Consider the following 1,109,973-nt stretch of genomic DNA (forward strand, 5'->3'; position numbering starts at 1 on the left):
TGCCTATTTGTAGAGGCAGCTAATTGACTTTTAGTCATGTCAGCCTGGGAACAAAATGTCTAGGTCCCCATTCCAGACGGCACGTTGACTCTGTCGCCTGTGGGGAGGGGAGAAAGTGGGGGGGGGGAGTGGAGGGGACCACACCGCTACAACGGTCAAAGAACAACTAATTCAATAATTCACAATACAGTGCAGTACGATCCCAGACAGTCTAAAACAACAGTCAAAACAATGACAGACCAATACAATGCAAGACATAACACAACACACAGCAGCGCAAGGCAATACACAGCCAAATTCAGAACAACCGAGCAAAACACCCACAATACAGTGCAGTCCTAATACAGAATGTATAAAGTGACCATCAAAACAATGATGGGCAATGCAATGCATAACGCAGTGCAGGACAGTACGATGGAACACACAACCAAAGAACTAATTCAGAAACTCACAATGCAGTGCAGTACAATCCCAGACAATCTAAAATAACAAGCGAGACAACATCGTCAGGGCAATACAATGCAAGACAAAGTTATCCAGGGCGGTACAGCACCATACACAATCACATAAAGAACAGCCAAGGAAAGAATTCATGGTACAGTGCCATACAGTGGCAGACTATCTATCAGATGTCAGTTGAGACAACAACAGAGCAATACAACGCAAGGCATAACACGATACAAGGCACTACAAGACACTGCACGGTCAAAGAAACAACAACCTATTAAAGAAGTCACAATACAGTGCAGTCCTGTGACAGAACTTATTAAATGACTGTTGAAACAATGACAGGGCAATACAATGCAAGACGAAACATGATATGGGGCAGTACAAGGACAAAACACAGGCACGTAAACAACCACCCCTCAAAAAAACTCCACAATACAGTGCAGTACCACGCCAGAATATATCACGTGGCACTCAGGACTATTATATGGCAATACAATGCCAAAGGCAACACAACACGGGGCAGTCCAATGCAAAACAGAATTAAAGAAAGAACAACCTGTCAAAACCCCAACATACAGGGCAGCACTATCCCACGGAGCATCAGGTGGCGGTCGAGACAGTTACAGGACAACAAAATCCGAGACCTAACGTTAGACAGCGCAGTACAGTGCAATAGTCAGTCAAATATACAACCAACGAAGGGACCCACAATACTGCGCGTTACAACACCAATGGATGTGAGACAGCAGGCAAGATAACGACAGAGCAATACAAAGCACAACGTAAGACAATAGAGGACAGTATAATGCTAAGATGCATCAGATGGCAGTCAAAACAATGACGCGGCAACACGATCCGAGACCCAACACAAAGGCGGTAACACAGCAATACATGGTCAAAGAACGAACACCTGGTAAAACCCCCACGATACAGATGGCTACTGTCCGAGAGCGTCTACAATGACAGTGAAGAGAACGACAGGGCAATGCAATGCAAGATGCAACATGATACAGGACACTACAAGGCAATACGCAGCCAAATCAAGAACAAACTTTTAAAAAAAAGTGGAATATGGAGCAGTACATACCAGAATGGATCAGATAGTCAGGGCAACTACAGGGCAATACAATTCAAGACAACACACGATACGGGGCACGACGATGCAAGATGTAGTCAAATAATGAACCGCCGATCGAAAACCCACGGACGAGTGCGCTGTAATCCCAATCACAGATGGCGGTTGATAAAACTGAGCGACAGAATCCAAGACTTAACATTATAGGGGGCAGTATAATGCAATAGGCAGTCACATAGAGAACAACCGATTACGAAACTGACAGTACAGTTCACTACGATGACAGAATATTTCAGAAATCAATCGAGACTGTTCCAGAGCAATACAATGCAAGACCTAACAGTATACCGGGCGGTACAATCTGATACACGGTGAAATAAAAGCAACCAATTATAGGACTGCACAGTACTGAGAATTTTTAACACAATCTCTAAACTGACAATAAATACAGTGACAGGGCTATACAATGTGAGACGTAGCACCACACCGGACAGTACAATCCAATACGTGGTCATATAAACAACAACCAATTATAGGACTGCACCGCATTGTGAATCTTTTAACAGAATCTGTAAAATGACAATCCAGACTACAACATGTCAATAGAATGCACAACATAACAGTATAGTGGGCAAAACCAGGCAATATGCAGTCAAAGACCAGCAAATTATAGCATGGCACTGTATTGTGAATTTTTTAACGCGACATCTAAAGTCACAAACGAAACAAAGACAGGGCAATACAATGCAAGACATAACATTGTACGCGTCAGTACAACCCAATACCTGGTCAAATAAACAGCAAGCAGTTATAGGACTGCACGGGGTTGCGAACTTTTTAACGAATACACAGTCAAATAAAAGACAGCCACTTGTAGGACTGCAGTGGACTGAAATTTTTAACGCGTCTAAAATCAAACACGACAGTGACAGGACAATACAATGCGAGACGTAACAGCGTACATGGCAGTACAATGCAATACACCATCAAATAAAAAACAGCTGATGAAGGAAGTGACAGTATGGTGGCGTACAATGGCAGAATACATCAGATGACAATCAAGACAACAACAGAGCAATACAATGGAAGACGTAACACCACACGGGGCAGTACAAGGCAATACACAGCCACATAAGAACCCATGAAAGACATCACAATACAGTCCAGTCCTAGGACAGATTCTCTAACGTGACCGTCAGGATGACAGGACAATACAATGCAAGACGTAACACAGACAATATGCAGTTGTGGTGGGCGCAGTGATAAAATTCACTCCTGGGAGAGAGTTAGAGAAACATTTACAAACATAACAACAGTGATTCAACAAAGGTAGCAGCGCATGTGATGGCACTTCACCAGATTCCATCACCACATACCCCGGATTATTTACTGCCTAGGGGCCAGGGTCAGACAAGCTGACAGGGAGACCCTCCCCGTTGAGTCACGAGGCTCGGAAAGGACCCCTTTGCTTTCTAAGCTCCTTCTCAGAGAGGAGTCTAGGTGCGGCTGGATCCGATCTTTGCCCCGGACTTGGGCAATGGTTTACCTCTAAAGGATCATATCTGCGTGATCAAACCCTTTATATCGCTCAGCTAAGATTGTAAAGTCTGGCATGCTAGTCACTTACCCAGAATCGGTTGCGGCAAGGCAACTCTCAGCCTCGAAGAGCAGAACCTTAAGCAAGTGTCCCCGGGAAATGATGGCGAACAGGCCGCTGCCTTGCAAGAAAGCTCAAAGGGCTCTTGGTCTGTCCTCTAGTTATATAGTAAGCTAACTGACTTACAGTGTTTTGACTCTGTTGCCAGCCATCCCCAAAAGTTCAAGTACCACTCGTAGCGACTGCTGCTGGTCGTTTTAGCTTAAGCGGCAGCCTGGGCGAAAAAGGGGGGTGACATCGCAACAGCGGTCAAATACAGAAAAACTGGTTAAAAATTGCACAATACAGTGCCAGACAGTCTAAAATAACTGGCAAGACAATGACAGGGCAATACAATGCAAGATCGAACCTTACACAGGGCAGTACAAGGCAACATAAAATCAAATGCAGAACACACAATGAAAGAATTGACGGTACAGTGCCATACAATGGTGGAATATATCAGATGTCAGTCACCACAATGACAGAGCAATACAAGGCAAGACGTAACGCGATACAGGGCCCTACCAGGCGATACAGTCAAAGAAACAACAACCCGTGAAAGATTTCACAATACAGCACGGTCCTAGGACAGAACATGTAAGATGACCGTTGAGACAATGACAGGGTGATACGATGCAAGATGCAACACCATACCAGGTGGTAACAAGGCACCACGCAGCCAAATGAAGAACAACCGATTAAAAAAACCCAGCATACGTTCAACTGTAATACCAGAAAAGATGAGAAGGCAGTCAAGACAATGACAGCACTATAATGCGAAAAGTAACACAATACAGGGCAGTACAAGGCATTACACAGTCAAATAAAGAAGAACCGATAAAAAAAAAAAAACACACAATACAGTGCAGTGCGATGCCAGAGTAGATCACAAGGCAGTCAAGACTAAAATGGGTCAATATAATGCGAGATGTTACACAACACAGGGCGGTACGAGGCGTTAGAAAGCCAAATGAAGGACAACCGATTAAAAAACCCACAATACAGTGTGGTACAAGGCCCAAACAGATCAGAAGGCAGTCAAGGCTAAAATGGGGCAATATAATGCAAGACGTAACACAATAGGGGGCGGTACAAGGCATTACACAGTCAAAGAACAACCGCTTAAAAGACACGCAATGCGGTGTGGTACAATGCCAGAACAGATCGCATAGCAGTCAAGAGCGTGACGGGGCAACACGATGCACAACTGATACTGAGCCAGGCGGAGCAGTACTATTTCAAATATACAAGAATAAAATACGGAACCGAATTCTTAAGCGCACGACGCAAGACCATCTCAAAATGGCAGTCAAGGAAATTACTGAGCAACGTAATGCAAAAACACCACGCTGCCCGGCAATACAATATATGGTCAGGTACAGAACAATCCGTTCCAGAAACAACATATCGAACAGTACAACTCCACGGTCTCAGATGGCAGTCAAGATATACGCAGAGCAATACCATGCAAGACGTAACACAATACAGGGCAATACAATAAAATAACATAGGGTAACTTAAGAGCGATGAATCAAAAAACCTGCAATACAGCAATTACAATGGCAGACAGCCTGAGATGGCAGTCGAGACAATTACAGGGCAATACAACACAAGACAAAAAGCGATACGGGGCGGTACCCTGCAAAACCATCCCAGATGGGCATCAGGGAAATTACAGAGCGATATAATGCAAAAACAACGCCCTGCCCAACAACACAATATATGGTCACGTACAAAACAATCCGTTAAAGAAACAACATACGGAACAATACCGTGCGAGATGGCTTCAGATGGCGGTTAAGGAAAATACAGAGTGATGCGATGCAAAACTGAAATAGCACCAAACAATGCAATACACTTTCAAATACACAGCCTTCAAATACACAACAAAATACTTAAGGATACAATGCCAGAGTGTCTCACGTGACAGTCAAAACCGTGACAGACGGAAATGATTTGAGACGTACCGTGATACAGGACAGAACAATGCAATACGCAGTCAAAGGAAGAACAAGCAAATGAAAAAAAATCCTTAGTACCATGCAGAATGACGACAGAATATATCGGACAGCTGTCAAGACAATGACAAAGCCATATGCTGCAAAACCAAAACACAGCCAGGTGACACAATAGAGGTTCAAATACACAACCATGCGATTCAAAACAAAACATGGAAGGCTACCGTGCCTGATCATCTCAGATGGCAGTCAAGACAATGACTAAGCCATACGACACGAAACCCAGATACAGGCAGGCAGAGTGATACAACTTAGAAGTACAGACTGATGGAAAGTCACACAAAATACAGAACTATATGATGCAATGCAGTCCGACGTGGCAGTCAGACAGTTACGGGGCGCTACAATGCAAGACCGATACAGCACCAGGCAATGCAATACTATTTCAAATACACAATACAACACAAAACAAAAAATACATAAGCATACAATGCAAGACAGTCTCAGACAGCAGTCACGACAGTTACAGAGCAACGCAACTCAAAACCAACACAGAGCCTGGCAACGCAATACAGTCAGATGCAGAACAATCCATCAAAGTAACAACATGGCGAACGGTACAACATGACAATCTCAGATGGCTGTCAAGACGATGACCAAGCAATAGAGCACAAGACGTAACGGAATACAGGCGTTACCATGCTAGACTGTCTGAGACTGCAGACGAGAACACTACAGAGCAATACAATTCCAGGCTAAACATACACAAGGCACTGCAATGCAAGATAGTGTCACATATGGTCAGGACGGTTAAGGCTCCGCTTATGTGCCCAAAGGGCACCGCTCCTGGAAAGCCTGGGGCACTACACTAACTTTTAAATGTCTTGCTGCTATTTACAACCCTGTCCCGTCCCCTCCCCAAGGAAGCTCCACTGCCGGTACCTCAACTTCGCTGAGGGCCAGGACTCTGGAGCCCTGCTGAACAAAAAAAGTTACCATATATCAAATCGATTCATCCTGGAGTCACTGGGTTTCCTCTTCATCATCTGCAAAAACTAACAATGGAACCCCGATTTGCACAAAATGGTGCCATCAGGCACCATCGCATCCGTCAACACTAAGTTGTACTGCAATATCCCATGCATCATACATGCCATACCCTTCTGCTCACCTGCTCCTCACGGATTCCAGATTTGGACTTTGTGGCACTCTCCGATTCTGGCACCTAAAACACTTAAGACACACAATATTACTGTTGAGCTTATGGGAAACCACCACCCCATGCGCTACCTCTCTACTACCCAGGTCACCTCCAACGCTCGTCCGGCTCCGGATGCCTGCGGTGCCTGCAAAACCAAAGACAAACACTCCACTGAGCTGCAACGTAGTACTGGGCTATTAGACACCAACATGTCCACAACTGCCTCACTTGCTGCGACTACTCAGTGGGCGTGCAGCATCGCCCCTCTGACCCTGCGTGTCACACCAACCAAAGAAACACATGCTGAGATTCCGCCCAAAACCCTACAAATTCCCATCTCCCGCTCCCTCACCTTGCCTGCCCATCCTCCCAAGGCGTGCAACCTGAAGGCTTGCAAACCGCCTGTAAAACCCAACCAACGTGGGCTGCTTAAATCTTGAAAGTTACTCCCTCTGAGCAAGATGTGATACTTCAGCCCGTCCACCACTGCTGACCTTGACTGACTCATCCCTATCCCCACATCCCATGTCATTCATTGCTTCAAAACTTCAAACTGAAAAGAACCAATACATACAGTACTCAAAGCCACATCTTCTCTCTAATACCACGTGCTGACTCACCTTCTTACATTGCTCTCCTCTTCTACGCTGCCCTGCCAAGCTTGTCCTGTTGCATCTGCAAGAATGACATTAGAGAAATCACCCTGAGGCAGAGCAATAGAGTCATAACAACAAAAAGTCTTGCAACTTTTTACAAATACCATCTAAGGTCCAAATACAACTGTACACAAAGAAAATTACAAAAAAAAATCCGCACCAAAACCAGCCATACCCTCTTCCACATGACCTCTTCTTCACTACTGTTGTATTGTGTTTCCAACATGCCTCTGCTCTTTCCAAACAAAACAGAAGAGGTATCTACACAGCCTCCCGATGGCTACCCTGAGATAACTCTAACACCTTTGCCCCGATCTACATAGATTCATATACTACATATAGACTCTCCACACGACTCCGCCCACCCTGGACACTATGCACCCGGGCAGGGCGGCCCCGAGCCAAACACTCACAGTTACAGACAGACACTACACAGAACGCTACAAACGACGCGCCTCAAAGATGAGAGAAAACTCTCAGCAAGAAAGATGACATGGGGACCAAAGTCACCGTCGTGCAAGAAAATCTGTGGGATTGTGATGATGTCAACAAGACGACGCTCTACGGAACCCCCTGAAACAAACTGTAGAACGTGATGGTACGTAATAAGAATGGACTGTTGAGCCCACTAAGATGGACGTGCAGGAAGCCTGCCTTCAAGACCTAAGAACGTAACAATGCAGGGAAGAAGTCCCAGTCGTGGAAGTGGGCCATCTGGAAACGTCCAAGACAAGACCGATGCACGCTTTAAGATGCTAATGCAAGAAGAGCGGCAGCCGAATGGTGCTATGCCCATGGGTCCGAGCGTTCAAGACCCTAAGGATGATGCCTGGGGCCCCACATCATGCTCCTGGAGCTCAAAGATGACCTCAAGACCCAAGAAAGGGCTAAGATACACAACACAGACCACATGAACAACATGACAACATGCACAGGCTAGAACTGCCCTGCCTGGGACGCGCTAGTGTCACACTGAACAGTAAGCAACATCCTTTTCCTTCCCAAATATGACTGTGCCCTGGGACAGCCCTCGCCACTACGCTAACATCAAAGACCCCATTTTGCCATTCTCCACCTCGGCCCCTCTCCGGCGCCTGACTGTCAACTTAGCTTTTGGAGGGCCAGGCATCTGAATCCTCCTTCGATGCGGTCCACAAAAAACAGCCACACGATACAGTTCCGCAGTCACCAGGTTCCTCCTCTTCCTCTGCAAAAGGAAAAGAAAAAATAATCCCAGAGGCAGCCAGAGTACCAGCAACAAGCATCCTGAGAGGAGATGCCAGCCTCTTCCACGACACCCTCAGCCTCACAAACACCGTGGCATTCTGCTTGCCCGCTCCGTGCCTATTCCGGAGTCCAAGACTGCAGTGATAGTTATTCACAGCACCTAAGAGACCAAGAAACACAACATTACCACTTCGCTTCTGCCAAACCACCACACCATCAACTCCTATCTTCTGTCTTCCCACGGACTCCGGGCTCTGCTGCAGACCCACAGAGTCAGCAAAGCCCTGACCCGACCTACACCAGGGGCCTGCTGCAAGCCGCAAAGGCTCCAGGGACACGGCAGTACCCTGCGTACTGTGGGGGAAAGTGAACAGGCGCCCCACAGCCTGAAAGAGGTTATACCTTACGGCCCTGCTGCTTTCCTGCGAAATGTGAAAACTCCATCTACAGCTGTAGACAAGATGCTCACCTGGTCCCTGCACAGTAATCTCATCTCCCCAATTTAGAAAAATTCTATCGGTGTCTTACCTGGGATACCGCAAAACCGGTGGAGAAAAAAAGCCTCCCCATGAAAGGTCCGTCTTCAATACACTCAGGGATTCCAGGAAAATACGCCGTGCCTGGAAAAGAGAAAACTATACCCTTAAACCATCTCGCTGCCCCTGAAACACTCATTACAACAGGACTGACCTGAAAAAACACAAGGAAGAGAAGCAGCATACAACACCCCTCTCTACTATACACGCTACCAAACCTCACCTGGTCCTTAAGGTAGTACCACCTCCAACTTCTTACCTGCGATTCTCTAAATGGGATAACATCTCTGCCCCAGTAGCTGAGCCGCCTCCAAAGATAGGAGCGACGGAAGGACCAGCAGAGCTGTGACCCTGGAGAAGCCCGGCAGCAGAATAAGCGGCCCCAGCAGAAGCTGTGGGATATATACCCCAGGCCCCGTCCAGCACCCTTCCCACCAGCACCTGCAAAAGGGGCCTGGCTGACCTCCACAAGGCATAGAGCCTGCCAGAGGAGCGGCCTTTTCTCACAGGCCTGAAAATTACAGCATGCAAAACACCAAAACAGAGAAAACTACCCTTAAAGGAAGTGACAACACGTGCTCTTTTATTACCACTACGTTGATTGTGTCAGCAATGGGGCCCGGTAGGTACGTAAACTTAAACTTTTTCAGGACATAGAAAGAAAGAGAAAGACATCTGCCTAACCTCCGTAGGCAAGTAGATCATTAAGTCCGATAAACATGTTTTTAAAAGAAAACACCGTGTCTTCCGATTTCTTGTAAAAAGAAAACCCACAATGTTAGCATGGCCACACGTCACTTCTAGCGAGACTCCGCATAGTACCCAACTTCTGCCAGAACTATGTTCTGGATAGGACTGACGGACAGAGTGCAAGCAGAGGCTTGTGCGCCGCCTGTAATACAGCAGGTGAGAAAGAACCAATGCTCTAGGCTGCCGCTCTCCTCGGCCGAGTCCGCTCCGGTGCCCTAACCATTGTTGCTGTCGCAGTTTAGGCTGGGCATTAAACCAAGTGACAGATGCTCTCTTTTAACTTCTCTCCTGACGAAGGAAAGAACATGAGGGAGACTTAGGAACTGAAAGAGAAACTGAACTCTTTCGTAATGAAATATAAACAGAAAAGTTATACTGAGGAGAGACAACAATAACAGGAAAAAATAAAATAGATAAAATATACACACAAGCCAGTATCAGGCTCCCAGGATGACCATCGCTTCACCAGCAGGCACGGGAAAAGTCCAAGACTGGACACGGCAATGGATTGGAACCGGATTCTGGATCTGGTTGCATAAATGCATGGATCAGGATCAAACCTTGTTGGACAGAGGAGTCCTTGGACACCAGCCGCTGAAGGAAAGGTACCGACCCCTTCGATCCCTCCGCTTTTATACTGAGCGTGATGACGATGGGATGCAATATCCCATCAGTCAGGTTCGGGTCACCGGTCCTGTCTACTCTTCACCTTGGGTGCGACCCCTCTCTGCTTTTCCGCTTCCGACCCTCCAACAGGGCATATATAAAAGTGAGCTGAGCTGCACTATTACAACAATAAGTATAAGCAAGAGCCTCTCCACACAGCATGCCTTCGCATTAAGTGTAAATACAAGGTCTTGATGCTCTGAGGGCAGATACGACCTGAAAAATACGTCATTATCTTCAGAGAGTTCAGTTAGTTAGAACAGACTTACCTGAAAAGTAAAATTACTGAAAACAACACAGGTTCTGTTGTACCTCAGACCTGCACATGGCTACGTAACCTCATATGCACATTAAAAAAGAAGTGGCCAAATGTATTCATGGAGCCACCGGTCACATCTTCCCTTTATTACCTCGTGCCAAGCCACCTTTGTACCGCACTCCTGTCGGCTCCCCTGCATCGCCCTGTCCATCTCATCTCTCCGCATCTGAAAAAACACACCAATATCAAATGTTACCCTAATGTGGAGCAGTAGCTTAATTCCAAAGATCTTCTTTCTAATTAGGAACCCTGTTCACCTAAGTCCAACTGCGATCCAAAAAAAAAAAAAGTAAGCCCAGAAAATTAAACCCCACAGAAGGCAGCCTTACCATCTTTGAGATACTGTCCCCTTCACTAACCATGAACACCCTCTCCAAATTAGCTCCACCTATGCCAGCACCCACTAATGAAACACCCGTCCACACAGCCTCCTGAGACCTAATCGATTCGAAATGACTACGTAACCTTCGCCTGGGTCTAGGCAGATCCTCATATTCACTACAGACTCTCATCGTGATTCTGCCTACCCTGGACACTACGCAGCCAGGCAGGGCAGCCCCGAGCCAAACACACACAGTCATAGACCAACACTATGAAGAACACCATGAAGGACACGCCTGAAAAGATGAGAGAAAACTCTCAGCAAGAAGAATGACACTGGGACCAAAGTCACCGTCGGGCAAGAAGACCTGCCGGACCGCAGTGGCGATGATGTGAAGAGGCTCCACAGAACCCCCTGAAACAAAACGTAGGACTTCACGGTCCCTGACGAGAAGGGATTGTCGAGCCCGACAAGACGTATGCGCAGGAAGCCTGGCCTCAAGACCTAAGAACATAACGATGCAGGGAAGAAGTCCCAGTCGTGGAAGTGGGTCGTCCAGAAACTTCCGAGACACAAGACTGATGCATGCTTAAGATGCTAACACAAGAAGAGCAGCAGCCGAATAGTGCTATGCCCACGGATCCGAGCATTCGAGACCCTAAGGACGATGCTCAAGTCCTCACACCACGGTCGTTGAGCTTAAAGATGACCTCGAGACCCAAGAAAGGGCTAAGATGCAGAATACAGACCACACAAACGACACGACAACACACACAGGCTGGAACTGCCCTGCCCGGGACACGCTAGCGTCACACTGACCAGTAAGCCACATCCTTTTCCTTCCCAAATATGACTGTGCCCCTAGACAGCCCTCCCCACTACGCTAATGTCAAAGACCCCATTTTGCAATTGTCCGCCTCGGCCCCTCTCCGGCGCCTGACTCTCTACTTAACTTTTGGATGCCCGGGCAGCGTCCAAATCCATCCTTAAGGCAGTCCACAAAAACCAGCCATCCGATACATTCCTGCAGTCACCAGCTTCCTCCTCCTCCTCTCCAAAAGGAAAAGAAAAAAATAATCCCACAAAAGCAGCCACAACACAAGCAATAAGCATCCTGAGAGGAGACGCCTCCTCCACAACACCGTCAGCCTCCTGAAAGCCGTACCCTGCACGCTGTGGGGGAAGGCAACAAGCGGTCCCACACCCTGAAAGACATTATACCTTACATCCCTCTTCCTTTCCTGACAAAGGTGAAAACTCCATCTACAGCTGCAGACAAGATGCTCACCCAGTCCCTGCAAAGTGATCTCATCATCTGCCCGATTGAGACAAATTCTATTGGCATCGTACCTGGGATACAGCAAAACCAGTGGAAAAAAGAAATCAAATAAAATTCCATCTTCAATACAGTCAGGGATTCCAGGAAAACACACTGCACCTGGAATAAAGCAAACCATACTGTTAAACCGTCTCGCCGCCTCTGAACGCTCATTACAACATGACTGACCTGAAAAAAACACAAGGAAAAGAAACAGCATACAAGAGCGCTCTCTACTATACACGCTGCCAAACCTCACCTGGTCCTCAAAGGTCTTACCACCTCCAATTTCATACCTCTGATTCTCCAAATGGGATAACATCTCCGCCTCAGTAGCTGAGCCACCTCCAAAGCTGCAATCAACGGAAGGACCAGCAGAACTCTAACGCTGGAGAAGCCCGGTGGCAGAATGAGCTGCCCCAGCAGAGGCCGTGGTTCGTGTACCCCAGCCCCCGCCCAACCCCCTTCCCACCATTGCCGGGGAAAGGGGCCAGGCCGACCAGCAGAAGGCATAAAGTCTGCCAGAGGAGCGGCTGTGCCTTTTCTCACATGCTTGAAGATTAGAGCATGCAAAACACCAAAACGGAGAAAGCAACCCTTAGAGGAAATGACAATACGTGCTCTTTTACTACAGCTACATCGCTTGTGTCAGCAACGGGACCGGGTAGAGAAGTAAACTTAAACTTTTGCAGGGCGTAGATAGAAAGAGATACATGTCATGCTAACCTACACAGGAAAGTAGATCATTAAGCGCAATAACAATATTTTTATCAAGACTCAACATGCTTTAGCTTCCTTGAAAAAGAAACCCCACAATGGGTCATACAGCACTTCTAGCGAGACCACGCATATTACTCAACTTCTGCTAGAACTGTATTCTGGATAGGACCGACAGTCAGAGCACAAGCAGAGGCTTGTACACTGCCTCTAATACAGCAGCTGAGAAAGAACTGACACTTTGGGCTGCCAGTCACCTTGCCCGAGTCCACTCCAGTGCCCTACCTGTCATTGCTGTCGCAGTTTAGGCTGGGCATTAAAACAAGCGACAGATGCTCCCTTTTAACTTTTTTCCCAAGGGAGAAAAGAATGAGAGGGATTTATCAATTGAAAAAGAAAGTGTACTGTAATGAAATATTAACAGAAAAATAATACCAACAAAAGACAACAGTAACAAGAAAACAAGGAAATATATATAATATATACACAACACAGTAACAAGCTCCCAGGATGACCATCGCTTCACTGGCAGGCATGGGGAAAGTCCGATACTGGAGTCAGGAACGGATGGAAACTGGAGGCCAGACTGGTTGCACAAATGCATGAATCGCGATGCAAGGATGACAAAGAGACAGAGGAGTCCTCAGACGCTGGATGTTGAAGGAAAGGTACCGACCCCTTTGATCCCTCAAGCTTTTATACTGAAGGTGATGAGGATGGGATGGAATACCCCGTCAGTCGGATTCGGGTCACCGGTCCTGTCCGCTCTTCACTGCGGGTGTGACCCCTCTACGCTTTTCCACTTCCGACCCTCCAACATGGCACACACAGTTACCTCACACAAGTTGTTACAGCAATAAGTATAAGCAAGAGCCTCTCCGCATAGCATCCCTTGACAATAAGTGTAAATATATGCTCTTAGCACTCTGGAAGCTGATACTACCTGAAAAAGACGTCATTATCTTCAGAGAGTTCAGTTTGTTGGAAGAGACTTACCTGAAAAGTAAAATTACTGAAAGGAAAACTGGTTCTGTTGTACCTCAGACCAGCACATTCACACATGGCTACGCAACCTCACATTCACATAAAAAAAAAGTACCCAGTTGTATTCATAGAGGCGCCAGTCACATCTTCACTCTAATACCACATGCCAAGCCACCTCCGTACAGCGCTCCTCTCGGCTCTACTGCGTCACCCTGCACATCTTGTCTCTCCACATCTAAAAAGAGAAAAAAAAGATATCAAACATTACCCTGATGCAGAGCAATAGCTTAATTCCAAAGGTCTTGTTTGTACTTCGGAACACTGTTCAATTAGATCCAACTACAGCCTGCCACCAAAACAAAAAAAAAGCAAGCCCACAAACATTACACCCCACACAAAGCAGCCTAAACATCTTTGAGGTAGTATCTCCTTCGCTAACTGTGAACAGCCTCTCTGACTTGGCTCTGCTTATGCCAACACCCACTAATGAAACGCCCACGCACCCAACCTACTGAGAGCAAATCGATTCCAGATGACTGCCCAACCTTTGCCTCAGTCTCAACAGATCCACATATTAACTATCAACTCTCATCACTGTTCTGCCTGCCCTGAACTCTACACACCCAGGCAGGGGGGCTCCAAGCCAGACACACACACACAATCACAGACCAAGACTATGCAGAACACTAAAAACAACGCGCCTCAAGGATGAGAGAAAACTCTCAGCAAGAAGGATGACACCTGGACGGAAGTCACCGTCGGGCAAGAAAACCTGCAGACCGTGGTGGTGATGTGAAGAGGCTCTATGGAAGCCCCTGAAACAAAGCGTAGAACTTCATCACCAGTGATAAGGAGGGACTGTCTAGACTGATAAGATGTATGCGCAGGAAGACTGGCTTCAAGTCCTAAGAATGTAATGATATAGGGAAGAAGCTCCAGTCGCAGAAGTGGGCCATCCGGAAACTTCTGAGACACAAGACCGAAGCATGCTTTAAGATTCTAACGCAAGAAGACCAGCAGCCGAATGGTGCTATGCCCATGGGTGCAGGTGTTTGAGACCCTAGGGATGGCGCCTGAGGCACCATGCCATGCTCCTGGAGCTTAAAGACAACCTCGAGACCCGAGAAAGGTCTAAGACACAGAACACGGACCACACAAATGACACAGCAACAGACACAGGCTGGAACCACCCTGCCCAGGACACGCTACAATGCCAAACAGTAAGCTGCATCCCCTACATGCCTAAAGGAGACTGCGCTCCAGGACAAACCTCTCCCCTATGCCAACTTCAGAGACAACTTTTTGCAATTCTCAACCTTGTCCCCCTCTCAGGCGCCAGTCTCTCAACTTAGCTTGTGGAGGGCCAGGGGTCCAAATCCATCCTTGAGGCAGTCCACAAAAAAACAGCCATCCAATACATTCCTGTGGTCACCAACTTCCTCCTCCTCCTCTGCAAAAGGAAAAGAAAAAAGTTTATCCCAAAAGCAGCCACCACACCAGCAATAAGCATCCTGAAAGGAGATGCTAACCTCTTCCACAACACCCTCAGCCTCATGAACACCGAGGCATTCTGCTTGCCCGCAATTCCAGAGTCTGACGCTGCAGCAACAGTGATTCATGGCACCTAAGATACCAAGAAACACAACATTACCACTGCACTTCTGCCAAACCACCAGTCCCGTGCTCCTCCTCAATACTATCTGGATTGCCTCAAATGTGAGAGCCTAGAACACACAAGGCTCCGATGACACACAAACCCAACTGCAAAACCTGTCTGAGAAGGACTCATGAAGCCGGCTCCCTTTCCTAGGCCTCCCCCAGTGCCAAAACTTTAGAAACCCCTTCTCTTCTCCCTGAGCTGTCAGGGAAGGAGGCCCACTTCTTCCCCACAGCTCTCACCCTTTATTTGCCCGCCCGAACACACGGTGTTGGACGCTTCTCAGGAGCAACGCTCCTCGGGAGCCACTCTTCCCAGCCTCTCCCTGCGTTCCGCCAACAACTCCTGTCTTCCCACAGACTCCGGGCTCTGCTACAGACCTACAGAGTCAGTGAAGCCCTGACCCGACCTACACCAGGGGCCTGCCACAAGCCGCAAAGGCTCCAAGGACACAGTGGTACCCTGCGCACCGTGGGGGAAGGCAAACAGGCGCCCCACACCCTGAAAGACATTATGCCTTACAGCCCTGCCGCTTTCCTGAGAAATGCAAAAACTCCATCTACAGCTGCAGACAAGATGCTCGCCCAGTCCCTGCAAAGCAATCTCATCATCTGCCCGATTGAGACAAATTCTATTGGCATCTTACCTGGGATACAGCAAAGCTAGTGGGGAAAAAAAACCACACACACAAACAAGAAAGTTCCATCTTCAATACAGCCAGGGATTCCAGGAAAATGCACCACGCCTGGAAAAGAGAAAACATTACCCTTAAACCATCTCACCACCCCCAAATGCTCATTACAATGTGACTCACCTGAAAAATCACAACGAAGAGAACCAGCACACGAGGCCGCTCTCTACTATACATGCTGCCAGACCTCACCTGGTCCTCAAGGTCTTGCCACCTCCAGCTTCCTACCTGCTATTCTCTAAATGAGATAACATCTCCACCCAAGGAGCTGAGCGGCCTCCAAAGCTGCAATCGACTGAAGGACAGGCAGAGCTGTAACCCTGGAGACACCTGGCATCCGAATGTGCTTCCCCAGTGGAGGCTGTGGTTTATATACCCCGGGCCCCACCCACCACCCTTCCCACCATCCCCTGGGAAAGGGGCCTGGCTGACCTCCACAAGGCATAGAGCCTGCCAGAGGAGCAGCTGCTCCTTTCCTCACAGGCCTGAGAAGTACAGCATGCAAAACACCAAAACGGAGAAAGCAACCCTTATGGGAAATGACAATACGTGCTCTTTTATTACAACTACATCGATTGTGTCAGCAACAGGGCCCGGGATAGGTAAGTAAACCTAATTAAACTTTTGCAGGGCATAGACATAAAGAGAAAGACATCATCCTAGCCTACATAGGTAAGTAGATCATTAAGCCAAATAACCCTGTTTTTATCAAGACTCAATGTCCTTTAGTTTCCTTGTAAAAGAAAGCCCACAATGCTGGGCAGGGTTAGCAAGACCCCGCATATTACCCGACTTCTGCCAGAACCACGTTCTGGATAGGACTGATGGACAGAGCGCAAGCAGAGGCTTGTATGCTGCCTGTAATACAGCAGCGAGAAAGAACCAACCCTTCCGACCGCCACTTTCCTCAGCCAAGTCTGCTCTGGTGCCCTATCTGTCATTGCTGTCATGGCTTAGGCTGGGCATTAAATGAAGTGACAGATGCTTTCTTCTAACTTCTCTCCTGAGGGAGAAAACAATGTGAGGGAGACTTAGGAACTGAAAAAGAAACTGAACTCTAATGAAATATAAACAGAAAAGTAGTACCGAGGAAAGACAACAATAACAACAGGAAAACAGTAGCAGAGAGAAAATATATACACACAACCCAGTATCGAGCTCCCAGGATGACCATCACTTCACTGGCAGGCATGGGGAAAGTCCAGGACCAGACTTCACAACTGATGGGAACCAGATTCCGGATCTGGTTGCATAAATGCACGATCGGGATCAAAGGATGCCGAACAGACAGAGGAGTCCTTGGATGCCGGCCATCAAAGGAAAGGTACCAACCCCTTCGGTCCCTCTGCTTTTATATGAGCATGATGACAATGGGATGCAATACCGTGTTGGTCAGATTTGGATCACCGATCCCATCCGTTCTTCACTGTGGGTGCCACCCCTCTACGCTTTTCTGCTTCCGATGGGGCATACATAAAAGTCAGCTGAGCTGCGCTGTTATAGCAATAAGTATAAGGCAAGAGCCTCTCTGCATGGTATGCCTTCACATTAAGTGTAAATATAAGGTCTTGGCGCTCTGGAAGTGGATACTACCTGAAAAATACATCATTATCTTCAGACAGTTCAGTTAGTTGGAAGAGACTTACCTGAAAAGTAAAATTACTAAAACCAATTACTGGTTCTGTTGAACCTCAGTCCAGCACATGGCTACGCAAACTCATGTTCACATGAATAAACGAAGTACCCAATTGTATTCATGGAGCCACCAGTTATATCTTCCCTTTATTACCTTGCGCCGAGCCACCTTCATACGGCGTTCCTCTCAGCTCCCCTACGTCACCCTGCCCATGTCATCTCTCTGCATCTGGAAAAAAGGAACACACCAATGTCAAACATTACCCTAACGCAGAGCAGTAGCTTAATTCCGAAGGTCTTGTTTCTACTTAGGAACCCTGTTCACTTAAGTCCAACTACAGCCTGCCATCAAAAAAAAAAAAAAGAGTAAGCCCACAAACGTTATACCCCACACAAAGCAGCCTGAGCATCTTTGAGATACTGCCGACTTCACAGACCATGAACACCCTCTCCGGCTTGGCTCCGTTTCAGCCAGTGCCCCCTAATGAAACACCCATCCACACAGCCTATTGAGAGCTCATCGATTCGAGATAACTACACAGCCTTTGCCTGGGTCTAGACAGATCCTCATATTCAGTACAGGCTGCCGTCGTGATTCTGCCTACCCTGGACTCTATGCACCCGGGCACAGCAGCCCCGAGCCAAACACACAGACCTACACTACACAGAACACTACAAACGATGCACCTCACAGCTGAGAAAGAAGTCTCAGCAAGAAGGATGACACCCACACCAAAGTCACCGTTGGGCAAGACGGCCTGCAGGACCATGATGGTGATGAAGTGGAGAGGCTCTACGGAACTCCCAGAAACAAAGTGTAGAACTTCACGCTCCCTGAAAAGAAGGGACCATCAAGCCCGATAAGATGGGCACACAGGAAGCCTGGCGTCAAGACCTAAGAACGTAACAATACACGGAAGAAGTCCCAGTTGCGGAAGTGGGTTGTCTGGAAACTTCCAAGATGCAAGACCGATGCACACTTTAAGCTTCTAACACAAGAAGAACGGCAGATAGTTGGCACAATGCCAACGGGTGGAGGCATTTGAAACCCTAGGGATGGCACACGAGGCACAATCCGTGCTCCTGGAGCTTAAAGGTGACCTCGAGACCCAAAAGAGTTCTAAGACACAGAACATGGACCACACAAAGGACATGACAACACACACACAGGCTGGAATTGCCCTGCCCAGGACACACTAGCATGATGCCAAACAGTAAGCAACATCATTTACCTGTCCAAAGGAGACTGTGCCCCAGGACAGCCCTCCCCACTACACTAACATCAAAGACCCCATTTTGCAATTGTCCACCTCATCCCCTCTCCAGCACTGTCTCTCAACTTAGCTTTTGGAGGGCCAGGCGGCATCCAAATCCATCCTTGAGGCAGTCCACAGAAAACAGACATCCAATACGTTCCTGCGGTCACCAGGTTCCTCCTCTGCCTCTGCAAAAGAAAAAGAAAAACCATAATCCTCAAAGCAGCCACAGTACCAGCAATAAGCACCCTGAGAGGAGATGCTAACCTCCTCCACAACACCCTCAGGCTCATGAATGCCAAGGCATTCTGCTTGCCTGCTCATCATCGATTCCGGAGTCCAGTGCTACACAGTGATTCACAGCACCTAAGATACCAAGAAACACAACATTAGCACTGCGCTTCTGCCAAAACACCAGTCCCGTGCCCCAGCTCGATGCTATCCAGCTCGCCTCAAATGCGAGAGACTAGAACAGACCAAGCTCTGACGACACCCAAATCCAACTGCAGAACCTGTCCAAGAAAAAAATCGTGAACACACCTCACTTTTCCTATCCCTCCCCCAGTGCCAAAACTTTAGAAAGCCTCTCCCTTATCCCTGAGCTGTCAGGGAAGGAGCCCCACTTATTCCCCACAGCTCCCGCACTCTATTTGCTGGCCCGAACCCCCAGCATCAGACGCTCCTCAGGAGCCGCTCTTCCCAGCCCCTCCCTGAATTCTGCCATTATCTCCTATCTTCTGTCTTCCCACAGACTCCAGTCTCTGCTACAGACCCAGAGTCAGCAAAGCCCTGACCCAACATACACCAGGAGCCTGCCGCAAGCCACAAAGGCTCCAGGGACACTGCGGAACACTGCGCACCGTGGGGGAAGGCAATGAGCTGCCCCACACCCTGAAAGACGTTATACCTTACGTCCCTGATGCTTTCTTGAGACAAGATGCTCACCCAGTCCCTGCAGAGTAATCTCATCATCTGCCCGATTGAGACAAATGTTACCGGCATCTTACCTGGGATACAGCAAAACCAGTGAAAATAAAAAAACACCAAGAAAGTTCCATCTTCAATACAGACAGGGATTCCAGAAAAACAGCCGTGCCTGGAAGAGAGAAAACCATACCTTTAAACCATCTCACCACCCTGAAATGCTCATTACAACGTGACTCACCTGAAAAACCACGAGGATGAAAAGTAGCATACAAGGCCGCTCCCTACTGTATGTGCTGCCAAACCTCACCTGGTCCTCAAGGTCTTACCACCTCCACCTTCTTACCTGTGATTCTCTAAATGGGATAACATCTCCACCCAAGGAGCTGAGCGGCCTCCAAAGCTGCAATCGACTGAAGAACAGGCAGAGCTCTGACCCTGAAGACACCTGGCAGCAGAATGAGCTTCCCCAGCAGAGGCTGGGGGTTATATACCCTGGGCCCTGCCCACCATCCCCTGGGAAAGGGGCCTGGCTGACCTCCACAAGGCATAGAGCCTGCCAGAGGAGCAGCTGCTCCTTTCCTCACAGGCCTGAAAATTACAGCGTGCAAAACAACAAAACGGAGAAAGCGACCCTTAGAGGAAATGACAATACGTGCTCTTTTATTACAACTACATCGATTGTGTCAGCAACAGGGCCCGGTAGGTAAGTAAACTTAATTAAACTTTTGCAGGGCATAGACAGAAAGAGAAAGACATCATCCTAACCTAAATAGGCAAGATGATCATTCAGCACAGTAACAATATTTTTATCAAGACTCAATGTCCTTTAGTTTCCTCTTAAAAGAAACCCCATGAGTCATACAGCATTTCTAGCAAGACAATGCATATAACCCGACTTCTGCCAGAACTGTGTTCTGGATCGGACTGACAGACAGAGCGCAAGCAGAGGCTTGTACTCCGCCCGTAATGCAGCAGCTGAGAAAGAACCGAGGCTTGGGGCCACTGCTCTCCTTGGCCAAGTCTGCTCCGGTGCCCTGTCAGTCGTTGCTGTTGTGCCTTAGGCCATGGAGTAAAACAAGTGACACGTGCTCCCTTTTAACTTCCCTCCTGAGGCAGAAAAGAGCAAGAGAGAGACTTAGGGACTGAAAGATAAACTGAACTATAATGAAATCTTAACAGCAAAATAATACCGAGAAAAGGCACAGTAACAAAACATTAAATATATACAGGACATACACAACCCAATACAGAGCTCCCAGGATGACCACTGCTTCACCCGCTGGCACGGGGAAAGTCCAGGACCAGACTCTGTGACAGACAGGAACCAGATTCCAGATCTGGTTGCATAAATGCATGGATCAGGGTCAAAGGACAATGAACAGACAGGAGTCCTCAGAGGCCAGACGACAGGTACCGACCCCTTCGATCCCTCTGCTTTTATACGGAGCGTGATGAGGATGGGATGCAATACGCCATCAGTCAGATTCGGGTCACTGGTCCTGTCTTCTCTTCACCGTGGGTGCACCCCCTCTACGCTTTTCTGCTTCCGACCCTCCAACAGGGCATATATAAAAGTTAGCTACGCTATGCTGTTATAGGAATAAGTATAAGCAAGAGCCTCTCTGCACGGCATCCCTTCGCATTAAGTGCAAATACAAGGTCTTGGCACTCTGAAGGTGGATACTACCTGAAAAATACATCATTATTTTCAGAGAGTTCAGTTAGTTGTAAGAGACTTACCTGCAAAGTAAAGTGACTGAAAACAACACTCGTTCTGTTGTACGTCAGACCAGCACTTCTGCATATGGCTATGTAACCTCACATTCACATGAATAAGAGAAGTGTCCAAATGTATCCATGGAGCCGCTGGTCACATTTTCCCTTTAATACCTCGGGCTGACCCACCTTTGTCCTGCGCTCCCATCAGCTCCCCTGCATATCCCTGGCCATCTCATCACTCTGTATCTGAAAAAAAAAAAAAAACACGCCAACATCAAACATTACCCTGATGCGGAGTGGTAGCTTAATTCTAAAGGTCTTCTTTCTAATTAGGAACCCTGTTCACATAAGTCCACCTACAGCCTGTCATCCAAAAAAGAGAAGCCCGCAAACATTACACCCCACAGAAAGCAGCCTTACCATCTTTGAGATACTGTCCCCTTCACTAGCCATGAACACCCTCTCCAACTTGGCTCCGCTTATGCCAGCGCCCATGAATGAAACAACCATCCACGCACCCTCTCGAGAGCTAATCAATTCAAGATGACTGAGCAACATTTGCCTGGTTCTAGACAGATCCTCATATTCACTACAGACTCTCATCACAATTCCGCCTAACCTGGACACTACGCAGCCAGGCAGGGCAGCCCCGAGCCAAACACACACATACTGACACTACACAGAACACTACATCGACGCGCCTCAAGGATGAGAGCAAACTCTCAGGAAGAAGGATGACACCAGGACCAAAGTCATCGTCGGGCAAGACGACCTGCAGGACCGTGGTGGTGATGTGAAGAGGCTTCACAGAACCCCCCGAAACAAAACGTAGGACTTCACGGTCCCTGACGAGAAGGGATTGTCGAGCCCAACAAGACATATGCGCAGGAAGCCTGGCTTCAAGACCTAAGAACATAACGATGCAGGGAAGAAGTCTCAGTCATGGAAGTGGGTCGTCCAGAAACTTCCGAGACACAAGACTGATGCATGCTTTAAGATGTTAATGCAAGAAGAGCAGCAGCTGAATAGTGCTATGCCCACGGATCCAAGCATTCGAGACCCTAAGGAGAATGCTCAAGTCCTCACACCACGGTCGTTGAGCTTAAAGATGACCTCGAGTCCCAAGAAAGGGCCAAGATACACAACACAGACCACACAAACGACACGACAACACACACAGGCTGGAACTGCCCTGCCCAGGATGCGCTAGCATCACATCCTTTACCTTCCCAAATATGACTGTGCCCCGGGACAGCCCTCGCCACTACGGTAACATCAAAGACCCTATTTTACAATTGTCCGCTTCGGCCCCTCTCCAGCACCTGATTATCTAGTTAGCTTTTGGATGCCCGGGTGGCATCCAAGTCCATCCTTGATGCAGTCCATCCAGCACACTTACCTGAAAAGTAAAATTACTGAAAGGAAAACTGGTTCTGTTGTACCTCAGACCAGCACATTCACACATGGCTACGCAACCTCACATTCACATAAAAAAAAGTACCCAGTTGTATTCATAGAGGCGCCAGTCACATCTTCACTCTAATACCACATGCCAAGCCACCTCCGTACAGCGCTCCTCTCGGCTCTACTGCGTCACCCTGCACATCTTGTCTCTCCACATCTAAAAAGAGAAAAAAAAGATATCAAACATTACCCTGATGCAGAGCAATAGCTTAATTCCAAAGGTCTTGTTTGTACTTCGGAACACTGTTCAATTAGATCCAACTACAGCCTGCCACCAAAACAAAAAAAAAGCAAGCCCACAAACATTACACCCCACACAAAGCAGCCTAAACATCTTTGAGGTAGTATCTCCTTCGCTAACTGTGAACAGCCTCTCTGACTTGGCTCTGCTTATGCCAACACCCACTAATGAAACGCCCACGCACCCAACCTACTGAGAGCAAATCGATTCCAGATGACTGCCCAACCTTTGCCTCAGTCTCAACAGATCCACATATTAACTATCAACTCTCATCACTGTTCTGCCTGCCCTGAACTCTACACACCCAGGCAGGGGGGCTCCAAGCCAGACACACACACACAAGACCTAAGAATGTAATGATATAGGGAAGAAGCTCCAGTCGCAGAAGTGGGCCATCCGGAAACTTCCGAGACACAAGACCGAAGCATGCTTTAAGATTCTAACGCAAGAAGACCAGCAGCCGAATGGTGCTATGCCCATGGGTGCAGGTGTTTGAGACCCTAGGGATGGCGCCTGAGGCACCATGCCATGCTCCTGGAGCTTAAAGACAACCTCGAGACCCGAGAAAGGTCTAAGACACAGAACACGGACCACACAAATGACACAGCAACAGACACAGGCTGGAACCACCCTGCCCAGGACACGCTACAATGCCAAACAGTAAGCTGCATCCCCTACATGCCTAAAGGAGACTGCGCTCCAGGACAAACCTCTCCCCTATGCCAACTTCAGAGACAACTTTTTGCAATTCTCAACCTTGTCCCCCTCTCAGGCGCCAGTCTCTCAACTTAGCTTGTGGAGGGCCAGGGGTCCAAATCCATCCTTGAGGCAGTCCACAGAAAACAGCCATCCAACACGTTCCTGTGGTCACCAGGTTCCTCTTCTTCCTCCACAAAAGGAAAAAAAAAATCTATCCCAAAAGCAGCCACAGCACCAGCAATAATCATCCTGAGAGGAGAAGCCAACCTCTTCCACAACACCCTCAGCCTCATGAACACCAAGGCATTCTGCTCAGCACCAATTCCAGAGTCTGATACTGCAGCAACAGTGATTCATAGCACCTAAGATACAAAGAAACACAACATTACCATGGCACTACTGCCAAACCACCAGTCCCCATGCTCCTCCTCAATACTATCCAGCTTGCCTCAAATGCGAGAGCCTAGAGCACACCAGGCTCCGATGACACCTGAACCCATCTGCAAAACCTGTCTGAGAAGGACTCACGAACCCAGCTCCATTTTCTAGCCCTCCCCCTTCGCCAAAACCTTAGAAACCCCTTCTCTCCTCCCTGAGCTGCCAGGGAAGGAGCCCCACTTCTTCCCCACAGCTCCCACCCTTTATTTGCCAGCCCAAACACCCGGCGTTGGACACTTCTCGGGAGCCACTCTTCCCAGCCTCTCCCTGCGTTCTGCCACCACCTCCTATCTTCTGTCTTCCCACAGACTCCAGGCTCTGCTACAGACCCACAGAGTCAGTGAAGCCCTGACCCGACCTACACCAGGGGCCTGCTGCAAGCAGCAGTGGCTCCAGGGACCTGGCAAAACCCTGCGCACCATGCGGGAAGGCGACGAGGCACCTCACATCCTGAAATATGTTATGCCTTACTTCCCTGCTGCTTTCCTGAGAAATGCGAAAACTACATCTACGGCTGCAGACAAGATGCTCACCCAGTCCCTGCAAAGTAATCTCATCATCTGCCCGATTGAGAAAAAATTCTATTGGCGTCTTACCTGGGATACGGCAAAACCAGTGGGGAAAGCAAAATAAACAAACAAGAAAGTTCCATTTTCAATACAGTCAGGGATTCCAGGAAAATGCACCATGCCTGGAAAAGAGAAAACCATGCCCTTAAACCATCTCACCGCCCCCGAATGCTCATTACAATGTGACTGACCTGAAAAACCACAAGGAAGAGAAGCAGCACACGAGGCCGCTCTCTACTATACATGCCGCCAAACCTCACCTGGTCCTGATGGTCTTACCACCTCCAGCTTCTTACCTCCGATTCTCTAAATGGGATAACATCTCCGCCCAAGTAGCTGAGCCGCCTCCAAAGCTGCAAGCGACAGAAAGACGGGCAGAGCTCTGACCCTGGAGAAGCCTAGCAGCAGAATGAGCTGCCCCAGCAGAGGCTGTGGTTTATATGGTCTGGGCCCTGCCCACAGCCCTTCCCACCAGCACCTGGAAAAGGGGCTGCGGCAACAAGGCATAGAGCCTGCCAGAGGAGCGGCTGCTCCTTTCCTCACAGGCCTGAAAATTACAGCATGCAAAACACCAAAACAGAGAAAGCGACCCTTAGAGGAAATGACAATATGTGCTCTTTTATTACAACTGCACCAATTGTGTCAGCAACAGGGCCCGGTAGGTAAGTAAACTTAAACTTTTGCAGAGCATAGACAGAAAGAGAAGGACATCATCCTAACTTCCATAGGCACATAGATCATTAAGCCAAATAACCACATTTTTATCAAGATACAGTGTCCTTTAGTTTCCTTCTAAAAGAAAACCCACAATGCTAGCGGGGGTCACACGTCACTTCTGAGACCCCGCATATTACCCGACTTCTGCCAGAACTATGTTCTGGATAGGACCAATGGACAGAGTGCAAGCAGAGGCTTGTGTGCCGCCTGTAATACAGCAGCTGAGAAAGAACCAATGCTCTAGGCTGCCGCTCTCCTCAGCCAAGTCTCCTCCACTGCCCTATCCGTCATTGCTGTTGCAGCTTAGGCTGGGCATTAAACCAAGTGACATTTTAACTTCTCTCCTGAGGAAGGAAAGAATGTGAGGAAGACTTAGGAACTGAAAATGAAACCGAGCTCTTTCATAATGAAATATAACCAGAAAAGTAATACCAAGGAGAGACAACAATAACCGGAAAACAATAAAATAGATAGAATATATACACAAGCCGGTATCGAGCTGCCAGGATGACCATCACTTCACCAGCAGGCACGGGCAAAGTCCGAGACCAGACTTGGCAACGGATTGGAACCGGATTCTGTATCTGATTGCAGAAGTGCACAGATTGGGATCAAAGGATGCCGAACAGACAGAGGAGTCCTCGGACGCCACCTGCTGAAGGAAAAGTACCAACCCCTTCAATGTCTCCACTTTTATACTGAGCATGGTGACGATGGGATGCAATAACCCACCAGCCAGATTCGGGTCACCGTTCCTGTCTTCTCTCCACTGTGGCTGCGACCCCTCTACACTTTTCTGCTTCCAACCCTCCAACAGGGCATATATAAAAGTTAGTGAGCTGCGCTGTTGTAGCAATAAGTATAAGCAAGAGCCTCTCTGCATAGCATCCCTTCGCATTAAGTGTAAATATAAGGTCTTTGCACTCTGGAAGTGGATACTACCTGAAAAATATGTTGTTATTTTAGAGACAGGTCAGTTAGTTGGAAGAGACTTACCTGAAAAGTAGACTTACTGAAAGGAAAACTGGTTCTGTTGTACCTCAGTCCAGCACATTAGCACATGGCTACGCACCCTCACATGCACATGAAAAATAAGAAGTAGTGCCCAATTGTATTCGTGGAGCCACCAGTCAGATCTTCCCTTTAATACCTCGTGCTGAGCTACCTTCGTACTGCACTCCTCTCGGTTCCCCTGCGTCGCTCTGCCCATCTCATCTTTCTGCATCTAAAGAAAAAAAAGGCACAATAATCAAACATTACCCTGATGCAGAGCAGTAGCTTAATTCCAAAGGTCTTGTTTCTACTTAGAAACCCTGTTCAACTAGGTCCAACTACAGCCTGCCATCAAAAAAAAAAAAAGCCAGACCATAAACATTACACCCCACACAAAGCAGCCTTACCACCTTTGAGATAGTATCTCCTTCACTAACTATAAACAGCCTCTCCAAACTTTGCTCTGCTTACGCCAACACCCACTAATGAAACACCCATCCACCCAACCTACTGAGAGCTAATCAGTTCAGGATGACTACCCAACCTTTGCCTCAGTCTCAACAGATCTGCATATTAACTATAGACTCTCATCACTATTCTGCCTACCCTGAGCTCTGCACACCTGGGCAGGGGGGGCTCCAAGCCAGACACACACACACACAATCACAGACCACTATACAGAATGCTAAAAACAATGCGCCTCAAAGATGAGAGAAAACTCTCAGCAAGAAGGATGACACCTGAATGGAAGTCATTATCAGGCAAGACGACCTGCAGGACTGTAAATGTGACTTGAGGAGGCTCTGCAGAAGCCCCAGAAAATGTGTAGATCATAGCCTGTGACAAGAAACAACTATCAAAACTGAGAAGATGTAGGCCTGGGAAGCCGGCCTTCAAGACCTAAGAAATTAAGGATGCAGGGCTAAAAACCCAGTCCCTGAAAATGGACTGCTAGAAGGCAGAACTGCTCATGCATCTGGGAACAAAACCACAAGTGAGAACCGCTCAGAGTTTTCCATCGCAGAAGACCGATCCACGCTTTAAGCTTGTAACTCGAGAAAATCAGCGCCTGAATGCAGGCATTTGAGAGTCTACGGATGGTGCCCGAGGTGCGTGCCTTGCTCCTTGAGTGTTAAGAGGACATCAAGACTGAAAGGTTTAAGACACAGAAGAGGCAACACAAACTACACAGACACAGGCTAGAACCACCCTGTGCGGCGCAACGTAGCATCGTGCCGAAGACTAACCCGCTCCCTTTATCTGCCCAAAAGGGACCGCTCCCGGACATCCCTCTGCCCTACGCTAATTTTAAAACCCCTCCCTGCAATTGTCAACCACATCCACTTCCTCCAGGGCCTTCCCTAGCCCTGGCCCCTCCACTTAGCTTTCAGAGGGCCGGGGGTCCAAAGCCGCTGTCAATGAAAGAATGATGCATCAGCTATCTGAGACTTTCTTGCAGTCACCAGGTTCCTCTTCATCCTCTGAAATAATAAAAAAAAAGCAACCACACTAAACAGTGCTGGCAAGAAGTATCACAGAAGTCAACGCTGACCTCTTCCACAACTCCCCCTTCCTCAAAAGCGTAATGGCATTCTGCTCACCAGCACATTGCAGAGTCTGATGCTGTGGCCATCTCAGCTCCTAGCACCTGAGATACCAAGAAATTAACATTCGATACCAAAATTAGCATTGCAGTTGTGAGTAATGACTGGCCCCGTGATCCTCCTCGCTACTGCCCCGGCTCACCTCAAATGCTTCTCTAATTCCAAAAGATGGCTTGCAGAGCCCCTACAAAACCAAACGTTAAATTCTTAACCGAGTCACCATATACTACTGCACTATGAGACACTGACATGGCTCACACCTGCCTCACCTGCTTGGCCCGCTCATCCCCATGTGGCTGTGCCCCTCTGAGCCTGCATGTCGCACCTGACAAAAAAAAACCACACCCAAACAGAAGGCACAAGCTGAGATACTGCCAAAAACCTCAGCCTGAGTGCAATAATTCTTATACCCCACTCCTTTACCTTGCCCGCTAGTCCACCTGGCCTCTATACTGTGGGGCTGCCACCTTGAGGCTTGCGCACCCCCTGTAAGACAGAACCAAAGGACTTTTAGAACTTTGCCCACAATACAACACCTGAAAGAGAACTGTGACTTCAGCCCTACCCACTGCTACTCACCTTGCCCCGCTCAGCCCCTGTGCCCATATCGAATATTGCCCATTGCTTCAAATCAAAAAAATAGGATACCACAGTGTAGTCATAGAACCACCAGGCACATCGCCCCTCTCAGACCACACGCCGACCCACCTTCTTACCGCACGGCTCTCCTACGTTGCTCAATACAGCTTGTCCCTCGTGCTTCTGATAATATCAAACTAATAACCTGAATGCAGAGCAATACCTTCATAATACAAAACGTCTTGTTCCAATTTAGAAATACTATCTCAGCTCCAACTGCAGCCTACCATTAAAAACCCCACTGAATTTAAGGGCCACACAAAGCACCCTTGACATCTTTGAAATGCGGTCTCCTTCAGTACCGCTGAACAGCCCCTCCCACATATCTCTGCTCTTCCCCATAAGACATTACTCTAAGTCACATCCTTACAACATGCTGATGTCTGCTCCAGCTGAGGTGACTGTACCACCCTGGCCTCAGTCTAGGCAGATCCACATACTAGCCATAGACTCTTACCACTGTTCAGCCTACCCCTTACTCTACATCCCTGGGCAGGCCGGCTCTGAACCAAACACACACAAGCACAGACCAACACTACACAGAATACTATAAGAAGTGTGCCGCAGAGATGAGAGAAAGCTCTCCGCAAGAAGAATGACACCAGGACGGAAGTCACCATCGGGCACGAAGACCTGCGGGTCCCTGATGGTGATGTGAAGAGGCTCTACGGAACTCCCTGAAACCAAGTGTAGAATGTCAGGGTCTGTGATAAAAGACTCTCTAAAAGGAGAAGATGTGTGCACAGGAAGCCTGGCTTCAAGACCTAAGAACATAACGACGCACAGCAGAAATCCCAGAAGTCCCTGAAAATGGACTGCCTAGAGAGAACTGCTCATGCAACCGGGAACAACTCTGCAAAAGAGGACCGACTGGAAACTTCCCAGACTCGAGAGCAATCCATCATTTAAGCTTGTAATGCAACGAAAAAAGCTTTGCCCGATCGATGCTCTGCCAATATGTACCAACATTTGAGACCCTAGGGGCTACGCTGCGACCGAGGTGCATGCTGTTGCCCTTCAGCACAAAGGGCAACGAGGGCATGGAGAATCCAGGAAGGTCTAAAACACAGAAGACAGACCACACCAACTACACAACAACAGACACAGGCTGGAACTGCCCTGCCCGGTGCAACCTAGCATCATGACGAAGACTAACGCGCTCCCTTTACCTGCCCCGAGGGGACCACCCCTGGAAACGCCTCTGCTCTATGCTGACTTTAAAACCCCTCCCTGCAATTGCCGTCCTTGTCCCCTCCCTCCCCTGACCCTGCTCCAGTGCTGGTCCCTCAACTTACCTTTTGGGGAGCGGGGAGTCTGACTCCATCCTCAACAAAGAAAACCACAATCAGCCAACAGGATGAACCCTTCAGTCGTCAGGTTCTTCATCATCTACAAAAGAGTCCACACGCAACAGGGCGGTCAGTCAACAATGCATCAGCCAACACAGACCCTTCCTCCAACAACCCGCTCCTCTGAAGGCTCTGGCCTTCTGCTCGCTTGCACTGTGCAAACTCCAAAGTCAGATGCTGCAGCTGTGTCTGAGCTGGCAGATGCAGGACACGTTAACAACCACAAAACAACAGAAAAACTGCAAAGAATATACGTGTTTTTGTTACATTGGCAACAAAGGAATGCCAAAAGCAGCACCTGGGCAAAGGCCCACAAGCAACACTGTAGGCACTGCAGAGCTCAGCTGATGCTAGCTGATTGCCAAGCACCCTGTTTTCACTGGTCTATCAGGGATTGACGCAGGTAGAGTTTAACCACTGTGCTTCAGTCTTTCCCACAGCAGAGCAGGGGTCTCAAGCGTGTTCCTTAGGGTGCTTCTGAGCCTACAACAGGCCTCTTATAAGTCAACAGGTGTTCTACTTGTTAAGCACAGAAGACTGAATACCACTTAAGATACAAATCTTTTTCTACACCCCACCCTTAGAGTGACCTCTAAGTGACTTAAGCATGTTTAGAATCATGCTCACCAACATTCCCTTTTCACTGCCCCCCACAGGCGATCTTTGGTTGTGCCATTTAAGAGACCAAGACAGAGAAAATAATCATTGCACTTAAAGTAATCACCAGCCCCATGCACCTGCTCTCTACTACCCTGCTCACCTCAAACACTCATCCAGTTCCATAGGCTGCCCGCACATACCTGAAAACCAAAGACAAGCACTCCACTGAGCTGCCGGACACCGATCGTACTAAAACCACCTGACCTGTTTGAGTCCCTTATCAGCATGTGGCATCACCCCTCTGAGCCTGGGTGGGGCACCTGCAAAAACCCAAGCAAGACGGTACATGCTGAGATACTGCCCAAATCCATAGCCTGCGTGCACCGATTCCCTTCTCCCACCCCTTTACCTTGACAGCTTGCCGGACCATCCTCCGTCAGTTTGGGTTGCTGCCTGAAGGCTTGCATGCCACCTGTAAAATCCACATCAAACAGGTTGCTTAAAACTTGACCCACAATACAACACCTGAAAAAAAAAAACCTGCAACTTCAGCCCATCACTTACCTTGCCCTAGTCAGCCCTGGACGCCAAATCCAATATCGCTTCAAGCTCCAAACTGAAAAAATACATTACCATACTGCAGTCATAGATCCATACATCCCATCTTCACTTTAACACCACCCACTGAACCCCTTTGTTACAACGCTCCCCTCGGCTCTCCTATGTTGTTCTGCACAGCTTGTCCCTCATGCATCTGATATAACTATATCAAACCAGTCAGCTAGATGCAGATCAATACCTTCATAACACTGAAATTCTTCTTCCTATTTAGAAATACCACCTTGGCTGTAACTACAGCCTAACATTAAAAACCCCATTAACTTTAAGCCCCACACAAAACAGCCTTGACATCTTTGAGATGTCATCTCCTTCACTATTGAACGACCCCTCCCACATAGCTCTGCTCTTCCCGTAAAAGATTAATGAAGAACCTGTCCGCACAGCCTGCTGATGACTACAAAAACCTTTACCTCAGCCTAAGCAGATCAACATATTAACCACAGACTCTTAATTGCAGCACCTCCTACTCCTGATGCTACACACCCAGGCAGGGCAGCCCCAAGCCAAACACACATATATGCACAAACCAACACTACACAGAACACTACAAACAATGTGCCTCCAAAATGAGGGAAAACTCTCAGCAGGAAAAGTGACACTTATGAAAGAAAAATCTCATCAAGAAGAACGCACCTAAATGGAAGTCACCCTTGGGGAAGAAGGCCTGCATGCCCCTGATGGTGACGTGAGGAGGCTCTAGAGAAGCCCCAGGAAATGGGTAGAATGACATGGCCCAAGACAAGAAGTGACTTTCAAAACTGAGTGGACATACACACAGGAAGCCTGGCTTCAAGACCTAAGAACATAATGATGCATCTCAGAAGTTTCTAAATGACCGACTTACACAACTAGGACTTCTTCCCTGCAAGACCGATCTACACTTTAAGCATGCAACACAAGAAGAGCAGCAGATGATTGGTGCTACACCCACAGGTGCAGGCATTCAAGACTGTAGGGATGGCACCTGAGGCACTATGTTGTGCTCCTGGAGCTTAAAGATAACCTCGAGACCTGAAAAAGGTCTAAGACACAGAACACTGACCACACAAATGACACAATAACAGACACAGGCTGGAACTGCCCTGCCCGGGATGTGCTAGCATCATGCTGAACAGTAAGCCACATCCTTTACCTGCCCAAAGGGGACTGTGCCCCAGGACAGCCCTCGCCACTACCCTAACTTCAAAGACCCCTTTCAGCAACTGTCAACCTCATCCCCTTGGCCCCTCTCAGGCACCAGTCTCTCAACTTAGCTTGTGGATGGCCAGGGGTCGGAAAGCATCCTTGACGCAATCCACAAAAAACAGCCATCCGATATCTTCCTGCAGTCACCAGTTTCCTCCTCTTCCTCTGCAAAAGGAAAAAACCCCTGAATCCCCAAAGCAACCACAGCACCAGCAATAAGCATCTTGAGAGGAGATGCCAATCTCTTCCACAACACCCACATCCTCCCAAACGCCACAGCACTCCACTCACCTGCTCCACACTGATTCTAGAGGCCAAAGCTGCAGTGACAATTATTTATGGCAGCTAGAATACCAAGAAACTCAACATTAACAATGCGCTTATGTGAAACCACCAGTTCTGTGCTTCTCCTCACTACTATCAGGCTCACCTCAAATGCAAGAGACTAGAACAGACCAGACCCCATCAACACCCAGACCCAACTGCAAAACCTGTCTAAGACAGAATCATGAACCCGCCTCCCTTTCCCAGCCATCCCCCAGTGCCAAAACTTTAGAAACCCCTTCTCTTCTCCTGAGCCATCAAAGAAAGAACCCCACTTCTTCCTGACAGCTCCTGCCCTCCATTGGCTGGCTTGAGCCCCTGCATCAGTCCCTCCTTGGGAGCTGCTCTTCCAAGCCCTGCTCTGTGTTCAGCAGTAACCTCCTATCTTGTGTATTACTACAGACTTCAGGCTCTGCTACAAATCCATGAAATCAGTGAAGCCCTGATATGATCTACCAGGGGCCTGCTGCAAGCCACAACAGCTCTAGGGCCACCGTGATACTCTGCATACTGCCGGGGAAGACAATGAGCTGTCCCATACCCTGAAAGACAACATGCCTTACATCCCTGCCGCTTCCTCAAAGCGCTAAAATCCAATGTATATACACATACAAGATATTCATCTTCACTCTTACTCAATAATCTCATAACTGGCCCAATTAAGGCTAATAAAAATAATTACTAAAAGAGTGTTGTACAAAACTAGGAAAAAAACAGAATTCTATCTTCAATAGAGCAAGGAATTACAGTAAGACACACAGCACGCAGAATAACAAAAGAAAAGAGACACACTATTAAACCACCTAGCCACACTAAACACTCATTGCAAAACCACTGGTCTGAAAAAAAAAAAACCACACAAGAAAGGTAACATACAAGTCCATTTTCTACTATATATAGCATTAAGGCTTACACTAGTTGAAAAGTCTTACCTCTAATTTCTTACCTATACTAGTCTCAATATGAAAAGAGAGCTACCCAAACAGCTGAAAAAGCTCCAAAGCTACACTTTACTTAACAAACCATAGAGCTCTCACCCTGGAAAAACCCTGCAGCACAACAACCCCCTGAGCCCAGGCTGTGGCTCATATACCCCGGGCCCCGCCCACTGCCCTTCCCACAATCCTCTGGGTAAAGGGTGGGGCCAACCCCCGAGAAGCATAAAAGTGCCCAGAGGAGCAGTGTGTTTTGTTCTTTAGCTTAAGTTTACAGTGTGTGAGGTGGCAAAGAAGGAGAGTGACCTTTACTAGAAGAAGAGATACCTGCTGTTTTGCTACAACTCTATCTATTGCATTAACAACATGACCAGGTAGGCAATTAGATTGTTTTTTTTGTGGAACATAGATAGAAAAAAACCACCACAATTTATGTACTGGAGTATCATTAAAAAAAAAAATCCTAACATACTACTATGGGCTTATTCTTTGTGTCTAGTAAGACCATGTGTGTTACTGAGCTTCTGCCAGAACGGTATTCTGGATGGGACTGAATGACAAAACAGAATCAGAATCCATGAGAAAACATTATCAACAATATCTTCCTCTGCAAAGTAAGTTATTTACTCTAAATTAGCAGCAATTCTGAGTCATATTGATGATCTCTTTTTGACTTATTTACTCAACAGTGCTACTTCAGTCACAAAAGATAGAAAGCAACATAAAAGCATGGAAATATAAGTAACATATCTGAAACTGCATAAAGTACATTAATTAACATCTAAGTAGCTAGAACAAAAGTAAGTTGTAAAAGGCAACAAAAACAATCATGGCAGATATATTGATAAAAGTAGATAACGGCTAATAAAAGATCCAAGCCTACAACAGACATCGTTAGGGTACCAGATACAAAATAGAAACATAATATAATGCAGAAACCAAACAGACTGCTCTAGAGCACAGAGATGATTTTGGAAAAGGCTCTGGCAGAATGAGAGGCCTTGTCAGAGAGATTAGAGAGGTCCTGAAGGGGCCAGAGAAACCAAAGATGTCTTGGGATATGATGAGCTTAAAAGGGAATCGAGCAAAATATGGTTGCCCTCAGGGGATAGACTGCAAGTGCACCAACAAGATGAGAGGACCAAAAGACTGATGGGGTTAATGGTTGTGGACTCCGGAAAGGTTCTGAGGGGAAAAGAGGGGTTCAAAGTGTCCTCTGGGACTAAAACAGGGCTCTGGGGCATAGGGGATGTCTCGTGAGAGCTTGGCGATGGGAGCGGGAGAGTACCAGTAAGCCTCAGAGATAACAAGGCAGAACTCTGAAGGGGATTTTGACCAAGTACAGATGATGTTAGGGGGCCGGGGACAGAATGAAGGCATCCTAAACAGCAAAGAGGAAGTTAAGGGCACTCTGAAGAGTGCCAAAAAAAAAAAAACCAAAATCAAAAGGGAGCTGAAGTGCAGACAGGGCTGTGGGGTATGAGAAAGGATTCTGAGGACACAGCTTTAGAAAGCAGGGGCATTATGAGGGGGCAGGGTAGGAGAAGGCAGCTCAGAGACGCAGCGAGGGCTTAGGAGTCTTGGGAGAGGGTCTGGGCAAACTACATGAATGAATGAGAGAGGAACTGAACAGAGATGCCCTCGATGGCAGAGAGAAACATGACGGGGTGCCATGTAGCAAAGAAAGACGAGAGGCTCTGATGGAACAAAAGACATAGGGAGGTAAAATGCTAGGAGAGGCTGTGGAGTTTGAGGAAGGTCTTGGGAAGCTTCGTGAGGGTGGAGTGGTGTCGAGTGGGGCGGGTACACAAAAGAAGGCTGGGGAGGACAAGGAGGAACTCGGATGATCGTGAGGGGAGTATGGATGTTCCCGCGTGGCTGGGGACTGAACACAGGAATCCTAGGTAGCATAGAGGAACAAATGAGAGCTCTACAAATCAAAGATGGACCCACCTAAAATGCTACGAGATGGATGTGGAGAGCCAGGAAACTCCTGGGGGACATCGTGACCAGGAGAAGAAAAGTCCCGATGGAGCCGGACAGACAGAAAAATGATAGGAAGTGTGATGATTAAATCCAGGGGCAATCTGAACTGAGTAAATGTTGCCTTGGAGGCCAGGGAACTAATAGAGACAGGGCTAGAAGGAGGAGAAGACAAGAATGGGGCTGGGTGTTGAAGAAGAGCCCGGGAAGACCTTCCTGACGAGCAGCGAGGTTCAGACTGGACCCCCTTGCTTTCTAAACTCCTTCTCGGAGAGGAGTCTGGGTGTGGCTGGATCCAGTCTTAGCTTCCAACTGTAAAGGACAATTCGGACCCGGGTTCTGTCACAGAGTCGGTTTAATACAGCTTGAGCTGGGTACATCGGAAGAGGGACCCCCTCAATACTTTTCCTGTGCTTTGTAAAGCCTCAAAATCTATGACGTAAGCAGTTTGTGCCCCTGTTCACATGACAAGCGTGTGTCTCATCTCTGATCAAATTGTTCAGCCGTTATGTGTCCTCTTTGATGACTGGAGTTTTGGTGCAAATGCTTTTACTTTCTGACCTGGTTTTGTGACCTCTTTGTCACATCTGCACCTGTATTTTATCCTCCTTCTGCTGACTCGGGATAGAATGGTCCCTTTCTTCATTTCCAAGAATTAGAGTTCCCTTTCCTTTGATCATAACGGTCACTGTAGTTCATAATGTTAAGCATATAATCTTTCTTAATGTTACTTATACAATTTCATTGTGTTAGTTAAGTTACAATGTATCAAAGTAAAACAAAACTACTATCCATCCTTCTAGGACATCCTTCTGGGTTACATCTTGCAGGTAAGGCTTTGCCAGTCTAGGTACTTATGCAAAGCAAAACTTCAGTGTCGGACACCGGCTCACAGATATGGAGTCGGGAAGCCTTCTGAGGGAAGGAGAGGGGTGTGCGAGGTCCACGACAAAGCTGAAGATGTACTAAGGACAACCCTGAAGGTATCTATAGCGGTTGTGACACCACGAGAGGGGTCCTGAATGGGCCAGAGAGACCGAAGAAGGTACAGGGACAGGAGGAGGAAGTCTGGGGGGGATTGCAACAAAGTACAGACGTCCTCAGGAGGCCGGGGACCAAATGGAAGCATCCTAGATGGCGCAGAGGATGATAGGAGGGCTCTGAGGCACAAACACACCTGAGGACGGGTTTCTGAGGGAAAGAGCTCAAACATAATTTTGTAAGTAACAGGGATTAAGAAAATAAGGAAAAAATTAAAAAATAGAAACAGTGAACTCAAAACACGTAGAAAGAAAATCAAAAATTGGAAGGTGCTAAGGAAAGACAAGAAATAATTAAAGCTAAAGACGGCAAAGGAGATAAATGTAGACAGGAAATCTTAAGAGCATCCATGATCAAAGAAGCAAGGAAACAAATTACAAAATAACAATGGCAAACTAAATCGGAGATGTAGAAGGAAAAATTAAAAAGCAACAGCACTAAGGAAAGACAATAAATAATTTTAAAATGACAGCAAAGGGAACAAAAGTAGGCATAGCAAGAACAGTTAAAAAGTGCTAGCTGGTAGGGTAAATAAAGAGAAATATTACAAAATAGGGATGGCGAACCAAAACAGATGTAGAAAGAAATCTTTAAATACGACGGCAGTAAGAAAAGACAAGCAATAAAGATAACAAACAGGATAAAAGTAAGGAATTTAAGAAGTGATGGGGATTGGGGAAACAAAAGGAAATAACTAGGAAATATGGAATACAAAGTGTAATGGAGATGTAGAAAGAAAATTCTAAAAAGGCTCTGCATTAATGAAATAAAAAAATGAGAAATATACCCAGTGAATGAGATAAAAGTGGACAGAAAGAACCTTTTAAAAGCAAGAGTGGTTATGGAAAGAAAGGAAAAAAGATAACAACATAGGGACAGCAAACTAAAAACGTTTACAGGCAACGAAGTACAAAACTGATGCAGAACAAAGAAAAATTGGTATTGGCAGCTTCATAAAAGTAGACAGAGAATTTTTAAAGTGAGGTGGTAAGAGAAAGACAGGAAAAATTAAAAGGCGAGGATGGCAAACTGGATAAAAGTTGACATAGTAAGAAAATTTAAAAACCAAACAGATTAAGAAAAGAGGGGAAAAAAAAATAGGGTCAGCAACCTGAATAAATAAAGACAATGAAACAAAATTTTAAAAGTAACAAAGCAGAGGACAGGCAAGAAGAATTAAAAAATGCAGACGGGGACCTGGGTAAGTGGAGACACAAAGAAAATTTGGAAAGCAACGGGGTACTGGCCATACAGGTAGTTAGGAAGTTAAATAGCAGGAGATAGAGTTGGACCAACAGCCACAGACAGAGGACAATGGAAGAGGGATGGGGGGTGGAGCAGAGGGAGTCACTGGAAATAGAGATGGGTTGCTGGGTAGAGGGAGACCTACAAATGCAATTTTCACAAGCAATAGTGAAGAAGGCAGTGTGGGAAGAATGAAATAATAGCAGATGGGGAGCTGGGAAGGCAGAGGCGCAGAAAGGAAACGGAGAAGGGGACGGAGTACAGGGTGGCATTGGCAGAAGAGCAAAAACTTTTGGGGAGCCAGAGTCTAGGACAGGCAAGGACACGGGCAGAGATTGCAAGAAGCATGGCAGGGAAGGGCCTGGACACACATGAGAGGGCATGTGACTCACCACAGCTCCTGGTGCAGGTGGGAGACCTTCATGGCCCAGAGGCTTCTCTCTCTGCCCCTTGCTCCTCGGTGGTGCTGGCAGCCTGACCCTTGCCTGCCTAGGAGCGGGTGGTGGGTGCCTCGATGCTCTTCTCCCATGAGGCATCCCAGAGGCACAGTGGCTCATGTGTGCAGACGACAGAGGCAGTGAGCTCCTGGCACTCTGTGCTGGTGGTGCGCTCTGTCAGGGATGGCTGGGAGGGATCCTTCCTCGCTGTGGGGACTGTCTGTGCCTTGCTGGAGGCACATGCCTGTGGAACCCCCTTTGTGTCACTCTTCAGGCAGCTCCAGCAGGCAGCTGTGCCAAGGCAGGCCCCTCAGCACAGCAGAGCGAGCTGCAACCTCAGCCTCAGTGGCTGAGCCTGACCCAGCCCAGCCCATCCTCACCTCATGGGTCTCACCTGGGCTGCCTCATCCCCAGCTGGAGCCCATTGGGAAGAGGGGCCATTGCCAAAGCCCCACAGCACATCACCCCCTCCCCTGAGCCTGTCCCCAGCAATGAGGTCTGCACCCTGGGGGCAGCAAGTGCCTCCAGGGGCACAGAGGAAGCGGGAAGTGTTTATTCCTTAACATGCCCAAGAAATCCCGGCAGTGAGTTGGCTACAAGGCTCGGTGCCCAAAGGTGTCAGGACAGAGGGACAAAAGGGAAGAAAAAAGCAAGAAAACCACAAGAGATAGATAGAGAAATAAATGAGACAGATGGGGACCAGGGGAGAGAGGTGGAAGTAACCAGCAGGATGAGACGAGACAACACACAGGGGAAAAGAAACATGATCAAGAAATACAAAAAAGAAACAGGGACCCAGGCAGAAGTACACATTGAAAGAAAATTTTGAGAAGCGACAGGGCACAAGAAACATAAGCAAAAAAATAACAGGCAAATGCAGAAAAAAAAATGAAAAAAGTGACAGTGTGCTGAAAAGAGAGGGAAGAATTGGGAATTATAGGCAGGGAGATGGCTAGGAGGAGATATAGACACAAAATTTTGAAAGGCATAGGATATGAGAATCATACCAAAGACTTAAAAGATAGGTACGCAGAACTGCATAGAAAGAGATTGAGGAAGAGAATTATGAAAAGCAACAAGGTACAAGAACATGGGAAAGAAATTAAAATTAATTTGGGGAGACAGAGAGAGGGAAAAGTAGCAAGAAAATTTTAAAACGAACTGGGTTCAACAAACCTAAGCAAGAATTTAAAAGAAAGGGATGGAAACGGAGAAATAAAGTTTTGAAAGAGATTGGGTAAAAGAAACATAGTCAAGCATTAAAAGACAAGGACACAAAGCTTAATAGAAGTAATCTGTGGTGGATTGACCTTGGCTAGCCCCTGGGTACCCACCCAGCCTCTCTATCATTGCCCTTCCTCAACAAGGCAAGGGGAGAAGTTAAAATGAAAAAGCTTGTAGGTTGAGACAAGGACAAAGAGATCGCTCATAGTCACAAGAATAACAGACTCAACTTGGTGAAATTCACTTATTGTCAATCAAATAACAAGAAATAAGAACTAATTTTAAAAAAACACCTTCCCACCACCCCTCTCTTTTCCTGGGATCATCTTCACTCACAACTTCTCTACATCGTACCCCCAGACAATGCAGGTGTCAGGGAGTCAGGATTGTGGTCAGTTCATCTCGCATTGTCTCTGCTGCTCCTTCCTCCTCACACTCTTTTTCCACTCCAACAGCAGGGCTGCCACATGTTGCAGGGACTCTCTGCTCCACTCCTGGCCAGTGTTGCTGATGGGCTCCGCTTTGAGCAGCGGCAGGTCCCTCTCTGAGCTGGCTGTGCCCAACATGGGGGGAGCTTCTGGTGTCTTCTCACAGAACCAACCCCAGCAGCCCCTGCCCCCCACAACTCAGCCAACAAAACCTTGTCACTTAAACCCAATACAACAGCAATCTACTACAGGGCAGAGAGGTGTGAAAAAACAGGGAAAGGGAGCCGCAGGGGAAAGAAAACAGCTATGGGCTACAGATCAGACAGGAGGAAGCAACAGGGAGTGAGACACAGAGAGAACCATGAAGGCAAAAATTGGCTATGGGACAGATCTTTTAATATGATAACATCCTTTATATAATATAGTAGATACAGGTTTTTATTTTGAACTCCTTTTTATATACATACACTTATATTTTTCAATATGTATAAAAATGAGAAATTGTTCTTTATTTCAATGCCTCATACCCATATATACAGGTTTTATTATTTTTTAAACACACATTCCCCACATGAATTTTCAGGCATTTGTTGGGCTGTGAACTGCCTCTTTCAGGGGGAACCGCATGTGACACGCGCACACCCTCAAAAAGGTCTTGTTTTGCCTTAGAAATACCATCTGGAGTACAATTACAGCCTGACATTAAAAGAAAAAAAAAACAACACAACACACAAACATTACACCCCACACAAGGCAACCTTAACATCTTCGTGATGCAGTCTGCTTCACTACTGCTGAACAGCCCCTCCCACATAGCTCTGCTCATCCCAAAACAACCCCATTAATTAAAGAGCTGCCCATGCAACCTGCTGATGGCTACTTGATGGGAGTTGACTGTACCAGCTTTGCCTCAACAGTCTAGGTAGATCAACAAACTAACCATAGACTCCTATTGATGTTCCACCTACCCCAGAGTTTACATGACTGGGCAGAGCAGCTCCGAGCCAAACACACACAAGCACAGACCAACATTACACAGAACACTACAAACAATGCACCTCTCTGATGAGGGAAAACTCTCAGCAAGAAGGATGACACCAACATAAGCGACTGTCGGGCAAGAAGACCTGCAAGACCACAGTGGTGACACGAGAAGGCTCTAGGGAAACCCCAAGAAATGAGTACAATGTAATGATCCGGTACAACAAGTGACTCAAACTGAGATGTACGTGCAGGAAGCCTGGCTTCAAGACCTAAGACCTTAAGGATGCAGGGAAGAAGTCCCAGTCACTGAAAATGGATGGCTAGAGAACAGAGCTGCTCACGCAGCCAGGAACAATGCTGCAGTTGAGGACCACCCAGAAACTTCCAAGATGCAAGACCGATCCACTGTTTAAGCTTATAATGCAAGAAACGTGGGGCCTGACTGGGGCAGTGCCGATGAGTACTGGCATTCAAGACTCTTGGGATGGTGCCTGAAGTACAGGCTGTGCTCCTCAAGTGTAAAGAGCGCATCGAGACCCAAGGAAGGTTTAAGACACAGAAGACAGACCACACAAACAACACAACAGATGCAGGCTGGAACCGCCCTGCCCGGCTCATGCTAGCATTGTGCTGAAGACTAACCCGCTCCCTTTACCTGCCCAAAGGGGACGGCTCCAGGACAGTCCTCTGCCCTTCTCTAACTTTAAGACACCTCCCTGTAAATCACAAACTTCTCCCCTCCCAGCCCCTCCCCAGCCCTGGCCACTCAACTTAGCTTCCAGAGGGCTGGAGGTCTTAAATCCGATGTCGACAAAAAAAAAAAGAAAAAAAACACACCAGCACATCGACTATCTGGGACATTCCTGTAGTCACCACGTTCCTCATCATCATCTGCAATTAAAGAAAATCAAACAGTGACAGCAAGAAGTTTCAGAGAGGCCACCGCCAACCTCTTCCACAATTTCCCCTTCCTCAAAAGCACAATGGGATTCCGCTCACCTGCTCCTTCCAGAGTCAAATGCTGTGGCCATCATTGCTTGAGATACCAAGAAACAAAATTACTGTTGCACGTGTGAGAAATCACCAGCCACAAGCTCCTCCTCACTGCTGCCTCGGCTCACCTCTAATGCTCATCCACTTCCAAAGATGGCTCACAGGGCACCTGCAAAACCAGAAGATAAATAATTAACCAGGTTGCCGTATAATACTTCACTATTAAGACACCAATGTGGCCCACAACCGCCTCACCTTCTCAGCACACTCATCAGCATGCTGCTTAGTCCCTCTGAGCCTGCGTCCTGCATCTGAAAAAAAAAAAAAAAGCCAACCAAAAGACATGTGCTGACATACTGCCCAACACCTCAGCCTGCCTACAGCCATTCCTGTCTCCTACTCCTTTACCCTGGCCTCTCGCCCACCTGCCCTCCATGGTTTTGGGCTGCCGCTTTGAGGCTTACAGACTACCTGTAAAACAGACACAAAGGACACTAAAAACTTCACCCACAATATAACATCTGAGAAGAATTGCTGCTTCAGCCTGCTATTCATTGACCACCTTACCCGAGAGTCACATCCGGTGCCAATATCCTGCTTTACTCATCACTTCATACCTTCAAAATGAAAAAAAAACCACACCCCACCACCAAGCCACAATATAATGACATAGCCACCAGTCACAGCTTCCCTCCAGCACTGTGAACTGACCCACCTTCTTACAGGGTCCCGCTTGCCTTCTCCATGACTCTTTGGTGCACATCTTGTCCCTCTGCATCTGAAAAAATTAGTAAACAAGTCACCCAGATGCTCATCAGTAGCTGAACAATTCCAGGGGTCTTGTTTCCATTTAGGAATATCATCTAGGCTCCAACTACAGCCTGCCATTAAAAAAAATTGGACTCAATGTTAATCCCCACACATACAAGCCTTAACACCTTCAATCTGCTTCACTACTGCCAAACAGGCCCTCCCAGGAGGCTCCAATCATCCCCATAAAACACTATGGAAATGACTGTCCCTGCCAATGGCTGCTTGATCCCAGATTACTGTACAACCTTTGGCTAAACAGTCTTGGCAGATCAACATATTACCTATAGACTCTTATTGCTGTTCCACCTACCCCTGACTCTACACCCCCAGGCAGGGCAGCTCCATGCCAAACACACCCATGTGCAGCACAACACCACACAGCACTATAGACAACAACATGACTCCAAGATGAGAGAAAACTCTCCACAAGAAGAATGACTTTCAGACAAGAGACGCTGTTGGGCAAGAAGACCGATGGCCACAGCACAGACGTGAGGAGGCTCTGTGGCAAAGTCATAAAAATCATAAAAGAGTCAAATGTAACAGCCCATTCCAAGAAGTTCCTGTCAAAATGGAGATGACATATGCGCAGGAAGCCTGGCTTCAAGACCTGAGAATGTAAGGATGCAGGGAAGAAATCCCAGTTCATAAAAGCAGATGGCTAGAGCTGCTATAGCTCAGAGAACAGAGCTGCTCATGCAGCCATGAACGATGCTGCAGAAGAGGACTATCCAGAAACTTCCAAGAGACAAGTCCGATCTGCACTTTAGAATTGTTATGCAAGAAGTGCCCATTGAGCGCTCTGCCAATTAGCGGAGGCATTTGAGACTCTACAGAGGCTGCCCAAGGCACATGCTGTGCCCCTTGAGTGCAAAGAGAAACGAGGACATCAAAACCTAAGGAAAGTCCAAGACACAGAAGACAGAGCACACAAACTACACAACAACAGACACAGGCCAGAACTGCCCTGCCCAGCACACACTAGCTTTGTGCTGAAGAATAACCCACTCCCTTTACCTACTCAGAGGAGACTCCTGCTGGATAGCCCTCTGCTCTACCCAGACTTGAAAACTCCTCCCTGAAACTGTCAACCTTGCCCCCCCCTCCAGCACCTGTGCCTCTACTTAGCTTTCAGACAGCCAGGGGTCCGAATTCATCCTTGACAAGAAACCCACAACAAACAGCTAACTGATGTGTTCCTGCAGTCACCAGGTTCCCCTTCATCTGTAAAACAAAAAGAAACCATGGCTCCAGCAGTGACCACCCTGATAGTAGAGGCCAACCTCTTCTACAGCACCCTCATCCTCAGAGGTGCCATGGCAATCCACTCACCTGTTTCACACCGATTCCGGAGTCAGAGGCTGCAGCAACAATTATTTATGACACCTAAGATACCAACACAAAATTACCATTGCATTTCTGTGAAATCACCGGTCCCATGCTCCTCCTCAATACTATCCAGCTCACCTCAAATGCAAGGGACTAGAACAGACCAGACCCTCTTGACACCCAAATCCAAATGCAAAACCGATATGACAAAGACTGATGAACCTGCCTCCATTTCCCAGCCAACCCCCAGCGCCAAAACTTTAGAAACCCCTTCTCTTCTCCTCAACTGTCAGGGAAGGACCCCCACTTCTTCTTGACAGCTCCCATTCTATATTTGCAACCCTGAAACCCCTGTGTCAGCCACTCCTCAGGAGCTGCTCTTCTGAGCCATGCCCTGTGTTCAGCAGGCACCTCCTATCTTCTGTCTTCCCACAGACTCTGGGCTCTGCTATAGACCCACAAAATAAGTAATGCCCTGACACAATGTACGAGGGGCCTGCTGCAAGCTGCAAAAACTCTAGGGACACCACGGCACTTTTTGGGCAATGGGGAAAGGTGATGAGCCATGCCATACCCTGAATGACACTATGCCTTACATCCCTGCTGCTTTCTTGAGAATTGCTAAAGTACAATATGCAGATGCATACAAAATGCTCACCCTAACCCCTACAACATAATCTCATCATCAACCCAATTAAGAGAAATAAGATCAGCAACTCACACAGCATACTGCAAAACTGGTGGAAAAAACCACAGGCCCATCTTCAATAAAGTCACGAATTTTAGGGAAATGCAGCACTCCTAGAATAAAGAAAAGCACACTATTAAACCATCTGGGCATCCCCTAAACACTCATTAAAAAGTTACTGACCTGAAAAAAAAAGGAAACAGAAAAGCTGCATACCAGTCAACTTTCTACTATACGGGTGTCAGGATGTGTACTGGTCTTGAAGGTCTTAGCTCAGCCTTCTTACCTCTGCCTCCCTAAATACCAAAACATGCCTGCCCCAAAGCTGTAGCCAAGCGAAGGACCAGCAGAGCACCAACCCCAGAGGAGCCCAGCAGAAGAACAAGCTCCTGAGCCGAGCCTGTGGCTCATATACCCCGGGCCCCGCCCACTGCCATCAGCCCCCCCCTTCCCACAATCCCCTGGAGAAAGGGGCGGGGCCAACCCCCCAGAAGACAAAAAGGCGGCCACAGGAGCAGCAGCTCCTTTTCTTATGCCTTAAGTTCCCAGCAGGCAAAGCAACAGTCATTTTTATTTCCATTAGGCATTTGCCCCTGGTGATTCTCTTACTGCTTTTGAGTTCTGTCTACTTATTGCTGTAGAGAAGAGAGTTCTGCAGGCATCACTTTATTTTTGCGATCTTCAGATGTTTTCGTGGTTAATTGTTAATCGTGTTTTATGGTTTTAGAAGAGTGCTGGAAGCAGGTGATTCCCAGAAGACTGATGAGCACTTCCTGGATCCTGGGAGGACTAAATCGCCATGGATAGGCACGTTGGCAGACTGCGGGGCGTCCTGGAGGACTAAAGTACCATAGAGAGGCGCGTCGGTGGACTGAGGGGCATCCTGGGGGACTAAAGTGCTATAGAGACGTGCGTGGGAGGACTGAGAGGGTTTCTGGAGGACTAAAGTGCTATAGAGACGCGCGTCGGAGAACTGAGCGGGCACTTCTGGGCTCCTGGAGGGCTAAAGTGCCGTGGAGACGAGCGTCGGCGGACTGCGGGGCGCCCTGGAGGACCAAAGTGCCATAGAGAGGCGCGTCGGCGGACTGCGGGGCGCCCTGGAGGACCAAAGTGCCATAGAGAGGCGCGTCGGCGGACTGAGGGGCGCCCTGGAGGACCAAAGTGCCATAGAGAGGCGCGTCGGCGGACTGAGGGGCGCCCTGGAGGACCAAAGTGCCATAGAGAGGCGCGTCGGCTGACTGAGGGGCGCCCTGGAGGACCAAAGTGCCATAGAGAGGCGCGTCGGCTGACTGAGGGGCGCCCTGGAGGACCAAAGTGCCATAGAGAGGCGCGTCGGCTGACTGAGGGGCGCCCTGGAGGACCAAAGTGCCATAGAGAGGCGCGTCGGCTGACTGAGCGGCGTCCTGGAGGACCAAAGTGCCATAGAGAGGCGCGTCGGCTGACTGAGGGGCGCCCTGGAGGACCAAAGTGCCATAGAGAGGCGCGTCGGCTGACTGAGGGGCGCCCTGGAGGACCAAAGTGCCATAGAGAGGCGCGTCGGCTGACTGAGGGGCGCCCTGGAGGACCAAAGTGCCATAGAGAGGCGCGTCGGCTGACTGAGCGGCGTCCTGGAGGACCAAAGTGCCATAGAGAGGCGCGTCGGCTGACTGAGAGGCGCCCTGGAGGACCAAAGTGCCATAGAGAGGCGCGTCGGCTGACTGAGCGGCGTCCTGGAGGACCAAAGTGCCATAGAGAGGCGCGTCGGCTGACTGAGCGGCGTCCTGGAGGACCAAAGTGCCATAGAGAGGCGCGTCGGCTGACTGAGAGGCGTCCTGGAGGACCAAAGTGCCATAGAGAGGCGCGTCGGCTGACTGAGCGGCGTCCTGGAGGACCAAAGTGCCATAGAGAGGCGCGTCGGCTGACTGAGCGGCGTCCTGGAGGACCAAAGTGCCATAGAGATGCGCGTCGGCGGACTGAGGGGCGTCCTGGAGGACCAAAGTGCCATAGAGAGGCGCGTCGGCTGACTGAGAGGCGTCCTGGAGGACCAAAGTGCCATAGAGAGGCGCGTCGGCTGACTGAGCGGCGCCCTGGAGGACCAAAGTGCCATAGAGAGGCGCGTCGGCTGACTGAGCGGCGCCCTGGAGGACCAAAGTGCCATAGAGAGGCGCGTCGGCTGACTGAGCGGCGTCCTGGAGGACCAAAGTGCCATAGAGAGGCGCGTCGGCTGACTGAGAGGCGCCCTGGAGGACCAAAGTGCCATAGAGAGGCGCGTCGGCGGACTGAGGGGCGCCCTGGAGGACCAAAGTGCCATAGAGACGCGCGTCGGCGGACTGAGGGGCGCCCTGGAGGACCAAAGTGCCATAGAGAGGCGCGTCGGCGGACTGAGCGGCGTCCTGGAGGACCAAAGTGCCATAGAGAGGCGCGTCGGCTGACTGAGCGGCGTCCTGGAGGACCAAAGTGCCATAGAGAGGCGCGTCGGCTGACTGAGGGGCGTCCTGGAAGACTAAAGTGCCATAGAGACGCGCGTCGGCTGACTGAGGGGCGTCCTGGAAGACTAAAGTGCCATAGAGACGCGCGTCGGCGGACTGAGGGGCCCTGGAAATGGACACCCGGAAAACTGCCGGGCACTGATTGGGGCACGGTAACGCGTAAGAGCCGATACTGGAGCGCCGACGGCCACTCTCGAGGCCGGGCGGGCTGCACCGATCGCGCTCGAGGCGGCGGGCAGCTCGACGGAGTCCCGGCGGTCCTGGTTCGCCCTCCGGCCGCCGCGCTCTCGAGACCGGCCTCTGCGAAGCCGCGCATGCGCAGGAGCTGCGGAACCAACGCACAGCGCCGCCGGGGGCGGGGCCACAGCGCACACCTGCAGGACCAGCCTTCAGCCGCCGGGCGGCAGCACCCCCTCAATTATTTACACATTATATATTCAGGGAATTTATATTACCTGTTTGCACTTATATAGAAAATATGCTTAGACTTATACATTAACATTTATGATACAGAATATCTATTTGGACTGTCTGCTTACACATCTATTTTGACACTAATATCTTTTTATAAATATATTTTTAAAAATATTTTTATATTCTAGGATCTTTTATATAACACAGAAGCACAGAACCATAGAATCGTTAGACATAGATGTTTTTATTTTGAACTTATTTTACATACATAATATTATTTCCCAATATATATATTTCTCATATATAAATGAGAGATCATTCTCTATTTCAACGCCTCACGCCCATAGTTACAGGTTTTCACATTTTTTAATGCATCCCAAGATTTTCAGATGTTTTGGGGCTGTGAACCACCTCTTTTGGGACACCCTCACGTAACCCCACGTCCCCCACTCACCTGCTCCTCCACTGCATCATCGCTGCCCCAATGACATCGAGGTACCCCAAATGACATCATCGCAACCCTGAGACACACAGACATCCTTCTATTCACCCCCAAAAAATGCCCAAAACACCTGGCCCCTTCCCCTCAGGGGGGCTCCGCCACCAGCTGCAAACCTGGGCTGGGGCATCTCTTGAGCCACACGAGACGCCTACGACCAGGCACCTGGAAAACAAAAATCCCCAATTATAGCTCAGCATTTTAAAAAATAGCCCAGAAGAGAGTAGAGGAATTCCGTCAGAGGGACAGGACAGGAGCTGAGCTACAGGAGGATTCTGGGGAAACAGCTCGGCTCCAAATACAGCACAGCCTTCAAAAGACAGCAATCTGAATTCCTAAAGTCAGTATTAAGACTCATTGATGCCATTTTGAGCATGTTCTGAGCATAAAAGTGAACCCTCTGGATGGTGTTGGGAAATGCCTGGCCCCTTTCCTTTTGCTGAAAAGGTGTGTGTTAGGTTTACATACACCAAATAAAAATATTTACACTATAAAAGCATTTGACTTTCCTCTGGCAGTAATTTAGCTTGCACAGCTGTGAACTGATACCATTACACACTCTCCAAAATACATAGCTATAATTTGATTACAGGTTGGTTTTTTGTGCTACACAAGAAGGAAGGACATCTGTCCAGCTGCACTGCCCAACAGAGATGCTACTGGGCTGCTGGGGAAACATGCCACTGAAAGCCAGACAGAAATAAAGTACTTCAGAGCATTCAGTCTAAATATTGGGAAAAACCCCGTTACATTCAGTTGCCTCTTTTTAAAGATTTAGAACAGACACCTTCCTCAATCTCCGTATCACCTTGTAGCACCTCATCTCCCTTTCCCTCTCTCTTGTCCCATCAGAGCCCCCCATCTGTCTCTGATACGCAGCTCCTTTATCCTCTCTGCCATCCAGGGAGTTCCTGCCCAGTTCCTCACTCACTCATCCCTTATTTGCTGAGATGCACTGGTGGGCTCCAGCGCTCCAAAAGGATTTGGCAGGAGCTGGTGTCACCTGTGGGGGGGGAAGAGTGGAGGGTTACGGGGGTCCCAAGGGGCTCTGGGCGGTCCCAGGGGGATGTGAGGGGTACCAGGGTGGACTCCAGAGGGCTCTGGGGTATCCTGGGGGCTCAGAGAGGTCCTGCGAGGGGTGTGGGAGGGTCCCAGGGAGCTGCAGGGGGTTCCTGGGGGAATGTGGGGGGGCCTAGAAGGGTCCCGAGAGTCCTGGGGGGACATGAGGGGTCCCAGGTGATCCTGGAGGGCCCTGGGGGGTCTAAGGACAGTTCCAGGGGGATGTGAGGGCTATGGGGTGGGGGTGGGGCAGGAAATCAGGGGGTCCCAGAGGGCTCGCTCTGGGCTGTCCTGGGGGGTCTCCAGAGGACTCTGAAGGATCCTGAGGTGGGGCGTGGGAGGGTTTCAGGGGGTCCTGGGGAGCTCCAGGGAGCCCTGGGGGAACATGAAGCATCCCAGGGGGTCCTATGGGGCTCTCATGGGGTAGGAGGGAGGTCCCAGAAGGGTCCCAGGGCGATGTGGGGGATACCGGGGGGACATTCCAGGGGGTCCCAGAGCACTCTGCAGTGTCCTCGGGGGCTCCAGAGGATCTTAGAGGGGGCATAGGGGGGTCCCAGGGGGCTCTGAGGAGCTCTGAGGAGTCCTGTGGGGTGTGTGGGAGGGTCCCAGGGGGCCCTGGGAGGCTCGAGGGGCAATGTGGGGGGTCCCAGAAGGTTCTAGGGAGCCCTGGGGGAACATGAGGGGTCCCAGTAGCTCCCAGAGAGCTCTGGAGTGTCCTGGTAGGCTCCAGGACATCCTGGAGTGGGTGTGGAAGGGCTCCAGGGGGTTCTGGAGGGCTCAGAGGGGTCCCAGAAGTCTCCAGGGAGTCCTGGGGGGCTCTCAGGGTGTGGGGGGGGTCCCAGGAGGGTCCCGCAGAGATGTAAGGGGTACTGGGGGGAGCTCCCAGAAAGCTCTGGCGTGTCCTAGAGGGGCTCAGGGAGGTCCTGAAGGGTGTGTAGGAGGGTCCTGGGGGTCCTGGGTGCCTCTGAGGGGCTCTCAGGGGGTAGGGGTGTAGTCCCAGGGGGATGTGGCTGGTACTGGGAAGCTCCAGAGGGTCCCAGAGGGCTCTGGGGTTTCCTGGGGAGCTCCAGGGGGATCTGTGGGATCCTGGAAGGGGTGTGGAAGGGTCCTAAAGGGGTCCTGGGGGGAATGTGGAGGGTCTCAGAAGGCTCCAGGGAGCCCTGGGGGGAACATAAGGGGTCCCAGGGGGTCCCAGAGGGGCCCTGAGAGAACATGAAGGGTCACAGGGTGTCCTGCAGAGCTCTCAGGAGGTGTGTGGGGTCCCAGAAGATTCTAGGGGCTCCTGGGGAGGGTTGGGGGATCCCAGGGGGTATCAGAGGGCTCTGGGGGGTCTCAGGCTGTCTCAGAGGACTCCCAGTGTCCTGATACCTGTGACGTGGACAGTGATGGCAAAGGCCCCCAGGAAATAGCTGTGTAGAGAAGGCAGTCCCCACTGAGGGGGAAACATGGCGATGACGGGGGGACACTCCCTTGAAGCCGAAGGCAATAACCTTGGAGGAGTCGCTGAGCCCCTCGCAGACCCTCCGGTACAGGTCACTGTAGGACTCTTCATCCTGCGGGAGGGGGCACAGTGGGGGGGAGCGGTCACGGGGAACACCAAATGCCAGGGGATGCCTCGACCCTTCCCTTCCACCCCCAGCCCCTCTTCCCCTCTTCACACCCCCCATCACCCCTCAAGCCCATCCCAGTCTCCCTCTGACTGCCTCCCTCCAACCCAGGGCTCCCCTCACACCCCACCACCACCACTAGCCCCATAACCCCTCAGGACACTCTCAGGACACCCCTCCCCACCGTCTGGGCCCCCTCAGCCCCCCCTGTTCCCCCAGTTGCCCTCAAGGCCCCCCCCTCACCCCTCAGGGTCCCTTCAGCCCCCTCCGATCCTCCTCAGCACCCTCGTTCTCCCCCAAAGTTTCACCCCCCCGAGAGTCCCCCTCAACCCCCCCCAACACCCCTCAGTCCCCCTCGGGGTCCCCTCGGGGTCCCCCAGCCCCTCTCAAGGCCTCTCCATTAACCTCAGGAGGCCCGTTCCCCGCCCCCAGCCACCCCCAGGGCCACCTCAGCCCCCCCTTCCCTCGCTATCCCCCTTAAGAGCCTCCTCAGGACCCCCCACCCCCCTCAGGGCTCCCGTCCCCACCCCAGCTTCGCTCAGAGCCCCCTTAGCCACCCTTCGGCCGCCCCCGTTCCAACTCACGGCCCCCGTGTCCCCCCGCCTTATCTCCCTCCACCACCCCTCGGGGCCCCCGGAGCCCCTCCGTTCCCCCTAGCCTCCCCCAAGTCCCACCCTCAGCCCCTCCAATTCCCTTCGGGATCCCCTTAGCCCCCCCCATCACCCCTCGAGGCACCCTCAGGCGCCCCAGCGCTCCCCGCCATGTTCCCCGCTGCCCCCCGCTCACCTTGACGCAGTCCAGCTACCTCACGATGTGCTCGCGGCGGCCACGCAGGCCCGGCCCGATCGAGCACCCACCCACCGAGCCCTGCTTTCCACCCGGGCCGGGCCGCCCCGCTTTCGAGTCGGCTGCCGTTTTCCCTCGGCCCCCTCCGCTTCCGGAGCGACGCGGCCCGGTCCACCCACGGCGCGCCCCCATGAGCCACCGCCCCGCCGCCCGCCCCACTCCTTGAGAATCCCCCTTCCATTGGCCAGTCGCCGCCGTCAATCCCCACCGCGCCCCACCCCCAGCAAGGCGAGCAGACCAATTGGAGCGCGGCGCCCACTCTGATTGGCCCACCCTCCCGCCCGGGAGCGGTTGCCATGGTGAAGACGCACCGCCGGCGGGGAATTCACCCAAACTCGGCTTTTTCTCCTTAAAAAGTTTATAGACTTGTGTGCGGCTCACACTGGAGTGAGGCAGCCGATGCAGGCACCAAGCTCCCAGCACCGCGTGCAGGTGGTGGGCTCTGTCCATGATGGCTCTAAAGGATCCTTCCTCGCCGCAGGGACTGGTCAGTCCTTGTCGGAGGCAGCTGCCTGCGGGAGGACCCCCTTGGATTCCCTCCTCAGATGGTTCACCTTCATCAGCTCCCTCAGGCAGGAACTGAAAAATAGGGACAGTGAGCTGGATAGAGGGAGACATAGAAACAAAATTTAAAAACTGATGGAGTACAAAACAAACAGGAAAACATTAAGAAATAAAGACAGAGAGACAGGTAGCGGGGTACATAGAAAGAGAAACTAGAAAGCGGTGGGGTACAGGAAACACAGGAAAAAAAATTAAAAATAGAATCATTTAGGTTGGAAAAGACCTTTAACATCATCAAGCAGCTTTGTCTATATCCATTAAACAGTGTCTGTTCTCAAATTCAGGCTTGCTTTCACACCAACTGCAGTCACAAACAGGCTGGAGCACACAAGATTTTGTTCACCTGGAAGCGTCATCGGGTACTACCCGCACCTGCCACAGACTGAGCCATTGATGCTTCTGAAAGTTACATTTATACTTTAATGCATTTTGAGACACGTAAATACCTTTAAAATTACTCATGTATTTTCTAGGAAATCCAAATGGTTTCACCTTTCTCTCATTTACAAGCTTAAGAAGCTAGGGCCACAACATCTAAAACTGCTACTCGGCTGTTATGAAATTCATTTTTGAGTTCTAGCTCATAATAGCTGAGCATTCATTTAACAGCAACTATTGATATGCTGAGAAATTTGATGTGCTTTCATTGCTTCTCATCCTAATGCTTTAGCATTGCTGATTTTTGTGCCTTATGAAGGGATGGAATAAAGAGTTAATTTTGTGGCAGGGATGCTGCTTGTATCTGGGCCGTAACTGTTCACTCTCCAACAGAAAATTTTTTCGTATTTAATTGTAAAGAAATCACTGGACAAACTCGAGAAAAATGAACAAATAACTGTAAGAAAAAGATGCATTTTCAAATTAAATATTATGAATTATGTATATTGACTCATTTGTGCTGCTTAATGGTATTTGTTGTGAAATAAAAGCAGCCTAGTGTATTCATCAAAGGATTTAACACTAAATGGTATTCCTCTGTTTAAAATCACAACTACTCTGTTTCAGAACTGGACTATTTCCTATTCACCTACCGACAGAAGAAAACATGGTTGGATTAAGAAAAGTCAAAGGAGAACTTTCTCCATTTATATCTCTTGAAGGAACTTTCATGATTTAAGGCATAGGATGAAGTTCACTGTCAAGTATATATTTACAAGCAGATCACTGGCTAATGCTTTGTGACAGTAACTGCATCCTCAGGGTGCAACTACAGCAATTATGTGGACGGATCTTCTCATTGGTAACCTTTGACTCATCCCCTACAAACTGTCAGTCTTCATCATCAAATAGGGAAAGTAACATATTGTTTCTATTCAGTCATCTGCTTCTGAGAAAGAGAAAAACCCACTATTTGGACAGCCTGCCTGCCCATACGTATGGCCTCCTGTAGCTACCCTGCATCTGCCAGACGGAGCAGCAAGCCCTGGAACGAGCAGCAGTTCACTCCTGTACTGTTCTACTGTCAAGACAAAGCCAGCAGGCACTCCCCCGCACTGCTGCATTTCTCTTAGCAATTTCAAGAGAAGCAGAAAAAAAAATTTTTGTATGCAAAGTACAGACGCGTTACCTATTCTTAAAAGGTGACAAGTATCTTGGTCTTCAATAGGATTTGTTGGTTATGCATTAATTTTTGGAAGTTAGCCCCAAAAGGAAGAGACCAATGTCTCAGCTCCCATCTAACTGGAATTAATTCACTGAACTAAATGGATTTACTATAAACTTACACCCATGCAAAGATGGAGCACAGTCTTACATTAACACTATTATGACATTTATTATCATACAATTGTTACTGAAGTAAAACTCCTGCAAAAGTTTTGTTAGAGGGCACGGCCTGAAGGATACAGCCCATTTCAAATTAAGTGATTTCAATTCACAGTCAGTAATGTTAAATGATGAAGAGATAAATTAACTCCATTCAAAGAGCAGGACACTTAAAATAGGATGGGAAAATAACTACTATAAACAGTTTTATAACTGTCACTTCACAGCAAAACAGCCGATGAGTTACTATAATAGAACAATGAAAAATCACTTTTGCCTTAAAGGGAAGATAGCTTAGTTCTCTCAGCGTGCAGTGCTTTCAGAAGAAGGATGGCAGTTCAAAAGCTTAATTATAATCATCATTAGCTGCTACCTACCATTTAATTAGTTGGTAATAAAACCAAGGCTCTTTCCTCCTTTGCATTCCTCCCATTAGCTGGAAGTGTTGTTCTCTGGGTGTGGCAGGGATAAAACCAGTAAGAGACTGAATCTGGAAAAAAAACTACCAAAGCTAAATATAAACAAATTCATTTACAGAGGTAACTCAAACGGTCAACTACCAAAGAAGAAAGAAACAAAATTCTTCATTGTCAAGTGCCAATTCAAAGTGAAAACAGATTGAACTAAAACTGTCAGAAAATTCTTTACCAATTTGTAATGTCACACACCCGTAACACCAGACAGAGTCCAACTGTTTCAGTGACTAACTTCAAACAATAGCTGGGCTGTTCAAAAGCACAACAACAGGCAATGATGTTTGTCTGAAGGCATACTGTATTAATGTAAATTGCTTTTAAATGCACATTCAGTTTCTTAAACAAAAATATATATATTAAACTGTGTTAGCGGAAGCTACCATTAGAGCCATACAACATTCAGTTGTCCATAATTCAGTCATCCACTAGTGACCGCATGGAGTGAGCTTACATTCAGTGGGAAAGACAGCAAAAGAGGCCTCTACTTGTGCAGAAGGAAAACGTTACACATTTTACTCTTTCTACTTAGGAAAGGTCTGAAGACCTTCAGCCTGGATCTCCTTTGTGAACCTTCCCAATTAGCAATAGATTAAACTCTCTCTGTATTTCCTCCCCATGAGACGCTACACCACCACTCACGCCCGTGGTTGTTAGTCATGCTGCCACAGTCCTTTTTATCATCTTAAGCGCTGACATTTAAGAAGTTCTAAATGTTACTTCAGTTTTAATATTCTGAGTTTAATGCCTCTGGAAGTGATTAACAGCACTGGCTTAACGTCATTAGGTCCTTGCCTGTTTGCTTACCACGTTTTGCTAGTGTAATATAACAAAGGCCTTGAAGAACAGTAACATTTTGATGTATTGATTAGAGTGAATTACACTTTGAAGAATTACATGCTGCAACACACTGGGTTTCTATTTCTAGTTCACCAAGATTAAACTAGTAATAAGCAGCAGCATACTGTATCATCAGTGGGCTTCGTTGCTCCTGAAGGCAAAAGGATTAAACCAGAGATTTATTTTGTTTTGTGTGTCATCATCCTCAGATGAGAGAAGGCAGCAGAGGCTTTCTCAAAACAACAAAAATTAAATTCCCATCTGTTAAATTTTTGTCAGTTATATTTGCAGTGTAGTTGTGAGATTGTTAAATAACCAAATTTATTTTACCTAACAAAAAAGTAATCATGGCAAATATCTCCAGTAGATGTACCAACAGACAGCAAACATGTTACCCTAATCCAGACTCAGTTATCAGCACAAAGACGTGAAAGACAGGAAAAAGATTATTTTGGTTATGAAGGAGGGGATGGCAGGAACTTAAGATTTGACAGTTCAAGAAAATTTCTTGGAACACTCACAAAAATGGAAATCAGCTGTAAATCCACTATTTTCCTCATCTACTGTACCAGAATGATACTTAGACTATGAGTAAAGATCACCTCATGGTAAAACCTTACATCACAGCATGCAGAGAAAAGACCTATTGTGGTGACACTGACTGTGCACTGTTTCCACACTGCTACATCAAAGCTTAACTTGGAGAAAAATGAAATCTACAGGAGTTGAGAAGTTCATCCCATTATGAAGGGTCTTATCACCTCTCGTGGTCCGTGAGCACGCTTCCCCTCACCTTAAAGAACTTTATAAGTTTGTCTAACAAATCTGTTGCTTGTTAAAAGCCTTAAAACCTATTTAATTAAACATTTCTTAGCTAAGCAGACTAAATTATCATTAAACAATCATTTTACATCATATGTTAAAATGATTTATCAACAACAGAAAATACATTAACACACTCCTCGTGCACACTCCCCATACCTCCCTTGCACTGGTGGCACTCACCTGCCCTTTTGCTGGGCCGACTCAGACAACTAAACCAGGGCACAGGACAAACTCAGCAAAGGCAGGGCAGGGCTGACGAGGCGTCACAATTAACAAGCGTGAAGGGACTGCCTGTGCAGTGCAGGCTGAGCCGGCTGCTCTGAGCATGAATGCCCGTTTCAGTAGCAAGAAGGCAGCCCCATCCCGGCACAGCTGGGCTTCAGCAGAAAACAGCCAGTTCTGCACACCCCGTCCTCTTTCCTGGCAGAGGTGACTCACTTTGTAGTGACACTAGGACTTACTAGCCTGCTAAGGGAAAAAAGCTGCAAAGAACTCTCTTTATATAGCTTTGACATGCATAAGATCATCGGCAAGATACCTTACTAAGTCAAAATTAAGACAAAAAAGTCAAAGCACTTTTGACGAGCATCATTTGTTCTTCTGCAGGCTTAAATAGATGTGAACGTTTACTGCCATCTACAGGAAGCGGCTCTAATTACCTCTATCAGTCATCAACTCGCAGCACAATGCTTAATTAAACACTATCATGCAAGCACACGTTCCAACTCACAGCCCCACTCACGCTGAGAATAGCTACTCTTCTTCATTTCCTTAGAAGACTCTAGGATCCTGAGGGGCAAAATTCTTCAAAGTGTAATTCACTCTAATCAACACATCAAAATGTTACTGTTCTTCAAGGCCTTTGTTATATTACGGGGCCTAATTAGTAAAAATTTATCCAAAGTAATGTTTTCACTCTTTCTCTGCTTTTATCTACTGGGTATGATGTGTTACATCTGCCTCTGCAGAAACTGTACTTTTCCTCACAGATTAACTATTTAAAGCACAGACAATTTCTGCTTGCAGAGGAAACTCAGCATGCATTCTTCCTCTCATGTAGAAATCTTCTTCTCCAAGTAACTGAATTATCTGAGAATACTGTAGAACACTTCAGCATTATCTGTTTCATGACGAATCATTCCTGTATATTTAACGACTCCTCCATAATTAGTAAATTAAGGTATTTTAAAATTGGCATCTGTTCCGAATATGTACTCTTTTAAATTATATTAATGCATGTGCACTCATCAAAAATATATGAATAATAACATTAAATTAAATTACCTTCATAAAATAAATATCTGAAAGCCACAGTGATGCAAATCCTTAATCATGAAGAACAATCACTGTTTGTGGTTAAAAAGCACGAGACCACTAGAAATGGCTCCTGAAGAGGTCAAAGCATTCTTTCTTGATTTTCAAAAGGACACATTTCTAGTCAAGCTCAGAGATAACAAGATCTTTTATTATTACATTCATATTCCACTTTACGTAGTCTGCTTTTCAGATGTCAGCACAAAATGAGTCAGCTTTGTTATTATCAGCAATTCAAATGAACAATATATATTTAGCAAATTGATAAAGCAATTTATACAACTTCCAAAATGAATTTTAATAAAGAAATCTGTTGCTTAGACTTTATGACACAAATGGAAAAAGCACAAGAATAAACTCAACAATATTATTTAAGCAATTACCATGGACAAAGGTATCCTTAAGTCCTGTTATTGACAACGCAGCCAGAACAAATCATTAACTTACTTAAACCGGGTAAATACTTCAATTATGAAAATGGACACAAACCAGTAATTATGAATCTTTATTAAATACTCAAATAACAGCATTATAATGAAAGGAGGACAAAGCCAATGAGTAATTTTGATAAATTCAAATACACTGACATATGCTACAAAACTGCATGAGGTTTGCTATCAAAGTGGTAATTCCTGTTCAGCTATTTAATTGAGCTGATTGATTAGGATCTTGATGAGGCCCTTTAGTGTAGAGTGGTCTACATCGTCTAAAATTGGGTAATATACTCCTGTAAGACAGCAAGTATCTATCTGACCCCTGTCTCCTAGCCATGTACATGGAGATACCTAAGACACTGCATGACAGTTAAAGCTCCTCAACACTCCATTGGTATGGGTCTTATTAACAGCAAAACAGTTGCCAACTTTAAAAAGTTCTCCCAGTAAAACAGGCATGTAGACATGTTATCAAGTATAAGATAAAGCTGTTAGTTTAATATATTAACTGGAAAAACCTCAAGTTTTCATTCCTAAAAGACTTTTCAGAGTAACAAAAGTTAAAGTTTCCAGTATTTGGATCTCAAACTGCAGCTAATCTGTAATGCACAGTACACAGCAGAACCTACAACCCCTGACTACATCAGCATAACTAGCAAACGTAGCTTGCTCAAGGTGCAAATCCAAACAATTTTATACAGCCTGAGTTCTGTATTATATTTATAATGAAGTTAAACACAGATGTTAATCTTGAAATTAGGATAAGGGTTTGGCATTTTAATTAAAATTATTTACTTGTTACATGACCTGATATTATTAAAATTGGTTAGCAATGCTAGTGCTTATTTATAATGAAATGTGACATAAGAATATAAGTATTAAATGTTAATATTTTAAAGTATCTAAGATTTTATGAACAGGCTTACAAGTCCTAACTATAAGTGACAAAAAAATGAGTGAATAGTGCATAAATGGGAATTATGATAATTGTCATCTAATTGTAAACTAACCATAAAAATCAATAGTACTTACTGTAATTACTCTACCTGTATTATTAATTAAGCAGTAAAGCCAGTAGTTCTTATAACCTAAAAAAAAGTTAAAGAATTATATTTGACAGTTAAAATTTATCCGATTCTAAACGTACTATAAACACAAAGTTTCCTAAATAATACAAGTGTGCTTTATTGAAGGCCTAATTAAGATCAAAGTCATGGGTATGTTTTGGACCTAGTGCTAAATGTATGATCACAATTTTACATGGAAACACTTGCAAGGAGGCTATTTAAAGGGGAAGGAGGGGGGATGGAAACAGCTTCCACCTGCACCCAAAAAACGGTCAGCTCAAGGTGACAGAAAGTTATGCATTCCCAGAAAGGGGTGGTCCTGCACACTTCTCTGACACCAGCCCACACTGCTGCAGCTTCGTTTTTGTCACTCTAACCACCATGCAGCTCCATGTCTGTCCAGCTAATTGATCTGACCAAAACCAAGACAAGAGAAAAGACTAGTTTCTAATTAGATCTACATGCTGATCCAGCTCATTCTACAGCCCTACGGTTGCTAGAGCTGACACAAGAGGGAAGAAAGAAAATTATGCCCAGGACATGAGGAAAAGACAGGACAGGCAGCATGATCCAGCTGTGAAATCATACCCCAAAGCCTGCAGGAACTTAATATTCTAACAAGCCAAAAGGATCTGCTTCTGCAACAATTTTCCATGCTAACGTAAAAACTAAAGAAACTCTTCGGAAGATAATGACGCTATACCTATTAAAAACCACTGGGAAAAGAGAATAGAGCTAATAACATTAAATAATTACTAGGAGTATGGGGCATAAAACCTTCTGCTTTTTTAGCACAAAATTGTATTTTAGCATCGTGAATTCTATTAGAAATGAATGTGTTTGCAGAAAAGAGATTTTGTAAGTGTTCCTTGCATTAAAGGAGGCATTGCCTTTCATATGCTCACCTCAGGAAAGTACAAATAGACTGAAGTTCATGCAGCTCTCAATTCTATAGAGCTATTGAGGAATAAATTTGCTTCGGATCAGTATGCAATTCTGCGAGTACATCTGGAAGAAAAATGAAATGCAAGGTGAAACAAACCTATCTACTTTTTCATAAATTACTCTGATTCAGCTAATTGTTTCTTCAATCTGTTATTACACATATGTAATAAAACAGGTAAAGGTTTTCTATAACTTTCACACTTTAGCATCGTTTATTTAGGTTACACATCAGAAAAAGAGAGAAGAAAGCTTTCAACCAGCATATTTTCTAGCCGCCTAACTGTACGTAGTTACATGCTGAAGCAGTCAGATACAACCAGTAAAAACAAGGAAGACCAGAGTCTGTTCATGCGTTATTTGTCCATCATGTTGAGAATTATTTCACAAATCATTTCTGTTGTCTCTTCTCTCAGAGTTGCTGTTTCTATTCCATCTAAAACAGGAGCGATCTCACTGGCACAGTGTTAATTTTTCACAGTGGAGACATCTTGGAATGATTCCAGGTCAGCTTTGCAAAAAAAATTAAATATAGTGGTGATTAACCAGAAATCAATAAATCTAAGAAACAGGCAATTTAATTTAGTGGAGAAAACACTGCCAATATATAACAACACCGTATCTTTTATCTTACAGTTTATTTGGAGAATGAATGTATTTTATGTTGAACATTACATTACAAGCTATGTTAGTGAGTAGTACCCATGGTATTCTTATCAGAGGAAAACTAAGCATTATTTAACTGGAAATTTAATTCTCATATGCATGCATTTTCTTTTTTAGTTATTAGTAACAGCAAATCACGGACAGCACCAGTCACACGAGTAATCTTTTGTAAAGCCACATACAGGATCCCACAGGCCTCTGCAAGTTGTGCCACAAGTGGACAGTGATCTATACTTGAAAATGCCAACTTTGGGAGAAAACCTTCTGGAATCATCACAGAAATTTCTAATATTTGTGTGAGTCAATTAATGGACTGAGGATCTGCACGAACACATCTAACAACACATTATCCTAGCTCTAGAAAATCAAGCTTCTAGATAAGGTATCTGCAAGGTACCAAAAAGAAACTGTTTGCATGTAGCAAAACATTAATAAACAGCAAAATCAAATTATTGCAAAAACATAAACACTGCGGCTGTAACATTTCTCTCTAACCATACCATTACTGCCTTACCAGTGAAAACAGAAGTGTCAATGCTAATGTAAACTCAGCTGCTGATATATATTCATTAGATTTAGAAAAGCTCCAAGATTTCTTCTTCTTCTCACTACGTCAAATTTTACCTCAGTGTCACTGGCCACAAATCAGTGTGGATATAATCTGATATACCAAAATGTAAGGTTTTAGGACATCTAGGCCTTAGATGTATCTCTATTCTTGTCTCTTACTCCATAAAAATCACCTGAAGAATCCTATTAAGGACACTACTATGACCTTCAAACAGCATCTGGGAAGCAGAGGGGCAAAAAATGACAGGATAGTCTGGTCAGGCAAAGTTGATGTTTTGGCCCTGGTGGCCCTGAAGGTGACCTCAGAAACATACGACCAGCTCTCACCCTGCAACACTGCAGAGATTCAGCATTGAATCAAACAGATAAAGGGAAGGCAGGATGCAGGAGGATACAGGGTTCCTGCCCACGGCCTCACCTAACTGAATATTGGATATTGACCTTTGTCTAATTCAACAGAAATGCACATAAATGAAATTATGACCTCTGGGTCAAATTCAGACTGTAAGGTGAAACTGTTAGGATATTACTACATATGTGGTGGCAGGCTAAGGTTTATTTGAAAGAACAAAAAAAAAAAATCAACAAAAACCAACAAACCTTCATATGCTTTTAGAGTTCCAAATAAGATAAAACATAAATAATTGTATCAGGAATGTACCAGCGTAACCCCAATAGGAAAGGCACTTCACTTATTGCTGTGGAGTTCTCGCTGACAAGACATCAACTGACTGATTAGTCTACCGTTTTAGTCTGCCAAAACCTGAACTTACTCACTTTCTGAGCATCTTAACCTAATGAGAAAAGATGAGGAAGCAGAAGAGAAGGAAAGACATAAACTATGGGCCATCTTCTGGTTTATATTGAAGTTTACAGAATAAATGCTCAGTGCTCAAGAGCTACCACAACGCTAACACTAAGTAATTAATTACAAGTGAGTTTCTGGTTGCTGACGTGCTGAACCAAGAGCTCTATAAAATGCCCCGATCACCTCTGCAGTATGACAGAAGAATGACTCTAGCTATTTAAATCAGCAGCATTTTTATTATTATTTGACCACTATGTGGTCAAAGTATGAGAGAAAGAAGATGAACAATTTCTTTAGTAAGATGTGCCAGGTCTTTTGTGAATAACCTGCAATCCAAGTTCTGAAATCGAAAAGTTTTCAATCTGATCTGTATTAAAGCAGTACATTATAAAACACGAGCTCTTAAGAAAACTCACTATGGCTCAACTCAGTAATGATGTGTTTCATCCTCCTTTATAAAGGCAAAGGGAATTTGTAAAAGGGAAAAGAAAAATGCAGTTGTAAGCACTGCTAAGCAGGGAGTTTAGGAAGATGTTTGCAGAAGCCTGGGAACAGAAGTCCCAGAATGGGTACCTGAGCAATGACCCAACTCAGATGACAAGAATTTCTGAGAAAAAATAAAGACTATTCGGATGTATTCTTCCATTATTAGCACTTAAATTAGCTTAATCGTGAAACAGTAATTAAACAGCAGAGGAGATTCACTGCCTTAGCCTTTTATTCTTGATTCTAATTTACATTATTAAATTCTAACTTATTCGCTGATTACCTTCTTCCTTAACACGATTTGGGTTCTCATGGGTTTCATTTTTGCCCTTGCTTCTTTTTCTGGGTGCAGCAGTTTTTGCCCTCACCAATCCACAATTTTCAGCATGCTTATGCATATTATTCTGTTAGCATAATCAAGCATAAATATATGAATCAAATATTAATGTATGTAAACAATTTAACACACAGAAAAACCAAATATGGTTCTGACAGACAAATTTTGGAACGCTAAGTGAAAGGCTGACTTAGTTAACAACCTCCATAAAACTCCTTAAGATTTTCCAGAATACATATTAAAATTCTGCTTTAAAAGAACACTGCCGTTTGGTGGCTATAAAATCAAATTTATCATTTTCTGGTTCCTGGTCAAGCAATAAAGTTTCACATGTAAAATCTGTATGTGGAAAAAAAGGTTTCATTTACTTTAGAAGTGTGCAGTTAACCCAAAACCAGAGATATGTTCTCGCTGCATATGACTTTAAAGGAGCGAATAGTAATTTCTTACTTTCCTTGTTGACCTGGTCCTAGTAGTCTTTCACTTTGATTATCTTTCCAAGTTCTTTAATTTGTCTTAAAATTCATACCTCCGCACTGCCTTTGTATTTGTTTTAAGAAGACTACTGTACTAAACATCAGTAAATTCAATACTGGATTGTACAAACCAGTACCAACCATGGACATATGAAGTGGCAGATATCTTCTACCTAAAGGGGAATACCATAAAGTTCTTTATTAATCCCCCAATGTAAGGTTTGGGAAAGGAAACAAACTGTGCTGGCTCGACATTAAGGAGTTAACATTCCAGCCAGTACACTGCTTTTTACTCTCAGTACTTTGTGACAAGATCATCTGCAATACTTAGCTAAAGGTAACTTCACTGAGATTCCTTAAAAGGAAGTATCTTGCCCAGAGTGAATAGCCCTTACCACATTTAGGGCATTCGTAAACTGTAGGTTTAATGTTAGAACCATGGTGCTTCCTAACGTGAAGAGTGAGAAGCTGCTTTCATCGAAAACTTTTGCTGCAACACAAACAAGGGAAGGGCTTCTCACCAGTATGGGTTCGTTTATGCACACTTGAGCGTGGTTCCTGACACAAAGGAAATACCTGTATCAGTACTATCCAGCTTTGTGACACATGTTCAAAGAAACACATAGGCACACAGAAAAGTTGAAGGATGTCGCACAGACTCCCTTATTATCCTCCACTGTAAGCTGATGCTGAAGAACATGTTGGGATACTGCCCACTGACTTGGAGAAGGTCAGAGGTTTTCTTCCTCATCTTATTAAGGTTAGCAAAGAAAATAATCAGAATGCAGCAATGGTACCTTCCAAAATATCAAGGCCAAAGTAATGCTATCCTGAATGTATTCTTTAAAATAAAATTTTCCGTTCGGACAATTTATTCTGTGACACTGCCGAAAATCACATTTAAGGCACAAATATTGTATTTTGTTCTTATCACAGTGTCACTGAAAGTGAATGCTCTTACTGTATACTTTAAGCAGTTCACGTGCAAAAGATTTATCAAGAAGATAGCCTCAGAGTTTCCAGCATTTCAATTTTACTGTTTATTTATGAACGATTTATCTTGCAAATAAATATAACTACACTATTTCAATTAGACTGCAGTGACAAAAGTTCTTATCTTCTTTAGGTAAATATAATCCCAAATCCAGCCATAGCTTGCTAAACCATCAATTGAAAAAGCAATAATTTTTCAGTGAATTTAAATACCTGCTTACATGCGTAGTTGCACTGATCACATTTGAATCTTTTTTCATTTCTATCAGTCTTCTTGTGCTGAATAAGAGCATATCGCTCATGAAAACCAGCTTCACAGTAACTGCATTTAATTGCCACTGCCATGTAGGAATGCAGATTTCACAAGTGGACACCTGAACAGTTAAAAGCAACTAATTTTAATGGTAATTTTTTTATTTCCACGATTTTGAACAAGAGTCAGACTGTGCATAGCCCCGAGTAATGCATACGTTGTAGAGAAAAACACAAAAAAAGAACCTTCTGTGTTCTCTGCAGATTGCCAAATACACAATTTTTCAAACTAGTTTAAGATAAACAAAGTTGCGGCAAAATGTTGTAACTTTTTAGAGAAATCTTACTGATTTTAATGGATATCATGGAACAAATCAAATCCTTTCAAAAATTCCAGTAACTGCTTTTATCCATACACAAAAATTCATTTGAAAACGCTACCCAAAGTAGTATTTACAATATTAAAATGAAAAGTGCAAAAATACACAAAGAAGTTATATATATGTAAATAACAATTCCACTTCTACCTTCAAATACTGAAATGGGCTCAAAGACATCAATGGGATCTTTATTTGAAAATATAAATAGATGCTAAAAGCATCTTTGTATGTCTAAATATTTTTTTATTATAGCTTTTTCATATATTTCTGGAAACTTCATTCTGGGAATTTCAAAATTTCATACAGGTTTTGTTGGTATTGGTCAGATAAATTGCCTCAAATATAGTAAATATGCTAAATTTCTAGTACACTGATTTATTCATAAAACTATCGTCTGTACAAAAACATTTTCTCCCCAGAAAAGAAGACGAGTTTACACATGAAATTTATGGATAGGGACAACTTTACTGGTACTCGAAGCAAGTACTGTTCCAAATAAGAGTAGGTAAAAAATTTAGTATATCAAATTATCAGAAAATGATGATGGCTTGTGTTTCAAAAACTGTGGTTTGTACAAGGAAAATTTTTAATTTATATTTTCCATTACAATTATAATTTTAATTTACAGTTTCAGTATCAATCTGCATATCAGTTCTGTTTGATAATCATGTCAAAGTAAAAAATTCCATTATCTGCATATAGAATGAAAATGAACTTACGTAATGGTTTGTTCTTTGCATTCTGTGAGAAGACCTGAACTAGCTAAGAGGCATTTGAGTTTACTGTGTCATGTTCAATGTTTCAGGTGTGTTATGTAGCCCAAAAATAATCTCCCGATAGTTAAGAGTTTTGAATGCTTGAAGCATAGTAAAACCATTGTCCACTGGACGGATGAAGTAAAAACTTAACTTGCATTTTACTAACTAATGCAAATACAGTTATTTCTTTAAATTGCAAGGACAACGTACTCAGGGACTAAACACACAGAACAGTTTTAGACTAAGAAGTAAAAGCTTACTTGGTATATGCAAAACCCCATATATATTAAAACACTCAATCTGTTTTAGTTTCTCATATAGCTAGACGCCTATACACATACTAACTGCAGCTGAGAAAAACAGAATGCGAGAACTGAAATGGTTTTATATAGATCTGACTATTTTCTGTGGCTTTAACGAAAACAAACCTTTTCAATACCACCTGGACATACATTTTTGTGAGATACCTTCTTATTGAACAACAAAAGGTCACAATGCCACAGGTATCAAACAAAAGTTAAGCTAAATCTTTCCTACTTTGCATTTCAAACAAATCAACCACAAGATGTCACCACATCTCCTCGCAGGAGAGACTTATCTGTAAAACAATGAATACATTTTCCACAGAAATATTCTGTAATGAAATAAAGTCACATATAACATATTTGCTATCATTGTAAGCAGTGAAAATTAAAGATTTCACTGGTAACTATCTCTACATTTCATTTTCCATTTTTTCCTTTAAACTCACCCAAGTCAGTTTTTCGTGCAATAAAGGCACCACAATGTGCACACTGGTATTTTGGCACATTTTCTACATGCTTCTGTAACATATGGATTTTCATGGTACCACTTTGAGAGAATTTGGCCTGGCAAACATAACATTCATAGGGTTTTTCACCTATTAAAAAAACATATTAAAGTAACATATGCTTAGAAACTCTACTTATTTGATACAAACGCAAAATTCCCACACATCTCAACATCCATGTTCTAACAGCAACAGTCTTCAGACCAACCAAAACGTTATTATTAGTTGACAATGCACAAAAGGCTAAAGTAGTCTACATAAGATTACATTGCTTATTACAATGCAAAAACTTGGCTTCCAGAATCTGAGTCAAACTGATGAAGCATAAAGCCATTAATATAATTCTAAACTATTAATCAGGAATTATTTTAATTATCTTCTATTCTGTCTTGAATATTTAATGTAAAAAAATCCTCAAATGTGCAAGGGGAGAAAGTTAACAGCTGTCACAACATCATGATAAAAGTGATTCAACACCAGCTATTGATAATGGTGGAGAGAAAGCAGTAAATTATTTCCTTGCCTTTCTTCACCAAAAAGTCACATCAGGTATGAATACCATAAAAAAAAATTACATCAACACTGGCAACTGACGCAGTCTCATAAAAGAGAAACAAGTAGTGCTGAGGACCCAACATGCACACGGATTTCGAACGAACCCCAGACTGGTTCTGCGGACTTAGTCCCTAACCAGTACCGGATAACACTCTTGGGACTCTTCTGGTTGACTCTCATTAAAATGGAATTCAGTTTAATTGCACCAAACTGCCTCAAGATATGGGCCAAAGCATGATAAGTGGAGATATTTGGAAGATTTGATTCAAACCACGCTCTCACACTCCGACTGAAACTAAAACACCAATCATAACATACATTACATATTATAATTGAGCTAAGTTAAACCCTAATGTCTATGATAGATACCAACAGCCTTCTCAGAAGGCGTGCACACCACAGAGCCATGACTGGAACACACTGCTTTCAAAGTTAAAACAATTTAATTCTCTGCTGACCAAATTAGTTAGTAGCAATTTGGGTCTGCAACAATGTCCATGTTTTGAACAGGCATTTTAACCTCTCCCGTCAGACACATCTCCACATAACTAACTAATTGCGAAATAAAAGTGACAACTTGATCCACAGAAAACAGGATAGCATAAATGTTTTCCTAATATCAAAAAAGTTTAGGAAGAACGGCAAGACTGCAACTACTAGCACTGTACAGCTAGACTTCCAATAGCCAAATCCAGAAAATTTAAAGAGAACATGTTTTTCAGGCACGTTTTTACTCAAAACCACAAATGAAAAAAGTGCTAATTTAGAGCCTGAAATTAGATCACTCTAACCCTATGAATGTTAAGGGCCTAAGGACACGGACTTGATCATTACATCAGAGTCCTATCTGAATGGGTTATCATGTGGCTTTTCAGTTTATATGCATCTTTGCCAGCATAACTGCAAAGGTCACAGGCATAAGGATGCTCTTCTGTACGTGAGCAAATATGTCGTTTCATTTTGCTTGCCTAGTATAAAAAGTATTCTGCGGTAACATTTACATTAGAGACATAATCAATTAAAACATACGCAATTTGACAAACTACATCTATTGCAATTTTATATATTGCATCAATCCCAGAATTATCTTTTCCCCACCCCCATCCTCCCTTTTCCTGTAAAATCAGCCTGCTGCGGTTTTAGGTAACATTTCTGTACTCTTTCCCCAGATGATCTTACTTCCATGTTTAGTTTCAACATAAGCAAAAGGAGAAATTTTATAATAAGAACATAAAAGCTAGAATTTTGAAATTAGCTGAAGGGGATACCTACTACCGTCACATTACCTGGACATGCCAAACAAAGTTCTTTGAAAATACTCAAGAAAATAACTGAGACCAAACTCATTAACCAAAGTCTTTATTAACCTTCAAGTCCCAATGAAGCACTTTCATTGGAAAAGTTTAATTCATTCTACTTTTTTTATACTGTCTTGTGATATGTTCTACCTAAATATTGTAGGTATGAAAGGTAAAATTAGGAGTTACCTAATGTTCAATTCCCCCATTTATAAACATCATTAATGAATTCACTGCTAGATCCACTGAAATCTACAACACTATTCACTTAAATAAAATTAAACATGATTGCCAGTCTTTGCTATACAAAAGTCAAATCACATGCACGGTATTAGTAGGGGGCTGCATCAGCTCTCTTCATTCAGGTAAGGCTTACAGCAATATTAGTGAGAGCTCTGCAACAGCAATGAGTACTGAACACTTCCTTATCAAAACAAGGGAAAAAATAGGATACTTTAACATAAATCGACAAGGTTTTTAGAGATGCAAGCTATCCAAAAATCTACTTAATAAGATAAGGTGTGTGGAATAAAGTTGAGGCTTGCTTACAGCTCTAGATCTGGGCACAGCACATAAAAAAAATTAGATATTGAATATCCACTAAACTGTGACAGTGATTCAATCATCGGTGCGTGACTGAAAGCCTATTTTTTTCCAAGTGAACCCTTAGGCAGTCTTTAACTTTTTTACTTTTAGATTAAGAAAGTTTCAATCCTGTAAAAAGAACAAACATCATCATGTTTAACGTATAAACACAATACATGAGCTTCATTTTAGACATTAGCCAGTCTTGTGGCTTGTGGCGTATGGAATGAAGTATAAAGGAGGATCAAGTATGCTTTTGTAGGATCAAATTCACACAAACACATTGTCTAGCAGCAATTTTAGCATAATAAAAAAGAAAATGCCCTTAAAATGTAACTAGTTTTGAAAAGCTAAATAATTGTACAAATACTAATTTAAAGCAACTCATTTATAAATATTACTACATGGACAAAGTAAGGATACAAGGAATTCAGATTACTTGTTCCTTTTTTGAGGGGCGATGGGAATCAAAAGATGTGCATACAAATGAGACGTACGACACCACAAAGTTTTAGTAAACGGCTATCTTGCAGTAATACTGAAGTAATATAGCAGACAAATTCAACCCATCATTGTGGTCCACAGCCGTTAGCAGAGCCTCGTGGTCTTTGCTTCTATCCTATTATACATGGGCCACTAGTTCCTGGGGTCCAGCAGATCTCCCTACCTTTACAGCCTCTACAATCCTCTTTCACAGTATTGAAGTATGACAGCAACCACAAGTTTGGCCATTCCTTCCAATTCAGAATGCAGATATACAACCACATCACAAGTCCTAGTACTGTAGATTGACATCCGCAACTAACTCTGTAATGGATTGAGTTGATCTCACATAGAAATCTGGCAATAACCCAGGATTATAACAACAACCCGGACAGTACGATATATGCACAGGTAGGTCTGAATTTAGCAGAAACTTCTCGAGGTTAAAAATCTGAGCAAAAACGTTGTAACTTGATAGTACATTAAAGTCTTAGTATGCGAAAGCCTACAAACCCTCCCCAAAGATTCAGTAATGCTGTACTTACTTCTACACCAGAATATTTACACACTGAACACTTGAAAGGTTTTTCTAAATTATGCTTGTAACGCCTGTGTCATAAAAGTTCAGCACCGGTCACAAACGCCATATCACAGTCACTGCATTTATAGGGTCTGGTCCCTGTAAGAATACACTGTGTCTTAGAATTTTATTTAACAACACAATGGTAAGATCTGTCTGCCTTAAATCAACTGCACAAGTTTTAATAGAACCTTTGCTGAGGTTCATTTTTATATACAATTCATTTATATACATTCATTTTATATACAATGAATGTACACCATAAATTTATTATAAACATGATTTATCAATTTGCTTCATATGGTTATATAGCAAAATGAAAACAGCACAAAAAATTCTATTATGCACATAGGAATCAGACACAACTGAAATCAATATTCAGTTGACAAAAATTTTTAGGAAAGTATTTTAAGAAAATAAATTAATACATATAGACAGTTTCTAACTAGAGACCATGTCTTTTCAGCGTGGAGCTCCGGCAGAGGTGACACAAATGATGTTTGTCATCAGAATGGGTTTTCACATGATGATTAAGACTTGATGTTCTGAGCGAGGTGAATGTGCACAAGACACAGCTGAAAACTGCTTTTTCTCCCGTGGGAACAAACACACATTTATATCGTATGACCTATAAAATAACAACTTTTTTAAAAAAATAGTACCAATTTCAATATAGTTCCTCTACTTTGTGTAAAACTACTTCATACTTCTAAATAAGAGGACTTCAAAATACATCACCAAAAAAAAAAAATCAAGCCGTCAGGTAGAAATTACTATCTATTTAAGACTTTAGTCATTTGCCCAAAAAATAGTGCCATTTGTTAGTGATACAGTTTAGAACCTAATCCCAGGAAACCTAACTCTTAGCCTAGCTCTCACCTCCAAGACAGGATGAAACTTCCTCTCGATAGCATCATTAAGATGTGGTTCATCAAGGCACTTACAACCTGTGCAACACACTTCTTGATGACAACTGTATAATCAGTACTAAGTAAGCTTGTTCAAAGATTCGGAAATGACAGGTTAAGCCATTCTCAGCTTTCTGGTAGTCCTGAATCCATAAAGTGTATGTAAAAAACATCATAATGTAAAAGCCTCTTTAAAATTATTAGCTGAATTTGAGGGGAAAAAAGATCAATTCCTTGAAGAAGTCACAGAATAAATTTATGCTTTCTATATTACGTAACATTTCTAAGTTCATGGCACAGTAGTAATGAATTTCTATTGAGCTTAACAAGTTGAAGAGTGAATGTGCGACACTTTCTGTTTTGAAGAAGATCTGAAACTGTGAAATGGCAAATACGTCATATCTGAAGAGGCTTCCCAGAACAGTTGCCTCAGCTCCCAAGTGCACTTTGTAATGATTTTCACGCTGAGACCAAAATGGATTTTATACAATGCTTTACATCACCCAGAGATATGCAGCTAACACTTCGCTTCAATAACAGCAAACAAAAACACTTTATTGTTATTTATTCATTATGGATTCATGCCCACACAAAAGAACATTGTTAGCTTTGTTAAAGCTGCTCAAACGTGCCTCCTATAAACGCAGTTAACTAAAACAAGGGACACTAACAATTTGTACAATATCCATACTTTAAACAACCTCAGCCAAGATACCTTAATATCCACATACTATGACACACGCTTTTACAGACTCTTCAACATTACTGATGTCATCCAACTTTTACAGTACACACATACATTTTCTAGGGAAACAGTTGCTTATCCGTTCCCTTCTAAGTCGGTCCTTAGCTTCTGCAACATACTTTTCCGTTGCTAAAATCTGAAATCAGCCATTTTCTGTGACATTTACTTTGCTTATAGGAGATACCTTGCTGACAGGCATTGATACTCGCCCACCGGCCTCAGCCGGCAACTTGGAACCACTCTAAGCTCATCCATAAATCCCTGAAGAAGCACATTTTGAAGCTGAATGCAGGAACTAAGAAAGACTAAGTAAATTACTAGATTTATTCAAAGGCATTTACACAATATTAACTTTGACATCTCCCCGGAGGTTTCAAATACTACATACTGTTCAAAAGTCCATTAAATTCTAAATGCCGTCCAAAATGTGTCTCCTGAACACAACACAGATGACATCATCCAGAACAAGTACCTTTTATCACTTAAGGCTGAAGGGTGTTATTCCTTCTTCCAAATTTCCACAGAATATTAGATTTAACCTAATCTGAATTTAACAATTAACACTGTGAATATTTAATACAAAATTTCAACCTCGCTTCAAAATCTAACTTAACATATGTTATCTAAAAATGGACTACAAAGATTAACTTTTTACATTTTTTTCTGATGCAGAGCACAAATCTGAAATTTTAAGATTCTTGGGATTTCTTACAACTGTTTGTTCTGACAGAGTTGCATATTCCTGCTCTTTACCATCATCACATGAGTCTGACAAATCATCACTGGCTTTGCAGCTCTGGCTCTTTGTTTCCCCAAGAGTGAGAAAAAGTTCCTGTCCTCCCCCCTTTTCACATGGGGTCAGTTGCTGGACCTTATTTTCAAACACAATGACATCATTATCTCCGTCAATCTATTTAAAAAAGAAAACGCTTTACAATTTCCCTAACCAAAGGCAGTCACTAGTAGCAAAACAACTGAGCTATCAACAAGATGCAAGCTGCTAATTAATTTTGATTTTCAGCCTTAAATGCAACAAAAAATTTGCATTTAACATACACCAGCCTAACTGGTAGGTGAACACTTACTAAAATTGAGCCCTAGCTCTTCAAGATTTTATATAACAATTCAAAGCGTCATTTTAGGATTACAGCACTGAGAACATAGAAAATTTTATCCTCATTTTCAAAAAACATTTTAAATTTAACTTCAGTACATCTACCTTTTAAAAGAAAAGGACAAGAAAGCACGCTCTCAACTTTTTACCAAACTAATATAGGATTTTTGCAGCCTACTTGTAATGCTTATATATTTTTGTCACATGGCAATTAACAAGGTTGTGATACTTTTTGCATTAGATAAACTTAAACATGACTATACCTCAGAAACTATCTAGGGTGGCACCAGAGTTTTAGAAGAAAAAGAAATCATAGAATCACAGAATTGGTAGGGTTGGAAGGGACCATAAAGATCATCTAGTTCCAACCCCCCTGCCATGGGCAGGGACACCTCCCACTAGATGGGGTTGCTCAGAGCCCCATCCAGCCTGGCCTTAAAAACTTCCAAGAATGGGGCTTCCACCACCTCTCTGGGCAACCTGTTCCGGTGTCTCACCACCCTCATGGTGAGGAACTTCTTCCTAACATCTAGTCTGAACCGACCCATCTCTAGTTTTAATCCATTTCCTCTAGTCCTACCATTACCCGACATCCTAAAAAGTTCCTCACCAGCTTCCTTGTAGGCCCCCTTAAGATACTGGTAGGCCACATGTTATTATAAAACCAATAGCTAGAACGGAATAAATACCAATGTTCGTACGTACTTTTAATAAAAATGCATTTCAAATGAGATCATATTACACTTCCAGCTTTAATGACAACTACTGTATTGTACTTACACAGGAAAAGAAGGGAAATTGTCTAACAATACTTAACAGATCTAGGCTGTTAAACCAAATGGCACCAAACTGGCAAACTGAATAAAAACTTGTCTGAACTTCAACAGGTTAGTCATCTTGAAAAGGTAAATTTTTAGTTTGCCTTTTTAAACATGGGATGAAATTATAAAAAGCTGTACAAAGGATTAGATACTTAAGTGCAACAAATTTGAATACCTAGAAAAAATAATATTGAGGTCAGAACAAATCAGTGTGATAGTACAAGCTAATGTATTGCCATCTTTGCCACATCCAGAAACTGCACCTCAATCAGTAGCACACCTGGTGGTTTCTCTGATGGCTTGCTTTCTGAACTCTTTGCTAGCCCTCCTTCTTGCAAAATGTTAACCAGAGTCAGCCCTAAGTCATAAAAAACACGGATCCCTTCCCACACACTTACAGCCATACCTGATGGCACGCTGTGCTGCACACCCTGACCCAGCTGCACCACCACCCCAGCCGGCGCTGCCAGCACCTCCCGCGCAGGGACAGTTATCAGACAGACCCCCTCCCAGTCCGCCTTCACTGGCTGCAGTGTCAGCAAGTGTTTTTCACCCTCTTCAGGAGACAGGGACAACACTGGGGGGACACCTGCTCCCATCCACATGTCAAATCCCGAACCGTGGCCACTGGCACGGCTCCTCTCCTTCACTTGAGTTATCCTGTCCCCATCTCACCCTCCTCTTCTGTCCCTATTTTCCTCTGCAGCCCTGATTTGGTGAAAGGCTCCAGCAGCTCTAAGGCCAGGTACAGCTCTGAGTGAACCTGTTCAAAAGGGGAGGTTAAAAACGAGGGCAAATCACAGACTTCCAGGAGAACCCCCTGGCCCTGCCTCGCATTCCAGCCCTCGAACCACCTTGCTGGCCTGCCCGCAGACCTGCCGTGCGCCGACTACTACAGCACGCCTGCCACCCCCGCACTGACGACCCCTGCCCGCAGTCCCACTCCCACAGCCTCCCGGCCGGCCCTCACCCCCTCAAGCTCCCCCTGCTCCTGGGACAGGGGCTCCCCCCACCCCAATCCACCTCACGGCCCCGCAGGAGGAAGGCTCCCACCTTCCCGCCCACCAATCCGCTCCCGCGGCGGCGGTGGGCCCAGCCCCCGGGGGGCGGGCAGCCTCGGCACCTCGCGAGCGTGTCGGCCGGGCGCGCGTCCCGAACCCGGCTGCTTCCCCTCCGGGCGAGGGGGACGGAGAAGGGGCTCTGCGCTAAGTGTCCCCTTCCCTCTTATGCCCCTCAGCATGGGCGGCCCCGCGGCCCCGAGGGGCGGTCCGCCCCCTCGGCGGCAGCCGGGCTGGGGGGAAGCCCGCTCGTGGGCAGCATCTCCTGTCTGGAAGAGCTGGTTCCGCAGCTGTTAATTACCCAGGAGGTGCCAAGGACCTGATGTGGGCTAACCTCCAAAGGCCTCTCCGTGCAAGTGGAGCCCGACGCTCAGCAAAGAGCTTTTCTCACAGCAGAAGTGCGGCAAATCCGTGCCACTAGGCAGCAAGGCCTCCTATAAAAGCAGGCTGCTGTTTTGTCACATTCGAGTCCAAGATGAAGATCTCTCTGTCTTAGTTGTAGGCCCTTGACCTTCTGCTCCCACTTGGCTAGAAACCATGGGGCTGAGCTCAATTGGTTTCCCCACTTGCAAAGTATTTTAAGTACTTCCCATGTTTCTCTCAGGGAAGCACTTCAGCCTGGGTGCCATGTCACTGGAGTGCTGCTGAAGAGCTGGCTGACTGCTAGTGCCGCAGCATCTCATACCCTGGGAGCTGAAGGATTTTACAAAATTGGCTGAAGTACATTTGCAGAGGCAGTAAAATGATACATAAGCATCATTACACTATACTTTAGGCCAGGATTGGTTATTCAGTGAGAACAAGAAGTTTTAGACTCAAGAGTTCTTCAAAGGTATTGTAAAAATGTCTTCGAAGTAAACTTGTATGATTTGAGACTTAACATTTAATCTCGTGTACCCTTCTACACTAGCAATTTCCAACCATCAAACATTTTATAAGGCCCACTTACTACTAAAACTCTATTGTATACTAGTGCAAAGGATGGATTTGGAGCTTTATCTCTAAATATTACTTCAGTACAGTACATTGCAAAGTGACTATAGCACAGCGTGGTCCAGGTCCTTCTAAGCCACATAAACTTTAAACAAAACCAAACCGTTAACCAGTTTGTGGCTTTCCTTGCCTGTGTAAGTAACCCATTACAACTGGCATTTGTGAAATATCCTTAGCACAAAATAGCAGCAAATGCCGCCGGCCTGTTTAGCTGTACTGTTCCATCAGACTAGGTGATGTTTCACACAAAGCCAATATTATATGGTGTGTTTCTGAGTACAGTTAACACTGTTGGATACCCAGGAACCACGCGTTCCCTTTTCCACTGAACTTGTCAGGAACACTATTACTCTTTCTATGTTTTGGGTGCCTGAGATAGCAGGTGCTATACAGCACAATTGGAAAATACAGTGATTCTGAATACTGCAAAGGATGTAGTCATGAAAAGTATATCGGTGGGGCCACTGTAACAAGTTGTAAGAATGTAAAATCAAAAACTTCACATCCTGAAAAACAAGTGTCATGACAAGCCTGCTTTTAGGTCATTGACCTTACTAGGCCTTATCTTTAGAGACAGGAAGTTCCCGTAGCTCCCATAAATACCATAAAAGTATTGACAACAACTACTCCTATCCACAAATCTGCATAATCCTAAATGCAAAAGTAATATACTTTTTTTTCATTTAATAACTTCAAATTAGTCATAACTATTACATTACTTGGAATCAGCACAAATCCAAAGCAAGTGTTAAAGGCTGAATACGCATTCTGGCAATTTAGGGATGATATTTTAGTTAGATACCATCTTCATTCATCATCTGCAGAATCTGTGGGCTCTCAGAACCAAAGAACAAGATGCAGAATACACAATATTCTTATAATTATGCTGCTGGTGACTGTAGCCAGAGATTATACTTACACATTTCTGAACCTTTTCAAGTTGCTATGTATACTATGCAATTATGATAGTTGAAGGGCACTGAGGAAAGAAGTTGTTACAATAATATATCCTCCTTTAGGTCACTTTAATGAGTTTTTCTGCACTTGAACAGTCATCGGCATCGAAAGGTTTCCTGCTTTGAACTTCTGCATTATTAATACCGTTAATACCTTTAGAGGTCTGTCACTATTTCCATCATAAACTCAAATGCAGAATACCCTCTTCATTAATTTTTGTTGAATTTAAAAGAATAACTTGGATAAGCAATTTACAAACTCAACCGCTTTCTAATTACATTTTGACACAATAGAGGTTAACAGTTCCATAATGACCGTTATGGTCTATTGTACATACACTCTCCAGTTACCAATACTGCCTACTGCATCATCTATCTCTAACTGCAGTCAAGCTTCTACCCACTCCTCTAAAGGGTCTATTTCTTTGTAACAAATCAATAGTCTGCATGAAAAATCTATCACAAAAAGAATAGGGGACTTTTTTTGTTTTTTTAAGTAGTAAATATATTTTGGGGTGCAAACATAGTCAATACGAATTATTGTTTGTTAGGAGTATTTTTTAAGGGATATAAGGAATTGAATGTAGGCCCATTCTCTTGTGCTAAAGTAATGTTACATAAAGAAATAAAATTCAGCCACAAAATTGCAGATAAATTGCTGATAAGAATCTACCAGTGCATGAAAGTGAATACACAGACAACTAAAATCCTAAATCAGCAGAGTAAATTCTGCCCTTGGCTGCACTAAGGAAACACAGCAAACTTTGTTCTGATCTGCATTTTCCTCTGAGTATAAACAGTGCAGCTGACTTTTTTGATAAGTAAAATATTGGATTATCAGTTCAGATTGTCAGTCTTAAATCTGAATAATGTCTTTTATAATATTTAAGATGCTTAATGCTTGTTAGATGGAGCTGACTTTTTAAAAAGCTCCATTACCGTGTAACATAAAGCATATTTGACCTTGAAAGCAGTTCATTCCCTTCCTGTGTTTTAGAAAATCACTTTGAATAACTGCAGAGGTTCTATAATCAGCCTTTACTGTGTATGCTTTGCACCTCCATCTTCCTATCATTGATCCTACACTACAGTCCTCTGATGACAACAGAGGAATTGCCATCAGTTTAAATGAGTTTGGAATTAGGCCCAGAGTAGATAACTACATGAAGCAATAATGGTGTAATTTATTTACACATTTTTGACCTGTCCACAAAACTCAGAGTAAATCAGGACTGTTGGCAGTACACTCGAAAAAGAAAAAAAAAAAAAAAAAAAAAGAGAGAGAGATCAAAGCAAAAAAACCCAAACAAATAACCCCCAAGTTAACCTGCAGTGCTCATAATTGTTTCATTTATGATATTCCATCTTGTAGTTGGAAAATCCATTCTCCTCCAGAACATGACTCCTGTTAATCTACAAGAAAACCCGGTCTTTGTTGTGACTTATTTTGACAGCTTTAATATAATTTTCCACCTGGCATCTGGAAAGTTTTCCATTTTCACTTTCACTTTCCTCCAATGTCTCACTTCTGTTTCCAAGTGTATGTCTTATTCACACTGCACCTGTCATAGCAGTATCTGTGCCTTAACACCAGCCTGAAAACATACACGCCTTTACTTTTCCTCTTACACCAGGGACAATTGCTACCTTCATCACCTGTTTTGCAGTGAGATATTGCCCCTCTTAATAATGACAACAGTAGATAACCTCCTTCACACCATCACCTGTTTCAGAAAAAGCGAGTATACTTTTATAATCTTCTAATTCATGTGGCTCCTTTAAGTATTGTTCACTTTATGAAGCTGTAGTCACAAAATGATTGAAATCTTTTTGCTGTATGTTCTGGTACTGTAGTCAACTTGTACTTTTAGTGTCCTACTTTCACACAGATGAAGCACTTTGTAGGGGACCACCAAAAACCTTAATCAAAAAAATGAAAGCACGTCAGCTAATGAGTGAGATTTAAAAAATTAAAAAAATTATATTCTTTTGGATGCTGTTCTAAGCAACTGAAAATTGCAGATTCAGAATTAACTTAGTGCTTCAGTGCTGGCCTGGGAGATTCTCAGGAGAAATGGTACAGTCTGATTTTCAGAAAAGATACTGATCACTTGGAAAGAAGAGTATTATTAAAATATTTTAGCCTTTTTGTTTGTTTGTTTGTTTTTTTGTTTTTCCTCCAGACATCTGGTTCTGAGATGGGAACGGCAGTTTATTCTCGCAGACATCATTTAGGATTCAGATCTGCCTTAGATTTCTTATCTACCCCAAAAACCACAATTCTCTGGTCCCCATCTCTACGGTCATATAAAAGGTAGTCAGACCTCAGACCCAGGAACTTCAGAATATACAGTCCTACTTGTTTCCTTACTTATTCCCCAAAGCAAAGGGAAGATGGGAGCATAGCAAAGCAAAGACAGATGGAAGTCATCCTGGAGGGTATTGATTGACTAGTGTCTAGCCCGGCTATAAATTACCACTTCTCTTTCTCAGTGCAAAGCAAAGGGTGAGGAGATCTGCAGAGCTCTCTCAGGGCACAATGCTTGCTTGCACTGAGCCGTTCATGCACCATCAGCTAGATGTGGGCTGTGCCTAAAGCATGGGGAAAGCCTTGCTTGGCTCTCTCTCCAGTGCTATCTTGACTTTGAGAGGATAAATCATCTCTTTAAATATGAGTGGTTCTTGTAGAAGAACCAAAGCAACTTCTATTATGTTAAGTATTGCCTGTGCTTTTAAAAATCCTGCTCCATGCTGTTAATGATTATCATTATATAGCATGACAAAAAAAAGGGGTATAATAGTGTACAGATGTGGGATATATAAAAGGGGAGGTATTTAACATAAGCTTGTTAGAGCTGAAAGTACCAGGGATGATTGATTGCTCAGACACAAGTCAGGGAATTGGTCTAAAAAAAATATTAACCATAATTGCAATTTACCTATTAACCATTTATTCTAACATCATGATATATTTAGAAACAATTCTGACATCCAGTAATGCTCCATTTGCTCCTTGTGGCAAACAGCAGATCTGCGTGCCTGGGTCTGGTTGGAAGAAGAATGTTTACTTGAGAAGCATATTACTTCTTCCATTTCAAGTTACATTAATGTAGTTATACAGTTAACTGCACCTCAGTGACTTCCATTGTTTTTACAGAATACTCTTTAATCCAAGAGATAGCAAAGAAAGTTTTAAAGACAACTCTTTTTAGTAAGTTAGTAAAGGTGTCTGCTGCTGTTTGTGCAAGGGTCAAAAAGTTAAAAGTTTAAAAGGCAGAAAGTTTTCCTCTTGTTTTGACTAAACTGGAGGAAACGTGCTAGAGCTGTGCAGAATTTGATTGCCAAACACAAAGTGAAGATACACAGTGAGAAAATATAGTAAAGGTTTAACCCTACTGATGTAAGAAACAAACTCCAAGGATGCCCATGTTTCCTTGCTTTTATCACATTGTTAATCTTTAATCAGGAAAAGAGTTCTGAGAATAGCTTTTTGTGCACAGCTAAACAGACACCATTGCTTGGAAGTTAATAGGATCACTGGAGAACGAGACTATTAAATCATTGTTCTAATAAATCAACGAAGGAGATGTACAACCCAAAGGAGTTCAAATTCTGCTTCCACGTGGATATGCAGCAAGTGCACATTAAACCTTGCAAAATCAGCCGTAAGGAGTTGGTTGTGGGTTCAGGAGAGCAGTGGCTTCCTGTATGATTTTTCTTCTGGCTCAGATCACAAATCAGCATGGGTGCTAAAGTTTCTGAGAAGCCTGAATCAAGCTTCTTGAATCAAAAATCCAAAGAAATCTAGAATGGGATACATTTAAGGGCATATATATTAGTGTGACTTCACTGACAGCAGGTGGTTTACTCCTTGATATTTATCAGCAGAGATACCTTAAGTCTTAGAGTCTTCCTGCTGCAGTGACGAATCATCACCTGAAGACCAAAACCAGATAACCCCATGCCTCTCCATGGGGGACAGGTAACAGAAATATGGTATAGCAGGCATAATTGTACCTCTTTTATGCTCCTGTAAGAACAGTCAGCCTTATAGTCCTCCACTTCAGAATCTTTTTAAGCAGCAAGATGAGGAAGTGCCTAGAAAGCAAATGAGAATAGCTAAGTGACTTGTGTTTTGTGAATAATCACTATTACTCTGTTCAGAGCTGCCTCTACAAACTTACGGTCTCTTGATCTGTCATTCATACCCTTCTTTGTTCTGTCTTAAACAGTAAGATTTCCTGGGCAGAGTGCATTTATGCTTTCACACAAAATAGCAAGGTACTACCTTAGTGCTGTTGCAGTGCAAAGACCTGAACTAGACAAGGTTAACAAGTGGGTTACTTGATTTATTTTATTTGCAGAATGCAAGTTGGTTGCTCTTCATTTGTACATATTAGTTTAAGTTCATATATGAGAGGTTTCTCTTTAAGTAAACAGTATCCATATGCATATGAATCATCCCGATTCAGTAAATTTGGAGACAGGTACAGTTGGTCAGTCAAAAGAAGCATGTACAGCAGAGTCAGAATTCTGTCTTCCTAAAAGCATAAGAAAAAAGTATGATCCCCAAGGTCCAGTTGAAGCCTTGACCTCTTTACCGAGTGTTGTTTGTAGCAATAATCATACTTGTAGCACTTGTCTGGTAGGAACCATTTACACTGACAAAACAAAAATGCTTTTACATTGAAAAAATCCCACTGTGGTCCACCCATGTTGCTTTCTTCCTATTAGAAATGTGCTAAGCATAAGTGTACAGCATGTAGGATTTCACCTGGCCTGTTAACACATCAGCGTTTTCCACTAAACACAGAATCTATTACAGAGGTGATTGGTTTTTTTGTAACGTTGATTTTCCTGCAGCAGTCAGGTTCAAGAACCTAAAGGTATCTAGTGCTTTACATAAGCACGTTTGCCTTCTGACCTTTAGATGTAGCCTAGCTTTTATTTCTGCAGAGTCAGCTTCTCTATCCTGTTGTTGCTTCCAGTGTTACAAAATGCTTGAAATATTCATCAAAGTTATTTTCCTGGGAAAAATATAGAACAAACATTACTTGAAATAGAAAACAAGGTTTAGCCCAAGTTGGTGCTTTTGTGTTGCTATCAAAGGAGAAAACATGTTATAGTAAATGCTTTTCATTTCAAATAAGAACATACTATTTGCATTACAATAATCTAGAGAGGACCCAGCAGGGACTATCTGTGGCACCGATATAAGGATGAGAAGAAATAATGATCTTGACTAATTAGGTTTTAAACTCCTCTGTCCGGGGAAGTATCTACCAAACTAGGAAGAAAGCACAAGAAAGCACAAGAAAAGAGAGAAATTGGTGTTATCACCTCTCAACTCCTTTCCCATGGAGAGGCTAAAGGCTTGGGGATTAAAGTTACATGTCCAAAGCCAAATGGGGAGTCCATAGCAGAGGAAGGAAGGGAACCTAAACCTTCAAAATCTGCATCCACACTTACTGGTTAGAGCCATCTTTCTTTAAAGAAGTTGGCTCGTGAAGAGTTTCCAGTGGGTCAGACTGCATGTAAGAAGGGATAAGTGACAAGAGAAACAAAAGGTAAATAGAAGTCTTTAAATAAATGAGAAAAAACACATTGCCAGTCAGGTAGACAGAGCTGTGTAACCCTGAAATGACAACTGACAACAGAGTGCTGCTAGCAAGTGAAGGATTGCAGAGAAATGATGAACAGCATACAAAAGGAAGGAGCAAGAGGAGACAGGGTTACCTCATCCTAGAAAAAAATAAACCCGTTCAAATTTTAAAAGATGCTGCTATGTCATTTCTTAAGGCCTGAGGAGGTGAAGTCTCTGTAAAAGAGCACAGTTAGCAGAACCTGAGTTACCAGCAGGAAGCCAGAAGACTGCTCTTGAACAAGAGGTTGAAACATCTCCTGCTGCTTGAAACTGCGTGCAAGGGTTTGTCATTTACGCCTTCCACAGGTAGGAAGCAGGGAGCCCTTGACAGCTGCAAACATACGCCTCTGTGATAAACAGCAAGGGTGACCATTTTTATTTGCAAAGCTGAATCTCAGTGCCATCTGGGCTGTGTGTGACTGAGCAGAGCAGATGCTACATAGGTGATGGGAAACACACAACCTTATGCTAACTGTTTTCCACTCTGTTTAGTACAGTTTGTACCCTTCTCTCCTGTCTGTGGTTTTGCTGTGCCAGGACTTTCCCTAAAATACAGCCCAGGACTGATAACTCAAGCTGATACTAAACTAAGCACCAGACTTTGGTGACTTACATCAGAGAACATAAACACACGCTAACCCATGTTCCCCTCATTGGAGATTTACTTCCATTCGTTTTGAGAAGTTTTAGCATGTCTGTTGTCAAGATGAAAATGCTGGACAGGCTAACGAAACCGCAGTCTAATTACAGTAAGTCTGAGTATTTTTTTCCCCTTTCTCTTTCCTCTGCCATCAGAACAAGCCTCTTGAAGACAGGCAAAAAAGTTACACTACCTGAGTGATCCACAAATGTTATATCTTACAGTCTGCCCAGGACAAATACTGTATCATTTAGGGTTGAAGAGCGGGAGGTAAGACGGGAAACACCGTGCTCCCTCTTTGCTGATGCCTGTTCTGCCTGGTCCCATAGAATTGCCTAAGTTGGAAGGGACCTTTCAGATCATCTAGTCCAACCGTCAACCTAACTCTGACAAAAACCACCACTAAATTATATCTCTAAGCACCACGTCTCCCCGTCTTTTAAATACCTCTCAGGACGGTGCCTCAACCACTTCCCTGGGCAGCCTGTTCCAATGCTTAATAACCCTTTCAGTGTAAATAGTTTTCCTAATATCCATCCTAAACCTCCCCTGGTGCAACTTGAGGCCGTTTCCTCTTGTCCTGTCACTTGGGAGAAGAGACCGACCACCACCGCTCTACAACCTCCTTTCAGGTAGTCTCACCATTCACGCGGCGCACGAGGAGAGAAGCGTGCAGCACATGCAGCCAGAGCCTCCAGACCTCCTGCAGCTGGGCCAGTGCTGAAGAACTGCCTGCAAGAAAAGGGGCTGTGAGGCAGAAGTATCACACAGGGCTGTGCAGGATCCGGAATAAACACTTGGCTCAGTTGCAGCCTCTTTTGCAACTGCAGGCAATTTGCACAGTTCATGTTTTCTTCTGGAAATTGAGGGAGCAGTCCCTGCCCTGGTCTTTGTAAGCTGTATGCTTGCAAGGGCTGCCCCTGGATCCGAGCTTGTATGGCACCCAGTCCAGCAGCAATTGCAGTAAGCTCAGTATCGGCTGAGAACAACTTCACAGCAAAAATAATAATCAAGGAGCAATGTTAGTCCGTTAGTAGAATAGCTCAGAGAATCTTTAAAAAAAAAGCTACAATTTTATAACAAAAAACTCAAGTGACAAAATCTGTGGAGGTGACAATATATAGGATAATTAGCAACTGGAGGGGAGTAGAATTTCTGAGTAGTATTATACGTCATTAACAACTTTCAGATTTCATTGAGAGTGCTTTGTTGCACCTCGGTTCATAGTGATGAGTTAAGCTTTCTTGTGACGCTTTTCATGAGCATCTAAGGATTTTTATGTTTATTGAACTGAGTTACAGTAAGTCAGTGAAAGTGGAAGTGCTCAAAACCTCTATTTTGAACACCCTGAATAGCGTCCATCAAAGCAAACACCCTGAAAACACTCCTTGTTGAAGACTATCGTCTAGAAATGTCAGATTTACACTAATTTAAATAATTTGACAGCTTCCAAGAAGACACCTGATGAGAATCACATTCAAGTGTCAAGAAGCACAGAGAAAAAGTGCCAAAAAAAGTTCAATCTGAAGAAATTGTATCAGCTATTAGATGAGTTTTGTAACACAGTTACTACTAAAAATGATTTCTCATTTAAATGGAAAATAAACTTTACATTCAAGATTTTTTTTTTTTTTTTTAAAAAACCAACCTTACATTGCCCCCATACCACCTCCTGTGTTTCTCCCTAGTGAGATCTCCCAGCTCACTGAATCCAGAAGGCAGACACACACATGGTGAACAGCAGTACACATTGGTATTGGGTGAACGCCTCAAGACCACTGTTACTGAGCCATTGGAGGTACTACTTCTGCGTTGTTGGGGGTGTGTGTGTGTGTTTGGTTTTGTTGTTTTGTTGGGTTTTTTTGTGGGAGCCCCTGGGAGTTATGAAAATTCAGTATCTTCAGATTAAACCTATAATGTCTTGTGCTGGATATCTAAAAGCTGAATCTCTAAATTAGAAGATTCTTGAAAAAAAAAAATCTTGGCCCTGATTTGCATATGCTCCATATTTCATTGCACCAAATACTATGTCTGTTTTATATATGGGCTTGAGGCTTACTGTGTGTTTGTGATATGCTTTGAGATCCTCTGATGGGAGGTGTTACCTAAATACCAGTAATTTGATGCTTAAGTGTCTAGAATTCCCAGTGGACATCTCCACTCAAGACCTGCTGCCATCACAAATGAAAAACATTTGGAATCCTTAATGTGATTTTTAATGGACATATGTTCATAACACAGTGCCACCAATTTGGCATATTTAGTGTCTTCTCAAGAGATGCCCACAGTTTGTATAGCAAGATTGTGGGAGGTTAGGATTGCAGTGTGAGAAAATTTGCACAACACCTGCCTGACTATAATTTAATTGGCAGAAACTAATGCTCCGAGTTTGGGGATTTTTTCCTCCGCTCAAAACCAAAGACACACTAGGACTAATCCTGCTGTCTTACGCTGTCAATTTTAAGCTTTTATTCTGACTTTACTTGTGCCGAAATGTGATAATTTTATGGTCCACTCTCTTTTTTCTGACAACTGAAGCATTGCTTCAGTTTTACTCTCAGTTGTTATTTCTGTGTATGACGACTTCTCTGGCCAGCAGGAAGAGGTCAGTGGTTTTGTACTTCACTGAAAAAGGGGTCCGCTTAGTATTACTGAAGATTATGCCCCATTTTATTTTTAATGAGGTACTTAATCATATGTTTTAAAAGGAAAACAGTTGACAAAGTATTTCTGATCACATCCACCAGCAACACAGTACGTGGACTCCAAAGACAAACACCACTGCTGAAATTTTTAAATTGTCTTTTATTTTACCTTTTCTTGCAGCAGAGCCCTGTCTGCAGCAGTCTTTAGCACCTCTTATCCTACCAGATTTTTGTTTTCTTTTTCAGGAATGTTTGGCCTTGCAATGCATCAAGGACGGCCCCTCTTACTTCACTATTTTCTTCCCTTCACGTTTACAAAACATAATAAAAAGCTTTGCAGGAGAGATAGAGGATACCGTCGCAGGGGAAGCGTTCCTGCAGCGTGAGATTCAGCTCCATGCAGGGGAGCTGCAATCCTGATCCGTGCTGCTCTGCCAGACCTGGCTGTCAGGGCTTGCAAATCACTGCTGGCTGCCTCAGCAAAAGCCAGCATCTCATCGACTGCACACTGAGCAGGTGGTGGGTTATGAACACCCTTTATATAGGATACACACACAAATTTTGTTGCTTTAAAGAACTCCCTGAAACTTAGTTGGGATCTCTAGATTTCCTGTTGTGCAAACTACCATTGACAATATTTTACATGCATGCTAGAAGCCCCATCAATATAAAAAAGTGACAGGCTGGCATGAAAGTGTCGCCTTGTCCAGGCCCCACATGCCTTGCTGGGACTGGGTGTAAGTAGAGGGCGATGGAACGGCAGCAGGGTTATTTCTACAGTTTTTTTGTGTGATATAATTCAGTCTCCACACACCCAGACTACATGGACAAATAGACCTTTCTTTATGGGCACGATGGTCTAACATGGAGTAGGGGAAGCTAAAGAGCTGAAAGACACACAAGCAGGCAGGCGCAGTTAGAGGCAAGACCTCAAAATGTCTGAAGTCACACTCTCACCCTCAGAATTATAAGAGTATCATATACTACCACAACAAATACAGATGTGTACATGTCTGTATATGTTCATACACGTACAGTGCACTTTACACATATAACAAAGTGTGCAGCCACATTCCTGGGTAGTTTTGTGCCTTTTCTTTGAGTACTAATTTAAAGATTGGGTTAGTATTTTATGACCCCCATAGGACTCCCAGTAAAATAAGACAGAACATTTGAAGGAAGGGGTTAATTATAAGACAGTTGCTCTTCTGCCTCTTCTGAGCTTGTAGCAATAGAAAGTAATTGTTTAGTTTGCAAAAGCCTAAAGCAAGCCATAAGCAAAAACTTTCTCTCCTGCACTGAAGAAAACACAGCATTTAGATTTACATTGCTTGCTTTTTTGAGAATTGCCTGGACAAAAATAAGGCCTCCGGGCAGGCGTGTGTTGAGGTTATTCAGGCCTGCCAGTGCTCACTGTTGAACTTTATCCCCGGATCAGGCAATGTTCCCAAGGAGAGTAAACACACCTTGGACGAGCCTCCACTTCACAGCCAACTAGCGAGTATCTACCTGCCGAATGTGCCAACTCTGCTTTGCCTGGACGACCCCCACGCTCCCAGTTCCAGATACTCTTTGTACTCAACCTTACCCACACACCGCGAAGTTACCACGCTTTTGGTTTCAAAGCCAAATTGGATCAAGTTTGGTTAAACTGCTACATTTTGTAACTGCCACGAAACAGCAAACCCAGGGGCTAAGAGTCACCGCTTTCAGCATTCATTAATCAAATCTGTTAAATGATTACCTCGTTAGGGCTGCTTTGTTGACAGCTCTGCATGATGACAATGTTAGTGGCACGGTGCCAAGACACATCCAGTGGTGACGTAAAGGACAAGCCTCTGTCACCTCACCTAGTGGGATGGACACTACCACAAAGAATATTTAAGGAAGGAGGATGCTTCCTTGGAAAGCAGTGATCGCAAGAGTACTCCAAAGCAAGTGAAACAGGATCAACTGAAAGGGACAGCAGAATCCCCTCTGACATCCGACTCAATCTTATAAGGACAGTAAGTAGAATAGCCTCTATTTTTTCCAGCTTGAAATTACCAGTGATCCAAGTTCTCTATATAGATTCTAAAGCCGAAGTACATGATCAAGTCTATTACAAATTCTGCTTCTCCACTATACATTGTTAGGAAGGCTTATTGACACTGGTTAGAATGTCATTAGTATGCTAACACACCTAACATATTTGATTTTAGATTGTGAGCAGTATTTCAAAACCATCAACAAGATCCACTACACGTTCAATAATGCCCCCACAGTTGAAAGCCGAGGTAAATGTCATGCCCAAAGTTGTGCAGGGGGATTTGAAGAGCCTGCCTCCAGAAGCAAGGGATTTCATTGAAAGTAATGCCAAGCTGTGCCAGCCTGAGAGCATTCATATCTGTGATGGCTCAGAAGAAGAAAACAAAAAAATTCTGGACATCATGGTAGAACAAGGCATGATCAAGAAGCTGAGCAAGTATGAGAACTGGTGAGTAGCCTGAAGGAAGTCAAGCATGAACTCAGAATTGCAATATGCATGTTCTATCCTGTTTACTTTTAAAACTGCTTATAACCCCTCAATATTAGCTTTCCAGGAACATTTTGGCGCTGTAGCTTACATAAGTGAAATACTCAGTAAAAGCAAGCTTTCCTCTAGAAATTAACATAAAGCATATTATTGATTTGGACTATCAACTGTACATTGTCTCTATTGACATTATTTCAGGGAACTGACATAATGTCATGAGAGTTATGTAACTAATCATTAGCAATGGCTAAATATTATTTAACAAATACATCTTTCGAAGATTTCTACTATTTTAGTCAATTAGTTTATTCATCAAATACTTTTTTGTGACATTCAAATAGCTCTGTGGGTGTTCAAATATTATTCAGTACAGGCATTATTCATACCGTGCTGATGAGCTTTGACTGTAATGTATTCAGCAAATACTTTTTTCAAATATTTCATCATCTCTCCCAACTAACCCAACATGAAAGAAGAATATTAACAACAAGTACATAGTCAGGAATTACGTGACAACCAAGAGATCTTCATGGAAGAAATCTGCAAAGACTTTTGAATAACTAAGTGCAGGAATTTGGCAATCTGTTTGCAGACTATTTGGGAGAGAAAAGGGCAAGATTCACCAGATAAATTATTCATTGTTAATTATATGCTTAGCTGTAGTGATGATGGTTATGACAGCCTAACTAGAACATTTTTATACTCGTGGAAAATTTCTATGCACAGAGGTGAAAATGTAAAACAATTCTCTCTATTGAAAATTGATGGCAAAAATTCTTTAGAGGGGAAAAAGAATCTCCTTTTAATAAATTCCTTCACTTTTATGATCATGCCTATACTCAGTATTTCTTTTGTGATGCCTCTAACTTAAAGGACTGTGCCAATCCACTAAGCTGGATTCTGATCCCACAGGCACTTATACCAACACTTAGAGTACTTGCTTGGCATCCACTTTGCTTGAGGCATCATTTTGTGGTCCCCATGCAAAACAGCTTCACACTGATGAGAATATGAATTAAATAAGATTAACTTTTCCCTGGAAGTTAGCAACAGAGAATAAGACTAAGATAAGAGGCAAAGGAGAATTAACATGTAACCAGAATTTTCTAGGCCATATAATTTGTTATTCATACTGGAAAGTCTCGAAACAATTTGTATGAGAGAATGTATCTGACTGATTTTTGAGATTGTCTGCTACGCTTGCCCTGTCACTGTAGTTTTGGCCTTACAAAGCATTGTACCCTTTTGTGCTAAACCAATCCCACAGAAAGGTAAAAAGCACTATATTGATATTTAAAGTCTAGTTTCCTGATTTTTGGTGAAATGCAGCTGGTTGGCACTCACTGATCCAAGAGATGTTGCAAGAATTGAGAGCAAAACTGTCATCATCACTCAAGAACAGAGAGATACCACTCCAATCCCTAAAACTGGAACTAGCCAGCTGGGTCGCTGGATGTCGGAAGAAGATTTTGAGAAAGCCTTCAATACCAGGTTCCCCGGCTGCATGCAAGGTAGGCAAGAAAAGGACAATTGACATTAACAGAGACACTACTACTGGTAGTTACTGTAATCTTTAAAGAAAGATTTTAGCTGAAGGTTTATACCCCTGATATTAGTTACTTTGTTGGTTTCATCCGGATCTTTACCATAGATCCAAGTGCCTGTGCAAGGATAGTCTTCAGTCTCTTTCCATCATTCTTCATAAAGAGGGGCAAAGTATGGTAGGAAAATTTGGTTGATTGTTTTTCAGGAAGTCAAATAGCAACTAAGCAGCAGACGGGAAGTGAGGTGAGAATGGAGGACACCCATCCCCACCAACAATTTCAGGTTCAGTGATTTACACCAACAGAGAACTTGGCCTCCACCCACATTTACTGCTGGCTAGACAATTTGATAGAACGGCTGCTCTCAGCATTTAACTTAAAATTTCTTGCTACACAATTAGACAAAGCTACAACTCTTTAAACATTATCAGAAATACCCACAAGACAAACAGCTTTTAAATGAGTGAGAAAACCTCCATGTTAATAAATGTTATTTCAGAAGTTCCTTGTTTTGCCCTTTGCCACATGTTGCTACTCCCTGTTTTCCAGGACGTACAATGTATGTCATTCCCTTCAGCATGGGGCCTATTGGGTCTCCTTTATCCAAGATCGGGATTGAGCTGACAGATTCACCATACGTAGTGGCCAGCATGAGGATCATGACACGGATGGGAACAGCTGCTTTGAAAGCCCTGAGCAATGGGGAGTTTGTAAAATGTCTTCACTCAGTTGGATGTCCTCTACCTCTAAAAGGTAAGAGACTAAATATTGTCACCCCTAGAAATTCCCAGGGGCATGTTTTAGAGCTGACTGTGTGTTCTTGGCACATGGGAGACACTCACCATAGAATACCAGGGTGGTGTGTGCAACTAAGAGAGTGGTGAGCCCCTGGCCCAGGTTGCCCAGAGAAGCTGTGTCTGCCCCATCCCTGGAGGTGTTCAAGGCCAGGTTGGACAGGGCTTGGAGCAACCTGGGCTGGTGGGAGGTGTCCCTGCCCATGGCAGAGGGGTTGAAACTAGGTGATCTTTAAAGTCCCTTCCAACCTAAACCATTCTGTGATTCAGAACTCAATTAAACAAATTAAAGCTCAATGTGAGTTTTGTGGAAAGGAGATTATTATCCCTAGTACTTACTGGAGGGGTTTCCTTTAAAGCATCTGGTATGAGTTGCTGTCAGAGGCTCAATGCTGATGAAACAACAGTGTGATCCAGCATAGAAACTACTGCATTCATGAGTACAACATTCTGTTCTGCAGAACCATTAATCAACAACTGGCCATGCAACCCGGAGTTAACACTGATTGCCCATCTCCCGGATCGCAGAGAGATCATTTCATTTGGCAGTGGTTATGGAGGAAACTCCTTACTGGGGAAAAAATGCTTTGCTCTCAGAATTGCCAGTAGAATTGCCAAAGAGGAGGGCTGGCTAGCTGAGCACATGCTGGTAAGAGCTATTAAATCATGTGTTTGAACAGCCATTAAACCCTGAATTAGCTCAACATAAATACATCACATCTTGCTATCAATGAAATTAGTCTCATATGGATAGTCCTGTAACATTAGATATGAATTTATCACATGGCAGGCTTATGAGAAATAGGAAACTGCCTGCAAGGTTAAGTACCAAACCTTTTTAAAGAGTACCTGCTGTAAAATGAGAAATCAAGAAATATTTGGAACTTTTGACAGTGGCTACTTATAGGCAGATCCATGTACTTGAGCAGAGCCTAAACATCATCACTGGGAATCCACATTACCCCTAGAAGTCTGATAGGAAAAGATTCATGCAAATTTTGAAAATTGTCTTTCATATTATGAGGAGGTCTATGCACTCAAAAATCTGCAAATATTAGATTTTCTAAATGAGTTCTGCTTTGTACCCTTCCGGCATTTACTTTTTGCTGTCATTTAAACGTTCTACCACTATAAAATGCCACTGAAAAAAAGAATTTCAGAGTCCATAGAGAACAGTTTCAGAAAAAATATCTATGGACTCTGAGAAGTGCAGAAGTATCCATATGTGAAGTGCTTTTACTTCACTGCAGTCATGTAGCCAAAAGAGTATTGCCTAGTTTTCTTCTGTCTTGGCTAAGAAACACAGCTGTATACAGTCTGTGTGTCTTTAATCAGCAAAATAAAAATAAATGTTTGAATTATATACATACCTGACGTTTTTTAAAAATATAGGAAATTCTTACAGATATTTCCAGGACAAGAAGAGTAGACTTTTTGATTAATGAAGTACAGTTTGAGTTATTTGTCAGCTATACTGTATGGTGCTTCTTCTGTAGGAACAAGTTCACATAATTAAAGATTTCATCATTACCACTTGCTGGGAGACCATCTTTGAAATGAAAAGTGCAAGAAAAAAAGACTGTGTTTAACAGTTGCATTAATTTTCCAATAGATCCTGGGCATTACCAATCCAGAAGGTGAAAAGAAGTATTTTGCTGCAGCATTCCCTAGTGCATGTGGAAAAACTAACTTGGCCATGATGAACCCAAGTCTGCCAGGATGGAAAATTGAGTGTGTGGGTGATGATATCGCCTGGATGAAATTTGATGAACAAGGTATGGAACTCAAATTGGATTGTTTTACAGTCCAGTACAGGTTGCTTTTAGGACCAGCAAGACATTCTACAAAATTCTGGATAGAATTAAAACAGTTTGATTCACTTATATTTTGTTATGTAACTTCCAGGCAACTTAAGGGCAATCAATCCAGAAAATGGCTTTTTTGGTGTCGCCCCAGGAACCTCAGTCAAAACAAACCCCAATGCTATTAAAACCATATTCAAGAACACCATCTTTACCAATGTAGCAGAAACCAGTGATGGAGGCGTCTATTGGGAAGGCATTGACGAACCATTAACACCAGGAGTAACACTGACTTCATGGAAGAACAAGAAGTGGACCCCAGACAATGGTAACCTGGCCCACTCCACAGTCTCTCTACGCTTTCTTTGCTGAATTCACATTAATTCTGCCATTATGACCTTTTCATTGTATTCTGTACAGGGGAGCCTTGTGCTCATCCCAACTCAAGATTCTGCACTCCAGCCAGCCAGTGCCCAATCATGGACCCTGCATGGGAATCAGCTGAAGGTGTGCCCATTGAAGGGATAATATTTGGAGGCCGCAGACCTGCTGGTAAGAGATGCATCAGCCACATATCAAGGCTGAAGTGCTGACCACAGTAGGGTTGAAACACAACTGGGCATAGACACAGATTTTGCTTTCACAGCTGCAAAAGCAAGGAAATAACCATGTTAGTCTAACTTCTCCACTTTAGCATTTGACACACACATACAGCCACTGACATTTCAACGTCTGAATTGTTAGATGTTAACACAAAACAGGTAATAATAATAATGAAGAGCTGGGGAGAAATTAGGACCCCCTAACCAGGGTTAATACATAGACACAATGGCAAATTGCTACGCTTGTCTCAATTGCTTGCAGTTTATGTAGTTCAGATAGGAAATGGTTAGAGAAATGAACCAGTTGTAGACAGTTTACAGGAAAGGAAGTGAAATAAATTGATGTGTTAAAGGCCCCCTAACGTTGGAAAAGAAATATAAGTAATGCTCGGTCTGAGTGTAATATCATGACCACAGGACCAGATTCTATTTCCAATAAAATCTGCTGGGGATTCCGAGGTCCCAGATATCTCCCTCTGAGCCACTAAACATTGACATGTTCAGTAATCAGTAACCAATTTTGAAAACATTCATATAAACTACTTTGCTATAAGAGGGCAGGAAATGAACTGATTAAAAAAAGAGGAAAAATTAGAATACATTATACAGTAATGTGTTCGGCAGTATCTCAGGTAGCAAAACCTATTATAAAAATGTTTCTGGACCTCTACTTACTGAGTGATTTTGTTCTTTACAGGAGTGCCTCTTGTATATGAGGCCTTTAACTGGCAGCATGGAGTATTTATAGGAGCAGCTATGAGATCTGAAGCAACAGCAGCTGCTGAGCACAAAGGTAAATCAAAAATTTAATCTGCCTACCCGTTTTAAAATCAATCCCCTCTGGACTGCCTGCTCCATCCTCCTCCCCTGCTCTTTTGCATTTCAGTCTTGGCAGCTAATTTTACAATCTCTGCATTTTCGTAATAGAAAATGTTTGTATTGGAATTAAAAGCGAAATTCTATGTAAAAGTCAAATTAAGCAAAATAATCCCCTAGGTGGCAAGCATACAGAACAGGGTGCAGGCACGGCATTGCCAGAAGCCTTGATATAGAGTTCTTGTTATAGTCTGGGATAAATAAACTTAAACTTTCTCTTCTGTTAGAGCTCAACATAAATACACGAACAACGAAAGCCAGCTTTTGAGGATCTTCATTTAGGCTGATGAATGTGAGAGTTAAGAAATTAATTTCCACCAATTACATAAATTAATTTAAATTGTACTTTTTTCTACATCAAGGATAACGCTTGTGTTGTTTCTTAAAGCTCTTTGGTTCAGATGCAGATGGGTAGTTGGGACCATAAGTACTAAATCCTGGGAGGATCTGAATCTTTGTGTTTTAGAATAAATGTACCATTTATTACCTTACATTTGTGTTTTGAACAGGCAAAATCATTATGCACGATCCATTTGCCATGAGACCTTTCTTTGGCTACAACTTTGGCAAATACTTGGCCCACTGGCTCAGCATGGCACATCGTCCAGCTGCAAAACTACCAAGGATCTTTCATGTTAACTGGTTCCGGAAAAACAGTCAAGGGAAACTCCTGTGGCCTGGCTATGGAGAGAATTCTCGTGTGCTGGAGTGGATGTTCAACAGAATTGAAGGGAAAGCCTCTGCCAAGCCAACTGCCATAGGTTACATCCCTGCTGACACAGCTTTGAACCTGAAGGGTTTAGAAGATGTCAACTTGACTGAACTGTTTGATATCTCCAAGGAGTTCTGGGAAAAGGAGGTAGAAGAAATCAAACAATACTTCGAAGTGCAAGTTAATGCTGACCTTCCCTATGAAATAGAAAGAGAAATGCTTGCCTTAGAGATGAGAATAAAACAGTTGTAACTGATCAAACCCACAGTTACTTATCAATCCACTCATACTAAGACAGGACAAACACATTTTACCAGATCACCACTGGAAGCGTAACAGCACACTGATGGGCAGGGAGTTATAATGAAAAGTAGGTCTTAGTTTGGTTAGAATATAGGTAGGAGCATTCTAGAAGTAACTCCATACCTAATGATTTACGTCAGTTGTTGTCAATAGGTGAGCAGCCGAGGGAACGTATGTGCACGTGATCTTCAAAACCCTGATCTCTCACTTACATGCACATATAGCCATGATGTGTGTAGATTACTTGCCTAGTTCTGCATATACAGTCCAAACCAATCCAGCCTTCAAGGGGTAGCACATTGTTTCTATCACACAAACCACTAGTGTTGCAGATGCTACAGGAAAGAAGAAACTTAGATGCTGTATATATGTATTACCTAAACATATTTCATGGCTTAAATATTTTTTAGAAAAATGAAATTGTAACTTTCTATCAGAGCTAAAGATGGCTTTGTATTACTAATGCATATTTAAGATATTGCTATTATATATGCTTCACGTTCCTGTGATTCCACATGTTTTGAATGGCTTGTTCTTTATTGTTGAAATAAATGTTTATACAAAATATGACTTCAGTTCCAGTATTCTCACTGTTAATAAACTACATGCATATAAATTGGGCCTCCTTGTCAATACCACAGCACACAGAGAGATTCACATGTGGAAGTTAGATGTTGACTAGCATTGATCTGCTACTCCTAAGCCAACTAGTTTAAGCCATGTACTTTCTTTGCAACTTTTATTCAAGCCAAAGGAAAAAATCCAGAAGTGATGATACCAGCTGCAAGCAGTCATCCAGCTAGTGAAGTGCTCTCCATAACTGGGCACTGTTAGTTAATTCAGGCATTTATAAAATAAACTACCCTCAAGGAAACCCCCATATTAGGGCCTTGCTCATTTGCTAAGGTCATAGGATTTGTCTCTGTTCCACAGTACCTTGGTTTTTGCAAGAATAGCTAGTGGAGCTCTTGAAGTAAAGACAGTTTGGGAAGAGTTTTCCAGATTTCTTGAGATGACTAAAGCCTTAGAGCTCAATGAAAATAGGGGTAGGGGCCTGTGTTGCCTTAGATCCAAGATACTAAAGCCATCCCTTGTTCTCCCAATTAAAGGTGCCCTTTACATGCTTCCCACATCCCTGGCAGGTATCCTGCTTTTTCACTTTGAATGCTTGATCTCCCAAAATATATTGCAAATATTTGCTTAGCAAAATGAAAATCACTTAACATTGTGTAATAAGCCTTTTTATAGACCCCATTTCCGCGCAAAACAAACAGTACCACGGCTGGTCAACAGATGCCCTTCAAAGTTTGCTAGGAGAGGTCACATAGCCTGAAAAGCCTCTACCTACCTCCTGGCTCCACGTTTGGGACCTAACATTATCAATTCTGAAGTGAATAATACAGCATAGGGTAGATCACATGCAAAAAAAAAGACAACAGAAAGCTGCGATGAAACCGAAGGAGAACAGTGCAGCCTCTGTAGAGATGATCATTGGTTGACCCGCTTTTTGGTCAAAAGCCACATCTGCATGGATGCAGGTCTCCTATAGGGTCATCTTTAGCCTGTGTACTCTTGAGTAGGCTTCAAATTAAAAGAAAAATCAAGGTGGAAGACAGCAAATAAGTCAGAGGAAGTGAGCCAAGAGAGACTAGTATATGCATTCCTCAGATTCAAGTACTACTATCATGTGCATAAAATAAAGTTGTTTATAAAGTAATTCTATAAATAGTTGATGAAAAGCTTGAACCATTCCCAAACTGATACGACAGTATTGCACCCGTATTTTGATAAGTCTGAGGAAGAACAAGGAGATCAAAGAAAATCTGTCTTGCTATTATCAGAGACTTATGGACAGCCACAGTCTCAGAGTTTCTTATGGGCCTCATGAGAGGATCCCAGACCCAAGTAGTGCAAAGATGTTCCAAGCACATTTTGAAATGCTGCCCAGGAAACGTACAGAAGCTCAGGGCTTTCCAGAACGCTCTGAGCAGCTCCAGTGTGCTATTCTGCCTCCTCAAACACAACCAGGCTCAATATTCTGAACTTTACAAAAGAAAAGACTCATACTTCATGCCAGAGGAATCTATGCCTGTCATGGTTTAAGCCCAGCTGGCAGCTAAGCACCACACAGCCGCTCGCTCACTCTCCCCAGCAGGATGGGGAGAGAATCAGAAAAGAAAACATGAGAAACCTCATGGGTTGAGATAAAGACAGTTTACTAAGTAAAGCAAAAGCCACACACACAAGCAAAGCAAAACAAGGAATTCATTCCCTTCTTCCCATGGGCAGGCAGGTGTTCAGCCATCCCCAGGAAAGCAGGGCTCATCACGCGTAACGGTTACTCGGGAAGGCAAATGCCATTACTCCCAACGTCCCCGCCTTCCTTCTCCCCCAGCTTCATATGCTGAGCATGACGTGATATGGTCTGGAATATCCCTGGGGTCGGTTGCAGCCAGCTGTCCTGGCTGTGTCCCCTCCCAGCTTGTTCTGCACGCCCAGTCTATTGCTGATGGGGTGGTGTGAGAAGGAGAAAAGTGACTGTGTAAGCACTGCTCAGCAATAACAAGAACATCCCTGTATCATCAACACTATTTGCAGCACAAATCCAAAACACAGCCCCATACCAGCTACGCTACCCCAGTCAAAGTCAGCCTAGTGCCAAAGGCCCAAGCCCAGCAGGCATATGGACATGGGAGAACCATGTGACACTTGTCCCGTAAAATGCTGCTTAATGAGGAGATAGGTACCATCACTGTGGCCCAACACAACCGTGATTGTGTAGCACACACCCAGCTAGCAAGATTGGCATTATAAGGTGCTAACTGCCTTGAGAACATCATACTCCTACCCAAACCACTGTATTTTGTGTTCTGACTAAACCCTCGCTTTCTCTTCCGTACCCCAAGAGGTTGGCAGACTTTCCTTCCCTTGACCACCACTGCCCTCAGGGTTCTCCTCTGGGTATTCTTTCCATATAACATAACTCACAGAAGGTGGCTCTCATGAGCACTTCTGGCAAAAATATTTAAACCATTTGTGGTTCTCTTGCTCCACACGTTTTAACCACATGCACCTTTTCAAACACTGCTCAGAGACTAACAGGCATACAAATAATTCCAGAAACTACAGAAAATGGGGGGGGGGGGGAGGGAGGGAGGGAACTGCTGTAGTGTTAAGGCTGAGAACAAGAAAATAACTTTTCACATGAGTCATTCAACAGCTCCTTTGTATGTAAATATATCTGCAATCCCTCAGCATCTATGGGGAGTACAATTTACATTTTGAATGATCAAAACGTTTAGCATTGGCAGAGAAAATGTTTAAAAAGAAAGAAGGCAGCAGTTTAAAATTTAGAAACTTAGTTAACTGTGCCAGATAATGATCTCAACTTCTCTCCCTCCAACAAATACTACGCTTCATAAAAACAAAGTGAATTAGAACAAAATGCTTTTAAATTGAAGTTTGGAATTTACCCTGATTTTCAAAAGAAAGAGGGGCAGGCAACAAATTTCAACAAATTAGTAGAGAAATATAAAACTGGGCCTATTAAATATGATTTAGAGAAGGGAAGCACAGGAGACACTAACACGTGACATGTCCAGAGCCATAACATTTACAACAGCTGTGTTATGAAATGCACTTGGTATTCTGGGAAACAAGAAACAAAGTACTTTGTTAAAACACTTGTGGATGTACCGATGGCTGAAAATAAGAGAGACAAAATCAAAACCACAGTTTAACCATTAACGCTATTGAGGATATGATCTCTGGTACCTTGTTTATGCCATGATTCACTGAACAAGACAACACAGCGATGGATGCACCACATCCAGGGGAGGCTGTGCTTGACTCCCTTAAGTTAGTGCAGTCCCTCTACATGACCTTTCTCTACTCAGGCAAAAAGTCTGGCTTCAGTGACAAATACTCCTATTAACACAGATAAATCCATAGAGCTCAGACCCAGACCTTGGTCCAATCTTTGCACAGGTTAGGAAGTCTCCAACTCTGATGCCATTCTTTGGACTAATTTCTAATGTTTCAAGGCCAAATTTTGACCGTGTTTTGTCTTGTTCCTTCAAATCTCTTTCTCAGATGTCAGTCTCAGTAGTAATTAGCTTGAGTATATAAGGTAGCCACACACCTGTATTCTGTCAGCATGATGAAGGTTAAATTGAATAAATAAAAAGAAGTGAAAAGCAACATCCAGCCTGCTGCCGAACTTTTATTGGAAAAAAAATGAAACCCAACTTCAAATCCCTCACTATTCTGTGATGATAGGGCTATTTTCAGGGAAAAAAAGCAAAATTCAGAGAAATGGCATTTGTGCTCTGGGAAATACTGTTTTCCAAAAACCTTGGCTACTATAGCAACATGATTTATTCCATACTTGCTGCAGTATAGTCAATTAGCTCCCTAACTGAAAGACAATTACTGTAACTAGGGATGTACCTGGCTGTAAAACTACTGAAATGCTGCTTATGAATGGCAAAGCAAAGCGCTCTGAATGCCAAATTAGTAATCATTATTGTTGACCATGAAGGACATTTCTGGCAGCGGTTTAACCTCAGGGTTACAAAAGGGCACATTCGTCAAATAAGTGCTGACAAACCCCAGTCACCGAGATTCCAAATCACGTCCTGCCGCACATGTGCATCTGTATGCAAAACGGCTAGGTGGAAAAAAAAAAAAAGAGACAGCAAAACCCAAATTGCTATTGTATGCCTTTACTGCATTCTGCAGCCATCACAGATATAACTTTTGGCTGCAAAACTTTAACAGAGAAGGGTTTTGTCAGTAAATTGCAGAAATCCAAATACATTAATATGTAAAATTCAGGCTGTAACTGATCCTTACAAACACAAACATCATTATGATGCCTTTGTCATAAGAGGCCATGCAGACCTCTGAACTGTCCCTACCCAGTGTGAAGTGCTTTATGCTGCCTTTGTCACCTCAGAATTCATTTTGCTCCTCCTTATTCTGACACCATTGGACTTGCTGTGGCTTTTCTCCAGCATAAGTGTGACCAGATGTAGGTTCTGAGATTATTCGACTTCATCTTTCATTCAAGCCGATAAGCTGCTAGCAGAATTTTTTTTAAACACACACCCCAGAAATGTTCTTTGTGCCTTCTTCGGAAATGTCAGCTACTGGCCATTGGAAAAAAGAAAACATCTGTTTTAATCCTCCCAAAGGAATACATCAAAGTTTTTGTGCTGTTTTTATGCAGCCTCAAGGCCTTTTATTCAGCTAAAAAACTCCTTTTGTAAAACTGCTGTAAGGCTTTTTTGTTTTGTGTGCATTTGTTTTTTTAAAAACCAAGCTACTAGTTTTTGTTCTTTTCCTTGTAAAGAATCACAGTGCCATTTCCCAGGTTGAGATGGCCAAAGAATGGTCCTTCCCAGAGATTTGGTCCTGATAAACAACTGTTCTCCAGAACAACCTAAGTTCATTCTCCATGGAAAATAGCTTCTAGGCTCACAGTTAATAGATCTTACCCCTGCTTTGTATGGTTTTGGGAGCTTTAAACTAAACTAATCATCTGAACTCTTCCCCCTCCTCATCTCATCAGTGAAATCCCAGGAAGGCCCTGTCACCATGATTGGTGGTTGGCACAGCAACAGCATATGCGTACAAATGCTGTCTCAGCTACAAATGTGAAGAGCACAACAAAACCTCATCTTATCCACTGGAAACCATCACTCTGTCTGTGTCTTCCTGAACAGATGAGAAACTTCCTGTGGTGTTCTGGAGCTCCAGATCCTGAAAGCAGCTATGAATAGCAGCTTTAAGTTTAACCAAGGTTGGAAAGAGAGTGAAACCTAAATGCTACAAGATGATGCCAGTTCAGCTGGCTAAAAAGCCAACAGAGCCTTGCTTGCGTGTGGCATGGAGATAAATTCCAGCCCACAGAGCAAACAACATCGTCATCAGTATCCAGTGATGCTGCAGAAGTGGTATGACTTTGCATGATCACTAGAGCAGTACAACTCTCCCAAGAGTTATTCCTGCTGGCAGAAGCCTAAAGGGTGGTGAGACCCAAGTGAACATTCTGGAGGTGACAGTGCACTACACTGACTCTCATTGAGCAATTTGACTCCTATGTTCCTTTCCCTTTAGCTCGTTCAAGTACGAGCAAGCTTAGGCAAGTATGCATGAACTTTTGTTCCACCTCAGTCACTGGATTGCCTTAATGCTAAATTGCAAATTCATGAAGAGCCACATGGCAGTGACAGTGGAGCTGGACAGCAGAGCTCCCTCTGGCTTCAGCAGTGACAAGTGTGGGTTCTTAGCTGAGGTTTGTTTTTGTATATTTCGTCTGGTTTTGCCTTTCAGTTTGGGATACTACTAACAGTTACTTGAAACTCCAGAGGTAGGCAGCAGAGGAAAAAAAAAGCTATAGTTTAACTAGGACATCAGTTGGGAAAGAGAGGGAGAGACTGTTTGAGAACTGTGGATTGACTGGTGGTTTTAAGATTATGAAAACAATATCCTTCTGACACTAGTAAGTAGAAGCAGGCCTTGGATTCCATGGAGTTTTCTTGGTCTGTATTCTGTAAAGACAGAAATCTGGCTCTGTTTCATCACAGTTATCTACACTCAGGCACCCCTCCACCCTTGAAGGAGATTAGTAGTGATAATGCATCTGGTACCTGCCCCAGCAATAACAGATCTATGTGGAGAAGATTACAAGACATTTTCTGGACTTCTGCCCAGTCCTGGAAGTCCCACCAACCATTTCCAAGAGTCCCACCAGTTTTTACGGCTTGTCTCTCAAGAAGGCTGCCGAAATCTACATGAAGGAGATACTTTAAAAAGATTTTTGCAGACATTTATTTCTGGCCAAATTATGATTGCTGGAGGAAAAAGAAGCCACCATACAAGTCTTGTTAGAGACTTCAGCAGGAACTCACAAACCCATGCAGAACTGAGATAAGCTAAAAAAAGCAATAGCATCCAAGAAGGAAGGACAGACCAGCCAGCCAAATGCAACTCTAATTCCAACCCATGACAGACCCCTGGGGCAGCTCCAAAGCCACTTAGCACAAGCATGGAGCTGGGCCAGGAGGAGATGCTGGCACCAGAAGAGCAGCTCTAGTATATCCAGACTGCAATTTGGTGATTTGCTGAGGGGAACAGGCTCAGACAGGATTGTTACCCCCAGTACTCAAACCCACAGCTCCCCACCTCCAACACCCTCCACGTCAGACAGCTCCAGGGACACTGTGATTTCTGAGCTCCCTGTACTGCAGGGCATGCACCATGTGCACGTGTAGGAAAAGGGAGTAACAGCACATCCATTAACCACACAAAAACACACTGGCAATGCTTGGTGTGGCTTGGCAGGGGAACCTAGATCAACTGTCTGCAGTTCAAGGTCTAAAGGGCAACCTGCCTTCAGAGATGCCTGAAACCTCAAGGAACTGTGTCCTGGAGGGAAATCGGTGCCTCTGCAGCAGGCAGCCTGCACTGGACCCTCATCATGTGCCAAGTGAGCACTGTTCCTGCTTCATGCCACACCACAGGAGGTGAATGTCCCAGGAGAGCTAGGGGAAGAAAAGCACGCAGAGCATCTCAACAGGCTATAGGCTAATCCTTGTGCCTCTCGGACCCCTCCAATAGACCTCACTGGAGGGACTGCTCTGCCAGGGACACCAGCACAGGACACCCCCAGGTGCTGGGGATATTTACTACAGCATGGAATGGAAAATGCCTTTTTTTTTTTTGCAGGGATACAGTGCATAGAGCTGCCAGGAAGGTGACTGTATGGACTAGTCTTGTGCAGGACTGTGAGACTGCTGACAGCTGTCTGGCCTCAGGGTCCCCAAGCAGCAACTGTTCAGTGCTGTAGGAGGAAGGTAAAGGAGTGGGACCAGAGGTTTTTCAGCAGCGACAGATAGAAATCTCCCCACAGGGTGCGTCACACTGCTGCAGTATCTCCAAAAAAGCAGCTCTCTCCCATATAGCTATACCCTTAGAAAATAGAAGCTGGAAGCTTCTTCTGTTACAGTTGCTGGAGAGCAGCTCCCAGCCTCCTGGACAAGGTGGAGATGTTTGCTGCATGCTGTCCCTGCTGCAGACACTGCGGGAAGGCCAGGGAGGGCGTCTGTTCCTGAGACATTTATGAGGGTGCTGGGTTTTCTGAATGATGAATTTGAACAGAAACCATGTTACACTTTAAGTGTCACTGCTAGGTAGAAGGGAAGTCATGAATCTTCCCAACATCATGATTTTTTTAAGCAGCAAATGAATACACATTGGAAGAAACACTACAGCTGTGACTGCCTCATTGAAGCCATTAACAAATGAGTGTAACACGTCCAAGTGCAGTCAGCCATGTCTGGGGGCTGCTGGTTCTTTCTCCCATCCTTCTTTCCCTACTGCTCTGCTTTTTGTTTGCTTCATTGTTAATCCCACCTAATTTAAAAATAGGAAATTGATTTCTTATGTATCCATTACAAACCAAATCATTCTTTATTACAGCAAGGATCATATTTCATAAGCAAGTCACAGAAAATTAAAACCATGCCTGTTGCTTTGATGAAATAATGGAGAGACACACTGCAGGGGAAGACACAGACAGCTGGGGCCTGTCATGCAATCAGTGGTGCAAGTTAACTCTTTGCAGGCACCCAAGGCACCCACAGCTGCCAGTTTTCCTCCCCCAAACTTCTGGTTATAGTGCCAAGTACTCCCTTATCGCCAAACCTCAAAAGCACCTAAGAGAAGGAATGCAACCTCTCTGAACAGAGTCGGTCAATGATTTTCATGGCTGGAGATTATGTTGTTAACAGAAGGTTTGCAACTGGATGCAGGACTGGATACTTCTCAAAATTAACACTACCAAAACTAGGTGCCTGACAGTTGCTGTTGCATGGTGTACACAACACAGGAACCCACAATACTAGCCACACATTAGCCCAGAAGTCCTTGTAGCATAAATATTTCCAGGCCTTGGGCATATTAGGCCATCATGCTTTGCTACCAGGTAGGGAGATTTCGACTGAACGGGAACCACATTTGTCTGGAACGGTATTCAGTGTACATTGCACGCAGGTTATGTCAGTACAGCAGGCACCCCAGCCAGATCAACAACTAGTTAGCAGTGTACTGTGACTCCGGGCAGATTATATATTAAAACAAAATCCATTGTGTGCATTACCAAGGATTTATGGACTGTTCTGTGAACCTCCCTGTGGAGCAGACAGGACATGGGTCCTCTGAAGAATAATCCAGATAAGTACTACAGCTCACAGGACATTGCAACATCCAACCCAAAGTTCATTGCATACTTCATTAACATGTTGATCTCTAGGATTTACAGTCAGAAAAAAACCTCTTCAATTTCCCTATCAGAAGCAAAAAGATCAGCGAGTTATCACTGCGCAGAATGCTTTTTATAATGTGTTATCTATAGATGCATCCATATAAAAATACCGTGTCTGAGGACAAAGAATAAGCAAAGCCATCACAATAGACCACAAGCAGAAAGACTCCGCAAGAATAAAGGGTAGCAGAAGAGATTGTTTCAGAGCAGTAATTCATCTCTTGGCTGTTCATCCCTCTGAGCACATCCTTTGAAGCAAGAAACTATTGCCTTCGCTTCTTTGGGATAAGAGTCTCCCATTTTTTAAAAAGAGCCCATGTTACAGTATCTTGGAAATCTGTGTTACTTGGTCTGCCATGGATCAGGGATGTGCTGTTCTTCTTTCTGGAAGTTAGGGCCAGAGAGATTATCAAACTAAAGTAATTCTTACACCAGCTAAGAGGACTGCAAACGCAGCCACCTTACCTAATCCTTCCCCTGCTCTGGGAGGAGGGCAGCCAGCAAGCCGCAGGTGTTTGCCAGTTCGCTGCAAAGTGCTTCCTAACAAGCAAGCCAAAGAAAGTCCTCTTAAAACTCTTTACGGTCCTTTTGCACTGATGATTCTCAGAATGGGAAAACAAGTTTTGTAACTCAGTGGGAGAGAAGGAAACAGGCTCCTTCCAGGAAAATCCTGCATCATCTCTCCAGCCCCCAACTCCAAAGGGCTTGCCTAAAGCTGTGTCACTGGGAGATACCTTTCTGCTAGTTTCTGCGTGGGCTGCTACTATGTTGAACCAACTTACTTATGCAATGAAGTGTTTAATTGATCTTAATTAATTATTTAAGGGAAGTGGACCATTCCTGACCTAATGGCAACATGTAAATTGATTAACTTTACAAAGCCAGCAAAGTGATCTGCACAGTGAGATCAGGTCTTGTAATGTATGATTTAGGCCAAGTTATCCTGCGTCACTACCAACGATGCACTGCCAAACACAAGACAGTGATTGCAAAGGTGTGATACAGGTCCCCTTGGGGTGAGGGTTAGACTCCCCCAAGCCCCTTAGCACCAGGGGGAAGGGAAGAGGAGGAGAAGCCACCCTGTGCTATGGTAGCATGTGGTACCTGTGTATGGGCTGAGGGAAAGGAAGGAAAAGAAGATAACCACTTGCAGGGCAGGATGAGGGCTGAGAGCACGTGGGGAACTCAAAGGAGACAGCAGAGCAGCAACAACAAATGAAGCATCTTCAAGGGCAGGTTTGAGCAGCCCAGTGGGACCAGGCTGCAGTCTGGCTATCAGAGCCAGACACTGCTGCTAGCACAGCCCAACCCTGAGAAGCAAATGCAAACTGACCCTTTGTCTGGCTCTGTTTTGTCAGTCCTGTCATGGTCTCCCATCACTAGGGGTTACAGGGCAAAAGAGTTTATTCCATGCAGATAATGCCTATCTTTGCTAGAAATCAAACTTAGATAAAAGCTTTCCAGGAGATTCTGCTTAGATTTGGGTCTGAGCTTTGCAACAGGAGCAGCAGTGCCCTATCCAGGCTGATAAGCAATGTGGTAAAATTGATACATAGAGTAACTTACGCACAGTGGAAGAAAGTGATATGTTTAGATATCTACAGTATTCTCCATCTCTTCTGGCCAGTCACTAAGGCAGGTACACAGATAAACGAAAACACTCACCACTCTGGCTTCAGGGGAGAAGCAGATAAGGCTGATAAAGCAGTAAGTGAAATTCTCCTCCAGGCTCCCCTGCAAATATGTACTTGGACAAAGGCTACAGCGGAAATACTACCTTGGCTGTTTGAAATAGCAGCACACACCCCAGCCACCCACCCACCCCCTACCCCCCGGCACAAACAGAACAATAACCTCCCATCTCCACCAAAAGCTCCTTGTGCAGAGAACTTATGGTCAAAACAGGACAGACAGAGCAGCTGGAAGGAAAAAAGAGGTACCCAGAGTCCTCCTTGGAGGTATAGGGACAGGTGGAAGACCCAGCAGGAGGTGGAACTCCACTCACAATCCAAGGCCACCATCCCTGGGGAAGCAGCCTCCCCCCAAGCTGGTTCTGTGTAAGGGTGAAGATGCTGTTAGCTTACAAAATACAGAGGCAAGAGAGATGTGGGCACCAGAAGCCAGCTCACAGGCAAGAAGCATCAGTGCAGTCCCATCACTGCAGCTCGAAGGAGGCAACACCCATAGAAATTGTCCTGTGCTGCTGCCACCAGCCAGGAGGAAAAGTACAGAAGACAGGAGCATCTGTATCCCACAGGATGTACTAACCCCCGTCAGCTGTGCACAGAAACACAAAATCCTTCAGCCAGTGAGAACTGTCTTAATGATCTGGCCATGCCACCAAAGGCTTTGAAACCATCTCCCTCCTTTTTGAGCAGAGATTCATTAAGTCTCATGAGCCATATTACAAAAAAATGATAGAGGCTTTCTGCCAAATTGCTGAAGCTTCAGGGTACCCCCCCCCCCCCCAGTTTCTTTTACATCCCAACAATTCCTTCCCTGTATTTATTTCTCCTCGGTTTTCTACTTCTGGGACCCAAGCAAGCCATTGAACCTGGATTAAACATGCCACAAGAATTCAAACTTTGACATGGCTAAATATATTGGTTTCCAATGAAACAAAACAAAAGGCTAGGATGAAGTACTCTTTCAGCAGCTTGTGCAGACATATAAATGGATGTTGCTAAGGGAGACTGCAGAGAGATAAGACTCCACCACCCCTCTGGAGCTCACAGAGGAAGCATTCTGATCCAAACCCCCTTTCCAAGCAGCATTCACAGCTCCAGCTTCAGCTGAAATGGTGGATAAGTCACATTCTTAAAAAACAAGTGTTTTTTAAAAGGACAGAAAAATTCAGGCTTCCCAGCTGGGCACCAGGAAAGCATTTCCTCTCAGGGCAGGTTTCATTTCTGAGCCGTAGGACATCTGCAGTCTCCTACCCATGAGGAAGGGACTGAGCAGGCCTCAGCACTGACCCAAGCCAGGAGCAAGAACATGTAGTGTTTGTTTTTATTGGAAAATATGTCTTTCTTTGGATGATAATCTTCACTGGCAACCCCCAGACCTACCAGGCTCCCTCACTACAACTACTCCAAAGGTGGAAAATCAGGCAGAAGGTGCTGGCAAGGCTGGAAGGGCAGAGCCCCACATCCCATGATGCTGGGGACATGCTGAGGGGCCATGGGAGGTTCAGGTTGAACACGGGAAAAGCTCCTCCTGTAGGGTTGGCTGAGGCACTCTGAGAGGCCAAGGCAACTATGTCCTTGGAGGTTTCCAGGCTAAGACACAGCTGACCCAAACGAGCCCTGGCAACATCTCAGAGACTAAACTAGAGACCTCCTGAGGTCCCTCTGGCCCAATACTTCCACAAACACAAAGGGAGGCGGTGCAAAAGGAGATGAATACAAGATTGACCACAAAAATACAACCAGCAGCTACAGAAGAGAGGCAACTCTAAAATAAGTAGATTTATCCCTGTGTGTTAATTAACACTGAACCTGATAAAACCCAACTACACATTTGTTTTAATTAAGAGAAGGGGCCACTTGGCAGCTGTCCCATCACCTCCTCTATCCCAGGGACACCCAAGCCAGGCAAAAACACTCAGGAATGCAGCTCCAGCTCACCCGCTGGCGTAATGTGTTTGTTCTCCGACGTGTTGGATTCCTGCTCGCAGCCGGCTGTACTGGACGTACTTTGGTCCAGGAACATTTCACCTGCATCTATGAACCCAGCACAACAGCCACCAGGGTAAACATTGCATTTTCAGAGGGCAATGCACACACCACTTTAAGTAAACCCGTGGACACACTGACTATATTTGTATTCAGCCGTTTCAGCAGACTACCAGGGCAGACTGTGCCGGTTTTGCAGAAATCACAGGAATTGTGCTGGCTGGGGGAGCTTCACTGTGTGAGGAAGGGGCTGGCGGAGCAGTTATGGAGAAGCTGGAGGCCCAAAGCATCACAGCGGCCCAGGCCACCAGGCTCATGGTCTCCCGCTCCCAGAGAAAAAAAACAGTTGATTTTTGTGGTGGTCAGGGTTTGGAGGGGGCAGGGGAGAAGGGAAGATGCAGGGCTGACAGGGGTCTCAGGCTGGGGTTAGCAGGGGCAGGCAGCCCAGGCTGTAAGAAGGGTTTGGTTCTCAGGAAGTAAGACATCTAACCAGAGCCGCCAAGTGTGTATTAGTCTATACACTTGAAACACATTGGGAAATAATTCCTACCCCACTGCATCATTGCCAGGGCTGTTGCCTGTGGGCAGAGGGGTGGTACAGATCTTGGGGAGGGCAGCCCCAAAGGAGACCTGACCCAAATACCTGCACACCACTGCTGTGGGTGTGTTTGGTAGTATACAAGAGCACACAGGGTTTCAGGAAGGCTGCAAGGCAACGTGTGCCTCCAGCAGAGACCAAAAGCACGCCACACTCCAGGCCTATGGTTCAAGACTGGGATCAGGACAGTGAGGTTAACATACCAGCTGCTCTGCTGGCTGATTCATATCTCCCAGTTACCCGACACTGCATTGCCCATATGGCATCTTCTCTCCCAAACCAGCTCCCCAGCGCTAAGGAAATCAACTCCTGAGTGCCAGACTGCTCCCTCTTACACAGGACCCCCATTAATGCCAGCCACGGGGTGGTGCGACACAGACCCCATCCTGTATGAACCAGCACAAAGTCCCTTCACAAGAGGCTGGGCACCCACCTAACTGGTACAGGCTGTTGCATGACCATAGGGCAGGCTGTCTTGGGTCACTTAATCTGCATGAAAAAGCAGGATTTGGGGTTTCTGTAACTAGATATTTTGTTTGTTTTAAAAGTACATCTTGTTTCAGAGTTTTTCAGGTAACCATTGAAGGGAAGTTAATAGTGCAAAACGTCTGCCAATGAATACAGAAGTTGTGCGCTGGTTTAGGCAGGAGCATGTTGCCAGGACTTAGGTTGCCCCCTTCAGTTGAACTACACTCCCAGGCCACAAACGTGTTTTTAGCACAGACTGTATTACCATAAACCACTTTCACAGGAGGCTAAACTACCCCAGCACCCATGCTGAGGACCAATGGGCCAGTTTCTGTGGCTCAGCTAACGTTACCACTAAGCTACAGTGCTTTGCCCATGCATTGAAGCTCTTCACAACAATCAGTGTTTAACCCCAGTAACCTAAAATGACCCAGCGGAGAGGTGCCTCACGTCTGGATACCCGCCAAAGAGCTTAGAGCAAGCCTGAACAAACTTCACCTCCGATGGCAAGGGGAAGCTGGCAGCATTTGCACTAATTCCAGCCAGGGATCTCCCCCCACTCAGACACCCTCCCGAGATAAAGCTTCTGTCCTAACTTGGACCAGTATCTCCAGTTTATCACATATTGCCTGATTGTTAACATAGTATGGTGCTTATCTCTTAATACACAGAGAGAGCAGGGCAAAATAACCCCTGTCCCTCTACTTGCCTCCTATCTAAAAAGGACAAAGCAACCAGAAGTTTCTGTGCACTAAAAACAATTAAAAAAATAATCAGGATACTCTGTACTGCCACAAATTGCAACTACTGGAACAGGTCTGCCGGTCAAAGCATTACTGGAGGAGTGCTAGCTGTGTGTATATTAGATTACTAGTTCCCATTACAAAATGGCTCTCATTACCACCCTCATTTGTCTCAATAACATAGTAAAGTAATTGCTGTGATATTGAAAGATAAGGGGACTCTGATGCCCATTCAGTGCTGCACCGCCATGATTCAGTTCTGGAGGTTACGGCGCTGAGCACGCTCCTGGTGCTTTCACAGCAACCAGATCGAGTCATGTAAATGCCCACGCCAATCAGCAGCACCTGGGGAAGCACTTAGACAGCTCACATACAAATTTCATGTATGCACATATTTAACAAAAAGCCCTTTTTCTTCCTGCAGACATCTTTTCCAGTGGAGGTGTGAGCTGGTTTCCACAGGAAGCTTTTCCAGTGGAAATATCCAGGGGAAGCTTGGCTGCACCTTTTGCAAACAAGGGAAGAGAGGAACCATTCCCACCCTGCATCATAGGGGACAAGCTGGCTTGGGGGTGGCCCAAACCCTCCTGCCAGGTCAAATCCCCCAGTCAAGCATCAGAAGATTCACAGCCCAGCAAAGGATGGGACTCCCGTGCATGCACCAGAGCAGAGCACCCCAAGGGCAGCACAGGAGGCAGCTACAGAGAGCTGATTACTTCAGAGGAAAGAATCAGATGAGCAAGACTTCAGTCCCACTGCTTGTCATCACTGTCAGCCTATAGCAGGGCTCACACAGAACCTCCCCACCCCGGAAAAGCCAACCCCAACACCTCTACCACTTACCTCCATGCAGCCACGCTTATCGACTGTGCCCAGGAAAGGGCCTTTCTGCTGCTCCCTAGGAAGCACCTCGAGTAGGGCTCCTGCCCCTTTGCTCCTTCTTGTAGGTCCTCCCCACCCTCCAGGTGCCCCTCATCAATGCTAACAGGGCTGCCATTAGCACCCCCCCGCCCTGGCTCTGCTCTCACTCATCCCAGCTGCTGGGTGGTGGGGAAGCCACGGGTTACCCCGGCAGCAACAGGGATGGAGAGGGGAAGCGGGGAGGCAGCTCTTCCCTTGGAGATTCAGCTTGTCAGAACAAGGGGGTAGTCAGGCAGTATGAAAGTCCACGGGACAACCTGCCATGTGCTCCCAAATCCTGCCTCGATAACTTCAAGCATCCTTATTCTTGCCCGGCCTAGCCGTGGGTGTTCTCATACTTGTTCCCCACCCTCCTCTCATCCCTTGCCACGGAAAATCACTCTGAGATACCCCACGCAACGGAGAGCCGAACGTCTTTCCCTAGGACGGCCCGCAAAGAGGCTCCTTCGCTCGCCATCTTGTGGTGGCAGCAGGCAGCCTGGCACGTCCCACATCCCACGCCCCCTCCTCAGGGCCCAGAGCGCGCTGGGGATGGGGCGGGGGCGCGGGCTCTGCTGTGTCATGGGGTGCTGGGGACCCGCAGCCCCCGACTGCACCGGACAGTGGTCAGGTGCCCCCTTACTGGTCCCGAAGCAAGCGTGACCCAACCCCAGCAGTGTCAGTGGGTTTACACCTGTGTGACCAGGGCATGGATTTGGCCCCACGGCTGCAGACCGTCTCTGTGGAGTCGCTCACACTCAGGGCTCAGTCATACACCAGAAATTTTCCCAGACTTCGATAGGAGTCACACCAGGAGATTAACAAAATGAGGGCAATGATGTGTCAACCATGCAGAGCTTTCATGCTCCCAGATTTATAATGGATTTTAAGTTTGATTCTTCCCAGCCCCAGCACACCAGGTCTGAGGTGCCCACCCTCGGGGAGCCCAAACCGCTGCAGTTGTCATGGCACCTTCGCAAGTGCCCGTCATGGGAAGGGACGTGCCATGTGAACCCCTCTGTGATGGAGGACTGCCAGGGCAGTGGGTGAGCAGCTTTGCACTGGCACAGCTTTGCAACCACCTATCAGTGTGGTTGCAAAACTCCAAAGGAAAAGGTCCTGCCTCAAACCATTTTAGCATTTTTTTCTGGGCAGCCAATGCAGGAGCTGGTACCGTCCCTTCAGCTGGTGCAGCTCTGGGGCTGGCAGTGGAGCCCAGCGAGCTGTGCCATGGTGCCACCCTGCACTGGGCTGCGGGGCCAGGCCTGCACCACTGCTGTGCACACACTCCAATTGCAGGCTTGGCCAAATGGTTTTCATTAAACCTACAAAGGGAAATTTGCCCCAGAAAGAGCAGATGCCTGAAGCTCTTCCAGGCCTGGATACCAAAGTGACAGCTTCTGCAATGTGCCCCCTCGGGCAGGGTCCTCAAGGACCTGCTGCGCAGCCCCAGCCCCTTCTCCTGCACCCCTCACCCTTCCTGCCCCTCCAGCACTCCCAGTCCCTCACCGGACTTGCCCTTTTCCTGGTTTTCCCCTCTAATTTGGGATGAACATCACAAAAGGAGCAATTTTGCTTCCCACCCCCTTCCCATCTTCTCTCCTCCCCTGTCTAGCAGGTCTGTGTTATTATTAAGACACTTGAGATTATGGTTGTCTGGAAGTCGAAGAATGACAGCAAACAACCAGATGCTGTACACTGATAAATTACAAGGGCATTATGCAGAGGCAGCTGTACCATTTAAAAGCCTAGTTTTAATACCACGCCATGATTTTCCATGTGGCATCGTATGGTTCCAGCATCTGGGCGTCACCATCAATGTCTCCCGTATATTTTGCTGAGCACTGTCATTATGATAATGAAGAAATTGCAGCAGACGTTAATTGCAGTTCCTGCTGGCTATTGCAAGAACTCAAAGGCATCAGAGCGGGCTGGCAGGGCCTCTCTCATCTCATGGCGGGGGTGTGTGGAGGGGTTCTTCACTGTGTTGGCAGCAGACAAGAGGGGTCTGGATGACTGCGGGTGCTGTGAGCAGTATCCAAGCCTTGCTCTCCAAGTGGCCAGCCCCGATTGGGACTTGCCATTGCTGGTCAGCACACCGAGATGAAGCCTTCAGGTCTCTGTTCAGTTCCCACTGCTGAGATTTGTAACTTCACTTCCCTGCTGGGCTTTCTCATTAGTCTTAGCAGAGAGCGGCCACAGACTGTGTGCAGGAAGGAGGTCCCCATGTCCCCTCCTCCATGTCCTGTTCCCAGGCAGCACACGGTGGGGAGGCCCCATGGAGGAGCGGGGCTGAGGCTTACAGCTGTTGGTTCATCTCTGGATATGGCCCCGCAGCAACTAATCAATTCAGAGCTTGGAGGGAAGGCAAAAAGGACTTTTAAAAGTTTATCCTCCGTGTCTCTGTCATGCATTTAGGGATATCAAGGCCCTGAGCTAGAGCTGCTGCGGCAGCAGCTGCCCCAGGGGTGGCAGCACTGCAGGAAGGGACTCCCCAGCTGCAGCAGTGGCTCACGGTGGCAGCAGCTTGGTTGCTCATGGTGGGGAGGTGGGTCTCTTGCTCAAAAATGTGGCTGTAAGGTGCACGGGTATCTGGTGTTCTACTGGCAGGACAAAACATCCTCATTTTGCTATTTAGTTTTGAGTTTGGAAACATTCAAATTATGGTCCTTTGGGCCTAAATATCAAGGATCACCTCTATGTTTGTCTCTCCCCCCCCGGCTGCAGTCCAGTGAACTCCAGTTTCATGAAAAGCTACCTAATTTCCAGACATTGCTACAGGATGTATGGAAACAATATGTCCCCAAATACTCATGACATTACAGGGGCTTGCTTCAACAGGGACCAAGAACATTTGCTGCTTTGATGAGCAATAGCCTTTGCACCTCCATAAAGCCGTTTGCAGGACTCGCCTCACCTGCTGGTGCTCGCCAAGAGCCAGGAGACCTGCCTTGCCTTGGGCTGTGGTTTTAGGGCACCACAGTGATTGCTCAAACCAGGTGGGATCTCGGTGCCATAACCACACTGCAGGTGACACTGGCGGCAGGTTGGAGGGCAGCTACTGGGAGGCCCAGGGAGCACACGTCAGGAAGATCTGAGCTTCTGGTTTGTCACCTCATTGCTCAGCTCTGCACGCTGTGACTGGCAGAGCTATTCTACAGGTGATCCAGCCCTGGGTGTGGGGACATGGGACACGGTGACAACCCCTCACGCCCTGGGCTGATTCACAGTGATATCTGACAAACCAGGTGATGGTTTCAGTGTCATGATGGGGGGGAAGTCACAGGGAGGGTGGCATGCAAAGCCTCAGGAATCCACTGCAGATATGTCCTCGCTCTGCAGGGTAGGGTGAGGAAGGGCAGAATTGCTGCCCTGTGAGTCATTCTGCGATAACCACTGTCAGACGCGGAACCTTCCTTCTTTCTTGCTCTGCCGACCAGCGGAACAGGGGCTTGTGTCGCTGGCATGACTCACAGCACGGAGCAGGGGCTCGAGGTTTATTGCACTGGTATCATGGGCTCTCGTAACCACCTCCTGTTTGCTCTGGTGGACATCATGGGCAAGTAAAGCATCGCACCTTCCAAAAAGAGCTGCAGCAAGGCAGGGGGAGGAGGCAGGCCCTGCACTCAGACAGCAGATCAGCTCAGGACAGCCTCAAAGCTGTCCACCAGAACTCCAACAAAGCTTTTACAAGTTTACAAAGGCGATAAAAGCAGGTACCTCCACTTTCCCCTTCTTGACCCCTGCCAGACACATTTGTTTCTTTACATACAGCTCTGTATAGTTGCAGGTGGGATTGATGCTCTGCCAGGGTCTGACCAGCAGCAGCAAAGCCTGGGAAATCTTCATGTGTGACACTTTCAGCTCTTGTTTGAGAAGCAGGAGCTGTGGCAGTGGTGTGTGCCTGGTGCTGTGCCTCCTGCCAGGGCCCCAGCGTGACCCAGGGCTCCTCTGGTACCCCTGGGATGTCACTGTCAGCTGGGAGAGCTGGCCTCTCTGTCTGACGCAGCTGAAGAGCTGACTTGAGAAATGAGCTCATTCTTTTCCTCATCGCTCACCATGACCCACGGCTTCATAAACCATCCCTTGGGGGAGCCCTGGTGCAGGAGGAGCTCCCCACAGCACCCTCCACCTTGCTTATGCCCAGGAAGACCTTTGCTTGAAAGCAACAGCCAGACACACCAATGCAGCATTAAACCTCTCCCTTGCCCAGGGCGGTGCTGGCAATTGTCACACTGACCTCTTTTTTTCTGACGGACAGTGGAAAATATGATGAATAAACATACATAGCTGCAGCTTCAATGGAAAACTGCTTTGGGTGCCTGTGCCTAGTCGGTGAGTTGTCCTGCAAGATGCAGTGTGCCAGACTTTAACGTAAACAAGGATGATGTGGAGTGACTCGAACAGGTTGTAAAAAGGGGTGATTTTTCCCCTGCAAGGGGATATTTTAGCTGCCTGCCAGCCAGAGTGCATGGCTGCAGGTGCGTGGACAGATGGGGGTGGCAGGGAGGTGAGTTGGGGGCTGGAACCAGCACTGCTGCAGCACAGCCGCTGCCTGCGGCACAGGAATCACCACCTCTGCCCGGGGTGGGATGCTAGGCTCCTGACGGACACGGCCCTGGGGTGCAGTTTTCAGCAGGGAGGTGTTCTAGTCAGGGGTAGCCTGGATTCAGGGGGCACAAAATTAAAAGGGATCCTGGTGAGGTTCCCAGGGAAAGGGCACAGGACTGTCATGTGCTAATGCTGCTGGCACTGGCATAAAATGAGAGGAGGGAAGCGTCATGGAGCTTAAGTGAGCAAGGCACTTTGTTCACCAGACTCAAAAGCATTTAATATTATACTGAAACAAAAATTAAAAGCATTCATGACAGCTATTGTCAAACCTCCAGCTAACAGGAAAGAAGAAAAGAAATAAGATGACCACCAGGCATTACACCCATGGAGAGTGGGAGCAGGACAGGCAGGGACCCTCCAGCAGGGAATGACGCTGACCCGGCACTGCTGGGAAATTAGCTCACTGCTCAGGTATGGCTCAGCCACAAACCTTCCCCTGGCTGCCACAGGCAGGGAGCCACAATTAGCAGCGATGCTCCAGCAGCTGTGCTGGGTGCGTGTCCTTGGGGTGGGACGGGGGACTCAGTAATGCTGGGTCTGACCACCCGGCCCTGCCTCTGCCCGGCACGCAGGGCTTTCAGAGGTGCCACAGGGTGGACTTTGGTGACAGCACAGCTCCTGCCTCTGGGATGAAGACAGCCCTATCCCAGGGAGGGTCCCCATGGAACTTTCTCTGAAATTTGCTTTTTTCCTCTTTGCTGCTCTGGCTCTCACCAGAAAACTGGCTTTCAGAGGCACTGGCAGCGTTAGAAATGGGCAATACTATGGACGTTCATCTTTAAAATCTCCCCCACCAACATTAAAATAAATAAGGCAACTCCTCACTCAGGTTTCCCTTTCCCAGAGAGGAACACTTGCCGGGAGAGGGGCAGTATCCCACCCTTCGAGCACCCAGCACAGCGGCTGTAGGGGTCACCTGTGGTCCCAACGCTGCCTGCGTGCTCGGGGAGTGCAGAGCAGCCCCACACCATGGCCTCCCGCCTTTGCCGTGGGCACACAGAGATGTGCAGCAGGCAACCCTGTGTGCGCTGGCACTGCTGGGTGTGGGGAGCTCGAGCTGGGCCAGCAGCCCTGCACAGGGGCTCGGTGCCCGGCAGTGCCAGGAGCTGGCCCCATTGCCCATCACACAGGGCAGGCACTTCCCACAGCCCCCAGTGGAGAACCCGCCATGGAAGCGTCAGCATGGGTCCCTTCTCATTCTTCAGCGGAAAAACTTCTGCAGATGTCTTCAGCAGAAAAAAAAGGCCTGGGGGACACAGGGGAGATTTTCCGGGGGGCGGGCAGGGAAATGAGAAAGAGGGAGGCTGCCCATCTCAGCTCATTGCTGCCTGGCACCTGTGTCCCAGGGCAGCCATCCAAGTGTGCCGGGAACAGGCGCGGTGCCACTGCAGCAGATGGGCACGAAGGCAGGCAGCCCCAGGATCGCAACCTTGCCACAGCTCGGGGAGGGGGGGCGGCTGTTTAGGGCAAATTTCCCAGCTGAGAATGTCAAAACAGCTGCCAGTCTGGAGTTTATACACCTATAATTAAGGAGGTATGTGATTTCTAATCCAGCTCAAACGGAGCTGGATTAATTGGCAAACCTAAAAATAGCATCCGTGACCATGTAAGGCAACCTTTTGTCTGCGGCTTAAATTAGGAAAGCGGGTTCTGGCTGTTTGGAGTTAGCTGGGAGAGACAGAGACATCCTTCTACCTCCAGCCAGGCTGCAAGGACCTGACGCTGCTGGGGGACAGGAGGAGCCTGCAGTTGCCCCTGCTATCCAGGGGGATACAGAACAGTACCAGCCTGGGGCCAGCAGAAGGAGCCAGGGCAGGAAGGCAGCACTCCCACTCCTGGGAGATGTGTCCCAGGGGAGCGGGAGACCCCTTGGCAGCTTCAGCTGGAGCTGGCTCTGCTTCCCCTCCTTGTGCACCAAAGACCCCACTGCTCCCCATTTTACCCTATCATGTCATTTATAAGAGTCCACAGCAAGTTTCCCCGCTGTTTCCAATGCCCAGCAGCTTTACAAGGTGGAAAGGGACTTTCTGAATTACTGGAACACCCCCCCCGCTCCCAGAGACACCTCCACTTTCTCACACCGCTCCTGGCCAGCTTTGCACCAATGCAGCCAACGGCAGAAGAACCCCCACCCCCTCTTTCCAACACTCATCTATCCGAAGCCAGACTGCAAGGTTAAATTGCTTTTAATTTTTGTCTAATTATCTGCAGTGGCACAAATAACTAACAGCATTGATTTGAACTTGGCACACAAAGGCAGGTTCCAACTGGCAAAGCATATTATGAGATCGAATTATTAAATGTAGCTAATGAGCAAAATAATGATGTGGCGCCAAGCTATAAAAGGTTAGACTTCAAAGTTGTCACAGTTCACAAGCAAGAAAAATTTAATCGTATTCTTAATAAAATATTTATATGATAATGTGTTTTAATCAAAATAATAGCAATTAATTTGGAAAGGAATATAGAGTAAACTTCCTGTTCTTGCTTTACAGAGCTTTTTTTGCTGTGGGGTTAGAGAGCATACATTTCCTTACTCACTAGTAAATCCATCCCAGTTATAAGGTATTCCAGCTATCTGTGCCCGGGGATGCGTTGGCGGGGCAACAAACAGCAGGAGCAATTCAAGACCTGCAGGTCCCCTTCACCCCTCCCAGGTGCTGGTGGGTCCTGCTCATTCTGCTGTGGGGCTGAGCAGCCCCAGCCATGCGAACACGGGGCAGCAGGACCCACACTGGCACCCACTGGGGAGCCAGGGCCTCTCGCTATGTCTTTGAAGCACTTACTATTCACAAATGATTTAGTGGCTACCTCTTTCCCTCCAAATTCTGCCAAATCTCATAATTCTCCTTGGCAGCTGATGGTATCGCAATGATTTCCAGCTGTGCAAGAAGCAGCTTAAAATGGCTGCTGTGCTGGAGCACCGATCCTCTCCTTCCCCTCCTCCTCCTTCGGGCAGGGAGGCAAGGGGACACACGGCCAGCGCTCACCCGCTCCCATCCCTTCTCTGGGGCCCTGCAGCCCTTCTGGCCCTGCTTGGCAGACCTTAGGTCTGCAGCTGGATGCTGAGCATTGAGATGTGGTGAGTTTTGCTCTAGGCTTTTAGTCTGGTATGTTAAGAATATAAAAACAGGCCAGGGTTTGATTCTGAGTGCCTGCAAAGCACGGTGGTGGCTGTCCTGTCCTCCCCTGCTAAGATACCACATGTGAATGCTGTGAAGGAAGGGCCATGGAGGCTGGGCTGGATATGTGTAAACCTGCCACTTTGAAGAAAAAAAAAATTTAAAACTTTGCCCAAAACCTCATAATGAATCTTGTTTGAAATTTAAAAATCCTAGAGGACCATTTCTAGCAGGCACTGCAACAGCCAGAATGCCCTGAGAAAACAACACCTCTTAAAGAACGCATCAAAGTCCTTCCAAAGCAATTAGCCGAGGGAAGCATCCACATAACTTCAGTATTTCTTTTAATGGAGCCTCCAAACCACCAGCATTCACAAAACGTGGGGAAAGATCTTCAAAACACCACGCCAAGTGAAACAGAGCCTACTGAAAGGGAGCATCACCCACCCAAAAATCCCCAATAAGGATCTTCCATTACTCTGTGCATAGCTCCAATGAAGCTTTTGAAAAGGAGGAGTAAGACAAGGGCGGTCAGGACTGTGGTAGCCTCCCCGCAGCTTGTACAGACCATCCACGAACTGCCTGCATGAGCCCCACCTGCCCCATGGTGCCCATGGCAGGGGCACATGGAGCTGCTGGTGCCAGAGGCACCGCTGGGAGCAGGCACCGGGGACTCGCACAGCTGCCACAGCACCATTCAGTAACCAGCCTTTGCAGGAGCGTGTCAGTTTTGGAGCCACACAGCTGCTGGGAATTTGATCAAAAACACTATGACAGTGTTGAAACACTGACCCTGCCGCTGGGCCCTTGGCACACATCTCTGTGTGTGCACAGGACAATATTTTCTCTCCTCCTCCATTTAGCCTCTTGTGCTGGGTGGATGCATATGCACTTTTCACTGTCTGACTTTTTAACACTTCATCAGAAAGCTGAGATTTATTTTTTTTTAAGTGCTAAATTTGCCATTTCTCTTGGAGTTGAGATGAAAAGCTTTCAATGAACCACCTTTGATTGGAAACACTTCTGTTGCCTTTGGTTTGGCCAGATGTTTCCTAATTACTTATCTGTCAAAACTTTTTTTTTAATGCACACACATTTCCTTTAAGTGAGAAATAGTATAAGGTTCTTGTTTAGTGTCTTTGCCTGAGTGAAATAAGCCAGGCTAAGCTTCATCATCAAGGCTGGATTTTATGCTTGAACACGCAACTCAACATCAAAAGCTTGATCTTTTTTTATTATTCAGCTCAGCCTTTTTAGACCAACTTCAGCAGGAGCCAAATGGCACATCATAACTTTGGAGTTAAAACTTTTAGTTTTAAAGCTAGATCTGAGTCATGCAGCTTTCTCCTGAGATTGAGATGGTTTTGTGTAATAACTCCAGGCCAGAATCTGCCACCATTACTCACATCAGTGAAGGCTTACTTACATGAATAGACTTATTGAACGAGTGCTACTTGGGGTGAGTAATGGTTACAGAATCAGGTCTGATCCTTCTCCCATCAAAAAGATATTCCCACCGATTTGAGTCAGTTGCTGGTCCTGCAAGGATGTCCTGTCCATGACTCATGCAGCAATTACTTCGGAGGTAGAAAGACAAAGGAGGAAACCTTGAAGACTTTAATTCCCCAAACTGACCACTGCTGCTGGTGCAAGCCTGCCCAGGGAAGCAGTGATCTGATCTAACAAGGCAGATGTCATTATGTGTCAGTCATTTGAGACATTTGGCATCAATTTGCTATTTGGTTGCTGTCAGAAATCTTTTACTTAGGTAAGTGTCCCAAGGACCCCAATGTTACTGCAAAAAGGAAGGGGAAAACCAGCAGAACTAAGCCCTGAATGACTCTGTGGGTGCTTTAAAGGTTTTGTTTTCTTCCCGCTCCATAGAGAAAAAAATCCAGTGCCTGTCAAAGCATTCGTGGATAATATACCAATACACCAGAAGGGTACTAAATTAACCAAAAATAAATCCATGTAACAAATTTTCAATAGCTTTAGCTGTCTTCAAAGCCAAGTAGCATTCTTTAATGAAAGCGGGATCAGGCCAGTAGAGCTTTAAGGTTTGAAGTTATTTGATAGCTGGTTATTTTTCTTCAAAAGAGACTGAAGGAAACCTCTGCCTGTAGCCTTCATCACTCCACCAGAAATGCTTTGTCAGTGTATTTGTGACAAATTAATTATAGCACTAGAAAATCTCAGTTGAAATGAATATTCAAAAAATATTTTTTTTAGGCTGCTGGCTTCAGGGAATGCCCGTCTGTTTCTAAAGCTGTGTGTTTTCCTCATTAGCTCTCTCCCTTCCCCAGTTCCTTTCAGAAGTGATTAGAAATGGTTTTATTTTCAGCTTGCCTGGGGAACGGCATTAGCAGTGGAACAAGCCAATGACGTTAGAGTCTTGCTGGCAAGAAGTGGTGTCCCATCAGCAAACTTTTCAGAGAAAACATCCTGAAATTACCGTATCAGTCCTGACTAGCTGATGCTAACATCCAGTAAAGATGCTCGCATGGGGTTATCTCACAAAGCTTTAACACTGAAGGATCTTGTCCTCAGAGCTCCAGGGAGACACAGGAGCACAGCTCTGTGGGTCCATCCTCTCATGGGTCCTGTTCAGATCCCGCAAACAGAAGGAGCAGAGCTGGGGCAGACCACAGGTAGCACTAAGTCAGCAGTAAGAAATATATGGCTCTCACTCACTGCAAAGGCTCCAGCAAAGCAGAGGACTCCTGCTAGTCTCTTGCTCTAGTTACTGTCTGTAAATTGCAGATCTTTCTAGTCTTGGGCAAAAGTCATTTCAAGGAGCACAATTCCCATTTGTGAATCTCAGTAAGGCTGACAAAAGCAGGAGGTCACTGCTGCCTGTCACCTCCCACACCTCCAGGTTATCCTCCTTACCTTCATCCCATGGTCACGCTGGTCCTGCCCCAGTGCTTACACAAGCTTAGCCATGCATGAAACACCAAAATATTGGCCTGCAAGTCCTGGAGTCTCTTCTTGACAGGTTGCTTTGTGCTGACAACAGGAATAAACACAAATAAAGCTTCTCTCAAGCTGCGACTGCACAACCCAGTTCAGGAAGCTCCTACAACCGGTTGCCCCATGAGAAGCCACAGGAACAAGATAGAGATGATCATGAAAATGTTCCTCCTCCTCCACCCCCCTGCAACAACTCAATTAACAAGCTGCCTCATTACCATCCTATACTTAATTAACAAATTGAATTAATAAGTAGCCTGAGCTGCTTAATTAATAATTACTTAATCCTTGGTTAATAAGGACATCAGAAACTAGTTCAGAAGACAATAATTTCAATAAATTAGGTGATCTAAGGGGGTGTCAAGTGTCTGCATGGAGCTGGTGCTGGACCCCACCCCGAGACCAGGTGTCCCTCCCTGAGTTGAGCTGTGGGGTACCACCTTGTCTTCAAAGCTCTTGCATGCGCCCTCCAGCCCTAAAATCCAGGTTGGAAATACCCAAAATGCTCATTTGGTTCTCACTTCCACTGGTGATGCTCTCCAGAGCTACTGCAGGGAGATCCCTTCCCTGCTGGAAAGGAGCTGGGGCAGGTATCTCACCCGCTGGCACTGCAGCAATACAAAAGGATGGTGTTATTTGAAATGAGCAATAGAAAAGGGAGGAATAAGTACAAAATACAATCTAAAATATCCTTTCCCTGCCCTGCAATGGTATGTTATTTTCCAGGGAAGGGCTGTGAATACATTTGAGTAGTTCAAGTTTAAACCTGCCCTGGACCAACCAGCCAAAGTTTGCTGGGGCCAGGTGAGAGACCTCACCAAGCCTCTGCTGATGGTCCTTGAGCAGAAGGCAGGTATGAGCAGTTCTGAGGGTCCTGGCTCCAGGAGGAAACACTGTTCCCTGGGTTCAGGCAGCGCTCAACTCAGTCGTACCACAGTCAATACGTTGCTCACTGTTTGACAGCATACATTTGGCATTTTTCAGTTGGAAAGTGTGAAGAATTACGTTGATGTTTCCTTCTCATTTTGATATAGTGTCTTGTTTCTGTATTAATATTGCTCTCAAGATGTAAATACATATATATACATACTGCATTGAAAAACACTCATATCATCATATAACATTTCAAATATAGCTAAAAAGAAGTAGTTCGTTTTTCCTGATGGTATTGGTTTGAAATTTCCCATCCACAAACCACTTTAAAGTCACAAACAAAACAAAAAAAAAAATCAGAGTTTTTATTTCCCAGAGAACAGGTGCAGTGCAACAGTCTCTAGGAAAATGAATTTTTAGTTTATTGTTGCTTATGACGACTTCTGTTCATGGCTGGTTTCAAAGAAGATATTGAGTGTAGGAACAAAACACCTTTGCAGAGACATTATTACCATTATTTTCAATAATAATGTTATAATTTTCAATCCAAGTATTTCAAGACTGGGAAATACAAGTATTACTGTTATTGCCAAATTGATAAGTTGTGTTGTTGGTTTACTCATGGAACAACAATTAATGGTGCTCAGTTTTGTTCCAAAGTTTGTTGGAAAACCTGAAATGAAATACAATATAAATTTGTTACTAAGAATCACAACAAGAAGTGGGGTGGAGGGAAGGTATTTATCAACAATACACTCTAAACACAGAATCTGTAAGCAAAATTGAACTGGAAATTCAGCCTTCTAGTAGAAAGCTGTGAGATGGATGGTATTGCATTACTTTACATAGTGGAAATCAGTGCTCCTCAAACCTCTTATTTAGCTCATTTTGGTATCTAATGTCTCCAACTGTCATTTGCCCAAGCATCAGTAGGAACGCGCTGAAAGCAAGTGCAACTTATCTGATGACAGAAGGAAGTTCTAGTTAATTTTGAATTCTTTTCTGACATAAATCTGTTTTCATAGTGTCTCATCCCTATATAGAGCCAAAGATGCGTGGTGTCTCAGACTTAGCCCTGTTTTACGAAGGGTAGAAAGGAGGAGGAGCTCAGTGGTTTTGCCATCTCCTTTCACCCACTTCCCTCTTTCCCCATCACAGTTACGTGAGGGGGATTACATCCCCCAAAGCTCTCTGAGGTCTATTTTGACGTAGAAACACAGGCAATTATTTTACCTGAGAAATGACATGACTGTTATTGACTTCCAGAGCTTAACAGTGCAGCACAGACCCTGTTCCAGCAGACACAGGCCATGGTGTACTAGTGACCTAGTGGTTTGAAACTATTCACGGTTGGCAACAGTTTTTATATGTGGTAGCTGAGTTATTATATCTAATGAGCTTCATGTGACTAGGACATAATGCATAAGTTTCTTCCATCACTTCCAAAATATATGAGAAAGACCTGTGAAGCTTCTTGACCAAGGCTTCTAGCAGGCCAGTAGCAAAGCAGATGTGCAGCCTATCCAGCAGGACGTTTCTAATGTAGGACTCTCCTCTTTTGGCTGTGGCTCTACAGAGCCCAAAGGGTTCTTCTGCAGGTCTCCCAGGACACTGTTAGGGCAAAACCCACCAAGTGCTGAATGGGATTTGTGCCATAGTCGAGTTTCAGCTCTGTCACACACGAAGCAGGAAAGGATGGGAAGAAAGAGAATGAAAGAGGCAATTGACTTCCTCCCCACTAGACTCCAAGTAATGAATGCCACCAATTGAGGTCAAGGACTCATTGAGTTAGCACCATGGTTATAATCTGAAGAAAAAGAGCCTGCTCCGAAATGCATCCCACAGTCAATGTTGCAGTAACAACTTGGAAAGGTTTTCAAAGTATTCAACAGTTGCTATGTTTGTCACCTTGCATGGAAGTTCCCACTCTGTCATGTGCACAAATCCACTTGCATTTCTCCACTTATTTTACCTGCTTTTCATTACATAGCATGTATAACACTGCAGGCTTCTTGCTTCGCGATTCAAACAGCAGTAGCAATATGATGGTGTTTGGGGCAGTTTTAACTATTCTCATATGGTCCAAAATCCAGCAGTGCTGCAAAAGACAAGCAAAAAGCTATCTACCCCTCAAGGAAACTGAACAATATTTTCTGAATATTTTCTGAAGTGATTATTGTAGCTGAAGATTCCCCTGTTTCCTAACCACCCTCATCCTGACTTTTGCATTTGTGTAGTCATGTAACAATGATTATGGATTGGGAGGGAGCTGCAGTGAGAAAAGGCACAAAGTAGGGAGTACACACCACTCCCATCCCTCTGAGCAGCTGGGAATTGCTAACATAACTACACATGCCTGTCCAGTGAAAACTGTATTTACTCATCCAAAACAAATCCACATACATCACCATTGCCAAGGGCTCTAGGTCCTATTTTGGACCACAACGGACCACACTGATTGATATCCGTTCTAGATGCCTTGCCAGAAGACTGGGCTTACTGTGTGTGACTGGCTCTGGCCTTACAAAGACACAAGCTGACTTAATTTCAAAGAGCAAGCAGGAAACTTTGCGCATGTCCAGGAGGGAAGCCCGAGCCTCCTGGCTGGTGCTGCCCCAAGAGAAGGCCCAGAGTTGCAGCTCCATCTCTCATCAGTCACCTGCTCCCACTCACCAGCACCAACATGGCCAACAAACCACACAAAAACACCACCACACCAGGAAAACAGATGTCCTAGGTCCTCCTGCAAAAATGTCTCTTCTGAGATGCTGTGTGGTCACACTATCTTGTGCAAGCTATACCAGCTTTGAAGCTGGGGACACAAAGAAGGATATCCTATCCTGTCCTATTCCTCATAGCTGAGCTCTGTTTGCTGTGGCAGGGGATGGACCCATTTGGAATGGCCATCTCTTCTCCAGCAGCTGGATTTTGTGTGATGAACACTCAGGAACTTCTGCTAGTGAATCCCTGGATCAACACATCATCCCCTCTCAGGCTGGAGTCCCTGATCCCAAGACTCCTGCCTTTGGGCCAGACATAGCGTGTTTTACCCAAACTTAGTGTCCCACTGTTGCAGCAGGGCATGCGATAAGGCCTGCAGATTGATTTTTAACCTTCTTGGTTCTTCCTAGGCCTGTCTTGAAAACCGTCCCCCCACCCCACCCCCACCCGTATTTTTCATGAACTCTGGGCCAGCAGGCAGGAAGAGAGAGTTCAGTGCATCTGTTCACCGCTAACATTGACAAACAGCACAGAAGAGCTTCACTAACCTGAAATGTATTGGCATATCTAACCAAAACCCACTTGATTTCCTCTGGAAAGCAAGAGCTGTGAAAGGCCATTACTAGCAGGTTGCCCTTGCATGTGAATTAATTGAATCGGGAAATGTGAGGCAAGAGAGCTTAGCTGTCGTTTTACAAAAACAATTACATGCATTAAATGTATCTTAATGATATAATTAAGGCAAAATTCCAATCCACTATTAGTAGTGGCATTAATTATTGCAAGCACATTACATTCAGTATTGTTGGAATGGTGAAATCCTTTGTTATGCAGCTTTATTAACAAGAAAAAAACCACCAGATTATCTGCTCTTCGAGAGAAGCACTAATGCAAAACTACTTTTGAACAAGCCTTGATTACTTTTGTCTGTTCAGGCTGATAGCAAGAGAGGTCAAAGCAACACAGGGAAGCTGCTGTAAAATACCAAACAAGTGCTAGGACACATCATGGACTGTTACTGAAGGTGTACAGTGAGAAACCTGTATGTAGCAAGGTTGACTAGTACCATCATGGTACACAGTAAGCTGTTGCCATACACCTACAGGAGGTAGATCCATCCCGCATGTAGCCTGGGATACCGGATAGCTGTCAGCACAACACACAGCCCAATTTGCAAGCCCTCCCTGCAGCCACCAGATAGCTGGGACCTCACCCCCAGCTGCCTCAAGCTGTTGGTCTCACTTTCCTCTGCACTCCTAGATTGCAGCATTTCCAAGGCTCAGATCCCAGCAGTCAGTCTATGGCTGGGAAGTTGCTCCCTGTAATCCTCAGTTTTCAAACGGACAAATACTGCATTGGTGTAGTCACTCCTGGTGCAAGGAGAGTCCTGTAATCTCATGGCCACTTACAAGTCTCATATGGGTAGAATTTGGACCTCAAGCAGTCACTAAATATAACCATGTCATCCAATGCCCCATCCCATCTAAGCATGCTTTCAGCAGTCTCTTAATTCCTGGATTTCACAACACCTTTCACAAAGCCCCCCAGACATCTTGTAATCTTGTCCACTACACAAAAAGTTAAAATCAGCTCACGTAAACAGCTGACTTCCCCACCCACAAACCCTGCTTTCCAAATTGCACTGGTCAGGTGCCATTCTGGTGGGGGCTTTTTTGCCACAAGCCTCTTTGGAAGGGACAGCCCATCTGCTCAGCTCCCTGGGAGCTGCTGCCCCCCCTCCTGCAGGGACATGTCAAAGCTAATTTGTTCCTTTTGACTCTGCTCCCTCCCCGGCAAGCTTTTCTCCCTTCCCCCCAGCATCTACAGATGGCCAAATGAAGCATAAGTGCTGCATTTTGACCATTTCCTAGAGGAAATCACGCGCTGCTGGGCTAAGGCACCCAAAACAGCAAAGGGAGGCAAGGGATGCTCCTGGGTGGGACACTGACCCAGCAGCTCTCCTTTAACACACTGATTTACGCACGAGCTACGTGCAAGACTTGCTTTTACCCTCCTAAAGCAACTGAAATCTGTTGTCACCTTCGAGACCTGGTTTGCAGCAGGGCAAGTCTCGCCTGCCTTATATGAGGGTCAATAAAACATAGCTTTTCCGTTTTACAACCCATTTCAATACTTACTTCTATACTCTGCTCCCACTCACTCAGACTGTCAGTTCTCAATGCCAGGTTTCTGGGGTTTTGAGGCAGTTGGTTTGGCACAGCAGAGACACTGGCTTTGCAGCAGAGTACCTACACTGTGGAGGAGCCATCAATCAGTTGCTAAAAGGCCCTTGGATGTTGCTCAAAACTGGTTTACATATTGGGACAAGTGGAATTACGGATCTCAGAGGCGTGAAGACATCAAATATACATTTCCAAACAAAGGAGGAAGCCATCAATAACATTACCCCTATAGATACACTTATTTGGGACTATGAGAGGACTTATTAGACATGGAAGCCTGTTTATAGTGATTTTCAACACTTAATTCAGCTCAAGAAACAACACTTAAAATTAACTCCCTCAAGAGAGCCACATGACTCCTAGGTGATAACTGCCAGAAAGCAAACAAATGCATAAGTTGAGTGATTATGTGGATACCTGCTGAAAGAGGGGGATTTTCAGTTATACGTGGTTGATTTTCTACATGTACATCTCCTGTTACATGGGGCAGGGGGGGACACAGGACAGAAAATCAGTTAGCAGGAGTCATTTTTTTCTGAATGCATTGGTTGGAGGGAAACATTGGTTTCTGGACAAGTGTTTACAATTAAAATGCAATTTTGATTCCACTCAACTCCTACAGTGCCACCCTGTATCTCAGCCAGACCTGGAGAAGAAACCAGAGTCTCCAGGAAAGGCAGATGAGGGGTCACAGCAGTGGGAAGTGCTGACCATCAGTTTGTCATGAAGACGTTGAGATGCTTTGAAGGACAAGGCTGGGGAGCCAGGCTGTTTCTGCAGCAGAACCTTGTTCCTCAAGCCATGAGCAAGTCCTGGGTTAATGGGAACACAGAAGCAGACAGGAAGAAAGCACACACAGATAGCACATGGGGATGGAGGACAACATGATGCGGTCCCTGAGGGTTTGGGATTCACCCCCCCGCCCCTCCATGTAGGGCTGATAATGCAGAATTTCTTTAAAAACAACACTTGTGCTGTTCACCCGAGTCCTAAAGTCAGTCCAGAAGCTGAAGACTAAGGCAGAAAGTGAATGATGGGCATAGTCTCCTCATGGGTGGGTGTCGGAAACCCCCATGCACGGGCAGCACATGTAGAAGCAGTGACACATGGCGCTGAAAGCCAGAGCAAGAAAGCAAAACCAATACTTTTTCCCATAAAGCAAAGCTTTCAGAGGAAAGACAAAGTCTGTTTTCCAAACCCACATTTGGTACCAGTTATTACTCACAACTAGTTACATTTTCTCACGACTCTGAGAAAACCTTGATTTGGGGCAGAAACCTCACCAAGGAGTCAGGCATCTTCTGATGAATCAGAAGAACTGAGTAAACTTGAACATAAAGTTAATCTAGTTCCTTAAAGCTTTGCTTCATACCATGCTTTTCTACACCACAAAGAGTCTCAATTATATTCCTTGATACTGTCCCTTTGTTCTCTGACACAGCTACTCAAACACCACACACCCCAAAACGGAAGAGGTTCCTTTGAAGCATTGCCAGGCTATAGGCAACTGTGGCCACATCCTTATGTGTACACGAAGAGCAAGTGCACTGGGGGCACCACACCTTCCTCAAGGTCCGTTGCACATAAAGCACCTGCCTGCATCACCTTCCCTACAGGTTTTCCGCAATAGAAGTTGCTTTTCCTGCCACAGGTTACTCATCAGATGTAAATTCTCAGCAGCAGGGCGCAAATACATCCAGGCACCGTGCAAGTTCACAGAAATCGTTTATACAAATAGATTAATTGTGCATTTACAGTAAAACCTGGCCTGGAGAGGGTAACTAGAGTTCCAGTTTCACGCCACTCTTATAACATTACTGTAAATCTAGTCATATTAAGTATTTTTTCCTTCACGTGCAAGAATTATGCACCCAGCTGACTTTGCACTGGCGCAGGAGGAAAGGAAGCTTTCCAGACCTCCTGTTTGCAAAGCAATAAAACAGAACAGGGCTCAGAGATCAGAGGGAAAATAAGCAGAGCCTCTCACTCACCCACCCCCACTTCCCAGCTTACATTTAGCTCTGGCTCCTCCATGCCCTGGGAGCAGGGAGGCAGGACACCAGGGCTCTCGGGGAACCTCAAGCTTTCCCCTTCAGAGCAGAAAATCGACAGACTGGCAGAGCAGAGGTAAAGAGCAGCTCTGACAAGAGAAAAATAGACATGAGAAAAAGAAAGCAGTGGAGCCCATCAGCGTTGTGCATCATTTGGGTTTTAACCTGATTCTGCTCATCTGAACCTTGCAGAGCCTTAGTTTGTGATTCAGGGAAAAAAAATAAATCTGTCTGTGTGCACTGTGATGGACAAGTACATTAATATGTTGTCTGGAATGAACACATGCTTACAGCTCATCATCTTCCCCAAGAAAACCATCAGTGTGCACTCACCTAGAGTTAAAACCCAGCCCAGCTCCATCCTCTCACTCACACCAGCTCTGCTGACTACGCCAGACCTATACAGACTCTCCTCAAAGCACCCCAAAGGGTTTGGTCTTGCATGACTGCATGCTTTCATGACTATTTTAGAGCTCCTAAAGCATTCTGGGCCTAACTCTTACCTATCGTAAATGGCCCAAGTATTAAGACGCTGTAAACACCTCTTGCAAAAAGGTAGCTGACTATCCCAATGCTTCAATATCGGAGCAGGAGCTGTAGCCACAGCCTATCCTCTGTTGGTAACACAAAGGAGACACAGGTGACAAACTGAGGATACCCACCCGTGACACTACAGTGACTGCCTGGGACTTACAGCCACTGCCACATCCTGATGATGAGCAACTCAGCAGAGCTGTGGTTCCCAGGACAGCACAGCTATTCCCCTCCCTGTGTCAGGTATATCCATCTTAAAGGTCTTTTGGACCAGCCCAGTAGCTTCTGCACTACTGGGAAACAAGGTATGATATCTCTGCCAAGCTTCCAATGCAGCAAAAGCCACCTTTTTCTCTGCATTGAAACCCTGACAAAAGCAAGGCCACAGCTGAGAGAAGAAGACGGGAGCCTGGGGCAGAGCCACCTGCCTTGGTGCAGGGTGTTATCTGGTGAGCAATGCAGCAGAGGTGCTTTATACTTAAGTCTCCATTTTTTTTTTTAAAACCAGGCTGCTTATTAGCAATGCACATCAGCACCAAAGCAGTAGCTTTGTACTTCAGAGTTACTCTCTTAATCAAATGCAGCTTCACAGAGCCATGCTAATCTCATTTTTCAGTGTCCAGGTTCCCTACCTTTACAACGGATAAATACTCTGAGGAGCTGCATTTTGACTGGCATCCAAAACTCACCACTAGCTGCCGTGATTGTGATTTATTGTGCTGCTAACAATCAATCTCAAGGCAACCGTGTGCATTTGAACTGAGAGAGAGGACTGTGCAAGGGTGGGGGAACAAACACCCACCAAGAGCTGACAACTCACAAATCCCTGACACTCTCCCACATTTCTGCATTGCAAAACCCACTCCAAGTACACTGTGTAGAGTGCTTCATGTCACCTCTCCCCTGCCTAGTCCAGAGCCATCAGTCTGGTCAACCAGAGCTCTAAGTTTCATTTATGCACCTTTTTAATCTTACTTGGCAAGAGGCTCTCCATATGCAGAGCCAGGGAGAAAGCTGGGGAGCAGTGCAGCCACCAGCCTGACCTGCTGGGCAACACCGCCCGGCAGAGCGGGATGCTCCCCAGTGGCAGCAAGACCTGCGCCCGTGGGGAGCAGCAGGTCAGGAACCCCCACAGGGGATGCACCCCCTGAGCCGCAGTGATCAACACGCTGTCAGCCACAGAGGAAGGAAAAGCACACCCACAGCTCCCAGACCCCCTGAAGCCCACTTTTGAGTACTGTAAAAAAATACCATACAGCTCCATCTTACCTCAAAAAGAGTAAGCACTGAAGTGGCTGCTGTTTCAGAGGACCTTCCTTCACATCACCCAGGCAGCTTCAGAAACCTGGGGCATCACTGAACCAAAACCCAGTCCTACATCACACAACTGCAAAGAGAGGTCAAGGAACATCTTCTTCAAAACCTCCTTTAGCTCCTACTCAGCAGAAGAGCAGAGAAAATCCCCACAGTCACCCACCACCTTCCCTGGAGCTGCTTAAATTTGCCTCCTGGGCCATGGCAGGATTGAGCCCACCTGGGCCAAAGCCCCCAGCTGGGCCAGCTGCCCTGCCCCCCCCCGCCCGCCCACTGAGCACAGCCCACAGTTCTTCCTGCACTGGGCTCAACGGAGAGGGGTGAGCTGTCTGCAGGGCTCCTGAGAAGGGGAAAGAGGGCGGGGCGTTTGCAGTTTTGATGCCATCAGACCTTCAATGAAGTGGACCTTGAGCAATGCTTTTGCTTTTCCAGCCTGAGAATGTCTAGGAGCACAAGGCAGGAATTATTTCCTCTTTTCTCCTGTCCAGTCTTTTGCTACTAACGCTGTTACGCAGTCCTGTTTTATACCAAAGCAGGGGGAATTTCTAGACTCGTTTTTTAAAGAAAAAAAAAAAAGGGGGATAGCAGCAAGTGTTCAAATAAATTCTCATTACAGTTAGGATAGCCAGCAGCAAGGATTCCTGTGAGACCACGTTGCTTTCTTAATAAATCTCAGTGTAAGCATCACTGCGACACTCACCATAATGGAGACTTTGTTTCCAGCCACCTTATTCCAGGGTTTCTGTCCCTGGTCAAGGCTTCCCCTCCCTCGATGGGGAGGCAGGTCTCAGCCTGCGCAGGGGCTTCAGGACCAGCAGCATGGAGAAAAAAAATTCCAATAAATCAACCTGAGGGAAAAGCAGCCTGAGCATGTTAAAAAGGATGAGGCTGACTCCAGGTTTCACACCTTCCTCACCTCAAAGCACCCCAAGCCATCTCCTCCATCTTTACTGGGAGGGAATCACCGGCGGGGACCATCCTGGAGCATCAGGACTGGAGATGAAGGAGCCCTGGGAGCGGGTTGCTTTGGGCCCTCCAGGCGCAAACTGGATTAAATGTGGGTGCACGCAGCGATGTGGCCGGAGCTGCCACCGGGACCGCAAGAGGAATGAATCAGCTGGAGCAGGAGTGGGGATTAATGCAGCTCCCGAGGAGAGCGACGGCAGAGAGAGGTGCCAGCAGATGTGGGGGAAGGGTTTGGGTTAGGACAAGCAGATAAAATACAAAGACAAAAAGCAGGAAAGAAGAAAAGCCGCTGTGAAGTTCAGATACTTTGAAGTTGGAATTTACACCTTCCAGCAAGCGCAGCCAGGGAGGGCCAGAAGCACTGCAAAACGAGTTTTGATGCTGGAAGCACAGGGGAAAGATGCATCTGATTTCTTAAGTCCTATTCAATTTGCAGCATAGAAATCTGCTTAAAATCAAAGGCTTTGCCACTTTTGGTTTCCAAAAGTCACAAAATTGTTTCTTCCACTGAGTTGCAAAAAGAAAAAAAAAAAGGGTTTAAAATAATTTATTGCCAATCAACTGTGCTGCAGTGTCCCCACATCACCTCATTAGCCGCAGAAAGGTAGCTTAGTAACAATATTTCTCTGCCCATTCCCACACACTGCACTGGTTGAACTTGGCTTTTTTTTTTTTTTTCATTTAAAAAAATTCCCCTTTGGAAATTGTGGTTTCAGCTGAGTAGCTGAGTTTCAATTTTCTGTGGGAAGATGTTAGTTCCAGCCTTGAATCTGAAAACGAAAAATGTCGTTTTGACACAGTGATTCAAACCAAACCCTGCCCTCTCCCCTGCCTTGCCGCTCCTGGAGCAAGGTGGATGTTTCCCACTTCGATACTTGCGACCCTGAGGTTGGGGCAGGGGCACTGCCCCCCCTCTCCAAAAATGTAGCATTTTGGTGTTTCTTTGCATGTGGGACAGGAAAGTGGGTTTGGAGCCACTTGAGCCAACACCGGGGCCATCGGCATCCTGCCACGGCCACTGGGATCCTTCTCCTGCCCGGGCTGTACTGCCCCTCACAGCCCACAGCATCACGGGCATCCACCAAAGTGCAGTGTCGGTAAAGCAAATCAACTCATCCCGACGTGGGTTATTGCCTTGTTTCTTCCTGCCAGTCCCCATCCCACAAGACCCCTGTGCGCAGTGTTCTACACCGAGGAAGCTGTTTGAGTTTTTATCTGTGTATTCGCAGCACATAAAATGAGACATCTGTGTCTTTTCAGGAGGGGGCCTCAGTTTCCGTGAGCCGTGTCAGCTGCTGCAGAGCTCCCACCATACCGAGGGCTATTCCTGGCCGCGCTCACATGCGTGTGGCAGCTGAGGCAGGAGCAGGGCCATGAAGATTGCAATGAAGAGAACACTCGCATCTTCATTACCTGCTCGAACACACGCAACGAGGGAGTTGCTTGTTTTGGTCCACGCACTCAGACTGAAATGCAGATTTTGCTTCCTTAAAGCTGACCTGTAGCACAGACTCCCCGGGAGCTGCCGCGGGCTCCCCGCAAGGCTGCGTGAGCTGCTGAGGCACCGGGAAATCCAGCCCTGGTGAGCCCGGCTTCGGGACAAAGCATCACTCTTGATTGCAAATGGGTTAAAAGTTTTAGCTCCAACCACTCATGTGAAATTTGGTTAGACGCTAAAACGGAGCCAGCAGGGTTCTGCTCATTTAAAACATGATTTAGAGGAAAAAAGGCTTCCTGGCTAACAGCTGGTTAGTAAATGGACTGGAAGGCATCAAACGCTGGCAGCACAGAGCAGAACTGCATACAGCACACTCTCCAGTACCTCCAATACTTCAAGTGCTCCCTGGTGCCTTGAGAAGCCCACTTGCACCTCCAGATCATCACTCCTGATTCATCCTGGAGCCCAGACTGCTGGGGACAGTGTCCTATGGTCTAAAAAGGCAATGAGTGCAATTTAACCCAGCGTGCTGCTCGTGAACCTCGCCTGCATGGTGGAACGCACTTGTCCTCCAAGCAGTACCCCAGCTCTGTGGGAACCTCTGGCTCCCGTGGGGCATGGGGACAGCACCAGGCTGAAAGCCCCACCGCTCACCAGGGCCCTGAGAGCAGGTGGGGACAGTCCCCTGCCTAACACCCCCCCAACCATCTTACAGCTGCTGACACCAGGGGTTGTTGAGTAATTTGGGTCTAATGGTAGAAGGGCTCCAAACCAGACTCGGTTGGGTATTTGGAACACCAGACCCTGTGATCAGTGACCGCTGAGCATCCCATGAAGCCAGGAGAGCCCCACCAACAAGCCAGGCAATGCCATAGCATAAAAAGCAGCTGATTGCTTACCATGGGGAAAAACTATTCCAACCCAGGGCTGCTGCCTTCCAGTACTGTATCACCCCAGATCGTCTTTCCAGCAGCAATGCACAGAGAACACCAAGAATCCCACAAAATAAACCGCAACCAGGAGATGAGTGGCACAGTTCCAGGATCAGAGCCAGGGGGCTGGATCTGGGATTCTCCTTCCTGGGCTGCAATCAAGCCGCTTTCAGTCATTACTAGTGATATTTTCCCAACTGGCCATCAGCTCGGGGCTGCGTTGCAAGTAACCGACCATGCAGAGCATCCAGGCGTCCCGCTGAAGTCCACAGGAGCTCCTTGTGCTCACAGCTCCCCCAAATCAAAGCCAAGTGTCCACCACTTGCCCATCCAAACCATCTGGAGAGGCAACTTGTAAAAGCCGGGGGCACTTTCAGAAATGCTGCCACCTTAAATGGAGGTTTGCAATCAGCCAGAGAGAAGGGCTGGGGAGATGGAGGGCTAAGGCAGAGCTCACAGTCTTCAGGCAAAGCCCAGCAATTAATTACTACACACTGCTTAGTCCCAAGAGGGACCTCAAGGTCTGTGTGAATCTACAGGACGTCCTTCAGAAACAAAAAGAAAACCCCCTGCAAACAGTTAAGTTTTCAATCATTTTAATGTGATCACTGCAATTTGACCACAGTCTCAGAAAGGAAAGTCACACAAATTATCTGTGCTTAGGATTCGCGTCAATCTACACAGTTCTTGTTGACTGACGGTTATTCAAGTTAAGACCTTCTGACCATCGGTGATGTTCTTGGCTGAAAGGCAGAATCGCAAGTGTTGGACATACTGGTGTAAACCAGGAATGCTTCTTCTGGGATTTAAGCTGTGACACCTGATCTACTCAAAAGAAAAGAGAATTGTACACGCACACATGTGTACACATGGACCGAGCATGCAAATACACTGGGAACCAGCTACAGCTTCACGGGAAGAAACATGTGGTGGCAATACAGAGGTTGGCCTGTTATTCAGAAGGCTACTTAACAAGGAAGGGGGGAAACCACACAAATATCAAAAACTGAGAAAATTGATTTTCCAATATTTGTAAAGAAAATAGGAAGAGCTTTTGAAATTACATTGTGTTGGCAAACTCTGATTTTTGGGTAACAAAGCAAAAGGTGAAGGCAAATTTTCCAAAGTATTGTAAAATTTATTGTATAAGTATTGCAGCTTTTAGAATGACATATAATTGCCACTATCGGTTACTGTTACACAATAAGCGTTTACAACAGATTTTGTAAATTGGCATCAGAGTACATATTCATACTAAAACAGCAAAATATAGATAAGTACTGCATTGCATGTGCTGTCAACAGTTTATATAAGTTTAAACTTGAACAGAACTCAGGATACAGGACTGCCTATAACAAACTCCGAAGCCAAAGCAATGCAACTGGAAGTTTAAGAAAATATTAATACAATGAAATGTGTCTATAAGGCAGGCAAATTAGGACTTTAATGTTGTCCTTCATGAGCTTCTATAGTACAGCAAAAATCTGAAGCGCGGTTTCTGGAAAACTTTTTGTTTTTTGTAGCTTTGTGTTGTATATAGAAAAATCTCTGAGCAATACAGAAGAGATTAAAAATTCATTCTGTTCTCGCCTAGCACTGCTAACGCTACACCTGGATTCAGTCTTTTCCCGATCCTTAGTAAAAATGTTGGGCTTTTATTTCTTTATTTTTTAAGATAGCAGTTAGTGCAATTTTATAGTTCAGTACACACACAAAAGGGTGATTCTCCAGAAAGCAACTGGATTTCCTTATACCCCCACTTGAGATAGAATTAATTTCGCAACACTTATGGAAACAACGCACGAGATTAGTAAAGCTGAATCTTCAAACCGGTGAAATGGAGGGCTGTGAAGGGAACACAAGTTGTACCAGCGTCAGCCCCAAACGAAACCCACCCTTCCTCACCATCCTGATCGACAAAGCCACGTTCCCATTCCAGGCCCTTAAGATCTGGGGGCTCTTCAAGGGTGCTGTTTGCCATACTGTAAGGTAAGAAACTCTGTAGGATTAACAACCCCTTTAAAAGCTAACGTGACTCCTAAAACTTTGAGCAAAAGGGCAGGCTAGGACAGGAGGTTGCTAAGCATTAGCAATGCCTTCTTTCTTCATTCTTAAGGGGCCTGAATCTGCTGGCAGCTGCAAGACGCTAGAGACTCCTCCGGAGCAGGACTGCAGTCCAGCTTCTAGCGCAGTTCTCTCCTGAGCTGCGTGAAGGCCAGAAGGAAACGAGTGGAGACACCAGCAAGGGTGTGCAAAGCAAGTTCTCTGCCTTGGTGGCAATACGGGATGTGGGAATTGGGAAGAAATGGACCCCGAGGCCAAAAGTAACATTAAATAGTAATAATAATAATAACAATAATGACAACAACAACAACAATAATAATAATAAAAAAGAACAGACCATTATTTCTAAACACCCATTCAGAACTTGGAGTTGATCTGGGCCCTAGATCTGATATCTGCGCTTGAAATACAGTTCTTCGGACTGCAAAGCAGAGGGATGGACAAAAGAAAGACAAAAGGTGACAACCTGGCTCCGTCGAGGCGGACTCAAGTTGCACCCACTGCCTGGGACCCAGGGCTCCCCCCACCCAGGGGACCTGCACCAGCAGTGGTGAAGGTGGCAGCTTGGTTTTTGTGCACAGCATGGACTGAAAGGCATAATTTGCAACAGAAATTTGGTGTTGATGAGCCACCCCATTTCACACTCATTAAGTTCACCGAACTAGAGAAAGCGGTAAATGAAACTGGATGCAGGAACTCAACAAACTGGTCACTCAACTGCAGATGCCTAAGGTGATGTTTGAGAAATAAAAACTCACACTGGAAATGGATTAGGGAAAGAGAGAAAAAAAGTAGGGAAAAAACCCTAGAGAATAGATTGAAATTCTGAGGACTTCAAACCGTGAGAGCTGGGTTTAATTGCACTGCATTTTTAGACCCTCCCCCACTACCCCTCTGTGCCTTTCCAGATCCTGCCCACCTCCCTGACTTCTCTGTGGGGTTTGGTGGCCATGACAAGGCGGCACGTGACAAGACAAACCCATTATTTAACAACTTCTGGTCCCCATGACACCTCCTTATTCACTGCTCAGTTTTAAATGTGTGATGCATATTCCACCCAAAACCTGCGGAGGTAACCATTTTTTTTTTTGTAGCAAACAAAGCAGTTCAGATCACAGAACACCACCCCCCACCCCGAGCTCCCCAAAAAACCCAACCCCAACACCACGATTCACACGTTTTGGCTCAAGAGGGCAGCAGATATTATATTTCGGTTTCTCTTTTGGTTGGTATCTCATTTACAATATCCACCGCAGTCTCCTACCTCCCCGGCAGGACAATGGGCATCGCTGAGTTGGAGCTCGCTCAGAACAGCGGGAGACAGCGGAGAGGCAGCCACTGGTGCAGGGCTCTCAGGGTCTCCAGGGCGCGGGCAGCGCTGCCGGGAAAGGAGGGACCACAAAACTGAATGCAAGGTCCAAAGGAGCAAGAGACCAGACACTGGTTACTTGTGACGCTAACGATGATTTTGTCTTCCCCTCTCTAAAAAGGGAGGGTTACCATTTTTTTAATAAGGCACTAAATAGACACGTTACATAAAGGAAAGATACATATTAAAAACTCGTATAAATTCATCAGTTTTGTACCTTTCATGACAAACTAGATTATTCCTTTGCATTACTTTTTTTTGTGGCTTTTTTTTTTTTTAGGTCATCAAAATTTAGGTTACATGACTGTAAAGCTATGAAGATTTCAAGAGCTGTGGAAAAGCAGTCTGAAATATTGAGAAGGTACAGGACTATTTCTAGGAGAAAATAAAAAAAGCAAAAAATAATGATCAAACTTCAAGTTCAGCTATTCATCATCATCTTTAAAATATAAATATTGTTCAAATGGTCAGAACTTCAAAACCGTTCTCGTGGTTTTTGTGGTTTTTTTCAAGTAATAGAAAAGTTGCTTAAAAACGATAGTTATTGCCTTTATATCTTTCATTTATGTCACTCTACTAGATAGCATCCTACAGAAAATTAAATCACACCTCCTTGTAAAAATCTTCGCGCTCCGTGGTTGCCCTACCGACCCTTCCTCGCGCTCGGAGAGATGGGGCCGAGAACAGGTTCTTCCCTTTTGCTTTCTCTCACGCGCGCACTCAGGTTCCTCACTTGCTCACTCCGTCACATACAAATTCACTGTGAGGGTAAAACACATACCAGACACCTACACAATATAAAAATGTAAACAATAGCATAGTAAGACAAAACGCTTCCGAAACCAAGATAAATTAAAGTCACAGAATGCCCAGCGGGCAGGAGGGACCGTGCTGCTGTGGATGAGGACATCTTCAGAAGAGGTAAAAGGGGTTTGCTTCTAAAGTGTTAAGCATATTTCTTTAGACTTTAATTAATACATCACAGGAGCAGATTCATTTCCACCTACTGTATCTGATGCCTCTTTAGCTAGGATAATAAAGTAAAAAATAGCAGAGACCAGAGGCAGCCCAGGGGATGGCGGAGCTGCGAGACATGGCTGCACCCATTTATCCCAAGCAGAGGTTTGGGAGGTTAATACAAAAGGAAAATTACTTTCACCACCACCAACCACACTTTTCAGCTCGTACTTTCAATGAGATATTTAAAGCCCAGCTGAAAGGCCGCTGGTGGGTACATTATCATTTACTCAGATGAACTTCCATAATCACTGCTTTAGCTTCAAATATGGCCCTTCAATTGAACATTGAAAGAAATGAACCAAAAACCACTTTGTTCCTTCAGACACAGAAGTTTATTCTCACCCCCCGCAAAAGGTTAGAGGCTGTCCAGAAGAAAAAAAAAAAAAAAAAAAATCAAGTAATTTTTGCCTGCTTCAGTCGCTACTGACTCTTAGAAGCAGGGAGTTTTCATTTTACCTTTTTACTCCAATAATCCTACCAGATAACATACACATACACACCGACTCCTCTTGCTTTGTAGGGAATGTATAGAGCCGTGACTGTTGGTGGCCACGCGCAAGGACTCTGGAAATTACGGATTTGCATAAGATGCAGTCTCGCTCACCGCTCCTCCCCGGGCTGGCATCTCCACTTCAGCGTTTTCCACCCCCTTCCAGCTACTTTGTTCTTCACTTCAACACAGATCCCTTAACAGGTTCATGGTAGACATGATAGAGGCTTTGACCAACACAAGCACTGACATATTTATATTAAAAAATAGTGCAAAATTTCAACATTTATATAAATAACTCTAAACCCCTGCTTTTGATTTTTTTTTGTTTTTTTTTTTTTTGTTTTTTTTTACAATGTAATACACGTTTTTTGAGTTGGCACTCAAAAAATTGCCATTTTTCTTCTAGTTCAGAAAACAACTTTTTTTTTTGTGAATAGGCCTCTTCTAATACAAAAATACTCCCGCTCCTTACACATACACTTTCTCTTATTTTTAATATATATTTATATATTTATATTGCAGATCTTTAAACAAAATGTTTTTGTGCAAATATTTTGTCTTTAAAGATAAGTGAAATAAACAAAAGAAAAAGCATTCACACACAGCTCAACTAGAAACAAACAAACAAAAAAGGACTACAGTTGGTGTGGGTTTTTTTTCCATTTTAAAGTCTAGACACAGCTCAATAAAGAAATGTTTTTGCAAGCTTGGTACGCTTGTGCATTCAGACCAGACATAACAAGTAAATATTTATACATGGAGAGATGGGGAAGGGCTTTCTTTTTTTTTTTTCCTTTGCTCATCTTCCTCAACTCACTCACTCTCCCCTTTTTCTTTTAACGAGAAGTGCAGTGTGTTTCATTTACTTTCTTGCTTTTTTTTTTTTTTTTTTTTTTTTTTTTTTTAAAAGGGATGCCCTTTTTGTTTCTCTTTCTCTTTGTTCCACGCAGTTGTGCTCTCAAGGCCATTGATTTGTGAATGATGGAGTCTGCTGCCCTCCAAGAGGGAGGGCATCCCGTTGTTCTGCTGGTGCTGGTAAAAAGTCGACCCGGGGTAGTGCCCTATCACCTCGCTGTAGGTTGGCGGCGGTCCCTCCATCCTACCGTTGCTCCCATAGCAGGTTGCACTGATCCCAGAGTTACTGCTGGGGGGGCACGGCCCCCCGTACACAGAGTTATCTATCAAGTCACTGTCAAAGATGGTTCTGTTGGGGGGGGCCCGGACTGACTCCCTGTTGAGCTCCATCTGCTGCTCGGGGTCCCGCAGCTGCAGCGTGCAGGGTCCCTGGTACGGAGGGGGCTCCTCGCCGTCCGACAGCGAGATGGTGGGTGGCAAGTCGATCTCATGCTGCATGTAGGGGTAGGTCGGCTGGAACCTGTTAAAGCGGTCCCTCTGCAGAAAGGACGGCACTGCCAGGCGGTCACCGGGTCTCGGGGTGTAGATTTGCTGCTGAAAGGGAGGAGAAGAGGGAAGCGTGAGATGCCGCAGCCCAGGGGCGCAGGAGAGGCAGCGGCACCCGCACCCGCGTCACCCTCACCTCTGCTATTCCATTCCCCGACATGGTGCTCTCCGAAGGCCACAGGCTCCCCTCCTGCATTGGAAAGGAGAAGAGAGTGCAGAGTGAGTCCGGCTGCAGCGGGGGCTCTGCTCCTGCGAACGGCTGGTGCCCGCTCTCACCCTTCACCGAAGCCCAGGCAAGATGCTGCTGCCGCCGCCGCCGCCAGTGCGCCCCAGCGGCAGCGCAGGGCACGTGCCCTCCTCTCCCTGGGCAGCCAGCTCTAGTAGGGGTATCCTAAGGGTATATGCTAGGGGTATTAGCATATTACCACTGAAAAACAACACTTCTGGTTAAAGTTACACTCAATTTTCACCTCTGTTTATATTTTATAGATCGCTTGCAGAATGAATGATGAGAATGACACCAGCAAACAATGCTCTCCCATTTGCAGACTTCCCCCCTCCCGCCCACGCTCACCCAGCATGTTTCTCTCCCTGGTTCAAACACGCCAGAGGAGTATTTTTCAATTTGTGATCCATGAGCCGTGGGTGATTCACAAGACATCACAAAATGCTCCATGAAATAATGACAAGATTTTAAAAAAGAAAAAAAAAAAAAGGAAAAAAGAAAAACCTTACACCCACATTCTGATGCACACAATCAAGGAAATCATGTAAAAATAAAGATAATAAGTTAATAACCAAATGTTAAGCCTAATTTTGATTTGGCTAAAAAAAAAAAAAAAAAAAGAAATCTATAGCAACAGGATGGTTTCAGAGTATTTTTTCCTCAAAAGGATGTGTCGTCCTTGGCTTAAAGAGACTGAGAAACTGTGGTCTAGAGTCTTCCTTATGCTGCAAGCATCACATCGCCCTGATCCTGCAATCCAATCCCACATGCCAACAACCCCAGGCATGAGAAAGCCACAAGCCAATTTCCCCCAAACCATGAGATTAGTTTACGATTCATGATCAAAACAAACAAACAAAGGTTCTTCCCATTTGCACAGTTCACCCTAGACACTTTTGCCTTAAGAACTAAAATATTTAAATATTGCTGATATTCACATATAGCAACATCCATCCGGCAGGCAGGGACGGAGGAAAACAAGCCAAAAGGCTCATAATTAAAACCTGGTATAGCTGGCACTTCTCAGTTCCTTGCAGGTGAGTCTCCAGTTCTGGCACTAGTAAGCCAGGCACAGGCAGAACTATTCACCACCAGTGGGAAAAAAAAACCCACCAAGGGTGTTTCTTTTTCCCTTTAAGGTGTCCCATCTGAAGGCCATTCTGGGGCCCAGCCTACGCAGCAGGACTTTCAGATGAGCAAACCACAAGCTTTCCTACTATGAAAATACCTATTTCTATAGTAACCGTGGTGGCTGGTCTGGGCAGCCTGATGCCCCAGTGAAAGCCTGTAAAAAGCTGCAGTGGTACCGCAGCACCACAGACACCTTCGCTGACAAGTCAAGAAGGGATTTTGCCTGTCTCGTGCTCCCGGGACCTCCTCCAGCTGTGAAGCACATCTGGCCTCATACCAGGCTGCAGCATGCAAGGGAAACACTGCTGCAAACCTTTCCATCTATCCCAGTAAGCAGCTGAGCAGCATCTCCAGTCCCCCAGAAGCGTCTTGGAGAGTGGACAGACCAGCGGTGCCCCTGTGGGCAGAGACACCCGTTAGATCCATCCCTCCCATGTTTTTGGGAATATATTCTCCCTTGTGGCATCGCACATGGTATCAGATATGGAGAGAATCCCATCGGGTTCCTGTTTTTGAAGCTCAGCTCTGCACATAAACCTCAAGGCAGTCCTGTTGCCAGTGCAAGGAAAACAGTGATTTATATGGAAATGAGACAGCCCAGATTCTTCCCACCTCTCAGTGTTTTTTAGGGAGCATCTCCTCTGAGCAGAGGTTAAGTGCCGCAATACCGGCACCCTCCCCAGCTACAGCTGATGTATGCGCTGGTTGAGCCATGTGCCACATAGCCCTTCCTCAGCAGTTTTATACAGACCTTGAGACTTCAGTATGCAACTGTTTACACAGGCATCAACTGTTTAGTCTGGTCTATTTTACATGTGTTTCTTGCCTGCAGGGATGTCTACAGTCAAATTCCCCCAGCAGCCAAAAGACCCAAGAGGAACTGCATCTGCCACAGATCAAATCCTCACCTCTAACCCCCTGTTCGGCCACGGTGCTGGCACCAAGGGCATGGGGAGGGTTTCCAGCCCTTCACCTCATCCCAAAGGAGGCTGAAGCAGTGGGCAGGAGCGGGAAGCACTCCGAAAATCCTGTTTACTTTGCCATGCCCCTGTGGCAGACTTCCTGAGCAGCGAGTACCCCACTGCCTTCTGCTAGATGTTTATATTTAACTTGGCAGTGGTCAGTGCCATGGCAGTATCCCATCTGCTCCCCTGTTCCTGGGAGCGATGTCAGGTGGCTCCCACGAGAGTGGATGCAGCCCAGCGCTCCCCAGGGCGCGAAGCATCACTGTGCACAGACGGGGCTGCCTGCCGCGGCAGGCACCAGGGGCACCCACACACACACCCCTGACCTGAGCTGCCCAAAACACCCCCACCTCTAAGCACCCCCTCACCCAAAGCCTGCACCCAGTACACGACCCAGGCATTCAGAGGAAGGGCCCTGGCTCACACATTAACTCATCTGTTTGCACAGATGAGGTCCAAGAACGATGCTCTGAGCAACACACAGATGCAAGAGTAGCAAACCAGCAGGAACACCATTAAAATGGGACCGGCAGAGAGAAAATGAAGTTCACCACGGCCAAGAGCAAGGTCCTGCACCGGGGTCAGGGCAATCCCAAGCACAAATCCAGGCTGGATGGAGAATGGATTGAGAGCAGCCCTGAGGAGGACTGGGGGGTGTTGGCTGATGACAAGCAAAACATCAGCCGGCACCGTGCGCTGGCAGCCCAGAACCCCCCGCAGCCTGGGCTCATCCCCAGCAGCGTGGGCAGCAGGGCCAGGGGGGGATTCTGCCCCTCTGCTCCGCTCGGGGAGACCCCCCTGCAGTGCTGCCTCCAGCGCTGGGGCACCAACAGCAGAAGGACACGGAGCTGTTGGAGTGGGGCCGGAGGAGGCCAAGAAGATGATCAGAGGGCTCCCAGCTCTCCTTGCTCACCTCTGATTTTTGGAATACTTAGAACTTGAATTCATCTCAACAATGGCTGAGTCTAGAAAGCCATTCTGAAGTGAGAGCCGAGACACTGCTGTTTGATGAGCAATACGCCTGTAAAAGCCTCCACAAATATTCCAGGACTCACTACAGAACCTAGAATCACTTTTTAATTTCTTTTTAAGAGATCAGTCTTTGACTTTTATAGAACTACTTGTTTTATTGATGTCAGAGAATTTTCTCTGTAAAGCTGCATGGCACAGATTAAGCCTCTGAGCCTTCAGGAGGACTTGTATTTTCCATTTTCGGGGACAAAGGTATGCTTGGAAATTGCATTTAAACCACTTCGTCTTGGTGGAGTGGAATATTAGTGTTCCAAAGGCGCGGAGTCAGTGCCATTATTATTGCAACAAAGTTTTTAGTAGCATTTCTTAAATACTCTAAGTTCTGGAAGAAATAAAGGTACTTGTTACAAGGAGACAGAGTTTAAGTACAGCAAGAACGGTAATGGAACAACACATGATGTAATACAAAAATTCCTTGCTAGCAAGAACTGCATTTAAAAAAAAACCTTCAGGGAAATTAATTTCTCCTTCAGTTGTAATTTTTGAGCTACAAAAACAAAAAAGGACAACTCCAGGAGACCTAGCAGCATCTTGACCATGGGATGAACTACTTTAATATTTTAAAAGATGAAAAGCATGTAGGCAGCTCTGGAGCCTGTCTGCAACAGCAAAATGAAGTCTGGGATTTAAAAAGCCCAACAGGTTCAGTACAGATTACATAAACTGGTATCCAGTTCAGCGTGGCTTCCACCTCCCAGCCTTTCATGCTCATTTGGACCAGAGCTGTTTTCTGCAAAAAGAAACGCTGTGCTGAATACAAACAGAGCTACCTTTAAGATCTTTATGATGACTGATTCCACTGTTAACAACCTTCTTGCTTAGCACACGAGGGGCTTCTCTGTCCCATCGGGAGGGCGCTGGGGCCACAGGGAAGCTCAGCTGCCACTCCATCAGTGTGGCACTTGCACAGACTGGCCGGGGAGAAGGGCAAGAATCATACAGGAATCTCGTGGGGAAAACCCCCAAGCCAGTGCATTCGCCTTTATCTCCTTAGCTCTGAGGAAGGTTTTGAAGACACCATATCCCCACCGAGGTCCAGCAGAGGCACGGAGGTAAACCTTTGCTGAAAAGCTGTTTAATTGCTGTTGTGTCTGAAGGCTGAATAAATAAGTGAGCTGGTTTGGTGTGGGAACTGGGCTGAAAAATGACTGGAAATTTTGTTATGGTGAAATTAAAAAAAAAAAAAATTAAAAAAAAAGAAGAAAGGAAAAAAGGCATTATTTTTTAAACAGTCAACAATTTTTGATGATTCAACCTGAAATTTTTGTTCAATCTCCATGTGATCTTCTCTTCTCTTTCCATGTTAGCCTTCTTTCCTCTTTTTAAAGAAAATAAAAACCAGGCCCCTTAAGAAAACAAATTAGGATATTAAAATAAAAAAGGCCTTATATGATACTTGCTTTGAAAATGTAAAATGAAACATTTTGGTATTGTTCAAGTAAGACATTCCAGACATGATAAAACAGTAAAAAAAAAATCTGGAAATGGGAAAACAATCTTTCTGCTATATTTAATAACTCATGTGCTCAGATGCCCACATTCTGCTACTGTTGGAAGCGGGGGCACAGGATGGTGAGAAGAGACGCAGGATTTCTCTAAGTGCAGGAGGAGCCAGGACATGCGAGGGGAGTTCAGCTCCATCCCGACACAGGCAGGCGCTTGAGCAGCCGCTGCCCTCGCCAGATGGTTGAATGCGGGATCACGCACTCCCGGCACAGCACTGGTAAACGGCCGGAGGCCAAGCTCACCCCTGTGCCCACAGCTCACAAAACACAGGGTGGTTCAACTGCGCTCAGGGTTTGCACAGTTCCCCTTCCCATAGGTCGTCCTCCTCACCTCGGCACCGTGCATCAGTAAGGGACCATCATCTGCTGTGCATAATGCGTGACAAAAAGAGCCGCTGCGGAGCAGAGGGACAGCCTGCGCCCTGGGCACCTGCTGGCTGGACAGCCTTTGACAGCCCCGTACCAAAGACTTATTTAACAGGAAGTGTTAGAAATCTCTCGGATTAAAAAAAAAAAAAAAAAAAGGAAAACAAAGAGAAAAGAAAAAAATAGAAGAAAAAAAAAAGAAAAAAGGAAGCAATCCCAGTACTTGCACTTTTTTGAAGCGAGTGTGGATTTGATAGAACAGAGCACGGCTCCACACCAACCACCCCAAGGCAGCCCCGGTGCACTCAGCCTGCCCTGAAGCCTGAAGAGGAGAGCGTGCAAAGCAGTGACCTTGAAGAATCCCTATCATTTAAAGGGCTTTAAGATCCTTCAGAGTGAATGCTAAAAAAAAAGAAGTATCAGTACAAGATATCCCTGCACTGAAGACAGAGACATGTAGGCAGCAGTGAATAGTACTTGCTCACCCTCCACGAAAACATGAAGTCTTTTCTCTACAGGTTCTCATAAGTCCCTGAGATGCTGCATTTGAGCAAATAGCATAAACCAACATCTGCCTCAAGGCTGGAGAGGCTGCCCCTCGAGTCCCTGACAGAGGTACAATTAACATGTTTCTGCTTGGGCTTTTATGAAGCAGGGAGCCTGGGTTACGCAGGGAATCCCCTGAGCATCCCCTCAGAGAGATTTCTGCTTGTCTGGCTGACAAGTGTTTTCTGACCCCTCCACTACAGTAGTGGCAGCACCACTGGTGAAAACTGGAGAAAGTCTTTCAAAATTTCCTATTCTCTTCAAGGCAGGCACTAAGTTTTTATACAGTCACTTGAGGGTCTCCAACTGGAGCCTCCAAAGGACTCGATAGTTTGGGGCTGTTAAAGGTAAGGCATGTGCACCCCAACCAGCTGAGGGTACATGGTCGTTTCAGGAACAGGACGTGCTAAGAACAGCCTTGTGCAGTTACTTTACTAACGTAACGTCTGAATTGCAAAGCTCAGGGCAAAGGCAGAAGCTACAGCTATCCATATATCACAAAATATAGGAACCTGAAGAGCCAGAGGCATCCCTAAAAGGGCCCCCTCCCCAATAACTGAGAGACAGAAGACAATGCCAAGACCCAACCTGGAGGGTGTCTCTTCATGCAGTGTCAAGCGCCACATGAGCAAACCTGACCCAAACAAATGCCTTTGGCTCTGATGTTTCCACAGTGTCACATCATTTGGCAAACAGCACAGGACGATATGGCTTGTAAGAGCACGGGGTGACTTACTGATGAGAGGTTTTCATCTCTCCGCCTCCCCTGGCTGTGCCGGCTGATGAAGGATCGCGCAGAGAGTTTGTAGTGGTTCAGCAGACATGTGATCACCACCACCATCACCATCATCACCACCACGATTATGATTATCTGTACAAACTCCAACTCCGCTGCAAAAGAGAGAGACAGACTTTAAGCCACCAGAAAAAGCAGCATGTAATAGAGCACAGGAAGGACTAATGTGGCCAAGACGCCAATGACACCACTGCATCTGTCCCCAGTAAAGCTCTCACACACACCTACCTGGACTCTACCGGCTTTGAACCCAGCTACTTAATAAAACCTCATTAATTCACTTTTTCAGTGACACAGAAGAGTCTCTAGGAGGGATCTTTCAAGATGCTCTATGAAGCAGAGTGGTTCCAAGCTACAATGCAAACAGGACATCCCAAAGCCCTCCCATCACAGTGTGCTGGAATGCCCCCACCGCCAGATACACAACCAGCAGCATCTCAGTGCTTCATGTGCCTTGCTCAGGGCCATGGAGCTATGAACCAGCACAATTCATCCTAATGAAACAATTTAGCTAAATGCAAGCTCAATTTCTGCAATTCTCTTCCCATCACCATTGCTCCTTCCTCCAGGGAGGATCGGACTGAAGTCCTCCTCAGCACAGCCTTGCACCAGGCACACATCGTCCCCTCTGTCATGGAGGTGGGACAGCGGCACGGGGAGCCCGCAGCATGGCATGGCAGAAACCGGTGCTGGCAGACCCCTCTCCCTGGCGCCGGCAGACCCCTCTCCCTGGCGCCGGCTCATCAGCCGCAAGGCACAGGTGGGGCGACCTCCTGCATGTCAGCAAGACGCCAGACAGGAACAATGCGGCTGCCCACAGGGCCCACGTCCCGGAGCTCCAGAAATCCCTCAGCACAGGGCTCAGCCAGCTGACACCAGCAGCTTGAGTGGCTTGAAGTGGCATAAAGGAAAACTGCCAAAAATCCTCCAAAGAAGAACAAGCAAACAACAGACTATCCAGTTAACTCCAGAGACACTTGGCAGGAGGCAGTAAGAAGCTATTCCTAAAATTTCCTAAGGAAATAATTCCTCACACCTCTCTTAGTCTAAGGAAAATGGAGTATCGGAGGCAAATGTAGCGCTGGGGTCATTATTTCCATGGATTTAGCACACAGAGCAGATGCCATCCCCAAACTGCTCGGTCACTCCCCCAAGCCTCCTCGTGCCAGCAGTGCCCAGGGCTCGCCATACCCAGGACAGGGCAGCAGCAACTTCAGTGCTTGTCATAAAATTCAATAATTCTGGGGATTTAAACTTTGTTTTCTTCTCAATAGGGACAGCTATAAAATCCAGTTTTGGAAAGCTGTGCCCTCCACTAGAATGGATGCTGACATCTGTATTTTACCTATACAGACACACATATGTATCTATAGATACGTAAGACGACCCATCACGCCTCGAAGCACAGCATCACACTGTTTGTACCAGCTGGGGTGACTTCTGCTGAGTCAGGCAAATTTAATTTTTATTTTTTTTTTTTATGGAAAGTTTTCTCCTGGCAGGTGGCATTTAAGTGCCAGTAAGAGCAAATAAATGTCAAGAAAATGGCTCAGGTGGTAAGTGCTGCCAGTAACCTTGGAGCTCATTCTGCTAAACAGCAGCTATTTCTGCCATTGCCCAAAATGCTTAACCAGCTCTGCCCACCACCTTCAAAAAGCTGAATTATGCCTTGAAATCAGGAGCCTTATCTGTCACTTAAAGTTAGATGCATGAGTGACTTGGAGCCCATACACTTACAGCACCCCTAAAACACCACTACCTCTACACTGCAAGACTGCACGTGGGGCGGGAAGAAAGGGATTAAAAGCTATTGAGATCATTGCAAAGGAGTTTTGCCTTAAAAATGCCTGTTAACTAAAGGCACTTTCTTAAAAGAGGAGCTCTGGGTCTTTTCCAGCAACCCCAGCAAGGTACCTAAATGCCACTGTGACGGGAAAAGCCTGGAAAAAAACACACGTCCCCAACAATTTATGGCCCAGCCCCAAAGCAGCGTCAGAGCTCGCCTGTGGGAACCACACATGTGTCATTTACAAACGACCTAAACCAAGCTTCCTGCACACGTGTACAGACATATAACGAGCAGAGCCTGAAGCAGAAGAAAGGGTAGGAATTCCGTCAGAATCTGGGACAACACACCGGTGTCTCATCCATCCCCATCCATCCCTGGCTCTGGGACTCCTGCAATTGGGGTATTACAAAAAACAGTCGCAAAGAGGTGCAATAGCAAGGCCCCGTGTGACTACCAGGAGGGAGGGGATGCCGGTTTCTGCCAGGGAGGCTCCTCCTGACCCATCTCTCTATCAATGCTCTCCTGGAGCTGGTGCTTGGGACAGGCTCGACCCTGCAGGGTGATGGGGGGTTCGGCCATGCATCACACCTTGCTCTTCAAACTCTAAACTGGGTTATTTCTGTGTGGAATCTAGTCTAATGCTACAGCAGTCACACTGGTGTTATCAATAGAAGAGGGATTTTAATATCTTTCTTTGTGGGAGGAGAGAGAACAATTAAGCTGCAAACGGGTTTGGTGAAACATCTGACTGATAAAACCTGATCAGCTCCCCCCCATTCAGACTTTGGCCTTTTCATGCCAATGGCTTGCTCTTCTCTGATCTCCTTCAACAGCACAGGGAAGCAACAGCTCAGTTGCTGCAGTGGAGCACGTCTGTCCTTGTCCTGCAAACAGATGAGGGCTCCAACATTTAAGTATCATACATGAGAAATGCACCTGCCCCCATGTCTTCTTTGGTGGTGCTGCTGAAATTAAACTTTCTTCCCAGTGCTATACATTGTTATGGTTTGAGACACTCACAACAATTTATTGTCGTTTAGACAATTATTCTATCAACTAATGACCCCTCCCCACCCAAGAAGAGGAATCGGGGTGAAAACGAGGAAACCTGAGGGCTGAAATATAAACATATTTAATGGGATGAGGCTAGGTAATTAACATTAATAACACTAAAGAGCCAGTATTGATCCAGATGCCAATATGAAATATACAAGGATCATACTCAGCCCATTCTGTCAGCAGGAACCTGTGCACTCCCAGCAGCGTGACACCCTGGGCACTGCGAGCGCTGCGGCGTCCGAGGGCAGGGAAGGGCTCACCGGGGCAAGGAGTTCTCAGGATCACAGCCATTGAGGGAGAGAGAACTTTGCAGCAAACTTCCTAATTTATATTGAATGTGACGTTCGTGGTATGAAATGATCCTGTTGGCGAGCTTGGGTCAAGTGCCTGGGTCTTGCTCCACCTCCTCCCTGTACCTGGCTAAACTTGAAAACACTGAAGCCTTGAAACCCATGTAGCGTAGCTGGCTATAAAGTAAATATTTTCACAAATTCAGACACTGGAGTCTTCTAAAGTGCAGTCTTCCCAAGCACTAGAAGTTAACCCTGTGCCGCTCACACTAGGAGCGCACATACAGACGAGGAGGCCTCGCCCTGGGGGAGCCGCGCGCGGTGCCCAAGTCCTGCTCTACCTGGGCCCGGCCTGTGGAGCAGCGCAGCCTTACAGAGACTAGGAGCAAAAGCGTCAGGTACCTTGAGATGTGCTTTAATCCCAAGAACGCTCATGCTGCCAAATCTGGCCTTCGGGGGTGTGTGTGTGTGTGTGCGCCGAATCAACCCCAACTCAATTTCTGCTTTTCAAGTTTCAAGAGATTCATACCCATCCGAGGCGCCAAAGTTCCAGCCAACTCTCCCTGTGTTTTAACTTGTCTCCATGGGCTTCATTTGCAGAAGGGGAAAAAAAAACCCCAACATGCTGGAAAGCTGGATACACTCGCTAAGATTTCATCCAAGCAGCTCAGTCAAACTAATGAAGAAAGATCATTAAAAACCCCAAACTTGGAGTTAATATGTTATTATACAAGCGCAACTCAGCTGCTATGCTAATAAAAAGCCTTTGGGGAATGAAAAACAAGACAAACTGCAAAGCACATAATTTATAATTCCACTGGTATTCTTAAAAACACACATACAAAAAAACAAGAAAAAAAATACTCAACACATTCTTTATTTGTCTTCCTAATCATTGCCACTTTTCAATTAGAAGGGACCTCATTCCATTTCTCTCTGTAATTTTCCCCAAGGGAAGCATTATAAATGCACTCAGCTTTACAACACAGGCACATTCAGCCTGCAAATGCAAAGTAAGGTCACAATAATTTGATTTTGCATAATTTTTACTCCAGAATACGTTTCAAACTAACAGGTTCAGACATCACATTGAAGTGACACAACCTGCTTTTCTGTGTTTTCTGTCTAGACGCGGCAGCTCTGGGAGCCGATCAGCACACATGCAACTGTTTTGCAACTAAGCATTTTTCCCCCAGATTCTCACAATCCTGAAACTGGATATTCGTGACCAAGTAAAATCACTTGTCATGTCCCATTCTTCAAGTTTGTGACTCGCTCGCCACTTTAAACCACGCAGGGCCCTAAGTGTTTCATAGCAGATTTCTGTGAGGGAATGCCAGGAGACTCCATCGCTTCCCAACACCAGCAGACTCTGCAGCACGCAGGCTGCTCTCTGCTCAGAAGGCTCGCTGGAGGAAAGCGGCACATGCCCTTGCTGCCCAGCCACTGTGACGTTACGGCTCTGAAGTGTCAGAAACGTATGAAAATGGAAGGTGGCTGCAGGTGGTGCCCATGGGGAGGCACCGCACCGGCATGGCCAATGTGGCACCCAGCCCCATTCCTCCCACCAGCACCACATTCACAGCTCGATAAGAGCAGCTGCAGAAAGGTATATCTCAGAGCTTCTTCAACTGCCTATGAACAAAATGCTCAGCACCCACTGGTTTAAAAATTTATACATATTTTTGCATGGAGGCAGAGCTATTTGAGTCGATGGAGCGCTGAGCCTCTGCACACACACACACACGGTTCACAACAGCTGCAGGGGAGGTGAGGCTATGATATTCTTTAAACGCATTTCCTTACTTTTTACAGCTATACTACAGCTCATAAAATGCTTACTATAAACATTATTAATGCTCTTCCTTCCACATAAGAGTATCACCACTGAAGACAAATGATCCAAAGCGCTGGCAAGTATAAAGAGGAGGAAAAAAATATATATATACACCTGCATTTTGCTGCAGTAATTACAGGTACTCCAGCTATCATTTACAAGTGGACAGGACAGCTTTCAGACAGGGTGTCAGCCAAGATGACCTTTGCGTTCAGACACCTATAATACACATCTGCAGGTCAAAACAGTTATCTGTAAGCTTCAATTATAATTTCTATGTATATTGGAATTGCATATCGTGAGAGAAGTGATGAGAAGAAGTGAAATTACTCAGGAGATAATGGCTAAGCTGAACAAATGTAGTTGCACTAGCCACAATTCCTAAGAAAAAAAGTTTTAAAAAATATGCCAGTCATCATAAATGTTGTGGTGCACTGTGCTAAAACCCAAGTTTGTTCTGCTGAGACAAAATTAAAGCAAGCAGAGAATCCCCTGCAGAATACTTTGCTTCTCCTATGTTCACTTTCACTTCCTCTGGGTATTTTTATCATTAAAAACCCCTTAGTTCTGACTTGAAACAGATTGCTGGGACAGTTCAAGCACGATCAGTCCAGTCACAAGCTCACACAGACTATCAAAAATATGCTGCTAAGGGCACGGATTAAAAACAAACTCCTGCTGCTGATTTCATCTTCTGGTGGACATCAACCTGGTGTGAGGCAACCCAACTCCCTGCTGCACCCCAGTCAGGATGGGAGACCTCCCGAGCAAGCCTCGCTCTTGAAAGTTAATGAGCCATCAGTTAAATTTTAGCCAGGATGGACGGTATATGCACCTCAGCTTCTGGATACTGACATGACTGTCCCTCAGCATCAGAGCCCCATTATCACTCATTTTATTAGTATTCTTTGGAAAAATACATCTAAAACCCTGTTTTAAGGTTGTTCCGTGCACCTAACAGAGGGGAAATCTGGTAACAGAGGCAGGCAAAGCCTTCATCAGGTTTTGGGAGTGTTGGGCACAGCCTCACCGCTACAGGGAAACTTCCAACATTGCTCCAACATCTGCAATAGCACAGGTCACAGAAAAGACAAAAAAGTGGCTTTAAAATGAAAACTGAACTCCAGTGGTTTCCCCTCATCTAGAAACTGACGTGAATTTGGGTAACAGAAAAATCTAAAAGTAAACAAGAGTCAGGGAGAATAAAAAGAAGCTGAGAACAATGCACATTTTGCTATTTCAGGACTTTTCAGAGAACTGTGGAAACAGCACTGCTGTGCCACCGCTGCCCACGCAGGCGCTCGCCAGCAGCCAGCTCCTGGCTGGGCAGAGGGGTGTTTCGGCTGGCCACTGGTTCTAGCCCACTGCAGCGCAAGGACCATCTTGTTGAAGACCCTCCACAAACACCTGCGATCTGACAGAACAGAGCCCTTGTCTATGCTGGGATGTTACTCCGCACCCCAGCCATATGGAAGTTTCCAGGCTGGCCATTTTCCACCATACATAGGGACTACTGTTAATTAGACGTCACTTATGTTCCCAGAGCAACATCCTGTAAGTGCTGAATGCAAGAGTCAAGGAATCCCACCACGTACTGTGCCTTCACCTCTGGTCTTCGCTTTCTCCGACACACTACAGCTTTTACACCAAGACTGAACAGGATAGTTTTGTACAGAGATTCCTCCTGCTGCCTAACAAGCCTCAATAAAATGCACAGAAACAGACTGAGACTTTTCTAACTTTCCTGTTGAAGTACAAGGAGATGCAATCAGGTCTCGTACAAACCTGGGCAGCACCTCTCTACCCTCCAGAGAACAAAGGCTAAAGATGGCAGGCAGTTTGAACTCCCTGGTTCCGTCCTGCCCCTGCAGCACCCCTGACTACCCCAGCAGAGCCCGCAGATGCCCACACAGGGTTTCAGAGCACAGGTTCGCCCACATCATGGGCCCACCGCAGCCTCCTGCCCTGCTCAGGTGGCAGAGCCACAGCCTGTGGATGACGCTGATGCAGACAGTGGAGGCTGGCAGTGGGCAACGACGGAATTAAGGTCCCAGGGAAGCCAAAGAGGGCAAATAGCTGGAGCAAAGCTTGGCATGGGAGACACAGCACGGCAAGTGGAGGAGTGCTGTCTCCAGGCACCTAGATCAGCCCAGGCTCCCAGCCCATCCACCGCAGAGGGACAAAGTCTTTCCCCAGGTCACTCAGCCCAGGACAAGACCCACCACCAACTTGGCCTCACCAAGGAACCCCATCCCTCCTGGGACCACAGGAGGGGCACAGCCCTTGGCACAAGCATGGAGCCAAAGAGCTCACGAGCAATGGGATGCAACTACTGGGTACAAACCTACTGTCATGAACAACGACCCCATCGCACAGGGCACCCGAGCCCTCTGCTAGCAACCGGCCCTTGGGTGAACACGTGCCTCCTGGGGGGGTGGGGGAGCAGCAGGATACCTGTCGGCACCATGCACAGAGGTAAGTGATGGTTAGAGAAAGCAAGGCTGAGAAAAGCACCTTGCTGTCTGCCCTCAGGGCCCTTGCTCCAATGATGAAGCAGCACTTTCCACCCCTTTCCGCTTCACAGTTATCTGGGAAGCCTGGCTCACACCAGTGACTCAGCACCAGGATTCAACAGATCCTGGCCGAGAGCCTGCAATGACGTGGACTGGGTATCTTGGTGGGACGGTCCCACAGCAGCCCCCGGCACGGCCCCAGGGACTGGGGACAGCCGGGCCACATCCCATCCTGAAGCTTATGAAACCCGTAAATGAATTGCTGCCTACCCTCAGCTAAATATGGTGGCACTGTAATGTCACACCACATGTCCCAGCTTCTTACATAATCCTTGGGGATTTAGGCTAAATTCAACTGACTGCAACACTCCGTCCTCCATGCACACCCCCCACACACCCCGGAAAGGAGGGTCTCTACACGCACACCCCTCCCCCGCCGAGTCTTTCCAGGCATGGCAAAATTAACCGGATGAATTAATGAAAAGCGTTCACAAACCTGCAGCCATCACTTTCATCCCTGATTTTCCATTAACACCTCCAATATCCACAGAGCTGCCCTGGCTGCATGACTCAGAGCAAGATGCAGCACAGATGCGCACGGCTCTGACTGCAGGTCCCTCTCCTCCCAATTTTCTCATCTTTTCATCCACTGCCACCCTTGGGCTTCTTCTGTTTAAACAGGTTCCTTGCAGCCCTTCATCGCAGTGCTCTAGTTACACAAAAAAAGCATGTAAAAGACACAAATAAGGGTACAGCTACTTTTCGACTGAGCATGTGCAGAGGAGGCTACTCAAGAGTAATCAGGAAGGTGGCAGGGAGAAATGCAAGTCCAAATCACACTGGTATGGGCAATAACTTGAAGCTTGGAGCTGAAAAGCGTCCATGCATCCTTCCTCCCTGTCCATGATTCCCCACATTCTGCACTTACAAGCTCTGTGGGATGCCAAGCAGGGACGCTCAAAGATTTCAGCCCAGAACGGTTTCAGGCCAGTAACCTTAAAGTCTTCTCAGCAAGCCTGTGCAGCTCCCCAGAGAGCAAATGGAAAACAATTCTTGGAATAGGGGCGGGCCTTACATCAGTAGGTGTCTGTCAGCACCCAAAATCTGGGCTGCTTCATTAGCATCCTATACGAGCATTCTCTCAGCCGCTGGTCCAGAGGTCCCTGCCTGCTCCCCTACCCACCCCGGGCCTTTGACAGACAGAAGAAAGATACAACCCAGCATTTTCTCCAATAGACATGGGCTGCCTTCTTCACGCAAAACTTACTGCCAACAGGTAGGCAGAGACACTGCCCTAAACTAGAAGTGATGGGTCTGACTTTCAGCCGTTCTCAGCACCCACATCTCTGGCTGAAGGCAGCAGCAAGGGCAGGGACTCGGGCACCAGCAGGATGCAGAGGAGGAGGAGAGGCATCCCTTATCCATTCTGCCAGCTGCTTGACAGCCTGACCCTCTCCCCTCCCCAGTCTGCACTGACATTTCAGAGCACCACAGCTTTGGCAGTGCCCAGAGGCACCATTGAGAGCAAGGAGACACACAAGGACCGTCCTTGCCACGAACAGCTGAGAGCCTACCACTACTTTGCATGACCCAATAATTAGGGCACAAAACAAGTCCTAATCACTCTTGGAAAATGAAAGCTGAGGACACCCTGTACACCACCTTGCCTTATGCGTACCGACAAGATGTCCTTTGCAAGCAGAGAACCAGAAGCTGACATTACTGAACTAGCCTGCAGCAGGCCTGGACCAAAGTGGGGTCTGTAGAGCTGGCCTGAGGTCTGCCCAGTCCTTGTGCTTGGTTTAGCGCCCTGCCTGCCCCAAGAGCTTGCACTGGTGCCTGCTGGGCGAGCACACTTTTGGAGAGCAGGAGACAGATGTTACAGCAAAATTTGGGCACACTTTGGAGCAGCATGTGGCTCCCTGGAAGGACCCGAGGGTAAACGCAGCAGAATCTAGTCCAGCCAAAGTGCTGTTGTTATGCCAGATGCTCATCAAAGCCTCTGTAAAAGGATGTGGGTTAAGCAAGGTAGCCAAAGAGTGGACTTCATTTTTGCTGCTCAGGGCTAAAGAACATGAACTTGAAAAGAGCCATCTAAATCTAGTCACCCTTCTGAGCTGTGATTTTAGGAAAGAATAAACTCACAACTCTTCAGTAAGCAGCTGCAGGGACCCAGACTCTGCAGCATCCTATGGGGTCAGTGCTGGGACCATGTCTGGCCACAGTCCCTTGCCCTCCCCTGTCCATACATACGCCACGGAGGAAAATACCCTGGAACAGCAGCAGCACAGCCTGGTGCAAGCAGCTCTGCCCCAGCCCAACCTTCCCAGCCCTGCTTGGAAAAGGGACATGCCCATTATGCTAAACATTACATTTGAACTGCTCTAATTTGAGCAAGAACCAAAACAGCTCCAGGCAACAGCTGGAATCCAAAGGCTGCCAGAGAGGGTGCAGCACTGAACACTGCTCCTGGTTTACAGAGGCCATTTCATCCACCAGATGCCAAGCTCCACTTGTTAAACAGACCAACGTTCTCCCTCTTGGAGACTGTGGACAGGAAATAAGAGATGAAAAGAACAAAGAACTTCAGATGGCAGATTACTCGCCTTCCGCCACTCATCTGTTAGGTCATCTTAGAAACAATCAGACCAGGCAAAGTCAGTACTGCAATATTCGTGTATTAGCATCTGCTATATTTATCTTCTAAATAATACCTCCATAAAACCACATACAAAGGCCCCATCATACTGCCAACGATTGTATTTGTTTACAAGGCAGCATGGGCAGTACTGGAAACAGACACAGAATACGATCTTGATATTGCTACTGTGGGCACTAATCAGCAGCATCTTGGACCTGCAGCAGCAACATTGAGGCATCAAAGACAGCAGGATCTGGCCCATGACAACAGGCAGGACAGCTGGGAAGAGTCCGTTGGATTTGGTCCCGCTTCACGCATCATCAGTACAGTTAAGAGCTAAATTGCATTTCCAGATTCAATATGGCCAGTTCTGAGGTAGCAAGCAGAAGTAACGCTGTGCAAGCTGGTCATGGCATGCTGAGAGTGGGGCAGGAGGGCAGAGAGCAAGTGGGACTCAGAAAAGGAATCAGTTTAAGAAAAAACATTGCTGGAAAAAGGGTGATGGGGCCCCAAGAAGTCATGTTCACAGTGTCAATCCTTGGGCCATCACTATGCATTTAATTTAGTTCATTTTCTTCATTTGTCACGCCGGGTAATCAAGCATCACATCCTCTGAGTCACTGGCAAATAATGGCCTCATTCTGCACGCCCACCCCCTTTTTTTTGTTTGTTTTAAAGGAAATGACCCCATTTCATGCTTATAGCCATAGAAATATCAGACTGGTTGGGCCTCAGAAATTTTTTTAGTCCTTAAAACACAGTAACTGTTTTTAAACGGTGACCTTCCCAAACTAGCATGGCCATGGTTACGGGGAGTGGGACCTGCACTCAAGGGCCAGGAAGGCAGGATCAGCATGGCTTTCACATGGGAATTGCCAACCTGAGAGCTGGGGTAATCCACTCTTTCTGCTGGGACACCCCCAGCTCTGGGGAGAGACCTGTCAGCTGGAGACTCGTTTAGAGAAACTCCTAAAGACTCCCAAAGCTCCCTCAGAGCAATGAGAACTAACCAGGTTCTTCGGGACATTCAAACTCTCTAAAATCTTGCATATGCCAACCACTTCCCTCCCTTTTTGTGCCTATTTCTCTCACCCTCCCCATTTCAAGGATTTTGAGACAATGTATTTTGTGCACAGTAAGCCTGATCACAGTCTACCGAGATGACTGGGAGTACATTGCTTTTGAAGTCACTCCCAAGGGTAAGGACAGCTAAACTAGATTAAAGGAAAAAAGTAATTTTGATTCTGCACTTAAAGGACAGGTAAATTTGCTCGCTCACTAGAAAATGCTGAGCAAGGCTGATGGCCCCCACCAAGCTGAGAACAACCAGAGCATCTCCTGCTCCCTGAGAGGTGGCATGACAGCACCAGCCTGGACAATGACCGGGACAGGAGCGAGGGCAGTGCATTACCCGCCCCTTGAACAGGAGCATCCAGAGAGGGACATGGGAATGAGAGTTTACAGTTTGCAATCATAAATAGCATGAACCAGAAAAAAGACCTACCAAAGAATGAGTGAAAAAACACAGTATGCAACATCTGGATCAAACCCTGCCAGCCCACCCCGAAAGACCAAAGAGGTTTTATTTGTCAGGGGTATTTCTACAGCTAGTAAAAATAAACACATTAATAAATAAGTATTTTTGTACACCCTGGAAACACTCCCGATCAATATGTGGCTTGGTACCACTTTCCTTCCACCCAGCAGAAACTCATGACAAAGGAAAGCACATCTCATTTATGAACTTAGCTATAAATACTTCTGCTAACTGCCATTTAGGAATTTCATTTCCTGCTTGAGCAAGTCCTGTTGAAAGAGGCAATTACCAAATTTGTTTCTAGTTATAGAAATAGATGTCTGTTGCTGCCCACATCTGTTCCAACAGACAAATTGCCAGTCACGGACACTCCGAGGAGAGCAAGTGCTCCATCCAGGAAGGGCTTTGCCACCTCTCCAGAAAGCTCACAGCAATTGCAGGGACTGGGTTTCTGATTCCAGCTTCATTTGAGACCCGTCTCCTGCTGCAGCGGAGCTGCCTCACACTGACGGGGCACCTGCAGCTCCACACTCGGCCGCACCGCCAGCACCACACCCACTGCCACTGGCACCACCGCAGCCGGCTCCCCTCCAGCTCCGTGGAGGCACCCAGGAACAGGCACTTCATTAGTCTCCAGGCCCATCAAAACAAGGAAACTTTAATTCTGCAGGTCACGAGGATCCATGACGCTGTACTTGTTCTATGCACAGAAAGGAAGCAGCAGCAAAGCATTCTCCTCACTGCAAGGCAGCAAGATGTCACAGGCTTTCCTGCTCCACGCGGGACACCCCGCTGCAGAACAGCCAGCGGTGACGGTGCATGGGTGTCAAGGTGGAGGTTTATGGCTGTCATCAGCACAGACCACAGCCTCTCCCAGCTGAATGCTGAATATACCAGGTTTTACCAAGTCTCCCTCCGTAGTGCCCTCCCTTTCGACTTCCCTCCACCGCAGCTGTCTTCTAGAAAGTTTCCATTTCCACTTATTCCTGGGAAAACTGTCCCTTAGCAAATTCCCAACAGGCTTTGGTCCTGTAGGACCAGCGCTGGAGCATGGGCACCCTGAGAGGGACATGGGCACGAGGACCAACACCTGTGCTGAGCACAACACCCACTGACCGGTGCCCAGCACTGGCCCAGGGCTGTGGTGTGGAGAAGCCAGAAAAAACAAGGAGCTGTGCCCAGGGAACCTCCGCTCCTCCGGCACCTTCCCCACGTGAATCAGCACAGCCTTGCTCACCCTCCCGGCGCAGCCCCAAGGAGCCCATCAGCACCTGGAGCAGTGCTGGGGATGCCCCGTGCCCCATCCCGAGGCTCCAGGCCGTGGTGCCGCACCAGCCGCCCCACAGACGAGTGTTGAAATCACGGGTTGAGCAAGTTGGCCAAAGCCACACGGGTCACGGCAGGGCTGCAACTGCGACCAGATTTCCTCAGCCCTGTCCAAGGCCGTCCAGCAGGACACCTCTCCCTTCTCCGCCTCTCCTCAAGCGCTGTTATCATCTATATTGTTTTGCAGCTTTTGCTTACAAAAGGAGCAACCTTCCACAAGGCAAGGCACTCCCATGGGACAAGGACAATCTTAAGTTAGACATAATTATGCACTGCAGAACAAAATATGCAAAAAAGCATGCAAATGCCCAGACACACACACTGCTGTTTGGTCACTGCAATAGTCAAGTTCAGCTCTTGAACTGGTCTGACCACCACCAGATGGGAGCAAATGCCTGCACGTACTCTCACACAGACATGTGAAAAATATTTTATATATACACACACCAGAGCAAATGGGGGAGGTGAGTAAAAACACCCCAAAGCTGACAAAATTAAAGGTAATAAATTTACTTTGACCTCAGCTGTAGCAACAGCCTGAGAAAGGGTTTAACTCCTACAGCAGATATGCTGGAAAATCTAAGTTTTATTGTAGTGTTTTGCAATTTGTGAGTTTTTAAGCACGCACAAAAAGAGAAGCTGCTCTCCCATGTAAAGCCCAGCAGCGTTTGCTCAGCAGAGATAGTTTTTGGAGCTGTGAACAGGGCTGGGTTCCCATGCCCTCCCCTTGCCCGGCCATGGCAGGACAAGCCAAGCCTCCCCATCCCAATCCCCATCACCTGGCACATCTGCATCTCTCAAGCCCACCCCATTGTCCCCAGCACCCCCATCCTGTCCCCACACAGCAGACTGATGACACTGAATGGCAGTGGAGAGCTGACCCGCGAGGTCAGTCCCGACAATAGGTTTTGGAGGCAGTTGGAAGGGAGAGGCCCCCAGCTCGCCCACTCCCTCCACAGAGGTGATCTCTAGCCTGGCTTTTCATGCCACCTCTGTGGGCCACCTGCCCCCAGGGACAAGGATGCTCCAGTGGTGGGCAGCCCCCCAGCCCCCAGGGATGAGGATGCTTGAGTGGTACCCCAAGGATGAGGATGCTTGGGCGGCCTCCTGGGGACGAGGATGCGGATGCTCTGGCAGGCCCCCGGGGACGAGGATGCTCGGGCTGCCCCCCAGCCAGCAGGAGGAGAGCGGCAGCTGCCCTTGCACCCGTGCGGAGGGTGACGTCGGTAGGACAGGGAAGGGGGGAAGAGCACAGGGGGAGGATTATCCATGGACACAGCTTGCCCTTTTCACTGCATTTAACAATAAAGCAGTAGCTATAGCAACAGCGTTAATTAATGCATCCGATTTGCATAACTAAAACTCTGAACCCATTCAAACCTTGCTGATATTTTCATTCTTAAACCTGGCCTACAAGGCTGTGCTCTTATGGCAAGGGGAACTCAAACAAACACAGCCATCCACACGTACTGCTCCACTTGCAGAGAGATGCAGGTACACGCAGGACATCGCACAGAAACTGTGCACAAAGCCACCCCTCAGCTGTGGCTTCTGCGGCGTGACCTGCCGGCAAGGCTCCAAGAGCGATTTGCTCCACATACCTTTATTCCCCCAGAAACCATTAGCATTTGCAAATAAGCACATGGAAAAGAACAGAAAAAGGGGGACTGAAGCGTCCAAAAAATGAAACAGAGGAAAAAGTGATTTTCAGAAATGGAGGAAGTAAAGCACATTCCAAGGCAGAGGGGGTAAGGAGATAGGCAACCTATCGTATAACCAGAGGGGGAAATGTCTTTTCACCACAAACATGCATCTGCATGATGTCTAGACAGTCATAAAAAGGGCAATTAAAGTACTGCAGGCTGCAGTTAAGCTAATGTCTCCTTTCCCAGTCTAAACAGTTGAAACACACTGCACTAAGTTAGAAAAAAACATATAGGATAAAGAGAGAAAGTCAAGTTTATAAGGAAAAATGTTTTGAAATTCAGTTTTAAGTAAGCCAGTAAATTAATTCAACCTTGTCAAATCTTTGCCTTATAACATATCAAATATTCCGCCTGCGTCCTGTCTAGACTGCGATAACAAAGGGCATTTAAAGCCCTGCAAGATGCGCTGACAGAGTAGCCATTTAAAGATGCAGTATTGCTTTCTCCATCTAAAACGATTTGTCAGATGGAGTTAAAATGAAAATGATAAGTAATCACTCTGGTTCACAACCATTTCAAAAGAAAAAAAAAACCACAAAAACCCCACAGCTCATAGATATAAATTCCACTAAAATCATTCCAGTGTATCATACCAGTGGAATTTGTTTGGCTTTTTTTTTTTTTTAAATCGCATTTGCTTATTTTTTTTATTTTGTTAATCTGAGCTATCACTAGCTTTCTGCAGCACATGCATTTCTAAATAGGAGTGTATTAGGTCTGAAAGGGCCAGATCCAGGTATTAATTGATTTATTGATATAAAATAATGACTTGTGGAGAGACAGTATTAAAACTCCAAGGGTTAACATTGAAAAGGATGTATTTTTTTTAATTTACTTAAAAGCAAAAGAACAAACCATCTCACATGAGAGAAAGCAACCAGTCTCCATCACTGATACGGTTCAGCCTGGGCAGTCGCTGTCCCCAGGAGAGTGAGAGAAAGAAAAGTTAAAACAAACTACGTGGGTGTGCACAGCGTATTTTTTTACTGAAAAAGGACCATTTAGCAGGAAAAGCAAGGGCAGATATAATCCTGTCTAACACAAGAAACATTCTCCTCCCTTCCTGAGCTTTATCAGCTGTTGGAGAACTGAAATCTCAAAAAATGTTTATATGCAGAACAGCTGATCTGGCTTGGCAGGACAGCAGGCACTGCCCACAATGGAGCAAGTGCCCCGCAGGTCTACAGCCATCCATTTCTAACAAAGTGCAAGACAGATTTCTAAAGACTTTATTTTGTTGTGACATGGCATGACCAGAAGCCCCTGGCGAGGGAGGGGGCTGGGACGTGCCCAGCCCTGGGTCCAACCGCACCATACGGCTGCGTCTTGGGGGGACGGTGGGGAGAGTCACCCCTGGAAGTCCAAAACCAGGCTGACTGCTGCTCCTCTCTGCTCCTCGTCCCACAGGCATCCCACCACCGCCTCGCCTGCACCTCCCCCTCTCTCCCCACCCTTCTTTCTTAATTATTATTTTAGTAAGACTGTTTCTAACTTCAGTGCTCATTCCGCAATATCCCAAGGGCTACAACTGTTCATTAGACAGAATTTCTGCTTTAATTGCACTGACACAGATGTGTAGGTTATCTGGAAAAAAATTACTAAAATGAGCAGTGAAGAATGGGGCTGGATGCCTTTCTTCCCTTATGTAGAGTTTAATTTAACATTATTTCCCCCCATACCCTGTAAAAGCAGCATCATTCAGTGCATCATGGGTTCACAGAGGAATTAACCCGGATTGTTCCCGCTGCCGAGGTGTGCCCTGCTCCCCACACGGCACCAGGGCTTCCCCAGGGGCAAAAAAGCCAGGTTTGGCTCTGGAGGCAGCAGACTAGGGCCGGGGGGCCTGAGGCCACCAACCCACTGGACTGCAGAGCATGGCCCCTCCACTGGTGCCGGAGCAGAGCCCCGCAGCAGCCCCTTGTCCCAGGAGAGGAGCCGGTGGCTGACACCCTGCCCAGTGACATGTCCCCACCACATGGCAGGATGGCCTGTGTCCCCCAGGCAGTGCAAGCTGGTGACATTCCCCTGAGAGCGGAAGTAACCAAGACCACCAACAAAGCTTTAGGGAACAAGTTCATGCTGCTGTACTGCCTCGACCCGACTGTAACTTGTGGGTTTTGCTGTAAGGATAGAAAAGGTCCCCAGTGAACTCCTGGCTGCAGCCACCCTGCGTGCTTGTATCGTCATGGCTTTCAGCAACTCCAGAACCATGTCCCTTGGCAAGATGTGGGAGCACCAAACCCTGGCAGGGCAGGAGGCAATGCCACCACTGCTCATCCCCACACCAGGTGGGGAACAGGCTCCTCCGGTGCCCCCTCACCCTCTGCCAAGAGGGAAACCACCAGACACAGAGAAATGTCATTGCTTCTGCTCAACAGTGTCCAGGCTACGAACCCACCATGGCTGCACAGCTGTCAAATCAGCCATGGCGTTCACATGAACTTCCTCTGTAATTCATGCTGGCGAGAGCCAGACACATAATAGCCTTGGATTCACAGAGAAAGAGCTGCCATGTTATTTCTATTTAAAAATCTCTATTTGAGCTTCATACACTCATTCTTCACACATAATACATGTGCACATACACACAAAATGCTTCTGGATCTGGCTCCCTGCTGCATTTCACTTCATCAAGAGCACTGCCTGGTAGCTATTTCAGGGTTTGGGTCCCTGTTACTATTTAATAGATTTTAATTCTGTAACAAAAAGTATGAATCTGCCAATTTTTTTGTTACATCTTATTGCCAGGAAAAAGAAAAAAGAAAAAAATCATACAAGAAACTTGCTACCAACTTCCTTATCGCACAGTTCTACCCCTTTACCTGCCAGCCCAGGCAGGGGCTGCTCTCTGGGGCCGCAGCACAAGGGCTGGGTGAAGGCTGCAGGAGCATCACCTAGGACAGGGGGGACAGGCAGATGCACACCAAGAGTTCAAGTCCTATCTCTGAATATGTCTAAACGCCATTAAAAATGTCTCCTCCAGCAAAACTCATCTTTGATTTAAGGAGGGGGGAGGGGAAGGGAGGTGGGGATTTCACAAATGCTTCATGTCAAAAAAGTCTATATTGGGGGGGGGGGGGGGGGGGGAATCAAAACTTTCCTTTGTTGCTAGGGGACTTACTTGCTTTGTATCTGCTGAAAACCTTTAAAATTCCGCCATTGTATTTTAAGAAAACCCTGAAACTGAAGCATCTCATGTGCTAGAAATCAAGAGACAGAACACATCCGTTCCATCCTTCATTTCTAAGTACTTCACTCAGGCCTGACTTCGTTTCATATCTTGGTCCTCGATGCTTTTTGGCAGTTTGCTCTAGACTTACTGGCAAGGGCTAAAAGAATTCTATTTAGCTGGTGTCAGCTGAGCATCTGCGCCTGCAAGAACTGGAGTGGGGGTGATCCTGACTGCATTTCAAAAGCACATTTCTTTTGGGGAGCTGCCACAAGAATTTTAAATCTAAGTGTGTCTGGGTAGCAGGGGGGACTCCCTCCAGAGGGTCCCTGCTGCCATCCCAAGCAGAGCACCCAGTTCTGGGAAGCATTCCTGACCAGTGGAGGGGAAAGGAGCTAGGAAGGCTCCGTAACCTGTGACCCCCCTAACAAAAGGCAGGGAGAGCATCTAGACCCACAGTCTGCTGGCGGGTGAAGGCAAGCATTGTGTGCCTCCACCAGGCAGGCACTGGCGCACCGCGGGACAGGTCAGCAACGCAAGCCCCAGCTGCAGAACCCACAGGTTTCACCCCAGAAGGCACCGGGTCATCAGGGAGGGGAGGGAGCCAGGCAGCCCACCCCTCGTCGCCAGCACAGGAAGGCTGTGGCTGTTGGGGCAGCTCCCGCTCCCCACGCAAATGGAGGAGATCACGGATTTCCATCCTGACCATCCCCGAGTCTCCTTACGCCTCCATGTATTTCACATGTACTATCTTCACTCTCCTAAACACAGCCATTCCATCTTCCAGCTCAACCACAGGAGGAAACAATAAAAGACATGCTTCCTTCCACAGAGCCTTTACATTTTGCTTTCCCTGTCCATCTCAGTTAAAAACAGATGAACCAAGGTTTTCTGTCTCCACCAAGCCTGGAGACCAGCTCAGCATTCAGAAAAGCCAAATTTGAGACCCAGCTCCAACACGTATTGCGTGTGTGACCCTGGGCAAGCCCTTTGGCTTCTCTGCGTTGTAGGTCCCTGCATATAAAAATACAAATACCCTAAAAATGCTATAGCTAAGCATGAAGAGAAGACAAAAGACCTATTAAAAGCCCTCCTTCATCTCTGCCAGAAGGAAAACACTATTACCCAGTACTTAAAAAGACACACTAAAGGAGAGCAGCTGGGGGTGCAGGGATGCCCCAGCAGAGCAGGGAGCCCCTGGCCAGCCACCCCACACACCCCAGGACGGGGCAGTGCCAGGCCCCCGCAGTGCCCTTGGCCATGCTACCATGGGGGGTGAGAACAGCCCCTGCCCCCAGCACTCCCGGCAGACGGTGGGGCTGGTCCTGCACCAAAAAGCACCATTGCCAACAATCCAGGGATGAGAACTTTTGGCAAAACTGACATGAAACAAAAGCTGTTAGTTTCACTCTTCCCGAAGGAAAGACTACCTCTCAGAAGCCGTGTTTTCTGCCAGAAGACGTGTTCCACATCAGCCGTACAGACACTGACACCAGAGGGACTGGCCCGTGCAGAGCTGGTGGCACCACCCCAGGCATCGGCAGTGCCTGCTGGCATAGGAGCGCTGCTCATGTGGGACCTCAGCCAGTGCAGGTGTCTGCTCCCAGGCTGGACCTTCAGAATTATTGCCTGAAGACAAGCAAAGGCACCCCCAGCAGCTGAGACAGTTTATGTAGCCATTAAAAGCCCATCCCCTTCTGACTGGAGGTAAAATACGAACAGCTGAATTTCTGTTACCCTGGCAGTCACCTGATGCCAATCCTTCCCCAGAACACTGTGCACCACATCCATACCTTTCTACTCAGAGAAAAGAGAACGGCGAGTTTCTTCTCCCCCTGCCTCCATCGCTTCCTACCCCATTTCCAAAACATCATCCCTCCTGCAGCAACTCCCTCCCCAGGTGCTCCAGGCTGACGCTGCCTGCGGAGCAGGGAGCTGCAGCAGGATGCGCTGGTGGCACTGGTGGCGTGCACCCGCGCTCTCGGCAAGGTCCAGCCCAAACGTCCTTGCAGCCGGGCACCGGCCACAGCAGCAGCTCATCTTCTGACAACTGCCTGCGATTTATCTTTGGTACACAGGCACAGGAAGACTGACAGATCCTACACTGGGATTTTATCAGCAGTATGCAGTTATGGGAACAAATCCTTTTAGACTACCACAACAAAATGCCCAAACCCACAACAATAAACTAAAGAACAATACAGGGGAGCATGGCAGCAAATACAGAGCATGACCCAGGTTCTAGGAAGCAGAGGAGGTTTGTGTGTCCACTCAGAATTTATTCAAACTTCTGAGAAATCAGTAGACCACACATTTTCATCTAGTTACGTATTTTGCCTTGTGAATTTTGTTTTGTGCAAACCCTTCACCCTGCTCTTTGATTTTAAAGAGTTCAAGGACTGCATCCCCTCCTAAACCAGATGAGTGGCTCCCTGGTGAAGGCTCCTCCTCTTTACCCTCCGTACTCTGTGAGGAGCAGAGAGCCCACACAAGACCCATGGGAACTGCACCCCTTTTCTCTCCCTGTGGGCAGATGGCGGTGCCTGACGTGGCCCCAGCGCACAGCTCTGGGCAGGGGCTGGGGCTCAGCTGAACTGACCTCCCCGCAGCAGGTGAGAGAGTTCCACAACAAAAATTAAGGGTCTGGCATCCACACTGGAGACATCCAGGAGTTACCATAAGACAGTAGAAGAGTCTAAAAACGTAAGAAAAAAACCCAATGAAAGACAAATCTCCCTTGGGTTGGTCTCGGGTGCAGTGGTGCTCCCTGCTCAGGGTTTGTGCTTTGACGTCCCCACATGTGCAGGGCTTTAGCCCAGACACCATGGGGATGGGCAGGAGCATCTCTCCCCAGGGGTCCCAGCTCTGCAGCCAGGACTGGGCGCTCTGGGAGGATGCGGCCATCGGAGGCGGCGATGTCTGGCAACAGCAGCCCAGGCTGTAGCAGCAGACAAGGACCCAGACAACAAAGCCGAGACAAAACGCCATCAGATAGAGGCAGGCATGTCTGGCAGACCACGGCTTTCAGAAGCAAGGAGACTTTCTAGGCATGCCCTGATGTCTGCAAACACCGCTCCTCGCTGGGTGCACAATTAAGCTAACAGCAAGATCGCTGAAGTGTCCTACACCATACTCCAAATACTATCCATCTAATGAGAATAAAAAAACCCGCAAGAGTAGAAGTGTGGCAAAGGAGCAAGCAACTGGAGACTGCAGGGAACAACTCTGCAACAAAAAAATATTTATATTTCATTTTCTGTTATTCATATTCTAAGAAAACCACGTGTTTTCACTTGCATCTTTGCCTCCCCCCCTGAGGCACAAACATACACACAAAATGGGACAGGGAAGACCAGGAAAAGCAGGAAGAGCAGCACAGCTAGAACACATCCCTGCGCACATGCTTTCCTAAATCACAGGACAAAAAAATGGGTACAAGTTTTACAAAAGTCGAGCAACAGCAAACATCTTTTGCCAGAGTGAAAACGCTCCAAGCTATGCTGCTCAGAGGAGTGTGATACTGGGCTCCCTCTGCCCACCTGGCTTATCTGCTGAAATCTGTTGTTTAAGGCATTAATATAAAATAAATATAAACAAGTCATTGGTGCTGCCGGACGGTTCCCCTGCGGCCTGCGCCAGCGCTCCGGCAGCAGGGCTGCACTGGCCCCGCACGCCCCGGCTGCTCCCAGCCTGGAGCTGCTCCCACCACAGCAACGCTGCCAGGGGGATGGCAGGGGCCCCACAGCTTTCGTGCATAAGCGAGGACTATCTTGCTGTACAACCAGACTGTGCCATCAGGCTCAAAATAAAGCAACTGAAATAATTATTTCTTGTCTTAATTTAGATCATGACTTTTACTGATAGAGGCTTGATAAAGGTCTAACGAATGACTTGTAGGTATTATGAGCATGTTAAAGATCTGAGTGTGGTTATAAGCCAAGGCCATAAGCTCTGTTGACTTCCCAGGCTCTGTAACAACTGATTAGCCATTTATTAAAATCATTTATTCACCACTTGTTAACACTTTATTTAGTTGTTTCTTCCCCAGCAGGCTCAGGACACCACATCTGAGCAAAGACGCCTTACTTTTGAGGTACTCTCATAAACTCAATTCTAAATTGAGAGAGAGACCCATACACATTACGACAATGTCTTTTAAACCAGCAAAGGCTCTTTTGCAGACATGTTCAGCTCAAATCCAGCAGCCTGGTTCACCAGGGCTCCTGATGCCTGGTTTTGTCCATCCTGAACACGAGCAGCTCCTGCCATGCTTAACAGGAGTCTGACATAACATGACTTAAAAAGCTTCCGGTTGTCAAACTACTTTCACAAAATACAGTGAAAGCTTTTTTCCTCAACGTAATGCTGCTCATTAGTTTGCCAGAGCAACAGCAAATGGAAAAGTTCTTGCGCTTAAAAAGACCTAGAGCTTCTGAAGATGCTTCTATATTGAACAGTGGAAGAAAAAATCCCATTCAGGATTACCAAAATGTAGCCAGCTATCGGTAGACAAAAACCATCAGGTTTGCAAAATCAGCCTCTGAAGGCACCACTGCATCCCCCTCTGCGCTCCAAAGAGCGGGTACCGCCGCTCTTGGGGCAAGGCAATGAACCACCCATTTCGTCAACTGAGTAACCAGGGTGTTTATAGTACAGCAGCTGCAATCATGCAATCAGCCTTCATAATTAGATCTTGGCAACTCTTGAAATACTTCACTTACTTACCCAGTTTACCTGGAAAGGTGCGACCTAAACATTCAGTGCCTGGAGACATTTGAAAGAAAAACAGAAAGCATCCGTCAGTGATGCGAGCCACATCCCCCCAGCTCCCCTCTGGGGGACTCACCCTCCACGAGCCCCCCTGTAGCCAACCGTGGCTGGCACCTGCGCCCAAACCTATAACCTTCGCAGTGGCCAGGAGTACCCAACGCGCTGTGAGCTGGGTCTCACCACCGCCAGTAAGAGCCCCACATGCTTTTCCCACACCGGAAGCTGCGGCACGGGGTCCCGTTCCTCCCCATCTGTGCCTCTTCACTTCCCCAGGACCACTGTCCTGCAGCACTTGTGGCCAACTTGCCCAATGACACGCTGAAGCCTTATGAAGGTTTCCAAAGAGTTTGGGATGACTCAGCCCACCCCAAGACCTTCCCTCCGTAGTGCCAGACCACCTGTGCGTGGCCGGCAGCACTGTGCCATGGGTAACATGTCCTGTGCCATCTCCTCTGCAGACACATGCAGCTGAGCCCTGGCAAACGCTCAGGGTTTCCTGACACCCAGTCCCCAGTGGGGGGCAGAGGCTGGGGGGTGCTGGAAGGGAAGACCCAAAGCAAAATCTAGTTCAAAACCCCAGATGCAATGCCAAGCAGATGTATTTTCAAGTGAGGAAAACTCATGGCTACTCTCTGGCCCATCAGTAAGCAGGGCATTACTAGCTGCAAAACTGGTGGGGTGATGGGACATGGACCCCCCCAGCACCACCGCAGGCCAGGCCAGCACTCTGCAGTCCCACAAGGATTTCACCAGAGAAAACCTGTGTACAGGGCTCTTTTATGAAGCCCATAAGAACTGTCTGTCACTGATAACAGTTAATTGGTACAGATTAGCACCTGCCACAGCGTGATGCCAAAGGAGCCCTACTGGCCCATAAAAGTGTCCTTTACCCAGGGAGGGGGAGGCTCTCAAGACACTGAGTCCTGGGTGCTCACATGCTGCCTGCTCCTCACCTCACAGTGCAGGAGAGCGGCCGGGAGGCTCGAGGGGCCACAGGAACACATCATTCCTCTCAAATAAAGCTTTAGGAAGTTACTTCCCATGCACCTGAGAGGACAGAGATGAGAAAATTTTTCACCCCAGGAAAAGATTAAGAGCCAGAGAGCGGCTGTAAATTACGGCAGCAGCTAAATAACTCGGGCTCCATAGGCTCGGAGTCAGCTCGCTGATTTTAAGTCCCAAAGCGATGGTGCAAACGTGCGGCATTGCTTGCACTCACACGGGAGCCAAAGGCCTCCGCAGGCCTGTGCACTGCCAGCACCAAGCCTCACAGGACAGGAAAGAAAGGAATTCTGATGAGCCACACGCCAATGGGCAGCAACAAGCTGTGACCTCCTCCTCCTCCGCAGCCGGCTTGCTGCAGAGCCCGAAAAGGGGTGGGAGGCCAAAAGAAGAACGGAGACCGAAAAAGGGGCAGGAGGTCAAGGGAAAAGTAGAGGCTGAGAAAAAGCGGAGGCCAAAAAAGTTCTGGGAGGCCCCAAAGGTGTGGGAATCCAAATGAAAGTCAGAGGTGGAGAAAAACCCTCCGTGCCTACCGCTGGCTGGATCAAGATCGGCTGTTCTCTGGTTAAATTTCCAGAAGGCACCATCTCTCCCAACACCCTGCTGCGCAGCACAGGGAATGCCCACGTGGGCGCATCCTCCCCTCATGCCACGTCTCACCCAGGACGTTCTGGCAACAGCCCGGGATGCACGGGAGAACTGAGCCTGAACCCCCTGAAGCCAGGCAGGATTCGAGGATGCTGCTGCTCGCCTCTCAGGGCTCGCCTGGCTCTCACCTGCTCACGTTTGCCCTTTTGGTTTAGCCATGCATCTTGCCAACTTTAAAATGCACGCAAGAATTTGCACTTGAAGTCAGTGCTTTAAACTTGACGCTCAGTCCTCCTCCCTTCCTCCATATGTGTAACATTTGTTTTAATGCCATCAGCAGCAGGGAAGAGGCACAGGAGTGTCTGAGCAGCGGGCGCGTGTTCCCTGCAGATGAGTGCCCGGAGCCCTGCTGCAGCCCTGTCCCGCCAGACGTCTCCGAGAGAAGGGTGGCTCATGCTGCCTGCCCACCAGCAGCAGCGAGGAACCAGTAATTATACTGGCTGGACCAACACCTGTCAGTGGTTTTGTCTTACACTGTTTGTGCAACCAAAGAGTCTGCCAACAAAACAAAGATGTACTTAGTCTAAACAGGTGAAAACATGAAACAGGGAATGGAGATGCCATGTTTGTCCCACGACGCCTGTGCAACATGTGCTGGAAAATGATTTTTGGTTTAGCCTGCAAGAAGTCTCCAAAAGCAAGTAAAAGCATTGCATGCACCAAAAAGACAAGTCTGCTGTGGGAGGAGGGCAGAGGACTGCCCGTCCCCAGAGCCCAGCTCTTGGAACTGGCCTCACACAGGGCAGGGTCCAGGGATGCTCTTTGCTGGGTGGCAGCACCAGCACCAACAGAGCCTGGCCCACCAGCAGCGTGGCCAGGAATCCTGCCGGACCAGGCATCCCACCCAGGGCGGCTCGCAGGGCCAGCTGCCCATCAGAGCTGCTCCCTGAAACGCCAGTTGAGAGCAGAAACGCTCGCTCCCACCGCGCCGCATGCCAGGGTCTCTGCAGGCAGGGACTCTCGTGCCGCATTTCCCAACCATGGATCCGGAGCTAGGCAGCGAGGTGCCAGGGGAGGGCGAACACCCCGAAGGACCAAGGGCAAAGATCCCAAAGGACCCAGGCCAGTCGCAGCCTTTCTGCAAGGCAGGAACGCCAGGACCAGCTCCAAACCACACCAAGTCACACCCAAGATATGCTCCCCATCGGCAGATGGGATTTATTGTAGATGATTTGTCCTGGCATAAAACATCAGCCCCATCTCTTGCAGCCTATTTACCAAAAGCCACTAAACATTAAATGGAGGCAAAAAGTGTATCCTAGCAACATCTGGAATTTATCCCTCCCTTCTTCTGGGGGAAAAAAAAAAAAATAAAAAAAAAATCACTCCCTATTCTTTTTGAGACAGAAAAGTGATTATATAGAATTATAATGCTGGAAGAAGGTAGAGGAGAGCTGAGATTTTCTTTGAAATGCTGTTTGGACAATTGAAAAAAGGACAGTTTCAAAGAAGCAACAAACCCTATCTCAGCTTTTTCTGCCCTGTCTCACAGTGCCAGGCTTTCCTCCCATGTGCTGGCTAAGACACTCTTAGGAAAGCAACAGAGTTTTTTTTAATCCTAAGTCCTAACTGGTGGAAGATACACCAAATAAAAAAAAAAAAATATTCTTTCAGTTCCTGCCAAGAAGATTTGGAGGAGCCTTGTTTTCACAGAAGCACAGAATGGTTTGGGTTGGAAGGGACTTTTAAAGGTCATCTAGTCCAAACCCCCTGCAATGAGCAGGAGAGGTTTTCTGTGGAGAAAAGTGTTTTGGGGACCAGCTTTCCAAAAGAAGACAGGTCAGTCTTTACCCAAGAGAGCCAGTGCTCTACCTCTCCAAACAGAAGAACGGAAAGGCTTTAAATATGGAAACAGGAAAGACTATTTGGATTAATACGAGGATGCAAGGTCAAAACGTGATATCCTGCACTTCCTCACGCTCCCGATCCCTGAGCAGCTGGGTGACAGCCCCCACAGCATCCCCTGGCCCCAGTCGCAACCGGGGAAGCCTTGGTTCGGGGGAAAGCCTCCCAGAGGGAAGCGACACAGTCATTCAGGCCAAGCCCACAGAAGTGCCTCCAGCTACTAAATGACCCAACGACTTCACCTAACTGCATTGACCGGGCTGGAAAACAAAGCTGCAGTCCTTGGCACGTGCACAGTTAGGACGGGACGGCTGCAAGAGTTCTGCATCTTCTGCCTGACAGCAGTTACAACCCCAGTAAGGGATGCCCGGTCCCGTGCCCAGCCCAGCCCTGGGTGGCCACAGGGGGAGACCACAGGGCGATCGCAGGGCAAACCCCCTCCTCACCACACAGAGCCCCAAACAGCAGCTAGGTCTGACTTTGCAAACGAGGGCAAGGCTGTTCCTAGAACCATTACTCAGGCTCCCCAACTCCCATCTCGGCTGCCGGTGGACTGGATGCAGGATTTCATCAGGACATTAAACTCAGAAGATGTAAAATCATTGTCCAAAAAACCAATTATACCTATTTTCGTAACAGCCAATTTAAGCTTGTATTTAGGTCCCCTCACATACCCCTACATTACATAAAGCATTTCTTCCACTTGAAATGTAGCTTTCTAAAGGCCATTTTGCTTAATTTAATAGATGGTTAATGTGGGTCTGCAAATCTCTGGAAGCGTAACCAAGGAAGACACATGGCTGCAAGATACAGTGTGATCCCGAGCAAACAGAAAGAAGAGGAGGGGATGAAAAGCATTCCCAAAGCCATGAACCTGCTGAGACTGGAGTGCACTTGTGGTCTGAACAGCAGCAAAACCCCGCGGTCAACTCAAAAGAGAAATTCCTGAACATCCGCAGGCAGCCGTTAACCCAGCCGAGAGCAGTCAGCGCCCGCAGGACAGACCCTTCCCATGCTGCACAACCCAGCCCACGCAGGCGTGCCTCCCTCGGATTTCAAAGAGCTACTTTCTGAACCTAAATTAAATAAATGCAGTCATCTTTGCTTTTTTTTTTTTTAAAAAAAAAAAAAGCTGCACTAATAAAAAGCTCACAGTGAATCTATTAAATTGAGGCTGTCCATTATGTTTATTGTTCCTTACAATTCAGGCCTGGATGGCAAGTCAATGGATGTTGAGAAGTATTTATCAAGAAAACCCATGAGAATTATGAAGATTAAAAGCTATCAGCAAGACCAGATGCGTTTGTAACCCCATAGTTTGCTCTGTGCCTTGCTGGGAGCACGCAGGATCCCCCAGAAACCTCTGCACCCCCAGTTCCTGAGCCCATCTCTGGCACATCAGTTGACAGCACAGCCATCACCTGCATTCCCTGCAAAAGCTGAAAAAGGTGCAATTTGTACATACTGCTATGAATAAGTCACACTAGACAAATATAAAACGTTAATTGCACGACACGCCAGTGATCGGTATCATTAAGCGCTACACACCCCATGTGTGTGTCTGAGCATGCTGGAGAGAAGACACTGAACGCGAGAGCGCATCTTCCCATTCAAGCAAAGTCCCATTACAGTAATATAAATGAAACAACAGAAGTGAGATTCCTGTTATTATACGGGAAATTATTGCAAATTAAGGTAATTTTACTTTGAATTGTGTGAAGCAAATGTCCATAAATCATGTTGTCCCTGAAGTGTCCTGAAGGAAGCACCTAACAGGCCAAGGTACTTTCAAAGCTCAGTCCTAAAGAGCCTAATCTGCATATGCTGGTCTAAGTTACTGAAGTCAAGAGACCACCCTTGGTAAGGTGGAATACCGATGGAAAGAATGAAAAAAATCATAGAAAGAGCAGGACCTGCTCCTCCAGGAAAGCAGCAGAGATGTCTGCCTTCAGCAAAGCTGAGCCCCTGCCGCCCAGGCCAGCGCCGGGGACATCGATGCTCTCCGACCCTCAAGGAACCGGGTCTCATCACACCCATACCTGTGAAGAGCACAAGGAAATTCATCCTGGTTTCAAGGTGACCAGTCCCACCTTGGGTCACGTAAGCTACTGAGCTGTGCATTTCATCCTCCAGGCTCCAACAGCCGGCCACTGCCCTCAGCAGGGTGAGAAACGGCATGGGAAGGTGTGGGAGGCTCGGGGCACAGCTTTGCTGTGGGGGCGGTGCTTTTTGTGTTATTAGAAATAACAGTATTAATCACAATATTAAACAGAAACCACTAAGAGGAAAAATTTCCAAGCTGGCCCGGCACAGAGCCCGGCCCACAGCAGACCCCCAGGCAGCTTCCCCAGGACTGTCCTCGGCAGCTGGAGCCACGGATGTGTCGCACAAGGATGGAGGAGGCAGACAGCAGATTCAGCAGGACAGCTGTAGAGACTCGGGCTTGGAAATGTTGAGTTTTAATGCCGAGCAGTTAGATGTCTTTTGGGAATTCATCCAAATGGCACTGTTTCCTTCCCACTTGCCCTGCAGGTAAATCTAGCATGTGGCTTACACAATCTGTTGACTTAAATAAAGCAAGGGCATACGAAGAAAGCTGTTCAGACATCAGGAGAGGCTCATCAGTCCTTTGGGCAGAAGTCTGGGTCACGTCCTCCCCCACGTCGTGTGCTCGGTGCGCTGGCCAGGGCCCGTCCCTCTCCGCGGGAGCACCCCAGCGAGAGGGCAGTGGGGATGGCCACAGCCTTCACAGTGTCAGGAGCAGGACGACAACATGTTGCCAAATTCTTCCATATTTTCTGCCAGTGCCAATGCTCAAATTTAATTTACAGAAATTTGAGTCCATGAGCTCTGTGCTCCAGTCGAGCCCTTTAGAAATGAAACGCAAACAAGCAGTGACCACACGAGCCTGCCGGGCTCGGGGGACGGGGCCACAGCCACCCCAAACCTCATGGCACCGCCCCAGCTCGCCCCCAGAGTGACGCTCATCCATCGGGTGGATGCGGGCTGTTTCTGAAGCCCTGCGCTCTGCAAGACCTGGCAGGATCCCCCTCTCCCACAGGCGAAGCCCAGCTGCAGCACGAGGTGCGGAGGTGGCAGCGGGATGGAGCCATCCCCGGGTCCACCACCCTGCGCCCTGGCAGTGCTGCAGGCCCCGGCTCTTCTCCATCGCTAGTCCCAACCCCCCTCCCACTAGTCCCAAACCCCCTCCTCTTCACCACCCACCGGGGAACCCAAGCGCCAGCCCCGGGGCCCCAGCCCCCCCCGCCCCGTAGCCAGCAGGGCAGGGGCAAACTGCCTCCCCCCAGAGCAAAAGACTAAAACCTGAACAAAGCACTTCTGAGGCGGCTGCAGCCAGGGCTGCTTTTGTTAGCGGAGTTACCAAGAGGAAAATGAATTCTCACACTAGCGAAATGGAACGGAGATAGAGGAAGGCTACCTCATAAGATGAAGGTCACCTTACGCCTGAGATTTTAAAGCACTGAAGATGCATTTGGAAGGAAAACCGACTCAGCTGACCACCGCTGTCTCTACTAAGATGGTGCACTGCCATCCTGCCCAATATATAAAGGAAAAATCCTACCACTGATCATCAACGGCAAGTTAATTAAGTATTAGGCCAAATTCTGCATGTAAAGTATATAATGTCTGAGGCCTGCAACACCAAAGAGCTCGACTTTGCTACTACAAATACTCATACTGCAAGTTAATGTCTAAATTTTAAGGAATTTAGAAGAGACTACCATAGCAGTTATGATGGTGAGTTCCTCAGGAGGCAAGCTAGAAGCTCAATCCACCTCTCATATCAGACCTATGTTAACATTTAAATAGGACCTACTGTTGTGATCTTTAGCAATGAGCAGATGTGGTTTTGAGTAATGGTTAGTGTTACTTAACCGGTTATATTCACTAATGTAATTGACACCTATTCCATCATCCTTAATACACCCACTTCTTTCTCCGATACCATAAATAGATTAGAAAAGTTTCTGCAGATGGCCATGACCCCATTTGTTTGTGCACTTAGCCATGTATGAATCACTCTTGGCTTGTAGCAGCACTCTGGAATTACTGAAAGATAACTAGTCGGCACAGACACCAATAAATGAATCATGCTTTCCACAAGACCAAACCTTTGGGCTTTTACAGAATCCAATTACAAAGTAAGAAGAAAAGAACAAAGAAATTAGTCAGTCTATTTGCACAAAGTCATGCAGAGTTGATTCATAGTTTTACAGAATTATTACTGACAAACATTTGTAGGGGGTTAAAGTAACAAACCAGCTACTTAACATATTGGACAGAATGAAGAGATCAAAAAAAATCCCCAAACCACGTCCTGCATATATTCTTTAAAAGTACTATTGATTTTTGTGCAAGTACCTCTTTTCATTCTTAGTATGCTCCAAGCCTGAGGGTTAATCAACTTTGATTCTCCAAGGCTGAATTCTGCTTTGCTGAGTTGCTTGGGCCAAGTTTGCGAACGTGGGAAATGCTCTTGCCCCTGCTGGAGCACGCACCTCGTGCCAGCAAATCCCCACGGGCACGAGTTGGGGCTCGCGAGCGGAGCAGAGAACTGCCATGGGCAAAAGCACCTGCCCTTCTAAATGCACATTTTGAATGTATACTGCAAATGAAAAGATTAGCCAGTCTGAGGCATTTTACTGAAGATAAGTGTGAGACTGAATACACTGAACACAACTGTGTGAACCATTTAAAAGCACTGTGGACATCCACTAACACCGACAACTTGTGAGGCAAGTTTCAAAAGATGTGCCAGGTACCTCTGTATAACGCCACAGCCTGTGACAACACCAACACACATCACGCACAGAGAAAAACACACCCTCTTCTAGGTGGAGCATAAGCCTCCTCTTGTATCAAGGAGAAACTGGAAGTCTGAACACTGGGAGAAAAAAAGAGATACCGTATCAACTACAACCACAGCAATGCTGTATGCAGTGGAAAAAAAAATTAAAAAAAAATCAAAAGGTGATGGGGGACTTGGTGCCAACCTGAGCCTGAGATATGTATCGGTGCATTGGTTGCATCCCTGAGTGTGACGGCTGAATTTAAAAGTCTCATGACAACGCAGCCTCACACGCTCCACATCAGCATCCCATACCACAGAGATACGCAGAATAACAAGGATAAAGTCCAACTGAACAAAGTCACTGACATTTTGGAAAAGGAAGTAAGTTAAATGTATACATGATGCTATTTGTTTAAGGCCTTCCAGCAATGCCACCCTCTACACGTCACTGAAGACCCAACTTCACGGGCTAATTTAGCTTGCAAATGACATGTGTGCCCTCTTCTACACACCAGCTGAACCTGGTCCACAAGCAGAGAGCTGCCAGCCTGGTACAGCTTAGAGTCACAGCTCAACAGAGGTGAAAAACAGCACCTGAAGAGCTAACACAGAGCTCTATATCAATTTGGGAAAACTTCCTTAGTTTTCCCTCTTGCTTAAGGCTGCTCATTTCCCAAGGGAGGTATAAACTCTACCCCAAACTGGCTACAAGAAGGAAAGATGCTACACAAGATTTAAATGAAAATCTTAATCATGGAATCATGGAATCACAGAATTTCAGAGTTGGAAGGGATCTCTAGAGATCATCTAGTCCAACTCCCCTGCTAAAGCAGGATTTCCAGTTCCTACTCTCTCTCCTACTCTACCCATACTAAATAAATTAATGCAACAAGCTCTCTTGTACAAGAATATGTAGGTGACAACAACCTTCTCCCCCCAACGAGAGTTGATCTGTGCCGTAGCCAGAAGGGGAAGAAAAAGGTTCCCAACAGCACCACTACAGCAGCAGCGGGTTATCTTTAGAAAGCTCGAGTCACTAGAATCAAGGTCTTCAGGTGCAACGCAAGACTAAAAGGATGCACATGCTAAACAGTAACATGTCTTTTAGAAGGGAAAAAAAAGATATATAAGGAACCTGCAATATTAGGTGGCTACTTAGATAAACACTGTACAACATACTGCAGCAAAAATGCTAATGCAAGTTTAGGTTTCACACTGGAGATATTTCAAAAGATTTGCAAAGCTTTGATAATATTTAACATCTCTACTAATTTCCTTTTTGGTGTAATCATAAAATTAACATAGTAGGCAAAAGATCTGGGATGAGCTACAAGTTCTAGCTGGCTCCAAAGCCAGCAAGAATAATGTGTGCTGTTACTATTTTCTCTCAAAACATACCTCTGCAAAACTGACTTAAAACGAGAAAAGAAATTGTGAAACTGTCATTACAAAGAAGCATTTAAAACACAGATCAAAGTGCTGCCTTAGAAGCTGTATTCCTTGCCAAATCATCAAAGCTCTCTTTACTCTGAATAGCTCCCCAAATCCTCTGATTTGGATGATAAACTCCTACAGCTGAAATTTATCTGCTTTAAAAAAAACAACAAAACAAAACCAAACCAAAAAAACCCAAACTCCACAACTCCTCTCTCTGGTTACTGACTGCTTCGTTAACCAGTTCATTTTGAACTACTTTCTTGTATTACTCAATCAATTAACTTTCCCAAATGTGTTTATACCTGTACACATACAGAGCACTCTGATACTTTTTCGGGTTTTGAAAACTCGTCAGCTCTCCGAGGTGCGGACACCTATGGCCGCATCCCGCAGCACTGCGGTGCCACCGGCTCAGGTGGCCGTTCCTGCCGCGGTGGCACTGTGCCCGAGGCCGGCACTGCCGTGATCCCGCTGCACCGCAGCCTGCGCTCGCCCCTCGCTCCTCCAGGAGCTCCACCACCGCCACCACGTCCAGCACAGCGAGGAAGCGGCAACGCAGCAGCCCCACACCCTCAGCTCTGAAGGACGGATGATGGCTCAGGTCCTGCCCTCAGGGAGGGGACCCTTGTGCCGAAATCCTCCCTGTTCCTCTCCAGGATGGACTCGGCCGCGCTGCTCACACCCAGAGCAGGTCTCTGATGTGTCTCCTCACCTGGGATCTGCCCAAGTGCCCATCTGCCACCCAAAGTAATTATAAAATAATCATCCAGTAATTTCGCCACACAGACGGGAAGAACACCGCGTAAAGCATCCCCATTGACATTAATGATTCCTTTGCTTTATGGATGTCTGGGAGTGTGCTCATGGTGTGAACCAAGTTTCCATGTAATTGCAGCAAAGTGGCCCTCATACCTCTCTCCTTGCAAGCTTTCCAGACAGGCTTTATTACTTTGATGAAACACGCCAACAACAGATCCATCATGTATCAGAGAACGTGAGGGATCTGGTAAGACAAACCACACACCACACATGGAATCTCCTTCCAGGAAGCAAACTGGTAGTCAGTTTTCACATGAAACACCATTGCAAATAAATGACCTTTTTTAGCTAATTAGGGTTACCAAATTTTGACGGTTACTATTACCTGAAACAAGCCCAACAGACATGACTGTACAATGAGTTACTCAGGAAAGAAGCTGGATTGTAATTACTAGTAGTGACACCGTGTATTTTTGTACTTCCCTTGGAAAGGTCTCCTTATGTCTATCCATTTATAATTTAGGTTTACAAATGCATTCTAAAACTGGATTTATCTAGCCAGCAACTCTCAGCCTGGGAAATCCAAAAATATTAGTATACTTGGTGAACAACAGCCAATAAAAATAAGTAAGAACATATATTTGTTGTTACTCTTCTCTCCACTTGCAAAGGAAGCAGCCGTAGTTCAGCTAATTCAACATCCTGAAAATTTACAGGTGATCCCAGCCCCTACCTTGGGAATTCCTGGCTTTAAGGAAAGGAATATGGTTGCTGTTTCCCACACACCCTTCAGTGACGGACCTCTCACAACCAGGATCTGAAAACATACTACTAAATAAAACGAAGGCAAACCAATGACTTATTCAGGGGGCAGAGGATGCCTCCATGGCAGAAGGTCAGACATTCTCCTCTGAATATACCCTGATACCGACTGAAAAAGAATTACCCGTATCTTGTCTCCACTTTGCATTATATATGATCACCTCCGATTCTACAGGATCACCTCTGGTGCCGTGTGTGTGTGCCGGTCCCGCTGTGCAGCACAACGCAATCCAGGTGTTCACCCAGAGGAGAAAAAAAAAAAGTTTGACTATTTTCCTCCCATTTCCTCCTCTGTGTCTTTTCATTCTCCCATTTAACACTGATTATAAAACACTAAGATTAAAATCACTGCCTGAGGGCACAAAATAAACTGTAATTTTAAGACCCCCATGCTCTCAGGCTCAGGGAAGTAGGACTTCCCCTGCCCTCGGTACGAGAGGTGGGACATGCAGAGCTGGGACCATGGACTGCAAAGGTTCCCAGGATGGCCAAGGGCACCCACAGATGGTCCTCAGGCCACTGTAAGAAGAAGTCACCTGTGCTCTGCTCCCCTGGGCCGTACCTTGGGACACTGATCATGGCAAAAAGCAGCACTTGTCACGGAGACATGTCCAGAGCTGGACATGGGGACCTCCCCAGCATGGCGGAGGTCAAACGGAGACGCCACAAACTGGATATACTCTGTGCAAACACTTTCGGGCTTGCCGAGACACTGGTAGCAGTTCTGGCTTCCCTCCGTGTCCCTGCCTCCTGGAGGAAAACGGGGGGGCCAGCAAGAAGTACCTGGCTATTACCTACTCTGCCCCGGAAAACACCACTACTGCTGCTGACACAGTGTCAGGAAAGAAACGTATTTGCCAAAAAAGCAGTCTGAAGTGGAAAGGAGATGTGATCCCTGGTTGAGCCATCTGCGTTTGGTTTGTTATTAAACCAAAGAATGTGAAAACCTAGAAGTCCTTGCTTGGGCAGACACCCACTCTCATGGCCGGCTCGGCCCAGCCCGGGGACCCTGCTCCAACACTGGCCTCAGGGAATGGCTGCCAGCGAGGGATCGGCCTCCCTGCCTCGCCTCAAGGTAATGACACCTTGCACCTCCCCAGCACTTCGTCCGGCATCACCGCGCGCAGAGCCACCGAGAGCCGCCTGCCCTCAGAGCCACCCCTTGCGGAGACACCCGGTGCCTGGCAAAGGCAGGGTCCCAGCCCTGGCACCCGAAGCCCGGGGAGGAGCCCCTGTGGGTACACAGCGAGCACAAGGCCACGGTGGCTGCAGTGGCACCGGGGCGGGCAGCAGGCACTGTGGCAGGCACCAGCCCAGCCGGCGGCAGGAGCCCAGCTCCCTGGGCCAGCCAGTGGGGAAGCCGGGCACGCAGCCTCACTCTGCTCCCTGCACCAAATAATTAGTTATTTACAGGCTCTTCCACCACGACAGCCACCCCTGGCCTCTCTCGCCCGGCCGCAGCGCTTGGAGACCACTGCCGCAGACGTCTGGCTGCTTCACACTGCCCAGCATACCGGCACTGCAGCCCCAGCGGGCGAGACTCCACACCCCCGCCCCCAAAAAGCCCTTTCATAATCCTAATCTGGGAGCGCCACACACAGAAACCAGCTGCTTCCTCCACCGCAGCGCCGCAGCCTGCCACACAGGATAAAGCCTGCAAAGAAATATTTTTGGGGATCACTTGTACAGTTAACCTAATTAGAGGGTTAAATTAAAGAGTTTACAGTTATGCCATTTTCCTGAAGCATTCCTGCATGGTAACTTTTGGGTAGAAAATTAAATAGCATCTGGTGGTAGCTGCTCTGAGGTTCCCTCAGAGTCATATTAGAAAGATAAATAAAATCAAGCGACTGGAGGGGGAAAAAAACTGTATAATGAATTTATCTCAGGGAGGCTGAACACCGTCCTTTCCACCAACCCCAGGCGGAGGAAGCAGCTCCTGCAGCGCAACCAAAGCCCTCCTGCACCACGGAGGTGAGCCAACACTGCCAACACAGCGCGAAATAAATAAATAACATCGGTGATAAAGAAACCCAGACGAAAACGAAATAAGGAAGGGCAGCATTAAAGGAGCCCGATCCAAGGTTCCCGGGAGCTAATAGGAACTCAGCGCCCACGTGCTGGGACCCCAGAGCTGACACAGGGGACGGGCGCGGTGTCCCCCCATGCACTTCACTGTCCCCAGCCTCTCACAGCCCCCCATCCATAACTGGCACCTGCCTCCTACCAAGCCTTTCATACGCTGAAAAAAATAGGAAAAAATTACAAAATATGCTACTTCTAAGAAGTCAAAGAATAAAATTAAAAGCCTGAGTTGTTCCAACAAAACCTCATGCCAAGAGTTAGACTGGAAGAGAAGCTTTTTCTTCAAAAGACATTACACATTTCAATTCACAACTTTTATCATAACCATGAGCCTTGATCAGACACAAAGTAAAGTCTCTCATCCTTGCAATTCTCTGGGACACGGTTTATGTTCACCAACTGGCTGACACAAAGAAGAACTGTATCTTCATTATTTATACACTGCTATTGGTATGCGCATCTAACCCGGCCTGTTAAAGTCAGCAAAGAATAATAGTCTATTCAGTACTGGTAGTGTTAATAAAATCAGGCAAATCCAGCTTAGTTTTGTCTGAACACGAATGAGATTAAATCAAGATTAAATGTGCATACAGGACAAAGGGTATGGTTTATGCTAAAATTCAGAATGAAGACTTTTTAGTACTCAGTATACAAATGCCTACAGACCTTCCCCGGGACTTAAGACACCTGACTTAAACAACGATGAAACTGGAGAAGGCGAAGGCAGACGACACTGGACAAAAGCCATCCAAAATACCAAGGGACAGATGCTGGCTCTAAAGTACCGCTCTGCAGCCCCGCTGGAAGTAACGGGGCTGATCCTGTGCTAGCAGAAACAGGCACAGCCCAGCTGACTTTCCCCTGCTGCACCAAGCGCGAGCCTGCCCCACCGCAGTGCCAGGAATATATGCAAAATCGAGACTCTTTCCCAAGTTTTCATTCTGGGCCATTTTGCATTAGTCTGTGTAGGGTTTAGATTTCACGGCACAGAACAAGGCGTTAAGCTGGGCACAGTCCTGACAACCCACCCAGCCCGGCATGCCTTGAAAATCTTCCCATTACAGAAAATACCACTTGCTTTAAATTGACAGAGAAACCAACTCATTTCTCTTTCCTCAGCAATAATACTCTCTCTCTCTCTCACCTCCATGCACTTCATTTCCAAGAGCGAAAGAGCACATACAAAAGTAGTGCGTATTTAGGTCAGGCATCGAACTCACTGCTACTCTGCAAGGGCTGAAAAATGTTAATAAAAAAAGGCAAACAGCCCTTCATAAGAAGAAGCCCACAGGGGCTGGAGAGGCGGGGGGGGGGGATGGGACAGGTTCCCAAATATAAGCCCTACTCGGGTGTCAGGACCGCAGTGCTCCCGCCCCAGCCCCCGGTAAGGCGAGGAGGGGGATTCACACGGGGCTGGTGGAGACCCCGGAGGAGCCGGGGGTCGGGGCCCCCCCGCATCACCACGCGGGGGGGGGGGGGCGCGGGGCAGGGGCGGCCGCAGCGTCGCGGAGGCTGGAGGGGCAAGATGCGGGAGGCGACGGGGCCGAGCCGGGATTTCGGGCAGCGAAGCCGGGAGGGCGCGGGGGGGGGCCGAGAGCGCGGGAGCCGCCGGCCCGGCCCGGGCTCCGTCGCTCCGCGTCACACCCGCTCCGGACACCGCGACAGCAACAGATGAGCGGGCAGAGCTCGCACGGCGGGGGGAAAAGCCCAACCCCAGTCGCTCGGCGAAGGCGCATCGCGGCGAAGGGTCCCGGCGCTGGCCGCAGCGCCCCCGGGAACTTCCCCGCCCACGGCGGAGCGCCGCCGCACCCCCCGCTCCCGCACCCGCGGCGTCGGGCCGGCCCGCGGCAGGACAAGTACTTACTGATCTCCATGCTCTGGAACAAAGACCTTTTGCAGTTGCATGTGCAGGACACATTGGGCTGAATAGCTACGGCCGTGCTGTTCAGACCCATGAAGTTATACATTTAAAAAAAAAAAAAAAAAGAAAATGAGAAGAAAAAAAAGAAGGCGGCGACGGCGACACAAAGAACTTCACGGCCGCCGAGCGCTCTCCGGGCAGCACCACATAAAGCCGGGGCTCCTCCTCGGCGCGGGGGGGCGGGGGGAGGGAAATGCAGCTGCGATCAAAAATTGGAAATAAAAACCCCAGCCCGGCGCGGCGCAGCGCCCCCCGCAGCGGGGCGGCGGGGCTCGGCGGCTGCTCCGCGCCCCCTCGGCCCGGGCGGCGGCTGGGCTGGGGCGGGCCGCGGCGGCCCCGCACTTTTGTGGGGCGCGGCGCTGCGGGAGCGCGGAGGAGCGCGGAGGGAGCGCGGTGCCCGCCCGCCCGCTCCGCTCCCGCCCCCCGCGCTCATTCACGGCCACGGGGACGCGGCCGCGCGCCGCCGCCCGCCGCGGGCGGGCTTCGTGACGTCAGCGCCAGACGGGGACTGCCCTGTCCTCGCGCCGCCGCCAGGCGGGGGCGGGGCCGGCGGGCGCGCGCCCCGGGCCGCCCGCGCCGTGGGGGGGGCACGGGAGGGCGTCGGGATCGCCGCAGCCCCCGGTCCCGTCCCGGCCCGGCCCCGCAAACAGCCCCAAAAGCGCCCGGATTTGCCCGTTCTGCGGGAAGGGCTCGCGCCGGGTGGGGTCGGTCCCGCGGCGCCCGCCCCGCCCCGGCCGGCGGCTGCCGAGTCGTCCCCGTCGTCCCCCCCCCCCCGCCCCGGCACGAGAGCCGCCGAGCTTCGGGCTTTCTTCGCACGGAGCGTTCCCAAACGCAGCGTTTCAAAGAAAAGACAAGAACGATTGGAAAAGAAACGGGGGCGGAGAACCTGCAAGTGGCGGTTTGGCCGCGGCTGACCCGGTGCCAACGCCGCCGGGAGCCCCGCCGCCACGCGCAGGAACTATTTCCCGGTTTTGTTTCAAACCACCCACTTTAAAACAGAGCGACCCCGTTCACTTTCTAGACAGGTAAAAGGGAAAAAACCTCTTCCCCGAGTGCTCAGTGTGCCAAGTTTTAGTCAAGACAGATTTTTTATTTTTTTTCCCTTGGGAAATAAACCTGTGAAAACAGAGGTTTATAATGGAAAATGCTGAAACAAGCTTAACTATAGTGGTGTGAAGTGGCTGCTATAATACTTGGTGAGTCCTGTTACTGGGAGATAGACAACTTCGGTTATCTTCTAAGAAAGCCTATTTTTCCGTAGTTCCTGATAGCTCTGATTCAGGATTTGGAAGGATCCAGAGTTCCCAGCTCCTGAGAGATGGTGCTGGGAAGATTGCACCAAGAGTGGCACTGGCCACCAACCCAAATCTTGTACAAAGCTGCAGAAATCACACAGGACGGATCATGTCGAGGGTCAGGTCCGGTCATGGTGGCACTCACTGAGTAAGGTTTAGCCTTTATTTCCCCCCCCAAAAAATGGAATTTATTTTTACCTGACCACTTACAAACTAATGTTAAATATGTGCCAGCGCTTTACTCCTGTGGAGCCATGCAGTCCTGTGAAAATGCCCAAAGAGAAGGAAGGAGGAATTGCCGGGTTGTTTAGTCGTTTACTCTTTGCCACTTGACAGATGGTGACTCCCAACAATTACTAATCCAAAGGAAACACGGAAGAGGATCTCGCAGCTGTGACAGAAATGAGCTTTGAAAAGTTTGGGCTCCCCAGCACTGAGCAGACATGAGTTATTGTACAAGTGCCGTTCCCCGAACGCAGGGGGGAGCGGGGGATGGTGCGCAGGCCCGGGAGAGGACAATTACCTGGAAAAAAAAAATCTACACTAGAACTGGAAATAAAGCATTTCCAGTCCTTTTTTTATATTTTGATCCCAGCCTCAGTTTCCTCACGGGTAGTGTGGGAGGGGAAATTCTTACCTGCCTCCTGGCCCATTCCTTCATGTTGGTCCTGAAGTCTGTTTCTTTTGTGACAGTCAAATTTCTGTAAATGAAAACATGGAGCAGCGTTACCTGTTACAAGGACATGGGCTGGGGTGAGTGGGAGCCCACAAGCCCCAGAAAGGTCAGCCCGAAAGTTAAAGCAAGGCATACGCACGGTCAAAACTCTGAAGACAAATGCTAGTTCAGATAGAGATTTATCAATCAGCACACTTTTATTATTATTTAGCTGGAAATATACTTTTTTCTTTTTAAGACACTTGGAGGTGAGTATCAGAGACCCTCTCCCAGTAGGCATTGCCAGCAAAGGTGGCTGTGAGCGGAGGGGAGCCACCAGCTCACCACTGACACTCCTTCGCACTTGGAACAGGCAGCGCCACCACAAACGAGTCGCAGTGACACTACGCGCTTCCCCCTGTCACACGAGGCACCTGCCAGCAGCCGCCCCGCCACCGCTGCCAGCCCCGGGCAGCCGCAGTTCATGTGCGATTCGGAATTCTTGTATTTTAAGACACGGAACATCCTTAAATGGTCTTCAAGCAAGTAGATGCAGCTTTAAGTAACACATTGTTCTTCTGTGGCTGGTCCATTCCGTGACTGGTGGGTGACAGTCTCCGCACTCGCTGCTGCAGCCTCTCGCCATCGGGCACAGTGCCGGCTGGGGCCGGGGCACAGGCAGGAGGTGCTGGGGATGGGTGCCGGGGCAGAGGAGGCGTCCGGCAGAGCCCAACAGCACCGGTGGCCACGCAGGCCCAGGCCGGGCAACTGGGGCCCAGGTTGTGCCTGAGCCGTGGGAGAGCGTCCACCCTCATCCCGTGAATCAGCAACTTCTTCGGGGGGGATGGGGGGTTACAAAGCTTTGGTGGATAAAGGCTCCGGTTCCAGATGCAGGCTGCTGCAAGTTTGCACATCTTCCTAACCTTCCTTAAAAAAACAAGAAAAAGAAAAATACTGTTTGCAAGTCGATGCTGGTTTAAAAATGCACTGTTTACCACCATTCTGATTTCATCTGAACGACTCATGTGGCTTTAAGAACAATCAGCATTTTTCCACCATGATTTAAGAACAAATAATTAAAGTCATCCCAGATGGGCTTGTAAAAATTAAAAGTACATCAGCTAACTTAAATGCTTCACCCTGTTCTTTGTAATAACACTATCCACCCTCCATCCCACTGCTGTTTGTCAGAGTTTCTTCTCTACCAGCTGCGAGTACAGCCCAGCTGCCGGGATACTCCCAGAACACACTTTTGTTGATTTTGGCTCCTCTATTCTATCACTGATCAGCTTTTTTCAGTTGCTTTTTACATTCTCCCTAGGGACACCTCTGACAGATCCAAGATGAGTCTGGCACTGCCAGATCTCCCTTCACTTCCTGGTTTTGCCACAAAATTCCAGGGTGACCGGGGCTGCTCATGGGGCCTCGGGCCAACGGGAGCTTCAACACCTGAGGTATTGGACAAACGGAACGACGTGGACAACTCCGTCTGCTCTGGCTGATTTCAGACTATAATGTAATTTCTTTCCCTCGTTGCCAGACCAGAAGTCAGGCTTTCCCTTTGCAGTCACATTTCAGTCTTTCCTTTTATTCCTCACTGCAACAATTCACATTAGTTAAAGATTTGAACAACCCCACATAATCATTATAGTGCAGCACTAAGAGTAAATTCATAAAATGTAATTGGAAAGAGAGAACAACATGAGAAATAAGTAACCCTAAGAGTCAAATCATTTTCTTCCAAAAGTGGTTGAGGCAATCTAAGGAAAACCAAAACAAAACGCTCCACGACTCCCCCAAGCTTTATTAACTAAACAGTTGTCCATTAAAGAGACCAAATATTTCACAGCATTAGTCTTTGGATTAATGTTAAATCGATATGCACTAACACAATAGGGCAATAGTTACCATGGTGAATAATTCTATATTTATTTTCAAGCAAGACTTATTTCTAACAATTCCAGACATGGTTTCCACTTTCTGGTGACTAACCTCTTAGGTTAAGTTTATTTTTTTTAACTGTTTGGTACCAGAAATGCGAGTTTTCTCCCAGACAATTGGAGCCCAACCCCTGCTGCAGCAGGAGAACAACGCTGGGCAGGGAGGCGGATGCTCACCAGCTTTAGCTAAGGGCTTGTTTGCCTCTGAAAGTCACTACAGCTACGTCTCAGGCGTGATTTAAAGTCTGTGAGATATTGCGGATTAAGTCTTCGGCAGACGAGCCCTCACCCTTGTTCGGAACGGCAGAAGCATCTTCCTTCCGAGACCTCATCCCATCTGCTAAGAGTCACCCAGCGACCAACAGCCTCAACCAACATCCCACCCAAAAGGCTCTGGAACCCCCATCCCTGCCCGCCGCCTCCCAGGTGCTTCCCACCACCTCTGCCCAGCGCCGCCTTCTGCCCCATTCGGGGGGTTTTCTCCCCAGCCGGGACGGCTGAAAAGTCAGCGAGCGTTTGTTTCCCATGAATATTTTTACCGAAGCCACCAGCACGTCACTGCAGCCCATTCCAGCCCGTTCGGGGGCCGATACGGCCCCGCTGGTGCCACCGCGCGGAGCCCGCGCCCTCGCACCTTGCCGGAGCCGCCCGACCCCGGCCCCCCCCGCGGGGAACCGCCGCGGTCCCGGGCCGGCAGACCGGGGCGGCGCGTGGGGACGCGGCAGCGCCCGGGGAAGGGCTTGAACCCGCACGAACGCGAAACGGCACCGAGCCCGCAGCACCGCCGTTCGGGCCGCCCCGGGCGCGCGCGTCGCCTCGCACTTACGCGATGCCGCGCACACCCGCGGACGCACATGTGAGCGCGTGCGCACAAGCGGGGCCGGGGGGGTCACCCACCGCGAACGGGCCGCAATCGGGCGGGCGGCGGGGAGGGCTCTGGCCCTTTAAATCCCCGCGGGAGGTGCCCGGTGTCGCGGAGCGGCGTTACCCCGCCCCCCGGCCTGTAAACGACAATCAGAGGCGGGGGAACCCGCCCCCCGGGCGCGGAGCAGCCAATCAGCGCAGGGAGGCGAGGCGCGCCCGGCCGCGTGGGCTCCAACTCCACGTGGGGCGGGGCCGTGACCGCGCCGTGACCCTGTGCCACGACAAAGGCGCAGCTCGCGCCCCCCCGCGCCGCCGCCTTAAAGGGCCAGGCCTGGGGCAGCGTGCGCCCTGCGCCCGGCGGGGTCCAGGGGTGCCGGCCCGGGCACCATCGCACCGCCTCGCCGCTCAGGCGCTTCGGAGCCGCGGCTGGGCCCGGCCTGCGCCCGTGAACTCGGCCGTTCCCTGCGCGGGGCAGCGGCCGCGCTGCCCGCTCCGAGCCCCGGAGCCCCTGTTCCTTTAGACCCCGGTTATTGCACACCCCGGCCGTGCTGCTCCGCGGCGCCCGGGAGAACACCCACAGGAACGCGCGGGCGTGGGCGCCTGTCGGTCCGTCCGCACACGGACGGTACACGCCGAGGCCGTGCCCGCGGCGTCCGGCGGTGGGCGCTCGGCGCGGCTGAGCCCCCCCCGGCCGCGGCGGGGCCGCTGCCCACGGACAAGGTGCCGCTGAACCCGGGCCCCATCGGCTCGGCCCCGGCGGAGCCGCCGCGGGCCTGGCGGCACATTTGACATCGTCATCGCTGCCTAATAAACCTGTTAACTGGGAAGCTTCAACACCCGAGAGACAGGAAAAGAAACAGGACTGGGGAAGAGGGAGGATCCTGGAACACAAATGCTCCCATAAATGCGTTTTCCGTAAGTCTATTTACTCAGCTGCTGAGATGATTTCAACTGAGTGATTAGTCTTACATGCTAAAACCAAGCCATCCATTCTCATCTCTGATAGTTCAAAATCCTACATCTGGTACTTTATCTGCAGTCTTTTTTCTCCCTTTTGTTTAACAGAGTTTCTGTAGTATTCGATCCCCAGATGCACTATATCATCACAGGTTGGGCTCAGAGGTGAATCACAGATACTAAAATCGGGTGTTTCAATCCCACTTGACTGCAGAAAGCTGAATCCTCCCTCACAAGACTTTGTTTTCTAACACAAAAAAGGCAAAGTTGGTAATTTGAGAGCCTTATTTTCAAAGAGAATGAAAAGAAAATGTTTTAACTTCAGATAAGAACCTTAAAATGTACATTTGACCTTACCTGGTGCCTTGGGGTGCTGTAGCCCCAAACCCAACATGCTGCCTCAGGGGAAGAGGCTCTCTGGGGATACTCTGTTTCCTAACACATATGCCAGGAAAAATAGCGGCATCGAAGACTTCATGTACTGGGTCTGTGTGGCAGGGGTTTGGTAGTGGAGTGTGCGGGGGGAGGGTGGCTACGTGTGTGGCTTCTGTGAGAAGCTGCCAGAAGCTTCCCCTGTGCCTGATAGAGCCAACGCCACCAGCTCCAAGATGGACCCACCGATGGGCACCGCCAAGCCCATCAGTGACAGTGGCAGCACCTCTGGGATAACATGTTTAAGAAGGGGGGAAAAAAATCACGTGACAACAACCAGGAGAGAAACAACTATGTAGAAAACCAAGGTCAGTGAAGAAGGCGGGGAAGAGACGCTCCAGACACCAGAGCAGATATCCCCCTGCAGCCCCTGGTGAAGCCCGTGGTGAAGCAGGCTGTCCCCCTGTGGCCCCCAGAGGTCCACGGTGGAGCAGATATCCCCCTGCAGCCCCTGGAGGACCCCATGCCAGATGTCTGAAGGACGCCGTGACCCCATGGAGAGCCCACTCTGGAGAAGGCTCCTGGCAGGACCTGTGGCCCCATGGAGAGAGGAGCCCACTCTGGAGCAGGGAAGAGCGTGAGGAGTCCCCCCCTGAGGGGGAAGGAGCAGCAGGGACAACGTGTGATGAAGTGACCACAACCCCCATTCCCCATCCATTGCCAATAAGCTCTAGTTTAATTGGAATGTTTAAAAAGCCAAATTTTTGCACTTCTTTCTCAAATCACATGGAGTCTTGCCTGAGCCTGGTACTGCTTGGCACAAAGAGAATTTACAGGCACATCTAATTAAATCATATGAATCAGGGATACTGTATTTTTGAAGTGTTGTTTTTTTTATTGTTGTTATTGCAGTTTTAGATTTCTAATGATTCTAATAATTTGTGAAATTATTAATTTAAGTCTTAAGAGAGAAAACAAAAAATATACATTTTTGGGACTCCAGGGGCCACGGGTGAATCTGATTTTCCAAATGCAAAGAGTTATAATATCAGTTAAAACCTAAAGGCTTCACTTTTGCAAGTCTTTTATGCTAGATTTTATGCAGTTAATACACCGCCAGTGTTTCCAAGGAAACCAATATGCCCTGTTCTCACTGAACCAAATCTCACTATTAAAACAATTAAAAACTTAGTCTGGGTTCCCTGCCTTCCTCCCCCTCTCTCCTTTTGATATTATCGTATGCACTGTAATTAAAAACACGATTGCGATAAATTTTTTTACACATACGTAGGCTACATTGTAAATTACCTAAAGGAAGCTTGACTCCAGAGCATAATAACTGGGACTCAAATACATGGCTACAATTGAGCAAAAACAAATTAACAGGAGTCTTGATGAATCAATTATAGCCACTGCTCATCTCTGAAGGCTGCCGGCCATAGCTGACGGAGAGGAGTTTAATACTCTTGTCAGGCTGTGAAAAATGTGTATTTAGGTATTACATGTAGCTTAGACAAATTCCTGAATCTCAGCTGACTTGGTGTGGTGAGACGGTCCCGGCTGGCGGCAGCTCCGGCTCGACAAAGAAGAAAAGCCAGCTCCCAGTGGCAGCAACACGGCCGGTGACACAGCACCAGCTCTTCGGAAGGAATTCTCCTGATTTTTTCCGCTGGGTGACCAAGCAATGGGTTTTAAGGTCACGGCAGCTACAGAAAGCATCCGTTTCACAATGCTGCTTCCGCAGAGCCGTTGCGCAACTGCACATCCCGACCGCACTAATGCTTCACGAGCCCACAGAAAGGCCGGGAGCCACGGGACAGAGCTGGCCCAAAGCTGGACGCAGGCTGAGGGGGCTCCTGCCTCCTGCTTGGCAGGGACACCCCGCTCCCAGCCTTCAACCGCTGATTCACATACCTGCACCGAAGGCCCAGCTGTGGGAACGGATCAAGGGAGAGGCCCCAACCCCTCCACATGCCCCACGCACTCTGTGACGCTGGAGGGCCTGCAGGAAGAGGGGGTTTGGCAACCCATCACTAATGGCAGGCTTTGAAAATCGGATGGGGTTTTACAGCCAAAGTGCCTCCCTCCGAAGCTGGGTGTCTCAGTGGTACAGACGAGGCAGCTGATGCCCTGCTTTTGAGGAAGTTCCTTGTTCTGCCAGGTTTCTGCGTGTGAGATTTTGGGGGCGCTGGCCTGAGCTGACAGCTGAAATTGGCACCAGAGGCATCTTCCAGGGCTGGAGCCCGGCACAGTCCGGGGCCGGCAGCGCTCAGTCAGCTCCGCCGTGCTGCCTCAGGCCTTCCTGGGTTTGTTTGTATTGACTTAGAGAGCACCATTGCTGTCCTCAGGAGCTGCAAAACAAACGAGAGCCCCGGGTGCCAGCGCAAAGGAGCTTAAAGCCTCGATGCAAACATGCAGTTCAGGCTCTGTGTCCAAAGCGTTTTGGTGGTTTGATCTGAAGAGGCATAAGGACCCAGCCGCGGGGCTTCGGGGTCTGTCTGCCGATGAGAGGGATCTGCGGGTCAAGAGGCTCATGAAAAGAGGGAACCAGCTCCAGGCAGGAGGGGTGAATGCCACCGGGAAGGCAGTCAATGCAGCCCCCGCTCTTTGTTCCCCTGCATTGTGTTCCTGGCTCTGCCTGCTGAATATTGACTCGGCTCTTCTGTTCCCCTTGTGTGTGTGCGCGACTTCCACTCCCGTGACGAGAGGCTGAGCACGAAGAAAGGGAGCAGCCGGCACAGAGGTGTTTCATGTGGATCCAAGAGCTAAATCTGGCCCTGGCTTGCGTGCTCTCCCGGCTCCCCAGGGAGCAGAAGGGAAATGCAGCCAGAGCTGCTTCCTCCGCCATTGTCTGTGCACTTGGACATCCTTCTGCCCACGCTGGTGACGGGCAGGGGATGGGGACGGCATGTCTGAGGAGCTTCCAGTTTGCCTCACGCCTCTGTGCAGGGCCGGATGGTGAAACTGCAGCATGGCCCAGGCTCTGTCTTCCCTCCTCGGGGTTACCTTAGGCATTGGGTTACCCAGAAGATTCAGGGAAATTGATCTCGCTCCTTCACACACATCTTTTAGGGTACGGCATGTTGCCATGTGCTCTTTGCGAATGCAGTTTCCTGTGAAAAAACACCCCAGCCTTGCTAACATCCCACATGTACTGTGATGCATTCCCATTCATACACTTCCCACCGCTCCGACGCACAGCACTGTACAACCAAAGAGACAGAAAGTGCACAGCACGTCTGCACTCAGAAATACTGGATTCTTCCGGTGTGCAGGGGGTGGCTTGGGGTTATTTGAGTGGGTTTCCCCCCTCCCCCTTTTCCAGAAGAGTTTGGAAAATTACTTTCCACCATCTGCCCTGCCAGAGCTAGGAAATATTTGGAATACATTCCATTCTCCTAATGAACAAGCAGCAGCAGGGGTGCTGCAAATAAAAGGGAGAAAATCTTTCTAATGAACAACAAATGAACTAGAAATCACATCTACATAGCTTCAGCTTTTGTTGCCTATAGCTTTAGGGTGATTCATGGAGACAAAAATCAATGAATTTGCCGTAGACCCAGGTCTAGCACGGCATGCAGAAGTCTTGCCGTGACCCAAGCCATATTTGTTTTGGATACAAATACAGACTCTCACTAGCTTCCTTTTCTTTTAATTGAAAAAAAAAAAAATAGGGGAAGAATTTAAGTATGGTTCCTACAACTCTTGTTAACGCTCTTCAAAATGTGTTGAATTTATAGGATACTGTCAAATGCATATTAGTATTCATGACACACATCACGTTTCTTCCAACTGGTATATGGAGCTGTATCTACACTGCTGTTAAAAAAATAATAATGTGCTCAAATGGAAGAAATTAGTGGTTCTTTCTCAGAGGAAAAGGGCCAAAAAGCTCCTCTTGATCCATGCTCTTCAGAGACTGGGGATAGATGCTGCTGAGCATGGCCAGAGGTAAATTTCCAGATCCACCACAGTAGAAATTAAGGCCGCCTCTCAAGTACTGGATGTGCCATTATGAATATGCAATTAGCTGTTCTTCTCTTAAGAGCTTTGCCTGCTGCAAGCCATCCGGACATAAACAAGTTTCCACCCAATGTTTTTGGCGTCAGGAACTTGGACATACCAAGTAGAAAGCTCAGTTCAAGACTCAGATGCTGTGTGAGGCACGGTGTCACCCACCGCAGCTGGCCTTAGCACAGGAGAAGGGGGAAGAATAAGGCATTCAGAGCTGCAACCCCCCATCCTTATTGGCAAAACCTCTGCTCTGATACTGGGACTTTTCCTCACACCTCTTTAATGGCGGACTTATTTTCTTGCACCAGTCCACAAGCTCTACCCCAAAATACTTGAGGAGTGATGAGTGCCAACAGAGAACTCAAATCATCAGCTCCGACGCTGAGGCATCTCTCAGCCCCTCCCTTAAAGGAAAAGCCGCGGGAGCACAGGGAATGTGTCCAGCATTGAGTGTCATCACACTGGCCACAGCAAGCCAGAAGCGGCATTGCCAAGCCAGGCAGATCTGGGCACTAGAACAGGAAAGGTCTGAGTCCTACAAATGTGACCTTCGAAGATACTACTGACATTTTCTGTGCTACCCTGAAATCCTAGATTGATGCCACACATTTCCCCGTCCCCAGAGCACCAAGTTCCTCATGGGAAACATCACCAACAGGTGAGACGGGAAACTACATAGCAAGAAATCCATCTCATCCTCCCCTTGTGGAAGGTTTTGGAAAGTCTGGAGCCCTAGAGACATACATACAGCAACCCAATACATCAGGAACAAAAGCAGTGGCCAGGCAGGCATTGCCCTATAGGTACAACAATACCTGCTCTTCTCTATGCAGTCCCTGTGTCCTTCACTGGGTGCAGGAAGATTGGGATAGAAGGCATTGCACTGGCTTTCCTCTCTGCACCTGGTATTTCCACCTGTTCGTGTGCTGAGGTGCTGATTTTTTGATGTATGCCCTTATTTTCTTGGAGCCCGACTCTGCAATTCCTTCAAGCATTTAACCTGCAAGAAAGTCAGCAGTTTCCCCAACAAGACCTTACATGACCGGGCCTCCTTCTTTAATCCCAACTTCTGCATACAAGTGCACCTTCCTTGCCTTCCATTCCTTGCCGTTTCACCCACCTGAAAGCGCATCCGAATTCAGCATCCCAGACTCATTAAATAGCCACTCGGTTCCCCCTCATTCTGGGTCTCTCACACTGAAGCACACATGAAAAAGAAAAAAAAAAAAAAGAAAAAAGATAAAAGAAACAGAACGTTCCTACAAAAAAGCAATTTCTTGGCTGGCCTTTTTTTTTTTTTTTTAAACTCCCCTCAATATGGCAGGAGATATTTATGTCTGAACAAATCCTTCTCCCTCCCAATCAATGCAGCTTCCCTTGCTTCTGCAGCACAGTCACACTGCTTCTATCAGTCTGTTGCTGTGAAAATTAATGTGACAACACAAAAATGCAACATAATGACTAAAGGTGTGTGAAATAGTCCTGGAGAAATATGAAATGACTTCAAATGCAAGGTATTTCCTTCTTCCCCTTTCTCCCATCCTACAAGCTGCTACAGTTCTGAAAATGGGACAGTTTTCAAATAGGCTATATTTGCAGAGCAAAGATGGATGCTATTTTTATTGCAAATTAGCAGATTTTTTAGCAGATCCAACCTCATTTGCAAGTGAAAGTGACTCTACTTACCATACAGATATAGGTCTTATGTTGGAAACTCATGGAAATTCATGTTTTGAACATACTTACAGAAGAAAAAAATAGACCCTGCCTTTATTTCTGGCTGAGACTACCTCCACTGAAGAAACACCAGCGGGGCAGCGCATATTTGCTAAACCACTACATTATGTGAGCAAGCGGGAGCGAACCTGAAGTAGTTTCTAGCTTGTTCCGTGAACTTCTGGGGGCCTGGGGACTTCAGGGAGTCCACAGAGACATAAGAAAAGGTATTTGACTGTTAGAAGCCTGAAATTTGCTATCCAGGCACCCACATTTCCTCTGAAAAGTTTTGAATGGTCTGTATATTGACAAGGACTGAAAAATCACTACCCTAATATACAGGGCTAGCTAAGGTTGCCCATGGTCTGCTGTGATGTGAAAAATTCAGTGTAGTAAACAGTACGAGGGCAAAACATTCAGTTAACACTTAGTCCTGCAAAAGTTGCCATTTCAGAATGCCAACATTTTTCATTAAATTGGAAAAAAAAAAAATCTAGTGAGTAAGCCAAGAAAAACAGTTGAAAAAAATTAGGGAAATAAAGCACTGCATTTAAGTGCTACTGAATTAAAAGATTTTCAGGGCTTTTTGTTTCAAAATGAGATTTTTCAGTTAAAAGTCAACTTACATCTTGAGAAAGGTGAGCAAATGGTTAAACATCTCCCAAATAAAACAGAAGAATAAGTCATTACATCCCAAACTGTGCCAGTTGTGTCAAGCCCAAACCCACTTCATAAAAATTACTGAGAAAGTAAAATTCAGGGGAGCGAGAGAAAAGACTGTGCACACCTTTAAAACCTTCATACAACATTGGTGCTGGATTCCCAGAAGTGTGATTTTGGATTCAGTTACAGCTCCATCATGAAAATGAACTAAAAAAAAAAAAAAAAAAAAAAAAAACCTTCATTTTAATATCAGCACTGCAAGAAGAAAGCGAAAAATAGGACAGCGGGCAGGGAAAGCCGAGAGCTCAGATTTCAAGCAGTGGAGTCTAATTTAAAGAGCGCAATTTCTACCTGCCCCATTTGCACACGCATTCCTTCCACCTGAAGCCAGGCAGCAGGCGTGAACCTGTCCCTACCTCTCCTGACAGGAGCACAATGGGGAAACCAGCGGTGCGAGTATTCGGGTATGCTAACAAATTCTTTTGGCAGATGCCAGTTTTGCAGTTGTCTGCAACACGAAACAGCAGGAGGCGAGTGGAGCGTCAGCCCTGCTGTTACGTTGCAGCGTGAGGGGCCCAGCTCTTCTTTGCCCCTGTCCCATCCCTATGGGTTTCAGGGTGTACAGCTCCCATTTCCATAATGTCCATTAAAACGACAGATGACATTCCTGAACACTGTTACCATGGACTTCAATGAGACTATTTTCACCATAAGCAAGCTCAAAATCAGAGGTAACATTTTAAAAACACCTAAGTTCATCTTACAAAAATAAGCAAGTACTCAAAGGTAAAGTTGTAAAAAAAGTCTCAGACGCAACATCCCGAACCTCCACTGTTCCGCGAGCTCAAGTCCTCTGTTCATACACGTTTAGCAGCAGGTATTTAACGCGCCGTGTACCTGTCCCACACACCAACTCGCTCCCCTGGGAGCTCCCCTTGGGCTGGCATCATGGTGGCAGCACTTTTAGCAGCCCAGGCTGCGCCGCTACAACAGAAGTTACATTTTGGAAACTGAAAAAAACCCATGCCTCCCCAGTTCACAGTTTTCACAGGCCTTATTTTCCTTAGTATAGGAACAGGGAAGATATTTTCTTATTACTGACAAAAAGATGAGGGTATTCTTTTGTGAGCAGGAGGCATCCTATCATTTGTAGCAGGCATGAATTATTGCAGTGTCTCCATCCAAACAAGCGAACATCTGTATCCCATTTTCACTGGCACTGCGAGATACCTGGCGCAGCCCCAAAAGGGAATGTTTAGCTACAAGTGTTTAAAATATGCAGTAATTTGCTGTTGCGTTATCTTCTGGTATTCTCTGCTTTGGAAAAAAACAAAACAAGAAACTTTATCAGTGAAGTCCTCCCACCGTCTATTTGTCTTGCTCTAGCCCAGAATGAAATGAATCAAGTAGAACAATTTTGAAAGCCTCATTTATTTTCCCTCCTGACGAGTGATGCTTATGGAAGCCAGTTGGAGCGGGGTTCTGCTGAGTATGGGACACTTCATGTCCCTCCCTCCACTTCTGGTGAGGATGTTTCATACAGACACAGGGGTCTGGAAGTTTACTCGACCCCCCCAAGGACAGTATTACTGGGAGAGTGATATTCAGCGATCCAAGAGTGGGAGATTCACCAAAAGAAAGCCTGGTAGCTCTTTTAGTCTGGTATTGCATCCTTAGCTTTTGAAAATATGTCCAAGATCATGTCTCTGTTGAAGGCAAGGTGTGTTTTTACAGCAGATTGGTATCTACAGCTATTAGCCACTCCATATAAAATTCTAGGACAGAAATACTCAGTTTCTAGGGCTTTCAGCTCAGCCCTTACATCTAGATTCTGCTTGGGCACCTCAGATTCATTCTCCAGAGCATCCAAGATGTTAATGTAGTTAAAATCACCCTTTTCTTTTTTCATATTGAAATATCTGTATCTCTTACTTTGAGAGCTGTTCCTTTGCCCCCTCATGGCCCAGCAGAGCACTACTGAACAGATCTTTTTCTCAGCTGCTTGCATTTACCTGGTCACTCTTCTCTGCAATCCCAGGTGGGCGCTCCCCAATTCGGACAGAAGCTCCTTTGGGGTGAACCCCATTTCACTCGCCTCCACTGCCAGTCCTGGTGCTGGAGCCAAGTGAAATGGGATCACCCCAAAGATAAGTCCTCAGCTGCTGCCGCATCCCATCTGCCCAACTCAGAAACTTTCCTTCACCCTCCACCCTACCCCAAGCTTTGAAAAAGTAACAGCTGCCTCCTTTAAACCCTTTCTTAACACTCCCCTCTTTCAATGATTTCTGTATAAAATGGAAAAACAAAGCCTCAGCACTGGTGTGTGCTGTGACTATGGCCCATGCAATATTACTCAGTTTTCCTAATCTTCCACAGCTTCCCATAAAGATTACAGGGAAGGGGATGCCTGTTTTTTCTACACTCATACAAGCATGGAGCAATGGGTCTTCACTCCTTTGAGCTGCTGGAGCTCTTAAATGGTAACTGCTAGCTGTGCCACTGCTACTTTAGTCAGTTCTGGTGGTTGCACCACTGGCTGCCTTTCTACAGCCAGCAAGTGCTCTTGTCAGAGCCCAGTGGCACCACACCATTTGCTCGATGAACTCCTGTAATCTAAGTCACTGTCACCTCAATATTCAGTTACGTTAACACCTTCTCATGTGTGATTCCATCTCCAGTTTAACGCCTGGAATAGGCAAACTGGGCAGACTTCCCCCAGTGGATGAAAAATGTTTGGGTCACTTTTCTTACTGTGTTGCTACAAGTAAAGTCTCTTAGTCCTTCCGCTATGCCGAGAGTGACAAAGCGTGGCTGGCATGCACCTACTGAGGCAGCCGTCCCTGCACGCTCCCTCCGCACATCCCCCTGCCAACTGCACAGGACAAGCCTGGAGCAAATGCCCGTCCCCATGGGAAGATGGGAAAAGTCCTTGATTAACAACTTGGCCTTTCTCCATAGCAGGGAAACTGAGGCACCCGAGGCAGATGACTGCATCTCAATCACAGACGCGAAGAGGGTTTCAGGCAGAGCTGGGTACTGAGTTTTGATCCAAGCTATTTAGACCACACATCATGTCTGATGGCTAAAATGATGGCATTACTACTCTGTTTGGCTCTGGAATAGGAGACAACTAAATGGTAGGAAAATGCCTGTTATTAAATGTCCACAGGGAAGCTCGACTGACAAATAAGAAACAAATTCACCAATATCAGCAAACAGTATGTTGAGCTACAGAAATAAAAATGAAAGAGAAGTAAACAAGTCCGAGTCTCCATAAAGGAACACACTGTTACATCAGTAACTGCCCTGGAAACCCTCTTATCTCAGGGCAAGGCAGGCTTTTGGGGCAGGCTTCAGGAAAGTGACAACAGCTAATCTGCAAACAGCCTTGCTTTCAAGTGTCTTCACTAAGGAAGATATCCCCCAAAATACCTGTATCAATTTAAATTCACCTCACATAACACGGTATTTCATAGAGAGTGCTAAAGTCTCATTACAGCCCCCATGCAAATAAACTTTCACCAGCTCTGGAGGATTCTGGCACGGTGGGCGCAGGATCAGGTCCATCTCCAGCGCTGCTCGCCCAGGTGTTGCCTGTTGTGAACTGTGCTCCCTCAGCTCCTCGCTAGCACAGCATCAAAGGGGAAGGAACGCCACTTCCCTAAATGTGACAGACTATTGCTGCAGGCAGGAGTAACTTGTGCTGTCAGTGTTCAATTAGCACCAAGTTAAACTAAATGTCTTGTGAATATTTCATAACGATCTGCCAGCATCATATCTGAACTCTCTGGCTTTTACCAAGCCATTTCCCTTCCAAAGTGACATGATGTGGAATTAAAGAGGAATGATGAGCCAATCTTGCTTGTTTGAGTATCTGCTCAAGAATCATGCTGTATAACAAAAAAGTAGTAATTAAAAAACCAGTACAAAATACTCCAGCAATAACTGCCACCTAAAATTACCCTTTGATAATAAACTGTCTCTGAACAAACTGAGAGCTTACATAAAGCACAGCTCTTCTTTTTCTGACTGTAAATTTGTTGTAGCTTTCCCCTTTACTGTGTGAGTTACAGGAGCTGATGTAAGCTTTTATATTTCCCATCTTGGTTTTGTGTTGGTTTTTTGTTTGTTTTTTTCCACCAAAAGCACAGGAGTTAAATGGGTTGGAACAGACCTTAAAAGCCAGGGCTAACTAACTTGAAATGCCGACTCTGCAGCAAGCACCCGGTGAGCTGCACAAGCAAGCCAGCCCGTGCAACACCACAGCTCTGAGCGGAGCTCGCTGTGGGATCTAGGGCAGAAAAAGAGATGCACTCACAAATGCAAATACCTCGGTGCTTCAAACCGGCCGCTCAGCAGACATGCAAATCTCAGGGTGGAAATCCGTGGGATCTGCATCACCTGCCTGGGGGTCCTGGGCAATAAGTCACTGGGGAGGTGGCTTCTGGGCCTCGCAGCAGGAAATCTAGAGTGTCCACTGAGCCCTGGCAGGGTGGAAAAGAGCTCCACAAAGCAGAGGCAGTAAAATCTCAGGGGTCCCTGTGCTGATTGCTCAGAGACCCTCACCTCCCCGCACAGAGGGAAAGGTGCCACTGGGCACCAAGAGTCTCTCCCAGACTTTCTGCTGAGGCTGCCAATAAGGAGATCAGTTGGTTCCAACAGTCATGGACCAAAGCCATCAATTCATATCACCTCATCCATCATACACCCAGATGATAAATGATCCTGGGTCTGCACCAGCCCGGGTGGATACTGTGCAAACACAGCCAAATTGCCTAGCTCTGCTTGCCGAGGAGACAGTCCCCTTGACTGATAAAGGACAGGCTAAACGAGAAACTTCTGCTGGCTTGGCTACTTGGGCTGGGATGAACGTCCCAGTGAAGTGCATTTGCACACGCAGAACAAGTGCTGAGACAGGTTTTAAAGTTAACTCGGCAGGTAAAGAGCAATAGTCACTCTGAAATAACCACAGGGACTAAACCATTTCACTTGCGCAATGCTGAGTGGCCCATGGATAGTCTCACCTAGCCACACTGCCTTTAGGTACTGAGTCTCACCGCTACAGATTTTACAGGAAAACAGTTAGCATATATAAGCTATCTGCCCATACAGAAAATAAAAGTTACGCCTCTTGATAATGAAGGCTTAGCAGGAAGAGCCACATGGGAGCTATTCTACAGCACTGAATACGCACAGTTACATGTTGCTGCAACTGTATTGATATAACAGATAAAACTTTCTCAAATAGACAGGATCTGTGTTTTGCCATTTTAAGAATAGTATTATATAGCATAATACATATAAACATACAGCAGCTCCTCACCTCTAGGCTCCCTCCCCCTGGGGCCCCGTCCTTGCCCACTTTGATCACTCACTTTGCCGCTGCAGCCACTGAGGAGCATCGCAGCCACACCACCCACGCCGGCAAGCGGGGGCCGCTGCTGACCCCGCAGAGACCGTCCTCGCTCCGTCTACCTCAGCTGGCACAAGCAGGGGGAGGGACGAGATGCGCAGGCAGCTATGGCCTTCCTCCCCCCGGCCCTGGGGTGGGCACAGGGGGTGCACACCTTGCGGACGCAGTCCCAAGGACGCGTCCCAGCTCCCACATCGCAACAGCGCAGGGGAAGAAGGTCACGGCAGACCCAGCGCTGCAGTAGGCTTGAGAAACCCCTCAGCTGCGCAAAGGGCCAGCAAGGGGACATTTCTCAGAATGGGCAAATGAGTTAAGAGCTCAAATCCAAGTAAAATTTGCACTCACTTCTAAGCTGTTTTGAAAAATAAAACATCTCCCTCTCTTGCTTCAGCCCATTTATTATCAGAAATCTTCCAGTGAAGGGTTCTACAGCAACCAAAAGAGAAAAAATGAACAAATGCCTTATAAAAGGTGAGGGAGCTGCAGGAAGGAGGGGCAGGGAACTCCAGAGAGATTGGAGGCACCTGGGGAGATAGGAACTAGACCTGCAGGAGAAAGCAAGACATAGCGTTATGCTCCTCAGGGCCAGAGCACTGCTGTTAAACCCTACACTAATACATGCTAATTAACCACCCCCCCCCCCCCCCGCCTTTCCAGATAACGAGGGAGTTGGCTTCACTGGAGAGGGGGATTGGCAGGAAGCCCTGTTCTTTTCTTTCCGCTCGCACCTGAGGATCGGCGAGTTGGCTGTGGGGTTAGAGCCCAGCACAGGATGTTTAAAGGCTTCCGTAATTTGTTTAACAGACCTGAAGACCTACTAGCATTTAACTGCTACAGATATAGATGTAATACAAACAGCAAACCAAACCCAAGCATGGCTGGCCTGGAATATTAATACATCCCTCCAAGGGCAATGGAAACAGGGAAGCGCCCGTGGATTGCATACACGGGGGAATTTGGCCGTGGGCAGGCAGCCTCATTAACAGCATAATGCCCTGACCATTCTGAGTTACAAATACTGACATTTACTCTCCCCAAATGGCTGAACTAATTTACTGATAGTGGTGGTGGCATCCTTCCAGCAGACGGGACTGGTATGTTTTGTACATGGACCTGTTGGGGTTTTTGACACAGCCACTTGTCTGAGTGCCAGCATCTGAAAAACAACTCAGGAGGCCTTTTATGGCTCCAAACTTCAGGCTTTTGTGACCCTTTCCATTTTTTTCTGTTAGACAATCACAAAGAAAGGGAGGACTAGTGAAGTCGGGGCAGATAAGTCGTGGAATACATTTCCCTGATTCCGTGTTCAGCTGTATAACTGTTGCCAGACTAAATTCAAGGATGTGCTTTAAAATGCAAAAATATATTAGTAACGCTCATCTATGAAAATAATGATTATGGGAAAGGGATTTGTTTGTAAGCCTTAAAGAGAAAACACAATTCATCCCATATTTTCCTGTGGAAAAGTCCCATATGAATTGAATCTTGCCCCTGGAGTTTCAGCTTTCCAGGGGCTGGAAAAGTCCCAAAGTCGCCAGAGCTTTTCCGACCCACCCAGTTCCACTAGCTTTTAGCAGGTTGTTAGAAATAATCAGGAGGTTGTAAAAATAATATTTCTGACTTGATTAACATGATGTTCCACTTAGCCACTCGTGGCTGTTGTTCTTTGTCCTTGATAATCAACGGATAGAGGCTGATACTGAGTGTGTGAGTGCTAACCACCAGATTGTACGTCAGCCTCAGCCCCCCGCAGCAAAGGGAGTGAGAAAAAAGAGCAAGGAAAGGGACCCAAGAGGAGGGTCACGGGATAAGGAATTGTACAGCTTTACCAGAGGGAGCAGCACATGTGTAACTGCTCCCATAAAGAGAGGGTCCCAGCAGGACAGGGAATGAAGGGCTTTTCTACTGTTCCCTTGTATATCTGTCGAAGTTACTCATCCATCATCAGGTACAGGTAGGAGTGTGACAGTCACTGGGTTAAGGGCCCTCAAAGTCTGCGCCCGTGACTTGTCATGGACACTGGGAGACAGCAAAGGTGCTGCAGCACTCACGGGGAGACAAAAGGGTGCCCAGGACTCGCTGCACTGGCGAGACCTGAGACCTGTGCTCGGGCACCACAGAGGGCTGAATTAACTCCTGCTTCTCTGCGCTCGGAGATCCCCGTCAGCACCGTGTGTTCCTCACCGCTGCAGGTGTCCCTACACCAAGCCCAGCTTTCCTGCCAGAAGCGTTGTACTGGCTCCCACGGGCTCTCCAGCGGCAGGCACTGCCTGTACGGCGAGGTGGGGACGCCCCTGGCACTCCTTGCAGCTCTCTGGGGTTGAAAGCCATGGAAAAGACCAATTTTTGTAAGTAGTATAGTTCACCTGGTGCCTCCAGGTTTCTGTGAGATGTTTTATTGCATTAGTGTTGTCAAATGGTGACATTTCAGAGTGTAAGTCATAGGGTTGTTGTTAATGCCAATTTAATGGTGCTAAAATGATTAAATATGGCAGGCTTTTAAATAATGAGGTACATAAAAGGTGTTAATAACCTCTTAAGTGCTTTAATAATATTCTGTGCTATCATAAAATGTTAGTAATTGGACCTCTTAACTTTCATCTGCCATAAAGTAAGGAAAGAAAAAAATCTCGACAGAGGCACTGAATGGCTGAAAATTTTGCTTAAATAAAAGAAAAAATTGAACAATGGTAAAACTATTTGTTTAAAAAAAAAGAAAAAGAAAGAAAGAAAGAATTAACTGGAAAGCCCAACGGAACATGCATTTTAATATCATGCAAATTCTTAGCATTTCCAAAAAATGTCTTTGGTATAAGGTACTGCAAGAACAAAGGATCCCAATAAAGGCACGATGGCTCACTGCTAAACCCAACATCAGATGGGCTGCTTGGTCTGACAAACCCCTATGTTACTTGTATGAGTTCGAAATGGCACCTTACTTGTAGGTAACAGACCTAAACTGAGCCTGGGCTACGCCTGCAGACTGTGCAGCTGAACAGAGCTTGCTTCTTACACTGGTTCCTAACAGTTGGATCTGCTCCTGCAATGGGACATAGATCATAGAGTCATACAATAGTTTGGGTTGGAAGGCACCTTTAGAGGTCACCTAGTCCACCCCCCCTGCAATGAGGTCTGTAAAATCCCCTCCAGGCTACTGCTTAAATCCCACCCAGAAAATAACTAGAGGAGCTATAGCAGTGTCCATAAAATGTACTGACACTGGGCTGGTATTGCCTTGAGACTCAGCAGGCTCCCCAGCATCATTTCCAGTAATGTTCTTTAGGTCTCTCCCTCCTAAATACCAATCCAACCCAAACAAATTATTGTGAAAAACCTGTATCAGCAAAATCATTTTCATTAATGGAGATACGCAGGTTCCTGATTCAATGGCTCCCCTAGGGAAACCCTTTTAAGGTCTTCCCAGCTACTGCCTTATGTGCTTTGCTTTGCTTTGCTTTTTCGCTTGTCAACATGGGCACCCAGTTCATTTTAAGAACAGGTGCTCTGAAATTACTCTAAAAAACAATCTCCGAATTTTGGGGCTTACCATGTAACAGGTAGTGTAACAGAACACTTCTGAGCCATGCCAGCCTGTCTCTGTGAAATGTGGATAGCTGGGATTTTTACCAGCCCTCTATTTATAACGTCGCATCACGCAGGCAGGGAGCAAGAGCAGAAGCACGTGAGCGAGGCAACCAATTGCTCAGCAGAAACAACAGTAGGAAACAGCAGAAGCCAGGAGTTTGCCCATAGGCACTGAAAAAATTTAGAACGAGCAAATCGATTTTGAGTAGTCTAAATTTGCTTGGAGATAAATCAGGAACAGAACAAATGCTCTATCTAACAGAGAAATGATTCACCAAGTACAGTGTTCCTAGATCCATGCAGAAGGCTCTTGGCTGCTGTGAATACTGGCTCTTTTTTGTTTTTTTGGTTGTTTGGGGTTTTTTTTGGCTTTATGTCGCTGACAAGACCATTACTATTTTCTTGTTACGGGTTAGTGCCGATCCCATTGAAGTCAATGACAAATTGTCCATTAGCTCCGATGAAGGACTTGGCCTCATAAAAGCAATTATTCATCCATACATAAAGTACTTCCTTGACTCTTGTATTTAAGAGCGAGAGTCTGCTACCCACTCATCAGCATCTCTCTCCAACACAGCTACAATTTGCAAAGTTCCTCCACGTTCCACTGCAGGCCCCAGCATCCCAGAACTGGATCATATTTCCTCTTACCGAGATGCTTTTTTGGTTCATTCGATGTGCCCATTATTTGAGAACCATCTCTCCTTTTGTCCATTAGGTAAATTCTGGATGAGTTTATTATTCTGGTTTGGTTTGTAACAATCCCTCTGGATCCATCTTTATGTTTATTAGGATTATAGAAATGCAATCTAATTTGTGCTAAAGTATACAAATTCAGCTCCCCTATGATCTGTGCTTTTCAACATGCCATTACTATGTCTGCAACGCAGCTCTAACCTACGCACGTTAGCGGGAGTAGCACTGGGGGGGTACGGGCCAAGCAGGGAACCCCACTGAGGCGAATACCTGAGCGCTGGAGAGCCTCGGCACCAGAAGCGAAACCAACTGGTTTATAAACAGTTCTTTTTAATTCCTTTTCAACTCCCCATGAAATACTCATTTTTTCAGCTTGACTGGAAATCATCAGCCTCCTTTTGTGGCTGTAAGTGCAATCTATATTTTGAACAATGTTCCTGGAATGTCAAAAGATGTGCAAAGCCAAAGAGATGCTCATGGGCTTTTTTAAACTCATTCTCTATGGTTTTTTGTGTCTGTACACTAGTTCAGATTGTAGCTAGTCCAAGTGTCTGCCTTGGTTTTGCTTGCAAAGCTCTGTGCACATCTTCAGCAACATGAAGAAACGCAGCCAAACCAGACACACTGATAGCTAACAATGATTGGTTTCTGGTGTTGATTGGGTAAGTTAATTAAGAGCAGAAGTTATTTTGCTAGGATAGGTTAAAAAAATACAGAGAAGGTGTTTAATTTTGTGATTCAATAGCTTCGGTTTCTGGAGAAGAATCTCCAGACATTAAACTGTGCTTCAGGGTGGCTCTCACATGGCGGCGGAAACCTTGCCATGGCACTGACACTTACAGTTCCTTCCTGATGTCACCCCTGAACTTTCAAGGGTTCAAGGGTTCCCTGTTTGAGCTTTGTCCCCCACATTTTGCCTGGCACTCCCCACTCAAGAAGAGGCAAACACACAGGAAAAAAAAGGCTTTTCACCCTTCGTTACAGCAGGATGCCCGCAGTGGGGATGGCGAGAGCAGGAGGAGGTCCCCCCTGGGCCACCGGCAGCCCCTGGGCCATTCCTTGAGCCAGGAGAGATGCCAGGTCAGTGGTGCTGCCACGCTGACGGGGCCACCTTGGCCACCTGGGCTCTTTCTTGTCAAGGCTGAGCATCAAGTATTTGGTTTCTCCAAACTCCATACTAACTTCAACCAAGCCTTGTCTTCTTAAAGATTCTCCCAGTACCATTTAATGTTTAATACACCGTGCTCTACACCATGTAAAAGAAGCAGATAAAAAATCAATAAAGTGCTTGCAAAGTTGCTTTGTACCGAGTTCCACAGGCATATTTAGAAACCCTCTCTTCCCTGCCACTCACCTCATGAAGCTATTCTTGGAGAAGAAAAACTGGGATATACTTTGCAGCCAAAAGTAAAGTCATAAAGAAGTTTGCTCACGTTCCTCGACACACGAGATACAGAGTTAATTAAAAATTGTTCTCTGTACAACAGGTTTGTTTCACTGGAAAATGTCACTGATGTAAGGCTGTTCTACTCTTGTTGCCAACTACATTGAATTGACTCCATTATAAGCTTACTCCTCCCCCACCCCCATTACTTTTCTTCCAATAATAAACCAGAGAGATCTTAGATCCCACTTTTTATTGGAAAAGGTGCATTAGGATTAGCTGAGTTGGAGCACCCATTTTATGCCCCTCCAGTCCCTGTTTATCTGTGGTTCTACAGAAGAAGCAAACACTTGCCCCAGCCCTGCACGTATAAATGAGATATTTGATCCTACAGGCATGGTGCTGTTAAAAGATTTTTAATTATATAAATACATTTTATAAAAAGATTTTGCAGAATAGTTGCCTCTAGCAACTGTAACGATCTTGAAGCTTCATCTTCTAAAAGGAAAGAAAACTCTTGCAGGAGGCTAGTGCATTACATAAAAATGAAAGATGGTATTACAGAATTAATAGGAAGGGGCCAGTGGAAATGTAGTCCCACTCCTGGAAAAGGGAGTTTGCTTCGTTACTGACTTTAAACTGTACATGGACTTGTGCTCTAATTTTTCCAGCCAGATTGCCAAGTCTCAGCCACGGGCTGGAGGACAAGCTGGACCGGGCTGGAGGGAGATGCTGTGAGTGCTCTCTTTCCATAGCTGACGTGCTGCAGAAGGCATCACACAAATGTCAGCCCTGGAGGAAGCACTTGGCTCTCCCTACACTGCCAACCTTGGTGCTTCATGAACTAGCTGGGCCATCCTCATCCAGACACGGCTTAATGTCATCTGTACCCTGCCCTTCGCAGTACAGCCATAGCTCAGCAAGGTTTCCTGAGCTTGCTCTCCTTGCTAGCCAGCCAGCCTGGAAGTATCCCTAAGATCAGGAAAAGATCTGGTAGCTATCCCTCGCTGCCTGAGGATGGGCAACTACTGGAGAACAGACAGCATCTCGCAGGGCAGTGCATTCGCAGGGCACCCAGCTGGGCTAGGCCAGACCTCGTGATCCTACCACCACAGCTGGGAGTCCTAGGAAAGAGTGACATTAAGTTTAGACAAAAGCCTGGTTCATGCCGAGGTGACCGGTGGCTACTTGGATGCCCCTTGTCTCCATCCCGCTTGCAGCCACGGTGAGGCTGCTCTGAACCGCCTCTGAATGCCAGGGGACCTCCCTGCTGCTGGGGTAGGATTACTGTAGGACTTTCCCTCTTCCCCTTGCAGAGCGCAGTGAATGAAGTTTCCCAACATGCCGGCAAGGCGGAGAGTTTCATCCCTGCAGACTCAGTGCAGGATAGCAGCTGGAACGAGAACTTTTACATCCTCACCCCCATACTCAGTATATTTAGCCCTGACCTAGAAAGACCATCCTTTCTAGGGCTGAGTTGTGATTCAGACAGTCTGCTTGCTGAGCAGAGACTGCCAACTGTGCCGAATCATAGCTGATTAGAGGTGGGAGAGAGCCTGAAAAACAATACACCCAGGCAAATGCAGTGGGTTTGGAGCATTTAATGAAAATTATATTTAACACCATTTTGGTGACTTAAAGAAAAATTAAAACAAACAACCCTCACACCTTTCAAAATAACCCTACCTGTCTCTGGTGGGAGAGAAGAGACTGGGAAAGTGTTGCTATTTTAAACCACAGTGGAACAGGGCAAGAAAGAATATATGTATCAATAGATACATACATATAGACACAGGCACAGGCACGTCTCCAGATGAAGGAGGGGACGCTTTTTCTGAGAAAGGAAGGATGTCCAGAGAGGCAGACACTTTCTTGCAATTTAGGGGAAATTCTATCTTGAAGCAAAACACATCCTATCATGACTAAGGGGAAACAAGAGCAAAAGAAAAAAAGTACGAGAAGACATCTGGAAACATGTAAAATGCTCATACAGAAACGTCTGCTGTCAGGCCAAAACACGTCCCATCAGCACAGTGTGGGACGGTGCTGGCATCCCACAGGCAGTTATCCTCTGCCTGCAGCCGCGCTCAGGTTATCGCCTGGGATCTGAAGGAGAAATCTTATCTCTAACCCTGTGAGAAAATAAGAGGAGGTACACATAGTTCTTATAAAGTAGTAATACAGACAGGGAGTTAAACTGGAAAATACTGCATAGCCCAGTCTGGAGAGAGCAGAAGGGGAGACTAAACAAAACAGTTTAACAAATAATTACAGGTTCTTTATAGGGACTAGAAGTTGTAATCCGCCCTCATCCAATTCTCTTTGCACAGTTTAAAATTACAATGCCAAAGGGATCACAGGGAATCATGAAATAATGTCCTGCATTTGAGTGCAGAGCAGACCGTCTCTGAGGGTTTTAGACAGTCCATTTGATACTCTTTTCATGAAACATTTACCATGTTGTACCAAAGTGTTCACTCCATTGTACCTTAGCAAACACAGCGGACGTGCTGTTACAGTCACTCACATGTGCAGGATGTTTGCAGCCATTAAAAGAGACGAGAAGAAAACCTGCCCTGGATACGTTCTCCTGGATTTGAATTCAGTTAAGTGTGGGCATTGAATATTATCTCCATTATAAATTTACCACACCATAAAACATAGTGGGGAATCAGGAAGTAATATCTTGCATTTCAACAAATGCTCCATCTCTGAGAACCTCCACCATCCGCTTGATACACTTGTATGTAGGAGTACAATTTCTAGTCATCTATATTTTTTATCCTAACTGCATGGAGAAGATAGTACTGTGACAGTGGTGCTGGACTGCTGTTTGGGGGACTGTGTATCAGTCACCAGCCCTGTAATAAACTCCCTGACCCCCCCGATAAGTCACAGCCATTTGGTTTCCCACCTGCGGAACAGCCACTGAAGCCTCTGCTCCTCTGCCCCGCTGCCCGGACAGGTACCGCCTTGGTTCCCTGAATGCGTCTAAAGACACAGATGGGGCTTATCTTTGACTGGATTGCAAACAAAAAAGTCAGTCCATGTTCCCACTTTAATTCTAATGTATAGGGAGAACTCTGTATTTTTGTGTGTTTGTTCTTGTGCTTCCCCTCTTCTCCCTTTTCTTTGGAAAACGTTTCTTTGGAAAACGCTCGCTTGCTGGGGGTGGAGCTGGGAAGCTGCCGGGTTCCCAGCCCGATCAGAAGGCGAGGCCTCTCCTGGGCTCTGGGTTCGCCCACTGCCCCCCAGCCTGTGTTGCCGCTCCTCCAGCCCTTGCCACAACCCGGGCCAGCCACGCTGAGGGGCCGGGGGACAGTGCACAGACACCCTTCCTGCTTTACTATGTCCAACGGTGCTTTCATGTTGTTTTCTAAGAGAACAACTTAACTAAAGGAACAGAGTCTTGTCTGGTAGTCAAGAATCAATAAGAATAAGTGCTGATAAGTATTAGTCTAAAAAGAACTCGGTATTTCTGTTTCAGAGGAACTTGAATGTTTGTCAAAAATCTTCCTCAAAAAGGAAAGAGACGTTATCTGAAGTCAAACAAAATATATTGTTTGACTATAAATAAAAGGTTAGGTTTTTTTTTACATTGTAAGTGTTTTTTAAAGATTTCTGAATACTGCTGGAAGAAATTGCAAAATGCCAGTTTGCAATAAATGGAAATGTTTTGCTTATAAACATGTTCAAAAACATTTCAGCTTTTTTATATTTTTGTGTTTTCCTTACACAAATAGTTTGGTAAACTGACGCTGGTTTGGGAAACACTGTAGTATCACCTGCTCTGCACTTTTTGCCCCCCCCCCATGCATTCAGTTCTAATTAGGAAGTTTCTTTTAACAAATTATATAATAAAAGGCTTTGCTTTAAGCACAAGCTTAAGTCAAGTTAAGCACAGACCAACATGAAGAAACTACCAAGAGCTTTGCTGAGCCAGTCTGCAGTCGAGCACCGAGCGAGCGCCTGGGCTGAGTGGCATCCTGGCGCACATGCTGAAAATTGAAAATAAAGCACGAAGAAATAAAAAGAAATTAAGCCTGGCACTTGGAGACTTTGAGCTTTGTTTGTACAGTATGTCAAAGGTGTGTTTTGTATGTTTGAAAAAATCACGTTATTCAGGAGCCTGGAATCGCTCTTCCATCTCCAGCTCTGATGAACAGCAGGGGCGCAGCACGCAGTCCTTTATTCTGAGGGAGCCTTAATCACTCCCCTCCCGAAACTGCTGCTCCATTTGACTGACAGAATTAGAAGCAATCCACATATTGGAGGGGAAAAAAGAAAGGCAGACCTATTTGGTTGTCAGACTGTGGGTGCATACATAAAGCTTTTAGCAAAAAAAGAATGAAAAAAAAAAGAAAAAGTTGTTGCCCTCCTGAATCACATCTATATTAATGATATGAATGACAGGCTTAATGGGAAAATTAGAAATCTTTCTTTCCAGCTTTTCTTTGATTGCCCAACCATATATTTCACCTTCCCAGAGAGCAGTGCCATTAAACGTGCAGCTGACAGACGCGAGCGCTGCAGATAAGCTGCAGCCAGACCGGCCTGAAGGAAGGTGTCCCGTGGGCACCTTCTGTGCCGGACCATGCCATGACACGCCAACCCAACCGATACGGCCCTTTTCTTCTGTACCCCCCTGAGTGGCCGGTCACCATCCCTGTGTGGCAAAGGAGAGGACTGAGAGACTGGAGCACTTCGGAGGGGCTGTGCAGTTGGCCATACAACCCGAGAGTCCGGACGCCCCGGCCATTTGGGACTCCCCACCCCTCGATATTCTGTTCCAGAGGGAATAAGCAGCTCTGTTCTTGTGGCAGAACAATTCTCTGGGGCTGCAACCTGCTGGCAACAGCGTCCAGAGTGACACCAAAGCCTCCAGAGCCCTCAAAGGATGTCCTCTGCATTGGCAGAGCAATAGCGTATCTGTCTCTATGAAGGTGCTTCGGACTGCCAAAGGAAAGCGTAGTGTTGGTTCTGCTCCCCCATGCCATAAACGAGGCTGGCTGTCTCCAGAGCAGCCATAGATCTCTGCATTTCTGCTTTGTTCATTCTCCTATATAGGCTCCAGGGAACATGATGAGGAAGACAGAGAAACCCCAGTGTCTTTCGGGATCACAGACATAGATGTAATCATTTTCAGTTAAAAATAATTCCTTTAAATTTTCCCCAAACCCAAGTTCTGTTTTCCCTGGAGGCGATACATAACTAATACGACTGATAGATCAATTCTGCGTAGTGTGTGTATGCCTGTGTGTATATACAGTTATATACACACATTCATGTTATTCTTCTTCTGTGAAAGACTGTTACAGTAATGTGTAACTGCCTGTGCTCAAACACACTGCAAAGATATGGGTTTTCGTGGTTTTTATTGTCTGTGACCAGTATACTTATGTTTTATAGCAGCCCAATTACAGACAATCCACTTTAAATGCTGACTTGCAGTGCTAAGTTATTCTGCAGGTGAACGAGTAGATATAACATTTCTCTGTGTTCGCTAAAATTGTGTAGTATTATTAACTGTATTTGTCAATGGCAGGACCGTCTGGAGAAATTAATCTATTTAAAAATGGTCCTTGATTTCCCATCACCTGGGGCACTGAATGCATAGTGTTTGGGGAATGTTTTTTTCATGAAGGAAGTGGAGGATTAGGAAATTAAATGGTTTCATTTGAAACCTCCTGCACAGCTTAGTTTATAACAATAAAAGGCAATGATGGCTCCTTACAAATCAATTGAGAGGAAAAACAGTATTAAGAAAAAATCAAAATGAATAATCCAGGTGCTGCCATGTCTTGCTTTCTGGCTGTACCTGTGCTACACAGCCCAAACAGATACAGCTCCCACCTTTTCACTAGCACTGCTACAATAGATAATAAAACTCATTTAATTTTCTATCACTCTCTCCAACTCAATGGACACACAGAGATTTCACAACTGTAGGAGGGCAGTGCACAAACCCACATCTTTACTGGCATGAAGAGGCACAGAAGAAGAAAAATTTTGGGTGGAAATATCATAAGAAACACTGTCCCGAAAAACAGGCTTTAAATATTGAAAACACATAAAGAACAACATGCTGCTATTAAAGCCCTGGAGCTCAGTCCTGAAGGGATTTGCATTTTTCCTACGCAGACTGTGTTTTTTCAGGGATTCTGAGCGCCACTGGAAGGCTGTGGGTCTGTGGAGATGCCGTGCCTGCAGAGCCGTCCCTGCGTGGTGACAGGTAGCTACTCCCTCCCAGGCTCAGTCTAGCACATTAAAAAACCAACAGTATCTTTCTTTTTTCAGCTCTCTGCTTCAAAGGCTCTCTAATGTGTTACCATTACCCTTTGCTCATCCCCACCACAGCGATAAACGCAGTATAAATAGCTACCAGTAGATGACAGATAGAACATGGACATGACAACAGTGTCCTCCCCCTGTTCCCGCAGTCGGCACAGCGATATCTGTCGTGATCCGCTCCGCGGCAGAGGGGCAGGGGTGCTGGCAGGAGTCAAGCTGAAGCGAGGCAAACTTTTCATGCTGTCCCTGAAACCCCATCAGAGGTGAACGGACAGGTGAATATTTATCTGAGCAAAGTAATAACCTCAGGGTTATTTATAATTTAAGAGTTGGTCATAACTAGGAATTGATATAATTTGATGTTCAGTGCTTCAGTGATCTCCCACTTCGGCTCCTACAACCCTGCAGCAGTGCTATCCAGCTGAGGGATAATGGAGGGGATTAAAAATCAGCTCCTCATCTCATGCTAATTCTGTTTGCCTCACTGTCCTCCTACATCCAAAGCAGCAAAATACGAGCGGGATGTCCAGTTTTGGGCACCATCATTTGAGAAAGACACAGATTGATTTGTGAGAGGCCACAGAAGAGCAAACAGGAATGATAAAAGATTTGGAAAACATGACCTGTAAGAAAAGGCTGCAGGAATTGGGTTTGTTTAGTCTAGAAAAGAAAAGAATGAGGAAAGATATGATAAAAGTCTTGCAATATGCAGAAGTTTGTTATAAAGAGGATAATGATCAACTGCTCTTCTTGTTCCTTAAGAAATCACCTTATTTTACAGCAAAGACAACTGAGATCTGGCATTAGGAAAACATCTTTCCAACTACATACAGGAGCAGGGAAATCCTGGACCAGGCTGGGTAAGGCAGTTCTAGTACCGCCTCTGCACCGGGCTTTTAGAACAGGTTCATGAGGCAGAGGCCACGCACCTCCAAAAACCTCTTCTGGCGCCGTCTCCCACTGCTCGTGACACCCACTGTCTGTGCCCACCGTCCCCCCGTGTCCTGGCAGGGTCTGGGAAAAAGCTGGGAAAGGCTGGCCACTGGGGCAGAGCTGTCACTTGGAGGGGAGCGGCCTCAGAAGGTATCCGTGTCCCCTCCAGCTCCCGCACAGGCTGCGGTCATCCCTGGCCTCTGGCACGTGCAGGGGCAAAGACGGCTCAGTCTGTCTTTCCAGCTCAGTGCTTCATCACAGCCTGGCCCTCCGTTTGCAGCGGAGGCGTTTCTTCCGCTCGGGGTGCTGTTATTTATTGGTATTAGCCCCTCGCAGCTCGGAGGGGGGCCCCACTGCGTCAGGCTTTGTACAGAGTGAGACTGATGGGCACGGCACAAAGTCTGCGCAGCAGGCGGGGAGGGGAGGGAGAGCAGGGCAGGCACCCACCGGAGAAGAGCGGCTGTCCAGGCTGTGGCTCCAGGGAAGTGCACCCCTGTGCAGGTGCCGCATTCCGCCACTGCCTTCACGTGCCCGTGGACACGGGCATGAGACAAAACGGTAGCGTCCTGGCAAAGAGGTGAGCCCTGACCCGAAGTCAGAGAACTGGCTTGCAGAAGTCAATCACGTCCTGCAAAGCTAGTAAATATTTCACGAGGTTCGCAAAGCCTCAAACTCCACAAGCTTGGCAAAGCCCGACCAGCCACTCTCCTCAAGAGCTATAAAGAGTCTGGATTCAACACTTAGCTGGCAATTTGCTGAAGACACATGGGGCAGAAAAGAAACCAAATTTGCTCTGTTTGGACTGACATTGGCTCCCCACTGTTGACAGCAGTCCAGATTTGGGGTCTGGTCTTTCTCCCACTGAATTCAACAGGGAATTTTTCCGTTGGCTTCAATGGGGGCAGTAATAAGCCATTGTATCTGTCAGTGCAGATTGCCAATGGAAGACAAACTGGAATGGCTAAGTGCTGTCTGTAATGAGAGATCATTTTTTCCCTCCCTCCTCCTCTCCCCCAAGTCCATTTTCAGACCATAACCACACTTTAATGAATAAAAAGTTGTTGTTTCAAATCGTTGCAGAACTGCAGTCCCTGCCAAGCCTGTTTTTCTTCTGGAAAGACAGATGGATGTGCTCACATTATGGTAGCTGTTTTTTGCGTGCCATATATTTTCAGTGATGTTCATGAAACTAGAATTAGTGACACTAATAATGACAAATCAGAGGGCTAATATTGTTTAACCCTGTTAAAGAGTGTTATTACATTTACATGTTCCCACAGAGTAAATGCTGTTTGGCTCAGACATATGTCTTGCTATCTGTTTATTTTTATGAATCAGAAATGAATCAGCAGTCAGTCTGAGTGTCCCGTAGATTTCCTTGTCTCATATACCATTTCAGAAGGGGGAAAAAACCCACCAGGGTTTACAGCATGACTTTATGTTCAGTAGAGGCATAATAGTATTATTAAATTAATTCTCCTCAATCAGACAGAATATTGCAGGTCCGCATGGGCTTATCCCAAAATGCTGAGCCGTTGAGGAGGCTGGACTGTGCTCTTGCTGATGTAATACTCATTCTTATGCCAATGGTGAAGACAAAAGTAAACCTTCAAATTAGACCTTATGTGTGTGGCTGTCTGATTGTCACTGCTTATGAGCATATACAAAACTGCCTTTTTCTCAAGCCAACGCGTCTTTCAGAATGCGGAGAGCAAACGCACAATGTAGTCTGCCACACTCGGGACCTATTTGTGGACAAGACCTACAGTAATTTGGAGCTGGGAAATTATTCCCTCTCTGCACTGCACTCAGCAGATACATAAAATAAAAGGACAGTCACTAATAGGATGCTCCCATCCATATCTTTCTTTGATACTCAGGGACTTTTGAGAAAAGGGTTAGGATCCTTGGGCAAGACACTGAGAAGAATCCCCTACCCTTGAATTGTTAGTTCCCTTCCTTGCATCTTAACTGTAAACAGCTGATAACAGGCTTGATAATCTCTGCCTTAAAAAAAAAATATCAATACACTGCTTCAGAAATTTGACCAAAAAAAAGTTATGTAAGAGGTAAGAAAAACATAACACTTTCTTAGAGCATTAGACATTCCAAGAATTACAGAAGGTAATTTAAATTCAACTCACCCGCTACTGTTGCAATATTGAGGTTTTAAAGTCAGTTTATTTATATTTTAACTTTGCAGTTTCCCATAAGGCATGGTCAAAGTCTTTAACAGAATCACTGACATTAGGAATTCTCATCCTCCTTTTCCCTTGCTCCTTATCAAGTGTACTTTGTTTCCTGCAATGGTTTATTGGGACCATCTGCATCTCCTCCTGTTTTCTCTCAGGCATGGAGATAAGATTTCACCTTTGGATGTCTGGTTGAAGTCCAGCTGGCAGTCTGGATGCGCTTGGTGGCTGTGGCTCAGTGCCTGTTGCACGCACAGGCTAGTCTCACATGGTGGCGACAGAAAAACCCATGTGAGAACCACCCTTCGTGTTTAGAACCAGCTTCATTTTCCTCTTCAAGGCCAGGGCCAGGAGCTTCAAACTTGGCTGCCTGAAATATAAACTCCCACAAGTCCTTATCTGAGTGATTCAATAAATGGCTGGGTTTTGCAGAGCCTGTGAAGCCCTCGCTGTAGGAAGGGAATGGCAAGGCCTGCTAGGATGACTAGCGCACTGTTTCCAAACCAACACCCAAACTGCTTTTGGGTCAAATTATGTCCTTGCAGCCTCCCTCTCTAGTCACTGCTTTCCTCATTTCTGATCCCAGCGCCCACACTGAGAGCGGCACAACTGCTCCCTGCTTCCTCTCAGAACTCGCAGTGCTCACGCCTGCAGCAGTCATTGTTTTGTTCGCAGCAAAAGCAAACAGGGCACTTCCACCCAAAACTGCCCAAAAAGGGGAAATTGCCATAGTAAGAGATACCACTTATGCCACGTAGCTTGGAGCGCTTTTGGATGTCTGGCCGCTTTACCATTCTCCCCTATTACTGGTTTCAGCCTTATTCAGTACTTGAACATGAAGTAAAAAAGCTTGATTTCAGTGTTTGGAAGTGGTAACACTCTCAGCTGAGGCCAGCCCAGCTGGGTAATCTGGTTTATTTGCAGCTGAGGCCTGGTAAAACAAGCTGCAGCAAATGGTTAGAAAGTGAAATCCGCCCCTCCACCAGACAGGGCGGAGGACGGGAGATCTCTGCTTCGCAGCTTATCTAGCAGCCCTGCAGAAATGTTCAACTCTTTGAAGATAATAGGAGCAAAGACAGTACCTTTCTTCTTCCTTACCTCCTCCTTTCCTCCCTTACATTTTGGAGACACATTATCCACACAGAGGGTCAAGCATCTAGTTAAATGAAACATTTTTCAAAAGCCCAATGTGAAGGTTTGCAATGCAGACAAACAATCTCAAGCCTCACTGCCCAGAACCCCCCGCAGCCTGGGCTCATCCCCAGCAGCGTGGGCAGCAGGGCCAGGGGGGGATTCTGCCCCTCTGCTCCGCTCGGGGAGACCCCCCTGCAGTGCTGCCTCCAGCGCTGGGGCACCAACAGCAGAAGGACACGGAGCTGTTGGAGCGGGGCCAGAGGAGGCCCCGGAGATGCTGGGAGGGCTGGAGCCCCTCTGCTGTGGGGACAGGCTGAGAGAGCTGGGGGGGTTCAGCCTGGAGGAGAGAAGGCTCCGGGGAGACCTTCCAGCCCCTTCCAGTCCCTCAAGGGGGCCTACACGAACGCTGGGGAGGGACTTGTTACAAGAGCATGTAGTGACAGGAGGAGGGATAATGGCTTCAAACTGAAAGAGGGGAGATTTATATGGGATAATATGGAGAAATTCTTTGCTGTGAGGGGGGTGAGCCCCTGGCCCAGGCTGCCCAGAGAAGCTGTGGCTGCCCCATCCCTGGAGGGGTTCAAGGCCAGGTTGGACGGGGCTTGGAGCGACCTGGGCTGGTGGGAGGTGTCCCTGCCCAGGGCAGGGGGGGGACTGGGTGGGCTTTAAGGTCCCTTCCCACCCAAACCATTCCATGATTCTATGATTTTCCCAAGAAGCCGAAGGAACGTCTTGTATACTGAATCTTTTGTTTCTTTCTTTCTTTTTTTATTCTGTGACTTCTTTTTTTTTAGCATCCCATGAAGTAGAAGAAACTGCTAATCTTTGCTCCCCCTATGTGATGTTTTAGAAAAGCCGAAGAGACAAATCTGTAAAAGCACTTTCTCTGTTTTTAGATTATTTTTTTTTCCCTTCTTAAACACAGGCTGCAAGTCTCAGAAGAAGTCAAGGACTCAAGTTTCTCTTTGTTTTTAGTGTCTGGCTGCTTCTACTGTGTTAAAGTGTCAGCTCCAGATAAATAAGGGAATGAAAACAGAGAAGGTCTATTTAAGAGAAAATGTCTGTCCTTCAAAGTCTGGAGAGATAGAGAAGTGGATTTATAGTCCCCTGGGCAACATCCAGGGAATGTTTTGGAGCCTTGAGGGAAATTGTGGACGCTGGAGCCACAGTCCTCAGTGGTTTTGCACATCCTTAATATTACACTGAGATCTGAGCTGCTTCACATCCAGACAAGTGAAAACCAGATTAAACCTGGAAAGGGAGGGGGCAAGAGAAGGTCCTTGCACTGTGGCAGTGTCCGTATGAACCTCACAGGAGAGGTCGGTATATGGCCAAGGTTGCGGAGGTGGCCAGGAGAAAGAGGCTTTGGGCTGGAGGCTGCGAGTTAAGGGGACATTTGAAGCTGTGAAATTCAGAATTTGATCTGAAAAAGCTGCGAAATTCAGACTTTGATCTGAAAAAGCTGCTTGCAGCTTGAGCGTGCCGGGCTCTGCAGGTCAGGATGCTGCCTTGGACCAGCTCTACTACAGAGATAAAGATAACAGCTTCCTGGCCAGGTCCGAGGGGGCTATTCCTGAGGTGAGCTTGCCAAGATCTTCATCACACACCTCAGAGCAGAGTCAGTTATGGCTCAGGAAGGCAAGAAGCCTGTCCCCTGTTCCCTCTCCCCTCCGTGCGCAGTGGTCAGGGTCAGTGCCATTCACCTGCCCTGGATTTCAGCTGGCCCTGCCTCCTCACCAGGCAGTGAACAGGGGACTCCATCGCTCTGCATGTGCCGCTCTGCTCCCCGGCTCTCTCCCCTGGCTTTTCTGGGATATACTGAGGAAGGTCTGGCACGGGTGTACTATTTCTGGACTTTGACAGACTTGGGTGAAAGGGGGCTTATCTAAATCACCTCTGTGTGAGTATCACAGTTTATATAATCATTTCAATTAGTACAATGCTCATTTGGACTCATGTGATTACCCGGGAACCAAGCCTGAATTAGTTTTAAAAGGAAAAAAAAAAAGTCGGCATCTGTCTCATAGCTGCAGAGAAAAGTTCAAGGGAAGTGTGAACTTCTCCATTGATTTTCCACAGAAATATTTCTGATGTGTTATTTTCCCTAATCATCTTTTTATTTTAACAACATATGGTAAAGCAGCTCTGCCTCAGTGTGGATGTGCAGGTCTTACTGAGCAATGCCGGCTCCCTGGACTGGAGACAGCTCGGATTATTTTAAAACAGCAGCATTCATAATTGCACTATATGTGGAATCAAGACTAATACAGAAGTTTCCATAACAACACCACCTCGACATGGTCCTTGCACAAATACCTAACGTGTCCTAGGGAATGGATTCAATACCCTGTTGGGTAAAAAACGTTCAGCCTTTGAGAACGGACCACTGAACATTGCGGTGTCTGAGTCATAATTTTGTAGCAGGAAATCTGTCCATGAGAAAAGGCTTTAGCAAATTAATTATTAGAATTTTATTGCTATTTTACCTAAGCAGTGGCTACGTTAGCTGCTGTAGAGACTGTCAGCCACTTGCTGGCTGATGAGTCCAACAACTCAGTGCACGCAGGAGTGGTTCGTCATGGAGCTTATGGCAGCAGAATAGAGCTCTGCGGTGCTGGGCGCTGCACAAGCACAGGGCACAGCAGGAAAAGAAAAGAAACCCCCCGTCTTCCAGAGCTAAAGCTAAAGACGACCCCAATACACAGTAGGAAGGAAACAAAACACACAAAATCACAGTGGCAAATGACAGATTATCTTCATCAATTTTTGAGGAAAAAGTGTATCTATCAAAAATAATCCGAGTGGAAAGATATATAATGGGAGCAAAGATAAGGGCGGCCCGTGCAGGGAGGAGAGGGCAGCCGGGATGTAAGGAAAGTGATGAGTGTGGACAAAGAGAGGTGACTCCACCAGCTCAGCTATGAGACCTGTTCTTCCATCCTCACACCCAGCAGTTGCAACTGCCTTTAGAAATGCCCTACTGACCTTCACGCTCCATTGTTATTGCAGTTCTCAGATAAAATACCATAATTCCAAACAGCTACTGAGAGGCTTGGGGGTAGGGGATCTTTTTTATTTTTTTTTTTCAGTGGGACTTCTTGTTGGTGTTACACATTTTGCTATCATAATCCCACAAATTTTTTCATTTAGAAGCCAACACCATGCAGTTTCTTTCCCCTTCAAAGTAATTCCTCCACCCACATCAGCTATAATGAGGCAGTCTGCTCATCATGCGGAGCTACACAGAATATTCACTTCCACTAAAGAACGACCCGACAGGGCAAACTCCCCGCTCCAATCACTGCGCCTTCATTATTCTTTTTCACCTTGCAAAGTATCAGGGCCTTAAGTTTCCTCTAAGTTTCCATGAGGGCTGCTGTAACACAGATCCCTGCTCTTTTAGTTATTTCCAGAAGAACAGTGCTTGATTTTGCTTACAGTCCTTCACTGCTATTACAAAAAAGAGCTCAAGTCGTTTCTGCTCTGCTTGCTTTGATAGTGATACTCAGCAATGACATTCTTTGTGTGAAAGAAACCCAGGAAAAGTAGCTTTTCCTTGCATTATAATTTTTTATAGGTAGGTGTTAAAAGTTTTCAGCTGAGCTGCTTGTGATAAACACTGCACATGCTCCAGCCGCCATACGTTCCCACTGGGTTTTCTTTGTCCAGGTTAGCAACACAGTAGTTTTAGGTTCCCACTGCAGCTAAATGAAAGAAGAGCTCCATTAAGAGCTGTGATATATCCCACTTCAGACCTGAATCATTCCGAGGTGTCTCTCTTCCCCACTGAGTGCAAAGGGATCGCAGGGCAGGTGCTTTGCTAGCTGAAACAGGTATTTTTTAGGTTGGATGGTGCCAGCCCAAAGCTGCTCACCACCTCAACAAATAAGAAAATAAGTGAAAAGGAAAGGAAAACAAGACACAATAGCAGGAGGCAGGCAAGGAGGCTCAGAGACCAGGCACTGGCTTGAAATCACAGAAGGCACTGGGACAGAAAGAGAATCCGGATCTCTCGATAAAACCCATTTTTGTGTGTTTTGTACCACAGGTCTCTCCTCTGTTAAACAAAAAGAATGTGATTGTACATTTCCTTTTTGTCTTCCCTCCCAGTAGTTGCACATTAATTAAACACTTATTTTTTTACAGAGCAATTGTAAGACCAAAAACCTCTAAGTCAGATGGAAAGAACTCAACATTTCAGCCAATGTAAAGTAGACAGAAAAATGAGTGTGTGGGAAAAAAACACTGCGCAAATAATATTGCTGAAGGAAATACAAAAATTACATGAGAAGGGCAGATGGGGCATTGTGCAAAGGATAAGGAAGGAGAGTTAGGAACACGGAAGGGCCACTAATTTTGCTTCGTAAGCACAGTTGGTGCACAATTCCCATTCCCACTCCTGCCCCCGCTCCCAAAGCACAGCCACACAAACACTTGGTTTCACGCTCTGCACAACCGTGAGAATCCCACGACCCTCGGCAGCGGGGACGGGAGGAAGGTGGGAACCTTGCGGAGTGGATCTGCCACAGACAAAGAAACGAGCTATCCTGCCCACGGCTGACCTACTGCAAGAGCTTCTCGCCTCTCTGCTCTAGAGCTGGAAATTTCTGCCTAATTCATTGTGCCAAATGCCAGATTAGCTCTTTGTGGCTTCAGAGACAGAAACCTCTAAAAATGATAGCCAAGGGCTAAACTGGTTATTTTATATGACCTGATTTGATTTTGAAAATAGCTCTGCCCTGAGCAGACAGTTGGACTAGAAGACCCCCAGATGTCCCTTCCAACCTAGTCTTCTGTCACAGGTTACCAGTAAAAGCTGCAAAGATTCAGGAAAACAACTCTTCTATCCTGTGGACTACAAAACCAGCGTTTCCAACAGTTGTTTCTTTTCATTATCAGAAGACGACCTTCACCTAGATCTCAGGGGCCAAACACCCCTGAAATCCTGGGGCAAACAGAGTCTCTACAGAGACACTGCCAAGCTACTCAGGGACTGGTAAGCCTTTCATTCTCTGCTTTTGCTGTGGGATGTCATACTAGCATTTTCTCTCCAGTTTATTTGCCTCTTAAGAAAAAAGTCAAAGCCAAGTGAAAGATAAGCTGCAAATGCTGTAGACTTGGCTCCTGCTGGTCTCACACGGCAGTCAAGGAGTGAAGATTGCCATATTAGACCAGCAGAGTTTCGTCATTTGTTTTGAAACCGTCTCAGCTGGGACACACACCCCAGCTTTCTTGGCATTTCTTGGCTCTCTTTGTGATTGCTATACATTGGACCTACAGGTGCTCAGCACCTCCAGAAATATAGCCGAAATACGCTATATGCATGCCAGTTTGCCAATTCAGATTGTTTTCCCCCCAGATTTGGCCACACCGTGAGTCAGAAGCAAAGTGAAGAGCAGGAGGCACGGGGCTGGTGTTCAGAGCTCAGCTTGGGGTCAGGGCTGAAGCCAGTAGCCCTGTGTCCACACGGCAGCGGGGGCTTGGATCCCAGCGGCAAGACAGCCACGTCTCCGCAGTGGTGGTCCCTGGCTCCTCCAGCGCCGACCTGCACCGCCACAAGTGCCCACCTCACGAAGGTACCGACATCTCAGCCTGCACCACCCAGCATAGGCTACGGGTATGGGGACGACTGCCCAGCTCCGCACAGCACACCGGGGACACAGGTCAAGGGGCCTGGCTTCTGGGGTTATGCTCCGATCTTTACAACAGCCTATTTTGTAGGCATTAAGACTTTATTATACCCCCTGACAAGCTAAAAGCACTTGGCGCTATGCCTCTGTAACAATTTTAATCAGTGCGGTTAGAGGGGGCTCTTATTCCAGTTGCTGCGATTTAACCCAAACCAGGACAGCAACCCACAAGCCCAGCAACAGTGGGGTTGGCTCAAGCCGCCCCTTTAATGCTGGCTAGTGAACTAAGTCCTTAATAACATCTGGAAAAGGATCTCTGCATCACAGAAGAAGAAACTTTGCTCAGAATAGGTTATCAATGGGACCCCAGGAGACCAGTCACTGTGAAGCTTTACTTCATTCCAGAGATGTTTTGGAAGCAATTACTTCATCTTGTTCTTTATTCACGGGATTCACTTAACTGATGACATTACAGCTCAGTCCATTAAGTAAATGGGTTATATATTTTCTCCAAGTTTCGAGCAAGTAATGTCGCAGCCTATGTCACTATCATTGTCAGCAGTCAGTGGGGACAGGGACAGATCTTCATTTGTTTAGTAAGGTTTACCTCTTATACCTTATCATATCTTAAATATGATATATTTGGCTCTGGGTCTTTTATAACGTTTAAGCAGGATTTAAAAAAAAAAAAAGAAAGCAAGTGTTATTTTCACAAAAATTCCTGGCAGCTATACCATTTATTATGAGAGGAAAACGGAGCAAGAAAAATTGGCATGTCATTTCTTAAATTAATTTATATCCTCATTTCCTTTAGAAAATGAATCCATGCTCCATCTAGCTATTTTCCATCAGTCTGCAGGGGCAAAGTTTGCAGAGCACAATTGCAATACACAGTTATAGCACAGGCCAGTGTGCCATACGTGGCTTTCACAATAAATCCTTCCCCACCCTTGCTGCCGGTACTGCTTTTAAAGGTTTCATTTTCCATCAGCTAGCCATGCAGTAGGTCTTAAAAGTCAGCAACAGCTCAGAAAATAATCAGGGACACATGATCAAAATTCTGGTCACCAGGGCCAAAATGACGCTGGAGGCTGCAGGAGCTGTCGCTCTGCTGCAAGCCCATCTGCCAAGAACTGACTCGAGCTGCACTCATCACACCTCCCTGTGCCATGGGGGAGAGCGTGGGGCATTTCTTTTGTTGTTTCTTTACAATGCCTCAGTATCCCAAGGAGGAGAGGCAGCAGGCTGGGGAGGAGATTTACCCAAAGATAAGAAATTCAGGAGCCAGTAAAAAGCTCTGCTTTTGGGAACTGTCACAGAATGCTGTCAGTCAAAAGAAGTTTCTCACAAAATCTCCAAAACAACCTCTTCCTCCTCCACATTCGTCCGCCTCCTCTGAGGGGTGGTGCTTAATATACTCAATACAACATAACCACTTGGAAAGCACTCTTCATTTTGAGTCACCACCTTGCTATTTTTGCAGCCACAAACGCAGACTGGCAGAGTTGATGTCATTAATCTGGTACACACAGGAACAACCTGGGGAGCCGGGGCTGGAGTTCTAAGGAAAAAGAGGCTCCTGGGAAGCGTCTTCTCGGGAAGTCAGGATGCAGGCAGTGCAATGCATCCGTGCCAATCAAAGGAAGGAAAAAGAGGATAATAGCACTGTAACGTTTCTGGTTGACTCCAGTTTGTGTTTTAAACCATTATCAAATTAGGAAAAGGGAAGGGGAAACATTTCATTTGCCCCCAACATAAGAGGTTTTGGTTTGGATACAGCCTTTTTATTCTTTTCATCCGAAACCTTAAAAAAAAAAAAAAACACCCAGGAAAGACATTTTCCTCCGCAAAGTTATTTCAAAATGAAAAATCAAAGGCTCCTCTTCCAGCAAAAAGCTCTCTGGGGCCGGGTGGCAGACAGGGTGGGAACACCAGACACCAGCCCCTGGAAGCCTGACAAATAGAAGGGGGAGCCTGAACGCAACAAAGCTGGGACATGAAACGCACAGAATCTCCTGGTGATTTGGGTCAACATATGGCCCAATGCCCCATCTTTGGCCAACCTCAACACGTTTCAGTCTCCAGGGTAGCACATGCAATTTTCTCACATCAGAAGTGGAGAGCATTGATGGCACTATGGAAGGAAAAGCTAGTCTCATCATACCTCATACACATTCCTGTATAAACGGGGTGCTAAAGTGCTGTTTACTTTTGCAACATCTGATCTACAGCTCTCCTGGATCTACTTAAAGCTCAGAGGAAGTGTCCTGATTGGTATTTCGGCTGTTGCATGAGAAAGCAACACAACTGGTGTCAGCCAGGGTCCCGCAGTCACAACAGCGCCTCAGTGCGAGCGCGAGACATTGTCCCTGACAGGGTGTTAGGTCTGCACATCCACCCGGCACGGGCTGATGTCAATGGGACTATTATGATTTCACCCAGCCTTGCTGCTCCGGCTGCAGTTTCCCCTCATTCCCTGAACAGCAGGCAAGGTCTAGACTGGAGCTACAAACATTTCCACGTACACACACTGATATTTTTTTTCCCCTGTCCTGCCGGTTTCACCAACCATGACAGCAATCCACAAAGCATAGGAAGGCTTTCTTTTCTCTGACCTGCTTGGCTGGCCTGTCTGCATGGCTCTGCTAGCCCAACCATGAATGTACAGAAAACATGTTTAAGCCTCTTTTGTAGTAGAGTTAAGCTTTGGGAGAGAAGAAATGCAGGTATCAAAGAACCAGTGAAAAACAAATACACCCACGCTAGGAGAGAGGGGAACTCTGCGGGATGGAGAGAGACAGCTCAAGGCTGCGCAAGATGAGTAATTTCCCCAAACACCAGTTTTTTCTTTATACAGGAGACTAGCATCTTTATTTGGATCTGAGCCCTGTTCCTGGGGGGCCCCATGAGGTAAGTGGCAGACCCACTGGGTCCGAAGCCTCCAGGTGTGGGGCACTGCCGAGGCGCACAACTCTACACAGCGGTCCCTCGCAGCAGAGAGCTGGCCCAAGCGCCGTGCTGCTGCCCGGCCCTCCGGGATGCGAAGGAGCTGTAGTCAGGGGTAATTTATTCAGCCAGAAAAGAATCCAGCTTCTAGCTTTGCTATGTGCTGGGTTGAGATCTGTCCATTTTGCACCAGAGGAGACGACAAAAATGATTCAAGCATCTTAAGTTCTCCACAGTACTCCCTGTAGGCAGATGTTCTCCTGCTGTGTACTTTGTGCCTGCTCTGGTGAGCCCAGGAGCGTTTGAGCGCTCTCAGTTGTGCTCTCGGGTCCCTCCATGCCCAGGGTCAGGACAAGCCCCGAGTCTGCACCGCAGCAGCTTTCCCCAGGGCAGGAATGGCGGGGAGATGAGCCACAGGGAGAGGTGGCCAGGAGGGAGCAGAACTGCTGCGCTCGGGTCCTCGAGCAAACCACGGAGAGCACAGAGAAGTAAACAGAGGAATGCCAGGGATGCAATAGCGTGAGCAGGGATTTGCCCTGGAAATGTTAGTCGGGATGCTCGGGCTAAACCATTATCTGCCACGCGTCAGAGACCAGCGCTGAGGCTGCTCCAGCGCCGAAGAGCTCTCAGCATCCCACTGCACACGCCGAGGCCACCGAGCTGCTCCACAACCACCGACCACCACCGCAGGAATAGGAACCCCCCCGGGGCCTGGAGCAGCCACTGCTCTGAACGCTCTGGGTAAAGGTGTGGAACAAGGAGCTGCTTTGGCAGCCCAGGTTAATGCTGCAGCATCTCCTGCGTGACTCTATGAATCTGCTCAAAAATCTCAAAAGTCAAACAAACGTACAAGCAAGGTCAGTGAAAGCAAGAGAAAACTGCTGCCGTGATTCATGTACCGGTAACCAACCTGAGAAAACCAGCCGTGACCAGAGGCGTTTTCAACAGACGATACCATGTCGGCAGACTTGGGTGCTTTTAAGTTAATTTTCTTGAAAAGGGCTTATTTTAGTGTAGGCAACAATATAAGCAATTTGATAATAATCTGACTTTTATCAACCTCAGGGTTTAAAAAGAAAATAAAATGGGGGAAAGGGACAAACACCCACATGCGCAGGGGAGAGGACCTTCAGGAGGAACACAAACAACTGGTTTTGCTTGTGTTTGATTTTCAATTTTTCTTAAGAAAAAGTAGAAAGGCATGAAATATTGAACCAAAATATTAATACACTGTAAGAAGAATAAACCTTTAAATCTCCTGATGCCCCTACTTTTAATGAAGTACTTTTCTCTGTTTTCAGACTCTAATACAAAAGGAGAAATCAAAATCTCTTCTCTGCGTTGTGTGTGCAATTCCAGTCCAGCGCAGTTGTTCCAGTTAGTCTTAAAAAACCCCAAACAAATCAAAAACCCTTCAGAAAATGAAAGTTAAAATAATACTTGTTTCATTTAATGATCCCTCATTCTCTGATAGGTTCAGTATATTTGCATAAGGTGTTAGAGTTGGCATCAGCTGCTATTATTGTATTGGTGAATATTTGCTGTTCCATTTGAGTTTGCACAATCCCTACCTCACAATGGTGCATGCTTGGCATTCGCGGCAATTTCTGTGCTGGAAAACACAGAAATAAACACAGGAACAACTGTTCTGCATTACTGCATAGCGACCAGAGAAAATTATCCCCCCCCCTTCTTTCCTAATGACTCACACCTTCCAAAAAAAAAAAAATAATCACATAATCTAAAGTCCATGTAACCTGCTTTTCTTCTTGAAGTCACTTCTTTCTTTTTCCCGTTCCAACTAAACCAACTTAGTAAGAAAAAATTTGCATCTCAGTCCTTTTTATGCTCTCTGATAAAAGTGATCTGATCTCCATGAGAAGCGATGAGGAAGCATCCGAAGGTTTCGATTCATTTATTTGAAGCTTAGCTGAACTTTCAGACGTCCCACCCTTCTGCCTAATCCCTCAACAAGCTCACATTTCCCTTTCCCTTCCTTGGGCTCGTCTACAGGGAAATACCTTCCCAGAACAGCTGTACTAGAATAATTAATCCACTATAGATAGGCCAGTAAAGTATCCTGCCTGGATATTCTTCTGGAATAAAATTTATCTTATTCTGGAAGCACATCTCTGTGCAGCCATGACCTTTACTCCAGAATCCACGCAGGGATTTATCCCGTGCGGCTTGCCCGGAGCAGTTCGGGGGACACAACTATGCCCAGGTCTCTCCCTGCACAGGCACGCGAGGCAGGAGGACTTGAGAGGGAATAAACTGCACAGAGACATTGGGATTGGAAGCGGGGCCGTGCTCTCCCTCCCAAAGCCGTTTTGTTCCTCACTGTCATCAACCTTCTTAACATCAGCCCAGGACAGGGAGGTCTTCAGAGCGTGGGGCAAATGTTTGAAATACGGGACAAATCTGGTCCCACTGAGGTTAAAGACCATCACCTTTTATTGCATTAGGTGTACAGATCTGTAAGCTATTCAGGCATATGGCTACTCCTAAATGCGCTTTTCCATAATATATATCTCCCTAAGGGAAGGTTTCAGTGGTCTGAGTTTTTATTTCTCATGCCTGGCCGTCCCTCTGTCCCCCTCCTGATGAAAGCTCAGCAACGCACATGGACTGGCAGGCCTCGGTGAGACACCTTATAAGTCTTTTTTGTTTCTTTTACAAGCTTTTCTTTTTCTAAACCATCACCGAGACTCCACAATCCAGAGGAACCCAGATCCCGCTGTGGGATCTTTCCAGGACGCCGGGGGTGATGTTCCACGGGGAAGGACCCAGGCTTCTGCCTGGATTGTGCCAGCACCAGCCCCATCACCTCTGCCTTTTGTCAAGGTTTTCTCACCCTCCTGCTTTGGTTTCCCATTTTTCTAGTGGGAATGTAATACTGCTTTGGGGATTAATTAATAGATTAATAGAGAGAGCCTGGAAAGTGTAAAGCACTACACAGGAGTTAAGTGTTGTAATTAGGAGCAATTCTGATCTTGATTACAATGAGGTAAAGCTGGAAGCCCTACACCATAGGAAGATTTAAACTGATTAAAAAAAAAAAGATCAGAATCGGGGTCTTATGATTTTAAATGTAAACTTGGGCAGATTCCCTGCTGAGGTACATCTGCAACTGTAATAAGATCATGGAACATGACAACTTGTCATTTCAGTAAAAGATATAGGGAAAATGCCCTTTAAAAAAATTAAACAGGAAGGAAATTTTTTAAGTGTTTTCTTTGGCTCTGAAACATACGCCCGGGGAGAAGCTGTTCTCAGCAATGCAGCGGATCTTGAAATATTTACTGGGTCTGGCATTTAACATAATCTTTCTTGTATAAACGATATAGAAAAAACACATATTATCTTAGACTGCAATCTAGCGTGAGGATGAGATGATATTTTAATAGGGCTGCATTCATCAACTGTAACAAGAGAGGGAATGTGCTCCAATCCAACATGCCCTATGGGCAATGTAAACGAGAGCAAGCGACTTCGACCATCAGATAAGCACAGCAGTGAGAGGCAGACAGATGGACAGACAGCCTGCTGAGGAGGGAGGGCAGTTTTTGGAGGGTGATCTAACCAGGACAGGTATGGCACCCATTGCCCATCTTACTGGGATCCCATCCTCTCACTCCACTCTTGTAAGCGCACCCAACAAGTCCTCCTGGAAACCTGGATTTCTTACTTGGCTTGCAGTGGGATTTGCACATCTAGCCAGTGACACTATTATTTTCAGAAGTAATTACATTTTTAATTATGCTTTTTAATAGCTGGTAGCTACTGCTTTGCAGTTTTGTTTCTATCCCTGTTGGATGCACCATGGAGCAGTGCCATGAACCTCCAACTGTTCTTCCAGCAAGATTTGAGAGTTTGACCACACAACGTGCGTGAGGGGGTCAGGATGTGGGCAGCTGCGCTCACAGCCACACGCCATAGCTGCAGACCGGAATCAGAACTGGGCAGTACATCTCAGAGCCACAACAACATCCATTCAAGATTTTCCAACACAAATTTGGAGAAAGAACAGTGAAGACGGAAAGGCCCAGATCCTCAACCATTATCAAACTGGCAGACAGATTTATTCATGAGAACAATATACCAACTTTCCTTCAAACCAGGCTTTCAGGCTGAGCACAAGTAATTGTACAAAAAAAGGAAAATCATCATATACAGGTAGCCACAGTAAAACTGAAACACAAACTCTCCAAAGAGGACTTGTGCTGGAGCACATGTATTGAAAAGCATCAGAGAAAGTCAGTGAATTATTTGTGACCTTGCGCAAGTTGCTTAATCTCTGACTAGTTCAGACAGGCAGAGTCACACTCACAGCAAAACCACAGCCACCTCCCCCTTCCTCCTCCCTGCGCAAAGGGACAGGGGTGCGGAAGAATGACTGAGTGAGTTTTCTAAAAGATTCAAAGGAAGAAGAGGTCTAAATAAAACATGAAGAAACTAAAAGGCAGCTCATTGTCTGCCTTGTCTTCATACGTGGACACCAGAGCGAGATCCAATTGGATCCCTCAAGCTTTTTGACATTTAAAGGAACCCCGACCTTCCCGAAGCAGGCCCAAGACTCCCTTGCACCCACTTGCAGAGAAAACAAAAGACCATAAACACCAACTGCACATTAATTTGCTGTTATTTTCCTGCAGTTTCTTTACTAGCTTGTCTGTGTGAGAAGGTGGTTTTTATTATTTCCTAGTCATTGCTTGATTCACCTGCTGTAGGGACCATTGGCAGACGACACCGATGGAGCACAAGTTGAACATCACCAAACTGTAATGTCCGTAAGCGCAGTGTCTTCCCAGTGCCTTTGTCACCCCTTCACAGACACCTTTTACAAGCATTTCAGACATACAAACACTGAAAATCTACAGTATAGAGGTGATACTGTACTGAAGCCCTCAGCAACTGACATCTCCACTAGGCATCAAAAATGTGTCATGAGAGAATCTGGCACTGGTGTCACCAGCTGTGCTGCGGGCAGGGCTCACGCAAACATGCTTCGAGGTGCCAGAGGCACATTCACAGCCAACGATGAAGCCAGCACATTCTCAATAAAGACAACCAAGCAGCGTGCGCAAGGAAGACCTGCTTCCGTGGCGAGGCGTGTGACTGCGGCTCTGCATCTGCTGGCACAGTCCACAAGGGCTGGCTGGGCCCAAAGGCGTCTTTCCCTTTTCCCTGCTGTGGGACAGTCCGCAGACACCTCCATGCTGAAGGGGATTCAGCTCTACCTTGAGCACTAACCATCCTATCGAGACTGTCCTGCCCACCTGGCACTGCCTGAGGCCAAACCGCTCTGCCCACGTGCCCTGACACTCCTGACCCGCAGCCGGGCGCTGCCATCCATCAGCAGCTGGACTCAGCCGCAGCCCAGTGCTGCCCAGGTAACGGGCCTTGCCAACCAGGTACCAACAGCAGCACCGACTGGCTGCTATTTGGCTTCTAATTATCACGACGACTCCAGCGATTCAGGTAACCAAATTGCTGCTACTGGCTATTAATGTGTGTACACAACAGCCCGACGGGATATACTACCAGGGTGGCAGAGGGCAACGCCTGGTTTTCAGGTCCTAATTTTATCTTGTTTTTTAAAGCAGGGTCTGAACCTCCAAGGTTTTGACTTCTTCAGATCGCCTTGTTATGACATTATGAGAAAACGTCTGTGGTTGGGTGATTTCCTTTTGCCCTAGACAGCTGTCAAGAGGAGCAGAATGGCCCAAGGCAAAATGTGATGTGGGTGTAAGGAGTGTCTTAAGCCAATAAGTTAAAGCGACGGCTTAGAAAGCCTGAGGAAAAAACCGAGCCAATAATTGCTGAAAATATTCCTGTTCTGTTAAGTTTATTTAGTCAAATTCAATGGCCCCTCTCCAGGCCTTCAGCCTTCTCCACGCCTTGGAAGAGAACATTACTAATCATTTTGCTTCTATTATTTAATTATCCTAAGCATCAGCAGTACAGAACAGCGCTTGGCTCTTGTGGAGCAAACCCCGGCCCTCTCCCAGGCTGCAGCATCCCGGCAGCTCCTGCCACGGAAGCAGCTTTGCCAAGCGCAGTGGCCGGAGAGGATTCGGGTCCTGGGGAGCACCTGCCCTGCATTGTCCCCCCCCGACATCAGCACCATCCCCAAACACCAGGAGCCGGCCTCAGGAGCCTTTTCGGACATTTAAGCATCTCCAAAGTATTGTTGCAAATGACATTTTAGAAACTGGGAGATCAGCTGCTGCTTAAAATCCTCCAAACAGATTTGAGAAATGCAACCAGATTCTTAAGAGCCCCCCAAACAACTCAAGGTTAATCAAACTGAAAATATTTGTTGCCTGTATGTTGCTTGGAGTAAAAAGGGATTAAAAATCTCTTTATTACACCCTGCTAGTTCTGCTAGAAGATTCTTCTAATGAGTAGTCTTTATTAAGAATGGATGAAAACTCTCCACCAAACATTAAAGGAGAAGGAGGTGGAAAAATGGATTAGCGCTCAGAGACAATTGTCACAGAACATGCTCGTTCTTGAAAAGCCTCAGTTCTAATGAGCAAATGCACATCTCACCTCCAAAAAACACTACCAACTGAAACAAAATCTGTTTCAATAGTCACTGTTTTCAGTGGTGTTTTGGGGGAGGGAGTTTTGTCTACCAAACTGAAAAGTTGGGGAGAGACAGGCAAGGAGGGAAGAAGGAAGGCGTGTTTGTAATGGATTCAACATTTCTGCAAGCAGTAGATGCAATGGATGCATCCCCGGCTCTGGACACTTGCAACATCCACTGGTGGGCACAGACACGACCCCCCATAGTTTGCAAAACGCTGCTGTCAAGCGCAGCGAGGCAGGGGCTCAGGCAGCCGACGGCAGCGGGTCTGACCCCCCTCCCAGCCACAGCCCGGGCCCCTGCGCTGCCCGTCGGTTTGCTCAGCAGATGTTTGCAACACAAATATAATTACCTTTGTCTCCGGTAGCCTTTGCACTCCAAATAATTTTACTGCAGTGCTCATTCTCATTCAATTAAAAACAAAAATTATGTTAATAATAATAATAGCAGATTTTTTTATTTTTCATATAAAGACTCTAAAGCTTCAACTTTTGCTTCTGCTAAATGATTGATTCTGCAGAGAACTGTCTCTCTTTGGAGGCCTCAGTCTGAGTCTTTCATGAGGCATTCACTGAATATAGACTGGCTGGTTATCAGATAATATTTTATACAAAGACTGAGTCTTTATTTCAGAGTCTTCTGTTGATTCATGCAGCCAGTAATGGTGACTGAGAGAGCTGTGATTCATTGGCACCTGTTGGTATCTGGGGTTTGAGGTTTTGTTTCACTCTTTATAACCTCTTCCTTCTGCTTCCCCTAAGCACATGCATTTATTTTTTTTTTTTATTTAGACACAAAGGAATAAAACAAGAAGGCTTTTTGGAGGCAGTAACTCTGCAATTGTAGTAAAATCCTTGTCTTACCATGTGTCATACCTGCAGCTACTTCAGAGCCATCTGTAAGTTCCTAAAACCTCTCAAATTTACCTACCATGCTGTTTGTCTTTATTTTTTTCATCAGATAGGAAATATGAGGTGAAGTCAAGCATATGGGCTATAAGAAAACAGTGTATGATTCATGACAGCTGCTAAGCTCAAAAATTAGCTATTCCTTGTCCATTTTATCCATGTACAGACACAGTACCCTGCCTAGAAGGAATCCATTTCCCCACAGCTTAAAAAAAGAAATAAATTAGAAAAATCAGTCATGTTCATACGTAGCTGGTAATAGTACCATTGAATCAGCCAGCAAAAAAACCTGGCAAGCCATGAGTCTCCAAAGTTACGAAAAAAAAAAGAAAGAAACCAAACAGAAACGCCATATACTTTCAAAGCAGTTCAAATGTTCTACATTTGTAAACCCAAGCAGGTCACATGGGCTGCGGTACCGGAGCTTTGTAGACACCCCTGTCCCTACAAAGTTCCTTCAGCCTTTGCTAGCAATAAGACAGACCCTTCAGCAGTGCCGTCCATAGGCAACAGCTGACTCCAGACTCAGCATTCAGTTTTGGAGGGCATGGCCCAGGACCTGAAATGGAGCCACCCAAGACATTTTTGGTGAACAAACCTTTGCCAAATCCCCTTGGTTGTGCTCTCAGAGATGCAAGCACTAATGGTCTCAAGCTTTGCTCTTACTGATCTGAAATCATTACCTTTAATGGCAGGTCTCTCACTCTTTGATGACTCTTGAAGAGGTGCACATGGCAGGCAACACAACCACAGACCACCTTCCCCCTGCGGAGGCTCCCTGCCTCCTCAAACCAGCTTTGTACTCTCACTTCCCCCAATCGTTCTCCTGCCCAACGAGATGATGCGCACCAGGCACGAAATCTTGGCCTCGTTAAATCAAGTCTGACCATTGGTACTTCCCCAGACCTAACTAATGGCAGAATGAGCTTCACCTGGGGTAAAGCTGGGTTACTGCAGGTTTTAATTCATTAGTGGGTCAGATGCACAACTGGTTGCTTCTGTGGAACTGTGAGCCTAATAAAACCCAAATATTTTAAATTCAAGCTCTAAGGCCACTCAGACCAAAACCATTATTTCTTTCTTTTCTTTTTTATCTTTATCCTTTGCTTCACAATCTGCCTTAAAAATCTTTTTTCCCTTGGAGCCTGTCAAAGCTGCCTCCCCAGGGCTCTCCCTTATTGCACGTGTCCTTATGCAGTCCCTTTGTAACACCGGAGCTGTGCAGTTGATGCGCAGACTGAATTAGAAAGCAGGTCTGCGTCTGGTTTGCAAACATACCTCCAGCCTTACTTTCCCTCCCTTAATGTATTCCAGTCTATGCCTGGGTAGTTAAAATCTTCAATTCCTACCACTCTCTCCTTTTTACGTGGCTGTTTTATTTGCACAGTCATTTCACAGTCCAGTTGTTCTTTCTGGTCAGGTGGCCTATAAAATATTTCTATTACTAGTTTACTCTCTGAAACATCTCCAACTGCAGCCCATAATGACATAGCAGCCCCATTCCAGCCTCTCTCAGATCCCCACTTTCAAAGGCTAATAAATCCTTTTCCTTCTCAAATAGCTCTCTCTTCTCTCATTCCCTTCTCTTCCTCCCCAAACAATCTAAACAATCTCTACCCTTTAATGTTAATACCTGCTATCTTCTAAGGAAACTGCAGCTCCATCCATACCTATTTCCCATTGGGCAATGCCTACGCGTACAGCGAAACTCCTAGCATCCACACAGAGGCACCGTAATAAGCGTCCTCCTCCTCCCATTCCCTGTACAAATATAACCTCTTCCTGACCGCATCTGGGACTGATGGCTTTGCTGTTCCTGAGCAGGGTAAGCAGGGCTGGTTCTTATTTCTGTCCATCACCCTGCAAGTCTCCACTTCACCAACTGCTTCCAATTTATCTGGAATGGAGGATCTGGTTAGAGTCAAGGATTTCTACTTTTTAATGCATTTCTTCTACGGTATCCCATAAATATATCTCACTAGCCTTTCCCACTCCCATTGCAAGAACAATCCTTCTACCTGTGTTGTGGTGTAGGCTGGTAAGATGAACCTCGTGTTTGGGGGTGAAACTGTCCTTGAGGTTTTCACTGCCTACCTTGACCTCCAATGCCTTAAATTCCTCCAACTGCATTTTCTTAGCATATATTTCTGCTGCAGTGGGACTGAACCTAATGAGGTTCTTCGGCCCAGACATCTTCTCTGCTGGGTTTCAGGTACTTCTAGTCCTACGGGGGCAGACATAGCTTTGAGCAAAGCCGTGGGCTCTCTCTCACCATACCCCAACCACCTTGCAGGTCACTGGCATGTGCCCCATGGAGAGATGTGACCAAATGCCTTCTCATCCCCTATGCTAAATCTGAGCAAGGATGCTGCAGCACAGACTCAGCGTGAGCTGCGAAATGCCCTCCTGTGTTTAGCCTGCCAGGAGGTCCGCACAGGGTGTCCTGAGCAGGATTTTCTGAAGTAGACAAATGAGGAGTGCATGAACAACTCAAAGTCCAGAGCTTCCCAAATGACGCTCAGAACATCCCTGGAAGTTGTGATGGCCACCATCTTTTGTCATCATTGATATGGGAAACTGTAAGACGCAGCAAACCCCCTCAGGCTGGGGAGAAAGTCAGAGGAGACAGGAGGCCCTTAGGATTCACTCCCATGTGCCAAGGGTTACTGGTGTGTTTTTAAGCACCAGGCCAAAGTTTGAAGACATTTACTCTACACTAAACTTAAATATGCTAAAAGGAAATTTGGCCCCAAAATTATTTGGTCCTATGGTGACTGTAAAATGGGATTTAAAATGTATTTACATTAGGAATCTGTGGAAGAGCTTGGGAGGGATGCAGCGTGATATAGCCAGCACAGTTCACAGCACCCAGCAATCCACCCTGCTCACTGCTCCAGCTTATTTGCCAAAAAGGAAGGGAAAAGCAATTTCCTTCTTTTCCTCTTTTGCAGCGCTGTGACCGGAGTCTCTACATAGCCCCATGGGGGCTCCCTGGAATCCAGGGCATCAGCTATATTCTGCCCCACAGGAAAACTCTGTTAATGTTATGGTTATCATTGATAAAGACACTCTCACCCACAAAGACCCATGCCACGCTACATACATCCAGCCAGATGGTTTTGAGCCAAGCTGTGGTCTGAGAGCCAGTAACATACAACTTTGGGAAATCCCCGAGAAGACGAAACAGAGCGTGACCACTCTTCTGTCTTGGGGTGCTATCTTATGGGGTGCTCCAGTTTCCCACCTGTAATCGGTGCTGGTTTTGCAAACTGGGCCACACCTGATCCTGTCAGGTTGCCCATGAATGCACCATGGACCCAAAGCCCAGAAGCTGCACATCTGGCTGGGTGATGACAGAACTACTGGTAGTGGTGGAATCTCCATCTCCTCCTCTTCTGACCCCCATGAGCTTGTGATGTTTCTAGCAAGCACAGAACCTTGGTGATACCCCTAGAGCACAGCTCTCCAGATCCCCATGACATCCTGAGCAGGAGAATTGCCTGGAGCAACTGTGCTGGAGAGAGGACTGGAATTACCAGCCTCTTAGCCCACTTGTGTGAAGCTGGGAAAATCCTGAGCGCATCTCTTCCTATAAATCTTGGAAAAGCTGCTGTTGCGGTTTCCCCATCCCTGGTGTTGACACATTTTGTTGGGCCTCATCATACAGCAGTTGGACTGGGTCTTAATGAGTCAGATGGATCCCACTTTTAACCCTAAGTCCATTAGCAGAACATTTTAGTCCCTCTCACTCCTCTTCCAACTTCCAGTTGAAGTTCCTAAAAATCTGGGAAACTGCTTTTCTTTGTAAGCCAAAAAAAATAAGAAAAAGGCTTGGAAGAAATTTCAGAAGTTGTCCTGAACAAGGACTGACTCATGCCTCTGATGGGCGCACATCTCGCATTAGGGGTCAAATATAAGACTCGGAGTCAAGAGCTGTTAAGGGTTTGATCCTACCACTGATTTTATATGTGACCAAACCCAATTAATTTTACCTCTTTATCTATAACTTTTCTCATCTGGAAAATTGGCTACTAAAGATAATCCAAAGCCATACATTTTCTGATACCAAATTTGCTGACAATCATGCAGTACTCTCAGACAGAAGGGTGAGTTTATTAGTAGTTATCTTGTTGCCCAATAAAATAAGGTTATTAAAATGTGGTTTTTCTCTTCCAAACAGAAATTTCTACCATCATGTATGAGACCATAGGCAATACATCAGGACGGGTCATAAAGCTCCAGTGCCCCACAGCATCCTCACAGCTACGTGCAACACGCGGATGTGAACGTGGGCTATTGCGCAGACCCACCACCTCCTTTCCCAGCTCACTGCACAGACTGTCCCTGTTCCAGGGCGCCAGACTACATCTTGGCTGATGGAAGAAGTCACCCTAGGACACTGCCAGGAGGAGGTGCGGTGGTGCAGGACTGAGCATCTCTGCCCGCTCCGTGCCCTGCTATTTGCCCTTCTCTTGTGCAAATGGTACAGTTTGCTTAAAAGCACATCAGAGCACTGCTGGGCAGCTGTAATTCTGTGCAGGGAGCCCAGCATTGATGGTATGCAGCATACAGACACAGCTTTACTAGGTGAACGACACAGTTAAACACGGTAGATCAACAATGGGGGAGAAGATGAGAGAATTATATTGACTGTAATGTTTACAAACACTCGTCACCTTCCAACTCACTGATGAATCGGTAATTTTTTTGTGGGAAGAAAAGATCGCTCTTGCTTTAAAGAAAGCTATTTGATGAGGCACAAGGGAGACAACTGAACATTTAATTCAGTTTGACCTGCTCTGTCATTACAGCTCTTTGTTTCCCCATCTCTTTCTTGTACTCTGACCTTTAGGATGTGGTACTTTGTGGACTGCTTTTATTATTTTTTTTTGACCAGGTCAGATCAACCAGATCCTGTTTCTGAAAGACAACACGAATGCGGAATATTAATGCCGACCTCCCCTATTGTGCCCCTTATGCCTCCCCCCCCGCTTCCCCAATTTCCCCGCACCCCGCTTGCCCCCCCGCCTGCGGGCTCATTTGCACAAAAGCACACCGAGTCCCCACTCCGCAGCCCACCTTGAACAAAACACTCCAGGACTCTTGAAACAGCAGAAGTGCTAATCAAGCAGGGCCCTGTGCTGTGCTTCTGCAGTGGTTGCCTGGCATAGAAATGGGCTGTCTGGCCGCAGCTATGAGGTAACGTCTGGCTTTTTTGCCAAGCTGCAGAACTAGTCAGACACTCCCTGGAACAACATTTCTTCAGGAAAAAAAAAAAAAGTTAGGCAAGAAATGATCTTCCAGAAACTTCCTTGCATCTTTCTCTGTGTGGTTTGTTTTTTTTTTCACTGTGGTGTTTTTGTTGGTTTGGAGGTTTTTTTTGAAAAATTATATAACCAAATTACTTAGAACGCAATGGGTTTCATCCGCTGATTTTGGGCAGTAATCTTATGAAACTGATTTCTCACACTTACTAGACAAAATGGAAATTTGGAAAGGGGAAAGAACACACACGCACACAAAATATATACACGCACAGATGTACCCCACTCTTTTCCTGCAACACTGTCTAAATCTATCAGCTATTTTTGGATGCAAATTGAAATAGAGCAATACAAATCCAAGCAAGGCAGAGCTAACCTGCATCTGCAGCATCTTTTTTGCAGTGCCACCAATTAATCTAATTAACCAGTTAGAGGAATTTTTCGTTACACTGCAGCAGAAGCAGCCCTTCTGCTTCCCTTATAAATTCCTTATTTACCAAGGTCGCATAGTATTCTTGATTCAGCCTATTCTATTTTTTATAATATCACTGACAACTTGATTCTTTTTCCTGAACGACAGAAAGTATATCATTCATTTTTCTGCATTGAAGGGTGAGAAATAACCTGAACTGAGGAAACACGACTGTTCCTTTGGAGTTCTAAGCTGTGGCAAACACAGCCTCATGTATTAAATACGTGTAGATATGTATCAGTCAAAAATTTAGACTTGTCCCTAGGTGACACCCTTCAAAGAGTTAATTCCCGAGAAGCAGCTGCTTTGAAAAGGTGCAAGAAGGAATGTCTTGTCCTCAGGGTAGGACCAGCCAATGAAGCCGGGTGCCGGTGATGTAATGCTGCAAAGCTGGTGCATCATTGGTTCCGGAGATAGTAGATTTGATATGATTTTGGAGAGTTTGGTGAGAGGACTGTCTGCAGAAGAGCCTGTAAATTTCCCTGCACCAAGGACATTTCACTTCAGTTCTCTAGTGTTCTTCAGCGGCGGCACATCTAGCTGGTACGAGTTCGCTCTGATGATAATACTTCTGTCTTGTGTCTCCTCGGTACTTTTTAGCTATTCTGTATCCTGCCGTCTGGGAGGCATTTCTCTGAAGTCAGACTGTGCTGGAATTACTTCTCCAGCCTGCCCATGAAACTGAAATGAATTTTTAATAAAAAGCAGTTGTTTTTTCTCTGACTCACCTCTGAACTCTTAATTGTTTCAGGCACCAACTTCCATTCCCCCAGCTTCTATTACCTTCCCAGGTTTTCATCTGCTCAGTCTTATTTCTTTAGCTGATTACTTCATGAGGAGATGGCTGATGATGTCTTAAATGAACCTCTCCAGTCTGGGCTTGTTCTGGAGGAATCTGCTTAAACCACCGTAATGTCAGTCAGCTCAGGAACACGTCGCCTTTGGCCCGCCAAGGATGCAGGACTCGCAGGAATGCAGCTACGGTCCCCGGAGCCACCTGGCTACTCCAGGGCACCGAGTACTTTGAACTTTAGCCATGATTCAGTCATAGAATCCTCTGAGATTCTCATCCCTTTCTGTCATCCCCCCGTAGTGAAATAAGGAGTCTCTCAAAACTTACAGGGACGATTAAAGCTTTTGTCAAACCAGGGAAGAGGGAGCAGGACAGTGGAGGATGCTCGCAGGCCGCCTTCCCCGGCTCGCCTGGGGATGCAGGTGCTGCCGATGCCGAGCCCAATCCAGCCCACAAACCTCTGGAAGCTCTGAGCAGTTTCCCAAACTTCCCTGGGCACCCTGAGGAGCCCTGACAGTTGCCAGAGGCCAAAGATCACACAAGTGCTGCGGAGAGTAGAGCCGTTCCAAGACAAAAACAACTTAGCACTTCTGAGGTTTGCTTCTTTTCCAAACAAGAACAAGAATCTAAAACCCTAAAATTCCCTGAAAACAATGGCTAAATTTCTGCTCAGCTTTTTAGTTCTGTTTCAGAAAAAACCAAAATGTATGTTTTGATGCAGACTTTTGAAAAGACATAGAAAAATATATCATTTACTGTAAAGAAAATTAAAAATTAAACAATTCATTCTAGAAATGGAACTTCTCCTATAGCCTCCCATTTTTGTCTGAAATAAAGTAAAAGTTTCAGTGAAACTGGGTCAGGTTACTGGCATGTTTGAATAGCTATACACACCTTCCCTAGGCCAAACCGCCTCCACCTCTTCTGATAAGGAGAGCACGAAGAGGGACTGAGGCAAACTTCGCACATCCTCTCCTTCCGCTGTACAGTCCACGTTCCTTCTACGCATGGACTGTCCCTGGCGTTCTACTATCGTCTTTGTCTGTGTAACACCGTCTTAAAAACCTTTCAGAGAACGAGATCTAAAACTACTCTAGAGAGTCTGTTCCACTACCTAACTCTCCTAATAAGCAGAAAGCTTTTCCTATTATCCAATCTGAATCTTTTTTTGCTGCAAATTAAGCTGATTTCTTCTGAAGCTGATGTCCTGCCTCCAGTGGAGATGGGAAATAACTAACCTCTTTAAATCAACCTTATCATGCCTTTCCTTAATCTTTTTTCCCCAGACAAAACCAATCTAGATCTTTCAATCTTTTCTTCTCACTCACGGTACCTAAATTTGAGATAGTTCCTGTTGCCCCTTGCCTGGGATTTTGTCTCCTTTTTTTTTAAAAGTTTCCCAAACTGGATCTAGTATGTTGTTTTCCTGAGCAATGTATTGCTGCGTCCTCTCATGCTGCTCATCAACACAGGCAAGGAGAGCAGTGATTTCTTCTCTGAACTGATCTGCCCGATAAAATCTAGGGACGGGAATGTGGAGGTCTCCTGCTTTGTGGCATTTTCTTGAAAAAGTGTCCATCTTTGAGACGCTTTATGCAAAGAAAAAACGGCCACGTGTTATACCTCCTCAGCTGCCCAGAGAAGCAATGGTGCACATTGTACCCTGAAGGACATATTTCTGGTAACTTTGCCCAGTGTTTCTACAGCTCAGCACTTTGCTGCATTCCCATGTGCTACCAGCTACCTCTTCATTTGTACCGACTTTTCCAGTAGGGTGAGGCCAGAATATCTCATAAATGCTGATGAGATTATTGTCATGACATGGTAAGGAAGGGAGGGATTTAGTAGTGACTCATTGAAACATATGGGGAATGGAGACCACAGCTAAGCACTAGTCCAGTGCGGCGCATACTGTGGTCGTGTGAAGCGTTATGAGTGAATTTCATTCTTCTGAATGTATGGGACACAGTCTGTCCCCTTGGTCATCTTGGTCCTTCTCGGTTGAAACCTATGTTTGTCATCTGTATTGAGTTGGTAGAAATTTGTTGCCACCAGAGAACAATGACTTCTGATTTCTTTCTTTGAGCAAAATGAGGTTTTGTTTGCTACCTTGAAGGAAACAGTGCATCAATTCACTACTACCTAAGCAGAGGTATTAAGATGAAGCTACTGTACAACCACGCAAGACTGAATCTAAAGAGCCCCACTGTGCAGTTTGTTTTAACACTGTGTTTATGGATTTTGACAATGAAGCTTGCCACATTAGAATGTAATGACAATGAAATCCATATTCTGTGATTCTACAATTATCTTTCCAAGCAACAGGTCTCTTCCAGACCTTTCTAGCTCTTAAAGGGACATTTCGTGTTGGCTTTGGAAAATTACTGTTGCAACAAGCACTGTGCTGTGCTGAAGCCCCTGTCCTCCGTTCGCACGCTCTATAGAGAATTCAGGTATGTGCAGGGCATTTGCCATGTGGTTTAGAGAAATGCATCTCACTAGTGCCTTCAGCGAGCCGACCTTCTCAACACTGCTGTAATAGCAGACAGCTGTGTTTGGAGGGCTTTTTTGTGCTGCTTTGTCACAGGGAGTCTTTCCATTTTCTTCAGGCAGTTTGAGAAAGAACCTTTGGTCAAGCAAATATCTTGTGCGGCACGGGCTTTCATATAAGCCAGCCATTAAAGTGAACCACAGGGAATATACATGAACATAGGGAATAAAAGTGAATTGGTTATTTGACTCTTTCCAAACACCCCTCTCTGATGTGACAGGGAAATCTAGTTGACAACCGGACGCTCAGAATGCACTACCAAGTTCTTGTCCTTGTACAGTGTATTCAGAAAGTCACACAAACTAAACATGCGAAGACGCCAGCCTGCTCCCAGCCGCTCTTCACCCTTTCCCCAAAGCGCCTCACGTAGGTGCTTAAAAAGCCCCTGCGGGCGACTTGCTGCGGGGAGACCAGCAGCAGCCCCCAGAGCGCGGGCATTCGCCCCAGCCGCCCCCGACAGACCCGTCGCGCTGCTGCGGGTGGGCGGCCCCAGAGAAGCACGGGGCCACCATCCAGCCGCAGAGCCAGGGGCTGCCCCAGGACACCCCACCTCACGGTGTTTAGGTGTTTGACTGCTACCATGTTTCTTTAGAAATTGCTTGCACTTGAGAGCAGAAAATTTCCACTCCACAGGACATAAAGTGTCGGTTTAAGTGTTAATTATATTTTCATATCAGAACATAAACTCCAGTCCGTAAGAACATGGGTGTCCTTAGACTACATGGTAATAAAAAACTGAAAACAGCTAGTGTTCTCGAGTCAGTTTTCACATTTATCACTTTAAAGAACAGTTCCCTTTTTCTGTCTCATTTTGTTAATTCTGTATGGCTTTGTGCTTGCCTTGTCACCTCATCAAAAATATGTCAGTCTGTAATTTTCAATTAAAACCAAAATACCCCCAAATAACAACAACAACAAAAAAAAACCAACTCGGGAGCAAAGTCTCAACAATGTGTTAAACTATGCAGGCATGGTAATTTGAAAGAATATGTATAATTTGTTTTATCAACTATAGAGAAAACTGCAAAGATTCAAATTATAATTGTGAAGATAATATCCTTCTACTGCTGTTAATGCCTGCTGTCTGCGGTGTATACATTGCTTCTAATTTTCACAGCTCATTCGCATCATAAATGAAACACGCAGTCCTGTGGAAGATACTGTAGATATCACATTTCTCATCATAGCTGAGGGCTTTCTTTGGAATCACAGAAATTGGACCTTACATATATATGATTTACTTTATTTATTGGACTGCAAAATTTTAAATCTTTCCAAGGTCATTACGTTAATGGGAAGCACAAGGTTAAAAGATGCTGACTACAGACTTTGCAGAACCTTTGCGATACCTTCTAAGCACTCATTTCTAATTCCTAAAACTACTGACTTCTTAATTTTAAGCTTCTCCAAACTCCTGCAAATCCCAGGAGCCTGTAGCAGTCTTCCAAACCTCTAGCAGTACATTTACTTTCTTCTGACTTAACTACTAGACCTAATTAAACAACACTGTCTCATCTGAGCGGATGATATTCTTACAGTCTGAATACAAATTAAAATTCCAGTTCTGTTAACATTCAGGTCAGTTAATCAGAATAAACCTCTTTAAAAACTAGAAGACTAAAGTGATTTCAAAGTCAATCATACTCTTAACTCATTTCTAAGGATGTCGTTTGTAATATTATCTGTTGGTTCCCTTTAAATAATAATAAAAAAAAGAGCTCACAGTTCTCAGATCTGCTTAATTCAATGAAAGAAAAACAGGGAATTTTACATGAAGGGTTGCTAAAGAGCTTCAGTTTCCAAAGGGCAGGCATGCAGTTCTGCGTGTTGAAAATTGCACAGACAGTTGCCAAAACAGCATGTGCAAATTAGACATCGTTCACATAATGAACTTGTTAGAAGACTAATTCAAGATTTGCATGTGGCAATCCGAATGTGGAGCTACATTATTCCTTGTGAATGCAGATGTATCTATTAGCCTGCGTATTTTAGCAGATGTTATTTTGAAAACAAGATCCCAAGTCCTCACAGTACAGAAATTAATAACTAGAGATTGCAATTTCATGGAGAGCTTTTCTCTTACATAGGACGTGATATTAAACAATCAAAAATGTTGAATTTTCATCTCACCCTCACAACAGATTTTCTGCGTGAGCTCAGGGAAATTATATTACTTTTACCTACTTTTGTTTACCTATCAGTGAAATGGCTTTAATATTCCTTATCTGCCATCACACGCATGCTGTCAGACTCAATTAGTGTTTGTAATTCTCTTTAGGCTCTGCAAATGATCGCATGTTTTGGAACAGAATTAAAACTTGAATTGTTTAACCCAACCATTTTCTTACTGCAAATGCTAATCACTTGGCAATAATTTTCTAGTGTTAAAGAGGGGGGAAAAAGAGGGAGAAGGAAACAGAGGCAGATCCAGGTATAGCGGCAAACCCTGAGGTAGGCTGGGCCTTCATAGTTGGAGTGGGCACTTCGGTGAATAAGGAGGCTTTAGATGAGGGTGTACAAAAGCTGCACGTTCCTCTACCAAGCAAGAAAAGGCTGCATTCGGTTCAGTGTGCTTGGGATCATATCCTTCCCACTAATCCCTTAAAATGGTGAGTTTCAAAATGTGCATGCCATGGGTGCTTGGCTTTGGGCTTGGCTGAACTGATGACAAATGCAAGGCTTTGCTTAGCATTCAGTTTGCATATTGCTAAAATACATATACCTTGCTGCCCAGGTTCTAGACCCTGTAATCACGCTTTCATCTTTATCTTCATTTTATTATAATCAAAAATAATTGCTGTGATTTAGAGACTGTCTAATGCCCTGTTGTTATCCCCAAATCTCTAGTAGTATGCTGGCATCCAGTAGTTGAACCTAAAAGCTGCACAGATTTTTCAAGTTGCAGCATGTTAATCTCGTTCAGTATGTAGAATGATCTCTCTAATTGAAAAGATGAATGCAGCCGGGTTTTATATGTACTTCTTCTACGTTTGCATTTGAAGTCTAGTAAATGCTAGGAAAGGAAAAAAAAAAAACCCAAAACCCCACCACAAAACCAAAATAAAATAAAATGGAAGGTTTTGAATTCAGTAGCCACATATGATTTGGCCTGCCCCAGCGTGCTCTCTCCATAAAAACTGGAGGTGGACATTATTCAAATCTCCTTGTAGGGAAGGAATTTGCATTCAGGAAGATTGGAGTATAAGGCTAGTGGAATCTTGACTTTGTCTAAGACATTAGCAAACCTTTTGTTGACTTCATTAAGAATGAGATATCACTGCTGGACGGTTTGTGCCTTAACCTGTTACACCGACACAGGAGATGTAAAGTAAGGTGCTGAGACTGACTTGGCTCTCATCGAAAATTAACACAGATCTTAATTTCTGACTGGGCAGTCAGCAAGAAAAGCAAGAGGAAAGTGCATTTTACAATAAAATCCATAGGACGTACTTTGTGTCCATCACTATTTTATTTATTGCTCGTACCTGTTAAGTACGCCCTTCCTATGCTTTTCGTTCTCTCCCCTTCACAGAAGCTGTCTCCTGAAGGACACGTCAAGAAGGTACCGCCTAACCCTTCTTAAGAGAAGTGTCACAGTCTCTCGCACAAGTAATCTGGCACAACGCAGCTATCGGCAATGGCTCTATAGTACGTCAGGCCTATTTTGTGGAATACCTTGCGATGTCCCATTGACTTCTGGTTCCCAAATCCAGCCAGGGAGGAAGCCTTCCCAAGAAATCTAGTATAAGCAGTAAAAGAAAAACACCGTAACATGGACTCAGATTGGTTGCTGCACTTCACACATCCACGTGGTTTCACTTACTCTGCTCCTGCTCCTGCCCTCGGCTGGTTGGCAATGCCCGCAGGTGTGGTTTGCGTGTGAGACCAGACAGGTTGAGAGGCAGGCTTTTATCATTGTTCCTGCAGTGCATGGGATTTTTTTTTTATGTGTCGCTACTTGTAATTTTATCACTTGGTTATTATTTCACAGTGGTTTTTATTGCACTTTTTACTACAGGAGTCTTGTGGGTATTGGTGTTAGCAACTGGAGAGCAAGCTCCTGTCGCTGTAGCCTGCCTGTGAAAAACAGGTACTTAGGTGGCCAGTGGAAGTTGGTATTTTCCATCTGTGAAGTCTGTACATTGTGAGGAAACCTCAAAAGGTGCCTGGTGTCATTTACTCAAAAAGCCAGCTGCATTATTGTTTCGTGCACGTCCTGAAGAAGTTTCTAACACTGTGTGGCCCAGGCAGAAGGCGAGGGCTTGAAAGAGCTTGCAGGCAGGCTGGTTCTATTATCCGAATTGGGTTCACTCATTCCTAATTATTTATAACCTCCGTCTGCAGTGTACTGCACAGCACGATGAGTACTCGCAAACGGGAAGCTTCTCGGACATCAAACTTCTGCTGCTTTCTCTCACGAGGACGCCCTAAGCAGAGTCCCGCTGCTCTTCTGCCGGGCCTCCGGGCGAGTCAGCGTGTGGACGTGCTCCCTCCTGACCTCCCGCCAGCCTCAAGAATAACATTTGCAGACTCCTTGTATAGCTTCCCGTAATGAGGCCTCCCTCATTACAAAGTCTAATTATCTGAGTGTGATTGTAGAGGACACAACCTTAACATACAGGCTTTCATGACCCTTTTCTTTACCCAGTTTATCTGGATGCTTCGCCGAGTTGGAGCTGGCAGCGTGCAGCCAACGTCCTCACTGAGCATTCTCCCTCGGTCCCACACCAGCAGTCAGTTGAAATCAGTTTGATGAACCGGTGGGTCAGCAGGAGAGAAACACGTCATATTAGTCTTTAAGCTTCTTAGATAAAATGTCCCAGTGAATTCTGGCAAAAAGAAGAATCAGAGTGGGACCCCGCCATTAGGTGAGGGGAATTAATGGACATTTGCTGGTTTTATTTTAAGGAAATCAATGGACTTGCTTGTAATCTGGGTGATGGAACACCCAGCTGGTGGAATGGACAGCCAAAGATCACTATTTTCCTTTTAAGCAAATCAATGTGTTAATTGGGATTCTGGTGGGATTCTGAAGCTGCTAATGGAGGTGGGAGCCAGCAGAGGATCGCTAGTCTTTACTGTGAGCAGTACAGTTAGTTAATTGGGGTGTGATTGTGTTGTTGAAAGAGAGAACAGGCAAAGAATGAGAAGTGATTTTTTTTAAAGCTGTCACTTTAGACTTTCCCTAATAAAATTAATTTATTAAAAAAGCTAAGGGAAGATAGAATTTGTTACTCCTTCAGGTCTTTGAACCTGGGGAGATCTTCATTTTGATGAGACTATTCTCTTTTATAAGGCAAGTTTTTCCAGCTTTCCAACCAAGCTGAGAGAGAAATTAAGTCATCCTTGGAAAGTTACTATTTATCAGAGCCTTATGAAGTTGCTGGCAATGTTTCATCAGGTCAGATGAGATCAGGTCTTCTCCAGACACCCATGCGAATATAGACACAGCTCCACGCTTTATTTCAACTTGGAATTTTTTATGGCTGCCTGGGTGAAGATGCAGTGTCACATGGGTATTAAGGCTGTGTCTCAGAGCTGATTTTCTGCCTAATTCACGGTTATCCCGTTATCCCACATTATGAAAACTTCCAGGATAGATTGTGCAGTAAGATCTAGATTTTGCAGAAGAGCAGGACAGTATACGTGGGCCTTCTTTGCACATAAAAGGAAGTTGCTTGCATACAATATGAACCAAAAGAACTAGAATCGAACATTTATGAGACTTTCCTATTAATTATAATTTCATGTCAACTTCTCTGGAATTTTACTTTCCAAAGAGACATACAGTGCTGCATGAATTTATTTGCCTAACTTCTAGAAATCGAGCCCACAGTTTTAGGACAGAGCAAATTTCTGCTTGTAATTTCACCCCTGGCTTACCTGAGTGAAAAGCTCAGCGCCCGTCCGAGCTCAGACAGTCAGTAACTGAACAGCACGAAGAGCCAGCAGCTCATTTCAGCCCTCAGTCTGCCCTCGAGTCTGCAGCAGCTGAGGAGCGGTGAAGAGATGGTTTATTCTGTTATTGTTATTATTCTATATACTGGTCTACTGGGAGGTGACCCTGCCCATGGCAGGGGGCTGGAACTAAATGATCTTTAAGGTCCTTTCCAACCCAAACCATTCTGTGATTCTATGATTCTCACTGAGAGAGCATTTCCCTTGGCGAGCAGGTGGAGACCAGGAGGAGGAATGGCTTCTGTGGCTGCCTGAAAGGGTTTCTTGTGAAGGGGCAGGCGTTATTTGCAAAATTCTACTGAAAAATTGTGGAAAAAAAATTTAAGGTAGATTCAAAAGCAAATTTCTTCTCCCCCCCCCAATTAACCAAATGAAATGAGTCATTTAGGATGAATAAAATAAGTCACTTTGTTTGAAGTAAAAGGTATCATTTCACTTGTAAGCATTTAAAAAATAAAACCAGGTACATTTCTGAAAGGTGTAATGTTTCATGTAAAAATGTCGAAAGGCAACATTTTGACTTGCTTAAATTTTAAGAATAAAACAACTTGTTAAGTTGAACATGAATTCACAAAATGTTTCAGTTGACCCAAATCTGTTTTCTTCAGAGCATGATGTTTTATCAAAATCTGTCTCCCAGCACTAGCAATAAATCCCAGAACTGTTCTGTTCACCACACAGAATTAGGCTCCAGTTTTTCTTCGGCTGCCTCTCTAAGCCCTGGTCCGAGGGTGTTTCTTTGAGTTGCAGGTCAGAGGTGGGTTACTGTGCAATCAACACTGGACTTCTCATGGATTCACAAGTTTCAGACCAGCGTTTCTTTTCCCACTCAAGCATGTAGTATCCATGCTTACCATAATTTGATTCCCTAATTGTCTTGCTGAATGTTGAAAGGAAAGCCGTCAGACTTTCTGGTGTTGCTAAAAGCCCTCAGGCCAGGCTGGCAGATAACAGCCCTCTTATTTATTTGTCTAAATAAGCATATAGCACGATGCGTAAGCTGTCAAGGAAAAATCAAATCAGCGGGGACATAGCTTCAAGGGAATTACTCACTATCTCTCTGCCAGTTCTGCTGCACTTCTTTTAAAAAATATAAAAATTAACATAGTCGGTGGTGAGTGCCAGAAATTACATTTCAAGAATTACAGTGATATTTTCTATAGAACATTTCAGCTGGAAGGGTCACATACAATAATCACGAAAATCATTTTAGAGAGGTATTTAGCCCAGAATTGGAAGCAGAGTATGTATGTGAAACTGCAAATGACTCTGTGTAGGTGACTGACAGGAGGTGAAAGCAATTTAATTGTTCCAGATTTTCAACTCTTTATATATATTTATGTGTGTGTGTCTGAGAAGAAAGTACGGGGGTTCCTGAGAACCTGAAAGCTTTTAGCAAACTCATAAAACCAGACACTGTAGGAAATGAACTTGATCCAAAAAAGAAAAGCTACTTTTAGAAATACAGCTCCACGTCTGGCCACAGAGTAATTAAGGTTCTTAAAGCTTTCCTGTCCAGATGAGTGACTGGCACAAAAATAATAATGACTATACAGTAATAACAGCAGTGACTTGTCACTGAAGGGAACTGGTAGCAGTAAACAACTGCCAGTAGAAGGGTCAAAGCAAAGGAGTGGTGGGAGTGCGTGGCAGGGAGAGGGGGGCAAGAGGGTGTGCCTCTGAGTGGGTGGGTGTAGAACAGAGACCTCTCGACAGAACAATGCAAAACATCTTGTCTTAGAGTTCAGTTCATAAAAAGAATATAACTGAGTCATGCTCATTCCACTGTTCAGCGTGCGTGTGTGACGTAAGATGCAAACTCCATGTGTGATTCATAGAGAAAAATGTCAGTTTTTCAAAAGCCTACATGAGCCTAAGAGCTGGTTCAGGTCAGAATTCAGCCATTGCTGGGAAACTGGCTTTTCTCTTCTATCTTGTCTTTCAACAACCAAAGACAGAACCTGGGGAGCTGGCACAGACAGGGGTCACCCACCTCCTGCAGTTTGTTTAGCACTTTTCGTTCTTTCTAGCATGAATGGAAGAAACTGGTCATTACAGAACCGGATCTGTAAAACTCATCCAGTTCAACTGGAGTTTTCCATGAGCGCTGATGGGCATTGGACCAAGCCACAGAGGACAAAAAAGGGTTCAAATATAAGCAAAACTCAACAAACTGCAGAACATATTTTCCCAAACTTCTGCCAAATTTTTGATACCTCCATTTAGGGAGTACGTGTGCACAGTAGCAAATTCAGAGAAACTGCAAATTCAAGTAAGGTGGCATCTCTTGAAGGTCCAAAATGTGGGACTGAAAGTCCCTCAGTATAAATTATTTCTGGACTGACACCTCAGACTGACTTGCAGTACAGTTAAACTGCTTCCTTTTTGCATTAGAGTCAAGTGAAAACACACTTAAAACACATGAGCGATGCCTACTGCCCTTGGATGGAGCATTTTGTTTCACATTTTCATCAGTGTGTCTAGTTGAGCAATCCCCCACACCACCATGCAATCTGATGATTTAATACTTTCATGGACTACCTTTGTTTGAGATGTCACAGTCACAGATGAACACCCATTTGTTTTGAAAACCATGCCAGGTCTCTAAGTTGGCCATTTTGATTTTTTTCATTGCACTGGGAAAAAGAAAGCAGAGCAAGTTTCTCAGTGAAATAAATTTCAGGTTATTTCTAACTGAAGTTGATCAGCCAGTACTCCTTTTTCTCAAAAAGATGTCAATGAAAATGGAAATAATCTTATAGTCATATTTTCCATGCAAATATTAGTCTTTAAACATATGCACACATATGTATGTTTGTTGATTTGAACATGTATTCTGTCTTCCCCTCTTCTCTATAAGCCAAAGTTGGCATGATATTCTGCAACAGCCCTCCCCTGCTGGCATGGGGAAGTAGTTTATCAAAATAAGCAGTAAACAGCTGCAAATTATGTTAAAAGAAAATTATAAAGTCACACAAACCCCACTACTTTGGCAGTTTTGCCCTCCAAAGATACTTTTTAGGAAAGCTGCTGATCAGGCCATATACATTCATTCAGTGTAGAAGCTGACTCAGAATGGAGAGATTCAAAAAACCCACCCTGCGCACAGCATTGAGGGTCCCAGCCTAAGGCTCATGTTTTGCTGCATGTCTGAACATCTCCATGAATGTCGAGAGCCCACTGAGGTAGGCTTGGAGGGTCTTCCTAAGTCATCAAGCCCATCTGCCGCTGCTGTAGACAAGTACAAAAGGGTACACTGAAGAAGCAGGGAGGGCAGGGCTGGGAGACTCTTCTCCTTAGAAAGCTCGAGTTCATCTGACTGGAACCCCTAAGCAAACCTTCAAAGGTCAGTCTACTTCAGCCATTGCGAAGGCATCTGTTTCAGGTTTGGCTCCTGGAGACTTCTGTAAAGGGCACCCTGCGGAGCTCACACGGTGGAGAAGCTGATCCACCGCATTGCTTCTCTCTCCTTTTGTTTTTGGTCTTACATCTCATGCTTGGTTATGATTCACCCTCACAAGAGGAAATGAAAGTGCAGCAACTGTTGACTTTTCAGCCAGGGAGACATACAGTTTATAGAGCAAAAATTCCAACAGGAACAGAAGTAGGCTGAACTATAAACTGATTTCAGATGGAATAAACAAAAGGAACAAAATTACCAGCAGCTAAGAGCAACAACAACTTCGAGCTCCAGTTTGTTGTGTGGCCATCACAGGGTTACAAGCCAAACGAGTGTTTATATGAGACCGAGGACGCAGACTGCAATAAGAGCACATCTAGGAAAACACCCTCATGGTAAAAACTACTTGCATTGTATTTCACTTCAGTTTGTGTCTGGGCATAATGAGGAAACCTCACCTAAAAAAATGAAAAAGGAACTAAAACTTAAAAAAGGGAGGTGTGCTGCAATCTATGAAAGGCCAGTAGAATACCAAAAGGGGATATGGCAAACTCTGAATGGGTGTGGGGCTTTTACCAGTGCCCTGAAATATCTGCATGTCTGCACAGGCTTTTTCTGTTCTATCAACTTCAAATGGTGGACAGAGAATCAAACATTTCTTACTGTGTATTTCCACTTTCCCAAGCTTTCACCAAGTTCTGTATCATGGTTTAATCCTAGCCGGCAACTAGAACCACACACCTTCTCGCTCCCTCCCCCGGTTCCCCACCAAGGGTAAGGAGAAGAGGGAAAAAAAAGGGGAAAGGAAGAAAACAAACCCCCTGGGTCAAGATAAAGACAGTTTAATAGAAACAGTAATAGAAAAGGAAAAATAACCATAATAATAATAACAATAATAATAATAATGACACAGGTTACTCTCACCGCCCAGTGAATCAGCACCGTCCAGAGATGACAGATTCCCGCCCCCATGGCTAACCCTTGTTTATATATTGAGCAGGACATCTATGGTACAGAATATTCCATTGGCCATTCCATCATTCTGTCCTGGCTTCTATGGGAAGTTGAAAAAAGTCCTTGAATAGTCTAAACATCACTTAGCAACAACTAAAACCAATATGCATTATTGACATTCCTTTCATAGCAATCACTAGAAAGAAAGAAAGAAAATTAACTCTTTCACAGTCAAAGCCAGGACATTCAGATAGAATTGTTAACTTACTATGTCCTCTCAGGTGTAAAGGCCACCGTGGCACTATTACTGTTTTGAGATGCCAAGGAACAAGACAGCTGGAAGGCCAGCATTCTTCACCTGAGGGCTACCAATTCAAAATAAGCCCAACAGAGATGAAAGATGCTTTCTCCACGGCAGCTGTTTGGCATCAAGTCTACCTACCCAAATACGGTGAGAAAGCTGTCTGTGTGCACTTGCTAGACAGCAAGCCATAGGAACCTGAGCAGACAAAACAGCACAAGATGAATCAAACAAAATCACCTGCTGAGTTGAGATCAGCAGTCTCTACAGCTCTAAAGCCTACTGCCTGAGTGTTGAGATAAGGGAAGAGTAACTTGCTGGGTGCCATCAGTACATATTTTATTCTTAAAAAGCAATGTGATGTAGCTATCAAACTGACAACTGCCCCACAGACCTACTGGAAATATCCTGTACATGTTTAAATCATAGAATCATAGAATTGCCTAGGTTGGAAGGGACCTTTCAGATCATCTAGTCCAACCATCAACCCAACACTGACAAAAACCGTCACTAAACCATATCTCTAAGCACCACGTCTACCCATCTTTTAAATACCTCCCAGGATGGTGCCTCAACCCCTTCCCTGGGCAGCCTGTTCCAATGCTTAGTAACCTTTTCAGTGTAAAATTTTTTCCTAATATCCATCCTAAACCTCCCCTGGCGCAACTTGAGGCCGTTTCCTCTTGTCCCATCGCCTGTTCCTGATGGTGTTCCATCGCTGAACACCCCCAGCTCCGTCAGCCGCTCCTCACAAGACTCATGCTCCAGACCCCTCACCTGCTCCTTTGCCTAAAGCAAGGACTGACGAGTCCACATTTAATCTTGTCCAATTTTGACACTGGCATCCAAGTGATAGCCACCTTGTGGGACTGATTGAATTAGGGAATGTTGCCTGCCCATGCTCCTGAATTGCCTGAGGCATCACAGCAGAGTAACAGGACGCACTTGCTCTTATCCTTTATCAGCACAAACTTACTCTTTATTGCCTGTAACCAGGTAACGGCCACAGGCTCCAAACACATCCCATCTCTAGAGCCCACTGTTGTCAGAAACAAGTTGCCTATCTCCAACCTCCAGTGTAGGCATGCCCTAAAAAGAGCACCTGCTCTTACAGCTGTTGGGTCTGTGTATAAACCAACCCATTCATCTCTCCCACAGAATTTAGGGGATGTTACAGTTCCTAATGTGTCCCCATGGCACCACAGCACAGTATGAAAGCTTTGCTTGCCCTGGTTTAGAGACAGAGAACTGAAACACAAGAGGATAAAGTATCTGGCTGAGTCTCAGGTGGGAAGTCCCTGGCAGACCAAGGAACTGAACCCACTTCTCCCCTGCTGTCTGACTTCTGTCCTGCTTCCTCACGCAGAGGGAGACTGTTCCCAAACCACGCTGCAGATCCCTGGCAGAACTGGGGGTGAACTCAGGGGGGCGGCACTCCGTTGGGTGCCCCTGTATGTGAACAGGGCTTAAACTCCCAAGCTCTGCCAAGACAACAGGAAAACGCTGGCTGACTTACTTAGGTTTGATGCTTGCTAATTACAAATTGGAGAAGTGAAATACACTCCTTTGCCCTTAGCATCTGATTTAGAGAGAGGAAGGTCATTAAAATCATGACTGCAGTAGATCAGCTGTGAGCATAGCAAGAGATATCTGACACGAAAGGAAGCCAACAGTGGCCTGCCAAGGCAGCTCCCGTGTTAATGCCGAGCTGTGGAGTCCTCCGCAGTTTCAGACAGCGCCAGAGGCACATTTTGGCCTGGATAGTGAAGGGGAAGAGAAGGATGAGATTTGTAATACAGTTAGGAACAGGATTCTGGGAGATGCCTCTAGCAGGAGACTTGTAAGTGATACAGTAGAAGGTCAGCAATTTAGGTGGGTGGAAAATACACTAGGACCCTTAATTTTTCTGAGCATCCCTCCCACTCCTCACAGTTTCCTCTCCTTAAACCTCACTTCACTCCCTACCTCAGTGGGAGATACCACGCAGTGGCTGTCCACAACTCAGGAGCTGCAGGAGAAGCTTTGAAGTCCTGCGAATAATAGCCTTATATCATCATCTTGAAGATATGGGTAGTTTTCTTCTTTTAACCTACTCATTCAGAGTAAAAAGGGTAGTGGAAAAATCTTGTAGCTGTAGATCTACAAGTAAATCAGACAAAGTACTTCTCTATTCAGTTTGTATTTTGGAAAGTGCTCAGTAAGACTACTACATTGATTGTAGCTATTTCAGAAAACCTATGCAAATTCTATGAAAAAATATAGAATTAGTTATGGAAAAAAAATAATAAAGGAACTCTTTCAGGTCTAACTTGGCCTAAAATTTAGCCTTTGTAATAGTAAGCTTTAACAAAACATGACATTTTGTTTTAAATTCCAATGGGGAGGAGGCAGAAAATTTTGAACAGAGGTTCTCTGTAGTCCTTGCTTTGTGAGGAAAGATGTGAAGCCTGAGAATCTTGCAGTGAGAGTGACTTAAAGCCAGCCTGGGTGAACACTGTCAGGATTTTCTGTTCATCTGCACACATGCTGCTTCCACGCTCTCTTCAGTAGTCTTGCTAGCAAAGTGCTTAAAAGGCACTAATCCCGGCCGACCCGGCAGAGCACAAAAGCTGAGAGTAAAAATTTCTCAGAGCTGGGTTCAAAGAGTTAATTGCAGTTGTCTGGGCACACTTGCCTGAACTCTGAGGGCCTGGTTCTTGGGTATACTCCAGGTGGCCAAGAGCAGGGTTCAAGCAAAACTTTGCTGAAGTCAATCGAGTCTGTACGAGTTCCACCTCATCTGGGTGCCCATTTCAGGGTTATCAGCTCTTTTCCAGTAAGAGAATGGCCAGCAAAGATTTTTTCACAGAAAATATTCAGAAAATAAATGGGTATAGTTAACAGATGTGAGAAAACTGAGACCTGTCCTCCAAAAAATCAGCTGAAAATCCCGAGAGGTTAATCTTCTGCAACAACATCCCTTTCCCTTTGTGGGACCTGTGACAGAATTTTGCCAGCTCGGAGGGGATCTCCAGGCCACCCGAGGAAAGCAGACACAGCCCCTGTGCTGACCTGCAAACCAGCAGAGAGGGCTGGGAGGATTTTTTTCCAGTAAGGGTGGATTTCTTTTCCTCAGATTTTTCATGTATCGGAAGTATTTAAGCGTAAATGTGAATTTATGGCAAAAAAGAAGAATTCTAAGTATTTCTGCTGAACACACAGCAACGTGTGCACATAAGAAGCATGCTGTGGGCCCTAATACGGATGCCTGTCCCATCTTTCACTATGGCTCCCTTGGCTGGGCTACCTTCCCTGTGTTGGAGCAGTAAGAAGTGATCTTGGAAGATAAAGTCAGGCTGACTGATACAACGAAATGGAAACACGAAACATAGGAATGACAGCTCCCACCATGCAGTGCACGTAGCGTGCCTTGGTTGGGGAGACTTACTTCTTCAAATATCAACAAATGTTTTCCATAGTCCTTGTAGTCCTTGCAAAATACTTCAGTTAATACAAACCCCATTTTTCCGTCAAAAAAAAAAAGACGACACTTTTCATTAAGTCCCAAATACGACATAATTCTTACAGTCCAAGATCACAGCAGGTAGATTAGGAAAGCAATCCTGATATTAAAGATATAATGCAATACAACATTATTTCGTAGTGAAGGGGAATTTTGCTTTTATGAAACTTCTGGTCATCTCCTGCTGAATCTAACAGAATCTCATGGCAACAATTTGGGTAAAGCAGCTGGATGATTTCTTCACATAAAAAACATCCCTGCAGTTAAGTGCGCCAAAGGGCAACATCTTTACCAGTGTTCCCAAGAACTATATGGCCAAGATGTTCATTAGTAGTTCTACTTAACTTGAAGTACCATTTAAAAAGTATTTTCTAAAATTTGGCAACAACAACAAGGGGTTCTGATAAGTGCTGGGCACAGTACCACCCCAGAGAAGGCACAGCACGGGCCCCAGGTTGGCACCTAGTTTGGTCTGGGGTTGGACCATCCAAAACCTGCTGGAACCTCATAAGAGAACAGTTCAAGGACGCTTTTAGGCCGATTTTTAATCACAAGGGGAAAAAACCCCAAAGTATTCGAATTATTTATTCCCGACACTGTATTTTTAGAGAGAAGAGGTTAAAATAAACTTTATCCGTAGGAAGCCTTAGCCTGATTGAAAACCTCTCCGTATATTGGGAGTCCTGTTTAATAAGCCACCCAGACAGAGGGAGCATTCTTCTGTAAAGCCCGTTTGGCAGAGAAGCCTGCAGCAAGAGCTGAGCAGGCAAATCCCACGGCAGGGGAGAGACAGCACTTTTTGACCCAAACAATGTCTAGACAGCCTGAAAACAGATAAATTAACAGGCAAGCAGCAGCGGCATCACACAGCAGCAAAGCGGTGGATATTTGTCACCTCAGTGATGGGTTAAATGAAGATTCAAGGCCCTGGTATAGTCTTTATGAAACACAATGTACTCCAGCTGTCTCCCTCCCTCCTCCTGAGCTATTTACTGTGTTAACAGCTCCATGCAGAAAGTTCACGTTCACTGACATAGTACACATTTCCCATCTTTCACAGACTGCCCTAATGAGGCAGCAGGATCAGAACAAATTAGTGACAGAATTCCTCCGTCCCCTTGCTCGCGGTGCAGGAACAAACATCTTTCCTCCTTGCCTACCCTGCTGAATCGAACCCGGAGCAGAACACAGCGATTTGTGGCAAACGAGAGGGGGCTTGTTCAGCCTAATGGTGTAACAATATTTTTTAATGCAATTCCTGCCTGAGGATGCTGTGTTCGCTTTACAGTCTGGCTCTCCTGTTTGAGAAAACACATGTTTTGCTATATATAGTGGGGCTTGAAAAAAAACTTCCGTTACTAAACGCAGCACAAATAGTTTCAGATGACACTTTGGTAGAGAAGATAAGTGATTTCATTCACTGTGTTTACTGAAAATTATGCACACACAAATTACCTTAATGAGATGCAAACCTTGTCGCTTGCATTTAGTGCACCAGTAACAAAATTCTGGTAGCTGCAACGATAGTATATTTAACATACAGAAAATAAATAATTTGTTACATCAGTGCTGTCAAAATGAAACAAGCCAAACTGTGATTAAAGCAGTTATCATTAAACCAGAGGCTGACTTCCAGAGCTGTTGTGAAAACAGCAAAAGAGCAATTTTCCTAAGTGCATTTCAAGTGATTGAGTAAAAATTGAACTTGGCTAGACTGTATTATAGAATACCACTTAAAGTGTTTGCATGATGATACTTCATAACACAGAAGCCTTCACACAGTAGAATTTTAATCCTTTTTTGTTGATGAGCTTGAAAGCATATTCAAGATTGAGAGACTTTCTGTTTGTGAGACTCAGCCCCACCATTCTCAGATATGACAGCAAGGAAGTTTTGTCTGTGTGAGGTGCCTTGTGTATGTAGAGGGATGGAAGGCAGAGAGGCAGAACTTCTTATATCATGTAAGATGCGTGTCTTGGCTCCTGCCAAGCAATATTCTGTGCATCTTCAGTATGGCAGAAGTTGTAAACATGTTGTATAATCACATAACTGGGCTGTGACCCATTTGTTAGCAGCAAAGGAAAAATACATCAAAGTCACAGATAGTCTCTTCAGACAGGCCTCGACAAATACCCATCTGGTAATAACCTCAGTCTGTGAAGTATGGATGATTCATAAAGGTGTTAAGAAACTCTTCTTTTTTATATATATATAAATATATATATATAAATCCCTGTTTAAACTCCGTACTGATTAGCTATGAAGCACCAGGAAAATAAAAGGAAAAATAATGTCTTGTTTTAGAAACAGTGGAGAATTGAGCGCTGTGTAAGAGATTGTAGCCATGTTAGAGCCACAAATAGTGCTGGGTAGCCCTGAAGATCTGCTGTCCATTAAGCATATATGAGGCCAAAGCATAGCAGCCCCGAACCGTAACGAACCGTAACTGTCAGTCACTCTCTTGAATTTAAATGCAGTGGTCACCACAAGTGCCAAGACAGGCAGAGACAGGCTACACCAGCAACTCTAGATATCCTATTCCAGTGGTAAATCCACCTGCGCAGGTCCTGTGCTCTGATTTTATGGAGTTGAAGAGCGCTATTCATTACTCGAGTGGGGCTCTGTTTGACACCAGAGGCCGTCGGCACCCTATCACTCGTGTCCCTTGAGCTAGGCAGAGTCTGAAGCAAGTGCTTCATTTTCAAAATATGTTATTCATTACAGAATGTGTTATTAATAGCAAAGAAGCCCCATTTCAGGGTGTAGTATCTCATTTTTGTGCAAGGCACAGACAAACCCTTTCCTAAAAAGTCTGCCATCTCGGTGTCTTCTTAGTAACTTGGGCAAGCATGATTACTGAACGCTGAGTGCATGCAGGTAGCAGTTCTTGCCATGAGTCCAAACCCATGGCATGGGTATTCTTCACTATATTCTGTTTATATTCATCACTTTGCTTGGGGCCCTTTCCTTTCCCAAAGCTCTTTCAGATTTGGGGAGGATGCATCATTGTTGGTAGGTATCTTCTGTGGTCTAGACTTACAAGTTCTTAATCTATTGTTATACTGCTCCACTGGAAGGTTTATAAGTCATGCTACTTGTCAAAGTTAGGAGGATGCTGAATCATTTTTATTTGGCATCAAAGTCTTTCCCCCTCCCCTTCAATTTCTTTAACTGAAAGCTTCATTAGATTGCAAAATGGCACCTCTGTGCTCAGACAGGGCTGTGGGCAAACCAGGTTCTTTCCTTTGTTAAACCTGATTGATTTATTTCACATATAAAATGAGCAGTAAGTGTTCAAGTTCTAAAAAGTTATTTAACAAATGTCTGAGTGGAATAAAAATAGCTTTCTAAAGTAGAGCAAATACTTATCATAAGCATATTAAAGAGACTCTTTTCATTTTTAGACATTGCCAAATGCCCATAAATTCTTAGATATTCAAACAGGCACCTGAGGAAGCTTAGGGTAACATTAATTGTGAGACGTGCTGCTCAAGCAGCTCTTTGCAACCCTGAGTTCTCCAGCGATTTAGGAAGAAGGTAGGTACCATTCTGCTTATTTAGTGTCAGAGAAACAAGAGGCAGACAAGGGGGGACTGGTGTGAGATGGGATATTATCTTAAGCCTCCCTCCAGCCAACCCAGTGCGTGCACACTAGACATCACTGTACCTCCAGAGGACTCAGGAGGGACTACGCAGAACTGGAGTAGATTCAGGCAATTTGTCAGTGTTATCACTCAGTCAGGACTGTGTTCTTTTATTTAGCCGCTTGGCACTTAGTGCCTTGTATAAGCTTGCTAAGCTTAATGGGAAGAGACGGGCACTTTGCAAGAGAATCCCATCCCTTGCGGAGGCATGCATCTGTCCTCTGCAGCGTGCTGTCTCCCTTGGGACAAGCTCTGGAAGTTCAGCTAAGTGTCTGCACCTCACCTGGACAAAAGATGAGATAGATCCTGGAGCAGGGTGACCTTCAAAGAGCCAGGAAGATGGGGGTGCGCTTTGGGCTCAGCAGCGACCTGGAGGGAAGAGTGGAGGACAGTCATGGAGATGTAGGAGAAGCTTGTAAATCAGCAGGCTGCGTCAAACAGAGAGTTAGAGAGAAAGCAAATGTGAAGTTACAGGTAAGCAAAGGCTAGTTCCTATTTCATGCTAATTCTGCTACAGATGGCTTGTCCAACTTCATAGTTACTGTGCTCATAACCAGTTACTTTTTAAATTTCCTTTCACTGCATAATAGGAGAAGAAAAGCAGAACAAAAAGGAGAGAGGTGTGTCATAGATGAGAAAGGATCGAAGAAAAGAGAAAAATTCAGTTGAGACAAGGTGGCAGAGGACATCTAGGGATTATGCTCTGTAAAAAAAAAGCTAAGAGCAGAGACTTTCATAGCAACTGAAGGGGGAAATATAAAAAAGCACAACAAAACGCCAGTCTCCTGTGGTGAAACTTCAGTGAAATGCTATTAAGGATAAATCTTTTATTGTATTGTCCTGCAGGCAGTCTGGTAAAAACTGTATTCTCAGCATAAATGAACTCTCCCATTACAAAAAAGGAAAAAATGCCTGCTTTCAGGACTGCCTCCATGTAATTGCTGAGATAGCCACAAGGGGATATTTAGGAGCAGCAGTAAGGAGAAGTAGGTCCAGATATTTCCTGCTGAAATAGGGTCTTCTGACTGAGCAGACACATCAGATGTGTTTGCCACCAGCTTCCCATGGGCTGGCAAAAGACTACAGTTCGCATAAAGGATTTAGCCCAGGGAGAGCGTTTAGTGAGGAAATAACTCCCTTTGCGCTGTGATTTGACAGGATCTCTTTTAATTGGGTCTTTGGCTGAGAGATACGGAAAAACATGGGCCAAATTAGCCTTGGTGGAACTACAGCAAGGATGGTTTTGACCCCCCAGCTGTGGAAGAGAGAGAACGGGTTTTCAAAAGGAAAGGGAAAAGAAAAGCTTTTTAAAATGTTGGTCCAGAATAGGAAGTCTCTATTTCAAAGAGACGGCGATGTAGTGGGCTTCTGATTTAGCACTGTGTCACCCTTTCCTGGAAGGTGACATACGCAGGACATGGACACGTCAATCAAGACTCAAACAGCTCATCTAGCTAAAGGCAGAACCACAAAATCTTGCTTTTCTGTTTTTTTCTTTCTTAGTCCTTAGTGGCTTACTAAATTTCTAATGTAGCTTTGCCCTCAGAATTTACATACATGTGTTCTAACCTCAGCAAAGCTCTCGCCACCCGGCTAATTTGTAATTTTAAAGGTGATTTTGAGGCAAGATTTTAAAACAGTTGAGAGGTGCTATTATGTGTACAAAGTCCATGTGTGGTCAAACAGTCAGCTATCGACTTGATAATGATACTGTTTGCATGCAAATCACGTCCACCAAATGCACACGTGTGCACACGCACACACACACACACACACACACATCCGTTGTGTAAGTGTCAATCCCTGCTGCGTTTGAAATGACAGGCTAGCTCATTCCAGTGTACCTGGCCAAGGAAATAAAAGCTCATTTGGAAAAGCACCAAAAAATGCACTAACACGCTAAAGATGCTCTCTACAGCCCCCTATAACTCACTCGCTACAACTCCCTCAAAGGAGGCTGTAGTGGGGGGGGGGGTCGGTCTCTTCTCCCAAGTAACAGGCGGTAGAACAAGAGGAAACGGCCTCAAGATGCACCAGGAGAAGTTTAGGATGGATATCAGGAAAAATTTCTTCACCAAAAGGGTTGTCAAGCATTGGGACAGGCTGCCCAGGGAAGTGGTGGAGTCGCCACCCCTGGAGCGATTTCAGAGTCGTGTAGATGTGGAGCTGAGGGACATGGTTTATGGTAACTTGGCGGTGTTGGGTTAACAGTTGGACTTGATGATCTTAAAGGTCTTTTCCAACCTAAATGCTTATATGATTCTATGATTCTAAGCTGTTATGTTGGGGAGATTTCTGCTTCAGATTCAAACATTTATCTTGAAACAACAAACCAGCTAAATGTTGTCCCTTTGCCACCGTAGCCCAAATTTTGTTCCTTTGCCAAGTAACCACTCGCACCTTCTGAGCTCCTCCTGTGTCACCATTCTTTAACTCTTCTGAAATAGTAGTTCCCTCAACATTCCTCTCAGCCAGTACATCAATTACCAGCCCCATTTTTTAGTAATAGCTACCAAACATCCCATCCATATCACCTTGCTTCCACGTTCCCCTCACAGCACCCCTGATTCTGGGAATGGCCATATTTCAGGCATTCAGATGGTCTTTTGGAGGATACCCTTCGAGAGAAACTTTCAAACCAGCTATCCTAGTGCTTCTAATGTTTGAATAAATAGAGCCATAGAACGACAGAATAACGTAGGCTGGGGGCATCTCTGGAGGTCACTTGCTCCAGTCAGGTTCCAGGCTGGCTCGGGGCCTTATTCAGCCGAGTTTTGACCATCCCGAAGGATGGAGATTTCACTGCCCACCTCGGAAACCTGTTTTGGGGCTGCACCGCTCTCACAGTGAACACCTCCTGAGGGTGCACACCATCCCCGTCATCCAAGTTGCTGAAGATATTAAACAGCACAGACCCACAATAGACAACTATACCAGAAAATCCCTTCTGCCAGCTTGTCCAGTTAAGAGTTTTAACTCTCGCTGTTCCTACTGGAAAGCACTTCTTATATTCTTGTTGTCAGACACTTTTAGTCACTTCATTCTAATTTAAAGCCTTTAAGTATTCATGACAAATATACACCTGTTTGTACCAGTTTATGCCCGTGTCTTATAGTAATTCTTATTTTCCTTGTGGAATATGAATTCAAAGCTTCCTGCTGTCAGGAAGCGGCACTTTCAGAATTCAAATAGCCCCTCTTAGTCGCACAACCCAGGCATTTTAAATACATTCTTCTAATTACAGGTTTTGCACTTTCAGCCTTTGAACATGTGAGTTTAGCCGAATCCGTTTTTCTCCATTCCCTCATGGTTCCGAACCCTTCTGTTAGTTAGGCCACCCCTCCTTCCACTTAGATAAAAGATCAGTTTGCTCAGTATTTCTTCAAAAAGAAATTTTCAACATCTCATACCTGAGATACTATTGCGGATGCTATACTGAGTAAAGAATCGCTTTATCTTTTCAAGGGAATAAAGATCACATTTAAAATCTTGTGCTCACTAGTTTCTGAAACTGCAAAACTGCTTTCTGTTTGTGTGCATTATTACTTCATGAGCAGATCACGCCTGGATCATGAGTGCGATCGCACTGCAGTTGGACGTGTTCAATCTCAAGTCCACATACAGTACTACAGACTTACACATTTCTTTACATATGACACTGTCCTAAAACTCCTTTGATAATTATAAAATGTTTTTCTGATTGAAGCTTTCCACATAGGGTTTGATTTTTTTTCTTTTATCTCACCTCGGACAATAAAAATCATTGTTTTTATAGCCTGTTTCATTTTTAGGGATGGAGCAGGGATTGCAAGGCAGGATGCTGAGTGAACTGGAATTCACAGTTCATCCCAAAGCGGGTTCCCTGCTGGAGCTGGATTTAAACGTATTTTTCTTTATTCGGTATGATTAATTCTGATGCCAGGGGATTCTTGGTACATTTCCTAAGGACAAATCCATGGGAATTGCAGACTCTTGCTTAAATATGATTGTTCAAAGTGCAGAGCACTGGGAAAGAGGCCTAAAAGTAAAATATGCTCAAAATTCTGCTGTACTTGTAGCCTGCAGAGATTTAGGGGTCCTGGATGTTTCAAAATCAGTGTTTCAATAAAAAAAACCCCAAACCTGTCTTCTAACCCAAAAATAAACTGGGACTGAGTAACACACAGTGGCAGGCACGGACTGGCAGTAGTATGCTATAATTACATACAATTTCCTGCACAAAGAGAGATATTTCCAGGTAATTTCTGACTGGCCTTTAAAAACTGTATTTTGAGCATTAAAGAAACCCTCAAATTTGAGTTTAATGAACTTTAAAACGCTGTGACTCACTAAAGGCACAGTAAGTCCCGCTCGGTGCAGTCCATCGGGTGGCGCGGAGGAGAACGTGTGGCTGCGGAGCAGCATTTCTGCCTCCAGCCCGGGCCTGGAAGCAGGGAAAGTCAGTTTGTCACTTCAGGGAAAAACGTGGCTCCTGTGCACATGGTCTGCACAGAGTCCTCTCCTCATGCCCCCTCCGGAGGAGCACCTGCAGAGTATCACCATCGTGATGCTCCACAAGGGCGAGATGCTCCTGACGCAGCCCCAGCTCTGTTCTGCAGCCTTTGACTGGAGCACAAACTCCCTGCTACAGGGGAGCTCTTGGAAGCCTGCAGAGGGGAAACACCAGCAAGGAATAACGCCGCTATGTCTGTGTTAGCCTTGTATATTGCGGCAGGAATGGGCTTTTAAAGCAAATCAAAAAGGAGGAAGGAACTGAAACAAACTTTCCCAGAGCCTCTGCTGGAATCGCTCTGTTCAGTGGGTGAGCACAGCGGGGCCCGAAGAGGCTGCTCCTACGCAGTGAGATAAGGAATCATAGAATCACTTAGGTTGGAAAAGACCCTTGGGATCATCGAGTCCAACCATCAGCTCCACTCTACAAAGTTCTCCCTTACACCAAGGACAAGGCAGATCTGCAACATCTTCCAAAGAAAGCCACTTCCCTAATGTGAAGCCTCATCTCAAAGGCCTGTCAAGCTTTTTGTGAGCTCCCCTAAGTAGAGAAAGGCACATACTGGCACCAGGTTAATCGTGCCAATCTGCTGCTCTGTCGTGTCCAGCCAGCGTGGCACCGGCTGAAAGTTGCTCCCAAGGCAGTGCAGTGCACCGAAAGGTACGTGTGACTTTGCATATCTGGGACTGAGTCGGGCTCATGAATGTCATCCCCACACGCTGTCACACAGCCCAGAGAGTTCGTTAAAAGAAAAGATAATTTCTCTGCAGTGTTAGAAGGTGTGATTCCTTCCTATGGAAGCTCAATTAACTTTAACCGTTTAGTGTAAGCTGCTCATCCCTACAACCTTTGAAACACCGGACAGTTTTCTGCAATGAAACTTTACTCTCTCAGCATAGCGTTACAATTACTAGCATTAGAGTTCTCTCTTCAAGATATTCTGGAAGATCCAGTTTAAGCCAAAGAAGCCTTTTACTAGATGCCTGAGCAAGGAAATAACATTGTTCAGCCATTTCCTGAACATTTGCAGAATGACCTGTGTGCACAAAATTAGAGCTGGTTCATCCTCTTACTTGAAGGCTGTTTTAGTCCCTGGTAAGCAGTATTTACATTTTTGTATGAGGCTTTAATACCAACCTAGACTTGTTAGCGTCTAAGTATAGAGATGTAAAACTCTGTAGGTGCATTTTCTAAATCCTGAGAGAATTTTAGACAAATGCACTGGTGCATTTCTGAATTTTCTGACAGTGTTTTATGAACTGTACAAGACTCAAAACTGTGCCTGAGGAGGGATTTCACATCGGTTAAAATAGAGCAGAACAGGACTGAGTGCAGAAGGATGGACAATCTGAGTTAGACTCTCAAGCATCCCCCTCAGCCCATGGGCAGGCGAGGGTGTAACCTTCAGTTGTCACCTCACACGCTCCAGGCCACGCTCTCTGTGGAGCCTGCTTGCAACTGTCCCATCACAGCTGCAGAGAGGTGGTTGTGATTTCCAAGCTTTTCCTCCTCTCTCCTCTGCCTCTGCTGAGCTGTCAGATCTCAGTATTAGTACTGATACCTGTGATTCATCATGTGTCGGACACCTTGTGGAAAAGAGAGAAAGGGGACAGCTAGTTATGGTAGGAATAAAAGACTGCTTTGCCTTTGATTTTCGATTTTCATTCCCATAAATTCTTTGCAAGTTTAATTTAATTCGGAAGTGGTAAAATTCTTTTGCAGTACTGCACCTAAGCTCAGTCTGTAATCTGAAGCAGGGGGCGGTGGCAAACAGAAGAAAGGATGCTAGAGACTGAGCGCCTGTCGGACCGGGAACAAGACCGGGTGGCAGTGTTGGGCTCACAGCTCTGCCTCAGCATCTGCAGCGTCCGGACGGATGTGACGGGGAGAAGGGGGGCAGAGAAAGAACCATAGTGTAATGTTATTTTCTGTTGCTCCTGGGGGATATGTAACCTCAAAGACCTTACTTATTCCCTCCAGCCAGTTACTTTGCTGTGTATTCTGTTCCCTTCTCTGCTCCGCAACCTTTGCAGAAAACCTTCTTCCAGAAGACATAACTGGGCCTCAGCAGAACTGTGGAATATTTAGAGAGAGCATGAATATTTTTTGCCCCTTGCGCTGTGGCCATACATGGGAGAATTTTTTGTCAGATGATTTTTTAGGAAGCTGAGACGAGCTTTGCCACTGTGAGAAAAACACAAGCTTGTCTCTGGGAACTCCAGGTAACTTAGATGATTGCTTCATGTTTTCATATAAATTTGAGTTGAACCATAATTGTAAAATGCACGGGCTTTTGCTGGATAACTTTTAAGTGGAGTTATTACAATCAGTTATAAAATACCCCTGCAGCTGAACTTTTATTCCATTCCCTTCCCCTCGAAACATTATGAAAAAATCCTGTCCTTCTTTCTTGGTATATTTTGAGATGGCAACTTTTCCTTGATTTCTCTCACATTTACTATAGAAGACTTGTCTAAAGCACAAGCAATAATCGAAGTTTCAGTGTGGCCTGATAAAACTGCAGATTGCTCAGCTGAATTCTTTATCCGTACATGGTTCACAGATACTAGAGGTATGGGGGGCACCAAGCACTAAGGGACCGTTTATTCCAAGCTAGAGACATGGTGCAGTTACTGAAGTTATAGAGAATTCTACTAGTCATTTGGGTGGGAGGAGTTAGGTCCCAGGGTGCTGGGTGTACGATTGAGAAATTGTGGTAAAGCAAATTTCATGTCTGAGAGAACTTAAGGCACAGAAACCAAATTGGCCACTTTCCTCTTACTTGGTCTGTTCTCAGAAAAACTTTAGATGCTTTCAAAGACACATTTGCTCCCTTCGTGCTAAAGCAGTGCCAGATCACATATTAGAGTCTTGGATTTCCCCACAGCAACCGATGAATTCTCTATTAGGAAAAGAATCTTTTCAGTTCCGTCAGAATTAATTCATTGAAAAAAAATATGAGTTTAAATAGGAAACACAGGCTCAGATAGGTGGAATATCCTCTGAAAGTTAAGCAAGGGTATTTTTTTTTCTCTACTTACAGCTACGGTGGATTAACAGAGGCATATGGAGAAGATCAAATATACCTTGAAATAATGGATGTATAAATCTGCAGACTAAATCTCTCTTGAGTACTGGACGAGAGACGGGGAGAGAGAGAATATGAAAACGCGGAGATCATTTACTGAGGGGATATAATACTGAAAAGCCAAGGGGGTTCTAGGATCTTCGATATTATATAAGAGGCAGCTTAAACCATTGAGGCCAGTTTTTAAAAATGTAAATGTACAACTGTGCACACGATCTGCATATGCAAATCACCACAACTGGGCAAGCAAATCAGATAATTGCATGCAAATATGCCTACTCACTCTGTGCCGTGTCTACAATGGTAGTAACTACGCATGCGAATTAGGTACACATTTTGTACACATAAAGGTGCAGCTCAAGTGGCATATGGCATGAAAATATGGCATATAATGTAACAAAAGAGGGAGAAGGAAATAGCAAGGGATACAGAGTTAGCTGTAAATAATAATATGGAGTGTACACAAACACACACATGAATCTATAAACACGGGACTATAAAAGAGAAAATACATGGGTCTTTTGAGTGCGGCATCTGTCCAAGCTCATACAGCTTCCCCAGAGACCAAGTGCCCGTTCACAACACAGGCTGAGTACGGCTTTGCAAAGCCACACCAGCTTCTCCCTCATCTGACCCCATGACCCTCTCCTTGAGGCCAGGATGGAGCTCAGCCTCTCAGACGTACGTCGGCCGAAGACTCAGCCGCAGTTGTCAGCAATGCTGCCAGGTGAACATCAAGGGTGGTGGTGGTTTCTTGTGACACATGGACAGATGTCTTCAAGGAAGACATCTACCTTCCTTTCCGCTTTGGAGCTAACCAATGTAACCTCGTAGCCTTTCTCCATTAGGCTTATTTGTATTCAAACGGCACTGTACTGAGAGGGCTGGCAGACAGGGTGGATGGAAGGATGGATGGAAGGGAAGGATTCTATCTTCAACCGTATCCTTGAACTTAAAATCCGTGTTACATTTTTAAAGCACTTAGACCTTTAACTTCATCGTTAGCAGATTAATGAGACACACAGACTATTTTATTTGAAATCTTCCAGGCAGAGAAACATAAAGTGCTCAGCACGAAGAGCAGACTGAGCTGTGACGACAGCAAGCCCCCTCAATCACTCTGGGCTTCAGCATGCTCACAGGTACGAAACAATAAGCGCAAGTTGGAGAACAGAATAAAAATGTTGATTAAATTTTGATTCAGTCCCTTTTACGTTTGAATGTGTGATTCCACATTTGTGCGACGCTCAAACAGCCATAACAGCAAAGATCACTGGCCACTTGGTGCCTTCACCATTGGGCTCAAGGTATTCACGGCTTTGAAGAGCTGTTTGGAGACTCACAACCCATGAGATCTTAACAATTCAGAGACAAGCTGGAATGACAAGAGTCAGACTGGCCCATGGGCATCTGAAACACATGGTTGCACAGGGAACTTACGTGGAAGGGACAGATGTCCAAAATCTTCTCGCTCCAGCTTTTTCAGTGTTTTTGTCGTCTGGCTTTCCTTTGTATCTCAGAAACCTAGGTGAGGTTTTGCCCTTGCCCACACAGCCCTGCAAATTCACTGAACAGCCCCACCATGAGGATTTTTCTGGCCATACTGTTTCTGTCATGAACCCAGCTGCCTGAGGAAGGCTGTAGAGGATGGCACTTATCTGTGAAACACAGGCGCTGAAAACAAGGGAATGGGCTGGTGGTGAACCAGTTCGGCATCTTGCTGTCTCCTACACTAAAAATATTTTTTCTTCCCAAATCTCAGCCCTGTTTGCTATTCTTTTATTTTTCAATTGCCCTAATCCTCTAAAAACCACACACAGAAACTGTGGAGACGTTTCTGTCACGTGCAGTTTGGCTCTGTCCGTCTTGTGATACATTAAAATGAGCAGCCCCTTCTACTTATGATTAATGTCCTAATTGTCTACTGTTTTACTTCAGAGCAACGGAGTTTTAAAGTTTCTAAACCAGCTTGGGCCCAGGTTCAGAGCACATGTTTTCCCTTACAATTCTGTGTAGCCTTACAAGCCAGAGCAACAGAAAGTTGGAGCTACTTCTCACACACTGAGTACGGGTGCCCACGCACACATTAAGAGAGCGCTCACTTTTCAGTACGTATCTAGGCTAAACTGATTTCACTTTTAAGAAAGGAGGAAACTTAGTGCTTAATGGATTTTTACTAAACTTCAAGGTAGTTTGGAAGTACATCCTGACGTGCAGCATTAAATACGCTACTGCAGCTGCACGCAGAGGAACGGGCAAATGTGTGCACGCCCACAGACCAAGGCTTTCACCTCACTTCAGACTGCAGCCTGAGCCTGCAGGGGCTTACCACAGCGCCCAGTGGAGTTAATGAGAGACCACCCCTTGGATTTAGGAAGACTTGGGTGAATCTGTACTATAAATTTGCTCTTAGGAGCAGCTATGTTGGTAATGTAGCAAAACTTTGTGGACAAACTGTTTCCTTCTGGCATCCTGGGGTCTCTTCAGTCTGGAAAAAACACAACTGAGGGGGGATCTCATCAACTCTTATAAATACTTAAGGGTGGGTGTCAGGAGGATGGGACCAGGCTCTTCTCAGTGGTGCCCGGGGACAGGACAAGGGGTAACGGGCACAAACTTGAGCATAGGAAGTTCCACCTAAACACGAGGAGGAACTTCTTTCCTGGGAGGGTGGCAGAGCCCTGGCACAGGCTGCCCAGAGAGGTGGTGGAGTCTCCATCTCTGGAGACATTCAAAATCCTTCTGGACGCGTTCCTGTGCCACCTGCTCTGGGTGACCCTGCTCTGGCCGGGGTTTGGACGGGATGATCTCCAGAGGGCCCTTCCAACCCCAACCAGTCTGTGATTCTGATCAGCTTTTGTGTGATCAGCTTTAGTGAAGTCACCAACTTATGCAAAGGCATGCTGGATAGCTTCATGGATGACACCATGTGTGACTTTGAAATACACCCTAAGAAACATGTTGGGCATCTTTGTCAGACTTGTATGTAGAAGCTTTGTCTCAGCTGACAAACTACACATAGTTCTTTCCGTCAAAAGTAACAGTCAGGAATTCAGTTCATCTCAGCAGCTACAGGTAGTAAGAATTCCCCTTTTATAAAAATTAAAATAAAATCGGATAAACCAAGGACTATATCCAGCTTCTCCGTTTCTCCCCGTCCATGCACTTTCCTACTCCTGCATGTATGTTATACTATTTTTCCTTTTCTTCTTCTCTTTATAGACATACGCTCTTTAGAGCAGCTGTCATCTCTCTACATATTCATGATCTCTAAAATAAGGCCATCCTGGTGTTTGTAGGCCTAATGTTAAGGGAAACAATAATAAAACTCTGTGTTGCAGGCAAACCAGGCAAACAGCCAGGACAGCGATACCCGCCTCAGTTAAGCAGCCCAGGAGCCAACACAGCTCTCACAAGTGACAACCAAGGACAAGTTTTGGCTAGACAGGCCTTTTTTTTTTAGAGGCTTTGATGCCATTTACCCTCAGGTACTTTGGAAACAAGCTAGAGCAATCTCAGAGTTGTTAGCAGTTGTTTTTGAGACCTCCTAATGGACAGTGAAGGGCCAGATTTCTGGCAGAAGACGAGCACAGCACCCACCGGAAAGCAGGAGATAAAGAACCGGAAAATTACTGTCTGGCAAATAATTCAGCTTCTGGAAGGGTACCGAAACAAAAGAACGAAACTGTTTGTAAACCCACAGAAGATAACAAGAAAATGAGTAAGCACAAACATGCAGTTACTGGGAACAGATGATGTCAAACCAAGCTCAGTTCTTTCCATGACAGGATAACAGGCACAGGGATAGAGGAGAAACAACAGTTGTCACAGCTTGTTGTAAGCAAGTCTTTTGACTCTGACTCACAAGACATTCTTATAGGCAACCTAAGAAATGTGGTCTTGAAGCAACTCAGCAGTGGATGGAAGAGGCTGAAAAACTATGAAACGGAGTATTTAACAAGAAATCATTGTCAAATTGTAAGAATATATTGAGTGGATACCCTGAAGGCCTGTTTTAGGTCTAGTTGCATTCAGTATTTCTGTTAATGTCTTGGAATGTGAAATAGGAAAATCTGCAGAAGACACAGGATAGTAGGAACCTCTACATGACAAATGAGAAAACCAGAATGCTTTCAGTAAAGCACAAGGTATTGCTACAACTTCAATAGCAATAATCAAAAATAGTGGGACATAGCTGCGGTGATTATAGGACCAAAAATCTGGGGTGTCAGAGAAGGCAACTATTGTAAGAGGTGACAGATAAGCACTGAAGCCACCATGGCATACAAAGGAAGCAAGGAAGGCTTCCGCTGAAGTACTCTCTCCATGCTTTAGAACAACTTAAAACTTGGAGCAGTCAGGGAGGTGCCAGAAGAAAGCAATCACAATTAATATCCTCGAGATCAGGGTCCCTGGATCTCAAACGGAAGCTTGACAGAGCTGGAGAAATTGCATTTAAGAGGAAAAGACAAGAATTAAAATTTACAAAAGGCTGCAGAAAACATGGGAAAAAAATACGCTATCAAGAAGGCAAGAAATTCTGGGCTTAAAGAACAACAAGGAGAAACTTTCTAACTGTAAGAGCAGGGAAACACTGGATAAATTATCTGGAGTGGTTGGTGAGTTTTTGGTTTTGCAAATAATTAAGAAAGGTTGGACAAAGATCTATCAGGAGTGATGTAAGTAAAGCTGATCTCACCACAGGGCAGAGGGCTGGACTGGGTAACTCCTTGAGACCCTGTTCTTTTGCTGTTTGTGCATGTGGGTAAAAATAGCAAAAGGTGTGAAGTTAGAAACTAGAAGTTAACAGATTGCTTTTTGAACAGGGCAGCCACAGGGACTCTGAAAAACATCGCCAGCTAAACCCGACCATAGTCTTAGTAACCTTAGAAGATAATAATAATAATAATAATAATAAAAATAATAAAATAATAGTAAGAGAAGGTTGCAGCAAGGCCAAGGACCAAGGTACAGTTGATGATCTCTGTGCATTACTTGCACAGCATTGTTGCCCAGGGGCAGTAGAGGTTGAGGTCAACAAACTTTGATTTTGCCCCAGTGTCTTTTAATTTTGATCTAGGCATATGACAGACATCTGCAATGAAATATAGACGTGCACAGGCTCCGGAAGTAGCTGGTGTGCTCTGTGTCACCCAGTTACCATGAGCTTACTGAAATCTAGGTTAAATCCCCTGAGAGATCAGAGAACAATGCCTTTTCTCTTCATCGCACATCTTGAGCTTGCTAGCACACAGTGAAAGATGAAGCCTTGCATGCTTTACAACCCATTCCAAGTCCCTGTGGGATTAATTAATTATTCTTTGCAATAATTAAGGCACAAACAATTGATATAAGAATCTCCATTTGTTTACAGTGTGAGGATTCCCTTCCCCCAAGGCTGGAGAAAGCTTCAAATACATTTATACTCCGAAGCTGCTGTTCTCCAAAGGGAGATTGTTCTGCTTGGCTGAGAATGAAAGCCATCGCGTCCTTGTGGCAGGTACGGCTATATTAAGGCAGCAGTTGGGGGCCCTCAGGAGTTCCTTGATTACATGTTGGAACAGCTTCATTCTTCGAGAACTGGCATCAAGCCAATTTAGTCCTATAGGAAGACTGATGTTTTAGCTAGACACATACATCTACACTGCAGCTTTACAAATACGCTGTTTTCTTGGCATGAACTACATGTGCATTTCTATTTCTGATTTTCTAGAAAGGTCAAGGGACACCTGTGATTTTTGTTCAAGGTGGATGTTCCAGGAACCCAAAAAGCATGTCAGTGAAATTCAGACTCTGTCTTTCATGTACTAATTACCTACAGCATTCACCGAGGGACAAGTAAGATCTAAAATTACTCAGTTTGGCCTTTGCCTGATAATCTACCATGGATTTAAGGAGCTGTGAGCAAAACAGTTGCAGTTTGTAAGCATCCAGGCTTTGCAGGACAACACGGCTGTTCTTCCCTCTAGGAGTACTCTAACGCTCAAATCCTAAGAGGGCAAAAAATCCTGATCTTCGCACCGGGCTGCGTTAAAAATATCAAACCCAAGGCTGCCACAATATAGCATCTGGGCCATTGCACCTATGCGGATCAGCCACTTGAACAATGGATGCTGACACAGAAAGGCCTTGCATGCCTAGGCACCTAAGAAGGAGGGTTATACAGTACCCAGTTTCAGGTATCACCAACTGAACTTGTTGGCTGGACTTCCTTTATAGTCAATGGACAATCACACTTGCAGAGTGTGATTCATCCGGCATCTTTCACTAGCCAGCTTCAAGTAGAGGTGAATATCACCCTTGAAGTGTCTATTTCTCTTCGCTGAGTACAAAAGAAGTTGAAAAGACTGTTTCACACACGGATGCCTACGTTGTGGACATCTCTGAGTAGGTGAGATGAGTCCCAGCCAGATTGTGTAAGACGAGGGGAAAACTGCAAAGCTGAAAAACTGCTGCAAAGCATTTAGCAGCATCCTATGAATTTATTTTTTAGTTTTGCACAAATACAAAGTTCTCAAGCATCCTGCAGCTAGGTCTGATTTTTACATTATTTGAATTTTCTCCCTCTGTGGGCAGCACTCTGTTAGGGGAATCGCAGAACCACAGTCCTTATTCTCTGGATGTCTTACATGTCAGTTTGCAGCAAAAATTTTAAAAATTACTCCCTAACTGGAGTTCTCTATCGTCTCTTTGGTAATTAATTTCCACATTAAATGTTGACTATGAGTTTACAATAAAAAGTAATTTAGAGAGAACACAAGCTGCAAAGGTTGGATGAGCTTTTGAGCACTCTGTAATTGAAGGCCTTGCAACATGCCAAAGGGCAGTTTGAGTGTCTTTCCAAAGGTGACCTCAGCAAAACTTGCACTGAAGTGACAGCTGTCAAGAAAAACCACCTCGTTAACCTCAGTCCGTCCCAGGGCTGTCTACAGTACTCGGCACGGGAAGCTATCAGAATACTGCCAAGCCATTTCCCACCTGTCACGTTTCAAATGGCTTAAGTCCCATGACGTTCATCTCTTCTACTTAGTCACTAGTTACACTGTGAGGTATTCTGTTCCCACAACTGTGTGAAGAAATGAGGATTAGCTCCTAATTTCTCCAAAAAGGAATGATTCTGGTCCTCCTTTTCTGTAAAGACACGAACTACTCACCCAGAGTTGTCCCTGTTTCTAGTAGCATGAAGAATCACCTTTCTAGAAAGCACGTGCTACTTAACCTTTCTGCATACTTTTGGTAAAGATGCTCACCTTTGTAAGGAAATGTGCCTGAATTCAAGAGTGTTTTCACACATTCCCAATTGTCTTCACCTCCTTTTAAAGCACCAGCCTCTTGTTTACTCACTGATGTATCTCAACATGGGAAACTCCTAGGTTCAAAGCTTGCCTTCTATTATTTATTTGCTGATTTAAATATTTCTTCCAGTGTTTACCCGGCTTATGTGAGCCCCTATAATTTTGTCAGTATTACCTTCTCAAAGGTATTTTGTCTGTTCAAAAACACTAAATGTAAAATGAAGAACAAAACCTGCATGCAGTTTGAAAATAAGAATACAGAAAGCAGTAGGGCAGGAACAGCACTGTCAAAGACAGGGCTATTGGCAGGGCACCTCCTCTGTTCATTCTCTGAGGGACCCAAAATAGCAGGGGCTTCATTCTAACAAAGACAACGCACATGCCCTGCAAGCAGTGAAAGTGAAAAACTCCAGTAGGAAATACGGGCCTCTATGGAAGCCGGTTTTAAGCTGCAGCACAGTACAATACCTTTGATCTGAGCGCTTAGTTCAAAGAGTAGAAGACTGAAGGGTGATATGATATTCCTCCAAATACATAAATGGCCGCTGCAAAGGGAAAAGGAATAATCTGTCCTCTGATGGGAAGGACAGGAAAGACTGGGCTATTACTTGAACAGGTTAGGTATGAGGGAAAACTTTCTGCTAGTACAATGCGGAGGCTGTAGCATTTAAGTCACAGGGAAGGGTCAGAGAGACACTGTTGGAATAGTGTAGAATGTCTTGGGACAGCCGATAGAAAAGATATCCTGATGTACAAAATATTTGCTAATCACGATCTCACCAGCAAGCCAGAGTCTGACATATTCAAAATGTGGAAGCGGCATTAATATCTAAAGCAACGCAAAGCCTGCCCTCAGGTTCACAAATGTGAAGGTCTAGTGAGGGCGTTCTGCTGAGCTTTGCCTCACGGAGGGCACCCCGCCGTGGGGAACTGCAGTGGGCAAGGCAAGGGATCTCATCACGTTGCCTGCCTGCACTCACGCATGCTGTGCTGTGCTGCTGGCAGCCATCCATCAAGGTGCGCTCTAACAAAGGTTGAAACTTGGACACAGACAGGAAGATACTTTTCTAATGTTGTTGCTCTTGATTCTTAGCTCTTTTAAGTCAGTGCAATTTACTTAATAACATGAGTTTCTTCAGCCTTTTGCACTCTCCAACTTAGCGCTCCACATTCCAAGAGTCACGATATTTCATGATTTTGCTTTTTCAAAGCCCCAGCTGATAAGATTCATGCATTGCAAAGCAATCTCATCTTTAATTTTTAAAAAAATATATTTCTAGTTCATATTTCCAGTTCTCATACTTGTGGAAAGAAACCTGAAAAGATGAAGTGCCAGTATCCTTACAGCTCCAAAGAGAGAAGGCAAGTAAAAGGAATTCAAAGTACATGGTTTAAGCCAATCTCATGATTTTTTTTCCCCCAAGGCCTGGATCATGATTTTTGAGAACTGGCATTTGGAAATGCTGGAAACATAAACCTCTTATTAATGAACAGGGGGAGTTACTAGGAAGCACAAAGAAAGATATTCACTACAGTAAAAATGTGAGCATTAAAGAATTGAAGAGGGAGACTCGTTAAAGGCTAGCAAAACTATTTCTTTCTCACTCAACAAGTCATCTACACAGTCCCTGGTGACTTAACTGTGCATCTTTTTGTTACAGTTTATTACGTTTAATTGCACTATCAGCTTGATAGTTTGAACACGACAAAGTCGTTTTGTTTATTGGAGAAAGTGAAGGGCCTTTGGGGCTATAAAGAGCTTGATACCTGGTAACAAAAACAAACAGGTCAAACAAATACAGATGGAGGACAAATACAGAGTTTTGTATTCAATGTTCATGGCCTGGTTAACTTTGCTCTTATCCAGCATCCTTGTGGCATACGTTGCTATCAGAAGGCTTTTTTTTTTTTACTTCAGGAAGAATATATTTTTATGATAAAGAAACAATTATGGAATTAATTTGTTTTTTAAACCCACCTTAAAGAGAAGCTTTTCTTAAAGAAGTTTTTCTTTTTTACTGAGCTTAACTAGCATAAATATATCATCAAGCTTCTGTTGATGTACTTGAAGATGACCATATTTAAACCCTACGAAAAAAGAATAATACTGTCTATCCATATTGATGGATATGTTATAATATAATGTTATATACGCCTTAAGATGCCACATATATAACAGAATGACTATATTTACTGAAATTCAGGAAGAAATGTTTTCTGTTCTTTACAAACCAAAAATCCACAGTATCGCTTAGATTCTCCCACTAGGACAAAAATATTTCTTTATTGTCTCCTGCTCATGTATCAGCAGAAGTAGGCTAACTTCACACACATGCTCTTATCTCAATGCAAACTGTAGGTAGCATATGCAGAATAGACTGAATGAGAAAATGAGTAGTTGCAAGTGCTTTCCCTTAAAACAGCCCAGGCAGTTTTTGATATAAGATAATCTTGCATTTGAAGAAAGGCAGCATAACTGAAGAGATTTATTAATTTTCATGAAAGAATCATAATATTTAGTGATTAATGGCTCAATGTCCAAGTGGCAAGCAGTGACGAGTGGTGTTCCTCGGGGGTCAGTATTGGGACCAGTACTATTTAACATCTCTGTCAGTGACATGGACAGTGGGATGGAGTGCACCTTTAGCAAGTTTGACAATGACACCAAGCTGCCTAGTGCTGTCGACACACTGAAGGAAGGGATGCCATCCAGAGAGATCTGGACAGGCTTGCGAGGTGGGCCCATGCCAAGCTCATGAAGTTCACCACGGCCAAGAGCAAGGTCCTGCACCTGGGTCAGGGCAATCCCAAGCACAAATCCAGGCTGGATGGAGAATGGATTGAGAGCAGCCCTGAGGAGGACTGGGGGGTGTTGGCTGATGACAAGCAAAACATCAGCCGGCACCGTGCGCTGGCAGCCCAGACCCCCCCGCAGCCTGGGCTCATCCCCAGCAGCGTGGGCAGCAGGGCCAGGGGGGGATTCTGCCCCTCTGCTCCACTCGGGGAGACCCCCCTGCAGTGCTGCCTCCAGCGCTGGGGCACCAACAGCAGAAGGACACGGAGCTGTTGGAGCGGGGCCAGAGGAGGCCCCGGAGCTGCTGGGAGGGCTGGAGCCCCTCTGCTGTGGGGACAGGCTGAGAGAGCTGGGGGGGTTCAGCCTGGAGAAGAGAAGGCTCCGGGGAGACCTTCCAGCCCCTTCCAGTCCCTCAAGGGGCTCCAGAAAAGCTGGGGAGCGACTCTGGAGCAGGGAGGGGAGCCATGGGACGAGGGGGAAGGGTTTTACACTGCAAGAGGGGAGATTGAGATGAGATCTCGGGCAGAAATTCTTTGCTGTGAGGGGGGTGAGCCCCTGGCCCAGGCTGCCCAGAGAAGCTGTGGCTGCCCCATCCCTGGAGGGGTTCAAGGCCAGGTTGGACGGGGCTTGGAGCAACCTGGGCTGGTGGGAGGTGTCCCTGCCCAGGGCAGGGGGGGGACTGGGTGGGCTTTAAGGTCCCTCCCAAGTAACCATTATGCATTTATGTCAGACTAAGGCACAGACACTACTCACGCACATTCTAACACAAGAATGAAAAATGCAACACAAGCTACTACCGAAGCAATTGCTTGAGCTAGAGCACAGCTAGCTGAAGAATCAGAAGCTGAACCCAGGACTCCTTTACTCGAGATCTTTCTATGCAGTTAAAAGTATTCGTATTCCTAAAATTGCCTAACATTTTTAAATAAACTATCATGGAACATGTAGAGGAACATGTAGAATAAAGCAGCTGGAAACAGAAGACACTGCTCGTATTGCTCTAGGGATCATACTGTGTTCTGCATGCACAGCTGCCCCAGCAGTTTCCCCATCAGATGTGCTGCTGCATTTGTGTGGAAAGACAACAAAATGCAAAAGATTTAAATGAACATGCTTAAGAGGCTTTTAAAGAAAACGCTGCCTGCACAGAGCGGCACTGTGTTTGCCTACCTGAATTAGATTTAATCTGGCTCCCCCAGCGGTAATAATAATATAATATGCTGTAAAAAAGAGTCTAAAAATCTTAAATTGAATTTGTATGTTTGCTATGAAAGTGGCTGTGTCAACTGCACAGTACAAAATTTTCATATTTTCAGCAGGCAAGTAATACATCTTGTCTAGACACTGGAGAAATTTTCAGACATAAAATTATTTTAAATGCTAAAACAAATAATGCAGACTTCACCTCCCATCCCTACCAGATTGTGGAATGTCATTTACTTTAAATTTGCAGCCAGACATCACATAGCCAGAGAAATTGCCTGTAAGAAAAATAGGCTGACACTTATCACTGCATTCCAGTGGGACCAGGGGGTGATGTCAGCTCTCTCTGTTTCTCCCAGACAATTGAGCTTCCTACAAATCAATAAAAACAAGGTTTATTGGTATGTTTGCTTTATCACACTTGAGCCACTTTCATTGTCCTAGTGACAAAGTCTTCACAAATTGAATCATTAAACACAGTAATTGTGTTTCAAATACATTTTAGAGATGAGGAAGGGAAGAGAGGGTGTAAGAGATTATTTGCTACAGTATTTATGGCTGCAGAGTTTAGATTTGTAACAGTTTACCATATCTATATTTTATTTTTTAATATGAAAAAAGTGGGGGGGGGGGGCAGAGGAGGGACTCCAGTAAGTGGAACAAACAGTTACAGTCAAATTCAGACCAGCTAAGCTTTAATATTTTTCTGAGGGAATGTTATATAAGGAATTTCTCAACAGCTTCTCACGCAAAATGTCAAACTTATTTTAAAATTATTTTTTAAAAATAGATGGGCTTAGAAAAAAAGCCTGCACCCTGGAGTCAGGATCTAAGGACTGTTACCGTCCTGGTGGTTAAAATAATTCCTTCCTCGGTGTTGCTCAGTCCCTTACGCAAGCCTGTAAACTCATTTCGCCCCAGCACTCTCTAAATCTTTGTCGCTCTTTGCATATGTGGTTGCAATTTACACGCCACCCACATTTAAAGAGGTATTGACATTTTCAAGTCGTCTATTTTAGCCCCTGGATTTAAAATGGTATCAATCACACTTTATTTCTTCACTTGGGAGCTCAGGCCTGTGTTTGTCGCACACCCACCTCTCTCACTGCAGCCCAAGAGGCTTTTAAAAGCCATCCATTTGCATATTTATCAGCCCTTCAGCACGCTCTCAGTCATGGATTATCTCACCCTGGTAGGGACAGGGCGAGGTGCCCCAGACGATGGAGATCGGCCTCCCTGTTCTCACAGTTGCTATGCAAACTGAGCCCGTGGCTGTTCAGCGGACGGCATAGCAAAACACAGGCACATTTCACAAAACTATCCAGCATTATTCAGCAAAATCGGGTGTGACTGGCATTGTGGGCGCTGAAGAGGCCCTTGACGAAGCGGGCATGTCAATGGCATTGTTGAGCGCTGAATGGCGGTGACCTGTGCCGGGCCGGGGCAGGTCAGCGGCAGGCCAGGGCGAGGGAGCTCATAAAAGTCCCACATGCTCCAAGCCTGACTTGGAAGTAAATTGAGGATTGCTCTAGACAATGGCATTTGCTCTTTTGTCTTAGACAGCAGCCCGCGGGAGGGGAAGGGGGGAACAGGAGAGGCTCTGTTGTTCGAAAAGCCAGGCTCAGCTGCTTCCACACAACACGAGCTTGTCTAACGAGACACTGCGCAGGTTGGCACCGTGAACACTGTCCTTTCTCTTTTATTAGGTTCCCTGTGTGAACCGGCGAACATTTCTCCTTCCCCTCTTTTTATCTTGCTGCATTTTTCTTACTCAGTTAGCCTGAAATGGAACATGATCGTGCTTCTAGCTGTAGTTTCCTTCCAGCACAGTGGTATCAGACCTTTCCACACATTACACAAATTATATTTTATCATTGAAAATTAAATCTAGAAGGCAACGATGTCCAAGTACAGAACACCGTAAGGATGTACACGTGCTTCCTCCGCTGCATTGGCTCTTAACGTGAACGGCGCACTGTCAGTCAGGAGCCGTGGCTCTCCCTGCAGTTCCGTCACCCAGGGCCCTTCCCCACCTTATGCTGACACTGACGGGGAGCCATCGGTGATGCAGAGCCTCGGGAAGCCCGGCAAGCCACGCATTGTGCCCCGCACACGTACCCCAGCGGGACACCTCCAGGCAGAGCGTCGGCAGTCCCTATCCTACCCTGTCTAGCACCAGAACTACAGCTACGGCCCGACGGGACACACGAGCCTGTTTGGCAGGGATTGATTCAAGCTTCTCTTACACCGTATGTATCACAGCTCCAGGAACTACAGGTGCAACTGTTGTTCTTTATATAACAAAGAAATGAAATTTGAGTCACTTGTGCCTATCCCAGATTACAGCAGCGACTGCATCTCAGCTAGGCGTTTTGTTAAATACACCTAAAGGAGGTAATACACACCTGTGGAAGGCCTAGCTATTCTCTGCCACTCTCGGCTGCTTTTTTGCAGCTGCTGCAAACAGGGAACACATTTGGCACCACGGCACCTACAGCTGCAGTGTCTGTAACGGTCACCATCAGCTCATGCCCACCGTGGGATGGACTTAAGGAACCATTTCACAGTATCCTTGAGAGAGTCCTTCAGGTTTGTGTTTCCTGAAATACCATTGCTTCTGCTGTCATTTGATTCAACCTGATTCCTCCCTCTTGCATTTTTTGTATTCAGCCACTGAACTCTTATACACAACTGTTTACTGTCATTCCCCTGCACGTGCAAGAGCTGCTTGCCTTAATGTGTAGCTAGGAACAAAAAATCTGGTGCTTTTCAATGACATTATTTCTTCTTATGAAGGTATTGCCCTACACAGAAACAGTCTTGTATGTGTTCTGCCAGAGGTTTGTTATTTAAAGGCATTCTATGGTTAGTGATCCAATTTGATCCTGCCAGTTAAGTGTGGGCAGGATTGATAGACTTGCTTGGTGACCCTCCTCCCTTTGCCTTTCTCAGGTAGTTGCTGAGGCAGGAAAAAGTTCCCGGTTTATGTAGAGGAGATGTTCCCCAGGGGCTCCCTGGCACCCCTCGAGGAATCGCACATGCCAGGGAGAGCGTCCCCCAGCCCCCCCTGCTTTCCCCCCGAGCTGCTGATGCAGCCCCACCTCGGCTTCGGCAGCTGGAGGAGCAGTGACAGCGCTGCTGCTGTCACTCTGCTGTTCACCACAAAATGCCACCCATGGGCACTAACTATGATAAAAGCCTTCTTGAAACGTGAGGGGGAGGATACGCGTATATTGTTCATGTCTGTGAAAAAAAAAAAAAAATCACCTACATCTGGGTCATTTCCTTTCATCGTACCAAGTAAAACAAATGCAGCAAGCAAACAATCCAGACGCATGGGCATACTGACAGTTAAACCTCACATTTTAAAGTGACGGTGGTGCAAATTAATTCAGTTGGCTGTATCACACACCATTTATCTTGGAGAAGGTCTGCTCCAGAATGCGAGTCTGGGTTTGGTAAGTCTGTCAGTGACGGCTCTATTTCCCAGTATATATTTACACTCACATCAAACTTGGTGAGTGGGTTTGCTGTCGAACTCGCGAAGCGCAGACCTGACAGTTTGGTTTGAAGCTCCCTTCTCCGCACTAGGGTCACACGAGAACACTGAATAGATGCATTTGCTATAGGTTATAGCAACCTTGACAGTAATGAATGAATGACTGCTCCTAAAAAGTACATCTTGTTCTGACATTATCATTCTAAAAGCGGCTAAACCAGAGACGTCCTTCCCCATCTTTCCCCACCCCTGCTGCCATTCAGTATCTCTCCTGGTTCAACAGCCTGTATTTTCAGCCTGATCTGAAGGGGTTATGGATTTACACCAGTGGGACATGATGCACAGTGGTAACATTTAAAGCATAAGAACTGCATATTTTCCCCGAGAAGCACTTAGCATATTGATGAAAGAAAAAGTATTTTACCTTCTTGTGTGTCTAACTAGTCAATATCCCTATTGAAATGAATAAAATTCCCATGATCTGTTCCACTGGAGCCTATTTCTATTATAACTAAAACTAGGAAACGTTGCTGCAGACTTCCATGGGAGACTTCCATTTGCCTCACAAAGAACAACTGGTTAAACATTGCATCATTTACTAACTCCTGACTTAAACAAAACTCGTAGAGTTTTCTTGGTGTGGCGCACCAAGAAAGCCACACTGTAGTTAGGGACAGCCCGGCTACATCAGCGGCACTGGCAATAATAAAATGCTGTAAAAAAAAACAACATTCATAGATATGAAAAATGATGAACTGACTTTCTATGACTATTTGTGCTTAAAATTAGGGCAGACGCTTGAGAACTTTGCTGAGTCAGGGCCTTGATTATCAGTACCAGTAATGAATGCAGACATTTGGGAAGGTATGTTTCATTGTTGCTATCATATTTTATTTTTGGAGATGTTAAAGAAACATATCTAGAAGATATAAAACAAGTAATTAAATTCCTGTTTTGTGTAATGCAGAGCAAATATTTGCTTTGAGCTTTATGGGCAAATCAAAATCATAAAGGCAGATGAGCTTCTGTTCAAAAAAGGAACTCCGATGGCTCAGCAGAAAAGAGTAAAGAGTTTGGTTTTGGAAACAAACAAACAAAAAAAACCCTGACATGACCCACAAATGCATTTCATTAGGTGACACTAAAGATTAGAGTCTCATTACAATTAAAGAGGATGTGTTGAGGGGGAGAGGGGTTGTCAGGTGCCTTCAATAACAGCAAACGTCCTCTCACATCTGAAGTTTGTGTGGAAGTCAAGAATGCAGACTGACTTCAGATAAGATATTTGATTTGTGTTTGCTCAGGAAGTGCTCTGATAGCTTAGCTAAAAGGAATTTGTATTTAATTTGAGTAAAACTTGGACTAGGTTACAGCCAAGAGAATACTGGTGCTGGAACGGAACCAGCATCAGACAATGGAAACAGGCTGGCGAACAAGTTACTAGGGAATATTTGCTGAAGCACATTCTTTCTAGCATGAACCTTGCAGAAAGTGAAATTCGAAATGACAAAACTGCCTGTTTGGGACACAGTTTTGGACACAGAAAAAATCCGTTTCCAAAGAGTACAATTCCATATTTTTCTTTGTTCTTTCTCTTTTATTTTTAATAACACTTTCTTACCCCTCTAAAAATTACCTTGATCTTGACCTAGTCAGAAGCGAAGGCAATACGAAATAGTTGTTATAGTTTTCAATAGCATTTTCAAGTTTAGGGGAGGGAAGGAGGAGGAAGAAGTACTTGTATCCTGAAAGGTGCCTGTTTGAAGGTTTCGTAACTTCATCCTCCTCTCTAGGCTGAGCTCTCTGTCTGTACTGTAACTCTCACAGCCAGGCCTTTCTTGCAGAAAAAGGGCAGGCAGCCTGCGGTGGAGGTGCATGGTTTTCCAGGCATGTGGCAATGCAGGTAGAGAACTGGGCCCATAGAGGGATCTGGAAGCATAAATCAAGAGCTTACATCAGGCACTGCAGGCATTCCTGGATTTAACTATTTCAATTTTTTAGAGAAAATATTTCATTTAGGTTGATCAGCTCCCATACTCCATAATTAACATATTATAAAATAAGGGACTTATTGCAAAAATTGTTTAAGATAGACATTTTTACACTTGCACTATTTTGGGCTATGTGCACGCTGTTTTTTTACCTCTCCATTGACATTCCCAAAGCAGAGACCTAAGTTGGTATCAAAGGAACATCCAAATTTAACACAGTTAGCTGCACAAGAAAGATGGAAGGGAGGTGCTGATCTCTTCTCCCTGGTATCCAGTGATAGAATGTGTGTAGGTTCAAAGCTGCACCAGCGGAGGTTTAGACTGAACAATAGGAAGGCAAGAGGGTGGTCAACCACTGGAACAGGCTTCCTAGAGAGGTGCTTGATGCGCCAAACCTGTCAGTGTTTAAGAGGCATTTGGACCACAGAATCACAGAATGGTTTGGGTGGGAAGGGACCTTAAGCCCACCCCGTCCCCCCTCTGCCCTGGGCAGGGACACCTCCCACCAGCCCAGGTTGCTCCAAGCCCCGTCCAACCTGGCCTTGAACCCCTCCAGGGATGGGGCAGCCACAGCTTCTCTGGGCAACCTGGGCCAGGGGCTCACCGCCCTCACAGCAAAGAATTTCTGCCCGAGATCTCATCTCAGTCTCCCCTCTTGCAGTGTAAAACCCTTCCCCCTCGTCCCATGGCTCCCCTCCCTGCTCCAGAGTCCCTCCCCAGCTTTTCTGGAGCCCCTTGAGGGACTGGAAGGGGCTGGAAGGTCTCCCCGGAGCCTTCTCTTCTCCAGGCTGAACCCCCCCAGCTCTCTCAGCCTGTCCCCACAGCAGAGGGGCTCCAGCCCTCCCAGCATCTCCGGGGCCTCCTCTGGCCCCGCTCCAACAGCTCCGTGTCCTTCTGCTGTCGGTGCCCCAGCGCTGGAGGCAGCACTGCAGGGGGGTCTCCCCGAGCGGAGCAGAGGGGCAGAATCCCCCCCTGACCCTGCTGCCCACGCTGCTGGGGATGAGCCCAGGCTGTGGGGGGGTCTGGGCTGCCAGCGCATGGTGCCGGCTGATGTTCAGCTGCTCATCCCAACACCCCTCAGATAAGTTAACCCTATGGTGGAGTACTTTCAACAGGTCACCCCTTTGTCCATCTGCCTCTTAATTCAGTACTACAAATGATAAAGAGAAAAGGTGAGTTTTACGAGAAGAGAATTTATCAGAGCAGCTAACGCAATTAAAAAAAAGCAAACAAAACTAGATAAGGTCTGGTGTGCATAAACCTTTCTGGTAGCAGAAAATCGAGATGCAAGTAACACAAATCCTCCACTGTCTAATCTGAAAGAAGAGGCAGATGATTGCTGCTTTTTGCTAACTGCAGAAGCTCAGTCTACCCATATTTACAGCAATGAACAGCAAACTTACTAATATATTTTCTGCTGTTTCATTATCAGGCAGGGTTTAAATGATGAACTAGGTTAAGTAAGGCGCAGAGCGTGTATTTATAGCTTAAGCACTATCCTTTACCTTGCTGCATGAACTGCATTGACATCATTGTATTACAAACCTACTCTGCTGCAGATTTCCTCTAATACATCATACCACAATCAAGTAACAAACCCAACCCATTAAGCATCCCTCCACTAGCACATGAAATACTCTGTTATCCCTGTGGAGCGCGTAGGCAAGAGTCTCCACCATAATGACTTTTAGCATACCATCAATGGACAGAATTTGGGAGAGTTCCAAAGAAATTTGTACTTCCCTGTCTTTTGTCATTTGTAATGCTGTAGTACTATGCCCCGGGGGTAAATAATCAGCCCCATTTTCCTAATGAGGAAATTCATCCAAGGTCACACGGTAAGTCACTGGCACTGCAAGGAACGAAATTCAGGTCATGGGCAGGAATTACCTACTAGTTTCTCTGCAGTTTAATTGCACTCAGAAACTATATTTATTTGGTATGATAATACACCATCACCTGTTGTAACAAGACAGTACAAGAACAGCAACCAAGAAGAGGCAGAAATATGTCAAAGAAATGTGGTAAGTAATAATAAGTAACAGGAACTGTAATAAGGCTAGGGAATTAGACAGTAGCTAAGAATATTTCTGGAAAAGAATGTTATGGAAAAATATTACTAATCAAAGCCTGTAGGCTCTAATCCTGCAAGTGCTTTCTTATATGTAGAATCATCTTAGAGTAGTCACATCAAATTCAGTTTAGTCCCACATTATAAGGTTATATATAGTGTTTCAAAACTCTTTCTAAACTAGTCTAACTAGACTAGTTACAAACGTAAAGCTACCTGAGGGGTAAGTGGTGTCGATTTGAGACAAGAACTGAACTGTTGTAAAACTTTTTCTCATTTGTACTTTTTTTTTTTTTGCCACTTGTCATTGATACTAAGACTTGGCAAAGTAAAAGGTGATGGGCATTCATCTTTCTCTGATCTTTTTCTTTGTGCTTGTATTTCCCTTATCAAATTTTTTTAGTATGAGAATGGTTAACTTTTAAAGCTTTTCTGTGATATAAGATCATCAAATACATGATTTATGTAAATGAAATGGTCCCACCTTCTCTCAATGCACATAACGGGTTTAGGCTTTCTGTATCAAGCAAAAGAAATCAAACAGCATAGGGTAATTCATGTTGGAAGGCACCTCAGTAAGTCATACAGTCCAAGCAGCCACACAAAGCAGAGTCCATTTTGAGGTCAAACAACATTGCTCAAGGGTTTATCCAGTCTGGTCTGGAACACCCATTTGGCCCCGTGGGATTATTAAAGCCTTTATCGTTCAAGTGTTTGCTTAACAAGATAATATTTCCCCCTTAGAACATGATTAAATGTTTCCTAGTAGCTCCTTTTCCTCTGCATCTACAACAAATAATAGAAGAGCACTTTATATTCTAGTTAACTGCATGAAGCCAAACTCTGGGCACATACAGATCTCACTGATTTCAGTGAGAGACCCATCCAAACTTCTTCTTCACACAGGAGCTGTTAGCAACATGAAAACTCCAAAAGCAAGCAGCTTTTCCTCCCTCATATTCTCATGTTGCATTAAACGGCAGAGGAAACCGAACGTCTAAAACGAGCAGGCATTTGTATTTTCACGTATAACTGTCCTACCTGCACATTTCTCAACTGATGCCTCTGGCCCCTAACTGGATTCAGTGTTTTCTGTACATACGGTCAAGTTTAATGCAATCTGAATACTAACCATGTCTAATCAGGTTGTCTATTACAGAAGAACCAAGGAAATTACAAAAGCTTACAGAAGCTATATACTAAAGCACAGAAGTATTGTGTTCAAGCAAGCCACCTGTCTGAGCCTTGAATGATGTAGAGAACAATAGTTCTACATAGCGACCCTTCTTCACGCTCCCTCCCTTCCAATACACACCAAAAATATACTTAGTAGCCCCTGATTATTCCTTTTTCCTCCCCTTTAATTTCAACACACTGGATAATCTTCCTTTAAGATGTTTCCTTACAGAGTTTCAAGCACTGCAGTGTAGAAGGCAGCATTAATATTCAAGGCAGTATAGACAAATAAGGGACATTCTTTTCCAGCCAGACTAAGACATCAGAAGGAGACACAGGCCAATAAGAAATTAAAGATAAAAGAACTCAACTTGCTAGTATACTGATCAGATATTTTGTATATGGGTCATCAAGCCTAGTTTATTTAATACTCACTCTGATATTTTTCAATAACTCTCTCAGGCATCAGTAATCTTGTATAAATTTAGCTCATTTTCTGACATAACTCAAATGATGATACAGCCATTTGGATGAAGGGAAAACACACACCCAGCTACCTCCTTTAAAAAGCTTACACCTTTTAAGTGCAGTAGATTTGCTGATATTTACGTTGACATTTACCACCGCATTTCTGTGAATTTACTCCTGGATTTAAAATACATTTTATTCGTGGTCTTAGATATTCTGGTAATGAGAAACATGGAAAACAGAATCTGTATAACCATACAGGAAAAGAAAATGCAAAAGCATGGTATAATTTCAGAGTAAATGTAAGCATCCTCGGGAACTTCTGACAGTGGTTGCACACAGACAACAAACAATTACTTTTGCAACTATTCATGGACCCAACAAGATAACAGCCACAATAATTTCAGATTTTGAAAAAGAGGTCCTGAAAGTTCTTTATCTCCCCACATCAGAGTGGTTTGAGTTGGAAGAGACCTGAAAACCCACCCAGTCCCCCCCCTGCCCTGGGCAGGGACACCTCCCACCAGCCCAGGTTGCTCCAAGTCCCGTCCAACCTGGCCTTGAACCCCTCCAGGGATGGGGCAGCCACAGCTTCTCTGGGCAGCCTGGGCCAGGGGCTCACCCCCCTCACAGCAAAGAATTTCTCCATATTATCCCATATAAATCTCCCCTCTTTCAGTTTGAAGCCATTATCCCTCCTCCTGTCACTACATGCTCTTGTAACAAGTCCCTCCCCAGTGTTCGTGTAGGCCCCCTTGAGGGACTGGAAGGGGCTGGAAGGTCTCCCCGGGGCCTTCTCTCCTCCAGGCTGAACCCCCCCAGCTCTCTCAGCCTGTCCCCACAGCAGAGGGGCTCCAGCCCTCCCAGCATCTCCGGGGCCTCCTCTGGCCCCGCTCCAACAGCTCCGTGTCCTTCTGCTGTCGGTGCCCCAGCGCTGGAGGCAGCACTGCAGGGGGGTCTCCCCGAGCGGAGCAGAGGGGCAGAATCCCCCCCTGGCCCTGCTGCCCACGCTGCTGGGGATGAGCCCAGGCTGTGGGGGGGTCTGGGCTGCCAGCGCACGGTGCCGGCTGATGTTTTGCTTGTCATCAACCAACACCCCCAGACCGACATACCTATAGAAGCTTTTCTTGTTGCCCTTGATCGAGGCAGATTTTCAATATCAGAGATACTCTGACCAGTTTAAATGCATTCTGGTAATTTCACAGAATCTAGTTACCTTGCAAAATGTAACTAAGTAGTCTGAGCTGGAAGTTTGTCTGCAAATCACATCTATTTTCTGGAGTTACTATTTTTGTATTCTAATGGGGAAACACACCTCCCCAGCCCTAAAAGAACGCAGCAACCCACATTTTTTGTGTCTAGCTACAAGTAGGCCATGTTTCTAAGCTTCCCACCACATACTGGCTCCGGTGCCTGGAAAGATTTTTCAGGCTGCAGGTATAGCTACATTTAGCTCCTGACCCCACTGTACTCAGAGTCTTAGTTTATTAATATACCTATTCTTCTCCTTCCTGCTGGCCTTATTGATTTCCCCTTACTGTGAAATACTGAGGTTATTTTCAAACCTGTCTTACACCAGAAGGCTTGACTTTTCCCACTTGCACCTTGCCATGACAGATTTGCAAGTATGAGATATGAATTAAAAAACAAACCAAAAAGATGTACTGGACTAAAAAAACCCACATATAAAAGCAAAGCTCTCATTATACAACTTTTTTTCTAAAGAAAAATTTTAGAGTAGGATGCATGCTAAGTTTATTCTCTAGCTCTTCCTCTCACTTGCGACATCGCACTGTAAAAGGAATTTAGCATCATTGCAATCAGCTCTGTATAAAAGTAGCCTCCTTTTTTTTTTTTCTTTTATGAGGACTGATGGCACCTGCTCACAACTACATGGAACAGAGTGGCCAAGAAGATGCACTGAAGAGGCCTTGCCATCAAAAGTAGATAGAAACAGGATATTCCCTATTCACTGTGCCAAAGCTTCTGAAAAGAGACAGGCAGGTACAGAGTTTCTGCTGTCCCAGAGCAGTGACATGTTAGAGGCAGGTTCTCACACAGGTCTCGCAGTACCAATCCTTCATTGCTTCAGCCTACTGCACTGAAGGTGCACACCGAGCAACAGGCCACAGACAGTGGACTTTCTTCATGTTTTCACTGGTTTAATATAAAGAAATTTGAAGGAACGAGTCTATTCCCCAAAGATGATGTCTGAACACAGCAGAAGTTGCTTGGGAAATAAAGACAAGTGCTTATGTGCTGGTGGTTGGGGTAGAAAAACAAGAGGGATTTATGGAAGAGAAAGTTAGAAGGTGTTTTTCCTGTAGTTATCAAACAAAAAAAATGCTAAGTTGTCTCCTCCTAAGTAAAATTGCCCACACAGCTGCAATGAGAGTTGTATAAGCAGTACTACAATTACTACTGATATAAAGTTCTGCATTTTGCAGAGCATGAGCGATGTCCTAAACCACCCAATATGCACTTCCATAGAGAAGTGCATCCCTTCCACCCCACGACAAAATTGCCACCCCAAAAATTCTAGCTGAGCATGGTTACCGGGTTCACCAGGAGATTTTAGGTAGTCTAATATTAAGTTTGTTACAAGCTGCACCCACAACCAGAATAGCTTTTTGGAGAATGAGGTATTAGTTTGCTGCAGGAAAGAGAAGGGATGAGAGGCAAATCCCAGGAATAAAAACAGGCAGCAGATGCTTTCACCTGGAGGTTGAACTCACTGTAACCCTGGCCAACTGCAAAACTGCTTCTGAACAGAATTATATCCTGTCCAGGTATGTCGTGACAAAGTCACGAATGCCTCGTTCGCGCACCCAAACCAAAACTTTCTGGCCTTCTACTTGGAATCCATTAAATTCCAAGCTTCCCTGAAGGGTTCAACACTACCAAATACAGCCAGATTTAACTGTTGTCCTTGTGCTGGTGTAGAGGTCACTTCATCTTTCTCAGCAAAGAACAGTTGTCAGGCTTTTAGGACCAATGTGCAGTTGGAAAAGTGCTATCAAAGCTGTAGAATCTCATCATTCTTGAAACAACAGGCATATTCCAGGGGATGTGCTCTTAGTAATATAGATCACTCCTGCAGGAGGCCTCTAAGGTGAAATGCCATTGCTACTTTTATTGCCTGTTTTAAGCTTGAATTTCACAGAACTCTCTCTGTTCTGATGTATCCCACCTGCTGGTATATTTTTGTTCCTAATCACGGGGAGACTTGTCGCACATTAACCTTCCAGAGGAAAAGTATTTCATCTTTCAGTATTGCATCAGCAATAAGACTTGTGACTTACATAATTGCTCTATCAAAAAGAACCCAAAGCAGCGGTATGGATTTTAAAAGGTAGAATAATTGCAATAGAACCACTATTGTTACCATCACACAACATTTGTAGCAATAAACGTCACTTGAATGGGGAATGCTAATTGATGAACTGCGATTAAATATAGTTGTTCCATTCCCTGGAATGCTCACGCTATTACAGTTTTCTCATCCACCTGCATTAAAAGTGTCCTCAAAAACCTATTTGGAGCTCACAGCACGCCCAGTCCCGACCAGCCGTGGGATTTAGCCGCAGACATCAGGGTAACCGCTCTGCTCTGTTCCCCAAGCCACTGCCTGACCCTGCAGCAGAATCCCCCCGGCAGCACCCGCGGAGCCACCGAAAGGCACTGCAGCCTCTTAAACCCAGGAAACTGCCAAGACCGTGCAGCATTTTTAAATGTAGCATTTATTTTTACTAATTTTTTTTCTTCATTTTCAGAGTTACCAGTTGTTTTTTCTTTCCAGTTGTCATTTCTAGGCCTGCAATTCTTTACTGTGGTTGAAGAAAGAGCCTGGAAGCTCGGAGCCCTGGATTCTCCCTGCGGTGCCTCTGTCTGGCCGGCTATTTATAGCCTTTCTCTCACTGAATTGCAGAAGTGTTGAGAATTTTGCAACTATATTTTGGGGACTGAATCCTGAAGTGTTTACTGCCAGACAAAACTGAAGTGAATTAGTGAGATTTCTGCCTCATCAAGAGTATATATGAAAATAAATAAAGGCTAAAATTATTGTTATTACGTTCTAAGGGACCTTTCCTTCATTCTGCTAAGGAGTACGTTTTCAGAGGAAAACACTTGCCATTTTCCTGTAAGAACAGTCACTAGCTCCAAGACTACCCACCCAGGGGACGTAATCCACAGGGTCTGCGACTGCGAGGGGCAACTGCACGGCACATTCCATAGTACTAAAGAAGGAGAAGGCTTACAATATAGGAGAAGCTGAGGACACTCGGCAGTTAAAACTCTATAATTCTGTATTATCCACACCACACCTCCAATTGTAAATGCTATATTCATAATCAGAGAGTTTATTTTCCTTAGCTCCACTTTGATATTATTCAAATCCAAACAAATACGAAATTTTAAATAACAGGGAGGACAAACTGTGCTTTCTGAGAAAGGGAATTGGTACTCCTGCTTGAGCAGATGTTAAGAATGTTTCTGAGTGTGCTAGACTCATTTACGAGTCTTTTTCACACATTTGAATCTCGAGGACATCAGCAGTTTGTTCAATATTTTCAGCCTCCTTCCTAAATGCCACACTGGGAAAATAAGAGGAGGAAAAAACCAGAAAGAGAAAAAAAGGAAAAAAAAAAAACAGCACACAGAGCTAATCTTCCATTGGCGGGACAAACAGTGTAAGCAAGAATCACGGCAAAATAGCCAAGGCAAGAAAGGCACAGACAGACAGTTGGTAAGAGACAATCAGGCTGGAAAAATAGTGCAAGACGATTTTAAGATCCAAGCTAAAACTAGTCACCTTCTAGACTGTAATCCTGGGGCAAGTTTGCAAATGCACGGTTCCCTCTTCTGCAGAACCAAGCTGACGCTTGCTCAGCATCAGGAGATGGTCTCTGCAGCCGGGACGTACAGAACAGCCGGCGCAAGGGCACGCTGGAGCCCCGATTCGCCTTTCTCCCAGCCTGTGTAAGTCACCCTTAGAGATGTGCTGAGGTTTCCTGGGCTGGAGATACAGTGGGAACAGAAAGCATCCTTTTACACTAAGCTCTTGCAGTGCATAGAAGTGTGGGGCTTGGCTGTGTTTGGTGCACTGGACAATACAAAAAAACCCCCAATAATTAATGACAGTGCACCAGTTTTGAATCAAAAGAATGATCAGTCCTAACAGATGATGAAACTCAGCCACTTTAGTCTCTCCAAAGCATGCTGATTGGCACATCTCTTGGAATGGGCTAGCTAAGCAATAAAAAGGTTTTTCTGTTAAAAATATAAAAAATGGAGGAAGAGAGGACTCTATGGAGACTATGGTTTTGCAAGACTTAGTTTCTTTCCTGTTCTACTTTTCTTCTGTCCTTTATTGATGCAAGTAGTTAGACTTGTAAAAGGTTTAATATTAGCAGTTATTATGGAATTCCTCATCAGATTACTATAGATCCCCAAAGACCAGCTGCATTCTGTTATTTCAGTTTGTATTTTCAAGTGAGCAGACCACAAGCCATCGGCACTATCAGAGCCATGAATCTGTGCTTGCTTTGAAGGGTACTGTGGTTCAGCAGGAAGAGCATTTCTCTGGGAAACAGAAAACCTCGTTACTATTGCTAGGCAGTTATTGACCTAGCATACAATTTTGAAAAAGTCACTTCCCTCATCCTTGCGTTCTTTTCCTTCTCGTATTTGGTGTGTCCTGGTTATAGACTAAAGCTCTCCGAGGCAAGAATTTCTCTACCCGTGTTCCTCTAGAAATGCTAGTTCAACTTTGCTTCTGTACTGAGCTAATTAACAACAGGTTTTGTCAAGCATCCTTCTTTTCTCTCATACATTCTGATATAAAATATAAAGTCTTCTAGTTTATACTAGAAGACTAATAAAAGTTTCCTGCCATTGCTAATTTCAGAAGGCTGAAGCTGGTGCACACAAGTAGAGGGACACTATCGGGTAATTTATTCTCCCTCCTACACTGACAAAATATAATACCAGTTTTATTTGTGTGTGATTTCCTGTTTTCAGCTGGAAGCATTCACCAAATTTAAAACACCACCACCCCCTACGCCCCCTCCCACCTCCCAGGAGAAAAAAAAACAAAACAAAACAAAACGCCAAAGACCAAAACCCCAAACCAAACTTCAACAAATATTTTTGTTTGGGTAGGAGGTTTCTTGTCCCTGGTGATTTTCCATCATACTTAGAAGGCCAGCCCCAGTGCCGTATTATCAGCAACAAGGCAGACACAGTGGTTATGGATAATGGGGCCAATTTTGCTCTCAGGCAACCCCAGTGACTTCATTGTCTCGTCTATCTGATGATAGGGTACAAGCTGGTGGAATGACTCATCAAGAAAAAAAAGAAATAGAAAAAAAGCAAAGGCAGCCAAGTGAAGACACAGGGCTGTCTCCTAAGGATAACTGTAATAGCAAGGCAGCTTCAAAACGCAGCAGGGAGCCAGAAATCTCTGCAGAGTGGGGTTCAGCAAAGAGCTATGATTCTGTGATCCACCGTGTGGAGCCTAGGGGTTTTTGTTTTGTTTTGTTTTTTATTTTGGGTGGGGTGAGTGGGTTTTTTTTGAATTTTCTTTTAATACAGACAGTCTCTTCTTTCTTGCTCCCGAAGAGCCAGTTTCTCCTCTGTCCTCTGAGCATGCAGACCGAGAAAGGGAAGCGGAAGTTAGCCCCCTTTTTGTGTTTACTAACTTGCAGCAATAGCAACTCTTCATAATCACTGCATTTGTTTGATACAAGCTCCTAAAAACGCTCCTTCATCATATGAGTCTGTTATTATTACTTCATTCTCAGAAACACAGAAGGCCCCAGACAGGGTCAGGATCCCTCATGCAATGCACCGTACAAACTGCTGCTGAGAAAGAGTCCCAGTCCTTAAAGCATTTAAATAGATACATCAATCAAAGGGAGAGATATAAAATGGCTAGCAGCCAAATTAGATGAGCAAGACATTTAAATTCCCCGTGCTCCAAGCCTCCTGCCAGGTCCTCTCCCTCTGCGAAGGTACATGGCACCCTGCTGGGAGAAGCAGCCCAACAGACACTATCCCACCTGCCTCTGAGAACATTTTAACCGTCTTTAGCCAGAGCTGACTGGGAGTCGCCTGGTCACTAGAATCAGCAGAAAACTTAGGGAGAAAAGCTGCAATATTTGTCCCTGTGACTGGAAAAAGTTTTGCTAAGTTATGTTTTCTCAGCTCATCCCACTGCATCTACTCACTCCACTCACGAAGGTTTGAAGGAACATGAGTAAAGGACTGGAAAATTACACTGGAACAGGATCAGACCAGTTAAGTGACAGGAGAGCCAACACCACGAGAAACAAACCAAAAGAATTCTTGTGGGTATTTGGACTGATACTAATTAATTTTTCAGTTTCTGGAAAGTGTTCCCAAGCTAAAAAATTGTAATGTCACCTCAAGCCCACTTAAAATTTTTACAGCACCTTTATAAAATCCTCAGTATAAAGGATTTTAATAGTATTAGAAGTCAGAATGCAGGCAGCTCAGTTTAGAGATGGACAACGGAACATACATAGTCTCAGAGTACTTGAGGAGCCACGCTCTAATGTACTAGATGCTTGAGAACATACTGCTGGTATTCGGGAGTTATGGAGAAAATGTTCTGATTGTGGCTTGAAGTCTGTAATAACAAGCCATATGTTCTCCTTTCCTGAAAAATTATTCTTTATTAATTCTATCAATAGTTACTCTATGAATTCTAAGGCAAAAAGCACATAATCTGTTCCTATAGAATTTGAGTAAATTCTGATAATACTAGATAATACTAAAAGGTCTCTTCAGGGTATTTCTTACTATGAATCTAATGAATCTAATTCCCTTTATTATTTTATGCATCAGTAATGGATACACAAATTTGCCCTGATTTAACTTGAATGAAAATTTGCTTCTACAGAATCCTTCTCACAAAGGAGAAAAAAATAATATATGAAACCCTGACCTCATGCCAGCCCCAAACCTTATCAATTGGTTTTAAATGGTATATCTCAATTAAGGAAGCTGAGACTCCAGCCAGCTCCCTTGGCTTTCAAATACAGATAGGAATCACCCTAAAGGAAGAGGATCTATCACAACATCGGAGAACCCAAGCACCTGAATTCGGTTCAGAAATACTGCCATCTTAAACTGGAAGGTTGTATACAGTCCTCATGGACATAAAGTCGTGATAGCCCATGCAGAAGATTTTTCTACATCTCCCTCCAAACAATCAATTTATGTTGAGACAGGACCTAGTTAAGTGGTTTGACATACTTTATCTCATCCTCAAACCAGAAGTCTACTACAGTTAACTAGATTCAATTTGAAGCTCAGTTGCTTCATTTAGAAAAAAAAAACCCAAACAAATAAAAACGCAGCAGTTCATGATAATCTCTCTCTAATCATCAAGTACACTTACTGTTTGAAAAATCCTACATACCCAAACAAATGAGCCACGTAGGACAGAAACCCAATGTTCTCAGTGTGTATAAGACAATGCCTAACAAATAATAATAGTTATTACTAAGCCTTATGCACCACTGCACTTTCTAATACTCCCTCGAAGTGAAAAGGACAAGATGTGATAAGAAAAGCTGTTCCCAGGCTGTTGCCCTAATGGAATCCCCCATAAATCTCAACAAAAAACCTTGTTTTGGGGATGTTTCTTATCTTTTTCCTCACTAAATCAATTTAAAATTGGTTTCAGGTAAGTAACCTCCAACCTAAACCTGGTTCACACGGTACACTGTGTGCCAAGTAGGACTGCATCTGTTTCCACATTTCAGATACCCTTTGTTCCGAATCTTCAAGGATGAGGATAGTGAGACCACATGGGGCAACTACAGCTTTGTTCATTTGCTGGTTACTTCATAAGCCTCACATTGTTTGAGCATCCACGAGTTAATTTTGCTAAGATGGTACCTAATTATTGTATGTTACAGTATAACCAACATCACAGGAATTTGCGAACAGTCAGAACACTCATGATAAAAAATGAAAAATTAGAACTGAGAATTTGTGGAATCAACTTGCTTTCCAAGCTGGTGGCTACTAGAAGTGGTTGATTCCTCGAGAAGAGTGGAAAAAAAAAAAAAAGGCCAGAGCCTTCTGTATGAAGACTTAAAAGAATTCAGGAGGGAGTAGCTCCTTCCTCCTCTTCAGATGGAAAACAACTGCTCTAAGTAACATAGCTACATTTCAAATGAAGGAATTGGGACAGAGATTTTCATTAAGAGCCACTGTGCCAGGAAGAGTGATCTGCTAGTCAGCTGTTTAAATTCCCTGTTTGCAAACATTAAAAAAATACACCACCACTATAAATCCAGTCTGAACCTCCAGGCAAGCTCAGTCTCCTGAAGGGCTTCCTTCCCCTCCCTCATTTGTAGCAGAAAGAGTTGCAGAAGGGTACCTTAATTAGAAGGCAGTGCAGTAAAACATACCCAGCAAGAAGGCAGTGTTTTAGCCCCAAGAGAAAGAGGGGGTAGGAAATAGTTACGCTTAACCCCACTTTTTCAGTGGTGGGGGGTAATCAAGTCACAGATTAAGTGATCTGGTCAGAGTGGGCTTGAAACCAGTGACCTCCTTAGTCATCTCTGGCTATCTGAGGCAGGTTATTGTCTTTCCACTCTTTTTCCCCACAATGCCCATCTAATTAGGTTTGCCTCTCTCCAGCAAAGGGGAAGATGTATTTTGAAAATTAATTTGGAATTTTATCCCAGACATCCCTTAATAAAAGGGACAGACTGTAAGCACAGTATCGTACAGTATTGCTGTAAAAATTATTATGGCAGCCAGGTACCGACACACAAGACTTCATTATTTACAAGACCAGCACAGAAGTTTTATTCTTCCTTTGTAGGGAAAATTAAAATCCTCTCAAAGTATTCAGGATGCATCAAAACCAAACACATCTATCAGCACAGACGTCTGGTTACTGAACTATCCAGTATCTTTTAATAGAAAGCAAATCGCAGGTCTATTGTAAGTCTGTACCAGCTACATGTGAAACTATCGGATACCTTCAATGATCTAGTTTCTAACAGTGAACATTCTATTGGTTCCAACAGTACGATGTATTTTGCTTTGTGGGTCCTACAGTCAGCTATTTAGCGCCGCGTGCAGAGCGGCACGGACGGGCAGCAGCGGGGTCAGAGGGACGCTGTGGCTGTCGCGGGACACGTCGCGCTGCAGAACGACACAGTGGCAACAGGCAGCGAGTGCAAGTGCTGGAGATGGGAATCCAAACAGCCAGGCGCTTGGCAGCTCACAGCAGCAGGGTGCAGATTAGCATCAAGGTCAAATAAACATCATAAAACATTGCTTAAGCTGTCAATTAAAGAACAAACAAGCTCATCATAATTATACAAGATAATTGTTATCTGCTGGGTGTTAATTAGATACATTTTATCAGAGCTGCTGTCACTGAATGGAGAGTAAAACTGGTCAAAGATACCTTTTTTTAAATAGTAATGATTTCATAACTAGTCTTGTTCTTCCTTCAGATGAGACTAACATCTTATTTTCCCTGGGTATGTTTTATTAACTATACTCCTTTTAAGGGGTTTTAAATTTTCAAAATAAATTTATCTAACTGTGTAACTAAGCCTACCAAAGAAAAGCACATGTAAAGAAAGATCTAAAAATAAAAATTGTAAGAGATATTTTCACTTCAAAATGGAAATTAAAAAAATATTTTTTGAAACTGTATAGGGAAAAGTTAAAGTGTTCCATTTTATTAATTTTAAATTAAATGGAAATGTCAACCCACTCCAAATGATAATTTAGGACTAAAATGCCTGAAAGATTAGCATGTAGGTCTTGAGTAACGCAGCGACAGATCTGGCCCATTATCGAAGGGTTTCTCACTATGCGAGTTCAGCTTCAGATAAAATCCTCAACGCCTGACAGACAGGATGGTCCCGGAGTCCTGCAGCAAGAAAGGCTGCAGCCTCCCAGTGCCCTCCCCTCACCCTGAGAGCAGGGGCGTGAAGCGGTCTCAGAGGCACACAAGGATGGACTAAACACTGGAAAACACCCCGTTCTGCTCAGTGCCTGATTACTAAAGTATCATGCCGAAATAAAAACAGAGGGAGAAAGAGAGGAAGAACATTACGGTCACACCCTTGCCTCCCCCGTTGCCCTTCCATTAAAGCAAGCCTCTCTCCAAACTTAATTCCTTTCCATCCTCAGAATTCACTGTTTATCTGTCCAGTTAACAGTTGCCTTAACGTATCACTGTCTGGCAGGAAAAGACAAATGTCCAATATTTATTCAATCAGTAGAAATACCTAGACTTTCAGCCTTCGGAGCAGGGACCTTTTGTTCTCTATTTGTGTATCACCAAACACACAACAGAACTTCTGACCATATTGCATTGAGCAGCAGCAATAAAAAGGAGGGTTAGTAGGCCAGCAGAAATACCAAAGTGCAAGTTTCATTTGAGTTCAGGATTTTTTCATTATGAAGATAACCAACGTTTATTTCATAAGATACAGACCTTGGTATAATTTGTATTGGTTTTAGCAGAAAGAAAATACCAGAATTTTTGAGAACAGTGGCACAAAGGTTTACCACACACAGCCTAAAATAGTGTGAGAAAGGAACTGACTTCAGCTTGAATAATAGTCATTAAATCAAAACACTGGAAAATGCATTCCTTGTAAGAACATGGCCACTGGAGGTTTGCCCAGTCCTAAACAAAGAGTAGCAGTTCACAGCTGTAGGGGAGATGCTGTGGGTATACGCTAATCTAAGGTTTCAAATACAAACTTGTGGTCTGCAGCAAACTTGGGGACGCTGGTGCCTGTTGCGAGAGACATTTCAGGGCGCGTTCATCCCTGTATCTGACGATAGCATTTCTCTGGAGTTCTTTTACCACCTCTGCCTAAGTGACTGGAACAGCTGCATGTTTAAGCTTTATGCTGAAAAAATCTAAGAATGAAGAACTTCGAGTTATAGACGCATGAAACAGTACATCCACTCACAGACTATTTCAAGCAATGTGAAGTGTTTTCATGGCAATAAAAGTGTTATGGACATATTCCAAGAAGAAGTACTCCAATACAGTGACAAAGTTCAACGTGACTCATGTGTGCAGGTAATTGATATTATTAACACAAACAGAAAATTTGAGGTCACTACTGGCAAGCAGTATAAAAATCAAGTCTGTTTTCTAGGAACACTGAAAAGGAATTACAAGAAAGGCAAACTGAACAAAGTTAAATATTTAATATATACATGTATATTTAATATTCGTCTAACAATACCTCATTCATAGCTTATGCAACCCAATTGGATCACAGGCTGAAGACATTTCCTCTTGTTTCACAAGTTCGACATTACAATACAATGTCCTTTTTTCCTTCCTTCCTACACTAAACGCCTGTGTTATTGGTTAGCAGTAGATACAGCTGATACTTGGGTGAAGAGCTGAGGCCTTTCATATCCATAGAGGTAAGCAAACTTGGGACAAATGCATAAGGACTTGGAGACTATAAACCCTTTGAACTATGCAGAGCCAGACCCAAAGCTTAAGTGAAGCTTGATGTCATGATCCAAAGACTGCTGAAAGCAACAAGAACCTTTCTCTTGCTGGATAGAGAGGTTTTGCATCAGCAAAATCAGCAGCAGGCAGACATTCAGATTAAAAAATAATCTCGAAAGCAGACGGCAGAGAAGGGAACAGAAATAACAGCCAATCAGCAGAGCCTGTTAACTTTTCATATTTTTTACAAGTTTGATCTAAGACAGAATTGTTCCTTTGCACTTGGGCTTCTTGCCAAAGGTGCTTTTCAAAGAGTCATTTGAGATAAGAGTAGGCAAGCATCTATCACAAGTCACCGTTATCAGTTCTAGGATGCACGATTGTGAATATTCATTTACACAAGATGCCACCAAGAATGGAGGAAGTCAAAGCAGCATTCATTGACAATTCTGCCTCCCCTCTTCTGACCTGGGAACTCTGCTTCTGGTGATCCAGCCTTCCAAAAGAGTGATACCTTAAAACATCCTTTATGTTTAGAAATTAGCAGATATGTAACCTGTAATTCAAACATGAATTTCCATTACCTTGTGTCTTTTGATGACACAAGTGAACAAATATGGAAGAAAGGCCTGAGAGATACAAGTAAGGAAATCCCGCGCCCGGGACCTAAAGGAGCAAAATGTTTGACTGTATGACTCATATCCCCAGAGATGTGAGCATTGTGAAGAAAGAGCTAAACAGGAGTTATCTGATATTGGAACACATAGACAACCTGGGAAACAACAGCACTGCCACCAACTAAGGTAATCGTGTGTGAGTATCTGTCTGCTGGAGAAAACGGTGTGGGCAGGGGAATCCAAACTGCCGTAGCCTCATTCCAAAAGAGAGTCCAGAAGCCATTTGGATTAGATTAGCCAAGGGGCATAACTGAGCATCCTCAGCAGCAGCATTTTTCACCCTGTCTGATAAGATTGTGTCAGTATGTGCACATGTGCTGCAATAACTGAATTATATGTTATTTAGCAGCAATAAACAACTCATCTCTCTTCACGTCCCACATCAGAATGAGAATCAAAGTCCCTTAAAATTCACAGCTTGAGAAACTCGCATTAAAGTATCTGAAAAACCCCTGCAGTCATGCCCTGACAGACAGAACACTGCCTCTACGGGCTGCTCGCTGCTGCGGTTCCTGCCTCAGCTCCTGGCACGGAGTTTTCCTTGCGTGTGCCTCCTGCTGACCCACACCTACACACGCCAGGCTCAACAGCCACCAACAGACCCACTTTTAGTGTCATATGTAGGGCAAGCAGGGGAATTCTCCTTCCTATCTGGAACAATTCAGATTTTGTTTGCTGTCTTCTCCAAAGGCAGAGATACATACCGAAGAGCACATTTTTCAGAACCCTCTCAGTGTGCATGCCAAGCAATGTATACACCTCTCCACTACCTTTCGTGGGGACAGCCGAGTTCCTGTTACAGTTCTTCTGTTCCAGTACCTAACAATCAAGTTACAAGAAACTCAAATCAACAACAACAAAAGAATTCATTGCAAACAGGCATTTTTATACTGTTATTTCCTTTTACTTCATATTTTACAGCAAAAGGCTGGAAGGATGCAAATTTCATCTTAAACTGACGGGAGTTCAAAAGATCAATGGAATGAAGAAAACTAGAAATGGTAGATGGATTTATAAAACAAGTTCTTTCCTTTTTCCTTCAACAAACTCAAGCAAAGCAAGTTCCATCTTCTCCATGAGAAGCAGCCAGGTTTGGTACTCGAAGTGTCTCTGGTACATCCCCCGCTGTGGGGCAACGCTCCCCGTGAAACCCACTGTGCTCTACAGAAGGCAGCTAAAGGGTTCCTGCCGCCTTCACACAGTACTACATTCGGCAGAGGTGGGTACCCTCTCAGGAGAGTGTTCCGTATGCAAAAAGTAATTTGAGGGCCAATCAGGAAGACATTGTCTATTTTTATATTACAGATGGAATAATCCAGGCAGCTGAATTAAATTCTTTACAGTAGTAAAGGGTAAAGGTAAACTTTACCCTAAGGGTAAACTAAGAGTTTTTAACAGTGACAGTTTCTTCCCTTTTCTCCTTCTAGTAAAACTCCTGACTTCCTTTAAATGCCATCTCTTTAACCCACATAAGAAAAGGTCAGTTGTCCTGCTGTCCTGCAAGTACATTTATGTGCCACATTTCTAGAAATGCGGTAGTATTGTGATTTTGGAATAGAAACACAAGCAAGAATAGCACGCAAAGATAGAAACATAAATACATGGGCTCTAGAGCTCACTAGGAGACACTGAAATTCATAAAAGAGGGAAGATACAGCTGCAATCACCTGTTTTGAAGGCGGCATCAGGGAAATCGGTAGCAGACATAAGATCACATCTTAGCACGACATATATTGTAACAATGAGAAATCAGCTAGTTAGTGTGCACGGAAACCTTTGCAACCTAAATAATGTAAGTGTTGGCGGTTTTCTGCTAATTCAATTATACCAATGTTTTCACATGTCTGTGACATACGCACAGAATATCAAACCGTTCCTAGGCAAGCTGATGAATGGCAACCCAAACCTGATTTATCATCTGCCCGAAAAGCTCCACTGGGCTTGGAGCACCTCTGCTGCCCTGCTACTCCATTTGAATTTCTCCTCAGTTCTCAGTAGCTGAGGTGAACTCATAGGTAAGCAACTACACTGCACGTTGTTAGGGAAGATAAACCCAGCGGGTGTACGTGGTTACATGATAGAGCACCTCAAAGACAGCAGAGTGGAGACCTTGAGTACTTCATACACAGCACATGCTTCCTAGTTGGTGCATAAAACTCATAACTGACTTAATTTTATAAAAGGGACAAACAATGTAAGGCTTATACTTATCTTCTGAAAGTTGGATTGTTGCATATTAACTTACACATTTACCATTTTAGTCCACCTGTGCACCACTTAATTTTTTTTCACTGGATGCTTAACGTAACACCTACCTCATGCTACACTATGACTTCATTCATGCCATTGCCTTCATATTCTGTCATCACTGGTGGCTATTAATGTAACCTCTAACGTGATCACACCACTAATTAGGTAATTGCTGTTATTCTTGAATGCTATGAAAGGTTTCTATGAAAGGTTTCCCCATGCAGCACTTTTTTTCACTGCAGGAAGACGGCAGCGACGGCAGTGACCTGCAGAATGATGAGAAGGTGACTAAACCAGTCTCCCGGTATCCCAGTTAGATTAGAGGTTTCATCCCTGATGGTTTCAAGTCCCAGAAAGGAGTCTGCGGGAAATATCCCCAGAATTTTATCCAAGTTATTAGCATTATGATGCAATGGTATGTGTATGAATGCATTCTCATAGAATCACTGACCACACAATTTATAGTGTTGCAATCTGATGAAAACCATGTGTTACATCCTAGAAAGAATACACTGCCCACGTTGTACAAAAGGCACCTGCTGAGTCATTTAAATATATTTTTATGTAGCTTTGTCAAGTTTACAGACTCAACTGAACTTTTGTAGAAAAGAGAAGAATTCAGTGCATCGTACAATAGATATTGTTTAGTCTAGTACACTGATTTATGCTCAAGTGGGACAAAAATCTACATTTAGTCTTCTCTATTAGAGCTTCCTGAATACTGCCAAGAACTACTTCTTGGAATAAAAATGAACATTTGTTCTCATGTTGGCAATTCTCTTTTTTTCCTTTCACTAACAAATCATCCGAGTATTTTACTTAATTTTTTGTTCTATTTTTAGGAACATTGACAGAAAATGCAGATCGTGTAAGTATTTCTCCAACTCTTCTCCTCATTTCCCTCATTATATTTCCTTCGGGAATGATTTGTCTTATTGTCTTCATGACTTTTTCTCCATTTCTTCATAAAAGCTACAATTAAGCAGGCATAGAATAATAAACAAGAAAAAAAAACTCAAACAACAAAACCCCCACATGGCTAAGACAGCTAACTAACAATCCGCCCAGTATATTTGCATGAAGCACACACCAAACAATACAGCAGAGGCAAAACTAAGAAAATTCAGTCGTGGGAAATCCAAAAGCAGAAAAGGAATAAAGCTTTTGAATAAAGTATTTAATACATCCAGTTCATCCAGTTCTGCTCCCTCTTCCTTATCCAGGACCCAGGCCCGTTCAGATATTCACACTATCAAAGTGTCCTTCACAGTTATTTTGAACTAGTCTGCAGAAGTCTAAGGAGTATAAAACATTTTACATACTACACGTCTAGTTTTTTCAGGTTTCTCCTTCACCTGCTAAAAACATTATCAAAAATCATTTCAATGATGGTTCATCAGCGCATACACCGTGTACAAGGCAGTGCAACTGTCATGCAGAAGTCAAGCCAAAGTAGGCAGAAAACTGCACACCTCTCCCCTACCACATCAGTAGTCCCAGGAATACAAGCGTTCAGCGTGTAAAATCTGTAGAGGATAGTTACATGTCAAGTTGCAAGTATCCTGCAAGTACTTTTTCCCCTCTCCAAAGCATAAAACATCCGCTCCAAGGCATAATGCAGAGCATATAGTTTAAATAAACAGATTTATAAATATAATACATATATTTATTTTGTAATGAAAAGGAAGAAAAAACAAAGGGATCAAAAAGACTAGGTTTTTTTAGCATTATCCTAAAAACCTACCACCAAGACAGTACTAAACACAAACTTTTATATTTACACCGAGAAACACATGACTTTCTCAACATTAGCACACGTACTGTGGAATGTGGATTTTAACAGGATACACTTGTAAAAACGATAGGTCATTTTAAGTCTATACAGAGATCTCCTGGCTCATACTCTGGAGGCAAAGTAATGCATGTGAGCTTTGAAAAGACTCAGAGTCGCCCCTTACATTCTCCCACACCTCTGGTGGCTGTTGGTTGCCTAGCAAGCAGAAACAACAACAACTTGCGTGCGCTGCTACAAAACTGAGAGATTTTAAAGATGAATTCATGAATTTTCTAAACCCCCAAGAAAACATCTAAAATACCTAGCAACAACTTTTGGATGATCCCTTGCTTTAGAGATGGGTTCAAGGTGCAAAATTTGCATTTGAGTCATCATTTCCAAAAAAAACACCACCTGAGGCATTCAAAGCCTTGGGCCTGATTTAGGGTCTCCCTGTTGTGAACATCACCAAATTTAAGTCAGCTATTCCACTGGCGTATGAGTGCCTCTGAACTGTGCACCTTTATTCTGGCAAACAATGTGTAGATACCTGTATTCCTCAGTACAATGAGGATTTTTCGAGAGATAAAGGCCGATTTCATCTTAGAATTTTGTACAACCTCATGACTTGGGTTTTGTCCCGAGCCAGTCAAGGTTTGTCCAAAAGCAAGAGATATTTTATGAATCATAGCCAAAAATCCTTCCCCTGGGAGACGGAAAAAAAGAGGTTTCTCATCACTTGCTGGGCTGAATTACAAGAATTATGTGACCAGATCGGGGAATTTCTTTCTGAACAAGACCCACTTAACTCCATTCCTCCTGAAGGAACAAAGAAATGCAAGAGCATACTTCTTTGCGCTGCTGCCATATAGTGGAAATTTATCATCATAATTAAAGAAACAAATTGCCAAAACCAAATATTATTTGCAGATGGATTCCTCTGTCTTCTGTGAAAAGTCTCTGTTTACATTTCAAATGAATGGAAAAATAAGATTATACATTTGGGAAAAGCCCCAGGCCAACTATTAGGAGAGACAGTGGAGCTCTGAGCTTTCTCCTGCAAAACACACCTGAAAGACTTTCTACTATCTCAGCACGTTGACATTATTTAAATGTCTGTCTTACTGAAATATAGCCAAAGCTGAAGCTCTAGCCTCCAGAAAATAAACCCTTGTTTAATAACGTGATGGGTAAATGTATCCAGGAAATGTCACAAAATAAATCTGAGCTAAATTAAACAAAACCGACTTCCTTTCTTATGTCAGATGCCTTTAATTTTGGCAGTTTGGGATAACAAAGGAAAGAAAGAAAGCACTTAGAAATCAAAATGTCTGTTTAGCAACAGAGCTATAAAGAAGAAGTAGCACATTTCCAAATCTGTAACAGAATCTAACAACGTATGACCTGGGTCCTCTAGCTACAGCATACACAAGCTTCTCATTGGCTTCAGTCAGAAGCACATTATTTCTCTTTATTACAGCGTTGGCGATTGCTTAGGAATACGGCGCAGGTTGTGTTCATCCCTCCTGTACAATCCTAGATATTCTTGCCACTCCTTGACTTTCAGATAATGGTTTCCTACAAACCATCTGCTAAAAGAACAGAATGTCAGGAGAGAAGACTAATGGGCACCAACACCTGATGCGTGGAGCTACAGATCACAGAAGCCATTAAAATAACAGTAGACATGGTTCTTCGTTACTGGTAGATGTGGAGAATTGGCAGTCAAGACTTATCCAGGCTATTCATAAACATCCTTGTAAAACAAAACAGATTAATACAATATATGGGGAAAACACAAGCATTTAATATGAAGGAAGGGCAATTTGGGATCAGACCAAAACATGGAGAATTGTGAGACTGCACTCTTTCTCCATGATAACCAAACTTCTCCTGCTCCTTGTCTACTCCCTTGAGTACCTGGCTCAGCCTTTCAATTCTTCCTCAGCAGAAGCGCACTCCGTTTCGCAGGGTGCTCTCCAATGCAGGGTTGCAGAGGCTTTCAGCAGCGCTGCATGTCACACGAACAGGATTTGCAGGCTGCTACCTGCGCCTGTCACCTCTCACAGATAAGCTCCCCAGCTGGCTGAGCAGATGCTGGCTGAAATAAGGAAACAATTATCTTTGCACCTGGCCGAGTCCTTTACATCTTGCTAAGAGATAGATGACCAACCATGAAAATATGTCCAATAGTGGCCAAGAATATTTAAGAGATTATATACAAAATTTCGTTAAGTCTTGTAGGTAGAAGTGGGGGTTTTTTTTGGTTTGTTTGTTTGTTTGTTTTTTGGTTGTTTTGTGACAGATTCTCTCTGGGTATAAGGAAGCCTACGCACATGCCGTTCTAACCTCACTCACCACTCTGGACTGGGGCTTCATTTCTTTATAGCATCAGATGCTTCTCTGATTACAAAGTCATATGCCCTTGTAAGTAAGCCACACTTAACAACATATTTTGGGTGGGGGCAGAAAAAACAGTCTGACAAATGAAAAGTGGAAACTAAAAGAAAATACTTATCCATTGAAACAAACCAGGGTAAAAAAAAAGATCTCTCAGCCAAGCTTCACCCCTCTGGAGATTTAAAGAATGTGCTGTTTGTGTTATTTAGTACATTGCAATTGCCCATTTTCTAAAGAATAATGCAATTTCAAGCCATTTCTCCACTCACTGCCTTCCTCTAATCTCTTTTTCTGAGCCTCCATTCTTAATGCCTCTCTGGGAGCACACAGGTGATGCCGAATGCTAATGAGAGAATACCTCCTGCAGCTCTGGACCAACAGGACCTCATTCCACCCATTCGGAAGCAGCCAGCTGACAGGTACTTCATCAGGCACTATTTGATTCTAGTTGTCCAGCCACCAGCCACTCATTCGGTGGGCAGCCTAGGGGTAGCACACCTGCAGCTCTTAAACTGTGGGGCTTCTCCGTTAGTAGCTTAGGCATAGCCATATACATGATGAGGAAGATGTAAACAGCAGAATCCCAACAGCAAATGAGAGAACAGTCTCTCAGCAGATTACTCGACAGGGGGTAGGGGCGGCAGGGGACGGGACACAACCTCTCTAAAGTAGCATCAGTTTTCCCTTACAAACAAATCAATTACAGCCAGATGCTTTGCCCTCTCACAGCACCCTCCATCTGGTAGGAGACTTAAAAAGAAAAAAGAAAAGTTTTCACAGCAGTCTTCAAGAAAGGAAATATCACCTTCTTCACACAGATGAAGAAAACAAGGGGCAAAGAATGATGTCCTCAGGATCATACAGAATAGAACAAAGACTAAAGAAAAACACCCGGAGCATGCTTGTTCAGTACTGGAGGAGTTCTTGGAAGCATGAGATAGTTCCACGTATTATGATCACAGAGCATCACATGGGGTAAAGGAGGGTATGGGAAAGTCTCACTGCTTCCCACAGAAAACCCCACAGTAATAAGCCTGGGGAAGGAGTTTTCCCAGAAGACTTCTTCCCACATCACTTATTTGAGAGGGTGGGACATCAAACCTCAAAATATGCAGCTTGACCTGACATACTTGTTTTTGCACAGTAAGCCCCGGGCAGAGAAGGCAGCTGCCTGCTAAAGGCATCCTGTTACTGCCATGCGATTCCAGAACTTTATTTGGAGGGTTTTCTTAGCCAACTATCTCCTTACCAGTCTTCCAGTGTCTTGTTACTGGAGGAGAACTGGGGCAAGGGAGCTTTCCAAAGGGAGAACAAACCCCTAAGACCTGATCAGTGGAAGATGTTGCACGCCCCATGTGGTTTCTTCCTCTGTGGGAAGAGAGGAATGCAGCCTGCCTTGTGCGCCAAAAGTAGAGTCCTCAGGGCCAGGTAACCTTGAGTGCGTATCCTGTATTTGACACGACCTGACACCCTCTTCCAGTAGGTGGATCACTGACACACTGTGCCTCAGTTTACCCCTTGTCACCTTAGCGAGCTGCTTCACTGCTATGAAGCAGTGTAAGAATTAAAATGGTAGAGCCCATTCAGAATGGGAAAACATCATTAATTTTTGTGAACTTTCTCTACAATTTTGTAGTTGCCCTAGGTAGGCCACAAAATGCCTGTTTCTCACAGCAATTGAAATGAAGGAATCTCTCATTTCTTTCTTGAGTAACGATACCAATAAATGCTATGCCACTATGTACTTAATCAGCATAACCCTTCACGGCTCATATGTCTTAAAGTGTTTATTGAACTTGTTCTGAACCGAAGAGGACTGCAGCACCCTAGTGAAATATGACCGAGGAAGAAGAGGTAGAGAGATCAAACAAATCTGACTTATTCTAAAATATAACTGCTCTGATCTCATAATGATGGAAGATTTCTGGAGAGACTTGTTTTCTTGCTCATTGGGAGCCTTTTTGGCTCCCAATAAGAGCTAGAAGCTTTGAGAGAAGGGGGTGTTAATATGAATGAATGATTTTTAAAAGCCCAGCCAAGCGCATAAGAGAAGCAAGGCAACTTTAGCCTCCAGAGAAATAACCTTCAAATCACAATTTGACAAACAATATCAAAAACTATCAGAGAAGCAAGTGATCCAGCTGACTGCAGTGTTTTCATTCCCTTCTCAGCAGTGTGACCTCATCACAGTCGCACTCGCACAGAATCCTATTACTGCTGCCTCAGCTGCAGCGCTGCAAGACAAAGGAAGGTTACAGACATCGCTCCCCTCTGTGCCACGCTAATCAATATTTTTTATCTAATTTCTTTGCTTCAAGATACAGGAAAACAAGGTGCTGCATTTGAAATGGAAGGCTGGGAATAAGTGAGCTTTGTGGGAATCAATACAAAATAGAATAGCTGACAGTGCCATCCTGCCTGAAACACTATGAAGACACATTTGAAGTTCCTCTAATTATCTAGATGTTTGTATTTTTAAACACTGACTTAGTGTCTGCAGAAAAATCGGCTTTATTTAACAGCCATTGTGGTTTCAGAACTTTTTGTGCTACTAGTTAGTCTGCTCAATTTCCTTACATTTCTAGTTTGGATAGAAGTTTCCCTTTTGATGTCAATTCAGGGCTCAGCACGAAGTGGTTCCACCACCTTGCTGCATCTAGGTAGGTAATTTACACGTGGAAACAGCAGGCTGAACCTTGGCTAGCGGGGATCAACACAGCCCAGTCAATGGACAGTAGCACGTGTACTTTTTTCCATTCATGCTGGATAACTTTTAGTAACCCCACATTATGCAATTTCCTCAAATTAACTAATAAGAAACACAAAAGCCCAGCGCTACTTAAACTAGAACCAGTGGGGTTAAGAAATCCCCTAACAGTCAAAGAAGCAGCCCACAGACACTTAACTCAGAGGAGGGCAAAGAATCAGAGTTAAGAGATGTAAAATCATCTTCAGCTATACTCCATCGTGAAACAGAAGTGTCAATATTAAGCACACTCTGCCTCTTCCCAAACACTGAAAAGCTTCTCTCAACTGAAGCACACAGCAGAGTTGAAAGGACGGCTGCTCAGCCCACTCCACTTGCCTTAGTGTCTCCCTGGAGAGCCTTCCACCGAGGTATCACCAGTACCAGCCAAAACCCACTCCTTTCCCCCACCTCAAACTCTTGTAGTGTTCCTGTGGGAAGTCATTAATTCCTTACAGCTGGTGGGTCTCTGCACTCATGACAGGCAGCTGTGTTACTGCATCCTCCCCTGCGCCCCGAGGGGGAATTAACACTTTCCCGACAGCCCCGTAGCCAAATCAATGTGCACTTCTACATATCCCCTCGCTTTGTTCCACTGTATTACAATTACAAAAGAGGCAGCAGAAGGGACATCACAGTAGAACACATCGTCCGGTCCCTGCTCAGGAAAACACCTCTTCAGCTGCCTTCCAGCTAAGGACTTCAAGGTCAAAAACACAGGAACTTCTCAAGTGTCTACAGTTTTCCTGCTGAATGTGTGCAACAGTCACTGGGAGGCCAACAAGCAAGGCACCTATCACACATCCAAGCTGCTCCAGGATTCTACACTGAGCCGTTCCTTTACCTGCTTGCCCTAAAATCCAGTAGGTTCTCGGTGTGTGCCTGACGTATTGCAGTGCAACCAGTGCTTTCTGTTAAAAGCAAGAGCAGAGGGGTCCCCTTTATCCAGTCGCTTACTGGTTAGCTTGGTCAGGATGTGGATCCAGTTTCCTTCTTTGTTTGGAGAGATTCAAACCCACTTCCCTGGACATCTCCCCACTTTGAGGTGAGGATCCTCACCACTGCACTGCTACAGAAAAGGAACTGTTCCCAGATTGCCCCTCGCACTGAAAAGGATAGCACAAGTCCTGCTTTATGAGAAGGGGGAAAAAGGTGCTCCAGACGGCTAATCCCACAGGGAGAGAGAAACAAGCAGGGAGCTGGGGAGGGCTCCGGCTGAGGCAGACCCTTCCCCTCCCCAGTGGCTGCGCCAAGCAGCCTCCTCCCAGCACCAGCATGGTGCCCACTCTCGGGCTCTGGTTCGGGCTGTGGGTCCCGCCAGGGGGGCAGGCAGCTACAGCTCAGCATTTGGGCATGCACATCACGCGTGGGCCTCGGGCTGAGGTGGGCTGTGTTCCCGGGCAGAGTTTCCTTTCCTCTCATGCTCCCATGAGAATAGCATCATCTTAGGCTTTGGACGAAGATATTGTGAAATCAAGTGAATGCGAAATTCCTTCCGTTGCAAAAAGTAGCTCTTGCATATGAACTGTAACTGCTTCGCAGCTGAAGCTCCGCAGCTAGAGTAAAACATTATTTTTCAGTAAACCATAAGATTTCATTTTTATATAATTACGTGCAATTAACATGGTTAGCACATAGCATCTATAACCTCCCAAAAATGCAGTGCAAGCACCAACTACTCCATGATGCCACTTCACTGTAGCTTGCGATCTTATTTTGGAATGCTGTGACTTTGGTCTAGAAGGGGTTGTTTTCATTTAAGAATTTAGCTATCACAATTTCTAAAACTCATTCAGAATTATGGACTTGCTTCTGTTTAATGGATAAACCATTTTTTCTGGAATGAACTTCCGTAAGTCTGCCAGTTTTTTAAACAAAAGTATAATTTTAATGTAATGGGAAATTGCTCACTTGTTAAACAGTAGCCGTTTCTCTCATTCTTACTTTCTTTGTGGAGCACAGAATTTCTTGCAAGGTTGGAAGCTGTACGCTGTAAAGAAGAAGAGTGAAGACAGACAGGTAACCACTAACAAGTCCAAATCTGAGCTGCAGTAAAGGCAAGAATTGCTTTATAATATATGTTTGTACAATTGCTTGGCTGATGTTTTAATGCTAACCTGGCAGCAAGATTAGCTGCTTACCCACAGAAAACTACCAAAAAAGCCATTCTTATTTTCTAGACAAACAGTAAATTCAATTTAAATTTGGTAAACTTTCAGATTCAAAAAAGGGAGACATTTTTCAAAATGTCAAAACGTTTCATGTTGACATTTTTTATCTAAAATGTTTGTTTCAGAAATGCCAAAAAGTTTCATTTTGACATTTTCCCAATTGAATGCTTTTTTCAAATTGGCATTTTTCTTGTAAAAGTTCAGGTAATGTATAAAAAATAAACCTTCTTTAAGACAAGCTAAATAGCTCAACAATTAAGCAAAATATTTCAGTTCAGGTAAAATAAAATACTTCCAATTGACCAAATACAACTTTAGTGTTTACCTGAAAAGATCACTTCTGTTGAACTCACAACAGTTTTTCTCTAGTTCTTCTATTTGTAAAACAAAAGAGAAGTTTTAGTTTTCTTTTGGTTTTCATAAATCTCATGGTCAGGTTCATAGTGGGTTCTTGCATCTTAATCAATCATTGTGAATCTGAATGATTTTCAGGTACCAGGTACACATTTTAGCCCATCACAAATATGAGATAAAACACCTAAAGCTTCTTTAGCTAATGTTTAGGCTAATGGGTTTTATTTTGTATTTGCTACAGGCTAAAATTTTTGTTAAAGATCATTCACCACCAGAGGGTTCAATTCACACATATATCTGTGACTTGGTCTTGGCCGGGGAACAGCCATGATTTTCTGTTTATGAAGCTATATTAAAACTTAGGACAGGATCCTAAATATTTTCCCTGAAATAACATCAGCCAGACAAAATTACAAGCTAGAGATCTGGAGATGGATTAGATCAATTAGTAGATGAGCTGGGACAATGCATTGTTTCATCTCTTAACGTTGAGATCCTGCAGCGACAGCAAGTCAGAGATCAGTTGAAGGTTTCATATGCATTGTGTCTGGTTTGTTTTATGGTAGGGCGTGTTATGAACTGGCTAAAGCAAACTGAGAGCTGGTAGTAGGTATCATGGAGATACTGCCCTCTGTGGCGAGTAGATCAAGATGCAGATGTTTGAAAAAGGTCAATCCTAACCTCTAGTCTTTAAATTGGCGGGGGGGGGAAGGCGAGGGGAGCCAGGAAATGAGAGGTCAGTCATATTGAATTGCCAGAGAAGTATTACAATGTGTTACCAAATATATTTTTATAGGCATCTAAGTGGAAAAAGAAGATGAGGGTGAAATTTAACGGAAGGAAGACGCTAAAGCAGTCTACACAAAGGTAGATCACTAGAAGATAAACTGTTCTTCATGTCCCTGTTTAGCAGGACGAGAAGTAAATTGCAGCAAGGAATGTGTCACATGAATGCAAACTATTATTAATTATCATTACTAATTTATTAGTACTATACAGTGTGTCTGCCAACATTCTGCTAAACACTGCCAGGCTGTGGGTACTTATGGTTAGTTACCACTCATAAAGTTCTCCCCAGAGACCAATTCCGGACATCAGCCAGCTGGTGTAGTCTTTAATTTAAAGGTTGTCCCACTTGCCCAGACCTATGAAGGAAGGCAGTCTACATGTTTAATGTTGGTCTAGTAGTTTTATGTACGTTTGGCTGTTTATTTACTGAAGGAGAAGAAGAGACATGACAGCTGTAGAATTCTTCAGTGGTGTGATTAAATGTTTGGGTGCATCTTGGCCAAGGGAAGCAGCGCAGTGTGGCTCAGGATTTGGGCTCTGCCACAGCAGTGGAGCAGTGGGAGCGCTTTCAAACTGCAACTTCATTGATTACGGCTAACAGATAACTAATGGGGAATCTCAACAGAGTTAAGTTTTGTTTTTCCAAAGAATGCTAGTTAAGTAAAAATTGGTTATAAATAATTGGCTGGGTGCCACCTCTACAAGATGTTTGAAGCAGAGGAAGAGAGAAGTAACAAACCTTTGAGCCTGAGCAGAAATGGAGTTTGGGGACGCGGAGTGTCAGAAGCCTACTTAAGTCTCAGTCCAGTTTCATTAGTAGTTCTGAGCCTCAGGAAAAAGAAAAAACATAAAGCAAAACCCAGGAGCTGCATTAGCACTTTAACATTATATAATTAACTTGTGGCATACTCTGACTCAAGAAGTCAAGGGGTTAGAGTCTCTGCAGTGTAACAGAGAATTAGTTATATATACACACACTTTAGCGAGGATCTTTCCCAACACCGATTACTTGCACCTTTCTCCCAGGCACCATTCTATCCAGAAACAAGATATTCAGAGTAGGAAAATTTTTCATGTCCAATCTCTGTTCTGTGAAAAGGCAGAATCCAGCAGGAATGACACATTCATTTTTAATGACTGTTTCATTTTAAATAAGACTTAAGAATTAAAAAAGGATCATTACAAATTTTCACATGAAACAGTTCCCTTTTCTGTTTGAGGTCAGTTTTGTTTCAAAGTTTTTAAATATTTGTTTAAAATGCACTTTTTACAAAGCTCAAAGTTGAACATCAAAATGACACTCTCCGGAGAACTGAAAGCTTAAAATATTTCATGTCAGTGAAAATTTGAAAAAATGTTTTCAAAATACCACAGAATTTCATTTCATTCATTTCCCATTCAAGTATTGCCAGGAAACCAAAACCATCAGATTTCTACCACCTTTAAAAATATTGGAGAAGTCTCTGTGGTTGTGATTCATGAAGGCAACATCCACATAACTGCGGGCAGGACTTGTCTCACCTAGTCTGAGACATCTACAGTGTTGAAATCCCTGTCTGAGCTACTCATCGCAACTTCCTTTAACGGCAGTGGTAAGAAGCTTGTGTGATGCAACGTTATTCTGTGGTAGGCATCTAAAATAGGTCAGATGCATCCTATTTCTCTCCATTGACAATAAAGGGAATCTAGATAAGATGGAGAACTTCTGCTTTGTTTATGTCTTATGCTAAGCATTCATGTTTCTATATAAATGAAATTTTAACATTAGGAGTCAGACTCAAAAGGTATCACACAGCGTCTGCTAAGACAAGCACAAGGAAGACACTGTCTACAGAAGATGTAATTCATTGCAGAATGGATTCTCCTCACCACCCACCAAACGTGACCTGGAGGATCTTCTTCAGGGCACTTGCAAGGCCATTTGCTTTCTCTTCTGTTGCGTCTGCGTTTTATTTGTTGCTCACGGCAGAGATACGTAGGTGTTCTTTGAGAGCTTTGCTTTCTGCAGCCCCAAGGACTTCACCACAGAAATAAGATTTCACTTAGACATTGAAAGATAGAAAATGTGTGAAAAATCGTAACGATGTTCTCAGGGTGGCTGGCTTAACTTCCTGTTGCTATCACTGACAATGATTTATCCTGGTGGTTTAAATTCCGCTGGTAAACATGATGCAGTGAGGTCAGCTCTGCTCTCACTGTGCCAAGACAGAATTTTCCAAAGCCAAGCACTTTCTCTCCGACCATGTTTTATAACCCTTGCCACTTATGACAAATACATGTAGGTCATTTATTGTTTCACCACAGTTCTCTGTTGTAACTGTTTTAAGTTCCTTAAACATCACAATTGGAATGTGATGTGAAGAATCCACATGTGAGTGGTATCTCCACTTAATGGACTAGAACCAGTGACATGGCATTGCTTCCCCTCTTCCACCTCAACTCATTTACTTGACAGAGTGTAAGTGTTATGACTTTCCAATCAAGTAAGTACTCTGTCCTATCAATTTAGCAGTTGGTACCATGAAACATGCGAAGCCCGTACTTTGCATGTATGAACAAAACATTTCAGAATTAAATGAAGATAAGTTCTTTTCTTTCTTTTCACCTGCTGGACGGTACTGGATAAAGCAAAAGGAAGGAACAGCCATAGTGAACTGTACTACAAAAAGGTACCATAAGGCTGTACTGAAGAGAAGAATACCGTCAGTGATGGAGCGGTGAAAGGCAGGAGTTAGCAGTGGAGCAGGCCAGTGGTTCCACCCAACATGATACAGTGCAAATGTGGTTATCCTGCTGCAGACATGAGCTGGCTCATGGGGAGCCATGCTGGCCACAGCCCCTCCTGTAATACAGTCAGTCCACCCCCGTAATGAAGATTCATTTGTCCAACGCCTAAACTGTATTGTCAACAAAACAACAGCAACAACAACAAGAAGAATCCATCTCTGGGAAGACAAGCTTTTTGCCCTTTCTCCTGCCTGGCTATTAGGTTCATGGATCAGGGCAGGAGCTGACTCAATGAAGACATCCAAGAGGACACGGGGTGGAAAGAAAAGGGTGGAAACCCTTGGCACAAGAAAGGGGGAAGTCTGTGGAAAACCAGTCCACTTGTGGCAATGGGAACTGGACTTCCAAGCCTTGGTATGTCCAAGGTCACAAGAAAGGGAGAAGCTGCCCCCTAACCTTTTAGAGCCAGAATCCAGGAGGGATCATTCGCTCTTTGGTGAATTATAAATGATGTTTGGCCATCATTATAGAGCAGGAGCAAGCCTGATACACAGAATCCTTCAGCCAAATCCGCCAGCAGTCACATCACATGAATTTGCATTGAAGCTTAGTTGCCTGGGATTTTTTTAATGGAGAGCATAATCAGCTCGCTATATATTCTCATTGTGTAACCATCTATCCATCATCTAGAATATGCACAGCTATAAAGGCACAAACCAGATCGTCATTGTTATTTTTTGAGAAAACATTCTTTTGTTCAAGTGCAAAGCTTTGTCTCCTTCAGTTGTACTGGGTTTTAGTTATTCTGAAATCTGACTTTATAAAAACCTTCTGCAAAAGCAGATAAAATGAAGGCTCTCTCTGTGTAGGAGTGATTAGTATTCTGTAGTGTCGCAGTACATTTTCATACTGATTTTTTGTGTGTTTTTCCCTCATCAGAATAGTACACTTGTGGGCTCTACATACCTTAAAATAGATTGAAGATAACATTTTTAAAAATCTACACTTGGGCCCCTTAATTATCTAACTTTTTTGCAACTTTTGAAGGAGCATTATTGATTTTAGGAAATAAAAATGTGAGCGACTACACTTCTGGGGCCAAAATCAAAAACCTGTTTGAAAGGAAGGCTGAAAATATTTGACTTTCCTTATTACAGGTGCAGAAGCCCTTGGGAATGTTAACATTGTATGGTTTAATTGTCTCTGTAATAATTATATAAAACTAACATCCTGACAAGGACACAGCCTTGCAGCTAGATTCAGATCCCCTCAGAAGCGCTGAGCACCCGCTGCCGTTCTCGCCGCAGCCTGTGGGAGCTGAGGTTGCTCGACACCCTGGAGAACTAGGCCCTAATTGCCTTGCAGTTCATAAAAATCCACAAAAGATATATGGGGCTGCTGCAAAGCCTGGGCCGCATATACATCACTGGAGCATTCAAGTGAGATATGGCATCAAGACCTGAGCAAACATTTAAAAGAGAAACAACTCAAAGCAAGTGCACAAGCCGATCAATGGGATGTTCGAGTTGGTCGGGGCCAAATGTCAGGGAAATAAATTTGAAAAGAAAAAACACCACAAAGCCAAAAAACATTGTAATGACTTCACTAGCTTTTGAATTGGACCCCTCTAAAACAAAAAATCAGAATCTTTTCTCTTCCTTCCCTGTGTATTTTATTGTACGATTGAAAAGATTTATCTTTTAATTCTTGCCCTTGAGCAGTGACTTCCTTTCTTGTTTTCTTTATGGATATTATATACATAAGCAACTGCCTTCAACGCCAGTATCATTCCATTGACTTCAGCAATATTCCGAATATGCTCAGTGATAGGCACGCCCTTAATTACCAAGGAGGAAAAGAGACCTTAAGTAGCTCCCCAATAGCTGTTTTAGGTTAACTAGAAATGTAATTTGCCTTGTGGGAACCTTTGTCTCACTTCCATGACTGAGGGCAAACCATAATGGAGTAACGGACAGATAATGCACTTAACTACATTTTTTTAAGCAATATTGTATTGATTTAACTGAAAATTTCAAGTCTGTGGATCTGCTCTCTACAATGCCAGCCAATATCTGTGTTAAGGAAAAAAGGAGGGCAAGGGGGGGAAACACCAACACTTCACTCATAAATTTTAACCCTTTCAAGTTTTTTTCCCCTTTATAAAGCTCCTTTGTCTCAGAAGAATGAAACAAAGCCATAAGCATTTCTTTGGCAGACCACCTGGAAACACAGATAGAGAAGAAAGGCAAAGCCGGGACAGCCCAATTTGTGTCACAGCTTACTACATTACAGCATGTCTGAGCCCTGAATTTTCTCCCTGTTCATGCCAGCACTTCTTTGATGATTACTTTATCTGAAAATGATAAGACATTATGAATTTGATTATGGCATCACTCCATGTCGTTTGACAGGGCCTCAAGCACATTGGTAAATTGCCGTCTGAGCAGTTCCATTATTATTACATAGCGTGGCTCACAATTAAGGACTAACCTGGAATAAATATAGAACTTCAAAAAATGATAACAGTCACTCTTAGCCTTTAAAGAAATTAACTCTTTTAAAGTTAGTGTCTTCTCATTACTTGCAATGTCATTCAGTTAAACATTAATAATTGCTGGCCTGTGTATTACCTGCAAGCTCAAAGCAATCCCAGAGCCCAGCCCTGCGATGCTGAAATGTCATTTTTGACCATCTTTGTAGAATGTAATCAGTACTTAAACTGTACAGGACTGACAAGGAGGACTGTTGACAGCAGTTGCTTTGAGACTGATCATATAATTTTCAATCTGAATTTTATGACTGTGCAGTATTTTAAGCAGAACAGTACAGTAACTGTAATTTTAACAAGAGGAGCGTTTTATGTTTTTTTTCCTATGCATTAGTCTGTAATTCTACACACTTAATAGTCTCTTAGTTTAAAGACCTCAGTCTTGGTACAAAGAAAACTAATATACACTACTATTCAGAGCAGGTCAACTGAAGAGCAAGCATATACATCACTTCATTGTGACTGTAAGTTCAGAAAACCAATTATGTATTATTATTGTTATTATGCCTTAAAAATACAGGATTATAGTCAGAGGCAGTCTAAGGAATTCCGAAGTGGGACCATTAATTTGCCTTCTGACGCCTTAGAGACACTAGAACCAGAGGTAGGGGAGAAGATTTGTGAAAGACCTTAACGTGTTAAATGGAAGACATCCCACAGGAAGAGGGAGAGCTCTCTGTGGACACAGTTGGTTAATTTTGTCTGGTAAGTATGCAGCAACCCACCTGAAAAAGAACAGTTTCTAGGCCTTCGGCTAGCATGTGGCCACCAGAAGAGCCAGGTTTTTATCAGCTACATCGGGGGGAAAAGCAACTTCCAGTGGACAAAGAAGGTTGTAGCAGGGGCAGAGAGAGGTGAAAGGGGAGAAGAAAATTTAAGTAAAATTACTGTTTTTTGAAACTTATCTTTAGTAATGCAGTTACTGCCTGATCATCCTTCTGCTAACCATGATCAGTGCAAGTGTGGCAGGAATCCAAGACTGGACCTGACCTAAGCTAGGGGATACATTTGGAGGAGCAGAAGCTGCAGCTTCATCAGTGGAAAGAAGAAACTTGAATTCATAAGGACCAGAAGTCCACAGAGTGATGCAGGGAAGGAGTAACTGCCCCCTCCTATATCATAAGATACTTGGAAATAAAGGTGTATAATCCAAAGGCTAAATCCTTCTTTAACTGGCAAATAATGTCCTTATTTTGCTTGATTAAACACAAAGTACAAATCTCCCAAGGCGTCTTGAAAGGTGCTAAAACATGGTCATATATAGTGTTATATCTCAGACGGACTGGTACACATAGCGCAGCTGTTTGGGAAGAAGTTCAGAAGTAACGCAAAATAAGAGCAAAAGAGAACATCCCTACTAAAGCAGATACACACAACAGATGAGAATTGCAGGGCAGGCACAAACACGTACATGTTTGTCTCTGTGTGTGAACACATGTGTGAGTGCAGATATGTCTTTCACATCTCAGGACTTAAACCTACTTAATTTTCCTGAGAAAGTCCCCCACAATCGATACAGCTGTAAAGCAAGTTACAGGTGTTGGTCCATTTCTGTTTCTGAAGGCTCAAGGCTCATTGAGTGAGTCAGAGAAATTGCAGCAGTCTCCATGCAGGGTCCAGTTCTGCAAAGCCCTTCCTCCTAGAAATAGTTCGTAACCGTGCAAGTTTCCTGGGACTGCTGTTGCACATCGGGTTTGCATAGCTCAAGCTTGGGTTGTCTACAGAGCCGTGTTACGCTCGCTTCCTCCTCAGCTGACATGGTGTGCATTAAGCCAAAGCAAAGAGGGGCCCCTGCTTTGATGTGCTCACTAGAATCCAAGAAAAGCGCATAGAGAGTATTTTAATAATTAAGAATTATGGTTTTGAAAGCAAAGCTGCTAGCACTGCCAAGCTCGACCAAAGCCTTTGTAAAGAACTCTGTCAAAATGTGTTTCTAAGAAGAAATTATGCTATAAATTACTTTTATGGAATGTTCCAATGTTAAATGAATATTTAGGTTGCAGTTCATGAAAACCTCCCTCTTCTGAAAAAAATGTTTTTATTTTTTAGATTTCTCTTTGTCAGCATTTCTAACAGTAAAAATGACAAACTTTCATGGGTAGGTGCCAATGGAGACAGCTGTATTTTATTATTGAATACTTCTGGTGCTTAGTTTGGCACCAGTCCTGTTTATATTGCTAGTAAGATTTCATGCAAGCCTTTGCAAGGTCTTCTGTTTAAACTTAAATGTCTGATATGGTTTGTAATTGATTCCACCCAGTTCCCTCCCTCCTCCTTCTCAGTCCAGTTTGTAGAAGAGAATTTATCACTGTGTGGGGAACAGAAACCTTGCAGTGCTGCAAATTCAAAGACAAAAATTCCATAGCAAGATCCTAGAAACTTCTGGTTCTATTATGATTCTCTTCAAATGCTAGGAGAATGTATTAACCTCTGCTGTTCCTGCCCTTGGATTCTTATTTGTTTGTGTGTTTTGATTAATTGACTTTGCTCAGGGTTGCCCGTGTGCTTCCCATCTTAGAGCAAAAATCTAGCTATTGGCTCTACCTCCCAGTTCTTTATTTTTCTGTTCATTTGTGCCATAACCTCTCTGCTCGCTATGGATATACCAGGCAGTTCTCTGCATGCCTGAGTCAGAGTCGGCGTATAACAAAAAGCAGCTTCACAATAACATGCCTCGAACAGGAAGACAGATTTGCTTTGGTGCCTTTCTGCGGAACACCGAATGGGTGAACTTCACTCCTGTGTAGGGCTCACGTTACATGAACATGAAGTCACTAAGATCAGAGGATTTGTTTTAGGTGAGTGAACTTCAGAAGGCAGCAGAGGAAAAGAGTTTTTTAAACCCCATCCACTAGAGCTCCATAATGATAAATAGGCAGATTCATCTGCCTTGGTCTGGTCTATACAGAGCCAAATATAAACCAAGAATAAAATACCCACTGGCCAATTTGGCACATAATGAGCTACTCCCAATGGAAATCAGTGAACTGCAGTTGGCCTCAAGAATCACTTGTCATTGCTAAGACCTCTGCGATAGCCAGTCTGATCACACCTCTTTTATCACTGCCATGTCTCGTAGCAGATACTGCTGGGCCCGAGATGCCCTTTTTGGCATTTGCCAGTACAGTCCGTATTACAACATCCATGTCTCTGGCTGGGGTCTTTAGGGTTACTGCACCACGCGAACAGAATTTTGCAGCATTCTGATCTTGTCCTTATCAGATCATGCACAGAGTTTCACAATACTTAAAATTAGGTTTTGCTTTTGCTTTGTTTTATAACAGAACAGCTTCCACACCTTCGAAACCCATTCCCTATGCGCTACTGATAAATATTATGCTGAAAGATAAAATGGGTCATTCACAATCAACTCAGGTTCCCGTATTTCTTTGTATTCTGTGGTGGGCCCCTGTTAGAACTGTAAACATACTCCCTTACCTCATTACTTTAAATTTTGTTACAGCGAACTGCATGTGCAGCTTATCTTACCATAACAAATTTCTCTATAGCCATAGCTGCAATGACAATGCGTTTCTGTAGAGGAAGAAAAACTATATGGGGCTTCAAAAGTTAATGTTTCTCTCCCATCCACCATAAAAAAATGTCTAGGAACTTCCTGCAGCCATAAAACTACGAAGATAGTTGCACAGGGTATGATTGTCCTTCAAGGGAAATCAAAGAATGCTATATAGATTTCAATATGGAAAGAAGGCTATAATTGCATGTTATGCAGATATCATTCATGACAGAATTACAACAAATATCGTATGCCAGTAACTCAGACGAAGAGCTGTCATGTTTAGCTAATCCCTCTTTCATGGGGTGAAGAGAAGATTGTGCATCAGGAAATTGGCACCAGAGTCTAATTAGTGCTCTCATTCAGCCTGCTGAGTAGGAAGGGATAGCAGAAGAAGGAGGTAAGATCCAACAAGCAGAGGGGCAGGCAGGCAGGTCTGGATTCATATAAATTGCAGACCCAAAGATCTCTAAAGAGTGCAAAACACAAGCTAAAATTTTATCCAGCTTAATCACGCTAGAATGCAAAACAGAAGTCTCATAACTTCTTTGCCGCAATGGGTATGAAGCCAAATGAACCCATGTTTCCCCTAAGTGTTTATTTCACCTTCTACTATGGAGGAAGCGGGGGAAGTCAGGCTAGGATAATAACTTATCCTGAAACATTTTTGGAGCTAAAGGTCAGGTAGAGTTCCAGGAGAAGTGAGTTCCAGAGGAATGTAACTCCGAGTAAGAATTCCTGTGTCCCGCTCCCACTCCCATCCTGATGGGGATGATTAGCTGGAGTTTCCTGATGAATGCAGGTGTTTGTAACATGTCAGAGAGAGGGAAGTGATAGATGAGGTCATTTAGCCTAGTGCAGCACCACTATGTGGATAGGTCACTGCTTCAGACTGGCCTAGGACTCAGGCAGTATGAGGCATGTAACACAAGCATAATGAAGTTCTCTTCCACTTGGACGGTAGACAGCTTCGCTGCAATGCAGCACTCATCAAAGGTGCTGGACAGTATTCAAGATTCTTCCCTGGTACAAAAGCTTCACTACAGGCCTGGCTAGAAGCAGATAAGCTTTTCGATTTTAACGTCTGAGGGTAAGAAAAACATGTCAATTTTTTACTAGGGGCAGATGAAACAACCATTTTGCTAGACTGGGATAGCATTTCAGACCTTGGACTGAAGGTGCATCTAGTAGGACCTTGACATGTTACACATTTTGACAAGAGGCAGGTTTATTGGTTGAACACCAGTCAGGTAAATAGAACTCGCTGTGAATTGACTCTGGTAAACAGAGCTTGCTCCAGAGCCAGGCAACCCCATGTTAGAATCATAGAATCATAGAATTGGTAGGGTTGGAAGGGACCATAAAGATCATCCAGTTCCAACCCCCCTGCCAGGGGCAGGGACACCTCCCACTAGATGAGGTTGCTCAGAGCCCCATCCAGCCTGGCCTTAAAAACATCCAAGGATGGGGCTTCCACCACCTCTCTGGGCAACCTGTTCTGGTGTCTCACCACCCTCACGGTGAAGAACGTCTTCCTAACATCTAGTCTGAATCAACCCATCTCTAGTTTTAATCCATTCCCTCTAGTGCTACCATTACCCGACATCCTAAAAAGTCTCTCCCCAGCTTCCTTGTAGGCCCCCTTAAGATACTGGTAGGCCACTATAAGGTCTCCTCAGAGCCTTCTTTTCTCCAGACTGAACAACCCCAACTCTGTCAGTCTGTCCTCACAGGAGAGGTGCTCCAGCCCTCTGATCATCCTCGTGGCCCTTCTCTGGACACGTTCCAGCACATCCATACCTTAATCAATTTGCTTTTATGATAATAATAATAATAATAATCTGCTTTGGACTTAGCATCATTTAAGTTGAACTTTAACTACAATTTAGAGTTTTCCATTAAAGGGAAAAGTTGCAAGAACTATAACACCATAATTCACTGAGATAGAAAGCACAAGCTGGAGAAACTCTAGCAGAAATCACAATTTTCCTTGCCCACAGAATGTCCAAGCTTTTTCTTCATCACCTTATTGACTGAATCCTATTGACAGGATCCTACAGTAGAAGAAACATGAGGTATTATTTACTAACAAACAGCCTTCAAAAAAGGCTGGAAGTGTGTGTTTGGGGATCCCACCATACCAAGGCTATTTCTTTTACTTTAAAGCGAGTACAAAATTCTGAAGTTTTTCTTTTGACTTGCACAGAGGCTCGATTTTCCTTCATGGGATGGAAATTCATGCTGTTTATATCAAGTGCAAATGACTGCAAAAGGAAGGGCACAGAAAACTATTACATTTCCCTGGGCCTGGCTTAACTGCCAGTCCAGACTCATGCTCCAACCCTTGGCCAGAGTTCCCACCTCACCTATCAGAGCCTCCCATCAATGTTATACAGGCACTTTAAGTTCTAGAAATTCAATATCCAAGAGAAAGAAGCTGCTGATAAATTAGTTAAAGAAATGCATTCTCTTTTCCCAACCGTCTTAAAGGAAATAGGCCACAAAGTTCTAGAGTGAACCCAGACAGCCCTAATGGGCATTATAAAGTCTTAAGATGCGTAAAATACAATTAAACCTATGACTGTCAACAGCAGAGGTGAATTTAGTCCATGGGTCCTTTAAGGAAAGAGGTCCTTTCTTCTGGAAAGCATGAATCCGCATGAAGTGATCACACTGACATTTAATGAAGCCATAGCTTACCCACATACACTGAGTAGAATGGGCTTCACATCACCTTTCCAGCCTAGACTGCAATGAGCAACAGTTTAGTAGGGTGTCTTTGTAAACTCCAGGGGAAACAGTCCTCAAGAGCTGCTGATGACAGAGTGGAGAAGTGTGATATTTTGGGGTCTGAATGGCAGAGTTTTCGTAGGCAATCAAAGACATTACTTAAAATTATTAGGTCTGGCAGGGTTGTTTTCATTAGGTTTCATCTGAAAATATACATGAAAAAATATTAGACTTTTGATAATAAAGTCAATATCTGAAGTCCAGGTTGGATATGGAAGCTGGAGCTTTGAGTTTAGAAGCAAAAAATAACTATTAGTATTAAAGGCTAGATCTGAATCCCACTGACATGAGCAGGTGGGCCTAGATAAGAAAAACCCAAAGCTGGTTCTGCCCAGAAACTGAACCATAGACCTGTGAAGTTCAGGCCACCTCTGCTTGTTGTTCCTTTTCTCACTTTCTCACTTTCACCTTTTTTAGCTGCTTTTCATTTGTAGAAACAAAGAAGAAGAAAAATAAGGAAAAAAAGATATCCATCGCTAAACTGGCCTTCCAGATGCCGAGTTCCAGTCTCGATCCAGCTTCTACGGGTAGCATTACAGAGCCTGGAAAAATAAGGATTTTAATAAGCCAGCCTCTGGAAAAAAATTCAGAGTTGCGCATTTCAGCAGAAATGCATCTCTTGTCACACTACAAAATGTACGAGGTGCCATCCTTCAGCCTGCTTGTTTAAGAAAGAGAACAAAAGAAAAAAGACACATCAATGCTAATATCTCCCAAAGGGAATAGTCAGTGTCCAAGCATGTAATAGGTCCGTCCCTTTTTTACCCCAATGGGAAACTAAAGTAGCAACTTTTCCCGTGGTCTTAAGATAAGCATATAACTTTTAACAATCATTAGAGTAGCACGGCTTCAGAAGCACAAGGAAAAAACTCTCTTTGACTTGCTCTGCGGCTTTAGCAGTTTGAAAAGATTCCCAAATTGTTTGTTTTCATTCAGTTGTTTATCACTGATTTATACAATTCCCCACCAAAATGGTTTCTTATAATTTTCATTCGGGCAAATGTGACAGCACTCTTCACCTTTTGTTCTATTTTCCTCACTTCCTCCTATTGCTTCCGAGAGATTTACTGCTCTACTGACATAAGTTTTCAATATCCATGGTACACAGCATGAAAGCTGTAAGGGCTCTTAATTCATTTGGCAAAACCCATTAAGATTTCGTGAGTGTTGTAGAAGTTTAACAACCTTCCCAAGGGAGGCGTTCAGCAGGAGTGATGACTCAGAGGACAACGAACTGCCACGCACGGGTTTGCTGTGAAAGATGAATGCTGTGCGTTGCTGCATTGAAGGGAATTTCTTGAGGGGAAGTTCTTATGGGCACGTGTCAGACTGGTTTGATTCTTGACTTTGCCACACGCCTTCTGTGTGACCTTGAGCAAGACATGCAGCTTGTTTACGAGATTCAATGAGACTGAGGGCAGGTGGCACTCAACAGATCAGAATTACAACTGCCAATGGCCTCATCATTCACAAATATATATAGTATATTCTACCCACTTAAAAAAAACCCAAACCCAAATGCTGATCCATCTCTGATGCAGTGAATCTACTCTGAGAGAGAAGCTCCAATCTGAATGCAAACTCTAGGCTTAGTTCAGCAACAATTCCCCACAAAAGAAAAACTCCTGGATCCAGGTCTAAGATAGAATCACAGAATCTTCAAGGTTGAAAAGGACCTTTGAGATCATGGAGTCCAACCAAACACACACACACACACAAAAAATCAACAACCAAACCAAACCAAACCAAACAAAAAACAACCAAAAAACCCCCAACAACCTACAATCTCTGGCACTAGAGCATGCCCTGAAGTGCCACATCTAGACGTTTCTTAAATACCTCTAGGGACGGTGACTCAACCCCCTCCCTGGGCAGGCTGTTCCAGTGCCTGACCACTCTTGCAGTAAAGTCATTCTTCCTAATATCTAATCTAAACCTCCCCTGCCGCAACTCCAGACCATTTCCTCTGGTCCTGTCATTATTCCCCTGGGAGAAGAGCCCAACACCCACCTCTCTGCACCCTCCTTCCAGGTAGTTGTAGAGGGCAAGGAGGTCTCCCCTCAGCCTCCTCTTCTCCAAGCTCAACATGCCCAGCTCCCTCAGCCTCTCCTCATATGCCCTGGTCTCCAGACCCCTCACCAGCCTGGTAGCTCTCCTCTGGACACGCTCCAGCACCTCAATGTCCCTCTTGTACAGAGGGGCCCAGAACTGGACACAGCACTCGAGGTGAGGCCTCACCAGTGCCGAGCACAGAGGCACCATCACTTCCCTGCTCCTGCTGGCCACGCTATTCCTGATACAAGCCAGAATGCTGTTGGCCCTCTTGGCCACCTGGGCACACTGCTGGCTCATGTTAAGCTGGCCGTCCACCAGCACGCCCAGCTTCCTTTTCTGCTGGGCAGCTTTCCAGCCACTCTGCCCCAAGCCTGCAGCGTTGCCTGGGATTGTTGTGACCGAAATGCAGGATCCGGCACTTGGCCCTATTACACCTCATACAGTTGGCCTTGGCCCATCGATCCAGCCTGTCCAGGTCCCTCTGTAGAGCCTTCCTACCCTCAAGCAGATCGACACTCCCACCTAGCTTGGTATCATCTGCAAACTTACTGAGGGTGCACTCAATCCCCTCATCCAGATCATCGATAAAGATATTAAACAAAACTGGCCCCAAAACTGAGCCCTGAGGGACACCACTGGTGATGGGCCGCCATGATACAACCCAAAATCATGCCAGTTGCAGGACTCTCCCAATCCTGCCAACAAGGCACCTTTATTTAGATCATAGGACAGGTATAGATGTTTGGTTCAGCTGTTACTCACACCAATTGATTTTGGAAACCTGCAAAATTCCAACCATGAAGATTCTATTCTGTAATTCCTATGAAGCATCCCTAAATCTTCTGTGCACCCATCAGTGGTAATTTCTGATGACATTTTGCTTATAATTGTGCAAAAAAGATAATGCTTCCTGAGAAACACGGGACAATTAGCATTTTCGCATCAGCTCCATTTTCAGTTTAATCTGCTTGGATGCTTTAAACTTTCTAGAGAATAAGAAATAGCACAAAATTGAACATTAATGCCAATGCTTGGTGCAAGATATAAACACGCTTCAATTTTCCTAGCATGCTGAAAAGGAGCTCTGCATTTTAACTTCTGTTTGATGCCTAAATTAAGCCCAGTAAAATATTCCTTGGTTTATAGAAGTGTATTAATTAAGAAAGTGCCTGATTTCATTTCTATGAGTAGGTTCAAAATGACAGATTTGAAGGGAAAATTTAATCAGATTTTGGTTTTAACTAGACACTGAAAACTGATGACTAAAATGATATGTAACTCTCACGTTGCCAACCCAGAACATGAATGCCCAGAGCACAGATACCAGTATAGGAAGGAATCAGCAGTGGTTTAATTACATGCAGTAGACTCAAATCACCGGTGCTTTGGGTGCTTGCAAAATTTTCAGGCTCTGGTGACAGATGTGGAATATTTGAAGAGTCTCCTGAAGTGTGGCAAAATTTTGCCTGGAACTTGCACGAGAATCAAGTGTTTATTACAGCTTTATAAAAAGATAAGTGATGCCCTATCTATTTCTGCCAATTTTCCTGAATAAAGATTGTAGGTTAAAAGATCTCGAAGTTTCCTATCCACAAACACAAAGGTCATGTCTGTGTCAAGTTAATTGTTTCAACTGCAACCATGGATTTGGAAGCATCAGAAGTGGATCTCAGGCATGCTACCTGGAGGGTTCTCAGCTTCATCACTGTTTACTGCATGTGGGTCCTCCTGCTATGTGCCGGGGCAGGGTCTATTCCTACACCACCATCCTTCTTCTCTTTCTCCCATCCCCAACTGGCCAACGAGGGCAAAGTCATGCAGCGCACCAGGGAGCACACTGGGCAAGGCTGAGAGTGAGAGGAGGCATCCACTACACATCTGCTGTGCTGTGTCCCATGAGACGTCCCATACAATGAATGTTTGGTCTAAGGCCTCAAACATCCTCTGCGGAACAGAGATATATACAGGACAGAAACAGCCTGGTTCAGCTGGTCTAGAAAGAGCCAGAAATTAACAGTGCAAAGGTCACTTTTTATCCAAGAGGATTCTATCTCATTCTTTTCTTGAAGCGAGAGATCCCCACAAATCTGTAGCAAGAGATGTTCAGTCCTGGTGTGGCTACCTACAGGACAGTGTACAGAGAAACTCAAATATTCCAAAGCCTTGTGCAAGTGAGAGAGAAACTGCAGTCGCCCTGGTTCTGCAAGTGCCCTTCCCCCTGCTCAAATCTTACATTTTTCTGAAGCAGAAGAAATGGTCTTACCCAGATTTAGATATTTATTTTTTTAAAAAAAGACATTAGTGTAATAAATGTTTACAAAAGAATCAGTAACTATCTACTGGAAAGTTTGCCAGTCAGAATCCTTAGTTAAATATATTATGTGGTTTCTACCTACTAGACAGAAGACCACATCACATTTCATTTTGAATAATCCTGCCACTAAAATGGAAATTTTTTTTACATAGTAGTGATGGAGACTGTTTGCCAATGAGACACCCTCTACCAGACGGCTTCTCACGGTCACCCCCAGGACAGAGCAGATAGTGGACTTTGAGGCTTTGTGGCTGAGAAAGGTACTGTCAGCACTGCAAAGGAAAGACCATGAGTCAACAGAAAATTTGGTTTCTCCCTGGTGCCAGTTCTTTGGACTATGCAGACACAAATATTCACTGCAGGAAAGAGGTGCATGAAAGAAGGATACTGTGGGCTGCTTGGAGTCATTGCTTCCATGCCACCCACTATACTAACTCTTAAAAATAGGACTGCATTAAAGTAATCCCTACACACTTCTTTTATGTAACGGTGGATGAATACTGGCACACAAATGTCCATCCCTCTTCCATGGCGTTCTGTTTTAAATTACAGCCACTTGATGTTAATTTTCAAACCTAGCAATTACTGAATAATTTCTGCATTTTATAGAAGGCGTAACAAGAATACTCCTCTTGGGGTGAATCAATATCAGCTTATGCCAAGAAAGAGAGTATTTTTCAGTAGATAGTCACTCCTTCTTCTTTTTTTTTCCTCCCTCATAGTCATTACTTACATGGGTGATTCTAATATTAAGGGTACGTGCATGTGGTAGGTGGGTGGCAATGACAGTTACTGGTTATTCTATGGACATGTCTGCCACGGCTCATACTAATGTAATTAGAAATCCATTGCAATGAATATTGAACTATGCACACAGCTTAATAGCAATTTTTGGAATAGTTCTTTATAACAAGTGTAGCAGAATGGATAACCACAGAGAATGAAGATCTCTGCTTACAGAGGGCAGGGGTGTAGAATAACCAGCAGCAGAGCAATCCAGTGTAGCGTGGTTGCTCTTTGTAACACACGCGTACTGCTTATTTATTTAGACAAAACTGCTACAAAACTTCGTAGGGGGTTGGATGCACATCATCAAAAATCTTCTTGAGGAATGGTCTAAAACGATAACAGGGCAAATTAAATTTACCACAGTTTCTCTCTGCTTTGACTCAAGAGGAATGAAGATCTATTGAACTCAGAAGAAGGGGCTTCAGGGCACTGGACTTACAGTCTGGGCCAGAGATAATTTTCTGACATTACAGCTCTAGGCTACATCTGGTTACAAGGTCCCTGTTTTGTTAAAAGTTTCTAAGCCTGCCTGTTTCCTTTGTTATTGGGAATTATTTATAAATTGCATTGCTGCAACAGTGGAATTAGATGTCATCAAAAAGCTCAGGAAGGAATTGTTTTTGCCATTCCTACATTACAGCTGTGTATTTTCCCACCTGGGCTTTAGATTCCTACCGATTTTAAACACTGAGGTGAAAACATACACACAGAAGAGCAAGTACCAAATTGTATGAATGATAAATACCCTTGGACGGCAGCTTGGATTGTAGCAGCTCTGTCCATCGATCTATTGGAGGGCAAAACTGAGCTTAAGCTGTCTGTTCCTAAAGAAATTAAAAGTGTTCTTTATGAAACGGATCTTTTCTACAGAAATTTCTCCTCTATAGAAATTCTTTCTAAAGAAATCCTGAAAAGTTGCTAAAACCTTCTGAGAATCACTAATGGACTCTAATTTCTACTACTTTTGGCAGATGTCCAGCATGCTCAGCATCTCACAAGGACTTTGAGTCCTTTTGAATCTAAACAGAATAGAGCATCTACTTTAAGCAAAACAAAATTAATCTTCCATGTTGCAGTTTGCAGCAGCAGCCATCTCATGAGAGAGAATCAAACCTCCAAAAGAATAGCTACGAACGCAGAAATCGGATATCCTCCAGACTCATCCGCATGACCAAACAAGGATACGAAGAGCAAGATTTGCAAATTAAAATGCTTAAATTATTAGTAAATATCCAGGTACATGGAGTAACCATCCACCTCATATTTGACATTCTAATTAACTCTGAATAGGAATCCGAGCAATTGCCTCAATACTGGTGATGAAAAGCTTGACAAAAGGATATGATGATCTCTACAATGAGATTTGTACTGGATCAAGATCTGGCAACCACGATACTGACTTCTACAATACCCAGCACTGGATAATTATGTAAATCCAGGTAAACCTCTGTAGGCAAAAGTTTAAAATGGGGCACCTGCTCTGCTAAACCTACTTTCTAAAACTTTAGCATTCATAGTTCAAAATAGTAAATTCTACTTGTCTCTGTTACTTGTAAAGTGATAGTACTAACCACCACAAAACCTTGTGCAGCTCTAATAGCTGGTCAATCTTTTGGCATCCAGAATATTGTTGGATGGAAAATTTTTCACATTGTTTTTTGGAAAAACCCATCCATTGGATTTCCATTTAAACACAAAGAGGGAAATGAAAAGTGGGAATTGTTTCTATTTTCCATAATAGACAATTTAATTTAAAAAGGGAAAACTATATTTTTATAGCAAACATATACATATTATAGCTTCACTGAAGGAATGTCAGTTGTCTTGAAATTCTGTGCAGGAAAAAAAAAGCACGACTAGTTCATGTGTTTGTAAAATGTTCTGAAATCCATGGAGACAGAGCCATACCCTGACAGCCTTCTTCCCACCACGTGTCACATAGGAGGCCCTGAGCATGAGCACGGCCAGGAGTTTCCAGCAGAAAATGACAAATGGCTACATATGCAGTTTTAGTTAATGAACTGGTGACCCGACGATGCAGTATTCAGGAAACACCAGCTGGTAAAACTCTGTGCAACAAAATAAGGCGAAGCAACTGGAAAATCACTAACAGCACAGCGTCTTTTTGTGGCATGCCAGCTAAAGAGATCCATGTACTTTAAAAAAAACCAAAAGAGAATGTTTAAATAAAAAGTATGATATAAACATCTTTGTTAACAGTATTTCTCTTGTAGGAAATATTCTTTTATTACTACACTAAGTTTAATTGCATTAGTAACTGTAAGAAATATCTTCCAAGCAGTTAAGAACAATAATGAGTTAAGGCTGATCAAACTCTTTGCGGAGAACAGAAAGTCTGAAAAGATCAAAGTTAGTTCTGCGCCAACACTACTAGTAAAACGCAGCGTTTCCTAGTCTTTCAGTTTTACACTCAAATACTGTTATTTCTGAGTAGATCAATTTTAAATGTGAGTGTAATGTATTAAACTTAAAAGCCGAGTTTAAATTATTAAAATGACTTATATTAGCTTCAAGCACCGTGGCTCCATTTAAGCAAATGAATTAAGCACATGCTTAAGTACATTTCTATTGAGTTAAGCTGTTTAGCAATTGCTTTCCCTGCAGGCCTACTGCAGCCTAAAGCATGTAAACGTATGCAAAATTTGGGGATATACTTAACTGCATGGTTTTAATAGAAGTGCAACATTGAATTTGAGATTGATCTTGGACCCAAGGATGCCACTTTGCATGAACAAACAAGCAACTGCATGGCTTTGTTTTGGTTTTGCCCTTATCACACAGTAAAAATATAGTTGGTAAAGAAAAAAATAATTAAAAATCCTTTCCAAGTATTTATGGAAAGGTGAATTCCAGGAATGATTAATGAGGTGGTACCAGAGGCAAACAGACTCCAAAGCAGGGGAGAAAAAAACCCCCACAAGCACTAGATCAATCCATCCTCTGTCAGTGCATAATAAACACTGTGGTCTTCCAGCCTATAATTCACCGGATTCAATATTAGGTCATTTAAGAATCCCTGTGTGACACAAATAGAAAAACAAGTTATCAGCGAAATATAATGATTAATTTTATGTGTAGCAAAGAGATCTGCATGCCTATTCAACTCCTCGGAAGCCCCTTGACAGCAGATTTTTTAAATTTTTTTTCCCTCCTTTTAGTCTACAATTGACACAGTGTTCCCGATGACCTGAAATGAGGTTGTCAGGGGGAATGAATATCACTTATGAAGAGGTTTCACCGCCAATGGGCATTAAACCAGCAGCAACATTGTCCTTCAAAAATGAATGAAATTAGCAGCTCCCTTTGTACTGGTGCAGGGCAATATATATAAATAAACAGGAAAGCATGAAGCTAAATGATCATTTATAGCAGCACAAAGACTGCTCTAGTCCCAGCATCTGCATATTTATTAGTTGCTACGATACGGCTGAATGCTAGAACCTAAATTACAATGAGATTCAACGCACAACTGAGAATAGGTAGACTGAATTAAACAAACACGATGCTGGTTGTTCCCTTCCAGCTGGAAGAATGATACTATGGTACACATATTTCAATAAATACACCGTGATGATTCTATTAGGAATTGGAATAGTTGTCGAGTCATAGGACTAATTAGCATCTTTATGACTGATAAGTGAAAGAAAATATTATATAACTTACTGAATTGCTTGATACAAGCACAAAATCCCAATGAGTATTTGCAGAAACAACTTGGGAACAGCAGCAATAGGCCCAACCCTGAACCCAGCCACAATGATGGGAAAATCCCCACTAATTTTAATAAGAATAAGGAACCTTTTAAGTAATTGGTAGTAAAAGATCCCCACAATTTTATAAGAAGTGTGTAGCTATACAAAAGTCCATTTTATCCTAAGAATTACCTGTAAAAGCTGTAGTGTAAAATGACCACAATCAAATTATTCCAACCCTAACAATTCTATGATTCTATGATTCTATGAAATGAGGAAACACTTTCCACGGGTCTCCAGAATCTGGATAAAGTCAAGTTTTCATGTGAATCCTGTATTTGTAACATTTCCTGGTGGGTCCCTAATTAATTCTTTCTAGAACCAGTATATATGATAAATAATTTGAAACAATGAACAATTAAGTTTACAAAATAAAAGGGAATTTTAAAATCTTAACTTTACGGACAACATCCAGGACAACTAATATTCTGTATTTCACTCCTGAGGACAGTGGGACTGAGTAGTTCCTAAGAACACCTCAAAAAAGGATCAGTCCCCAAAACTTGAGTTGGCTGACCTCAAATGTCATGTATTTTGGCATTTGACCAATGATGGGTGTTGGAGCCTGGATGGAAGGTTGGCCCCAAGTATGAGGCATTCATATCCGTGGTCCTCCTCCTGCAGAGTTTTCTCCAGAGGCGCTGGGCTCACGGGAGCTTTTCCCACTGACGTCGCAGGGCTTTGGGCTGTGAATTTCCTCAGCATCTGCTCTCTGGCAGACAGAACAGTCTCTGCGTGAAAGTTCAGGCAAGTTCCTATGTGACTGAATTGTATCCAGTTCTTAAAAAAGCTTTTAAAAAGAGAAAAGCAAATGTCCAAATCTAGAGAATCAAAGCTACTAAAGAACTGGATGAAATCCTGTGGCAAACAGGCATTTCTTTCAAGGAAGTAGTTGTATGGCTTTGGAGACACGACCAGCCTTCTCTTCTGAAGACAATGCACAAAGGGTCACCAAGAGTCACAGAGTGCTTCCCACACACTTGCAGGTGGGCCGCCCTCCAGTGACTGCTCCGCATGTCTTAAACCCAACTGGTAGCTTCGGCAGAGAATGAGAAGGCAGTAACCTGAATTGCAGCAACCGCAATGTCGTTCTTCAACAGAGGAGCAGCTTCTAACAGGGCTCTGTAACTCAAGGGGATGAAGTGCCTGGCCGAGGAGCGCAGTTTTATTCTGCAGGAAAAACGTGTGGAATAGCAGAAAGCTACAGTGCACCAGGGCAAACAATTCTCTGAGGTGCTAAAGGCTCACCTCATATTAAACACGGTTGTTTTCTCAGCTTGCTTGCTGTCATTTTGACCAGTGACAGGTTATTCATTGCTGAGCTGGATAAGTAGCAACTTTTTGAAATGCCGCTGTTGTTTCCTTTGGTTTGGACTTAAGCAATTAGTGGAAGTTTAAAGCAGACTGCTGTTTCTGAAAGGTTATCTTCTCTAAGTGCAGCATCTCCATGCCATCAAAGAGAGCTGAGACGTACAGGACCAAGAAGAACAAAAGAGAAACAGCCGCCAATGTAAGAGCCAAAGAACGTGGAGGATGAAAGACCACCTGGGCATGGAGAAAACGACGACAGCAAATGGAAAGAGAGTTTATGCTGGGCATCCCTGAACCCTAAACAGGAATAGCCCTGGCAAGTGTGGAAGAGAAAGCGATGAAGCATTTTTCAACAGATCCAGCCCCAGATTCCTCTGAGTTAAACTCTCTTGTAGGGAAGAGTTTGTACTCATGACAGCATCCAGAAAAGAATTTAGAAAAGAAGGGCTGGATTTCAAAGATCCTCAATTGTAAACAGTCTTGACACATTTGTATTACTTATTTCACTGAGGCAGAAGGTGGATTAATTGTTAAATAATTACAGTTTAGAGATGGACAAAATAGCTCCAGGGAACAGGCTCATCAGCAACAGAATTTATAATGCTCTGTAGCAATAAAGGTATTTTCTCCAAGATCACACAATATTTACATAATTTTATTAACTTTACAGTGGTTCTGTGAAGCTCATCAGAGCTTGTCAATGCAGCTGTAGGAAGCAAATGAAAAATCTCAGCCCAGGGAAGATAAATGCTACTTGCTGTAGAGACCCTATATTGAACCATCTGGAGAGTTCATAGCAGAATACTCTGTAGAAGAAATACAGAAGAAGTCACAAACAAAACAACTTTGTAGAATTTTAATATCTTTTTCTAATGGATATTGATAGTTTCCTGCCCTCTGCTTTCTCTTCCCTGCCGCAGCTAAATCTTCTTCCCAGTAGTCAGACAACTGGCTGAATTGCTGGTTTGAGGCCAGAACTGGGGTGCTGGATGGTCACTGCACTCCATGCTTCCAAACAGAAAACTCTGGCGTAACAGTGATTTTCTATGCCTTCTGTGCGAGGGCAGCTATTAGAGATGGATGATACCAGCAGCAGAAAACTTGGCCTTGACCTCCCGAAGGAAGATACAGCGTGCCTGCGTGGCCTGTCCTGACGGGCAAAAGAAAGGGAAAGCTTTGTAGCCCATGGCACTTCTACAGACTCCTACTTGTGAAAGCTTATCAATATTGAGGAGTTTTATGTTTCTTTGGCTTGACGAAGCAATACAATACATACAATTACTAATACTGTAATTACGAGTACTACAGTCTATTGTGAGTAGACGTTACGCTTACTCATAGGCAGCATAAAGAACATGAATACTCTTTCTCTTTGACTTAACATTCTCTGCCTTTCTGTTCTGAAAACTTTTTTCCTGAGATTGTATCAGACGGTTATTCGTGCAATTTTATGACTTTTATGATGGTGGAATACCTGATTCCATCCTGTATTTGAGCTTGCTTTTCCAGGGGAGCCCCACATTCCCCAAAGCAGGTTTGCTTTAGTTTATAATCTTTACCTTGCATGATAAAATAAACGCCAGGATGACGGAGAGCTGCCTTTCTAGGTCAAACAATTGCAGAAAAGTCAGGGAGAGGCTGGAGGGGAAATGCCTGTTCAATCAAGAAAGTTCACTAATGATTTCTAAAATGTCTTAATTGCTTCAGCACAATCTACAGGCATCCCTTTCATGCCTCATACAGGACAAATAACTCAGTCTAATATTTCAGAATTAGCAACTTGATGAAGTAACCAGACTATAATCTTCCTAGTCATGGGTTAGAATTTTTGAGGTCTCATCAGCACACCACAGCTTCTTTCTTTAAGTGTTTTGTGTAATGGCAGGCTTATCTTCAAAGAGCAGATGTATGAACCATCATTTTTGATTAAAGCCATCCAGTTGGAAGAAAAAAAAAATCATCTGTTCACTGCAGTTAGAATCATCTATTTTAAATACATTTACATATTCCCTTAGCTGTCCAACTATTTTTTTTACCCACTTTCCCTTCTTTTTGCAGCTTGGAATCCTGCCACATTTGTATTTTGTACTAACTACTCAGGGTCCTAATTAGCAGAAATGGGATGTCAGCAGGGTACCAGCCAGCAAGGGAGGCTTTTTACTTCATTGGGAAGACATGCAGCATGTGGCATGGATCAAAATCTTTGCATCCCATGCGGAGAACAGCATGACGTGAATTGCAGAGCAAGGTAAATGGGAGAATTTGGGTATCTTGGAAATTTGTGAATTGTCAAAAGCTGCCAATTCACGCATTTTAGCTATAGGCAAAATGAAGGGGGTTTGCCAGCAATAATGTAAAATAATCCAAAATTTGAGCATGCGGCACACTCAAAAATAACCTGCAGTTCCGGTTTCTGAGCCCACAGCTGTTCTGCACAGCCCAGTCCCATTGACATCTAGGACTGGTAAAAAGAAGAGATTTGGGTATGACAACAGAGATCACACAGTCTCACTTTAGCTGCCTGGTCCCCATGAGAATTCCAGAGTCCTCCAGAACATACGGATTGCCTACAGAGCACTGGGGAGTTAAATGTCTCAAGTAAGGTCCAAGATGAACAAGAAAGGAGCTGATTTGGCAGTAGCATCAGCCACCAACAAATGGCAAGGAGAGATGTATCTCAGATCACGCCCCCTTCAAAGACAACCATGTCCCCTACTCAGTGCTGCCCCATGCCTCCACCACACGGAAACCACAGCTCATGAAAAGATGGAGGGAAGACTGATATCCCCCAATTTGGATGTCTGTGGAAGAGAACCGGGTGTCAATGTCATTAATGGCAAGAAATAGGCATAGAATGCACAACAGACAGAGACAATACAGTAGATGATGTCTATTCCTATGTCTGTTTCTCACCATTTTTCAGAAGGTGTTTCTGTCACCAGACCCAACTAGGGCCTTCTTATTTTGTGAAATCCTTTTTTTTTTTTTGAAGACATTTGAGGAATTAGCAAGTAGGATGTGGGGAATTCTGCAATATCAACCCCATGGGTCCACGGTCAAAGATCTGAATGTAACAAACTGTCTGATCTTACTCTCCTTACTTCACTAGGACTATGATATTTTGGGAGATTTTCTGTGGACATTTGGGAGAGAATGAACGGTGTGGAGTGTTCTTTACTGAAATGGATGCTTATCACGAGATACGAATTCAATGTACAGAGGCCTCACTTGCACAGAGTAAGATTCATTGATTCATCGAAAGAATATTTCACCCAAGAGTCACTCAGTAAATGAAGATTATTTAGGTTTGAAGGGGTGTCTGGAGGTCCTTTAGCCCAGTCTTCTGCTCAAAGCAGGGCTAACTTCAAATATAAATATGGAGCCACTTCTTCACTGAGTGTGTAATAGGGGACGCTTATGGTCTTTCATCTTGTCATACTGGGACATCTTCACAGGGCTAGCAGCACGGTCTTTCTCCCTGTGGTGGGGCTGTGTCCAAGAAGAGTCAGAGATGACACTGCTGAAACATGAAGAAGGGCCAGAAGAGATCTGGTATGAGTGAGATACAAAGGCAGAAAAAAAAAACATCAGAAAGGGAAAAAGAGACCAAGAACCAAGCCATAGAGAATCATACTTAGGAAAAATCCAGGAGAGGACAAAAAAACGTACAAGGAGAGGAATAGTTCTCCATTTCCTGATGCAAACTTTGTGCTCATTTTCAGCACATTGATTTCTGCAGCCCACGTCTACCAAGTGCACAAAGACGAAGAGCAGTGGGTTGCAGATGGCAAAGCTGTTGATTTGCACGCGTCCAGGCATTTCCTGGTGTTACTCATTGCTTAACCCTGCCATTTGTAAAAATATAGAAAGGAAAGAAAATCAAGAGAATACTACTTACCCTTCATGGGCACAAACTTGCCACTATGTGTGTTTTTGACTAGTCTATCTGTCCCTCTCTTAACAGAAATACAGTAACAACAAAAGATGCAAGCAGGAAGGTTAAGAGCTGCAAAAAACATGTGGGTTGCAAGGTTAGATTGATCTAAGAAATGATCTGTCTTTTCTTCTCGCCTTTGAAATATACATCCATTGCAGCTATGATTCCTTTCAACAAACACTCAGACGAGCAAGGAGGATTTTGGTTGTGCAATGGACAGGAAATCCTCTTGAGAGTAGGCGTAATTTTAGATACACAAGGAACCTGAATGGACAATGCCAAGGGCAGATGTGTTTTTCACTTTTTTTTTATACATATATAAATATGTATAAGTTTGCTTGCTTATAACTAGTCTTCTGGTTTAAAGTCTGTTTTGCTAACAGAATTTGTTATATATTTCTATCTTCTGCTAGTTTGTTATTCTTCACGTCTGCTTAGAACATAACTCTGTCACAGGCTTCATTCTTCAATAAAGGGAGGGCGTGCCGTTTGTTCAGAGGGCATAAGCCATCTCCTCCGATCCTGCCCGGCTCTTGAAGGGAGCTCAGAAAGGCCCGTGCCGCCTCCTGTTGGTGTTTAAGGACAGAAGGGACACAATTACAATTAGTGGGTCTGACTGCGTTGCACAGGCCACAGCGTTTCAGCAAGCGCTTTCTGCAGCAGGTGCTACTCAAGCCATGCTTTCAGAGGGCATCTGGTCTGGCAGTAACGATTTGGAGAGAGGTTATGTCAGCGGCTAATTGTCTTCATAGTATACGAGTAGATGCTGATGTTCACAGTTGGTCACGGGCAGTAAAGAGCTTTTTTTCAATAGTTTAAGTAGAAGATATTTGCCAAAATATCCAGACTCAGTGGAAGAGTGCGTGGCTTTTCCCTTTGGTCAGACTGATGGCTTTGGTGCAATTTGCTTGCACACTGTCATAGCGAATTATGATCCTTGAATTACAAGTATGGTCCTTTGAAGTTACAAATGTGGTACTGCCAATGACTTTCCAAAGGAATGTTGAGCATTGCTCACTAATGAAACACGCGTTACGATAATGGTTAGTAAGGATAGTTATTAATATGCTAACCATATATCCAGTATTAAAATCTTAGCTCAGTACATCACTGGAAGGCACTAAAAGCATAAAGCTGCAAGGATGAGGTTTTAATCTGTGGTGAGGTTTGTTTTTACTGTAGATACAAGATGAAAAGAAAGAGAAGACAAGATTCTGCTGATAATAAACAGTAAAAATTGAGAAAAATTTCTTTCTTTGCTTTTTGAATAGTTTCGGTTTTGCTTTAAATTTTCTCACTTTCACTTTTCTCTTCTGCTATTTAACTTCAGGGTTTTGCCATGAGACAAACATTGGATCTGTTTTGAAATGTACAGAGTGGCACAGAAAAGAGAAAGGAACAACAAAATACCTTACACTCGCTCTTCCTTTGCATTTAGGGACAAGAATCAGCGAGAGGAGAGAAGCAAAACTGAAAACAAACAAACAAAAAGCCCAAAACCTTGAGATTTCTGAATTTGAAGGAAAACCTCAAAAATTCAAGAATTACAGAGGAGACTTCGCACTTTTGAACATACGGCTCTTTTTCCACTTTTATTTGAAAAGATGCCACAAGTGCTATTCCATATTTGCGAGCTGGACTGTCCTTTGCTCCAGCATGAGCCACCAGCAGGAGGCAGGTGTGTGCGCCGGCAGCCACCCAGCCTGCAGAAGAGAATCAGTCATGTGGGGCACAACTATGAAAGGAACAAATTAATGAACCCTCGGAAGCCACAAGGTTTGAATTAAAAATTCCAAATGACATTAAAGCCAGGATTTATCTACCTGAGACCCAGACATTACTCAGTAGAAAGGATTTATTTGATCCAGTTGTACTAGGTTTGCTTCATTCACTTCTCTATGGTGTTGTGCTAGCAAGATATTGTTATCCCCGTACACAAAGTTCCACGCGATGAGTATGTTGATGAAACGCTGCTCTATATCTGCTGGATATACATTTGGTACTGCCAATCATGTTGGGCTGCAAAAAATAATAATACAGGTACCTAAAAAGAACAGATTCTGTGGTCTTTTTGTTACTTTCTTCATAGTGACTCTGGAACACAGTAAAAAAGAGTGGGTTATAAAGATTTCTCTAATGAGGCATGAATATTCTGATCAATTCAGAGCTCTTAGGCAGTTGGTTTTATCTGCCTTGCCTAGTAGAATGCAGTTCGCAGTACTGAGTAATCTCAGCCAACCTCCCTGTTTTCTGAGCACTTTGTAGGAGGTTAGATGCTATTATGCTGTCATTACTCTGCATTACAGCAAAGCTGAAATCTCTTGTGACTTTCTTCATGGAAAAGTTAGTCTGTGGCAGGGGAAACAGGCCTTTGGCAGTGTGGGGTAATACTAAGAATGACTAAAGAGCTAGACAGAGTGAAGACAGACAAAGCCAAATAGTTCGCAGGTTGCACTCTCCTCTGAGTTAGGGACCAAAGTATTAAAGCTGACCACTAGAAAAGCATCGCGGCCAGTGACAATAATGGCAATGCTCCACAGGTTCTGAAAGGCCAACTATGGCCTGGATGGAGTGGAACTTCTCAGAGGACGTGACATGCTAGCCTCAGCGCAATAGCAGTGGCTTTGACCAGAAGGTGGGCAAGAAGAATTTGCTACAGATTAGCAACTCCAGGATAAACTGGCTCTCTTGGAATAATTCCCTGATTACGACAGTTTCTTCCAGGAAAAAAAAAATCACTGGGTTCTGCTCTGGGAGGGCACAGTGAGTCAAGATCACAGCCACTTTATTCTGGAAGATAATTCAGTTAACATCCCTCTGTAGGCAAACCGCATAGCTTAAGAAAGACAGAAAGAAGACAGTTTCACTTTTTTTTTTTTTTTTTTTGCAGAAGTAGTAAAGCCCATCAACAACAATCCTGCAAAGTGCTTTACACCCCCAGCCCTGATGCAATCCAGAACAAGTTAAATTAATCTCTCACAAGAAGTTTTGGTCTCTGCAGTGCTGATCTCATCCAAGGGCCTTTGTCTCCTGCCCCAGGGAATGAATAACTTTTACCAGCATCATTGTACTTTTATCTTGTAGCAGGGAGACAGAACCCTGCAGCATGACAAGCATTGTTATCTGCAATGGTATGGCACGGGCTATGGGATGAGGTGACCAAAGTAAAGGCTGACTCTGGAAGTTCTCCTTATCCATTGCACAAAACTACTGTACCAACAGGTTATAGCCAGAATTATCTGTATATTTCAACTATGTACCTTAAGCATCGATCTAATTAGCCCAACACAATGTTAGCACATCTAGTAACTACACTCCAGCAGACTAAGAGTATTTATTACTGAGAGAACTCCTACTAGAAACCTTGGAATTTTTACAATACATTTTTGTCCATACTTTTTGGAGCAATAATAATGTAATACCACGCTCCCTCCCCACATAGCCGCAGGGTCCCTTTTAATGAATAGGAACAAACAAACAATCCAGCTAAGCCCAGAAACATTACCCCTACCAAAGGCAGAATCAAACAATACCCCAAAACAATCTACGTACACAAAGAACAAACTTTTCTTGTTCTTCCAAAGATTAACTCAGCAGGTATTTGTCATTCAAAAAATTCTACAAGAACAGAAATGATATTGTGTTTGAAGAGGTTTTCTTCAGCATTATTGTTGCAATTATTTTGAAAAAAAAAAAAAAAGGAAAAGTTTTTGAAAACAATTCTGAAATATAATTCTAGGTAGCATTCTGTCATTCTGTACATCCTGTGCTCTCATTCAATGACAGTTTGTAAAGTCTGGTATGTTTTTAATGTAGAACTCCACATCAGTAGTTTCCAACAGAAGGATTTGAGTTTGCTTTTTTTTTAAAATTATTTTCATTAGGAAACCTGAAATCACACTGCTCATGTCAGCTCAGAACCAAATGATACCAGCGCTTCGTCTGAGTGATCCTTTCTCTGTATGTGGGTAGCATCACAGCAGTCTGTCGTGAAGCAACTGCTCCCATTCCCTTCACCACTTTGATCCATCAGAGCCTGGATTTTTTAATTGTGTTGTGGAGCCTATATTGCTCATGGGTGCTCCTAAAAGAGAGTGAGTAATAGGATGAGTGTGTCTTGGGCTTGAGTTGGGGGGCTTATTCTTTAGAGAATTTATTGATTTGAAACAAGTCCAAAGATGAGTCACTATGCAGAAACATTACATGGAGATTCTTATTTGCAATCTTGCAAAGTGCCGAGGGCCCTCGAGTGTTGCAAATAAAATTGGAGCAAGTTCATTCTGCACAGTTCTGATGAGAAATCACTTGGGCTTTTTACAGATGTTGAGGGCACCTGACCTCTGGCTCGGCGGTGGAATGGCAACGGCAGTGACCCGGGCAGAGGCAGCGGCAGGCAGCGTGGGCAGGGGAGCACTGCCGCCTCCCGACAGCACCACTCACTACAGAGGAAGCCCGGGGGAAACCAGGGCAAAGCTGGAAGAGTATGTGACAGAGCAACTGGAGAAAGGTCTAATTCACGTTCATCCTTGGATAGTCTACGGGGATAACTAAGGAGTGGTAATAAGAGCTAATCACTTAAAGTGAGTGTTTTTATTGTTTACCACCTGCCTGTGTGTTAAGAAAAATGCTCAGTTACTGGGTTTGCAGCTGCTCTTGGGATTTCCTCAGCCCAGGAGTAACACACATAACCTGCATCCCCCTACACCCTGCCAGAGGACTGGAAGCATCCTCCATTTCTCCAGCCAACAAGGCAGAGCAAGCTGGTGGCAGTCATACGCCACATAACAAAGTAAACAAGATTCTACATGGACGAGACCAAGTAGCCCTTCGGTCACACAGATAATCATCCTGCTCTGATCTATAGCTACCAACCAGGGAAACAGAGGTGGCTTAAAACTATTTTATGTCAGTTTTGAACCTAGCTTTGCCTTCTCTTCAGGATTTAGCTCTGTGACTGTCCAAACCCTCTGTCTGAACACTGCTGCAGGGAGGAGGAACGGAGCAGCATGCATTTCTCTAACTTGAGGTTTATTATTGAAACACAGAGGCCTGCAGTTCCTGAAGACTGAAGGTGAGAGAGAAACTAATTTTTCCTGGCTGGTTTTCTTTCCCTTCCCAGCCTCCTAATTATTTCTCTGCCTTGGTTGCTGTTAGACTCCAAGCAATGAGGCTGTTGGAAAGAGCAGCTATGGCAAAGAAACATGAGGTGGGGTCTCGCTTTGAAATCCACCGGTGGTGCATTTTCTGATTATTGCTGCAGTATTGCCTAGACTGCTGTTACTTTACCGGCAAATGCAAACAGTGTTCTGGATGTTGAAAGTACTCGGCATCTGCTTCAGTTCTGAAGGAGAGAGTATTTTTTTCTTAGTTACCAGAGCAGGCTACTAAACATATGTCTTTTTCTTATTAACATGAGGAGCTTTTGTGTTAGTTTCAGTGCCCAATTGTCCAGTGTGATTAGAACTGCCAAAAAAAATAACCCAGGAAATTTCATTTTCCACACCATTTTAGCACTGGCTGACTTGGTGGAATCCCAGCAGTGAGCTGTGTGCAATGATATATGAAGTGCAAAACATTTGCCCTCCCTTCCAAGCCTCTCTGCACACTGCATAGACTTCCTGCTCACAGTCCGTACTGAGGTCACGGCTTGTGCTGCCAGCCCGAGCTCCAAAGTAGATGCTGTCTGCAGGTTCGCCAGGTGTTTTTGATACCACTGCGGCCAGATAGAGAGCAAATTACCACCTCAGAAGAAGTTCTCCCTATTGCCAGTATTACTTTCAGATCAGAACTTCACATGAGAAAATACAAAAAGACTGGCTTGAGGCTCAGGGTGCAGGATAACTTGCCTTAAATTTGTGTTTGCTTAGTTCATGTTATAAGGAAATAGTTATGTATCTAGTCACAGCACATTATGTAGAGCAACCCCAAAACCAGCCTCAAATGCCATATTCCAAGGGAAGTAGATGGACTATAACAAAGTTTGTCTGGCAGTTGGAAAGTTTGTGAGTAATGTGAGAGTGTGCTTGGAACAGGCAATACTGCAGTTCACTGGGGTATGGATATGTACTAAGTGGTCCTTCCGAAAGCTGTTCATGTGGAAAGAATGAAAAGCTAGAGCAAGGTAAGCAGGTAGAGTTCATAATAAGCCATAGCAGGCTTCATCAATGGCTTATACAGCGTTTCACTACTCAGATGCCATTTCTGCATTCAGAGGTTAGGATCTAATGGGATGTGCAGATGCATAGATATTTTCCCTTCTTTTGAATGACTGATTTGAAGAACAGGAACCATGGGCTCTGTGCCACAAATGGGAAAGGCAATTCAATTCTTGAAGCTTTCATAAGAAGTTGCTTAAATTATTAGTTTAATCAGTAAAACGCTGGCTATATTCATGTTTACATAAACTTTCCAACAGCAATACAGACTCCGAAAAGTTTTCCTGTCACCCCCCCCCCCCCCCGCCTCTGGCACGGCTATACGATTTGCTAAATATGTAGTGGGTTTATTTTTTACTCTTAAAATCACTCAAGAAGGCCACCAATGAAACTATTCTTCCCATGTGGAATTAAGCAGAAGCAGATTAGTAGTTAAAGTAGAGATTCTCATGGGTGTCTTCTCTAGATCTTTATGTTCTGTTATTTTAATATTTGAAGTCTACTCTGAGTATTCAGTTTAGCTGAAAAGAAGTCACAGCCCTGACTGCGTTTTCAAATTTGTCTGTGCTTTTTATTTCACTTCTTTTAGGACACCACAATCCTGTTTATTCAAAGGTCACTGTGCTGAAAGCAATATCTGCAGATAACAAGAAATACTGAAGACAGTCACAGAAGGTAGAAAAATATGAGTTCCATAACCCTTCACCTCTATTCCTTTTTGGTCTGTCTATTGGTTTTACAGATGAAAACAGAGGAAATTCTATTGTCTTGAGCTTGCCTGTGCAAAATAAATCAAATTTAATTCTTCATTCCCTCCCCCTCTCAAAAGAACACGCTGGGTTCTGCAGCAGCAAGAAGGCTTTGGTGTCGTTAACCCTTCCACAGCCCATGCATGCTCAGCAATCTCAGCCTCCATCTTCTAGTCACGTAAAAATGTCCAATACTGACACGTTGTAAATGAAAGCCAGGTACGACTGTGGGTAGGAAGAAATCTCTTCCGATTGTATTCTACAGTAAAGAAGTAAATTTATACCCTCTCAAATATTTTGATTAGACTGTAATCCAAAATGTGATTTGAGTCTAAGAAAACCACTGATCTATGAAAAAACTCTTCCAAGATACACTTCACAAGAGCAGGAGACCTGTCTCCAGAGTCGCAGCTTCTGCTGCTCAAGGCTATTCTGGGTAGCACCTCATGTCACAATGACATTACTATGCTAGGCCACGTGAATTAGCCAACATGGTAACTCTGTCGGCCTCACTTCTTTTTCAGGGAAGTATTACCTATAGCATGATGGTGAGACATACTGCTGTGTAAAGAGGTGTTACTGAAATCAAATAGGTCAATAGCACCCCAGATAACTGTCAACATCAAACTACCTTCTTTGTGATCTTCTCTTTGACTCTTGGAAGAATTTGCAGGAACAGGGCAAATAAGGTGGCCACACGAGCCAAGCACGGGCTTGCTGTGAAGGTTCTGTGATCTCCCTTGGGTTTATATCTCTCTCCACAGTTGTGCATATGTAAATATATACATGTTGTACATATGTGTATATTTGCAAACATCTTTTCTGGGATTGCTCTCTTCTTACAGTCTGTAAGTGTTATGTAAGGCTCTTGGATCAGAATCATACTGAAAATAAAGAAAACTGTCTGTCCCTTCAGAAAGAGTAGCATAGATTTACAGACTTTTTCCATTCATTACACCAACGAAAATGTTTCAAGAGAAGTAAAATTTAGGCAAACACTGAACTTGGAAAGCAGAACACAGGAAGCTGACATGTGCAGCCAGTTCAGCACGTGGAAACTAGACATTAATATTTTAAGACTGGAATCTGGGGCCCACAGCTGATAATGTAGAATTTAATACTCTTGGTAACCTATAAATTTCCAATGGTAGCCAAAATCTCATATATGGAACTTAAGCAGAACAGAAGCCATTCTACTGACAAGAAACACATGCATATGGACCATAACCAGGATCAGCCTCTGGAGGTAGCTTTTTCTTTTGGGTATATCTGCCCCACTCAGAGGAGATCCTCTGAGGCCTTTAGGCAAATCCAAATTTGCTTTGAGGCACTTGACATCAGAAGCAGGCCCTCAGGCAGACTCACCCTGCTCACCCAGTGATCACTGCAAAGGAAGGTGCCTCCCTTTCTCTCTAACCAAGGGCTGATCTTAAACGGTTCTGTTCCGGATAGGCTCTCAAACAAATCCCTAGCGCAAAGTGCTTTTTTCCATCGAGCCTTTGTCAAAGGAGAACAACATTGATTTTCTAGGAAAGAGTCTGTTCTCCTTAAACATTTTCGTTATTTCATCACAAAAAACCCAAACAAACAAGATAAAAAAAAAGGAATTATTTTGTGTTCTTTGGCAACTTTTCAGCCAAAACAATTCATGAAGTTTGGCAGTTTTTGATCTTGCAAGAAAAGCCTCTGTTTTCCATGTAAAGGAAGCCTTTTTCCCAGGTGTTGCTAAACTCATCAGTTAAGTAGCAAATAAATTAAGCTGCAAAAGGATGGCTAGGGGAAATGTGGGCCTACTGCTGAGTGGGGCAGTGACAAAAGACATGGAAGATACCAAGGTACTCACTGCTGCCTTCTCCTCTGTCTTTACTGGTGGGATTTGTGTTCAGGAATGGCAGGCCTCTGAGGCTGGTGGGAACATCTGGAGCAAGGAAGACTTAGCCTGGGTGGAGGAGGATCAGGTTAGGGACCTTTTAACCAAACAGGGAATGTGATGGCATGCACCCATGAAAGCTGAGGGAGCTGGCAGATGTCACTGCAAGGACCCTCCCAATTAAGTTTGAAAGGTGATGGCAATCAGGGGAGATTCTTGAGGACTGGGAGAAATCAAAATCAAATCTCACCCCTAACTTCAAGAAAAGTAAGAAGGAGGATCCTGGGAACTACAGGCCTCAACTTGATCTCTGAGAAAATGATGGAGCATATAATCCTGGAAACTATTTCCAAACAGATGAAGGACAAGAAGGTGATTAGGGGCAGTCAGCATAGATTTATGAATGGGAAATAATGCCTGACCAACATACCAACCATCTGTGATGAGATGACAGGCTTGGTGCACGAGGGGAGAGCAGTGGATGTTGTTTATCTCAACTGCAGTAAGGCTTTCAGTGCTGTTTTCTATAACATCCTCATAGGAAAACTGATGAAATACTGGAGATATAGGTAGAGATATATATATGAAAAGGCTATGAAGAAAAAGGATTAATGCTGTTTAGCAGTTCTAGTCCCACTCCTTTTTTAGTGGCTGGAAGAGGATATGAAAATCTTGTAAAACTTGCATGGGGCAAGTAACACGTTGACATGGCTGAACCAAAATTACCACTTTTTATTGTTTCCTTCATCATTATTACCACCATAATAAAAGGAAAGGGCTTAGACAGGGTATCTAAGATGGCAGTTTTGTAAGGCTTCAGTATAGGAGGTCACATAACATACCGAGCATTTCAGATGACAAAGGCACACACTGATTGTCAATACTGACATTAGCCTGCAAGTTCATTACTATCTCTTGCCTCTGCCTCCAAACAGTGAAAGGCTTCCCCATCCAGCTAGCAGAGTGAAGAGGAAGATAGCTGAGAATGAACCTGACTTCAAAAGAGGCTGATGTCTATCTGCCTGGGTGCAGGAGCGGTAGGTGGAAAATAACAGATGGTTCAGGAGTAGGTGGGCCTGAATCCTGGCATGAGAAGGCCCAAGATCTTGCCAGGAACGAATACCGACAGCAATAGCTCTGTGAGAAGATAGGGCTGAGCCCCTCAAAAAGATATTACATTGCCTTTCACATCCTGGGATCAGCTTGCCTGGGGGCTGTGAAGAGAATGTAGTTCTTGTTTGGGCTGAAGCTTATGTCACACATAACACGTTGCTGCCTTTTATTCCACATAACACGTTGCTGCCTTTTATTCCTATGAAGGGAATCATTCTTCACATAGGCATCTAGTGATTTTTGAGAAAAGAGTGAGAGCAGTACACTCTGCACCTTGGCAGCACAGGCAGGTTCCTGACTGACCTTCACAGACCACCATAGTGCAAAACTCCCCATGATGCCCCCGGGTCAAGGACCTGCCTAAGGGCCCACAAGGTATACTCTCTCTGGACCAGACTCTGAGGCCACAAGAAGTGAATTGCGCAGCAGGGTGCAAATACAGTTTGGGGTGAGCTAAGCACAGAGCTGCGAAGCCAAACAGATGCTAACGCTTGCATTAACACTCCCCAGAGCACCCAGGCCTACAGCTCCAGGGGATCCCTCCTATGCTGCCCATTGAAAGTGAGGCTTGTAACAGAATTTCAACAGTGTTTCAGCATTAAGTTATTAAAAATGAAAAAAGCCTGTCTGCCTAATCACCAAAAACGTCAATTTGCAGGACCTATTAAAACTCTTTTTTAATGCAAACCTCTCCCATTTTTAACTTGAGACTTACGAGAAGCCTTCTGCAATTCTGTAACCCTGCCAAAACCGTGCTTCTTTCTCTCATTTGCTCTCTCCCTCCTCCTTTCTTCCTTTTCACACCCACGTATTATTAACTCAGAATACAGTATAATTACAGTTTGCACTTATCTGAAGGACCTGCACTCCACCGCTTCAGTTAAGGAGGTAGTTCGAATTAGGATGGACAAAAGATCTTGCTGGAAAGACTGTTACACTTGTTGGAGTAATGAGCAGAGTCCATTGGGGAAGATAACAGAGGAAAGGCAGTACCTCCTTGAGCCTTGGATCTAAACGGTTGTCATTGCAGGAGTATGGCTTATTGTTTTAGCCGAAGTCAGTTTCTCCCCTATTAAACTCAGTTGGTTTTTTTCCTGGCCTAACCTTACTCACAGTGAAGTGGTGACTTTGCTGGAAGCGATGCCATGTCCTTTGTTGCTAACCATAATGACAGTGTTTGCTGTGCTTCTAGCCAAGATCCTAAAGAGATTCCTGAGAAATATATTTTTTTCTCCCTCTGTAGTCTCACAGAACTTGTTTTACTTTTCTCTTTTTTAAGACCACGTGAAAGAAACAAGTAAAGCACAACACCAGAAAGCAGATGAAGAAAAAAAAGCCCTGACTTTGAAAGAAATCTCTGTGAATCTCTGGCACATATGAACAAAAGAGAGGAAATGGGAGGTTAAGAAGGACAGAGCATCTGCTCACATCGTGATTGCTGTCTCCTTCCAAACATCAAACTCTAGAAGGCCAGAGCTGTGAGTATCTTGGCTTGTGTCAGATGCGCTTCCTGCACCCACTGACTTCAGCTGGATTTTTGCCATTGACTTCCTTGGAAGTAGCATCATGCATCAAAATCTGCACTGCTTTAGTCTTAGTACTTAAGGATTAATAAAAATGATCCTTAGGACATACCGGAGCAAGTGAACTGAGTAAAACATGAGTGTAATGTGCTAGCTAACGTTTTTTCCAGCAGCTGGCCCACAGCAAGCGGCTAAAGGTCTTACCCCTTGACTCAGTAGTCAAGGCTTCTGCTGTGGTGAGAAGTCCTGGCCACTACAGAATCCTACAGCAGCTTGGTCAGCAGTCCTCTGGCATCCCCGCTAGGTAGGGACATACCTGCATTTGCACAAGGGCTTATTTGTCACATAGGTCTATCAGACACACATATGAATAACAAAGGAAGCACATCTGTGCTGCATTCATCTTGTTGATTGCTCCCCTCATCCAGACCTCTGCACATCTGGGACAGGGTTATCCTCACATTTGAAAAATTCCTCAGTGCAAGAATCCTAAATGCTTTTCACCTTATGGAAATATAAGGAAATGTGAACTGCCCAGAGGAATTTCAATTTGGAGTCCTACGGTGCACCAGAAACCCAACTGCACAGAGCTGGAAAAAGTTAAAGAACAATTGGAAAGGATACAACTGAAACCCATCCCAACAGGAAAAAGGACAACAGAGGCCAATGGCAATAAGTGAGGATGTGAAGATTAGCGCCAGCAAAATGTAGGTTTGTTTCAAATACAAACAACCTAGGAGGGAGACACACTGGGGAGAGCTAGTCAAAAAAAACCCCAAAGAAACCCAAGGCTGGAGCAAGTTGAAAGAATAGTTAGAAGAGGAAACGAAATACAGAACAGCTAATAGCAGCCCTGCATTGTTCAAAAGCTCTGTTTTTTGCAAGCAAAAGGTAAAAGAGAATGGTTTCTGTGAGAAATAAAGGAGGGAAAAGGAAAATTAAGAAAAACTGTGAAAATACTTCCTTCAGAAACACAGGAGACCCCCATCAGCCTAAGCGGGAGTCACCTAGGGAGGCCTCCAAAGACAGACCGCAGCTTCACTTTGCTTCGGTCTTTACAAAGAAGGATGACAGACAGTGTTAAAGTATTTCCCCTTGGAATGGCGGCAACACAGTTATCAAAGGCACAGAACACTCGCGAGGAGAAAAGCCTGGGTGTGCCAGTAGCCCACCGTGTCTCTGTGAGTTCCAAGAGCAGGCGAGTTCTCGCCTGAGCATCGAAGCTCTTCCGAAAGAGATGGGAAACATCTGCACGGGAGAGACAGTAGTTTACAGGGTTATCTGCCTGGATGCAATTTGAGACATATTGAATGTTGTTTGTCAGGTTTAGTGTGACAGTCTAATCTATTATGTGAGTCAGTATAGCTTTATTGGTGAAAGATGACTTGGCTGTAGAAATCTTGGGAGCTTCCATCTACACTGCTGCCATGACAAAATAAGAGAAATGCAGTAGACAGGAAATAATGAGGACTCAATTCTGCCTTCACTTACATTTATGCAGTTGAGCTGAAATCAGCAGGCTCACTTTTGTCTCTCTTTTTTTCCCCCAGTAGTCCTTCCCTAGACTTAAATGGAGTTACCTCTCTCATACCGATGGAAGTGGAAGGAGAATTCTGTTCACTGATCTGTTGTGGACACATAAACAAGAGAAGAATCTGGTGGCCTTTGTGAAAGCATTTTGTATTACACTTTATTGGAAGGAGTCACGAGTTGAAGAGAATAATCATGCTTCAGGGAGTTAAGTATTTCAGCACACAAGTGTTGTCGAAGAAACTGAAATTAGCTGCACCACAAAGTCTTTATGGCCAATGGGGGCGTCTCCCGGCTGCCTTCTGTTTGTCAGTCACAGCATTTGAACTGGCGCTTTATAGGCTCGTGACGTCTGTGGGAAGATTCCTCGTGATGCCACTGTGTTTTGGATTGCTTCCAACAGACATCTTGTCTTTCACCTTTCCAGCTAGGTAAAACCATGAAAAGGTTTGCATTCCTTAAATTCCCACAGATTTCATAAAGGAATACCACAGATCCTGAGATAACGTCATCTGCTATCAAAGACTATTGAGGGGTTGCAAGGATACCCATTCTGAATGGTTCAAATAAGAATATCAAAGGTAAGATGTTTGCATCTGCTGACAACACTAAAACTGCAGGCAGGGCTAAGCATGAAAACAGAGGAGAACCACAGCGTTAGACATGTTCTGATCTTCTAGGAGAATGAGACAGAAAACAGAAAGTGCAGTTTTCTTGGGGCAATGATCTAAACCAGAAAGTGTTTATTAAATTAATCAGCTATTCAACATGATGACCATGAAAGAAGATTTAGAGGGCTATAACGTGAAAATCTTTGAAACTGTCTGTCCAGTATATGGCAGTTATAAAATCAAGAAATAAGAAGGATGTGATAAGAATGACACAGAAAATGAATCAAGGGAAGGATACTGTTGCCATGTACAAGGCTCTGATTCACTCTTCTGGAGAATGCTGAGCCAAATTCAGTTCCAAGTCACACTGGCACCACTTCTTTGTCCCCAAAATCTCTCAGTACTATTAACAACTGTAGAATTTGGTCCATTGGGCAATTTTTGGCCTTTTTTTTTTTTTTGGAAGGTTATTCCAGTTGTGCAGAAGATGTCACATGAAGCTAATAAGACAATTCCATGGATTAGGAATATTTCTTATAAGAAAACTTTTGACCATGCAGGTAAGAATTTTTCCAATGGATCAGAGGCAGAACTAATCCCAAAGTTCTTGATTCTTGAGTTCCAAGATTCTTGAGATAAAGAAACTATTGAGGAAATAAAAATAATATACTGAACTGCAAGTGCTCACCAAGCTCCTGCTTCTGTTGGCTTGTCTGAGACTGCACCCTAGAAAAGTGAAGAGATTTGCAGTAAAACAGAAATGTGAAACTCACAGCAGGGTTTGCTGAAGTTTCCCTAAGTCTGTTAGTTCATAGCATGGCAGGAATAAATACAACAGCACTATGGGTAAAGCCTGCAGGGCCAGGTGTATACCTCACAGACAGCACTGCCCGAGACCACTCACTCATGACTGCGTCAGCTCCAATCTGGAAAACCTCGACAGCTTCTGCCTGGCTTCTGCAAAGGGGTAACAACCCAATACATATAGTTTTTTCAGCCTGTAATGAACAACCTGCATTGCCTATTCACTATTTATAGTCATTCGAATTGCAACAAATGGTTCTGATGACAACCACAACACTTCGTTATTTACAGAAAAATGGGTAAATACAGCACGTAGATAAAAGCTCAGATGGATAGATGTATACATCTAGTAACTATCTCCAGATTTGTTGATGATTCACTACCTGATCAGGAACAATGGCTCTATATTGTTTATTCAAGTAACAGAAGAACATCTCTTCATTCTTCTGTTGTACTGGATACATCTAGAGTTAAGTACTTTGATCTGCTGCTAGGTACGTAAAGCCATCCTTTGTGAAGGGAAGGTATATAAAGCCACAGAGCTTTAGAGAAACCACATCCATGAGTAAAGCAAGAAGAGGAAATATGCACAAAGCCAAAGATTTGCGAAGGAATCTGCAAGGAAGGAGAAAGCACAATGTGCCAGTCATGCAAAAAAAAAAGATGGAAGGGAGGAATAGAGGGGTGAGAATAAATCCAAACTCTTTCTGAGACTCCTGGAACATGGACTTTAGTGGCAAGAGTTTAATTTAGAACACGGATGAGTCTTAACGCTACAGCATCTAGCAAGTTACATGCTGGTCTACAAAGCCATTTCTCCATTCTCTCTCAGGCCTTACTGAAGGCAAGAAGACTTATAACAGAGAAAGCCAGTTCTCTGTCTGCGCCTCTTAAGCCCTCAAATCAGCGCTAAAATGACACAGCAGTTTTATCTAGGCTTTCTGCAGCCAGTCTGACTCTGCATAGTAGTGGTCCAGACTACAAGGCAAACACCCTCTTGAGCAGTAACGGTTCTCCATAGCAGGATTGTTCAAGCAGGACCCAGTTGGATGAGAGCATGAGTCAGCTCAAGTTGGGATCTTCATGCTGTTTCAAAAAAATAGGGTTTGTTCTCTACATAAAAATACTCAGTGGCTGAATACAGCCTCTTTGCACAGTGAGACAATCCAGTTAGATGCTGCCTGTGTTTTGTTATGTGCCATTTACAGAATACAGGAGATGGTGGTTAAGGTCCTAGAAATGCTAGCACATGGAATCACTCTCCATGAGCTGAATAAATAATTTTCAAAGTGACCATTGTCCTTCCTCTTTTCTGCACCTTGGCTGGCGGTGAACAGTATGACTTACCTCAGTCTCAGGAAGGAAGCAGAAGGTACCGAATTAAACAAACATCTGTCCTGGCAAATAGCAAACAATGTGTTTGTCTAGTAAACTGAGCAACCAGGACTTGGAAGTCAGAGAGAGGGGAGGATGAGACCGAGGAAGCCAAGATGGCCATTTTGCCAAATGACTTTTTTTCATGCTCCAGCAGTCATCGTTGTAATTACGAGGATCTCGTAAAATGCGAGGAACTGAGCAGTCTGAATCTTCATTGCTTTAGAACATTGCCAATAAGATACAAAAATTGCTAACACAGTGAAGACATTCATATGCAATGGAGTTTGAGGCTTTTTTAACCAGCAAAATATCTATTATGCAAAAGAAAAATCCACTATAGGTTCGTTCATCACACAAATTTCATGCTCGTCCAAAGGGACAAATTAACAATGGGAGGAACTGATGTCTGGCGTTTATTGAAAGGTGAGGCACAGGCATCAACAGGGCACGTTTACCTGCTAACATGTCTCAACCCTGCTGTGAATGTCTGCTTCGAGATCAGAAGGTTAGTGACTCTTCATGGACCTGCAGAAGCTTCCAGCCGAGGTGACAGCAAGATTAAGTGTACGAGCAAATTAGCATGAGACTGAGAGGAACACTGGGAACGCCTCACCATAGCTGCAATGGGTTATATATAATTTTTAGATTTACTGCAAGAAGCCTCTAGATCAGGAACACCTAATCACATATTTATGCTCGTGTGGGACACCCAGTTTATGAAATTATATAGACACATACACAAAACCTGAAAGGTCTACTGAGGGGCTACATTACTTGCATGCTGTACCGCCACCATGGACACGACAGGCAAGTTTGCACCCATGTGAAATGAGGCAAGGGTGGAAAGAGTAGTCCCTTGCCCTCCTTCTCCCTCAGCCTTTGACAGATACAGCCTGAGCACATAGTTCAGAATAAACCTTCCCCCCCTCACATTCATCACCCTTGTTAGACCTTTACATTGCAGCTGTTAGTAAGGCATCGTGTACACAGCAGGGCGGGCTCTTCAGCACTGATAGCATCTGACTGCCCCTAGCCATTTTTTTTCTTTTTCAAAACCGCTTCTATACTGGGTCACAGCTTCTTCTGTCTGTCTTCAACTTTCGTGAGAATTTGTACCTTATTTTGTACTTTTGAGCTCTAAATATGGATGTTTAAATCAGTTTTCAGCCCTGAACCTCCGCTCTCAATAAATGATGGCAAGCGCTGAACATATGGCTCCCACGTGCAATGTTTCCTGATCCCTCAAGAGCTCCATATAAGGTGTAGTTGGAGACGGTACATTCAGTCAGTGGCAGCTAGAAGCAGCCGCTGACTCCACAGACACTGAATGAAAGAAACTAAACTTGGAGTTTCCTGCTTTTATCAAATTTTCTCTCTTTTTTTTTTTTGGCCTCACCGTTATTTTTCCATCACTTTATATTAGAACATCATTTTACTCTATGCCAAAAGCAAGGCTGGACCTTCAACCGTTCATCTTGTCCTTCTTCAGCAGACAGGAATATGTGTATTTTATTGAGACAATGAAATTAGTTAACTATCAAAATGCGCGTCAGTCTTTTACAAATACCGTAAATGCTAATCACTGTTGTAACCTTCAGAGGTAATTGACAATAACTCAACGACTACTTCCTTTGACTTTAATGACTACAACAGCTTTCGTAATCATTTTGTTGGTATTCTTGAATGATTTAAATTTATGACATGCAGGGTGTATTCCTCGTCTCCCCTGTTTCAGGAAACCTCTGTAGGCACTGAGAGGACAACAGAATTTGCAAATTGGGGGAAAGAGAAACAGCACTATAAGCTGCTGGCTGATTTAAGATATTCTAGTCACATAGCCTTTGGTGGAGCACACCCAATGTACTGCAACAAAAGGAGAATTTCATTTTGTTTTTGAAATGCTGTTATTACATTCAGGAAATTTGCAAAGGCACCTTGACAGAAAATGATCAAACATCTGAACTTCCAGTGCAACAACATTTACTTAGTAAATGACATTTTAATGCAGAAAGTCAAATTTGCATACTAATTAAAATTTTCCTTTAAAACATTTAGACTTTTTGGCCTTCCCACCTACCCACAGTCACAGAGATTAAAAGATTTTTTTATTAAGTCCTGTCAAACAAAACACACTTTTGTAAAGTGCTACAGTACAAAGTGCTGTACTCAGAATTTAGGCAGTGGAAGCATTTCCACGTGCTACTTGATCTCAGAAAGGCAACTGATGGCAGAGGGATGGGAAAGATTGGGTTTTCTCCCTCACTAAATTTATACATTGTGGGAAAACAGTTTCATGTACGGCATGCTGGGTAATAAAATAAAAAGACATCACACTTGTAAAACTACACTGGCTCTTTACTAAGAGATTTATCGAGGTGCTGCAAGTTAGAGGAACACTTCAGCTGTCTTCACCTTGTTTGACTTCCAGGCAGAGCTAGAGGGTGATATGGGTAGAGAAGGCAATAAATAGTCTAACATGGCAGAATGAGGATGTGAACGTCAGACTGGAGGGGGTGAATTCGCTGAGCAGCGCTCTCAGCCCTCTGTTCTCCCCGAGCAGCCCGGGGCTTCCAGACCAAGGCAGCCCCTCAGCCGTGCAGTGACAGTGGCCTGGGCACGCTGCTGCCTTGCCAGCCTCCACCGGGCACTGAGCACATTCGCCCAGTGCTCTCAACTGGCAGGGCACTGGGAGAGGAGGAGGAGGAATGCCGCCAGCCTGCAGCCTTGGTTTGAGGTTGCCTTTTTTTTAAAAATCAAGGACTGAAGCAAAATTCCTCATATAATAATTTCCTGGCCAAGCAGTTTCTTACCATGAAATGAGCATTTCTGTATCTTTTAGTGGAAAGAAAATTATTTCAGAAGGATCAAGCCAAACTTGTTACACCGTTTTTTCCAATCTCCTCTTTGTATGTGCCTCTTACCAGCAATAACTTCCTAAGATGTGGCCTCCCCACAAACCGCTAGGATCACTACAAACAGGCAAGCAATTCTGCTAAGCTTCAGTTGTTTTTTGCTCTCTTGTTAAGCCAAAAACTGAAAGCTTTGCTTCTGTTTTGCTTGACAGGCCGACTTCAACGCTCTTCAAAGGCTGTTTTCTTTGAGAGAGTTTATATTAATTTTTGTTTATGATCAGACTTGTCTATTCTCTGCTATATCGTGTGAGTAAAAGCACGTTTACACCAAGTACTGGACTGCTCCAGGACAGGCTCGGAGACAGCAGGGACAGCCCCACGCTGCAGAGTGCCAGACAGTGCTAGTCCCGCACTCAGTGCCTTCCCCAGTGGGTTATTAAAGGTGACAGAGAGAGGGCCGTGCCATGAGTCTCTATCGGTCTCATGGCTGGTGTCAGCTCCCCCCTGAGGACTGGATGTGTCCACCTGGGCTCAGTCTTACAATGCACAAAGAAGTTTTTCTTCCCCTAACCAGCAAGCAACTTGGGATTGTGTTTTCAGTGCCTGTGCAGTCTCACAGAGGACAGCAGACATACCTACTGCCCTCATGTTTCACTGGAGTGAAAGTTTAACATCTCACAGGATGCCTCTGTAGTAAAAATGTGTCGGTAACATATTCCGGTATCGGTTTGGGAATTTCACAAGCTCCGCTGAAACCCTGACAGGACCATTTCGAAGACACCTGAGAGGCAGGCTGTACAAACGCTGAAAGGCTGCGACACTGAAGTCGCTGGAAGGATTAGCCTACCATCAGCCAGGACCCAGTCGCATCGCTGCAGGTTTCAGAGCTGCTGGCACATGGCTGACCTTAAGGACAAAGTTATGCTCCTGGTCTTTTTTCCTGCGGAGACTTAGGCCACCTTTTACTGCTCTGCCAGATGTCTTCAAGTGAAGCTAAATTGCATCAAGCGTAAGTGCCATCTTAGGGTTTCCGCATACAAAACCATCTCACAGTGGTACCGAGAGGGCAATTCCCATCATCTGGAATTAAATCTCTCATTGGGAAGAACAGAACTAACTAGACATACCTCGATCTGTCCCAGGAGCACAGGGCCGAGTTCTGTCAGAACTTAAACTTCTCTTTGTCCCATGTCTCATACATGGGTTATGTGCAGAAACAAGGGCCATTCTGGACCTGGAATAGGAGTAATTTCTGATACCCTATTTATTATTATTTGGCTATTTATTATTATTATTATGATTCAGAGCTCTGAAAGGATATTGTTTTGTTTTTTCCTTTCCACACAGCTCAGAATTTCACAGTGGAGTTATCCCTTTCCTCCTCCCCTCTCTCCTCTTTATTTCCTCCCTTACAAATTTAACAAAGCAATATCCTCTACTCTTTTGGGACAGTTTTCTATCTGCAGGGTACTGTAACAACTCATTTAATTTAACCCTTTGAAAAATAATGTTTTGACACGATGTTCTGACACACCTTCAGCTATAAGGAGAGCAGCAACAATGGAATCATACAGAGGAAAACTAAAAACTCTTATTTTCATCTTTTATGAAGAGCCCTGTTTGTCCTTAAAATAGAGAGAGAAGAACTTTGCAAATGCTCTTAATCCGTTGACACTTTATTTGCATTTAGGGCAATGTTTGTAACTTTGCTGTCTCCGGAGGGGACCTGAACATCAAGATCACAGTGTCTGATGATGTCAGCTGCAGCTAGGCACGTACAACCCTTGGGCCTCAAATCTTAATTATATCTGCTACTGTTTACAGCTTATAATTATTGATGTTAATTTACTGAGTGATGTTACACCTCTAGCCTCAAGTTATGTTTTTGGCATGTTAATCCATTTGCACACAGACTCTTGCATCTGATTGTATAGGCTGAAATTAAAGGGTATTTTTCACTTTAATTTCATTTGATTTTGCCATGTTCTACATGATTTAAAAAAAAAAAAGTAATTTGACTATCTCTAGTAATGTTATAAATATTGTTTCAATTATATATGATGCTTTGACACAATAGCAAGAGAAAAATATTTTGCCCATCTGCACAAGATAAAGCCATGTTTGCATCACTTATTTCAGCAGGCTCCTAAAACCACCAGAGGGCAGAGAGTGGAAAGCCCAACAGGTCTCCTTCTGCATGGAACACCTTCCCACCTAAGGCATGTAGCTGTGTGAGTCAGCTTCAGGTGGGAGATGGAGAGATGGAAAGGTTCATAAAAAGCTCCGGAATGTGCACTTGACTGGGCTGTGTTTCATTTCGACAGCCTGGGCAATCAGCCCTGGTCCTGCTTCATTACCCACAGCCCGCGACAAGCATCACCTCGCCCTTTTCATCCTTACCCCAGATGGCGACGGCTGCAGCAGACTGTGCACGTGGCATCCTAACGCCACGCATGTGACTGCGCTGCACTGTGCTTCAGGGTAAGAACCGGCTTCAGGAAATTCCAAGTGAGGATTTATACTGACAGAGTTGCATGGGGCATGAGGCTTTTAAAGCCAGGAAAAGGGACCAGCCCGAGCCGGTACCCGGCCCTTCTGGAGGCGGGGGCAGCTGAGGAGCCGAGGGCGGAGCCACCACCCCCGGCGGCAGATTTAAACGAGGCGTAAACACGCTAACGGTCATTTGCCGAGGAGATCAGCTCCAGTGCAGGTAAGTCTGTGCTGGGGAAGGAAATCGCGGCAAAGAAACGGCCGGGGGCTCGTTTTTGAGGCTTTTAAAGCCAGGAAAAGGGACCAGCCCGAGCCGGTACCCGGCCCTTCTGGGAGGCGGGGGCAGCTGAGGAGCCGAGGGCGGAGCCACCACCCCCGGCGGCAGGTGTGAACGAGCAGAGGGTGGGACCACTCTCTCCCCTCATAAAAGAAACCCCTTGGGAGCGCACTGAGCAAACACTGAGCAAGCGAGCTGCAAGTGGGCGTTCCCTGGGTGTGACCCGAGGTATCACCCAGGTGCACCACAACGAGAGTGTACTTCCTGGGCTGGAGAAGGGGGTGGCCAAGCAGGGTGTGACACACCAGTCCAATCACAGCGGTCTGCACAGCAGTTCGTGCAGGACAGAGCTGAAAGACTGCTAACCCGGCTAGGTAGTGATGGTAACTACTCGCAAGATGACTGTGGCGTCCATGAGCTCCACAACCACCAGGTCTGATGCCGCCTCTCAGACGGAGCTCTTGTGGGAACATGCTACCACACAGACATCGGGCTGTAGGGTATGCCCTGCTCTTACGCCAGTGTCGGATGGCAATGATGGGCATACCTGTAGGAGATGTGCTCAGGTAGAGGATCTTCTCCGAGTAGTCATGGAGCTCAGGGAGGAGGTAAGTAGGTTGAGGAGCATCAGGGAATGCGAGAGGGAGATAGATTCCTGGAGCAGAATCCTGCATCCCATGACAGAAACCCAGCAGGCAGATAGAACCCCTGCAACAGAGAGCTCCATATCCTCTCTCACCTCAACTGAAGGCGGTAACCTGGAGGACAGGGGGCAATGGCAGGAAGTTCCTGCGCGGCGCAACAGGCGCTGCACTCGAGACTGCCCGATGACTACCCCATCTTCCCAGGTGCCATTACTTAACAGGTACAGTGCTCTACAGAGGAACCTGGATGATGACGAGCACAATACTTCTCCTATTTCTCCTACCCTGGAGCCGTCAGCAAGGTCTAGTCAGACCTCCCCCTGCATCAAAACCTCTGCGGTAAAGAAGAAAAGACGGGTCCTTGTCATAGGTGACTCATTACTGAAGGGAACAGAAGGCCCAATATGCAGGCCGGACCCGGTACATAGGGAGGTCTGCTGCCTCCCTGGGGCCCGGGTCAAGGACGTGAAGAGGATGCTTCCTTCCCTGGTACGGCCCTCAGACTACTATCCGCTTTTGCTCTTTCAGGTAGGCAGCGACGAGGTAACGAGAAGAAGTCCAAGGGCAATGAAGAAAGATTTCAAGACCCTGGGACGGCTGGTCAAGGGATCGGGAGCGCAAGTTGTGTTCTCGTCTATTCCCCCAGTTGCGGGGAATGATGAGGGGCTAAATAGAAGGACCCAGCAGATCAATGCCTGGCTTCGAGCTTGGTGCTGCCAGCAGGACTTTGGGTTCTTTGATCATGGCCTGATCTACAAAACGCCTGGCCTGCTGGTAGCAGGCAGGAATACCTTGACCTCCAGGGGAAAAAGGGTTCTAGGACAAGAGTTATCGGGGCTCATTGAGAGGGCTTTAAACTAGATCTGAAGGGGGGTGGGGATGGTACTGGGCTTGCTGGTGAGGTGCCAGGGTGTAGTTGCTCAGCGCTCGTGGGCCAGTGTGCCAGTATTTCTGAAAGCCAGAAGGCACACCACATCTCAAGGGTCAAAACTACACACACAACTCCCTCTCTGAAATGCTTATACACCAATGCACGCAGCATGGGGAATAAGCAGGAAGAGCTGGAGGTCTGTGTGCGGTTGCGGGGCCATGATCTCATTGCAATTACTGAGACGTGGTGGGACAACTCGCATGACTGGAATGCTGTCATGGATGGCTATGTCCTTTTCAGGAAAGACAGACCAGCGAGGCGTGGTGGTGGAATTGCACTCTATGTGAGAGAGCATTTGGAATGCATCGAGCTCTCACTAGGGGCGGATGAAGAGCGGGTTGAGAGCTTATGGGTGAGGATTAAGGGACAGGCAAATATGAGGGACACTGTTGTGGGTGTTTATTACAGGCCACCTGATCAGGATGGGGAGACTGATGAGGCTTTCTACAGACAACTGAAGGTAGCCTCGCAAGCGCAGGCCCTGGTTCTCATGGGGGACTTCAATCACCCCGATATCTGCTGGGAAGACCACACAGCCAGGCATGCACAGTCCAGGAGGCTCCTCCAGTGCATTGATGACAACTTTTTGACACAGGTGGTACAGGAGCCGACAAGGAGAGGAGCACTCCTGGACCTGGTACTGACAAACACAGAGGGATTGGTGGAGGACATTAAGGTTGGGGGCACCCTAGGTTGTAGTGATCATGAAATGATTGAGTTCAGGATCATGGGTACTATCCACAAAACAACAACAAGAAGTAAAATTACAACCTTGGATTTCAGGAGGGCTAACTTCGACCTCTTTAAGAAACTGCTTGGAGAGATCCCGTGGGCTAGGGCTCTGGAAGGCAAAGGGGCTCAAGAAAGCTGGTTGATATTCAAAGACCACTTCCTCCAAGCTCAGGATCGGTGCATCCCTAAGAGAAAGAAATCGGCCAAGGGATGCAGGAGACCTGCATGGTTGAGCAGGGAGCTTCAGAAAAAGCTCAAGTGGAAGAAGGAAGTTTATAATAAGTGGAAGAAGGGACTGACCCCTTGGGAGGATTACAAGAATGCCACCAGAGCGTGCAGGGATGAAACAAGGAAAGCCAAGGCCGCCTTGGAATTAGACCTGGCTAGGGACATCAAGCAAAACAAAAAGAGCTTCTACAAGTATATTGGAAGCAAAAGGAAGACCAGGGAAGTTGTAGGCCCACTGCTGAATGAGGCAGGAGTCATGGTGACGGAGGATGTGGAGAAGGCAGAGTTACTGAATGCCTTCTTTGCTTCGGTCTTTTCTGCTCGGCCCAGCCCTCAGGAGTCCCAGGCATTGAATAAAGTAACAGGGAAAGAAGACGACTTCCCTTGGGTTGAGGAGGAGCGAGTGAGGGACCAATTAGATCATCTAGATATTCACAAGTCCATGGGCCCTGATGGGATGCACCCGAGAGTGCTGAGGGAGCTGGCGGAAGTCATTGCTGGGCCGCTCTCCATCATCTTTGAAAAGTCCTGGAGAACAGGCGAGGTGCCTGCGGACTGGAGGAAAGCCAATGTCACTCCAGTCTTCAAGAAAGGCAAGAAGGAGGAGCCGGGGAACTACAGGCCGGTCAGCCTCACCTCCATCCCTGGAAAGATGATGGAACAGCTCGTTCTGGGTGTCATCTCAAGGCGCGTGGAGGAAAGGAAAGCTATCAGAAGTACTCAGCATGGATTCACCAGGGGGAAATCATGTCTGACTAACCTGATAGCCTTCTACGATGGCATGACTAGATGGATAGATGAGGGGAGGGCGGTAGATGTGGCCTACCTTGACTTAAGCAAGGCGTTTGACACGGTCTCCCACAGCATCCTCATAGGGAAGCTTAGGAAGTGTGGGTTAGATGAATGGACAGTGGGGTGGATAGAAAACTGGTTGAAAGATAGAGCTCAGAGGGTTGTGATTAGGGGCACAGAGTCTAGTTGGAGACCAGTGACGAGTGGTGTTCCCCAGGGGTCAGTACTGGGTCCAGTCCTGTTCAACATATTCATCAATGACCTGGATGAGGGGATAGAGTGCACCCTCAGCAAGTTTGCTGATGACACCAAGCTGGGTGGGGTGGCTGACACACCGGAAGGCTGTGCCGCCATACAGAGAGACCTGGACAGGTTGGAGATCTGGGCAGAGAGAAACCTTATGAAGTTCAACAAGGGCAAGTGTAGGGTGCTGCACCTGGGGAGGAACAACCCCATGCACCAGTACAGGTTGGGTGCTGACCTGCTGGAGGGCAGCTCTGTGGAAAGAGACCTGGGAGTCCTGGTGGACAACAGGATGACCATGAGTCAGCAATGTGCCCTTGTGGCCAAGAAGGCCAATGGCATCCTGGGGTGCATCAAGAGGAGCGTGGCCAGCAGGTCAAGGGAGGTCATCCTCCCCCTCTACTCTGCCTTGGTGAGGCCGCACCTGGAGTACTGTGTCCAGTTCTGGGCTCCCCGGTTCAAGAGGGACAGGGAACTGCTGGAAAGGGTGCAGCGGAGGGCTACGAGGATGATTAGGGGACTGGAACACCTCTCTTATGAGGAAAGGCTGAGGGATTTGGGTCTCTTCAGTCTGGAAAAAAGACGTCTGAGGGGTGACCTTATCAACGCTTATAAATACTTAAAGGGTGGGTGTCAGGACGATGGGGCGAGGCTCTTTTCAGTGGTGCCCGGGGACAGGACAAGAGGCAATGGGCACAAACTGGAACATAGGAAGTTCCACCTAAACATGAGGAGGAACTTCTTTACCCTGAGGGTGGCAGAGCACTGGAACAGGCTGCCCAGAGAGGTGGTGGAGTCTCCATCTCTGGAGACATTCAAAACCCACCTGGACGTGTTCCTGTGTAACCTGCTCTAGGTGACCCTGCTCTGGCAGGGGGGTTGGACTAGATGATCTCCAGAGGTCCCTTCCAACCCTATGATTCTATGATTCTATGATTCTATGATTGGAGCCAACTATTTAAAGCATTTTTTACATAGGGCTTTTAAGAAATTGCTTTTAATTTAAACAAGGATTACTGCTGTTGCTGACTTACTCCTTCCTAATTGCTTTGATTTCAGTGAAGACTAGATAATTATGTCTTCTTTAAGAAGAGCAATTCATTTTAATATTGGAAAACCCTGATTCTACAACATCTTTAGGCATGGGAGTACGTATAAACTTCAGTGTGCTCTCAGCTTCCCGTGAGCTTCACGCCGCCCGAGAGCAGCAGGATGTCGGAGGCTGTAACGGGGAGCAGAGCAACGCTGAGGTTAAGACAATGTGTAGAAGAGGAGGCAGCTCTAGGCTAATTTAGGGGCCAGGCAACCATATCATGGGATGTGGGAGTGCCTGACATGCCAGCTAATCAGTTGGAGCAAGAAGGTTGTACAAACCCTCCCTGAGCCTTCCCACTTCTGGGAAAAAAATCCTAACATCCTGCACTTTGAGGAATCGTCTTAAGAGGAATAAGAAGCGTGCATTACAGCAGGATACCTAGCTGGTTCTGACCCTTGTCAGAGCTGTCTCAGACGGTACCATCACTGGCAATAGTAGTTCCCACCTCTGTGTCAGGACACAAATCACACTGAAGTGGCTCACGTACCTGGTGTGCAGACCTCCTAAGTTACAGCGATGTTCTGTGCAGGCAGTGAGCAATCTCATCTCCGGTGCAATTTGAATGACATTATGGTGGAGTTACAGACACTTTCCAGGGAATTAGGTGTCTACCTGCCATTTATACCTTTCAAAATCTCTCCCTAAGTGCCAAGAGAGAACGCTGAATGTGAAATTACCTCCCTTTTAAAGTCAAAATAAAGGAGCAGATTTTTAACAGAAGCTGACCCTGAAAGAAGAAAGCTATTGTATAGTATAGAGACCAAGATCTTGATCTACCATTTCTTTTCCTCTGTAGGTGCCATCCAGGAGCAGCTGACAAAAACTGGGAGAGTTGAGCCATTTGGCCTCTCTGTTACTTTACTGGCAATGTTTGATGGTCTTAACTGAGAAATATGAAAATATGAACCACAAATAAATACAAAATATCAATCAAAAGAAAGAAAAATGATAAAATCAATGTCCCACTGACATACCAAGTAAATGCATTGTCTATGACATGGTAAAACACTCCACTCATTGCTGAAAACATCAGCATTTCCAAATGGCTGAAGGGCCATCGTGGTTACAGCACCCCAGATTAGAAAGCATCTCCAGCTTGCCAAAAGTCTCAGTGCTGCAGGCCCTCAGACAATACCTCCTACCTTTTGCCATTGCTATGGATGCAACAAACTTCCTTAATTTCATTGAGATGTGAATTTATTCAACAAATATTTTTTGCATTGGTGAGTTTCATCAAAATGTATGCTTAATTCTCTTACCTGACATAAGTCATTCAAAAGAAGATGTTAGCATCAAAGGGGATGTATTAAATGCTATCTCATTACGAAGGCCCTAAATAAAGATCACTTCTAGATTCCTATTTGGTCTCCTGGCTTAGGCAGTGGTGTTTGGGAGGTCAGCTCAAATGAGATGGAGGAATCAGACTGTTGTTTCTTTCTCCCGGATGTGTTCAGCTGGAGACTGCACAAATGTGTATTTCAATTTCCCTCAGAAAGTGAAGTTGCTAGCAAATCTTTCAATCAGGCTAGAAAAAGAAATATTTTAAAAATCATAAGATCTTCTGCCAGATCATATTATAATAAAAAGAATGCACCACACTTCTGAGATTTATGTAATCCCAAATTCAGTGGAGTTACAACCATCTGACAGCAAAACCAAATCATGAAGTTAGCACTCCTGAGCTTTATTGCACAAGAGCTACATCCTGCAAATACTCACTGTCACATATAATCCGGAGCACAAGGTTTATGTCTTTCAATGTAAACTGGAGCACTTACAGAAGTTTTAATGGCGTTGATATTAAATCTTATTAGGACACAGATTTCCAATATTATGAAACACCTTTATGGCTAAGAACTCAGAACAGGAGGAGCCAGAGATACCTCTTTTTTCTCTAATTAAAATGAAGTCTTAGATTTAATCGTATCCAGTGAAACAAACTCCCTTCCTTCCTTGACTCCCTATATTCTCCAGTCAATAAATGAGTATTAATATCAATTGGTATTATTAATTTCAGAAGTAATGAACTAAAACTTAAGGTTAACTATACATGGTTCTAATTCATGCCTTTTCCTAGATCATGTCCCTAAACAAGGACAAAGAAGGTACAATTCAAAGTTATTTAAAAAAAAAAACAGGAGAACAGGAAGACATGCAATAACTTAAAGAAGTATCCATGCTCTCTCATGTGAGGTCTCAGACCTTGAACCAGCAGCCCTACCTCCCTCCACAAATGGACACCACAATTTGCGAAACACTGACTGAACAACTACCCTCACTAAAATCAGTGCTCTGGGACCAGAATTTTATTTGTTGCTGCTTCTTCATCATCCCAGGGCCAAAATCTTTCTCTGTTCCCTGCTTCCAGCTAGCATGATGGAGGAATTTGTACAAGTATCACATGAGGAAGAAATAACATTCTTCTAGAAGGAGTTCTAATTTATCAGGTTCTCTGGGAGCCCATGAGGTGTGTGAGCTGCTTCAGCCAGTATTGCGTGTCTCTCCAGGGTGAAGAATAATATTCCTTAATGTCACTAATGCTACCAAACACTCACCATGAAAAACCCCCACGTATAGATCATACCCTTAGACCACAACAATTCTTCTCTGCAGTAAAACAGGCCATTAGGAAGAATGATAATGTTAATAAACCAAGTATTGAATACAAGTCAAAGGAAATATTCTTGACCTATAGAAGTAGTGGAGAGAACACATTTATTGTACACTTACCACCTTATTCTAAGCTCATGTGATAGTAATGCAAGATACAGGAGAGGGCAGAAAACGATAGGGGAATGTTGGATTTTTAATCTTGTCTAGAGGATTAGAGAAACTGAGTGCTAACAGTTTTTTTATCTGGCAATACTCACAACTGAAGACATAACATATCTCTAGAGTAGGCAAAAAAAAGCTTTTCTTAAGAATATGGCACCAAGCATGTTCCATCTATGGCTGCAGCAGACAGATGTGTTTCACTGGTGTGCCAGCTGGGAGACCAGTCATGAAAAAAACCCTAACTTTCAATCATAGTTATTAGAACAACAAATTAATTTATTCTATGCCCCCTTTTTTGTCTTCATCATGACAAGAGCCAATGGCAAAGCCACTCAGAAGGGTGTATCAACAACAGATTCTCCCTTATCAAATTGTTTAAAGCCTGATTTTCCTTGCTAGGGAAATTCTTGACGCTTGCAGTCAGTATCATAGAAAGTAACTCCCTAACACAGAGGCACAGATGGAGACATGTCTCCATTGCATCAGCTTCATCTGTATTACTTCTAGCAACACTACAGGAACAGCTTATTCCATGATATATACTTGGCACTTGCTTAACCAGCAGTTTTGTCATTCCCAGGTGTTGGTGAACCGTGGAGCCCTCTGAGATGGGGATTTTATGTGTCACTTAGGTGTAAACTGAGGCATAGAACAGTTCTATGATAGAACCTATAGTCATTAGGAAGCATAGGAAGTGAATCCAGGACTCATAACTGTCATGCTTTTATCTTTCATACTAGAAATCTTGCCACATACGAATAGGCCTATGGAAGAGAAGAAAGGGAATGTGGAGAAGTGCGGCCAGTCTGCAAAAATGGTAATAAAGGTAGATTTCCATAATGTTCAGTACTAGCCCAAGCCTGCTACGGCAAATGGGACTGCTACCCCTGACTCCAACAGAAAAACATTTGGCTCCCTTCTGAGTGATTTTGAAAATGCTGCTTTGACATTTTCGGCCTGAAACCAGACATTTTCCCTGACATTATGAAACACAGCGAGGTAGTATTACAGATAAGTGTAAAAAATAAAACCAACTTGGAAAACATAAATGACCTTTCAAAGCCTGAAATCATGTAATAATAACTGCCCTGACCCATTGCTGAGGTTTTATTGTTTGAGCTTCACTTATGTTTTTGCCTTTCTCCCTTGGATAAAGTGAACAGTTAGGGAGTAAAATCCCAGAACAAGTGCATGCCTATTTACCAACAAAATGAAAAATGTCTTGAAATAGTTCCAAATATCTTATCTGCTGGGGGGGTGGGGGTGGGGGGGTGGGGTGGAGAAGGGGGGAATACAAAGGAAAAACCCAAACTCTCTCACCCTGCTCTCTCCAGGGTTTGTGTATACTGTTTGCTTCAGACACCCCAATTATAATGAATAATCAGCTAGAACTTGAACCTCCTCTGCCATCTCTCACTGTTCTTCCAGTTCCAGGAAAACTAAAGCAAATGATATTTTTCTTGCTCAGCATTAAAAAAGCCATAATAATACTAATGTTTACATCTGGTTCCAAAACCAGTTTTGAGCTTCAGTCAAAACACAGATGAAATTTAATACACACAAGGTTCAACTATTTGGGAAACTGTAATGTTTTCTTGGTTGGATTTTCAAATCCTTTTTCCCAAGAGCTCTTTTGTCCTCAAGCCTAGTACTACTTTACCTAAGTTGGGATGATTAGAGCAGTACCTACCCCCAATACAGTTATTTGGCTATTAGGTCAGCATAGCATTTTAAAAGCACTGTAATGGCATACAGATGAGTAGTTGTGCTATAGAAGTCTACTGCTAAAAAGACTCATACGCTATGATTTTGTTACAGCCCTGCTAAAAGTGTGTGGATCGTGGCTCAGCTGTTTGTGAGGACACAATGGCAATGTTCTACTCTGAAAGCAACAGCAATGGTGTTATTTGTTTTGCCAGTTTCTTCATTTTACAGGGATGCCATTGCCAAGGGTGCTAGCATGCCAGGTGCTCTCCTTTGGTGACAGGCTCCTGAGCGGTGTCTTTGTTGAGTTATAATCTAGCCCAGAACTTGGTATTTTAGCAACAATCTCTGTGAATAACATCATTAACGAAATGTGGTTGTTTACTGATTTGGGTCCTGTGTACCCTACTTTGTCCCCCTCCCTTCCCACACTCTATCTCTTCCTACGTCTCCAACATCTCGTCCTGCACAGGCAGTTCCTCAAGTCTGCCCCCACATTCCCCAGCTGTTTGGATGGGCGAGTGGAGTAGGTGCTATTCTGGTTCAAACTGGTGAGGCAGAGGCCGGCAGAGGCCAACAGGTCTGACCTGCATTCCAGTCTGGAATGGTGAGACACTGCTCCATCTGCTTTTCTCTCCATGGAGGCACTTCGGGTCTCCTCTGGCTCAATTGCCAAGTTCTGTTAACTTTGTTGGAATTTTGTATGTTTGAAAATTCTCTCCTCTTCAGTCATGTTTCCTTGATAATGGCAAACAGATTCATAAATTAATCGGAGAGGACAGACACTGATAGACAGAAAGATAGACAGGCAGACAGCCTCATTTCCTTGGGAAACAAGACTAAAAAATGAACACGCTCCCTGGAGGTTTGGACAGCAACGACTTTGGTACAGTTGCACAGAGCTACCTTTAATTGGATACTGTTGGATTATGTTCCATTTTTGCTCTTGTCCTGACCTGCTCATTGAGCAAATAGAGCCATCTGCCAAAGCAATGGCTCCTGAATTAGAGAAGTGCACCTTCCCCCTGGGAGGGCAAAGTAGGCCAGCAATTCACCACGGCTTTCTGCAGCTGAAATTATTATTCAGGTTTCCACGCTGTAGGAGCAGGGGATCTGTATCTAGCTGAATAATCTGGCAGGAAATGTAGCTAAGTCACAAAAACATATTGGCTGAGAACCATGGGTATCTTATATAGAGAGTTTATAGTGACGTTTTCAGGTAAAAGTTTGTTATTCCCAAACCAAAACTGGGTTTTATTCCCTGAATGCACTTCTCACCTTAGGCAGCAGCAAATTGTTTGCATTGGATCCCTAGCCAAAGTGGAGATGCTAAAAGTTCGAACTCCAGATGATCAGGAAAGCAGTTTTTTATCATGTGAAAATATGGGGTGCCTTTTTTTTTCTTTATTTTTGTCAAGAAAAACTAGGATTTCTTTTTACAAAAAGCCCTACAAGCAGGATAGTTTAGATTAGCCTAGACTTCTCCAACTACTGTCTTTAATGAAGAGGGTTTGTATTTCCAATGACAAGCATTTTTTTAGCAAAACAGAAAACATTTTCCTAGAAAATATCTTTCCATGGCTACAAGTTTCTTCTTAAAATTGTTTTTTCTATAACCTCTGCTGGTAACTGTGGTTTGGCATTTTGGCGAAGATGTAAGAGGACTGAAGTCTGTTCAAAACCTCCCGTCGTCCCTCTGACAATGTAGAGGGCTCAGAGCGAGAGCCAAAACCAGTCTTAATCTAACTGGGAGAGAAGGGGATGTTGCACAATTAAGGAGCCATGTCTCATACAGGTTAGTGCCAACAGCAGAGACAAGGCCAATGCCTCACTGCTCAGCAAATCCACACCTCTTAGGAAGCGCTCTAGCTGGAGTGAGAGGACCAGCTTCCCAACTCCGCTTTACCTCTGGGGTGAACCAACTGAAAAGAACGGTTTAAATAAAGATTCCGATTTAAATAAGTTTTAAATAAAATTTAAGTAAAGATTCAGTCTGTCATCCCATCTCACCCTCCTCTTTTCACTTAAATAAGCTATTCTTCAGCTAATTATGTAAAAAATAAAGCAAGTAATTTTTTTTTTCCCTGAGGAAATACTCCTTTGCCATAACAAGCACCCTGTGTTCTCCTACAGTTGCGTAAGACTGTGGGAGGCACTGGCAAAAGCCTGGCAGAGGAGAGCAAAGAGTAACCATCTATCAAACGGCTCTTCGCAAAACCGCCTGGATTCCACGCTATGCACACAGCCTGCAGACTGGCCCATGCATGCTCAAGTCTACCTTTTAAGAATAGCATGTCCTTGATGAACGCTATTGGTGCCACCAGGGACTGTCGGAGCACCTTCTCCCTTCACAATGATCTTTCCATATTATTACAGGATGCTGTGGGAGCATCTGGGAAATTATCCCAGCTCCCTGCTTGGATGGACTCTCTTCCCACACGCGTGGGAGGTTCTTGCCCAGAACATTCAGCCGGAGCTGGAGGTGCTTGCATCATTTATTATCTCTGGCTTGAGCAGCTGGGTAAGTTCACCAGCACAGAGGTCTACAGGTGAGGAGCCTTATCGTACTGGTAGGAGAAGCTTTGTTACCCATTTTTGGAACGCAGGATTCATGAAGACTTTAACGTAGTGCTACTAAAAATCAGTTCTGCTAAACCTGTACAAAGGGCTGTGATACACCATTAAATCAATTTAAACTTAGATTATATCAATTTAAATTTAATTCATTGGGAACAATCAAAGCCAGTCTAAAATAAGCCTTTGTTAAACCATCATAAGAGTGGCCATCTCTAAACTCATTTAACTAAATCTAGTTGCAAACTAATTTAAAGTATGGTTCTGACACACAGAAAAAAAGTCTGATGTGAACATCACAAAGAGCTAATGAGGGCTCACACCAGGACTGTAAAGACAAATACTTTTGAAAATTAGATGTGTTCAGACAGGCTTCACATTCTGCATTTTGTTTTCAAACCAGATGCAAAAAGGAACACCAGTTTCACCCTGTTTCTAAGAGTTTTACAAAAATTTTGTTCAGTGATTTGTTCTAAGACTCCACAGGCATTTTGATTTTTTAAAAAAATAAAATTTTGCTTAAATAGTAAAGCAGCACTTTGCAGTTCAGGAGCAAAGCAATGAGAAGCAGGCCATGAGGAAATGAGACTCTACAGCAGAATGAGATCTGAGTCACCAACCGCTATTTCAAAAGTGAGGGAACTGCCCACCCCCGTGCTCCCACCTGCCCCCAGGACGCTCAGGGAAGCGTATGAAAAACTATGGCAAGAACATCAGAAAATAAATCATTTAGGCAGAAAAGTCTGAAACTGTAACAAACATAAATATTAAAAGTTTCATGAACATGAGGCGCTTTTTGTCTTTCTTGTTTGAGTCGGCTACGTACCTAATGGTGTGTGACAAAAGCAAAGTTAGGCAATTATTTTCCTCTGTTCTGCAATCTGTGTAAAAGAAACGTCATGTCTGGTTGCAAGTATCATGCTGTACGATCTGGCAATCCACATTCTTAGAGCCCAGGCAGACGTGAATTGACAAGCACTAGCCATTCTTAGAGCAAACGTCAGATTCGGAGAGCCCTTCTTTTCAGATAAGTGCCCCAGTTTTCCATGCACATGTGCAAACCGGGTCTTAATCCTTAACAAGACAACAAGCAAGCACATACGGAATCTCAGAAGACTTATTTTTCCTCTTTCTGGCTGCTAGACTGGAAGGCCGGTTAAGAAAACTCTTAAAAAACATTTCAGGAATTAGGTTCTTTAAATCACATCTCAGGATCTAAGGTTTCATGAAAAGCAAACCAAAGAAACCCAGTCTATCATAAAATCGGCCTACAATAATATTGCTAAGTCTTACAAGAACAACATAGTAAGAAACAAGACTGACTTAGGTGAGAGTGCCGATAGCTGCTCTGGATAATGTTTACTTGTTGAATTTGGTTTTAGTTTGGGCTAAATTGTCAGATTTAATTTCTCATCAAGGCAGAATTATGGTCCAGTCCTCTAAGGCAGAATACACAGAGACACAGAAATCAAAACGGAATTCCCCATTATACAATAAAGATTAGAAAAAAAATGAATTTTTCTTATTTCTGAAAAAGTCCTTTAACCCATTCGGTTAGAAAAGGAAGTCTAAAGTATTAATTATAATGAGATATAATTCCAGTATTTTGATGTGCTAGTAAAGTTAAATTTCGATGCTCGGATTTTTGGCTGAGAAATCTCCCATTAGCGGAACTTTCTTTTCTCCTCAGGATCTGTTCCCATTGTACCCCGGACCATCTCATCTCTCTAACCATATTCAGTATATGTTATTTTACACTTACCTCATACTAACCAGGTAATTATCTTATACATTCTTGTTTCTGAGAAATAATAAAATAAAAGATTTGCTTCCTACTAACCCACCCACTCAGAAGCAGTGTCTTCTCATGTTTTGCTTGATAAAGCACATGTGGTCCTTTCAAACAGTCTGATTTGACATCTCGAATAGATTAAAAGTCATATCAGAAAGCTATCTGTTGAGTGACAACATAAGTACTTATTTAATAAGTATATTAAATACATATGCACGGCTATATACTGTACATGTAAGGTTTTAAATATATACCCTAGTTAACTGCCATATGGATATGTTGTTGTGGAAAAAAATATTTATAAAATGTTTTTTCCAAGTGTTTAAGCTACAGCAGATGCGCCTTGCATTCATCTGTTTGGCTTGGCATTCACTACAGGGAGATCTTATTAATCATACAGACCTCCTGTAGTAGAGGAAACAGAGGCTATTATAGGATTCGTCTGTTTATGACTAAACAGAAAAAAGGATCTTCATCAAATGAGAGATCCCTTTCTGAAAGCCCTCTGAAATGTAGAAGGTTGGGAGTGAGCCACATGCTGTTTTTCATCTCCCAGCACTGTACCCTTACTCCTCCTCTTTATATTGAAATAACAAAGCAAGACAGGCTGTGTGTATCTGGGGAAGGAGAGGGGAACAGAGGAGTAGTAACTATGAGGATGAACCTGGGAAAATTCAAATTTCATTTGGTCCCTTTCCATCCCAATACTGTGTAAGTTTTTTCTCCTGTCCCTTTTGTTATTCCATTATGTTTGGAAAAGTATATAGAAGAATTTATGAAAAGTGCTTCAAAATCTAATCTGACTCTTAACATCTCTAGTACATCTCTCTCTGAGCACAGCTTCACATGGGAAGTCAGTGCCAATGTTTACAATAAAACTCCTATGACTTTCCTGCTTCCCATAATTTTATTACACTTCAGTGTCGCTTGTTCTGTTCTGCTAATTCTGTGGTGACAAAGGGAGTAGCTGTAGCTGACCTTTTGAACTGCGCAGGGAAGAAGCAGAGAAAGCCAGTGAGGAAGCAGAAGTCTTTGAAGTGGTATCAACACTTCCTTATCCAAAGCTGCCTTTCTTTTCGTGATTCATAATTCCTTTCTTCATCAGCTCCTGACTCATCCTCCTCCCTGCTTCTCCTTCAGCTGTAATTTTCTCCACCATCTATCAAGTCTCCAACCCTAGGCAATCCGCATCCAGATTTGCCTGTCCTCCACTGGTGCAAACCAGCATCACTTAGTAAGGGCCATGGAGCCTCACGACTGTCCTGGTGCAGAGGCTGAGCCAAACATTGTAGTGACATTTCTCCATTTCTGGAAAAGAAGCTTCTCATTTGCCCAGTCCAACATGTCAGACACTGAATAGGCTGCCCAGGGAGGTGGTGGAGTCACCATCCCTGAATGTGTTTAAGAGTCATTTAGATGCGGTGTTGGGGGATATGGTGTAGGGGAGAACTCTGTAGAGTGGGGTTGATGGTTGGACTCAATGATCCCAAGGGTCTTTTCCAACCTAAAAGATTCTACGATTCTACGTGAACTTTCCCCACCGTTGGCTCACTCAGACAGTTTCCTCATTGTGCAGGTGTAACTTTTGCTGCAAACAGTGTCTCTTATGTTTAATGGAACACAAAGGTTTGTCTTTCATTTATTTTACACTGATCATCCATATCTGATGCCGTTGTCTCTTGACTCTTATTAATTCCATATATTGAAAACTGCACCTCCTGGGCTAGTCATGCCACTCTCCATTTTCCATCCTAGTCCCAAACCCTTGGGTGACTCCAGGAGAGGATTACAAAAATGGTTTTGAAAGTACCTGATCCTGTCTGCGATCTCCTAGAATTACCTAACTTCCTCAATAAAACCTCCTCTAATCTGTATCAGCTGCCACTGTAAACCAGGGAACCGTATGCTTCAAATGGAGAAAAGGACATCACAGGGGGATTGGGCTGATATCACCTCCATGACTTTACACCACCAGAAACAGTGATGACTGAGCACTGTGCGGTGGCACATCCTCTCCACACCTTGGAGACTAGGAGTATGCATGGCAGCCAGTAATGACAAAGGTTTGTAGGGCCAGAGAAGGAACAATGGGCAGGATATGGTTGCTTTATACATGTGGCTAAAACTTTGCCTGAGGTCACAGATGGCCTTCGAACGTGAGGTAAATCTGTGCTTGACTCATAAGGATGTTCAGTTCAGCATCTTCTCCACTTAACAAAGTTCCAGTCCTCACTGCACTTCTCCTGTCCCCATCATATAATCCCCCTCTGTTGTGCCTGGTCCTTGGATTCACTCAAGGCAACTACTGCAAAACACAGCACGTCCTAAGCATCTCCCCAGCTGTTCTGCACAGATGCACTGCACAGTGCAGCTTTGGGTTGGTGGTGATATGCAGGCCAATCCAAAAGCAACAGAATCTGAACCATTATCTTTATCATCGCCTTATTAGCCCTTCAAAGATCAGTCTTTATGTACCAATAAAATGACTGTCTCCACTGTTCAGCCTAGCTATATATCCACCATCTGTTTTCTGACTTACGGTGACCATCTTTTACTGCTGACTGGCTCTCATGTTTTGCCCCAGATGTTCATACAGTCTGTGACTTCCACATGAACAAACTTCTCTGTCCTCAATGTAAAATTTGGTCTCAATTTCAGCAGTTTACAAGTTTACACTACAACATACCTCTGAAGAGGATAATCAGCAGCTGCAGCCAACCAGAATACTCTGTATCACCATCCACTACTAAAACCCTTTTGATATAAATAGCAGAGAGTTTTTTTAATAATAATCCTTGCAACAGTAAAGAAGCATGTCAAGTAGCATGCTAAGGGCAGGTAATATATAAGGTAACAAGGTAATATATAAGGTAATTATATATTATATAAGGTATAAGGTAATATATATGAGGCAGTGCCTTATACAGACACTGACAGGTCAAAGCCAATTGTAGCATTTCAATGTGCACATCTTTTAGATTTATGTCAGAATAATTCTTTCCCAGAATCCTTTTGGATGTGAGTGAAAAATCTAATGAGGCTCTCAGAAGAGACTCATCAACAGAAACTGTCATGACATGCCAGCTGTCATTCCAAAGATGCTCACCCTGCTGCAGATGGAAATTAGAGCTTCCATAGCAGCACTGGCTTTTTCAGATATTCACCCTTGGTTCAGTTTGAGCTGCGGTTAGAATATTTTGAGAGGGAGCATAAGAAGAACGAACCCCAGTAACTAAACACCAGGCTACTCAGGCAGGTCAACCTCAAGTAATCCCCGCTGAATCTCAGGCTCACACAAAACCCACATTATAAGGCAGGTAAGAAATGTTTGTATCGATTTTATACCAAAAGAATTTAAATAGACGAGTTCTTTGAAATGCTGAAGGTTCTGACAAATGCCAACATCAGAAACGGGATTAGAACAAGGTTGCGATGTTACCTCCAACCCCCAGACCTTTCCTGTGGATACATTCTTCTCTATATACATCAAACACAAAGGAGGCACAACAGGAAAAGCTGTAAATACTCCTAAAATGGGGCTTCTTTTTTGGATGGTTGACCATCCTTAGTAAAAAAAAAAAAATCACGAGGGAGGTTTTGAAGTTATTTTTTCAATCACGTTGCAGGACACTGGGAAGACAATTTAAGTGATGTTCTCCTGGCCTCTTGTAGTCATTGGCAGTTCAGAATTTCAGTGACTGACTGTTTAGTCTAATCTCTGATTCCCAGAACAGTGCCCTATTCAGTTAACCCTCTGCTTGGAAAGGTTTAGAAAAGAACTTCTATCAATATGGATCAAAGTGCACTGACAAAATAATGTGTGAAAAGTAGCAGTGGAATTTTATCCCAAACCATGGTTATTTTTAAATCTGAGTATCCTACATAAAGTCCTGTAATAAATAGCCATATGTTATAAAATGTGAAAGTCAGAAGTGACGAAAAACCTGGGTCTTGCAAAATGTTACATTACAAATAAATAAATAAATTTTAAACTTTTCTTTAACTATCTCTATTTACATGCATTTTCTTTGAGCTGTGAATTTCCTCAGGGTGCTGACACTAACCACTGAGATCCAGAAAGTCATAAGCAGTAGTACAGACCCAAACACATGCAGCACCAGGGGCACTGCATGTCCATGCTGATTTGGGTATCTGATTCCAGCAGAGGATTTGTATCATCCATGAAGCTAAGCTGGCAGGAAGCATGGAAGGACCCACAAAAGCAGTCAGGTGAAGGCAATGGGCACTGTATCCCCAAAGCCTTCACTCCTGAAATTATTTTCTGGTTCATGCACTCCTGTCTAAATTCTACTTCTAGTTATCATCTGGATTTCTGAATTATTAAGGTTTGTTTTCAGACATATCATATATGGGCCAAATAGCCCATAAATGCAACTCACTGCTTTAAACTGAGCTCAGTGAAGTTACACCAAACTATATTATCTGAGCATCTGTCCCTGTGAATCCAGATTTCCTTACGCAATTTGCCTGCTTTAAACCCTAATCTTCCTCTCTCTAAATGTACATCTTATGTACCCAAACCAGATCAAATCAGCTTAATTAGCTGGTTAATGTCAATTCAAGTTCATGCAGCATCCTCTGTTTAAAGTGGGTACAATATTTTACATTATATGAAAAATGGCTCAGCTTAATACACTGATGGAAGGAAAAATTCTTTAAAAAGAATCAGGGACAACTCTTGAATCCAGACTGCAGCATTACCCAAAGAACATCTGCACACAAATCCTTCTTCAAGGCAAGAGCTGCACAACAAGCAATTCACCAACAGAAGAATTCCAATAGTATTTGAAATCCTCTTCTGGCTTCTACAGGGAAAATCTGTGTTCTCAACTACAGAGAAGAGAGCTCAAAACCCATACAGATGCGTTCCGCTGGGCGAGCAGCAGTCCCGTGGCTGTGCCAATTCTATACTGCCTATCTCATCCCTGCTTTGTGTCTCTCTCTCCACCCGGCATCTCATCTGCCTCACTGGTACAGACAAATGCTGATTCTATGCACAGCGCTACAGAATGAGCCTGCACACCCTTGGAAGCATGGTACACTTTCAGGTTCATTTCCTGAAACATGTTAATGTCTTACAGTTAATAGCTTTTTTCAAACATCTGATATACACATTTCACTAAAGATGGTTAAACCCACCACTCATATTTAGACCACTTGTAATTTATAATTATCCTTTTCTAATTTGTCCGCATTTATGTATTGCAACCCTACATATCATATACAGCATTTAATGCCACGTTTTGAACTGTAAGAAGCAAATCAGCATGCTTCAGCTCTGTTTTTCATGGTTCAGACATGTCTGAAATATAATGAGAGCAGGGATTTGTCTGCCCTGATTTAATTACTACAATCCAGATAACTCTGTCAATCAACTTTTCTCCTTGTGACTCCTGTCAGGGTGAAAAATGCCTTCATTATGAGGACTGATCATTAGTGGATGTGAAGTTGAGAAGATGATGAAGATGAGTTGTTGGCTCTGGCAGAGAACTGACCCATCAGTGTCACTAAGTGAACTTCGGCAAGCCCAGCAATTCCCATGGGGTAAATCATTGAATTCCTCAGGAGCAAAGGTCTGTGTCTGTCTACACTGAAGCACTCTGAAAAGTACACATATGCAGTCTGCAGTAATCTGATGGGTAACTAAACAATTACACAGGCAATAACTGGTTCATCCTTCCCTTTTCACAAAAGAAACAACTTTTCAGGTACCATATTTTAGATTCCTTTTTATGTGACAGTTAAAATAACACTTTGTTACAGCCATTGCCCTTTCAACTCCACATTACAAAAGTTCAGCCCAGAGATGCATCAACCTCCCAAAGCCAAATGCTCTTTATTAACAATGTAAATTGCAAATCTAAGTTCTTTTCCTTTGAAATATTGAAGGACAAGACTGAGTCACTCCAAGCACTGTATTAGGCTGGGGTTTTTAATCAGTGTTGTTCAGCCAGTAGTAAAAACTAAAATACCTTGCCTTACAACAGCCTGAGTTACAAGCAATTTAATAACAAATGAGCATTATCTGCTCAATTTTTTTTCTAAATTATGCTTTAATTGCAAAAGGTAATTTCATATAATTGACTAATTAATCATTAAAAAAAAAAAAAAGAAAAATAGATGCAATGATTACAATGCCAAAGAATTGCTAACAGACCTATTCACACAGAAAAAATTGTGCCGGAATCAAAGACATACCCAAGAGGCCTAGTGACCAAACTAAGAGCCACTGTGGGCGTGAAGGTTACAGGCACAATACTACTGTTAAAATAAGTTGTAAAGTACATTCTGTGGGGATCCGGGGCTGATTGTGGTTACAGATCTCTGTGTACCTCAGTCCAGCCTCTTGAGCTGCAGCTGCAGCTTGGAGACGGCAGAGTCAGGCAGCTCCTCCAGCCCCCAGTTCAGCACCCCTGGCTGTGTTAACAAACTCATCCCCTCCACAGCAGCATTTGCCTGATCCTGAGAATTATCACTACCAAACATCCATGGACTATATCTTCTCTGGAGGACTGCAAATATTAACTGAGTTGGTTTCATTGTAAGGACTTTGATTTCTAGCACAGGCTGCAAGCTCCAGTTTGAAGGGAACTTAAGCACGCAAGCGTGCAAGTAGGGCAAGCAACCTTTGGCAGGAAAGGCACAGAAAAGTATATAGCTTTATGTATGTATTTTTGTTATTGTTACCGAATTAGGTCTTAAAACTGAGCAAGAACGGAAGGTGTTACTTTGATGGGAAAGGTGCTGGCTGAGCTAATTGATTCAGCAGTGAGACTGTCTGGAGCAGCTTTTTAGTGCTATGAGTCAGAAGAGCTCAGCATTAACTTTGCTAAATACTTGGAACCCTTCCTACAGCTTACAAAATCTCTGAAGTATTTTTCCATCTTGATGCTTCAGATATGCTTAACCACTGAGAAGGCTCTCTTTGGCACTGTTGTGACACATTGCTTAAGTTTTCTTTCTTTCCTAGCCCACAGCTCTTTGTGAGAGCAGCCTGGGTACTCTCTTCAGCATTAGTTCCTGGATGGGCACTACTCAGAAGAAATTCTCTTCTCCCTGCAGTGTTCGCAGCTAGAATCATAGAGGCTGCCCACAGCCAAAGCTTGAACCAAATGGTATCCAAAGTGTGCTGGCCAGCCAAACCCTGTTCACCAAAACAGTATTGAGGGAACCCAATTAGGCATCTAGGGACTTAGTGTCCAATCACAATTTCAATAACAAGCCCTTTCCCAAATATTGTCAATGCATAAGAAAAATGAAGGAAGGGAGAGAAAAAGCAGGGATACGGTAAAGTGACAGTTAAATCTTTGTTTTGGCATTTCACACAAATCTTCAGCATGACTGAAACTGGGCTTTCCGTAGCAGCACTGAATAAAGAGCGTGCTCTGTAGGTTTGCTGTGATAAACACTTCTAAAGGGGAACCCTCTTTTACTGCTGCTGACTCCTTCCATACAATAGGGCAGGGTGGAAAATTACTTTTTAAAGTCAAATTTTGTTTTTCTTCCAGCCTCTCTTAACTAATGCAGGTTCTTAACCGATTTTCTTCAAACTTTCCAAAGCAAGTGACATTTTGGCTGCAGATAGACATGAAAGGCTTTGTCCCAAAATACCTTTTTTCCCAGAAAGCTAAAAAAGTGTGAAAATGTTCCTTCCCTAACTGAACCTGATACTTGGCCTCATGATCTATGTCACTTCTAGCTCTCTACTCTGCACCTTTCTGCAAATAAAATATTAGAGAAAAAATAACCTGACACCGGAATGAAAACAGTCTTTCCAAATGGAACTGATCCTGAAACCTGGACACAGAGTTGTGACTCTTAGGCCTATGCTAAGAAAGACCCGAGGCGGCCAGCTCTTGTCAATACCATGCTCCATAAGCAGTTCCAATGGAAACCGCTGAGCCCATCTAGCGAGGCAAGGTGCTTCATGATTAAGCCAGCATTTAGGACCAGCACCCCAAGGGACTTAAACAACACATAATTTGGGAGAATGTTGAGAAAATCAAGAAAGGAGGAGTGAGGAGTAAAGATGTGGCAGAGGTGTTATATTTTGTAGAATGTGTGAAAGAAAGAAAAACCGGCCAAACCGACTGCTCCTTTGCTTCAGTCAAGACAGCAGGCACTTCCCAATTTCTGCCTGCTTAAATAGCTCCTATACCCAAATCTGTGGCTGCAATTTGAGATGGCATGTTTGAAAGCTACTCCCTAAATCACTCATGGATTGGAAAAATTAGAATCAAGAGGTTCTTAAAGCAAACCAGTAATCTTCAGTAATCACGAAAACTACATATAATTTAATATGTTTACATTAAACAAGTCAACCAAGACAAAGCCATTGCGCCCAGAGTGCATGATGATACTTCAGGAAGCACTTGTGATGATGGGTCACATTCACCCAGGGTGTCGTTCCACCAGTTTCAGTGAAGTTATAGCGGTGATGAACACGGCCCATTTCCGAAGGCATAAAGCCAGTAAGTTGTCTGCACTGGGATTCTGATAAAAGCTGCCATCTGCAAAATGTTTTATCCAATGCAGGGCAAAAACAGATGGAAAAGTTTTTTAATCCAGAGTACCAATTTAAACACCCTTAAATGTATCTGTTCCTTCAACGGGTATTGAGGAACAGGCGAAAATAAATGAATGAAATGAGGGGAGCTTATAAATTATTTTTTCACAGTGACCAAAGTAAAACCTCTTGAGCTCATGCAGAGATCAAAAGCTTATTTTCAAGACAAAATGAGCACGTAAGTCACAATGGTTCCTCAAGATAAAAAACACATGTGTGCCCATTCTGTTCTGTTCTGATGAGAACCCCCATTTCCCACCTAGTTATCTTCACCTCAACTTCTTCCAAAGACCCAAGTTGTTGCAATCCTCTTTATAGCAGCTGCAAAATTTCCCTCCTGACCCCATCACTGAGATCTCAATAGATGGCTGAGGTTGGCCATTAAGCACTACAAAGGGCCTCGTTCTTTCCATCAGGATGCCCTAAGTATGCAGCCTCCATAAACCAGGAGTCTAGATTTTAACAGTAGAGTTGCTAGTGGTCACTGCAGATTTTGGCTCCTAGGCATGGAAAATAGCAGAAGATACAAGCATCACTCCAACATGTTCTTTGAACAAGAGTAGAGACGAAAGATGCTGCCAAATGGGAAATGGCTCTGCTTTTGTCCCTTATGTCAAATACTAAGGGAAGACATTGCATGCTTGTGTACATAGATTTGAGTTAGCTTCGAGCTCAGGAGCGCGAGCAAGCAAAGATAATACTATCCATGGCTTCCAAAACAAACTTTAAGTTTTGTTGCCCTTCAATATAAGACACTGTTTTGCCTATAAAGTCCGGATCGTTTTGTTTAAGAGAGCTGCGTGTCTCAGAATGCAAAATAAACAGCTATAGTCACAATGCTGACAGGAGTGACTTGGAAAATTGCAAATTGAATGAGGAGAATTACTCTGGCTAGACACACACGTCATTAAGAATTATTGGCATAGGGGTTTCAACGACACTGGATGCCTGAATGAGAGAATTTCAAGCTTAAAGGAGACACATTTAAAAGGCTTTAAGATAAACTAAATGGGCCGCAGATTGCTTCATCTGGCAAACCAGTGTGCCATGGAAACATGCAATACAGAATGAGACATAGGTAAGTAAAACCTAATGTTATGGAAGCATTTGGGAAGGTAGCTTGGACATGCCTTCAAAGACGTGAAACTGAACTGAAGAACAGATGTGGTTTTTACCTAGCAAATTGTATCGCCAGGATTCAGGAGATAACAAACTGCAAACTGATGGTTGGTGTTTGAGTCAGCATGTCTTAAACTATCCCAAAAGAAAACAGGATGTTTTTCTCCTCAGCCCTCTCCAGCAACTTTCTCCCTGTGCCATTTGCAAAAAGAAATCTCAGGGATAAATCTTCAGCCAGTGTAAAATTGTTGTCTCTCCAGCGCAGTGAACTCATCTGTGCTGATTTGAACCAGCTGAAGGTCTGGTTCCTGGACTTCTGAAATAACCTTGTGGCTTTTGTTATTACAGCTGTATTTTGTAGCTATCTTTGTGTTGGTTGGTGTGCAGGCAGGGCAGTGGGACAACACAGAGAAACTGGGGTGTACTGGAGCTGCACTGAGATAAACTGGAAACTGCTTTCAAATTACGACCCAGAGGCATCCAGATGTGATCTCCAAGTCTTGAGATGCAGGAAAGAAAGCAGTAACAGCCTCAGCAAACATCTCTAGAGGTTTACACTTATATGCTGTCTCTCCTTATGACCAGCAACTTTTCCTTCTCTGCAAATTCTGGCATAAATAAGAGTGACTTCACAGAAACCAATGGCAACATCTGCAATGACATGAAATCTGAATCCAAAAGTCCAGGACAGAGAAGCAAAAGGAAGCGTGAGAGCTAGGGGCAACAAGCAGGTTTGGGTAAGCAGCCTTCTTGGAAGCTTCTCCTTCAGTTTCGCTACAGATTCACACCTGAACAAGTCCCTTTATGCAGAACATCAGACTCTATTTTTGAAGTTACGATGGCACCAATAACAGGCTGCCACTTTTTGGACCCCCGCAGCTCCACTTCCTAAAATACTCAAAGCCATCCTCTTTGTTTCTAGCTTTCCTCCCCAACACTACTATACCTCTCCATCACTTTATGCCTTTCTCTGTAGGACTAAGCTTCTGATAGACGTCAGAGATACTCTTTAGTGCTAGCAGTACGAATAGAAAAAACAGCCCTGTTGGAGAAAACTAACACGGGCCAAATTTTGCTTTCTATTACACCACCATCACTCAACCTTTTCCATCCTGAAACCGTTCCCTTCATCCTGGCATTTAATACGCCTCTTCTTTTTAAAAAATGTTAGAGGAAGGTGAGAATTGCCCCTTGGACGTGTGTTCGTGAAAATCCACAGCAGCCAAGCATCTGCTCAGACTGAGAACTGTTGTGTATCTGCAATGCAAATGCAGAATAACACATTTATTCTGCTGTAACTAAAAACCGGAAGCTGGCTCTGCGGATTCCTCCCACTCCTCCTGGTGCTTGTTTCCATCCATAACATTTTTTCCAGTAAGCACCTGCCTGACTCCTATTTAATACATCCACAGCTGCAGTTTCCATAGCTGCCTTTTGACTGCACAGTCCAAAATGAATCATTTTCTCTGTGAGGAAATTTCTCCAAAATACTTTTTCTTCCTCATCTCTTCCTTAATCATCTCTGGATTCCCATTATTTCTAGAAGGTATATGATTAAATCCCCACTAGAAGATCACCCGTCCCCCATCTCTTTCCAACCACCCACTCACGAGTCAAATAGACTGCCACAGCACTAAGTTGTCTGGTCCTTTTTTTAATAGTCAGGCTCTTACAACTCTTCATATTGCTATCTATCATGAGACATCACTGATAATTCTGCTAAATCCCCTGTAAGGATAAAATATATTCTGTCAAAAAAAGCTTAGGACAAACTGTATTTTGTCAAGCATCTTCATTTATTTAGTGTAGAATATCAATCCTGCCAAGTATCTTGCCACATTCTGCCGGCAAACCTCCATCTTTTCAACATGGGAAAGCAATGCACGGCAAGATTTCTTGTGCTGAAATTTATTGTTGCTCTGTGTAATCACCAGCTTATCCTCAGCATTGGTTATCTCTTCCCCTGCCTATGTTTCGGAGACACCCAACAATAAACGTTGATCAGATACTCAGGTGTAGGAGTTCCTCCCTGTTCACTTCGATCTTGCGTTACCCTTTTCCATTCTCAGCTGCTCAGACTCTCATGTACTCAGTCATGCTTTAGACCAGAAGTTGCCACGGATTCATAGGGGCACAGTGAAAGAAGTCTATAAGAGAATTCAGAATTAATCCCGTCCACCTGTTTATCCCAAGCAAGAAATACTGTCCACATCATCATTGGCAAATATTCACTGAACCTTTTTAACAAGTAGCTACCTGGTTTTGGTTTGCAAGTGAGCAACTAGCCCAGAAGTGACCATCCAGGCCTACCCACGCTGCAGGGATTCCCTGAATTAACTACAGTTTGAACTACAACATCTCTCTTAAAAACACATTGTGTCCCAAATTCAAGTTTAGGTGAACTGAGAATCCAAAGGTCAAGCATCTTCCTGACTCAGTGCCCAGCTGCTGCTGAGAAGGCATTCACAACATCCCTGCAAGTTATTTTCTAGAGGCTAGTTCCACCCAAAACGCAACAACTTGTTTCAATTGCAGGCAACTGATTAATTTTATTTAACAGCGACTACTGCCAAAGTTCTGGATAAATCAACACGAGCTCTCAGGTGCAAGAAGAAAAGCTCTCAAAAGACGGTTTAACTCGGTTCTCTCTTCTTCACATTAGCGAACAGCCTGTGCTACCATATGCAAGGGGCTCTGTGCGTGACCCCAAAGGGAGAGATTTGGAGATGAAACAGGGCAAAACGGAAGCAGCTCAAAAGGAAGTGTTTAGCAGAGAGCTTTCTCCCTATCAGCTGTACCCATTTCTCACACATGCCACACACTTCCTTAGCAACCTCTGTGATTTCAGTGCCATGAAGTGTTCACTAGGGAAACATGTTTGCTCAGGACTGAAATCAGTACCATATTAAGAACATCCTCTTATTTTTATCAGTGACTAGCCCTGGAAGTTAGGGGAATGGAGGAGTATATACAAGCAAAGAATCTTCCCAGTAATCCAAAACTGAGTCGGAAACTACAGTAAACTCATCACCAATAACCTGCATGCCAGAGATTTAATCTCTGCCTACAGAGATGTAAGAACAGGACTAGGATAAATTTTGCTGTATCTACCACATATTTCTCATTCATAGTAAAATATTTCAAGATAACAGAAAATTAATTTTGGCAACACTGTAAGTAATTGAATGAAACAGAAAGTATTTTCTATGTACTAGAGATAAAATTGATGGAAAGGCATTCACACACTAAACTGAGAAGAAACATGGTATGCAAAGGTTAACCAAAGCTTGCAGTGAATAAAATGTGCCACATTCTCTGCTCTTTATGCAAGCAATGCTTTTATAAAGACAATGAAAGTTTTACCTCAAGGTAAAAATATCGATTCTGATTCTAATGGTAATAAGTCATTCATATAGATTTATACACAACCAGGTATCAATGGGGGATATTTTTTTCCCAGCCTCAAAAACTTCCTTAGGAGATTTAAAAAGGAGAGAGATTCCTCTTCCAAAGTAGCTCTGCTCGCTGCACCCCATCTTGCAACCTTCTGGAGGCTGGTTGAACCAGAGGGGATGAACAGACAACCCCCTCAAAAGCGTTTGTTCCTGGCTTCCCTTATTGAGGGCCTGATGCCAACAGCAGTGACTGAGAGGTCATGGCTCCTCAAAGATCTTCCAGGAACACAGTTCTTCAGTGGGAAAAAAGGCTTCTTGAACCGAATTACGCTTTCCTTTAAAAAAATCTGATTTCCTCCAAAAACAATAAGACTTCATTAAAAGACATATGGCAGAACATCACAAATGCTTCAGTTTCAGGCCTGAAAAATATCAATATAAGCTACAGAAAAGATGTTACAGTGTTAATCTGAGTTTCTAAGTGTTACAAGAAATAGAAATAAAGATTAAATACTCCAGTGTTCCAGCTATAGCAGGTTTGGTCCTGAAACCTGGAAGTGAAAGGTCCCCGGTCAGGAGATTAGATTTTTTTAAAATACTAGATCAAAAGTCAAAAATCAGAGATCCTGATACAGCCACCAGGAACCAAAATCACATAAAAGCAAAAAAGTGCCAGTAGCAGGAAATCAGGAAGGTGAGACTTGAAATCTCAGTGACACTGGAAGTAGAGACAACAGTGCTCTTCTGTATGGAAACATCTGAAGCAGGGAATACAAACAAAACCATTCTAGTAAAAATATTTCACATACTTAAAATGTTTACCATGTGAATTTACAGAACTTTACTTTCCAAATATACTTATTAGGTATTTTCTTCCTCCAGCTGAAATAACATCAATAAGCTATTCTCACTACTCCTTTCCTGCAGTCTTCTCATAATCAAAGCAGATCAGCAGAAGGAACAATATGGAAAGGACAAGGCCACAGTCATCAAGATACTTTGAGTCTTCCTCTTGCTGAGATTAAGACCTCATCTTGTCGGGAAGAGTCATGGCCTAGCTGTACTCTGTCTCTACCTCTACTTTCTACTACAGGAATCGCAAAAATGAGGAGGGGAGAGAGGGGGAAGCGTAGTGTAATATTGTGAACTTCTGTTAAATCACACAATCTGTTATTGTGCGCTCAGATAGTGTTCCCAACCTCCCTTCTACCAGATCTTCAACACAACACCAGCCACCAGGGTAGGTTGTCTCCCATTGTGCACTGTCTTTTAAAAGCAACCATTGTTCATAACATGCGTGTTTTAAAAGGGGTGTGCTCTCTTCAGAGAAATGCTTTGGCATGTGGGTTTGGTCCAGCATCAACAGAACCCATTTTACTATGAGTCTTCTGCCTTGAGAATTGTCACGTATATGGCAAGTACTCTCATCAATCTGGTTTTGTGGAGACCACCCCTTGTGCTGCCCTGGAACCGTGGGCTCCTATTTAGCGCTGTGGGTATACCCAGCACAGACAGAATCATAGAATATCTCAAGTTGGAAGGGACCATAAGGATCATTGAGTCTAACTCCCTGCTTCTCACAGGACTACCTAAAACTAAACCATATGACTAAGAGCACTGTCTAGATGGTCTCTGATCTCTGCCAGGCTTGGTGCTGTGACCACTTCCCTGGGGAGCCTGGAGTTACAGCGAGCAACCACCCTCTCAGCGAAGAACCTGTGCTTAATGTCCAGTCTGAAATTCCCCTGACTCAGCTTAATTCCATTTCCTCATGTCTGTGATATTGGCTTCAGCATCAAGCCCTGCTCTAGATTTGCCCAAAGCTTGAGGGAAAGGGGTGTGTTCCAAAACCGAACAGTGTATCATCAAAGCGACCTGTGAAACAAAGGGGAGAAAATGAAAGTCTATTGGGAACAGACTGCAGCTACAGGAAACTCATTTGATGACAGCATTTTCCCCTTTGGTTTCTTTGGGCCTGGTATGAGATTAGCACTCCCAGAACAGCGGATCTTTTGCAATGGCTAAGGAGAGACTTCCCCACATCACGTGTGGGCACACGTACATACACACACCGGAGTACTGCTGTAATGGGCAAATCAGAAACGCCAGAAGCTAATCAGCATAACAAAGAACAGCTCCTCAGAAGAAAGTTCCAGGCCTGAAGAGCACGTCTGCCTGCCAAAATATAAGCACTTGTCAACACCAACTCATTTTCCTGGTGGGCCAGGCCAGGGTAAACTTTCTGACAGCTTAGCTATTTGTTACTTTTGTGAGCAAAAGCTGCCTAGCATCCTCACCAAATGAAGCTAGTGGTTGCTGCCAGCAGCAATCTCTACTGCAAATTGTAGCCTGTAATATTTCTTTCTTACAATAACGTCAGATGCCAGTACAGTGCCATAATAGTAACCTAGAGACAACCAAGGCTTTTGCAGCCGTGGTGAATCAATGGTGGCAGACCAATAGCTCGTGGTATTGATTTTTGTGATACATCTGCTTCTGTGCTCTGTGCTTCAGCCTGACAAAGATGGCTGCCAGCTCTCGCCAGCTCGGGATCCCTATTCTTCTGGAAGCATCTCGGATGAACATCACTTTGCCAAACCACAATTAGCCAGAGGCATTGTCAGAATCTTAGCAGCTTTCTCTTAAAAAGGGAGCGTGTAAAAGGGAAACTGTCTGAAGAACTAACCTCCATAACCATGGAAAAAAACATTCCCAGGAAGCAAAGTTCCCTGGTCTCCTCTTCAAGTACACTGCTGAAGTAAAATGGCTGAAGTAGCACCATGCTCTGATTCCCATTCACAATAAGCACCTGTAGACCATTCTCCCAGGAAAGGCAGTACCGTACTCTGCTTTGGTTCCTGCCTTACTGATGGCTGTCTCACACAAAGAAACCCAAGGGGAGAATGCTGCTTTCAAACAAGTTTCCTGCAGCTGCAGTCTGTTCCCCGAACCGTGTCAGGGAGCTCCTGGGATAAAATACTAGCCCTTGTATCTCTACATATCTCAGTGACTTGAAGCATTCCACACCTGCACAATGAAAATGAACTTTGCTTGTTCCACTTCGGTGGCCTGGTGGATTTTTATTCCCGTTTTCTGTTCTTGGGTTCCACGGGTGAACATTAGGTTCTGTGGAGGGGAGAAGGAAAAGCAAATGCAAATAAAGGAAGAGCTTTGTATACATCCCCAAAAAGCAGACAGAAAAGGTCAGATAACACGTATTAAACACAAATAGCTGGAAAAATAAACAGGATGCCTTGAAAATTGACCAGATGAGTCAAAAGGGACAGGAGGAATATACAGAAAAAAGAAAAAAAGAAGAAAAGTGAATGTAGGATAACTTGGTTAAAGAAAGATAGTTCTTACAGAAAACTCAGCTGCAGCAAAAAGCAGCAACATGCCACTACAGAGGAAAAAATAGTTGTACAGATTATATAGGGAAAACAAATACAGCCATAAATTCACTCAGAGGTCCAAGGTTCCCCTGGAGGAGAGGCGGAGAAACATTCTAAAAACCAAAGATGCTGTTTCACAAACGCCTCATCCAGTGTTGGGTGATTTCTGTTTCTTACAATTTATGTTAGTCTCCTACATGTCCCAAGCCATCTGCATTGCCATATTTGTTTGACAAGGTGCATATAGACAGCAACTTCTCTGGGTCACTGAATACAAGGGAAAGCTGGTTTCCCGTGAAACCTTTTACAAAAAAGAGAAGATTTTGAAGAAATATGCCCGTTTGAACAAAAATGTTTCTCCATGTAAGATATGGAGATAGCTGAAGAAGCTGCAATTCCAAAGCTAAAATAACACTACTCAGGGTCTAAAACTGACATTGCCCCGTCCTTGGTAAAACACAGAGACCGTTGGCTACTCTGGGGCCTGTATCTATCTGTCTGTCTCTGAGAATTTTAAAAGCCTTGCTGTCATTTCCTACCGGAAAATAAATACACTCCAAAACCTCAAAATCTTTTGCTAAACAGAATGGTTGTTTTCCCAGTCCAAGAGCAATACTCTCCTCTCTGGTAAATTCTGTGCTGCGTTGGAACCCCATGGCTTGTTCTCTGAATGTTGACTTTAAACCAGCTTTCCCGGGCAGCTGCAGTAAATAAAGCCCTCAGATGGTTTTTCATGCCGCAGGGGGTGGGGAGGGACAGGGTCAGATCACACACTGCAGTGATCCTGCTCCAGCAGAGTGAGACGTTCAGAAGAACTGCATGCGAACTCCTCAGATCTCGGTTTAACAGCATGCTACCAGATCAGGCCCTGAAAACTTTCATATGTCTGAACTAGATTATTTTCCAAAATTCATGATACCCATTAGCCAGGGCAGACTATGAGCATGTAATGAGGTAAAGAGGCACTGTGACAGGGGCAAAGCATCTCATACTCTATTGTAAAGCCATAAATGAATGGTAGGTATTGTAGCAAAATCAAGGGAAGAGAAGGGAGTCTGCAGATTCTATATTATTAACCTAAAGCTAGAGTTCAATAGGCTAAAACTGGCAGAGCATAACCATTGTACGGCTATGTTGGTAATCACACTGAGGTGGATTTTAATGGTAACATCTGTATTGTTTGCCTATCTTTAACATAAAACTATAGTTCAGCTAGGGTTTTATGGCAAAATTGTTATTTCCTGATAGCTTTACTTAGTTTCAGACTTTATTTGCAGGCTGCAAAACAATAAAACCTTTGAAGAAAAAATATAGAGAGTAAATAAATAATGAAGATTATGAGAAATCTCCATGCCTTTAAAAACACATTTGTTTAAAGGAATAAAAAGCCAAAAAGCCAAAGTGGAACATAACCAAGTAAAAGTAGAAGGTTAATGCCGGATGAAAGGCAGAAATTTTGCTCCATGTTGCACAAAGACAGACTAACACAAAGTGTGGAACAACCCTTGTATCCCAGACATGGAGTTACAGAGCTTATCCCCAAAAACAAGTTCAACTTTATTAACTCTGACAGCTCAGGCAGACAAAACCCCACTTCATTTAAGGGCTAATCCCGAGTCCTTCCACCCACGCTCCTGTTTGGCAGAATTAGAATCCTCCGTGACAATCACTGTTTTTTTATATTAACTGTTTTCAGCCCTCTGAGTCAGCCCCTCTTGGTTCAGAAGCCCAGGTCACTCCCATATCACTTCTAAATCTGAAGTAACTGCATTTGAACCAGTTTATTAGATCCAGGTATTAACTGAAAGTTGAATCTGTCCTAACATCTTGAGGTCCCTTCTGAGCTCCATGAATGGTGTGTTCGCTGCGCTGGTGTGCCATCACCCGCTCTTGACAGCACCACCCCACCACACGCTGCTTTACTTGGTCTCTAAATAAATACTTTACTGCTGTCTCTCTGGCTGTCTGGCAATTACCATCAGACCTGAATTGACACACAAAATCCAGCTATGACAAAGAGAATACCACAGGAAAATCATCAGCATCTGAAAAAGGGCTCAGAATCACTAGAGGAAAAAGTGAGCACCATGCAGAGAAAAGGAAGATAGCACATTATACCAGTGGAACAGGAAAGTCAGGCCCTTCCCCTGGAAAAGCAAAGGGGAGTGGGAGGTGTGGCAGTGCTGATGAGAGGGTAAAAAGTTGACAGTAACTGTGAGTAATCAAGCATCCTTCCCACCACTATTCTCTTTAGTACATTATATTCGTTTACTCCTGCCTTTTTCTGCAAGCATCTGTTCAGTGTGGCAGAACGTGTCACAAAGGCCCAGTTGTGAGAATTCCTGATCTAACAGCAGCCCAATATTTTCCTTCTGTTTCTGCTTGTTGATTACTTATCTGAAGAACCCTTTCTTGCAGTTTTCGACACCCCTGCCCAATTTTAATTCGAGCTGAGCTTTTGCTTTTCTAACTACATCTCTGCACGCTCTGGCAGTGCCCTTGCAGTTCTAACAGGTATTCGTCCACTTTTCCATCTCTGGTATGCCTCTCTCTTGATTTTGAGCAGACTCAGAAGCTCACAGTTAAGCCAAGGGGGTCTCTTGCTCTGCCTAATTCCCTTACCTTTAAAGGGGATGAACTGGTTTTGTACTTCCAGGAGAGCATTCTTGAAAAACTCCCAGCACCCGCTAATGCCTTTATTCCCCATGGAAGCTTCCCACGGAATCCCTCCCAGCTCAGCTCTGAGTGAGATGAAGTCTGCTCTTCTAGAATCTAAAACCTTTGTCTTAGTACTAACCTTCAGCGTGCTCAGCAGGATCCCAAACTCCCCACTAGGGAGATCGCCGCAGCCAAGGCTATCACTAACTGAAATATTGCAAAGCAGGTTTTCTTGGTTTGTGAGTAGCAAGTCCATCAGTGACTTGTTCCTGGTTGGCACATCTTATATTTGTATGGGGAAGCAGTCCTCTACGCATTCCAGGAATTTGATGGATGACATGTGAGCTGCCGTACAGTACTTCTAACAAATGTCTGAGTAGCTGAAGTCACCCATAAGAACCAGGTTCTGTTGAGCCAAAGCTTGCTTAAGTGACCCAAATATTGCTTCGTTGGCCTTTTAGTCTTGGTTTGGAGGTCAGTAGTAGATGCCCACTGTAAGATCCCCCTTGGAGATGACCCTTCTGATCTTGACCCAGAGGCATTTGATAGGGCTTCCACAATCACTGTAGTTGACTTCTATGCATTCAAGGTTCTCCTTAACATAAAGTGTGATGACTCCTCCTCTTCTTCCCTGCTTGTCATTACAAAATAGCCTATAGCAATCCATTGCGGTCCTCCAGTCATGTGAGTTGTCCCACCATGTTTCAGTTATTCCTATGACATCGTAACTTTATGACTGGGCGCGGAGCTCCAGTTCCTCCTGTTTGTTCCCCAGGCTGCGTACATCGGTATACATACACTTGGGGCGGTTGATCTTCTGGTTCACATCTTGGACGGCAGCTAAGGAACATCTGTCGCTGCTCTGATTGGCTTGGCTTGTTCCCAGTTGGTTGCAGTGGCATGAGCGTGGCCACTTTGGACCCTGCCCCACTGAGTCCTTCAGTTTAAAGCCTGCCTCACCAAGTTGGCCAGCCTGCTGCCAAAGATTCCCTTGCCTCTTCTAGACAGGTGGATGCCATCCCTCCCTATCAGGCTAGTCATCAGAGCGTGCTCCACTGTCATAAAAGCCAAAACCCCCATGACGGCACCGGCCATGAAGCCAGAGGTTGATTTGCATTATATGTCTATTTCTGGCTGCACCCTTTCCTCTAACTGGTAAAATGAAAGAAAAGATAACTTGGGCACCAGTATTTTTCGCTAGCACCCCCAGGGCTTTGTAGTCTTCCTTGATTCTGAAGAAACATCTATTATCAAGATGAGGTAACAATTTTTAAGTGACTTAAAATAGATATTGCCCATAATTGATGCATGGTAGGGTGGTACACAACAGAAGGAGAAACACGTATTAAAGCTGGAAATCTAATCAAAATTATATGTTCATTTTGGTAAAGAAGTGAACTTAAGGGGACACAGAATGACCAGGGAAATGGAACAACAGACATACACAGTGCTTTTCTTCTCCTATAAACTTTGGCTGAGCAAATTAAAAATAGCCGTAGTATACCATGAATCAATTGTCTGAATCATGCTCTAAAATAATTCTTTAATGCACCCCAGTGCACAGTGGTTATTCTAAAAGAAGAAAATCTCTAGTGACTTCAGACACATTCTCAAATAAGTTACTTGAATTAGCTGAGATATCATTTATAAAGTGTCTGTCCTCACACTATGCAAGCATCAGTATTTAAAAATTCAGATGAGAACTGGAGATGAGAGCTCCACAACTTCCTTTCCAGTCTGCTTTGCTTGTGGCCTTGGGGACTAACCCATATAAATATGAATATAATTAGATATTTAGAAATAGCAAAGAGAGTTCATTTGTTACAGAAATCTACAAAGAAGGGTTTTTATAATCCAGTTTTCTATTTTAAATTGGATTCTTCATTGTCTGAAGTCTGTTAGTCATTATTCCCTGGGTGCAGTGCTTGAACTGACGTCTGCAAGGGTTTGTGTATGTATATGCTCTAAGAAAACACTCTGACTAGTGAGATTCCCCAGGGTGTGCTGACACAAATACAGGACACAACATACTTTATCTATTAAAAACACTTCAAGCTTTTAAGTAACGCCAAAACCCACAATTAAATCAATATTAGACACATAGGAAGAGATGATTCAGAAAAACTTCTTCAAAGTTTTGCACAGGTGGATATTTGCATTGTGGAAACAAGTCAAATGGAAATATCTTTAACTCTGCACATGCAGAATCCTTCCTGGGAGTGACAACGATCCAGAATTATCTTATTCCAGAATTTGGAGCCCAGTTCCAGAAACTGTCAGGTGAAAGTAATTCTTTCACAAATGTAAGTGTTTATAGTAGAGCCAACTTTAGTGGAATCATATTTTTGTTCTGATCATGCATGTTCTAGATGTTATTCAGAAGAGAGCTAAAGAAGCAGCTTAGCTCCTGAGAGATCAGGAATCTATCAACAGTTTCTTGAAAAATCCTCTTTTTTTACCAGAAGAGTTTTCTTCCTGATCACTTTTTGCCCCTTTGTCTAACCTCCCCATTTCATCTTTCCACTTTGGCTTGCCTTTTGATCAGTTTGGCAAAAATTTTTCTTTTTCATTCTGGCCAAAAGGGTGCCGTAGGGCCCTAAGTTATTTTTTAAGCTAACTGTATCCTGCCATGGTTAGTCTTCACTCAGGTTTGTTAGGTACAAATTGACACACATCCCTTCCCTTTTCACTTTGTTATTTGAACACCAGTGTGTAAACATGCGCAAATGTTTACACACTGAAAGCTCTGGAAATGCTGGTCGCTTCTAAAGTGTGTATCCCTTCTTCTACAGCATGCATCCCTTCCTAACCTGTCATTTTAGTTTCTGTTCCACACACATTTAGTAATATTTTCTCACTTTTATTTAATAAAAAATATTTGTAATAGAAATAGAGATCCACAAGTCTGACTCCAGAAGGAGTTATTTATACAAATGAATGACTCCTCCTCTGCTTTTTCATTCTCCACTTGCACTTTTTTTTTCTTTTTTCCCCCCCTTTTTTGAAAAGAAAACATACGTTATGCCCCAGAAGTAAGGAAGCTGAGATATGTCATGAGTGAAACCTGTCTCATTGTTTCACATAATTATTCACTTTCAGATTGAAAATTTCACTACAGGTTGCTTGTTTGTCTTGGTTTCATTTCTTGTTTACCATAATAAGAGAACAGAAGAAGACTGGATTTACAGTATTGTAGGAACTGAGTGCTCTCAGTGTCTACAGTGTAAGACAGCCTCATGACAGCATTTAGCATACTAGTGGAAAAATTATGCACATGGTGAGCTTTATTTTGCTCTCTTTTTTGTTGGTACCTCCAAACAGTCTCAGTGATTTCTGAGAAAGGTAAAATGAAGAAAGGACTTGGTCATCATTATTCAAAACATAGCACCTTCTACATTAGTCAACACTGTCTCAGCTACCCTTCCCAGATTGTACTGTTGCAAACCTTGGTCTTCAGATTTCTGCAGCTAGGCTTGTCAGTGCTAAAAGGCAATTGTGTTCATTCTGTTGTTGAAATAACAACAGATGTCACCAACAACCTCGTATCTCTTTGCATCAGCTTCAGAAAGCAGGTGGATTTATTTTTTCCTAAACTTGCAATGATACATGTAAGTGTGCAGGGACTGGAAAAAAAACATTTTGCAGATTTTTCCAGTTAGACAAATCCTGGTCTTTGCAAAGAACTGAAGGAAATAGCTTATGCACAAAGACATTATAGAAGGAGTTGCTGAACAAATTCCTGTCTATTATCAGGACAAGGCATGGATCAGTCTGAGCTTTGTTCTGTGAACAATCTGCATCGTTATTGCTAGCCCTGAAATTGTGTATGTCCCTTGTTACAGATGTCTACATATGTCCCTTATCTGTAACTTGTTCTTTTAGTCATCTGACACTGAAACACCCAATATGCTGTGATCTCAGCTGAAAGGCTTCTGCAGTGCCAATGAGCAGCACTTCAGATCAACATTTTCCCATCCGCCTTGCCATACTTTTCCCATCTGCCTTGCTTACCAGTTTGCTCCCATTCATGGAAAAAACCACCCCGTTGTTCTCTTGTCTTGCTGTGGAAGTGAAAAGATTTCCAGGTATCACCTGCTGCCTGACTATAAAAATGCAGCTAGCAGAGACCGCATGTTCAGTACCACGCAAGTGAGAACACTAGACATGAATACAAGTCTCAGTACGGACCTTGATTCTTCACCTTCCAGGAATCAGAAAAAGCATATGTAAATTAAACAAGTCTTGTTTTGACCTCCACGATTGTATTGAATGTGCCTGTTCACTGAGACTGTTTGTGTTTATTCCTTAAGCCGTTTTTAATCAATATTTAGTTCTGAAATGTTTGCACAGAAGACATCTGGAAGAATGGGAAGGCCAAGTCCAGGGTACTGCAAACGTCACGGCAATTTTCTATGGACTGGTCTATCATATAAAGTCGTGAAATGGTAGTTTATATTCCATTAAAAAAAGGAGGGGATAATTAAAAGCAAAGCAACAGAAGAACAAATAGAGGAGGCAGATGTTTTCCAGATTTCCTTGAAAAACTAGTGAAATATTTAAACCCCTATATTCTCCTTTCCTTCACGTCAGTGGATATTTTTATCCCTCGGTGATATCACATTGAAACAATGCAGATATTTCACAAAGGCCATGTTTCCCAGCATCTTGGGAAAACCAGGCTCTATAAATATAAAAGTGCTATTAGAGAAGGTGAAATATCTAGAGCCGACTCATAAGCAGCCCCAAGAGACTCAGAAAAGGCAAAACCACCTACCAGATGCAAACAAAAAAAGAAGAAAAAAAAGTCTGTCCTTTAATATATTTTTTCCTTATAATCCTGTCCCAGCATTCCTTATGGACCAAACACCAAAATTAAATGGACATTATGGGAATACAAATATTTTACCAACTTAAAAATAAATTTGTAAGCAATCCTTTCGGTTCTGTATCCTTCAAATGTGAAACAGCTTCTTGTTTCTGTGCATCCGACGTTTTTAATATGATTAGGGGTTAGACTCCATGGGTTTAATTAATTAAGTCAACTTTAAATACACATATACAAATAATACCATAGCTGTCATCAGTTTGGCATCCTCAAAGGAGAGACAGGCAAGATTGCCTCAGAAAATTTAACTGCTCCCTCACTTTAATTTAAAGCATTCCCTTGTATGGCAAATTGAGATTACAGTGGAAGAGAGGTTTAGAGGCTGCAGGTAGAAGTCCAAAGTGCCAGCTTTAGCTGAAGAAGTTTATTTTAACATTCCCCTCCCTGTTCTGCATTTTGAGCTGGGTATGCTGGAAAATGCGGTGCTCAGATTCCACTGGCGTCCAGATCCCATTTTGATTCAGTCATGAACCTCACCATTCCCTCCTGTCTTTCCTGCAAATGTTCCTGAATCATTTGTCCACACAAATGCTGGAGAGGTTCTTTCATTTGGAGAAATACGTGGTTTCACCTGCTCAGTGTGAGTCAGGAGCACACAGAGCAATGGATTGGAGAGACTAGGGAGGGAAAATTCATGAGATACGAACACAGAGCAAATAGTAACGGAAGTCCGCATATCCCCAGTGTAAGCTTATGTTTCACATCTAGTATTATACCTCCTACTACTAAGACTATATGTAGGGCGGTAAAGACGACACTCTGGAAATCTTCATCTCCTGCTGCTCCTTTCTGTAGCATTCTTTATTCTTTTAGGCCTTCCATTTTTCAGTCGCACTTACCATTTGTCTGCTCTAGTCTGGTTCTAATGCACCCTTACTGCCAACACGGCAATTGCTAAGGGTCCAATAATAGAGAGGGAAACATTTCATAGGAGGAAACATCCTTTGCATGCCTTTCAAAATATCATATTCACCCACAATATACATCTGTTCTTGATGTCAAGACAGTATAAAAAGACAGCTTCAGTCCAAGCCTGCGCTGGTAGCTTTATGCAGGAAGGTCTGGGTCCAGTTCTGTGTGTCAGTTGAGACGATCCATTTGATTTTTGTGGCTTGAAAACCTATATGATCTCCAAACTCACAAGACTCTGCTTTCATCTTCAGTTGGCATGGATACTTTCTAAGGTTGTAGGATTCCATCACATTGAACAAATAAGAAACACAAAACTTTTTCTCAAGTATCTTCTTATGGACAATTCAGGTCATTTTGAACAAATTATTTGATAATTAGCATAGCACAGCCACAGAGGCAGGCAAACAGATGATAAATTTAAAGTTAAAATGGCGTATGTAAGGCAACTAAGTATAGCCTAGCTGTACGGAAGAGAGAATAGTGACCATCTACAAGTACTGAATGGGGGTTGTGTACAGAAAGGGCAGAATTATTTAGGATGCAGGACTGTATGCTTAAGTGGAGGGGAAAAGCAACTTTTTAAGGGGGGAGGGGGAGAAAATAGGAAATAATGAAAAAATTAACCTCACAATATATCAATTTACAAGACTGTTACTGAAGCCAAATTTGAGATTTTCCACAAGATTCATAAAACAGAAGAAGCAAAACACTGGGCAATACACCTCTGCAAAGAAGTATGAAGGACTAAGTAGACTGATTATGGCAATTTTTTTCTATGTTGGATGTAAATATGTATACCCACAGGACTATATGTAATAGCCATGACTCTCAATCGAGTCTGAGGGTAACTACATTAGCATGGTGTGTGCATTTTTAATTCTCACACTTCTCAGGGACTACTGGAAAAAAGAAAGGAGGGTAATAAAAAAAGTAGATTATAGGCCTAAAGATGTGTGAAGGTTATACGCATGGAAGACAGTGTAGAAGAGAGAAAAGTTCAGACTGGAAGAGAGGTCACCATATTCTAAAATACCTCCGACAAAAATTCCTATTAAAAAGAATTCTGCCCTCAGTCTCTCTAACATGTTATTGATATTAATGGAGACGCAAAAGCATGCCATGAAAACATAGCTTTGGGAATCATTCCCAGTCTTGGAACACAATACACAGCACAAAGCATAGCAGTTTAAAATAAAGCGCCACATCAGGAAAATGTTCTTAATAGGTAAGAGAGAGAGGGCAGTAAAATTACCCAAGGGATAAGGCATCATCACTGCACAGACCACAGAAAGACAGGATGTAAACAGAAATGATGTCAATAATCCACAAACACAAGACTTCAGATCAGTCTGTTGTAGCACAACCTTCCACAATGCTCCATATCTACCAGCTGCCTTTTACTCTTTGATATTAAATTTTAATATATAGGTACATATATATGCCACAGCAAACAAACAATCCCAAATAGTTCTTGGTTTATTGTGCTAAACAAAGTAGCAAAATGACACAGATCTTTGAAAACCAAGCTGAACCGTATGGATGTGTAAGGCTAAGTAGCAAGTAAAGGCAAGCTGGGTGCCTCAAAAGAATCATAGTTAATCGTGGTCTGTGAAATACGATGAGATGATGAAAGGCAGGACAAACAATTAAGCCTGATACGTAACATATGACAACCATAAATGGCTCTGTGTTGTGGCTAATCTAAAGAAGCAACGAAAAGAGATGACACAAAAGATAGGAAATGTGAGCAATGCATGAAAACCTACGGACACTAGCAGACTTGCCTGTACCGGGTCATTTTTTCACAATGTATAAAGAAAGAATCAAGGAAGAAATAGGATACACAAACTAGAAATAAAGTTGTGGTTTTGTTTGGGGGTCGTGTTTCTTTGTTTATGTTTGTTTGGTTGCATTTGAGAACAAATCAGGTTGTAAAAAAGACATTATGTTACTGCGGTTTGGACAGCAGTCCAAACACAAATCAGGCACAAAATGGGCATAAACAAAACCTGCAAGTTCATGAGGGTTACACGAGTCAAATTCTACAATGTTTCTTTGCCAACAGCAGCAGGAGCTTGTACTGACATTCTCCTTCTCTTCCTCAGCATCTTGGGGCATCTTTTCTATTGAACACTGCCAAAACCCAGGGAATCCTATGTCACTGGATGAGAATCCTTGAATCGCTGTCCTAGAATCTGGCAATGGGCGTGTTCCATTTTTGATTTGTAGGGCTTGCTACCTCCCAGTCCTACAAGATTTGCCAGGTCAACTTCACTCACTATTCTGTCAAATGAAAATCTAAGCCATATCATCAATATATCACACAGGTATTTCTTCAGGAACGTGCTGCCACGAAGGCACTGACAGTATCAAGTTACTGCATATGTCATTTTCCATAACTACTAATTTTGGAGTGTGAAACGGCTTATATATACCTCTGTATGTGTGTGAGCATGTGTGCACATATGTGTACATGGGAAGTTTATTAGCAAGGAGATTTCTGCCCAAGAGCAATGCATTTTTCCTGCATGTCGTCCATGCCTGGAACTGCCAGCAATGTCACTGGAAATTCTAGACAGAGACCAGACTCTGGTGCCACCGTTTAGAGGTACTAGCAAAGAAGAATTAATCCTCTGATTGTGAGGGGCAGAGAAATTTTGCTTGATTCCTTGTTAGACTTCTTTTCCACTTGGAAGTGATCTGGAAAAGTGCAGTGGATGTAGCCAAGGGAGTGCCGGTGTTTACTTTTGTAGCTGTTCTTGGGCACATACAGCAATAAATTACTCTAATTTAAAGAGAGGCCTTCTGACAGCTTTAAAATGATGATTTAGCTCTACAAAGGAAACATATGAATGCAATGCTTCCCATGTTAAATCAGCCAAAATTTCATCTCTTTTTGCATGAAGATCCTGCCTTACATAGCTATGCACAGATCCTTATACGGCTTGAGAATGAAGAGGAACTTCAGTCTCTATTTTTAGCCATGCCATAGTTACGCCTTTTTTTTTTTTTTAATTTTGCAGTCATCTCACTAGAGCCCGGCTTCTCGCAGTGACGACCTTTCCTCTAGGATCTCAAACACTTTTCAAACATTATCTGACTAAACTTTCCAGGAAAGCGTTACTCCCTGGAAGAGAAGAGAAATATTAGACAAGGTCTACAGAAGAATAAAGAAAGGGCACAGAGATTTTAGCAAATGAAAGGAAGGTCATAGACAATCAGTGTTCACGAACACACCCAGGCCTTAGGCTTGTTTGGAGACAGGTTGCATTTGTTTTTAAACCCTGCGTTACTACGGATTGAAAGCCAGGATTTATATGCCCCCAGAAGACATGCAGCTCATTGGCTAATACAAATAATTTCATAACTCCTTCTCACATTATTATGAAGTACACATGAAATATACAGATACAGACAAAATGTCCCAAGGAAAGGTGAAGAAGCATCAAGATATGCAGACGAAAGAGGTTCTTCCTTACTGTCTTGTTTTCCTAACTCCCTTTAGTAGTTTTAACAATAGTCCCCAACAGGCCACAAGCTATTGCAGGACCTTGTTATACCACCTTAGAAGCCAACCTTAGAAACACATTTCCAGAACAAAATCTACCTTGCAAGTAATTTTGTATTTTGGCAGCAAAAGAAGGAAAAGACCTGTTAGATATTAAACCTCCAGGCATGGAGTGACTCAAAAGGAAACATTCAGAGAACCCTGTATCACACCTCACCATAGATGCTGAATTCTTAATGGTGAATAGTCTCACTTGGATGCTTTCTCACAGTTTTCCCACTAAAATGAAAAACAGACGCTCCTTAATGTACAGTGACACCCAAGATGTCTCTATACTACTCAGTGAGAAATACTTTCAAATACAAATTTGGTAAAAACTTAATAATACAAATATTGTTAGATTTTAAAAACTCTCCGATAAAAAACTGAATTAAATTTTTAAGTGACTCACAGTTTATTTCTGAGTATACAGGCTAGAGGTGACTTGAGAGTCCCTTCTTTTCACAAAACGCCTAGCTTCTATTTTCTAAAAATCAGGCCTACACACACTGTGGAAAAATGAGCATTCACAAATAGAAGCATCCCAAACCAACAATAACTTATGAACCCATTGGCCACTCGGTAATCAGTAGCGTTATAGACCTGATTAGACTGATCACTGGAACACAGCTACCAAATGTAAAGGGAAGATCTAATGCTCACACACTATTCAGGCCAGGATCTTCTGGACTGCACAGGTATGTGAGCAACGCTTATTTGTTTGCAAGCACTGAGAACGCACAAGCAAAAGTCTTGGTGTGCAAATTAGTCACTGGGCAAACCATTTTGTTCCCTTTATTTTCCCACACTCTTGGCTCACCAGTTCTCTGGAGTGCCTGCCAATATCCGCTGAGCATTTCACTAGATAATTCCCCTAAACCGCCTTGAAAAAAAAATGAAGTAGCTCAATTAGTCTTTGGGGTCCTTAGCTTAATACAATATTGGTTATTTAGCATCCAGGTGATTGATATCGCCATGACAGAAAAGAGAATAAAGTTAGTTTACTGCTGATTGTATTATTCTTTCTGAAAGAAATTTCTCACTGAAGTATTCAGTTAGAAGTGTATATTCCCATCTTGGTTTTCCTGGTCTCTCTGCTGATTTACTGCTTACTGCTTGTGCATCAGTGAGGGCAGATGCATCTATATTTGGTAGCTAAGGAAAGGATTAAGAGAAGTGTGTCCCACAGAATCACAGAATGGTTCGGGTTGGAAGGGACCTTAAAGATCATCTAGTTCCAACCCCCCTGCCCTGGGCAGGGACATGTCCTTTCCATCAGCGCTAAGGAACAAACACGCCTCATGATCAGACCTTGAGTTGGAAGCTCCACCAGTCTCTGCTGAGTAGCCTAAGAGAAGATGGAAACTATATATACTTTTTTAATGGTAGTTTCCTCCCGTTTTTAGAGGACATTCAGCAGTCTCACTCCTGACTTATAATAGAGGAATGTCGCAGTGGAAATGATGGAGAATCACACCTGGGCATCACATTCTGACATGAAGAGATCTCTGATAGAAGACAGTGCTTAAGAGTTACCCTGTCCTAGTTCTTCCCTTGGATAACTTTGGGAGAGTCTGAGCAGTCAGCATACAAACAGCCGCTAACAACATCCTCTAAACCAGTGGCACATTAGTGCATGCTTCTGACAGTGCTAGTATGTCCTACCCTGAACTGACAACCCCTGAACCAAGCTGGTGAGGGGTCTGGAGACCAGGGCATATGAGGAGAGGCTGAAGGAGCTGGGCATGCTGAGCTTGGGGAAGAGGAGGCTGAGGGGAGACCTCCTTGCCCTCTACAACTACCTGGAAGGAGGGTGTAGAGAGGGCGGTGTTGGCCTCTTCTCCCAGGGGAATAATGACAGGACCAGAGGAAATGGTCTGAAGTTGCGGCAGGGGAGGTTTAGATTAGATATTAGGAAGAATGACTTTACTGCAAGAGTGGTCAGGCACTGGAACAGCCTGCCCAGGGAGGGGGTTGAGTCACCGTCCCTAGAGGTATTTAAGAAACGTCTAGATGTGGCACTTCAGGGCATGCTCTAGTGCCAGAGATTGTAGGTTGTTTGTTTGTGGTTGTTTTTTTGTTTGTTTTTTTTTTTTTTATTTTGGTGTGTGTATGGTTAGACTCAATGATCTCAAAGGTCCTTTCCAACCATGATGATTCTATGATTCTATGACATACAACGGCCTGTCCGTAAATGTGTAAACACAAACAGTTCTTGTATATTACCTGGTTCTTGGAAACATTCCACTGATCTTCCTCCTTCTATTTGTCGGAATGACTGGGCAGCCTGTGTCTGGATCCAGCCTTTAGCAAGACACCATGTCCAATTCTGACCTCTGTTTCCCAATCAACATCTTTCTATGCCCAGGTAATTAGCCTTCCTTTCTTCATTTCTGGACTGTCATAGATCACCAATGAAACACACCTGCTATTGGAAATCTGGTGTTCCATCAGAGTGGAAGCTATTCAGCAAATAACAGCAGTGCCTATCAACTACAGTAAAACTGTGGCTTGCTGCACTATTCCTTGTTATTCCTATTCCTCCTAATGTGGGATCAGTGGCTTATTAAAACTTTTATGTAATAAAACATTCCGTTTCTGTGTAGCCCTCAGTTTTGTCTGCATGCAGCACAGCATTTTTTTCATAATTTTCTCACTAGAGATTAGGATGCTGAAGAATACACGTCAATCAAATGACCTACATTTTTTAAGAAAGAAACTCCTGAGGGTGAAGTGCGAAACTCCAGGTTAATTAGCAGACTTGCATAGCTCTGTGATGAGGCTCCAAGGGGACGGGGGAAAAGGAAGCCCTTGTATCTCATCTCTGTCTAGACAGTGCCATTGAATCTTTTCCAAAAGCCTGATCCATAGCAGCCTCTTCACCGATATTTAGTTGAACGAGCAATTTGCCATGGCCCTGTCAGTGCTTCCCCTGAGACATAAGAATTATAAAAAAAGGTGTTTGTTCAACATGCTGCACAAGGCATATGGCTCAGATGCAGTTAAAGCTACAACAAACACAGAAAGTTGCTCCACAGATCAGAACTCCCTGCATTGCAGTTCTACCTGCATATTAACTCTACCTAGACACACACACAGAGCCCCAAAACACGTTCCAAATCTTGAAACTAAACACTAGTCTGCTACTCCAGGTAACATTAGCAATGTGGTCTTTCACCTTTAAATATTCGTAAGACCACTGGGAAATGTCAATTTTTTTCATATGCTTGTCTGAAAGACTCAGGCATCCATCAGTGCTTGCATCTGAGCAATGCAGACAGCCATATGACACTCACAAATACACATTCCTAGTGTGGAGCTAAGACGAAGAATGCGCTGCTGTTCTCAGCTATAATTATCACCGCTGCAGTTCTTGTTGTCACCCACATAGGTGTATTATCATCAAATATGAAGCTGAAAGAACCTCAACTTACTAAATAACAGGAGCAGCAGGGGATAGAAGACCCAAAGCTGTTATTTCTGATAGCAGTGTGTCTAGAATCCCAGATTCAAACCCTTCCTGGTAGCTGTGCTCCAAGTCTGTTACAGGCTATAAATTGTATAACACAGCCTCTCTTTGCTTTGGTATTTTCTTCATCTTTCAAAGTCTTGATTCATATAACTGATGAACGCAAAATACTTACCAATATTAGCTGAAGCTTCTCTTGCACACGAAGAATAAGACTGAGTTTGAAACACACGATCCCTCTAACATTAGTGTCTGTGAATGGTTTAATTTAAGCCAATCACATCAATTTATATGTTTATTAGTTACTTTACCTCCTGGCTGTTGCTGGGCATTGGATAGGATCAAACAGAGATACTAAGGTAGTATTGAAGATTTCTTCATGTTGCACTTTTATCCACTTTCCTCATGTTAGCTAAACTGAAAGCTTTAGCAAAGAGACTTCAGTGCCATACTCAAAAGATGCATCAAAGACTATAAAGCAGGAAAATAAATTTCATATTATTATTGTTGTTGTCTTTGTATTGCATTGGTATGCAGGGATTTGAGCCTCATTTTAGGCACAAAGCTCTAAAATGCTTGGGGAGATTTACTGCATGCAATATAACCAGGATGCTACATGAAAGGAAATTGTCAGTGTTCTTCATGGATATAAGCATAAAACATTTAAATTGTGTAATTCAGTGGTTATTGTGTCTCCCAGGGTGGGCATCAGGTCTGACATTCTAGTGACAAAATTAGCCTTTGTAAGTCCCCGTAGGCCTGACCTTTGAAAGAGAACATTTAGAACCCAAATTAGTTATTGCAGTGGCATTAGAAAACCGTTTTCCATGTTACTCATTACAAAAAGTATCGTATCCATACCAGAGCAAAGAAAAAACTCATCTGAGAGGCTGAGAATACTTATATTAAGGCCTGTTCAGTTCCAGGGCTCTGTAGCAGATGTAAAGCAGCTGTGCTTTTCTGCTTGTGCGCCAAGAACGTGACTAGAATGGTTTAACCAGAGAAACTCAGCTTCTTGCCTTCGTATTTTCTCTTCCTCTTGGCATAGCTTTTTCTTTCTTCTGCTCAATTGTTCCTTTAATCCATGAAAGCAGTGCAATGACGAAGGCTTTCATGTAGACTTCATTCACATTGGCAATGCCCTTGATCTCCTCTACTCCCTTCCTAAGGCACATCACAGTTTGTGGCTTTTGCTCTTTCACTATTGATCTTAAGTGTGGTACAGGCTGATGGGAAGTGTTTTGTGGCCTGTGGTGTGGTACATACAGAAAAGGCAGTGTGAGGGCTTTTCCAGGCTGCTTGAGACTGAGAGGACTGAAAGGGATGTATCCAGGCTGACACCTTTCTGTAACTATAGCTGTATTAAAATCTACTTGGGAGGGATTTACTCGGTAGAGCCACAAGCTGCTAAGACGACTTTAACATGAACATCGATCCGTGAGTGACTGTAGTCCCTTATCCTTCTGATCAATACCAGACCTGCTCCTGCAGAACAATTCAAGCTAAACTGCCCAGAGACCAGCCTACCTGAGATTTCCTCTGAGCCTGGTACTGTGTTCTATGTGAATTTCCCTTCAGAATTCTCCTTTTTAACAAGCTTGCTCTCCAAGTCATCAGAATAGGGAGAGAGGGACGCAAGCAGGGAAGTTTGTCCACACCCTCTGTTATAAATGGTAAAAGAAGACCCTGACCCACAGTATTTCAATACATCTTAATGGAAAGACATGTGGAGCTCAGCTTTTGTCTTAAGCAGACTTTTGGGACATCTAGGCGCATCTGTGTGCACCCTAATTTTTCTGCTCTGAGTCCATTTCCTAAATATCATCTGTCTCTGATGTCTCATGTCCTGGGTTTCTACTGCCTGCTTAAAATGCAGCAAGCAGGTCCGCTTCATTCAACAGATCAAAGCCTCCCTCACAAAGGCATTATATATACAATCTGTGTATGCTTTTAAGAGAGTTTAGGGGAGCGTTTCCTGCGGTGTGGGGTAACTAACATCAGTGCTGATGTCCACAGGTTCTACTATCCTCTGCTTTCCTCTTTCCTGTTCTTATTAATGCCATGACTTGCTTTGATTTTAACACATGCAAAATAATTAATTCTTCGAATCACCACAATCAGCGGGGTTGTTGCAAAACACTTTGATGCCCAGCCAGGCTGTCAGTTCAGTGTCACTTCTCTCTCCTCCCAGATAAAACCATGCGAGGGATGGACTGGGTTCGGTGGAAGAGCATATAAGGATTTTATAGCTGACCCTGCTGATGGCAGATATTTAAAATAAGTAGTTGCCATAATTATCCTGTCGTTCTTATCTTCACTAGCTACTGGTTTGATTCTATCCGTTTGTTCTGTAGACCACTGTGGGTATTGTACCTTGTGTATTGTTCTGAAAGAGCAAGATGTTCAAATGCACTATTTGCATATGCAAATGTTACATTTCCATGTGCAAATGACAACAAATCCAAGAACTATGAACATAAATGACAGTGCAAGTAAAATGACTGTCCTGTTAATCAGAGGCTAGATTTGATTCTTCATTGAAAACAAAGCTCTGTGATGCTTGCCAGAAATTTGCCGTTTAATCTCAAGTACCACAGTTGAAGACTTTTGGCAGTTTGAAGAAGAAAGTAATATGAGAATCAGAGGCAAGTATAAATACAATTTGAAAGGGGGGAAAAAAAGAAAAAGACAAAAAAAGAAAAAAGACCAAGCATAATCACTTCTCTCTGCTTTGAAGTTTTCCCAGTGTTATGCTATAAACAGTTGTAAAAATCCCACTATTCACTTTCTTTTCTTTGTAAGGGCATTAGAAAAGGAACTGTGTGGAATAAAATGTAAAAGATTTTGAAGAAAAAGTCAAGATCTCAACTATAAATCCATGAGATCCTTCTGTGAAAGATTAAGTCAATCACAAAGAAGCTTGACAAGCTCTGAATTCCAGAACTGCTGAAATCAAACCCACGCTGAGGAAACAACTGTGAATATAGCTCACATATCTATCGTGAATGGAAGCAACTGTCAAGCCACTGTTTTGGTAAATCTGAAATCAAAAGAGAAATCTTGGTTCTGTTACGAGTCAAATTCAGTCTTGTAACTGTTTCACAATTATGTGGGAAATTCTGAATGGAAAAGGCCAAACCTTAAGTAAGTGTAAATTGACTCAGTTCCACTGTCTTTCAACAGAGGAACATCAGTTAAGAATATTATCCACTGTATTTACTCTAAACCTCTCCGCAGAGAAACCTCCAAATAACTTTTATCCTCCATAATTAATATTAATGTAATTTTAATGAGTGCTCTGATGTCTAACTCATTGTTTTTCCAGCTTTAGGTACTTTTTCCTTATATGCCTTTTGGCCTACAGGGATTTTAATACAAGTTCAGCTCGTATTTAAATGCCAGATAAACTTCCCTCCTCTGCCACCAGCCATTTCAGCAGTAACACTTGTGGCTGCTTCTTTTGGGCTTCGAACAGAAGTACACTCAGTTGGAAATACGACTTCAAATGTGAGGGAGTTTTCCAGCTACTGTAAGAAGGATAAGAGAAACCCCAATTCAAGGCACAAGCAAGTCACTGAATAAACTCTTTTGTTCTTTATGTTTTGGACACATTCAAAAAATTAACCCATTTGTAATTTTGCCTCTTTTGCTAACAAATGGATATTGCCATGTCAAAGGAAAGATACCTATCTACAAATGCAGAATGGGTTTAAATGACAGAATTGCTAGAATTTGGGAAAAGGATCACTGAACACTTTTTTTTTTTTAGAGACAGCACCACCTGTAAAATGCTAATATAAAAAAATATTTTTGCCAAGCTGTCAAAAAAAAAAACTATATTTGTGGAACAGTCCCAGTTGCAAAACATATTTTGCCATGTTCACTTGCACCTAACCTAAGAAGGCACAGGGACTTCAGAACTGAAAGCGCTCAAGTTGTTGCCAGTTGTGAGTAGAATAAACCAAAGGTTCCAGGAGCAAAAATTTAAAGGCAACGATAGTCAGATATGTGTATGCCTGTGACTCTTCACTTGTGGTCAGACTACAGAACTACCACAGATGGCCAACTGCATGCTGCATGATGGCAACTCACTGCTGGTGCACACAGGTCATTGCTGCGTGACTTGCTAGAAGCATTAGGAGATGGTTTTGCCTCTTCCTGAAGAACTGAGTATTGCCTGTCAGTACTGACTCCATGTTAGCTGGACTAATAGCGTAAGGTTGAATTTAAGCTGAAGTAATAGCTCAAATGCTGTAAGGAATCAGAGGCTCTTTCTGTCTGTGCTGGAGATATCCCAAGAGGACAGTGCAGCAAACCCTAAGCTCTCTGCCTCGGTTTGCTCCTCTGTTGCATTTGATCAAAGGTATTAGGCCCAGAAAGAGGAGAGAAGTGCTGTTTTGCTAACTATTTCTAAAGCTTGGTTATTATGTCACAAATAGTAGCAGATCTCACATTTCTCTATATCACAAGTTTGCTGTGAGGTTTAATTCACTGTTTTTTGCAAAGAATTTTGAGGCTCTGGATAAAAGACATTACAGAAATGGAAAGCTTTAGAAGGGAGGAACACAGAAGATGTGGTTCTGAATGCAAACTTATGCTGCTGCCATTTCAGTAGCCAAGCCAAAGGATAGCAAAAGAGAACTCAGCAGGCCCAGCCAAGTGTCCTGGCTCTGTGAAAATATTAACTTCAGATCTTGTCTATGGTACACAGCCTGTCTAGATTACCACAACAGGAAAAGTCAGAGAACCACGAGGGACTTGATTAAAACTCACTACACCACAACAGCTTAAGCGTTATAAGGAGCAGAACGGTAACCCCTACGCAGGGCGTGCGGTGTCCAAGTACCTGTGTCAGTGCAACATACAGACAAGCGAGGAGAAACTCAGAGAGAAACACAGCACTCCTGTAAACCTTCTTAGCACTACCTGGAAATATACAATCAAAAGCAGCACCTGGCATAAACAAGATGCAGACTGGTCAGCTGGCTTGAACAATGGTTTCAGCAGAGGCCAAAATTAGGCCTAATTAGGCCTTTGTGGAATTTTGGTATTTTGTATGCTAGCTCTTCATAGTTAACCCATTTTAGTGCTCCTGTAATAAAAGTGAGGTTTTTCTGGATCAGCCTCTGTTTTTTTATTTTTACTCATTTAGATCTAAAATTCTTGAAAACATTTCTCTGACGCCTTAGCTCCCATTCTTACCAGTATCTTTACATTCACATCTCCTCAATGAATGCTACAGGCTGCTCAACAATTCTAAACCCTGAATATTGTTAAGTTGCTTAAGCGTGGACATAGAAACCTGTAGCTGTAAACATTAATGTGTGCTTAGCTGCTTAAATAGTAATAATAATTCTGTTGTTTAGATGCTGTGGAATACCTTATAAAAGAAGAAAGATATTAAAACCAAATCCATAGCAGACTATGAAGTCCTTTTCCCAGGATATTTTACCCAGATTACGGTGTATAACTAGGTGATCTTTAAGGCCCCTTCCAACCTAAACCATTCTATGATTCTATGATAACATATCTGGAGCAAAAATATGCACCAGCTGTTTTGAATACTGACAACTTTCTTTTAAACTTTGCAGCTGCAGAAGCCAAGTGTAATTAGGCTCTTTGTAGTACGCAACAGCACTGGCTTTCCTTAAAAATTAAGTTTTGTGCGTGAGTTTATTTCTATGCGCTTAAAAAGTGGCTCCATGGAAACACATGGAGCCCTCTAAGATAGCTTTAAAGGAAGGTAGGGGGAGTTTAAAAAGAAAGCTGTTTTAGAGTATTGATTTTGCAAGTAAGTACTGTGAAAAAGAAGGTGGAAAAATGTGCTGGGAAAAGATGTGGAATTTAAATGAATCCTATAAATAACTTTTACAGCATACACATCTGTACAAAGGCAGAAGGAACAGGGAGAAATGGATCTTTCAAATTCACTCTAGTTATCATGGTGCTAGTGGGTATAGTCATCATTCAACTGCAATGTATAGGCTTGGATTTCTCTATCCTTATTTCCAAATTACTATATGCTTTCTAGAAGATTACATGAAAGACCAGTGCAACCAAACCCCTGCAAATTTAAAGGAGCGTGAAACCTAAACCTTTATAAGTGTATTCTTTTCAGCTCTGTATTTCTTATAGTTCAGAAACCCTGAAGAAGTATCATTCAAGATCCTTCTGGCAAGGGAATATGGAACCAAAGAACTTCTCTACAACTAGATGAAAAGGAACCCTCAACAGATGACACAAGCTATGCTGAGTGAAGACCACGCATATGAGAAGCGCAACTAGAAAAAAACTTCCTAAACAGGAAATAAACTATAACGGTGCTACTAATCCGTAACATTAAACCACAACTCAAAATTCCTGTCCCTCTAACCAGTTCTTCACAAAGGCTCCTTACATGTCTAAGAACAACAGGTGACCAACTAATTGCTGAAAATCACTGTCCATCATCAGGTTTCGTGTGCATTTGTTTCAGTTCAACCCACAACTGCCTGTCTGTCCAAACAGAAGGTCGTGAGCTATCACTCTAGTGAGAGAATTAGCTTCTTCACTCTAAATCTGTTGAGATAAATACCATAATTCCTTACAATGATCTGTTAGTCCCTTTTATTTCCTACCAAGTGGACGGGAGGAAATATGCTGTTCCAGATGAAATTTACCTACTTTTTTTCCCATATGAGTTTCATTGGCATCCTTTACAGATTCATCCGAAATGTACCTTTGCATGCTTGCATTGTCAGACCAGGAAAAAAAAAAAAAGCCTCAGATCTAAACCAGCCACATTAATATAACTCATACATATGAATGGATGCAGTTTTGGACTTAGGCACCTTGGATTGTTGCTGTTTTCAATATGTCACAATCCAGTTAATAGATTTCCTCCCAGCCTGGGCTTGTTGTCAAAAAAATCTAGCTTATTTCCAGCAACAGATTCTTGTGTATCTCCTTTCACAGACCAAAGTTCAAGAATAAACCTCTAAATCTGAAAGATGCTTTTGCTACACAGGTATCACAGGAGTGTATTTCACCACTATTCCCCTGCATGACACAAGCTTGACTACATGGCACATTTCTTTGTGCAAACAGGAACGCATCTGTGGTTTCCAGGAAAATTAATGATAAAATGTTGAAGGTCTGAAACATGCTGAAATTATTTTGCCTACAGTACCACATACAATTAGTTAAACCTGGAACTGAATTCATAAAGTAATATTGCCAAGTGCATGTTGGTTTTCTTTTTTTGCTGAGTCCTTATTGCTTTAGTGTTATAATAAACATCTCAGAGTGCACAATTATGTTACAGCTTCTTCAGCAAAAGCAAATTGAAGGATTTCCTAGCTTTCCCTCTCCACCTCTCAATGTAATCCCTCAGCCCTGGCCAAGCCTCTCACTCACCAAAGCAGCCACGTGAAATCTTCTGGCAATGTTCAGCAGCATTGTTTCTGGGAAGACTGGTTGAGACCAGGGCCTGCTGGAATGACACTAGCTACTCTGTGTGCTTGCTGCTGGAGAAAACGCAAGAGGAAGCTGTTCACTGAAAAGCTTCGTCACCAGCACAATCGTCTAACATATAGAATTGTAAAACAGCTGTTAATGGAAAAGACAACATGTGGGAATCTAAATAAAGCAAACGGCAAAACAGTCAAAGAAAGCAAAGAGGATTTCTCTACTCCTTTTTATCACGCTCACTGTAGTCTGCAGCTTCTGGGCCATACTCAACCACAGTCTGGACTGTGGTTTCATCTGACACCGAGTTTCTCTATATGGAAGTCGTTGTATACTTTGCAAAACAAAGTATTCAGAGAAGGAATATTTTGATTTCACACTAAAGTTTTAATTTCTTTGTAAGTAGGAAATAACGTATCTGCAGTGTTTGGGGCTGACTGCGGGATGTCTGCTCACCTTGCAATGCAGAGAACCTACCAGCAGAGTGGCTCAGGCACCCCAAAATTGCAAGAGCATACACTAGGCTGGATGTCACTTCCTAACCCACCACTCTCCTTTGAATGAGATTCCTTCTTTTTTTGCATATTCATTTTGTTTCCATCGCTTTTATTCTTCTTACATCTTTTATTGTGACACAAATGCAGAACTCAACAACCGCTGCACATAAACAGTGTCCATCTGATGCAGCCACATGGGTGCAGTTGTTTACAAAATGGAATGGCAAGCTCCATACTTCTCAGTACAATTTCACATCAGCAAATCTGCCTCTTGCTCAGGGATTTTATTTTTCTGTGCTCATTTGTTGTCATGTTGATGACAACAGTTTCAAAAGTGCAGTATGTTTATCAGAAAGATGCATATTCAATTAATATTGCTTTAGGCAGTTTTCACTAAAAATCAAGGCTTACAACTCTATTCACAATTCACACAGATAATAAGCCCCTTCAGAAGGATGGTTCAGCAGCATTTCTAAGATAATGCTACCCTACCCTGCAAGACCCTGCCTTGCTCATTTGGAGCTTGACTAGAACTTTATTTACAGTCAGTCTAAATTACATACATCAGGAATGGAAACCTACAATGCTGATCCTTTGATCCGTCATCACAGTTTTCCACACATTCATTATCAAGCAGTTTGGTACCAATAACTGTCTGGGCCACCTTAAAATAGTCTGTCACTGTAAAAGCAGATACATACTTATTATTGGTACATACAGACACAGAGCTCCTGCAATAGGAATACAAACCCCAAGCATTTAAAAGTCCAGCCTCTCTCCATTAAGCCTTTCTACATTTTCAATTAGGAGAAGAGATGAGCTTTTTTCACTAAAATCTTCAATTCCCGCATTTTTAATTTTAGTCCTAAAGAGCAACCTGACGGGTCATGCCAGGAGGGCAAATATAAGCAGATGTGTAGTCATCTCTTCCCAGATCTTCACTAATATGTAAATTTTCTTGTCATTGTGTAGCAGAAGAGCTTTGCTAGAACCAGATGCCATTGAGTTAATTAAGTGAAAGCACAAACATCTTTTGAGTGGAGCCCTCCTTTTGAAGGCCTCCTATCTGTGGCTGATGATGTGTGCAACTCACCACAATTACGCTTTCAGAGGGGTGAATATTTCCAAATATTTTTGTTGCAGTGCAGCAGAATTTAAACATGTCAAAACAATTTTCATTGGTATTTCAATAAAATGTAAATTTCTGCCTAAATAATTTGGAGAAGAAACCTCACCAGCGACTTACAGTCATCATTAAATACACTTAGTGGGAAAATAAATTTGGTTTAATGTTTTATGAGCTCCTTTTCAAGGTATTCGGTTCATTACGAATTCATTAATCTTTAATTTTTGATCATTTTCTTATTTTAAGGGTGCTTGTTCTCCAATCTCAAGTGTTCACAGCATCTGAAATCTTTTCCTTCTTTTTCATAGCCTTAGCAGCATTTTCTAAACCCAAGACAAATAATGCAGTCCACATTACGAGATGATAAAAGTAGTAATTGCATTTTCACTGCATCATCACTACTAGTTAAGAATCCAAAACGAGAAACTTTTGTAACATTTGCAAAACTTTCATTAGAATGCACTGATTTCCTAAGCGGGTCAATGCTTAGAGCCTTTCACAATTAACAGATGTTTTAGGTAATGCTTAACATAGAACTTTAACAAAGTCAGTCAGTCTTCTCTTTGGAAATAACAGGGAGTGAGGGGAGCGCTTCTCAGTACAAATCATGCTTCCCAAATGAGATTTAGTTTTATTACGATATTGACAGATGAAGACAAACATCTCTATTACATATAAATATGCTCTTGGGCTGGATCAAGTATGTGAAAATGGCACCTGTTAACCACGCTGTATAACTGCCACGCTGAAATCAACAGAGTAAAACTAGATTTAGCCAGCTATTTAAGGTCATTCTCTCTCAGGTCTTAATGCTTGGAAGTTTCACGTTGGCGGCAGAGATACACCTAAGACCAGAATGTTCTACGGGTACAACATACATTACTGCCACCTGACACTACATTTTAGCTGCAGGAGAAGCATGAAGCGTCCTGATGCATCCTAGAACGGCAATAGAAAATTGAAATACAAGCTGTATTGCCTGGGAGTCCCAGACCTTTGCAGGTAAGCCCATGAATACCTACAAAGTAAAAATTAAATAACATAGCCTATGTGTTTACTAAGTGATTCATTGACTAATGCATGAGTAAAATGATGTCTCTTCTGAAATCAGCTGGGAGTTTTGCCACTGAATTCAATGGAATGCAGTTTCATTCAGTGTGTCCCAATTCTCTGACTACAAATTGATTTGACTAAAATATTCAGGTGCATTTGAATGGTGTGCCTTTGCCCTGTAATGAATCGAGGAGTCTCTCTGAGTTAAGATAAACTTCTATGTGCTTTGTTTAAGAATGCTGGCCTCCAAGGATCCTCTTGGGCCAGCAAGTCTCATCCTGTGGCAGTTAAAACTCATGCTATCAGATGTATCCATGCATAACAGCCCTTAGTCCCAGCTGAAAACAAACAGGTTTATTAAGGCCTGGTCAGTACAGGGGGCAAAGCTGATGAGAACTCACAAGCACTCATATCTCACACTGGATTGCAAACATGAGCCAAAAGGACACCTGCCATTACCACAACAGAAGTGTCTTAAGATCAAGTCAGTGGACTCGGACCCAGTGGACAGGGACATATGCTGGTTTTCAGACTCCACAACAGATTTCCTTTGACCTGTTTTAAGTCATGCCTCGTTTTGCACCCCCATTTCTTAGTCTGCAAAATGGAGACTGTGTAAAATTACCATAAAGAGTGTTCTTGTACAATAGGTTAAATGTCGGTTTTGAACTAATGATCTGCTGGGTTTGCTAAACACATGATTAGAGTCCAGGACCCCAAGGTGTCAGGTAGGGAACTAATCCTTGAGGCAAACGGTCAAGCAGTTTCATCAGTGCAGATGTATCCTGATAAGGATTCTTAATTTAATGGAGCTCCTACAAATAAACAAGCTTAATGAAGATTACTTGCTTCCTGGAATTTATTCTGCTGCTCCAATTTAATGCTACCACTTGCATAAGAGGCTATGACAAAGTCTCTGGGAAAAAAAAAAAAAAAGCAAATTCAGACACTTCAAAGGCTTTTATTTTAATTGTGCAGAATGCAGAACAGAACAAGAACAACTTCACTAAAAATGGAAAAAGGAAACCGATACATTTCCATCATTTCGTTCATCTCTTTAAGAATTACTCTCAAGCACACGAGTTCTCCAGACTACCAGTTCCTCTGAATCACTGCAGTTCCCATGATGGGTATGCAGAACCGCATAAAATGTCCACAGAAAAAAATTAAGACCTCACAACACTCTCTCAATTTCAGTTTTATTGCAAATGCTGAGTTCTGCATAGATTTGCTGAAGTTTCTAAATATTATGATCCAGCTTTGGATCATCTTCAACAGAATCTACGACCAATTTTAAACCATTTTCAACAAACCTGAGCAGAACTGTGGCTTGGCACTCCTAACAGTGAAGCTTAGTGGTTTTGATAGAATTTTGCCTAGAATTTAGGGGTTCTTTTGAATCAGAGATGAGCTCAAGATGAAAAATTCAGATCTGGGCCAGGAGCTGTCGGTATTTGGACTCACAGTTATGGTTCTGGCCCTGTTCAAAACAGAGGCAAAACCACAACTCGAATCAAAACTGAAAAAAGTACATATAAAGCCAGCTAACTACAAAACCCAAATTTTATACAACTCCTTTAGTTTAACAGTTTTACTTACTGCGGTGGATTTTTTTAGGCCACTTGGCATGCACTAATTTCTCTCTTAGTCTTTCAGAGGAACATAGCATTGTGCAAAGACTTTGTACTACATGAAAATTTCTTTAACAAGTGCAAAATAAATTTTTTAGGACTTTAGGACTTTATTTTTCTTTTACTACATCTGAATTGGTTGTGGATAGGAATACTTTTGAATTTACTTTATTTAGCAAGCCATTTTATCTCTGCAAATAAATTCAATTCCAGGAATAGGACTAAGAGTAAACTATTCAATAATGCTGGAACAACTATAATGCTAGAGGCTTACAGGGGTTGATAAAAGCTACTACAATAGCAATAAAGCCTTCAACTCAGTTAAAACTTGCAGAATCAACTGTGGTCAAACTGCTCAAGGATTGATGAGTCATAAGCGTGAATTATTTCTCTTAGAGCTCTCCTGGAACACAGTTGTTGTTATGTGAAAGTATGAAAAACTACAGAGAATAGAAAAGAATTAATCAAAAAGCAGTGTAGGCCAGAATGTATCCCCCAGCCTGCAAAAACTTTACCAAAACTTGGCTTTTAGACAACTAGTAATAGAAAATTTAAAAATAAAATCAGGCAAAAAAGACAGCAAGTGACTAATTAACATTACATGTTACCCTATCATTTAAATTCCACTCTATAAGATTTTTCCTCAACTAGCTACCAATGAACTACACAGAGTTTACCGCAGTCTGACAAGCCCTCACGTTCATTTATTCTACATTCCAGAGACATGTTCTAATTTCAGGATAATTAATAGTTTTGTAATGTTGACAACATAATTCTCTCAAATAGCTAACAGCTACAGATATATTTTATAGACATGAGATTATAAACAGCACTTAATTGCTGTACAAAATTTAAAACTTACTAAAACGGGGACTCTACGCCTGAAGCAAAGGTAATATACAGCTCCTTTTTGCTCTAAAGCCAGTGCTATCTTAAGTGCAGCTCTGGGACCCTCAGTGTTTTCAAATCAGGTATCCCAACAGTCTGTCCACAAAGAAATCTGTATCCCAGAATATGGTCTCGGAGCACAAGGATGATAAATCCTCTGATCATATATGCATGTGGCTCACAATACCACCCAGAATTTAAGATGGTCTATTCTTAAATCATCTCTTCCCCAGCTGTGCTGCAGAAATGCTATTTTTGTCTGTGGTGCTCAGCTGATTGGTCTGAAATACCACACAGCACAGGGCAACAGCCTTGTGATTAATGTCTAAATTTCGATGGAATTTTGCTCAGTTTCTAGCCTCAGTTTCCTATATAGTTTTGGGCAAGTTATCTAGGCAGCTACTTTCCATTTAGGGTCACAGCTTCTGTTTTCACTCTGTAAATTTTAACATACTACACAAAACCAAGTTTCAATCCACAAGAAGTAGGTGTCTAAATAACTTGGAGAAACCAAGCCATAATCTCTGTGTGTTCTGTTCCTTACTTTACATATGCAGTTATTCTGCCGTTCTTCACCTTCTCCTGTTCATTAAACAGAACAAACCTTTCTGGGCTTGATTTTTGTAGAATTTACCACAACAGGATTTAATCTCAGGACTCTGCTTCTGAACCTACTCTCAAACAAACTGATACGTTTAGTAATGAAATGTGAAAAGATTCAAACTAACAGCATGGTCTATTTTATCCAGAAAATAAACAGATTAACAGGTTAATTAACAGATTAATTAACTGTTAATCTACCAGTACAAGTAGTTTACACATAGCTTCTAATGCCACAGAATATAGCAGTCTGGAAAAAAGTATTATAATAGGAAGATTACAGGGGATGGGGAAGTTAAGAAGGCCCTTGTGTTCAAATGAAACAAGATACTCTTTTTAGCAGATGATTTTGCCTTCAATCAGTGATGGTCCCCAGTATTATGGAAGAGGTGTTACTTCTAGGAAAGATTAGACTACAAACTCTCCCAGGTATTTCTACAGTCTCCCACTCTCCTCTACGGTTCCATCACCTGAAGGTGACAGCACTGCTATTCTCCCGTTTTACACAAAATGAAATTGAAATAGAGAGACTAACTGGCCACTCGGGCTTCTCAAATCCTGTGTCAAAACAGAGAGTTGATCTTCCACACCGTGGACTAGTGTCTTCGCCCCTCTGGGCAAGATTTGCACAATGGTTATCTGCTTGTATTTGTTTCTCATGCAATAGAGTGAACTGATATTTTCAAAAGAGCTGAAGAAGAGCTACATCCCTTCAGCTCTCTTGAAAATACCATTTTACTGTATAATCCAATTCAGTTTCAGCTGGAAGCATAACTTCTTTTGACTGTTTTGAAACTACCACTCTTCATCCTGAAGTATCTGGCCCCTGGATTCAACTGTTAACATAATAAATGCCTGTAAAAGCAGATACTGGAGGGACACAAGTTGTTTGGAAAAATGCAGACTGGAATATGGCAGTAATCACTGTTATGAACAGCGAACTGGTCTTCTACTGACAAGGCCAAGTTAATTAATGGAGTCTCATCACCAAAAAAGATATAAAAACAGATCAGACACCATGATCAGTTCCAGGACAGTGGAGTTCCCAGCTCATCTTGACATCCATTCTTTGAATTTAAGAAGCACTTAAGAATTTAAGAGCAGGGGGGAGGGGGGTGGGAGAAGTGGAGGATGTTTGCCTGAAACTAGTACCTTGCTGGCATCCAATTGTTAAGTGCAATTTTTCTAGTATCTTTATAGCACCAGTATACCAGAAACTCCTGAGACATGTTGAGGGAGTCTGGGGGTGAAATTTATCCTGCCTATAAGCATTTCAGAAATGCAGCTGTTTACAGCGTATTTGTCAATACACACTTTGGTTTTACTTATGACTTAATTTACCGTCAGTTTCTAGAGGACTAGATTCTGCTCTTAGATGCTCAGATGCAGCTTGCACCGAGTAAGGTCACATCAACAAAAAGGATTCAGTCTTTCTGAATTACTCCTTTCAGTATTCAAAAATATTTTTTAGGCTCTTAACTACCTCAGTGGTTAATATTTACAAAGCAGGTCAGGAAAAAAATCATCATAGAAAATGAGAGATACTTCCCTGAAGGGCATCAGACCCTAGGCTATCTTGTTTTACAGTGAATGTTTGCATAAATATTTATTTAAAAGAAATGAAATGCTGCTATTATTGAATAAAAAAAAATCCTGAAACCTATGTTTTCTGAAAACATTATTTTATAAAATGATGATATTGTTTTGTTTGGTATGTAAATTCAGCCATTAGATCTACGACGATGAAAAGCAGCTCAAGCTCCTTTGCTTTTAATTTATAGGTGCTTTCATGATGAAGAGGCCCCAGTTCTTCAAGCTATTCTGCACAGTTTGTCAGGCTGAATTACCAACAAGAGGATGAAAGGCAGTATCACGATCCCTTAATTCTGTCCATGTAGTTCCTATATAGTCTTTTAGCAACTCATTTGAACAGGATCATTACAGAGTGGAAGAGATTTCAAGAAAAAAATTTAAGAGCAGGTATGAAAAGGATTCATGAGAATCTGTAATTAAAGCCACATGCAGGAGAACTGGAGCACACTGTTCTTGTGCCTCCTTTCAATAATACTTCATAACCCTAAGGATATTATCTCAGTCAGGGGTCTGCTGAGCAGGACAAAAGAATATCCCTATCCCAAATCTCTTTAAAGTTTGTATTTGGCAGGATAAGACAAGGGAGTGATCTTCAACACTATTTTGTGCTTAGGGTGTGGGATTATAAAGGCATACGGAATTGAGAGCCAAGCCTTGTGCCTTCATGAAGGAAGAATTCAGATCTGCAAAGAAGGACTCTGCAAAAAAAAGTTAAAAAACCAAAAGCCTATATAATAACATGAAGAATTTGGAGCTCTTTTTAACAAAGACAAAGTTCTGGGAAGGTTTGCTGTATTTATAGTTTGTGGTTTTGCCTGAGCAATACACCTGCAAACCATTTAAGATTCAGCTACAGCTGTTAGTTTTCCCTGCCCTTTTTTTTCAACTTTGTGTGAAATACTTGGATAATTTCTGTGGCACTATACTTCCAAGAAATCTTTCAGTACAGGCTCCCACAATAACAAAGCATCACTTTATATAGCCTCAGTCTATGAATACATTTGAGGAGATAAGATTTTAAGAGTTGAGGGTATTTCTTCTCAGGTGTTAATGTTCTGTCTTTGAAATGCAACTGGGAAGCCTTCATCTCCCTAAAAACCAGGGAGATTTGGACTACAATTGCAAACGGTGCTCAGCATGAACCCGAGAAACAAGTCTTTTCAGGGGCTCTTAAATTTAGCACTTCCTAATTGAAAACATGAAAAACTATTTACCTTTTTTAAAGTCTTGACCAATAGAATAAAAATACCGTTCATCATTATAGTCAACTTCCATGATAAATGTCACAACAGTTAAAGAATGGACTATTCTGAACATTTGGAACAAATGATATTTAGGTGGGCCAGAATATTATTTGCCTTCTACAGTTTCCCATTACTGTCATTGCACTGCTACTGCTGCCTGAGTGAGTTTTGTTCTTCACCTCACAGGGACTGCCCACTAAAAACAAGGCAAACCAGACACTGATATCAGATAGATCACATTCTCTACTACCAGTCATGTAAGATCAGTTCAGAAGAGTGTTCTCCTGAGTGTTTTCCCTTATTTCCCCTCTGCTTCTCTGCACACAGATGCCCAACTGCTTTGGTAAAGCCATGGCCTCATGAAAGACAATGGTAAATGTGGTATTGACATCAGTAAAACAAAGAGATACTCTCGTCAGAGAGGATGATGCAGCATGAAAACAGCACATAGGAAGAAGCATGGGAAAGATAAATCTTTCTGAATAAAAGTTTTTGAGAACAGATACCCCTGTGTGGTGCAAAGCAGACACAAACACTGTGATTCTGCTAAAAGATGTATGTGGAGCCAAATAAAGGATATACAGAAAGGGAAAGAAACCAGTCCTACAACTACAAATATTATGCCTTTACAAGAGGGCATAATAAGGACACATGGGGCTGAAAAACTAGATGAGAATCCAGGTTGCTTGGATATCAGAGATTAATATATATACATAAGGAAAGAGTAGAGTGGGATTTGTCCCTTTCTTCATGATTTACAAAGTATTTTTTAAACTGTCAGTTCATGGAGAGAGAAAATACAGCTGAGTTAAAGACCTCAAAAGCCTGATGCAGCTGTAGCAGCTCTGATACGATAAGGAAGCTTACACTTATCCAGACAAAATGTCGTTCCTCCAGATGGACCTTTGCACATTCTCAAGCTCCTTCATACACCCCCGGATTTTGGAAGAAGCCAAGTGAAGATGCTCTCTTGCAAGGGCTGGCTAACAGTCAGCCATGGGCTCACGTACCTGCCAAGGGTGCCACCGCATGGACAGGGCGTAATTACTCTCCTGATTAGCCCAAGCTGAGCTTTGAGACAAAGCAGTGCTCAGCTGAACTGCGTGACAGACACACGGTGTAACAGTGCTGTATTTTACAGCTTAAGTATTTTAAATTATTTTAATGACCAGTATTTTAATTCTATCTCTGCAATTTCACAGTAGATTAGTGAAGTAATATACAGTGGGGTTTATGTACAAAGACCAGGTTGAACGTCTTTCCTATCTCTCTCAGCCAACATAATCTTCTTCAGAGAGGACAAATAACCCATAAATTAGGTGCTGAAATACATGTGAGTTCATTTCTCTACTCGGGGATAATCACATATGTTCTGTGGTTGAGACTAAGACGGTGATAGCAACACTCTGTCCTACTGCCTTCATATGTGAGAACAAAAGGTTTCTCTGATGCTATATTAGAATCACAGAATCACAAAATGGTTCGTGTTGGAAGGGACCTTGAAGATCATCTAGTTCCAACCCCAATATTAATACAGGTCATGTCAGTGCTAGAGAGAAATGAAGATTCATAATGTAAGAGACTAGTAAAGGTATGAATCAGAAAAAATAACATACAATTCAACTAACCCAGCATCAGCTCAACTATTTTTGCAAATGAATGGTGCCCTATCTCTGGCAAGAGAAGGAGAAAAGAAAAAATGTAGAGGTGCTGGAGAAAGTTTCACCTCAGGAAGAACAGAGCCATCTGAAATTCCTGGTTTGTGAGTGCAATGAAGAAAAACATACTAAATGACAAAGCAAGAATTTCTTAATCTAGACTTCAGATTTGAGGACTGGGTGTCATTTGCATAGTGGCCAGGAGGAACTATGTATAGTCTCTATACAGGACTATATACAGTCATCGCTATTTTTTCCACCAGCACTTTGAAGGAGCTCACTCCGTCAGATATCTCTTTTGGGACAGAAAGCGGTGTAGAGAAAGGGGTCAAGGTCTGAACCCAGGGCAGATAGAACTAGCTGAGTGAGGTGCAGAAGTTACAGAACTTCTATAGAGAAATGGTATCCCGTGGTTTGTAGATGCCTTCTTGATGCTTTACAGTTTGAGGATTCTAAGTGCTAAGTATGGTCTTAAACCACCATAAAACAAACCTTGGTAGTATCAGTCTGAAAAAACACGTATCTGATCAGTCATGTATGACAAAGGCTTTTTATAATGAATGTTTATGTACAGATCGTTGAAAAGAGCTCATCTCCCTTTCGAATGCCTACAGGAGAGCCAAATTTCCAAAAATGCTTCATGCTATCTGAAAAGCCAGCATTTACTGACATGTACTCTTTTAAAAATCTGTACATTTATGTGGGTTCCTAAATGCATCACAACTTCTTTATCTAAATTCTGGCCCAGGAAGTACCACATTTCTGTGGTTCAGATACAGTGGGAGCAGCACAGCTATCCATTACTTCTGCATTCTAATTCTTGCCTAACAGCAGCATACCCTTGATATTTTAGATGTGTGTTTAAATGGACCTAACGTGCCTCTTCCGAAAATCCTTTTGGAAGTGGATCATGTCACCAAAACTCCTAATATCGTGTCTTTGTGTTAACCCAGCCTTTCTTCTGTTATCAATATTTAGCTGCATCAGTGTTTTCCATTCCTGCTCTTTCTACGTATTATCGAGATATTTAGTTGACAAGGACAAAAGTTTCTTATTCAGAGATCTGGAAAGCTCAAGAATTTGAACTACTAACAAAGAGAAAAACAGCTCTGTACATTCAAAAAATTAATTGGAAAAATGCCCTGGATTTCCTTCCATTTCTGAAACTTCTTTCGTTTCATTATCTCTGCACTTCTAGTGTCGGAAGTTTATGACATATCAATCAACGAAGTATTAAGAGTAACTATTAAGGACATATTTATGTGAGAATCATGTGTAGTTCTTGGCATCATGTATAGCCCTAACCTCCCTTTGAGCCCGCTGGATTCTCTCTAAGCATTTTATTCTTGAAAGAATGGCCTACTGTCAAATAAGTAATTTAACCATTGAAAGAATGCCTGCTTCTCTGATTTTAAATTTGTAATCTGTGTAGGAATAATTGTTTGATTCAGGCACTTATGTGGGCAGATAGCTTTACCCAATGAATCGTTAATAGAGAGTGAATTTTAAGCATTCTCATTCCATGAGAAGAGCAGACGAAAAATACGACAGGGACTGAAACAAATGGTACAGATCCTAACGGAAAGACACAGAATGGGGAAAAATGGAAAAAAATAAAGAGTTCAGGAAGGTTGCAGAAGAAAAAAAAAGGAAAGAAACTGCAGAAAAAAAACGTAAGAATGGAAACAAACTTCTAAAAAAATCCAGAAATTGGAAAGAAATTTAGAGAACCAAAGGATGGATCTAGGAGAAAGAGATATACAGGGTCATCAAGGAATCTTAATTTTTAATTTTGCCTCTATTAAAGTGTCATGACTGTTTGGTTTTCACAAGAAACAGTAATTTTTTTCATGGGACTCAAAAGCCAAAATGTAGAAGAGAACTTGCTAACATTTTCAGAATTTTGCTATTTTCCTCTATAAAATGAGATATAACAGGAAAAGACATGGCCAACCATAGCATCCCTTATCTCAAGTATCACTATGATGCCCAATCTCCAAATCAGAAATTCTGAATCTCTAATGCCAAGTTAAAAGGCTGCAAGCCAGTGCTGGAGAAATATACTTATGTGTGTAAAGGTTCAGGTAAGTACTTAGCTGTCAAATCTCAGCTGACAGTGTCAAATCTCTCTGTACCCGACTCATACCGACTTCAAAGTAAATTTCAAAATCCAGCTAGTTTCTTTACCTGTTTTTTTAAGCACTTAAATGTGACCTTAAATCTCCATGTAAAGAGGCCAGGTATGTTTCCTGTGATGATCAGGCATTGATGGGGTAATACACACTTAGTAGTGGTTTACTAATAATGCTGTAAACTACTTTGGTATATGCTTCCCGCCCTAGTTTCACAGAAACCCGTTTCCTTGAGTGTGGTGGAGAAAAGATTTTTGCCTGTTCGATTCTTAGTGTTTCTGTTTCCTTTCTGTCCAAAACTATGCTCTGTTCCCACTGAACCTAGTGCAAAGCAATTTTGCACTCCTCAGGCAATTGTTGATAGCGTAGAACCTGGCAGAGAGCAGGTAAGTGCAGCACATGGAATTTGCAATGTCAATGTCCTAGTAGACTTTATAGATTTTACACATTTTGTAAATCGTATCTTTTCAAGAATACTGACACTTTTATTCTGTAATTAGTATATTAAGTAATATTTAGCTTTGCTTCCTTAGTTTTTTCTCCCTTTGTTTGACTTCCATGACACTAGCCCTCCTGCCTCATACTCTGCAGCACTACAGTTCACTTAGGCTGTCACAATCTCTTTGCAATGCATTAGGAGAGAGAGAAGACGGGGAAAGGGGGAAAATGAAAGCAGCAACATGTCGCCATGTCACCTCTCATGATTACAGAAGGTAGAAGATCAAATATGAACTTTAATAGTAGCAAGCTCAGGACCAGACTTCTTAGTTGCAAATTGTGCCAAGTGCCCAGCACACCAATGTGCAGCAACACTCAGAAATTAAACTAAGCAAAAGCTACTAAAGGTGGTGGTGGAGGAACCCACCAGAGTGATAATGCATCATGGAGAGCTGTCACAATAAATGGAAGTACTGGAGCAATTAGCTGACACAGTACTAAGCACGATGCCGATTTCCCCATTTTAACTGTACCACATCTTAGTCAGAAGCTAAACTCAAACTGAATTCTGTTGGATATGAGAGAATCGATTCATTTTGAAGAATACTATGGCCTAACAGTTAACTTCTACTTTTCTAGCAAGGAGTATGAATTTTAGAAAAGAAACATAAGGAGGAAGAACTGGGAGTAGTGATGGCTTGGAAAAATTTGGTAAGAACCAGTGTTCATTTTCTAAAGGAAATCCCTATAAAAATCTACATAATGCCTCACATTGCTCTCTATTAAATACTTTATTTACATTTACCTCACCTAAGATACTGTTGAGAACTCAGCCGTTACTATGCACTAGATACAGGATCACCAGTACTTTTTATTGTTATCCTTTCCTTGTTGGCTGGGAAAGCCCCCATCCTCTTGTACCCCTGGAGAGTGAACTCTTTGGAGAGTCAGGCATGGACCCGAAGACAACACCACTGGGGCCAGAGGGGCATCTTTGAGAGATCCAGGAGTTGACAAGGGTACCTTTCTGGTAGGAAGGCAGCAACACAAATAAATCCATTGGAGCTCAATGGGCAAGCAACTGAAGGCACCAGCCTTGCATTATAGGACATATGTGCCCAAGCCCTCCCCCATTTCTGCCATCATTGTACTTGGCTTGCTTTCATGACTCACATGAGGGCTTTTCTGGTGGTGAAACACATACCTCTATATACAGGAATCGGCCTGCCCTAGTATATCCCCAAAGTGCAGACACTGTACCTCAGCAGCCAGAAAAGAAGAGAAAAATGCCTTGCAACAACTGGATAAAATGTTCTGTAATGAGACATCTCATTGTTTTGGAGGTGGCAAATGTTGTGAGACAGAGCTGCTTACTTCAAAGTACCTACCACTAGGCATCCTGGCATTTTGTTCTGCCTGTGTTTTTCTTTAGATGAGTGGATGTAATGTGCAAACTAAGATGGATTGTTCAGAGGAACAAGATTCAGTTCCATATATTTAGAGAAGTTCCTCTGCAAATTGTTCTATCCAATAGGTATCATTTTGATGAGGAGATAGTTTTTACTTTTGTCATGTGACACTGATTTGTTGCAATTTTTAAATCCAAGATTAACAATTCTTCTTCTTGACACTAGACTCTACTTTTTTTAGTTTTCAATAAGCTTTAATAACAGAGGAGCAAGGGGAAAAGAAAGAATTTTTTGGCACACTCTGATTTCTCACACAAAACAATAACTGTTTTGGCATCCAGAGATGTCAGCTCCATGCTCAAAGATAATTTCACTTATTTTTGCACAAAGCTGGTGGAATTACCATTAGCTCTAGCAAGTTAAAAAAAAAAAAAAAAAAAGAGTACTGATATGAGACACCGCACTGAATAGCTATTAGGTATGTAGATAATGTTAAATTTTTACATACACATCATGATGTTTGCTTAGGAATACATCAAATGAGAGAGTGACCAAGAATGAAGAGTCAGAACTTGGAATGTCTGATGTAAAGTCCATGAGCTTACATCATCTGAAAATTAAACCCGTCTTGCTATTTTTTTCTTCATACTTCTTTGTCATTAACAGAGCTTATTGTGTAACTAGCCCAATAACCTCATCATACTCTCTCAGCTAACAAATCTAGGTTGAAATATCGTGGCCAACAGTATACTATATATACTATCCATCTCAGTATGTAAAATATTCTGCTGCTATTCAGGATCAGAGGTAGCATTAACGGCAACTCATAAGAACAACTATTCACATATAATCCTCCTATATGTAATTTACAAATGCAGTGTGTATCTTAAGTATGGTAGAATATTTAGAATCAAAATACCGTGTCTCAGCAGATCATTTCTCCTTGCTTCCCATCCAGCCTGAAGAACGCTCCCAATACGTGAGCTACGCTGGGACTCACAGACACATGCTATCTGCCTTCATTAATCATTATCATCCTGCTGCTTGGGAAGCCTTGTGGATTTCATTAATAAATTACTTTATGGAGCCATACCTCTTTAAAAACAAACTCTAGCAAACATATCACAGAAATAATTAAAATGTACAAAACTTGCCTAATGCTACAGTCCAGGTCTCCAGAACTGCTGCATGTACTCAGTTCTGCCCAGTCATTAAAGGCAACCAAGAACTTCTGCAAGTGAACAAACTCATTTACTTCTGGTGGAGAACTCTTTCTTCTGTGTTGCGTAGATCCATTAGACTTGATAAAATGGAATGTAACCTTTAAACTGTGGTTCTGAATGTGCTCACAGGGAGTATAGGAAGCAATGATTGACTTACATAAAAAAGTGCAGCAGCTTTCCTGTTTGTGTAGTATGACCTGCTCATACTGATGGACTAATTTTCTGCTGAAACAAGGAAGTAGGAGATGGTGGGTCATTTGGGTATGAGTAGGATGGGAAGAATGAATTACAATAACTGTTGCATCCTAGAATACAATTATGTTGGAAATACTACAGAAAACCAATGTCCACATGTTAAGAACAACCAACCATGTGAGAGAGAGAAAAAAGAAGTCATCAAACTTGAAACAAAAAACGAGTCTAGAACATGGTCATAAAACAATCTTAAATCTTCTGGAGCCGTAAAATTAAATGGCACTAGAACACCTGGATGGGAGGATTTGCTTTGCTTTTCATTCCACATTATGAAGCCCGAAACAGAACCCTCCATTGGCAAAGAAACATTGTCTTGCCATAAGGAGAGGACTCTCTTAGAAAAGTGCAAACACCTAAATCCCAGCCTTACAGGGGAAAATAGTTTGGGGAGATCGTGATAAACTATGAGACAAACTATGAAGCAAGACTGCTGATCTTAATTTCTTATTTTGCCCATTTCAGGGATGAACTTTCCGTCCTATAGAGAATACCAGGTAGTACAGAAGTAAGCATAAATAGATACTCTGAATGCACTCCAGTAAAATGGAGGAACTGCTTCATGTCTTGGTGTTTTCAGGCACCTGGCTTGATCACGGCAAAGTCTTGGAATCAGGAAACCTGAATTCATGAACCCTGAAAAGCAAACTGCAAGTCCATCTCTTCTTTCTCTGCTCACACGAATGAACCTTGGAAGAGCTAAAGTTGCCAGGTATTTAAAAACAATGACCTTTCCATAAGGTGCAGCAACTTTGAACTCTTGCCTACAATCTGCAACTGAGAGAAAACGAAGAAAACTGGAACATCCCTATAACACAATCTACCAAATTCAGCCTGCAAATTCAGAGCATAGAAAAATATTTTAATGCCAGATACATCTGATAGTCCAGAAGGCCAGACAGGTTTCATGACAGCTCTTTTATTGAGGAGGACTATAAGGGATTTGAAAAATAGCCTATAATTAAAAAAAAAAATTAAAAAATTACATAACTTCATAATTTGAGATCAGACCCTGGGGTATTCAGTCAATTTTCGTTCACTGAATCCAATGTGAATGTGCCCAACAAAGCTGTGTAAGAATCTCACAGTTAGTTGTACAAGACTCTCACAGTTTAACAGTTTAACTTCAATACTTAATTCAAATCCCTTTCAATTTCAGAATCCAAGTGGTAGAACTGATCTACATTCCTTTGCCAAAACAAAGGCATTCATTCTGCTGGAATGATTGTTTTAGTCTGTGGTTTCCTTTCTTTCCATGAATATGTTGTTTATAGTAATGAACAGCACCCAGTTTCAAATGAAAATCTGAGTTTCAGTACTGAAATTGAAAATATTTTTAAATATAATAAATTTCCTTTTTTAAAGGCTTGCACAGTTTGTTTTGGGGTTTCTTCTGAAAGTCAAAAGCACTGAAGGGATGATCAATGGAATTACACCAAATACATACTGTAACTCTAAAATTAGTACAGTCACCAAAAAACCTCCAGATTTCCCACAGAAAATAACTGTTGTCAATAGGCTAGTTGTACTATACAGTTCTGCTCACCAGACAAACTTTCAGTATACACAGTTGCTGTCAAGGACATAAGCATCTCAATTCTACATATAATATCCATTGTACAGTGCAATTCACATAGGTAGGCATAGCCTACATCCATGTTTCTCCTGTACCCAGGTTTCTCCTGGATATTCTTTTCCCATGGAAATGGAAAATTTTGTATATTTGTCCTAGATTTCTAAATGCTTGGCAGTAGCAACACCAAAGCTGTAGCTCCAACCCTGTTGCCAGATGTCTGGAAGTCCAGACATGTAGACAACATGAGTTCACATCAATTCTACTGCACATGCACAAGGGGTCCAAAAGCAATCAGGCTTCTCTCAGTCAGACAATTTCTACAGAGCATGAACAGAAGGTGTGACTTTTTAGGAAGCACTGGACACACTGATCATACTTTACATTGTGAGTGCTTATACATTTCTCCTGGTATTGTAAAAAGTCACGGTACACTTGGTAAGTGAAGACACATGCTTTAATCCATTACGACACTTGGGTATGGCTTCATTTTTAAATGCATCCCTTTACATATTCATCCTTTTTCTAGTTTTTAATGAAACATGTTAACTATCTTTTCTTTTTAGAGATATTGAATTAAATTTTCTGCCAGGTTCCAACATTTTGTACCCACTTTTGCAGATATAACTGATTACCATGTTCAATTTGTCTTTTGCAAATGCATGGGTTTTTTCACTGATGCCGGCTGGGTATGCATATAAAATTAAAAGAACAAAATGGTAAGCCAGGTGGAGAAATGTGGCTATCAAGCAAAAGAAATGGTCTCCACTTAATTTAGATTTGGAAATTGGTCTTGAGGCTGTAAATTCTATTTCTTGAAAATACAAGTAATATTTCCAGAAAAACTCCACAAGTTAGTCATCCAAAATTGATGCTGTAGAAATGGGAGCCTCATAAAGCATAGCCTGCTGTCTCTTTGAAGACCGTCAGAAGGGAAGAAACACCCTGTGCAAACCGAACAACGTTCCAAAGATTTTTTTGGGGGAAAATGGAAAGTAGGACTGAACAGATGGGACAGAATCTTAAACAAAAACATGTCTAAGTATCATATAACAAGGAATATACAGTTTAATAATTTTTTCTTGTCTCGTGCCTGCTCTGTGCAGTTTGGTGTACATTTACAAAACAATGAACAATAACATGATTGTTATTTTTATTCTTTTTAGCCTTAGTTAATATCGAATATCACCAGTAAGGATAGCAACTCCTCGTCTTGGATGGCATGAGTACAGCCACAAAATCAGAGAACCCCTGGACTAAAATAGCCCCTACCAACATAGTATGAAGTATAAGCCAGGATCAGCAGGAAGAGTGAAGGTTAAGCTTGCTCAGCAGAAGCCAGGGAGACAATGCAATTTATTTTAATATGGCATCCTTCCTTATCCCAAGTATTACGCAATGGTTCACAGAGGTACAGCATTTAAATGACACTGGCAGAGAAGTGTTTCCTAGGGATTGCCAGGGAGAGGAATAGGCAGAGATCAAAAAGAGTAAAATAATAGTAAGAGAAAGATCTTCCATGAAGCTAGTACGGATAGACCTCTACATGAAGGAGAAGTGAGGAAGTAAAGAAAATAATGAAGAAATTCAGTAAACTGGAAGGGGGGGAGGCATGTCTCACCCCTCAGAAGCTTTGAAAGCAAGGAATGGAATTCCAACCATAAGATATTTTAAGGTAGAGGATGTTGGGTCCACTGTGACTGAGCTCTCTGAAGCGAGAAAGCATGCTACCAACCACATTTGGCACAGATGATGCTAAGAATGTAGAAGGAACACTGCTGATTGAATTACAGTATATTCAAATGAAGAGGCCAAACAATATTTGTATCGCCATATGACAAAGACTGTAAGAGACAAACTTATGTTCAGGAAGCAGCTTTGAGGAAAATAAACTTCTGTATCCAGGGTGTAATACACCTTCCTTGTAATACACCTTCCTAAAAAGGTATGTCTGATAAAAGGTCACAAGAAAGGATTATAGTCTTAATGAGAAAATACATACAGGTAAAGGAAATCTACTATCATAAGCAACATCCTCTTTCAAGCGGGAACTATCTGGGCTCGATCTTGGCCTCATATATATCCCCAGTAATTGCACGTGCCAGCATAGTTGTACAGATACTTAAATAAGAGGATAATACGACTTGTTTTGATTACTTAAGGGCTAGAAGTGACAGGGTGGTGTTTTTTAACTTTCCTGATCCATTAGATTGCATGAATGGCACATGAAATAAAGCTAGTTCAAATAGATCTTAGAGATACACATAACATTCTGGATGTGAACAATCCCACTGAACTCAATACAGTTACTCATGTGTGTAAATTTAAGCATATGCTTTGCCAGGAGTAGAGTCTGTGTTGCAAGCAAAGAAAATTGATCAAAGCAATTTTAAAAAGTAAATTTCTGTGATTGAATATAATAATGTCCTTCCAGGATGTATATACTTGATCATTTTGATCAAATAGTGATCGTTATGTAAAGTCTAGTGTATTTTAAATCTACACCTTGCCACTCCTAAAATCACAACAGGATCTCAGTTAGTGAGTTCCTAAATACAAATACCATGCACACAAGCAACAGGATTCACTACTGATGTCAATGCCTATTTATTTATAACAAATTTTCAAAACTGAACAATTTCTTCTTTCAGATTTCTGTTGTCCAGAGAATGCAGAATAAGACAATACAGATCAGCCATTCAAAGTCCATCATTCTCTCAGTGTCTAATTGCCTGGGACATCACCACAAAGAAGTAGTAATTTTTCCTACTAACCATTCAGAACCTAATTTGACTGACACACTGTTTTACCCCTGAATCATATCATTTTTATTATTGTTATTTTCATACCAACACAAAACATCAGATATCAACAAAGAAGGAAAGAAGGAATGCTTCCAAGAAGAGAATAAAGAATGATTCAGGGTGGAGGGGGTTTCAGACTGGCCCTGTTCAGTGCCTTGTGAGCCATCATTTTATGTTAGTAAGATGAAAAACTGTTAAAGGTCAGATTGATCTTCAAATGTCAGTTATACTCATTCCATTGGACCAATTCCTGAGGTTCCTGACTCACTTTTTATTCTAGCAAAACCAAAGTCCCACAAGGGAGCAAAAAATGTGTTCACAGCATTAATATCGGACTGAGACTGAAAAACTGGTTTAAACTCGCTCCTTCAAGAACAGAATTCCTGTCTTGTTTCGGGAGTATCACTTCACCTCCCTTGCCATGGATCTCCAACTACAACCAGCAACAATAATATATTTTCTCCTCTCTGAGTTCCTGTTAGGTACCTCTGCAGCTCAAGCTCAGTCATGCCTGTCAATATAAAGCAATATAGAAAATACTAATATTCATGGTGAAGTCATTCACATGGGAGGGCATACCAACAAAGTACCACTGCCTTGGCATCTGCTACTGCCATTGGCAGAGAGTGGATGCTGGGACTGATGGGCATTTGAGCTGACACAGTACACCTGTTCATATGTTCTTGTGTTTCTACAAGGTCTTAAAAACATATGTTTAATTTTTGGTTTAAATTCTCATCATTGACCTGACAATGCACTGAGCAACTCCTACAAACAGATGAGCTTACCTCCCGGCAGGTTCACCAAGACTCAAAGACTTCCATGTTCTACAAGTTACTTCCAAATGAACCTCTTGATTAACTGAAATCACACCGAGAAAACAGAAATGGAGAAAAATTCAGGTCTGTAAGAGGTGACGGTGACTTATGGGAAATACCACATCACACTTTCAATCAGGAAAATATATTAAAACACTGATTCTGATTTTCCTGATTTCATCAAGGCCGCTGAAATGATACTTGTTTTAAATGAGACTGCAACTAGAATCAGGTCCTAATAATGATTAATGGAAAACCCCCCAATATGTACCTTTATTGCCCCTGAGGTCCGTAAGTGATTTGACTGAAGTTTAAAAAACCCACAATATTTTAAGTTTCTTGTTTGAATTCTTCATTCAAGTTCTTTCATACAGTGAGCCTAGACAGGATAAGAAATGTACACCAAAATCTGAGGCACCTGAAGAAGAAAAGCATCCACTCTACAGCTAAAAAAATCCCAAACAGTCCCATCATCACTAACTGGTAGATAGCCTTCTTTAGTGAAATTATTGCTATTGTGTTTCCCATGGAGAACTCAAAGTAAGAACCAGATGTCTCTTTCTTTCCTGTAAATTCAAACCTAACTAACTCAAGTGACAGCTGAGTAACAGCAAAGGAGCTATTCTGAGAACTCTCATGTACAATGTATGGAAACCACTTCCTTTGTTTGCAGGTGTTTGGATTGCTTTCTTACATGGACTATGACTGATTATTATACCACTGTGAAAAAAAAGATGAACAAAAGCACACAACCCTCAGCCACCCAAAGCACAATTTTAAAGCTAAGAAAAACTTTCATTATGGATGTCTCCAATGAAATCACTGGAATTTTGTCACTGTTACACCAATAAAGTTAGCACAGAACTATCACCGATCCCTCTGGAACAGTAAATTTTTAACAGGTGCCAACTGTAAAAAGATTAAATATGACCATTGTATACTTCAATACCAAGTTTCCAATTTTCATTCAACGGTGCTTCGTTTTTCCTTATGCTTGTACTTGAGCTATAGCCATAAAGTATAAACATTTTACATGGCAGTCAGCAGGCGCACTCATCATTAATGTCAGGGACAAGTTTCTAAACCCAAAGTGAATTAGTCACCCAAGGAAAAGACGTGTGAGGTTGGTCACCTTACTCATAAGCTCGTTAAGAAAATGTGCAACAGAAATAAGAGCTGAGAACGTAAATAAATTATATATTTTGTTACTGCTGACTGCCTCCTCAAAGAGAGGGCTTTTTGAAGATAAAGAAATATGTAACCTGGGGAGAAAACACCATGGGTTCTTTTTCTTCTTTTGTAGATATTCTAAGGGCATATGATGAAGAGTTTGTTGTCCCCAAAATCCTTGTTTGTGTAGTAGATAAAAAGCATCCAGATGTCACCAAAAATATCTGCTCTGTTCCAGAGACTGTACTGTACATCACACTTTCATATGCTGCTGGGTTTGACATTGATTCAACAACCCAGCAACAGATGGTTGTGTTCTGTGCTTCCAGTGTGCTAGTTTAATTCTTTTTTTAGGAGATATTGGGGCAATTCTTCTCTGCATTTTATTTAGGCTAGAAAATAAATTCATTCACTGCAGAAATATTTAAAATACCGAGGATGGAAGAGATTGGTTATGAGATTTTTATCTCTTTTTAACTCTCAGAATTTATTAATTTTTCTTTTTATTTAAACCTAGCAGCCAAAATTCATTGTGGCACTACCCTTCCAGGGACTAGAATTTATTTTTTGAGTGTAAAGCAACCTGCAAATTTATGGGTGCTATATAATAATCCAGTACTATTTTAGTAAATCTAAAGCACGTTGGCTTTTTCAAGTCCACACAATGAATCTGGAGTTGGGTCCAGGGTTTTTGGAACAACAACTTACATATTGGTGCATTAGTGCAAGATAATTCTATGGGTAAAAAGACATTGAAAATTCAAAAATCCACGAGCACAGTGGTGGCTGAAGCATTTGGTATGGATGGAAATACCTCTTTGCTGAACAATGGGTTTTGGGTTTTAGGGTTTCTTTTATTTGGGGTTTGGTTTGGTTTTTATTTCGTTGCAATTGCCAAAGGGTTTTAGGACATCACAAGAGGTCTCTGTTTAAGGGAAATCATCCCTTTCTGCAGAAGACTGGTATAACTTAAGACTTTATTTTTTGTTTGAGCTCAATAAGGCAGAAGTCTGATGGCTTGTCAAAGGACTTAACAAGTTCAGCATTAATGTTCTTAACTGCAAATACTGACAGAATTGTGATCTACCCAGCCTTTTTTTTTTGTTCCAATTTGAAGGAAGCGCCAAATCTTTTTTTTTTTTAATCAGATCTTCATCCCACAAAATCCTCTTCATGCTGTTTGCAAAGTTTAGCCTTTAAACAACATGTTAATTAAGGTTTGTCCTGATGGAAGGCCGAATTTTCATCTAATCTTACTTCAGCAGAGTTCAGTAGAGTTACTCCAGAAAACACTTTAGACCATGAAGTTTTAATTAGCCTCCTACCAAGAGCCCACTTTCTCTACGCATATGTTTATCTCTAAGAAAACCCAATGAGGTATTCTCATATATAAACCAAGAATAGGTATTCTTCACTAAGAAACACTCTTTGCAGTATATTAATCACTGCTGGAAAAGAATTGGGATAGATAATGTATCTCATGCACATCAGACATGATTAGGAGCCCAACAAAAGGCTTTCAGAACAAAATACATACAACTCAGCCAAAGCCAGGAAGTACTACCATTCCAGAAAAGAGGATGAACACTAATGGAAGAGGAAAACAGGATTTCAGGACAAGTTTGAATCCCTCCAGAACCCCAAAACAGGTTGTAAGAACTTAAAATAAGAACGGGTTAACAAAAGATTAGGATTTTGGAAGCCTTAGGCCTTGCAATGCCAGCTGTGACTTGTGCATCTCTATTGGTTACTTTCATTAACTGCGTTACACTGAAACCATCACATCTTGCTGTGTGACCTTAGGGATTTTCCTAAGAATCATTTAAGAACAATTCTGATGGAATGATCCAAGTTCTGTCACAACTTACAGCAGTGTAAAGCAGAGATAACTAAAATAGAGTTTCAGTGATCTAAAAGTCATCTTGGTATTTTTACAAGAACTATTACCTAAGCAATGATATGTGAAAAACGAAGTAAGAAATAGTTACTAGCACTGTATGAGACCTCCCGAGTCCCCTTCCTCTCATAAACACAAAATCCTGAGGTTTTTTTATTTATTTAAATATTTCCCTTCCAGAGTACACACCTGAAAGACCAAGAGTGCTTTCCAATGAGCTATGAATTTCTCACAAATTAATTTTCTCCTTAGCAATGTTCACTGACCAAGACTTGCCAAGTTTTCTCTGGCAGGTAATGTTGTTAAGTACTGTAAGTCAATATTTCTGTACAAGGTTATTATCATAACATACTTTTCTAAAATGTTTGCCAGTGCCTCGATAAAATCCTGCCCAGTTCCTTTAAGGAAAAAGACCTATCAACATTTTTGCAACAGTAAGAATTGACTGAACAGAAATTACGGACTTAATCCTACAAATTTTATTCACATTAATATCCTTACTGTCTTTAAAAAGAATGTCCATATAAGTCCCAATGAACTGAGAATGCTTTATGCTTTGTCAGTTTGAGTGTTCAGAAGACCTAGGATTCAAATCCCAATTTTGCCACAGATTTCCTCTGTGACTGAAATACATCTATTAGGGCCAGCTACATAAGGTACTACGGTATTTAAACAGGGAACTTGAGAGGGAAGTATTTATCTTAACTAGTCCCATCACATAGTCAAAGAACAGAAATAAGAACATCTGGAGAAAGAATCAGCCCAGGTAAAGCATCTCTGACAGTAATCTCAGGGATGCTTTAAAATATCACTGTTCCCAGATCTCTGCCCTTCACCTTAAGAAACCATTCCGAAAGTAAGGACATCATCTCATCTACCTCTGTTCATAGTCTGGTGTATCAGCTTAAAGTGTGGAGCAAGGTGGTTTGTCGTTTCCAGTCCAATTTCAGCATGGTAGCTTTGGGCTACCAAACAGAAAGAGAGCTCCGAAGAGAATGTCTAAAATCGCACTAGTAAGAGTCACTAGAAAACTCAGAATTAAAACTAGAAAACTAGTCCATATTCCTGAGAGTGTCCATGTTTCTGTGCCTCATTTCTAGAAGTATAAGACAGAGGTGACAGGTCCTCTCTGTCTCACAGGGGTTGCATAAATATAAAATGTTGAAGAGGGCATGGTGCTGCATAATATAGTAAAGATGATAGATGCGGGAACACCATGGTCCTTAGTTTTTCCATTTAGAATCCTATTATTAGCAAAGAAAACAAAATATTTTTCTTTTTAAAAAGCTTTATTAGAAAGAATTGCATGAAGTATTAAGATTTTTCCCAGGTACTGAAAAAAAAAATTCCAAGTAGTTACCATCAGCTGAGGGCTACCTTTGGCATGGCTCTTCTGCTCGTGTACTAGCACCAGACAATCTTTAGGTACAAACACAGTATCTCAAGCCAAGTTGACTGCCTTCTAGAAAACATGCATGATCCTAAAAGGATCACTGAAAAATAGCTTTTTCATGCTAACTTACCCATTCATTATCTGTGAGCCCTTTGAGATAATGTCCCTCTTTCAACCACATCAGATTATCTCCCTTGTATATTATATCATATAATATCCCTTCTATATATATATCTCTCTTATTATATCTCTTCTATATTATAATTATTTCTTGAAGATTAACATACATTGTGTTTTATTGTGAAGATTTTCAAGCAGGTTGTAGGTACAGAGATACAAGTAACTACACACACAAATTGCTTGCCTTTCTGTGGGTAACTTTATCTCCAAGGCCAAATGGCTCTTTTGTGAGAAAAAAACCTTTCAAAAATCTGGACATTTTCATTACTCTTTCTCTGCCACCATTCTTTCAGAAGAATACTCAAAGCACGAAATCCATAAGCTACACAGAACTTGGGGGCTTCAGCAAGGTAAAGGGCTTCTGCCTATATATCCCATGTTTCTATAAAGAAAGCTTTTCACAAGCTTCAGTGTACCACGTTACTGGGAAACAAAAAGCAGAAAAGGATCCAACACTTCCTCAGACCACAGTGTTCTGTTTTCCCCTAAGTACAAGTGGATGATAGATGGGCTTCTACGGGAAGGCGGAAGATGAAAAGGAAGACTGATGGCACAGACATTGTCACGAGTTCATGTAAGAGGATATCCATATTGTTTAATTTGGGGCATTACATTAGGAAGCAAAGTCAGGACTCCAGCTTTTCTATATTGCTGTCTTGAAGCTCCATTTCTTAGGTTAGAAACCGTGAAATATGAGTCTACTTTTCCCAACTGACTATACAGGAATCCGTGTTATTCTCTTTCCATGTTGATACCAGAAATGAGATGAAGTGGGTAGCCCAACATGCTAAAATCCTAAAAATCATCAAGGGCAACTCATTTAAATACATTCTCCTTGCAAAAATAGCTTGTCAAAATACTACATGTTCCCTGGAACTCTGGACAAAGACCGGAATTCTCCAATACAGTTCAGCCTTCTTTTCAAGCTTTAAAAAATAAGTGTTAGTATTGTCTTCTGGGTTATTGCATATGTCAAGACATTATATGGCCCGTAAATCAGAGAATAATTCTGAATTGGTTGATATTACAAATAAAATCATTCTCTACCTCCTTGTCATATAAAATGGACCTAAAACATTTTAAGGCAGCAAAGACAACATAATGCATTGCCTGGAGACCTGCAGGTAAACCACTGTTTCTAAATAATTTCCATTTTTAGACAAAACATTTTCAATATCTACAGTAACTCTCAGGCTGCATTCATCTGTTTCAGGAATTCTTGTACTCACTTTCGGTTTAAAGCTCAAACTCCCTGTTTTTCTTGTAGTCAGTGTTGCTTCTGGCTCAATGTCATACTGTCTTACTCAAAAACAGATTCAGATGTGAAAAACAACTCAGTAATTAACCAGCAATTTGTATAACAGGTAAAATATCTTCGTAGTCGGGGTATAATGGAATCATCATTGAAAGCTGCCTAAAAGCAGTACATGAAAATAGAGAAAAAGATGTTTGACCTCAACTCCACCAATTTCACAAATAAAGCCTTAATAATAGCTTGCAATCACACTTGGCTGGGCATTATTTCCGAGACACGCAAGGTCTGCATTACAGGGCCAGAAGCAATGACTCACTCTGCCAGCTGCTGTGATGGCACGGGGCAGCTTGTTATTCTGTCAGAAGTTGTTTCGTGCATGTTGTAAAAGCTTCTATAGGTCTGATCCGTCAAGAAAACATTCACTGTATATAAGCAAGAAGGTAGGGAGTTTTCCCCATTTCTGAAACATCATTTAAAGTTAATTTTTGAAGGTTAAAGAGAGAAATCAAATTATCTTTTACTCAAAGAAAAAGAAGACGCACAGGGTAATCTTTTAAAGACTTGACTGAAAAAAAAAAGAGTTGAATGCTTGAATGCTTTCCACCCAAAGGCAACATAAACGCATGCATTCAATGGTATGTGTACATCTGCATCCATCAGCACTGCAGGCTGTGTATCACTGTGCAGTTCTGAATTGCAAAACAAACATAGAATGCAAAAAGGCTGTGCATCTTTTCTACACCAGTCCTTGTCTAGATCCTCAGCTGTAGAAACTGGGAAGCTAGCCTACCAGTTCTATAATCAAAGACTGGGTAAAACAGCCTATTATTTGTGTCAGTAAAAGACTTAAAGTCAACATTACTGTTCAAAGCCCTTGATTAGTCCAACCGTATGATCACTGCCATGTTCTAGAGACTGACTTTCTTGTGTTTATGCCTTTCTGCCCTCACGTATTATACGCTGTTTTGTCTTTTCTAACAGGTATGACACTGGTCACGCTTTTAGCAAAAGGCACAGCTTTGAAATGACTCTTCAAAGATTTGTAAATGAATAATCATATTTTAGCAACTGACCAAAACTTTATACAACTTCTCTGAATATTTTCATTTTTGATAGTTTATCTGAGTTTCTCATAGATTGGCTTACCTCATGAGATTTCTAGGATTCCTCATTTCCGAACTTTCTGGAGATAAGACCGTCTTTCTGCATGCTGACGCTGCTGAGTCTGATCCTGGATAGCACCCAGACTTTTAGAGGAGCAGTCTATGTTGGACATATTTTGCAATAGCTTCTTAAACATTCAGAGGGAAATTAGCAATATTTCTTGTTGCAAAGTGATAAGATGATGGTCTTAGTTTTCCTGACATGTTCTTCAGTCTGCTCTTTGCAATAAGGAAGGCAGTCGTCAAACTCTTCAGAAACACACTGCTGTTTTCAGTAGTTTTTATGATTTTTGATTTCCCACTGACACTCTCTTCAGATCACATACAGTGTTCACACCTCTTCAATAGCTTAGAAAAACTGAGTGAGACCTAGTACAGTTGAAAAGCTTGTACTTTAATCTTTCTAAAGATGGAAAATCAGAGATAAAAATTTCCTGCTTGAGGGTATAAGCTAGGATGCCTGAGGTTAGGACAGATGGTCCCCTTTGGAGGATATAATTCCAGGATTGTCTGCTGTAGAGTTTCCTTGCAACTCTATCATGTGGGACTGGTCACTGCCAGAGGTACATATTGGACTAGATGGCCATAGCCATCGCAATATAATAGTATGCTTCTAATCTTAGCATTATACTTCATTTATTTGTAGTTTCATCTCATATGCTGTCCCCTCACATTATAAAAAACTTCAAAACTGTTACCTGCCACGGGAAAATTAAGTTTGCTCTCCAGAGTTAGCAACAGTATTTGTACAGTAACTGAGGCTGGATTAGCATTTAACACCAGTTTCTCCACTGCCACAGAAAACAATACACAATCCGTGGGTCATATCCAGGCTTTGAAGCTAAAGTTTCCGCTTAAATTCTTCAGAACCGGGGAACTTTAAGCAGTAGTTTTGCAAATTCTGGCAAAAGTAGTATGAATATTCCATCCTGAAATATGTAGCTAAAGAAAGGAATCTTGCCTTACTTTTAGTGCATCTTCTATTTTTAGTCTTCAGACTGAAGATGCAGAGGAAGCAAGATGAGGAGGAATGGTTCTCACACAAAAGGACTATTGTACCACTGCAAAATTGCATGTGACCCAATTCAGAGCACAATGCCTCAGGAAAGAGCAAAGACAGCTGAGACGGCAAATTCACAATCCGAACACTTTGGCGATTCTCCTGAAGGTAGAAGAAAGAATAAGACAGAATGAACGAGGTAAAAAGACAAGGAATGAAATTACCCTAAAATTGTTTGATTGAATCCTAACAATGAAGCATTAAGATATGTCTTCAGTTAAACTAGGAATACATGTTGAAGAATTCCATCTTAGTTGTTAACAACAGCTGAATGCCCAAATCCGTAAGTATAACTAAGTTCATGTAATAACATTTATCACGTTTGTTATTTAGTCAATATGACAGTTTTATTCTACGATGATACAAAATACTGCCAATCATATTTCATTACAAACAGCACTAGAACATGGAAATCCAATAAGAATTATGCAAGTATAAATAAATACTGTGAATGGAACAATTAGAAGAGCTACATATCCCTAAGCTTCTCCACATCAAAAATATAGTAGACATCTGTTTGTATTTGAACACATACTGAAAGCAGATCCTTAAAGATTCACAGATTTTGCAAGCATGTCCATTTCCAGCTATATAAACTTTCAGACTGTAATGTTTATTGTGTGTTTGAACCTAATACAGATGCACCTAGAAACAATAATGAGACAAAACTGAGGCACATACTAACTGCTCACCTGCCTCTGACCTCAGTGGGAGCTTTGCTGGAGTAAAGGTGAAGCATTTAAAGATATAAGCCAGTTTGTGTCTGAAGATGCCTTCATGTCATGTGTGCATGGCTTTCAGGTAACATGGTTCTCTCAAAGATTTCACAGAATTTCAAAAGGCTTTAAAATGTTGGCCCACTGCACAACTTGATAGATATAACAGATGACTGCACACCATCTTAGCATTTACTGTCTTTGAAGTGTTTTGCAGAGCCTAAGATAATAAAGTGGGTGGTTTAAGAAGACAGAATACCAAAAAAAGATTCAAATTTTTTTTGTGTCACAGAGTTCTTTGGCTATAATGCAACATACATGTACTTCTCTAATTGTACCTAGTTTAAACCTCCTTTTGTAGCACAATATTATTCTGCAATTTATCAAAGATATCGGAAAGGCTACAAGTAAACCTAAGTCATAAACACTCTCCCAAACATAACACAATAAAGGCTCTTATGGTGTCAGAATTACAATGTGGTGGGCAGTACTCTGTGGTCTCTGTGGTGTCTGCAAAGAAAACCACCAAACTCATAACATTTGTAGTCTCTCATTCTGAATGGATGTCAACTCCTTCATTCACAGGCTCGTTCCTTCAGGTGTCCCTCGCTCAGGCAACACCCTGAATAGATGCAAAGCAGCTCTTGCATCTGCTGAGGTAGGGCCTCATTGACTGGGCAGATTCGGTTACAACCATGATGGGGAAACAGACCGTCCCCATTTGCATCAACACTGGCAACAGCACAGGTGCAAACGTATCAGGGATGTCGTCATTCATGTAATTCAAAAACGTAAAGACAAACCTTTTGTTAAACCTCATTCCAAATTCACCCTTTTACCTCTTTGCCCTCTGTTGTATTACTGTCTGCTATATCTCCTGCCAGATTGACCCTAAAATTGAGGTTAAATTATTTCCCCACTATTTATCTAACCACACTCTAACATGAAAGCAGAGGCCATCCACTTACACTTGGGTCTCATCCACGATGTTGGCTCTGATATCACGGTGGATTCACAAGTTCTACAAAATGCTTGCAGTCAAAAATCTGTTTCTACCTCAAAGCTTTACTGAATCATCTGGATGTGGTAAAATATGCACTGCATGGCACACTGCAAGTTGCAGACACAGTCTAATACTCAGTTGTAGCTATAGACCAAGACCAGACAAGACCTACAGAACCTTGAATAAACACACTGAGATTTCAGATCAAACAGAAGTTCTAAGGTATTCTAGGGTTTTGTTCATCAGCCAGTGAACCTACTAACCTGGAATTCATACCTTCAATTTTGATGCTTAAGTTTTCATATCTTTACATTTCTAAAGATTATTGAGTTTATTTATGGTGTCAACTTTGTTTCCTTTTCCCTTTTTGTTGTTTTTCCTTTAACAAAGTAAGAGACATTCATTGTGTCTAGGAAATCAGGATGACTATCTATCTTTAGCTGCCAAAGCGTCCTCAAATACAAACATACTCTAATCACTATTGTTTAATCACTATGTTTGTTATTTACTTGGAACATCTATCCTGAATTGTATCTTATTTATCCAAAAACTTATGAGGTGAGCGGTCATTTCTATTAATATTATTAACATTCCTCAGCTATTTATTGCTATTGTTTCCCTAGTCTCTCCCTGAGCTTAAAGTATCACTGTCTGAAAGGAAGAGAGAAGGTGAAGAATACAGCTCTTCCACTTTTCGCACACGTCGTAGTGCCTTCTCAGGAGAAGACCTGTAGCTTTTGCACAATCTGTACAGAACAATCTGTATCTCAGAGCTTTGGTTTGTTTCTTTCTTGCTGAGACTGAGGAGCGGAACCTGCCTCATCTCTTTGCACAGAGCAAAGCACTTGTTCTTATGCATGCAGGAGCAACCCTGGACAGGAAACAACGCTCCGAAATCAGGACACAAAACATTCTGTCATAGGCTCAATTCCCCTGCAATGCAGACATACTTACAGTCTGAGCAAGATCAAACAAGAGAACAAGTGGTAAATGATTCCTTTCTCCCTTTCATGGCTTAGTAATAGTCACATCAGCCTAAACAGAAGTGTTTGCCTAAAACATCATCCAAAGCCCACCACAGTGTTTCCACAATATTTGGAGCTGAAGAACAACTGGTAATATTTTACATTCTGGGAATCAAGTCCTTGGTGACAAACTCTGACTGCACTTTAAAGTAGTTGCTTTCAGCTCATAATTCCATGCTTAATTCACATTAACACTTGTCTGAATTTCACATTGGCTACTAAAACACCAGTGCACAAAGTGGAAACAGGGACTAGTATATGAAGAGTGCAGACGCTTACATCTGTGTAAAGATCAATACATAACGCCTTTCATGAGATAAAAGATGCTTTATTCCTCAGCTTTTGTGCTTCATTTCTAAGATTTATTGTTGCATGGATAAAGTTTAAGTTACTGGCTTTACCCTTTTCAAGGTCTATGGACAGAAGGGCAGTAATGAGTACCTATTAACTATCCACTTCATTTGACTGCAAATCACGGTGAAAGATTTCAATTTTATATATTTAAAACAGTGGAAAATATATATGACTTCTTCATTAGAGTTGTGCTAATTCTTCAATGAATATGTTGAAGGAACAATTATGATTTATACTGCCTTTTAAAAGCCAACCATTGCAGTTATACAGCTCTCAGAGCTAGAAAAACAAATGCAAAACATGCATTGACTAGGAACATTTTGAGAGGAATTAACAGTTGTTTCAGCTTTAGAAGGACTGTAGCCCACACTGGATATTCTAAAATATTCTAGGATACATGGACTAGCAATGGCAAAGATACACCACTTTTACCATGATCTGAATTTTTTATTTTCATCCCTATGTCCTATTAATCTGTTTTCATATTGGCTGTGGATATGCTGTTAGTGTGCAGCACAAAGGATGATATCCTTCCTGCAAAGGAGACAGTCCTCTTCAGTTTCTACAAACTGTTCCATGAACACATGAAGTACTTCTCAGGCAAGAGCACAAACTGTTCAGAATTTTGTGTCCAGACAGTTGATAGTCCTTGTTTCAGACAGATGTAGTCTCTCACAGCTAAAATTCCCTAGTCTGAACATTTTCAATTTAAGATAATTCTGTTGTGCTTTAGGCTAGTGATGCAAGAAAATGCTAATGAAAGCCCAATAGATATTAAAAATAATTTTGCAGGAACTTTCTCTCTGACTCTTCAGAAATAATTATCTCTGTCATCTATACAAATTTTGATTTAAAATATAAATTAAAGTTACTAATTCATACACCACAGTATCTAATCTGAGATCTTCAGGTCATGAATACAAGTAAGCTTTTAGTCAATTTAAAAAAAAGAATGTACAGTGGTGCAAGTGTAGAAATGTGAGGTATTCTAGTTCTCCGCTCTCCAGGTGACTCCCTGTCTTTCCGCATTACAGCTAGGAAGTTCAGAATATCTGCAGGTGGCCTAAAAAGACTCTTCAATACATCTTATGGATTTAGAAGTGTTTTCTTCCCTTTCTTTTGATTTCAGAAAGTTGACAATATTAGGCATTTTTTCTCATCTCACTACTGGTGGAACACTTCTATGGCTGCTTTGCTGCTTCCGCCACTGTTAGCTTTTTTATTCTTTTGTTTTGTCTCTCAAATGTACTGTCCTTTGCCACACTGTTTATTGTTTCATAATTTTAAGATTAATTCACGGAACTGAAAACAAAGTGATTCATAAGATCTTGTCAATGTCACAGCTAAAAACACCTAAAAACTAAGAGTATGATAATTCAGGACCAACGTGCTAGTAACTATGTCTCGATACTGTCAGAAACAGAGAGCAATGCAAATTTTTATACTTCACAACAATATTGAAGGTTTCTTCGGAAGTTTCTAATTGGGATTTTCCAGCAAAAAGACTGCCAAACCTCAGCATAATATTTCTGTTTCAGTTTCTGGTGTGCTAACTCAATCCGAATGGTAAATTAGCCCTTGAGAAGTCCAGTGGAATATGGTGGAACGAATCATGAAGTCAGCACACAACACGAGTAATCATGTTAGACTCCATCTGCGTTGCACAAGGAGTAGAGGTGAAGAATGGGAGGTGTATTTCCCAAGCCCTGAAATTTCTGTATATGAGAATTTTCTAAGGTAATTTTTTTCTGTTCTAGCAACAGGACTTTCTCAGTTTCCACTTTTCTTTGAAAAAATACAGTATTTATTATGCCAGTGACCTGACTGGATCTCTCACATCCCAGATAACCACATTAAATTGGTACGGTTTTTACCGGGAGAAAAATATACATCACAATATACAAATCACCTTCTGCATGTTTATCTACACAGAATAAAGCAAGGGGAAAATAAGTATTTGTCCTGGTTCCGGTGGGGATAGGGTTAATTTTCCCTGGTATTCCATGCCATGTGAGCCACGCCCACCCTGAGCTGCCGGGGGAGGGGGCAGGAAGTTGCTGCTTAAAAGCGGGCTGGGGCGTCCCGGGGCCGGCCGGTCGGCGAGCGGCGGGGAGCGGCGGTTCCGTAATTGCGTTTGTATATTCCCCTGTCCGTGTTGTTGTTGTTGTTTGCCTGTTCCCTTTGCTGTTCTGTTAAACTGCCTTTGTCCCAACCCAAGAGTCTTGCCTTTTCTTACGATCCTTCCTCTATTAGGAAGGCACGTGCGAGCGGCACGTGGTTCTTTGTTGCCGTCTGAGGCTAAACCACGACAGTATTTCAAATTAGGCAAACGTTATGGTCAACTGATTTTCTACATCATTTGTGTTCAAATAAATCTAGAATAAGTAGTAAAAATTATTCTCTACAAAAATGCCTCATATTGATAATTAAATTCACTGACAAACCTGTGGGTTCCCCAAAGACAGACTGCACCTTTTGGTCAATTATTGTGTCCCCTAAAATGTAAACGCAGACTGTTTTGCTCAACAATTCCAACAGATGTCAGGAACCTGGTAGGTTTATGTATACTATTTCTTTTGCATAACACAGACTGCTGTAACATGCAGGAGTATATCTATTTTTAAAATGCATTTTTTTAATTAATTTTTCCATGATTTAACACCATAATTCAAGTAATATAAAAGACATAAAGCACTGAAATCCCACAAAGAACTCCAATAACAAGCTATTATGCCTTGAAATTTGAGACTCATATAACACTGCATTCTGGAAACAATTTTACCAAGATTGCATATAAAGTTTGATACTTAAGTATGACTCTGTTATTCTCTGTCAGAAAGCAATGTTTGGGTATTTTTCCTCAGCATTAAAATAAAATTGACAGAATTCAGTGACGAATAGAATCAATCATCCTTTTACCTTCAAAGAATATTTAGTCTGACCCCTACGTCTACACTTCTGACAAGGAAAGTCAAATGGCAGAACATATCCTGGTGGTGACAATGAGAGGAAATTGATTGTTAATATGAAATAGGTCACCTTTACGACTATATGTCAGCTGCAAGCGAGTGATAGATGCCTAGGAGAGATGTTTCGCTCTACAGATGTATGAGTGATACCTGAAAATTTTCAAGCAGGAGTTGCTTGCATAAAAGCCAGATAAGATAATGAAGAGCAAGTGGTATCTGACCTTTAGAGGGAAGAAAAATGGAGAGGGATTGTGTAGCTGACTGATGCTTTTGTAAAAACAAAAATTAAAAGTTCAAGCTGTACTGTGGTCACATTGGGGGTTGTTCTTTTGTTTGTACAAATTACTATTTTACCTGTTATCGCCAGGACAACATTAGTTGAAATAAGAGGTACAGAAAGGGTGGAAATAGTTAGAATATTACCCTAGGACTCTGTAAGTATAGAAATTTTGTTATCCTTCCACATTTTTTTAATGACAGTGGGTGTATCATATGCTGTCTGTATAAACAATAAACAAAGGTAATTCTAGTTCCTTCTTCTCACACATTGCCTATCTTGCCTAATTACATCCTATGCTTTTTACAATATGGATGTCTCCTACAGTCTGCACACAGAGCACATACAATAGTTTCCCCCCATAGGCTGCTGAAAGAGAGGTGGAACGTGTCTCTGAAGCTGGGAGATGCTCAAGGAAGCAAAGGCATGTGAAAGGGAGCACGTGAAACAAGTTCCTACTCCACTAGGCTATCTATTGGTCTCAAATTTAAGGGTGGCCCTTTTTCCACAGGACTTAATTTATACTATTTGTCAAGAACAAAAGAGCGTACAGATTACTAGCTCAGTATTAGCTGCAGTCAGGCTCCTGTCATTCTACTCCCACAATATTGAAAGCCCTTTCAAAGAATCAGTGCCTTGGAGCTCTGGATAATCATCATTTAATATTTGAAAACGCCATTTAGGAGGTACCTATCTATCAACATGTCACTTTACATACTAATAAAACAATTCTTCTTCTATTGTACCTGAATTTAAGAATCTCAAGGTGTTTTGGAAACAGTAAGCTTTAAAATTCTTATGGGAATCTTGTGATTTCAAGTGAAAAAGTTGATTTAGGGGCCTCAGTGGTTGCCTGATTTCTGTAAAGAACTCAATTCTGACCACTGAAAATTAAATCTCTTCAAAAGTATGTTTAGTTTAATGCATAAAACTTGAAACACCAAAAGTGGTGTAAACACCTTTAAATTTAAGCCATAGTCTGTCAGCAGTTACTAATTATGTCTGCTGGATCACCTATTAGACACAAAGCCTTCAGAGAACACAAAATATATCACATGCAAACAGAACTTGTAAAATGTTTTATGCTACTTGATCATAACCTCAAAAAAAGTATTGATTAAATTTAAGATATAAAGGAAAAAAATCCGCTAATGACAGATAGCAAGGCTGCTGAGACATCAACATTTAAAGCACTTTGCTGAGTTGAGTATTTCTTTTTATCTATCCAGAATGACTTTTGCACATTTTTATATTCTAAAAATACAGGATTAACTGCATCTGTTAGATCAATAGCATAAAGTAGCATTGCTGTCTTCCATAAACACCCAGTCAGTTTTATGAACCAGATTATTAGTAATTAAATATTTAAAGATGCTTGCCCTTTGGATCTCACTTTGATGCTTGCAGACAGAAAATACTATCTTCCAACATCACATCCAGGCTCCACAGTGTGGGAGGAAGATTTTGAACCAGTTCAAGAGCAAAATTAGTTTTCTACCCTTCTAGACATAAGAAGAAAACCAAGAATGTATTCAAAAACAATACTGCACATTTTTGCTCATTAGAGGTTGTCTTCAAGGAATGATGCAGAATGAACAATATGAGAATAGGCACAATAAATTTAAGAGGGCAGAGAGTTAGGCATAAGGGTTTGGTTATTGCATATGAGAGTCCTAACACACACAAAGTAATAGCACAGCAAAAGACTGAATCAACCAGTCACGCTTCCTTTCTTTGTGTCATTTTCTGTTTCATTACTTTCTCTTTCCTCTGCAGTGCTTGGCACTCTCAGTCCTCCTCTGTATTTTAAGTGCATCATATCTCAGTCTTCCCCTTCATTTGCTCCCCACCTCTCTGTGCAGTTTTGAAAGTTTAAAAATAAATGTGTACCAGGGACCATCTACTACAAGTAATTCCTTGAAACAATATTTCAACTAAATTAAAATGACTGAATGTCCACAAACTGGAAGGGCAGCGGAACTAGAGCCGTTTATCAGGAGGATTCCAGGAGCTGACTGAAGAATCCCAGGTACTGGGAGAGAGGCAGTGAGGGGTAAACAAGGAAATGGTAATCTGTTACATGGATCATCTGGTCCTTTCATTCAAAACAGGGTCAATGCAGCAGCAACCGAGGAACAACATATATAACCTGGAAATAGGACTGTCCCCCTGGAATTCTGCCCATTTCCACAGGGTACTACTAGTCAGGCTGTGCATTGAAATATAACAGTTGGTTTCAAACAAACGAACAGTTATACTACACTGAGATTTCCATAGACTGAAATCCTGCCTGATTTCCTTTCACAGTAACCAAGGAACAAACTGAAAGAGTTACAGAGTAAAAATAAAAGCAATCCGTACAAAAATATGGTATTTTGCTAATTCTTGGTGTCCACTTGGATTTAGGATGATCCTTTTCTCTCTTGTCTTTTTCTCTTCCTTCAATTGCATCCTCATCTTTGAGGGCCCACCAAAATGCCTCCAGTCCCTCTGTGGCAGATGGGAAAAGACTTACATTCTCTGGACTCAAACACTGTTAAACTTTCAGAGACCACTTCAGCATCCAAGGCAAGGGGAGCAGGCACTGAGGTGCTGGAAAGGCTGCTTATAGAAATACATTTACACTGAAATTAGGGAAACCTAAGCCAGACAACATCTTTGTACAACGAAGAAGAAAGTGTAATGTGTAATTACCTCAGCTATGATGAATTGTGTATTGACTCTGTAGTTGATGCTCAGCTAGTACTTGACAGCTGAGGAAGACGACTGATGGAATTCAGAGAGTGAGAAGGAGCACAAACGTTAATTAGAACCCTACCACTACTGACTCCCAGAGAGTCACCAAGAGTAGACCTCACTTCCAAAAATAAGGGATATATTTATCTAGCACGTAGTCCCCATGAATCTGCATCACACAGGAAGCAATCCAATCTGTTCATACACTTGTACGAACCGTACTTGTAAATTAAATAGTAAATGTGCATCCCAATAGACTCCTGTTGGTTTAAAAAGACACTGCCTATATTTTAAAGAAAAAATATATGTATGCAGATTAGATGTTTACAGTCATTTCACAGGCAAATAGCTAGTGTCACACACAACCATTCTGCTGGCTAGTGGTAATAAGCTTGTCACCATAAGAAATTAGCATATCTGTGTACAAACGTACATGTATCTGCATATATCCATCTGCACACTTATTTCTGTTCCTGTTTTAAAAGTACTTCATATAGTGTCATATCAAAAACCAAAAAAAGTAGTCAGCATTAGTATTTACATGAAGTCAGTTAAAGTAAGTTAAGATGCCAAAATAGTGCTTTTGTTTCCCAGAGACTACTCTATCAATTTATTTCAATTTAAATATAGCATATTAGTTTTCCCTAAAAAAGAGGAAGGAAAAAGAATTGATCTTTTTGCCCTTAGAATCGCATTATCTCATACGTATAATTCACATAAAACAAATTAAGCAGCTGATCAAATGCTCTGTTAACATAATTCTTTAATAATAATATCACTTAGATCTTAAACTGCTTAATTAGATTTCAGTCATTGCAATCAACAGGCTCATTGAAACTGTTCATTTATAATTTATACTCTTTGCATTTTACTGTTCAATTTAAAAACAGCATTAATAATAATTGCCAACAGTAAGTAGAAAAAAACCAATAGTAACAATTAAAACCAAGATGATTTATACAGATGTTGCACCCTTCACATTTTGGGATGAACTTATTTCCTGATTCAGTAAACATCAATGGAAATATTTCAATTGCCTTGACTGGACTGATGATTTCTCCTTAGGAAAAATATATTTGGACTTTAAACACAAATCTAGATCCAGCCTTTTGCATTAGACCACAAATCTGAATTGAATAAAATAAAACAAGCAGAGCTTTTATTGAAAAGTTGACAAATGAAACAGAACTTTCAGACACACTTGAGGCTTAAACACATTCAATTCAACTTCCATTTGTTAATTAGATCTTTTTAGATAATGAATATGTAAACAATAGGCCTAGCCAATGCAACATTTGCTGTTGTGAAGAAGTGTTCATTACTTTAAAGAACGCTTTAAAGAAGTGTTAGAACTTCTCTGAACAATCACAGAATCATAGGGTTGAAGGGACCTCTGGAGACCACCTAGTCCAACCCCCCTGCCAGAGCAGGGTCACCCAGAGCAGGCTACACAGGAACGCATCCAGGCGGGTTTGGAACGTCTCCAGAGACGGAGACTCCACCACCTCTCTGGGCAGCCTGTGCCAGGGCTCTGCCACCCTCAATGTAAAGAAGTTCCATTACCTCTTGTCTTGTCCCCGGGCACCACTGAAAAGATCCTGGCCCCATCCTCCTGACATCCACCCTTTAAGTATTTATAAGTGTTGATGAGATCCCCCCTCAGTCATCTTTTTTCCAGACTTAGGAGACCCAAATCCCTCAGCCTTTCTTCATAAGAGAGGTGTTCGAGTCCCCTAATCATCTTGGTAGCTCTCTGCTGCACCCTCTCCAGCAGTTCCCTGTCCTTCTTGAACCGGGGAGCCCAGAACTGGACACAGTACTCCAGACACAGCCTCACTAGGGCAGAGTAGAGGGGGAGGATGACCTCCCTCCACCTGCTGGCTTAGATGCATTCTGTAAACAAGGCCCTTGTGTATTTATGCTCATTTGAGCACAACCATATTCACAGGTAGCATTTTTTCTGCCTGCAGAAAGAAATGGGTCATCCAGGGTCAGATGACTTACTGTCTTGGGATAAATTACATCTACAATGATAAAGTACAACCTTTGGGCCTGGCCTGCAGGAAACAGAACTCCATGTTTGATACCATTCACCCCACAGAACAAGTGGAATATTACAGCTCCAGGACTTTGGATGAGATTTATGAGGACTGTGGTTCCTCTTTGAACAGAGAATATGTTGCTTTTATTCCTATTATTTTAATAGCAGATCTTTATCTTTCTGTTCTTATTGCAAGATTATATACTTCTATTTTTATATTTATGTCTTTATACTTGCACTCCCTTCAAACAAGCAGTGATTGGTTAACACATTGGTGTTTCTTCAATAACTACTTTAGCTACTTCAACTGAACACATTTCACTTGCTTCTTTCTAGCAGCGCCCACAACAGACCCCAGCAGAATTTTAACACCCATCCCTCTACAGCATTCTGCTGATATGCTCAAAATATATGTGTAAACTAGCAGGCATCTGCTAAGCTACTAGTGAAGTATCCAGTAAGTAAATAAATGCATCTGGGTTGCAGCCACCGAGATTTATAGCACTTTTCCTTGATTTCCTTTTTCACACTACAGTAAATACAGTAATGGTGCTGGCTAATAAACAGCCATAAATCTGCCTTCCTGTTTTTATGATGTTTGCTGATTGAAAAGTAATGCTGTGAAACTGATGAAGTCAGTGACTATGAATGCAGGAAGGCTTTGTGTGCTTGGGGGGGTATGTTTTTAGTATATTTGGAAGGTTATTTTGCAGGACTTTTCCACTCCCACATTAATAAATTGGGGTTTTCTCATAACCTTCACCCCCTCTATTTTCCACATGCTGTAAGCTAGATTTTTATTCCTAATAAATTCAACAGATCCAGTAGAGATGTAGAATAGAAGAGGAGGTCTGGAGTTTTTTTGGACATGGCTTCTCACCAACAATTTAATTCAGTTCCCATGAAGTCGTCGGAAAAATTCCTGTAGACTTTCAGTAGAGTTCAGTTGGGCTTCTGTTGCTTCCTTCCTTCCACACTATTTCTTTTACACCCCCTGTTCCATCCTTGAAGAAGCAGGACAGTTTCGGAGTAGTGGTATACAACACACATTTATTCTTACAAGTCAGTTAATAGAGCAGTGCACAAAAATTCTAAAAGTGCTGGAAACATTGCCTGCAGGATCTCTGCAGGCAAAGCATGGCAGAATCATGCCAGAGATCACCCTTATAAGAATATCCATGCTGTTTCTGTCAACATCTCAAATTTTGCTGACCCTGATGGGACTGTCCATAAAAGTCAGAAATTTCTTTGCAAGTGATGATACTTTTGAGAAAAGTGTAGAAAACTGATTGTGCTTTTTTTCCTCAGAAAATACTTGGTGATAGTATGAGAATTAAATCACCAAATCAGAAACAAACAGAAAAGGTGGATTAATTAGACAATTTTCTTTAGCAACTCTGGAAACAACTCATTTTATCAACTGAAGGCTTGCCACTTCTGTAAGCTGCAAGTGCTATACACTTGTGAGAGGTAGCCCAAATATTAATTAAAGCAGTTTGCAGACGTCAAATCTGCAAGATGTCAAGTGAGAGCTACAGGGAATTAGCTGTGTTTATATTTCAAAAGGTGTGAAATATTTTTCTTTCCTACCAATGAGGAGATGGATAGACTGTTGGCATCAGCCAGCAGAAATGAGTACTTTGTTAGCAGCTCATCTAGTCTTGCCTGTGTGCATCATTACCTCCTTCCCTCTTGCCAGATGCACCAATTTCCGGAAAGTTTAAAGTGGGTTCCTTCAGAGAAAACAGTTAAGAGAGGACTAGCTATCCTGACCTGTAAACGCTCTGCCAAGAGGAAGCTTAATTTCATTTATCGCCTCCAGCAGTGATGGCTACCAACTTTGCAGACTGATATAAAATCCCTGGGGCTATAGGAACCTCACTGCAAAGGAAGAGGTGAGACCTTATGACCGACTAAACAAGAAATCCCATTATTTTCCTTCCACAAGAGTCCATGCTGCAGTCTTACTCATCCCCTCAGAGTAAAACATGAACTAATGCTAAAGGGGAAAAACCTCAAATCAAACACACAGCTATACAGTGAGAATGCCCGCAGGAATCGCAAAGGATTCTTTCCTTCCCAGCTATTATTACCTCCTCAGACCTGCACAAGCCCAGCAACTGCTACACCTGCAAGACAGGTGAATTGGCACAAACTCATCGGAGTTCACAGAATGGGGGGAATATCCATTTTTATTCCTTTTTTGATACTTAAGAATAGGAAATCTGCAAAACAAGCAGCTGAAGGAATGATGCAGGTGGGAAAAGCCTATTTTGAACACGAGAATATTTTATTTTCTGCAACCAAATTATATTTTTCTCATTATTATTTGAAGCAGGCTTTAAACTGTACCTAAGGAACACCATTGGTTTGATTCATATTTTGCAGGAAGAGAAACTAAAACTGTAAATTTCAAGTGCAAAAGAAAAAACATCACTGTGTAGCTCTGTAACACTGAAAGGTCACTGCTTGTCTTGCTTTATGCCTGGCATTCCCAGTTCATAATTTCTCTGCCATACATGGATCTCAAATCTCATTTTTATTAGTGATAAAATAGACTGTTCTCCCACCGTCACACCATCTGTCTCTTTTCCTCCTGCCTGCCAGTATACAGATCATCTAGGAGTTGTTCTGAAGAGAAAAAAAAAAAAAGGAAAGCAAGAAAACTATTGTTTTGGTCACACACTCTGCTGGCAGCAGCCTGTTTCCAGCAGCGACTGTCTTCAGAGGGACACATTCAGTCTGCGCCAGCCCATGACACACATTTAGTTAAAAAAAGCCAAAACAAAACCCTGACTGGTTTAGAATGAGAAGAAATGCGATTTCCTTTCTGCTGTCCCACTGTGTGATTTCAGAGAAGGGCAACTCCTCACAATATCAGTGCTGCCTTGTTGACATTTCAAGTTCTGTATCAGAAATTTCTCCTGACAAATTTCTGATTCAGCCTGAGCCTGAATCAGCAGCAACAAGACCTGTTCCCAGCACAACCAAGAATGGGATTTTCAGAAAGTGACAGAAAACACAATATGGGCTGTTGCTGCCTTTTTTAAATTTACTTTGACTTTAAATCTATAAACACTTGTCTTGGGCTTTTTAATGCCCTCTCTATGAGGAGCAATCTAGGAGACTGCAAATTCCACTTGTATACTCAAGACAAGATAAAAATCAAAAAATAATGAGTGGCATGAATGGGGCAACTGGCTGTTATTACAAGGAGTGTCCTCACGTATAATTTTATACCTGCCCAAGACAGATACCAGTAGTCACAATCCCATGAAACAAGTTGGATCAGTCACTTTGCATTACACATTAGAAATAGCTGTAGACATTTTTCTAAGGGGAATAGAGTGAATCAAAGATCTGTCAGCAGTGAAGGAACAAGGTAGTAAGAATGCATCGTTCAGAACAGATTATCAGGCTGACCATCACCTAAATCCTGTAAGGTAGTACCAGAAGAGTGAAAATAACTGAGCAGCATGAGAATTCTGAAACTGTCAGTATTATACAGGGTCTCTGTCTACTGTATTTAATACATAAAAATTGTATCTCCAGAGAACATTAACATAACATGAAGAAAGATTTCAAGACCCTGGGACGGCTGGTCAAGGGATCGGGAGCGCAAGTTGTGTTCTCGTCTATTCCCCCAGTTGCGGGGAATGATGAGGGGCTAAATAGAAGGACCCAGCAGATCAATGCCTGGCTTCGAGCTTGGTGCTGCCAGCAGGACTTTGGGTTCTTTGATCATGGCCTGATCTACAAAACGCCTGGCCTGCTGGTAGCAGGCAGGAATACCTTGACCTCCAGGGGAAAAAGGGTTCTAGGACAAGAGTTATCGGGGCTCATTGAGAGGGCTTTAAACTAGATCTGAAGGGGGGTGGGGATGGTACTGGGCTTGCTGGTGAGGTGCCAGGGTGTAGTTGCTCAGCGCTCGTGGGCCAGTGTGCCAGTATTTCTGAAAGCCAGAAGGCACACCACATCTCAAGGGTCAAAACTACACACACAACTCCCTCTCTGAAATGCTTATACACCAATGCACGCAGCATGGGGAATAAGCAGGAAGAGCTGGAGGTCTGTGTGCGGTTGCGGGGCCATGATCTCATTGCAATTACTGAGACGTGGTGGGACAACTCGCATGACTGGAATGCTGTCATGGATGGCTATGTCCTTTTCAGGAAAGACAGACCAGCGAGGCGTGGTGGTGGAATTGCACTCTATGTGAGAGAGCATTTGGAATGCATCGAGCTCTCACTAGGGGCGGATGAAGAGCGGGTTGAGAGCTTATGGGTGAGGATTAAGGGACAGGCAAATATGAGGGACACTGTTGTGGGTGTTTATTACAGGCCACCTGATCAGGATGGGGAGACTGATGAGGCTTTCTACAGACAACTGAAGGTAGCCTCGCAAGCGCAGGCCCTGGTTCTCATGGGGGACTTCAATCACCCCGATATCTGCTGGGAAGACCACACAGCCAGGCATGCACAGTCCAGGAGGCTCCTCCAGTGCATTGATGACAACTTTTTGACACAGGTGGTACAGGAGCCAACAAGGAGAGGAGCACTCCTGGACCTGGTACTGACAAACACAGAGGGATTGGTGGAGGACATTAAGGTTGGGGGCACCCTAGGTTGTAGTGATCATGAAATGATTGAGTTCAGGATCATGGGTACTATCCACAAAACAACAACAAGAAGTAAAATTACAACCTTGGATTTCAGGAGGGCTAACTTCGACCTCTTTAAGAAACTGCTTGGAGAGATCCCGTGGGCTAGGGCTCTGGAAGGCAAAGGGGCTCAAGAAAGCTGGTTGATATTCAAAGACCACTTCCTCCAAGCTCAGGATTGGTGCATCCCTAAGAGAAAGAAATCGGCCAAGGGACGCAGGAGACCTGCATGGTTGAGCAGGGAGCTTCAGAAAAAGCTCAAGTGGAAGAAGGAAGTTTATAATAAGTGGAAGAAGGGACTGACCCCTTGGGAGGATTACAAGAATGCCACCAGAGCGTGCAGGGATGAAACAAGGAAAGCCAAGGCCGCCTTGGAATTAGACCTGGCTAGGGACATCAAGCAAAACAAAAAGAGCTTCTACAAGTATATTGGAAGCAAAAGGAAGACCAGGGAAGTTGTAGGCCCACTGCTGAATGAGGCAGGAGTCATGGTGACGGAGGATGTGGAGAAGGCAGAGTTACTGAATGCCTTCTTTGCTTCGGTCTTTTCTGCTCGGCCCAGCCCTCAGGAGTCCCAGGCATTGAATAAAGTAACAGGGAAAGAAGACGACTTCCCTTGGGTTGAGGAGGAGCGAGTGAGGGACCAATTAGATCATCTAGATATTCACAAGTCCATGGGCCCTGATGGGATGCACCCGAGAGTGCTGAGGGAGCTGGCGGAAGTCATTGCTGGGCCGCTCTCCATCATCTTTGAAAAGTCCTGGAGAACAGGCGAGGTGCCTGCGGACTGGAGGAAAGCCAATGTCACTCCAGTCTTCAAGAAAGGCAAGAAGGAGGAGCCGGGGAACTACAGGCCGGTCAGCCTCACCTCCATCCCTGGAAAGATGATGGAACAGCTCGTTCTGGGTGTCATCTCAAGGCGCGTGGAGGAAAGGAAAGCTATCAGAAGTACTCAGCATGGATTCACCAGGGGGAAATCATGTCTGACTAACCTGATAGCCTTCTACGATGGCATGACTAGATGGATAGATGAGGGGAGGGCGGTAGATGTGGTATACCTTGACTTAAGCAAGGCGTTTGACACGGTCTCGCACAGCATCCTCATAGGGAAGCTTAGGAAGTGTGGGTTAGATGAATGGACAGTGGGGTGGATAGAAAACTGGTTGAAAGATAGAGCTCAGAGGGTTGTGATTAGGGGCACAGAGTCTAGTTGGAGACCAGTGACGAGTGGTGTTCCCCAGGGGTCAGTACTGGGTCCAGTCCTGTTCAACATATTCATCAATGACCTGGATGAGGGGATAGAGTGCACCCTCAGCAAGTTTGCTGATGACACCAAGCTGGGTGGGGTGGCTGACACACCGGAAGGCTGTGCCGCCATACAGAGAGACCTGGACAGGTTGGAGATCTGGGCAGAGAGAAACCTTATGAAGTTCAACAAGGGCAAGTGTAGGGTGCTGCACCTGGGGAGGAACAACCCCATGCACCAGTACAGGTTGGGTGCTGACCTGCTGGAGAGCAGCTCTGTGGAAAGAGACCTGGGAGTCCTGGTGGACAACAGGATGACCATGAGTCAGCAATGTGCCCTTGTGGCCAAGAAGGCCAATGGCATCCTGGGGTGCATCAAGAGGAGCGTGGCCAGCAGGTCAAGGGAGGTCATCCTCCCCCTCTACTCTGCCTTGGTGAGACCGCACCTGGAGTACTGTGTCCAGTTCTGGGCTCCCCGGTTCAAGAGGGACAGGGAACTGCTGGAAAGGGTGCAGCGGAGGGCTACGAGGATGATTAGGGGACTGGAACACCTCTCTTATGAGGAAAGGCTGAGGGATTTGGGTCTCTTCAGTCTGGAAAAAAGACGTCTGAGGGGTGACCTTATCAACGCTTATAAATACTTAAAGGGTGGGTGTCAGGACGATGGGGCGAGGCTCTTTTCAGTGGTGCCCGGGGACAGGACAAGAGGCAATGGGCACAAACTGGAACATAGGAAGTTCCACCTAAACATGAGGAGGAACTTCTTTACCCTGAGGGTGGCAGAGCACTGGAACAGGCTGCCCAGAGAGGTGGTGGAGTCTCCATCTCTGGAGACATTCAAAACCCACCTGGACATGTTCCTGTGTAACCTGCTCTAGGTGACCCTGCTCTGGCAGGGGGGTTGGACTAGATGATCTCCAGAGGTCCCTTCCAACCCTATGATTCTATGATTCTATGATTCTATGATTCTATCACGCAGCATGTACAGGACAACCCGGTGATCAGGCCCAGTCAGCATGGGTTTATGAAAGGCAGGTCCTGCTTGACTAACCCAATCTCCTTCTGTGACAAGGTGACCCATAGTCGATGATGGAAAGGCTGTGGATGTTGTCTACCTAGACTTTAGTAAAGACTTTGACACTGTTTCACACAGTATTTTCCTGGAGAAACAGGCTGCTCATGGCCTACATGAGCATACTCTTCGCTGGGTAAAAAAACTGGCTGGATGGCCAGGCCCAAAGAGTTATGAATGGAGTTAAATCCAGTTGGCGGCCAGTCACAAGTGGTGTACCCCAGAAGTACTGGGGCCAGTTTTGTTCAGTATCTTTATCAATGATCTGGACCAGGGGATTGAGTACACCCTCAGTAAGTTTGCAGACAACAAGTTGGATGGGAGTGTTGATCTGCTTGAGGGTGGGAAGACTCTACAGAGGGATCTGGAGAGCCTGGATCAATGGGCTGAGGCCAATGGTTCAACAAGTCCAAGTGCCAGGTCGTGCACTCGGGTCACAACAACCCCATGAACACTAAAGGCTTGGGGAAGAGTGGCTGGAGAGCTGCCCAGCAGAAAAGGACCTGAGGGTGTTCGTCAACTGCTGGCTGAATAGAAGCTGGCAGTGTGCCCAGGTAGTCAAGAAGGCCAAGAGCATCCCGACCTGTATAAAGAATAGCGTGGCCAGCAGGACTAGGGCAGTGATCATCCCCCTGTACTCGGCACTGGTGAGGCCTCACTTCAAATACTGTGTCCAGATTTGGGCCCCTCACTACAGGAGGACACTGAAGTGCTGGAGCATGTCCAGAGAAGGGCAACGAAGCTGGTGAGGGGTCTGTAGCACAAGTCTTGTGAGGAGCGGCTGAGGGAATTGGGGTTCTCCAGCCTGGAGAGAAGGGGGCTGAGGGGCGACCTTATCACTCTCCACAACTCCCTGAAAGGAGGTTGTAATGAGGGGGGGGGTTGATCTCTTCTCCCAAGTAACAGGCAATAGGACAAGAGGAAACGGCCTTAAGTTGCGGCACGGCAAGTTTAGATTGGATATCAGGAAAAATTTCTTCACTGAAAGGGTTGTAAAGCATTGGAACAGGCTGCCCAGGGAAGTGGTTGAGTCACCATCCACCATGAAGGGATTTAAAAGACATGTTGATGTGGTGCTGAGGGACATGGTTTAGTGGTGGACTTAGCAGTGTAAGGATAACTGTTTGATTCAGTGATCTTAAAGGTCTTTTCCAACCTAAACAATTCTATGATTCCATTATTTGTTTAGTTCCTGGGTTGGTAAATGAACACTTAAGATGTCTCCAGTAACTCCCGTGCTTTGACTACAGGATATTTCAAAAGCAGTAAGTGTAAGGCATGACAAAGAAGGATGGATAAACTAGATGCAGAAACATGCACCAACTTGGAACATTCTTGAAGCTAGATTTTCTGCTTGTTTGTATGTGTGAACCCTTAATAATAAAACTTAATTTCACCGAAATAAATTTCAGCACTATATGAATCTATCTAGTACATGACAGCATCTCATAGCTCAGATTGAGAGGGTGACTGGGCAAAACTGAGAGGGACAGCATTGAGGAGCTTACTGTGGAGCCTCCATTTAATTTTCATCCACTTCCAGAGCAATACGGCTTCACATTCTGTTTAATAGTCCTTGCAACACCCTGGTTTTTTATTTTGGGCTAAAAATAAATTTGCATTGAAGTCATTTGACTTTTCAAACTTTTAAGATTTTTCATGGGAAAACAGCACCATCTGTAGGAGAAAATGGACCCAATTTCATTAAAATGTGTTTCTATTTTCAAGGCTTTAAGCAAAAGTTCCTACTTTCTAAGAGAGTAAATACATTAATTTTCAAAGTAGGCTCACATTTTATACACAGAGCAAGCCAAATGGACTTTTGCTTGTCTCAAGAAGGACAATGTCATTCCCATCCCACAATAAGAGAGAAGGTGCTAAGACAAAAGGCTTGCTACACTAATCACCTCTAACAGTTCACAGGGGCAGTAGTCTGTAGCCTACAAACCCCAAATTATCCACTGGCAGCAGTAACTGAGCCTTTACACACTTCAAAGTGGGTCCTGATCGGTTTTGTCCCCAACAGCCATCCTCTAACAACAACTGCCTGCTATGTCCAGAGTCAGACTTACAGACACTCTGGCCTTTGTAAATTACAGTTTCCATTTTCCAAAGGACTTCATGTGATGCTAAGTGATAGACACTTTGGTGCCAGATCTCTGCTGGGTGAATTCTCAGGTTCTTAAGGAACTACATTGACTGGCAACAGTCAAGAATTTGGCTTAATACTTATCTAAATAAGCATGTGTACTGGAAATATTCAACAGTGAAGCACTTTCATTTTCCCAGCCTTTTCAAAATGGCATTATGTCCAACATCCCAGTTTACCACACATTTAGTTCTGTTTGCTGACATGCTTGGGACCGGAAGATAAAAATGCTTTTTTTCCCCATGATTAATATAAAACCATTATAGGAAAATAATAAAGTCACATCAAACATTAATTTCATGAATGGAAGCTCACCTGTAACTACAAAAACCTAATGTTTGTAGCTAGTCCAGACCAATCACCACACTAAAGCATGACCATGTCCACAGAACAACTAACAAATGAGTTATAATTCTGAAATAGTCCATGCAGATTCAACATTCATCTACATCTGCAACTATAACCTAGCTGTATTCAAGAAGGTGACAATATTACATACCTGACAGATTGGCACTACTACATCACAGTTTTGGTACTTCCAACCTTCCTGCACAATGCAAACAGCAGAAGTCAGAAAGCAACTGTTTGAAAAGAAATGCCAACAGTGAACTCTGAGCGGGGGGGCCTTGCAGATCATAGATTCATAGAACAGCTCAAGTTGGAAGGGACCTTGGAAGATCATCTGGTCCAACCTTTCATGGGAAAGAGAGTCTAGATGAGATTATCTAGCGCCCTGTCCAATTGCATCTTGAAAATCTCCAGTGATGGGGACTCTACCACACACCAGGGGAGGTTGTTCCAGTGAGTGATTGTCCTCACTGTAAAAAATTTTCTTATATCAAGATGAAGCCTATCCTGGGGCAGCTTGTTCCTGTTGCCTTGTCTTCTCCATGTGGCTCCTTGTGAATCATTTGTTGAATTTGTTATCAGACTATACTAGAAACATGCCAGAAGTATCTGTGTGAAAATGAACTCTCTGGCAGACAGCTGAAGCGTCATGACTAGTATGCACTGGACAATCTTTCATCTTTGCTAAAAAATAGCATTTTAAAGTAATTGCCAAGCATTCATTTTTCAAATGTAAATATATAAACAAATTTCCTGGTAAGATCACCACTACCCAGCTGACACTTTACAGACTATTCTGTTTATTAAACCACTTTCATAGGTTCACTAAGAAAATTCTAAGCCTCTCTTCACAAATTATTAGTAATTTTTATGCACAGATAATGATACTCAACAGCCATATTCAATAGATGTTTACTATCTCCATCCAACTACCACTAAAAGGTCAACTTTGCTGCAAAATATCACCCATGGTGTATAACAGCACTCCTAACTGAACTCTGAAGAGGTATTTTGTGCACTTAATGAGAATGCACATTCAGTACAATTCATACACCTCACTCTGAGCTCTCTTTTCCATTCACTTCCCTCTGTTCAGAAAAGCACAAAAATCATACATGTACTCAAAGAAAGGGCAACATACTGAACAGCTATTTAGCAATGATGCTAGAGAGTACTTTGCAAGGAGATACCAGCAAATTCCACGCAGACTGCAAACTGATTAACACTGCATGAACATGGCACTGAGCCTGAGCTAGTAAACACTGCTGAGACGCACGTCTATTACTTCACATGCGTTCAATGCAGCTTCTGGCTCTGAGAGTAAAGCAAGCATCTACTGTAACATACAATGCAGATACACCATAAGTCTGTGTATGCATCCATACAGAATAGATGTAAAACTGAATCAACAAACACAACCTCACATTCCTATGTATTTCCTACATATATGAGACACACAAAGGAAACATAAGGGAATATTTTTATTTTCCAGCAGGTCACACAGAGAGCAGTATATAGAGGCAGCAAGAATTTGAAAAACAGTCTGAAATGTCCTGTTATTTTTTTTAAAGTATTACACAGGAAAAATAATGATTTGGAGGTGGGAGGGTAAGAAGTGAAGTAATTAATAACTGTTGCAAAAGAGTTCTTGGTAACTGAATGCAGCTGACAAAAAAAAGGGGGTGAAAAACACACAGAAATAAAGAAAATCAATTCAAGCCTGATCCAGTGTTCACTGAAACGGTGAGATGATCCTTTCAGATCCTGTACCACCATGAGGGCAAACTTGTATCAGGCTACTGTTAAGAAATATTTTTCAGTTATTGCTAGGAAAGAAGAATCACCCACTTCAGCAAAGTTCCCTCACTGTGGGTCAAATTTATTTCTAACATATGCATCCATTATCTTCCACTAAAGCATACGTATGCACTAGAGAATCTGGCTGAAATGAAACATTATCTCAATTGACGAGAATACACTACCAGTGATAGTAACTATTCTGTGAACCATTTGCTCTCTAAAGAGAAGAAAAGAATTCCCATTGCTAAATAATCCCTAGAAAAATGTCACTACTCTGGGACTGTGTCCTACTTCTACCCTCATCTTGCTGGGTAACATTGTAAAATCATTAAAATATTCTGTTTAAAACACAAGGCAAGTCTGGCTTTGGAAACATTTATAGTTTATTTCATGACATTTGAAATGTTTATGTATACTGTACCTTATTTCCTAGCATGAATATAATGCAATTGTTTGAAAGGCACTAAGGATGTATCATCACGTTTGTTGCTTTTAAATGTACAAGTAGCATTTCAATTAGCCTAATAATGGTTTCCTAGGAGAACTGAAGACTCACTTAGAAACACTGCACAGATCAGAAAAGCAAGTCTTCAAGAAAATGTGTGCATATAGGCATGCTTCTGTCTGTCCTCATCAGATAGCCAGAATAGTGTTGTTATTTGCCCATGGACCTTTCTCTTCTTAATTTAGCCTTCGTATTTCACTCCAGTTTCTATACTGACCTTTATTTCTTAGTGGCAATTGGCTATGCCTGAAGGCAAAATTTAAGACCCATCCCTGTTCACATTGCCTACAGAAAATCCTTGTGTTTTTTTCATAATAGCTGCAACACAGCTGCACTAACTGAAAATTCAAGAGATATTCCACTTTGCCCTGGTTTCAGCTGAGACAGAGTTAATTTTCTTACTAGCAGCTCATATAGTGCTTTATTTTGGATTTAGGATGAGAATAATGTTGATAACACTGTTGAGTTATCACAAATATATCACAGTATCACACATATTGTGCTATAACACAATAACATACACAATTATGTGTACGTATTATTGTGTGATAATACAATATTTTAGTTGTTGCTAAGCAGTCAAGGACTTCTCAGCTTCTCATACCGGCCTGCCAACAAGAAGGCAGGGGACACCCAAAAAGCTGGGAGGGGCACAGCCAGGACAGCTGGCTGCAACCGACCCCAGGGATATTCCAGACCATATCACGTCATGCTCAGCACATGAAGCTGGGGGAGAAGAAGGAAGGCGGGGACGTTGGGAGTAATGGCATTTGCCTTCCCGAGTAACCGTTACGCGTGATGAGCCCTGCTTTCCTGGGGATGACTGAACACCTGCCTGCCCATGGGAAGAAGGGAATGAATTCCTTGTTTTGCTTTGCTTGTGTGTGTGGCTTTTGCTTTACTTAGTAAACTGTCTTTATCTCAACTCAAGTTTTCTCACTGTTTCTCTTCTGATTCTCTCCCCATCCTGCTGGGGGGAACTGAGCGAGCAGCTCTGTGGTGTTTAGCTGCCAGCTGGGGTTAAACCACATCACACTTGCTGTTAAAACGTTATGTTGCATCAGATAATATTACTAATGCCATTTTATTTGTCCAGCCTTCAGGTGAGATGTGGAAGAGCATACCTATTACCAGAAAACTATCAGTTTATTCCACTGGCAAAGCTGTTATATGATAATGTAAAAAGATGACCCAGCTGAACATGTTAGACTGGCCCCCCAGCTAAGGGAGCAGTCCTATAATAAAAGAGCTCATAGGAAAAATCATCTAACAAGCCAAAAAGCCAAAATAGTGCAATTTGAAGAAGCAAGTGCAATGCGTTTTCCCCCTAGTCCTAGCTGCTACCTCAAGAAAATGTAATTTATGTAGAATAAGCCAATCCTGTAATTCAAAGATTACCATAATTCTTTTCAGAACTACATTAACTCCACCCTGGGAAGTCAGAGGGGCATGTAAAATCATTCTCATTCTCTCACAAACACTGGTTTTGAAGCTACAGAACAAGATGTGAAGTTAAAGAGGAACCTCTAGGTTCTGCTCCTTCCAATATCCTACTGAGGGCTGTTCTGACATGAAATGCCATCCTATTCCTTTTGGGAGCATTGCTTTCTGCAGTTCATAAGAGAAGTTTATAGAATAAGTTTGCAAACAGTGAAATGGGGGGGACGGGACGGGGGGGTGGGGATGACTCACTCAAAACAGCAGCAGATACAAAATCAAGCCTTGAATGAACTGAACAAGAAAGATTCACAGCAGCATCTATGCCAGGTGGCATTAGCTTTCAGTGAGATCTGGGCATAAAAATAAGATACATGCTGTTCTCATCGATGAAGTACGGCGAGTTTGTAAAATTGTTTGAACAGCCCAGGAGATATTAATAAAAGACTGATCTGTAGCAATCTGCTGTTCCCTCATCTGTCTTACATATCTGACTTTGAAGATGGAGAGTGACTCTGAGTCTCTGAAGTTACCTTCCATCCTATGACATAAGACCACCAGCTGTTGCTACCTTCTGGGATAATGCACAGAGTAGATAAAATTCACCCACGTGGAGACAGCTAGCCAAATGGAGACTCCCCTCTACTTACATGCTCATTCAAGTATGCATACTGATACAGATACATTCCGCAGGATGTCTGCTTGTCCTGATTTGAGAGAATTTCATTCAACAGGCTCTTTCTGAATCTGAAGACCTTCTTACACAAAACAGTGAGATTTTCTTAAGCTCTTTTGTGTATTCAGAAGTCATGATGCTTAGGATGATCAGGTTTTATTAAAATGTTTAAATAGAACAATGTTATGTTTATTTTACTCTGAATTTCCAGCTTCTCAGCAGCCATACAGGCTAGAAACTTAGTTTAAAAGGTAAACTAGAACTACTATCACATGAATTCAAGAGGTTAACATTTGAGCAAAACCTCAAGTATGAAAAAAAAAAAAGTAATAATGACATCAACACAGTATGTTGAAATCATCATGGTATTAAAGTAGAAAATACATAGTTAGACTTGTCCATACCACAACTTCTAACCAAGTTTGAATCTAGAAACCATCAGTCTTCTATAACATTACACTTAATGTGCTGAAATGGCTCCACAGAATATAGCCAAATATAACCTGTTGATTGTGTCTATGGCCAAAGTAAATTATTTAGAATAAGAGCTGACATTTGTGTTCACGAGGCATCTAGGACATTACAATCCTGACCCACTGCTAGGGGTTCCCAGACATTACTACAACATAAGTAAAAGTTAGTTTTAAAATGTTTGTGAAAAGTCAAGAGTGCAGACAATACACAAATCTTTAAATAGAAAGAGAGCTTACATTTATTCATGAAGATTGCATATATAGAACTGTTCAGATTTAACAATGAAATAGAAAACAGCATCAGCAAGGCCAGAGGCAACAGAAAATGAGTTTGAAAACTCGATATGGTTTTAGGACCTGATTTTAATTTGCATTAAGAATTTTCTGCTTCACTCCAGCGCCACAGAGCAGATTTCATAAAAGTGCGAATTTTGTTCTTACTGATTTCTCTTGCATTCTTCTCATGCTCATCACTTGCAGCACCCTACATTTGAACAAATTGCGCTCAATCAGAAAAATTCCAGTTTGCAGGGCAAATTTTCCCTGTCAATGAAAATTTATAAAAGTTGTGTTTTTCTCTAGCTTTTTCCTGTGCAGATTACAGTTAGACGTGAACCTAGCCTCCTCACCAAAATGTGATGAGTAGGAATGGAATAAATGGATCGGGTTTCAAGAGATGTCTAGCTTGGAGTGATATTTGAAGCCTAGGAATGTAAACTGGCAGGCAAGCTGTCATGAGAGAAACAAAGATCTCTTAGCATATTAAGTAAAAGTCTCCTTACAACAACTCTTTTTGCCGTCTACCCCTGCCTCAGCTGCAGCTAAAGAAACATGGTGAATTATAACAACATCAGCACTTTCATGAGTGTAATTAAACTTCCAAATTAGGTGACAAATTCAGAGTAAAAAGACTTCACTAAATTCTACAGAGCTTTTTGCAAGTATGTGACTTGGGCCTGCTTAAGTGAATTCCAAGGCCTTATGGTTTTGTGCTGAATCTGTAAAATTCATGTGTACACATGCCTTTCATGCAGAATCAGATGGAAATTTAACTTCTCCAGTTGCAATTTACTTTCACACTGGATCCACTGGAAACTACAAATGATAGTAAAATTTGGAGGAAAAGAAGTGATGCAAAAGGAACCAATTTACATAACACAGAAACTGAAGGCAACATTTGCACAAACTCCTCTGAAGCCCAAATCCGAAGCATCACAGAGCAACAGTCAGCATGTGCTGAGAAACACAATATATTAACGACACTATGACAAAGCTTATATATTTTATCTTAGGAACAGGACTCCTTCTGTTTAAGTTTATACTTGATTTTTAAAGAGTAAGAGCACACATCACAGATGTTGGGATTTTTGCTGCTCTGATTTGACTTGGAAAGGCATGATACAAACTGATAGATGTACACCCCAAGACCGAGTGTCCCACAGAGACATTTTCATCTTTCAAGACCTATCACACTTCATGGTATTGCACTGTGTAGCATAACAATGTGATGCGTCTGAATAACAAATCACTGGCTTCCTGCTGAACATGTAAAGAAATAAACATACATTCCCTTCCTTTTTCTTTGGTACATACTCTTTTGAGTGAAAATTATATGACAGTGTCTGAAGTCAAAGGACTGACAAACAAGGCTTCTTTGCCAGCATCCAAATTACCATGGATGCAAATGTTCCATTTGTCTCTGTTCAAATAAGGCGGGCTGTTTTTATTTTTTAATGCCAGCATAGACTTATTTCCCTGCAACTCTCTCACATGGCTCATCAGACGCATGCTCTACTAAGAAAACCGTCTTCTGATGTTTAATATTGATGTCTCTGCAGACTGCTTTCATTGCACCAATTAGAAAAGGAACAACAAAGCAACTCTCAAATTACAGTATAAGGAGTCTTAAAGTACACATAGTCTTTTGAAATGAGCAAGTGTAAATGTAAACTGAGTCCTCAGAATATCAGAAAATAGCAGACCATAAGGCACATATGTACCATAGAATCAGACACAAATTCAGGAATTACCAACACTGACCCATGCCAGTGCTCCCGGGGAAAGCAGCGCTGCAAGGATGTACCAGCAGACAATGTAGTCTCAGGACTACAATTCCCAGTATTTCTAGATGCAGAATTGCACAAAAACGAGCTCAAACATCTCTCAAAACAGAATGTTATCTTGCCTTAGATCTGTTACTCTTAAATATTTAACCTGTGATTTATATTTTACTCTTGGTTATCATCTTCTTGACAGTAGCGGACAATTCACTGCTTTTCTATAAAACACAATTGACAAACAACCAGTTGAATAAACTTACTTTCAACTTTCATAGTTAGAGGAGATGGCAAAGTCTTCATGTCCAGCTAATGTTCCAAAATAAAAATATTAACATAATTTCAATATATCATATTTTCTTCAGTCCAGAATACCCTTGTAAGCAATCACTTACTCCCTATGTGATTACACAGAGCAACTCTGCTTGGATGTCAGGCCAAACCTCTGAACTCCACTCTCCTTCCAAGTCTGTCTTCAATAGGTCATCTGCCTAGAATTTATTATATGGCTTCATCCCAGCCTCTTATGAAAGCTCAGTCTCTTAACTGAGCTGTTTGTCTTTTTTCCCCCCAATCACATTTTTTTGTTTTAAATGGGGCCAGAGAATCACCTGATTCATGCCCACAAAAAAATCACCCGGGACGCTTCTTGCTGTCATTATAAGGTGTAATTATTGTCATTATAGGGATAAACAACCTATGTGTAAGGTCTAGATGTAACTGGATTACAGTTCCTGACTACTTCACAAGGAAATCCAACAAAGACACTACATTTTCAAAAAGCTGTGTACATTCAAACTGACACTGTTTTCTCTGGCCCAGTTTCTAAAGGCCACAACCAGCCTTTAGAAGCACTAGTCATTATACCAGTGATTTATTTCTCCCAGTGGGAACAGGATTAAAGGCATTCAAACAAAATTATAAAAACAATCAACACAGAAAGTCTTTAAATTCTTATTTTTTACACCAGCCACTGCTTTAAAGAATCACCAGTCTTTGTCATCTGACACCACACAGTACACTGGGATTCTGTTACTATTACTGTGATAAAGTATTATCTTCCAAAGAAAACGACAAAGGCTGCAAAGAATATTTTTGGGAAAGACCCTAATAAGGAGGAGCATGTAATAGTCAAGAATGTGCCACGTACACTATCATCTATGATATTTTTCCAGTTGTACTACCTTCATTAAAAATTCTTCTACCCAGTCAAGTGATTAAAGTGATGAAAGGTCATTTAGCGCTTTCTATTCCTTAAAGGCATTCAGTCACACTTTGTGCTGCAGAGTAGTTGTCTTCTCTTTAAGAGTGTTTAGCACTACAGAGATGGCAACCAACATTGTCACGATGAAAGAGTTGTTCATTTCTCTCACATCAGTTACACTTTATTACTAAAAGCTTCTATCAGCTGACTCTCTTCTTTTGCTTGTTGATTACAGTGAAAGACAAATCTTGTTCAAATTATTGATGAAAGACTTCTTCACAGATTGGGTCAGTGTGGCCCTCATATTCTTCCACTAGTTTCTCACATAAGCTGCCAAAGGGCATTTCCAGTCATAGTGACTGTGCTTTAACATACTTTTACAAATATCGATACAAACTAAGTTTATCTTGCTTTGGTGAAAATTCTCAAAGCTATCACAAACAATAGTTTTTTACTATAATTACCACACTATTTAAAAGAAAACCTCATTTCCTATGACAGAAAAATATCCAACATTCTGTGGATTAGCGTTTTCCTGATGACCTTGTCCACTCTGCCAAAACCGGCAACAAAAAAATCTTTGAACTGGAGTAAGCTGCTGTGGCTCACTATAACCTGGCTGCTAGAACAAGAAACTACAAACACTCAAGTTTGTGTGTTTGTGTGTACAAACACTCGAGGGAGTGTGAGGATTAGGAAACTGAGTGCCTGGTTTATTTGTTACTGATTATCAATACTATACAGTAACACCTAAATGTCCCCTCTGAAACCCGATTCCTCGTGTCTTAGATTTTATAGAACACAGACTGAGACAGAGATCCTGTCCTGAATACCTAAGAAGGTACCAGATAAATGACATGGAAGTAAGGAAATATTGTTATACCCTCTCTCCGCAAGAGAGAAACAAAAACTTCAACAATTTATGCAGACTAATACAGCAATTCACTGTCTAAGCTCCAAAGAGCTCTCAGGTTCCCTGAGCTAGACCCATGGGATCTAGACCCATGATCTAGGTGCAAAACAACTCTTCCACTCAAAACACAAATGTGAAGAGATGCCAAGCAAGAGAAACCTTCAACAACAACAAAAAAAAAACTCCAAACCCCTAACTTGTGCACTTTCTAAATTTCCCTATCATAGTGGGGACTAGAGATAGCAAAGGAACTTTTGGAAGAGTTGTTATAACTTGTCTTTATATATTTTTTTCACTAGTTTACAAGCACTTCATTTTCAAAGCTAATTTTCTGTCTGTGCCACATACACTGCAGGGGTTATTATTTGGTGAGCTTACCTTACATATGGATTCCTAATGATTTGCTTTAGGTGAGAAAATACAGTATCACACTTTGCTAGTGGCATCCATAACAGATTGGGACTGCAGGTAATACAGGACCAAAGCAAGACTTACTCAGGACATTCACTGTGAATTGCTAAGGAACTACCTTAAAGGCCAGGTTAGTAAGGCTGAAATATCAACGCAGGTTCCCAATAGAGAAAGGCAAAAAGTGTTTATGCAAGCAGAACCATCTGGAGGGGGGTGCACATAGAGGGATGGGCAAATAGGTATTCAGTTGACTCTAAAACTAGAGCATATGCTTAACTAACAAAGGAGAAGTTTAGCAACAAGTCTAGGTTTCTAGAAAGCAGTGTTCATTTGGCCTGTATGTGAAGGCCTGAATAATACTATCCAGTTATGTCACTGTGTTTGCAAAGGATATGCCTGGTCACTGGAAAATAAAAAGGACAAGACTGAGAAGTGAAGGCCCTATTCAGCATGATTTCCCTGCCTAGCATGCTCTAATTTCCCACTGTAGACAACCGCTTCAAACAGAACATTAACCCTCCAAAGAATGTAGTCATTGTTTGCAGATAAACTTAGACGGCAAATAGAGAATGCTCTCTTCTCTCCAGACATTTTATTTTCTTTCCAGGTTACAGAGAAGAACTGCTGTCTGAGAGATTAAATTAAGCCTAATTCTATCATAAATTTGAGAATCAGGATAGGAAGAGAATTCATCTAGAACTCCATTTTACTTTTCTGTTCTGATCTTTCCTGTTTTAAGAATTTTTATTACTTTCTATATTTTAATTCTTGGATCATGGATTATTTAAAGCTGATGTAAGCTATTCTAAAAAAATCCTGTAAGTGTGGGCTATGTATTTGCCAAGTCATCATTCTAAATGGTTTGTTAAATAACTGGAGGTTTATAAGATTGTGGAAGCTGGTCGTTATGTTTGCGCACTGACTAACCTTTTCTTTTTCTGCACAAATTGTTCTATTCCTTGGAAAAAAATTAATAAATGGATTACTAAAAAAAAAAAATTCTACATCCATGCTTGAGTACAAACAGTTTCTCAACAACAACCACCACTAACATACACACACATACAGCGATACGGAATCACGATCTCAGAAATTTCTTAAAACTGGCAATGGAGCCCCTCCTTATACAGGGGCGAAGACATGCAAAGAGGTTCTGGTGATCAGAACTACCAATAATCATGATTGCCAGTATAAAAATATCCACATGATTTTTTTTTTTAATGGTGCATTCAGTATTAGCTTTCATTTATTTTCTAGGAATTAATGGCATTGAGCACAACAGCTTGCAGGCATTCAAATGTCAAGCTTATAAGTTCCAAACAAGGCAATTTAGAGTTAGGAGGCAGCCACCTGTATTCTACAGTTTTTAAACTCCAACTTTCTTAGACTGGACATTAAATGCGTACGTTCTGCACTTTGCTTGCATGATGCAGTTAATATTTTTAAATGAGAATATCCCTCAATAATGGAGGGATATTTCTCCAATAATGGAGAAATTCTTTTCTCTGAAGGATGGAATTAATTTCAGTTACACAGTAGAGCGCTACAGTTGATCTACTATAGAAGATACAGAAGATACTTATGGATTTATCAACAGAAAGCCTGACTTCCATGGATGATGCATTCTGCAGCATTTATTTGGAAGTTGTTCACCAAAAATTTCTCACATTTGTATCTGTTCTTTCATTCTGTCTTACAAATTCAGTGTTTTTGGTACACCTAGCCTTTCAAATGGAGTCTTGATAATAAGAAAAAAAGACTGCTCAGCAAGTCACTTATATTCACATGCTTTTTAGATCCTTAATATCATAATGAAGACAATACTAGAGTAGACCAAAATACCTAGTGCCTGTGAAGCTAGGCCTGTTCAGTAACCAGCACTGCAACTGTTACCGTAACAGTTACAGCTAGTGTAAACTGTAGTACCACTAGAGTGGTTACAGCCAGCTTGGTAGGGAATGGACTTTGAATGAGCATCTCCTGTTAAGGACAAGGCACATTTTTCCTCTTTCTGCTGTCAAAGTAAATTAATAAAGTATGCTACCTATCATTGTCCAGAAGAAAAAGTAATGGAAGAATGAATTAAAAGCTAATAAAAATTCCTCAATTTGCAACACATTTGCCATTTGGAATTTGTTAGAGAGGTAAAACGTACATGTCATTCAAAAGATTCCTAAAATGTTCACCCATAATTAACAGTGCTCTGACAAGCACACCATGAATAAACAGTTTGCATCATACAAACCAAAAAGTACCGTGTCCATTCGTAATAGGTTTCAATGTGTTGAGAGAAGGTTTTGGGTTGAAATGGATCATCTTAGTGGATGCCTTCTCACATACGGTAAAGGACATATAAGCACTTTGGAATCATCCAGTTTATTAACTGGCTTGAATCCTGGAGAGTATGTGATTTCCCTTGCAGCATTTCAAGGCAATCTCCCTTAGTACAGATTTTACCTTAAAAAAAAAAAAAAACAAACAAACAAACAAACAAACAAACAAACAAAACCCCAGAATTTTTAAAAGAAAAATACTTACCAGAAAAATTGAAAGGAAAACATAGAAAGGAAGGAAAGAACTCATTCAGTTTCGGGTATTTTCATGTTTTAAGGTATTTCCATCCTTTTCTATTTGTTGGCTGACTTGAGCTGCAACATTAAAAACTTTGGCAGAAGACAGTAGTGCAAAAGAAATGTCACCTTTCTCATTACTGCGAGTACCCTGTGGGCTGCACCTCACAAGCATGAAGAATCCCATCCAGATGATATACTGTCACCATAGTCAGTGACAAGAAAGCCACATCACTCTTACAAATGAAATTTGGCTGGAATAGTAGCAAAGAAGAAGAATGCTGAGCATATTTTTGTTTTGCTAAATTAAAGGACTTTCTATCATTTCAGCTAGAACCCATATGTCACTCATACCAAGGGATATCAGTAACATGTTTTCTTCTGAAGAAGGAACACAACGAACCGATTAATCAAACTTTAAAACTGTGAAGAAAATTATTACAGCCATTTGTTAAAATACAAAAGGGCATTAGGAAAACAAACAGCTCTAGTGTTATTTGCTATGGTTAATGCAATGATATTTCCAGTGTATGAGGTTTACAAAAAAATTGGCACTTTCTTTTCGGGATTCAGGTGCTTCTGAAGAAAGAAGCTTCTTAGTGCTCTTCTCTGATTCACTAAAAATGAAGAGGATCATTCTGTTTCTGATTATATCTACATGAATCAGGATAAGACTACTGAAATAAGTGTGCTTGATTCTGCAGTAGCTCAAGTCTTTTTTTTTATAACTGTGCAAAGGCATTTTGAAACCCTCCTATTTATGTACTTAATTTACGATAGATAGCAAAAGAAGTGTTAAGACGTTTAACTTCAACGAGAAGTTATGAATTTTTTTGAAGCTGGCTGTTTAAGCTGTTGTTATCAAATAAAACAGGTACCTCCGAAGGGTGGTGAATCCTATGATGGTTGATAGCCTAGAACAAGTGGAATGTGGGGCATCTGCATCAACTTCAAATAGATTTTCTGAAGTGAAAACATATGTAACTGTACATTTTTGGTATTGTTCTTTCAGCCATAATCATCTAATAACATTGGCAAGACAAAGTTCATAGACAGAGGTACTATCTCTCATTAGACCAATTAGTAAATCCTACTATGCTGTCTGTGTATCCATGTTTTATTCCACATGTAAGTGAAACATGTGACTACACAGTCATTTCTGATGTGCAGCTGTATGACTAGACCTTTTCCTCCAGCAAAATAGCTCTGGAGCATTTGCAATAGTTTTGCTGCCCTTTTCATTGTCATTTTAAATTTTTTTAGTATGTCAGACAGAGAAATCTGCCCTAATTTCATTAACAATGACAGTTGTTCATCTTTATGTCTTCTTCTTTCTCAGCAGTACTAAGGTAAAGCCGACGTGATGTCCTGGTTTGAGCAACACAGGACTAATTTTTAGTGCTTGGGAAGACTGCACTTTAGAAGACTCCAGTGTCTGAATTTGTGAAAATATTTACTTTATAGCCAGCTACGCTACATGGGTTTCAAGGCTTCAGTGTTTTCAAGTTTAGCCAGGTACAGGGAGGAGGTGGAGCAAGACCCAGGCACTCGACCCAAGCTCGCCAACAGGATCATTTCATACCACGAACGTCACATTCAATATAAATTAGGAAGTTTGCTGCAAAGTTCTCTCTCCCTCAATGGCTGTGATCCTGAGAACTCCTTGCCCCGGTGAGCCCTTCCCTGCCCTCGGACGCCGCAGCGCTCGCAGTGCCCAGGGTGTCACGCTGCTGGGAGTGCACAGGTTCCTGCTGACAGAATGGGCTGAGTATGATCCTTGTATATTTCATATTGGCATCTGGATCAATACTGGCTCTTTAGTGTTATTAATGTTAATTACTTAGCCTCATCCCATTAAATACGTTTATATTTCAGCCCTCAGGTTTCCTCGTTTTCACCCCGATTCCTCTTCCTGGGTGGGGAGGGGTCATTAGTTGATAGAATAATTGTCTAAACGACAATAAATTATTATGGTTTCAGAAACTCACAACAAGGGAGCCAAAAAGTACGGTGCTGTTAAAACAAGTACTGGACAGTTCACAGCCCACTGCCAATTAATTTAATCACATTTTTGTTTAGAAACAGAATGAAGAGTCCTTCCATATCCTAGCAAGCAGCTTAGCTGTAGTGTTAGTCCAACCAGCTGGATAACTTACGTAAGTACTGATCAGGCCCTTGGAAAATACTTCCCTTAGAATAGGGACTTTCTTATAGAAATATCCACAGAAGCAGATAGAAGCAGAAGTATAATTAGCCTGTAATTTAATCTACTGCTATGCACTACTGAGGCATTTAATCGATAGCCTTCAGCATCTTTACACAGGTAGTCATTTCATTGATTTCAGTAGAAAGTCCAGGTGAGCGCTAAGGATTCCACTCAAAAATAAAGTAATTTGAGTTATAGGGCCCTCATTCCAAACAGTTAAAACAGTTAAGCAGCTGCATGCCTGCTTGAATGAACAGTACAAGTGACTAAATGAGATTGCGAGATTGCTAAATCTGAAGTTATACTTCAGCAGAAACTTTCCAAGAACTAACAAAACCAGTAAAATTATCAAATTGGAAATTAAACACTCAGTCATTTAAATTACAAAGGACAAAACACTAGAGGTTATTGGTCTCCTTATTTAAATGGTCTTTATTTAGAGTGATTAATTAACAGAAGCCTGAGATAACAGATAATGCTTCTTTGGCAGAAATTCTGTTTCCACACCATACACACAGGAAATTCAAAGTGAAATGCTTAAAAGCCTAATGCAGTGAAGACAGAAAATATTAAACTTTTCAAATCCTCATTTCTCTGGCCTTTTCCTCACCCCAGTCTCCTACCACTTTTTTTTCCTTAAAAGACATTATGTGTTAGGAGAGCAAAGCAGCCTGGGGAGGTGATATTTTACCATCGTCTGTGCCATTAATGCAGTTAAAAAATCCTCAGACTGGAAAAATCAGACAGATGCATCTTCCAGGTTCACATGTGCCAACTCCATCTGTTAAATCATTAAAACACAGGCTTGGCAGATTCTGGAGAAAAACACATTTGTTTTCACTATAAAGACGAAGAGTAAACTTTCTTTCTGTTCTTATCATTCCCCCCCTCCCCCATAATTACTGTAATGTGAAAGCCTGCGTTGAGCGGGTACTATTTAGCATGCTACTGAAAGACGTTTTCACTGAATTGGGATACATATGTGTTAAATTATGTATCATAACGTGGGTTAGTCAAAGATCTATTAAGCCAAATTTTATAGCTACATTAAGATGCCTCATCATTTGCCTTTTTATGGCATGTATCTTATTACAGCACCTAGTTAAACACTCATTTTCTTTACAGGAAAGAACTTGTTCAGGTTATGTTTAAAGGTACAGTTTACATAAGAAATAGCAAATCTGACCAAAGAAAGCTGCCCAACCTTGAATAAAGTAATTGATAGCAATAAACCTTTTTCCAAATTTGTAAAGAAAACCAAGTAATTTTTACTTTCAGGATAAAGAAAAGCAGCAAAATCCTAACCTAAATTCAATACCAACATCCTATGTTTTACCAATATCAATACTAAGTTGATGTATGCATTATTTCTTTTCTACTACAGTCACGGTGCAACTATTCTTCACTATGGCAACACTACCTATAGAGCATATGTCTAAATATTGAGCCTTTTGACTGCAACGAAGTATGTCTAGGTTCATTGTATTTTGTAAGTATGACAGTGTAAATATTTTAAATCCCATGACCTCCCACAGCTACTATAAAAAAAAAAAAACCAAAACATATTGCTGCTGAATGCATTTCTTTCTCTTTGCCTTCTACAGAGGAATGGAATTTCATTCTCTAGGCAGGGTTTTGTATTCTATTGAAGAACTGAATTTCATTCTCCAGGCAGCAGCGTATCCCAAGAGCCTTCCAGACATTAATATTGAGAATACTTTTTGAAAAGAGAAGAATCTTTCACAGCACATCATTCACAGACCAGTCTACAGTTTTATCAGCGGTAAGGTAAAGAGCTAATAATAATTGCTAAAATCACCCTCTACTTTGCACACTCTGGAAACACAACAGCATTTTTTGAGATGTACACAGCCATCTCATATAGCTAGAAAGGGCCTTTTCGTTTCCTTGAATAATGATAAATAAAATCATCATGCTTTTGGCGAAAATTTACTGCCTTCTTAGCATAAGACTTTAGTCTTCTCTCTGGGAAAACCTCACAGCACAGGGACAACTGACCCTTGTCCAAGGGAATTTAAATACAGTTTTGCTTCCAATGCTTTCTTTTGGGAGTATAAACAGAGCCTGCTATATCTGATAGCTTTTCCCCATAATATTACTAATGAATTATCTATTTTCTTTCCCATCTTTTGAACTGATCAAACTATGTCCTGCTCCCAGGCCAAAAGAAGAATGCAGTAAGTTTATTAGTGAATAGACAAAGAAACACTTTATTTCATAAGTGTATATATTGCAAAATTTAAATTTATGTACTGTAATAAAAACCCCCATCGGCCCAATAGAAGTGATTAAGATGTACTGAAACAAACCAGGTACTAGCTTTTTACCAGCTTTCATCATATTAACAGTCATTTTCCCTTTAGCATTCTTAACAGTAAAGTGGAGAAATGAACAACTATTTTACATCAAGATATCTGCTTTTGCAAAATAAATACATCTTCATAAAGGATATTCCATTGCACGATCCTGAAGTTTCAGCAAGTCATCGCGCCCTGCCATTTTGTGCATCAAGGCTCATAAAATAGACTTCATCCTTGAAACTGAAATCTCACTTTACACGTTATTTTTGCAACTTTTATTATTGCAACTTTTATTACCGTCAACAGTCCCCACAAAATGGCTGTGGAAGCTGCAGTTCTTTCCCAAGAAGGGGCTGGATCATTCTTTGACCAGAACTGGTAGTTCTCCTTCTGCTATTTGTGATGTGTGAACCTCACTCACCCTCATCTTTCACCCCTCTCCTCCTTCAAAAAACTTCTGAAAAATCTGATGGGATTTATTCTAATCAGCTACCTTTGCATAGAACTGATCATGCACTATATACTGTACTATCAACAACTAGAAGTATTATTCTTTTATTTATGCAGTCCGAGAAGAGTTCTTAGAATCTGGGAAAAAACACAGAACCATTGCTTTAAGTCATCCAACACTTTCCTAAATACGCCCTTTCACATTACCTGTACACCACTTACGTATGGCTGGGGTCTATAAAGGGCACTAGTTACAGCTTCTCCACTGAAGATCAACCTTGGTTAACATTAGGTGGAATAGAAAGCTTTCCTCCAATACTGAGCAGCGTAATATTTACACTGTATTTACAACCTTACCACTTTTATAGCATCAACATAACTTCACTGTCAAAGCTGTAGTCAGGTAAGACTAGTCTGATAAAAAAAAAGGTATTTCAAAATAAATATAAGAGCAAAGTACAACATGCATGCAACAAGCAGAAAAACACACACACAGGAATATCACAGAACATAAACGAGAAAGAGTACTTCAGTTATTTTCCAACAAAAAACTGTTATTGTAAGTATGTAATTTCTTTATAGCGAGTAGTTTTAATGCATGTGCCCAGAGAATGCACAGAGAAACATACCCGAAAGACAGTAATTTCACCACATTACGGCTGCAAATAGAAAAATCTGAACTAATAACAATACCCTCTTAAATTAGAATACAATTAGATGCTGATATCCATCATTGCCTATAATCACTCTCAAGGGAAGCAAAATTGCATGGGATTAGCAAAATGTTCACTTGTTTTAAAATTTACAGAAGGCTCAAAAAAGTTTCATATGCACTTTACCTCAGAAACAATGTGCTACTTATTCTTCCTACCAATGATATTTTACATAGCATTCTGGGATCAAAATGTAATTTCAACAATAACATATTTTCTGGTGTTCTCCAAGGAAAAATTACTAGTTTCTTCCCTCTAAAAGGATTTAGATGGAATAACATCTGTGTTGAGATTATTGTGAATATGTTAAACTGACAGCAAGTCTCTATGGGGCACTGCTCATTAATGTTCTGTGCATAAAATTAAAACTTCAAATATATTTTTCAATCCATTTTGAATCATGTAAGCAATTCTCATGCAAAGAAACTATTGTGCTGGAATAATATATTTGCAGAGTATGACATGAAAGCTATTAAAATGTCCTAGACCCCCTGCCTTTCATGCAAAAGGAAAAAAGGTGACTCTTGATTTGAAACATGCACTGTGTTGAAATAAAAATACTTTCAAAGACCATGAAGAGTTTTCTTTCAGTTTATGCAATGCAACAAAATTCAAAATTATGTCTTTTTCCTTTATCTTTAATTCATGGTGTGTCTAGGTATCCCCGCAAATATCAAGGGGAGAATTCTTATAAGTGTTGCACATCAACATTTAGAAGAAATTTTCACACTAAGCAAGCTAGAAGTGGTGATCATGTTCCGTGGTTTTTGAAATTGCAATAAGGCAGCATTCCGGAAGCTCTCTGCAACTGGAGCTGTGGAGTAGTGCTCAGAGACAATGCCTATTAATGAGGAACTTTAATGCAAACATGTCCTCCAATTTGAAAGTGGCAAAGCCCTCCATGTCAGAAGCAGAAGTAATTTTATTTGGAGAGCATTTATATTGATTCCACCAGGTACAATACAAATATAAGTATATCCATCAGGTGTCATGTAAAGAAGTATCTCTTGCCCAGAGAAACTGTGGATGCCCCATCCCTGGAAGTGTTCAAGATCAGGCTGCATAGGTCTTTGAGCAACCTGGTCTAGCCGGATGTGTCCCTGCCCAGGGCAGGGGGGCTAGAACAAGATGATCTTTAAGATCCCTTCCAACCCAAACTGTTCTATGATTCTATCCAAATCCTTAGTTTGAACAAAAAGCAATGGATCTGCTCAAAAAAAAAAAAAAAACCTCCAGGAATTACTGAATTGTATCTAAATTCAATTAATATTGTTCATGCCTTTCAAGCACAGAAATCTGCATAAAGCTATAGCTGTAAGTGCCATTTCATGGAGAGAAAATAAAACATTTTATTGTTGGGAAAACAGACACGCCACTCACTGTTTAAAAGTCACTGGATAACTACAGCCATAATAAGATGACAGTTCTAAATTTTGTTACAAAATATAATGGTTCTAACGAGGCCATTGGGTTCCTTTCATAAATGGAAATTCAGGAACTCCAATTAACGTATTATTGATGTGATAGACTTTAGCAGGTTTTTCTGGAATGAAGCCAGAGTCTACGGTGTCAATAGGACTTTGTTTACTTAAATCACAGTAATCATAACAAAGCAGTCTACCACTCAAGCTGCCTACATCTGAAATATTATTTAGAAACATTAGCAAAAGACAGTGAAGTTACGTTTACAATCTCCTCTGTTAGACTTCCACACTTAATATTGCAAACAATGGGGCAGCAGGCACAGAACTGCTGGTAGTAATTAATATTTCTTGGTAAACATTTTCAGTGCAAGAGCCTAAGCACAGATACACAAATGGATACACAAACAACCTCAGCAAACAGCTTCATTTTCAGAGGTTCTGAATTGCTGAAATTGGAGGGGAAGAAGCAAGCTCAGTGTAGCTGAAAGAAAATAACAAAGCTGCTTCTCACAGTTTTAGATGCAAAGATAGCAGTGCTTAGAGCGTGAAGTGCAGGCCTTCAGAAACAAACCAGAGAACATGTACCGGTGTATGCCACTGTGGGTTTCCTTAGGGATGTTAGCATTCTCCTCTCCCGTCAGTGCTGAGCATTTATTCTATTTTCCCAGCCATCAGACAGACTAGTCAGAGCACTCACAGTTGCCTCTACAGAGCTGCCAGACATCCGGCAAAAGCTGTAGCACAGCAAGAATGTATGAGACTTATTGGTCATATCCTATTTAGCAACACAACTCTGGGACAATTCCCCAAATCAATAGTGTGTGCTATTCATGGCACATGTATTACATTGCACTGCCTGAACTTCTCAGATAGAAAACAACATTTACAAACACCTATCCCAGCAGGACACAAAGCAATAGAAGTCGCACAGCCCCCTGTGCTATAACTGCTCCCATGAAGAAAGAATTACCATCTATAATGCCCATCTCTTAATGAGAAAATATATTTGTTATACCAGATCTCAACAGTTGCTAGCTTGTTTCAAAAGTGTTCAGAAACCAAGTACACAATTCAAGGCTTCATTTAGGGACAAATACTTCTTAAGTTGGAAGCTTTTAGATCACAAAGGTGAAAAACAGTCATACTTTTTCAATTGCATTGCTGGTTTCCCATTGACCGTGACAGTTACTACAGTTTATGATAAAGTACACTGTTATACTATGGGATGAGGACAGAGTTGGATGAAGAGTCTCACAAGCACTTTTAAACTGCTAAACACCTAAGTCTACAAAAACCTGAGACAGTCCTTACATGGTTGAGACCTCCAAGTCCAGCCAAGCATATTAGTTTCTCAGGGACTGTTCTGCCCACACACAGTATTAGCTGCTGTAGTGCTCCAAGCCAGCTCAAATCTCTAAGACTCAAGATACTAACCTACAACTCTCAAATTATATAGGTTGTAAATTCTTGAAGAACAGTTGTGAATTCTCAAAGTATGGCCACTTGATCAACAGCGGCACCACTGTGCACCTGAATAACAGGATAATTCCCAATTGGAAGAGGACAGGAAGCGTTAGCATTAGGATTTTCTCATTGATGGCCACATCCAGCTTAGAATTTACCCATCTTAGATCATCTGAATGTTGCTTGGAAGCACCAAGTATTCAGACTTGATTCTATTTAAACGTGTATCTTGAGCGATGTAGTATCTGCTTCAACATTCGTTATGTAATGACAAATGGTACTGTACGTAGCTGCACGATCCAGACTTTGAGCAAATGACTTCTGAATCTCAATGGACCTCCAGCCCTAAGTCATTCAGTATAGTTATTAGCTCACTAAAATCCTATTCCACTTCTTATTTCATAGTGCAAGTGCAGCTCTAATATTATCCTGTGCTCATAAGAGCCTAATAAGACCCCAAACTACTTATTTACTGCATTCCCTCATCTGAAAAATAATTCAGAAAAAAAGAAAGACTGACCATTATAAAGTCCTATTTTCACTATAAGAAGTTTCATTCTGTCTTGACAGATGCTACTGCAGTTTAAATCCTGACACATAGTAAACTATTAATTTGATTGTGTTCATTAACAAATTACTTTTTTCTCAGAAAGCATCAAGGCTGTAGCAAGAGGGCTCCTGAGATAAATGTGACTAAGCAGCAGGAGTTAATTAAGTAGGACAATGAGTAAGCATTTGTGGGTGTGATAGGGGACCCAGCTGATTTAATTGCTAGTCTAATTACCAATTAGAGAATCAAGAAATAGCATGTAAGTGAAATATTCTTTTTGTTGATAGTTTAATGATTTTTAGAGACCCAGAAGAGCAGTATTAATTGCTATTTTAGGACTACAGGTTTTTCTTCTCCTCTTACTGAAATAGATGTTCTTGGTACTTCTAAAATGACTAGTAAATGCATATACAGGCTTCTCATACTCAAATATTTAGGCCTTTAGATCTATTAAAAAAAAAAGCTAACGATTAAGCATTCAAACACACTACCTATAAACCACTCAGCTTAGGTCAAAACCTTTCTGCGTTTATGTTATAATAAGCATAATAACTGTCCAATGGTGTGAAAAAGTCACATTAGCTATTTACAGTGTGTTTGTACAAGCCAGTTTCCAGACAAAAAGAAAGGGTCAGGAAACTATTTAAACCCATAAGGGCAAAGAGCCAGTTGGCTACATTCATTGTTGAAGTCTTTTAAAAAGCAATTGCAAGAATATAAAACTACCAAAAAACTGATGGAGAGCCAAAAATATTAATATATCGGAACACAGTGAACTTTTTACAAGCTCTAAATATTTTTTTGTGTTTTTACATATAACCCATAAAAAGCATGTTGAGGTCTTTCTCAGAGCTTCTAATACTACCATGTAGTTTGTAAAAAACAACATCTACCAGAAAAAGGGATGAGAAAGACACTGTATGTCACAAGACCGATGTTATTTCCCACTATGATTACCAAAAGATAATTTCTGCGTATTATCAAGAGGACCTGGGAACTGGAGATAGCAGGTTAAAAAACTAGGAACCAAAGCAAACGCCTGTCATAGCATGTACGGTCTGAGCTTTGGGCATGTTAACAAGCTGATTCTCAGCAGAATAAAAAAAACCCAGCATCCTTCAACCATTTTTCACATCCCTTACAAACGGCTAAAAAATACCACAAGTTTTTGCCCTTTGAACAACTCCCTTGTCCAGGTTTAAGACAGACTCTTAACAATTCAGATCCAGAAAGGTGTCCAACTATTTGTCTTCTGCTAAGGGGAGCCTGGCTAATAGGCAATTTGTAGACTTTAGATTAACACCTCTTCCTCTGAAATACGGCTAACTCCTCAAGCAAGGCAACAGCTTTTGGTCAGCGTAATCCAAACACATTTTCCTAGTGAAGAACATTTAAAAAATAGAAAACATACGAAGACACCCCCAAAAAGCTACTGACAACACGAAGTGTGCTTCCCCTGGTTTCTGAGAGACCAAAAGAAAACACAGAACGGGCTTTTTAGCCTTTCACCTGAGAGACACGCTACGGTACCGCTCCGGGAAGGCGACGATGACCGCACAAAGGAGCCGAGGACCCCCATCGCCTCAGGGAGCGCGCGGCAGCCCTTCCCGCCCTTCGGTCACCGCCGCCCGCGCGAGCGCCGCCGCCACCCAGCAACGCCGCCGCCGCGCGGCCCCGCCCGGCCCCGGCCCCGGCCCCGGCCCCGGCGGACATGGCGCACCGCCGCACCCACCCGGCCCAGTCCTGCAACTTCGTAGCGCGAGACGACTGCTGGTAACGGCCCCGGAGCCCCGCACCGCATTCTTCCCATCCGCCCCAGTGGCCTCCCCGGCTCAGCGCCCGCTCTCGGGCGGGCGGAGGCTGAAGGAGTTAGTTCCTGCGTTCGCCTCACGTGTGTCTGTAAAGCGCGTGGCTTTCGGTACCGGCGAGCGGCACCGCCCCGCGCCGCACCGGCGAGGCCCTGCGCGCCAGGCCCGGGCAGCCGCCGCTTCCCTGCGACCTGCGCCGGGTGTGAGGGACGGAGGGGGCCGGGCAGGGCGAGTCATCAGTCCGTAGTAGATAGCAGCATGTGTGAAAGGCCATCGGTGCTTACTTTTCAAGTTTTTAAAAAAATGTGGCAAATTTCACAGAATCGCAGAACGGCAGGGGTTGGAAGGGACCTTCGAAGATCCTAAGGTGCGACCCCCTGCCAGAGCAGGGTCACCCAGAGCAGTTGGACAGGAACGCGTCCAGGCGGGTTTGAGTATCATCTCCGGAGAAGGAGACTCCACAGCCTCTCTGGGCAGCCTTTTTGACCTCCTCCAGTTCTTAACATAAAATTTGCAACGCAGTCCGTTCACACGTACTGTTTCATTCCCATCCTATAGAAAATACTTCCCCGTTGTCTCCAAGTCAGACAATTGTTTACTCATGCATAAACTTGCTGTTTTGAGGTAAAGGTATAAAGATTCATGCTGAAGTGCTGTGCTTTGTGACATTAGTAGTTGGGTTTGTGTATTTTTTTAATGAAAGCTTTCAAAGTCATCTTAAATATTTCTCGTTTGTTTCAGGAAAAAATACATTGAAAGTGAACTAGAAGCTGCAAGGAGATGGTCTCACAAATGGGGATTCTTGAAGACACCACCTGAAGAGGTAAAATTGAATGGCATATAAGCAACACATGAAATTTACTTCTACACAAATTTATCTGGACACAAAATTGTGAGAGTACCGCAGACTAGAAAAGTAGTGAGCATGCTTTACTAAGCTAGGTTTCGAGGTAACAAGTGCACTACTTTTAAGATGGGTTTAAAGTCTCAGTTTTCCTCTGAATAAAACGCAGCAAGCGGTAATTTATATTCTATGCATATTCTGATATATTTCTTTGAAGAAACATGACTCCCAATAGTGTTAACAAGTACTAGATGCACACTGACAGGAAAATATTTCCCCTTTGTCTACCCATATGGTAGTTTAAAAATCTAGGGGAAAAGGTTCTAGCTAATTAAATTTTCAGTGGGGGAATTTACAACAAACGAAAATATTTGGAGAGGTGTCTATTCTTAGTGATGTTTAGATATTAGAATATAGTAGCACATAATGTTACATTTGGAATCACAGTATTTTGTTGCTATAGAACAGGATTGATGCAGCCGCTGAATAGTTATAAATGTACTTTCCATGGGGCTAGAAGTACTTAATCTGTTCTAGGATTTTTTTTAAATTCCTGCAGGCACCCAGGTTCTCACCTTTGAAAACTTAGCTCTAGGCTTCAACATCCATCCTTGATAACTATGGTCTGTCATGCATACCACCTTTGCACAGTACTAATAGATCTACACCTGAAAAGTTGACAAACTACGCATTGTTACAGTTGGTGACCATGTGTATTTAGCATTTATTAATCTTTGTTTTGTGGTCATATAAGATAAATATGTAGATATATGTAGATATATTTCTAGCTATCTAGACCAGTGATGTATTTAAGAGAGTTGGAATCACTCAGCAATATTTAGCCTTCCATCTGAAATTCAGAATTATATCACTTTCTGAAACCAAAAAATACATTACAATAATTTCAAAAGCAGTACAATAATTAGTCCTATTTTAGATGGAAAGAACAGGGAGTTCAGATGCAACAATGAGGGGAATGGCGCAGATATCAGATGTTACAGCATATTTCAAAAGATGGAGAGTCCAATTTTTAACATTGATGTTTTTGTTTTAGTTGATTGAAGATGAAAAGAAAGAAAATACAAAGCCCAAGATACAGCTTCCAGAACATCTGCAGGTTCGACCTGTGACACCTGTGGAAAAATACATTAAGGTTAGAAAATTAGATTTTAAAATTGCAATACAGCAATATCTGTCTTAAGAAACCACACAAGCTCTAAAAATCAGTTGTCTTGTAGAGATGGGCCTTTAACTAAAGGTCAGAGTAAATCGTATTTGTGACCCAAGCAATGCTTTAAAAGGAGTTGTCCTTTGGATACGGTTGTTAGTTCACAGAGCTTTCACTGTACATAATCATATTTCTGTAAAGCACCTCCCCCATACTCCTCGGTGACATCTAGTAACAGAACAGTCAGCTGTATAGCTTAGTATAGAAGAGTGCTCACAGCCATTTATCACTGCTGACCATTCATGGCTCACGTGTCTTATTCAAGACTTACCTTAACCTCAACTCTCAGTTTAACTATTGGTTAGGATGTAGCCATTCTTCTAGCTTTATTTAAGACAGCCTTCTTTTTGGCAGAGACAATGCCACTGTCCTCTTTAGTGGCACAAATTAGTAAGAAGCCAGTTCTAATGAGCCAATTCATAACTATTTGATTTTATATTATATGATTTATATTCACATATTCAGAGTCTAAAAGTTGTCAAACAGCTGGAAATGAGAGTGGAAGGTGACTGATGGCTTGATGTATAAATATACAGTGTCAGAATCACCAAGGAATAGGATTACTATACAGGCAGCTAAATCAGTGACGTTGGGAGAGGAACATATTCATAAAAGGGGACGCAGAATATGCTAACAAAAAGGAAGGTTAGTCCACTTAGAGAAAATTAAGGAAACAAAAGAGATTGGAAATTCCTGCTTGCTGGACTAGCTTGCTTTCAAAGGATTCAAAGGGTGGAGAGATAAGGTGAGGAAGTAGTAAAAGCTTTTACTGAGATTAAGTTGAAACAAAAAGTAAGAGCTACTGCCGAGCGTGGCAGAGAAATGAAATGGCAGCATTTCTGCCATTAGTGCTACTTGTTCTTCGATTTTGTCTCAAGCCTCCAATTTCAGTCAAGTTTACCTCTGCTCAGCACAGTGAGGGTGTATGTGTGTTAACAAATCATGCAGACACTTATCAGCTGCTAAAGTAGCATGTTGCCTGCTGCACACTGAAGTAGGGAACAGAGTTTCAGTTTCACCTCAGAATCTTTATTTGATAAGAAAGATAAGGGTTACCTGTGATTTATGTCACCCTTTACATATTCAGAGTGAAGCTTCTTAAGTCCCTATTCAGACTATGTGTCTTTGCACGTTTACCTTCATGGTAACAGTCATTGTGTCTGTTCTTCTCTCTAGGTTAGAATAGTGATTGCTTCTTCGTAGTCCCTTCCCCCAGATCTTAAGTGAGACATGATTTCCTTCATTATCCTGCTCAGTGGGTGGCACTTTTGGCCACAAAAATTATCTCTTCAGAGGAACCGCTCCACCTAAATATCATAAACATTTTCTAATCTTGGCCAAAGAACAAAGTGAAGCAACTCTGGCAAGAGAACTGAAACATTGTTCTCTTGCTGTGTATTCCTCTACTAAGTCCCCAGATGCTAAAATGATGTAACGTGCCCAACTGAGATGATTCAGCCAAAGTAAGCACAGCAGTCAGTGAACAGAGACTGTTGGCTTTTGTTTTGTTTCCTTTTTAGCTAGATTAGTTGCAGATTAACTTGACTCTTACCCATCTTTAAAGCAGGAAGAAGGTGGAACAAATAAGTAGTTCTTGATGCAGAAGCCATCTTGGGCAGTGATATCTTTAGCATTTGGCCACAAAAATATTATTTCATAGCTGCACTGCTACCAAATACATTACAGCAAGTATAAAATGCTATTTCTCCTGTTTAGAGAAGTTAACTACTTTTAAAGACTATTATTATTATACTGTAAGGAAAAAAGCTAAAGTTGAAGATAAAATTCTTCTCCTAATAATGTGAAGTGAGTAAAGCCGTTAGAAAGCTATTGAGCAAAACCGTAAAAAAAAAAAGTATGCTAACATACACTACTAAAAAATAACCTTGCTTTTTGATTTCCTGTTATACGTACCAATTTAGGCACTAAAAGACTTTTTTTTAAGAAAGGTGGTAAATGAAAGTTAGTTACTTCATTGGAATTTGGCCGTTTTATTTCTGTCTTTCCCTGTGCCTTGCTATAGAATGGGACCTAAATTATTCTGATGACTTTTTAAATTATAAACTATCCTGTATTATAAATAGAACTTACATGCAACTGGGCTTCTTTTGAAGTTCTTATTTCCTTCCATTAATGTCAGTGTGTGTTTAGGATATTAATTCATCAGATTGCATTTAAAACCATTACTTTTGATAATTTCTCATTCCCATCCACACTATGGCACAAAAGAGGACGTTGCATGACAGAAATTACAATCAAAAACCTTTTAATCATTGAATTCTGCATATTACTTTTATTCTAGGTGATTCCATCTCCTCCAGTACCTAAGACTACCCAGGGATTTATTGGCTGGAGATCAGCTGTTCCAGGGTTGGAACTTGAATGTGGTTTTCAAATCCAAAGCTGCAAAGGTACCTTTTCTAAGGATTTGAAGTGGCCATGTGAGCCCTCGGACTGACATTGAGAAATAACAGTTAGGCACACAGATGGATTTGCATCCCTAAGTTAACGTTTTATAGAGAGCTGTTGTACCATTAAACATTTATGCTTTAAAAATGATTTATGTAAACATCCACAATCATTTTCGTAAGGTGCGAACAATTTTGATGTAGCATTTTACTTGTTACTGTTTTTTTTTAAATCTGTGGCATCCATGCTGTTAACACTGCTTCAGGTTGACTTAGAAATAACGATGAATAAACTCATATAAAGATCACAGAGCAGGTACTACTTTTATTAGCATTAGTAAGACTATGATTTTAAAATATTTATTGGAAGTCTTTAAAAAACTTGTTTCGTAGGGACAGAGTACATTTATGTAATTGTTTCACCATGAAAGCCTCCATTCAGATTGTTTCATAGCAGCTTTTTCAAACATAAATAGACTGCCGTGTTCCTGACAGTCCTACCCTGCTGCTCATTCCCAATTCATCACTTACCAGTATTGGAATCTGTGTTTAGAATTAGTTTTCAATCGGCACTCTGAGCTGGCCCACTGTTGAGTTGCTCAAGTGTCTGTGCTAGAACAAAAGCATCTCTTTTGTACAGAAAGAGAATGAGAAGAGGCAGAGAAGAGTAGCAGGCATGACTTAAATTGGCTCAGGCTGCTGTAGAACTGCATCCTTGCTTTTGTAAATAAGCTTTCCTCATTAAAAAGCAAAACAAAGAAACAACACCTGCAGAAAAGATAACTATCAGGCTTCATCATAGCGTGTCCACTGCAGCTTGAAAAAAACAGGTAAATCACAAGTATAGTTAAGTCATAACAATTAAAAGCATTCTTAATTAAAAGAATTTTAAAAATTAATTAAAAGTGTTCTGTGTGCTTTACAGGAAGTTTGTGTAGTTACACACATAAGTAATTGAGTAGTTCCCAGTGCAGCTGTTGGATTGGTATAAATAAAGCATACAAAGGCCACAGAGACACAAAGTCACTTTCAAAAATCAGTTTTGGTATCAAAACAGGTTTTTTTCAATTAGCTGATCAGAATGCAAATGCGTTACATTGCTTCAATTTGTTTATACCAGTATTTATATCAACCAGGACTGGTGAAAGACTCAGAAGTTGCACTGGGAGTTACTGGTGTAGCGATCTCACTGCACTCCATTACCTACCTGAAGGTTTGCCAGTGCTTTTGGAAACTCAGAAGGAGACTCATTTAGTTGTCGCAACTATTTGCAAGATATAGTTCTAGTTGGCTAACATGTTTAAATAGAAGATTGTTTAAACAAGAGCCTCCAAGAAATCAACACAGGCAGCTCCTTCTAACTCCTTATTACTTCAAGAGGAAAGACTTTCCTCTTTAATCCTGCTGCAAGATCTCCTTTGTATTCTGCAGCTATCAGTATCTACTTCTTGAGTCAGCAGTAAGTCCTTGGCTTTCTTAGCAGTAGGTCAACAGCTAGTGTTTGTTCTTTCCTTCTTCCCAAGAAATGACTCACAATGATCAACATCCCACCTATTTTTTTACATCCAGTTCCAAATGCCCACAAAATAATAATATTTACTTTTTCCATATTCTTTACAAATAATGAAGTGACTCATATCCTTTGGAAAGATTACCCAAGAATGAGAATACATAGCATAAGTAACTTCAGACACATTACTTAAAAACCAGAATAAAGAATAACTTGGAATCAGACTCTGGAAATTTAAACTAAATTGCAGTTTAGCTACTAACTATCATGTGTGTAAACAGTTCTTCGAACAAGCAAGATAATTTAAGAACAATATTTTAAATCGGTGTGCTTTCTTGTCATTGCTAGGTTTGTATCTATTTATTTTAATCACATGGTTCTTCAGTTTAAGGTCACGTATAGATCCTCTTATTCTGGTCTGATTTCTATAAAGAGGTATAGTCAAGATTAATCTGTAATTTAGTAGCAACAAAATTACATGAATTCAGGCCAAATGAAAGGGGAGCTTCAAGACCACTGTTTTTTAAAAAAATATTATATTAAAGAACCAAAGCTGGCACCTAATATCCAGTAGATGTTTGTATGAAGTGAAATCCAAATCCATATGAATCATAGTTTGATTCTGAAAACCAAAATAAATTCTTTGTCCAGCATCTACAGTTGGAGATTTCTAAATCTTACTCCCAATGTCTGAATATTAACTCTATATTAACAATAAGGTTTTTTTATTATACTTCCCATCATTTAAGGTACCTTTACTTCAGGAAATACTTGGATGTAGCCTAATTTGGGATGTGTAAGGAGTATTGTCTAAAATTTGAACTCATTCCTCTAGCATAAATCTGTTGGTTGTTAATTGATCTATGTATTTGGGGTTTCAGTGTTCAAGAATATATGAAACTATAAACCTGACTATTTCTTTTCCCAACACTTTTAGTTTGACCCTTTATACCTGAAAACAGTATGTAGAAGTTGTAGATTTGTAGCTGACAAAGGACTGCCCAGTCAGCTGCCACAATTGTGAATCCAAAAGGCCAGTACAGAATTATTAAATCACTTTGTAATGTTTCAAACATGGCATTTAATTTGTGGCAATTAACCTATTTATTGGAGCCAGGTTGGGCAGGTAAATGTCACTGCACGCTGTAAAATATCACTCCATCTTCGAGGTCAGGATAGTGTTAGTAAACTTAGTGCACACACTGGGGAAATCGCTTCAAAAATGCAGCAAAAGTCAAGACAATTTTAATTCTATGTAAAAGTCTTTGCCCTGTGCTTCTGTGCAAGTCAGAGCAGAATGGGATGTTTCTAAGCTTTATATATAAAAGTTGTGCAGTTTATTTTTAACCAAAATTCGAAAACAAGATGCAAGTGTATTTAGATGTCTTCTATGCTTCAATCTAAATTTAATTTGTTGTAGTCTTTTGTACAGTTTTTAGTGCTCTAAGGTTCACATTAGCAAAGTGGTATACATATGAATTCCTCCTTAGTTGACTAAAATTTGTCAGAAAACTGAAGCCATCTTGTATTTTGACAGTTGTTTTCAGATAAACTAGTTCTTTGGTAACAGGCACATTTTAAAGAGGAACTATGGATGATGCTTTCAGAATTGCATATGCAAAAATTTTACTGTATTTGATACGGAGTCACCACAGCAGGACATGAAAATAGGTCAGCCATACATCTTCTGTCACCATGGATGTGTGCCTGCATATACTTTCCTGGGTGTGTATTTAACTTGAAGAACTATGAAATCAGAATTCTCTTTCTCGCAAGTACTTGCTTTATAAACAACAAAATTGGGTGTCAAAAACCTAGTGCATTTTCGTTCACAATGTGTTCTTTTCTGTGCTGTTAGAACTGGCGTAGAACCGGCACTTGCTATTTATAATTTCATTAATGTATTTTACCAGGAGCTCAGAGTTGGAAGATTATTCTTTATTTAAAAGGCATTTTGCATCAGCAAATAAAGGGTTTTGATTAGATGATAGTGAAATGGTGATTCTGAATAAGTAGCACTAGTCAAATTGCAGTCACCCTACAAATGTTGCTGTACGTTTTGAAAGAAGCAAAATGGAAAGCAATCACAGCGTGTGCATAGCCAATTGATGTGACTGCTGTAAAAGGTGGCTCCTTAGAGAATAAATGTAATAACTGTTCTGCATGAGACATTTTTACAAAGTTACATGCTGTGACTATCCTAATGGATACCCACCGCAGTCCTAAGTTTATGCAAAAATTGCTGTCTCCAGTTCCTGTTCTTGGCTACTCTGTCAGCCTGAAGTAACTTCAATTCTGAGATCGTTTGCCTTACAAAACAGAGGTAGATTATTTTTTTTCTTTTCAGAGACCTACGGCTCCCCATTCACACACATCATTTCCCCTTTTGGTGAAGGATTCATTGTGGTTTCTTCCGCATTCTACAAAGTACCAAAGTGACAAACACTAGTCTAACATAGTCATTGGCAACCAGACCAGAAATCTCTGCTCCCGTGTGAAGCCCAACTCAGGTCACTTCTTGAGTTAGGTTCCTAAATGACTTGTATTTAGTTCCCCTTGAAACCATGAGTGTCAGCGTAGCAAGACAGATAAGGCCCACTTACAGACTATTACCTTCTTCCTGACTCCCGTGGTTTTCACATCCCATCAAATTGTTATTTAACTAGTTGAAAACGTGTCAAACCATTTCATAGGACCACAGTGTAATAAATTTAGCTGTACTGGAAAATGATACCGTTGTGCTGTGAAACTGATCAGTTTGCCAGTGAACAAAATATTGCCCCTTCAGTCTGCTCTATCATACAAGGAAAAGACCAGCAGCATTGAGAAATAAATTCAAAACAAAACCAGAAACTTTGTGAAAATAACACAGATCTGATTCATGCTGCACCAGTGAAACAAAACACTGGAAAGGGTCATTATTTTGTTGGATGAATTTGAGATAATTTTGACTGTAGGGTTTCAGGCTGCTCACGCACATCTCAAGACTTGCTCTGTTACAGGAAGAACAGTTCAAAGAGATTAAAAGAGTGCTCTTTCCTGTATGCCTCAGTGGTGGATTTGTTTCCAACTGGAAATTCTCTGATATAACCTGAAGAGTACCACAGGGCAGCTTTTCATCTTAGTGCAGAAAGACGTAGTGTTGGCACCTTTGAAGGAAGATACACTTACCAGTCTGAGCACTGGGTTTTTCAGGGTCCCAGGCTTACCGCCCAGGATGGTGGCAAGCCACTGGACATCTAGCACAAGGCTTGCAGAGAAACTGGAGGTTGTGTTCAGGGCGATTGTTCTGAAGCATCTGCATTTTCCTCTGCACCATCCACAAACTGCCATGGCTTCAGATGGCCACCACGCAACGCTGTAGCGTATGGACAGCATTTCAGCATTTAGGGAGGCGGCTCGCCAGATGTTCAGAGAAGAAGGATGAGATGGGGTCAGACCATCTGGTAAGTATAGAAGTAAACATAGCGGGTTAATTTAATTCCTTGTCATTTAAGCAAATGCAGCTGTATTTACTATAACATGCAAAATTCTGGCTGGACACGAGGCAACATACTCTTCAGAACACCACCACTTCAAAAGGTTGTAAAGCAGGTTAGCAGTACGCATCGTTACGTCTGATCCCCAGTGTAAGATTTTTCCAACCTTTAACGCTTTAGTTATTCTTAAATCAGCACATTGATCTCAAAAGTAACATTACACAGCCTTAGTAAACCTTCTAAAAATACAAAAAATTCACTGTTTTAGCAACAGCACAGGAAATTATAGATCAAAGGCTGGTTGATACTTCTTGGTGCTTTTTTTTTCGTTTTCAAGAAACAAGAGCATATGAAAAATCTGAGTTTAGACTAAGCACGCTTCCTACTCCTTGTAAATGCATAATAGAGGTTACATTTTATTGAAGAGATGTGCTAGGTGCATTATAGTACAATACATTAAAATACCTTTTTTAGAGAGTATCTCTGAGGATAATTACCTGTCGTATCTTTTATAGAATTTAAGTTTATTACTCCTGACTTGTGTCAGTAACAAAGCTCAGGATTTTAAGGATAGGTAAGAAAAAGGTAACCTTGTTTCACACAAGAGTGGTGCATTTCTTTTTTCATTTCAGTAAATATTAAGTTCCTAATTTCCCAGTAACAAACTAAAACAACTCTGTCCAAGTTTTTCCTCATTTCTCCACAATTTAAAATTATCCATAATAAGTAAATAAATAAATTTCAAATACTAGGTTTACTTTTAAAAATAAGCAACATAAAGATATTACAAATGTAAGCCGATGCTGCCACAGGCAGAGGGCTAAAATGGCAGATGGTTCGAAATTCCTTTCAGTCCTACTTTCCTATGTCTCTGTAAGGCCCAGAAGACAGCAGCATCCCAGGATTCCTTATGTGTTCCTCAGGCATTTTCAGTGTCGCACTAGAAACCATATTGAAGCATGTCTAAAGCCCTATGGCACGCAGACCGATGAATGCTTGGATGCCCATCCAAACTTTAGATCAGACACAGGCAAAAATTCCATTTACCCAACTGAAGTTGCTAAGGCTGGCTCTGAATTCACCCTAAGTCAAAGGATCTTAAATCTATTGCCATTCAATGGCCATTGTAAATTATTGCAATAATGAGGCAAGCTACTGTTTTAGGGATTTTCAAGTTTGTATGTATTCATTTAATTGTTTTGGAATGGAGAGAAGGGATTACATCAGTAGAACTGTAGTCCAGGAAGTGAATGATAATAACGGAGATGCAGTTTTACCATTTTTATTGTGAGGCAGCTCACCAGGTTTCTGTTCCAAGTTCTACTGTTTCTGTATCATGTGACAACCTTATGCATCCTGATAGAGGTGCGGTGCAGTCACATAGCTATATTGAAATCTGGCAGAAATTTTGAAGTGATTAGTCAGTACAAGGTGTTTTCATTAATGTAAATTACACCTTATGGTTGCGGGTTGTGTGTGTTGCCCAAGTTTGACTCAACTTTGAATTTGGCCGTTTCCCTCGTATTTTCCCCCTCTGTGCTTTATCTGCTTCACTAAAGAAGCAGTGATTGAAATAAACCCGAGAACTTCAAAGCACAAAAATAGATGCAACCATGAAGAAATAAACAGAACAGAAAGAATCTTCATTCCCCCCAAGTCCATCCTTTTCAGTTAGGTAGCTCTGCTGACACCAGCTTCTCTGGGTGCAACTGACCGCGCGATCAGACCTTGCAGGTACCAGACTGGAACGAAACGTGGCTGGGCAGGACTCTTGTTAAGTAATGTTTTTAACAGCTCTGATAAAAGCATTATTTGCCGTTCTAATGTAAGGAGTGTAGAAGTGGCCATTTTCTCTCTCTGCTTCCTTGGTAAAGCCTCTTTATTTGATCCTTTTTCTGTGTCTGCTTTCCAGAAAGATCATCGCTGTAGAGAACAGCCTTGCACCAAAACAAGACATGGCAGCCCTCACCCCCCCACCCTTGCGCATACACACTTCTGTCTCCTGCTTTTTCTGAACGATGCCTCCAGGCTGCCGTGTGACACCCACTATTCGTTCTGCGGAGAGCGGCGCGCAGCCCTCTGCTCCAGCCTGACCCAGACCTGACAATGCCTTCTCGCATCTCGCAGCCTGGAAACAGCCCCCCCGTCTCCTCCCGAAGTGAGAGACGGCTAATGCTTTTATTCCACACTGGGGAGCAACACGAACCCAGCTATGCAAGTGAATCTTTTTTGCTTGCTGACACGCGTCAGACACAACAATCTCATCCTTAAAAGCTGGAGCAAAAACAAAAACAAAGCAAGAGTCCAAAAAAACCCTAGTGAGCTACAGTCCTTGTCTGGAAAAATCAAGCAGCCATTCTGCTCTTATTGCCAGAACACAGTCAGGTTCTTTGTTTAAATGAAAGCTGTAGTAATTTCTTGTACTCCCCATCACGTGCGTTACAGCTTCCACCTTAGAGTTGTACTTGCTTAATGAACAAAACCCAGGTATCTACAGTCTCTTAGCAGAAGCCAAGATACAGCTCGCGGGCTGGAGAGAAAGCACAGAGGGACACTTTACTGTTCACTTGGGCAGAGAGACATTGTCCCCCACCTCGTTTCCTTCCTGGCTGCAGTGACAGGCAAAGCTGGGAGCTCCCTGTGGCAACACATCCTTAGGGGCAGCAAAACAGCCCTTTCTTGCTTAGGCGCGAGTCCTGAGCAGTCAGGCTGGCTGCGCTGCTGCCGTCGCAGGAAAAGTTGGGGCGTGTGAGGAGTGGCACTGCTGGGTGAGGGGCCGGTAGGAGGGGGAACTCTGACAGCCCCTGCTCTTTCCTGCAGTGCAGAGCACCGGGGGATGGGCCCTGAATCTTTAAGGTAGGAAAATTCACTTTAGCCTACCCTTCTGGGGGGTCTTGAGCCAGCTTTGAGCAGGGCACAGAGCCAGGATAAAGGGAGCACACTGCAGTGCAAACTAGACAAAAACTTGGCTCTCAAGGAGCACTGCTGATGTTTTGGTTGTCCTAGAAGCTGTCCTTAATGATTTCAGTTACTTGTATGCAAATGAGAAAAATTTCACCAGCTCTCACCATAGTTTTGACCAAAACAGGTTTTTCACTGTGCTTGTTCGTCCTTTTGTTTGATTAATGTAGGAGTGCTGAGAAAATAAGCATTTTAATGGGATAGCCACCAGCAATGGACAGCTTGAGACTAACTCCTTCACCTTAGGTCAGTGCTCTTTAACTTGAGAGGGAACGGTCGTCTTCATACTCAGCAAATCACGATTAAAATGTCTCTCACGCATTTGTGCAGTATTTTACACTTACAGGACTCAAGAAGGAGAAAGGATTGCCTAAATCTGCTTTTAATTCTCCTGTCATTTGCGCTGCTGGAGTCATTGCTAATCAGTCATTAACTGTCGATAGTGACAGGCATTACCAGGCTGGTTCTGCTCACGCTGGTTTCTGCGCTCTTGCGTGCACCTATTGGCTCGCTGGTTCGGCTGGACTTAATAATCTGTTCAGGTTTTGAGGAACACAGAAGACACCAAATTACATAAATACTGCAATTATTTGGAATGTATTTTATATTCATTTCATGTGTGTATGGGGCAGCGTTTGCTAGAGTTGTTTTGGAGCTGAATAATGCACATGCAGATAATAGTCATGGATGTGATAAAAACATCCGAATATGAGAAAGCGTCCTCAAACCTAATGAGCCACATCTCTTTCGGTTTTGAAGAAGGGCTCTGTAGCGATGATTTTCACATTTTGTAATGTGAAAAAGTAGATAAATACACACTGTTGCCTTGTAAGCCTCTGCCTGCCTCCTGAATGGTCCCTGTAGGGCCAGGTGACAGCCAGTTTGCAGAGTTCGTGCTATACCTCAGGTTCCAAAAGGTTGTTTTGTTCACTTGGTCTCACCTAAACCTGGTGGGTTTTGGACATCTGACATAAAATATATCAGACCTACTGTCTGGCAGCACTTGACTGGATTGTGAACCTCCCCCGGTCTGTACTGCTAAGAAATGGTTCTGAACGTAGACTTCAGCTGACTCCCGGATCCTCTAATCAACTTGCCACGTGAGGCACACTCATATCTGTCCGAAATGCAGAGAATAGATTTACAGCCATATTCAATCAAAAATGCTCCTTAAATTAAACACAGACAACAGTTGAGCCAGGGCCTGCAGAGCCAGCACAGCATAAAAGAAGAGGAAGCCAGTAAGAGTAGAGTGCAGGGCAGGATGTGCTGCTGTAGGAAAGGCCCACAAATGGATGAAATAAAGAGTTACGAAATAAGTTCTTTGTAATACAGTGAGACACCAGAAAATATTAAAGCTTTTAAGACTGTAGTTCCAGCTCAGCTCTTTCACACCATCAATAAAACAAGCAAGCTTCACTTTATCTCCTGATGAGTACAGACTTCTCTATAAAATTGCAGCTTTATTATGCATAATTCAGTTTCATCAACTGCTTTTCTTTATTGTCCCTTCTAATTATGGACCCATGCACCTAGTATTTTTTAGAATATATAAATTATGCCCAAAGAACTGCACAGAAGTACATACACGCTTCCTGTTTAAGGAGAATGGAAATATCAGTCAGGCCAATCAGGAATCCTTTACGCCCCTGTCCCATTCTGGATTTGGAGGTGTTTGTACAGATTCAGAAACCACCTCTGAACCTCTCTTTGATTGTTACAAGGGCATTAATTAGCTGTATTCCATAACGCATCACAACACTTTTAAGTGGTTTTTATTTCTGAAAAATAAGGCCAGATGCACAAAAGGTTTTGTGATTCTAACAGCCTATTGATGACAACACAGTAACTCATTTTGTTGCTTGATTGTGGCACAGAGAGACTAAAGTCAGAAAATGTTTGATATTTCACAGGGATTAATTTTAAACGTCTCTGATGATGATTCAGGACTGGAATCCAAATTAAGACCTTTGAGTGATACACTATGGTATCCTTGCTTTCTCCAGCAAGCTGCAGAGGGAGCTTGGGCAATAAGGTCTTATCTTTAGACTCCGAAGGTAGTTGTCTGAAATTAGTGTGGATTACCCCTTCAAGGCAAGACGCCTGGGCTGTACGGGAACTTGCTCCTCCTGAGCCCACGTTTACTGTGCTGACCACTCACCCTTCCCTTCAAGAACATCTGCATAGAACAAAAGTAAGCAAGGAAACTTCAAAATGTTTTTTTCAGTACATACCAAATTACCTATGGAATACACTTAATCTCATCTGTACATCAAATCTGCAAGGTGTCAAGATAGCGCGTAGTCCAGAGGCATTCACATACATGCCTGCAAGTCTCTCTTCTCCCAGAGGAGAGAGAGATTTGACAGGCCACTGCAATGGATGGTATATTTGTTTATGGTATTGATTTATTAATTTGTTACACACTAATCATTAATCAGCATCTGGTGCACAGACAGCACAAGAGGTCAGACAATCAGCCATGCAGTTTGTTACCCACTGGCCTGACATCTCTTCTCCAGAGCTCACAGAGAAGCTTGACTTTGTTCAAACACCAAGCAGGCAGATGAATTGAACTTCAAGCCCAGGAGGGGCTTTAGTTTCATAAACTAAATGCCAACACTGTTTTGCAGTCCTTGGGTTGAGCCCAGGCATGAAAGCACTCCTAACTAGATGAGAGAGAGCTTGCCTCACGTCCCTAAGGTCAGAATTTGGGTAAACATATGCAGAACATGTTTGGCTCATTACACATGTGCATATTAAATCTACATTCGTCAGCAAGGGAACAGAAAGACAATATATAGTAAAGATAGTGGAACTGGACTTCAAAGATCAGGATGCAATTCCACAGATTCCCAGGGTGACTTGGGCCACAACAGTCATCCTCCCCTGCTTCAGTTCCCATCTGTAAAAAGCAAAATAACCATCCTTCATTTTTACTTCATCCATCTTCACAATTTAGACTCGGTTCTTTGTAGTGGTGTCTCTTTCTTAAAATGCATCCAGCTCCCAGCACACGATGCCCTCCTCAGAACAGCCTTATGGATATGTATGAAAAAAAAAAATCCTTATAAAATATCCACTGATGAGACAAGACCACCAGCACAACAATGCAGTGAACAGCTGTAATCTGTGGGAGGATTATTTCTCTTTGCCGTAAATGCCATCTATTTTTCAAGACACACAAGTTATTCCCATTCATAGATCAGTGAACTCAATATCTGCAGACAACTTCCTTCCAACCAGTACATTTTTCAAAGGCTCCCAGTAGATTGTGACATTAAAAAGACGGTGTCACATCTTAATGACAAATAGTAGTACCAGCCTGCTTGATTAACATAATTTGTTTCTTCGTTGGATATTTTATCCCAGATGAGCTGCTTTTCATCCATATCTTCCAGGGGAAAAAATATGCATTCTGACGTACAATGCTGATGTGCCCTCTGCGACGACCTCTTATCTCTAACTTTTAATTCTCACCTCCCGTTCTCTTCAGTGCATGAAATGAGCTCCAGCAGCAGCTATCGGTCAAGAGTCTCACACGCTGGATACCTGCCAAGGCTTTTGGGGTGTTTAGCACAGACAAAAAGTCTATTCCTATGACACACACATTTAAATTTAGCACTAAACTGGTGGGAAAAAAAAGAGAAGAATATGTAAAATGTCACTTTCTGACAAGCAGAAAATTAGAATTCATTCCCCCGAGAATTAAATGGACTTTTCTGCTTCCAGTCACTAACTATGACAAGGTTAACATTTTTCAGTCTAACGACTAAGGACATTAAGTGTGCATGTGAATAAGAAATAAAATTACTAGAGGGTATTAGCTAAAGTGTGTGACAACAGCCCAAACTAGCAACAAAACTCCAAGGATGCAGATTCTAACTAAAGACTGACCATTTGCTGTGGAGAACCAATGGGTAACAGAAGCATGGGGTACGAGTACGTGGAGATCAGCGTTCTTTCGTTGTTATTATTGCGACAGCATAAGCAATCACCGGAACAGACACATCTCTGGGTGAGGGCAGAGTGCATCCCAGAGCACATCCTGCATGGGTCCAGCATCCCAGGCACGACACTGAACTGGGCAGATGTTAACCAGGGGCCACAAAAGCCTGAGGAGACTCAGAAAAGGAAGAATTCCAAGGGCATCTCTTATTTCCCCAAGGATTCTTTCACCACTCTTCATTCATGACTCAATTCTGATACGGCATAAGGATTAGGGTATGAGATCAAGTTATCATTTGTGACTTGCCTTAGCTTCTGTCCTTCCCGGTCCAGTTTTCCCTGTAGTTCCTCACTGCCTTACTCAACTATGACAAGCATAACACATGCAGCTGTGGCTTCTAAACATTAATGAATGAATGAAACATTTAAAAAATGGAAATAGACATTAGAACTAAAAAAGAAGGAAAAAAAAAAAAAGAGAATAAAACAAGTACTTCCAAAGCCATGGAATCTACCTCCAGATTAGTCAACTGGAAAGATTCACCAATTTCTCTTTGCTTTACTGTGGCCCAACAGGGTGCTCATTAGTCCAAAACAATATTTTTTTTATTTTTCTAGTCTAAAGTCAGTGTGATGAACTATTAGGCAGCTCAATTACAGATCATGTTTCCTGTAACATTACAAGCTGGATTCTCTATTCATCTGCAACAAGCAGCCGTGCATCTTATAGCCTCTGAAGGATTTTGGCTTGGTCAAAGCAGCATGAAAGGATTCCCGCGTGTTTGTACACCAACAGATAAGGCCTGATTCTGTCCCTCTAATTCACGCTGGCATGGCTATGTTCCCTCCGTCTTCCTCTTTGCTTTACTTGCTTTCCTCCCAGAAAGAGGTGCAACTGTATTTGGAGATCTTCAAAGAGAAAGGTCATTTTAAACCCCGCTCTCGTTTACAAGCCGGTTCCTGGATTGACAGCGCTGAACAAGAACGTCTTTAGCAGGGCCAGCCATTTCTCAGCCACGCAGCAAGCGCAGCTGTAGAGCTGAGCTCCCTACGAAGCATCAAGACAGCTGTTCACCCTAGACGAGACTTCCCCCAGTGCTGCATGTGCCCTTTCGCCATGCTCTGATCTGTATTCCACACTGCTCCCGCTCTGGCTGGAGTCTGATTGCTTTCGGTCCCCGGCCGCATTACCTCACCCTTCCCTACAATTAACTGCCTAAGCCACATATCTGCCTGTAATCCTGATAAATCCAAATAATTTTGAATGAGTTTGTTTTGTTCCTCTGCCCCCTATCCTCCTGCCCCTCCAACTTCTTCAGCCTTATTTTATGTCATCAGCATATTTAAAGTACTTTCGAAATTACATTCTGCTCAAGGTCACTGCACTAAATTTAATTTTTTCCCCCCATACAGCATATCAATGCTTTAACTCCCATCAGATTTATTTATACTGTTTATTATCACCGACCAATCCAATCAATACAAGCTGGAATTCAAACACACACACACATTTTAATTATGCATACAAATACTCATCAAGAGATGTAAGACAACTGCTACGGTCCAGATCATTCCTCTAACATACAACCAGTTTATAGGTAAAGGAGGCTCACAGTGATGAATTTTTACACCTTGACTTTTGGTTGACCCCAGTGGTTGTTTGGTTACTGGAAACTAAAGGAATTGAAATAGCATCACAGATTCCGCGGAAGAGGCTTGGGCAAGGGATCGCTGCGTTTCTTATCCCAAGCCAGTAGGACCACATTTTAAGATGGGCTTTCTGAGTTGACGGTTCCTTTATTAGCTTCTGTACACACAGGAATTCTGGCAAAACACCATCAAACCATACCAGACAATCATGTCAAGCAAACGTTGCAAACAGAACAGCATATGGAGAAATGGAACTTGAAGGAAAACCAAAGCACTAACCTCAGTTGCAGCCTAGGTTGGGCATTAAACCAACCTAAACGGGATGCTGGAAGCACAGTAGAAAGTGAGTAGCTTTTGGCTTCCCTCGGCAAACCGCTATCCATTCTAAACGTCAGTGGTCAGCGTGATCCTCAGACATGGCTCACAACCGGCTTCCGGTTGTCTTTGAACACGGTTGGTGGTTACAACTCAAGGAGCACTGCAAATTCAAAAAATGAAGGCAGAGAAAGCATACACACACGGGTTCTGCTACAGACAGAGACAGACCATGCACACTGGACTGGAGCCTTCAGGGATTTGAGGCACAAAGACTGATTAATAAGAAAATTTCAGCAGAGTGCATGAAGTTTGGGAAAAAAGGGAGTATGTTCTGTACAAAAATATTTTGCGCCCGCTTAGTTAACTTCAATGCTAACAGCAGTCTATCATGCCAAGTAAAATGCAAAATGGGAGACCAGTGTCCCCCATCATCAATTTGGGGATGTCCAGGACTAGAAGGCAGATCCCCGCACAGCTGTCACCTTCATAATTACATTCCCCAGCTGATCTGCAGCGCTTTCCATTTCTCTGTCCTTTGCTACCTCCTTATTGCTCTTCCTGCTCTATCCTCTCCCTAGCGTAGATCCTTTGCAACCACCTTTTCTAAGCAATCACCCTCTCTTCTAATCACTCTACTGAAAAAGTTGATTCTGTTTTTCCTTACGGATACAGGGGCTTCTGTCACACCAGAGCTGCCCTGGTTCCTGCCATACAGAGGCATGGCCTGGGGTGTCGGGATCTGATCACGGCTTCTCTGAACTCCTCGTGACTTTGACAGCCTCAAACTGCAGCCTTGCATCTTCTCTGGCCTATAGTTATGTGGGTTCCAGGAGTCTCTTTGAAATTTTGTTTTAATATTTCACGATTTATGCGCAGAGAATATTTTGGCTTCTCTGTTAATACATTTCTGCTTGGTAACTCCCAGTTTGAATGCTGATTGTGTTTTGCATAAAATTAACTAAATTGCAGCCCTTCTGTTTCATTGGTACTTTTTGTCTGCTTCCGTCATGAACAATGTCGAGGAGATTGCAAGCTGACTACAATTCTTTTTCCTAAGCAAGAGGAAAACAACATCTAAGAGCCCAATCAGTACAAGTTTCCTGATATCTCTTGGGTTTTATAAGCTATATTGTACTCCGGCATTTAACGATATCTGTTCATTTGATTCACTTTAAGAAATGAATGCAGTGATTGCCACAGTGTTCTGCACTGCTGTTGTCCATTGATAAATATGGAACAGGTAAAACAACAAGCCTGCCCTGTTTTTCTATTTAAAAATTCACTGAGCTAACAAGTTATTCGTGCAATGCCAAAGTAATGACGGGTCTTTGCTCTCAAGTTTCAATATTCATTTTCCACAGGGAGGTCTGCTGTAGGCTGTATCTCACAAGTACGGTAAGATCAATAGTGGCGTTATGCTTCCAGGAGTGTTGATAAAACACACGAGCACAAAACTGTACTCAGGTGTTGCCCAAGTCTGGAGGGGCCCATAACCCCACAGGTATGGAAGTTCTATCAATAAATGACACATTTTAAAAGAAATTGCATCTCTGTCTATGTTGAAAGAAACTTTATACCAAAGAAGTTTCAGAACTATGAGCTGGGAGCAGAGGGAGAGACTCGTCGGCTCCCTACAGCGAAGTGCACATTACCCAGCGAGACGCATCATTCGCCTGCGGGCCTTGGGATATGAAGCAGCAAGACGCCTGGAAATTCATGTTGCAACGAAGCCTCTGCTCCACTTGTACTCCTTTCTAGAAACATCCAGTCACCACTAGGCACGTCCTCGTAGCATCTCACTTTTAGCAACAGTACCAAGCTTTTCTCTTGTGCAGCATCCGTACGGGAGGAGCTTGGAGGGACAGAGTAAACATAAGCAAGTCCGGGGTGTAACTCAAGTGAAACTGGAAACGTTTCTAGAGAAAGGGGAGATGCTTGGGGAACATTTGGCTCATGTTTGAAAGCATGAAAGGTGACAGTTCCGAGACATCGCAGGCTCTCCCTGGCACCAGTCACTGTTTCAGGCTCGCTGAGCCTCCGCTTTCTCAAGGCTCTGGGGAGCGGCAGTCGGCGTGACGGCTGTGAGCAATACTGGGAGTCTGCCCAGGCAAGGAAAGGGGATAAGCTGATAACGATAGGAAAGTGTGATGAATTATTCCTGTGCTTGTCATCTTTATTTAACTTACTGCCTTTTGCATCCAAGGGAACCACAGTCCTTCCAAAAGGGTTGCTTTGGATTTCTTAATATTAGAAGACAGTTGTGACATTTGTCCTGCCCTGGGCATAATTAAACTCAAGGCATTTCTAATGCATTTTCTTCTCCATAATGATCTCCCTGTTTTTTTTATCTGTGGATCCCAAAGTTCATTAACAAGACCTCACTAAAGTCTTCTGATCCTTTCCCTGTGCTGTAACATAAAGAGGAGAAAGAAACGGTTGTAATGCAAGATACACAAGTCTCTTACGTGCTTGTGTTTCCTTTCTTTGAAAAGGTTATTACAGCTTCCCTTTAGAACAGGATTTTGCACACCAGTGCAATAGAGAAACAACATTGACAGGGATTCCTGGTACTATTTAAGACAGAAATCAAATTTTCAAGATATATACGAAGCAGCAGCAGAGCTGAGCACAGATTTCAGGAATCCAGAGGCTCAGTCTCTTCAACAGGCACATTTCTGCCTGAGCCTTGCATCTCGGTCTGCGGTCTCCCTTGGTGTTTATTTCTGGTGCATGCTACAGTACAGCTGTTTACTGTAAGACAGGCAATATTATCTGCTTTGTCTACATCCAGCTTTTATTCCTTGGAATAGAAACTTTAAGCAACAAATACAATGGTGCAACAAATAAAATCAGCATCCAGCAATGCTGCCATCCAGCCCCAACCCTTTTCCAGACCATTGTATCACACAACAGCATACTTAAAGGCGCGCACGTTCGGTTAGGTCTCTTTGCGCCACTCCTCCTCCCTAACAAGAGCTGCAAAACGTATTCTGATTTCTGATCGTATTATCCCAGCAGCTTCTTTCAGTATAAATAGCTTATTTACCTCCCTGACATTTATTGCCTTAGATAAAAAGCAACACTGTCCTCGCATGGTCCGTCCTCTCAGCTGTGCCCTGCTCTCCTGGCCCTCGCAGGAAGGGGAGCTCTCTCCTCTCCTGGTTAATGCAGGGCTCTCTGCTGGCTTCAGTTCACCTTTCTCGCCTAACCAGAACAGCACGCATTGATCCAGGCCTTGTCTCACCCAGACATTAATTCTCTTCTAATTTGTCCCGATACAGTTTTGGACTGGTGTGCAAAAATCCACTTGCCAGCTGCAACACAATTGGTGACTTCTGTTTTTTCCAAAGGATGAGTCTCCAGCTTCCAGCAAAAAATCCTTGATACTAATACTTGTCCCTAACTACATAATCACATACTACATAATTTCCTGCCATTCTGGCATCCTTGTCCTGAGGTCACCCAATTCTTTCCATGACATTCGCTGTTCTTTCCCAGAGCCATGCAGCATGCTGCATAATGTCTAAAAGCAATTACAGATCCTCTCCCCTTTTCTGGAAGCTTGGGTGCAGATTAGACAGTCCAGACAGACAATAGGAAGAAAGAATAAAGGATTTCTAAGGACTTTTCTGTATAGATCTGCTTGCAATATTCAACTGCTCAGCAAAATGCCAGAAGCACCTTCTTTTTATATCTCGTCTACTGATCACTTTAAGTTTGTGATCTTCTCATTCTCTTAAGCAGTTATTACACTATATATTTAAGTCACGTAGAATTAATAATCAGCATAAAACCTGTTCGAGTGAACTTTGTTTAAACGATACCTTGAACGTGTCCCCTCAAACCGAAGGAATTCCGCGCTCATTTGTTCAGACTGATGTCACGTGTGTAAGCATTGCCACCTGTCCTCCGGAATCACAGAAACTGCCTTCAGATGTGGTACTTCCCGTAACCTGAAGTTCTGGACCTTGCTTTATTACTTGATTAAAATAAGGAACTGAAAGGTAAGAGGTATTTATCATCTTAGATTTGAGAGACTTTAAGTACAAATATCAATTCAGAAGGAATACAGGATTGCTGCCTTTGAAAGTCGCAACTGGATGCAACTGAGAAGATGTGGCTGAAGAAAAGCAAATGGGTTGTTTTTTGTGGGTGATGAATGAGGATGAGAGGACACGCGTGTCCTGCAGCACGTCCCGCCACGAGCCCTCTCCTGCCGACTGCCCCATCTCCCCACGCCTGCAAATTCAGGCAATTCCAGCCAGCAACTGGGGATTCTCCCTTTAGGCTGCAATCTTTTAAACTCAAGGAAAGGAAAGCAATTGCAACAAAGAAATAAAGCAATCGCCCCAAAGCCTTTTCAGTTTACAGAAAAAGCTGAAGGGATGTTCTTCGATGGCACAGAGATTGAGTCTGTTTTTCATTTCTCAGTCTCCATTCCTGGTTCACACACGCGGTTCTCAGAACAGCACACCATCCAGTGGAGCGCCCGCGGAAGGCGCAACGCCCTGCTTTCAGACCAGGCACCCATCCCTCCCTCCACCCTCAGCGAGGCAGGCAAGCGTTTAGGGGATGCAGCCGCATTTTGAAAGCATTCCAGGTTAGTATTTCAACTTTACTAACATGGAAACTAGGCTTAAGGACTTGCTCCCAGGCAGCTGAGGATTGTGAGCACAGGGAAACCATTCCCTGGACAGACTAAACTATCTGTCTTTGAGCTGGGCAGCCCCATGCCTGGACACCTGTCCTGTCACACTTACCGTGCGTGAGCAACACGCTGCATTTCCGTCTGGGACTATCTGACAAGGAATATACATGGGAACTTTATTCAGATCCCCTTGAATATAGGGCACACCTTTGCTTGGGTACTAGAGAGTCCTGCTTTGCAGCCCTTCCTACAAAACTGGGTCTCTGTAACTTGCCTCCATTCGTTTGGTGCACACAAAGCAAAGCTTTGTCATTGGGGCACTCGAGTCAACTCTGTCCGCATCATTAGCCACAATCTCTCCCTTAAGGGATATAAACTAAAGGTATCCAAGTTCACAGCCAGCATCTTTCTGATCCACATTTCACCTCTTCATAAAAGACAACGCTGCACCATAGGATGCTGATTTTTATCACATTGTGGATATCGCTACTCCCAGGCATTGATCTGGAACACAAACTTAAGTATTGAGGCCAAAATTCACTAGTTACCTGGATATTTACGTAGCAGTCCTGGTGTCAGTTAAAGAAAAATGCTCGGACACAAGGAAACAAGAACCACTCACGATAGCTGTTTGTAGAGTCTCCTGGCTACGCAGGGGGCTTTGCAAGTAAAAAGGCAGTGGGCCAAGTTCTCAGGAGTGCTCAGTTCCCACTCAGAACCACCTCTTCTCTGGTTAATTGGAAGTTAAGCGCTGAGCTCTTTGGAAAAATGTCTCTTTAAGCAAAGCAATGGAAACCGAGTCCTTAGTAAGCCCTCAGGAAACAGACCAGAAGCTCAGCTTCCTTCTACTGATCATAGAGGCATAAAGAGACCACAAGTAGTATTTTTATTTCTAAAGCATGTAAGGAATCTAGGATACTAAGAAACTTTGAAAGTAGATGGACAAGTCCCTTCACCCCATCACTGGCTTCAGGAAATCCCAACCTTCAAAGCCCCGAGCCTTAAAACGGGGGAGACACTAAGCAAGCACTGGGCAATCACGATTAGCCACTTATATGCACATCAACTTTGCCTACGCCCTTCCACGGCAGACAAACTGCCCTACTTATAAAATAACCCTTAGCTGATCTGCCAGAGGCAATAAAGCCAAAGCCAGTCAGGGCCAGAACTGCATTAAAGATCTGGGGATTTCCAGTCCCCTGAAATACCCATTAAACTGTATCACCCTGGTCTGTTGCCAACTATTAGGGAATTACCCTAGCACGGAGCATTCCAAAGAGAGCTTGCAGACAGGCTCGAGCTCTCCTACAAACCGAATTAACCAAATGGCCAGTCTGGCTAGGGAACAGCGTTATAAATACTTAAGCTACAAATTAAGAGCATGTTTGAGAGCTGTGCTGTCAAGTAGTTGTCATCTTCACCGCAGCATCACCAGTACGTGAGCTTATTTCATAACTAAAACCTGCAAATCCCACCCAGTGACCTATATTTGAAGTGTGGGTCCCTGGGAACGTTACTGACTGTCCCTTGAAGTCTCCCAGAACAAGGCGAGTCAGTACCTATTTCAGGGCGTAGGACAGACGCCTGCTGCAAGGCCTGGTCCCCCAGGCGGCGGGTGGCAGAGCGCAGGGGTCCCATCCTCCGCTGGGACAAACCTTGGTGCGGTCGCAACCTCTGGGCTTGCCGTGGTCGGTCCTCACTGCTCGCGCCAAGGAGCGGCTCGGTCCAATGGCACTGCCGTGACCTTAAGGATGGTCCTTGCAGCGGGGCTTTGCCCTGCAAACCCACACCTGCCAAAAATCATACACGGTCCCGTATGACAAGGCATAGGAAAGGAGGTAATGCCACCTGCGGGCCACAACGCACAATTTTTTTCTGAAGGCAGATGCAGTTTGTTTTAGTCACATCTAATCAGTGGAATTAACCAACCTGTCCAGTGAAGCAATGCTCCAGCCCGCAGCTCACACACTGGACTGGACATCCTTTGTCCCAGTCATGGGGACAGCCCTGGCTTTGCCGCAGCGGGGCATTGCCATTGCTTTTGCACTGGGGGCTCTCACTTATTGGGAGATGACAACGTCCTCTGCCAGGGACAAACTTTGGGGAGGCCAGGCTCAAGAACCTGGACTGAAGGGAGCACCGCAGACAAGGTGGGATTTCCTCCTCAGCACTCACTTTCGATGATAACAAACGTGACTGACACGTGCCCTTTCATTCAGGACAATCAAGTGACCTCAGCCGACCCAGAGGACTGTCTATTGTGCAGATTTCTAGGGAAATAAGGCTTATTTAGTTGCAAAACAACAAAAAAACCCGAATGTCAGAGCCACAGAACTTGTGCTCACAATCTCGCGTTTCAGTGGCCAGCCGATAAAGCAGTGCACAGGACTGATAAAAACCTAAGCATTTCTAGGTAATAATAAAATGGCAATAAATAAGTGAGACTCAAAGAGGGAAGTAAAAAAACAGAATCCTGTTTTCCCACATGAGTTTCTCTAACACCAAAAGTCATTACACTTGGCAAGAACAACAGTTTTTATTGTCACCAAGTCTACCTCAGAACTGGCACACTGAATACATTCTGCGCCTCAAATACAGAATATGTGAGGCCATGTGGGTGAAGTTCTACGGCCTGGGTAAGCAGGATGCTGTGCAGTTACAGCCAGAGAAGATTGTTCTATCTAAGAATATTACCATGTCTCAGGAGAAACTTGGCTGTTTCAACGTGACCTCTGTGGCTGGCAACAAACAGTGCTGCAAAAGCTGGGTGTGCTGCCCATTCCATGTTCTGCCCTGGTGCCGGTAGCTCTGATGTGGCGTGCTGCCCACAAAGTGCTCTGTAACTCCCAGGTGGGCTGGCTGCAAAATAAACACAAACTTTTTAGTATCTTTCAAAAGACTGGTCTGATTCTCTTTAGGCATCCGCAGTCTCATATCTATGCTTAGGGGATGCTTGCACACTGCATGAATCATGCCAAGATCAACTACAGGACACCTGCTTGTTTCTTATTCTTCTGCCCCGTCTTGGTTCTCTGCTGTGTAATAGTATTTCTCCATAGCCATCCCTCGGAGGGGACATTAATTTGTGTTCTCCTTTTGTATGTAGTTATTAAGCACCACAAAATCTTCCAATAATTGTTTCTCTTTGCAGTCCTCATCCTTCTCTTAACCGGGTCGGAAACTGGAGCTTTTGGGGAAAGAGTACAAGGCCAGCCAGCACTGGCCGCCTAAGCCCAGGTTCCTTGGGAGGCAGACAGAACTTCAGGCCTTTATTCCAGGAGGCAACTCATAAACCTAAGCTGCCTCAGGAAACAGTCCTGTATCACATTCTTTCCCAGAAGGATCTTTTTTTGGGTAATAAACCCAAACACATCAGTTCTAAGCGCCGCTGAGAGGTCTCTTAGGAACACTTTCCAGGTGCCTTGTGCTGCTGTTCTTCTCGAGAAGCCATTTCCGCGTTGGGCTGCATCTTCCACAGCACACCATGGTTTTCTCATCTAGTAACTGGAAGCACATTATCAGAGCAGCTGTATGGTTATTTCTTAAAAAGAACGGAGTTTTCCATTTGAAAATCAACAGCGTCAACAAGCTTTTTGTGGGGCCCTTATGCCAATACACTTTTCATTTCAAAGGAGACCATTTCTCTTTGTGGCACGTCCTTCTGTTTCCTGCTCTACACTGAGTAGGAAGAATCTTTAATACACAGGGAACTCAAAATATGGTGGAAAACCGAACAAAACCAATTTGCCCAATAGCAAAATGCAAGCCATTTGTGGCACAAGGCAGAACAGCTGCTTGCCAGCGAACTGCAACACTACACACCAGTTAACGAAAGGAAGCAAAGAACCCTGCGGTACCCATTGGCAGTGGCTGAGGAAACAGAGGAACAGAATGGGATTAGCCAGGCTGGAAGTCGGCCAGGGCAACAGAGATAATGCTTCTTCATGAAAGGTGCCAAAGGATATTTCATGACCACATCTGTTCAGGCACGAAGGTTTGCAGTACCAATCAGCCAGAGTGCCTTGTGCTTCTGCTGAGACAACGTTTCAGTCCTAAATCAAGAAAGCAGCATGCCCTCTATCAAAGCACCACAGAAACTATTTGCTCGGTAAAAATCAAAGCTTTCTTACTAATCAGCCTCGGCATGATAGCAAACTCAAGGTGTTCTGTAAGCTAGCACCAGGTAAAGCGGATGAAGTGGGAATCTCTTCTGATTCTTGATTTTGGTACTGTTGTGTATCGAGTCCCGTTCTTACTCTGGAGTCAGCATGGCCAGTGTTTTCTTTGTTGAAGTCTAGATCTCAGTCTACATGTTTAGTCTGACACGTAATCAAAAAAGAGCATATGGCAATTTAATTCGTGTTTCCAGTTTACTACATAAGGGCCTTATGCCCTAACTCCAAGCGTCGGGGGAGGCGTTACCAGGGGTGCAGGGACTGCCCCTTCTCCTCACTTGTGTACCAGCAAAGTCCTGCAGAGACGGGGGAGGCCGGGTGCTCCTTGGAGCAGTTGGCAGCAGTCGTGGAGCACGGGATGGAGCAGCCAGGGAGTGTCTGAAACAGCCAAAAGGGTGACTGCAGCAGCGGAAGATAGAGAAGACTCCTGAGATGAGAAGCAAAACCAAGCAGTCAGGTGTCAATTATTCATTCCCCACACACATTCCCCAGGATTTAACAACTACTTGGAGTTATTAATGTAGGATGTCCAAGAGCAACACCACACTGAAAGAACAGCCCAGAATGTCCTTCCAGGCTGGAGTCTGGAGAGGGAAGGATTTAAGATAAGGATCTGAATATCACCCAGCACGCGCAAGTTCTCTTCATTTAAAATATACCTTGTTAGAATATCAGTTCTGATAGAACAATTTTAGTTTCTAAGCACTTTTGGCACACTCACTTCAAGGAAAAGTGCAGGAAGAGCTACTTCAGATCTTCAGGCATGTAGCATTTTTTACTACGCAGTATGATGAATTCCAGGCTCAACCCTGGTTTGACAGATGACAGTGTTTCTGCCAGGGAGGTTAACCAACAGAATACACTCACATCCCACCGCTTATGACAAAAGTTACCACAAGTTGGTTTATAAAACAGTCACAGGATTTATTGAGATAAATAGAAATAGGAAGTTACATAGATTCTCTGTTCTGACAAATGAATGACACTTCCAGAGTGTCCCCACTCACTTGGGTTCTACCCACCGTGTACAGACACAGCCGTGCTCGGGCGGCACCTGCCCCGCACCGAGCGTCTCACCCGGGATCCCGGCCGGTCAGAGTCCTGCAATGAGACTAACGGGCTTTGGATTACAAGCGCTTGGTAATTTCCTGTAACATCACAGCAGTATTGCACCCACTAATGTTATTTTCATGTTCCTTAGCTAGAAATGTTTAGAAGTGGTATCTTATTGCTGTTGTGGAAGTGGATCAACAACCTAACTTCACTCCATCTGTCTTTTAAAATACGTATTTTTGCATAATTTAAACAACCCAGAGAACTGTATGCGAACACACCGCTTTACTCATCATTGCATACATTTGTCTAGTACAAGACATAAAGTGCAGTCTTTAGTCATGCTGAAACCATTTCTAGTTTAAAACTGAACCCAAAAGACAAACCTTGTAGAGGGTACATCTGTTTACTAGACCTGCACGTTGCCTACAAAAACGCCACCCCAAACCCATGACGTGCCTCCATTCGTGCGTGAACTATAGAGGTTTAATACCAGTTTTGAGTCGCTCTACTGGAATCGTATCATTAGAGCAGACGTGATTTCTGGAGCCAGAGAGGTACCAACAAATTGTTAAAAGCAAAAACTTTGTTTAGCCTTTTAGTGAACTTTTATAGCTGGTGGCTTACTGTCGACACAAATTCTAATGAAAAACTCTTGATGAGCACTAACCAAACATGCCAACACACAGGGAAGCGTGTGTTCTCCAGTGCATTATTGCAAGTAAAGGTTAACTATTTAAGATTATCTGGCAAACAGAAACCTGGCTTCGGTTAATGTTCAAAGTATTTAATTTCTATACAGTACATTTCAAACATACTTACATATACACACACATAAAAAAATTTCTTCAGTGCTGAGAAATTTAATTAACTGATAATAAAAAACAGAAGTAAAACCTTGTCAGAAAGGCCTTAGAAAATTTGAACTGTTAGAAAATACCAGTATAATGCCAGCATTAGAAAAAGATATTAGAACTAGAAAAAATTAACTTGCGAGGTCTTTTTGTTAAGAAACTGCAATCATAAAAAGTCTGTACTGAAGAAGTGTTTAGTTTAAATTATAAAAAAATTGTAAAAGATTAAGCGTAGAACGTTGCAGAGTTTACAGAGCTTATAGTGTTTGCTGCAAAGCAGTGACAGCAGTGGTATAATTCTGCCTGCAACTTCCAAAAGCATATTGTGATCTCACGAGAAAACAATTTGTTACAAATACTGTACATATTATAATACAAGACTCATTAAACAAACTTCTACAAAACCGAGCCCTCCAAAAATACAGAACCCAGCCGAGGAACCAACTTGCTGTATTGCAGACAAGCTAGATTTAAAACAAAACAAAAAAGAAAAAAGTAATTTCTGTAAAAACCTTCACCCATGTGAACTACTTACTAGTATAACAGTGAAATAATGGGAAATATTTACACAGGTCTATTTACGATGAAGTATTGTGTTCACAAAGAGAAAGTAACTGTTACTCCATGAAACCATTTCTTTAGTATTTAAGCATTAGGTTTTAACAGGACAAAGTTCCAATCCACAATCTAAAAAAGTAAGACTCTGTATTTTCCAGGCCCCACATTATCTGTGGATTTGGGACACAACAGAAGACAGCATCCACCAAAAAGTATCGGTTTTATAATTTTTCAAACTGGTCAGAAGCTATCAGATTTTATTAACAGAACCGTGTTCTCTCTGTTTATTCTTTCTTTCTTCCCAAACACCTGTTTAAACGCAAAGAAAACATCCTCCTTAAGCGTAAGGATCTCAGTGACCTTCCTTTGTTCTTTGCCCCAACCCTTACCGTGCAACCAGCAGAAGTCACAGAGCAAGCGGCAGCAACACCTTTCCCCTGAGCATGTGTCATTTAGGGATTTTCAGAATTTAGAGGTCCTTTGTTTCTTAGGAACAAAGTAGCAGGCTGCTCAGGCTTTGAATGTTGGACCAGTTAAAAGGTGTTTTTCAAATGATGTTCGTATGTCAAAAAACCCAACCAACCAAAAACGCGAGTCTAAAATTCTGTAATCCCCTCCTACAGATCCAGCACATGCGGCAGGAACTGAATCCCTTCAACAAAGTGAACTTTGCTCGGGCAGAACGAGAAATGGCCAGTTTGGGAAACTAAGCTTACCTACCACTACCAGAGCCAGGAGTAACGAAACCAGACACGGTTAACAGCTGTAAGGGTATAGCCCAGAAATAACAAATTAATAGAAAAGTCACAATATACAAAGAATCTTGAGCTCTCCGTGCTTTGAAAAACATCACATTATATTAACTAAAAATGAACCATGCCTTAATTCTAGCAGAGTAACTACTTCATAAAATGAAATGATTTTTGAGCTTTTTTCCACTGACACAGAATTAAGTTCTTCATCCTTTTTTTGTTAAAAATTCAAAACTATTCACATATATACACTTTTTTTCAGTTAAAATGTAATACTTGAAACAATACAAAAACTACAATAGAAGTGAGGAAAGAATATCTTCATTTAAGTTTGCTATAATCAGCTTTTAAGATTAAGAAACCATTTTAAGCTTATAGCAGACTGCTCTACTACTGGAAATGTTTTGTTAAAAAATGAAATATGAATTCCAATTACACTGAAACACTGCGTATGGTGTAAGACTTTACATACGATACTTAACTGCACACAAGATCAGAGTTATCACCCGCATTTACAAAGTGAAAACCAAAATTAATTACTCATGCACATCAGACAAACACACAGCTGTAGATGAAAGGTGGCCATGAGATGAAGATCGCAACATTTCTCAACAGACCCTTTCCAGCTCATGTAGGTAACAAAAACCTTCTTATTTGTCCACATTATTCATACCAACCGTACCCACAAGGCGAATAACCGTTCTGATGTTCAGCATTTACTGCAGAACACCACATTAGTTTTGTTTGTCAATGGCTGTATTATCCATGGCACCCTGTTTTAGTTTTATGGTGGCAAAGAAGGACACATCTTGATCTCTGTCAGCTTGCAGGGCTAGAATGGTCTCTTCTGCAGCTTCTAGATGGGGATTTCCAACACTTTTAAAATAAGCTAGAATAAAGGGGAGAAAAAGACAATTTTAATCAAAGCCAAAAGAATAAACCCTAGGGTGTAAGTAGTGCAGAAATGCAGAGAATTCCAAAAACATCTGGGGTAGCTCATCCAATTTATAAGGCTCCTTCAAGAAACTGCACTGAGCTAAGGAAGCTGACAGAGAAAGAGAAATATGCTGCTGCTGACTCATTTTATCACATACTTAAGTATTTCAAAGAGAAATTCTTTTTGCTGAGCCCTGCATAGGAATCTATCAACAAGTAAAAGCAAGCTCAGGAAGCTGCCACTGCACAATGCTTTACAAAACATTCCCCGTATTTTATTCTGAAAAAAAAATTAGGAGAGTATTTCTGTGCATCTTCCTTTAAATAATCAGAGATCATCTGATTTTTTTTGTTTGTTTCTAAGGAATTGTAACACAGGAAATTGTAGCAGCATCCAAAATTACATTCTTTCCTAGTACAACTGCTAGCTTAAAACTAAAACAACAAAGCAAACCAGTTCAGAAAGAGGCCTAACATTTCATCTGAAGGCTTGAAATATATCAAAATAATCTAATGTGATGCTTAAGAAAAGCGTATTTGCCACACGCGCCGTGGATACCAAAATAACGGCGGGCAGCAACACGCAGCACAGGCCGTACCCAAGGACGTCACTGCCCTCCAGCGGGAGAATAAGATACCGCTCAGATCATCGCTCCCGCTGCCGGGCCCTTTAGGGATGATGATCGAATAGTCTAAGACAGAACAGCCGCTACAGTATACATTCCTAACCCTATATTCCTAAACCTGAATTTAAATGCAGTACCCCAGATTACTATGTGCAGTTCTGTTTTCAGTATAAACAAAACCAAACAGCCTTTTCCCTTGCCGAGCCCATTCATAAAGAACTGCGCTGGCAGAGGACAGACAGCACTCGTGAGCCATTAGTTCTTGCAAAGGAAATTAACGACCACACCTTTCTCCAATAACGTCTGCCTTAGAGCCTTGGCCAGCAGAACCCTCACGTTTGGCACAGGATCTGAAGCAAGACTTAAAAGACTGGGGAGTAAGTGTTCAACAAACTGGTCGACAGGCATACATTCTTCTTCTACTACAGCCTACAGGATAAACACAAAACAGGAGAAAGCAAGATTTATGTTAACAATACATATTCGCTATTCCTTTCCATCTTGTCCTTAATTTAGTCTGGCTATCACAAAAAGTCAGTGTTCAGCTCTGAACAACTACACCCTATGTTGCTGAAATAAGTACAACCTTTGAAATACTGTTATGAAAACATGTCTCAGCATTCTAAAGTTCATCTGAAGATCACCCAACAGGAGCAGATAACTTTCTTTCAATTATATTTTAGGAAATACTGCTTTCTTGGCCTGTTGTCAACCTTTTGCCTTTGACAAACAACCTTTGCTCCTCATTGCTGCATTTGAGGCGGGTGCGTAAGTGGAAAGAACAGAGGGAAATAGTTCCTGGCATCTAGCACCCATTGGCAGTTTGAAGAGCTCTTGTGAACCTTTATTTTCACACAGTGAAGAATTACAAAATGCATCTCAGTTTTAGACTTAATTCTTGACTTTGCTACCAGGATGCCAGAAAAGTACCAGGATCGGCTACTTCAGCTGGAGGCACAGAACAAAACCAGAACTACAGCTTCAGAACTGGGTAGCCATGTGCTAGGGCTGAGACCAGGCCAACTCTGCCACCACCTTTCATCAACGCACAGCATCACAGAACCCAAAGAATGACAAAACAATTGAGAGTCCAAATTGCAGTTTTGCCCACATTGCTGTAAAGCCTCAAACTGGCTCCAAATTCAAGGTACACATAGAAATGCAGAGAGAGAACATCCCAACCTGACAAATGAAGGCAAAAGCCTGTCTTCCAACCCACTTGGAGCAGTGACGAAACCGCACTACAAGTTCATTAATGAAATTCAATCCCAGTGCACTTGCATTGTTTGCATAGAACTTCTGTAGAATTGCTACAACCTGTGAAGACAAGGAAAGGGCCGGGGGGGGGGGAAAGATGAGACTTAAGTTGTAGCTCTCAGAATGTTAAAAAAGCATCATTTCATCTAAATCCTAAAAAGGGACACCAAAAAGTGTATTCAGTGTCATCAGCTGTGCTTGCAGAATTAATTACTGTGCTTATTCTGCAGAAAAGAAAGATTAAGCTTTAAAAAGCTGATTGTTCAGTTGAAACAAAAAACACTAAAAGAAATTAAAGCAACCATTAAAATAATGCCCCTTTCCATGGTGCCATGAGGAAAAAGAAGAAATTAGAAGAAAAAAAAAAATCTTTCTACGTGTTCGGGACATCTATGGGATGATGAAGTTATCATGAAGTTTATAAATTATACAGTTTTTGAGGAAAAATCAGTAATTTTGGTTTTTTTAAACAACTGGGGGAAGGTCTCTCAAATCTTCTATATCCTGGTTTTCATCCAGGTGAAAATACATTTATCATTCACATACAACCAACAGAGAAAGATGTTAAGATCTGTGGAAGGCAGACATCTCAAAATATGTTATAAAAGTTTTCATTTAATTTTTTTCCATATTTTTTACCATGTTTATCAAAATATGTCTCTATTCGCCCTACTTGTCTGAAAGAAAACATTGTGATTTCAGGTATCCCTCTCAAGGATCACTTTCCTCCTCTCCTGCCAGGAAGTGAACTAAAGCCCCTACCAGTTTGAAGGAGATCCACCGAACTTCTGAAACTTTATCGGAGCAGAGAGTCAGTGCAATGTGTCTTAAGTAGTCATAGACATCATTGGGATTGTAGAGCTCCAGTATCAGGATCAGCTGCCTGAAACACAGAGAAAGTCATTAACTCTAGCAAGCACAACACTAACTGCTGCCATTATACCTTCTGCTAAAGGTAGGGAAGGACCATTTGGAGGCTGGAAAATACCATGGCTATTACAAAGCACTTGAACAGTTTGTTCTTCTCTTTACTTTACAGAGGCACACACACGTATGAAAGAAGTTCATGCTTTCTTTAATCCATCAAGGAGTTCAAGAAAAACTCGTATACAAACTAGATGTAACAACGAATCAAAATTCTCCCAAATAACTACAAAAGAAGTACAACGAGAAATTCCTTTGCAACTTCAGACCAATAGCCTGTACGTTCTTGTCAAGTAAAAGCAAAGAGTCACTCTGGTGTAGAAATATACATTTCAGAAAGCGGTTTCTATCTTGGATAGATCTGCACACCATTGGTGTGCACACCAACACCCAAGTGCCAACTTGCCACTAAGACGCCAAGGAGCGGGGTGAGGTCTGGTTTGTTGTGCCAAACTACAAAGGGCGAGTAAATCCTCAACAGCCCAGACAAAGCAGGGAGATAAACACAAAGGTCAGACTTCAGCTGCAAACTGTGCCTACAAACGTTCTTTGGGTGCTTTAAGTATCAACAGGGCTTGCAGAAGAATTGTAGGATGTTACTCTATCTATGATTCTATGATCTCCATTATACACCCAGTCATAGCGAAATACCAAATGAATAAACTATTTTTAAGTACTGTTTTCTCTTTCATACATATTAGAAAGAGTGACTTTGTACATACATTTCATTGATTTTTACAAGGCAGCCTAGAACTGAATAAAATCTGAAACCTCACTAAACAATATCTATCAGCTTGTCATATTTCACAAGCTGCAAGCAAACGAGACATACATTTTGGTACAATCACAGACATTTAAGTTTCAGTCACGCTTGATTACAACACAACTTGTCAACCCTCCTCTCCCCCAAGCCCCCCAAAAAGTCCCCCCCAAAACCCCAACAGCCAGTGGCTTTTAAATTCAGTTCCTTAATACAGAACGGTGGCAATCTTTTAGCTCCTAATTAAAGGCATGCTAACTTATTTCTAAGTTAGTAATGTAGATTAAAAATCAAAAGTTAACAAAATTACGTACTCTGCCAGCTCGTAACGAAACCTCCAGTTCCTGCTGTTATCAGTCACCACAAATTCTTGAAGCTGGTAAAGATACTCTCGCCTTTTGTCTGCATGAAGTAACTAACGGAAACATGTTACTAGTATAAAAGTGATAAAATTCAATACTTGCAGTTCTCTGATGTATTACTCTATTACACCTGCGTGCATTTTCCTACTTGAACGCAACTGATCATTCGCAAGATGCTTACTAAAAATGCACACAACCAGCTGAGTGCCTGGATACACAGGACTGACATCCAAAAAAGTACAGGATATCACCACTTCTGCAAGGATCCCGCCAAAGCACCACCCCGGGCATAAACTGAGGAACTGAAAACTAAGGGTTTGTGTTTATTATGCAGCAGCCCCCCAGGATCTGCTCTCTTTTCTCCCAGCCAAACACAAATTGCTAATGGTCCAACTTTCCACCTGGACTGCACAAAATACTAATTCCTTTACAAGAGTTGGGAGCATTTACAGAGGGCTTTCAGTTTTGATATTTTGTTGGGATATCAAACAGAAGAGAAGTGAGCAACTTAAAAAAAGCAACAGACACACAGACAAAATGGCATTATTGCACAAAACTAAACAAATAATTAGATATTAATACCCGCAACATGTCATTAAAAAAACTCTCTTAATATAAAGGAGTTGGAAAAAAATTTATCTTGAGAAATTAAGTTACACTTTCCTACCTTTAGAAAGTCATACAGATGTTTAAGGACACCAATACGCACTTCATCCAGATCTTTCAAGAATCCATTGAAAATTGGCACCAGATCAGCAGCTGTTAGCTGGTCCCCCAGAATAACTGCTAGTTCATGTATGGAGAAAGCAAGCGTCCGACGCACCTTCCACTGCAAACGGTTTAAGAAGTGAACTAGATTAGGCACCATAACTAAAATAAAGACACTTTTGAACTACCCTTATAAGAAAGTATACGAAGTTATACCTTCAGTGTAACAAATTGAACAAAAAAGCTACTCAAAATTCTGATTTATCATTAATAAACTTTTTTTTTTTTTACCTGTACATCTGAGGCCAACGTCTCATACGTATCCTTCAGGCAGTGCCAGTTCTGCCTGCCCAGCGTCAAGGCCACCCCAGGAAGACTGTAGGCACAGTGCTTGGCTATTTCAGTATCAACAGTCTGGGCTCGAGCTGGGTCGGTCATTGACAAGTACTGGTCTAATAACGGTTGAGGTATGATATCCTACAGAGAGAGGCAGTACGTCAGCACCACACACTTTAAGATGAGAAAGAAAACGCACCTGTGGTGCTACCGTGTTCTGTTGCTATCAACCAGCCGGCAGCGGGCCAGCTTTACAAAGGGTAAATGACCCCTAGAGTTATTTGTCCTCTCACTGGGACAGAGCAGTCAGCAATGAACAGTAATTATTACTTTTATCAAAATGTCGCATCGAACCAAACTGAAAATTTCTTCTTTGCTCAAGACAAACAGTAAATCCAGTGAATACAATACAGTCAGTGCTTACCGTGGTTGCGTAGATTGGCCCTAAGGCACCAAAAAGGCAACAGAATTTTTCTAGCTTTCTGATTTAAAATAGGGTTCTCCTCAAATGCCCAGAGATTTCTTAACATTCTGCAACTGATCAACTGCAAAAGCTATCACTGGATTAAGTGTAAAATGAACCGTATCCAGTACTCCACTAGAGCAAGTTAGATGTCTTTTTAATCACCTGTAATTTTGACTTGTCGTCTTCAAATGGTGGATTGTTTTCTTGCTCTTTCTTTAAAAATGCACTGGTTCCTCTGTGTTGTTCCTCAGAGTCCTGTAAAAGGATGTATTAGCTAGTGAAATGAATAGGACTTACTGCTATTCGGGGTTATTTCAAAGCATCACACTCCAGTTCAGATACAGAATAACCTTTTACAGACAAAGCCTTACTCGGTGTGTTTATACAAGTACAAAACAACAACAGAGTTGTACACTAAGACAAACGCTATTAAGACCATAGCAGCCACAAGGGGAACAGTAGTTAGATTTATTTCTAAAAAAGAAAGGCAATCTAATTTAACACAAGAAACCCAACATTCATACAGATTTTGGATGGTTACTTTTACTATACTCTTAAATAGTTTTTCTTCTTGGCATGAATTTAAATTATATCGAACGAGACAGCTTAGCCATTGCTCCAAGGCAATCAACACCATGATAGAAGCTTTACTTATTTCAGAACAAACTGCTGTAAAACTCCCAAGCCTACCAAATTACGAAGCATACACCTCTCCCCAAATATCAGCCAAAAACTGCAAAATTAAAAGGTTTAAAAGACCAAAAACATACAAAGCTCGAAAGTTCACACAGTTATTTTACATTTTTGTTTGTACAGGTTTTATGTGCAATTCTTATTGACAGACAAGGAGAGCTTTGCTTTATATTTCACAATTAGCTCTAGCAACATTAAACACTGTGGCAAATAATTCTTTTTACTCCTATCAGTACATTATAATCAAGAAATAGTAACAAGGAACTGCGTATGTGTCACCACCTGATTCAGCCTCCTGTCTGGAGATAAAAGTCTAATTTTAGATTCGTTACAGGAAGAGGTGAGACTGTACTCGGCACATCTCATCTGAAAAAAACCCTACAGCAAACCTAAAGCAAAACTTTTAAGTAATTTGTGTGCAAATAGAAATAATAGCCCCCAACAGCTTTTCTTTTTTAATTAAGTAGCATATGATAGTTATGGTGTAGCGATGTTCAAAGGCTTCAGATCAGGTGTGTGTCAATTATGCCAGGGACTCCATGAACACACACAGTACTTCAGCAGGTGAGAATTCATTTCAGACATGCAGCACAACGCATACTTACTGTGCTTTTCTGTATATTGGTGGTAGACTGGTCACTGATGTCATCCTGGGAAGCAGGGGATGAAAGAGTGTCCTCCTCCACCTGGCTGCAGGTAGCATCCGAAACAGCTGTTTCGTCTGAAATAGTTTTGTTCTGAAGTTTGCCACTGCTTTCTTCAATTTTTTTGGTCTCATAGTCACCAACAGAATCAAACTGAGCAGCTCTGAGAGCAGCAGACAACACTTGGACCTGAGCTGTATAAAGCAAAAGACGACTATTTAGTCTCCCTTCTGCACTTAAATGCATTAAACTTGTCATCAGTTAATCTGAAAAGATAAAAAAGCGCCCACTTTGAGCTGCACAGAACTGGTATATTAGCAAACATTCGCTCTTAAAGAAAAGGCCCATGACTCTTCCACAAAACCATCACAAATTAAGAGCAACAGTTTGGATGTATTAACATTTTAGCAGAACCATTCTACCAATTTCTGCTACTGAAAGATATTTCTAATAATCCCCTGTAATGAGGTACCACAGCATACTGGCTCGCCCCCCATTCTTCATACTGACAAACGTTTTAATATAAATTGTTCTGCTATATTCTTTAATTGATTCTATGGCTTGGAAAAGGCATCAACGTACACTTAAAACATTTCTGAGCAAATCTTTATCCAGAGGAGTGAATTGGTCAAACCACCTCCAAACTGGTGTGCAGAAGCAGACAGAAAACAAAAGGTCGGGTTTACCACTGGATATGAAGCTAGGCCAAACTGTATTTGCACATTACACCACGTTGCTGCTAGGAACATGCGGTTACTGAGAGTTCAGAATGCAGAAGCTTTGAGATAGCTACATCTGCACAACTGTACGGCAAATGCAGTCTTAAGATGAAACGTTAGAGCGTTCTTTAAAGGTAAGGAATACTAGAATACTTTGGAAATAAGGGGAACAGTCAACTTAAGAAGGCAGAAGAATGGATCAGAAGCATATTTATGAGCGTTTTGGCAGTTAGAGCAGGAGGAAAACAGAAACTAAACATCCACATCTCCTTAATTCTGAGGAAGGAAGCAAGACTGTTCTGCTAAAGTTGGGGTCGGGGGAGCAGAAATCTTCATTGCTTTCTCCCATACCTCTCCAAACCCTCATTTCCCACTGTAGAGCTGTCAAGCTAATATCTCGCCATTTGTCTCAGTTCTACATAATGGGTTTTTTTTGCTCTCTTCCTTTTGCTTTTACTCGCTGCCTTTGCTTTACAAAACTCATTTACACTATTTTTTCTCCTTTCGTTCGTTCATTTCAGTTTCCACTCTTTCCTTTACTACTTTAAATTTATTTTTTTTCCACCTCTTACTGTTTTAAATCTTTCCCTTTCTTTCTGATCTTTTGCCATTCACAAGTGAAGAATTTTTTATTTCCCTCATACCTTTCTGAACGACCATGGGGAGCCACCTAAATATGCCACGCTGCCAGTTGTCTTACTACTCACTATTGCTGCAGTAAGGAATGCAAATGCTGCTGCAGTGCCTGCAGATACGACTTCGCATGCAGAGAAGGGATGAATAAACAGGCAGATGAAAACTGTTAATTCATTAGAGTACTCAAGAGACTTAGTGGGACAAGAAACTGAGTTGACTATGGATGACAGGCTTGTCACAAGAGATTTGACCCAGTAAACATATCTGCATCCCACTATCGGGTTATCATTACTTCAGTATGTTCACCAATGGGCTTGTATGGAGAGGCTAAGGAAAGATGCCCTGAAATTAGGGCCATTCTCACTCAACCAAACATTAGATTAATTCAGGTGACAACAGGTAGCTCTGCCCCTAAAACCACAGTACTCAGTTACAGTACTTGAAATTCAAGACAGTTTTAACAGATTTCAACAAGCTCTTTTCCCTTTTGTAGTTACAACCAATTTATTTCTCATGCGAACAGGAGCTAGGAACACTTCCCCAGCTGTTCTAGAAATAACTCGGGTCTTGTGAAAAAGGCTGTTGCATAACTTTCTACAATAATTTACTACTCAAAGTAGTAATCTCATCACCTTATGAATACCAAGCCAATTAAAATGCAGTCAAGGGTTTTGTAAAGGCCAGGAGAAAACCCGCTCAGAGAAAACATGATTTTACTGTTACAGAGTCTCACCTTGAACATCTGGATCATCTATGTGCTCTTGTAAGCTTTCTAGAACTTTTTTTATTTCACTACTAGCAACACAGTTATTACATGGCACAGAACAGCTATCTTTGTGCTTTTCAGTCTTGAACTGAAGCAGCTCCAGATCCTGACTTATATCAGGCAGAGGAGGGCGCCAGTATAGAAAAGTATTAAATATGTCCTCAGCAGACTGTAGCCTTGAGTTCATTCCAGGAAAACTGCTGTCCTTAGTGACTTCTATGACACCAGCAGCAACTCTGTCACCCTGAGACAATCGAGACACATCTTCTCCAGGATTGGTACAACAATCTGAACTTTCTTCCTGTGTATCTTTATTTAGGTTCTCAACTGAGAGCTTTGTATTAACTTCAGCTGAAGTCTCCTCACTCGATGATTCTGGTTTGATTTCCATTGGTTGTTCTGAACTGGTAACAGACACACACAGTTATCCAAATAAAACTTAAAGTACTCTAACAATAGTTTTCAGTGAAATACTTCATAAAAGACAGCATCAACTACAGAAACTTATTTTCTCTGCAGGAAGACAGAATTTATGTTACCCCTATGCTTTACTTCACCAGTTTTCCCTTTACCCTCCTGAGAAGCCAAACTGAATTTTTCAATAAAGTGGCTACACTCAAATAGACACAAGTGTGATCTCACTGTTCATATCTTTGCTGGAACTATATTCTCAAGTTGAGATTTTTAGCCCTGAAGAGCAACAGAAAGAATTATCTTTTTTTTCTCTCTTCTGCTACACCACATCTTTCCCATGATTTTACCTGGACAATGTAGCATTTGTACTGGAGGACATTAATGTTATATTGTTGCTTGGCTGACAGGAGTTGGAATTCACATCTTGCGTTGATGGTCGGATACTCAGCGTCCCATCTTCTCGAATGTAAAGACCAGCACTTGAAGGGTTTGCAAAGGTAGAAATAAACGGGCCAAGAGACTGAAAAGCAGCCTGACGAACCTGTGATAGTATAAAGACAACAGTCAAGATTCATGCAACTCCCACAGAGTCAATGCTGAAAAGAAAAAATTTGATTCAATTTTTTTGTAAGAATCAATTGGTTATTACTATAACAGCTTCACTTAATACCAAATATAACCAATTATCAATTACCAAATAAGTGACACGTAAGCAAAGGGTGTTAGAATATTAAGCATGTATCTACAATCATAGTAAGGAAATTTTTTTAGAAGTTGTAAATTTGAAGGACATCACTGTCTACTTCACCTAATACCTTTAACACAAGCAACCTATTCTCAGAAGAGTGGTTGCACTTATAAAGAAGCCCCCTGTTGATAGGGAGAGAGGAAAAATAACATACTATCTTATTAGAGGAGATTAGATTTTATAAGATTATACTCTAATCTCAGCAAATTTAATTTAGAGACCTTTTACAGCACACTTCTGAGTTGCCCATACTTGTGGTACGATCTGCCTGGGAAGATGCATCAATTACAGAGCAAGTTACTTACCCATCTGCAAGTGTCACTAATAAGACTGATGAACAGCGGGGATAGTTTGCTTCTGCGAACTTCGGGGGATGTGGTGTAAGACACTGCCATAAAGCATTCCGCACAAGCTTTTCTCATTCCCCAAACACTATCAGAACAGAGTTCAAAGAACTTGGGAATCTGCCAAAAATAAGCAAAACCAAGACTAACAAAGACTGCAGCAACTTACTGTCAAGGTATTTGTGTGGAAGCTGGAGACAATGACAACTCAAGAATACTAAAATAAGTGAAGAACGGAAGAGGGACAGGTTAAAAGCATCTATTAATTGAAGAAATTGGAAAAACCAGCTGTCTCCCATTTACTGCATTGGGATTTTATGTATAACCTTATGCACTAGGAAACAACAGAAAGAATTATTAATGGCCTATTTTTCCTGAAATTGTAACTTGACTGATCATCCAGTTCAGGGTAAGAAAAAAAAAAAAAAAAAAAGTGACTCAGTAATTCTAAAGTGTGTGTATATATATGCTGTCAATTACATTTAAAAAGATGTTTTGCAAAACAAGAACTTTGCATTTCTATTCATTCCCAGTTTTGCTAAATAATTGCAACCAAAGATTTAGCCAAATCAATTAAAAAAATAAAATGCATGCACAGAGATTAATTTACAGAGAAGACAATAAGAGAACTCATTATTAAAACTTTTGAACTGAGAAACACAAGTCTTGCAAATTGCTTTTGATTTTTACATACCAGCAGTCTTTCTGTGGCTTCTTGGCCAACTGCATTACAAATGTCACCAAAATTAGCTGCACAAATCTAAGAAATAAAAAAACTCTTTAATAACATTCTGGCTCTTTCAGGTGCATTAGTTTGATTATCAACTTTACCATGCATTATTTATCCCATGTAACAACTGCACACATTTGACTATTCGAATTTCAGCCATGTAACTACATCCTGTAATATTAACTCATCCTCAACAAAGACTCATTAAAGCAAGCGTCCATAAGCCACATGCCTTTGAAATCAGTAGTAATAAAAGTTTCTGCATGAAAAGCATCATCTACTTCAGTAATCACTAAATGGGACAATAAGCCTACTTGAAAGTTTAAATTACTTTGAACAGCAGCTGTCAAAACCAAAGCAGACTAAAATACGATACCGGGGTCAGGACTTAGGTGTACTGACAGAACTATCTTTGCTACGGCCGAGATTGGCTTAAGTACTTTGCAGAAGCAAAGTTTAATCAAGGTCTCAAGTTAGTGCCATTTACAGTACATTACAAATGCTATAATTAAGGCAAAAGGAACATCCCCTCATGCTGGAAAAAGATGTTGCCAAAATTTGAAATAAAATAAAATAGGACCGTGTTAATATACAATTTATTCATTATATATGCTTATTTAGAAGGTTATAACGCAGCTCAAATTCCAACAAATGCAGCTTATGTTAAGGACCAAGCTGAAGCTCTGCATGACCCTTAAGTCTACTCAAATATTTTAAGACTTCTCATGCCACAAGTTTCCTTTTTTACTCCAACGTGAAATAAAATCAGTCTTATATGTTCGAGATTTCTCCTTTCGGACTTTTTTTTTTTTTTTTTTAAAGGAAGGATGTCTCAAATATGTATTACTTTTGAATTTCTAGTTTTGAAATAAGATGGCAGAGATCGGGTAAATTGTTTGCATCCTATAACCAAGCATGGCAGCTTAAAAATAAGGTTGGGCAAAACTATTAAATGTGCAAGATCAGCTTAACTGCTACACCAAAGCTATTCACCAAGGACTGCAATCTGTTCCTTTACTGAACTACAGAAAGTAGAACCATGTCAATAATTTAAAACTTCTCTTCCAGACTCTTTCAAAGTTCATCAACTAAAGTTATGACTAAATTATTCAGGAAGGCATTTGAACAGCAACATACAAATTCATTTTTAAGTGGTTTAGGGTTGAAAACACACCAACCTTTCGGACTTGAAACAATTTCCCATCACTGCACAGTTCACAGAAACGAGGAAGTAGCATGTGCTCAACTGTTTTTCTGCTCAACATAGAAGCCATTTTACAGATTATCTAAAAATCAGGAAGGGGATACGGATAAGGAAAGGAAAGTTATAAAGCTTGTAAGCACAGCCAAATATTCCTCGAAAAATTACCTCCGAGAGCAAGACAGCAACTACCATCAAGTAAGATTTAACTGTTCTCATTATTCATATTTTCATACGCCTGTCTTATGCGAAGCACAACTGTAGTTTTTATTTAAAATCATTCTGTGGCACTGTGCCTGAACATAACATTTCTGCACGTAGTTCGCTGTCTTTTTATCTGGTTAAGTAGACTTTTATTAATAAATGCATTTTCAAGGTGTTCTACAACTTTGTACAGAGAAGACAGAAGCTCCATTGCACTAGCCAGCACACAAAATCACAATCTTTAAGCATATTAAAAGTATCTCAAGCTTGAGCACGCAAGTAAGCCCCTTGGCTCTAACAGGACTGTTCAGATACTTAAAAACAAGCACAGTCCCAGGTCTTTATGGGCTCAGACAACGCGACAAAAATAAAAGACGGCCATACAACCAGAGAAAACGGAGCGTAAGACAAACTAGTTACGCATGTGAGCTAACGCACACTTTACAGGAATCATCCTCGGAAATTTTAAGAGTTAACATCTCAGCATAAAGGAAGTTATTAACATACTCGTTAATTTAGCTTTCTCTGAGGAACTGTCAATTTCAACGGCCATTACAAACCATGTTTCTGCTGTGAAAAATCAGGTGCTTTGGACTGTACGTTTCCTTTTAGCTCCCACTTTCTGGGATAAATTGCTGTAATTCTTATATTTGCAAAAAAAGGATGGGGCTCCCATGCACCTTTCTACTCAACTGTTCTGCCTGCAGCACCAGGAGTTTAATGGTCACACAAGTGTTGTCAGATTAACAGTACTCATCTTTCTATTTTTATTTTTCCAAAGTTATTGAAGCTCTCTATCTTCACAAAAATAAGCTTTATTCCTAGAAACATTTGCCTTTGTAATAGAATGCTAAATGAGAACTACAGAAGACACCATTCAAGGATTTTCCTACAAATTTTCAAACTCCTAAAAGGCATCTGGTGCTCATATGTCACTCTGGAAAACTGCCCAAGCAATACCCAATGCCCAAACAAGGAAGAGGAAAATCTAGAGGGTAAAACTATTTTACAGGTCAAGTGTCAGATATCCATGCTGAAATGTAATTACACACCAGCACTTTTCTGGAGTCAACTGATTTCTTGAAAGTGAACAGGGAATGTTTTTTTTAAAATCAGGCCATCGTTCCTACTTTTACAACAGTACTGTGAAACCTTCTAGAGCAAACGCAAAGAAACTGCTGGGGAAGATAACGATCTTAACAAGAATTAAAACAAAGCTCCCAAGAAGCAACTGCATTTTAAAGTTATTTGTCTACCATTTTGACAATCATTTAGCATTCTGAAGTATAAAGATCGTCTCTTTAAACTTGTTTTTTTTTCAAAAGGTTAGAATAAATTTAAAGATTTGTTGTGTTAAACTAAAAAAATCAAGGATGCTGATGAATAAACACAAAAGGTTTGATTGCCTATTTTACTTAACGTCAGCACTATTCCTGGACCTCATCTTAATTATGGTTGTAAATGAAAAGGAGTGGCAGTTCTTGTTAATACTCAAATCAAGTACTCGATACATCATCAATCATCTATAGGAAAAAGCCCCTCATCATTTTTTGAAAATAATTTCTACGGAGTTTGAAGATCTGATACTTTACATTTTTAAGCATACGATAACATTCTTGTTCCTGATTCCTGCGTTGTACAGCTCAATTCTCAAGAAGAACAACTTCAAAAAACTTTACTCAAGCACGTCATTGATGCAAAAACCCAGATTTCTTCACACAAGAGGTACAGGACCTACAGAAAGCTTACCCAAAGTACCTCTACACTTAGCCAAATGCATTAATAGATAGTACTCAGGACAACCCTGCTTTCTTCTTGAATTCAGTTAAGATCGCTTTCAACCTCTCAGTACGGTGCATCAAGTCCTGACCCTGCTCAAATTATTTAAGAATCCAAATTGTTTCAATGGCGCTCAACACTAAAAATGACTAAGAAACCTACAGATTCAAGGTGTAACAACTTAGCGCACTTAAGTTTCAACTGTATCACAACTGCGGTTCCTCAATTCGCAACAGAGCGGCTAACAAACAGAGAAGGAATAAACCAAACTGAAATAGTAATGGTATAACAAGTTTAAGATCAATGATTAATGTAAAGCTGTCAGGACACTAAGAATGCAAGTACAATTTTTATTTTCTGGGGTTTATGCTCATGAAAATCTCGCACAGAGTTGTTACATTCTAAAAGAGCTTTAGGAGCAGCACTGCTAAAAGACAGATAACAAAAGCTATTAAAAAAGAAGAAAAAAAGTAAATATGTAAGATTTCTTCCAAATTCACTTACATTCACAGCTTCCACCTTGTACTCATCATCACTGTCAGGAGCAGAGAGGTCCAACAGAATGGGACACACCTTATTTTCGATGTCACTCTGAGCAATAAGGTCTTGTTCTAGCAGTATAAGCAGTGCTTCTTGACCTGCCTTTCTAACCTATTAATATGAAGAAAGAAAACAAAAAAGTACATCAAAAAGTATAGCATAAAAGTATAGCAAAAACATTTACTGATATGAGAACCACAAAAGGCATGTCTTTAATGAGCACACAGGTACAAGTTATAAAAAGAAGAAAAAAGTTTTAACATCGTAAGGAATTAGTAATAAATACTGAAGTTTCATATAATCATTAGATGGTGTTTCATCAAATTCTGAGGAGAAGCCAAAAGATGAAGACAGGACTTGTAAGTCATGACTCCCATAACAGATGGTGTCAATATGCTGCTAGGCAAATCCTGTAAGTTACTCATTATCTGCTAAGGAAAGTATAAAAAAAAAAAAAAATCAACTTTCTGACCTCCCTAGCAAAGCGTGCTGAAACCAATGAACACAAAGCACTAGATAGGTATCCATCAGCATGGGATTTCCTATTATCTCTTCCTCAAGCCTTAAATTCACTGAACCACACAGAATTTTCCAACAATTCAACCCATGTGGTCTCTTTTTCCTACCTGATTGTTAACATCTGTGAGGTATCTCACTACTATGGGCATAAGGTACTCAAAAAACGCTGTTGGGAATTTTGGTCGACTTTCTTGCAGAAAAATGGCAATAGGAGGTATTTGTTCCATCAGCTCTGTACGTACAGTTGGTTCTGGTAATAAAAATAAAGTCAAAACTACATCAGTAAATATGAAATTAAGATCAAGTACCTTAAAAAAAAGAGTAGCATTTTTTTTTGTTTGGTGTTTTCACAACAGAGGAAAATGAAAATACTCAAAACATAAGAACTATCATCACTGAGACTGCCTGTTCTTAAAGGAAAGCTGAACAAAACACAACAGCCTTGCATACATCACAGCCCATAGATTTGGGATCAGTTCCCTAATAAATCAGATAAAATAAGAGCACTAACTAGAAAACCCAATCACCATGAACGTATGCACGTGAAGTATTAAAATGCACAACTGTTCTGTGCTGTGCACAGGTTCAGATGTAATGAATTCCTTGAAAAAAGTATTACTTCAGGCCCTATACAAGTAAGAGCCTTTCATTTATACACCTACCATACAAAATACTTCAAAAACAGAGGGAAAAAATAAAGTAATCTCATTTTCACTGACAGATATTGCTGTTAGATGATTTAGTTTCTTTAGTTCACTCATTGCCTTCTCAAAATTGAGTTATTACCTTCTACATTGCAGCTTATGTAAAATAACTTACAAAAATAAAAAAAAACTCAAACCAACAACAAAACAAAAACATGAAAAGAACAACTTTCAAACCTGCATCTTCAGAGAGCCTGACCACTATTTCCATTACAGTCAGGAAGTCTTCTTCATTATTACTGAAATCTCGGAAGACATCCAAAAGACCTCTGGCAATAATTTGCCTGTGGAATGAACATATTAATGGCCTTAATATCTTGCCAACAACATGCAGATGGGATGCAAATGTAAATGGGCACCTTAAAAACAACTGAGCTCTTCTCTGAACAGTCAGACATACCAGTTATACAGTTTCTCCACATCCCCAAAAAGCATAAAGATGGGAGTTGAAAAACATTATTCAGATGACCAAGAATGAAAACCTCTTTTTACAGAAATGTTATATAAAAGTTATTCAAAGAGGAGTAGTATTAGGCATTCGCTTAGGACAATAATAACGAAAGTAGTGACACCTTAACATCCACACTGCTATCAGACCCAGTTATCATCAACTGTAGCTGTTGTATCCTTACCTGTTAAATATGTTATCGCTGAAGGCATATTTTTCTAGACGAGCCAGTGGAGTTAAGTTATCCTGCCCAGGAATATCCAAGAACGCAGTTATCCTCATGCTATCACAGTCTGGTCCATAATCTTCAAACCCAACTTGAAAGACAAGAAGAGTAACACAAAAAAAAAGAAAAAAAATAATCCAAGAGTCAGCAATAGATGTTACAGTGTAAAATACGCTATACAATAACTCTTTTTCTTTTTAGAGCTATTCTTTAAAGTAGAAGTACTATACAGTGATCTGTACATCACTGGAAATAGCTTACCAAAAAATCTTAAGTGATACCTAATGAAGTCAAGAGCAACACTTGCACATAGACCTGTAAATTCAAGCTTTGAAATTTAATTAATTTCAACTGCCATAACTTGGCTTTTAACACATTTTACTCCGCAATGTGAGTGGGTTAACCACATGCACTGTGAGTTAAGAGGGCTCACCTGATAAAATTGCATGCCACAAACTGACAGACACATTCAAAAGGAAAATAAGTCCCTCTAAAAGAAACTGAAATTTTAACAATGACAGAAAATCCCAAATCATATTGCTTTAAAACAGCAAATTCTTGGGTCTCTTTCAAAGTTACCAAGGTACATTTTTCTCACTGTAGTTACTGGGCCCCATAGATCTAAATTGGCCTGGTAGCTTTGGGGAAAACTTCAACTTTACCTTACTTGTGAACATAGTGGGAGTTTTCTAGTGCAGACCTATCAACTACAGACTTTCCCATGCAAACCTAGTCTTTTCTAAATCTTTTTTGTATTTGAATCTTGAGACTTTTAACCAAATATTACCATACCAACTGTTAAAATTTGTCCCACCTAGTCTTACAGTCACCTAATCCAGTAACACGCACTTGATTACAGACTACAGGCAAAAAGTAAGACTGTGAAGAGACGAGGGAATAGGATAACTTCCCTGCCAAATTTTTGTAGTCCTTCACCCTTAAAACAAAGACAGTAAAATAACCTGCCTACAATAAATTCTCTAATTTCAGCAATGGATACAGGAACATATACAGCAACCAAATCTACAGAGAGAGGTGCACTAGAGTAGCTGATATTCCTGCTCTGGGTTTACAACTTTCCCAACCAAGCACTCCTAGAATTACGGACACTTTGTTCATATAAGTAATATAGCAACTGCGATCATACTTAAGTATGTGCAAACTGAGCCAAAACTGCTTCTCATATGCAAGTAGTAGTTTCTGAAACCAGCATATGGGCTGAGAGTGACAACTACTGAAAACAAGACAGTTTCTGACTTGGCAGGACCCAGTATTAGGTATTTAAATCGGTAAAGAGAGCACAAACCTGGTAATAACTTGAAAGGCTATATGTGAAACTGTGCCTACGAGACTATAATCTAAGCACTCTAGGTCATGTTTACCAGCAGAGAGCTCCTGTCTCCAGGCAGCAGAACTTACATATTAAAAAGTGGCAGAGCTTTGGCTAAATAACTAAAAGCAAACCAGGACTAATTTCATTTATAGCACCAGTTCCCCCTGTTTGTAAAATGGGAAGAACAGGAATACCCTCTGACACACTTTGAAGATTAAGAAATGTGTATGTAAAGTACTATATAATCCCTAATTTCAGCATTTTCATTTAATAATAAAAAAAAATTACAGTCCTTCCCAATATGTCATCCCAATCAGTACCAAGCTTTTGCACGTCTTAAAGGAAAGTCTGTGTTATCTCATAACGCACTCTGAATCTGCCAGTGGCTTAAATTATGTATATGTGTAATTCCAAGATCTCTGATACAACAGTTTCTTCAGGACTGAAATGGCTGTACATTAATCAGGATAATTAAACTTCAGTTTTACCCTCACTCTTACTTTACTGGTTTTATATTACACTCTCCCCCAAAAAGCCCCTTAATCTGAGATCTGGCACAATGAACTTTGGCTCTAAACTACATTAACACCAGTTATAAAATCACTTTTTATATAAAAAAAATCCTCCATTATTGAGAGGTACCAAACCTCAGCTTTTTCTTTCTACAGAAAATTTCCTATTTCATATAAAACTCTGCTTTTCAAACATTTAACAGAAGCAAAAACCTTCTCAGATACACAGCTCATTTAAAGAAATCATCTGAACATACTTGGAACAAAACGTTATACCTTTATACCTGGGTCTTCAAGTGGAAAAAAAAAAAAGCAAGCAGACTGGTTTAAGAAAGCACACAGTCTACAGGGAACCCAGCTGAATTACAAGAGTAGAGCAATTCTGAATTCTTCAATCCTTGCAGACAATATGCTCTAACCAACAAGTTCAACAGGATTCAAACAGAAGAAAACTGTGGGATTAGACTGTTCGCATTTCAAATGTATACAGATAGTACAAGTGAACCTACAGCTACACCATCAGAAACACAGGCTAGTTATTCATAGCTTTTTATAATGACTACGTATTGTACTGACACCCCTATTTCCATTCAACCGACCACTATTATTTCTAGTGGCTGCTCTTTATATATTTTTGAGTCCTGTCAGGTTCAAAACATTTAGCTGCCCCAGTGTATACAATTTCCATTGCACAGATCTGTCTCGGACTGATCTGTCCCCAAGCTCTAGGGCTAGCTTTCCCACCGAGCACAGTATCTGAAGAGGTAGCAGACAGAATTTGCTGCTTCAAAAGAAACCCACTGTATCACTGACAGCTCACAGGGAGTTATAGACCATATGGAGGATTGCAGATTTCCTTTCTGAGGTTGCAACAAGCTCTCCATATCCAAACCCAACTCTGACCATCCTTATATCTATGCAATTATGATGTATATATATTTTAAAATCCACACAGATTGGACGCTCTTTCACTAACTAATTTTTGAGGCTAGTCACCTGTTATACAAAGAAAGATTTATTAGGGTATATATACTGTCATTAACTTTATCTAATGCCCACTTATGCTTGAATTAAGAAACAATTTAAAAGTGAAGGTTCTCATCAGTTCACTTCAAACATTTCAGAATTCCTACCAATTCAAATGACAATGAAGTAAATCTCAATTCTAAGTTTCACTACAACACTACACCCAGGACTAATTTTGTATACATGATGAACATGCTTAATTTTACTACTTGGAGTAGTTCTAGTATTCACTTAAATTAGCTAAGCACACACCAGTGCTTCTAGGACCAGAGGGAAAACAGAACAAACTGCTCATGCTCAGGATCAAGACAGTTAAATACCTGAAATTTTTTTCCACACTCAGTACACTTAAGTAAGGAATAGTCCAGTTTATCTTCCCTCTAGAAGTTTAAGTTTCTTTTTCCGTAAAGTAAGAAGCCATAGGTTCTTAAAAGTTTCAAAATACACCAGAGTACTAGAAAGTAAATTACAGAAAAATTATGAACTACTATTTCTTAACCGATCTAGTGTTCTTTCATAGGTGAATCAAACATTCAGTATTTTTCCCCTCTAACAACATCAAACAAGCAAGCTTGAAATCTGTCTACCTATAAACAAGAATAAATGGGACAGTATTCACAACTGAACTTGAGTTCACCAAGCCTTAGTTTGGCCTAGGCTCAAAAGCTGCTTACAGCCTACAAGAAAACCTCAGCGTCACAGGATTTAACTATGCAATTCACCAGCCCTGGCTGGTATCACCATCCACTTTTACCAACACAAAACAGTAAATACTAGTGCAGAGCACAATGATTTTATGAGCTCGAGCAGGCCACTTTCTCTCCTGATGTTTTTAGAAGGAAAAGCAATTTTAAAAATACATTGTCTTTATTGTACAAAGGGCATAATTAAGCTAATTATTTTTCCAGATAATGCAGTATCTTGCCTTACAAAAAACAAGTTTCAAATTCCACTTGTTGAATTTAGGTAGATTTTACTATAGCTCTTCCCCAAATTTAAAGTAATCCCCCAGTCTCTCTGTTTCAATGGAACTGATCTTCAATGTGCATAACGCTATTTTGCCAATTTAGTTAAGTAAGTAAAAATTCAGTGCCAGGGATTTATTCCACTGAGATTTTCCTGAAATTCACCATTAACTCTTTGCTAGACCACAATGATATCTCAGTCTAGATCGGTTGTCTGAACTCTGCTGTAACACAAATGGAAGACAGCTTTCAATGCAATAATTCTAACTGCATCATCAAATTACTGAACTTAATCAAAGAATGCTTTTCTATCATAAAGTAAGATTTCAATGCACTAAAATTCACATCCTTTTATTTACATGTTAATCCCAAAAATGGTCATTTCTTTTACACTAATTCCAAGTGACACACATAAAAACCTTATTAATTACTGCTTAAGGCAAAACTTTATCTGAATATTTGTGTTACCTTCATGACTCAAACTAGTTTTGCATAGAAGCATCAAACTTCTTAATTGACTTACCAGACAAATCCGTTACTCAGAGTCTCAGCAGAACAGCCAAAGACTGAACGCTAATGGAGCAGGAACACCCAACTTCTAGTGATGGTCAGCCCTGGTTCAGGGCCAAGACCATAACAGAACACTATGGGCAGTTTGCATTCATTTTCACTACTTGCACTTCAAACTGAACTCAAATGACATGCTAGTTTGGGGTTTTTTTTCTTACTACAGAGAGGAGAAAATCGGAAAGGGAACCGGGAGCAATTCAGAAAGACCAAATCAATTCAAATAGCTAAATATTTGTTACCACTACCAAGGGTTTTGTTTGTGGGTTTTTTTTCGTTTTGGTTTTGGGTTTGTTTTTGTTTTTTTTTTTTTTAATTTGGGAAGGTAAAGATATTTTCAGTTCTTAAACAAGGTATTACAGCAACAACTGTTGCAGCTCTTCCACTACAGGAACTCACTGCCAAACAGTCCATAAATCAGCATAAGCACACTGAAAGATACCAGTTAATTTCTTCTCACTTAAATCCTGTTCAACGCATACGTGCTTTTTGTCATCTAAGGTGATGAAATCTTACAAACTTCTTATATTTACTTCAGTAAGCAATAACCTTTAGTACCTCTTTTTAAGCAACTTCTTACAGTGTTACCAAAGTTTTAAGTCATTATCTATTACATATGTGTATTTCAAGTACTACCCTCCACACTTATTACATTTTTTTAGATTTCTAGCTTTTCAAATAGATAACTATATTAAGGAAGGAGGATGATTTTTAATTACAGTTTTACATTCATTCGTTGATACTCACACAGTTACAATTTATTTGTATAAGAGAAATGCTAAAGATATTTTGCAATACACAAAAATACAAACATAAACCAAATCAAGAACTCTTACATACGCAATTAATTTCACCATTTATACATCACTTACATCGCAAAAGATCCCAAACTTTTCTTTCTAAAATTTACTCAAAATACAACCGACACACCAACTTTTGTTACTACCTGCTAGTGAAATGCAGAAACCTCGAAGGCTAAGAGCAAGGACACCCGAGAGCAGCAGCCAGCAAAAACCCATGGAACAGCCTCCTGCCCACCGAGGCCCTGTTCCTGCACGTCCCTCCAATGGAATACTTCAGATCTCACTCGTGAGCCAACCTTTCCCCTGCTGTTCCTGAAGACCACCTTCTTCCCAAACTAACTTATTTATGCTAGATGCGGGGGGAATCCATCTGTTACCTATTTTCAAGTATTATTAAACAATAATGGTTTTGTGTTAAAGAGAGTCCTCACAAGAAACAAATTCAATTCTCATTTTTTAATAGAAAAGTCAATCCAGCACCCAAAGTGCCAATTAAAACACCCCACACGTGCAACTGCTTTCTAAAGCGGTACAAGTTCCTCTAATTATCGGTCAGGGATTTATCCGCTCGAGCAACAGCTCTGACCCTGCCGGCGCTCAGCTCTAGCCCTGTAACTCGCCTAGGGCTACTACGGCTGGAGCCGGAGCTGCGGCCCGCTCCGGGACCCCCGACAGGGGCTGCCCCCGAGTCCCTGGCCGCGGCCGGCAGGAGCACGGCAACGATGCCGCCCTTCTCCTCGTCCCGCCGGGCAGGCACCGGCCTCCCCGCTCCGAGCGGCGCCGCCGGAGACCCCCCACCTGTCCTGGGCCCGCTTCCACCTGCGCCGCCGGCCCGGCCCACCCTTCCCGCCGAGAGGCGCGGCGGGCCCTGCTCGCACCGCGCCCGCCCGCGGCGGCCGGGGGCTCTCGGGAGGCCGCTCTCCAGCCGCCGCCCCAGGCCGCCCTTCCTCGGCGGGACGGCGGCCGCCCCCTGAGCCCCGCGTCAGGCGCCGGCTTGTGAGGGCCTGCTCCGGCTCAGCGCCGCGCTCCGGCGGACGCACAAACACGCTCCTAACGCCCTGCGAGCCTTCACCTACCAGCACGAACAGCTTCAAAATCCTCCCTCCACCCTGACCCGGGTACACACGCGGAGGGAACGCGGGCGACTGAGGGACCCGGGGGGGGAGGGCCTAAGGAGGGAGCAGAGAAATAAAAACCAGTTACTCACAATCATCTAAGTCATCCTGCAAATCCACAAAATACAAAGGGATCCCTACAAACAAAAACAGAAGAGAGACACCGGGGGGGTTGGTTTGGGAGGGCTCCGGCGAGGACGGCGGCGGTCCCGGGCGAGCCGCCCCGGCGCCCCCCGCCCGCCGGCCCCACTTACCGGCCATCTTGGAATGGACACGGGCGAGGAGGAGGAGGGAGCGGGAGGGCGCAGGGAGGAGCCGCCGGCACTTCCTGCCCCTGGGTCAATCCCCGCGCAACCGGAACGCCGCCGGGCCGATACACGGGCGCTACTGGGGGCCAGTCGCCCCTCGGCCCCCGCCGTCACCTCCCGAGCGGGGGAAACCGGGGCGGGCGGGGGCGCGGTCAGGTGACGCCGGCGGCCGCCCAAGATGGCGCCGCGTCCGCGGAGCCTGGGGAGGAAGGTGCGCTGGTAACCGCGGCGCGGGGAGGTGGGGGCTGCCCCGCAGGCCTCGGCCGCTCGCCTGCCTCGAGAAGGGCTATGGTCGTTCTGCGCTGCGTGTCAGGTGCTCTCTAAAGGCGCAGCCGGCCTGGCCATGGCTCTGAGGGAGCTGAAAGTTTGCCTTCTGGGGGTAAGTGCAGTGTGGCCGGTCCTCCGCGGGGCCGCGGGCGGGAGGCTGCTGAGGGGCCGGCGCGGAAGGCTCGCTGTGGTGGTGGAAGCCCCGGAGGGGTCCCAGTACGGGGCTCCCCTCGCTGGGCAGAGGGTGAGGGCGGCCCCTGAGGCGACCGGGCGGCCGGAGGGGCCTTCCCCTGCGCGGAGCAGGCGTCTTCCTGGGGTAAACACCGCTCCTCTTTTTTCGGCCTTTTCTTTTAAAAAAAGGAAAGAGAGGAAGCGCGAACATCCAGTGTATGCTTCCCTCCTTCTCGCAAGCTGTTTTGGGCTTCGAGCTCACAAAATAAATAAATAAGTAACAGCACCTGAAATCAAACTCTCAGGAGAAGGGGAGGGGCCTGAACTTTTTTTTTAAAAGCAATATATGTAGGCTTTGAAAGTGCCCGAAGTGTTGCAGGTGGTAGAAGAAGAAGACATCAAGCAAACAGAAGTAGAACCTTAAAAAAAATGAAGGCTCTGAAGCTGCGTGTTGGCCTGGCCTGGCCTGGGGGTTCCACAGGAGCGCCACGGGGTGAAGAGGTGGTGTCTCCAGCGTGTCCGCGTCCTGCAGCGTGACCCCGGAACCGTGTTCTCCTTCCAAATGGCCGCATCGCCCTTCAGAGGGGAGGTTATCTGTTTCTGTGCCCTTCGTGTTATGAAGGCATTTGGGGTAACTACTAGCTGCTGTTTGCGTTCACCTGACCTGAGAAACCTTTCTTCATCATGTAAGAGAAGGAGAATAAGCACCCAGGACAGCTGGTCCTTGAACTCCTGGAGCCATGAGCTGCATCTGTGTTTCTCTTTTTAGGATTTGCTTTGCTTATTGAGACTGCAAGCGCTATAAAATACAGAATGGAGATAATACGCTTTTCCTTGAGAGGAAAACAGCTTGAAAAAGCTAAACACAAACATACATACTGTACCCAAATTTACTACGATATTCAGAAGATTCAAGAAAATGCATGAATGGTGTAAAACTTCATTTTCAATGAAGCGGCTCCTCAGGTTTTTTTTCCTTGAAATTTTAATGACTCTGGAGATACAAAGCAAGAAGTTTGTCTTTACCTGTCCTAATTAAATGACTATTTAGAATGTCCAGCTGCTACTGAGAATAATTTTACTGCTAGTAGTTTGTTGTTACTACATTCCAAAATATGTCTTCCATAAATCTTTTTTTTTTTAAACTGTGGAGTCAGTGATGCAAATACATGACCCAGAATTTTCATGTTACGTTTCCTCTTTAACCATTTATAGCTCTATTGAGTTGCATTAGAAACGTGTTCCAGGTGTGTCACAGAAGAAATTTCAAGTCTTTCATTAAGCAGGGTGGGACAGCGTTAGTCAGAGGCTGAAATGCATGTGTCACGCTTGTATAATGTAATGTGCCCCATTGGCTTGCAAAGATGGAGTACCATACTCAGTTGCTGTATATTTTACTAAAAAGGTAGACGGTCTTTCCCTACATCCGTCCAAATGCAATTTGTGCATAGCCTAAGGGCGGGGGGGAACTTGGAATAACTGATAATAATCACGAATGCAGATTTTTACAGTCCTTCATAAAAACATCTTAACAATTTTGTTTAGAAAAACTGTAACTTACCACAGACCTTCCATTTTTCTACTAAATAAATATAACACCGGATGTATTTCAGAATCTAACTTCTCTAAGATTCTCTGCGGGAACATGTTATTCATGCACAGTGTACTGCAAGATTTGAGGACAAAAAAGATCATCTGTTTATAGTAACTCATGTCTCTCTCAACTGTTTCTTTTCTTTCTTTAGGACACTGGTGTGGGCAAATCAAGTATTGTGTGGAGATTTGTAGAAGATAGCTTTGATCCCAACATCAACCCAACAATAGGGTAAGAAGCTAAATAAAGTAAACATGACTTATTCAAGAATAAAACCAAATTGTATTAATATATATTTGTACCTCCTGAATAGATTGCTTGAGGATTCTCCACGTGAGGCAGCTAAATGTGGGAATAAACATGACTGTAGCTTTAATTAGTATATAGGACCCATTAGCGTATATGTATATTCTACATTCCGGCAGGTTCCACTTTCGCATGTAAGATCTGGACCCATTTTGTATTGTTAATCCAAGTTAACAAAATGCTGCTAGGAGTCCTGGGTTATGAATAAATTACACTATAGATGCTCCTGTTAAAGGAACAACCTGCTTTTCTCATGTACTACCCTTAAATTTCAAAGTCTAATTGATGTGCAGCTACATGATTATTTGTTTAAGTTTTTTTTTAAGAGTCCAGTACAATAACATGTTTCCTAGGTTTTTGAAGGTAGTAAACGTACTAATTCAGGTTGTAGTCCTCTTCATGAATTAGTTCTAATGTTATACATCCATATGCAATACGCACACTCATAAGTAACTGATGAAATTGTTAGTGCAGTTGGTCTCACAGCTAAGGATATCTGAAAGTTGACCCTCAGAGTAGCAATGTTATTGAGCTCAAATCTTCAGATGGGTAGAAGGAAGGGGGAGCATCAGGAATTTTTGGAGTGGTTGGATCTTTTTATTTCATTCTATGTCCTTCTCACTGTGCAGGAGTCTTACGGGCTGCTTTGCTCAGAAGTAATCCTTACTTGCAGGAGGACACGACTTCACTTGATGCTGAGAAGTGTCTGTGGGGTGTCAATGCAACTTCCTGTCTCAGGTGTCACACAGGCTCTACTACAGCTTTGACCAGAAAAGATCCTGCTGATAAAGATGTGTCTCATCCTGTCCTTCTAAAAAAAACTTGGCACCCATGATATCTCTCTCTCCTCCCCCTTACGCTCCCCACATCTTTCTTCTGAGTGTAAATACTGGTATCACATTGCAAGATATTCTGCAGGAAGTATGCTTTTATTTTAATTTCCCTGTTAACAAAGGTAGCCTCTAAGACAGATGGCTAAGTAATTTTCTTAGATGTTCAAGGGTTGGACCTTCTTAGTTACTGTCAAATTAGCTACAGTAGAGGTTCTTTTTTGGAGGACTACAAAAGTGATGTGTAAACAGTAATCATACTCTGTTTGCTTAAGTAGGGGAGCTGGCTGTCTTAAACATTTAACTTCAAATTGTATAGAAAGTTCAGACCTAGAGAGGAGTTTTGAGCTTCTTACAAAACAAAAACTGAGAACGTTTCTATGTTTACTCCTGGGCTTTTGAGTTCATGAGATACAATCTTACAATCTTAGGTTTGCTGTCCTGTTTCCATTCGTCTTGGAATTACCTGAGCAATCATACTTTGTTGTCATCAATGTTCATCATTCAGGCTCAGATATGGGCAGCTGTAGAAACCCTGTCAGAATTCAGCATCCTGAGAGGAAAATTCTGCTTTGCCTGACCAGCATATATCTCTGGGTACCCCAGAATATCTAGTCTTCTATTATAGCATCAAAAAGGAATTATGAATGAGTATAAAACTACTTTCAGGTGCATCTTGTTCATGTACTTATAGTGTTTGCTTGGCTGGGAGAAGCAACTAGGAAATTCAATAGGGATAATGCCTGTTTTCTTACTAGAAAACCTTGAGGATAGTTCCAGTTTTGAGGCTTTTGTTGACCCAAAAATTGGTTTGTCTTCAAGCTGTTTGTTCATTTGTGGTTGTTTGTTGGTTTTTTTTTTTAATTGATGTATTTCACAATGAATACTTCCACTTGTCAAAGAATTTCAAGTAGCATTTATTGTCAGCTACCTCTGTTGTCAGTGAATTAGAGCAACACAGCTGTTCAGTTCAAACTGACTGTACAGGAATATTTTGGTTTATAGAGCCAAATAAGATAAATTTGCAGTGAGAATCTATGTTTTAGGAAATTGTTTCCATATTGGCTAGCGAATTCAGAATGGGTGCTTAATTTGCAGCAGTCTTAAGGAAGCGGAAGTCTTTGCTGTGCTTTGCAACAGATACTCCTATCACTTCATTTTCCGCAACTCATTGCTAAAATACATCATCTAGTTAACTGTGTTGAAATGCATTGCAGTTAGACTCTTTCTTTTTAGGGATGCTGCAACCTTATATTTGGCTTCTTAAAAGAGTAATCCACTTTGGAGATTGATGCACTATTTGGCAAACCATCTGAGCTTAAGGAATGGGAAGAATATTACTTCCTCACAGTGGAAAGCATTGTGTAATTGCTCCCTTTCTTTATTTTAAGTGTAGATAGCTGTTTTGTTCTCCTATAACATTGAAGCATGTCCAAACATGTCCAGTTATATTAACTACAAAAGTGTTGTGGACGTCATTAAAAATCTATGCCCTGGTGGTACTTAATACCTGAGATAAACGGAAGTTCAGAGTCTTGGTCTCTGGTATTTAACGTTGTTGATCATGCTGAAAGTCTCTTGTTCTCTGACTTTGAATCTACCGCAAGCTTAGTGTACTGTAAGAAGCTGCTGTACAGGCCACCTCCAGGGTCCTATCCTGCACCCTGTCTGAAACTGGGAGTAGAACAAGTCTGCAGTATTTTCAGGTGACAAGAATTAAGCATACAAAAGATGTTCAAGATCATAACATAGGCTCTCATATGCTTAAAATAATTATGGCGTCTATATTTCCTGTTCTACAAGGATTTGAATTCAGTGTGTGGCTTTCTAGTAAAAAAATGTGCCTACAGGTAATAGATATAGCAAAGAACTCCATCTTGTAAAAGATTAGGTCTCTGAATTCCTGTTCTTGTCGGAAATACACTGATTCATCTAAGGCAGATCAAGTAAAGTGTAGAAGTACTTTACGATATTTTTCAGTATCTTCCTGTGAGACACCTAGAAGTTGAGGGGACGGCTGGAGCATAGGAAGAGATTTTGGTTTTGTCTTCTGGAAGTGCAAGAGCTTCTGCAGACTGAAGTATATAATGACAGACAGGATTTGGGAGCTGTACAGAGTGCAGACAACAAGGAAGTTAGTCATTATTGATTTCTCTGTCCTCTTAACACCTACCAATAGTGATATGACTCTCCTATATTTTATTTCCAAGTATGGACTGACCAGAATTTATCTCAATGCTAGTGCAGAGATAGAAAAAGCTGTTTCAAAGGGAAAGGATTTGATCTCTCTCCTTCTCGAAGTTTCTGGTATACACTTAAGTAATTTGCTGTGATGATTCCTACACTTAGGAAGAATGTTGATAAAAAAGCTGATCTTTCTGATTTTTTTGGTCATACGTCCTTTATTTTTATCAAAAGCTTATGAACAATAAAAGCTTATAATTTGCATTCACGTTCCTTCTGTTTTGTTAGTTGCATTTCATCCTCTGAAAGAAAATGTCATCCTTTGAGGCCCTTTGCTTCATTAATTTCAGCCTTTACGTATGAAAATCTTCATCAGTTTTGGGGAGGGGAAAGCACTTCTATTGGAATGTAAACCTTTTCACAAGTTCACGGTAGTAATGTTCTAAGAACGTATTTATATTCTGAAAAGCATAAGCTGTAATTTTTTTCCAGAGCCTCATTTATGACCAAGACTGTACAGTATCAAAATGAGCTGCATAAATTCCTAATTTGGGATACAGCTGGACAGGAGCGGGTAAGTAGAATCAATGTCTGTGGTGATAGTTCTGGCTAGAGTTTGGGTTGCTTTTCAACCCCACTCCTGAAAGTCACAATGTGATTGGTTTTATGAATATCTGTTAGAAAGTTTGTTTCTGTGCAGGTTTCTATCAGATACGGGTGCTGTAAATATGTTTTTATTTTTCATTGTTATTGTGGTTAAAGTACAAAGTTAAAGATGATTACCTAAGAAGAGGAGCTTATAAAACAGAAGACGGGGTTTAGATGCACTGAAAGGGAGTGCCACTTCAAAAGAAAACAAGGCGGAGGGGGGGAAGCCAGCAGCTGTTTCTAGTACTGTTTCTATAGTTGAGTTTTAAACATTCAACTGCAGTATTTTCAGGCAGTGCAACTGGCAACAGCAGAATCCAAGTGAAATGAATGATCATGTTTCATAGTACAAGAAAGACCCTGATTCTGGAAAAGTACACAACTGCTAACACGTTCTGTTAGCTTCAGTGTTAAGGTTATTAATGTGAGTAGAATGTGGGTTTAGGTGTTCAAAAGCAGCGTTTCAAATGATGTTATGGGTTGATAACTGATTTTTTTATTATTTTGTAAAGTTTTATTCCTCAAATCTGATAGTGTTAGAAGCTATGTCAAGAATTCATTTTGAAATTTAAATTTTAATTTGGTAGTTTAGGGTTCTGATCTCTGCAGCTTGCATAGTTCTGAGGGGAGGCAACAAAAGCTTTCAAGAGAATGACTAGTCAAATGAAATCACAGTTAATGTGCATTCTTTTTACTTAGAATTTAAAAGGAAGACTTTGCTATTTAACTATCTTGTTTACGGATTACTAGTAACAGTGCTAGAAGTTATAGTAGCTGTATTAATAGTGCTTATTCTTGCAGTTTCTTGACTGTTAGCTACTGGAAACTGTCAATTACTCATGATGAGTTTATTTAGGATGTGAAGTAACTGTAACAAAGGTAGACACCAGAGCTGTCCCCAATAAGAGTCAGTTTGATCGGGTTGGGTTATTACTTTAGGACTTGCTGTAAATAGTTTGTCTTAAGTGACCATTCTAGCCCATTCTGAAATGTTAATGCTGGAATGTGAGTTGTCTGAGAGGTATAGTATGAATTTTGAGAGGCTAGTACTCTTAAATGGAAAATTTTATAAACGTGCCCGCCACAACTTGGCAGGAAACATCCATTACATATTAGCATTCCATCCTGTTCACTTTAACTGTGTTTGCAAGCAATGGGAGAACGCTGTAATTTGCTTTCAGGACACTACAATCTGAGGAAGCATCCCTGTACACTACTAGCATATTCCTTGTCTTTCTGGTTTTAGGCTTTGAGTGATACCTCTTTAAATTTCTTCTGTACAAGTTGCATGATATCTTTCTTGAAATAAAAAAAGGAAAGGTATCTTACCTAGGCTCTGACCCAAAAGCTGTGATACCTGTGAAGCTTATGTTCCACACCTGAGAGTGTCACTGTGAGGCCCCAGTATATCCGAGGAAACCAGTGAAAGGGGAGCAAGGATATTTACTCTGAAATGATGTCAGTATTTTTATAGATGTTTCTTTCTCCAAAACAGAACAGGACTGTCAATTACTGCTAGTCATAAATGGTCTGTATACCTGCCTTGCCCTGTATCTGTAGCAGAGTTTTCTGGTCATACAGCACATCGGACGATGAATTACGGAAGGAATGCACTCCATGGTGTTCTGGAATACCAAAAATGTCTACACCATTCTTGAAACTGAAATGTCTCTGATGAACTATGATGCGTAATGTACAGAATTTGTAGTGCTGGCTTCTTGAGGAGCATTTGCTATTTTCCACTTCCAAAGCCCAGCAGCGAATAGTTCTACACTGCCCTGGGTAAGCCCTTGTTCTAAATGGCTTCAGGGAGTGGCTGGCTAGCTTCACTCCAAAGGTGGAAGCGTGCACTATTTCACTTCTCACAGCTCTTTTCCCTACATACCCACCTTATTTCTTCTCTCATTTCTTCTACACTGGGTAAAGTTGATAGATTACCTACAGCAGTTAGGATTTTTTCCTTCTTACCTAACAGTTTTGACGGTTTCTCTGGATAATTACATTATGTCATCTTAATAATTCTGTCAAAACACAAATTGGAGGCTGGAGGGCAAGCTGAAGTCTTTGGGAAAATAGCAAAAGGAAAATTCAGTGTTTCTGGTAACATCTGTTTTGTTAATGTATTTTATCTGCTGACTGCTCTTAGGTGGAAAAAAGTATCTAAGTGTTAGCCGGCAGGAAATGAGGGTAATACAGAATCAGCAAGTGAAAGTTGGTTTATTCCCAATGTAAATACTCAAATAATCAAAAAGCCAGGTTGCAACCAGTCCAAGTGGTGGTTTACCAAATAGGTTTCCCTTTACATCTTAGTACTTAAGAGGAAGAGAGGGATTATGTCCCAACGTGAACTGAATGCCTGCCCATGTTTTCCTTTCCCACTATTAAACATTTTTATATTCTGAACTTTGTGTATAAAATCCTGTTTTCAAAACAGAATTTGAGAGCCAAATGTAAATGTCTGGAATTCTGCTTTATAGCAAGATTTCTATGATTTATAGTATTGTTCTCAATTGAACTGTACTAAGCAAAAGGAAATAGGTATTTTATTAGAACCATATAAGCCTTTATGAAAAACTATTCTATTCATGATTTTTACCCCGAGTAATAAGATGCACAAAAAGCTCTAAATCACATGCTTACATGCAGTTTACTCTGTGCTTTGACTGAGAGTTTTGGTTGCTAGATTAGTTGTCTGGTTCTTTTTAAATTGCCAGAACATCATGCTGTTTTTGAGAATACTTGATTGGTATTTTAATAGTGCTCTATCACTTTTTTCAGTCCTGGATTCATAACACACTGCATAGAAAGGTACAGGCCTGGTTTATACCCTGCAAATGCACTACCAACCAAATATGCCTGCTGCAGACTTGATTCTGAAAATGACAATAAAATTACTGTAGCCTTTTACTATCTAGCATGTTCCTTAAACTCTGTTTGCAACAGGTCATGTAGTTGTGGATTTTTGCAGTTCTTAGTTTTAAACATGCTTCTAACTTTTGAGGAAAAACTTAAGTGAAATCCCTACAGCCGTAAGTTAGTTTATGAAGCAGCCAACATTTCTAGCATTTAAGAGTGCTATGACTGATGCGTGGGGCTAAAGGTTGATACTGACTTCTGAACATTTCAGGTCAGCAGTAATATATGCTAGTTTTCTTGAAATTACTTTTTGTCCAAAAACACGAGTGTCTTAAAAAGGAAGAAGCAAGTTCAATTTTTACTATTTTTCCTTTGCTCGGTGTTTAAAGTTGAGCATATATTCTGAGGATTTGTGACTGTATATAATCTACAGTCTTTTAAATGAGAGATTGTAATCTAGTCGAAATACGGTGAAGTTTGGCTTCCTGCTTTTTGCAGTAGGTGTGCTGCTGATCACCAAACGATTTGTTGGTTTGCCTTTGTAAAACAATACTTTCATGGAAGTTTATGTATTCTGCTGCACAGCCTCTCTGTAATTGTGAAGAAAAGTTTTCCACTAATGTGAACTTTAAAGCTAGTTTTCACTTTCTTCAATAATAATAAGGAAATCGTGGAGGTCAGTGGAAAATCAGATTCATAATGCATGGTGTCTGTCTTTCAGTTTCGTGCTTTAGCCCCAATGTATTACAGAGGGTCAGCAGCAGCCATTATAGTATATGACATCACAAAAGAGGTAAGAAATTTGGTCTTGACCCAGCATTACAATTTCTGGGGTTTTTTTGTGTCATGGGCCAATTCTGACTCTTAATTCCTTCTGTTTTGTTTTGGTTTTTTTTCCACATCAGGAAACATTCTCAACGTTAAAGAACTGGGTTAAAGAGCTTCGACAGCATGGACCTCCAAACATTGTTGTAGCTATTGCAGGAAATAAGTGTGATCTTAATGACGTAAGGTAAATAACAGTTGACAGTTATGAGGCTTTCCCTTAGGCTCATAGTGCTAAATATTTTAAGATTTCAGAGCAGGTGAAAGGTACAGAGCCATTTAAGCTGTTTTGCATTAGCACTGTAGTTTCACAAGGGGTCTGAGCTGTTCCTACTGTCAGAAGATTTGGTTAGTCAGCCCTTTGACAGTGTTACCCACTTCCTCCCCTGTGTTGGTGCGAGCACGTGTGTGACTGGGCAGTAAATCAGGCTGTAAAATGGATCCAGATTAAAACTAACCATTTAGAAAAAGGAAAACTGGTCCGAGTGTATTTATCTTTCTCGCCATGATCGCTTGCTGGCATGACAGAGGTGGGATGGCAGGGTTAGGAATGAGCAGTTTACAGGGAGACAGGATTACCTTTTCTGGTGGCAGTGCCAAGTTACACAAGCCTGAACTGCCTGTGAAACTACAGTGTAATACAAGCTGTTTACCTCGCTTTATAAGAAGTACTCCTGTCAGTTTGTAGCACCTCATTTTGTTAGGAAAAACATCAAGCCTGTTGGAAAGCATTGTGTAGGTTTTTCTGACTTGCTTGTTCAGGGGCCTTCCTTCCCTGCTTAAATATTGGGGTGGAATTGGCTGTGGCTGAAATAGTTGCAGGGAGCGAGAAAAGTTCTTGAGAAACTTTACGAACAGCTAAACTTTCAAGAAGGCATGTACTAAAAACAAAAGAAGTCCTTTTTTATTGATGTCCTGGTTAAATAAGACAAAATGCAGAAAGAAAGTGCGGGCAAACTTCTTCTTTTTAGATTTCATTGGAAAAGGTACCGCAGCTGGTGTCTCAAAGGAGACAGATGGTTACGTGTTTTAAGAACCACTGCAGTCAGCTCTAGTGTAGTTTTACAAATCGTTAATATATAGCAGTTATCTAGTGAGCCCTAATAACATTTGTTGGAAGTAGCATGTCTCTTGGAGGAAATATGGCATAAAATTACCTGAAGACAAATATAAGGTATGTAGTATTGAGTCTCACGCGCTTATTTCTTGGTGCTTCGGTGGCATCATAAGTTATATAAACATTGCTATTCAAGCTAATGAGCAAGATTCCTTCTACTTTAGTCAGAGGCAGTATTTGAATCACTGATGCAAACTCTGCTTTTGATATTCTAAGTCCCTTGTTACTGAAAGTAGCCTGTGTTTTCTAGAAATTATATGTAAAGTGATACAAAGTATAGCCCAGTCCTCTCTCCAGCCATTGGGGTTTGGTTCTTTTGATGTTGTTTAAGGGAACATACTTCATTATCGGCTTGCCTACTTAAGGGTGCAGAATAACTTTTCCACCTCTTGCCTCTGTTGTTGTGTGCTCAGTCTAAATGTGTTCCCGTTTATAGCTACGTCTTCATGCTTCCTGTAAAGTAAACGCTATACTGATGATTGGTGCAGTGTTGTGAGATACTTGGTTTTGTAAACAGCTGTAGGAAATCCACTGGATTAGTGGAACTAATGCTTTAGTATCTTTTCAGTACATCTAAAACTGTTGTTTGTGTGAAGATTAAAGCACCCCCTAAAGATTGATTGCAGACCTACACTTAGAGCACTCAAGAAACAAACTCCACACTAATGTTGTCAGATGGATTAACGCCTCCTTTAGTTTATGACTGTGCTGCAGTGATGCTCATACCTCAAGACAGGGACACAGTGTAGAGTAAAGAATGAGCATCAGCTTCAGGATGAGGGAGCAGTGAGATCCCAAACAGGTAAAATACAAAATACTCATTTAATGAGACACTTAAAAGCTTAATATATCCCTTAAGATTTTGAATAATGTGTTGGTTTGGGGTTTTTTTTTTTGCACTCACAGTTTGGGGTTTTTTTGCTTTGTTTTTCCAGAGAAGTCATGGAAAAAGATGCTAAAGACTATGCAGATTCCATTCATGCAATATTTGTAGAGACAAGTGCGAAAAATGCAATAAACATTAATGAACTCTTTATAGAAATTAGTAAGTATTTAAACAGTTAATATGTTTTCTTCTGAAGGATGGTCAAGTAGAAATTTGATTACTGTATTAGTTTTTGTGATATGTAGGTGAGAATGTACTGACTTAAATTTGTTACAATCAGACATGAATACAAACTGCAAAATAAGCTGTATAATTTTTGGTCATCTAACAACCTCTAAGTATTCCTTCTAGAGATTTTAAGCCTTGTGTGATGCTGCTGGATAAATAGCAAGCAGGGCACTCATGTCAGAAGTCAGTGTCATCTTACTGTATTTGTTATTGAATGTTTCAATTGGTACTTCCAGTGTTATGGAAGGGAAAGGAAATGGCGTGAGGAAGATCCAGACTTCATACAGATGAGAAAAGGAATTAAGTTCTCACTCTTAGTGTTTGTACTTATTCTAAAACAGTGCAGTTTCAAAAAAAAAAAAAAAAAAAAAAAAAAGAATTTGTAAATGCCAGATTTTACTGCATGGGAAATAGCAATGATTGTGTGTAGATTTTGTACAAGTATTTTTGTGATACTTTGGGGTTTTTTTCATTAAATTGCAAAGCTTTTCTGTCTCATTCATGGTGGGGACAACAGTGTCATTTTTTTGTGTGAATGAAAAGCTGACAGTATTCCAGAGTGAATTCCATGCGATGTTATTTGCAGGATATGTTTCAGGCAGCAGCAGCAGCAATGTGCAGGTGTGTCAGCCTGGTTGTGAAAAGAGGACAAACAGCAATCCGTTTGTACGTCTGCGCACTGCCGCTTAGCTTTGGATAACCACAGAAACATTGGACTTAAGGGGAAAAAAAATATGTCCTTATAAGCAGTTGAATATATTGAAGCTGATATAAAACGTACGTGTTGTAGATTAGCTTCCTTGATTTACTGACTTAATAGTTGCTGTCTAAAATTGATCGTGAATAAACTATAGGAAAAAAATCATAAATCCTCCTCAGAAAAGAATACTCAACCAGGAACAGTCAATTTTAAAGACTGATTAGATGACTGAAGCAGCTATCTTTATGAGCACTCATGTGCTAAGCCGAATGCAGGTGATCTGCTGTGGAAATACATACCAAGATGGTAGTTATCAATGAAGATATTCCAGCTGGTACTGCCTCCTGCAGAGTATATTCTCTGGGTGCTTTTATAGTTTAGCTGTCCAAGTCTAGATTAGCCCAAAGTGTAAATGCAACAAAATTAGCTTAAAACTGTAAAACTGCCTCTAGTCTTTGTGGAACCCTTCCTCATACAGACATAGTATAGACTGTTAACTGCCATCCTTCTGTTATGCAGGAATGTCATCGTTAATGATGTATGACTAATTGAAGACACATTTTTATACACAAATCGTACACCGAATGCTTAGAATTAGTTTCAAGTATAGTGTTTGCTATAATCTCTTTTCCTGCCTCCTTGTAGGTCGCAGAATTCCGTCAACTGACACCAACCCCCCGTCTAGTGGTAAGGGCTTCAAACTTAGAAGACAGCCATCGGTGACAAAGCGCAGCTGCTGTTGACTGATCCCTTAGAAAATCAGACTTGTTTATACAGTAGGTGGTCTTGGAAGTTAATAGTTCACGTTGGGTTTATATTATCAGTCTTAGATCTTTATCTGCTGGTGTTCATACACCCGAGGTCCCACAAAAATGGACCATTTCATCTGACATCTGTACACTCGCAGAAGAGACTGCAATCGGAATGTCAGCCTGTTTACTTACAAAAAGTGTAGTATCTCTTGCTTTCAAAGGGAATCCATCATCACTTTTTTGGCCTTGCTTGAAAGGAAGGTGACTATGTGGATGGTAGAGCTGAACTGTTTAATAGTTTTGTAATCAAGATTTTAGTTTGGTTTTTTTTTTTTGTAAAAAGGGAAATGAGCACTTTTGTGGGACTTTAGGGGTGGGAGGAGTCTGGAAGTTAGATGTCATTTCTTACTTTTCTTCAGTGAGCCTTATTTTAAATTTAATTGTAGCTAATCCAAAGTATGTGATGGGACAGTTGATATGAGGTGGCTACAGAATAAGCAACTGAAGACAAATAATAGGCAAATCAGTCCATCCAGTCCCCAAATCCCATTTGCACTTTTTATTTAAAGATAATATGCGCCGGGGGTGGGGACACAAACAACAGATATTAAACCACAGACAATCTTTTTCTCATGCTGACTTTAATCATTTTAAGGCAAACTGATAAGCTTATACACATCTTTTTGTTCCTACAAGTTTTGTAATATTAAGGTGTTGGTTGAAGAAAACCTAGTTGTAGTTCTGACTAAATTAAGTGGTTACTGACTAAAAACAAATGCTGTAAACAGATGCTGCCAGTGGTTCTGGTAAGACCTAAAAGTTTTTGAGGAAACCTTTTAATCGCTTGGCACGTGTAAAGTGTTCATATTATATTTATGAGACAAGTGTTTAAAATATTATAAATTATGTAAAAACAGTAAAAAATAATGCAATCTTATACACTCCTTCCATTCCACACCTATGGATAAACTCTTGGGGAATGTCCATCAGGTTTTTTCCTGTGTTTTAGGTATTGTCACTGTGAGTTCATCCAGAGGCAGACTGAAATTCTTTCGTTTTCTACCACATTTGAAAGGGCCAATAGAGAATGCTGTTGGCGGGGTCTGTCTGCTGAATAAGTTTTCATCTGCGGTGCACCCAGTCTTTCCCGTTTTGGGCACAAAAACACAAATAGGAAGTAACTTTAAGACGTGGTAACGTAGATCGTTACCTCTTGGCTCCTGGGCTTTTTCATCCGTGAGGGTTTTTAGCAAATCAGTGTTTAGCTTATTCTGTATTCGTTTTACTATGCTTTCGATTAAACTATAGGTTGACCATACCCATTTGTGCTTTTTTATTTATTTTTACTTTGTTTCCTACCAGCACTAGGGAGAAACTCTATACTTTTGAAGAAAAAGAGCTCAATAGACTTGAATATATACTAAAATACGCTGTTTAGCTGTAGTATCAAAATTAGGTCATGTTGATGATGCTTATTTGTTTTTAATCTGGTTTTCTATCATCTCAAGTATTTTCTTTGAAGGAAATGTGGAAACGTTTGTAAGAAATGGAAGGACTTGTACTTCAGATTAGTTTATATTCGTGAAAATTCTCGTAGAGCTGTTCTGGAGCAGTGAGATTTTTTTGAATGGGCCCGTACGTTTTAATGAAATTTGGTGACTACATTCTTATCATGCCTTTTACTTACGCTGCATTCTCGATTATGCTTTCTTTGCCACAGTTGTAGAGGCTACATGCTTATAGAGAGCCCAAGAAGTAAATCTTCATCAACCGAAGGCTGTTTGAAGCCCCGTTGAAACATTGGTCCTCATGGCATCTCACAGTAGAGACAGATATGTGTTTGGTGTTCAGCCTGATGTAGGATATATTGTTTTCTGTCACTCAAAAGCAAGTAAATCATGAACAGAAAACTTTAGTACTCCTACAAAATGCTTGATAGAAATGTACTTAATAAAGAAAGAGCAGAGTAAGCTTGCTCTTGGCAACATCTTTAATTATGAAAAAGCAGGTTAACAATTAAACGTAGAACTTTCACAGTGGTAGTCATGGAAATCCCTAATTTCTCTGAAATATCTCAGTTCTTACTCCCAGCAAATTTTTTTAAAAACAAATTGTGTGGTTATCTAATTCAACTAGGTTTTTAAAACATTTTGTGGTCACAGTGCTTCAGAAGTCTATTCTATACCAAGATACCAGGTGTCAGACAGAAAAATACCGCTGTTATTAAAGTTGGTTAGTAATAAATCTGGACATTCTTGAACTGGGAAAGATCGTAGTAGGAGAAGGAAAGTCTCAGATACTGGGAATATATTTCAGATAGATTAGTAGAAAAAGGAATTTCAGACTTTCTAAATTATTGTTATTGCCTGTTACCATGTGGTAAAAATGGAGTTTAAATCTGTTTGGTTTTTTTTTTCAGTGAAATAATGAAAATGATTTAATAGTATTTATCCAAAATTTATTGACTTGAGAAGAAAATAGTGGACTAGACAAGACTGAGAGCTGGGCTAGTATTGCGGTTGTTGTAGTGTTCTCCACTCAGGGGAGAGATCCATACATCTTAGCAAATTTTTATGAACTGCTTTCTGATCTGTCCGCACTTCTTTGTTATACATCAAAAGTAGACTTTGAAAACAAACAAACAAAAAAAACCCCAACCCAAAACACTAAAGAAGTAGAAACAATCTGGCCCTTCTCAAATGTAGCTAAGTCTCAATGCCTGAGACTCCTTTTATTTTGTTCCCAATCTGAGTGGAATGCCAGCAAACTTCATATCCTTTTTGCAGGTCTGACCTTGAATTACTGCAGTTAATGAAAACATGGAAATAGCCAGTGTTTCAGATTGTCCAAACTACAAACGCTGACGTGAGGCTGCTTTTTAACACATGCCTATTTAAAATGACAGACTGTTGATGTAAATTCTTTTGAGCCAAGATAACTGTTTATTGATCAGTTGGCCCTAGCTGAAAGCCGGAATACAGTCTTCCCTGGATGAGATGCACATGTTCAGTGTTTCATTATTGTTGGAGAAAAGTGGTTTCTTCTGTATTAATTTGTTAGGCCATCTGCTTTCATCTTGCACTAGGCTTGCTGAAATCGATTATATTTTGTCCTAACATAGCTTCTCTATCTGGAGATACATCAGCCTTTGAGTGTTTGGAGTGCTGATTATCAACCATTCCAGCTAAATTTTTAATAACTTTTTTCTGTTGTTAAAAAAGCTTAGGACTGAAGTTTTATTCTGCTATACCTTTCTGTTTAATGAATGGAGCTCACCATAGAGACTAGACTGTCAGATACTCTCACAGGGAATTAATTGCTGCCAAACAAGTTTGGAAGGGTAAAGTATCATATATGTAAAAATGTAAGGAGGTGCCTGTCATGTCGTTGATCCAGAGCATTTTTTAACTGAAAAAAATATGACTATTTCAACTTCTAAACAACACCAGTTCTTTCCCACAAAAGTTACAAATTTGTGCAAAAATATAATTCGATGAATGTTTAGTTTTTAAGCTTTGGAGCAACTGAAATGTGTTCCCCAAGTTTTGGAGGTGTCTTCATCCTGCCCTCTAAATTACAAGTCTCTCAGCTGACTTGTTGAGTCAGGCTCTTGATCCGTGCTGTAGGTAGTTTTGTAGTATATTTTATATACATGCTGAAAACGGGCATACTAAGTGCCTAAGTAGTTGAAATCTAGAAGCTTATATTTAATAACAGAAGCATCTAGTGGTCAAATTACTGAAAGTTGTTCTAGGTGCTTTGAAAAGTTCTAAGGCAATTCTAACAACTTCTGCTGTTACCAAGGAGGTGAAGACTTTATGTTATTAGATCCATGTTGCAACAAGCCAAATGATTGCACTTCAAATCCCCACTGACATCAGCGAGACCCTTCCTTTAAGTGCTACAGGATCAGACAGTTAATAGTTCAGAGGGGCATTTTATGTAGACTTGAGTCTTTGATGCATTGGTGTGCCTAATACCAATTTAATGTTACCAGCCTGCTCAAGAATGGTTATTTACGTGCTTGGGAAGAGAGGAAGAGGAGAGGAGACAATGCCTAATTACTAATTTGGAAGTCTTAATCTTTCAACCTGGTTGAGAGGTGTGGGATTCATTGGGAGCTGTCTCCATTCATGGTTAAAGCTTCATTTTAATTATCAAAAAATAATTCAGGCTGAATATCACAAGTGGTTTAAGAGTTGGACTCAGCGAGATTTTTGTTACAATGTTAATCCTAAATTATTCTTTAACATTAGTGTTAATTTCCAGTGTAACATATTGAGTATTAGTTGGAATAGGAAGCTTTAGCAGTGGTGTTTGAATTACTTTCTTGTGAAACAGCCTTTGGTGTTTATTAAGGATGGTGTAGTCTATTTGTGGTGTGCGGTGTCAGCAATCTGCAAAGACTATCTTGGGAATTGATGATGTACAGGACAGGAGCTGTCTGAACTGTGTAGCTAGACATCCTGTAGTGAACCTCACTTACAAGCATGGTAGCTACGTAGAAGAAGAAAAAAAACCATCTCAAACACAAGGAGAGCCTGAGTAATTCACTGACTTAAACTTCTACACTGCCTATTCATTTTCTGAAAAGCTTCATGTATCTTTCTTAAACGCTTTAAACCTCTAAAAAAAGAGGCTTTTCTGTTCATGGACAAGAGAGAAGGACAAACTTTCTTAACTTTTTTAGCGGGAAGTCGTTTTACAGTGACCTGAGACTGTCTGTATGCCAGAAAAGAGTTACTTGAAGCAGGAGAATTGTGTGCTTGGAATTAAGCTTCTAAAAAATCTGCACAAAATTCTCTAAAGAAAACTGTTAAAATGTTATGTTCAGATCACGTTCCTAGTAATAGACCAATAGGTGACAGAAGATTTACAGGAATAAGATGTTGGTGTGAATTGCCAGTCTAAGATAAATATACAGGTTCTAGTACCAAAAAAAGTCATGTCAGCTGTCCTTTTCAGAGTTGTATGGCTCTGGCTTGTCAAAAGAAATGGGCTTGAAGCCACACCATCTTTGCTTCTCATACAAGAATTCAGGTGCCCAAACATATTTCCCTAAAATTATTAGGCCTTCTGACACCAATTTTTTTTTCTGAAAAATCCTTTCTGATATTTTGGAGGTCTCAAAAATTTGAATGCAAACCCTTTCTTGGTCAGCTAGAATCAAAAATGCTTGATTTGGAAAAATCAAACGAGCATCACCAAGCTTTATCTATAAAATGCCACAGATAACTCATCTTTCAAGGGATATACGACTGTCCTGAAAGCCAGGAGTACTTACTGATGGCCTTAGTCTCTGATACGTCAAAATGAACCTAGGTGCAGCATTTTCCTCCTTCCCCCTCCCATTTCCCCCCACCCAACCCATAATTTTTAACATAGTGTTGTCAGAGCGTACATGCTATAAACAGCTATTTAGAAATACTTAGAAAAGTTCTAGAGGCTTAGAGTTATTTGGTGCTTCCTATTTTACATGGAAAATCAAGGCAGTAAGATGATTTGTCTCCCTAAAAATTGGGACAGCATTTGCTGAAACTGCTCTCATTCTAGAATAAAGTCGTCTTAGAAGAAACAATTTTGCTTTTCACATCATCATCATCCTGCAAGTTTGGGTTCTTAAATTTTTACTTAAACACTAACAATGAATTTTATCCAAGGAGCTAATCATCTTTGTAAAGGTACTCGTCTGTTAAGGAGGCTGGGCTTTTCTTTGCTTCATTTCTGTTGATGTTTTCATGTATGTATTATTGAACAAACCAACTGCTACTTCTTTTTCAAATGTTGAAGGATACAGACCACTCTTCCTGTCATGCTCCTCATCTGTGCGAGTGTGATACTCCATCCAGCTGTTGCACTGGGGTGTGCTGTAACTCTGGCACCTAGATAGATGCACTGCTACGATCTTGCCTCACTTTTGCTCATGTTACAGTATGTATTTTCTATTAAATCCATTATGTTTTCTTGACAATTTGTTCTTTGTTTCCTTACGGGATTTAGCTAAGAATAGGTGGCGAGTCTCTTTTTCCTCTTAAGGGTTCTAGAAGTATCTGCCACAATGGCAAATATTTGTAAACAAAATGGTAATTCATTAGTACAGCCTTCTGAAACTATTATGAAAACAGCAGCTGAGACATGTACCACTGCTGTAGTGTACCACATAACGAAGGCTGAAAGCGATTCACCTGTGGGAGCAAATCACTGTAAGGCTCTGGTAACACGATGTAAGCACTTCTTATTTTAACTTCCTTTTTTGTACTTCCTATTTCTGAATACTGTGTATCCAACATGGAAATTGTGACACAGTGAATTGATTTAAGACACAGAAATGGATCGCATTTCTGTAGCTGGAGGACACTTAAGACGTCCCGGCAATCTTCCCCCTTGTTCCCCCCTCCCCACCCCCCCCAGTATAATGAAGAAAAAAAAATCATTCTGAACATTTCTTCTAAACAAGAAACTTTGCATTTGTGTATTCAGGACACAGAAATGACCTGATACGCATATAGCTCTTGCAGTGTAATAAATGTTTGCCTGTAAAATTAAGCATGAAGGTTAACCTTTGTATCAGCAATTCTTGTCCCTCTTAAGAACGTTCTGCCTTTTCATTATAGGATCAGGTTAACCTGTTGCAAAGGTTGAAAGGTCTGTGCCTTCTTACTGTAGTATCTCTTACTAAAACTTAAGCCGCTCAAAGTTACAGAGCATTTGCAGCACTGTAAACTGCACAAATATACAACCATTGCTTCACTGCATGACATGTAGGCAGATTACTCGTGATGAAATACTGTAGTGATGAGTTCCCAAGCTTATGAATGTTTTGAGACTTTTTTTAGTCTTCTCTTGGGCTGGTCCTGAGAGCGTGTACAGGTTTGTCTGTATTGTTGGTTTGTAGATGCTAATGAGGAAAACCAGGCTTTTGTTCTCTCCTTTTTGTTTGAATTGTTATACTCCCATATAGTGCATAGAATGCAAATAAAGAAATGTTGATTTTGGCATAATGTAAACAGCCTTTTCAGCTTAAGCATTCATAATAAACTTTTATAGTGTAATACCATGGCTAAATCACTACCGGTCTGATGTATTGTGCAAAAAAAAAAAAGGTGTAAACATTTTATTAATAAAAAAGCTTTGTTTATAAATGTGCTGGCTTTGTTTATAAATGGTTCCAAAATTCTTAACATTTTAAAAAATAGTCTCTAGAGTAATAGAATTATAGAAGAGGAATGTAAGCAGAAGTGAATCAAAGATGATTCGAGTAGCTGTTTTCCAGAAGTACTGAGTACTGGTCATTCAGGAGCTGTAGCTCTTTCCTGGTTGATGTATGCACAGGCGAAGGCAGAAGAGGGACTTGCACAAAGGAGGGATGGGGGAAAAGAGCAGAAAGAATGCAGCTTTTGTGCAACGCTTCCTTCCTCTGCAGCACGGTGTCTGAGGAGCTGCAGGGCACGCATGGCTCGTCAGCCAGCGCGAGGCCTGAGAGATTCCACCAGGGTCAGGTTATTTAATACATTGCTTTTCGCTTAGACTGCATGAAACGTGGAATTCTTGACTGCTGAGGCCAGGTTTCTGTCAATCAAAACTGTAAAGTGCTTTTAATATCTGCACAGTGTTGGGGGGTCCTGTCATGCTGGGAAGGGATCCAGATCCTTTCTTATCCGTTAATAAAGCCAGCTGGTTGGCAGCTTGCTTTGTTTAAACCACTGCTTTGGTGGTCATGGAGGGCACAAAAATAGGGAGGTGGCTACAGTTGTCTTATGTGACGCTTAAAAGATGTAGTTTTCTTGTTGCAATGTGTGATGCAAGTCTAACGTGTTCAGTTAATAGCAGCCTTCAAAAGCATAAATAAGAAAAAAAAGGTGTCCTGTTTCTGATAGTGCTATTTCACCTGCAAATGTTGGGTGCAAGTTTCTACTAAGCAACTGGCTACAGTTTATGTGCAGAAAACACATACTGTCGTCTTTTTAACAGAGACCTGGAATGACTTACTGTCCAGTACCTGCTGGTTTTAAGTTATCTGCTTAGATGTGTGTAAACTGCTTTTGGAGTGTCAGGTATGTTTGTGTAAGGCGGTATGAATGTGCATCGGAGAGAGCAAAAGAACAGTAACCGCAAGAAATGTGCTAGAATAGAGAGAAAAATAAATTTACATGTGTTTGCATAGGGAATCTAGATAACTAAATGCAAACCACCCAATATGTGGACATGCAATATGAGATAATGTTTTACTTGGATCAAGTCTTTCATAGCTTTTAAGGTAAGAGTTTTGTAACGGATGAAAGCGTTCTTTAAAATTGTCCCAATACAAAGCTTACAGATGCTCCTCAGAGTTTTCCTGTAGTGTTCATCCCTGTTTTCTCCTGTTCACCAAAAATCCGCTTTGGCAACACGTTGCCTTCTAGTCTTGTCATGGTTGAATTGTTAATAAAGTGAGGGTTGGTTTGTGTAATCGGTAAGGATGTAGTGTTCCACGTGGCCTTCGTGCATGCCCATTTCAATGAATCTGATCTGCACAATATTAAATGTACGCACCTTATTTACCTACAATAAAAACATGACAACCTACATTTGTTAGACTTCAGAAATTTTCAACTTAAACTATGCTGTGCTTTATAAAAACTTCAGCCTGAATGAAAATGTGGGTGAGTCCTTCGCATCCAAGCAGGTAAGTTCAGAGCAGCCACTTGCAGGAAGATGCTGTAACTTGGCAAACCCTTTAGGATGTGGATCATCGAATGCTTACGGGTGTCCTTTGCACTACTGTCAGGAAAACTAGAACTTGGGAAGGTCTGGGCAGCAACACTGAACAGTTGTTTACTGTAGGGGTTTTTATTATGTACGACTGCATGTTGTATATAGTTTCCTCTGTCTTATTCCTCACTGTTAGTTTCCAATTAACTCGCAGATATGTATGAAGCTCATCTTTTCTACTACTTACTGGGCTGAGAATGTCTAGCTGTTTATAAAAATAAAACCTAAGAGATTATGTGAAAGAAGATAACCTCTCCAAAGTATCTGCCAAAGAGAGCTCTACTCCAAAGTGTAAGTGAACTCAATTCTTGCCTGATTTGAGATCTAGTAAAATGTTATGACATGATCCATAGTTTAGGCTATAAATTAAACTCCCACAAGCCAAATAAGCCAAGAACATCCGAGGCTCCAAATCTAATTAACTAAGCGAAGTAGAATAGCAGGGACCTGGAAAAGAAAATGCACCCCTTTATGACATTGTGTGACCATCTTTTCTCCAACAGAGGAGGACTTTAAGAACAGCAGTATGTTGTTTGAGCGTGTTGCTGAAGCTTGTAAAAATGCATCCCGATGTATTGGCTAGGAGTTGGCCGGTTTCACTGGCATTATGCAAAGCCAAGAGTTATACTAAACAGATAGAGGGGTTTGGTTTGTTTTGGCATGGAATGAAAGACATCTCCGAACAAAATGAAAAGATGAAACAGAGTCTAAGGTGGTTATGCAGACGAGCTGGAAAAGGGGAATTGTGGTGGCAAGGGGCAGTTGAAGGGCTGAGCTGTGATGTGGAACTGCAGCTGGGCGCAGGGCGGCACTGAACACTGCCAGCCCCTGGAGCGGTGGCAGGTGACGTACACCTCCACCACTTCCCACTGCTTCTATTGCCAGAAGTGAGAACAACCCTCTTGGTACAAATCCCAGATCTTTTTAGCTACCTTACGCTTTTTTGGCAATTATGAAGTAAAACCACATTCATGATACAAAGAATTTGGGTGGAGGTGAGAGACACTGCATCACACAGATTGTATTGGTGTGATAAAATGAATTTTCACAATGTTTTACCATATTTTTATTCACCTCTTAACTGTTGACACTTAACTGTATGCTCCGAGTTGCTGCCGTTTGGAAGTTGATCAGTATCAATACCCCTGCTTTTTATCTCTGCAAAGGGCATCTCCTCCTGAGGTCCTGCACGTCTAAAGTCCTGTTGGCAAATTATTATTTTTTGGTGTATGTAAATTGCCAGTTTTTAAGACCAGCATGTTTCTGCTGGTGACACGGGTGTCCCGGCCTCGTGCCTCATTGTTACCCCTGTCGGAATGTGACAGGTTACAGCAGTGCTTCAATTCTTATGAACTTCTGGACTGCTTAAAAGAACAACCTGTAAGTTTTTAAATGTTTTTTTAAATGTATTTGGGATTAAAAAAAAGAACAACAAACCAACCCACCCAAACTAAACAAACAACACCACAAATCCCCAAGCCCCACGACAACAAAAACCCGCCCCGAACCACCACCACAAGCTCAAAGCAGGCAACCAGGAACTCTGGCGGCAGTTTACTTCAGAAAGGGGCGGGGGGATGTCTTAAAAATGACGATGATGAGCTGAAAGTCTGGGTTTTATCCTAAAGGCTCAGTCCTCCCCGCAGCGCGGTGGCAGTTACCGGCCCCGGCCGGCGGACGGCGCGCCCGAGGCCCGCGGCGGCTGCGCCCCGGGACTCCCCCCGGCCCGGGCCCGGCGGGGTTGAGGCGGAGGCAGCCCACGGTGCGCGGGACCAGGCCCAACACAGCGGGCTGCTGCGGGGTAACACGGCACCTAGCGTGGGCCCTGATGGCGGCGGCGGTCCAGCCTCATTAGCGCTCCCAATTAGCGCCCCGGGGAGGCGCCAGGCCTGGCCAGGCCCCGCGGCGCCGCCGCCGGCCGACGTCAGCCGCAGCCTCGCTCTGGGCCGCTCGGTGCCGCATCGCCCCGCCCCCGGCCCGCCCCCACCCGCGTCCCCGCCAGCCCCGCGCCCCGGCCCCCGGCGAGCCGCCGCCCGCCCCGGCCCCTCTCCGCTCCCGCCGCACCGCTCCCTGCTCGTCCCGGCCCCGCTCCGTCGCTCCCTGCCCGTTCTGGGGCCGCTTGGCGGGGGGTTAATAAACCAGCCGGGCGCACCCCCCCCTTCCCCCCCCGCCTGCCTCCCTCCTCCCCCCTTCCTTCCCCTCCCGCCCAGGCCCTTCCTCTCTCCGCCGGGCGCCGCCGCCGAGGAGGAGGAACATGGCGAAAGCGGAGCAGGTCCTCAGCCTCGAACCGCAGCACGAGCTCAAGTTCAAAGGTACGAGGCGGCCGCCGCCTCCCCGCGCCCGGCCGGCGGCGCGGCCGCCCTCAGGCCCCGCTCGGGCGGCAGCCATTTTCCGGGGGCCGGGGCTGGGCAGCAGCCGCTAAAATGTCCTTCAGCGCCGCCGCCCCCCGTCCTGCCGGGCCTCTCCCGCCGGCCGCGGGTGGGCGGGCGCTCCCCCCGCGAGCCGGCCGCGGGGTCCTCGCTGGGCCGGCCCCGCCGGCCCCCCCCGCCCGCCGCGGGCGGCTGCCGCAGGGCCGCGGGCGGCCTGGAGGGAGAGCGGGCGGCGGGGCCCGGCCGCCGCCCGCCCTGGGCCGGGCCGAGCCGAACGTCTCCGCCGCCGGGAGGGGGAACAGCCGGGGCGGGAGCTGCGGGGGAGGGGGGACCGGCGGGGCCGAGCGCTCCTCGGGCCGTCGGTGCCCGCGGCCCCCGGGCCTGGCCGCCACACCGGGCATCGCCCGGCGGGTTCTCCGCGCTGGTACTGTCACCCCGCGGTCAGGACGGCCCGTTCGGATCGGTCTGTGGCGACGGCTCTGCCTGCGCGAAAACCCGGCCTTTCCTGAAATAAAAACCTTGAGTGGGTTTGCGTTTTTGCTAGCGTTGAAATGCCTGTCTTGTAGCCTGACAGACAGCGCTGCTGTAATACAATATTCTGGGGTTACAAATAAGCATTCAGCAAGTTTATTTATGCCACCAGAGTCAGAGGTGCTTTACGGCTTCGTTTGAATATCTAGCAAATATGCTTTTTAAAAAAAAAAAAGTGATTTATTTATTGGCTTCTGGTAAAAATAATACTCCTTTAAAAAGCTTTCATCTCTATTTTCAAATGTAGGGGAAGTCTTTACCTGGTTTTATTAGTAAATATGTTAGAAATAATAACAGAAAGTGGGTTTATCAAAAAGCATGGTAATAAACACAGGGCGGAATGAATATATCTTTGTTCCAGCTGAAGTATTTGCATGTTGTTATGGCAGCAGTATCAAACATGCTTAAGAAGGAAACTATTGTTGTTTTAACATTCTTTAGGTTAAGTATGATTAGATGAAAATCAGCTCTTGTTCTGAATAATGCTGCTTGCAGCAAGGAAGCTAACCCAACCTCAGGTGGGCAAAAAGTGGGGCTTTAATTGGCACTTAATTGCCAATGAGACATAATTGGGATTCAGGCTCTGGGATTCTTTTCACTTCATCATAGGTAGGTATAAACCCAGCCAAACTCTGCCTTTTGTTGAAATAAAGGTAACTTGTCAGGCCGCCTGTCCTTCAGTTGAGGTTCTAGGCTAAATAATCAGCAACGGTTGGAAGGTAAAGCAACTAGCCATATAGATTTTGGTTGCCACATCTTTAGCCAGCAATGTATACTCCTTATAACGTAATATATTACTTGGCTAACTGCAGCTAATAAATGGCTTAGTTCAAAAGCGTGCTTAAATATTAATATTTGAACATACTTAATGCTATGGATAGCATTCGTGTGCCTTGGCAATAAATTCTGTCTGACAGCCCTTTCTAACAAGCAGTGCTGACCGCCATCCTTCATTCAGGAAAGGCCAATTGGAAGCATCCATGAAGTAAATTCTGCTTTAAGCGCTTCTTGTCCTACTGGTTTTGTGATGGCGAATTGCCTGGTAATATGGCAGCAATGATTTTCTCACCTTTGTAAATAGTTGCGTTTATTTCCAGAGCGTTGCTTTGCACCGTAGGAATAGATGCGAACTGACAGAGGTCAGCAGTGCTGCGAGCTGGTACAGTCGCACTTCCTCGCTGGTCTGCGCCGAGAGATCTGATGCTTAATGTAAGGCAGCAACGTCAGTGAGGTAGGACTGTAAACCAAGTTTCACAAACACTGGAAATGGATAAAGGTCTTAGTCAAAATGCAGACAGGTAGAAAAAGCAGAAAACAGTTAGCTCTGCTGCTGTTAAGGTGCTCTGTATAGTCCTTAAATGTAAAATCTAGAGGGAGGTATGATGTTTGAAAAACGATGTGGGGAGTAAGATACCGAAGTGAGGGTTTCCCAGTCACTGGGGGCTTGCAGCCATCTCTCTTTTAGCCAGCACTTTCGCTTGTAAAGGATTTGAAGGCCTTTTTTAAGAAGGTTTTGCATCCCCTTGGTCTGCAGTGAATCTTCTGAATTTGTTTGGCTCTCTGTTTCAAAATACTTGTGTTTGTGACTTGCTTGCAAAAATATCAAAGGGGTTTTTCATGCTGGAATTTTTTTTCGCAGCATGTGAACATGAGCAGGGGTTGTCTTTCCTCCCCGCCTCGCATCTCCCACAGCATAACACACATGCTCCAAAATAGCATCAGCGTGTGCTGTGCTGAATCGCAGCTGTGCGTGGTGGGAGGCAGGACGCTCTCCTCTGCCCAGCGCTGGAGGTGCCCGTTTCCGTGCCCTGGCCTTTGATGCCATGTGAAATAGGAGCTGTGCTGTCCTGCCGCCGCTTCCCCTGCTTCTTGGTTGGTGTAGACGTGCAGCCTAGGTGAGAAGGCATCCAACTGAGGGCTTATTGTTCAGACTTCATTGTCAATGAATGGTGAAAGAGACTGTTGTTATACGTGACAAGGTTTCCATTTATGTTTCCTTTTTCTTTTTTTTTCTTTTTTCTTTTTAAATCTAGGCAATAACATTTAACAGTCGCCAAGCATTAGTTAGATTGCGATGTTCAAGGGCCTACTTTAGGAATTACAAAACTTAAACTTACACAAGGATGTGTAATCCTGGCCCCTGTTGTCAGGTGTGTTTTGCTACAGCTGTTAATTGCAGTGTCACCCTTGTGCAGTGGGGCACGGCCTCCTGCACATAGCGGGGTGGCTACCCAGGGAGGCGGGGGTGTCATTTCAGCGTAGCGTGGCTCTCTGGAATAGAGATCATTTGTTTGATGTCAGCAAGTAAGATTTTGTAAGAATATAATTTATTTCAGAACTTGCATGGGTTTTTAGGTGTTTGAAATGCTTCTGCATTCTTTGCAGGTCCAGAGTGTCAGGGGAGTGGCATTTAGTAGGGGACAGGCCGAAAGCGAAGGTGGCATAGGCTGAGGTACATTTCAGCAGTGTCTTTAGGGGTTTGCTCCAGGTTAGGTGGACTTATGACTCAGCACTCCGTGGCCATGCTCCCCGAGCGGCAAACAGCAGAACTGCCAAGGCAGCATCCCTGCCTCGCATCGCAGGGTAAGGGGCTGCCGGTGGGAAACAGTGTCCCTGCTCTCAGTCTGTGATTCTGCACCTGTGCCTATGCGGTATGCCACTCTGTAACTTCACTTTCTGCAAAGGGCACAGGAATAACCCAGAATAGCCAATTCTCTCCATCCCCGATGGTCCTGCTCCCGCCTGGTGAGCCCTGCGGAGCCCTTCCCTCGCTGTCCATCACCGGCTCCAGCGCAGCCCTGGGTGCGGCCTCGGCCCAGGCAGATGCACTCGGTCCGGCCCTATCCCTGCAGCGCTGCAAGCAAGGTGTTTAGTGTTTAGCCCCAGTCCCCGTGCAGCTCCTGTAACCTGCATTACTGTGGTGAGGTGGCTGCCACTCCCAAATAAGATAGTTTGAGCTCCTTTGGGTAGGTCTCTGTAAACTGTAGTCAGATCTGTGCAAACCCTTCTGTATCCGATGTGAATATCGTGGTCTTGCCAGATACCAGGCTGAGGCTTGTCAACAGTTCGGTAACAGTTGGGGAGGTAAGGTTAGTCTTTACTGAGCCTGCAGTTGTCGGGTCTCAGAGGTTAAGGGCTTAGTCGGACATTGCGACTAAACTATACGGTTACATCTCTGTCCCTGCCATGACCTGTCAGTAACGACTGAGGCACTTCCACACTGGAGGGATTCACGCTGTCCTTGTTCTGTTCCCTCTTGGATAAATAGGGATTTCTAGTCATTGCCACTGGAACAGCCTATGTTGAAGAATGTAAAATACAGTTTTGTGAGAAGTTGCCTGTTTAGTGTAATTAACTTGCATCTTTTAAGCTGAAAGTTTACATGCTGTTTTCTTTAAACTATTAGAGCCCTCCTGGTATTCGCAGCATAACGCAGTCAGTACTAGGGCTTCTTTACTCTCTGAAGACTGCTGTGCTGATGGCTATCTGCCTTTCTGCTGGAAAACGTACCAATCCATGCTTCCCTTTGTCTGACCTGATTCCTAGTGGAATCATTGTTACTACAATTAAATACGAGTAAACCTTCACATCTCTCTACCTATTTGAATTTGATTATCAAGTTATACACTTAAAAAGAGAACATAGTATTTAAATAACAGGCAGGCTTCCTAAATCAAAACAAATCTAAGTATGTAGCACAACTGTCAAACAAAATTAATCATTTTCTGGTGAGACTTAAGTATTTGCAGTTCGTGTTATGCTTGCTGTTCTTGCAAATTAGCTAAAATCAATAGCTTATTCCAACTATTAAGCGTTCGTTATAGTTGTACAGACTTGCTGCATCTCGCTGAATTATTCTAATTTCACGTGCACCGTTAGTTTTATAATTGCTTCATCACTTTGCATCGACTCTTAACTTCACTTTAAAACAGCAGTGTTTGGGGGAAAAGGCTGGAGATAAAAGCAAGATTCCACTGCGAGATAAAAGCAAGATGCATTGCGAGTTTCTTGTGACACATCTCATTTTTTTGAAAGGTGGAATAAGTTGAAGATAGTGCTTCTGTTGAGCTTCCTGAATCTGCTGGTGTCCTGTATGCTAGAGATGTGACACTAACTGCTCTACTGGGAAAGAGGGGAGGAATTGTACCTGTGGGGGCTAACAGAAATGTGAAACTTTGAATAGGATGGTTAGAGAGCCAAATAGCAATTATTTGAGATGTCTGAGGCAGTCAAGGAGGTTTAGCTGCATTTTCTGTTAAATATAATCAATGTATTTAGGTGTCCCAAGGCTAAAGGTCTCACAGTTTGCTTGAAGGCTTTGACCAATGTGGTTTATGGGTTAAGGGCTTTTGAATAATTTTTAACTGCATAGGTTTTTAAGATTTGCAGTTGAAGCAACGAGCATTAATTGAATCAAAGTATTACTGTTTCAAGGAAGGTCCTTGGATCAGCCTGAACAACTATTATTTGGTGGTTACTTCTCTTAGGCTTGTGGGATTTTGTAGTTTTAATGGGATCAACTTCTTGCCTTCATTGTAAGGCATGGGACACCTACATTCATAATTTCACGTTCCTTGGGAATCTCATGTTTGTGCACCAGTTTTCAGCTCACTTTGTGCAATGACACGTGAAAAAGTTTGTCAAGTTTGTTATTTAAAGCACATCAGGGTGGCGGACTGACAGTCTGATTTGGTTGATGGGATGTGTCCTCTGTTCATCGCTTGAGAAAAGATGTCTGGTAACAAATTATATGGAAAACACATATGTAAACATAAGGTAAGAGGCGGCTGTCTTAAGTCCTAGGAGCGTGGCTATCATGGCAAAATAAAGACACGGGTACTGTGTCAGAGCGGGTGCAGGTTCACACAGATGTTTACCAGCAAATTGTATTTACCAGCTGCTACCCTGCACGCCATGTGCAATGTCTTATCACCCGTGGAAGAGGAATATAGAGTAGAAATTTGCATAGGAGTTCCTGATAGTTTCTTTTCATCAGAAATTAAATTATTGCCTTTTTTCCCCTCACTTTGCAGGTTTTATAAATTAAAAACTTATCAGTAGCCACACAATGCCTTAATTCTTTTACAATAGGTTAGCTACCTTTGAATACAAGGCTGAGTTTTGTTTAATTGCACTCTAGTTCAGAATTAGGATTGTAAAAATTAGAGTACAAACCTTTAAATAGGTTGTCAGATCTGTTTTGAAACTCAACTGGAAAAAAGGCATCATCACCATAGCAAATGATCCAACTTTATGAGCTCAGGTCAGCTTACATCTATGAACATATACCAAATTTTAAAAGAAGCTTAATTCGTTGTATGCTCCCAGCTCTGGAAGGTATTGATGGCATCACATGAGTTTTGAATCAAATGAGCTGCTTCTACGTATGTTACGGGGCAATTTTTGTCGAAAACTGGGTGACCAAGGGTTTTTCTTGTTTGTTGCCTTTAGAACGCCTGCAAGTGGGGTGCTCTGCCCAGCTGGAGCCAGTGCAGGAACGGGTGGCCCTGGCTAATGCTGCCACAGTCACACTCATTTTCTGCTGTCCTGTTACCATATTGCTCTTATATTTGCTCCCTGCAGGGAACAACTAATAACTACTGCATGCATTTCGTAGTTGGTACAATAACAGCCTTTTTACTTTTGCTGTCTGTGTAGTTGGTGGGCTTTGAAAGCTTTATTGATGATTGCAACAGTTTTGTTGGAAGAGCTCCAAGTAGATCCTGGCTGATTTAAGTGAGAGTTTGCTTGGGTCAGGAGCTCTTTCGCAGTTAGGCCCCTCTCACCTCTGAAGGAGGGACTGACACTGGTGCGACAGCTCCTGCCACAGCCAGCACCAAAGCCTCCTTTCATTGTCTTCCTCCGTGATGACCAGAGGCAGAAAGGAAGCCTATTTTACATACAGATACGAATATTTAAATACCACTTTGCCTAAACTGGGGCCCAGACCTAGGCCAAGTCTCTTCCCCTGGCGTTTGACCCAATATTTATTCAACATATAAATCCTTTCATACCTGCATTGTAGACCAAGGTGTCTGTAGAGACATAGAGGATGTTTTCTGATATGTCTGGGATGTTGTTGAGTTTAAAACTTGGCCTGCTAGGCAACCTTTCATAAAGAGGGATTTGTGCCATCAGTCTGGACCAGCTGTCACAATCTTGCTGTCATTGAAAATGTATGCAAAGCGAATCACCATTGCCATGTTTAATTCAGTGCAGGATTAAAACGGGCATGGATGGAAGTGATTGAGTGTTTACACTAGAGGGACAATCCAGACTGAGAGTTGACTGAATCTATCCTTTCTGTATTATAGCTGTTCTGAAAATTGCTCACTTCAACTGTAATTCTTCTGACCTCAAAATCGTTTGTACAAATTGGGTACTGCAGCTGCCTGCAGTACTTTATCCCACATTATTATAAATACTTTATGAAAATAATCTCTTTACTAAACTTCTTTCGTGTCTAGTTCCCTGAGCTGTAAATGAAGTCCCTCATACCATGGTGCTATGGATTAAAGATTTTATCATTCTAAATTTAATCCTGTTTTCTTGGTTGACTTCCACAAGGGGTGGAAAAATAGAGAAGGGGGAGGTTTGCCTGGTGATCCAGCTACTTACGATGTGAATTATAAAATTGTGTTGGTGTGGGGCTCACTGTGGAGCCAAATCTTAGTTTTTGCAAACAATTTTAAAGACCTAATTCAAGTTAGTTGTGCTTGTAGAAGGCATGTCAGATGGCTGTGTAATTCTTTAAGGAAAAAAAGAAAGGTGCACTTTTCTGTTTTTCCCATGCCTGCTCCTTTTAATCTAACCACTTGCTTCATCCTTACTGGTGCTTCTAATGTGTCCCTCTAGCAGGAGTCCAGCCCTCCCCTGTGCAGTTTCATGTTTGGACTGCCACTGTTGCCTGTTTATATTGGCATCTGCTGCTGCTTGTGATTTGTGAATTAACAATATATTTTGCATCTTCTCAAAGTATTTGCATGCATAATTTCCTCTGGTTTGCAAGGTCTCCTCCTCTTGCCTTCCTACATTTTTACCAGACTAGGAGCAAAGGTGTAAAGGCAGTAAGGTTGTTATTTTTTCTTGTAGCTTTTTTTTTTTTACACTGTGCTTACTGGTGTTACACGGTGGTGCAGATGATGTTTATGGAAGTTTAGGTTTGGAGAATACAACTTCACGTTTGTATCTTGTTTTGTGCCGGACAGTATAAGCTGTCAGGTATTTTTTTTCATTAGTAAGTTTTCTCACTGCTTCTGACTAAATTTCTGATTTGGTTTTGGTTTGGTGGTTTGTTTTTTTTTTTTCCTCCTTTGATTCTGAAAGCACAGTTAATAGGCTAGTTTTCAAGTGGTTCCCCAGGAATGTATCTCGCTAAATGCAGGATTCCTTCCTTATTTTAGCTATAATTAGTTTCTTACTGCCTATTTTAAATTTTTTTTAGCTTACTAGAAAAGCAACTACTTGTTGTGCATCCCAAGATCTCTGATTTTGCTTGTTTCTTCTGGTGTTTGCAATTTATGCATAGTTTTGCACTTGAAAATATTTGCTCAGTTGCTATCTAAGTTACACATCAAATTTGTCTATTTGAAGAGGATATACGAGCATAAAATTAGAGTAGTTAAGTTGCTCCTTCCTTACCATTTTAATGTGCATCTGAAATGGAAATCAGTGATGAAATTAGACCAAGAAAAATTACTTCACAAGAAGTATGAGAAAAAGTGTAGTTTGGGATGGTGATTGAAATCAGGATGCTGCTTCCAGGGAGGTGCTTTACATGGACTTGGGTCTTTGGCAGTGTTTTTGCAGGGAAGCTTGCACATGGTGCTGCGCTCCCACGTCCCCTGGGGGCCTGTGCCTTGTGCCAGTCCTTCAGTACACTCCCGGAGGAGGCTTCTGGCCATAAGGAATAAGTAGGTCTCAGATTGTGAGCAGGTCTTACTACATCCTGCTTATTGAAGAAGATGTTGCTACTATTCCAGTATCAAAAGAGAGTGTGCTGCTATTTTCTGAGCTGTTTTCATACCTGGAGAGAGTTGGTACATGCGATATTTGTGACTGGAGTGAACAAAGTAATAGGATATGTTTGGCATTCGGTTCTAAAAGGAGATGAAAGCACAGTTGAAAGAGAGATGCACCTCTAAAACCTAGCCAACTCTGCTATCAGGCTCTTGTTTATGCAATTGTGTGCGGAAAACTGTTTAAATTTAGGATGTAGAGAAAGTATTTCATGATGTGCGATTTTGTTGCTGAAGATTGCTGTAACTAATGTTTGGGTGTAATAAAACTCTGAAGAGATCAGTTGGAAAAAACAAATGACATTGGTACCAAAATTATTTGAAGGGCGTATTCTTCCATTTCTCTTGGCAAGCTTGTGTGTGGCCTCACAGTTCTTACAACTGTGAAGTCAAACTGTTAATGATCCTCTGAGGAATAAAAGGTGACAAAAATTACACACTAATAGATACCCTGAAAATAGACTTCAGTCTCATATTTGGTTTTTCTCTTTTTTTTTTTTCCCCATTAAGCATGAGGCATACTCTGGCAAAAATAGTTTGTGCCAAAATAGGCCAGCAAAGGACACTGATTAATCCATCCAAATGGAATAATTTACTGCCAACTTTGCTCCAACTTCGGCACCTGGATCATGTAATTTTTTTGGGTTCCTACATCTTTTTTTTTTTTCTCTCAGATCATTTTATTGATTACATATTTTTTTAAAAAAAAATTACTTCACTGCATCAGCTATTGCATGGGGAGTGATTTGGATGGCACTTCTATTTTTGTAATAGGTTTTTCATCAAGGCGGCTAGTGCTTGACACAGCAGAAGTGGAAGTGACCACTTCCTCCAGTCACTGTGCTTCAAGGGCTCTTTGGGTGAGGGTTGTTGCGGCAAGAGTAGAGAAATGGATTCCTGGGGGCGGGGTTTTCTAGCTACTTCCATTTAACATCTGAGCTGAGATTGAAAGGTTTATGAGTGGTTTATACAAAGATTAAGAGAGGCCTAAGTTTTTCTTAAAAATAATTACCAAATTTGGAGTCGTTGTGTCCTCTCAGTGAGTTACTTATGAAATCAGATGTTTATGCAACACAGACACTTCTCATTTCTCATTCTTTCGCTTCTTTGATTTTGAAAGTTGCGGATGCTCACTTAATTATGAATGTCTCCAGAGCCAGATAATGATGATTAAAACTAGGCTTAAAGTACTTTTTAAAACACCAATCTTCGCAAGATTCTCTGTAATTGGATAAGTATTCTCCTGGCTTCACAGAGAGGAAAACTATAAGGGTCCAAACCTGCTTCTGTTTTGGAGTTGCTATCAACTCTTAAGGCTCTTAATAGCAGAAGATCAAGCCCTTAAGTGATTTGTCTGAAGACAAGTAATACGGTGGGAGAGTTTGATTGGATCTTGGGTGTTCTTGATTCCCAGGCACCTGGCTGATAGCTCAAGGTGTCTTGCTTGACACTTCAGCTTTTTTCATTTCGCTGTCTGTTTTCAAAGGTCATCAACTTTATATATAAACTTTAAAAAGAAATGTACAGTAGGTCAAGTTCTCCAGCTGTTATTGAGCCCTCTTGCCCATAGCTAGTGTTTTTTATTTTGCCTATGTCTCTATTGCTGATAGACACCCCCAGAAATAAAATGGGAGAAATTATGGAAATAAAATTAAATCAGTTGGTAGCACCGCAGGCTTAGTAAAGGAACTGAGAAACAACTCGGGTATGATGATAGAAAAGTTGTAAGTAGAAAGGCTGAAACGTTCAGATGGCGAGAGGTGTGTGGTGTTGGGTGGTGTGCTTTTGTCGGTGGTGCTCATGCGCTCTTGCCAGGACTCCGCAGTGGGTCGGTACATGCCGGAGCAGGGTGAGCTGCGACCCCGGTTTGGGGGCTGACCAGGCTGGTGGGGAGGCCTGGGGGAGCAGGAGCCGGCGTGGTGTGTGCCATTTGGAAGGGACCCCTGCCCTCTGCACTCACAGTCCAGGGTCAGCATAGCTCTTTGTCTGGATGAGTTATTGCTCCGCTTGGACATTTACTAGTCAGGGCACATCAACATGTAGGATTTGGGCTCTTGAGAATAGCCACAAAACAACTCAAGTTGCCTCCCTGCTGTTTTTCACCATCTCCCTTATTAAAGATTCCTTGTTTACCTTTCTATGGCTGATTGATATGTCAGGTGATTAATGACTTTCATCTGACACATCGATGGGATTGAACCATGGTGAAATATGTCCTTCCCTCCTGTCGTTGCACTCTGCTGCTTTCCGCAAGGGAAGTACAAGAGGGGTTGTGTCCCTAGAAGCTCTGCTTGTATTTCTGCCTGTTCCCAGCATCCTTGCCTTTGGATATGTGTCTGTGGTGCTGAGTTGGAGCGGCAAAATTGTTTAGGGAAAGATGATGAAAGTGCATCTAAAACATTCTGGGATTAACATGGGCAGTTTAATGAGAATTTCTTCTTAGTCTTGTTGATGGACAATTGCCAGTTTAATGTGGCTACGATTGTATCAAGTGCTCCTGCAGTGCTTTTGCTCTGAAAAGCACCAGTTCACTAGATTTTTTTAGGGGATGCCTGGCTCTAAACAGATGAGAATTTGTATTAAGTTTAAGCACAGAAAAATTAGGCATGAGCCTTAATTACTTTCAACAGCTATGCCAACACTGCAAGTGTGACTGCTGTGCCTATGCGTTGATGTGCTAGCTTTAACCTACTGAATGCGAGACCTTGTTGCCTTAATTTGGCATAATGCTGTGCAGAAAGATGGAATTTCCCTGACGGCAGTGTCTGAGTGCTGCTTGATTTGGCTGAAAACTGATTCTCCTTTTTCTCTTCCCCACTGTCCCCTGCCTCGCTCCCTGTCGTGTGAGTGGATTGATTTCCAATGCAGGCAGCTCCGGGCGAGCAGATGAACGCCGCAGGCAGCGCGAGAAGTCCGACCACCTCCCCTTTCAGCAGTGAGACAGACTGATGCAGGAATAAAGCAACCTGTGGCCCAACTAATGTGTGTAGTTAATTATAAAGATGTAGTAGCTTTTGCACATAGAAATCTGCAGGGGGCTGTGCCTGTTTGGTTTGAACATTCCTGCCAAGCCTGTGCCATCAAAGCTTTACCTCTGATACCCGCTCTAGCTCCTTTCACATGCCAAACAGTGCTACAGCAGTGTTCTCGCTGCATTGGAAGTACCCGTGTATGAGGATTGTTTCTTTGCCATGCTAAAGCACGGAATTTTTGGTTAAGGTGAGAATAATTTTATTAATATTTGGTACAAATGATGTAGCTGTGTAATGTGGTTACTGAGAGTAGCGGGTGGCAAGAAACGTACAGCAACTACTGTGCTGATCAAAAAGTTATCAGCCTGGATTTGCTGGTACAATTATGGGCAATTTTTATTGCAATGAGAGGTATTTAAAATTTAAATGGAGTTGACATCATGTGCTTTTGACCTAATTCTCAGGCCTTTGTATTATGACTAAAATGATCTGGGACATTATAATGCAGTACACTGCAAAGTAGCACTCTTAGGAAAGACTGATACAGCACTGGTGTTTGAATAGGAAATGGAGCGTGGCAAATGCTGAGATAATGCTGTGATCTTCAAATGTGAAGGGTTGTATGCGTAGCTCCTGGGTGGAAAGCCACAGCTGTAGTTTGAAACTAACCCTGATGAAAAGTGACCCTATGAAAAACCATGATACCTCTTACTGTTTGTTGTTGCATGAGTGTATGAGGTGATGTTTCCTTTTCTTGAAGTACTACTGCTAGTTTGCATATCACTAGATGACCAGTTTGCGTTAACACAAGTTGACTTTATTCTAAGTGTCAGGAAAAACTTGTTGAGCCCTTTTGGAGTATTCCAAACTTTGATCGCCAAATTCAATTTAGTGCGTTGTTCCTTCTAGAGAGCCTGCTCCCATGACAACCCCATGTCAGACGATACATGTACAGACCCTGAGTTTCCCATAACTTTGTCCTTGGGATGACATCAATGGCATTTTTCTCATGATCTTTAAAAACAAGAGAGAAAATTCATTCCATATTATTTTTTTTTCTTTTTTTAAGAAGTGAGAATTGTCATTCAGGAATTACCCTGCCTTAATATGTTTCACTTATATAGAAATACTAAGAGCAGTCAAAAATACATAATTTTGTTTTGAACATTATGAAATAGAGGTGGTGTTTTTTAGGAGCGTGGCTTCTATTTGGGCACACAGTCAGAGTCGGTCTTCGCTGCAGAGTCCCAAAGCACCATCCAGATGCACCAATCTGACTGGCTGTAATTGTGCTTGCAGCCCACCTTAGGGGTACAGGCATTATCAAGTGTTGCATGGACTTGTATAAATAGTCCATCTACTTGCAGTGAGGACAAAGGCATTGGAAATAAGTGTAGAGCATTTTATCCTACTGTATCTGCGGGTATGATTCCAGAGGTCCTAATGCCTTGCATTGAAAACTGGAGTTCCAGGGTGGATGTGTGTCTCATACGACTGTTAATACCCACGCTAACTTTACCTGCAGCGCTCAAATCCAGACGTTAGAAAGCAAAGGTGTATCTCTAGTACAGAATTAGCTTGTGTTCATCCTGGGATCAGTTCCCCCACATGCCCCAACCTCCCCCCAGATGTCTAACCTAGGCTATAGTAATCTCACAACAGGCCATCAAGGGTTCATCTCAGCCTGAGGTGACAGTCCGTGGGCCTTACTCTTAAAAGGCAGGCCAACCAAGCTGGGAATATTTCACTGCCATGCCCTAATTACCCCGAGTACCTCTGTCTATTTCTTTTTTTACATGCTTCAAAACACCTATAATGGCACTTTAATCCTGCATTTGTCTGCTCTGTTTTGCCTTGCTGCAGTAGTTGAACAGCAATGCCGTAAGGAGTGTGCCCGTGCACGAGTTTGCTGAAAGCAGACGTCAGCCTTCTAGTACAGTTGTGCTGGCAGAGCTGTGAAACCTGTAATCTGGGGAAAATGTGTGTAAAGAAACTGTTTAAGGTTTAGCGGACAGAAAAGAAGAGAAAGCATCAGGCAGACAAGAAGAAATTAATTCAGTCTGCTGAAAGGTTTTACTGCCAAATATTTTGGTATGTTCTATGTTAGCAATAAGTAACTCCATTTGGAAATTATTTTACACACAGGATTGTTGTTGTATTACTATTACAAACAGCAGCTCCATACTGGGGTGCACAAATCCTGCGCACATCCATGGATCAGCCAAGAACAAACATGGTATTTCCCCCAGGAAATCTCTCCTAGCATGCAGACCAGTAAAGTGCTGCTTGAGGATGCAGCTGCAGACATAGGGCTTTGTACAGACAACCCTCCCTCGGTGCTGGAATAGCTCAAGCTGTAATTTTGTAGAAACTGCACATCCTTAATGCTTAGGCATCAAGTAATTTCTTCTGAAATGTTAGGCTTTTCCCAGTTAGCGCTGTCTTGAAGATCTGCTACTGTCTTTACACACTCAAACTTTTGCTGGATTTTTCTCATGGTTTGGCTTGTTTAACTTCTTGAATGGCTCATGGCTGCTTCTGCCCAGTTATTTTCCATCAGACTTAAAGTCTCTCTCTGTGTGCAGAGCACAGGGAAAACTTGACAGCTGTGTTTCATTCTCTTCCGCATCTCAGTGTGTCACCAGGCACAGGTTTAGTGAAATCTTTGTCATGGGATCTGAAAGTTTTACTCCCTCATTTTTTTTTTTTGCTACCAAGTTGTATTGTAAATGCAAAGCTGGCTTGTCCAGAGCCCGGGCAGAATTGGTGCTATGGTGTTGTCTGGTTGGGGTTTTTGTGTGTGTGATTGTTTTGCCTTTTTTCCCCTCTTCTAATTACTTAAAATAAATCGGATCAAGGATAAAGGTTGCAGAATTTTAATACTTTGACAGCTGTATTAAATGTCATCTTAGGAGACAAATTTGTGTGATAAATGTGTAGAAAAGGAAGCAAATTTAAATTATTTAAGCCAACCATGCTGCAGGAGGAGGATGGTGGAATGTTGCCTGCTAGTATTTTTATTATTATCATCATCATTCACCCTTATTAAATTTTTGGGCTGTCATTACTGCAGGCCAAAGGTTTGATGCTTTTTCTGACCAATTTGCTTTTAACTCCTGAGGATAGATTAAGATATTTTATTCATGCGTTAAATTAATTACTTTTATGAAAAAGACAGTTGATCAAATTGTGATCATATTTCTTTTAATTTTACTTCTTTACTATCTGAGGAAGTACTGCAGTTGTGTACTACCTGTCTGATTTCTCAGTGTCTCATAGAAAATCAGTAACGAGCCTTTCCTCTAGCCTGATGGATCTGGGCAGTTTCAGCTGGGCAGTGAGCTGGCAGAAACTGAGTTGCCTGCACTTGGTGTTGCAGAACTTGACAATGGTTTGATTCTGGCTTTGCTAATATAGAAATCTTTGCCAGCGCTCTCAGCGTCCAAGAATTTTCCTATTTCCACATGGTTATTTCCTGTCTTGGGTGAGGTAGGCTATTTTATGAAGATTTCTTCTGGTTTATCATTTCTAGTAGCCAAGAGAATTATTCAAACAAACAAAAGAAGAGACTCGGTAGGAAAAGGAGATGCACACTGAGTGCTTCTCTTGCTGGTTACGGTCCATGTCTGGATGCTGGGTGGGATCCCGCTCCTGTAGAGGTACAGTTTGCATACGCAGATGAGTGTCTTGTGCCCACTTCGTTATCATTCCCTTTCTAATTAACATGCTGCACTGCGCTCCCCTGTTGACGGTCTGTAACATAGGTGTGTGTGGTATGCCTGTAATCCAGGGTTTACTGGAATTCGGTAGTTAGAATGGAGTAACGGTGATACAGCAGAGGATTTGGCATCATTTGAATGCCACGTTGTTGTGTTGGCACCACGTATAAATGATTTCCTCCTTTTTGTTTTGCTATTAATGATCAGCTTCAGCGGTTGTGCTGAGTGTTGGAGCATGCTGCACGTCAGAATGCTCAGAGGCCTCACTGCGTCCTCAGCTTTGTGTGCACGATTATCTGTACGTGCCAGAGATGGAAATTGAACATCTAATTACTTTATAAGATTTGTGAACAGAGATTTAGAGCCTGCTTAGGCTCTGCTTGAAGAGTGCTTTCTGTGGGATTTCAAGTCTGCTTGTGCTTTCCTCCTCAGGTCCTTTCACAGATGTTGTCACTACAAACCTGAAGCTGGGCAATCCTACAGACAGGAATGTGTGCTTCAAAGTTAAGACCACAGCACCACGTAGATACTGTGTAAGGCCTAACAGTGGAATTATCGATGCAGGAACATCAATTAATGTTTCTGGTAAGTCATTCAAGCAGTTTCTTGGTGAATGAAAATAGCTTCTTCTAATCAATTATTTCTTGGAATGCTTTGCAATCTGAAAATATTTTGTTGAATGTTTCTAAAAGCAAGAGGCTGTGATTTCATGGAGAAGCACCATTTAATATATCCTTACTTCCCTTATTCCTGGTCTGTCAGTAATAGGTTTGTTTGTACATCTCATTTTGGGTGAGAAAAAAGGGAGAAACGCGTAAATGATATATGTAGTTCAGTGACAGCCTTAGCCAGCCTATCCAAATCGGCCCTGCCCTCCCTGAGGGATTATTTTTGTACAGCTGGTTTTTTTGCCAGCTTAACTCCCTGAACCAGCTCAGCGCAGGGTCAAATGAGTGCTTGGACGGGCACGTCGAGGGAAGAATAAAACTGGGTGGACTGCGGCCACGCTGGTTTATGCTGATGTGGGCTCTTGCCAAACTGCCTAATATAACCAATAATGAAAACATTTCCTTTCAAACCATGCTTATTTTGTGTTTTTTGAAGGTGCAATATGCTTTGGTGTTAGAAATGTCAAGTGGCTAAATCTTTGCTGTTGCTTAGGAAAGGTTAATGATTTTCTCTAGTGAGTCAGTAGCTCTTTACTTGCCTAAGTTTGGTAATGGAAAAGCAAAGGAGTGTCTTACTTTGAAAGCATAAAGAGCTGAGTATTTCCCATAGATTATTAACTTGCTGATGATACATGCTTGAAAGCAATGTATTTTCTGAATGACTTTTCCAGTCCGTGTTTTTAATAAAGAATTCTATCAAAGCATATAGTAGTAGTGGCATACTGCCTAAATGAAGTCTGACTTTCTGGTTAAGAAAATTACAGATTTGTTTCACTATTTAATAAACTTTCATATTGGCACAATAAGAAAAATTACTTACTGATAGTTCACCATTAGTCTCTTATCAAACTTTTATAGCCTGGAATCAAAAACTTTGGGAGCTAAAACTGCTGCTTTTTACTTGGAAAAAAAAAAATCAAACTGTAAAAATCAAGACTTCGGGTTTTTACTTAATAAAATGTAGAATATTTGAACACCTCACCCTTGGAGAGCTTGCTTCAACAAAATAAAAACTGATCCCAAAAATACTTTGCACTGCAACATTAAGAGACTAATCCTGTAAATCTTCTTGTGCGTGCCTACATTTGCACGCTCGATCTGTTGTCTTTGGGATTTCTCTTGTGTCAAATTGAGCATGCCTGTGATTGCAGAGTTGTGCCTCGCTGGCAGTTAGTCTCTGGGGAATCTCACTGTGAGGAGATAAGCAGTGCAGTGTGGTAGCTACAGGTGGGGCAGGCAGAGCGCTTCTGCGTCAGGAGAAGGCTAGCACGTATCCAGTAAGCTCTGAAATGACGAATACGTAAACGAGAAAGCTCTCTAGAGAGAAATTGAGATTTTTAAAACTCAGGACAATTCCCAAGTAAAGCTGTCTGTCATCTGTACTAGCTGCAGGCAAGCATATTAAATGCATAGAAATCAATGAAGTGATAATGAAAATTAGCATGGTTTCTAGCTACAAATTATCTTCATGCTATAAAGATGTGGATTCTTTTCATCTTTCAGATGAGCTTTACAAATTAAAAGCCCTCTTCCTTTGCTGGTGCATACCATGCTTTTTTAAATGTAGTCTTGATCTCAACATTGAGCGTTATCTTAAACCTCTGCTTACAGCATCCTTCGCTCCACCTTGAGCAGAATATAGTATAGGCAAGTGCTGTATGAACCACCTTACGTTACGCTACCGGCATGCCTACAGCCTGCTTTTCCAGCCTGACTCTTCCCAGCGGTGTACCGGATAGAATATGGATCTAGTCCAAGACATGACTTAGTGTCCCATCATGAGAGATTGCTGTGCTAACCCTAAGCTCTGTTTGCTTTTGCTTTCATAGCTTTGAAAATTTTCCCTTTCCTGATAACTTTATTTATAGTGATTTATGATTCAGTTAGTTTTGCAAATGGCTGTGGTATATTTAATCACAAGCTAACATTTGTGTTCTACATATTTTCATGCTGATAATAACTTAGTAATAATAAATAACGATCCTAAATTGCCAGTCCTTATATTAACATTGTATTTTAAAATGCAAGCAGTACACATTAATTGTTCTTTAGGTAATATATTAAAGTAAATTTATAGGTAGATATGTTAGAGAATTCTGGGGTTATAATAAAACATTCTAAACTGAAGCGGTCTTAATCTTGTGCTGTGGTTGAGTTTCTCTTTAATAGAGCCGTATATACTGCACTCCTGGTAGCTCCTTTAGACCATGCATGGGACTTAATTTTGGACTTGATGGCAGTATTTTGGTTCTGATTAGCAGAAGAGATCTTTTGGATAGGGGGGATTGAAGAGAGGTCTCACATCAACTTACAGAACATAATTGTTTTCAAATTCATAGAAAGGGGGGAGATGTGTTTAACCTTTGCTTTGGAGTAACATCGCTTAATAACAGAGGGACAATTTTGGAGTTAATGATATGAAAAATAAATAGAATTTGTTTCTTTGCCTCTGAACTAGTTATTTTTCAGCATGTAATTCAAGTCTTGCACAGGGCATAAAAATAGGACTTGAATTCCTCCAAACCTAGTGAAAATGATGAGAATTTATTAGAATATAGTTAAGTCAGTAATAACTTCCAGACACTTAAACTAATGGGGCTGTGTTTACTGTGTGCAAGGTGTTCTCTTGAGAATTGCCGACTGCTGTACCGCAGCTGCTTGGTAGCACTGCATTGGTACCTCACCTCGTCTCTCCAAAAATTCAGTGCCCAAGTGTAGTGGTGTGAAGCTCGGGGACAATTTATAAGTTTCTCAGAATTTTACTGACTGTAGCAGAGTTTGGGGCAGCCTTGTCTTCCTTGGGCTGTAGTAACCAGATGCCTTTCTTCCATTCCTGTGAAACTGTACTATTATGATGTAGGTATATGAGAAGATATTTTGCCCTAAGATAGAGGCAGCAATCAGAACATCAGTCCACTTTATTTTATACTAGTATGATAGCTCATTTAAAACATACAAAATGCTAGAAATGTAAAGCTTGCTTTATTCTAGTGGAGTGTCAAATACTGGCTTCTTGTGCCATATCACAGCTTTTCCTAAATACCAGCGCTTAAGGCCCCGTCAGCATGCGCTGCTTGCTGCGGTGTCAGGTTTGTAGCCCCTGTTCTCACCTGATACCTAACAGCACGTAATTTCAACGGTGAGTTCGTGTAACTGTCAGGGACTGTGTGCGTGCACTGTCGTCTGACTTCATTGCATTTGATCTGAAATACTTTGAAAAGAAGGGTGTTTGCACACATTCCATTTTTGTTAAACATGTCCCATTTGAAGAGATACCTGCTTTTGTGGTTTCCAAGAGGTTGAAATCTCAGTAAAAGGCATGAATGGATGACAAAGGAAAAGGGAAAAATCCAAGCAGATGCTGATGAGCCTGCAGATGGGTGTCTCACGGGTGTGAGAGGTGATACAGATGGTGCCATCTGTGCACACTGTCCTGCTGAAGATGATTCCTGAGAATGGGGAGAAGCTGGCATTGTCCTTGCTTGCTGTCGAATATCCTTGGGGGGGATTTGTGGTCTTTTGTAAACTTGCCTGGCTTTGGAAAGGCCGTCTGCAGGGTCTCCCAGAAGGTGCTCCTGCAGCTGCTCCTCTCTCCGGTCACGGTGGCTCTGCCCTTTTGGCCAACATGCCAGCCGAGTCCTGTCCCCGACTCCTGGGGCAGTGTGGGCTGTCCCCAGCCTTGTCACCAGCCCTGTCCCCGGCCTCCAGGGCCATCAGCGACCACCAGGCTTGGGTTTGGTTTTGTCCGCTTGCTTTAGAAGGATCTATCTGGATCTCCACAGATTCAAGGTTTTTTGGTATTACTGAAATATTTACAGGAAGAACTATGTAAACGTGGAACAAACGTGGGGTGGTGCAGTGCATTCTGCCTGTTTGTGGAGCTGCGAGTGTCCTTTGCTCACCTCTAGCAGTGCTGATGGAGTTGCGCAGGGATCTCGAGGCTTGCCCCTGTAGCTGGTCAGGGTATTTTATGTAAAGGTGGCATAGGTGCGGTAGTTTTGATCTATCCAGACCATAAAGAATTTCATGCAGTGCCATTTGTGAAAGCTGTCAATAAAGCTAGAAAAGAAAAATAGATTCACAGGCTATTGAATGGGCTACTTAAGAGTAAACAGTGATATGGTGGATGGAAATGTAATAGCAGGAAGTTACTAGTGATGTTTCTTGAGAATGATTCTTGGTACTAATCTTGTTTAGTGCTTTTATAAGCAATTCTGGCACAGAGAGTACACTAAAAACCCTGATGATGTTGGGAGGCAGCAGAACTGGGTGTCCTTGAAGACTACAGTAAGAGAAACAGAAGATGAGTTTCATCAGAAAAACTGCAAAAGCACATACTTGGAGAATAAAATACTCCTGCTATAATTGCAAGCTGGTTAAACAAAGGGTGACCGAGATGCTGACATAATTTGGCTGTGAATAAGGCAAATGTAGTGAGTGCAAACACTGGGTAATGGAAGAGATCAGAGAGTTTAAATGCTATTGTCCAAGGCACTAGTAAAATATCCTGGATGTCTAATTAGAGTTGCTCCTACAGAGGACTGGAGCCAGAGGAGGTGCAGAGAATGAACGGGGAGCCTGGCCTGCAGAGGACCCGCTGAGTCTGGCTTGCATAATTTACCGGAAAGCCAAGAGTTGCTGTTACTGATGTCTTGGAGTGCACCAGAAGTAAATGACTCTTCCCCTTCTTTGATATTTAAGCATAAGGGCAGTATTGGTCCAGGACCAAGTAAACAGGCCATTAATAAATTTGGATGGAAACTAGAGGAAGGTTGCTGACTATCTGAGCAGGGAGGCTTTTCTGTTCCCTCAGCTCTTGGAAGGGAGAGCTAGATCCTAGCAGGAGTTACGTGTAGAGTTTTGCCTCCTTCCGTGTTCTTTGCTTCCGATGTCCTCTGTTCCTTCAGAAAGCAGGTTTACTCTAGTGAAAACCAGAAGAGTTTAGTGCTTCTGACATGGCTCACTGGCAAAGTTAGTAACAGTTTAGGAAAAAGAAAGAGCATATCAGGTGGTCCCCACCTCGCCTTCGCTATCTGCAGAGGACCTTCTTGTAGCATATGGGAGGTATCATAGGGATGTGTTAGAAAACTGGTATCCGTTACTTTGGAAACACTTCGGAACAGGATGTATGTAAGGTTGGTCCTTCGTGTTGAATTTTCAGAGAGACAAGTGGGCTAACAAATCTAAGTTGTGCTACTCCTCATCCTGTTGACCTGCCAGTGACTTTGAAGTTTTGCTTTGGTGGAATGCTTCTGGTGCTTTCGTGTGGGGTGATCAGTTAGAGAGTGGTGGAAATACACACCTCTGCCTAGTGGATGCTGGTGCTGGTCAACTTCAAGCTCATGTTAATCATTTTCTTTCTTAGAACTCTGGGTTCTGATGAAAGCTGGTCAGCAGCTTTTGACCAGATACGATGACTGACTTGATAAGGCATTTTGTAGGAAAATCCTCCAGCAATTAGGTCAGTTACATGGAACTGGTCCTTCACAGAACCCCCCAATAGTATATGAATAAATGTTGAAATGGTCTGGTTTCCTCTTGAACAAAGTATGTATTTTTGAGCTTCCCATCTGGCTTATGAGACATTTGCTGAATAATTTGTGTCAATGTGGCTTTCATGTATTGATCTAAAAATACAAGTGCTAACAACATTTGTACTGTCAAGCCCTCTGTAGCTGCTTGCTCTTACGATGCAGTGAATGGAATTTAGAGCAGCAACCCTTGAGCATTCGAGAATGGCTTCGGCACGATCACTTGGGAAATGATGATTTTTTCAAATGAGCTTATAGCTGCGCTCGGCAAAGCAAACTGAAAAAACTGCAGAGACAGAGAAGTTCCATAAACAGTGGATAGTTTTGACTACCCAGTGAGATCTTACATGTTACGTAGGCTTGAAATAAGTGAGGTGTCTACTACAGGGGAGAAAAAGTTATGCTGCTGCTTTTCAGTCGTGTATCATGTGATGTTGAAATATATGTGCTTTCACAATGCAGTCACTTCTGTTTGGAAACATAGTTTTCAAAGTAGCTTGTTAATTTGCAAACATTTATTTTTGGGCTAGTATTTGATTACTGCAAGGTGAGTTTATGTATAATAATTCTTAAAGCGCCTCATCTGAGAGAATTTGCTGTCTTCCTTTTCTTGCAGCTTTAAAAGGCATGTGGTTGTTGATAGCCACAGATTGTGTGTGTAATAAAGATGGCACAGCCATAACATTCTGCTCATTGAAGGAAACAAATTGGTCTGACTTGCTTTCATTTCCAATAAATGGGATCTTTGGTTATTGCTTTTATACAGCAAACCCCTGCAATTAGTGCATATGAATTTGGGCACATAATGTTAATAGCACTAGTACTTGAAAGTAATCCTAATTCTTGAACTGCTTCTCTTCATAGTGATTGGATTGAGGGACTTGAAGTAGCCTCATGGGTAGTAAAATGTGAATTTTTAAACCTTGAATAATTTACGTTAGCAGTAATTGCAGTATATGCAAGCTTCATTTTAATTTTGCAATATCTAATAACAAGTTTGTGTCGACTGCTTTGCTTATTTTCACATATGTACTGTCTCATGTTGAAGCCAAACCTGTGTGTGTTACTGTCACAGTAGCTGAATATCCAGGTGTCACTTGCAAAATGTAGGGATTCTAAGTGACCGCTGGGATTAAAGAATATTCCCTGTAAATTAAATACATAACTCTCCCTCTTCAAGTTATTTTAACGGGTTAGTTCTTTACTCAAAAAGAAAAGACGTGGAAATTCCTAATACTAAATAAAAAAAAAAAATAAAGCGCGCACACACACACACACACACCCCCCAAACTTGCTGTTCCTTTCTTTCTGCCCCCTGGACACAGTCATTTTCTGCATAAGTAAACTCTGAAATGTTTGTGATTTTTGAATGGAGAGAAATATGTTTTTTGTATACTTTCCAGAGGCGAAGTTTATACAGCATTTAACCATAAACTTCCAGCTAGAAATTGATAACAAACTTTCAGCAACTTATTTTTGGAAGAGAGGTACTTGTACTTGATAAAGCAAGTACCATGAGACTCTTAAACTGTGTAGAGGAAATTTCCATCCTGAGAATTGAACCTCAAGGTTTAAAATGTTTGACGTTGCCTCTGTAGCTTTTCTCAGGAACCATCATCAGTACTGTGTGTACGACTAATCAAAATGCCAGCTTGCTACTTCTGCCCCCAAGGATGGAGCAAGTAAAAAACAGCTTTCTTTGAGAATTTTTCCCTCTGTCCCAGAGGGTATGTAAATTATCCCATTTACTATAAATTTCTATTATTATCTTGCCATAGTTGTGCACAGAATGTTGTACAGTGATTGGCATTTCCAAAATTCTCCGGCAAAAATCTAGACGGACTGAAGAAGTCAGTTTCTCTTTTAATTTTTTTTTTTTTAAAGTGAGGTTCCTGATCTCAGCTGCTGCTTTGGTCATAACAGACGTACAACTCAAAACCATTTTAATGTTTGTGTTTCTCAAATAGTAACTACATCATCAGTGCATGACTGTGCATCAGAGCAATGTAACGTAATGTGTTTGGGATTCTTCTTGCAGTGATGCTACAGCCTTTTGACTATGACCCTAATGAGAAAAGTAAACACAAGTTTATGGTTCAGTCTATGTTTGCTCCAGCTGATACTTCAGATATGGAAGCAGTAGTAAGTATTGAAATTAATTAAAATTTATTTCTTTCTGATTGTATAATTTTATAAGACCTTTTACTGTGTTGCTTAAGGGCTGTTGTCAAACCACACTGGAATGTTCCTTGAAACCTTTGCCAGATTTCCATCTCTGTGCATGGCAAGGCTTTTTCTATTTATTTTGAGCCCCAGGAATCTTGCACTGAAAGACACAGCGCAGAAGACTTAGTTGGTGTCAGTGGTTGCTTCTTTAGGACGCTGCTGTTGGTAATCAGATACCAAGACATTGTTAAGTAGTTGTAATTTTTTTTTAATATATCATTTTTTAAAAAGGCCAACTTGAACTATATATTCTAATAATATATAGAATATATTCTAACTCTGACATCTTTTGTATTTTATGTCTCTGTACTCTGTCTTGAGTCTTCCCTTGAGGAACTTCTTTTCCCAGCAGGAACCAGGAGGATGATTTACAAGTATTGTATTTTTCTTTATCCCTGCCCATGCCTGTTGTGGCTTAGGTAAATGAAAGGCCCCCATAGGACTTGTTCTTTGGCTTACAAATGAGAGTTACAGAAGCATGTAGGTGCTGAAGCAAAGGAGGACAAAAGATGTAGAAATAAGACATCAAGCTGCATTAAGACAACTTGGAAAGGAACAAACCAGTATGTCAACTGGTGGCTTTCCTAGAACAGTAAGATTTGCTACTGTGGGAAGGCATAAGGAAGCTTGCTCTGCTCTAGCTTTTGTTAGCTTGAGAGAATACTCAGTAGCTATTGATGACACAATAAAAAAAAGAAAAAATGGCCATTACTCTAAAGTGTGGGGCTTGTGTGCGTTTGTATGTATGTGTATTACTTAAAAACAACAAAAAAAACCCAGCCCCAAAAAACCTCAGCGTGGCTTTTTTACAGTAGTCTTCACACAATGCATCTTCTTCTGAATAGCTTTTTAAAGCTGTGGCACTCTGCAGAGTTAAGAAGTTCCTTTCCTGGAGCCGTATTTGTTTAACGGCCTCAAAATAAGATCCAGTGGGAGAAACAGCAATACTAGTAAAACGTCTGCATCACTAGAAAGATAAGCCGGTGTGCCTGCCTTTCTAACTCTTTAATTTTTTTATGAGTTACTTTATACTATGAAAAATGTTATTCTGCTAGCGAAGAATGTTTTTTAGGGCCTAGGTGGCCCTTTCAGTTTTCCAGAGCTCTCCAGACCCATACAATTTCTTTTGCTGTAACACTTGATCAGTTCTCAGTTTTGTTACCACCCTCCAAATCTCCTCCTATTCAGGATAAACAGGTGAGACAAATTACTGGAGTACTATAAAGCTTTCAACACTTCACAGGCAGCCAACGAGCTTGAAATAGAATTGTGACTTCAGCCCCAGAAGAGCTGAAGTACAGCTCAGCTGTTTGGGATGAGTCAAATACTTCTTCAGGTTGCAGAGAGTTTAGCCATAACTTGACACCTACTTGAGACACGCTGAGCAATGCCACGCCGCCAGCGGTGCGGTCAGGGTGAAGAGAAGCCTGTGAGAACTCGGGCATGTAAACGTGGACGCTTCCTGCTGTATATCACTACTATGAATCACTCTCTGCAGTTCAGGAGCAAAGACTTATAACTGTTAATCCCTATTAAAAATATTGGAGGGAGCCTTTATTATAATAGACTCCCTAGTTGAAGGGGGAGAGAAGGATGAGAGGGGAAGTTACAAGTTATCCCTTTCGATATGTAGAGCATCTGTTACTGTTTAGAGACTGATGCTGAAAAATAAGGATGCAGAACACAAGGGCGGGGGGAAGAACAGTCCTATAATTCATACCAGTTAGGAAGAAAATCTCCTGTGAAACTTGAAAAGGTTGAACAGGAACTCCGCTGAACAAACGGAACTAATGTTACTGATTTGGGTTTTTGTTATCTTTCCTTTGAATGCACCACTCCAGGTTTTTGGGGTGTTTTTTGTTTTTGTTTTTTTTTTAAATGAGGACCATAGCTCCCCCTATCTATGCTAATTACTCTTACACAATTCCCAGTTTTCTCATAAATTACCTCTATAAGTTTCAGACTACTTAGAATTATTTCCTTTGTAGTATCTGGACGTTCTTTACGATACCACTCAGTTATATATTTGGTTTCATTTTTCATCATGTATATGGTTAATGGTAACATGATAAACACCTGTGGGGTTTTTCCTGAGTAAGATGATGTATTTGTTTACATAATTTACTGCGTTTTCCATCTGCCTTAGTATACTCATATGTTTAATAGTAAATTAATGTTAAATTATTCCAGTGGAAAGAAGCAAAACCAGAAGAACTCATGGATTCGAAACTTAGGTGTGTGTTTGAGCTACCAGCAGAAAATGATAAGCCTGTAAGTATTTTCAGATGCAGATTGAGTGCTTTAACTTTAATACCACAGTAAATCATGTAAAATGGCATGTTTATGCAGACAGCTATATAAGCAAAAGGCAGAACCCTCTGTTTCACTGCCTTGGATGGCATCAGCCTTCAGAAATGCAAAGCTGCTTCAAATCTTAGTGATGCTTGATGTAACTAGCAGCTAATTTGAACAATGTAAACGCAACACGAGTACAAAGAAATCTTTGAGTTGGTCTGTTTTCATTGAGTGAAAGATCACATAGGATAAAGATTATTTCAAAAAAATTTGAAAGATGCTGATTGATGGTCATAAAGCTTGGAGTTTATGCTGAAGCAGTTATAACCATCAGCAATATAAATTTGTCCAACGCTCCCCTTTGCTTCCTTCATACAACGCTGATTTTAGCAAGTAAATTGGTAGGAAGCTAGTAAGGAAGACACGACTGCAGTTAGGGATTATATTGTGATTAGCAGCTATAATGTTGTAGGACCCTTTTTTGTTAGGATAATGAAAGCACCGATTAATTTCTAACGGAAGAACATAGTGTCAGATGCAGAACTGGAGCACCTGTGTGTGTTGTGCTTGAGGGAAAGGGGTGGAGAGAGGAATACTCGGTAGGCAGGCTGTCAGCACATCTGTCCCATGCGTGCTGTGGGACACGGTCTAAGGATATTTCCTCTTCCACATATGCAGGGACTGGAGAGTTGAGGTCATTCTGTCTGCGCTTACTGCTGCTGATCTGGTGTTTTCTGTGAAACAGGAAAGGGAAGTAAAGGTTACGGGAAGAAAAATGTTGTTTATTTCTTTTGATACAGGCACGTTTCAGGTCTGCACAGACAATTTTGCCTGATTCTTCTCCTACATATCAGGTGTGTGATGTGGTGTTAATAACTAACCAAAAATCACTCTATCCTTTTTTAACAGCATGACATAGAAATAAATAAAATTGTATCCACAAGTGCAACAAAGACAGATTCCTCTGTAATGTCTAAATCAATAAGTTCTTCTTTGGATGACACTGAAGTTAAGAAAGTAATGGAAGACTATAAGAGGCTTCAAGTAGAAGTTCAGAGGTTACGGGAGGAGAATAAACAGTTTAAGGTAAAGATACTCTTTTTTTTTTTTTCTGATTTACCCCTTTCCTGAAAAAGAAGCTTACAACTTAAAGGTTTGGTTACCTGGCCTTGGGACAATACTTTAATATTGTCTATAAATTAAAAAATAATGTAGGTTTCTCTCTGTAAACTGAGAAAAAGTGTTGAAATCAATACTTCCTTTGAAAGGAGCGTACAAGTCATGCAGTCAGAGAAACTGACTGGATAGCAACCCAAAGTAATGAATTCCCTCTTTTTTTTTTTTTTCTTCTGTTCCCACCTAGTTTTCTCAGCCTGAATTAAGCATTCAGTGTTGCATTTGGCCTTGTTCTTTCAAACTGATGGGAGCTTGAGGGCAGTGTTGTGCAAATACTGAGTGTTTTAGTAATTGCACCTATAATATGCAGTTGAAATGACCAAAGTGAGACAGATTAACAGGAAATATGCTTCCTGTCATATCCAGCACATCACTGTGAAATTGAGAAGATTTTATCACCATGCTGAAAAACTCCTTTAACAGTAGTTTCATTTGTTGTAAATGTCTAGTTTCATAGATAACAGGACCAATGAAAATTTGGAATTTGTGACTGTTAGAACTGTTAGTTCCCATGAAAGGAACTCGATTCTGTCAGCCCTGATGCCTGAAGAAATTCTTTAAACATTTGTAAGCCAGTTTTGTTTTGCACATAGAAATAATATCTGGATGTATCTGAGACATGACCTTAACTTCTCCTTGTGTTCTTGTTTCGCCAGTGTTTCACAATACTTTAAGTACTATATTATTTTATTTTATTGCAAATCAGTCTTGACTAGGACATATCTATAATTGAGCTGATGTTTTACAGTAACATCTTAAACGGTGACCTCTTTGTTCCTTCTGTGGGATGTTAGAAATATCTGTAAAACATCAGAAATCAATGTTAAATTACTGCCAGCCACCAGGTGCTGTAAGTGACAGGCTGGGGTCACTGTCAAAAGGAAGTTAAAATATTTAAAACGAGAATGTTTAGTTTCTAGCAGTAAAATTACTATATAGGTAAACAACATTTTATTGTTTACAAAAGCCGGTTGTCCCCACCCAGACTTAGAGTAGTAGTGAGGTATCAGGTAGTCTGTGACTTTCAATAAGTAAATAATAGAAAATAAATAAGGCTTTCCTCCCGAACTGTAGGTGCCCCTTTAAATTCAAAAGTGAGAAACACTGACATACACTGAGCCTTTTGAATTTCACTTACCTGACAATACTTAAGGCTGCAGTAATTTTTAGTACAATTTTATTTCTTGAATGTTGTTTTTCTTTTTAATGTGTATACTGGAGGCTTTTGCTTCAGTATCTTACACTTCTGCACTGTAATGTTGCACCGCATAAAAAAGTCTAACACTACTGCTTCAGCCATATACGAGTTAAGTCACAGAAGGTCACTTTCCCACTCCTGAAGTGCTCTCGGTGTGTGTGGAATGGAGTGTGCTAACACACAGCTGTTATACCACGAGAATATCCTAATTATTGCCATTAGTTTCACGTTGAAATGTCAGCACTAATATGATGTGGGAAACAGATTTCCCTTCAAATTCTGGTAAAATTTGCTTGTGACATCTAACTAGGGGAATGATGAGTATAACTGCCCTTAAGTTGCATATTTTTCATAACCTATCTTAGTTACATTGAAAAGCATTTTCCCCCAATAGCACTATACTTGCTTACAGAGCGAGAAAAGCATCTTCCCGCCATTCCCTCCGTCATGGGTTTTTGGAGTTCTGGAGCTGTCTCTGGGCTTCGGACGAGTGTTCTTGCAGGTTCCTCTTCGCTTCCCGTTACCATAGTCAGCAGGAGAAAACTTCCAGACCGTGTGTTTGGTGCTCTGCTAGTCGAGTAGATACAGAACTCCTCTTCTGCCTCACTACCCCTTCCTTCTCAGGGTTATCTAGGAATCGCAGAATGGTTTGGGCTGGGAGGGACCTTAAAGCCCACCCAGTGCCACCCCCTGCACTGGGCATGGACACCTCCCACTAGACCAGGTTGCTCAGAGCCCCGTCCAGCCTGGCCTTGAACAACTCCATAAATAGAGCTGTAAATTAGCTTCTGCCTATTTTATTATGCCCATCTAAAATAAATAAGGGTTAATATTTAAAGCCTCTTTCAGTAGAAATAATCAATATATCTTCCTTTAGGAAGAAGATGGACTGCGGATGAGGAAGGCACCCCAGACAAACAACCCAATATCTGCTTCTGCAGCTGCTGTCAAGGACGAAGGGCTCAGCTCCAGACTACTTGCTTTGGTGGTTTTGTTCTTTGTCTTCGGTGTAATTATAGGAAAAATAGCCTTGTAGAGGCAGCATGCTGGAAATTGTAAATTGGTTTGATGGTTCTGCCATATCATTGGATTAAATTTATTCATAACAATGTTTAAAAAAAAAATTAATGTATGACATCTCACAGGTCTTGCCTTTAAATTACCCCTGCACAAATACTATGTAACATAATCTAGAAGGTTTAAAATGTACAATGAGGGAATGAATGAATATCCTTCAGTAATGAAAGGGGGGAGAGAATCATGATTTAACACTACAATGGAATATTGTATATGTCATTTTAAACATTCTTAGACCCTGCTACATGTTGCTGAATTACCTCTTTTAAAAAAAAAAAAAGAAAAAAAAAAAGGAAAAATAGAAAAAAAAAAACCTATTCCTCCACTGCTGGAGCTGGCCCTATTGGATGTTTGGAGCTGGGTTAGGCAGGAGGTGTTGATAAATTCTGTAAAATACGTTAATCCACCATTCTGCTCATAAATTTAACAGTTTCTGTCAGTGTCTTCAACTCTGTGCAAGTTACCAATTTCTTGGCACTTAAATGAATAGTGAGAAGCTGAAAAGAATTGTATGTGGCAATGCTGAATGTGCTAGGCATCGTTAAGAGGCATATATTGACTGGTATGATGCTCATTCGGAATAAAGGTCAATGCCTTGTTCTCATAAAGGGACCAAGCTACATTGCTGTTGGTTCATTTAGTTGAATTGAAGTGTTATTCAGAGATGTTTAATGCATATTTAACTTATTTAATGTATTTCATCTCATGTTTCCTTCTTGTCACAAAATTGACTAATACAATATGGTATGAAAAGGCACCTGTTTAAAGCCAGTGACTAGAACTAAAAATTTGCTGCTGTAGTGACGCAAGATTCTTCTGCCTCCTGGTGTTTTGGGCACTACACAATTGTTGGGAGTTTTGATCATCTGAGCATTGGAGAAACAGTGGTCAGGAAACTGTTTTTGTATGTAAATAAGTCTATCTAGGGGAAAAAACATTAGTAGTAAACTAGTCCTATGCCGTAAAAGACCAATCCTGTTTGACTATGTAGCATCTTAAAAAAAGAAAAAAAAAAAAGAAAAGAAAAATTAAATAAAGCCCCCAAATTAATGTTTCCTTTGTTACTTTTGTCATGTGCTCACAGTTAGAGGGGAGGAGGAAACAGCGTTGTCTGTCAGTTTAGTTTGTTTATGGCCTAAGGAGACTTGCAGCCTTGTTTGAGGATGATTTTTTTTTTTTCCAGCCTAATTTTAAAATCAATCCAAACCAGCCCATCGTGAGCCTGATAGGCCTCAGTGCTGTTCAAGGTAACCACGCTGGCTGCTGAGGGACAAGGTAACTTCCCATTTTTCAGGTTAGTTTGGTTCAGTAGTTAAGATGCTTGATAGCATACTGAAAGTAAGGGTAAGGTGATTTTGTTTCTAAGCGTACTTTTAGTACAAAATACGTAAACTCAGTGTGTTTTAACATGTGGAACTTCAGTAGATGAAATGGCTTTTGAGCAGGTAAATTCCTGTATATTCTGAGATGGTGGGTCCAGAAACCACTGGCGATAGAAGTTTTTGCAAGAGCTTTCAGGATTACGGGGCTTCTTCCATTCCTTTGTTATTCCTGTGATTTCCCAAGAAGGCTGTTTGGGCTGCAGCCTGTCTGCTACACCCGTTGACCTTTCCGTTTGCTCCACTTGTGTCTCAAGGGTTTCCTGCTTTACCAGTGCAGAGCAGCGAAATTTTATGGGAGGTTTAATAAGAAAATAAGAGAAAAAAAAATCTTAACTGGTGTGTTCTGCTTATGAACGCAAATCTGGAAGTACTTCTAGAAGATTCAACAAAAAATGAGAGGTGAATCTGTAGCATTTTAAAATGCTAGTGCCTTGTCTGCTCAGGAGGGAAGTGGCGAAGCAATGGAAGTGCCTGTGAAGGGCAGAGCATGGGAGATGAGCTGGAAAGAATGAAGCAGTGAGCTCAGCGTGACAGATTGGGCAGACCTGAGCAAGAAGATGGTACTTCCTGGGCAGTAGAAGCTAATGAAAACTTTTACATGCAACACTTTAAAAAACCTTTTCAGAGAGACAAGGTTGTAAGTGATGTTGCAAAATTTAGTTTTCATGGCTTTGAAGAATATGTTTGAGAAAGCCTTTACTGAAGGAGACTGAACTATGCAGTATTGTTTTAGGAGGCTGTAAACACCTTGATGTCACTAAAAATGAGTTATCAGAAGAGCTAAATTCCTTATTTGCTTTTTTTAAAAAAAAAACAAACAACTTTTTTTGAGTGCCCTGAAAAACAGTTTCAAAAAAGTTTGTTTCAAAAAAAATTGCTGCCTTTGCAGGGTAAGGGGGGAGGATCGAAGCTTTAAATGGGTCTCTTGTGAGTATATCTGCAATAATGTTTCAGGCAAGCTTTACACACGCTCTTAGCTACCGCAGTTGACTTTGCTGGCTCAGGCAGCTCCCCGATCAAGGGGAAATCCAACAGAATGTCCTCCTTCCGATGTTCAGTAGTCACTTTGTGATCTGTGACAACCTGGGACTTGAACAAAGTTGTTCCTGTTGTTTGCACTCCAGGATTATAAAGAGGTCCCAGAAAAACACTCGCATGCTCTGCTCAATGCCTTACAAGCGCGTGGTTAAGGAGACCAACACACAAAGGACCTTGGTTAAGGATCTGTTGGTCACAACTACGGACTGCACCCTCAGCCCTAAACAAGACTCAAATTAACTTCTTATATTTTGGAACTTAACAAAATTCTGAGGTCTTTCCTAATCATTGCCGACAACAGCCTGAGCAGACAGTAGCACTGAATTGTCTGGATAATGCGTTGCTTTTCCTGAGCCTAAAATAAAATGACTGATCAGTGGAACCCCTATTACCTGTCTGTCTGATGGCACCCTTTCATATGCAGCAGAAAGAAAAACTAAGGGTGTTTTTTCTTCCAAGGTTCCTAAAAGGCCAGTCTGTAGATACATTGCAAAAATATATTGGATGGATGTTCTTAAGCCACCTGGATCTCTGTATGTTGTTCCTTACATGATGACACCAGAACAAACGTTTTCATTAAGTGTTCACAGAAAGGGAATTATTCTGGAGGGCATTGTATATCTTAGGAAGTTGTGCATGAAACATATAGTTTCTAAATAAGATTATTGTCTGGTGTCCTCACACAACACCAGATACTAGAAAACTTTAATTGATACATGATAGTACAAATCAAGTTAATCTGATTATTGTCCCTGCTGTTCTTCTAAGATACCCACCTGCGTATATGTTTACTGTTAATTTTTGTAAAAGCCAGCAGAGGCTGCTTAGGTAGTGTTCACTTGGTGGAGCTTTACAGTCCTGTCTTCACTTTGGGCAAATTTGGAATAAATAGGTATCTGAAATGTCTTGAAGCCTAGTACTGGGAAATGAATGGAAGATGGTTTCTACTGTTTTCATGTAGTTATCCACATCCTAAAGCAAATCCTCCCTGCACGAATGATCACAACTATTGCTCTGCGGTGGCGGTTGGCGACTGTGACTGCACAACTCTAACAATTGCACATGCAGGCTGGGCACCGCGATTCAGGTTACTGTGGAATTGCCGTAGGGATCAGAGCGCGATAATACTGCGTGTGGAGAGGGATCAATGTACCGTGCTGGAATTTTCTAAAAATACAGGATTGTAATAGCGGGACGGTGGTATTCCATGTTACTTTTTTCTCCTGAAATGCTGTTAGTGGGATAAAGTTGGAACCTCACTTTGAAAATCGCTTGAGTTTCTTCTCACCAATAAACTATGAAGGGTTTCTATTCGCTGCACATGTAAACTTGCAATTCTTATTACAATCTTGACTTAGCATATTTACACAGTGGTGTGCACACAAAAATGGTTCGTTAACGTCTTAAGATACTTGATGTTGCAGTTGCCTAATGAAAGAAGACTCTGTCATCCCTTTTCTTTGGAAAATGTGATTGACACTTTCATCTCTTAATTGGAATACTTCCTTAATTCTTGGGCACGATAGTGACTTAACTGCAGTAGTCTACGTGATGTCCTGAAATGCCGTATCCTGAGTTCTGTTTTCTATATAAAGCAACTGAGAAAAAAACACAGCCCAAAGCCCCTGTATTTGAAATTAAAGGCCATGTAAAGCAAGCTCTCTGAACCGTGTGTTCGCGGTGGCTGCGGTGCAGCTGCGATAGCGCTTCACAGCAGCGCCGGGGCTGGGGGGCCGCTCGCTGCTCATCTGGGGAGGGTCGGCACCCAGTGCTCACATCCCCGCACGAGCAAGTCAAGAAGGGGCAGGGGGTGAGTTAGTTCCAGGCTACGCATTTGAGATCTCTTGGGGTTTTTTTGTTCGGTTTTTTTTGAGTCAGAAACACTGATGTAAAAAGAAGAAAGTAATCTGTACAGGAGCGAGACTAGTTCAATACCATATGTGGAAGTTACTATTTCTTATAATCAGATACATATCTACAAATTTAATCTACTGATGAGAAAATACTTGTATAAAGCAATGTTTAGGCATTTTAGAAGGAAAAGCAACTACTGAGCAAGGCTGCTTGCTCGTATTGGGATGAAACCTCGCTGTTCTCTAGATATACTTGATGAAAAGATGACAGTGGGATACAGTGCTAGTGTAAATAACCTGCTAGAGTTAGATAAATAGTGGGATTTATTGTTCAGGCAGGGCAGTGCTGATCTTCTGGCCGTGTCCAATTAAGATGTCCTTGTGTTACGCTGACAGCTTCATGTGGACTGAACGACTTCGTCTAACGGGCGTCAGTGCTGAAGTGACGTTACTCATTGTGCTGTTACTGACTTTTATTTTCATTAGCTGCAGAAGACAAAGTAACCGTGTGTTTCCACTACTCAGATCTGCTTAACTATAGAATTTGTTTGTTTTATTAATGGGTTGTAGATTATTTTTTAAAATAACACAAGAGCCAGCCAGAAATCTTCACGTAATACTCTAATAAGCATGCATGTGCACACTTCCAAAATGACTATCTGCTTCTCCTTTACTCCACCGTTTCCTGGGCCTTCATGTCCTTCTGCAGAACCACTGTCACATTTGTACTTTGAGGAGTAAACCTTCACTGAACTTTCGTGTAGATCGCTTTTGCCTCTCAGTCCGGGCCCGAGTTTGTCCTGAAGCGTCTGCGTGAGTGAAAACTGCAGAAGGGAACTGCGAGTCTGCAAGCACAGAAACAAGGCTGCTTTTCCTTGAAGCAAACTTGAACTTTGGATCTTTTCTCCTATGATCTGTCATTAGAAAATGGCCTTTTCCAGATGGCAAAACAAAAGAAGTTAAGAAAACAAATGAATTAAGAACTAATTGAAGCCACGTATTACAAGTTGACATTCTACATCTGGCATTTCTGTTTATGTTTCTGCATTGGTACTTTTCATTCTTATTTAACGAGTTTCTAATTTTGTGATATCTTTTTTCAAGATTTTGAAGTGCCTATGACGACCTGAAGAACAGCCCGTAGTAAAGTATTGTTTCCAGTTTAGCTGTACTTCATTTTTTTTAATCAAATCTTTTTCTGCAGTGGATAAACTCACAAGATTAGAAAAGCCTCTTGAAGTCTCCCTCATGTTTGAGTTGGCAAGATTCCCACACATAATTATCCACATGCAACTACTTTTAAAGGACCTTTATTAAGGCTGAACCAAGCCAAGCGCTCAGAAGGCAGGCAGGACCTGCTCTGCCTCAGCGTGGCCGCTGTTTGCGGGGAGGTGGCGGCGCGCGCCCAGCCCTCGGCGCGGGGCGGAAGGTGGGCCCAGGGGAGGCTGGCGCCGCCCAGCTCCCTGCGCCTGACCTCCTACCATAACCTCGTGAGCTCTCTTAAGATACGTATAATTTGGTTTTTAAAAGTTGAACTTGAAAAATGGCGTTGTGGGTGTAACCCACGTCTGTGTCAGGATCGAATCCGTTATGTTCGTGTACGGACGCCCGGTCGTGGCCTAGGCATCCGATGTCGCGGTGAGTAACCTTGAGCTGAAGCAGGAGTTTTTGATTTCCCTGGGAGGCTGCACAGAAGTGTGAGCACAGCCAGGGATTTTTGCTTCAGTTTTGAGCCTGAAAGCGTTTCTGTGAAGGCCGCAGCTTCTCCTGCCCAGTTTCTTTTCTGATCTGTTCTGCCTGAGCTGTCAAATCTCACTCCGTTCTCCCTCAGCGCTGTGGTTCAACCCCAGTCATCCTCGTTTGCTCGCTGCTCCTTGGCGCAAAGGAACCGACGTTCAGACGAGCGTCTTTAAATGGTTTTCCTTCTCTGCTGCCTGCTTATTTTCCGTCTCGGTCTCTTCCTTCCCGTGCCCCCCCAGTCTCGCCCGCCCGGGCTGCCTGTCCCGGCCACGGGGGTGTCCCTGTGCGGCTTCTCCGGCCCGGCACCCGCTCACCTTCTGCTGCCTCGTCCCTCAAACCTGCTCCTTCCTCCTCTGCACTCGCTGCAGAGTTTGTCACCATCTCCTTTGTGCCTCCAGCGCTTTGCTGCTGCTCCAGTGTGGCACATTCGTTTCTAGTCAACAGCATGCTTTTATATTCAGCGTGGCTTGTTCATCAAATGAAGCACTAGCTCAACACTGTTAATATATCCAGCAGTGTTTTTAAACTTTTTTGTGTGTTTTGTTTAAGAGTTGTTTGGGAAGTCTAGACTGCAAAATACATTCTAAGGCATTTTACACAGGGGGGCATGAAGGTGGCTAATTGGAAAAATAAGTTGCTGTTAATTGAGCTGTGAAGAGGAGATCAGACCCACGACCATGTTTGTCCGGCAAAGTCAGCTCATGCTTTGAATTTCCCTGCCTGCTGAAGAAGCAGGAAATTGCTGAGGCAACAGGAGTAGCTTAATGGTATTAAAGAAGGCACGAAAGACTCCCTGTAGGAAGCGACTAAACGCATTCTGAGCATTTGAACGTTATTTTTTTTTTCTTCTTCTCTGCTTCTTGGAGTGAAAAGTATCATATAAGAAGTGAATGGGGAAGAGTTTTCCAACTCTTGTGTGCCTGTTACCGCTGACTTTCAGGTACTGACCTGCCACTGCATCTGTTACCGTGGTTTTTCTTCACAGGTACAATATAGAGGTACGTATTTTACAGCTGAAAGGAATCCAGTAGTTATGACTAATGTTTGGTTGTGTCCCAGACCTGCTTTTCTAATGCAGCGTTAGACATGCAACATGAAGTTTATTTGGGTTTGCCTCGCTTATGTCAGATAAACGCATCGCAGAAGTAGAAGTTGGTGGTTGCTGTGGAATCCCGATTACACTCGAGCGAGGCATAGAGCCATGCAAGCTGCTAGTGAATGTAACTGGTGCTTCAGAAGGGCAGAGCTGAGCAAATTTCCTATCAAATCTGGGAGTGAAGAAAAAATCAGATGGAACACTGAATTAGAATTGGTGGGTTTCTAAGTGAAAGCTACTAAATGGGCAAAATCCCAAGAATTTTGCAATCGAGATGGGGGACAACTCTAGCTAACAGTCCACCCTGTTTCGGTGATAAAATGAAGGGAAAAATTAGATGTAAAGTAATACAAAACAAAAAGGGAAGCAGACAGCAATCAACTCAAAATGAGCATTATGTAGAAAATTAACACAGAAAGCAATAGCCAAAGGAAGACAAAAATGCATGGGTGGGAGTGCCTGAGGGTGATGGAGAGCTGAAGTTCAGAGGAAATCTTTGCGGTAGGACACGGACCGTTACTAGGTGCAGGTGGTAAAACTGCTAGTGATGATGTCAGAGAACTGGAAAGGTGATGTCATTCATTAGTAATGCTTAATATTTTTAAATTCAGTAGGTCTAGAAGCCTCGTGTCAGTAGTTGTAAGGGAGGTGCCTGGGGCAGTCTGTGCCCTGCGGATGAGGATGGCGAACGGGACAGGGCTGCCCGGGGACGGGCTTGGGAAAGGAGATAACGAAGGAGCGTGATGTGCCTCTTCATTCTGCCTTTGTTTTTCAGTTGGCTTTGGGATTAGTGTGAACCGAGTGTATCTGGGCCCCTGCAAAGCTTGCTGTTTTCTGACAATCGCACCTTCAGTGAAATGGGGATGCTCAAAGAAGGGTTCTGCTGGGAGCTGATACCATTCAGTGGTTCCAGGTCACTGGTGAAAATCGCTACTGATAAAACGTTAACGGGACCAGAGTGTGAAACAGCACCACGTTCTCCCAGTGCAGTCCCAGGGTGAAAGACTAATGAATAGGAATGTGTTCTTGTTTTTAATTACAGTTAGCAGTAAGCGATTATGCTTCTGTATGTCTCAGCTGTGAGAGCTGGGAATTTTTGATGCAATTTGGATATTTATATTTTAAAAAAGAATCTGAGTAATTGGAATGGATGCAAGAAAAAAAGATTCAAAAATTACTGCATGAAATGCCTTAGAGAGGGCGGGAGGGAAAATCAGTTGGCTGAGTTTATCTGTCAGAACTGAGAATGTCTTGATTCCAGCGCACAAGCACCTTCACGGGGAGAAAATACTGAACACTGCAGCTTTCTGATGTTAAAAAGAGCAACACAACAAAAATCACTGCCTGGCAATCGAACCCGGCAAACTCAAATTGGAAAAGGCACAAATTCTTAAGAGAGAATAACTGTGTAATTTAGGAATGTTTCTCCAAAGAACTGTGAACAATAAAAGTTATGCTATTTATGCAAATAGCTTTTTCATGGCTTTTTTTCTTTCAGAAGTGTACGGAAAGGGGGGGAAGCAGCGGACAATGGCAAGGCGGTCAGAGGGAGGTTCAGCATGGCCCATCCGTCGCGCAGTTTGCGGCGCCGCATCCGAGCACCCGGCGCTGCTGGAGCGAGCGCTCACCTGCGACAGCGGGGCTGGGAGCGCGCTCGAGTGCGCGGCGAGTGCATGATGTTGTCTTGTAACTTCTTACATCGGGTAAATCCCGACACCACCTTGAAAGGATCCGTGGCCTTGGAGGAGTACTTACACCATGCAACATCCAAAATCTTGCGAAGTTTCCCTACTATGTAAATGAAAAAAAGAAGATTCTGCACACAGATCTCATTCGTGGGGGTAAACGTAGAGCAGGAATTGCCGTCTCCCTCCTGCACCCACCCTCCTAAGACAGCACAAGGCTGTTCCCTATTCTGGCCATCTTTGGCTCCTGCAGAAACACGTACCGTTGCTGATTTGAGTCACAGGCCTTTCTCTGGCCTGCAGAGAGTGACGGCTCTAGCAAGGTGACGGGAATCGGGTCTGCTGAAGAGAAAGCCGTGCGTACAGCTTCCAGGAGAGGCAGCCGTGCTGCCCTGGACTCGCCCCGATTCACAGCATCCCAACAGGGACATCCCAAAGGAGGTGCCATGTTCTGCAAGAGGCACTTCCAGTTCTTCAGGTATTTGCCTGTGGATCTCCACGCAGCAGCAGGCAACAAAACACCAGAGCCCTCAGAAACGGAGGGAGGTGTTCTGCCTGCTGGACCAACCCTGGAGAAGTCTTCTCCAGCGATGGCAGAGGGAGCCAGCGTGGCCTTTTTGTGTATCATCTCAGAAGTATAACTGTCTATGCGCACCACGAACACTTGATCATGCCTGCAGCACGCGAACATGATGACAACATGTATGTCACAATCGTATGCATTTAATAAGCATCTCATTCGAATTATTAATGTACAGATTCCCCAAAAGTATTTTTATGTTATAAAACCCATAATTTATCTAAGTACAAGCTGCAAGTTCATAAATACAGCATTAAGAAGATAGCTGTTGCATAGCTGGTTTAACAAAATATCCTTTGTGTGTAAGATACATAGGCCTACTGGAGAGGATTTAGCTACTGGGAAGAGGTCTTCTCCGAGTAAATTATACGCTTCTTAGCTGCAGCAGACAGGGAATGTAATTTCTTAGTTTGTGCTTCTTGTCAGTAGGAATCAGTTTGACCTGACCGTGCTGTCTGGTTCCAGTATTTCCTCAGCCCGTTGTTCGCGAGAGGCAGATTTATAAAACTTCTTCACAGGAAGTGACACCGACTGAAAGGAGAGCTGGACTAACAACTGGTCCTCCAGAACGCCTGCTGAAAAGGAGACAGTGAAAATATGTGGCCTGAGAAGACTTGTAAGCAGCCTTCTGCTTCGCTCAGTGCCTGGTGAGTGGGTGCAGCCATCGCCTTTGCCTGATGCTCAGGGCGGGCAGGGACACAGGGACGCTGCTGACGCACCAGCGCACACCCAGCACCACACTGGAAGAGGCGGAGTAACACAGCTGGGATGCAGTGTCGGCAGTGGAAAAGCTGGAATGATGCAGCTGGGATGCAGTGTCTGCAGCTGGGTAACGCTGGAGGTGGGAGCAGGTGTGCACAGAAGCCTTTTCCATTTGCTGTATCTTCTCTTAGGACCGGGGTCAGGCGCAAGAGTCTGTCAAAGTAAGGCTCTGCGAGGGCTGCTTTTTGTACGTGCTTAATGGCAGAGTGTGCGTTGTGTCTTTGTGTGTGTGCATACACACGAAAACTGCAGAAAATGTCTGTGAACTGAGAAAAGACATGATTAACTGTGCCCTTATCAAGAGCACTTGCTGACTGTTTATTGCTGACTGACTCTGCAGATCAGATTTGCAAGAACAGCAATAAGGAGTACGATGGGAGGGAACGTAACCTCAAAAAAACTCAGCAGCCGACACTTCGGATGCTTGAATTACATCTGAATCAAGCTCTTGATTAAATTTTAGCAATGTCAAAAGCTCAAGGCAGCACTTGTAATTGATGTCGCTTCCCCCCGCCCCCGTATTGCTGAATTCTCTATTGCAATGTGCAGCGCATCCATGTCACTACATTAAATTTGTACACAAAGAAGAGGGGAGATTAGGCAATAAAGCCACAGGACGAACAGCATGTAGGCAGGCATGTCTTCTTGGCTTCATTCACTGTTGTTGGGTGTTTTTAAAAAGTATTTCCAAATCTGAGTAAAACTGATTCCAGATGTGCTCATTTGAAGGACCTGAAAATCATGCTAGCACCAAGACTATCTGAATTCTGTGCTGTACCTGAACAGATAACTAGTCCCACCTTAAAAACACAAGTGCTACGAACAATAAAAAGGCCACAGGCAAAGGTTTTAGTGCTTCATTCCCATTAGCATCCTTTTTTCCCGAGTATTTTAGACTAAGGTAGTTAGAGAATTCCTCTGGCGCTCCGGCACACTGAACCAGAGGTGCCTGATAGGAGGTGGGTCGCTTGGCGGGGCTGTCGGGGCTGGATCCGTCGGTGGGACGCTCCCCGATGTACAGCAGGCTGCGCTCCTGCGCGTCGTGCTCCGTTTTGAACAGCTCGTACTCCGTGTGGGGCAGGCTGATGCCCAGAGCCAAGCACCCGTTGGTGGGTGTGATATCCTGCTCCACCCCGGCGCTCCAGGAGCTCGTCAGCCCGCAGCTCCCGGGTTCCGAGGAGTTCAGCATCGTCACCGTCACCTGGTCCATCGGCGTCACCCGAGCCTGAGTGACTCTAAAAGCCAGCTCTGTGCCACCTCGCACTTTGGAGGAGGGGATGCCTTGGGTGTAATGCCCCGATGCGTAGATGGTGAAAGTCGGCTGTTTGCAGAGCGGGTCGGAGTAGTGATAGTAATAACCTTCCCAGGTGTGGTTGTTACCGTGGAATATGAAGTAGCGGGTGAGGAAGAGCACGGCAGGTCGCACCTCGCAGTGGGTGCTCACCCAGCTGCCGCTGAGCTGCATCGGCAGCTGAGCTTGGGCGGGTAGAACGGGAGGGTGGTGTTCATCAGCTCTGTATATAATCCCACAGGCAGGGCAAGGGTGCACATGGTGCTGCAGAAGACAGAAAGTAACATTTTTGTAAACTGATGGGCAAAAACCCTTTCAGAATATTTTAAAAGCTGAAACTCCCCTCTCCTGCACCAGGGTGTTCAACTGCGGTGAACGTGGCCCACGACATCCGAGCAGATTAAGTGAGGTAAAGTGCTGCCGGGCTCTTTGCTATCCTGGTTTGCTGGGAAGGACGCGGGGCTGTGCCCCGAGCCAGCGCCAAGGACGGGCTGTGGGCGGGAGGACGGGGCGCGGGCAGGGAACGCTCCCTCGGGACAGCCACGTCGTTCCCCACGTTTTCCACTGCAACCCCCGGGGGAGGAGGAAGGTGCTGGGAGAAGTCGGCTGCACCACCGCGTTTCCGCACCGATCCAGAAAAAGCGATGGAGTCTTCCCAAAAAGGCTGCGAAACCTTAGCGGTGGGAGGCCCCTGTGGCTGTGCCGCCCCGCACCGACGGCCGCTCGCAGCCCCCGCAGCCGAACGGCCACAGCGCCCGGAGGGAAGGACCCGCTGCCAAACCAGGACCGGGCCCTTCCTCCTCCTCCGCCGCCTGTGCCTCCTGCCGAGCTCGGAGCCGAACCTGTCCCGCGCCAGGAGGGTTCGTGCAGCTCGGGACTTTTCCTTATGCTTCACAGAGCACAACTGATTTGTCTTTAAATAACCGGGGTCTGAGCACCATCGGTTTCTAGAACACGAGCTAATCTTTACTGAACTGTCGTACGCAACAAGGTTAAATAACTCGGTAGTTAACTGTAGGGTGGGTAATTTACATGTGAGTTGATTGGAGTCAACTGTAATTTAGTCATTTTCAGCTTGCTTTACTGCTACTGTCACGTTAATGAGTGCTGACAGTACGCAGTACATTATGGCTAAATAATCCCAGAAGTTGGCAAATATATGTGCTCTCCTTAGACAGGAAATTCTTTGATAATGAAAGGTAATTTGGGAGAATGGGTTTCTTTAAAACAGATATAAATTTAAGGGAAAAAGAGTGATATTTTCATAAAGAGGGTTAAAAAATGATTCCTAGCATACCTGTGTAACCCTCACTAATGCAAGCAAATGAATGTCGGGTCAGGAAATAAAATTTAAAAAAAAAGAAAGAAAAATCCTTGCCCAATAAAATTATCACTATAGACATGGAGCCAAAAACCTTACTTGCTTAAACCGGTCGTGTGAAGTTATTTCTAATGTATGTCAGCTTCTAATTATCGCCAAGTGGTGACATCATGTGCCGGTCCATTGGAGAGCTGTGAGCTGATTAATTACAGTGCGATATTCAGAGAGTGAATTTCAGTATCTTTAGGTTTGGTTTTAAATTAACTTTTAAAAGTGTTTATGTTTACCATCTGGTTTTGCTCATATATATGGTTTTGGCCCAAGATAACACAAGCTTAACCAATTTGAGAATCTCACTTTCGAGGGGGAGAGGGGTGTTGCTCTGTGTTTTTCAGAGTTCAGTTGGCACGGTTTGGGGTGTGGGGAAACGTTGCCCCCCAAATATTTTTTTTCAGTTAATTCAATTCCATCTGGTAAAATTCAGAGAACTTTTTTCACCCCATCTCACTGCTCAGTTGTTTCTGAATTGATTAGCTATGATTCAGACAGAAATACGCTTTCCTGGAAACAAACTAACCTCCTGCAAAGTAAAAAAAAAAAAAAATTAAAAAAGGAAAATAAAAATTAAAATAAAATAAAAATTAAAATAAAATATAAACTATAAAATAAAATGCAACCATGTCTCCTGCTCAGTTGTTTTATGTCAAAGGGAAAGTTTGATTTCTGCATTAACAACACAATTTTATTCAGGGCCACTTCCTCTTCTAAATGGCATTCCACTGGGGAATGATTTAATGGCAGACGTCGCTTCCTCGCTCCTCTCTCAACCTCGTCTCAACGATGAAGAGCGAAGGCGAGGGGAGGAAGACAAAGCGACCAAACTGGCAGCCTCTAGCGATGCACAGCCCGAAGCTTTCACTGGCTTTGATGCAGGAAAGTAGGAAACCGCATTTCCCAGGAGAACACGGAGCCAAAGAAAAGCCATTCGCTCCAGGCCCACGCCAACGCGGCTCGTTTGTGCTGTTGGTTTCTCTGAGCTCCCCCCCGTCTCCCGGGGACAGCGTGACCCCTCGCAGCGCCCCGGCAGCCCCGCACCCCCCGGGGCAGGAGGGCTCTGACGGTGTAATGGCATGGTCCTTACCACGGCGCTCTGCATCGGCCGCTGGTAGCCGGTGGGTCGGTAGTGGAGCCGCTCGCCCCACTCGGTGTGGATGTCCCCCAGGTACAGCTCCTCCACCAGCCGGCTCCCGCTCTGCTGCGGCCGCGCCACGGGCTGGTACCGCGTCTCCACCCGCACCAGGCTCAGCTCGTGCATGGCGAAGCCCAGGGCGGGCGTGCAGTCGCGCTCGCTCTTGGCGCTCAGCAGTTCGTAGAGGGCCCCAGGCGCCCAGCTGCGCCCCGGGCGCAGGAACCCGCCGCAGCCCGCCGTCGTGTTGATCCAGGAGGCCACCTCCCGCATGGCCTTCTGGCTGTGGAAAACGATGCCGACTTTGTGGAGGTGGTAGTCGGCCTCGGTGGCCCCGCGGGTGATCCAGGAGGCCTGGCGCAGCCGGAGCTTGCCCTTGATGACCAGCGAGTAGGAGGGGTCGCGGCAGGAGGGGTCCCAGTAGTAGAACTGCAGGGCCTTGAAGAGGCGGTTGGCGTAGAAGAGGTAGGACCGCGTGAGGAACTCGGGTCCCGGCCGCACCTCGCACCTGGGGGTGGAAGGGAGCGCTGGGCCCCCGCAGCGCCCGGCCGGGGCTTTGCGGGGTGAGATCCCTCGGGGGCACGCGGGAGCGCGGGGAGCCGCCCGCGGGGGCGGTGCCCGGGCTGGGACCCCGCGGCCGGAGGGCGAAGGCCCCGGATGCAGCGCCGGGGGCTTCGGGCCGCGTCCCCGGGCGAGGGGCAGCGCGGGGCGGGGCGGGGGGGGAGGCTCCGGGGGCCGCGGGGGGAACCTCGGCCTCCCCCCGGCCGGGGCCGGGGCTGTGGGGAGGGGGCGGAGGCGCGGCCTTCCTGTGCGCCGCCTTCTCCGGGGGGCGCGGCGGGGCGGGGGTTCCGCGGGGTTCGGGGACCGTTCCGGGGGGGCCTTACCCGGTGGAGACCCAGCGTCCCTCCAGGCGGGGCGGCAGCCGCGCCGCGATCCCGCCGCCGTCCCGCAGGTGGCGGAGCTGCTGCCGGCACCGCGGCTCCCAGCGCAGCGGGGGCTCCGCGGCCGCGCAGGCTGCGCGGGGGGAGAGAGGGGGGGGGGAGAGAGAGAAAGGGGGGCGTCAGCACCGCGGGGCAGCGCGGAGGGTGCCGCCCCACCCCCCCGGGCTCTGCGGGGGCCGGCACCGGCTGCGGGGGGCTCCGCGCCCCGGCACATCCCCGCGCAGCCGGGCCGGGAGCGCTGCGGGGGCCCGGCCCGCACCGACGGCCCCGCCGGGAGCGTTTGTGGCAGCTCCGCTGGCTCCGAAAATGTTTTAAACGGCATCGCCCAGAAAAACTCCTTCGGCTGCACTGAGGGGGCAGTTACGGGAGTTAAACCCCGCGTGGGTTCGCTGAGCAGCGAGCTCTTAGTTGAGGACACAGGTCTTTTATTTTACTGTTCTCCAACTCGAGCCTCATCTGAGTCCAACTATTTTTTAGATGAAATCTTCAAATAACACTGAGTGCTCTTTGTTCGTGTTCTCTCTCTCACAAGCTATTGTTGAAGCAGTAACTGAAACAGGGAATTACAGCATGGGAACATTAGACTCGCCTGTCGCCCGCCATAAGGACAGTAATTCTGCCACTTACCTCATTTCCCATAACAACGGATGTTATTGGCTTAGGGAATGTGTGAACACTCAGCTAAATCCTGAAGACCTTTGCATGCACACATATATATGTACATATATTCCTATATATTATTCACTCTTTACTTAAGCGAACTTCTGTTGCGCTCGTCGTGAGTTTGCTTCAGTGAGAAAGGTGGGATTTGCCTCTTTGGAGCAGCAGGAGACGAGTTCTCAGTGGAGCCGCTGCGGCCCCCCTGCTCTGCCCTGGTCCCACCGCCCGCCCTGGCGCAGCCGGACCCTCGGCCGGGTCCCTCGGCGCGGCCCAGCGCTGCCGGGCTTTACGGGCCCGGCCGGGGTCACCCGCTCAAGCTGTGCTTTGCAATCTGCCCCACTGTGCGCTGGAAATTTTCAAGCCAACTTTTATTCACTGCGTACCAATGGTTGGGACACAGGCTGCCCCCCGGCCTGCCTATCGGCTGGAAAGAAGGATCTAACAGAGATCCGGAGTGTGGATGCTGAACGTTTGCACAGCCTGTGCCTCAGTCGAGGCGACCCAGGCACCGAGTCACACCTGCTCCTCTTAGTCCCTGTGTGCCACGTGCGTGCTTCTGCATAACCTGAACCATCCCGTGATCCTTACAGGAAGATTTCCCTTCGCTGGGAAGAGAAACCCAAGTCATCTGCCTGCACAGGGGAGAAGGGACAGCCGCACTGGTGACGGGCCCGGGCCCTGCTCAGGGAGTGCCGTCACCTTCCTAATACGAAGAGTTCACAGACGAAGCGAGCGCATGCGGGTCTGCTGCAAACCATAGGCAAGACTCGAGCTGAAGAGCAACGTCAGCAGAATTCCCTGGCTCACAAGCTCAGGAAATCAGACAAATATAAACACTCCAGGGGATATTCACAGCTGGGGTCTACCAGGGAGGCTCCCCCGATTCCCACAGCCAATTCATTCCGAGACAGGAGCCGCTCATCCCTGGCATCAACACATCCTACACATACACAGGGTTAAACCCCTCTTACACATCTCCGGCATCCAAGTTTGCCACCAATACAAGCCCCAGACCAAGTCAAATGGGAACTCGGTAATTAAACGTCTGCTCTGCAAGTCAGAGGCTCCTGACCATGTGGCAAAGCAGAGAGGTTTCCACTCCAATAGTATTTTATTACTAATCTAGTAATATAGAACTTGAGACTTAGTCTGATGGACAAATCTGGAGTCTCCTCACTGTGGCACTGCCATTTGCAAAGGCTTTGCAGGTCACAGTAACAGGGTCCCTGCAATGTATCTGTGTAGATCGAAGCACACAAACCCCGAAACGACCACAAAGGGAATAAACACATGGCAAGTGAAGCCCCTGGCGAAGCAGGGGAGCAGTAACAGAAGCAGGCTACCTACCCAAAGGCCAGTGAAACCGGCCCTGGATTTTGTTACCTCACTGTGCACTGGAGTGCTTAAACTAGCTGGAAAGATGCATTATTAGTGTTAAGGGCTCTTTTTGGAGCAGACTCACAATTGTGCTGTTTTTATCATCTTTAATGGCTGGATGTGGTGAGCTTCGACAGCCAGATCCTTCACAACTGCTTGCACTAGTGCCTCCTAAAAAGCAGCTCCTATGAAACCTCATATGAAAAGAGGAAAATACTGGACGACAAAACCCATTGCTATCAGTTAAACCTTTAATTGTGCAGCTGCAGCCTCCATGCAGGCTGCCCCATGGCTGCCCAATTAGTAGAGCCCATTAGGAGTCGGGGCTTTGTGTCCTCATCACTCTGCCATGAACCCGGTTGACGCTCTGTGGCCTCGGGCAGATTCACTCCCGTGTGCTCCGCACTCCTCTGGCCCTTTTACTCACCTGCCAAATATGCCAAGTTTCATCTGACTGACCTTTCAAGAGGCCGAATTACTGGCAAAGCTTTTGGAGGGCAGCCTAAACTGAATTACACTTAAAACAAATACGAAATCATTATCCTAGAGAATACGGTAAAAAATAACTGTATTTGTATTAGAGGTAATGGACTATAAGGTCAAATTTGCTCTTGCTCATAAGGACAGAAAGGCTCTAGAGGAGTCGCTGTAGTCTATAGCTGTACCGAAACAACAGCACAGAGTATAGCCCTGTTCTCAACTTGCTAACTGCGCTCTGTGTGTGTTTGTTGCAGCAGAAGCTTCAATTTTTGCCTAAACCCTTATTGCTACTTTTGGCAGAAACACTAAAAGTCTACATTGTTTGAGAGCACAGACACTTTGGCAATGCAATCACTGCATTTTGACACAGCCGATAGAAAAGGGAACTTATAATCAGGATGAAACTCCACAGGGGAGGAGAAAAAAAAAAGCCCAAGTACCCCCCCCGCCCCCCGAATGTAAATATTTGACATGATGGGAATTCCTAGGGATTTTGTCTTACTTAGCCGTATACAAGATTCCAAGCTGGATGCATCCTTAAACCAAAAGCTATTGGCTTGTGTCCAGATTTTGTGGCTGCTTTTCTCTCTCAAATACTCCAGCCCAGCCCCACCAGATCCAAACATCCTTTCAAGCTGGAAAAGTTCCATTCCAGCCCTAGACTCTGTAGTTAGGGCACATCTCCATTCCAAGAGCAGCATAAAGTGGCCGTCACTCACACGCTGCTCTGCTACTCGGCCCCTGGTGAAGCACATCGGAGCAGCTCCTCTCTCCATCTTAACAGACACAAATTAGCCACTTTATAGCGTTCTTGGGCAGGAGGAAGGAATTATTCACAATTCATCTTCAAGACAAAAATACTCACTCATAGGAAAATCTAAAAAGAATCCCCAACTGCGATCTCCTCCACTCACTCGTTATCCCGCCTGTCTGTATCGATTAACCGCAAGCGTTTCCAGAGAGCTCCTCAGCGCAGCAGCTACACAAACCAGGATCTTTTTCCAGCTTTCCGGTGCGTGCTGCATCCAAAGCGCCGGCCCAGCGTCTGGGGGCGAGGGGGCTGCACCAGCGCTGGGGCAATGCCGGCAACCGGCACCGGCGGCTGCTTGCTGCCATCGGCAGAAACCGCATCCAGCCTGGAGACAAGAGCAGCAGCTTCTGCCGACCAGCTATTCCATACGCTCACTCGTGTAAGTGACCTTCAGAAAAATCAGACCCACAGCATCAAACGACAGAAAGGCAGAACTGGAAATTCTTCGCAAAGTAAATTTTTGGTAAAATTAAGATGAAAGATCCCTAGGCCATGGCCACGCCTGAAGATGAGAGCCTGCCAGGGGGGTTGTGCTAGGTAACTGCTCTGTGCTCCAGATTCAGAGCCACTTCTCACTTTTGAAGGGAAAAAAACACCAACCAGGACAGAAATACAGTAATATGCCTTGCTGGAAACAAATCTTGTTTGTGTTCCCCAAGCAGATTGACTTTGGAAAAAAGCAAAGTCGAGTCACATCTGTTTCTTTGCAAATGGAGGAGAAAATGCATACATTACAGTTTGCACCAAATTAGTTACTGTAGATCAGCTCTTCTCCAGAGCTAGATTGCTTAATCTGTTACATGTTATTGCCTCCTATGGCCAGAATTTATTATTCCCATTTATAATTCTAATGTTTCAGTTAGTCACCCATTCACAGGGATAAGATCAGTGCCTGAAGTCATGGAGCATTACACATTTCTTCATTTAGAGATGACATAAAAGCTTTGATATTTTCTGAGGAATGTTCAGACTGGAATGAAATGGACGATAGGAAATATATCCATATATTCTGCATAAGCGAATTATACTTATCCACACAGACTTCATTAACAGAGCAAAACAGTTTTTCTTCAGCATTTTTCTCTCCTGAGAAGACACAGAATGGATTCTGGGTTAGCCACTACGGCAATAAGCATTCTTTTAAAAGCAAAGAAAATGTTTGTATTTAACAAATCAATTTTTCTTGCATTTGTATGGAGATTAAGTTAGTGATGCTTTTAATTCACTCAGAATAAGGCATTCCCAAGGGAGCAATTCTGTGGGAAGAGATACATTTTACATTACAGTACTATAAAGTTATAAAACTCACATATGACCCACTGGAAAACTGTATCACAGCAGAACTTTTCATCTTGCATATCGGCAAACTGAACCCAGTTCAGGACAGGACTTAAGCACACGCTTAAGTCTAATTGGTTTCAGTGAAACTTAAGCATGTGCTTGAAATTAAGCCAGTGCATGAGCATTTTTCCTGATTAGTAATGCCTCCCTGAATCGAAGCCAGAATGTGGTCGAGTGGCTGAGGGAGGGTGCCAGCGCTTTCACTGCAGTACTGTCTGGCTTCTGGAGAAGTATTTCTATTATCCATCCCTTCTCTTACTTGTCTGTAAAAGGGGTATAATTACATATAGCGCTGTCACCAGTCTGATGCTCAGTTGGTGCTATTTGTAAAATGTTTTGAATTCACTAGATGTTTCTCAGTTGCTAAGGACGGCACAATAAATGTACTGCGTCACCTATCACTGCAGAGCATCACCATGACCTTCCTGCGCGTTACGCAGCGTAATCCTCTATGAAATGCTGCGGATCCTAAGAGGGAACTCAGCTAACTCAAAATTCCCAAGCAGCTCAGGATTTCAGAGAAATTCTCAAAACACGGTTTCACCACGTGCTTTCGACATGTTGGCAAAGAGGTTCCGACGGCATGTTTTATGGCTTTAGCCCAGCTTTACTCTGAGGCTGTGATCATTGCCTAATTTGTCTCACGTCCACAATTAAAATACTGAAGCGCTTGTGGCGAGCTGATCGACAGTTTTTAAGGCACTTCTGGCAATCAGAGAAGTCACAGGGCTCCCCCGCGCCAACGCACGACCCCCCCCCACGGCTCCGGGACAGAGCCTGGAGGGAGAGGGATGGTTCCTCAGGAGAGGTAAGGACTAATGCGGTGACTGCTACGTGCCTTCTGTTTTTCAGCATCGGCAAGCACTGAAAAAACCAAATGGGTTCAGGCTACACTAAAACATCGTGACTTGTGTTAAACTCTACTCAGTGGTGCTGCAGAAGTTTGTCACAGAGAAATGGAGAACCGAGAAGCAAAGGAAACTGAGGGAAAGAAGGGCAATGCTAGAGCTTTTTTCCTTAAACACTGGTGAAAGTTTAAATTTTAATTTGGTGAGACAGGCAAGACCACCGTGAGATGATCTCTAATCCCCTGGGTTCCTAGACAGTGAGAGACTGGCGAGAACACATGGGGGAAAGCATTTACTGTCAAAAACGAAAGCAAACCAACCCAGGCCAAGGCTGAACAACACCCCGGGGCTACAGCTGTGACTCAGATAAATTCTAACTGGAATTCATATTCATATTACCTCTATCTTCCTCAATTTAGATGAGATGGAAACTCATTAGAAAATACAGCACATGGTTTTGAAATTAACAGCACACCACCATTTTGAACGTATAGAGCACCCGTGCAGTTTTGGCAATTCCCTGGAAGCCCTGCACAGACACTTTATTAGTGGCTATCGTGGCCATTTTTAATAGTGATGGCTAAGCATATTTTTTCCCGGAGTGCTTTGAAGAGCGGAACCAGCAATCAGGCCATGGCTTGGCTATAAAATGCCAACCTCATTTCGAACGTCTAAATCACTCTCATGGACCACGAGCACAGAGAGGACCACCCACCACATCACATTAACATAAATACGGCGTTCACCCAAAGCAAGACGAGCAACTGGAACTGGCGGGAGATGGGAGTAGAACAACAAAAAACGATGAGGGGGTGGGAGCGATTGAGTTACGAACCAAGATTAAAAGAGCACGTAGCCTGGCTGAGGGACGGCAAGATAGACATGATAACAGCCTATAAATATTCACAAAGCATAAACACCAAGGAAGGGAAGGAATTCCTCGCAGTGAATAAAGAGGTTCTGTTGGGAGTGAATGAAGAGAGGAAAAAATGTGGCTTGTATATCAGGGTGAACTTCTTGCGGCACGATCCAGTAGGCAGCAAAGTCCACTTGCTTGGCAGGATTTCGAGGGGCTGAACAAAGCGCTACTACAGCAGGGAATAACCCGGAGTTATTCCCGGCAGGGAGTCGGCGGGATGCTCTGAGCGGCCTTTCGGCCCGCCACTGCCGAGGAGCCCCCCTGCTCCCACGGGAGGCAGCTGCCCTCCTGCCTGCACACATCCTTCCCTCATCGCAACCGCTGCTCGGCCTCCGCGGGACTAGAAATAGGGGCTGGATGCACAAAGGCTTTTAGGTGCGTAACAAGTGCGGTGGGTACTGCACTGCTGGACACAGCTGGGAATCCCAGGCGGTCCCTGCCACGTCAGGTGCTCACCGTTGAAAATCTAAGTCCAGGAAATTAGATTATAAACCCACTAAAGCAAGAACGATCCTTTTGTTCTCTACTTATTTACACCTAACACAACAGGATTCTTGGCGCTGCTGCAGGGATACTGTTTATAGCAATAAAAATAGGATCTAATAGGATCCAATAGTCTGAGGTGGCTTGGCTCCTGCGATGAGGAGCGCACTCAAAAGCAGTCGTAGCAGAAGGTATCCTCAGAAAAAGTGCTCTGCAGAAAGGTGGTAAACTGATACGTAGCCCACAGCAGAAATAAGCACGCCATGTTTGACTTAGAATCACAAGTGACCACAGTAAAAGGTTACTTGTTCAGCTGAAGCACAGAATTAAAGTTACTTCTAACATGTGTTTTGGGGTCTGGGTGTGGTTTCTAGATAGCCTGAAATTTCAGTCTACTGTTTTGCCTGTCAACATTAGCCAAGTTTTGATGTGTTCCAGTTCTCTTAAACGCTGCCGACAGATGCTAAAATCAAAGTTGACATTCAACCTACGTGCCGCATAATCTAATAACGGGACTCGCGCTACTCAAAACTAACAAAACTTAAGAGCATTTTTTCAGCAAAACTTTGCTGTCATTTATATTTTCATCTGTCTTTTCCAGGGAGTCTAACTCAAAAAAATTATTTTTTTCTCTGAAAAGCTTTGAAAAGAACGTGTCGTTGTATTTTTGTATCAACATGGGCGAAGAGACACTTAAAAGCCATAACCTGCCAGTGTCCAGCACTTGTGGATTTAGCAAGAGTGTGAACGAGGTGAATTCAAGTGTCTCAGCGGGGAGCGTGGTGTACACGTGGTCTCAGCACGCAGGGCGAGCGCCCGCCGCCAAGGATCTCTGTCTTTGACTTAGACGAGGCCAAAACGTCGCACGTTTGTCAGTGTTTCTTATTAACCCAGCAGAAACCATAGGGGACTTCTCCAGTGATCGACTGAAGGGATACACTCAAGTTTAAAGCATTATTTTAAGAACTACACTCGAGCAAATCTCTTCAAACACTCGGGGTGAGCCTTCTCCTGTTGATTTATGTACCATCACACCAGCCCTAAGTCCAGAGCTGCTGTTGCACCGATCCAAACGTCCATCTAACCGTGCCACAGGAGCTGAGCTTCACTGCAGCATTCTCAGTTTCAGCTGAACTCAAACTGCGATGATTTAATAAGTTATTCACTGAAAATGAGAAAACATCAGTATGAAAGACACGGTTTTCACACCATCACCCTGAAAAACGCAAAAATAATGATGGATTTCAACCCTTTTATCACTTAACACTCTGCAGCTTTGGCATTTCAAATAGCCATCAGAATTCCTTTCCTAATGCACAGAAACAGAACTTCCCTAATTTTGCATTTTAGAGCATGAGACCTTTTAAATCCTTAAGAAAATAAAACTACAGACTGCAGATTACTAACCCCTCAGGTCGTACACCATTTAAACTAGGTAGAGAAGGAGCTGTTCTATGAATCGTATTTTCAGTCTCTGGCAGCACTCGTAGCCTACAGAAGAAGGGTCACACATTAAAATTCTCACATTCTGTCGGTTTCTTGGTATTATTGTATCTGAGATGCACCATCTTAAAATCCTGAAGTTAGGAATTCTCTGTTTTCATAGCTTTATCTCCCTCAGCAAATAAATAAGAAAACCAAAGGAATTGCGTAACGGCATTGCATAGGTGCTTCCTAATTTTGAGGTTGATTTTAGCAGCGATTGTATCTCGTGCATGGAAGCGCTGTCTTTATAGATGACATATGCTCTGTTGTGGGGAAACACAGGATCCCACTGAAAGCGAAATCTCTTTCCAAACTTTGTTCTGCCAGATGCAGCCTCCCCTAGCATTGGATTCCAGCTTTGGTTTTCTTCATAGCAATTTCTGGCTTTTGAAAATCTCCTTACTCAACAATTTGTGCTTGTGGGGAAAATATAGAAACCACACGGTATTTTTTCACTTGTGCTTTTTTTACATCTCAACCCCGTTTTTATCTATATCCATATACTTTGAAACACGGCTAACCTATAATTATGGAGAGAACAAATAGAGTCATATCACACGATCCGATATAATACATTAGTTGTTGCTTTTTTGGCCAGCTTGAGAAATAAAAGAATAAAAACTACCAACTTGGAAAAAATAAATTAGCTAAGTAAACATTGCCTAAACACATATTTGAACCAACGACAATGATGTTAATAGTAAGCACATATATATGCACGTGTAAATACACACACACATCTCTATATTGAATGTACTACTATCATTTATGGGATTCTCTTCCTAATCTTGTAATTGAATGCAACTGCTGATCTTATCTTACCCCAATACTATAATTTTCAACCTTAAAAATAAACATTGAAAACAAGAATAGATCTTTTATGTTAAAGCCATGTAGGAGAAGCTACACTTGAAAAATATCAGCGTGGTGTTATTGGAATGTAAAGACTTTAATGAAAGCTTAGGTAAAACTCAGCAAGTCTCTGAGGACATTTCCAGGAATGAGTGATTCTTTGCTGGAGGAGACTCCAAAATCAGATTCAGTTTCCCAACTAAAGCGCTTTTTCAACTAATTATGCATTGGTGTCATGGTCATGCTGACGCTCAGTTTTATGCAAAATACAGCATGCCAGTCTCACTCCCAGTGAAGTCACTGGCAAACCTTGCTTTGATTTTAACGAGTTCTGGATTTGACTTAGCTATTTAAATATATGTTTTAAGGTCCAGCTTCTGTTCTTACTGAAGTCAATGGAAATTCTCTCACTGACATCAGATGGAAGAAGCACAGAGTTTAAATTAGATTGGACTAAAATAAATTGTATGAAGATTTAAGAAATAAGTATTTTAATTAGACTTAAGTGAATAACCTTACATAATGCAGTGTAACAGATCTCTGAGCAGAGCAACTTCAGCTAATAAAATATATAGAGAAAGAAAATATGTATTTCTTAACCTGTTAAGCCTTATCTTTGGGGAACAACATATGACAAAGACCCCGCGTAAGGAGAACAGCAAAGTAACCCCATAGAAGTACCTTGCTTAGAGATTTCTTTCCGTAGTCTGGTCTTTTACACTTAATGCAAGTAATGTCTGATAGCTGTCACTAACGATTCCTTTGCAATGATCACTAACCGAAGCCCTGAGCTGGGGAGGCAAGTCAGCGTGGTATTTTGTTGCCCAAAACGTAAGTGTCAGAAAGGACTCGCAGCAGGAACCCAGGTGTCTGGATCTCCAGTGCCCAGACTGCGGGGGGGCCCCGGGGCACCCTCCCACCCTTCCCTTCCCCTGCCCCTTCTCTTCAGGGGTGTCTCAACCGAGGGTCTCCCTTGCCTTTCCAAGGAAAAGACTCTCTCCAAGGATGGAGGAGCCTCCCTCAGGCTCTGCTCCTTGTCGTAAACAGACATCATTTTGCCTTTTTTCACAGCACAGTTGTCTTTGTTTTCTCATATGGTCTCTTAAGCCAGAACCTTTTCTTCTGAAACTGTTCCAAGAACTGCGGGGTTGAGAGATGCCTTTCTGGAAGGGAGCTGCAAAGATGCAGACGGGACTCAGTGGCACGTCCACGGAGCAGGACACGGCCTGTGAAGGTGTCCCCTGCTGGGGCAGGTGCTGGACCCTCCCAGGGATAATTCCCAATTCCCAGTGAAGCACCTCTGAGCCCTCCTGGATCTGAACCCAGCTCAAGCACTCGCAGAGCTCCGGGCAGGAGCGAGCCACAAGGGGGAATGCCCGGCAGGGTTCCCGGGGGAGGACAGCGACCCCCAGCACTCCGGGAGCCTCGGGCGGGGGCAGAGGCTCAGCCCCCCCCGACCGCGCGCGGGGCAGCCCCGACCGGGCTCCAGCCGGGCCGGCAGCGCCGCAGCCCGCTCCGGAGGGGACGGGAGTGGCGGCGGGGAAGCCCCTCGGCGGGAGGGCTGTCCCCCTCCCCGGTCCCCCAGCTCGGCGGCATCCCCGGGGCTCCGGGCTCCCCCCGGGGCTCCCCCCTGGGCGGGCCGGCGGCGGCGGGCGGCGCGGGGCAGCGGGACGCTCCGCCCGGGCTCCGCGGGAGCGCTCGGCGGGGAACCCTCCGCGGGCCGGGCGGGCACCGAGGGGCGAGCGGGGCAGGGAGCTAGCCGGCGGGGCTCCCGGCGCCTCCTGCCCCCGCCAGCAGGGCCCGGGGCGGCGGGGACTCCCCGGGGACCCCGAGCCGGCCCCACGGAGAGCCGCCTTGCAGCTTCCTGCGCCCGCCCCGCGGTGCGCCCGCACACCCCCTGCAGCCCCGCGCACGCCCCGGCCACTGCTTCGCGCCCTCCTTGCGCTCCCCGTACAGCCCTCTCGCACCCTCCTTGCTGTTTCTTCGCCCTCTCCGCACAGTCCCCTTGCACCCCAACTCCTTGCACCCTCCTGGCAACCCCGTGCCTCCTCCAGCCCCTCCGCAGCGCCCGGGGGAAGAGGGGGGTGGCGAGGAGCCCCCCCGAGGGGGCGACTCCGACTCGGGCACCCGCTCCCGCTCCCCTCCCCCCGCCGCGGAGCGGAGCTGCCGCCGGTGCCACCTTACCTAGGAGCAGCCCGGCGAGCCACCAGCACCGCGCCATGGTGGCCGCTGTGTTTCCTCGCCCGGCGGCGGCAGGGGGGCCGGACGGCCGCCGGTGCCCGCGGGCTCAGCGGGGCGGCGCGGCCATGGGCCGCCTCCGGCGTTCCGGTGCCCGCGGCGGCGGGACCCGGCCTCGGCCCGCGTGGCCGGGGGGGCTCCGGAGCGCTGCCTCTGCTCAGCCGCGCGTCTGGCGAAGGGGGAAGAAGAGTAAAATATGTATTTTTTAAAAACCCCACCACAACCCACCCCGCCCTCGCCGCGGAGAGCGTCCCCGCGACTGCTGATGGCTTTAATGGAGCTTGGCAGCCACAGGTTCGAGTTGCCAGAAGAGGTGGAGACTCCGCCGCCTGCGCCCCACATGCGGCCGCGCACCGCACACGCGGGGGGAGGCGGAGAAGGAGGCGGAGGAGGAGGAGGAGGGCTGTCCCGCCGCGACGGCCGGCCGACAGCACCCCGGCCGGGGCCGGCACCCCCGCTGCGGGACCGGCACTTTCGCCTCAGGGCCCGGCACTTCTCCCTCAGGGCCCGGCCCCGGTGGCCGCCCAGGCCGCGGGGCGCTGTGGCCGTGGTGGGCTGCTCTGTGCCCCGGGGGCCCCGCGGCCGGGCCAGCGCGGTGTCCCTCCACCCGCGGCGGTGGGGCTGGCCCGGCTCCCCCGGGCTGTGGGGCTCGGGCCGTCTCTCCTCGGTGGGGCTCATCCCCACGGCCTGGCCCCGCCGGCCACCGCGGGCCATGGCTCCCTCAGACCCAACAGCCCTCCTTCATCTTCAGCCGCCGCTGCCGGGGCCGTCAAGGGACACCAGTGCGTCCCCTGGAGAGCCTAAAGCCTTTACAACCCCCTCAACATCCCACACTGAAAAAATATAGGACCCTTTGAGGATGACTCTGAAGTGCGGCCGCCTGGGGCCCTCGTGCTCGTGACAGCCATTTCCCTTCCCTTTCCATGGCCCAAATGACAGGGACGTGGCAAATAAAGGGCTTATAACCAGCTCTTGGCAAAAGCTAAGCACAAATCTGAACTTAGAGGTGCCTCGGCCAACAGAGCGCCTCTCCTTGCCGGTACTGATGATTAGCACGAACCGCTCTGTTCACGGCCCTCCCGCCGTGGGGTGATGTGCCAACGGGGCTCTGCGGGAGCAGCGAGGGAAGGGCCAGCCGCGGGGGTCTGACGGGCCAACAGCATCACCCTCGTGCTGGTGCTGAAGGATGAAGCTTAGTGAGTTTTTCCAGACTGAAAAAACAGGTTCAGTTTTTGCTGAAAGAAATCAAAATACGCGTGCGCCCCCAGCAGAACCCCAGGACCCTGCAAACTCTCTTTTCCTGGTGGAACTGGCTGTTTCACTGGGTAAAGGGAAACTCTAGGGGAAAAAAAGCTCGTCTCCAAGTTCACAGTGGTAATCCCGTTGATTGCAGTGAGGGGGAGAAGTGGGGGCCTGATTCTGCAGGCACGTATTTGCGGAGCGGAGGCTTCAGCGCGCTGGGGTGAGGTCTCGGTGCAGCAGTTTTATTACTTTGTCAAAAATAATGCATAACATCTTTAATGCAAAGGGGGACAAACTTATCTGTCATGGTTGCATAAAGAATTAAAGTTTAATGATACTTGCCAAGATAAAAATAACAAAGTCCATTTGTAATGCAGGCACTCCTTTTGCTAGCTGATGTTTTTATCTCTTTTTGTTTCTCAAATTCCCCAAACCAGTTATTCTCGGTAAATGTCCAAACCACTGTAGTTTTATTATATTTACAGATACATAAATTATCAAACGTATAGGCAAAAAAATTGCCCTTTATAATGATGCTGGAGAGAAAGGAATAATTTTGCAAGAAGTTACCTTTAAGAGCAGGACATACTCTTTTCATACCCGGTCCAGTGAAACCCAGAAAAATGATGGTACAGGTGATGTTCTACTGGTAACAAACCCAGTTTTCAGCTATGCACTTCTTATATGGCACTTCTAATGCTTATTGCTTATCTCCTTCATTTCTTTTGAGCATTTTGAGAGCGTTTTTTTGAGGGAGGGAGTAAACCCAAGGCAATTCCAGAGTACTCTATGCAGGTGTTGGAAAGCGTTAATAATCATGTGTAGATTATCACGAGCTTTTACCATGTATCGGACTAACAGGGCACAGCCATAGATTTCATTCCTGTGGCCTCTTTCATCCCTGCAGCTCCCGAAGGGCCTTACCAAAGTACCCAAGTCCTGAGCGCTTTTTCTTCGGCAGAGTCCTCCTGCGGCCGCCGCGTTGCGGAGCTGGGGGAGCGGAGTGATGCAGCTGCGCCGCAGCTGCTGCGGGAGGAGGAGAGGAGTGCGGCAGCCCTGAGGAGCGCCGGCAGGAGTCAGATAGGCCATCGAGCCTTCCGACCTGGGAGCCTGCCAGGACATCAGGCTTAAATTCTCGGCTCGTGTGAAAATTGCTGGGTAATCTTCAGCTCCTGCAGAGGACCAGCAATATAAAAATGCCTATAATTTTTATTATCAAATAATTACAGAATACCTGCTGGGCAAAGCTTGTAGAGGGAGACAAATGATTGCAAATAGCCTGTAATTCCAGCAGAACTATGCGGCCTGGTTTACGCATTCAAAGCGAATATAAGTTGTTCCTATTCTGATTCAGGAGCACTTTACTCACGGTGCTGTAAATACTAACACAGCTGCAGGGTAACTGGGAACCAGACCAAGGTGTTTTTACATTAGCTATGCTTCACTTGCCTGGCACCTTGTGTGATATTCATTCCTGTGCGAAACAGGTACAGAATACTTGAACTCGGAATCATGCACTCCTGTCAGCAATACAGGGCAACGAGTTGCTGAGCCCCCGAAGGCCAAATATTTTCTCTTCCCCTTGCCAGACTAGCAAGGGTCGGCAACCACACGTGAAGGCAGCAGGCCAGGAAACCAGGGATTAATAAGCCAACAGCTCTGAAAATACTGTTTGTCTGAAGAAAGGGATCCTCTGACTAGATACTTGGGTCCCCAGAAAGCCATGTCCGTAAGCCATAGCAGCTCTGCCTCTGAAGTTCAGTCTCTAAGAGGTAGTACCAAGGGATGTAGTGTTTCCGGAGCTGAAAATACTGGGTGACCTGAAAGTGCTGAGTGTGTCCATTTGTAACTGATGCTTACCCTGTAGAACCACTTGCGCTCTATTCCCATTTCGGGGGTGTATTTTATGGAGCTATGGGAATTAGTATGCCCTAACAGCTTTCTAGGATAGCCTATATGTTTAGGCACAAGACTACTGCAAAAATGTTAGTGAAAGTACAATATTTTTTAAAAAAATAGTATTTGTTAACATTCAGACTCTGTTCTCGTCCAGATAATTTCAACTGCTATGGATGGTCACCTGTAAAATGCCGCTGTGCATCAGCATAGAGCTCAAAGGCACAGCCCGCATCTTTCCCAAAGCCTGTGAATGACTTCTGAGCTATGGCTTCTTTTGTCGAGTCTCAGCCAAGAGTAGATGGAATTGAGTAATAAATCCCTGTTTTGGGGGGCTTGTGGGAGAAGGGCTAGGCATCCCTCATGGCAAGAACTTCCTTGAATCTCACTGGGAAACTCTGGAGGGAGCTATATACATTTAACACTCGTTGACTCACTAACAGATGGACCACGATGCAGAGTTGGCAGGTGGGGACAAAAAAAAAGATATAAAAAAGCTATAAAAAATAAACAAGCCTGGAAAGCATTCTTGAATTTCTCAGAAAAAAGATAATAAATACGGGGTGCAGATTGTATTTCTTTCACTCTCAAATAAAAACAGTTAATATGTGCAGAGGATTCTTCATCAGAAATACAACACACAGAGCCTTTGTTCATTAACTCGCGTAACAGGGCCAAAGGAAGACAGCAGTATCTTCCCCACAGGGACAGAGGGGCCAGGGGCGATACGATTTGCTCAGGCTCGTAAACGGTGTCATCAGTGCCTGTCTCAGGACATCTCCCAGCTACAGCGTGCAGTAACGAGTTTCTCTTGGTTCAGCCCAGAACGCCTGCCCTGCTGTGCAACGTGCGGGGCTATCGCTTCTCCACCAGTAAAGAAACCGTAACATTGCCCTCCTTGATCACCTCCCATTTCTCAGGCCAACCTGATCTCAAGCAATTACCTCTTGCTTTGTCACGACCGGCGACAGCCTCTTTGGAGTCTGCCGTGCGGGGCTGGCGGTGGACACGGGGATCGCTGGCATGGTGGATGTCTGTCAGCCCCCCGAGGTGAGCCCTGACTGACAGCGGAGCAGCGAAGGAAATAGCACCTTCCTTTAGCCTGTTACTTCGCGCTATTCACTGAGAAGTAGCTTTCAAAAAAAAATTATTGCAGAGTCATATGGTGCATACCCAGTGCACTTCACAGAGTAACAATAGGAAAATGCGAATAAACCTTCCAGGGTACCTGGCTCAGCGTATGTATTTATATGCTAAGCAGCACTGGAGTATTATTTACATGCTTAGCTGGGGTTTGTCCTTTCTAGAGAAGTCTGGACTGCTACCTGTTGTACTTGGCTCGTGATGATTTGAATAGGAATTTATAGACCCTAAACCATCTGCAAAATGTCCCAGTTCTTCAAGGCCAATGTAAATGCAGTGAGGGGGGAAAACCACAGAAAGAAAAGGTTAACAAGGTTTCTCCATGCCTCCCCCTTGGCACATTTTATAATTAACTTTATGATATCTGAGAGCATAGGTTTGAAGCAGATAAAGCTCCCACATCCTTGGAGGTAATTGCAACAGTTTGTGTAGCACATTGCACCAGAAACAACTTTGTTTGGTTTCCTTGCACTGCAAGTTGTTGAGAATACGTGCGCTGCAGGGCACTGTGGAGCGCTGGCTTCACACTCAACATGAAAGCAGCTTGCTCTGATTTATATCGTCATGCTAATCAGGAATGCGCATTAATTCAAGGTCCCTTTTGGGGCTAGGGGAAGAAGAAAGAATGAAAAATGAGCCAGCTTCCTATCTTGTGCAAGGTGCCACTGTTTTCCAAAGAGTGAGGGAATTAAGTGTCATTAGTTTTTACGGACACTGTAAAAGGCAGCTAGAGGAGAGACCTCGCTGCACGCTGCGGTGAGAGCCACAGGCGACGGAACCTTCTTCTGCCCCTGGACTCTATCAGCATTAAGGAAGTTTAAAATTTAAATAGATCTTGAAACTCTAGCCCACGTTTTTGTATGAATGACAGATCCTTCCTGCCCTCAGTCCACCACATTTCTCCAAGCCTGAAAACTGACGCTTCCTTCTTAACAGCAAAAAGTGGGAAAGACGTTTGTGGTCTGGTGGTTACGCCATGGGGTTGGAAAGCAGAAGAAGTGTTGTTTCACTTCTGGGCCAAGTTTCTTGTTCACCGTGGACTTGATCCTGCCAGATACTGAGCACCCATTGATTTTTCAAGGCCAAGCCCTCACACAATTCATGTGTGTCCAAGTTCTTGTTCCAAAGCAAAATCTGGGCCTGTATTCAAAAAAATTGGTGCTGATTCTGTGGTTATGCTGCTTCCTTCACAATCCCAGCAGCCCAGCATTAATTTCCATTCTCCCTTCTAGTGGCATGAGAGCTGGGACAGTCATACGCGAACACTTGACACCTCCAAAGCCCCGATTCCTCATTAAAACTTCATTTTACTCCTCTCTGGGCTTTAGCTTTTTCAGATTAGTGGGAGGTCCTGTTCTCTTCTGTTTCTGCCCATACACAGGAAGGGAAAAGAATAACAATCTGGAAAGAAATTGCTTTTATGCTTATGGATTGCAAAATCACCAGTAGCTCTGACCTGTGCTAGAGGAGAAGCCGCTATCGGTACAGACAGCCTGTACCGAGCCTGGTTTCTGTAGGGCAGCATGCGGCTCAGGGAGAACAAGCGTAATCGCGTATCTAGTCTGTTTGCTGGGCAGGTAATAAAACTTCCTCAAGGTTTATTAGTGTTCACCCATTAGGATTGTAGGAATTTAGCTGCTAGCGTCTTATAAACACCTTAGACCTGTGATTTTATGTATGTTTTCCATAGGCCTTGTGGTGACTGTGAACTAATCCTAAGGTTCTGCAGAAAATAACCAAGTAAAAGCAGGTCTATTGTCAGTGACTCCATTGGGGTCCATGAATCTTAAAAGGCTGGAAACCACCACCGAGATCAATGGATGGATTATTTAGATTGGATATGGCTCCTTTTTTTGTATCCTTATATGTAATCCAATTTTCAGTGTAAGATTTCAGTGTAAGAAGTGCCAATTGCACCACTGCACGCAGAAAACGGCACAGATCTGGCTGACTGCGAAGGTCTGTGGCTCCAGGCATGGCCTCTGCCGTTCTGCAAAGACAGAGAAAATAAGAGGGAGCTCGGGCCATCAATAAAGGAAGGTATAATAACCGTATCTTTGTTCAGTGACTATAGTAACCATAAGCAGCTGTTAAAACAGATGGGAGTGTGTTAAAAATCCAAGCCTTTCTGTGGTCCCTAGTCCAGGGCTGTTACAATAAGGCTTGTTTTCTCCTCGTTAAAACAATCATTTACTCTTTACGTTTAGGAAGATAAATGTTCTCAAGGCACACAGTGATACCAGCAAAGATAAATTACAAAGGCCACCAGCCAAATTCATGCTACTGTGAGGAACGCATCATTGCTGGTTGCAGCAGCCCCGTGTCTGCTCCAGCAGCGACGCTGGTGCTCACCTGCGCAGGGCTCGAGCCCGCTGCCCCGCACGGTGCGCTCCTCCACAGCACGAGGGCAATCTTTAGGGTCTGCAAAGGGCAGCCAAGACTGGTGCCCTAATCAGGAAAACACTTAATCACTTACTTAATTCTTGCTCTACCCAAAACGTGTTTATGGATATGAACATTATTCAGCTGTGTGCATTTTTCCTGGTTCATATATGTGCACTTTCCCTGCCACTCTTCAAACCTATCGCAAAGGGTTTTCAAAGCTTTTTTTTAAAGGTAGAAGGAAGCGTTGGGATAAGAGGTATCTTCTGAGTCCCTTGGACTACATTGCAGACTTTGGTCTGCGGGTGCCCCGTGGGCACCCGGCTGCCCCTTCTGCTGGCCAGTGCGTCCCCTGCACAAACCCTCCTTGCTGCCCCAGAGCAACCACCGATGGGCCCAAACTGCTGACCTATTAACCAAACAAACTCTGCTAAATATTGCCATGTGTTGGTGTACTACTATTTTTCTAATTGCTAAAAACATGTCCTTCCTGCATTCAATGGTCTCCAGCAGAGATTGTTAACATCTGGTTATTTAGCACAATAGAGGCTTTAAACTTAAAGGAACATTGTCCAGGTCAGACAGTGAATTTGGCCATATGTATTTTTTAATAGATGATTCTTTTCATGTTATCCATGTTACATTTGAAACCGTGAATCAATGGCTCCCATGAGGATTACGTCAGCAGAGAGCATAGTTCATTATGGAAAGAATAGACCTGAGAGAAGAGGGATGTAAGCTCGGACAGGTGATGATGGATGGGAACCGCTTCTTGACTGGACGTACGGCCTTCTGCTGGGGGAGCGAGGGCTGGGGGAGCAAAGCCTCTCATGGTGTTCTCTGGTGTGGTTGTACGGGATAGCTGTGAGCCCTATGACTCAAAAAGTCCCAATCCTTCCCAGTTATTTAGGCATCAGCTTATGAAGAGTGCTCCAGACTGTGTTTTCCCTGTGGCTTCAGCAGTGAGGGGGTCCATCATACATATGGCTGTAATAATTTTGAAAACCTAATTTTATTTTCCACCACTAATTGCAAGAGATGTTTTCATCCTGCTTTTTCTTGCCGTGGAGAAGAAGTAATTTTTATTCTTGTTTCTAGACAGCTTCAATTCCTGCAGTTGTGAACTGGTTTGCTGTTACAGCATTTGTATTTTAAGCATGAAAAACAGATGTCTAGACCCAGTGGTGTTGGGTAGAGAGATTTCTTTGGTCTTTGAACTATAAATATGGCAAATTTCCCCTCATCTTATATTTTGTAAAGCTTTGTTTTTACAAAAGTGTCTAATCTTAAATCAAACTTTGTCTCTAGTTATACCAGTCCTTTGGAGCCAATACCGTCTATCACATCAGTGACAGTTTAGGTATTCCAAAAATAAGATGATTATAAATCTGAGCTCTGTACCTGTGTGTCCCAAAACCTTAGGGATAAAGCAGAGACACTCCACGTTTACGGAAGCAAGATTTAAACCTCAGTATCTCAGTGAGCTGCGTGTGTGCTGTGAACAATGGTGGCGTTGGGCTCGAGTCAAGCTTTCGCAGAAGGAGGTGAGTTGTGTGACTTTCGGTGCCAGCCTTTCCCTCTTTCTGCATCGACCGCAGCCTCGTGGCCCGCAGCTGCCTGGCTGCGGGGATGCTGAGAGTCACAACGCGGCGGCTGCAGACGCGCTGCAGGACCTGCGCCGGGACCCCAGCTCTGCCAGAAACTGCCCAGCCTGAAATGCGGAGCCGACAGGGGACCTTTGATCCTCCGAAAACAGAAAGTGCAATTGATTCTTTTCACTTAGAGGCATGACTGGTGTTACATTTCCTGAGCTGGACAAGGGTGGTCCAGATGTCCATGACAGATTTTTGCATAAGCACTTTACATTTTTGTTTTTCTAGCTGTTTGCTCCTCTTCCCTAGTTTAAAAAAAGCTCTTCATACACAGTCGCTGTTGTTGAAATCACTGCCCTAAAAAAGGAGTTACATCAGCTTTTAGCCTTCAATAGTTTATTGGCTATCTGGTTGCTAGTGGGGAAAACAGACAAAATTAGGCAGACAGGAAAAACTGTGGGACAGTTGTTTGTGTGGATTTGGGGTCATTTTCTCTTTCAAACAAGTTGAAAGTTTCAAACAAGTACAGCCATATGCTGGAAAAGTATGCCAAGTTTTACCCAATCTACTCACAAGTCAAATAATTGGACATATGAACCAATTATTCAACTGCATGTGCATTTTGAACAATCTGGAATGTTATTTTTTATGGACCAGATTCCATATTCAGACAATCTGCAAAGAGTCAAAATGCAATAAAAATGTCGCGATTCTGTCTCCATCTTTTTCTCCTGCGTGTTTATGTGTCCACTCCATAACGGCTGCGTGCACAGAGGTCCCAGTGCTACCTGCAGAGAGAAGTGCAGGATCCCTACAGAGGAGAAACAGAGACCGGCTGCCTCTCTCTAGGCTTTGTAGAGACGGGCAGGTCTGAAACATACATCGTTTGCTGCTCAGTAAAGAAATCAGAATGGCCTGAATGTGTTTAGGGCATACCAGTGTGCTGCCGGTGCGGAGGAGACTGCTGCTCGAGCACAGCGCTTTCTGGCCGTAGGTACGAGGTACAGTCCGCAAAAGCATCTTTGTTTGTGAAAGACAATGCAAGAACACAGGCGATGGAAGAAGCTCTTTTTGTGCTTTAGCTAGGTAAAATCTCGGAGACTTAAGGCGTGTGATCTAACGGCATGACCTGAAATTGGAAGTTGGTCCTCCTTGATCTAAACTGGGGTGACATTCAGTAGAAAATGCATCCAGACGGGGACATCGCTGCAGAGCCTTTGGCTGTCTGTGTGAGCCCATCCAGCTGTCTTAGGTGAGAGGGAACTTCCCCGTGCTGCCGCTCAGCCCCAGCTCTGCTTTTGTCCCTCCACCTGTGCACGGGGAGGACCGTCCCCGCAAACGGCCTGCTGCCATCAGGGAGCCTTCCCCTCCGGACTCGCCCACTGACTCGGGACATCCCCGTCAGCCAAACAGTGACTGGTGGCAAGAACCTTTCATCCAGGTACCATCTCAGCAATGTATTAATCAGAGAGGTAAATGTTCTTGAAAAGGAAACCACCAGCAATCCTCTGCCACAAGTGCCTTCAGCAGAAAAAGCAAGGGGCTTCCAGCCATGCTCGTGTCTGGTCCCTGCTCCCTGGACGTCCCAGTAAGTGCTCGTGCACAAACCAGTATAGGTGGAGCATGGCATTTTCTGCCATGCACAATGCAACTGGAGGGACACAGCCACCCTTTAAGAACTTTTTAAGCTTGGAGAATGTAAACGCTGCTTAATGCGTTTTAGCTGGGTCACTAGGAAGGTGTAAAATTCGTATTTCTCATTAAATAAATAAATAAACATTGCTGGGTGTGTAGCCATATGTTCCCTTGAACAATGCCATTCTTTTACCCTGGCATTGCCACCTTACTTAATGCGGCCTTATGCTCAGTAGTGACATATTTCTTTCTGGAATTTTACAGGATCATTTCTTATTATTTCACTTTGTAAGGCTTCTAAGTAAAGGACAACAGAATGTAATGGCCTTCATAGATCTCCCCGCTGAGCCTGTGAGATAAAAGGTTTCTCATACGCACAGAGATACTTACTTTTTCTAGGCAACTCCAGGACAAGGACTTGCAGGGTCACAAGGAGGTTAGAGTCAGACAATCGTAGAAATAAATAATATATTAATACAGATCATCATAAGTGATATTAGAATTGAATCTCACAGATTATCACATTTGAATTCCTTCTTTCCTTTAACATCTAAGGCAGCGTGAAATGCTGATTGTACACATATGAGTCCACTTCTCTGGCCATGCTCCGTCCAATGCCCACTGAGTTCGCTGGAGAGTCTGGCGTTCACTGCGGTGGGCTCTGGGCGCCCCGTACGCCTGCAAGGCACTTATTTCTCTGATAATAAAAATAAGCTAAATCAGTTTCTGAGCCACTTCTGAGCTGGCTTCTGGAATACCAAACATAAGTTTTCATTCTCTTATTTCTTGATTAATGCATTGAACATCAAATTTTCTGGTTAGTTCTGAAGTTTAATCAAGGAGAAATGACCCCCCAATGGGCATTTTAATCTTGTTTCTATGTTTTTAAAGGAAATTAAATGTTAATTGCTGCTAGGTAAATTCATCTAAAACAGCGATTTTCAATTCACCCCACAAACAGTAAGAAAATAAAGATAATTGTGTGGCATTTCCTGCTGAATAAAGGGAGCAAGGACTTTTTTTCCCAAATAATATTTTTAAAATAAAGTATTTTTAAAGATTACTGTTATTGTATATTTTTAAATGTCTGTTACTTTCAAATGCCCAGCTCAGCCGACTGCAGTAATTGTTAGGAAAATATTTCTCTCCCTGTCTCAGAGGTGACTGCGTAAGAACTATGACTTTGTTTAAGGAGAGATTAAAAAGTAACAAGAAATTGCCATTACATATTCCATAGCAGCCTGAAAACACAGAGCCCAGCTGCAGTCGTGGGCTCGGCGTGTGACATCCACGCCGCTGCCATGTGCGCGGCCTGAGCCCGTTGCAGGAAATAACGGGTTATAGCACGGCCTGTTATCAATTTGCGAGTCAAGACCCTTGATTTGGGGATCCCACCACGTGCCCTCGCCCTTTCATTATGCGCTGGGACTGGTCGTCAAATGTCCTGACTACCCCATCCCAGGAAGTCGGAGTTTCAAAAGATGTTGCGGGCCGGCTACCCCGGCATCAAGGCATCCCAAAACACACACGGGTTGGGACCCACACGTCTGGCTTCCCAACAGCGCTACCCACAACCATCCACATTTTAGGACTGAGCTCTTGTATTGCCAAATATTTCAACCTTAAAAATAGCTTTGGACTAGAATTTCTGTAAGATTTACCACTAAAAACAGCTCTGTAAGCAGCAAGCAAAATCCTCGTGGTTTCAGATATTACTTTTTGATCTTTTTGACAAAAGCATTGGCATTATTCTATGAAGCAAAGAAGATGTGACGATCACACCTTCCACATCACAAGAAGAAAAAAAAACAAATTGAAAAAAAAAGTCTCTATTATATAATCTACACATTAACAGGTGGAAAAACAGCAACGTAATTTAGCTTTCGACACAGAAATGTCTTCCTTGGAGCCAAGGAAATTCACTCTGGTGTTTAATCTGAACTGTTGCCAATTTTCTGTCTGTAATGGGAATCCAGTGGAAACTCTGGGGCAGAAAGAATTATAGATAAATGCCACTTTTAGTGCAGAAGCTTTGTCTAAGCAAATTTCACAGGGTTTAGCAGAGCACAGCCTTGGGGACCCCTCTCAGGTCAGCAGCAGTATTGCCTTGTGTGCGGGTTTGCTTGTGGGAGTCTCTGCCAGAGCACGGGGGTGACTTACCTGGGGTGTAAAACTGTCATTATCAGTTAAGACTTTAGCACAAACCTAAGTTCAGGTCCTGCAAAGCCGCTCGCTCTCTCACACACACGCACACGCTCTGTGCTGCCGTCTTGGCCACGTTCTGGACCGAACATTTCAGTGATGCTCTGCAGCCACCCGCCACGTGGTCCTCGACCGAAGCTGATGCTCATTTCTGTCTGTCTCTGGAAATGATCAGAGCATCCACCCACCACAGCCCTGAAAGTGTCCTACTTTGAAGAAACACTGGATTGCAATAAAAAACCACTAGGACTGAAGAACACCGCGCACAGGAAAGTGAAATGAGCTGGCGGGAGTGGAGCATGGGTTTGCATCGGGTCAATATGCCCATTTAAAATCCAGAGGGGGTCAAAATTAATATTTTTTTCTAAGTTTCACAGATATTGTTTTATTAATGGCAAACCCTGAGATGTTCAAAGGAGGCAGGGAGCTTAGCTGCCAGTGTCGTTGAATTTTAATGATAGATGTATTCCTTAGGCTCTTTTAAAATCCCAGCTTTAATGCGTTGCTTCATGCAAGGCTAGAAAGTGTGATTACAAGCAATAATTAAAAGTCTTCTAATCCCAAGAAAAATTAGATTAAACCATAGTTCCCCTTCATAGTGATTAGACTGACGCTACTAAAACTGAAGCCTCCTCGTAGAAATTACTTTCCATTTTTCATTGTTAAGCTTATGCACTCAACACACTGCCTCACTGACTCAAAAGCTGCCAAGTGGGGTAAATACGTGTTACGCATGCTAACAATGAAGTTTTCAGTCTAATCAATCTCTCTGTTGCTACAGCAAATGTAATTATTTTAATGGGGTGCCAAGATAAGTAAGAAACTGAAAGTAATCTGAAAATTTCTCTAACTGCCTGTTAATGGTGGACTTTCCTTCATTTTCTCCTTTGAAAACATTCCAAGAGTGTTCAGAACTTGAGTGAAAGATCTCCCTAAATACTAAGAATGACTTTTGTGTCGGCTGGTTTAAATGAAGGGAAAAAAACCCTACAAAACAACTTCTAAAAATTACTGCAGTCTTTCCTTTCACAAAGATCATGAAAAAAAATCTGGAACTTAGTTCTCCTTTGTTTGCATCAATAGATATTTTATTAGGTTACTGGAGACTGAGCGAACTTTGATCTATTTTATCTTCAGTATAAAACCTGAGAAAAATTAGGAAAATAAATAAAAATAGAGGAGGGGAAACTTGTAAAAAAAATTAGTTGGGCAGTGAGATAATAATAAACCAAAATGTTTCTGGTACCAAAGTTACACGGCTGTAACAAGGATCTGCAGTAACATAACTGTGTTGGAAGGATCGCCACAAATTGTCAACAGATATTTTTAAAGCTTTCTCGCCTATAGGATAAGGGGTGAAGCACATACAAAGACAAACGCAAGAGTTATGTGGCAGCCAGTAACTGGTATCCCACTTTTCTTTTGAACTGGGTTTAACTGGGGCGGGCTGTCCCCGCTCTGCTGCTCGGGGGTCGCAGGATCCATCTGGGCTGCGCCGTGGGACTCGCGGATCGGGGCTGTACGGATTGATGGGCTCATTGCACTTCAGCACAGCCACAACAACCCGCCTGGCCGCGCGCCGGGACCATGCAGCCTGAGCTCCGGAGGGCTCTCCAGCTGCAGCCCTCCTCTCCCAGACCCCGTCACTGGGCTTGTCCCTGTGGCCTCATCCCGCGGGAGCTGCCCTCTCCGGGGTGAGGGGCAGGGACCCCAGCTCCGCCGGAGCCCCCAGCTCTGCAGCCTGGCAAACAGGTCTTGTTCCTCTCCCCAGCACCCGTATTCCTCTCTGCTTGTGGTTTGCTGCTCGTGGGAGGAGAGTCGGGGTAGAGAGGTTTTCCATTAGATTTAAATTCCTTGGAAATGCTCCATCTTGTTTGGGAAAGGGCCTCGGTGTGTCTGGCGTGCCATGGTGACAAACAGCAAGAAATCCTCCCGCACCATTTGGGGCTCAAGTCGCCAGCCGCCGCACTGCCTGCCGAGAGAGCCGGGTGCCGGCCCTGGCTGGGGAATGCCCCGGCACTTTGCAGGGGATCCCTGGGATCCATCAGCGACAGAGTTACCGAGCAGCATCAGCGCGGCCGCAGCAGGCGTGAGTGCCCATGCCGTGGCGTTGCTCTGGGCAGGAATTTACCGCCGTCGGGAGGTTGTTGTTACTGCAGCCTGCGGCGTGCTTCCAACGTTGCTGCTGCCATTAGCTGCTCCAAGCAGGATCCCTCTCGAGCCCCTCGCTCGTGCCCTGAATCATCATCCTGCCACCATTCCGGTGCTTAGTCGCAGCTTCTAAGACGTATCGGCAGCGACAATAATGGTTCTCAGTGCAAGACTTATAAAACGTAGGTTTCTCATACATAACGCTATAAAACGTGCCCATTTCTGTAGTTTCCTCCCAGTGAGCAACTGATTTTCAGCAGTCAGAGGAGAACGGGGCAGGGTGAGCCGCCTCTGTCCGCGTTGCTCTTACCTGCCCTGTCACTCTGGTGGTTTTGACTCGCCAGCCCCAGGACAGCTGTAGCCATGCAAAGCTCAGTTTCTTCCTTTCAGTTTGTTTTTTAAAGAAGAAGAATTTCCCTGTGGAGAGTAATTTCATTGCATTTCTTTGTGAAGAGAGTTTCCGTAAATTGAGAGGCCAGGAACAACACGATACACCTGGTGTTGAGGATATTCTCAATGCAGACTGAGTGGGAAAACAGCTGGGGCCGCAGGCACAGGTGAGGGCAGTTCTGCTGAGCGCTCTTTTATGTGGAAAGACTAAACGAAGTTGTTCAGCATCACCTGAAGAAGAAAAAAAGTAAAAAGGGAAGTGCAGGTGCTCCAGCGCCTGACTGCAGTGCAAGAGGAATCAAGGCTTTGGTGTGGTGTTTGGAAAAGCCGGATTCGAGCTCCTGTTGCTGAAGTGTAGCTGCGACATAGACGCTAGGGCTGCGCTCCCGTGGAAGCAGGTACTCAGTAATTGTCCTAATTGACTTGCTGTGTCTGTTTCTCAGTACTTTTCTTTCCCAAAGCCGTGTGAAGCCCCGTCTCGGCTCAGGCTGGGCTCCCCTGTGTAGAGCGCTCAGCGCTGGGTGCAGCGCAGGCGATGCCGACTGCGCGTCTCGAGGGGGGCTGGACAATGTCCCAGACACTAATGTAGAACTTTTAATCTTAACGCAGTAAACATGCTTTTCCCTAAAGATAGCTTAGTCTACCAAATAACCTCACTTATGGAGATCATCCCTGGCTTTTTAATAAGTATTCTGTTCCAACGTATGTGTACAGAATAGAGAAGTGCATTTTTTGCTGCACTAGGAGAATTTAAATAATCACTAGTTTAAAATGAAAGTAACATCCAAAGAACTCAACTTGTGAGTGTCCTTCAGTTGAAGCAGTCTTTCTTTTCTAGCATATAGTTTTCTTCCTGCAAAATCCTTTTGACACCTTTTGTCTGTGTATCTAAGCGTAGTGATGCCTGATGTGACGAGCTCGGGTTTGTGAGAGGCAGGGTGGGCCAGGCAGCAGAACACGTCACTCTTGTGGCTTAGATTTGGGAGAGTTCGCGTGTCGAAGACTCTCTGAACAGTTAGACCAGCATCTCCCACCTTTGGAACCCGGGGCATCAGTATGGGGTGCTGTGACTGCACTGTTTTGGTATCAGATGTAAAAGAGTAAAACCAGGAATTCTGCCCAACCCGCCGAGCTGAGCAGGAGCCCGGGGGCCCCGCGGGAGTGCGGAAGGCAGAGACCTTCTTGTGGGCTGTTGTGAACAGGGCAACGGGCTCGGATGCGGCTCCCTGGCTCTTTGCAACGCCCCTCTTTCCGTCTACCCCTTGCAGAGATGCACGTCTCAAGAACACGATTTTAAGCCCTCCCTGAAGAGCCAATACCATTAAAGGGCACGGAAAAATCACTGCCTCTGCCGAGCTCAGACCAGTCTTGATAACAAAGCGCTGTTCCTGCTGTGCACCCGTAGCTGCCTCGGCATCCCCCCTCTCCTTTGCTGTCTCGTCCATATACATATAAGGATCCCTGGCACAGGAATGGCTTCATGTTATATGTTTGTGAAATCCTTAGCATACAGAGCCCATATTTTATTTTTTTTTTACATAAGAATGATGAACAGAGTAAACACTAAAGTAGGTGCTGACCTGGCTGACCCTGGCCAGCTCTGTACCCGGTTACCCAGCCCGAGCGCTCGGCTGCACACCCAGATCTCCAGGCTGGCTCCTCTTCCGTCGCCGGTGCACACACGTGCACGCTCACCCACACACGTATACCTGAAAGAGTCAGAGCACCAGTATGAACCCAGTAAAACATTTTTGCAGGCAATTGGAATTGAAGAGGAAGCGTTTCCAATCATCCGAAGTACTCACTTTTCCTTTCTGGCATATTTAGCCAGGTGAGAATTTGAGGCAGGTGCCCTCCAGTGACTGCTGCTGTTATTTGCTGAATTTTGTAGAGTAAAAGTAATTCTTTTGCCTTATTGTGTAATGTGGGTTTCTGTAGACATCTATGGAAGCTGAAAATAAAAATGGATTCCAACGATGAAATCTTAACCCAAATTGCTGTAGTACTCTAATATTACCCAATTACAGAAAAAGCAATGTTTAATTTGGAGAGAGGAGGTACCAGTTTTGAGATGAGTTATGGGGATTTAATTACAGACCAAGATTCTTGTTAAATTGGTATTACATAATGTGTGAGTAAAAGTTATTAGGACTTAATAACCTGGCCTTCCTGCTTTTTTCCTGTTTATTGAGAAAAAGTGATCTCTCTGATTCATGGATGCAAGACTGGTGTCAGGGATTTCGGAACTGGAAATAAAAAGAAGAGGACAAGCAAGTGCAATGGCAGGGGAGCCACTGTCCTCCTAAGTAAACCATGGCCAAGAAAAAAGCCACCGCGCTTTCCTTGCTCTATTTTCAAGAATGCACTTTGTTTTCTTTGGCAAGAATATTCTGGACAAAATTTTGTCTGTCCAGTATTTCTCTGAGCAGGCTGGCTTGCTTCCCCTCTGCTTCTGGCCTGGGTATGGAGCCAGGGGACGATGGCAGGTCACCGCCAGTCCCCTTCCTTAGGTGTGCCAACACCACCAGCATCGGCACGGGCTGTGCATTTTTCAGTTTCTTTTCATGCGCCAGCACGGCACGCTCTGCCTTGAAATCTGGCCCCTGCTATTTCCAAAGTTTGGATAAACGCAGGGCAAAATCTGTGCTTCGGAGCAGTCCCCGCTAGCTCGCGGTGGCAGGGTGACTTGGCAGCGCGGGCCAGGCGCAGGGACCCCGGTGCCCAGGGTCCGTGCAGAGCCCAGACGCGGGCTGTGCCGACGTCAGTGCAAGCCGCAAGCTGCCGGCGCTGTGCAGAATCAACTCCCCTTTTTAAAATGCAGCCCCCGCTGGCCCGCAGGACGGGGATAGGGGAGGACGGTGCAGCGCAGTGTTTGTGTCGGCTGTCACAGAAGTGGGATAAATGTGCTGTCGGAGTCCTACAGCTCTATCTGTTTGCTGTCTGGTGGTTGCATGATTCAAGATCAGTTTATGAGTTTCTTCTGGAACCAGATGGTTGCAAGGCAACCAAACAAATGCCAGCTACATATAAATGTCAAATGTTCAAACCGTTACATGTCAACATACACCGGGTGTGCAGCCAGCAGCGCTGCAGAGCACAAAGCCAGAGACAGGCGGCGAAGAAATACAGGATTCAGGAAAACTCTGATTCTAGTAGAGATACTTGGTGAAAATAAATCAGCTCCTTATAATGAAAATATGACCAGGTCTCCGTGTCATGAGATAGCCTGCAATATATGTCATGAAAGTGAGTCCTGTCAGATTTAATTACTTTTTTTCTTGCAGCTTTAAGCAGAGCTGGCTTCAGAACGAAGGCAGCTCCTTATTAAAAACTAAATATAAAAGATTACTAACCACGAGGAATTTACCAACAGAGACAGTATCTAATCCTGAGCAATATCCTGTGCAATCCTGCAGTATCTGTAATATCTGCAGCATTCCAGAGAATTATATTTTGGCATTAATTAGTCGTCTTAATTAGCGTAGTGAGACAGAACCTAACTGCAAGGCCTTTGCAGTGTTGGAGAGCACACTTCGGTGGGTTACATCAGCAGGTAACAGATAAGTAGCACTACTTTCTTCCAGGCCAAAGTATTCTGCCCAGTAGTTCTGCCACTTTATGCCAAAGCCCGTGGTCTTGAGTGGGGCCAGGTTTTGGACTTCGGCTGGTTTCTATGTGTTCTGGCAGAGATGAATGCAATTTTATAATGAATTATTCAAAATCTTTCCAAGCAAACTCAGTAATAAAAGGATTTCCCTGCCGTCAGAAATGAGGTATTTAGACAGTTCGTGATGAGTACAACCTTTTCTAATAAGGGCTGGATACATTTTCTTTTGAGCTGCACCTCATTTGTTTGCTAGAAGTTCAGGAAACATTTGAATTGAGTTAGGACAGAACAGTGCAAAGGCTGAAATGTGGTTATCATCATGTCATGCACAAGGCAAAGATTCAGGCAGAATCCACTCCCTCCAGAATGTTCCCATCAACGTTAAGGGTGTGAGAAGGAGCCTGCAGCCATCTGGCCTTTATTAGCTCTGTTTTCAAGCTTGATATACATGAGGAAGAAGTCTAAGAGACAGCCTGTTACCGTCAAAGATTTGCATCAAATGCCCAGTCCCTGGATGAGCGATCCCAGGCAACTACCTGCTAATGAATATAACATGGCGTTTTGCACCAAGGATGCTGTTGAATTGATAAGTTTTAAAATGCAGTTTACGATTGTCTCCCTTTTTAAAATTAAACAGTACATACCATCCATTTCAGAGCCTTTATCTCTGCAGGACTTACCAAGAACAAGTCTTTTGGTAAAATTAGTGTCATTCTGGTTTTTTTTTCTCACAGGCTGTTGCAAAATTGTTTGTGCGTCAATACATCAAGTTTTATTGCCATCAATTCCAACTGCACAACAGTGTAATATGCTTATATCCCATAAAGGAGTCAGCAGCATACCACTGTGGGCACCTCTGTGAAGCTCTCGAGGTGAAGTGCTGCCTCAAACGTGTGTGTTCAACAGTCCGGACAGTGGGCTGGTGCCTCCTCCATCCTGAAAACTGAGACCAGGATGGATCAACAACCATACGAGCTTTGGCCTCACAAGACCCCTGCACGCTGAATTCCTCCTGGCTTCAGTGGGCGGTGGAGTGTGGGAGGTTGGCAGGACAGAGGCTGGGGTCTCGCTGCAGGAACCATTAAGGGCCATGCCACAGTATGCCCCCAAAAGTCTTCCAGGGACTTAACTGGAGCTGGGCACCGTTTGGGTCAGTGGTTACAGAGGCTGCAGAGGTTTGTGTGGAGTCCTCAGAGAACTGGCAGTCGCTCCATCACGGTTGTTCCCCAGGTTTGTTCTCCACAGCGGTTTGCGCAGCACGTGGGGAAATGTTTACCAAATCCATTGCCACGTTCTGCCAAACCCTGCTCAGCCCCGGGCGGGACAGCCGTGGGTCTGTAATTACCAGCGTAAATGTGGTCCTTGCTCTTCCCTGGGCAAAGCATCAGCTTGCAAAGTCCTGGGTCAGAAAAAGACATTTCTCTCAGCATATTGAAAATCGCAGTTCTTCCTGAAAAAAAAAAATAATAAAAGGTACTTATTCTAAGATTGATGTGTAACATAAATCAGAACTAATCCAACTGAGACTGTTAAAATGAAGGTGCTTTTTCTTACCAAACTGAAACATTTTGATGAGCCTAAAATGAAATGGTAAAGGCAGAACTACTGCTATTGACTATTTTAAATGAAATTTCACTTTAATCAATGAGGTTCTGCAAAATGTTTCTGACTTGTTTTCCCTGGCTGTTCCCAGAGCCGTGATCTATTAATATTTATTACCTGTATTTTCACACCCAGGAGACCAGGTTGCTCCCTACTGTTAGTGAGCTACTATCACTTTGAATTTCCTATGAGGGCTGTGCTGTGGGGCTGGCTGTTGCCAGCTTCATGGTTAGCACAGGGATGGGATGAGCCAGGCTTTAGTCTTCCGAGTGATTTGTGTTTGTCATCTTCAGCTTCAGATTCTTGGCTGCAAAGTGGGAGACAATGCGTGCAAATTTATTCATCCAGATGTTAAATTTTCTTTGAGATGCTCAGCTGAAAAGTCAGGAAGTTAGGATGACTTTTGTGTCATTTGCCCTGGTGCGACAAAGACAGAGTCTCCGTGTGGCCATGTGTCCTGCTGGCGTGTGGTGACACCCGTGTGCCCTGCATCGCCTTTTCCGTGGTACTTGAGCTTCTCCCGAGGAGCAGGGGCTGACCCAGCATGCAGGTGCAGGGTCTCCACAGCCAGAAGGGCAGAGCCTGTTTTGGGACATTGAAGGCAAAAAGAAGCTCCCGTGCTCTCCAGAAGGGAAGCTCTTTCTGGAAGTTGTCCTTCTGTTTCTTCTTCCTCCGGGACAAGCCGATAAAAGCAGCCAGAGTCACGGAAACCACCAGTGATTTCCATGGAAGATTCTTGCAGAGACTTTGCGTACTCAAAAAATGAAGAAATTGGCCTCAAGATTTTTCAGTTCTCAGAAAGGTGGGACCCTGTTGAGAAGAGAACTTTTCTCCTTAAAACAATACCACTAACTGAAAATTTCTCCACTGAAAAACAGCATCAACAGGATCCCTCCCGAGCCTCCCACATCAGGGGTCCACTCACCTTTTCTCCGCCTGGAGGAGCCCCCGGAGGGAAGGTGCCGCGGGCCGGGCGCGGGCGCAGGGCCAGCCACGCTGGGGAGGCTGCGAGGGGCAGATGCAGGGGCTTTGTCACTCTGCGTCTGTCACGGCTGCTGCCTTCCTGCTGATAAATCCTCCTCGCTTTGGCCTGGTGCTCAGCGAAAGGCTTTTCAGCCTGCCTGCGCCGTTTATTTCACCTGCGTTGCCGCTCTCCTCCTTTCTCTCCCCACACAAAGGAGCAGCCGGCAGCACAAAGATGGCCAGGAGCAGAGCCAGCAGCGACGCGTGACGGCAGCACAAGCTGCGTCAAAGCACCTCCAGGGGGGACTTTTCAATGCCCCGAGACAGCAGTTATATACTTCATTATCTACCAGAGAGAGAGAGGGAAGGAGGTGGGGTGTGAAGCGCGCTGTGGCCATCGGTGGCGAGGAGGTGAGCGAGGAGGCTCCGGGTGGCCTTGGGCAGCCGCCGGCCCCGGGTCCTGGCTCTCCCAGAGGGGCCAGGCTCGTGTCCCCTCAACCCAGCCGCACGTATGGAAAGGACCCAGAGGGCTGCTAAGCATGAGCCGGGGGAAAAGATTTACTTTGTTTTCCAAAGTAAGTGAAGTCGGTTAATGTAGAGGCCCAGCCCCGTTCAGTTGGCTGGGAAAAAGCCTGAAGAGAAAGGAGCGGGGACTGGGACGGGGACGGTCGCCCTGACCTGCAGGCCGTGGACATGGTGTCTGCTCCTTGCTGTAATGGTGCAAAAGGCTTATCCGTTTGTTTTGTCTTCTCAGTGCTTAGCCACTGCCCTTTCTGAAGGAGAAGGGGTTGAACCATCTTTCCATCATAACAGGAGTCAGCCTATGGAGCCTGGGAAGCCCTGCTTTATCCCGTTTTCCTGAAGTCTGGTAGATCCACATCAGCTCCCCATGGTTTGATGAAGTCGGTATTGCACGACAGCCCCCGCCATGAGTCATGGACTTACCCAGGCAGTGCCAGGCCAGCGCTGAACCCGGGTGTCTCCCGCACGGATTCCCATGGGAGAAACCCACGGACAAGATCCCTGAGCAGATGCTCACTGACAGTAATTGTATCCCCCAGAGGGAACCGGGCTGACTCACGCTCAAAATTTTAATACGGCATTTGGGATGGGCAGTGTTTCTGCTCTGAGTCACACTAAGCCATTCCTCTGTATGACTGGAAAGATGCTGCCGCGGGGTTTCAGCTGCATGCTGCGGCGCAGAAGACTTCACAAAGTTGTCACAGGGCCTTTCTAGAGGTCACTTTGTTCTCAAGAGGAACAAAGTCCCTTCCACTGCTGCAGCCATTCCCGTGGCACGCTCCAGGAGTTAGGTTTTGCACAGAAAATGCTGAAAGCGGTCACTAGGCAATTGCAAGTAAATATGTAATTGGAGCTCAACAAGCGTCAAGCGTCAGCAGCCAATATCACCACCCTCCCAAGTCATGCTTGCATTAAAGATCCCGAGGTGGCCCTTGCTGTCCTTATTATAGTCCCGGATGAAGACTGAGCCTCCCTCGCTCTCTGAAGACAGCAGCTGCTCTGCTGATGCTCGTGGGGAAACGCTGCGGAGGACCCCAGCAGGCTGCCTGAAACTCCAGCCAAGAATAATATTACAGTACAATGTACTGAGTTTGTTTTTCACAAGGTTCTCCTAGCTTCCATGGGCTGGGTGCATGACTCAAAATTAATGGAATGCAATAATTAATTTCACTTGTCAAGCCAGCATTACCCTATCTTCTGTGCTGAAAGTGGTGTTGCATCACACCGGCTCTTGGTTTAGGGTGGAATCCTGGAGGAAATTGTACATGGAGAAGTCATGAATAGGCCTAACCTGGGACTGGATACAGCATATCTAAGAGGGTTACTTTTACGTCTGATAGTTTCTTTTTAATTAAATGTAAGCGTGCCTAAGAAAATAGAACTTGAGGTCAGGGTTTTTGGATGGAAAACCAAATGACCGGGCCACATGTCATGTTTCACAAAGGAAAGAAGCAGAGCAGGGGATTTTTTTGTTCAGGGTGCAGAGATTAGCTGGTTTTCCGTGGGTTTTTTTGGGTAAATCCTTCCTTCAAGTGCGAATACCCAAAGGATAAAAGCAAATAGTCTCCCTCCTTCAACAAGCCCTTACCTGAACCACTGCTAGTGCTGCAGGGTGTCCTCAGCTCTGCAGGGAGCATCGCTCGGTCCTGGGTGAGCAAAGGGGTGCTGGACCGTCGGTCTGCTGCCCAGCACCAGTTTCCTCGTGCTCCCTCTTGCAAACCCCAGTTGGGTCGTCTCCATGTTGAGGACCCGGGCTCAAATGTGAGCTGGACACCTGAGTTCACAAAAAAGCAAAGACTTAAGTTAATACCCGGGTCTCAGCGAATATACTGCAGATTTCCCAGCCGGGGTGAGGAGAAGCACCTGTAAGGCTGTGGAGGGCCATGGCCTCCGAGGAAGTATCGCTTCCCTCTGTGTAGCGGCAGGTAGAGGCTGGAAGGGCTGGAGATGTATGAGCCACTATCGCAATTACTGGTGTTGCTGGATTAATGTTTTCCTTAGTGCTGTGCAAAGTTATATTCTTTGGAAAAAAAACCCCAACGCAAACCTCCTCAGAAACCACTTAAGACATGAGATGCAGAGAAAGATTAATGGTAGGAATGAACAGAGCGCAGTTTCTCAGACCGAGGACATGGCTTGGTTCAGCTGCAGTGAGCTGCAGGCTCAGATGTGTCCTTGTGGGCTCTGGGAGCCCACCTTCCGCAGGGTGATTTCTCTCTCCGCAGCACGTGCACGCCGCTGCCAGAGAGCCGGGGAGGCACTGGCTTGTGTCGCTTCCACACTTCCCTCCCACCTTCAGGACACATTTAGTCTCGTCTCTTTTGGCCAAGTCCATCCTTCACTCCTATGAGTTTTCCCTCCCTTTATTGCTGAAAATTGTTTGCTGCAGGAGTGAAGAATCATGAAATGCCGATTTGAAAAAGCTATTTTCTTTGAAGGAAACAGTCTTGCAGCAGTGAGTTTGCCGCGTGAATCGCTGTTTGCATGCCTCGTTTGTGGCACTCGGAGTCAAGCCTCTGGACTCTGGCGAACTGGAGAGGTGCCGAGGAGGAGGAGCCCAGGGTGATCTCTGGTGTCCTGGAAATCACAGGCAACGCCGCCTCGCTGCGAGAGTTCTAGCTGGTATTTGATCATTTTTTAATGAGTTCTTCTTTAATGATTTCTTTTTTAATAAAAGACTTTCACTTTGGAAGATCTGTTCCAAATCGAGTTCAGCAAAGAGCAAGTGCATTATGAGAAATCGATTCCTTTATTCTCAGTCACTCTGGGAAAAATACGTTCCTTGGTATGTTTGGTCCGACACAAACATAAGTCACTAACCTGACCATATAACGTTGCACAGTCGCTAACTTTCTGCTTGGCTTTATCAATTTCCTTTGTTTAACCACCTGTGCTTTAGTGTGGCATATAATTCCTTCCAGGGAAATGCTGTGATCCGCTTTATTAAAATCTCCGCCTACCCAGAGAATTCAACTTCTTTCAGATAATTTATCAAGGAAATGTGGATTTTTTTTTTATCATCCTTTTATATTTTGTGCTAATTTTGACCCTGATTTAAGATTATTGACATCGAGATTCACCCTCTACGGACTTTAAAATTCCAGGCTCGTGAAAACCGTTTGATCTCTAGGAACTGATTTCAGTCCTTGAAAGGCTAGCACACACCATGGGGTCATATTTATTTTATGAGATGATTTTTTCCTAGTGAGATCAGTTAATGGAGCAGCCAGTGTTGCAAAATGTGGAATAAATTTCCGATAATATGCCGCAATGCCCAGAAAAGATCTCACCTGCCGTTTAGTAGTCAGTAATAGGTGCATTTTAATAGCTTGCATTTTACATATCCCTGGTTTCATAACTCCCCTGCCCTACTGTATCTCATATATATATAAAAACGAAACGGTTTCCTGCTTTCTTACTGAACACCAGGGAATTAAAAGTCAACTCTGCTTCCTTGAGTTGCTGAAAGATTGCTTTCAGGTGCTATAGGAGTTCTTCCCAGGGTTTACTATAAATCAAGACAGCATCCACACAGGCCACGGCATACCCCAAATGTTTGCACAGCAGCAGGCTAGTGACTTGAAAGACACTAAGGAGCAACCCACACAAACCACAGCTTTATGCTGAAAAAAATCCAGTAAGCACTGAAAATATTATTGTGGTCTTGGAAGACTCTGCTCTAGGTGTTGCCAATATCTGTTATAGAAATCCAGAAAGTTGTTTTTTCCCTTGGCCCTGACACACACTTGTACCCAAGGCATTTACACAGCTTACTGGAATCATTTTTTTAGCCTTGGTGCTGCAGAGCTAAATGATTTAGTGTCAACCTCCCACGTGGCCATCGGATCAAGATCTCCTGAAATTTTGCCTTCTGTCACCAGCAGTCCCTTGTTTCCAGCTGAGTTCTCCAGTCTCTGAACACACCAGAATTTCAGGAGAAGGAGCATGGCAATTTAAGGGCTAGTGTTAAATGCTGGCTGCAGGACAACTGTTAAAAACCGTGCACTGGATCCGTACCGCACTTAAATCCACTGGAAACCGTCACCAGCAGCATGAGTAACGCCCCCCACCCCACCCAGGCAGGAGACCCCAGCGTCCAACCCTGGAGGAATGCTCTCCGTGTCCTGCACGCAGGCAAAGCCAAACGCTGCTCTTGTTCACGCCTTTCTCACCGATTTGGCATTCCAAAAAAATGTATTTTTCCCCTAATAAAGTTGGAAAAAGGCTAGGATGCTCCCAGGTAAGTGACGCATGTGCACGTTGAGGGGGTGGGGAGGGGCTGGGGGAGTGTGGACCTTCACGTTGTCTAATTTTAGGTGTCTAATTCAATTAAGGTCTGGCCCGGTGAGGTAGTCAAAGAGACTTGCCTTCCGACGAGGGTTACTGAGCTCCCGAATTCGGAGCCTGATGCTGGCCACGAGCCGGACGGGCAGCACGAGCCGGAGTCAGGCGGTGGTTGTACATCCCAGACGTGTTCGTTCCTTCGACTCTCTCTCCACTGTGGCATATTGAAATACGCCCTTCTCATTTTGTCTCAAAAAAGGCTTTATTGGCTTAGCCTTATGCCCCATGTTAACCTCTCCTTCCCATTTGTCATTTGTGAAGAATCAGCCCTGATTAAAACCAGCCCCATCTTTTACACTGTGCGATGGCTGTTGCTTCCTCTCCGTGGATTTCTTCCACAGGATTCAGAGTTTCCCCAGCCCGGCGCGTAGCAAGCCAGCACGCAGAGCAGGCCAGAGAACGAGATTTCCTTTGTAGCTTTACTTGAGTTTTCCTTCTCTTTGATTTCCAGGAGAGAGATTTTATGTTGCCTGTTTTTTAATATTTAAACAAATACTCAGGGCCTGGCTTGCTCGGTCAGGGTGCCAGGCAGCCCCGCAAGGCACTTCTTAACTCTTAGTCGTCTTGCGCTATGTTAGACAATTTAGCAAAAGTTTCTGTCTCCTTCACCTTTGCTCACCTTGCCCATCCAATGTAAAGTGATTGTGGATGAACTGATATTTTCTCTATTATTTCAATCAGAAAAAGTATTTGCTCACATTCTGAGCACTGCAATGCCAGAGATTAAAATGGCCAAGACAAAAGTGCGTTTCCAACCCCTCAGCTATTTACCGGTAATTATTAAAAATGCCCCACTCTCCCATTGGTTTTGCCGAGCTGAGATTAGACTGGCGATGTCCCAGGCACCCGTCCAGAGCTGCCGTCCTCATGGCCAGCAGGCGATGGGAACCCGCCCCGACCTCAGAACAGGAACCAAATGAAACCATGTCGGCCAACTCATCTTTTTCAATTCACTTCACGTTCTTCTGCTCTCTTACGCCAGCATGTGCTTGGGCGTGGGTTTGTCAGATACAGAAGTAATTAAAAGTCTGCCTCTTGCCTCCGCTGTTCGTTGCACTGAAAAGTCCTCTCTTCAGCCGTGGCAATCTTCCACGAGTCTAAAGAGGTAAGAGCTGTACACTGGGCATAGTGTACCGGCAACAGTTTCCTGGTGCTTTGAGCAATTCCTTTTAAAATTATGCATAGGAAACCCAGGCTGTAACCCTAAGTCGTGCCAAAACAATCTCCCCCTTCTAGATTTATAAAGTTTGCCCAGCTTTCTACCACTGCCACCCAGGTGGTACTTCACCCTACTACAGAAAAACACCTATAATTTTATTTCTTTGAAAAACATGTGAAAGTTTTGGCTCAAAGGCTGGGTGGGAAAAAAGTACATTTCTTAGTGGTTTATTGCCCTTAGGAAAACATACTTCAGTTATGAAGTATTCCCCCCTGAAAACTTACTCGACATTTTGTCAAGAAAATAGTAACATTTCTAAAAAGTTAGCCAAACTACTTAATATCATAGCTGTAAAGCAACGACCTATAGAAATGTCAGTGTGTGGACGAGGCCAGTGACCTGGATTGGTTTCATTCCGCCTTTACGAGCATGCGCTTCTGCTGCGGGGCCCATCCTGCGAAGATTTACCCACAGCAGCAGCAGTCGCTGCTGTAAGAGAAGCCGTTGGGGCGCTTCCCTGCAGCAGCACCGTCGCTGTCGTGCCACGGGGCGCGTTCACGGCCTGACCGGCTGGAGGGTGAAGGCGAGAGAAGTTTGGGCACCGTGCCGAAGCTCCCGGGGGGCTGGGCTGGGTCCCTGGGGCTTCAGGCAAGCTCCAGACCCTTTTCAGTGGGCAGACCTGGGCACAGAAGAGCTTTACTCAATGCCTTGGGAGCCTCAAACTACTCCAGATCCTCTGTCCTTCCCCACGCTGGGCTCCCGGACACATGCCGTAAGCAGCTCAAACTGGGTACGACGAGGCACTTCTGTCAGCGTTCACTTGCATTTTAAAGAAATAAGCCTAGCTTAGCTCAAATGAGTTAATTAATGAGTACGCGTCTGTTTATCTGTCATCTGTCTCTCTAGCTTGAGTGAAATCCTGGCTGATTCCTGCTGAAATCAATGGAATTTTGCTATTCGCGTATACGGGAGCGGAGTTTCCCTGCTTCTCTCTCTGCCTTTCGGTCCCGGAGCGTACACCAGAAAGCAAAGCCCTGTCTCAGCTGCCACCACGTCAGGTCCCCTCTGACCAGCAGGTCTCAGGTGGCCCCGGTGCAGGCTCGCGGCTGGGTGCCGCGCCGCACAGCCAGGCTGGCTCCCGTCTTTCAGGAGCAAGAGAGTTAAACGCTGCGTCTGAATAAATCTGAACTGCAAGAAAGTTCAGACCCATGCTGGGATGTGAACTTTATGTCTCGAGCCCATTTCTAGTTTCGCTGTAAACAATTTCAGAATGTGATTAGATTTTAGGGGAAACTTGTAATAGAGCTGTAATAAGATATGATGTAATAGGTAATAATAATAATATATAGCAGCTGTTAAGTAAAGCTTTTTCTGTGTTTATCCCAGAAGGATACAGGGAGTCAGCTGCAACTTCATATTTTGAAAGAGGGAATATTAAACACTAGGACCATGATGCAATGATGTTATTGTAAACGCTAACAGGAAAGCCCAAAGTGTGAGAGTTAAGACCAGCAGACGATGCATGCAAACAGCTGCTCTGACGTAAATTCCCTCAAGTTTGGTTCATTTTCTTTTATTTAACTCAGAGTTAATACAATGGACTCGCAGGTACTGCTTTTGAAGGGTTCCGGGCTGCTGAGAACAGTGGGAATTTTGCTCTCGCTTTCCACCATGGCCTGAGCGAACCCGCAGGGCGCACCTGAAGAGATTAACGCGAGGTGTCTCTCCACACGCCTGTCCAAAGCAGCGTCACTCAGCCTCAGGCGACACCCAATCCTCCGTTCATGCTTTTGAGAGAAAAGAAATATAAAGTCAACAGGAGTTAGGACTGGAACACCGACTCCAAAACGGTATTTCCTGGCGTTTTTCACAGTGCGCCATAACTTAAGTGTTAACTAATATTGCTCCGCGTATTTAATCTCCATGTGTTGAAGGAAAAAGATCTTTCATGGAAAGACTAGAACAGATAAACCTATATTTAGACTTCTATAAACACCTCCTAGGGTCACGTTTCTGAACCACGGAGGCCAAGGATTGCACAGAGAAAGTGTAGGAACACGGGCACGGTTATATATGACTCAAAACCGAGCATTTCTGTGTATGATGGACAGAGCCCATTATAAATCAGGCAATGTATTAAAATAAAACTTTCAGTTGTTGCCCTTGACAAGAAATGATCCAGCTGGGGAGAAAAGGAAACACATTTTTTGGGTTGTTAACCTGGCAGAAGGTTTCCAGGGTGAAGTTACCGAGCAGCAACATCAAGCAGACGGAGGGGCTGTTTCTGCTGGACACGGCTCCTCTTCTCCACCTGCCCTTGGCAGGCGGCAGTGCCAACCCCCTGCCTGCCCCGGGCTCTGCCAGCCCGTTCCTGACATCAGCTCTGCTTTCCACATCCCTCACTCGGCTTCTGCAGCCCAGGACGCAGCTCCGGGTCCCCTCCTTCCCGCCGGCGGTCGGGGCAGCGGGACCCCATGGCAAGATGGGGACCCCAGCGCAGCACCTGCAGCCGCAGTGAAATGGTGGGGTGTTTTTCTCCCAAACTGAAGGACACGCCGGGATACTCGTGGTGTCAGTGTTAGAGAAGAGAAACAGAACCGAGTGTCCCGTTACACCGGCTTTCAGCTGTGTTTGGGAACAGCCATTACGCGAGAGGCACTGCCTACTGCTGCTCTGAGTAATCCAGGGCAGGTCCAAAGCCCCAAACCATCTGCCCTGCCAACAAAAGCATGTTAAATAACTTACCAGAAAGCACATTAAAACAGTCTCCTGTCCTTGGTGTTATTTTGGTATTTTGCTGCCTGTGCAATGTTACCACATTGTGCTTGCTGCTCAGCTGTATTTTTAGCATAATAAAACTACAAAAAGTCATCCTTTCACCTGAATCTCAGACGTTGATTCATTTTTAATTTTGAAGATGTCCTGAATTCAAATTGGGATTTGATTTTTCTGTAGATTTTGCTCTGAAGTTAAGGGGAATTTTCAATAAGATTTGCAATCTTTTTTTACTGTCCTTTCAGAACTGAAGGTCTTTGTGTCATGTTACGTGGCCACCTTTGGGGAGAAAAAACAGGTACTGGTAAGTGTGCTGATGAATCCCGAAGAATTTGAGAGTGATTAACTTCAGACAAAGGAGGTAGGCTGTTTTAATGACGAGATTGTTATCGGAGTTGAATGCATTTAAATGTGTATTTTACAGTCCGCTGGTCAAGTCATAAAAGTACTGTAAACCTTAAAAGAAAACCTGAAGGTTAATACGTCAGAAATCAGCCACAGGATTTTACGGGTCAGGGAACAGGAGGGGTTTATTCCTGCCGAGGCACCTGCGAGAGGAGGCGGCCGGAGGCGAGGGAGCAGCGGCTGCCCAGGGAGGGCTGTGCAGCATCCCCAGCGGGAGGGAACGCGGCGCGAAACCTGGGCTGTCCCTCTGGAGAGAACAGTGATGCCGAGCGGCGTCACCTGCCAGTGTCTGGTGTCACCTGCCAGTGTCTGGTGTCACCTCCCAGCGACACATCGCCCGGTTGGCACCGGCCCAGTGGCGTTTGGTCCTGTGACATCCCCACGGAAGACCCCAGCGGGAGCAGCGCCGAGGGAACGCCGTGCCGCTGCCTGCGCCCGGGCTTCGGGAAGGTTCCGCTGAGCAGCGTTCCCATCTGCCGCGGAGCCGCTGTGCTCTCCCTCCTGTGACAGCAAATGCTGTTCTTCTGCGATTGTTGTATTTGTTTTATGAGTTGTGCTAGGAATGTTGTGTGGCACTCTCTTGGCCGCTCTCGCCTATGATTTACAGTAGTTATAAACATTCCAAAGTATACATGTAAGTTAAATAGTGCATTAATATTATAAAGTTACAATTCTGGTATAAATGTGTCATCAGTTTGAAAATTCAGTTTTTCCTTTGCCCGGCGTTGTGATTAGGCTGACTGGAATCACCACAGACACGAATTCAGTGTGCCTGCCTGTCCCCAAAGTAAAATGCCGTGAAGACAAGAAGAGATGGGTGTCCCGCCGCGCTGAAACAGTTCGGAGTATTTAACCGCTTGCGTGCATTTTTATCATATCCTTCAATAAATAGAGTGAGGGTGCAAAAAGTAACCGAGCCTCGTGCCCGTGGCAGGGAGACAAATGAGACTCTGGGCGATGCCCCCTGAGCTCCAGCTCTTCCCGTGGGTGCCAGTGGAGCGGGACTCGCCGCGTGGAAGGACGTGTCTGCGCCAGTCTGGACCCGGCCGCGCACTGCCACGGCTCCGAGTGGGTCGGATCCCAGCCAAGAAGGCGATCCAACGCCTGGTCGCTGCTGACCCGAGAGAGTGTGAGATGCCCCCGGGACACGGGTACAGGCACAGCGCCCTGCGCCGCCTCGTCACGCAGGGCATCAGCCCCACTGCCCGCGCCGCCACGGCTCCTCGGGGCGTCCCTGCCCCACTCACCCCACTGCTGGCTTTCTGAAAAGAAGCATTTACCTCTGCCAGGAGGAATGGCCTGGACTAGGACTTTCACAGGAGCCTGAAGATGTTTAGAGGCATCGAAGTCTCCTGTATTTGCGGAGTATCTGCCGCAGCAGCAGGGAAACACAGCGAAATCAGATGATTAGTTCAAGATCCCTCAGGAAATCAATCACCAGGAGGAACAAAACCTGAGACTTGAGATCTATACACCCAGACTCCAACACCGACATACAGAAACTCCGCTGGCAGGTGTTCTGCAAAATATAATCTGGCTATGCAAATAAGAATAAGAATAATCACATAATGAATGCAATAGAATAAATTAAGATGAAAGAGACTATCAAAGGAAAAGGAACTTTGTGGCATTAAGAATTTACAGGATCAGTCTCAAAGTCAGGTGGAGACAGGTTATTTGGAAGGACACTAAGTGACTGTATTTTTTATCTCCATCCAGCCACGTACCATTAGCCTGAAGAACTGCTCAGAATGCTCATTTTTGGAATAAAATAGACCAATTAAGTTTTTTCTTTGTAAGAATTTTGTTAGGAAAGAGCATTCAGAAGTGCAGCTCTTGAGAAACCTTTCTCCCTCCTGCCAGACCCAGCTATCAGATCAAACAAACCTACCGCAGAGCCGCCCCAGTTTTCGTTGTTGCAATATGAAAATATTTCATGATGCCTCATAACTCACGCGTGAGGCTCTGATAATGGTCACGTCAGCCCCCACATTTCACACTGCCTTTAAAAAGGCGGCTTGTTTGTCTGCCACATGGGCTGCAGCCTGCCATCGGATCTACATTTGGGAACACTCGGCACCCGCACGCAGGCTCCACCGCTCCCTTGTGAAAAGCACCCTATCGCGCCACTGAACCGTCACCCGCTCACTGTAATTAATGCTTTAGAATTTCACACCTTCTGCCTCTGGCTCTGGAGGCAAACTGGGCTCAGTCGCACTCGGTGTCCCTTCAGGAGCCGGGTTGCAGGTGTTTTGCGCGTCCCTTCAGCCCCTTCCCCTGCCAGCTGCGCTGGAGGGGGCAGGCGGGCGCCCGGACGCGGCAGAGCCCGGTGCGTCTGTGTTACGGGCTCCCACCTCCTCTTCATTTTATTCTGTTTTGGTGCATTTTTGTATTTTACTTACTGCCCAAAGCTTACAGACAATTGTGAGAGGATCTCTGCTCCCAGCCATAAAAAATAGCCTCGTAGCCCATACGATTACACTGGAAATCTTCAACATGCAACTGGGGTGAACCTTTTGTTCCCCAGGCAAACGCGATGAACCTCACGCATGCATTCAAACATGCAAACAGATAAAAATAAAACAACGTAATGAGTTCTAAGCCAATTTCACAATTATGAGTCACTAAACTAAATTGCTTGGAGTTGGCAGTAACGTACGAAGTCTTATTTGGGTCTGTGCTCTCTATATTATATTACTGTATTAGCTCCCTAAATAGCAAAATAAAGAATGACTTAGCATTCGGCAGTAAATCCTTTCCTTTCTTTGTGTCCTATGCTGCAGTTGCATACTTTAAGTGAAAATAATTTCTGACAATGACAATAAGTGCAAGATATTGCCTGACTGTAAAAACAAGGTGGTATTTCTGTTAACTGTTTGTTTCTTAATGCAGAGTATTAAATGTCAACCAGAGGCATTAGCCAGTGGTTTAAAGGAGCCTGTTGATGATTTTAAATATTCAAGCGGTGTTTTCCTGCCATGTTTGTATAGCCGCTGGGCAGCTGATGAGTAGTTCTGCAGAGCATAACGGTCGCCCTGTGTCACACCAGAGCCCAGAGAGAGCCAGACGCCGCAATACACGGGACGGGGGCTTCGAGCGGGCCAGCACATCTTGCTCAAAGCCGGAGGCTGGTGCCTTCGTCATTAATTCATGTGTATTCAGGGAGTGTAACCTCCTCCCATGTCCCCAGCTGGCCCGTTCCCCCGCGCCCCGCTCCACGCCGTGCCGCCAATGCTGCCTTTATCTCCGCGCTTGCTGAGGCTCGCTGCCCACCGCACAGCGTCTCTTCAGTCCTCGTAAACCGAATTCCCGGCCAGAGCAAACTCTGCACCCCGGAACGCGCTGGGGAGGGACGGCAGGGCGGCGCAGAGCCGGCGTGGCGGAGGACGCGGGCAGGGCCTCGGGGTTAACTCCTGCTCGGGCACCTCCTGCCACAGGGCAGAGCAGGCGACAGGGAACGATTAAAACCCCTGGGAGGTTTTTCCGTTGATTACGGCACTGGTCTAACCTGTATTCTCAGGCTTAAAATCACACAAAACCCGCCTTGATGTGACCTGAATTTCAGCCCTGAAATGTCTCCTGGTGCGGAGTTCCAACCGAGGGTGGCTTTTTGCGTGTGATTTTAGGCAGCAGGGCAGGTTGCTCCGTGAAAGCTCCGGGTGGATGCAGGGAACAACAGGCTTTCATGAAAAGCTTATTCTGAAAAAGAAACCTAGTCTATATTGTATTTGGAAGCACATGGGGGGTTAGCCACACAAGCCAAGTGTTATGTTTTCCAGTTGTCCAATAAAATAGATTTACACAGGAGCATGGAAGAAATAAGGCGTTTTATAAGACTGTTCCTAACCTCCGTGAACTAAGACATCTTGATTTAAAACTGCTCAGTGCCCAGCAAGAGGAAATAGTTTAGACTATATGTGAAAAGAGAATAATGGCTCCATCAGGTAGTCTGTCAGCTTGTGTAAATAGGACGGGGCTGGAGCGTAGGAAAGCAGGGTGAATGATCTCCTCTCCCAGGAAAGGGCTTCAGTGAGGCATTTAATGAAACTAGAACAGACTTACTGTTCTATGGGACTCGTACGGCAATTCCCCCGGGTCCCTTTGAAAATCACAGTCTGAATAAACACAACAGGAAAAATAAAGACTGTATTTGTTGAATCCCAAAGCATTTACAAGCTCAGTCTGAGGCCTTTCAGAAGTACAAGGTGAATCTGTATTTCTTAAAGCCTAGCACCTTCTCTATAGGTACGTCTCCCCGTTCAGTAGAAACAGCAGAAAATGTGCTATTTGACTGTAATGCCACACACCGTTCAAAACCTTGCTGAATTTATTTTTCAGGATGTCTCTTTCCTACTTTATTTCAGGCAAAACTCCACGTTGCCAAAAGGCTTCAATGCAGAACAAAGTTTTACGAAGCTAAAGACCAAGGTCGATTGAAAATCAGGAATCATTCGTGGAAAATGAGCAAACATGACACAGGCAGAGTGAAATCTGCGTTAAGAATGGCCTCCAGCTGGCGAGGGCCTAACCTACGGGACAGCGTTGCTGTGTCTCCCGGGATTACAGCAGGGCGTTGTCTGGCAGCTAGTTCACCACCCAAAGTAAGCAGAAACCCTTTTTGGGGGTCTGCTCCGAGGCTGCCTGCTGCGCTGGGAGCTGTGGAAGGTATCAAGGCAAAAACAAGCAGGAGGGATTTTTTTTTTTTTTTGCTTTATTGTGTGCAAGGAAGAAATAGCCTTTGAAATGGCGAGAACTTCCCTGTGCTGGGGTGTTGTTTCCAACTCCGACATTCTTCTGCCCAGATGCACACGCGGCTCCGACTCACATCAGCTGGAGCTGCTGGTGCCGCAGCAGACACCGCAGCCACGCGTTTGCAGACACCCTCGTGCCTCAGGTACACCCGAGGGGCCGCGCCAGGGCCCAGCTCTTCCCCACCGCCGCCGTCTCTCCAGCATTGCTTCCTTCAGCTGACGTTTTAACCAAAATCCTGGCCAAAACGGATCAGAGCATTTCTAGGGCCAGTGAAAACACCTGTGTGAGCCCGTTCATGCTAAGGAAAAATCTTTGGGCTCTGGGGCACCTCCTCTAGCCCTCTGCGATCCCTTCGGCAGAGAGGGAGCACGGATGCTGAGGGCAGGAGGCGGCTCCTTGTGCAGACCCCAGGCGAGCGAGGAGGAGGAGGAGCGGGGTCGCTGGTGGAGAGCACCATCCCCACAGTCTAACAAAGTCTTTCTTGATTTTGGTGGGGGTTGGAGCCATCTCCAAGTGGCTGAAGGTGCCCAGGGCGCACCAGCCCTGCTGCGGGTGGCAGTGGCTGTTAGGCAGCAGGCAGAAGCAGTCACCACAAAAACAAGAGGGTTTTTTGAAAGGAAAGCAGCAAGAGGCTCGTCGCGGTGCTGCGGCAGGAGGAGGGTGGAAGGGGCGTTTGGGGGTGGCTGTGGGCTGTGCAGGGCAGAGCCCGGCCCCGACACGGGGCAGGGGACGCTGCTCCTCACGCAACATGGGACAGCAACGGGATGTGACCTGGAAAACAATCAGCGACGCACGGGCGGCGTGGCATGGGAGAGCACTACAGTCTGCATGCACTGCTGAGGTCGGCGTATGGACTCCATGTCAATAGATGAAAGGCCACACGTCTGGGGAGGAGCAATAAATTGCAAAATATACTTTGGATGGAAAAGTTAATGAGGAAACTAAAGAGGAAACAGACGGGCTGGCAACAGTAGCTGCAAAGCAGTCAAATAAAGCTGGGGAATATAAGGGGGTTACAAAGCAGAGGAGATAACTGCTCCCCTCATCTGGCCACGTCAGGAATTCTGTAATCGGCGTTATGCAATTTACTTTATAAATTACACTGGGGAAGAGATTCAAAAGGAAGAAAAGTCCTTGTGATAGGGGAGGTGCTGCTTTTAGGAGGACCAAGCAGTTTTGAGTGAGGCAAAAGGCGATTTCCTCCTAAAACAGGATAAAACCACCCGAAGGACTCACCCAGGAGCATGAGGGAAGAGGTGCTTTGCCTTCGGGACAGGTACTGCTGCTTCCCTCGGGCAAGGCTGCCTTTGGCTGCTATTTGTGGCAAAGGAAATGGTGAGAAAACACATTGCCAAAGCGCTGAAAACAGACAAGACAAACTTTCCTGTAATAAGAGATGCGGCTGCGACCGAGCACTCGTTACTGGAGGCAGAGGGCTGGCTGTGTGCGCAGACGGGGGCTGGCGGGGATGCCTGTACCTCTCCAGGCAGCAGCCGCGTACTCAGGATGGTGAAATCCAGCAGGAAGCGTCGGGGGCTGCAGGGGGTGGCCCTGACGGTGCTTCAAGGGTCAATGTTCTCGCAGGTGTCTTCAGACGCAGCGAGGTTGTTGGGATGGGGGTGGATTTAGACAGGCTGACAGGTCCCCGTTCTTTCCTGCGCTCACATCTGGTAGTTGCAGGGGCTGCAGTCTCAGCAAGAATCATCTTCTGCCTTTTTTTCCTCACATAAGCAGCAATGGGAAGTGCCAAAAGTAATCTTTCAATCTCTTGTTTTCTTAATATGAAAAATGTATTACATTTTTCTAAAAGAAAAAAAAAAGAGACAAAGAAAAATGACTTTGTCTGGAACCAAAAATTAAAAGCCCCAAAGCCTTCCTTGTGAAGTGAGCTAGGAGTGACTTGGATAAACACATCTATTGACTTTAATACTTTTCTTCAGAAGGAATGAATGACACAAAGGGTGTGAGTTCTTTTAAGCAAAGCTGTGTATCTCAGAAAGCTGTTTTCATTGCCTTATCCTGGATTCACCTTTTTTTCTCTACATTATTTATTTTCTTTGCATAATGTTCTTCTTCACAGTAGCCCTTCTGCCATGATTTCATAAAAGGAGTCACAAGAATGCAGATTTTGTTGTCTGCAGTTTTGCTTTAACCTTTATGCAACTTTTGTTTCCAACAAACTCTTTCTAACTTTCCGCATTCTTTCTTGTTCCTCCTTATTTCATCCTCTCTTCTTAACAACTCCTCTGCTCTTCCTGAATCTTTTTTCCTGCTAGTTTTCAATAGATAGAACCTCTAGGACCTCTCGGCAGATGAATGGTGGCTTTTGCTCAGCATGAGCCAAAAATCTTTGGTGTCCTTTCTGTTTGTAAAACTCCAGTAATAGAGTTTCTTGCCATATTGAACAAAGATCCGCTGTAAAGAACCACATGGTGTCAACGTTCATACGTTTGATTTATTCCCGAACGCGTTGGAGGAGGCTTTGCTCTCATCGGGGGGCTGCCGATATGCAGCAAGAACTGTTCCTCCCCCTCCGGCCTCAGCATGCCCGGCATTGTTACTCCTGTATGGTGTTTGACTTCACTTCCCTGGTGTCAGGAGATGTGTGGGATGTGGCCAATGGCCTCATCGCTCTGCAGAAGAGCTTGCTAAAATACAGGATGGAGAGGAGCTTGAAGTCTATGGGCTTAGTTTGTAACCTCAAGGATGGCTGCAAAGAGACTCCAGCGTAACGCTCCCCGAGCAGCCTGCTTAACGGGCAGAATTTAGCACCAGAGGGAGCCTTTGCGGTCAAGAATTAAGCTACACTCAGCAACCATATAGGATAATAAACTCATCCAGGGTTATAATGGTTACTGTTAAATCCTAGAAGTGTTTTTAAACCCAATGCTTCAGAGCTTAAACCAACCTTCAACCATTCCAGTCTCTAGAGCAGGCAAATCTGCCCCACCAGCATCTCAGGCGTTTCGTACCAGCACGGGCTGGCGACTGCACAGGGACCAGGATAGATTTATCAGTAATGAGCATCTTGAGATGAAGATGCCTCCATGAATGCTAAAATCCTTTAAAGAGCTTGGCCCAACCCAGAAAGAAAAAGAAAGGCTTCTCCAAGGTACGGTTATTTCTTCAGGCTGTATTGGGTAGCTGCCAGCTTTATTCACAAAACTGCTGCCTTCCTCCCTCCGTAATTGCAGTGGGCAGAGAGCCACCGCACAGAAAAGACCTGGCACATCCTTGCGCCCCGTCGCCTGCTCAGCAGCGTTCGTCAGGACGAGCCGGCTGCAGGTGCAGTCACTGTCTTCCCACAAAAAGTGCGCTGCGACCTCTCTTTGTTCCTTCAAGCCCAGGGCCCTCTCTCAGAGTTGAATTCTCCCGTGCTATGAATGTCAGCTGCTAGTTGTTCAGGTACCTTTTCACATCAAAAGCTTGAAATTTTGCTCCTCCAGCGTGCAAAAATTGATTATTTATCCTTCCACTGCCGAGTTTGATCCTGCCTTATGTCATGAGCACCATCAAACCAGTGGCAGTTATATCCAAGTCACTAGCAAGTTTTCGGTGAATTGGGGTTTTGTGTTGTTGGAAAATGGCAGCTAATTAGAACTGAAGCTTTCTGTGCAAATGTATTAGTTTTACTAAATTTAACCCAAGACAAGGTGTGAAACTGCTGGGCCAGGAGGCAGAGCGGGCGCCCCCCCCCCTTCTGCCTCTGCCGCCCTGGTCATCCAGGAGAGGGTCTGGGGTCTGGGCCCCCCACCTGCACTATGAAAAGCTACTTCCAAGTCCTTTTTTTGAAACTGTGCAAAATCTTTCACCCGGTGCCCTAACCAATGGATGAGGGAGCAAAGAAATCGCTGGTTTCTAGGCCGTGAGAGATGGATGCTGTGACCTGGTGCCTCAGGCATTCATTCAGAATAAGAAAACAATTGCCTTATTTTTTCAAACAAAAAAAAACAACCCAGAAGTTTTCAATTTCATTCCTTTGCAGAACAAAGCGAATGTTGACACCTGCACCTTTCAGAAGAGGTAACTGTTGATGTTTTGTGGGTGCCTGGCATTGGAGTGACGGGGCGAACCCTTGGTGACCCGCACTCGTCCCCTCCGGCTTCTCCCGCGACCTGGCACCGTCTCCGTCGGTCCTGGCACACCTGAAACTCCTGCAAGCACAAGCCAAATGTTTGCATGTAATAAACCATTTCTCATAGTCAATTAATAACAGTTCGGGTGACTGGGAGGCCTGGGTGAGGAGTGAGGGACCCCTGTGTGTTATCCTGGCTCCCCTCAGCCCTTACTCCTTCAGGTCCATGTGTGCGTCACCAGTAACTAGAGGGAAAAGCAGAACAGCGAGTTGCAAAATCACATTCTTTCCCCTAAAACAGGAAGGGACACGTTTGCTCCAGCACATTGGGTTTCACAGCGGTGGAGCATAAGCAGCTTAGGGAAACCAGCCTGTCTGCCCGTGGTTATCAGCATCCATCCCCGTGTTGCTGTAGCTGGTAACGCGAGTGCAGAACCGCGTCGCCAGAGCTGCTACCTGCCTGCGAGCAGCCGGCAAACGGCCCTCGGGAGACCAGAGTCTTTCCTCTCCGTTTGCCCAGGCAGTGGGGCTCGTTTGTACGTGTCGAAGAAAGTTTGACACCTTTTGGTTTCTCGAAGAGTGGATGTCGGAGCAATGGGAGAGGAAAGGTGAGGCAGGAAATCTGGCTCCCTTTAAAGGTGCTTTGATAATCTCCTGCACAAAAAGAGAAAGCCCTCAGGTTTCTCACGTTGTAACACGGAGCATGCACTGCTTGAGACCTACATTTATAGCTCAGTTACTAGGAGTGAACTGCTTTACACGCCTCTGGGGACATGTGAAAGGAGAGCTGCCCCCAGTGTGCTACTAGAAGCCATGCCAGCAGTTCAAATAAATTTTTTCCAAGATTTTATGATCTGATGCTTGGATTACATTTGTTTAGCTGTAGAGGTGTGAGGTCTGAACAATTTGTAAAGGGAAAGAATAGCCCAGCTCCAGACGTGTGCATTTAGAGTTCAGCTTCGACCATGACACTGTGGAAATCCTTGAGGAGGGATGGAGTCACAGGGTGTCTTGCCCAAGATCTTGCCGGAGACCTAAAGCGTAGGAGAGAAGAGGGGCACGAGCGGTGTCCGGGAGCGGGGAGAAGTGGCTGTGAGCCACCTTCCCCTCCGGCAGAGCAGGCTGGGTGCAGGGCTCAGGGAGAGCGGGGAGAAAGCCCCAGGAGCTGTCGCCCGGTGCCGGTGGGGGCTGTGGGTGAAGCCAGCACCGGGGTGAAGTTGCCGAATGCTCACCTGGACAGTGGTCTGCATCGCACATCCTACACCCCAGCAGCAGGAGCAGAAGGAGCTGGACCTGAAAGAACCCCGTCTCACTCACCTGCAGTGCTATGACAAGAAAAACCTTCACCTCCAAATATAATTTTATTAAACAAATTTTTTTTTCCAACAACTTTTTCGTCAAATTTCAGGCTTCAAACCTTTATTTCTGTTGTTCCAAGGGGGCAGTTCAATAACAGAACGTGATTTTCTCCCTGAGTCTTTACAGACAAGAAGTGAACCGCACAGCTCTCCGGACTGGAAGGCGACTGCACTCATGCTGTCACGCTGGTAGGTGACATTTCCAAGGCCACAGAGCAGAGCTACCTTCTCCCCCAGCCCGGGGAGCTGGTGGCAGCAGGCGGGGCAGAGACGTAGAAGTGGCAGCCTGTGAAAGTCCGTGGGAATCCCCTCTCAAAGCCCCCATTAAGGATCAAATGCCAGGGCAGAAACCCCAGAAGCCCCACCCTGTGTCCCTCTATGCTTCCCAGAGTCTCCCATCCCAGAGCAATCTGCTTTTCTCAGCTATCCCACCCCGATTGCTTTTTTTCTTTCCCATTTCCTCATCCCTAAGTCCCCCCTTCTCCCCCTTATCAGCCTTCCCAGCAGGTCCTTCTGCCTCTCCTCGTCCTGCCCCTCCATCCCCTCCCACCGCCATCAGCCGCTTGCAGACACTGGTGTCCTGCCTCTGCCCACCGTAGCAAACCAAATCCACTCCGACATGCACATGTCTGCGCTTCGGGGTTTGGGGAAACTTGGGCGTGGGCAGCACCTGTCACTGGGGGCAGAAAAAGAAGACAAATGTAAGAAAAAAAAGGTGGACATATGGTAGCCCTAATAAAGAGTGATAAAGTCCTCTGATGTTGCTGGAAAGTCTCCCACTTAATTAACCGAGCTTTGGACCAGGCTCCAAAGCAGCTCACTTTCCAAAGCTGAGATAAGTTCCTGGCTCTTATTTCCATCTCTTGTGCACAAACTCCTCGACAAGGCCCATCCTCCTGCTTTTATTTATACTAGGGAGTCACCCATTCGTAATTCATCTGGGACTGAAGCTCACTTCCCGTGTCAGGACACAGATCGTTTATAAGGCGATAAGGGACTATATTAACATTATAACCCAGTGTTTGTAGATGTTCACGTTCTCTCTCAAGATGTTTATCGCCAATAAACACAGCAGAAAATCTGACTTCATTGACCTTTGCTTCACAGATGATTCTCTTTCACACTCTACATAAAACCCGACATTTAGTTAATGTTGTGCTGTGTTGGGTCCAGTCAAGTACGTAACACTGAAGACAACAGGCGCTGTAGGTGCTCAGTACCTTTGAAAGTACTGCTCTTACAAACCTATTTAGGGGTTTTAATTGTCACACGTGCCAATAGTATATTTTTACTTGATCATCAGGAATTTCCCCTACACACCGCCTACCCCAAAACCCAAATTCATTTGTTTTCATTTGGAGAACAACAAAACATATAGTTACCAAGCACATGGCAAGACTTCATGATGGATTAACAGCATTTCACAGTTGAAAAGCAGGCCTGTAGATAAAAAGCAAATGTTAACAGATATTCACCTAGTGACCTCAAAGTTTCCACCCCTAATTGCACTGCCATTGTGCGTGCCGCATTTATTGAAAGGAGTAGCAAATGTTCATCTTTTGTCTTCAAAACATATTTAAATGACTTGTCCTCTTCATGGCCTGCAAAAAAAAGAGAAGTCTTTATATACTGGGCAGGTAGATATCAAACCAATCGCTCAGGTAAGACAGCATCAATGAACCAACTGGTGCAGGAGCCAGCAGCAAAGACCGGGCATGGATGGCTCCCCATGGGGACTACTCTTTGGTTCAGATTTTAGGAGCCATTCATTTCCAGGTAACAGGTTTGACTCTACCATGCTCTAAAATTGTGACCAACTGACAGTGAAGGGCGGAGAGGAAATTCAAACTGCATCTGGTGCTCGTACGGTGGAACAGCACCGGTGGGTCAGCGACTCAACGGGTCAACTCCACGCGCAGCCACTCTGGGGACCTTCTCCAGGGCTGGGACAGCAGAGCTTGGTGAAGGGTCAAGGCATGGGGTGGCGATCCCACCACAGCCCTTGGGTGACCATTGCTCATGACCTATTGCTTTGTAAATGACGGAGCAAGATATGGGGTGCCCAGCTCTGAAAACGTGAAGGAATGTGACTTCCAGTAAGTGGTCAGCACTCACCTCTAAAAATAGAGGCACTGGAAATCACTGGTGACTTCTGAGAGTCTTGGCCAAAATCAACTATTTTTAGCCCATCTGTTCCCTCTGAGCTCAGTTCTCTCAGGAAGAATGTATATTTTGGGGGAAGGGGAGGAGGCAGAGATTCTTGTCACAGAGTGAAAGTTGAAACACTTTCATATCAAGAGCACTAAAAAATGACAGAACCACTTAATTTCTTTAAATGGGTGTGAGAATGTTGCCAAGTTTTGTGACCAATTAAATTTAATGCAGGATAAGATGGCAGGGATGAAGGATAATTATATGCTCTCAAAAGCTTGGTCTTTTTGTAAATGGCATGGCCTTAGGGAGCTTTCCAGCAAAGTCTGGGCTCAGCCTTTCAGTTCCACCAAAGCCAGTTGCCAGTCCTGCACCAGGCGTATGTGACATGATTTTTAATGAATTCCCTGTCAGACTCCCAGTCAGTTGCCCACCAAACCTGACAACAATTTGGTTTTTCTTTTGTGGTTTTCTGCAATCAAATCTGGCCGAATGTGTTAGCTTTCCCACAAACCCGCTCTCTGAGCAAGCGAAGAATTCAATAGACTGGACACTGGGAAATTTATCAGACCCATCGACACTGGAAGCCTTTGAGGTGATAGTGTAACAAATGCATCAGTAACAGCGATGGGAGCACTAATCACAGTACTTGCTCATGAGCCCAGGTGCGTGAGGAGTTGGATTGTTCAGAAGAGGCGCTCGGTGCCACCATCCCCTTGCTGAACGTGAAGGTAATTAGTGGGCTCCCGCCGAAGGGCCGCACAGGGCCCCGTTTGGGCGCGTCGGTGAGAGTACGGCCAGACATCACCCCGGAGCAGCACGAGGAAGAAATCCTTAAGAGGACCAGCGGCTGGCGGCAGAGGCCCTGTCCTTCAGACTCTGAGCACATTTTCTTCTGAAGTTATCGGTGGGCATTATGCTAAACTATCCATTTATCAGTATGGACACAGTGCTCCATGATACACTCATGAGAACTTTTTCAGTTTTCAGAAATGCTGTAAACCCGTTGCTACTGAATCTCCAAGATCAGTTGTTTAAGAAACTGGGGAAGGTGATATAATATTCTTTGTGTGATGCTCATTACTGTCCTGTTTGAAAAGTTTGGCTCAGCCAGACACATAACAGAAAGCATATAACGTAATTTAGACAGTGTGTTCAAAATATCTGATAGTCCGTCTGAGTGAGTTCATCACTACCCCAGCAGTGGAAATTTTAGGAGGGGGTGGATTTTGATAAAGGTCATGAATGATTAAAACATCATAAGAATGAAGGATTAACAAACTAAAAATGGATAAATCCCTTGTATCACTCGTCTGATGTTTGCTATCCACTCTTACAGGCCGCGGTCCAACAGGTTACCAAACACAGCCTTGGGCCAGACACCAACTGGTTGATTCTATCAGGAGAATATATTTATAAGCAACTTGTTTAACTGTGTGAAAAAGTTATTTCCATTTTTTATTTTATCTTTTTTCATTTTTTTTATTTAATAAATCTATTTTGTGTTATTTTGGCAGTGTTCTCTCCATATAAAACATATTTTATTTGCAACTAACTACAAAAATATTTCCCAAGTACATTCCAACAAGCTGCAAGGATGATAATCTTACAGACATTTTTCTTTTTATGGTTTAATTATATTTATTTTTAGTCGAATTGCTGGGCTTATTCTTGGGAGCCTGTTGGATCCTGATGATGCTTGCATTTGCTGTTGGGAATATGGCACAAGCAGCAGCACTGAACTGGATAACATTTAAAAAGGCTCTAATAGCTTTGCTGCTGGCGAAGAGCTGGGAATGTCATTTTCCCAACCCCACCTACAGATTTCAGGACCTAACAAGCTCCGGAACAAATGTTGCATTTCAATTTTGCAAAAATGATTTTATCTATTGCTGGAAACCCCTCCAGCACTTTAAAAAAAAAAGGAAAAAAAAAGAGACAAATATGTTTAGATCTGATACTTGCATTTATTTCTCCAGGGGTTGAACACGGCTCAGCCTGGCTGGTTCGGTGATAGCGCAGCGCAGCCCTACTGCTGCGTGACCACGGCACTGCCTTGGCCCTGCCACCCTCGGCCGGGACCTCGCCAGCTCGTGTGAGCCGGGTCAGGCGGAACCGTGCGTCCGAGGGGTGCTCTGGCGGTTCAGCCCAGCCGGGTACCCTTCTGTCCCCGGAAACGGGCAGAACAATTCATGGGAATCTCATCTTTTCCTGAGTAAAAGACACCATGCTCTTTTCCATAGGAAACACTTGAGTTAAGACTGGGTAATTGCAATTTCCTATCTGTTTTTTTTTGCTCTACTTTTCCCTTTGGTCACTTCCTAACCTTTCTTGAAGGAAGATGCTGAACATTGTTAAGCAGCTTCTGTGTGAGCTATTTCCATTTCAGTACGTGACACCCCGTAAGGAGTAGAGTTTGCTAAGGGATCACTCAGGAGGGAATGCACTATGTGCGGTACAATGACGCGTATACCAATAGTATGTGTTCACAGTTAACATTAGTTTGATATTTTTTAAGATTTTGATGAATAGCTCCACCCTTGAGACAGCAAAAACTAAATAATATCTGAGTAAAGATTTCCTGAGTAAATATGTTTCACAGGAGCTAAACCTGAAATCAAAGCCATCTCCTGGGTGTGTGCACAACGTGCCGTCAGCTCATTGCGCATGGGATTGCCTGTTTGCCCGTTGTTTATGATTATGGTGTTTTAAATACCTAATAACAGCAACAATTTGACGTTTTAATATGTCCTAGGTCTCACATCCCTGAGTCTGCCCATGCAACCTGTCTCTGGCTGGAGAGCTGGGGAGACGGAGCTGGTTCTCGTGGGAGCGCATCAGTGTGCAGCACTAATTGCCTGGAGGGGTCCTGTGCGCTTATATTGCCATAACTCACACTGGAATCCAGTTCCCTGCACCTTGAAAATAAATACTCTGATTTAGAGAAAGAAAATGCATCCATAACAAATGGTGTGTAAGTATTGCTTAATGATCGCCTGACAAATCCCCGTCTCTGCATGGGAACTGTGAGAAGCTTTGGATAAAGTTTTCTTAGTTTGCTGAAAAGTCTTACAGAACTAAACAGACTCGATCCAACAACCTTGAAAATCGATGGATGTGCTCTCGCTCCAGCGGAGTGAGAGGGCTGGAAGGGAGAGTCCAAAGTAACAGCCTTCTCCTCCTCTCCAACTGCCCGGCGCGGACTAGACCACCTCGGTCCTTCTGCACAATTTACCTAGCCTGTTCCTGGTCTGCAGCTGTGCTTCCCGCCCCCGGGAGGCTTTTTCTGATGTCTTGCCTAAAACTCTCTAGCTGCAGTTTAAGCCCATCGCTTTTTGCCCAATTCACTTAGGTGCAGAGGAAGGCTTTATTTCTAAAATAGTTCATAAATCGATAGAGAGCAAGATGGAGCCTTTCTGCTTCCATTGTTACTTATTTATTTTTAACCAGAAATTTGGAGGATTTATTAACTTCCTCAGAGTAGTTCAAATAAACCACACAGAAGAGCAATAACTTTCTACAGAATGCTTTAGGGAAAAGTAGTTTCATGCGCTAGTTAAACCTGGTGTACTGAAGTCGTGGGAAGTTTTGCCATGGAGTATAACAGAGCCTGGATTTCAGCCAGCGGCTGCCAGTCTTCAAACTCGTATCTTTGTCAGGGTCCATGGCTCCTCCGTCCCGGGGGCATCTCCGTGTCTTCCAGGTAACACCTAACAGCCGTGAAGCCTCCAACAGGTCTCCATGAGCGATAGTCCCTTCACCTCCCTCAGGGGAGAGAAAAGGTCTCCTTGAAACGGAGCTATATGGTGCTTGATTGATTTGCCTGATCTTGACTTTAAGTAGAGACGAAAGAGCTGAGAGTGTAATTCTCTCACAATGAGAATGCAGGTTTGAAGGAAGAAAGGAAGAAATACACATTCTGGAAGAGGTGGAGGCTCCTGGCAGGGCCCGGACAGCTGCAGCCCCATCCATCCATCACCCCGGGCGCAGACCAAAAGTCTATCAGTCACAGCAGTTTATTCACGTCAAATGATTCCAGCTCCCAGCAGGAATGATGGGACCAGCACCAAGCAGAGGAGGTTTGAGTCATCTGGGCTTATCACGCAGAGGTTTCAGAAAGTTCATGTTACAGAGCCCCAGCGCATTTTGCAGCCTACTTGAAGGGAAAGGACTAAAACATCCAATATATCTCCCGTAGGCTGACAACCCAGTAAACACTCCAGCAGGATAACCGTGATCCTTAGAACAATGGAAACATTTTTAGTTAGAAACTGTAGAAGTTACAAGGCGAAGATTTATGTGCTGTGGGGTAAATAAATATTCAGTTCCCATTAATGTTAATGGGAGTTAAGTGGCTAATTCCCCACACATTATGCTGAAGATTTACTTCTCTGTGTTTTATAGAATAAATGAATTTATAGTCTTCCTGGAGGTTAGACCTGAGAAAAACAAAGAGCCCAGAGTTTACTCCGTTTTTATGAGGTCATTTTCTTAAAGGAGGTTTATTCCCCGAACAGAAGGAAAGGTTAGAAGAGCAGCAAGTTAAAGCAATCCCCTCCGTGGGATGCCAGGGAGATTTGTGGCAGGCATTTAATCCGAACTCACAGACGGAGACACACGCAAAGATCCACATAAAATGTCTTAATAACAGAAGCCGGAAATTCGTAACAATAATAAAGGCTGACATTTATACAGAGCCTTTCGTCCACACATCTACAAGCTGGATTCTGCATTCAAGGGCACCCACAAAAGCGTCTTGCAAAACACACGTGATTTCACACTAAGCGCAAAATGCATCAAGCAGGCTGCCTTCAGCATCACCGAAACGCAGCCAACACTGGGGCAGCCATTTAGTGCCCCAGGAAGGCACTTAAGCATGTTTCAATTGTAAAGCTCAGCGTATTCTCATTAATTTCAACTGATTTTTCATGGGTTGTAGTCAGAAATGAGCGTATGTACCTTGATGCGCTAATACCTACGCCAGCACTTAACGCCACGACGCCAGCCCTGCATCTCTGTGCAAAAATCCCACAGAATTTACTCTTTTTTTAATGCTCCAGCCTCTAGGATGACACCATAAATTTTCATTGCTGCTTAAAAACCATTTAAAGTCAGTTTTATCGACAGGTTAGAAGTCACAAGAATCCTTTGCCCAAGATGCGGACAGTAACCCATAGTCTCTGTGTTCAAAGACAACCAAACATTCATTCCAAACAATTACATTTTTCTCTTCCTCTGTTAAGGACTACTATGTGGTTGTGCCGAAACTGAGATTAGAGTCAGACAATTGCACATTTGTTTCCCTTTCGCCTGATCTGAAAAAGAACAGTTTCAGAAAAAGGGAGAGAAAAATTCATGGCAGTGTTTTGGATAGTGCAGAGTGATCTGCTACAGATAAGCAGCAGCCCCTTTTCCTTATTTAAATGTTAAGCTTTCCCAGGCAAATAATATTTTCCCCCTAACTGGTCATTCATTCATCTACAACTCCATGCAAACCAGAACATTTCGTTAGCAGGGTCACTCTCACAGTTTCATTTTGATCAGACATTGCTTTTGTATTGCGTATATTGGGTTGGTTTTTTTCTTTTTGGCAGCGAAACGGCCTCTCAAGACCTTTGACAGTAACTCCATGCACTCATCTTTCATTAGCACTAAGCTCTTGCAGATCACTATGTGTTTTTCAGGGGCAGCAGCTGCAGGATGAAGCGTACGGGGCACCGGCGCCTGGTGCCCGGGCTGCGCCCCCTCCCGCCCCGGCCGCTGCCAAATCCTCTTGGCACGACTGGTTACCCCCGGGCTTACCTGGAAATTGCAAAATGAGGTGGCACACACAAATTAAGTAATAGTCCGGGTGTATTATGCTTGGCCCGGTGCACACACAGAGCACAGGTTCAGCCCCTGGAGAGCCCGCGGCGGTGCTGGAGAAGAGACAACCTGCGGATGGGACAGCTGGAGCCACAGCTGGGAGCCGGCCAGGAACCAGCCCTTTCCTCCTCTCTCCTCTGCCGAATTGCGAGGCTGTAAGCACACAGGGGAGGGCAACGGCAGGCAGCGGCTGGCAGCATGGTGGCAGGGGCTGGGTGGCCTCTGCTGTCCCTAGTCGGGACAGGGGAGGTGGTGGTCTTCGGAGGGTTTCAGTGCTCGGCGAGAGCATCCCGTGATGGGGAGCCTGAGTGAGGGTCCTGCTTTGTGGCAGGCTTCGGAGGGTCTGTCTCTTCCCAGCGGCTGCAAAAGCCGCTCAGCCAACTGAGACACTGAAATTACGTCTCCTATGAAGTGGTGCAAATATTCTCCAAAGCTATAACTGCTTGAGTTTGCGCTGGATGTCCCACACGTAGAGGAGATCCCGAAGGGAAGAAAGGCAGCAGAGAAAGAGCAGAACTGGAATGTGACTCCCTTGTGTATTTGAAATGTTATTTACTATCTAGTAAGCCCATTTTATAGCACCCCACGTTTTATTTTCAAACACTTCTATCGACACGCACTGTATATCAGTCATTATCCGATTATGGAAGCTTTCACAATGGTTTCCGGGCAGCTTTAAAAAGCTGCCAAAGAATTCAGTGAGACAGAGGTTTGAACTTTATTGCTGCTTTTCACAAAAAGGCTGAAGAACAAATAACAGATGGAAAAAATGGATTTCGATGACCTGCGTGAATGCAGTAGGCCCCAAACCACGAAAAAACCCGACCTTTTGGGGGTTATTCAGGTGAGATAACCTGCTCACAACTTTCTGCCAGTGGACCATGACATCCATAGCCCCTCTGGCTTTTTTATTAATTCTTGAAGAAGAGCAATAAACAAATGTCATGTCATTACTGAAAAAGCACCTACGAGGCACAGAACAAATATTAATTGTACTTAAAGTAGTCCAGTTAGAAGGTATGTGCACATCCTAGAGAGATGATGGACGGGTAAAGAAAGAAATCTCTCCCTTTACAAGAGAGAGCTGATTCAACCGGTTTGTTTTTGCTGGCCACATGTGAATAGGATTGCGCCTGTACAGATCACTTTTACATTCTCTGCTTCTCCTCAGGGACAATACCTTGTCTTTTTAAGCCATTTAGTTGTGTTGATAATTTTTATTCTTTACACTAGGCTGTTAGCCAAGGCAAATGTTTGTGTTGTTTTAAAAACTTGAAGTGTATCACCGTGGGAAACCTAAAATATACAGATAACTTCAGAAAGCATTTTTGAAAAAAATTGTGATAACATCCCATGTTATTTCACTTTCCTTCTATTAGTTTTACACGTAGCAGTGTTCAGTGCCTTCGCGGACTGTTTTTCTGTCCTCCTCCCTTCCCAGTCCAAATATACAAAAATACTGATATGATGCTAATTGAACTGAACCATCAGCATATCTGTAGCGACGAAAGTTACGGAAGAAATCAAGAGACTGAACTCAAACAATATTTTTAGCTTTGAAAGAATGTGTGAAATATGTAGCTGAAATAAGAAAAACACTTCAAAGTGTGCGTATATTAAATATTAGCACTAAACAGGACTCCAAACGGTAATGAAACAACAGGCAAAGTTTAATTGAAGATGACAAAATTAAATAAGGCGCAGCCTCTGGGTTCACCTAGAGAACATTTGTCTCAGTCAAATGCTACCAGTGCTGCATACCAATGACGTGCTGTGTGCTGCTGAGCACGCAGCCACGCACATCTAAAAGATTGCAAGTTTGGCTTGTGAAGCCTGCCTCAGACTAAGCAAAACAAGGTCAGACTCAAAATATCCGAGGACTGCTGGGCCCCGGCAGCTCGGGGGAAGGAGCAGCAGGAGGGGGGCGTCGGGGCTCCCCCTTACCCCGGGCAACAGCGAAGGGGGACCCATTTCTGTCGGTGTCCTGCTCTGTCCCGGCTGCGGATCCAGCCAGGGTCCACCACGCCAGCCCAGGGGACACCCACTAACTGAGGGTGAACCTGATCTGCAGAACCTGGGCTTGCATATCTGAGTTCAGCCTAACCCAGAGACGGAGCACGTTACTTCAGCAGGTAAATCCAGCACGCACCAGCCGTCAGCCCAGCCCGGCATCCCGTATTTCTGCCTCATTTTTCATGGCGAGGGCATTGCTATGTGCTTAGACAAGCCAGAGGCCGTCCTGCCTCCAGCCTGACGTCTATGAACTATAGGCATGCCTATTAATCAGATGATGATCGAGCGCCCATGGCATACGCAGCGTGGACCCAAATCTCTACAGCAGCTTGTCCTCGTCAGTCACCCTGACCTGGCAGCTACCGGCCTTTCCCGAGGCACGCACGGGCGCAGGTCCCCACAGGTTTGTTGTTTTAGGAGTAGATGACATTAGAGCGGTGGGGAGTTGTGTAATGTAGCTTTAATAAGCATGTGCTTTCTATTTGTCACTGCTTAAACTGTACTTTTGTACACGCAGCCCAGGAATCGTGCTGAAATCTGCAAAACATTAACGGCAGCAAAGATGAAGGGGTTTCGAGTGCTCCCCAGGCCGGGGAGAGCGTCTGGCTGGGGAGGCCGGGCCGGGAAGAAGTCCTTTTGATGGAACTGAAGGAAATAGTAATGAGGGTTGTAGTGAGAACCCTCTTCCTCCAGTTAATGTATTTTCTTAAACAAAGAACAGGAAGTTATAACAGAAACGGTCTGTGCTCCTCAGGCACACAGCTGCCAGCATCCTTTGGCCGCGCACAAACCCCCTTTGACTGGGGCAAACTGAGAGCGTCCCGTGAGCACCACACGATCCCGGCAATGCTCCTCCAACCATTCCTTTTCCCACTCCAGGGATGCCCTTCCTCTTCCGTTTACCTCCTCAAATAGATGATCTGTTGGTGGAATAGAAGAGAAATGTCAGTTTTTTCTCCTCTTCCCTGAACTCCGTCCCTCCAGCTCTCGCTGGCTGTAAGGGTTCTTAGAGTGTCTGTTTTTTGGCAATAACCATTCCCTAACCAAGGTCACACATACTGTCTAAGTGCCAGCAACCAGAAACTTTAAATAAAGTGTTACTGAAGTAACTGTACAAATACCTTTTTCACAATAATCTGCTCACTGTCTTTCATGTGTTTGCTAATGAGCTTTACCTCCTGTGGAAATTCAATGGGCTCTAGCTGTACAATTTTCCAGCATTTGAAAAATCTATCAGTTTTTCTGGAAGGGGAGCGGGTGTTTGTTTTTCTGTGGTGAATTTTGGTTTTATTGCTCTAACTGCAGCTTCAGAAAATGAAATAGCTGTCAAAACAAATCAGGAGTAGGAATGCTCAAAACTTACATTTTTGGCACCATCTGCAACATCAAATGTTCATCGTCTCCATTTTTTGAAATGCTGAACACAGTTAAAATGAGCCTCAAGATCAAAAATCAGTAGATGTCCCATTAATTATGTTCCAATGTGAAAGCTTCCAAAGTGGAACTCGAGGCCATACAGATTTTTCTGGTGCCAAAGCCCGAGGGTTTCTCCAGCTCTGCTCTTGCTGCTTTAGTCACTCCGAACACATTCCATCTCCACAACGCACTAATAGCGGAGGAGACTGGAGAAATCCCAGTTTTGCAAACATGTGCCACCGACCCTATTAATCATATTAGTAACGCAAAGATGAGTAGCATTTACTGCTGGGAAGGATAACAGTAGTTGCCATGGGGTTAGTTGGGCGTAGAGCACACGCATGAGAAATATTCGCAGGTCCCAGCAAATGTTCTTGAAGCAATTCAGCGCAGTGAACTGTAGTATCACGGCTTATGAGCTGACAGTAGAAGCAGGGATGGTAATGTACAATGCAGTTTGTCTTTGCAAACAAACCTACATCAACTTCTAATTAGGCACGAGCAAGTCGGTGTGCGTGATTAGTTGGTCTGTGTTCTGGAATCCCGCCTCCAGCACAGCCCCGTGCTTTGGGTGGAGGATGGCAGGTACAAAGGCTAGAGCTAATGCCAATATTTTCAGCATAGTAAGTCTTCAGCTAATTAGTGAAGAAAGGCTCAAGAAGGAAAGTTATAAGCTGAATAGCATTGTCATGATATTAGGGTTCAGATTCTGATAATGCTGGAAATTGGTCATGTTCATGTTATTGCTTATTAATAATGAAAGTAACTTCCCATTGGGGTCTGCTAATAATAATAATAACAGCAATCAAATATCAACAATGAGCTAGTATTTGTGCAAAGAGATGTATGCGTAGGCTTGTGTGCCACCAGACAGCACCTACAAATCTTAATGTGCAAGTGCCGAGTCCCGGACTGAACAGGTGCCTTCAGAGAAATGTGGATAAATACTTCTCTAAACAAAAAATAAATAATAGAAAGCACAGGCAGGCTATCACGTTTAATATTTTCCATATGCAATTGTAGAATCACAAAGTCCAGAGATTAATAAGTGGAAAAATATTCCATGTCAACACTAGTGAAAGTTTTAGAGGGCAAGATACTCTTGAGCGTGAGTTCAGCCATGAGAATATTGCCTCCGTGAAGAACCATGATTCTCTGGTAATAAAATAATGGGAAGAATAATGCACTGCACTTGCACAGCACTGCCTGGGAAGCAGCAAATAAGGACAGTGGTTGCATCTATGTAAAAATAAACCCCAGGCTGGGCTTGGAGCCAGCTCTGCTGCTCACCGACACGTCTTTGCTGCTGCAGCAACCCGAGTCAGCGCCGGGGTGAGCAGTTCAAGAAGGGGAGAACTCGACGTGGTCTCGGCCCTGCACAGCCCAGAGCTCCGTGCCTGGCCCTGCAGAACCCCTCTGCCTCTCTGCTGGTGCCACGTCACCAGCGCTGGCTGGACAAGACCTCTTGAAATCTGTCCTAGAGGGCACAAGGGCGAAGGAGAAGGGGTGGCCAAGAGAGGCTCTGCTGGCCATGCCTGGCCCCCGGCTGAGTGGCCACCGCCCCTGAGGGGGCTCAGTCACACTGGAGGTCAAATAGCCGTCCTGAAAAATCACGAGTAGGTACTTACTGCCTCCCCTCCTCTCTGCAGTGTGCTGAGCAAACGTTTGGACCGGTGAAATATGTTGAAGCTAAGGAGGAGAAGCATCTTTAGTGCTTTGTGGCATCATTTTTCTTTCAAGTTCCATTGACGAGGTTTTGTGTGCCTTCAGGCAGTGTTTTATTACGATCTTTAAATGTCTAACATAAGTCCCCTTGTTCATCAGTGTACCTGCACTGATCCGTTTTCATTAATTCCTATCTTTGCTCCTGTGGATTTTATTAATTTTTGTCAGCATATAATTAGATTTTTAAGAGCCACCATTAAATTTCTAGCATTTGAAGTAGTCCTCAGAGAGTCACCCTGTAAATGTGACTGGCTTCAAGCCCTTTTTTGCCTTTATAAGGAGTGCTGTAAGATCTTTTGTTTTATTCATGAAATGTCACGTTGTCTAATATCACAGCACTACATCACATAACACATCCAGTTCTGTAGTAGTAAATCCCTTTATGTTTCTACATCGTATTCCAACTGCAATACTAATGTCGCAAGTAACATATAGTGACAACTGAAACTTTCAAAAGAACATACGATTTCCATCCCAGACACCCACTACCATTTCCAGTACCGGCTATCCAGGCTGAATGTGTGTTTCCAGCTGACTGTAACAGCACGACCATTAAGGTACCAGTGGTACCTGTGAAACCACAAATAGGCAGGTAATCTTCTGTGAATAATAAAACTTTTCCAAGAACCTTGACTTTTCCATTTCAAATCTTAATTTCTTGTTATTACCCCCAAATACGTAATAATAACAATAATCATAATGATAATAATAGGAGCAGTCAATGGCAGAGAGTAATACCTCAGTGCACAACTCAATTTCTGTGCATGGCAGAACAATGCATCCTGCCAATCCTGTCTAGAAAGACCCAAAATTTGATGACTAAACCACAGATGTCATCAAAAGGCAATTTTGATTTTATGCCTTGAAGATCTCAAAGGGTTTCTCCCTTCTTTCTGTGCCACCAGGTTTGTGCAACCGTTGCCACCTTCCTACCAGGTGACCCTCCACCTTACGTGGTGGAAGTCCATGGCTTCAGGGTTTCCAATCAGCCTTATCAGAGCCTCCTTTTTACCTCACCGTCCATAGCTCAGGCACCTGCATACATGATGCTCCTGCTCTGCCTGCAGCTGTACTAACACCTGAAAATGTAGGAAAAGAAAAATGAGGGGTAGCTCTTGAAAATGTGATCATTGAAATATAAACAACAGTTCAGATGAGGATAGCCCCGTCCCCTCCTCCTCACGCACCTCAACCACAAGTTTAGATTTGCTCAAGTTCTGGCTTTTCCTGAGGCCTCCTTCTGCATTAGGAAGTTTTTATTCTTTCTTTACTAATTGTTCATACCAGGGGTAAATCCTCCCCGCTGCCCATGAGGAGTGCAGGGGTCCCCACGGCGCTGCGCTCTGAGGGGGCACGGCAAGCCCCGGGGTAACATTTCAGAGGAACATACAGACTGCATGTCAGGAGCACATCTCTTGCAGGCAGCGGTGATTCGAGTTTTAATTATCTTCTTAGATATGTCAGGACAGGTGACAACATCACAGGCAAGGCTCACAGTTCTCTGCTGTGGCAAAGCCAGGCTGCAGAGCTCTGACTGAAGATAAATGAGCCCCTGCGTCCCAGCCTCTCCGAGCGTGGCTGCTCTCACCCCTGGCATTTCACAGGTCACTTTACGCTCAATAATTCTGCCTAGGGGATCCATGTTTACCCATTTTTTTATCACCAAAAGGATGTTCCTAGCAAGGCAAAAAATCTCTGCCATGCTGAGGGGTGGCAGATTCAACTCATCAAAACTGTCAGGTAAAGAACAGCCATCGCCACAAACCCGGCCCAGCGCCAGCCGCTCCAGGCTCACGCTGGAGACGCTGCTTCTCTTTCCCTGAGGATGAGCAAAAGCTGCGCCAAAAGTGTTCCCTGCGCTTCGGGATGGCCTCGGGGCTGCTGCAGCACAGCCCAGCCGCGCAGGAGCTGGGTGAACACTACCTGCTGTCACCATGTGTGAGGGCAGGGACGGGGGACAGGGGACAGGGAGCCAGCCAGAGCAGGGACAGGGGAGAGGAGACAGGGGACAGAAGCCAGGGCAGCTCTGCCCTGCCCAGGGCTCCCCTGGGGGAGAATCCTCCATCGCTGCGCAGGCAGCGCCTGGGCTGCTTTCTGCTGCCTCAGCAGAGAAAGAAACCTACTACCTGCACCAAAGGCCAAGGATTTAGCCCATAAATCTCAGGGCTTTGATTAATTCCTTTCCTTTTATTTCTTTTTCCTTTGCAGATGTTAACATTTTCCAAGCAGTTATATGCTACCTTGGTGAAGTGCAAAGAAAACAGAAACCATGTCTGAAATTACACAAAGGATAAAGTAGAATAGCATGCGTTGGTTTAATGCAGCAATCAAGATTAGATAAGGAGCATATGCCCAGTGCTGGATCTGAGAAATTAGCAGGAATGCAAAAGACATTTTTAGCATGTGTTTCTGATATAAAGTCACTTTCACTCTAAGTGGAAATATGTCGTGCACTAATACTGGTGTTTTCTTCCCTGATCCATCAGGTAAAAACATATTGGAAGAGGCAGGATAATACTATTTCAGCGACAGTACAATTTTATTCTTGCTTGGAACAGATTTATTGTGCCTTCGCAGTCAAAACTGATAGCATCCAGCATACTCCCATTTACCTCTCGCTGCTTCTGTCATTTGACATTTTTGTATAAACAGATAATGATTTAAGATTTCAGCAGAAATGAAATCATTTTGCCTGGTAGAGGATGGTAAGCCTTGAGGCTGTGCAATCTTGATTATACCAATTCAACATGAAAATACACCATACATCTAAAACTTGCTTCCTTTCTCCAGAACTTAACAATTCAAGAACGCAGTTGCTTTCATTGTCCATCATCATGATAATGGTGATGATGAAAAGATGTATTAGCCACGCTTAAGTTATTTACTCGGAAAAGGAAGGTTTACTATGTAAGTATTATAATAAAATTTGGGAACTCAAAAATAAAGGTTTTCATGTTACAGTCTGTTAGCTGAAATATGGCAGTAGAGATGTACCTGACCGTTCAGAGAAAGCTGGAGTCTGATTAAAGACCTGGGAGTCCCAGTCTCAACTGCATCCAAATGAGCAGTTTTCACTGGGAATGTTACGGGTTTGCCGGTCAAACTGAGATGAGAAAAGGTTCGTTTCCACTCCCCCCACCCCATTCTGCTCTTGGGGACGGTGTACGGAATCGATGGAGATCTTTCGTAATGCGCTGTAGGAGCCTCGTGCTGATGCTGTGGATCCAAGAGCCAGGGACTGCTCCGTCCTCCCGACTCAGCCTCCAGGGGAGCCCCAGCCTCCCTCTGTGGGAGTCTGGCAAGACGAGCCGTCTATTTTAGGGACTTGAGTTAAAGCTAAACAGGAGAAAATACTCCTACAGATAGAGCAAATTCTTTTGCAAAGAGTGGCTGAACAACTGGACCATCTCTGCAGTTATTTCTGCGTATTTTCCACTTACATACAGCCTCAGTTGTTTCACAAATTCAAGTGAGATGTGCATATAAAGGGACGCATGCAGACATCCATCCCAGCAGCACAGCAACAAACTACCACTCACTCAACCCCGTGGCACTGCTCTTAGACCACTCCTCTCTCTAAATTCACAGGTTTATGTCTGTATTACTCTTTATGCAAGAAACAAATTACTCCCACGGCACAGGGGTTCCCCGGCGCAGTCATTAGCCTCGGGTACGTGATGCTCAACTGGTGCTGTTTCCGACATATCTACATCCCAGGACCGGAGTACACGACTCCTGCCTTCTCCCTTCCCACTAAAGGGAATGACAACACATTTTTCATAAGGTTGTATATTCCCACATAGGGAGGGAAAACACGGTGCTGCTCTTGTGCGCGTGTATCTTGTAAAATAAATTCTTTTGTCAAAGAAGCCCCACAAATTATAGCCTAAGGCATAAAAAAGAGATCTAGATCCCAACTCAGATTTAGATGTGAACACACTGTGATCAAAGATCTTGGAACTAAAGATAATTACACCCTACTGCAACGATCATTGCTGCTTTAAAAATAAATCAGGCTGCTTAGAATCTTTTCACTGAAAGCACTTCCAAAGCAAAAATGGGAGTTGGATCAAATACAATTTTAGGAAAATGTCATATTGTAACTAGTAAAAAAGCTATTAGAAATTTCCAGGCACAATTTGGATTTTGTATTAATTATATTTTCACTTGAAACAGAGGTAACGTTGACATTTTGTTACCTTTAGAAATCTCCCACCAAAAATTTCAAGTGAAAAAATTGTAAGCAGAAAACATTCAGTTAAAAAATTTCACAAGAAAAAAACCACAGTCTGAAAGAAAAAGACAAAAAGAGTAACTGGAGAAAACTAAGCTTCTAAATCTATAAAAATAGGATTAACTTTTATTTGTAAAATCCCAGGTTTTAAACAGACATCAAGCCAGCCTTTGAATGTGTGAGTCCAACCTATTGTCACGACCGTAACTCCAGTCGTCGCTCAGACTGACTGGTGACATACTGGTGTACTGACGTGTTAATGTCTCAACACGTGAGCTAAGCAAATGATTGATATCATCCCCGATGCATATGTCTTATAAATTAGATGGATGAAACCAAGATCCCTTATTACTGTAAGCACAAAATTACTGGGATAAATTTAGAAACTATTTTCGGATTTTCAGTGTTCCTACGGCATTAATCCCTCTCTCTGCTTCTCCCATTATTACCATATTAATTTAAGAGGCCTGTAGCCAGAAGAACTGTCACAAACAGAATCCGCTGGTAACTAATACAAATAATTTATTTCAGTTCTGAGACTAATCAATATAAGGCCTAATTTTCCAGCTGTGTTTTCTTCTATGGGTAGAAAATGCACAGAATTTCAATAGCCATTTCAGAATCCTTTTTAAAAATTGAACACTAGAGATCATATTTTCCAAACCTGCCCAGTCTGTCTCTTCTAATTAATGATGTGGTGCACTAAAATAGATTGCTGTGTATTTTGCAAAGTGTTGCTTGAAGTTTGACTTGTATGGCTGCCATTGGCTTTCACGGCTGTTGCCATGAAAACTCCAAACCATTATAAAAAATAACAGATTTCTGTACAGCAGGGTAAAGGCAGAGGTTGCAAACAGCATGCCGAGAAACGAGCCTGCCGAGAAACGAGCATGCCTCCGTCAGCATGCCATCCCCACTGGACTCCACAGGCCGAGAGGAGGGATGGCCGTCACGGGGCCTGGTGCTGCCTCGCCCGCAGCCCTCAGCTCGGCAGCGGAATGAGCACCGGCACCTTTGGAATCTGTTTAGCAGAACGGAGAGCAATGAGTCATTTCTCAGGAGAAGTCAAAACCCCGACCAGCTGAGACCAGCTTTTGATCACAATCCCTTCCATGCCCCGTCCCTGGCCGTCACCCACGGCTCGCTCTGTGGCCCCTGTGCGCGGGCCAGTGGCCATGGGAGCTGGCAGCTCCCACGAGAGCAACGTGCCACAGCAGATTCTTTTGCTGGTGGATCCATTCGTAAATGAGTTCTGTTTAAAACCATCCAGCTGCAGAAACTTGGCCAGGGCTCTGCTCCACAACACAGGCACTACCTCCGTTGTCACTCTGGATACTGGCCTTTCACACAGCGTGACATTGCCAGTGATGGATGATGTACCCAAACGCAGAGCCCATGTAATAAATGCATAGGAGTGAGTAAGCACATTTCATTCCCAAACAAAAATCATGCCTAGGAGAAGGAGAAATCAACAAACACGTTGGGGAAGTGAAAGGTCAGGGGAGGGAGCTTTTCTCATTAACCCTTTAACTTCAGAGAAGCTGAAAAGAGTAGTCACTTAGTCTAAAGGTCTCCATTGCCGTCTTCCCACCCAAACCAGCATCTAACCCCAGCATACCCAGGGATTTCTGATATTGCAAAATGTTTTCTGTCTTAGCCTGGGCAAGAATCATAGAATCATAGAATGGTTTGGGTTGGAAGGAACCTTAAAGACCATCTAGTTCCAACCCCTGCCCTGGGGGGTTCTGCTCTCTGACCTCAGAATCGCTGAGATCCCTACCCGCAGTAGTCAAGACCTGAAATATCCTGGCCTGTTGGTTACAGCTTCAGCTTCTGCCACTGAGCCACAGTGTACAGCAGAGGTGCAGCGGTGTTACACCTCTATTAGCGTACGCATGGTTTAATTCAGCTGGTGTCTAATGCAAATGCCCCACAAAGGAGCAGCGTCTGCTCTGCTGGGGTCTGCCTGCCCGCAGTCTGCTAAGCCACTGTTTGGACATCATTGCCAGGATATTCTGGTGGCCTTCATAGCTTGGGTCACAAGGCAAAGCTTCACATACAGCCAGCGCCTCTCTCTTTTCAGACCTGAATGCCCTCAGGGCCTCAGTACGGTCAGCTATCTCTGTTTCTGACAAAGTCTGCCATATTTACTTCACTGCTGCATATCTTTCTGATAACATTTCTTTCTGCAGATCACGAGGAGAAGCCTGGCTTTCCAAAGTGCTCCTAAATTCCCAGTCACTGCAGGTCACCTATCCTTTTCTTCCCCTATTTTCTGTGTGCCATTTCCATGTCTCTTAGGGAGGGTCAAATTCTCCCCCTTCTCTCCATCAGCGCACAATCTTCCTCTTCCTCGTCCCGCTGGCTGAGGCAGGAGGGGAGCAGGGACCGACAGCAGAGCTGCATGTGGCACAGGAGCAGCCCCAGAAGGCTCCCTCCAGCCATCAGGTGGTCCAGGATCCATGGTTTCAGAAACACTGACAGGGAGAAACAGGCTTTCTCTGTTCTAGTCCAACACCATTTGGTGTTTTCTCTTACAGGCTGTTCTCTCCACCTCACTGCACAGAGAAAACACCCCAGAGTATCCTGTTCAGAGCCACTTCCTTGCCCTACATCCCAGTGGATGCAGCTTCTGAAAGGAAGCAGAGTCGGCAAGGATGGAGTGCTTTTGGGAATCATTCCCAGCATATGGAGACTGCATTCTGCAGCAAGAAAGGGCAGTTCCCTCAGCAAGTGGAAAATGGGCTTCACCTCCCTGTGGTCTCCCTGTGGTTTGCTTCCCTTGCGATATTATTTTTGAACAGCAGGCAGGAGCTCTGTGTTTCTTGTTCTGTTTAGTAAATCCAATAACCAAACCTGGCCCACTTCTGGGTGGTCCTTGCGAAATACCAGAAAACCACGCCAAGGCCATGTGATATAATAATCATAAGGAATACAGGGATTGCTTTGACAGATACCTCAAAATCAGTTTTTCAAGAAACGGGATGTTTCAACCAACGTGTCCATTCCATTTGGGTTTTTTCCCTATTCCTTTTACTTATTCAGCGCCTTTGTTCTTCATTCTGGTAAGCCAGAATTACCAGCCTGGAAAATGAAGGTCACTGATGCATGATGCTTGACTTGGTCTTAGGCTGGGAGAGACGCTACTTTACACAAAATGCCTTCCAGGTTAAAGAATTCCAATCGGAATTGCTAGGCAGAGCGACTGCTTTCATGACCAAGAATAAGAGAGAGAGATGCAAAAAGCCAGCCATTAAAGCCCAAACGTAAGCACGGTTTCCTTTCATTTTCCTGAACACTTTGTGGGCGAAGTTCGTGCCAGGGGACTGCTCTGGGTGCGCAGGGCCAGCCTGGCCCTCGCCACGCGGCACGTCTCACCCTGGCCCGTGTCGTCCCGCCTCCCCCCGCACCGCCGAGTGCCAACGTGCCCCAGCCATGGCTCCCGCTGCCCACGGCCTCCTCCACCCCAGCCCCGCGTGCATCCCAGCCTTCCTGCCCCCAGAGCCGCTGGCGGGACAGCCAGCCCCGCTGAGGTGGGCTGAGGGGAAGGAAACGCTCTGCGTCCCTCCGGGCCCCAGCAGAGGTGGGACCAGCGACCGAGGCTGCTCAAAACCTCGCTCCTTCTACTCCCCGCAGGAGCGGGGCCATGGCGGGCCGACAGGCAGCTCGTCTCCCCGCTCACCGGGGATATCCCTAGGTGTGCCTAACGTAATAAACATCAAATAAACATCATATTTCATCACCAACACGCTCCTTCCCAGCTACCAACTATTAATGACATGAGACTTCACTAACATTTTTTCATTCACGGCTTTTAACAGCTGCACTGTATAAATGCACAGTCATTTCTGGAGAGGATGGGAACCCCCGTCTCTTCAGCTCGAGAGGACAGGCTGGCCAGAGACGCTGTAGTAAATTCCTGTTCTGATAGCAATCAAATTAATAATCATTTGGGGCAGAAAGGCTCTTCCTTCTTAAGGGCCTGATCCAAATCACATTATGTCCGATGAACTTTCTTCCTCGGTTGCCTGTGCAACAGCGGCTAATTGGGCATCTATGCTCTTATTTGTCACTGCCCCGATTTAATTAATTGTCGTAGGATTAAAAATACTGGTTAAATTCATGCTCACATTATTATTAATCATTCTTGTCTCTTTTCATAAACGCAGGCCCTAATTCAAGCATCGTAATTTTACACAGCAAACATAGCCAAAAATGCGATAAAGGAGAATTTCATGATCAGAGGTTGGCTGATACAGACACAGCACAGCAACATGACCAAAGCAGCACAGTGTGATTGATTTTTCTCTTCCTTTACTCCCAGCTGCTGCGATTCGTGTGAAATCTGTCTCGAGGCAATGGGATCCCATGAGGGGAGCAATTGGCGCCGGGAAGAAGCAGTCCGCATTAAAGGGGATGCACATTCCCCTTGTCCTCCTGCATGGATACACATATGGATCCGTCCTCCTGGAGGGACAGTCACTGCACTCCTGGATGCCTTGTTGTTTGCTCGTGACCTGTGAACCCAGCTGCTTATAGAGATGCTTGGGGTTAACCAGGCACCCCTGACCCTCCCAAAATCTGCATCCTGCTGTTACCTGGAACCTCACAATCCTGCCAGCTTTTCTTTGCTAATTACTTTCTCATAGAGCTGCCTCTGCTCTCCCAGCACGTAAATAATGCAAAAAAGACTGTTCCCTTTGTATTCAATTAGTGAGGGAAAATGGCTCTGTGGTTAATGGACCAGGTGGGGACCCGGGAGATGTGAGTTCAGTTCCCAGCGCTGCCACACGCTTCCCCTGCAGCCTTCGCTTCCCGCACAGCCTTGTCGCATTCGCCCGAGCCGAACAGAGAGTAACGGAGCAAGCAGGACATCAAACAGCAAGCCCAGGGTGCCAAACCCACCAGTCCCCAAATGGCGTGGCACCAGGGACACCAATACCCTGCTGCCCACACATGGCTTCGGGCAATGGGGGTCTCCGGCGCCATCCCGCCTTCTGTTCAGCAGGAAAACTCCACCGCAGCATTTCTGACTACAGTGATTTGGTGTCTGTCCCCTCACACGGCATCGGACCAAGCCAGCTGGGGCGCAGGGAAGCTGAGGACAAGCTGTGACGAAGGGGGCATCACCATGAAGACAGAGAAAGGTTTGTATAACTGCACAGGCAAAAGGTCAAATCCTTTATTAAAAAAATCTGTAAACAATTAAAGCAGCCACGAATATGGGAGGTATGAGTGCAGCCATTAATATTTAGAGGAGTGGAGGAAGGAAGAGAGAGAGATGAAAGCCGAACACCTTTTTGAACCTCAGCCAAAGCTTTATCAACCATATAACTAAGAGAACATATCCTGCTCAGCGAGACACGTATTCACCCTGTTTCGTTACATTCTGTTCTGTCCTCAGTCATGATGGATCCTGCTGAGACTCGTGTTTAACAGCTCCTTCCTGGAGTGGCTCGAGCAACAACAAGAAAAAAAATATTGTGAAAGTCACACCCCATTGAAATTGCATCCTAAAGGGACCTGGCGAGCGCAGTAATTACCAGAATGACTGTGAACACCAGGGCCACACTTGGCTGGGAGACTGCTGCACACGTTAGAATTAAAAAGGACTTTAAGCAGATGCAAGAAAAGTGGAAATTAGGGACAAAAGTGTAGGCACAAAAGCGATCCATCATTCCTGATAAGGAGCCATTAGGCTGGATTCTGCTGGGAGCAGAACCCGGGGAAGCTGGCCTTTCTAAGCTTACACATGCAGAGTAATCCCCAACTGTTTTCAGATAATGGAAAACTGCATTAACCTTGTAATGCTTTCCTGGTGACTCCATCACATTCACCCTCTTACAAGCCTCTCTGCTACTTTTTTTGCACCCTCCGATCTCTCCAGGTTCTCATTTCCATCCTGTGGGGCCAGTGCAGAATGCCTTGGTACACGAGATCAGAATCCAGCCCCTTCTAATTTCAGCCAGAACAAGATTTCTGGCTTGTTTTAGCCATCAGGATAGCCTTGACATGCTTTGACTTGCCTGCACCAAAAATGTAAACAGCAGCGCTAAGTACAACAATTACCATTGTGTGTCTGCAGATGTTTGTTTCCCTTGAAGGAGCTTGGAATTTGAGTGGGGAAAGGCAGGGTAGGCAGCAAACGGAGGCTAATGCAGTCTGGGGCAAACTTCCCAACTGCAGTTTTATAAACAGCTCAGGCTGCTCCCCGTTCTGTCGGTGACGTCACCCCGGACCCCGCAGCGGGCGGCGGCACTGCCATCCATCATCTCCAGCCGCTCGTCCTTCCCCACCGCACAGCGGCGGGCACGTGGTGTGCGAAGGCGGCTGGAGCCTTGAAGCGTTTCAGCTTCACGTGAAGGGAAGCCAATAAGCTTCAGATTCCCAGGATTTTTCATACAAATTATCTCACCCAAGTCTGCAGATAATGCCGTCTAACAGTCGTAGGTTATAATTTCCAAACAGCAAGATAACCTTCATCATCCAGCAAAGGCAAAAATGCCATTAGCAGATAGAGAGAGGTGATTTAACTCAACCTCGCCATTTGCTCACAAGTCTGAATTTGTGTCGTCGGCTGTGATGAAATGAGTGTTTTCTTAGATAGATATGGATGACTAACACAGCGCAGATCTCAGCAATCTTCAAAGGACCCTGAGTTTTAAATTCCCCGGCTAAAGTCAAACATTTGTCTTTCTTATCACTTTCACTCAAAGGATGTGTTTTTGCAATATTACATCAGGTTCATTTGCCAACAGAGGAGGCCAAAAGGTGACGTCCAGGAGATGAACGCGGCCTTCACTTACACGACAGTAACCCATCACCGCACTGGAATTACTCTGGGTTTCCCAGGAAGGACTTGACAGCAGGACCGTAACACCCTGCTAGAACATCTCCGATATCACCACTGCAAGGGCTCTGTAAATCCAGCACTTTCCAGCTGAGACATTTCAGCTCATGAGAGCTCAAAGTTGAGGGGATCAAACAACTAGCAAAGAGGTGACCACACAATGGATAACGGCAGGACACTCGCCTGACTTCCCCTGTCCAAAAAATGTGCTAAGTTAGAGCAATACTGAATGCAGAGTTATTCTGTGACTAAACCCATTTTGTCTGCAATTATACCCCTTCGCAGCATGAGAGCTGGAGGTGTTGGGAACAGGACACGTTCTTTGACAGGTCACCTGCATCTTCTCGTTCTCTGCTCAAATGACAGCACCTTGGATGCTCTTGTATCCTCCTTTAAATGGTTTCTGAGACAATCCTGTATGATTCCTTGCAGTGCTGCTCTCATCCCTCCACCGGCCATGAAAATCAAAGCAAATTTCATTTGCGTCGGAAGCAGATGCCTTCTGAAAAAGCCTCTGTCTGTTTAGCAGCGTGGCAGGATCCTTCCTCCTGCAGCCAAAAGGTTGTAAGTGTAGTGAGGTCACACAGTCAGAAATTGGCCACCTGAATACTCATCGAAGCATCTCTGCGTACGTCGGATGTGATTCCACGGGACAGAGCAGCACCTTCAGCATCAGGCAGAATATTAGAGCACTTCTCATCATTCAAACACAGCGAAGTGGCTTCGCTGCAGTACACTGTTATTATTATACACAGCAAATGTTGCTACATCAGTTTTACTTTCCTGCAGCCTCCCGCGGGGCTCGCAGCGAAAGCAAATGAAGTGAGTGAAGAGTGATCGTGGGCACTGGACTCCTCCAGGCATAGGAAAGGCTGAAGCTGACTGACTGTTCTATGCAATACATGACTACAAATCCTGAGCTGGTCGTTTGCCACTTTTCTACCAAGACAGACAAGACATGCCCCTACTCTGTGCATGCAATCTTCCACAATGCCATGAGCTCTGCAGGTGACAGCCTGGGCAAGGCAACAGAGCCAGCTCTCTGCACACACGCTGGTTGGGTTTCAATACATAATTGTGACAGATGTGGATATTTTTCAAAGCTATCTGTGTACTGGAGCATTTGAAATGTTTCTTACCTGAGGCTACCTGCCAATAACTACTACTATTCTTTGCAGCTGCAAACACCTTCAAAATGAAGGCAAAGTTCCAACTGAGCCTGATGTTCAATCTCCAGCTCCAGCTTTAAGGTATGTGAAGAATTCAATCAACCTACTTGTGCATCTTGTTGAACAAAGATGAGTTGGGTTTTGTGCCCATAGTTTCTGGGCAGTTGTTTCAAGCTTTTTGCTATACCTAGCCAAAGACTCGGCTAAACCCAGAGGCAGCGCTAGGTTAGTGAGGTCAGGTCATGCCACTGTCTCCACAGTGACGTTAGAGAGCAACACTCTGCATCACAAGTAGCCACCTTCGTGAGACAGACGGGTCAGCTGGGAACACCTAGGCAAGGGTGACCAGAAAGTTTCTGCACAGAAGAAGCTAAGACGAAGCACCCCAGCACAGCCATCACTAACACTTACCAAGTGCATCATCTGAAACAAAACCAAAGTAGCTGTAATGCCAGTCTCTGCACTCCCTGTCTTCAAAGAGCTTCCAAAGGCAGCTTGAATTCTTCACCCTTTTGCTAGCACGCTCGGAGTGACACTAGAAGCCACTTCTGGCACCAGCCGTTATCCCAGCCCCAGCCAGCCCCACGCTGGCAGCGGCGGAGGGAGGCGGGGGTAACGCCGTCTGACACACCGCAGGAGAGGCTGCGCAGCCCCGCTCACAGCTCCGCCACGCAGCCGCTATCAGCCCTACACGCTAACTATAGACTTGCTGAAACATTATCATACATGAAGGACTAATTAGGTGTGCTGGGCCATTAGCCATCTCTGAACATTGACTGATGAAAAACATAATTAATGGCAGCTTTCATAAACAGACTCCAGAATGGAGAATTAAATTAAAAGGAAAACAGCTGTTGCTAATGGAAGTAAGGACCATTTCTTGATTAAAATATCTGCCTGTCTTTCCGTGGGAGTTTTTCCAGAGTGGTGGGATGGAAGAGTGTAACGAGATCTGGGAGCAGAGAATCTGCAAAGCTTCCTGCTGAAGAAAACACAAATTCTCTGGCTGTTGAGCCACAATGTTTTCCTTTCGCAGATTGGAGTTGGAGAAAGAGCTATACAGTTGCCTTGTTCATCTTGCCGCCAGTCTGAATGGCTTCATGAACCTTGGAGATCAACCCTGACATAAAAGAATCCAGTTCAGCTTTAACATATGGTAATATTTCATATTATATGAACCCACAGATACAGGAGGGTCTAGATTTCGAAGCTACTCGCTAAGGCCCTAAGTACTAGCACAGAGCTCTGAATCCAGAAGAGAACATCTCTGCAAATCTCACTGAAGCACATATATTGATTCTGACTCTAAACTGCAGCAGTGAATGCGCAGCTGAGAACATCTATCAGAGGGAGACTTCCACCCAGAGAGAGCCACTACGGACTCAATAAAAGTTTGCTGACATAAACGAAAGGGTCTGATGGACAGAAAATGTCAGAATCAATATTTTTTTCAGGTCATTAGGCCTTTCCTTCATGCTGTGATGACTCTGATCCTCCCTGACAAGTAGTACTGCAGGAGGAACCTACAGTACAGAAGAGTTAGCATCCAGATTCTCATAGACACAGAAGTCACACACCTGTGGGGTGAAAGTCTTTTTCCTCAGTCCCTGAAGTCATTTACTTTTACATTTTCTTCATTTAGCATAAAATTTTCAGTGTGCTTCCAAGTGCCATTGGGACCTGTGTGTCAGTAGACGTGGCCTTCTCACAGTTTTACCTTGTGTGTTTCAGTGCGTCCTCTCCAAGGCTCACAGACACTTTGGTCTGTCTTCATATAAAGTTTTGAATCACGGGCTTGATTCTCTGGGAGGGCCCCGAGCACTGCGTGTTACAGATTAATACTGGTACCATTGAGCAGCTCTTTGTAGATCCACACCCCGTCCTGTACCTGGGGCCGGAGAGCCTCCGCTCCGCCGCCCCAGCTCCATCACTCTTGCTCTGCCTTGTTCATAATGATAGATCTTTTCCATCACTGGTGCCTGGGAGCTAAGCCCTGGAAACCCTATGCCCCATGAAGCCTGCTGACAGGGAAATACCTGCTCCATGCCACCTGCGCCCTGAGGAATGAAGGCACATAAAGGCTGCGTTCAGGCGGCATTATCGGATTCAAAGTGGAAACTAGAGAGCGAGAAAGGTCTGAAAGATGAGCCAGCCAGGAATGCCTGTTGCTTTCACCTTTGATCCACATGGTGCTTTGATGAGGTATTTCAGTCCTTCAGACAAGGTAACTTACCCTAGTCTGCAGCTCACGGTACCTCTGATGGGTACAAATGAGGCAGCAAGTCCTGCCCTTCGGCTCTCGCCGAGGCACTGCCAGTGAGTGGCGTAATTCACTCCCAGCTCCCTTCCCATCCCCATTTTTCTCTCTGCCTGCAGAGTCTAAAAGGAAATTCCCTCAAATAAATACAAAAGCACTTGATGTTCATCTAATGGCATTTCAGGGAAAGGAAGCATGAAACCACACAAGCTATTCATCTCCATAAAATGGTTTTATCAGGGGCCCAGAACACAATTCCTTAGCCTGAGGAGGTCTGATCTTCCTTGTGAGATGTAAATGCATGACATTATGTGCAGAGTGGGTGCTGCTTAAGAACCCAGACAGATACAGAGTAGGCATGTGGGAATGATCAGCATAAAATATTTCCTTTTAATGATGTGCACACTTCTGCTCCTTTGAGGGAGAACACTATGTGCACTGAATACTGCAGCACATTCTGCTAGTGATATGGAGGTCTTGATCTGCTGGGGAGGGCTCAGACTGGAGACGTTATTTGTATCACCGACTCAGCCAAAGGTTTGCCTCTCCATCGCTCACCATCACTCGGCCTCCCTGTGCCAGGCTTCTCCCACCTGCAAAGTGGAAGCAAAGTTCATGTCCATGGGTCCACCATTTGGGCAACGAGCTGAGCTGGAAAACCTGGCTCCAAAGTCTCCAGGGTTTGATCTTCTCTGCAGTCAACGGCAGCACGGAGTTTATTTTTCTCTCATAATACTATCCCTGCTTCTTCCTTCCCTCTCACGACAGCACCAGTGTAAGCCTGGACTCCTGAACCCAGGATGACTGAATCATGTTCAAAGGAGCCCAAAACCAGTGCGGGAGCGCAGCCTGTCTTGCTGGGGGCCTGGGCATAGAGCAGAGGGGTCCCGCTGGGCGGGAGGGGGCTGCCAGGCTCTGCGGTGGTGGCACCAGAGCCCATCGCTGCTCCTCCGCTGGAAGCTGCTGCCACGGCCCGCAGCGATCGCAGGAATTGCAGCTCACAGCCACTGCAGCTCACAGTTCATTGCCGTAAATTAAATCACCAGCGTAAGGTACTACGGCAGACTGGGAGCTGCAGAGGCCGGGCACCTGGCAGACAGTCGTGCCCCTCTCCCCTTCCCTTGTGAGAACAGAGGCTCACACCATCGCCGCCCCGGAAGATTTGGCAGAGTCTGTCAGAGTCCCACACAGCTTGCCAGAGGTCACGCAGGAAATGTGTGTCGGCACGGATCGTTGTGCAGCGTGTTGGATTCTCCTCTCCTGAGGCGCAGGCAACCCCCCCCGAGACAAACCTTCTCCTGCACGCAGGGGCTGGCTGCGGCACTTGCCCCGAGCCCTTCGGCCACCACCGCCACCACCCTGCCCGCGGCTGGCACACCGACAGGAGGAGCAGGGTTCTGCAGTTGCCTTTCTAAAGCCCTGTTGAAAAATCTGTCCCAAAGAACAGAGAGGTATTAGCTTAAACAAGCACTCCTTAACGCGCACGGGGAATGAGCCCTGGAAAGGGGGCAGAGCTGGAGCTATTCTTACGTGCTACTCCTGTGCAGCCTTTAATTGCACGTTATTCATTAATCCTTTGCTCTTCAGAGCAAACAGATCCGTTTAAAGACACTTGCGTTACATAAACAAGCAGAAACCCTTCTGGATGAGTTTGTGTGTACACATCCACCCAAGGGAGCGCCGCAGTCATGTTGGAGATTCTCATTTCCCTGTGCAAGCGCTGTGCTAGAACTGACAGAAATTAGCATTTGTTGTGTGGCTTTGTTGGGCTGTTTTGGAAATTGGTTTTACAAAGCCCACATGGGAACCCAAAGAAAATCGCCTAGTGAAGTTAGGAACAGAGATGCTGTCAGGAGCGGCACGTGGAGGGAGGCAGACATTCCCAGGACTGCGCTGAGGTGCAGGAGGCGTCTCCCGAGGTGTGGTTCATAACACAGTCCTGGGCAGGAGGGAGAGTGCTCCTCTCACCCACAGCTCTTTGTGGCTGCTGCCACCCCGAGCGCTTGCTCTGCCGTCAGACCACGCGTGGATTAGACAGGCAATTCTGGGTCTACAACTATCAGCGCTCGCCGCAGTGATACGGTTTCACAGTCGCTCTATAGACAGCATCATTCTGGCACTGGGGCCATGAAAACAGAAAGAAACTAACCATAGAGCTGCAGGAGCGGGTGAATTTTCTTTGTTCGGGGCTTTGATCTCTATAACACGGCTGCCATCTTGCTTAAAAAAGAGAAAAAATATCTGGAAATAGAAGTGAGGGAGAGAAAGATGGAGAAGCAAATGCAGGGAGCACAGAAAGGTGTTGGCAGGTCTCTGTTGCCCTTGGACCGCACATTTAGGAGAATCAAACGCAAATGCCACTCTGTCATTCTTCGATTCAATAGGAGAGCAGGCTGGTCCTGCGGGAGGAGGACGGGGCACCTGGCAGTCCGTGCAGCAGGGAGACCTTTGGAGCTGGATCTGGAGCCAGACTAACTATTGGCCAAAGTCGTGTCTGATACAACACTGCCAAAAGCAGCTCAGCATTCTTCACCTCCCCTGAGCCCCAGCAGGGGCAGAGCTGGCGGGGTTGTGCTCAGCCCGGGGAATCCAGCTGGGGTGGGACCCAGGCTCAGCAAACCAAACGGCCTCGGGGGCACTTGCCAACCTGACACGTCTGAGTTCACGAACTGCAGATGGTGCTGGCCCGCGTGTTTCATTTTCCCATTTCCCTCGACATCCCCGAGCAAAGCGAGTCAAGCGTGCCTTACCACAGTGCCTGGGAGACCGCGGGCAGGAAGGGATCAAATTTTCCAGTTTTGCCTCAAGCGTGTCACCACATCAGCAGACAACTCCTTTGCCTAATGCCAGTGTATTGTGTGTCACCTCATATTTCACACGATACAACACAGTCCAGTGATGCAAGTCCCTTCTCTTGCTGGCCGACTAGTATTTATGGAGATAGCAATTACCAGGAAGCCAGGATTTAGGGCACGCAAGGGCTGGTGGTGGCGCAGAGCCCCTGCTACTGGTGGGTGGGATTCCTTTACCTCTCCCTGAACTGCTGCCAGGCCACTCAGCACATCTCCAGCCACAAGAAGTTTGCAGCTGCCTTGGTTTGAAGCACCAGTGGAGGGGGAGAAGCGGGGGAGGCTCTATCAGCTCTTCCCAGGGAATGCGGTTCAGTTCCTCACACCTCATCTTTGGTCAGGAAACCGAGATGGGGACAGGCAAAGCTGCTGAGCCTACTTAGAATACCTCAAGAAAACATGCGGAGCCAAATTATGTCCCATTAACTTCTCCCAGCCCACCATCTCCCACAGCTATGCTGCAGGGAAAGCAGGTCAGCACTTGGACCATTACCCAGGCTACTGAACCCTCCCGCTCCCCATCCTGCGCTCACTGGCAATGCTGGGGATCACCTCTGCTGTTAGCTGGGACACTGAAGCACCAAGGATAACCCAGATTCAGGCACCCTAAATCCCACTGTGGCCCTCCTGCTCAGTGTTTCCTGCTGGCTGAGTGCTTCTGGTGGCCTCTTCTACAGATTTTCAGGGGCAGTGGACAAAAGTCAGGGCGGACATTCCCATGCAAGGAAAATGGGGTGGCTGCATCAGGATAACCAGCCAGCCTGGACTGGCACAGGCTGGATCCATCCCTCCTTCACGTACAACAATTCCGACATGGGTTTCCTGCAACTCAGCCTCACGGCTCCAAGGGTGCCGAGTCCTCTGGTCCATGGTGGACGTACTCCAAGCATGGGCAGATGTGACCAGCCCTGCGAAGCACAGCCAAAGGGCACTGGACCATCTTTCCCAGCAGGGATGCAGCAAGGACAGCAGAGCACAGGCCGTGCACCCTGGAGGCTGCAGAGCCTCCCAGATCAGCCATGGCAGCACGGAGGTGGGAGATCAAAATAACGCCCTGCCCACTCTGACTGGTGCTGCCAGCGCTCACAGTGCTCTGGATGATCCTCCCAGCAATGGGGGTGAGTGGGAGCCCAGGGCACGGGGGACTGTCGGGGATATTGAGTACCGCTGCAGACCAGCCGGAGCCCACGGGCAACAGCTGAAGGTTCCTGGGCTAAAGCCAGCCACGGGGACATCAGGGGAGGTAAACTAGCGGAGTCAGGGCTGCATGAGTCACCCAAGGTCGGACATCCGTGTCTTCGGAGGGATCAGATGAGGATAGCTTGGAGAAAAACTGATTGTCTATTCACCCTCCCTTGCCTCAGTTTCCTCATGTATAAACTGGGGACAATAAGTCGTGTTCCTGCGAGGCCTTGCTCTGTGGAGTGGAAGTTCACAGAGGGTGGTAGAAGTGTTCTGAGAGACACCGTAATTCTTTTATCTGAGTGGCAGGAAGAAAAGAGAAATGAGAGCAGTTCCTTCCTTGGAGCTGGTGTTCCTTGCAACCCCTTTGTTTTGATTTCAGATGTATGGTTTGCTCTTTTTTCTTTTTTTTTTTTTTTACTGTGGTGCTATTTAAGGCCAAAAGGGGATTTCATCATCTCCCCATGGCCATTCTCAGCTGCAGCTCTGACCCCTCCTCCCCGCCTTGCTCCACTTGGTCTAATAAACTTTGGTTTTGGCTTGGTCTAGTTTCCTTCCTTGTGCTCTTACATCATCTTTGTACTTATCTCAGATTCTAACATTTCCCATTTCTAAGCACCTCTGAGAACAGCAATAAACACCATGTACAGCGGTATCTTGGCATAATACATCAGCTGCAGGCAGCAGTCCTAAGTGACAGAAAACCAGTCTGGAAATCTATGGTTCCTTCTTTAGAGGATACCCACTTGCTAGCCACTTGGCACCGGTTCATTGAGAAGATCAGTATTTACAATTCCTGATTCTACAGGAAAATTCAGGCCAAAAAAGTGAAGGTTTGTTAAGTAAGAACCTGCTCTTACGTGCCCTCTGCTGCTCCCAAATGGCATTGGAATGAGCAGGGTCATTCCTTCCTTCTCTCTTGTTTCAGACTGATTTATGACTAGATATTATTCATTATAAAGCAGAGGCAGACTACTTCTGTGCAAGATAATATTCATTATGCAGACTTGCTGACTAGATTTTTTTTCACTATTTCATTGATTATTTTTACACTGCAATGTGCAAAAACCTATTCATATCTTTATTAGCCTGACTTGTTTCCTACGTTTATGAAAAAGATCTTTCTTTGATAACAGTTGTTATTGCTGGAATGAATGTCAGACTGTGATCTACTGTAATACATCTTTCTGAATTGCCTTCTCTAATTTTATTAGTTGAAAAAACCCACCACCTAATTTAAGGAGATAAAACCTCCTGGAAGTGGAACATTGCCACTAATTAGGGTAACAAGAACATAGGTATGAGTTGCTGGCGATACTGGAGTCTAAGCTTCTTTTTCTAACACAAGCACAGGCATCTTTTTCTGGAACAGTCTTCCTCCTCTCTCTGAAATTCTGGTGCTTTTGGGGAAACTATTGACATCAATCTCCTCATCCATGATTCCCTGGGGAAAAATGCTGACCAGGACTCAGCAGCTCCAGATTCAGGTCCTGGGTTTGCTATAAACACCCTGTGTGACCTTGAGCGAGCCACGATTGGTCTGTGACTCGGTTTTTCCTTCTGTAAAATGGCAGCAATGATGAATCCTGTGTTTTATTGCCAGCTCTTACACTATGCATATCTGCAAGAGAACTGCCCACTGAATCTCTTCACGGCTCAGTTCTTCATGTCTAAAAGAGGAATAATGATGCTTCCCTTGTCTGCTTATTTCGATTACAATCTCTTCACGTATGCATGTACCTGAAGTACTGTGGGACTCTGCCACAGTACGCAAACAACACATTTCCCTCCTCTCCTACTCCAGACACAGCCCCTGACCCTCGGATACTGGAGACAGCCCTCGACCCTCAGAGCTGGGTTTGCAGAGTGGCTTCGAGCGATGTGCCCTCAGCACCCCAGCGTGCCAGCTGCCACGGCCCGACCTCTCAAGGAAAGCTGCTGTATTAGTAACCAACTGATCGACTTGCGCTGAAGCTCGTGAGAAGCACTCTCAGAGCACACTGTGCTAGCGAAATCGCAGGGTAACATCATTGCTGTGGACAACAGCAAACAGCTGGGGGACAGACACATCTTGAATTCACACTGCTGTTTCCGTGGATGAACATTTCACCACTGCTGCGCACCCAGCTCCACAACTTTTGCTCAGCTAAAACATACATCCATGATAGCTAGGTATCGCGTCTTGATCTAAAATCTTTGGATATATATCTTACAAGAAAGAGACCAGTAACAAATTTTACATTTGATACATCAATTTAAATACTGAATATCTTCACATGCCTACTGGAGAGGTAATTAGGGTAAGCAGAGATACAAATGCCTACAGTGAGCAATCTTTTATCTTTGCTGCAGGGGTGACCGAACACCATGGTGACACGGAAGATTTAATATAGTGCCTAGATGAGGAAAGGAATTTTGCACGATATTAGATGACAAAGTTGTTCCATTGTTTAAGTACCACAGGCATTATTAGCTTGTCACGAGACGGGGCTAGAGCTCATAGGCTGTAACTCTCACATCTGCCTTTGAACAAGGTTGCCTGTCTAATTATGTACGTGAAGTAAGTCTGCCTGTAAATACCAAAGTTTTGCAGCTGAATTTTGACTAAAAAATTTCTCCCAGCCCTCCAAGCAGACACAGGAGTCTTCACTGCCAACCCAGCTTGAAGCGAGACTTGATTCCACCTGAATTGACTGCATTTCAGTAGCAGGGGAGTACAGACACGCTTGCAGGTTCCATTCTACCATTTTTCAGTGTGCAGAAAAGCAGCTGAACTCACAGCAACATTTGAGTGTAGAGCAAAAGAGGACAGAGCACACTTAGAGATGTGAATTTCTTTCTCTTTATAATTTAAACGTTCGTTACTTAGGGTCTCTGCACGACCAACTCATTATTCTTTTTCAGATGTTCTTCTCTAATTCATTAGATTCTACAATCTGCTGTTAAAATTCTGGTAAAGTTAGATCAATATGAAAAGACAGTTTGTTCAACTGCAGTTTTTCAGGAAGAGTACATAATGTCATCAGTTTGAACCCCGAGAAAATAACAGTTCTCCTCTGTTTATATTGCCAATGGGTGCATTGAGATTATAGCTCATGCAAGTAAAGAAATTATGGGCAACTATGGCTAATGTTCTTGTTACAAAGTTGGACTACCAAGAGCTGGTTAAGAAACCGAGGGACTGAATTTTAGAAATGGCTGAGGCAATTGTGAGCCAGCTCTCGCGGCCTTGCAGCACCACCTGCAGAGAGGCTGCCAGAAGCACACCCGGGGCCCAGGCTCGGGCAGCTCCCACTTCACCGGCCAAACAAATCCCGGTTCAGTCATTAACACGCTCTGGAGACTGCGAGTTTGACAGCCCTGAAGCCCGAAAATCCTCCGCCACAGGCTAACGGGAAGCATGTGGTCTGTTTTTCCAAGAGCCTCTCAATTCCCGTGCAGAAAATGCACCTCGGGCAATGGCAGAGCTAACCCAGCCGCTTCGCTGAGTTCTCCTTCAGAAACTTTCCTGCAGAAGAGCTTTTCTGGCAGCCAAGTGTCTCAGCTGCAAAAGGTCGGTGGGATTTTCCAGGGCAAAATGCACTCAATGGTCCATTAATCCTACCTTTGGCACAAGCCGATTGCAGGCTTCAAAAGGCTGCAATATTTCACCTCTTCCGTGTATCTACTCCATTACACGAGATAAAATGTCGTGGGGTTTGACCACTTGATCACCCAAGCGTAGGGTGTGTTTGTCCTTGACTTAGCCTGGGTAGCTAAACAGCAGTGATGCAGGGACCGGACTGCAAGAAAGGAGATTGCAAGCACAGTTTAAAAGCTGGTGTTTGAAATATGGCTCTGATTATCTTCCCATTAAAAAAAAAAAAAAAAAAAAAAAAAAAAGCTTAGCTATTCCCCTCAAAATAGAATGTTCTTCTGAAATATGGAGTATTTTTGTCTTCCTCCAGAAGCCTGATCCAAATGCCACGGTAGTAAGTGGAAATTTCCCACCATTTTGGATGGGGCCCTGGCTGTGGGAGGCGGTGGGTGCAGGAATGTGCGAGGGCAGGCAGCATTGCGATCGCCTTGCTCATGAAGAGAACAGGCGTTATGAAAACAAACAAGAGGGCAAAGGAAGACACAGGCTCCAACCTATGGCAGTGAGCTTTAGCACCAAGAAGCAACAGCCCCAAATATTAACAGTATACGCTTAGAAAGATATATTTAGTGATGTGTGCTGTCTTAGGAGGGGGAAATATGATCCTTTTTATGAACAGATTGAGTGCTACCTTATAATGCGTTTGTTTGCCCTTGCCATGCCTGTAGGAAAGATATACCAGGACTGCATTCCTCTGATGGCTAAATGTTTTCTTCTAATTTCCAGCCTACATTTATTCAATACCAGAGAGAATAGATCTACCAGCTTTTCTCTGTTTGGAAAATTAGTTACCTTACGAAGTCTAGCAGTATATGCCTTCAGTAAAAGCATGTTGTATTTTAGCCCAGTTCTATCTGCCATCATGTCTGCTATTCTTCTTTCCTGCTTAAATTTATCCAAAAGTCTTGTATTTTATTTGGATCAGACTTCAATTGTTTTTCCTCTTTGTAAATGCTGGAACAATTTTTCCTGCTCTGAAATTGTGTTGTGTTGCTCCTGCAGTGATGCTGTTACACAGCCAGATAGAATCTTGATAGGCCAGTGCTGTCAGATGTCTGGGTCAGAAATTGTCATGTATCATGACCTTTATGTTTTGTTCCACTTGGATGAGATAATTTCTGTCTCCATGCATTAATTTCCTCTATGTACATTTCCACTATATATTCTGTATTCATTGGTGCCCTGCCTCTGCCCCTTTCATCACCCCTACCTCTTCTCTCCTTCGTCTCTTGGTACATACGCCTGAAGAACATTTTGCTATTTGTTTTAATTTCCTTTGCTAGGTCGAACTCGGCTTTACTTCTGGCACATTTCCCTTTATGCCTACACTTCCTAACTTCTGAGACGTAGTTTTCTTTGATTAATCCTTTTTTCCATTCCTTCTACTCCCTTTGCTTATTCCTAATACCCACTTTGAAGTGGCTATTCACCGAGTTAGGTCTGGAGCCCTTGCTTAGAGTTTTATCCCTCTGTGTACAACTCCCAAATACTTTTACACCCTCTGCTTAAATTCCGAGCCTGCCCAATATTCAAACCTTTTCAAGCTGTCAAAAATCAAGAAGCAAAAGGCATTAATTGCTAGTGGGTACCAACTCCCAGCAAATTAGGGTATCAGGCTTCCCATTGGGTTCACGTTCGCCGTCCCACCATCTGAGATATTCGAACTGGTTTTCCCTGCACACGCATCCAGAGCTAGAAGATCATGGGGAGACCGCCGACGGCAGGAGAAATTCCTCTCAACCTACAGCCACAGCAGCAGTGCCAAGAGAAGGCTGGAAGATCGTTAGCTGAAACTGTTCTCAAAGAATAAAAAATTGTTACAGTAGATTAAAAATTAGCATGAAGAAATGAAGTACATACATATATTTTTAAAGCCTTTGTCAAGGAGCCAAAATGAAAACAGATTTCACCAGACCACGAAAAATGAAACGCGTGCGTTAGTCCTTGTATGACTGGAGCTTATTTCCTTGCTAAATTCCAAGTTTCAGGTCTCTCCCGCTGAGGCAGAAGGGCTGCTCAAGAAAACTCCCCAAATGTCTTATAATAGCAAATGAAATACTTTTTTTCTATTTCTCACTGTACAAGTTTGCCCAGGCGGTTAGATAAAACGGGGTAACATTTCCAGAAAATGTGGTTGTGATTATAGTCACTGTTCCTACCATATGTGTAAATACGAGTTGTTTTGGAGGGGTTTTTGGAGAGTCTAAGCTAGGGAGTCTCCTGAGGAGCAGCGTGCAGGCGCTGGCCTGGCCGTGGCCGCTGCGCTGCCCAGACGGGACCTGTTGGCCGTCCCTCGGGTGCGGGAGAAGGCGTGGGAGGGAGCCCAGACCCTCTCCGCGTCCCACCTGTCCCAGGCAGAGCGGCAGGGGAAAACCATTTCAATCCGCATCATTGAAAAGGTCTCTTTCAGAAAGTCAAACCCAATTTTGCCTTTTTAAACGGCTTGTTTGTTTTCAGGGAATATCCTCATTTTTGAACAGTCAGTCGGCAAAGAAAGCTGTGTGAGGTTTTTTGGAAAATAGAAAATTCACTGGAAGCAAAGGAAACCAGGGGAAGGAGGCGTGGATTCAGAAAAAATAAACGGGAAAAGAGAAACCATCAGACCAAAATGGTCACACTACAGTATTTTGCTTTGAACCAAACTTATGCCTTTTGAGGATGATTCATGGCAGTGAGAAGGAGCAAGTTAACTGAAGACACTATGGAATCATAGAATCATGGAATGGTTTGGGTGGGAAGGGACATTATAGCCCACCCAGTCCCGCCCCTGCCCTGGGCAGGGACACCTCCCACCAGCCCAGGTTGCTCCAAGCCCCGTCCAACCTGGCCTTGAACCCCTCCAGGGATGGGGCAGCCACAGCTTCTCTGGGCAACCTGGGCCAGGGGCTCACCCCCCTCACAGCAAAGGATTTCTCCATATTATCCCATATAAATCTCCCCTCTTTCAGTTTGAAGCCATTATCCCTCCTCCTGTCACTACATGCTCTTGTAACAAGTCCCTCCCCAGTGTTCGTGTAGGCCCCCTTGAGGGACTGGCAGGGGCTGGAAGGTCTCCCCGGAGCCTTCTCTGCTCCAGGCTGAACCCCCCCAGCTCTCTCAGCCTGTCCCCACAGCAGAGGGGCTCCAGCCCTCCCAGCATCGCCGGGGCCTCCTCTGGCCCCGCTCCAACAGCTCCGTGTCCTTCTCATGCTGGGGGCTCCAACGGGACCTTGCCAGGGCTTCTTCGCAGGAACCCCCTTTGCCAAGTTTCCCCCCGGGGCCAGGCAGGGCTGGGCCCGCTGTGGCGGCGGGGAGGCCGCCATTTCCCCTAGACCCCCCGGTTCTCCTCACGGGAGCCGCACGGACGCCCCCAGCTCCGCCGGCGGAGGGCTGTGCTCTGCCGGCCCCGGGCGGGTCTCCCGGCCGCGGGGCTCAGCGGCTCCCGGGAGGGCCGGAACGCTGGTGCGGGGCCGGCGGGCCCGGCCGGGCGTGGCGGAAGGCGGCGGGCGATGCACAACGCGGAAGTGCGGCGGGGACGCGGCCGGATCCGGGGGGATGGATGGGCCCGGCGGCCGGCGGCGCCCGGCGCTGGCGGCCTCCGCCCGGGCCCTCTGAGCGGCCGGCGGCGGCCGCCGCGGGTGCCCGCGGGCCCCGGGCTGAGGTAGCGCCGGGCGCCCGGCGGCGAGGCGGCCATGGCCACCCGGCGTCTCACGGACGCGTTCTTGTTGTTGCGGAACAACGCGGTGCAGAGCCGGCAGCTGCTGGCCGAGCAAGTGAGTAGTTACGGCTCCTCCAGCCCTCTGAGTTCACGTAGCATGGCTGCTGCGGTGAGTCTCCTCCCTTCGTCCTTCCGTACCTCTGTGCGCCGCGGGCTGCCCGGCAGCCGTGCTGTGTGCCCCGCTCCCGGCCCGGTCCCTCACCCGAGCCCCCGGCCCTCCCGATCCCCCCCCAGCCCCGTCTTTTCCCCTCCCCCCCAAGCCCCTTCTCCCCCCCGAGCCCCCTCTCCCCCCCCAGCCCCTCTCCCCTATCCCTCTCCCCAAACCCCACCACCCCCTGTGCTCTCCCCCCTGCCCCATCCCTTTTTCCTCCTACTTCACCCAAAATGAACAGAAGAGCTCTGTCTCGGTGCCGATCACCCCTCCATTCGCCCCATGAATGATAAATGCAGTTGTTGTTCTCATAACTTCATGTTAGTGTTGACATGAGGTTTTTGGCCTATTGCGCTTTTCAATGCCTCCTTTCCCCAGAGGAAAATATCCAAGTTATTTCGTAGAGCAGAGCTCTTCTATTCATGTAAGTGTGGGCACTGTTAAATACGCTAGTGTAGATTATTCCCATTGCTTGAATTTGTCCATAATTTGCTCTGATGTCCATCGCTGTATTTATCCCCCTGCAAAAACGGCTAATACTGGAAGTCATCTGTGAGACAGGGGACTCGGTAGACTCTAGTGTAAGCCCTCATTACAGAAACTTCAAAAAGCCATTTGTTCAGAGGCAATTTGTGCAGCTTTTTCTAAGTTTTGAGCTGGTCAGGCTGTGATGGACCGCTTGGTAGCTCAGATCGACAAGGCTTTTACGCTTTCTGTTTAAACTTATAATTTATTTGTAATAGGCACCAGTAAATATCTGCTGGCAGTCTCATCATTCTGAATTGCTTTACATTAATGCACCTTTATTAGGAAAAGCAGTACTTTGTGCTGCAAATCTTATTTCAACTGATGAGTTGCTGTTCAGTGGTCTTTGTTGTTAACTTTATTACACCTGTGCCTAACGAGCTACGTATTAAATTGCATTTGCAGATCAGGAAATGTCAATAGTAATGTGTATTATACATGTTCAGTTTGGCACTGCATTCAGTTCTTGTTAACATGCTGTTTTGCCAGTATCAATATCACTTCTTTAGATCCTTGGAATTTTTAGAATATCACCTAGAAAAGTTAGTGATAGTTGAAACTCGCATACAGGCTACTGAGCAGTGAAAGCACACTTTTACTCAACAGTGAGTGCGATAACACTTAGCACTTGCATAAAACGTTTATTTACAGTGTTCGTTAACATTAATTGAAGCTGTTTCTAGGATGCTCATTCAAATGCAACGAAAGCTAAGGGTGATTGGAAATTGTCGCTCTTGTGCAGCAGACTAAGTTAGTCACAGGCTCAGTCTGGTGGCCAGTTCAGAGTTCCGCAGTTACCACAAGCGTACTATTTCAGTGAGAAGTGTGGAGATGGCAGTGGGAGCTATTCGCCTGCCACGTTCGTAAGGTGCCCATCGCTGTCAGAGTTGCAGCTGGTCACCTTTTCTTTGGGGTGGTGGCCCCAGCGCAGAGCTGCTGAATGCCAGCAGGGCAGCCTTGCAAGTTCTAGCCCGTGGTACTTTGGCTTACCTTCGTTCACTCTCCAGGCCTCTCCTGAAGAAATCCTTTACTATGAGAGTTTGCTGCCAAAAATGGCATTCTGCCCTGGAAGATGCATTCTCGTGTGGACAGTCAACCACTCCTTAAACTCAGATAGTCAAAGTAGCATTCCTAACAGTATAGTCCTGTTTCAAAAGGTTGGTATAGGATAGAAGAGATCATTAGTTGAAGCCTGCTGCTTTGTTAAACGACAAGTATTTTGTGTTTGGTTTAGATCTGACATGCTTGCTTTATTAATCTTTCTGTGAAATATCCCTATTGCTCACGCATACCCTCTACAGTACAAAACCTGATGAATAGAGAATATATGTTGCCATTTTTATTTTTACAGACGCATGTAGAATTAATGTTACCTGAAACTAGAGCATAATTAAGTGTGTACATAAATGAGCGTATACTACATTTGCTTTCGCTTTTTGTCTTTTGCTGTCTGTTTTATTCTGTGATTACTGGGGTGCTTGTCAATACATGTCTTACAAAAGCTCATTTGTGGATCCTCTGGTCATAATCAAACCTTTTGCCTCACCAGTGAACGTTGAATCATAGAATGGCTTGGGTGGGAAGGGACCTTAAAGCCCACCCAGTCCCCCCCCTGCCCTGGGCAGGGACACCTCCCACCAGCCCAGGTTGCTCCAAGCCCCGTCCAACCTGGCCTTGAACCCCTCCAGGGATGGGGCAGCCACAGCTTCTCTGGGCAGCCTGGGCCAGGGGCTCACCCCCCTCACAGCCAAGAATTTCTGCCTGATATTTAATCTAAATCTACCCTCTGCTGTCAGACATGCTGTCAATACTGCAGTCAAATTGCCCTTGCTGTCATACTTGGATATATTCTGTTGCAGTTTTTCTACCTGAAACGCTAGTAATTGGAAACTTCACTGTGCAGTTACTTTGGAAAACAAACCAAGCTTTTAACTGGATCTTTTATGTTCTTTCTGTTTACCAAGCAACTGAATTTTTTTTAAAAAAGTTTGTGCATCAAGCAAAATGCTGACTTAAAAAGTATGATATCACGATGTATTTATTGAATACCTGTGTTTTAAAAGCCAGTTTGTTTTGTTCTTGGTAAACTGTCATGCTTAAAAAATAAATCAGTATTTTCTCAACTGACCATACCCTATATCTGTCCTATGTCTCTTTTTTTCCCTTGTATCTTTTGCTGTCTCTAACTGGATGGGGCTGATGGGATCCACAAATCACTTCAGGAGCTGGATGAGGTATTGTTTTTCACATTTTATTCTGCCATGGTGCATCAAGCGTACATCATTGAGCTAAAATGTTCCTTTCTTTATTCTGCTAATTTATAAAGTTCCATGGTATAGGATGAGGTGTCTCCCTGTACAGTAGGAGGACAAGGCTGCATACAGAAGACAAGTATTTTGTGATATAATGTTAGATTGTTAATAGATATGTCTATAAACTAGTCTCACTCATTGTATACATACGGGATACAGTGACTTTGTACAATAAAGCTATTAACTATTTTTTATGCTATGCATAGATTGCACAGCCTTTATTGGTCAGGAAGTAAGGTCAGGGAGGAAGAACAGGCTTTTGGGCAAGAATTGCCCAGGAAGGAAGAGGGATTGATTTCTAAAAGGGGAGGGAGTGGGGAACCACAAAGCTTTCCAGGCCTGATAAAGGAAAATTAGAAATCGGGGAGAAACTAGGAAGTGAGGGTTTTGTGTGAAATATTTCCCTGAGAATAAAAAGTGAAGCAATTGGGTATGTTTCGAGTGGTGTCACTGACGATACCACCTCTTTTTATCTCCGGTAAAGGAAGATTATTTTTTCTCTGAAATTACATAGCCTGGTTGGACTGGCAACAAGACCTGTATTTGTCTTCCAGTTCCATCCATTCCCCTGCCTTCCTCAGAGGCAGAGGAGGGCTGGGAGCATCTATGGCCCCAGTGCTAAGTGTCGCTCTGTGGCCCTGCGCACCATTAGGTGTGTACCGTACTCAGCCTTCAGATGGAGAATCGTAGGCTGCTTGTTGGAAGGAACCTCTGCAGATCACCTAGTTCAAGCCCCTGGTCAAAACAGGACTGTTGGTAATCTATTCAGGATCATCCAGGACTTTGTTTAACCACATCTTGAAAACCTCCAAGAGCAGAGATATCATACTTTCTCCGGACAACCTCATCCAACACTGCACCTTTGCAGAAAGAAGTTTCTTTGTTACCTGCACTGTAGAACTGAGTCGGTTCATATAAGTTTCTAAACCCTACCAAGAAAAATCTTCTGATCTCTTCAAAGGTCAGGAGTACTAATACCATCCTTAACAAAAGAATTCTTACTGAGGGTGAAGAGCACATTTTCCTGGTAATGATCTCAAAGCAGATAGACAGCACCTGTATATTCAAGATCGTGGCTTTCGGTTTCTGCCAAACTGAGCTTTAAAAAAACCAAATCAACAAATCAAGAAACCCCAAACACCCTGTACGTTATGTTCTTATTCCCTCATAGTTGTCATATTTTAAGCTTTCTTGAGGTTGAAGTTCTTCAACCTGCATCCAAAAGTATTATTTGAAAAATAAGATTCTGATAGATTTATCACAGGCTTTTTGTGACTTGTAAATACTTTTAATAAGTTACGTGATTTTTTCCTAAAACCTTTTAATATTTCAACCCTACAAATTGGATTCTATTCCCAAAATTCGTCTCAAAAACGCATATCGTGCCCTTCTTCAGCTGCAACTGTGCTGCTGTGCATCAGTGTGCATCAGTCTGTGATAATATAACCTCCTGATTTGTTGTACCTGAGCTATTCAAATTACAACTATTAATTGTGATAAAGGGTTTCTTTTACTCCTTCCCCGTCTTCAGCCCTCCTGTGGATCTGTGGAAAGCTGTGTATAAGCTGGCTGGCACATTGTCTTATTTACCCTCTGCCAATCTCTGGAATTTTCTGGAGAATTATTCCACCCGTTTTCCTGCAAGTTTCTTTGCCTCAGACCATACAGCTGAAACAGCAAGCGTGTATCATTGGGATACAGGGTAGTGTGGATTGGTCACAGCCTTGGCTATTTTTGTTTAGCACCTTTTAATTTCCATTAAATATTTTAACAATTTTAGTTGCATGTCAGTTTGCAAGAGTGTTTTTGTCAGCTGCCTAGTAGGTGAGCGCCTGGCTAAATACAACATTGTTTGCGAACAATCATGGGGTACTATTTTTATTTCTTGGGGATATAATAAACATTTTTATTTGGAGATTTTCCCAAATGAGTTTGCCAAACCTGCCTGGACCAATATAAACCATGCTACACCATTGAGTAGGAATCCCTTGGCTGTGCATCATTGTCTAATACGAAATGTGCCAACATGAGAGTTACTTGAATTCTCCTGCAATACCATATTTTCTCCTTGAAAATCTGCCAAGAACTTATTCTGGGTAATGTTCATCTTTCAGATCCTGTAGAAGTGGGAGAATGTAGCTCATTAGCACACAGGGACAAAGGAGGAGAAGTGGAGCTTGATCATACCTGCATCACGCGCAAAGTTTTGAGGTTAATTTTTATGGGAAGGCATACATGCACTTTTTCCTAATGCTCAAGGATTTGAATCTAATTTGAGTAAAATTAATTTGCTGTCTTTTCTTGTCTTCGGTAGCTTGCTGATGATCGTATGGCACTGGTATCGGGAATAAGTTTAGATCCCGAAGCAGCAATTGGAGTAACAAAACGCTTACCTCCCAAATGGGTCGATGGAGCAGACGAAGTAAGTTGTGTGGCAGATCCAACACAGAGTTTGATTTCTCTTGTAGGAATTTAGTAGTGTTGTCAGTTACGTTCTGGGTGCTGTAAGTTTTATGATGGAACTAGTATTAGAAGAAAAATTAAAATATGTGTGTTTTCTAAACTGGCACTCTTGTTTAGAGGAAAATGTCAGGCTTGAGGTTACTTAGTATCTTGAAGGATACATTGCAAGTGAAATGAAGGGAGATTATCTATGGCCAGAAGTTCTAGAAGACTGGGTTGGTATCATCAGTGGGAGCCCAGTATTAACACTACACTGGGAGCATTGGGATAGACATGCAGTGGCTGAGCGATTAGACTTGAGGCTGAGGAAAGTCCTAAAGCTCGTAGCAAAGCAAAGTTGTTCTCAGTTTGAAACTTAGAGGGAAGGGTACAAAAAAAATCCACTAGACTTTTTGTTTGAACACTTTGAGGGGTCCAATTGCATAGACCCCAAAATGTTAGAGATGAGCAGTTTACTGTGAGAAAACAGAAAGTGTTAGTGTCTTCTAGTAGGAGAACTTCTCCTGCCTATGCAGTACTGATGCCTTGCAAGTTGTGGAAGTATTTGGACAAATGCGAGGAAATGATTCTGCAGGCACCCAATTAAAAACCTTTTCCAGTACTTGACGTGTGAAGGTATTCGTGACTTTCAGAAAATCCTTTTAAAATGTACTCTCAGAACACATCAGCTCATCGGTTCGTGCGTACAGAACCTGTTGTGCAGAAAAGTGATCAGTCTTCTTTTTACTACAATAATAATCATCCTTACAGAATTATTTTTCATGGCTTGTTTGAAAGCATGTCATTTAACTTCTACTGTTAAGCTCAGGCTCTCCATTGTTTGACAGAGTTCAAGGTGTGACCTGAATTTTTATTTATATGTTTGGAAGTTGGCAAAACCTTCTTACTGTGATATTAATTACATAATGATAAAAATATTATTCCAACTTAATGAAGCATATTTAAAAACAGCAGTCTTGCCTAAGATTAACACGACTAGGCTTAAAAAGTAGCAAACTCCAAGCATGTGAGAGTACTCAGTTACTTCTTAGTCAGCTTTTTATGTGGGTTTTTTTTAATGATCTGTGTCTGCTTTTTATGTTACATGTATTTCTTTCAATGATTTTTGTCTAGCATTTGTCAGACCCTTTTCCTCTCAAACACCAGTCACTTCCTTTTCTTCACTGTTGAGTTTTCTCTTTTAGATCCAGTATGATATCGCCAGGGTTAAGCAGAAGATGAAAGAATTAGCCAGTCTTCATGATAAACATCTAAACAGACCAACACTGGATGACAGCAGTGAGGAGGAGCGGGCAATAGAAATAACAACCCAAGAGATCACTCAGGTACAGACTGCTTTCAGTTCCAAACCTACAGTTGGACGTATCTGTAATGCGTCATGGTGAGGTGGTGGTTTCCGTTGAGTAAAGCATTTCTGTTCTGATTAGTACTAGCGTGAGGCAGAATCCCGGGCCCTAGGGGTGGTGCTGCACTCAGTCTTGGGGAGCTTCTCACCGAGTCACCTAACCTCCCTCTTCCTTTACTTAACCTGTTTGCTTTTCTACTCGGATAGGATTGAGAGACTTAAGCAAATCACACTTACAGGGATCTCGGAGAAATACAGACATATATATTCTAAGGCTTACGGTCCAAGCAGTTGTAGTAAAGGAGATGTCTTTGGTCAGTAGTTGTGTTACTCTGCTACCTTGTTAGCTTTAAGTTTTTTGTTCATTTGTGTTCTGTGTTTCCATACCTTTTTAAACATTGCACTGGGCAATAAGAAATTAATTTTAAAAATCTAGAAATCAAAATATTAGTCTTCCATTTGGAGCTTTTGCAATGTGATATTTAAAGTGTGTGTGTTGCTTTATGTCTTTTACTAATGGAATTGTTTTCTCAGTTGTTTCACAGATGTCAGAGAGCAGTCCAGGTCTTGCAGAGCAGGTCCCGTAGTTGTACAGAACAAGAAGCACGTGTTCTCAGGAACGTAGTGTCTTCCTTAGCACAGTCCCTTCAGGACCTATCCACCAACTTTAGGCATGCACAGTCTGACTATCTCAAACGTAAGCATAAGAGATACAGTAATACAGGGGCACCTTCTCTGGAGAGCACTCATTAAGGTGTGCTTATTTGCTTGGTTGGGAGAACTGACGCACAGAAAGGTTATGGTTTCACGGTGAAATTTATCAGTGAAACCATCCACACTTCTAAGGCGTCATCGCTTCTCAAATTGTGGTCAGAAAAGCTACTTCTCTTACACTGGTGAAGCAGCCATTGGTCTTCAGAAGCGATACCTGCTGGTGACTGGTAGTCTGATAGATTAAACTTCAAAAGGTAGTCTGTGCTAAATTAAAATTTTGCATGCATAAACGGAGCGGAAGGGGAATATCCTCTGTTTGAAACTCTAAAATTGTGTGCAGTTCTATTTTCAGCTAAGTAAGATTATTTTAATCTTGGAAGAAACCTACAAAAATTTGATCTTCAAATTGAATACTGATATAATATTTCTTCCTCCCGTAGTATAAATGGCACAGGTAGAACTTAGGATCACAATTCAGATGAGGGATGTTCCTAAGAGCATTTGTTAGAAAATAGCCTAGAGTGATTACATTTTAAGCTCTTAACTTACCTAATTTTTTTAACTTCATGGAACATAATGACTTAAAATCACTGATTTAATTGGAATCTTGCAGGTCTGGTTGAATTTGTTATGCTTTGTTAAATAGTAAGCCTATGTGACAGTTAAAATTTAGATACTGCTATTTATGTCACTTGTTAGCCAGATTTTCTTTCTTGTGCTTTTCTATGTGGTGCTTCAGAGCTTACTCTTACTCTGATTTTAGCGTGCGTAAATATTATGCTCAAACATCGTTTGTCTTTTACAGGCATGAAGAATAGAGAAGAAAGATCCAAACACTTCTTCGACACCTCAGTCCCACTGATGGATGATGGGGAGGATGATACGCTTTACGATAGGGTCAGTTAAGACATTATTACACAAATTCAGTATGAAGAAACTGTTCGATGTACTTTTAGTTTTAGTATGAAAATATCAAAATGGTATGCCATGAGCACCAAGCTGCGTGGAAATTCTACTGCTGCAGATTTCTGTGATACGTTTTCCTAATTAGTATTGCTGTTGCGATGTTAAGATGATTGTGCCATCATCCCCAGCGCTGCAGTGCGAGGGAGCTCGGTTTCACTACTGAATTCTCCCTCCGTGACTGAGAAGGGACTAGAAGGTCTGTAAATGCAGTGCTGTCCTTTGTCGCACCACTTTTCTGGGCAGATGCGAGAGTAGTTGTTAGAAAATGGTGTGATTCTGAGTTTGGGTGGAAGGTGGCACTCTTTAAAGTTGACGCTAAAGCGTAACTGAAGAATTTCAGTATAACGGGTGTTTGCAAATGATGGTGTAATGCTTAGTTTCTGCACAGTTAATTGGTATGTTGTACAGCAGGACCAGACACGCTGCTTTGGTTTACTTTGTCGTGGAGTTTGGGGATACTGCATTTCTGAGCAATGGTGCGATCTGCTCTATTGCGTCCTATCTAATAGTGCTGCAGAATACTCTTAATGGTAATGTTTAACGTTTAACTGAAAACTTACGGAAAAGGTTAAGGCAGCTTTTCAACTAATCTTGTGTATAAGAGGTTTTTCACTTATCTCTATCTAAGAGTGATGGGGGGAAAGATAGTGTGAGTGGCCTTGGGAGACAAAACCAGTAAGGTCTCCATAGTTTAAAACAAAATCAGAATTGCTGCTGTGCCTTTACACATTTTAATGGCCATTGACGTTACGGGACTTTCTGTGGTGCTCATCAATAAGTAGATATTCCACAACTACAAGACACATGTATTGCTTTTGTACATCAATAAAAACATTCTTTAGGACACATCCTATTTTTAAAAGCTGTTTATATGTTCAGGGAGGATATAAGATTTAAATTTTTTCTGCTAAAACTATAAATAGCTGTCCAAGTTATTTTAGTGGCCCTGAAACTCTCTTTTTAAAATACAGTAAGATTTTTTTTCCTTAGATAGTTGTCTACTATGGAAATTGCAAAAGGCCTGTTGTGTTATGAAATCTTATAATTATTTCTAGTGTTTTCACACTGTTAGTGTTAGTTCAACATCTAAATCTTTTGTTTCAACAGGGTTTTACAGATGACCAGCTAGCATTGGTGGAGCAAAACACATTAATGGTGGAAGAGCGGGAACGAGAAATCCGTCAGATTGTACAGTCCATCTCCGATCTCAATGAAATATTTAGGGACCTGGGAGCAATGATAGTAGAACAGGTACATTGACATCACCGTGTTAGTAAGAAGTAGGAGATTCCATGTAGTGTTAAGGCTTCCAGAAGACTTTTCCTGTTGTAACATCCCGTTTTCATGTGCTTCTTGCTTTTCCAAACATAGCTCTTCAGGCTAAGGTTTCCTTGCTTTAAATCTGCCAGAAGAGGAGTTAATGGAGGAAAAAAAAAAAAATCAGCTGCTTATGGGTGTTAGTCTAAAAAAAAACGTATAATCCCAGAGTTCTGTTGGTTGTTTCTCCCAGAGATTCAGTTTAGGTTAAATGTGTCGGCCAAAGGCACCTGAGCTGGAAGTGAGGTGATTATTGAGGGATGTGATGTGAGATGGTGACAGAGCTGCCAGCTCGGCGTTGAGCAAGGAGGTCCTTTACTGAAGTCCCAGCTACTTCTTCTGTAAAAGTTCATAGTTTATGTAGTTTATTAGCTGTTTGCTGCGAGCGTTGTTAATTACTCTGCTGCTCATAATAATAATTGCATTATGAAGTTCATTTAGGTTCAATTTGGTGCTCATTCTCTCCATTTTATTTAGGGAACAGTTCTAGATAGAATTGACTACAATGTTGAGCAGTCGTGTATGAAAACCGAAGAGGGTCTAAAACAACTACATAAGGTAAGCTGATGGAATAGTTAAGCTGCTTTGCATATCTAATAAGCTTTTATAATTTAATAGCCATTAAATTATTCAGTCATTTTTCAGTTGGACGTTGTCCCTTTTAGAAATGGTTGCAGTACAGTGTAAAAAGTCCAACCGTACTGCAGTAGGAACTTCCCATGTAACTTCTGTTAATGCCGTGCTTGATGCCTGGTCTTAATTTCTTAAATCACTTTCTGGGCATTCAAGTAATGTGCTTTGATCTCATAGCGCTGACCTGCTGGGACCTTTCTGCAATTCCTTGTCTGTTTTGGGAGCCCAACGCCCGTGGAACAGGACCGGTTATTGGGTACCTCACTATAGATTTCAGTCAGATACATCCTGGCTTGAAACATCACCTCAGTAGTGTGAGCAGCAAGAATAACCTCTCATGTTTTCTCTTCCCATCTGACACTTGCTGGAAGTTAGGTCCAACGCAATGCTTTCAGTGTGAAGCTTTTACTGTGAACATCTGAAAAGTTTGAATTGGCAGCAGAACACAGAGTTTTGCGGTTGTTCTGTTGGCTCTTTTGTTTTGTTTTGATTTGATTTTAAGCTAAGTTCTGACTTGTCAGCTCAGTTCAGTCCTCCCATTTCTGGAAATAAAGTAGAATGAGAGATTTATGCAAAAGCCTCTGTTTAAGTAAAACATTCTGGTTTGGAAACATGGATGCATTACTGCTACATGCTCAACTTCATATTATGGTAGACTTCTAATATGGACAGCAAAAAAGTGCCATTTGAGGAAAAGCAAAATAAAATGGCTATAGGTTTATTCTTGTTATACATAAAAATAAATTGGGGATCGCTGAAATAAGGCATTGACCGTTGGTGAACAAGGCTTAAAGGGACTGCAAGCAACTTGCACAAACTGAACTGGAAATAACTGAATCTGTTGGAACGAGTGCTGTTTCTAGCCTAGTGGTAGTTAATGAGTTGTCAGCAACCCCCTGTTGGGATTGCTGGCTGGAGGATGGATTCCTGATGCAATACATACCTGCTTTCCGTACGGCATGGGAATTCCGTCACCTATCGGGGAAGACATACACACAGGTCTGAACAGTAGTGTCAAAGACAGCTACCTGCTGTTTCGAATAGTGTCGTTAACTTAATTCTGATTTGATACCTATAATGTCAGTCTCCTTTTCTGTTTTAATTGGCATAATTATTACAAACTACTGAGACAGCACTTTCACAGAAATTGCATTAATTCGCTGCAGAAGTCTGCTGATACGAATCGCTGGTTTCCAATTCCTGCTTCAGGTGAAAATTGGAAGCAGTTATGATACTTTGTCAGGCTTTGATACCTCAAGCCTAATTAAGTAAATAATTACAGTGGTTGCATGTTACATAGTTTCAGGTCAGAAACTCCTCTTTAGCAGATCTGATAATAAATAATTACTTTCCAGGACTATAAAGGAGAAGAATTAATCTCTTTTCCCCTTTAAATTTTGAAGGTTTATTAATTTAAAAAGAATTAAATACAAGTTTTGTTTTGTTTAGCTTCTATTAGCAGACATTCATTTGGCTTTTGGAGCGTTTTCTCCACGTTGCCTCCTTTTAATTCCCCTGGGAAAAAAAGGAAAGGGATGAGAAAATGTGGTTAGAAGAAAGAAGGAGTGAGTCAGAGAACTGAGAACCAAATCAAAAAGAAAGCTTTCAGTTCTAATTGAAATTAAATGAAAATGCACAGCTGACTCAGGTACAACAAAAATGCCTATTAAAAAATGAAGTTTTGTTGTGAATTCTAATGTCCTTCAAACATAATACAGGAATCTTTTATCAGCAAAACGAGTTAAAATATCTCACCAACTTTTCCTGTTCAGACTTTCACATACACGGTCGCCTGATCTTGCTTCCATGGTCTTCCCAGCCAAGCGTTCCTCCAGAGCGAGTGTCGCTCCTCGTGTGTCCTGGGGGGCACGTGGCCTCTCAGGGGCTGCTGGACACACCTGCGGGAAGGCATCGCCCACAGGAGGACGCGTTCCTCTTTATGAGGGGCTCTGCTGTTCACTGCAGATAAACGTGACTTCAGTGGACGCTTGCCTTCACTGGGGTCTGTGCTGCAGACCAGAGTTGTTTTGGGGGAGCTGCTTGCAATATACATTGTGTGAAATGTCAAGTATCTCCGAATTGTTCCTTGGTAAGGTGTACCTCACTTGAACCAACCGCGCGGCTGTAATTTGTAGCTCTGCAGAAATCTAAGCATGAACTCTTTCTTTTCTGTTTCTATAGGCAGAGCAATATCAAAAGAAGAACCGGAAGATGCTTGTAATTTTAATTTTGTTTGTTATAGTAATTGTCCTTATTGTTGTTCTTATTGGTGTAAAGTCACACTAGGTTTCACCTCATTTTCTCATGTTTGGAGTTGATGTGAACTTTCTTCCCCAGTGCGAATGGACAGACCTGCACTCCCGAAAGCTGCCTTTGAATGTACAAGCCCTTGTGGTGCCAAGTCTGTGCGATGTTTCTGTAGAGTTCTTCAGAGCACGAGTCTGGTGATCTGTCAGGTGTTTGTGAGGATTACATGGAAAATGTCAGGAAACTTGATGCTCCCACACGAATAATTTGGCGCTCTGTGCCGAGGTATTTGGAAACACAGTACTTAAAAATAATTACAAAATTGAAGTTTAACGGTGAGTACAGCAATTAGGGTGTTACTGTGAACAAAAATGTGCTGTCGTCTGTATTCTCATGTCACAGTTGTGACAGGCTTCAAATTTAAACCGTGTTACTGAGTCACGGGACTAGATAACAAAAATTGATCTAGATGTAAAATATGTTGAGGCACAAAAATGTTTGACTTTCTCCTTTCTTCCAGCCTCAGAAACTCCAAAGAACTGGGTAGACAGATAAAAAGGAAAGCTTTTAGCAACCAGACTGTAATCCAACCCCTGTGATCTTAATTTAGATACTGCACCGTTACTAAGAATCAGAGTAGTACTTGATTTTGTAAATAGCAAGATTTAATCACCGGCATAATTTAACACATTTAGTTAATTAAAAAATTTTCTGAGATTGAGTAATCACGGGAATGTTTTCCCTCATCAGAATGTTGATATATATTTTTTTCGTGTACATTTTTTTTAGTTTAAAGTACAAACATTACATTAAAGCAGTGGTGAAGTTAAACCTAAAAAATGGAGGTTCTCCTTCCGTCTTTCTACTCCCCCTGACCTGCTGTGGTGGGTCTCAGATGTTTCAAACTTTAGTTCTTGTGTCAGGTGTTTCTTTTACAGTGCATCTGTCCATGCGTGTTACGGTTTTTGTATAAGAACTGACTTCACTACAGTACATACTACATCCATTTTCCCTGACAGAAGATTATTTATTTTAAATGCCTGCCTGGAAAAGGACGTGTTTATGGTGTCTTACTGACCAGGAGAGATGTCATGCAAGTGACATGTTACTAGGCCTTCAGTAGAGAATTTGGGTTATTTTCACTATTTTTTTCAGTGGAAAACTTTGCTGTAGGCCATAGAGAGAAATTAGGGAAACATCTAAGTAATAGAATACTCATGATTTAATTCAGGCCTGAAGTGGTGTGCAATTGTAGAGGCCTTGCCTTAGTATTTTTAATATGGCTTTTCTGTATGGATTTTTTTTCCCCAAAGGGATTGTAACTTATTTCCTTCATTTTCTGGCTGATACAGCGCTCCCCATAAACTTGCAGAGATGCTCTGCTCAAAGCCCCATAGTGTTTGTAACACCGTGGTATTAATGTTGCGTGTGCGCCTGCCCGGAGTTTATCTTCGCCGCGTCCTAAGGAGGACGTAAGATGTGGCTTTAAACTGCCTCGGTGCAGGAACGGACCTGAGGCAGGGACTGCGACGGTGGGAAAGCCCCGGCTTTTTGTGGGGCTTCTTGGGAAAAGCTTTGTACCGCTCTTGTTACCTCTAGGCAAAGGGGATCCTTAACTTCCAAAACTGCCTCTTTAAACCCTCGATTGAATTCGCAAAGTAAATTGGTAGCAGAATGAATGACGCTTGTAGTTGGGTGTGCAGCTCCCCTGTTCTGGTAACGGATCTTCTCAATGATCGTGAGTAAAACTACTGTCTCCCTCGTGTGCTGTCTGCAGCGGTGGGTGTGAAGCAGCATATTGCTATAATTTAAAATACTGTATTTGCAACTTTCTCTCTAACATGAGATGGTGTTATTTATTTCTGTCTTGACTGGTGCTTTTGACATTTTATCATGGCTAATAAATTCAAAGAAGTAATAAAACATGTCCAGCCTAATTGGTCAATTACTCATTTATTTATTTTTTTAAAAGAAACTGAAACATACTTGTGTGATGTTAATGTGCCTCTGTGTACTCTTCGTAATTAGATGAAAGCAGCGGTGACATGAGATATCTTTGGAAAAAAAATAATGGTAATGTTGTGTAGCACAGTGTAATTTGCATTGTCAAGAGTGATTTTGCCCCTGGCAGTTGTCACTGCAATGCCCGCGGTACCTTAACTCCACTGAGGTAACTGGCTACATGTTTTCTATCCAGATTCTGTAGGAGGCAATGTACTTTTAATACGCGTTGCACAAGAGGTTAAACTCAGATGTCAGCTGTCCTGTGTAACTTGAGCTGCAATTTACTGAAGCTGATTATACCCAGGAAAAAAACCTCAGCAAGACAACTTCTAGGCTTTAAATCATTTCAGATGCCTGGCTTGTTACAATATCAGCAGCTGAACCTAACCCTCACGCAGTGCTGTGAAGAGCTCCCTGGCCTGTCCCCGACGGGGTGCCACCCGTGCCGCGAGAGCCCGCTGCTGGGGCTGGCTGGCTCTGGTGGCGACTGCCGTCGCTCACGGGAGCCAGGGATGCCCGACCTGCCGCCGGCGCTGCCCTCCAGCCCCGCCACGGGCACGGGACGCCGCTCTTCTGCGGGCGGGGGCCTCTGCATGGCTGCTGGATTCTTCTCGGCTTGTCCGGAGCCTCTGATTCCTCCCACAGCGCGACGGGAAGCTGCGTTACCCGAGCAGAACAGCAGTGCCAGAGCATCGCCCGAGCCTGTGCTCCCCACCTGGCGGGAGCGAGCTGTGGAGCTGTTGGCTCGTGCAGAATTTCTCCATGAAAACGTGTGCGAAAATGAGCTGCTGCTCCTTGTTAACACGAGTTCATCCTAGTCATATGTAAAAACGACAGTATTAAAAGCATCGTGGTAGCAAATTTCTTCCTACTGCAAGCCTTCTATAGAAACTGAAAAGTAAAATGGAAGAATTTCTCTCTTGCTTGGTATATTTTGAATGTGCTAAAAATTTAAATTAATGTAATCGATACAATGTTCACCGAGGCTGCCTGGATTGCAGTGATTTAGGATTTGCTTTTATGAAACACTTAAAACACAAAGGAGTCACATCACTTTTGCTTAAACCCTTGGAAACCTTGGTTTTGGTACAGCCTTGCAAAATGTAAGCTTTTGCCTAGGTAAGAGTGAATCGGATTTTGTTGGAAAAAAATGTATATTTACTATCTCCAAAAAAACCCCAAACCTGCCTTCCCAGAAAAATTACAGTTCATTAAAACAGGGAATCCATTATGATTTTGCATGTTAATTGTGATGGCTTTATGTAAGGTTTTGTTTGAGTCACTTAATTCCATAAATACCCACCACTTGTGGAGGGGCGGCCGTGGGAGGCTGGTCCGTGCTGCAGCTTCCGCTGTGGCTCCCAGGAGCAGGAACGTTTGCAGCCGCTGGTAGTGGGGAGTTTGTGGGAAGTTTCTGTGCTGTAGAAAAATTGATTTCTCAGTCTATTGCCTTGACTCGGCCCCTCCTCTGCTGCCCTTCCCTTCATGTGGGTTGGATGCGGATTTCCTCCTGCTGTTTGCCTTTCCGATGACGTGGGTTTGGGGATGTTCTTGCAGTAGCAGGAGTAGCAGAATCCCTACTCGATGGCGAGGAGCTTACTGCCCGGTTGAGTCTTTGGAGCATCTCAATCCTGAAACAATTGCTGTGCGATTGTGTGTCACGTCTCCATCGCTGACCACGCGTATTGGAGTGACAGCGAGCCCCTAAACGGCCCGCGTTCTGCGGCTCAGCAGGGACGCAGAAAACTTGTAGCTGGAGCCTGTCTGTTGGGTTATGCCAACCGGCCTGGAGGACGCGACGGGCCTCTGCAACAGATTGAGCTAGATCTGTTATTCAGGCCAATTTTAAATATATCGGGCAATAAAGTTTCCATAATGTCACTTCAGAGATCAAATAAGACCTCACTCTAAGAGAGCTTTTTCTGCAATTCAACCTGTTTCTTTTTCTTTTTAGATGTATTTCCATTACAGGCATCAGCATGCGCTTTTCCAGTGTAAGTGGAAGCGCGTTCCCTTTCCGATGTTTAGATTTTCCTAGCTTTTGATTAACAGCCATCGATTCCCTACTGACATAACGTTAGTAGGTGGCAACTGGCAAATATAAAAACATGAAGATAAATACTCTATTATATTGAACACAATCATTTAAATTTACAATGAAAGCTGGTGTTGGAAAACATTGTTTCCTTTTAGTGGATCCCCATGCTGTACCTTAGAGCCTATTTTGGCTTTTTCCTCTTTCTGGAACGTTTTTAGATGTACATTTTACCTGCCGTTTAACTCCATGAGGAAAAGAGGAATTCAGCTTTTTCTGCTTTTATCCCTATGTCACTTCACACTTTCGAGATGAAGCATTCCCACCCTCGGGCGGTGCTGTGGAGGGGAAACGCGGCCGCTGGGCTGGGAACAGGCGGCGGCTCCCGCCGGGGCGCCGGCACCTCCCGCAGCGCCGGGTCCGGGTGTTTTCCCCCATTTTCCTCCGTAACCCGTGAAACTGCAAAACCGCCGCTCTGGCCGCGCGTCCTCCGGTGCCGGGCGCCGCCGGGAGGCTGCTGGCACACGGGGGGACGCGCCGGTCCCGCCCGGGGCGGTGCGGAGGGGCCGGTGCGGGTCGCGCCGGGGCGGTGAGGAGGGGCCGGGCCGGGACAGGCCCCGCCGCCGCATCCGGGTCCCGGCGCCGCCCGCCCGCGCTGCCCGCCCCGCGGAGCCGGCGCCGGGCGGAGCCGAGCGGACGGGCCGGGCCGCGCCGCGGGCAGGAAGATGGCGAACGTGCAGCTGGAGTTCCAGGCCAGCGCCGGCGAGGCGGACCCGCAGAGCCGCCCGCTGCTCGTCCTGGGCCAGCTCCACAACCTCCACCGCCTGCCCTGGGCCCAGCTGCGCGGCAAGCTGCAGCCGCGGGTCACCGAGGAGGTGAGGCCGGGCGGCGGCGGGAGCGCGGCGGCCCCGTGTCCCCGGACCCCCCAAGCCGGCGGCCCCGGCCCGTCACCGCCGGCCTGCGCGGCGGCGGCGGGCCCGCTGCCGGGGGGGGCGGCCCCCACCCCCGGAACCCCCGGAACCCCCGGGCGGCCCTTAGCGGGGAAACGGGGGGAAGGCGCCGGTCCCCGCGGGGCTCGGGGCGTGGGGTCGGGCCGGCGGCGGTCCCTTCCCCGCCCGCGCCCGGCGGAAGGTGCGCTGCGCTCCGGAGGGGCGCGGGGACGTCGGTGATTAACGCAATTACCCAGCGGCGCGGTCCCGGGCGGCCGAGCCCCGCGCGGGGCCGAGGGGGCGGCGCGGCCCCCCCGGCCTGGCCCGTTGGGGTGCGGTGGGTGTCCCTGTGCCCCGCGGCGCCGGGGGGTCGCGACAGGCGTGGCGGGTCGCCAGGCGCTTGGCAGGTCTTTGCTGGACGCCCCGGTCTCTTATGATACTGTTTAGCCGCCTTCTTGTTTGCTTGTTTTTAGTTAAATTGCTGTGTGAAACAGTAACTCGGGACTAGTAAATCAACCCGTCTATTTACGACGGGGAAAACTGCCTCAACTCGGACAAGCTCTGAGGCAGCCTCTGCGCTGCGTGGCCTGCTTTTAAATTGTAATTCCTATGGCTTAAAAGAGATGCTTGTAACGGAAAGCACATTTGTGTTTTCTGGTTAATAAACAGGTTCGCCGTATTTCCTGTTTCTTTTCTCTCTGGAGGTTATTGCATTTCAAAGTGTGTGCGCAAGTTCTTTGTGTGCAGCACCTCAAACCCTGTAACTGAAGGGTGCCTGAGCAGTGGGGATGAGAGGGGAAGCGGCGTCTGACACAGTTCTTTGTCTTCAAATGCTCCTTTCCTCCCCAGGTGTGGCAGTCCGCGCTCGGCACGCTGAACCCCAACCCCACCGACAGCTGCCCGCTCTACCTGAATTACGCCACGGTGGCCGCCCTGCCCTCCCGGGTCAGCCGCCACAACAGCCCCTCTGCCGCCCAGTTCATCACCCGCCTGGTCAGGAACTGCCTCCCGGGAGGTGTCAACAGATGCATTGTGGTAAGTGCCTCTTTGAAAATGCTTCCAGTCAAATGTCTAGTCCAGTATTTTCTGGGCTTTTCAGGATTTTAGCTGTATCCAAGGAGACTGGAGGTGGGCAGGTTTTACCCATACAATTATACCATCGCTTGTAAGTGGTTTAGCACTGTTGCGTAAACAAGACCTAACTGTAATAGCATATGCATGCTCAAGCAGTTGGAGGGAATTAAGGTTGGATACGTATGGAATGTCTTCAGCTAGGAACGTCCATGCAAAGGGAACCAGCAGTGGCTTTTTGAGCTAGGATTTATGACATTAGCACGTGCTTTAGAAGATAGACGTAGCCTGTGTGCAGAGTGCTATGTCTATATTGCGTCACCCATTTAAGGTCTCTTGTTTGTCTTATTCAGTGAGTTTTAAAAGTCTTAATGTGAACTAATGTTCCAATGGGAGTCCTTTGCAGGACAAGCTTTTGTACTGCTTTGGTCATCTTCTGTATGAGCCTGTTGAATGTTTTATTTGTTTGTATGGCTTTTCCAGTTTAATTCCAATTTCTAGGTTTTTAGGGAAGACTCATGTAGTCAGTGTCAGTAACAAAATCTAATTATACTCTTCACTTGGAAAACTTATTTGCAAGAGTAATAACTTTACTTAATTTTTTTTCCTTATAGTTAACTTTGAAAATGTTTAGCTAAAACTGCTTTCCATTGGTAATTTCTGTAATGAACTTCAGAAAAATACTCTACATGTTAAAAAGCTTTTGGGTTAGTATTAGCCACATTCTCATATCATTTCTCTCTTTGTTTAATTTGTTTTGAACACATATTGATGGTTCCCATGCTTTTTTTTGGTCTTGATCTGTAGGCTAACCTGTGTTAATTGCACTAGTATAATTAAAGCAGTCCAGCTCCCTCATAAGGATGCGCTAATTCCCACACAGTCAAATCCAGCAGTGTAATTTATTTCCAGATGGGAAATGAACCGAACCAGTTGAGTGTGCTACTGTTCGTACTGCCGCTCCATCCATGCAAAGCACGGCGTATCAGTATGTCTTGATTCAGACAGCAGTTATTCCCCCCCATCCCCCCCTTTTTTTTTCCCCCCTCTTCACCAACAGTGTACAGGTAACAGATCCTGTTAAATGTAGTCTTCCACATCCCTAATGTCCGACTTGTTTGTCTTCTGGCGGGGGTTTCAGATGGTCTGTGAGCGGTCTGAAGTCTTCGCTTCGGCTTGTGCGTTGGCCAGGGCTTTCCCCTTGTTCACACATCGCTCCAGTGCATCCAGACGCACAGAGAAGAAAACTGTAACGGTGGAGTTTTTCCTGGTTGGACAAAACAATGGACCAATAGAAGTGGCAACGCTTAAAGTAAGATTTTTATTTTTTTTCCTGTCATCGTTTTTTTCTGTTATTCTCTAAATATTTTTTTTCTTCAATTTCTTGCACGCACAAATACATCTCTCTCAGGCTACATATGGAATAGGTGGTGTATCTAAAGTAATAAATTCTCCTAGGTCAAAGTTCCTTGAAATTGATTGGCTCACAGCGCCTGTGAGTAGAAATATTGAACATATTGCTGCAGCAAAGGCTGAAGATGTTATTCAGAATTTAGATTTCAGGGGCGGAGAACACCAAACGAATAGCACAAAAAAAATGTTTCCTTTCTCATGTTTACCATAGATTAAGTAGTGTATTTTTAGCTGTCAATATTACATTGCCTTTGGTGCTTGGGTAAAAGAAACTGAGAAGCCCAGGCAAAATCTGTATGTGGCTGTGCAGGTGAATATCACAGTGAAGTCACGAAAAGTTGCGTATTCTGGGATCCCATATGGCCTCTGCTGGTTCTGTCTGATGTACCTCTTGGCTGAGTTCTTCTAGCAGAACTGTAGCCAGAAACAAGACCCTAAGAAACGATACAGCTTGGAGATGAGTTGTACATAACGGTTAAATATGTCCAAGTTGTCTTTCGATAGCAGATAATCAAAGACTCTTTCCCTTGCACTATTTCAAAGAGGAAGCTCCGCATCAGGTAGCTGCTGGTACGCTGGGTCATTCCTCTTCAGGATCTAACCGAAGAGCCATCGCAGGGCTTGCAGCGGAGCTGTTAGGGAACTTCCTGGGCAGCGCTTCAGTACAGGTGGGCGCTCACTTAGCTGATCAGGCAGTCCAGTTGTACAACTACCTTAAAAGATTTTGGCAATGGGCAGTCAGTGAGGTTATACAAATCCCTTAAAATTTTTGGCAATGGATTTGACAAAGGATACAGTGTTGCTGCATCTGAAATCACAGAATTGCAGCTTTAGGGTTTCTTGGGTTTTTTTCCTTTCAGTATCTTTTCCTCCATAGGTTGTCCTTACTCTACGAACTGATTTGGCCACAGCAAATCATGCCAGACCAGTTTTCAGAAAAGTGTCAAAGACACGCGTGCTCTGAGTACAGCTGTCCGTCACTCAATTTTCCCATGCCCCAAATCAGAAAAATCATAGCTGGTGTCAAAAACAGTTCCTTCAGATAGGTAGATTCCAAACCACTTGGGTTATTTATAACTAAAAACCAAGGCTGAAATTGTTTCTACCTCCGGTTCTTCCCCTTGATGTCAATGCCAAAACTATTACTGTCTTCCTCCAAGCTGAGTTTTCACCCCTTAAACTCAACCAGCAGCAGACAGCTGATGTAGAACAGGGAAGAGGCATGTGGTAGGATTTTTTTAGCTAAATCTCTCCCTCGGCATGTTGCTGTATTTTGCACTTTCTGCATTGTCAGGATATTTTATGGCGAGGACTAGCATGGACTGTCAGAGTTTCACAAGGCATTTATTAAAGGCTGGCATTATCCAGGTTCTCCAGCGTACCCGGGAAGCCAAACCCAGCACAGCACAGCTTATTTCTGTAAGTCAAATTGTTTCCCTCGGACTCGGCCTTTGGGTTAGAACACCTCCATTTACCTGCATGGCCCTAGTGGTGAATCACTCCAAACCTTGGCTCTTGAGGAGGTCCTTAGCCCTCTAGGGGAAGTAAAGCAATCAAAATAATTGCAGGGAATCAGGCACCCTGCCAAAGCAAGCCGAGGTTTGTGAGTCTGCTGGGATGCAGAATGTATAGAGTCCTTGGGCCAGTCTGGCCAAGCCAAACTGCAGATACCTCTGAAGGCACGGAGGACAATCCAACGCAGCGGATTCCTTTGAAACCCATCTTGGCTCACCCGTCTGCTGCGTGTGGTCTTCAGTGTAGTGTGGCTACGGGAAAGGTTGAACCAGGTTTCCTTCCACCCAGTCTTATTGTTTCAGGTTGTTGACTCACAGGAGTTAGCAGCTGAAGCTTAGTGTCTGGTGCCCTCGTTGTCCTTTTTGCCAGGAGGATCCTTCTTTAAGGAAGCAGCGTCAGCATGCTCGCTGTCGACCATTTTGATTCTCTGCACTCTTGATTAGATAAGATTTACTCAGTCCAGGGGAGGGTCAGTCCATTTTGCCACAGGAATGAGGAAGCAGATGTGTGCATGTTTTACACAATTATGAAGTATTCCACATTCCCCATGGGCCTGCCATATAGAATGTCTTACGGTAGTGGTCTTTATTGCACTCAGCCACCCTGCCTGCTGTATGTAAACTGTGCGGTTTCCCATGTTGTAGAGTATGTAATCTCTGCAGGTTTCTGACCCGAGCAGTTGACAAGCTCGTTGTGACTTCCTGAATTGGCTTTCTCTTATCTTTCTTTCCTCCACCTCACATTGCCTTCTCGGTCTCCCTTTGATAGTGGAGAAGGTTGCTGATTTTGCAATATCAGTTCGCTGTGGGAAGGAATACAGTTGCTTAGAAATTAGAGCACAGGGAAAAATAACTTGAGCTCAACACATACAAATGGCTACAATAATGGCTAGCTTGGTTGACATTATTTAATACTGTACAACTGCCAGTTGCAGTTGAGTGTTAATGTGCTCCAGAGGAACCACACGTCTGGTGTAGGCTGCTCAGGACTGAATGCAAAGCTGTGCAGAAACCAGCAAAACCAAGGGCAGTTCTCAGGTATCCTCACTTCTTTCCATAGTGTCTGGCAAGTGCCACAGAAGGAGTCAGGCTGGCTGCTCGAATTGTGGACACCCCCTGCAACGAGATGAACACGGATAACTTCCTGGAGGTAGGTAACACACCCGCTGAGTAAGAGTTACTAATTGTAAGTCTAGACTACAGTAATCAAGAACTAGTGTTGCTATCTCTTAGAAAAACTTGTACGTCAGCAGTGGGAAGCACGTCAAAGAACATGTCCAAGGATGCTGAGGCTATTTCTTTGGCCTTAAATATTTTGTAGGACTTTGCTAAGTTGGAAGGAGGCAGAGTGTACAGCTTGGGGTAAGGGGCTGGGAGTCAGAAGACATGAGTTCTTGATTTGGTTGTGACGCTGGCTTCTTGCCAGCGCTGGTGTTTCTTAAGCCTGATGGTGATAAGAGTTTCTGAAATTATGGGAGGGAGGTTGAAATGTTTCCAAATGAGTTTTATCATGAAGATCTGGCAAGCTGTTGAGAACGAAAGTATTCCTGCCCTATTGCTTCATGATCCAATAGAGTGAATACCTGGCCTTTACCTCTGAAGATTTCTTTTATTGGCTGAGCTTAAAGGTCAGATTTGTATTTCATTACACAGTAAGCCAAGGATGTCTCAGTGGAGTTAGGCCATTGGAAAATGAGCCCCACTCCCAAAATTGTCAATGTTTGTATGTGTATGCATGCAAAAATCACACAGAACCCTTAAGTGGGTACCCATATGTGTGGAAAGACACAAATGTGTCCTGATGACTGACTGACAATGTCCTTTTTCTTTTAATGATTAAGGAAATCAAAAAAGTTGGCAAGGATCTTGGGATTACTCCTACCATTATTCGAGATGAGGAGCTGAAAGAGAGAGGCTTTGGAGGTATATCTTGTTGAAAATTCAGCATTTTTCCTAACAGTTAATTGGAATATTTTGCCATCTCAATTGTCATGTTTTATTTGCACATTTTTGAACCAGTTTTATTGCCCGTAGTATCACAAGATGTGTTTACAGAAAATAGCTACAGATTGCTCCCCACAGTCTTTCTTCCCCACAAGTGGTCTGATTCCCTGTTTTCCAGGTATCTACGGAGTTGGCAAGGCAGCTCTGCATCCTCCAGCCCTAGCAGTTCTCAGTCACACTCCCGATGGTGCTACTCAGACCATTGCGTGGGTGGGCAAAGGTATCGTGTATGACACCGGGGGACTCAGCATTAAGGGAAAGGTACACAAACATTGTTCTGCTGCTGCCTTTGCTTATGTGTTGTTTTCTGATGGAAGTAACTCAGTTAGTGTCTGTAGGAAACCAAAGTATATTTATGTGAGTAAACACTTGATCTGCTGTCACCTGTATGGACACAAGCTGTCAGGGGAGAAGACCAAATAGGATTCAAGGAGCATTTTGCAGAGCAATTAAATAGCTACCTGGTGTTTTGCCCTTTAAGTAGTGCCCACTGCTAAGTGAAAGCTAGAAATAAAGTTGTTTAATTACTGATTTTGGAGATAGATCCAAAACCCATTTGAGTTGGCCTCAGTGTGAATCTTGTAAACAACCTTTTTCTTTTTTCTTTTCTAACAAGTTAGCAGCAGAGGTTTAGTATTTTCCAGTTCTAAGGCAACATCCACCAATAAGCAGATGCACATGTTCTGTGTTTCTGTTATGGCTGAGCACTGTCAAGACCAGAGTTACAGAAGCATCAGAAATACTAGTTTTAGCAGGCGTTACTCTTAAATTCTCTTTTAAAGAAAAAAAACAATTCTATGGTTCTGTTTAAACAGACTACTATGCCTGGAATGAAACGAGACTGTGGTGGAGCAGCTGCTATTTTGGGTGCCTTCAAAGCCACTGTAAAGCAAGTAAGTAAAATGTGTTAATTGATATCATGTATCTCAGCATTGCCAAGGAGCAGTCTGGCTTTTGGATATATTCCCAGATGTGGGGGCCAGTCTAATCCTGAAGTCCTGACCTGACACTGCTGTTCGTGATCTTGAGCCACTCTGCTCTTTCTGCTATTTCAAGAAAATATTTCAAATCTTTACCGGGATCTTGAGAATTATGAGAAACTTCTTGAGTGCTAATTTTTTTAAAGAGTCTTTCTTGAATGTCAGGGTTTGCTGACTGAGTGGTTTCTAGTTCCTTGAATCAATTTGTACTTGAGTTATCCAGTGCTGATTTTGTTTAAGCCGTAGGATTTCGGGCAGCTGTCGTCCCCTTAGCAAAGAAGGGGATGAGTCTGGGATATGAAGTCTGTCCAAATCCTGTGCCAGCTCTAATATTAACCTACTGGGGAAGTGGCAGCTCTGGTCTCGTCAGGAGCTGCTTATTGGTTTGCTCCTGTGGTCAGAAAGTCGTAGGGGAGCTGGGAAGAAGCCTGGTACTGAAATACGAAGAATTAAAAACATGCATCTTGTGCTTTAACAGTATGAACTGGGGAAAAGAAGTGGCCGCTGCCAATAAAACTCTGCCCTCTCCACAAATCCAATGACTGAGTCTTGCTGACAGAGCAGCTATTGCCTCCAAGGAGTATCCAAAGTTCAAAGAACATTTACTGCTGCAGATTAATGCATAGATCTGATGGAAGCTTTGTCCAGGGGATGATCAGTGCCAAACTCCCATTTCTCAACAGTTTAGCTCTGTGCCTTGGCCCTAGCAGCAAGTTTGATGTGGAAAGATTGTAAACTTCACAGTTATCTGCAGGGACTTAAAATTGAAAACAGATTTGTGAGCTGCATCTTAGGCAAAACGGCTAGCTTTCTGTAACTGAGTCCTTCAGAACGTTAGATCACGCGTTTGCAAGGGGCAAGAGCTACAACTTACACAGTGCTTTGGGAGGGTCTGGGAAAGCCACAGAAGCGGTACGTTCTGTTGGTGACTCAGTCCTTGTTTCCAAAGTAGTTTTATGTGTAATTATCTGCACCAAGAGAGGTTGCATTCCAGTCACAGTAGGTGTGAGCGTAAGTGACCTGTCATTTCATGTGCAATGATTGAAACAATGAATAAACTGGCCATGATGTGTTTAGACAAACTGAGCCTGAAGAAGCTGTCATACCTCACAAGAAATCTGTGCCTTTATGTGTAAAAGCAAAAGAATGATGTCACTGCTTAATTTTACAACCTCACGTAAGACCTGTTAATGAAATCCCTGCAGAAAACGTATTCAGATAGGCAGTGGAAAGAATTTGTTGTAGTTACTGTTTCAAGACTTTTTTTTTTTTTAAATGCTCTTAAGAATAATATAAAGCGGTAAGAGATTTAAATTAGCTATGCTTTGTCACAGAGACTGAAGTTGGAGACGTGTGTCGGAAAGCTCAGTGGGAAGAGGGGCAGAGGTTATTATCCATCTTCAGAAAATATCTGCCTACATGCTGTTCGACAGTTTTACAACATGATTTAAAAAGGCTCTGAATAGCAAAATTAAGCAAGTGATTTTTCCTAGAAAGATGCATTTCATCCATTGTGAGCTTTCCAACACAAGGGAGAAGAGAAAAACATTCTCTTAAATTTTTGAAATCCTTCTTCGTCCTGCATGTTAACAGGGTGAATCCTGATTTTTGAAGACCTACAAACAGAATGAGAGTCAGGAAGAGGCAAATGATGCTGGAAGCGGGTTTTCACTTTTTGACGGTACATTAACCACATCTCCCACTCGGAGAGGAAAGTTCGGTGCAGTCCAGTGAGAGATTGTGAATAGAGTGGGGTTTTTGCTGCACAGACCGTTTTGGAAGAGCAAAGGGCCACAGATGGAAGGTTATCTCATCAACAATGCTGTTTGCCCACTGGCTGGACTCGGAACTGCAAGGTTACTTTATGGCTTCTAGATGCTGCCAATTATTTTGAAAGGTTTTGATTGATGCATTTGCTCTTTAGACCTCAGAACTTGAGCTGATTCAGCAAGTCCATCTTTCCTCAGCTATGGACTTCTATCAAAAGATTAACAGTAAAACTGACCCTGGTTTCCCTAGGAATTTGGTATTTTAAGCTAGCTATGCCTGTTGAGGAGGAACTATGTTTCTCTTTGTTAAATGCAGCTGTCTCCCTTTCTTTTCCTAGCATCCCTCCACACAATACAGCTGTTATATAAATAACAAAATCATCATACATTTTAAAATATCGTCCATATCCATAAAAGCACTTGATTTTAACCAAAGTAAACTAGAATGGGCTATGCCAGAAGAGAGGAGGCTAAGGGGAAAAAAGGAGTTTGGGAATGCTGTGTGCCTCCCAGCAGGAATGGTACATTAAAAAAACCCAACAAACACCCACCCCACCCTCCCCGCCAAAAAAACCCAGATCAAATTCATCTTAGCCATGGATATTTTTGGTTTTACATGGAAAGAGAGAGGATAGATCCTGGTGGCGGGTGTCTGACCGGTGGCGCAGGTTGGGTGCTGAAGGGCAGTGAGCTGTGTACTGGCACTGAGGCACGGAGTACTGCCACGTGCCGGGATTGCCGCGATCAAAGTTACTTTCCAACAAAATTCTCAGAGAGGGAATCTGTTCGCTTGGGGTTGGTTTTTTATGGGAAGCATACAGTGCTCAAATGGCTGCACATTAGCATTTATTATTTCCAACATTTTCCACTGTTATGTAGGCTCTCCCCCGGTGTGGCAGAGATGATGGGAAGGAGCTCGGGTTCTCAAATGGCCCCAGTTGTATTTTTGTTGTTATTGGAGACTAAATAAAAGCAGTGGAAAATACAGGGTTTAGAAAATAATCCCAAGCATCCTGACTGGCTGTGTAATGTCCTCTCACAAGCCTTTGTAATTGTCACGTCAAAAGCATCTGTTGCTCGGATCTTTCCTTTGTGGGTACGAAAGGTGGAGGAGTTACACAGTCCGGACGTGTTGGTTGTGATCTCTGTTGTGAGTCAATGTTAGAGGTGTATTACAGTTAGATGAGTGAAGCGTTGCGTCTTTGGAGATGTATTCTGCTGATTTCCGTACAGGGGTACTGTAGTTTAGTGCCTGAGGGTTTGGTTTTGCTGAGCCTGGCCGTTTCCTGGTGAGCTCGGTGGACTTCGGCGTTGTGCTTGTGAAGCTCTTGCTGGAGCTGGCTGTAAGGAGCTGGGCGTGCTCTTCCCAGGGAGTCCGCTTGGACTAAACATAACCCCCTCCAGCTGCTTCTGCACACTGTGTTTAAATTATTCAAAAGATGTTTTAATTCGCGTCTCTTGCCATTGAGAGGAGATTGTACTGATCACTGCTTAATTGACAAGGGCTTTCTAGATCCCTTCCCCATTTGTCTGTTACGTGCATATAGGCTTTTACTCAATCTACAGTGAGAGCTCTAAAATCAGTGTTAGATGTCACCTCCTCATCCGCTTTCTATAGCTCTTGGCCTCAGCTTCAAGATACAAGACATTACTCTCAGATTTGTGGTGAGGCCACAACTGGAGTACTGTGTCCAGTTTTGGGCTCCCCAGTTCAAGAGGGACAGGGAACTACTGGAGCGAGTCCAGCGTAGGGCAACCAAGATGATTATGGGACTGGAGCATCTCCCTTATGAGGAAAGGCTGAAAGAGCTGGGACTCTTTAGCCTGGAGAAGAGAAGGTTGAGGGGGGACCTGATTAATGTTTACAAGTATCTAAAGGGTGGGTTCAAGGAGGACGGAGCCAGGCTCTTTTCAATGGTTCCCAGCGACAGGACGAGGGGCAATGGGCACAAGCTGGAACATAGGAAGTTCCGTTCAAATACACGGAAAAACTCCTTTACGGTGAGGGTGACAGAGCACTGGGACAGGCTGCCCAGGGAGGGTGTGGAGTCCCCTTCTCTGGAGATTTGCAAGACCCGCCTGGATGCAGCCCTGAGGGATGTGCTTTATGCAATCCTGCTCTAGCAGGGGAGTTGGACTAGATGATCTCTAGAGGTCCCTTCCAACTCTGAAGATTCCGTGATTCCGTGATTCCCATGTAATTAGCAGCATTGCTGTCAAGAAGTTGTAATTCCTCATTGATTTCAGTCCCAATAAATTAGCTTGATGTGACTCAAACCCCATTTCTCTCCTGTTGTTGTTCCAGGGTTTTAAAGACAATCTTCATGCTGTTTTTTGTTTGGCCGAGAATGCAGTTGGACCACGTGCAACGAGACCTGACGACATTCATGTTCTTTACTCTGGAAAGTAAGATTGTATCCGTCCTTTTCACAGAAACATTGAGAGGAGGCATCATCTTTGGTTCTGTTAATCTGAGTACCATGCGGATTGTGAACCTGTCCCTCATCAGCTTCCCTAAATATTGATAATAGTATTTCAGACAGCCATAGTGGTGATTTTTAAGTGTGCTTAGAGTTTCCTGTTGGGTATATAAATACACGTCAAAATACATATCATGTCATGAGCTGAAGTTTCCTTAAAGCACTCGGGTTTAGGTGTTTTTTCCGGTACAGCCAGTTTTCTGTGTCCATCTGTATTGTCTCAGCTGTAGAGGTAGGCTACCACTGTATAAGAATGTCCTCTTGTTTTAAGCAGAGTATGATACCTCTTTGTATGGCAGTCGTTTGTAAAATCCCAGCTTGATGGGATTATATGTATAATGCTAGGCGTTATACAGACCCAACAGGAAGACCCAGCCACGAGGACAGCGCTGTTGTAACCCTTGTCCACGTGTGCTCTCTCTGGATGCTTGCAGCTGGGGCGTAAGCAGCCGTGCAGACCTGGGGAGTCAAATAAGAAAGCACATTAGGTTTGAGTCTGCTTTCTCATCCCGTATCCTAGTCCAGAGGGATGAGTCTCAACTTCCAGCCTGAAGCACCGTTGTATTAAATGCCCTCTCTTCTTCCTAGAACTGTGGAAATCAATAACACTGATGCAGAAGGTAGACTGATACTGGCTGATGGAGTAGCTTATGCATGCAAAGATCTTGGAGCTGATATCATTCTTGACATGGCCACTCTTACTGGAGCTCAGGTACTGATTCAGAACTGCTAGTGCATGGGGGTGCGTTGCTGTTCTGCCTGTACGTTATACGCTGCTTTGCCTCTGTCCCGCTGCTCTTCGGGGAGAGTAGATACCGTGAACTGTTGTGCTTGACGGTGGCTTCCCCAACTTGTGCAAGAGAAAGCTGCCAACAGCAGCAACCCCAGTAAATTCTGATCTTCTGTGCATGTGGCTTGTGCCATTAATGCGTTACATTTATAACTGCATTACTCAAGCAGACTTTTTTGTTCTTCATGCAACTTTTTTGCTTTTGCATACGTGGAGAAAAAAATGGTATTCTTCTGATGACACCAGCAGCTAATGTAAGCGATCCAGTCCTCAATGTTTGCAAATCAGCAGCTTTGTAGTTAGCAGAGCTGATTCGATGATAGTGATCAGGAATTTTCTTGTCCATAAAATAGCTTAAATTGTAAGTCACATGCAGAATGATATGAGGATAGAAATTTAATGCTATTATTTTTTGATATATATTCCTGTTTTATAGAAGGTTATATTTGGGGGCTGACCTCTTCTCCCTGGTGACAAGTGATAGGACGAGGGGAAACGGGTTCAAGTTACGTCAGGGCAGGTTTAGATTAGATATTAGGAAACATTTTTTCACTGAAAGGGTTATTAAACATTGGAATAGGCTGCCCAGGGAGGTGGTGGATTCACCATCCCTGGAGGTGTTTAAAAAAAGGGTAGATGGGGCACTGAGGGACATGGTTTAGAAGTGGGTTTTGTCAGGGTAGGCTAAAGGTTGGACTCGATGATCTTAAAGGTCCCTTCCAACCTCAGCGATTCTATGATTCTATATTGGTGAGCAGTGATTCTTGTTTAATTTTCTGGAAAGTGAGTTGGTCTTCATATCTGGAGGAGGAATGGTGGCAAATTTTAGAATGTGAATGTTGCATATACATTGGCGTAAACATCAGTCCTGTGGAAGTTTCCCGTCAGTGTCCGACTGGAAAGCTGGTGTGATGGCGGCTGCTGGGTTTTGTATATTTGGAAGGAAGCAACCTGTCCAATGAACGAGGATATAACATTCAGGCTGTTTGTGTGATTGACACACATTGCTGGGGTATCCGCTCTTTGTATGTATGAGACGTTTTATTTATAATTCATTGCTGATTTAATTTTATTTCTAAGGATAAATAATTGTAAGGTGATACCGTTTGCTTGCTCAGTAACTATAAAGAACTATTTTTGTGGGACGGTGGTTTGAGTAGGTCAGACAGATGCAGACTATTTCACTGCAGAATGGATTTTCAGAGATTTATTTAAAAGATTCCGCAGTAGCTACAGTGTCTTTGTCTGCACTTGTAACGCTACCTTCTTGTGGAGTAGTTTTGAGACATTGTTTTTTCGTGGTGGATTTGTTAGATGGAAAGCAGCTGTTAATGCTGAGAGGGAGTAGTACAGAATTATCCTCCCAGCACAGTTAAGGTGAATCCCTCCTGACTTTGTCTTACTTCTCACTAGGGAATTGCTACGGGGAAGTATCATGCTGCTGTCCTCACCAACAACGAAGAGTGGGAAAAGGCCTGTGTGAGAGCTGGCAGGAACTGTGGGGACTTGGTCCATCCTCTGGTGTACTGTCCCGAGCTCCACTTCAGTGAATTTACCTCTGCTGTAGCTGATATGAAGAACTCTGTGGCAGTAAGATTTATTTTTTTTGTTAAATTTCATTTATGACATAAAAATGTCTGTTTTCTAGATAACGTGCTGGCGTGTTGATAGCCGGCTGAAAGCTCTTCACAAGGGCTGTATTCTTTTAGAAATGGGCCGTGTAATTATGGACTTCAAGGTCTCTTAGCTGGGGATTTTGCAGGCTCTATGTGACTATACTGATATTTAGTGTCAGTTTTAGACAGTGTATTCTGCTGCAAAGGTATCTTTGGGCTGCTTGCCTTTTAAGCACGGCCCTAAGATGAATGCTAAATTCCTGGACGGAGACTGTTTAAGAAGTAAAGACCAGTATTCCTCAGATCACGTATAACCAACAGAGACAGTAACTGGGGATGCAGAAACCAGGAAATTGAGGACAGGGGCCCTGGGGATTCCTGCCGCCGCTTTTGGTGCGTTTGAGAGTTACAACACGCACTAAGTGCCAAAATGACTGCAGGAAGGAGCTGTGCAGGATAGGAACTGAGCAGGGCCAGACTGCTACCAGGGATTAAGTCAAAGGATTTACAGTGTAGTTGGTTAACAAAGATGTGTGGTTTAGGGCCGTTCGTTAAGCTTTGAACTAGATTTGCACTGCTGTCTCTTCTGTAGACAAGAATAAAACATTGGCATTTTCCTTTCCTGCAAGACCAACTGTATTTTTATTGTTTCTGTAGGACCGAGACAATACTCCAAGCTCCTGTGCTGGGCTCTTCATTGCTTCTCACATTGGCTTTGACTGGCCCGGAGTCTGGGTGCACATAGACATTGCTGCGCCTGTTCACGCAGTGAGTATGTTCGTACGGCTTCTGGCACTGCCCTGGGCGAGGAAGCTGCGTAAAGCAAGCTGCTTGTGCCTGCCGATACTCTGATTTCTGTGCCATTGAATTCAAAGCAAGAGAAGTAGGTGGAGAAGAGTTCTTTTGAAAAGCATTGGCTCTTCGTCTGCGTTGGGAATTTCTTTGTTTATGGCCCTTCATCTGTTCATATTTTTCATTTTGGTTTTAAAATATTCTGTCACTTTAATCAGCAACATCTTTATCACTGTAAACTTTGACAGTTTGCCTGTTTTCAGTTCATGGCAATAATCCTGGCCTTCCATTTTCACCCACGTTGTTCTAAGATGATTGACCAGAGTAGATTTTTCTGCCTGCTGACCTGCAGCAGAGAAAACGTTTGTTTCCTCTTGGGGGTTTCCCCTCCTCCCTTTTTGGAACTTGTGTATATTCTTCTTTCCTAAAAACCAAGCCAGTTTACTCCCCCCGCCTCCTGTTTTTTTAAACCCAATTTACTCAGCTCGTACTCCACATACGTGCTCGTGCTGGATGGAACATTCCCTGCCCTGAGCAATGCTCGGGTAAATCCACCCTCGAGTCGGCGTGAGCTCTGTTCTCATGTGGATCGACCGATGCGTTGGTTTAATCCGTCCCGGATTCCCATGGCGGTGAGGATATAGAGGCATGAGCTGAGCAGACCTGTCCAGGGACCCCAAGTATTCGCTGTGGCTGTGCGCTATCACTGCTCTTGTTGAGTGAGTAAGGAAATTAAACTAGATTCAGATTCTACAATCTGAAATGTGAATTGTTCTTTTTTTTTTTTTTCCCCCTAGGGTGAACGAGCTACTGGCTATGGCGTGGCTTTGTTGCTGTCCCTGTTTGGAGGGGCATCTGAAGACCCTTTGCTAAACATGGTGTCCCCTCTAGGCTGCAATGGAGACTCTCCCACCGAAGACATGGAGAGGGACTCCAAAAGGCGGCGCCTGGTTTAACGCCCCCAGCCCTACGTGACGGGGTGCGTGGGTTACCTCACTTTGCACTGGTTCGTTCTCAAGCAATGAAAATGTCACACATTAGAAATTGCCATTTTTTTTTTACTATCATGATAAGATTTATTACTTGTTTCTGATAAAAACAGCCTGATTTCTTTGGTTTTTTTAAATTATTGGTGCAGACAGTTGCTGAACAATATCAGTGGTGCAGAGTCCAAGCTCAACAAACTGTATCAGGAAGAGGGCGCATCCTCTGAGCTCCTCACAAACCCTAACTAAGTGCATTGATGCATGAGAAGCGCTCTCAGTCTGAAGAAGCAACTGCAGCTATTGCTTACAAAGCCTTCTGAATTACCTGTTATATGTGAGGTTTTATCTGACATTTCTGTGGGCCCCACTACATCTCAGAACACAGGACGAGGGGAAAAAAAAACCAACAAAGACAAACCTCTGTAGACTTGGCTTATTCAGTGACAATTTAGCTTAGCAGCAAAGGAGATGTAATGAGAAAAGGCCTATAGTTTTAATAAGGTGCTGTTTCCGCATGTTTAATGTTTTTCTGACCAGTAAAATGAGCGAGAGTCATCCAGAACATATCCGTACGTAAATCTTTCACATACAAATTGCAGAATGTATTCATGTTAAATGAGGAAAAAAATAGAGGGACTGTGATTGAGTAAAATCGGTTTACAAAGCTGAGTGGCTTCTTGCCACTTAATAAATTTATTATTATTAAAGCAGCTTACATATCCCCTGTGGCGTTTCATGGCGTTATTTCTATTCCTGAGAACACTGAGTGCTCCAAAAGCTTGTGCGCGACATCGTTGCTCTGTTCGGATTCCTCTTGCCAGCACTCGCCCATCTGAAGCAGAGCTCAGAGAGTGACGCTCGTGCTGAGCGGTGCGGGGGGTTCCCAACAGCTTGCGCTGATTCACTCCGTTTGGCTGGTTGGGCAGCAAGGGGGGATGCGTAGCGTTCGTTTCTGCATAAGTCGGTCCCAAGGAGCTGGGACAAGCTCTGGCTGGGCTGGGGCACGGGCGGGGAGCGACTTGCCCCGTGTGTCACATCAGCAGCGCTGGGATCGGAGTCGGCAGCGGTTCATGGGTGCTGGCCCCTGCCCGCTGCTCGGAGCGTCAGCCTTTGGAAGCGTTCCTTGGCTCAGCCGGAGCACCGATGGTGAAGAATCCCACCCGGCACACGCTCTTGACTGCTTCACAGATAAAGTCAAGCGGAGCTGTGATGAATTGCACCTTTCCCTGTGCCGGAGGTGATCGGCAGAGAGCCGTGCTGGGTTTTAGGTGGCGTTCCAACAGTGAGGTACACATCTGGTTTAGGCATGAGTCGCTTTGATTAAAGACTTCACAGAAAGGTGAATGCAGAAGGGAGAAGAAACAACATTTTTCATTCTGGTTTTGTGGCAACATTTGATTCTTGGGCAGAATGTTACTACTTTTTTGTTGTTGTTGTTATTAAAAAGCAGAACTTCATTACTTCCTATATTTGCTTCTCCCTTGCTGTTTCGGTTCCCTGGTCCACTTGATCGTAGTTTTAGGAGAGTTACATATACGTAAATGAGTTCTGCCTCTGGCCATTCTAGACAGTCAGTCTGGAGCGCTACCTGGTGCCAGAAACCGTTGCGGGAAACGTGTAGATGAGGAGTTATTTTCATTACTGACTCACTCCGACCACGGAAGCTAGTGGCAGAATGTTCTAACTTCACTGCTCTGAAATCAGGTCTTCAATCTCCATCCTGTAGAAACACTCTTCAAATTAATTCTAATTTTGAAATAATTCTGCTGGATTTCATTTGGAAGGCACTTTACAAAGCCATCTTTAACAAGAAATATCTAATATTAAAGAAATATAATACAAAATACCTGAAAAGCAAATGGGATAAATATTTAGGAAATAAAAAACTGAAAACTGGCCTAAATTTGCTTAACCAGAGTAAAAGAAATCAACCCAACAGTGAATAGTAAAAAGGTCTGATGCATCCTCTGTTTCAAAATACAAAAAAAAAAAAAAAAATTAAGGCTTTTTTTTTTTCCAATTCCATAAAAAAATCCCTTTCTATTCCTGATGTACGTTATTGTTTCCTTCCGTTTGGACAAGAGGTCTGTTCTCTGGAGCAGACGCTTGGGACCTCCACAAGACAGTGCTTTGTGAGCTGCATTCACCGAATAAATGATTCTCTCCTGGGTTCCACAGAGCTCGCGCTGGGATCCGTCCCATTAAGCCCACGGTGTTTCTTCACCCCCTAATGAGTAGAATTTTAGTTCCCCCAAGACCCGTTTCCACCCCCAGGGTTTACCTGCCCTTCAGGCACTGGCAGTTTCAGCTTCTGCTGCCGCAGCCGCCCTGAGGCACTTGGTGTGAGACCCGGAGCTGGTCTGGGGAAGGGCAGACCCCAAACTGCCTCCGAAGCAGCAGATGCTCAGTGTCAGAAATTAACATGAGGGATAATTACCGAAGAGGAATAAGGCAGTGTCAAGCAGCGCAGCTGGAATCTGGTCTGTGCAGCTGGCGAGAGCAGATGGCAGGAGGTTTCCGATGTTCCCGCTGCGGCCGCCCCCGCCGAGCACCCCACAGTTACTGAGGGTTTGGCTTTAGAGTCCCTTCTGGGTGACAAACCAGCAGGTATTCGTGGGAAATGGTTCCAGACACCAGCGGCTGACCTCAGGGGATTTATGTGGCTACACCTGGTATATTCTGGCACCATTTAAGCAACTTTAAATAGAAACACTCCGAGGCTGGGCCGTGGGCACCTGCAGAGTTTTGTGAAATCTGCCGGGTCCTGGTCCTCCACGCTGCCGGGTCCCCTGACCAAATGCTCGAAGATAACTCTGAAAGAGGGAGATTTAGATGAGATATTGAGAAGAAATCCTTTGCTGTGAGGGGGCTGAGCCCCCGGCCCAGGCTGCCCAGAGAAGCTGTGGCTGCCCCATCCCTGGAGGGGTTCAAGGCCAGGTTGGACGGGGCTTGGAGCAGCCTGGGCTGGTGGGAGGTGTCCCTGCCCAGGGCAGGTGCCTCTCTGGGTTATTTTGTAGGAATTAGAGCTTAAATTACTACAGCTGTGGCCTCAGCACTTTTATGAGGAGGTTGACAATTAAGCACAAGCTAACGCACTGCCCCAGGAGATTTCCTCCTTCTCCTCTCCTTCCTGGATCTTGCTGTTCCCTGAGGATGCCCGGTGGGAGCTGGCACAGGCAGCAGGTGAGTTCGCGATGGCCACCCTCTTTGGGGGCTGGTGGTCCACAGTAGGCCGGGCTGCTCTTTGTCTTGGTGACAACAGTGTCCTCTGGCAGGGGTTTGCTGTGGGCTGTATGGCGGACTTGGGATGGCAGGACAAGGGTGATCTGCTGGCTTCCTCGTTAGAGCGAAGAGGAGTCGGTGGTTTATGGACTGTCTGAGGCCAACACGCTCGCTCAGGGAAAAACCTGTCTGTGATGTTTTCAACTTGTAAACCCTACTGCAGGAAAGGCCTTTGCTGACTTTGCTGCGTTTTGCCTGGAGCAAATCAAGCCAACGGCATGTTTTACCGTACTTCGGGCCTATCAAATGCTGTCTGAGCTGGGGACTGGCGACAGACACATCGCCAGAGTTTTACCGAGGGCTCATTCCCTCGAGGAAAGATGGGCTTGGGCGAAGCGGTGCTTAGGAATTAACGGCTGCGGGGCAGTGCTGACCCTGTCTGTGTGGTGCGGCTGGGGGTGTGCTCCCCCCGATGCTCCGTGGCAGCACCCGCCGTGTCTCCCGCGCCGCTGGGGTGTCGGGGTGCCGGGGAGCTGCGGTGTGGGCAGCGAGCGCGGTGCGCGTCCAGACACTGGGGCTGTGCGTTGCGTCCATCCCGTGCGGGGTGTGCCGGGCTCACGGATGCTCTGAGGGTGAAGGGCACAGCGGTTTGTTGGGTTGTCGCGCGCAGCTGCAGTAACAGGGGTCCAGTCCTCGGCTGGGTGATTCGGCAAGAGCCTGTCGGGGCGCCCTGGGTGCAGCCCCTGCAGCAGCGGGGCTGCCTGTGGCCTGAGGAGGGGAATCAGCCTCATCCCTGACCAGAAACGGGGAGAGAAAAGCTGTTCTGCGGCTGCCGCAGTCTGGCTGCCCACGAGGACAAACTGTTTCCCGCTGCCTACAGGGAGCGCGGGCTGGTGGGTGTTCGCAAATGCCCCCTCCTGCGTCTGGGACAGCATCTACTAAAGCCAACAAAATCTGTGATGTCAGAAGGCAGAAAGAAACTAAAATGGGACTTGCCGCGTCCACGTTTCTCGTTCTCCCTTACCCTTTTCCCATCACTTTCCTCCCAGCCGCTTTACACGCGGGACTGGGCAGCCTTCAGTTAGCCTGAAGGTTCAAGTCTCTTCGCTGTTGAGTTTTGAACCCGTAGTTGTGTGTCGTGCTTCGCTCAGAGGAACCCCGTACCTGTGACCACCCCCATAGGGAGCCCTGAGGTGCCTGGGGCGGGTTGGTCAACCCAGACACCCACTGAAGAAGTGGCGTGAGGAGCAAAAGCGGCCACGCGGTACAGAGCAGTACGAGCCTGCGTTCTGCACCTCACAGACATTTTCCTCTCCTGCCCTTTAGGCTGAGGATACTTCTGCAAAGAAAGAAAATCTTAGTTAATTTGCCACAGCTGTTTCAGAAGTTGTTGTGAAAAGGGATTGCACAACAGTCACTCACCTTCTTGGGGTCTCTCCAGCCTTCCGTGATGAAAATATTAGCACATAAATCCCAGCAACACGGATCCAGCTGGAGAAGCTGAGGGTTGTGTCCGCTCAGCCCCACCTTGGCTCCCTTGGGGTGTTCGGGACTTCTCCCGTGGCTGCTGCGCGGGGCCCTGCCGGGGGCGGCCGCTCTCTGCGGGAGCTGCGTGATCCCACCCGCTTCCTGAGCGGGACAAAATGTCGGGCAAAGTAGAGTTTTGAAACATAGCCTTTGGGGCATGAAGACAAGCGCCTGTGTTCCAGGACCGTTCTAGCTGAGCCCGGGCATGTTTATCTCCTCGTGCTGATGCACAAAGCTGCTGCTCATCACGTTTGCCGCAGCAGTGGCCGGGGACCTGCTAAGAAAGCACCCGTACGAGGGAAGGGTCCTTTTGTGCTTACGCTGGGCTGAGTCAGGAGCTGCACAAAGCCACACCACACAGTCAAATTGATTTTTCTCCATTTGCACGTGTAAGGGATGGGATTAATACGTCTCATTCCTTGCTCCCCATTGTGGCTCATGGCCTGGAAATTCTGTTGCCTTGATGCGTGATGACTTCTAGGCTCCAAATGGGCAAGAAACAGTTTGCAAAAACTGCACTGTGGGATTGTTTTTTTGTTGGTTTTTTTTTTCCCTTTCAAGTTTTCTTTCAAACACTTCTCTTACACAAGACCCACAGAGTTCCAGGCAGCGTCCACCCATATGAAACCAGACATTTTTTTCCATAGTCTTTTTATAGATTTGATAATATTTAACTCAGCATGTATTAAAAAAGTATGGAGTACATAAAATTCATTATAAATGTCACCAAATGGGCCAACGGCTTTTTAATATCACTGCCACAAGACTGTATTTTAACCTATTTCCTCTCTGGATCCATTCCAGTGGCAATTCCAGGAGGGGAATATATTTAGTCTATATTTACCTAGTCTGTTTAACTTTCAGTTAGTGTCTTTGGCTCATCCTGTGGCCGTGCTATTTTGGGATGATTTATACAATATTTACATTAAATTCTGCTAATATTTCCTTGCCTCTTGAAGTCGGATTACACTATTTACATCTCAAAGGGCCGGGCTGGAGGCATAAGCAGCTGGTCCAGGCACCAGAGAGAATTTAGCGCCGGGGAGGCTGCCAGAAGTGAGCCCGTGTGCCCGAGATACTCTTGGGGGGACTATTTAGAACGGGTCGGTCCCCCCTGAGGGAAGGGGAAGGTTTGCCATGGCAGCGAGCAGCGCGGTTGGTGTTGTGGGGTCAGACAACAGCATCCAGACCTTGCTTTTTTTTTTTTTTCCGTGAAGAATTTGTGGTGCACTTTCCATAAATCTCAAGCGTCCTGGGCTACTGTGCTGCGGGCCCTTTGTGGGTAGGACGGGGCTCCAGTTGTGGCAGCTGAACGCCGCTGCTGTTCTGAGCCCTGAAATAAGGGTGGATGCGGTTGTACCTGCCCCGCAGCGTTGGCTGGGGACGGCCTGGGCTCTGGCCGCACTCCGTACAAGTCTGACAAACCAAAATAGATGCATTTGACCATGTGCCGAAGCTGAGCCACGTGGTTTCTGTTAGACCTCCTGGTAATGAGCGGAGCATAGGATTTGCTGGAGTATTTTAAAGAATTTTGTTTTAAAGAAAAAAAAACAAACCTACTTAAAAGTAACAGATTTGACCTCTTTGTTAAGGCTGAATCAAAAGGCAAGCAGCCAAACAGAGCAGCTGTAGAGGAGAGGAAGCTCCCAGCGTGTCCCCGCGTTAGGGCGACGCAGTCGGCTGCGGGAACCAAGCGCTATGGCTCGTTCAGGCCTCTCTGTGATGCGCTACGAGCAGTGGGGACAATGGCCTTGGGTGTGTGATTTAGCCTTTTATGAAACTGAGAGACAGGCTTTAAATTCAAATCAAAGCTTGGGTGCTGAGCCATATTCCTTAAAACAAAAAAAATCAATTTTGGATTCAAAACAAAAAATTAAGACAGAGTACATTCAGCGACCTTTAATTGAACTGCAAACATGCATCAGAGTTAAGAGCAAAAAACAAAAAAATTCCTCTCCATATGTACAAAAACTTACCTTCGGGACTGACCTGTGAAAAGCCCGGCAAGCCCTGGAGGAGACCAAAGCGCACGGAGCCAGGCGCCTTCTCAGCCCCGGCAGTGTCTGGCAGCACGGATGGTTCTTCTGCATCCATGGCACAGCATGGTTCAGCGGTCCAGGGAAAAAAATCCAAACTGGGAAAATATGTGACTACCACTGTTATCTAGAGAGGGGAAAATAAAACAGAATGATCTGGAGTTTTGGACTATAATGATTCTCAAAGGAATCTGCAGATCTTTTAAGTATAGGGGACGGTTCCAAAGACATGCTTAATGGTTTGAAACTCTGGAGAAGAAGTCTTGCTCTGAAAGCCAGTGAAATTTTAGGGTGGATAAATATTTTCTCTTTTTACTCAATTTACTTCTCATTTTCAAGTCAATGAATTCTCTACAGTTCCTGAACAAAATGTTTTAAGTCTTATATCCTTGCTAATCCACTCTAGCATTGGTCATAAAGGACGTTCATTGTACTTTAAAAATGTCTCGTTTGCAAAGTTACTCACTTCAATACCAAGAAATACTTCAGCAGTAGTAAGAAAAACGTACCTGTATATAAATAATAGCTGTCATCCAGAAGGATTTTGTTGGCCTTGGAACTGATAAAATGACCCAGAAAAAAAAAATAAAAATGGGCAGAACCAAAGCGAGAATTGAAGCAGAAATCCTGTGATTCAGAACGATCACGAAATAGCGACGTCTGCCTGACTTGGAGGCGCCGATACCATTGTACAAAGCAAAGCGCAAGGCAAACTGGCAAAACTCTGCCTCCTCCAGTTCCTTGTCATGAAATATCCTGAACCACAGGAGGAGGGGGGGAGTTCAATTGAATCATTGTTATTTTCTAGGAAAAGGGGCGTGAGATTGCTAAGCAGCATTTTTATCCCAAAGGATTAAGTAAACCAGACCAGGGGATGGCATAATGGAACCTCTAAAGAACTGCAGGTGTGAGGGGAAACAGCACGTTGACCACGTCTTCCGTAAAAGCTCTCGCTGACTCAGTCACTGATAACCACAGTCCAGGATACTGGATTTATACCGGCCTGATTTATAGGAACTAAAAGGATATGAATTAAATCATCCGAATTGCACTGGCTCGGTGACCCCTGAGTTACCAGGGAGTGTTTACCCTTACACACCCAACAGTTGCCAGATGACTGTGTCGAAAGTTTAGTCTCCTTTAACAGGCCCCAGCGGCGCTGTGCGGTGGGAGAGCGCGGAGCCGGCAGACGGGCCGTCTTTGGGGCTGCCTTCAGCTGCCACCTCTTCTGCCGCTTCATCTTCACTCTCTTCTTCAGCTTTGTGGCTCAGATGTGCTCTTTTGAACCTCTCTGAACCCATCAGGAAGAAAAGAGCAGGCGGTGGGGACCTCGGGCAGAGCTCGGCGGCGGCTCTCGCCAAGCGGCAGGTCTCCCCCCGCGTGCCCCGGCTCCTCCTCGCGCTCGGCCTCGGGGAGGCCGCAACCACCGGTTCACATTACTCTAACAGTTCGGAAAACGGTGGAGTTCAGAGTTGCGTAGATGATTTAGAAGGACAATTCTCCTCAAAATCCAAAGGAACTGTGCCTGTACATGGTGTGCGTGCCGTTGGACGTCTTAGTGCACAGGTTTAACTTGTGTTTAAACAAGACAAGTATTTTAGTATGAGTTAACTACAGCATAATGGAACATACGGTTAATGGTTTTATTCTCTTTATTAGTATCTTAAATGTAATTTTAATATCATTTAAGGCAGTTATTGAGCTCTAAATAGGAACATCTGGGAAGAAAATTATTTTCCATGTACATTGAAGTATGTCGGGCAACAGTAATTTTTGGGAGGGACAGAGTGGAAAATTGTGCACATCTCTCAAACACAGGCGCTCTCCCTGAACGAGGGCAGCTCTCGGCGCAGATACCAGCAAGCAGTGGGTGCCGTCTCTGCCGCGGGCAGAGACATGTCCCCGCGGGGCACGTCGTTTCCACTTCCACCGTCATCTTTCCTGCCAGTAACGGCTCGTGGGACTGTGGCTTCCCCCAGGTGGGCTCGGCCAGGGCTGCCACCTTTGCTTTCTGCAGACCCCAGGGACAGAAGAGGGACAGAGGCAGAAGGTGACGCTGCTGTTGGACCTGCGTCTTGGAGACGCTGCGCTTCCTCTGGCGGGGTGAGAGGGCCAGCGGTTCGCTTCCAGCTCTCGCGTTTCTTCGCTCTTAGTTTGATCAGTTTCATCCTCCTGGTTGAAAACAGAACTAAGGCGACAACTGCCCTAAACCAGGTGTGCACTTTATCTGAATTCAGTGTCTTACAAATGCTGTCCTTGTAACAATGCCGCAGCAGAGTCTGCAACTTCATTGTTGTAGAAATGACCAGAAAACTCAGATTTGACTTAGAAATTACTTAAGAAATGAGAAATGTTAATTTTTTAGTCTAACTTTATTTTTTCAACTAGTCAAATACTTTTATTTTATTCTGTTGTGTTTTACAACATTTTTTATTTCCTGCCAAGCCAGCCCTAACAAATAAATCCAGATTGCAAATGTGGAAGTATTTTCCCCAAAGGCGTAAGGTTAAGACCAAAGCCAAGGAGAGGCTGTTGGTAGGCCTGGTGTTCAGAACACCAGCCGTTTGTGTGGTACGGCCACTCACGTTCACACACATGACTGACTTCCCCATCTGACTGTCACGCTCTTTCTCATAAGACTGGGTATCCCACCAACATGCTTCTTTCTGAATCGTACTTCACAAGCCATTTCATAACATTCAGCCACTCTTCATATCTCTCTGAAATACTGCTGGTGACAGCAAAATAGCATTCCCTTTGTCCTCAACAGTGGACAAACTCACAAACCTAATCCCAAGCCCATTGTATGAATATCATCAGGGATGGGGATGGGTCTTAAACCCGTATTTTGTTGGGTATCCCTTTGACAAGTAAGGTATAAAGGCTGTGAGAGTAACAGAGGCTTTCATATCTCTGGCCAGCAGGAATTTATCTTATGTCTTTTAAAACGGACCCCCCTCCTATGAACACATGTAAGCTTGCAAGCCAGGAAATAATAAAGAGACAATTATTCATCTGAGTATTTATACTTCTTCTGATATTACTGTTATTATTTTTGTGGGGCGCAGCTTGCTTTGGACCTGGCTGGTATTTGGAAGCTCTCCATCCCGAGATCTAACATCCAAAACAGGAAGCGGATCTGACAGGCACACGCAATGCTATAGGCAAACACAGAACAACATCGTCAAGGCTTGGCTCTGGACCAGCTTTGTGTGTGATGTTGAAACATTTGGTATTTAGCTTAAGGCTTCTGCAAGGAAACATCTGTGAGATTCTGCAGCAGATAACGCAAAGCGTTTGATCAATCTTTGTTCACCCAGAAAGGCATGAAGAAGGCTTCGGTTGGTCTTAACGGTTAAAAAAAAAAAAAAAAAAAGAGGAAGATCCATCCTCTCCACCTGTAACAGCTCCCTGGCTCTCTCCTGCGGTGAGCCACGTTGGAGCAGGACCGCGGTAGCTGAGACCAGCCAGGGCTAAATCATGACCAATCTCCACGTTGCCTCCTGCCCATGTTCTCATTCAAGCTTTACTCCTGTCCTCAAGTACTTGCTACTGGAGGGAGGCAGAAAATGGAAGTCAAAAGTCATCTGGAAAGACAGAAGAGCCAGAAAGGTATGTCATGGTTTAGCTTTAGCTGTCGGATTGCACTTTGGGTCTCTGCAAAGTCAGGCAGGCAAAGCCATTCAGCCAGGGTGGAACGGACAGGCCGGGGAGACCCCCTCCGTGGGTGAGCTGTTAGCTCGTCGCGTACAACACCTCAAACCAGTTTCTGTCCTTGTAATGTAGGAACACAGAGGTTTCACCAAAGGAAAAAGATCTGTTGGTGAGACATGCAGAACTGCCCACAAACGGGCACCTTCCTTCACAGTGCTCTGACACCGGCGACAAGTGATGGGAGATGCTGCGTGAGTTGACTTCAGCCCTGGGAAAAGTCAACAGGAGCCTTTGCAATGGAAGACGGATGTTTACAGCCGCATACCCTGCATGCGGTTAGTGCTTAGCAACTGGTGATTTGGGGGTATAATAGAAGGAGCTCACTGGGGTCTGTTCCAAGATGCTTTCTGGCCCCTTCTTGTCATTAGCTAGCACTAGCAGAACTCTGCCAACTGCGAACTGAGCTCCAGAATATCCCTTTCCCCTTTATTCTTCCCTGTTTTGAATATTTCATTGCAGTGGCCGCCACCTTCTGCCACTCTTTGGGTGCTATGGAACGGTGGCTGAGTGCTGGTGTCCAGGCTGCGCGTGGGCAGGGCGAGGACTCGGGATCCAGCTGTGCTAGAGGAGGAACTCGGTCCCTCATTTTGCCTTGGAGAGGGAAAGAAAGGCTGCTGATGGGAGAATCGTTTACAACAGTGGTTGCTATTTTGTACACTTGGGCTACAGATTTCCAGAATGCACCGTGTGTCCTTTGCTTCCAGTAGAACGTGGTGTGCAAAGAGATTTTTTAATTGTGGCCATAAAGCTGTCAGGAGCATAATACTGTCATCTCCATTGTGTTAGCCCCAAAATAATTGTGTGGTTCTCCAAGATCAGTGCAAAATAGTCTCAGGTGTAAAGAAATCCTAAAGCACACTAAGCAAGCAGAGCCAAGAAAGCTGAGGACGGTCAAAACTCACAGCGTCTTCAATGCTGTCCTGGGCTTTCCTCTGCCAGGAAACCAGACTCTCTTTACCCATCTTGGGGCCGTTCTTAGGAACAGGAACTCAGTGAGAACTGGATGACCCGTCACCCATTCCCAGCCTGGAACACGTGCGATAGCATGATGTGGGAAGCTCCTCCTCACAGTTCTGCAGTAACGACAGCAACTAACAGATTTGGGCCAGTAACGGGGTAATTTCCAGGAATAACATTTCTGGAGTTGTGTAATAAGGATCCTGAGGGGAGAGGGCCTAACGCAAAGTGAACTAAGCACTAAGATAGTGGAAAAAATATTATTTGTTTCATATATCTCCTCTCTCCCCAATTTGCTGCCACAAAGGTCTAAACAGGATTTTTGTTTTAAAGAATCTTTCATACCCTCTTTATCGCATGCAAATAATGGATTATTTAACCTACTGACTGAACCAGAAGTCATTTAAATAACGTCTAGCCAACTGGCAAATATGTTCCAGCTCTCTTTGAAAGAGAAAAACAAACAAAATAGAAGTATGAAAGTTAGTGCAACTGTGTTTTCAACAAACCAGTCAGCGCCATTCCTGCTAATATTGCAGGGACCTCCTTCTCTTCGTAAACACCACAGCCTGGTGCACAGCAGAGCTTGGTGCTGCTTGGCCCTCCTGGGACATTGTTCCAGCAATCTTTCAGTTATTAAAATAAGGCTCCTACCTTGAGGCAGGGTAAAACAGTCATCGCACGCCCAGAGCCCTCCGCGCCAGCCTGCAGCATCAACAGGAGCAGATTTGTGCAGCGTAATGGTGGAAATGAAGCTGAAGTTGAAGAAACCTTCCCCCGCCCCCAACAAAATTCAATAGAGATGTAACAGTTTACTCCATCTGAAAATCTGCGTTAAAGTGCACTATTAATTTGATTTTGCTGCTTACTTGGTACCAAGCCACAGAAACCAAAAGAGCACAGTGTAGAGTATTTCGTAGGCCACAGAGCTGCCAGTGAGGCTGGGAATTAACAACATGGCAGCAGAGAAATAAATCCAGTATTTAACTGGCATTCCCTTAAGCAGAGACAAGGATTTCCAGAAGAAGATTATGTGGTTTGTCCCCTTCTGTAATAAGAAGAAAACAAATCTGTTGGGCATGATGCTATCACTGTACCGTCTTGACACCTTTTTTATAATTCTCCCTGCCTGTGGCTGCAAATGCCTCTCTTGGTAGGTGACTTATCTTGCCTTAAACATCGTCACCTAGCAACAGGGCCCAAAAACGCAGAAATTGCAGTCCCATAGAGCAGTTGCCACTCCTGAATGCATGTACCACGCTCTCCTCTACTGTGCATGGCGGGCCTCTGCTTGCCTGCCCAAAATCCACGTACTCGGAACAGCAGCCAGAGCGAGCTGAGCCGCTGGTAGAAACTGAGGTCTGTTCTTGGCAGCAGAAACTTCTGTTTCAGGAGCCACGTATGGTCCTTACGATGCTCTGTGTTGCTCCCGGAATGGCTGGAAGGTCTTTGCTGTGAGCATCAAGGCATCTCCCCTCTCTGCCCCACGTCTTGCTGGGAAGGTGGCGACATCCGAGGAGTCTGTTCTCGTTCCAACACTGAAGCAAACGCGCGGCTGAGCCGTTTGCAGAAGCACGGACAAGCCAGGTAGCTGTCTGCACAAACCAACCGCTCATGTTAGCGCAACTGTTATTTAATAACAATATCCTTGGAGTATTTTGATAACAGGTTCCAGCCTTAGTTTAGCAAGACTAAATGCTTAACTGTATTGCTAAAGAGAAGGTAAGAGAACCACACTAGGATGAACTTGTTTGTTTCCTCACTGTTCTCATTCAATATCGCTTCTTGGAGAGATTCTTGTCTATCCTTCATATGTCTCTCAATCACATATTGCCTTAGCAACAGCCAGCCTGTGAACGCATAGAGCATCTGCAACTAAACCACATTTGCCCCTTATTTTTTCCATCGAACTCGTAGAGGTACACAAGCAACACCTTTCCTTGTTTGATAATGGATAGAGATGTAAATCCTTACAAACTATCAAAACAAGTGCAAAAAAGGAGCATACTTTAGAGGAGATGTCTGTCCCAGTGACTGTATCTCATATTTGTGTAAATTAAGGAGCTCAGGTTGCAAAGACTTTGGAGGCAAGAGCTGCTTTGGGTCGGTATTGCACAGAACGTTGTGAGGTCTGGGCGTTGTCAGAAAATGGGGAGCAAAGTCTAATTGCTGTACTTCAGTAACAACAACTGACTCTCTTCCCTGACAGCTAATCACGTTAGCATAGGAAGAAGAAAGTTTAACTTGGCTGTAGAGCACAACCCCCTCTGAACCCCACCTCCCATGTTGAAGTGTCCTCAACAAATGGAATGACCCGTGTTTCCGACACCATGGCGTTCTGCCGTGCGGACTCCGGGACTGGCCGTTCACCACACCGGGCTCTCTTACAAAGCCAAATTCTTGTATACGATAAACTGATAGGCCTGGAACAAGTTCCTGGGCTTTAATGGCAAGAACTGGACTTTGCCATTAAAGGGGGGGGGGGGTTGAAAACATACACGTCAAACTGCGCTTGTATTTCACGAATGCCTCTGCCAAGTAATTTTGGTTTGTCCCTTGTATCGTTCCTACATAGCAGGTTGAGGGAGAGTACAATACAGTGCAAGAATAAAAACACAGTTTTATTGTTCTCTCGCAGGCTGGCTCACTTAAGTAGGGAAGGGGAGAATGTGGAATTCCTACTTTTGTGCCAAGAGGCATGCTTGGCAGTCAGTGTGGTTTTAAACCAAAGCTGATGAGAACTGATTGTGAGGTTTTAGGGAAGAATTCCTCTGGGGAGATATTTAGCCCTGCAAAGAAGCTTAGGGCAGGCAGGATGTTCCTGTGAGCAGGAAGGGAATGGGGAACTACGCAAGACACGATGCCCCTGGTCATGAGCCATCCAAATGATGCAGGACCAAACCAGCAGAACAAAACAAGTCCAACAGCTGTAATGTGCAATGCTCCAAATTTGCAAGGCAACAGAAACACGCAACGGAAGAAATGCTGCCATTTAAATTTCAAGAGGCCTTACAAGCAGATATATCTGAAAACCTATGTGCTACGTTATCCCTTTTGATTCCCTTGTGCGAAGCAGTTAAGGATTAACCAGCTCCGAAGTAAAAACCTTGTGTGTCTGCATCAAACAAATGGGCATCCAACAGCCTGGCTTGGAGTGGCTGTGAGGAATGAGGTAGGACAGATCGTCCTTTAGGAAACCAGGGGCCAGAGCCCTTTTAAGTATGTTTCTTGGCCCTTCTGGCCGTGGTCTCTGGCACATGCAGAGTTGTGCACGCAGTCCCTGTGCCTTTCGTTTTCTGTTCCAAATGCCTTTATTGTCCCATTTCAGTAGGAAGCAGGTGTGATACTGGAAGGTACATCAAAATTACCTGCAAATGTTATACAAATTATGATAAGTTAGTGTGTTACAAAGTCAGGTTAGATAGACTCAACTGACCCGACGAGCATGTTTTATTTGTATGTTCTTCATTAACGTGAAGTTCTTGTAAATGACAGCCAAGTGGGGTTTTACTTTTAGAGTTCATCTGGCACTGGAACTTTCTCTTTCAATCGTATATTGCCTGGTGATAGTCAAACAGTGAATGGATATTACACCTGGGGTGAAGCCAGATGCGCTTCCCTTCCCTCTTGGCCCCCTCTCCCCCCAAGCCCCCAACCTTAAGATAGAATCATTTACTTGCTTGTGTTGGTAGTACTGAGGGAAGTAAGTCCCTCTTACAGCATGTACATGGCTGGCCAATATTGATCCGTGAACAGCAGGCGAGCTGCCTTCGTGATTCTGTGTTCCCCAAGGCTCGAATTTACAGCACAACCGCCCCTGTTTTTAAGATGGAATTAGGTGGCGACTGTGCTTTGGTCTGCGTCACGCTTAGTCGTGTAATTATCACTCTTAGAGCATGGTACCTGATAGAGGAGGGCTGTGTCCTTTGCCGGTGTTGGCAGGCGCTGTGCAGGAAATGCCATGTACGTGCGGTGATGAGGGACTGTCCTGACGGCGTCCCCTCGCAAAATGAGCCGCCTAAAAATGAAACACAAGAGTATCGTAGGTGCAGCCGCGTCTTCCCACAGAGGTTTCTGGTGCGCTGGTACAGGAAGCTGGAACTGCTTTCTAATGACTCACTGCTCCTGCGTGTTGGCACGGCTACCCACGTGGTGGTTTGCTGAATATTGGGTTTGTTCGTTAAGAAACTCAGATGGGTGGTGGGGAAAAAGCAGGAAAGGAAAAACAATAGCTCTCAATTTCTCTGAACACTTTTGTGCTGATAAGAGATAACGCTAGTCCACCTTATTCTCTTCATTCTTGGTCAGCCGCAGCACATTATCCTACTCCAGACTTCTCTGTTGGTCGCATTGGGACTTCTTGCCTGCACTCCTGCCTTAGGAACCACCCCAGGATATCACATTCCTATAACACAGGTACACACCGTGTGGTTCCAATGTCACTCGCTGAGAGCAGCAGTACAGATTCACCAACACTCCTAAAATTTTTTTTCTAATTTTTTAGCAGTCCTGTAGAAAGCAGGAGGCAAACATCAGCACGAAGAGTAACACAAAACCCAAGCTGAACAAGGCTTAAAATGTTTTGATGCACTTTCTCATGAGAGCAACGGTGATCCAGTCTGGACGTGGTGACACGCAGAACGGGACACAAGGTCTCCAGAGAGGCCAAGGCACACCTGAGTCTCTAAATGCTGTGTCGAACACTGGCAGCTGGGGTGGAAGAGCCCCTTCTGGGACATCGCTTAGGCTACACGATGAACCAGACAGAGCAAAACTTCTCTTTAGAACTATTTCTTTAGTTTGTGCATTAGCTGCAAACAAACTTTATCACAATTGCATTTTTGCTATTTGTTGGAGTTTAAATTCAGGTAGTGTAATTATACGTGTACCTCTGTTCTTCTCCTCTTCCTCCTCTTCTTCCTGATCTTCAGAATTAGATGGTATTTTGGCATCTTAGGGCTTTGTCAGGTTTGGTTTTTTTTTTTTTTTTCCAGATTCTTGTAACTGTGATGCTACTAAGAAACGTTCCAAAATCAGGAATCAGTAGGCAGAAAATATTACCAGCATTGACTCTGCTGAGCCTGCAGAGCAGAAAGCAGTGCCTAAAAATGTACAGCTTCATCATTTTCCACGTAGTCTTTTGAATAATTAACTTGAAATCTTTCCTGCTCCCCAGAAACGTAACTGCAGTAATACAGGAGAAGAGCACCGGCGTGCTTTAAGACAAAGCAAATGGCACCACAGTAATCAAAAGTGCAATAAAGTTGCTCCCGTAAAGCATTGGTTCTCTCTTCCAAGGAAAGATTCAATCAGTCCTTTCAGGGGGATTATTACAATTCTTAGAGAAAAAAGGTCAGGTAACCTAATAGATAGTGCAATATAATACCTTCATTTTATTATTTTTTTATAGCCCACACTGAATCTGGTTTGGTGTATTTGATACCCCACTTCTTTGTACTGCGTTTCAGAAGTAGAGCCATGCTTCGTTATCCCACCTTGCGACTCCAGCATCCCAAAACCAACTCTCCCAACTGCAGTCTAGCAGATAAGAACACACAGATGTGCTTATGAACTGATATGTCCCTATTTTCAAATCCCCAAACACATGCCTAGCGTAGGCCTATGCCTCCCATTTCTGCCTTCAGGTTTTTGTAAAGGGAGCCTGAATTACGATATATCCTGCTCTCACACACCCCAATTAATTTGCTGTTGGCTTTGGTCAGGACGGCGTCCTTTTACATCGCAATAAAAAGAGAATGACAGAAGCAGAATCTGGTTTTGGTTCAAGGAGTTTCAAGAAAGTTCTGAAGAACATGGTGATGTTATCTGCAGTCAAAATGACGCATTTGTCTCTCTGCCGGCAATTCTGGGAGTTCAGTGGAACTGCAGTCTGTGTTTAAATGCCTTGTGAATCAAATCATTACAGAAAGGGCTTCAGTCGCGATTAGAAACGTCGCTGAACTGTGGCACCTGGGCCCAGCCCAGGTAAAAATGCCTTTAGATGGAGAAGTGGGATCAGCATCCAAAGCGCGTTAACTTGCGGGTGGTTGGAGCAAGGCTATCGGTGACGGCACTTTGCTGCAGTAAATGGGCTTCTGAGGCTTTTACTACCAAGTAACCAATTGCCATGACGAGTGCCCTTACCGTTAGGCAGCAGGCAGTGCCAGGCAGTCTGAAACGGCCCTGGGTTGTGAGGAAAGAGAACTGCTGAAACCGATTGCCCCGAGCGAGGTGTGGGTGCCTCCTGAAACAGCAGATACTGGCTTTGTTGTGCCAACAGAAAAATGTCTATTCTATAAAGCAAAACCTATGACGAAGCGAGCGCCTTGCTCTGAGGATTTAATAGGCCGCGTCATGGAGGTGCGCTTCCCTGGGGCGCCCGCGGCACGTCCCCTCCTCAAGCACAGTTCAGAGAAGACCACCGCAGAAGACCCCTGCGGGGAGGAGACTCTCCCGTCTGCCGGCACCACAGCAAAGCGCTCAAGTTAAGGAAGTAACGATGGCCCAGCCATCTGGGCTCCTCAGGCAGCGCGTCAGGAGGGTCCGTAAGAGCCCAGGAGACCGAGGAGATGGGGTACCGCTACAGGCCCAGGGCACAACGCTCCACTGAGGGGGCTAGTAACCAGCGCGTAATTAGGCAGTATTGCTCATCAGGAATTTGACAGAGGGCTTCCGCCTTTCGCTGTGGTGGCTGCAGGACTTGGACAGGCTGATATGAATGCAAACAGCCTTTTTTTTTTTTTTTTTTTCACAATTCTATTAACAAGAAGCTTTGGGTAAACTTTGACTTTAAGATAATGAGAGAGGGTTTAGTTTGATGAAGACAAGCGATGTTTCCTGGGTTTTCTTCTGCCCCAAATGTAAAACATCTTTTATTGAAACCAGAGTGGTTCTTGCCTAACCAATGAAAGTGGAACTGAGCTAATAACCTTTAATGAACAAAACCTTTATTTTAAAATAATCAATAGCACATGAAAAACCCTGAAATACTAATTTTGTTTCCTCAGATACAAACCTGACAAAATGCCAGTTTAAAATAAAAAAAGAACTGGCACATTTTGTAGCACAACAAATTTTTATTGTTAATTTTTCTTTCAAGGTGTGGGTGTGTAAAGGGTGTGGATTGTTAATGAAACAGAGACGCATTTATTTCAGCTGCCTCTTCAGCGTAGCAGGTATTGCAAATAGCGCAGGCAGAGGGTGCTGCTTTCAACCATGGGTAAGTTGCGCCCAAAAAAGCGACGCTCATAAATTAGGTCATATATTTGTGTTGTCCAGTTGTTTCATGTACAAAGTTGTACTATTATTTGCAAAGTTTAATAAGCTGGTATTTTATTTAAGTATAACCAAGGGTATATTGTACAGGCTGTCCTTCAAAACAAGTTTCTAAAATAATAAGCACAGGAAAACAAGTCCATATCAGATAACTTAAAAAAAGCTATTTGAATTTAAAGTAAGTTTCTGAAATTTATTATAGTATAACAATGGGAAATGTTATTCTTTTCCAGGAGAGCTTTCCATGCTAAGTTCAGTCACATACAAGAACTGTACGAATGCTAACGCTCCAGCAGGATAAATGGAGTTATACATGATATACTAAGGTTTTAACCATGTACATTTAATGAGTAAGGCTCAGTTTTAGGAGAAGAAATCCTTTATTAAAGAAGAAATCCAACTGCTGATGAAGGTGAGGTGCAGCCAGTGTCCCTGTGACAACAGCATGACTTTTTCACAGCAGCTTCCTTTCCAAGCATCCTCGTTCTCTCCCTCCCTCTCTTTTTCTCTGAAGTTATCTACAAGAAAATTCTTCTGAAAAAAATAACATCTTCCAAGGTTCTGAGAAATAAATAGGTCAGTGAGTTCCTGAGCACTGGAGCGTTTCTGAGGCTGCCGTGAATCGAGTTCCCTCTCCTTCCAGAGGGATCTGCCCAGTTCTTTTGTCCAGACCATGCCTCATCTTCCCACACAGCAACGCTGCTGGGACATTTATCAGGCAAATGTACCTCCTAAAAATCATATTTCTAAATTTCACATCTTTTTCCTTTTTTTTAACTTCTCATCTCTATAACATTTAGTTACATTTTAAATACGTGGTTCAATTTCAATCCTGCTTCATCTTCGTTGATCTTTGAGTGATTTCTTGAGGAGTAAGGTCTGCTCACCCTTCCCATCACATTGCTGCGTTATTCTATCCGTGAATAAATTGTCTTGTTTGCTCTTAGGGCAAATGACAAAACTACTCTGAAAATCAGCCCAGAAGCTAAATTATTCTCCGTGATGGTTATGTCCCTCCTGTGGTTGGTGTAGGAAACCTCCCCGACTGCGGGCCGGCAGCAACCCTTTACATTGCTCAGAAAAGGGGCAGCAACCTTGCAGTGAGCGGTTCTGTGGCCTTCCCTCCCTTGAGTTCTCTCAGATGGAAAGCACAAACTGTGTCGATCGATTCCTTTGTGAGTACTTTAAATGTATACATTTCTAATCATCAAACCAAATGCCAGAATTTGTGTTCTGTCCAATAATCCTCATTTTCTCTGAAACGGGAACTATTGATCCCTTATGTTTCACTTTAATCCAGACTCCTTATTGCTGAACAAGTATTCTGAAACGTGGCTGTCGGATCATTCTTTCTAAATTAGAGTTGCTTTGCTTGGTTTCTTTCCAGACGCAAATAACTAGTCAGAACAGAAGTGTGCTTCAAATTGCAAATAAAATTCTAATTTTTCTTTTTTTCATTAATGTTCAAAAGTCTAATTCTAGAGTTTAAGATGAATGCAGACGGTCTGTATACAACACATCCTTAGGTGCTTTAAAGAAAACTCTAAGCAGCAACCCAAGGATCGCAGAGGCAGCAGCTGCCTGGATTATCCACCAGAAAGTTAATTCCAAAGAAGGCATTGGGCACAAGTGTTTGGAGCGAAACAGAAAACAGCTGTCTGTGGGCATGATTATGTCCCAAAATTAACTCAAATGCTTTGACGAATAGCTGCAATATCAAATGCTCCAAGTTTCCACCTATTCACCCCGCATCGCTGTGTCCCCCCCAGGGCGCAGGAGCTGTTTGTGTCAGCTCTGTCTCCCGGTGAGCACTCTGGGCTCACCCAGACCCCAGGTAAATGAAGACACGGATCCAGCCCTGAGCTCATCAGCTTGGAGACGGGGAATAGCAGCGGTACATGGGGGCAGTACTTGGCCTGGGTTTATATCCTTAGGACTCCTCAGAGCAGGATTAACTAGCAAGGCAGAACACAATGAAGTTGACAGGGTAATACTGGCACTGCTGCCTCGCTCAGCAAATCCTTTTTCTGTCATATTAATTATTCACTGAAGCCACTTACTACTTAAACTGTGAAAGCTGAAATATATTTGTGAATTTTCTTTTTAATCTTTGGCTAATGGTTTTGTAGTAGATAATCCAACAGAGAGTAGATGGTGGGGCTGTGATTTTTGCTGCCAAATTTATCTGTGAATGGACTTTGCAGCTCTGAAAACAGAGCTCTCTACAGTAATTTGCCAAAAAAGCGATTCCAAGCTGTTTTGAGGCTGGTACTTGTGTGCAGTCCCCTTTTATGTTATTGTTAGCTTAGGAAATTAATCACGGGGTGACCCAGAGCTCCCGGCCCAGAGACCAGGCAGTGCCGTGACACGTCTGTGCCGCTCAGCAAAGGGATGCGGGTGTCCAGCTGCAGCGATGCAGGCGGCCGGGCTGCGCTTCAGCCACGTCAATTCCCAGGGCTTCTGCCAGCTCCGGGCGGCTGCGGGATGCTCTGTGCTGGGTTTGTTTGGCAAGGGTTTGGTGGCGGGGGACTACAGGGGTGGCTTTTGTGAGAAGCTGCCAGAAGCTTCCCCAGTGTCCGATAGAGCCAATGCCACCGGCTCCAGGACGGACCCACCACTGGGCACGGCTGAGCCCATCACTGACGGTGGCATCACCTCTGGGATAACATGTTTAAGAAAGGGAAAAAGTTGCTGTGCTACCAGGCAACTGTGGGCAAAGGGAGAAGTGAGAATATGAGAGAAACAGCTCTGCAGACACCAAGGTCAGTGAAGAAGGAGGGGAAGAGGCGCTCCAGGCACCAGAGCAGATATCCCCTGCAGCCCCTGGTGAAGCCCGTGGTAAAGCAGGCTGTCCCCCTGTGGCCCCCAGAGGTCCACGGTGGAGCAGATATCCCCCTGCGGTCCCTGGAGGACCCCATGCCAGATGTCTGAAGGACGCCGTGACCCCATGGAGAGCCCACTCTGGAGAAGGCTCCTGGCAGGACCTGTGGCCCCATGAAGAGAGGAGCCCACTCTGGAGCAGGGAAGAGCGTGAGGAGTCCCCCCCTGAGGGGGAAGGAGCAGCAGAGACAACGTGTGATGAAGTGACCACAACCCCCATTCCCCATCCCCCTGCATCACTCGGGAGGGGGAGGTGGAGAAATGGGGAGTGAAGCTGAGCGGGGGAAGAAGGGAGAGGTTGGGGGAGAGTGTTTTAAGATTTGGGTTTATTTCTCATTATCCTACCCTGACTTCATTGGTAACAAATTAAATTAATTTTGCCCAAGTCGAGTCTGTTTCGCCCGTGACAGTAATGGGTGAATGATCTCCCCCTGTCCTTATCTCGACCCAGGAGCCTTTTGTTGTGTTTTCTCTACCCCGTCCACTGAGGAGGGGAGTGATAGAGCGGGTTTGGTGGGCACTGGGTGCCCAGACAGGGTCACCCCAGCGCATACTCCCACACTGGGATGGGAATTAGCGCAGGGACTGGTGCCGTAATTACACCGTCTGTGCCAAGGGAGTTTGTCTTCGCAGAGCGTCAGTCCCGCAGAGGAACGCGTCTTTCTGAAGTCCTCAGTGTGAGCGAGTCAATTAAGGAATGATGCTCTGAGGCTACATGTGCTCGTCTCTTTACGAATTTCATCTCCGTTATTTCTACTCTCAGTGGAATTTAACTCAGTCCTGTAATCCTCTCTGCGACATGTGAAGGCTGGATGATATTTAACGTTGAGTTCTCCACCTAAAATCTTGTTGGAAAGACCACGGATACCTACGCCAGTGCTGGCCGTAGAAAGAACTATTTCATAATGGGAGTGCAAGTAAATATCATCAGTAACAATTAGTAAAACCCATCAAAACTTCCTTTGCTGTCCAGCGACAAATACCACTTAAGACATGACTGACATCATCGCAAGGAAAAGCACATTTTTAAATGGAACAGAAAGCAAAGTCTCTTGTGTCATATAAACAAAGAAATGAGTAAAGAGATAAGATGTTATAATCCCAAATACAAATATTTGCCCTCTCCTGTGGAGCAGTTTCTAGAAACTAGTAGAAACCAACATACTGTTGTGCCTCGCTCTTCCCTGCGCTGCCCCCCGCTCCGGGGCCGCTGTCCCGAGGTCCATGTGGACGCAGGTTAAAGGTTCGCCAGTGGTTTAAAGGAAACTGCCCAGTGTCCCCACTCCTGGCGGCTCCCGCCCTTTCCCCTGGCTCTTGGCACACGTCCGGAGCGTCGGAGACGCGGGGCTGCCCTGGGCTGGTGCGGGTACCGGCCTCCCCCACCTCCTGCCCCGTGCGGCCAGCAGTGCTTCCATGTTCAAGGCTTTTTTCCACCAAGAAACCAGATCACTTTTTCTTCTGCCATTTTCTCCTTTAAAGCTGCACGAGAACGGCGACGTCTGACAGGCCTCAGCCCGGCCCAGAGCTTCCCTGGGAAACTTTAAACTGCGGTGCTCAGAGAAATTATGAAATCTTTACTGGTAGAATTTAACAGCCTGCTTACACTGGAGCCAACCAGGAGAGATTTGTAGAGCTGTAAAATAAGCTAATTCTGTTTAAAATTATTTCAAAACCTGAACGGCACAAACTGTCTTTAAACTCGAAGGGCAGATTTGACTTTTAAAAATGAGATTAAACTTTGTAAGGCCAAAATTAAATGCTGTTGTCCCAAGCATTTAACAAATATTTGTGAGGAATAGAAAAGGAAAGGTTTCTGGAATTGATTCCACTCAAAAAGGAAACCGATGGTAGTCTCCATCTCCCTCCAGTCTGCCCCTCCTGTCCGTACCCCCGGAGCCCTCTGCCCCGTAACTTCCCCTGTGCTCACACCACCTCCGCGAGACCCGTTCCCTGGCTCTCAAAGCGCCGGGGTCACATCAGCGCCCCAATCCGCTGGGCGCCCTGCTCGAGAGCTGCTCGACAGCGCTTCTCAGAAACCCCTTGGGCTGCACAGTCAGGCTTGGGACTTGCCACACTTTTGGGCGTTAGTCACTTCAAAAGAAGAGGCTTGTAATTGCTTCATCACTGAGGCTGCCAGAGGAGGAGCAGCTCTCGTACCCGCTTCAGTTACATCTTGTGTTAATTCTGTGAATAAGAGCGCTGACGTGCGAGTGCAGTATTTGCAGGACAGAGCTTTTAGCCAAGGCGGGCGGCTCTGCAGGACACCCAGTTGTTCTTTGGTTATTGCCCTGAACATAGAGCTGAACTATCAAAATTGTACATCTGAGTAAGACTTTGGGAGTTCAAGTGAAATATTTTGCTCAGTTCTTACTTGTTTTTTCCAAAAGGTTGTGTGATCTTTTCAGACACTGATTCAGAAATGAGTGTTGATGTCCTACAGGTTTAATTAGTCACATGGATGGGACAACATGCTCGCAGCGAAGCACTCGGCTTTTTCCAGCTGCCTTCAGCCTTCTCCTGCAGAGAAGCAGCTCTGGTGCTGCTTGAGGGTAGGAGGGGAGCCGCGGAACTGAAGGGCGATGGCTGGGAATTGCGTGTTTCATAGGGAACACGGTCCATCGCCGACTGTTGAGTTTTTAAACTTGTCCGACCCTGCCCGCTGGACACCACCATCTGTGAATGGCTTATGACTGCTGGACGCGAGCCAGGGCTACTGCAGGGCTTCTGGTCTCCGCCCGCGAGTGCTCTCTGCGTGTGGGGAACTAAGGGTCTGTCCTCTCCTCCCTCGGCCGGTGGGAGCCAACAGATGTCAGTGCAGCCTGAGGAACGGGAGTTGGCGGCTGCTGGGGCTCTGCCCTGAGAAACAGCCCCTGGGGGAGGTTTGGCCATCGGACACTGCCTGGGTGAGGGGGAGAACAGCACCAGGGCTTTGGGGGAGGCTGGAAAGCCTCTCGCCGCTAAAAATACCCACCTGAGTATTTTTAAAAACACGTTCAAAGGTCCTTATAAACACACGGAGTTTTGTTGACAGAACAAGACTGCTCATTTGTGCTGCGTATTACCCTTGAAAACACACTCTGTTTATGCCAGGAGTCCCATGACAACCCCAGATCGCGAAAGATGCCACAAAGAGCTCGACAACAAACGTGTCACTTTATCTGCCGGAGAGGCATGGAGAGGGAGCAGGAGGTGTCTGCAGGCTGCAGGAAATGCAGTTAAGGCACGGAAATAAGCCGCTTTATCAAAATATTGCTTTGGCGTTTTCACAACTGCGATGCCAGTGGCTTTCTAGCCCAACTCGCAGCACCTCGTGTGCAGCAGGTTAATGTGAGATATATGTACAAAGCCCCGTGAAATGAGTGGAATTGGGTAGGTCACCCGGTTAAGTGATTTCTGAATTTTACAATGTACTCTTTTTCCATCTGAAGCCATAAATATTTTTTCAGGTGGCAGTGCTAGGACCCAGAAAGCCACTGCAGAGAACCTCACATGTGGTCTTCAATGGGTAAAAAGAAAAAAAGGGAAATATTTTGATATTTCTGAAGGAAAACTGGGGCATGATGCTGAAAACTAACTAAGCGTCTGTAAAGATAGTCAGGGGGAAAGGCAGCAAGTTTTATTGTGTTCAAGAGAGTGAAAAGTTTGTCCTTTGGAGTTTGGATGGTGGCACTGGCTGGTTCTGTGCCCAGTGAAGCCGACCTGTCTGGGGGCAGTCAGTCTCCCCCGAGCACAGGCTGCCATTACCACTACCAGACCCCTACATGAGCCTTCACACGTCTAGCAAGAGGAATGGAGGAGGGACTCGGACTTTAGTTCATACCCACAACGTCAATTTGAGTCCAGAACGCAGTACTCTCAGATACAGCTACATGAGACCCGCTGCCACCTCTGAGGGCCCTTCTGCCTGCCACCGCCGGTCCGTTATCCCTCGCTGCGTTGTCAGGACCAGAGAGAAGAGAAGTGCTGGATGAGGTGATGAAGGATCTCATGGGAATTGCTTCGGAATAACTAACATCTGCATAAAATCAATCAGGATATTAATAAGTTGGATGCTTCTCTATTCAGCTGCACGCAGTGAAGTGCAGAGCTTTGCTCCTGGCGTCCAGGCCTTCACCGTGTGGCTGACGGGAACCAAGGATGGACTGGAAGGGTACCAACCACAACTGACGCTTAGACCAGGCTGTCGTCCCCTCCCGCAGCCACGTCGATACGCTCCGATCTCCCCACATAAAGACTTTGTCCTCTTTATACAGGGAATGGACTTGAATATCTTCCTAGATGAAGGTGGCTTTGCTCAGCCTGTGTCCTCGTGAGCCCGGGCTGTGCAGTCACAGCAATACTGCGTGTGCCGAGCGTGTCCTCACAACACCGGCCCATGACTACAAGCACCAGCACCTTTTGCCATTTTATACCTGAAATACATTTCAAATGCAGCTAATTCTACCCATCGTGCCTTATCTGCGTATCACAATGTTTATTTTACAGGTGAACTGACTTTTAAGTTAAGAGATGTGACGAGGCCACTGATGGTGGATTTGTGCTTATAGGTATCGGGAGCTCTTGGTGCTCACGCTTTCTGAAAGACACAAAGTTATCAGCTTAGATCAATACTTGAACAAGGACTTAGGAATCCAAGACTGAAATGAGGTGCTTGGTCACCCTTTTAAATCTAGACTTCAATGTAGGAAACAGAGGAATGACAGCAAAATAAGAATTGAGCTGAAGCAAAGAACCAAAAGCAGAGACCAGATAAAACCTGCTTCAGATAAAATTAATGGAAAACACTCGCAGTCTGTAGTGGGTGTTCAGTCATATAGACACTGAGCAAACTCCACACATGTAGACTCCTCTCCTTTTCCCTAAAAGCCTTGTTTTGCAACTGGGTGGCACGATTTGTTTTTCAGGGGTGCTCAGCACCTTTCGTTGCTGCAGCCACGCTGGGAGCAGCAGTCCCAGGGCCCGTTTGAGAAGCCAGCGCCTGCCCTCGAGATGCCTTTCCCAGAGGTGCTGGGTACAGCCCTGGCATCGGGACAGACGGGCGCCTGAGAGGGGCTGCCCACGGCGGGTCTGACACATCAGTGTCTTGCAGCAAGAAGTGAACACTGGGTGTACAGAGCACTTACAGTAAGGGGGGGGAGTTTGTGTTCAATCAATTATTTTCCCTCCCAAGGCACAAATAAATGCAAATTTTACTCATTTACATTTCTCTTGCTGACATGTTTCCTGGTGCTGATCCAAGGGGTTTTGCTTATCTGTCCATGTCTCCTCTTTTACTGCAGTCTCACAGTGACTGCCTCTCTTCCTTGGTATTTTTTGCATTCCCAGATGGTCTGCTCTGCTTTTTAACCTCTCCTTTTTTTTTTTTTTCCCTGTTGCAGATGGTAGAAACAACAGAATAAAAATACAGCGAGATCTGCAGCCCAGTGCTTGGGAAGGACAATGCTCTATTCCCTTCCTTCCCAGTGGGATGGGGAGGAGGCAGGCTCCGAACCCTTCCCGCTCTGCCCGGCTGCCAGGGGGGCGAGAGCAGGAGCGGCGGTGGTCGGAGGAGTGGCAAACGGCAGACCCAGCGCCCGGGAAGCCTCGTGGCCCTGGAGGGAGGACTCCTCTGGGCCGTCGTGGCGGTGGCTGAGCGTCACGGGCTCTCCCTTCGGCAGACACGGGCTTCGCTGCTGGGGATGGGTGTTGCTTAAGGAGTTTGAATGAAGCTGAACACACGGAGACGAGCCGTGGGGTTTGTCATGCGCCGGCACAGGGGGGCAGGTACGTCGTCTGTGTCTGTGGGCATGGCCAGTGCCCTTCAGAAATATATTCTTTAACTGCATTTTGTGAAACACGCTTAATTTGTGCTTTTTAAGCCTGAATCTGTCCCACAGCATACACGCTTCAAGTACAATGCGGATGAACAACATTCATATATGGCAGAAGATGGTTTGATTTTTGAGGTAATCTCCTCTGCTCTCTTTGAAACCGCGTGTGATTTCAAAACGCTGTCAATGTGTGGCATGCACTCTTTGCTCACATGAAACACAGGACTTTATCCTTCCTGTCACTTTTTGCCACCAACTAAAACTGGTGTAAGCTGGGAAGCCGATGAACCGTGCTTCTGACGTTGTTAACAGCTGAATGTGCGTAACGACATCTAAACTGTAACGATAGGCAGGGCCATAGCCAGGAGTATGCCAGGATGTAAAATTCCTGATTTCTCATGAAACTAGTAATTCATAAGCTTTATGAGTTATTATAAGGGTTCAGAATAATAGGATGAGGGAAAGCCTGTCCTCCACTTGGAAATACTACTTAATTTTCAGATTTCCATGCCAGATCATACCCGGGATGGCCATTACAGCGAAGACAGGCTTGGTGTGCTTTGCAGAACTTGTCACCTGCCCTGGAAAGGTTCTCAAAGTGAGGAAACCACGAGGGACTGGCCTTAAACTTGTCTTGCTGTGAATTGCACAAGGAAAACTCTGCTTGTCCCCCCGCAGAGCCAGGGGAACAAATCCATAGGCTGAACGCTGCTTTCTAGTTTCACATTTTACCTCTTGGCTCTGTTTGAATTTGTTTCTTCACCGCCCTCAGGAGTTCATGTTCCTTTTGCAGGTGGCGCATCGCTACATCCCCACGACACAGCACGCTCCAGAGAACTGTCCCATCTGCACGTACAACCTTCCTCTCGTTCAGTGCCTCTCCAAAAAGCACAGGAAGAAAGGGAAAACCACTACTAATAATCCTCTAGGCTGACGTTTACATTTTCTCGGTATATTACGTTCTCGGGAGTGTGTTCATCAGAAGGACGAGTGCTCGGTCCCAGAGGAAGAGGCATCGCAGCGACAGCGTGGCTGGTGTGGCATCTCGGGCCCGATGGGAGATGGATTAGCTCCTGTGACGCAGCAACCGTTGCTGAAGCTTGGGCTCGTAGCAATGTGTAAAGTGAATTTGTCTGCTGTGTAATGATTTAATTTGTACACTTACTAACTGCGGTAACAGCCAGGCATTGATTAGGTGCCTTGCGTAGTACGGGATAAAGGGGAAGAAGGAAACGTTCTCTCCCTTTGCTTGGGTGATGTCTTTCTCCAGGATCAGCCCCACTGACTTTCCACTGGACACTTTGCAGGAGTGAAGAGGTAAGAACCTGGCCATCAGTTAGCAGACCCGACGGAAAGTGAGTCAAATAGAAATAAACTTGTTGAAATAACTAACAGCCTGCCTAGGAGGGACACACACAGAGTGTCTCCTTGCAGAATGGGTGCGAGTCTCTCCAGGCACGTTCCTGCTGTGAAGCATTTGCTGCTGTCTCTGCCTGAGCCCACACTCACAGACCATTAAACACGTTTCCTGAACTTTGTTCCGGCATCCCCATGTGCTGTCGCTGGTTGTTCCCGGAGCTGCTCCGGGAACAGGATGCCAAGGAGCCAGTTTGCAGAGAAGCCCAAGCTCCCTCGGCAGGTCGGGGCTCTGGGTGAGCCGCCCCCGGCGCTGCTCCTCTGCTGCAGTGCGGTCAGACCGGCCGGGTCAAGGCCGGGTCCCACGACTAGGAGTGATGAAAGGCACACAGACGAGAGCTGGTCGGCTCACCCGGTTAACAGTGACCTCCGCGGGTCACCGTTAGCTCTGCTCTGCTGTTCCTGCAGGGCAGCTCTTGCCCGTCACAGCTGTCCTGCTGCAGCAACAGAGACACTCAAAGGTTTCATATGGGATACGACCTGCTCAGCCTTTCGTGTGGTGGTAGTAAAGTGGGAAGGGAAGGTCACGCACTTAACAGATGCATCCTTCTGCTGGCACAGGCTTGCAGAAGATTTTGAAGGAGAAATTTCTATCATGGAGACATCTAACTTGTGAGAAAGCACTGAAAGGAGGAACTGAGACTTCAGTGAGAACCACACAGGCTGTTTGCAGAGGATGGGCTAGAGCACAGAGCGCGGGTCGGAAGGATCCAGCTCCAGGGCGCAGGATGTGTGTGTGGCCAGGCCCCAGGGAGCATTAGTCATACCGTAAGTGAACAGTCAGAGCTGGCCGGAGATGAGTGTAAAATACAGCGTGACAAGGTTGGCAGCACTGTGCGTGGCATGGCTGCCAGAGAGGGGGATGTCACCCCGGCCGGCACCACTGCCCTTGGCAGGTAAATTGGCAGCAGCCGAGGAGGGGAATTTGAAGTTCGTTGCAAGGAAGCAGACGTGGTGCCTCCAGAGGAGAGGGGGAGAGTGAGAGAGCAAACTCCATCGTCGACTCCTCTGCTGGATGACGGTGTTGGTAGAAGATCAAGGAGCCACTGACAAACGGGAGTGTGCAGAGAACCCGGGGCACGGCGAGCGGGCTGAGACAGGACAGAGACCGGGCCGTTGAGGCCGGGAAGGGCCGTTAAGGTCACCGGGTCCGACCGTTGCGCTCCTCGGATGTCGCCAGGACGCGGTGGGCCGTTGGTCACCGCGGGTGCTGCGGTGGGGGAGCTCAGGCCGGACGCCCCCCGCGGAGCGGGGTCCTCAGCTCCCGGTGGCGAGCCCCTCCCCGGGGCCGGGGCGGTGCGGGCTGCCGGCGGCGGGGGGGCCGACGCGCGGCTCTCGGGTGCGGAGCCCGCGGGGTCGGGCCGGCCGGTGCCCGCCCGGGGAGGGGGCGGGGGGGGTGTGCGCCGTGAGGCCGCGGCGGGCGCCGCTTTCCAGAGAATACGGTAACCGTGTCCGCATCACGTGCGGGCGGCGCGGGCCCGGCGCAGGGCAGCGCGCGCCCCGCAGCCCGGCGGAGCGGGGCCGCCTCAGGAGGCCGCCACCGCCCCCCGCCCGCCCCGCCCCGGCCCTCCGCCCCGCCCCGGCGCCCCGCAGCATGCCCGCCGCGCCCTAGCGCACCATGGGGCTGTGCTACAGCCTGCGCTCCCGCCTGGCCGCCGCGCACCCCTCCGCGCCCTACGGCGGCCAGGCGGACGCCCCCCCCCCGGCGGCGGCGGCGGCGGAGCCGGGCGACCCGCAGGTGCGGCACCGGCTGCGGCAGGACCTGGTGGCCAAGGAGCGGGCGGACAAGAAGCGGAGCAAGAGCATCGACAAGACGCTGAAGGCGGAGAAGCGGGAGTACAAGCAGACGCACCGGCTGCTGCTGCTCGGTGAGCGGGGCGGGAGCGGGGCCGAGCGGCAGGTGCGGGGCGGAGCGGCAGCCGCCGCGTCCCGGGGCTGGCAGACGGAGCCCCGCCGCGGTGGGGGCTTGCGGGCACACAGCGGGGGGGGCAGCGGCATCCCGCGGCGGTGCGGCGGGCGCTTCCCCCGCCGGGCGGCCGTTGGCGCGGAGGCACCGCGGGGGGGGGCGGGGAAGGGCTCTCTCGGCCGGTGCCGCCCCCCTGCGCGGAGAAAGCCCGAGTTCCGATACGCGCGTTAATTTTCTGCCGCCGCCCCGAGCACACGCCGGAGGGTCCCAGTGGGTCGGTGCGGGGATCCGCGGCCCCGGGCGGGGGATGCGCCTGCGGCGGCACTGGGCTCCCTCCAGAGGAGGAGGACGAGAGAGGAACCGTCCCGCTGTCCGCCGCGGGGCCGGGTGCCCGGTGCCGGTGCGCGGTGCGTGAGCAGTGCGGGATGCCCGGTGCCGGTGCGGGGCGCGATCCCAGCGCAAACCGCCGCAGGGAACCGCGCGCCGGCCCTCGAGTGAGCCGGGAGTTGGGGATGCCCCCGCTCCCCCCGCACCTGCAGGTGAAGCGCGGTGTCCCGCACGAGGGGGCTGCGAAACTCTGAGCGTCTTGCAATAACGGAGAATATTTTCAAATGTCCGCAAATGACTTGAGAAGGCTCCCACCCCCTGAGGTGCGCAGCAAGGTTTGGCCCTGGTCTTCTCAGTACATGTTTGTACCTTGTAATAGAGGAGCTGGATTTTGAGGAGCTTTAGCAAACAATATTGGGCATAGTTTTCTGAGTCACAGTGGTCAGAGTTTTTATTCTAGCAGTACAGCTTCTTTTGACGCAGTTGTAGCGATGCTGGTGTTCATAAAGGTGTATTTTCTTCTCGGGGGAAGGGGGTTGAGCAGCACTTGTGTGAAGACTGAAGCTCGTACGGTGTGACTGCACGGGTGAGAAATCACACCTCTCACCAGCCTGGCGTTCCTTTCCAGCACAGGCTCCGCTCTAGGAGTCTTATGGATTTTTTTAACATATTTCAAGTTTTTTCTATAGTGAACAAGTGCTTGAAGAAGGATCTGTGAGAATTGCTTTCTCTTTGTAGTTTAAATAATTAGGAGAAAAAAAAACAGTAGGGCTAATTTTGATGTTAATCTGCAAGTCATAAAGGCTATCTGATAGGCTTCTGTATTTGCAGTAGGCAATATTTCAGTTGCCTGTTTTTTTAATATTGCTTCTAACACGTTGTGCCACAGAACTGTTTTTTGCAGAAGTGACATTAAACATTGAGTGGGTTAAACAATGTATCTTAGCAGTTTAACATTATCTATGGTGAAGGCAGCAGAGAGAGCATTCTTTGTCGAAGTACTGGTTTATAAATCTGATGGATATGAGCCAGTGTTATGCTGGCACTGGTTTATTATATTTATTTCAGCCTGGACTTGAATAGCAGGAAGTCACTTTTTGGCCCTCTTGTAAATCTTGGGATGCCCGAGAGACCCATTTCCCTGCTCCTTGCGCGGGGACTGTCTGTTTTCCCGTTAGCTTCCTTCCCTTGCTGCTTCTCTCCTGCATCCCGCTCTCACTCTTACTTTGTGAATTTTTTATTTCTAAACTGGAATAAGAAGTCTGGGGTATACTTGGTTATACTTTATATGCAGGTATCGCTGCCACAGCTGAGTGTCTCTGCTGAGATGCTCATGGATTACATGTGCAAATAGTGCAGGACAGTAAAATTGAGTGAGGGGGGCAGGAGCATCTAGCTAGGGCTTAAAGCTGCAACTGAGTCTTTTTCCAAGGAATGGAGTTAGGATGGGCGGGGAAAAAAAGGCTGAAGAAGTGCAGAGCCAGGGATGTCCCCTCGCTTGGGCTTGAAGGCTCAATGGCAAAAGCGGCAATAGGTACTCGTGGTTTTCTACTCATGCTCCCGACTTCTCAGGCTGATGTGCTCCTGCAGGAGAATATCGCTGCCGTGGACAGCAAAGGACAGCACCAGTGGCTGCGCTTTCTTTGGGAGTAATGCCATTTAAATGAGAACTGCACTGATGCGTCAGGTCAGGTCAATCAGGTGCAATCTCATTGGATTTTGTTTAGTGTACTGTACAAGTTGCAACTTCAAGATTACAATCACTGTTACATTGGCAACGTAGTGTGAGTTCAGGGTTACTACTGGGTATTGGAGGGTGAGTTTCAGTGCGTGGGGGTTGTTTTTAATTTGAGAACAAGCCTGGCTCTAAAATTGAAAGTGTGTGCTTATAGGGGAAAGGATTTTAAACTGCCATAAAACAATTCCATTCTGCGTGTGCTTTCTCATTGGTGACGATAACGTGGGTCTTCCTCTATTTATTTTTTTTTTAAAGACTTTAAAGTATAATTCTACTTAAATTGTGGTTTGTGGGTTTTTTTATCTTACAACGAATATTATATGAAAACAAATACTCTATGAATACAAATACTATAGTCCTGTCTGAGGGGTTTTAATGCTTTTGATCAGTTAGCGTTTTCCAGCAAACCCCCGCTCTGCCGGGCCTGGCCGTTCAGCTCTCCTGGTGCGTGCGTTGCTCTCCCGTGGCCTCGCTCCTCTGCCGTGGGTTTGCTGTCGGAGAGGGAACTTGGGCTCCTCTCCCTGCTCTGCCAGTCCTCGTGCGCTGGGTTTGCTCGCTCTCTCAGGCTGAACTCTTACCTATGTAAAACGCACTTGTAGCTTATTCCCATATTGAAAAGGAAACGTGGGTATCAATATAGCAATATAGATATATGCACTTGTCATCTTAGGTATTTATATTAAACTACAATATCTTAAATAGTGGCCGTTCTGAATCTTATCTACATCGGTGCTTAAGTAAAAATGTTTCTAGCAGAAATATTTATATTGGTACAAATATGAATATAGGGCATGCAAATTTGTAGTTTTTATAGAGGGAATATATTACACAGGAAGAAAAACATAGTTTAAAGGGCTAGGAAATATCAGCGTGAAGACCAACCACAGTCACCCTCTCTGTGTGTACGCTGCATGGTAAGCCCTTCCACGCCATATAATACAGACAGCTGTCTTGTATGGTTTACGTTGTGCTTTTTTCCACGGGGCTGGTACTTCATTCAGGGCACAAGATGGGTGCTGTGCAGTGAATGTGCAGCTATTCAATATTCTTGTCCCCCTCATACAATGTGTCACCCCGTGCCCTGTTTACAACACCCCATCCATACCCTGCGCTCAGCGAAGAACTGTCGAACTCCTTGCGGGCTTTTCTGTAGTGCTGATCGCCACCGGGACTGAAGGCTTCATAGATGCCAGTGCATGGCACTGCTGTGAACGAGGTGGTATCTTTCTCCTCCTTTCATGGATGCTTGAGAGGGAAATGCCACCAAAGACTAAAGCTAAAATGGTCCAAAGCTACCACTGATTTTACATGCCCCGTCTTTGCTGCGGGGGCTGCTTGCTCGGCTCCGCAGCAGAGGGAAGCTGCTCTGCTTCTCCGGGACAGCATTTCATGGCAAATCCCACAAGATAGGTCCCTTCTCCTGTTGTGATTGCCCACCTTGCATGCGGCGAGGTCATTACCTGGCACTGCGTCTCTCGGGGTTGGGTGGGGAGGGGAGGGGAGGACGCCCAGCGATGAAGACAGGGATGTGGTCAAGCACTTGACAAGTTCCATCTCTCAGGAGCTTGTCCCTGTTGACAATAGTTCCATTCACTTACAACCCATTTGTTTCTTGTATTGTGAGCTAGAAAAGGGGGCACACGCCCTGCAAAAAAAGCGTATGATCCGTATTAGAAGATAGAAGATTGTGTAAAAGATGTGCAGAACAGACTAGACTAAAAATGTAGAGGGAACATTTATCCTGGCACTTCCTAATTCTTGAGAACAAGATTTTTGACACTAAACATCTTACACCAAGTTGGTATTGAATTTCCCCTTTAAGAAAAGCAGCAACAGGAAAACCAAAGAATCCTGGGTTCCATCCCAGGGGTGCTGGTGGTGGGAGCACCTTGTGCGGGGCAGCTCTGAGCGCAGCACCAGGTGCCGGCCCTCCAAAGGGGCTGTCGCTAGTGCGAGGGGATTACCTTGTTTTCAGTAGGGTCCCCAGTAAATGCCAGATACAAGACCACCTGGACATGGGGATCTCTGTGGTTTCCATCTGCCCAACACTTCCCAGTGCAGACATGACGATCCTGCTGTGGACGCCAGGAGGTGATGTGCTAATTATGGGCCTTCCTTTGTGACGAAGAGCCTCCACGAGACCAGTCCTGCGCGGTTCCCACTGCCGAATACAAAATGTGATCCATGGCACAGAGATCTTCTGGGTCTGGACCATGCTCACCCTGAACAAAAGTACCTGGAAAGCTTTGCAAACTTGGACAAGGCTTTACTCGGTACGCAAGCAATGCTGGCTCCAGGACCTGTGCTGTCATCGGGTGAACATTCACTGAACCTCAGAGCAATGGAGTGGCTTCAGCACTGGCACCTCTATGCGTCAGATCAATTGGTAAAGTAGTTTCTCTCCTGCTCCTATTTTAAAATTTCATAGAAAGGAGACGGGCAAGCTACTCATCATTCCCTGCTTTTTCCTTTGTTCTGTTTTTTTTGGGGTGTGGAGTTTTTATGTTCTGTCTTGTGTGTGGTTTTGTTTGTATTTTTTCCTTGAGAGCTCCCGACCTTACTTTTTCCTTGTACCACCTCCACATCAACAAGAAAATCATTAGCCTGAGGCAGACACATGGTGTGGAGAGCTTCAGCCAGCGTATTTGAAGCCTGGCAAAGTTCGAGCTGCTTCAAACAGGGTCTGGCACAGGAAGGTGTCAGGAAACCTACAGCAGCACTGCTATAAAAGTGTTACGATGAAGGGCTAATGGATGGCAGACTGTACTGATGCTAGGATGATGCTCTCTGTATAAAGATCCAAACTGCAAAATAATTACATTCACAGTTACAGCTAATGCTGAAGGGATGCTCCATGCATGGATTTTTGTGGGAAGGGGGTGAGGAATCTGGGGGATTCCCTGGCACCAGCCACAGCTGTGCAGTCAGACAGCAGCATCGATGTACATCATCTCCCCTCCTCCCCGGCATACATGCGATCTCCATGTTAGAGGTCATCTGTATTTTTACTCAGTAGATGCCTGGTGGGATAAAGATCATCATCCGTCACTCTAGAGGGGCTGCATTTCTGTGTAGCCATGGACCTAACTTCAGAGTTTGGGGTTTTTTTAAAGCTGAAACTCTACCCCAAGGGTACTCTCTCTTTGACTATTGCTTTTTAGCGGTTTGTTCCATTTCTGTTGTTCTGAAGGAAGGTAGCAGCTTTTCCTTTCCTCCTGTAGAAAGGATGGCTGTGGCACCTACCGGCATCACAAGTTGTGAGCGAAGCCACCCTGTTTCTTGCCTGAAAGAAGTTGAGACTCCCCTGGCACACAAGTTGATGGGAGTCAGGAGTTTGTTATGAGGGCAGCTGCGTCCCATGAAATTTTCTTTGGGACTGGGAAGAGGGTTTTCAGGTGTGAATGGGCGGCCTGACTTGACAGGAAAATGCAAACTTGTGGAAATGTATTTATACATTAAATAAATATACTGGCTTCTTGGAGGAGGCAGCAGAAGGTCCGAGTGACGTAGCCTGGAGCACAGCGAGCCGTGGTGGAAACAGGAGCTGCCCTGTGGCGGTGCCCGCAGAGCGGCTCCGGTCCCGGGGCGCGGAGCTCAGGCTGCGCCTGGGCAGCAGCTCCAGTGGGGAGATGCTGCTGTGGGAATGAGGGGAAAAAAGCACTTTATTGGGTTTGTCCTTCTCCTTCTCAGTGACATCCTCATCGCGCGTTACACCACAACCTCTTCCTCTTCCCTTCCCCACCCCCCGCCGAACAAATTTTTTAGTTTGTGGGCTCTATTTGTTTGGTTTTGCATTTTTTCTGGTTGTTTTTTGTGCTGACATCTCAAGATCGCTGATTAGCCGGGAGGTTTTCTGGAGCGCCGGGGGATTTGTGAGACTGGGACTTTGCAAGGGGAGGAAGCAGAGACACGGGGAAGGGCATGCTATTGTGAGCTGAAAATCTGCATTTAGGTTTTGTTTTTTATAAATACCAGTGAAAACTATCCGTTTGGAAAAAACATACTGCATAAAACACTCCCTTGACATTTTCCTTGCCTTATCTCCACACAGGAAATTCACCATTTGATAGACCCGATTTTTCTCTGTTGATTAAAAACATACAAGAAATACCTTTTAGTCTGTAAAAGCTAAAAGATATTTTCTCCTCTAAGCCTCATTCTTTAACACTGCTTGTGCTTTCACTTCTCTCAGCTTCTTTGGCGTTTAATCTCGTCTGTAGCATTTTGTGGTTTTAGGTGGTGACTGACGCGGGACTTGATTTGCAGATATTGCTGGAGGATATGTATTTGTTTTTAAAGACACTTCAAATATTGACAAGGGAAATATTCCTTATTTGTTTTTCCCCAGAACAAAAATTGAGATAAAATTTGAGCGGATAGTTCTTAAACATGTGTATATCCTTGTACCCAAAAGCGCCGTGTGTGCGGCTATTGGAAAGTCGGGAGCAATTTGCACAGGCCTGTTTGATTAGCAAACAGGTGAAATGGGTGAAATCTCATTCTTGGCCTTTGGCTCAAACCAGAAGTTTCAGCGTTGCAGCTCCATGGCAGTCCCGCCGGATCCAGTGGGATTATTCACAGAGCCAGGGCCCGCGGGAGCCTCCTGCGAGGGCACGGGGACAGCGTGCCACCCCCCGGACAGAGTGAGGGTGACACACCGCCAAAGGGTGCGAAATCCACTTCAGTGCAGAACCAGACAGTTCAGCCCGAGTATCGCTGTCGGGCCCAAAATGTTATTTGAAACTTTTTCTGCCATTGAATAATTCTGTATTAGGCTTGAGAATCTGTCCCTCCTAGCAGAGATTTAAGCAAAAACTAAATGCTGCAATGATATTTACCATTCAGGCTTATTTTGGGAGGGGGCGAGGAAAGGCCTGATAAGTTATGTACTTGACCGCATGTAGTTAAAAATATTATTTGGAATATAAACTTCCTTGTCTGAAGACCAGCTTTATGCACGGAGTCAAAAAGCACAAAAAGCAGTTCTCCTGGCCTCTATAAGTATACCTTAATGCTGCCCAGTCCTGGAAATTCTGCAGGGCATGCTTTTTAAATGTTGATTTTGACTTCTTGCCTGGGACCAAGTGTGAAGTCTTTCCAAGGAAATACTTAGAAGACTTGCAATGAAACCCAAAAGCCACTGCCAAGCCTTACTTTTTAGAAAGGGAGTAAGGGGCAATCCAGACTGTTAAAAACTTCCAGTTGTTTGTAATTAAATCCACTACTTCAGTGCACAATAAACATATACTTAGAAAAAGATCGTTTTACATAACACTTATGTGGTTTACTGCTGCTCTTCAGCTGCTAAAAATCAAGCAGTAGGTCTGCTATTTTTGTCTGGAAAGGTTACTAGGAGCTGGGAAGCCAGGACTGATGCAGCTGTGCCACCGCGGTGACACGGAAATCGAGCCAGGGGATCCTTTTCTCATTGTGAACCGTCTTTCCCACCTCTAACGAGTTGAAGGTGGTTGTGGATTGACAGGGGTGGGAATGAAGAAGAGATAAAAATACCCCATCCGTACATGGCTCCCCACCAGCAGCACCACTGCTAGTGGCTCGGGTGGAAGCTGTGGGACTGCAGGAACTGCTCATCACGCCGCTGGCGGCAGACGGGACTGCCAGATCCTCCCAGCCCTCCCCACCCTGGGGTTGGTCTGCCGTGGTGTGTTCACAGTCAAGTCCACTGCTGTTGATCCTCTGGAGGACGGGACGTGTGGGGTGGAAGCACCAGCAGCTCCTGGGGACAGCTGCTCCTCTTCCCAGCCGGCGTGCCGGAGACGCCCCTGGCAGGCCTGTCAGAAAGCCCAGCCCAGATAGCGCCTTGCTGGGGAGGAGAGAGGCCAAAGCTGGAGTGAGATTCGGTACCCCCTTGTGCAGGGAAGGGATGGCACTGGGTGGGAGATTGTGACAGATTTGCGATGCCTCTGCTCGTGCCCTGGAGAAGGGAGTCAGGCCCCAGAGCAGTCCGTCCCCTGTCTTTTGTCAGTACTGCACTCACTTCCAGTTTTGTTGTTATTGTTGCTTAATGCCAAAGATCAAATTCTGTTTGTGTATAAACACTTTTCTTACGGCCACAGAAGTGCCATCACAGCTTTCAGTGTAGGCATCTTGATTTTGCCAAGTAAAGTGCCAAAAAGATCTCTGAATTTCAGTTAATGAAGTTACTTTTAAACCCAGATTTTCTCCCTGCGTTCTTCATACGCTGCTGGCTACACGCGCAGACACGTAGCCCGCGCAGGAAGCTTGGACCAGGGCCGAAGGCTGCTCCCGCCGGTGAGGGACAACAGCCTTCGGAGCCTGCCCAGCACAGCTGTCCTGCCTTACGCCTCTCGCAGGTGGCAGCGCTGGCTGGGCAGGGGACAGCCTGGGCCTGGGTTTGTCCAGGAGGTAAATTCTGTATTTGGCAAGGGAGGGAATTTTTTTCGAGGATGGCATGAAGAAATGGTCAGTTGTTCCTTGGCAGGTTGCAGGAGCCTTTGGGTGCTATGAAAGAGTAGACACAAGGCATGGAAAGAGCAGAGAGGAGCAGCTGAGGGTATTATCTAATAAATGACATAAGAAAAACCCTGAAGCCTTGCAGAGCAGATTTGTTAGGATTTGAGATGAAAATCCCTGTTGCTTGCTGAGATTATCCCCCAGCATATGGCAGGGAATGTAACAGAGAATTAGAATTAGCTGCTAATGATCTGGACACCTCTTGAAAACAGATGTTGGTAGTCCTGTAGAGCTGTACGCCATTTAATTCGGCTGAAATCTGGATTGCTCAGCAACAGGCCTGGCATGGTATTCAAATATGCTTGGTATCATCATTTCCCACTGATCTCACCCAGTACAGATCACCTCTTTCTTAGGAAAGAGTAATTCCACGTGAAGCTGGAGTTGAGAATTCAGGGGTTCGCGGTGGACGCAGCCGGCAGACAGCCTCAGCGGGAGCCGGGGAGGCGGCGGGAGCCGCGGGTGGCTCCTCTCCCTCGCGCCACGGCACGTCCCGGCTGTATTGCTCGAGGATGGGTGGTGTTCCTTGCAGTTTCTTTAGAGGGTGACTTACTGATAGATTTTTATGGCTGACGATGCTGCAGTTGAGGAGAAATTTGCTTGTGGGTTTAGATGGGAATGGCCTGGCTTTTGGAGGCAGAGGTGTGCTTGTTTCCTAGCCGATGCCTGGCCGATGCACATGCATATGTGACAGCGTATTGTCAGGTATTGCTTTGCCTGTGGAGGAATGCTGGAGATTTGAGCAAGCCGTATACGAATGGAGGGCTTTATCATTTCCTTATCCAACTTTAATACCAAACTATAATTCAATTTTTACGTGTGCAACATCAGAAAATTCAACACCATTCCAACAGGAAGACTTTCTGTCAATTTTTCCAAGTCTTTATTGACTGTTTAATTGGTCCTTATTAAAATTTTAATTTTAATTTTTAAGTTTAATTGGCTGCTGTTCAATTGGTCCTTATTAAAATCTTTAAGCATCATCAGCTTGAGAAGATGGAGACTCCCTTTTTACAAGGAGTCACACAGAAAAGACAAGGGGTAATGGGTACAAGTTACTCCTGGGGAGAATCCAATTGGACGCAAGAGGAAAATTTTTCACACTGAGAACAATCAGCCATTGGAATAATCTCCCCAGGGAAGTGGTGGATTCCCCATCATTGGACACTTTTAAGATCCAGCTGGCCACGGTGCTGGGCCATCATGTCTGGAGCGTGTTTTTGCCAAGAAAGGTTGGCCCAGATGATCCTTGAGGTCCCTTCCAGCCTCGGACTCTATGATGTGATCCACCCATAAGCCACGTGTGCTGAAGTCCATGTCCCCATTCACAGGTCACAGGCCGGATGAATGAAGTAAACGGAATATTGTGCTGGAGAGAAGAGAGGAGGGAAGCCGTGTCTGCTCTCGCCATCCCTGGCAGCTCCTGCTTCCCCCAGGTTCTCCTCTCTGGGCTGGTCACCAGCTTGCTCCTCCACGTGTGCTCAGCATGCCGTTAGAAACGCGGGGCTTGGGTTATCTGTGGTCTACAGCTTGTAGTCCTGCCAGAAGGGCGATCTCCCCTGCACCACTGCTGATCTCAGTGGGTGTTGTCCGTGACTAGTGGGTCTCCGTCTCGTCTATTCCGTCTTGTTGTCCCTGTTGGTTTGCTTGCTGCTCCGTTCCCTAGCATGCTTTCCACAGATGCAGCGTGTCAGAAAAATAATGTTAGCATTTCTGAACCCTTACCACTGACAGGATGCTTTCTAAAAACTCATCTCACTTTTATTTTCACAAATGCCCCATCGGAACGTCTTTTTCTACAGCTGCTTCTCTCTGGACTCTCGGCTTATTTTACAGCTGCTTCATTCAGAACCTGCTCCCTTCCCTCCTGCTCTCAGCAGGACAAAACTGGCACCTGGTGAGCTTCTTGCCACTGCTGGGCTCTTCTGTTGTCCTTGCTATCCTTGCCTTATCGCAGAGCTAACTCAGCTGAAGGGCAGAAGTGCCTGATTTCCTTTCTGATGCCTTAAGCTACGCTTCAGGTCCTCTGCATCTCACTGAGCTGTTTCCTAATGCCAGAGATTGCTGAACTCGTTGGTCCCTGTCTTGCTTCCATGGATTTTTCCGTGTCTCCTACGGCAGGTTCCTGGGTCTGGCCACAGCCCCATGCTGCTGCACGGGCAGATCCCAGTGCAGCCCGCCTTGGGTCTGTGTTTCCCATCATGTACGCCCTGACTTCAAGCCGTTGTTCATAAATGCCGACTCGTCCTCTCCGTGCTTTAAGGCACCAAGGTGTCTGACTCAGGGATGTCGTCTCCCCTCCGTTCTCTCTGGGGTCTCTGCATTTACTTAAGCCTTACTTAAGCAATCTGCCCCGATAGTGCTCTCGCTATGATTACGTTTCTTTACATTCAGAGTAGTGCTTCCTAAGGTCTCTTTAATTTACTTACCTCAATTTGCATTATTGGAAAGCATCCTCCTAGAGCTGGAAGTTTTTATTGTTCATGGAGGAAAAAAGTTTATATTAACTGTCAGTTCAATTCATCTTTTTTCCACTCCTTCCTTCATATTAAACTTCCTTTTGGACTTAATCTCTTCTAGTAGAAGCAAGACCTTAACCTCAGCCTGTCTTTGTAAGTTAGATTCTTTTGACCTGGCGTCATCTTTGTTACAAAGCTTCACACGCTGCAGTGCAATAATATTTTTCTTGTGGTGCAATGAACAGCACTGCAGACGCGGTTCCAGATGGGGTCAGTTTTTCTCTAAATTAGCAACTGTCTTAATAGACATTTTCTGTGGCTTCCAAACTATGTGGTATTGCTTGAACGAAAATGTAATTCCACTGAGAGATTTCAAGCCCAACTTTTGCTGGGCTTCCAGAAACAATTTTTTAAACATTTATTTGCACAGTCAACACTAGTTTGCTAGGGTACTGCATTTGCATTTTGAAGCTGCATCTTTAGAATCAGATTGAAAATACAAATATTCTCTGGTATACTTTTATGATGGAACAGATTTTCATGCAGGTTTGTGTGTTAATATAAGGGTTAAACTGTGGCAAACGTGTCTTGAAACAACTGAAATATTGCTTTGCATCAAGAGCACAAAGCCCAGCTCTCAGCCATACTGCTACTGCACTTGTAAGGCTGCACCTCAGGCTGGTTAATTTTTTGTCGTTTTAAAGTAATCATTTGAGAAGGCAGTTTTAATTTGGACAACTTGCTTCCAAGTCCAACAGAGTCATTTATTCACTTGAAACTTCCTTGGGGGGTGAAGAGGATGCGGTTGTATCAACTGGCCACACTGCGACGAGCAAGCGAACACCGTTGGGCGGCTGCTTTAGGGAGACGCGAGTGGACTCTCGGGAGCGTTTGCTGGAGTTCTGCTTTGTCACAGGCAAATGTGGAAAATGCAGTAAATCATGAAAAATCCACCAGGATATACTACAAGCCTTAGGATCACAGGCACCTTCTTACAAATTTAAAGCTCTGTGGACAAAAAATAAGAAGCCTCAAAAACTCAAGAGTTTCTGAGAACGGCTGGGGCAGTGGTGGAGGGACAGGACTTTGCGCCCCTGCAATAGCAGGGAAGTTGGCAGATGAAATATGAGAGGGGGCTGAACCGAAATGCTGAGAACAAGAAACTCTGGTTTGTTGGTTTGTTTGTTTTTTAAAAAAACCCAACACATAAACACCTCTGACAAAGACAAGTTGCATGGTTCCATATAATCCTAAACTCTAAATTTTTTTTAACAGTAGCAACGGATCTAACTTGGTAATTGTGTTTCACTGGGGAATTAGGAGCTCATCCATGCAACCCTGGAAAACGTTGGAGGCCACCCATCGAGGTTTGGTCAGAACAGAAAGCCTTCAGTAACCCGACAGACGTACGGGCTGTGGGATTCCGCCGCGCTTATCACCAAGGAAAGCGGCCCCTGCGAACCAGGGGGTGCGGGTGGCTTCGCCAGAGCGAGTGGGAAGAGGAGCGATATCAGAGTGCACATGGAAACCCAGCAACGCTGGTAATGGTCAGAAAAGTGAGAACTGCTCTTGTGCCACTGGTGCATCCAGTACTGTGCTTTGCTGGTTTGTTTTGGGTTTTTCGAATTCCCGGCCTTCAAATAGTCTTTATTAATAATAATAGATAAGCTTTATTATTTACAAAAAGTTTATACAAATGGGTGATTTTCGTTATATTAAATTGCTATTTGGTAATCCACATGATGGTGAAACTTCATTTTGACTGCTAGAAAGCTCTTCAGAGTATCGGTTTCTAAATAGTTGGATTTAATTTGTTCCAGAGAAATTCTGAGATTTTTTGGAATGGTTATTCACCTAATATCATTGGCATGGTCCATAGAAAACTATTAAACTTAAACCTGTGCTTTTCTAAGTCCTTTTAAGATTGCAGGATCTGTCTACCTGCTTTCGAGATGGAGAGTTTGCAGTTCAGTCCCATGTTCTTCTTGTAGCTCTGTCTGTCCTGGCACATCTGTCTGGAGCCATCACTGCACTCGGGCGTCCCCTCTGCTGGGTGGGATTTTTTTAATGCTGAAACCAGAAGGACTGTTCCAATTTTTTTACAGTTCCATCAAGTGAAAGGTGCCAGCCCCCTTCAAGGCTTGCCCGTGGGTGGGTGCTGTCGGGGCTGGGCAGGTGCCACCCGGAGGTGGCTCCCACGGTGACCAGCTGGGACGGGGCAGCGAGTGCCCGCTCCGGGGCGATGGCACAAGCGTCGCCAGGCCAGACCCCTTCCTGAGCACGACCAGCTCTGTGTGTCTCTGCTCGCAGTCGAGCACAGGTTGGCGGTGGAGCACAGAGGTGGCTCGTCCTGTCCCTGTGAGACGCTGCTGGAGCTATTGTGTTGCAGGAGAGAAAGTGGGATTTTCGTGTAGCCAAAGTGCTGGAGCTGTGCCTGCGGGTGGGGGGATCCCTGCGGCTCCCTGTGGGAGCAGAGCCGGGGGGGGCAGGAATTCCCTATGTTGCGGGGGCGGCTTGATTCATCGAGATCTCCTGAGAAGATGTCACAAGAAGGGTGCGTGTCTTGGTCATTAGGATTTGTCCACGTTGCATTACTAGATGAGATTTCTATTTACTTTTAGCTTTATCCTCCACCTGCGTCCCACGGGGCATAAAGAAAATCCTGCTCCTGTCACTTGGGAAGCAGCAGTTTTCCAGCATTTCCTAAAATTCCCTCCAGAAAGAGATTATGTCACATCTGAGCCAGATGCTCATAGAAAACAAAGTGTCTCAGCACAGTGAGTCCTGGGAGAGACCCTCGCAGGCAGGGGCAACCGCAGCGGTGGGGACAGTGTTGGGGAGGATGGCTTTTCCTCCAGTTAACTCAAATAACAGCCAAACACTTTGATTTTTATTAGTACGGGAGAGCCAAATGCTGGCTGGCCCTCCTTCCAAGCTGGACCTTCCCATTTCTCAAGTGGGAGTGGTGTTCTTTAGCCTCTAAAACATCCAGTATGTTTTCTCCTCCCATCCTTTGATTACGGATTTGTTTGACGCTTCAGCGGGTTGTGGCTCTAATGACAGCGGGCCTGTGTCAACCAGGACAGAGCTGCTTGCGGTTGTCAGTTCCTGGCTTTGTCTCTGCTTCCGAGATGTGGTCTGAGAGAGGTTCTCTTGATCTTGTACATTATAAGGAGGAATAATTCTCAGTACAAAAGTTAATTAAGAGGATTTTTGTATTTCTCCAACTGTCCCCTGTGCATACCTGTGGAGCAGGCAGATGAGCAATGACAATGCTGTGCAGATCTTTGTCAGGTATTTCTTTTAACAGTTTGCCTGCAGAAAGCAGATGCGTAGGATGAAACAGAAGGCTCCTACTCACTCAATAAACGTTGAAAAGTTAGTTCTGGACATATTTTAAGGTAACTTTTCAATGGAAAATAACTGATTGAACCTACTGTGGTAGTGCCTCCAGTGAATTAAACATGGTATAAAGTTCATGTTTTCTTCCCCCCAATTTTTTTTTTGAGACAATCATGTCATTAATAAACTACTACAATGAAAAATAGTGAGCATACTGCCATAAACTTGGATCTCCCTTAAGAGAAACTGCTGTTTGCATCTTCACCCCCAATTTCTTCTTTTTCTTTTTGGTTCCATGAAGAGATATGCTTTCTTACACCTTCACATTTCACCCAGGGCAAATACATTACACCAAAGAAAAAACTAATTCTGAATTAAATTGTTTTCTTGTCCTCCTTCCACTTCATCACTTTGTGCGAATATTTGAAAGGACAACTAGATGCTAACCTTGGATGTTAAATGTTTGTGGTAACTTCTGCTCATTGTTTACCAAAACAAGGGCCACAGTGTAACAGCAGTAGTATAAGTAAGTGTCAACACGGGTCACTGATATTTTAACAGGCGGTTTTAATTCATAATAAAACTAAGTAGAGAGTTTTAGGGTGACTTAAATTTATTGCAGCAGCGCCCTCAAGTGCTGCGATGCTTTAAAGGTCTGATGGCATCTCCTGCAGGATGCTGGGGGTTGGTTTGCTGGGGCTTGATTCTTCAGCGTGTTCAGCCCAGTAAGAGCATATGCATTATTTTGGTTTAATTTTGAGTGCTCGCACAAATCTGTGAGACTGTTTAAATTAATAACAGCATGAAGGGAAGTGTGCTGCTTTTGGAGTTTCTGTTTTAGTTGCTCTGTGGTACGGAAGGTGCTGTCAGGAGCAGTTTGGTTGGAAGTGATGGTAGAAGGAGCTCCTGGACAGAGGAGCTTTCAGGTCAGCGATGGACCAGGTCCTGCAGGATGCCAGTTTGTAGTGGGATGCTCAGTGCCAGCAGAGCCCAGTGCAGAGCTTTATAAACTGTTCTTCAGCTCCCGTGGCCCTTTCTTGGTTTAGGCTGTGGAGATAACAGTAGAGTTGTCTCTGGTGTGACTCATTACTGAAACAAAGAATTGGTCTGGATTCAGATGTGGTATTCATTTGGTACTGGGATAACCACGTCTGGTAGGCTGTGGACCAGTACGCTATTTATAGTGGTATAAACTGTATGGACATAACTATGTCAGGATAAAGCAACTGCGGTCTGCTAGAGGTGTTACACCACCCTCAACGTACTGGCGAGGAGCCCGTAGCCCCTGGGCTCGCCGGACTGTGGTTTTGCCAGCAGAATCCCGCTCTCCTGGAGGGAGCCCAGGTTGCAAGCCCTGCTCTTCAACTTCTGAGCAATAAAGCCACAGTCGCTTCCCAAATTGCAGCATCTATTTTAGCTGTCTGACAAAGCTGTCAGTGTGATTGCCTCCGTTCTCTAGAATTCCCTTCTGTTCAGCTCCCCACCTCTGGTCTCCCAGCATGTACGATCAAAGCAGGGCAAGTCATCTTTGTTCAAAAGCAGAATCTCCAAGGGGCACCGGTGCTTTGGAGAAGCGAATTTAGCCCAAGAGAACGATTCCACGGGGGTAATGCAATCATAGGATCTAATAATTACCTGGATCCACAAAGTGAACTTCGAAGCATTGCTGAGAGCAGAAGGCATCACTTACAACACTCCTCTTGTAAAGATACTGCCCTTTCTTCCTAATTCTTAAGGGTTATTTTTGTAAAGATACTTCAAAGTCTCTCTTTTGTATTCCTTGCATATACTATTCAGATGTGGATTTTTTAGTGTCCTTTTGTGTGGGTTTAACCAGATCCAGAGGGAATAGCAATTGCAATAGTGATAGCAATCTGTGGAATGAAGAATTGCAACATTTGGGCAATACCCAGTCTTAATACTTGAGTCTTGAATGAGTATTTCTAGAATAAGCCAGGAAGAAAATATGAGGTCAGGGAGAAAACAATTTAGAAATCATTCAATTGCTTGACTTATGAGAAAAATAAAATAGCGACACATCTTTAAAATAAACACATATAAAGGTCAATGGCCATCTGGACATCCAGTAGCCCAGGATCACTTGGGCTTTTTTTAGCCACTTAAACAAAGAAGCTTTGAAGCCTTTGGCCGAGGTGCTCCTCGATGCCACACACACGGAGTTTCATGCAACTCCTTCCTTAGGTGACCTTGGGCTGGTTTTCATTTGCAGGATGCAAAAATGACTACTTTTCTTTCACTGGGAGTTTTGCCACTCTGTGGAAGTGCTGTGAAGAGTTACGTGACTCGGTGCCTGTTACAGCTGCCTTGGTGCTCCCTGGTACGGGCTGGGGAAGATGCGCCAGATTCTTACAGGCAGATTTCCCCATGCCCGGGAGAGACACCAGCAGGCTCTGGAGCAAAACACAAGGGCAGTGTGTGAAATACTGCACGTTACATGTCTGTAGGCAGGCGCAAAAGATGGTGGGCTTTGTATTCATGGGAAAGCTGTTGTCTAATTGTCTCTTTCTCCTCAGCATAATTTATTTCTTCAGTGTAGAGGGCTTATCTACATGTACAACTTTATTTCTGGTTTATTACATTCTAATCTATTTAAGGAGCAAGACGACCCCGTTCCAGAAGGAATTACGCAGTTTGGTTGGTGGGGATGCGCCTGCCTGTTTGTCTCCATCCCCTGCACAGCTCTGGAATTGTTCTCCCTGGATGTCCCCCAGCCCCTGGAATTCTAACAGGCAGTTAAATGTACCACTGCGGTCACGGTTTCATATAGCCCGAGCCCCTAATCCTGCCCTGCGATCCTACATGACCACAGCTAGAGATGCTGGGCTTGTAGTCTTTGTCTGAAGGTGAAATGCCTGGCCACGTCTCAGCAGGGGACGCTGGACGGTGACATCTGGAAGGAGCAACAGCAAATCTAAAGGGGCATTCCCTGGTCAGGAGCTTTGGCGGAAATGTGGAAGTGCTTCAGGGCAGAAACGGTCTCCAAGAACATCTCCCAGGGTGGATGCATGTTACTAAGAACTGGAGTGTGTTTTCAGAAGAGCTACACGTGCTCCCTTTTCTCCTCCCTTGTGGTTCTGCCAGGCTGGAGCTGGGTATTTGCAAGACGCTGAATGATGAGATCTCTACAACAATACTCTTCACTAAAGCGAGTGCCAAGTCAGGCAATCCTGACACCAGGCCATGAGACCCGTGCGGGAGCCCACGCCGTCCTGCTGCAGAGGACACCAGCAAACATCCCGGTGTGGCAGGGACAACACACATTGTCTCTGTTCTCTTTGCACCCACACTACCATCGCCATCCAAAAAGGAGGGGGGAAAAAGAAGCGGGGGGGGGGGGAAGAGGGGAGGGAGGAGGAAAAAGAAGTAGCCATTTCCACTTCATGAATACTCGGCAAACCTCCAAGGGGAATGTGACCAGGGAGTTTGGTTTTGCTAACAGAAGAGGGGGCCAAAGCTGCAAGGACTGAGGATGAGTTTCAGGTTAAGAAAGGAAGAGGGTGAAAATGGGAAGGAGCCAGGGAAGGAGAGGAGCAGAGGAAGGGACTGAGGGCGTTTGTGTGGTGGGAAGCAGTTGAAAACGGGGCCTTCCTCGGGGCTCAGCCTGCGGAGGGGGCAGGCAGCTGGAGCACCGGGGTACGGACCCCCTGGCTCAGGGGGCTCCTCAGCAAAAGAGCCCTGGGGGGATGCTCTCAGGACAAAGATGTCAGTGCTGGAAAAGCTCATTGGGTTTCAGAGCAGCCCAGCCCAGCTGTGTCCTGTTGGCTCTGGTGGTGCCCAGGACCAGCCTCTCCCAAAGAGCATTCCGGGTGCAAGCCGGGGGCCTGGGCCCAAGCTGGGTATACCCTGCCCAGTGCTGGGGTACAGCCACCACTGTCCTCTGGCGATGGGTTTACATCTGCAGTGGGTTATTATTTGCAACTCAGTTGGAAAAAAAGAAGTTCCTCGAGCTGTACTTCGCCTTATTACTATCAATTTCTGTAACGTTGCTGCACAAGCATTTTATTCATAGCTTGGGTGAAGTTGTACTTTTCTGTCTCTGTCTTCCTTCTGCTTTTGAAACCCAGGGCATAGCTCTTCCACAGCAAATTCAGGCCTTTGCAGAGGTTTCCACGCTCTGCTTGGTTAGAAAGTACTCCTGGCCCTTGGGCTGAGCTCTCTCTCTTGCTTAGAGAAATACCTTGCACAGCAACCACAACAGGACGGGTTTCTCGTGGCAGGTTTGTCCAGCGATGCTTACGTCTTCCCTGTCTTCGGAATGCTTGCTTGATGTCACTCTGCAGCAGCTCAGTGAAGACTGAAAGAAAGAATAATCTGTATTTCTTGCGAACATGGAGAGTTACCACACTGATACCAATGTGGCAATGGAGTTTCCATTTCCCTGCTTAAAGCATCTCCTCCCACAAAGGCATCTGCAGAACCACTGCTGCATCCTCCTATTAATGACATTCATGATCATGGTTTTCAGTGATTTTGCTTCTAGCCGTTCTGAAAGCAGCCTGAAAATGGCACTTGATTGCTGATGTCGCCTCATGGGAGGTGGTTAGTGTGAACCCCTGCCTGTGGCAGGCAGCTACATGCTAGTGGAAACTGGTAGAAATCGGTATATTACAATAAAAGATTTATAATGCACGCAATGAGCACAGCTCCAAGAAAAGCCTGACCAGCTCGCTGCACGTCTGTTTTGGTGATATGCAAAATTTTGGAAAGGCACCGCTACACATAGGCACTTTTTGTTCCTGTATAAACAAAGCAATGTGAGTGTATACGTGGTAGAGCTATGGAGGGAAAATACATCCCGAAAACTCTTGTGCAGACAAGACATGAGGGGATGTGATTTCCCACTGAGAAGCCAAAATCAAGAATAATATCAGAAAAGCAACTGAAACGGGGCTATTAGGAGGAATAAATGTAGGTAATGATGTTGCCAACTGTTACAATCATTTTTTCTATGGGTCCCACCATGGTTGTTACTCTTTTCCTCAGAGCTACGATCTGTGGAGCACTGGCACTGAACTTCTTCTGTCAGTCCAAATAAACCACATTTTCTCACTCTTAAGAGTACTGAGAAACGCTTCAAGTGTGCCCAAAAGACTCATAACTGGAAGGTATATTTTCCTTGAAAGTCTCATAACTTTGGGAGGGTTTGACCCCTTATTTTTAAGTGGCTGGGATTTGCACATTTGCGATAAATTGCACTAAAATACTGTTGTTTGCTGCTGGTGGTGGTTTTTGTTGCCGCTGCTCGGTGATACCCGAGTTGCCATTCTGCCTCTGAACTGGGATTCTTTCTCTCGTCAGCAAGAGAGTAAAGCGAGGAAACCTGTGCTTCCAAGAGAGGAAATTTGAACCTCAGAGCATGTCGGTATGAGATGGGAGGTGGCATTAGTGTGGCACCTGGGTTCCCTGGGTAGAAAGCGTTCCACCGCACCGGGCGCCGGCCTCAGCCGGGAACTTGCCTCAGTCCCGCAGCTCTGTTGCACTTGTGGGTTGTGAGTCCTGCACAGGTGATAATGGGAATTTTTAACATCATATTTGGAAGGCATTAGTAACAGTGAGGGAATGAGTCCCACATTGCTAAAATATCCTGCATGAATAATTTTTGCAGATAACACTGTGTATTTATGTCTTTGCCAGTTGTGGTGCCACTTGTAGACCAACTCCTCGAGCCGGCTCCAGCCCCTCCCCACCCCCAAGCCCCAAAGGCCCAAGTAGAGCTGTCTGGAGGCAGACCACGAGCCGTTTCCGGCATCATTTCTAGAGCCACGTCTAGAGTAGTTTCCAGCGCCTACCTCTGAGTGTGACTTTAAAGTCATTTCCAGAGCCGCCTTCAGACCTGCCCCGCGTGCGGGTCTGCAGTGGCTCCCCCCGCTCCTCCGGGGTGAACCAAGGTGTTGATCCCATATGGAGCCCAGCTGGAGCTGCCCCTGTACCCGCGGAGGGCCTGCCCTGCTGCCTCCCTGGTTGTACGGCTTTCGAGCCTGCCAAGGGCATGGGGCAGCCTGCGTGGGTTACTGCCTTTTTTTCTCTTTTCTTGTTTTCCCGCTGCCTTCCCCTGACCTGCCCTGGCAGAGCGGCCGTGTCAATGTGTGCTTTGTGGGAGCGGGCGGGCTGAGCCCTCTCAGCGGGATGAGCTCAGGTAGAAGGAACGCAGAGAGCTCCCTTCATCAGGCAGGGCCCCGCCGGCGGCTGTGGGGCACGTCCGGCCAGTTATAAATGGATCATGGGTTGCTATTTTTAGCTGAGAGAGGATTGTAAATATAAAAGGGTATAAAGTGCAAAACTTAGCAACAGTGGCGTTTGTTTGCTTTTTCTTTTTTCTTTTTTTCTCCCCCCCACTCCACATTGGCAGGAATGTGTTTAGAGAGGAATGAAGTTAAAGCAGGAGATTTGCTGGGTGATCGCCTTTGGACTTTGCACTGTGTGCAACTTTTTTATGTGTGTATATATATATATACACACACATATATAAAAAAAGATATGTCTCTCCATGCAAAGGAGGGGCAGGAGGAGGGGAGCCCAGGCGTCCCTGATGCTGTGTAAAGCGATCCAGAAGTGCAGCCTGCGATGGGGAGCGGGGTCCCAGCGGGGGGAGCAGGCTGTGTGTGCCGGGGGGAAGCGGGGTCCCGGCGGGGGGGTGGCGGGATGGCGGGGCCCTGCCTGCACGGGGACAGAGGTCAGCAAATGGAAAACACTGACTCGGGTAAAAATAGTAACACCAGGGCTAAAAATAGTGTGCGGAGCAGTCGATGTGCTGTAACTCCTCTGGGGAGCTTCCCCCCCCTTCGCCCGCTCCTGCCCCGCTCCAGTGAGGGATCCCAAAGCAAACCCCTCTGCAGACCGAAACGCTAAAGCAGCACCCTGCACACTGCAGAGGGTGAGCTTGGGTTACTTTTTGACGTTTTTATGGATTTTTTTTTTGGTGTTTGTTTGCTAAAACTTTGTGCCAGAGAAGGGGGACAAATTCCTCTCTGGCTGAGCCTCTCGCGGAGTCCTGGGACAGCACGGTTAGAAGGTCCTGGGGTTGTTTCTGGGTTTCTTTTCTCCTTGTTTTTCACCTTTTTGGTGATTTTTTTCTTTTTTCTTTTTTCTTTTTTTTTTTTTTTAAACGGTGGTGTTCTTGCTTTGGTTTTTGAGACCCTCTTGTCGCTGCTTCCTGGAGCGCAGCCTGCAGCCCAGTGGTCCGGCCAGGGCCCCCCCGCTGGCAGGGTGCGACCGACTGACCGGGGGGACGTTGGGGGAGCTCAGGGGGCTGCCGGGGGGCCGCGGGCCAGCTGGTGCAGGCACTTGGCGGGGCTAGGGGTGTGGAGGGGGTGGGACGGGCTGCGGGGGGGTCGCAGGACTGCCCCGGGGGACCATTTTGGGGCTCTGGCGGTGAATTTGGCTCATTTTGCCTGGGCTGGGCAGCCGGGGCAGCAGCAGTGGCTGTGACAGGCCACAGGCCTGGCTGCTGAGGCTGCGCTGCCACAGGACGGGGGCAGGCAGAACATCCTGTAGTTCAGAGGAAATTATAATTTTAATCAGATTTGGATTTTTTTTTAAGCTGAAACTTTCTGCCTGGCTCGTTATTGTCCAGGTTGAAGGCTCGGGGTGCTGTTGGCGACGCCTCAGCTCTGGTGAGTGGCCTCTGGTGGGAGGCCATGTCCCTCGGGGCCGGCCATGTCCCTCGGGGCCCACTGGGCCCCACCGGGCTGCTTCTCGGCTGCAGGTACGGGAAACGAGCACGATAGATGAGGTGAACTCAACAGATGAGGTGACGCCAACTTCTTTGTGGAGACCTGGCTGGTGCTGCTGGAAGTTGTTGGGTTTAAAATGGAGGCTGATGGCTGCCCCTCTGCTCAGGCTGGGCGCGGGCCTACAGGTGCTGGGCCAGGGCCGGTGGTGAGGGGCAGGAGCAAGGCGAACCTCCTTAATTGTATTTAGCAAGCTAAGCCCTCAGCATTTAATTACTTTTTTTTTTTTAAGGATTGGACATTCCACAGCTTGTTTCTCTAGATCATTTTAAATTAGTTTTGATGTTTAAATATGCTTCATATGAAGCCTGTCTAAATCCTTTAACCAGTATATTTTTGAAAGCACAAATATGCTTTCATTTGATAGAGTAGCTAAAAAAATACTTTTTGTATTTGAGCAAAGCTGTTTTGTTTTTAAATTAAGTTGTTCAAATCCTTCTAATTTGATGATTTCATATTTGATTCAGCACATAAAAAACACTCAGAAACTCCTGTTATGAATCTAAACTGAACATTCATTTTCTTATCAAAATATTATTATAGAAAAATATTAGTCATTCTTCTTGGCATAGTAAGCAAAGAAACATGTGGATGTGTTAATTTATTCCAGACCCAGCAAAGAGGGATAGTTTATATAAGTAAAATAAATAATTCTTGCCCATTTAATAATTGGATCATTTTAACAATAGTTGACTAATAGTCAGATGTCTGAAAGACATCTTGCCCATTTCTATTCTTTAGGGAATTAACACTTAAAGAGTGTTTTTTCCAGGAATTTTCATTTTTTCATTGTTACCTTTCTACATACTTAGTATTTGTTGCTCTCCATAATTTAAGTCAGAACTAGGAGAAAACAGCCCAAGTGTAGTTGAAATTTATCCCTTGCAAAGAAATTAAATTGGGATGATAAATCCTGTGATGGACTTTAAGATGGGTATACCCAAGACAGAGTTATTTTAAAAGTGTATTATTCTACTGTAGCATAGGTAAAAAAGATATTGATTCTCAGAAATAGTGATGCATTGGTTAGTCATTTATTGGTTTTGATAACGTTAATGGATTGTTCAATTATATATGTTTAATTCCAAGTTGCATTGGTGGTACAGGAGTGAAAGTTAAAGAAACTGAAAATGTTTCTCACTGCTGTAGTATAAATGAAATTCCTGTGTTTCTACATATGTCTCTGCTAGCTATTAAATTGTTAGCGTTGCCTTTCGAGTTGTTTAGCTCCTGTCCGTAACTGCTTTAACATTTCGTTGTGTTTTCCTGACTTTGAGAACACAGGTGGAGTGTCTCTTCATGTTGGTAATTGATAACAGCTAGATAAGATTAACTTCTAGGATTATGTTGGTTTAGATAACAAAATTCTACAATTGTATTTTTTCATTTGCCTGAGCTTTAAAGAAATCAATTCTGTGATTGTTACTTGTAAGTAATTCAATTTAAACCCCCTCCTGCCTATGGTATGATGGTGAGGGTATTGTTCATAGAGTGCAAACGCACACAGTAAGGACTTAAACACTCATGGGTATTTTTACTACCTATTAAAATAATAAAAAATATATAAGTATCAGAAGCTAGAGTGCAGTAATAATTTACTATTTTATTTGAAAGGGATAACTTATTAAAATACCAGATAAACTGTTTTATATAGAGAATATATTAGAGGGTTTTGAAAACACAAAATATTAGTAATGTTTTGACATTGTAAAGACAGACTATCTTTGGGAAGTCACAGCTGAGGTCTTGCATTCCTTGTTTGTTCAGAATGATTTTTGCAGAAGTAGAATTTTGGATCGTGGTAGGGAATTCAATGCTGTTCTCTAGAAACTTCACAGGAGACTTACATTTTGTCAGAAAAAAATAAGACAGTAGTTGCAAAGCCAAAACTCTCTAAAAAGAAGATAATTAGCATTTTGCCTGGTAAACTTTTCCTATTGCATGTTATCACAGTAAGAACATGGAGGGGGGGGGGAGTTTTGAATCAACCATTTTGATATTTGCATTTTTCCTTGGAACCTGCCCCCCCTTCTCCTTGTATTTAATGGATTGAGTTCAAGATGGCATTAATAAAATTTGTTAATTTAAATTCTTGGATAATATGTTTCTTCTTCATATTATAGTTATAAATTTATACATAGATTAGTAAGATGGATATAGTTAATGTTTTTCATAATTTTGATGTAGTCTTTAAAATTCAATGGTCCAATTTGTCATGTAAATCGTGTTACATGATTATCAGATTAGTATACTTAATTTTGACAGTGTTATGTAAACTCGGTATTACATGTATTGGAAGGTTATTCTGTACATTTATACTGGTGCAGTGCTAAGGAGTCAGCTTTATACTAAAGTGAACTGTAACCGTAGCATTAAACATGTAGTTAAAGCAGGGAATCTGATAGCAGCAATCATGACTAGAAATTTAGGAATCTTAAATGGTGGGAGAAAGTAATACTGAATAATTTGGTTTTTAACTCTAAAAATAAAATTCAAATTCCTAAGTCTTGGTGAAAATAGATTTTTAGCATTTTTCTAGATATTAAAAAATGAGCACAAGGAAGACTAATATTCTGAGAAGCTGTAGGATGGCATTTCTAAATAAAAGAAGGAATGCTATTAGTGAGATACTAATTATGATATTTGTTATTGATCCTTCGTTGTTTTTTTTTCCCCAGGGAAGGATAGTTAATTAAAACAAGGAAAATGCTGAGGGTCTTTGGTGAGAGAACAGGAACCCAGCTCATTCTTGACACAATTGGAATAGTAAACCCCACCACAGAGCGTCTCGAGGGGCCCCTGCCAGGAGCTCGCTGCAGAACTTCTGCGCTTCTCCCTCCCGTGTGCAACAGCAGGAGCAGACATTTAAATTGCTTCTTATTACAAGGGAGCGCGTTAACATCAGGAAGCCACACTGAAGTAAATATAAGACTAGTTTAGGAATGATTTTGATTATCTGTAACTATTTGGCAATAACTCTAGTCCTCCTTTATATTTATATGAATGTATTTTTAATCATTTTCTTGAGTAAGAGATGTAGGGAAAAGGAAGCTTGGCAAAAAACCTGGGAGTATTGACTTGCTGTTTGCATATTTGGGAAGGATTCCCTTTGAAATATTCCTAAGGCTTTAGAAAACTGGAAGGGAAAAAGAAACTTACTACAGTAAAACCACTGATGTAATTAACATTTCCTAAAGTGATGCAAGGCTTTCAGTTACCTAAATAGTTTGTTTCCATTTTAATAACAAAACTGAGAGAGATTACCAACCTACAGTTTTAATGTCTTCTGTCAGATTGTGCGGGTCCTGTCACTACTCTGAGCCCCTGGATTTAACTGCTGGCTCTGGCTCGGAGCTGTGCCACTCTCCCCACCAGCCGCTCTGCTGAGGGCTCCTCCCGCGGGGCAGCCCCCGGCCCTGGCTCCCGGTGCGGGGCTGCAGACTGCGGAACGCACAGTGCGTGTCGGGAAGCTGGAAAGTCACGTGGGATTGATTCGCTTGATTTTAACTGCGAAAAAAGAAAATATGTACTCATGATTATGTAGTGATTAATAGTGCTTACCCAGATTTTTTTTAATCCCCCTCCCCGTGCAAATCCCTCGCAGTCAGAAGTATGTAGCCAGGTATCCAGCGCATACCACTGGTATCTTAAAAAATCACCTCTCAAAGCTCTCTCCCTTGGGCAGCACAGAGCTGCCAAACCAGACTCCTGCCGACTATCGCAGGGCATCCCCTGCAGGGAGCCGAGGCTTCTCCCCACAATTTTGACAGAGCAGCCGTCTGGCATAGCCAGAGCTGCAGCTGGATGGCCCCAGCCTTGCTCATCCTGCTTTTCTGTAGGGAGTTTATAAATACACACTGCTGCTTGTGCCGTTACCCCGGGTTAGGATGGAGTGAGCGGACAGGCGGTCCTGCACGCAATGTGCGTTACCAAACCCGCAGAAGAAATGGTTCCCAGGGAGAGCTCTCCAGCTGCCGGCAGTGGCCCTGGCTGCTCTGCCGCGGTCGCTGGCACTGGTTTCTCTGCACTTTCTATACATTCAAAACAATGGAATATTCCCAAACCCACTGACAGCTGCCGCCAGCAGTTCGGAGGGAGCCCCTGTGCCGTCCTTCCCTCTGTTGGGGCTCTGCAGCACCGGGCTTGCTGGAATGCTTTCGTACAGCCCAAGGGAGGCGTTTCTTAGCACTGATCTTACAAACAGCCACTCTGGGGGATTCATGAGCACTGAAGCGTGTCCCAGAGGGGTCCCTTGGCCCGAGGCAGGGGTCTCGAGCGGCGCTCCCGAGCCCAACAGGCCCCAGGGGGCCTCAGAAGGGAGTGAAGCCCAAGGCCAGAGGAGGATGCAGATGCTGAGACCTCAGCGTCAGCCCTGCTGTAGGCACAGAAGTAATGCACGTACAAATGCAACTTTAGATAGAAGGGTTGGAAGGATGTACTTGCTTTGTTGCTATGGGTTCAGTCAAGCTGCAAGTGAACCTGGTGCAGGAATAATGTGGCTATAGGCTTCTTGCGAAGCAGCGTCGCCCCAGACGGCTTGAGGGAGCACCCAGACTTTGTACTGGAGCAGAGGAAGCAGCAGGCAGGGTCTGTGAGGCTCCAGCTCCTCTTCTGCACGCTGCCCCGGGAGTGGGCCGACGCTGGTGCGACAGCCGCAGGTCAGCTTTCCCTTATATGGGAAAACCCTGCTCTAATTTTTAAAGCTATGTGTTGTGGCAGTGCTGGATATGGGAATTTTATAAGCAAAGCTGAATGCTCGTTACGTTCGTTTGTATGCCAGTATCTGGAGCGCTGTCGTTGCGGCTGCCACTGCAAGGTACGCTTGCAGCCCTTTGCAGGCAGAGTCCCAGCATTTTCCCACCTATTTAGGATTTTCTAACGGAAGTGTGAACCCGGGTATGGCACAGGGGAAGGTGCGATGCTGAGATGCTCTAGAAAAGCAAATGAGCGAAGGGCCCTGTACACAGGACATTTTGCATTGGTGGTCTGGTGAGGTAGCTATAGAGGGTAGGGGTGAGCATTGCAGCAGTAAATGTGCTGCTTCAGAGGCATTATTATTTATTAATACGTATTATTTGGATTTACACTGAGGTCATCCCTATACTAATCTGAATACTCGTCTCCAAGCCGTTGCAGGCTGCCCATACAGTGAGTAGACAGCCAGCCTGTCATTTCTGTAATTCCCGTAATCGAATTACTGCCTGCCAGAGCAGCGAGCAACTTCGGCTAAAAATCCATGATGTACTTAGTGCCCTGATGCAGACGTCTGATCTGGAGTAGGGATCAGCCAAAATGTCTTGGGGGCTCCTGGGGGTATGAGGAAGCTGAGCGGCCTCTGGGACTGTGACCACGGTTAAATTTTTCTCTTGGTTGGTGTTTACCTCTGTGTGTGACTCTCAACTGCAGCAATTAAAAGGCTGAGGAACATGGGAAGGAAACAACCATGTCTGCCTCTGGGACAAGGTAGCTGCTCTGTCCTGTGGGCAAATAGTTGTGTGAACAAGGCTCCTGCCCTGGCAACCCTCCCCTAAATCCACTCATTTGGGGGTTTTGTTTGTTTGCTTTTAAAGAAAAAATAGAACGTTAATTACTATTTGTAAAGGGCTAGATTCTCACTACAGAACAGCCCTATTAAAGTTAAATCATACAGTAGTTACTTTTCTTAAAATATTAAGCAAAGTTTGCTGCCGTTGCCCTGCTGACCACTGTTGTTGAGCCAGCAAGTGTTTGGAAGTGCCTGGTGGTGCTGTTGGTGGCTCCCCTGACATTTATCCATGGATTTGGGGTGGCAATGAAAATGTTCCTTTGGTGCAAGCCTGACTAGTCCAGCAACAGAAGTGCCAGCATGAGCAGGATGTGAATCTAAAAAAATTTTTATGAACTTGTTTAAACCCAACCATTTTGCAGCCCTTCCAAAAAGAACCCAGAAATGAAAGCCAGCCTGGGAGTTCCGTGCATGGTCCAGGTCATGGCTGGTTATTCCCACCACGTGCCCTGTTCTAGGGGCAGCACCTGTGGGAATGTGCCATTTTCTCGGTAGCTGGAGAGGAAAACATTGCAGGTACTTGCTGGCTGGAAAAGAAAGATGCAGCAAGCAGCAGCTAGTTGCAGAACAGCCGCTTTAAAGCAGAAGCTGCCTGGCTCTGCCAAAGCTGAAGGGCCAGCCCCAGAATGGAATGCTTATAAAAATAAGATGGTAACCATGCAGCAGAGAAGGAGTAGAGACCAGGAAGTTTCAGTGTTACATACAACATGATACTCTGCTTGGAAAAATATTGTCACAATTATAGAGATATGGGCATGGATCCATAGTTGAAAGGCATAACCCAGTACCTATCATTAGGGTGATTTTAATCTCTCGTTTCCAATTTTGTCTGTGGAAGAAACTCTTTTTGGCTCGAAAATTCTCATGTGAAACGTTGAGCCAAAGGAGATGTGTCTCGTCTGGGGAAAAGTTTGAAGTAATTGGTTAAGGCTGGTTTTGAATTATAGAGGGGGAGAAATGTGTCTTATACCATTTCAAAACATAACAGTATATTGATTTATTTAAGACTTTACAGGATGATGGATTTATTTTAGTTTAACCATGTTGATATTTATTTGATGGTTTGGATTTTCAGCAAAATGAAAGAAAGTGCTCCTTTCAGTGCAACCTGATGGGGAAATAAAAACAAGACAGCGACCTTTGAAAACATGAATGCTGCAGCTCCTCACTCATCCTGAGTAACCGTGGGATATCTTGATTTTCAATACTTGAGAAATCTCGCAGCCTGTACAAAGAAGGTTTTTCTCTTTTTATTTTAATAGCGGAACCTGATTTCTGTCATCTTGGTTTAAAAGACAGGCTATTCCTTGATGTCTAATTACATCCAGAGAGATAAGTTTCTGCTGGGACGGGGGCTGTAGATATGCAAGAACTAGTGTAAACTCGCTGACTCCATTCTCCTTCCGGAGTCGTGGAGATGCTTCAAAAAGCCGACGTGGGGCACCGGAGAAGGGATGAATCTGATAGAGGAACAGTGCTGGGCACTCCTCCTATTTGTGCTGTCAGCTGGCAAAATGCTAAGTTCTAGCACTCCTCCAGGTTTAAAAATTATTTAAGAACATGCAGTCAAAGTGCTAGAGAGAAGGTGTACTAAAATTCCTGCTGGCCCAAAATCTTACAAATTTGAAAAAAAATGCTAAAGCAGTATTTAAGTACTCTCTGTCTTGCTGTCTTGCTCCCTCTTCTTTTCCTTCCCCCTCACGGAGCATCAGAATGACAACACAGACACTGAATTTTCATCTTTACTCATTAAAGGCTACTTCAACAACAAACCACTTTCTGGCTTTATACTGAAAGTGTCGCTGCTGGAAAGTGAGTTGGTGTGCCTTCTTTTGAGCTGTCGGTTTACAGGCAAGCTGTACTTTCCTGTGGTGTCCTGGCAAGACATTAATAACTTAGAGGCACTTAACCACTCTTCTTCTCGTTACCGGTGCCTGACAGCCTCGCAGTCAGAGAAATGTGTTCACATAATAACAGCCTATAGAATATTATTCCAACAATTAATTTACTTTCCTTGCTTCTTTGCTCTTTTCTTACCACAGTAGGGACAGAGTGGTTCATCTGTTGGGTATTTAGTCACAGGGCAGATTGTTTGCGTGTAGGTGGGGGCCATTCCACATTTTGTGCATTGTCTTGAACTTTCAGCCCCCTTAGCCTGGTCTTCAGTGGAGCACGTGCACCCGAAGTGAAATCACCCTATGGGCCGGTGCTTTGGTAATTTGTGTTGTGTCAGGGTCTACCAGTGACTGTAAAAAATGCTCTTCCAGCTCCGCACGGGGTGCTGGGTCTGTTATGCTGGAGGTTTTGCAAATCCTACCAGGGCTGCAAAGCACTGAGAGAAGACCCAGCCCTTGGCTGCGCTCGTTGGGTCCAGTCCTCCTCTTTTGCAGCCCCGCCGGCTGATGCACACGCTGGTTTAGATCACAGCCCCAGACCCTGCTCTGGTTCTGTTCCAAAAATTTTCCACTCCTGCAGTCCTTTACCTTTAATAGATAATGCTTTGAAAGCATTTTATTTGTTAGACAGACCTTGGCTGACGTGATTCGCCTCAGCAAGCAGCGAACATATGTATGTCACCTTTACGAGGTCTACCAAGACACTCTGTGGGCACTCAAAGGTGGTGCTTCTGTCAAAGGTGTTGGTGTTTACTTTACAAGCAAGGCAAAACTCTTTAGAACCAGCAAAAATTAGGTCTAACAAAAATAGTTAGTAAACAAAGTAAACAAAGATGTTTCTCTTTTGAGAGGAGGCAGATGTGCCTGTGTAAGGACATGATCCCTATAGAATCTGCCCCACCACAGAGTATAAATGAAAAAAAAAAATCTGCAGTGGAAAATAAAAAAAATCAGCCTTGTTGCTCTTCCTTTTCAAGCATCTTGTCATTAGGACAGGGCTGGTTGGCATATCCCAGCTGCTGCCTGACGGTGTTCCCAATAGCATTTTCCCTACTACATGTGTTCAAGAACAACAGCAGATTTCCTCCTCTACACATGTGGCCAAAGAATTTCAGTTTTCTACCAAAATTAAATGGAGGCATGTATACCTTCATCACACGAGCCGGAGCAGGTTGTGTATAGCAGCGCTGCGGGTGTCCCCCTCCCATCACCGTAGCCTCGGTACATCTCTGCCTGCGTTGAACTGACGGGATGTCTGACCTGTTTTTATAGATGTAGTTGAAGGCAGGTGACCTTTGTTATTTAACAGCTTTATTGTCCTCTGCTCCACCGCAGTGTCACCTGTATTTCCAGGAAAAAATACAAAAACATTTGAAGCATCCAGGACAGAGGTCATCTTCAAGAGGCGTCCTACAAAGTTTCTTGTTAGGAAGTTTGTCGCTCTATTTGCACTTTTTTTGTTGTCCAGAAAACCAGAAGCAAGATGTCTAACTGCATAGCCTGTTTTGTATTGCTCAAAAACAAATTGTTCCCCTGACCTTGGTGGGAGTTTGGATGCAGTCGCAGCAATGGAATAGAGCTTAAAATACAGGGTAGAGAATGATGTCTGCCCCCTTTTAAATCTCTGACAACCAATAAGCTTACGTAACTTTGTAAGTATTTCAGAAGGAGCCTGAGCAGTGGAGAGGACTGGTATTTTAATTTTAATAGATTATGGTTGTTTGTCTAGGCAGAAAATTTAATTCATTTCTGCATCAAGCCGTATTTTTGGCTTTTAAGACTTTATGCCTTTAAAAACCACCAGTCTTGATTTAAAGACTTTGAGATGTGATATAAATACTTTGAAATGCAGACAGCAACGTTATGTTACTCGAAAAAGTAACAGAAAAATATAATGTCTGTGATACTATCAGCATGCCAGATATTGTACCACCTGAAACTTCTTGGGAGGTTTTCTGACAGCCCCGTTAGCTCAGACCGTCTGTGGAGCAACTTTTGCACATTTTTCAAGTCAGCAAGACTGCAAACAAGGACTGAGAGACTGTAAAGCAGTAAAATTGCAAAGGAGAGACACTGGAGTTGGAGAAAAGGGACTCTTGATATTTAGTTTCTTTTTCTTGGCGTTATTTAGGTTCCCAAATGACAACGTTTCTAGTTTTCTAGCACAAAGGAGGCCTCGTGCTGTTCAGGATCTGCTGTGAAGTTCTAGTACAGATCATTCTGTATCCCAAACAATTTATCTAGTTCAATGATATTTTTATTTCACAGCTACAGTTTATAGACCCTAGTCTAATAGATGGTATTTTTGGAAACCTCCCGTTTATCTAACACTGAAAGCCAGAATGGAATATTAGTTTCCATTTAGATTTTCTTGAATTCTCTCCCATTAAATCAATAACTTTAAAAAAAAAAATTAACTTTCTTTTGCTTTTAAGGAGAAAGACTAAAAAGGAAAAATTAAAATACTATTTAAAACAAATACTGAGGTATAAAAAAGACATATGGCACTAGTGTCAAATAAGTTAAGTAGTCTGGGTGGGTTTTGTTACAACATTTACATCATAATAAAATGTAATTTTAATCACAGGAATGTAAGTGATTTACAACACATACTGTGAATGCTAGAAGTAAATGTGAGCCGGCTGTTGTAACTTTTAGTTTGTGCACATCAGTCTCGTGTCTTAAATCCGCGCTGTTGGGAGAGAGACCCGGGGACTGGAGAGAGAGAGACGGATCCAAAAACTTTTTGACAAATTGACTTCCAGAGCAGCACAACGGGCTCCCTCTGTTTCGGACTGGACCCGACTACCTGAAAGCAGCTTCCTGCACGTAGCCAGTGGCAGTAGCACTTTCATTTCTGTCACAGAGGTCTAAATAAATGAATTGGCCATCTGCAATTAATTCGCATTGTACAAATAGTTTGAAGACTGAGTTGTCTGTCTTCCGAACAGAACAATCTATTTTTAGCTTTTCAAGCAAGCCTGTTTTGTGTTCTTTGTAGAGTCAGCGACATTCTTTCAATTTTTCAGCTTAATTAACACAAAAGAAATTGTAATCTGAGAAGGCAGCAGGAACAAGAACCCCCTGAAAAGCACAAATTTGCAAGAAAGCAGAAGATGGCAGCTTTGCAAGAGATAGCTGGCAAAAAGAAAGAAAAAAGCTGTTGAGAGCAGTTTGTGGGATTTTGGCTGGATACTGTATAGACTAAATTTATACATACAGTTTATTGATTCCCAGTGAATGCTCACAGGTCTTGCAACTAATTTTGGATTCTTTATTCTGAAAATTATGAGGGCCACTGAAAGAACATTTTCACAGGAGATGATAACTACCAACATAAGAATACTTATGGATAAAGCAGATTTCTGTAGAATTAGGTGCACGTGTCTGGCCCGGGTGTGAACGTCGGTGTGTGCACCCTGCATGGCTGAGGGAACACCGAATCCCCTCCGGATGGACTCTGTGTGCTTGCAGTTGTGGGGAAATCCTTATTTCAAGCTTAGATATAATCACATATATATAGTTTTTATTAGAATCACATCCTGGGAAATGCAAAAATATCCATGCATCACAAGATGTATTCCGCACTATGTTAGTTAGAAGATTTGTAGTGATGGTTTGAGGAGAGGAGGGCACAGCTTACTGTTCGGAGGGGCTCAGGTTAAAATGATAGTTCTAGGTACAAAAAACGGAAGTGAAAAGCTGAGTAACCAACAGAATCCCAAATGCAATCAATGAAAGTTCAGAAACAGCACTTTGAAATAACGATGAGATTTCTGTGCCTGCTGGCAGGCGCTTTTCTGTTTAGATATATCAAATATACAGCATATAGCGTTTGCTGTGCATTAACACTATGCATGCATGGCATGTAAGCTTCCCAATTAAGTATCTTCCTGAGGATTCGTTTGTGGATGCTTGTGTGAAATACAGAAGCGGAAGGAGGAGCCGTCATAAACACTCAGCCTCCCCCCATGGAATCCCGGCGAAGAGCTGGAAATGCTGAAGTACGACTCCTCGGTGGCCACCCTGTGCAGCTGGTGGCCACTGCCATGGGGAGCGGGGACTCGTGCTCCTGCAGCAACAGTGCCACTGTAGCCATGTGTTTCTGGGTCGCTCGCACCATCTTTTAAAAAGAAAATGTAGATTCTAAGTCATATAACGTGGAGTGGTTGGAGGAATTTAGCTGCCTAAAAATGCAGCAAAGCTCCTAATGGGATTCTTTATGAAATCCTGTGGTAGATATGGCAAATCTGGAAGCCCTTTCGGAGCCCTGTCTGCATCTTTAGACACAAAGGTACCTTTTGAAACCTGGTCTGCAGGTGCTTGGAAAACTATTCCCCAACGGATTTCACCAGCCCAGCCATCCCGAGCATCGGCTTAGCCTGGTTCCTTCCCAATACTTGTGTATGAAGAAGTGTATCACACATTACAGGAAAAATGTGCAGAAAAAAAGGTTTGTTTAACAAGTTCAATTTAGTTCCCGGAACTCTAAGTACCTTCAAGTGTATCAAATTGAAGCAGTAGCCGTGCCTGCCTTCTGGTTACAATAGGATTCTTTAGTTTGTTGTAGAAATGGGCTCCTGCAGGATGCCACCGACCTCTGTAGCTCTAACCGGCTTTGCACAACGGAGGCTCACCTCCAGCAGTAGGTGCTGGGGAGGTTCCTTTCCCTGCCGAGGGCTTAGGAGACTGTATCCTCTTTTTCCCTCACGGTAGAAACAGGCTCTGTTTTCCATCGGTGAATGAAAAGCGCAGCTGAGCAGTTAGGGGGGAGGAGGAGGAACATCGATGTTCTTACTAAGAAACAATAAGAAAGTTGCAAAGCTGTTGCAAAGCCCCAAGGAAAGATTAAGGAGCGTCACTGGTGTCTGCAATGGACTGGCCACCCCCCCGAGAACACCCGGGCAGCGGCGGGACGGTTGGTTTGCTCGCCTGGAAACTCAGGAAACCCGAGTGCCGTAACCCCTCGCAGTTTCTTTACAAGCCGTCTCACTCGTTTTAGCTTCACGCTGTTCACAGTGCCAGGCTGGATGTGCGAGTCTAACTACGGGCAGTATGGGAGCTGCTGATCAACGCTGAAAGTTGGGGATGAATATCAAGTACTAAAAAAAAAGTCAGTTTGCATGCTTTTGCATGAATTTGCACTGTGAATTTGCCCCACGCAATGCTAGAGGAGGTAAATGGATGTTAGTATCTTCGTTAGTATGTTTCGGTATCTAAAAGCAAGCAAAAGAAATTAAAGGGCACAACTGATCAATGAACTGGGATTTAATTATTATTTGAATTTTACTTGCAGAAGTTTTCCATTCTGGGCAATAAGCAGGCATGCGTCTTGTGTCTGAGGGCTAAGTGTGCTCGCACTACTAATCTATTAATAAGCGTTCTCTGCTTTGATTTTTATAAAGATTTGTGGGTATTCATTAAACAATTTCAGTGCATTAAAAACAACAAGATAGATTTCTGTGATCTCCATATTCTTAAAGTTAAATGTTTGGATCTTTGTTTAAGGAAAAGTAGATTTAATTCTTAAAGTGTAGTTAAATACAGTAACAAAACAGGAAATACGTCCTAAAGTATGTTGGATTTAAGACCCATAAGAAAGTCTATTTAAGGATTCTTCTGTAAGTATGTAAATTCTGAAATACCTATTTAGTGTAACAGCTGTAAAATATGTGAGGTAGTCAGTCATGCCCTTGGCTTTTATTCTCAGCCAGGTTACTTGCCAACATAAACAGCGAGTTAAAGGATTATTTTTTAGGCATTTCAGACAGAATCCAGTGTAAACCTTTCACTTAATCCATAATATCCTAAATGTTAATTAAGTATTTCTGAAAGTAATCAACCAAAAGTGTCCTTCCTAAAGACAGCATGAAGGCATCTTCCACTTCATCCATTTTATTTTCGCGTGCTCGTCTTTTAAAAAAAACAAAATATTTCCTTTTTTTTTTTAAATAAAAGGCATAATCTGTCGATCATTTCTTTTGAAGGTCTGCACCCAGTATATTCTCTGTTGAGTCATGAGTTGAGTCTGTAGACCACTGCATTGTTAAATAACAGTAAATATTCCTTGCTGCTGAATCACCTATGGGAAGGAGCGAGTGGAGGGACAAAGTACTCCATGCCCTTAAGGATTCAGGAGAGTTGTTTAGGTAATTGGCTTCTCCACACTCTTAGCCCTGAAAATACCCTCCTCTCCAGAAGTGGAGAGACATATCCCTCAACCTCTGTCATCAGCTGGAAACGAACCTTCTTGCATGGGGAGTTCTGCAACAGTCTTCTTCCCAGAGACGGCAGGTTCTGTAGCAGTGTCAAGGACCACGTAACAGGCAAATCGCAACTGATCTTCAGAAACTGGCTGTCCCACTTTCCATGGAGAATGGCCAGGAATCAAAGCTGGATAGTGTCGTTCAGCTGTCCCATCTGGTAAAGCTGTCCTTACTCCCTATGGGTGGTCTTCCCTACACCTCTTCAGGGACGCTGGCATGAGTCCCTTACCTCTTTGCTTTGCATGCAAGCCACACGAGAGGTCCTTCAGGAATATTGAGAAGAGGTTTCATTGCTTGGCGGTTTTGGGTTTTGTTTCATTTTCTTCACAGATGTTACCTTTGTATGGCATCGCATGTAAATATGAGGGCAGTCTTTGTGTACCATATGCACGACGAATCGGATACCTTCAGAATGTGCCCAACATCCATTTGGCGTAGATAGCCTTCTCATCTGGGAGGCTGGACAAGCAGACCAATAGTATTTGTGCATATAATTTGTTCTGCACGCCCACGGTGGCCCCTTGGTCAGATCATATCTGAAAAAAACATAAATGTATGGTATCCTTTGTTCAGTTGATGCTCCTCACTGTACTGAGAGGATACTACTTGCCAGTCTCCGTTGGTGTGAGCTGCATCCAAACACAGATGAAGCACTCCAGCTGTGAGTAGCTTTGGTGCTTTACTGTTGGATCTGTAGACGGTGCTGACTCCAAGGCTCATTCTCTGTTCCGCGCTTCATAGTCCTTGATAGGAGCTTCTAATTGTAATTCAAAGTTGTCTTCACCGCTTTCATCTGTCTTGCAAAGAGCAAGGGGAAACATCGATGTTCATGAAAAGGAATCACAGAAGGGTCACCAGGTCTTTTCCTGTTCCTCCTCCCCACCTTATGGACGTTTAATGCCAGCGTACCACACGAAGATGCTTTTTCCATGACAAATAAGGAGTGAGGGCCCATGTCAAGCAAAAGCCATGGGTCGGAACCTGGAACTCAGCCTCCTGTTCTCTTATCGAGGAATCATCTGGTCTAATAATCAAAACTGAAAGGGCCTGGCCTTTTAAGGGAGGGAGGAACCTAAATATTTGTGGCTTACATTGATTTTGATGGGAGTTGTGGCTGCTTGGCTGCTGTAAAGTATTTTATCCTGGCTGCCGTAGCTGCTTCATGAGGCTCCTCATTTCACAGTGGGCAGTCCCAGGAGAGCAAAGCAGAATGTCCATGATTTATGGAGTTCTGGATATGCTAGTTGAAGGTCTATATGTGTAGGATCTTAATATTCTAAGTATGCATTTTCATAAATGTAAGAGAATAACTTTTCACATTATAGTAAGAAAAAGACCTTTCTGCCCAGAAGAAGTTGGAGTCTCCCCACAATGTATTGCTGTGTTGCTGCAAAGCCCATCGGACAGTAGAGGGAGCACAAGTTAACAGTCGCTTTTCCCAGTGCCATGGGACAGCAGCACTAATTGTATGTAAAACAGCTAACAGAAATGGAAGAGAGAAATAGAAGGGTGAAAGCCGCGTTGGTTAGTGTACTGGAAGTGGATGAAAGGGCTGGAGGGAACAGGTTAAATGCCAGAGCATTAGGAAATGAGGAGCTAAATATGGCATCTTAATAGGGCATGTGGCAAGGGGCCAGATCTGTTAGTTCGTAGTTCTTCACCTGCTTCCAACATTTGGGTTTGAGCAGGATTAAAAACCAGGAGGGGAGTTTTTTTTGGGTTCTGGTTTTGACAGCGAAGGAATCTCTGAAGAGCAATTTCAGTGCTGTGGCATCCAATCCCAAATTCTCGTCTTGTGGGACCTTAGGATCCAAGCTGCCACCCAGCGTCGTTTCTTCAGTCCGTCTGTACCAAACGTGCGATAACTGTGCTCTACAAAATGTAGTCAGATGATTGTGGCTCTCTGGAAATAAGATATAACACTCTGACAAGTGATGTTGATATCAAGAATAGCGTGCAAATTTAGCTTCTACACCTGGTTGAAAACATGTAGCATCTCCAAGGTGTAATTTTCTTACACTCTGCCTTGGACCTGTTTACGTTACGCAGCACCAGAGCTAGGACAAGTTGCTAAAATATAAGGTTTCTTAGGAATCAGCTGCATTAATGACTTTGTTATAACTGAGGATATAAATGAGAGTGACGTTTATATAACAGACTTTCCAGTATAAAAGCCAAAGCCTGTTGGCTATAAACACTCAGAAAGCTTTACCATGAAAAATTATAACAATCAGGGGTTAGATGTTACATTTAGAGAAAATGTAGGGCGAGATGCATGATTCTACTGCTTTTTTCATCGCCTTTTTCCAAGTGGAATGACTTGAGCTGAAGTTAACTTTTTACTACTTAAGAAGATTATATGGTGCATAGAAAAATAATTCAAACTGCTTAATTTTTAAAGCTTTTTTAATAAGAAAACTTCAAAGAGGTTCATTTTAGAGTAGAATTCAGGTAACACGGGTAAGGTAGTTAAATATTCCCTCACTGAAATGTAGTTTGAAAAATAGACTTTCATGGCACCTATACAAGTATTTCTATAGATCCTTATCTGTAAGAACAGCAACATATTTCTTTTTTTTAATTAAAGATCATTATAATTGCTAATGTATGATTGTTTGGGGGCATATGTGAGTCAAGCTGTGGTTTTGAGAACACAGTTTTTGAGAACACCTTAACCTTCACCAAATCCTTCGCCCTGTGCCGTAATGTCTGTGCTGAATTGCGGAATAGGCCCGTGCTGGAGGTGCCCTGTGTCCTGCCAAGGAGAGGAGCACCTCCAAGAGGACAAATGGGAAAGCTGGGAATCATTCGGAATAACTGAGGAGCAGGATTTCATGAGACAGTGGCCAGTTTGCAGAGAAGCTGATCAGCAGTTTGGGAAAGGGACAAAACAAAGAACATTTGAAACCAAAGGAAAGGGGCAGAAGGGGGGATCAAATTATTTAAGGAAGAGACGTTCTCTCACAAAGAAGCAAAACTTTCCAGGGAGAGCCGAGGCAGACTCGTTGCTGCTAGAAATGGCATCATCAGGCCAAGAGATGAACTCAAGCCTGTTTGGCTTTTTCCTGTGCATTTGTTCCTTGCTTATGCATTTTTGTTAGCTTTTTTATTGGTTTTTGGCGGGGGGAGATGGGGGTTTTTTTAAGACTTGGGTCTCTATGATTAAGAAGTTATTTGCTGAGCGTTATATTGCTTTCTTTCGTAGTCCTTTAAGGGTACTGCTGGAGTTTCCTTAAGGAAACTGCAGAGTTTCTCACCGTCAGTATACCCTAGGGTAATGTGCCGAAAGAACTGTCTCCAGAAAATTGTTCCTTAAGTGTTGATGTGTCCAGATAGTGGCTTACACCATGGAGCGCTCTTCTGCTCAGCTCTTCAAAGCTAGTCAGTAATGATTCACTTACGATGTCTATCTGTCTAGACACGAGAAGTTGATGCAATAAAAATATTTCTTACTCAGGTGTTAAGAGACTGTAACAATTCCATAACAGTTAGTAGGGCAGGAGGTCTCAAGTCTTGGTACGTTGTCACTGTCGTGCCGTGCCCCATCCTCCTCCCTGCACGTGGACCAGTTTGGGGTGTTTGGATGCAGCCCGTGGGTTGATGTGCTTCTGCCACCTCTCACCTGCGTTGTTTGCTCCTGCATACAGGTTTCTCATTGATGCTTCTGTAAAGAGACCTTGTGTAGGACGCTCTTCGGGGCAGTGAGATCCTGCAGTCCGTTTTCTTAGCCGGTGGAAGCACTGCTCCAGCACCTCACACCCTTCCTTTTGTAATCAAGTAGTTCCTCGGTTTCAGCTCCCTGGGAATGGGAATTCCTCTATTCATCCTTAGACAAGGAGTTTCTTTGCCTTTGTCACTTTGCTTTTAAACACTACTAAGCACACACAGATCCCTGAAAAACAGCATTCTCACAAGTCGTTACTGCAGAGTTTGATCCTGTAGCTGGTGTCTCAGACTGGGTCAGTGCTCCCGTGCCCACCGGCTCCTCACGCCTTCCCTCCGCGGAGCTTGGCCAGCGTGGGCTGATGCAATCTCTTTCATCAGTTCCGAAGTCCATTCTTTCTAGCCCCCTTTCTTCCCTCCAAGCCAGCTTCTGGTGTGGAGAAGAATGAATTCTTCTTATTTCTAGGCTGAAAGCTGGTAGATCGTGGTGGCTCCGTTTGTGCTTTGTGGCCATCGTCATTCAGCTGGGTACAGAGTCTCTCCAGCAACATGAATGCTTTGATCCACCACGGAGGGTGTGATACCAAATAAATGTAAACAAACCCTATAGCCAAGTGATGTTCACAAAATAAAACAGGGTTATCATTTTGATGAAGAGCTATTTTTGGTGTGTCACAATTGCCTTGGTCCCTTTGGCCTGCCAGAACTGTGAATTTGCAAACTCCCCCGCTGCTTTCTTCACTCAAGGAAAGCAAAACCAGGAAGCTTAAACTCCGTTTTTCTTTCACATGAATATTAATGGTAAACGTTATGAGGTACTTGCTCAACTCTGTAACAATACACATGGCCATTCATGAGATGGTCCAGACAGAGCAGAGGATTAGGAATACAGAATTTAAGACTGAATTTGAAAAGGCAGCACAGGAACTTCAGGCCCCAAAATATCCTCTGCAAGTTTGGCTTTATTTCACGCTGTCAGCCAGGATTCTCCTTACAGCACCATGATATTCATAATAAAGAAATAAATTAAATCCACCCCTTCCTGTACGCCTCACAACACGCGGCACTGTGCATGCTCAGCACATGTGTAGTTTTGATAAAGAGGCATTATCAAGCCTGAAATCGTTTTAAACAAAACAAATAATGTGGCTGCCCAGCACTTCCTCTGGAAGTGGTTCCTTGGGCAAATCTTCCTTAACTCCCGTGTGTGTGGCGTTAGTATATACATCCCTCAGTAACGCCAGTTCATAGAAAGAATCTTTCAGAGTAGATGTCGCGCTGGGTATTTTATGTGCAGGGAGTGAGATGCAGCCCTGCGGGAGGGCCCTGCCTCCGCCCGGGGCTGCGGTGCCAGAAGGGACTCGCCATCTTCCCATGCCCACTGGGCGAGCGGGCGCGGGACGGGGGTCCCCATGCTGTCACCCCAGGGTGGGCGGAGGGCAGGTGGGTCCCCCACGTCTTCTCTTGGTGGGCTGGTGGGGGGCTGAGCTGGTGGGGGCAGCAATGGCGGCAGTGGCTGGGTCCCTGGCCCTCGCAGCCCCCCGGGTCGCCGGCCGCGCTGAGGGCGGGTTTTCCACCCAAGCCCATGCGGGAACGGTCCCAGTGAGCGCAGGGGAGGGGGCTCTCCTGCCTTGCGCCTGGTGTGCGGGGCTGGGGGGGGCTCCTGGCCCCGGCTTGGCCGCTGTCTGGGCTGCCTGTGCGCAGAGCGGAGGGAGCTGGAAGCAGCCCCGGCTTCAGCAGCGAACGGGTCACTCTTGGACAGGCGGGCACGCACCGGGCAATGGAAAAACAAATTCGTTATTGTAGCACCAGGGAGCATAAAGCAAACCTGGAGGTGACCTGCAAAAGAACACGGCACCGGGTTTCTGCCCTGCTTGGCGCTTTATGGCGTACAAAGAAAGACTTGAGAAGCATGCAGGCATTTTTTATTTTTTTTTTCTGTTTTCAAAATAAAAAGTATCTTTGTCTGGTACTTTGAATGTAGCAAGCATGCTGATTCTAGCTTTCCCTGGTTTTGCTGGAGGGCCTGGGAGAAGGACTCCAAAGAATACTAGCAGCTTTCTCAGCATTTTCATTGAAGAAAAACAGTGTTAAGATTTTGAACAGAGCCTATTTTTTCATCTCATGTTGCTGAGAAAGTCTGAATTAAAGAGGTGTTAAGGAAGGGAAGACAGACTATTAAAAAAATTGCTTCCCTTTTGAATAATTGTTTTATGGTGAAACGTGTAGCAGAAGGGCTTAAAGGTCACCAGCGAGATCAGGGCTCCCCGTTCTCGATACTGTGCAGACATGTCGGAAGTAAACAGCTCACAACCTGTATGAGCGAGGCAGATAAAGGGGAGTTGGGAAAAGAGGCTCACAAGGGGCCGTGGCCCGTCCAAGGTCAGGCACGGCGTGGTGCCGGGTCGAAGCCGGGTCTCCAGGGTCCCGCTGCCTTCTGTGATCCCCGAGGACGTCTTGTGAGCATCCCCCTGGGCCGTGTCCGCAGGGGGGGACAGTCCTGCATCTCTGATGGTTTCGTGAAGGCAGAGGCAAAACCCCGGTGTGGGACCAGAGGTTGTGACCCAGCCGAGGGCTGGGGCTGGGTCCTGGCCCCGACGCCTGCCCGCGTCCGCACACCCAAGGACTTTGAGATAATCGATTGTTTTATATACATTTCTAAAATCTACAAAAAAGAACCAACAAAAAAACCCAACAACCCAACACCAGAAAGACTTATTTGGAGCACTGGGAAAGGGTCTAAATTCTGTGACTGCCCTGGGGTGTGTGGGGCACTCTAATTTAACAGCAAGGCAGTTAAGAAGTAATGATGCTGTTAGTTTGCCAGACAGCCGCATTCTTCCAGGAAAAGTAGGGTACAAAAGACCCCTATTCTATAATTGTGTCTGTATGTAATTTTAGGATCGCGGCTTAACGTTTTTCCATCTAAAGAAAAAGATGGGAGAAAATACCCTTTCTGAAAGGGAACACTTTCAGGCCTTCAGCAGTGCAGAGCCAGAGGAGCAAAATCTCAACACTGTTTTCCTTGCAGACCGTCTCCAATAATGGCTTCTGGTATCGGCAGTATCGTGGTTTGCTACCACTAAAATGTAAAGTTATTTTGAGCGTGAAAGCCTGAACGTCATTCTACTTAAAAAAACGTAAAAGAAGGAGAGGAATGTTTACAGCACATTAAAACCTGTGTGACAACTTAGCAAGAACTATTTTAACAATCCTCTTATTCCCCTTCCTGTTACGGCCGTAGAATGCGAGAGCAGTGTCAGTGATTAATGCCCTTAGCGCGGAGGGCAGCACGGGGATGGGGACGGGGACAGGGGTGGGGACGGGACGGCGCCGGGCAGCCCCCCGTGCTGGGGCGGGAGCCTCCCGCTGCTCCCTGCTTCGCGCTCCCATGCCGGAGCCAGCCCGAGCCCGGTGTTGAGAAAACAGCCCCTGCTACGGCTGCCTCCCTGGGCTTTGTGACCCACACGTAACAAGGATTAAAGCAGAATAATTCTTTATGAGAGAGTTTGCAGGCGGGGGTAGGTCTGCAGTGAATGTTGACAAATATTGAAACTAAGTCTGAGAAAAGACTTGTTCCAATTTTTTTTTTGTAATCGGCATTCCATCTGTGTTCTGCGGAGAGCGGGGATGTGCTGCTGCTTCTCTTATGTAAGAGGGCTTCTTTTTAATAAAGTGCAGTGCAGAACGCGCAAGTAGTGAGAAGGAATATAAAGAAAAAAACCTGCGAGAAAATAAGAAAAGCTACTGGGTAAAAAGCTCTTACTCGGTGTTTTATTTGCATAATCCCATGAGTTCCTTGAAGTCTCTTTTAGTGTTTCTGAGGAAAAGCTTCGAAATGAAAGGAGGGACGCAAGGGTTTTTTTTTTTGTTTGGTTTAAAGGAAGGTCTTGGTTAATTCTATTAGTAGACTTTGGGCTTGTTTTTATTTTAAAACAAAACAAAAATCCCTCTCAAGTTTAGAATTTCTGTATGGAAAATTTCTTCTTCTTTGCCAGAGAGGGAAGTATCTCCTTTTCATTCTGTTTGCTTTGGAGTATCTGTAGTTAAGTATTTTGTGTTTCTTCCTTATTGAATACGTTAGTGCTGCATTAATTTCTTCCTGTGATGCTCGTTCCGTGGCATTCGGGTGGGCTCGCTCTGTCCCGCCCGGCAGACAGACCTGTCCTGCTCCTCCATGGCTCTGCTTTGCCCTCCCTGGGCTTGATCGATAACGGCTTCATTTCCTACCTTGTTTACCTTTTAATGCTTTTTAAAGTGATTTTTGTTCTGGCTGCTGCAAAGGCGACAGCTGAAAAGAACCCCGCGTTGGATTCTTGCTCCAATTCCGATCTGTTTGCTTTGTTTTTCCTTTTTAGACTGTTGTTTGGCTTTAATTTGCTTGTTTCTCCTTTAAATGGGCTTGAGATTACTCGAGGGTTCCTTGTTCGGCAGGCCAAAGGGTAATTTGGAGACTTTGAAACCGTCTCCGTTTTTATCACCGAGTTTCGTTCTCCCAAGAGTCCAAAGGGTTCTGCAGGGAGGGCTGGCGGGGACGCTGCAGCCTGCGGGCGCTCAGAGCAGGTGAAACACACGGATCGAGGGCTAAATCAGAACCGTAACGTATCCTCATCCGTAACTAACGAAAAGACAAAGTTACTGGGGATTAAATACATTGAGATTGATGGGTCTGATACGCAACTGCCCGTCACTTCTGTGGCCCAGGATGAAGGCCCTTCTATTTCTAAAGCTAAAAAATGTAACAAGCTTCGAACCAGAGAGTATCAATGCACAAAAATGTACCGTGCGTGCTGTTAAAAAATGTCCTTGAACTGAAGGAGTCAACCTGTCCCAGAGATAACCCCTGCTTTTGGAAGAGGGAAGTCTGCTGGAACTGCTCAGCGTGGCGCTGGGAGTTGGCAGGACAGCAGGACGGTGCGTTGGGTAATGGAGGCTCCTTAAAAAAAAATAAATCACACGTACTTCCTATTTCTGCATAAGATTTTAATCCTCCAAGGTACTATGCACAGGAGGAACTTCTTCTGCACCTTTCTAATATAAATTCACCCACTGTTTATTTTTTCCCAGTACTTAAAATCCCTTGAAAACCTCAGCAAGAAAAAAGAAAAATCACCTGAAAGGTCTTAATTTCTTACAAAGATGTACAAAGATAATAAATCTCAAGTGAATCACAGAGTGGAGAAGAATGCATAGATTTAAAAAATAAATAAAAAAAAAAAGCAAGGTGTAGCCATTATCCTTACAACAGCGTTTGTTGAGCTGTGGGGAATTGCAGCGTTGCGGCTGCTCAGTGAAAAAGATCAAAGCCTGGTCGCGGGGGGAGGCTCTGACCCGACCGGGGCGTGGGGGCTCTCCCGGGGGTCCCCGGAGCGGGGGTGACGGCGACGCGGGGCTGTAGCTGCGTTCCCAGGCCTGCAGTGAGGTGCCCCATGGGGTGGTGGTGACTGACCCGCTCCTCGGCAGCTCGGCCGGAGGGTGCTCTCGGGGTTGGCTTGTGGGTTGTTCCCAGGCGGGCAGGCCCGGCTCTCCTCCGCTTCCTCCCCGTGCGGGAGAGAGGAGCGTCGCAAAGTTTGCAGCCTCAATTTTCACCGTCACGGCGGTGACACCCTCCTCGGCGGACGCTTCGGCATTTTTACCTGTCCCTACGCCAACGCCGCGCACGCTTCGCCAAGATTTTAGCCTTTTGTGTGTCTCCATCAATAATTGTTATCCTGTTGGTGTGTTCCGTGGTGAGCTGTGTGGGGCCGGGGACAGGCTGCCTCGGCCCCGCGGGGGGCCGGAGGGGACGGCACCGGGAGCCTGGGGCAGATCCTCCTGCTGCCTGAGGTGGCCGGTGCTGGCGTCCCTGCATTCTCATCATACCTGAGCCATAAAACTGTGATGAGGTTTTATAATTTGCAGTCTGAATTCTGCTTTATTGATTCCTGTATACCTTGTAAACGCCACAGTTAAGTATATTTGCATAATGTGTATTATGTGGAAACAATACAAATATATAAAAGACAAGGAATTGTCATAACCTTTGCTTCAGATGAGGCTGGGCATTGCTGAGCCGAGTCTCTCTCAGACCTTTTTAAAACTGCCTTGGCCCAAAGCAACGCCTGGAGAAGTCAGCAGGAGCCTCTCCACTGACCCCAAAGCCCTCAGGCCTCGTGTACCCAAAGTAGTGACATTAAAAATAGACAGAAAGCGCCAATAAATCCTCAAAGACTGGGATTTGTTGGTGGCGTTCCCCGTGTCTCCCAAGGGCCACCCTCCCTCAGCGGGGGCAGCTGAACAGATGTATCTGGTGACACTAACTGTGACCTCCTGCTTGTTTGCTCTCCTCACGTAATTATTTTACTGTAGGTGGCTCTAAATATAGTAACTAGATGACATAGGAAGGTGTGTTCTTGGGAATGGTGTTATCAGTAACTGAATTTTGCAAATGAGGATGAATAATTTGTGTATGGTAAAGGCAGGCGGAGAAGAGCTGCCCGTGCGTTTCAGGGAACGGGGTTTTACCAAGAGCGGGGCACCGGTCTGTGTTCTGCAGAGGTGGCTGGTGAGCGCGTGCATGAGTGCTGCCGGTAATGTGTACAGTGAGGTTTCAAAAACAATTTCAGGAAGGAAAACAGAGGTAGGGAGCTGGTAACGCCAAGTGTAGAAGCAACCGTGTGCCTCAGGGTGTCCCCCGGTGCCCCCACGTCTCGAAGGGCCTTTGCCGGCCCCGGGACCCCACGGGGGATGCGTTTCCCTGGGAGTCCCTGCGCCCCGGCGCCTGCGGGCCGTCCCGCGGGTCAGCGGGCGAGTGTTCAGCATCCATCCGGGGAACGGGTGGATGGAAGGACATGTGTATATATGGGTGTACATATGGGTGTATGTATGGGTGTATGTATGGGTTTACGTATGGGTTTACGTATGGGTGTATGGATGTATGTATGGGTGTATGCATGGGTGTACGTATGGGTGCACGTATGGGTTTACGTATGGGTGTATGTATGGGTGTACATATGGGTGTACGTATGGGTGTATGTATGGGTTTACGTATGGGTGTATGTATGGGTGTACATATGGGTGTACGTATGGGTGTATGTATGGGTTTATGTATGGGTGTATGGATGTACGTATGGGTGTATGCATGGGTGTACATATGGGTGTACGTATGGGTGTACGTATGGGTGTATGCGGGTACCTATGGGGTGTACGTATGGGTGTCTGCCCGCGCGGGTGCTCCGTGCGGTGACTCCTGCGGGGATTCTTTGTCACGTGCGGTGCGAGGCGCCCCGGGGCGGCCCCGTTAAAGCTGGTTCAGGATGCACCAACTGCCCGCGGCTCCTGCGAGCGGCCCCTGCCCCGGGGTCCCGGTCGCCGGTCCCGGGGTCCCGGTCCCCCCCCGCGCGCGGCGGGGCCGTTCGAAGCGGGCGCGCGCGGGGCGGGGCGGGGCGGGGCGCGGTCACGTGGCCGGCGCGCTCCCAGGGTGCCGCGAGCGCCGCTCGCCCCACCCGCCGCGGGGCCGGAGCGCGGGGGGAGGGGAGCCGGGATGCGGGAGAGCGCGGGGAGCTGAGGCGGAGCGGCCTTGCCGGCGGCGACGGGCGCGTTTGGCCTCCGCGGAGGAGCGGAGAGGATTGGTTCGCCGGGAGCCCTCATGTGAGACGGCGGCGGCGGCAGCAGCAGCGAGGAGAGAGGGGAAAAAAAAAAAAAAAAAAAGAAAAGAGGAAAAAAAAAATAAAAAGGGGGGGCTTGTCTTGGACCCCCGCCCCGGTGAGGAGGAAGCACCGGCGGCGCCCGGCGAGGGACGGGACCGAGCTGCGCCGGGGCCGGGGCTGGCGTGAGCCCGCGGCGCTGCGGCCATAGACGCTTCCCGATCGTCGCCGCCGAGCGCTCGGGGAGGTTTCCGCGCCGGGAGCCCCCGCCTGCGGATCCACAGAGGATTATTTTTTTCCGGGGGCGGCACTGGAGCCGGACCCGTCCCCGAGCCCGCGGCGCGGGGGGGGGCACCGCCGTTCCCGCTAGCGGCGCCGGCGGCCGGCCGGGGCGCGGAGATCCCCGCGGATCGCTCCGCAGCGGGCCCCGCCGCCCCCGGGGAAGGTGCGCCGAGGGGGTCGGCGCGGGGGGCGGGAGGAGCCGCGGCGGCCGGGGAGGAGGCCCGGCGGAGCGGCAGCAGAGTCATCGCCATCGGCCCCCCCTCGGCTGGCTCCGGGCTCGGCGCTCTCCATGTCTCTGGCTCTGGGCAGCGGCCGCCACAGCAGCGAGTAGGGGGGGAGGAGGAGGAGGAGGAGGAGGAGGAAGAAGGGAGCCCGGGAGAGTGCCTCCCTCCCTCCCTCCCCCCGGCAGCCCCGGCCGCCTCCCGTCCCCGCGCCCCGCGTCCCCTGCCTCCCCCTCCCCAAGATGGGCTGTTTAGGGAACAGCAAGACGGAGGATCAGCGCAACGAGGAGAAGGCGCAGCGGGAGGCCAACAAGAAGATCGAGAAGCAGCTGCAGAAGGACAAGCAGGTCTACCGGGCCACGCACCGGCTCCTCCTGCTGGGTAAGGGGCGGCGGGCAGCGCGGCGGCGGGCCGGGGGCCGCCCCCTCCCCAGGCCCGGCCAGGCCGGGGGGCAGAGGTGGGGCCCGGGGGAGCGGGCCCGGGGGGCGGCCGGCGGGTCCGGGGCGGCGGGGACCCGCCCGGGAGAGCGGGGCGGTCCGGAGCAGCCTACTGGGCTCCTGGGCCCGGCGGCGGCGGGCGGGTCTGGCACCCCCCGGGGGCCGGGGCAGGCCCCGCAGGTACGGGGCGGCAGGCCGGGCGGGCCGCGGGGCCGAGCGGCGGGAGGCGGCCGGCGATGCCGGAGCGGCGGGCCCGAGGGGAGCCTGGGAGATAAACAGGGCCGGGCGCCGAGGGGCGGCGGGCCTGCCCCGGGCGAGCGGAGCAGCGGCCGCGGGGAAGGCCGGTCACCGCGGCCTGGCGGCGGGCGGGCGGGCAGAGGGAGGCGGCCGGGGCTGGGCCGGCCCGGGGCGCTCCCCTGGCCGGGGGCTGGGGAGCCGCGGAACGCGCGGCCGGGCCGGGGAGAGGAGGAAGAGGAAGGGAGGAAGCCGGGGAATCGTTCGGGGGGAGCGGAGGGAGGATGTCGGTCCCGGAGGGAAGCGCCGGGGCCGAGGGAGCGCGGCGCCAGGGCCGGGCCGGGCCGGGCACGGCCTCCCTCCGCCGGCCGGCTCGTTAGCCGGGCCCCCGGCGCACCGCTAATGAGGGCAGCGCGCGCTCGGAGCTCGGTTTCGGGCGTCGTTTCAGAGATTAATTTCGGTGACCTGCCAGTGTCGTGTTTTACAGGAGATGGGTTTAGAAATGCAGGTTATGGCTTCGAGGGAGGGGACGGTCCAAACATCGTTACCGGGGAGAACAAGAAAACATTTGTCAGACTCGTTATTCCCAAGTATTTTGAAGTAGCGTTTTAAAATGAGGTTCGTGGCTGAGCCCCCGGTGCTCTGGTCTCGCCCGGAGCCTGTGCCCGCCTGGCAGGTCTGGCATGGAGCAGGGGCTAGGCCTCGGCTCGGCCCGGCAGCTGTTGTCGAGGCAGAAAACAGACTGTTGGAAGGTTGTGAGTTTGGAAGTGTGCTCTTACCAGTGAAACCTTTCAAATACTAATTTGAAGAAAGAGGCTTAGAGTAAATGGAGAGCGACCGGGACTACAGCAGCACCTGCAGAACCGAGGCGCCTGCCAGGGCTCCCGCAGAAATCTTTAACAGGATAAACTGGGCTTCAGCTCTTGGGGAGCGTCTTGGACTTCCACATTTCGGGCTGAACGTTACATAGATACGCAGAAGCCGTTTGTCATCAGATGGGTTACTTTCATCTGAGGCAGAATTTCAGAAAACAGAAACGTAATGGGCTCACCTGCATTTTCCTTCTGTTTTCTTTTGTTTTGGTGACTGAAAAATAATTTAGATACTTGTAAATAAAAATTTTCGGGTGTTTAGCGATGGCTGTAAGGTCATCTGTGTGCGTGTGCTTTAAAGTGATAGTTCAGCTGTTGCAGTTTCTAACAGTAGCTGTCAGGAATTGTGGACAGTATAACACAAACTCACTGGTAAAAAAATAAAAAAGCTCACGTCCCTATTATTATGTTACCTTTATAAGACACAAGAAATAAAAACCCAAGTACTTTGAAAGTATTCTGAATGTTTTCACATCAGATTTGATTAACAGCAAAGAAGAGCTGCTAAATGTTGTGAGGAGCTTAGGCCCTGCCACTGTGCGTGTGTCTGCCCCTTCTGCCACCAGCAGCCTCACTGAAATTGGTAGAACGCTCCGAGGTGGTGAGGTTAAATGTATGGAGAATTGTTGGCAAGAATAGGGCCTTAATGAGTAGCCAAATATAGAAATTTAGATGTAATGCTTCATTTTGTTTCATTGGTGTTGTATCTGATCCAGAGAACCTGGTATTGTCAATAGCGAACCGTACGCATTTACAGCAAAAGCGACAACTGTCTCCCCCTGTTCTCGGCCTAAGTGAAGTAGAGATTTTGGCTCCCAATACTTATAAGATGTGATTTAGAATTACATCTGAAATTCCATTATTATTCTGAATGGAAGTATGACTGTAGCATATCCCGCTACTCCTGAATAGTTCTTAGTTGTGAAGAGGACCCAGTCTCTATCTTAACCAGAGTTTACTCGATCTTGATGAGTTTTGCCACCGGCCTTTATTGCAGGATGCAGTACGCCTGAAGAGACAGAGTGTGTATGTTATAAAATAGTAGTTTAGGGGAGAAGTGGCACTTGCGTAAAGAGTTGTAGATAAAAACTGCTCTCTAAGTGCTTACAAAACATCAGTGAACGAGGAGGGGAAAAAGGGGCAAGGCTCTGGGATTAAGGTGGCAAAACATGCAGGCAGGTTTTATGGAGAGAAGAGCAGGACTATTAGGAATTCACGAGAGAGAAGGGAAGGAAGGGAGAAAGCAGAGGGGGATGTATCTGTCAGAAAATGAACTTTGAAATGTAGCTGCTAAAATACAGTTTTGAACACAAGGCTCAAAATGGAGGCTTGTGCTGTCAGCGTGTGCTAGTGGAGACCTGGCATCCTGTAAATACAAACTGTACCTCTGTGCCCGTTCTGCCACAGACATACCTTCTCTGCTGTTGAGGCGTAGGCTAATGAGAGGAATAAACGAGTAGCCAGGAGGTAGATGCGAAGGGGAATCTTTCTAAATTTTGCCAGGTTATGATACTACTCTTGCAAAAATATGTTTGCTTTATATAGAAAGCTGCCGATCTGGCAGCGTGGAACAGCTCAATTAAACGCTGCTGTTTGAGTCTTTTTAGCGTGCGTGGAAAAACGGGTGCTATAGGCAGATGGGTTGCCCTGTGCACTGGCATCCTTGCAGCACGGCAGAAATAGCATACGTCTACTTATGGAAACTGGAGTAAAGTGGAGCGGGGTTTTGTGCTGCCGGTGTAGAAGGGGGTCAGCGGAGAGCTGCGGTGGGGCTGTTGGGAGCATGCAGCCACAAAAGGTGGTCTCTGTGTCTGGGTGCGTGTGTGATTGATTTGGAACATGTCGAGAGGGTGGGAGGCTGCTTACAAGACACAGATTAGAGAAGGAGTTTTCTCCAGCTTTGTGGGTGGAGGCTCAGAGGGGATGCCTTCCTTTTTCAGATGTGAGTATCCACGTATTTTATTTCTTGCGATTTAAGTTACGGTCTTTTGACCGGGTGATGATAACCGCAGCCAAACTTAAAATTTTCTAAGGATCTAACAAAAATGCTTCAGTTCAGCGTGGACTTTAGTCATTCTTTCTCTCCATCAGAGAGTGGTGACAAAGCAAGCAGATTTTGACGTTCCCTACCTTGTTCTCTATAAAATGTTAAAGTTGTCCTTTTTCCTTCTAAACCCTGCAATCTGCTTTTAACGTTGACACTGGAAAATGGCAGTGAAATGATCCAAGATTCAGATCTGACACATGACTTGAGCTGGGCATTTATTTTTAGCTACAACTGAAGTTTCCAGTGGCAATTATTTCTTTTTGTTTCACTTTTCACTCTTGCACTGAGAAAACCAACTTTCTTGATTTTTTTCTTTTTTTTTTTTTTTTTTTTTTTTTTTACCCTGAAGAAAAAATTGTAGTGTGTCCCTTCATCACTCATGCTTCCTTCTGAAATTGATTTACTTTCATTTTCTAGGTGCTGGTGAATCCGGTAAAAGCACAATAGTCAAACAGATGAGGATCTTGCACGTGAATGGATTTAATGCTGAGTAAGTGCATTTGTTTTTTCACTTTACAACATGCCTTCTGTCTGCACCGAACAGTAGTTATTGCTGGTGCTTTATATCTTGGTATATTTCCTTCTTGCTACTGTTTCACAGTGTCTAGAATTTGGATGTGTATTTTTAGATGAGATTAATAGACTTTAACTTGAAGAAGTCATGCACCAATAATAAGTAAGAGCTAACGGTATAAAATGATTTATATCAAGGTTCTATATAGCTGATTTGATTAAGGCTTAAGTTTTGTGGTTCGGGTTTTGGGGGTTTTTTTAACTGCAGTTCCTTTCACAACATGGCTGACACTGATTTACCTCTGCTATAGCACATTGATTCATCCTGCTGTAAACATGCCTCCTGTTAGCGTACAAAATGAAAGCAGTTTTCTTTATTTAGAGCAAGTAAGGCTTTTGTTTCTATCTCCTCACAAAATGAGTCTGTACTATTAATTCTGTGTGTTAGTAGGTCAGATTTTCTTCTCTCTTCTCTTGTGTTAAATTATGTTTCTAAAAGCCTTTCTTGTTTACACTTAAAATCTGTTCAATTATGTGATAGTTGTGAGGAAGGGAATGGCATTGGGATAAGGAAAATGGAAATTATTATTTTGTCTGAGAAAGATTTGTGTTTGCTGACTTTTCGTCTAACCTTGCTAGGGAGGAGGACGAGATTCTTCTGCATGTTAGTTTACGCTTGCAAGTGTCTTTGTGCATGTGTACCAAAACCTGCTAAATTAATTCTAATTGAATTAAGGTGTTGGAATTTCAGAGCTTATTCTCTGTGTTTGATTTCTTTAGATTATTACTAGTTATGTCTTTCTTGTTTTCAAACATAATATTTTTGTATTGGCATCCTCTAGCTTCTCGTAATATCATCTGTTTTGTGAATCCTACCTTTTTGGGAAGATTGAGCTTTCACTCGTTTTTCAGTAGCTAATTCTTTAGTAAGAATGTTTGAGCTCAAAGTTTAGCCCAGGAGCCTGGACAATACTTCTTCCTAATCCCCAAATCCTAGTTCAGGGTAAGGTACACAGTCTTTTGGAAGAAAGTTCAGACTGATTCAAACTAAATTACAGTCTGTGCGACATGTTTTTAGCTCCCCTTTATGGGGAATATTTTCTTTACCCAAGACAGCTCTATTTCATAAGTGCCCAGTCCTGCATCCTGTTACTGCTAAATCGTCTCCATTATTTTGGCAGCTTCTGTTGCTAAAGACCTCTTAAAAGACTTGAGTGACTCGAAAGATTTGTGTAAGTTGACTTTGATGTAGCAGCTGTCAACATTAGGTGCTAAGTTAAAAGTTCATCGATGAAAGTGGAAGTCAAGGATCCCTGGCACCTTTAAAGGTATCAATCTATTTAACCGACAGTTCTTCAAAGTTTTTCTAAGCCTATGGGTGTTCTTAAAGGAATGCTGCTGCTGTGTAATAAATTACATGGGTAGATCCCATTCTCAACCCTGCAAGCTGCATACCCAAATTTGTGCAAAATTGGTAGCCCGGAGACCCGTTACATGAAACCTGCAGAGCTGGGGAGGAGCTGGGACACGCTCTGGGGTTTGCAGCGGCGGTGTCTTCCTCGAGCATCTCACTTCTGTGTGCTAGGTTGGGGCTGAGCTGGGTGTGCAGCTGGATTCCAGGGCAACAGGGCAAATTTGGCCTCGGGAGCCTCGCTGGCTTCTGCCCCCTCACAGCGAGAGCCTGGGTTGCCTGGAGTCCCCCCCGGGAGCCATGCTTGGATGCCCAGGGAGCTGCACGTGGCTCAGGAACAGCAGGTTGTACACCCCATGGCATGTCATCTTGCAGTCAGTCCTTTGTGCTTGTCCTTTTGTGGGTGGTATGTATCGGAACATCCAGGTGCATAAAAATCAAATTAAAAAGTGATATATGTAACATGTACAAGAAGTTATAATGCATCCAGTCTTAGGCTTTTATTGCCAGAAATAATCGGTAGATCATAACATACACTTTACATGGGGGAGAAGGCTGTTTTTCAGTGTTTTGAAGTTCTTGCAAGTTACAGATTAGTCCTAAAGTAACTTGTATACTTCTTCGAAGTAGCTAACTGTTCCCTGCCTTGTCCTGCTTTCCCTGCTATCCCTTTTGCCTCATTCATTCCCTTTGTGCCCTGCTTACCTCGTGGAAAAATGATGTGGGATTCAGCTAATGAGCGAGACAGCATGGAGTTTTTTTGGAAGAGTAGGAGAAGCATTACTTCTCTTGATGTTCTTATCAGTCATTCTAGAACATAAACTTGTTTGCATACACCACCGCAGTTGATGTGATGAATAACAGCAGAGAGGTTGTGAAAGCTGAAGTATGCTGGAGATGAAGAGATACTTTTTAATGTTAGTGTCCTTGTATGTAACCGTAGTTTTGAATTATTTCTGTTAGTGCAGCTTATTCATGTGGCTTGAAAGAAGTCCAGTTTAAAGTCCTGCCTAAAACTTGTTTGCCTTTGATTTGGTTGCCCTGTGATAATGGATGTTTGAAGTAGAGAGGATACCTGTTATGAACGATGTCTAATGTGCTGCGAATCAGAAGTTTTTCTTTAGTGTTACTTGCATACTCTTCTTCATTGCTGGTGACTAAACAGGATTTCCACTGCTAAGTGCACGAGCTTCCTTCAGTGAGTGTGGGGATTTATATTTTTTTTTTTTTGGTTTTAGGATTCTGATGCTACGTAGATGAAGGGACAGTTGTTGTGCATTTAGGTGAATTGGCCTCGTGTAGAGTTGTAGCATTTAACGAGGTGAAATCTGTGTAGTTCTGCAGAACTAGAAGAGTTTCCCTTGGGGACTCCAATCCTTGATCGCTTTAGCTAATTAATTATTTGAGGAACTGTATGGAATCAAGTGTTCCACGTAATTAACGTACTTGGTAGTTAACAGTGCTAAGGTGGATTTGAAAGTGGTTAAAGTCCCACCCAAGTTAACTACAGTAAAGACTTTAAAATTTTTTCAATTTCCTTTTATAATCCGTAGTTGAGTTAGAGACAGAAATACCTATTTTTTTTTTTTTGTTCCTGTTGTGAAGGTGGTGTGTGGGAAGTAGCAGCTCTGTGGCATTGGTAAGCGGAGTACAATACTGGAGAAGCAAGGCATGGTCTGCAGCATAGGTTTTTAGGGTGGAGATTTCAGAAGGGCTTAGCCCGCGGCCCGCTCTTGCAGGATGGCTGCAGTTGGCCCTGCCATCAACCAACGTCTTCCTACAGCAGCTTCATAATGGCAGTGTGGCTTCCCCACAGGGTTCTTCCAGGGTGCCTCATCCTTAACATGCTGCATTTTAAGCATAACGAAGACTCCATATCAACCAAATTTTCTCCTCTTTGCATTACTGCCAACAACAGAGCCCCTTGTGATGTAGAAAGGGTTTAGATTTGGCTTGTCGTAGCGGGGAGCCCGTGACTTCCCTTCCTTGCCTTCCCTCCCTCCTCAGCTTCTCTCCGTGAGGAGCAGGTCTCTGCCGTTGCGGGCTGTGTTTTATGAGCATCTGTCTGCTGATAAAGTGGAGCTAAACCCTTCTCTTTTTGACCGTGCAGCAGTTCAGATACCAGTCTTTATGAACCAGAAAGGATTGGAAGTGGGCAAGGGAGGAGAGGAGTAAGGGATGTACCTGGAAGAACTAATGTAAATGTATAGTTCAGGTTGAAGAGGAAAAAAAATCTCTTTTCTGTGTTATATTGGGGCTGGAGTGCTTTGCTTCTGAGATGGTGGCCTTTCACTGACTTTTTTAATTTTTTATTTTTTTTTAAGTCCTCTTTCCCCTGCGTGATTGCTGTGGGTTTGGCTGACAGGCTCTAAGGAGAGGGTCATTGTCATGCACCATTTTAGAAAGCTGGAAATTGGCAAGGGCGATAGACAGTTCTGAAGTGTCATGGGAAAAACTGGGACAAGCAGAAATATTTAGATAGAAATAAATTGTTGAAATGTGACTTACGAAATCCACTACAAAGATTGACAAATAAGGGGAATGTGCCTTTGTGATTAGTAAGTTTGGATAGTATTTATGATCCAGGAAGTCTGGAGGTTATAGGGAATTTCAGCCTCAGTTTCCCAAATGATGTTGTATAATGATGACACTTCCTTAAACTAGTCTGTTGAAGTGTTGAATAGGAGTTTGTGTATATGTCAGTTCTGTTAATGATGACGGCAGAAGCAAAACTGAATAGCTTTATTTTCAAGACTTAGATGACAAATATGTTTGTATTTCTCATCGACTTTTAAAAAATACTTTCTCTTAGTGGGTAAGTTGAGAAAGCCAAGTCAACCTCCTAAAGGTTTGGAACTTTTTCTGTTTTCTCACCTAGATTTAGTAGTTTGTGAGGAAGGAATAGTAGTTACTGATGCTTTCTGGTCTTTCCTTTGTACATCTCGTCCACCAAAAGCTGTACTGCAGCACCACCATTATTTCACAGAAACCAGTAAATGATGTTATCTGGTCACATTGGTCGGTGTCAGTCTCCTGTCTCAGTAACTTTACTCTTCTGCTATCTGATACTGTGTTTTGTTTTCTAACTTTGGTCTTTTTGTGTGTGTGTGATTTTATCAAAGGGAAGTTAATGTTATGAGTGAGGAAAAAGTATAATGTTTATAACTAAGTCTTTTAAAATAATGAATTCCCTCCTAATGGCTATTATTCGTTTGCATACACAAATGGTATTGCTCTGTTTTTACAGTTCCTTTAGATTCGTGTATCAATACCTTGTTTTTAGAATGGTCACATCAGTTTCTTGTCAAGAAACAAACTGACTTTATTGTATTTTTCTCTGTTGGCAACAAAAATAATTTTTTCCTGCCCTTTGAGTAACACTGAAAATTGGCGGGGGGGGGCGCGCGGGGCTTGGTGCGTGTGATTTTTTCCCCCCTTCCCCTTCTTTCTTTCTTTCTTCCTTCCTTCCCCTGCATCACGGTGAATGTCAGGAGCTGCTGCAGGTTTCAGGCAGACAGCACTTTTTCTTCCTCGGCTCCTGTTCCAGGACCCAGATGAGGCGTTACAGTGCTGGAAAAGTTGTGTGTGCGTGTCTGTTCAAGACTCTGAAAAGTTCCGTTCCAGCTGAAAACTGGTTACAGGGTTTGATCGAAGTGTGTGCCTAGAACACACAGTGAAGGTGTGGGCGGGCAGGGGAGGAGGATGTGCATTTCAGGCTATTTCAGGTCTTGTCCTGAGAACTGACACAGTTGTGTAATTGAGTTTTGTCAAAAGCCAAGAATATACCAACAGTGAATAAATACTATGAATAAGAACTGAATGCTGCATATAGCTTGTAAAAGTTTATGCAAAATATTTATGCAAGTTAAATATCACTGTCTTCCATCAAATTGAAAGAAATGGGAGGTGACGTTAAACAACCTAAGCAAACAAGAAATTCCTTAATTGTTAGGATGTTTAATGTTGTGTTTATGTGCTTGACGTTATCTTTTCTTTGGAAATACTCTTATTTCTACAAAGGGGGAAATTCCATTCTGTAAAAAAGTAAACCTTAATGAAGCAGCATTAATATTTCCTTCTGTTATGAAAAAAAAATAAGGAAAAAAGTGACCAGATTTTGGGTTTCTCAAGTTTATTGTGGTATCTTGCCCTGAGGTAGGAGATGTTCTCCACTGGAACACGTGCAAATGTTTTGCATTTAAACCTACTACTAAGGTGTGTTTTTTAAATACTGTGAGATGAGTTTTTAGAAGATTCTGATAGTTTATAATAACTACACTGGGCCTTATTTGGCAAAGAGTATTAACATACTGCGGTACTGAGTATTCCAATAGTCGATGGAATAACTCCTGTACCTTGCCCAGAGGCATTCTGAAATCAAGCCATTAAAATATTTCCATGTGCAAATGAAGTAAATTTTTTTTGAGGGTGCGAAATTATGTTATTTATGTTCCTGACAGTATGACAGAAAAGCAATGCATGGAGGAATCTTAGGAGTCTAAAAAGCTTGTTAGTTCTATCAGTTTTTACGTGCTTGTGGTAGGCTCAGGCTAACCATAGGTGAAAAGATGACAACAGAGGTTTGAAAGAAAGCATAGACTTGCATTTTTACATTATGCTTTATTTTCAACTCCCTGTTTGCTGTGTTTGCTTTTTCAAGAAACCCTCTTACTTAGGTAAAAGAAGGAAAGTGAGAATTGAACATAAATTCTTCATTTTTATAGTTGCATGGGAAACAAGGTGTTGCTCATAGCAGAGCGTGCATCTCATCTGTATTTACCGATTGGTGGGAAACGTTGAATTCTCCTAGCAAAGCAATATTTAAACTGCCAGTCCTATGCTGTTGCACGTTGAGAGCTCTCTGTCTTCTGAATTACTGTTCCTGGCCTTGCAACTTGACATTTGTGCTTTCAGTTAAATATTTCAGTTTTCTGATTTAGAAAAACATCAACAAAAAAAACCAATAGTAAACTCATCCCTTAAGCTAAATTAGCATATGCTGCGGACATGATTTGGCGTGTAAAGGGACTGGCCAAAAATATGGCAGTAGTTTTATTTGTTTTGAGGTTTAAATTTCACAAAAGCTTTTTAAGTATGCATAGGCAGCTATCAACCTAGTGGAAAGCTTTATAGTTAGAGTTGTAGAAAGCTCAGAGAGCAATGACTATGAATAGTGGAGTAAGTGTGAGTGATGTAATCTGAGCAGCAAAAGAGAGAGACAGAAGAGAGTTTAAGATTTAACTGCGTGGAAAACATTGTGAATGGGTCTGGGAGGATTTTGACTTTTGATGGTAGATGTGGGATTTTACCCAATAGTTTTGGTAAAAACAAACAAAAAGGAAATAAATCCTGTTTTACAAAATTGCAAATTTCCTTTTACCTTCTCAAACCAGAAAAGAAGCTGTTCTGTGGGTAGCTGAGATAATGAAGTCTGATTTGTGTAACTTGCCCTGCGTCTCCCGAATCTTTCCTGCAGCGGTCGGCACCTGCAGTTCTCCCCGTGCTACTCGCCTCCCGCCTGTGCGGTGCTCCTTCTCGGCCATGGCCCCTGCAGCGCTCACCCCTGAATACTCCGGCGTTATCTTCCTTTTTTCTGCTCATCCTGCTACCTGGACAGAAGTCCGCGTGTGCTGGGGCTGGTGTAGGTCTACGTAAACTCTCCCTGCTTCTCCTCACTGGAGCACTAATTTTGGTCTCTCTTTTACTCAACCTCTGACTTTGGTTCTGGAACTTAATCTGTGCAACAGCAGCCATCCTTCAGGTTTGGTTGAAGTTGGGCAACAGTGTCTGAGAGAGAGTGAGACTGAGAGAAAACAGCTTAAAAAAAGTCCAACTCTTCCTCAATTAATTCTGAATATTTTTTGAAATATTTTTAATCTGCACATTCATGAGTTAAAGTGGAAGGGGTGTGTTCTTCTCCATTTTCTTATCTTAAGCAGACATCTACTAGTACATACTCTATTTAACTTGTTATTTAATAAATCGCAAACTATATTAAATACCCCAACAAACTTTAGGTAACTTCAAAAATAGAACTCCGTATGGAGAATATTAAATACATATCTGTATTGTACACTTTACTGTCCTTCTGAAAAAAAAAGTCAGTGTATCAGGTTTACCCCAACTCTTCTCAAGGACTAAAGCTGCAGTCATTACCTTTTCTCTAGCCAGTGTTACAGAATCTGTACTATGTGAAGAATTTTCTTTTATAGCATCTCATTGGATTTCTTCTTGTCCCATGTATTTTGGATGGGCAGACTGGGCAGTATCCTGATTTTCCTGGTAAAAAATGTTTTTGCTAATTTATCCATTTATTATGAACGGAATACTTTAAGCCTGTGGAACACCTTTCTGGTATTAAAGCTATACCTTCACGTTATCGCAATCCCTGAGGATTCCCCTTACTTCATTACAAGCTGTCTTTTATCTGTTGCCAGTCATTCCAGCTGGGAAATTTTTTTCAGTTTCATTATGTTAAAACCTAGTGTGTTTGTGTATGTACAAGATATAATTTATTATTAATAGAAGCTGTGCCTTTCTGAGCTCCTTCTAGCAATCTGGATCGGAGTGTTGGTGCCTGTTCCTTAGGATGGGGCTTCCAGCCTCGTGTTGCTCCCTGCGGGGCAGGGGCAGTAACCCCCAGGAAGCGCCCTGGCTGTTCTCTGGGGCTGGGGGGCTCTGAGGGATATTTATTTTTATTCTTTTTTAAACACGAAAATCACTACTCTTGTTCCAGTTTTGTAAGCATCCTTCCCGAGTGTCTCCTAGATCAAGGCAGGCATAGCTAATGCTTTGAAGTATAATCCAGCAAGCAAATTAATCTCTATCTTTATTTTTAGATGTATCATGCGTTTGTGTATCAGGGTTGCCCAAGTCCCACCTCTGATAAAGAGCTGAGATACAGAAATCGTTCAGCTTCATCTTGGTCATTCAGAGCTCTCAAGTTGAAATGAAGGAATTTCCACTGATGAGGGTTTGGTTTTCTTTAAATATAACTTGAATCCTGATGTTGAAAATAACATGCCCTCTATTTTACTTTGGCGATTGAATCTTGACTTCCTAGTAAATGCAAGAGTATTTAGGATACAGTGCAAGTGTAGCTGCACCAGCTTTTAATATTTATTTCTCCAACTGTACTCTAATGTAAACATGCAATTAATGAGAATTACTTGTTTACAGCTGAGCTTACTTACTTAGAAACAGCAATACATTGAGGTATGTTTCTGACAGCTAAGGGGCAAAATTATCCACTTTTTGAGGAATGTGGTAGTGGAATGTCTTGAGATGAGCTCTTTTGAGGTGTTTGCTATTGCAAAAGCGCGAGGAGGCTTGAGACCTTCTCCGTTACCTACCTGTTGCTGACTGTGTCCTCCAAGGGGCTATTTAGTAACTCATTGTGTTCGCTTGTCTTTTTAGTTAAGGCATCAGAAAATAATCATCTCTCCCAGCTGCACCCTGGCAGCCTCCCGGGAGCGGGGCTGCAGGGGGAGCGGGAGGTGTGCAGTGTCCCCCGAGGTTTGCTGCCGTCCCCGCAGACCTCGCCTTGACGGCGCCTTCGCAGCTGGCGGGGATTCGCTCGCCCTTCCTCGCCATCGCGACTCAGACACCCGCTGCTTCTCTGCAGGTCTACGGGCATAGATACGCTTCTGTTTCCCTCAAGGCATTTTAATTCTGTTTTGCCAATACAATTATCTATATAATATAAATAATCATGTTAATTAGAAAATGAAATAAATGGGTATCAGCGAAGTAAGCTTCTTCCTTAAGTTTGTAATGAGAAAGAATGCTGTGCTTACGTCTTGCTTGATTATTTTTTTTAATAGATAAAAATGTGTAATGGGACTCTTAGCACAGTAAGTTCAGAAAACTGTGTATACCTGTTTTAACACTGATAATTTAAATAACTTAAAAAATAAATACGCTAGCTAAATTTGATTTAACGTGGCATTACTGTGGAAAAATTAAAATAATTGGGTTTATGAATTTTAATTTAATTGCATAACAGCGATTGGCATGACTTCACATTTTTTGTGTTGCTTTTAACAGTTAAAGACCGTTTAAGATTAAGAGGAAAACTTACAGTTGTAATAACTTTTTTTTTTTAATAAGCAAAAGATAATAATCACAAGGACATAGCTATTTGCTGAAAAGATTTTATTATTTACATTTATTTTTTTGCTTTTCCAAAATGGAATGTAATCATAGCACTACATTGTTCATGAAAAAAAACAATAAGCACAATGCAAAGCTGAGGAAATTATTATTTTTTTTCCTTAAACGAGTGAGAAAATGGAAGGGAGAAAGGCTCAGTTAAGTACGGGGGCTGGGGGGAAAGCGGCTGACACCGCGACCCAGCTCCAGCGCTCCCCTCCCCACCTGCGCTCCCTGCACTCCGCGTGTTCCACACAGAGCTTGCAGAGGTCAGTGTCGGGAAGGATTTAAGTTAAATGTCTCTGATAGTTTGTCTCAACGGTACACAGCTTTCTGGGAGATTTGCTTTATGGGGCTGCTTGGGGTTTTTGTTGTTAAATTTCTGTAGAGTAGGAAGTTAGTGAATTTTCAGTACTGGGTTTTGAAGCATACTAAAATAAATGCCTGTAAATTAGATGCAACCTTTTACTTTTGGTATGTAAAAAATGATTAATGTTGTTTCAAAATAGTTACTCATAGGAACACATTCTGCTTTATGCTGAACACTGTAGATAAAAATACGTTCCATAACTTACGCATAAGACACTTAAAAATTGCAAATGTAACTGTTTCGCCTTTTAATCTCTTGAACTGAAAACGGGAGGGAAGTGTGTCACTGGACTCTAATTTCACCAAACCATCGGGAATTCAGGGTGCTCCTTGCTGCCCCTGTGCTTTGCCTTCGTTTAATTGGACAGTCTTCATTTTATGTAGCTGCATCTTATGCAGTCGTGTGTTTACTTTCCTTCTGCTGGTCACTGAAGAACTCCATAGTGTTCTGTTACCTCAGTATCTTTTTGACACCGCTGGAAAATAAAGGGCTAGAAAAAGTAAAAAGACTGAGTTTAGTAAAGTGTTTCTGCACAATTCTAGGGAGTCAGAAAACACACTTTGAAATAACGTAGGCAACATATTGTCTGGCTTTTTTTCCTCACAATGTTGTTGATACTTTGGAAACATAAAAAGTGTTGCCCAGAAGGAGGAGGGAGGGAGAAAGGGGGAAGGAAAAGCGGACTGAAGTAGTAGTCTTAGATGATGTCCATAAGTAATAATTAATATGCACACATTATTAAAAAAATAATAAAAAGCCTACTAGTCTCGGGGAAGGACAGATTTATTTTTAAACTGCATTTCAATCCAGCTTCTGGAGACGAAGCTTCCCTGCCGCGGGCGTGCGTGCTCGTGGTGGCCGCCCCTGCAGTGGCGAGCACAAAGCCCACTCCATGGGCCAGGATTAGTCCGCTGCCTTTGCAGCTTTGGCCTTTTTTTTTTTTTTTTTTTTTTTTTTTGCTTTTATTACCCTGACCATCGTTATGATAGATGCAATTCTGTGTTGGTATTTGAGGCTTTGAAACCTGTGCTTGCCTGCGGGCATCAGAGAGGTGGGGGAGCACGGGGGGTTGACTTTTGGTTTTGTTTTTCCCATCAGATAGTTTGCTAGTTGGGTTTTGTCTGTTTTCACTTGCTCTGAAGCACCAGGGCTTGGGCAGGGTCTGAGGGGATGTTAGAAGATCCTCTTTTGTGCCGGACTGGTTGATTCTTGATGCAGTTGAAGAGCTTGAGACAGAAACTCTCTCACTAGGAGGGGCCTGTTTCCATCTTCTGCTGCATAAGGCTTTTTTTGACCTCCTTGAACAATTAGGGCAGACTTTTTGTAATCCCATCTCTGCCACTGCAGGAGGTTTGGGTGCTCAGTCTCATCCCGTTCCGAATTGTGACCTTCAGGAAGGACGTTTCGCTTGAAATTTCAGTTTGATACTAAAGTGTATGGAAAAGCACGGTGGTTTACGGGACAGTGAAAGGCAGACTGAAGTGTTCAACTGTCCCCTTTGGCCTGAAATTCTTCAAAATATTTACTTCAGTGTGCGTGTTTCCTGACTGCTGCTTGCCCCACCAAACTGCTAACCCAGGTAAAAGCCCTGCTTCTCAAGTCTCTTCTCAACAGGCAGACACGTGTGTGCCTGAGGAGGTGGCTTAATGGATTTAGTGGGACTCTATGATTATGGATGTCTGTATTTTGAAAGAAATAGCAAAATTTCACGTTAGTGTGGAGAATTCAAATTGGTATGGTTTGAGTGCATTAGTATCTCTTAATGAAACCAAATATAGTTCTCTTCAATTCCATTCATTCTGGACCTTATCTCTCTTTCTGATACATCTCACTAGTTGCCAAGCAACCTCAACAGTAGTTCTGTACATCCAGCAGCATTTAAAAAAAAAAAATAAAAAAAAAATGGAGTAGTTGCTGAAAATAAGATGCCTCCTGATGACATGAATGAAAAGAGTTATGAGAGAAGGAAATGAGGAGTGGCAAGTTTAGAGCTGATGCCCTGAAAAAGCTAATAATATTTAGCACTTAACTAGTGCTTTTTATTTTCCAAGTACTAATCAAGCAATCATAAGGTTATTAAATAAAGACTGGATTTTTTTCCTTTCAGTGAGCGAAGCACGACTGTGTTTAAGCTTCATTGAGCAGAGGGCAGGATTTAGTCCCAAGAGGGCAGGAGTTCGTTCGGTGTGTGTATTTCTTTCTCTGAGCTGCATTGACTTACGGTGTTTCTAGTCGAACTGCAGATTAACTGGGAGGTTTGGGAAGATTTTTGTCTTTGTGTTTGCTGATAGGTAGCCGTCACTATCCGTTCATTTCGTGCTGGTGCGCCTGCAGTGTGCTGAGTTTCATTAAAATATTTATCACCTGGAAGGCCTTCCAAACTAGAAGTGTGATAGATTGTGTGTAGGTCCTTTATTACTTGATAATGCTGTAATGCAATAAGTCAAGCTTATTTTTATGTTCTGTCCCCTGTGTGAAAGGCGATCTGAGCAGCAAACAGAAGAGCGTATCAAAAGATACTGTAATGAAAATGAAATCTGATTTGGGAAAATTATTCTGGATTTAGATTTTCAAGTTTCTATGGTAGCTTCATTTTGGTTCAAAAAGAAAATTATTTATTACATGTAGGCTGACTAAAGCAACATTATTGACAATTATATGCAATGTATATATATATGCAATATAACAATTGTTACATTGCATATAACAAATAAGTTATGAAGTATCTGAATTAAGATTGCCTGAATTTGAATTCATTTTACTTTGGGACACCATTGCCCATGACTGTCTCTAGGAAAAGGTAATTTTAAATTCTGTAGCTAACTGCTGAAAAGCAGTGACTAACTCTGGTGTGTTTTCTTTAAAGCAGGTTCTGACACTGTGAACACTCGCTTTCTCTCAGTCACAGTCTGTCTGGAGTCACCGGGGTGTGTGCCTGTCTGTGCATTAGGCTGTCCCCCAGGCACAATGTAATGCTTTCCATCCCACTCGTTTTTTCTTGAAGGTGGTGGTCTTAGAAACCGGCTTGTCCACTTCTGGGTGAGAGTTGTAGAAAAGGGATGTACTGCAAATGTGTCAGGAATGGGGGGATGTCGAGTCCTGGTTCTATTTATGCACAAACCAGGGAGTGTTCCGAATGAGACGTCGGTGCCCGGGGAAGACACGTGCATGTGTCGGACATGCTTCAGGCATGGGGAGGCTCCCGCACACAGGGCGATTTGTGCGAGGTCCCACACTGGGTGTCCATGTAGGTGCTTTTGTCAGGAGGCTTCCATTTTGCCATTGTTCAGGATAAAATGGACTACAAGAAACAGTATAATACTGGGGGCATTTTCTGCGTGACGCAGATAAACACGACAGATGAAGACTCGGTGTGCAAATTCACAGCTATCGTTGCAAGGTGACTTCTTGCTATCCTGCTTCCGCAGGAGCACGGGGTGTTTTAAAGGTAGTGTGATACTTTAAGCTGTTTAGAGAACATACACATTTTGAATTACAGTCTGGATGTTGGCTGCCTGCATCGCAGACCCAAAGGAGTGCATGCCTGAGAAGACTTGGGTTTTGCCAACTCTTGTTGTGTGAGAGGGGTGGTGCGTTACTCACCGACTGCAGTTGCAGTAAATTTGAGTCAGCTGGCAGTAGGTTACTTGTTGCTTTTAATGTGAGAACTAAAAACAATACTAGGTAATTCTAGATTTAAGGATAAATTGAATTAATGAAGGCATACAAAAGAACTACACATGGAAATGTTTAAAACACAATGAAGAAACATGCCAGTGTTATGTAGTATTTTTACCGCGTTCAACATCTAAGGTTTATTTGTGTTGGATTAAGATTTCTTTTGACATACTGCAGCTAATAGAGGTAATTTAGAGATAGAAAAGTAGTCTGTGTGTGATGTGTATACAAAAACTGTTTGTAGTGGTGGTATTTTTATCCTCATCTTCTAAGAGAAAAAGCCCAGTCCTACTTCATGCTTTTTTTGTAATGCATAAAATGCGTGGCTTTTGGCAGCTGTCTTTTGCCTCTGGGCTTGTAAGTAGGTTTGTCCGTGCAAGATGTGTGTAATTACTATACATATGTGATGGGTTAGCTGCTGCACCGGTATTGCCATGTAAACTTAGTTGCCCTTTTTTATACATATGTGTTCTCTGTATACCTGGTTTAAAAAGGGTAAATATTATAAACTGGTTGCTCAAGAGCAGTACGCTATTAAAAAAGTAATAAGCACATCAGTAAAAGTGTTGGGTAGTAATAAAACTGCACTATAATCCTTCTACCAATGTATTGAACTCTATTGTTATCTAAGACAGTTAACTGCTGTGTGTTGTACCTTAGCCCTTGCCTAGCAGTTGTGTACGGAGCGGTGCTCTGTAGGACTGCAGTGCCTTAAACCTCAGGTTTCCAAGCAATGTGTCATCTAATTCGATAGTATTCACAATTTGCATGCTGCTTGTCTCTCTTTGTCTAGCTTTTGTTTCAAGAAAAAAGAACCCACTTTGTGGAGGACATCTTTGTTGCAAAATAATGTCCTGTTTTGCAAAACGAAAGTAAACACATTGCTTACTTCAGATTTTTCTTCAGTGTCTTTAAAAATAATAATACTGCAAAAGGTGGTAAACATTTAAACATTGAAGTCTCTACTTCTGGATTAGATTTTTTAAGAAGCTTCATTTGGATGTATTATGAAAGTTGAGAACAGTGGAATTCTATGTCGCCGGACTTAAGAATTCTCTGTTAACTCTGTTGAGGAAACACAATGCTTTATGCTCTGGCAGAAGGCAGCTTGCAGAACCCCTTGCAGCTGGTAGACACAGGGCATCGTCTGCCATCGCGTGCTTCTGGCTGTTCTGGAGGAAGGGCTTTAATGCCCATTCCCAAACTGCCCCGTTTGGGGCCCCTCGGCAGCCGCTGGGGGTGGTGGGGTGTGCGTGGGGCCAGAGCCGGGTTGGGAGCGGCTCAGGCACTGCCGGAGATCCGTGGCGATGCCGGCTGTCCAGGGGTGCTCTGCTTCCCAGGGCCGTTCCCTGTGCTCAGTGCTCGCTAAAAGCTGGGTTGTGGAAGCTCAGGAGGGCAGCTGTCAGTATTTTGGGAAGTTGCGTAGTGGGTGTATGATGCTAAGTGAGGTGAAATGACAAAAGATGACTCCTTGTTGCATACAAGGAATCCCTCTTAGCCTAACATATAAATTTTCTAAATGCAATTTTCCAGAACTGTTTGTTCATATTTAAAAATGTCCTACTGTGTCTTCAAACTGTTGACAGATGTTGAGGCTGCAGCTTTTTTAATTGAGTTGTCTGTTGCCTTGGCACAGAGGTGGAGTTCAGAGTCGCTGTTGCAGCCAGTGTCCCATAATTCCGAGAAGATCTTTAAAATGACAAGCAATTACGTTTGAAGTTTGGATCTCATGATGTCAATGCAGATAATGTAGTAAAATATTCCAGGGTGTGGTGATACTTAATCATTAATGATTGAGACTTGGGGCATTTCCTGAATATTGATGCTGGATATGAATGTTGATTGCCCAAGGTGAAATTACTACCCAGTTACTTATTCTCCCCCTCTCCTTTTTTATCGATTCCTAATGGAGAAATGATAAATGCATAGTTAGGTCAGACAAATGTTTGGAGTATTCTCTGAAGCACGGTGCTCGAGACAGAATGCTCTCCCTACCTTCCTACCTTGCCGGTTGCATAATAGTCGTGTAGTGTGAAAATGGTTATTTTAATTTTTTTTCCTGTAGTGACTTAGCACTGGCACAGGCTGCCCAGAGAGGTGGTGGAGTCTCCGGCTCTGGAGACATTCCAAACCCACCTGGGCGCGTTCCTGTGTAACCTGCTCTGGGTGACCCTGCTCTGGCCGGGGCTGGACTAGATCTCCAGAGGGCCCTTCCAACCCTGGCCAGTCTGTGATTCTGAGACTTAATTCGTAGTTACACAACTCAGACTGAGTTGTCCACTGGGATTTTTCCATCAGAGTCGCTTGGTGAAGTTCAGCATTGTCATAGGCTTCTGGTTTCCAGTGATGAAGCTGGCAGAGAATTTGCTCTAATTGTGTAAGTGTAACTGCCACTAAGGGTAAACTGATAGGATGCCACACCTTGGATGTACTTTAATACTTAATCTCCTCCTTAGGAAAGGTTGAGGATTGACTAGCTCATGTCAGTACAGTGCTTTATAAAAAACCTACTCATAAAAATGTTTATGACTAGGTTTAGATGATTTATGTTTATAGAGAAATGAAGTTTTTCTCTGCCAACACCAACTATTAATAACTTACTAAAATAACACGACTTAAACATTTCATAAATGTATTTGGAACACGCAGTGTATGCGGTTGTTTATGTTGTGTTCTATAGGAGGTCTGAACTCCTGAAAAGTCTTGCTTAATTCCCACGGCAAAGTATGGGAGGAGATGCCAGCGGATGTCACTGTGCTGTAGGTAGATCTGTGGTGTTATCTGATTTCCAGGCAGTAGATTCATAGGGCATTTCTGTGTGTTGTTTGCATGTATTGAAAATATGCTCTTGTAGTTTGTGGGAATAAACTTGGTTTCTCTTTCTGTTAAACATTTTGTGGAGACACAGGTTTTGTTATGGTGTATGTTAAACATTTCAGAGGAAGGTCTTGTCTCTCTTGCTGTACGTTAGTGATGACTAAAGCGGGGTGCATTCTTCCCCTTCTCCTGGTGCCTGGGAACGTACCTGGATGGAGCACGGTCTGCAAGAGCCACGGCGCCCGTCCTCGTGCCTCCCTGGGCCCCCGCGGCGTTTCAGGGGCTCTGTTAGCACGGCTTCCCCGGGTACAGTCCAGCTCCTTCCTGCAGCGCACAGGAGGAGCACAACGGGTTGAGAGCTTCTGTCTCAGGAAGCCGACCAACAGGGCTGAGGACTGTGCCCGCGGGTCCCTGAGCACCGGGGCCATGCTGGTGAGCGGCGCCGCTGCTGCAGCCGAGTCACAGCAGTAGCCCTGACAAGGTTGGTGACGTTCAGTAAATTGCTATTGGACTGCTCTGAATGGTCACATATATAAAAATGCAAGCCAAAGACAAATGTTTGTCTCTTTATTGAGCCAATTTTTTATTTTATTTTATTTTATTTTATTTTATTTTATTTTATTTTATTTTTTAAGGGAGGGGAGAGGGGAATCATGCTTTATTTCATCTCTCTTGTTCTCTCTGTTTCTTGCTTTCCCTTTCCACCCCACCTTGTGTTCTATCCTTTGGCTGAGAAGCAGCTTCTGTCATTTAAATGAAGAAATGATTTACTTAGTCTGTCTTATATATCTGGTAAATAATATATTTTAGAATTTTACAGATACTGATGGTTTGCCAATTTTCTAAAAAAATGTTTAATCAAACTTGTGGTATTAAGCAGACATTTTCTGTACCATGGTAAAAACATCTTGGTCTGCTGAAATTTCTAGGAAGAGCATTTCTAAGAATCCATGCCACGCTAGGTAAGACCAATGGTTTGTGTAGTCTGGTATCACGTGTCAGAAATGGCACTTCCAGAGGATTTGGGAAAAAGCGTAAGAGAAAGATTCGCAGTGATTCCGCTTCAGGCCTCTTGCCAGGTTCTGCCACTGGCACTTAAGGAACTCCAAGAAGCAAGATTAATGGCAAGTTTTGAAGTTAAGTCACATTCAGCATGTGTTTCTTTAAAAAGACCAATACCTGAGTAATCTAAAAAGTCGTCTTTTCCCTTTTGAAGTTTCTTGTTTTCCTTTTTTCACTTTCTTGTCCGTGGGTAGGATGCAGATGTTGCAGGGTAGTTGTGCTGCCTGGCCGATGCCCCGGGCTGGTGGATTCAGAGGGAGCCAAGGTGTCCCACCTCCCCGGTGGTGGGTGCCCCTCGCAGCCGCGGCAGCGGCCGCTTGCGTCAGTAATTGTGCCCGAGCAATGCTGCTTAAGGAACTCGCAGTGTTAGAGCTTCTAGCAGGATACGCACTCTCTTGAGGTTATTTTCTATAACTGTGTATAAGTTTCCTATTTAAACAATATTATTAATATTTAAAGGACCACATGTTGTGAAAGTAATTGGACATGAAAGCAGAGTGCTGTATACTCTAACTGACGTGCGAGGTATCAGCAAATTGGTTCTCATATAACTCTTCTAGCCTAATATTCTGATTTATTGTATACTGCCAGTATGAACTGTATCTTTTACTTTTTTGTTAGCATTTAGAAATGTCAGGTCAGGGCCAGGACATAATAATTGTGCCATTGTCATAGTTTGACTTAAATTACAGCAGTATAACTTCCCTTTTATCAGGGGAAATGATAATAAATGTGCTTATTCAGGTATAATTAATTTCCAATTTTAAGCTCAGTAAAAGGTCATTCTTCTTACTGGTTGAGTCCAAATACGTGCAGATGTTGAGTACAGTAAAGTGAAAGTTTCTTTGCTGCATCCATTGTGACTTCCAGACCTCTCAACAAGGGCGGTTTGGAATTTTTCCAGTTAATTTGTGTTGCATTGGAGAAGGCGCTAATTTGGATCCAAAGGGTTTGTCCAAAATATCAGTGGACCTTCCTGGTTCTAACTGGTACCTTCCTGGTCAAATGAAGCCTGCTGGTGCTAAAGGCCGGCTTCTCTGGAAACCCAGGGTCATGGGAGGTTGTGGCCTGTGGGGAACGTTCTTGGCTTCTAGAAACAGCATTTTCTAGGCAAATTTAAGAAAAAATAAACATCTGTTTGTGTCTTGCTTGAAATGTTTAGGGTTTTAATATTTGTATTTTAAATGGGAAAAACTTTAATTTTGGTGGCATTTGTTTTCAACAGCCTATTTGTTAACTTGAGCAGTTGCTCAAGTACCTCGCGCTGGGGCGTAGGTTTTTGGGGCCAGGCTGGGTTAGAGATGCTCCGTCTCCGCCGGGTGCGCGGATTCACTAGGAACAACTCCACGCGTAGCGAACGCTCGGCCTCCTGGCCTTTGTTGGGAAGTAATCTGCGTGAGAGGAAACTCGTGGAAAAACTACTCTGCCAACTTTAAAAAATACTGCTTGGGAAGTAGTGTCTTGTGAGAGGAGCGGCCCGAAGGGGACGGGGTTTGACGGGGCGTGGGGCTGAGCGCCGTGGCACCCGACCCCACAGCTGTGGGTGTGCTCTGCGAGCTCAGGCCTTTGGAACTAAAAATAGCTCCCCGTGACACGGTTACGGAACTGCACAATTGAATTGTGAAAGCATTGTTCTCTTACTACGCAGTTTAAATGAATGGGCATAATGGGAAACATTTAGGTAAGGGAAACACGTATCGTGTTTTCAGATTCATTTCCACAGCTCCACTCTGCTGGGGGAAGATTTATTTGTTTCTTCCTGTTAAACATGTAGGATTTTTCTACTAACGCATTTCACCGGTTAACTTGTAATACAGTTTTAAGTAGATTGACTTATTCCAGAACACAATTATTTCGGAGTAGCAATACTGAAACTTGAGCTTCTTTCAGTAAATTGACTCCAACTTTTCTGTAAATAGAGCCCTAGATGGCTAGAAATAAAATACGTATTTTTGATGTGCTTTAGTTGCCAGCATCTTCTAAAGTCAGGCTGGCAAGAACAACAGGTAGGTGGAACCTGTTGCCTGAAACGATACTCCCTGACGCCGGCTGAGGAATTCCACCGAGGAGGTTAATGTGATGATGACTCTAGCTCTGCTTGGAAGGAAGTGGGGTATTTTTTTTTGTTGTTGCTTGGTAGTATTTGGTGTTTATTTCCAAATGGTTCTCTTGTATCATCTTCACTTCTGGTAGAGCAAAGCTGTTAATAACTGGAAAAGAAATGAAAATATTTCATATATTAAATATAATTCTAGAAATCATGTGATACTTTAAAGGCAACTATGGCCTGATGCGTGCTGAACTCTGGGCCATACTTCTTGTTAGTCTGTTTTCTGAAAAACCTTTGTGTTACTGTCAGGAACTATTTACATATTTGATTTTTATTCAGTTTTCAACATTGCCTTCTAGTCTAGGTAGAAAATAGAATATAATCTTACAAACTCCAGGTAGAAGACCTGGTTTTGTTTGGCTTTTAATTGGTGATAGGTTGGGGGTGGTTTCTCATGGGGTGAGTCGTCTTCCTGCGGGCACACAGCCCCCGGCTCTGGCATGGCCCCGTCTCTGTCAAAACGTAGAGGTAACGTCAGTGCTGCGGGAGATGCTGTATGAACAGCGATGCAGTCAGGTTGCTTGGAACTCTGTGTGCAGGAGTTTTGATTTTGGTACGCACACGCACTTTTAATGGAAGTAACTCATACTGGATTTTCCCTATTTTAATTCTCATGGTCTCGTGTCATGATATAGTTGCTTCTTACTATATAGAGCTGAACAAGGAGTTGCGTGGCTGGCGTTAACAAACATGTCCTTCGTAAACATGGGGTTGGGCGTTAATCTGTGAAGCTCCGTGTGCGCTGTTAGAATAAACCTGAGTGTTCAGGGGGAACGGAGCTAGGTGTTTTGTGTCCAGAATCTTGGTAGACTTGCTCTGTTGAGCGTTACCTGCTCACTGACACTTGTGCTAGATGTGAGGGAAGATTATTTAACAGTGATCGGGACTTTGGGGGAAAAAGTATTTTAAAACCATCTCGAATAAAAAAGAAACTGCCTTGAATTCCAGTTTGGAACAGAATCAAAGTAAAGTGTCTGTGTGCCAATCTAGAACAAGAGAGCCCTGATCAATCAGTGTGTTACTGGGAGCTGTGAGGACACAGTGAAGTTCACAAGTTGAAGGACATTTCTTATTTTAAAGAGGGGAAATTGTGTTAAAAGCATTGGACATATTAACCTGAAATAAAGACCTGCTTACTTGAGAGTTGTGTGAGATGCTGAGGAATTTGCGCAGAGAAGAGTAGTGCCAGGTGGGTTTTGTGGAGGCATGGTGGGTTTTGGTTTGGTTTGCTTTCTGGCTTCTGGTATGTAGGAGCCTAATACGATGCTTTCACTTCCTGAATGTTTTTTGGAGAAAAGCTTACTCCTGTCAGTTACTCATTATTCTGGATTGCCTTTTAGAGATGTGGCCACTTTGCCTCCATTCCCTCATCTCTAAGGAGAAGCAGCTCGTGCTCTCACACAGCACTGCCGTGAGAGATGTATGCGAGTGGCGTGGAAGTACTGAAAGACAAAGATAAACTCATTTGTTATAGAAAAGCAATAATGAAAATTCTGTTGTGATAACTTAAAAAGCATTGCAAGTTAGAAACCGTCAGAATTATTATTAAAATTGTTAACAGTAGTAGCACTAGAAAATGTGTTGATGTACCACACCAAACACACTGTTTTAATAAGCTGAGAATTCTGGCAAAAATTAGAGACTCTGCAGTGATATAGATTCAAAGCGTTCTCTTCTTGAATTGTATTTAAGGGAATTTTGAAGTCCCCTAGTAGTGTATTTTATTTCTATGAATTCCATCTGATAAGTAGGAGTATATAATTCCCTTGCTGAAGATATCTCAGAAAACATAATCCACAGAAAAGCTATTCATTTTTGTGTTCTTCTTGCTGCATGTTCACCAGCAAGTTTAAAAAAAAAAAAAGTCAGAGCAAAAACTATGTCATACCAGATTTTGAGTGGGAGCAACCAGGAAGGGAATAAATCTTAGTTTAAAGGTGTGACAGAGCATTAGGATGAAGACAGACCTCCAAGTGTGCTCCTGCCTGGCCTTCATTTTCTGTGCTCTCGGAAGGAAGGTTCGAGTCCCCACGAGTTACGCCGCGGGAGGAGCGGGACCATTACCCGGCTGCTTTGGTTTTACACTGCGTGGCACGCTTGTGTCACGCTCTGGGGAAGGAGAGGCAAATAATGATTAGCTTCCATTTTATTCCACTCTAAAGTGAGGAAAAAGTTTGGAATTCTTGAAGTGTCTGGCAGAAGAGACTTGCTCCCCAGGTAGCCGTACGTCCCCTTCCCCATTTACAGTCGCCTGAGGGTCAGCAGTAAGACAGACGTGGAACATCGCCTCCGGTACGGGGAGAGTTGGGCCCTGGGTACGGGGTCGTTTCGTTGACTTTGGCGTCTCCCTGGTTTGCTTCAGAGCAGATATTACTTGGTATTACATTAGAAGCTGTTAAAATTCGGTGTACATTTGGGACAACATAGCTATATAACCAAAATTTTTCTGAAGCTTTTCCAACTTGTGTTATGAGTGCAGGGATAAAACTAGATGACTCGTGTGTGTCATTGAGTGGGACTGATTTGACCCCCTGGAAAACGTCTGTAGAGGATTTTTCAAATTGTTCCATTCTCTTCCTTTTTTAGAAAACAGTTTTCTAAAACTTGGTAACAATTTTTGGAACCATATTCAGATAAAACCAGATCCAGAATTTTCTGGTGAGTGGTTTGGAGACCAAGTCCGTCCCCTCTGATCTGCAGAGGCTGTCCGAGCAAGAAAGCTGCAGTGTAGGGGTGCTTTGGGTTTGGGTTTTTTAACATCCTTAACATTGACTGTATAAAATATTTTAAATAAATCATATTTTACTTAAATCTGAATCTGCCACATACCGCACATGTACAAAAGAGGCACGTGTGCAGCTTTGAGTGTCCAGACTAGTTGATGGTACAGAGGAGCTGCTGAACCGTCGGGGCAGTTGTGGTTGGGACGGCGTTGCCCTGGTGTCTGCCCCGGCACGCTCACCTCTGGACGGCTGCAGTACTGACGTTTGCAGACTGCATCTGGTCACGTCTTACTTAAGAAATGTAAGTAGTAGCCACATTTTTGGTCTTTTCTGCATGAGACTGCTGAACTGTGATCCCCCCTGTTTTGAAGCCAAGTGTGATGGGCACAGGTGGCGTATGGCCGTGACGGAGCTGTTGGAGAAAAAGGAAGGCAAATTGTAGGTATGTGGACATCTTGCACATGAGAACTTGCATCGCATTTTATCTTCAAAGGCTACGAAATAGCTTGCATCTCTGTGTTTACAAAGCAGACCTGTGTTCAACTTATAGTAAATTTTGTTTCCAAAGCTTTTATAACTTAATTGTTCAGTGGAAGAATGCCATTTTTTCTTCATATAACATAGGCCATGCAGCATCCTTAAAGGCTCTGCGCGTTCTGGCCCCCATCCATCACAGTACTTAAACCATGAGTAGCCCTATTAAAGTTGATAGAATTACTCATGTGCTTAAAATTAAACATGTACTTAAGTGCTTTGATGGATTAGAGCCAAAGTTGTCAGCACCTTGCTTTGTCATGGGCTGCGTTACACCTGCCTCCCTGTGCATAGACAGATTTTCAGATCTGCTCCTTCCAATATTATCTACTGTGTTCTAAAAATGCAGTTTATGTGCACAGTCGTAGGAAATTCATGCACTGTCTGGAAGTATAAATACACAACTACAACTCTTGAAATCTAACAGTACTTGACAAATTTCAGAAGACTGATTTTTATTTTTTTTTTTTTTCCTGGGGATTTCAGTGAGAATATTGTGTTAATGGTCGACATGGAAATGTGACATCTATAACGTTTTTCCAGCTTTCTATTGAATTCTGGATTTTAATAAAGTATATAGTAGAAATTGCCATTTCAGTGTGACAGCGCATTGTTAAGAATGACTGAGCTTGAACCTCCCAAAAGCTAAGATCGGTAAGGGCTGCTGTAGTTTCTGCTGATAATGCTGAGTTTGTAAGCATTTAGGCAATTCTTCAAGGCTTATAACTAAAGTTGCACATACCTGACAGCTCTTTGTCCTTGGAGGTAACTGTTGAAATCTTCCGTGATTCAGACTTTGTCAATGGTACCAATTCCAGATTTACAGCTGTGAAGAAAAGAGTTGATTCAGTGAAAGCAGTCTAACACTGAAACGCGTGGTGAACAAAGCATTGGCTGAAATGTACGGTCAGCTTTCAGTGCCAGCTGCGTGTTCAATAAACAGTTCTCTGTTCCTGCCCGAATTGGCCCCCTGGTTTTTGGGTGCTGCATCCCCTGCCCTGCCGGCTCTCCTCTGCAGGCTCCTGCTGAACGTACCTGCTCTCAGTACCAAATCCTGCAGCATTTAGAACATGTAAAGGGTTGGGTCATTGAGAGTTTAATTTTTAAAACGTAAGAGGGGAAAAATGGTGAAATATGTTAGATAATTATTTTTGCTGTGAGTGAAGCAAAAGCAAGATGTTTAGGGGACTGGAGTCGTGTTGCAGGCCATTTCACAGTGAATGGGAAGCCGCCTTTGTTTCACTGAGTTTTAAATTTAAATTAATAGTTGAGTAAATATTTCACGGTGGAAGGTGTATGTTGAATTTCCTGCCCTAACTCACAAACTTATTTTTTTTAACAGTCGATTGGTAGCAAATAGCTCTTTGCATGTAACTGCTTTTAACTGTTGCTGATCAGACTCAATGACACTTTGTATTGGCCCTGATCAGCTGTAGCTGTAAGAATTTCTGTGGTCAAACTGCGCTTAAATTTGGATCTTTATGAGCACATGTACATTTGAATATTGTAATCATTTTCCCAGATGTTACGTTAGCAAACCTTGATTGCACAAAAATTTTTTTAAACAGCTAAAGCACATGTTCCCAGCATGTTCCCGGTGAGCAAAAAAGTAGTGGTTTTGGTTGTTCTCTTAGTGAAATTGGAAAGCTCTGGGATCACACTCGAAGCTCTTTGCGTATTTTAGTGTCCTTTAGTCGTACTAAATGAAAAGATTGGAAAGGTGGAGTGAGAAGAAAAGTAGGTAATTCAGGCAAAAGTTACAGCGAACACTCGTAGAAGCATGTTTTGTAGAATTTGCCTTGTTTCTGCTAGGACAGCACATTGTGCCATTTGAGCCTTCCCTGTTTTCTGTTTCTTTTTCCCGTTGTGCTGCTGACAGCCGGGGCTCTGGGTGAAACCCAGGCACCTTCCAGATCAGCTGTCTGCAGCGTCAGCGCCAGAAGCGTTTCAGATGATAATAGAGATCATAATCACTAAAAAAATGAGAGGTGTTCCATTCTGACCATCTTCCACCCGTCCCCTTACTGTCTTCCTGCCCAGCCAGCTTGGGCTGGGCTAGCGAATACTCACTTGGCATCCCGTGTTCCAGCCATTTTTATTTCAGGGCTGCTTTCCATTTGGTATGGGCACTTAGCCAGCTGGGTACTCTTTTCGTTTTAAGTAGCAGTGAGGTCATTAGCCATTACGGGAGCTATTCCTCTCATTCTTGCACACCAGCCCCTGAGGAGCTCTGGGACGTGATTGCCCTCTTTGGAAAGCTTCATACCCAGCCCTGGGTGAAGAAATTACTGGAATACAGACATTTACAAAAAGTGTCAGAGCAAACGAAATTCATGGGGCACTCATCAAATCGATGTTTCAAAGTTTAAAAAAAGTCATTCAAAGGTGCCTGAAAACTAAGGGGAGAACGAGACCCCCGGTCACGCTGCCATCGCCCGCTGGTGTTTTAAAGCCAAGTCTCTGCAGTTCCGAGGGCGAAGGGATGGACGACGCAGCAAGTACCCCAAAGGGATGGACGACGCAGCAAATGCCCCCGTGTGACAGGAGGTGCTGCTGATCTCTGTGTGCTCGCACGACGGTGTTTTTTCTGGCCCCGAGGAGCTCGGTAGCTGGCGGGGGCTGCTGCGGAGGATGGCCGTACGAGCAGCGTGGGGCCGGGGAGGCTCCCGCGCCGTGTTTCAGTGCTGTTGCACAGTCAGACACAAATGTTTCAAAAAGGCGATGGCCAACGCACGCTTCCTTTTTTCTGTGCCAATAATCACCACGTTCACAATGCTAAAATAAATAAAAATGTCTCTGTGCTTCCTCAGCAGTTTGAAATGGTTATCTCAAAATTCTGAATTGTACTAGGCGAGCTGATTCAGCAAGTTTGACCCGAATCCTCCTGGTTCTGAGGGGTGTCCTTCCGTACCAGGAAAGGGTCACAAAGCCTGCTCTGAAAACTCTAGCCTCGTTAATTATTGTATGGAGTATCTAGAGAGAATCCTAAACTTCTGAGGACACCTTTTATTGTAATATGCTTAATTGCCTGTACTTAGAGCAGGAAAAGGGAATGGTGTGTTATCCTCTGTATGCACGCCTGAGGAACTGGAGACCGACTTTGCAATTTATGAAGTGTTTAATTGCACAGTATGAATTAAAGGCTCTTTGTCAGCCTCATACATCACAGAGCTCTTTGTGAACGCTTCTATTTTCCTGCCTTACCTAAACTATTGCTAGTTAATTACCTGAGGTAAATGGAGCAGCATAGGCAGAATTATGCTTCATAATATTGGGTCTGTGATGGTCTCTTTGTGCCACTTGCAGGTATAAAGGGACTGTAAACCAGTTAAACTGGTTTTGTGTAGGAATTTGCAAAGCCAAGGGAGCCCCAAGGTGGCCCGGAGCCAGAAGAGCATCTCTGTGCCACATCCCGGGTGCGAGCGGCTGTCCCCGAGCAGCTGTCCCCACGGGGGCCTGGGGCAGAGCCCTGGGTGCCCACCACCCCCAGGCTCCATCGGGATACACCTGGGAGCTCACCCTGAGCACCAGGAAAACAAACCTAGATGCTGCGGGAACTGGGTGTGTATGTAGGGATGCCTTTTTTAGAGTTTTATAGTAACTTCATCATGGAACTGTTCCCTAAGATCAGAAACCAGTCACACCCCTGGCTCCCAACACTCCAGTGTAAATAATGATCAAAAATAACATCATCTTTGCTTTTGCATTTTTAGTTTATTTCTTGACAGCGACTTTTGTTGTAACAGCTGTGATGCGTTTTTCTATCAGTGCTTCGGTAATTTGTATTTCATGCCTTTTAACTTAGCGAATTATTTTGTCATTATGTAAATAGAAAATATCTCTTTGCACTTATATTTCTTATCATATGTCCATCTGTTCATGGCTGCATATTAAGACACGCACGTAGCTCATGCAGGTAAATATTGTAATGTATTTAAAAAAGCAATGGTAAAGCAGTTTATGGTGATTTTTTCAGTATTGAAAAGGGAACTCGTGGAAGCCCCATATGTATTGTCTATTCTATGTATTGCATCACGTGTTAGTGTGTGTAAGTGATTATACTTCAGGGGATAATTGAATTAAGTTCTCCCAAATCATTTGGATCACAATTAGATCTGTGCAAGGTAATTAATTTTTAACTGTGTTTTTAAATCAAAGTATATCATGACCAAATTACATTACCTGTTGGGTTATTTTTTTTCAAAAAGGGGTTATTTTTTTTCAAAAAGGTGTTATTTGCAGAGAAAGCAAATAGTCTGTCCTCATGGCTGTTCTTTTTCTGGTACAGTTTCTTCTAACAGTCAGTCGTCTTTGGTAGCTGGATGGCACAATTTGGTTTTACCCAGAATCTTGGAGAAATAAACACAAGAATCTCCCAAGTGCAGTGGCAGCCGGGGTGCTCGGGGGTGCGGGGGGCAGAGGGTGGCACCGGGGCAGGGGCAGCCGCTTTTGGTGCGGCGCCTGTACGGACACGGTCAGTGGTGCCGGCGCGGCGCTGACCCTGGAGCGTGCCCGGGGTGTGCCAGCTCTGCCCTTGGGGGCTTTGTTTTGCCTTGCAAGGGGACAGAGTTACCAAGAAGGTATTCGTGTGGTTAGAAAACTGTGTTCAGTTCTGCTGCAGTGAGGACCCCCGTAAGTCATCACCCGCCCAGTCAAAGCTGGGCAGAGCCGCGCGCCGCACTGGTGCGGGGTCGCTCTGACCCCGTGGCGCCGCCTGGGCTTGGCCTCTGTGTTCTTGAACAGCGAGAGCTAGAAGAGCTCTTTGAAGTTGGCAGAATCACTGAGGTATCTCTGTAGTGGGATATAAACAAAGAGTTCGATTTGCAAAAGATACTTATTGGGTTTTGCTGTTGCATTTTAGCAGTTCTGTCTGTAAATTTGGTACTTTGTCTAAGTACCAGGTCTAAGATGAATTATTTCAGCTTCACACTGAGTGCTCGGGGCACCTATTTTCCCCTGTGTTCAAGTGCCTCTGACTTGGCCCCTGCCCTGTTTGCCGTGCTAGCCGCTATATTTTGAGATAATTGCCGTGTTGTTCTGTTAGGGATAACCCAGGCTGCTAAACCAAATTTATCTTATTGTTGAATTGTAAAGTACCGCAGAATTTGGGTAGCGTGGATTGGTAGCAAAATCTTAATTGTATTTCCTTGTTTGTGGTCTTCTGTCTGAAGATGTTGACTGCGCTGCTGTGTTTTTCGGAGGTGGATTGGCAGTGCTGTCTGCATTTTTGTGAACTCCCGTAAGGTGCAGTAAACAAATTTTAATGCAGATTTTATGGAATGTTTATGAAATCCATGGGCACGTTTCACTGCATCAAAAGCACCGTATTTAGATGAATAGCTATGTTAAAGCACACGTGCCTGTAGAGTGGGTGTCAAAGTACTGAGTTGTGTTGTAAAATGAAACTGAACTCCGAACTTTTCACTCCCAGCCATTCTTTCAGCGTGCAATGGCGATGGGCTGTTGGCGGTGGGCAGGAAGGGGACACCCCTCGGGGACACCGGGCAGCAAACCGGGATGCACCTTTGTTGAAATGCAACAAGGTCCTGTTCTCCTGTAAAAAGGCAGAGGCAAATGAATTGTTGTGTAAGGTCTTTACCCTGCCACGGGCTGGGCAGGGGCAGCTGCGCTCCGGGGAGATAAACTGAACTTGTGCCTTATACTGACCACTGAAGCGGGGAGAAGCCCGGCTGTTAACAGTCTTGTGAAGACAGAGGCCGATGCGCCCTTTCACCATGGTGTGATTACATTTTAATGTGCCCCGTTAAAATGCTCTGTAGATACTCTTGAGGCATGTACATTGTGCAGTACAAGTTTAAGGAGAAACTTTCTGCCCCTTTAGTATTTACAACAGCATCCTGATAACTACAAAAAACGGCAACCTAATTAATAAGGAACACTTTAATAATGGTTTTGGGGACTATTATGTAATACAAAGGCTGTCACTTGAAGTGGGCGTCCGTGTGTCGCTGTGCGCTGCCCGGGCTGTCACCTCCCCTTCAGCCTCGCTTGCGGTGAAGTAACGTGCAGAGCATTATGTGGCTTTATTTATTATGCTAAGGCTGCACATGTGAAATCATATATTAAAAGAAAACCTGAGAAAGAAAATGACATTTTTCCAAAATGAAAGCTAGTATTTACATCAGCAGTGTGCAAAGAACGTTCCAGTATTTTGAATTCCCGTTGTAAATATTCATGTTCCAGGGTATCTTCCTTTTTTAGGCCGTGTTCATAGTGGGATTAATTGGCAATCATAATTTACACTCATTAAAAGCCTTTTTATGTCGCATACTGGCTGATCAAAGTCTCTTTACTTTCACTCAGATGATGCAGCCCACAGCATTCAATTCGCCTCTTCACAGTGTCCTTCATGACACGTCTAATGTTTGCTTCCCAAAATATTCCTACATCTAAAGTGTGGAGTTTCTTGTGTAATCAGGGGGTTTGGGGGAGATGTGGCGAGGGTTTCCCCACTAACTTAAATAATTGATATATGGTAAAACGATAGTGCTATATTATCTTTCCTCCTGAAGGAAAAAAGAAATTGTTGTTTCTTTGTGCTCTGCATGTTTGGGATTTTTTTCTAGCTCTTATCGTAGTCTTGGGGGGGTTGAAGAAACATATCACCCATTTCTGTTCATAAAATCTACTTTTTGCTGGAAAAAAGAAGTAATATACTATATTCTGATTTAAAACTAGGTAGTTCTTTATATTTTTCTCTTCAGCCTTGGCTGAACTCTGCCTGTGGAACGGCACGTTGCACGAGGCACTTGGCTCCTGAGGAGTGACCGGGAAATTCAAACGACTGCTTTCAGGGATTTAGATTAATGGCAGAGAGGAGGCACAAGATTTATTACTTTTTTCTCTTGTGGTTTTTTTTTGGTTATTTTGGTTTGGGTTTGGGTTTTTTTATGTTTCTTTTTTCTTTTAATCTCTTTAACATATTTTGGTTTTACCATTCGTTTCGGCACCGTATTTTTTTAACTTTTCTAGCTGTGAGATGTTTATACTGGGTGAGCTGAATCCTTGGTCCTCTGGAATGTTCTTTTTAAACTGTAAATATTTTTTTTCCAAGTTCAAAGAATGGTTACTCATATTATCTGGAAGGTAAACTAGAAATGAACATGAAAATTAAATTAGTTTGCTTTCTGATAATCTGTTTGGTAATGTGTTCATTGCATAAGATTTGATAAAGTCTGAGTAAAAACGTTGCCATTTTAATGGTAAAGCTCAGCCGCAGGTGGAGAAGTTCTTTACTAAATACTGATTAGGTTTGTTTTCAAGGAATATTTGATTTTCCTGACCTTTTATGTCATTCTAATTTCATGTTATTTCAATTAAAATGTCATCTTTTTTTATAGTACCTAAAATAGACTTTATTAGTTTTCCTGAAAGCTACGCGCAGCTTTGCTTTGGCCCATTTAAATATTAAAAACAGCAGGATTGGAGATTTTTCTTATAATCCTCAACTAATAGAGTTTAATGCTTTGTTTGGCCTACCCTACACAGCCTAAGCAAAAGTTTTAAACAAGATTAAAGCGCTGCCCTTATTAACCCGAGGCCCCTAAAGACAGAGCGTGTCCCATGCCCGGCCCCGGCCACTCGCGCCGCCCTGGGGGGCACCGGGGTGCCCGGCTCTTCTCCGAGCAGGTTACCCATCGTGCCAGCACCCGGCAACAGGGAAGAAAAACACCAGAGTCTGTTTCTAAGATGAATATTCAGTCTTCATGGTCGGGGGAAAACAAAGTTCAGTTACTCCTGGAAATGCGAGGTGGGATTCTGCCGAGCGGTTGTGGCCGGGGAGGGGGGATGGCCGAGGGGCTGGCTGCTGGGCACCGCACTGCGTTAGTCCCTCCATAAATGGGCTTCACCTTTCCTTTTTTGAAGAGGTTGGAGTGGCACGTAAGCTGTTGGATGGGCGATGGAGGAACATGTTGAGTTCCAGAAGAATGAAGTATCTCATGGTCATGGAAAATTTATGCTTAGCAAACATTACAAAACACAAAATGACGTGATACATTCACTGCTGTGTAACAGGATTCCTTGTTTACCGGACCTGCTATAGGGCCATGGCAACACAACCAGAAATAGGAGCTATGAGTATTCTTCTGGTAAAGATGATGATGGTTATCAAGCAGTTTGTTAATTGCTGGAGTTTTACATCACTCCACATTCGTTATCACGTTGCAGCGCTGCTGGTAGCGTGAGGATCGGTGAAGAGGGGTGAATGGGGAAGTTTGACCGAAACCCACCATAAAAATACTATGTTCTGTTGGATGCTATGGGACAGTCAGGTAAATGTGCACTTGGCTAATGCTTTGAGACAGGGATCTGCAAGTGCTGTAGCAGAGAGAATGTGACTACAGTTCGCTTAACAACAAGAAAAAATTAAAAAAAAACAGAAGACTTTCTAAACTTCTGTCTTTCTAATGATGTTCCAAAATAAAGCAAAATGACTGAATATTATTTCTTTACTTAGTCCTTTGCAAATACTGGTATCTTGATTAACTTTTATCAGTTGCCTTTTTGATCTTGATGGGGCAGAATCTGGATATATGTTCATTAAGTTCAAGACCCAGCTGAAAATGGGAGGCAAAAATTGCTTACACTGTCAATGATAAACATTTCCTGCTTTCGTACCATTATTTACACTTTTTTAATAAGGAACGTAATTTTTAAAAAACAGAAAGTGGCTGATGTTCTTGCAACCATGTGTGCACTAACTGAAGAGTACAGTATTTATACCCCTGCCGTGAGTCTCGGTTTGTGGAAGGGAGAGTTTCTTAAGAGCTGGGACAATAGAAAGCGTTGAAGATGTGAAGGAAGAGGCTGAAAAGGCCTCAGTTTTTCCTCTCTGTTTCTGTTGTATTTATTTTCCGTTGTTCAGTGCTTTTGGCCTTCCTTGGCTCGCTGCCTTGTTCCCATCAGCAGTGCCAAATCCCTAAAGCAAAACCTGGTGGTCTTCAGGCACCAGGTGGTCTGCAGGGAGATGGGGGCGTCGGGGGAAACTGAGAGTTTACACCTGGTGGCTGATGGGTTGATTTGCTTTCTGCGCCAAGCTTGACTGGCCGTGCTTGCCCTGCCCCGCGGCCTGAGCGCGCGGCGTCGGGGGGAACCTCGCAGAGCTCTGCGGGTGGCCACGACGCCGTCCCCGGCCGGGTGATCTGGTGCTGCCGCCGCTTTCCATCCGCAGGAGCTGGGTCTGATGGGCAGCACAACGCCTGGCTGCCGCGGCGGCGGGTTACCCGTCCCCGTCTCTTACAAAGGTTGCATTAATCTCGGGTTTGATAACCAAAACCCCACCGCTCTTGGACATCTGTGTCTGCCTTGTTAATTAAGCAGTACATTTTTTTTTTTTTTGCCTGCTGTTCTTCTGCATTCTTGGTTGGTGAATATGCTTTCAGTTTCGTTTTGGTTGTGAGTAATTATAGAAAGGAAAAAGTGATAAAAAGCATTTGCAATATGAGTACTTAATTAACTCAGTAAAATGAGGTTTTCAAGCTGTGGTCTGTAAACTGGAAGTGTGAGCGCTGCCTTTTAAAGGGTAAAAAGGAAAACACACTGTTGGTAGTTTCAAGTCTCTGGGATACTGTGCTGGAAAATGTTAGTTTTCAAATTGAAAAAATTAAAAACGGTTTGTACAAATATTCAGATAATGAAAGCGTTCAGTAAAAACAGTTTAATGATGATTAAAAGGTCACTGAGACAACTGAGATGGATTTTTTTAGTATTTACATGGCCAACTTGGCTTATGTCAAAGAGTAATTTTTATGCTGTGTATAGCAACAAATTATTAATGTAAAAACTTTGTCAAGTGCATTACAATTGAGTTAGAGTTCACAGACTCAATACTGGTGATGCCTTTAAGATGCTAGTTCTAATTCTTGGTTGTACCAAATGTTTGATCGTGCATTTCGTGTGGTTGCACTGTTCAGCATTGCAAGGAGCTGTTGTCGGATGTGACATAAAAGAGAGCCCAGAGGCTGCAGAGGCGACGCGTTACACTAGCGCTTGCGTGAGCCTCTTACGCTTTTTCGTTTGGCTGCAGTGAATCCCCAGTGATGGTGCTCACATCGAGCACCCCGGGTGGTTTTCTAGCCTACTCTTCTGCTGGTAGTTAAAAGGTAATTTTCCATATATGGATTAGCTCTTTATTATTTATTTTAGGTTTTACGTCCAAACTGTTAGTTTGAATGTCTCTGTCAGGTTGTGTTCTTTCTCTGCTCTAGCTTTTCCTGCTATGACATCGTTTTTGTGCTTTAATTTTTTTGTACTTTGAGATTCTTTGGTCTCCTTTCATTTGTTTCTACTTTTAATAACTTAAGCATTTTTTTTCCTCTACTTGTTTCCAGTTTATGCTTTTGTAAATAACTTCCACCTATGTCTAGTATTTTGCATTCAGATGAGTCTTGGTCTAAGACTGCGGTAAGCTTTTATTTAAGGATAATTAGATACTTACTTTTGGTTACAAATAGATGTTTAAGTAGAAAAGGTGTGACACTTAAGTCTACAAAAGTATTCAGTGACTGAGTGCACTTTGGTCAATAGTGACAATACAGTTTTGATAAAATACTTCTGAAGTTCATGTTCTGTTTCAAAAAGATATTCTGCTTCTATGGCATATACATTTAATAATGTACTTTTTTTTATTACAGAGAGAAGAAAATGAAAATTCAAGATATTAAAAACAATATTAAAGAAGCTATAGAGGTAAACTTATGAGCTATTGTTTTTAACTTTTCAAAGCTAGCTATTTAGACACTCTGCAATAGTTACTATTTTTTTTCTTTGCAGACAATAGTGACAGCAATGGGCAATTTGGCACCTCCAGTTGAACTAGCCAATCCAGAGAACCAGTTTCGAATCGACTACATCTTAAATTTAGCTAACCAGATAGACTTTGATTTCCCACCGGTAAGTAAATAATTCAAATTGGCGACAGTCATGCTTTTTTTGCAAATGATTATATTTCGCTGCACTGTAGTAAATATTTACAAAAACCAGTGAGCTGCTCTTTGGGAATTACTACAGTAGGTGTCTTTGGTCGGCGCTAATCAAATAAAGCGTATAGCAGCCCAGCTGGAATGGTGAAGCTGTTCCTTCACGAGCACAGAGAGCCTTGTCTGCTTCCTTCTGCTCCACTGAAATGCTCGGCTGCAGCGGAGATGGACGGTGCTGGCAGCAAAGTCTGGGCATTGCTGGGAATTGCCCTGCCCAGGAGGAGTGCAGATAGGCACAGCAGGCTGTGATGGTGAGCAGTGTTGTATTTCTCTCTCTTGAAGAATGGTGGAGTTTTCTTGCTGATTCAGGCGTGTTCTCCAGCGGCTGTGTCAGACAGACTTTATGCAGAGGCTCCGCGTGCTCCGTCCTTGCCCCAGCCCTCCCAGCCTGGTTAATCATTCCCAGCGCCAGCACCACAGCGGAAATGCAGAAACTAGAATTATTTGTTTGATGGTATAACTTGGTGCCCACTCACTGTGATTAATTTCTGCTGTATCTCAATCAGGCTAGTAGCAGAAGCCCATGAAAATGCAGTTTGCAAACACTGAACTCTGAAGCAGTGAGAAGATATTTTTATTAATTACCACAAGGTACCTTACACTTGCAGTCATCCAAGTGTTTCCAAACCTGGGTTCTCTCTCTCTGCACCGCTCCAGAGAGTGGATCAAAATCATGTACCATTTACATGGGAATTTTGTTTCCAGCAGCAGTTGGACCCAGGTGCTTGAAAGGAAAGTACAAATAGTACTAAGATGTGGGATCGTTTGCACCACAGGAGGGTTTTTGTAACTCTGATTTATAAACATTATTGAACAAGAAACCAATGGCAGTTACCTTTTCCAACTGTTGCCGCTTCTGGGAATTTCTCTGCTGGGTCAGCCTTTATTAAAAGTAAAAACCAAACAACCAGAAACTTTGTGTACAAGGCAGAAGTCATGTGCTATAGCAATTAGTTGGAAATACTGGCATTGTAATCTTCAGATCCAGTAACTCTGAAAGTTCAGCAGGCACAGACAGGTTGATGGAGAGGGGGGTGTATGATTCTTCTCTAGCACATAAAATGTAGTATTAGTATTTTATCTTAAAGATTCTTAAATAAGTTAGAGAATTTCAGATTTTTAACTTGATACGTCTTTAATTTTGGCACTTGTCAGTGTTATTCATAGGAATATTTGGTCCCTTCATGGATGGTCTCTCCTGGTAGGGGGACAAGAAACACAGTGCTTTGAAGCCGGTTTTAGGAGAATATTGGAGAGAAAAGACGGTGGCTCCTTACTCCACCCCGCGTGCTCTGGGACTGGCTGGGTGCCCGCAGCTCTCCTGCTGCCCGTTGTTTGTCATAGTTCAGGTTGTGCTCTGTAACAATGCTGTAATGAGTTCCTGTGACCCACCTCCTGCTCAAATACCGATTTTTTTCCTTGTCTCTTCTATCTCGGAGGGTTTGTTGTTTTTTTTTTTTCTTCCATTCAATTGGAATGAAGTGAGGGTTTTTAAATATTGGGGTTTTTTTCCCTGAAAACAAGAGATAATTAATTGTGAAGGGGTAAGTGAATAAGTCGAGTGTGTACGTGTTACATTAACTTTTTTATATAAGAATTATTATTCAGTATGTATTGTCTCTGTTAGGATACATGGTGGCAAGGCCTTGATGTCTAAAGCAATGGAATTATGCTTACCAGGTCCATAAATAATTTCAAGTTCGCTGAAGAGTCTTTGATGTGTTGAATGACACACAACTTCAGGAATAACAGTGCTCCAATAAAACTAGTTTTTCTTCTCTGAGCAAAGGTATTGTGTTAAATTTTTAAGCCCTGAGTCTACAGAGGTTTAGGCGTGTGCATAACTGACTAGTGGCTGCCTTCGTTGCCATGATTAACTATTTCATATGTAAATGTTTGGAGGGTTGAGATTTTAAACTGGATATACATTACCCACTAATTTTACAGGGGTATTGCTGGCTCCCTCTGCCCCCAGCAATTATATATGCTCATGTGTATCCGATTTCTGAGTTTGTCTGAATGTAGGTTATAGCCCTTTGGTACCTGAAAAACAGAACCTGCATTTTAATTGAGTATTTTAAATCAAGTTAAGATCTAGAATGTCCCTAGACGCCAACTCTCAGTGCATAGTATCAAAAATACACGATCGTTAGGTACCTCTATAAAAATAATTTTGACTTTGTTATAGTTTAATTAAAACTACTTTGAAGAAGAAATAATTTTCTGTGAGTGGAAAGGACAGCCTTACGCTAGTTACGCTTTCTGTCTAAGGAAGTCTTGATAATCTGCTTTCTCCTCCAGTACTCTGGTGGGAGATTTTCATAAACTGGCAGCTAAACCTTTCCCTATATAGCATATAAACGCAAGAGGGAGGGGGATTTTTAGCACTGTTAGCAGTATGTAATGCTGTCTGGTTTGAGTTGTAGAATTTGCTTTCTGTCTCTTCCGGGGATCCCCGGGGAATCTTATTTCAGCTGCTACAAAGCCATACTTTCCTCAGCACAGTGTTCGATGCTGCTCTTCTCTGCCATAGGACAAGCATAAAGGCAGGGAGGAAGAACACTGATGTACCAAGGAGATATTCCTTAGGGCTGCCAGTACTTAGCGCCGTACTCTTTGAAAATACAGGGGCCTTTTGCTTCCCTTTAAATGCTCGTTCATCTTTTCCTAAACGTGAATTTAGGAAGCTCTCCAGGAGGCAGCGCACAGACGTTAGCACTGGGATTGTGTAACTTCTTCTCCAGCTGCAGGAGATCTTTAGAACGTGAGGCCTCATCCTTCTGTACATGAAGGAGTAGTTTAAGTGAAGTTTGAAGTACACACCAAAATCGGTGTTTACCATTACCTCTTGTCCAGGCGGAGCTAGAATGCAAGTTTCCTAACGGCAAGGTTCGCTGCCAGGTGAAAGGCAGAGCGGAGGAGCTTTGCAGCGGGGTGGTAGGATTGGGGTCTGGCCCTACATCCAGGACTCGAAGAGCAACTTTTGTATTCTGATACTCTAATTCTTTTTGTAGTCTGTGTCTCCGTCTGTCTGCTTTGCAGTTTTTGACTTGTAGGAAATGTGTGTCATTTGTGTAGAGCATATTGTATTGAATTAAAAAAAGAAGAAAAAAACAACTCGAGTTAAAAATAATGCTGGTACGGTGCCATGCTAGGTTAAACATTCCCTTTAAAACTGAAAAATTAATATGTCGGAGATTTATTAATTCAGCACACTTGGTACCAAGCAATTAGATTTCTTGAGTACAAATAGTAGCATATGGGGAAAGGAAAAGAGTAGTACTTACTGAAAGGAGTTCTGTCCACAAAATCATGCTGGTGATTTAAAGCATTGCAATATTTAGTAGATCAAATCTGTGGTTCCTTTTGTAGTCCTTCTGCATATGTAGCCTTGGCAAGAACCTAGAAGAGTTTCACTCTTACAGCCGACGGTCCAGTTTACCTTGTCTTCGGTATGTTTCTAACAGCCAGTTTCTAAAGCACAAATTACAGAAAGAAACCCAAAATGAAGTAACTGAAGCAGATTGATAAAGGCTAGGAACATAGCCACATTGAAAACCCATGGAGAATGCTGATTAGTAATACTCTAGGCAAAACAACTAACTAAGTTCATGTTTTTATGTGAAGTATTTTCTGCCTAGCACACTGCAGACTTCTGAAATAGCTTGAGGACGTAATATCTCCATGGCTAATGGAGCGCCGTTCTCATTTAGTTTTGCAAAATACTGTGCTTTTTTGGGGGGTAAAATCCATCCTTGTATTATGAAGCTGGTTGCACAGCCTTTTCTTAGAGCAGCGCAGAAATCTCATCGGGTCAGTGTACTCTATTGTTAATATGAATAGCACGGATAAATATTGTGTGTGGCGTTCTGTTTGCATCATTGGGAAGCACATTCTTACTAGAATGACAGGACATTAAATGACTAAGTCTTGCAAAAAAAGTCTGGCCCTGCAAGTTTGGATGGAGACTGAGAATTGCAGAGATGACGCTTTCCACGGAGAAGGACTGAAAGCAGAACTCTAGTTTTCTAAAACGCTACAGTACCAATTTTTATGAAAGATTATCATTTAAGGAGGTTCATTATCATTGCCTTTATTCAAGTTAAGTTTTTATCATGCCATTAAACTGTCACTGGCCAGCATGATTACTTTAAGCAAAGGAAAAGGAAGTTGAAGTAAGAAAACCTCCAAGTTAATCTAACTGAACTCAACTGAGATAGCTGAAGCATTTAATTTTAATAATCAGGGTGGTTGTGAATGCGCATTAGTTAAAGCCTTAGAAAGAAAGTAGTAATTCTTCCGTGTCGATGTATTGGTACAGATCTGAAGGTGCACATGTACTTACTGCTGCTGGGCTTGTGTTTTCAGATTATATCATGATAAATAGTATTTTTTTAAAAAGAAGAAATTTATAAGTGATTAGAAATTATAAAAGGAATTATGCCCATCACTGAGGCTCTTTAAAGAAACAAGTAAAAAAAGTTGGTTTGCTTGAGGAGTGAATTTGAGAGCTTGCCCGAGTGTGTGCTAGAACTGCTTTTTTCCTTCTCGCACACTTGCTGAGCTTCGTAGGAGTAGATTTTACTCTTTAATTTTCTGCACTAATTTCACAGCAGTCTACGGCTCTCCAGATCGGGAAAACCCATGTTTAGAAGAGATGGGATCGTTTTTAGGGTGCTGGTGAAATTGTCTGCAGGTTTTCTGGTCATGGTTTATTTTTCCTTATGCGGCTCCGTTGTAGTTATTTTGAATCTCCCACTGCCAGAGCTGCTGAAGGGTTTATTACGGTTTGTAAGCGGTGTCGTTGAGGCCGAGCTCTGCCACACGCTGGCTTCCCCTCCGGGCCAGCTGAGCATCTCTGTGCCACCGCCCTGCGCCAGTCCATCCAACCGGCCCAGGGTAAAAATAACCCCGGTAACCCTTACTCAGTCTCTTCCCTCTTCTGGGAGGTTATTTTTAACATGGCTCAGTGTGGAGGGCTGCTTTACACCATGGCCTGTGGGCAGCATGGTGCAAATTGTGTAACGCGTTCATGCGCAGCAGGGTCAGAGGTGGGGGGAAGAGCCCGTAGAATGATGGGGCACCACAGTCTGCAAGAAAACAACAAGAAAAAGTCTCAGTAAAAAAAGATGTGAACTGGGCTCTCTTTGCTGCCAAAAGTGTTCTTAACTATGTGGGCAACAGAAATTCTCTGTCCCCGTAGATGGGCCCCCGATGTGTAGAATGGTAGATGTGTTCCCGTTCCTGGCCGAGCACCGCCTGCAGAGGAGAGCTGTTCGGTTTGGCAGCAGCACCAGGGACAAACGTGCGCACTCCAGCGGGGGACGTTTCCCGTGGGGCCGTCAGAAATGTCCCACGTTTGGGGTGGTCTGGGGACTCAGGCACACTGGGGACTCCTGCTCCACCTTGGCCACCCTTGCTTTGCTGTTCTGAGCGAGTCACCTCACTGTCCTCACTGTCACTTTCTTTTTTTTTTAATGCTCTATATATCTCGCAGTCTCTAAAATAGTGATAATATATGTATCTTGGAGATCTGTTTCAGCATTTTGAGGTGCAATACTGGTAGAAAATGTGGATATATGAAGTATTTTTAACTCGAGAAAGTTAACGTTGTTAACGAAAACAAACAGGGAGTATTATGGGCAATAGCAGCAGAGTGATGGGATACCGGCTCCTCTGCAATAATCTTTACTTACTCTTCTCTAAATCTCCATTATCTCATCTACACAGAGCAGCTCCTTTTAAATGGACTGCTAGATAATCCAATTGAGTTCACCCGATCAGAGTTAAACAGGACTTAAAGCTGTTTTTCCAATCCATTAATAGCAGAAATAAATTCCCGAATACAGATTAATTAGAGCTCTTTTGAAGCTGCCCGTTAGTTTAGGGACTCTGAGGTAGACAGCCACTTGACTTCGTTTCTGTTTCTCATAATTAAAACATGTATAACTAGTAATTACTTGCAAATGAATCTCGTGATATCTCTGATTTTTGTCCACGTGGGTAGATGCCCGAGATGAATGCTGTTCATTCATAAGAATAAAACATGACCTAGCCAATTCTGACATTGCTAACCTATTTATCGGAAGTGATTTTTTTTTTTAATTGAGCTTCAGTCTGCAGTACCCCGAGTTTTAGCAAAGCTGTGAACTCGCCCGTTGCATCGTACTGAGAAATGTTACCTTGGCACAAAGCTTTTTTCATGAATAATTGGAATGAAAATATATTCAGTATAAGCATAAAGCAGTATCTGACCTATTTGGTGACTAGACATTATTTTAATAACTAAAAGCAAATACTATTAGAAAACTTAGTTGTGAGGTTCCCAGGCGAATTGCAGGTGGCCGTTGGTGTTGGCAGCAGTTGTCACAGCAGTTGTCACAGCAGCCGCCACCCGCAGCGGCCGCTTTCGGCTGTGCGGAGCGGGGTGGTCGCGGTGCCGCTGGCCGGGCTGGGAGCAGCTCCTGGGCGCGGGTGGGACGGGGCTGTCCCTGCCCCTCTCCCTCCGCGCTGCCCGGGCGCTTCTGGTCCGCAGGACAGCGGAGTCCCCGGCGTTTCTGCCGGACGTGCGGAACCGATGCAGAGCTCTTGCCATTTACAGAGCCCAGCTTGATTATTTTTTTAACAAAGTAACTCCTTAATAAAATGTATCGCTAGAAACAGTGTGTGCATATATAGTAAATAAACTTTAACATGGGAAGTTCTTTTCTTTTTACACCTAAGTGTAAAGCTATTTATATTAAGTAAAAAATATTTGTGCTGTGTATGTTTTGACTGCTGAAGTTTTCCAGAAGTCCAGACTAGGAACCTGGGCTTTTTTGAAGTGAAGAAACCATTTGTAGCATCCAGTAGAAAAACAAATCATTGTAGTCCATTTAGTTTGTTACACCATTCAGTAATTTGACATTAGGCATTAAAAATAGGCTAGTTTCATATTAGGTCTGGAAAAAAGAGAAAATATCCTTGAAGAGTACAAACTCATTGCTTCCACAAAGCAGAATGCTGTGGTGACTGGAAACAATTACTTAATTCACCAGCTGCATAAAAAAGCTCTTTATAAAGAATGTATTTTGATAAGCCTTTAATTTTGCTATACTTTGTGCGTCCAGCTAGGATTACTTGTTAAGGAAGGTTAATATGCTGGGTTTTGTCCTTTAAATGGAACTTCGGTCTCCATATAAACAAAGGTCATGGACAAAAAGAAAATGTAGCAAATAAGAAAGTGGTGCTGCCTGGCTGGTGACGAAATGAAGTAAAAATAATTCTAAAAAATATTAAGTTATAAAATTGCTTGCATACATTTATACAGTACTTATCTGTTTAGCAAAAGTACCACGCGCAGAGTGTGCGTCTCAGGAAATCAACATATTTAATGGATGCCAAGTAATGAGCATGAAGCTTTGAGAAACACCTATTGTGAAATAGTATGCATAGTAGGTTTGAGTTTGATACCTTAAGTCAGCGGTTTGTGTATTTACTTTAATAGAAAATTTGGTTTATCTTGCTGTCTCGTAATGAAGGTTGAGTATTTTTGTTGATTTTTCTGTTTGTCCCTCTTTTTCTCAAATACAGGTGAAGTCCCCTAGTTTTCGCCTTGTTTTAGAGTTTCTTTTCTTTCCGAGTTTTAATTTGTAGGAAAAAGCTTGAGAATCTGTCTTTCTGAAGAAAGTAGAAAGCTATCAACTGGCAGCACCTCCGTAGAGGGAATTTGATAAATTGTTAAGCCTGTATTCAGTAAAATTACATACTTATTTAGGCCAGTCTTTCAGAAGAACAGTACTGTTACAGTACCTTGACTAGCTGATACAGCCTAATATATAGCCTGATATAGCCTAAATAATGAGTACGTGTGTATTTAAAAAAGAAAAAACAAAAAAAGCCGGTCTCCCTTCTGAGTTCCGTGGCCAGAAATGAGATGAAATGCGAGAACTGAGCAGCTTTACTGATGAGCGCTGCTTTTGTCTGCAGCGATGGGCGCGTCGGTGTGCTGGCTGCGGGACGTGGTGCCCCGCTCTGCTCCCACCTGCTGCCTCCAGCGCCAGCCCCCAGCCGCGCTGGGGATGGGGTGCTTCGGATTGTTACAGGCAGTAAAACAGAACATATTCTGTGCATGAAGGGAAGACGGTTTTGGCTAGAAAATAAAGGGAGTGTGCCCTTTGAATTCTGCAGTGCTTTCACTGAGGTGTTCCCGTGGTTCTTGTGAAAGCCCGTAAATTATTTCCTTAAAGTGGAGAATCTACAATCCGGGGCTTCAGGCGATGACATTATCTGCAGATCTTTTCTGTAGTGCAGGCATTTTTACAGTACAAAAAACCCACCCTATGTTTTGCTTTATTATTAATTTATTTGATAAGCATTTGAAGTAAATGCTGATGCTTTATTCTGTACGTGTATTTTTATCCCGTAAATTCCCACCATACCATATTTATAGGTTCACAGGTTCACTTTTAGAAATTCATTTGAAGAAATTGTGACTTAGTTTCTCTTGATGCATCTTCTTTGTTCTCCTCAGAGCAGTCTTAAAGAAAAAGAACAGATTAATTCAATTTATGTTGAAATAGAAGAGCTGTCAGCTGAATTAAACAGGAAATAGGCATAAATTTAATATAGGAATTCTTAAGCATTTTCTGGTTTTGATCACAGTAAGAGACTATCACAAAATATTGCTGTACGCGTAGATGAAATAACATTTTACTTGTGAGCCTGCCTGGCATTGCAAGGGCTTGAGAGGAGTTTCCATGGGGCTACTTGAAGATTAAGCAACATTTAAGTGTGCTAATTGCCCCCTGGACGTGCTTTTTGGCCATACAACAAAACGTGTCTTTGGGCATAAAAATTCTGTAACATATGAAGACATGGAAATGTGCCGGTGAATGTGCCATGGGTGGTGGAGCTGTGGGGTGTGCTGTCGGGGTCTGTGCTGGGAGCACTTCTTCAGCACTCCAGAAACATTCTGGATTTCTTAAGCTCCCAGGAAACTGGGTGGCTTTTCACTCTTAAAAAAAAATCCCAGCAAATAAACGGAACTTCTAATTAATCTGTTGTAAGTGTACGCAAGCTTGATTTCTTCATGTAGACTGTATTATGAGTCTGTGAATTCTTTTACGAATACAGTGATCTGTCCTTGGGATTTGTCTGAATTTGGAATGAGGAGGAACTATTTTGTCTCTTACTCTTTTCTGTTGGCGGAAGTTTTTGGCAAAAATAGGCTTTTTGTTTCCAACCTGAAAGGGGGCAGCAAAGCTGCAGCGTGGGCCCGGGTTCAACCCATTATTTGAAATGGCGTTTGCTCTTAGCACTGCGTAAGGTAATACAGCCATTTGATTTAAGTTTATTATGTATTCATTACACAAAAAGCAAGTAAATGATGTTGTCCAAACACTAATTTGAGGCTCAAAGGACACTTCTCAGAGTTTTATTAAACTTTCCTTCTTAGCCAGAGGCCCACAAAAATAGCTGGTGGCTGAAGCGCCTCCGTTGCCGCACTCTGCTGCCCACGAGGGAGCTGGAGTGGTAGAGAAGACTCTTTGTGAGCCCTTTGTGCTATCAGCAAGTTCAATCCATTCATGAATTGCCGCCTTTCCATGTATGTGTGTACCTGAAGAAGCAGAGGACCGTTGATTACTCAGTTTAAAGCTGCAGAGGAATGTTGACGAAGGGGGGAGCAGGGTCCACATCTGCCAACTTCATCTCAGGGCTCCCCCCAAAAGTGAGTTCTTCCTCCCTAGTGAGCGCAGGGTGCTTTAAATAGGAGTTGTGAGAAAGGACTCAATCTGAGCAGTGTTCTAGTATCTTCAGACTAAGCTTCTGTGGCATTAAACTTCTTGTGAAAGTAGGAATAAAAGAGAAATAGCGTGATGTTATGCTAGTGAGGCCTTTTAACCAAAGGCACTTTGTAGATTATGGGTATGGCATTGTGTGTTGGCACATTTCTCAGATACTGTGGTGTTTTGAAACTCTTAACAAAGGGGAAAAATGAAAGTTCAAACTTTACAGGAGTTTCTTAAATAAAATTCCCTTCCCGTTGTCCGTTCCCTGCAGCTCCTTTCAGTCTAATTTGTGCTGCTAAAAATGTGAGATAGCGTAAGCAGAAACCCAAGGTATTTCAGCATCATTCTTCTTTTCTAAGCACGAAACACTATTGATGATGAGCCTGAATCCTTGCTGGAAATATTTCTGACTCGGTTGTGGGAAGTGCCGAGTGCTCTGGCCTCTCCCACAGAGTTTTGTTTTCAGCTCTGGCCACGTGCCAGTAACTGGAGAATATCTTCAACTATTTGTAGGTATGCGTTTCCTTTGTGATATCATCGGCATATTTTCCCTAAAATAGCAAGCAATAATTAACACTTGTTCACACCATTGGGAATGCAGATGTTTCCCCATTCAAGCAAGTGGCTTATTAAACTGTCTGATTTGACAAATTTAACACATTCTGGTATCCCTGCCCAACCGCGGGGAGAATGACAAGATGCCACCCGTTTCCTCGAGTGGCCTCACAGTCAACAGTAATGGCTTGATTTCAGATATGAGCAATGAAAAGTAAATCAATTTGTCGTGTATTTGCCTATCCTGGAAGGAGAGAATCAGCTTGTGTGGTTTATCTTGGAATGCTCGGCGCTGCCCTGCCGTCCTGTGACCTTGTGGTGCTGTGCGGCGGGTCGTTAGAGGAATGCAGCAGAACCGCCTGGCGGCCGGGAAGGGCAGATCCTGGGCCCCCACCTTGCGGAGGCGGCTTGCAAAGGGGTATCGAACCAATGGCCACTGTTACTTTCAAAAGCCGAACATATCGGGAAGCAAATGTCTGTCCTCCAAGATACAATTTTACAGTTAGGAGCTGGTTGGGTTTGACCTTTACTCATTAGGTTTAGAAGTGGATGACCTATTTAAAACTCTTATTATGAAACGGGCAACTCCATGGGACAGTGAACTTTGCCCAGGAATTGAATCCCAGCTTTAACCACAACATTGTGTAATGCTCGTACACACCTTTTAGTAGGTAAGGGGTTTTTTCAGTGGCGTTGACTTTTGCTGGAATTAGTAAATAAGCTGTTCTAAGGACAGATCCACCCTATATTATCTTTTACAAAGAAAAGGTAATGTTGCATGTCCGTGCTAAGGTTCTGTGAACACGGTGTCACAGTGGCAAGAACTGTGCCAGTGGTTTTCCCTGCCAACATCTTAATGCCTATAAAACATTGCTTCATAAACATTTTTTTAAAAGTCTCTTGAGTATTTATATATCTGGAGGGAACAAAACCTTGTAGACAGTATGTCCAGTTTTTCTCTTTCATTTTCTGCTAATATTTTATCCTTTTAGAATGCCTCTCAAAAGCCATCTTGGTTCCTTATTTTTTCCCAGGCCTGCATTGTCTCTTGAGGATTTATTTTTATTTTTTTTTAACAACCAAAACACTCAACCTCCAAGTTCTTTAACACTTTCTCTGGTTTGACTTCTAATAAAACCACTGTTTACCTGCTGCCGTTTATTCCATTTCTTGAAATTTTCTAATACAAGTAGATTTTTAACTTGATTTGACTCTGTATGGCCCTTTTGATAATCCAGAATTGTGTCGAGATCTTTCTGGAACAAAGTGCTGTTTTCCAAGCATCCCTTTTCCATGATGAGTTCTGATGGGGTTTTTTCTCTAGAGGTCTGTGTGGATTCCTCTAGTGAATACAAGCCATTTACAAACACTACCTGTTGACCCGTCATGTTGGGAAACTTTCAGCAGGTGGAGAAGGGGTCTTATAGTAAATAAACCATTCATACTGGAATACGATTCTTCCCATGTAAATATGACTTTGTAAGTATCGCAGTGTTATGGTATGATGAGAGATGAGGCTCGTCGCCATCAGTGAGTCATGGGCCTTGACACTCCCGCTGTCTCAGTAGGACCAGAGAAGGTTTACCCAGCCAGGGGATCTTCTCGGAGCGTGTGATAGTTTCCCGGCAGCGTGGCACGTTCGGTAGGGGCTGTGCCGCAACTCTACCTGTGCCCCAGCCCAGCCTGAGCTCCCGCGAGGTCAGGCCCCGCTTGTTCTGCTCAGAGTTGTCTTACCTTGGTGTCGTTTTCCCCAAGTGTCCTACACAGGGATTTCGCCCCCTTCAGGGTTATGTTAGTGCTTTGAAAAGTGTAAAGTCTGGTCTGGTGGTGAGTAAATGCTACGATCTTGACATAATTCTTGGGAAGAATCCACTTCTCGCCTTCCTTGATGATGCCGTGCTGTCATCACTTGCGTGGAGTTGTGTTGCTTTCCACAGCTTCAGCTATAGTTCAGACAGGATCTTGGGGGGATGTTGTGTAACTGCAGCATTTTTTTTAATGGAAAATTACATAACTTGAATATTTTTTTCAGTTTTAAGTGTGCATAGGGCAAGACTGGATAATATGACCGTACTTTGCAAATACGATGGATCGTTTGGAACCTAACATTTAAATCCTGTTTATTGTGGAATGTCATCTCAAACCAAACGGTTACTTAGTATTATTTGTTTATTTTAGCTGTTCTGTTAGGAGTTCTATTTTATGGGGCAAGAGAAACCTGTGTTGATGCTGCTGTAGTTTGTTACCTTAGAATGTGCCAGCAAATGAATCAGTGTTATGGAAACAAGAACCAGACATGTAAGGACTAGTTTTCTGGCTATTTCTTTTCAGGAAACTTGACTGCTACTTTTGCTTAATTTGCTTCCTAACTCATTATTTTTAGAGATCTTATACAAATTAGACCTACTTAATTAAAAAAAAAAAAAAAAAAAAACAAAACACAAAAGCCTGTTGCTAACTTGATTTTTTCTAGTGGCTTCTGAAGCCCCTGTTTTACCTAAATATCTAACAAATCTTGTGGTTTTACTTGCCTTCCCTGAGAGTAGCCCCAGGCTACATTCCATGACTCAAATGGGATGCTGAGGATTTCTTATGTTGCTCTTTTTCTTAAATACTATTTCAGAATTGTGGTTAGCGTAGGTGTGTTGGGGAGGAGGGAGAATCTAGTTGGCTGCAACTGACTGCTCTGCCTTCATTCCAGATGAGTCCGTAGTAGAAGTAGGCTTCCGACAGAGCAAGATGTAACTCTCAGCCTGCTTCCAGCTTTTCCCTGCCGAACACCGTCCTCCTTCACAGTTGGTTAGGCTGGGCAGCGCTAATCCCAAATGTGTGAAGTTATATTTGATTTGATGTGGCCTAAAGACAAAAAGTTGTTTATTAGTAAAAGGCCTTCATATTTGGCTATCACAAGTCATCTAGTTCAGTTTTTAAAACAAAATAAAAACAACAAAAAAGGCCAAAAGAAGCACAAAAATCCCACCCCAAAACCCCACTGTGTCTTAGTATAACAATCTATTACTCATTACTTGTAGATCCTGATTTTGAAATGCCAATAAAAAGTTTAAAGAATGTGGACTTAAACTCTTTTTCCATCTCCGTGGACAGTCGATAACCGTATTGAAAAGATTGCACAAGTATTGCTGGTTATAGTTCAGATTAGCAGGACAGGCATAAAAGCAGTATTAAGTGTTTTATTGCTAACTTGGCCTAACGAGGCACAAACATCGATCGTTATCTCCTTATTGTGATCCACATATTTTCTTAAAAGTTAAGAACTGCCCTTACAGCACAGGGAGGACTCTTCTGAACAGTGTCGAACTGTTGTGTTAAACTAAAGCCTAGGCTTTTTTCTGTCAGTGTGTTTATGCTAGGGCCAGGCTCTGGACTTACTTTTCATCCCATTTTAAGAGTTTGATTGCAGAAACTACTCGAAATGTTTCTGCACAAGGTACGATGGCGTTCCTACGCGTCTGAAATAATTGTGGTATCCGTTCTCTACCAGAACGTCAGAGTTGTAGTGGGAAACAGCAGTGGGGAAGGACTTTGGTGCGTCACGTTTTGTGGCAGAGCTTTACTAGCCTGGGACCTTTTCGTTAAGGCTCAGCCCTTTTCACTTTAAGTGTACGTTTGTAGGTGATGAAGAATCTTCACGTTTTATTGCATTTTCTGTAAACTTTATCTTTGCCTAGTTATTTGTTTACTTACTGTAATGCAGGACGAAGCGAGTATTTGGGGGTATATTTGGAGATAATTGGCTTGGCAGACGCTGACCCCAATTTGAAGTAGATGTCTATTTTAGAACCGTATCTCTGCCAAATAGTTACATTAACTATCTGAAGTCTGGTGTAAGTTATCTTGATTAGATGGGAAATTTAAATGGTGTGTGTCCATTGGAATCAGCTACTGTTTCAGCAAAAATACTCTTGTACAATTGATTCAACTTTTCAGTTTCCCAGCTTCGTAGTAATAAGTTGAGTGAGTCCTAAGAAGTTCTGTGTGAGACTGCTGTTACTTTTAAAAATAAATATATAAAGCCAGCCCCAAATGGGTTTGGTTCAAATACAGTGAGAGTCCAGATAATTCCCACTCTCTCCTTCACTTTCTCTTCCTTCTCGCTTTTGCTTTGGGAAGATACTGTCCTCGTTATGCTGTGTTACAGTTGAAGACTCAAAAGTACTTGACAGTCCCCCAACTGCCAAAAAATTGGAAACCTTCACAAAGTAAGCGCCCAGTGAACGTTATTCCAGCAGTGGGAGAAAGAAAACTGAGGACTGGAATTAAGATTTTGATTCATCTTTTACTTCCTTTAACAGGAAATGCTCGTACAATCTACAAAGACTAAAAATCAAGTAAAATATTACTACTTATAAACGAAATTTAACTGGTCTTTTTGTTCATGAACAGTTCATAAAAGCAGGGAACAAACTGAAAAGATACTTCTAATACTATATATACATTTTATAATCTCTTTAAAAGAAATGAGAACAAGATTTTACCATAGCGAGCTTTAGATGTGTGGTGTGCATTTACTACCCTTGTGTGTACGTGCAGCTAGTGAATATTCAGTAGCAATAAAAGCAAGATCAAATTAACGTTTGATAGGCCGTTTCTGGCATTGGTATTCGCAATTGGATGATCACGCAATCACATACACATCTTATACCTGCCAAAAAGAGGATGGTTTGAAAAGCCGCATCACTAAATTTACTTTAAGATGCTGTTATGCATCTTTAAAATGCCATTTAAAGCATCTGCTGTTCTGGTGCAGTTCAGGTGTTAGTTAAAATTCTGGTAAGAAAGGGAATTTCTTAAAACGATATTTTCAAGTGAAACCTTGGAAGTCAGATTTGAATGTGACCCCTTTCTTCGGACTTCACTGATAGGAAAAGAATGCGGGAGACTGATATCCCAAGAGATGGAGTGATTCCAAAGCTAAGTTAATAGAGGAACCTTGAAGCAGTAAAATGGCTATTTAAATAATATATTCTTTTTCTTTAAAATATTTCTACTATAAAGAAAAGGGGTGGAGGGAGAAACAGAATATGTACAGCAACTATTTTAAAGGTCATGTGCTGTCCTGGATGCAAAAAAAGCTGATTTAGAATAAGTTACCTGAGCGACTTCAAATCAGAATAAAAGTATTGAGCCCAAACCACTTCAGAAGCTCTGAGACGCAGCCAAGAAAAGCCCGTGGCTGTTGATAACGGCAATGCCCGCAGTGGCCTCTGTGCTGAAGTCACTCGGCTGCTGCTGGTGGTTTGCAGTCTGTCCAGGGAGCTTGGGCTGAGCCAGGAGTGCGGTTACGGAGCCAAGGGGCATCTGTGTGTGCAGAAGGAATGGGGTCTGCTCGGGTTTGTACTTGTGCTCCAGGTTCGGCAAAAGCCGAGCGTTGCATTCCTGGCTGCCTGCTGGCTTAGCTTGGCTTGGCGTTTTTCAGGTTGACGCAATGAAAACACGGGTCTAGCTTTGTGTCGCAGCGGGGTTGGACCAGATGATCTCCAGAGGTCCCTTCCAGCCCCTACCGTTCTGGGATTTCTTCTGTAGTTCAATATCCTCTTACACTGTAAATACTTTGAGTTAAATAAGATACAAATGTCTATATAGTCCCTGAAGATCCTCACTAACTTGGAAAGTCAAGTAAAACCTAATCATCATTTGCTACCTTATGTAAGAATTACTGAAAAGTAGTGTTTCATTGAAGAAAAAAAAAATAATCTTGACAGCCAAGTGAATGTAACATGCGGTGGAATCGCGAGTTAAAGAGCAAGTGTTACCAAATAGCATTGATTATTAAAAATGCCAACAGGATTGTCATTAATGAAAAGTTAACCCTTCTGTCGGTGTATAGTTGGACTCAATCAAAATGGTTGAGAATCAGTTCTTTTAAGCGTCACAAAACGTTACAGTCAGAATGACTAAGAAAGGCAACTGAACTTGTAGTCAGGTTCTAAAAAATGTTTAAAGTCTTTTGTTAAAGATGCCACCATTTAGCGTTCATTACAGTGGTCATGATATGTTACCATTTGCCGATTCTCCTCACATATCATCCATTTTGCTAATACTATTTTTATTCTTTCAGGAGTTTTATGAACATACAAAAACACTGTGGCAAGACGAAGGTGTGAAAGCCTGCTACGAGAGATCTAATGAATATCAACTGATTGATTGTGCGCAGTAGTAAGTATTGTTTCTGTTCTGCTCTATAGTGGCTGCGATGTACCATTTTTTTTATTGAATGTTAAGGACCGTGATTTGGGTGGTCCTGATGCTTACTTTTCCTTACCTTGGAAAGGAGCGTGTGCTGCTTAGTGAATTCTTGGTAATCAGCTGTTCAGAGAGGCAGGAAAACCTGGCGTTTGGTTAGACACTAATACCTATATTGAAAACCTTGCAGGAGCATTCAAATGCTCTTAATAGAGCCTGACACCTCCCTAATGTGGTGGGCAATTGTATTGTCTCAAACACCAAATTTCCTGCTTCTTCCACTGAAGCCAGTTGCTTTCCAAGTGACAGTGTCAGACAGTGCAGCAAGTTCAGTAAGCTGGAAAGTGCGTCAGGGTGAAACCTGCCCGTGTTTGTAGCTTTTGTTTTCAGTGCAGTTTATTTCTCTGAAAACAAAGAGATGGCAGCAAGGATCACGGGCAGCAGCCTGTGATCAGCCACCAAGGGCTCAGCTTGTGTTCCGTCACGCACACATCGGAGACTGATTCGTTCTCCTCTGCTGTTTATACCACTGCGATAATTACTGTTGTCATGAGAGACTGCTGCATGTTTGCAGTTATTTATCACATATAGCAATATAGTATGGTTCAAGAATTTTTTTTTTATGGCAAGATATTTGTGATAATTGTGACCGTTCCTGGTATTTTTGTTGTGTATACTCAAGAATTGCAGGACTTAAATTTGGAATATTAGTGGTTAAAACTGTTGTTTGTTAGTTTAAACTCTCTCTGCTTCTTTTGGAGAGGCTGAAATAAGCTTTAATGGTCAAGGAAATGCTGGTTTCTCATTTCATGTGATGATGGACAACCACGGCTTGTCTACTACTGCATCTCTTGAAGAACATTGGATGAAATAGATTTTGTAAGGTTCTTTGTTTAGGTAGACTTAAAGGTAAATCAACAATTAGCTCTGTTTGAAAAGAGACCAGGGAGATAATTTTACTATGACTTGCACAGCTCCAGGTCTTCAGGAGCCTCTTTGAAGTTTTGCCATTGTTTCTAGGGTGAGTTTGTTTGATGTGTAGCGATGTCTTTTGCGTTAGGTGACTAATGTTTGATCGTTTGGCATGGATCTTTTTGCAAGTTCAGTTGCTACAAAATAGAAAATACAACAAGATTTTCATTTTCTGTCAACAATCCTGTAAACTTTGTCTTTCTAGTGTAAAGCTGATAGACGTGGGGAAAAACTAGTTTTGTTTCTGATAGTGTTTGTTTATCTGTTGTTTCTGGTTAGTGTTTGTTAATAGTCAGCTTCTAGGATGGGAAGAAGTAAGTATTGTTAAACACTAAAGGGGTTTGGTGTTGCCCTTTTTTGGAAGAGGAACAAATTTTGTTCTGCCCTGAATGCACAGAAGAAAGCTAGAATTCTTATCATCCCTGATTGCTGGATGTTGACTTTTTCATGGGTCAGCAAGGGGGATGGCCTTCATGATGGTTTTACCGTCCTGCTCCATCTAGTGGAACACTTAATTCTACATTGTGGGCTGTTGAGCCAAAAATAAACCTTGAACATTGCTGGCAAATTACAGATTTATTTTTTTTCTAAGATATCACTGCTGTCTCCTTCTAAAAATATTTAATAATTCTAATATTTATTCAATTTTATAGTAAAGTACATGACATTATTTTCTTGCAGAAGGTGCTTTCTAATTGTTAGTTTTGCTGGTTCTTGTCCATTCTGGCAGTTTTGATTGTGCAGTGGTGGTGTTTTTAATAACAGAATATGCAACGTAAGAGGTTTTAAACGTCAAAATGTTTGTTTGGAGGTTAACATCTCTTCGAAATTCTGAACTTGTTTTTATCATATTAAATTTTCAAGAGAGCTGACAAAAACTACTTCCTGTAAAATCTGACATGATTGATACCTGGAAATGAGCCTGGTGAGCACACTCTTAAAAAAAAATGTAGCAAAGGCAAAGTATAAAACGTAGCTGAGATTTATTGAGTGAAGACTATCCTAGTTTGATTGTGCCAGCTACTGTCATTAGGGCTAATAGAAGTTAAAAGAGAAAGTGGAACAAACTGTGTTGGAGTTGTCAGTTCTTTCAGAGAAGAGTCTTGGGTTCTAAACACTTTCCCCTTTCGAACTTTCCCCTTTCGAAGTCCCTGCTTAAAACAAGAAAAGCTTACTTAGAATGGGAGGCGGGAAAGTGGCTTTTCGCTTTCAAGATCAATCCAGCTTCCAAAAATCCCTTCTTGCTCTTGAAATTTGAATAAATTCTTAAATATTAATGGATTCTTAGTTCAGTGAATTACTTGAAAACTCTAAACAGTATTTCTTGTTCACAAAAATTAACATTTATAGTTGTTGGTAAAATTTTTATTTTTTTTTAAACTGTCATTCTTTGAAGGTGAGTTGCTTAGTGTGAAGTTTGTCTTGGTGTGGACTCATTTAACATCCTGCTTTTTTTAAAAAAGAAGGGTTTTTTTGCTCTTGGAAGTGACACGGTTATATATAGGAAGCTTTGAAGGAGATTCTGCGACTGCTCCAAACCCCGTGTTGTCTGTCTTCTAGCAGGGAGCAGCGAGGAGTCTGTCTCTCACAGGCCTTTGCTTGGCGTTCGGAAATGTTGATATCAAAATGGAACTTGTTTCCGTTTCTGCCCCACCTGAGAGGTGTGCGGAGTCACGGGGGGATGCGGGGAGCGGCGGGACGGCCCGTGTCCCCTGTCCCGGGCACACCAGCGCCAGCCCTGGCCCTCCCCAGTGGCCACTGTCCCGTAGTGGTGCCATGGTGGCAGCAAGGTCCTGGGAGGGCCAGGAGGACTAACCTAGTTCCCTTCTGCTCGACGTTGCCCCTTTCCGTGGATAAACACCGGTTCTCTCCGTGTAGGCGGCTCAGCCGCGGCCCCGCAGAAGGTCTCGGCAGCGTGAAGGGTGGTGTGGCATGGCCGCGGGGCGCTGGGGCAGCGTGGAGGGGGAGATGTTGGGGAGATGGAGGCTCAAACTCTGGCAGAGTCTGTGCTGAGGAAACAGGGAGCTGGCTGGTGAGTCAGGAGCTCTCCCCGCGAGCGGAGGGCGAGGGCAAAGCTTGCGGTTTGGCCCAGGTCAGTGGGAATGAACGTAATTCTCAACCTACCGTGTTGTATCCCCCTAACTTGAATGTAGGTGTTTAGAGTCTGGAAACGGTGTTTTTCACCTGCTCCTGAGCAGTAACTTTAAATGCTACAGTGCTTCCTGCTGACAGGGATGTTAATGTGCAGTGTTACTGTCGTTCCACCAAGTTCCCAGTTGCGTTGGCTCAGAAGAGACGACTTTGCCGAAAGCCGGGGGTCCTGGCCAGCCGCTGCCTCTGCCGAGGCCCTGCTGGGGTCCGGCCCTGTCTCCTCCAGCTCAATGGTGACCTGAAAGTGTCACTTTGGAGGAGCCCCGTTCGCTTTGGAAGAGAAGCTGCCCCTGCTCCTCGTGAGCTTCACTGTGCTCCTGCCTGGGCCTATGCGACAGCCTTGAGGGGCAGAGAAAGGAACGGAGACATTTCCCTTTTCTTAGCTGGACTCACTAAGGGATTAGTTTCAATTCTGCTTTTAGAACAACGTGGCCTGCGAGCTTGTCACTGGTTTCTCTCTGAGAGGAATGAATTGTAGCTGTGAGGAGGGCGCGTTCTCTACGAGGAGACCACATTTTGTTGCTCTCGCGTGCTGCGGGGATGCTCACAGAAGAGAGCGAATGTTTGTACTGAGGCTGCCATGTGATACCGCTCCTGGCTAATAATAAACAGAAGAATGCAGAAGTGTCTAGAATATAGAAAACCCCAAACAGTGATAAATAAACGATTTACCATCCCTTATATTTCTTCCCTGAAGGCACAGGATTGCATTTTATTTAGAATATATTACTTAATATTGAGAATATGGGAGCCATTTCCACTGTAATGTGCCAAGACCTGTTTGTCAAATATATGCCTTCTGTCAAATATAAACAAACATGATCTCTTTGAAGTGCTGTTGTTGCTAATGCTTGTACCTCGGTTTTCATTTGAGGAGCTGTGTTCTCGAAGCCTCACAAATGCGCAGCAGAGTAGTCAGGGCAAGTGGGATCTCTCCCGTAGGAACGTGGCGCAAGGAATGAGGGATGCCGGCGCCGTCCTGTGCGGTCTGATCCAGGGTCTGTGGTGTCCTGCAGAAAATGGCTGTGCTGTCAGTAGCCTTTGGGTGAGCTGTGGGGAAGCCAGCAGCCGGCCCGGGTGCGTGACCCTCCTGGTGCTTTTGCCTGACAGGCTGATAGCGGGCTGTGCCCACAGCTCCTTGGGCGGCACCAGCATCGGCCATCAGCTGGGATTTGTGCTTCATTTTACACCGTGCTTTCTCCGTGTGTCTCCTAGCTGGTGCTTCCCGCTTTTGCCTGGGGTGGAAGAGGAAATAATGTGGGAGACAGTCTCAGGGGTGCGGGGGAGCTGGCGGCAGCGGGAGGGAGCCCCTTCTCCGCTCTGCTGCCATTGCGGGGACGGAGCGAGCCAGGGCTGGGGGAGACCCTGGTGCAGAGCCACCTTCCTCCAACTCCAGCACCAGCAAGGCCGCTCCGATAGCTTGAAACTGTGCCAGGCTGCTGCAGAAGAGCTTTATAAGAAGTATTTTTTAAGATGTTTGTTTTTAAAATACTTATCAAAGAAAGGGGGGGGAGTGCAGCTATTAGCCGACCGCTGTGCGGGGCTGCTGAAGGATCAGCAGATGTGGACGCGCTGTTTTCTTAATTTCTAATTTGTTATGGGTTGTAAATTCTTTATATTTTTATTAAGATTTACGGTGTGTTTTATTTCTGGATTTGCTGACTTGTAGAGAGCAATTAAGAGCTCCAATCTGAGCACTTAATGATTTTCTTCCATATTTATTTCACTTCATGACAAAGTTGCCTTCATGGAACATACAGTAAAGTCTGCCGGAAGTCTCACCTTTTTAAATAGTGGCTGATTTATCGGTGGCACTACTGTTAGTCTAGTTTCTTCTCCATATTATTTATTACTTTTTTTTTCTTTCTCCTTTCTTCCATTCGATGTGATTTTGGCAGTCGGTGCTCTCGTCTCCTCCAGCTCTGCCAGCGATGTCTGCGCACTCACATTCAACAGGACAGGAATTTCCCTGGCCTATATTCCTGGCATACGTGAGCTTCTTACGGACATTAACAATTATATTGTTAAACATTCCTGTGAGGAAGAATAATATTCACGTCCCCTTTCACAATCTAAAACCGATGAGCTTGCCTACTGCTGTGTGAACCCTTCGGCAAGCCAAGGAGACCTGGATCATCCAGCTTCTAGTCCTTACTCTTGGTTATAAACCCACCTTACTTTAGGCCAGAGCGCTCAGACATACTGAATTAGGGTCTTCTCCCTACTCTTCTTCACCCTGAGGGAACAGAGGATCATGTTTTAAACAAGGTTAAATTTTAATTAAAAATAAAATACAGCCCAGGTTATCTTTTTCTCCACAGTCCAGTGGGGCATTAAGTGCAGAAACAAGTTGCTGTAGATGAGGGGAACCACAGTCCTGTCTTTGCACGACTTTAGTGAAGTCACTACTAACAAAATGAGTCCAAATGCATAAGTACCTGAATTATACTGAACTACTCCATGCATCTGCACTTTCTTGCTGAGTGGCAATGGCAGGGATGTGCCTGCTGGCAAGCGCTATGAAAACCAGATTACCTAAATTTAGCCAATAAATGGATTATGAATCCAACACATGTTCCCACTGTTGTCACAGCTAATCATAAATTCATCATGCCAAGCTACACTCAACCCCAGATAAACTTCTCTGTCTTCAAAATAGATTACATCCCTCTATGAAGCAAGATAAAGCAAAAGGTGTCCTGGAATACTCGTTTGAGTCTTACGGATTAGGAGCACCGATAAGTGAAAATACTGAAAGTGATGAGCCTTCATGGCAGAAAGACCTTTACAAGTGCAAAATGTGAATAATTTAAGAAGTCATACCACAGGCTTTTGAGGTCTGTGCGATGCCCACCGCATCCTTCTGAATCCCCGTGAAGGGGTTTAACCGCTTGCTGCAGGAATCCGGTTTCTGCCTCCCCCCTCACTCGCTCTGCCGCTTGTAACCCCCCGCAGCCATCGCCTCCCTCCGTTTCCCACTTCTCTTTCTCCTTTGTTCCGCACATCTGTGACTGTGTCAGTTCCTTTCTGGCCTTTGGCTGCAGATGCAGCTTCCTTTCCGTGCCTGGCTGTGAGTATCGGGGACTTGCCTTCGGCTGGAGACGGGGCTGCCTGGCGGAGGAACGTGGAGGGGCTGGGGGGAGCTGCTTCGCCCTCTCCTCAGCCGGCCCTGCGCCCAGGGCAGCCTGTGCGGGTCAGCGTCTCCTTTGGTAGGGCCTGGAGGAGTTACGGGTAACCCTCCTGCTGGTGGGCTTCACGGGTGTCTCATTTAGTGGAAAGGGACGTTCGTTTCCCAGTGTGTGACACAATTCCTTTCCCCTGCAGTGGAGCGTTTGCTCACACCACGCTGCTTCTCTGCTTCGGTAACAAACGCACAGGCACAGCATTTGCTCAGGTTAGGCACACACATGCTCAGGAGTCTTTTGAAACTTTGGCGTGAATGTTAACATTTTCTTTAAATAAAATTTGTCCATAAGATAGTAGATTTCCTCTGTGATCATAAGTAGACATCCACATGATTTGTTCGGTGGATTGCTGTTTTCCTCTGACAACCAAGTTTCATTCTGAATGCCGAAAGCGCATCAAGAGAGCGTCGTGAAGGCAGGAGTAAATCCCCAGCGCGTTGCCGCTTTACTTACACAGTGAAGAGCGCTGTGTGGAGCCCAGTGGGGAGGTTGCTCAGATGTATCTCTTAGCTGATATTTTACTTTAATAGTCTGCTTTAAAACCAAAGTTGATATTATCAAAGAATGTGAATGTATGAGTAACTACCAGCGTATGAACCAAAGAATGATGCAGCTTCACAGGATAATTCTGTACTAAAAGTATTTGGCTACCGTTCAGGATTCGGCAGACAAACTTGTTCTGTAGCCCAATTCCTTGTTGATTTGCTTATACCCATAGAGTTAATTAACACAGAGTTTAAAATAATTCGCTAAAGAGAATAACAGATTCCTTGTTACCAGTGGTAAACACGGCAAAGTGTGTTGTTTGATAAAGAACATTATGCTTAAATCGCCAAATGATTTTAAACATTTTAATAAAAAAATAATACAGATAAATGACAAAATGTGCCCTAAGATCTCTATTTCAAAAAAAGAAAATAAAATAATCTTGAGCTTTTTTAAAGCAAACGTCAGATGCGTATTTTCAAGCCTGTTTGGTTCAGTAGTATCTGGACTTTCTTAGTCAACATGTTTGTGATACCCGTCCATGCTTCTGCTTTGCTTTTTGTCGCACTGTTCTTCAAAGGTACAAATTCAAATGCAGCAGAATTCCTTTGTGGGTGAAAGGGAAGAGTTGAAATGCAGCCCATCAGGAGATGGAATATAAGCCAAAACCTTCTGTTAATTTAACTTTTACTCACTTCTGCGCTTTAACGGCAACAGGTTCCCTGTTCCTTCCCACTCCTTCCTTTTCCTGTCCTTAAAGTTTTTGTCGGGGCATTAGTTAACGGTGTGAGAGAATATGCTAGAACATAAAACGTCTCTGCTGAGGCTTTTGGAGGAGGTGCTGTGGACATCGTCGTGGTCTCTTGCTCTGCTGACAGGGAGAGGTTTGTAATAGAATGAGAGTTAGTGGCGTGCAGGGCAGGGTGCTGGTTTCGCAGGTGGCTGTGGCTGTACACGCCTGTACCTACGGCTGAACTCCTGGGGTAGGTGTGCGAAACAGAGAGCTGCCACCTCCAAGAGTAGTGTTTCCAGCTTTTAATCAAGGAGACGTGCAGGGTTGATTTTTGTTGATTATTTTGGTTGATTACTTGTTAAATTTTGAGACTTCATAAATTGTTTTCCGTGTAACTAAAATGACCAATATTTTTGAAACAACTAATACACTAGTGAACAAGATTTCGTGTACACATTCAAAGCCCTGACGCAATGCGCAATCCATTTTGAGTGATCAATCAGTGTTGTCATAGACTTGACACAAAATAATATATTCCAGAAATTAGTATGTTGCAGTGTTACACAAGATCATTAAATGCAGCTACTAACGTAGCATTACTACACAATTTTGTTTTTATTTCATGGTTGTAAAGATTAGGAAAAATTTCAGTAGCCTGGGTTCATCCTTACAGGAGCTCTCTTCAGGTAGGTGGAGTTTCTCCGATTGTGAGTTAATTCATTGACAACAGGTTAATCAACAAATATCGCTGATGGCAAGGATTCTGTGATGTAGAGCTGCGCAGCCTTTGAGCGATGCCGCACCTTCCTGGAGCGACGAGGGGATCGCGCTGTTGTGGTGACGCCGTGTCGGGCCCCTGCTGCAAGGGTGGCGACACTCCGTTGGAGTTTGCTGCAACAGAGAGCCAGCCGTCGACGGGGTTTGACACGTTCAGAAAGTCAGACAACTGGGGAGCCACGTAACTGCTCAGAGCTCGAGTTCTTTGGCTTGCCTTCGCTCTACAGTATTGCCCTCTTTTCTTTTTTTTCATTTATTTTCTCTAGGCACGGAATATACTTTTTTATGGTAGGAAAAGTGCAACAAATTCACCCTAAAAATAGCTCTGCTGCAGGTGAAACTTCTTGTATAAGCTCAGTTCTCAAAAAAAATACACGTGCTTTGAGTAAATTTGAACCAGTAAAATAGTAGAGTATTGTGTACGCAGTAATCCTTAAATGCTCTGGGGTTTGTGAGGACAGGTAGTGGTCAGTCGGTGTGTGGCAGTGGGCTGGATGGGATGGGGAGTTAAAAGAAGAGGAGGAGTTGTGTTTATGTAAACTCTGTAAGGTTGTCATGCACCTAGGGTGTACTAGGCCTTTGTATTTATTGAAGTTTTACCTGTTAGTTTAAAATTGTGCTCAGTTTTACTGCAAAATTCCCTTAACTTTATTAAAAAACAGAGCAAACAACATGTTGACTGTTAGTATCAGACTTAATGGCAGAGTGGTCTTGGATTACTGTAGTGTTGTGAAAACCAGGGCTGTCGAGCGTTGAGAATCAATCAAAGCGACTGTTAAAACTTGAATTAGTTCCTGAGAATTAATTTTCACTCCCCCTTTCCTGCCATGCGTTTGCACCCCCCCACACCCCTGCAAACAGCAGCCCTGGCTGAGGTTTGGTTTGGGCTGCGATGGGAGCAGCTCGGTGGGATGCAGAAGGAAGCGGGAGAGCAGACTCGCCTTTGCTGGGAATCCCTCCCGCGGGAGGAAGGCCTGCAGGCGCAGCATTCGGGGAAGCTATAAAGTTCTTGAGGAAAGGAGGAGTGCGGTGCCCGTGGCAGCACTTCTGCGTTCCCTATGTAAGAGCCAGTGCCCGGTGGGTTTAACGGAGGGAGCTGAAGCCCTGCGGTGTGGGGTGGTGGCCAGGGGCATGGCAGAGAGGGCTCGCTGCAGGGGTGTGCCCGTAGCCAGAGCTGGTGCGACCGCTGTCTTCAGGATTTTGCAGTTCCTGGCCGTGGTGGGCAAGTAGTTGCTGAAATGTGTCGCCTGACCTTGGGATCTGCTGTTCCTGATGTTCGCCGTCAGGAAGCACGGCAGCTTTTGGAACATGGGTGGTTGTTTTCTTTATGAGAGCTCTTATCGCTCCTGCTGTATCGCTGCAGAAAGGGAACATTTCAAGATCAGAAGATGACAATTAGGAGAATGCTTTTATCAAACTAAGACCTAAAAAGATATTGTAAAACCTTATTAAAGACTTGCTTTAAAAAAAGGAATTAAAAGCAAGAGTGTTCCAAAACATAGGAGTACAGAAAATCCTTAACAGAAGGATGAAAGGAGGCCAATGCATTTGCCGGTGCCACGTGAAAGCGCTGGGTTGGATTCCCAGTCATTCCCTGGGCTGAAGCACTACGGATGCGTCACTGCCAGCGCCAGGGAGAGTGAGCACTCGATGCCGTGGACTTGCACGTTCCCTCCCTCCTTTTCCTCTCCTGGGAGCTCCACTGTCTGATGGTACACCAGAGCCTTTCCTCTACTGGGGACTCGTATCTAAATGTCTTTTGTCTGGGTGCTTGCCTGCGCTCACGGGTATTGCTGAATTTACTGTTTTTGAGAGACCCCGGACAAAGATGTCTGCAGTACATTTGGTATAAATTTCCCAGCAGGCTCAAAAATGTATTGAGCCTGTGTGCTTGCATGCAGAGAACACGGTCATAAAATCCTTGCTTGGGGAGGGGTGGGTTGAAAATGAAAAAATAGATTAAGCTCATATTAAGTGAACAAGGTTATCAGGCTGAGGCTGAGCTTACATACTCTTCAAGTATGTTTTTATAGTATGTGACTAAGTCCTAAATAAACTGAAATAAATTGCTAGCTAATTTTACATGTGATTAAGAATAATTTTGTAGGCAGGATGTCATTGATAGGTTTTCTGATTTGAAATACCATCTTTGAACTGATTACTCTGTAGTAGATTGTACATTGATTTTGTAGCTGAAACGTGTTAAAATCCGTTGTTATAGTTAAACATAATTCTGTGTTAACTACGTTGGTACACTAATTAAGTTTCCAAGAAGGATATCCACCGATACAGCTAACTGGTAGTGCGTTCACTATGCAAGTGAGGGGTTTTGGTAACGTAGACTAGAAACGTGCTGGCTGCCCGGTACGTGTTCTGTGAAGGCTGTGAGGGGTGCTGCGGGGGCTCCCGTTCCCCCCAGGCCTGGTGCAGAGCCTGGAGGGGGGGCTGCCCGGGGAGCACCCAGCGTCCTCCGGTGCCCGGGTACTGCTCTGTGGTCTTTGCCGAGAGTCGTGGTTTTACAATTTGAAAACCAAAAAGCCTTCTGAAGCCTAAGTAATTTTTATAAATGGAAGTAGCAACACACATGCAAAATCCCCGCAAATTGTGTTAATTTGCCATTTTTGTTCATATATTGACAACATTGGTAATTCTTGCAAAGTTGCTAAAGACCATGTCTGGAACACACTGTCCACCACTTTTGCTGTTAAGGCATCTCAGTTGGATTTTAATTACTCATTTATGACGTTATTAAAGTCAGGGACAGTTTGGAAAAGTTGGGCTTCTAGAAGCTTCGTATCTGGCCAGACAACCTTCTTACATAGCTTCATAAGGAGTGCGGCTCTTCTCTGGGTGTTCTTTCATCAGATTGAGTCTCAAGAGTGAACCGGTCTTGCTCGAGTCTCTTGGTGGTTTATTTTGGTCTCTTCGTTAGCTCTGCCTGTCCGTCCCTGTGCCATGAGGAGCAGGTTTTGCAGTTGAGGTGCAGTCTCGTCTCTGCTCTCGGCCCAGCCTGGAAGCCTTCTCCTCACCGTGTGCCCCCCGCTGCCGGGGGACGCGCTGCTCACCTCTTCCACCGGGCTGGACTGCCTTAGGAGACACGGCTTTGGGTAGCAAAGGCCAGGCTTGGGTGACACTTGATTTCCCCATTTGCCAATTGGTGTTGTGATGTCTCTTCTTCAAGAAGAATGTAAAAGCTCACATCTGCAAAAACCCTTGGATGATTTTGGATAGTGTGAGATTTTAAGTGAAATCAGATGGGGGTAGGATGTTATTGGTCAATCTTTCGTGGTGCTAATGCCAAGAAGTATTGCAGTGTCATCAGGAATCGTGATGTGATGAAGTGGTTTTGTGGAAGGGGTGAGAGGATTATATGGAGATCTTCTGTCTTACCAGCACAGATGATATATTCCCCAAATGCATTCCAGACTCTAGGATCCTGCTATGTTACGTTAAAATGTAGATATTAGTATGTTATCTATGTATTTTAAATGTTAACTCTAATTCTCTACCCTTATTTTAAAATGTTTGCTTCAAAAATAAGACGTGCAGTATGTATGAAGTGTGGAATAGTCTTATGTGAGGTTACAAGTATAAAATACTCATTATTGTCACAGTGTGTTATCAAGGGAACCGGTAATTAAAATGTCTAGTTCGAGAGAGCTATTCGGAGAAGAATGTGTCAGATCATAACTCGCTTTATGGTGATTTCTGTGTCTTGTTCAGTAGATTTGCAGATACGGATGTGCTGTGTGCTGAATTGCTCTGTGCTCCCAGAGCTCTTTGCTAGGGGAGATCCTTGACCCTTCGCCATCACCTCCCGAGCCCTTCACCGCCCACCTTTCCTCCACGGGGCTCAACTGCTCTAAGGTCCGGGCAGTTTGTTACCATTTATCGTTCCCACCAGCTCTCTTCGGCCACGACGAGCTCCATCTCTGGGTTCCTGCCCACCTCCCCCTGGCACGGGCGCTCTGGGAGCTGTGGGGCCGGTCCCTGCTCCGGAGCGGGGTGACAGGGGAGCAGGCAGGGAAAAACAGGGCAAGACTGGACAGGTCAAAGCAGAACAGCTTTCATTAAACTAACAAAAACCAACCCAACCAGACCCCGAGCCTGGCCCTCAACCAACTCTTAGGATCAGAAAGGTGTTGAGCCACTTCCCGGTTTCCTCCTGCTTGGAGCCCAGCCTTGCCAGATGCTTGGGAAGCCGTCGCTCCACTGCTGCTTAATTGCTGCTTGTTTTGAAAGATAATTAGGAACTTTATTTAAAAATAGTAACTTTAGTGTTCACTCCATTACATTTGTCACCAAGATATTTTCATTAGACTCCCAACTGTTTTCTTATTGGAATTGTCAGCTAAAAATAGGCAGGATTTGTGCTGCTCTGGCAGAGGCTGGTACCTCCATTTCAGCCCTGACTTTCCCCGACCATGTGAAATGCGTTGGTTTCCTCAGCGCTTGCTTCTGGGCCGCATTTAAGAAGGTCCTGCTAATTACACCAAAATTGGGTGCTGTGGTTTTCTGATAAAGTCACGTGGCTGTCAAGAATATGAAACTGATTTCCCTCACGACAAGTCTTACAAATGAAAGATTAGTGCCGCACCCAGAACCTTTTTCTTTTTTCACCAGTCTGTAAGAGATGTTTGTAATAATTCAACAAATACCTTTTAAAAACAAACAAACACTAACGAACACAGGCTTGTTACTATTATTATGAGGGGTGCGATTTACCCTCTCAGCTCAGTTCTCATGAGCAGTCCCTTTGTTGTGCAGAATTGAAATCACAGTGTAGATTGTGAGATAAAGTGACAATTACCGTGTTTATATCGTATGAAACATTGTGGTTTTTTGAAACATAAGTCTGTAATTACCAGAATCTGTACAAGCCTATGCTGCTTTTACTACACATACACCCATTGCAGGGCGAATCAGGTTGTAGTATCTATGTTTAAATAGCGTATCTTTTAAATTCTGAACTGTTTCACATTTATTCCTGACATCCACACCCCAAAGCACCGTAATGGGTTAACGCTGGGCACGCAGAGGCTGAAACACACCTTGAGAAAGGTGGACGCATACGTGTCTGTGGAGCTGTACGGCAGCTTCCCGCAGGCTTACTGCTCAGGAGTCAGTTAGATTAGATTAGAAAAGTTGCACTTTTCAATTGTGCTGTTGGCTGAAGATTTTTCTTCCTCCTCAGCATACCTTTTGACTGTAACTCCACTAAATGTATGCCGCTTGCACTGGTGACAGGGGGCATAGGTCCGAGGAGGAGTTGTGCTGCAGAGCAGCGCGGGGCTTTCGCCTTTTGAAAGGCTGGGGGTTTGGCACCACGGTCAAGGAAGTCAGTCACCCCGATGTAAGTTGTATCGGCCTTTTTTTTTTTTTTCTTCCCCATTCTGTTGTCTTTCAGGAAAGAAACAGAAAATCATAAGATGTGTTAATAAAACAGGTCTCTCAAATGGAAGTGGGCTCTTTCAGAGGAGGGAATTTTCCTTTTTTTGTTAAAATGAAGGATATGCGTGTCTGCAGAAGTACTCCGGTGATGTTCCATGGGCTTGCTGCGCATGTGCCCTGAAGCGCGGGGGTGCTGGGGCGGGGGGGACGTGACACTGGGAGTCCCGCACAGCCCTGAGCATCGCGCTCGGCTTCTCGGGGCTGCAGAAACGTCTTGGGCTGGAAACTGCAGAAGAAAACTGAGAATGGCTCTATTTAGCAGTCACGTATTATTAGCCTCAGTGTAATATATCAGTCGCTGCACTCAGGTGCTCTTTTTCTGTGGTGTATCTAATAATTTGCTGCTGAGTAGAGAAGTGGAGTTAAAATGCAGTGAAAAGCTGTGTTTCACATATGGCATAACGCGTACGCGCTGGAGGTATCAGCACCTGCTGGGTGTCAGCACTGGCAGAACACAGCTCCTTCCACCAGAACCACAGAGCTTTCTCTCCAGCCTTCCCGCTCTGAGCCGTCGGAGCGGAGCCTCTTCCACCTTCCACTCGGCTGCTGCTCTCAGCGTGAGCCAGAAGCTCTAATTATAGTCATGCAGAACAAATGGAAATCCTGGAATTGTCTTCAGCACTCTTAAACCGCGTAGTTCCTCGTCCCAGGTATCGCAGCAATAGGTGAGCGGGTGCGGGCTGCGCGGGGTCCCGTGGTCCCAGGGGCACGGTGGGGGTCCCTCGCTGCCCCCCAGCTTCAGGGCTGCAGCGCTGCGGGGACCTGCGTGTCCCTTAGCGCGTCTCTGCAGTAAGGCATCGTACGAGGGTCACTGGGCTTGTGTTTTTGTGCAAAATAGCAGGCGTGGATATTGAGCACAGCTTTGTAAGGGCGGCCAAAGCCCCATGGGCTCACAGCCCCTTGGCGTGCGGTGATGGGGGAACACGCACCGCATCTGGGGAAGAGAAACACCTCAGGCCCCTTCTCATCTTGCCCACTGCGGCGATTCTACCCACCACATTTAGTGTCTGGTGTAGTTCAGTTCTTCTCCTGGGACTGTTTAAATGTTCCTTTCGTGGAGAAGAGGAAATTTTTAATCTGTTAATAAATAATTTAGGTTTAGGGTTTCAGCCATTTAAAATGCAAACATGAGACACTGCCCTCTGCAGACAAAGAGAGGGTCAAGATGTGTGTGTCCTCTGCTGGAATCTTACGGCTTTTAGTCATTCAGTGGAATCTGGACATTTTCTGGAACTTGAATGCACATCTTGGGCTCTTCAGTAGGGCTTCTCTTCCCCTCAGAATAAAATAGCTATTGTAGCTCCGTATCACTTGCTTGTTTTAAAATGAATTTTTTTAAGTATGTCTGGTATTAAATTTCATGATCAAGTAAATGTTTTCAAGAAGGAAGTATGACTCTATATTCTAACTCACTTCAGAAGGAGAGGTGTGCTCTGTGCAGGTGCTTTCAATACCAGGTGCCAGGTTGTGTGCCTCCTTTTACAGAGGCCGGCAAGTTGTTTTTCCTGAGATGGAAAAAGAATGTTTAAAAATAAAAGGGGGTGGGGGGGACATGCCCCTGAGAAGAGCAGACACCGCGGTGTGGGTGCTCAGCGCCAGCTCCCGGGGGGTACGGGCAGGGGGTCCCGGGGAGACCCCGCCTGTGTCCCGAGTCAAAGGCAGTAAGCGATTTCAGAGCCCAGGATAACAGTCAAAATTGCTGCCTGTTGGCAAAAGAACCAAACTTCTGAAAACACCAAACAAAAAAAATCTCAGTCAGGATGGCACCTAAGTAGGCAGAATTCCAGCATTGGATTTATACTCTTGCCTGTTAAATCCACGTGAACTCTTTCTCCGAGCCCTTTGTACAGGTATATTTAAATCAAGCAGCGAAGCCTTGTCCCCGTCCCCCTGCTCGGGGCCGGGTCCAGTGGAGCTCTCGGGGATCAGAGCTCCTTTTCTGCCCCAGACCGTGTCAGCTCCTCTTCCTCCTTCCCCAAAATTGCTGTGAAAAATGATGTTGCCCGGTTTTGAGATGGCAGTTGGGGAGGTGCCTGGTTCTGCGTTCTCAGCACTTGGGGTTCGGGTTAGACCAGCCACAGACCCCCTGAAGAACGCGGGAACTGTCTCAAGCTTTGATTTGTCTGGTTTTGCAGATAGCTCTGTTTCTTCACAGTACGGAAACTAGTATAGCGTGTTAGTTTATTCGTTCTTTTGTCATCTGAAAGGCGTGGTGCAAATACCAATAAATAATGCTTATAAAGCATTTAGTGGCTCTCAGGTAGTGTACTTTTATTCCTACTTCAGATCTAACTCTTTGGTTGTCACTTTTTACTTTCCGGCTGTGCTTTTTGGTCACAGTCGTTCAGGGGAATATTTTATTTATTAGTGATGTCACTAATTTTGGCAGAATAATGCAATTTTAAGATTGTACGTACCTGATGGTCTTTATCAACTGAAAGCAATTCTGCTGATTCGATGGCACTGGAGGGAGCTAAAGACCATGAGGACAAGGTTCGTCTAAATCCCTCGTTAAAACCCAAAGAAAGGATGTCCCATTAGGTTCACCTGTTTTAATTTCTCAGAGCAGCCTACGGTAGGGGACATATACTTGTAAAATGCATTGGTTGTTGCCATATTACAAGTGATATCTGAAATTGAAGCGAGCAGTCATTTGCTGATTTGAACTCAAAAATGTTGGGGGGTTTCAAACAAATTTATATTCTGTAGAGGCATCCTTTAATTCCATTAAAAATTATTCATATTGGGGTTTGCCTAAATGACTTTGCTTAAACAGTGTCCGTAGTCTAAGTTAGCAGAAAATATTCTTAAACCTAAGAAGCTCCCTATTGCACCTGATTAGTAATTTTTCAGAATCTATTTAAAGTAGTTTCCCTCCAAGTTCAGCCCCCCAGCTTCCCTGCCGAGAGACGCAGCGATGTTGGTTTCTTCTGTGTGTAAGGGCTGTGACTTTAGTTTACAACTAAAAACAGCTTAGGACAGAAAAAACCCTGACCTTGTTCATAGATATAGACCTTTTTCTGCCTTCCAGAAAGCAGGCACGACAAAAAATCTATTAAGAATATGGCTGTTTAAGGTGGGGCAGGGTGGGAGAGAAGTTTGCAAAGAGCCATGCTTGAATGCTCACTGGTGCAGCGCGGTGCCTTTATAGATAGCAGAGACCGTGAAACAGTTTGTTGTTTTCTTACAGTTACATATTAGGCTTCAGCTTCTCATTCCGTGTGCGAGGTGCAGAACTGCAGTCTCTGGCATGCAGAGCCCTTGCTGAAATAACGGGAAGGGAGAGCGGGCTCGCTGGAGGGCCCGGGAGTTCGGTGGGTCGAGCCGGCGGCGTTGGAGGGTGGTGGGAGGCTGGATCCCGTCTCGCGCCCGAAGGAGGGGGCCGGGGCCGGGGGGAGCAGCCCGGGGTGCCCGATCCCCCCCGCCGGCCTGGGGGTTTCGGCCCCGTGCTCTGCTGGCCCTTCCCCTGCTGCCAGGGACAGGCCGCTTTGGGAGAGATGCTGGTATTTCTGATTGTTCCCTTGTTTCGTTCTAAACGCAGATTCACTAATGGGGATACGTAAAAATGAAGGCAAGCAAACACAATTTTTTTAAAGTGTAGAGAAGAGAAGGTCCCGTATGTAAAGCAGTAGATGTGATAGTGTTTCACAAGAGACGGGATTGTGCGTTGGAGCTGAGTCTCCAGTGCGTATGACCCAGCAAAATTCAGGAAGAAAAGTTGGAGAAGAGGGGCAGAAATCAGTGAAGTGGGAAATTTTGTTACGTGAACATCTAATTGCTTCTCCTTTTCGCATGTTTTTTGTCTTCTTTTGCAGCCTACTAAAAGAGAAAAAGGAAAGAAAAGGTTGGTAGGGATTGTGCCATGTTCCTTCCACTCGCTGGCTCCATGTTCCTGCCCCAGAGGCAGATCATGGCACAGTGACCTCACCCATACCGTTACCTCTAACTCTGTAGCCAGCCTTGCCCTTGGGTGGGCTTACACCTCTTGCTGGCACAGCGACGGCCTTTTCTGGGGCAGGGTGAGGGGCTGGTGTGCAGTTATTTGGCATCCACAGGCGGGTGTTGCGGGGCGAGCCTGGAGGCACGCAGCAGCGGCTGGTTGGGACTCGGCGTGTTTTGGTGGTTGTGAGTGTGGAAGTGCCTGGTACGAGTTTGCAAAGCGGGAGGGAAGCAGCAGCAGCCTGGAGCATGGGGGGTTGTGTCAGTTATGGGTGCCGGGGGCCGCCACGCAGGTGGGTTTCCTTTGGGAATGGGGCACAGTCACAGGCTGGAATGCCGGGGTGAGACCGTCCCGGTCAGTGGGAATGGAAACGAGCTGGAGCCATCTCCTTGGGGAGGCGTCTCTCCAGAGCCATCGCTGGAGGAGGGACCCGCCAGCAGCATCAGGTCGGGGTGAGGAGCTAATGGCAGGGGCTGGAGGCTTTGGCTGTGCCGGCGTCCTGTCCTGTCCCATCCTGGTGTCCCATCCCAGCATCCCGTCCTGGCCCGGCCCGGCCCGGCCCGGCCCAGGGTGCTGGGGAGCTCTTCCAGCCTCGGCCAGCCCTGGCTCACCTCCTGGAGTTCCCTGTTCTACAGCCCGCTCCCTCTCACCCCTCTCCCGGACAAAACCAGAAAGTTGTTCATTATATGAGACAAAAAGGGCTATCTCGTAATAATTTATTAATTGCTTTCTTAAGGAGGAAAAATCTTTTTTAGATAATTTAAATCAAAACTTGCAGTTGATTATAGGCTCTTAAACTAACTTGGAGTGTCTTTATAAAAACCAGTAAATCCCGAATTGTGCTGCATTGCACGTTATAAAGTACATTTTCCAAAGTCCTCGTGTGAAAACGGCAGCTTTCTGAAGCGTACAGTGTTCAGATGGCGAATGAGCAAACTGGATGTGGGGAGGGAGGGGGAAGGGGAGGGGAGCTTACATGCAGTTTAAGCCTGGATGGAAGTTACTCTACAATTTTTAGAAATGAAAATATCCATGTAGGGACCTAAAGGAATCCTGTGGGCTGACGGTGCCGAGTGTGCGGAGCGCGCACGGTGCCTCCATGGCAGACGGAAGATATCTCCCTGTGGCTTAAATGCTTATTATAGTTGCTGGTTTTTGATTACCGCCTGTAGCCTCTGGTGCGTTTTGATGGAGCGAGCAGGAGTTTGTATTTTGGGAGCGTTGTTCGCTGCGTTATGTCACACCGACCGTTCCCAGTGTCTGTGAAACAGCAAAGTCTTACAACTGCAGCCCGATTCCTCAGCCGCCGCTTTCATACGCTGCAGAAAATATTGAGTCTCCTGATTATGCACATGTCTTCTGTTGGGTAATATTGACAAATATACTGAATAACATTTTTGACATAACATTCTGTTCCCACACAGATAATTTGGATGTAGTTGAATGGGTTGATCAAGAGCCTGTGCTAAAAATACGCCGTCTTCTCCCCCACTGAGCGAGGGAGCGGTTGCTGCGGGGGGGCTGTGGAGCAGAGGGGCCGGGAGGGCGGCCGGGGGGGCCGGGGTGTCCCGCCGAGGCTGGTGTGGGGATGGTGAGGGGGGGACTGGAGCGGGCAGGGAGCGGGCTGCCCCCACACACCGGCACCGGGCACGGGGCGCTTTGAAAATATTTTTTCTTCTGTTTTGCCTTATTTTAATGGTCTCCAGGGCAAAAGACTGCATTGTTACGGGTCCAAAAGCAGTATGGTTTTGCCGCAGACTAGGGGAAAGAAAGAGAAATGGGCCTCGGAGAAAGGCTGGCTGTGGAGCGCGCGGCGCGGTGCGCGTTACGCCTCTCCGCTGTCCCGTCGGAGCAGCCTGGCGCTCGGCGGCCGCCCCAGCGCTGCCCCTGCCCCGCGGCTCCGCTCCAGCTTCCCAACGGCCTGCGCCTATTTTTATTTGTGCGGCCGGGGCCGGGCTGGCCCCGCTCCAGATGTGTCTCACAAGATTTGGTGCTGATGAGCTATTTATAGCGCTGTGGTTCCATTGTCATGGCAACCGTGCTAGAGGCCAAGGCGGCTGGGAGCTATTTCTGGACTTGTGCTGTAATGTAAAACTGATTGGGAAAGTTGGTGCATCCTCTGAGCCAGCCTAACTTTAGACAGGCGGAGGGGGGAAAAAGAGAGAGACGGCTACAACCTCTTTAAATAGATTTTTGTCTTTTTCTCCTACCTTTTCCCCATTTCTCTCGGCGGCGGCCGGCGGTTGGTGAGGGAGGGTCTGCCTCCGGCTGGGCCGCGTGAAGCGCGCCGGGCCCCGCGGGGCCGTGGGGGTCTGGTGCCCGGCCTGGCGGCGGGGCAGCACGGGCGCGGGGGGCTCTGCCGCCGCGGGGGCACGTGCCGCGGGCTCTGCAGGACTTGCAGCCCTGTGTACCCCGTAGTCTTAATATTCTATTTTTTGTGTGTGCTTCATGTTCTCCACACCATATAAGGAACTGTAACCTTGATTACCACAAGATGATTCCAAATATATGGAGTCATACTTTTCAGCTTTCTCATTATTTGCTTCAAAATCGGAGCCACGGTGCCCCTCCGCCTCCAGGCGGCTGGAATGCGGCGAGCTTGGCTGGAGCTGCGCCTGCGGCCGGCGCAGAGCCACTTTTCGGGATACGGGCGCCTTAATGCTATCTATAATTAAATTCTGAGCTTTAGAGGGGCTTTAAATCTTTTTGTGCGACTTGCTACTTCGATAAGGAAACCGTAATAACCGGTTGCCTTTAAATTGGAAATAAAATATTTGCAGCTTCCTGGGGAAGTTTTCTAAAGAATCCTCTTTTGATTTACTTCTGTTTGGGACTTAGGCTACATTTTGCAGTTCGTTTCCAATGTAAAACTGTTTTGAAGGGGGTCCTTATGTCTGAGAACTGACGTGCAGAATTTCATTACAGGAACATCGTGTGTGAGATGTCTTTACACGCAATCTAGTGCTCTCATAATTATACCAATAACGTTTCTTACAGCACTATATTTGTCTGGCTCTGAAAGCCTTTTTTTCCCCCCTTAATTTTCTTTGTGAAGTAGTTACAGTAATTGCAAAGGTTTTGATGGATTTTTTTTTTTTTTTTTTCCTCTCCTTGTCTAGTTTTCTTTAGGGGGGAGAGAGCTGTGCCTTTCTGAATATTTTTAATTGTCCATAACATGCTTGTGGTATTTCTTCTGTGACTACCTTAACAGCAAAAACTCCACCTTTGCAAATCATAGAAAATATCAGTATGTCTTTAAAAACAAAACAAAAAGACTACCGATGTCCCAATTTTAATTTTTAACTTCATTTTGAGGAAAAACATGACCCGTTTGGTTTCACATAGTGTCCGTGTTTGTAAGATAGCACGACTACGAGCAGATCGAATCTGTGCTTATTTTATTTGCATCGTTCCTGTAGCTTTGCCTGCTTCTCTGCTTCCTTTGCGAAACAGGCCAGCTGGAAGGTAAAAGGAGTGGGTGTCGCGGGTTGAAGGAGCGGGGTCCCCGGTGCCCCGGGGGGGTGGCAGGGTGTCCCCTGCCCGGGGACGTGCCGCTGGCAGAGCCCGGCTGTGCCAAAGGGCTCTGAGCCGCGGGAAGGTCCCAGCGCAGCCGTCGGCTATTCGCCCTTGCAAGGGGATCCCGTCCTCCTGCCAGTCCCGCGGCTCCGGCTTCGGCAGGGACGGAACAGCTCAAGAGAGAATTTTAGCGGTTAACTTCAGCTTTGAGAGAGCTCCTGCCCAATTACGAAAAGGGTTATGGCAAGGACTGAAAGGGGAGTGAAGTAGAAGTAAAGCGTGATCTGTTCCGAGAAACAAAAAATACACTCTTGTTTATAAACACTATTAATGTTGAGTTAATTTTCAGCTTGAAACTACTTCAGGGAGCTTTGAGTTAGTGTTGTAGTCCTGAGGGGTATAGGTAAATAAACAAAAATCTGCTGGGCATTTGTACATTTCAGTCTTTAGGAATATCGGTAAACAAATACTCATTTCTTTTCGGACATAGAAACCTGAACTGTAAAGACCGATTTATGGGTGATCAGGGTAAAAACAACTTTAGTTCTTAGTAAAATCTTGATAATTCTTAGGAATATTCTGGTTGACTCTTAGTAATATCTTGATAAAAAACATGAGTTGGAGGAAATGAGAATTCCATTTCCAGTGACTCAGGGGACTGTGGGCAATTCACGCGCTCCCGGTGAGCGCCCCCGAGGACAGGCTGGGTGCTCGCTGCCATTCGGGGTGCGATGGTGAGCTGTGAGCCTGATTTACTGTCTGTAAAACACCTTGAGGCTTTCAGAGGCAAGAAACGTCACAAACACGGGGTTGCAGTTGAGGGTTATAAGTTATAAACGAATACTGCGTTTAGATGGGATTGAAAGTTTGAATTCCTGATTTGCGGTGTCTTGCTGACGCTAAAGATGAGATCTTAATACGTCTCTTAAGAGAGACATTTTGTATACAAATTCAGGTTATGACTTGACACACACAAAAAAAAATCTGATGGAAATAAAGCTCTTCAAATATAGGTGTGTTGTCAGTTGGAAGAGACCTTTCCAGTGTTCTAGGCTGAAAACAAAAGCTCTTCTTCACAAAGCCAAAAAAATTCTTGTCTGGCAACCATTTCGTCAGCTCACAGGGAGTAAAATTTCAAGTTAGTGTTTATTGAAAAGGCTGTCAGGAAATGCTGAAGGAGAGGCGGTCTGGTTTCCCCTCCCCGATCCTCCCCACGCGGGGAAGTTGTCTTGTTCCCGGCGGTGGAGGATTTAAGGGGTTACCTTTGGGTGGGGAGGAGGGAGCGCGGGCGGCAGTTCATTCAGGAAATTCCCCCAGGGAGGGATAAAACAACTCTCTGTATGAAAGAACTCCAGAATAAATCGGTAACTGGCATATATCTTGATCTGAAAATAGGGACATGTGGGAAGAATCGGGGATACGTGTATGACTTGATGACTCTGACGCGCGGGAGCTGCGGGAAGCTGCTGGGTGGCTCTGGGTGAAGGCTGGCCCCTAAGTGCCCCCCTAAAATTAAAGGCACTTCATTGTTCACAAAGATCTGTTCAAAACATCTCACGTGTGTTTTTCCTTACGCAAGCTGAAGAAAGGGACCAAAAAATAAAGCACATTTTTTTAATTTCAGATTGTTTTGAATTTTTATTAATGTCTTTCATTTTGATATCTGAGGGACACATTTGCTGCTGTCCTGGAGATGCTGCTTCTCCAGCGTCGCTGACTACAAATGACCTAACGTCGTTTTTAACGTGTCTCATAGCAATGTCGATGTTTTATAACACAGGGAAAAGTGCCTTACACCAAGTGACGGTATTTTGCAGAGCAAGAGCTGATGCTGTTATTTAGCCACGTCCAGGATCTGGCCCTCAGTGGGACCCGGCAGCGATGCTGAATGATGATGTGCTTTCTGGAAAACAGCTTTCCCATAGAATCACTGGGAAAATTTTACAGAAGAAAAAGCCTGACTTTGTAACTTGGTGCAAGACTTGCTCGCAGCATAAAATTTGGTTTTGTGGTTTGAGAGTTTTATTTGAATGATTTCCCCGAGGTTGCTTTTCTTCCTCCCCGTGCAATCCGTGGCCGCCCCGCGTCGGCACGGAGCTGGGACAGCCCATCCCAGCAGCGCCGGGGGCCTCGCCTGGGTGCTGGGGAGCGCAGCAAGAATTAAAAATAGAATTTACGGGTGGTGAATTTGTTTTTGTTTGGAGTTAGGCTTTGTTCTCATCTGACTTGATTATTAGTTTAATTTACTGGATGAATTATTTGCTCTTGACTAACGTTGAGCTAGAATTCTCTGAACATCGTGCATTGATCCTTTCTGAACTCCGTGCTCCCACTGTCGCTCCTTATTTTAGATGTATCAGAGCAGATCGAATTTCTGCTACTCTTTTCTCCTTACAGACACATTTATTTTTCAGTTGACAAAACTGAAAGAATATTCCCCTTCCTTTATGTTTGAGCAAAAAGCAAAATGGTTTTTAATGTCTTTAGCCCCTTCTGAAGTTGCTAGAGCAGAATTCTCTGACAAGGCACGTGCGCAGGAGGAAACCTTCATTTTGCGCGGCGCGTTGCTCCAGGCTCCCTGAGGCGCCGCTGGAAGTGGGGTGGGCTCCGGGCAGTCTCTCGGGGCGACAGATTTCCATCTCCAAGAGCGGTGTTACGAGTGTCGGATGTTACCGGGGGCTGGAGCTCATTGGGGGGGGGGGAAGAAATGTTTATTCCATTGGGGCTTGTTTTACCTGGCACGAAGACTGCTGCTGGAATCCAGCTCCAGTGCAGTGCTGCTGCTCCCGTGCCTCGTGTTTTTCAAGGAAATCATAGGCCTAAAAATAGTCTGCATAAACAACAGTAAGAGGTTTGTACTTTCAGTTCCAGGTTTTAGCAATATCTTGTTGTTATTTTCTAATTGTCAGTTTCCAAAATCCATTAAGCTGATTAGCAGAGTGTTTCAAAACAAAACAAAAACCAAAAGGAAGGCTCCACCTCTTGCGGAGGCCTGCGGGAGACGCAGTGCGTAGGTGCGCGCAGGGCTGCGGCCGGGCAGCCGCCGTCGGACCTCTATGGACGTGGCACCTCCTGCGTGCTTTCCAAGCGCCCTCCAACTTGTGAAACTGCCACGGGATTCTCAAACTGTGGTCTGTGGGGAGAATGCGATGTGGAAACACTCGTGCTAGTTGGAATTCGTGATTGTTGTACGTATTTAACGTCCTCTGTGCACCGAACAAAGAGCTCTACTTTTGCTTTGGATTGAAAAAAGAAAAATAGAATTACTTCACAACATGGAAGCGACAAGGAAAAAATCCAGCTTGCAAGTTGCAGAGCAGGATTTGTCATTGATTCTATCCTTGTACGTCTGTCTCCCGGTCACCTTTTGTGCTGGGAATTGATCTTCACGCTTTGTCTCATGTTTTTAGGACTGTGCTTACTAAGATACTTTTTAATGTGTTTAAAATTCCGTAATTGAGACTAAACAAAAATGACCTGACATTTATCTCTGAAGCAAGCTGGTCATCCAGCTCCCGGTGCACGGGGCATTACACTGAAGCCGCCGTTAAAACATACGATCATTTTTCCTGCTTTCCCCCTCCTCATTAGCCGTTCCGAGTTGGAGGGGCCGCAGGCCGCGACCCCCCCGGGGGCCAGTTCTGGTCTGTCAGTCTGGGACGCGGCTTTTCCCCTTCTCCCCCATTTGAATTGTTGCCTGCGGCTGCAGTTAATGCGCTGTGAGCAAAGCTGCGGCCCTGCCTGCGTGGGGGCATCGGCCGGGAAAACTCCGTTTCTCTGTGCTTCCTGCTCCATAGAGAACAGGATTCACGCACAGGAATCTAAAAGGAAACTTAAAGTCTACTGGTTTTAAGACTGTGATTAGTATTGACGTTAGGGGTAGAGCTAACTGCAGGAGCAGTGCTGGCTGTCCCAATAATAAACAATAATAAACAGCAGCTTGGGACCCCCCCGGGTGGAGAAACACGGCAAGAAACAGGGAACAGATCGGTCCTGCAGGGTTCTGCTCTTTGTGTGGAAGGGAAGGATAATTAGGAGGTTACAGTTAATTGGTAAAAACATTTTAAAGACTCCAGGATAGCCTCTTGAGGTAACACCTAATGAATTTGAAGAAAATATATCTTTTTATATTTTTTTCCCCCTACTACTGCTACTTCTCCAGAAAGTAAACTGAAAAGCTGACCTTTTCAGTTTTGACAGAAAAATCAGTATTTCCTCTCAACTGAGCTTGTAATGAAATTGGTTTGGGGACTTCATGCATTTAAACAAATTATGGGGACGATAAATGTTTTAAATATTCACCTTACTGTCAGGAAAATTGCTCATTGGCCGTTTATTTGAGCCATTGCTTACTGTTGGCAGTAGCAGCTTGTAGGGTGGACTCTGACGGGTGCTGCGGGGGACGCGCGTCCCCGTCCCCGTGGTGCCAGCCGCGGGCACGGCAGCCTGTGGCCCCGTGCGTTCTGTACGGCGGCCCGCGGCCAGGGACGTCCCTCTGAGCGGCGGTGACCAGTCTCTCTCTCCCTTTCTCTCCCCAGTTTTCTAGACAAGATCGACATCGTCAAACAAAACGAGTATACACCCTCTGACCAGGTAAGCGAAGTTTTGTTAGGAAATCACACATTTTCTCTCTCGTCTTTGAGGATAACTATCTCGTTAATTATCTAATTGCCATTTGTGACACTAACTCAGGTATCACCGTTTCCTGTACCTATTTAGTACTGCAGTAAAAATTCCTTTGTCGCTTGCGTTGGGATGCTGTTTCTCCGCAGCCCTGCCCGGGTGCAGCGTCCGTGGGGCGGCCGCCCCAGAGCCGCGCTTCCCGCCCGCAAGAGCAGCTGCAGTGTCGTGCCCTCCTGGCGGAGCACCCCTCCGGCTCCTTCTCTGGCACAAACCGGACTGTGTACAAACAGCCTTGTTAGAAAATTGTTCTTTTTTATCAAAATGGGAATGGTAGTTTTCATTTTGTTACGGATAATCAGGGCATCTTTTAAGGACCAAATCCCTAATCCAAAATCACATGTATATTCCTGACTTTCTGCCGGTGAATAATGCAATTAAGCTTCTAGCGTACTTTTATAGGATAAATAACCAAAAAACATATTGATGTCCCTGAACTTTTGCAGACAGTATTGCTGAGGAGCGAGCAGTTTGTATCCTTGAAAGTTGTTTAAGAACAAATTAATCATTCATCCTTTTAAAAATCTGAGGTTATTTATAAATGAGGATTTTTATCACTGAAATCGTTCTATTTTCAAGAAACAAAATATAAAAAAATATAGGTTGTTATATTTGCAATTTGGAGCAACTAATCTTCAGATGTGAAACTTTAAAACAAGAGTCAGTTTTGTATCGGAGGCTGAGGGCGTCAGGAGGGAGTTTAACTTGTATACGCTTACATTTAGTAGAGCGCTTACATTTTACTTACAGTAATTACTTAAGTAAGGTGAGTATTTAAGTAGTTACTTAAGTAAAATAGTCCCCTACTTTCACTTCTGCAAGTGAGAGTCGGTGCTTACGGTGCTTCTCTGGGGCCGTGGCTGCGCTGAGCCCCCCAGCGCGGGGTGAAAAGGGCCCCTTTGGGTTCTGCGCGGGCTGTCACATCCTTCTCCAGAGGAACCCCTGAGTGTAATGATCAAATCACTTCCTTCTCTTTTTGGTTTTTCCCTTGAGGTGGGTGACTGCTTTTTTTTTCTTCTTCCCCCTTTTTTTTTTTTTTTTAACATCATACTTGTAGTGATTTGTAGTGATGCGGAGCTCCAGAGTCTCCAGTTCTCCAAATTCCTTCTGTTTATTGGGGAGTCCGAAATTTCAAACTGTTTCAAACATATAGAACAATGTTTAAATATATACATCCTTCAATATGAGCATTAAACCAGCCAGACGCCTGTTGTTAAAACGTAGCCATTTTGTGTAATGGTTTGAGAGTGTTTCTAACCTTTGGGCTTGGTGCGGGTTTGCCGGTGACTAACCGCTTGGGTACCTGTGAGGGAGAGCTGAGCCTTGGTTGTGCGTATCGCTTTTTTGTTCAGTCTGTTCTGCTTACGTGATGTTGTCCGCTGCAAATGTCACAGTGTGCTGGTTAGACCCACTGTGAAGAACACCAAAACTTTAAGTCCCGAACGATGAAGGCTTTAGTTGAATTGGCAGTGGTGGTTTGGGGCTGGTTACAGGTGGGCTGTGCGCGGGGTCTGCCGCCCGTGCAAATGCGGTGCTTCCAGATGGGCTCCCGCGCGGCACCGGCCGTGCCCGTCTCTGCTGTGCAGCTCGCAGCGAATAAAAGCCATCGCAGTTTGGGTTTAATGGGATTTTGTAGCGCTTATAAAAATTTCAATTGTTTGCAGCTCACAACTTCTGATTATCATTTTTGTGCCTCTACAAGAAATTTCAAATTTTACCTTTGAAAAGCCCAATCCTTGTAAGATTTGAGGGGTTGAGTTCCCGGTTCTTTGAAGGAGAAAATGGAAAATTTTGAGACCTAGGCACTTCTTCTAATAGCCAAGCACCGAGCGGTTGGGGCAGAGATCTGTCTGCTGGGGTTGGGACTTACTTGGTGGCAGTTCAGGGCTCCTGGCGTGAACCCCAGCCCCGCGCAAACCTGCGAGAGCGTGGGCTGATCCCCGGGCTGGCGCCCGCTTCTGTGCAGCCCCGGCCCCCTCCTGCTCCCCCTCGGCACCTACAGCCCGCTGGTCACCCCCTGCTGCCATAAAGGCCGAGCGCAGCCGAGCGAGCTCTTGTGCTCGAGACCAAACCAAAGCGCAGCTTCGCGGTGCCTGTGCCCCGTCTCCGCGGCAGAGCGCGCGCCACCAGCGCTGGCAGGAAGGGCTGTGTGTCTGGTGCTGAGAACGGTGAAGTATCCGTGTCGAATCGATGACTTTCCCTTTGTGCTCTAGGATCTTCTCAGATGCAGAGTTTTGACATCAGGAATTTTTGAAACCAAGTTCCAGGTGGATAAAGTAAATTTTCAGTAAGTATCCGTATTTTGTCTTTTTTTTTCTTTTAATATAATGCTGAGTTTTAGGCTGGTCTTGTTGAGTTTAGGTCTGTGATACTCGTTTCAGCAAATGACTTGTAGGATCTTTTTTTAACGTCTCAGCACGTAAGAACGGGGATGAATCTGCGATGTACACACAGAACTTCTTACCTTCAAGTGCAGGTGCTGGTGAAAGGAAACACAACCGTGGTTTGCGATGGCAGCTCTGCGGGCAGGTGTTGCTGGGCTGGTACCTGCTCGGGTTCTCGTAATTCTCGATGCCTCTTAGCTTCTATGACACAGAACTCCTCAAATTTTGTGCATTTTCTGTTTGCATTTGCAGAAAACAAACCCAAACACAAAATATGTTCTGACTCGATTTATGTTTTTCTTCTTAGTATGTTTGATGTCGGAGGGCAGCGAGATGAACGCCGAAAATGGATCCAGTGTTTTAATGGTACGACTGGAATTTATGTTTGTTTTATAAAATAGTTTTCCACAAAATTTTAACACCCAATCAGTTTCTCAGTGTGTGAAAGCCATCTTCTTTTCCGTGTAGCTTGATAAGGAATTATCTGAACAGTCGTATGGGATGGAATTTTTCTTGACATGGAAATTTCTGTAACTGCATAGAGTATCTTTAGGGAGAACGTAGAAGGAAAGGAGTTCAAGTTTGATAACTTCACGTGCCTTGTTGTCTGTTTTCTCCGGCTTCCCTCTCTTCATTTAATTAGGGTTTTTTGGTGGTGGTTTGCACATTATTTGCCAGCTGTGTGAGCGTTAAATTCCAAGCTGTATTCTGTCCTCCAAGTGAAGGTTTACATGTTTGTGCCTGTAGAAAATATACAGTTACAGGATAACTAATATATGCATAAATCAGAATATCATATTTTTGCACATAATTGCAGCCACATTGCAACTTATAATTCATCGTGTTTTGCTACAGTTACTGTCATAGAGTGTCACCTGAACACTTTAGGTATGTGTGGAAGGACTGTGCAGTATCGGCTTCTGCGCTATTGATAACGGATTTGTTGGGTTTTACCTCTGCTCCTTCCTCTGCCCATCATCTGCCCCATCCCTCTGCGCGGGTGTCCGGGGGGAGGCAGTCAAAGCACGGGCTCTGGCCAGGACGGCCCCAGAGCAGCCCCCGGGAGCAGCCGTCCGACTCGGCGCGGAGCAGGGCGCTGTGGCGGGGCAGAGCCGCTAACCCTGAGCTCGCAGCCGCTGCTGCTGCTGTTATATTCACGCAGATCAAAAGTGTCTTGAGGTCTTCCCCCAGGGGCCTCCCTCTCCTTCCTCGATAGCTCAGAGTTGCTTTCTGCATTTCTTCACACCTTTTAAATGTTCTTTAAATGCTCCTGTAGCTTTCTTCAGGTTCTCTTTCTCTCTGGCTTCTGTTCCTTTCTTTTCTACAATTTCTGCCATTCTGTTCTGTGCCTGCCTCTCCCGTCTTTGACGGTTGCTTCACCTTCTTTTTTTATTTCTGGCACTTAGAAAGCTGTCAGCGGTAGCATTCCAGCCTGTTCTCTTCATGAAGCTGAAAGTCTGGCAGCTTTTTATTGAACTCTGGGATTCCTGGGTATTTCCTCTGAAGTTTGGTGTTAACTGACGGCTATTTCTTGATTTAGATGTGACTGCTATCATATTCGTGGTGGCGAGCAGTAGCTACAACATGGTTATACGAGAGGACAATCAGACCAATCGGCTTCAAGAAGCACTAAACCTCTTCAAGAGTATCTGGAACAACAGGTCTGTGAATTGGGAGTCTCGTCGCTCATATCCCGTCGATTAGGAACTCTGTCCTATACTAGAGTCAAGACGCCTGTACTGGGCCTGGCCAGGATAGAGAGAACTTTCTTCATAGCAGCGCGTACGGTGCCGTGTTTTAGATTTGGAATGAAACAATGCCAAGAACACACTGGTACCACACCAGGAACACGCTGGTACCAGGCTGGTACCACACCAGGAACACGCTGGTACCAGGCTGGTACCACACTGCCGTTGTGGCTGGTGCTGAATGACGTTTGCAGAGCGTCCTGGCTTCTCTGTTTCTCACTCTGCGCCGCGATGGAGCAGGGGCGGGCAGTGTGCTGGGGGAGGACGCGGTGGGCAGGTGGCCTCAGCCCACAGCGGGGTGTCCCATGCCGCATGGCGCGCTGCTCAGCGCCCAAAGGGACGGAGGGGGTCCAGGAGGGTTGGCATCCAGCTGGCTCCTGGGCCTTTGCATCACTCGGGTTTTGTTTCCTTCTCTTTTCCACTTACCCCCCACTTATTAAACAATTATTATTTATATTTTTTTTACCTCGACTTCCAAATTTTCTTGCTTGTATTCCTCCTTTCCTCTTCCCCCATCCCACCAAGGGGGAGCGGGAGCGAGCGCGGGGCGGTGGTCCGGGCTTGAGCCCCAGCAGCAGCGTGGGGTTAGTCCCACAGCGCAGACCGAGCTCCTGGGCAGTCACGGCTCTGCCCGTCTGCTGGGGAAGGAAGGTCTCATAGGCTCCTCGATTGAGCAAGCTCCAGAGAGTTGCACGTTGGTAGCTGCCTTATCGCGGCTGCAGTGATGAAAGCGGCGCTGCAGCAGCGCGCTGAGCGGCGGCTGGGCTCACCCAGGTGATGGAGCAGCAGAACGTGGGCAACTTCCCCTGCCCAGGCCAGAAGCACCCAAACGTGGGGTGTGTACGCCCGGCATCACACCATTGGATTCAGGTGTAAACGGGACCTTTCAGAATGACCGGTGTGTCCTGGGGCTGGTGTCTCCAGAACTGGCTGAAGTTTCTTTTTGCTGCGTGACCCCAGCTGTGCCTTCTCCTCTTCTACAGGTGGCTACGGACCATTTCAGTAATTCTTTTCCTGAATAAACAAGACTTGCTAGCAGAGAAAGTTTTGGCAGGGAAATCTAAAATCGAAGACTACTTTCCAGAATTTGCTCGCTACACTACACCAGATGATGGTAAGATTTTTAAGTTTTATTAGCAGTTTAGCATTTCCTTGTTAATTAAGTTTGCGATGGGTTTGGTAATTTCAGCTAAGACTTGAAAACTCTTAAGTAGAAGTTGTCTTTCAGCCAAACTGTAATGTTAAATGTTAGGTATTAATAACAAGGGAATCCTGTCTGTTGTACATTTAATATATTAGTAATTTCATCGTGACAAGACACTGTGACTTTGCTGGTGCAGAGCCCGGCACACAACTCCCAGCCGCGTCCCCTGCCCCCACCGGTCGTTCCTGTGGTCCTTTCTCTCCTGGCGAGTGCCGGCTGCTGTGGGCGCTGGAGCGGGCCTTTGTTCTCCTGAAATCTTGCTGCTTTCCATGATGTGTTATGGTTCGGGTTATCTCACAGTCAGTTTTGCAAAGTATGTTTCTATCATATGTGAGCAGAAAACAGAACAAGTTATCATTTTTAGGTGCTATCACCAAAAACATCTCTTTTAATCAAATACTTATTTTATTATTAATCAGCAACACCAGAGCCTGGTGAGGATCCCAGAGTTACAAGGGCCAAGTACTTTATTAGAGACGAGTTTCTTGTAAGTATTTCCTTTCTTTCAGTATTTCTTACATGATTTTTCTCAAATCTAAGCTCCTACACACCTTCTACCACTGCAAAATGCTGTCACTTCTTGTGTAGTTTGTATTTAACATCCACCCTGCATAAAACACTGTTATGTTTAAGAACTTTACTGCTGCTTGTTGGGGGCACTTCGGGTATTTGTTTGTTGTCACAGTACATAATGAAATAGCAAAAGAATTAGTAAGAGTTGAGAAACCTCAAGTAGAACGATGAGTGAAGTCCTGCTGTTATTAATGGCACCAGATTTTTATTCCATGCATTATTTCTAAAGATAAAGACTAATGAAAAGACACATCGTCTGTAAAATATTAACGTTCTTTTCATATGACCTTTCCCATTACTGGCCAGCTGAAGCTATAATAGGCATAGATTTTTTAAAATGTTATTAAAATTACTCGTAATGGTGAGCATGGCAATCGAATTGTGGACTCATTTTAAAATGGAGCCAAATAAAACTTTGAGGGAGGCTTTCTGGAAGCGCACAGCAGGGATAAAACCTTGTACAAGGAGGCAAAATCCCACTTCCTTCAATGCCAAATTGACCAGGAATTGCCTGGCTAAATTCTCCAAAGCTGCGTATAGATAATAGCACTTTTGTGAGTTCTTGTGCAGCTCTGAAATTCCCCGGGATGCGGCAGCCTTCTCCCCATATAATTCTGGTCATTTTAAACTCCATGCTTTAGGGGAGAGTGAAACCGGGGGCTTTTTGCCGCTTGGTTACAGCCTTTGAACACAACTCACACAAACTTAACCTTCATTCATCTGAGTGTTAAGATTACAGGTTTTTCCCCCGGTCGGTTTATTGTAACCCAGTATCTCTCTCGCGTTGAACAGAGAATCAGCACAGCGAGTGGCGACGGAAGGCACTACTGCTACCCTCACTTCACCTGCGCAGTGGATACAGAGAACATCCGGAGGGTTTTCAATGACTGTCGGGACATTATTCAGCGCATGCACCTTCGCCAATACGAGTTGTTGTGATGGAGAGCACTTTTTTCTGTGTTTTGGACTCCTTATTCCTTATTAAAAAAAGAAAAAAGCCCACCCTTGCCCACGTAGGGTGGAAGCGAACTGTTTGAATCTCCCATTGATTTGCACCCCTCAACTTTTTCTCTTTGCTGGACAATAGCAGCACTTCTAAGCTTGCTTCTGTACCCCTCGGACAGCTTGAGATGGCCCCTAATGCTTAAAAGGCCATTTCCATGAGGATTCCCTAACACTGTTATTAACAAAAAAGAAAAAAAAAGAAATAAAACCTAATTAATTAAAAGCCCTGAATGTGGAGCACCTGAAAGAATTGGGGATAAAAAAATTAAAACGTAAAACAAAAATTGGGGAGAGAAACCTTTAGGTAATTAGCACTGCTGTGGGCATAATCCTGTAACCCGTGATCTCCGCTTTGTATCGTTCACTGCATCAGAGTGAAGAAGGTGCCAAGTCACAGACCGAGTTGAAGAGACGCTTGGGTTTGGTTCTCTGACTGTGACGTGGCTTTGGACGGAAATACTGACAATTCGACAGCAACCCAGACAGTGCAGACACCACCTGCGTCCCGTCGGGAGGGTATTTTTAAAACCAGTCTCGGTGGTCTAAAGACAACCCCGGACGTTGCGGAACGGAACTGCGCATGGGCTGTGATGGCAGAGAGTCAACCACACACTGTTTTCGGTTTGTCCACTGATGATCCCGTCTGCTCTAAAATCATTATCTGGACTGTAGTCCTCACAGTCTTTCCCTTCTTTTTCTTCTTCCCTCCCCTCATTTTTTATTTTACTGCTGGATTATTATTCTTGTACAGACTGTAAAATGTATTATTTTGTACAACTTTATTGAAAAAAAATAACTTGTAGAAGATCTTTGTGCCTTGATTATGGCTGTACCTGTACAATGAGCTAAGATGTAAGTATGTTTGATTGCGCTGTACAGCTTTGTCAACCCTATCTGCAGCATTAGCTCAAGGTAGGGAAAATTTATCTGTAGTTTAGTTTTTCTGGTTTATAAAAGAAGGAAAAATACTGTTTAGTAAAAAAAAAAAAGAAAAAAAGAAAAAAAAAAGAAAAAAGTACAAATTGTGCAAACTTAACCACTTTAAAAGTGAGGTCTTCAACAAGTGACCAGATGTTGCAGCATCATGCTTTTTAATTTTTAGCTTTAATTCATTTAAATCTCTATCCAAATGCAAAACATGGCTTGTTTCTACATAAACCAAATTTTGCTACAAATTATAAATGTTAGTCTTTGGTCATTCATAGTCCTTTTTGCTGAAGACAAACCAGAACAATAGCGGACACGCAGGGCATGGTGCAGGTCGGTGACCGTCCCCGCGCGGGGGGCGGCTCCTCCCGAGTGACACGGCGTGCACGGCCCTCGGATTCGGCCACTGAACTCCAGTCCCAAATGACCTTTTTATTTCTCTTTTAATAAAGAGATACTTTAGAACCTTTTTGTTTTATATTAACTATATAAGTAGCTTAAAGTGAAGATGTGTGGATTTTTCTTAAACTTGAATAATTTATGCAAATTATATGCTTAGAACAACATGTGGTACAGTAAAAAGAAAAAGAGCAAAAATCACTGTAGCAATAAGAGAGCATGTAATTTTAGTAACTACTACACTGCTTTATATTTTATACCTAGGTGTTTTATGTCTCTGTGAGTGTGTTACTTTTTCATGTGTCTAAACCTACGTGTACAATTTGTACAGAGTCAGCGATTACAGCTGGAACCCCCACCTAGAACAGTGTTAGCCCGTATGACTCCAGCGCCCCCGTCACCGACACCCCGGCCCGCTCTGGCTCTGGCTGCAGCGGCTGCAGGAGGAAAGCAGAAGAGACACAAAGCAGGCGCCGAGCCCCGGCCCCTGCCCTTGGCGCTGGCCCCCGCGCCCGGGGACGGCGCTGCCCCCGGCTCAGCCGCGGGTGCCCGGCGGCAACGCAGCGCCGTCTCCTCCGGTGTCCCACGCCGTCCGGCGCTGAGACCCGCCGCTGCCCGCAACCGAGAGTTTGCGTTGCTTCTGTGGCTGAACTTGTAAATGAAAATTACCCACCTCGTCCATTTTCACCTAAAGAGCGGGGGACCTGATGGAGTTACCGTCCCATCTCTCTTAATCCAAAATTACTAGTCATCTTCCAGAAGACACTAAATCATCTAAAAATTTTAGCTGCGGTTGCTACTTATCTTTTAAAAATGATCTTTCCTGTTCGCAGGTCTAGAAAGTTGCCACCCGAACTCTGTAGCGCTGCAGCAGAATCTGACCGAAAAAAGCCCCTCCGATTTCCGAATGTATCCGGTGCCTGTGGGCCAAGGGCTGGCGCTTCCCCTGGGTAGGGAAGGGACGCACCTGGTGGACAGGAAATCCATTGTGAGCCTTAATTTTAGTTACAGGAGCCAAAATCTTTAATTTAGTGCCAACCCTTATCTTTAAGCCTAGGAGGAGTTGGTGTGAGCACCACATCTCTGAATGGGGAAAACCTGCAGCGGTGTGAGGAATGTAATCTCTCATCCAGGGAAACAAAGCACCTCCATTAAAAAATGTTTTAAAAAGTAAGCTTCTTCCTCTGCAACGAGAAGGATCCATAGTAACAGTGAGCTACGTAAGACAGCACCAGTTTCAGAAACCCGAAGCTTTATGTGAACAGAAACGTTTAGGGGCTGCTTTCTTTCCCCTAAAGTGAGGAAAAAGGCAATTGTTTTGAACGTGGTTGAGTTGCACAAGTCGGAGCGTGTGTGTGTGTCTTAACGTCTCAGTATTGCCTTTGTTAGTGTCTATTAGTCCATGCAGTTTGGTGGCCTGGTAAATGCAAGTCTTATTTTTAACAGCTTGCTTTTTTCTTTTTTTTTTTTTTTTTTAAGTACAAAACCATAAAGCTTTAATGCTTGCTATTTAATAAGTAATTGTGTTTTCTTCTGTCTCTAATTTAGTGGCCATAATTTGCAGTTAATTGAACCATTCCAGCCTAATGCTTACCCATATTTTCCTAGTTTTGTTTTATTTATTTATTTGAACTTCTTGTTTTCATGATTGAGGACTTTCACTTCTGTCTCATTCATCTGTTCGGAAACTTCTGACCTTACAGCCAAAACTTAACTCATTCTCCTCAGTATTCATCGTGATGCTGAAGTGTAAGATACCTGCAAATGTAAACACTACCACTTTTATTAATAAAAGCAAATCCAGTGTTTTAGGGCACATTTGCATCCCTGTAGTTGAGGTTGTGTCAGTATTTCCATTATAAACCCATGGAGGGTCTATACCTTGGCACTAAATTGCCCTATGCTAAATTTTGCCATAGGAGGCTGCTTCTGCTCCAGCATGATTCGGGGGGTTGGTTTTCAAGCAGTTTCCAACACAAACTCTTGTTTCTGTTTGAAGTTCTACGGCTGTTTTGTTGGATGGGGGTTGGTTTAAAAGAAAAACAACAAACACAACAAACAAACCTGGTTTGAGATTGGTTTTGGCACTTCTGTAACTCAGAAATGGTTTTGATTTGAAAACAACCTTTGGCAAGCCAGTAACCTACAATATGGTCTGATCACTTTGGGTATTTTGTAAAAATAATAATAAATTGTAGAGATGTTGTGGTTTCAAAATCAGCTACTGTGCATTTGCAGTAACTTATTTCAACCCAAGAACTTTTAGGAAGTTGTACATCAGCGCACGCTCAGCAGCCAGCGTGAGGCAGCAGAACAGCGATAACTCCTGGAGGGTTTTCAGTAACGCAGAGAGGCAAATCTGCTGCGGCCTGAAACCAGAGCCGGCTGCTTCGGGAAGCGTCGGGCCCTGCTCCGGAGGCTGGGGCTGGGGCTCTGGGACTGCCGGGAGCAGCTGGGGCTGCCGGGAGCAGCTGGGGCTGCAGAGGCGTTGGAGGGATGCCGGATGGGCTCAGGGCTGATCTTCCTTTCTCTGGAAGCTACTTCGAATCGTGGCATCGAGGACAGGGTTTAACCTGGAGTATGTCCTTACTCCAGAGGGACTGAAGCTAGCGCTGTTCCAGCGTGTTGCACACAATTGATACCTGCAAGATCGTTTTCTTTTACCAGGAAGTCTATGCACAGAAATATTAATGTTTATCACTTTAGAATCTGGGCACCTCGTAATTAGCCGTGGCGTGATATTCCTGTAAACGATATAGGATGCTTTCTATTATATCCTGTTTTCCAATATTGAAAACTATGTGCCAGGAAAACCAAAAGATCTCAGGGTGATTACCCAGGAGATGGACGGAGCCAGACGCGCGGGCAGCCCAGTGCCCGTCCAGCGCCTGTGTAATAACGCAGCTGGGGGCTGCTGCTCTGCGCGTGTCTGGGACTGATAAAGTTGTTACACAATTCTGTACCTTCCTCTGGCAGAGGGTGAGTTCCCTTCTGTCCCCAGCTGTATCTACTGCGCGTTTCTAACAATGCCGGCACTTGGGAGGCCTCTTCCATGGAAGTAGGTGATAAAATTCCCACTAACTGCAAGAAGCGGGATCGGGGCCATAGATACTATCAGTGGAAATCTCCCACAGGAACAGGTCCTCATCCCAAAAACACTCGCTGAGTTCGTAGAACAGTAAGAATATGTACAAGCAAACACCTGTTTGCAGTCTGACCCCACACCTGTACCCCTCTTCTTGCTGAAGAGTCATCCATTAGGAAAAAGTCTCTGTTCTATGACAAATCTTGACAAAAAATGTGTCTTTGTATATAAAATAAGCTACAAAGGGGATTTCTGAACCTCTGCTGATGAAAAATCTCTCTGGTGACTGATGAGACAGACGTTCCAAGAGTGAGCCTATTCCAGTGCTGGCGATACCCGGCCGGCGAAACACCGCCAGGGGATGGGCTTCCGTTACTGGGCAGGCGAAGGGCATCGAGTGTTTCAGTGTATTGCAGAGACTGCTAAAACTTCAGCCGTGAGTACTGCCTTCAGCATTAATTGTTTTCAACCCTGATTCTCATCTTATTAAAAGTTAAAACTGCTTTTTACCCTGTCTACTTTTAATGGATGGAGCTGAGCAAAATGGGTGCAGTTAAAAGCATGAGTCTGCTTGGAAAAGCAACTTGGGAGGAGCTGGGGAGGCAAACTAATGTCTCGCCGCATTAAACATAAAAATAATAAGGTGAGGTGGGTTTTTTTCTAACTTCTGTGTCCTATAAACTTAGCCCGGTTCTGGGAGTTCCCTAGGTTAGCAACAGCAAGCGCTTGCTGATGCCTCTGCAACAAGGGGTAACTCACCAAGTATGTAATAGAAAATTGTAAGGAAAACATAAAAAAAAACCCGCCAAACCAGAATTTACAGATTTTCTGAATTTTTTTCACTTGGGAAGTCTGCCTCAAAAATCTTTATTTTACAGGATAAAATAAAGCCTTTACGCATTGTCCCAAATACAGAGAGATGATACATTTTTGAGGGAGAAGATGCTGACGTTAGGCGATTTTCTGTAATATAACGTGCTTTCTAAGGCTGCAGCACCAGTAGACAAATGTAAGCAAATTCAAAACCAAAATGTGAATCTATCTCTTCAGTTTCGTTTACCCAGTTGTTTTATTAAGTGAGTTGGCTAATACTTTTTTTAATATACTACTGCTTGAGTTTGGAGAAAGATCCAGCTTAGGACAGCAGTAGCAACGCTGGGAATGCTCTCGGTTCTGTTGTTCTGTTACGCCAACTGATGGTTTTAGGCTGTGAATTTTGCGGGAGTTTTTAACAGTGAAGTATATTCTGTTTGTAGTTTTCTGGTATTTGGCGTGACTTTGGAATCGTATCACTCTTGCAACTGAAGTGCTGGAGCGCGGGCAGTGGAAGGAGCTGCTGCGGAGGGGTTCAGGGTCACCGCATCAGGCTTGTGACTGTCGGGCCACGTGGAAAGGGGCCCCTTCTGGGTCTTTTTCACTACGTTATCGGTTTTCTATTGGCAAGATCAGCAGAACTTCCATAAAAACAAATGAAGGGGTCGGGTGATAGAACCAAATACGTGTCTGTGTAAGACCTCAAACCATTAATGAAAGGTATTTCAAACTGGTATAAGCTACAGACAACGTCTTTCCTGAAGCGTGTGTGAGGATTCAGATGTAGCTCAGTATTTTTAATCACAGTTCTCTTTTTGCTTGAAGGCACAACATCCAAACTGAAGTCATGGATTTGACGGAAGTTTTGGTGCTAACCTTGAGTTCTGTTTCCCACAGGGCAACGCTCTGCTGGGCTACCAAGGTTCGTCCGTGTAAGACAGTCTGGAAGCCCAGTGCTACCACAAGCAACGGCTCTTGTTAACTGTCTGTGATTTAAAACTGGGGAGCTGACAGCCCGTTTTCTGTCCAACGTCGTGGCCTGAAACCCCCTACTTTGGATTCAGCTACTTTCTCCTGGCCTCACCCCCCCACCTACTCCTATAGCATATAAGGTTGGCGAAGAGAATAGAGCCGCTATGGAAGTTATGAGACAGCCTCACCGAACGTTCAAAGGAACTAGGGAAATCCAGATAAACAAGACCCCTAAATGCATCACCTTGGACATGGAAAAATACGTTGAGGGGGGAAATTCTTCTTTCCCCAGGTGAGTGACCCAGTTTGGGACCCTTATACAAATTTTCAAGGTCAGAGAATGAATTTCTCTAAAAGGCCAGGATATCTCCAACTAAGGAACTGCAAAAAAAGCACTTCCTACACACATTATAGAACCGGGAGATCCTTCAGTGGAGTGGAAGTTTAATGATCAACTGTAACTTGCTTTGAAGGAAGAAAATGTTTCCACTATAGGCTCCTCTTGAAAAGCACTTGGGGCGTTGTGAGGCTGTGCTTTTAAGCAATCCACAGGATATAAATACAGTTCCAACTTTCAAGTTGATACTTGAAGGAGACTGGAACGACCTTATGTCAGCAACCTGGAAACCACCTTGTTTTGTCTCAGAATACTTCTCAGTTCCCTGGCGAAGCCTCACGGTGTTCAGTGTGTGCAATGACACTGATACCAGTAACTGTCAATCTCAAGGTACAAACAAAAATGCTTAATCTTGAGATTCTGCTTGAGAAGAACTCTTTAGCCAAAACTCATTAGTCCAACTTGATGCTGCCGTAATTTCCTACTCAACTTGAAAGTTATTACCTTATCTCTAGTTGAATGTATTGGCTGATTTATGGACATTTCACTGAAACTTGGCAAAACACGAATCTATATGGGAGAACGCAGTTAAGCCCAAGGAGACAACCAACATTGTTTCCATTCAAAGCTGTAAAAGTTCAGTTTGCAAAATCACTTTCTGGTACATTTAGTGTTTCGTCACAGTTTAAACGATACCTTGAAACTGCTGGGTTTGATCTGACTTTGCGTCTTGTTTACTGACCTCGAGTGGGGAAAGCTTGGCTATTGCAGTTCTTCTGCAAAGGGCTATTCAGCACTTGTCTGGCTGTTACAGGTCCCTAGTTTTCTCCTCAAGGAAAGTTGAAAGTAAATGCTTTGAGTATTGTTCATTTTTTATATATATTAAAAAATATCATTTTCTGTTACTGCAATCAAAATAAAGAGATATAAATACATAAAGGCAAAAGAACTTCTAGTTTTAAGATCCAGACGCTGAAATTACTAGCATCGTTAATGTCTAACACCACTGTGTCTCTCGCTGGCAGTTGGCGCTGTGGACTGTTCCTTTTTTCTACTCAACTAAGCAGCAAGTTTCATAGCATAATTCCCATTGAAGTCCTACAAGTCCAGACAAACCTTTACCTGCTCTGAAAATGCTTTCCTGAAGCTAAGATGTGCTATTTCAGGCCATAAGCTCCAGGTGCAATGAAATTCTCCAGACTGCAGATCCAGATACCCCACCTAGGAGACGCCCAGCAGATTTCAGTCATGAGAAGGAAGCCTCTCCTACCCCTATAAAGACATCTGGCCTACAAAGTGATTTTATTTGAGCCTTCTGTAAAGAACTAGGATCTCCTCCTAAGCCTCACAAAGTCTCAGCTTTGTGGCTTTACCATCCAGTTTCAATTGGCACGTTAGTTAAGTTCTGGATTTGCTTTTTCTCCAATTTTAAATTTTCTGAACCTTCTGTTAAGGTAATATGATAGCTGCTCTGAAATCACCTTCAGAGAACTTGTCCTGCATCTTGTAACACTGTACATCATTACAAGAAAAAAAAAAAAAAAAGAGCTGATGAAGCACAGGGCGTATATAGATGTTTCTTATTCGACTCTCAGAAAATACTTTTTCTTTCTTGGTTTGTGATACGTTAAATTCAGGTCCGGTATTTTCTCAGTAGTTCTGACTAGTTAATCACACTGTCTGTTCCGAGTACGCTATTATTTTCTCACATCTACGAAATGGAAATTGCCTGCTAACTAAATGGAGGGAAGCCAAAAACTTTTTCTCAAGGATATTTCCATTGGCCTCCAGCCTCAGCCTGTCACTTCACTCCCAGTTCTTTCCTCATAAAAAAGGGCCAGTGCTTCTGTAAGCGTTGAAATGTTACCTTACCGTCTTCCGGACTGCAGGCAATCCAGCGATCGTCTAGCACAGGTAGAGAATGTGTCCGTTGTGCCTCTACTTCAATCCATGCCTTTAATTCTGGAAAAGTCTCTTTTCCTTTCCGTTGACAGAGCAAAAAGAACGTTATCCTGGGCTCACAAAAGAGTTGAAGAAATGTTCCAGAAAGGGTTGCTTCACCGCTGCAGGGCAGCATATGACAGCACAACTCGCGCTCTGCTGCAGTTCAGGTAGTGGTGTGTGCTTTCTATAGTGAAATTTTAAGTGCAGTAATCCCTTTAACTAGTACAGTGACCACCCTCAAACAAGGACTGTGTCTCTTACAGATCCCACAACAACTTATTTCTGAATGGGGGTTTTTGGCCTTTCCTACCAAGCAATTTCATGGACTGCATGGAAGACTATGCCATTTCTTTTTATTATTTTTCAGTTAGAAACTGAATGAGAATAAAGGACCTTTTAAATAATCAATCAGCAATGCTCTTGGCTGCCCTCCCAATCCCAGAACACACCCTCACCCTCCCTTTTCTCACAGTTAAACTCTTATACAACTGAAGAACACGAGTCCATCTGAAGAGAGACAAAGGGCCTCTGTTTCTCTCCCTTGGTCTCCGTTTCAGTGATGCCTGTCTCCTTGCCTAAGGTCAGATTGCATGATCAGCCTTCGCTTCAGACGTATCCCCTCCTCAGTCTCTGTAGCCCCCGGTCCCTCCCTTGGCGGGGGGCCCTCTTGGCCAGCCCCCCTGCTCACCGCCTGGTCGGGATCCCGGGAAGGGCTGTCCCGCGGTGGGCACCGCTGCTGCCGCGGGCATCCAGCCCACGTATGGGAGCAGATCCCACGGATCAGCCCGTTACCGATGGCCCGGCGGCCGCGGGGACACGGAGCTGGGCTCACGCAGCGCAGGGCTCTCCGCCACCCAGAAATGACACCAGCCACTGTCATGCTGATAGTGTTATTTATAGGGACTACAGTTGGTTTATTAAGATTTTTTTAGATCAAAGACTTCAGGATTTTGTCTTAGGCTAAAAGTAACCCCCCAAAAATTTGTTTGTGATGAGAAAAGGCAGAATGTTAGTGTTACTCTCTGGCAAGTTTTGGGTACTCCCCAAGAGTTACACCAATGCTGGTCCTAAAACTTTCCCACGAAAATCTGCTCCTAAAAATCCTACCACTTAGATTGCACCAAAGTTATCTTCCCTGTTCTTTTTCTTTTCCCCCTACTTGTCAGTTTTTTTCAGTTCTACCCTCACATTTGGTCATTCCTATGAACTTGTTGCTGTGTTCGATGTCCTCCCCACGCCCCAGGCGGTGCGAGGACACGGCCCTTACACAAGGAGCAACACCCCTTTCTCCCTCTTCCCTGCCATCCCGGTCCGCGCTGGGAGCCTTTGGGAGGGTTAGTGGGGAAGGGAAGTTTGCTTTTAAATCCCCACTGGCTTCTTTTTCCCTTCTGGCTGTATTTGTCCCCTCAGACTGTATTGGCTCTGCCTCGGCCCTCCGGCAATGGCTGCCCGGGGCGGGAGGGAGCGGCGCCCGGCGGCGGGCCCGCGGCTCTCCGCCTCCGCCTTTCATTTCTACCTGCGGCCGCTCGCTCGTGGCCGGTTTCCGCCGCCCCTCCCCAGGCACCGGCCTCCCCGCCGACGCCTGCGGTGACGGCCGCCCGGCCCCGCCGCCCCTGTCAGCGCGCTCCGGGGCGGGAGACTCCCCGCCGGCCCCAGCGGCTGAGAGGGGACGGGTGTCCCCGCTCCGAGGGCCGCCGCCGCAGCGATCCCCCGCCTCAGCCCGGCCCCGCACGGCGGCGGCCGCCTCAGGCTGCCGCCACCCGCCATTGCGCGCGGCCCCGCCCCGCTTCCGGCCGGCGCGTCCCCGTCCCGGGGCGGGGCGGGAGGAGCCATGGAGGACGCCGATTACCTCGAGGGCAGCGCGGCGGAGTGGGGCAACGAGGCGGACGGAGGGGCGGTGAGCGGCTGCCCGGCGGCGGGCCCGGGGCGGCCCGTGAGGGGAGCGCTGGCCCCCGCGCCGCCCCCGGAGCGGAGCGCTCTCCCGGGGCACGCCGTCTCGCACGGGGGTCCCTGGGGCCTGCGGGCGGGGCAGCCGCGGCTGGGCTCCGGCCGGGGCCAAAAGCGCGGCGGCGGGCGGGGAAGCCGGCCCGGCCCGGCCCTGCGGCGGGGCCCGGAGCTTGGGCCGGTCGGGGAGGGGGAAAACAACGGCGAGTGGCGTTTGCCCGGGTCGCTCGCTGTGGGGAGCCGCCGTGCGTGGCTTTCTGCGGGCAAAACCAGCCGAAGTAGGGGAGTAGAGGGGGAGTCGGGACGGGGGCTGGCTGACTGGGCTGTGCTTGCGATAGCAAGACGATGAAGATGGAGAGGGAGAAGATGATGCTGAAGTGCAGCAAGAATGCCTGAAGAAATTTTCAACCCCAGACTACATAATGGAGCCGTCTATATTTAACACGTTAAAGAGGTGAGTGTAGCCTCATGTGTGTTATGGTGCATGGCATGTGTTGCAGATGCCTGTAGTGTAGATAGGGCCTGTAGCAACAGGACAAGGGGTCCTGGTTTTAAAGTAAAAGAGGGAAGATTTAGACTGGATAAACGGAAGAAATGTTTTGCACTGAGAGTGGTGAGCCCCTGGCCCAGGTTGCCCAGAGAAGCTGTGGATGCCCCAGCCCTGGAAACATTCCAGGCCAGGTTGGACGGGGCTCTGGGCAACCTGCTCTAGTGAAGATGTCCCTGCCCAAGCCAGGGGGTTGGACTAGGTGGCCTTTAAAGGTCCCTTCCAACCCACACCGCTCTGTGATTCTGTGCAGTCTTATCACTTTGTATGGAAGTGTGTGTGAAAATAGATAAATGATGCGATTGTTTTCCCTTTGTTCAGAGTTCAGTTGGTTTGGGGTTTTTTTAATATGACTTTCAAATAGTTCTTTTCCAATCCTTTCATCAGATATTTCCAAGCAGGAGGTTCTCCAGAGAATGTTATCCAGCTCCTCTCAGAAAACTACACTGCAGTGGCGCAGACTGTAAATTTGCTGGCAGAGTGGCTCATTCAGACAGGTATGATAAATGATACAGTATAATTTGGGTCTATAGTCTTTCTTTTGTCAGAAATATCTGAATTGGTGACAAATTTGATCATACTCAGAAAGCGGATCGTTATAAAGTTGTTATCCTGTATGTGACTAAATTCTTTTTAATAATATGTTTATTCTGCTCAGAGAATAAGTGACCTGTTGATGAATATTTTGTAATGCCCACAAACTGTATTATAACGGGTAGTGTAGTTGAAGCAACTGCATGAACTATAGTGTCTTTTTGTTTTCATGCGCAAGGGTACTGTTACATAGATGGTGTTAGCAATATTTGATGTTTTGTAATAGTATTATATAATTAATACTGAAAACACAAATACCTTATTACTAGTCACAGTTCCCTTTCAGTTGATCAGTGGTTAGACGGAAGGTTCTCGTGGATGCCAGTGTTCTCCGAGACAAGAATTCTGTGTTGCCAGTCTGCTTATGAATTCTTCAGCAGCCTCTTGCAAGACATGCCTAGCATTATCTTGTGGTATCTTTGTGCTTAGCTAGTATGAACTTTTGTTTACAAACTATCAGAATTACTATAATCTGGGAAGTGTAGAACTACTTATTACTACTTTGTGCGTTGTTTTGTAGTATGCTGTCAAAGCTACTGATAGCCAATATATTAAAAGGATGGACTTTAGTCTGTAGTAAGGTGGGTTTGTGCACCAACCCTGGTAATCCCTTTTGTGTTTAAGACACATGCATTTTGGTGTCGTGCCCAGTAACAGTCTCGTGAGATGACTGGTGTTGCTGTTTGCATGACTGCTGAAGCGAGCAAGAGGAAAAGGACTAGTGTAACCTGTCTGTGATCCTAAACAGTCTGCGTTTAGGAAAAAAAGATTGAGAATCTCTAAATCTGTCTGTTTAATTTTGGCTTGATGGTAGGATTGGTGGCTCTCCTCTCACCTTCTGCGTGTTGATAAATACCTGAGTAGTTTCTGTTCTTGTTGAAAATGTTAAGATGTTGCTGCTATGTTTGATTGGATTGCATCTGCCAAGTTTTTTGTTCCTTCTATACAGGTGTTGAGCCAGTGCAAGTTCAGGAGACTGTAGAAAACCATTTAAAGAGCTTACTTATCAAGCATTTTGACCCTCGGAAAGCAGATTCCATCTTTACAGAGGAAGGAGAGGTGTGCATGGAATCCATGTTGCTATCTTTACATGAGTGGATCCTACATAGATGCCTTCATCCGATGGAGTAGTAGATGGTGGGGGAAGGGAAATCATATCTTCAAATCTCTGGTTAAGAAACAACTGGCTTCAGAAAACCAGCTGTGTCTTACTGGAGTCCTCAGAGGCTTAGAGAGCTTAGAAGCTTTGCCTGCTGCATCCTCCTTCGTAATAAAGTCCTGTATGACAACTCGCAGGACTCCCGAGAGGTTAAAAGCCTTATTTTAATGATCTCCACATCTAGATATTCTTACATTTCTCTCTATTGTTCCGATCTTTTCAGACTCCAGCCTGGCTTGAGCAAATGATAGCACATACTACGTGGAGAGATCTCTTTTACAAGTTGGCAGAAGCCCATCCTGACTGTTTAATGCTTAATTTTACTGTGAAGGTAGTATACTCAAGTGTAATAAGTGAGAATACCCATAAAGGGCTTATTGTTCTGGCATCAAGTATTGGCTGTGGTATCTTGCCTGTATCTTTTATGTATTCCTGCATAATGCTGCTTATTCAAACATCAGAACAGTACAAATACATGTTGGTGGGAGGAATTATGTTACAGGTTGCAAGTAATAAGTGTAGTTTCCTGGTCTGAAGCACTGCTTCCTGAGGGTTTTTGTTGTCTGTTGGTTTTTGGTCGTGGTGGTGTGGTTTTTGTTTGGGTTGGTTGTTTTTTTTCTTTGATCTGTTTTTGAAAATTGTGAATTTCTGGTGCAATGGAACATTTCAGTCAGTTTTATATATTTCTGTGACAGGGAAAGAATGTTATATATCTTGGTGTGGTCTGAAGTATTCTTATATCATTATGGTTTACTTTTTTTGCTCCATCTTTACCCGTTTCCTTTTCTATAGTCTAAAAGATGAACATGAATTCCAGTAAGTGTATGCAGAGGCACATCTTACATTCTGTGTGTTCTTCTAGGCTTGTTAGAATATCTGAAATATAAATGTAAATAATAGGAGTTTTCTGTGATGTTTTTGGTTTTGTAGCTTATATCTGATGCTGGATATCAAGGGGAAATAACCAGTGTTTCAACAGCTTGTCAGCAACTGGAAGTGTTTTCCAGAGTCCTGCGTACATCTCTGGCAACAATTTTAGATGGAGGAGAAGAAAACCTTGAAAAAAACCTCCCTGAGTTTGCTGTAAGTTGTTTTGTTTTTTTTTTTTTTTTCTTTTTTCGCAGAAAGAAAATAGTGTTTTCCTTTCTGGTTAGGATATACAAATCATTACAGGATTGTAGAGAATCTTGACGGCTTATCAAGTCTTACAAAATTTTATGAGGAGGAGGTGTATCTGAGTTCAAAAATAAAATTTGTGCTTTTTGATCAGTCTGTGACAAAGAAATCCTTGGGTTGCTTGTGTGACAATTCTTATATTTATTAAATGGATTGTAAAAAGGTGAAGGTAGAACTGTTGTCTCCCACATTTAATGTAAGATCTAAAGATCAGTCTAGTCAGTCCCCTGGCAAATTAAAATAGTGTTTTTTATCATCCACGTCAGTGTGAAAGTGCCATCTAAATCAACCCAGCATGTGTTCTCTGTTGTGAAACAGCATAATGACTTTTGGATGGCTTTGTACTTCTCTTACACTTAAATATTGCAGAGAAAGTACTGAGTGTAAGTAGGATAGAATTTCATCTCAATTTTGGCATTTAAGAAACAAAATTCTCCATTTAGCCATCTCTTCTTGCATGCTATGAATGCCTATCGATACTGTGCTTCTTGATACTTCCTTCTTGGCTGTTGGGTTTTTGGTTTTCTTGCATAGTTGTTTGTGTGTTGGTTTTGGTGTTTTTCCTTTGATCAGTAGATTTCAGTTAAATCTTTGCAATTGTGGCAATGTAATCCCAGAAGCATACTTGCATGTTTCTTGTTGACTGGTAAGATTTTTGATGTGTGCTTCCACAGAAGATGGTGTGCCATGGAGAACATACGTATCTCTTTGCTCAATCTATGATGTCCATATTAGCTCAAGAAGAGCAAGGAGGGTCAGCTGTCAGACGGATTGCTCAGGAGGTTCAGCGATACGCTCATGAGAAGTAAGTGGCAGTTACATTATTAGTGAAATGTCAGTCACTGGAATGTGTAAACTGCTGTCTCTTGCTCGGTCTCGATTGCCTTTTACCAGCAAAAGGAGAATTCTTAGCTGCAACAGAGCGGTTCTTGTAGCAAGCTTTAATGCATAGAGCACCAGAAAAGTTCAGTGTCATGTGCTGGGAGAGCTGAAATAAGAGGAGTAAAGAATTGAATTTTCTGTCTATAAAAAAAAAAAAATTATTTTTATTATTCTACAAATATTTTAGAAACAAACAATGGAAATACAGGCCTATTTCTATAAATTACCCAAGATAAGGCGTTCTGCCCTAAGGCATTCCGTGCCATAGGAAGTGCCTTGTTGACTCAGTGAGGCTAAAACTAAAACGTCCAAATCAAGCAAATAAGCTGTTGTGTGTGTTTGCTCTTCACCTAGAGGCCATGACGCTAGTCAGATCACTTTAGCACTGGGTACTGCAGCCTCCTATCCTCGAGCGTGCCAGGCTCTCGGTGCGATGTTGTCCAAAGGAGCGCTGAATCCAGCCGATATCACAGTCCTGTTCAAAATGTTTACAAGCATGGACCCGCCTCCAGTAGAACTGGTTAGTAGTTGTCTTTTTATAACCTCTGAAACTTCACTAGCGCTCAGAAATATGAGCTCTTGTTGTGCTAAATGCTGTATCGACACGAAATAGAAGTTAGCACTAGACTCATCCCTCTATAATTTTAAATAATGTCTACATGTGAAACTACTACTGGTATTCTGTTTTGCACTAGCTTCCTGATTGGTTTTATTTTTTAATCATTCCAAGTTGTCTTTTTACGTATAATTAAATTCATTAAAAAGTTCTCGATAGGAGATAAAGATGGCAAGGAATTAGTTAACTTCTTTTAACAAAAAAATAAAAAATGCTTAAAAAACCCACCCGGTTTTGCAGTTTGTTTTAAGCAGGCCTAAATGGCACTTTCACATTTCTCGCCGCCTCCTTCTAAGGTGGGTTCTGGTAAGAATGGTGGTGTTTAGATACTGTAGCAATATAGTCTGTAACTGTTTCCTTTGTTTGTTTGTTTGGGGTTTTTTTGTTTCTTTGTTTCATCAAAAGTTTGGGTTTCTTCAGAAAACTATCTAACCTACTCCCAAGGGGGAGTGCGTTGTATCTCATTCTGTGCAAGGTGTATCAGATGCAAAAACTATATTTTTAGTCACCTCTCGTAATTCCCAGGCTCTAATAAACTGTTCATTTTCTTCACAGATTCGAGTACCTGCCTTTCTGGACCTCTTCATGCAGTCGTTGTTTAAGCCAGGTGCTAAGATCAACCAGGACCACAAACACAAATATATTCACATACTGGCGTATGCAGCTAGTGTAGTAGAGATGTGGAAAAAGGTGATGTTCAGCTCTGTGAATAGCGTTATTTTTACCTACAGTGGCCTGATTGTGCCAAAGAAAATCTTATGGTCGTGAAGTTACTCAGTTTAAAGCAATATATTCAGTTTAATTTATTTATTTTAATATGAAGTGTTTCTGGTTTCAACAGAAGTTACCAAAAAATGTAGATCCAGATGATCAAATAGTACTATAAGAGTCTGAGTGCACTGAGTGTTTTTGCTCTCTCCCCCCGCCCCCCCAAGGAAAAGATTATCAGCAGCAGTAGTGTCCTATTAGAACTCTATGTGTATTCCTCCTCAGAGGAAGAGAAATTTAATTCTCTGAAGCGGATAAAGTAATTCTTAGGGAATTAAGTAAAGCAAACATCTCTGTATCCATGTGCTTCAGCTCATCGATAATTAGCTCTTCTGAAACTTGTGTTTGAGCCTAGGTTTTGAGAAATGTGATCTTGGGCTTATCACAGGTTACAATTCCTTTCCTTAAATAACCACAGGCATCCTGTGTATTCATGACCCTTGCATTCAAACTTTGCAATTTTTCAGAACAAAAGAGTCAGCATAAACAAGGATGAACTCAAGTCAACTTCAAAAGCCATTGAAACCGTTCACAACCTGTGTTGCAATGAGAACAAAGGAGCATCAGAGTTGGTCGCAGAACTGAGCACTCTCTACCAGTGCATCAGGTGAGCAGAGACTGGTCCCGGGCCCCAGCTGTTGGAAGGGAAGTGTTGGTTAGGGGAGGCAGTGCTGCTGAAGGGAAGTGCCTTTGTGGGCCGCTCTGTGAGAACATCCTCACTGTAGAACACGTGAAGTTGTGGTCTGAAAGCAGCTTTCAAAATCGTACATCTGACTCTTTGGAATCTTTCTCATGAGGACACATATTCTGGTCTCCACAGACAACTTGTCCTTCTTGTGTCACAGAACGTGCCTTTCTCTGCCATTGGAAAAACATGAGAGATTACTTTGTCTTCTAATAAAGCTTTCCTAGCAATAGATGTGTCCTTTCCTCTCCTCTTAAAAGTATGAAATAGCAGATATTGAATAAACTGGAACAAACTCAGAGTGTACGTGAATTTTGCTGCCTATTTCTTGCATTTTGTGCTGAACCGGGAGTGTCTGTAGAAAGAACTTTCCTCCAAACTACTTCTGATGTGCTGGCAACTTTTCAAGCAGAACTCTTTTATCTTTATGAGTTCTGCTCTAAGTTAAACTGAAGCTCTAGCAACCATTAGAATATACTGAAAGTTTTGTTTTGTTTTGTTTTTTTAATTTACTGGGAGTTTTTTACTTGGGCTTTTTTGTTGTTGTTGTTTTGGGGTTGTTTTTTATGCTCCTGTGCTAAAGTGATCTCTCTTTCTGTAGGTTCCCAGTGGTGGCAATGGGTGTATTAAAGTGGGTGGATTGGACAGTGTCAGAACCACGGTACTTCCAACTGCAGACTGATCACACCCCAGTCCATCTGGCATTATTGGATGAGGTAAAAGCCTATATAAAACCTAGCTGGAGAGTAAAAAGTTTTGATGCTTGTAGTAGGAAGTGCATCCAGTTCACTGAATGTCTATCACGTACAGTAAGTCAGTAAATACGCAGAGATGAGTCTGTTTCTGGTCAGAGTTAATTACTTGTTTTTATCACCTCAGCATTATTTACCCTAGGAAAACTTAGGCATCAAAGAAAGAAACGGTGGAATACTTTTTCTAAAAGAATTTACAACTGGTGCTGAACATCAGTGTAAACTCATCTAATAAAATGTGCTGCTTTGGTTTTTAAGTAGAAGTTCTGAGGATCTAGCTTTCCTGTCTTGTTTGCAGATCAGTACGTGCCATCAGCTGCTTCATCCCCAAGTTCTACAGCTTCTTGTCAAGCTTTTTGAAACAGAACATTCGCAGCTTGATGTAATGGAGCAGGTGATTCTCAAAGGATTCGGTATTTGTGTTCTTTTGTATTAGTTACGCTTATGCAAGACAACAGCTTTTGCTGTCACAGCGGTTTTAAGAGTTTCATTTAGGAATGTGGTCATGGCTAAAAAGTAACACAGCGGATGTTGAATCAATAAGAACGAGCAGTAAAAGTGGCACAATTCTGAGAGGAAGTTCTAATCTGTTGGTTCTTCCCTCCCCGCACTATCAGCTGGAGCTGAAGAAGACTCTCTTGGATAGAATGGTGCACTTACTCAGTCGAGGATACGTCCTGCCCGTCGTCAGCTACATCCGCAAATGCCTGGAGAAGCTAGATACCGATATCTCGCTCATCAGATACTTTGTTACAGAGGTCAGCAGCGAAAATTGTGTTTACTAACATAGAGAAATAAACTCTAATATCAATTGTTTGTGTTTGAATATTAAATCGGCTTACCTCAGATTCAAAAATATTCCAAGATAAGAGATCAGATTCTGAGCAATGTATGTAATATCAGTATTTCCTAGGACGTGACTTAGTCCTGCTCGCTCCTGACTTCTGAAAGTATTAAGGTACTGGATAGAGTACTGCAAGAATACTTAATTTATTACTTGTGTGGAGAACAAGAGGTCTTAGGCGCAACTACCTGTATGCTTTCAAGACTGGTATTGTGAATTAAATATTGTCCCTACTACCCCTCTAACTGGAAGAATAATCCATCTCTGTCTGCGCTTTCAGGTGCTGGATGTGATTGCTCCTCCATATACCTCAGACTTTGTACAGCTTTTTCTTCCAATCTTGGAAAATGAAAGTATTGCAGGTACTATTAAAACAGAAGGAGAACATGATCCGGTCACTGAGTTCATAGGTAAGTCACATTTATTCCTTGCATTCCTGCTTCCTTTTGTATTTGTTGCAACTTGTAAATAATGTTCAGGAGGAGGATTGCTAAAAATAGGAATGCCTACCAGATATTTTCACGGATAACTTCCCTTTTCAGGGCCTATGTTTAGCAATTTTCCTTTGATCAAGAGTGTCTGGGTAGTAGTGAGAAACTTGGAGACAAATACTGGGTTTTGAGAACTAGCACAGAGTAGTGAGGAAAGGATAGGAGTGTATGACAGACTGCTTCCCTTCCTATCCTAAACCAAACACATCTGTCCAGACCCTAAAACCCTAATTATCTACGAAATGCAAAAATCCACATGCAAACAAATAAATCAGAGTAATGTACTGAACACTTTTTTTTTTTTTCCTTTTAAGCTCATTGCAAATCTAACTTTATTATGATGAACTAAGAAGTGGAAAACATCAAGAATGCAGAGCACATGATCACTACTTTGCTGTACTCTCTGCCAGTAAGATTCACAGCAGCAAAAAAAACCCCAAACCACCAAAACCAACAAACCCGAAACAAGGAAGAAAGGGCAGAAGGGCATTTGATTGACCTGTGTGGGGACCTTGAGCTTCATATCAGAGGACTGTTAATGTACTTCAGAAAATGGAATAATAGTGAAGGATTTTCTGTATAAATCTGAACATTCTGATGGCAGGGGGTAGCAGGAGACAAACAGATTTATTTCAAAGAATGTTATTTTGGTTATTTGCAGAATTTGTCAATGATTCTTTGTGTAGTGTAAAAACCTGAAGAAGGGGGAATGTAGTTCCTACTAAAACCACTTTGCAGATAGTTCTCTGAAGACTAAATTTGAACGCTTTAGGTTTCCACAACTAGGAATTTGTGTGACTGGCTCTGTGCTGCAGAGAAGCCACAACGCCTCTTTCTCACCTTTGCATTGTATTAGAATTCTAAATATCCTACATATTTACTGCTATGAAGAAAACATTTTGTGTGATGCAAGTGGAGTTATAACAATCAAGGTTAGTTTTGTATTAACAGATGAATCCTATGTGAGTGTGTTATCTTTAAGAATCTATTTTTGTTAAATAGGTGCATCAGGTGTTACTGGTAAGTTTCATTACCATCTCTAAATTCTACGCTGTCCAAAAATACGAATGTGTGCAGAAATTGCATTACTGCTTGTTGTGGCTTCGTTTTTATACTTATCTCTACTCTGTCCTGGTCGATGCCAAACAGTGGGGGATACACCCAAGATTATAACTTACCTTTAAATAAAGGTTTTTTTCTTTTTCAGAGATTTCTTTCAAAGTTTCATTAAGACCGCTCTTTCTTTCTGTTCACGGGGCTGGATTTCCCTGTGTACGGGCAACTACTGTTTGTTTACAGGTGAGGGGTATAGACAAGCCCATTGTGCTTTTCCAAGCACATCTGTTTTCTGAAGAACCTGCTTTCTGAAAGACGGTATAATTTTTAGGTCCAAGTGGATGTACGTTTAAAAAGGAAATCACTTTGTTCTTCTCTGTTGTCAGTGATTCATGAATGAGAATTCTAAGCTACCACAATAATTCTTGGAACAGCAGCCAGCCGTGTAGATTCTTATCTCCTTATAAGAAGGAGCGCATCTTCCCTTTCCTCCGCCAGCCCCTCACGTACATACTCCACAGCGACTGCGCTTACTCTAACAGTGCTCTCGTCGGCTTCAAGCACAGCCTGAAAAGGGCACAACTTGCTTCTGCAGAAGTGTTCTGAACTTCTTTGCACATCTTTGAATAGAAGATGTACCATCGTTCTAGCTAACTCCCGCCATTTACTATGAAAAGTAGGTCTCGTGCAAGTGTATTTTAGGTTGAATTAGCATGCAAGTTTGGCTGGTTGTAGCCCCTGACTTCGTTTCTTTGGAATTAATTAGAAACACTTCGCCCTATAGAGCTTCAGTTTAGGATGTATCGTCTTTTAGTGGTAATCAAGAGCAGTTTGTTCCTGTGTCCCTTGCAAATTTGCTAGCTGTTTAAACAAGGTACACTTCTGCTTTCCTCTGTGCTCAAGCTTGGTATCGCTTCCTCAAACATTTGAGTTCCTCTCTGCTTATCTACATAGGTGAATTTTAACTAGTTAAAACTTCCATGATGCTGCGATCAGTACTGTCATACTAACGTGTCCTTATCTCAATGGAACTTACATCGCAGCAGGCACTGCAGCTTGCCCCCGTTCATTTTTATTGGCACTATGTGGAAAAGCAAAGCCAAGGAGACAAATGGAAGTCTCTCTTCTGCTTAGATTTAAATGTGTATTACTGTCTTTCATGCTTAAGAGGCGAATGGTGGATGACAAACACCTACTGATCAGAGTATGATTCTTTTGTGTAGGAAGCCAAAACTGGGCCCACATGAACCAGAAAAGTCAGTCTTTGAAGTCCCCTAGCCTACTGGATTATGGCGTAACCTCAGGTTTAAAACATGTTCTCATTGTCACAAAACTAAAAGCTGTGCTGTTTGAGACCGAAATGATCAAAATAGCACAACCACCTCGGCTCCATCCGAGACACTAGCAGTCTTACTCTTGTGTGGGTCTTCACCATTCTGCCAAACTTATCTTCTGATTAGGAGCAGACTTCTTTCTTACACAGTTGCAGAAACTACCACCTGGAAGGTAGCAGATAATAGAGTTTCTGGAAAGACTTTGTTTTCTTCCTCTGCACCACTAAAAAGCTTTAACTTTCAAGTTTGAGTGAGGCATAATTCACAGGTTGGTTTGATTTAGGGTAGGTTTTGGAGATGGACATTTGAGTGATGTTCTGCAACATCTGAATGTCTCTTCTCTCCCCTGCTTGTTGAAGTTGGATGCTTTCTTGTAGCTTGTATCTTAACCGCTGGTGTGGGTAGAGGTAGTGTAATGTGAGTTTTTGTTTGAGCCAACCCTTTCACAAGAAAAAATCCAGTAAAAGCAGTACCATCCTGGGCCAGCTTCAGGTCGCTAGTCTGCCACGTGAGACTGCTTGTTAGGTACGATAGAAGACTACCAAAAACATGTATTAATAAGCTCTTATAATACACATACAGTCATGTAAAAGTCCATTTATTAAATGCAATTACCAATGCTAGTTAGTAACATTTGATATGGCACTGATTTGCCACTTAGAAACTGTCTCAGTTTTAAGGAAGAGAATTTGCTACCGTTCTTCAAATCAGCAAAGAGTTCTGGCTTGTGGCAATTTATACCCTACTGCTTTAGGAGAAAAATGGCACAGCCAATCACGTATTAAAGCAAGGAATTTGAGCAAAGACAAGACTAATTAAATAACTAAGAAATATTTAGACTTTTGTCTTTTGATCAAAGTAATTCCTGTTATATCATTTTGGTTGGATAAAAGCAACTGCATTATATGAGGCTTTCGACAGCAGCTTCACCAGGAGGCCAAGGGAACAGAGGATTTAGTTTTTTGAATACATCGTGTCCACACTTAGCTGTTTTGTTGTCCGCATCGCTGTGAGATGATACTTGCTCAATACTGTTAGAGAATTTAATATAAGCTCTAGACCCAAATATTGAGTATAGTTTTTCCTTCCCAGTATGTCTACCTAACTTATATTTTAAAAAACTATACAGGGATTTACATACAGAGTTTCCGTGATTAAGTCAGTATGATTTAAATACTGCGCATCAAGGCAGACAACACTTTCATGGGTAAATTACTTTTTTTAAGTTGTAAATTATCTAAAGGCAGCTCTGTATTTATTTGGCTTTGAAGACATTGCGTGTGGCTATCTATCTGGGCTAGTCTTGCAGAACTGCCTGATGGTGTTGAACTGTGAAAGAGTTTTAGATGACGACTATGTAAACAAAAAAAGGTGGTGCTGGGAAGCTTCCACACGTAGTGGTTCCTAAACAGAAAGACGTACGCTAGAGCATCAAGGAAGTATAGGATCTCCATACGCACAGTCCTCTTCAATAGCAAGATTGTACTGGCCTCCTCTTCCACCTTTGTATGCACTTGTCACAATTCTCAGCCACCCTCTTTCACCCTGTAAAGAATTAATTTGCATTGTGAGTTAGAAAACGTATGCTGTCGAGTCTCTCCTGTCATCCAAATATAAATGACCTCCAAGTGAACGTAGGAGTTCACTGGAGATGGGTTCATGGGGGCAGTCTGCTTTGCTGAGTTTACAGCCCCCTCATCCATTCCAGCTGCGGGACTTCACTTCTGCCTACAGCTACAGCAATTTACAGTTGCCCATAGCAGGAGCCGCATGTCCTTGGAAGGGTAGCATTTGGGATTGAGTTGAAATGACTCAAGTAACAGTCTGAATACTCTTGTCTTCAGATTAGTTAGGTTTCATTTTTTAATTGCTAGTCTAGCTCAAAGAAAGTTTTACTTTTCTTATCCCCAGGCTCGCCTTGCAGCGTCCTCTTTCCAGGTGAAAAACCCCACCTTTCCTCTGCAGTTGTTGTGCAGACGTGTTTGTCCCATGTTTCCTTACCCAGGGTTCGCCCCATGAGTTACGAACAATCCAGTATTCTGTTCCATTTTCCACGCCCCAGCCAGCCACGGACACGATGTGGTTCACCACAGGCGAGGGGTTGTACTCGCTATAGAGTCCTCCGGTGTAAGCATCCAGCTTCTCAGTAGCCATGATGCCACAGCTGTAACAAAACAGAGAAAGCGTTTTTTATACAAGGGGATCAGGGCAGGGGCCTGGCTGAAAAACTACTGGTTTTCTTGCATTTTGACTTCAGAGCTCAGTTTATCTACAAACAAGCTAAAGTCTGCACATCAGTGCAGAGCTGCCAACACGGGCTGGAGCGGAGAAGTACGTTTCAGGCAGTAGACTGAGTCTCAAGTATTTCAATCCCTGTATTTCTAGTAGACAAACAATTTCTTTTTTCACCATTCAAGACTTTTTTTTTTTTTTACCTAATTGGTCCATTAGCATAGATTTCTGCCATCATTTTTTCTCTCCCACTGACAGAGCCATAGTCAGCAACTTTCCAGAGCGTGTAGTTCTTTATCACATGGCATTCTCCAAAAGTGACGCAAGTTCCACACTGGTTAAACTTCTTACACTCTACAAAAGAAAAGTGAGATAATCACTGCAAGAGAATGCTTTTCATCAAGTGAATTAATGATACAAGACTAGGCTTTGTTTTCTTTTAACTTATTTGAGGCAGATATTAACAACTTAAGAGTAAATACTGATACACACTCTTTCTGCAAACCACATTACAAGTCCCTACAATCGCTAGTTGTTATTCTTCACTTCACAGGCGTAAGTGCTTTGATGAGGAAACGTTTCAGATGTGCTTCTCTCTAGATGCAGACACTATTCCAGTCACGCGTGGCCAGACAAAAGTTACTTTTCTCCTTTGTTTAGCTTGAAGTGACACTTGTAAATATTTCAGTATATCAGAGATTGTATATCACGGATTTAAGAGATTAAGTTAAAACAATTTAGCTGTGCAAACTTGTCTGGGCATGATTTAACACTCTGCTGTCTGGCTGGAGACAAGAGACACGCCGCCTGTAAAGAAAACCTGTTCTGTCAGTCAAACGCAAAGGCAGGAACCAGCACCATGGAAACCCAAGAAACTACTTTTTTTTTTTTTTTTTTTAAATTAAGATCTGCTAAACCTGGGATGAAACCTGACAGCAAAGCAAATGAGCATCGTACTTTGATCCTTAGCTTGGTAGTTGTTGCAGGTCTCGTCTGGAATGCCATGGTCGTGGGCGTACTTCCACACGCCCGCGTGGTCTCCACCCTCGCAGGATCCGGCATCGGCGCAGTCGATCACGTTCTGAACAGAGAGGTAGGCAGAAGGCCACGCACCTTTTCTCTTTATGTTGATTCGATCTGTAGGGATAAGAAATCGGGTTTTGTTGGTGGAATACGTGGGTGGTTACACACTGCAATTAGTGTTCAAACTCTCTGCTCCGCCGAGCCCGTGACTGTGTGCAGGCACCAGCGCTTGTGGCTGGAAAAGCCCCTGCTGCCGGCAGCGGGGCACACGGCGGGACCCAACTCAAACCAGCAGCCTGGGTTACTGGTGTGGGCTTGTATTAGAAGCTTTTTCCATTAAAAACTCAGCAAACATACGCAGATGAGTAAGATCTGTTTAGAGCCTTGAAGTGCCCCTTTAATTCATGTCACAGCTTCTGAAAGCTTCCAGATCTGTTTCTGGCTTTGACAGCAGTTTTCAAATACACATCATAAAGGCAGCTCTCGCTGCTCTCTACAGGAGTAGATTTATGCATAAACCCACGCAGAGGGTCACAAGCCCGTCCAGCCCAGGTCTCTGGCTCCCAGACACACTCTTCACAAACTTAAAGCAAGGAAAAGCTTTCTGAAGTATATCCTTGCTGTTGTGTCAACGTCTCGCTGTTATCCTGCCATCTTGGACAGGCATCGCCGCTTTGCTGCCTTATTTTGTCAGAAAGGACTAGCTTACTTGGCAGAAAAGCTTCCTGATGAGTATTTATAAACTGCCGCTCCCCGTGCATTAACAGTCTTAGCTGATGCTGCTGTAGTACTTTTAATCCTATTAGTGCTAACAACGCCCGGCTATACTTGGGAGGACGGGGAGGGGTTATCCCAGTCGCTCTTCCCCCAACAAGAGAAGGAATGAACACTTCAGCTATTCCCAGCAGTTCAGAAAAAACACCCTGATTTTTAAAGTCCACCTTTTATGCTTATAAAGATGCACATAGTGGCATACCTATGGGTACAATTAAGCTTTAAGCAAAGTTCTATAATTAAATATTTTACCTGTCCTAGTACTTCACTACCTCATGGCAGGTTTCATACATGCCTGTATTCTTGTACTGCTTAAGAACGGATCCTTTCGCGATTCCCGCTGCCTGCTCACACCTGCCTTGTCTTCCCCTTCCTGCACAGTTTCCTCTGTTTCTCCTCCATGGTTAATGCCCTGACAGCCCCCTGCACACACAGTGCTTCTGCAGCATGGTACTGCTGCGGGCAAATCATCACGTATCCTCTCTAGAGAGAATATTTCTCCAATTGAAGCAAAACCCTACTTCCCTTTTCCCAAGAAAAAGGCTGACAGAAAGCTCTCTGCTGTCCGTGCGCTGTGGTAGTTGGGGCATTTGCATGCCAGGGCTCTTGAAGCCGATACCCTGCGGGCCTTTCCAGCGAAAGGCGACTTCTCTCGCTTCCTCAGATCCAGGCACGGCTGCAGCAGCCCCTTGCTGCTGTCGATGCCGTGCGACGGGCCGCGGTACCAAAAACGGGAAGGAGATGCGATAACTGCTTTCACATCTGCTGCTGCCATCACCACACTTCCGAGGGGGGCAGAAGCCCCCGCGCCTACTCCAGGGCGCAGTGCGGGTCCGGCAGGGGCTGTGACTGCGTTCCTTCTGCAGACAGCGTTTGAGCCGTGCCCCCCTCATGTGGTTCTGAGGATGGGGAGGGCCTCGCTGACGGCTTTGTCTGCTGAAACCAAACCTCACCTTCGGCTGGGGCATCCCCCTGCGCCTGCTGCATCCACACACCTCCCAGCCCGGGTTCTGCTGTGTCAGTCACTGGGGATGACGTGCCGGTTCCCGGGGGGGCGTCGGGCCGTACCTGCCAGGGCGCTGGTGCTGCCGTGAGCCCAGCAGGACCCGCAGTACCGGGGGATGTGCTGGTTCCGCGTGGTGCTGGCGAAGTTGACGCCGTTGACGTTCCTCCAGTCCCAGCTCCGGGGCAGCGCTGCCGCCCGCAGGGACTCGTGCGGGCGGGGGTAGGTCCTGCGGGGGCGGGGGGAAAGGCACCAGCTGCCGGGCTGCCCGTGCCGGTGCCCAGCGAGGGGCTCCGTGGATATTTGTGGGGTTTTTTTCCCCCCCAAAAAAACCGGCTTTCGGGGGTTTCGGAACGAGGCTGCGAGCGGCCGGCGCGGGTCACGTGACAGCGGACAGGGTGACCCGGCCCTGCCCGCGCCGCCTCGTGACCGCCGCGGCCACCCGGGAACCCCCGCCACCCCCCGGGGAGAGACCCCGGCCTCCCCCCGCACCGGGGAGAGACCCGAACCCCCCCGCGCACCGGGGAGAGACCCGAACCCCCGCGCACCGGGGAGAGACCCGAACCCGCGCACCGGGGAGAGACCCGAACCCCCCCCGCACCGGGGAAAGACCCGAACCCCCCCCGCACCGGGGAGAGACCCGAACCCCCCCGGCACCGGGACGAGACCCGAACCCGCGCACCGGGGAGAGACCCCGGCCTCCCCCCGCACCGGGGAGAGACCCGAACCCGCGCACCGGGGAGACCCTCCGACACACACACCCCCGCCCCGACCCACCCCGCGGAGGCCCCCGGGCCCCCCCCGCCCCGGGGAGACCCCCGAGCTCCCCCTGCGGCGGGGAAACTCCCCGAAGTGGGGAGACCCGCGAAACCCCCCGGGCGGCGGGGCCGGGGCCGCCCGCACCTGGGAGCCCCCCGAGGCCGGGCGATGCCGGGTTCGCAAAGCCCCGGTGCGGGCGGGCGCCGCGGCTGCCCCTGCCCCGGGCTCGGCTCCGCGCCGCCGCCGGGAGGGGGCCGGGGCCGGGTCTCACCTGAGGCCGGGGTCCCGGCGCGGGGCCGGCCTGTAGCAGCGCTGCCCCTCCCTGAAGTGGAGGCCGGCGCGGGCGGGGGCGCAGAGGCAGCCCCAGAGCAGCAGCAGGAGGGACGCGAGGCGGCGGGTCCGCTCCGCCATGCTGCGGCCGGCGGGGCTCCGGCGGGGCTGCGGGGCCGGGGCGGGCGGCGGGGAGGGGCCGGGGCCGGGGCCGGGGCCGGGCGGGGCGGGGCCGGGCGGGGCTCGGGCGGGGGTCGGGTCGGGGGGCGGGATGCGGAGCCTCCCTCGAGTTCCTTCTGTCGTGACCGAGGGGTGTCGGCTGGGAGCGGGACGGTCGCGGGGTCCCTCCTAATGGCAGCTAATTAACGTCTCGGGGGATGAGGAAGAGCGGGGGGGCGCAGGGAGCGGGGGGACCCGGGGGAGTCTCCATCGCACACCCGCCGAAGTGGAGCGATTCTGGTCACACGCACCCAGGAAAAAAGGGGGGGAAGGAGGAGCTGTTAGAGCGCTGCGGTGGCTGGGCGCGGAGCTGCAGTCGCCCGGGGCCTGGGGCAGGAGGGGGCTCGGGGCAGCAGCCCCTGGGTGACAGAGGTACGGGGTTCTTTGCCTTCGGCTGTGCCCTGCCACCGGCTGCTCTCGTGGAGGGGGCAGAACGGGGGGACCTTGGAGGGGCAATTTTGCTACTCCCGGGTTTTGAATTTCTCAAGCTCTTTTGTGCTACAGTTTACAAAGGAATTCAGGCCTGCGCCCATTTTCTGTACGCTATTCTTTAGGGTTCAGGACGTTTGAAGGTTCTTTACTATCTGCTACTTTCAATAGTGAAAGCCTGCAGGGGTTTAAGTGTCCGTGTGGGGGGGCTGCTGGTGCCTCTTCTCCATACGCTGGGTAGAGCGTTCATGTTTGGTAAACAGGTTTAGTAAACCGCAGCCAGTTCTTCCCTCCGAGCGGGTCTTCCTCAGCTCTCGGCACTTTCCACAAAAGGTGTGAGATTTATTAGCTCCATGTTACGCACAGAGAGACTGAGGCACCGAGACCGACAGCGGTGCAGGACCAGCCTGGCCACCGTGCTGCCGGCCATGGCAATCATCGATGGACTAAACGCAGCAGGGCCCCGTTGTGGCGGCCGGGACAAGCGAGGCACGACCCCGCAGGTGGATTCACGTCCCGCCAGCCCCGATTTCGCCAGGCCGTGGATCTGCGGCGCGGGGAAGGTAACGAGCTGCTCGGTTCCACTCTGGTTGTACCAAGACCTATTTGCTTGACGTACGGGCTCCTTGCACCCATGGCACCTCCTTTGGCCCGGCTGCCAGCGGGAGGCAGTCTTTAAGTGGTTTTTCTTACTAAGTGCAATGCAAATGTGAAGTAGGGAGTCTTTATTGCCTGTCGAATGCAACATTTTTTGGGTAGCATTCCTGATGTAGCTGGGATTAGTTGAGACCAGTGTCAGCTCGTCTGGTAACCATTCGCAGATCCCTCCCGGATTATCTGGTGGCCTGTAGCCAGGCTTATCTCAAACTGGACAGGCTTTCTTCTCAACAATCTTCCCAGCTGCTGTGGAAAGCTAGTTCCTCCCAAGCAAACCATATGGAAAAAAAGTGTCCCTGAATGCCTCCCCGCACATGCGTATTTGTTGCCAGTGCGTTCTGTGGCGGCATTGGAAAAAAAAAACCGCAACCAAGAAAAGCAGAAGCAAAAAAAAACCCCAATAACCAAAGAAGCCTGGGGTGTTTGTGGTCTCAGCTTGCGCCCGTCACCGGGGCGTTGTGCCTGGGCCTGATATTGGGCATGGCGGGACAGGCTGTGCCGGGGCCAGGCTGCTCCTCGTCCCCGCGGCGGCACAGGTCCCCCCAGCCCAGCCCTCGCCAGCAGCCCCACGCCAGCCGTGGTCCGGGCAGCACCTCCGCCATGGCCGGGAGCTCGCGGCAGCTCCCGCCTCCAGCTTCTCCCAGCTCGGCAGTGGCAGCCCGCGGGCAAAACCCACGGAGGAACAGGCTTTTCATAGATCAAGTCTGGTGTAAAGAGAGACTCCCCAAGCAGAAATGCAGTTTGAGGGAGGGAAAAGAGGCACAAACCCGTCTCTGCTGCTCAGAGCGCCTCAGGTACTTTGTGTCATGGGCCACAATTTTTAAGATTCCGCTAGGAAGTGCTTTAGAGGAGGCAAGTGATTCCAGGGAGCTATTTTTAACAAGCGAAAACCCCATGTTAAGTGATTGCGTATTTCTTTCACTTCCCTTTTTCTTTTTGTCTTTGTGAGATGTTTGTGACTATAGAATCATAGAATGGTTAGAGTTGGAATATATTTACTGCTGAAATTATTTTGCCAAATTTTTTGGGCAGTGAATGAGCATCTTCAGCCGCTTCGTAAGTTGTGGCTATTGTAGATGACTACACCGAATATTGCAAGTTGTATTTATCTGCTGGCAGTAGCTCTGACACGTTGTGTCCGTGCAGCAACGGAACAGACAACTCAGAATTGAACTATTACTTCTAGCTAAGCATCACTGCAGAAAACAAATATGAAATGTGCATGAATAAAGTGAAATTCGCTTTCGAAGTAAATGCCCAAATAACCTTTCCAGTATTTTGTCTCAGGAAACTGTAGAAGGTGCCCCCTGCCATTGTAGTAAGTACCTCCGCTGTGGCAATGGAAACCACTGTTACGTTGTCTTGCTGAGCAAACTAAGCTGTTTAGAGGATACTTATTTTTTGGAAAATGATAAAACTATTGTGTTCTAAGGGAAAAAATTAAACTGAATTTAAAGTCTTGCTTTTATTGCTCCCCGCTGAGGAGGGCTCATGGCTTGGCAGAGGATGACAGAGCATTCGCTGTTCCGTTTTTTGCCGTGCTCTCCTGGTGCTAAACTTTGCCTTCAGAGCAGTTGGCTGTTCCCCCCTTGGCTGGTGGAAGAAGTGGAAGTCGTCTGTGGCGGGGAAGTCTGGAACAAGCTGATTTTTCTTTTGGAGCAAGATGGAAGCTCAGAGATTCCTTATCTCTAGCACCCCATGAAGGGGGTAGTTTCAGTGAGTCAAGTCCTTCCACTGACATCTTTTTGTACGAAATAATTTAAGGTGCTTTCCTAATTATAGTTCCTTTCCCTATCCTTAAAAGGAACACTTGCAAAGCACTGACAGTTGCCTGACATGTAATAAAACTGCTCTAAGCTTGCAGCAGACAGCCCGATCTGGGGTTCTGTTGCTCAGCGATATTAGCCCTGTTTATCAGCAGGCAACAGGAGCGGGCCCTGTTTTGCTCAGCCTCGCACCGTTTCCTTTGCTGCAGAGAAACGTTTCGCACAGAGGACACTATGGTTACCTGCAGTGGAGCGGGGTTTCCACCTCTGGCATTTTCCTGGCAAGTTCTGAAGCACTACGTCTCAGATACAAGAAAAAGAAATACAAGAAATACTGTGTTTCTTCACGTCAGGAAAGGAAGAGAGAGGGAGCATCTGTGCAAGTTAGTCACAAGTTAATTCAGACTTTTAGATCAGCTGAAATTGGTGGATTCTTATTAAATGTTTAATGAACATACATCACTGAGATTTCAGTCTTATGTTTATGTTTTACAAAGGTTTTTACAAGGGTTTTTTTTTATTACTGAGCCTGTCCCGTTACCCCTCCGTCGTGCAGCTAGACGCTGGCAATGGTGCTTATTAGCGACCTGTGGGTTTGCCCGGCAGCGCGCTGAACGGCGTGATTGTAGGAGGCTACGGCTCGAAAGTTGTTACTGTTTTTATTACGGATGTTGTCCTGTATGACTCATATGATGTTGAAATTTAAATTTTGTGGCAGAAGCACATGTAGTTAATGAATTAAGATCACTCATTTTAGGCTATAGCTGCTCTGTATGGGTATATCTTTGTATATATATTATATATAAAATAATGAAGCACAAATGCAGCGTGCAGATATTCATGAGTCACACTGCTGCACAGAGAGCTGGAATGCATAGTAAGGGGGGGGTGACAATTTTCTTTTCTGAGCCACTCAGCCAGCAATGCACCTGCACCCTGTACCTGGGCACGGTGCCGCCCTGCACGCAGCAGCCCCAGGGGTGGCTACTCCCCCCGCTGCCCGGGGCACGGTCCCGCCGCTATAAAAAGGCCCCTCGGGCGGACGGCGCTGGGTGTAGCTGATACAGCAGCAGAAGGAGCTTGTGCCGGGGACAGCCACCGCAAACCCTGGGTTGGGTGGTAGCCACCGACAGGTCCAAGCTACACAGAATGCGTGAAATCGTGCACCTTCAGATCGGCCAGTGCGGGAACCAAATTGGAGCTAAGGTAAGGTCTCTGCACTATTGGTCATTAGTAATAATTGCTACCAGTGGCAGCAGGTCAAACATCGTTAACAGACGGGGACTTTGGAGGGAGAACAAGTGCTTCGTTAACTCAGTGGTAGCAGCCAATATGAGTGTTTTGATGGGACTGTCATAAGACGGGCTTGCTCCTCCTGCAAAGCTTAATGTTAAGACCGTCAAAGAGTGAAACACCTGCAAGAACTATGGCACCAAGATCAAAAGTGCTGCAGAGCGTTCCTGCTGGGACTCGCATTCCCGGGGGCACTAATCGAGTCTGCAAAATACCGGGACAGGGGAAGGAGCCAGTAATTCCAGGGCTGCGAAGTCGTGACACCAGTGCTTTAGTTCGGCCAGAGAGCAGTGACTCTCCACGTTACAGTCATTAATGTGGGATTGTGCTGCCCAGCAGAATGCCCTGTGCTGTCAGTCACCAATCAGCATTTTCTGAGCGGCACAAAGGGTGTTGAGGAGTCTGGCCTTGCTGGCCTCGTGGCCTTGGGAGTATTTTTGTGTAGGTCAAACTGCTGTGCTGTTACTCGGAGAGACGTCGCTCATTGCTGACTTTGTGTGCCAGGAGCAAAAAAGCCACCATTGCTTTTTGCTGTGTGATGCCCTTTTTTTTTTTTTTTAATTGATTAATAGGAAGTTGTCAAAAAAAAGTATTTGTGTTAATTTGGGGCTGGGGGAGGGTGTCTTTGAAGACACGTGATAGCTGAAGGATTGTTCTGTTGTGTTCTTCCTCCATTTCTTGCTCCCACAAATCTCACCTCGATGCCTTTTATTGGCACACGAAGCTGCGGATGGCCGGGGGAAGGCATGTTAGACCCAGGTAGTTTGGGTGCAGCCAGTGTGATAGGTAAAAGGTTTATATTTTTTTCTGTTGGCTTTGACCTGGAAACTGCTTGTGTCTAACACGGCCTGTAGAAAAGCGAGTGTGTGCGTGCGCGCACACACACACACACACACACACACACACACAACACCATGCACATGTTGGCAATGGTGTATTTGCACCCTCCAAATGAGACTGGATGCTAAACCAGGAGACCATTAAAAGTGAACTACCCTGGTCGTTGTAGTGGCGGGTGTGTCACGTTAACGCGGCAGCGGCTGCTGCCCAGATAAGAGCCCCCGCACAGGACACCCATATGAGTGTCAAGATAGGACACCCGGGACCAACAGCTGCTTGTGGAAACCATTGCTCACGTACCAGTTTGTCGGAGCTGGCTTTGCCGTGCCACAGTCCCACGGGGGCATGACAGGCCCCCAGGTAACCCCCCCACCCCCATCCGGACTTTTCTGTTAAGCTCATACCAACTACTACCTGTGTTATTTAAGCTAATAACGGGTGAGAGCTAAGCAGCGTAAATGGTCTATGAAACTTTTCCCTTGTGCTTATTTGGGGGGGGGAGGAGGCGGACCCCGCTCTGAGCTAACACGTAAATGGCAAAGCATCCCCCCGCCAGGCAGCGTCCCCCTTCCCTGCAGTCAGGCACGAGCGCGGCAGGGCTGGTGCTCTACACGTTGTGCTTAAGAAAACTAGTCTTTATGAATGCGTTGAACCTCTTTCGTTTTCCAGTTCTGGGAGGTGATAAGTGATGAACACGGCATTGACATCGCTGGAAACTACCGTGGGGATGCGTCGCTGCAGCTCGAGCGAATTAACGTCTACTTCAATGAGGCTTACTGTAAGTGCTCGGCACTGCTAGGGCATCGGCACAGCAATTTGCAGAGCCAACACGAAGGTTAAAATAAGCAATTAAAAAAAAAATAAATCCCCAGATCACTGTAGGTGGCGTGGGTTTTTCAGACTAGATTATAAACCTGTCTCTTTGACCTCTAACAGTAATTGTTTGCCCTCATTTTCTTTTGTCCTAGCCCATAAATACGTGCCCCGTTCTATCTTGGTGGACCTGGAGCCCGGTACGATGGACAGTGTACGGTCTAGCAAAATAGGCCCACTCTTTCGCCCTGACAATTTCATTCATGGTATGTAGAGCATGCTGGCAGCAAACTGACTACAGTCAGCCCTCCCAGAACGGCCTTTTAGCTCCCAACTTCGTAGCCTTTAAGAATTCTCTTGTTAACTTTGTGGCTGCTCTTTCTGTGACTCTGTTTACAGGAAATTCAGGCGCTGGAAACAACTGGGCCAAGGGCCACTACACAGAAGGTGCTGAACTGATTGAGAACGTCATGGATGTGGTCAGGAATGAGTGTGAGAGCTGTGACTGCCTTCAGGGCTTCCAGCTCATCCATTCACTGGGGGGTGGTACAGGCTCAGGTATGGGCACACTCCTCATCAACAAAATCCGAGAAGAATATCCCGACAGGATCATGAACACCTTCAGTGTTGTGCCTTCACCCAAAGTGTCCGACACAGTCGTAGAGCCATATAACGCCATTCTCTCCATCCATCAGCTAATAGAGAATACAGATGAAACCTTTTGCATTGACAACGAAGCTCTATACGATATATGTTTTAGGACTTTAAAGCTCACCAACCCCACCTACGGTGACCTCAACCACCTAGTGTCCCTAACCATGAGTGGTGTCACAACCTCCCTCCGCTTTCCTGGTCAGCTGAATGCAGATCTGCGGAAGCTGGCCGTTAACATGGTGCCCTTCCCTCGCCTCCACTTCTTTATGCCGGGCTTTGCTCCACTGACGGCTCGAGGCAGCCAACAGTACAGAGCCCTCTCGGTGCCGGAGCTTACTCAGCAGATGTTTGATGCCCGCAACATGATGGCAGCCTGCGACCCTCGTCGTGGCCGGTACTTGACCGTGGCGTGCATCTTCAGAGGCCGAATGTCTACCAGAGAGGTGGACGAGCAGCTGCTGGCTGTCCAGACCAAGAATAGTTCCTACTTTGTGGAGTGGATCCCTAATAACGTCAAAGTGGCCGTGTGTGACATACCCCCGCGAGGACTGAAGATGGCAGCGACCTTTATTGGCAATAACACAGCCATTCAGGAGCTCTTCATCAGGGTTTCCGAACAGTTCTCAGCCATGTTCAGAAGAAAAGCGTTTCTCCACTGGTACACGGGGGAAGGCATGGATGAGATGGAATTTTCTGAAGCAGAAGGTAACACCAATGACCTCGTGTCCGAGTACCAGCAGTACCAGGATGCCACTGCAGATGTTGAGGAATATGAAGAGGTAGAAGTGGAAGCCAGCCCGGAAAAGGAAGCAGCATAAAAACAATGGTAATGTCAAAACACTCCCCAAACGAGCCTCTTGGCACTCACTAAAGAAAAGGCAGTAGCCATCAGCTGCATGCTGAAAATAACACCTTTCTTAAGAATTTCTTCTCTGCATCTGGCCAAAACATACCCAATATTAAATACAGTGCTTTTGAAATTAACGGCAGCTATGCTTTACTCCCCCGAGCAACTGTTGTCACTGAATCTCTCCCGAAGAGCCGCTATGAAGACAAGTCGTCTCCTAACAGCCTTCCTTGTAAACGGAGTCACTTTCAGAGTATTACCACCAGCCACTGAGGGTCATACGCAGCCCCTCTGCCTGTATGTGTCGGGGTCAGCAACAGCAAAACTTGCCACCAGCTCATCAGCTTTATTTATTCTGGGGCAGACACCGTCCTGCTCCGTCCGTGCCCCTGTTGCAGAGAGGCAGGGCCCCCCCGCAGCGACCCACGGCTGCCATGCCCAGCTCCTGCGGCTGGGGGGGACAACGCAGGGAAAAAGACTGAATGTGCACAGTCTTACTTTTTTTTTTTTAAAAAGTATTTTACTAGTTCTGTCACATTGCTGGCTTATATTATTGCAGAGCTTGGATTCATTAACCTTGTGTGGTTTGTTTCTATTTCAAACTGTAGATCGAGTTGTATTAGCACACACAGCTGTGAACACTCCGTAGAAGTTTTACTGTGGGTTCCCCCTCGCCCCCCGTGTACTAACTATTGTAAACTTTCTTCCTGTCATTCAGCGCAGCAAAATGGATGGAATGGTTTGCAGCTAGTTAGTAAGTCCCATGGCAATCGCTAAATCAAAACCGTATCTTTACTTCAGGAAAAAAAGTTTCTCGCCATTCACAGCCATCTACTTAAGACTGTATTTATAATATTCTTTAAATAAAAATTGTATACCATTCTCTAAAATACTTTAATACTTGAAACATTGGATAGACAAAAATCAGTTTATTCTTGTAAGGACTAACTTTTTTTGATGTAACATATATATATGGAGAAATGGAGTTTGTTTTATTATGCTCTTTGAAGAGAGTTTATTAAACTGTGAGTTTGAGTCGACAGCAGAAGTGTCTCTGGGAGCTAAAGCCCGTTCCACACGCGTGCTGCGTTCCCCTTGTGCAGGGACAGCCGTGGCCCTGCTGTGCAGGCACAGGGCGGCAGGACGCTGCCAGCTCTCCCCAGACCCGTGCTGCTGGCAGTGACCCCCTGCCCCAAGAGCGCCCCATCCCTGCCGTTCCCTAGGGAATGCGTGTCCCTCTGCCCCCAGTATCGCGACAATGTGGCAGCGAGGACAAGTGCCAGCTGAGCGACCGGAGCCCAGACCAGATTTCCTGCACCCCCTTCCCCGCCTCCTGCAGGAGGCCACCTCTCCAGCTCCCCACCTCGTCACATTGACTTTCATCGCATTAGCGTTGTTCTAAGCACAAACAGAAGATGAACGCCACAACGGCAGAGACTTTTAAAGCCAACAGTGTACCTCTTCCGGCAGAGAGAGATGATTGAGGTATTTTAATTACCAAAATTATACGCCTATATTCTCTATTGATTAGGTTTTAGTGAAGAAAACTTTTCTCCAAAGTAATCATTGAAATAAGGTAGGCAGAAGTTTTAAACAACAATTAAATCTCTCACTCATCGATGTATCTGAAATATCAGCATGAAATCTGACATGAGATTTGCCTTAAAATAAACGTATGTTGCTCTTGAATGATAGACTGTGATGAAGTCTTCTATTTTTACACAAGTGAAAGATAAATGTCTCTGCAAAGTGGAGTACTTTGTTTCAAGAGGAACAACACTCTCCACACATTCATTTGTTTAACAGAAATTACTTTTATTAGCATGCTCATTTACATACAGAGGCAAGTCTTACAGCTGACGTGATGACATTGTACTGCGGAGTCTTGAGCTTGCCTGCAGCTTTGCAGTTTGCTGTGAGAGTATTCACGCAGACCAGTTCCTACGAGAGATTTAAAATGTAAGTTATTTGATTTAAGACTATAGACAAGCTATGGTTCAAACAAAAGGTAATAAAATTTAATCTCAGACCTGGAGTAGAAGCTGTTCTTAGAATAGATTTCACCTGCCCGTGATGTATGCAATATCACAAATAAAGGTACAAGTAGCATCTGTCTTTCGCAGCCAGCCAATAACCCTTACACAAATACGTCTGCTGACTGGGGAAACCGCAGTTCAGAAGCTCTCTTGGCTTAGCGAAGAGACGGGAAACCTATGAACATCGCTACAGAAACCCGCCTGTTTCGCACTAGTCCGTAACAACACGGACCAAACCCCAGATCGATCGAAGCTCGATGGAATCGATCAGCCAACTGACGCGATTACAGTTTCCCATCCCACAGGCAGTCGGGACTCAGACACCCGCACAAGCAGCACTAAAGCCGTCAGCAATCCCTCCCGAACCCCTCAGCAATCCCTTCCCGGCTCACGCAAGAAGATCAAAGCCGATTTCCCATCTACGGCATGAAACGAGCCCAGCAGTTACAGACTGCCATGGACCCGACTCACGCTGGGGGGCCAACGCTCCTCGTATAAAACGCTACACCGAGGCGGCCCGGTCCATTTACTTACATTTTATTCCTTCTTGGGTTTCACCGTTTTCACAGTGGCCATTGCCGCCCTCTCTGCCTCCGCTTTGTACTGGGGCTTCATGGCCGCTCTGACCGCCTGGGCACAGATCTGGGAGTACCGGATGTAACTACAGACAGGGGGAGGCGAAGCTGAGGGTCAAACGGCTCCCACAGGCCCCTCCGCCCCCGCCTGAGGCGCCGCCGCCGCCGCGCCGCCAGCCCAGCCCTCCCCGCCAGCCCCTCGCCTCCGACCGCCCCATCTATCGCGAGGGAGCCGCGCTCGGCGCCGCGCCGGCGGTACCTGAGGCCGGCCTGCCGCCAGTAGGCCACCATGGCTGCGGGCGTACGGGCTCCGCGGCCGGCAAGGTCAGCGCCCACCGGAAGGGGAGAAACGGCCGCGCTGCGCCCTAGCCAATCAACAGGCAGGAGTGATCCCCCGCCAATCGCAATCCTAATTGCCTCAGTGAGGCTGGCCAATGGCAACTGCTTAGTCGCCCCTCCAGTTACAAGGGCTCTCCTCTGGCAGCGACCAATCAGAGGGCTGAGTGAGCTCTGCGGGGCCCGCCCTTTCCGCCCGAGGTTACGCGGCGCGGCTGCTGCTCCCCGGGACTCAGCGCTGCCCGCCGCGGGCGGAGGAGGCGGCCGGGGCGCGGCGGGCCGGGGCCTGCACTCCCGCGGGAACCGGGGCGAGTGCCTGTTCTCCCTGCTCCCCCTGGTAGGAACCGCCTGGGAAAGGTTTGGTGCCTTCCCTGTTTGGGGGGCCTCAGCCCCGCCTGCAGGCGGGGCCAGCTGCGGCCTACCTCGAGCGTCCAGAAAAGTCAGGGGGTGTGTCGTCTTCCATGGTTCGGAGGCGGGAATTTGCCAGAAGTACACTGGACGTCAATTAAGTAAAGAACATAAATTAAAGCCTGGCTCTTCTATGATGCTAATGGCTAGTTGTGTGGCAATTATGTTACTTACATATTAACACACTCCCAAGTAGTCCTGTTGTAATCTAAGAATCCAAGCAAGTGGTTTAAAGCATGTTTTTTCTAGTTAAATCAGTTGTCGTTATCCATGCCATCAGGTTTTTTCTAGATAAGGTTGTAGAGAAGAAAACAGTTTACAAGCACATGGAGCCAATAATTTCTATAAACACTGGCTGTCTTCAGTCTGGCATTTCGATCGACCTGTGGCCAAGCTGTGCCACGTTCAGTTTTATCCTGTTGGACACGATGCCTTGGCATGGGATTCCTCGGGATGTAAGGCCGTTTATGCATACACCTGAAGTTATATTAATAAAAGACAACTTAGCCAACTAGAAGTTCTCATCATTGGTTGAGATTTGATGGAAAAATAGGCAATTTTCCATATACAATTAGCAAAAAGTTATAAGAAGATGCGAATCGTGTTTGATGAAGAATCAATTTGGTCCTAATCTAGTGTTCATGTAAATAATGAGGACTAAGGATTTAAGGATATTATGGATTGGGTTTTTATTAAATCCTTGCACTGAAGTATATATACCTTTTCTCTCTGTTCCTTTCATCCAGAGACAAACCACATCATAAAGTAGGTAAGAATCCCCCAGAAGCAGTACCGGCCTTGAGGAAATGCTGGTGACTTTGGTTCTCTTTGCAGAGAGGCCGCGTGTCTTCCTGCTGATTTCAGTGTCTGATGAAGTGCAAATCCCTGGAAATGACACCATGATTTCCCATCACTGCGCAGCGATGTTCTCACAGTACATTGTTAAAGCAGAGAGGAACTTTCAGCTTTATTGGAGATCTCACGTAGTCCAGAGCCATTGCGATTAACAGTCCACACATCAGCATGTCAGTATAGATCCACCAGAACAGAAAGAGCAATTGTTCACCAGGTACGTCAGAGTCTGTCTCCAGGATAGCATATGACAGAAAGAGAAGATTGCCTATTAGTGTAATTAGTAAGAACACCAACGAGGAAGAAAGGGTGGGAAGACGGGAAGAATTTTCTGTCCTTAATTTGCCCACTTAATCTCTCTACTGAGGTTACTGAAGAAGACTCTAGTTAGTGCCAGTTGTGACAACGTTTTTGAAGTGGACGCTTCAGGATGCTACATTCCTTCCATCTTGGGGTTTTTTTAATAACTGCTAAACAACTTTGCTCCTGAATTTGCCCACTGCTGAATGAGGCAGGAGTCATGGTGACGGAGGATGTGGAGAAGGCAGAGTTACTGAATGCCTTCTTTGCTTCGGTCTTTTCTGCTTGGCCCAGCCCTCAGGAGTCCCAGGCATTGAATAAAGTAACAGGGAAAGAAGACGACTTCCCTTGGGTTGAGGAGGAGCGAGTGAGGGACCAATTAGATCATCTAGATATTCACAAGTCCATGGGCCCTGATGGGATGCACCCGAGAGTGCTGAGGGAGCTGGCGGAAGTCATTGCTGGGCCGCTCTCCATCATCTTTGAAAAGTCCTGGAGAACAGGCGAGGTGCCTGCGGACTGGAGGAAAGCCAATGTCACTCCAGTCTTCAAGAAAGGCAAGAAGGAGGAGCCGGGGAACTACAGGCCGGTCAGCCTCACCTCCATCCCTGGAAAGATGATGGAACAGCTCGTTCTGGGTGTCATCTCAAGGCGCGTGGAGGAAAGGAAAGCTATCAGAAGTACTCAGCATGGATTCACCAGGGGGAAATCATGTCTGACTAACCTGATAGCCTTCTACGATGGCGTGACTAGATGGATAGATGAGGGGAGGGCGGTAGATGTGGTCTACCTTGACTTAAGCAAGGCGTTTGACACGGTCTCCCACAGCATCCTCATAGGGAAGCTTAGGAAGTGTGGGTTAGATGAATGGACAGTGGGGTGGATAGAAAACTGGTTGAAAGATAGAGCTCAGAGGGTTGTGATTAGGGGCACAGAGTCTAGTTGGAGACCAGTGACGAGTGGTGTTCCCCAGGGGTCAGTACTGGGTCCAGTCCTGTTCAACATATTCATCAATGACCTGGATGAGGGGATAGAGTGCACCCTCAGCAAGTTTGCTGATGACACCAAGCTGGGTGGGGTGGCTGACACACCGGAAGGCTGTGCCGCCATACAGAGAGACCTGGACAGGTTGGAGATCTGGGCAGAGAGAAACCTTATGAAGTTCAACAAGGGCAAGTGTAGGGTGCTGCACCTGGGGAGGAACAACCCCATGCACCAGTACAGGTTGGGTGCTGACCTGCTGGAGAGCAGCTCTGTGGAAAGAGACCTGGGAGTCCTGGTGGACAACAGGATGACCATGAGTCAGCAATGTGCCCTTGTGGCCAAGAAGGCCAATGGCATCCTGGGGTGCATCAAGAGGAGCGTGGCCAGCAGGTCAAGGGAGGTCATCCTCCCCCTCTACTCTGCCTTGGTGAGACCGCACCTGGAGTACTGTGTCCAGTTCTGGGCTCCCCGGTTCAAGAGGGACAGGGAACTGCTGGAAAGGGTGCAGCGGAGGGCTACGAGGATGATTAGGGGACTGGAACACCTCTCTTATGAGGAAAGGCTGAGGGATTTGGGTCTCTTCAGTCTGGAAAAAAGACGTCTGAGGGGTGACCTTATCAACGCTTATAAATACTTAAAGGGTGGGTGTCAGGACGATGGGGCGAGGCTCTTTTCAGTGGTGCCCGGGGACAGGACAAGAGGCAATGGGCACAAACTGGAACATAGGAAGTTCCACCTAAACATGAGGAGGAACTTCTTTACCCTGAGGGTGGCAGAGCACTGGAACAGGCTGCCCAGAGAGGTGGTGGAGTCTCCATCTCTGGAGACATTCAAAACCCACCTGGACATGTTCCTGTGTAACCTGCTCTAGGTGACCCTGCTCTGGCAGGGGGGTTGGACTAGATGATCTCCAGAGGTCCCTTCCAACCCTATGATTCTATGATTCTATGATTTGGGGTTCATTTCTAAAATCCATGTATTGCAATCTTTCCTACTTAATATTAAAGAAGTAACTAGTTAAATGAGGCTGACAATAATTCTTATTTCCTTATTTATTTTTTGTGTGAGCCTAATTTTGAGATAGACGTGGCGTATTGGACCAAAGGTTTCCAACTTGTAAAAATTAAATCAATTTAAAAACATTTTTTATTACAGCACTTTTAACACAGAAAGGGTGCCAATGAGCTGAACCAAAACATACTTGTTTTTTAAAACCCAACTGTAACAATGATAACAAAAAGATACAAGAAAGCACCGAAGATTTAAGGAACCCCCTCCCTGCTACCTATGCAACGTATTTGGTGCAACACGAGTAAAGCACTAATTACATATATTGATAACGGGCGTGTTATATACAAATGCTGTTTTAATTGGTAACATCTGATCATTTTCTAGGTAAAATAATTATCAATAAGATTATTTAAAGGCTCATGGGCAGCCCAGGACACAAATATGGCTTGGAGGAAAAAAATTACACTAGCAGAATTGGACATCTTTCCAGCTTCATGTCCCTCTGCTCCCGCCCCGCACCTCCTCCGATTCCTCTCCCTACCCCCTCTCTCTCATCCCCTCTTTTTCCCCTGGTTTTCTTTTCCCTCCGCATCTTCTCTCTGTAGCTCCATATGAAATGCCTCTGCTGACAATTCTGTGCAATGCACTCAGATTTAAATCTGTAATGGAAATACACAACTTGGATGCAATTATCTGCACATTTAGCCCTACTTACTATTTGTTGATCTTGATAGATAAAAAATGCCGCATGAATTAAAAAAAAATAAAGTTTTGGGAGAGGTACCGTGCTGAGACAGAATGTAAATTAGATTAGTGACAGAAATTATGCTCCACAAAAATTCCAGAATATACGTTGATGTTTATGCAAGTATAAACAAGGCACCATTAGAGATTTGTACAACCTGCTTTCATGCCCAGTTCTGTTTAGATGCTAGGATATATTTGCAAAGCCTTAAACTTTCTGCAGATAAGAACTTTCAGGGACAGAACTTAGGAAAGAGCACATAGAGGAGGAAAGTTTAGAAAGATATAGAGAGGTTGCAGTGAGAAGGGGTGTGTTAAGAGGGTTAGATGCAGAGATCAAGAGAAGCTGAAGCGGTGCGATTAGCAACATCCAGAAACGTGAGGGTGGATAGGTCTGGGGGAACTCGAGCGGTGAGATTGGAAATGTCCAAAGACACTGAGGGCGTGAGGGAAGAAGCATCCTGAAAAGTGAGCGTGGAGACATCCAGAAAGGGTGTAGCGATGAGATTAGAAACATCCTCAGAGGTTGATGAGGGTAATTCAGAGGAGCCCTGAAACACGAAATAGTTGAAATCGGTGAGATCTAGTGATTCTGAAGAGGTTGAGGACATGTGCTCTGAGGCACCCAGTGAGGATGGAGGGATTGTACAGGAAAAGTCCAGGGAAGCTGAGGAGGTGGGACTGGACACATGTAGGGAGGGTGAAGAAGTGAGACTGGAGAGGTCTAGAGAGGGTGAAGAAGTAGGACTGGAGAAATCTGGGGAGGATACAGAGGTGAGACTGGAGAGATCCAAGGAGATTGAAGAGCTGTCACCAGAGAGATCCAGAGAGCCTGATGAAGTGAGACTTGATAGGTCCAGTGAGATCGAAGAGCTGAAACTGGAGCGCTCCCAGGAATCTGAAGAGGTGAGACTGGAGAGCTCTAAGGAGATTGAAGAGGAGCTACTGGAGAAGTCTGAAGAGGCTGAAGAGGTGAGACTTGAAAGGTCCAGAGAAGATGAAGTGAGACTGGAAAAGTCCACAGAGGATGAAGAGCTCAGACTGGATAAATCCAAAGAATCTGAAAAGGGGACTTTAAAAAGTTCCAAGGAGGCTGAAGTCTTGATACTGGAGGGGTCCAGGGAGGCCAAAAAAGTGAGACCAAGGAGGTCCAGGCAGATTGAAGAGATGATGCTGAAAAGCCAAGTAAATCCACAACATGACTGGTCTTAAATCAGAAGTGTTTTAAACTAAAGATCTCTAATAACACGCCAAAAGAAAACAAAAAGACATAATGAACCCAAATAATATTACTTTTGAAAATAAGTAAGCATACTGTTTTAATCTTTGTGTCTTCTAGCTGTTTGGTGCAGAAAAACTCTAGTAATAAGAGCTCACAGACTTATTTAGAATATTGCTCCTTCACAGAGGACCAGTACAGAAGTACGGGTACAGAATAATACATACAGGAGCTGTCATTCTTCTGTCCTGGTGTGTCTGTCCTTGTTCAGCCAGATTTTAGCATCTATGATAGCCTGACAAAGAATACCCTCTTGTCGAATGCCATCTCCCTGTCCTGAAGGTCTGGAATAAAATAATAATTATGCAATAGAACGGAAATGAAAATGTTTTTGTTCTTTTCCAGATTCCATAGGATATTCAGATACCAGGCTCTTTACTGGTTATGGAGAGAGATTTAAAAAAAATACACGGTTGTAAATGGCAACAAGTCAAACTGGGCTTCTGACAATAAAGGTATGAGGGATTATTTCCTCTTGATTCATAACATCTAACTAAAAAAATGTGGTTCTTCCTGGCGATGCTAACAAAAATGGCAAAGACAAAAGTATTTTTTCTCTGCAGTGTGTGCAGGATTTATTTTTGGAAGCTAGTGGTATGCTAAACTGATTCTGCCACTAAGAAATACGCATTTCAGCAACAGCAGTTCTACTTGTTTTTCAGAAAAAACCAGGTCTTATTTTATTAGTTTTATTTTGTACCTCTGGACATAAAACCTGTACTGTAATAACAGTAATTTTTTATTGGTGGTTAGTTTGAACTGTTTAATAAAAATATTCTAAAGAGAAGTTCTGATAGAAGGCAGACATCTAATTAAAAAGGGAACGGGCAGCTTATATTTCAGTTCATAAAGGTGCATCTAATTATAGTATGAGTAGGTCAAGGGGCTGACCTACAGCTGCCTTCTCTCATCTCAAGACTGTGCTGCACAGCAGAGAGTAGGTGAAACCTGCTGTTGCCTCCAGACATAGGCACAGGAATGCGCATTCAGTTTTTCAGAGAGTCATCACAAAAGGATTTTTATAGACCAAGAAAGTGAAAGATACACATATAGAGGAGGCTGCAGCTTCTCAGGTGAATCTGCCCAAGCTTTGCCCATGCTATTACACAACCGAGGTCCAGATGCATGTGTAATGGATTTAACATAATCACCATGGATGGAACTCCCACTGAGGTCACCTCTTAACTGAAGCAGGTGCCTGCTGAACATGGACTGAAGTTGAAAGGAATGATGTCTTACTATGCAAATATTAAAACTGTGGGGATTTAGCACAACTCAAAAATTACCAGGCTGAAAAAAAGCTGTTTAGGTACCAGTGATGAGACCTGACACAGTCCTTGAATACACTTAAAATTTATTCATAATGCATCTGTAATTTTAGAGCTCATGCAACATGGTTGTAGTTCTATCAAGAGTACAATGTTTATAGATTAAAAGGCAAAAGAAACAAATTCTTCTTAATGTGCCTAATTTGTGATGACATTACAAGTTTGCTTGCTGACCTATATTCTTAATAAAAGAACAAAAATAATTAACCCCCCAAAAACCCTGACCTTTGCAATCTAACAACACCATAATTTTGTGACTGACTTTATCTTTCTTAAAAGATTTTCAAGTACAGAGGAAGACAAATAATTATACAAAAGGCAAAGTCCAATACAATAAAAAGCCACTATCAACACGATTTCCAGCAGACTGTAAATTCCATCATCCCTTCACTGTGTTCCTTCTGCCTTAACTTAAAATGGCCAAGTTATTGCACATTTTCCTGTGAAATAACACTGTCAAGAAACATGGAATTATGGTCACTATTGTATAAAAAGTACAGGTCAGTAATAATGCTTCCTACCTTTGATAGCTGTGGATTTATCTCCTTTCTCTGTCTGGGTAAGCCATACCGGGCTGTGCTGGTAAAGCTCTGCTGTTCTCTCTGCTGATGACCCTAATCTGTTCCACAGCAACTGGAAATCGTGCCATGCTGATGACAGTACGGGTCATCTCCTATTAAATCTCCTCTTGTCTAAGTACAGCACTCCGCACAGAGCACCAGCAGAAAACAAACGCCAAAATCAGCTCTAATCTTGAAGATAAAGTTGCAGTTCTGTGCTGTTTCCTATTACAGGACAACACTTGGAAGGTTAGTTGATGAAGCAGATGAAGACATTAATTTTGAACATTTGGACACCTGGATTCAAAGTAAAATAATTTTGCAGTGCCATCCAAGTTCTCAGCTGTCCATTCTACAAAATCTGGCATAAGGAGGCTCTGGAGGGATCCAGGATCTGCAGAGCAGAATTCAGGTACGCTCAGGTTTTAAGAATCTTGTGCATTACTTCCTATTTTAATGTGTTTAATAACTTTTGTTACCTATATTACTTTTTAAATGCTGTTACATTAAAATAGCATGAAAAACATAGTAAAAGATTCTGTTCACAGTTGTTAATAGGGAATAAAAGTTTTAAAAACACTAGGTGACATCAATGGTTGGAGCCTGTTTTCAGAAATTTTTAAGTCTTGTAGGTGCTTATGTTTCTTTGAAAGACAAGGGAGACAGGTTTCTAGGTGATAAGGGCCATTATTGCATCTCACTTTGTAGAGAGGGAACTAACATCACCAGTGCAGCAGCACACTGCTTCTGTTTGTTCTATCTAGTCTTTCACGGGAAAAGCAGGGAAATTGCATAGCTTGCTGAATGTCCCTCAAACCTGGCAATTATGAATAGAGAAAATAAAACTATAGAGCATCAGGCTAAGAAGGTTATGTGCTTCTAGTACTTCAGCTAGATCGTTCAGAATATGACACAACTATAAAATATAAATTAATTCCAAATATGGGTCCTGATACACACTTCCTTACTCCCAATTTCACAACATACCTACTAGATTTTGCTGCAGCTGCTATGTGTAAATGAGTTTAAATCTAGCTAAACAAAGCAGTTATCTCATAAGTAAACAATATCTACATAGTCCCCAAAAAATGCGTTAACAAGAACTCACCCAAATGATGCTAATTGCCGTATTATAAAACAGATTTCTTACCAGAGTGTCCACAAAGTTGACCAGGCTCTAGGAATATCGAAGTTCACAGCAGGGGCAATTGTTTAATTTGATTCGGTGTAAAAAGGTTTGGGTACGTGTGTTCATTTTATTATATTCAATTGGATCTAACTGATACTATTTTTTAGTTCAGTGTTTTTGAACTTTTTGATCAAAGGACTGTCAAACCTTTCTGGAGAAAAAGAAAATGTAAAAAAGCCATCTTGTGCTCAACTCTTGTGATAGATGTGTCTGTGAAGAGAGACTTTAACTTAACAACGTTACTATTTTTTTCTGTTATAATAACATACATTGTTTACAGCATCAAATACTCTTCCTAGTAGATGCAACATGAGATTTTTGTAATACACATTCCAGAGGCAATATAATTTCAGCCCACCCGATAGCTTCCTATAAGTAAGGAGATCCTGTTTCTCCTCTTTCAGTGTGTCTCATCTTGCTGCTGGCTGCATAAAGATTCTGTCACTTCCACTATTCGTAGCTGTTTTGCTCAACAAGTTGACTTGGCTCAACAGAGGGTGTGAAGACCTTGATCTTCAGTGCAAGGGAAGAAGCGGGACAGCACAGCCAGGAACAAGAAGGCAGGCATAGAGACAGACACAGGACTGTTTCCTTGCATTGAAGGTAAGCAGTTAGTTCAGCTTAGTTGTAACGTGTAACCTCACCTTTAGAGTAATTAAATTCTATGGCAACATATAAAGCAAAGCTACCAAATTATTTGAGAAAGAAAGGAACAGGTCCTGTGCAAGTGAAAGCACAACTCTGACCTTGAGAAACAGAAGGATCCTAAAACGACTCAGTGCTTTCACACAAGCTCTCTTTATCGGCACTCTTCAGTTCTTCTGTAAACGTGAACCTCAACAGGATGCTGCTCTTTCCTTTGAACCGCCCAGCTGTCAATGCCAGGGGCTGTGAACGGCTGCGGTTACTAGACACTGGTGCTTAGGTTTACTGAATACGACATTTATTGGAAATATGCTAGACTTAATATGCTAGCTTAACTGCAAGCACAGACCACAAGAGACACATCAGCTATGTTGTAGGAAATGGTGATTAAAGTATTTTCTGTTTTTTCCAAAACAAACAACTGATTTGCATTTATAGTTAACTGCTGTGTTACTGAACAGGTGCTGACACCCATTGTCAGCAAGAAGAAATACTTCTCAGGTAAATTAAGCCTTTTTAAAAAGTACTTCATTTCTAGTGCTGACTGAAGAAAGTGGCACTGTTTTCGTTTCAAATAGACACAAGTTGTTTCAGTGTCACAGTAAATTTAGGATTTTGCTTTCTTCCGTGGTAGCAGCTTTCATTTCAGATTGTCAAAAGCGGTACCTTGCAGAACACAGGAGCAGCAGGCAATTGGCAAGGTGCACAAGCACGTCTTTAACAAGTTTATAGTGCAGATGGGTACCTGGAAGCTAGACAACTTACACACCTTTAAAAATATTAAAATTCTATGGACCTGTTCTTCTTAGAATGCCTTGCTGTTCATTTAAAACAAGTTAATCCATTATACTGCAGCTTTAGCCATCCCGAGCCTGTTTAGATCAAGAAGTGAAGGACAGGGTAAACTTAATTTACAGTAAAAAAAATCTTTACTAAGTTAGCACCAAAATCCCACCACTGGTATGGCCAATTCTTATATCAAACCTGAGGAAAAGTAGAGTCATAGAATGGTTTAGGTTGGAAGGGACCTTAAAGATCATCTAGTTCCAACCCCACTGCCATGGGGGACACCTCCTACTAGAGCAGGTAAACGCCTGCTCTCTGATGCCCCGTTTCCTTCCCGGCAGCAATCCACACCTGCTGGGTGCCTGCCCCAGGGCATGGTCGTTCCAGTCGCCCCTGTGGGTGCACTTACTTTTAGCTACAAATCAGGTAAGCAGTTTCATTCAGAAGCAGCTTTCCATAGGCATATGGCTATATCCATACGAATATTTGAGAATTCAAGAGCACTGTGTTTCCAGTAAAACCAGCAGATGATGCAAGTGTTCAGTGTCAACAGAAGAGAGCATTAAGCTTGCCAACACCTCAAACTTCCAGTTACTACAATTTAAACTTCTGGTTTTAAATTAATAGCATTTCTAGATGCAACTTGCTTTAGAAGGATGCTTTGGAGACTTGTAGCATATGCCTTCTCCTGGTAGAAATCCTTAATATCTGTGTTGGGAGTATTTAAGGGTCACAGGAACATGAGAAAATCATCCAAAATAGGTAAGACAATGAACAGCAGGGAAATCTAAAGATTTATGACTGAAAGCTTCAGAAGGCGAGCAGCAAGAACAAAAGATTTAACAGTGCCATCTTAAATATTCTCCAGGCCATTGAGCTTTGGATCTAAAGCTTACTCACTTCTGTTCTATTTCTCAGTAAAATTATATGGGTGAGTTTGAAATTTTACTGATTTAAAAGCCTAAATCTGTAGATAAGGTAAAACATGAATCCAGTTTTGGCGAGCTGAAGCAGGTAGGGAACCACCAGAGACCACACTGATTTGTTCAGATCACATTCCTCCATCTCTACCCCTTCCGCCCCCTCCCCTCTCCCCTTTTTTCTTTCTTCCTGGCCCTTTAAGTTTTGTCCCTCCGGCAGTAGCTCCTCTCTCTCATCCACCTCCTCCGTTCCTTCTGACCACCAGACCCCCACAGCTCCTCTGCACTACTTCGGGTCACGCTCACCGCCGTATGGGTGCATTCAGCCACGGCACCCTACATCCCCCAGAGCATTGCCAGCAGTGACCCAGCCCTGCAGCGCTCTGTGACGCTGATCCACAAGGAAGCAAAGAAAGCCTCCGAGCAGGTAGGCATAGCGAGCACAGGGCAGGTATCTGCTTCCTTCTCCTGTGACAGGGCAGCACGTACGCTGGCCTTGCTGCACACACAGTCTCCCGCTCCCCATCAAGCAAAGCTGCTTTAGGTGCAGTCTCCTGTTGAGAACGGTGGGTAAACAGACAGGCTGTTACGTGACTGAATGGACCCAAACACTTTGTTCTCTTCTGCTCTTAACAATAGCGAGCATTAGATTCCATGTGCAGAGGTACATTCCTTAGCAGGTAAACTGTAGCATACAAATTGCAGTCCAAGTAGACTGAAAATCCTTCCACAGGACCTAGCAAACTGAAATCTGCTTACTAGTTATTGGGTAAGATTTGCAGAAAAGCAGTTATTAAGAAGCAAAAAGAAGACCACAGCAGCTGTAATGTGCATTTTAGGATATGCATTTCAATAAAAGCAGCTATTAACTCCAGAGTATTTCTTCACCCTCCTCATTTCAGGTTACTCACCTAGCAGTTGAAAAAAACCAAATAGATGAGAAAGTTTCAGGAACTACCCAGAACTCAGATAAGATTTTATTTAAAAAGAGCCACATACAGAAAGCCATACTCCCCGACAGAATGAAAATGCAGGCATGTAAGTAAAGCAGGACAAAGAAAATCACGATCTTTCAAGAAGCTGTTGAATGCTTACAGAAATTAAAGTTTTTTTCAGTGCAAGGGCAAACTGTGAGTTCATACTATGTAGTCCTCAGTGCAGAAAAATTAGGAAAAGAAAAAATTGACTTTAAAATGTTAAGTGATGCTAATGGCTAAACAAACATTTAAAATGAGTTTCAAGCATTGCATTTTTGTCAGAAATGCTGGTAAAGTTTTGAAGAAGTTTCACATACACTTTTTAAATTGAAATGCTATCTCAGTTGTAATAACCTCCTGTGAAAGCATGGCAAACCTCAATGATTTGAATTTATTAAGGTAGTCTCAAACCATTTATTTTTAGAAAAATATTTAGTATAGTTAAATTTTTAGAAGTTATATATATATGTATATAACACCTGTTTTTTTTCCCCTACACAAGTCTTACAGAAGATTGTGTTCCCATGTGTTTACCACTTAAAATAAGCTCTGGTTCTCTATATAGCACACACCATTAAATCGGCAATTCCGGTAGAACAGAAACGGCACGCAACATAAAATGTGCTGGAACAGGTGACATCACAGTTCTGAAAGGCTGAGAGTCCTGAAATTACTGGTAAGCTTAGAATCAAAATTCCAGGAAAAGCCTCTGGCACCAAAACACAAGCAGCCGCTAATCCAGGGCTGTGTCCTTCCCTGGTTCCATCACACCCCAGGAGGCTCCCGGGCCAGCCAGCCCCGGCGGAGGGCAGCAGCTCTACCAGCAGCCCGGTGCTCTGGGAAGGGAGGGCTGTCAAGGTCTGACCTTCACGTGCCCACAGCTAGTAACTGCTGACAGTACCAGGAATCTACAGCAAGTACCAAGAAACAAACACAAACTGCAGAAAACTTTTTATTCTCAAGGTTTTCATTTAAAGAACCTTGTATTGTGAGCAAATTAGTTCAAAAGGTAAAGGACCTTCTGGAACTTGGAACACTATGGTTACATTAAAGGACAACACAATATTCAGATGATGTAACAGGTCGGTTTTGGAGCACGATCAAGTTAATGAGTGTATCATTAACATTCTTTAATATCGCTTCCTCTTACATTTAGGTATCTCTTTAGCCAACTTCTCAAAGGTTTTTTAGTTCTTTAAGTGGTTCTTTGCAATTTTCAAGTGAACACCTACCATTCTTAGATGCCCTGACAGCCTGCAGGATTTTAAGGCTCTGTGCTTATTGTACCACTTTATTTAACGGGCTTTTGGAAATGCAGATACTTATTCCAGAAGTTTAAGATACAATTTCATTTTAAGTTACTGCATGCCCAGCTCATTAATGTCACAATTAGGAATAGGATGTAGGTCTTAGTAGATAAGAGACACTTTTTATGTTTTACCTATATTGACTGAAAACCAATTTGAGTACCGTGTTAGCTCAACCTGTCAAACAAGTTAAAAACCTTATCAAAAAATATTTTATACATTCTTTTGTATTTCAAGCGTCAAGTAATAAACTTTCTGTTAAACCAAGTTGTATCACACAACTATCAAAAATTAACAAACAGAACAATGCCGGAACAAACCATTCTGCTTAATTTTGGGCTTGGTCCCAAAAGAGGTAGTCCGTAAGTCACACAAAAATAAAAATTCCACAGAAGTTAACTTAACAGGCCAGTCTCCTCCACCATCTTTAGCCTCATCACTAAGTGAGGTGATTTCGTATCTGAAAACATTATAAGTTAGTGTTCATGTAAATATAAGAACTATACTTGAAAATTACTTCTTCATCTGTAACCGAAATTCGGTCCAGCTGAACCAATATATTAAACTAGGCTTTGTGCATCGGCCTCATTAGTAAGAATTCAGCTTTTCTCCAAATTAAATTTGAAAGATGCCTAATACACAGGTATGCCTTTAAATAACAAAGGATACATGTATTAAGGTTTGGAGAGAAGCTTCAGATCATTAAGCCTCGTTAGTAATACAGGTATATTTACTATCATTTCTCTACAAAGGCTGCTGCTGCCATTGAATTCCTCATGGTTCCTCTTGCTGAAGCTGTGAACTCTTCAATTTCAGCGTTCAGTCTATTAATTACCCACTCCAATGCTTCGCGGCCCTACAGTTAAAGAAAAGTTTATCAGTGTATAAATCTCAGCAAATAAGTACATAGGTTAAACCCTGTCTTGCTGAAAATGACTAAAGACACAAGAGTTGAAAATGGAAGAAAAGGTACAGAAATACATGCCTCCGTGATATTTTTTACTTCACTAACCAGAGTACTGCAGGAACATGGACTGCCTTACATTTCACAAGAAAAGTCCTGATGTCAGCAGCGCTCGCGTTACGAACCACACTGTTCTGCCATTCTTGAGGCTGAACTCAAGACATCTTTGGATTCCCAGAGGACAGGCTTTCAATTAAAACACTGCTTCGTTACTCCCACATAACTCCTTCAGATCTGTCTGGAGGCATATCCTTTTTCAATAGCAAAAACTAACAGACGGCATCAAGAGGGCAGCAAGAGAGTGACTGTTAAGTGACTGGAGATGTTTTTCCAGTGAAGATTCAGAGAGCTTTGCCAAAAATAATTTATTATCTCCATCACAAAAGGAAAAAACAAAGAGGAAGTTCAGCAAGCCGAGCATTCAGTCTCTACGGTAAAGGCACCAGAACTATGCGGACCCCTCTTAAAGTTGCTGACAAAGCCAAAAAGTAAACCAGAGATTTGTATTCTCGCTGTCACTTAGCCAGCGGGCACACATTTCACACTTACTTTCTTAGCATTGGAGGAAATTGTGTTTGCCATTAGCCCTTCTAGGTAACTGCTGAGACTGACACCTTTTACTGATATTATTGCTTCTTGGGTCAAAATGGTTCTGAAACAGAGAGCAGGAAACTGAATTATTCTGAGTAGTTTAAACAAGAATACATTGCTGGAAGAAACTCACTCCTCCCCACCAAGTACAAACTCCCATCAGCTTCCTTGTGTAACACAGAACTTCTTGCCCTACAAACACAACCCACTTGCACCGCACTCACCTGCTTTATGCCTCTACTTGTAAAATAAAAGCCTAGAGTCCCTGGTGCTCTGGAGAAGCAATGCCACTACAGAAAATGGCAATCCACTTAATTCCTTTTTAGACAAGTTACCATAGCAAAGGTGATGGAAACCTCAGCTTCTGCTCAAGGGAGACCATGGGCAGCCAAAGTCCGCGCTACTTCAGGGCAGTTTCAGAACAAGGGTACTTACTTGTCCGGCTCGCGAGGGTGTGGTTGATAGACAAGCCTCTCATCTACTGACACCAGGTTTGTAAATGAAATCTGCGGAATGCAAGACAAGATTACCCCTTGATAAAAACATTAAAGGAATGTAGTAAATAAAACTGCACATTCAAAACTGTTTGTTTATATCCGACTTAAACACTATAGTTTTTCTACGAGTATTAGGGTCGTAGAACAAGACAGAGAAGTCTCCAAGTGCCACATCTGCTGATCTAGTTCTCTTCCCTTAAGTTTTTGCATTGTTTACTAATATACACTACCGCATCGGAAAGAACATTTCAACAGTGCATCTGACAGATGGAGTGGTATGAAGAGGGAGATGTCACACGATTAGGAAATGGTTACAGTGTATACCAAATGGCTTTTAAAATTTTGTTCTCAACACCCCCTGCCCCAAACTACCACCATCTGCTCAGCAGCGTGTCCAGCTTTGGTCCTGACAAGGTTCATCAAGCCAGTAGCTCTTTCCTGAAAAACCAAACTGGTCAACTACAAACACATTACTTAAACCTTTAGCTTCTGTTGTTGTAAGGCAATCTTCAAGTAATTTTCAAGATTATTTTCCTTTTCAAATTTACTAGAATCTGTAATCTACTTCAGTTACACAAACACAGCTACTTACGTTACGGGATTTAAGCTCCATTGTTTTTTTCACTGGGTCAACAACGGAGTGCTCCTGGACGTAGGTCTTTGTTCTGCACGTGCCAATGAGCTAGGGGACAGGCAAACATACACAGAATTAATATGCGAGCCAACTGCAATTTTGTTAGTGTGTATATAAATGTGTAAATAGTAGTTACCATATTGAACAGACACCGAGACCACAGAATTAGGGTTTAGCTTAAAGTAAGTCTATGAAGTAGAGGTAGATGTCATTTTCAACATGGAAGCAACCCAAGATCCAGGCAAGTTGTGGTGCCCCATGTCAGCAGCTGTTGAGCTTTCCCGAGGCATAAACGCCTTCATTTTTAACCCACTGAGGTTATGAAGCGATACAGGTCTGTCACAGCCCCTGGCCACAACCCGCCCCCAGCCCCGCGCCGGGGTACGCACCGACTTGACGATGGCGGGGATGCCCCACTCGGTGCTGAGCAGGCGGTGGCTGTGCAGCTTCCCGCCGGCGTCCACCTGCCTCTGCAGCACGTCCACCCCCACCACGCCGGGGTTCATGGGGTTGGGGTACTTCTGCATGGCCGCCGTCGTCACCGTCTCCCAGGGGTGGCTGCCCAAAGAGGCGACACACAACGTCACACCCTCGGCTTTTAGCAGGGCTGCTGTTAGAGCTCAACACATCAGTCGATACGTATTTTTAAGGCAGTTCGATTTCCAGTTCTCAACCCTACACGTGTGTCCCGTCCCCCCCTTTCCCCCGAGGGAAGGCGTCCGTCCGGGGCCGGGCAGCTGAGCCTACAGCACGGCGGTGACCGGCACCCCGGCGCTCAGCCGCCTCCTGGCTCGTCATTGGCAAGACGTCCCTGAGACACAGTGCTGAGACACCGCAATTCCTGCGGGTTTCAGCAATACCGGGGTAATTTATTCAGCTGGTACCGTCCTCTAACAACGGTCTCCTTCGGGTGATTTTCCACACGGGTGTTCTAGAGCCCTGGCGCCCCGACAGCGCGGAGCGACCCCAGGGGCGAGGGCAGCGCCGAAGGCGCCCTGCACCGCCCGCCCCCCCGCTCCCGGGCCGCGCCCCGGCCGGTGCCCGCGGCAAGGTCAGGGGCGGCGCTGCCGGCGGAGCCCGGTCCCGCAGCCCCCCCTGGGCCGGCCCCGCTCCCCCCCTGCGCGGGCTCACTCGAAAACGTGCTCCGAGGTCCAGATCCTCATGGCGGCGGCGGGGCCGGGGCGGCCGCCGCCGCGCTCCCCTGGCTCTCGCGGGCCGCGCTCCGCCGGCAGCGCCGCGCCTGCGCAGAGAGCGCCCGCCCGGCGCGGGGCGCTGCCCTCCAATCGCCGCGTGGCGCTGGCCTGACGTCACGGGGCGCGCACCGCGTGACGGTCACGCAGGCGGTGGCGGCGCGGGAGGTGCGTACCGGGCCCGCTTCCGGTTCCGGTGCGAGGGGGGGTGGCCCCGCCCTGTGGCCGGTCCCTGGCGGTGGCCGGTGAGGGGTGGCGGCCGCAGGCCGGGGATCCTGCCCGCGCCGCGACTGCGCGGCCTATTTCACCTCCCCTCCCCTCTCGTCAACCGGGCACGGGGCTTCGGTGCCGCTCGGAAACGCCTCCGGTTGCGCAGGCGCGTTGCTCGGCGCTGTGCGACTGTGACCGGTGCGCGGCAGCTCCGCGCTCGCGGGTCCCTCGGGAAACACTTTACGGCCGCGGCAGCGCGCTGACGCCACCGCTGGCCGGGGCACGCGTCACCGGCGGGGCCGGGGTCAAACCCCCACGCGCTGCGGGTCGCCGGGCGCGCGGTGTCCCCGGTGGCGCGGGCCGGGCCGGGCGCCCCGCCCGGGAGGCGTTTTATAACGCGCCGTTACAAAACAGGCGGGGGGCGGGGGTCAGCGGAGGTTCCCGGCCCCGGTGAGTCACCCTGGCAGGCGGCGGAGCGATTTACGAGGGCCGCGGCGCGGCGAGGGGCCGGCTCGGCAGCAGAGCAACCCGCGCGCGTCCGGGGCGCATCGCCGCGCCGTCCGCGCCGCGTTTCTCAAGATACCGGCGTGCCCGCGGTGTGTAGAATTCGTCGGTGTTTTCGAACAGGGGGACGGCGTCTCCCAGACGCAGCTCCCGGCCAGTGACTTTCGGTACTGGTGACTGCGCGGTGACGGCCTCGCTGGGAAAGGGCGAGAGGGGGGTTTCCCAGAGCAGGTTACTCCCCCGGGGAGGTTCTGTCACCTTTCCACGGGTCCAGAAACCCTGAAGCCCTGGCCAGGCTCGAGAGACCTCAGTGAATATTCCCCTTCTGTCTTGTTCATGTCAAACACAGACGCTATTATACAGAGAAGCTACTATTTAATGATAAACAACCAGATTCAGTCAGCAGCAAATACTTAAATGACAATGAATTTTAGCTGCGGAGACTTCTCTTGATCTTATCTTTCCTGACTCTTCCACCTCCTGGGGCTATTCCCAAAAGTTGTTAACAGGCGAGCAGTCCCTCACAGCGCAGTTATTTCTGGAAGATCGCCACTCAGTTCTAAATCCGCCGTAGCCTTAATACCCGCTGAGGGACTTCTACAGCTGGAGAATTTTGCAAAGGGTGTTAAAAACGCTGAGCATTTGGCGAGCTCTCGGACTGCAACACGCCGTGGAGGACGGTGACCCTTAAACAGCCCCTGGCAACAGCAGATGCCCATCTCCTGCCCGTTGGGCTTTGTGGAGCCTCTCAGCAGCTCTCCATAAAAGAAATATCAACTCCTGGAAGCAAAGCGAAATGACATCTCCGAGAAGGAAGGATGCCAACATATGGTGCAGATTAGGAGCTAGATCTCAACAGTTCTTGCTCATCCAAACTTCACTTCATTTGAACAGGAGTTTTGTTCCAAGTGAGTTTCTGTATTTGAGCGATAGCAAGGGCTGAACTACCTGACTTGTAAAAGGAATAATGAAATTATAAATAATAACAACCAGACTTTAGGAAAATAAAATGCTCATTTGTAACTGCAGAGGAAAAAGTTGCACGTCCTAAACATCAGGATTCTTTATGTTGGTGATGTTTTGTCTTGAGAATATTGTCTCCATTTTTATGACCAAGAATTTAATACTGTAAAATCTGTTAACTTTTCCCCTCTATGTTGACAATATCTGTTTAACAATTGAAATCAAAGAAAACGGTCTTTCAGTTAAGTCTGTCCAGTGCCAGGTACTGCCAGGGTGATCATTAAGGACCACCACGGAATCTACAAAAGACCACGCAGACCTGGGGAAGGCCGTGGTGAGATGGCTGGGTTCACGGGGAGCTTTCAGGGGCCGTTTGCGGCTCTGCTGAATGCAACTGGTGGATGAAATGGGCCTTGTGGTTCCGTGCTCCGTATAGATTTTGGCAGAGCAATCTCCTTGGCACGACTGAGACAGACTTGAAGCTGCTCTCGGGATTGCGTACGAGAGCGCCGCGAGGTCCCAGTGAGTTTCCTCGCAGAACAAGGCGTTATGAGTTTGTACTTTCAGACCCGCGATTGCCAGCAGGGAGGTGTGAGCTGTCCCCTTTAAGCAGCCTCATAAAATATCCCTCATTTTGACTGAGAGGTGTAAATGTCAGGAAACGGCTCACGACCCCAGAGTCACTTTATCTCCAGCATTAGGTCCAGATCCCTCCGGCACTCCATAATGGCTACCAAACCCCAGCTTGTCAGACCCGCTCAGGCTTAGACAATTGTGGGTTTAGCTTTCCGTAACAAAAAATACAGGTATTGTGTCACGCTTAGAAGCAAATGCCATCCTGGTTCAAAGCCCTAATGCCAGAGATCAACCAGACGGCTCTGCAGTGCAAAACGTCAGGAAATTCTGACCTGAAAAGGGTCTGGTGACAACGGCAGTGACTCAAGCTGCGCGTCTGAACGGAGTGAGTGCGGGCCAGCAGAGGTGTCCGTGGTGGATGCCCACAGCCAGGATTCGCTGTGGTCAGGCTGCGGGTGACCGACACAGCGACGAGCAAGCGGGGAAAGTGCCGGATTGAAGTGCTGCGCTTCCCGCAGCTGGCAGGACGAGCTCTGGCTGGGAACCCTGCCTCACCTCCCAGCTGCCGTTTTCATATTACACTGAGGCAAGTTTGCTGTTTCATACTCCTAAGAAAAATGTATTTGGTAGTGTTTTTTCCCCCCCCGTCATATTTTAAAATACAGCTAATGCTACAATAATACTCCACCAGTTCCTTGATCTGAAATTAAAAGTTTTGATGTGTTTGAATACTGGTATTCTCACGCAGTATTAATGAAAACCATCCAAAGGTCTTTTCTTGAGCTGGAAAAACAAGTTCCCACTCCCTTTGTCAGTCCGGCAGTTGTACTGGCAGAAAACCGACATTATCGATGTTTTCTTTTCCAGACATACCTCTTCAATGACTTCTGTTATACAATGCTCAGTGACTGTGTCTGAACACCCTTTCACCAGCCACAGTCGAGTCAGTAGATGAGGCTGTTGGTGTTTGCATTTTCCTGTACGTACTTCGTAAAAAACCTTTGTTGGGTAGCAAAGCTCTCCTTGAGTACTTCGGGCTCTTGCTCCCGCAATTTGAAGAAAAATCAGATCATAGAACTAGCCAGCGAATCCCTTTTCCCTGATCCCCCATGTTCTGGGGAAAATGGCTGTCAAGTTGCAAATGAAATGCAAATAGAAATTTTTACAGATTATAATTTTCTATCCTGAGACTAATACCTATCGTAGCCTTAGAAGAGACGAAATAGCAGTGAACGTACCAACGTTGAGAGAAGCGCAGGTGGGTATGTTCTTACAGAGAAATAGGTTGAATCGGTTGATGCCTTCCGCGTGGGACACCGCCAGAGGGGGCTGGGTCCCCGGGCAGGATGGGCCCCGCGCCCCCCAGGGACCCCCCGCACCCCCAGGGACCCCCCACACCCCGGGGATCCGGGATCCCAGCTCTGCTGCTGCCCCCGTGCCCCCAGCGCTGCCAGCCCGGCTTCCGGAGCGGATTCCTCTGCAGAAATACACTGTTCCCCGGCTTCCATGGCCAAATGGCATCTAGACAGAGATTCCGCGCTGGAAACGCGTCGGAGGGCCTTTTTTCAGTACTTTAAAGATATTAACAAAAACTCAACATAAAAGCAATGAAACATGCCCAAACAACAACAATAATAAAAACCCGTCCCTTTTATGTCCTCTAGTTAAGCCTGCTTAATTTGTCACTAACTTAAACCTCCACGAAAGGCCTGACTTGCTGCTGGACCAGTTTGCCGATGTTACCGGCTGCTGTATGATTTCAGAGGCAGAAAAATGGTGGAGACGGGAACATGTGGCCACAAACGGCCCTTTCCACAAGGGCCTGATCTCAGACTGGTTTAAATGGTTTACACCATTGCGGGCAGCGCAGCCCGAGGGTCCCCGCGCGGCTGCACCCCAGCGTTTCCCAGCAGGAAGGTGCTGCCCCTCCAACACGCTCGTGATCTGCGCTCGCCTTCTGCTGGCGAGGGACCGTCACTGGCCACCCTACCCCGAATAACGAACATACACAGCCAAACCCCATTGCTTCTGCCAGTGCCTTCCCAAAAGGACTGAAAAACCCCAGAAGTTTTCAGATAACATGTACATAAATAATCTTCTGGCATCTTTGTACGCTCACCTTCAACGTTTGCCCTCATCCCAAGGAGAAGTGAAATACAGGCAGCGGAATTCCTCCTGCGGGACTCTGGAGATTCAGAACGTCTGGTTGCCTGGCCAGAAAGTTTCCAGACCGCTTTTTTTATGCCAGGATTTTAAATCACATGTAAACCTGTGGAATGGAAAGAAAGGGCAGAGAAGTCAGTTGCTCACGAGGCAGCATCAAACCAGGCTCCTACAGTTTAACTCCCCGCGCTGTTGCTCAGGGACGCGTCTCACGGCAGCACTGAAATGCAACGAGTGCGAACCACAGCACACAAGTTTGTCTCAGCTTTTCTTGTCCTTTTGGGGGAAAATATGACACGAAAGGCAGAGTGTGTAACGAGAATTACTCATTCTCAGCTTCCACATTCTAGTTCCTGTATCACAAAAAGCGGGGATACACTTTCTTCCTTCTTATGACTAAAACCAGAGAGGTACTAACTCTTCTACACGGATTTATGTGCAGATTCAGAATTTGTTTTCCAATATTGATTGCACTAAAAGAGTTCTTCCTGGAGTTTCTTAAAATGTATTATTTTTCTACTTCTTAAATCTGTCATATTTATGACTGGACGTACAACTGCTGTACAAAGGCCACAGTCAAAAAGTGCTGCTGTTCTCTGGCGTGATGATACAGGGAGCTAAAAAAAAGGGGATGTAATTTCTTAACAATACTATTGCAAACCTATTTCCTGTTTCAAAATTATTCACATTTCCTTCTTAGACACATTTAAAACAGTCTGGCTCCCCAAATAATTTCTAAGCTCTAAAATAACATGATCTCTTGAAAGACATCTGAGAAGTGTTTGTGGGAAGGAGGTGTCCGTGCTGGTGTTTCCACTGGCTCAATCAAGCAGTCCAGTAATAACTCATCAGCGTTGCTTGCCAGGTTGCATAAATGACTTCAACACTGGCCAGTTCTGGCGAGCGTGGTTTGGTTTTGCTGGGAGTCAATGAGTCCTCTGGGGGGGTGACAAAGGCGCCGAGCAGCAGCACGTCCCCACCCGGGGCTGCAGGTCTCCCTGGTGGCTCTTGGCCATCCACCGCGGCTGCTGCCGTTGGCGCTGGCTCCTGCCCCGCAGCATCGCTCCCCGCAGCATCGCTCCACATCGCTCCCTGCGGCATCGCTCCCCGCAGCATCGCTCCCCGCAGCATCGCTCTACATTGCTCCCCGCAGCATCGCTCCGCATCGCTCCCCGCAGCATCGCTCCCCGCAGCATCGCTCTGCATTGCTCCCCACAGCATCGCTCCCCGCAGCATCGCTCCCCGCAGCATCGCTCTGCATCGCTCCCCGCAGCATCGCTCCCCGCAGCATCGCTCTGCATCGCTCCCTGCAGCATCGCTCCCCGCAGCCAGCGCTGGCCTGACCCGCACCCCCTCCCCAGGGGCTCTGCCAGTGACTCTGCACCACGGCACCCTGAAGGGGTAAAAATCACATTTAATGAACTCACAAATATGTATTTCTGCAAATTTAGATGACAGGAACCTGCTATGACAAATATATAATAAATTCATAAAACCAAAAAGATTGGTAATTTTTTAACAAGCAGTTTAAAAAATGTGGCTTTAAAAGTGTACACAGTAAGTATGTAGCTACTAGGAAGAGGGAACTTCTGAATAACTGATAACCCAGCAGTACTGCAAAAATCCACTTCAAAACCTAATGAGGCAGAAAGTTGAAATTATTTCAGTGAACGAGTAGTGTCAATGGTCTTACATTATCCACGCTAAAAGCATTCAGAGCATCTTATTGATTATGTTTGTCACCATAGCTGAAAAATGCAGCTATTTTCTCTCTGTTGTACGATCTTTTTGGTTTTGTTCTTTGTAATCATAAAGCTACAATCATATTCAGCTCTATTTAGCACGAGGCTGACCTCGCCCGTTGCTAAAAAGCCGGCAGAGCCATTTTGCCTCTTCATTCAAACAGACACCTGGATCTTCTCTCTCCAGACAAAAAAGAGCTGATGCTACCAAGGTGATACTCTACAAACAGTATTTCTGAAGTAGTCAACTTGAATGCATTGTTTGATAATCCTTTTTAAAGAAACGTTGGCATTTTTTTTCTGTTCGTAAGCATCTGATTCCTGCACCAAAGGGCTGTCTCAAGCTAAAACAAACACCGCGCACAATCAGTGGAGAATGCTGGACTTCAGGTGCTGTCTGCGAATTCCACTCTGGACGTGGTGTCCCACACACCCAAGAACGGTCTTTTAGACTTCAATTTCCAGAAGTCCCCATCTATGAAGAAGTAGCTTTTCTTTCCTTTGAAGGTTCTTGTCACCACGTTTGCAATTCCACTACGTAACTCAGTGACCTGACTTAAATAAAGCCCGTGCAATGTCTCAGGTAAAGGCAGGCTGAGATTTCAAGACAGAAAAACCTGAGAAAAATCCAGAGCGCCAGCTTCGACTACAGTGTAGTGCTGTAGACATGTGCGTTAAATGTCAGGTAAGAGCGGTTGGTACTTCAGCTCCGGGAACAGTGAAGTATGCCCAGGAGAGAATTCACAGACTGTAATTTCATAAGCTCTTAATGGAAGGCGATGCGTATTTCAAAATGTTTTAAAGTCGTCTTTGGTTGAAGAGAGAATGGCCTCTCTGTCTCGCCCATGGAACTGACTCTTCTTGGAGAAGCCCTGAAAGGCAGAGCTGCAGCCCGAAACCGTAGGTGACGGAGCTGCAGAGGAGACGGTAAATCCTCCGTCAGACCCTGCCCTGGTGTGCCGTCCCACCGCAGAGGAACGACGCGCCCCCGAGAGCCCTTTTCACATTCACAGGAGATTCTGGCCGAATGTCACGGGGTCAGTAAGCAAATTCATTCCCTGTTCCACTCACACTGCAGACATTCTTCACGAGTGAAAAAAGACAAGTTTGTGACCAGATCTTCAGAAACCTGTGTCCGCCTGAGTGTGAGGCAGCAGCGCGGTCTATGCGCTGCCGAGTGACGACACCGCTCCGCTCCGCTCCAGCACACTCCTTTGGAGCTGACTGAAGAACAACGAGGAGAGATGTAGTTTTTGTTACCGAGCATTTAATGTCTCTCCCTTCCCCCAGAAAACCCCACACCTTGAAACAAAACCCTAAACCCCACCAACATCCTCCCTCCGTGCCTCCCATCCCCCCCCCAAAAAAGAAAAAAACCATTCAAACCCTGTCATATTTGCTTCAGAACATTTAGTTTAAGCTAGGGTACATTAAAAATGTGCATTTAATAGAGTGATCTGGCACTAGCCCTGGAACAAATATTTGATCTTCAGATTCCTTTTATTTTATTCTTCTGCCATAAAAAGTCCTAAGAGGCTTAAAGCTGCACAACTTCAGAGCGCTGTTGCCTCATGTGCAAAACTGGCCAAACACCTTCCTTACCAAGCAAGCGACGCATCTACGCAGCTGTGAAACGCACTAACGCTCCACGCTAACGGGGCTCTAACGCTGCTCAGACCCTTTGAATGCAAACAATTATTTTCCTTACCAGTTTCTCCCCCACCTGCCGACATGCCAAATGTAGAAAATCAAGGTGCAGCGGCAGCCAGCTGGGCACTCGCGGCCTCAGCAGCAGCGAACCGCCTGCTCTCAAGGTCAGGTTTTGCACCTGGGATCCGCAGGGCTTGCTGTGACGTTCTGAGATCCACGGTGGCGGGATCCGCCGCGTTGCAGCGCTGCGCTGCAGTCACGCTTGGCAGCAGGGCTCTCAGACAGGTAGTACGTGGCCCTGAAATGGCTTTTGGCTAGTGAATGGCTTGGTTTCAATTTAAAAACCGACACAAAATTTGTAACAAGGTATGTGCTGTATGACTCCTTAGAACCATGATTTTTTTTTTTTTTCATTTATTGTGCAATTTCCTTGACTTCCATGGTTCAGGGAGCTCGATTATGGCTACACAAACAGTTCCATCTTGCCCGCGCCATTAGCAGGAGCAGCAGCCGGCAGCGGGTGTTTGACTGAAGTGCAGATACAGGAGAGTGCACGGCTCATGGACGCGATACAACTGTTCTGTTGTCTGGGAAACAGTCTCTTAAACTCTGCATAATATGACAGTTACCAGCCAGATAATGTTTTTTCTTGCAAGCATCACAAATGTGCATGTGATCAAGTAGGCAGATGATAATCTCATGTTATCACCCACAGCTCATGAGCAAGCACAGCAACAGCACAATTAAAGACAAAACCACATATTTTAAAGTACTTCGAAATTGCTGATAATTTTGTGTTGTTTGGAAATAATCATGCTTCTCCCCTACATCTGATCCTCGGTTAATCCTAAAGATGACAACGTTTCTTATAAAAAAACACCATGCTATCAAACATTTGTTGAATGCAACTTTCTAACAGAAACCCTTGAAGAACCAGCCACGACAGGTAGTGGTCATAACATATTACATGTTAAATCACAAACACAGAGTTATATATTCACCCATGGTCTTCAAACCGTGTGCCTGTATCCAAAATTTATATAAAGCTCTTTCTTTCAGAAATCTTGTACTCGATCAGCTATCTTTCGACATGGTTGAAAGAAACCGCAACCTGGAAAGAAAAGTTGAGAATTCTTCATACACAAACTACTGCATGAAAGTGGCGACTTAGTCATCAGTGCTGGCATATTAAATGTCATAGAGACAATTATCGCATCAATTATAAATCAAACAGTCTTGAGATCCCTCCAGCCCGCGTCTATCCGTGGCTGACCACAGAGCCGTGGTGAAGGCCAGCCATTAAATCATTTTTGTTCAGTTTTGTGGGCCAGAGAGCAGCTAGATCCCGGATTTAAGCCTATTTATGCTGCCCTCGTCACTGGGATTGTACCTGCCACCTCTTTGGGAGGGGGAGGATCCGGTCCCAGCAATCAAGGGCGCAAGAACCCAGCTCTGGGACTAAGTCCTTGGACCTTTAATAGTAGCAGCAACTCAAGGCTCAGCGGGGCCTGACAGCAGCAATTCCCAACTCCCAGCTGAGGAGACCTTCTGGTGTTTGGATGGAACTGACAACCCACCGAAAAACAGCCTGAAAGTTAAAAATTGCCCCAGAAAGTGGCCCTTCTGGCAATGAGACACTCCCACAGCTCCGACGTTGTGATACCCGACCTACCAGGCCAGCGTAGTTTCCTGTTTGGGGCTTCACTGAAAATCTGTAGCTTTCCCAAGTGGTCTTCTGAGGGTTTTTCATGAGTTTATTTCATCCAACCTAAGGGATAAACTATAAAAGAAAAACAAATAACAATACTAATCAAACAGGAGAGTTTAAGATAGAAACGTAATACAAGTATCTTCTATGCAAATAAAGTAATAGAATACTCTTCACGTACAGTTGGGACAAAAGTATTTTCTTCCATGGTATTCTCTAATAAACATTTTAAACTAATAAACAGATTCCATAAAATCTTCATTAATGTAAAAATGATAGATTTCCATTTAGGAAAATTAAAAATCAAAATCAAAGGCAATGCGATGGTGTGATCAGAATTGTCAGTGTCCAGCTAGATCAAATGACTGACTCTGCTCCGTACCACAACCACCGTCTGATGCTTCCCACAGGCCACGGATGGGTTTTATACACTTAACTGTGAGATATTATAGCACTTAAAGAAAATGAAAAGAATATGCGGGAAAACTTACCATCCCAGAACTCCTGCGAAAGAAGTGGGCTGCCTTCTCCAGAGCTGTCCTGACCCGAAGCCAAACACACCTAACAGGCTGGTACAAGCCTGGGGCGTACAGAATAAGCAAATTCAAGTAAAAGTTATGCAACGCCTTAAAGAAGATCTAAGAATTCAGTAAGTATTACAAGTACGTACGGGCTGTTACAAATACAGTGAGAGAACAGCACTTGAAGCGTTGCACTTTGCGAGGTTAATGCCACCACAGCCGTAACTCCAGCCCGCGCACGCTAGTTCTTAATTGGGGCAGCTTCATTAGTGATGATTAGCAAGAGAGCACTTTGGGAGACAAAAGCTTTTTCATCATCGTACTACCCACACTTCATGTGATGATGAAACCAGCTGTACACTAAGCTGTCTGCAACTGTTTCAGCAAAAGCAATAATTAAAGGAATAAACAGCATGTATAAATGAAAAAAAGGTTAAATTCAAAGCCACCGAGAAAGCATCAACCTTACCATGATATGATTAAGCCAACTTGGATTAATGCCGTCCGTGTCTTCAGGATACCTATATACGTTCTCTGTTGTATGTGTATAGAGTCCAAAACGTTAACAGCCACAAAATGAAGTGAAAAATATCTTAAAAAAAAATAAATACTTGCAAAAAGTAGCTTTAACAATGACTAGTATTCTCACAAAACAACCATTTCAAGTGTAATTTTTCATATCTGGTTCTCGCATAGTGTACATTAAAGCACTTCCCTACTAGCTGCCTCAATTTATTTATTTCTCTAAACTTGAGTCATTTAAGAACTACTTCAAGTTGCTGCACAAGTAAGTAACATTTATATCAGTTCTACTGCACTAAATCAGCAGGATATGCATTGTTTTCACTGCGGGTTCACGGCTACTAAGGTGGCAAAAGTGGAGTTTGACCTTCTCGGTTGGTGTCAACGTATGGTTCTCGTGCTCAGAAACAGGAACAGTTTTTGTATACGCTTCCTACCAGTGACAAATTCTGAGCACCCAGCAGCTCTCTGAAACACATAAAATACCGCAAATCAGTAATTATTAGGTATGCATTCCAAACCTGCAATACTAAAAAATAAATATCGGAGAATCTGTTTTCTGAAAACCATGGTTATAAATGGAGAGAGGAGCACAACTGTTAGCCTCACTGAAACACACAATTTTTGGAAGAAGAACAAAATGGGATCGCACCTGTCAGCTTTGTCAGTTAATTTGAGTGCGTCAATTTTTTCTGTCTTTTCAGAAATATGAGAAAGCACGAGAGCTCCGGCAGATCACAGAGAACGCTCACTAAGCCAAGGGGGAAGAGCAGCACTGCGAAAACGCAGTCTTCCACGGGGAGCGGTCTGGGTAACAAACTCCTCTCTTTGGCAGTTGTGAGTGTAAGAACAAAATAAATTACGACACATATCCCAAACAACAAAGCCTGCAGAATTTAAACAGTTAAAGAGTGTTAAGAAAAATTCTATCTTTTCAGTACTTTATTTTTGCCATATTGATTTCCCAAGAGAAAAATGTGAAAGCACCTAGCAATTGCTTGTCCTGGCAATCACTGATGCTCCTTTTCACTTGACTTAAATCCACTTAAACATTTTCCAGGTTTGGGCACGTTTATTGACTAATATTAGAGAGGCTGAAAATATTTTGAAGGAAAAAAAAAATTTTTCTGTGTTGACATCTTAATTGGCCCCAAGGTGGAATGCCAACGCATCCCCAAGGTGGAATGCCAACATGTCCCCAAGGCTGGATGCCAACACGTTTCCTGACAGGGTTTTCCTGCGAGTGGAGCCCCTGGGGCTGAGCCTGCTGCGGAGCGGCGTCGCCAAGCCCAGCGCAACCCAGCCCGCGGCTGAAAACCTTTGCGGGGTGGAGATTCCATGGACTCACTTTTAATGTTCTTTAAGCTGAATTCAAGAACATGTTCTTCAGTAGTTTGGTTTAGGAAAGAGAAAGTGTCTAAGGAGTCAAATTCAAGGCTCAATTAAAAGGACTAACAAAAGCATTGCTCCATTTAAGTGATGAGTAGAATATTGCTGAGGTATCACTGGCCTCAGGAGGGGAAATCAGCTGGGTTTCAACACTGACGTGTTTCTGAGTGCTTTTTGTTTTCCTGCTTCCCTGAAGCTCAATGGAGGTACTTGAATTTTACCAATGAATTCATTATGTTTGGATGTTTCGTTACACATTTTACAATGCTATCCGTAGTTGATATCTTTTCAGTTTTTCAGTGTTAGGAAATGTTCCCATTACAAGCCATAATAACTGGTGTTTTGTGTAGGAATAAAGAGGTAGGATATAACCTTCTTGGTACAGATGATTTTGATTAAAAAAAAAAAGAGAGATAAAAGATAAAGGTAAAAAGTGTGCATTTACAGTCTTAAATTGCAGCAGCTAAATAGCATAATCAATATAACTAGCCAGGAAACTATTTACGTCTGACAAGTTAAGTGAGAATGACCAGTAACTCAAATAAAAACTCCTAATTGTGTCACAGATTCTTCAATGGCTTTATTCAAGAAAATTAAGAAATACTTATGCCCACAGAACTCTAGTGAAATAAGTAAGTAGTAGTATCTCAGATGTTACAAATACGAAAATGTTGCGGAATTTTCTCAAAGCTCTAGAATCAGCTAAGGACTCGGTGCCCAGGAAAGGACTAGTGGGAGCTGAGCTTCCAACTTGCATTTATCTTTTTCAAGGTCTGTCTTCGATGGCTTTTCCAAGACAAAAGAATGGTTCATCTGTGATTAGAATTTGAGGATTCGCAGTTCCCAGTTCAGCCAACGAAGCCACGCTTTCTCACTGAGCTTTCTTATATTTTTTTCTTTCCGTGCACACAGGCTGTGTGTGCAGAGGAGTCCTTGAACAGGACACACAGCTTAAAAATTTGCTTTCCTGAAGTAATTTTACTAATGAATTTTGGGGTGGACAGGTCATCTTTTTCCCCAAACCTTTGCAGATGCTAGAGATTTGGAAAGGTAGGTAACTATTGAAAGGACACTGTAATTTTAACATATGTTTTGTTCTAATGCTGTATTTTTAATCTGGAGCCTTGAGGTGTTTATTAAATTGCTAAATATTTCAGAAACTTAGTTTTTATTAGAAGGAATCCTGAAAGGATAGCTTAGTAGTGGGTCTTTACAAACACAATAATTGAAATATATAACACGCGGACAGCTGCTAAGATGGCTGTTTCCATAACAGCACCCATCTACAGTCGGGTCCCCAACGGCAGAGGACACTGTTTCTATGGCAATGGAGCGTCTTAGCCTCAAGGATGCACAGAAATCCATTATGAACAGCAGGAACGCATATTTTAGATTAAAGGGGCTTCCTTGTTTATACTTACCTGCGTCTAGCCACTTGTCACCCTTTTCTTACACCTAGATTGTAAAGTGGTTGTGTTGGTGACTCTCTTTAGCTTGTTTTCCTAAAGCAATAGGTGGTACCGAGTCATTCTCTCTGTCCTCCTCTTACAGCTTCTTAAAGTGTTGGTTAATTGTGACCAAGTCAGACTGTGGGACCGGGACTCAGCAGTCAGAGCGCAGCCGCCCAGCGCTCAGAATCCAGACGGTGGACTCCGCTGCCGCTGGTCCTGCCGGGCGGGCAGGCAGCCGCCACGGGGACGAGGGGACACGGGACGAGCCGTGCCCACTCTGAGGCCAGGAGGAAACGGAGAGACCAGAAAGGAAGGGTAAGGGTATAGAATATGCATCTATGGGGCTTTGTAGACACACTGAACAGGCTAGTAAACTGTAACAAATAAATCCAAAGTGTTAGAAGACGGCACGGTAACAATTTTGGCACGGTAGGAGTGTGCACAGACACAGACAGACAGACACGTACATCAGCCTGTCTGGGAGTTCCAGTTTTTGTCTTCAGAAAAAGTGAGTTATTCCCCTGTTAGGTAATACCAGTTCTTAGCAACGCTGGTGCTCTCAGGTCTGTGCTTCGTCCACGTTCCTGTACCCAGTGTGCTAGCTATGTGGCCGTAAAAACTCTCCCAGATTCTTCTGGGGCCAAACTTACAGAGGGTCAATAACATGTCAGATGGGGGGGTTAACACCCAGCAGATTCACAATGGAACCTTTGCAGGTGCCCGTCAGAAATCAAAACTAATACCACTGAAAAACAGACTATTTTCAGTAATTTCAGCTCATATTTTGTGCCAAGATGAAGGCACTTTGGGGCAGGCATTTGGAAATTCAGCTTGTGCCAAATAGATGTCCGTTCAGTACAGACACGGTCAGGGAAACTTCCAATTAAAAGTTAACCGTCATGTTTCATTGTGGTTATTTAAGGGATCTTTAGCAACTTGCAACAGAAGAGCAAACAGGCTGAATCTCCCCAGTTTTGCAGATAAATTATTAGCATGGACAGACACCCACATTTAAGTACAAGCAGAGATTGCCCATTCTTGCTAAGAACTCAATGACTTCGGTGAGAGACCACGTACAGAGTCTGAGCCTGGGTGAGCGAGTGCTTGAGGCTGAAGACACTTCTTAGCGTGTACCCAGTGTTTCAGGACAAGGAGATAACAAGTGTTAATAGCTGGAAAACTGCTGATACAGTTTTGGTGTCTGGTTTTGAAAATCAGAGCCGTTAACGGTGTCAATAAATTACAAAAAGTCATGGTAATCCAATTACTGCTATTTTAAAACACTAAGGTTCCTTTGTAGCTATGGAAACAAAAATGCAGACATTAATGAGCAAGGGGGAAAAAACCCCGGTGTTTCCTTGACAACAGATAAAAGCATAGCTCCATGAAACCCGAAGGAGAGAGGGACAGAAATACCTTTTACCATGACACACACCTGGAAGATGAGTCCGGTGCAATAACACGTCACCCTGCCCCGAAGCTCCGGGACCCCTCCACGCGACCACTTCCCACCTTTGCGCTGAAGTCACCCAGTAGCTCCAGCCATTCTGTAGGTTTCCCCGAGCATCCTCCTGAGGGCGAGAATTACAATGGCACGTTGTACCACAAAGCCTGTGATAAGAACTGGAGCGGTTTGTGGCACGCGTGGAGTGCGCGCACACCCCTCCCTCTTTTCTCAGTGAAAATCTGTGTAAATATTGGTACGATTACCACACAGAAAGGGATATAAGGAGTGTACAACTTCAACTTAATTATTATCGCTTCAAATTTAACTGGCGGCTCTCACACCATCCAGGAATATTTTGGTCAGAAGAATTCCACATGGTTCAAAGCCAGTAGGATGAGCGGGATTGTGATAGAGGTGAATAAGAGGACACCAACAAGATTACGGGGCTGTTTTCCAGTGGGTAGCATACAGCATAACAGAATATCAACATGCAAAATAATTTAATGAAATTAATAAATAGAAGAGTTAATTGGCAAATTTCCCATAGGCATTTTGGAAGAACCAAATCTTCCAAACAAGGTCTTCCTTCAACTCTACGCAGCTTATGGTACTAAGAGCATCCCTTCCTAGTGGGAAGGAAAGTGTATCAATCCATTCAAAATCCTAAATTGTTTTGTGTCTGTAGCAATAAAGAGCTGGATACTAAGCTACAAGACTGTAGGGTTTCCTTGACAACATATTGGGAAAAAGCACAACTACATAAAAGCTTATGGAGAAAATAAAAAAAAAGTATAGTTGAGTTGTCTGAACGGCGTGGCACAGGACCGGTGCTGGTCTGGGGGCGCGGTGAGGGGAACGCTCTGTGTCTGCAGCTCCAGCTATCGACGCCTCCTTCTGCTCTTCTGACGCTGACCTGAAAGCTGGTTCAAATGATCAGTGACCCTGTCAAATTCTTGTCTCTTTTTCTGTGAAGGACACTTCAGTTAGTGTAGCTGCGGGCTTTTAGAGCACTTCTGAATGCTGTCAGAAGTTCTGGACTTATGTTTTTCTACGAAAAATAGGAAACAGATGGAAAAATTAGTATGTCTACACTCTAGTTTGTGCACATGTAAAAGCCAGCTAACCTTCCTGACTTTTTGAGTTGAAGCAACTGTTCCTCCGAAAGCTACATTGATTCGAAGTGCATCATAATTGTAATTACTCATATTTATGATGTGATACGCCTGAAAATACTATCGCTTATTACTCCAGCAATCTAAAAGAACTGGAAAACCCCTTCATATTCCTCCTGCAACACATCTACTTTGTAGAAGAGGCATCACTACAATCTCCACTTTTTAACACCTTCACTGTCAGCAAAAGCCTGACTTGAGCGAGGAGGCGCAACTGGGGCTCTCTGCGTCCCCCGTCACCTGGCACTCCTGAAGCAAAGCCAGACTCACACGGCTGCTTTTCTGCTCAGATGTCCAGGTGTTTCCTTGGGTTGTAACTACCCTTGTGAATTAATCCATAGAACGGTCCTTCACCAGACCTGCTAAATACTGAAGAAACAAAGCAAATAAAACCCCAAATCAACCCTGTAAGATGATTCAGCATTTAGAGCCTTACCTAAAACGCATTCAATCTATATTTGGAAAAATGGTCTGTGGGATTTTAATGGAAGATAGTTTGAGGCTAGCTTTTCTTCTTCTTTTCCCCCTCGGGTGAGTGTCTACACGTACAGCCCTGCTGTTGGGGCGTGAAAGTAACCCAGGCGCTCTAACGAAGCAATTCAGTTCTTGGTGCAACACTCAGGCCGTATGCACAACCAGCTGGACCGTTTCATTTTTGTGATTGCCTTAGCATTTCCTCAGCAGCCCTTGGGTCTTTTCCCTATGGGATTCATTACTTTTGCCTTGGGTTTTAATTTTTCCCCTTGTACTGGCTTTTCTTTGGCAAGCAGACCCGTGTTTGCCGCTAATGAAGCTGTGTCTCTCCCTTTTGCTGTTCAAGCACATTTTTGTTTGCTCATGGACTTTTTGTTTTGGCATGGCCTGACCAATATGTGGGGGTTACCCTCCTCTGCAGGGTGGCAGCTCTTCCTGCCTCAACAAAATATTCCAAAGCGCCATAGGAATCTCAGTGCTTATTATGCAGTATTGATGTGAGGGTGATGGTTGGCCGTCCCATTTACTAGAATGCCTTCATTCCTCCTGCTTTGAAGATTCTTTTAATATATAAAATTTTCCAGGTTTTTAACACTTGCTTTAAAAGATTCTGTCAATTTACAGAGCAGTGATCTCTGGGGGAAAAAACCCATGTTAAGTGCTACAGTGGAAATGTGCGTTTGGTCAATGAAAGTTGAGCAGGCACCTGTGATTTCTGTACATTCAAAGTTAAGAGTTCACCTCTATAAAAGAAATATTGCTGCTCGCGATAACAGACAGCAGCGCTACATAATGATTCTTCATGGGGATTAGTCCTCAGAGGAGGGTTAGGTGCATTTAGACATTCCAGATGTTACTTTACCTGCAGCAAAGCGTCCAGTGCCATGGCAGAAATGACGAATGCTGCGGCGCCCGGGAAATGTGAGTGCTACAGAGTCACTGTACACAGCTGGCCGTGACGCACGGGGACAAAAATGAGCACGTACACCTTTCAGAGCTACTGCTTCAGGCTATGTATTTTGTTACTACACTTTTCAAACTGGGTCGAGAAAACTGTAATTAGTACTTTTTTTAAAAAATATGAATTATAGTAAAAGATTCAAATGATACTACTCATTAATAACACACAGTGTTTAACTGAGCAAAAAGTGTCTTCACTGAGCAGACAGTACACTGAGATTAATTTAGATTTTAGCGAAAGACAAAGTAGTAAAAAAGGTAAAAATCTGTCCTTTTACTTTGATAAAGACAAAAAATTTACAACGCTAGAAAAATTACCAGTTTTACTGAATTGATTTAAGCAGTTTCAGTTTGCAATCTCCACCAGACTGTACAACTGCACACCGTCCGCATGACTGCTACCCTGCTGGGAGCCAGATTCCTTTTCTCTCTAAACGTGCACTTTTCTGTATCACCTGAGGCCACAGACATTTCTCTGGCCAGATTTTCATGGAGCTGACCTCAGCCGTTAGTTTATGCATGGAAGAATAATTTAAGCTTCTACTGTGGCCAGTAGCCAGACCCCACTTAATACCCAGCCAGCCTGTACTTCTATGTATTAGCGGCAGTATCTCTTTGACAGTTTTACCAGACAGATAGAGAATTGAAGATCGTTTTTCACTCACTGCAGCACGAGTCATTGTTTAACTACCTTTATCAGACTCTTTGTTGAAGGCTGGGATTATTAGTCTGAAGTGCTCGAGTCCAGCCGTGCTGGTTTCACTCACTCGCTGCATTCTGCGGATCCGCGTTTGGCTCTGGGCCCTCCCCGCTGGAGCTCTCGGCCGCGGCAGGAGCCGGGGCGAAGGATGGCCAGTGACACTGCCCAGCAGTACGGGCACGAGGCCGCGTCACCTCTCTGCCCCGTCCCCTTTGTCCCTATATCCAGTTGCCCTGCTTTATCTTGTCAGCAAAATACCAAACACAATAGGAATCCTATTTGATTTGAGGCTCATTTGAACATCTGAAAAAAAATACACACCTAAACCATTACGCTCAAGAATGCACACGCCTTGTGTCCAAGCGCGTGATTTTCCAGCTGAACATCTTCTCTCATACATACATGAAGATACGTATTTAACAAGTGTTAGTCCCTTCCTATCCTGGAGCGGCCAAATCATAAAGGTTCCTTGAAGTTTTAAGGCTCCTTCCTAAAACTGTTTTGTCTCTGTTTCACTCTTTGGGGCCAAAAATATGTCTGAGGAGTGTTCTCGCTTGTCTGACAAAAACCTTCCACCCGTCCCTCCCCAAACCAGCGCATTCATAACCATTTATATTCACCTTCTCTTGCGCCAATAATTAAATTTTAGCTTAAACAGCATTTTCCTCTCACTGCCCATATTATTATAGAGAACAGCCCCTTTGTCTCGCTCCCGGTGGTCGTCTCTGCACCCAGGAGTTGCAGCCAACATTCGGTTCCCTGCCCGCCGTGGAGGGGGAGGCCCCGCCATTGCCAGGCTACTGCCCAGAAAGGGGCTGCCAGGACGTCCCTCTTCTCCTGGCTGTGTTTTGTGGAATACCCAAGGGGACAGTCACGGTCTAAGATCTCCCACCCGGCGGCTGTGCGGTGGCCCATCGCCCCACGCCACTCGGTGCTGCCAAGAGTTGGGCACCTATTCAGCATGGTCAAAGGCAGAAATAGAGGTCTCCTCTGAAGACTTTCACTGTGGAAACCTAGATGCCTTTTGGAACACGGGCTCTTGTAGGTTAATTAAAAAATATCAGCAAAAATCATAATAAAATGTTCTCACTACATAAAATCAAAAACCTTCCTAAAGACTTAATTTCCCTTTTTAAATTTAGAAGCTGAGGAATAAACTTGACTGGATTACATCTGTTAAGTTAAAAAAAAAAACCAAACCAAACAAAACACAAACCAACAAACAAGCCTTAGAAAAAGATAAAAGAAAAAAAGTAATAATTTTTCATTTGTGCCTGATGGGGTTGTGTGTTTTTTTTTTTTAACTGTTTGCAAATCTTCAGTGTAATGGTTTGAAACCCAGTCGTGTCATTTCTTTACGCCCACACACAGAGCTGCAGTAGTGCAGACACCGAGGCAGGCAAACCACATTACCAGCATCGGCCATTAAAACTCTTCCCACACCAAGCGTGGGCTGGCTGCACCCCCTCCGCTCCTCGCGCACACCCCACCACCCACCCTCCAATTTTCAAACGCTTAAAAAAAAGAGAAGAGAAAGACACTGAAAAAAGAAAACAGGATGCTTCTTTTGTTTCAACGCTATTCCAGGGAGACCTGAACCTCTCCACCTGCCTGTGAATTGGCCACCTAAAGGTTAGCAAGTGTTTCGTTATCATTTTATATAGACAGAGATATCATTAAGACAGAAATTTTAAAGTTATAATATTTTTTTATGTGATGGATTTTTCACTTAGCAGTGAGAACGATTTTGCCCTAAAACACAAAGCATTTTAGTAATGGCCCCACTTCTATTTCTAAGAGGGCTTTAATCAGTATGTTTTCATCGTTTAGTCCAACCTCCGAAACTTTAAAAGATGGATTAGGGTTATTATTTCTCTGTTAGAGCAACCTGTTGATTACAGACTGCTGGCTGGAGGTTGTTAACTCTTTCCTAACAAGGGAAATGCACAGGAGTGAATTTGATGAAAGGACAAAAGAATGGAAATCCTTTAAGCTCTTTAGATTTTTTAAGCACTAACAATCCTATTTTTTTTTTCATTGTGAAGCCACCAACAGTGTTACAAAACCAACAGATGTGTTAAATATGTCTCTTTTTAGAAAGAAGTGGTATAAATTTTAAATAAATACATATAATAAACTAGAAAGCATTTCTTATGATTGGAGCTGAGAAAAGTAGCAGCATAAGAAGTAGAATAGGAAATATTCTCTGATACAAATTGCAGGAAGAGATCAAAAGGGCCAATACGACGCTTACTTACGCATTAAAATATATTTTAGCTAACAACGTTCTTATTGATTTAAGCCTTTTGAATGTTTTCATTTATGAATATTCAAGAAAAGGAGAATCAAAAAGATAGCAAACTGTATATTTAATAATGATGAAAACACTGGTGCTGTCCTAGAATGAAGGAAAGGCATCACAGATCACATTCAACTTAAAAGGTTCTAATGCTGTATTCTGATATGGTGTTTACAAAAATAAACCAATTTCACTGATATTACACAATCCTGTGAGTACAGTGTCAAAAACACTTGTCCTCAGGATGTGGTACAAGAATTTCAAAGTTCGATCAGTGTGTTCTCTAGTGGCTTTGTACTTTGACAACATGCCAGGCAGGGCAAAACTTCGGGAGCAATGACTTCGTAACAAGTAGCAAGATTTCCCAAAGTCAGAATCTGGGCAAGAAATGTTATCACTGAAAGATCATGAGGGTTTTGGATGATTAGGGAACCACACATTTTCATCCTAATTCTGCAGGGGGCTGAGCCTCTCACCTTTGTTGACAAGGGTTGAGTGCTCTGCACGCTGCTGCGCTCCTGCGGGAGCGGCCACAGCCCTTCCGAGCACGTGAGAGGTGAAGTCAGTACTTCTGTTATGAGACATTTCAGGGTATGAAGTCAAACTGAGAAACGGGCAAAGGTAGAAATAGGAGAAAACAAGATTAACAGTAATTTCTGGGTTAATCAGGAAATGTATCAGTTCCGTTTTGCTAGTTTGAATTAAGGTCTACAAAGCCCCAGAATCAGGGTACACTCCTAAACTTTTCCATCAAACAGGTGGTGTTTAAAGTACCCGCACAAAATTTATTTCAGCCCCTACGGTTCACTATTACTGTATTATGCTACTGTTTCAGTAGCAGCTTTGTCTAGTCAATCAAGGGAGCTCCCCATCAACACCGGCCCCTTGCGCCAGCCGTCAGGGCTGGACTGGCAACAGGAAACGGCAGTTCCAGCGTCTGTAACTTCTGCTGACACTAAGACACCACGTGCTGTTCTCAGCATCATCGTCCCCATAAGAAAAATGAACAATTAACAATCCTATAAGATACTTTCTTTTCATTCAAGTTTGTAAAGTACTTTAAAATATGTAGTTGATAGGATCTTTGAAATCTATTTCCTTATTAGTGCAGGAAGCACGCTTATCGCCACTTTCCCTTGCGCCCCTCTTTGACTAAAGCCCGTAGGTACCTCTGAAGGACCGAGGGTTTCAGACACCCGGGCAGGAGCCCTTTCCGCAGACTGCTGGAACCCAGAAACGCATACCAGCGGTGGGGGGGTTATCTCCCCAGATCCTCACGACGACATGAATCGAGAGTGAAGGGCGATGCAGCACCACGTACTCCCTACTGTGTAGCGCCTGACACTGGGCTCACCTTTCTACAGAGCTGCAACAGATATTTTGCTGTATGTTGAGCCAACTGAAGTTAATTGGGTTTCTCTGAGCAGGAAAAGGTTTTGAACATAAATGAATGTAAGCAATCTTGCATAGAGATCCTGGAGAGGCGGTCGATGCCCCACGCCTGGCAGCATTCAGGAGGCATCTGGACAATGACCTCAGTAACATGCTTTAACTTACGGCCAGCCCTGAGTTGGTCAGGCAGTTGGACTAGACGATTGTTCCCTTCCAACTGAAATACTCCTATTCTAATTATTCTGTTCTGTTCTGTTCTATTCTATTCTATTCTATTCTATTCTATTCTATTCAGATTCCAGCCTAGGAAGTGACATCCAAAAACAGATTGGTTAAAAAAAAGAAAACAAAAATAACTTAATTTCAAATAGAACTAATGCAGTTTAATAGTGGTCCTCTCTATTAAGTGCACAGCTCAAATTACTTGTAGGCATTACAGCAGTCTGTTCATCCCTAGGAATGGGAAGAATCGTAGGGTGCTGTGGAGTCAGCCTGATTCCAGAGCCACTTATTCAAGATTCAGAGATTTTAGACAAAACTTCAAAAGATTCTTCTACACGCTGAAACCTGTGTGACAGTGCCAGACATCCATGCAGCCACTTGCTTCAGTTGTAACTTGCTTTATTTAATTTTTGTTTCTTTAAGCCTCTCAGGATAAAAAGTTTACAGTTTTAGCATTTTGAATTCAATATGCTACTGAGTGTTCTAAATAATGAATTTTAAAAGCATATTTATGTTTCAGAGTTGTTACTAGTTCCAGGATACCGCTGGAATTGTTAGTACTGTTTGAGATAAGTGTCCCTTTTAAGTAAGTTAATCTTAACTTAAAATAATAATAGTCTGTCTCAAAGTGGAATAAAATATAACAGAATTCAGATATGTGATAAAACCAAAGTGAAACTAATTTTGACTGCTTATGTAAAATGCCCATAATCTTCTGTTTGTATGACTTGATTCATGCCAGTATTCCGTTACAAGATACGCATCTTTTGTTTCACTGTTACTTTGTTGACTGTAGCATGCAATAACCCTCCAGAAGATCTCACTTACACGTGAGAATCCGTTCCTTTAGGAACGTTATCTCCCAGGAGAGCTGAAACTAGTTGCTGCATGTAGTTTTATCCATATGGACAGACTGAGCCTGCAGACGAGAAGCGTGACTCACCGTGAAGCAGTTCGCAGTGTCATGTTGTTTTAGAGATTCACTGATTTTAAGCATGTGCAGCGCCATTACCAATCACTGGGAGCATTTCGGGGTATAATAGAAACTAGAAGGATTTTAAGCAACAATACTAGGCCCTGTTAAGAGGTTTTTTGTCCCCTGAATAACTAAATGACAAGCAAAAAAGATATGAAGAATAAACCAGAAATATTTCTCCAACTCCAGAATTAGAGGCCTACTAAAACAGGGCCCAGAAACAACCTGAAAGCAGCCCAAACCACAGGCAAAGCTCTCCAAGAGCAATAAAGCTGTGCAGAATGACAATCCATTGACACCTCCGGCATTAATCTATCATCTGAATTACTAAAATAAAGAGCTTCCACTGAAGTGGATGCTCGACAACCACAACATTACGCTTTCACCAGTCTCCAATGTACAAGGATAGCTGCGGCTATCGGAATTGGGCAGGTGCTCACCGCGCTAAATTATAACCAGATTAAAAGCTACATCTTCCAAAATACAATATTCCTAAGGAATTTTTACAGATCAGATATGCTGATTTTGTAAGACTACAGGGAATGCATGCTGCGGTTTGGGATGCACTCAGTCCAACAGCAGCAGAGGATGCAGCCATTCCCGCCCCCCGAAAGGACGCCGCGCTCCACCGACTGCTTTATCCGAGGACTCGTTATGAAGCCAACCCACAAACAAAGCCTACACTCTTAAAATGATCTTTTCACTTCTCTTGACTGTCCCTTATCCCGTTTTCCCTACAGCTTTTCCCAGAGTTTAGGGAGGTCTGTGGAGCATGACTTAAACACTTTTGACCCTCTTTCACCGCTTTCCCCCCTGGTTACGCCCTACCCCACCGCCGGGCAGCGGGGGAAGCAGCCGGTGGGTAATGCCCACGCTGGATGAGGAGTTTAGCATTTCAAATGTAGCAAGTGTCTTCTCTCCACCATTCTTTTATTTTCCGACACATCTTAAGAGAGATCTTTACCGTAAAGTTACAAGCAAATTACCTTTAGGGGTATAAAGAAAAAAACTCTACCATTGTGTCCGTGTATTTGACTGGATGATACAACTGAATGCGGTGTACAGAATGCTGCATTTCGCAGACAGCTGATTCTGTTTATAGGTTCCTACATGAATAATGATAAAGGAGACGAAGAGATTGAAATGCTACTTCACTTTCTTCTGTTTCACCTCTTCCTGTTTTCTGAAGGTTGTTACTGTGTAAAAAAAAAAGAAAAAACAACTTCCTACTTCTAATCTGTTTCAAGTCTTTGTCCTCGTTTCCCTCTGCTTGCATCAAGTATTGACAGAAATGAAACTTCTTTTGCTGAAATGCCTGGCTCGATGAAAGGTACGTAAGCTAAAATTATTTACAGACTAAAGAGGATTCCACTTCTGTATGCTCTCTGGTATTATATTTAAGGTAGGGATCACCAAAAGCTTTTAAAAAAGACAAAGACTTCTACAATATAGCACACTATCTATGTTGAGAACGTTGAAAAGCTGCTTCTGGGTGGTTACAAAAATAAACTAACTCTATCATGTCTACAGATGACAGCTGTAGACCAAGCCAGGGGCCTGAGCACTGCATCTGCTTAAAGACTATGATGCTCCTTCCTCTCAATGGTGTGTCAAAAAAATTACTTGTAAGTGCAGGAAATAAATAGTTACATGCTTATTTTATGACTTTATTAATAATGATGGGCAGTTGATGGTGCATTTACGTGTGCCATGCAGAAGACAAAAGTCTTTTGCTTGTATAATCCAAGATTACTATAACAGGTCTGATAAAATGAAGCAAAGTTTATCAAATATATTTGAAATTAAGGGGAAATTATATAGAAAAGAGGAACACGTTGGATTTAAAATGAGTTTTTTATACCCCACCTTATTGAAATACTTTATACTTAGTCTACTATGCTGATTTGTCATCTGAAACTTCTCCAACTTTTTGACTTTTCAGTGTTCCACAAACCTGAAGGTATAATTCAATCTAGGAACAAAACAGTTGTACTTAAATGGAATTTTAATTACCACTTTTGACAGCTTAAGAAACTAATTTAGAAAATTTTGGACAGGTCAAATCTTGTTTTTAGTTTCGCTTATTGGAAATTTTTCCTTATCTAATTAGGATCCAGTTTTTACACTAGTAGTTGGATGCTACACGTTACAAATTGAGTTCAGAACATGAGGCAGATGCTCAGTAACGGAGCCTGGGGGGTCATCAACAAAGGAAGTTTTTCTACTTTAGGCAAGGACTCCCCTGGATTAGCCTCGGGGTGGAATTAATTTGAGATAAGCTATTTTTGTCAGTGTACAAAGAAATACAGCGGCTTTTTTTTTTATATATATAAATGACAGACGTGAAAAGTGTGATCATATTCGCTGCAGTAGAATACAAGCCACGGAAGATTCACTTAGGAAGGAAGTATCTTTTGTTTGCTGTGAAGAGCAGCAAACTATCACAGCTGGTAGAAATGTACCATTAAACTATTAAAAGTAATGAGATTGTGTATCACCATTTTATTTGTTTAGCATTAGTTAAAACTTCCCTTTAAATTCTCTGTAATCATTTAAGTATTTTCTTTGTAGAACATTACAGAGCACTGAAATGAGCGGGGAGAAAAGGCAAAATCTAACACGTTGCTGTGTGCAGATCAGTTCACTTGACGGGTTCTTTTCTGGGGTTTTTATTACACTAAAATCTTTGGGTGAAGACAGAGTCCCACCGGGCAGCGACGCCTTTCCCATCAACGGTCTGACCCTCAGCCCTCGGCAGCTGGCCGCTGACGGCCGGGGCTGAGGCGCAGTTTTGCTGGGGCAGGTACCGCGCGCGGAGAAGCCAATGGCCTGGCCCGTGCCCGGAAGGGAAGTCAGGGAGCGCGCCCGGGGACTGCAGTGCTGGCGTTTCCTCCGCTTTTCCAGTTCTTGCAATCAGCAAGGCAGATCAGAGAGAAAGTGGAAGAAGCCCTGGCTGTGAAACACAAGCTGCCAGCCAGCAACAGAACTTCCCAAAGGGGTGCGGAGTGAGGAGCGCAGAGGAACAGGTGCCGGGTTCTTGGTATGTTAGTTTTCGGGTGCTCAAGGAGACAAGTATTTACAGTTGCATTGTGAGCTACGCAGAGGGATGAAATAATCAGTGGGATTAGAAGCAATATCCTAATATGCAAAAGCTTTTCCTTTGCAGAAGACTAATAACCAAGAGGGTTGCTTTATCCTTCAGTTTCAGAGGTGCATACATTTAATATGAAAACTACCTGAATTCCTAGTCTATTTATTGAGATGCTAATTACATTTATTACTGAGCACATAACTCATTTGATCATTCATAGAAAGTTATTTTCCCATTTTTTCACATGACGTGAGTGAGACACTATCATTTTCAGTTGTGAAGGAACAGAACTTCTCTTGGATCTCCATCCAACTCGGTATCAGCTTACCAGCTTTATTAACTATTCTAACAGTAACTCTAACGGTACTCAAAATCAGTTACATTGAGTTTGCCATTTCTCCTTTATGTCAATTATTCCAAAATTCTCAGTAACTACATGCGACGGAGACTTTGCTTTGAATAATGATAATGTAGTGAGTGTGTCACGTGGAACCAGTCCAAATTTCATATAATATTTTTGAGTAAGTTGTTTTACTATTTCCTAGTAATGATTACGTATTCAAATGATCCAAGGAAGGTACACAAACACCACTACAGACAACACAGTAAGGCAACAAACTGCGGGTTTCACATTTAGCCACTGATGATGTTATTTCAACTGGGGGTTTTATGACGGTTTGCACAAGAACAGCTCATTATTCGTAACAGCCAATGGATACAGAGTTGTGAGTAGAGTTTAATAAGAATTTGAATAAACGGTCCCAGATCACCTTCTAATTTTCACCCAAACTATAAGAGGGTATGCCAATGACTTTATCAGCTCTTCCAAAAATAATTTTCAACTAGTTTATCTGGATAGTTTCCTAGTTTGTTTCTAAGAAAGAAAAAAGATAAGACATATTTTTGTAAAATAAGAAGTAGTCTGGACCACCACCACCCCTGACTATATTTGGACAGATTTCATAAGAATAGGTTCACTTTTTCAAAAACCGTGTCTACAAAATGTTCTCATCTGGGATTGAAAGCAGTATACCACAGTATCACCTTTAATTAGACAAAATTAATTTGGGCTACACAAAAGATACCTTTAATTTATCCCACTATTTTGCTCTGATACCATCTTTTCTACTTCATACGTATTTATGTAAAACTCACTTGTAAAACAGGACATCGGTTTCATTTTGTTCAGATATTTTCATTTTGCATCACTTGTTGCTATGTGTTTGGCCTTTGCTTGCTTAAATTGGGTAAACGCAGGTAATATGCAGCCGTGTTTAACGTCCCGTGTTTGGGCAGGGTTGCCCACACAAGCCGTGCAGTTTTCATTCCCAGAGATTTTCACACCCAGGCTAGAGAGACCCCTGTGCAACCCCAGCTGAGCGCGGGGCTCACGCGAGCCCTCCTGAGGCCCCTTCCAGCCTTAACTGTTCCGTGCTTCTATGTTAACATTTATTAATATAAATTCTTAAATTAAAAAACATGGTACAAGTATGTAATGGGAATAGAACCATAGAACGGCTTGGGTGGGAAGGGACCTTAAAGATAAACCAGTGGCACCCCCTGCCCTGGGCAGGGACACCTCCCACCAGCCCAGGTTGCTCCAAGCCCCGGCCAACCTGGCCTTGAACCCCTCCAGGGATGGGGCAGCCACAGCTTCTCTGGGCAACCTGGCACAGGGGCTCACCACCCCCACAGCAGAGAATTTCTGCCTGAGATCTCATCCCAATCTCCCCTCTTGCAGTGTAAAACCCTTCCCCCTCGTCCCATGGCTCCCCTCCCTGTTCCAGAGTCCCTCCCCAGCTTCCCTGGGGCCGTTTTAGGGACTGGAAGGGGCTCTAAGGTCTCCCTGGAGCCTTCTCTTCTCCAGGCTGAATATGGTTCCAGAAAATTTAAAATTTATTACTTCTGGGGTGCTGAGATCCTCCATTTGCAAATCTGATGCTCAGATTTATTCCTAATACTTTGGGTACTTACTGTAGGGTCTAAGTGCAATGTTCAACGTTCTTTACACCATACCAAACTTTAATTCCTAGCTAAGAAATGAAAGATGAGCCAATTTAACTGGAAAATGAAGTAAGTATTGCCTGCGTATAAGATTCGTGTTATTCTTAATTGCTAACTTTCCCAGTCCGGCCGTGGCAAGTGTTTAATTTGTTTCATTCTCCTACTTTGTTTCCCCTCTCGTACAGCTACCTCCGTGTATGGCAGCCGGCCTTCGCGATGGAGCAGCCCGCCGTCACAGCTGCGGGGGCAGAGCCACCGGCTCCCGCGGCCCCTCTTCACCCCGCGCAGGTTCGGCAGCGGGGGCCAGCGCCGCCCCAGCCCCTCTATGTGAAAGCGCTCCCCGTGCCGCTGTACCAGCCCGGGGGCTGGCAGCCCGGCAGCCCGCTGGTGACCGGCAGGAGCTGCGTGCGGCTGGAGGGCAGCGGCCTGCCGCTCATCCTCAACACGCTGCTGCCCGCTGACGGCTCCCAGCAGCCTCCCTCCGCCTTTCAGAAGCAGCTCGGGCAAACCCTGACGCTGAACATAGTGAGCACTTTGCCGGTTTTATCATCACCAAATTCTTGTGTAAGTGCGTCTATTGGAAGCCCAGGAAAATCAAAAAAAGCTGGGAAATATATCTGCAAACACTGTGGACGAGATTGTTTGAAGCCAAGTGTCCTTGAGAAGCACATTCGCTCTCACACGGGCGAGAGGCCCTTCCCTTGCACCACTTGTGGTATCGCGTTTAAGACTCAGAGCAATTTGTATAAGCACAGAAGAACTCAAACACACGTCAACAACACCAGACTGCCCTCAGACTCGGACAACACTGCCATATTGGAGCAAAATGAGAAATCAGCAGAGAGCATTGCGTCACATCAAAGCAGCAAACTGCTCAGTGGCACCGGGGAGGACAAGGGGGTGCAAATGGAACAAGTGAGTTCAGAGACCAGCGCGGACACTAAGAAACTTCCTAATGACCTTTCGCTGCCGGCCACAAGCAATTCATCATTTGCTTTGGAAAGTCAAGAAACCACGAATCAGTCCTCTAGTTCAAAGGCTAATCAGGGGGTTCCTGAAAGAGAACCCCAAAGCTCATCATCTCCAGGGGCTTTGCCAAATGGTCAGTGCCAGAGAAAGAAGATACAGGAGCAAAGAAGCCCAACTGCCAATAAGCACATTCAGCTGCAAAGGCAGCAGGCAACCTCTTCGGAAAAGCAGTGGGATTACAAGCCGTTTGACTGCAAGCTGAAGAAGTGTGAGAGCACGGACTCGGGGTACCTGTCCCGCTCCGACAGTGCGGAGCTGCAGCTGGCGTCCCCCAGCCCGCTCCACAGCCTCTGCCAGCCCAGCGCCGAGCTGGAAAACCAGCCTGCCCTCGGCACCCCGGGCTGCGCCAGGCTGGAGGCGGCTGAGAAAGCTACGGCCTTGATGCTAGAGAAAAAGAAGCTGGAAGAACACATTTCAAAACTTATTTCTCATAACAAAAGCGTGGTGGATGACACCCAGTTAGACAACGTTAGGCCCAGAAAAACTGTCCTTTCTAAACAGGGGAGCATTGATCTGCCAATGCCTTACACGTACAAAGACTCTTTCCATTTTGACATCAGAACCTGTGATGTAAATAGGAAGAAGAACCTTTCCCTCTGTTCAGCAAAATCTACCTTCGCACCCCTAGAAAAATGCAAGCCAATGTTTTTCCACTCGGTCCCCACCCAGTTCTCCACCACCATCGACGCCGTGCCCGTCACCCGGAGCAACTCCCTGCCCTTTGTGGAGGGCACCAGAGCGGCGCAGGACAAAGCCGGCTGCTCCAAGCCACTTTCTCTTACGAAGCAGCCGGTAAATCCGGGTGCTGCTGCTTTGCTGCCTAGCAACAATCTTGCTGCAAATTCAGTGGATTTTCCCAACAGCCATCCCCGAGCGCTAGTCCGACAAACAGCAGTGGATGATTTGCCGCTCAGTAACGTGGCTGATCATCCTCCTGCCCCAGAGGAGCTGCAAGGGAGCAACAGGCTTGGGGCTGGAGAAGGAATCGGTGCCAAAAATAAGAAACACCATCAAAGGAAGTTAAAGATGTTCTCTCAAGAAAAATGGCAAATGTATGGAGATGAAACATTTAAGAAAATCTACCAGAAAATGAAAAGCAGTCAAAATGCCAAGAAAATTAAACAAAGGGGGAATAAGCTTACAGATACTGCAAGCTTCACTCCTGACTCAAAGGAATCAGGCAGCAGTACTGAAATTGCTGAGGAGAGAGATGGCGGGAGCTCTGCAAGTGACAGCCTCTCCTCCCTCGTGACAACAGGTTTGAACACCAGTAAATCACAAACCTGTACTAATGGTAACCATATTGTACAGGATGTGTCCTCTGGGGAAACTGCCAACAGTTCAACCTACGCCACGGAGACACCGCACTCAGGAAACGCTGGTGCGCAGGCTGTGACGAGCAGGACTTCCCGAGAGCTCGGTGGCAGCGACACAGACAAGTGCTCAGGTGGCCACGGCGCGTCACCGGCTCCCAGCAGCTGTGAGCTCAGGCTCCAAAACCCGCCCTGTCCGCTCAACGCGAACGGCAGGAACGACGACCGCTTGCCAGCACAGAGTAGCAAATGGGGAAAACCAAGCCCTGGGAAAGAATCCAGTACATCTGAATCAGAGTGTAAAAGCACTTCAAACGACAACGGAAACCGTAGCAGGAGCAAGGGGACCGGCCCGCGCGCCCTGACGCCCCCGGGGGCCCATTGCAGCAGCAACAGAGAAGCTGCAGGGAAGTCCCAGAATTTACCATCAGAAAGAAAAAAGCTGAAATTTGAAGTGGAGAAGACAGAAGACATTACTTCAAAGTCCAGCCCTACTCCCAGTAGTGAAAGCAATGGGGGAAAAGAAGCAGAGAGGGTCTATTGCACCAGCGCCCAGTGTCTGTCCATGGCACCGCTGACACGCTCCGGTAAAGCAGAGGGGCAAAAATTAAGCACAGGAAATAATGAATGCACTGGAGGTACTGAGAACGTGGAGTATATGAAAACAATCAAACTCCCCACAAAAGCTCTTAATTACAGTGATGTTAACCCTCTTTCACATTCAGCAGGTACCTCAAAAGCTTCATTTGTGGGATTTTTAGGGCCTGAATTAAGGGGAAGTGATTGCAATTCTTTTGCCTTGCAGAATGCAACAGATGAAGATGTCAAAACACGTCTTGTGGAAACAGGAGCAAAAGCACCGCTTTTCAGTGACAATGCTGTTGACATGTCTTCTAAAATTCATCCTCGGCAACCTGGTCGTTTAACTCCAGTCCCACAACAAAATGCCTTTGCTCCAAAATATATCCTCAAATTGCCGCAAGACAAGAGAGCCTCAGATTTGTCGCTTTTGCTTGGACCAGAACAGAAGATTTCACCTTGCACGTCTGCAACAGACACCTCAACCAGCCCCCCTGGCTCCCCCACCAGCGCAGCACTCCGTTCTCACTCTAACGATGTGGTTTGGTCCCCTGTAAGACTTGAAGCCAGACAAAAGGCCAGCAAAGGAGAGCTACGGTGGAACGTACACGCCAACTGGAAAACTCCAGTATTTTGTTCACCAGTCCATTCAGAAACAACAAATAGCTTAACCACAGCAGGTAACACCTTTTATAACCAAAACTTCAGGCAGCCGGATATTATAAGAGATGCTTGGAAAAACAAACAGAACAAAAATAAATTAAATTATCAAAGGCAAACAGAAGAGAAGTGGATGCGCACAACTACTTCTTCTACACAGACCCCCAGGAAGAACATACGCTTTACTTCTATGTATCCAAGTGGTTTCTTCATATCAGCTGACATCAAAGAAGAGAGGAAGGTTTTACATCGCCTTCGCCCAGGAAGCGACTCTCTGATGATGCCGCCAGCCTCTAGCAAGGACGCAGAGCCAGCGGCCGAGGGCTGGGAGGGAGGAGGAGCTCCCTGCGTTCTGAGGGACCCTTCACCAGCGCTGCAGGACACGCAGCATCCTCAGCGCTCGACGGACAGCCCCATGTGGTTTTGCCATTCTTTTGGCACTTTCTATTGCCACACTCTCACCACTCGCGGTAAAGAATTCCCAGCACCACCCCACAATAATCTGACTTGCTGCTCTGGAAGTTTAATAGCAGCAAGCACGAAGGGCACCTTCCCATCACTAAATGCTGAACCTCGATTAACGTGGTGTTGTTTAACGAGAAGCCTCCCTCTGCCTGCCGAGCAGAAGGGGAGTGCAGACTCTGCCTACTCCTCCATGCACACCCGCGGCAAGGAGTCAAGCAATGAATGCACGCTGTCAAAATACGATATTTCTATTTTCAAAATGAAAAATATTAGACACAGCAAGACTGTGGCATACGGCTTAACAAACAGGAGTTCAAAAACACTGGTTTCATCCCTTTCTAAAGGACAACAGACGTGGGAGGTAATACTAATAATCCTATTTCCTTTCTCAAGAGGGTGCAATTGGCTAACACCCCCACCCCCATTAGAAAAATAAAATTATTATCAAAACTGTATTTACGGACATTTACAGGCTTTGTCGATACAGAATTTACAATTTGTGCTTTAATAAGATAAGTTACATATTCATTTGATGAATGAAAACCACATTCTTTTGCGTGAACATTTAAGTTTCTTTCACTCGGGAATTTCAGTAGGAATGCTGTCTAGGGCGAAGAGTGCATTTCTATGTCCTGATTTTCCCCTTACATACATATTCTTCTATAACAGCATATGTATTTCACTGTTTTCATTTGAAATGACTATTTCAATTAGAGTAGGCCTTCAGCAGACCATTAATGTCAAGACTTTATTGTTCTTGGAGACACTTGGAGTCAAAGACAGCCCGTGTGCTCGATCTCTCATTGTTTAGATACATGAAACGTCCACAAACCCAAACTGCATTAATGCCCTGTGAAGTGTTTAAGATTTGAAAGTTTTTCTTTTTCAGGTAAGTGAAGACAGACTGGTCTATCTGTCAGATCCTAGAGCAGCTCTGTAAGACTAAGCTTACTTTTTGCATAGGAAGAAGAATGCGAAAGAACATGCACTAATTCTATATAGATCCACAAAAGCAGTGAGTTGTTTCAATTTTGTTTTATAAAAGTAGATGGACAAAGTGATTAGAAAAAACTAACAGACAAATTCTAGGAAAAATTCAGAGTTGTGCTATTTAACTACTATACTATTCAGTGCTATTTAAAAAGAGCATGGATTTCCAATCTCTCAGTTAATGTAATTCACAATTTTAACGTACTTAATTTTTTTCCAATATTCTCAACAGTTAAGCTCAGCAGCTCCTGGTGGTGCTTTCAGAAATATTTCAGAGCAAAAGAAGAAAACAGTAGTTTGCAAAAAGGAAAAACTCTCAACAAACAAAGTCAAGAGGAGCCACAAACAGAAAAAGATTAAAGTCACCCCAAAATGGTATGGAATATGGTTTTCACCTTCCCTAGATACAGACATAATTTTGCCAAAATGGGTGTAAAAGCTCCACAGAAAATAAAAAGTCATCCCCAAAATTCAACCTTGTCAAAATTGGGGGAAAAAATGAATCTCTCAGCAAGAGCAGCAGTTCCACAAAGGTAAACTATAAAAAATGTCCGTACGGGGTTTACTATCAGGAACAGACTTTTCTAAGCAAAACAGACATATGCCAAAGAAAGATGATGCCTGGTCAGTTGAATCTCACTCTGCTTTAGAAATGATTCCTGTCTGCCAGAATCGTCAGCATTTACTTTTATTTGACGGGAACCAAAATACTTCCATTTTTAATCCTGTTACACCTAAAAGCCCCGTGTGAGACCCTTTTGTCCTCAGGAGATCTAGGTCCTGAACTTGTGTTCACAAGAGAATGCAGAAGAATAAATATCAAGTTCTAGCACAAACTAACAAAGCCATCTGTACTTTAAAGGATCGTTCGGTTTAAATAAAAAGCAGGAAGAACTTGGGTATAGAACTATCAAAGGCACATTGTATCAGGCAGCAGAGTTTCTCCGTTTTTAATGGGAGCTCGTATCGGTGGAAGATTCAGCCTCCGCTCCTTGAAGAGCGTGGGTAGCAGATGGCTGCTGACTTGCTCCAATAAGAAACACATATTGTGCAGGTATATCCCTCTTATTTTATTTCACGACCAAAACCAGACAGAGTGACTCCCTTGTGCACAAATCAGTGTCATAACTTAATCACCGTGGCCAGTTTGAAAAACAGCACTGCAATTTTGAAGGATCATAAGAACAAAAATAGAAAACTCAGGCCAATGTCACCCAGTCCAGTGACATTCCTCTAGGACTTCTTTTTCTGGGTTGTTTTTGGGGCGTTTTTTTGTTTTGTTTTGTTTTCCTGCTGGTCTCAGAATTTATTTATTTGGCTATACCAAGTAAGTACAGGGTGCTGAAAGCTCAGGGCATGCATATTACCAGCTAACCGCCCAAACTGTTAATCATGAAATGTAATATATTTTTCTAATAATGCCAAACACCTGAATAAGCACGCCCTTTTAGATTTACTTATTACTCTGTGTATAGTGACCGATTCCATCGATAGAGGAATGGGACCTTCCGACATCCTTCGGTCCCAACCGTTGGGAGTTACCGAGGGACGTGGCCAGAGCAGGGGACGCGGCAGAGCCGGGTTATTCAGCGACTGGCATTAGTGCTGATGAGTAGGTAGCACATAGGAAGTGAAACGTAACAAAGCCAACAACTATGCGCTCGCAGGTGATTCCTGTGTGATTCACGTCTTCATGAAGTATGTTGTTTTAAAATTCCAGATATAGGAAAAAGGATCTGTTATTCCTGAATCCTTTTCTCTTAGCAAACCAAGAATTTACTGAATCCTACTGAGGAAAAACTTAATAAAATAATTGTGGGTCTCTTGCCTAAAATCCTGCTTTTTTTTTTTTTTGGAATCAACATAAATTAACATCTCCTTCACAGTGGTAAATTGCTGTTAGACTTAAATTTACGGGATGATGTGGCATTATTCTACTCTGGCTGCTTTTCAATCCCACATACTTGTTTACCCTTTCGATGCCGTCGGCCACGCAGGACCCGGGGGAGGCACACGCACGGATATGCTCAGCTGAAACTGAGCCGCCCGAGCAAGCGGCACGGCTTCCCAAATAGAGCCCTGGAGGCTTTGAAGAAGGGCTCTTCGTCACAACCCTGTAAATTTAACAAGAAGTGCCATTCTTCTCAATCAAAGGTACACGGTAAGTATTTTGAACATTTTTTAAATGTACTGAATATTTATTTTTTAAGAGAATGAACGTTAGCAGTATCTCTGATGCGCACCTGTTCCACATGGAACTGCAAACCCCTTTTTGTCCTTCACTTTGTTTCGTGAGTAAGAATACAAACATCTCGCACATTTTCAGAACCGAATGCATGATTTTCATTCACATACTTACATATGTGAATTTGACAATCAGGAGGACATTTTAAAAAGAAATAACTCAAAATAACCTTCCACTAGCAGCCTAAACAGTTTTAAGATGGATCTTGATCTGTTTCCGAAACAAGACGGTATGTTGCAGTGGGAAAGGGGCTTGGCGTGTTGATTTGCTTCCGTGTTTCAGACCAGCACCCCCATTTAATTAGCGGTATTAATGCAAATGATGTTTATGCCACAACCATCTTGGAAGCAGGGACAATACCCCGTCTCCGTTCATAGCAGATATCAACAGCTATTACTTTGCAGGGCAACAATGGCCAAGAAAACCCCCAAACCCAAACACGTATAAGTAAATGAGAAAATGTATCAGGCTTAGAATAAAAATGTACAGAAAATAGTAAAAACATAGAAGTTAGTTCAGTGATATGATGAGAAATTTAGTAAATTCTAGCATGTGGGGGAATAAAAATAAAAGTAAAAGTTTCTTTGACCTCTTTTCAATAGAAAATTACCTATACCAGCAAAAAGACACATCTCGTTCCACCTCAGACAAGCCACTTTGCAGGAGGAAAAAAGAAGGAAAGAATAACTCAGGAATATCTTCACATATTGAAAATCTAAACCATGTTAAAGAAAAAGACAAAATGGATAAAAAAGTAGGTATTGTACCTTAATTCATGTATTGCTTTTTTATTAAAAGAAAAGAAAAAGCTATTGGGATATTGGTAATTAAAACTTGAATTATATTCAGCTGTTTTAAAGTTCAAGTTGAGACTACTTTGTGTCACAGATTTTGTTTAAAAATGTGTTAAAGGTATTTGTGGGGTTAAAATATCATGAAAACTTACTAATGTTAGAATTAGTTGTTTTAAAAGAGCAATCACACTTGCATCAATTGACACGGATCATCGGCACCGCCGATGTCGGAGGTGCCGGCAGACGCAGCACAGCGTATCCTGAGGCACAGACAGGGAGCCTGAAACTAGGGAAGCGCAATGGCCACGTCGCGTGGGAAGAACACGTACCCAGGCTGGCACCCCAATTTCGTTAGCCCTTGTGGAAGCCGGCGCTGCTGGGGTTTTGGCCGTGGCGGGACGGACTGCAGGTCTCCGGGCAGCGCTCGCTGCGCGGCCTCGTGGCACTGACCCCGAGGCTTCCCCTGGCCACGCGCAAGGACGAGAGCTGCCGAGGCAGACCGCTGCTGGGCGGCGTGAGCGCTGCTTCTTCAGCTACCATAAGCAGCATCATATTTAGGAACCTAATCCTGAAAATGTTTTTTACTAAGTAATTTTATTTCCTACACGTATCTCACCGCCTCGAACACTGTAATATTTCGTACAGATTCATCACAAACCTTTCCCCCTGCATTGCACAAACATCATTGCAATACTTTTAAATAGATATTAAAGATATTAAAAGATATAAAGATATTAAAATATCTTAACGAGAAGAACATCATCCTAGACGGTACATAAGAATGCAGCTTGAAACCCCCAACCCCTCTCACCCATAAATTATTAGCATGGTCTGTCACCCACCCAAGAAAAAAAAACCTAAGGAAAAAATATATCCTTTACTACACCTCCCACACACACTGGGAGAAAAAAAAAGTTTTCTCATAAAAAGAGGGATGAGTAACTCGGTCTGCAGTAATGAAAAAAAAAGAGTGCAAATATAATCACAGTTGTATAAATAGAGGCTGACATTATGCTTAATTACTCAGTTGATACGAGTTACAGCAGAGGTAAATGTTTTCTCCTGATACAGTCAACTAAGATAATCACTGCACTTTTATGAAGGATGGAATTGCTCTGGATTGAAAATTGTACATGTAAATCTTCCCCCCCCCCCCCCAGTTTCTACAGGACATTTCTGGGCAAATCAGGGAACACACAAGAACAAACTTCTCTTTTCAGAACGTTACAGCTCCTCTGGAAACACCTCTGGCAGCCCATTCCTTCTCCTCCCCTGTGAGCACAGCCACCCCGCCGGCCGGCAGCGAGCCGGAGTCCTGCTGCACCGCGACACAACCCCCCCTGCTGCCCCCCGGCCCAGGGCAGTCGCAGCCAAGCGTCCCCAGCGACTCAACAGCATCTGCTGCTTGGTCCTGCCCCTCTGATTCTACAAGTACAGGCAGAGGTGACCAACCTGACAGCTCACACGCAGAGACTACTGGTCCTCTGCCCTTACATCCAGAAGCAAGCCAGGGAAACACGCTGAATATGGACCCAGAGAGTCAAAGATTTGGTACGTTCGAGCCGCTGACCCAAGCCTCGGGAAGGGAAAACCTTCCAGCCGAAGCAAACGCATACTCATCTCCAAAAGACAACTCAATGCCCCGTTCCCAGCCTGGACGTTCACGTTTATTGGGACCAAAGGCAGAGTCAGTCACAAGGGCGGAATTACCCAGCACAGACTACACCGAGCAGCCAAACTTCTCTCAAAAAATCCTCGCCCTTCAGGGAGGCGCAGAGAGGGACGGAGCCCACCTGCAGGCCAACAGCCATGGAAGGCCACGCGGAACGGCCACTGCTGCCTTTACAGAGCCCCCAGTTACTCTCAGGTCCCCCGAGTCCGAGACTTACGCTGCAACACCTTCCAAGGCATACAAGAAGAGAGGGTTAGAGATGATGAGGAAGCAAACCAGAGTTGAGTATGATGACACTAGCAGTGATGATGAAGATAGGCTTGTTATAGAAATATAGCACACGGGCTGCTAACGAGATGCTCGTATGATGGCCCATGACAGAAGGAAATACCTCGGATGTTTGATCTGTCTTTCTGAAGCACCTTAAAATCAGAGAAGCCATTCCTCTGTGCAATAGGCAGCATTCTCTTCTGAAGAGAGCCCTTTACTTCAAGGACTCAAACTTTTTAAAAAAAGCTCATTTGAAGAAAAGAGGGAGCTGGCATCACACACTTAAATGCAAGTGGTAAACCCATGTTTACGAGGGGTTTCCAGCATTGTAAACATTCTTAGCTAATTCCCACAAGTGCTAGCTGCCAGTGGCTGTATTATTAAAAGGCTATGGTGTATTTATTTACTACTAACAATACTGTAGTAGCTGCTGCCTCGGTATATGAGCTAAGATCTCCTGGAAGGGTACAGACATGTTCTTGTCTATATACTCTTCTTTTCCTGTAGGCACTTCCATCTGGACTCGGAGCGATACACTGGCATTAAGGGTCTGGAAGGATATTGGAAGGGTCTGGAAAAATGCTGATCTTTTTCCATGTTGCACAAATGTCAATGCTTCTTTGTGACAAAAGACACAAGCATGCTTTGCCTTGTGTTTTGTGCCTTTTATGCCAAGATCTACTCAAATATTCTTGATTTCTAGTTGGAGAATATGGGTGTTAGCTATTGATATTTCCTTGTGGTAACATTTCTGACAAGGATTTTCTTGTTATATTCATCACATTGTGCTCCAACCAATATAATCTGGAATGTTTCACTTCTATTGTAATCTTAGGTTTATCTGCGATGATGCTACTTTATTGAGTGTAAAGAAGCTATATGGCATAACTTGTTTTCTTTTTTTAACAAAAAGTTTTGTGCTACGAACCCTGAAATTTACTGGTTTCTATGTGAATAAATAATTAGATATTTTAATTTGACCAAGTGTGTTCACTTGCTTGATTAAACTGGTAAACATTAAAAACATTCCACTTCTACATTACAGTCAAATTCTATACTTACGCTTCTACCGCTCTTATATTGCATCACACATAGGGTTTTAAGGATTAACCTACAGGGATATTCAGAATTGTTTTTACTTTAATCATGCACAGGTAAGCTTATATAGATCATAGTCACAAAAAGATCAGGTATACTACATGAAAAAAATAAATGTATATGTGCAAAAAGATACCAGAACATCTAAGAGAGAGAACAAGTGCCAAGTCCCACGCAATTCCTGTGTTTTCAGATGTCTTACGAACATGAGAAGACTTGAGGTCATCCATACAGAGCTTCACCTTTAGCCTCAAATTATGTTCATAAATTTATTACTGGTACAGAAAACAAAAATAACTATCAAAATATTACCACGATTCCTAATTCTAATGTGTTAAAAGAAAAAGTCAGGAAAAAAATCTACTTTCTCAGAATAGAGGATGAACCACGAAAGGTATTTTTCCCTTTCTAAAAATGTACAATATTACACCAATTACAGCAGTAACTGGGGCCAAAACTGCAAGGAAAAAATCTAGGAATGTTAGTTTAAGGGTGGTTTCTAGAATCAACTGCAGAGACGCAAGTCCAAGACATTCAGTTATTCCCGAGCGTAGAGCGGGTGCTGTGCCGTTCACGGGCTTTCTGCAGGCACGTCTGTTCTGAAATACGGGCACGGACATACCTGATGGGCCCCGTGTTCCTGTTCCTAACCGCCGGGAGAAGCTGCCAGCAGACTAGGACAGACTTGTAGAGAGCCTATATATAAATTCATTTTATACATAAACCAGCTTAATGTATAATATGTGGCAATATTCTTAGTACATTAACTAGTATTACAGTTCAAGCATATGAACATTTAATGATTTTTAGTAGCAATTATGCTAAATTTCTTAGTCCACCTCAAACCTTATCAGAAGAACTACCGTGTTACTCAGGCAACTTCTACGTGAGATTATTAGCAAGAAAAATGTTGATACCATCACTAACAGGACGAGTTTCACTAGGTTTGGTATTACAAGGACAAGAAAGATCAAAGTAAAAACTGTCCTGAAATCTTTCTTGCTCTGTTCAGAATTTGTGCTCCAAGACAAACCTGAGAGGTTTTAGGTGAATCCCGGGTGTAAAGAATGTAAATAGTGCGAGTTCAAAGAAGTACACACTAATATAACTGCAATTTGGGAGAAAAAGAGGAAAAGAAGAGGGAGAGGGAGGAGAGGACATCAATATTGCCACAAGGTTCAGGAATGTTTTCTGATGGAATCACTCAAAGTCACAGCTGGATTCTGAATCTGCAGGAGCAGCTGGAGAAAAAGAAACGCAACGCTCCCAGAGACAGAGGGCAGCGCTCCCACAACGCTGCTGGGCACGCGCCGCCAAAGCTGCGCGACTGCGGGCCCGCAGGTACCTGCACGAACACGGTCATTAGGCAGCCAGACTAACAAAAGGCACGCGCCTGGTTTAAGCCTCTTTAACTTCAGATCTTTTTCCATCCTCATTTTCAAACTCCCTATCCATCTTTGTTAATAGTACTACGGATGACAAAAAAAAAAAAAATATTTTCAAATTTTAATCAGAATTTTCACTTCTGTGCCACTCCATCCAAAAATTTGACAAAGTAAAATTTCAAATGCTTCAAAGTTCTGCAAAAAATGTATATTCTTTTAGAGCTAATGGAAGATTTCCATACCTATTAAACCTATCTGATGCAGCTGTAAAGAAAAGCTTTGACAAGCACCTTGACAAAGCCGTGGCATCAAACCACACCAGCAGCCTCCGCGGCAACTATAGGCACCTCTTGCTTGTGCAAGAGTTTTATTATTATAATTTATGGACATGTAATAAATATGCTACATAAGTTTTTTGCATAATGTTTGTGGCTAAATGATGTGTTTTAAAGTGGAATTTCCAGATCAGTAATTTAGAAATATTCTAACGACAGGCTCAGGAGTGCTGCGCAAAGAAGCGTTTATCCTGTGTATATTTTACAGCGTTAAATATAGAAATTTCTTTGTCATACCGCAGCTGTAGCTGGAAGAAAAATGGAACAATTTTAAATTAGCTGAGAAAGAATGTTTTAAACTCTGTTTCCTGATAGAAGTAATCCTGGACATTTTAGCTCAGTATACGCTATAAAAATTTGCCCTAACATTAGAGCTGAAAACCAAAAATTCATAGCTTTTAAAAGCACCAATAGATCTAGGGTGGCATTTTTAACAGTATTGCTAAAGAAGGTAGCAGCTGTAGCACAAATCTGTTCAGCCATAACCCCCCTGGGAGGAGAACGGTCTGAACCACGAACATCCGTGTGTGACGGCTGGGAGAAAGGTTCGTGGTTTAGGGTCGGGAACTGGAGGAGTTTGCAAATCCAAACCCAACTGGACATATGGCAACAGCATATTTTGGCTTTCTGGAAGAGTCTGGATTCACAGAAGAACATGCAAGGCTCTGCAGGCAAATTATTTTCTACCTTTTACACCGCAGAAGTGTCAGCCACGCAGCGATGTATTTAATTAATCTGCAAGAAGCTGAACGTCAAAGCCACATGAGGGCACCAGGCACAGAGAAAAAACTGTGTTTCTTTATCCTTCAAAGTCAGCAGCAGTTCTGATGGATCATTGCTTCGCTATAAGCAAATCTGAAATTCCTTTGCACAGGAATGCATCTCATCAACTTTTTCCTCCTCCTCTTGGAGGAAGCAAATTAATAAGGAATGCTGATCACTGATAAGATCTATAGTCAACATCTACTCAAATAGACGGTAAATAAGAGGATTTTTCAGATTTTTCCTCTTTACACGTGAACAGACTATTTCTTCTTGTTTCAAACTGTTGTATTAAACCTCACTAACTATTGATACTTCACCGATCTGCCTGGCAAACCCCAGCTCATACACAAGGGTGGGCGAGAGGGGGGCGAACCAACCAGAGCAAGCCCAGAGATCGCCAACAAATATAAAGATACACCCTGAATACATAATTTATGAGAAAAGATAACAAGAGCTGGCTAGCTATCAGAAGGGAAAATTACGGCAATATGCACAAAAAAGTTCAGTAGAAGAATGCGGGAAGACTCACAATCTTCTGTCTTCCACATCCATTCTGGGAGGATATGAAACGAAGGGCTTAATTTGCAGCATATAAACTAGATATCAAGAAAAGCTTCCCACTGCAGGAGCAACTAAGCACGTAACAAGTAACTCAGGGAGATCAGAGACTCCTCATCACTTGGGAACTTCAGTAACAGTTAAGGCAAGTATTTCTTATTATAGGTATAATATTATTTAGGGCTGGAACAGGCTTTCTTTCCAGTCCTGTTTTTCATTCCTAAATTCTTGTTTGTCAATAGCTTCCCCAAAACACAATGCCTAAAGTACTTCATACTGCCGCGGCTGTGCTCTGTGCCACTACTGGTACACGGGGCGGTACCGAAGCACATTTGGGTTGCATTACTTGCACTCTGCGTCTGGTTTTGTACCTTGCCTGTGTTCTAGTTACACAACCAAATTTCTTCCCATTCGTGACTGTTTGTATTATAATCATTTTCATGTAGTTAAGTAGCTTTATAAAACCATTAATTTTACCTTAAGGATTTGCGTGGAATTAATGGCTGCAGATTAAGACTCCTGGCCTGTATTTTTCATTTACCATCAGCATTCCACAAAAGTCACATGGATGAAAAGGTCAATAGTTTTTTTTTTTTCTAGACTTTAAAATACTGTGAGATTTTAACAGCACATTTAAAGCGTCCGGGTGGAACCCGATAAATGTCACGTAGATGCGCATAACTTAAAAGCTGTGTCTCCCAGGGAACTGGAGTGTTACCACAGCTTGGTTACCAGCCATTCTCTTCAGTTTCAGCAGTACTTAAACAGAAAAAAGCGGTTTTCTTTCTCACAGTCAAAGCCAATGTACCTATTGAGTGCTCACGACGACTGCCTAAATATGTTCTGGTTTTATGTAATGCTTGAGTTTAGAAGAACTACAAGAGCCAGTCAGACAAGGGATGAACTCACTTGAACAAATCTGTGGGTGCTTTGCAAAGTACTCAGAAAGGATTCTTATGCCATGGGTGTATAGACTACTTTGGCTTTAAAAAACCCACTGGAAGTGTCTCATTAGCACTCCCTAATGATTGTTAGGGTTTAAAAAAACAAAACAAGGTGATTCTAACACAGTCGATTAATTAATCCACACTCCAGTTTTTTAAGCATCACAAGTTTTGTGTATATGCGTTTGTAGCATGTTTTTGTTTCACTGATTCACAAAACAAGCAACGCTAAGTACACGATTGGACAGAATATTAGGAGTATGTACTTGATCCAGCAATGATTGGAAGTATTTCAAAGTGAGCTAGTTGAGATATATTAGGCTGATTCTTATCAAAGATTCTTATGCCATTAACAAAACGAGCACTTGGACGGAAGCCGTGGGAGCTGTGTTTCATAACCTACTGTGGGCTTGTTTTCCAGATGTCTCTGAATGCTACTTAGGTTCAGCAGTACTGCTGCCGAGGTCAGCCCTTCTAGACCAACGTGGACAGCCAAGCCCTTACGGAGTCGGGCTTCAGTGTGTCTTTCTGAATTACACTTAACCTCTGCAAAGCAAAGCCTCTGACACATTACAGAGGCATTCGCGGGGCAAAAGTAAGGTCGCATCAACAGCCCTCCCCACTCTTTCCACACTGAAAGCGTGATGTGACGGGGTCATTCAGATGAGCTGCTGTTGTCCCCTCTCCTCTGTAAAAAGGACCCGTTACAGAAACTTCCCCCCGCTCCATCAAAATGGTTAATGCGAAAAGAAAAGAACAAAATTTATTCCTGTAGCATGCTTTGGCAGCAACCTAGGTTAGTGACTAAACAGGGGAAAGGGAGCCAGGGTTGTTCCTACCTATGTTAGGAAACCACAGTCTGCGAGAGGAATACTTCACCGGGAGTCCAGGGCTGTAATAGCTAGCTCCCATCTCAAACCCTGTGTGTACAAACGCGATTACAAGATCGGCACAACTAGCAATTCCGATAGCTATGTGCACATACATGTTTATGTGTGTTGGCTGGAAGGAGGAACAGGGAAAATGACACCTCTTAAAAAGTAATTTGACCGTTAACTCTACAAGGCTTCTTAATGTTCTCATTGCTTCCGGAGAATAATTTGCGTTGAGCTCCTCAAATGGAAGGGAATACAGGCATAAAACACAGCACTGCAGCTGCTGCAGCCCACGAGGGGTTTTTATTCCAACTCTTCCTTTTATGAAGAAGTTTTGCATAACTTTGTTGATTCTAGTTACGGGTTATGCTAGCTCCAAATGAAGCAAATATTCAAAAGGGAAATGATACAAAGGTCTCAGACCTCAAATCACTAGTTGTCCAGAAGCAAGAAAGTAAATAGAGCTAAGTAAAGCAGAAAAAAAGCTGCCTCATCCTGTGCAATATTATAAAGCTTATGAGATTATATAAAAAGGATTTACAAACTTCGATTTAAAAATTAGAACAAAAGCAAAATGGTCATTATGACATGTTTAATATGAAAAACCCAAGAACTTTTTTATTTGTACCAGATGTGGATAGGCAGATGCGAACTGTTGGACAATAGTCAGAGAAGTGGAATTAGGGAAATATCCATAATTAATAACATGCCTGCGGAAACATGTTCTGTGCTTCAAAAAGAATTCAGGTGCTATTGGAACAGGGAGAACCTCCTTACCCTGAAGATGTTGACAAATTTGAAGACATTCCAAGCAGGGGAAAAAACTGATTGGGGAAATAGATTACTTATGCAGAAAGATTAAAGAAACCCGTCTTCTGCTCTCACTTACACCAATGTGGTCCAATTAAATTCACTGACAAGGTACCAATATAACCAGGAGAGAAGCTTGAGTGAAACGTATGATAGGAACAATTTGCTTAGAAATGCTCAGAGAAAGAATTCTCTTTAGGAAGGAAAGGAATTGGTAAAATATTTTAGGGAAACTATAGGTCCCGTAATAAGGTTTAAACTGAAAAGAAGGAAAATATGGCCACAGAATGTTCCACTGCAGTTACATCTACTACATACCTCTTCTGGGATATTTAATGTGAAGCTAGAACACAGCCACTCACTGGACAAAATAATTATACACAGGAGGTCGCCAGAGAATGCAATCAAGCGGTTCTCTTAGATATCCCTGTCATTCACAGAATCAGACACAACGTCTACGTTCACTGTTTCTATGCCTACACCCCTTATTTCTCTCCACCTTAATTCACATAGTAGCGACTAATGCAGTACGAGAACGTATCCAAGCTGGATCGGTTACGAAAAGGTAATTGCATTGCCTTTATGTGCTAAACCTACCAGATGTTCCATTTTGTATTCATCAAGAACACACTGTGTAAGAAGAGCTCCTCAAAAAAAAAAAAAATTAAAACCCCACACCATTCTTGATTTAATTACAATGACACCGCAAAAAAAAAAAAAAGACAGGGCCAGAAGGAGATCAATCTTATCACTTATCCTTGCCTCCTCGATAATATGATCAAATGACAGTTTCTACAGTAGATCTGGAAATACACATATATGCTGGTATTTTGCTTTTGGAAGCAACAACAATGCTTGCCAGTATTTTAATTTATGAAGCACTAGGCAAAGAGATTCAGAGCATGTGCACTTAAGCCCAAAACGCATCAAAATTCTGCAAGTGGGAATCCAGATAGAAATAAAGAAGGCAGAAAAATGTTTGCAAACATTCATATCACTATCATGTTCAGGGTTAACAATTGGAAATTTAGGCTCATTGTTAGAAGTACCCTAGCAGCAAGCACTTAAACCTATTGTTCATCATTAAAAGTATCTGCCAAATCTCTGAAATCGGTCACTCACAGTTCAGATGTGCGACTACATTCTCGACTGTATTCTTCCTCTTCCAACTTCCAGATCTTGCCCTTAAGATTCCTTCCTCCAGTCTTACAACTAAAATCTCTGTGTAGAGCTTTTAGACAGAGTGACTAAGTCAAATCTACACCAGTGCGATGAAACTCATAAACCAAATGGAATTGTCTCACTGTATTTCTGAGTAGACGAACATTCAAGGTCCACATCCTGGTGGTAGTTTCCGTAGGCAGCATAAAACCCTCCATGAAGAGACGAGTGGACCGGATTTCTTTTATTTGCTTAGATGTTATTTATTTCATAGAATCATTCAGGTTGGAAGGCACCCAAGGGGTTTCTCCAGTCAGATTTTGAAAACCTCTATTGAATGGAGATTCAAGAATCATTCTGAGAAACTTGTTCCAATGCATAATTATCCTCAGAATAGTTTTTCCCCACCTTTTATATGCCGCTGGAATCTCCTGTTTCAACTTCTGATTATTGTGTGTCATTGTCCCAACAGGCAGCTCAGTAAAGACTCCAGTTCCATCTAGTTGGTAACTGCCTCAGAATTATTGGCATGCTGGTACTCAAACCCAAAGACATCTTCTCTTTTCCAGGGTGAACATTGTCTCAGACTTGCCTCGCTGACCACAGGCTCCAGCCTCCGGATCGTATTGGTGGCCCTGCACTAAACTTGCTCATATTTACCATCTCTGTGGTACCAGGGAGCCTAAAACTGGACATGGCAATCAGGATGGGCTCTAATGAGTGCTGAGTAAGGGGGATAATCACTTCCTTCAACCTACTGATTATGTTCGTGTTGATACAGCCCAGGATAGTGCTGGTGCGTGGTTAGCCCACCAGAACTCCTGATCCTGCTCAGAAGAGCTGCCACGCAGCCAGTCATCCATTGAATGAGGTCGGTCCATCCCAGACGTGGGACTTTGCATTTATCCTTGCTGAATTTCATGAGGTTGTGGTTGGTCCGTTCCTCCAGGCTATCCGGGTCATTCTAAACAGTCACGCTACCTTTGTGTGTATTGACTGCTCCCTCCAATTTGGTGTCAAGCAAATTTAATCAAGCTGCATTCCATTTCCTTCTCCAGGTCATCAATAAAGATATTCAATAGGATATTACACAGATAGGTCCAAGAACAGACTCTCAGGAGCTCTGTGGGTAACTGGACTCCAGGCACAGAATCAACTATTAAATGGTACCCTCTGAGGGCACTAGTCCAGCCATTTTTTGCATCCACCTAGTATTCCACCTGGCTACACTAACATCCCAAGTCGGACCCAAGGATGCCATGGGAGACTATGTCAAAAGTCTCGCTACAGTTGAGGCACACAATAGCCACTGCAATCCCCTCATCCACTGATGTAGTCATTTCATCAGAGAAGGCAATGAATCCATGCTGACTAATCCCAATCGTGACCCTCTTCTTCTGTCCAGAAATTCCTTCAGGATATGGCTGAGGTTCACATGCCGGGCAAGAGACATGCTTTACTCATCTTACAAAACCAAACCTGAATGATGTAGAACTACTAGTGTTTAAGTGGAACAAAGAAAACGGGTAACACGTTAACTTGATGCTATCTATGAGTATCCGTATTGCATGAACAGGAATTCCAGAAACACTGTGTTCTTTGTACTTTCAATTCAACTAAGCTGAAACAAAGTTAGACTAACACCAAACATTCTAAAAAATACATGTCTTAGTCTACACACAAAGCACATGTCCCATGCCAAGTTACTTGAGCCATTCTGATGACTCTGCTATCCACCTCTGCAATTCTATAATGTTTCTGGCTTCAGAAATCAGTGGAAATCTTAAGCCCCAAAAATAACAATACAAAATCTTCAGCATAGCAAAGAATCCATCTAAAATTAAATAGGATTTAATTTGTCTCTCAAGCTCTAGCTGTGACAAATTTCAGAACAATGAGATATGAAACATTTAGAAGTCGGTACTCAAAATAGCGTTTCTGATGGAAAGATTCCAGATTGGACTGTAGCAACAGTAACTATGTTGCAGTAAGGCCAAGTCTAAAAAAGCCACTAAGATATACAAAGCGAGAGCACCATTTTTTCACCCTTCGTCACATGCATATTTCTACCACCCTTGATCCCATGCTGCGTGACAATAAGAAAAAGAGAGCTTGAGTCAACAGAAGACTATTCAGTTGACTATCCCTCAGCTCTTTACATAGCTTGTATTGCTTTAAATATCTTTGCCCCCGAAAAGTTAAATTCATTCTACATTCTTCTGGGAAGACTCAGGGCTAGCGTTCCAACAGGCAGTTAACTTGGATGTTGAATTCCCTCTGTTGAAGTGTGTCAGATAATTTTGTTGAAAAAAAGAATATGTTTAAATTACCCATGAATGGATCTTTCTGTTGTTTCCCATAATCTACATAAATGCTAACACAGTAGCAAGCTACATGCCTTGTTTCAAACATCTTTTGAAAAGAAAGCCAAAAAAGGCAGTTACGTGCAATAGTTATTTAACTAGTGCCTGACTTTTGCTTAAAAGCGATAGTCTTTTTAATATATGTACACCAGTGGCAGACCAAATTTATAGCTTGCTCTTCTTTTGTCTCACTAGATGCATTCTATTACTCTAAAATCTGCAATTCGATATTTTAATAAAGTAATTCCATTGGAGACAGCCAAAACATTTATTACTAAAAACAAACCTAAAACTTAGCAAGTTTTTCTTAACTAGTCTGTTCGTAGGAAGTACTGCATCTCTGGGAGAGCTTTTCAGGAACATGTTGATTTTTCACCACCACCTGTTTTTCCACTTCATTCCATTGCTCTCGCTTCCCTTGGCTCCATTTACACGCTGGTTTCCTCCATTTACATGCTGCGTGGACATTCCTACGTGCTTTTGGGTTCAGGAAGAACTAAGCTGGCTCTGTCCAAACTCTCTTAACTCGGGTTAGTACTGGAAACATGGAAGATCAGAACAGACATATCAAGCCGGCTTGAATTAAACTGATTCAGAGTCTAGTTATGCTTATGGGGAGCTGCACCTAAGCCAACAAGCCCTGTTGAGAAGCCTTGGAACTTCTACAAGTGATAAAAAATGGAATTTCAAAGCATTTAATGAATAGCTGTGTCATCAGACTACTTCCAACATACCCTTGAGGACTGGTTTCAATGCAACTTTTCAGGCTGGAGTGTGTTTCCAGTCTACTCAGAATCTCTCTCATTCACCAAGTCCATCTTCACTTGCCAAGTTAACGCACTTGAGAGAACTGAAGGAAAAGCGGCAAGGGGATCCAGTCAGGTAGAGTTTTAATTCATGTTTGTTCTTTATTTCCAAATTCCAATGGGTGAGGAGGGAAAGGGCTAGGCTGCGGGTCGTTGTGGAAAAAATACTAGCGGAAGGATAGCGATAGGTATCTGCCAGAAGACAACTCTATTATTCAAGCAACCAAAGAGAGGAGATGTCGTTCTGCAGTAGAGGAATTCAGGACAGGGAATGAAGCACAGGACTGTAACAGCAACGGGGTGCTGCAGGGAGACGACGTAGCTGCAGAGCAAAGCTCAGACAGAAAAACTTCTTATTCAGCCATGGATATTGTTTAGGGAGTTAATGCTGAAGAGCTGCATTTTCAGGGCAGAGAGCAACAAAGAGACCTCTGGTGCCTTCCCCCGCCAGGAACCATGGCAGAGGCTCTGGGGATTAGCTGATGAGCGGGTGCTGAAACCAACAGAGATAACAGCCTGAAAAATGGGCATGGGAGCGAGATCAGCAGCAAATAAAGGAAACCCGTGAACATGAATTAGGAAGAACCTTGCCCAAACACGTGGGAAAGCGTAGGTTTGTGAATTCTCTCTCTCAGTGCTGTACCAGCAGTGCCAGAAGGAGACTCAGCACCGCAGCGATATCAGACCAACGAGGGATGACCTTCCTCTCCCTCCCAGAGAACTGCCTGACGAATGTTAGTAGCCATTGGCCTGCAGCACCCAAGAGGAGTCTTACAGAACTGAAATGTATTCACAGGTACTTTCCTCTCCTCCACCAAGTGAGAAATCAAAATTATGCAATGGAGGGAGAATTAACATCATTTGGGAGACAAAGGCTTCACAGAACAGCACAACTTAAAACAGACCACAAGCCTGCATTAAACGCACTCAACTCCAGACAGAAATACAGAAAGCAGTAAATTGCTCCAAGGGTTTCTAAGCCTGCAAGTCTTTTTTTTTTTAAATGAAATGAAATACTAATAGTCCCTTATCAGACTAAAGGATTTAAATTCTTTCACTCACTCAATCAAGTCATAGGATTTATTCAGAAGAAATTATACTTTACCAATGATGCTCTGCAGGACTGTACGACCCTAACAAACATAAATGCTGTAGTCAATGAAAATAAGACTTGTTCTTCCACTCAAGGCTACGGATCTGATCCTGCTTCAAGTTGTTTGTAGAGTCGCTATGTTCTGCTATGTTTAGATGAAAGTGAGTCCGAACACAGAGCGCAGGTTACAAAATTGAATATTACTTGCAAATAATGATTTAGTGGAAACTCCTGCTTTCAAGTTTCCCATTTTCATTTTGTCAACATAGGGAATTTAGCATGATATTTTCCTCTATGCACTGTCTGATGCAAACAAACTTCCATGGAAAGACTTTCAGAGAGGAAGTAGGTACGTACCTGTGCAACCAATAATTACTTTAATGGATCTCATCTCTTTGAGGCTGCGCAGAAGTCCTGCCTCCCTGAAAAGATCTCAATCTGTTGGCAAGGCGCAACTAGCTAATGTCTTCACTTTACCAATGTCGCTTTGGCTTCACCAGCTTAGTGGCAGGCTTACAGTAAACAACTTGCTGTACTCTGCCCAATTTCTGTTACATTCACATTGTACAAAACTGAGACGCTCTTCTACTCTTCTTTCCCCTAAATGGGCATGAAATGGAACTCTGGCAACAAGACATTTCAAGAGAAAAATATGGACGCCATTGTTTCAAATATTACTAGCCCGTTTTGTTCACCAGTGGAACAGAAATATTTGTTAGTTGTTGCAGCTAAACAGCATTATAACTGGCCTAGTTAAAACCAACAAGAAATCAATTCCTTGTGCCAGCTGCGTAATTTCATTCACAATTATACTTAATCTTTTAAGCAATCTCAAAAGCCCTCAGGCCCTCCCCAGATGCAGAAAGAAGGAAGCCTGTGCTATTTTGTTTTGCAAATACCCTCAATTGCTAGTTCAATTTAACACCTTATGGATTTCTGTACATCCTATTTTTACAGGCTGCCATTGCAAAGCAGGTACTTTTACTCATAGAACAAAATTATCTGCTACAATGCAGGACATCTGACTCGGACATCAGGTTGCAGAGTAATTTTAAAATTTTCTGTAAGTATTTCTTTACTGTACAACCTTTTCTTTCAGATAATGCGGTGTAGAGAACGGCTATAGCTAGTAGTGTTTGCGGGGTTTTTATCTACTCAATGAGCACTTCTAGTTCTACCTAACCTTGGATTTTCCTTCCATGAATAGTTCACGTCACACGTATCAGCTCGGAAGTTCCATCTTTATGCCAGTCACACAGGCCTTAGCGTCTTCTACAGCATTTTATTACATGGGAAGAATATGATCCCTTATGAAAAATAGAAATTAATTACTCAATACTTAATTCCAGAGCTATTAGTGTGCTAAGAAAGAATACTCTTTCAACTGGGGCTAAAGGTTTTAAGCTTCTTTAAATGATAAAAGAAAACAAGCAGCCTGCCATGACTATAACACTGTCCAACAATTCACACACAAAACACAAGTTTCCAGCTTTCTGCTGACAGAGAACAGCCATCCTCAGTGTTAAAAAAGCAGTTTCCCCATTAGGTGCCCTCACAAAGTTTTCAAACTGTTCAAATGCAGAGGCATAAATCAAGAAAACAATGTTGGTGCAAGATGTTACATGTAAGTTATACTAAGACATTAAAGAAAACCATCTGGGCATAAAATGTATATACAGCCAACATACAAAAATTAAGACGAAAATAAGATCAACCACACATTTCAAATGCCCCAAATACAGAGCCTTCATTCTGTAAGACCACTGAATTTTAACTCCAAACATCCATCTCAAACAAGACATCCAGCTTTCAAAATATCACTGAAACAGAAGACTAAAGCTTATGCAAGATGCAGCTTTTTCCAAGTCTTTGGCTTCCTTAAGATCCGGTTCTTTAAGACAGGGAATAGCCAGCCTCTCTTCAGTGGTACTCACGAATCAAAGCTGGAGTCACTAGAGGGACTTACCATTAGATATTTTGTATTTCAGTTGTAGTTAGAGTCAAAATGCAAATACTGAGGCAGATTTCACACAAAAGACGTGGAGAATTTGCCTCAAACACTTATAACCTAAAGAGCCGGGCCTGAGGAACACCCCTGCCCCGTTTGTAACATGCTACCAGAAAGAGATGGTGACTTCCTAAATCATAATGAAAATTTCTATCGGAATTAACCCTAAAAGGTTTGTTTCAGCCTCCTATATTGCTGTATCTTCAGTTTCCGAACGGTAAAGCAATCTGGACGTGCTTCAGAGACCCGAGAGACTGTGGGTAATGCTGAGAAGCAGAAAGAAGGAGAGAAAAAAGCAAACGGCTAGAGAGACAGCCCAAAGAGAGGAGGCTGCAGCACTGGAGGAAGAAAGGCTCTATTTCTGTAAAGCAACTGCTTTTCAGAGGTATCTAAAACAAATTAAAAAAAAATCTTTTTAAACCCCAAACTTATATTTTAAGGGGATAAAATACCAGAACTCTGGATTTTTCATGCTGACTGAGTTCGGATCACTTGCATAAGCAACATGCTTGAGGTTTGATTACATAGCTAGATTTTTTGTTTATTTATTTACTTTTAAACAGGATGCTTGCTTGGGTTTAACTTAGTTTGGGGAAAGGGAAGTAAGGAAGATTTTTGAAAACAAACAAATTACTTACAAACAAACAAGTTAAAAAAGAGAATCTGTCGTGCCAGAGCCCCCTGTCTCTGGAGGCTGGTACCTTTGGGCTCCCAGCACCCTCCTCCTCCTCCTGCCGGGCCGAGGCAGCCTCAGCCCTGGCAGAGCCCAGCTCCCCGGCGACGGGCCGCAGTGTGTCACTGGCTTCTGAGATGATTATCGAGGCAGGGAATCCTGGCTTCAGTTCCCGATTCAAGAAGGGAGTACGTGATCCCAATTATAAACCATACAGGGAGCAGCAAATGATGTCTTAACAGCATTTATAGCTGAAGTTTAAAATACTCATGCAGTTTGTATAAAACAGATGTGAATTTTCAAACTAAACGACAGATTTTTACTGAGAGGAAAGAAGTTGAAGCAACAGAGGAGAGCAGTGTGTCTGTCCTCCTCTGCTTCTGAGGAATCAAAAAGTGAATGATGGGTCTCTGACAGCTAATGTAATAAGTTTCAATTTTCCTGCTGATCTGTTTTTATTCTCCTTTTCCAAACAAATTTTTCCTGGTCTGCTTTTCATATTTATAGGAAATTCTAGCTACACGTGACTTTGTTGACAGGTCTCATCTGTTTATTTAAAAATATATGTTTTTTTCTTCCCCACGGATATGATTTTTTATTACAGTCTTCTGTGTTGAAGTTATTGTCCCAGATATTGTATTTGCTTGGGCCTTTTGCCTGGAATCTGCATCCGTTCTTAACCCATTTATTTCGCTATAGGAGCCCTAATGCATCTGTAGAAGGATCTCAAGTCACCGATGTGTTAGGCTCTTTCTCCCTCCTCTCCTGGACTACACAATGTGGAATAGCCTGGGCCATATCCTGGAATGACTGTATTTTCTAGTGGCCAGATCAGTTCCTGGATTTAATTGCACTTGGCTTCATAATGCTTTGTGTAATAAAGAGGGACTGCTAGAGACTGCTCATATTGAACTTGTTCTGCATAAAAAACATTACTGTCAGTTATTTATTCTATCTGATGTCAGGCAAAGGTGTTTCACAGTATTTTCCTTTTTGAAATCGATCTTTTCTAAATCATCTAACCTATCACTGCCTTCGGTTTTCCAGCTGTGCAAACCTACTGTCTTCACCAGGAACGATGAGAATGGAGGAGGCAGGAACTGCTCCTTATGCAGGTGTGGTGTATCTAGCAATCACATCCTTCCTCTGTTTTGGCCCTTTAAGTTGATGCTACAAACCAAACATTAAAAATAAAAAATAAAATCGCTCCATGTCATTTTCAGGGAGGCCTGTGTAGCCTAATGCTCACACAGTCTGTTCTTTCACTCTGGAAAGCATATACTGAAAAATTTCTACTGATCGTTATTTAGCTGTGAAGTCATGCTGAGTGTTAGGATGGCAAGAGAAACAAAATAAAATAGTGAATAAAAGAGAAGCGTTCACTGAAAACTGGCAACTAAACCTGAACCTTAATAGAAAACCACCGACTTAGAGCAGAATTTTCTTTATGCATAAGAAATAAAATTTACCCTTTAATTAAAGCTTAACATGTTTCTGCCAAGCATTGATGTGAACAGACGCAGAAAGTACAGTGGAGATTTCCAGTGCCTGATGTGGCATTGCCTCGAGTGGTGCTGTGTTGGAAAGAAGCGTTTTTTTAGAATCAATTTGAACTGTGACACAAACTTTTCATGAATGACAGTCTCAATGGGTTGAGGCATTCTGAAATTACAGGAACTGTAAAAAAATCTATCCAGATTATCAGGAAAACAACTTTTGATTTTTGGAAAAAGCCCAGGAGAAGCAGCAATGGCGCCGTGCCACGGTACCGGAACTCTGCAGAGCACCAGTAGAAGAAACGCATCCAACTGACTCAGAATTCAAATGCCTCCCCCCCAAACCCATGCAAAACCGGCTTCTGATTGTTTCAATAAACAATCGTGGGGATTTTCTGCGTAGCAGACGTATATGGAGTTTAAACAGTGTCAGCCCTTCATCCCCTGCGAACTGCAATGTCTGGCCATCGGGCACAGCGGCTGTCCCTGCCTGCGCTCCCAGTTTGATAACAGGAACCTCTGACAACTGTAAATCATGATTTGTGTTGCTGCTCCATAACTTCTCCTCCCTCATCTGGCTTTCTCTACTTATTTTACTGGCAGTAAAACTCAGAAGATTAATAATGCTATTAATATTTTACTTTCTCTGCCAGATCTTCTTGGGTGGCCAGTTTCCAGCAGTGTAACTATCTTTCCTTCCTCACATCTCCTTATTCTCGATGCCAACCCTTTTTAGCATTTTTATTATGTTCTGCAAATGTTAAGGTCCCAGTGCATTTTCAGAATCCCAAATATAAACTATCTGAAGCAGACACATTAAAGCAATGGTTAGTTACAATTACCAATAACTCGTGCATCTTTTCACTAAGTAACTAAAGGCAAATCAAGCTATCTGAATGGATCTCTGGCTGATCAGACACCTATTAGATTCAGTGAAAAACTATTCCGTGAAAAACTGACAGTCACTACCCAATTCATATGATATGCTATTTAACTGGAACCTGTAATAATCATCATCCTTTTTGCAGCTACCTTATAGTAAGGCAGTGAATTTCTGCCCATCACGATTATGACAATGACGGACATACAAAATCCTTGCCCCTGGATTCTGATTCATCACAAAATGAATACGAGTCCTGTGTCCTCTTCAGCTCTATATCATTACAACCAATAGTCACTACCGGTCTAACTTTAACTGGTATAGACATTAGGTCGATCTTTGCTTGCAAAATTGCAAATACAAAAAGTGGAAAGTCTGACTCCTAGTTCTCTATTCCTAGTCTGAGAAAACACAAAACAGTAAAAAAGTGTCAAAAAAAAGGATAAACTATTTCAGAGCCAGGGATAATACATTTCATTATGGGGCTTCTAACATGTGAAGCGCTGTTTTTCAAAACTCAAAAGGTATGCAAACAATTGCACTTCAGCACGAGAAAAGTATGATCACGACTCTTTTGTTCTTCTAGTACAAACATGTGTCCGCACACGCGGCCCTTGCCGGCAGCTGTGATGCATTGTCTCGTTAGGCCAGCGAGGTGTACCCAGACTTCAGAGAACAGCTTGGAGCATCATTGTTTCTTTGGAAGTGAAAGTCTAAAAATACTGAGAAAGGAATGCAGCCAGACTGTTAACAGAGTTGTACAGATTCCAGTCCTTCTTCATTCCCTCCCTCATCAAGTCCTTCAATCAATAAAATAGCTTTTTGAACTTGCCTTTTGTTCTAGTTTACCTCAATATTATTTTCAATGTTTACCACAATCTATCTTCTAAAATGTACGAAAAGTAACGCTTACTAAGAAATTACCTCAGATTGTCTCTTTCTCCATGCCCTTAACAACACAACCATGGCCTGAAAGCATTTGCAGCTGAAGAATTTTTGGCAGGGAAATAGCATAGTACCTAGGAAGCTCAAATGACAGCCAACTAATCTAAACAGCCTAGTGCCTGGCTATTTGCTTTAAAGCAGCACTCGGGGGCAAGAAGCAGAAGCAAAATCCTAGCCATGCTTACTGTTAGAGGGGTATACTTGACCCTTGGGAAGAGATTAGCATCGCATTTTCTTCCTCTAGCCTGTTTCTGTATTCCTTTTCTCTACTTCCCCCATTAAATTTCCCATTGTGTTTTTTATTTTTTGGTTGTTGCTCATCCTTTTTCCTTTTGTTGTCTTTATATAGAAAAGATACTTCTGTGAAAAGCGAGTGAATTGACCTTCTCCTTTCCCCTTCCTTTGGCTATTCTTTTTCCCCTGTTATCTTTCCTATTTTCCAACAAAGACTGCTAACTTCCCCAGTCTCTTTTGGTTAATGCCCCAGTAATTCTTCCCCAGCAGCTAGGGGAGAACGTTCTTCTGGCACCCGCTCTTTTCCTATAATCAGATGTACGAGCACTTGCTTTGCCAGCCCTGGCAGTTGTAGAAAACGTGAGAAAGGGAGAAGCTGCAGCAGCTGCATTCAAACCGGGCACGCAGGTTGTACGGCGCGCTTACTCTCCACCTCTCTTCCTGTCCTGATGTCTCAACCACAGAGAAGATAACGCATGTACTTAAATGTACAAAACTCCTGCCACGTCTAAAGTACTGCGCTGCTGTCATTCCCAGGCTTACGTTATTAAACTGGATGTGAGGTTGAGACCCTCCAGAATAAGTACGACCATGGCCATGAGAACAGCCAAACAGATTAAGAATTCCCATGTTACATCAGGCTTATGTTCATCCTGTAGCTCTCTACGCTCTGCAGGTTTCTGCCTCTTCTGGAGAGCACTGTTCCTTTTGAACCATCAAGAAGGATGCTGCCAACTCTTGTTCTTCCAGCAAATCCGACTCAACACAACATAGCCACAGACACAAATTTCCTACGACTCCCTTGGATGCCTGTGCCATCTGTTATTTACCAACAGCAACCCAAGCTGAAAACGAGCTGGTAATCTGGACCTGGATGGTAATGATCTCTTTGCCGTAAGATGTGCTAGGCCCGTAATGCACACCTAAATGGATTTTTAGAATGCACAAAAATAGCTGTGCACCCTCCGTGCCCTGCAGAAAGGGCCAGAGCATAGCTCATAGGCTTTGGCAACACAGGAGCTTCCTTAGCCCCGTTAGTTAAGTCTGCAGCAGCCCCAGGCCACGCAGCCAGCGCAGATGGCCCCCAGTCTACCCCAGGGCTCACGCGCAGCCCCTGGTCCCCGCACACAGGCTGCCCAGGTACTAGAAGGATTTAACCCCCGCAGGCTGTGCACCCAGCCTCAACGCTCCCGGGGGACTGAGAGTCAGGTCACTCACGACACTGATGCCTTTCTGTTCAGACATTTGTGTGACTTCATCCCAACAAATGGTCTGAAGAAAATCTGGAGGATTACAATATTGTGCCATTGCAAAATGTACCGTGTTCACAAAGCCAGGTTCAGCAACTAAAGGTTCGGGTTCAGTCAAAGCTTATCAACAAAGCCCGGGCCCTCAGAGGGCTAGGTGTGAGCAGCACTTGCAGTTTGTCATGTCACACTGTTTAAATAATACAGGTTCATTTTTCATTCTGTTTTCCCTTTACTAGTTCATACAGGCAGACACTTGTTTATTTCTCTCTGAAAGACTTTTCTTAGTGAGAGATAAGTTACTTGGGGAGCGGAGAGGTTATATATTCAAACACGGTGTCAAGGTTGTTGCTAGACTGATGAGTCTCAGCTGTGGATCCTCCACAAAAAGAAACGGTCAGACCTGTACTTGTACGTAAAATTGGATTTACCAAGAAGCTGCAATAGGGAGACACTAACTTCGTTATTAGCCGGTAACTGCAGCAGAACTTTTATTGACACTACCCTACAAGGCAGCACCAGAAACGTTAATCTCTTACCAATGTTGTTAACTACAGATGTGAAGAGGAGAATTGCCACAGAATAAAGGTAGTTACGCCCAGCCTGTTTGGTCTTCATATAGGCGAATAAATTATTTTCTCACAGTATACTGACTGCTGCATGTATGTTAACAGTCTTGTCCACCTGCGCATATCACATAAGAGTTTTTTTTAGTGATGCGCACATATTTTGCTACTGTGCATTTTATTAAGCTTTGTTCCAGACTGCCCTTATTAGGTAACAATATTGGCTGTTAGAAGACACCCATCTCATCTACGGATTTGTAAAAAGATGTTCCTGTGTATCAGTGGTCCAACATAGGGGTTTTTAAGCTCCTGCAGTCACCTGCATGTCCCATCACTAAGCCACACTGCGAAAAGGCCCCTACTGCTTAACCAGGCAAAGAGGAATTGTCACTACTCAAAGAGGCCAACCATTTCCACAAAATCCACGTTCTCAAATGAAATCCAGCAGATGTTGTAAAGCCTTCACAGCCAGAAGGGCTACGAACACAAGGGCTTGCAACACAAGCTTCAGGCTTTTATTCCACCCAAGCTGCTGCATCTCTGGACAAAGGGAGCCGTGGAAAGCAGCGTGGCTGCGGTGCCCCAGCATCCTGGTGACGGCCACGCAGCGCCCAGGCGCACAGCGATGGCAATGGCAGACACTCACCTCTCCAGCCGCCCAGCGCATCCCTCCCTGCGGATCCTGCTCCAGACAGGACAGTCGCTCCAGGGTTTCTGGTCCTTTGGCTTTCCAACAAATGCAAAAAATGCCCTCTTCAAAGGCACGCAGGCAGGCTGCAGCTCAGCGCGCTCCAAGAAGGGGAGCTCTCAGGGAGGTGCTGTCAGAGAAACACATGAATATCACTTTTTGTAGAATAGCCTGAGGGCCTGCCAGAGTCGTCAGGACATACCTGGTTTCTAGCCACCTTCCTCCTTACCTTTACACCTCCCTTTCCTCCCACCACCACAGACTTCCGCAGTCACTCGCTACAAACAACTGACCACAAGTTCCCTACCAGGCCGCTGAGGAAGGAAACCCAGGCCAGAACCCCAATCCCGATCCCTGCACCCCACTCCCCGCTCTTCTCATCACCCTCCAGACCAGCTCCTGCCCAAACTGAGGTGCTCTGGGGCTCCTGTTGTCTCCCCCTGGCCGCGCACCCCCAGCACCCCGCTGTCCCTCCCGCGGGGCCTGTCTCTGCCTCACGCCGTCCCAAACGTGCCAAGTTCTTCGGGCAGAAGAGCCACCTCGGTTCCCACCTCTAGCTCTTGTTTGCTGGCACCTCCCATCCATTCTTTACAAACACAAGAAGTGTTCAGATTGATCATATTTTGATACGGAATTCGCTTTGTTCGGTAACGTGCCCAAACCTGAATACATCTCGAGGAAAAGAACTGTTTCACATAATAATTATAGAAAATTCTCTTCCTGTAAAATCCTGTTATTTTGACAAAGACGGAGATTGTTTGGGTGCAGGAAGTGAGGTCAGGTTCAGATCCTGGGGAGAGTGGTGGGGAGCGATAATAACACTTCGGATTTTTGCAGCATTCCTTATCCAGAGATCTGAGCCCTGTCTCCAGTATATTACAACAGCAGGATATGTTATCTTATGCAAACTCCTTCCTAAATTTCACAATAGCTGAAACAAGCAGGAATCATTAAATTTGTGTGTTATTGCTCTGCTGCTATGAAGGTTGAAAAACAGCAATACGGTTCCTTCTTTACTTTGCTTTTATCTAAATAAATCGTAATATGATCAGAGCAGAGTTGTTTGTCCTCTTCACTGTTTGCCAAGAATCTACATTATTTTTAATGGTGTATAAATATGAAAAATAATAAAAAGAATGGGAGAACAGAAATGGGTAACAGAACTCTCCTCCTTTAAGCAAGTTGCCCAACTGCGAGCCCTACAAAATGCTCAGTTGCCCTTTTGCTACATCTGGTTCAAAGGCCACTAAAAATGGGATTCTTTGCGCTGCCGTCAAAGGGCTGTGCATAGGGCTGGCTGTAACAGGAGGGGAGACAAGATTAACTTCAGCTTTCTGGCTACGGAACCCGAGCAAAAAGTAACTCAAATAACAATCAGAAGATAACGTTTTCTGGAGAACCTACTGATTTCAGCACATTTTTTCAAACACCAGCTACCACCTATTAAGTTGCTTGCTTTGTGAGAGCGATGCAGAGCGCGCTAAAGACAGTGCGTGCAGCTTGGTACGATCTTTTCTTTCAGTAGCAGTGAAGAACACTGTGATTAAGAAGGAAATGAGAGAGTGGGAAGAGAGATACAAATGGTGTATAAACGTAATAAACAGAGGGGTTGCCTTTACTTAGTATCACATCTGTATTGATCAGCCTTTTCCTTTCCTCTGGGCCTGCTGAGAAGCTGTAAGAATAGATAGCAGTGCCAAAAGATTCCCCACGGCTGCTGAAACCCTACCCTGCCTTTTACACACAGGCTTTATTACTAGTGTAAATATATCCTAGAAGGTTGGCTTTTTAAGTGGTTTCTCTCAGTAACCAACCTGATTTAAACACATCTGGAACTTCTTTACAACTCGTAACTATTTTGTGTAGTCACCTGTATGATGAAGGTTAAATGCTGTGGAATTACCGCGGGGGTCTCTGATTGCCTCACAATCGCACGAGTGTATTTACAAAGTAGGGATCCAAGGGGCAGACAAGTACTAAACAAAACCAAGATTATGTTCCTAATTGAAATGGCAGTTCAGGGTTTTCAAATATAAAATCTGGAATCTGAGCTTACTTTTCTTAACATCACCCGTTTCAGCTGCTCCGCATTCCAGGACTCCTTCAGCCTTGACCTCATCCCTAAGATATATTCTCCCTTCAGTCAATTAGAAGTTCTCAAATATACAGTATTGCCACCCGGCACCAGGGCAGATCTGCTGATTGTCTTCCTGCCGCTGCCTGGGTGGCCCTCAGGAGGAGGAAGCGTCCTGGCGGGGGAATTCCCCTGGGCGAGGAGCGGAGCGGGGTCCCCCCGGGAGGCTGCCGCAGCGGGGCCGGGGGACACCGCTGGAGGTGGGAGGGGAGGGTAGGAGGAGAAGCACTAACTCCCCACATTTTGTCCGGGGCTCTCGAGAGTTTTGCGAAGTACCCATCCACCCTGAACATCTTGAAACTGAAACAGAAAAAGGAACCTACAAAATTTAAACTATTTCGGAGGAAAAGCTGTAAAATAATACGAGTTGGATCTCTTGGCTTCCAACCTATGCCCGCTACCTCAAGAGCTGCTACCTTTTTTTTTTAACTAAATGAAAATATTAACCCTCAAACAGATTTACAAAACCATTTTGCATCACGTTAGTACCACTGACACTGATATCCAGACATCATTTATAACTACCCCAATTCAAAACGGACCCTTGCATTTTAAAAATGTATTTGTTGCTCTTCACTTAACCAGCATCCTTCTTCTGTGACTGCTGTATTTGCTGAATGAGAGAGTCTCGAGTCATTAGGCATTAGGTGACACACACAACTTGACAATCAATGTAAATGAGCATCAGTCCCACAGTCCAGAAGTATTAACGCCTTTAACGAGAGTCTCTCTCTTCCTGTAGAGCCTATGCCTTACCTTCTTCTAAAGCTTACCTGAGGTCATCTGACCAAAACCTTGCCCTGCTTAATTTCTGAACCCTGATAGCTAATTTCAGAATATATTTTATTACTTCTTTTGTTTGCACAGCACTCGGTATCAGTGCTGATATGGCCTCCCCTGGCTTTTCAGAGATTAAACAGCACACGGAAGAAAAAATAAAGCAATATAGAAGAGACCTTCAAAATATCATTTTAAAAAACCAGAACAATATTTTTTAGAAAAATGGGGTTAAATCAATTGACAACACGTGACCTTTTTATGCCATAACAAACCTATACGGATGATAGTTATATATTACTCATTTTAAACTTTTTATTACTATGATAATTTGACATCATTATTAAAAAAATACGTTGCAATGAAGAAAATGAAATTCATAAATGAGAATGTGGACTCATGTCACTGTTATTTATCACACCAGCAACATATAACCCGTACTTCCCACTCCCTGCAGTGACGAGTTCTGTTAAACAGTAACTGCACAATAAATCTCTTTTTATTTTTCCTTTTTCAGGCAAGTTAAAACGCAATCACCTATCCAAGAGTATCAGAGTACAGTATCTAGAGCTTCCCGATTTGAAGCAATTAATTTTTCTACTTATGTATGAAACAGAAAGAACTTCAAACCCTTTCTTTTTTCAGAGATGTTTTGTGACGATATCTTTCCAAGTGGCAGCAGCTACACAACTCGGAAGCCTAAGCGTCACCCTGCTGATGCTCGGGGAGCGTGACACACAAGCCCGGGCGCAGCCCCGCCACTGCACCAACAGCCCGGTCACTGCGACGATCCCGCTCGCAGGGGAGCCGGCCCCGGCTTTCCCACACCCAGCGTGAACTTCAGCACAATGCTGCCGTCAGGGACTTACCTGGCATCTCCTTTACCCCCCGGTATTACTCATGAGGACGTTAGCGACTGCAGTGAAACTATTTCAAATTAGCAGAACTACATTTGTTGTCACTACCCGAGCAAACTACTTGCAGCTACGTCCTCGTGCACTGCACTCACGGCGGTGGGTACAAGCCCTAGAAATTTACTGAAACCTTGTTTTTTCTAACCGCGTTTTGGAGACAGGGCACGATTAATGCTTCTGACATTTCACTTCTATACTGCAAAGTCTGGGCATTTGCATAAACTGTGCGAAACAAAAGCATTTTAAGTTTCCACAGAGAGCCGTAGTCTCAGCAAAACTTGAGAAAACGGAACTTTCTCGCTATGACCCTGCCTTTGATGACCATCGTCCTGTTGTCATTATCTGGGAATAGGGTCAACTAACGTTCTCCCACAAAACTCAATCTTTAGAAACTGGCAAAAGGCAAGGTTTGACAAAGTGACAAAACATGACATCTTAATGAGGTTTTGGTAAGTGTTGGTACTGAATAGTCCTTGCCAGAAGCTGGAATTGGGGGAGGAACGTGATGCAGGAGAGAATGGTGTTCCTACTTCAGATAACATGACCTAAGCCATCCTGCAACTAGTGTTCTACTTGCAGAACAGATTTTAGTGAATATGTCAAATTGGCATGATACATAAAAGCAACTTTGGCTGCAGCTCTTTCTGTTAGCACTGAAAGATTCTTAAATAAAACACTGTGTTTTGATTTAAAATGTCCACAATTAAATTTGCTAACCTTTCTCCACGTGCTATCTACACATATGTTTCCTATAACAGGATGTATTACGCACACTACTGTAAGAAAAGATATAGCCAGTTCCCTTAACCCTTAGACCTTGCCTATTATCACCGAATGGCTGATGTTGAGATAGCAAACGGGGCCACATGCAGGAGTTGTTTTCTAGGCACAAGCGTCAGGTATTTCATACAATTCAAAATCGCCTTTTACCTTAAGTTTTGCACTCTAGGTAAGTTTGTCTGCAAGGAGGCGTCACAATTAAGTGGGGAGAAAGAAAGTATTAGTTAATTGGTGACTTAATTTCACCTGGAAAACAAGTAGCAGAGCCCTGGGAAAAAAGTCCCAAACAATTCCTAAATTCGTAGCCCAGGTTTGAGTGAGAACTTTGCGTTTTTATGGCACAAGCCCTCTCCTCTCTCCTCCTGGAGCTGCCCGCAGGCAGCCGGCTCGGACCATCCACAAGCGACGGGCTCGGCCGGGGCGAGGACGGGGCTGTGCCGACCCCCGGCCCTGGCGGCGGCGCTGCCCCGGCCCCTCACCTGCCGGCCGGGCGGGGGGCGGCGGGAGGCGGGGGGTGCCGCGGGGGGAGGCGTCTGCGGCTCGGGTTTCTGCCGGGCTGCGGGGGTGGGGTGGGAGGTGTGTGTGGGAAAAGCCGCGCCATGGAGCTTCCCTCCCTCTGACACCGCTCCCCGGCGGGACGGAACAGCGCGGCGGGAGCGGGGCTGCGGGGGCGCACCCCGCGGCGAGCTCGGCAGCGGCGGGAGCCACTAGCCCCGCACCGGCACCGGGACTGCCCCGGGAACGGCTCACCTTTGCCTGCCGTTAACGAGCGTGTAATTTGGGGTTAATGGAGCTGGGTTTATTGTTCCTCTTTGGACTTACAGTTACGTCGACTGCAGGTAACGAGGGTTTCTCTCTGCGCCCCCCGCACGCACACAAAGGCGGGCCCGGGGCTGGGGCCCGGGGGGTGGGTTTTGTACTTCCCGAGGGCTGCGAGCCGCCGCGGTGCGCGGTGAATGGCCGGACGGCAGAGGCACGGCTTGCCCGGGCTTAAAGCCGACTCGCCGCCGAGCGATGCTCCCCAGGCCGGGGGCCGCGGGAGCTCCCCCGCCGCAGCGAGTACCCGCGTAACGGTGCCCCGGGCAGCCCCGGCGCGTTCGGGGACGGATGGCGGGTCGGGTCCCGTTACACGCGGGGGCGGGGGGGGGTATGTGGGGTGTCGGTGCTGTGGCGGGGGGAGCTGAGCGCTGCCTTTGCCTTCCCGCCGTGCAGGGTGGGCGCTGCCCCGCGCCCCGCCGCAGCCGCCCGGGGCCCCGCGCCCGGCGGCGCTGGGGCAGAGGCAGCGGGAGGAGAGCGGGGCGGCGGCGCTGCCCGGCGGCGGCAGGGCCCGGGCGGACGGCGGGGCGGCGCGGCGGCGGGCCCGGCGCTGCACTTGCTACACCTACAAGGACAAGGAGTGCGTCTACTACTGCCACCTCGACATCATCTGGATCAACACCCCCGAGTGAGTGAGTGCGGGCGGGACGCGAAACGGCGGGGCGGGCCGGGGTGCGGGGCGGGGGCTCCCTGCGCGTCCCCGGGGCAGCCGCGAGGGACCGGCCGCGGGGGGGCGGGGGCAGCCCGCCCCGCTCCCCGGGCATCCCGGGCCCGCCGCCGGCCCCGGCAGCGGGCGGGGGGCCGGGGCTCCGCCGCGCCGCACCGCACCGACGGGGCGGCCCCCGGCCACCCGCGGAGCGCGGCCGCGCCCGGGCACCGCCGGGGGGGAACCCGTCCCGGGGAGAAAAGTAGCTATTTGGGAGGAGAGCTCTGGTTCTAATAAACCACTCCTTGGGAAAGGAGGAATAGAGTGTGTGTGTGCAACTGTACTGGTTTTGATAAAAATTCATGTGGAAAAATACTTTAACATAAAAATAATAATTGTTGAAAGCCTCAATACACCAGATTTAAGATGTTACAAAATAGTGCCTTTTCCAATTATGTTTTATGAGAATGGCGAGCACCAGGTTTTGTTTCAACTCACAATAAAAACAACTTTTGGAAACGTGACGTTTCCCATGCGCTGGCGACGCCGGGTGTCACGCAGGTCAGGGGGGGAACTCGCATCCAGCAAAGCAGGGTCTGGTCCTAGCAGCACTTAATGAAAAGAAACCATCCCGCAAGAAAGACGCTCTGCCTACATCCCAAGGGTCAGAGGCCGCCTTTTCCTAGACCATTCCCTACATCCTCTCTCTCTGAGTAACTAAAACAGCCTTAAGGATTTGTAAAGATTTTCCTCGGTTTCCATCCTGTAGCAACCACAGCCATCAGTTAATTAAAAATAATCAGGACATCAGATGAATCAAAACCAGCTTTCTTTTGATGGACTTCAAGAATTACAGACCATCGGACTGTATGTGAACTTCTACACGCCATCAAGCACTCCACCGACTGCCGTTTGGGAACAGTTGTACTAACTCGGATCTGCCTCTGCATCAATTGCAAAGCTTTTAATCAGATTAAAATAACAATAGAAAAATAGAAAGTAGCAGTAAAATAGGTTACGTCAAATGAGGTTTTAGGGTGCTTAATTTGTAAATTCATGTGTGTGTCCTGGCTGGAGGCCATGCCTGAGGATGGGTCCTTTGAACTTCTACCAGCCTGTAAGCATCATGTATTCACACAAGTCATTCAGTTCTTTGAGTTCCGTACCTGCACTAATCCACCCCAGGATTACTTAGAATTATTTTAGCCAAATATTATGACTCAGTATATTTAAGTCAGAGCTCGCCAGTGAAAACGGGGAAATGACACTCCTTTTCCCCTACACACTGAATACATAGAATTCTACTGATTTTAAACACCCTCCCCCTCTCTTTTTTTTTTTTTTTTTTTTTTTAGGATATCCTGTTTTAAGTCTACAGGAATTACAATTTTCATTCCAGCGGGAAAAGTATTTAATATGCACTAATTCAGCAATGTGGAGAATTTTTTCCTACGTGAAAGTTTTGTGCAAACATCACCAAAAAAAGAACAAAAAATAGAGAATAGAGATCTATAACATTTTCATGATACCTGTAGCATTAGCAATGAAGTACGTATAATAACCCAAATAATAAACAGTCAGGACTATAAGCATCTGCTTTCTTAACAGCAGTCAGTCGTACATAAATTAACAGCAAATCTCTCAGATATGTAAGGGCTACCCCCACTGCCCAGTGTGAAGGTTAGTGGTGATGATTCGCTGTCAGTTCTGGGAGATTCTGATTCTTACCGCACCTAATTTTTAGGCCATTTGACCAGCCATTTCTATGCAAGCTCCAGAATGAATATATTAAATTTAAATATTCAATTTGAATATTAAATATTCACATAGAATGGTAACTTTTATCTACTGCGCTCCAAAGAGCTGAACCTGTATACCCTAGTAACACTGTTGGCACTGGGTTAACCAGGATGCTGGGGGCCCTCCGGGGTTGATAAATGGTGAGTGGATATGGGTGGAAAGCAGGGGAATTAGGAAGTGAGTTTTCTGGAATCTGTAAGTGCCCATTAGAACTGGAGAAGGGGGGGTCCTCCCAAAGGTGGCTGCCTGCGGTGGCTTTGGCTGGGAGAGCCGGGTGTCAGAGCCGTCCCGCTCCTCTGCCTGCCCCCGCAGACCTGCCTGCGGCGGGCCAGCACGGCCAGCCAGCAGGGAAAAGCTCTGCTCCAGGTGAGGTACCTCTGCGCATCTCCCTCTAGCCCGAAAGAGGCAGTCTCCATTTTCAAAAATCCTAGGAGCCTTCCTAGGAGTGCGTCTGTATGCAAGGGCAGAGGTAGTCCCTGAAATGAGTGGAGCTATCAGACATTTTGGACCACATTCAGTGCAACAGAAGCAGGATTAAGATTTCCCATCACGCATCTGAATGAAAAGGCACTGATTCTGGCCTGGTGTCCCACCTGGAGCGATGTCTCAGCAAGCCAAAAGGTGCTTGGGGCGGCGAATGAGAGCAGGCAGGCCTGCCCGTGCGATTTAGTATCCCGCGCCAGTTACACTGCTGCTCTTAAATGGAAGTAACCACTGGACGTGTACAGACTGGCTGTTTGTAAATGGGGCTTTTCTGTTGCTGTTGTAGGCATGTTGTTGAAAGTGTTTATATTTACTAAAAATTTGGCTCAAATGCAACTTTGAGGACCGTACACACAATGGGAGACCAGAAAGATGGTGTTAAAGACTGGAGAAATTTTCCTGACATCTGTTGATTCTGATCTTTTTCCTGCTTATTTACTTATCACATCTTTTTGTGGTTTATTTCCTACATCACACGCTACAGTTGCTTTTTATTATTTTTTTTCTTTCTTATTCCCCCTGGCTTATGTCCTTCACTTTATCGTTTCTTATTCCCATCACAAATTCCTTAATACTTTCTGTTTCCAGGTTACTCTCTTCTCCATACTACAAAGACAAACTTTACTTCCCCCTCTGGTTTCTTGCCCCTGTTTTTCCCAACAGAAGAGACTGGTAAGCGTTGTTGTAATACATTCAAAACAAACCTTGGTCACAGCCTCTCCTCCTTTTCTGGAGAAGTGCTTAAAGTTCTTACTGAAACTGCTGGGGGCAGAGTGATGACAGAGGGTCTGTTCCTGAAAAACCACTTCCATCAGCAGGGTGGCAGTTGTAGAACTGCAGAACGCGCAGCCTCTGACGCTATTGCCAATTAAATGAGACGTTACCCCTGCGCTTTGTACTTGCCCGTGAGCCACTGGGCTAGTCCAGAGCACTGAGCGCACCAGTGGTATTTTGACAGTGAGTCTTTTACACTGGGAACAGTGAGAGCCTTAACTGGGAAAGAAGATGCCTTAAAGTTGGGTAAGTCAGAACAGACTAATGCAATTATGTGGTGTAGAGAAAGGCTGCTTAACAAAGATAATTAAAAGCTGGTAAATTGTTCTCACTGATAAGATTGATTACTCAGGAATTAGTTGGCGATGTGTGTTTTTTTTGTCAAGTGATTAATTATGCTTATCTTGATCTATAGCTACAGACATATTTTAAAGAAGAAGGAATGGTTTATCTTTTAAACAGTACCCACTGATGTAATACAGCCACAACTTGGTGCTTAATTCTGTCAGTTAAAGAAGAAAATAGAGGCGAGACTTCTTTTAGATCTGCACTTCTTCAAAGGGGCCCTATATTTCAATATGAACTGAGCTCGTGCATCAGACAGCAAAATGTGGTTCGATTAATAGCATTAATGTTGCTGTGTGAAGCTTTAGAGATGCTCAGAATGATTAGTAAAAGATTAAAAGGTGAGGACTATAAGCAAGTGATGCTATTGTAAGGACACGGCATCAGATACTCAAGCGGTCTTCATTTCTGCAATAAGTGTAACAAGGATTTTCACAGGAGAATTAGCATAGATCCACAATGGTAAAGGTATTGCCTCACTCAGACTAAGCACTAAACCCAGTCATTTCTTGAAGCGTCTAAATCAAGGCAAAAGGTTTTTTTCCTAGACGACATGCCTTTTTTCAGTATTCACTGTTATGCTCAATAGAGGAGTAACTGAATGAAATTCTGTGACCATGTTATAAAGACCAGCTTATGTGATGATCCAACATCTCTCTGCCAATTACATGAATTTCTGAATCGGGAGAACTGGACGGACAGAGTGGCAGGAAGCATCTGATCTAACCTTGTGTTTGCTGCTCCGACCCTGCGCTTACACATCTCCCCTTTCCTCGGTGGAAGGCCAAGGGCAGGCGCGGGCTGGCAGGCGCTGCTTTGCCCTGTGGGACAGGCTGGTAGAGGGTGTGGCGAGCGTTTCACGGAGTGCGGTCACATGGGGACACTACAAGGATGTGGCGCTTTGTCACTTCAATAAGGAAGAAATCTGTTTCTGTAACATATGTGAGTCAGCTATTCCTTAGCACTAGGCTGACTCCAGATAGTTCCCCCGTAGAAATCTCTTTTCCTGACCTTTTGTGACACCTGTTGGGGTCATTTTTCTGGTCTTTCCTGTAAGTGATGACAAATGGTTTTGTTAGGGGTCCAGGACTTGTCAGAAGCTACACGGACAACAGCAGCTGATTCCACGTGGGATCAGCTCTCTAACAGTTAGAAGTTAATGATCTTTGCTCATTACTGGCTCAGGTCACCAGCAGAAAGTCATCTTAGAATGGAAGCAACTTGTACCCTATCATCGCTTCACTCCTAGTTTTGCTGATATACAGAGTGGGAGTGATGCCTTGGGATGCTGTGACAAAAAACTTCCAACAACCAGTTGGATTCTCCTGTTCTAACTGGATGCTCTGCTGGCTAACTTTTCCTTCATCGCGTCTTCTTGTTACCCGCATGTCACTGGGGATTGCATTTTGTTGAACAGAAGCCCACACAGCGTAATTTAAAATGCTCTTCACCCTTATGGATATTAAGTGGTATTACAAAGTATTACAATTACTCCATTTTTTGAGAATTATCTCCATCATTAGATAAGTATAGATGATGTCCTGTATATTACTGGAAATAAAAGTACACAGCTAAAGATCTCTTGTTCAGGAAAACAATTAAGCACATGCTTATAATCTTAGTAGGTCAGACTGAAAATACCTGCTAGCCAAAGGCATGATGATAAAACAGTGGCTGCACGCCAGGCAGTTCAAATAAAGAGGCTGATGTGTTGGTTAAACAGCGCGCATGGTTAACCATCAGCACAAGGTGCCAAAAGGGAAGCCGTGAATCTTCTCTTGAGTTGATTTTATTTTTCTGAATGAAGTTTGCCCTGCGTTTTGCAGACTTTGCTATCCACGTTTGCTGCAATCTATTACATGCGTGGATGTTACCAAGATTAGACTGTATGCCCTAATGTAGCCTGAATGTGGAAGGATAAAAAGAAAAATCTTAACAAGCCAGGAACAATTGCAATAACTAAAGCTATAGAATCTGTGGTCATACTTACTGGTAGAAAAAATACCAAGTATAAAGCAGATTATCTTCCTTATCTCCATCAATTCCTTTTAATTCTTCCTTTTTTTTCTTTTTTAGTTACAAGTTTTTGGGAAAATTTAAATGACTGATTGCAAATATCTGCAGTCCTAAAAATTGGAGGATCTTTGGTGTTGAAAAGCTGCACGTATCTTCACATCAAATGGAGAGTATTTCAAATAGATTCACTGAACACAGCAATAGGCTCCTGCTGTGACTGTTATGTTTTATCACGGAGAAACTGATTTGATTTTTAGGCCTGTTTTCAAACATAGTTATTCTTTCATATTTGAATCGTGCACTGACTTCACACTTCCAGTGTCTTACTGTCTGAAACCTGCACAGCTTGCATGCCCTCCACCGTCTAAAAGCAGAATATATCCCTTAGCCTTTCTGTAGAGCTTCTTTACCGTACTCGCAGTGTTGCCGTTTTAACAGCAGCATTCTCAGAAAGACTCGGAATGATTTGGCTCCGCAGGCTGGAATCTCCTGTGGCCGCAGAGCTGCCCCTGCAGCCGGTGGGTGAGAGATGGGTCACAGCCAGAGCTCGTGCCTGGGCCTTTCACCACCGCAGCTCCTGCGGCTCTAAGTCTAAGAATGAACAGTCTCGAGGGCTGTCAAACCACAGTCACTTTCATCAGTCTTAAATTTTAACACCATGTGTTTATCTTCCCCCCAGGTTTTTGTTCTATTTATTTTTAAACCAGCAGTGGATTTTGAACCATATACACTGTGGAGAGTGGTAGAACCGTACACGAGAGCGCCTGTCCTTCCTGCGCCCTGGCACGGTGGCTTCAGAAGCTAGCAATAAGTACTCTGTATTTGAGTTTGAAAAAGCGACCATTTGACACCTAGCTTGATTCCTTTCATCCATATTTTCCAGCTGCTCTGCCTTTTGGGATTTACCTCAGTGTATCTGCGCCAGAACCAGCCCACGTACTAGTAATGCTCCCTGCCACTCGGAGGAAGAAAAAGCAATAAGGGGAGTTTGGGCCTCTCAGACAGAAAATGCTGCACTGGATTTTTTTTTTTTTTTTTTTATGCTAACAATCATATACCTTGCCATAAAACTGGGAGCAGATTAGGATTGGTATGAGGTACTGAAGGATATGAGCGGTGTTGCTTTTAGAGGTATTTCTGTGAAACAACGGCTCGGTTTATTAGGGCAGGTGAGCTCTACCCAGCCTCTCTGGGCTTTTGGGCTGGTAATGGAAAAATACACCCCCCCACGCTTGCTTCATATTGCTACCTCCAAAAACGTACCCAGCTTTTCCCTCAACAGCTCAAGATATTTTTCTGATCATATTTGAAAAACAAAACGTGTAACGTCTTTTAGACAGCTGCAGGAGGAGGATGACCAGCAATACAAAGCCTTCAGCTTCTCTCACAGCGCTTAACTTGGGTACCACGACGTCCCAGTAGGAGGGAAATCAAAGAACTCACGTGGTCGGTGAAACTGGATGATGAAGCAGATGTGTGCAATCCTGAGCTTATTAACTATGTTAGCTATAGCTAATTAACTAATTTGGGTCCTCACAAACTAGCAAGTATTAATTAAAGAATAAGACTGAAAAAAAAAGTGAAGGTTCAACCAAATCTAGCAAGATTGAGGAGGTACATCTTTTTGGATATCAGCAGTCTCTTAGGTGTCTAGGAACACTGATTACTACTAAATTGAGGATTTGGAAAATAAAGGTGTGTCTATAAAGGATAAAAGTTTAAGTTTCCTCTGAAAATAATTCTAACTGCAAAAAGCTACTCAGAAAAAGTACGTCTTTTGCGAATGGAGCATGTGGTTAGGGTGACAAGACCAACAAGTCAGGCATTTCTTTGAAGAAGGCGTTTTACTTCTTCAATGATGATGGTGAGGATGAGGAGGAAGGGATACTGTGGGAGATACACCTATTGTGAACTACTCTGTTAAAAAATATGCTTGTTACAGAAAGAGCTGGAGCCGGCTCTCAGAGCAGCCGATGATTTCTTCATCTGCAGAGCCACACAGTATTCCTGCAGCAGCTTTAGATCAAAGTATGCACAGAAATATCTGGTATTTCCCCCAAGCATCTTTCATTCTGGAGACATTTTGTTTCACTTGGAGGATGTTAAATTTTGCTTCCTTTCCACGTTCTTTGTTCTCCGTGGTCCTTACAGGGATCTCATACATTTTGAGATTGTCTGAAACCGCTGGAGACTGTTGGGAGCCTTGTTGGCCTGGACGCACGCCAGAAAATATATTGCTGAATACTGAAATCACAGCATCTGAGATGATTGCTGCAACCCCCTCATCCCTTTGTTTTGGCTGAAACTCTCAAGTGCCCTGGAGGTATCTACTGTGTTTAAGTGGCTGGGAAAGTAGAAAATAATAGCAGCTCATAGGTCAATTATAAGATAGCATGAGAAACTCAGCCACATGTTATAAAAATTAAAATTAACCAATTGGATTTGTCTGCCTGAATTCTGAATGTTCACTGTAGTATAAACAAGGGGCAGCAGGACTTAGGCAAATCATACTTCCCGATTAGACTTCAAGGTATTAGTCATTCAATGGGTAGGGTTTTTCTGTGGGAAATTTTCACCGATATCCCTGGTTTAGAACGGCTGTTTCACTCGTACTCAGTACTTCTTGTCTTTTTCAACAAACAAATGCCTATTTCTGTTAATTTAACGGCAAAAACTTGCTTCAAGAGCTAGCTGACTTTTAGGGGGAGAGCTATTACGATTGTGTTTTGTGGACACAAAGTACAGAAATAATCTAGGTTATTTCATAGAATCATAGAGTTGCTGAGGTTGGAAGGGACCTTTAAGATCATCAAGTCCAACCATTAACCTACCCTGACAAGAGCCACTTCTAAACCATGTCCCTCAGTGCCCCATCTACCCTTTTTTTAAACACCTCCAGGGATGGTGAATCCACCACCTCCCTGGGCAGCCTATTCCAATGTTTAATAATCCTTTCAGTGAAAAAACGTTTCCTAATATCTAATCTAAACCTGCCCTGACGTAACTTGAACCCGTTTCCTCTTGTCCTATCACTTGTCACCAGGGAGAAGAGGTCAGCCCCCATCTCTCTACAACCTCCTTTCAGGGAGTTGTGGAGGGTGATAAGGTCTCCCCTCAGCCTCCTCTTCTCCAGGCTAAACAGCATCTGAGTATCCAGTCTGCAGATCTATACATTTTTTTTTCTTAAATTCTCAGAGAAACATTGGCTGACCTAAAGATTGCTGTGTGTTCCTTCCCTTGCAAAATCCAAGAGCACACTGTGCTTTGATTAGCTTTGTGCTGCGCTCTCTCTCTAAGATATGTATAGATGTGTATCTATCTTCAGATAACAGATCTGTTGCACTGACTAATTATAATTTCATCATATGGAATAATTCCAGGTACTGGAGAGTTGTGTTAGCATCTTCTTTTTTTTTTTGCATACAGACTAAAGAACAAATAGCGCATACTGAAGCAGAAACTATTTCCTTAAACTCAGACCTTCTGTAATTTAGCAAGTGTTTTAAAACCGAGTATGTAGGTGTTTACACACCCACTCCCTGGCTGCAGTGGTCATACTGGTAACTGAATTCTACAAGAGAGGGTCACTCCCACAGAAACCTCAAGTTCGTATGTTGCCACGCAGATACCAGGTCAAAGATGTACCTTGGAAAGGCTGATCCAGAACTGCATAGGTTGGTTTGTTCTCCACTTCACAGAGAAGAAGGGTGTCAAGGACACACAGTACACATTAGCTCTTAAAAATGTGGAAAGCCCTTTCGCTGCTTCAGGTGAATTTCATTCTCCTAAAGAAAGCAACGATGCATACTGAGTTAAAGGCCAGAAATTCAAAATTTCTTGCAAAATGTAGATGTTAAGAAAATGTAAAGAACGTGTGGATTTTGCATAGAAATTTCAAGCAAGTTTGCAAATGGCTCTTAGGCAGTACTTTGGTCAGGGACCTGGTGGTAACCGCGAGGAGCACAGCGTCAGGGCACTGGTTGTTCAGCATCTGCAGGAGCCTGGCGCGTGGCTGGCGACAACCCTGCCTCTGCTCAACTGTTCCTCCTCTTCACCCTGGAGACACGAACTGCCCTGCGCATTCTACAGCCAGCTCTGGCTAAAGACAGCTGGTGCCTCACCTGAAATGGAAAGCGAAGGGACTTCTTAGCAACACAAATGCTCAGTGGCAGTTACATGTCGACAGCCTTTCCTATTCAGCATGTAGAAACTGTGATTCTACTTAACTCATCTGGGACCGAGTGTTGCAGCACCATAAAAATATTAATAATAACAGTAAAAAGCAGCATTTGTTAATCACGTGCCAATCTAAGATGAAGCATGCTGCTAGGCAAATGCTTCTGCTGCTTGTTCAACTGAACGGCTTTGGCATCTCCCCTCGCTTCTGAGGTGCTGAGAAAGAGGCATGAACTAACTTGAAATCCCAGCGTGTTCAGCTGCCGGAACGATAACCCTACACGCACCAACATTTGCTTAAGGGTTCTGATTTATGAGTTGCAGAGTAACTGACAGGCAAGAAAACATCTACTATATTTTTTAGCTCTTTCTGAACGCTGTTGGCAAGACTCTGGGTTGCTATTGAAGTTTACCTGGTTTGGGTTTGAATTTTTGGGTTAGAAATCAAACGCAGGCATATTGGGAGAATTATTGTTTCCATCTCTGATTGGCACACCTGCACATTAGCTTACATAAAAATTTTTGCTTGGGCATTCTAGTTAAGATTCTTACACTCGAAAATATCATTGCATTGGCATGTATTTCTGGACCTCTGAGAATGAAGGGGTCTTGAGTACATTTTGCAAGCTATGAAGCATACTCGTATCAGCATTCTATGTTTCATAGAACGTGAGGCACTTCATTAGAAATACTAGTCTCCTCCTTCGCTTAGGGCTGTGGTTCATGTTTCTTATCACCTGTAATCACACTGTATTCTCCACCCCTGCCTGTTCGATGGAATTTACTGTCTCTTAGGAAAGACAGCAGACTGTTAACGTGCCCGTTCCTCAATCACTGTGGTTCACATACGGATGGATTCAGATAAAACTGAAGCTGGTGACAGTTCTAGTTGGTCCATTAATTTGCAAACTGCAGCAACGAAGGAATACACGTGTCCTTCTTCCTCCCAGGCCATTCAGGCAGAACCTCTGACGCAGGGCAAACTGCAGAGATTCCGATTTAGAGAGTCAGAGTAAGAAAAAACAGTCCCATATTGTGTAAAAGTGGTCTTTTTACCAAGGAACCACTTTAAATAATGGGAATAACATGCTACAGTATGTCTTGTTAGCACAGTGTGGGATGACATCTGCAAAAGCTTTAAAAAGCTGCTTTATCCCCTGGCATGCTATCTGCCATGAAATAGGGGGTTCACGTTTGGCCAGACCAAGCAAAATTCATCTTTTCCTTTCAGCCTAAATCTGAGCGGGAAGTTGAATAACAGAATTTTACCAGACAGTTTTCATGGAGGGCTTGCCTTGCCACTCTTAAAAATACAACTTCCTCCTGTTCCTGTCTCTAGATACCAGCCATTACTTCATAAAAAACACGAACGTATAAAAAATATGACCATATAAGTAATTATTTATGTTAGAAGTTACCCACGTTACCTATTTAGCATTCATTACTCTAAAGTAGATGGCAGTATAGAGTTATTAATATTCTTCAATCATAAAATGGGACTCACTCCTAATCCTGAAGACAACAAAAAGATTTTTAAATGACTGTTTGAGAAAGGGGGCCAAAGTCAAGTCCTAAAGTCTTCTAAGACTAATGTGCGTATTCTTGGTCTCTCCCAGTGTCTAGGCATAGCTGTAGAATGAAGGAAGTAGTGAAAATACGCAACAATTTTCTACATACAGGCGAGGGAGACCAGCATCTGCTGCAGTAAGACAATCTCCTGGTCTCTGACACACAGAAATTCTGCTTGTGACTTTCTGTCTTTCAGTATGATTTGATGATAAGTCTATAGATGATGGGCGCACTCTGGTTCAGGCTGGGAGAGCCGAGACGTGCTGTTAGAAGCTCCAGGTGCTGTAAGTGCAGAGGTTTGAATGAGTGATTTGCATCAACTGCACTGATGTTACATCAAAAATTATTGCAGAGATTAGGAAAATAATGTTTCTGAGCCTTTCAGCCCACCATGAGTGTGGGAAAACGGAAAGTTTGCAGCTTTCAGTTAACAGCCTAATGATGTTTTTATGAAAGCAAATGAGAGAAGCACAACTATGTGGCTCCAGACTGATTATTCAGGCTTTGTTCTGTAACCTTTCTGTAACCTTTCTAGACCTGTTCTTGCTTCCTCTCCCTGTCCCTTCTATTTTCCTCTCCACTCCTCTTTCTCACTTTTGAAGATGAGATTCTTTTCAGATATTTAGTATTTGTGGATTTGTGGGTTGCTTAGCCCGTCCCTCAAGTACACAGGAACTTCGGTGGGTCTCCAGAAGTTCCATGTGGTGTACACCTGCTATCCATCGAGATTCTTTAACAACTTGTAGGAGAATAATTTATGATATCAGTCTAAACTATCCCAGGCTTTTTGGCGATGTTAGCAGGCAGTGACGAAGCACGTCCTTTTCTGATAATAATATTGAATATAACCCGTGAAAGAACAAAGCATGCCAGACTGCAGGGAAATAAAGAGAACTACCTCTTAGTATTTCTTGGTGTGCTGTGGTACAGAATATGATCTGTCGTAGAAAAGTACCAATAGATACACATGAGGAAGATTATTGAGCTGTTTCTCATTTTTATAACTCCATGGGTCATGTTCCAAACATGATGTGGTAAATGAATCATGCTGACAGTTTTCTCCATTTCTCAGTCATAAAATTAATGGCAAATCCGGCTCTGAATCATGAAGATGCCAACAACGACATGATGTTACTCATGTGGTGGCAATCGGCACAGCTCCTTTGTCACTTCATACCAGCGACGGCACTGAACGTCACAAGTTTTGTGCATGTGTGGGAGGAAACCAGCACAATACGGGAGGAAGCAGTGAAATAAGCAACAAGCTGGGATGTATTTGTATCAGCTGTTAGGTAATCACAGTTTTTTTAAATAGCCAGTGCAGTTACCAGTTAATTCTGCCAGTTGAGCTGATTATCTGCTACTTTATAACTTTGTGAAGGCTGCTGATTGAGCAGAAGTGGTGATCCGTTACAGGCAGAACTTCTTACATAAGCACAGGGTTTGATTTTTGTGCCGCTCTTTATTGCTTTGCATCAATAGATCTATTTTCCAAAACAGAAGAGATATGGAATATCATTTCACTTGGCTTCTAAAATACACAGTATTTGTGATTCTCACAACAGGAGGACTGTGCCATATGGGCTCTCTAACTTCAGAGGCAGTTTTAGAGGCAAAAGGTCTACAGGCCAGATGCAAAGCACTTTCCAGCCTTCCTTTCGGTGTTCTTGTTTGGATGCTCACGACAAACAGTGTATGCAGTTTTGCAGAAGAATGCAAGACAGAAGAAGGTGAGTATCTTTTCTTAATATTGCTGACTGTCTACATGATTTGACTAGTTAATGGAGATAAATTAAGCAAGTTGCACGTACCAAATGAAACCGATTAACAAATATATTGATTTTAAATAAAATTCTCATCTCTGGTTGTGGTGGGTTAACCCTGGCCAGCAGCCAAGCACTTCCACAGTCGCTTGTTCCCTTCCCCCTGATGGGGGACGGGGGAGTGAATGGGAAGAACAAAAGCCAGAAAACTCACGTGTCACAGCCAAGAGAGTTTAACAGGTGGAGGACAGAGGCCAGACCCAGCACAGTACTGCTCTGAATTTTCTTTTTACTCTTTCTTTTTATGATGTGGTAGTTTTGAAACAGCAGATCTCCTGTCCAGTTAGAAGCATGCTTAACATTGCACTATTTTAGAGTGTTTTAAGTTTTATCTAGTCTAATGAAGAGTATAACATTGTCATTTTAGAACGGCTCTGTAAGGGTAATTGATGAGAAGACAGTGACAAACTTAGAAAATCTCTCTCCCCCAGAAATCATGGATCACTAAAAAAGACAGAGGAGAAAGACCAATGCAAAGAAGAGGAACACGCTTTCTTTCAATAGCGTAGAGAGTTCGGAGGATTCTGAAGAGTCAGGTATGCGACAGATGTTTAACATTGAAAATAAGTATTAATTTTTCCTAAATTTTCTTTGTATTTGCAGAACTCTAAATTCTTTCAACTGAATATTATCAATTCTTGCTAAATAAGGTCAGAATTTGGCCCACGAGTTGTTTGATTGGTTTTTCAATTTATTTTTCAAAACCTTTAGCATACACAGAACTACTACAACCTTCCTCACGCTGATATAGCTCCTTCAAAAGTTGGATTCTTTGGCTATAAGCCAATACATATTTTGGCAACAGTCCCCCCCCCTTTTTTCTTTTCTTTTTTTTTTAGGGCAAGGGCTGTTCCTGTCTATCATCTTTTTGCTCATTTAGCACTGCAACAACTTAAGCTACGTGTCCCAGTGCAGTGCTTCAGTAGAACATAAATTGTGAAGGTAAAGAAACAGAACAATCTTTGTGGAAAAAGTATTTGGAGGGAAAAATAAATCTACTTTAGATGTCAGATGTAGAGAGGTTACTGTGACCTAATAGCCAGTTTCAAAAAGTTCCAGTTCCAAATCTACCCAAATCTACTATTGCTACATACGAAATGCAAAAGGGTGTCAGGATAAGCAAATACTCGTAGTTCTGGGTAAAATGAAGCAGCCATTAGAACTAGAAAAGTCTGGTTTTTTTTTAAAAAAGACACACTATTACCCAAAATTTTTCGCTACGAAGGAAAGCACTTGGATTACAAGTCCCCAGGCTGAACATATTGCTATGATTATTGGGTCAGAGCTAATTAGACAACTGGGTAGCATTCACTGGGTGTACACATAATCAAGGGGATGAACCACAGTTCTAACAGGTAATAGGGAGCTAGTTCTGGGTAATGAAGCAGTTTGGGTTTTGGTTGGTTGGTTGGTTGGTTTGTGGATTTTTTTAAAGCCTTAATGTTTATTTGCTGAAGCTCAGAAGCAAGACTACAGCTCTCCCTTGAGATGGACAACCGTGACGCTTCAGTCTGATGCCACGGAGAACTCAGCTGTGTGCGACACTTCCATTTCGGCAACACCGCGCTGAGGGCACGTGAACCTGTACGAAGCAGCTTTCTCCCACGCTGCCCTCGCCAGAGTCTCAGTACAGGATAATCTTTATCAGGTAACCTGGCAGGGAATGAATCACCGGTGAAGAAAACTTCCAAGGCAGATCCGAGCTTCGGCAACACAAAGTTTCAAGGAACATTTTTCTACGTGATTTAAAAAAGTACAACAGAAATCTACTGTTCCACTTACTGTTTGCTGTATGTCTGAAGAATCCATCCACAGCTTTATGCAGGCAACTGTAAAAGGAGAATGTGATGAGTTAGAGAGGGGTTGCTTATACATGAGTTCTCATTAAGAATAAACAGATACAAAATATTTCTCTCGTTAATGTATGCAAGCCTGAATCATCATATTGTAACTGCGTGGCAGATATTTAAATGACAGTATCTATGCAGAATAAATATGAATGGCTAATATAAATATTATTATAAACTATAGCAAGTTAAGAGTATACATTGAGTATTCAATAGATCACCTAATTTAGGCACAAATTATTCCTGCACTTCAAAGTTCCATTCAAAAACATCTACAGTGATTTATTTAAGGATGCACTGTAGTCGATGAACAGAACTCCAATTATTCATCCCCAAAGAATTTCCTACAGATGAAGGGGTAGGACTGTGGAACTTCACGTACAACTTCATGCAATCAGAACAACTTACGGTACTAGACCATTTGCCGTTCTAAGCCTCTACATACGTTATCATCCACAGTACATACACTCGTCTTTGCAAGCACCATACATCACATTTTTATCTCTTCATTGAAACAATCATCACCGAATAACTTGGAAACTTGGCAATAAGGATTAAATCCAACCCTGGACGTTTTTCAATGTAAATGATTTCTTCAGAAATTACGGACTTTTTTTTTTTGATAGGACGATGCAAGAGTAAGCTAGGGAAAAAAAGAGTAACTTCTGCAAATCCTGTTCTATATTATTTAAAAAGAAAGAGAGGAAATCCCTTACTTGTGACATTACAGATATTTTTTTTGATTTGACTGACCTTCACGCAGACTTTCCCCAGGGCACATAGGTTAAACTGTAACCTGATAACATTAAATTATGTTTTATCAGAAGAAAGATGGAGACCAAAAGAAAAATGAAATTAACAGTAAAAGTGGTTACATAGGCTTAAAACAGTGGTAATAGACTTTGAAACAAGAAAGGGAGGTCTTTGCCAAAATATATATATTTTATATATATGTGGATATATTTCATAAATAAATTATTATAGTTATAAAATTAAATATATCTTTCAGTTACTGCATATGTATTAGTTTCTTACTTGCTGTACAAATGATTTTGTACATTTATAGAAAATAGATTATTTATTGTATAAAAACATTTCACATACTGTTTTCCCATAATTTTTAAAAGACACTGTATAGTTTTGGGGTTTCTAAAAAATAAGCAAGCTTTGTTATGAGGAATGCTTAATGTTCATTTATAACCACCAACTGGAATTTTTATTTCCCCCCCCGAACGCTTGCGCCCAGGTCATACAAAAACGTGCCTTCTTCAAGAGACTAATCACTCTCCTAGCAGTTTGAGAACTGACTATGAAAACATAATAAAAATGTCTTTGATAATAATTATGCATAAAAAGTTACATTTCAATTTTGCGTCCCTTTTGCTATAAACGTAACCCTCATCTGGATAATTCATATCCTGGGACAAAGGAGGCGGCAGCGGCCGTTTGGACGGCGAGTTCTTTTTGCAAACAGCGTTCACTGACTTCAGCTTCAGCCATTAGATCTTTTTCCCTGGAACTGCAAACACACGGCAGTGCCAACGAGGCTGTAGGGCCTTCTCGACTGATAAATTCCGCTTCTAGATCAACTGCTCAGTCTACGCTCGGATTTCTACTGTCTTCCCTCATGTTAATTCAATTTAAATGTTGCATTTGAAGATGGATTCATACCTTCCCCAGGCCCACATACTTTCACTCTATTTTAAACATTCCCAGGGAACAAAAATAATCAAGTTGGGTTCTTTGGCATGCAGGTAGATTTAGGCCTTGAGTAGTGGGCTATAGGTGGTTACTGTTGTGCTTTTTCTTCAAGAAAGAAAAATCCAACGTTTTTCTACGTGAATTCCACTTTGAGGCAGTCTGGGTTTGGGACTCTGCCCAGCAGCTGAAAGCACAGTGCCGAGGTACTGCTAGGACGTAGTGTGAAAATCAGTCTGTCGCGGATACCGCAAAAGAAAGAAAATGAGAAATAACTTATATCAAACCAAGAAGAGGGAAAATCTAAAGTTTACTGTAGATATCTCTGAATAAATCTATAAACCACACCATATACCTGAAAATTATACGTGCTGGGTTCTGGAGTTGAACTACTGTTATTCTGTCTGGGAATAGTTAATGGCCATGAGATCAGTTTTACCTAATTTCATATGTTTATAGAAAATGTCACCATGGATATTTCTCAGCTCTTAGGGACTCAGTTTGCCTGTTTTTAATTTGTAACTAGAAGATGTTAAGCTAATTTGAAATCCCATTCTTTAAAAATTATACAAAAATGAATTTCATACACAACTAAATGAATGTTTTTAACTAAGAAACAACTCTTAAAATGTGATAAATCATAAAATGATTACTTGCAGAACTTAGAAACAAATGTTCTTTCAACACTAACATTAGTGTAGTTAGGTGTACTGCAGAATTATTCTTGGTCTGGGGTATTATTTTGAGGACGCTTGCGTTTAATGTTGTAACAAAAAAAATAGTTCTGTTTCTTACTCTATTCCATGTAAAACCATTTATATATAACTCTGCTCTAATTCTGTCACAGTTGCATAGCTCTCATTCTAGTTCCCATTAATAAAAGTTCCGTTTCCGGTTGTTAATAGCAGTAAGAAGAATAAGCGATCAAGTCTAGAAAACACTGTAGAAGGGAGGTTTGGAAGAATTTCAGTTTTTTAGCCTACAAAGGAGGAGGAGGAGGAGGAGGAGGAGAGGGGCTGGGAACACAGCCGTCAAAGGCAGAGGGCTGTGACAGAGGGAGAGCCGTGCTTTGCTGCCCGTGTCCCCAGAAGGCAGAACAAGGAGCAGGGGACAGGAACGGTGAAGTGCCCTGAAGACCACGGTCTCCATCATCACCTCTCACTCCGTGGCCATGCCTGGTGGAAGGCAAAGGCTCTGCTGGCGAGTCCTTGGGCCCTCACAGCTGCAAGGGTGAAAGTTTTGGGGATACCGTTCTTTTGCTTCTAATTCTTCCCACGTGTTATAAAATGCTTGTAAAACCTGGGAGTCAAGTTCTTCTGTAGATCCTTCTCCTGTTACGTCAATGCAGGGATGACAAAATAAGGCATGCAGGAGGAAAAGCAGCTGGTTTTTAGCTGAGTTCACCAGGAAAGATGTTTCATTTTTGCAAAGAAATGTACACAAATTAAGAGACCCTTGATTTATTCATTTAATTATCCTCACCCTTACTAAGGGTTTTTTTAACATACTGAAGTCTAGCAGCTACCTGAATGTGGGAGGAGGCGATACGTTTTTAGGGTTTTTTTTGTCATACAGGCAGAAGTAATTTTCTCTTGGCTAAACTGTGATGATTTAAATCATTCCTCATCTGCTTTAAAAATGTGCCACATCGTATTTACTACATCCTCCAACTATTTATTAAATACAGCAGAACTGAATTGCTTTTTTTGCATAATAAGACATGGAACTTGCTGGCATGATGTGCCAGCAGAGACTGAATTAAATGCTGTTTAATTGTTGTTTAATTAATGTTTTAAAAGCCCCAAGGTTGACATCTAAGCCTTTCTCACAAAACACAGCTGAGCAAAAAGAGCTGGTAAGAGCTTCTCTTGCTACAAGAAAAGATGCAAGTGTCACGTGCTCTGTAATATTTCTATAATGACCAAAAGAAACGGTGGCCACAATTCCAGGATGTGTTCTTACCGGAGCCACCCTGAATGCTTTTAGATACCCAGCACTGAAGCCTGCAACACGTTCCCACTGGCAGCATCTACCGCCTTTCGCACGTTCTCACGGTGTCGCTTTTAGGAGTTGGTTTTCAGAACAGCTAGGCAGAAATAACTCTGAAGCGAAAGATTGCTGAGGGCAATCACGACAGTTTGGTTCAAGGTGATTTAAGAAGACAGAATTGTGTGTCTTGATAAAAATAAAACACAGGCTAACATGAGTAAGACTGAATAATGTAGCTAAAAGTTACTGTTAGAAAAGAAACAAATTCTAGCCATATGAACATTAAATCTTTAAATCCACAGCTTGAAATCTACTGGAATAGTAATCAAGCAAAATTATAAACAGATGGGACTGGAAACAATGTCTGTTTTCACTACTGGAGTTTTACAATACAAAAGATATAACCTGATCTGGAGAGCTTTATGCTACAAAGAAACGTCAGGACTGAGAGACTTAAAATACATCAGGCAAGTTAAACAAAGCCCGTTGAACCTTCTGTGTACCCTGCAGTAGGATCTTGCCAAACTTTGTTTAAAAGCACACTTTAAACAGTATTTTGACTTCCAAGATTTTCAGAAGTGCTTTGGAAGACAGGCCTGCCTTGATTTGTACTCCCGAGCTGTCTCTAGCTGCGACCCGCGCTGGCAGTGGCACGGCTGAGCTTCCACAGAGGGCTGGGAGGAGGTTCCAGTCTCCGCTCCTGCTCCGCCCTGGGAAACACCTCGCTGAATCCTGGGGCTCTTACTGGGTGTTAGCCTTAGTCACACCAGTATCCACGCTGAACACCCCTCCCCATGTCTACGTCTTCTAGCTTAGAACTCGCATTTTCTTTCAATACAATCCTTATCCATTTTATAACGGCCCAGGCTGCCAGTCATCTCTGGTGTGCGCTTTTAGAAACGAGGTAGTTCTGTACGCCCACCTAAAAACTCCCTCTGCACCCCTGTGGTTCTTCAGGCACCTAAACATCTTTACCATGTGCCATCACGGGCCCATCAGTAAACGGATACCTTGACTCAAGCTTCCTGCAGATGTCTCTGTCAACATAAATGGAACTGTGCTGACTTGCAAGCGCCAAAGTTCTAGCCCCTTAACAATAAGTTGACTTGAAGTCTTTGACATTCAGACTCCATTTTTCCTATGAATATTTTTAAATCCTATGCAGACAAGATCATTTAGACACTAAAGAGCCAGTACATTAAACAATGAAATAAACTTAGAGAAGATGAGAGTTTCATTTTTACTGCTTACAATGGACATTCCATTAGACAACAAATCACAGTTATTAACTAATCGTTTCTGTTAGAGCTGTTTCTAGGAGGGTGAACCAGATCTCCCTTAAGTTAGTGGGTGTTTATGCATTTTATGAATGGTAATTTTGCTGTAATTGTCCAGGAATTATTTGTTCTATTGCAATCAGTTAAATAATTTTCATTTTTATTTTCACAGTTAATTTTGATTTAGCTCCCCTCACATCCCCACCGCCCCTAGAATCCAGATCAATTCCGAAACGCTTCAGTGTCTCACTGTTTCTCCTTGGTGTTCCCAGCCTTGCAATCCCTAGTCCTCAAGGGGTGAGCTGCCTTCGCTTAGCCCTCAGCTATGCACATACTTTCAGTGTATGCGAAGAGGGTTGGAGCCTTTTGTCATTGAAAAGTAAATGTGCAAACTATTGTAAGCAATATAAAATACATATTGAATAGCTAGTGGATTAGGTGAACTACAAAACCGGAGTACAGCAGATGTAAAAATCAAAGCCCAGAGGCTCTTTCAGAACATTCCTGGAACTGTGTGTGTTTATGCAATTCTAACACCATTAAGATGCAGTTCCCAAAATAGATGTTTTTTAAACCTGTACTTTGTTTCCCTATATCTATCGCAGAAGAGAATTCCATTAATTTCACAACGAAGCCAGTTTACAGCTCCTTCTGGTGTCAATTTGGATAGTCATGGGTCAGCTAAGGCTCACGTTTTCAGTGTTTTTAAAACACTACAATTATGAACCAGACTGAAACTAAGCATTTGAATTCTTAAATGTAAAACCTTTCTTTATACAAATCTGATAATGAATTAAAACATTCAAAACACCTGTGCCAGATCCTGAGGTTTATCTTTGATTAACATTCTTTGAGCAGAGTTCCAAAGAGACTGGATAATTTAACTGTGTGTTTGGAGGAGCACGGAAGGAAAAAGAAAGCTTAAGGAGAGTAAATACTGCATTAGAGTTCAATAAACCCTGAATCATAATTCTGATTCTGCTACTATCTCACGATCGGATCTTGGGAAAATTACTCGGGCTCCTGTTGCATACACTCACACAAGAGCAAGACCAAAGGCAAGGTCCGTGTTAAGATCCTTGTGGGCCCAGCCCTAAGCCATGTTTCTCCCCATTTTTACTTGCAAGTGCTCTGGTCATCTTGGAGAACACGTGAAGGCTCAGTGTCTTTGGGTGGAACTGTCACTGTACCTTTTTGAACCTTTTCAAGGAAATGGTCACCTGTTGCCTACCAGAAAAAAATGCCAAACCAAAACTGAGTCTACAAAACAGTCCCACACTGTACGGAGAGTGGCATGTACACGTGAAACAAAGCCTGTGGTTCTGGCAGTGACCCAGAGCTGAACTAAGGCACATCGAAGGTCTGACTGGCCGTTTCCCTTGGTTATGGCTGCCTGGGCATTCAGGCGTGTCTTGGCTGCCCTGAAACAACGTTGGTATTGCTTTGGCTGGTCCCAGTCCCCCTGCATGCTTTCAACCAGAAGGGTTAGGGACGTTTTTAAAGGAAAGCTGACATGTTATTACCATTATCTAAACTGAGGAACTGTACTATTAAGTAGAAACCTAAAGAAAACTAATCAAGGGGCATGAGGTATTTGATTATCAACTCACTGGCAATGTACAATCCATGCAAGAATCTTGGGGAAAAACAGTCCCAGAAAGCAAACTGATGTACATAGTGTTCACTATGCCGACGTGCTCAGAAACGCCTCACTATTACAGCATCTGTTGCTAGCACCAGTAACATTCAAATGCACATCCTAGCTGCCCACGTCCAACCCCTGAGGTCCAAGGTGGTGTATGACCTTGCAGATATTTGCCAGGGCAGCGCACAATGGCGCAGGCGAGCTGTTCCAGTGCGCAATGGCGGAGGCGAGCTGTTCCAGCGCGCAGGCACTACAGAAGATGACAACGTGGGCACTGGGCCCTCTGTCCTGGGGTGTGGAACCATGGCACCCAAGCAAAGGATTCCAGAGGAGGGCATTTTACTGCAACGAGTATTTGTTTCACTGATGTTGCAAATGTGTTCTTCCGAATATCACAGAGCAAACCGCGTAAACGTGTTTTGCCACTCACGTGCATTGCGCTTCATAAAACAGTTCTCAAAGCCTTTATTTCCACATCTGCAGCACTATCAGGAATTTATTTTCAAAAGGCAGTGCCTGTTTCCAAACCTCTTCTACCACGCCTGCCTCACTGTGTGAAAAACACCAGTTTTGAAACAAACACTGTCTATTGGAAGAAACATAAGTTCCAAACTCCCCTTTCCCAATTTTCAAGAAATGCTGGTAAGGAACGAACATGGCACAGCTACAGTGTCTGGAACAGAGAGGCCTCCAGCATCTGTCGCCGCTGCCGCAGCAAGACAAAGTTCAGTACAATCTTTCAACAACTTTTTTTTTTTTTTTGCACAACTGCCAACATTTTTGATAAGCGTGTTTTTTCTCATCTGGCCTGAATAAGGTATGACTTTTTTTTCTTTTTTTTTTTTTTAAAACAGCCTCTTTAATTGCACTTTTATAGCGGGGCTGTCTAACCGTATGAATTGGAACATTACCCATCCAGAAAGTTCCTAAGTTAGTCAACTTTTATTTTTCAAGTGTTCTTCTGCTTGTACACAAAATAGTTCTCACACCACTTTTTGTGCTTCATCTGTTTCTCCTACTGAAGATTCCACTGTTTGCAGAATTCATTTATGGAAAACAGCCTCAAGATGTTTATCAAGCTTGGGTTTCACTTAAAAGCCATAGGAACATTGTATGTTGTACAAAACATTACAACATCACTTTCTTGAAAAATTCCTCTGGAAATTTTTCATTTCTCTGTCAAACATATGTATTTACTAATCTGTGTGCACCCACCAAAGGCTCTTCTTAAAAATCTTGTTTCTACTTCAGATCCTTACGACCCTGCTCACGCTGCTTCGTATTTTATACGGCATGTGTATTAGCTCAGTCCCTCCTGATTAAACGATTACCTTACTGAGGAACCTCACGTGATACGTTGTTAGCAACTTGGAACGTAGTTTTAAATAATGAAGTGTTGTAGATGGAAACCCATTAGAAAGACATTAGTCACATAATTTATTCATGTTTTCTGTTACCAGCATTGTATGAACAGTATTGCAAACCAGTTATTGTTCCGGTTTCTCAAATACAAAACATTATTTTCTAACCTCTACAGACAAACCCAGTCCTGCTAACTGTCCACTGCTGTGCCATGCCCGCTTCTACACAGGCCCAGAGAGACCTTGTTCAGATACAGGCTAACCATCGCTAACAAAATGCCTTACATACAAAGTGGGGAGCAAATCCTAAGTGACATCGCTCAAAGTTTATGTATTACAGCAACTAAACCATTTATTCTATGAAAACAGATCAAAAGAAGTCTGACATCTTATGGATGTGCATTTTTAAAAATAAACTTATTAAGTTTAGTTGTACACAATTTTTCTGTTAATTCCTCACACACCTGTACAACTCTGTCCTTTTTCCCCCGCTAAAACCCCTGGTTCTTCAGAGGATTTTGGCAGAAATGGGCAAGCTTTGAGGGATTATAAACATTGGTGCATGGGTCGTCAAGGACAAACTTTTGAATGAACTTTCTGTTGCCTAATGACCTACTCATACTGAACTTCTAGGCATTTAAGTATTTCTAAGATTATTAACTCATTCAGCCCTCTGTCAAAAGTGCTTGCAAGCATCAGAGAGTCTGAAAGGTTCAAACACACCCAGCATTTACCTAAAAGGCAAAAGTTTGCTGTCTATAGGGAGTAAGCTAAAATGCTTGGAATTTTAGAGTTGTGCCAAATTAAATCTAAGTCTATATAGAAGTACAACATATTACCTAACTAAATAGCTTTTTATGCAGTCCTTTCCTCCTCATAATAGTAAGCACATCTCAAAACTATAACAACATAATCTTTTATTTCAGTTTCAATCTCATGAAAAGCGGCAGCTCAGTCAAGAGAAGGGAGGAAGTTTATGGTTGAGACGCACTCTCAAAACCTCCCCAAGATAGAAGTTTTTCCTGTAACGCTATGGAAGCGGCAGTTACCCAGAGACTTCACTCTCGCAACTGCCCGTGAATTGCCATGACGTGCCCCTTGCACTGTCTGACCATCTACGTCTTGGCACCCTCACTCTCCACTCCGGCGTTTTCCTTATTGCAAAAGAGGGGCAGGTTCCCCCCCAGCGAAATGATGCTCCCGGGAGAGATGCCTCGTCGGCAACAACAATTCCTCTCTGCGGCAGCAAGAGCAGAAACGTTGCAAGGTGTCTTTGCTGTTCCAACGGGTTTCGTTTGAAAGAGCAACTCACATGAATACACACACACACACATATATATATGAATTTCTGAACTCCATTGCCCCTTTCCTCTGACACCACCACTGCAGGCTAGTGGCAGTCCTGCTTTTGATTATGGCGATTTATTTATCGTACTCATGAAGAAGTCCTCATATGGGAATGATTTGTGGTCATGAATGATCTGGTCTGGACTTAATTGATTTAGAGGTTAGTCCAAGAGTATCTGCACAACTGGCCAAGTGCTTGTGCGAATAACTGTCACATATGGTTACACACCACTTCACACATTCTGTTACATTTTTTGCATGAAAGAAATAAAAAAGAGCACTGAAGATAATAAAAAACCAGTTAGATTTAAGACTAATACCTCAGCTATGCAGGTCATGGTCTGTAGCTTTCTGGTAATAACAGCTTCTCAGTACTTTTAAGCCTTGATTTTATATAACAAATTTTTGGTACACCAAAGTTGGTAGCTGCATTGCCTTCCACATCTATAATTTTTTATCTAAGGAAATTAATTTAAACTTTGACTTTTTTTTGAAAATCCAACTTCCGCAGTAATTCTTGAAGTTTTAAATGCAAATTTGAAGAGTGGGAAGGGGATGTTAAATACCAGAATTACCTTCATGATCAATATTTAATTAAAATGGTTTTGTCAGCATACAGTTTTTGGTCCGTTTGAGATTAGTCTCTAGAACAAAGATGATGACTGTATTCCATTTTTCTATTAAGGGCAATTATCTTTAATTACAGTCATGTAGTCTATCCAACCCTTAAGGCTTTGCTCAGCTTTTGTAGCACACCTTACCCTCAAAAGACTGCGTGCTAATCGTAACATCCATTGGAAGCAATGGCACTCCGCCAGTACTTAATGTTAAATACCTTGTCTAGCAGACAGAGATACACAGAGGAAAGCAGAAATGGCTGTCTACGTTTGAAACGTCGCCAAAGCGAACCTATGCAGCTTCCTTGAGGACTGCAGCGATTCTGCTGCGCGGGCTAGGAGAACAGCACTGCCCCATTCTTACACGCCAGCAATGCCTTTCCCAAACGCACCAACTGGAAATAAAACACTTCTCCCATCCTAAAGCTGTTCGCCTCTCAGTCTGTGAGGCTCTCCCAGTGTTCTAGGGATCAGATCCATCTTCCTATTTTTTGATTGTATGCTGTCTTGCAGAATTCCAGTTTGCTTTGCAAACACGTCTGTATTTATATAGCTTCTCTTGAAGGCAGCTAGAAGAGAGCATACTCCACGCGTACAACCAAAGCGTGGGAAAAATGCTGCTCTTGAGAAGTGCATTTCCAGAATAAACACCAGCGTGCAATTACTCATCTGCAAGAGCAGTGCACAAAGGCAAAGGGAAGTCGCTGGCCTGAAGAGCTGCGTTAGCTTCCAGGGCAGGGCCTTATGCCTGCAAATGCTCCTCAGACATGCAACTGGTCTGCACGGTACCTCCAGCGCCTCCCGGGAACGGGACTGCACAGGAGCTCAGAGCAAAGGGAGAACATTAGCAACACAGTAAACGCTCTTGGACATAAGCTTTAGAAAGAAAACCTAATAGTAAACAGAAAGGGAGCTCTGTTTCACATTAATATTGCAAAAGATAACCAAGACTTAATTATACTATCCCACTCAATCCCTGCAGTAGCAGGGACTTCTGTTATGTATTCTGGAGGGGTGTGAAGCTGAAGATAATTCCACAGCTGCGGTGAAATCCCTAACACAACAATTAAAGATTTTGGAATTCAGATTTAAGGTCAGTTTTTTAAGGCCTCTTCTGATTTCCTAAATACTTTTCATTTATTCTGAACAATCTTTAGTCACTGGAGCTTGGCTCTGAAATTCCAAAACTGCACCGAACTCGAACGGATTATCTGTAATTCTTACATGGTGCTGCTGTCACCAAAAGGTAAGTATGAACGGCAGGAGGTACATTTGTACCTTAAGAAACTTGAGAAAAGTGATCGGATGGCTGGACCTGTGCTTCATGAGAACAGAATTCATTTTCCTCCTCAGCTGGAGCCGCTGCAGGTGATTCCGAGTTGTTTATGCAGCTCAAGGTGACGTACACTGGCAGTTTTTGCACTGCTGTTACCTGCTGAAGCTGGACTGGTGTACGTCCCTCTTCAGACATCGGTTTTAGCAGTTTTGGCTGATTCTTTATGGCTTCTTGAAACCAATTTCCAGATCATAAAACAATTCTTAGGCAACACATTTTTGTTATCTTTTACTAAAAAAAACCCCACCAATGCCCAGATGCAGGGTGACGCTTGAATAACAAGACTGAGTTAAATTCAAACTTTTGTTTAGGTAAGGAAATTAAAAGTTCTCCTTAACAACACAGCACGATTATGTTGTGCTAACCCAGGAATAAAACAGCTACTTGTTTATTCACAGTGATCACAGCAATGCACTAATGTGCTAGAAGTAATTATTGATTTAAATGATTAACAATTATAAATGCTACTAACATAGTCAATCATGGCACCTTGGCACAAATAGTAGAAAACAGATTAAAAATATGTTTATATAGAAAGACAAGTCTGTAGTATTAACTGGAAAAACATGCACACACGCTTTGCTTGTGGAAACCTTTAAGCCAAATGATGTCAACTTTGTGCATCGTAACAAGTTCTAAGGGCAAATACATTCAAGAAATAAGAGTTTAGAGACTGTGGAAGAAAGGAAGGTGCTGTGATGGCACCAGGGACAAAGAATAGCTGTGTCAGGGTCATCAATACCTTGTATTCCTGTTGTTTAGGAAATTTTTCCTTATTGGCTATTTCCCTGGAATAACCTTTCCAAATACAGGAAATACCAATCTGTATCTACCGTAAGTAGTTCCCTAAGTCTTCAATAACAATGGCGTAATTTCTAAGGCCAGACACAGAACAGAATTCTAGTATTTCCACTAAACACAGTAAGAATTAGCCATCACTAATAAACTCATTTTCTGAGCAACCTTGACTGGGAGGAAGGACCTGCGTTCATAAACACTCTTGATAAAACAAATACATCTCATTCAGTAGGAGCAAAATGACCGTTCCGGAAGAATTCTTCTAAAACGAACTAGTTGAAATTGCTTACACCCCTTACACATTGAGTACCAAAATTTATGTTCAGGTTCAGTCTAAACTTAGGAATTACTAGCCAAAATAGGAATCCAAATAAAATTAGGGAAAAAAATAATCCATAACCTGTCAAAGATCTGGAAATCGCAGACTTCCCCAAAAATACATTAACGAAGCCCAGATTCTTCCATTTTCTCCTCTTCCTCTATCTAGGAAGCAAGAGAATACAAAATTTGTTTTTATGTAGTATTTTTTCACAAGTTTTTTTTTTTTAGGAATATGAAAGGAAGCCAGCATTTCTATTCTAGTTTTATTTAAAAAAAAAAAAAAAAAGAAAAAAGAAAAAAGTGATGGCTTTGGAAATGTGAAAGGGGAAAAGGGCAGATATGCTTACAAAAGAACATTCAGACTGACCCGAACACGCATTCTGAGAAAAAATGTTTGGTTTTTTTTGTGTTTACTATCTACTAAACAAGACAGACTAGCAGGAAAAATATGTAGACGCACATCAGAAGGATGAGCCTAACCAAAGAGTCCACAGCATGGACGACCTGAAACAAAACTACTAAAGGCAAAAATAAAATTGCATTTGGATCCTACAACTTGCTAGTGACACTACCTTCTCTTTCAGCCAACCCACCTTCGGCTGTACCTTTGAAAACCTCTCCCAAAGTGGCTGGTGCTTTAGGCTCATTGCCCGTGGCCAGTGACTATCAGTCCTGTGGCTGCCCTGGGCACGGATGGAAGGCTACGAGCAGCCGCGGTAACAGAGGAGAACATACACTTATCCTGCTCCCGCTTTCTGGCATTCCTCTTTCTGCCCACTCATTCTCTTCCATTCTGGTTTGGGGAAGCAATAAGAAATTATCTGCCTTTGCTAGCACACAGAGCGGGGGGAATAACCATTTAGTTGCATATTCAGCTATACTTCTGGTAAGGGTTAGTTACTGGAAGTATCACTCTTTGTAACGCTTATTTTAGGGACAGCATCAAACCCCAAAATCGCAGATGACAGGAAGAGCCACCAAGTCCACAGCAGTTTTATCTCCATGTTCTGGCGCAATAAAGTAGCTATTCCACGCCAAAGTGTAAAGCTCCCAGGCCTGCCACTGCCGGTATTCTGCAGGGTTTTTTCCTTGAAAAAACAAAAAACAACAACAAAAAACCCCTGAGGAAATGGCTACTTTATCTGCTCTTCTGAGCCACTCTTTTTGGCCTTTCTTTAAAACCATGAAGATGAAAAAGGGATGAGAAAAATGGGGAAAAGGATGAAAAAAAGTTAATCATACACTTACAAATGACTACAAACTGTTTCAATTAAGAAAAAAAATATTTTTTTTTTTTCCTTTTCTGATCAACCCTAGGAACTTCACAGCAGAGCTTTTAGATACCACAGCAACTTAGCCTACTGCTGAATCTCATCTAAAATAGAAAGTCACAGCATGATGCTGGGGACTGGATTCTGCTTTTAATTTATTTTGCTATAAAGTTAAAATAACTGCACAGATTTTAATAGGACTGCACTGAAAATCCCCTGAGAATCTCTCTTTTCTATGACAATTTTATTTAAAAATAAACTTGTGATCAAAACTCGGGTTTTGAGCTTGTATTTGTGCAAACTGTTAAAATGAACGCACTTCTATGCTCATCAAAGGTAGCCATGAAATGGAGCCCTGAAGACGGCTTTCACCTCACTACGTTTAGTTGCAACAACTTTCAACACTTCCCTCATTTCATCTCCATGAGGATCTGACACCTATGCAACGACTTTTTTATTCATCTCAAGTAAGTTCTCCCAAGTAAGGGCACAAACTAGGAGAAATTCGGCTTTCCTCCACCAGGCACAGCGGCAGAGCAGACTTCTGTCCAGGCGTAAAAATTTCTTACCCTAACAGACAAAAGCCCAGGCAGGCAACATCCCAGCATCGGTTTAGCACAGTCTGTGTTCATGGGCATACCAGTAAAGATATCCGGAATATAATAGCTTAGAAATTATGATTTTGAGTCACAGTGTAGGCTTTTTAGTGAGTCCTAGTATTACTTCCAAGAAGAGTCCGCACGTCCTGCATTGAGCCCTAGCTTATTAAAGTCCAAGAATGACCGAAAGGCTGAACAGATGCTCTGATATATTACCTTGTTTAAAAAAAAAAAATTTGGATTCATAATGGGAATTGCTAGCTTTTAGTAGTTACAACAGTTTTTTCAGTTACTTCCCTATTTCTGCAAGAATCTCAATAAGCTCCCCCCGCACTTACCTACATGTGCATTCCATATGTGCTCTCTTCCCCTCTCCACTGTGACTGCTGCAGTATTTTTTCTCCTGTCTGTCTTTCAAATACAGAGCTATAGGATTACACATTGCTGCACTTTTAATTACGAGGTAGGCACTGATGTGATTGATAGAAGCATGACAGGGAAACATTTTATCAGAAGCCAAGATTAAGATTTTAATTTTTTTTGTACCAAAGCTGGGCCATAGACATTTGACGCTGATCAACCCGGCCTCTGTACGCGGCACTGATCTATCCCACCATTCCTGACTTTCCGTGTAGAGCTCTCAGTGCCTACATGCTCTCCAGATTTAAGCAATTAGTACTGCACAGGACGATCTTTGTCTGACCTCTTATTCCCATATGGTGTCCATTAAGAAGGTGATCCACAAACTGTTAGCAGTGTGGCGGCACTCTTGCCACAAAGCAGAAGTCGAGGACAGATGCCAGGAGCGCCTGGTGACACACTCCCACTTCTGATGTGTCCGGCATCGCAGGCATCTAGGAGGCTTCCTTTGATTACTACGTTTCTCCCTTTCCATCCTGATCCTCGTTTTTTTTTCCACGTCACAGTTTACTGTCTCTACAGCTGTGCTTATGCACCCGTCCGTGGGACCATATGGTGAACCAGACTGGTAGAAGGAAAATCTTTCTAAAGATCCTTTATCATGCATTGCTCATGTCAGAATTATAAAATAGTATATATTTCAGAGGAAACCTCTGAAGATCATCTGGTCCAATTTCACAGCTAACTTCAAAGTCAGAGAAAATTTCAATTTTAAATCGGGTTGTTCAGGACCTTGTCCAGCTGAAAGCCTCCAATATGCCACAATTTCTCTCAGGCTCTATTCCAGTGACTGAATACCCTCACTTGAAAGGATTTTCTCCTTCTGTCTAGTCAGAATTTTCCCTGCTGTAACTGGTGTCTGTTCCTGGTCATCTGGATGCCTCCAAGAACCACCACAGTCTGTTTCTCCGTCGACGGCCCCATCGCGTCGACGGCCCCTGCAGCCTCAGCTCCAGGCTGAGCAAACCCAGCGCTCTCAGGCTCTGCTTGTCTCTAAGTACTTCAGGTCCCCGAGCAGTAGGTGGCCTCTGCAGGAGCCTAAGCTTGGGATCCCACTCATGTTCCCAAATGTGAACTCAGAAGTGGGGAGAATACGGGGTAAGAGCCTCTTCGTTGACCATCTGGCAGCCTTCTGCACGCAGACAGCCTTCAGCTGCACTGACAGAAACAAAGGAGCAGTAAAATTCTGATGCGTAGGGATGCCTAGAACATAAGTTTCCACTGAGACTTAATTTAAAACTTATTGAAAAATAACAGAATCTTTCCTGACTTTACCCAGCGTTCATTCAAATCCTCACTAGGGCCTAATCCTGCATGCCCTACGGCTTATCTGCATGAATGCATTTAACTCAGAACAAGATGCATCAAACCAAAAAAGTACTTTATAACTGCTTTGATCAAAATGTGTCAAAATGAACCATCAGTCTTGTCTTTACCACAAACCCTAGCTCCCCAAAAAGGGGTGGCTTTTTCCCTAGGGACATGAAAGCACTGTAGAAGGGACAGAAGGGATTTCTACAGTTCTTTGTGTTGCTGCCACCTCAGAAGGTGGGAAATAATTGGGCACGTTGGCATACTGCAAAGGAGAGCCTGGGACTGTACCTGGTCACAAACTGAACCTGGGACTGACAACATCGCACCTGCACCAAAACAACACCACGAGCGTTGACAGGTTTGGATAATATTATTGCTTGAAAGATGCGGGAAGTAATCCTTCCTCTTCGGCAGCGCTGTGTCTAAAAAGAGTGCTCAGCAAGAAAAGAAAGAGCCCAGAAGAACAACAAAAGTGGTCAAGCATCTTTGCAAACATGCTTGTGAGAGCAGAGGGAGAATTTGGAGGTGTTCTGCCCATGCTTTTCCACATTTTCCAGTCTAAGAATCAGCTAATCCTTATGCAGAATTTCTTGGATTTATTGTGCAATGCTCCCGTGCTAGTCTCCACTTTCAATCAAATAAAAATTAGACTAACCTTTAATTAATTTAGTTTAATTAATACCGTTTGTTCTCCTCTGCTTTGCTTGTATCCATATGAATATGTGCATAGCTGGTTTAAAAAATACTGTCTACATAATTATTTCACAAACTGTCTGCAGGCAGAGAAAAGCTGGTTTAATGTAAAGAATAGACAACTGTGGGCGGACACGCATTGAAACACTCCTCAGCTACGTTTATGCTACTGCAAGAAGAAAGGCAGTAATTGTTTTCCATGTTGGCTACTAGAATGGTCTTAAATGACAACAAATGTTATTCATATCAAGTATTATTTCAAGGCTTCTCTCTTCTCATGAACCTGGGTGCCAATAAGCAAGTGGGCAAGAAAGATGAGTCTTAGGAGGATAAAGACAACAGAATCACGACAATGCTTTAAGAAACACTCTTTTTGGTACAGCTTCACTCTGCACTGTGCTGCTGCTGGGTCTGAAAAGCTGATGTGGCCACCATATGTTACAATGCTTGTCACACGTCCCATGAGAGTACAAACAGTTTTTCATTCACAAGCTTTCTGAACTGTATTAGGGAAACCAAAGAAATCCATATTGTTGTGCTTCTCTCTTGCATGAAGCCTGTGAGTTCATAAATGGAAAGGGAACAAAGATTTCAGACTTTGGCTAATCCCAGGAGGTTTGTTAATCACAAAGCAGATTAGCCTTGGAACATTTGCAATACTAGAATTTTTGAGAAATTTCAATAGTCTTCCATAAAAAGAAAGTGTGATGGCTTAGCAATGAGTATTAAAACTACCTTGTTGTAAGCAGATAGATTGTAAACCGAAGAACTAATTAGAAAACTGCCACGATTAAAAAAGCCTCTGTCTAGACTTCTGGTTCACATCAGCCGCAGGGCGGCTCAAGTGTGACTGTAGGGACTGAGATGGAGAAACAGGGTGCCTAACGCAACACCTGAAATAACGGGGCAGGATCTGCTCCGTGTTACAACGCTGTGTTTGCAGAACATCTGCTAGAGCAGAGGACAGCACCTCACTGAGGAGCAGGGGAGAGCAGCTTTCAGTATGGTCTAAGTATCCTAAATGCCATGCGGGGAGGCTCATTTTTCCCCTTAAAACAACCTTGTTTGGTAGAGCACACGTAGGTTTCTGGCCGCGTCACGTTAACTCTGCGTGCTCTTTGGCCATCTGATTGTTTAAGCACAGCAGAACCCAAAAAGTAACTATTTGGGGCTTTCTGTACAATGGACGTGTGCAGTTTGCTGAAGTATGTATCGATGTTTTCTTAAAAGTTAAGCACTGTGTGTTTTTAAATACTACTTTTGGAATAGAGATAGGAAAAGAGAAGGAAAAAGGGAGGGGGCCACGGAAGCTCTTTTTTCGTATTTCTTAGGTCAGTGACTTCGCTTTATGGATCCTGGCTATGTGAATGCCTGTCCCGATATCAGTAATTGGCTTTAAACACTTCCCTACGTTTCTCCTTCAGTATGAGACCTAGCACAATTTCTCACTGCTTAGAAAGCTTCCTTGGTAAGAACTTTAACTTTTGTGCTTCTCATAATCTTTGTGACATACTTGTGCTCCCAGTTTGTCTACCTAACGGGACCTTTTGTCCTTCCATGGCTGTCTATTACACATATTCAGTACAGGAAGGTATTGGTCTACTATACAGCTGAAGGCTCTACAGCAAAATAATCTGACTTTCTTATTATGAGTCCCTATTACATGATGCTTTCATATATGACGCTTTCAAATTTTCTGAGACAGGTCCTATCTTTTCTGAATATATATTTTTAGTAATTTTTTCTATCTTCTACAAATATATCAGTGCAGAACTGCTGGACCATCGTGGTTGTAATGACATTTATCTGCCTGTTTTGTTTTTAATGGTGCTTTGATCCTACAAACGTCCATGCACATACCTTACTCATACGAATGGTCCTGTTGAAATCAACGGAAATAGCTTCACATATGAAGTTATGCACCAGCCGGTGTATTTGCAAAATGAATGCTTAAAAATTCAACCTCACCAGAAGCAAGAAGTTAAAATCCATGTATGGCCTCTCTTAGTAGATTAAAGCCATATTTTAGGGCTATTACAATTATTTTAATTTTCAAAATATAAGCAATGACTTCTAGAATACAAGGCTCAGTTGAAACTGAAGCACATAAAGATACACAGACATGTAGAAAACAGCTCTGGCATATTACAGAATAGGTGAACACTTAGAAGCATTCCAGAATTACAGTTTGTTCAAACAAAAATACTTTTTCTCCTCCCCATACCAAAATATATCTAGATTTCAAATATTTTTGTATGCTTCATTAAAAGCTGCTGTTCTCAGCAAATTCAGCACTGCACATGTAAACCCCGTAAGCCCATTACTTCCTTGGCAAACAGTTCAAAGACAAGATAGGGTTTATGTCTTTGTTTCAAGTCAGACTGTTTCCCCTTCACCTTTCATCTTGAAGAGAGATTGGAAAACTGATAAATATAATCTGCTGAAGGAGATATTTGTAAATCTTTTTTTGTTCTAAAAACACTGGAAGGTTGCTTATTTTCAGAAGCACCATCGTGTACCTTTTTAGGAAAAAAAGAAACTGTACATGAAGATCTTTAAGTGACAGGCACTTCAAAAGTTGTCTAAAGAAAAAGCTCCAGTTGGAGTGATGACAATTTATTCTTATACCATGCAGTCTCTTCCTCTGTTGCCAAGTTTTACTGAAAATTAAACGCATATTATCTGCACTGGAAGGACTCTCATCACCTCTAGCTCTATGGAATATTTCACGCTAGAGACAGCTGGAACTGAGGGCAGGACTCGAGGAAGCCTCATGCCATCTCTTTGTTCTGCCCACCGAAATTTCCCAGGAGAACATCACAGCATCTACTGAGCACCCATGGAGGGCTCCAGTGCAGCAAGGAGCTACCACAGCATATGAACAAGGCCAAGGATCACCACAAGCAGTTTTATAAAAATAAAATAAACTAAATGTTTCAGAAACTCAAACAAGATAAGCAAACACACAAAGAAAATCCAGAAACAATCAGATGGCTGATGTGTGGTAATGATCACTTTCCATTCCCCGCAGTGGGGCAGACTCCTTTTACTTGCCAAGTAGACATTTTACTTCTGTTTTTCTTTAAGTTCTGTACTTACAGTTTCCTTACAATGCTGTCTGCTTTTCAGCCTAGGGACAGATGAATTAACTTTGAAATTAATTTAAAGTCGACTAGCTCAAGTATGAAAGTGGTTTAGCCACAGCAACGCTGTGTCAGCCAACTTACCTCGTGTGCACAAACACCCAGATAAAACTCCTTTTTTGAAGAGGGAATTAGCTTCCATGGTGTTACACACTACTGTGTCTAAAATGGCTCTTACCAAGCTGATGGATTTAAAACTAATTTGGTCATCTCTACACTATATTTCATAGTCACGTGATCATTCATCTAAGACTACATCTACAAACCCAACTGTCGAAAGTTTGGGATTAATGTTATGCCAACAAGAACAGGAGAAGCGTAGAGTTAAGTTGTTCAAAAGCTGAATCTCTTCATATGTGGGGGAACTCCCCTTTTCCCCTGAAGAAACCGTCTCTAATTTCGCCATGCAATAGCACTTTATGGGTTTTTCCCTGGCATTCTACATCATAACAACACAGAACCTTGCAAACATCACAGACGCTCATGCCAGACAGGGACTTTTTTTCCTTTTTTTAACTAGGAGGAATCATCAAACATATTAATTCACAACAGCATTCTTTTCAATTTTTAAAGGCCTAACAAAGGACGGTTAAGAACAGCTCTGTAACATGTCTTTATTACAAAGCTAAGTATCACTTCACAAAAAAAGAAATGCAAGCTTTGAGAAGTGGACAGCAGAAGCAGCAGCGTTCAGAACAAGCTTCAAGGTAAACAGAAAATATTTATGAGATTGCAATTTGTCAAGACAATTTTAGAACCAATCAACAGGTCATATCATCTGCTGATTTCTACACATTGGAAGACATTAATTCAAAATCTGTGATAAAACCTCTACAACTTCAAAGAAATTAGTGACATGGAATCTACTGATTTTTTTGCTATTAAATTCTCTCTCTTTTAAAAAAATGTTTTTAAACATACAAGTGTATTAGCATCTTGAATACAGAACTATCGTCCTGATGTCTGCATAAAATTAAATGAAATTTGAGGGCATAGGAAGACCTTAAACCCACATCCCTCCCCTCAGGGACAAGAAGTTTCTGCGAATGTTACAACAACAGGTATTGTATTTGTTTTCCAAATACTTAAAGAAAGACTCCTTCAGGAAATGAAGGCATTTTAGATATTTAAAGCATGGTGGTAACAATAAAAGAGATGGGTCTTTCAGTATTTCACCCCCACTCAGGAGAGTTGAGGGAGCGATTTCACTTTGTTCAAAACACCTGACATAGCACAAGACTAAATTTACAGAGGGAGAACACTCATTTGAGAAAGCTGGATGTGGAGACATGTCAGACCGATTGCTCTTTTAAAAATTGCTTTCTCTGAAGTGTTTTGTTTTAAGTAACATATTACTTTTCAGAAACAAGATGTGTACTATAAAACTGCAGAGAATGGAACCGCAGGTGTTGACCTGACCTGCTGAAGGAGATGGCAAATGAACAACAGAGGGTAGAGCCCAAGGCCTCAGCCTGGGATGAGCGCACAGTGGAACTCTACACCAGGAAAGGTGACGGCTGGAGGCTTAAATGGGGTGCTCCAAAGGAGACCACGAGCAGGGTCAGGGAGGCAATTTATTTAGGAATTGCCACACTGTTGACCAGCGTTTTTCAGGGGTAGGGGAGACTCGCCTCTAGTTTGGCAATTCAAAGTCTAAAGTGTAAGAGCAGTTCTGAACGCTCGTCCGCCCTGTGATGAGCCTGCTGCCAGCACCAAGGCACCACAGGAGCCTGCCCAGCATCACCTGCCCGTATCATCCACAAAAAGCAGGTTTATGGAGAATCTACAAAGCACTATAACCAAATCAATAAGACTACTTTTGAGTTTTAGAGACTCATCGCAGGTATTGGCATTATATCAATTCCAAGCCATCGGGACTCAGGAGAATTCCTCAACGGCTTTGTTCTTGTCAAAATGTTCTTTCCAGGACTTGACTGCCACCGTGACCTCTGAAAGGTTGATCAGGTTACAGGGTATAGGTGCACTTCCCACCCTTGTATGTGGAACAAACAACTCTTACCATAAAATAGATTTAAATATACATAAAACGGTAGATGCAGCTGCCAACACTTAGTTAATAATTTTTACTTTGGAAGTGAACCAAAACCATCTGTATTTGTAACAATACCTGCCACTCCTAAAACCATAAGACTAGCCTTAACTCAGAACTGAGAAATGCATTCATTAAAAAAAAAAAAAGGAATAAGCAAGAACACTTACAGAAGATTAGATGTAAGAGTGTAATGATGAAAAAGTACCAATTTATATAACAATCTAACAAGTCTGTTGAAAAGTGTTTTGTTATTTTTCCAAATCCTCATGTTGTAGAACATATAAAGTGAGAGGCCTTGTTCTTTCACACTTAGGTTCTGATTTTGGATTAGTCACTAAAGAGCACAAGCACATGAGAAAAGCTAGCTTTGCGTATGAATGCAAATAAGATATATTTTCCTGTACTCACTACTGAAATGTTTTGACTGGGTATGACTAATTTTGCAAGAACAGACACTCAGTGTTTTAGAAAATTCCCTCCAGATTATATCCAACCACACACTCTGTTAGTCACTCAAGATACAATTATTATTTTATTTATCAGGATATTTTTCACTGTTAATCACTATGGTATCCCTAGAGGCACTAAATGACTAATCTTACAGACTTTATTGAGCCTCCTTGTACTATTCAATGAAAGAAAGGATCTCAAAAACTACCCCAAGCATTATACTTTGCAGAGTCAAAGTTCCTTTTATTTCAACAGGCTTCAGACCAGAATCCAAAATCTAAATTATTTTTGTCCAGAAAACCGTAGTTTAGTAACTATTTTTAGTTATTTTGGTATGCAATCTTCACCCAGATCCACAAAGATTTACCCATGGAGATACCCATGGATATTTGCAGATCTTAGTCAACGTTTTTAATTTAATTCCATAAATTTTCTGTATTTTTTCTGCACTAAGTGGGTCCATTTAATCCAAATGATGGTCTTGTATCTGTCCTCACAGTTAGGTTCATTCATGTGGTGTGATTTTTCAAAAGTAGCTAAGGGCCTTGGGAGCATGAAATTCCTTGTGCGGTTAAGCAGCTAGAGCTTTGAAAAGTCCCTCCCCTGAAGCCAGTGTTACCACAACATTAACATCATAAATAACGCAGTGCCTAGAAGCTCCCCAGCGGCACCTTTGAAGGGAGCATTAAAAACCTGCTGTGTCACAAAAGCAGCTGCAGTTAGATTTTTTTTTTTTTTTTTAATATATACAGTATCTGTTCACCCAATACACCCAGCTTATTTAATTGGAGTGTCAAAACATGTGGACATATATTGCCCAAGACAATTACTACCGATTTGTGTACAAGAGATTCAGATCAGCATTCAAAGACAATTTAAGGTGATTAAATTATGTTATTTGGTCATAACCTTAACAAAGCTGCAAACCAAAAAAAACTTTTAAAAAATGCTGCAAAGGATTTCAGAAAGTTTATCATAAATGTAAACAGAAGAAAAATTTTGGATTTGGAAATAATATGCTCTTGTGCTAGAAACGTCAAACTCTTTGACCTGATAAGAAAAGAAAAAAAATAATCAAAAGTAAATACAAACCCTCAGAATAAGATGTTACAGAATATTAGCACATGTAGCCAACAATACCAGCAACAGCCTACATGGATGCAACCAAAGAACAGCCGTATTGAATTCAGTACCCCCAAGTCTCTCACATGAAGAACATAACGCACTTCACATCACTGATTCAAGACTGCGAATAACCTGCATTATGTCTAAACATATTTATGAAGTACTTTGCAAAACATTTAGGGTGTGTTCTCCAGAAACATCCATTCAGAGCTTCAGCTGAAGCACAGGCACATCAGTAACACAAGCCCATAGGATGCGCGTGCATTTGGAGGACAAGAAGGGTTTGCATTTTCACCAAAGGAAAACACAGAGCAAACGAATTATCTCAAACAGCACAGTGGGATTAACTGAAAAATGAATAATAATGAAATAAAAAAGTTTCAGACTTGCTGCTATTGACCAAAGTAGCTTTCAAATCCATAGTAGTATTATAATAGTTTATTATTCCAATTCATAGAACAAGTATCTACAAAGAATTCTCCCCCCGACAGAATTTATGCCTTATGGGAAGATTTTCTCATGAACCGGTCCAATTCAAACCAAGCAAGGAAGCAGGAAATTAGGGTCAGAAAACTGTAATAGAACAAGAAAGAAGAATGCTGTAATTTAGTCTCCATCCCAATTACGTTATTTTTACAGATGGACCTAAAAAAACACTCAAGGAGTTTACCATTAAATTTCTTGGGAGATCAAAACCAAAAAGTCCTCTTATCAGGCTGTTACATTTAAACAGACCTCCCATTCTTACAGGAATCCTGAGTCACATTGCTGCTGGAAACTGCTCTGTAACCGCTAATCCTAATTTTGCCAAAGGTTTGGGCTTAGTTTCTCGGTGAGAGCTGCTGTTCCCACTGCTACAAGAAAATAATTTCCTTGGCTAACAGCGCACATCTCATTTTCTTAATTCTGGTATTTTTGGCTACATCTCAACCCGCTGCCTTCTCTTGGACTACCGAAGGTAATATTATCCATTTCATCTTAACAAACAGCAGTGCAAGGGAAGTAAGAGAATCTGGCTAACAACATAGTGAAGCCTTTTGTTCAAAAGTTATTTATTCTGTCAAAAAAATAGGGCTCAGTCCCATAACCTTTCCATAGTGGGATATTCTGAAGGCTTACGTTAGAGTACAGATAATCTCTTCCACTTCAGGCAAACAAAAAAGAAGAGTATAATAATAAAAAGAACCACTAGACAGGAATATTAAAAGCTTGGACTACATTACAGTCACTTTCAAAGACTACACATAACCTAAGGCAAAATTTGTTGTGTAATGAAATCCAATGACTTATTTGCATTTAAACAAAATAGGTTTGTTTCATGCTGTGGGAATATTTACGACTGATGGACACAGTGCAGGCTAATACTTGGCATGCTGATTCAAGGAGAAAGAACTTACCAGAGAAATTTGATTAAAACTCTGAAAAGTCAGAATCAGTGCTAGATAACTCAATTAGTTCATCAATATCTCTGAGAAGCCTCAGTACAGACCCACCTCACCTTATTCAGAAGTGTAGTAATGTCTATACAACATCCATCAGAATTTTATCTAACATCTGGACCACGATCCAAAAAATTGGAGAATCCACAAAATTCTTTGCTTTTGAGGATATGAAACTGGATAAAGTTAGGATTTAGTGGGAGAGGGGAGGAAGAAAATTAGTTCTGGTTAGTTGTGTTTAGCTTAAATCAACTTTTTTTTTTTTTTTTATCTGCTTCAATCTTTTGTGAGGATAGCAATTATAAAAACCTGAGCTATCATTCCAACCAAGTGCTAACAGTTGCTTCTCCGTTCTTGGGTCTCATACCTGGCTTTTAGAGAAACTTTCTCTTTTTTTGTGGTGGGGCCAGTCTGGAAGAGGGATTTTCTACACGCTTAAGGTCTTTAATTCAGCCTGTTAATTGAATTATCTTTGTTCATGTTTGGATTCCAATTTTTTCCCACACTTCTTTCTTTAAAAAAGTCCTCTCAAGAAAAATGCTTCATCACCAATGAAATACAGCTTATTAGCCCGAACTCCCCTTTTCCTTCCCTTCCCCCCCCCGCCTTAGATCAGGAGATTTCTGACACCTGAATAAAATATTTTCTTTGAAAGTAAATGCTCTAAATTATGCCAGTGCTGGGAATATTCCTGCTGTTACACCTTTGGCAATCCGTAGCAGTAAGAAATCTGCCTCGAGAAGACTGGGCATGGACCACAGAGAGCACAGCCGGGGGCAGGGGTGTGGGGAAGTTGGCCTACAACACTTCTTGCTCTGGGAAATGTGTTTTCCAGAGCATTCTATTTATTTTTAAATCCTCCTCCCTTAATTTTAATCACAACCCCTCTTGCTTACTTTCTTCAGGCCCAGTTCCTTCCTGAAATGCTATTCTTCTCACTCTGATGGACTTCTACAGTGAGAGAATGTGGCCATTTCACAATGTCTGGATGCCTCGTAGCACTGAGTAGCCGCCTCCGTGGCGCCAACAAATAAAGCCTGCAAGAGGCGAGGGACTTTGCATCACCCTCATGTGCATTGTGTTCCTCTGGACAGACACTGCACATATGCAAGAGACGCAGGCAGTGACCGAGTGTATGATGTGTACAATGTGTACGTAGCACTTTTAAACACACAGAGAATACGTTATTTATTAGAGCAGTGCCCACCTTTCTGAATACCTGGCTGCCAGGCATGCAGGAAAGCAGCCAGTTGGGTTTTTTCCACATTTTCATGACATGTTACACATGCTTTCCATAATATGTGTGCTCCCTCTGGGTATCCTCACTGGATGCAAAAGTGCATTCCTAATTTTGTCCCTTTGTATAACATAGGGATTCCCATGCTGCATCCCAGCACTAGCTGACAGGTCACACAACCCCTTTGAAATGTAAGCTTGGGGCCAGGCCCTGTTTGCTTATGGAGTTTTGTAATTTTTGCAGTTCTTTAGAGTCAGCTCATCCCTTTAGGCAGTTCAAACACATTAAGCTCTGCCTGTCACCAAGCAATTACCTCCAGTGCTCTGAAACAACGCAGTCTTCAACTGCTGCTCCTTGGCCGTGGGAAGAACTTGGTAGTAAGCCATCAGTGTCTTGAAAATGAGCTACTGCTTGCCAAGTAGGTGCAGAGGCAGAAGTCAAGTGTGAATGAAATATAAATGCACTTGCAGCAATAGTTTCTCAGTTTTATTATCAACATCAATATTGCTCAAAGTTGACACATTCAAAGAAAAGAAAAGGAGAACCTCTTAAGAGATGCAAAATGGAAATAGAGCGTTCTGAGAGAATACGCTTCAACAACTTTATATTTTAGCACGCAAAAATGTATGGGAGGCAAGCCCTGGAAATATCCAGGGGCAGTAAAGTGATGCAAAGACAAGTTTTTAAGAGTTTTTTGGTTTGCTTGTGGGGTGGGTTTTTTTAAGCATGCACCGTAATAGCTGTCACAAGATTTAAGGAACTAGCCCAAACCCAATTAAATCAATGGGTGATGTCACAAAAGTTTAGACCAGGATTTACATCTCAATTCAGGACAGCTTTTAAAGTTTAAGTTTAGTGAAAGTTCTGTGAAAGCTAATTGTGGCAAACATCTACGGTGACCTTGCTGATCTGGAAGTTGTGCCAGGCTGCACTGCTAGAAAGCAATGAAAAGACACCATAAGCAGCTTGTATATTGTGTAATGACTACACACTAAAGAGCTCTGCAGCCGCTGTGCAACGTGAAGTCTGACACTGCTTCGTCTAGTTCTTTGTGATCAACTTCAGCAGCTGAGAGACCACCCACCAGGCTGAATCAGGACAGGGACAGACGCTTCTGTGTAACTTCGCAACTCATTTTTTGTTAAACCTGAGGCTGTTCTAGGTTGAATAGTAGACAAGTCAACAAGAATGACACCTTTTACCATCTGAAAGAGATTGAGGACAAACAGCAATTTGCAGAATTTGTTGGCTTAAATTAAATTAGAGATAACCCTACGGAAATACAAATTCCTGACAATGCATTGGACCCGCTTTCAAGGAAAACTATTGCAGAAAAGCTTTTGGGGTTCAAAGAAGAGCAATGAGCTCTTCTGTTTCAAAAGGGAGATCCAGAGAGGTAATACAGTCAAAGAGCGATAGACACAAATTCTTCCAAATACATTCCTGATTACATGTTAATAATTACGTATGGCTAAATCATACTTTAAGATCTTAAAATCTCGAAAGAATTCTAAAGAAATTAGATTCCACTTCATAAATCACAATTTGTATTTTGTTAAACATAACAATTTATATGGCTGTTAATAACTCCTCACATACAAACAAATAAAGGATTTAATAACAGCAGAATTTTAGCCATTTGCACTCTTGTGCTATGATTTACATAGCCCTTGGTTTTCATACAGCGTTCCCTAAAGGAACTTCATGTAACAATGAACTGCCATGCTGACAAAACCTAACACTGCAGAGATCTGCAACTGGAACGTGAAGGGCAGTACGTATCAATGCATTCATCATCATGTATAAATATAACTGGTGCTAGTTAGACTTTAAGGAGAACACAAGACAAAATTTAGACATAAGACTATCACAGAATCATTTAGGTTGGAAAAGACCTTTAAGACTGAGTCCAACCATTAACCTAGCACTGACGAGTTACCACTAAACCATGTCCGTCAGTGCCACATCTACACATCTCTGAAATCCCTCCAGGGATGGTGACTCAGCCACTTCCCTGGGCAGCCTCTTCCAATGCTTGACAACCCTTTCCGTGAAGAAGTTTTCTCCAATATCCACCCTAAACCTCCCCTGGGGCAACCTGAGGCCGTTTCCTCTCATCCTATCACTTGTTACTTGGGAGACAGACCGACTCCCCTCACTAGAGTCTCCTTTCAGGGAGCTGCAGAGAGCGACAGGTCTCCCCTGAGGCCTTATCACACAGTAGTTCTTAAATCTGTGGTATTCCTTATTTTCTTTTTAAGAGGCTTTAACGTTTATTTTAATATAGAGAAATTACTGCCTAACAACATTATTGCTTTGAATTCTTCACTGACATGAGCCCAAACAATGAGGCAGCTCTTCTGGACCTAAGTAATCAAAATACATCGGGTAATTTAGCAGCCCCAGTGCGAGAAAGCTGCCCCTTGAGAAAAAAGCTGTCAGTAATGGAGTGGCCAAAAGAAAAAAAAAAAAATCTACTTAGTAAAGAAAACTATATTTAAGCAAGACAACTAACCTGCGCAAGCCTTTCAATGGATTCTCACGCGTTCGAGGACGGTGCCCCGGCACGGCCTGCCCGACGCTGCCACCCAGCAGCCCGGCGGACCGCCCGCCCCCGCGGCGCCGGCAAACCCCCCGGCTGCCGTGCCACAGGGCCAGGGGAACGGGCACCGGGGGTTTCCATGAGATAACTGTACGGAATAAAGCAAACCCAGCGTTTGCTTCAGGCACGAGCACGCGATTCCCAGAGAAGCCGTTTGGAGCTGTGGGAACCACCAGGCAGCGAGCGCTGGACAGGAGCAGGGCGTTGGGCGCGCTGCCGCTGGCGAACACTGCGCGTCCAACAGGGATGATACCAACTACAGCACGGGTTTGCCTAAAATCCTCAAGTTACACACGCTGCCCTGAAAACAAGACTTACAAGAACAAGAACTAAACAGATGAAAAATCTTAGGCTTGTAAAATTAATTCATTTTCTAAAATAGAAAGCACTTGCATCTTTAAAACAGTGCAAAAGGTGGCACTATTGATTAAAACTACCTACATTTTTCAGTCTAGTCATATGCTATTAGCAGAAACACAATTAACAGGAAAATTGTTATTAAGTGGTGGTACCTTGCAGTTTTGAAAACACATGGTTACCAACCCAAAGAATTTCTTGTACAATTACAGGCGGATAAGCAACCCATGATGCTGAAGACAGATCACACTACTAGTGCATTTAGGCTGAGGTTTTACTTGAGGTCTGCTCCGTTCTCATATGGAACTTTTCGTTAGATGCTTGACCACGTCTTGATCGCATGTGCGCATCTTCAGAATTATGTTTACACCATCCTTTGCTTAACACAAGATGACCTTATGATCTAAAGTAAAGGCGAAGGTAAGGCTAAATGGAAAAAAAAGTTTTCTGTAAAAAAAAAAAAAAAGCCAAGAAAGAACTCTCAAATACCCCTAGAGCAAGGAGGTTTATCGCAGTATAGACTAAAGATGAGTTACTTGGATATTCACTGCACGCTTTACCTAGAAGTCATCCTACAAATCTAACGGCCAGGGAAGGAAAAGAATTTAAGCCTTCTGTACAAGAAAAGTGAACCTCTACCAACAATATACATAATTAACAGTCTATGCTTCGGGACAAAAACCTACTGGTAGTGAACCAGGAAATCAGTAATCGTTCCCTTTTTATTGTGTAACAATGGGAATAAAAGTGCATGTGTTATGTGTGTTACAAAATTTCCAAAGGAAGAAAAAATTCTCAGAACCAAAACATTTGAGCTCCATTTCCTCCACTGGAATCATTGTACAGGAAATGAGACATTTTAAAAAAATCAGTGAAGTAATCTCTTAGAGGTGGCTGTGGTTACCAAAACTACATTTACCTCTATAATTTTTGTTGATTTCCACTAGAACCCCTTTATGAGCACATACACTTTTTTCACTCGTCCCATGCCCATAAGTGGCACAATAACTTTATTTCAGCTTAAGAAATGAAAATGAGAGGAAAACACCAAATCACGTCGGAAAGGAAATAATCTAACTGGAAAAGATCCCTGGTTCTAAGCTTCAAGAGGATGGAACAATTACACCACGTGGGACCCTACACGTTCTGAAGGGTGAAATAATCTGGAGTGGGAGCAGAAACCAGAATTTTCTCCCCAAAGTACATTTCCTTTATACTTTCCCACAGCTGTTTTTGAGCCAACAATATTTGTGGAAATAGTTTGTACTATATTCCTCACAGCAACTATTTTGCACGTGGTCACTGTCAACCAAGTGCCTTTGAGACTAATTCACAGTTGATTAGATGCAAGATCTTAAATGGGTTGATAAAATCTCCATTAATACTCTTTAAATCCATCCAGGGTTTCTACTTATTCAATTTCTGAGCACACTATATAAACTGTCAGTCCTTTGACTTCATCTTCCCCTCCTCCTTTTCTGAAGATATTCATAGATTCTTAAACTGAGTTATGCAATCATAGAAAGAATCAAGGCAAATCACCTCTATTATATTTGAGATAGCCACTTAATCGATAAACTCCATTATATGTCATGCATAAAATATTTAAGACCAGAAGAAAAGCTACCACCGGCATACTGTTTTGTTAGCCTAATTCTACAGTCCAGATAAAATTGTACATATCCATCTAAAGTTCAAGTCAGCGAAACCGCTGGTGCGGCTCAAAGGTCTTCTACTCCTTCAAAAAATAATCTTACAACTACAAAACTTAAATATGAGTCAAAATCTGATTGCGTTTTCATTTGTAAAAGTTTTCCACAAGGAAAGAAAAATCAAGCATTTAAAGAAAATTAGAATCTTCAAATAAGACCTTTCACATACCTCAAAAGCAAATTTTCAGTGGGGGAAAACGTTAGTGTGTCAACCTGCATTGGTTGTAAACATCTATTTGACTTGATATCCAGTTTGGGTTGTAACAAACGACCAAAATTGGAACATTTAAAAAAAGCTTCCATTCAATAAATCAACATTTCCACTTTGAGATTCTCAGAGAAGGTCTTTAGACCTTCATGATTAACCCCAGTGTGATAAAGTTGTCAGTCTCACCCTACTGAGGAAGTAACGTATCGTGGAACAGGAGATACGTGTCTGTCTTAATTGTAAGGGAATTACCTGCATACACCTTTTTCTTTTGGATTTTTTTTAAGAAAAAAATATTTTACTTTTTTTATTTTAAGTCTAATACTTTTTATTAGAATTCTGGACCTTTGATATACAGTACTCTACTGAAAAAAAACCTCTAAATTCTCTATATTGCCTGCAATAAAGTAGACTGTGCTACTGCACAGTTTAAGACCATTTAAAAATAAACTACTCCAAATGCCACAGATTATCAGCACAAACAATAGGTACTGCTTTGTCTGCGAGACAAGAGCTGATCGAACTTCTCATAATTCTTCCACGGCAAAGATTAAAAAAACCCAAACAAACACAACAAAAGCTCTAGCCCAGAACTCTGCTAACATCGCTGACCAACCCCGTGGGGAACAAAAATAACAATCTCTTAGGATGTTCCTGGTTTTTTCCCCTCCCCTGATTTAAGCTTTAATCAGCAACGAGCATTTTATATTAAACAGGATCAACAAACCCCACAGTAAAGTGACTATACAAATAATTTTTTAATGTTATTAATTTGTTTAAACAAAGTTTGGACCTTAGTTTTTGAAACATCTTGAGAAAATGCTTTGCACGAATAAGTACAAATAGCCAGAGTCTGGAAAATGGATGGATGTTTTCTGATCACTTCCACGAAAGAACAGAAGACGGTGTAAAATTTGCAGTAATATCAGTAGGACGGGGGAGATGGCAGAGCAATTCTTGTGCCTCAGAAAATAAACTTCATCTTAATCCTCTGCAAACTTTATACAAAATATGAAGCGGCAATTTTGGAAAAACAACACCTATGCTTCAAAATTTGCAATCTTTGCAGTCCTCCTGAATACGTTTCTGTTGATTAAATTCTTTTAAAGTTCTGTTATTGCTTTTAAGTAGCAAGAGTAAAATATGTTTTAAATACTATATATTTATATTGTGTATTTACTGTATGTAAATGATATTATGCTTTATTTCTAGACTTTAATAACAGCTTAATAGTTTTTCTATCAATCTTGTATTTGTGTGTGTGGATATCTCAATTTATCAAAGATTCTTTTAGTCTTACTGGCAGATGCAACTAGTTACAACATTAGATCACCGTCGTTCATTAAAAATAGCTTTAATGCGTAGTCCCATCTTTATTTAAAAATCTGAACTACATAAGCAACCTTCATAATGCCATATGAATACTCCTTGCCAGATTGTATGATGTTTTTAAATAGGATACAAGAACTCTTAATTTCTTTAGAACTGGCTCCAGTGCAGAAGCAAAGAAGATTTTGTTTCTGTTCTTGAGTCTTTTGCTTGAAGGGTCGCATAAGAATCAGATAGCAAAGTATAATTACCAGATGAGTAAAAATAAACAACAAATAATTTCATTAAGACTGGATTCATACCACAGACTTCAGGGAGAATACTCATGAGCACAAGTTAATGTAAATAAGATTACAAAAGCAAATTTGAAACATGCAGCTTTCTGACTAGGCTGTATTTTTGGCATAGTAAAATTCTAATATAAAATGACAAATTTATCCCGTAGTCTAACACAAAAAGCATTCCGTTGCGTGTCAGCAGCTCTGCAGTAATGCAAGGTCACTTACTCTTTCCTTCCCCAAGAAAAAAAAAAGCTACTTCACGTCACATTTTTATCATTATACTCTGGGGGGGGAAAAAACCCCATCAAACAGACAGTAACAACCGAGACCATTACACTCAATAACTTTTGTTTGTTTGTAAAGGTTTGGTTCCTGCACCTTATTCACACATCCTTTGACTTCCTGAAGGCATTGTGCTCTAATTTCACATTTGAGTTAGACCTGTACTATGTATTTGCACAATTGTAATCTCCATTTCAGAAGTACACGATGATAATCAGCCATGGATGATACAGATCTCAGAGCAAAAAATAAATGCCATTTCCCAACTTTTACTTTCCCTGTCCTTCCTTTCTTTGCTTTTCTAGGCTAATTAAATCTAGCAAGCAGTTGTTTGAGATAGGTGACCAAGCGTAACAGTAGGAAGGCGAAACCGCGTGTCTGGCCTTAGCACAGCACCGCTGCATCAGATGCACGCCACGACGCCCACGGGAACACAGACAAAAGCGGTATCACACGCCGTATCAGACACTGAAAACCCATCATTTTTCCCCTGCAAATCCATGATATGTGGGCCAGCACAACCAACCACTCACAGGATCGTTACCTTACACCATCACTGCTCAGCTATCACAGATGAGACTGAAGTGCATTCCAGAAGTACTATAAATACATAAGAGACCTGTTTTGCCTTTTACAGTCTAGGGACAGGCAATAATAGTAAGTATTCGCTTTACGTATATAAAACCATGGCACTGAGAGAGGTGTACTTGCTTGGACCCTAAAATGGAAACTAAACCAAGGCCTCCCGAGACACAGTCCATTGCTTTAACAGTACTGGCATGTCCACTCTTGTTGGTTCTCCTAATAAACACAGGAAGAGATTTTCAATTGTAGCATTTGGCCCCTAGTTGGTCAGTCATTACTGCAGCCAGGCAGAATGGACTGGAACAGGGAGCTTTGTGAGCTTCCCCATACTTAGCCAATATAAAATGAACAGGAAACAGAATTATAAAATCAAACTGACAACAGTATAACATATATACATCTATATTTGGAGCTCTAAGCCCCCTTTTGAATATTCATTTCATCTCTCCCTCAACACTACATTTTCAATTCCAAACTTTAAAAAGCACCAGAAAACTTTGCTTGGTATTGGAAATTTTTCAGCTCTAAGTAGGTTTTAATATGAAATATTCTTCAGATTGTAAAAAGAGAAGAGGGGAAAAAAAAAAAAAAGAAAAAACCTATAATAAGTTACTCCCCTGGTCATTACCCTCATTACCAAGGCTTGGATTAATTTGGAAACATACTGGACCAAGAAGTACTTTGAGCATTCTCAGTTAAGCCTGCAACAACTGAAAGCCAATAATAATATGTAATGATAGACCTTCTTTGGCTTAGACTTGCTCTCTACTCTGTCAGCTTTACAGACTCTAATTGCCGACTTTTTCACCATAAGGCCACCACTGATCCTTATTTTTCAGCATTCCTGGAAATGTGTATTAACACACTTAAGACTTCTGAAAGCTTGAGGCAAAGCTGAATGTTACAGACAAGAATGTTTGCTAATGAATTTCCATTTATTCACAGTCTTTAAGACCAAAAGGTACTTAAAACATCCAGTCAAGCAGTTTTCAGTCTTTTTTCCCCCACAGTGCTTCTCTGAACGCACTCCTCCACCCCCTGTCCCTGCCTGTTCTAGCTCATTCTCAGACCTGTGGTTATGGAGGAACTCATGGCATAACGATCCCATCCTTCCCTTCCCAGCCCTCTGCCCGCCATCGCCCCGCACCAAGGCTGCTGTCACCGGGCACAGGGCGCTCTCACAGACCCCAGGGCATGGCCATCCCTGGGCATCCCCCCTGCGCCCCGGCAGAAGGGCCCACGCCGGGCAGTGGGCAGTGCGCCCTCCGTGCCGGGCAGCGCGACCCATCCGGGAGGAGCCAGAATGCAGCCATTGCAACAGCAAATAGAACATACAAAGAAAATCAAATATATAAAACCTACAAATGTTTGCGTTTTAACCAAACGGCTCCAGACTCACCTCAACTCTGCTCTAGGGACTCAAAAAAATTGGGAAGAAAGTCCAGAAACTCAGCTGGCCTCCTCAATCTCTGACAACTTATTCTCAGTAGTATCTGACAAATTAGGTGCTTTCTTCCTTATTATAGTGTTGCCAACCCCATTCCTAAATGGATTTTTTTTTTAAGCCCTAATTACACAAGTGGCACTGAAAAACCAAGATCCTAGTCTAAATCATTCTGTGTGCAATGGTGATGGGACAGAGTCTGTCTACAACGAAGACTGAAACCAGAACTGAACTGTTAACCCTGCGTTTGCCTGCAGGCTGCAAAAGCCGAGCTGCTGCTCACAACTTAAACAAAAGATGGGCTATAGACTTTTCAGAATACTTCAAAACGCAAACATGTTATGGAAGATTCACATGGAGTTATTACAAATTAATTTGCATGATTTCGAATGTTTAATCTCCGAAATTTAATGCCATCCCCTTTTTCCCAAATAGATTGCTACTTCACTAAACATAGTAACTGAAGGGCTCGTGCTGAGTGCGGTAGGAATTGTGCAATGCAACATTCCTGGCACCCATAAGAACATAGTAATTTACATATAAAAATAAAGTCTCTTCACTCACTCTCATTGTTATCTTTGATTCTAAAGGATTTACCAGTGACAACTGCATAAAACATACACAAAGTTTACACAAAATATTCTAGTCAAAGGATTTCAGGCTGTCCAACGAATACACGACCTCATTTCTCCTTTCAGGCAGTTAACCCCCTTCGGTTACGTCTCCCAAATAACTCAGTGTACTCATTTCAGTTATACACATCTTTATGACCTCAGAATGGAGGCCTTAACACTGCCGATGATAAAGAGAGTAAAAATCACGAGGGCCTTGAACGCCTGTGGACGGGGGCGCTCCAGCTGCATGTGAGTAGCGCCTTCTCTGCCCAGCTCTGCTCTCTCCAGTTGTGAAATGCTTCCTCTGCATTTTGTTCCACAAAGTCTGGAATTCTCATCACAGATGGGCTCACCCCAAGGACAAACATGTCTAAAACAAATATAAATAAACTCAGTCCAAAATCAGCAAAGGATTTTTGCTGAAGACTGAACTTCTTACCAGACAAAGAACTGGATCTGCATTTTGGGAGTAAATGGAAAAAAAGTAAGTCAGTTTGTTTTGTGGGGGTATTTTTGGCTGGTTTTTAAAAAAAAAAACAAAACAAAACAAAAAAAAACACCAAAAAAACCCCAAACACATGGATAAAGGGTTTAATTCGCTTTTCAGCTCCTATAAATATTCTGCTGGCTTATATTTAAAATCAATACCTTTATCATGGTATTTTGTGAGTTCTTACATTAGGATACTAATTGCTTCAGATGCATTTGTTTATGCTCATTTCTAAATGGATGAGTGAATGCAATTAACACTTAGCAATTTTATCTGGCTGGCATCGACTACGGTACAATACTACACATTCCAGAACAAGCATTTAATGGTGCTGCAGAAGCCAACCTTGGGAAGGGTACTTCATACCGCCAGAGCCCAGTTATTCCAGCAAAAATGGGGATGCTGATGTGGCGACGTGATAAAACACTTTGAGACCTAGATAGAACAGATATCTCCTAATCAGTGGGTCCTTTTATTTATTCATTCACTAAAGATGGACTGAAGATACATCAGTTGTGTATCAGACTGGAAAGAGTACTATTTTTGAAGCCCTTCTTTCTTTTGTGTATTTTTTGAAGAGATCCACTTGATCCATTTCCTGTTCAAATGTCAAACTACTTCTAAAATACTTACTACACAGAATCTGGACTCCATCTGTTAGTAAAAAGATTACATTTCCATCTGTTAAATTAATGGGATATTAATAACATTTGCTTTTATTTTACTGTTATTATTGGTGCTTTTATATTCACAGTATAGCACATAAAAATAAGAAAACTAAACTCATACCAATCCGTGTGTTTTTTGCACTACCTCCCCAAATCAGAAACAGCCTCTTTGCTCACCTTTGAAAAAAAGGCATAACTTTTGAGGATGACTTTGATTAATCAGAGACTTGAAATTAAAAAAAAAAACCAAACCAAAAAACACTATGCCAAGAAAATGTGCAAGTACTGAGACAGACTGTAGCGTAAGGGTGGGTTTAAGGAGGACGGAGCCAGGCTCTTTTCAATGGTTCCCAGCGACAGGACAAGGGGCAATGGGCACAAGCTAGAACATAGGAAGTTCCGTTCAAATACACGGAAAAACTCCTTTACGGTGAGGGTGACAGAGCACTGGAACAGGCTGCCCAGGGAGGCTGTGGAGTCCCCTTCTCTGGAGATTTGCAAGCCCCGCCTGGATGCAGCCCTGAGGGATGTGCTTTAGGCAATCCTGCTCTAGCAGGGGAGTGGGACTAGATGATCTCTAGAGGTCCCTTCCAACTCTGAAGATTCTGTGATTCCGTAAGCCCAAATCCACGAGCTGAGCAGGACCCAAACCAGACTAAATCTGCACGTGCTGCAAGCTCACTTAGCTACTTTGCCACCAGTGACAATATAGACTTACTGAACATTTGGCCCTAATTAACATATAGGCAATGTCTTTTTCACAGCGTTGACTGGCACTACTACAGAAGTGATTTAAGTAAGGGGCAACAGCGTTGAGAAGGAACTGAGAGGGGATTTTGGAACGGGCTTCAACTGAAGAGCAAGCTCAGGAGAGGAGCCACCGGGCGAAGGGGCAGCTCAGCAGAGGGGTGTCCGGTCCCACTCGGCCATGCGGGCGGGAGCCAGCCCATGCCTGGGCAGCGACAAAGGCCAGCGCTTGGTAACCCACAGCCAGCGAGTCAGGGGAAACAATCGGTCCCCTCTACTCGGCAGGTGTGAGGCTGCATCTGGATCTGGAATATCACGTCCCATCTTGGAATGCTCGTTTCACAACAGAGATGAACAAACCCAACAGTCTCTCAGGGTGAGGGGCCTGGAGCACGTGGGACGAAGGCCAATGGACGTGGCTTTGGTCAGCCCAATAAACACGAGTCTGAGGAGCAACCTGTGGTCTTCGCTGCCCAGAGAACCTGGAGCTAAACTCTTTTTTAGAGGTGCATGGTTAAAGGACAAGGCACAATGATCACAGGTTGCAGTAAGGGAAATTTTGACTGGATATATGGAAAAAAAAATACAGAGTGAAACTGATTGAGCACTGGAACAAGTTGCTCAGAGACTGGAATCTCCATCCTTGGAGATTTTCAAAGCATGACTGGACACGGTCCTGAGGAACCTGATTTAACTTACAAAATGGCCCTGCTTTGAGCAGGAAGCTCAAGGCCTGGATAACCTCCACAAATCCCTTCCAGCCTAAATGTTTTTAGGGTTCTGTGATTTCTAAAGAGGGATTAGATTTGAATAAAAATATATACACACAAGAGATCCTTGAAATGCAATCATAACATTGCTGCTTTTACATTTCAGAGAACTAATAAGAGCCAATTAAAACATACAGCCCTTTACCATATGTGAACTCAGAATGACCAAGCATACTCCTTTATAGGTAAATAAGCACTGAAATTCTTTTGGAACACAGCATATTCAACTATTTTAAGGAAGGATAGAGCACCTCTCTTCGGAGCCTTCATTCCGTCTCTTTCTGGTGGAACATCCAGATAGCCTAAAATTTCCAAAGGAAAAAAACCCACTTCTGAGGACTAAATAAGGTAGAACTAGAAGAGAACACACTCCATAGGCAGAACTACCACGACATTCAGTTAAGAACTGACCATATGCAGGCTACTTCGTATTTTGAGCATGGAGAGCATAGTATATTCCGTTTCTTATAACCAGGACGACAGAGCTACTGCACACACCAAGGATGCAAACTGTTTTGGGGATTCACCCTCCCACTTTTCTTTTGCACTAACGATGGAACAATTTGATTGAAGTTACACACAGAAAACCCGCAGAGCGTTTATTTGTGTTCTTTACCCCTTCCTATGAGCTTTCAGGGCAAGAGGACACGATGTATGAGTAGAGAAAAATGCTACATGAAAGCAGAAACCATTAGTATGTTAAGCTTCTTCATAATTAAAAGTTACTCAAGTTCATTTTCTGATAGCAAATTTAGAGGAAATTATTTTTTGTTAACGTGTTGCTATTTTCTACATAAATTCTTCCTTGTCTAAAATCCAAACTCTTTATTATTGGTCTGTTTAAAATGTTTACCTTCATCAAGTCAATGACTTGCTGCGGCTGATCTACAGAATACTCATTAGTTTAACAGGTTTATTTTTATTACACTTTGGTTCCTAAACTAACAGTGTTTTCTCTGCACAAAGTAGCTGCCATTAGGTAATTGGAACTCAAAGGGCTGTTGCTGGTGTGTAACACAGGAAGTTAGTAAGATGTGGATGGTTACTGTGCCCAAAATCTCTGTTAAGACAAACATTTCTTCATTCTGGGATGTGAAAAGTAACACAGTAATTTAACACTACAGTGTAGCACATACATATTATTGGAAACTTTCTGTATCGTTTGTGGTAACCAGAAGACTAAAGCAAAACAAAAACACCTATAAAAATCTTTTAGTTTAGCTTTGTGGACAAACTATTCCAGATTACTGTTCTGCAGGACGAATAAACACTTAAGGGTAAACATCCCATTCTTTCAGAGTTACTTATGCTAAAAGTTAGTATTTGTATCAGTTTATTCCTGGGACTCCTTTCTTTCTTTACAGATGGAAACAATGAGCAGAACATAAAGTAACAGTGAAACGCATTTCACAAAGCCACTGTCATCCCTCAGATGCCTCATCAGTTTGCATAAGCCTCCTGGCAGGCCAGGAAAACTGGGGATATTCCATTATGTCAGTCGAGAAGGGGATGAACACATACTAGTGGAGAACACAGCAGGGAACGGCAGAGCTAGGAGATGGATACCGGGAAGGCAAACAATGAAACATCGTATTCTTAACTCAAAAAAACCCAGAACAATGCTAAGAGTCTTAATTAAAGGGAACTCATTGCCAGCCACTCTTGGACAGTCTAAATATAAAAGAATGAAATAAACTTGAGGCTACTCTTCAGCAGGCTCAGTTGAGTAAGATTTAAAAAAAAAAAAATTACTTGGGTTTTAACACTGCAGTGCTGAGAGATATGACTGAAACTTCTGACATTTGAGCTGCAGGAAAAAAATACACACTTCTAAGAAAAAACTCTTAGTATTTATTATTCTAAAAATCCTATAATTTGAAAGCAAATATATATATATTAAGTCTTAAAGAGAAAATTGTGTTGTGTAAGGTAACTTTATATCTTTCTATTTTCAATCTAAAACTAAAAAATAATAATAAAAAAGATGCATCTAATTGTGCTGTCCATCTACATTACCCGCAAACAACCTTTTATTTTTCTGGACAACTTAACTAAAATTAATAAAGTCATATAGATGTCTTTTTTATTCTTATTATTATTTAATTGTTTCTAAAGGTTTGTGGAAACCAGTTTCTGGCCCTAGGTGCCGGCAGTTAGTGGTGCCTTCGCAGGAAGGGGAAGACTTGCGGATGCGTAGGTCAGCCGGGTGCAGGCAGCGGGGAGCGAAGCAGAGCAGCGAGAGCGTAGGGGCCACCTGCGCCTTGGGGAACTCACCAGGGAGCTGTGGCCAGAGAGGGATATTTTGTGGGTAAGCCAAGAGAACATGAGGGGTTCTGGTCACTGAAGTGAAAAGCATTTGATAATGGGAGGCCAGGGAGCCGGGTAACGCCATTAACACAGTTAGTACGGAAATGAACGAAGTCAAACTCTACAAGAAATTAATCTGTAGCAGTTCCACTGTTTTCAGGGCAATTCACTGCTTGTGCTCACCCTGGGGTGATTTGGGCTGCAGCTGGAGAAGTGTCAACAGGACAAGGAAAAATAATTTTACTGGCAGGAGGTCCGCTACCCAGAAGTGGAGATCTGCTAGAGAAAGTAAGATCACTGCCTGATAAGAAAGCCTTCCAAATCTCCTCAGAATGCAACTAGCAAATAAATTCTAAGTTTCACAAAACAAGCTTACTACCTTTAACACACAGCTTACCCCCTGCATATCCCATTAAACTAAACCTTACCCTTGCAAATTTATAGAAGACATTAGTATTTTCCTGCTTTTCATTACACTGTTTTGTAATTTGTGGGGTTTTGGTTGATTTGGGTTTTGGGGTTTGGAAAGACCCACGCACCACACCCTGGCCTAGGCATTGCCAACAGAGATCCAGACAGTTCTGCATTTCATTGTGTCAGTAAACAAATTGGGGAAAAAAAAAAAAAATTCCTGGTTGGTCAATTTAGACAATAAAAAGCTCAACACTGAGAAATGAGCAGAGTGTGATTTATATGCTGTCATATCATTCATCACAAGAACATTAACCTTTAAACCGCGGCTAAAGCAATTCCAATTTCATTATTCCCTAGAGGATTCACCTTGGTAATACTCTGCAACCCCTCTGGGCTTGTCTGCGGAGAGGTAGGGGGTCTTCCTTTCATCTCCCTCTGCAGTTCTAGAATGCAGTTCAGAATACATTACTGTTTGTACGCTTGGCAGAGAAGACACATCAGTCACAGCAATATCTGAGCTCAGGATATTTGCTTGGAGACTTTTTTTTTTATGCCTGCTTTGCAGTTCTGCTTTAGTCCATTTGCCCATATATACCGCAAACTTCTGTTCACGCAGTGAGCGTACTTGGACCTCTAGAAGCCTGCTGGGTTGACCATGGAAACACGGAGCACAGGGAAAACTATGCCTTGAGAGCAGTTAAACAGCAATACATTCAGAGACGCTTGAGGAAGGTGAGGAAAACTAGCTTCGTACCCAGCACAGCCACATCAGCAACGTGCTACGTACGCACCGTAACGAAGGTGCTTCGAGTGGGCTGCCATAGTGCCAGCACAGCACTGCCCCGTCCAGGGTGACGCAGGCTCTAGGCAGTTTCCTGAAGTCAAAAAGCAAACCTCTAGGTTTTCATTTCAGGACCTTAGAAGAATGACTGTAAGCTCTTTGTTACACACACCTTACTGGATTTATATGCCAAGTGTAGCACGGTGCGACCCACTCTGATGCTAACTGGTGTTTGTAGAAGAAAAGCCACGAACCTACTGCTGCAGGAGTTGCTTGTATTTCTCTTTTTTGGCTCAACAGATAAAACTTCACTTGTGAATTTTAGTTTATGTACAAATGAGTGAAGTGTTACTTGTGCACACCTGAGTTCCCAAGATCAGGTCTGAAGTTTGTTTAAGTTTTATAGTAGTCATGATTTCAGTATAATTGATATGTCAGAGAGAAGTTCCATTATTTACCGAGACTAAACATGCCAGATGCCTTCACTTAACTTCCATTCATGGAAATATTAAAACCAGTGAGAGGTTAAACAGGATATTAAAACTTTTCCTCTTCTCAAACACACAAGGAGTTCAGCCATTTGATTACAGTAATTAAAGTGACAAAGAACAGCTGAGCTCCACTGAACTAGTCTGAGTATCCCACTAAGGAACAGACACAGAGAAAGGAACATCCAGGAGAGACCTAGAAGCAAAGCACCATGTGCTTTCAGAAACAGCTTGTTCATTTTCTTCAGTATAATACAGCCCTTCTCACACTTCGACACTGAAAATACAATCCCAATTAACTTCAGATCTGAATCAAGATTAGACTAAGTATTTGAAGAGTTGAGAATCAGCCATAATGTAAGATACTTCCAAAATGCCCCAAATGGTTCTCCCGCTGTATCAGACAACCAGAACCCAGAAGCAGAAACAGTTTTGGTTATGGAGCTGCAAACCATGAAGGTGAACCTCACAAGCAACCGGCCTTTTTGGATGAAGCACGGTTACCGTGCTTCATAAATACAGCATTCCACGTTGATTAGACTGAAGTGCTAAAGTTTTTGATCCCAGATCTTAAAACTTCGGGTTGTCTTCTTTATAGGACTGAAAGACACAACTCCCTTTAGCTTTATCAGACAGTTTATCTCAGAATAGATAGAGAAAATGAATTTACCTTGTGGAGGTATCTATTGTACTTCCAAGTGCAGAGATGACGTTACGCTATTTTCTGCGCTTCCTGAGAGTGAAGTATCAGCGATGGGCAGAAAGGAACAGAAAGGGCACAATGAAAACCTGAAGGTGATGTGCTGGCAGAAAAAGTAAAGTGAGTTTTCCAGCCAATGTCAGTTACATACAAACTCAAGTTTTTAGAAAGAAAAGCCATGGCTTGAAGACACTTTCTTATTTATGCCCAAGGATAGATATATCTTAAATCTTAGAAATGAAAGTACTTTTGCCACTCTTAAAAAATAATACTGAAGTGGCATAGGTCACATCTTGTCCACATTAAAATTGGCAGCAAAATCTCTTCTGACTTAAATGAATTTAGGAACTAGCTTTTAAAAAACAGGGGTGGTGAGGAAAGATAATCAGAAGTTATCTCTGTAAATCACAGGACTATGAGATTAAAGCTGGCAGCAATCACTCTGAAAGCATCCCACAGCAATACACAACAAAACGAAGCTGCTGATGTGATAAAGCCCCCAAACTGCAGGAGATGAAAGAGAAAAAACTACCGAGGGACTGATCCGTGCCACTTCCACTGTGAATTGAAGCTGTAAGAGCCACTCTACAAGCGACAGAGAATGTTTCTACCATTTCAGGTCTTCCACTGCAATTAATTATTGCTTTCATCTTTGTATAACAGGACAGTGAGGTCTTTGAAGGACCCTAGCTCATAACCTATGGAAAGAGAAAATACTGTCTCATTGAGAAGAATCATGTGTCATAATCACTAAGTTAGAAGTTTCTGATGTTATTTATTTAGTTGACAGGTTTTCAACTAAAACAAGAAATGCTTCCATCAAAAAAATGAATAATTGAAAAACTTAATTGATAGGGTAATAAGCAGACTTTCCAAGAAAATACAAGAAACAATCCAGAAGGACGCTTCCCTGCGCATCCACCGCCCAGCGGGCAGTTTGGCATTCCAGAGGGATTGTGCAATCCTGCTGCAGCCGCGGGACAGATCCTCTCTCCGCTGGATTGAGGTAAATCAGAAGTAGCTCTGCCACCAATGCATTCATGCAAAACCAAAATGCTTAGATGTGCTCAAGTCCAAGTGTGTTCAGTTAAACCATACAAGTCAGGTCTTCAGCTGCTACACCGAGCAGCTGGCTTTCATACTAGGTATAATTAGATAACTGCAATTAGCGTGTTTGCCATCCTTCGCTTACAGTTTCTAAGACAACTGTAAAAGCTCTAAAAGGCAAAGTAATATTAAAGTATAATCAAGAAGAGCTCCTCTGCCATGAGTGATAACAGCAGGCAACACACACAGCAAACCGATTTCCAGGGAATGGACGCGTGGCCCCAGCCAGCCTGAACCGTCGGAAGGTGTGTTGGGGAAAGAGACGCCAGGCAGTTCCCATCCCCTGTCTCCAACTGTGCTGCAACTCATTTAGCAGGACAGTTGTTTGGCCGCCTTCAGTGATTTGCGGTCTTAATTTATATTCATTATCAGAGCCATCAAAACGTTCATCTGATGGTCCAGCATATGTATTTGCTTAGGAACAAGCTGTCTAAATATTTTGTCAACTTGTACTGCAACTGCCATGAGGACAATTTGGCTTTTTGATTTCCTCCTGTCTTCGATAGTCTTAAAAGACAAGAGAGATCGAAGGGGTCAGTAGACGTTTGCATTTTTTTGCTACAGAAACGCTGCTAGAAAAAAAAAAAAAAAAAATCACAATTAGTTTATCATACAATTATATTTTACCCTTAACTACCACAAGTGAGGCTTGAGCTGTGAGAAGATGCCATAGCACATAAAAGCTTAATAAATACTGAATTACATATTATTTTACAGGAAAGAAATAGTGTACCAGCCAAATATAAAGCCAGCAACCTAGCCCAAAGTATAACACAGACTAACGTTCATTTAAAGAACTAGGAAAAAACCCCACAACGCATTACACCTACGTAATTACATTTGCATAGCAATTCACAAACCAGAAGACTTTTGTACTGTGATTTTTCCAGAGGTCATTGAATCAACAATGTATAATTCAGTTGTATACAACAACATAAATGGAAAATGGTTGCTCAATTTCAGGATCTAAAATTCGCCCTCCTGGATCTCAGTTCTATGGGACTTGAACCCGGAAAGCTTGTCTGTTTGCATATTTAGATCCCGTGACTCTTGCATGAAATCAATTAAGCCAACATTATTTACCAAAATATCATTATCCCCAATAAAACATGCACTTACATTTTAAAATAACAAATGCAAAGTTCAAAAGGACTCCTGTGGATATACAAAATAAGTATAGGGTTTATGAGAAACTGATGGGAGGAAAAGATGTTTATTTAAATATCATAGGATGAGATATTAGCCTGTCAGCTATGCATATAACACAACCACATTTAATCAAAAAGAATAGCTCATAGTCTTTTGTTACTTTATTAAAAGGAGCAGTGTTGCAGACGATTGAAGAGATATTTTAAACAAGTCAAAAGCAGCAGCTGGAAAACAACATAATTAATAAAAACAGGTAAGAGCACACACTGTTCTCCTGAAGCATTACTAATCACAAATACCGTACTGGGTTACTACCATAACACAAGCCAAAGCAAGTTCTACTAGGATATATTTAGCCAGTTCCACTAGGATATATTTAGCAATATTTTGCACTTGTCCTTACATTATTACAGAATATCAACATTTTGTCTCTTTTCTTTTCTCTTGAGAGCGAGAAGCACTAGAAGGCAGCATTGCTTGGTTGGTGCCTTGAGGAAGTCCTATCAGCTTTAGATGCACAATACTACCTTAGCAGCCAGGAACGCTGGTTAAATTTGTAACCTCCATTATCAAGGAAATCTGAATCAGCAGCATAAGACAAGACGGAATAGGACACACACAAACTTTCAAGTCAAAAAATCCAGCGTAAGAAATACAGTTTCCAAAAAATCCAAATATTGTAAGAGGTTTTGGGTCTGTTTTCAAAATAAAACTAGACAGCCAATTGCCCAAACTCCAAGCAAATATGTATGCTGGTCCTAATTCTGAGAATAGCCGCAGCTGCCCCAGGAAAGATAAGGACATTCTATAAAGTCCTCTTAAAGTTAGGGCAAGCGCTATCAGGCAGCATAAAATTCCAACACCCCACTTCAGCCCAAAGGTGCCAGGCCCAAACTGATCACTGCTTGAAACGCATGGCAGGGAACCAGCAGGTCCCAGCAGCCTTCACTTAAGATAGGGCACTTCCATCCCAGCTTTCAAAACAGAATTATGGAATATTTACAGTATTCTGGCCAACAAGTCACAAATACTGAAAATCAACGATTTTTAGCACCCTGCAAGACAACCAGGCAAGTTTCTGACAGATCCGTGACTTATGGTTAGCGGAAGTGTGTTGAAATAGGTACATTTTTCTTCACCAAGCCAGTATTTTTTCAATTAAAACCCTACCTATTTGATTGAAAAGTTTCCAAGCTACCTACTCAGAATCACAATTTTGCTGTATCACAAGCATCTTTATTTCCAGCTCTTCCACAGGAATAATTTCGCAGTTTCGCATCAGCTCTCACTAAACTAGATTTCCAGTGAGAACTCAAGTGGCATTTTGCGAACAAACAGCACTGATACATCCATGTTACACACCTAAATCCAAACGTTACTTACATGCAGAAAGTATTTTTGTCCAGTGTCAAACCAGCTCATGGCATCTTCCCCCAAAAGAAAACAGCAATTCTGCAGACTCAAGGGAGTTGCCCAGTGGTCACTTGTACCCCGTTTCTAATTTTGCACTGATATTTTCTCAAGTGCTGTGCTTCGCCAGAGGTGCGCTCCCTCCCTCATCAGTGAGTCCTCACTCACATTTTAGACACACCACCTTCCGCCTGGAACAGAAATCCTCCGAAATTCCCAGCTGCCTTGCTCTCCATGTTCCAGTCCATCCTAAGGGGGCTCTCATGTTCTACTCTCCTAATCCTAACTCATCTCCTGAGAGAAGATACAACTGCCTGGCATAATGTATGAATTCCCTTCCCAATTTAGAAGCTATCATTTCTCGGTTTATCATCCTCTACCCAGCAGCCACTTGATGTTAAGAGTTTTTGCTTTGAGGGTGTTCCTTTATTTACCCACTCTCTAGCCAAATTAATAATAATTGAAAACTTCATTTAAAAGGTCATTATGGAAGACTGTGTACAATAAAAATAAAACTAAACAAGTCTTTAAAAAGCAGAGTTCAGTCCTTCACATCTAGGACTGATGGTTGAGAAATTCTTAATCCAAGTCCCTGATATCCATTATCAATTTGAATCTTCGAGCATTCACATATTACCTTTGCCTGTCTCCTGTATCAAAAATCCACAGTCCTGCCCCAGCATTCACACACACTCTCTTCATACAGGTTTGCGTTGCCACTGACTTTAAGATAAGACACATTCTGATAAAGCTGGGGGATCTGTCCCCTTTGGGCTTTTAATCTGAGTTGGTTGCCTGGCTTTTTAGAATAACTGGGTTTGGATACTCACTGCAAGAGGGGAATGCACATCAAACTATTTCTTATAAAGCCAACATTTTTGCATTAGGGGTCTGCACTGTTCCTCTGTAACTCCTGTGATCTGGCTACCGGTGTATAAGCGGCCTCTTAAAGCACGAGGAAGGAACCTCCCCAGCTGCAGCTGAAGTATGCTGGTCACAGTTCACATTTTTATCACCTTTATACACACTTGGTTGTCAAAAGGAAAAGCATCAGGTGATGACTAGTTATTAAAGCACAAGCAGCAGCATGTTGGGCACAAAGATTCTTCTCAGCTAGTTAAGATGCTGCTGACATTGGTCTTTTATCCCCAGTTGCCTACGGGCTCCCTAATCAGACTCCCTTCCCCATCATTCATGGCACTAACTAGTCACACCAGTAACAGCATGTTTAAACCACTTTGCTGAGGTTTAATTATTGCATTTGATGACACCTGCATGATACAATTTCACACTGTTATGAAATATTAACTGCTTTCTGTACTACAGAATATAACACATTCAAGAGTGGAAAAAAATAATGCTGTTATTGTCTTTATAATGTCTTTTTTTGTTCATTTTAAACCAAAGACTTTAGATTATTTTCCACGCTATCACTAAGCTAGCAAAACAAACAGCGTCTGTTCTTTGCCACATTTTCTACAATCTTGGGCTGAAATTTGCTAAAATAAGCTTCAGCCATCTATAGAGCAGCAGATCCCTAGTGTTTGGACCTTCATCTCCTACTGAAAGGTCTTGATTCTGTCGGAAGGACCGGATGGAGGATAAGTCTTGGTCTTCCGAGATCAAATGAAAACATCACCTCACTTAACAACTTGCAGGTACCTTGCTTGGAAACTACACTAACATGATAAAATGCATTCTTAGTTTTTTTTCCAAACAGATGGAAGTTAATCTCCTCCTTAAAGCCTGAAGGAAGCCTATGCATATACATCACAAAGCCACCATCTTCATGGCAATGAAGATAAGGATGAAGAAAGATTTGCCTGCGCGTTTCTCCTGAGAAACCACACGTTACTCAAAGCCCTCCTTACTTCCGGGGCTAAAAAGCAGTTCCATAACTACAAGAGCCATCTTCCATTTTCCCCATCACCTTCTGCTACTCAAGGCAAAGGACAGAACTATTATTTTATGATGTGCCTCCAAAACGTCCCTCCATGTCTCACAAAGAGAAAAGTTAATTTTTCTCTCCTAAAAGAAAAGCAACATTTATTTTTCCTTATCTCACACGCCGGTCATTCATGCCAGTGACTGCCATCTTACGTCACTCCCCTTGAGAGCTGATAATGAAATGATAAAAGACAAAGGTTTACTTCATGGAAGAGTATGTGCAATAGTTTCCACGTCTTAAAAAAATAATTAAAAAAAGAAAGAAAAAGTCCATGTCTTAAGAGGGGAATATAATCTTCAAACAATTTCAGCCAGCACCACTATTGGCAAATACCTAAGAGCTTAAGTATTACAGTCGAGTTCTTATATGTATACAATGTACACATTCAAGGCTAACTTTTAAGCTCAGCTGCTGAAGTTTCCTCGATTACTTTAATTAGGAGCAGCCAACACACCCAGGCTCAGCTACAAAGAGCGAACACTGCAGAACATGTGCCAGTACGGAACACGCCGGGCATTCCCGTCAACCATGATGCAATCCCTGCCACGCCGAAGTCAGGAGGAACTTTAGGTACTGACTCCAGCAGGGTGAGGATTTCCGAGCTCGGGCTCTACTGCCGTCTCATTCATGTAGAGGAGAGAACGGAAGCACGATTCACTCCAGCATCGCACCAAGTCATGGGAATCCCTGTAGAGTTACTGTAGGGAAGAAACCCCAAGAATTTGCTCATGACTTGCCAGTTCCGTGGAAGGACTGAGAAAGCACAAGCAGGCTGCACACCTCTGCCCTGTGCAGAGCCCGCCGGGCTCGTCTTTGCAAAAATCTAGAGCTCAGTGATTCACGAGAATAATTTCAAAATTAAGACCAATCAATACCAAGTTACTGTAAATACAGAGATCTCTATCTCTACTTGAAGGTGAAGAGGGAACATTCTTTTGGAAAAACGATGTGCTGATATTATGAAAAAGAAATACTTGTTAGTGCACCAATACATATGTGCATTTAAATACGAATAATATGCATCAATTGCCCCCAAATAAAGTGAGTTTAATATTCCAAGGTTGAAAGGGAAAGGGCAGATTCATACAACACATTCAGAAACAGATCGTTAGCCAATACAGATTACTGTAGTTTCACAGTTGAAGAATTATTTTGATGCATTTTTTTATCCTCCAAGGCATTTATTTCTAAGATAAAGCAGATGAACCAGTGACAGGCATACCTGGGAGGAAGTATCTGGAATATTTTCCTTCAGGGTTAAGATGCAATCTATAAGCTTTCACAGCCAGAAAAAAAGAAGAGTATTTCTCAACCAAAGAGAAAAAGGCTCAAAGTTTTAGTTATACTGGAACACATATGAAAAATTGTATGCGTTGAAAAAAAGATGCAATAAAGTAGGCTTAGACTGGGTTGGAAAGAAGCAGAATAACATTGCAAGTATATAACTGGACGATAAGTGGTGGGGGAAGCATTAGGTAACCAGATCTTGGTTAAATAACCCATGCAGATTAATTCTTTAGTCCTCGCTGTAATTTTGCTAAATTTAAAGTACTAGACAAACTGTTACTGACTTTCCCCATCTCTCTTTTCTGAGTGGGGAAAAAAAACAGTCCTGCTACTAATTCCAATGCTACGCAAAAAAAATCTGTTTCATTCAAAAATAATTATGAAACTCACTGTTAATCTTGATATGGATTTTTATTTGTAGTTTTTTCCTGTAAGAGTGAAAAACAAAAATATTTTCTTTCAAGAAAAAAATTTAAATTTGGAAGGGGTGGACTCATTTTGGAATAAAAATCAGTTTAAAAGACTTAAAACCTTTGTAAAACAGAATTTCCATTCTCTTCCAAAGTGCATTAGTAATATCCTTGGAGAATGTAAGAACTTCAGCCAGAGGCAAGCCGTGTTGGGACAGAGAGAACACACATTAAAAAGGAATGCTGCCATCCCACTTCAAATAGAAAGTTTTTCACAGTGAGAATTTTGTTTTAAGAAGAACAGATACAGATGAGAACCGTGAACAACTAGATCACCAGTCGAGTAAGGAGATCTTATAAAACAAGCCAGAAGACATGACTCAAGGAAAAAATACAGAGGAGGAAAAATTCCACATGTATCAGAGGATTAAAAAAAAAAAAAAAAATCAAACAGTTACAGACACCAAGGGAAGGAAGAACATTGATAAACATTTCTTCTAAAAATACTGAAGGTAAGGGTGGTAACCAAGTTCATAACCTCACCAATTTACAAAACACCATCTAAAACGCCAGTTTTGTTTTATGGTAAAATCCAAATAACAAATGATGAACAGAAGCCTTCCTCAGATACTAATATGCCACGTTGACCAGAACAATAATCTCCTGCTGGTTTATATCTCAATTCTATTTGAGATGTTTTCAAACACTTAAGTTAGTGTATTTCTTTCAAACCTAATAATTACTTCCGATGCCTACAAACAGCACAGGCTGCAATTTAATTCTCTGACAACATACCACAGCAGTGCTCTCCTCCTCCCCACCCCCCAGACAGTGAAGTTGTCCACAAAGGGAACAAATAAGAAATTATGTTACTGCCTCTGAACAATTCCGAGTGAAATCCCTTCCTTCGCAGTCAGGTTGACACTCTAATCCAAATGTCTTGACTGTAAAGCAGAAGGGAACAAAAATGTGAAATTCTGTGATGTGATTTCATTAGCTTAAAATGCCGAGAGTACGCTAGCATCATTAAGCATGCAAGAAGCAGGAAAGCCAAGTTCTGAAAAACAATCAGCACAAAATTAAAAAAAAATATAAATTAACGTGTGGACATTAAGTCTCCATAAGATGCAAAACAATTACTAGCACTTGCTTTATATTCTGAATAAACAAACAGCTTTTAGAGGTCAGCCTATAACAAACAGCTTGTAACATTCCGTAAAACAATGGGTCCCTAAGCAATATCCAATTTCCAGAGCATTATGGTAATCTTTTAAATCCTTTTTTGATCTCAGCAATTGCTACATGCAGCTGCCTACAAAATAAGTATTCAGGAAGCTCATATAAGCGTCAAAATAAAACCAGTTTTGATCAGACTATGTGACAGGACAAGGCCCTGAGGTACCCAAGCTAAGTCTGCAGCTGAATCCGAGTTCCACCCAGCTTTGAGCAGGGGTTTGCCCAGATGACCTCCAGAGGTCCCCTCCAACCTAAATTATTCTAAGATGCTGTGTATACTCAAAAATTATTCCCAGAAATTATTTTTAAAGGATTACATGTCTGTATGGTGTTTACAGTGTTCAGAATATTTGAAAACCAGGCCACTTATTTAGCTGCTTAAGGGTGGTCTGAGAAATCTAGCTCCACAAATAATTATTTCAAAATATTGAGATATAACATGCATTTTTTTTCTATTTCGCTTCTGCTAGACATTTACTAAGAACTGTCTCTTCACCAAAGTAAACCAAGGCCTTAGGGTGTTCTTACAATATAAATTACATGGCATTATTGGGTCATCTCCATGTAAAACCTCCAAATAAAAAAAAAAAAAACAACCAAAAAAAACCAACCTCTGAATGAACAACCGCTGGATTTCATAAGCCTTTCCTAGTCAACAAGCAGCTAAGTAGAACATGGGCACTTTTATAATGCAGTTGAAGTAAATTCAATTTCCACTGCCATCAAGTGAACATCCAAATTCTGTATTTCATGTTGCAGTCCCTCTCACAACAAACAGGTCAAGAAACTACATTATTTAAAAAAAAGAAAGAAAGAAGAAAGAGAAATAAGAAAACAGCTTAACTTTATACACTAACAGACCATATTTTAAAATATCTATAAATAGGAAGACTACATAAGGATAACAAATTTATTCTTTTAAGACTCCCGAACTGAAAAAAATGTAATAAGACAGACTCAAGTGCACAATCTTGCCAGGAGAAGAGTTTGCATTTTTTGAGACAATACATGCAAATACATGCGAAGGACAACTTCCGCCGGTGCAGTCTGGTGCAATCATGCATTTATCCCATATCTCTAGGTATGAAAACGGCACAACTATTTCTGAAATTCAAAAGATTCATCCTCCAATTTCTAGGTTAAACTCTCAGATTTTCCTTATTTTAGTCCTGAAACTCTATTATCTAACCTGTTTTCTAGCACCACTGACCACCACCATCTCGAGGAGATCGGGGAGCAGGTTCACCTCACGGCACACTTACAGAAAGCGAGCAATCTTGGGGTGCATGAACCACACAAATGACAAGTTTTTCAGTCTCCCAGGAAGCCAGTAACAGTTCCAGAACAGTCACTTCCATGAGACTTCTCTTCAAAGGTGCCAAATGTATATAGTAAAAAAACCCCAGTAAAATAAAAATCTTCAGATTTGATTAAAACTCAAAAATGTCATTCCGGTTCTTTAATATTTAGTAGGTAATATTAAAAATATCGCTTGAACACCAGAAACATAATCCTACAAGTTTTAAATGTCTTTCATCTTACTCATAAGAAAGTCCAGCTAAATAGAATGCCCTCTACTTTGGTGGGGATGAACACCTGAAGAATCAAGAACAGAACAGATTGGTTTAAATATTCTAAACTGACAACAGGGTTTAGTTGCAACCACTTACTTCAAGAAGACCCAGGAGACTTATTTATTAGCTGCCCTAGAAAGACAATCTGATTTCGGCATGATTTCTGCTGCCTTTACTCTTTCAGTCAGAGCAATGAAGACTTGAAAATGCAGACAGGAACAAATACAATAAGGCTAGATTAAAACAAACAATCAAACTACACAGTTCGTCTTATATTTTTTTTTAAATTTAAAAGAAGTTACCATGGTTTCTCACTTCTGCAAAGCTACACCTTTTAACAGTAACTGTGAAAGACCGATCTGCCAAGTTGTGCTTCTGCATAGGTAGGCTCATTTCTGGGCAGCCAATTTTACCAGATTAAAGCTGCCAGATTACAAGAAAGTGCTGAGAATTTATAACACAAAAATAAGGTTTCTTAAAGGAGCTAGATACAGAAAAACAAAAAGAAAAACCCTCCTTTTTTTTGGTTCTATATCTTAACAAAGTTATTTACAAGCATATAATTTTTAATTTTCATTTGATCCAAATAGAAACCAAACCCAAACAAAATAAACTAAAATGGAACAAAACCCCCACAAAGACAGCAAGCATTTAGACACTTAATCATGCACAGAATCAAAAGATGAGAGCAAAAACATCCACCACAACAAAATCAAAGTGTATTAAAAAAAATTGGCATACCTCAAAGTCTTTTCCAGGCTCTGTGTGCGGCTCCATTGGCCCTGGCACCAACTCGCCCCAGAGCTCAGCCATAGCCCACAGGGCAGCCTGCCCCTCTCCTGCTTCTCACCAGCTTTTTCCAGAGCTCCTTTCCAACATGTTTTCAAATCCGCTTTGCAGGACACTCTTCATTTCCTCCTCCTGCTTTTCCTTAACGCGTGTATGGTGTGCCCAGGGGCACAGTGGGATGGCTTAATTGCTGGATCCAGGTGCCACTTGAACCAAATGAAGAGCTGATTACAGGACAAAATACAGCTGATCACATTCACAATGGAGTTAAAAAACAGTGGGATCCTCATTTAAAATCACACTGACAAATAATCCCAACCCTGCCTTAAATTTAAGATTTCAAAATTTTTATCATTTGGCGAAGCGTTTTGATGAAATGATGGCATTCATACTTCTTTTTACCCGAAAGTCACCTCAAACCCTTCATGATGTGAAAACAACTTCCAGCCAGGTGTGGAATGGGTGCTGTAAGACTGTATTATTTGAAGAAGCTGCTTGTTCCCCCTCCCCGCCTTGCCATGGCGGCCTCAAGCAAAGCCTCTCCCTGCCGGCCTGTTCTCCTGCCATAGGTTTGCCATCACCGATTACTGCCGTAACGCTCCAGCCCAGCGCTGCTGGCACAACAGGAGCCGTGTCTGCTGCCCGATGAGGGCAAGAGAGGCCTGGGGGGCCATGTCCCACCACATCCCTGCGCGCTTGGACGGCACCTTTTGCGCCCAGTGAAGGGGTCAGGTCACGCTGGGTGGCAGCCACTGGGGACCAGAGGGAGGAAGGAAGAGAAGTAGCCCATTTTTTTTTTTTCCAACTTTCTTTCAGCAGCAAATTTACTGAGCTACCCAAGCCAGCCCCACCCTGCAGGGGTAATTCGCGGGGCCCTGGGGCTTTGGATTGCAGCACTGACTTTCGCCCACACAGCTGAAACTGTTTTCCTGCTACGACACCAGCATGAGCACGAGCAGCAAAGCCACCGTTTGTCCAGAATACCTGCCAGGATATTACTAAATCTACCTCATACGTAGGATGTGGATGAAAAAACTGTGAGAGAAAAGAGACTTCAGGAACGAGGTTTTCTGTAAGATCCCTGGGTATGCGGCATCAGTCTACACCAGTGAAAATCTCCATTTCTCGGAGGACAGGCCAGGCAATCAAGGAAAATTTATGCCTTTAACACCATTTTAGAAGTTTCCATTGACCGATTTTCTGCTTTGTGGCTTCTCTCTTTTGTGAAAAATACCCAGTTAAGGCCGGTGCACGACACTGACCAGGCTCTTCCACCGGTCTCCTCAGGAACACAACCCTCTTCTCGCTGGAGCAGGCGGGGAAGAGGGAGGAGGCCGAAGAGGCCCGTCAGGCTCGGGCGTGTCGCCCTGCCCTTTGCCAAGCCAGCAGCGGTCATCAGGCAAACGTGAAATCCAAGCTGGTGACCAGCTCTGCCCCACTGAAAACATGTTTTCCTTCTGACTATGCAGACTCTGAAAGCATTAAAAATGACTAGCCAGAAAATTGAACGCATTATCTAATCTTCACCCTCGTGCCAGCTGCACTCCAGCCGTCTCTCTTGGATGGGGTAGGGCAGCACAACCAGCGCTAAACCAGAAAAACAACCCTGCAAAACCCGATGCTTTCAGTTGAATCCCCTGAGCTGGCTTAAGCATCCAAACGCCTTCACTTGCACAAGGAAAAGGGCAAGAGCAGAATCAGGATCACGTCAGCGGTTCCTGGTTATTAAAATGGCTTAATTTTATCACAACAGCTGAAGCGCAACCATTTTTGGGGTGAAAGTTATTCCCACAGCTCTACTTGTAGCAAACCAAGAAATAAGCCAACAGAGTATGCTGTTCTGATTCCCCGTCCATTGTCATATCATTTATATCTCATATGTAAAAAGGAATTATTACACCTATTTGGCTTTTATCTGGAGATCTTACATTACTCTAACAGAAGGATTAAAAACATTATTTCTTTTTTATGTGCGCAAAGGAAGATGCAGAGGATAGGAACACACAAAGAAGTTTCTGCAGGGCAAGCGAGGGTATAAACTTGAAGAGCTCCAGTTATTCCGTGAGAAACAGACACATGCACATCCTTATCCTAAAAAGCAATTTTTTCAAAAGGGGATAAAATCTTGTCTTACCTCAGGAGGTAAATATGAAGTGGATTATTTTCTTGTCCTGGGGTAAGAATGTCTGTTTGGCAATATTGTCGAGAAGCTGATGTATTTCGAGTTCACACAGCAGTTTGCCCTGAAATAACTTGTTTACATGTCCCTAATCAAGGAGACTTGCCCAAGGTCAGTGACAAAGCCAAGACAGAACGGTGCACGTGCAGCTAGCGGAATAATTCTTCACTACATTGGGCCAAATATTACAGTTTTAAAAGCATTTTACACAGTTCATCAATATCACCTGACAATTTATTTTTTAACAGCTTTCCTGGAAAATAATGTAACTAACCCCAGTTGTTTTCAGTTTGCTTTTAAGAAAGTTTACAAACTCAGTTCAGGACATTTCAAGAATCCTCCTCATCATACCGGAGACCATTTTGCTGTGGCATTGTCTAGGGGCGTTGTTACAGCTTCGTTAACAGATGTGTCTCTTACTTTATGCACACTGAAATGTTGCCCAGAGACTTCAGCCCACCACTAGTCTTAGCCAATATAGTTCATACACATATGACTGAGAAATCTTAATGCAATCAGAAAGAATTCTTTTTAGAGGATGCCTGATTACCTTTAATTGAAATTCCTAATTAATACATCATTTTAAAAACTATATTTTGCGTATAAACCTACAAACCAAAATGCTAAAGATACTTTATGAGACAGACGAGCAGCACAGATGTGTAGTTAACGTAGCATCTGCCTTACTTAACATTTGTTATAGATAGAAAATTTTTGTAAGCCTTCAATTTGGTTCCTATCAGATGCTTCCCATCTCTATTATCTTCTTCCTGCCAAAAAGGATTTTTAAGTAGCGTTCTTATAAAAATGAAACAATACAGATGATATAAAAACTTCTGCTCTTGAGTATTTGATCTCTTTTCCAATAGCTTCAACAGTTGGATGGAGAAAAGAATAAGGAAATATAGAAAATGAGTGTGATGAGTAACCAATTTAGCTTGGCGAAAAGTAGTTTTAAATGAAATTGCTTCATCATCAAGTCTCAAAAAAGGCCAAGTGAGTAATTGTCTACACTAGCACTAAGTACTAGGGACTTTTTTGGCCCAAAGTCATGATAAGTTATCTTAGGTCATGAGAAAAGTGTGAACTTTCATACACTTTGCCTCAAAAGGCAAGAACTTGTGCTGCAGAATTTAGGCCCTGGCTACCATACTGGAAACAAAACTCAATACTGAAGTCACAGCTACCTGTTTGCTTGGAATTTTTTTTCACAAGCTGTTTTGACCTCCATGTTTTACACCTTACTCCAGAGAGGACTGGAAAAGACCTAGTCATAAAGCTGGTCACCTTTTGCTGCAGCAATCACATCATACACTAGTATTAAAAAAGAAATAAAGTTTCTTTTCAATTTTTTATTTAAATTTGATTTTTTCAGTGCTGTTATAACCCCCCTTTTGTTCGTGCCCCTTGTGTTTCTATAGACACCGCCATCCTCTGGCAGCTTCCATTTGGTACCCCAACCACGAGACGAGGCCCTTTGAACCCTTCCTGGAAAATGCTCTTCGATTCCTTCCTCATTGCACTAAAACCACCGTAAAACCTTGCCCGCTGCAAATGTCACACAGTCCGCACATTCCACATGTTAAAAACTGTGAACAAACCAGCTCTCAAGCAGTAACCATATTACATGCTTACAAATTGCTTCAGTGCATCCAAAGGGAAATCCAAGCAAGCGTGAACTAATCCAGTTTATCCAAGCTGGGGATCTGGACTTTTCCCTTCTAAGGAAAGAAGCTGTGAGCTCAGGTAGCAGCAGCAGTTCACCCAAAACCATAGCAATAACAGGACAATTTACACTGGATTAGCAAAATATTTTCAAATTTATCAATTTGTGAATTAAAAAAATAAATCTTGAAGACTGCATCTTTTAACTTGGATCAGATGTACGCTAAATGATGAGAAAGAATAAGAAACTCCGTATTCACACTACCAAGATGGACACGAAACAGCCTTTCTCAAAATTAAAAAGAGAACGAGAGGATCACACATATTTATTCATGATAAACCAAGCGTTTCCTTACATTAGTCAACTGACTATTTCTCTGACACAAAAATCGTGATCCAGTTTCCAAATCATTTCATATTTTGGCATAAGTTCTGGCATATTTGCAGGACACCTAGAGTTCTCTTCTAGAAGATGGTCTGTTTGGCTACTGTACAGAAGAAATCATTGAAGATTCTGTCAACAAGATTTTTCACTACCATGTTGCACAGCTTTAAAAATGTAATTTCCCTCCTTTTCAATGACATTTTTTTTAAGATACAAAATTTGCTATCATTTGAATTCCTAACTGCGTGTAGCCTTTTTTCATGGCTGACTAAACGTTGTACTCGATGTCATGAATTCAAAGCCTGATGAATACCCTAACCCCTGGCTCCAGGCAGCAACGAGCCTCTAGTCCCATTCCAGCAGAACGGCAATTCTGCAGTTTTCAGACGCGTGAGTGACAAGCCCCGTCCCAAAGAGTATTGTCCCGAGTGCATTGTGAAAGTCACCTGGGTAAGCTTTGAAGATGAAAAGCATTCAACACTTGCAAGGAAAGGGATTTTATAGCAGATACTACAGAGCTGAGTAGAACAGCCGGACTGAGCAGCAGCATGTCAACTGCAATATGAAATTCCCAGCACCATTAGTGTTCAGTTAAAAATTCCACATCAAAAAGGGTAGAGGACTACACAATTTTAATATTTCCCCCTTTTATAATGTGTGGGCAGATGTTTTTCTGTATGCTTTCTTGTAGAGGTTTTGCTTGGCCTTTTAGTTTAACTTGCTTATTTCAGGACATGTCCCACCAGCTCAGATAAAGCAATGACTGAGAGTTCTAGAAGCTCCAGTTTGCTGCCAGATATTGCCTGATGGCAGCAAGTAGAAGAGAAAACACTAGATGATAAAACAGGGAAAAAAGAACTAATTTTTTTATATACTGTAACTTTTAGATCTCAACCTACCCAAACAAGCTGCAAAAAGTTCAGTGAGATGAAGCACCTGTTTGAAACATCTACTTCAGCAAACATGCTTTTCTGCGGGAAAAAATAATTATAGAAAATTAAATAAGATATCTGAGCTAAGGGAAATGCATTGCTTTCACAAGTCTTGTCTGAAGGTTTGTTTTTTCTGCCAGCAAAAATGCTATTTTAAGGTTATAACTGAAGCTGGCTCGAAAGAAGCTGTGAAAAGAAATGTGTTGTTAATTTGACGAAATGAACTGCAGTCTCTATGAAAGCCAGCCGGTCTGAGTAACATTATTTACAAGCACTATAAAGCCAGTATCATTTAGTTCTTCATTTCAAATCCTTCCTGTCTCTGACAGTAGTCATTCCCTGGACGTAACACCCGTTCAGGGCAGCATTACGGCAGGAAGCAGAGTGGCTTTCTCTGCCTTCTCCTGCCATTTTTGCCATTCGAGCTCTTCTCAAACACTGCTTGTTGCTGCTAACATGATGCGCTCATCAGCAAAGAGGCATTTCGCAGTTTCTGAAGGGTACGCTACACAGGCGGTTAAGGTGACTCCCTCATTCCCACAGCGCTTCAGTGATTATTTCTCCTCTTATAGGCCTTCTAATACATCATATTATTATTAGAATTAATCAAGAAGAATGAATCATACTTAGTGGGAAGTAAGGTAAGTCAGTTCAATACAACACTGTCAATCAAAGATGCACGAGTCTTGAACTCACTGTATTATGAAGCTTTAACAACTGGCTCACGTAAACCGTTCTCTCTGCTATTGCTTTCAAGAATATGGTTCTATTCCAAGAGTCACAAAATAACAAATGGTTCCAGACCTGCTTAGTTCAAGTGAGGGTATAGCAACGGGTGCTTTGGTGTGTCTTCTTAAACTTAGCTGAAACATAAAGTGACGGGAAAAGGAAGGGAGGAAACGGAGAAACTATAACCGTATCATTTTGTTACTGAATCCTGTATGTTCAAGCTAAAGACCTACTAAATTATCTAATTCTTCCTTTGCTGAGTACCTTTTATAGCATTTTATCTCGCAGTTCCATTTTAACTCTGTAGCAATTAATGCTAGTTACTGTACGTGCAGTTATACAGCATGACACATCTCAACGTCAGGAAATTTCCTTCTGAGATGGAGTTAAACAGTGGCTTTGGGAAATATCAGGTGTGTTGAACACCGCCAGCTGGTGTTAAAGTAGCACAAGCTGCGTTGTTTGACTACCAGAGTCCCAAAGACAGGTGGTGCCATTATTCTGTTCAGCACGGTGTCCCACCTGTACCACTCTGTACCTTCACAGACTGGAAAGCTGGGACTAGCCTTTGGTCTGTTCCGTGCGATAGGAGAAAAGGTATCTTATCTCAACTGATGGCCGTGTGCTGATAATTTCACTGTTAGTAGGTACAAAGTGCATTTATTGAATGTCAAGCTAAAGCCAACACTCTCATTCCATCAGGTATATGACACGCTTAAGTGCTTTAACATTTCTCACGCAGCATCAGTATGGATGGGGGAGCCTTTATGATCACGACCCACATAGTTTCAGACCCCAGTTCATATCTCAGTTTTCCACTGAGCTGTAGGAAGGGCACATAGGTCGTGGTCCTGACTGGAAGACAACTGCACATCAAGGAGCTACAGATCCACAGCACGGTTCACCTCCGTGGGGCCAGGCCCGTGGCTGCATGGACAGGGTGGCTTTCAGGCGTGTGCGGTGTCGCACAACCTCCCTGGGCACAGGGTAAACCCGGCCGGCTGCTGCCAACCGCAGAGCCTGCAGCACAGCCGGCTCCCACCTGGCACCGCTGATCACGCCGCCTGTATCTGAAAGTGCAGCAAGAAGTTCTCATGCAAACATCCTCTGGGTTTGACAGTAGAAATGATGAATAGAGCTGTTTTCTTGTAAGAAAGTTCTGTAATAGCTTGAATAACCAAAATGGGAGAGCTTTGTCTATGGATGGGTTCTGCACAGCATGCAGATGCTGCCCCACTTGGGGTTCTTGGCATCTAAAGGGACATAAGATTATCTGTACTACTCTTTCCTTACAGTATTGGCTGTAATAAATACCATTTTAAGTGATACTCACAGTCGCTGAGTGCCCTTCTTACTGGGATCATAAGGGACCAGCACCTCCTGGTGCAAAACACGTGTATCTGTAGATTACACCTTGCTTAGTAAGAGACCTGTGCAAAAGTATGCACATATTTATGAATTACATGGGCAAACTCATTTTCCCTTTTTTTTTTTTGTGCTAAAAGAAAGCTAGTAAGATTGGAAATTTTCAGATACTCCGACATATTCCATTGATCAGACGACACCATGCTGTCCCTATGGTCCCTATCTCTTGAGCGTCATTATCCTTCTCAGAAAAATATAATCCCGTCCACAACAGAGCATTCTGGGAAGACTGGATTTACTCTCAATGTGAACTTAGACCGCAAAGGTTAACTCAGTATTGAGGAGAATAGCCATACGTCTTACACCAGTTTAAAACTCCAGTGCCCTAAAGGGAAATATAAAAACATATTTTTTAAGTCCAATTAAGGTTTTGGCTCCAAGTGTTTGGCAGAAGGACAAGAGTAAACATTTTATAACTTGCCTTTGCATGCATTATGCTATGTGAAGGAGTTCATATATTAACTCATGAGGCCCACAGGAGTCATTTTCTAGTCCATAAATTTGGCATGCCGATACTTTCCTAATCCTGACACTTGACCTCAAAGGATGTATTCCATGCTGTTTTGTTATGCGTTAACACTTAACAGTGTTACATTCTTCTTCCTATCATCAGCTAACTTGAAACACCTGCTCCCCTTTTCTCAGTGACAAAACTTTATCTCACTGGCAGGAGGAGGACAGATTCGCAAGGTCCTAAGGTCTGTCATGTCGGATACAGTCTGAGTGCTGTACTGCCACGGCTGCTTTGTACTTCCTTGCATCAGTGGCATCTCTGGAAATCCCTGGGTACGTGGGCAGATCCAAGACCTGGGGCAGCCTAAACTGTCCGCGCTGTTCATTCCTCAGAATTTATCCTGCAGTTCTATGAACAACAGGAATGGCATCCTGCAATTATCTCCTGTCTTTCTCTCCTTGTCTGCTTATGGCCCTTTTGAGAAACTTCCAGCCCTTCAGGCTCTGGCCCAGAGGAAAACCCTGTCCTGCCCTACCCAACGAAGAGGCACAAGATGTTTTCTAACGGCTTATGCGCCACAGCGATGAGAGGCGCTCTGGCTTTATGACGTCCTTTACGCAGGCATGGCCAGTCCTTCAGTGGAGGGGGTGACCTTTGGTGGAAGAAGGTGGTGCTGCAGGGTTTGCAGTGAGCTCAACTGATGGCTTTTCCTTATCTAGTCACTCTTCTTTGGGGCTCATGCAGGGAAGGTGCCAGGAGAATGAAATATTTTTCAGAGAACACACTGATGTGCTTGTTTATGGAGGAGAAGGGAATGCTAACAGTATGCAGGTTTAAAGGGGTGCCAGCTACATCAAATGCTTTCCAAATTCTATTAAAAATGCTGCTCTGAAGAGCTCGTAGGGAAGAAGGCTTTGTGAGAGGGACACAAGAGTCAGAGAAAGAAAGGAATGCAGACTGCTCTCAGGAAGCCGTTTTATTATCACTCCTGGGAGCAATGTATAACGTAGTGAATTTTAAGAGAGAAAAAAATAATTACTTTTGTGGTAACTGATTTTAAAACAGGAATTCAAGCACTTTGAGCAGAGCGGGTGTTTTTTTGCAGAGTGCATACAGCTACTCAATTGTGCATATGACGGATGCTTATCGCCGATAGAAGAAAAATGGTAAAACCTATTTCTAGGCCTTGAAGCAAAATCAGGGCATATAGGACATGAGGAATTACTGCAGTTCCTGTAAGAATTTTTGCAGGCAATTCCTAGAAAGAGTCTAGATCCAAGATTGCCTAGAAAACTTGGAAAAATTCCGAGGAAGGGAATTTCCTAGAACAGCACAGGAAGTATCTCAGGTTCTGGATCCAGGAATCCCCACAAAAAGTGTCAAAATTCCAAGAAAGGTTGTAGGTCCAGTAAGCCCTTAGAGAAAGTCTCAGTCCAGGAGTTCCTAGAAAGGTTATACATTCAGGAATACCTACAAAGGCCAGAGAAACTCCTAGAAAAGATCTAGATCAATTAATTCCAAGAAAGTGCTAGGAAATTCTTTGAAAATATCTCAATACGGTAAATCATAGCATTGGTCTCAATCTAGGCATTCCTAGGAAGGTTCTTGATCCAGGATGTCCTAGAAAAGCCAGGAAAACTCCCAGAAAGCCCAAATAGTCATAAAAAACTTATAGACCCCAAAATTTAAAAAAAGACTTGCAGAATTCCTAAAAAGATTCAAGAATTCCTAGAAAAAAACAGAAATATTCTTACAAAGCTCTCAGAATTTCTAATAAGACTTTTCCACCCGAAATACCGAGAAAACCCTGAGCAAGCTGCAGGAGTTCTTAGCAAAATTCGGGACATTCCCTTCCTCCAAATTCCTAGAATGTCCTGGAGAAGTCATACTGAGTGACAGGGATCCACAGCAATGCTCTGCATTCAGCAGCAGTTGCGGGAATTCATGGAAATACACTAAACACCAGAGTTCCCAGGGAATTTCCATAAAACTCTAGAATTTCTTAGATATTTCAAAAGAGTACAGGGGAAATTCCTAGAAAGCACATAAAAAATTCCCAGAGAGCATTAGGACGTTCCCAGAGAGTGCCCAAAAAAAATTCTAGAAAGCTTTGGCAAAATTCCTGGAAACTTCCCCGGGGGAATTCCTAGAAGGCACTTGGGGGCATTTGTAAAACACATTTGAGAAATTCCCAGAAAGCATCGTGGAAAATTTTCACAAAGCCATCGGGAAAATTCCTAGGAAGTACCTGTGTTAAGTCCTAGAAAACAGGTGGGAAAATTCATAGAAAGCAATCTAAATGCAATAATAAATATTTCAGTTGACCATAATTTCTTCCCCTAACCCCACACCAAAAACATTTCAAAGCTTTGGAGATAATTCCAGTTGATCAAAGAAACCTCCAGAGTCCTCAGCAATTTTCAGAGGGTGGGAAACTGTTTCTTTCCTGGCTCTGCGGGTGATAGAGCATCACCTACAGAAACCATCAGACATCATTTGGATAGCTACTTCCTTGGGAAATTAAGGCCAGATTTTAATTTTTTAAAAATCTTTCTATATTAATGAATTTTCACATATTTGCCTGCACACCTTAAAACATAAAAAGCTCCATTAATTTCATCTGCGTTTTTAAGTTATAAAGATTCATTAACTACAAATTGTGAAAGAGATCACAATTTCAGTATTTTCAGCTACTTCTGAACATAAAAATCAAAAAAACCCAAAAAGCAACAGTGTGAGGTGTATAGGCACTTTTTCCTACTGAAGCTAAGCCACATGAAAAACAACGAAGAGTTCAATACAGACTGGTTAATTTGCCCGCAAATCAATGCAAATGTACAAGTCGATCACCTGAGTACACGCTCTGATCTCTAGGGAATATATAAAAGCTCCCTTCCGAAGGCACGACCCTCAGATCTTTGCAGGTTTATTAACTTCTATGAGAGGTCATGGATTTCAATCAACTGTTCAGACTTCTTCAGTCATTTAGCCTGTAACCTGAATGCTGTTTATTCTAAGTTGCTTAAAAAAAATTGCTGGAGTAATTTTTTACATTTCATCACTTGATTTAAAGCCAGTAACACTTTCCATACGGCCAAATGACTTCCCAGCAAAGCACTCTGGTACTGCAACAGTAATCAGAAACGTAGTCTCTCTTATGAAGTTTCTTCATAACTGGTGAAGAACAACTACAAAAAAGAACAAATAAATACACAGTGACACCTGTGATCTATTTATTTTTTTTAATAGTTTGGTTCAACTGTCATAGAAGCAATGTGGGTTTGTCACCAAGCGCTTCAAACCAAACCTGCTAGTTAAGTTTTCCGTGTTAACACTGGCATAAAGAGGGTGGCAAACTAAGTTGGGCATCTGTGACTCAAGGTAGGTAGGGTTTTTTCAGTCTGGTCTATTTAGGTTCTTAGGTGATGAATACCACTGTCATGGGTATGGTCTTCCACATGCCCACGTGTTCCATTTACACAGCTGACCCTAACATTTAATCTCACCAAAATCCAGTGTACTCCCCTACGGCTGCCCTGATTCCATAATGCTGACAGAAGTAGTAAGATTTCACTTCAGTAGAGTAAGTGGCTCTGCCTCTCAGCACCAGTTTAGTAAGTAAAGACAGACCATTCTGCAACAATCCCTTTGCTGACCACAGCTGCACTAATCGCTGGCTGTAAATAGAGCTGCAGACCCGATGATGAAAACTTTGGACTTCTGGGCTGCTCCTTATCTTCTGAGAACATGCTTTCTCCTACAGTTGCTGCCAAGTTTCAAGCTACGGCCTTTCCACCTTCCGCTCATACAATAAGCCGAAAGACAGCAATGATCTCAATGAGAAAGTCTTCCCAAAAAGCACAGAAGAGCTTTGGAAGGACAATGCATCGACATACCCGGTCCCTGACAGCTGATTTCAGAAGGCAGCGTGAAAAGACAGGAAAAACCACCTCAAGGCACAGGTACTTCAAAAGGAAAGAGTAATGCAATTTTCTTTTCTGGGGGAATATGGGAAACGGGCCGTATGAGATCTACAAAATCTGCAATGAGATCTACAAGTGTCCATCAGATAAGGGAACATCAAATACTAGGATCAGGAAGAAAGGAGAACATTCATTTATGCAGCATTTTCTCCCTAAATCACCACTTCTAAGACCTTGCTTATGTATTTTACATGGATCCACCCCATTCATGGTTTGCTGAATCATAATGATTTGAGATAAAAGTTTTGCTAGGAACTAAGTTAAAATTGAACTACATTCCCCAAAGGTTACCCATGCAGCATTCATCAAAGCATCATCCTTCAGTCTTATGGTAAAAACAGCTCATACATTAATTACTATAGGGGACTTTTCCTGGCTACGTTACAGATGCCTGTGAAACTGCACTAAGCAGGAATTAAATGTTGATGTAAGAAGTCCTCACCAAGAGTATTAATTGCGTAAAACAAAATGCCAGAGGTGCTAAAATCTTAGCTTAATATACTCTATTTTGCGAAAAACACAAGAGGATACTTTAGAAATGTTCTGAAAAAAGCCTTGCATATTTAACTTCACACTGCCTTTCTCTATTTGGCTACCACGCCTTACTTGGGAACAGCCACAATCACATAGTGCTCTCTAGTGGCTCTCTGTCAAAAAACCTCCGCAGGCTGCAATCCCAGGTTTAAAACCACTCAAAGTAACCAAAATACTCAGCTGCCCTGCAGTCAGCCCCAGCTCCTGACAAAGAGGGTCAAACCTGCCTCGCACCCTGGCTGCTGCAGCTGTTGTAGAAATGGCCTTCAAACACCTTTAGCTACAATTAATCAGAGCTGACATGTTACATGTGAATCAGAAAGTAAAAAAAATTGTTTAAATGAGAATAAATTCAGCATTTTAGTATGTCTCCAGACTTGCTGCCCTGGCATCTTTAACAGCTCGCTGAGGGGCAGCTAGTGACTTAAGGCACAGCCTCAGGTAACACCCGATGCACAGAAAAAGGTGAGGAATGCTTGTATTCCTTCTCTTCCCTTGCTGAGTGCAATCACATTCCTGCGTCTTTAATAAATTGTTGTGAAACTGCTTCAACAACAAACTTGATCACCTTGTCCAGAGACAGGAGCTGGCCAGTGGATATGAAGAGAGTTGGGGTCAGGGTTTATAAAGTTACCTGTTAAGAAATTAACAAATCTTGGGAGAGAGAAGGCACTTGTGTTTGCTTCAACCTTCTGCATCCAAGTCTTGTTCTTCCTTAAGGATTGAATTCCAGAACAAACGTGTCTGGAATGATACAGAGCAACCGTAAGACACTGGCGATGCTCTAGTATGCTGGGTGTCTCACCAGCTGGTATCGCAACAGGGGACCTTCTGGCTCTCTGACAAACTCCAGTTGTGCCAGATTCCTTCCTCATCCTACAAACGGCGGAGCGAGTGGAAAACCATTCCTCTCTGCTCCCTCTGACTCTCCAGTTGAGATGACCCCATTGCACAATGCGTGCCTATTAAAACTGTACTGTCTTACTGGGCTTAAAACACAAGTCACAGAAGAGGCCATGGCTGCCAGCCTCCCTCTCCCCAGGCTTCCGCCCCGGAGCTCCACGGGAAGGCCCCGAGAAGCCGGGGAGGTGCCTGGAGAGCGCGGTCCCGCTCGGCCCAGAGCCACCGCTGGAGCCTGCACCTCCCGCCCCAAACCAGACCCACACAGCCCTCACAACTGCTTACTTCGATTTTTATTTTGTGTAGGGATTCCTTTAAAAAAAAATACATTTTAAAAACTGAATGGCCCAATATTTGTCTCCCAGAATTTGACGGTATATTTCTTGAGTGCAAAAAGTACAACAGGTCAGAATATCGTAAGTGAAAGGCCAATTCTGGGAGCACCCAAGTCAACCGTACTTTTCCTTAGTGTTGAAATATGGAGTGTCCCAGACAACTAACTCACATTCCATTTTGGTGCCAAGTCAGAGTGGGAGTTCAGGGAAATGTACTCAAAAAAAGTCCAACCCTGAATTATTTTTAGAGTAGTGCAACACTAGAACATAAAACCACAGGACTTCTGCTGCTACCAGTCTTGAACTTAACCTTGTGACCAAGAAGAAAATAAAATCAAGGGTGTGATTTCTTTCTAATACATAGAACTTAATTTTCTCAACCTTTCGGAAAGCTTTGCTCTATAGCTTTTTAAACTATGCTTTATTTCTACTTTTCTACCTCACTATAAATTCTGTAACATAATTAAAAGATATGAAAAATCCAGTATGACTAGATATTGGCTATTAGTCTTTAGAATCCTAGATAAAGTAAAAATTTGGTTAAGTCTGCCCATACTTCTCAACCTCCGTCATCACAATAACATAACCCCATAGCGCTTTGGAAAATTCCTGGACACCAGCGCAGCAGAGAATTGCCTCTCTCACGGATGAGTTCCTCAAGACCTCCGAAGTCCCGCTCTGTAGCAGTCTGACCGGAGACTTTTATCCCCTGCCCCCAGTAACTGACACATTCCCGTAACACTGCTGTTGTGAAATGTCTTACTAAAGATAAATTACACTTTGATATTTTTTACTTCAGATGCATAAATAAAGGCTAGATGGCAAAATTACCCTTTAAAATAATTATATAATTCCTCTGGCTCCCTGGTAGGCACACCAATAATTTCCTCTGTACAATAATGTTTCATCAGTGTGTTCTCTCAGCTCCATCGGATATTTATTCAGCCAAATAAAGCACAAATCACTGAGCATAAAACCACTCCCGAGTGCTTGCAGTACCATCCATTAGCTCCATGATTTCCTTGACAGCACAAAGGGCTGCAGACTGCCAATTATAATTAAATAGAGCTCCCTGTGGTCTTAAGCAGAACTCCTCATTGCACTGGATAGGAAAATGCAGGTTAATACCCCAGAGTAATATAAAATGGACCCAAACGTGGTCCTACTAACCATGTTTTACAGAAATATCTCTGTAAACCATATTTGTATGACATTTGCATTGGGCAGAATACACAAGCTGTGACATTCTTCGGTTGTCAGCTAGTCTTCTATTTAGGAAATCCAGTAGGAGGCCCACATGAAAATTTAAGAAGTACATACTGTATCATTCAGATGCACATATATAACATCCTTAAAAATGGAGAAATAGATTCATTTTGACAGCTTTCGTTCATAATGCATTAGTAAACAGAATTTTTGTAACAGCCACCAAGCCAAGGGAGACAGACAACAAAATGTTAAAATAATTCATGACTTCTGAATGATTTTTGAAGAAGCAAACCTACTGGCATCTTCCCTGAGTGATGTAATTAGGCTTATTTCCACTTTATTCTTTCTGAGGAAAAAAACCCAAAGACCACTAGCAAACCCCCCCTGTTTGCTAGTTCACTAAGTATGGGTATAATTACCTAATTATAATACAATCTCTTAACTGTATGGGCATGTACCTCCAATATGCATGCGCGCAAGTGACTAGCAAGATTTCTAAGAAGACACTCGTGTACATAATTATTTGCATATTTAGCAAAAATTTGTGTTTCAGGTCTCTGTATTTCAAACTGGGTTAGAATAAAACATTTCCAGACTACGTTAGTCATAAAAAATCTAGTTCTGCAACTGGACCTTAAAGCTTGAAGGACATGGCGTCGCAGAAGCAACGTGTAGGAGAGAGGTCTAAAGTATCTATGTGATTAACAGACTATATTAAATCGGTGTTGGGAATCGGAATTCCTTTCCGATGCAATTTGTTTACATCTAGCCCTAGAAATATACATTTGTATAACAATGATGAATGGCCTCAAGTTGCCCCAGGGGAGGTTTAGGATGGATATTAGGAAAAAATTTCTTCGCGGAAAGGGTTATCAAGCATTGGAAGAGGCTGCCCAGGGAAGTGGCTGAGCCACCATCCCTGGAGGGATTTAAAAGCCGTGCAGACGTGGTGCTGAGGGTGGGAGGCACGTGTTAGGGACAACCTCTAAGTGAAAACAGTAAGACTCTTTCTATTGACTTCAAAGGGGTTTGGATCAAGCTCTAAAGCCCATTCCACATTCCAGCTTGCCCACATCTCTGTTTTTAGTACCATTCCTGGTGTTGCTTCCGGTATAGATTGGCATGCTTTCCCATTTACTTAACACTGTTGTACACTCGCACAGTATTCACACACATGGTATACAACCCAAATGACTAAAACCTTCCAATGTTTACAAGCACACGACTGTCAGAGCTGTGTCTGATAGTATGCGGATTTTCCTTGTTGCTCTGGCTTCACAATAGATTATGCCAATGGCTTTGAAACACTGGAAGCAGCTGGGGCTGTTGGCCTTGCAGTGTACAACTTTGGAGCCACCTCCAATGTCCTTCAAATACGTTGGTAATACTTCCTTAAATCCACTCCTCACTACAGCATTTTGGAGTGTTTCCCAAATTCATTGGTGAGTGATGAGACTGCTTTGTTAGAATGTCACTTTTGGTGTAATTACACGAAAAGAGGACTTTGCCAACAAACTCCTGTAAATCATTCTTGCACAACACACCCTGCTGAGCTCGTTGTACACTCTCATAAATTCTGGTTCAAAATCTGACTCTTTAATAAGTTTATCAGAAATAGTGTTTGTAAAATCCTGCTTGCACTTTCATTCCAATGTGGCACTTGGCCTAGAAGGGGGCTTTGCAACAACCACCTGAATTTTGACCTCACTGGAAGAGTATGACAGGCAAGATCTGCATTTTACTTGTTGGATAAAGATGTTAAAGGATTTGTTTCCAAAATACATGAGATCAAAGATGCATAGTCGGAAAGTGTTCACCTGATTACAGTCTACTGCGGTTTGGAAGCCACGCTGACAAACTGCATTTTACAATAGAACTACAGTACAGAAATTACCATGATTAAATTGTTCTGACTTTGCTTATGATAATGTCATAGTCTCCAGCTTTGAAGCCATGGAACAGAAGATCCATCTAATTCTGTCTTGGATTAACTTTTCTCGTTAAAAGTTTACTATTAGAACGATCCTAGAAAAACAACCACTACGTCTGTCCATCAAATACCTCGTCTTTAGATGGCCAGGAAGCCTGCCCTTCCAGACTTTGCAGCAAGATGGCATCTGCGCCACTAAGAAACAGCGTGCTAAACTGCAGTACAGTAGATGAGCAGATTGTTTCAAGATTGCTTGCTGTCATGGCAACATACACAGCTGTAAAAAAAAAAAGATACTGAAAAAGTAAAAAAAAATTAGCTTAGTTTTTGCTGAAGAATGATTCCTCAAAAAGACTTACTACCTCTGCAAAAGAGCAGAAACACAACCTCCACAGCAACCATCTTACTGCACATCCACATTTTGCCTAAATGAGGATGCAAACACTACATAAATCCTTACTTCATCTCTTAGAAATGAGTAACTTTACCATGTAGGAATGGGATTCAGTCCTAGTTTTCCTTAACATTAAATTAAAAACTCCTGGAATTTATATGTAGCTGTTCTGCTTCCCTTCTCAAGTCTTGCTTCAGGAATTGGTGAGCAGGACGTTGAATGCATGGAGCCATCCCAAGGTTTACTCTATCGCAGACACACATAACACCAGGTGACACACAGAAGCACCGGGAGAAGTGCGTATACCATAGAGAGACCACTGCGCTCCTCCTGGGGAAGCCCAGACAGCAAGCTGAATTCTCTTAAATCAGCTCTGCACACTGCAGCTCCACGGGCTCCTCTGTTACGCCATGTAGCACCCGAGCAGGAGAACTGGAACCTGTGGCTATGACTTCTGGGGAGTCGGGCAATACACAACTTCAGTCTCAAAACAGATACTGTGCTGCTAACTCGGACCTTGCTTATTATGACTTCTAATCAATTTGATCTTTCATTCTCTTATCTTTGGCTGATGATCAACTCTAGACTTTCTATATTTCCTCCCATGAAGACAAGCCCAAGTTAGCTCCCAACTATATGAGGTTGTATCACCTGTGAGATGCTCATAAACCCTGATTATTGTGGTCTTCACCAGATTTCAGGTCCCCAAGAACTGCAAACTGTAATCTACTGAAGGAAGCTCTGTCCAACTGACAAATTTCTTGTGTATCGTGGTCAGTGTGTGAAATACCAGCCAAAGTCCTGTGTTACACAAGAAATGAAATTGATATATAGATGGCATCAAAATGCCATTGAAGTCAATGTTGAAACTTATACCAACATGAACGGAATCAGAATTTTATCCTGCAAGTCTGTCGAAAATTCCTCAGCTCTCGTCCAATTAGCACAGAACACCAATTTTCCCTTTCCGCTTCTGCTGACAACTGAGTGATCTTTTCTATTTGAATTCATTTGAAAAAGTTACACATCAAAGTTATTCCAGATTTGGTAACAGGAAGATGAGAACTGAATCAGAATGTACTGTCTGAATACAATACATAATAAAAAGAAAGGACATCTTTGATAAGAGTACAAGCTATCCAAACTTAGCCCTGAAAAAATGAGCTGTGTTGCTTCTAAAGTACAAACACTTCCAACAGCAAAGCATAAGCAAAATGAAGGTTTTTCTTTTTCATGTATATTTCATTTCCTAATGGAATTTAAGTGCTCAAAATAGTTATTAAAAAAGTCTACTTATTTTCTAAGCAATTTACCACTTGCAAGGAGAAAGCAAACATCACTACAACAGTCACAATACGTTTGTCTCTCCCTTGCTCCCACATCACTGACCCTCTGGGAGATGGCACCCGAGACCCAGTGCTGGGAGTGAGATCTGTGGAACGCAGAGGAGCTGCAGCAACCCGCAGACCGTACGTATGCTAGTAATACGCATATGTTGATCTTATTGAAATGTGCTGATATAAAAAAATAAAAAATAAATAAATCACATAATGTACTAAATGTAGGGGTGTTATGGTGGTTACTAATACTTGAAATATACGTGGACAATTGCGATTTGCTCAGCTGTTCATTGTTCCACACATCTAAAGAGTCTCTCTGTTCCATAACAGAGGAAAGACAGAGTGAGCGATGTGTTAACTTCCAGCACCTACGGCAACAGTTTCATGCTTTCTCCAATAGTACAGGGCATCGAGTTGCACCCATCCACCTTCCTCCTTCCAAACCACAATTCCTCCCTGGGCACGTGCGCTCCTGCTCTTGGGACAAACTGACCAGAATGACTTCAATCAGATTTTCATAAGCAAGTGGCAAGCAGTCATTTTTTTTACTATCTAAAAATCAATTAGTAGCAGATGCTAACTTTTAGCCGAACTTCCCCCACTCATATACTAAGTCAAATAACTTCCATCATTTTTTCTCTTCTTCAGTATTTTCAAGTGATTTTGAAACATAAATAATGAAAAGAAAATAATATATAAAAGAAAAGCTGTCAGACATAACTGATCAATGAAAGGGTTGTGTTAGTGAAGAGCTCAGGTACTTCAGGCGTGGTGTACAAGATGAGAACTGGTGAAGGGAAGAAAAGCTTCTGAACGTTCTGCAAGCAGGCAGAACGAGGAAAGGGGCAAAATGGAACAGCCAGGCAGCAGCAAATCTGCCACAGCGCCCATCAGCGCCCTCGGCAGTTTCCGGATCACAGCCCTAGAAGCATGAAATGGAGCACGGTGGTTTTCCTAATGAAGTCTCAATTGGATGCAAATCCTTCCTCCCACGTTTCTTCTTTGCTGGCCACAGAGCGAGGAAGGTGGCTCACGAGCTGCCCGCGACA

General features: G+C 44.1%; 18 protein-coding genes and 4 long non-coding RNA genes across 70 annotated transcripts; 12 read left to right on the forward strand and 10 right to left on the reverse strand.

The window, feature by feature from the left end:
* Window positions 1-40,882: 40,882 nt before the first annotated feature.
* LOC134522386 (uncharacterized) lies at window positions 40,883-45,571 on the reverse strand. Of its 2 annotated transcripts, XR_010073046.1 has the most exons (7): window positions 45,463-45,571; window positions 45,280-45,359; window positions 44,562-44,615; window positions 43,132-44,453; window positions 42,672-42,727; window positions 42,423-42,585; window positions 40,883-42,314 (listed from the first exon to the last, which is right to left on the reverse strand). It is a non-coding gene; the product is annotated as an uncharacterized LOC134522386 (long non-coding RNA). The 2 variants fall into 2 exon arrangements; XR_010073045.1 differs by having other exon boundaries at window positions 42,672-44,453.
* A 176-nt stretch (window positions 45,572-45,747) lies between these two features.
* LOC134522531 (collagen alpha-1(X) chain-like) lies at window positions 45,748-111,156 on the reverse strand. 12 transcript variants are annotated; one of them, XM_063350272.1, is made up of 9 exons: window positions 110,727-111,156; window positions 83,922-84,011; window positions 81,013-81,093; window positions 60,326-60,428; window positions 59,400-59,441; window positions 54,845-54,957; window positions 52,521-52,718; window positions 51,055-51,239; window positions 45,748-49,630 (listed from the first exon to the last, which is right to left on the reverse strand). In XM_063350272.1, the coding sequence occupies exon 9, from the start codon at window positions 48,028-48,030 to the stop codon at window positions 46,189-46,191; it is 1,842 nt and encodes a 613-aa protein (XP_063206342.1). In that variant the 5' UTR covers window positions 48,031-49,630; window positions 51,055-51,239; window positions 52,521-52,718; window positions 54,845-54,957; window positions 59,400-59,441; window positions 60,326-60,428; window positions 81,013-81,093; window positions 83,922-84,011; window positions 110,727-111,156; the 3' UTR covers window positions 45,748-46,188. The 12 variants fall into 12 exon arrangements, 11 of the variants coding, with proteins under 11 accessions (XP_063206342.1, XP_063206346.1, XP_063206350.1 ...); XM_063350276.1 differs by having other exon boundaries at window positions 52,521-52,739; XM_063350280.1 differs by having other exon boundaries at window positions 54,845-54,919; window positions 59,386-59,441.
* PCK1 (phosphoenolpyruvate carboxykinase 1) lies at window positions 87,772-95,642 on the forward strand. Its single transcript, XM_063350246.1, has 10 exons — window positions 87,772-87,930; window positions 88,126-88,400; window positions 89,769-89,950; window positions 90,533-90,736; window positions 91,239-91,426; window positions 92,390-92,552; window positions 92,683-92,907; window positions 93,000-93,131; window positions 93,879-93,974; window positions 94,567-95,642. The coding sequence occupies exons 2-10, from the start codon at window positions 88,177-88,179 to the stop codon at window positions 95,019-95,021; spliced, it is 1,869 nt and encodes a 622-aa protein (XP_063206316.1). The 5' UTR covers window positions 87,772-87,930; window positions 88,126-88,176; the 3' UTR covers window positions 95,022-95,642.
* A 23,924-nt stretch (window positions 111,157-135,080) lies between the features above and the next one.
* Window positions 135,081-185,830, reverse strand: PMEPA1 (prostate transmembrane protein, androgen induced 1). 3 transcript variants are annotated; one of them, XM_063350119.1, is made up of 5 exons: window positions 185,328-185,830; window positions 170,008-170,046; window positions 147,356-147,510; window positions 140,985-141,038; window positions 135,081-140,893 (listed from the first exon to the last, which is right to left on the reverse strand). In XM_063350119.1, exons 1-5 carry the CDS (start codon window positions 185,428-185,430, stop codon window positions 140,351-140,353), a joined length of 894 nt encoding a protein of 297 aa, XP_063206189.1. In that variant the 5' UTR covers window positions 185,431-185,830; the 3' UTR covers window positions 135,081-140,350. The 3 variants fall into 3 exon arrangements, with proteins under 3 accessions (XP_063206189.1, XP_063206188.1, XP_063206190.1); XM_063350118.1 differs by having other exon boundaries at window positions 135,081-140,896; window positions 185,328-185,828; XM_063350120.1 differs by lacking the exon at window positions 170,008-170,046 and having other exon boundaries at window positions 135,081-140,896; window positions 185,328-185,826.
* A 706-nt stretch (window positions 185,831-186,536) lies between these two features.
* Window positions 186,537-488,955, reverse strand: LOC134522265 (uncharacterized). Of its 5 annotated transcripts, XR_010073012.1 has the most exons (8): window positions 488,723-488,955; window positions 444,145-445,323; window positions 262,687-262,772; window positions 197,985-198,067; window positions 196,602-196,678; window positions 196,297-196,481; window positions 187,317-188,261; window positions 186,537-187,202 (listed from the first exon to the last, which is right to left on the reverse strand). It is a non-coding gene; the product is annotated as an uncharacterized LOC134522265 (long non-coding RNA). The 5 variants fall into 5 exon arrangements; XR_010073014.1 differs by lacking the exons at window positions 444,145-445,323; window positions 488,723-488,955 and adding an exon at window positions 431,353-431,398; XR_010073011.1 differs by lacking the exons at window positions 196,297-196,481; window positions 197,985-198,067.
* A 442-nt stretch (window positions 488,956-489,397) lies between these two features.
* Window positions 489,398-495,287, forward strand: CIMIP1 (ciliary microtubule inner protein 1). The gene is made up of 4 exons (XM_063349747.1): window positions 489,398-489,422; window positions 489,540-489,621; window positions 490,697-490,795; window positions 493,173-495,287. Exons 1-4 carry the CDS (start codon window positions 489,400-489,402, stop codon window positions 493,326-493,328), a joined length of 360 nt encoding a protein of 119 aa, XP_063205817.1. The 5' UTR covers window positions 489,398-489,399; the 3' UTR covers window positions 493,329-495,287.
* LOC134522262 (serine/threonine-protein phosphatase 4 regulatory subunit 1-like) lies at window positions 490,648-543,587 on the reverse strand. Of its 13 annotated transcripts, none has more exons than XR_010072999.1 (23): window positions 543,450-543,579; window positions 543,288-543,332; window positions 536,833-536,965; window positions 536,378-536,484; window positions 535,604-535,746; window positions 534,942-535,088; window positions 532,432-532,539; window positions 531,218-531,283; window positions 530,485-530,643; window positions 529,779-529,972; window positions 528,985-529,421; window positions 526,858-527,090; window positions 525,722-525,814; window positions 525,049-525,234; window positions 524,717-524,878; window positions 524,002-524,102; window positions 522,766-522,886; window positions 521,929-522,063; window positions 521,034-521,175; window positions 514,487-520,073; window positions 507,106-513,582; window positions 497,960-498,231; window positions 490,648-490,775 (listed from the first exon to the last, which is right to left on the reverse strand). XR_010072999.1 is itself a non-coding variant. In XM_063349740.1 (20 exons), the coding sequence occupies exons 1-20, from the start codon at window positions 543,454-543,456 to the stop codon at window positions 519,919-519,921; spliced, it is 2,874 nt and encodes a 957-aa protein (XP_063205810.1). In that variant the 5' UTR covers window positions 543,457-543,579; the 3' UTR covers window positions 514,320-519,918. The 13 variants fall into 13 exon arrangements, 1 of the variants encoding a protein (XP_063205810.1); XR_010073008.1 differs by lacking the exons at window positions 490,648-490,775; window positions 497,960-498,231 and having other exon boundaries at window positions 511,682-513,582; window positions 514,487-514,651; window positions 516,246-516,345; window positions 516,990-520,073; XR_010073002.1 differs by lacking the exons at window positions 490,648-490,775; window positions 497,960-498,231 and adding an exon at window positions 502,974-507,000.
* Window positions 543,588-543,701: 114 nt separating this feature from the next.
* RAB22A (RAB22A, member RAS oncogene family) lies at window positions 543,702-565,401 on the forward strand. 5 transcript variants are annotated; one of them, XM_063349744.1, is made up of 8 exons: window positions 544,327-544,572; window positions 545,687-545,766; window positions 549,348-549,429; window positions 553,081-553,152; window positions 553,265-553,371; window positions 555,237-555,346; window positions 556,761-556,891; window positions 558,588-565,401. In XM_063349744.1, the coding sequence occupies exons 1-7, from the start codon at window positions 544,504-544,506 to the stop codon at window positions 556,856-556,858; spliced, it is 618 nt and encodes a 205-aa protein (XP_063205814.1). In that variant the 5' UTR covers window positions 544,327-544,503; the 3' UTR covers window positions 556,859-556,891; window positions 558,588-565,401. The 5 variants fall into 5 exon arrangements, with proteins under 5 accessions (XP_063205816.1, XP_063205815.1, XP_063205814.1 ...); XM_063349743.1 differs by lacking the exon at window positions 558,588-565,401 and adding an exon at window positions 557,877-558,185; XM_063349746.1 differs by lacking the exons at window positions 544,327-544,572; window positions 558,588-565,401 and adding an exon at window positions 543,702-543,882 and having other exon boundaries at window positions 556,761-558,185.
* Window positions 565,402-567,619: 2,218 nt separating this feature from the next.
* Window positions 567,620-605,337, forward strand: VAPB (VAMP associated protein B and C). Of its 4 annotated transcripts, none has more exons than XR_010073082.1 (7): window positions 567,620-567,930; window positions 583,660-583,812; window positions 591,465-591,568; window positions 593,843-593,923; window positions 594,857-595,033; window positions 597,199-604,409; window positions 605,283-605,337. XR_010073082.1 is itself a non-coding variant. In XM_063350383.1 (6 exons), exons 1-6 carry the CDS (start codon window positions 567,873-567,875, stop codon window positions 597,355-597,357), a joined length of 609 nt encoding a protein of 202 aa, XP_063206453.1. In that variant the 5' UTR covers window positions 567,620-567,872; the 3' UTR covers window positions 597,358-605,337. The 4 variants fall into 4 exon arrangements, 2 of the variants coding, with proteins under 2 accessions (XP_063206453.1, XP_063206452.1); XR_010073081.1 differs by having other exon boundaries at window positions 597,199-603,309; window positions 604,278-605,337; XM_063350383.1 differs by lacking the exon at window positions 594,857-595,033 and adding an exon at window positions 594,748-594,801 and having other exon boundaries at window positions 597,199-605,337.
* Window positions 605,338-607,564: 2,227 nt separating this feature from the next.
* Window positions 607,565-624,018, reverse strand: APCDD1L (APC down-regulated 1 like). The gene is made up of 4 exons (XM_063350380.1): window positions 623,714-624,018; window positions 612,217-612,346; window positions 611,288-611,840; window positions 607,565-609,089 (listed from the first exon to the last, which is right to left on the reverse strand). Exons 1-4 carry the CDS (start codon window positions 623,748-623,750, stop codon window positions 608,325-608,327), a joined length of 1,485 nt encoding a protein of 494 aa, XP_063206450.1. The 5' UTR covers window positions 623,751-624,018; the 3' UTR covers window positions 607,565-608,324.
* Window positions 624,019-702,832: 78,814 nt separating this feature from the next.
* Window positions 702,833-717,617, forward strand: STX16 (syntaxin 16). 3 transcript variants are annotated; one of them, XM_063350127.1, is made up of 9 exons: window positions 702,833-703,062; window positions 705,906-705,917; window positions 708,310-708,417; window positions 709,643-709,783; window positions 710,338-710,500; window positions 711,323-711,414; window positions 712,591-712,734; window positions 713,278-713,358; window positions 715,615-717,617. In XM_063350127.1, the coding sequence occupies exons 1-9, from the start codon at window positions 702,982-702,984 to the stop codon at window positions 715,717-715,719; spliced, it is 927 nt and encodes a 308-aa protein (XP_063206197.1). In that variant the 5' UTR covers window positions 702,833-702,981; the 3' UTR covers window positions 715,720-717,617. The 3 variants fall into 3 exon arrangements, with proteins under 3 accessions (XP_063206197.1, XP_063206195.1, XP_063206198.1); XM_063350125.1 differs by lacking the exon at window positions 705,906-705,917 and having other exon boundaries at window positions 702,833-703,116; XM_063350128.1 differs by lacking the exon at window positions 705,906-705,917.
* A 2,746-nt stretch (window positions 717,618-720,363) lies between these two features.
* Window positions 720,364-736,785, forward strand: NPEPL1 (aminopeptidase like 1). Its single transcript, XM_063350140.1, has 12 exons — window positions 720,364-720,594; window positions 721,498-721,683; window positions 722,861-723,031; window positions 725,707-725,796; window positions 726,488-726,569; window positions 726,769-726,911; window positions 727,466-727,543; window positions 731,705-731,805; window positions 732,468-732,591; window positions 734,083-734,259; window positions 734,943-735,053; window positions 735,875-736,785. Exons 1-12 carry the CDS (start codon window positions 720,445-720,447, stop codon window positions 736,031-736,033), a joined length of 1,572 nt encoding a protein of 523 aa, XP_063206210.1. The 5' UTR covers window positions 720,364-720,444; the 3' UTR covers window positions 736,034-736,785.
* Window positions 736,786-766,485: 29,700 nt separating this feature from the next.
* Window positions 766,486-905,254, forward strand: GNAS (GNAS complex locus). Of its 2 annotated transcripts, none has more exons than XM_063349692.1 (12): window positions 766,486-766,768; window positions 818,423-818,495; window positions 852,030-852,084; window positions 852,169-852,288; window positions 868,779-868,876; window positions 894,653-894,707; window positions 897,008-897,081; window positions 897,486-897,544; window positions 898,719-898,839; window positions 899,910-900,040; window positions 900,550-900,617; window positions 901,496-905,254. In XM_063349692.1, the coding sequence occupies exons 1-12, from the start codon at window positions 766,519-766,521 to the stop codon at window positions 901,640-901,642; spliced, it is 1,251 nt and encodes a 416-aa protein (XP_063205762.1). In that variant the 5' UTR covers window positions 766,486-766,518; the 3' UTR covers window positions 901,643-905,254. The 2 variants fall into 2 exon arrangements, with proteins under 2 accessions (XP_063205762.1, XP_063205763.1); XM_063349693.1 differs by lacking the exon at window positions 766,486-766,768 and adding an exon at window positions 814,610-814,796.
* Window positions 905,255-911,964: 6,710 nt separating this feature from the next.
* On the forward strand, window positions 911,965-921,849 carry NELFCD (negative elongation factor complex member C/D). Of its 2 annotated transcripts, XM_063349798.1 has the most exons (15): window positions 911,965-912,082; window positions 912,468-912,583; window positions 913,064-913,173; window positions 914,220-914,329; window positions 914,653-914,760; window positions 915,360-915,512; window positions 916,280-916,410; window positions 916,842-917,007; window positions 917,659-917,793; window positions 918,339-918,478; window positions 919,158-919,272; window positions 919,607-919,702; window positions 919,926-920,066; window positions 920,433-920,562; window positions 920,958-921,849. In XM_063349798.1, the coding sequence occupies exons 1-15, from the start codon at window positions 912,017-912,019 to the stop codon at window positions 920,990-920,992; spliced, it is 1,752 nt and encodes a 583-aa protein (XP_063205868.1). In that variant the 5' UTR covers window positions 911,965-912,016; the 3' UTR covers window positions 920,993-921,849. The 2 variants fall into 2 exon arrangements, with proteins under 2 accessions (XP_063205868.1, XP_063205867.1); XM_063349797.1 differs by lacking the exon at window positions 920,958-921,849 and having other exon boundaries at window positions 920,433-920,918.
* Window positions 921,850-923,615: 1,766 nt separating this feature from the next.
* Window positions 923,616-929,287, reverse strand: CTSZ (cathepsin Z). The gene is made up of 6 exons (XM_063349800.1): window positions 929,096-929,287; window positions 928,131-928,294; window positions 926,223-926,402; window positions 925,469-925,619; window positions 925,035-925,197; window positions 923,616-924,578 (listed from the first exon to the last, which is right to left on the reverse strand). Exons 1-6 carry the CDS (start codon window positions 929,233-929,235, stop codon window positions 924,465-924,467), a joined length of 912 nt encoding a protein of 303 aa, XP_063205870.1. The 5' UTR covers window positions 929,236-929,287; the 3' UTR covers window positions 923,616-924,464.
* A 3,757-nt stretch (window positions 929,288-933,044) lies between these two features.
* On the forward strand, window positions 933,045-937,652 carry TUBB1 (tubulin beta 1 class VI). Its single transcript, XM_063349664.1, has 4 exons — window positions 933,045-933,371; window positions 934,968-935,076; window positions 935,267-935,377; window positions 935,511-937,652. The coding sequence occupies exons 1-4, from the start codon at window positions 933,315-933,317 to the stop codon at window positions 936,581-936,583; spliced, it is 1,350 nt and encodes a 449-aa protein (XP_063205734.1). The 5' UTR covers window positions 933,045-933,314; the 3' UTR covers window positions 936,584-937,652.
* A 754-nt stretch (window positions 937,653-938,406) lies between these two features.
* ATP5F1E (ATP synthase F1 subunit epsilon) lies at window positions 938,407-939,640 on the reverse strand. Its single transcript, XM_063349668.1, has 3 exons — window positions 939,483-939,640; window positions 939,183-939,309; window positions 938,407-938,553 (listed from the first exon to the last, which is right to left on the reverse strand). Exons 1-2 carry the CDS (start codon window positions 939,512-939,514, stop codon window positions 939,186-939,188), a joined length of 156 nt encoding a protein of 51 aa, XP_063205738.1. The 5' UTR covers window positions 939,515-939,640; the 3' UTR covers window positions 938,407-938,553; window positions 939,183-939,185.
* Window positions 939,641-940,659: 1,019 nt separating this feature from the next.
* LOC134522237 (uncharacterized) lies at window positions 940,660-948,736 on the forward strand. Its single transcript, XR_010072979.1, has 4 exons — window positions 940,660-941,036; window positions 945,483-945,592; window positions 947,260-947,437; window positions 948,619-948,736. It is a non-coding gene; the product is annotated as an uncharacterized LOC134522237 (long non-coding RNA).
* Window positions 948,737-951,520: 2,784 nt separating this feature from the next.
* On the reverse strand, window positions 951,521-956,825 carry PRELID3B (PRELI domain containing 3B). Its single transcript, XM_063349665.1, is given in 7 exon segments — window positions 951,521-953,636; window positions 953,639-953,705; window positions 954,363-954,465; window positions 954,840-954,910; window positions 955,494-955,583; window positions 955,925-956,093; window positions 956,667-956,825. Coding segments are annotated over 7 exon segments (645 nt in total). The 5' UTR covers window positions 956,699-956,825; the 3' UTR covers window positions 951,521-953,523.
* Window positions 956,826-959,511: 2,686 nt separating this feature from the next.
* Window positions 959,512-1,080,271, reverse strand: LOC134522236 (uncharacterized). Of its 4 annotated transcripts, none has more exons than XR_010072976.1 (10): window positions 1,080,153-1,080,271; window positions 1,079,591-1,079,653; window positions 1,036,644-1,036,690; window positions 1,015,767-1,015,938; window positions 971,560-971,695; window positions 967,232-967,752; window positions 966,733-966,821; window positions 966,206-966,313; window positions 963,955-965,644; window positions 959,512-961,247 (listed from the first exon to the last, which is right to left on the reverse strand). It is a non-coding gene; the product is annotated as an uncharacterized LOC134522236 (long non-coding RNA). The 4 variants fall into 4 exon arrangements; XR_010072977.1 differs by having other exon boundaries at window positions 959,512-960,517; window positions 961,098-961,247; window positions 966,733-967,752; XR_010072978.1 differs by having other exon boundaries at window positions 959,512-960,549; window positions 961,098-961,247; window positions 966,733-967,752.
* ZNF831 (zinc finger protein 831) lies at window positions 976,268-995,812 on the forward strand. Of its 4 annotated transcripts, none has more exons than XM_063350157.1 (7): window positions 976,268-976,509; window positions 980,869-981,096; window positions 985,047-989,268; window positions 990,130-990,272; window positions 991,895-992,058; window positions 992,745-992,896; window positions 994,097-995,812. In XM_063350157.1, the coding sequence occupies exons 3-7, from the start codon at window positions 985,078-985,080 to the stop codon at window positions 994,943-994,945; spliced, it is 5,499 nt and encodes a 1,832-aa protein (XP_063206227.1). In that variant the 5' UTR covers window positions 976,268-976,509; window positions 980,869-981,096; window positions 985,047-985,077; the 3' UTR covers window positions 994,946-995,812. The 4 variants fall into 4 exon arrangements, with proteins under 4 accessions (XP_063206227.1, XP_063206228.1, XP_063206229.1 ...); XM_063350158.1 differs by having other exon boundaries at window positions 980,956-981,096; XM_063350159.1 differs by lacking the exon at window positions 980,869-981,096.
* EDN3 (endothelin 3) lies at window positions 1,021,004-1,036,856 on the forward strand. 2 transcript variants are annotated; one of them, XM_063349666.1, is made up of 5 exons: window positions 1,021,004-1,021,252; window positions 1,021,626-1,021,857; window positions 1,034,604-1,034,768; window positions 1,035,293-1,035,397; window positions 1,036,319-1,036,856. In XM_063349666.1, the coding sequence occupies exons 1-4, from the start codon at window positions 1,021,201-1,021,203 to the stop codon at window positions 1,035,363-1,035,365; spliced, it is 522 nt and encodes a 173-aa protein (XP_063205736.1). In that variant the 5' UTR covers window positions 1,021,004-1,021,200; the 3' UTR covers window positions 1,035,366-1,035,397; window positions 1,036,319-1,036,856. The 2 variants fall into 2 exon arrangements, with proteins under 2 accessions (XP_063205736.1, XP_063205737.1); XM_063349667.1 differs by having other exon boundaries at window positions 1,036,324-1,036,856.
* Window positions 1,080,272-1,109,973: the final 29,702 nt, after the last annotated feature.

Source organism: Chroicocephalus ridibundus, chromosome 12 (assembly GCF_963924245.1).
Source record: "Chroicocephalus ridibundus chromosome 12, bChrRid1.1, whole genome shotgun sequence".
In the NCBI taxonomy this organism is placed as follows: Eukaryota; Metazoa; Chordata; class Aves; order Charadriiformes; family Laridae; genus Chroicocephalus; species Chroicocephalus ridibundus.

Bases quoted from the DNA above. Each gene is read 5' to 3' on its own strand.
- STX16 (XM_063350125.1), top strand. From the start codon at position 702,982: ATGGCCACCCGGCGTCTCACGGACGCGTTCTTGTTGTTGCGGAACAAC. The intron at 710,501-711,322 runs GTAAGCATAAGA...TGTCTTTTACAG, and splicing joins ACAGTCTGACTATCTCAAAC to GCATGAAGAATAGAGAAGAA. The intron at 712,735-713,277 runs GTACATTGACAT...CATTTTATTTAG, and splicing joins GAGCAATGATAGTAGAACAG to GGAACAGTTCTAGATAGAAT.
- LOC134522531 (XM_063350272.1), bottom strand. From the start codon at position 48,030: ATGCGCGGCTTCGCAGAGGCCGGTCTCGAGAGCGCGGCGGCCGGAGGG.
- NPEPL1 (XM_063350140.1), top strand. From the start codon at position 720,445: ATGGCGAACGTGCAGCTGGAGTTCCAGGCCAGCGCCGGCGAGGCGGAC. The intron at 726,570-726,768 runs GTATATCTTGTT...CCTGTTTTCCAG, and splicing joins GAAAGAGAGAGGCTTTGGAG to GTATCTACGGAGTTGGCAAG. The intron at 731,806-732,467 runs GTAAGATTGTAT...TCTTCTTCCTAG, and splicing joins CATGTTCTTTACTCTGGAAA to AACTGTGGAAATCAATAACA.
- PCK1 (XM_063350246.1), top strand. From the start codon at position 88,177: ATGCCCCCACAGTTGAAAGCCGAGGTAAATGTCATGCCCAAAGTTGTG. The intron at 88,401-89,768 runs GTGAGTAGCCTG...GGTGAAATGCAG, and splicing joins CTGAGCAAGTATGAGAACTG to CTGGTTGGCACTCACTGATC. The intron at 93,975-94,566 runs GTAAATCAAAAA...TGTTTTGAACAG, and splicing joins AGCAGCTGCTGAGCACAAAG to GCAAAATCATTATGCACGAT.
- EDN3 (XM_063349666.1), top strand. From the start codon at position 1,021,201: ATGGAGCTGGGTTTATTGTTCCTCTTTGGACTTACAGTTACGTCGACT. The intron at 1,021,253-1,021,625 runs GTAACGAGGGTT...CCCGCCGTGCAG, and splicing joins TACAGTTACGTCGACTGCAG to GGTGGGCGCTGCCCCGCGCC. The intron at 1,034,769-1,035,292 runs GTGAGTATCTTT...TCTCTCCCCCAG, and splicing joins AGAATGCAAGACAGAAGAAG to AAATCATGGATCACTAAAAA.
- TUBB1 (XM_063349664.1), top strand. From the start codon at position 933,315: ATGCGTGAAATCGTGCACCTTCAGATCGGCCAGTGCGGGAACCAAATT. The intron at 933,372-934,967 runs GTAAGGTCTCTG...TTCGTTTTCCAG, and splicing joins GGAACCAAATTGGAGCTAAG to TTCTGGGAGGTGATAAGTGA. The intron at 935,378-935,510 runs GTATGTAGAGCA...CTCTGTTTACAG, and splicing joins CCCTGACAATTTCATTCATG to GAAATTCAGGCGCTGGAAAC.
- CIMIP1 (XM_063349747.1), top strand. From the start codon at position 489,400: ATGCATAAACTTGCTGTTTTGAG. The intron at 489,622-490,696 runs GTAAAATTGAAT...TTTTTGTTTTAG, and splicing joins TGAAGACACCACCTGAAGAG to TTGATTGAAGATGAAAAGAA. The intron at 490,796-493,172 runs GTTAGAAAATTA...CTTTTATTCTAG, and splicing joins CTGTGGAAAAATACATTAAG to GTGATTCCATCTCCTCCAGT.
- NELFCD (XM_063349797.1), top strand. From the start codon at position 912,017: ATGGAGGACGCCGATTACCTCGAGGGCAGCGCGGCGGAGTGGGGCAAC. The intron at 915,513-916,279 runs GTAAGTTGTTTT...GTGCTTCCACAG, and splicing joins AAAACCTCCCTGAGTTTGCT to AAGATGGTGTGCCATGGAGA. The intron at 920,067-920,432 runs GTCAGCAGCGAA...CTGCGCTTTCAG, and splicing joins TCAGATACTTTGTTACAGAG to GTGCTGGATGTGATTGCTCC.
- APCDD1L (XM_063350380.1), bottom strand. From the start codon at position 623,750: ATGGCGCGGTGCTGGTGGCTCGCCGGGCTGCTCCTAG. The intron at 611,841-612,216 runs GTAAGGCCCCCC...TTCCACCCCCAG, and splicing joins GGACGCTGGGTCTCCACCGG to GTGCGAGGTGCGGCCGGGAC. The intron at 609,090-611,287 runs GTAAGGACCATG...TGTCTTCTGCAG, and splicing joins GGCCGATGCAGAGCGCCGTG to CACCATGTGCACCCTTGCCC.
- CTSZ (XM_063349800.1), bottom strand. From the start codon at position 929,235: ATGGCGGAGCGGACCCGCCGCCTCGCGTCCCTCCTGCTGCTGCTCTGG. The intron at 928,295-929,095 runs GTGAGACCCGGC...CCGCCCCCGCAG, and splicing joins CGCCGGGACCCCGGCCTCAG to GACCTACCCCCGCCCGCACG. The intron at 925,198-925,468 runs GTAAAAAAAAAA...GTTTTGTTACAG, and splicing joins TATGCTAATGGACCAATTAG to CTGTGGCATCATGGCTACTG.
- PMEPA1 (XM_063350118.1), bottom strand. From the start codon at position 185,430: ATGTATAACTTCATGGGTCTGAACAGCACGGCCGTAGCTATTCAGCCC. The intron at 147,511-170,007 runs GTAAGTAAGTGA...TCTCTTTTGCAG, and splicing joins CACCTTTCCAGGTAAACTGG to CGGAGTTGGAGTTTGTACAG. The intron at 141,039-147,355 runs GTAAGTCACCCC...TTTCCAATGCAG, and splicing joins GAGATGAAAACCTCTCATCA to GAGGGGAGCCTGTGGCCTTC.
- GNAS (XM_063349692.1), top strand. From the start codon at position 766,519: ATGGGGCTGTGCTACAGCCTGCGCTCCCGCCTGGCCGCCGCGCACCCC. The intron at 818,496-852,029 runs GTAAGTGCATTT...TTTTTATTACAG, and splicing joins GTGAATGGATTTAATGCTGA to AGAGAAGAAAATGAAAATTC. The intron at 897,545-898,718 runs GTACGACTGGAA...TTCTTGATTTAG, and splicing joins ATGGATCCAGTGTTTTAATG to ATGTGACTGCTATCATATTC.
- LOC134522262 (XM_063349740.1), bottom strand. The intron at 535,089-535,603 runs GTAGGAAAAAGA...TCATATTAATAG, and splicing joins TCACAGATGTTAACAATCAG to GTTAGAAAGGCAGGTCAAGA. The intron at 521,176-521,928 runs GTTGGGATGTTC...TTTATCCTGTAG, and splicing joins CTTTTGCCTTCATTTGTCAG to GCTGTAGTAGAAGAAGAATG.
- ATP5F1E (XM_063349668.1), bottom strand. From the start codon at position 939,514: ATGGTGGCCTACTGGCGGCAGGCCGGCCTCAG. The intron at 939,310-939,482 runs GTACCGCCGGCG...CCCTGTCTGTAG, and splicing joins TGGCGGCAGGCCGGCCTCAG to TTACATCCGGTACTCCCAGA.
- ZNF831 (XM_063350157.1), top strand. From the start codon at position 985,078: ATGGAGCAGCCCGCCGTCACAGCTGCGGGGGCAGAGCCACCGGCTCCC. The intron at 989,269-990,129 runs GTAATACTAATA...TATTCTCAACAG, and splicing joins AAGGACAACAGACGTGGGAG to TTAAGCTCAGCAGCTCCTGG. The intron at 990,273-991,894 runs GTATGGAATATG...TCGGCCACGCAG, and splicing joins ATTAAAGTCACCCCAAAATG to GACCCGGGGGAGGCACACGC.
- VAPB (XM_063350382.1), top strand. From the start codon at position 567,873: ATGGCGAAAGCGGAGCAGGTCCTCAGCCTCGAACCGCAGCACGAGCTC. The intron at 591,569-593,842 runs GTAAGTATTGAA...AAATTATTCCAG, and splicing joins CTTCAGATATGGAAGCAGTA to TGGAAAGAAGCAAAACCAGA. The intron at 593,924-594,856 runs GTAAGTATTTTC...CTTTTTTAACAG, and splicing joins CAGCAGAAAATGATAAGCCT to CATGACATAGAAATAAATAA.
- RAB22A (XM_063349744.1), top strand. From the start codon at position 544,504: ATGGCCGCATCGCCCTTCAGAGGGGAGGTTATCTGTTTCTGTGCCCTT. The intron at 553,153-553,264 runs GTAAGAAATTTG...TTTCCACATCAG, and splicing joins TATATGACATCACAAAAGAG to GAAACATTCTCAACGTTAAA. The intron at 553,372-555,236 runs GTAAATAACAGT...TTGTTTTTCCAG, and splicing joins TGTGATCTTAATGACGTAAG to AGAAGTCATGGAAAAAGATG.